The sequence below is a fragment of the Hyperoodon ampullatus genome, assembly GCF_949752795.1.
Source record: "Hyperoodon ampullatus genome assembly, chromosome: 14".
Lineage (NCBI taxonomy): Eukaryota > Metazoa > Chordata > Mammalia > Artiodactyla > Ziphiidae > Hyperoodon > Hyperoodon ampullatus.
Genome location: NC_136927.1, coordinates 13,181,698 through 14,335,130, shown reverse-complemented (window position 1 = coordinate 14,335,130; position 1,153,433 = coordinate 13,181,698). Strand labels below are relative to the sequence as shown.

Below are 1,153,433 nucleotides of genomic sequence, written 5' to 3'. Positions count from 1 at the left end.
AAGAAAACTCAGAAAGTTTAGACCAAGATGACCTCTTCTTAGTTCAGGTGACAATTCATCACTTAAAGAAATAAAAATTCCATTGCATGAGACAAATGTGTTTGGACATGTATCTCTTGTCTTTCGGCTGATCCCTCAAATAATTATACCCCCAAATACTCCCACTTTCCTTTCATCCAATTTAGGCATACCCAAGCTGAGTGGGAAGTGAATTTTACATTAATTTTATCATTGGATTATGACTTGAAGCACAAGTTTCCATAAGTTGTCATGGACAGGGTTAGTATGCAGAACTGGATGATTCAGTTAATCCTAAACCTCCCATGAAACAGTAGCTGCAGTCACCCCTTCCTTATGCTAACTATTTTGCCAAAGATAATAACAAAATACAAGGTTCTGCTGCTTTCTTGGTGAGGTATTAGGAAACCTGGATATCAACCATGATTTCTGAAGGCTTACTTATGTCCATCTTCTAAGATAGATGCAATGACTACTAACATTTGTTGAAGTGTTATATATGCCAGACATTACTTTAACTAATTTACCATACTATATAATTTCCTAGCAATAGGGTGAGGTTCATATTAATATTCCTATTTTACAAATGAAGAAACTGAAGTTCAGGGAATTTATATAAATTTCCCCAGGTCACATTGCCTGATACTTGTGGTTTCTAATTTCAAAACCCATTCTTCAGATATGAGAGAGACTCAGCATGGCTTCTGTGGATTTCTGGTAGAAATGCACAGCCCTCAATGTGCTTGAATTGAGGGCACATTGCAAGATGACTGTCTTGTACTCTCTAGGGATGTTGGGGTTATGGCAGAACAGGCAGGACCTGGAATAATTCCAGATGAACTATCACTAGAGAAACATGACAGCATAGGATCATGTGTAGGATCCTGGGCCAGGAAAATAACATGAGGGAGTGGGGAGCATTAGACAATATAATTATGCATATGTTGATTTCTCAGATTTTGTTAATTGCACGCACTGTGCTTATATCTGAGAATGTCCTTGTCTTTAAGAAACACAGTGTGTTTACAAGTAAGAGAAAATCATGTCTACAAAGTACTCTCAACCTACACACACACTAGGACCTTGCATGAATTGTCCCTGTCTATGAAAGATCCTAGAACAGAGCAATAGCAATTTGGTCTCTATGTTATGGTGCTTAAATGTGGCTAATGAAGAAACAGAGTCTGGAAGTCATTCTAAAAGCAGGGGAGTGCTTCATCCATTGAAGAGCTGACAGCAGAAGCAATAAGAACTACAATCCTGCAGCCTGTGGAACAATAACCACATTCACAGAAACACAGACAAAATGAAAAGACAGAGGGCTACATACCAGATGAAGGAAGACAAAACCTCAGAAAAAAAATTAAATGAAGTGGAGATAGGCTACCTTCCAGAAAAAGAATTCAGAATAATGATACTGAAGATGATCCAGGACCTCGGGGAAAAAATAGAGGCAAAGATCGAGAAGATGCAAGAAATGTTTATAAACACCTAGAAGAATTAAAGAACAAACCCCTAGAAGAATTAAAGAAAAAACAAACAGAAATGAACAGTACATTAACTGAAATGAAAACTACACTAGAAGGAATCAACAGCAGAATAACTAATGCAGAAGAACGGATAAGTGACATGGAAGACAGAATGGTGGAATTCACTGCCTCAGAACAGAATAAAGAAAAAAGAATGAAAATAAATGAAGACAGCCTAAGAGACCTCTGGGACAACATTAAACAAACCAACATTCTCATTATAGGGGTACCAGATAGAGAAGAGAGAGAGAAAGGACCCCAAAAAAATATTTGAAGAGATTATAGTTGAAAACTTCCCTAACATGGGAAAGGAAATAGTCAGCCAAGTTCAGGAAGTGCAGTGAGTCCCAGGCAGGATAAACCCAAGGAAAAACATGCCAAGACACATACTAATCAAATTGACAAAAATTAAAGACAGAAAAATTATTAAAAGCAACAAGGGAAAAACAACAAATAAAATACAACAAACTCCCATAAGGTTAACAGCTGATTTCTCAGCAGAATCTCTACAAGCCAGAAGGGAGTGGCACGATGATATATATAAAGTGATGAAAGGGAAGAACCTACAACCAAGATTACTCTACCCAGCAAGGATCTCATTCAAATTCAAAGGAGAAATCAAAAGTTTTTCAGACAAGCAAAAGCTAAGAGAATTCAGCACCACAAAACCAGCTGTACAACAAATGCTAAAGGAAAAAGTATTAAGTGGGAAACACAAGAGAAGAAAAGGACCTACAAAAACAAACTCAAAACAATTAAGAAAATGGTAATAGGAATGTACATATCAATAATTACCTTAAATGTGAATGGATTAAATGCTCCAACCAAAAGACACAGGCTCACTGAATGGATACAAAAACAAGGACCATATATATGCTGCTTACAAGAGACCAACTTCAGACCTAGGGACACATACAGACTGAAAGTGAGGGGATGGAAAAAGATATTCCATGCAAATGGAAATTAAAGGAAAGCTGGTGTAGCAATACTCATATCAGACCAAATAGACCTTAAAACAAAGACTATAGCAAGAGACAAAGAAGGACATTAAATAATGATCAAGGGAGCAATCCAAGAAGAAGATATAACAATTTTAAATATATATGCACCTAGAATAGGAGCACCTCAATACATAAGGCAAATGCTGACAGCTATAAAAGAGGAAATAGACAGTAACACAGTAATAGTGGGAGACTTTAACACCTCACTTACAACAATGGACAGATCATACAGAGAGAAATTTAATAATGAAACACAAGCTTTAAATGACACAATAGATCAGATAGATTTAAATATATTTATAGGATATTCCATCTGAAAACAGCAGATTACACTTTCTTCTCAAGTACACATGGAACATTCTCCAGGATAGATCATATCTTGGGTCACAGATAAAGCCTTGGTAAATTTAAGAAAATTGAAATCATATCATCTATTCTGACCACAACACTATGTGATTAGAAATCAATAACAGGGAAAATAACATAAAAAACACAAACATAAGGAAGCTAAACAGTACATTACTAAATAATCAAGAGATCACTGAAGAAATCAAAGAGGAAATCAAAAAATACCTAGAGATAAGTGAAAACGAATACACAACTATCCAAAGCTTATGTGATGCAGCAAAAGCAGTTCTAAGAGAGAAGTTTATAGCAATACAATCCTACCTCAAGAAACAAGAAAAATCTCAAATAAATAACTTAACCTTACACCTAAAGGAATAGAGAAAGAAGAACAAACAAAACTGAAAGTTAGTAGAAGGAAAGAAATCATAAATATCAGAATAGTAATGAATGAAATAGAAACAAAGAAAACAAAGCAAAGATCAATGAAACTAAAACCTAGTTCTTTGAGAAGATACACAAAATTGACAAACGTTTAGCTAGACTGAGCAAGAAAAAGAGGGAGAGGACTCAAATCAATAAAATCAGAAAAAGGAGAAGTTACAACAGACACTGCAGAAATACAAAGCATCATAAGAGACTGCTACAAGCAACTTTATACCAATAAAATGGAAAAATTCTTAGAAAAGCACAACTTTCCAAGACTGAACCAGGCAGAAATAGAAAGTATAAACAGACCAATCACAAGCACCAAAATTGAGACTGTGATTAAAAATCTTCCAACAAACAAAAGTCCAGGACCAGATGGCTTCACAGGTGAATTGTATCAAACATTTAGAGAAGAGTTAACACCCATCCTTCTCAAACTTTTCCAAAATATTGCAGGAGCTGGACCCCTCCCAAATTCATTCTACGAGGTCACCATCACCCTGACACCAAAACCAGACAAAGATACTACAAGAAAATAAAATTACAGACTAATATCACTGATGAATATAGATGTAAAAATTCTCAACAAAATAATAGCTAACAGAATCCAACAATACATTAAAAGGATCATACATCATGATCATGTAGGATTTATCCCAGGGATGCAAGGATTCTTCAGTATATGCAAATCAAACATTGTGATGCACCATATTAACCAATTGAATAATAAAAATCATATGATCATCTCAATAGATGCAGAAAAGTTTCTGACAAAATTCAATACCGATTTATGATAAAAACTCTCCAGAAGGTTCACATACAGGGAGCTTACCTCAACATAATAAAGGCCATATATGGCAAACCCAAAGCAAACATCATTCTCAATGGTGAAAAACTGAAAGCAATTTCCTCTAAGATCAGGAATAAGACAAGGATGTCCACTCTCGCCACTATTATTCAACATAGTTTTGGAAGTCCTAGCCATGGCAGTCAGAGAAGAAAAAGAAATAAAAGGAATACAAATTGGAAAAGAAGAAGTAAAACTGTCACTGTTTGCAGATATAATGATATCTGATATCATGACATAGAGAATCCTACAGATGCCACCAGAAAACTACTAGAGCTAATCAATGAATTTGGTAAAGTTGCAGGATACAAAATTAATGTTCAGAAGTCTCTTGCATTCCTATACACTAACAATGAAAGATTAGAAAGAGAAATTAAGGAAACAATCTCATTCACGATTGCAACATAAAGAATAAGATACCTAGGAATATACGTATCTAAGGAGGTAAAATACCTGTACTCAGAAAACTATAAGACAATGATGAAAGAAATAAAAGATGTCACAAACAGATGGAGAGATAGACCATGTTCTTATACTAGAAGAATCAATATGGTGAAAATGATGATACTATCCAAAGCAATCCACAGATTCAATGTAATCCCTATCAAACTACCACTGGCATTTTTCACAGAACTAGAACAAAAATCTTAAAATTTGCCCTGAATAGCCAAAGCAATCTTGAGAAAGAAAAACGGAGCTTGAGAAATGAGAATCCCTGACTTCAGACTATACTACAAAACTACAGTCATCAAGGCAATATGGTACTGGCACAAAAACTGAAATATAGATCAATGGAACAAGATAGAAAGCCCAGAAATAAACCCACACACCTATAGTCAACTAATCTATGACAAAGGAGGCAAGGACATACAATGGAGAAAATGCATTCTCTTCAAAAGTGGTGCTGGGAAAACTGGACAGCTACATGTAAAAGAATGACATTAGAACACTCCCGAACACCATACATTAAAAATAGACTCAAAATGGATTAAAGACCTAAATGTAAGAGCAGACACTATACAACTCTTAGAGGAAAACATAGGAAGAGCACTCTTTGACATAAATCACAGCAAGATCTTTTTTGACCCACCTCCTAGAGTAATGGAAATAAAAACAAACAAATGGGACCTAATGAAACTGAAAAGATTTTTCACAGAAAAGGAAACTATAAACAAGACAAAAAGACAACCTTCAGAATGGGAGAAAATATTTGCAAATGAATAAACAGACAAGGGATTAATCTCCAAAATGTATAAATAGCTCATGCAACTCAATATTAAAAAAAACAAACAACCCAATCACAAAATAGGCAGAAGACCTAAATAGACATTTCTCAAAAGATGACATTCAGATAGCCAAGAGGCACATGAAAAGTTGTTCAACATCACTAATTATTAGAGAAATGCAAATCAAAACTACAATGAGGTATCACCTCACACCGGTCAGAATGGGCATCTCAGAAAATCTACAAACAACAAATGCTGGAGAGGGTGTGGAGAAAAGGGAACCCTCTTGCACTGTTGGTGGGAATGTAAATTGATACGGCCACTATGGAGAACAGTGTGGAGGTTCCTTAAAAAACTAAAAATAAAATTAGCGTATGACCCAGCAATCCCACTACTGGGCATAAACCCAGAGAAAACCATAATTCAAAAAGACAGTTGCACCCCAATATTCATTTCAGCACAATTTACAATATTCAGGTAATGGAAGCAACCTAAATGCCCATCAACAGACGAATGGATAAAGAAAATGTGGTATATACATACAATGGAATATTACTCAGTCATAAAAATGAATGAAATTGGGTCATTTGTAGAGACATGGAAGGGCCTAGAGAATGTTATACAGAGTGAAGTAAGTCAGAAAGGGAAAAATATCATATATTAACGCATATATGTGGAATCTAAAAAAATGATACAGATGAACTGGTTCGCAAGGCAGAAATAGAAACACAGATGTAGAGAACTAACTTATGGACACCAAGGTGGAAAAGTGAGGAGGGAGGTGGTGGTGGTGGGATGAATTGGGAGATTGGGATTGACATATATACACTAATATGTATAAAATAGATACCTAATTAGAACCTCCTGTATAAAAAATAAAGTTAAATTAATAAAAAATAAAATAAAAGCAAGGGAAATGATTCATGTTTTAAAATTTTGTTTAATACTTATTCAGGGCCTTCACAGTATTACATTGAAAGCCAAAAATATTCAAATTCAGAACCCCTTCCCTTGAGGAATATATATTGTATTTCAACTTTAATTGAATATAGACTAATACACAGAGGATTTGTCTAAGGCTAAATGATTCTATAAACCTCAAATAGAATCACATTGCTGTAAAAGATTAAAATAAGAAAATAAAAGAGAATTCCAATTTGGCCAGTTTATTCATAAGTAGGTATTTCCAAACTAACATTTAGACTGAGTTCAAATCCATAACATGTTACTAACTAATGCTGCAGAGTTATTTGTCATTAAGATCAATTATTTGGAAAAACTAACATAGAGAAATCATTCCCATATTCACGCCGGGATCATCCAATGTGTTCACTGCTGTATCTCCAATACTTAGATTAGAACCCAGGATACATAATGTTTGATAGAAACGTGTTGAATAAACGGAGGTTGGGACAGTGAGATGTTGTCAAGGCATCAAAACAGACACAGGTTTAATGCTTCAGATCATGGAAACCCAGTTTGCATTCATTATATTCCAGGGACAGACAATTCTTACTTCCAGCCTCCTGAAGTCATTCTTGGGTAAGTGATATGGGACAATGCCTTTCCCAATGTGACTTCATAGGCCAAGTTTAATTAGGCAGAAATAACTTTCTCAAATAGCATCAGTCTCCCCAACACCTGGCTTCACAGCTGTCTGCTGACATGACACTCACATGGCACCTTGATTTAATTTGTTACCTGAGACAAGGCTGCATTCGTTTTCCTACTGAATGAATGTTTTCCATTCTGGGTATGAAGTTTGCCTCCACTATCTTAGAGGATGGACTATAAAGTATTTCTATTTCTGCTGTTTCTTAAATTCCTTTTCTCAACTATGTGGGCATGACTGGAGAGAGGTTTCATCAATCATGGGTCATCAGGACTCTGCCTGCATGTGGCTGGATGCTTGCAAAATAATTCCATGTTAAGGACTTACTCCAGCAGGTCTAGTTGCTCTATCTCCATGTAAGTAATATTTGCCATCACCTGGCTTTTCAGATTATAAGTGTTATGTGACTCCCTTGGTGCTGGAAGAAAGTTTGGAAGCAACTATGTAGATCCTGTTAGTCATGTGTTTCTATGGTTATTTATAAATATTATGACCAATCTTAGTCAATATATGATGATTACAAATTATTCACTTTTAATTGCCAGGAGCTGTTTTCTTCCAGAGGTCATTTAGAAGGGTTTTCAAATTCAGTTCACTCGGATGAATGTAATTTACCAGACAGAAATATTAATGGAGCCAAGATTTTGGCAATTAGGTTGAAATTCAGAATGCAGCTTAATGTGAAGGGTGAGAAAAAATAAGTGCAAAAAAGGAATCTTTGGTTGACTATGTCTTTGAGAAGGTATTTATTTACAAGCACGGGAAAATAACTCTAATGAGAAACTCATCTTTGCCTCGTGGATCTAGGGAAAGCATATTGTACCATTAGTCCTTTTTAGATTTCAGTTCACCCAAGATAGAATTAGAAAGTTTCTTGTCTCCTCACAGACTATATCATTGGCAAAGACCACTATATAAGTTCGATAGAGAATGTTAGCTCAAGCCTCAGAATATATCTTGGAGTTGTAGGGATACTAACTGAAAAAGTAGTAGCATAAAAGCCTTAGGAGCCAAGCTTGTTTGCAGCACAAACATAAGGCAGAGAAAAATAATTCAGTCCAAAGTGAACCAGAGCAGTGAAAAGACTCTCATGTCTATTCTGTAAGTATCTATTTTTGTAAATATCCTTCTTGTTGCTAAATATAACAGGTGCAACCACACTAAGTATTAACAACTTTAATAAGCTACTCTTGTAAAGAGCTACAATGACAATGCAACTTTTAAAGCTCATAACTGTTGCTTTTGCACACCAAGAGCTTTTGATGCATCTCTTGGTTGTTTGGTGTATGTGTTAACATGTTTTCCATTAGGCATGGTAGGATTACTTTTCCTCTTTCTCTCTCTCTTTTCCTTTTTTCTTTCTTTCTTCTTTCTTTCTTTTTCTTTCTTTCTTTCTCTTTCTTCTTTTCTTTACTTTTCTTTCTCCCTTATTCCCTTTCCTTCTCCCTCACCTTCTTTCTATCTCTCTTTCTCACTCCCTCCTTCCATTCTTTCTGATTCCTTTCTTTCTTTCTTTTTTCTATTAGGTTCTCTACCCCAGGCAAGAAGAGGGACTCAAAACCCAAGAAAAAAGTATTAACTCTGAATTCTCCTCTTTTACCAGCTAGCCCTTCTTCTGAGTCTGCCTGTCTGTCTGTCTATCTATCTACCTACCTACCTACATACCTACCTACCTACCTACCTGCTTGTTTGTGTCTGCACTTGTGTGTGTGTGTGTATACACACACACACACATATATGTATGTATTTCTGTTTTGCTGCTAAAGAAACTAAGGCTAAAAAAAATGTGTTCCAATTCCTCCAACTTGGATTTGAAAGAGCTACAATTTTAACCCATGTTTTAACATGAGATTTAACCATGTTTTTCTAAGGGTAAAATTATTTTTGGAGGTAGACAAATAATTATAATGTTTAACTTTTAATATATTTTTTTCAATTTTTAAATTTAAATTCTTATGACCATTAATTTTGTTTTCTCCTATATGGCAGTGTGACCAAATAAAAGTGAATCGATTTAAAGAAAGATGTAAATTGGTAATTTTATATGTAGCATGTATCTATGGCAAAAGAATTAGAGGAAGTACACAAGTGCAGTAAGGTTGGAAACACCACACTAAACATTAGTGCCTCCTACCTGTGGGTTAAGAGGAAATAAATCACTCTTCTAGAATCAGAAAACATTTTTTGAATGGAATCCACGGAAAAATTATTTCCAAATCCTTCCTCCATCTGTATTATTTTATAGATGAGAAAATTGGAGGTTGTAGGGTCACTGGCTGCTGAAGTTACACAAATACTTTTGGGAAACCTGGATTTAGCACTGTATTCTGGATTCCACATGTTACCGAACACAAGTTCCTATGCCCAATGCACATTGAGGCTAAACAAACCAAAACATCAAAGTTTGGAGCAGAGAAAGATTTATTGCAAGGCCAAGCAAGGAGATGGGTGGCTCATGCCCAGAAAGTCCCAAGCTCCCCGAACGATTTCAGCAAGCACTTTTGTGTGTGTGTGTGTGGTACACGGGCCTCTCACTGTTGTGGCCTCTCCCGTTGTGGAGCACAGGCTCCAGACACACAGGCTCGGCCATGGCTCACGGGCCTAGCCTCTCCATGGCATGTGGGATCTTCCCGGACCAGGGCATGAACCCATGTCCCCTGCATCGGCAGGCAGACTCTCAACCACTGTGCCACCAGGGAAGCCCAGCAAGCACTTTTAAAGGCAAGATGAGGGAGGTATGTGGCTAGTTGTTGCGAACTTCTTAGTGTCAGATTCCTTTATTCTTGCAACTGTCCACATAAGTCAGGTCATGTCCACATGGGTCTTGTAAACCTCCAAAAAGACAAATGCTGTTCTCTGTTCTGTGACTTTTTATCTCTATATGAATGGACTCTTAAATGTCAGAGCCCCAAGAATAGGTTATCCTGTATATTTCAGGCTATAGGCAACATTATTTTACAAAAGGTGCAGAGTCAGCATGACTAAGCACAGGCAGCAGAGCACAAAGTTTAAACTAAAAGGAAGAGATCTAATATGGATTCAGCTTTCTTTTTCCTTATTACACATGCAGGGGCTTAGTAGGAGGGTGCATATTTTACACATAGGTTTCAGGAGCAGAATGTGGATCAAGAATTCATCTGAGGGCTTCCCTTGTGGCACAGTGATTGAGAATCTGCCTGCTAATGCAGGGGACACGGGTTCGAGCCCTGGTCTGGGAGGATCCCACATGCCGTGGAGCAACTAGGCCCGTGAGCCACAGCTACTGAGCCTGCGCGTCTGGAGCCTGTGCTCGGCAACAAGAGAGGCCGCGATAGTGAGAGGCCCGCGCACCGCCATGAAGAGTGGCCCCCGCTTGCCACAACTAGAGAAAGCCCTTGCACAGAAACGAAGATCCAACACAGCAAAAATAAAATTAATTAATTAATAAACTCCTACCCCTAACATCTTAAAAAAAAAAAAAAAAAGAAGAATTCACCTGAGAAAATGTCAGCAAAATATTAGTTGTCAGTACTGATCTGGAACCCATTTCAATAAGCAAATCCTATACATATAAAGGTATGACAATAGACTAATGAGATTTTTTTCTTCAGTTAAAGTCTTTAAAGGTTATGCATTCAACGGAAAGTGGTTTTCAAAATAGTCACTTCTGAAGCTATTATTATCCATACTGTGATCCTGACATGGCCAAAAATATCTTTGGCTCTCCCACTGGTTGAGGCCTAAGCCCACAAATCTATCCATGCATTCAACAAAGATGTATCAAGTGCCTATTATGAGAAGCACTGTATATGAGCTGTGGATCCCACAAAGAAGGCAAAGTCCATCATCTGAGATCTCAGCCTCAAATGGGCAAGACTGTCTATTCACAGTTAAATAAATCAATAAGTAGATAATAACTGACTAATATTAAGCTGTAAGGAAAATTAAAGTCTGTCATGATACAGAATGAGAGAAAGGCCTAATTTTCAACAGGGTGGTCATGATAAGGTCATTTTGATGAAGTGAAATTTAAGCTGAGGACTGATAATAGAGGCAAACCGTAATGACATCTGAGATCTGATAGGAAAAAAACATTCCAGGTAGAAAAAAAGGAGAGAAATCTTGTGGCCTAAATAAGTGGCTGCGTTTTGAGACTAGAAAAGATGTTAGACCTTTGGGATATTTCAAAGGAGAAAACAGTAGCTGCAGATGTGGAGAAGAATGAGCCTGATCATGCAGGCATTTATAGTCCATGGCTAAGAGCACATTTTTTATTCTAAGAACAGTGGATGTATGCAGAAAACTGCTTTTTTTTTTTTTTTTTTTTTTTTTTAATCCTTCTGGCTGTGATGGACAATAACTTGTAGGGGCAAGAATAAAAATGAAGAAACCAATCTGTAGGCTATTGCAGAAATTTGGGTAAAATGTGATGGTGATTGTAATAGAGTAGGAGTTATCAAAATTGAGAAAAATAGATGGAGATGAGGTATATTTTGGAGAGACAATTTACTGGACTTGATAATGAATTAGATGTGGAGGATGAGAGCAAAGGAGGAGTCAAGAGAGACTTGTAGGCTTCTGGCTTCAATAAATCATGGTACCATTTACAGAGATGGAAAAAACTGAAGAGAGCCAGGTTAGAGAAGGAAATTAAGGGCTCTGTTTGGGCCATAGTAAACTTGAAATGCCTATGAGATGTCCCAGTAGAAATGCCAAATGTATAATTGGATGTTGGAGTCTCAGGCTTATAAGAAACACGTGGCCTGAAGATAGAAAATTGAACACTCGCAGCCTATAGATGAGTTTAAGCTCAGGAAGAGAATGCACATATATCTTTCCCAAACTATGCCACACACAGTGCTTTCCATCTGAAGTGCTTTGCTTTCAGATTCTAGGAATTTGGATCATTGACCTCTCAATTCTAGCTGCTCCCCCATCCACTTTACCTTCTGGATTTCTTTCCTCTCCAAAATTGTATCTTCTAAAAATTTCCACTTGTCCCTTCAAGCTGACCAGAAAAGAGTCATGCAGGCCCATCTCATTTTAGGTGTTTTTAACTTCAGTGGAAAAAACCTACTTCAAACAACAACAAAACCACTAAGAGTGGTTTTCAGTGGAAACTGAAAAGGGTTTTTTGTTTGTTTGTTTTTGTTTGTTTTGTTTTGTTTTCTTACTGTAAGTGGAGCTACTCTTGGGGCCATTTGCTCCTGATTTCTTTCTTCGTGCTTAGAGAGAAGGTTCCATTTATCCTTCATCTATAGTTCTGTAATAGGGAAGAATAAACCTGACTCCATGTTGGATCTGTTTCTTTTACTGTAACCTTTGTGCTCTGTTGCCTGTGCTTAATCATGCTGACCCTGCACCTTCTGTAAAAGAATGTTGTCTATAGCCTGAAGTATACAGGATAGCCTGTTCTCAAGGCTCTGACCTTTAAATGTATAACACTCTTGCATTTAGATAGAGATTAAAAGTTGCAGAACAGAGAATAGCATTTGTCTTGTTGAAGGTTTAAGGGAACATCTTGACCTGACCTACATAGACAGATGCAAGAACAAAGAATTCTGTCACCAAGAAGTTTGCAACAACCAACCATACCCCCTCTCTTTTTAGTATAAGAGAAGCCTGAATTCTAACCTGGGTAAGATGGTTCTCCCGGACATGAGTGTGCCATCTTCTTTGTCTTCTGGCTTTCAGAATAAAATCATTATTCCTTGCCCCAATGACTCGTACCCTTATTTATTGGCCTGTCTTATGGAGAGCAGAATGAGTTTGGACTCAGTCACAGTTCTATCATTCCTGTGAGTGATCTAAGAGTCTTTTCATGGTGAAATTCATGTTGACTCAGAATTCCAGACACTGAAATCTGGAGAAGTTCACAAAGACGAGGCCACCTGCTCATGTTCATGTGAGAAAACAAACAACTAAAAAGTTTAAGTGACTGACCAATGTTGTGTCTTTAATGTATACTTTATATTATTTATATTCTCTAATTTATAGAGAATAAATTAATCATTGCTGAGCACATTGTTCTTGCTCTACCCTGGACTACACAAATTCAGCTGACTCACTTCACCTTGTAAATTCCTGGACAATGAAAGACTTCAATTTCACTTCTAATTGCACATTTTTAAAACTACAGAGAGCTGCCTGCAAGATCACTTACTGCTGCATGCAAGATCACTTATTACAGCCTGCAGAATTGTCTCTCATTGAAGCTGGCCTCTTCCATAAGTCAAAAACATATTCACAGAGATTTCACAGGAAGAGGACCTCTAAAGCACAGCTTTATCTTACTATCTTTCTAGGGGGTCTCATGACTCCAGTAGGACAATGCATAAAATAATGTATATAATAGGTTTTAAAATCTTATAACGTTTTGCATTCTTGGGAACTACAATATTTTCTCCCACATTTATCTTGTTCTCTTTAATGATTGACTCCAAACATACTCACCTAAGAAATTTTGAAAATGCAAAAAAGTACAAAGCAAACTGAAATATCTATAACCCTATAAGCCTTCGGTAATCAGTTCATATTTTATACTTCTTTCAAGACCCTATTCTATGCATATAGGTTTGTATGTGTTTTTGTGTGTGTATCTATGTAGATAATATTTACTTATATGTGTATATTTTTCTGTTTGTATATATAAACATTATATACATATAATATTTTATTCCTGTTGTAGAGAATGTATATATATATATATATATATATATATATATATATATATATATATATATATGCATCCCTTAGCAAAATGCATGGCACATTATAAGCTCCCAATACAGGCTGGTTCTGTTATTACTATAATTAAAGACACAGAGTTTTGAAAAAAAGTTAAGGAATGCTCTTGGGCCAGGGCCATAGGATGCACACACAGCACGAGTCGAGTCCAAAAGACTTAATGACTCACAATTTTGTTCTGGAACCGGCAGTGGATGGTCATAATAACTAGTGTTTGTATCATCAAACACCCTGAACCAAGATCAGGAATGACAACAAACTCAGCTATGGTCAGACTCCTGCTTTGAGAATGAGCTGTAATTCAGAGCACACTTGCCTCGAGAGGGATGGGAAACTCATCCTATTTTTAATTCTCATTCTCAAGGCTTTAAAATGATAAAACAATTGACTTTTCTCCTAACAACTATCATCTTCTTCCAAATACCCATACTACTATGAATACTTACTTGTCTAAGTTTTGCACTCTAGAAATATAGATGTTATTCTAGAGACATAAGGAGAGAGTTTAATTAATGTGGGTAAGAAAGAACTTCAGCCTGGGAGTGATGGGCATTCTGAGTATGAGCTCTGGGGTACTCAAACTCCTAAAAACACTTTCACTATTTTAATACTTCACCACATAAAAGCTTTGGATATGAGTCTTTATTTCCCTTTCCCTGTCTTTAATGTATTATATAAGCATTCATTTACACAAAATACTACAATCAGACTATTTTCGGCATCCAACAGCTATAAGTCGCTTCAAGTGAGGGAGATTTATTCCTTGATACCTCAAGACACTTTTCATGTCATCTGCTCTCATTACTGTGATTTAAAAAACAAAACAAAACAAAACCTCTACATCTTCTTTTCCTATATTTATTTCATGGCCTCCCTCATCTGTTCATTAAGTCATGGAAGTAAAGTAAAGTCATGGAAGTAAAGTCATGGAAGTAAATGCCTTTGACATTAAGACCACATCTGACTTAGTTGTGCAGTAGATGCTTTTGGCACTTTGACATAGTTGCCATCATTTTATTGCTTATTCTTCCGTGTGTATGTTACTTCTCTTGAACAAAAAGTATGTAATTGGGCTTCATATGTATTTAGTGTGCAGTATCCATTGATATCTGTTAAAGAAAAAGAAGAATGTAACAGGATTAAAGGTTAAATATTATCTCAAAAACAAAATGTTATGAAAAAAAAAGTCAGTGACATTTAAAATCTCCTATATAATGTCAAATATTAATTGTAAGTACATAAATGTCCTAACATGCATTTCTTTGATCAAGACTCTAGGGACTTAACTGACCTCAAGCAAAATAGTGATGAAGCGGTCAAAAATGGCAACGTACACTCCAATTGCATGAATGGAAATACACCCTCCCAAGGCAAAGAGGAAGAAAATGCCCCATTGTTCTTTGCACTCGTCAGAGTGCTGCAGAGGGTCTACCAGCCTCAAAACCTTCTGGAAAGTCACAACAAGCTCTGCTCCACTTTGGGGGCGTCATAATCCTGCCTGGGATATTTTTCCTCCTATGCCTTGCTAATTCAAATCCTTATTCATCCTACAAGTCTTTGCTTAAATATCACTTTCTCAGAGAAAGTGTCCCAGACCCACATTAAAACCACTCCCCTTCATTTCCATATCATAATTCTTAACTTGCCTTTCACAATGCCTATCCCAAATTAGCATTTAATTATTTTGTAATTATTTTACATCTTCCTCTCTCCCCACAAGATTAGGAATTCCATGAAGACAGGAATCAGCTCCAATGTTGTCAGTACTAAATTCTACCAAACACCTAGCACACTTCATTAGAATGACAGTAAATAATCAGTATGATGAAAGCATCTATTAATGTATAACTTTCTACTTCAGAGAGACATGAACCTCAAAAGCCGATTTTTCATTTTAATTACCAGTGAATTGATGAACAGGTGAGGAGGGGCTTGAAATAAAAGTTGCAAGGGTAGACACCAGCAGACTGATGGAGAAGACTTCTGGGAGATCAATTGTTGTTATTTGAGCAAATTGGGAAACTAAGACTTGGAGTACTTGATAACTCACTAAGTTCATAAAAACAGCAAGTGCTGGGGCATACACTGGGAACTCAGTCACTGTTTCTATTTTAAACATCTTTATTGGAGTATAATTGTTTTACAATGGTGTGTTAGTTTCTGCTTTATAACAAAGTGAATCAGCTATACATATGCATATATTCCCATATCTCCTCCCTCTTGCATCTCCCTCCCAACCTCCCCATTATACCCCTCTAGGTGGTCACAAAGCACCGAGCTGATCTCCCTGTGTTATGTGACTGCTTCCCACTAGCTATTTTACATTTGGTAGTGTATATATGTCGATGCCACTCTCTCACTTCGTCTCAGCTTACCCTTCCCCCTCCCCATGTCCTCAAGTCCATTCTCTACATCTGCATCTTTATTCCTGTCCTGCTCCTAGGTTCTTCAGAACCATTTTTTTCCTTCTTTTTAGACTCCAGATATATGTGTTAGCATACGGTATTTGTTTTTCCCTTTTTGACTTACTTCACTCTGTATGACAGACTCTAGGTACATCCACCTCATTACAAATAACTCAATTTAATTATTTTTATGGATGATTAATATTACATTGTATATATGTGCCAAATCTTCTTTATCCATTCATCTGTCGATGGACACTTAGGTCACTTCCATGTCCTGGCTATTGTAAATACAGCTGGAATGAACACTGTGGTACATGACTCTTTTTGAATTATGGTTTTCTCAGGGTATATGCCCAGTTGTGGGATTGCTGGGTCATACGGTACTTCTAGTTTTAGTTTTTTAAGGAAACTCAATACTGCTCTCCATAGTGGCTGTATCAATTTACATTCCCACCAACAGTGCTAGAGGGTTCCCTTTTCTCCACACACTCTCCAGCATTTATTACCTGTAGATTTTTTGATGATGGCCATTCTGATTCGTGTGAGGTGATACCTCATTGTAGTTTTGATTTGTATTTCTCTAATGATTAGGGATGTTGAGCATCCTTTCATGTGTTTGCTGGCAATCTGTCTATCTTCTTTGGAGAAATGTCTGGATTAGGTTGTTTGGTTTTTTTTATATTGAGCTGCATGGGCTGCTTGTAAATTTTGAAGATTAATCCTTTGTCAGTTGCTTCATTGGCAAATATTTTCTCCCATTCTGAGGGTTGTCTTTTCATCTTCTTTATGGTTTCCTTTGCTGTGCAAAAGCTTTTAAGTTTCATTAGGTCTCATTTGTTTATTATTTTCCCTATTTCCATTTCTCTAGGACGTGGGTCAAAAGAATCCTGCTGTGATTTACATCATAGTGTTCTGCCTTTGTTTTCCTCTAAGAGGTTTTTAGAGTGTCTGGCCTTACATTTAGGTCTTTAATCCATTTTGAGTTTATTTTTATGTATGGTGTTAAGGAGTGTTCTAACTTCATTCTTTTACATGTAGCTGTCCAGTTTTCCCTGCACCCCTTATTGAAGAGGTTGTCTTTTCTCTGCTGTATATTCTTGCCTCCTTTATCAAATATAAGGTGACCATATGTGCGTGGGTTTATCTTTGGGCTTTCTATCTTGTCCCATTGATCTATATTTCTGTTATTGTGTCACTACCATACTGTTTGGATGACTGTAGCTTTGTAGTATAGTCTGAAGTCAAGGAGCCTGATTCTTCCAGCTCCGTTTTTCTTCCTCAAGATTGTTTTGGCTGAGATTGGTTCAAGATGGTGGAGTAGAAGGATGTGCACTCACTCCCTCTTGCGAGAGCACCAGAATCACAACTATCTCCTGAACAGACATTGACAGGAAGACACTGGAACTCACAAAAAAATATACCCCACATCCAAAGACAAAAGAGAAGCCACAATGAGATCATAAGAGGGGGCCAATCACAATAAAATCAAATCCCATAACTGCTGGGTGGGTGACTCACAAACTAGAGAACACCGATACCACAGGAGTCCACCCATTAGAGTGAAGGTTCTGAGCCCCACATCAGGTTTCCTAACCTGGGGATCCAGCCATAGGAGGAAGAATTCCTAGAGAAACAGACTTTGAAGGCTGGTGGCATATAATTGCAGGACTTCAACAGGAGTGGAGGAAGCAGAGACTCCAATCTTGGAGGGCACACACAAAGTAGTGTGCATATCAGGATGCAGGGGAAGAAACAGTGACTCCATAGGAGACCAAACCAGACCTACCTGCTAGGGTTGGAGTGTCTCCTGCAGAGGCAGGGGGTGGCTGTGCCTCAAAAGTAGAACAAGGACACTGGCAGCAGAAGTTCTGGGAAGTACTCCTTGGTGTGAGCCATCCCAGAGTCCGCCATTAGCCCCACAAGAGTCAGATAGGCTCCTGTGTTGGATTACCTCAGGCCAAAAAACCAATAGGAAGGGAACCCAGCCCCACCCATCAGGAGACAAGCAGGTTAATGTTTTACTGAGCTCTGCCCACCAGAGCAACAGCAAGGTCTACCCACCACCAGTACCTCTCATCAGAAAACTTGCACAATCCATTTAGATAGCATCATCCACCAGAGGGCAGACAGATAATAGTGAAAATGATCCAGGACCTCAGAAAAAGAAGGGAGGCAAAGATCGAGAAGATGCAAGAAACATTTAACAAACATCTAGAAGATTCAAAGAAAAAACACTGAGAAGAATTAAAGAACAAACAGAGATGAACATTACAATAACTGAAATGAAAAATGCACTATATTCACTATATCAATAAGCAGAATAACTGAGGCAGAAGAATGGATAAGTGACCTGGAACACTGAATGGTGTAATTCCCTGCCGTATGACAGAATAAAGAATGAAAAGAAATGAAGACAGCTTAAGAGACATCTTGGACAACATTAAACACACCAACATTCCCATTATAGGGGTCCCAGAAGGAGAAGAGAAAGTACCTGAGTAAATATTTGAGGGATTGCAGTCAAAAACTTCCATAACATGGGAAAGTAAATAGCCAGCCAAGTCCAGGAAGTGCAGAGAGTCCCAGGCAGGATAAACCTAAGTAGAAACATGCCAAGACACATAGTAATCAAATTGACAAAAATTAAACACAAGCTTTAAATGACAAAATAGACCAGATAGTTTTAATTGATATTTTTAGGACATTACATCCAATTCCATCCAAAAACAGCAGATTACAGTTTCTTCTAAAGAGCACATGGAACATTATCCAGAATAAATCACATCTTGGGTCACAAATCAACCCTCAGTAAATTTAAGAAAATTGAAATCATATCAACCATCTTTTCTGACCACAATGCTATGAGTTTAGAAATCATTTAGAGAAAAAAAATGTAAAAAACACAAAAACATGGAGGCTAAACAATACAACACTAAAGAGATCACTGAAGAAATCAAAGAGGAAATTTAAAAATACCTAGATACAAATTACAATGAAAACACAATGATCCAAAACCTGTAGGATGCAGCAAAGGTAGTTCTAAGAGGGAAGTTTATAGCAATACAAGCCTAACTCGGGAAACAAGAAAAATCTCAAATAAACAATCTACCCTTACACCTAAGGGAACTAGAGAAAGAAGAACAAACAAAACCCAAAGTTAGTGCAACGAAACAAATCATAAAGATCAGAGCAGAAATGAATGAAATAGAAACACAGAAAACAATTGCAAAGATCAATAAAACAAAAAGCTGGTTCTTTGAGAAGATAAACAGAATAGGTAAATCATTAGCCAGACTCATCAAGAAAAAGAGGGAGAGGACTCAAAAGAATAAAATTACAAATAGAAAAGGAGAAGTTACAAAAGACACTGCAGAAATACAAAGCATCCTTAGAGACTATTAAAAGCAACCTTATGCCAATAAAATGGACAACCTGGAAGAAACGGACAAATTCTTAGAAAGGTAAAACCTTCCAAGACTGAACCAGGAAGAAATAGAAAATATGAACAGACCAATCACAAGTAATGAAATTGAAACTGTGATTAAAAATCTTCCAACAAACAAAAGTCAAGCACCAGAGGTCTTCACAGGTGAATTCTATCAAACATTTAGAGAAGAGCTAACACCCATCCTTCTCAAACTCTTCCAAAAAATTGTAGAGTAAGGAACACTCCCAAACTCATTTGATGAGGCCAAAATCACCCTGACAACAAAACCAGACAAAAGTACTATGAAAAAGAAAATTACAGACCAATATCACTGATGAATATAGATGCAAAATCCTCAACAAAATAATAGTAAACAGAATCCAACAACACATTAAAAGGATCATACAGCATGATCAAGTGGGATTTATCCCAAGGATGCAAGGATTCTTCAATATACACAAAAGAATCAATGTGATAAACCATATCAACAAATTGAAGGATAAAATCCATATGATCATCTCAATAGATGCAAAAAAGCTTTAGACAAAATTCAACATCCATTTATAATACAGACTCTCCAGAAAGTGGGCATAGAGCGAACCTACCTCAACATCATAAAGGCCATATAAGACAAACACACAGCAAACATCATTCTCAATGGTGAAAAACTGAAAGCATTTCCTCTAAGATCAAGAACAAAACAAGGATGTCCACTCTCACCACTTTTATTCAACATAGTTTTGGAAGTCCTAGCCAGAACAATCAGAGAAGAAAAAGAAATAAAAGATATATATCTTGGAAAAGAAAAAGTATAACTGTCACTGTTTCCAGATGACATGATACTATACATAGAGAATCCTAAAGACGCCTCCAGAAAACTACTAGAGCTAATCAATGACCTTGGTAAAGATGCAGAACACAAAATTAATGCAGAGAAATCTCTTGCATTCTTATACACTAATGATGAAAAATCTGAAAGAAAAATTAAGGAAACACTCCCATTTACCATTGCAACAAAAAGAATAAAATACCTAGTAATAAACAAACCTAAGGAGGCAAAAGACCTGTATGCAGAAAACTATAAGACACTGATGAAAGAAATTAAAGATTATATAAACAAATGGAGTGATATTCCATGATGTTGAATTGGAAGAATCAATACTGTGATCATGACTATACTATGAAAAACAATCTACAGATTCAATGCAACCCCTTTCTAATTACCAATGACATTTTTTACAGAACTAGAACAAAAAATCTTAAAATTTGTTTGGAGGCTCAACAGACTCCTTATAGCCAAAGCAGTCTTGAGGGAAAAAATGGAGCTGGAGAAAGCAGACTCCCTGACTTCAGACTATACTACAAACCTACAGTAATCAAGACAATATGGTACTGGCTAAAAAACTGAAATACAGATCAATGGAACAGGATAGAAAGATCAGAAATAAACCCACACACCTATGGTCAACTAATCTATGACAAAGGAAGCAAGGATATAAAATGGAGAAAAGACAGTCTCTTCAATAAGTGGTGCTGGGAAAACTGGACAGCTACATGTAAACGAATGAAATTAGATCACTCCCAAACACCATACAGAAAAATAAACTCAAAATGGGTTAGAGACCTAAATGTAAGACAGGACACTATAAAACTCTTAGAGGAAAACATAGGAAGAAGACTCTCTGACATAAATCACAGCAGGATATTTTATGATCCACCTCCTAGGAAAATGGAAATAAAAACAAAAATAAACAAATGGGACCTAATGAAACTTAAAAGCTTTTGAACAGCAAAGGATACTACAAACAAGAGGAAAAGACAACCCTCAGAATAGGAGAAAGTATTTGCAAACGAATCAATGGACAAAGGATTAATCTCCAAAATATGTAAACAACTCATGCAGCTCAATATTAAAAAAAACAAGCAATCCAATCAAAAAATGGGCAGAAGAGCTAAATAGACATTTCTTCAAAGAAGCATACAAATGGCTAAGGAGCACATGAAAAGCTGCTCAACATCACTAATTATTAGAGAAATGCAAATCAAGACTACAACAAGGTATCACCTCCCACCAGTTTGAATGGGCATCATCAGAAAATCTACAAACAACAAATGCTGGAGAGGGTGTGGAGAAAGGGAAACCCTCTTGCACTGTTCATGGGAATGTAAATTGATGCAGCCACTATGGAGAACAGTATGGAGGTTCCTTAAAAAACTAAAAATAGAATTACCATATGACCCAGCAATCCCACTATTGGGCATATACCCAGAGAAAACCATAATTCAAAAAGGCACAGGCACCCCAATGTTCACTGCAGCACTATTTACAATAGACAGGACATGAAAGCAACCTAAATGCTCATCAACAGACGAATGGATAAAGGAGATGTGTTACACATATACAATGGAATATTACTCAGCCATAAATAGCAACAAAATTGACTCATTTGTAGAGATGTGGATGAATCCAGAGACAGTCATACAGAGTGAAGTAAGTCAGAAAAAGAAAAGCAAATATATATTAATGCATATATGTGGAACCTAGAAAAATGATACAGATGAACTGGTTTGCAGGGCAGAAATAGAGGCACAGATGTAGAGAACAAACATATGGACACCAACAGGGGAAAGTGGCGTGTGTGGGTGGTGGTGTGATTAATTTGGAGATTGGGATTGACATATATACACTACTATGTATAAAATGGATAACTAATAACAATGTGCTATATAAAAAAATAAATAAAATTAAATTAAAAAAAAACTTTGCTTTGGTTATTCAGAGTCTTTTGTGTTTTCATACAAATTGTGAATTTTTTTGTTCTAGTTCTGTGAAAAATACCATTGGTAATTTGACAGCGATTGCACTGAATCTGTTGATTGCTTTGGGTAATAGAGTCATTTTCACAATGTTGATTCTTCCAATCCAGGAACATGGTATATCTCTCCATCTGTTTGTATCATCTTTAATTTCTTTCACCAGTGTCATAATTTTATGCATACAGCTCTTTTGACACCTTAGGTAGGTTTATTCCTAGGTATTTATTATTTTTGTTGCAATGGTAAATGGGAGTGTTTCCTTAATTTTTCTTTCAGATTTTTCATCATTAGTGTATAGGAATGCAAGTGATTTCTGTGCATTAATTTTGTATCCTCCAACATTACCAAATTCATTGATTAGCTCTAGTAGTTTTCTGGTAGCATGTTTAGGATTCTCTCTCTATATATATAGTATCATGTCATCTGGAAACAGTGACAGTTTTACTTCTTCTTTTCCAATTTGGATTCATTTTATGTGTTTTACTTCTCTGATTGCTGTGGCTAAAACTTCCAAAACTATGTTGAATAATAGTGTTGAGAGTGGACAACCTTGTCTTGTTCCTGATCTTAGTGGAAATGCTTTCAATTTTTCACCATTGCGAATGATGTTGGCTGTCAGTTTGTCATATATGGCCTTTAATATGTTGAGGTAAGGTCCCTCTATGCCTACTTTCCAGAGGGTTTTTATCATAAATTGGTGTTGAATTTTGAAAAAAGCTTTTTCTGCTTTTATTGAGATGATCATATGATTTTTATCCTTCAGTTTGTTAATATGTTTATCACATTGATTGATTTGCATATATTGAAGAATACTTGCATTCGTGGGATAAACCCCACTTGATCATGGTGTATAATCCTTTTAATGTGCTGTTGGTTTCTGTTTGCTAGTATTTTGTTGAGGATTTTTGCATCGATGTTCATCAGTGATATTGCCCTATAGTACCCTTTCTTTGTGACATCAATGTCTAGGTTTGGTATCAAGGTGATGGTGGCCTCATAGAATGAGTTTGGGAGTGTTCCTCTGTCTGCTATATTTTGGAAGAGTTTGAGAAGGATGAGTGTTAGCTCTTCTTTTAATGTTTGATAGAATTCACCTGTGAAGCCATCTGGTACTAGGCTTTTGTTTGTTGGAAGATTTTTATTCACAGTCTCAATTTCAGTGCTTGTGATTGGTCTGTTTATATTTTCTATTTCTTCCTGGTTCAGTTTCGGAGGGTTGTGCTTTTCTAAGAATTTGTCCATTGCTTCCAGGTTGTCCATTTTATTGGCATAGAGTTGCTTGTAGTAATCTCTCATGATTCTTTGTATTTCTGCAGTGTTAGTTGTTACTTCTCCTCTTTCATTTCTAATTCTATTGATTTGAGTCCTCTCCTTTTTTTTTCTTGATGAGTCTGGCTAATGGTTTATCAATTTTGTTTATCTTGTCAAATAAACAGCTTTTAGTTTTATTGTCCTTTGCTATTGTTTCCTTCATCTCTTTTTCATATATTTCTGATCTGATCTTTATGATTTCTTTCCTTCTGCCACCTTTGGGGTTTTTTTGTTGTTCTTCTTCTTCTTTCTTTAATTGCTTTAGGTGTAAGGTTAGGTTGTTTATTTGAGATGTTCCTTTTTCTTGAGGAAAGATTGTATTGCTCTAAACTTCCCTATTAGAACTGCTTTTGCTGCATCACATAAGATTTGGATCATCATCTTTTCATTGTCATTTGTTTCTAGGTATTTTTTTGATTTCTTCAGTGGTCTCTTGGTTAGTTAGTAGTGTATTGTTTATCCTCCAAGTGTTTGTATTTTTTTATAGCTTTTTTCCTGTAATTGATATCTGGTCTCATAGTGTTGTGGTCGAAAAGATATTTGATATGATTTCAATTTTCTTAAATTTACCAAGGCTTGATTTGTGACCCAATATATGATCTATCCTGGAGAATGTTCCATGAGCACTTGAGAAGAAAGTATATTCTGTTGTTTATGGATGGAATGTCCTATAAATATCAGTTAAGTCTATCTTGTTTAATGTATTATTTAAAGCTTGTGTTTCCTTATTTATTTTCATTTTGGATGATCTGTCCATTGGTGAAAGTGGGCTGTTAAAATCCCCTACTATGATTTTGTTACTGTTGATTTCCCCTTTTATGGCTGTTTGCATTTGTCTTATGTATTGAAGTGCTCCTATGCTGGGTGAATAAATATTTACAATTGTTATATCTTCTTCTTGGATTGATCCCTTTAACATCATGTAGTGTCCATCTTTGTCTCTTGTAATTGTCTTTATTTTAAAGTCTGTTTTGTCTGATATGAGAATTGCTACTCCAGCTTTCTTTTGATTTCCATTTGCATGGAATATCTTTTTCAACCCCCTCACTCTCAGTTTGTATGTGTGCCTAGGTCTGAAATGCGTCTCTTGTAGACAGCATAAATATGGGCTTTGTTTTTTTATCCATTCAGCCAGTCTATATCTTTTGGCTGGAACATTTAATCCATTTACTTTTAAGGTACTTATCAATATGTATGTTCCTATTACCATTTTTTAATTGTTTTGTGTTTGTTGTTGTTGATCTTTTCTTCTCTTGTGTTTCCTGCTTACTGAAGTTCCTTTAGCATTTTTGTAAAGCTGATTTGGTGGTGCTGATTTCTCTTAGATTTTGATTGTCTGTAAAGATTTTAATAGCTCCGTCAAATCTGAATGAGATCCTTGCTGGGTAGAGTCATCGTGGTTGTAGTTTTTTCCCTTTCATCACTTGAAATATGTTCTGCCACTCCCTTCTTGCTTGCAGAGTTTCTGCTGAAGGATCAGGTGTTAACCTTATGGGTATTCCCTTGTACGTTATTTGTTGTTTTTCCCTTGTTGTTTTTATTTACTTATTTATTGTTTTATTTTTATTTTTTGCTGTACACAGGCCTCTCATTGTTGTGGCCTCTCCCGTTGCAGAGCACAGGCTCCGGAGGTGCAGGTTCCGGGCGCGCAGGCTCAGCAGCCATGGCTCACGGGCCCAACCACTCCGCGGCATGTGGGATCTTCCTGGACCAGGGCACAAACCTGTGTCCCCTGCATTGGCAGGCAGACTCTCAACCACTGCGCCACCAGGGAAGCCCCCTTGTTGCTTTTAATATTTTTTCTTTGTATGCAATTTTTGATAGTTTGATTAATATGTGTCTTGGCATGTTTCTCCTTGGATTTATTCTGTATGGTACTCTCTGGTCCTCCTGGACTTGCTTGACTGTTTACTTTCCCATATTAGGGAAGTTTTCAACTACAATCTCTTCAAATATTTTCTCAGTATTTTTATTTTTCACTTCTTCTTTTGGGACCTCTATAATGCGAATGTTGTTGTGTTTAATGTTTTCCCCTTCTATGTCCTTGTTAAATGTTTCTTGTATTTTCTCCATTCTATTTCCAAGATTTTGGATCTTCTTTACTATCATTACTCTGAATTCTTTTTCAGGTAGATCGCATGTTTCCTCTTCATTTGTTAGGTCTGGTGGGTTTTTACTTTGCTCCTTCATCTGCTGTATACTTCTCTGTCTTCTTATTTTTCTTAACTTACTGTGTTTGAGGTCTCCTTTCTGCAGGCTGCTGGTTCATAGTTCCCATTTTTTTTGGTGTCTGTCCTCAGTGGCTAACATTGTTTCAGTGGGTTCTGTAGGCTTCCTGGTGGAGGGGACTCAGTCACTATTTGATAAATGAATGAGATCACATATTCACTAGACAAATTGTTGGGCAATTTGACATATAATAATGTTCTTTTCTTTTCAGCAATGCAGGGTTCCAAATATCCAATATATCAGTCCTAATTTTACATTTTTGAAGCTCAAATAATTGATTCACCCATCCTCATGATATCTCTTCAATTATTGTTTCATTCATTCATTCATTCAACCAGTTTTTACTGAGTGTACCAAATGCCAAATGTTATTCTAAGAACAAAATGATAAGCAACTAAAGACATCATGTCTATCTTCATGGAGATTTTTTGGGGAACAGAATAACAGCAAATCATCATATAAATGATAATTACTGCAGTGCCACATATTTCACAGGATAGAGCTGTGTGAACTTAAAATAGGAGAATTTGACCTCATTAGGGAGATCAGAAGAATAAAAGGTACTATTTTTACTAGTCAAAGAGGGGGGAAACATGTATTCAAATAGAGGCAATGGTATTCACCTGTAACAGGGAGCACAATATGTGTGAGGGACTGAAAAATGTCCATGTGGCAGAATCAGAAAAAGTGAAGAGGGCATGGTGTGAGCTAAGGCTAGAGATATTGGTAGAGGCCAATCCATGCAAGGCCACCCAGGTAATTCCAAGTCTACCAGGGGCAAAGAAAACTTTAGATGAATTTCAAGCTAGGAAAAACTGTTATCAGATTTACATTTTGCAAAACATTACTCTGACAAGATGTTTGAAGAATATAGGAGCAAAGAGTAGCAACAGAGAGAACTGGATGTCACTCCTGGAAAAATATGATGATGGCTTGGATAAAAAGGCATTGGAGACAGAAAGTAAACCAATTTACTATACTATTGGGATGTAAACTGAATAAGACATTATAGTTTGAGTGAGAAGGGAAAGAAAAGGAAAATGACATTTACAGGATGATTCTTTGCTAACATCCTATTCCAACATCCATCTTGCCTCTTCCTTCTTTTTTTTGTTTTTTTTTTTTTTTTTGCGGTATGCATGTCTCTCACTGTTGTGGCCTCTCCTGTTGCAGAGCACAGGATCCGGATGCACAGGCTCAGTGGCCATGGCTCACGGGCCTAGCCACTCCGTGGCATGTGGGATCTTCCCAGACTGGGGCACAAACCTGCATCTCCTGCATCGGCAGGCAGACTCTCAAGCACTGTGCAACAAGGGAAGCCCCCCTCTTCCTTCTTAACAACAGAACCCTAAATTTATTTGATGTGCCAAGAGGCAGATAAGATTTATAGTTTTCTGTGTCACCTTCAGGAATATATGGCTATTACATTATATTGCTAAACACTGGCTGATAAAATATATGTGGAAGTGTTTGAGATGCTTTCTTAAAAGGGACATGTCATGGTCTTACTCTCCCCTTCCAAAACCATTCTGCTTGGAACTCAAATGTGAAATTGTAACTTTTCCAGTCAGTTTGAATCATGAAGGCAAGGGATAAACATTGGAGAAGGCAGGTACTCACATGGCAGCCCCAGCCCATGCTGCATAACGCCAGACTTCTTTTCCATGAGAAAATGAAACTTTTAATGTCAAAATCACCTCTAACCTAAGGAATCTGACCTGATTCACAGCAAAATCTACTCGATAAATAAGAGCGCCATTAAGCAGGAGGAGGAGAGCTAGAGGAAGTCCAGGTGATGGGCAGAAACACCAAGAGTTACTTTGAATGCAATAAGTTTGAGATGCCACACAGATGACCAAGTGGGCAGTTAGATGTACAAATCTAGAATTTCTAACATGTCTGAATTAAGTATAGATATTTGAGGTGCCTTGGCATATTGAAAGCATTTACAATCATATAAGAAAATTAAGTGGACCTAAGGATTCAATGCAAACCTATCAAAATCTCAGCTGGTTTTTCTGTAGAAATTGAATAGCAGATCCTAAAATTCATATGGAAATGCAAGGAACTGAGCATAGCCAAAACAATCTTGAAAAAGAAGAACAAAGTGGGAGGACTCAGACTTCTCAATTTTAAAACTAACTACAAAATTACAGTAACCAAAGCAGCATGGTACTGGCATAAAATAGCATATTTAACAGTAGAATAATATTGAGAATCCAAAAATGAACCCTTACGTTTGTGGGATCATCCAAAATAATGAAATTGGTTGACACCTCACACCATGCACTCCTGTGTCCCCCAGCAGTCCCAGCCTGTGGCCCAGACTATCCCTACAGGAACTGAACACAGGGACCAATCCTGGGAACCTGGATGCTGAGTCACCTGACTGAGCACATGAGCAGTTTTCTCCTGTGTACATGCCCACTAGCATCAGGCCCTCCTGGCCTATTTTATAGGAATTAACTTCACCCACTGAGCCATCATTCTGGGGCCCCCAACTGAGTGATTAATGAGATGAAGTGTAAATTGTACTTCACAGATGAAAAATATATAGCTGATAATGGACTTGTACCCATATTATAGGAAAACTGTTAGAACTCAATAATAAAAATACAAAAGATGTGAGTGGGTATTTCTCTAAAGAAGACATATAAATGACCATAAAGGATACAAAAACATTATTAGTCATTAGGAAATTGCAAATCAAAACCACAATAAGATACCACTTAACACCAGAAGGATGGCTATAATCAAAATGACACAAAATAATAAATGTTGGCCGGAATGCAGGAAAATCAGAACCCTCATACATTGGTAGTAAGAATGTAAAATGATGCATTCAATGTTATTTAAATACAGTCTGGCAGTTTCTCAAAAGATTAAATGTAGAGTTACCATATGACCTAACAATCCCACTCCAAGGTATATACCCAAAAGAAATGAAAACATATGTCCACAAAAAAATTGTTCATAAATATTTATAGCAAACTTTATTCATAATAGCCCCAAAGTAGAAACAACCCAAACGTCCTTCAACTGATGAATGAATTAATAAAATATATTATATCCATACAATGGTATATTATTTTGTAATAAAAAGTAATGAAATACTGATACATTCTATATCACAGATGAATATTGAAAACATGAAAAGTGAAAGAAGCCAAATACAAAACAATGCAAAGGACTTATGCCATGTGATTCCACTTATATGAAGAGTCCAGAACGGGCAAATCTCTAGGAATAGAAAACAGATTAGTGTTTGCCTAGTGTTGGGGTTGTGGGCATGGGAGAGAATAAGCAATGGCTGTTAATGGGTACAGGAGTTTCTTTGTGGGATGATGAAAATGTTCTAAAACTAGATAATGGTGATAGTTGCACAACTCTGTGAATATACTGAAAAACACTGAATTGTACACTTGAAATGGGTGAATATTATGGTATGTGAATTAAACCTTAATAAAACTGTTAAACAATCAAAAGAGAAGAAGCTGACTTTCTTTGCCCATCAGAGTACAAAACCCCACAATCTTATCAAAAGACTTGTAGCCCAAATATGTAATTCTTTGCTGCCTCTCCCTGGAAGCTCCCTGTGTATTCACATTCTCGCCAGGGATTTCCTCTTCGTATCTGACAGCACCCTTTGCCTGATACTAAGGGAGCCCCGCATCTTAACTCTTTCTTTTCTTACCTTTCCCTTCCACCAAACGGTGAGAAACTGCACAGAAGTGATGGATTTTCAATCAGGATTTCTAAAAAATTAGATCCAGATTTCTGTTTGAAATGTACTTAGTTCTTTGTAAAACAATAATTTCAAAAATTCACAATTAATTACATACTATAAAATGGATATATGGGAACAATTATTTACATTCTAGTCAAGTTCTTCTTTGATGCAGAAATTGAAATGCATCTCCTTCTACCCTCTTTCTGATATATTTGCAATGTTCACAGATGAGTTATTAATAAGACTTACACTACACTAGGGCTTCTAGACTGATCTTCTATGTCATTTCTGGACTACACATGTCTGTATAGGTACCGTCCTAGAATGTGGCCATCTGGTCCAGCACCTCTCAAACTTGAACTGCATCAGAATCACACAAGCGGCTCGTTAAAACACCGATTGCAGGGCCCCACCCCCAGGGATACTGATTCAGTGGTCTCCAGGTACGGACTGAAACTCTGTGTTTCTGATCATCTCCCAGACAATGCTGTTGCTGCCATCCACAGACCACACGTTAAATATCTAGGGGCTAGAGCACTGGCATCTGTGTATTATACTCAAACATCAGGCAAGGCTTCGGTCTGTCACACAGAGGCTGGGACATTTGTTCAATAGTAAGTTCTCATATAGTGATCTATCACTTTTTAATATTTGCATTGTACCACCTATATGATAAATTCGGACTCCTTATTATCTAACTTTAATAATTACAATAAAGAATGTTCACAAGTGTGAGATATTGTTTGTAATTTTTAACAACCCAACGTCCTATTAATTCACTTTAGGGCTTCAAGTTTAGTTAAAGGTAATCTTAACACTGTAAAATAGGGTTTAAAAAAAGAAGTTAACACTTGTAATTATTATTCTAAATGACTTTCCTTGATAATTTCCTTTCCAATGAAATCTCCTTGATACTATCAAGCAAAACAAAAAATACAAATAGTAAATTGAATGGTATAACTGCCAACCATAAGAGTCAAAACCAATTTTGTGCTTATCATTACAATCCTATTATTCTTACTTAAAAAGTAATTATTTTTATTTGAATTTATATGGGAAATTTTAGTAATAAAATGTTACTTTTCAAAGTATACACCAGTCAACTGAAACACATGATAAAACTAAGCTGAACATGAACAAAGTGGGGAAATAACACAGGTAGGGTATAGGAGGGAGAAAATATTTCCTGGATAATAATCTACCATAGTTCTTAATTTATGTTTAACTTGTACTCATAAATGACGGTAGGTTGAAGTCAAGAGTGAATTATCATCAATTATAATATGGAGGTCACACAAATTACAGTAATCATGTAAATTTTCTCAACATGATCAACGTCAAATCAGCACATTAAATTTTTTTGACTAAAATTCCTGCATACCAAATCAGAATATTTTTCGATCTCTGAAAATCAGGAATTAAAAAGAGAAAATAGAACAGGGATTACATGCAATTTGTCTTTGCATTTAAGATGAACGCAGAAGTTCCAGAGATGCCTTCTTTTTGAAGATAGAATACCAAGCCAATTCTCTTATAACTTAGAAATAAACACACCTTTTAGAAAAATAGACCAGCTGATTGTTAACCCAAAATAGTAATATTCTAAACATTAGATAATAAAAGCAGTCTTTATTTTTGATGATATAAAACATAAAACTAAATTTCAAAATAAATCTAATGAACATCTATCTTCTAACAAAACATGATATAATTGCCATTTTTATTTGTCAACAAATCATACTTTTTATCTTGTATAATTTTACAATCATATTTTATGCCGTCATTTTATAAGTGAATAGCCTCTGTTCCCAATTTAAATGTTAATACATTTAGACATTGTGTACAAAGAGTATTAAAGATTCAATTTAAATATCTTTATAAAACATGATTAGTAATGCAAGTAACTTTTTAAAAAGTATGTTACCATTATCATGCAAATATTCCACAATGATTTTTTGAATACATGAAGGTGACTACAAGTTTATATGTAGATTACTGTATTCAGTTCTAGAGCTGCTATAAAAAATTGGTGGTTTAAAACAACAGAAATATATTCCCTCACAGTTTTGGAGACCAGAAGTCCAAAATCAAGCTGTCAGCACGCTTTGTTCTCTCTGGAGGCTCTGAGGTAGCACCCATTCTCACATCTTCTCTCTGGCAATCCTTAGCAATCCTTGGTTGTAGATGCATCACTGTGATCTCTACCTCTGTCTTCACATGGGTTTCCCCCTGTGTCTCTATATCCTCTCCTTTTTTGTCTGATATCAAGGATGATCCTATCTCAATAATCTTACCTTAATTACCTGAGCAAACACCCTTATTCCAAATAAAGGCATATTCTGAGATTCTAGGTAGACATATCTTTGGGGGAGCCACAATTCAACGGACTACAATTGTGAAAGAAGTTTGAGAATTAAAAATAATTTGTAAAACAGCAGCAATCCATTGCTTACCATTCCACTCACGCATTGCTTCATTCACCTGTACATTTATTTTGTCCAGTGACTGAGTTCCTACTGTGCACCAGGCACTGAGTTAGGCCCTTGTCAGACAGCAGTGACCAAAACAGTGATCACCTCTAAGACGTCAGTCCTGTGCTGGTTTCCATACAGAGCTGAGTCATAGCAAAGTTTTCACCACCCTAAGACAAAATAAAGTAAAGTTCTTAAGAATTTAAATTTATTTCGTTTAAATATATATATTTTTTATTCCTACAGTATGCTCTGTGCAGGTACTTCAGTAGGAAAGAATGAATGCATGGAAGATAATAGCTATACTTTGTAATGCTCTTTCTCAAACTTCATAATAAAATATGGAAATTCTACTAGATTCTCCTAAACTTATTTAAATTAATTTATATTTTTTAAGCAAAAAGTCTCGGAACCACTACTTCAAAGTGCCCTGGTCACGCTGAAAACCTCTACTGAACTTGGCCAACTTTTCTATCATGCAAGAGGACAATGAGATTCCCAAGATTTTTCATAAATTGACACTAATCTGGTGTCTCAGCCTTGCAATTCCACTGTAACCTGTGCCCACATATCTGTTGATCAAAAAAAGAAAGAGCTGTCAGGCATCTATGTGTGGGAGGTGAAGAAATTTGCAGGGAGAAAAGGTTGCTGGGAAGAGTAAGAGACTGGACAGAGCTGCTCTTGTCACAGCCCCGCCCTGCGGATGTTAATCTGAGCCTTGTGGGAGAGGGGCTACAAGCAGAACATGAAAGCCCCGCTATGCCAAGGACTGTGCGAGATTAGGCGTCAAGTAGAGATGCTTTGATGCTCAGTTGGATCAGTTGTGACATAAATTATAGCATGAATGTCCTCCCCATCTCTGCGTGGAACCAAAGATAACCTGTACTCACTGAGTTCTTGCCAGGGCATATTCCCACACCATTTCAAAGGTTAGTTATTCTCCCAGACTCAGCGGGGGATTGAGGTGGGGTTGGGGGTGGGATGGAGGTAGAGCCTAGGTTGATGGGGTCAAGAACACTAAAATGTGCTTTTATTAACAGAAATAATCATTTCAATATTTCTATCCATAGGCTGGTAGCAATCATGCTACTGAAATGTGTAAAACAAGCAGGTGAAAGAGAAGATTCACCCTAGAGCCGGAGATTCTTAGCAAAAAAAAGCTGAAAAGTAGCATTTTCCCTTCCAAGCATATTTTAAAGAGAGTTGGATTTTAGAAGTATATTAATTAACAATTCTGGGATAAAGTATTATTTTAATACTCACAAGGCAGAACATAGTAAAAATTCTGGCTAAACTTTTATTTGTTTTTCACAGCCTGAGTGCAAGAAAGTGTTACCTCAGCAGACCCAGGCTGCTCAAGTTTGCACATTCCAAAAAAAAAGCCTGTCTTCAGGACTGACCCTTGACAGGATCCTGGGAGATAATCTCTGAGCCTTTAGAATATCTTGCTTGATAACAATGTTTCTGTATGCCCAAGGCCTTGGGCCTTGCTGTGTCAGTTTGACCTCTTGGGAAGCTGGAGTCCAATAGCTGAAGTCACTCACGTGGGCACTGTGCCTACATGATTAACCCACAATAAAACCCTGGACTCATGGGTTGGCTAAGCTTCCTGAAAAAAAAAATTAATTCAAAAAAGGCACAAAAGAAGGAGGAGCAAAACATTTTTAAACTGGCAAAGTAAAAAACATAAAACGTGATAACTGATTTGAATGCCCAAGTAACTTTTATTTTGTGTAAAAAGATCAAACATTTAAAGAGGCTCATATTAGCCAAATATGAGATAATTGGAGCATGAAGAATAGTCCAACCTATAATTCAAACATTTTGAATACGTAAAACTTCATGAGTGCATAATGATACTTATAAGGATATAAAATGAAACAGAACACCACATACACTACTTTGACAACTATCTCATACACCAATTCCTTACTCAAAATGATACCTAAAGGAAAAGATGTACACGTTAATTCTTTCTTTTACGTTTAGAATTATTTTATCTTTCTTGTGAGTTGACCCTCTTTATATTAAAATCTATTATATTTGATACTTCTATAATTATCTCATTTTCTTTTGGTTTGTATTTGTGTGAGTAATCTTTTTATCCTCCTATCCTTTTATTTCAAACATTCCACATATTTGTTTTAGGTGGATCTTTTATAAACATCATATAGATTTTTTTCACAAACTGTCAATCTTTGTCTTTTAATAGAACAACTAATCCATTTATACAATTTTTAACTGTATTGTGAAAATTTCAAACATAAATTGGAGAAAAAAGTAGTACAACAAACATTCTAATACCCACCAATAAAATCACCACTTGTTGACATTTTGCTATATTTGTTTCATCTAGATCTATTGTTACTTCCCTAATTATTGAAAAATAAACACATCAAAATTGGTTATTCTTCCACTATAACCATTAAATTCAGAGGTGAAACAAAAAAGTTTTGTGCATCCTTAAACTTTTTCAGTTTTTAGGGCCCTCTGTAAGTGAATATATATATATATATATATATATATATATATATATATATATATATATATATATGAATACAAAATTATTAAGCTCTTTCTCAAGTTCTCAAAATCGCTGGTTCTTCTTCTTAAGTTCTAGAAAGAAAGAAAGAGAAGGATGGAGAGAGAAAGGGAGGGAGGAAGGAAGAAAGGAGGAAAGGAAAGAGAAGAAAGAAACTAGAATTGGAAAAAGGAAAAAGTGCTATTATTAACAGATGATTATATGTAGAAAATCCAAAGACGTTACAAATGAACTGTTCAAATAAATGATCGAATTTCAGAATGTTGCTGAATGCAAATTAATACACAACATGAAATTATATTCTGTTTATAAGCAACAAGGGGAAAAATAAATTAAAATATACTACTTTCAATTAAAAATACTAAAACATAAATCTAACATAAGATATGCAAGGTTTCTAGAAGAAAAAAATGATAAAATTTGCATTCAGAGACTTTAGAGAAGATACACATAATAAAGGAGAGCTATATTTATGCCCCTGGATTGGAAGATTCAATATTGCAAAGGTGCAAACCATTCCCAAGCTGATCTATAGATTCAATACAATCACAATAAAAATCCCAACAGAGTCGTGTATGTGACACATCTATGTATGGTGTGTGGGTGTGTGTATGTGTGTGGGTTGACAAACTTATTCTAAAATTTATCAGAAAGTTCAAAATAGCCAAGAAAACCTTAAAGAAGAAGACTAATGTAAGGGAACTTGTACCACTAGATAGCAAGCCTTCTTATAAAGATACTGACACTAAAATAGTGTGGTATTTCTTCAAAAATAAACAAACAGGTCAATGGAGTTGAACAGAGAGTCGATGAATCTACACATCTGTTTGAAGGACAATAGAAAGGATCCATGTATGAGTAAGCAGCTAAATATTCAAGGGAGAAAATGTTAAAAATCTATAATTACTGAAATGGCTGGAAAAGATGGGATGCACAAGCTGGGTAGAGGGATGGCACCTAAACAGGAGGTGATGTCTTCTGAGACAGAAGGAGAGGAGTTAGACAGTGGAGAAGAGTGGAGGAAGTTCAGAGTGGTCATCATAGAGAGTCAGAGAGTGAGCTGACCACAAACTGTAACAACCAGGCTGAGCCTATGGAAGTGCTATTGAGACTCGTAACCAGGAATGTGCAACACATGACCTAGCAGAACTTGTCTGCAGTGTTTATCTGTTCAAGTGCAGGCACAGAGAAGGTAAATACATGAGGTCAATAAGGTCAACTATTAGTCAATGTCTACTTACCTAAATATTACTACATCATTATGGTAACAGAAGAGTAAGTGGGGGGGTTATTGGCAAGGTTGTTATTACAAGATTATAACAATGATACAGTTTGGAACATAAGCTGTAAATGGGTATAAAGAAAGAAGAAAATAGATGGATTCCAAGAAAGGATGGATGGGAGTCTCTGTGATAGCTTTGTCCAACTTTATTTAATATTTTCTTATCACTTCTCCACCTTAGAGTCTTCTTCCTTGGCCTGAGTACAGAAATCAGACTTTCTGCCAAGCCTCTCACACCATGCCCCTCAACACAGTGATTCCACTGGAATTCCTGCTGATGATTTGACTGCCTTCCACTGAATTCAATAAAACATAAAATAAACAAGTAAAATCAATGCAGGGTCCAACAGAGGGCAAAAACGAAAGCCAGGATGCACTTCGACTCATACAAATAGTAGAAAGTCTCCTTGAAAGGTCTGTTTTAACCAAATACCAAAACCTTGAGTTCTTTCACACAGCTTGTAAGCAAATGTTAGCATGTGGATTAGATTTATGTCTTACAAAGAAAGAGAAAAGGTTGTGAGGCTGAGGAGAAGGCATGACAAAGGTTTATTTTGTAACAATGGAATCACAACTGCCTGGTTAGAGATGAGCTTGAATGATGGGTTTTCCATAGTAGCCTCCCAGCACTTAATATTAACCAAATAATAATGTGCTGAATTTATTACATTTGAGTGCTGAAATTAAAAGCGGCCATCTGTGGCACACCTGTGTGGTACATAGAAAAGTATATACTGTGGACTAGTCCAACATGAAGCAAAGGATACTGTGATTGTGACATGGCAGGCAGCCTCACTCACACACCAAGACCCCTGAATGAATACCATGGACGCTGGTATCGCTCCTCTCCATGGGTATCTGCAGCAATGCACAACATATAGGAGGTATTTATTAATAATTCCTTCAACATATCTCTATAAAAGACAGTGCAGCCTAAATCTGGAAATGCAGTTTACTTCACTGAAACAGAGCAATCATTTGAACCAAACTAAATTCTAGGGGAAAATGATTATAAGGGTTAGACAAAAGAAATACGAAGGAAAAGTTTCCTTTTCTCTGGAGAGCAAAATGAAGGTCACCATTGCAAAGATTGTTCCACTGGGATTTTCAGGCAGATGTTAGGATCAAATTCGGGGAGTGTATATATGTATACATTTTGTGACCAAAAACAATTAACGTTTTCCCTAGGAAGTAGAATATATATGAAAGTAACTTTTGCTACAAACCTAGGAGAATAGAATTTATATCACAAGGCTGAAGATGTAAACACTTAATAGATAACTAATCCTTTTGTAAATTATATAAAATTAACTTTTATAGAAAGAAAGGATACAATTTGCTAAGGGGGTGGGAACCACAGAGCATAGATAAGTTTGTTTATTTTGAATGAATTTTTATTCACATTTTGAATTGTCTGCTTCCAGAGACAACAAAACAAAATTAGGATAAAATTAATTCTTGGAATGCTATGCCATCTGTATTATGCTATACAAGGATTGGGCTATAATTTCTATGACTTTAGATGTTCATACATGACTGTTTAGTTAGTTTCAAAGGTAAAATAGATAGCTAGATAAGGTGTGTTGCATCAGGATTCTAAAGAAATGGTGACTGGATGGTTTCATAGCCATAGACTCTAGAATGTTCAAATCTTGTCCTTTCAGTCATGTAGACCTCCTTGAAGAATTCCTGAGGACACTTTGCAGAAGGAAAATTAGTGGAGTAGGAACCAAAATGTTAGCCTTACTAGCTGCTTAAGAGCTTTAGTATTCTCAAGTTCAGTCAACTTGGCACTCCTAGAACATTTTAGAGAAAGGAGAGAAGGACAGAGATCTAGAGCAAAAGAGAGCATTCAAGGTCTACAGAACAGAGCAAAGCTGAATTTACACATTATCTTACATTATTCAATGCCCTTTCAATTATAAGTGATAGAAACTCAACTCAAATTAAGCAAAGGAAATGCATAGGCCACTAGAAATAAAAATGGCCAATGAAACAATGAAAGTATTTTATCCTTTTAGAAGAAATAAAATGAAAACAATGAGTAATGAGAGTTTTTGCCTCTTAAATCGGGAAGCTTTTTATATAGGTTAGAAAGAGTGGTCACTTTTGTGCAGTGTGGTCTGAGATCTTTCGGGAGATTGATTTGGCTAAGACCATGATAGAGTTTAGAAATTGTCTTGGCATTTCTTCATTCATTACACAAATAATTTATCAAGTACCTAATATTATGTGCCAAGCACATTGTAAAATGTCTACCCCTCATAGTGGTTATGATCTACAAGACAAGATAGACATTACAAAAAATAGGTATACTAATAATAGCACAATGTAAATTGTAATTTTGACAAACACTGAAAAATATTTATATGAATTTAAAAGTGCCTATACTAGGGGCTTACCTTGTGGTGCAGTGGTTGAGAGTCCACTTGTCAGTTCAGGGGACACGGGTTCATGCCCCGGTCTGGGAGGATCCCACATGCCGCGGAGTGGCTAGACCCGTGAGCCATGGCCACTGAGCCTGCACATCCGGAGCCTGTGCTCCGCAACGGGTTAGGCCACAACAGTGAGAGGCCCACATACCACAAAAAAAAAAAAAAAAAAAAAAAAAAGTGCCTATACTAAGGATAAGTAAGTTGAGCAGTCCTAGATTTCTGGCAAAATTTCCTAGGGTGCACTGAGTAAGTAAATGTTTACTAGGTAAGGAAATGAAGTACCTGGCAAATGTAATAACATGTACAGATAACAAGGAGGGGAAGGGAATGCAAAATGTAAAGGCCAGTGTTTCAGTCAGTGTAAGCTCTGCTATGTGACTGTAACATATAACCCTAAAGTCTCAGTGGTTTAAACCAACAAAGATTTATTTCTCACTCACATTTCATAACCACTGTGAATTGACTTTGTTCCAATTAGCTCTGCTCATTGCTCTTCTCACTTGGGAGCACAGTCTGATAAAACAGACACTAGCTGGAATGTTATCAAACACCATGGTAAGGTGAAAAGGCTAAAAGGCCATAATTACTCACGTGGCCTCACCTAACCCCAAAGAGACCCAGGGAATGCCCTCCCACCAGGTGCCAAGATGGCCAAAAGCTGAAATACTCCAAGACATTAATCATATGTCCAACGTGGCTGAAGTTGAGAGAGTAGGGAAATACGGGCCAGAGTAAGAAAACCTGGTTTTATCCTATTAGCAATGGAGAGTCACTGAAGGCTTTATACTTTGAGGAATTTTTCCTAAGGAGAAAAATCATGTGGTTACATAAAGCTTAATCTACAAGCTTGCTTACCACAGGTGTGTTTATTGAACATTTTTTTAAGTAGTAGAAAAACCTAAATACTCAACCATAGGCTCTTGTTAAAAAAAAAAATAGTAGGTTCTTTGCATCTTTGTGATGAAACACCATATAATCAATGGAAACTTAGAAAAATGTGATGTGAAAAATATTTTATTAAGTGAAGAAATATGCATAAGGTATAGGACAAAATTAGATCCACCTATTTTTTAAGTACTCTCTATTTAGTATATGTGTATAAAAACTCTGACAGATCTATATAATCAATTTTTATTTGATGTAGGATCATGGTTTCCTTGTTTTTACTTTTGTTATTGTTTTCTTTCTTATTGTATGTGCTGTATTCACATGCTAATTTTCTACAAAGAAGATTTATTCTTTTTCAGCAGAATTTTAAAAATTTGTCAGGACCTTATTTACCACTGTTCAAAAATAAATATATTTTTCTTTTATTTTTCCATGGCTAAACATGAGTAGACTTCTTGTTAATCTCTTGTAAAGTAGGTAAAAATGAACATGTTGTTTTTGTTGTCGTTTCGGTTCATCTGAATGCTCTGAAAACATTCTGTTTACATTACCACTAGTTCAAACACTGTTTCTAGTTAGGGAAGGTTTAACATTTGTTCTCATCTTGCAATTACCTCTTGCCATGAGCTCCACAACTCAGGTTTTGGGTTTGTAACCAGCTGCCCTGGGGCAATGAAATGGCAACTGTTAACCTGTCCAAAGTAACCAAACATTCTTCTGGTAGCAATTCTGGAGTCCAGTCCAACACCCTAACTTACTGAGCAAGAATGACCTCATTAGAACCTGCTCTGCATCCACTTTTTTGACATTCTTTTGGCTACGGTGATAGAATGGTCCTAACTGCCAGTAATGGATCAAGAATAATATAGTGTAGGTACCACCGATGCCATAATAATGGCACATATATCGCTGAAGAACAGGTTGCCTTCTTTTATGTTCTTATCCCATCACTGGACATATTACAGCAGGAAACTCTGATTTTTCAAGGAAAAATTTGGTGTAAAAACTCAAACCATATTTCATCTCTCCTTCAGTTTCCAAAAAAATAAATAATCTATTTGACCAGACTTTGCAAACATTGGCCAAATATTGGCCTGAGCACTGAGCTTATACCTGGATGAGTTGATCCATCTGACACAATTGGGTTACCATAAACTGGGCCTTACATGAAAGACCTGAAAATGTTTAAAGTCAGCTTGGGGCACAAACACTTCACTGGGAAGTGTGTTGGTGAAATAATAGGTTTGTACTTTTGCAAGGATTATTTTGCAGTTCTGTTGTAAATAAGTCTGTTTTCATTTTTTAAAGGAAAAATAATGGTAAAGAATGAAGTAAGAGTCTCATTACAAACCCGGAAACCCAACATTTATTTATCCAAAGTACCATTTATGAATTCCCACCCATGGGGACCTTGATGTCGGCCATTTTGGCTCTCACAACTCTTCACATTTTGGATACCAAGGGGCAGTTCTGTTTGAGTTAATATTTCATCATATAGGGAATCTGTTTTTTTTGTTTGTTTGTTTAGCCGTACACAGGCCTCTCACTGCTGTGGCCTCTCCCGTTGCAGAGCACAGGCTCCAGATGCGCAGGCCCAGCAGCCATGGCTCACAGGCCCAGCCACTCTGCAGCATGCGGGATCCTCCCAGACCAGGGCAAAAACCCACATCCTCCGCATCGGCAGACAGACTCTCAACCACTGTGCCACCAGAGAAGCCCTCTTTTTGTTTTTTAATGTAAGCTGTAGTAGGTGCTTCTTTTCACACAGATGCCTCTTATTTTGGTCTGGTAAATGGAATTTGGATTTCAAGTAAAATTAAAGTAAATATACACATAGTATTTGCTAGAAAGAGTAACAGATGCAGAGTGCATCTGTTAAATGAAATCTACTTTCAAAAAACTGTCTGAATCTTCTTTGGGAGATAAAAAATAACTCTTTACTTAGACTTTCAACAATAAAGCCACAGATTTATATGTGCAAATATTTCCAACAAGTGCTAATCAATTATGAAAGAAGATAATGAAAGTTTGAGTCAATGGGGAAAACAGTAGCTGGAGAAAGCAAGTCTTCAATTTCTATTTCTATTTTCTTTCATTGTAAGAGAAGAGAAAAAGAATGGGGGGAAACATCAAGAAAAGATTAAAGTATGATTAGCTCTATCAAAAGTTTATAGTTGCTTAGAGGTTACTCTGTGAAAACATAGATATCCTTCCTCAAGTAAAAACAACAAAAGCCAAAACAAGTATAAGAAGCAAAATCCCTTTGCTAAAACCTCAGAAGTATAAATTATAATAGGTGGAGCCTAGCTATGTGATGAGAGTAGGTAGATTTTCAGCATCTACTAAGGAGACCAAGACAAAGCCAGGTTTGGGTCCGATGTCAGATGTCAGTGGACAGAATGCTAACGAGTGTGTCGAGGTCAGATTTCAGGAGTACCCAAAGAGCACACAAAACTCTAGAGGGCAATTGCAAGCAACAGTTAGCTCTGAGCCTTAGGAGTTAACAAGGTGAGTGACGGGAATCAGCACATATGCACTGTCTTCAGTGGTTATTTGAATTGAGATTCTGCTAAGGATTAGGTCTCCATCCTGATGAGCATAACTCTATATGCCTATAAAAAACAACACTCCGGGCTTCCCTGGTGGTGCAGTGGTTGAGAGTCTGCCTGCCAATGCAGGGGACACAGGTTCGTCTTCTGGTCTGGGAGGATCCCACATGCCGTGGAGCAGCTGGGCCCGTGAGCCATGACCGCTGGGCCTGTGCGTCCGGAGCCTTTGCTCCGCAACAGGAGAGGCCACAACAGTGAGAGGCCCGCGTACCGCAAAAAACAACAACAACAAAAACAAACAAACAAAAAAATACACTCCAAGTTTATCTGTCACCAAACACAGTGGTTACATTCAAATTTATTTTTATTCCAGTACTTGTTTCTATTCAATAAGACAAGTAGAGAAGCCCCAAATTGTCTGATCTTGTCAATTATGTGCCTGTCTAATCATAGCCCTTCCGCCGGCCTAAAATAGCCAAGCTCTCTTGTTTTATAAAATGTTTTAGAGCATTATTTACCTATTTGTATTCATAATTTCAAATAAATTATGTGGGAGAACCTATCACTTCAGTTGTATATTTCTCATAATATCCACTGTGTGTGTGTATAAAAATCAAACTAAAAATCCTTTATGTGATAACACCAATGAGTAATTTCAAGAGAGCCCAACTATCAACTCTGAATTTTTAAAAGAAGATATAAAAATTCCCTATTTTTCTTAAAATCTTCCCATATAGCCAAAGGATTTATAAAATCGGAGACTTCAAGTTGGAAGTTACTTAAGAGGTCATCTGTGGCAACTTTATGTTTACAAATTTTGGACACTCCTTCTATCAAAAGCGGGATCTATATTCTCCTCTCATGAATCAACATAGGCTTCTGACTCACTTGCAAATAGTACAGTGCAGAAAATGTGCTGCTGCATGACTTCTGAGGCTACATCATAAGGGACAATGCAGCTTCTCTTGTGTAATGGGACACAAGCTTTGATATCCCTGAGTCACCAGGTATGAAGTCCAACTACCCTGAAGCAACCATGGGGTGAGGAAGTTGAGGCCATGTGTTCATGCTCCAGTTGGCAGCCCCAACTGAGCTCTTAGCCAATTGCCAGCAAAACCTGCCAGCCAGGTTAGCGAGCCACCTTGGACATCCAACCCCAGTGTGCAGTCAGTACATATCTCCATAAAGTTGCAGTTGATATATAATGTAACTGCATAACAAATCCCAAGTGAAAACTGCCTGGGCAAGCTCTTCTGAGTTCCTGACCCACCAAAGGATTACCGAAATAAAAATTGTTTTTACTCTCTAAGTTAGGGGGTAATTTTTATACAATGATAAATAAGTGGTATGCCATCTGACCCCAAACTCCACTCTAGCATAAAGATTTTGGTTTAAATGACCCTAGTAAAAGGGGTCTTCCCTCACATGTTAGCCTTGTTTTGGATAACTCTATTTTTTCCTCCTATTGGACCAAAGTCTTCATTTCTCTAACTTCAAACTAATATTTTAGATTAACTGTCTAGTTCAGCATCAAACAAATTTTCTCTGGCTTCTTCCACATGAAAGCTTGACACGTATACAAAAGTACTCTGAAAATATCTCTTTAGACTTTTCTCCTGCAGAAGAGCAATACCCTGTTCTTTCAGACTTGTCTCAAAAGATATGATTTTCAGAATTCTGTGTCCCTTCCTCTGAATATACTCTGATTGGAGAAGTCTGCCTTAAAGTATAACGCAAGGAGTTTGACACTTTACTCCATAAGTCATCTCACCAGAACAGTATTTGGTAAAATTTTGGTTTTCTTCTATTCCTTTTATTGTCCTAGACACAATATTTCATTAATGCAACTTAACTATTGTGCTGGTCTATTTTTCTAATGACTACCTAACACTATTAGCTTATTTTATGGTTGTCATCAAAGGGAAGTCCCAGAACCTTGCCATCTGTACTGTAGCCAAGTCAGCTCACTCTCATGCAGCTGACATTCTGAATCTAAACAGAACTTGAAATTTGTTTCTGCTTCATTTCATTTCATTTCTTTGCTTTTGGACCAGTGTGTCTCTGTCAGTTGGCATCAACTTTATTATTGGCTTTGTCATTTATTTTTAGTTATACACCCCACCTATGTATCCTTACTTCAAAAATGCTATCAGAATTACCAGTAGAAATGTTGAGGCAACAGGGATAAGAGTATAGCCTAGCTAGTCACATTCTATTGGAAAATTACATAATTTTTTAAAAAAGAAAGAAAATTACAGAATTATTTACAACACGTAGCAGGCATACATTTAAAAGGCACTAAATATCAACAGCTCTATCATTTAATGCACTTCCTAACCACCATGTTTTTGCAAAAGATATTGTCAGATGTGCTGATGTAATAGAAATAATTGAAATGCATTTTATCATGGAAATTTCTGTTCTCTAGAGATTCTAATAAAATGGGAAATTATGTGAATTTAGCATGATTTGTCTTGAGTGTATGTATGCTAACTTCTAGAGATTATCTATAGTAACTTCCGAAGGTTCATAAACTACATGCATGGTTATCCATTCAAGAATAGTATATTAAGCTTAAAAAGGAAAGGCAATAATTCACATGATAAGTCTTTACCACCATTTTAAAAATGAAAATATAATATTCCTAGTTCAGATTTCTGTCAGAAATCTTGTTCTCTGATATTTCTTAAAAATTAGAATGTAGCTATCTTACATAGCAGATAATATTTACTATATGAATGAGCTAATTAATAATGACTGAAAATATAAATAAATTATTTAATTATTTGGGGAGTTTCTTCATAAAACATCAATTATGAAGTTAACTTGTTCACTTATTGTTTATTTTACCTACAGCTCTCTGTCTACCCCATGCTCATAGGTTCAGATCGATCTACCCTTCTCAGTATTCACAGTGTTTAAAATAGTGCCCAAGAAGATAGCTTCAAGATGGTGGAGGAGTAAGACATGGAGATCACCTTCCTCCCCAAAAGTGTATCAAAAATACATCTACATGTGGAACAGCTCCTACAGAACACCTATTGAATGCTGGCAGAAAACCTCAGACTTCCTAAAAGGCAAGAAACTCCCCACGTACCTGGGTAGGTCAAAAGGAAAAAAAACAGAGACAATAAAATAGGGATGGGACCTGCCCCTCTGGGAGGGGGCTGTGAAGGAGGAAAAGCTTCCACACACTAGGAAACCCCTTCACTAGCAGAGACAGCGGGTGGGCAGGAGTGAAGCATTGGAGCCATGGAGGAGAGCACAGCAACAGGGGTACAGAGGGCAAAGTGGAGATTCCTGCACAGATGATCAGTGCTGACCTGCTCTCACCAGCCTGAGAGGCTTGTCTGCTCACCTGCCAGGGTGGGTAGGGGCTGGGAGCTGAGGCTCGAGCTTAGGAGGTCAGATCCCAGGGAGAGGACTGGGGTTGGCTGCATGAACACAGCCTGAAGGGGGCCAGTGTGCCACAGCTATCTGGGAGGGAGTCCGGGAAAATGTCTGGAACTGCCTAAGAGGCACGAAACCATTGTTGTGGGGTGCACAAGGAGAGGGGATTCAGAGTACCACCTAAACAAGCTCCAAAGACGGATGCGAGCCATGGCTATCAACGTGGATACCAGAGACAGGCATGAGATGCTAAGCCTGCTGCTTCAGCCACCAAGAAGCCTGTGTGCAAGCACAGGTCACTATCCACACCTCCCCTCCCAGGAGCCTGTGCAGCCCACCACTGCCAGGGTCCTGTGAACCAGGGACAACTTCCCTGGGGAGAGCACACGGTGTGCCTCAGGCTGTTGCAAAATCATGCTGGCCTCTACCACCACAGGCTGGCCCCACATTCTGTGCCCCTCCCTCCCCCTCCATCCTGAGTGAGCCAGAGCCCCTTAACCAGCTGCTACTTTAACCCCATCCTCTCTGGGCAGGGAAAGGTGCCCTCAGGTGACCTACATGCAGAGGCAGAGCCAAATCCAAAGCTGAACGCCAGGAGCTGTGTGAACAAAGAAGAGAAAGGGAAATCTCTCCATGCAGCCTCAGGAGCAGTGGATTAAATCTCCACAATGAAATTGATGTACCCTGCATCTGTGGAATGCCTGAATAGACAATGAACCATCCCAAAAGTGAGGCAGTGGACTTTGGGGTCTTTGTAGACTTAGGATTTGCTTTCTGCATCTAATTTGTTTCTTGTTTTATGTTTATCAAAGTTTAGTATTTAGAGCTTATTATCATTGGTAGATTTGTTTATTGATTTGCTTGCTCTCTTCCTTTTTTAAAAAAAATATGTATTTTTTTCCTTTTTCTCCTTTTGTGGGTGGGTATGTATATGATTCTTTCTGTAATTTTGTCTCTATACCTTTCTTTTACCATTTGTCCTACAGTTCTGTCTGTCCATTTATCTTTTTTCGTATAGTTTTAGTGCTTGTTATCATTGGTGGATTTTTTTTTTTTTTGGTTTGACTGCTCTCTCTTTCTTTCTCTTTCTTTTATTACTATTTTATTTTTATATTTTTAATAATTATTTAAAAAATTATTTTAATAACTTTATTTTATTTATTTATTTCTCTTGTTTTCTCCCTTTTCTTCTGAGCTGGGTGGCTGACAGAGTCTTGGTGCTCCAGCCAGGTTTCAGGCCTGAGCCTCTGAAGTAGGAGAGGTAAGTTCAGGATACTGGCCCACCAGAGACCTCCAAGCCCCATGTGATATCAAACAGTGAAAACTCTTTCAGAGATCTCCATCTCAATGCTAAGATCCAGCTCCACTCAAAGACCAGCAAGCTACAGTGCTGGACACCATATGCAAAAAAACTACCCAGACAGGAACACAACTTGACCCATTAGCACAGAGGATGTCTAAAATCACAATAAGTTCACAGATACCCCAAAACACACCACCAGACATGGTCCTGCCAACCAGAAAGACAAGATCCAGCCTCATCCACCAGAACAAAAGCACAAGTCCCATCCAACAGGAAGGCTACACAACCCACTGAACCAACCTTACTCACTGGAGGCAGAAATCAAAAATAATGGGAACTATGAATGTGTAGCCTGCAGAAAGGAGACCCAAATACAGTAAGTTAAGTAAAATAAGAAGAGAGAGACATACACAGCAGATGAAGGAGCAAGGTAAAAACCCACCAGACCAAACAAATGAAGAGGAAATACACAGTCTACCTGATAAAGAATTCAGAGCAGTAATAGTAAACATGATCCAAAATCTTGGAAATAGAATGGAGAAAATACAAGAAACGTTTAACCAGGACCTAGAAGAACTAAAAAGCAAACAAACAATGATGAAAAACACAATAAATGAATTTAAAATGCTCAAGAAGGAATCAATTGCAGAATAACTTAGGCAGAAGAGCAGATAAGTGACCTGGAAGATAAAATAGTGGAAATAACTACTGCAGAGCAGAATAAAAGAAAAAGTATGAAAAGAATTGAGGACAGTCTCAGAGACCTCTCGTACAACATTAAATGTACCAACATTCAAATTATAGGGGTCCCAGAAAAAGAGAAAAAGAAAGGGTATGAGAAAATATTTGAAGAGATTATAGTTGAAAACTTCACTAATATGGAAAAGGATATAGTCAATCAAGTCCAGGAAGCACAGAGAGTCCCATACAGGAGAAATCCAAGGAGAAATATGTCAAGACACATATTAGTTAAAATATCAAAAATTAAACACAAAGAAAAAATATTAAAAGCAGCAAGGGAAAAGCAACAAATAACATAAAAGGGAATCCCCATAAGGTTAACAGCTGATCTTTCAGCAGAAAATTTGCAAGCCGGAAGGGAGTGGTAGGAAATATTTAAAGGGGTGAAAGGGAAACACCACAACCAAGATGACTCTACCCAGCAAGGATCTCATTCAGATTCGATGGAGAAATTAAAACCTTTACACACAAGCAAAAGCTAACAGAATTCAGTACCACCAAACAAACTTTACAACAAATCCTAAAGGAACTTCCCTAGGTAGGAAACACAAGAGAAGGAAAAGACCTACAAAACAAACCCTGTTCAAATTAGAAAATGGTAGTAGGAACACATATCGATAACTTCCTTAAAAATAAATGGATTAAATGCTCCAACCAAAAGACATAGACTGGCTGAATGGATACAAAAACAAGACCTGTATATATGCTCTTTACAAGAGACCCACTCACTTCAGACCTAGGGACACATACAGACTGAAAGTGAGGGGATGGAAAAAGATATTCCATGCAAATGGAAATAAAAGAAAGCTGGAGTAGCAATTCTCATATCAGAAAAATAGACGTTAAAATAAAGACTATTACAAGAGACAAAGAAGGACACAACATAATGACCAAAGGATCAATCCAAGAAGATATAACAATTATAAATATTTATGTACCCAACATAGGAGCACCTCAATACATAAGACAAATACCAACAGCTATAAAAAGGGAAATCGACAGTAACACCATCATAGTATGGGACTTTAACAGCCCACTTTCACCAATGGACAGATCATCCAAAATGAAAATAAATAAGGAAACACAAGCTTTAAATTATACATTAAATCACATAGAATTAATTGATACTTATAAAACATTCCATCCAAAAACGACAGGATACACTTTCTTCTTAAGTGCTCATGGAACATTCTCCAGGATAGATTGTATCTTGGGTCTCCAACAAACCTTGGTAAATTTAAGAAAATTGAAATCATATCAAGTATCTTTTCTGACAACAATGCTATGAGACTAGACATCAATTACAGGAAATACCTCTAAAAATTACAAAGACATGGAGGCTAAACAATACACTACAAAATAACCAAGAGATCATTGAAGAAATCAAAGAGGAAATTAAAAAATACCTAGAAACAAATGACAATGAAAACATGACCTAAAACCTATGGGATGCAGCAAAAGCAGTTCTAAGAGGGAATTTTACAGCAATAAAATCCTACCTTGAGAAACAAGAAACACCTCAAATAAACAACCTAACCTTACACCTAAAGCAATTAGAGAAATAAAACCAAAAAACCCCCAATGTTAGCAGAACGAAAGAAATCATAAAGACCAGGTTCAAAATAAATGAAAAAGAAATGAAGGAAACAATAGCTAAGATCAATAAAACTAAAAGCTGGTTCTCTGAGAAGATAAACAAAATTGATAAACCACTAGCCAGACTCATCAAGAAAAAAAGGGAGAAGATTAAAATCAATAGAATTAGAAATGAAAAGGGAGAAGTAACAGCTGACACTACAGAAATAAAAAGGATCATGAGAGATTACCAGAAGCAGCAATATGTCAATTAAATGGACAACCTGGAAGAAATGCACAAATTCTTACAAAAGCACAACCTCTGAGACTGAAAAAGGAAGAAATAGAAATTATAAACAGACCAATCACAAGCACTGAAACTGAAACTGTGATATAAAAATCTTCCAAAAAACAAAATCCCAGGACGAGATGGATCACAGTTGAATTCCATCAAACACTTAGAGAAGAGCTAACACTTATCCTTCTCAAACTCTTCCAAAATATAGCAGAGGGAGGAACACTTCCAAACTCATTCTATGAGGCCATCATCACCCTGATACCAAAACCAGAAAAAGATGTCACAAAAAAATAAAACTACAGACCAATATCACTGATGAGTATAGATACAAAAATCCTCAACAAAATATGAGCAAATGGAATCCAACAGCACATTAAAAGGATCATATACCATGATCAACTGGATTTTGTCTCAGTAATGCAAGGATTCTTCAATATATGCAAATGAATCAATGGGATAAAACATATCTACACATTGAAAGATAAAAATCATATGATCATCTCAATAGACGTAGAAAAAGCTTTTGACAAAATTCAACACTGAATTATATAAAAACCCTGCAGAAAGTGGGCATAGAGGGAACCTACCTCAACATATTAAAGGCCATATATGACAAACCCAAAGCCAGCATCATTCTCAATGGTGAAAAACTGAAAGCATTTCCACAAAAATCAGGAACCAGACAAGTTTACCCACTCACAACACTATTATTCAACATACTTTTGGAAGTTTTAGCCACAGCAATCAGAGAATAAAAAGAAATAAAAGGAATCCAAAATGGAAAAGAAGAAGTAAAACTGTCACTGTTTGCAGATGACAAGATATTATACTTAGAGAATCCCAAAGATGCTACCAGAAAACTACTAGAGCTAATCAATGAATTTGGTATAGTAGCAGGATATAAAATTAATGTACAGAAATCTCTTGCATTCCCATACACTAATGATGAAAAATCTGAAAGAGAAATTAAGGAAACACTCTATTTACCATTGCAACAAAATGAATAAAATACCTAGGAAGAAACCTACCTAAGGAGAAAAAAGACCTCTGTGCAGAAAACTATAAGACACTGATGAACGAAATTAAAGATGACACAAACAGATGGAGACATATACCATGTTCTTGGATTGGAAGAATCAAAATTATGAGAATGAGTATAATACCCAAAGCAATCTACCTATTCAATGCAATCCCTATCAAACTAACACTGGCATTTTTCACAGAAGTAGAACAAAAAATTTCACAATTTGTATGGAAACACAAAAGACCCTGTATAGCCAAAGCAATCTTGAGAAAGAAAAATGGAGCTGGAGAAATCAGCTCCCTGACTTCAGACTATATTACAAAGCTACACTAATCAAGGCATTATGGTACTGGCACAAAAACAGAAATATAGATCAATGGAACAGGATAGAAAGCCCAGAGATAAACCCATGCACATATGGTCACCTTATCTTTGATAAAGGAGTCAAGAATATACGATGGAGAAAAGACAGCCTCTTCAATAAGTGGGGCTGGGAAACTGGACAGCTACATGTAAAAGAATGAAATTAGAACACTCCTTAACACCATACACAACAATAAAGTCAAGAAGGATTAAAGACCTAAATATAAGACAAGACACTATCAAACTCTTAGAGGAAAACATAGGCAGAACACTCTATGACATAAATCACAGCAAGATACTTTTTAACCCACCTCCTAGAGAAATAGAAATAAAAATAAACAAATGGGACCTAATGAAACTTAAAATCTTTTGCACAGCAAAGGAAACCATAAACATGACAAAAAGACAACCCTCAGAATGGGAGAAAATAGTTGCAAATGAAGCAAATGACAAAGGATTAACCTCCAAAATTTACAAGCAGCTCATGCAGCTCAATATCAAAAAAAAAAAAAAAAAAACCAATCCAAAAATGGGCAGAAGACACAAATAGACATTTCTCCAAAGAAGATAGACAGGTTGCCAACAAACACGTGAATGTATGCTTTACATCACTAATGGTTAGAGAAATGCAGATCAAAACTCTGTGGTATCACCTCACACAGGTCAGAATGGCCATCATCAAAAAATCTACAAACAATAAATGCTGGAGAAGGTGTGGAGAAAAGGGAATCTTCTTGCACTGTTGGTGGGAATGTAAATTTATACAGTCTCTATGGAGAACAGTATGGAGGTTCCTTAAAAAACTAAAAATAGAACTACCATATGACCCAGCAATCCCACTACTGGGCATATACCTACCCTGAGAAAACCATAATTCAAAAAGAATCATGTACCAAAATGTTCATTGTAGCTCTATTTCCAATAGCCAGGACATGGAAGCAACCTAAGAGTCCATCAACAGATGAATAGATAAAGAAGATGTGGCACATATATTCAATGGAATATTACTCAGCCATAAAAATAATCTAAATTGAGTTATTGCTAGTGAGGTGGATGGACCTAGAGTGTGTCATACAGTTTGAAGTGAGTGAGAAAGAGAAAAACAAATACTGTATGCTAACACATATATATGGGCTCTAAAAATAAAAAATAAAAATAAGGTTCTGAAGAACCTAGTGGCAGGACAGAAATAAAGATGCAGACTTGAGGACACGGGGAAGGGGAATGGTAAGGTGGAACAAAGTGAGAGTGGCATGGACATATATTCACTACCATATGTAAAATAGATAGTGGGAAGCAGTCACATAGCACAGGGAGATCAGCTCGGTTCTTTGTGTCCACCTAGAGGGGTGGGATAGGGAGGGTGGGAGGGAGACACAAGAGGGAGGAGATATGGGGATATATGTTTATGTATAGCTGATTCACTTTGTTATACAGCATAAATGAACTGTAAAGCAATTATACTCCAATAAAGATTTTTAAAAATATAATAAAGTAAAATAAAATAGCACCCAAGGCACAATACACCCACTACATATAGACACAGTGAATGAAGGAATAAGATTGTATCAATTGTGGCCTTAGTTCTCAAATTCAGTCATGTACATACTCACTATTACAATATTCAGTCTACTCCTCCCAGTTAGAAAAACCTTTTCCTCAAAGAAGAAGACTGATATACAATCGAAGGTCAGTTTTACACTGTCACTTGTAAGTGTATTTTTAAGAAACACCAAATTTGTTCTTATTCTTCTGCCAATATTTTCAAAACTCTTTTACAAAAGAATAAAATAAGAATTTGAAGGAAGAAATAAAACTGTTATGTATGGATGACATGATTGAGTCAGTAGAAAAAACACAGTAATAGAGTTAAAAATTCTTAGAAATTAATAAATGAATTTAAAATTTTATACTTAAGGTTGAATATTGAAAATAAATTTTTATAAGAAAAAAGTGATTTAATTTAAGTTCTTCACGAAGCAACATTCCAATGCAAGCAGTTTATTTTGAAGGTGACACCATGAAACACTGGGAGGGAAGCTGGGGAAGTAAGGGAGGCAAAGGAACGATTGGAGCAGTCATTCAGCTAGACCTCAAAAGTTCAGTGTAGTAACAGTGTTTCAGTGACTTCATATTTCAAGCATTTTCCCCGCTTTTCAAACAAAATCCTGCCCTGTCCTTCAGCACTCTGGGGAAGACCTACTGTCCCCAGACATGGCAGCAGGTTGACATAGATTTAAACGGAAAATCTGCATATATCTGATTTTTACATCTATTATTTTTCCCATTTTGCCTCATGATTTGCTGAAGAAGTAGTAGATATGATTCTGAAATTACTGTATTAAAAATAGGATGTTAATATACACACAAATGTATATCAAAGACTTTAAAAAACTTGATAATTATTCATATAACTACCTATTTCAGTAACTATAAGACATATAATGTCATGAAACTATGCTATTCCTCATTGTAAAATGAAAAGCAATATCAAAGCAGTACATATAATATGAACTCATTTTTGTAAAAATGTGTGTATATAAGCATAACTGAGAGCTTTTTTTCTATAAAAATGTGTGTGTATATGTATAAACAATTCAGAGTGGTGTAAGTGGTAGGATTTGGGTTGTTTTTGTTTCTTTATTTAATTACCTATATGTCTGAATTTCTTTTTCAAAAATAAAATCACCTTTTAATTTTGTAATAATAGTCAAGCAAAAAAAGTTTGGTAACTGATATAAACAAATATCCAAAATCAGAAAGCAAATAAATTAAATATATAATTTATAGATACCTATATGTCAAAAAAAAATCCTTATTTTATCAGAGCATGTCATCGACCACTGATTACTTCAAAAATAAGTTTTCATCATTTTTTTCTGTGAGAACATAATTAGATGATCATAAAATAGAACAATTTCATAGGTATTTTAAATAAAATTCAGGTTGAAAAATTTAGTCTACCCATAATTTTCCATGTATAACATGTTTAAAAATCTTGGATTAAGCGGAGAACCAAAAAGGTGCTAGGAATTTCTATTAATTTATCTCTGGTTCTCCGATTAAATACAAAAAAATACAGGATACTAGGTAATCTTAATAAATCAATTTGATCCAAAAATAATTATTAATAGTTAATAATCATAATAGTCATCATCATCATACTATCATAAATAAACAACAAAATCTCTAGATATTAGAAACTATAAATAGATTGTGTTGACCTTACACTGCTTGGAAACTTCCTTGAGCTTGCCTTGTAGTGTGTAGTCACCCAATAAGGTTCAACAAAAGAAATAAGATGGCAGCTGGCCAGGGCCAGTACCTTTCTAGAAAGCAGCTCAGCAGGCACCATGCAGAAAACTGTCTTTGACAAAATCTCAAAATTCCCCTCAAATTCCAGTATAACCTCCTTCATTGTCACAGAGCCTGAAATCAATTACAACTTGGATATACACAATCCTGTATGATCTGCTTCTTTGTGGTTTGTCATCATTTACTCCAAGAGACACATATTTAGGGGTTAAAAGGGAAAAAAAACCTTATTAATTGAATATACCACAGATAAACTGCTTCCCTTACTGGGTCTTCCACCTATTCTTAATTCACAACTTACAAACTATGGCAGAATATTTTTGTGATCTCTATATTCTGCCCAGAAATTATATAGAATTCTCTGTCAATATGGTAGCCACAAGTTAAAATTTAATAAAATTTAAGATTCAGCCCCTCAGTTGCAGTAGTCTGACATCAATTGCTCAATAGCCAACTGTAGCATACTGGACAGTGCAGGTATAGAGCATTTCCATAATTGTAGAAAGTTTTATTCAACAATGCTGACTGTATATCAAATTCTATCTCACTACTTGTTAAGACCTAATGAAAAGCTAAGGCTTTGATGATATCACTAGTTTTGCCACAAACTTAAATATTTGGCTTATGTATAAAGTAGTCAGTTTAATTTAAAGTAGAATCGAATACAACTTGTTGCTAAAATATTAAACTTTGTTGCTGTGCTCTAGAATCATCTACAAATATATGCCCAAACTGACTCCTTCACTGGGTAACCAAGGTTTGGATGAGCCCTGCTGTGTTAATTATTTATTGCTGTATAATAAATTATTCCAAAATTTAGTAGCCTAAAAAACAATAATCACTTTTAATCTTTCATGGTTTCTGTAGACCAGGATTTAGGGAGCAGCCAAATGATGCAGTTCTGGCTCAGGGTCTCGTATGACGTTGCAGTCAAATGTCAGCTGGGGCTGCAGCAATCTGAACGCTGATTGTATTGGGTGATCCATTTCTAAGGCAACTCAGTCAAGTAGATAGCAAGTTGGTTCATCTCCATGGGACTTCGTTAGTGTCCTCAGAACATGGCAGCTGGCTTTTATTAGAGCTAGAGGTCCAAGATACTAAAGCAAAAGCTGTAATACATTTTACGACCCAGCCTTGGATGTCTCACACCACCAATTCTACCATATTCTGTTTGTCACACAGGTTAGCCTTGAGTGATTCAATGTGAGAGGGGACCACACAAGAGCATGACTATTTGGAGATAAGGGTCAGTGGACCATCTTAGAGGCTGGCTACCACACTCAGCCAGCAGTGAGTGTTTCTTGGTAGATTGTAAGGATTGAGAAAAGGAAGCAGAGAACAGATTTTACCAAGAGGAATTTAGTCACACTGTTTCCAGAGCCTGAGCATAGATTTACCCAATGGTCTCCAAAAGAAGATTCATGTCTCATTTGTTCCTTGAGCTTTCTGCCAATATTCAAGATGCTGGAACTCTTCCTGCCTACTAGCTTTCCCCACACAAGACATATTTAACACAAAAGTGGAGGAAACTTTAGAAATTTAGACCTTCAATGGTTCTGAAACTTAATCACAAAATAGAATGATCTGGAGATCTTGAAAGAAAGAAAGAAAAAGAAAGAGAGAGAGAAAGAAAGAAAGGGAGAAAGAAAGAAAGAAAGAAAGAAAGAACGAAAGAAAGAAAGAAAGAAAGAAAGAAAGAAAGAAAGAAAGAAAGAAAGAAAGAAAGAAATAGATAGAAAGAAAGGAGGGAGGGAGGGAGGAAGGAAGGAAAGAAGGAAGGAAGGAAGGAAGGAAGGAAGGAAGGAAGGAAGGAAGGAAGGAAGGAAACAAAAACTGATGCCTAGGTCTCACTAGAGATTCTAATGTTATTGGTCTGGGTGCAGCCCCCGAAGCAGACATTTTTATAGCTTCCCAGTGATTCTAGCATGCAGCAAAAGTTGAAAACCACTAAATAGAGGAAGATCCTTCTGAATGTTCTCTCTCATGATCTCTCTCCTTCCTTAATCTCTTCATCCTGCTCTCACAAACATTATTTTAAAACTTGTTTCTCAACCCAATCCCTGAAAAGAACTCACCTCTTCCCACAAAAGTTGGGAGAATGTCTTAGTCCCTTTCAGGGTCTGTTTCATGCCATTAAACCCAAGATGATGGCCCGTACAGACCCCTAAAGGATAGGAATGGGCTCTAGTCTCAGGACCAGGAGAGGAAGGAGAATGTGGGAATCTACTTCCAGCTCTTGACTGTGGATGCCTGACATTGATTTCCTCACTAATTACCTAAGATGAAAGCACACGTTGTCAAAGGGAAAATTATTATTTACCAGAAACAACACAGTCTAATCGACCATGAAAAAACTAGTTCCTCCTATGAAAGTGACCTTGATTCTGCTGCTTGTGAAAATAAATAATTAACTAACCTCAGCACGATGGTGTTAATGGCACATATGACCCCTTCAAGATGTGGCTTATGTTACAAAAGCCTCCACGATAGTAGAGAAGGATTCCGATGCTACCAGTGCTACCATGATGATTTTAGTCTCTCTGTCTCTCCTCCTATAGGAAGGAGAGGCATGTCTCACTTTACCACATCTTCAAGCAAACTCCATATATTTACCTCCATAGATAGTTACAGAAAAAAAAAGCAGCTCTATATCTCAGCAAGTCTGAAATTTTAGCATGCATATGAATTACATGGGGATCTTGTTAAACTGCAATTCTGAATCTATGGTGGGGACTGAGATTCTGCACTTACTCCTAACAAGTTCCTAGGAGATGTGGATGTTGACAGTTTACGGTCACAAAATGAGTATCAGGGATGTAGATATTACAGAAAAGTAAGAGTGATGACTGCAAAGCATTTTAACCTCTCCCCTTTGATCTCACGCTTCTCTGAAGGACTAAAATAGTTTCCTCTCATGTTTATTTTTTGTGGCCATATTCTATAATATACAGAGAATTCTATTATATTTTCAATTTCATCTGCCTTTGTTATGGAAAAATCTTCTAAACGTCTTGTATTACAAGATTATAGATCATTTTGTGAAAGAAGAACTGATAGGAAAAAAATTGTATCATATAAAATTTACTGTTTCTAACAAGCATCACTATACTTATTGCTTCTGTTACCCTTACCAACCCCATGTCCTTTCTCTTTACTCTTCAAGAAGGAAAAAAAAGTCCCACAAAATATAATTAAATCTACTTTACCAGCCAGACTAAATATTGCACAAATATATGTTCTCTTAGAATTGTAATCATAAAACACACAGGACATAATACTTACAATACCAAAATGACTCATGCCTGGTGGTATTGTGGTTACATGTTAGTCGGAAGTTCATTGAGCTATAATTTTTTTAATTTTCTATTTTTACTTTATCCTATTAGCCAATCTATTATTCAGGTCTTTACGGGAAAAAAATATATTCATTTGAAACATAGTACTTCTTAACTTTGGGGGAAAGAAAATCTCTATGTAATCTAATTAGCTATGGTCATTTAGAAGAATTATCCTCATTGTTCTACAATTTCTTTGACAAATGAACCCTCGGCCATTCCAATGTGCTATCTTCAACGACAAAGCTGATTAAAAGATCTTCATCACCTTCTATAAAATAGTGCCAGTTCAAGGTTAAAATTACTAACATACTTCGAATAGTCATTTCCCTGGGTTAATAACAGGAGAGTGAATAAGATTATGGCTCCCTTTTGACTTTTTTTTTAACATCTTCATTGTAGTATAATTGCTTTACAATGGTGTGTTAGTTTCTGCTTTATAACAAAGTGAATCAGTTATACATATACATATGTTCCCATATCTCTTCCCTCTTGCATCTCCCTCCTTCCCACCCTCCCTATCCCAACCCTCTAGGTGGTCACAAAGCACCGAGCTGATCTCCCTGTGCTATGCGGCTACTTCCCACTAGCTATCTATTTTACGTTTGGTAGTGTATATATGTCCATGCGACTCTCTCACTTTGTCACAGCTTACCTTTCCTCCTCCCCATATCCTCAAGTCCATTATCTAGTAGGTCTGTGTCTTTATTCCCCTCTTACCCCTAGGATCTTCATGACCTATTTTTTTTTCCTTAGATTCCATACATATGTGTTAGCATACGGTATTTGTTTTTCTCTTTCTGACTTACTTCACTCTGTGTGACAGACTCTAGGTCCATCCTCCTCACGACAAATATGTCAATTTCATTCCTTTTTATGGCTGAGTAATATTCAATTGTATATATGTGCCACATCTTCTTTATCCATTCATCCAATGATGGACACTTAGGTTGCTTCAATGTCCTGACTATTGTAAATAGAGCTGCAATGAACATTTTGGTACATGACTCTTTTTGAATTATGGTTTTCTCAGTGTATATGCCCAGTAGTGGGATTGCTGGTCATATGGTAGTTCTATTTTTAGTTTTCTAAGGAACCTCCATACTGTTTTCCATAGTGGCTGTACCAATTTACATTCCCATCAACAGTGCAAGAGTGTTCCCTTTTCTCCACACCCTCTCCAGCACTTACTGTTTCTAGATTTTTTGATGATGGCCTTTCTGACCGGTGTGAGATGATATCTCAATGTAGTTTTGATTTGCATTTCTCTAATGATTAATGATGTTTAGCATTCTTTCATGTGTTTGATGGCAATCCGTATATCTTCTTTGGAGAAATGCCTATTTAGGTGTTCTGCCCTTTTCTGGATTGGGTTGTTTCTTTTTTTTTGTTGTTATTGAGCTGCATGTGCTGCTTGTAAATCTTGGAGATTAATCCTTTGTCAGTTGCTTCATTTGCAAATATTTTCTCTCATTAAGAGGGTTGTCTTTTGGTCTTGTTTAAGGTTTCCTTTGCTGTGCAAAAGATTTTAAGTTTCATTCGATCCCATTTGTTTATTTTTCTTTTTATTTCCATTTCTCTAGGAGGTGGGTCAAAAAGGATTTTGCTGTGATGTATGTCATAGAGTGTTCTGCCTGTTTTCCTCTAGGAGTTTGATAGTGTCTGGCCTTACATTTAGGTCTTTAATCCATTTTGAGTTTATTTTTGTGTGTGGTATTAGGCAGTGTTCTAATTTCATACTTTTACGTGTACCTGTCATGTTTTCCAAGCACAACTTATTGAAGAGGCTGTCTTTTCTCCACTGTATATCTTGCCTCCTTTATCAAAGATAAGGTGACCATATGTGTGTGGGTTTACCTCTGGGTTTTGTATCCTTTTCCATTGATCTATATTTCTGTTTTTGTGCCAGTACCATACTCTCTTCATTACTGTAGCTTTGTAGTATACTCTGAAGTCAGGGAGCCTGATTCCTCCAGCTCGATTTTTTGTTCTCATGATGGCTTTGGCTATTCAGGGTCATTTGTGTCTCCATACCAATTGTGAAATTTTTTGTTCTAGTTCTGTGAAATATGCCATTGGTAGTTTGATAGGGATTGCATTGAATCTGTAGATTGCTTTGGGTAGTAGAGTCATTTTCACAATGTTGATTCTTCCAATCCAAGGTCATGGTATATCTCTCCATCGATTTGTATCATCTCTAATTTCTTTCATCAGTGTCTTATAATTTTCTGCATACACTTCTTTTGTCTCCTTAGGTAGGTTTATTCCTAGATATTTTATTATTTTTGTTGCAATGGTGAATGGGAGTGTTTTCTTAATTTCACTTTCAGATTTTTCATCATTAGTGTATAGGAATGCCAGAGATTTCTGTGCATTAATTTTGTATCCTGCTACTTTACCAGATTCATTGATTAGCTCTAGTAGTTTTCTGGTATCATCTTTAGGTATCTCTATATATAGTATCATGTCATCTGCAAACAGTGACAGCTTTACTTCCTTTTTCCGATTTGGATCCCTTTTATTTCTTTTTCTTCTCTGATGGCTGTGGCTAAAACTTCCAAAACTATGTTGAATAATAGTGGTGACAGTGGGCAAAATTTTCTTGCTCCTGATCTTAGTGGAAATGATTTCAGTTTTTCACCATTGAGGATGATGTTAGCTTTTGGTTTGTCATATATGGCCTTTATTATGTTGAGTAAAGTTCCCTCTATGCCTACTTTCTGAAGGGATTTTATCATAAATGGGTGTTGAATTTTTTCAGAAGATTTCTCTGCATCTATTGAGATGATCATATGGTTTTTCTCCTTCAATTTGTTAATATGGGGTATCGTATTGATTGATTTGCATATATTGAAGAATCCTTGAATTCCCGGAATAAACCCCACTTGATCATAGTGTATGATCCTTTTAATGTGCTGCTGGATTCTGTTTGTTAGTATTTTCTTGAGAATTTTTGCTCCTATGTTCATCAGTGATATTGGCCTGTAGTTTCCTTCTTTGTGACATTTTTGTCTGGTTTTGGTATCAGGGTGATGGTGGCCTCGTAGAATGAGTTTGGGAGTGTTCCTACCTCTGTTATATTTTGAAAGAGTTTGAGAAGGAAAGATGTGAGCTCTTCTCTAAATGCTTGATAGTATTCGCCTGTGAAGCCATCTGGTCCTGGGCTTTTGTTTGTTGGAAGATTTTTTGACACAGTTTCAATTTCAGTGCTTGTGATTGGTCTGTTCATATTTTGTGTTTCTTCCTGATTCAGTCTTGGCAGGTTGTGCATTTCTAAGAATTTGTCCATTTCTTCCAGGTTGTCCATTTTATTGGCATAGAGTTGCTTGTAGTAATCTCTCATGATCTTTTGTATTTCTGCAGTATCGGTTGTTACTTCTCCATTTTCATTTCTAATTCTATTGAATTAGAATTAGTCTTCTAGAATTAGTCTATTAGAATTAGTCTTCTCCCTTTTTTTCTTGATGAGTCTGGCTAATGGTTTATCAATTTTGTTTATCTTCTCAATGAACTAGCTTTTAGTTTTATTGATCTTTGCTATGATTTCCTTCATTTCTTTTTTCACTTATTTCTGATCTGATCTTTATGATTTCTTTCCTTCTGCTAACTTTGTTGTTTTTTTGTTCTTCTTTCTCTAATTGCTTTATGTGCAAGGTTAAGCTCTTTATTTGAGATGTTTCCTGTTTCTTAAGGTAGGATTGTATTGGTATATACTTCCCTCTTAGAACTGTTTTTGCTGCATCCCATAGGTTTTGGGTCATCGTGTCCCCATTGTTATTTCTTTCTAGGTGTTTTTTTTTATTTCCTCAGTGATAACTTGGTCATCAAGTACTGTATTGTTTAGCCTCCGTGTGTTTGTATTTTTTACAGATCTTTTCCTGTAATTGATATCTAGTCTCGTAGCATTGTGGTCAGAAAAGATACTCTATAAAGTTTCAATTTTCTTAAATTTACCAAGGCTTGATTTGTGACCAAAGATATGCTGTGTCCTGGAGAATGCTCCATGAGCACTTGAGAAAAATATGTATTTTTGTTTTTGGATGGAATGTCCTATAAATATCAATTAAGTCCATCTTTTTTAATGTATCATTTAAAGCTTGTATTTCCTTATTTATTTTCATTTTGGATGATCTGTCCATTGGTGAAAGTGGGCTTTTAAAGTCCCCTACTATGATTGTGTTACTGTCGATTTCCCGTTTTATGGCTGTTAGTATTTGCCTTATGTATTGAGGTGCTCCTATGTTGGTTGCATAAATATTTACAATTGTTATATCTTCTTCTTGGATCAATCCCTTGATCATTATGTAGTGTCCTTCTTTCTCTCTGGTAATAGTCTTTATTTTAAACTCTATTTTGTCTGATATGAGAATTGCTACTCCAGCTTTCTTTTGATTTCCATTTGCATGGAATATGTTTTTCTATCCCCTTACTTTCAGGTCTGTGTGTGTCCCTAAGTATGTAGTAGGTCTTTTGTAGACAATATATATATATGGGTCTTGTTTTTTTGTCCATTCAACCAGTCTGTGTCTTTTGGTGGGAACATTTAGTCCATTTACATTTAAGGTAATTATCAATATGTATGTTCCTATTCCCATTTTCTTAATTGTTTTGGCTTTGTTATTGTAGGTCTTTTCCTTCTCTTGTGTTTCTTGCCTAGAGAAGTTCCTTTTGCATTTGTCGTAAAGCTGGTTTGGTGGTGCTGAACTCTCTCAGCTTTTGCTTGTGTGTAAAGGTTTTAATTTCTCCATCAAATCTGAATGAGATCCCTGCTTGGTAACGTAATCTTGGTTGTAGATTTTTCTCCTTCATCATTTTAAATATGTCCTCCCTCTCCCTTCTGGCTTGCAGAGTTTCTGCTGAAAGATCAGCTGTTAACCTTATGGGGATTCCCTTGTGTGTTATTTGTTGTTTTTCCCTTGCTGCTTTTAATATGTTTTATTTATATTTAATTTTTGAAAGTTTGATTAATATGTTCCTTGACATGTTTCTCCTTGAATTTATCCTGTATGGGACTCTCCGTGTTTCCTGGACTTGGTTAACTATTTCCTTTCCCATATTAGGGAAGTTTTCAACTATAATCTCTTCAAATATTTTCTCAATCCCTTTCTTTTTCTCTTCTTCTTCTGGGACCCCTATAATTCGAATGTTAGTGCATTTAATGTTTTCCCAGAGGTCTCTGTGACTGTCCTCATTTCTTTTCATTCTTTTTTCTTTATTCTGTTCTGAAGTAGTTATTTCCACTACTTAATCTTCCAGGTCACTTATCCATCCTTCTGCCTCAGTTATTCTGCTATTGATCCCTTCTAGAGTATTTTTAATTCCATTTATTGTGTTGTTCATCATTGATTGTTTCCTCTTTAGTTCTAGGTCCTTGTTAAATGCTTCTTGCATTTTCTCTATTCTATTTCCAAGATTTTGGACTATCTTTACTATCATTATTCTGAACTTTTTTTCAGGTAGCCTGCATATTTCCTCTTCATTTGTTAGGTCTGGTGGGTTTTTACCTTGCTCCTTCATCTGCTGTGTGTTTTTCTGTGTTCTCATTTTGCTTATCTTACTGTGTTTGAGGTCTCCTTTTTGCAGGCTGCTGGTTCATAGTTCCCGTTGTTTTTGGTGTCTGTCCCCAGTGGCTAACGTTGGTTCAGTGTGTTGTATAGGCTTCCTTGTGGAGAGGATTAGTGCCTGTGTTCTGGTGGATGAGGCTGGATCTTGTCTTTCTGGTGGGCAGGTCCACATCTGTTGGTGTGTTTTGTGGTGTCTGTGGCCTTATTATGACTTCAGGGAACCACTGTGCTAATGTGTGTGGTTGTGTTCCTGCCTTGCTAGCTGTTTGGCGTAGGGTGTCCTGCACTGTGGCTTTCTGGTCATTGAGTGGAGCTGGGTATTGGCATTGAGATGGAGATCTTTAGGAGATTTTCACCATTTGATATTACGTGGAGTGGGGAGGTCTCTTGTGGACCAGTGTGCTGAAGTTGGCTCTCCCACCTCAGAGGCACAGCACTGACTCCTGGCTGGAGCACCAAGAGGCTTTCATCCACATGGTGCAGAATAAAAGGGAGAAAAAATGAAGAAAGGAAGAAAGAAGGAAAGAAAGAAAGAAAGGAAGGAAGGAAGAAAGGAAGGAAGAAAGCGAGAATAAAATAAAGTCAGATAAAATAATGTCATTAAAATAAAAAATAATTATTAAGAAAAAATATTTTTAAAAAGTAAAAAAAGAAAAAAAAAAAAAAAACATGGACGGACAGAACCCTAGGACAAATAGTGAAAGCAAAGCTATACAAACAAAATCTCACACAGAAGCATACACATACTCACAAAAAGTGGAAAAGGGGAAAAAATAATATATCTTGCTCCCAAAGTCCACCTCCTCAACTTGGGATGATTCATTGTTTGTTCAGGTATTCCACAGATGCAGGGTACATCAAGTTGATGGTGGAGATTTAATGCGCTGCTCCTGAGGCTGCTGGGAGAAATTTCCCTTTCTCTTCTTTGTTCGCACAGCTCCCGGGGTTCAGCTTTGGATTTCGCCCTGCCTTTGCATGTAGGTCGCCTGAGGGCCTCTGTTCTTCGCTCAGACAGGACGGGTTTAAAGGAGCCTCTGATTCGGGGACTCTGGCTCCCTCAGGCCGCGGGGGTGGGAGGGGTACGGATGGGGGGCAAGCCTGTGAAGGCAGAGGCCTGCGGGACCTTGCACCAGCCTGAGGTGTGCCGTTCGTTCTCCTGGGGAAGTTGTCCCTTGATCCCTGGACCCTGGCAGTGGCGGGCTGCACAGTCTCCCGGGAGGGGAGAAGTGGATAGTGACCTGTGCTCGCACACAGGCTTCTTGGCGGCAGCAGCAGCAGCCTTAGCGTCCCTTGCCCGTCTCTGGCGTCCGCACTTAATAACCGCGGCTCGCGCCTGTCTCTGGATCTCCTTTAAGCAGCGCTCTTAATCCCCTCTCCTCGTGCACCAGGAAACAAAGAAGGAAGAAAAATTCTCTTGCCTCTTCGGCAGGTCCAGATTTTTTCCCGGACTCCCTCCCAGCTAGCCGTATTGCACTAACCCCCTGCAGGCTGTGTTCACGCAGTCAAACCCAGTCCTCTCCCTGCATCCGACTGAAGCCCAAGCCTCAGCTTCTAGCCCCCGCCCATCCCGGCGGGTGAGCAGACAAGCCTCTTGGGCTGCTGAATGCTGGTTGGCACCGATCCTCTGTGCAGGAATCTCTCTGCTTTGCCGTCTGCTTCCCTGTTGCTGTGCTCTCCTCTGCAGCTCTGAAGCTTCCCCCTCCACCACCTAGTCTCTGGCCCCAAAGGGGTTTCTAGTGCGTGGAAACATTTCCTTCTTCACAGCTCCCTTCCACTGGTGCAGGTCCTGTCCCTATTCTTTTGCCTCTGTTTTTTCTTTTTTCTTTTGCCCTACCCAGGTACGTGGGGAGTTTCTTGCCTTTTGGGATGTCTGAAGTCTTCTGCCAGCATTCAGTAGGTGTTCTGTAGGAGTTGTTCCATGTGTAGATGTATTTCTGATGTATCTGTGGGGAGGAAGGTGATCTCCGCGTCTTACTCTTCTGCCATCTTCCTCAACTCCCGGGTACGATGATTCCGGCCTGCGTTCCCCAGGACTGTCGTGCCTTTGGCTGCCAGTGCCGCTCCAGATCTGGCAGCCTCAGTGAGGCTGCCCTCCCCTCGGGCTCCGGGGAAGTTCCGTGATGGCGGAGGGAAGAGACACCAAGCCGGGAGCTCCAGCTTTGCAGAAACGCGGGCCTCCTTTTTGTCTTTAATAATTATAGAGAAAATGTCCACTGTTAAAAGAAACAATAAAATATTGAAAACAACTAAAAGGACAAAGAATGTGTCTTTGTAATCCTGGCTACTCACTACAATCAAACTCAGTTTTTAAAAATATTACTTTTATCACAAAATTCTTTTAACTGTGTAAAGGGTACTAACTAAGTATGACTCGGTATCAAATGAATTCCACTGTTATTGAAACTATTATTTTAGCCTTACTCCAACCTCTTTCTAATGAATATTTCTTTAATTGATTCACATTTGGGCACAAAGAGAAAATTTATCCCCAAATAGCTATAAAAGTAGTTTGGTGTATATTATATCATTCTGGAAGTAAAAAAGAATGTTTATTTGCATCCATGGTATCAACCAGTCTAATTATACAATATTTCTGAACTCTGCCTAGGCCAGAAAGAATAAATGCATGAGATGACATTGCAACTTGGAAGCCCAGTATTCACAATAGCTGACTCCTTCAGAGGAGTCATCCTCACCACAATCTTTACTTTGGAAACTACATCTGAAGTGGCTGGATCAATCCCTTCAAACAGCATTTGTTGAAATCTTAGTCTAACTCCATGGTAACCATAGCAATGTTTATTTTGTTACTAACTTTCATAATGAACATAAAGAACTTCAGACATACATATTTGGCAGCAATAATAAAATTGCCTAACTCTGGTGACTGTTGTTCTCTCGGCTCCTGGGAGACCACAGTGAAATATAAAGACCAAGAAACTATGTCCTCGATTAGACTCCATAATTAAACTACTCTACAATAGCAACATTTCCATTTGTTTAGAATTTAGAAGATGTGCATTCCTGTCCTGCTTCATCTCTGACCAGTTGTTTGAATAAGACAGTCAATCTAACTGAGCATTATTTTGTTTATCTAGAAAACAAGAAGTGGTTTAGTAAGATATCTCTGAAGTGCCATTCATCAATAACAATATAAATTATTAGTCTAAGTCTATTTTATAAGTGAAACAAGAAGTTGACCTAAACAATGAAGCTTCTAGGAAAATTTCAGCCGCTAAATCTAAATCACTATTTAAGCACCTGGCTACCCATCTCAGACAAAGGAAGATACTATAGCCTACAAAAGTAGCAGACTGATAATAATCCAACAAATATTCACTGAAAAGCCACTAGAGACAAAGTGCTAAGTAAAGCTGACTAGTATTATAGCCTTATTGAGGACCAACTATGGGGCAAGTGGGTGGTGTCCTTCCCTGTACCTGGGAATATAATTAAAGTGAAATCCTCAAGTAACAGTCAAAACAGAGATAGGCAGAGTCCTCTTAAAGAGGTAGAAGAGCCCTCTATCTGGATAGTAACCAGATGGACAGTGTTAGCATACTTGAAAAAGAAATGTGTCTGAACAGCATGGGTCAGTCTTAGAAGTTCAAAGGTATAACCTTGAGAATCTGTCTCTAGGACAATTTAGATCTACAAGCAACCTTTAAGAGGTTTTCAAGAGAAACAACAAGGACCTACTGTATAGCATGAAGAACTATATACAATATCTTATAATAACCTATAATCAAAAAGAACCTGAAAAACAAGAGATATACACATATATAGAGATATATAACTGAATCATTTTCCTGTACATCTGAAACTAACACAACATTGCAAATCAAGTATACTTCAATAAAAAGAGTATACTATAAAATTAGTAGTGTTTGCCTTACTTAAGAGAAAAAAAAAAAAGAGAGAGGTTCTCAAGAATAGAAGAGATATAACTCTCAGGCTAAGTTGTAACCAACATTTAGTTCTTCCAACTACTTCCTCTTTCACCATAGCCATGCCTACTAAACTACCTTTTGACTTCTTCCCACATATCTGTCACTGTTAGACATGAAAAATTTGGTCCCAGAATGAAGGTAATATGTTTTTCTGACTGGGATTGAAAACTCCTGCTGTATTGATAAACCCCATTTCATGAGCTTCTTAAAACATTGGCAGGAGGAGGGGGGCACCTATAACACATTCCTTAGGCTAACGACAGACCTTCCCAAGGAACACCGCCCACAACAACCAGGTTTCTTTCTCCTCAGACTTTACTTGCATGGATTCTTTCTCTCTGTCCTCCTTATTCTTATCCTCTTCCTTCTCCTCCAATAAAGATAATGGACGGACGTGAGTCTGAGTTTTAAGAATGGTTGAGATTAGACAGAGGTTAGGAGAGGGAATTTCAAAGAGAGGAGTGATTAAATTGGGTTGGTGGATTAAGTCCACCAGTCTAGCCAGTTTAAAGAGGAACAGTAATGCCAGGTAAGATGAGACTAGAAACTGAAGCTGGATCCAGATCAGGAAGATTTCCAAAAGACATTAAGACATCTGGTCCTATGGAATTGACTCTGAGAGTTTTCAGGGTTTCTTGAAAGATAGTAACATAAATAAAAGTTGAATATTAAGAAGGTTGTACATGCTGTATATATAATCATACATGAAGTAGTCACACTATAAACTATATTTAACAGGAAAGTATATAGTTGGTACTTTAAACTTCAAAGATCACACATTTATCTTCAGTACATGGAGGTAAGACCCTTGGAGGGAAATGACTAACTCACAAAGAGACAACTGGTGGGGAGGGGTGTGGACCTGCCCATGAGTAATGGAAGGAGGAAGGAAAAGAAAGAATGGAGATGTCTCTAATTCATCTGCTACCTTTCCTCAGGGTAGGGTTCACCTTCCAAATGACCAGCAAGTCAACACTTGCATCTGGGTTTCAGTGTTATTCCCAAGAAATGTCTGTAGCCTTCCCCCCAAAACACCTCCCTCTATGAGGGATGGTAAGTAGGGTGACACACAGCAAGAGGGGATAACTGCAAACACCAGCTGAATCATACCATCTGGTGGGGACTTTTCTGTTATCATGGAGCATGAGAGATGCTTAATAATCATACCAGCTTCCAAAGGTAGCTTTTTTTTTTTTTTTTACAAGAAGGTACAATAGCCTCAGAATTCCTGCTCAGAGAGAAATGTGTCTGTGAGAGTGTGAAAGAAAGGAAACCCGTGTGAGCATATGTGTGTGTGTTCAGAGCAGAGAATGAACACACAATCACCTAGCTTTCTGGTGTGATGTGTTCTCCTGAGTTGAATGTTTCGGTGATGCAGTTTGGCACTGGAACCTTCCTCTGAGTTGAGACTCCCTCCTTCTCTTTTTGCTTCAGCTCAGTGTTTTGCTTGAATCTGAGTCATAAGCTCCTTAAGCTGGCAGGAAGTGGATATTCGGGCTGGCAGCTCCCTCTCTCCCAAAGAGAGGGAGTGTCTTGGCTGACACCTAAGCAACCTTTTTCATCCCAGACTCAGTAATAGAACCAAAGAGCATTAGCAGAACAGAAGGCTGGGCTACACTTACAGAGTAGTAGAGAAGAGAAAGCATCCTGTAGAAATCCATTAGCTCAAGCTATGGTTTAAAAAAAGAATAGTTTATGGAATTACCTCAGTCGCTCACCAAGCCCTTTGAATATTTTGTTTATCCCCCCAAGCTGGTCTGTGGAGACTCTAACCAGGCCTGACCTGACCCCACAGGTCTTTCTTCTCCATCAAGCTCCTCATTGACTCTTCCACCAACATTCTCCATCCTTCCTTCTATTTCTCCTAAACCACAGTTAAGCTCACACTCTCTGAGTTGTTCCTCACTCATGGACAAAGCAATAAGTTATAATCTGAAGGAATCAAGGAAAGGCCTCTTTCCTGCCTAATTCTACTGGAATTTCCTCTTTACTGAGTGAGGAAAGGTATGAATGGGATCATAGAGGGAAGAAACATGGAGACAGCATCAGTCATCATTGACACCGCTGGCTCCAATCCATTGTCAAAGTAGCTCCAGTAGGGATCAAGGGCATGAGCACAGAGGGAATCAGATTTGGGGGAAGCTGAAAAACTGGGAAGAAAAGTTTGGAATAAGAAGGTTGTCCAATGATTACTATAATATTGGTGACCCTGTGTGCTGGAGTTCAGAAGAAGGGAGGGTAGTGGTCTGAACACCTGGGTGGAGAGAACCCGCCAAAAGAACTTCAGGGTGTTGAAACGTAATGGCAGAATGTTGGAAACAACCTTTACCACCTTTATAGCTTTTCCTTCAATCAACCTGATTGCTTCAATTTAAGACTGAGCCTTAGCAGGCTTTCTGCCTGCAGATCCCAACAGAAAAAGTCTGTCTTGACCCACAGAGTTCCAACATTCCTTATGCCCCTTTCCCAACTCCCTCTGTGTCCCTTAAAACCTCCTACCATCACTTGTCTTTCTCTGGCTTCCATTCACCTCATCTTCAGCCTCCTCAAACCCTACTTCTGACATGTGGCAAGACTCCCAGACCCAGGCCTCTGGCCTGTTCCTACATGATGTTCCTCTGTTTCTTCCTGTCTGCACCATTGCCTGATGCCTTCTGATTGCTCAGACCAGAGCTTCACACTCAGCTGTCAATCATGTGCTTTGACCTCCAGAAGGCAGTCTTCTACCATCCAACTTAAGGAAAGCAAAACCCAAACAGAACAACAACAACAAAAATCTCTAAAGTATTTGAAATAGGTTCTGTTTGGAAAGTTAAGACTGGTGAATGCTGAGTGTGTAAAATAATATCTCCCACTGTCCTAGAGAGAACTTTGCAAAGCAGCTATATTTCCTATATTAGAAATATATGCAATTTTGTTATGAATTGGGCTCTTTCTTTCCACAGACACTAGCTCTCTGTTTATTTCAGATATGAGTAGCTACACAGCTGCTCGTCAGCTCAATATTTGCAGCATATTAGTTATGAGAGATAACATTGAATTATTAACATAAATAATGTGTTCATACTGCCCCACCTGTATGTATAAGGGGTCTTGGAAAATAACCTCTATACCTAGTAGAAAATGACTTTCAGGACCAAATTTTCCTAGAAGAGGGCACACTCATGACCAATGGGCTCAAGTAAGTTCATTTTTCCCTTTCCAGTTGGTTCCAATGAGATGTGCCCTTCAGTCTTTCCCTGAGTCCATTCTGAACATCTGAATGCCAACCTTCCTGCAGACAGATCTACCCTAGAGTAACACACCAAACAAAAGAACTCATGGTTCAGTATTTGAGCATTATAAACCTTATCTGACAGCTTTGGTTTAGGAATCTAAAGGGGTGGAAGCAATCAATCATGCAGCAAACAACTTAATAAGAAAATCTGGAAATAAGGAAATAGAAGATAGTTCAAGAAAACTTCATTCATTCAAAGAGTTGTGAAGTATGACTTACAGAAGAAAGAAATAGATGAGACCCTCCTGAGACTCTAGATTCTTATAATTCTGCCTCCGAGATGGGTCACGCAAAACAGAATTAAATATTTTCTAAAGAAGTCCCATAATTATGGGAACTATGACATAATCCCAATTAAACCGTGAGGACTCAATGTTTTCTGAAGTCCTATAATACACTACTCTATGTTATCTCTCTGAATTCTGGCTAAGAAAATAGTCAAATGGACACAGTTCATGCAAAAATAAGAACTCTCAAATAACCTAAATTCTGTATTTGAACTTTTTAAAATTCCTTGAAGAAGACAGTCTCCAGTAATATTTTAAGAAAATAACTCATTTTCTGCTCTCATCCACTGACTTAAATGGAGGCTACCAAGGCACTTTCTTCAAAAGAGCAAGAGCATATTTCCCCTCTGAACTTCCTTACTTTCAATCCCTCTTCCCCCCTTCACTGCTTCATCATGTTAATATGACAGTTGATTGATTGATTTTTGCTAATCGTTTCCCTCCTCCTCTCAGCATTCAGGTCCTGGTCCTCCTGTCACGCTCTGGTCCTCCATCACAAATGCCAGAAGGACTGGTCAGACCCTCCTAAGACGGCAGAACTGAAAGAGCCAGAGTCCTGTTCAACACGCATGTGAGAGACTGAACATGACTTAGCAGAATGGTTCTTATTCATTACATGATGGCTTATGTGTGCTCTTAAGTAGATATCAGATGAAGCACATATAGTGCATGCCAAAGCCTCTTCCAGATAGAAGTCCTAAACGTTGATGAATTACTGTGACCAGTTGTACATCGAAGCAGACTATAAAATATTTGATGAAAAATAATGTACTAGAGCTATATGTATCAGTGTGTGTGTTTCTCATGCATATATATTCCTTTCCCCTTCAGTACTATGTCCTTTTAATACCTTGACTTTCTGCTCTGCCTCACCTAGTCAGATTATCTACTAAGCTCTTCCTGGGGTCTCCCTCCATGCCTCTTTCAAGGCAGTAAACTTGGGACAATCACAGTACTCACCACACTTGTTTTCTGTCTCTCAGGTATCACTGTCCTGCATTGCCTGATGACTAATGTCTTAAAAACTCATCTTTTCATATTTTTGGTCTTATTCTTGTTGTTTTTATTTCAGTAAACAGGCAAATACAATTATTCCCTTTTAGCCAGAAGGAGAGGTCACACCAGCTATAAATTAAACAGAAACTCAGACTGTATTTGGTGAATTAAATTTCTAAAGATCCACAGCTTCAGACTCATAATGTCTCTTCTGCCAAAAAAAAAACAGATCTCAAAAAAGATCCAATATACCTCATTATGCTTTGTACTTTTAAAACACTGTACGATCTCTCTCAGGGTATTTTAGGTTCCCTAGGGCTGCTATAACAAATTATCATAAACATGATGTCTTAAAAGAACAGAAATTTATTCTCTCACAGTTCTGGAGGCTAGAATTTCAAAATCAAGGTGTCAATTTGTAATTATCTTGAGAGCTAAAATACAGTCACATTTTATTTTAACTCACAGTACCTAGCTTTGTACTTTGCTCCTAAAATAAGCTCTATAGTGTTTATATAAAGTTTAATTTAATTGTAATGGCCAAAAGGCTTTTCTATGATGGTAATTTTAGGCACTGGTTTTAAATATAGGAATTCCTAAAAATAGTGCCAGCTATGCAATTCCAATATACTTATAAGTGACACCTGGCTCAGGAACAAACAAAGTATTTTTTCCACTTGTTCAGAAGTTACTAAAATGTCAAAGTGGAAAGATTTGACTATTTTATATTCCACAGAGAAAGAAAAAAATGCCCTGTATAAAACTATCCTCTAATGCTAAGTAGTATCAATTATACACCTCTGACTTCATAGCTAATTAAAATGTGAAAGATATGTGTCTTAGAATCAAATATATACAGTATGAGTGTGTGATTTATATGTGAGTAGATGTAAACAAACTTATGTTCAAGAGATTCTTCATGGTAACGGTCTTGCAAATTACCATTTGACTTGTCCAGAAAACTTCCCCAGCTACCAACACTTTGAGATTTGCCCATTTCCTAACTCCTCTGCCCCCCCACACCCAGCCACATTACAGCTCACTTGCTTAATGTAGTTTGACCAATCAGATTTGAAATTTAAAACAGAAGTATCAGAGGCTGAGAATCTTTGTAGCCAAGTCACATTAACAGCAATCCTCTGACATATGGTGCTGGGACGTCTCATAACCTTCCTTTAGTCTACCCTTTCCAAAGATTTAGGGGTTTAACCCTGCTTCAGTTCCGCAAAATAATCAAGCATCCTTCCAGTAAATTCTTTTTTGTGGCTTAAGTCAACTGGTATTTATTTTTGTGGCCTGAAACCAAAAGAACCTTAACTAATGCAATGCCCTAAGTACATTTTTGGAAAGATATACAAGAAATTAACACTAATTATCTCTGAGAAATGAATGGGAGTGAGGATCCTGAATGTACAGAGGGGAACATCCATTATCACCTTATGACACTGTACAATTGAATGTTGTGTCATTCTCGTTTGCTTTAGTTGGATTTAGGATGTTCATTTTCACATGATGAACGTGTGTTACTTGCAGAATTTTTTCAGCTAGATTTCTTTTCTTTTCTTTCCTTTTTTTTCCTTCCTTTTTTAATTGTCATATTTGAAAAGGAATAATAAAAGAGTGTTCTAATTTTTCATGGCTTACTTTTATCCCTATTCTATTGGAGCCCCGCACTTCAAGAATGTACAAACTGAGCCCAGGATAGGTATGACCCAGTCAACCATTTCACAGCAATTAGAACCAGGAGGTTAGGGAATTCCCTGGTGGTCCCGTGGTTAGGACTCTGTGCTTCCACTGCAGGGTGCTCGGGTTCCATCCCTGGTTGGGAAACTGAGATCCAGCAAGCCCTGGCCACAAAACAAACAAATAAACAAAGAAACCCAGGAGGCTATTGTTTCAGACTTGCTCAGAGTTATTCTTATCTTGTCATAGGGTGAATAATGATTTTACTTTTGGAAGTGGTCAATATTAATTGATCAAACATCTTCCTGTTAAGCTACTTTAAGTTCTTTCCTTCTACTTAATACTCCAAATTGACTCAGCTTAAGATTCCTTCTGGTTAATAATCTCTTTTAAAATGAACATCAAGCTTAGATGGGTTGGTTATTGATCATGTCACACTTAAATGTGAATTGTCTTAATCAGGTTAAATTTATCACGACATTTGGATAAAATCACTTTCACTGAATTCGCTGGGAGTTTTGATGGGACCGTGATAAATTTAGAACATTGGAAGTTACATAAGGACCCTCTTCTTGCTCCCTCCTCCATCTTCCCCCACTACTACTGCTTTTTAAAAGAAATTAATATTGTCAGAAAAATCTCACCCCCTAGAGAGGAAATTACCACGAGTCAATGCAAATGGACCAAATTAGCCATCTGTGGAAATAACCCATCCTGGGAGGTGACCTGCAAATACTTGTTGATGGGAGTGAAGGGATTCCAGTCCTGAGGGGGATCAGGAAACCCAGACTGGTGTGTGATAATTATAAAGCAGAAGACAGCAGGTGCATTTTATCTTGCTTAGGATGATGTCATGGTGCTTTTGCAGTTGATTTACAAATAAGAATCAGAGAGTAGGAATGTGTCAGTGTTTGCCCAGAATTGCCTTGAAAATCAGAATAACTCCCAGCATCACTGATTCTTCAGGAGTGATCACAGTACTTAGACATGTGGCAGGTGTTTCCTAGAGTGATAACCTGCGGGGACACAGGTACAAAGAGAGAGAGAGAAAAGAGAGAGGAAAGAAAATGTGGAGCAAGGGGCGGGGAGAGAAAATGAAAGGATCAGAGGTTAAAAAAAAAAGTGACAGAAAGAAGTATGGCAGGCGATTGCCTTCTCCAGAAACAAACAAACGAATGCAATATGTCCACTCAAAGTGTTAGAATGTTTGGGGGTGGGGGCTGGTTGAATTCTGATCCTCTCCCCCCAGGTCCATCGTCACAGCATTTTAACTGATTTTCCTGATACAACTTTACCTTGTTTCAGAGTGAGATCTGAAATGCTAAAGTTATTACTTCTTAATATACTCTTAATATAGTTTTAGTCCTGCTTACAATTCAGGATTAGTCTTCTGCTTCCTTTAGCATAATGTGGTTTATCAATTCCTTCTGCCTTTTCTGTCTCAGGGGTCTCACCTCCAGCCACACCACTGCTCAGTCCTGGATTTTTTATCAATACTTGCACTTCCCATAAATATGTTTTGTTTTTTCACACCCATGAGCCTTTTTGCACTTTGTCCCCTCCAGGTAGAATGGAAAGCCTGCCTCTTGACCCCCAAACATCACACCTCTTTTTCTTACTGGTGAGCTTTTCAACCAGTGAGACTCTGCTCAAACAACCTTTCTTCCAGTAGTGTCCAGAATGTTCACTAAGATTCTACTGGTTTTTTTTTTTTTTTTTTTTTTTTTTTTTTTTTTTTTTTTGCGATACGCGGGCTTCTCACTGCTGTGGCTTCTCCCGTTGAGGAGCACAGGCTCCGGACACGCAGGTTCAGCGGCCATGGCTCACAGGCCCAGCCGCTCCACAGCATGTGGGATCCTCCTGGACCAGGGCACGAACCCGAGTCCCCTGCATCGGCAGGCGGACTCTCAACCACTGCACCACCAGGGAAGCCCTCTACTGGCTTTTATCAAAGGAAATATAGTTATCTGAGTCTACCCCTCTCCTCCCTCTAAATGTTGAGGTCCTAAAAAACAGACACCTTCTCCTGTTCATCTGTGTATAGCAGTCTCTAATATATGCTCACACTAGACTCTCAAAAGTACTTGAATTAGTAAGTGAAGGAATAAAAACTCTTGTAAGGGAAAATTATCCAAGACTTGGAAATGTATTTTTTAAAGATTACATTCTGTAGGGGTGATTGCTAATTTGTAGAAAATGATAAGCAATATGAATGATTACTGCTCACAGAATCACAGATGAATTATATAAGTTCTAGTAAGCCAAATTCTCATGTGGACATGTTTTAACATCTTACTGGTTCCCTCATTTATTGAGTTAAACAAAATCTTTTACATGCACTCATTTTATATTTGCATGAGTCATGATTTTACCTTTTTTAAAATTATGCTTTGACACTATTACTGAATATCTTTATTTACTGTGTCTGTGCATATACTACCAAATGGTTTAGTGTAGGTTGAGTATGTGTTGATAGAATATAGAGAATATTTTCTATTGAACAGCCTAATACAATAATTGCAAGGTAATATGAAAGTGAAACTACGATACCTGTTAAAATAATAACACTAAATGAAAACATCAACAGAATAATACAACAGAGCCCTTTAAAGCAGACGGTAACCTGGTATATATACATATTAATATACACATATTCATATACATATGTTAAAATGTCACCAATATATTGTAGCCAATATGTTTTCCATACAGTAATTCTCAGTTTGTAGGTTTCTGCATCACAAGTATGTATCACACTCTATTAAAAATGTGGTCATAAGGGCACAATGTTAACTGTATTGCTTAATCATTATTACTCACCCTTGCCTGTTATTTGCTTTTCCATCATTCTCCCTAACTAAAGCATATGTATCATTCCCCCACAGACATGGTCCCACTTATTCAAGTAGAAATAGGAGTGTTTCTCCATAAAGACAGCTGAGCAGATCACATTAAGCAAAAGTTCCAGAGCTAATGGCCCATTAGTCAGAGTCAACTGATGATCTACTTAAATGACTGACCAGGTAACTGGGTCAACTAGCTCAAGGGAATAGTTTATGAAGCCAAGGAAGCATTTCATTAGGTCATCAAGGAGCCCTTCCTCACCCCATCCCCAAACACATAACCAGAAGATGTGTGCATTTGATAGGGCTGATTATATCATTCCCTAAAATTGGAACAGCTCTCACTTTCCCAAAGACAAGTACCCCAGCTTCAGCCTCCAACAACAAACACAAGATGTGGTATCAAGAGCCTTGCAGTGCGAATTTCTCATGGAGATATGCATGCTTGAAAGGAATAGGAGGAGGACACCCTCTTCCTAGGACTGAAGTTCAGATTCCTTCTAAGAAAAGATCATTATAATGTCACCAGTCTACTTCTCAGGTTTAAAAAAAAAAAAAAAAAGCACCACATCACTCCTTAAGATATATATTACATATGATTAGAACTTTATTCTATTTTTCTCCCTCTCTTAGCTGGCATTCCTCAGGAGTGGAAAAAAGAAATCAAAGGCATTCCCACACAAAAGTCCGCATTGAAGTATGTTTAAGTGTCAGATTAAAACTAACAAAAGACAGGAAACAGGGAGTTAAGACTTTTCTCAGTCCTGAACTCACCCTATTGTGCCTAGGTACCAAGGGGTCAGGAAAGAACGCTTAGGTTCAGAATTAGCCACTTCTGTTTCTTTTCACTGCTGAGATATTAAACTTCAGAAAATATTAAATGGACAAGAAATCCCCAAGCGCCCAAAACCCATAACCCATACAGGGTGGTAAGCTGTGCCTATCTCTAGCTTTGAAAGGCATGTTTCAACCTTATACGTTTTCAGAATTAGAAAAACATCTGCTCCCTTTGGTAAATCCCCTTTCCTACATATCTGTTTTCTGGCAGTTCTGAGTCCTTTCGTTTTCATGGAACAAAGAAAGAAAGAAAAGAAAGAAAAGAAGGAAAGAAGGAAAGAAAGAAAGAAAGAAAGAAAGAAAGAAAGAAAGAAAGAGAAAGGGAAAGAAAGAAAGAGATAAAGAGAGAGAAAGAAAGAGACAGAGAGGGAGAGAGAGAAAGAGAAAGAGAGAGAAAGAAAGAAAGAAAGAAAGAAAGAAAGAAAGAAAGAAAGAAAGAAAGAAAGAAAGAAAGAAAGAAAGAAAGAAAAGTTACCAAGAGTAGGAAAAAGCAGGGATTTCTTATCAGATAATGACCACAACTTATTTATTTTTAGTTTTCTTACATTGGATCTCAATTTTCTAATCTAGGATGACCTCCAATGCCAGGAATGATTCTGATTTTTCCTGGTAATACATCCTATAGTAGTAATTTTTAAATGTCTCCAGTTTAACTGTGGGGGATGCGGGTGTACCACTTCCTCTGCAAAAATAGACTTCTCTTGGAGACTGTCACATCTTTGCCTGAAGTTCCCTCACCCCAGTGCTTGAATAGACACTACTCAGTTATTTGGAACTGGGAATGCATTCTGTGTTTCGTATAATGATAAAGCATAGTTAGCCTTCCATGATCTCTAATATTGCTGAAGAAATTGGGGGGTTATTAATACATGCACAAGCACATGTGTAACAACAAGCATACCTGGGAAGAGATGGTCAGGGTTCTAACGTCTCAGGGTCCTGAGACTCTTCTCCTTGGGTGCTCTTCATGCTCCTTGAGACAGATGTTCAAGCAGGTGTGTCTCTCCAGGGATGAGAAACAGGGTTCATGTTAGTGCAGATCTCTCAGGTGAATTTGCAGAGCAAGCCTGAACCTGCTACCCAAGAGGGCCCACGACCGATTTTCCTTTCCCACCACTTCTATAAATTTGTCTCCCTTTTAAATCCCCAGAAGAAGTGAGCAAATTGCCAATCTTCCTTTGGCCAACAATCACAAAGCCTTTCTTTACATCTAACAACAATAGGAGTAATGTGAGGTGAAAATGGCACACATTGGAACATTCGCAGAGTTTAAATAAGAAAGAAGGTAGTGTCCTGTCTTTCTCAGTGGGGTCAAAGTTGAAAATTGTCCCCTGCTTGCTAGTGAACACCTCTCCTGCCCCTCTCTCCACATGCAAACACACACCTTTCATTTTCACTTAAATCTTACAAAAGAGACGCACAGGCATTGAGGAAAATGTCATGCATTAGTCGTTCAAAGAAATAGATCGGGACTTTCAGGCCATGAGAAAGTCCACAAAAAGAAAACAGTTAAAGGTACAAAGGATGATCATGTAGTTTACCATCCAAACTGGTTCAATTTTGAGAGTGAAAAAGGGCAGGACAAATGCTAAACTGAACTGAGCACTAAGACAAGAGACGTAAAGTGGGACAATCCCAGGCAAAGGTGGATGTGGGGTTCCCCCTAAAGCAAAAGTGACAAAGGTGTCTGCAGTCATTTTCAGGCTTTTGTACTTAGAGAAGTGGTGAGGAGCCAGAGGGTCTTAAGCTGGACAATGCCTGGCTGAACTGAGCTTCATAGAGTGCCTACTGAATTTAGATGCAGGACGGATTTGAGGAGCCCCAAGGAAACAGGTACACATTTAAGTTATCACTGTAGACTTTTGATAGGTAATGGAAGCTTAAAACTGTCTGATATGGGGCTTCCTGGTGGCGCAGTGGTTGAGAGTCTGCCTGCCAATGCTGGGGACACGGGTTCGTGCCCCGGTCCGGGAAGATCCCACATGCCGCAGAGCAGCTGGGCCCGTGAGCCATGGCCACTGAGCCTGTGCATGCGGAGCCTGTGCTCCGCAATGTGAGAGGCCACAATAGTGAGAGGCCCGCATACCACAAAAAAAAACAAAACAAACAACAAAAAAAAAACTAGCTGATATCAGTGGGATAAATGTAAGATATTATTGATGTGAAATGAATAGACTTCTGCAACTTATCTGAAGTGGGAAATCTCACAAAGGTGTTTTTCTGGATACCTGAGTGATGCTGTTAGCAGTATTTTGGGGGAAACTAAGGCCAAAAGGTTAAGTAATGTATGTAAGTTCATCAACTAATAACAATATGGCGGTCAGGTCTACTCTTTAGTAAAGATTTCAATGTAATAAAAGCCCAAAAGGGGATATGCACAGGAAATTCTGAGATCATAGGAATTGCCTCTATTTTTGCAAGCTGTGGTAAGATGCTGGACTACAAATCTGAAGATGTGCCATTGAGTCTTGCTTGCTCAATCAAGCTCTAGCTTTATTACCTTGGCAAATACCCTTCTTCTGGGCTGGGCTCTTTTAAGTATCTGGAGGCACCAGCAGGCTGGCTACTCTGGGAAGGCCTCAGCTAGGACTGCTGTTATCTGCTTCATGTTATCTTCCACCCTCCACCTGGCTATCTCAGACTTTTGTAGATGGCAGCAGCAGAGTTTTGAGAGAATGTGGAGCACACAGGTCTCCACCACATTCTGTTGACCAAAATAAGTCATAAAGGCCAGCCCTGATGCAAAGGGAGGAGCAGAGAATTGGAGCCATTACTGCAGCAAATCTATCATCCAAACATAGAGTATGAGGTTTAAGGCCTGGGATTGTGAGATTGTTTGTCACTCCTATATAGGAAGCCATCCCTAAATTTATTTTTAGCTAAATGTTTGCTCTGTTTAATTCACAGAGATGTTGAAAGAACCTGCTGTTTCTGATTCCACAGTAAATTAAAGGGGAGGCTTTGGGGGACACAAAGAAACAAATACTATACCACAAACTGAGTTGCTGCTGGTATAATTAGATCTTTGGGTGTACACTTGCAGGGCAAGATTTTCACCCATCTCTGGGGACTTTGGAAGGAGAGAAGGAAGGAAACCAATTGACAGAAGAGCTTCAGATCCCAGTTGATATTTGAAAACTGAGTTAGCACAGAGCAGTCCTTATCCTTGTCATCCATTAATGACCACTTATCATGTCCGGGGAGCATGTGCTACTTCAGTCATCTGGTTGGGAGAGTACTTATCTTTACCTGGAAGGAAAGCTTCCCACCTGATCAATGTAGGACCTCCCAGAACAATCTTAAGCAAAGTATCCCCACCTAGAATTTGTGAGGTGATGTTTTACAAAGGAACATTACTGACCTTGATCAAGTCAGGACTAGACAGCAGTGTGTTCACTGTCTCAAAAAACCAATGAGCACTCCACACCTGATATGTGATCTGTCAGAGACTGGCTAATTACTCATCAAAGTGTTTCCTCTTCTTGGGCACACAAACAAAATACATGGGACTGGTTCTTGTCAATGGAATGTGAAGGGAAGACATCCCTTTTGGTCAGCAAACTATAGCTTACATGCCAAATTTGGCTTGCCACCTGTCTTTGGAACTCAGCCACCTCCATTCATTTGCATACTGTCTATGGCTGCTTTCAATTGTAACCGCAGAATTAAGTAGTTGTAATAGGGGATATGTGTCTCCCAGAACCTAAAATATGTATTATCTGTCCCTTTACAGAAAAAGGATGCCAACATTTGGTTTAAGGCATCTTAAAGTTGAGTGCGTATTCCACTCTCTCTTCTCCTTGTTCGCTGTCTAGAAGTTGTCAAGATGATTTTGAAGCCATGATTGCACTTTGCAGAGACTCATCATGAAAATATGTGTGTCCCTGAATGACTGTATGGAACTGACGCCTATGTCCAGACAACCAGCCCACCACCACTACTTTGAGACCCACACTGGATTATAAGATGGGTAAAAAATTTAAAAATTAGTATGTTAAGATACTGTGTGACCAGGGGCTTATTTGTCACAGCAGCGCACACTACTTACCTTGGTTAATATAAATGGGAAAAAGATAGTACAAACATGATATTACAAATTTGAGTAACTGCAGCACAGAAAAATTAAGGCATTGGTACAAGGCCTATATCAAAGCTTGGAAGAGACAGGAGTGGTTACCATTTCCCTCCATATTGCGATGAGATGAATTGGCAGAAAACCACTGGGGACTGATTCTAGTACCAATCTTAAGGTCTTCCTCAGGTAACATGACTTGAGGAAAATTGGAGTGTCAAGCCCAAAAGAGTATTTCCCTTCTGATTTTTCACTAATACCTGTCTGATTTGTTGTTGTTGTTGTTGTTATTATTATTAAAGGCTGCCTCATTTTTGTTTCAGTGCAAACATTCCAGAAAAGAGTACGTCAAAAATCATCAGTTACTCCGTATTAAGAAGGACATTATTATACCCTTTAAAAAATAAAATTAAATAAGCAAGCCAGAAGTATATTTTTATGATCTCAGAGATAATTAGAATCCTAGATACCTGGAAGAGAGGACTATAAAAAGAAATGTAGGTACTTCTTGGAAAAATGGAAAGCCGCATAACTTTGTCCTCTTTGCTGGGTAAGGTGCAGCTCTGGACTCTGATATAATCTAACAGGTATCAGAAACCTATCAATTACCTTGAACTCAGAGGCCAAGCTGTATTCCTGTCCACAGCATCCTTGTCCTTCACCTACCTTTATACCTTCTCTTCACCAGGAGTCATTTCCTCTGGTAATTCTACCCTGGCCACTCCCCATGTGTCCTTCTTTTGTCTTCTGCAACCCCTGAAATTAATAAATGCCTCAGGAAAGCATTAATTACACTTCAAGTATCATTTTAAACACCAATCTTTCCTACCAGATGTCAGCCTGGGACCACTCCCTGGTATAATTTCTGGGATATAGAATATGCTCTATTAATATTTGTTGAATTAATGGGAAACTGTTCACTAGGACAGTGAGTTTCCAAATCTGTTTACGAATTAAAATCACTTGGGGAACACATAAAAATATGTATTCTAGACCTATTGAATCTGAGTATACAGGAGTAAGACCATGAAACTGTGTTTTTCACAAGGTGATTGTGGGGCATTGATTTCCATTTTCCAGTCCTTCTAACCAGGAAATCTTCCAATCCCAGGAAACTAGTTGAGTTGTAGTACTTTCTTTTGGTGGTTCTGCCAGGGCCTCAGACCATGGAAGTGAGTTGGAGAACATCATTCATGCATTCATTCCTTCAGTCACAGTTATTGAGGGTCCCCTATGTGTCAACACTAGTCTAGGCTTTGGGGATACTGTAGGGAATAGAACAGATAAGGATCCCTGTCCTCATAGAGTTTATATTCTAGGAAATTAGGGGGTGATGATAAGCTTGATATGTAAGTACAGATTGTAATATGTTTCTAATAAGTGTTGAAAAAAATTAAACCAGGAAAGGAATAGGAATTGGTTATAGAGGAGTTCAATTTTAAATAGCATTACCAGGGAAGACCACAGTGAGAAGGTGACACTGAGTAAAGACCTGAAGGACAAGAGATTAAGAATGGTATCTTGGCAAGGAGTTTTCAAGGAAAAGAGGAAGTGGACAGACCCCAATACAGGAGCATTCCTGTCAGGTTTGAGAAACAGGCAGGAGGCAATGGGTGAGTGAGAGGATAAGTGACACAAAACAGGGTCCCAGAGGTTAGAAAGGGCCACATCACTTTGCAGGTCACTGTAAGGTGTTTGCCCCTCCTCTATGGGTGATGGGAGTCATGCATGGATGATGGGTGATGGGGTCTGGGAAAAGGTCTCCTCCTCCATGGGTGAGGGGGTTCTAGGCAAAGGTCTGACTTGCCTTTTAACAGCCCCACTATGGCTACTGTGCTGAAATTACACTGAATTAGGGATAAGAGTTGAAACAGGGAAACCTGTTAGAAAACTGATGTCCTAATTCACACAAGAGATGATGGTGGGTCAGGCCAGGGTGTCTGTAGCAAGGGAGGTGGTGAGATGAAGACAGATTCTGAACATACTTTAAAGGTAGAGTCAACAGGTTTTGCTTGTAGATCAGGTATAGGGTAAGAAAGAGGGAGTCAAGAGTGACTCCAAAGTTTGAAGCTGAGAACTGAAATGATGACTTTGTGATTTCACCAAGACAGAGAAGACAGGAAATTAAGCAGATGGGGGATGGATATCAGAAGCTCAGTGTTGGCTCTGTTAAGCTGAAACACTCAAATGGAGATCTAAATGAGGTTAGAGGTCATTATTAACCAATACATTTCTTCCTCACCTATCTCTCTTGCTTGGACCTCCAATGCCCTAATCCAAACCTCTATTTTCTAAGAAAAGGGATAATTACATATGTGAGTAAAATTGTTTTGTGAAACCATAAAGTACTGTAAAGTGTAAGTTATTACAGTTTATACATGGAAAATCCAGGAAGATGCCATCAGCCCCAAAAAGGGCCTTTTATTTGGCCTTTGGAAAAGCAGGCTTTAGGAAACATGCAAGAGTCCATAGCCCCTCAGGGCTGTGGGGCCAGAGAAGTACCAGCTGGGTTATTTGCAAGCAAATACAGTGCCTTTTCTGGAAACCTTCACAGTTAGCTAAACTTTTGGAAAATTAAACACCCACCATTAAATCATAACCTAAGGGGACCTGAAGTAACAACTGACCATCCACTCCCACCTCTTCTTATGTACAGCTAGAGGCAATATGAGTTCAATCAAGAATATCTGAAACCCATGGATTTCCTTTCTAAAGAAGCCATAGTCCATTCTTTCAATCCATCTCCCACTTCCATCCCATCTTGCAACCACCAGCTCTGCCCTTGCCCCCACCCCCCTCAAATCTTGGTAGAAACAGCTGTCACCACAAAAGTCATAGCTGGGCCAAGGCAGCCAGCTGGCTCTGTGATTCACAAACAAATTAACCTTGGGATTTTATTTTGAGCAAAGGGGCTTCCTATCCTATGTTCTTAGTGGCCATCCATATTTTTGCTCTTGGATAAACAAACACCAACTCAAATGTCACACAAGACTGAGCCATATTGTGGGTTTTCAGGGCCACTACCCACTACTGCTTTTTAAAAATATTCTTCTTAATCAAAAGCTTTTATCTCCTGACAACTTTTCCAGTGACCAAGTTAAATGATCTGATCCATGCCCGGGGTTTCATTTCTCAAATGTGGAGGAGTGTGAACATCATTGTTCCATTAACAATTTAGCAACCAGTTCTCAAAGTGAAGGTGCAGAATTAACAGATTACATCATATGATATTTACAAGTTTTAGGAAATCAGCAAATACATGTGTTGCAGCACAGCACCATCTACTGACCAGATAGGGAAAGAATGTAGGAGAGAGAAAAAGAAGACAAGAAGAGAGGGGCACAGAAAGGGGGTGAGAAAGAATGAGAAGTCTAGAGAGGAAGGAAAAAGGGGAAAGAAGAAGAAAAGAAAGGAGGAAAAGTAAGGGAAGAGAAGGGAAAGAAGAAAAAGACTTTGGATTTCCGTTAATCCACTAATGTAAATCCTCATTCCATATGTACAGAAACTGACCTCAGAAAGCTTACTTGAATTCACCAAGAGTGTAAAAGACTCTCAGGTTGTCTGTTTATAAGAAAAATCATTTTCACATCTTCAAGTTTTAAAAAATAATTAGCTTGGTGTGGTATTGGCAAATGAATACATATATAACTCAAAGGAATAGAACAAAGAATCCAGAAGTAAACTCACACATTGAGTCTATTATTTTTCTACAAAGGTGCAAAGACAATTCAATGGAGAAATGACAGTCTTTTCAACAAATTGTGCTGAAACAATTATACAAAACATGTGCAACCTCAACCCATACCTAACACCTTATATAAAAATTAACTGAATATGGTTTATAAGTCTAAATAAAACATTTTCAAATGTTAGACTAATCTTTCATACCCAGAATTTATCCCAGGTATGAAAGGCCAGTTAAACATTTGATAATCAACTAGTGTAATACATCACATCAACAGACTAAAAAAGAAAAGCTACACCATCATATCAATAGATATAGGAAAAGCATTTACAAAATCCAATACTCTTTTATGATTAAAAAAAACTCTCAGTAAACTAGGAATAGAGGGGAACTTCCTCAACTTGATAAAGAATATCTACAAAAACCTACAGCTATCATCATACTTGATGGTGATAAAGCAGAAAGCTTTTCCACTATGGCCAGGAACAAGTTAAGGATGTCCCCTCTCACCACTCATTTTCAACATCATACTGGGAGTTCTAACTAACGTAATAATATAAGAAAAGGAAACAAAAAATATATACAGATTGGGAAAAAAGAAATAAAACATTGTAGATGAAATAATGATCATCTATGTAGAAAATCTTAAAGGATCAATAAAAAACTTCTGGAACTAATAAGCAAATATGGCAAGACTGAAGGATACAAGGTTAATACACAAAAGTCAACCGCTTTTCTACATACCATCAGAAGTAGAATTTGAAATTAAAACACAATGCCATTTACATTAGCACCTCAAAAATGAAATACTTGGGTAAAAATATAACAAAATATGTACAAGTCTACATGAAGAAAATTATAAAACTCTGATGAACAAAATCAAAGTAGAACTGAATAAATGGGGAGACATTCCATGTTCATGGGTAGGAAGACTCAGTATTGTCACAATATCCGTTCTTCCAAACTTGATCTACAGATTTAATTCAATTGAAATCCAAATGTCAACAAGTTGACTTTATAGATATTGACAAACTGATCCTAAAGTCTATATGGAGAGGCAAAAGACTCGGAATAGCCAACACGATATTGAAGGAGAACAAAGTTGGAGGATTGACACTACGAGACTTCAAAATTACTATAAAGTAACGATAATCAAGACAACATGGTGTTGGTGAAAGAACAGAGAAATAGATCAATGGAACAAAATAGAAAGCCCAAAAATAGACTCACAAATATATTCGACTGATCTTTGACAAAGGTGCAAAGCAATACTGAACTTCGCTATTAAAATAAAAAAAAAAATCTAGAAACAACTCTTACACCCTTTACAAAAATTAACTCATACTGAACCACAGACGTAAATATAAAAAGCAGAGCTATGAAATTCTGAAAACATAATATAGGAGAAAAATCTAAATGACTTTGGGAATGGTGATGACTTTTTAGATAAAATATCAAAGGCAAAATCCATGGAAGAAGTGATTACAAGTTAGGCTTCCTTAAAATTAAAAACATCTGACTTCCAAAAAACAATGTACAGAAAATGAGAAGACAAGTTATGGATTGGGAAAACATATTTGCAAAAGACACATCTGATAAAGAATTCTTATCCAAAATATACAGTCTTCGAATTCAACTATAAGAAAATTAACAACCAAATAAATGAATAAATAAATAAGAAGAACATGAACAACTATATTAAAAAGTGGGCCAAATACCTTAACAGATGCCTCACCAAAGAAGAATACATATGGCAAAATGCATACGAAAAGATGGTCCACACTATATGTCACCACAGAAAAGCAAATTAAAACAACAAGGTACCACTACATACCTAATAAAATGCCAAAATCTGAAACCCAGATGACACCATATGCTGACAAAGATGTGAAGCAACAGGAACTCTCATTCATTGATGGTGGGAAAGAAAAATGGTACAGCCATTTTGGAAGATATCTTAACAGATTTTTACAAAAGAAAATAAACATATTCTTACCATATGATACAGCCATCATGTTCCTCGGTATTAACCCAAAGAAGTTGATAAAACTCATGTCCACTCAAAACCTTGTACATGGAAGTTTACAGCAGCTTTATTCTTAAGTGCCAAAACATGAAATCAACCAAAATGTCGTTCAGAAGGTGAATGAATAAATAAACTAGGGTACATCCAGACAATTGGATTTTACTTAGTAATAAAAAGAAATGAGCAAGTAAGCCATCAAAAGACATGGAAGAACTTTAATGTACATTACTAGGTGAAAGGAGCCAATCTGAAAAGCCTACATACTGTGTAATTCCAACTATATGGCATTATGGAAAAGGAAAAACTATGTCAACAGTAAAAGATCAGCGGTTGCCAAGGGGTTAGGTTGGGAGGATGAATAGGTGAGTGGAAAGGATTTTTAGGGCAGTAAAAATACTCTGTATGGTACCATATTGATGGATACATGTCATTATACTTTTGTTAAAGTCCACAGACTATACAACACCAAGGGTGAACCATAATGTAAACTATGGACTTTGGATGATTATGATGTGTCAGTGTAGGTTAATCAGTTATAACAAATGAACCACTCTAGTGGGGATGTTGATAGTTGGGGAGGCTATGCATGTGTTGGGCATGGGGTATATGGGATATCTCTGTGCCTTCCTATTAACTTTGGTATGAACCTAAAAGTTCTCTAAAAGTTAACTCTTTTAAAAATACTAGAAGAAAAATCTTACATAATTATTCACAACATGGGATAGCACTGGGGGAGAAAAACAATGAAGGAACTACTGATTTACCTAATAACATGTATGAATGTCAAATGCATTATGTTAAGTGAAGTAAGCCAGTCTCAAAGGACTACCTACTGCATTATTTCATTTAGTGGCATTCTGGAATAGTGAAAACTCTATGGCCAGAAAATATATCTGCGGTTGCTGGGGTAGGAAGAGAGAGTGACTACGAAGGGTATAGAGGAATTTGGGGGGTGAAGAAACTATTTTATATCTTGATTGAGCTGGTGATTACGCTACTGTACATATTTGTCAAAACTGTAAAATAGAAAGAGTGGATTTTACTGCATGTAAATGATACCTTAATAAAAATATAAAAAGTTATTAACCTTAGTCTAATATGTAACTTATATTTAAAAAAAGAGATGGAATTAAAAGTGTTTTCTAGTCTCATACACTATTTGTTTAAACTCATTAATTTATTCTTAAAAGAAAGCACTTGCTAAACAAAAACTAATTCTGACTCCTGTCTAAAATACCCTACATTTAAAAAGAATAGAATATGAATTGGTAAGTCTTTAGTGTAACATGAAGAGTTACATCATCTACTTCTAATGATCTAAATGTATTATAGAGAGTGGATTATACTGGCATTTAATGCAGTCTTTGACTACATTTTTAACCTGAATGTTTTTCCTTCAGAAATTCTTTCTGGTAGCTTACATTATACAAAGAAATCACTACATAGTTCTGAAAGCTGTCCCTTTCTTTTCAAGTTCCAGATTATATCTTATCAGCCTTCCTGGAGTCATACTTTTATTCTTACAACCCAGGTGACTTCTCAGCCCCAAAGAGAAGAGTTCAAAGGTAGCCATCTATAGGCAGAACATTTATTGGATTGGATTTATGCTGCCCAAAGTAAGGGTCAACCAAAGGAGGAAGGGGAGGAGGGAGAAAAAACACTAAAACTCTCACAACATCAAAGGTCATTTTGCCAAACTAATATTCACTTCATCAGTGGTTTGATCACTGCTCTTTGGATGTTTCATCCACTAACATGATTTTGGGGCTATACAAAATTTACTTATTTAACAATTATTTTTCGTAGGTCTGATAACAATTATTTCTCGTAGGTGCCAGAAACAAACTTGGGATATGGTAGCCAACAGAAAGACAAAGGACCTGTCCTAAGACAGGTCACCACCTTTGGGAGGATGTAGATACATTAAGTCAGAAATGATGGCACAGTAGGATCAAAGTTGCCATGGAATCTGAGGAGTACAGGGGAGGAAGGCAAATGCCTCAAAGCAGAGGTCCAAACCAGGGAGGCATAGTTAGTAATGAAAAAAATTATGAGGTCAGGAACATTAACCTATTTGATGACTATTAACCAGGTGGATTGGAGAATACAAGCGGTAAGAGGAGACAATCACAGCAAAGCTCTAAAGGCTTACAAGTCTATAACTTTATATAATCATGTAATTAAAGTTTTACCACATGAAAAAATATGCTTAGAAAATATAAAGACTCAATAAAACTAAAAAGAAACACAAACTTCTCCTTAATTGATTTGTAGATATCTAATTGAAGTAACCCAATGGATGCTAAGTGGAAACAGAGGGAGCAAATCTTATCTAGAGAAAATTCCATCCCCAAATAATATCATTAATTTGTCTTTAGTTGGAGAAAACATTTTGGCATTAGGGTGCTTATGCTAGACGACCAAATTCTCATAGAACATTCTCAGTTGCATAAAAAAGCAAAGTGTATTAGCCAGTCTAACCCTAACTAGTTCTGAAACTCTGTGCACTTGCAGGTAGACTGTGACCAGACTGATTTTGGATAGATTTCATTTTAGAAATAGGTAGTAACCTCTTAATTTGTATGCATTTCCTGCAACACAAATGTCTTGCACATTTACTTTTACTATTTCTTTGTATAGAAGCTTATCATTCATGGAGAAAATGTTCATTCAATCCAACAAATCTTTATCTAATGCCCACAATAGGTCATGACCGAGAATCCTCATTTGTATTATGCACTTGAGTTCACACCAGTCATATATAAGTCTGAAAATGCACATAAAATTACTTAACCAGTAGCTTAAATGCTTAGGTAAGCTTTCCCTCAAACCTCTAAACCAATAGTAAAATGAGGGCTAACATGTCACAAACTTAGCCATATTTTTGATCTGTACCATTTTTTAGTATAGAGTTTCAATAAACATTATTCTTTTAGCATGCCATAAATTCACTTCTCTATAGCTTAAAAAACTTGTTCGTAGTTTTATTGTTCTCAGTTTTAGTGAATTTGTCCATACTCAACCATCAGTGTTTACCCTCCCAAAATATTCATAATAAATAATTCAGAAATAGCACTCCCTTAGTTTTCCTGGATTTTCCCCTCTTCTTTATTTTAGGTCTCATTCTATCCCCATTATCCAAAGAGCATTCTGATGTTTAATTGTGGTGGTAACTTAGCAAAAGGTAATAATTTTGAAGGGGGCCATAATCATTGAAACTTCGGACCAAACAGCAACCTGGTTGACTTTTTTTTAATATATATATTGGAACATAGTTTATTAACAATGTTGTGTTAGTTTCAGGTATACAGCAAAAGTAATTCAGTTATACATATACATGTATCTATTCTTTTTCAAATTCTGTTCCCATTTATTTTATTACAGAATATTGAGCAGAGTTCCCAAGCAGGTCCTTGATGGTTACCTATTTTATACAGTAGTGTTTACATATCAATTTAGAAAGAGTTTAAGAATAACCAAGAAGCCAGCACCTCGATGGTTTTCTCAATGAACTGAGCAATGGCAGATAGAAGATTTCTCTTCTTCACATACCCCTATAATAGTTGGTGAGATACTTTTTCAGCTATTTAGCTGGAAAATATTTCTTTGAATCCCCGTTTCACCTAAGCAGTGATACAAGGTGGACTGTCTAAGACATGCTTTCATGTGGATACAGTATTGCTGCCGGCAGAAGGAAGCACTCCTATAATAAATCCTCTGGGTGGGACTACTTTATAAGGGTCTTGAAAAGTGGAGAAAAACAAGCAAAGAAACAAGTGTGAAATTTGAGGCCATTGTTACTGACAACACACGGAGTTAAAAGCACACTCCTGCCCAAGTTATGCTTGGTAAATCGACCAACTTCTCACTCACGTTTTCTTATTTTTATAAACCAAGAGAGGAACACAAGAAAAAAAAATTCTCACTTTTATTTTTTAACCCAAGAAAGGAAAAAAGTGAATTTTTCAGATTACTTACTCTTACTTTTGGGCAGTCATTATTAACTCTTAGAAGTTAAATCAAAAGAAATACAGGATTCCATCAATCTTGGGCAGTGCTGGAGAATATTCAGTCTCTGTCTTCACCTCGTACATGTGATGCACTTTCAGAATTAGATGTCACAGCATCATTGGAAACAACTGATTGTTGCCAATGTTGAAGGAAACTGACAAAGGGTAATTGCTTATTGTCCCCTACCCACATGGTATCTGAAGATATTTTATTCAAATTCCCTCTGTTAATGTCTAACATATGGTTTGGTACATGATTTCATTCAAGTGTTAGTACTCTCTTCATAAAATCTGCTTGTAAGTCTTCACTAGTGCTGAACCTACATGCCATAACCCTGAAGTCTCACTACAACTAAGAGCTTTATGTGGAGGATGAAATAAATACCTTACTTGAAATTCCAGTCCTCAATCTCACATCTAAAATAATCTCTACCCACACCTAGTTATTCCTTAGAAAACTGGTTATAGGAAGTGGCTGCTACAGGGGACACAGATGAGCTCCATCCAGAGGCCCTTGAATTCCCTATGTCCTGTCTATGTGCCCATCCACAAGCATTGGTGGGCCTTGATTCCTACAGCCTGCACCTGTGACTTCCTTCAGAAGGCTGACCTCGGACTGCTGGAGCCACTTTGCTGCCCCGAGAGCCAGAAGTACCTGGGAATTTGCATCTTCCAAGGTTGTCCAACCAGCCCAGTTTGCTGGATACTGAAGTGTTTCCCAAGATGTGGGATTTTCAGTGTTAAAAGCAGGACAGTCCCAGGCAAGCTGAAATGGTTGGTCACCCAAAACACCCTATCACCACTAGCGGGCAGTCCTTAGTTAATATTCTGACTAATGCAGGAGTATGAAAGACCAATTCCCTTGTCTCAAGTTGGGACAAACATTCAGGTACAATTATGTTCCAGAGCTCCTTGAAAGATCAAGCTGAGGCTAAAATTTCCCTTACTTGGCATCTTCCCTTCTGTATCTTGTCTTCCCTCTGTCACTTCCCCATGTCTCCTAGAAGCACTTCCTTCAAAAATCATTTGTACCCCATCCTCATCTCAGTGAAGCACTTCTGAATATCCCTACTGAAGTCACATGCCTCTCTGTGAGTGTGAGAAAATCACAGGATGTATCTGTTGTTGAAATCCACAAGGCGATCACAAGTTTGACTTCAGCCAAATTTTTGAGCTTCTCCTTAATTAAAATTGATAATAGAATTATGAGCAGGTGGAAAGCTTATCTCATCTTGGTGAGTCTCCTTTTCTTGTTTCCACAACTGCGGTCAACTTGAAAGTGGTAAAGATGGTAGAAATGGCAGAAGAGGATAAATGTGGCTCTGATGGGCAAAGAAACAGTTAAAAGGAGAGAGACAGAATTTAAATAATCAACTCCAAGTGATTAATTTGATTATTTATTATTTAGTGGGGCTCAAGGGGCATTTTTTCTGAAATAAAACTAAAACCTCTAGCACATTGTAAAAAATAATTTTATCTACTAGGATATTAGTAGAGTTATGTAATTCTATCATTTATGTATACTTACAGATATTTTTCTGAAACCATAACTCAATAAAATATTAACCTGGCCTGGCACTGTCTTTTTTTTGTGTTTAAATCTCTTGGTCTCTAACCTGCTCTGTCTTTGAACCACTGAAGTTACTATACGATGAGGAGCAATTTGCAATAATTTACCCCCAAAAAATAAATAAATAAAAAAGAATAATAAGGTAGCTCTATATCCTGTGTGTTTGATTTAAGGAAAAGTGTTTCCCTTTCAGGAGCCTATGAAGGTACAAGGTTCAAACAAAGTGCGGGGTGTTAATGAACAGACTCTTCCTGTGCCGGGTCCCTGAACAGAATGACTTCATTCAGGGCTACTGCTTGTGCATGGAAAGTGTTGGTAAAAAATCCCACAGAGTTCAGATGACCTTTTCCTAACTTTCGTTTTTTTTTCCCCCTGTTTGTCTTTCGGGTCTAAGCCAGGGATAACATAAATATTCATCAGCTGATATTTGCAGTAGCTGTGAAGTTATGAATGAGGCCATGTGGCTTCCCTCTTGTCCCATCTACAGAATAGCAGCTTCTCCAATCAGCTTCCAGCCAAAGGACACTTTCTGAAATCCCCAAAGTGTACTAGTAGGCTTTTCAAATTCAGTCTTTTTTTTTTTTTCTTTAATGCTCAAAGCAGAAATGCTGTCTGCTTAATATTTACCCTGGGATTATAGAAGAAGAAAAAGAAAAACACTATTTGCCAAGTTTTAAACTTTCAGATGCCTTGACATAACAGGCACATGTGTTAGTAGCTCAAAATATTGGTGGCATATATCAATGGTTATGATGGTTGCAAGTTTTCTTTTTATATTAAATGCCAGACAGGTAACTGAGGCATTTATTTTGTGACGAACAGGGAAAATAATCACAGCTTTGATCTGTTTCTGTTGCTTTGTTAGTCACCTGGGCAGGTGTTGGAGAGAGATGTTGGAAAACACTTTTGAATAAGACAACTTCAAATAGGTCCTTGATGTTGAGACATAAAAATATAAAACCTGTGCCTGTCATACAGCCCGGAATGGAGCTGATCTTCTTGTAATCCAGATTTCCCACAAATCAGCCCTTTAGAATCTGGATTTTTTTTTTTAATTTTCCAGGGCCTCTCACTAAAAAAAAACCTAAGTAGAAAGAGAGTTGTAAATGGGAACAAGAGACTGTGCAATAGCAAAGAGCCAATTGATGAATCAATCCCCAACGGCTAATAAACATAAGTAAAACCTGTTTTTATAGGTACAGGATAAATGATGTTGATGTTCAATATTATTTTTTGATTTTGCTTACCAGAGTGTTTTATTAAAAACCCAACATTTGGTCTGTCCTTGTGTCTGTAGAAATGTTCCCTACATGTATGAGCTAGCTGGGTAATTCTAGGACATGTGGATCATTTTTAAGGAGTATTACTCCAAGAGCCATACTTGGAAGAATCTACTTGGGAATGTACTGTATTTCTGAATGTTAAATAACAATTGCAGATCAAAATCTCCTACTATCACTGTTCTGTAGGTTTCCAAGTTCAGCCATCTAGGATAAGATGACATTCTTGACAGTGGAAATAATTGTCTAAACCACAAAACCATAGAGATGGAAGATAGAAGAGCAGGAACTCAGGTGATCCAATAAGGACCAGATCTCCATCTGGTGAGAAATCTGACTGGAACAGATATTCATGGCTGGATTCCCATCTCCATCTTCATCCTGGAGTCCAGCCTTGCCAGGACTAGAATGGGAGCCAGAGGCAAGTGCACAACTGTATCCTCCCTGGCTTCAGCCCTCAGCAGAATAAGACCTGATGAAGAGCTATTGGAGAGAATCAAAGACAATGACCTTCTGCAGGAAAAACTAGACAGTAGGGACTTCCGGGTAAGATGGTGGAAGAGTAAGACGCGGAGATCACCTTCCTCCCCATGGATACACCAGAAATACAGGTACACGTGGAACAACTCCTACAGAACACATACTGAACGCTGGCAGAAGACCCCAGACCTCCCAAAAGGCAAGAAACTCCCCACATACCTGGATAGGGCAAAGCGGAGAGATTCCCGCACAGAGGATCGGTGCCGAGCGGCACTCACCAGCCAAAGAGGTTTGTCTGCTCGCCCGCCGGGGCGGGCGGCGCTGGAAGCTGAGGCTCGGGCTTCGGTCAGAGCGCAGGGAGAGGACTGGGGCTGGCGGCGAGAACTCAGCCTGAAGGGGGCTAGTGTGCCACAGCTAGTCGGGAGGGATTCCGGGAAAACTCTGGAGCTGCCGAAGAGGCAAGAGACTTTTTCTTCCCTCTTGGTTTCCTGGTGCGCGAGGAGAGGGGATTAAGAGCGCTGCTTGAAGGGGCTCCACAGTCGGGCGCGAGTCGCGGCTGAGGGCGCAGAGCCCAGAGACGGGCGTGGGACGCTGGGGCTGCTGCCCTCGCCGCCAAGAGGCCTGTGTGCGAGCGCAAGTCACTGTCCACACGGCCCTTCCGGGAGCCTGTTCAGCCCGCCACTGCCGGGGTCCCGGGATCCAGGGTCGGCTTCCCTGGGAGAACGCACGGCGCGACTCAGGCTAGTGCAACGTCACGCCGAACTCTGCCACTGCAGGCTCGCCCCGCACTCCGTGCCCCTCCCTCCCGCCCGGCCTGAGTGAGCCAGAGTCCCCGAAGAGGCTGCTCCTTTAACCCTGTCCTGTCTGAGCGAAGAACAGACGCCCTCTGGCGACCTACATGTAGAGGAGGGGCCAAATCCAAAGCTGAGACCCAGGAGCTGTGAGAACAAAGAAGAGAAAGGGAAACCTCTCCCAGCAGCCTCAGAAGCAGCGGATTAAAGCTCCACAATCAACTTGATGTACTCTGCATCTGTGGAATACATGAATAGACAACAAATCATCCCAAATTGAGGAGCCAGGAGTCAGTGCTGTGCCTCTGAGGTGGGAGAGCCAACTTCAGGACACTGGTCCACAAGAGACCTCCCAGCTCCACATAATATCGAACGGCGAAAATCTTCCAGAGATCTCCATCTCAACACCAGCACCCAGCTTCAGTCAACGACCAGCAAGCTACAGTGCTGGACACCCTATGCCAAACAACTAGCAAGACAGGAACACAACGCCACCCATTAGCAGAGAGGTGGCCTAAAATCATAAAAAGCCCGCAGACACCCCAAAACACACCACCAGACGTGGACCTGCCCACCAGAAAGACAAGATCCAGCATCATCCACCAGAACACAGGCACTAGTCCCCACCACCAGGAAGCCTACACAACCCACTAAACCAACCTTAGCCACTGGGGACAGACACCAAAAACAACGGGAACTACGAACCTGCAGCCTGCAAAAAGGAGACCCCAAACACAGTAACATAAGCAAAATGAGAAGACAGAAAAACACACAGCAGGAGAAGGAGCAAGATAAAAACCCACCAGACCTAACAAATGAAGAGGTAATAGGCAGTCTACCTGAAAAAGAATTCAGAATAATGATGGTAAAGATGATCCAAGATTCTATTTCCCAGATCCAAAATCTTGGCAATAGAATAGACAAAATGCAAGAAACAGTTAACAAGGACCTAGAAGAACTAAAGATGAATCAAGCATCGATTAAAAACACAATAAATGAAATAAAAAATACTCTAGATGGGATCAATAGCAGAATAACTGAGGCAGAAGAACGGATAAGTGAGGTGGAAGATAAAATAGTGGAAATAACAGCTGCAGAGCAAAATAAAGAAAAAAGAATGAAAAGAACAGAGGACAGTCTCAGAGACCTCTGGGACAACATTAAACGCACCAACATTCGAATTATAGGGGTTCCAGAAGAAGAAGAGAAAAAGAAAGGGACTGAGAAAATATTTGAAGAGATTATAGTTGAAAACTTCCCTAATATGGGAAAGGAAATAGTTAATCAAGTCCAGGAGGCACAGAGAGTCCCATAGAGAATAAATCCAAGGAGAAATACGCCAAGACACATATTAATCAAACTGTCAAAAATTAAACACAAAGAAATCATATTAAAAGCAGCAAGGCAAAAACAACAAATAACACACAAGGGAATCCCCATCAGGATAATAGCTGATCTCTCAGCAGAAACTCTACAAGCCAGAAGGGAGTGGCAGGACATAATTAAAGTGATGAAGGAGAAAAACCTGCAACCAAGACTACTCTACCCAGCAAGGATCTCATTCAGATTTGATGGAGAAATTAAAACGTTTACAGACAAGCGAAAGCTGAGAGAGTTCAGCACCACCAAACCAGCTTTACAACAAATGCTAAAGGAACTTCTCTAGGCAAGAAACACAATGAAGGAAAAGACCTACAATAACGAACCCAAAACAATTAAGAAAATGGGAATAGGAACATACATATCAATAATTACCTTAAATGTAAATGGACTAAATGCTCCCACCAAAAGACACAGATTGGCTGAATGGATACAAAAACAAGACCCATATATATGCTGTCTACAAGAGACCCACTTCAGACCTAGAGACACATACAGACTGAAAGTAAGGGGATGGAAAAAGATATTCCACGCAAATGGAAACCAAAAGAAAGCTGGAGTGGCAATTCTCATATCAGACAAAATAGACTTTAAAATAAAGACTACTAGAAGAGACAAAGAAGGACACTACATAATGATCAAGGGATCGATCCAAGAAGAAGATATAACAATTGTAAATATTTATGCACCAAACGTAGGAGCACCTCAATACATAAGGCAAATACTAAAAGCCATAAAAGGAGAAATCGACAGTAACACAATCATAGTAGGGGACTTTAACAGCCCGCTTTCACCAATGGACAGATCATCCAAAATGAAAATAAATAAGGAAACAGAAGCTTTAAATGATACATTAAACAAGATGGACTTAATTGATATTTATAGGACATTCCATCCAAAAACAACAGAATACACATTTTTCTCAAGTGCTCATGGAACATTCTCCAGGATAGATCATATCTTGGGTCACAAATCAAGCCTTGGTAAATTTAAGAAAATTGAAATTGTATCAAGTATCATTTCTGACCATAATGCTATGAGACTAGATATCAATTACAGGAAAAGATCTGTAAAAAATACAAACACATGGAGGCTAAACAATACACTACTTAATAACGAAGTGATCACTGAAGAAATCAAAGAGGAAATTAAAAAATACCTAGAAACAAATGACAATGGAGACACGACGACCCAAAACCTATGGGATGCAGCAAAAGCAGTTCTAAGAGGGAAGTTTATAGCAATACAATCCCACCTTAAGAAACAGGAAACATCTCGAATAAACAACCTAAGCTTGCACCTAAAGCAATTAGAGAAAGAAGAACAAAAACATCCCAAAGTTAGCAGAAGGAAAGAAATCATAAAAATCAGGTCAGAAATAAATGAAAAAGAAATTAAGGAAATGATAACAAAGGTCAATAAAACTAAAAGCTGGTTCTTTGAGAAGATAAACAAAATTGATAAACCATTAACCAGACTCATCAAGAAAAAAAGGGAGAAGACTCAAATCAATAGAATTAGAAATGAAAAAGGAGAAGTAACAACTGACACTGCAGAAATACAAAAGATCATGAGAGATTATTACAGGCAACTCTATGCTAATAAAATGGACAACCTGGAAGAAATGGACAAATTCTTAGAAATGCACAACCTGCCAAGACTGAATCAGGAAGAAATAGAACATATGAACAGACCAATCACAAGCACTGAAATTGAAACTGTGATAAAAAATCATCCAACAAACAAAAGCCCAGGACCAGATGGCTTCACAGGCGAATTCTATCAAGCATTTAGAGAAGAGCTAACACCTATCCTTCTCAAACTCTTCCAAAATATAGAAGAGGGAGGAACACTCCCAAACTCATTCTACGAGGCCACCATCACCCTGATACCAAAACCAGACAAGGATGTCACAAAGAAAGAAAACTACAGGCCAATATCACTGATGAACATAGATGCAAAAATCCTCAACAAAATACTAGCAAACAGAATCCAACAGCACATTAAAAGGATCATACACCATGATCAAGTGGGGTTTATTCCAGGAATGCAGGGATTCTTCAATATACGCAAATCAATCAACATGATACACCATATTAACAAATTGAAGGAGAAAAACCATATGATCATCTCAGTAGATGCAGAGAAAGCTTTCGACAAAATTCAACACCCATTTATGATAAAAACCCTGCAGAAAGTAGGCATAGAGGGAACTTTCCTCAACATAATAAAGGCCATATATGACAAACCCACAGCCAGCATCGTCCTCAATGGTGAAAAACTGAAATCATTTCCACTGAGATCAGGAACAAGACAAGGTTGCCCACTCTCACCACTCTTATTCAACATAGCTTTGGAAGTTTTAGCCACAGCAATCAGAGAAGAAAAGGAAATAAAAGGAATCCAAATCGGAAAAGAAGAAGTAAAGCTGTCACTGTTTGCAGATGACATGATACTATACATAGAGAATCCTAAAGATGCTACCAGAAAACTAGTAGAGCTAATCAATGAATTTGGTAAAGTTGCAGGATGCAAAATTAATGCACAGAAATCTGTGGCATTCCTATATACTAATGATGAAAAATCTGAAAGTGAAATCAAGGAAACACTCACATTTACCATTGCAACAAAAAGAATAAAATATCTAGGAATAAACCTACCTAAGGAGACAAAAGACCTGTATGCAGAAAATTATAAGACACTGATGAAAGAAATTAAAGATGATACAAATAGACGGAGAGATGTACCATGTTCTTGGATTGGAAGAATCAACATTGTGAAAATGACTCTACTACCCAAAGCAATCTACAGATTCAATGCAATCTCTATCAAACTACCACTGGCATTTTTCACAGAACTAGAACAAAAAATGTCACAATTTGTATGGAAACACAAAAGACCCTGAATAGCCAAAGCAATCTTGAGAACGAAGAATGGAGCTGGAGGAATCAGGCTCCCTGACTTCAGACTATACTACAAAGCTACAGTAATCAAGACAGCATGGTACTGGCACAAAAACAGACAGATAGATCAATGGAACAGAATAGAAAGCCCAGAGATAAACCCACCCACATATGGTCACCTTATCTTTGATAAAGGAGGCAGGAATGTACAGTGGAGAAAGGACAGTCTCTTCAATAAGTGGTGCTGGGAAAACTGGACAGGGACATGTAAAAGTATGAGATTAGATCACTCCCTAACACCATACACAAAAATAAGCTCAAAATGGATTAAAGACCTAAATGTAAGGCCAGACACTATCAAACTCTTAGAGGAAAACATATGCAGAACACTCTATGACATAAATCACAGCAAGATCCTTTTTGACCCACCTCCTAGAGAAATGGAAATAAAGACAAAAATAAACACATGGGACCTAATGAAACTTCAAAGCTTTTGCACAGCAAAGGAAACCATAAACAAGACCAAAAGACAACCCTCAGAATGGGAGAAAATATTTGCAAATGAAGCAACTGACAAAGGATTAATCTCCAAAATTTATAAGCAGCTCATGCAGCTCAATAACAAAAAAACAAACAGCCCAATCCAAAAATGGGCAGAAGACCTAAATAGACATTTCTCCACAGAAGATATACAGACTGCCAACAAACACATGAAAGGATGCTCAACATCTTTACTCATTAGAGAAATGCAAATCAAAACTACAATGAGATATCATCTCACACCCGTCAGAATGGCCATCATCATAAAATCTAGAAACAATAAATGCTGGAGAGGGTGTGGAAAAAAGGGAACCCTCTTACACTGCTGGTGGGAATGTGAATTGGTACAGCCACTATGGAGAATGGTATGGAGGTTCCTTAAAAAACTACAAATAGAACTACCATATGACCCAGCAATCCCACTACTGGGCATATACCCTGAGAAATCCATAATTCAAAAAGAGACATGTACCAAAATGTTCATAGCAGCCCTATTTACAATAGCTCAGAGATGGAAACAACCTAAGTGTCCATCATCGGATGAATGGGTAAAGAAGATGTGGCACATATATACAATGGGATATTACTCAGCCATAAAAAGAAATGAAATTGAGCTATTTGTAATGAGGTGGATGGACCTAGAGTCTGTCATACAGAGTGAAGTAAGTCAGAAAGAGAAAGACAAATACTGTATGCTGACACATATATATGGAATTTAAGGAAAAAAAATGTCATGAAGAACATAGGGGTAAGACAGAAATAAAGACACAGACCTACTTGAGAATGTACTTGAGGATATGGGGAGGGGGAAGGGTAAGCTGTGACAAAGTGAAAGAGAGGCATGGACATATATACACTACCAAACGTAAGGTAGATAGATTGCGGGGAGCAGCCGCAGAGCACAGGGAGATCAGCTGGGTGCTTTGTGACTGCCTGGAGGGGTGGGATGGTGAGGGTGGGAGGGAGGGAGATGCATGAGGGAATGGATATGGGAACAGATGTATATGTATGACTGATTCACTTTGTTATAAAGCAGAAACTAATAAAAAATTAAATAAATAAATAAATAAATAAATAAATAAACCTAGACAGTAGACAGGAAGGATGGATTGTCATACATGTGCAGAGACATTTGGGAGGCCAGATGAGTTCGAGCAGGCAAGAAAGCGTTTCTTCTTCCTCTCATCCTTTCCCAGTACTAAGCATTCTGATCCGGAAGTAGCAGAAGGGACAATTAGATGTTGATCCCTCTCTATGAAACTCTTTTTCAAAGCACATTGGATTGCAATGTCAGAAAGAATTCCAATTAGAAACTTGTTACTCTTATCTTATCACAGAAGAAAATACCCTTATTCAAAAATAGCCTGTAAAATCTTGTGTACAAGTGACTCTATATTTTGATCTTGGGCACAAACAGCCAGAGCTATTTGCTTGATTATTTTTATTTGGCTTTAAAGAACTATTTACATGTTAAAGCCCACTTCCTGAGTCCTAGCTTTTCTTTCTTCCCCCTGGCCTCTCCAGGAACACTGCATTTTCCCCACCAATACCTCATCTGTTTAAGTACATACTTAGAATTTTCAACAGTACAAGACAACTTCAGGTTAGTCAAGGCACATCAAAGTGCCTTCATCAGTCATATTGTTCCATCAGAGTGGCCCATGTAATTTATATTCCAAATTGGGAGAATTTGAGAGTAAATGGGGCATTTACACTGGGATAATGAATATAAAACTGGGACTGCTGTGGGCAATCAGGAGCATATAATGACCCTATACCTGGAGACTTCTGGTTGCTTCTCTCTACTTTTAGCTTCAGTTTCCACTTTTGTTCTCTGGATAATGATTTGTTTTCCTATTAGGAGATTTAATGTCACTTTATTTGGCTGCAATACCAAATTATCATCGGTATACCTTACTCAACTTACATCCTATTGAAGTTGCTTTGGGAGATGTCATCTTCCTTCTTTCTTTCCGTTGATGGTTTTAATGATTTCTAAAGCATATCCCTTAAACAACTGTGCACCTGTCTGTATGTAGAACGAGTGCTATCCCAAGAAAAATAAGATTAGATTGCTGATTTCTCTTGTTTCTGAGAGATTACTTGGTGGATACTGGATAGCCAACTGTTGGTTCTCTACACTGAAGTACCCTCAGCTCCTAATAGTAGGTTAGAGATAATTAATGTACAAAGGGGCATCGGACTACTTCCATGGGCCCAGTGTCCATGGATGTTAGAGAAGAGCACCTTGGAGGAACAGCAACTTCAACACATTGGTTTTGGCTTAAGGGCTTCATAATACCCACTGATTTCCAGCTCTTCTGTGGTGAATTCCTTTTACTCTTGGTGATCATGATGAGCCACTGTACCTCTTTTGCTTCATAAAGTTCCTTCAGTATTGCAATGTGGAAAATAAAATTGCACCACTTCAAAGTTCATAATTTTTGAAGTAATAATTACCTGAAGTCTACAGATGCTATTTAAATGGATGAGGAGTATTCTGACAAGAATTTGTATTAAATTTTTTTTTAATTTCTTACCATTAAAGTTTGATTTATTTTTCATTAAAACTTTATCAATTGTCTCCAGTTCTGCCACTATTAGTTGACTGGACTCGGGTAAGTCATAAACTTCTCGGTCTCTTTCCGAAACTAAAGATGAAAAAGTTGGATTTTTAGCATTTCTTACATTGCGTTCCATAGAACTTTAGTTCCATATTGTATTAATTGTAGACATACCCTAAGTATTTATGGAAAATACCTGATTTAACAAAGGTAAGTAGATGTCTTTAAAATAAGATTTGAGATACATTAATAAGCAGATGTGTCTTATCAAACCACAAGACAACTTTAAATTACTATGATTAATTTATGCACTTCAATAATAAAGCAAACAAGAAGTTAAATGTGCAAGAATGAACACACTAGCCTTGGAATAGCATGTTAAACTTCCATCACACATTCAGTGGTCTGAAACTGAGAGTATGTTTCTGGATCACTGATGTGTGGTCAAGCAAAGAAAGTAAGACACTACTCACAGTGAGATTCAAGGCGATTCCCTGGCCAGTTTCAAATTTCCCAGTTGCCAAGAGATGCTGTACCCTTCAGGTGTTATAAGATTAAGGTCAAAGAACTCATACGTTTCCTAAGTTTCTTTTTTAGTAAAAATATCTCCAGAAAACATCAGTTAATTTGTAAGGAGGCCCACAAAATAGCACACACACATACAAAAAAAATATAGAATGCCAAGTTAAATTTGAATATCAGAAAAAGAACACATTTTTTTAGGATAAGTATGTCCCAAATGTATGGGGTATACTTATAGTAACAAAAACAACAACAACAAATGCATTTGTTGTTTCTACAAGGAACACCTATTGTTTTGCTGGCCACCAAAATTCCTCAAAATTTCTTATTCCGGAAGCAGCAGCACTCTTTCCCTTCCCTGTTTTCCACACTATCATATTTAGGATTCACAGTAGCCCCATATTCGTATTGTACATTTTCTCCCTGACCGTGTTCAATTGATCAAGGGGTGCACAATTTAGCATTCTGCTTTCCGATAATCTTGAACTGGAGCTGGCACATGAATTCTTGGTGGCAGAGCCAGGGGATGTGAATCCAAGGGGCTGCCAGTAGCCATGTGACCTACCAAGATGAAGTTGCCCATCTGCAGTGAGAAAGTACTAAATCCAACATTCTGGGAGAACCAAAGGGAGAAAAAAGCAAAACAAGTCCTTGGAACTTTTAAATCCCTGGAACCAAGTTTCCTAAGTCCCAAATGCATTCATATTCTTCCTGAGGCTTGGCAGTTCAACACTTCCTGTGATTTAGTGAGATACTTAAAAACCGCTCCTATTGCTTGACCTAATTCAAATTGTGTTTTTTCTTTCCAACAAGGCGCCATGAGCTAAAAAATCTCAATGGGACATTGTTTAGGATGCTTGAGCAAAAATTATTCTCAGAAGGACTAAATAAATATTAATTATCCTTTTTAGGGATGGACTATTGTGTAATTGAGATGTGGCATACCCACAACACCCAATTTGTGTGGTCAAGACCGATTATGCAGGGAGTGGATCATAGGGCTTGCCCATAGTGCACATGTGAGTAGTATTTGGCCACATGGTCTAACATATTCCAAGCAACTCTAAAATTCTATGACTTGGTGACATTTCAACAATTTCTCTTACTCAACTTGGTAGTCATTTGCTACAGAAACATAATCAAAGAAACAGCACTGTTTACAAATAGCAAAGACATGGAAGCAACCTAAATGTCCATTGACTGATGAATGGATAAAGAAGATGTGGTACATATATACCATGGAATATTACTCAGCCATTAAAAGGAATTAATGCCATTTGCAGCAACATGGATGCACTTGTAGATTATCATACTAAGTGAAGTAAGTCAGACAAAGACAAATATCATATGATATCACTTATATGCTGAATCTAAAAAAGAAAAAGATACAAATGAACTTACAAGACAAAAGCAGACTCACATTCTTAGAGAACAAACTTATGGTTACAGGGGGAAAGGGTTGGGGGAGGGATATACTGGGAGTTTGGGATTGACATGTAAACACAGCTTTATTTATTTATTTATTTTAGGATCTTTTTATTTTTTATTTATTTTTTTAGAAATTCCATGTAATCTCTGAAACATTTATATTAACATATTTCCATACAAAAAACCCAAAGAAAGTTTAGTATTAGCTGTATTTTTGTTTGTTTGTTTGTTTGTTTTTTTATACTGCAGGTTCTTATTAGTCATCAATTTTATACACATCAGTGTATACGGGTCAATCCCAGTCGCCCAATTAAGCACACCACCATCCCCACCTCACTGTGGTTTTCCCCCTGTGGTGTCCATACTTTTGTTCTCTACATCTCTGTCTCAATTTCTGCCCTGCAAACTGGTTCATCTGTACCATTTTTCTAGGTTTCACATACATACATTAATATATGATATTCATTTTTCTCTTTCTGATTTACTTCACTCTGTATGACAGTCTCTAGATCCATCAGCATCTCAAGAAATGACTGAATTCCATTCCTTTTTATGGCTGAGTAATATTCCATTGTATGTATGTACCACTTCTTTACCCATTCATCTGTCGATGGGCATTTAGGTTGCTTCCATGACCTGGCTATTATCAATAGTGCTGCAATGAACATTGGGGTTGTGTCTTTTTGAATTACAGTTTTCTCTGTGTATATGCCTGATAGTGGGATTGCTGGATCATATGGTAATTCTATTTTTAGGTTTTTTTTTTTTGTTGTTGTTTTTTTTTGTGGTACACGGGCCTCTCACTGTTGTGGCCTCTCCCGTTGTGGAGCACAGGCTCTGGACACATAGGCTCAGCAGCCATGGCTCACGGGCCCAGCTGCTCCATGGCATGTGGGATCTTCCTGGACCGGGGCATGAACCCATGTCTCCTGCATTGGCAGGCGGAGTCTCAACCACTGCACCACCAGGGAAGCGCCATTTTTAGTTTTTTAAGGAACCTCCATACTGTTCTCCATAGAGGCTGTATCAATTTACATTCCTACCAACAGTACAATAGGGTTCCCTTTTCTCCACACCCTCTCCAGCATTTGTTGTTTGTAGATTTTCTGATGATGCCCATTCTAACTGGTGTGAGGTGATACCTCACTGTAGTTTTGATTTGCATTTCTCTAATAATTAGTGATGTTGAGCAGCTTTTCATGGGCTTCTTGGCCATCTGTATGTCTTCTTTGGAGAAATGTCTATTTAGGTCTTCTACCCATTTTTGGATTGGGTTGTTTGTTTCTTTAATATTGATCTGCATGAGCTGTTTATATATTTTGGAGATTAATCCTTTGTCCATTGATTCATTTGCAAATATTTTCTCCCATTCTGAAGGTTGTCTTTTCGTCTTGTTTATGGTTTCCTTTGTTGTGCAAACACTTTGAAGTTTCATTAGGTCCCATTTGTTTACTTTTGTTTTAACTTCCGTTACTCTAGGAGGTGGATCAAAAAATATCTTGCTGTGATTTATGTCAGAGAATGTTCTTCCTATGTTTTCCTCTAAGATTTTATAATGTCCCATCTTACACTTAGGTCTCTAATCCATTTTGAGTTATTTTTGTGTATGATGTTAGGGAGTGCTCTAATTCCATTCTTTTACATGTAGTTGTCCAGTTTTCCCAGCACCACTTATGGAAGAGACTGTCCTTTCTCCATTTTATATCCTCGCCTCCTTTGTCATAGATTAGTTGACCATAGGTGCATGGGTTTATCTCTGGGTTTTCTATCTTGTTCCATTGATCTATGTTTCTGTTTTTGTGCCAATACCATATTGTCTTGATTACTGTAGTTTTGTAGTATAGTCCGAAGTCAGGGAGTCTGATTCCTCCAGCTCCGTTTTTTTCCCTCAAGACTGCTTTGGCTATTTGGGGTCTTTTTTGTCTCCTTACAAATTTGAAGATGATTTGTTCTAGTTCTGTAAAAAATGCCATTGGTAATTTGATAGGGATTGCATTGAATCAGTAGATTGCTTTCGGTAGTATAGTCATTTTCACAATATTGATTCTTCCACTCCAAGAACACGGTATATCTCTCCATGTGCTGGTATCATCTTTAATTTCTTTCATCAGTGTCTTATAATTTTCTGCATACAGGTATTTTGTCTCCCTAGGTAGGTTTATTCCTAGGTATTTTATTCTTTTTGTTGTAATGGTAAATGGGAGTCTTTCCATACTTTCTCTTTCAGATTTTTCATCATTAGTGTATAAGAATGCAAGAGATTTCTGTGCATTAATATTGTATCCTCCAAATTTACCAAATTCATTGATTTGCTCTAGTAGTTTTCTGGTAGCAACTTTAGGATTCTCTATGTATAGTATCATGTCATCTGCAAGAGTGACAGTTTTACATCTTCTTTTCCAAATTGTATTCCTTTTATTTCTTTTTTTCTCTGATTGCCATGGCTAGGACTTCCAAAACTATGTTGAGTAACAGTGGTGAGAGTGGACATCCTTGTCTTGTTCCTGATCTTAGAGGAAATTCTTTCAGTTTTTCACCATTGAGAATGATGTTTGCTGTGGGTTTGTTGTATATGGTCTTTCTTATGTTGAGGTAGGTTCCCTCTATGCCCACTTTCTGGAGAGTTTTTATCATAAATGGGTGTTGAATTTTGTCAGAAGCTTTTTCTGCATCTATTGAGATGATCATATGGTTTATATTCTTCAATTTGTTAATATGGTGTATTACATTGATTGATTTGTGTATATTAAAGAATCCTTGCATCCCTGGGATAAATCCCACTTGATCATGGTGTATGATTCTTTTAATGTGTTGTTGGATTCTATTTGCTAGTATTTTGTTGAGGATTTTTGCATCTATTTTCATCAGTGATATTGGTCTGTAATTTTCTTTTTTTGCAGTATCTTTGTCTGGCTTTGGTATCAGGGTGATGGTGGCCTCATAGAATGAGTTTGGGAGTGTTCCTTCCTCTGCAAATTTTTGGAAGAGTTTGAGAAGGATGGGTGTTAGCTCTTCTCTAAATGTTTGATAGAATTCACCTGTGAAGCCATTTGGTCCTTGACTTCTGTTTTTTGGAAGAATTTTAATCACAGTTTCAATTTCATTACTTGTGATTGGTCTGTTCATATTTTCTGTTTCTTCCTGGTTCAGTCTTGGAAGGTTATACATTTATAAGAATTTGTCCATTTCTTCCAGGTTGTCCATTTTATTGGCATAGAGTTGCTTTTAGTAGCCTCTTAGGATGCTTTGTATTAAAGCATTTCTGTGGGGTCTGTTGTAACTTCTCCTTTTTCATTTCTAATTTTATTGATTTGAGTTCTCTCCCTCTTTTTCTTGATGAGTCTGGCTAATGGTTTATCAATTTTGTTTATCTTTTCAAAGAACCAACTTTTAGGTTTATTGATCTTTGCTATTGTTTTCTTTGTTTCTATTTCATTTATTTCTGCTCTGATCTTTATGATTTCTTTTCTTCTGCTAACTTTGGGTTTTGTTTGTTCTGCTTTCTCTAGTTCCTTTACATGTAAGGTTAGATTGTTTACTTGAGATTTTTCTTGTTTCTTGAGTTAGGCTTGTAGAGCTATAAACTTTCTTCTTAGAACTGCTTTTGCTGCATCCCATAGGTTTGGATTGTCATGTTTTCATTGTCATTTGTCTCTAGGTACTTTTTGATTTCCTCTTTGGTTTCTTCAGTGATCTCTTGGTTATTTAGTAACATATTGCTTAGCCTCCATGTGTTTGTGTTTTTTACTCTATTTCCCTGTAATTCATTTCTAATCTCATAGTGTTGTGGTCAGCAAAGATGCTTGATATGATTTCAATTTTCTTAAATTTACTGAGGCTAGATTTGTGAAGCAAGATATGATCTATCCTTGAGAATGCTCCATGCACACTTGAGAAAAAAGTGTAATCTGCTGTTTTTGAATGGAATTTCCTATAAATATCAATTAAGTCTACCTGGTCTATTTCATCATTTAAAGCTTCTGTTTATTTATTTTCATTTTGGATAATATGTCCATTGGTGTAAGTGAGGTGTTAAAGTTCCCCACTATTATTGTGTTACTGTCTATTTCCTTTTTTACAGCAGTTAGCAGTTGCCTTATGTATTGAGGTGCTCCTATGTTGGGTGCATATATATTTATAATTGTTATATCTTCTTATTGGATTGATCCCTTGATCATTATGTAGTGTCCTTCCTTTTCTCTTGTAATATTTTTTATTTTAAAGTCTATTTTATCTGATATGAGTATAGCTTTTCCAGCTTTCTTTTGCTTTCCATTTGCATGGAATATCTTTCTCCATCCCCTCACTTTCAGTCTGTATGTGTCCCTAGGTCTGAAGTGGGTCTCTTGTAGACAACATATATATGGGTCTTGTTTTTGTATCCATTCAGCAAGCCTGTGTCTTTTGGTTGGAGCATTTAATATATTCATGTTTAAGGTAATTATCAATATGTATGTTCCTATTACTATTTTCTTAACTGTTTGGGGTTTGTTTTTGTAGGTCCTTTTCTTCTCTTGTGTTTCCCACTTAGAGAAGTTCCTTTAGCATTTGTTGTACAGCTGGTTTGGTGGTGCTGAATTCTCTTAACTTTTGCTTGTCTGTAAAGCTTTTGATTCCCCCATCAAATCTGAATGAGATCCTTTCTTGGTAGATTAATCTTGGTTGTAGGTTCTTCCCTATCATAACTTTAAGTATATCATGCCACTCCCTTCTGGCTTGTAGACTTTCTGCTGAGAAATCAGCTGTTATCCTTATGGGAGTTCCCTTGTATGTTATTTGTCATTTTTCCCTTGCTGCTTTCAATAATTTTTCTTTGTCTTTAATTTTTGCCAATTTGATTACTATGTGTCTTGGTGTGCTTCTGCTTGGGTTTATCCTGTATGGGACTCGCTGCTCTTCCTGGAGTTGGGTGGCTATTTCCTTTCCCATGTTAGGGAAATTTTCAACTATAATCTCTTCAAATATTTTCTCGTGTCCTTTCTCTCTCTCTTCTCCTTCTGGTACCCCTGTAATGTGAATGTTGTTGCATTTAACGTTGTCCCAGAGGTCTCTTAGGCTGTCTTCATTTCTTTTCATTCTTTTTTCTTTAGTCTGTTCCGCAGCAGTGAATTCCACCATTGTGTCTTCCAGGTCACTTATCCGTTCTTCTGCCTCAGTTATTCTGCTATTGATTCCTTCTAGTGTAGTTTTCATTTCAGTCAATGTATTGTTCATCTCTGTTTGTTTGTTCATTAATTCTTCTAGGTCTTTGTTAAACATTTCTTGCATCTTTTCGATCTTTGTCTCCATTCTTTTTCTGAGGCCCTGGATCATCTTCACTATCATTATTCTGAATCTTTTTCTGGAAGGTTGCATATCTCCTCTTCATTTAGTTGTTTTTCTGGGGCTTTATCTTTTTCCTTCATCTGGTATATAGCCCTCTGTCTTTTCATCTTGTCTATCTTTCTGTGAATGTGGTTTTTGTTACACAGGCTGCAGGAATGTAGTTCTTCTTTCTTCTGCTGTCTGCCCTCTGGTGGATGAGGCTATCTAAGAGGCTTGATGGGAGTGACTGGTGTTGGGTAGAGCTGACTGTTGCTCTGGTGGGCAGAGCTCATTTAAACTTTAATCCACTTGACTGTTGATGGGTGGGGCTGGGTTCCCTCCCTGTTGGTTGTTTAGCCTGAGGCAACCCAACACTGGAGCCTACCTGGGCTCTTTGGTTGGGCTAATGACAGTCTCTGGGAGCGCTCATGCTAAGGACTACTTCCCAGAACTTCTGCTGCCAGTCTCCTTGTCCCCAAAGTGAGCCATAACCCCCACCCCAGTCTCTGCATGAGACCCTCCGACACCAGCAAGTAGTACTCTTTCAGTCTCCCCTGGGGTCACTGCTCCTTTCCCTGGGTCCCAATGTGCATACTACTTTGTGTGTGCCCTGAAAGACTGGAGTCTCTGTTTCCCCCAGTCCTGTCGAAGTCCTGCAGTCAATTCCCACTAGGCTTCCAAATCTGATTCTCTAGGAATTCCTCCTCCCGTTTCCGGACCCCCAGGTTGGGAAGCCTGACTTTGGGCTCAGAACCTTCACTCCAGTGGGTGGACTTCTGTAGTATAAGTGTTTGCCAGTCTGTGAGTCACCCACCCACCAGTTATGGGATTTGATTTTACTGTGATTGTGCCCCTCTTACCATCTCATTGTGTCTTCACATTTCTCTTTGGATGTCGGGTATCTTATTTGGTGATTTCCAGTGTCTTCCTGTCAATGATTGTCCAGCAGCTAGTTGTGATTCTGGTGTTCTCACAAGAGGCAGTGAGAGCACATCCTTCTACTCTGCCATCTTGGTTCCTCCTCAGCTATATTTAAAATAGATAACCAATAACGACCTACTGTATAACACACGGAACTCTGCTCAATATTTTGTAATAAGCTAAATGGGAAAAGAATTGAAAAAAGAATAAGTACATGTATATGTATAACTGAATCACTTTGCTGTACACCTGAAATGAACACAAAATTGTTATGCAAGTATACTCCAATATAAAATAAAAATTAAAAAATATTGATAACCAAGACGTACTTTATAGTTTCTATAATTAATTATATTAAAATAAACTTTGTAACTCACAAAAAAGAAATTTTTATATGACAAAATCTATTCGTGAGAAAATTATACTTCTTAATATTTTAATTATTCCCCTTTTCATTTCTGTTTTGAAAATCAAACCATTTCACAGTAGCAATTTATGATCATAAAATGCTCACATATAAAATCAGCGTTCTCAAAAGACCCGAATTGTCAAAGCAATCTTGAGAAAGAAAAATGGAGCTGGAAGAATCAGGCTCCTGGACTTCAGAATATACTACAAAGCTACAATAATCAAGACAGTATGGTACTGGCACAAAAACAGAAATATAGATCAATGGAACAGGATAGAAAGCCCAGAGATAAACCCACACATATATGGTCACCTTATCTTTGATAAAGGAGGCAAGAATATACAATGGAGAAAAGACAGGCTCTTCAATAAGTGGTGCTGGGAATACTGGACAGCTCCATGTAAAAGAATGAAATTAGAACATTCCCTAATACCATATACAAAAATAAACTCAAAATGGACTAAAGACCTAAATGTAAGGTCAGACACTATTAAACTCTTAGAGGAAAACATAGGCAGAACACTCTGTGACATAAATCACAACAAGATACTTTTTGACCCACTTCCAAGAGAAATAGAAATAAAAACAAAAATAAACAAAAGGGACCTAATGAAACTTAAAAGCCGTTGCACAGCAAAGGAAATCATAAACAAGACAACCCTCAGAATGGGAGAAAATATTTGCAAATGAAGCAACTGACAAAGGATTAATCTCCAAAATTTACAAGAAGCTCATGCAGCTCAATATCAAAAAAAACAAATAACCCAATCCAAAAATGGGCAGAAGACATAAATAAACATTTCTCTAAGGAAGATACACAGATTGCCAACAAACACATGAAAGGATGCTCAACATCACTAATCATTAAAGAAATGCAAATCAAAGCTACAATGAGGTAGCACCTCGCACCCGTCAGAATGGCCATCATCAAAAAATCTAGAAACGATAAATGCTGGAGAGGGTGTGGAGAAAAGGGAACCCTCTTGCACTGTTGGTGGGAATGTAAATTGATACAGCCTCTATGGAGAACAGTATGGAGGTTCCTTAAAATACTAAAAACAGAACTACCATATGACCCAGCAATCCCACTACTGGGCATATACTCTGAGAAAACCATAATTCAAAAAGAGTCATGTACCACAATATTCATTGCAGCTCTATTTACAATAGCCAGGACGTGGATGTAACCTAAGTGTCCATCGACAGATGAATGGATAAAGAAGTTGTGGCACATATATACAGTGGAATATTACTCAGTCATAAAAAGAAACAAAATTGAGTTATTTGTAGTGAGGTGGATGGACCTAGAGACTGTCATACAGAGTGAAGTAAGTCAGAAAGAGAAAAGTGAATACCATATGCTAACATATATATTGGAATCTAAAAAAAATAATAATAATAATTCTGAACTACCTAGGCGTAGAAAGGAATAAAGATGCAGATGTGTAGAATGCACTTGAGGACACGGGGAGGGGTAACGGTAAGCTGGGACAAAGTGAGAGAGTGGCATGGACTTATATATACTACCAAATGTAAAATCGATAGCTAGTGGGAAGCAGCCACATAACACAGGGAGATCAGCTTGGTGCTTTGTGACCACCAGGAGAGGTGGGATAGGGAGGGTGGGAGGGAAAAGCAAGAGAGAAGAGATATGGGGATATATGTATATGTATAGCTGATTCACTTTGTTATAAAGCAGAAAGTAGCACACCATTGTAAAGCAATGATCCAATAAAGATGTTAAAAAATTAAAAAATAAATAAAAATTAAAATATCAGTGTTGTTAGAATTTTCCATCTGATATTGTCATTTAATTTTTTTAATGGAATGCTTTAAGTATTTACTATATTTTCATGCCAAGCATAGAATGTTACTGTTGATTCTTAAAATTTTCTATAATATGCCTGACAAATTTTCATCAACTAATTTAACAAATATTTATTGAATCACTACAATTTTTCATGTAAGGTGCTGGTTATACAGAAAAAAAAAAAAGAGAGATTCTTTGCCTTCATGGACATGACAATCCAGCTTCTAGCTCTCTGCCCTCATAATTTGTCCTTAATGGTGTTTATTTTGTTCTTAGGACAAGAGGCGTATGTTTACCCATGTATTTAATTAACAGCTTGTAAGAAAATAAAAGTCATCACTTGTCAACTTTAAAACGGTGGTACATTCTATGAGCATGACTGGATTTCCAGACATCTTTCCCATGTTGTGTGCTCTCCCGTGAGTGCACTCAGAATGGCCACAGCTGGAAACAATGCTACATGAGTAGATGGAACACAGTTGAGGGAGACTTTCTGTTGTTCTTGACACTACATTTCTCTTACCATACTAAAGGACTGATAAGCATTACAGTTGGTGATAATAGAACTCTGTCCTCTCTGAGATATTCAAAGCACCAAACAGCAGTGCAGGAATCAGTGTGCCATGACAGAAAGTGGTCTCTGTCCAGAGCCCAAAGATCTGGATGGCATACCTTTCTCCAATATCCATCTTGGCATTCCCTCAATGTACAGAGAAATATCTAATGGCATTGAGGCATCCTCTAGGAAATTAGAGGCTATGTCCACAAAAATGCCACTCCCCTATTCCTTTGCACTCTCCACATGAAACTGGTAAAAAATTTTAAAGACTAGTGTATTGTTTTAGTAACTGACGTGTTACTATGTGATAGCTGGTGACAAACGTAATTATTCATTACTGAGCTGCTTCAGTAGTGCAGAAAAGGGCTGATTATGAGCATTTTCCAACAGGGTGTGATATTTCTCAGTTTCATTCTTAACCCTCCGTTTGGTGGAAGCAAAACTATAAATGAATCTAGACTAGGAAATCACCTTGGCTTTTACACCAGATTGGAATACTTAGAATACCTAATTTATGTTTTGTTTCTGAATGAGTGTCAAAAACTCCAAAAGGTCAGCAGTCCAGGAAATAAACTGAAATGGATAGGAAAAGATGGATTCTTGCAAGATGTGAGTCTTATCTATCATCTCTCATTTCCTTCTATTGGGAAAGTTAAAACATTTGGAGGACCACATGAACCTTCATCATCAGGAAGTTTTGGATAAGCAACAAAAATGGAAATTTTTATAAAAGTTATTACAGATGAAAATTTTTAATTAAGTCATCATACATCTTTTCAAATTAACTGTTTTTTAACTTACCTGAAGCCTTTGAAGAACTTTGGAAGTACAAGTGTTAACAGAGAGGGTATTTAGTAGAGGGGGAAGAGCTTTTCTTTCTTGAACTCCTGGGAGGAGGCATCTCAGATGGAGAGGCAATTTGGGCATTAACCTCCTGTGCCCTCTTAACCACTCCCTTCCTGAGAAAGATCCAACAACTGTGGGGAGTGTCTTGCTTTCCAAAGACCTTTCTTTCTATGTTTATTTGCTTGCCCTTGCATCATTTTCTCCAACATTTGCCTGCCCAATAAAGGATGGGCAAGAAATAGCAAAAGATTTGAAAGCCAATCAAATCATCTGGATAAATTGTTAAGACCTGGAATAAGATTAGCCAAGAAGCATTTAGCTAAAATAAGGATTGGGGGGAAATCTGTGGATTTAATTTAGATTGTGTTTACATGACAACAAAGCATCTGGTCAAGTTAATGGAAAGTAGGCAAATTGTTTATGAAGTTGTGTAGACAAAACCACCAGTTGATCCAATAATTGCATTTTCAAATTGATGGATTCTGCCTTTCAAATACACTGCCATGCCCATAATCATGAATACCTAACAGTTGCATAAATTATTTTTTTTTCTTTTTTTGGGTAGATTAACAGTTTACTAAAGTCTCAATCTTCAAATATTTTTGTTGGTTTGTTTCATTGTTGCATTTTTCTTCATAGCTATATGATTGGGAGTGTTAGAAACAGTGAATTTTAACTTTATTCAGTTAGTTTATTGAAGAGTTGTTTAACAGAGTTTCTTCCTGACTACTTTTTAGTGGATTCATTTTTTTAAAATCACTACTTAAGACAGAAATGTTCATGTTATAACACATATTATATTAAATTACTGTTATTCATAAATTCTCCAAAAAATTGGAGTCATATTGCTCATTAATATTTTAACTAGGGGCTTCCCTAGTGGCACAGTGGTTGAGAGTCCACCTGCAGATGCAGGGGACACGGGTTCGTGCCCCGGTCTGGGAAGATCCCACATGCCGCAGAGCGGCTGGGCCCGTGAGCCATGGCCGCTGAGCCTGCACGTCTGGAGACTGTGCTCCGCAACGGGAGAGGCCACAACAGTGAGAGGCCTGCGTACAGCAAAAATAAATAAATAAATAAATAAATAAATAAATAAATAAATAAATAAATCATAAAAATATTTCAACTAGATAGTATGGCTATAACAACTAATATTCAAACCAAAAATATATTCTTGACTAGGGCAAAACTATTGTCTACTATTATTCAGAAACTTTTTAAAAATCTGATAGGTGTGTTCATTAATATTAAAACCAGATAACATGGTATCAACAATAAAGGAAAATCTCAGCCAAAAGTGTGTTCTTGACTTGGGCAATGCTATGTGTTCATTTGGTAAAGAAATCTGTGCTCCTGGATCAAAGAAATACCAAAGTTCCTTAGAAAAAATCTCCTTATTGGTGCCAGTTGGCTATTTAGGATACAGGATTTTATCTACTCAAAAGGACATTATTTCACTCTGTCTAACAAACTTTGTTCATTATTTTCAGATTTCCAAGATGTCAGTCATTACACTACATGCCAAATATTTTTATTTCAAGTATTTATATAATAGCTTACGCATACATCAATTCTTAGTTTAAAAAAGAATCACTATTCATTAGTACATACTACTGAATAGTGTTATGACTATTCCACCTAAAGGACGAAAATTTATGATCAAGATTATTTTCTCACGATGTTGTGTTCAGTCCATGGCTAATCTGAGCCATGAACTCAAGACTTCAGACAAAATTTCTGGGATCTTCCCAGTAAACCATAAATGAAAAGGTTAACAAGAAACACAAACAAAAACCAAAGCTGCTTTAGATCAATATAGTATTTTTCTTCCAAATAATTGTAAACATTATTACATTTATCACTGTAATTGAAGTGCCTACAATACAGATAAGAGCTGCTACAACATTTTATTCTTTAAATTGGACTACATTGAAAAGACTTTATGTCACTTGCCCAGGGTAACCATGTAGCAAGGTTGGTCTTGAGTTTATTAAATAAAGTTTCTTCTCGGCCTAAGATTGTTCTGCATGTCTACATCTGGAATTGTATTCATCTAATATAAATAATAATTATCTCTATGTGATAAAATATGTGATTTTTTTACTCTGCTGAATTGCTTGAAATACTTAACATTTTCAGAAAAAGTCAAGTTTTTGAAATCAGTAATATAAAATCAAAATACATATTTGAACTTATCTCGCCTGATAATAATTATTATGAATAAGACTTTGAATCTCAACTTATAATTCACGATACATTCTCATATATTTCACCATGCTGTGTTCTCATTTCACAGCTGAGAATCTGAGGGTGCTAAGGTTAAGTAAAGTTTCACATGGCTAGTTACTCAGATCTTCAGGATACTAACCCAGTGCTTTGGGGTGGATTGGCTTTCAACTTCATTTAGTGAAGTTGGTAATAAAGCTTTAATATATAATGAAAACCATATTGCCATAAACTACTCCATCAACAAGAAGATCCCATACTGTTAGACTCAGGAGTTTGACTATAATGGAAAACAAATCAGCTTTAAAGATAGATGATATAACCAGAGGACACAGGTAGGAAACTGAGCCAGTCTTTTCCCCAATGAGGCTGAATCAAATGAACAAACAAAATCAAATTTATTGCTCACTTGAATTCCAGCCGTTGTATTGACATTATTCAGGATAACACAATTCTTGGTTTTCAGAAGATCCTGGAAAATTTTCAGTTGAACCTATGCTCATTATCTAAAATGATATTCAAGAAAATATCAGGAGAAAAACAGATAACTGGATAAAAATAAGCTTTCTTATTTCCCCCAAACAACTATTAGTCAGGAAATAAGATACTGATTGCTCAAGTTAGATTTGGATAAGGACAGGAAATTACATCTTTTTAAATAAATAAGATTTCCCATCACACAAACATATAATAATACCCTTCTGTCATTTGTGTTAACATTTGTATTACCTAAAATAAACTCTCATCCTGATGTTCTTCTATACATGGCATGTGACAGAGCACACATTGAAGCAAATATAAGTTCAGAAAGCATCCTCTATCTTTATGTTATAAGAAAACTTCAGTCTTTCCTAAACAGACAAACTTTATTTTGTTGCTCTGCAATGGACATGCAATACAGTTCATCAGACAATAAATAAATTATGGATTTTACAATGAAAGATCTTTTCTCCTTATTTGAGAGCAAGCCACCACTTCCTTCCATGCTATACTAATCCACCACAGCCCTCTAAAGCTGTTTCACAAATGTTAATGTTTTGGCAAGATAAACGAATGAATAACACAGTAATGACATAGATGCAGTTTGCAAACTGCAGGCTAAGAAGCATCCATACTACTTGATTTATTCCTACAGGCCTGGGATTCTGGGCTCCCCAAGCCTGGTGGAGACAAGGAAGTTTATTTCACACCCACGTTCTTCCACATAGCAGAATATAAGCAAGCTTAAACAAAAGAGATTCTGATTAATTCTGTTAGCAGGCACCAATTACTGCTACATATCTCAGGCATGATTCTGTGTAGGGGCATAAGAGTGATTTTAGCCATGAGGGAAAGATCTGTGAGGCCAAGATGTTACAAGAGTTGAGAACCCATGCCTCATGCACCAGACATGGGTCATACCCATGTTTAACATGACCCACTCCATGTTTAGATTGTTAAATATTTGCCAGCCTTAAAATCTTCACATAACAATGTTGATGTCTAGCTTTTCTTGAAAAATCAGAAAATAACACTAAACTTGCATTTTTGCTAAAATCAGTGGGAATCAGCTTCCAGCAGAAAAAACTGCAAACAACCCAAACATGTAACAATAGGAGAATGAATCAATAACTTGTGGCATGTTCATGCATTGGATAAACATAACTAATTACTGATATACTCAACAACATGAATGGACTTTACATACAAAACAAAAACAGTAGTACATACTGTATGATCCCACATATGAAGTTCAAGAACAGCCAGAACTAACCAATGGCAATGGAAGTTAACATAAGTTTACTTCTGGTAGAGAGGGTCATTTGGGGATGATGGAGAAGTTCCAAATCTTGATCTGGGTGCTGATGGTCACATGAGTGTATGCGTAAAATGTTTACACCTCTGACAAATTTGAGCACTTAACACACATCACTATAAGTACTTTGTGCCTCTATAAGAAATAAATTTCAACAAGAAGAATTAATTGGTTGAAGAAAAGGTGGCCTTTTTAGGCAGGGTGTCATCCATATGCAACAGCTGGCTCATTACATGATCTGCTTGGCAAATAGGAATTGATGCTTCTTGCTCTAGACAAGACCAGTGGTTCTCAAAGTGTGTGCCTACAAGAGTAGTATGAGCCTCACCTGGGAGCATGTTAGAAAGGCAGATTCCCAGGCCACACCCCAGACCTGCTGAATCAGAATCTATGAGTGTGGCCCCAGCAATCTGTTTTAACAAGCCCTGCAGATGATTATAATACACTCTCCAGCTTGAGAAGCACTTCTTTAGGGTACCATGTACATTAAGCACACAAGAAAAGCAGACTTGGCCGATATTAAACTATCTGTTCTCTATTATCCCCTCCCTCAACATATTTTAAGAAACTCAGGAACAGAAAAATCAGTTGTCTTCCTCAAAGAACTTCTTTCAAGTTCAAGTGAGAAAATCTCCAGCAATGGATGTACAACAAACACGCCGCCCTTTTTGTCTCAGACATCAGACAGATTTGGTTTTAGTGTTGTTACAACTGGACTGGAGACACTCTCAAAACAATGTAAAAACAGCTTTATATCTTCCTGATTATGGAAACAACACACATCATGAAGCATTTAGTTATATTATGACTCTGAGAAAAAAATGGATATCTATGTTCAAGGAGGTAGTGTGGATCTGGAGGTCATAAAAGTGTCTAGAAATTCAAAAATTAAGACCATTCAGGGGCTTCCCTGGGGGCACAGTGGTTGAGAATCTGCCTGCCAATGCAGGGGAAACGGATTCGAGCCCTGGTCTGTGAAGATTCCACATGCCACGGAGCAACTGGGCATGTAAGCCACAATTACTGAGCCTGCGCATCTGGAGCCTGTGCTCCACAACAAGAGAGGACGCGATAGTGAGAGACCTGCACACTGTGATGAAGAGTGGCCCCCGCTTGCCACAACTAGAGAAAGCCCTCGTGCAGAAATGAAGACCCAACACAGCCATAAATAAATAAATAAATAAATTTAGAAAAAAAAATAAGACCATTCATCATCATTCTCATAAGTCTCACTTAAAATGCCATTTGAAGATCTTCATTTGCTAGAAAGCTATCAAGTTTTTAGCAGCCACAAACTATAATGTAGCCAAAGTGGACATTCTCTGCAAACAGCAAAGGCATTTCTGCATAATTTGGTGGGATCAAATTAGTGTTTATTATAGACCTATTAACTGATCAATATTAATTGGAAAAGCACAAAACAATTACGTGATATGACAGTCATATTCTTAGTATTTGGAGAAAAATTAAATTTCTTTTTATCAGATCAAATAATTCTTTTTTTAACTTTTATTTTTTACTTATTTTTAAAATTTTTATTTTATTATTTTATTTTTTTATTTTTTATAGTTTTGATGGTGCCATGCAGCATGTGGAATCTTAGTTCCCCAACCAGGGATCGAACCCGTGGCCCCTGCAGTGAAAGCATGTAATCTTAACCACTGGACAACCAGGGAAGTTGCTAAATGATTCTTCATAATCAGACCTAGATATAAGTTCAAAAAGAAAGATATATGTTTGTGTCCATCATAGTATTTACAAATATCTCAGCATTTAAAGGAAAAGAGAGAAGGAGGGAAGAAAGGAGAAAGAGACAGACACAGAGAGAGAGACAAAGAGAGAGATCTGAGAATAATCAAAGAATATAATAAAACAAGAAGACATAATATCATGGTCATATTTCAAGGTAGTGATTCTCTCAATTGTTTCATTCAGTACTTCACACTATACGAACAACCAGAGAGATGGTGAAAAGACTATTTCAGACTCACTTTGGTTACCAAGTTTACCTATAATCTGTCAAATACCTGGTTGGGGAATAAATGTAAAAGTCACGTGATAAGGGCTTCCTGGACAGTTCGCCAATACAGTCACACAGGACTCCAGGCTCCAAAGGGGTCCTCAAGCATAAGTTTAATATTCTGTTGTTGGCTTGAAATTCTTAATAATCTTATCTTTGAGTTTGTGTTTTATAATAAAGGATGATGGGACCATGGAACACGTGCTGGGGCCTGGGAGTCTAGAATCACACATTATCCCATACCCCCCACCCTACCACCCTGCCACCACCTCCCCACATTTCCTGAACAAGTCCTTGGCTTCTGGCTGAACCACCGGCCCAGTGGCAGTGCCGCCATCCACCCCCGGCAGGGTCCTGGGCACAGAGGAGTTGGGACAGATCACAGGGTGGTGTTCAAGCACCCGTGAGCATCCCCATGTCCAAGGAAACATGACATTAAATAGCAAAGAAAAGAGACCTTGACAGGATAAGAGAAAAACCTTGAAAGAAAGGAAAAGGTCTTTTTCCTTCTTTTTTGAACAGGGGCTCACATCTTCACTTGGCATGGCCTTCACAAAGCATGTAGCTGGCCCGGCATGTGACTGTGAGTGGAAAGAAGCAAATGATTAAAGAAGAGGAACTAGGAGGTATAGGAGAATGAATGGGTATGCACAGGGAACAGAGAGGTAGTTCAGGCTCAGAGATTAAAATGGTTGAATTCCACAGTTACAAATTGACCCGATATCTTCTTTTCAAAAATGTTTTATTTCTCTCTGAATAAGAAACAATCTATATCATAAAATACTCAGATATATTCTGATACTAAAGATGTGAATGGAAATCTATATTCAAAGAAGTAGAATAGCCCAGGGTGTTAAAAAGTATCTAGAAAAATCATAAATTACCACTAACCTATCCCAATTCTCTCAAGTGCTATCTCCTCCTCCAGGCACATCCAGCCTTCTGAACCTGCGCTTAGATTTTAAGAACACGGTTTTAGGGATATCCACACACAATGCAGGTTTATAAACAGGGAGATCATTATCTTTTTACCTCTGCACTAGCTACCTCCAATTTCACCCAAGGATATCTTTTGTTTTGTAGCACGTGAGGCTGCCAGGGGATGACGTTGTCTAAATCCATTTTCAATGTTTTATTTTTAACAGTTAATATATTTCCAGGATGCAAGTCCATTTCTTTCTAAAAGGTTCCTAGGACACTCATTGAAAAGTCAAAAGCAATGAACTTAAAATAGCAAGGGATTGCTATTTTGTTGGAGAAGAACGACACCCTTTGTATCAAAGTGGGGAATTACAGACTGTGGTCACCCTCTGCACAGTGTCTCTTTGTCAAGTAATACATGCCAAAAAAGAAAATAATACAGATGGGAAAATATTGTGCACTGTCAGATCTTGGAAACAGCCAAAAGATTTTTCCTCACCAATGTCTTGTCGATGACTTTCACATTCTGGCACCCTGAAAAAATAATGCATACATTTAATATGAAATGAATGCAATAATAATCAGGCAGGTAATAGTTTTCCCAAGGAATGTAAAACTTGACAAATGTAAGGTTTATGATTCAAGGTAGGCTTGCCAAATCTTATGTGGCATGAGACCATTTTTATTACCTAAACAGTCCTTAACACAAAATGACTGGCACATATTTTTATTAACACAAAGAGTATATTCTTTTCTGCCACATTTAATAGAGAGTCAGTGGCTGAAAGCTCTCTTTTAGGATATGTCTGTAGCAAATTAAAATGCAGAGTGAGGATTCAGAGAATGGCGTTCTTCTCACTGATGCTGTGTCCACACAGCCTCAGCTCAGGAGTGTGTAGCCCACTGATCTCCAGAATTCTATCTGTGAGGACAATCTGAGTGATACGAATCACAAAGAAGGAAGCCCTCATTACTTTCAAAAGTGGGGGAGGTGATAATTGACTCAAGGTGATTCTTTGCATCTAGAGGTCCATTCTGAGTCAAATTCAGTCACTAGGAATAATAGTGATTATTTACTTGTTCGTTTCTTCAGCAAATATTTGTTATTTAGGTGCTATGCACTGCTCTAGACACTGTGGATACTGCAGTAAAGACAACAAAGATCCCTGCCTCAGGGTTCTTACTTCCAGAGAGGAAACAGAAAATACATAATGCGTGTAATTAAAAAAATAAATTATGTGATAGATTAACTATAGAAGGTGTTAGGTGTTATGGAAAAATAATGAAATAGTAACAGGGAAAAAAACTGGAAGTTGAGTGGGTGGAGGACAAATTGCCATTTTAAATATGGTGGTCTGGATGGGATACTGTGAGAAAGTAGGATGTAAGTGTGACTTGAAGGACATGGGAGAGTTAGCCACGTAGATATCTGGGGAAAGAGCTCCAGGTAGGAGGCGCAGCCAAGGCCAAAGCCCTATGGCTCAAATATGTCTGACATGGTCAAGGATAATCAAGGAGGCAAATGTGGCCTGGGTGGAATAAGCAAGAGTGAGAATGGGAGGAGCTGAAGTCAGAGAGGTGACAGAGGTCAACCACATAAGACCTTGTAGACCATCGTAAAGACTTCAGCATTTACTCTGAATAAATTGAGAGCCATTGGAGGGTTCTGATCGGAAGAGTGATATGACCTGAGCTCATGTTTAAAAGGATAGTCCTGATGCTGTGATCAGAATAGACTGGGACAGGGATGGAAGCAACGATGGACAGGCTGACCCGAAGTTCCCTAGGAAAGAGAGAAAATGACGGGAAGGATACACAGGAAAACCATCACAATATCCAAGATGAAGAAAGATCATGAAGGCTCCAGACAGGCTGGTGGCAGAGGAGGTGGTGAGTAGGTCTCTTTTACAGAAAGCACCTATGTGGATGTGAAGGTATGAGAGAGAAAAGGAGTCAAGAGTGACTTAAGATTTTTGATCTGAGCAACTGAGACAATAGTATTAACATGAACTGAGACTGGAGAGTTGGAAGGTAGAGCAGGTTTAAAGGGGAAAGTTGGCAGTTTAGTTTTGGACAGGTAGACTTTGAGATGCCCCTTAGACATCCAGATGGAGCTGTTGACTAGCCAGTTAGATTTCTTACTCATGTGTTAAGAGAGGAGGAAGGGTTCAATGTAGTGTTCACCCTTAAGGTACTAATAAGACTCACCAAAATATCCTTGAGAAGACTGTCAAAGGTTAAGTGACCACTCTAGACAGCACACACTGTGGAGTTCCTCCATCCAGAGAGCACTCTGCACTACAGCTGTGAGTATGCAGCCAACGTTAAATTGAATTACACTCCAAATGATTCCATCCTCTTACCCTTCAAATTCACTTCTCTCCACCAAGGAACCTGGCCTAAAGACACCCAGAAGAAAAGAAGTTGTAAATGAGAGTGCCAAGTCTTACCACTTAGAGCCATGGCCAACCAGAATTCTTCCTTCAGTATCTCAAGGACACCCTGAACGCCTTTCTCTCCCTAAGCAAATAGAAGACACAGATCTTTTGAGTAAGTCAGTCTGAATGGTTTCACAGATTTATTTCACAGTTGAGTCATCCTGTTTTATATATTTATTGCTTTGTCCTGTCATTACCTGAGAAGCCAAGCCCCAAATGATCGGTCTCCCCACAAACACAGCCTTGGCTCCCAGGGCCAGAGCTTTCAGAACGTCAGTCCCCTTCCGTACACCCCCATCCAGGAAGACTTCCACCTTCCCTTCCACAGCCTCCACAATTTCTGGCAGAACATCAATCTGTGGAGAGAAGAGGTCAGTAAAGTGATACTATGCATACTGAATTGTTCTCCAATTCAACTTCCTCAAGCCACCAACCATCTGACAGGGCTTAGAGTGAAAGAGGCTAGGTTTAGAATCAACAGTAAAACTCCTAAAATAAAAGAGGTGCAAATGCTAATAACAAAAAAACAACTAAATTTGGAACTGAGTGACTTATTTTTCTATCAAAGTCCAAGGGTTTTATTCTATTCCTGATATTCAAATTCAAATATCATGATCCAAAAAATATATAAACACAATTTATAAGCACGTAATGATCTTAAAAGATACAGAGCTGTTTTTTAATTAAACACATAAATATAAATGAATTATCTTGCTCATATAAATTATTCTGAACATTATTTACTCACTGAAAAAATCAGTTGTTAAAATTCATACTCAGATTGTGGTAGAAGAAATGGTATATAAAAGTGCAAACACCACCAGTCACAGAAAATCTTAGTCTCTGATTTTCCCATCCAAAATACAGGAATATGTACAATAATGTAGCAAATATATATAATAATATAGCAAACATCCAGCTGTACATTAGAGAACTCTCCCTGAAAACATTTTTCTTGCTTTTAAGGAAAATGACCACATGAACCTTGAAGATCCTCATCTTGATTGGCAATTGATGATAGGCTTATATCAGCACTAGAGAATATAAGATCCTCATTGAGGTCAATCTGGTAGATTGCACTATTGTTCCTAATTCTTCACACCACTCTGAACCCACTTTTTCCAAGGTCATTGGTAGTGTTTCCTACTAAAAGAAACAGAGTGCGCTTGCCACTCCTCAACAGTGGCCTTGGCCTTGCAACCTACTTTGGCCAATGACACTTGAGCAGAGGTGGCAGAGTTCCGTTTCTGGACGTAAGCCTTAAGAGACCTCATGCATTTCAATTTTCTCCTGCACCTTGCATGAGAGGAGGATCCCCCAGGCAGTGCTTCCCCTTTAGCTGAGACCCAGAGAAAATATTCAGCAAGCAGAGCTGTCCCATCCAAGCCCAGCTGGACTTGAAACTTGGAGCACAACCATCTAACCAGTATCAAATCTAGATCGGCAGACCCCCAGTTGACACAAAGCTTCATGGGAATAAAGACTCTGTTGATTTAAATCAATGAGTTTGGAATCTTTTGTTTTCTAGCTCGTAAAGTTGGTTAATAGCCAATATTTTTAATAGCTAGTAACTGATACAATTGGCTACTTTGATGTGAATCTTTGCACTTGAGGGTGGAAACAATCCTCAACGTGACCTGTAGATCAAAATCTGTAGAAATTATCCACTTTCATCCCCAAGTATTTAAATATAAAATTAAGTCCATACATTCAAGTGCAGTTTTTCTAGAAATAATTATGCTGAAATCACTCAAAAGCTTTTCCACTTCTCCCCTAAATTTTTCGAGGCTCAACTTAAAGAGAGTTTTGTGTAAAAGGTTGAAGACCAAACCTGACTACAGATTTGGAGGAAGTGAAGGCAACAGTTGGAGCAGGGCCCCTAAAAACGTTTGGCAGGTAGTGTGATTTTCCCCTTTTCCTTTTGGCTTTTCTGCCTGGCCAAACATGCTTTGGATCCATTTACATATGTCCCTTTACCTATACATAGTCCTCTTTTTACAGTCAGGCAAGTTACATCAACATATAAATGCTACAATTTCCAAGTGATGATGCAAGCTATAATTAAGCATATTTCCCCATTTGAAACCAAAACCAAAGAAAAATATTAGCTAGCTTGGGTTCAATACACATTTTCACAGTCACGCAAATCAAGTCTGTTTAGGGTATTTCCAATGCCCAAACTGGCCTAAAAAATAAACTAATAAGGATACTTAAAATGTGAATCCTGGGTTATAAAATGAAGTCCAGATTGGTGTTTCCTGTGTCCTTGGACAAGGATGTTCTATCCATAGCTGAGCATTTCTATCCTCCCTTTCTTCTTTCTGGAGCTGCAGTTTTACTGTGTATATTTTATGCAGAATAATTCTGATCAGAGCAGATTAAATAAGTACATGTAGTAGAAAAATCCACTATTTTATGACTGTTCTGTTTCCCTTTTTTTCAGTTTGCTACACATCTAAGAGACGATTCATTTCATCTTTTCTTTCCTTAAAGGTTCTTTAGACAACTAATTTCAGGCTTATCTCCAGCAGAGTTTATCTACAGGAAAATACAGTAAGATTCCAATGTACTACTACTCACTCATCCATCCATTCATTGATTTTTTTAAACATCTTTATTGGAGTATAATTTCTTTACAATGGTGTATTATTTTCTGCTTTATAATGAAGTGAATCAGCTATACATATACATATATCCCATTCATTGATTTATCAAACACTTTATTGATTACCTGGCAGATTCCAGGCACTATGCCAGGCAGTTTAAGGAATCTAAAATTAATCCCACATGGATCTGACTCCCAAAGAGCTCCCCTCTTTCCTGTTCCTACTCAAGGTACACACTTCCAGGGCCTCCCTGTCCCACAAAACTTCCACTCACAGGGGGTTTCTATCTTTCTATCTTCTTACAGCATCTAGTCCTATACTCTTGATTTCCAAGCCAAAGCAGTTGAGCACAAACAAAAGCAGATAAAACCAGAGGTGCTTTAGTTAACAGTGAAGGAGACAGATTCCAGGCCACTGCCCACAAGTCCTCCTCTGACTCTCTACCCATCACGCTTCACCAGGCAGCCCTGGATGGGGGTGGGGGTGTGAGTTCTACTAAGCACGTTTAGAAAATCACTGGTCCATATAGGTCTGACGATTGTTTGCAACTGTAAAAATGGCTGCAACTATTTCCTTCCCTATCTCCATTTCCTTGCAACATGACATTTCCACTGCTCCATCATGAGGGAGAAATGGGGCCAGAAGAGTCTATTTCCTCACCCCTTGAATCTAAACTAGCCTTGTGACTTGCTTTCACCAATAGAACAAGAGAGAAGTGACAGTGTGCCTGTTCTAAGCCTAGAGCTCAAGAGGCTTTGCATATTTCCACTTGCTCTCTAGGAAACCAGGCCACCTAATGTGCTAGATGTGAGATGATGCAGAGTCATCCCTGCTGATGTCATCCTACACTAGTCTGCCCTAGTAAACCCAGCAATTGACAACATACTCATATGAGTGAGCACAGCCAGGACCAGAAAAACCTCCCAGTGGATATCAGCTCAAATTGCCAACACACAAAGTTGTGACATGAATAAATGGCTGTTGGATTTTAGCCAGTAAATTTCAGACTTGTTTGTTACACAGCAAAAGCTAACTGATATATCAAGTGTCTCTCAAAGGTAGAATTTCATGAATCCCTTTCAGAAGGAAAAATGAAAGATCCCATAGAATATGTCCAAGGACTCAATTTTAGAAACACTGATTTAACAACCCAAAGTTTATTTTCTGAAAAGGTTTTACAGTTGAGAATTTTCACTAGAAAAGAATGTCATATTTTTAAGTTTAAGGTAGTTTGGGTCCAGGTAACATCAAAACAAAAATGAAAAAAGAATTCTCCTAAGGTTCAAAGACTCTAGAGAATCTGTCTTTAGACCCTAGTTTGAGATGTTCCAGTAATGTGGATTTTGGAAATTGATTTGATTCTGCAATATCATTCTCTAATTACTCCAAGACAAGTCTGGGCCACATTATTACCTTCAGGGTAAGGATCTTAACATGAACTTATTTTTAAACTCTTTGCTGTAGCAGGGGTCTGGCAGTGGTTCTTGGTAGCATTGCATTAAGATGGACCTAAGTCAAACTCCTGTTCTAGGACTCTTAGTGATAAGTATTTTTCCATACAAAGAAACTCTGTGATTTATAGAAATGTAGAAATCATATAATCCAGATGTTTTATTTTTGCAACCAACACAACGTTATGAAGAGGCTCAGGCTGAAAAGTTTGAGCAACTTGCTCACCCAGCTCTCACCCCTCCAAGGAGGCAAGACAAGGACTTGAACCCAAAACTCTGGGTTCATTTCAATGCTCTGCCAGTGAAATCATGCTGCCTCTTTGGCTTTGAATTACGATGTCACAGAATGTGCAGGAGAGCAAGTCCTTCTTTGTATCTACTGAAAAGTTCTACACCACAGCATCCTCCATGCCTTTTTCCACACGCCTCAAAACCACCAAACTGAGAGAAAAACACCTTCACTATAAACTCAATCCTGTTTCACATTCCGCTCATTGTCATGCACCTTAAATTTGCTCTAAAGTAGGAGGCAAAACTCAAGCAAGCATCTCCTCTCATGCACACATCATGCAAAGGGGAGGGTAATTGTTTTTCTTAAAATAGTCTCTGAGACCACAACTCAAAAAACCCTTTTAGATAAGTTTCCATATCCCCTCAGCCAGAAGGAAATAAATCACACCATTCAGATATTTTTCCCTTAAAATCTAGTTAGATTTGATTTCAGATTTAAATTTTATTTTTAGAAAACAAACTGAATTTGGCCTGCACATTAAGTCTACATCTTCATAAAAAAGAGAGTCATAAATCAGCGGAAAAGCCTTGAACTGTGACTATCTTCTCCTTGCCCAAAGGAGCTCTTCACTCTCCACTGCAGGCAATGTTTAATATCACCTAAAAAGATGGGTCTTTATAAGTAATGCTGAATTGGAAAGAGCTGACAGCTTCCAATTTTATGATTTTAATTATTGACTGCATGCAAAGACTTCATTCATTCCTATCATTAGCCCGTTAGTGCTTCACAAAAAAGTCTGAGTGCAAACGAGTATACCCAATAGCCCCCTGTCATCATTCAATCTGCCCTAACCTACACAGCATCCATGGCTTTAGTTAAATCAGCCTGCTAGTTTAATTCAACAGTAATCCACTACTACTTTACTAAATTATTTGAATAAATTCAAATATTCATCCCAATTAAAGCCATCCCCTATTAACTATGACTAAATGGTTCTGACAAAAGGGGGAGATGCATATGATGATACAGCTCAGAAATGATGGCCTAGGAAATCCATCCACATTATTTTGTAGATACATTTTTATTTAAGTTTTGTTACATGTTGCTAGGTTACTTTACCTACGATAGATAATTGAGATTATAGAACACTAATGTTTAAAGGCACCAAAGAAGTAATCTAATTGATTTTTAAACTTTAAAAGATGAAAACACTGAAATTTGGAGGGGCTATTGAGTCCTTCTGCTCCATAGCAGGTCAGGCCCTTCTCTCTTTCCTTGGCTCTCATAATTATGTGGGCCACCTCATTGATTTTCCTGACCCCTGTAATGCCACAGTACAATTTGTGATACTCATTGCTGCTAACTCAGGGCTTTGTTATTGCATTTTCAATGACTCATAATATTAAAGGACCTCCTCCCAGACCTCTCCTAGCAGGTGCATTTCCCAGGACTCCCGACTCCTACCAGGTAATGCAAACAAAATGGATTCCTTGGTATTCCCCAAACACATTTCACTCTTTCCCATTCTACTTTTAGACTCACACTCGTAAAATCAAGGGTCCACATGAGAACAGAGCAGAGGTGAAAGGCACCTGCAATCCCAGTGCCTCATCTAAAAGAATCTTGGTCATGTTCCCACAAGTGGACAGCATGTAAGAGGACCCCACCCCACTCCACCTACAGCTCCTGGCCTCCATTCTAGATCACGGATCCATGACATCCACCCCTAGATATGTGTCTGCCTCCATGACTTTTGATCCATTTCTGGGCCCACCAATCCTTGGTCTTAAAATCTACCCCTGGTTGGACTCCTTGGCTCTTGGCCTTTTTAGAGCTAATTACTCTCCTTTACAGTTTTAACTCCATCCCACATCATTCCAGCCAGTTTGATTTACTTTTATATCTGGATTCTGGACCCTGATTTTCCTAACACAGTGTGTACAGTGTATACAAAACATAGACTCACACTGGACCTCCTGGGCAGCTGTCAAAAATACTAGTGCCTCTGCCCCCCCTGGTCCTGCAAGATTCTGATGGATGGATGTAGGGTGCAGCCTGGGAATTAGGATTCTTTACAGTTTCCCAGGTGATTCCAATATGTAGCCAAGGTAGTTCACATCTCCAACAGAGTAGCTTGTTTGCAGCAGACATCTCCTCACCTGGACTAGGATTTCTACCTCCTTTCCCCACCTGCCCTCACTCTGCAGTTCTTCAACTCCCACCTCCAGGAAACTCATGGCATAATCTTTTCTTTCATACTCCAACTTATAATATACCTATTGGTATATTTATGAATATAGGAATAATCCCTGTCCACTAATGGCTGTGTATTTAACACAGACTTTTATAAGTTTACAAATAAATAGACTGAATAATGATCTAATTTAGGTAGTTACTTGCCAGTAAACTTAAAATCTGAGCTCTTACCTATATTCATACATATTTTACCTTGAGTGTTCACACAAGTATATATACACAAGGAAAGGCAGTCATAGAGATAGCCAAAAGTGGGATAGAAATGGGAATTCCAGTTGAAGCATTTGCCAAAACTCACAGTGGCTGGCACCCCATCGAGCTGTCGACCCCCATGATTTGACACCAAGATCCCGTCCAAACCATGTTTAACTGCCTCCCTGGCATCATCACCTAGAAAGAGCAAGACAACCATTGTATGAAAAAGGCAACTTAATAAAGGCTTCAGTTCTGAGGCCAAAGCATCTCAGTCAAAGGGAGCCTGACCTCATACATACGTATCTTTTTTTTTTTTAGGAGTTTATTAATTAATTTATTTATTTTTGCTGTGTTGGGTCTTCATTTCTGTGCAAGGGCTTCCCCTAGTTGTGGATTTGCGGGGACCAGTCTTCATCATGGTGTGTGGGCCTCTCACTATCACAGCCTCTCTTTTTGCGGAGCACAAGCTCCAGACGAGCAGGCTCAGTAGTTGTGGCTCATGGGCCTAGTTGCTCTGCGGCATGTGGGATCTTCCCAGATCAGGGCTCAAACCCATTTCCCCTGCATTGGCAGGCAGATTCTCAACCACTGAACCACCAGGGAAGCCCCATACATACGTATCTTGCTTGGAAATTTTAACACAGAAATACACCCAAGGGTTAAATCTGGAATTATAGTGATGGCTTCTTTGGCAAAATTAGGTTAACACTTAAAACAATTTAAGGATGAAATAAAATTATCAATCGATAGCAAATTGACATGCAGTTAAATGTATTTATCCTGAAAAGTGAATACTCTTGCTAAGTAATTTTGTTATTAACAAGATCATATTATTTAGCATTTAATATAAATATTCCTCTACAATTTGAATAACATAAAAGAACATACAAGTAGCAAGCACTTTCAGTACAACAGGTGATGAATAAGTCTATTTCCAAAACATTCCTTAATATGAAGATATAACGTCTGTAATTATTTTAAGTAATAGTGTTCTATAATTAAATGTGTTTTGCCCATTGAAATACACAAAAAAGTAATATTAAAATTATATGCTACACCTCTAACCATGCTTATAATCATGCTACACCTCTAATCATGCTTCAAAATATATTGGTTTCTGAAAATATAGTTTTAAATAATAGATTAACATTTTCTTAAATCAGTTTCCAACTTTTTTTATACTTTATATTTTAACTATTATTTTCAATATTCTCCCAATAAAAACCATTTTCTAACAGAATTACGAAAATAACACTGGTTCTCCAATTTAACACTCAAAGATAGCCCAATGTTGTAGTGAAATCAGATTTTGGAAACTTAGCAGATAAATACAGAACATTGTATATATTTATAAATTCAGCAATGGAGATCAAGGGCAGACCTGACAAGAATAATAAAAAAAAGATTCACAGGAGAATTTATAATTCTGATTGTTTGAAAGTTTTATGCTAAATCACTATTTTCCAAACTGTGTTTCATGGAATACTGCTTTCTAAATATTCCCATTTTTCAAAATAATGCTAGAAATATTTTTCTTCTAAAATTATAGGTACATGGAAATGTTAAACCCATGTGGTATAGACTGAATATTTCTGTCCTTAAAAAATCACATCTTCTAGATTGGTCCAAGATAGCAGAGTAGAAGGATGTGCATTCACTCCCCCTTGCTAGAGCACCAGAATCACAACTAACTGCTGAACAATCATCGACAGGAAGACACATCGACAGGAAGATACTACACATACAAGGACAAAGGAAGCTCCACAACAAGATGGTAGGAAAGGTGCAATTACAATAAAATCAAATCCCATAAATTCTGGGTGGTTGACTCACAAACAGAAAAACAATTATATCATAGAAGTCCACCCATGGGAGTGAAGGTTCTGAGACCATCAGGCTTCCCAACCATGGAAGGAGGAATTCCCAAAGAAACAGGCTTTGACATATACTGGGATTTGATGGCAGAACTTTGACAGGTCTGGGGGAAACAGAGACTCCACTCATGGAGGGCACACACAAAGTAGTGTGCAAATCAGGACACAGGGGGAAGGAGCACTGACCCTATAGGAGACTGAACCAGACCTACCTGCTTGTGTTGGAGGGTCTCCTGCAGAGGCAGGGGATGGCTGTGGCTCACCGCAGGGACAAGGACACTGACAGAAGAAGTACTGGGAAGTACTCCTTGGTGTGAGCCCTCTCAGAGTTCACCATTAGCCCCACCAAAGGGCCTGTAGGCTCCAGTGCTGGGTCATCTCAGACTGAACAACCAACAGGGGGGAACTCAGCCCCACCCATCAGCAGACCAGCAGATTAAAGTTGTATTGAGCTCTGCCCACAAGAGCAATGCCCAGCTGAACCCACCACCAGTCCCTTCCATCAGGAAGCTGGCACAAGCCACTTAGATAGCCTCATCCACTAGAGATCAGACAGCAGAAGAAAGAAGAACTACAATCCTGCAGCCTGTGGAACAAAAACCACATTCACAGAAAGATAGACAAAATGAAAAGACAGAGGACTATGTACCACATGAAGGAATAAGATAAAACTCCAGAAAAAACAACTAAACGAAGTGGAGATAGGCAACCTTCCAGAAAAAGAATTCAGAATAATGAAAGTGAAGGTGATCCAAAACCTCAGAAAAAGAATGGAGGCAAAGATTCAGAAGATGCCAGAAATGTTTAACAAAGACCTAGAAGAATTAAAGAACAAACAAACAGAGATGAACAATACAATAACTGAAATGAAAAATACACTAGAAGGAATCAATAGCAGAATAGCTGAGGCAGAAGAATGGATAAGTGGCCTGGAGGACAGAATGGTGGAATTCACTGCCATAGAACAGAATAAAGAAAAAAGAATGAAAAGAAATGAAGACAGCCTAAGAGACCACTTGGACAGCATTAAATGAACCAACATTCACATTATAGGGGTCCTAGAAGCAGAAGAGAGAGAGAAAGGACCCAAGAAAATATTTGAAGAGATTATAGTTGACAAGTTCCCTAACATAGGAAAGGAAATAGTCACTCAAGTCCAGGAGGTGTAGAGAGTCCCAGGCAGGGTAAACCCAAGGAGAAACACACTGAGACACAAAATTATCAAACTGACAAAAATTAAAGACAAAGAAAAATTATTAAAAGCAACAAGTGAAAAATGACAAACAAAATACAAGGGAACTCCCATAAGGTTAACAGCTGATTTCTCAGCAGAAAATCTACAAGACAGAAGGAAGTGGCACGATATATTTAAAGTGATGAAAGGGAAGAACCTACAACCCAGATTATTCTACACAGCAAGGATCTCATTCCGATTCAACAGAAAAATCAAAAGCTTTACAGACAAGAAAAAGCTAAGAGAATTCAGCACCACAAAACCAGCTCTACAACAAAGGTTAAAGGAACTTCTCTAAGTGGGAAACACAAGAGAAAAAAAGGACCCACAAAAACAATCCCAGTGTCTTCCCTGGTGGCGCAATGGTTGAGAGTCTGCCTGCCGATGCAGGGGACATGTGTTCGTGCCCCCGTCCGGGAAGATCCCACATGCCGTGGAGAGGCTGGGCCTGTGAGCCATGGCCACTGGGCCTGTGCATCCAGAGCCTGTGCTCCACAATGGGAGAGGCCACGACAGTGAGAGGAGTGTGTACCGCAAAAAAAAAAAAAAAAAAAAAAAAAAAAAAATCCCAAAACAATTAAGAAAATGGTAATAGGGACATACATATCGATAATTACTTAAAAGTGAATGGATTAAATGCTCTAAGCAAAAGACACAGGCTTGCTGAATGGATACAAAATTAAGACACATATATATGCTGTCTACAAGAGACCCACTTCAGACCTAGGGACACATACAGACTGAAAGTGAGAGGATGGAAAAAGATATTCCATGTAAATGGAAATCAAAAGTAAGCTGGAGTAACAATACTCATGTCATATAAAATAGACTTTAAACTAAAGAATGATACAAAACACAAGGAAGGGCACTACATAACGATCAAGGGATCAATCCAAGAAGAACATATAACAAATATAAATATATATGCACCCAACATAGGAGCACCACACTACATAAGGCGACTGCTAACAACTATAAAAGAGGAAATCACCAGTAACACAATAATAGTGGGGGATGTTAACACCTCACTTACACCAATGGACAGATCTTCCAGACAGAAAATTAATAAGGAAACACAGCTTTAAATGACACAATAAACCAGAGAGATTTAATTGATATTTATAGGACGTACCATCTGAAAATTGCAGAATACACTTTCTTCTCAAATGCATATGGAACATTCTCCAGGATAGATCACATCTTGGGTTACAAATCAAGCCTTGGTAAATTTAAGAAAATTGAAATCATATCATGCATATTTTCTGACAACAATGCTATGAGATTAGAAATAAATTACAGGTGAAAAAACGTAAAAAACACAAACACATGAAGGTTAAACAATACGTTATTAAATAACCAATGGATCACTGAAGAAATCAAAGAGGAAATCAAAAATTACCTAGAGACAAATGACAATGAAAACAAGATGATTCAAACCTATGGGATGTAGCAAAAGCAGTTCTAAGAGGGAAGTTTATAGCAGTACAATCCTACCTCAAGAAACAAGAAAAATCTCAAATAAACAATCAAACTTTACAGCTGAAGGAACTAGAGAAAGAAGAACAAGCAAAACCCAAAATTAGTACAGGAAAGAAATCACAAAGGTCAGAGCAGAAATACATGAAATAGAAACAAAGAAAATAATAGCAAAGATCAATAAAACTAAAAGCTGGTTCTTTGAAAAGATAAACAAAATTGATAAACCTTTAACAAGACTCAGCAAGAAAAAGAGGGAGAGGACTCAAATCAATAAAATTAGAAAAAGAAGTTACAACTGACACTGCAGAAATACAAAGTATCATAAGAGACTACTGCAAGCAACTCTATGCCAATAAAATGGACAATCTGGAAGAAATTGACAAATTCTTAGAAAAATATAACGTTCTAAGACTGAATGATGAAGAAATACAAAATATGAACAGACAAACCACAAGTAATGAAACTGAAACTGTGATTAAAAATCTTCCAACAAACAAAAGCCAAGGACCAGATGGCTTCACAGGTGAATTCTTTCAAAATTTAAAGAAGAGCTAACACCGATTCTTCTCAAACTCTTCCAAAAAATTGTGGGAGCAGTACCCCTCCCAAATTCATTCTACGAGGCCACCATCACCCTGACACCAAAACCAGACAAAGATAATACAAGAAAAGAAAATTACAGAGTAATATCACTGATGAATATAGATGCAAAAATCCTCAACAAAATACTAGCAAACAGAATCCAACAATACATTAAAACGATCATACATCATGATCAAGTGGGATTTATTGCAGGGATGCAAGGATTCTTCAATATATGCAAATCAAACAATGTGATACACCATATTAACAAATTGAAGAATAAAAACCATATGATCATCTCAATAGATGCAGAAAAGCTTCTGACAAAATACACTGATTTATGATTAAAAACTCTCCAGAAAGTGTGCATAGAAGGAACCTACCTCAACATAATAAAGGCCATATATGGCAAACCCACAGCAAACATAATTCTCAATGGTGAAAAACTGAAAGCATTTCCTCTAAGATCAGAAAGAAGAAAAGGTTGTCCATTCTCACCATTATTCAACATAGTTCTGGAAGTCCTAGCCACGACAATGAGAAACGAAAAAGAAATAAAAGTAATCCAAATCAGAAAAGAAAAAGTAAAACTGTCACTGTTTGCAGATGACATGATGCTATACATAGATAATCCTAAAGATGCCGCCAGAAAACTACTAGAGCTAATCAATGAATTTGGTAAAGTTGCAGGATACAAAATTAATGCACAGAAATGTTTTGCATTCCTATACACTAACAACAAAAGATCAGAAAGAGAAATTAAGGAAACAATCCATTTCACCATTGCAACAAAAAGAATAAAATATCTAGGAATAAACCTACCTAAGGAGACAAAAGACCTGTATGCAGAAAACTGTAAGACAGTGATGACAGAAATTAAAGATGACACAAAAAGATGGAGTGATATACCATGTTCTTGGATTCGAAGAATCAGTATTGCAAAAATACTAAACTACCCAAAGCAATCTACAGATTCAATGAAATCCCTATCAAATTACCACTGGCATTTTTCACAGAACAAGAACAAAAAATTTCACAATTTTTATGGAAACCCAAAAGACCCTGAATAGGCAAAGCAATTTTGAGAAAGAAAAATGGAGCTGGAGGAATCAGGCTCCCAGACTTCAGACTATACTACAAAGCTACAGTAATCAAGACAGTATGGTATTGGCACAAAAACAGAACTATAGATCAGTAGAACAGAATATAAAGCCCAGTGGTAAACCCACACACATATGGGCACCTTATCTTTGATAAAGGAGGCAAGAATATACAGTGGAGAAAAGACAGTCTCTTCAATAAGTGATGCTGGGACAACTGGACAGCTACATGTAAAAGAATGAAATTAGAACACTCCATAACACCATACACAAAAATAAACTCAAAATGCATTAGAGACCTAAATGTAAGATCAGACACTAAAAAATGCTTAGAGGAAAATGTAGGCAGAACACTGTATGACATACAACACAGCAAGTTCCTTTTTGACCCACCTCCTAGAGAATTGGAAGTAAAAACAAACAAAAAAGAAAACCCAAATAGGACCTAATGAAACTTAAAAGTTTTGCACAGCAAAGGCAACCATAAACACAAGGAAAAGACAAAACTCAGGGCTTCCCTGGTGGCACAGTGGTTGAGAGTCCGCCTGCTGATGCAGGGGACATGGGTTCGTGCCCCGGTCTGGGAAGATCTCCATGCCGTGGAGCAGCTGGGCCCATGAGCCATGGCCACTGGGCCTGTGCGTCCGGAGCCTGTGCTCCACAATGGGAGACGCCACAACAGCGAGAGTCCCGCGTACAGCAAACAAACAGACAAACAAACAAACAAACAAAACAGACAAAACTCAGAATAGGAGAAAATATTTGAAAATGAAGTGACTGACAGGGATTAATCTCCAAAATATGCAAACAGCTCATGCAGCTCAATATCAAAACAACAAACAACATAATCCAAAAATGGGCAGAAGACCTAAATAGACATTTCTTCAAAGAAGATATACAGATTGCCAACAAGCACATGAAAGGATGCTCAACATCACTAATCATTAGAGAAATGCAAGTCAAAACTACAGTGAGGTATCAACTCACACTGGTAAGAATGGCCATCGTCAAAAAATCTACAAACAATAAATGCTGGAGAGTTGTGGAGAAAAGGAAACCCTCTTTCACTGTTGATGGGAATGTAAATTGGTAGAGCTGCTAAGGAGAACAGTATGGAGGTTCCTTAAAAAACTAAAAATAGAACTAGCATACAACCCAGCAATCCCACTACTGGGCATATACCCCGAGAAAACCATAATTCAAAAAGAGTCATGTATCCCAATGTTCATTGAAGCACTATTTACAATAGCCGGGACCTGGAAGCAACGTAAGTTTCCATAAACAGATGAATTGATAAAGAAGATATGGCACATATATACAATGGAATATTACTTGGCCATAAAAGGAAATGAAAATGAGTTATTTGTAGTGAGGTGGATGGACCTAGATTCTGTCATACTGAGTGAAGTAAGTCAGAAAGAGAAAAACAAATACCATATGCTAACACATATATATGGAATCTAAAAAAAAAATGTTCCTGATGTACCTAGGGGCAGGACAAGAATAAAGACTCAGATGTAGAGAATGGACTTGAGGACATGGGGAGGGGGAAGGGTAAGCTGGGACTAAGTGAGAGAGTGGCATGGACATATATACACTAACAAATATAAAATAAATAGCTAGTGGGAAGCAGCTGCATAACACAGGGACATCAGCTTGGTGCTTTGTGTCCCCTTAGACAGGTGGGATAGGGAGGGTAGGAGGGAGATGCAAGAGGGAGGAGATATGGGGTATATGTTTATGTATAGCTGATTCAGTATGTTATAAAGTAGAAACTAACACACCATTGTAAAGCAATGATACTCCAATAAAGATGTTAAAAAAAAACATTTTGGGAGATATACCATGTTCTTGGATTGGAAGAATCAATATTGTGAAAAGGACTATACTACCCAAAGCAATCTACACATTCAATGAAATCCCTCTCAAATTACCAATGACATTTTTTTACAGAACTAAAACAAAAAATCTTAAAATTTGTATGGAAACACAAAAGACCCTGAATAGTCAAAGAAATAGTCAAACCAATCTTTTCTGAGGGGAAAAAAACAGAGGTGGAAGAATCAGACTCCCTGAGTCCAAATTAAATTACAAAGCTACAGTCATCAAGACAATATGGTACTGGCACAAAAACTGAAATATAGATCAGTGGAAGAGGATGGAAAGCCCAGAGATAAACCCACACACCTACGGTCAACTAATCTATGACAAAGGAGGCAAGGATATACAATGGAGAAAAGACAGTCTCTTCAGTAAGTGGTGCTGGGAAAACTGGACAGCTACATGTAAAAGAATGAACTTATAACATTCCCTAACACCATACACAAAAATAAACTGAAAATTGATTACAGACCCAAATATAAGGCCAGATGCTATAAAACTCTTAGAGAAAAACATAAGAAAAACACTGACATAAATCACAGCAAGATCTTTTTTGACCCACCTCCTAGAGTAATGGAAATAAAAACAGAGAAAAAAAATGGAACCTAATGATACCTAAAAGTTTTTGCACAGCAAAGGAAACTATAAACAAGCTGAAAAGACAACCCTCAGATCGGGAGAAAATATTTGTAAACGAATTAATGGACAAAGATTAATCTCCAAAATATACAAGCATTTCATGCAGCTCAATATTAAAAAAACAAACAACCCAATCCAAAAATGGGCAGAAGACCTAAATAGACATTTCTCCAAAGAAGACCTACAGATGGCCAAGAAGCACATTAAAAAGTGCTCAACATCACTAATTATTAGAGAAATGCAAATCAAATCTACAATGTGGTATCACCTCACACCAGTTAGAATGGGCATCATCAGAAAATCTACAAACAACAAATGCTGGAGAGGGTGTGGAGAGAAAGGAACCCTCTTGCACTGTTGGTGGGAATGTAAATTGATACAGCCACTATGGAGAACAGTATGGAGTTTCCTTACAAAACTAAAAATAGAATTACCATATGACCCAGCAATCCCACTACTGAGCATATACCTAGAGAAAACCATAATTCAAAAAGCCACAGGCACCCCAATGTTCATTGCAGCACTATTTACAATAGCCAGGTCATGGAAGCAACCTAAATGCCCATTGACAGACAAGTAGATAAAGAAGATGTGGTACATATATACAACGGAATACTACTCAGCCATAAAAAGGAACGAAACTGGATCATTTGTAGAGACATGGATGGACCTAGAGACTGTCATACTGAGTGAAGTAAGTCAGAAAGAGAAAAACAAATATTGTATATTAACTCAAGGCATTCTGAAATGCCTTGTGATGCTAAATTTTTCACTTATATACAAAGAAGAAAGACTAGGGAGCTAATATAGGCTTCCGGAGCTGTTTTGCAAATCAATTTTATTCCTGCCAAGTCTTTGCCTGGAGAAGAAATTCTTAGAACTCCATGTGGGACAAGACAAGGAAAGTCAACTGAGGGGCTACTGCACTGTGAACTTCAGTGTCAGAATGAGGACAGTATCATGGCATGTTGTGAAGGTCATCCACCCATAGGTTGTCCCAGCACCCATTTATTTCATTAAAAAGAAGCAAGTTATTATGCCAAGTTTTCTATTGTTGCACTAGGGGGACAGGATTATTGGCTGGTATGTGAGCTTCACAAACAGAACTGCAATTAATCCCCTTGCTTTTCAGTTTCCACTTTTCATCCCCCATCTCTGTCACACTTACACACTAGACACCCAGAGCCCCCTGATGCATCCCATGATATGACTTGCTCCTGCTGTCAGCAGTCTCACCAAGACTACCTGCAGAGGCAGTTTTCTTTTCACTTTCCTCCTGTCAACATGATCTCTTACATTTTGTTTCTTTCATAAATTTCTTGAGGTTTCTCTGCTGTTTGTGCCTCTCATTTTCCTTTGCTTTGTTGTCATAAGTGTTATGTATTTTTGGATTTCTATACTTTAATTTCAGTGGGGTCTTAGTTTTGATAAGAGTGTTTTGAACCAAAAGCCCAATATACCATCATTTAAAACATGTTTGAAAAATGGTTCTCTAAAGACACAGCCTTAATACAGTGCAGTCCAATAGAACTTTGCTGTGATGATAGAAATGTTACAGATCTGTGTGGTTCCATAAAGTAGCACATGTAGCCATAGAGTAATGGGAGTGTGGCAGTGTAAGTGAGAAACTGGAATTTTACCTTTATTTAATTTTAATTAACTTGAATGGCCACACTTGGCTAGTAGCTGCCATATTGGCTAGTTCAGCTTTAATGTTTACATGAGTTTACTACTCTGATAAAAAGATGTAGTGTGGTATTTTTCTAAAAGTCGAGATATAACCATATGTATAACCTTAATGAACAATGTAAAATGTATTTGGAATTGCCCTGGTTATCTAGTTGTGTATGTGATACCAAACATAAAATCAAAATTTAAAAAATCAGAATATATGAACTATATATGAACCCTGTGATTCAAGATGTACGAAATCCTCCTATGTATATGCAGATACCTGCCACCGTGTAGCTATAACCTGTTTTGAGATATTGAATACTGTCAATAAACTGATCCTACACAGTATGAAAAAGAGATTACACCTTAGGCTTAGTAATAAGACCACTTATATTTGAATCCTGTATCTGCTACTTGCTTGCCATGTAAGTGGCAAGTGATTTAACTTTTTCTTGTGCATCAGTGTACTAAATTACAAAATGGGTATAAAGATGCACATAAGATTGGTTTGTGGATTAAAGGAGTTGAATGAATACTTCGAAAGTGCCTGACACATGTTGAGCACTCAGATGAATATGCACTATTATTATTATTATTATTTTCATCTGATGGTGCAGGGAGTGTTAACTAAGAAGATGAGTAGGTAGAAGAAGATTCATTTGCTGGACAATTTTGGCAAGTTTGTTTGAGTTTTGTTTATAACAATAAATTTTCATCCTAGTGAGGATTATGGTTATTATGAGCCTTTCATTTTGAAGTAAGTGCTACTTAAGTCATAGTTTGTTGTCTTCTATCATTTCAAGTGGTTTTCTGTGTTCTTCCAGGCAGTGTTGGGAATGTAGGGAGAAAAGACAGAGTGGTTTGCTCAGAAGATAGGATCATGAGTATCTAGAGAAAAAAGAAAGTAATCATTTAGGACCAGATACGAGCCCCTTTCACTACTTACTTATGAAATCTTGTCCATCGTTTTACATTTTATTTTAACCCAGAGAGAAAAATATTTCCGTAACGAGAGGGTCAAAACGGTTTTAGCAAAATGTTGATGAATCTTTGATATTTTCATTAATCCCTAGAGTTTACTGGTATGCCATTCCACATTTGTCGATTTGCCAGTTAATACACTAATTGATCGACAAACACAATAGTCAATAGTGAACAGCACTATTTGCTATCTTATTGACACATTATTTCCATACTTAATCTAAAATACCAAAGTGAAATGTAAGTACTCAAGATTTACACTCAAGCCCTTGGAGTTTCTGACCCAGGACTCTGTGCTATCTCAACAGGAGTTTAGTAACTAAATCCTAGCTCCATGGCAGCAGCTTTGTACACAATCCAGGAATGCTGAATATTCTTTGAAAATGTCTTTAAAAACTGTAGATAGGAAAATAATGAGTTAGAGAAGTTTCTGAGAGACCAAAAGCCACTTCAGAAGTGAGACAGCCTAGTTTAAAATTTTTTTAATTAAAAAAAACCCCACAACTCTAAAAAGCATATGTCTGCTCAAATGCCATTTGTTAGCGTGAGTTCTGGCAAAGACCTAATCCTGCTTCAAGTACATGTTTGGAGTTTGTGTTAGTTTTCCAAAGGCAGAGTTTAACCACAGCAAGAGATTACATCTTGCAGTCCAATTTGCATTCATTAGAATGCAATTCTTAAAATGGTGGTAAGGGGGGATGTTTCACTGAGATCTTCTCAGTTGCCCATGATTTCATGTTCCTACAAACATAATCTGTGTCTTTCTGGGAAAATGGAAATGAAAGAGGATAGATGACTCTCAGTCAGTCCATGTGACTTCTGGATGAAGATCTGTGAAATATTGACACCTGAATTTCCCACAACTGGCCTTGCCACACCTGTCTCCCCTCCACCCAGATTGAGCATGTGTACCACCTGATGTAGCTGTTGTCATAGTGATGATCCTTGTTTGTTAAATAAATGAAATGAATAGCTACAGAAAAACTAGACAATGTAAACTGTACATGTATAGATAAGTTATTTCCTTTCAAATGCCAAATGCCCTATCTCTCCTTCTCTTGCTTTTGTGCTCTCTCTAATTATAGACATTCATGTAGTTTCCACTGAGGATTTTACTTAACAAACATTTGGACTGTGTACTGGGTGCAAAACATAATGAAAATATGACAAGCAAGTAAATAATACATATGGATAAGAAGAAAAAAGAGAGGTGATGGTGGTGGTGGTGGTCCTTGGTAAAAGTGACCACAGAATGAAGTTCTAGAAGCCAAAGTATTTTTCAACATAACACATGATAGTAAAGTCTAATTCAATAGATTCATGTCATATCCTAGAGGACAAAGTTGTAGAAAATTATATATACTGGGAATACAAAATTGAAAAGTTGGTTAAAAAATTAAATGACCTTGGTGTTTTTAAGCCAACTGCCCTGGGCCACTTCTGTGATGAGAGTGAATTAAATACTTGAAACAGCACTAATTTTGTAAAATAACTACACTCTCTCAGATTCCTCACTGCCATTACTGTAGGTCAGTCACAGTCATCTCTTGTCTGGGCAAAACAGTTTCCTAAAATGCCTCCTTGACCACAGTTTGGTCACCTCCATTGAGAAGGTCCATTACACAAAGCATGATTTTTCTAAGATGTTAATCTGATGAGGTGGCTTCCCTGATCAATATTCTTAGTGGTGCTCAACAATCTTAAAGTCTACATTCTCTAATATGGCTTATATGTTTTAACACTGTTAACTTGTGACTGCTGTGTTTTGTCATGATTGAAGTCTGAAAAAGAGTCTTTTGACCTGATATCATGGCAAAACTCAAGGATCACCTTTCATTCTGCAATGAAACCTTCCCTAATTCACTTTTATAATTGTCTAAAGCCTATTTTCACTCTCACCCTTATGCTGCATAGATTTCAGTCTTAGCACCTGTTAACATCTTATTGCACCCAAATTCTTGTTTTTATGTCTGTCTCCCACAAGAATGGGGTGTCGTTTTGGTCAAGGACCTCAAATTATTTTATTTTAGCACACAGTAAGCAGGATAAATGTTTATGAAATGAATGAGTGAGTGAATAATTGAATGGATGAATGAATGTGGCAGATCTTCAGGTTAATACTTTAGTACCTGCAGTTGAATATAGCTACAATCATGGACTACAATATGGATGCAAGCAAGGTCAGTGAAACTGTTGTTTAAAGGTGTCTGTAATATCAGGGTATGCTCAATGAAGTATAATCCACAGAAATTTTGAACTAAGACAATGGTCAACAGGAAAGAATGTGACAATTTTGTTTTAAAATCACAGATTAAGACAGATCTGGATTTAAACATATCTCCACTACTTAAAAGCTTCATTAGGCCCATTCTTTTACTTGTATTAGCTTATTTATGTGTACAGAATATTAAATAAAGTCGAGGACATGCCTAGAGTTTTATAAATAGGGGCTATGGGGCTCATACATATTCAAGTAAAGCCTATGAAAAAGTTTTGCTTCTATGTCATTGTTAACCTTGAGATAAGTTAATAGAATCTCTCATCCTAGAGCCACTTACTTAAACATTTCCATTTAAAATAATATGTTTTGGGCAGTTATTCATATAACAGTACTTAAGAACTATATTCAAAGGCAAGAAAACATTTTTGTGGGTGAACACATTTACACTCCAAATTATTATAGTCATTGGTACCTCCCTGTGGGATTTGCATACATGTGGATACTGGGGAAGTGGTGAAGTTCCTTAATACCTACGGCTTGATATTTGAGGATTTTAATGTTCTTGTCAGCCTTTCTTTAAAGGGAGGTGATGTGGGACTCACCACACTCAAAAAGTCAGTTCTAGTCATTGGTACTGGGAGGGAACAAAAGAAAAAGAGAAAAGGCTCTTTAAACAGGTCTGGCTGTCATAATATCATCCTTGGGGCTTCTTGTTGTCTGAGAGCAGCTGTTGGCAGCTTTCAACCAAAGCAATGAACTCAAGACCTTCTACCTAGATTTTGCCAAGCTCTGTGATTTGATGACAGTTCCAAAATAAGGCAATGGCATCCCAATTCTTTAGAAAAGGTAACTTCTTAATTCATGAGAATCCTGTTCTCCTTCAGAATGCTACCTAAGAAGGAGGAAATACTTACTCACTAACACCAAAAGGGAGAGTTGAGAGATAAGATGTCTCTATTTCCATACTAATTTTTCCTGATTATTTTCCCTGAAAAAGTATTATGATCATATCCATAAAGAATCATAAAATCATGGTCAACTCAAGTAGAGAAATAAACAAACCTCTCAAAATGCCTTTTGCAACAATGGGCAGGGATGTCAGTCTTCTCAGCCATTTAATATCCTCCCAGCTGATAGATGGGTCTATTGCTTTAGCCACATATGCAGCAAGTCCACTGTTGTCTCCAAAATTTTCCTTGGGAGAAAATGCTAAATCATTGGTTTCAAAATTTTTCATTCTGAAATAAAGAATTACATAAAATGAGATATTTCCCAAAGTTAAAGATATCTTTACAATGACTCATTCAATGAAAAAAAAAAAAAAAACAGGGTTCCCTTTTCAAATCAATGGGCTGTTCACTCTTCAACCATCTACAGATTGACTGCATTTACATTTTCCATGTTTTGGTGGAGGATTCCAGGCTAAATGTGACAATCGAGTGGACTTAATTGGTCACTTAAAGTTTATTTTACATCTTAGGTTTTTTACATAAATAAATCAGTTTAAAGGAGAAACGTTTGGTCAAGTTTAAATATCTCTACCTTTTTAATTAGGTTATGAATATAAACAATAAATTTGATGCTATTTTCAGCCAGCAATGCATACTAATCATAAAGATGAACACTTGCTTGGCGCATTACAATTTACAAAGGGCATTCATATAGCCACAATTTTAAAAGCTTTTGGAAAATAAAATTAATACTCTATAATTCCTATTTTACGTAGAAAATAAAACCAAAGCTGCAGAATGAGATGCCCCCAAGTATAAAACTAGCTAAGGCAGCATTTGAGTTCCAAACTGGGTCTCTTGACTCCTAATTACATTTTCTTCACTCAGATCTCAATTGCATTCTGGTAATTGCATTTGACTTCAGAAATCTTTCAAAGTCCTTGTGGAAAATTCTAGAGGAGACTGGAACTGCAGTAACATGTGTTAACAACTTCTGTCTGTTGTCGCTGTAGACTCTTTTCCCTGTCCTACTATTAGTGTGGTGGTGGTGGTGTTGGGCATAGGGAGAATTGGGAAGTGTTTCCCAGCAAATGAGTTGTCAGCTCTTGCTTTTCCCTCTGCCATTTAGTTGCTTTCTGTGAGGCTCTCTGCCTGCTGACTAAGACTCCCCAATCTTCCAGACAATCCTGACCAAGACATGAGTTTTCCAATTATCAAGACCTTCCTTACTTTGCCTGTGATGTGATGGTTAGTTTTGTCAGCTTAACTGGGCTAAGGGATGCCTAGGTAACTGGGTAGAACATTATTTCTGGGTGTTTCTGTGAGATTAGCATGTAAATCAGTAGATTGAGGAAAGATGTGGGTGGGCATCTTCCAATCTGTTGAGGCCCCAAGTAGAACAAAAAGGTGGAGGAAGGACAAATTCATTCTCTCAGTTTGAGCTGGGATGTCCATCATCTCCTGCTCTTGCACATTGGAGCTATTGGTTGTTAAACCTTCTGGCTTGACCAGGACTTACACTATGGGCTCCCAGTTCTTGGGCCTTCACACTCAGACTGGGACTTACACTATTGGCTCCCCTGGTTCTCAGGCCTTTGGATTTGGACTTGTACTACTCTGGCTTTCCTGGGCCTCCAGCTTGTAGATAGTAGATTGTTGGATTTCTTAGCCTCCATAATTGTGTGAGCCAATCCCTCATACTAAATCTTTCTATAGATATAGATACTGATATATAGATATGGATATCCCATTGGTTCTGTTTCTCTGGAGAACCTGACTAATACATATGACTTTTTCTTGCTCTTGGAGCCTGAGTCACCATCTAGGCAGAGGACTCAACTTGTCAAGGGTGTTGATATATAAATACCCCAGCTCCTTCACACATAGGCAGACTAACTCTGAGAAGTATTCTACAAGATCTCCCAGAGTTTCCCAGCAGTGTTAAACTTTAGTTGCCCATAGCTGTAGCTGTCTTGAAAACATGTCCATTGTTCACTACCTCCCCTCCCTTGCACCTCTTCCCTACTCCTTTCATTTTCCAGAAGAACTACTTGTACTCAAAACAGTGCCTCTCACTCTGCTCCTAAAGGAACCCAAACTGAGTCACATCCCATTGAGTTGCTGCCTTCTCCTATGTCTAATTTTGTTAACCCAGCTTAGAACAGTATTTTTCTAATTCATCTGTAAGACTCTGCTACTGGCTTACTCTATACCTGACGTCTTTTCTCTTAGTCTAATATCCTGATATCTTGACTAGATTTTGGCAGTTCTCCAAGCTAGGGATAAAATCTTTCCTGCCTGCACCTCTGACCACTAACTGGATTGATGGCTATCTGGATACACAATGGCACCATCCATGTGACTTACCTGCCCTACAGACCCAAATCCAATTACCTACTTCATTTCTCTAAAAGGCTGACTTTGAATGATGAAAATGATCTGGACTCACCTTGTTGTTCTGCACATTATAAATTACCATGCTAGCCAATGTCTTCTTTGCATAAAAGTACAGCTGTATCTCTCACTTAGTCATAGGTTTTTATTCCCTTCCACTGGCTCTGCCACTGAACACAGAAAGGATCTTGGAGCCAAGGCTATAACAATTTTTATATAAACTTAGAAGCACATAGGCACACTATTTTTATTTTTTTTTAAGAGAATCATAAGACTTCAGGACTTCCCTGGCGGTCCCGCGGTTAAGACTCCATGCTTCCACTGCAGGAGGCATGGGTTCAATCCCTGGTTGGGAAATTAAGATCCCGCATGCTGCACTGTGCAGCCAAAAAAAAAAAAAAAAAAAGAGAGAGAGTGAATCATAAGACTTCAATACAAAATTAGGTTTAATGCTTTTAGTGTGCTTTCAGCTAAAATAGCTGGTTGTGTAGCTTGGGTGGCATCTATTAACATAAGGACATGAACATTCACATCCCAAGTAACTCTTTTCAACCACTGGCAAAGTTTTCTCAATAAGGATTGAATAGTTAGTCTAATAATTTCATTGACTCAGGTGGCCATTAAAAATCACAGAAAATTCCAACTCCATGAGAGTCATACTGGTATCCATCTATTTGCTGAGTTTTGGTTTGGATTTTAGCTGAAATACTTGGGATTTTTTTTTTTTAATCAAACCACTTAGGGTTTTACATTTTATCACAGACTTTGGCCTTCTGTGGTCCTCCTAACTTTAATTAAGCTAACCTTCTGATCAATAAACATACCCTTACTATGGAGAGCTATTCCATTACTTAGAAATGATATTAAGTGATATTAAATGACAAACTTCTAAATAATATTGTTAATAAGAAAAAGGTCCAGTCTGTCTATCCTATAGCAAAACCAAGGGAAAAAATAAAAGAATAATATCTGTATGTGTATATTCTCTGCATAGCACCCTACCCCCATCCCAAACAAGCTACAGTGTTTCAGCAGGGGTGGGGTGAAAGGGTGAAATGGATAGGAAAAAACAGAAACATGGATAAAATTATATAAATAACTGTTGTTATTCTTGGATGGTGAAATGCAGATCAACACTTGAATGAATGTTGCCTTACAGAAATTTCAGGGCACAATGAAGCCTTGTTGTTACTCTAAAACGTTGTTCAAAGCCAGAAGCCAAGAAAAAGTTTTCAGATATCTTGACAGAGACCCACGATGGAGTGTTTTACCCATGGCTCTGAAGGAAACCTCCATGAATGCTATTTTTATTAGAATTATGACATATACACAGAAAAACACTTAAAGCGGCTTCTGATAACCAAAGTACTCCATTTCATAAGGAAGGAAAAGAGCAACATCAAAATAATAACATGATTACTTGGGACTTAATTCTCCAAATCCCAATCTTTTTAATGACCCAAAGGCAAGGGATAGGATTTCTTCTTTGTAAGAGACTCATTGTGCCTTGAATGGCCCCCAAATATGCTTTTTAATCTAATATAAAAATGATCTTAGTTTTTAGTAAGTTAGTATTATACAAAGGTAACAACTACTAAAGAAAGCTAACTTTATTAAATAACCAGTTGTAACGTTGATAAAGATGACTATTACTGAGAAATATACAATATTTTGCATTATAAGTATTGATAACGTGACATTAAAGATATAAAGATAAAGCCATATGTCTCCACTCTGGGAAACAAACTATAAAATAACAAACGGTATAACACATGGTATCAACACAACATGAGAGAGAGACATTCATAATACATTATAGAAATTGGTGCATGGAACACTAGCATTTAATTCTGTGGTTAGGAAAACATTTCTATTGATTGCGTAGCCCTGCTAATTTCTTCTTCAGTGTGGCTGGGCAATTGGCAGAAAGGTTCAGGGCAAGGATTTTAAGTATGAGCCCAGACCCTCGTTCAACTTCTTACTGATCTTGTTTTATTGGGTAAATCTCTTATGATTTAGCACATTTTTATTGACTGATTCAACATTACTTATTTAGCACCTACTGTGTGCCAGTGTTTTAGTAAAATGGTCAAAAATGCCTGCCACCTAGGGTTGATATTCTAGCAAAGGAGACAGAAACTAAACAGGAACATAATAAGTAATTTATGAAGCATGTTAGAATATAAGTGCTATACAAAATAAAGAAAAAAGAAGAGCAGAATAAGAGGAATGCGATCTGGTAGATGCTTAACTTGAAAGTTTAAATATGGTAAACATGGTCTCAATGAGAAGATACCTTGTAGAGGAAATTGGCAGATCTGTGCTATTGTAGTTGTGTCCTGTTGCTGCTATAACACACACACACACCTAGAGGCTTTAAAGTGACACAAATTTATCATATTACAGTTCTGGAGGTCAGAAGCCCAAAATGTATCTCATTGGACTAAACTCAAGGTGTCGATAGGGCTGTTTTCCTTCCAGAAGCTGTAGGGAAGAATCCGTTTCCTTTCTTTGTCTAGCTTCTAGAAACCACCTACAGTCCCTGATTCCCCACGCTATCACTCATATCCCTGCTTCTCTCATTGCATCTTTTTCTCTGACTCTGACCCTCCTGCTTTGCTCTTATAAGAATGCTTTCCATTACTGTGATAATCCAGAACAATTATCCCATCTTGAGATCCTTAACTTAATCACATCTGCAAAGTCCATTTTACCAGGTAAAGTATTAATAACATATTCACAGTTTCCAGGGATCAAAACATGGACATCTTTGGGAGGTCATTATTCTGTTTAATATTATGTGAATTATGCTGTGAACGTTTTCCTAACCAATCATTTAGAGGCTGTTGGGTCATGTACAAAGTCCTCCTTCAAATCCTTTTCTTCCCTCCACCTCCACAACCCAAGATCCTCACACATATTGTGTCTCTATTCTGATCTCTACTGTTTATTTTTTTATTTTTGTTTCCCAACATAAAGACATGTAGAGTCACCCCTGATGTCAAAATGTAAAGGAAGTGAAGTTAGTCATCACTGATTTGAGGAAAGAACTTTACAGGCAGAGGGAAGAGTCAATTTTGAGGCTCTAAGGGGCAGGTATGTTTGGCATGTTGAAAGAACAGTAGGAAAGCCAGAGGTTCTAGGAAGAGTGAATGAAGTTGAGGGTGCTGGGCAGTGAGGTCAGAGAAGCAAGGGGGACACTCACTGGCCACTTTTATCCAGAGAGACCGGGGAAGACAGTGCAGTCTGGTCTCTTTTTGTGGGCTGTGCTCTGGCTGTTGTGATGAATACATCATTTCAGGGCATAAGGAAGCATGTCCCTGGGCAAATCATCAAAAGTGTAGGTGTTATGATTTACCTTGATCTTAGTCGATGATTGGAAATTTCTTTTCTTTTAACTGCCTTGGTGCTGCACTGAAGAGCCAAATCTTAACCCGGGGTAAATGAGCCACCTCTGTGGGGCATGGAGATGGATGAAGGTCCCTGTCTCAGAGCCTCAGGAACCAGTCTGGTGAATTGGCTTCAATCCTCTCCTCTGCCAAGAGCAGATGAGAATTCGCTTTACTCCCCCTGAGTTTCGGGGACCTCTGGGCCACTTATACTGCACACATACGTGTGTTTTGCATATGGACCAAGCAGAGATTACCAAACTCCTGAACTCTGGCTGGTCCCAGACGCCAGGAGTCAGGTCCCGCCCCCTCCCCTCCAGGCAGAGGAAGCCGTGAGGGTTGGAAGGAGCCGCCGCTTTACAGACTCATTCTCCTCTGGATTTCCTGCCTCCCTTGCCTGCCAAACCTCATTCTGAACAGCCCGGCTTCACCTTCTATGAGTCAGGTCAGTTGAGGAAAGAAACCTGATTTCATATCAGGCTGTAACAGATGAGCTTTTTGGTAGCATGTGGCTTCCAGCGGAAGCCTGGGCCTCCCATCATGTGCTCTGCCTTCACTGCTGAATGTGGGCCCTAGGGTGCTGCCCCCCTCAAGCCCACAGGGACAAACAGGGCCAGTGTATGCACTGGGGGCCAGGACACCAGCAAGGGGTGTTTCCTGTGTTCCCCGTAGCCTGGATGTGTGGCTCATTATTTGATCATCTTCAGACGGGAGATGTGACAAGCTGGGGAGCCGTGGCCACTCCTGTGCACATCGACAGCTGAAAAGGGCCTTTGTCTCCCAGTCCCTCACGTCATCTGGGCAGGAGCCTGGGAGCAAAAAGGGGGAAAAAGCAAAACAGCCTTCCCATTCCTGGCTAAATGGCCCTGGCACCCAGGAGCAAGAGATACTGGCCAGAATTAACACGTGTCATCCCCCATCTAAGTAGATACTGCTCTGAAACACTTTTTTATTATCCAGAGCAAGAAACTGTTTCCTAATCTTAAAGAAAACTTACTGTATTATTTATTATTGTTGTTGTTGCTAGTAGAAGTGGTAAGAGGAGGAGGAAAAGGAATAGTAAATTCCTTTTTAAATGGCCGAAGCGAAACAATGAGGGACACTTCCTGTCAGAAGCCGAAATACTCGGAAACTAATTATTTCAGAAAGTCTACAAATGAAGGCAACCAAAATAGAGAAATAATGTGAATAGAGGTTTCATATTAAGGAAATTTGAAACCATCTACTTTCTGACGAATTTGGCAAGAAGTAGGAATATGTCAGGGACGTTTGTTTTTGTTTTTGTTCTCTTAGAAAGACAGGATGTTTGGGCAACTCAGTGTTGGGATGCGTGGAGCGGGGTGATTGACAGCTGTCAGGGGGAGCACTTTACCATTGGGTCATTGACGGTATCCCATACAGAAATAATATCTTAAACTTACCTGGAAGTGTCACGGAGATAACATCACACAGCTCATTTACATATGGTTTAACAGCAAGATTTTATGCATAGTAGCTTATACTTAAATAAGTATACACACAGCAGAGCTATATGACAGTTATGTGACACTTACATAAGACTATGGACTTATGTGATGCATGAGAGACATCCCATTCTCTAATACATATGGAGTTCCTGGCTTCCAACAATCTTATTGTCCTTATGTGGAATGCTGATTTGATTTTGAATCTTTTAGATTTTGGATCTTTCAAAAGGATTAACTTTATATGTAGACAAAATAAGCAACAGTCCGTGTGAAGTGAGGTCTAGGATTCCAAAGAAGGCATCCCTCATTTCCTGTACTCTGATGGATGCTTTGAAATCCCATCATCAAAATGTCCTCCATGAAAACTAAGATTTGGGTTCCTGGTCAAATAGTTTTAGCCCTATGAAAAACATAAGGGCAGATTTTGGTGGGAACTGAGGGAAGGTAAAAATGAAGGGGAGGGGAGATCTGTAGCTTAAGGAGGTTGGGGGTCTTTCTCAGTAAACTCCATTGAGTTTCTAGCTTTAACTCAAGATGATTCTAATCTTTTACAGGGAAAAGGACAACAATTCCCTGCTGATGGATGGGCTCACAGTTTAGTTTTAGATTACTAGATACATTGTTTTAGCTAAGATGAATGAATGAGTAAATGGATGAAAGAATGAATGAACCAGTGAATAAGTTAATGCATCTTGATCCATGGGTGAACCACAACAAAAGAGGGATATTGCTGAAAGAAGGAGTAGTAGATGAAGGAGCAAGTGTGTGGCTTCTTTTGTCTCCATTCTTTTAGCTTTCTTCAATCTTCCTTGCCAGAGTTGTTCCAAATACAATAAAAATAAAATTAAAAGGGGGCTTTTTTATTTCAGCAGACAAAGAAATAGGGTATTAGGATCACAATAACAAGCTGTTGTTTAGGTTAAATTAAATATCTTCTGTCTATATGGCAATTCATCTTACTCAAAGCCCTTAATGCACTCTGAGACATAATTTTTTTTTTGACTTTTACAAGTATACAGCAATTCCTGTCTCTGTTTTTATAGCTCAAGTACGTGACACCCATATAAGGGGTGTGATTTGCTGAGGATTATGTGGATATTTGACAATGGCACCATCTCTAGAACCCAGACTTTATCATCCCTAGACAAATCGCAGTCAACCATACTTTGGGACCAACATTTTGTGAAGATCTAATTCCCCAGGGCACCCACATAGAAACTGGAGAAAGTCTTTGGAGCTGGATCATGACAAGAGCAGAGAGAATTAGAAAACCAGCTCAGGGACCCAGTGATCAGAGGCCCATGGTTACCTGAGTTGGGGTGGCAGTTTGAACCTGTTACGCACATCATCGAAGCGGTTGCCCAAGTAAGGTGTGTCCACCGTCACAAATATGGCCTTGTATCCCATCCACTCAGCCCGCCGCACCAGCTTCTTGGTAACCTCACGGTCCTTGTAGATGTACAGCTGCAGCCAGCGAAGTGCCTCAGGACCAGCTTCTGCCACTTCTTCAATTGAGGAGGTAGCCCAGGAGCTCAGCATCATGCCTGTTCCCAGTGATCTGCAAGCTTAGGAAGAAAGAAGATCAAAGTCAGTCTGGCATTTTCCCTACTCCAAAGTCTTCAAGTTATGGTTCCAGGGGTAAAGCCATCTCCAAGGGCAATTTGGAAATCAGAAGTTAAGTCTTTAAAAGTAAGAAATATGCATTCCATTCCACACTCTGTGAACTGATCTTGAAGACAAAAATGACTCAAATAGCCAAAGATGTGCTATGTATTCGGATAAAAAAATTGGGAGCATCTTGAATCTCCAACTTTAGGGGATTAGATAATCTATAGTTCATAAATAAAATGAAATATACACACCCATGAAAAGTAATATTTTTTGTGATGGTTAATTTTATGTGTCAGCTTGGCTAAGCAATTGTTCCCAGATATTTGCTCAAATATGTCCAGGATGTTGCTATGAAGATATATTTTTAAAGGAGGTTAGCATTTAAATCAGTGGACTTTAACTAAAGCAGATTACTCTCCATAATGTGAATGGGCCTCATCTAATAAGTTGAAGGCCTTAAGAAAAAGACTGACTGTTCTTGAGGAAGAGGGAATTCTGTCAGCAGGCTGCCTGCAGACTCAACACCAACTCTGCTCTTCCTGGGTCTCTAACATGCCAGCCATAGATTTTGTACTTACCAGTCTGCACAGTTGTATGAGCCAATTCCTTAAATCTCTCTCTCTCTCTCTCTCTCTCTCTCTCTGTCTCACAATCCCTCTTTCATTCCACCCCTCTTCTTTTTCTGACTATGACAGTTACAAAAGAATGACATTGACAGACATAGACAGTTTTTCAAGGTATATTAAGAAAGCAAGGAATTCCCTGGCAGTCCAGTGGTTAGTACTCTGTGCTCTCACTGCTGGGGCCCAGGTTCAATCCCTGGTCGGAGAACTAAGATCCACATGGCACAGCCCCCACCCCCCCAAAAAAAGAAGAAAGAAAGAAAAAAGCCTCCAAAATAACATATATAACATGATTTGTACAAATGTGATTATTGGTGTATGAACATAAACAAACTAATTGTTAATGATAGGTGGGAGAGTTTCATTTTTTTTCCATTTTAACTTCTAAAATTTTATCTTTTAAACTTTTGTTAAAGGTGCATCTACCATTTACATTGTCTTTTAAAATTTATACAATTCATATGTTAGACATTGCAAATAGACATCAGTTACCTCACAAACTTTTAAACAAGATATCAAAAAATGAGCAAATAAAAGAAAAATTAGATAAAATCATGTAACTTATTGTCTTAGAGAACTTGAAAGAACATGGGTGATAGGCTTTTTTCCAAAAATAGGTAGTCAAATTGGGGTCAGCTTTAGTGCAGGAGAAACTGATAAAATGTTTGTATGCCAAATGCCAAACATACCAAGAGATAAATAATAAATATATAAAACTGACTGTGTGACCCTGGGTCATTCAACTTACCTGTGTCCCTGCCATATATCAAATGTGAGTAAAAGTCATCCAAGTGACACTTACAGGGTGATGATAAGAATCAGGTGACATGCTGTTTACAAAGCTACTCTGAGAGGTGAAAATGCTTTCATGCTTCTCGAACTTTAGCAGGCAACCAAATCCCCTGGAGTATTTGTGAAAACACAGGTTGTGAAAAACACCCCCAGAGTTTCAGATTCAGTCGGTCTGAAATGGGGCCCAAGAAATTGCCTTTCTAACCAGCTTCCAGGCGGTACTGATGCTGCCAGTCCCTGAACCACACTTTGACATTTAAATAGCATTGTCATTTGATAGTAAAACTCTAAGTTCACCTGGTAATAAAGTGGATTTTGTTTTTGATAAATGTTACTTTTCCTATGTCATTGAAGCTGTTTTTCATCCCTATTTTTCAAGTCACAGGTCAGATAAAGAAGACTTAAGCTGGAGATTATATTATCTATGGGTCACTAATCTGTTTCCTCCAAGTGTTCCTTTGAGAATTTCTCTCAAAAGTACTCATGATTTGCAAAATATTGTCCAAAAAAACCACATTTTAAGTAAGTAATAATAAGTAGTGATATGTATGAACATCCTGAACCATAGTGTTATTTTCATTGAGTTGTAAATATGGAAAATAGCTCTAGGTCATCCAGTGCTGTTTGGAACAAACACCAGAGGACACTGATTGCTGGGATCAGAATCTCCCAACCATCAATTTACCACAAAGAAAATGTGTCCTGAAGAGGATGTGGCCTAAGTAAGGTCACAGAGAGATGAGAAGCTGAGTGGAACAAGAACGCAGCATGTCTGACCACTCCCACAGGGCAATGATTTTCCTAGAATTCCCAGATGCTCAGAAGACTCCCCTGGTATCAAATATGGATAAATGTACTCCCCCAATCCTTCAGGGCCATGACACCCAAGGGACACCCACAGTTTTCCATATCCCTGAGGGACAATACCATGGCCAGAGTTCTGTGAAAGCATGGAAATTTGGAAACCAGTGGGTAAGGCCTGCCATTAGTTTCCAGGTGCAGACTGTGGCTGCACAAAGTGGTCCAGCTAAGAGGACTAGCACATGATAAGGCACCTTTTTGTAGTTTATGCAAAGGCGTCATGCAGGCAGCAGCAGCTCTGCTAGTAAGGATTATTATCAAACAGATCTCCTTGAATTCATAAGAAATATCTACAGACATTCCACACAGATTGTTAAAATGCTACAAACCAATGCACCAATAATATTTACTTTACTTAAACTGTCAAACTAGCAGGAGGCTTCAGCCTTAACAAGCATTTTGTCCATTTCCCTTGGGTAAGCATGTCTGGAGTAAGGTAAGGCCAGACTGTGCCATCTGGTTCCTGAGTCTTCCAGCTTTGATACTAAAGGTTCCTGATGCTATTGGTGCTTGAGGTTCATTTTCCAAGATTAAATCATACAGGACTGAAATTTTGAATCAGGGTACCCCCAAATTCTAAGTTACCATTCTTTCCAGGTACAGGCATACAATAAATGTATGGTAAATTAACAGGTTTACTCCAAGACAGTCTCCTGGATGCAGGGGGAATATCAGAGTCTGTGTTGACATATTATGAGTTGAGGCTAAGGTGCTACTCCCAAGAGAGAACAGGAGCAAAACTGAGATGACTCCATGTTTCTTGGAACATATATTACCAATGTGCTATGATCCCCAATAGCCTGTGATTATTTGCTGGAATAAAGAAAAACATTACTCCGAATAGCCAAAGCAATTCTGAGAAAGAAAAATAGAGCTGGAGGAATCAGGCTCCCTGACTTCAGACTATACTACAAAGCTACAGTAATCAAGACATTATGGTACTGGCACAAAAACAGAAATATAGAACAATGGAACAGGATAGAAAGCTCAGAGATAAACCCATGCACATATGGTTACCTTATCTTTGACAAAGGAGGCAAGACTATACAATGGAGAAAAGACAGCCTTTTCAGTAAGTGGTGCTGGGAATACTGGACAGCTACATGTAAAAGAATGAAATTAGAACACTTCCTAACACCATACACAAAAATAAACTCAAAATGGATTAAAGACCTAAATGTAAGGTCAGACACTATCAAACTCTTAGAGGAAAACATAGGCAGAACACTCTATGACATAAATCACGGCAAGATACTTTTTGACCCACCTCCAAGAGAAATAGAAATAAAAACAAAAATAAACAAAAGGGACCTAATGAAACTTAAAAGCTTTTGCACAGAAAAGGAAACCATAAACAAGACAACCCTCAGAATGGGAGAAAATATTTGCAAATGAAGGAACTGACAAAGATTAATCTCCCAAACATACAAGCAACTCATGTAGCTCAATATCAAAAAAACAAACAACCCAATCCAAAATTGGGCAGAAGACCTAAATAGACATTTCTCCAAAGAAGATATACAGATTGCCAACAAGCACATGAAAGGATGCTCAACATCACTAATCATTAGAGAAATGCAAATCAAAACTACAATGAGGTATTACCTCACACCAGTCAGAATGGCCATCAACAAAAATTCTACAAACAATAAATGCTGGAGAGGGTGTGGAGAAAAGGGAACTCTCTTGCACTGTTGGTGGGAATGTAAATTAATATAGCCACTATGAAGAACAGTATGGAGTTCCTTAAAAAACTAAAAATAGAACTACTATATGACCCAGCAATCCCACTACTGGGCATATACCCTGAGAAAACCATAATTCAAAGAGTCATGTATACCAATGTTCATAGCAGCACTAATTACAATAGCCAGGACATGGAAGCAACCTAAGTGTCCAACAACAGATGAATGGTTAAAGAAGATGTGGCACATATATACAATGGAATATTACTCAGTCATAAAAAGAAATGAAATTGAGTTATTTGTAGTGAGGTGGTTGGACCTAGAGTCTGTCATAGAGAGTGAAGTAAGTCAGAAAGAGAAAAACAAATACCGAATGCTAACACATATATACGGAATCTAAAAAATAAAGGTACTGAAGAACCTAGGGGCAGGATAGGAATAAAGATGCAGACGTAGAGAATGGACTTGAGGACATGGGGAGGGGGAAATGTAAGCTGGGACGAAGTGAGAGAGTGACATGTACATATATACACTACCAAATGTAAAACAGATAGCTAGTAGGAAGAAGCTGCATAGCACAAGGAGATCAGCTCAGTGCTTTGTGACCACCTAGAGGGGTGGGATAGGGAGGGTGGGAGGGAGACGCAAGAGGGAGGGGATATGGGATATATGTATACATATAGCTGATTCACTTTGTTGTACAGCAGAAACTAAGACAACATTGTAAAGCAACTATACTCCATTAAACATGTTAAAAAAAAAAAAAGAAAAAGCATTGATGAATTACATCCACTGTTTTAAACACAGTTTTATGTTTGAAGGAGATAAGGGAGCCTGAGATTTGCAAGGACCACTCATAAAGACAGTCGAAAATTTTCCTACCTCCACTAAGGACAGATCTAAAATTCCGTTTGTACATACCAGCATGACAATTCAGCTTGTTAAAATATTGAAATACTTCCATTCCTGTTTGTAAATAACCATGGCTCCGAAGTAAATGACCCCTTTTCCTGAGTCCCTTCAATGTGACACCTCTCTTTTCTCTCACTAAGGAGTCTCTGGATTCCCCAAACCCCACACACCCACACAATCCAGCAATTTAAAGGCTGGTGCCTGGCAGAGCTGGGTACATCCAGACCACCATTAGAGAACTAGAGAAAAGCACCTGAGCATCTCTTGCAATTGGTCAAAGTCTTTGTTCTACTGGTTGCTAAATATTTCAAATATCACCTTGGCCTCAGAGATAAACATGTGTCCTTCCAGCTCATATTGTTCTTTGGAGGTCAAAAATTACAAACTTTTAAATTTTGTAAACCACCTAGTGTAGCCAGATTTTGTTGAGAAATTCTAATTCGAATTATCCGTCTAGCGTCAAAAGCATAAAATTGTTGAAGTCCTTTTTCTCTCCCTATTCATTTTCCACAATGAAACTCTCACGTGTTCTCAAAAGTAGCAACTGTCAGATTTCATTTTACAAAGGGCAGGGGTCAACTTTCATAGACCTCCATTCCCAAAATGTGGTGCAGCAACAGAAAACTCCAATGCATGTCGCCTTTTCCCAACTCCTGGCAAAATGGAGATCATCTCTGAGGCGATATTACTGTAAAGGCAAGGCCTGGCTCTTGACCATGATGAGGGACCGCAGTATTTATCCAAGTCTAAAAATCTTGGCTTTCATAATAGTGAGGGTATTTTAGAAACAACATACCCAGGAGGCTACACCATTAAGTAAACATTGATCTCATATGACTATTTCCTTACTTCCACAAGCTCTTTGGTTCATCACCCCTAAGATATATCTTCAAGGATAAACACCTAAACTTTATATGCTCTAGATATATTCAGACTTTGTTTATATTTGGCATTTCTTTTTCTTCTTTATTTAGAGGCAACAGTAATACATTATGCCATTGCTATTAAAAAATTCATATCACTCACACACACACACACACACACACACACACACCACTAAAAGAGACACTAGTAAGGTTTTGAACCTTGAAGCATCAAAGATAAAACCCTATAAATGACCTAGGTGATAACATCTATCTCTCAGAAAGACAAGATACAATGGATTCAGTGTCAGAAGTCCTGGGCTACAGTCCCAGCCTTGCCAACGATGAGGCACATTTCATCTGCAAAGTTTGTCTAACCACAGCTGCTGACCTGCCCACTTCATAGTGTTGTCAGATGGTCCACTGAGACAATGTTTGTGGATGTTTTCTGGTAAACTCTAAAGCTAAACAATTGTAAAGGGTTAAGTGAGAGAATGCCTAATACTATTTGGGAAAAAAAGTTCTAGATAGCTTTTTAAATTTTCAGAATTTTGCTGAGGACCTGGATTTCTCCTCATTATTGACAATCTTGTCAACACACAGATTTCCTCTGCAATGGTTTTGATGCGTAAGACACCCATTTCTCCTTGCAAATATACGGGCAAATTCTCACTACCTGAAGCAAGAAAGCACTTAAGGGAGAGAGGAAACTTCTCCAGGCCAAGGAATTCTGGGCTAGGGCTGATAATTTCCATTAATACATTTCGAGGGTGTACATCTTTTTGGAAAGTCAGGGACAAAACAAAAGGAAATAATCTAGGAGGTGTAACAAAAACATGCATTTCCACACTCCTCACGCCTACCCTTTATTTGCCTACAGATTTCCATGTGGAGAGAACTGTGTAGTAAATCTATGCAGCTGCCAGCTTTTGCTAAGTCCAGCCATCAAGCAGTAATACCTAGAAGCAATGGTTTCAAATTCTCCCTACACTTTTTGGTTTCTCTCCTCTTTTATTTGCAATACAACTGCAAGTATAATGATATGGAAATAATGAGATCAGTATCATTGTTTATTATCAGCTATAACCCCTCCCCCAACCCCAAAGTGGGCTATGGGATGGTGGAAAATGTTGGTGTATTGTGTTTAACAGAATAAAAGTTATACTCAGACCTATCCAAATGAAGATTGATTCTTATTAGAATTAAATCACATTCCCTAGGCTGGGGCAATGCTTCAGGGTTTGCAATAATATGGCAGAAGATCAAGTTAATTCTTCCTCCCCAGACCACCATTCAATAGAACTAACTCAGTTTCCTACACTATGAAACCTGTAATCAGCTACCAAGGTTTATATCACTTCATATTAGATATGAATTCAGCCACCCCTGGGGTTGATGCAAATGCTAAACTCCGATGTTTAGCGGATTTGGCTGAGATAGCACAGGTAAATAGCTTTGCAAAGCAGCATGAGCCCATTCTCAAGTAGGTCTGTGTCTTTATTCCCGTTTTACCCCTAGGTTCTTCATGACATTTTTTTTTTTTAATTCCATATATATGTGTTAGCATACGGTATTTGTCTTTCTCTTTCTGACTTACTTCACTCTGTATGACAGACGGGGAGGGGGAAGGGTAAGCTGTGACAAAGCGAAAGAGAGGCATGGACATATATACACTACCAAACGTAAGGTAGATAGATAGTGGGAAGCAGCCGCAGAGCACAGGGAGATCAGCTCGGTGCTTTGTGACCGCCTGGAGGGGTGGGATGGGGAGGGTGGGAGGGAGGGAGATGCATGAGGGAAGGGATGTGGGAACAGATGTATATGTATGACTGATTCACTTTGTTATAAAGCAGAAAAAAAAAAAGAGACGTCTATGTTAAAAAAAACAGTTTAATATTCATTTAATTATTCAAATAAAAAATGACCAACAATAGAGGAATGATAAAAATTCAGAATTATATCAAATTCATATGTGAGTGCCTGTCCAAAGAAACAGTTTAATACTCATTTAATTATTCAAATAAAAAATGACCAACAATAGAGAAACAATAAAAATTCAGAATTATATCAAAAAAAAAAAAAAAAAAAAAGCAGCATGAGCTGGCAAAATCCTCCCTGTGGCTAAGGAATGCAATTGTACTTCTAAATTTTGCCAGGGTTTCATTTTACATCAAGCCTAATGACAACATTTATTTCTAATCCAGGTAATCTGGATGTGAAGTAGAGAAGACAGGAAACCTATTGTGGCCTTAAATTTTAGGGGATGCTAAGTCTGCCTGTCCCAGTTCTTTAATTGAAAACTGCCTTGTACACGTCTCTCTTGTGTATCTGAGAGTCTGCTTCGCAGTTCCTGCTCATTGCAGGCAGTCATCACGAAATCAGCAGGCTCTCAGAAGGTCTTAGAGGATCTTTGGATGGAAATGATATTCATGCTACACCCAAAACTGTTTCATCTTTGAGGATTTAAGTTACGCCTTTGGCTGGGAACCACTAGAAGTTTTCATTCCAAGTCTTTGTCCAGTGCTTCTCAAGCTTCGACATGCATAGGAATCACATGGGGATGTTGATAAAATTCAGATTCTGACTCAGTAGGTCTGGGATAGGACTTAGATTCTATATTTCTAACAAGCTCCCAAGTGATGCTGATGCTTGTTTCATGGACTATACTTTAAGAAGAATGAAGTAGATATCTTCTTTCACAAGGACTCATGCAAGTTAATTGGATATATCTGATGGCCTGAATAATGATAAGACCTTATAGGAAACAGAAGGGAGAAACTGACCAGTGGTCTTACAGGGGTAGCAGCTGGCTCCTGTCTTGTCGGTTGCCAGCCACATACTGCTGAATCTTTCTTCTCCATTGTTGTCCCTCTGGAGAGGGGCACAGGTACCTTTGCAACATTTTCTTATGCATTCATCTTCTGCTAGATTTAAAGTCAAGGAACTAAATTGCATCACAGTAACAACCTCTCAGCACACTTAACCATTATCAGACATATTTTATAACCTTGCTTATCCAGGATTTGCCTAGCTTCCTAGATTTCAAATTCAAGGCAAAAATAAGCAACAGAATAAAAATAAAATGACAGAAGATGAGGAAAAAGGAGATGTTTCTCAAAGTTCAGAAGGCACAATTTACCAATATAAAATAGCTTCCAAATATTTAATGTCAGGACCAACAACCTTACACATATAAATAAGTTGCTGAATCATCAAATAAAACTAAAGTTCATCATGCTAGGCTTGACAAGGGAGAGAATTATAATACATTTGAGAATGATGTTTATTCACTACCACAAAAAAAAAAACAGAGAAAATGTAAACTATTAGTTATCAATGGGAGTCAATATCTGTTATTTGGAACATTAATTCATGTGGGATAAATCATATATCCAGATTAGAGCAGATCAACTAAGCAATGTGCTACTTTGGGTACAAATTATTTCCTTGAAAATAACTTTCCTATATGGGAAAAGTGAGCTAAGCTTCCAAAATTATGTATTTAAAGGAAAGGGGGTAATATGATGAAAGGGCCCAAAGGGGTTTTTTTTAGGTCCATTTGATTAAAAAGCTCCTGCAAAACTTAGTCACCAAAAGAGCCGTGCTGAAAATTTTGCTGAGAAAGCGCATTTTGTCCTCTGCACAGGAAGTCATTATGTAATGGGGAAAATATGCAATGACAAAGTACCAAACACTTGTGTGGTTCTAAACTCAGGGTCTGACACACTGAAGTGTTCTCATCCTACCAGTGTACCCTACCAGCCAGTGAGTGGGTCAGCCTTTCTTTGCACAGGAACCATTATTACACAGGTGTGTTAAAGACACAGTTAACATTATTGTCTTAATGTCTAAAGTTATCATTGAGATTACCTAGAAAAAGAATGTTCTGAAGTCAGTCATCTAAGGGAAGAACAAAACTTCTACTATAATTATGAGTGAAATACTTAGAAGTGGTCAAACAAGTATTCATGTATGATTTAGAAAATTTAACCAATTTAAGTACTGCCCCAAAAGGCCAAGAAACCAGTGTTTTCATGGTGGTTCATTGTCTGAATTTGGAACAGTAACCTTGAGCAGTCATAATGTCAATACACCTCAAGAACTCTTTTTCATTGGATGGAAATATCTTCAAGGAACAGTTAGTCCAATGACATCTTAGCCCTCCCTTCCTTGCTCCTACTTCATCTCTGGGGCAGAATTCTGCAATAGACAAAAACATTAACTTTACTATACTGATCCCCAGGTTATTATTCTGTCATTTTATTGAGTCGTCAGGTCCGGTCATAACTGGCTGATGGCATGGAGATGACACCACAGTGAGATGCCTTTTAATGATGGTTTCAAGGAGTATCAGGTTTGCACATGGTGACTTCAATCAACCTCTCTCAATTTAACAACCTCAGTATTGGAATATATAAGTCAGCCTCTGACTTCTCACTGTCACATCTTTAAGGTCATCAGGCACACTAATAATTTGAGAAGAAGCAATCTCATGCTCTTGAGAAAGCTGATCAATAGCTGAAATTCTGGTGCAAAATACTAGAAATTATTTCACTTGATGTTGGTCTTTAAGATAGCTGGAGTCTAATGTTTTAATAGCTGTTTTGGATTAATGAAGTTTGTCTCATTGCAAAGTGATTTTAACACTGAATCTATCACTTTTTGAAAAATTTCATATATGAATTATACATTTATATATATGCATATATAAAATGTCCATAATCATTAATATATATGTATATATGCATGTGTATGTAGACGTAACATGTGTGAGTGTATGTACAGAAAGAGCATGTCCACTGACTTTTGATTATTGAAAAAGAAGGTCCAGAACACAAAACTGAGATAAAAGTTTGAAAATAAAAGCAAGAAAAGGCACGAGTTGATTTTTTTTTACTACAATGATGCAAAGAGATATTCCCTTTCAAATGTTTAACTAATGTAATTTGGACAAAGTTTTAGTGAACTATCCTTTCTCTTTATTCCTCCCTACTTTTGTTTCTTCTCTGTAAAAGTGATAAAATAATGGATGAAGACAAATAACTGGGTCAAACTCTAGAGTGAAACAGATCAACAAACCTCATCTTAACCACTCACCAACACTAGACATTGGTCAAAGGTGTCCTTCTCCTCCACTGTCAACTGAGGAGAATGATAAATAATAATGACCTCACAGGTCTATTGTGAGGATTAATAATAGGGATGAAAAGTCCAAGCACCTGGTGCATGCATAAAAGGCACTCACCTCAGAAAGAGTAAAATGTCATTTAAAGCAAATCTGGTGCTTTTCCTGGATTTAGATAAAATTAAGAATAATGGTGATATTTTCCTTGTAGGTATGCTGAAATGTATATCTACTTGATCACCTAGTACAACACATAAATATATCAATAAAGCTTTCAAAAATACATCATTTGGGTCTGGAGCAAAGGAAATGACCATTTTTCCTGCTGAATGGTCTTGCAATCAGTGTTAAGGTTGATCACTTAATCTCAGAAAATCCAGAAAATTCAACAGCTAAAGCTCTCACCTACACCCTAATTCAGTTCTTTGGGGTCTTTGTGTTACTCTGCAATCTCTTCCACCTGCACCTTAATAGGTGGCCAAGTCATAGCTGAGTCCCAAAACTTCACTTTGGAATGTTCTGGCCTTTTAGGCTCAAAAAGAAAGTGTTTAGATGTAATGGTTTTATGACCCATCAAATCCTGTGTGGTAGCCTCTAAGTGCATCCAGGGGCAGGAATTTCTTTTTTAAATCTTTTTTTTTTTTGACAGTTTAATAAGAATTTACTAATATGCCGAGCATTCCTGGAATGCATTAGGTGGGTTTTAATTTTTCTCTATTTGAGGTCCCAGCACTCCCTCATGTGGCATTTGTCCACATAACAAGTCAGAAGCAAAAGGATAAGTAAATATTTAATCTCTTTTTTTCTCTTTCTTTTTGATTTCCCATGATTAAATGGAGCAAAAGAGCTAATGCGTACCTCCATGGAGTACAAAATAAAATTTTATTACAGCTACCGTGCATAAAACCAGAGAGATTTTCACCATAATGTCCTAAAAGCCTCAATACTATAGTAAGCATTTTGTTAATTCGTTCTTTGAAAAATCAGAAATGTTCTACTTGTTTTGTAAGATGGAAATTTAACCTAATGAGACCACCTCCCTTATGTGCTACTAGCATTTATGTTTATTATTGCTATTTTCTTCAATATGTTAAATATTTTGGAGAAATGATTCTGTATTCATCCCTGAGGCTTATGTGAAGGATAAAACTTAAAAAAACAAAAATCAATATAGTAGAGTTTCAAACGGTATGCCATTATAAGTAGAGGCATTTATATGACTGCTTAAATATTATAATAATGGTCAATTATTAAAATGTTGACTAAATCATCCACTGCAATAAATATCTTATTCATAAAACAATGCATAGTAAACTGCTCTCCACTGAGTGTTTTCTGGTTATTTTCCTTCCATCTTAAAAGAGTTTTAATTTTCATTTGTTTAAAATTCAAGCCCCTTTATTTATGCTCCTGAATTTTTCACAAGTCTCTTATTTCCTAATAAGTTTCATATTCTGTGGCTTATTCCATAGTCTCAAAACTAAAAGGATAAAACTGTAAAAACATAGAACATTTATAGTAAATATTCCAGGACTATAGCATACAGCTTACCTTAGGGGTCTTGCTGCAGTTAATGACATTTGGAAATATCAGTAACTGACCAGGGTATTATAGACAGCATTGTGTAAGTGATTAATAACCTTGAGCAAGGTATTTAATCTCTCCAAGCCTCAGTTTCCACATGCACAGGAGTCAGAGAAAGATCCTCAGGGCTTTGGGCTCACACATTTTAAGACAGTGGTCAGGGATAGATGAGTTAATAAATTCAAATTGCCTGGCACACATTAATTGCTAAGTAAATGTTCGCTATCATCATTTTCCACAAGACTTTGAAGTATCACTTTTAAAATTTATGTAAGCATTTATTAAACACCTATTTGTTTTCAGCAAGACCTAGAGATTAGTAATTATCTGATCATTCTCTTCTATCCCAAGAATGCAGTTTTCAGAAATGAAAATCCAATGTAGGCAGATGCTCACTCCACAGTCTATATCCTCCAGGGCTGGCAGAGAGTAGAAAGTAAGGGAGAGAGGGGGGATTTCAGCAATGTCAGGAGGGGCAGGTCTTGACTTTGGTCTCTTTTTTTGTATTTGATGACACCTTATAAGGGCACAAAACCAGTTATTTGTATGCTGAGAAAAATTGTAAAGATCAGCTACTCCTGTTGGGAGTCTTATGTTTTTGAGTATTCTCTTTGTTTTTGTCTTAGTAGCAGAACGTTTTCTATAAAGCGCTGTTCTTTTCAGTCCCAACAAGCAACACAAGTAGCTGCGTGCTCAGTGACACACTTAACTTCCTTGAGATCCTTGGAAACAATTCCAGCCTCCTTGGGACACCGGAAGTGAACCACTAATCACATGTAAGCAGCTCACTTTACCAGTGAGGAAACATAATCCTAGAGAGTGAAACGAGTTAGTGGTGAATTTCCACATAAATCAGATGCCCCAGCTGGACAGCCCAGGGGACAGTTGTAGCCCACAAAAGTATTTGCCTTGGCCCACACATTGTTGCTCCAAACAGTGTTTTAAAGAATTTTGATTTATTTGCCAACATTTAAAAACCAGGACATTGCACATAAAAATCAAGATTTCTGGCTTCTCTTAAAATTTTTGAAGATTTGGCAACCACCCCTCATCCTCACTCCCATGGGGCATCACTTAGCTAGTGCCAAGATGTGGCTGCCCTCCTTTGATGGAACCTTCAATCTAGGTTTGGTACCCTCTCCACCACTGAGCTTGCATTATTGTTTTCTTAACTTCATCCCTCCTTGGACATTTACATTACCAGCCTGGGCCTTAAAGTCATCTTTTGAGGTTCCTGCATAAAGCTTAAAACAAAAACATCTTTAACAAAGTAAAAAGAGCAATTTTTTACTCCCCCTAAGATATTATAAACAGAGTATACTTTTCTGAAAGTGAGTTTTTAATGTATGGGAGAGAAATATTTTAGGGACTTGGAATCTCAGGGGCAAATAAAAATTGAGCCCCATTTTGGGAAGTATTTCCTAGTATTTATCTCATGTGACCTTCACAAGAGCCTCTAGAGGTAAGATCTCTCATTTAACTAGGGTTGCCAGCTGTAGCGAATAAACATAGGATACCAGTTACAAATGATTTAGTTTTTATCTGAAATGCAACTATAACTAGTTCCCTGTATTTTATTTGACAACCCTATACTCGTTGTCATTTAGAAAACGAAGAAAGAGTAGCTCCATTAGTCACTCTACGACCACACAGTCATGTAAAGAAGAAAGCTCTGTTCTTGGGCTTAGTTCAAAATGGGGACATGTCCTACAGTGGTGAGGAGAAAGGCCAAAGGACCCCTGAAGAAAGGCTCTGTGAAGAAGTCTGGAGAACCAGCTGGGAAGGCAAGACCATGGTACCGTGGCAACTTCCAGAACTTTCTAGATGCTCATTCTAATTATTCAGGCCAGAGCATTCCCTGGGGATTTGATTTCACCTACTCTTACTGACCAGGCTAACAGGAACACTTTCTCCAGAGACGGCTTCTAACTAACCCCTATCCTCTGAACTTGGCCCCAATTTCTCCTTCTAGCTAAGGACCAAGACCCTGGAAAAAAGAAAACTTGATTAGGGGTCAGATAATTAGGAGGGTGGGAAAAAAATCCTCCACAACAACATCCATCCATAGATCTCACAGTTTCCCCAAGGATCAGGCTAGCTTGAGAGAGTTTCCATATTTGGAAATGGTAGAGTAAATCAAATATCAGCTGTTAATTTTCTGAGTTTTGAGAAAGAAAGCAGTGTCTACCAAATACATATATTCCTCCACTCTTTCTTAAATTTTCCTGTGGCTGTACAAATATTCAGTTAGTCACTGTCTTGGTTTGCGTTCTTCCAGAAGCTGACAATGAGACAATGCTATGAGCCTGAGTCTTTATTTGGGAATGATGGCAAGGTGAGCTGATGGAGTAGGAAAGTGAAAGAGGGATGGGAGGCAGCCAGTGAAGGCTGTGCTAATGGGCAGGTAACTTCTGAAGGCAACTGGGGCTCAGTCTTATTAGGGAAACCCTGGATGATGGCATTAGAAGATGCTTCAGTTACCCTGATCAAAGAGAGCTGAGGTATTTATCCACCAGCCAGAGGGATGCCCTTCCACTCACCCGCTTCCAACCACCACCCCCATTCATCAGCTCCTGCTGCCAGAGAAAATGTTAGGCAAAAAGTTGCAGGTTCTGATAGAAATTAGAAATAGGAAGTAATAAGGGAATATATCCTGGGCACCAATAGCATCTGTTCCAGGCACACATTCTTTCCTTCCAAGTAACCTATCCATCCCACCATCAACATGTACCAGCCAAGGAATACACTTTGTTATGAGCTGATCACCACCTGTTTGGGGGATTAATCTTAATATTAAAAAGACCATCAATCCATAGGCAGTAATTGGAAGGTCGAAGAAAACCTTAAGAATGTTGAAATCCTTGAGGGATGATTCTACCACAAATCTGGAATATAAACTGTCATGTCACTGCCCTGACAGGAATGTGTTCAGGATCTTGGCTCCTCCAAGTTGGTGTGTATAACCTTTCATTGCCAGCTCCTCTGCATCCTCAGTGTCACCACATCCTCTTTGTCCTGCCTGTTCTATCTTACGCTAATGTCTATCAAGTATTTCAGTCTCCAGCACTACCCCAGGTGGGGTCTGCTCTGCATGCACCTTAAGTGACAAATTAATTACTTTTAGGGAATGTGATTTACAGATACATTGGCTTCCCCTCGTGATACTTATGGGATTTTCTGGAAATTAAAAGCAGCACAAGGCAGTTAAGAGCCCAGACTCTGGAGCCAGACTGCGTAGGTCTGAATCCCATCTCTATCATTTATGAACTGTGTGACCCTGGGCATCTGCCTTGTGTCTCTGTTTCACCTGTATAAAATGGGCTTAATAATAGTACCTACTTCTTTGGGCTGCTCAGAGGATGTGATGTTTTAATACTTGTAATGTGCTTAGAAAAGTGCCTGGAACATGGTAATCATTTTATAAATAAATAAATCTAAAGGGATAAGACTCCAATAGGCATTTAATAATGTTTCATCGTTAGTGCTAGAATGAAATAATGTTAGATAAAACCGTACTGCATAGACTGTCAAATTATAGTTTCTAAGTAAGCTTTCTTCTCATTTTTCTTTCCACCCCACCCCCAGCAAAAGTAAGGAGCAGTGACCTTGGAACCATCAGAGGTGATTTGGAGAGTAAGTCCTATCAATTACTATGAAAACCTGCTTTCTGTGGAACTAGTTATTTGACCATAAAATGGGGACAGTGACAACTGTCAAATAGCAAATAAAATGATATATGTAAAAATACTTTACAGGCTCCAGGGTGTTTTACCAAGTGAGCTTTGCTTATTGCCTTCTTCACTTCCTTTCGTTCACTTCCACTCCATGTTTCCTTCTCCAGTTTTCTCTCTTCTTTTAAATTTAGCTTTTATTGGTCTCTTCTTGCAAAATAATTCAAAGAAAATTGTATACATATGGACCAAAAATAAGAAGACTATAGAGTCAGCAATAGTCCCATCACTCATAAATAAAAATTTGTAAAATGTAGTCTACGTTCTTGGTCTTCAAAAATAAATATATCATATGACCTTATTATTGTTTGTAACTGCTTTTTAAAAATTATTATATTGTGGGCTTCCCTGGTGGCGCAGTGGTTGTGAGTCCGCCTGCCGATGCAGGGGACATGGGTTCGTGCCCCGGTCGGGGAAGATCCCACATGCCACGGAGCGGCTGGGCCCGTGAGCCATGGCCACTGAGCCTGCGCGTCCGGAGCCTGTGCTCCACAATGGGAGAGGCCACAACAGTAAGAGGCCCGCGTACCACAAAAAAAAATAATAATAATAATATTATATTGTAACATATTTCCATGCCACTCAACTCTTTCTATAATATGATTTTTAAGTGTTTAGCCCATATTTATTCATCCTATTTTTTTGCAACCAATCTCCAAATATGGGACATTCGAGTGTTTTTCCTGACTTTTTCTTATTTAAAATAACAGGCGTGAAAATCCCTGCAAAGATGTCATTCCTCAAAATCATAATTATTTCCTTGGCATTCCTAGAAGATAATTCATAGCATCACTTGGAATTCATATTTTCAAAGCTTTGATGCACAGTGCCAAGTTATTTTCTAAAAGATTATTCTATTTTTCACTCTTCCTACCAGTATTTGAAAATGCACATTTTCAACATGCATATAACCTAATCACCCTATCTAATCTTAAAATAATAATTTGATATTCAGAAAATAAAATAATCATAATTTTATATTTGATAATTATGGATGGGATAAAAATTGAATACTTTTCATACGTTTATTTGTTATTTTTATGCCTCCATTTGTGAATGTCTTATTTGTCTTTTTTCAATTACATCTTTTCCTACATTTTTGGGTTATATGTTATTTTATTATTCAAATAAAAGAGTTCTTTACACAGGAAGGACATTAACTCTTTGCAGTCTCATTTTTCAATTCTTTTTAGTTGGCCATTTGTTTTAAATTTTTATAGATATTTGAGAGCGTGGAAATTTCCTTTTTTGTGTGTGTGCTGATTTGTTTGCTTTTGTTTCACTGGTTGTTGTCTATAACATTCTTGGAAAGTCCTCTCTTATCCTAACTTTAAATAGACTGATACATTTCCCTTTTTTCCCTTCTCCTTCTCCATATTTCAGGATTACTGTAGACAAATGGCTGGGGCCACACTTACCTGTGTGTGGTCCTAGAGTTAAAGGGACTCCAGACTCTAACGTGAGTCTCTCTAGCACAACCTCACTGTGTCATGCTGACAGTCCAGGCAGTATTTTGTGAAAGACATTTCAGGGAGGGAATTGAATCCACAAGATCCTTAATTCTTAAAATTAAAATGTTTTAAAATAGTATTTAGTTCCTGCTCTTTAGTCCTGAATTTCCTGCCTTGTTCAGCATTAAAAAAAAAAAAAAATCAGATAGACTTCATTACCAACTTTTATATGTGTTTCTGAAGCAGAATGTGGGGAGATTTATCACTGCATATATTCTTTCAAATGTTCATAGTTGCTAGGAGACTGGGAAGTTAATAAATTAGCCCTAATTAGGAATTTCTGCATATCATATTTGAATTTCTCATTATTCCCTCCTAAGACAGTTGGAAATGCTCTACTGGGAATATAACCTATCAGTAAATGAATCATGGTCCAAAACCATGGCAGAAAACACAGCCAACCAAGTCACTGCATTTACTCTTTGATGGTGAGAATCATGTGGTTTGGAGGAAGCAGCAAGGGCTTTGAAATTAGGTAGCCATGAAGTTGAGTCCATCTCTGTACTGCCTAGCTGTATGACCATGGGTGAGTCCATTTCTCAGACCTCAATATTTTGAGTTATTGATATTGATACTCATAATACGACTATAAGTCACTGAGCCACTACTCTGTGCCAGGCACTGTTTTAGATACTTTATATATGTGAACTCAGTTAATCCTCACAGTAACCCTAGGAGGTAGGTACTATTTTTATCTCCATTTTACAGCTGATAAAACTGAGTATCTTGCTAGAGTTGTACAGCTAGAAGGTAGAAGAGCAGGACGTGCGAGAACAGGCATTTTGATGCCAGTCAATGAGCTTAACTTTTGTGAGTATAAAGACATCCAGGGAAGTGTTTGCTTGATGCATACAGATAAGGGAGTCGCTAAATGTTAACCCATTTCTGTCCCTTTGAGTGAGAACCTTGTTCCTACCTCGCACAGTTGCAAGCTCGCCATCCACGTGAGCCATGCACTGCATGGCAGTAGCCCCAACGCAGATTGGCATGCTGATTCTCTGCCCTAAAACAGAAGTCGACAGGTCTATTTCAGCAACGTTCCGGAGCATTCGTGGATAAAGCTTCCACCTAGAATTTTTGAAAAAGAAAAAAAGATTTTAGAATTTCAAAAGCATAACCAAAGCTTTGACATTATATTTGAGTTAGAAAGAGAAAATATTCTTCTATTTTTCCGAGCAAGCAACCACTGATCATTTTTATTTTGTCCCTATAGTTTTACTTTGCAAGAATATCATACAAATGGAGTCATATATAGTCGACTCTTGAACAAGGCGGGGGTCGGGGTGGGTGGAGGGGGTCAGCCCTTTGCACAGTGAAAAATCTGGGTATAACTTTACAGTCGAACCCTCCAGATCTCCAGTTTCACATTCACGGATTCAAGCAATCCTGTATCGTGTAACACCTATTCAGTGAAAAAAAATCTGTGTATAAGTGCACCTGCTCAGTTCAAACCCACTTTCAGAGGTCGGCTCTAGTATGTAGACTTTTGAGTCTGGCTTCTTTCACTTAGCCTAATTCTTCTGAGATTCACTCACATTGTTGCATGCATCAATAATTGTTCTCTTTGGTTGATGACTAGTATTCCACTGTAAGAAGGTAGCACAGTTTATTTATCCATTCTCAAGATAAGAGACATTCGGAATCTTTCAACTTGGGGTGATTATAAATAATGCCACTATAAACGTTCACTTAAAGGTTTTTGTGTGAATATAGCTTTCCTTTCACTTCTTCCAAGCCATTTTCAAGATGGTATAGAATGGCATGGAGGTTAGATTAGAGTTTAAGAAGATATCCTATGTCTACTTCAGCAGGTTTTTTTTTTTTTTTCTTACAGACAGTAGCTTCAGGGAACTACTTTTAAAATTTCATGTGGTTTCTTCAAAATCCTTGATCTGAATTCAGTATCCATTGAAGTATGATGATAAGGGAAGTTTTTATTTTAGTTTAATTGAGCATTTTCGTGAACAATGTTATTTGGCAAAGACGAGTTTTTGGCTTGAATTTTTGACCCCTGAACATTATCTTAAATTACTTTTTCTGTAACACTTTTGTGTAGCAATGAAAGTTACTAACAAACCAAGCATCAAACTAGTAAATTTTACAGGAAAACTAGTTCTATTTTCTCTCAGCAAAATTTGTATCTCTTATTTGTTCATGATTTTTTCTCCTCATTAGTAACTGATTAAAACTGAAAAAAATACAGCCCCATTTCTAATGAGCACTAAGGCAATAAACATGTGAGTACACATACATACATACCTAACTAACACTTACCTTTTAGGACCTAGATTTAACTCTGCTTCTAGATAGATCAAGATTTTTTATTAATACAGTGAAGTGTGATTTAGTAAGGGAGTCACCAAAATAAATCGAACCTCCCAAGTCTTAACTGAAGCCTACTTCCTGTAGCAGAAGAAGAAATTCTGTCTTCGTGTTGCCTTGGGCAATAGCTAAGGGTCTGTAATATAACCCTTCCTCACATAATAAAGTACAAACATCCAGCCCTTGCAAGCATAATAAAGAACTTTAACTGTGATTTCTCTGCAATTCCTTTGAACATCATAATTGTCATGATTTTCTGTCACACCACATGCTCTGCTGCCGGAAGTCTTTTCTTCTCGACTGACCCTCACAGCATAATTCTTTGATCTCCATTCTAATGGGGGAGAGGCAGAAGGCTTGAAGAGAGTTTTTTACTACCAGTCATCTCTAAGTGTATTATTAGAATGAGAGAAAAAGATTTAATAGCTGCCATTGGCACGCTGGCCTTGGAAGGCATTAATATTTACTTAGAGCTGAGGAAACAATGAAAGCTTTTATGAAGCATACACACAGAGCTGCGGGGCATCAGCCGTGTGTGTGTGTGTGTGTGTGTGTGTGTGTGTGTGGCAGAAAGAACATTTTCAAATATCCAGTTCCCCTTTTTAAGGCAAGGCAAAACCTTTCCATCTCCAGGCAGTAGCTTTAGGCTTGTCCACGAGGTGGCGCAGTCACTTAAATAACGGTTCTTGCTTCCCACACACGTTATTTCCTGCCTTGAGGATGGCATTACAGACGCTCGTCAACCAATGCACAAAATGCAATTCCTAGGCCAAATTAGATGAAATCAATGGAGTGGGAAATGTATGTTCTCTAGAAAGTCCTCCATATTTTGAAATTTTCCAAAGAGCGATTACAACTAACCTTGTCAGGTAATTCCAATAGCTCTCCAAGCCCCACCCAATCCCATCCCCCAATTTAAGTGATTTTTTTCCACAGTCTTACATAAAACAGTAGCTGACTATAACCTTGGACTCTGCTCTTATGGGACCTCCACTTTGGAAAAAGTTATGAAGACTGACAAAAGAATCGAGCCAGTTGAATAATAAACCTCTTTCATAGGTTTCCTGAGTTAACATAAGTGGGGCAAAAGTTGGGATCCATTTTGTTAGGGAAACCACTGACTGAAACACCTGCCCTGGCCAGGACCAATAGTAAACACTTGCATGAGTTTTATTAAACAGGAGGGCCTGGTAAGGAACGTGAAACTAACAAGCCACCACCAACTGGCAGAATTCAGGAAAAGTCGAAAGGAGAGGAGACTCCAGTGATATGTCCTACCAACTTCCCAGAATCCTCCTCACTGGAATCCATCTTTGCTGAGTGATGCGTGTGCGACCAGGAAGGACCCTGAGTCAGAATGATTGGCCAGAGACAACCCGGAAACTAATTCCATCACCATAAAACCCAAGGCTGCGAGCCACGTGGCAGAAAAGTCCTCCTGGTATCCTTTACCCTGCATCTCTCCGTCCGGGCCCCCCTTCCGAATAAAGTCTCTTGCTTTGTTAGCATGACTGTCTCCTCAGACAATTTTTTTCCTAGTGTTAGACAAGAGCCCACTCTCGGGCCCTGGAAGGGGTCCCCATTCCTCCAACATTTTCACATCCAACAAGAACCTTGATTTTAATTTATCATAAATCAGGTGATATACACAGTCCTCAAGAGGAGGTACACTGATGAAAGAAGACACCTGCTCATCACCCAGCTTTGAAGTCCTGTGCTGTTATTGAATCCCACCAACTCAACACACTGAATTAATAAATCTGGTAAGATGATCATATTGCATCTTAATTTCTCCACATTAATTATTCTAAGCATTAAAAACACATAACAGGGCTTCCCTGGTGGCACAGTGGTTGAGCATCTGCCTGCTAATGCAGGGGACACGGGTTCAAGCCCAGGTCTGGGAGGATCCCACATCCCGCGGAGCAACTAGGCCCGTGAGTCACACTACTGAGCCTGCACGTCTGGAGCCTGTGCTCCGCAACAAGAGAGGCCGCCATAGTGAGAGGCCCACGCACCGCGATGAAGAGGGGTCCCCGCTTGCCACAACTAGAGAAAGCCCTCGCACAGAAACGAAGACCCAACACAGCAAAAATAAATTAATTAATTAATAAACTCCTATCCCCAACATCTTCTTTAAAAAAAAAAAAACACATAACATATATGTATAAACCTACAGAATGTGTGTATATATGTATATAAAATACACCACAGTATTTGTAATCATGCTTTTTACCATTCATTTGTAATATCAAGAGATCTTTAAAAAATGTAACTGAATTATTATCAACCTCTGAGGCACCCTGGTAAAGGAAGAAGGAGGGAAAGAATTTAAGTCTGAAGAAAACACAGCATGGTAAACATATTTAAATAGTCAAGCCATTTTTGGAAAACCTCCATGTATAGTGACGTTTCAGAAGGCTTGTGACTCTCCTGAAATGGTATGTGTGTGTGTGTGTGTGTGTGTGTGTGTGTGTATGCTTGTCAACACTTCTCTGGATAAAGAAGCCACAGCTTTGAGGTCCAAAGTGGGGAGGGGTGTGGTTTGCAGGGAGGAAGGGGGAAGAAAAAGAGGCGTGAAGAGAGGAGGAGAAGGAGCTGAGGTTGGAGCTGGGATAGAGACCTCTTACCATGTGGCTCTTCAAAACACAAGAGACAATTAGCTGCTTTTCATAATGCTAGAGAAAAAGCAGCTTACTTACCTGTTGTGCAAATGAGCTGAATGATTCTGTGACATTTACACCTACGAGAAGAACACTGCCAGTGCCACTGGTAAGTGTAGATTGCTTCTCAAATATTAAAGAGAGGGAATGATTTCGCTTTTACCATCTGTTATTTGAAAGAAAACTACACAATTTTCCGGGTCGCTAAGTGATCCGCGAGGGATGAGGAGAGCTTCCTTTTCTAATATTACAGGACTTCTAAATACCCAAATCAGAGAATTATATTCCGCCAATGATAATTTCACAAGAAGCCACAAAATATGTGCAGATCACGGTTTAGAAAGATACCCTGAGTTAATGTGTAAGAGAAACAAAGTACTGTTCTTTTGAAAATGAACTCCAATCAGGTCAAGCCCCACAAAACCCAGCAAGCTGACGTTTTTCTCTGTTCCTGTTATAATTGTGATAGGAAACTGTTCTTCTGGGTGGTTCTATCTACTTGACTTTATTTGTCCTTTTTTATGTGGGGAGTGGACACAGTAGTATTAGAGCCCCAAGTCTTAGCCAGAAATACCTCCAAGCAATCATTTGGTCACCTAAGTGGCTCATGTCCCCAGAACTCCAAATCATGGTTGTCAGGGCTGGGTACAGAGATAAAAATGTCATTGTGAATGACCATTTGCTACATTTGTAGCATGGGGAGGGGTATAAATGTCATAACTGTCTTTAAAATACTCTGTCATTGTGTCACAAGGGGTTATCAGAAGTTTGTTTATTTTGCCATCTTCATTTGAATCAGACTGAGACTTTTCAGACTGATTGCCTTCATCCCATCAAGCCAAAGCCACCACCACATAGGCAGAACATCTATTTTTAGTTCCACGTGATCAGCTTGATGACACAGGGTGAGGACTGAAAGGTCACCCAGCAAGTTACACAGCAAAGGAGGAACTGGGATGTTAGATAGGCAATGTGTGCTACAATAAATACTCCTCAGGTGGTTGATACTAATCCTCTCTCTTCCAGAGAAAGTTGATTAATACATTTTTCCCTTCTTTAAAGCTGAACAAAATTGAATGATCAAGGTTCATGGAAAAGGTGGCATTGAAACCTCATTCTCATTATCTGTGTCTTGACCCTAAATTACTCAGTACTTAGGCTGAGTAAGCTGAGAATACTCACTGCAGAACCATGTAATTCACAGAAGTTGTGAGGTACTTTTCCAGTCCACATCTTGGAAGTCACCACAGTCTTCTGTGTCTCACCAGGTTTCTAGAATTTCTAGGGTTGAAGAGGTGTTCTGTCTGCTTTGCTACACCCCTTTGCTTCCTCTTAAAGGCCTCCAATGGGCCAATAGTTTTGGGTCCAGTTTGCATCAATTCAATCCACCAGCACTATGGAGGCCCAAGGTCAATGTGCATACACAAGAACTTTCTTCATCTCGTTTACTGCTCTATCCTCAGCACGTAATACTGAATTGAGCCCACTGAGAGCCTTAATGTGTGAGGTAATTAATCAACTAGCATGGGGTGAAGGGTGGTAAGGGGTGAGGAAGGCTGTGTATAAGTGGAGTAGGTGGTCACCTGAGCATTGTGCCCTGAGGAATGCTGAGGGACACCAACTCCATCATCCTGTCAAGGCCCTCCTGAAATTTCCTTGGTTAAAATTACCTATTTGTGTTCAAGTGTTGCTTTCAGGAGACTACTAATAGGCAAACCACATCACCTGGTGATGAGTTGAGATGGGCCCAAGAAGGGGCATCTTCCAAGAGCAGAAAATGTTGAAGAGACCCCAAAATATTACATAACAGTTGGAAAAAGTCATGCAAAATTTTAAGCCGCTCTACTCTTGGCCAACTTTTCTCTTCCCATGGCTCCCCCGGCATTTATTAAATCTCACTTGTGTCCCAGAAAAGATCTGAGACAAAGTCAAGGCTTGAAGGAGTTTTGGGAAGCCCCCCACCCCCTTTCACCCCACTCTCAGGCTCCTGCACTGATTTGCAGATGAATCGGTGCTGCTTGCCAGGAACCACCTTGGTTAGAATGATTTCATTTCTCCTAACTTACACATAGAAAAATGATTTTGAGTGACTTTGCTCTAGGCTAAAGAAGAAATGAGGAAGGCAGGCAGATTCTTTCCCCTGGATACACTTTGCCTGTTTTCTTTAATTTTTCATCCTCCATGAGTGCCTGCAACATTTGCTGGCTTCACTAAAAGCTATTATATAAGATGAATGAGCCCCAAAGACTATAGTATATGGAGGGCGGGCCTCCCCTGCACCAGCAAATAAACCATTTCCTACTTGCTGAGAGACCAAGGGGTTTTCCTCCTTTAAAGTTATTTTGTTTCTTGTTTTTATTACAAATAGAAAACATAAACCATGACATCTACCATCTTGGGCTTTGAAATATGAAAGTCAAGGGAAAACTAATTTGGGAAGAGAGATGAAGCACTTTGAAGGAGAGATAAAACAGCAAAGTTGAAAGAGTAATGCTATATGGACAAACTGGAATCTAAGGTGAATATGTAGACAACTGTAATCAAAATGAATGATAGTGGAAAGCCAGCAGGATGGGAACATCTGAGGCAACCATCCGATCTGGTTTGACCAGATAAGATGGCTATCTTGTGTTTAATATTAACGGTTTCCTACACCATAAAATAGACCATCACTGTCATACTCAGAGGAAAAGAAAATGGAGTCATCAGAATTTGTCACCATTTCTATACACAGTTAAATGTATAAAAATGTATGTATCCACATAATTCCAAGTGAGGAAACTTAGGGTTAGCTTTTTTCAAGATCCCCAGGCTTGGAATATGTTCAAACAAGTTTAAAGCCCAACATTTCTCACAGCCCTATGAATTTCGCCTCTCTACTAAGCATAATATCTAGACAAATAATTCCACACCATCAACATTAAAGCTGAAAGATCTTGTTTTGATAGAATGTCTCTGTGTAATTTTTAAATATGATTTTAAAAGATTCTTACCTGGAAAATGCTGCAATATTATCGTCCAAGGTTTCCTGATCATTTGCCCCAGATTTATAATAGTCATATATAGACTTTGGAAGTATGGATTTAGCATGTTGTTCATAATCACTGATGCAAACAAGCCGGGTGAACATTTTCCTGTTGCGAACCCTAGGATATTTTTCTTTTTTTTCCCTGTGTTGCTTTCTACATCCTGACAATTCTGTTATTTGTCAATTATTAATAGACTTTTTCCAAAGTTCAGATTTAGTTCTCTGTTGCGTACATTAAGAGAGCAAACATATACTTAGACTTTGAAATTTTATTTGCAGCTGTCTGCCAAAGAACAGGTAGTACACCTAAGCCACAAGAAGTTGGGTTGGGGAGGCAACAGAAGGGGATTAGGTGTTTGTCACATTAAAGGGCAGAAGAGGGCTTCCCTGGTGGCCCAGTGGTTGGGAGTCCGCCTGCCGATGCAGGGGACATGGGTTCGTGCCCCGGTAGGGGAAGATCCCGCGTGCCGCAGAGCGGCTGCGCCCATGAGCCATGGCCACTGAGCCTGTGCGTCCAGAGTCTGTGCTCCACAACGGGAGAGGCCACAACAGTGAGAGGCCCACGTACCGCAAAAAAAAAAAAAAAAAAAAAAAGTCAGAAGAATGAGTAAAAATTAAAAACCTAGAGAAGTATTTGCCTAAAGCCGCTCTTAACTCAGTTCTGCCTAAGGCTGCTTCTTCCCTGGGGCATGTGCCTTTGCTGCCTAACTGGTACTGGAATGGGCTGCCCACTCATTTTCATTCCATATTTGGATCATGCACATATATGAAAAAGAGCTTATGAAATGAATGGGGCATCTATTACTGGAAGGGGGATCCCTTCCAGGGCCCAAGAGTGGACCCTTGTCTAACACTTGGAAATGAATTGTCTGAGGAGACACACTTACTGACAAAAGCAAAAGACTGTATTGGGAAGGGGCGCCCAGGCAGAAAAGCAGCAGGGGAAGGGAACCCAGGAAAACTGCTCTGCCACGTGACTCGCAGTCACGTTTTATGATGATGATAATCTCGTTAGATTTCCAGATAGTCTCTGGCCAGTCATCTTGCTTGTACCCATATTTGGTCTGACTCAGCATCCTTCTTAACTCTCCTCTTGCCTTCTTGGCTCGCATTTCTCAGCCAAGATAGATTCCAGTGCAAGGTTTCTGGGAGTTTGGCATCTCCTCCTTCTTTTTGGCTCCTCTAGAATTCTCCTGGTTAGTGTTCGGCAACAGCACTGTGTTCCTTATCAGGACCTCCTGTTGAGACAACTCATGCAAGACATTTATCATCATGCCTGGCCAAGGCAGGAGGTTTCAGTCCGTGGTTCCCTAACACATCCAGTAAATACAGGGTATCTACACAATATGAAACTCAGCTGATTATAAACATTTGGCTTTAACAAGGAACATTAAGGCCAAATTTACAGTTAATTCTTAGAATTTTATTCTTGCTCTGGAGAGGATGCAAGCAAGTGCCAGTCCAAAAGACCATGTGATATCAATCCAAATTTCACTCAGTCATGGAACAAACACCTGGGGAAGATTCATGTTAGTAAGAAATGACTCAGAAAGCAATGGCTTTGACATCAGTTAGACCTGGTTTTCAATCTGGGAGCCCCCACTTAAAACTGCTCACGTGCTGTCCAGCAGCTGAATTCCAACTGCCTACACCTCTATGAGAATGCTCTTTTAAATTTGGAGCCTGCTTTTCCATCCACGTGGCATGCTAAAGTGCTATGGAGTCAATGCCCCATGGAATAATCCTCCACCGAGGGCTTAGTGGAATTGGTATATAAATACCAAATCCCTCACTCATCTGGGGGTTAACTCATAGGTGTGTGTTCTACAGTGCAGGCTTCAGTTGCCCACAAGTGTTAGTAGGTTGCTAAGCAACCCTGCGTTGGCTGACTTCCCTTACAATCTCACTCCCCTACCCTTTAATTTAATCAAAGAGCTTTACGCTGTTAGGATTAACATTAAATTATAGATAGGTTTATTCCTAAAGTTCACAAATGCTTACTTTTTGCTTCAGTGTAGTGATAACTAAATTAACCCTAAAAATACTATTGGAATGTGAAATTCTGTTAATATGTTAAGGGAGTTCTAAAAGAAATAACTCCATCGCACAGTTAACAAAATCATTATGAAAATTGATCTATCTTACTTGCTGCGAGAACTGATTCAAAAGTTGCATATTAAAGCAACACCTTTTATTTACATATGCATTTACTTACAATTTTGACACTTATTAAAACTTTTAGCACCTTGCAATTAAAGTAATTTTGATGCAGAGGCAATTTGTCATTCTAGAATGAACCTTGAACAAGTCAAGTGCTTGAGAAACTAAAGGAGATAAGGGCCAGTACTTCCCAAAGGGTGACCCTAGAGCAGCGGTGTCAGCCTCACCTGGAAACTTTTGTTAGAAATGAAAGTTCTCCCGGGTAAGATGGCGGAAGAGTAAGACGCGGAGATTACCTTCCTCCCCACGGATACACCAGAAATACAGCTACACGTGGAACAACTCCTACAGAACACCTACCGAACGCTGGCAGAAGACCCCAGACCTCCCAAAAGGCAAGAAACTCCCCACATACCTGGGTAGGGCAAAGCGGAGAGATTCCCGCACAGAGGATCGGTTCCGAGCTGCACTCACCAGCCCGAGAGGCTTGTCTGCTCGCCCGCCGGGGCGGGCGGCGGTGGAAGCTGAGGCTCGGGCTTTGGTCAGAGCGCAGGGAGAGGACTGGGGCTGGCGGCGAGAACTCAGCCTGACGGGGGCTAGTGTGCCACAGCTAGCCGGAAGGGAGTCCGGGAAAACTCTGGAGCTGCCGAAGAGGCAAGAGACTTTTTCTTCCCCCTTGGTTTCCTGGTGCGCGAGGAGAGGGGATTAAGAGAGCTGCTTAAAGGGGCTCCACAGACAGGCGCGAGTCACGACTGAAAGCGCGGAGCCCAGTGACGGGTGTGGGACGCTGGGGCTGCTGCTGCCGCCGCCAAGAAGCCTGTGTGCGAGCGCAGGTCACTGTCCACACCGCCCTTCCAGGAGCCTGTGCAGCCCGCCACTGCCGGGGTCCAGGGATCCAGGGGCGGCTTCCCTGGGACAACACACGGCGCGCCTCGGGCTGGTGCAACGTCACGCCGACCTCTGCCGCTGCAGGCTCGCCCCGCACTCCGTGCCCCTCCCTCCCGCGCGGCCTGAGTGAGCCAGAGTCCCCGAAGAGGCTTCTCCTTTGACCCTGTCCTGTCTGAGCGAAGAACAGACGCCCTCCGGCGACCTACACGCAGAGGCGGGGCCAAATCCAAAGCTGAGACCCAGGAGCTGTGAGAACAAAGAAGAGAAAGGGAAACCTCTCCCAGCAGCCTCAGAAGCAGCGGATTAAAGCTCCATAATCAACTTGATGTACCCTGCATCTGTGGAATACATGAATAGACAAAAATCATCCCAAATTGAGGAGCCAGGAGTCAGTGCTGTGTCTCTAAGGTGGGAGAGCCAACCTCAGGACACTGGTCCACAAGAGACCTCCCAGCTCCACATAATATCAAAGAGCGAAAATCTTCCAGAGATCTCCATCTCAACACCAGCACCCAGCTTCACTCAACGACCAGCAAGCGACAGTGCTGGACACCCTATGCCAAACAACTAGCAAGACAGGAACACAACGCCACCCATTAGCAGAGAGGTGGCCTAAAATCATAAAAAGCCCGCAGACACCCCAAAACACACCACCAGACGTGGACCTGCCCACCAGAAAGACAAGATCCAGCCTCATCCACCAGAACACAGGCACTAGTCCCCTCCACCAGGAAGCCTACACAACCCACTAAACCAACCTTAGCCACTGGGGACAGACACCAAAAACAACGGGAACTACGAACCTGCAGCCTGCAAAAAGGAGACCCCAAACACAGTAACATAAGAAAAATGAGAAGACAGAAAAACACACAGCAGGAGAAGGAGCAAGATAAAAACCCACCAGACCTAACAAATGAAGAGGTAATAGGCAGTCTACCTGAAAAAGAATTCAGAATAATGATGGTAAAGATGATCCAAGATTCTATTTCCCAGATCCAAAATCTTGGCAATAGAATAGACAAAATGCAAGAAACAGTTAACAAGGACCTAGAAGAACTAAAGATGAATCAAGCATCGATTAAAAACACAATAAATGAAATGAAAAATACTCTAGATGGGATCAATAGCAGAATAAGTGAGGCAGAAGAACGGATAAGTGAGGTGGAAGATAAAATAGTGGAAATAACTGCTGCAGAGCAAAATAAAGAAAAAAGAATGAAAAGAACAGAGGACAGTCTCAGAGACCTCTGGGACAATATTAAACGCACCAACATTCGAATTATAGGGGTTCCAGAAGAAGAAGAGAAAAAGAAAGGGACTGAGAAAATATTTGAAGAGATTATAGTTGAAAACTTCCCTAATATGGGAAAGGAAATAGTTAATCAAGTCCAGGAGGCACAGAGAGTCCCATAGAGAATAAATCCAAGGAGAAATACGCCAAGACACATATTAATCAAACTGTCAAAAATTAAACACAAAGAAATCATATTAAAAGCAGCAAGGCAAAAACAACAAGTAACACACAAGGGAATCCCCATCAGGATAACAGCTGATCTCTCAGCAGAAACTCTACAAGCCAGAAGGGAGTGGCAGGACATAATTAAAGTGATGAAGGAGAAAAACCTGCAACCAAGACTACTCTACCCAGCAAGGATCTCATTCAGATTTGATGGAGAAATTAAAACCTTTACAGACAAGCAAAAGCTGAGAGAGTTCAGCACCACCAAACCAGCTTTACAACAAATGCTAAAGGAACTTCTCTAAGCAAGAAACACAACAGAAGGAAAAGACCTACAATAACGAACCCAAAACAATTAAGAAAATGGGAATAGGAACATACATATCGATAATTACCTTAAATGTAAATGGACTAAATGCTCCCACCAAAAGACACAGAGTGGCTGAATGGATACAAAAACAAGACCCATATATATGCTGTCTACAAGAGACCCACTTCAGACCTAGAGACACATACAGACTGAAAGTAAGGGGATGGAAAAAGGTATTCCATGCAAATGGAAACCAAAAGAAAGCTGGAGTAGCAATTCTCATATCAGACAAAATAGACTTTAAAATAAAGACTACTAGAAGAGACAAAGAAGGACACTACATAATGATCAAGGGGTCGAACCAAGAAGAAGATATAACAATTGTAAATATTTATGCACCCAACATAGGAGCACCTCAATACATACGGCAAATACTAACAGCCATAAAAGGAGAAATCGACAGTAACACAATCATAGTAGGGGACTTTAACACCCCACTTTCACCAATGGACAGATCATCCAAAATGAAAATAAATAAGGAAACACAAGGTTTAAATGATACATTAAACAAGATGGACTTAATTGATATTTATAGGACATTCCATCCAAAAACAACAGAATACACATTTTTCTCAAGTGCTCATGGAACATTCTCCAGGATAGATCATATCTTGGGTCACAAATCAAGCCTTGGTAAATTTAAGAAAATTGAAATTGTATCAAGTATCTATTCCGACCACAATGCTATGAGACTAGACATCAATTACAGGAAAAGATCTGTAAAAAATACAAAAACATGGAGGCTAAACAATACACTACTGAATAACGAAGTGATCACTGAAGAAATCAAAGAGGAAATTAAAAAATACCTAGAAACAAATGACAATGGAGACATGACGACCCAAAACCTATGGGATGCAGCAAAAGCAGTTCTAAGAGGGAAGTTTATAGCAATACAATCCCACCTTAAGAAACAGGAAACATCTCGAATAAACAACCTAACCTTGCACCTAAAGCAATTAGAGAAAGAAGAACAAAAACATCCCAAAGTTAGCAGAAGGAAAGAAATCATAAAAATCAGGTCAGAAATAAATGAAAAAGAAATGAAGGAAACGATAGCAAAGATCAATAAAACTAAAAGCTGGTTCTTTGAGAAGATAAACAAAATTGATAAACCATTAGCCAGACTCATCAAGAAAAAAAGGGAGAAGACTCAAATCAATAGAATTAGAAATGAAAATGGAGAAGTAACAACTGACACTGCAGAAATACAAAAGATCATGAGAGATTACTATAAGCAACACTATGCCAATAAAATGGACAACCTGGAAGAAATGGATAAATTCTTAGAAATGCACAACCTGCCAAGACTGAATCAGGAAGAAATAGAAAATATGAACAGACCAATCACAAGCACTGAAATTGAAACTGTGATAAAAAATCTTCCAACAAACAAAAGCCCAGGACCAGATGGCTTCACAGGCGAATTCTATCAAGCATTTAGAGAAGAGCTAACACCTATCCTTCTCAAACTCTTCCAAAAGATAGCAGAGGGAGGAACACTCCCAAACTCATTCTATGAGGCCACCATCACCTTGATACCAAAACCAGACAAGGATGTCACAAAGAAAGAAAACTACAGGCCAATATCACTGATGAACATAGATGCAAAAATCCTCAACAAAATACTAGCAAACAGAATTCAACAGCACATTAAAAGGATCATACACCATGATCAAGTGGGGTTTATTCCAGGAATGCAAGGATTCTTCAATATACGCAAATCAATCAACGTGATACACCATATTAACAAATTGAAGGAGAAAAACCATATGATCATCTCAATAGATGCAGAGAAAGCTTTCGACAAAATTCAACACCCATTTATGATAAAAACCCTGCAGAAAGTAGGCATAGAGGGAACTTTCCTCAACATAATAAAGGCCATATATGACAAACCCACAGCCAGCATCGTCCTCAATGGTGGAAAACTGAAACCATTTCCACTGAGATCAGGAACAAGACAAGGTTGCCCACTCTCACCACTCTTATTCAACATAGTTTTGGAAGTTTTAGCCACAGCAATCAGAGAAGAAAAGGAAATAAAAGGAATCCAAATCGGAAAAGAAGAAGTAAAGCTGTCACTGTTTGCAGATGACATGATACTATACATAGAGAATCCTAAAGATGCTACCAGAAAACTACTAGAGCTAATCAATGAATTTGGTAAAGTTGCAGGATACAAAATTAATGCACAGAAATCTCTGGCATTCCTATATACTAATGATGAAAAATCTGAAAGTGAAATCAAGGAAACACTCCCATTTACCATTGCAACAAAAAGAATAAAATATCTAGGAATAAACCTACCTAAGGAGACAAAAGACCTGTATGCAGAAAATTATAAGACACTGATGAAAGAAATTAAAGATGATACAAATAGATGGAGAGATGTACCATGTTCTTGGATTGGAAGAATCAACATTGTGAAAATGACTCTACTACCCAAAGCAATCTACAGATTCAATGCAATCCCTATCAAACTACCACTGGCATTTTTCACAGAACTAGAGCAAAAAATTTCACAATTTGTATGGAAACACAAAAGACCCCGAATAGCCAAAGCAATCTTGAGAATGAAAAATGGAGCTGGAGGAATCAGGCTCCCTGACTTCAGACTATACTACAAAGCTACAGTAATCAAGACAGTGTGGTACTGGCACAAAAACAGAAAGATAGATCAATGGAACAGGATAGAAAGCCCAGAGATAAACCCACGGACACATGGTCACCTTATCTTTGATAAAGGAGGCAGGAATGTACAGTGGAGAAAGGACAGTCTCTTCAATAAGTGGTGCTGGGAAAACTGGATAGGGACATGTAAAAGTATGAGATTAGATCATTCCCTAACACCATACACAAAAATAAGCTCAAAATGGATTAAAGACCTAAATGTAAGGCCAGACACTATCAAACTCTTAGAGGAAAACATAGGCAGAACACTCTATGACATAAATCACAGCAAGATCCTTTTTGACCCACCTCCTAGAGAAATGGAAATAAAGACAAAAATAAACACATGGGACCTAATGAAACTTCAAAGCTTTTGCACAGCAAAGGAAACCATAAACAAGACCAAAAGACAACCCTCAGAATGGGAGAAAATATTTGCAAATGAAGCAACTGACAAAGGATTAATGTCCAAAATTTATAAGCAGCTCATGCAGCTCAATAACAAAAAAACAAACAGCCCAATCCAAAAATGGGCAGAAGACCTAAATAGACATTTCTCCACAGAAGATATACAGACTGCCAACAAACACATGAAAGGATGCTCAACATCTTTACTCATTAGAGAAATGCAAATCAAAACTACAATGAGATATCATCTCACACCAGTCAGAATGGCCATCATCAAAAACTCTAGAAACAATAAATGCTGGAGAGGGTGTGGAGAAAAGGGAACACTCTTGCACTGCTGGTGGGAATGTGAATTGGTACAGCCACTGTGGAGAACGGTATGGAGGTTCCTTAAGAAACTACAAATAGAACTACCATATGACCCAGCAATCCCACTACTGGGCATATACCCTGAGAAAACCATAATTCAAAAAGAGACATGTACCAAAATGTTCATTGCAGCTCTATTCACAATAGCACGGAGATAGAAACAACCTAAGTGTCCATCATCGGATGAATGGATAAAGAAGATATGGCACATATATACAATGGAATATTACTCAGCCATAAAAAGAAATGAAACTGAGCTATTTGTAATGAGGTGGATAGACCTAGAGTCTGTCATACAGAGTGAAGTAAGTCAGAAAGAGAAAGACAAATACCGTATGCTGACACATATATATGGAATTTAAGAAAAAAAAAAGTCATGAAGAACATAGGGGTAAGACAGGAATAAAGACACAGACCTACTAGAGAATGGACTTGAGGATATGGGGAGGGGGAAGGGTAAGCTGTGACAAAGTGAAAGAGTGGCATGGACATATATACAGTACCAAACGTAAGGTAGATAACTAGTGGGAAGCAGCCGCATAGCACAGGGAGATCAGCTCGGTGCTTTGTGACCGCCTGGAGGGGTGGGATAGGGAGGGTGGGAGGGAGACGCAAAAGGGAGGGGATATGGGAACATATGTATATGTATACCTGATTAAATTTGTTATAAAGCAAAAAATAATAATAATAAAAAAAAAAAGAAATGAAAGTTCTCAGGCCCCACCCTTGTCCTGCTGAATCAGAAGCTCTACAGCCTTTTGTGATGTAACAAACTTTCCAGGTGACTCTGATGTACAGTATGGTTTGAGAACCACTGCTCTGGCTTTATTGAGAGTAAAGGAGGATTTATTTTAAGAAGCTCGAATTAAAAGAAAAAGAAAAAATTCCACTCTCATCTGTACTATTGGAGCTGGCAGCTGACTTGGTGTACAAACCATCTTTGCGGATAAACTAAATATAATCCCCAAATCGTTTCATGAATCTCTTGGTGGAGAGAACTAAAAGAAGTGGGTGGAGTTTAGAACCGCCTCTGTTAATTTGTGATAATTACATTGTTTAAATATCTCACATTTTTTCAGAGACAATACATTCTGTAAAACTCTGCTCTAGGTCTCTGTGAAGTGAGAAGCTGAGGACAAAACAGGACAAGTTCAGGCTTTGTTCAAGCTGCTAAAGCTTGCACTTGCCCACCGCTGCTGACCGCCAAATTTGGGAATCAGAATGGTAAATGGCCAGGAGATGGCCTCTGCTGCTGGATTTGAGCTAAAAGATAGAGGGGTTTTTTGCTTTTTTTTTTTTTTTTTTTACACTGGACTTTCTTTATTCATGTCAACCCTTCTTAACATCCCAATAAAATGTTCAGCAGAATAATGCCTCGCTGTCTCCGCAGCTCTTGGGTATTTTCCAAACCATGGGGAACTCTCCTCTTGCCTTCATCAGAAGGAAAACTCAAGCAGGAGCTCTAAGAGAACTCCACATCCTCAGTTGGATCTTCCCTCACTTGTCTCAGGTGTGATGGAGACTATTGCTTGAAGGATGTCTTATTTCCGGCTTTTAGCCTTTCAGAGGCTTTTCATTTTCAATGAGATGTAGCGTAGGTAGAATCTTAGTCATCTTCACTGTTCTAAGCACTAGAAGGGGCTAGAAGGGGCTGTTCACAATGTCACAATCACCAGTACCTAGCGAGACACCAGGCCATCCAGGATAGCTGAAGGGATTGACTCTTACAAGGGTAAAAAATATTTCATTGTGAGTTTGTTAGCGGGAAACTGGGTTTGCCTCTTGGTGGGTGTTGAGACAATAGACAAAATCAAGCCAACGATTGGGAGAAGGAAGGATTTATTATTACTTGCAGAAAGTAAAGGAAGATGTATTATTACTTGCAGAAAGTAAGGGGGTCTTTCCCAAAGCAGTGTCTCCCCTAACAGCAAAATTGGGGAAGTTTTTTTTTTTTTTTTGGAATTTTATTTTATTTTTTTATACAGCAGGTTCTTCTCAGTTATCCATTTTATACATATTGGTGTATATGTGTCAACCCCAGTCTCCCAAAAATTGGGGAAGTTTTAAGCAAAGGGTCAATGTATATTCATGAAGGAGCTGGAGCAGAGGAGAATTCAGCATAGAATTAGGTCAAAGGTCGACAGAGTCCAAGTTTTAGTTGATTGCAGTTAGGAGGGTCAACTTAATCATTCCATCCTCCACCTGGGGCGGGGAGGTGGGGGGGCTTAGTTCCTACAGAACTCTAAGATACATTATTACATATATCCCTTGAGGAGGAACTAGGACTCTGCTGTATCACTGCACTATTGTTTGACTGTCTTTTCTCTGTTCCTGCATTCCTTTGTTCCCTTGAGATCATTAATTACCGAGACCTTTTCAAGGGCAAGCATTGCAGCCATGCTTAGATCACTAAATGGCTCAGGCCAAAATGGCTTCCTTTATGTCAGAAAAAGAGAAGCCAAATGTAGTCTTTTCCTCTGGGGACCCTCCTACCCTATCTGCCTACAGTTTTACTTTGCATTTTCCTGAATATTAATGAGTTTGATAATCCTTTTTATGTTTGTTTATTGGCTTTTTATGTTTTCCAACTTGTGAAATGCTTGCTCATGTCTTTGGTGAATTTTTATATTAGATTTGTTGTTGTTGATAGGTAGAATTTCTTTATATACTTTGGATACACCTTTTGTGGTTATACATATATAAGGTACATTTTTACTAAGTTCTTGACGTTTTTCCCACACACAAGATGCCAATGTCAGTCTCAAAGCTGTTTGATTGAGGGCAAGTGGTTAGATAGTCCCCATTTTCTTTCTCTTCCTTCCTTCCTCCTTTTCTTTCTTCCTCTCCCCTTCCTTCTCTTTGACTTCATCTTTAACTTCATTTTCTTTCTCTTCTTTTTCTTCCCTTTCCTCTTCTTCCTCCCCCTCATTCTCTTAATTTTGTTCCTCTTTTATCCCTCTCCTTATTCTAATTAGAGTCAAGTTCTAAATGGGCAAGGTGCCTCTAGCCAGGTGACTTTTTTTTTTTTTTTCTGGTTCATCCACTAAATGTGTTGCCCTTTGAGGTCCTGGCTTTGAGCTGTGATGAAAGTGTGCACAACTGTTGCAAGCTTCTGGAAAGGTCCCCTCTTTCATTCTGTGCAAAAAGGCAGGACTTTGCAACAGTCCCTGTCAGTGGTCTGAAGATGGAGATGAGGTGCAAAGAGTTTTCTTGTGCTTCTCCACTACACTAGTTAACATCTCTTTGAGTATCCACCTTGAAAGTGATATGGTTTGTCTTCTGTTCCCCAAGGTCCATGAAGCAATTAAAATAGAAATCCAATTCAAGGGTTCAGCACATGCCCTTGGAGGAAAAGTGGCTCTGCTTACCTCTCTGGGCTCTTGCTCTCATTCAACTTTGGTCTGTTTATTCCTTACTATTTTATGAAGATGCCGATGCCTTGTACACTGTGCTACTCATTATTGCTCTTCAGCAAATTGATCTCTTTTCTTCCAGGCTCATCCTAGGATTGCATGTCCTGATTTACATGTGGTATGGTAGGGTCATAAAACCTGTTGGCCAAAGAATCATGGGTGGAAGTGTAGTGTGTCAATTCTGGGACAGAGAATTTAATTGGAACTGAAACCCTCTGGGCCTAATGTTTCCTCTGCCATGATAACTAACAGTATTAATACCGGACAGGGCCCTGTGGGGCTCCTGGGCACAAAGGTTTTCTGTGTCCCCCCTTTCTTTGATTACAGGAAATAGCCTTCATTCAGCCTCTGTGACCTTCCCTGAATTCCAAGGGGCAAATTCAAGCAGTTGTTAATTAGGGAAGGGAAGGGATGCAAGACAAGGGAGAAATAAACAGTCAAGAGAAACAATAGTGCAGCCTTGGGGCAAGGTCCTTGTTCCCCATCAAAGGATATACACAACAACATCTTTGAGCTGTTTTGCAGATACTGAAACCCCCTCCAGGTGGGAAAAGTTAACGATTAACAACGGTATGCTGCCCACAAGAAAACAGACCCCAGACCAGTTGGAACCTGAAGGTTGATGATGCTGACTCCTACTTATCTCACCATCAACCCATCAGAAGAATGTCCATGAGCTGATCACACCCTCTTTGAACCATTACTATAAAACTTCTCACTATCCTCTCCAAGTGGGGACACATAGTTTTTTGAGGCAGGAGGTCACTGTGTCCCCCTTTGCCTGGCAAAGTAATAAAGTTACCCTTTTCTTCTTCACCCAGAACTCTGTTTCCAAGATTCAATTTGGCACTGATGTACAGAGAAGCTTTCGGCATCAATTTTCCAAATAGTGGCTGTTCCAGCAGCCTGAGTTCCCAAATGTGGGCATCATGGAGCATAGCCTCTAGCCAGTACAAAATGGTTATGGAGTGTGAGCAAGAATAAACTTTTGTTGTTTTAAGACACTGACATTTTGAAGTTTTTTACTACTGCAGTACACCCTGACTGACTTAAAAAATAGTATTAGAGAAAGAGTAACAAAGAAGAAAAAATGTTGGGTATTTGGTTAGGGGGTGAGTCATCGTAGGAAAACTATTAAAGTTAAGAAGCATTAAAATTCATGTCATGCAGTGGCAAAACCATTATTATTCATATCACTAGCAATAACTTGGAAGGCATATCACCTACTTAATGAACCCCTTAAGGGAAAAAGTTGGAAAGCAAATATATAGCATGTGTTGGCTACTATTTAGCTGCGTTGGGTGCATTACTACAAGAAAAAGTAAACAAGCTCACAAAAACTTGGCTGATTTATACACAAGGAAAAAAAGAGATTCCCCAAAAAGAGAGTCCAGAAATGTGGAGATTTGAAAGGCTTGCAGATGCTACTTGTTCCCAAACCTTGTCAATAAAATAAAAATTTAAAAGTTGTTTGGGTGATAAAGGTCATTTCAAACTCAGTTCTGTGCAAGCATCAAATCTAGGGCACATCCCTCACACTCCTTGTTAACACAACTGAATGAAGTAAGCCATCTCAGAGCAAGACCCAGATAAGAATATGGTGCTCAATAAATCCTTTCAACAGGACAGCATGACAGGGAAAAGAGTAAAAAGGAGTGGCTGAGATATCCAAGTTATGACCCAGTCCTGCATCATCCAAAATTTAGTGACACAAAGCAAGATCTGTTTTGATATGCTCATAGATTCTGTACACCAGGAATCTGGACAAGGCAAACAGGGATGGCTTTATGCTCTTCCATGATGTGTTATCTCAGATGATATGACATGAATATATGGGGGCTAGAATCATCAAGGGTCCAATCACTCACATATCTGGCACCTTGGCTGGGATGTCTTAAAGGCTAGAGTCAGCTGGGACAATCAATCAGAGATCCTACAACATTAAGCTTCTTCATGTCACTAGGATTTCTTCACCGCAAGGTAGCTCAGGTAATTGAACTTCGTACATGATGGTTTAGCACTCAAAGAGTGAATGTTCTAACAAACAATGCATAAGCTACATGGCTCTTTACAACCCAGACTCAGAAGTCACACAGCACCACTTCCTCTGTTTTTGGTCAAAGCCATCTCAAATTCAAAGGAAAGGAGACACAGACTTCAACTCTGTTTTTTTTTTTTTTTAATGGACCTACAATTATATTTCAGGTGTGCAAGATAGTGATTCAATATATTTTTCTTTTTAACATCACTAACAGTTATTTATTTATTTATTTAAATTGAAGTATAGTTGGCATACAAAATTGGTTTCAGATGTATAACATAGTGGTTCCACATTTATGTACATTATGAAATGATCTCCATAATAAGTCCAGTAACCATCTGTCACAATAGTTATTACAATATTATTGATTGTATTCCCTATGATGTACATTACATTGTCATGACTTATTTATTATATGGCTGAAAGTTTGTACCTTTTAAATCCCCTTTACTTATTTTGTCCATTTCCCTACCCCCCCTTACCTTTAGTACCACCAGTTTTTCTATATCTATGAGTCTGTCTCTGTTTTCTTCTGTTGGTATATGTGTTTGTTTTTCTAGATTCCACAAATGAGTGAAATCATGTAGTAGATGTCTTTCTGTCTGACTTATTTCACTTAGCATAATACCTTCTAGGTCTATTTATGTTCTCCCAAAGGCAAGATTTCATTCATTTTTTTAATGACTGAGTAGTATTCCATGGTGTGTTTGTACACACACACACACACACACACACACACACACACACACACACCACATCTTCCTTCCTTATCCATCCATTGATGGGTACTCAGGTTGCTTCCGTACCTTGGCTATTGTAAGTCATGTTGCAATGAACATAGAGGTGCACATATCTTTTTGAATTAGCATTTTCATTCTCTTTGGATAAATACCCAGCTGTGGAATTGCTGGACCTTCTGGTAGTTCTATTTTTAATTTTTTGAAGAACCGCCATATTGTTTTCTATAATGGCTGTAGCAATTTGCATTCCTACGAACAGTGCACAAGTGTTCCCTTTTCTTCATATCCTCACCAACACTTGTTATTTGTTGTCTTTTTGATAACAGGTATTCTGACAGGTGTGAGGTGATATCTCATTGTGATTTTGATTTGCATTTCCCCATGATTAGTGATGTTGAGCATCTTTTCATGTGCCTGTTGGCCATCTGCATGTCTTCTTTGGAAAAATGTCCATCCAGGTCCTTTGCCTATTTTTCAATCAGATTTTTTTGATACTGAGTTATATGAGTTCCTTGTATATTTTTGAATATCAATGTCTTATTAGATATATGATTTGTAAATATTTTCTCCCATTCAATAGGTTGCCATTTTGTTTTGTTGATGGTCTCCTTCACTGTGCAAAAGCTTTTTAGTTTGACATGGTCCCATCTGTTTATTTTTCTTTTGTTTTTCTTGCCTGAGGAGATATAACCAAAAAAATTGCTAAGACTGATGTCACAGAGCTTACTTCCCATGTTTCCTTCTAGGAGTTTAATGGTTTTAAGCTTACATTTAAGTCTTCAATTCATTTTGAGTTCATTGTTTTATTTTATTATTATTTTTTTTTTGGCTGCCTTGGGTCTTAGTTGCGGCACGCCGTATCTTCATTGAGGCATGCATAATCTTTCATTGCAGCACATGGGCTTCTCTCTAGTTGTGGCATGCAGGTTTTCTCTTTCTAGTTGTGGCACACAGTCTCCAGGTCATGGAGGCTCTGTAGTTGTGGTACGCGGGATCCAGAGTGTGTGGGCTCTGAAGTTTTGTGGCACACAGGCTCTCTCATTGAGGCATGTGAGCTCAGTAGTTGTGGCATATGAACTTAGTTGCCCTGTAAGGTGTAAGATCTTGGCTCCCTGGCCAGGGATCAAATCCATGTCCCCTGCATTGGAAGGCAGATTCTTTACCACTGTACCACCAGGGAAGTTGCTGGGTTCATTTTTTTATATATGGTATAAGACAGAGACTCAAACTTTCTTGTTGTAGTTGTTGTTTATTGCTTTATTTTCTATTTTTAAAAAACACCTTTATTGGAGTATAATTGCTTTACACTGCTGTGCTAGTTTCTGCTGTATAAAAAAGTGAATCAGTTACATGTATACATATATCTCCATATCCCCTCCCTCTTGCACCTGCCTCACACCCTCCCTATCCTACCCCTCTAGGTGGTCACAAACCACCAAGCTGATCTCCCTGTGTTATGCAGCTGCTTCCCACTAACTATCTATTTTACATATGGTAGTGTATATATGTAAATGCTACACTTTCACTTCATCCCAGCTTATCCTTTCACATCCCCGTGTCCTCAAGTCCATTCTCTACCTCTGTGTCGTTATTCCTATCTTGACCCTAGGTTCATCAGAACCATTTTTTTTTTTAGATTCCATATATATGTGTTAGCATATGGTATTTATTTTTCTCTTTCTGACTTACTTCATTCTGTATGACAGACTCTAGGTCTACTCACCTCAAAACAAATAGGCCAATTTCGTTTCTTTTTATAGCCAAGTAATATTCCATTGTATATATGTGCCACATCTTCTTTATCCATTCACCTGTTGATGGACACTTTGGATACGTCCAAGTCCTGGCTATTGTAAATAGTGCTGCAATAAATATTGTGGTACATGTCTCATTTTGAATTATGGTTTCCTTATGGTATATGACCAGTAGTGGGATTGCTGGGTCATACAGTAGTTTTCTTTGTAGTTTTTTTAAGGAACCTCCATATTGTTCTCCATGGTGGCTGTATCAGTCTACATTCCCACCAACAGTGCAAGAGGGTTCCCTTTTCTCCACACTCTCCAGCATTTATTGTTTGTAGATCTTTTGATGATGGTCATTCTGACTGGTGTGAGGTGATACCTCATTATAGTTTTGATTTGCATTTTTCTAATGATTTGTGATGTTGGGCATCCTTTCATGTGTTTGTTGGCAATCTGTATATCTTCTTTGGAGAAATGTCTATTTAGGTCTTCTTCCCATTTTTGGATTGGGTTGTTTGTTTTTTTAACATTGAGCTGCATGAGCTGCTTGTAAATTTTGAAGATTAATCCTTTGTCAGTTGCTTCATTTGCAAATATTTTCTCCCATTCTGAGGGTTGTCTTTTTGTCTTGTTTATGGTTTCCTTTGCTGTGCAAAAGCTTTTAAGTTTCATTAGGTACCATTTTTTTATATTTCTATTTCTCTAGGAGGTGGGTCAAAAAGGACATAGCTGTGATTTATGTCATAGAGTGTTCTGCCTATGTTTTCCTCTAAGAGTCTGATAGTGCCTGTCCTTACATTTAGGTCTTTAATCCATTTTGAGTTTATTTTTGTGTATGGTGTTAAGCGTTCTAACTTCATTCTTTTGCATTTAGCTGTTCAGTGTTCCCAGCACCACTTATTGAAGAGGCTGTCTTTTCTCCATTGTATATTCTTGCCTCCTTTGTCAAAGATAAGGTGACCATATATGTGTGGGTTTATCTCTCAGCTTTCTATCCCGTTCAATTGATCTAAATTTCTGTTTTTGTACCAATACCATACTGTCTTGATTACTGTAGCTTTGTAGTATAGTCCAAAAGTCAGGAAGCCTCATTCCTCCATCTCCGTTTTTTATTTCTCAAGTTTGCTTTGGCTACTCAGAGTCTTTTTTGTTTACATAAAAATTGTAAAACTTTTTGTTCTAGTTCTGTGAAAAATGCCATTGGGAGCTTGATAGGCATTGCATTGAATGTGCAGATTGCTTTGCATAGTATAATCATTTTCAAAATGTTGATTTGTCCAATCCAAGAACATGGTATATCTCTCCATCTGTTTGTATCACCTTTAATTTCTTTCTTCAGTGTCTTACAGTTTTCTGCATACAGGTCTTTTGTCTCCTTAGGTAGGTTTATTACTAGGTATTTTATTCTTTTTGTTGCAATGGTGAATGGGATTGTTTCCTTAATTTCTCTTTCAGATATTTAGTCATTAGTGTATAGGAATGCAAAACATTTCTGTGCATTAATTTTGCATCCTGCTACTTTACCAAATTCATTAATTAGCTCTAGTAATTTTCTGGTGGCATCTTTAGGATTATCTATGTATAGTACCATGTCATCTGCAAACAGTGACAGTGTTATTTCTTCTTTTCTAATTTGGATTCCTTTATTTCTTTTTCTTCTCTGATTGCTGTGAGTAAAATTTCCAAAACTAGGTTGAATAATAGCAGTAAGAGTGGGCAACCTTGACTTGTTCTTGATCTTAGAGGAAATGGTTTCAGTTTTTCACCATTGAGAATGATGTTGGCTGTCAGTTTGTCATCTATGGCCTTCATTATGTTGAGGTAGGTTCCCACTATGCCCACTTTCTGGAGAGTTTTTATCATAAATGGGTGTTGAATTTTGTCGAAAGTTTTTTCTGCATCTATTGAGATTATTATATGGTTTTTATCCTTCCGTTTGCTAATATGGGGTATCACATTGATTGATTTGCATATATTGAAGAATCCTTGCATTCCTGGGATAAACTCCACTTCATCATGGTGTATGATCCTTTTAATGTGTTGTTAGATTCTGTTTGCTAGTATTTTGTTGAGGATTTTTGCATGTATGTTCATCAGTGATATTGGTTTGTAGTTTTCGTTTGTTGTGGCATCTTTGTCTGGTTTTGGTATCAGGGTGATTGTGGCCTCATAGAATGAGTTTAAGAGTGTTCCTCCATCTGCTATATTTTGGAAGAGCTTGAGAACGATCGGTCTTAGCTCTTCTCTAAATATTTGGTAGAATTCACCTGTGAAGCCATCTGGTCCTAGGCTTTTGTTTGTTGGAAGATTTTTAATTACAGTTTCAATTTCAGTGCTTGTGATTTGTCTGTTCATTTTTTTCTTTTTCTTCCTGGTTCAGTCTTGGAAGTTTGTACTTTTCTAAGAATTTGTCTATTTCTTCCAGGTTGTCCATTTTACTGGCATATAATTGCTTGTAGTAGTCTCTCATGATCCTTTGAATTTCTGCAGTGTCAGTTGTTACTTCTCCATTTTCATTTCTAATTCTGTTGATTTGAGTCTTCTCCCTCTTTTTCTTGATGAGTCTGGCTAATGGTTTATCAATTTTGTTTATCTCCTCAAAGAACCACCTTTTAGTTTTATTGATCTGTGCTATTTTTTTCCTTTATTTCTTATTCATTTATTTCTGATCTGATCTTTTTTATTTCTTTCCTTCTGCTAACTTTGGGGTTTTTTTGCTCTTCTTTCTGTAATTGCTTTAGGTGTAAGGTTAGGTTGTTTATTTGAGATATTTCTTGTTTCTGGAGGTAAGATTGTATTGCTATAAACTTCCCTCTTAGAACTGCTTTTGCTGCATCCCATTGGTTTTGGGCTGTCGTGTTTTCATTGTCATTTGTCTCTAGGTATTTTTTGATTTCTACAGTGATCTCTTGGTTATTTAGTAGCATATTGTTTAGCCCCCATGTGTTTGTATTTCTTACAGGTTTTTCCTGTAATTGATATCTAGTCTAATAGCATTGTAGTCAGAAAAGATACTTGATATGATTTCAATTTTCTTAAATTTACTGAGGCTTTACTTGTGATGCAAGATATGATCTACCCTGGAGAATGTTCCATGAGCATTTGAGAAGAAAGTATTATGTTGTTTTTGGATGGAATGTCATATAAATATCAAATAAGTTTATCTGGTCTAATGAGTCTTTTAAAACTTGTGTTTCCTTATTTATTTTCATTTTGGATGATCTGTCCATTGGTGAAAGTGGGGTGTTAACATCCCCTACTATGATTGTGTTACTGTCAGTTTCCACTTTTATGGCTGTTAGCATTTGCCTTATGTATTGAGATGTTCCTATGTTGGGTGCATAAATATTTACAGTTGTTCCATCTTCTTCTTGGATTGATCCCTTGATCATTATGTAGTGTCCTTCTTTGTCTCTTGTAATAGTCTTTATTTTAAAGTCTATTTTATCTGATATGAGTATTGCTACTCCAGCTTTCTTTTGATTTCCATTTTCATTGAATATCTTTTTCCATCCCCTCACTTTCAGTCTGTATGTGTCCTGAGGTCTGAAGTGTGTATCTTGTAGACAGGATATATATGGGTCTTGTTTTCATTTCCATTCAGCCAGTCTATGTCTTTTTGTTGGAGAATTTATTCCATTTACTTTTAAGGTAGTTATTCATATGTATGTTCTTATTATCATTCTCTTAATTGTTTTTGGGTTTGTTACTGTAGGTCTTTTCCTTCTCTTGTATTTCCTGCCTAGAGAATTTCCTTTAGCATTTGTTGTAAGGATGGTTTGGTGGTGCTGAATTCTCTTAACTTTTGCTTGTGTGTAAAGCTTTTAATTTCTCCATGGAATCTGAATGAGATCCTTTCTGGGTAGAGTAACCTTGGTTGTGGTTTTTCCCTGTCATAACTTTAACTATGTCTTGCCACTACTCTTTGGCTTGCAGAGTTTCTGCTGAAAGATTAGTTGTTAACCTTATGGCATTTCCATTTTATGTTATTTGCTGCCTTTCCCTTGCTGCTTTAATATTTGTTCTTTGTATTTAATTTTTGATAGTTTGATAAATATGTGTTTTGGAATGTTTCTCCTTGGATTTATCCTGTATGGGCCTCTCTGTTCTTCCTAAAGTTGACTATTTCCTTTCCCATGTTAGTGAAGTTTTCAACTATAATCACTTCAAATATTTTCTCAGAGACTTTCTTTTTCTCTTATTCTTCTGGGTCCCCTGTAATTCATATGTTGGTGCATTTAACGTTTTCCCAGTGGTGTCTGAGACTGTCCTCAATTCTGTTCATTCTTTTTTCTTTATTCTGCTGTTTGGCAGATATTTCCACTATTTTGTCTTCCAGGTCACTTATCCATTCTTCTGACTCAGTTATTCTGCTCTTGATTCCTTCTAGAGTATTTTTAATTTTATTTACTGTGTTGTTCCTCATTGTTTGTTTGCTCTTTAGTTCTTCTAGGACTTCGTTAAACATTTCTTGTATTTCCTCCATTCTATTTCTGAGATTTTTGATCATCTTTATCATCATTACTCTGAATTATTTTTCAGGTAGACTGCCTATTACCTCTTCATTTTTTTTTTTTTTTTTTGGTCTGGTGGGTTTTTACCTTGCTCCTTCATCTGCTGCATATTTCTCTGTTTTCTCATTTTGTTTAACTTACTGTGTTTGGACTCTCCTTTTCACAGGCTGCTGGTTCGTGTTTCCTGTTTTTTTGTGTGTGTGTCTGACCCCGGTAGGTGAGGTTGGTTCAGCGGCTTGTATAGGTTTCCTGGTGGAGAGGACTGGTGCCTGTGGTCTGGTGAGTGGGGCTGTATCTTGTCCTTCTGCTGGGCAGAGCCATATCCAGTGGTGTGTTTTGGAGCGTCTGTGAACTTAATATGACTTTAGGCAGTCTCTCTGACAATGGGTGGGTTTGTGGTCCTGAGTTGCTAGTTGTTTGGCATGAGGTGTCTTGCACTGGAGCTTGCTGGCCGTAGGGTGGAGCTAGGTCTTAGTGTTGAGACGAAGATCTCTGGGAGAGCTCATGCCGATTGATATTACGTGGGACTGAGAGGTTTCTGGTGGTCCAATGTCCTGGACTCAGCCCTCCCATCTCGGAGGCTCAGGCCCGACAGGAGTACCAAGACCCTGCCAGCCACACAGCTCAGAAGAAATGGAAGACAGATTTAAGTCATAGAGTGATCTGCCTATGTTTTCCTCTAAGAGTTTTACAGTGTCTGGCCTTACATTTAGGTCTTTATTCCATTTTGATTTACTTTTAAGTATGGTGTTAAGTGTTCTAATTTCATTTTTCTACATGTAGCTGTCCAGTTTTCCCAGCACCACCTATTGAATAGGCTGTATTTTCTCCACTGTATATTCTTGCATCTTTTGTTGTAGATAATTGACCATATAAGTGTGGATTCATTTCGGGCTCTCTATTCTATTCCATTGATATATGGGTCTATTTTTGTGCCAGAACCATACTGTTTTGATGACTGTAGCTTTGTATTCTGGGTTGATTTCAGGGAGCATGATGCCTTCAGATATGTTCTTCTTCCTCAAGATTGTTTTGGCTATAAGGAATCTTTTGTGTTTCCATACATATTTTAGAATTATTTGTTCTTATTCTGAAAAAAAATGTCAGTGGTATTTTGATAGGAATTTCATTGAATCTGTAAATTGCCTTGGGTAGTATGGTCATTTTAGCGATATTAATTCTTCCAATCCATGAAAACAGGATATTGTTCCATCTGTTTGTGTCATCTTCAATTTCTTTCATCAGTGTTTTATAGTTTTCTGAGTACAGGATTTGTACCCCCTTAGTTAGATTTATTCCTAGGTATTTTATTCTTTTTTTTTTTTTTTTGGTGTGTTTGTAAATGGGATTGTTTTCTTAATTTCTCTTACTGATAGTTCATTTTTAGTGTATAGCAATAGATTTATCTATATTAATTTTTATTGTGCAACTTTACCAATTCACTGATAAGCTCTAGTATTTTGCTGATGGCATCTTTAGGATTTTCTATATATAGCGTCATGTCATCTGCAAACATGACTTCCTTTCTAATTTGGATTTCTTCTATTTCTTTTTCTTATCTGATTTGGGCTAGGATTTCCAATACCATGCTGAATAAAAAAGTATTGAGAGTAGACATGCTTGTTTTTTTCCTGATCTTAGAAGAAAGGCTACAGTTGAGTATGATGTTAGATGTGAGCTTTTCATATACAACTTTTATTATGTTAAGTTATATTCCTTCTATACCCAGTTTTCTGAGACTTTTTATCATAAATGGAGGTTGGATTTTGTCAAAAGCTTTTTCCACATTTATGAGATGATCATATGATGTTTATTCTTCAATTTGTTAATGTGTTGTATCATACTGATTGATTTTTAGATATTGAACCATCCACCTTGCATCCCTGGGATAAGTCCATGGTGTATGATCCTTTTAATGTGTTGTTGAATTCGGTTTACTAGTATTTTAAGGTTTTATGCATCTATGTTTATCAGTGATATTACCCTATAATTTATTTTTTGTGTGATATCATTGTCTGATTTTGGTATCAGGGTGATACTGGCCTCATAGAATGAATTTGGAAGCGTTTCTTCCTCTTCAATTTTTTGGAAAGATTTGAAAAGGAAAGGTGTTAACTCTCCTGTAAATGTTTGGTAGAATTTACTTGTGATTTACTTGCCATCTGGTCCTAGACTTTTGTTTGCTGAGAGTTATTTATTACTGATTCAATATCATTATTGGTAATTGGCCTCTTCATATTTTGTATCTAATTCAGTTTTGGGAAATTGAATGTTTCTAGGAATTTATCCATTTTCTCTGCATTGTCCATTTTATTGGCATATAATTTTTGTAGTAATTTTTATGATTTTTTTTTATTTATGTGTTGTTTGTGAGTTTTCCTTTTTCATTTCTGATTTTATTTATTTGTATTATCTGTCTTTTTTTTTCCTTGATGATTCTAGCTAAAGGTTTATAAAATTTATCTTTTCAAAGAACCAGCTCTTAGTTTCGTGATGTTTTCTAATATTTTAGCCTATTTCATAATTTCTGCTTTGATCTTTATTGTTTCTTTCCTCCTACTAACTTTGGGTTTGTTTGTCTTTTTTTAGTTACTTCAGGCATAGCTTTAGGTTATTTATTTGAGATTTTTCTTGTTTCCTGAGGTAGTCTTGTATCTCTATAAACTTTCCTCTTAGAACTGTTTTTGCCATGTCCCATCGATTTTTGAATTGTTGTGGTTTCCATTTTCATTTGCCAATAGATACAGTTTTTATTTCCTTTCTTATTTCTTCAGTGACCCATTGGTTGTTTAGTAGCATACTGTTTAGCTTCCATGTGTTTTTGTTTTTTACAGACTTTTTCTTAGAGTTGATTTGTAATCTCACAGTACTGTGGTCAGAAATGAGGCTTGATATGATTTCAATCTTCCTAAATTTATTGAGATTTGTTTTGTGGCCTAGCATGTGATCTATTCTGGAGAATGTTTCTTCTGTGCTTGAAAAGAATGTGTATTCTGCTGCTTTAGAATGGAATTTTATAAATATATTCCATCTGATCTAATGTTTCATTTAAGGCCAGGGTTCCCTTATTGATTTTACTGTCTGGATTATTGGTCCATTGATGTAAGTGGAATGTTCAAATCCCCTACTATGATTGTGTTACTATCAATTTCTCCCTTTACGTTTGTTAATATTTGCTGTAGGTATTTATGTGCTTCTATGTTTGGGGCATATATATTTTAAATGGTTATATCTTCTTATTGGATTGATCCCTTTATCATTATGTAACATCCTTCTTTGTCTCTTGTTACACTCTTTGTTTTAAAGTCTATTTTGTCTGATATAAGTATTGCTACTCCAATTTTCTTTACATTTTCATTTGCATGTAATACCTTTTTCCATCTCCTTACTTTCAGTCTGTGTATGTTCTTAGACTGAAGTGACTCTATTTTAGGCAGTTTTATTTTTTAATCCATTCAGCCACTCTATGTCTTTTGATTGGAGTATTTAGGCCATTAACATTTAAAGTAATTATTGATAGATATATACTTTTTGCCATTTTGTCAATTGTTTTCATGTTGTTTTGCAGTCCTTTTTTGTTCCTTTCTTCATCATTTGCTCTTTTCCCTTGTCATTTGATGACTATCTTTAGTGTTATATTTGGATTCCTCTTTTTTTGTGTTTGTACCTATTATAGAATTTTGGCTTGTGGTTTCCATGAGGTTTATATATAGCGATATATATATTATATGTATGTATATATTATATATATATTATATATATTATATATATATAAAATATATATATTTAGGTTGATGATCTCTTAGGCTCAAACACATTCTAACAACCATGCATTTTTACTCCCCCACCAACATTTAATATTTTTGACATCATATTTCACATCTTTTTGTTTTGTGTATTCCTTAACTACTTATGGTTGATGTAGAAGATTTTAATTCTTTTGTCTTTTAACCTTTCTACTGGCTTTATAAGTGGTTGATCTACTACCATTACTACCAGTGAGAGGTTTTCAATCATAATTTTCACACATCTAGTTGTGGTCTTTTCTTCTGCACTTAGAGAAGTTCTTTTTATATTCCTTTTAAAGTTGCTTTAGTGGTGCTGAACACTTTTAACTTTTGCTTGTCTGTAATACTCTTTATCTCTCCTTCAAATCTGGGTTATAGTCTTGCTAAATAGAGTATTCTTGGTTGTAGAATTTTTCCTTCCATTAGTTAAAAAATATGACATTTCCTTCTGGTCTGCAAAATGTCTGTTGAAAAATCAGCTCATGTTCTTATGGGAGTTCTCTTTTGCATAACTAGTTGTTTTTCCCTTGCTGCTTTTAATATTCTCTCTTTAACTTTAATTTTTGCCATTTTAATTGTAATGTGTCTTGATGTGGACCTCTTGAGTTCATCTTGTTTGGGATTCTCTGTGCTTCCTGGACCTAGATATCTGTTTCATTTCCCAGGTTGGGCAAGTTTTTAACTATTATTGCTTCAAATAAGTTCTCTGCCCCTTTCTTTCTCTTTTCTCCTTCTGGAACATCTATAATACAAATGTTAGTAGGCTTGATGTTGTCCCAGAGGTCTCTTAAACTGTCCTCATTTTTTAAAATTCTTTTTTCTGTTTGGGTGATTTCACTATTCTGTCTTCCAGTTCACTGATCTGTTCCTTTGAATGATCTAATCTACTGTTGATTCCTTCTAGTGAATTTTTAATTTTAGTTATTGTATTCTTCAGCTCTGTTTGATTCTTATTTATATATTCTATCTCTGTGTTAAACTTCTCACTGTATTTATCCATTCTTCCCCTGAGTTCTTTGAGCATCTTTATGATCTTTACCTTGAACTCTTTTTGGGTACTTTGCTTAGTTCTGTGGTTTTATCTTCCTCTCTTTGGAGCATATTCTTTTGTTGCTTCATTTTGCCTAATTCTCTGGCAGGGGGCATTGTACATATCAGGTAGATTGATTACATATCTCAATCTTGGAGAAGTAGCTTTGTATAGGAGACATCATATGGGGCCCAGCAGCACACTCCCCTCTGGTCACCAGAGATATGTTATCTAGGGTTGTCCCCTGTGTTGGCTGAGTGGACCCTTCTCTTTCAATGGGGCCAAATACTGGGGGTACACTGGTTGCTGGTGCTGGGCCCTGGCCTGGTTGACTGCCAGGCCCTGCCTTGTACAGAAACTGCTGACCACTGCTGGGCAAGGCTGGGTCTTGATGTGGCTGGCTGCATGGACCAGGGGAAACTGGGGCTGGTGTCAGCCCACTAATGAGCAAGGCCTTGGCCTTGAAAGTCCTGGGCTGGTCCTGGCCTGCTGGTGGGCAGTGCCAGTGCCAGTTGAGTTGGCAGTAGGGCCCAGGGATGCTGGCCCACATGTGGGGACCATGTCCTGGTGTGGCGGGCTGCAGATGCTAGGGGAGCCCAGGACTGGTGCCAGCTGCTGGTGGGTGAAGCTATGAACCCATACAACTGGCTGCTTGGCCTAGGGTGTCCCACAGCTGATGCTGGTTCACTGCTGGTTGGTGCCAGGTCCTGGCACTGCTGAGGTCCCCTTTCTTGAATGTGTAGTGCAAAACCAGAACTACCAACCACCTTGGTCTGTACAGAAAGTGCTTCAGCAACATCTTCCACTGGTAATTTCAATACTAGTGTATTATCAAGTAGTATTTTCTAAATTGATATTAAATACAGGTACCACAGGAATCTTTCAAGTATTGTTCTCTTTATTACCAAATTTTACATGGTCAGGTCATAGGAAAAAGAAACAGTGCTTAAATTTCATGTTGGCACTCTATGCTGCCAAAATGGTATGTTTTATGTGTTAAAAGAAAAACTTTACCCTTCACCTCTCACCTTTCCCATGGCCCTCCCCTCTAAATACCCTTCTATGGAGGATGACTCAGCCGACAGGCCCATTCTTTGCCTTTCCCAACCTTTTCCCTCTTTCTTCCTGGCATGCAGAAAGCTCTAGCAATTATAAGACAAGGATGGGAGTCAGAGCTAAAGATGGTGAGACAAAGAGACAAAGAGCCTGGGTCCTGAGGCTCACAAAACCACCTTACCAACTCCAAACCACCTGCCTCCCAACTTCTTTCATATAATGGAGCATAACACTTTATCTAATTTAAGTTCTTTATATTTGGGGCATCTTTCACTAGCATCCAAACACAGTTCCTAATTGACCCAGACCTCAATTCATTGGAATGCCCAGAAAAGAATGTAATAAGGTAATAAGGTATATAGCATATTATATATATACATATACATACCTATGTTACATATGTACATACAATTTTTTATGTTTATACAGATAGATTAAATTGCAGTTATAATTAACTGAGAGTTAAATGTAGCTTAATAAAAAATCTATAGAATAGAGATAATTAGAATTCATTGAGATTAGTCTCAGTACAATCCCAGAAGCATTCATTAAAATATTACTTCTGGTTGTTTTGTTTTCTTCCTACAGATTTATTGGGATGAATATGGTGGTGTGTATGGGTGTGTGTGTTCTGTGATTTTGACACTGAACATTAAAAAATAATTTCCATTTGGAAATTCTGTCTTGATTCTTATCAACTGAAATTCCCCAGTCTATTCAAACACCATCAATGAGGGCAGGACAGAAACTACAAGAATATTCATAGTGCCTAACTGTAGTTTCTGATGCCACAAGAGTAGAATGATTAATTCCTCTCCAGTTTCTTTATAAACTATCAATACTGTTTTTAAGCTATATGCCCCCAAACTGGAGGACCTCATAGTTTCTTAGATTGCAACCAGATAAAATATGTAATCAATGACTAAGCCAGTCACTCTGCTTATTGAAATCTCAACAGAAGAAAAGTTCTGCTCTGTATAAGAAAATATATAAAATACATATATTCTGGTCATGAACACCATCACCCCAGATAGACATTACCCCTCACTGCTGAGGCAGGGTAGCACTAATGGGATTTTGGCCTGAGTGATGGCTCTTCTCTCTTAATGAACCCATCCAGCAGCTGTCAGGCTCAAAGAAAGGCTCTCAATCTATTAAATGAGACCTTTACTATCCCAGATCTCTCCTCAATAATAAACAACAGCAGAATGTTCCCAAGCTTCTGTAAGTTATTATAAATTTACCTCCTGCCAGTAACCTCATTATAATTGGGAAAACAAAGGCTGCTTTCAACTTCTGTGCAGCACCTGAGTGAAGTTTACCAGTCGTCTCATTACAGAAAATAAAAGCAGATGATTTTTCAGGTGTTCAATTCTTTGCATCTCTGTTAAGCCCCAGCACCTTGAGTGAAAAGACAAATCAGAGTATTTTGTTCATGGCTGTCCTTCTTTCTAAGCTAGAATGAGATAATGTTGTAATGAAGCATTGTAGCCCTTTTCTTTTCTAAGCCATGCTTTACCCACTGTGAATTAACTCCTAAAAATTAAATACACATGTGTTTAAAAAGCCTATTGTATGTAGGCCTTGTCTAACAGGGAGAAAATTACAAAAAAAAAAAAAAGATAGGAATTGTTGAAAAAAACATGGTGAATTTGCAGCAGAATGACAATTAGAAAAATCATCTTACCCTTCTCCATATCAAGTGGCTTTCAAAAATTGTCCCCTTTGAGCTCTTAGATCACTTCTGAAAAAATAATAAATTAGCCTCTGATGCTTTTCCACAAGTCCTCAGCACATCCTCATCTACCTTTTTCTTCTCTTAGTATCCACATTCATCTCTTCAGTTCAGTTAGAGAATATTGGGAACCAGGCCAGCTCTATAATTCTCAGCCCTTTTATCTTAATAGGATTTTCCAGAAATCATGTGGCTATGAAGCATACAAATTAGTCTGCCCCTTCAGCTTTCAGTACCAGGAAAGTGTCTGGTAATGAGATTTCAGTATTGATAGACATCTACATTTTCCAGAAAAGAGATGGCATCATTTTCAACATGCAGGAAACAATTTTTCAAAGGATAGCCAAGTTCAAAAAACACAGGAAATATAAAATGATACACTTAAAATTATGGTCATGTGGGCAGGTTATTTATTTTGGGCCAGTATTTCTCAGCAGAAATAAAATCTGTTTGTTTTTTTTTTTTTCCCCAGTCTGGAGTCATTACCTATTGCTCCAAAAATCAATATTTGATAATGTTAAATAATTCCTGCCCACAGAGGACATGTAAGCTCTCAAAATGTTTGGATAAATATAAAAGAGTGGTACCTGGAATTCAAGTTCAACTAATGAGACACATAATCTATTTTATATCTGCCTTTTTTCATTTCCTGTGATTGGCACACTCACAGAAAGACAGCTGATTCTAAAGGCATTTCCCAAAGTGGGTTCCATGGATCACTAATAAATATTCCTTGATAGAAATATATATGGAAAAAATATTGCTTCAATGAAAAATTATGATCGTTTAGATGACAACCTTCCAGGCTATCTGATTATAGTGCCTCACCATCATTGAACAATTTTACAACCATGTAGGTTGTAAACAACTGAAGGAAATGCAAAATAATTCTTGACTATAGATAGCCAGCAAATTCAGTCCTGTCCATAGGAAATCAATAGACTTCCCTCACCATCTTGTAGAAACACCAGTATTACTTCCGTTTGCACATTCATCTCATGCTCCTGATCTAGAAATATGTCTGTCAACGTTTTCTGTCTGGTTCTCTCACTGATTATGAGTTAAATGAAATTGTTAATGTATATTCATTTTTATATCTGTGTGAGAGTCATTTTACCCCCGTATAAAAATGATCTTTTAACATGTATATATATTTTTTAATAATACAAGTTTGGGGAAAGTTTGGGTATAGAGGACAGGGCACTGCGCTGAGACTTGGTGGCCTGAGTCTTTTCCAGACTGCTATTAACAATAGAATGACTATTGCTTAACTCTGTATTATGGAAAATTTCAAGCAGATTCCAAAGCAGAAAGAACAGTAAAATGAGCTTCCCTCCATTTAACCATGAGCCAGCTTTTGCATTTGCCAACTCATGGTCAAGATTATTTCTTCTATCCTCTCCCCACAGCTTCCTGTGGGGTTATGTTGAAGTAAATTGTAGATATAATATCATTTTGCATATCTCTAAAAGATAAAGTCTCTTTTAAAATATATATAGACATAATACCATTATCACACCTGAAATTTAACAAAAAATCGTTTAAATCATGAAATAATTCAGTTACTTTTCAAACTGTAATCTATTGACAAGTCATCTGCTGGCTCTGAATGGCACTTCTTTGGCAAAGAGAGGCCAAATACCTGAGACCCCATCCATCTCTGCTTCACTGTTTGAAAATATCTCTTTGGGGATAGCTTGCTTTTATGCAGTGGCTACACTTCTGAAACACTGAACTTGGTCTGAAATTTTAGAAACCAAATCCTTGTTCAAATGTGCCACAATGAACTACTACTTTAAGAAAATGAGCAGTAAATAATTTTGACTGAGCACCTCCCATTAATGTGTTCGTGTTTCTAGATTTTTAGGTGTCAGCTTTCCTAAGATGAGCTACTGCTTCACTATTGATCTACTTCAAGAAGTCCTATAAAATGACTATACCTCAAATGCACAAGCAATTACTGAAATAGAGTCTGAATGTTTCTACAATGTCATGAACATAAGAGACATTCATTTCAAATCTTTAGAGGTGCCTCTAACATACAAGCCATTAGGAAGCACTGTGGAATCAAAAGCTGGAATTGTCTTCACTGTTAGTGGTTGGAAGCCCTCTTAGTTCAGGCTGCTATAACAAAATACCACAGATGGGTGGATTAAACAATAGAGTTTAATTTTTTCCCAGTTCTGGAGGTTGGGGATTCCAAGATCAAGGTGCCAGCCGCTTTGGTCCCTGAGGAGAGTTCACTTCCTGGCTTTGAAATGACCACTTCTTTACTGTGTCCTCACACGAAAGAGAGAGAGAGGGAGAGAGAGGAACACGTTCTGATATCTCTTCATCTTATAAAGGCAACCAGACCTATCAGGTTGGTGCCCCACCCTTATGACTTCATTTAACTTTATCACATTACAGGCCTTATCTCCAAACACTTTGGGGGTTATGGCTTCAACATATGAGTCTTAGGGTGGACACAATCGGTCCAGAACAATAGCTTAATCCAATAATTTTACCTTTCGTGTATCATTCACCCAGGTGCTCAGGCCCAAACCTAGGAAACATTACTAAATCTTCTCTTTCCCTTTGACCTCCACACCCAATCCAGTAGCAATTCCTACTGGTTTAATACTAAATTATATCCCAATTCTCCTCACTAATCAACACCTTTATTTCAACACTGTGGTCTAAGCCACCATCCTCATTCACTTGAACTGATGATCACAAGATGAACTTTAAAACAAGTCAGATCATGTGAGTCCACTGCTTTCAACCCTCTAGTGACTTGCCGCCATGTTTCCAATAAAATCTGTGCTTCTTACCAGGTGGCTTTCAAGGTGTTACTAATGTGCTCATCCTACCACACACACTCTGTGCTTCATCTCCAACAATTCTCTTATTTTTGCTTGAAGATATCAGATTTATTCTAGCCCCAGAGACTTTATAATTGCTCTTTCTTCTCCAAGAAACCCTTATCTTCTAGATTTTTCTATAGCTGAATCCTTATGCAAAAAACAGTTCAAATGACATCTTTTCAGAGAGGGCTCCCTTGACAGCCCTACTGCACCCTCCTTCCCTAACCCTGCCCCTTATCCTGCTTTATTTTCTTCACAAAACTTATGAAAATCTGAAACTAAACTTTTTACCATTTTTTTCAAAGTATTGGTGCCCCCTACTAGAATGTAAACTACCTGAAATCACAGTTTCATCTCTCTTTTTCACAGTTGAATCTCCAGTGTCCAGAACTGGACACTGGAGTGTGTCCTATAGGATGCTATGTTAGGCTCAATAACCTCCCCCCTCATCCCTCAAGATGTCCACATTCTATTCTCTGGAACCTGTGAATATATTACCTTGAACAGCAAAGGGACTTTACAGATGTGGTTAAATTAAGGATCTTAAAATAGAGGAGACAATCCCAGATTATCCTGGTGGGCCCTAAATGTAATCACAAAGGTTTTTATGAGAGGTCAATAGGGGAGAAGGTGGTGAGGTGAGGACAAAAGTAGAGATTGGAGTGATATGGCCAGAAGCCAAAGAATGCTGGCAACTTCTTGAAGCTGGAAGAGGCAGGGAAACTGATGCTCCCCTGGAGCCTCCAGATGGAAACAGCCCTGCACCTTGATTTTAGCCCCCTGAAACCCATCTTAAGCTTCTGATCTCTGGAACTGTAAGAGAACACATTGCATTCTTTTAAGCCCTACATTTGTAGTAATTTGTTACAGCAGCAATAGGAAACCAATATAGATGGATTTAACAGATATGTGCTTAATGAATAAATTCCTTATAGAGGCAATATAGTCAATGATTGAGAGCACAGCTATAAACTAAGACTTTCTTTTTTTTTTTTTTGTGGTACGCGGGCCTCTCACTGTTGTGGCCTCTCCCATTGCGGAGCACAGGCTCCGATGCGCAGGCTCAGCGGCCATGGCTCACGGGCCTAGCTGCTCCACGGCACGTGGGATCTTCCCGGACTGGGGCACGAACCTGTGTCCCCTGCATCGGCAGGTGGACTCTCAACCACTGCGCCATCAGGGAAGCCCTAAACTAAGACTTTCTTGAATTCATATCTAATCTGTTAGATTAATGAGATAGTATTTGCAAAGCACTCAATACAATCACTCAGTAAATGTCAATTATTATTATTGTGGTTTTAGTCCAAAGATAAGTCCTAGTCTTATGTTCCTTAACCCATGGTTGTATACTAAAATCGCTTGAAGAGGTTTAAAATGCTCATGTTTATCTCCCAAAGACAGGGTCAGCTACATAATATATGGAGCCCCTTATTCATAAGTTATTAAGAATTTCAAAATAGCAACAGCATAGCATTTAAACTGAGCTTTCAGCCCTTCTAAGTATGGGGCCCTGTACCACTGCACAAGTTGCATCCCCATGCAACCTACCTTGTACAAAGGTTCTGAAAATTTATCTAGGGTGGTGTTCTGGTATCTATAATATTTAAGTCAAGTTATCCTAGTATAAAGCCATAGTTGAGAACCTCTGATATAGTCCAAAATTATCATTTAATAAGTCAAAAATGCTGAGACCTTTGTCCTTTGCTGGCTCTCCAGAGCATCACTAAAACAGCCTGTTGTTAAGACAAAGTTGAGTTTATTACTCACTCTGGTAAGGCAGAGAGATGAGCAGTACCTCAACACTCCAGAAACATCTCAGAGAGGGAGAGACAAAATTGTGATATAGATTGAAATTTGCAAGTCTCCTTTAAGGTTTATGTTTTTTTTTTTTTTAATTTTTGCTTGTTTTGCTTTTCTCACAAGTAAGGACAGGCTTGGTTAGGACTGGGTAAGAATCAGGAAACAGTAGTTTAAGATCATTGAACACAGTAAGCGAAAAAGACTTCTAAACTACCATTTAATGCCTTCTGTTGAAGAGTGTGCTGGGCCTTTTAGAAAGCTTCTGGAAATACCTTATTTAAAAGTTATCTGTGGGGGCTTCCCTGGTGGCGCAGTGGTTGAGAGTCTACCTGCCGATGCAGGGGACACGGGTTCGTGCCCCGGTCCGGGAAGATCCCACGTGCCGCGGAGTGGCTAGGTCCGTGAGCCATGGCCGCTGAGCCTGCGTGTCCGGAGCCTGTGCTCTGCAACGGGAGAGGCCACAGCAGTGAGAGGGCCGCAAAAAGTTATCTGTAACTTTTAAAGTCCTGTGTAATTGTTTCCAGGAATAGTAAAGTTAAATTGATGAAGACAATGGGATAATACAATAATGTTAATATATATAATAAGTTGTGCAGACAGTCTGGATTCTCCTCCAGAAATGTTAAGTGATTGGCACAGTATCACTCAAGTAGTGGGTGAATCAGGTCAGACACTAAAGTTTCTGATTCTGAAGATAGTGTTTATACCACCTCGCAGGCTGCTTCTATAGAACCATAGGTTTTATAGCCATCTAACTAAAATCTCTCAGGTTACTCTCAGAATTCTTACAAATCATATTTCAAAGACAGTACTCATAATAGGTATTAAACATCCAGAAAATTGTAAGATAGTAAAATATAATTGGATTTTATAACAGAAAAGTTCAAAGGATTACTTTTCATCATTAAAAAGATAATTGTTTCAAATCCAAAGTAAATTATGAGAACAATTTTGAGGATTTTAAAATTGTTATGCCACATATGTAATATAACTGTGCATCTTATACTTAAGTTTGTTTCTGAAAATACTTGAGTTGGTTCAGTAATCAGATTTGAGAAGGCTTCACAAATTACTATTTCATGGCTGTTACTGTAAATTGAAACACATCTCAATCTTTCAGTCTAAGTGTTTTCCTTTTTTCAAATAATGCAGCAATGTATGTTTTAGAAACTTTTACAAGAAATCCCCATCTTTCTGGGTTTACTGAGTTACACCAAGAAAAGAAGTCTTTATTGAATTTTTCCTAAACTAGGTAAGTTGTTTTTCTGAAAAATAAGCCCATATTTTTGCAGACTTTTATAATAAATTCTGTCAATTTCCTACTGGCATTAGCTATTTTTCTAAAGAGAACTAATTAATGATGCTTTCTTTGATGAAGAGACTGTTTCCTTGAGTTGTCAATGGTGTAATGCTGAGAGGACTTGTATAACCCTCTGGAGACAGTTTTACATATAAAATTAAATTCCATACAGAAAAGCAAACAAACAAGCATCATCAGTCATTGCACACTCTTTTTTTAAAATTATTTTATTTTATTATTTTTTTTTAAATTTTTAACATCTTTATTAGAGTATAATTGCTTTACAATGGTGTGTCAGTTTCTCCTTTATAACAAAATGAATCAGTTATACATATATATATATGTCCCCATATCTCTTCCCTCTTGCATCTCCCTCCCTGCCTCCCTCCCTATCCCACCCCTCTAAGTGGTCACAAAGCACCTAGCTGATCTCCCTGTGCTATGTGGCTGCTTCTCACTAGCTATCTATGTTATGTTTGGTAGTGTATATATGTCTATGCCACTCTCTTACTTTGTCCCAGCTTACCCTTCCCCCTCCCCATATCCTCAAGTCCATTCTCTAGTAGGTCTGCATCTTTATTCCCGTCTTGCCCCTATGTTCTTCTGACCATTTTCTTTTTTTTTCAGATTCCATATATATATGTATTAGCATATGGTATTTGTTTTTCTGACTTACTTCACTCTGTATGACACTCTCTAGGCCCATCCACCTCATTACAAATAACTCAGTTTCATTCCTTTTTATGGCTGAGTAATATTCCATTGTACATATGTGCCACATCTTCTTTATCCATTCATCTGTTGATGGACACTTAGGGTGGTTCCATATCCTGGCTATTGTAAATAGTGCTGCAATGAACATTTTGGCACATGACTCTTTTTGAATTATGGTTTTCTCAGGGTATATGCCCAGTAGTGAGATTGCTGGGTCATATGGTAGTTCTATTTTTAGTTTTTTTAGGAACCTCCATACTGTTCTCCATAGTGGCTGTATCAATTTACATTCCCACCAACAGTGCAAGAGGGTTCCCTTTTCTCCACACCCTCTCCAGCATTTATTGTTTCTAGATTTTTTGATGATGGCCATTCTGACTGGTGTGAGATGATATCTCATTGTAGTTTTGAATTGCATTTCTCTAATGATTAATGATGTTGAGCATTCTTTCATGCGTTTGTTGGCAATCTGTATATCTTCTTTGGAGAAATGTCTATTTAGGTCTTCTGCCCATTTTTGGATTGGGCTTTTTGTTTTTTTGATACTGACCTGCATGAGTTGCTTGTATGTTTTGGAGATTAATCCTTTGTCAGTTGTTTCATTTGCAAATATTTTCTCCCATTATGAGGGTTGTCATTTCATCTTGTTTATGGCTTCCTTTGCTGTGCAAAAGCTTTTAAGTTTCATTAGGTCCCATTGTTTTTATTTTTGTTTTTATTTCCATTTCTCTAGGAGGTGGGTCAAAAAGGTCTTGCTGTGATCACTGCACACTCTTTGTTGGGAACTTATGGTGGAGCCATGGAAGGAAGGAAAGACAGAGGGAATATTCTTCTTATGCTGGAGCAGCAGGTATGAGATTTTCTTTTTCTACACCCTCAAGACTAATTTACTTCCAGGCAAACAGAAAACACTGACTGGAATTAATATCACTAACTTGGGAACTTGGGAACTCACTGTAACATCTTTCACTCAGATGTGAAATTTGCTATACATAAATGTTGGGGAAGGAAGAACTGTTGTTTTATTTCTAGCTTTAGGCTGATTGCTCAAGGTGTCAAAGAGAGAGAAAAACGATGGGACCGGGGAGGAAGGTGATGGGCAAAAATATGGTCCCGAGGGGCAACAATTTATATCAGCTGTAATTTATTGTTATTTCCTTGTAATGTGACAGGGATAGTATGTTAACCTATGAGTATTTGATGATTTCCCCCAGAAGGCAATAGCATAGGTGTCTCTCATTTCTTCCTTTGTCCTTCTTCTATCCCCTAGACTTTATTACACGTATTCAGAGCAATCAGTGGAAGGGGGGGGAACAAAATAAAATAAAAGATTAAAAGATTTTTAGAAGAAAAGGGTGAGGTTTATTTATGAAATCAGGAAAAAATGAGACATGGAAAGCAGATAGAAAATCAAGAGCTTATGCAAAAAGAGTCCAGGGGAACTTTGTGGGGAAAAGAATGGTACATGAGAAAGAGTTTAAGGTTGGAGGGTAGCCCATGCACCCTCATATGAGATGGTAGAAGAATAAAAGAAATGAATTGGAGCTTTTGAGAACTGTTAGTCTGGATAATGAATTGGACTCTCCTTAGTACTTTTCCAGAGATAAAATTAATTATTTATGTTCCTGGGTTGAGCTGTGTTGGCTGGAAATACTGAACCATGTAGACTCACTAAATTTATATGGGTTACACTTTGGGAGTGAATCTCCAAGTCTTTGGATTTGTGATGTGACATCCAACTGTGCTTTGAATTAAATTATCACCTGAGTCAACAGTGCATTTTGGTATGAAGGCCAGACTCTTGGAACAATGAAACAAAGTGGGAACTGAGGAGTGGGTTCTTGAAATAATTCTAGAAAGCCAGAGCAATGTGTTTGAGGCTTTGCTGCAATGGAAACTGTAATTGGGAGAGGAAGAAGGAAAAGTAGTTCCAATTTGGAAATCAGATTTATGAAGCAAATATAATGAATGAAATTGAGATTGTCTTTAAAAGGAAAACTTCTCTTGTGAAATTGCAAACTGGACATTTGATTTAAGACAGCTTCAATGGCCACTTAACCTTTTAAGGAATTGTATTCCCTTCTCAACAGAGAAAGAAGGCCTATGTCAATCCTTCTTGGAGCACACAAAATATGCTGCCTTGCTCCACTGGTGGTGAACATATTTATTCCAGAGGGATATGGCTGCTGCCGTGGAAGTCGACTTCAAGCAGACTTTGGAACCACCGAAACAAAATAATAGCTCCCAGAAACTTGAGAAATCTGTGGGAAATACCATGCCAAGGAAGGGCCAAATAAAAAAAACTTGAATTGTGATTTGACCATTCCACCAAAACAATACAAAGATGCACAGACACAGAAATAATGAGATGCTGGCATCTAACATCCTCCACCAGGGGTGATTTATGAAGTCAAAGCTAGAAACTCTGCCATTAATGTTATGGATGGTTTTGAGAGGATGTGCCCATGAGAAGTAAGTGACAGAAATAATTCCCAAGGTGGACCATCTGCCAGGGGTGATGGAATGAGGCTTGGCAAACCTACTTGTTGGTGCAATTAGTTGAGGTGGTCACGATTTGCTGGATGTTAATCCTGAAGCAAGAGCCTCATGAATTCCCACTATTAGTGAAGTAGACCTAGGCTGAGGAGGATAAAGAATGGATATTAATGGCCTTCAGGATCATCACCTAATGGGGTTCATGTCAGAGGCCTTGAGCACATCTGGGGAACTGGAAATTACAGCAGGGATATTCCCTCTTATTGAAGTCTCCACAGGGAGTCATAAATAGGACCCAAATCCCAATCCGGGACCCCAAAAGACAGCTCTTCTTGCAAGTTGGCCACTAATTTGCTTCCAGTGCAGGTGGTTTTCTTATGATGAGTGGAGATTTGAAAAAAACCTGCAGGGGTGAGTCCATGCAGGGCTCACCCTCGGCTTGTGTGGTTGGACTTAGAAGGCTGGGCATGGCCCGTGTCCCCATCTGACTTGGAGAAGAGGGGAGCCTAGTGTTGCCCTCCACCTCGAGGGGGCTTTTCAGATCAATCATCTTTCCTTATTTGAGGAACAGGGACTGGAGCAGAGGGCTTGAGATTCTCTGGGGAGGCATAGATATTATTTACTAAATCTGATATATTTCTAGAAACTCCATTAGTGAATTTTCCCATTCTCTGCTTCCAAAGTTTCTGGAAAGGACAATAGTGAATTTTGGCAGAAGCTGCTGAGCCTGATAGTTTCTCCTGACAGAGACCCCTGACAGGGATTTTTATCTGCCTGGAATAAACTAGAGAATTTGGGGGGTAGCAGATGGAAATTGTAATAGGTGCAGTTACTTTTGATATATGGGCATTTATGCCCTCTCCCCCATCTCCCCTCTCAATCAAAGAGAATTCTGGCAATGTCATTTTTGTATTTACTACTTTCCTGGAGCTCTGTGGCTTAATTGTACAGTGAAGGAAACTTAGGAGCTGAGATAAGGTATCTATATCAGAAAGGATCTGTGGAGAAAGGGTCTTTCTCCAGAAAGGGTAAAAATGGAGAAGTAGTAGGTGAGAGGAAAATGGAGGTGAAGAGAGACCAGTGAATGTTCACACTGGGGACACCAGAGAGAATTTTTCAGGAATAGATTAGAGAATAAAAGGAGGGAATATTGTTGGCTCGGAGAAGGAGTTTGACAGCTTTGGGGACTAAAGGAGGCAGAAAAGGAAAGGAATATAAGAAAATCAATATTTACTTTTGATTGCTAGATTATGGTCCTTTGAATTTAATAATCCACAAAGACAGGGCTATATTAGCCCCAGGATTTATTTAAACCATGAAATCCTACCTCATAGCAAAGTGAAAAATGTAAGAGAATCCACCACTCAACTTAAGAACCCAGTTATTACCAACTTCTTCCTCCCAGCATCTGTATTTACTTCCAGGATCACCTCATCCTGCTTTCAGGAACTGGATAGACCAAGGTTGTGCCTACTTCTGGTTCATCCTCATTCCTAGCATGAGCCCTTTCAGAGATCTAATCCAAACCAGGGGGTTTCACAGGCCATCCCATCCTTAGCCAATCCTTGTCTCCTCAATGAGACAAAGGTCTCAAAAACATCACTCAGCCTTTCACTACATTCACCACCTCCACTTCTAGAAATAGCAAGTGCCCTCAGTAGAAAAGCTGACCCTAACGCCAGGATCACATCCCTGACCTTTCCATCTCCCCTGACCTGGTAATCCTTCATTATCTTATAAACTCTGATGCCCTTAAGCAAGATGTGTGTGTGTGTGTGTGTGTGTGTGTGTGTAAAATTTATAATATATTACTATTTTAACATTTATATACATAAATATCTATCTATATATATATATATATATATATATATACCTGTATATATATAAAGCAGCTTTTCTAGCTGTCCTCATTAGGAGGGTTGGTTAGAATTGTCTAGAATGTCATTAATGGATGTGGAAGTCCCTTACTATGCCCACTGTAAAGATGAGGCACAGAGAAGTTAGATAACTTGCTCAAGTTCACACCGCTGGCAAATGGTTCACCCCCAGGAAGACTTGCTCCAGTATCTGTTTTCTCAAGCATCTGCTCCCTGCAAGGATGAAATGCATTGCTTTTTGGTGATGTAAGAACAAATCTTGGAAAATCCTTAGGAATATATTTCTAACATTCATTCCAATATTTCTACCACAGATTATTAGTAAAGTAGTTCAGGAATGTGTCATACTCAGAAGATAACATGGACCAGCCAAGAACTAGAAATATTCTGCATGTCTATTAAGAGGAAAATAAACAATGTGTTGTATATTCACACAATGAAGTCTACACACCAAAAAAAAGGATTGAACTGCTGATACATGCAGCATTGATGGATCTAAAACATTATTCTAAGGGGAAAAAATGCCCTCCTTTTGTGTTTTATATTCCTTCTATCTTTTTAATATTTTTTAAAAGTTTGAAGTTTTTATCTGATATTATTATCTCAAGGATTAGGGAAAATCTAATCCTGCTGTCTGATGAATAGTTTTCTTGTGTATTTTCTAATTTTGTGAGTGCATCTTAAGTGGGCTTTATCTATGGGATTCTTTATGCCAGGTTGATGGTGTTTTCAATAGTACTTAGTTTTGTGCTCACTTTTTCTAGTATACCCTCCTGACCCATTTTTTTATGAGAATTTATTGATTTGGGGCCTTTTGAGACTATGAAGCTTGTGTAAATTCAAACTTCAGTTTGTAAAGGTCAGGCCTGTGGTTATGATTTCCCAGGGAAGACTACTGTTTTCAACACACAGACCAGGCCAAGACAGATAAGCTTTCCCCACGTGCTAGTGAGCAGATTTTTCATTTCACTGAGGACGTGGCTGGGAATTTTATGCAGTTTTGATCCCAACTTCCCACTCAATGTCAAGACATTGTACCCTGTAACTATGTGGTCAAAAAAACACACACCCTCTGGTTACCTAGGACAGCAGCTTCCACCACCACCATCACCCCCACCACCATCACTCCCACTGGGGCAGTCCCAGTACCAGGTCATGTTTATTTACTTCATGATTTTGGGCCCCTGTGAATTTTTCTTTCTTTTGTACTTAGCTTTGCCTTTAAAAGATGTCAGTTGTATTTTAGTCAACATTTCTAGTTTTTGTGGTGGGTTTTCAAATTTTCTGTTCCCTCAATATCACTTATCAAATAAGTTTCAGAAATGCTAAACTCAACTCTTCCTTGGAGATTCACATCATTAGCCTGCTAAATGACAATTTAAATTTAACCCTTTTAGGAACAATGTACCCTAAAGTCTCTCTTAACTTGGGCTTGCCCTTAAATCACTATTTTGTTTGCATATTATGAATGAGGCAGTTTCCCTCATGGGAGAACTCAGGAATAATCATGGGCTTACTGTTTCTCGAGGCCACTACTTTAATCTGTCACTAGGATTGTGTTGTACTCACAGGATAGAGGGGGTGAGGGGGTTGTCCTGCTATAGCATGAGAGCAGGCATGCACTTTTAAAACAAATGCCAATACTATTTATATGTGTTTAAAAGCATAGAAGAAAAAATTACCCTATTTTATGCCAATTAATAGGGCAGTTTGCTCTGTTAGGAGGTAACACTTTCCCAGAGTTAGTAGAATAAAGGCTCTGAAGGAGGGTTAAAGGATTTGATGCCACAGTATAACCATGTGGCTTTGCCCACAGCTGGCTCCCATCTATGGAGGAGTCAAGGGTATGAAAAGTCTTAGAATACTCTGTACAATATTGTTATTAGTTGGAATAGTTAAAAGTCAATGGTTAACCCATAACCTGCTGGTTTCTAATGCTATTTATTAGATCGAGACTCATGCTCAGAATTTATTGCACAGAGAACGATTGAGGGACAATCCTATAGAGTGACAGCTCTGTAATTTTGTCAACCTGGCAGGTTGTCCCTTAGAGTCTGGGTCTATCCTATGGACTCTACAGTGTAACTAGTTATAATTTTAGGAATTATATGCCCCACCAGGGACAACAGAACACAAAGAATTCTGATGGTATAAACCTTTCTAAAGTATAATTTTTAAGGTTAACATGATTAATCAGATGTCTATTAACTAGAAACCATTTAGGGAGATTTATGGAGCTTATAAATTACTGATTGGATATCAAAGACATTGAAATGGTAGAAAAAGCTCATACAAAGATTAATAACTGTTCCTCTCTCATTCCCTAAAAGGAAAATGAGGTCTAGAACTCACTCTGGATGCTCAGCAAAGAACCTCCCACTGAAATAAATATTAGTCCTATTTTTCCATACGTGCATCTTTAAGGTTTCTTGCGTGCATCAGAGGGGTTCCAAATCCATCTCTGCCTCAGAAACCCCTAATCCTGCCCTCCTGGTCACATGTACCATCCAAACCCTCAGCCTAGATCAGCTTCCTCTCTTATAAACTCACATAGCATCTCTTAACTCTTCTATTTGTCATTCTTTTTTTTTTCTTTAAGATTACTCTTTGTTTAAAATTTTTATTGGAGTATAGTTGCTTTACAATGTTATTTTCGACTGTACAGCACAGTGAATCAGCTATACGTATACGTATACCCCCCCCCCACCCCGTCCTTCTTATTGCACTTATTAATGTCCATCTTTCCAAACAATACACGAACTCTATGAGAATGCACGACTCACAGTTTGAAAACTCTGGTATCTTGAAGACCAATTATAGGAAAGTGCAGAAGGAAGACAACCAGCACTGGGCTCGTATGTATTCTTCCCTCTCTTGTGACGTGTGCATTCGTACGACTAATCTTCGTGAGGCACTCAGGTTACAAAGGCAGGTAAGATAAAGTCACTGTGGTAGAGACACTAGCTCTCAATCCCCCTTTTTCTTCAGGACACGGCAAGATTACACAGCCCAGTCCCCCTTGAGGTTAGGCGTGACCTCTCTCCCAGTGAACGTTAAGTGACACGGCCCAGCTATAACACCTCCCAGGAACACTCCTCGTGCTCTCTCCATTTCCCAGTGACCGGGGTGAAATGAACACAGTCACCTCAGAAGCCACAAGTTAGACAGCAGAGCCTCTCTTGACCTGGATCCCAGAAAAACTTGCATGAAGCAGGGCCTCTGTTCTCTGGGATGCCTGAACTCAGTGAAACAATAATAAATTTCTCGTTCTCAAAGTTCCTGAGATTTGGGAGTTTGTTAACACAGCCTAGACTAGCCTAATCCAGTTCTCAGTCTCAAGAGGATCACATGTCCTAAGAAAGATGTGTACTATTATTGTGGAACAGGTTCCAAAGAGCCTCCGAGATTGAAGCAAAGCAGGGGATTGCATTTTGCACCTGAAGTATTGTTGGCTTCAAAAGATGCAGGTTTTGCTCCCAAGATGTATGACCAAGTTCAAGTAGGCTGAGATACCACATAATGGATATTTTTCCATTATCATTCTGAGACAGTTTCTCAGAGGGGAAGGATTTGGTAGTATGGAAGTTTAACCATTATTTTTTTTTTACTACACCCCCCCACCTTCTTTCCAAAGTGAAAAACCCAATATCCATTATTTCAGTCCCTGAGGATGTTTAATAAAAGAATCGCCTCATGCCCTTTGTGCTTTTCCACTGCTATACTGATAGGAAGGGTCAGGTGTAGGTCAGAATCTTCTGAATGCCCTAGGAGACCAGGTCGACTCACAGTGTCTTGAAGGGTTAGCAACATCCCTTGCCATCCACTCCAGCCCTGGTCACCTCCAGACCTCAGGACAGAGGAGACCTGAGGGCAGTGAGTTTCTATAGGCAACACAACGACTGTGACAAGGAGGAAGCCTTGTTTCTCTGCACTCATTCTTGGTTTCGTGAACCTTCCAGAGCAGCTAAAGGGAAGGGTTCAGGTTTCATGAAGTCAAGGAAAAGAGGGAGAAAGAAAGAGGGAAAATGAACAGACAGGATGGAGGATGGACACACGAAAATTATTTTTTTAAGGAAGTAATATTGTTCACTGCCTAGGCAAATGACTTCTGTGAAATTCTTATATGAAAAGCAATACACTGTTTCGTTCTTACTTAGTTATCACTATCATTAGGTTTTGATGCAAGTGGAAATTTACAATAAAATGAAAATAGCATCAAGGATGATATACAATTCTGTGATAAGGTGAGTTGTAATTCAGGCAATGCCCTGCTTGAGACTCATATCCTGATTTCCCACTCCAGTTGCTGCAGAAGCAAAAAATACAGAGACGAAGAAAAAAATAATTATCACTAGGCTTAAAGATTAAGACCATTACAAGAATATAAATAACGAAGTTATAATGTATTACAATACAAATAAACGGTATTTTTAATATAAAAGCTGCATTTGCACGAAGAAGCTATTTAGTAACAAATATGATTAAAATACATCAGAAACATTTTAAAGTTGTATGAGTCACATATGTCACAGTTCACACGAAACTTCACTGAAAATAAGCCATCTGAAGGCCACATGTCCTGGTCTGAAACTATCAAAAGCCTTTCAACCAAACCTCCTGGTTCAGGAAAGATGCTCAAAAAACTGCCCCATCTGGGTTCATCAGACTTGATGACTCCATGTTTGGTTTTCAAAACAAGTTATAAGGGATCAGAACGTAGGACTGAGGTCAACAGATACTAAACAAGAAGGAACTTTTCTATTAGCACAAAAGATTTACATGAATACTTCCCAAAATATTATATTGAAAGAATGGGTCCACCACACATTTAGAATACTGGCAGAAATAACACTTTAACACTGAGATGAAGGACGTATCCAAACTACTGAGACACATTAGCAAAAGCACCATTCTTCCCCTTCTTTCTCTCACTTCATGCCAATTTAAGGTTTTATGCTAAAAGCTCAGGCACACCCTATCATTTCTACCCTTTTTTGTACTCTTTAATGTTTCCCATTCTGTAAAACAGGCTCCACTCTTAAAGGACTTGGTAATAAAAAGTCACATGCCAAGTACTTGTCTTAAAAGACACTTTTATCATCTAGGCAAATTACACATACCCAAATCCTGGAAAAACACCATAGTTATCAACAAGGATTTGGGCCATAAGAGAGTCAAAATTTGGCTTTCTCCACCATCAAAATCAACCTGACCAAAGTTTGTTTGCTTTTTGTCACATTGGTAATTTTGTATTTCTTTTTGAAGTCAGAGAGGCCTGTGGCTAACAGGGATTGTGTTCCCAAGATCAGTCTGGGGGTGCGTGCCCATGTGGTGCCAGGCCCTGTAAGCTGAATGAGCAGGGCTTTGCCCCATTCATGCTTATATTTCAAAGGGAAAGAAGGAAGTGGGATTGCCTATATGTTGCTTCAGCATGATATCTCTAAGCAAGTTGGGGTAGTTTGGCAAGAGATGAATAATAAAAGAAAGAAACTAAGGAAAAGGTAGTTAGAAGTTTCAGATTTTCCCTCTAATCAATGAACAGGCACCCCATTCCCACTACTCACACATAAAGCACTGCACCCCCATTCCCAAATGAAGTTTTATTTAATTTGCCTAATTTTGATATATATAAAATACTATTCTGTAACTAAATAACTGATGTTGTTAATATAAGGAGGCATAATTATTTTTTATTTTTTCAATCAAAATCATGTTTCCATGCACTTGACTTCTGGATTAAATATATTATTTACAGGAAAAGTCTATCAATCCTATTGAAATGTTAATCTAATTTTAAATTATTTGGGGTTGACTTTTTTCCTTTAATTTTATGTTAAGTATTGAAAATGAACCTAAAGGCTAGAAGTGGAAAGAAATTAAATTAGATGTGTACATCTTTCATCAGAATATTTAAAAAAAAAAAACAAAGACAAAACAGGAAAAATGGTCCCTGTAGCCAGATACTTCAACTTTTAATGGATCTGTTTCTCCAAACTGTTTTATTCCTCTTCCTCCAATTTTTTTTTTAAGTATTGCTGAGAAAGAAAATACATTTGTCTCATATGTCTCATATAATCAGATACTATTTGGAGTCCAACTGGGAATTGGCCTTACATTTATAAAAAGCCAAAGTAGACTTTACTTCTTCATTCCTTCCCCTTTAGTGAAATACTCCAAAAAAAAAAAAAAAAAAAAAAAAGATTTCAACATTGCGGGGGAGAAGGTATTGTACAGAAAAGCCAAACCATGAAACCCTTCTTTTTCCATACCCTTGAACTTGAACTCAATGATCTTTGAAAACTTTGTTTCAGCTGATTAGAAAAGAAAGAAAATCCAGTGACAGGAGGGCAGATCCAGCTCAGCTCTGATCCAGAAAGGCTTCCTGGTATCAGGGAGATGCAGCTGCCTCCCTCAGAACCATGGTGCTTTGGGTGAGGAGGTATCAGAGCCCCAGATGGTGGGAGGGGCACGAAATGAGCACAAGTCAAGGTTTTCCCAGTCTGTCAGTTCTGTGATAGCCTCAAACTTGAGGTTGCGTTGCTGTTTGAAGAAAAAAATTATTGGCAACTCTTAATGAATGTCACCGCACTGGGGGATGAGACGGTCAGGTCACTGAGTTGGGAAGATGAAAAACAACTCTAAAAACTGGATTCCGTCAGAATAAAAACTCCCTTTGTATAAGGCCTGCAACAGATTCCTTCAGCCACACCAGGGTAGAGTTTCAGAACCTCCCCTTACTCCAGTGAGCCCGAGTTCAAAGTTAGTACAACGTAAAGGTTATTGAAATAGCCAGATAGGCATATACTGCATTTTTCTTTTTAAAGATGACAGAAGCTTTTTGAATTTCATAAACCTGTACTACTTATTATTCCGTCTGGACCCAAAGGGGTGTAGGATCAACTTTAGACATCTTTCATAAGCTTGGAATCTAATATTATGAATTTATTCTAAGACGCAAATCAGGTAGATGGATGGATTTTTTAAAAGACATTGGGCCCCCTGGGTACTTTTAGCAGATTGAGTATTGAGAGATTTACAGGGATAACATTCTTTACAAGACTAAGGAAGAAGGAAACGAAACCAAATCTTTCATTTCCAGATATACACTTTCATTAATTCTTTCACCAAAAGCACATCATTGAAGGAAAACCAGAAATGGTTTTTCAGTTATTATTAAAGTGGTTCAAGAGCCAGGGAACCCCTTGAGATGGAAACAAAACAACACAGTATTCAAGTTTTCTTCATAAGACTACCTTGTACTGGCAAGACTTAGGAGACTTCTGGCTTCAAAAAGAATATTGCTAACGGAACTTTTTGAAAAAAAAAAAAAAAGACTACATTTTGGCTAAAAACAACAAGAAAAATCTCTCTTGTAAAACCCCTACTTCCTTTTGAATCTCCAAAGGTTACAACATTTGAGATGCTTGGCAGTCATGGCTTCATGGGCTGTGCTTCTTGATTATCTAAACCCTTAAGGTGGAATAAACACAGCTGATGTCAAGCAGACTGCTGTCTGAGTCCTCTCACTAAGGACGGATTGTGAAGAGTCTGCAGGCCCATGGTGAGAAAGTTGGAAATGCTAAAGGTAAGAAATAAAACATAAGAAGGGAGATTTAGAGAGTTAGGAAGATTTCCAAGCTCTTTACTACAATAATATCCAAGGCCCTCTCAATTTCTATCTCTAAAAAGTACCCTTGTACTATGGTACCTGATGTTTCTTACAGTTTGACAAAAATAAATATTCAATACAAGAAGAGGAAGCAAGATATCAGCTACACCCTGAGGACGTTCATTCACCCTGCTTTCATGTTAGGGGCCTGCAGCCCTGTCTACTGCCCATGAACAGTGCTCATGATGGCTGGGGATTGCTTCCTCTGGTCAAAACTCTGGAGCCCCAAGGAAATGAATTTGTTCTCATCACAGGTCCCAAACAGACCCTAACAGCATGTTTGTTTTTCTGTATCCTGCCTGTCATGCCTGAAAGATTCTCCTTAACATATATGAGACTTAATGCCATGAGACTACATGGCTAGAGATCATTTTTTAATAGAAGCTTGCTCATTCAAGAAACAATAAGGAGTTGGTTTAAACTGCAGACCAGAAGGAAGCTGACATATTATTTTGGTCTGTATCCTTGGAAACACTGTCATCAGGCTGATGGTCCCTTGTCGGCATGCTGACTTCTGCGCTGTCTCACTGTGTCTTCTGCTGCCTCTGCGCCAGCTGGACAGGGCTGCTCTAGGGCATTGTCTTCAGTCCCACCAGGTCCTTCATCCTCCTGGACCTCCCTCAGGGGCCCCGGGTCCCGGGCATCACTCCTCTTCTCGTCCATGCCAGCAGCCGGGCTGTCCTCCTCGTCCTCCTCTGCTTCTTCCTCATAACCAAGGTCTTCTTTCTCTTCTTCGTCATCTACAAGGCTGTCCTTGTTTTCTTCTTCATTTGAATCATCCTTTTCTTCCTCTGCATCCTGCAACTGTTCAGTTGTATGAGCCTCCTCTGACCTAAGATTCTGCTCTGTGGAGGGAAGAGAGGGGAACATCCTCTGAATAAACAATGGGCATTCACGAATACTGTATGTTTTCACTAGTATGTGGAATCTAAAAAAATAAAACAAATGAATATAACTAAACAGAAACAGACTCATACAGAGAACAAACTAGTGGTTACCAACAGTGGGGGGCAAGAGAGGGGAAGGGGGTAAGAGGTACAAGCTACTAGGTACAAAAACAGTAAGACACAAGGATGTAATGTACAGCATAGGGATATAAGCAATATTTTATAATAACTTAAAATGGAGTATAATCTATAAAAATATCAAATCTCTCTGTTGTACACCTGAAACTAATATAACATTGCACATCAACTATACTTCAATTAAAGAAAGGTCATTCAGCAGTTGAGTACATTTAGCTGTGAAATGAAACAACGGGGCATATGACAGTGTTCTCCATCTTGGAGCTATGTTATCACACAGGACAGATCTCTGGATGGCATCCTGGCCCCACCTATGGCCTCTCCACCTCTCTCTAGAGACTTCACTAACCATGTTGACTCTGGCAGAGCCCAGGGGCATGGAGGGCAAAGGTTCCTTTGTGCTCTGTATTTTATACCTTGTAGAATGTTCAGTGACCCACTCATTGGTCATGGTGATTGGTTCAGAACTGTGACTTAAGCCAAACCAATCAGAGTACTTTCCAGGAGTTTTTGGCCAGAGTCAGGAGCAAAAGCTTTCTCTCTTTCTACAGGGACTGCTAGGCTGATAAAATGTGAGTTGGGGCTGTTGAAAGCTACTGAATTAGGTTCATGGAAGTAGAAACCTATCATCCCTTGAGCTGTGCATGAAGCCAGAACATCCCTGGATTTTTCAGTTTTGTGAACTAATAAATTTTTCTTTTTTCCCCTAAGTTGTTTTAAAATGGGATTCTGTTACTTTTAAGAATTCAAAGGAACATATTTTATAATTATATATGGAAGTTTCAAAGCCTTAAAAATGTCAAGAACTAAAAAGAAATATAAGCTTATTTAGTTGAACTCCCACATAAAATTCAACAATTATGAAATCTCATAAGAGTCTTCATGGGGACTTCCCTGGCAGTCCAGTAGCTAAGACTGCGCTTCCGCTCCAGGGGACACGGGTTCAATCTCTGGTCGTGGAACTAAGAACCCACATGCCTCACCGCACAGCCAAAAAAAAAAAAAAAAAAAAAGAGTCTTCATGCAAACAATAGGAATAAAAGCATGGAAATCCAGGGGTATTTGGTCCCAGGAACAGTGTGAAATAGTGAAAGGATTTGAGGAGATGGCTTTTAAAGGACTCAGGACAGTTACTGGCACACAGTAGACACTCAGTAAGTGTCAGTTCCCCTCCCTCCCTGCTCATTCCAGTTTCAATGAAGGAAAAGATGTCAACTGATTAATGAAGGGCAAACAATTCAAGGGAAAAAGCAATTGCCAAAATGAAATGTTCCTTAATTTACGAGAGGAGAAAAAAATAATTTTTGCTCAAATCTATCTAGAGAACATATTTCAAAGGACTTTGGTAATGGTGATGGTTTGGTCACCTAGAAAATCAGGGGAAAAATCCACTATCTATATGAGCATGAAAGGGCACACCACAGAATTCTAAAAATACTCTACCTCATGAATCTGACATACTTACCAGAACCTTCAGATAAATGCCTTGGAAGTGGCAGATAGAAACATTCTGATATGACCACCAAGACCTGGAGGGAAAAAAGTGATTTCACAGTGAGTGGATAGGACATTTGTTACCAAACAACCTCAAAGTTAGGTTCTGCTTCTATAACCAGACATTCATAGACAAATATCAATACATAGCAATTGGTCAAAAGTCCTCAAAAAAAGACAAGGGTATAATTAAGAATTTTCTATTTTTCAAATGTGATATAACAGGAAAACACTATTAACTTTAGAACAGGGGTCACAAAGTCAAATGTATACACACAGCCCACTAAAAATAGATGAATCAAGCAAGTGTAAGAAAACAGACATTATCATCCAAGTCTAAAGTGATCTTTAAAAAAGAAAACATATTCTGACAAATAAAACTAGTCTGTACAGGGGTTGTCTCTCACCAGTGGGTAAACCCCGATTGCGTGGAAGAATACTTCAGGGTGTAGAATTCTTAAGAGTCCCATAAGAAATTACTACAGGGACAAACTGTGAGAAAACACTTCAGTGATGTGAACTAAATCCTATTTTAAACAGTGATTGACTGGCTTCACACCTCTGACCTTGAATGCAGCATTGAGTCACTTGCTACTTACTATAAACATGCTGTTTCCCTTGTAAACCACAAGCTCCTAAGAGTCAGGTTCATTCTAGTCCATGTTCCAGGCCTGGATGGTGTGGGCTGTGTTGATGAAACTGACAGGACGGCGTGTGAATCGGGGCCAAGTCAGTGGGAGCCCCTCGCTCTCTCCGCCTTCCCCATGTCCTCCCCTACACAGTGCACAACACATAGAAGCCAGCACAGGAGGAAGCTGCCCACTGAGAACGGCTTCACAGCTCCTCTTGTACTTAGCTAACTCCTGGAGTTCACCTATACTTTGAACAACTGCCCAGTCTTTAAAATAGGAATAGTACTTCATAAATGTTTTTAAGGGGCTCTAAAATTTTAAAAACCCAAAGTCATCGTCCTTTTGATTCAATTTTATAAACATCAAATGAGAACCTCACTTTGATTATTACCATCCGTATATTCATTTATTACGTTACTTAATATTTGACTCGTTAGGTTCAAGACATCATGTTAACTTCTGAGGGGAAGGGCTCAAAAAGAGAAAAAAAATAGCAGTTTAATTATAAAGCAATATGGAACAGGGGTCTCATAAAAAATGAAGAAAGCTCTTTGATAGATACTTAAGAGATACAGAGATTACAACCAGTTATGGGGGTGGGGAAGACTCTAGAATGACCACTTGAAAGGCGGCATTTAGGGTCCTGGGCACGGTCAGGAGTGGAAGGGCATCAGCAGCTATCTGGCTTTTGTAAGCGACACCAAACTGGACCACAGGGGCTCTTGGATCCAGAGAAAGGCCTGAATGCCAGGCTGAGGAGACCCATATGCTGGGCAGTGTTCCTCCTTGGGAAGGAACAAGCTCCAAGCCATCAAATTGATTTGAACAGCAAAGAGGAAAACATTTCCATCTGAAAAGACTGAGGTTGAAAACCTATTTCTAATATGACAGTCACTTGCTTACAGTAGCTGTTCACTGGACATAATGTTCTTTGTGACTTTTTTTTTTTCCTTTTGGCTTCCTTAATACCAACTGGAGGGGAAATTTTTGGTCCTGACACATTGCAAGGGAAAGAAAAAACACCTGCCAGTGACAAATAATTGGCATTTACAACAAAGCCTGGGAGGGAGTAAGTCCCACCTGCGAGATACCTGGGCCATCTAGAGCGCTAGGTAAGGGGGCCTGGCAAAGACTTATGGGACACCAGCCTCAACCTTGTCAGCCGTGTGACCCTAGGCAAGTCACTTAACTGTTCTCTCACTTGCACTTTCTCTTGAAAGGACAGGCTTGGGACTAGTCTATCACTAAGGGCTGTTTTATGTCTCTAAGAGTACATAATTCCATTATACTGTCTTCCTTCCCAGAAATTGGGAGGAAAACCCTCTCATTCTATCAGTTCAGGATCTATTTTCCAGTCTCAAGAACCACTCCCTTGGGATGAGTCACTTTCTGAGCCACTAAGAATGGTTAGATTTTCAGGTTTCAGCTTAGCAGACAGCCAGGCATCTAACAGAGGAGAGTAGATGGATTTGCCATCTTTCATAGGAAAGATGAAACTTTCTTCCACTAGGAACTGGTCAGCAGCATGTAGAAAAATAGTCCACCCAAGCTGCAAAATCCAGACAGTGTCTACACATACCAACCAAAATGGAGACCAGATAACAGAGGCAAAAGATTGCTACCTGTGTTTTCCATTGTTTTTCTGCCTGTCTACAGCTTTGCTATCTTCCACCCTTCAAAGCAGAGTTGCTGATGTCAGAAAATGATGCAGCCTGAGTGATTTGATACACAGACTATGCACTTAAAGATCTTTCCCATATTGGTTTAAAATGCAAAATATATACTTGATTTCTAAAACTGAGCCCTTTGCTTACATGTGAAAAATAACATTTAGTAAAATATTTCAACCACTAGGCTCAATCAAGGCAGCAAACAAAAATCAAACTAGCAGCCTTGTTCTGACTTCCCATCTTTTAAAATTAAGGAAAAATAGGAAATGTAATAGTCAGGCTTGTGGGAAACAATGACTTGATCAGGAAATCACTTCGTATGGAAAACATCCTGCCCCTTCTGGCCACTGCATAAGTTAAACTCCATAAAGACTCACAGAGGGAAGGAGACCCTCCAAGGTCACCAAGACCAAGTTTCACATAACTGCCCACTGGGTCTTGCTTTCAGCCCCCAGTTAATGGCAAAGGTGACACAGAGCAATGAACTGCTCACCTGGAGACCTCATTGAAGGCAAAAATTCTAGCTGTTGTGTTTCTTTTAACATGTTACAGTTGTAGAAAAGGCATTTTGAGCAGAGACATGTGTTTGCTATTTTATGGAAATGTATTAACAGAAAATGTATGAGTTTATTACTGCTTTGAAATTATTATTTCCTTAAATAACATTCTCTTCCCAACTTCTTATGAAGGAACAGTAATCTCTATCACTTAGTCAATTGAATAGTCTAGAATCAACTCTCTTCTTTCTTCAGGTCAAGCCTCTAATAACCTTCCTACACTGATTATTTGACTCTAAGTTTCCAAATAACTTAGGGCTTAGGCAGGCCTGACTTCTTGGACTTATGTTGAACATTGAAAGTAAAATTCTAAAACTCTTTATGTGAGAAGAGTTTTCAATGATCTTCCAATAGGCCCACACTCAAACTACACTCTCCATAACTCCATCTCAGAATCGCCCAGGATCTCATACTGTTCCCCCTACAGAAGCCTCACACTCATGCAGCTCCAGAGTAGACAGTAGATGGGAGAAGCATATTCATATCCAAAATCAAAGTCAAAGTTATATCCAAAGTCAAATCATTTTAGGCCAGAGCATTAGGGAAATGTTAATTAGCAGTGAGATTAATGCGGCAGAATGGAACATACCTAGGACCTAATGAATGACATATATAAGTTTTATCTCCGCCTATGAAGTTAACATCAGCAATCAAATGACAAATATAAACCATAAAATGAAGTAAGCATGTTCATGGCAAAATAAAATCGAGCTTCCTTGGCTCCTTGGAATATGACTTTGTAGTACCAAGTTGTGACTTGCTATAAAGGCGACTGCTAACATTTTAAGCTTATTTTTTTAAAGACCTTGCAAAAGAGCTGAAATACATTACAAAATGTAAGGACAGACTTTAAGACAATCTTACCTAAAGGGCTGTCCTTTTTATACAAATGTTTAGTGATCATCAATTATTCCTACCATACAGTGTTTAAGGGCTATGTAATTAGTATATAGTATAGTAACTTTTGCGAACTTCTTAGACTTTAAAGCTCAAACTGATCAAGTGTAGGTAAAGAGAAAGATTTCAAAAATATATACAGCCAAGAGTAAAACACGCCCAAACATTTATAGTTGCCTATATAGTTAAGTAAATAAATGTATTATTCCATCACTTACCTAAAACTCTAGGGAGAAAATACACACATACCTAATGGATAGTAATTTTCATATCCAAAGAAGACATAGTGGCTTGCATCTTATTTTTTCACATAATAATGATTGTGTTTTTTATCCACATTATCTTACACACTCCATCTTGGGAAAACTGCAGTGTATGTATAAGCAGCTGGTGAGTTTAGAGGTTCAATTTGAGTATATGAACAGGAAAAGCCATCTTGTTCACCCAAGGAACAAATTCACAGCTTTGGCCTTATCACCACAGTGTTCTAATCAAGTAGGCAATTTGTGAATTCACAGCTGACTCAGTTGTCTTGGAAACTGACTATGAATTCAATAAGTCTCTATTTCTTTCTTCATTACTGCCTATATTTTGGGTAGCACATGACTTCAGAATATTTAAAGGAGAGGATTAGGCAATAATAATTTAATGAATTTCCCAGTATTTCTCAAATTTCCATTGAAAGCAGTATCAAACAAGCAAATATTATTTAACTGCTTAGATTACACACAAAATGATGTTTGTTTATGAGCTTTTTCTTTCTTGGCTGCTTTCCAGTTTTGCATGAAACCAACTGGCTTTAAAGACAAGAAAAAAAGATTGGCATTATCTCTTACCAGACCCATGAAAAGGCCAAAAATCAAGGTGGCTATGATGAAAAAGACATAAGAACACCAAGCAGGAACTCCAAGGGTCACTGTGAAATAGTTGTGAAGATGCTGTAATCAGAAGAAAAAAGTAAGAAAAATATATTTATAATGAGGACTAAGAATGTTCGAATCTCCCTCTTTACCTATAACTCAAGTCTGCAAATTGTTTCTACTTATATGAGCCCGCACAAAGGTCGTCCAGCAGTTTATGCATCTATATGATTCTTCAAGAACAAGCCAAATTTTACAACATTGAGATTCTGAGAGCAATAATCAAGGTCATATCTAGTAAGAGTTGTACTTCCTTGAAGTTCATGATCAAATAGAACTCTGGTAGAATTGGTTATCTAGTCCCTTCTTCCATCCTGAGATTTTTTTGGTCACTCTGCCCTAATAATTTATAACCTTAATTTTTACTCATAATATGGCATCCATAAAAAATTAAACTTCTTGGGCCTTTACCAATTTTTAAGTAGAGCTAAATTACTACTTACGGAACATCAACCATTTAAAATGTCTCCGTGCTTCCTTTTTCTAATCAGACTCTTATTCCTCTACCCTCACCCATCCTTAACAACTTTCCTAATCACCATAAAACCTGAATATAATAATAGAAGAAAATTTCCGGTTAATTCATTATGAACAAATAAGATTTCATCAGTCTTCGAACAGAGTGCACATCCCTTCTTGTTTACTGTCCCCTGGACTCTATTTGACGTCAAACACTAAAAAATAAGTGAGGAGATACAATCTTAGTTAGAAATTATTTACATGCTAAATCATACAGGAATTACAGATAGGAGCCTGCTAGTCTGGAGTCAAAGCACGTTTATATATGGACTTGCAAGAGCCATGCTGCCTCATGATGGCTTTGTGATCATCTATTTTAGGCTCTTACAGCTTCAAAAACATTCACTAAAAAACCAATAGTTTTATGATTTTGTTATGTCTATAGACAGCTTTATCTATAAAATTACTGGCCACAGGATGAAGTGGCTCCAAGCTAAATGCCACCAGCAAGCAGATATAATGACTGAATAGCTTGCCTAGAACTGATAAGGTTGATGAAAATGAGGCCAAGATTCTATTTTAATATTTCTCAAAACCTAAGTTACTCGACCATCTCCCATTGGTTTCTCAGTTTATAACTGTCAATACAATTAAATAATATATTTTATTCTGGCTTAATTCAGAATAATAAACAAAAAAGCTTGTTAACTGTTCTAGAATAATCTGAGATTTCTCCAATTTTTTACTCAGCAGTAGAGATATATCTAAAGACTCATCAAATTTTTACATACACATAATCAGTGTTCAATAAATATTTATTGAATAACGAAAAGATACTAGCAAATCCTTAAACTATTCATAAGAAATGAAAACAACTCTTGATTTGAAAAAATCTATCATCTGTCCTCTGCTGATGGCACTGGTCGTCACTCTGTTTTCAGCCAGGGCAATTATTTATTAAGAATAATCTAGTATTCTGCAGCCCAAGTAGGCAAAAGAGGTATTTGGGATACAAAAGGTTGTTTCATTCAAACTCCGTTCAGTGGAAGTTTTAAGATGCATTGCACAGTTCTCTATTTTAGGAAATTTTGTATATTGAACATAGTTTATTTATGCTTTTCTTGATTATTCAATGTCATCATCAAGATTAAACTGTGAAAAACTGTGCCAAAGAATTAGAAGACATGGAAAGCCAGTATTCCTTTGTTCTGACCCATGGATGTATGAATTCTGGAACTTGCTTTAAAGTAATATCTGCCCATATAGTTGGAATGAATAACAGCATCCAGTTATAAGTCCTTCTGGACAGTGTCTTGTGCCCTTTTGCAAAATACACGATTTAAGAAACCCTCAAGAAATTTTCTAAGTTATTTTCTAGGATTCAGTAAATTGTGTGCCTTTCAATCACTGCATTCTGAGTCATAGTCTTAGTGCTTTCAAAAACATCCTCTTATTACAATAGGTTCCACTTCAATTTTCTTGTATCAACTTACTCTTTAAAGGATTTATTTGAGCTTCTTAGAGAAACTCTGCCATCTTGTGGTCTTTTTAGGTGATTATTACTAAAGCCTTATTAATCAAGTTGTGCTCTCACACCTGCAGCCAAAAATCTTTACCTGTTTACTTTGTCTGAGTCCACGATGGTTTCAGAGTACCTTTAAGAGTATTAGGGTTCCTGGTACTAGGCACTTGAAGTTTTGCTGTATATATGTTTCCAAGTAATAACTGATTAAAACTGATCTAGTTCAAGTTTAGATTTCTGTGTTTTCTTTCGTTGCCAGGTAAAGTAACAGTTTTCACTTGTGGAAAATACTGACCTAGTTCAATATTATACGTGCTCATTACAAGGAAGCATCCTGCTGTTTACTTATGCAGGAAAATGTCGCCTGCTGGGCCCAATACCTTATACTTTTGCAATAGGTGACTGAATTAGAGCTAATTTTTGGCTACATACATTTGAATGAGATAACTAAATGCAGAATAAATGAGAAGAATATTCCAACCAGTGGTCAGATGCATTTAAGGAATGGAGCCAGGCCAAGGCGTTCAGGGGTCAGAGGTGGAGCCTCCCCTTCCCAGGGAGGCCAGCAAGCCCTCTGGGATCTGAACTACTGCAGGTCAGGTTAAATCCCACCCAAGGGCACCACTCATCCAGCCCAGCATTGCAGAGTCTCATTCAGAGCTGGGCTGGTGGCAAAGGACAGAGAGCCTTTTGAATTTAAATTCTATCTGCATCACAGGATATACCCTGAGGAGTTTGGGGATGATCCTTTTTTTTCTTTTTTTTTTTTTTTTTTTACATCTTTATTGGAGTATAATTGTTTTACAATGGTGTGTTAGTTTCTGCTTTATAACAAAGTGAATCAGTTATACATATACATATGTTCCCATATCTTTTCCCTCTTGCATCTCCCTCCCTCCCACCCTCCCTATCCCACCCCTCTAGGTGGTCACAAAGCACCGAGCTGATCTCCCTGTGCTATGCGGCTGCTTCCCACTAGCTATCTATTTTACATTTGGTAGTGTATATATGTCCATGCCACTCTCTCACTTTGTCACAGCTTACACTTCCCCCTCCCCATATCCTCAAGTCCATTCTCTAGTAGGTCTGTGTCTTTATTCCTGTCTTACCCCTAGGTTCTTCATGACATTTTTTTTCTTAAATTCCATATATATGTGTTAGCATACGATATTTGTCTTTCTCTTTCTGACTTACTTCACTCTGTATGACAGGCTCTAGGTCTATCCACCTCATTACAAATAGTTCAATTTCATTTCTTTTTATGGCTGAGTAATATTCCATTGTACATATGTGCCACATCTTCTTTATCCATTCATCTGATGATGGACACTTAGGTTGTTTCCATCTCTGGGCTATTGTAAACAGAGCTGCAATGAACATTTTGGTACATGACTCTTTTTGAATTATGGTTTTCTCAGGGTATATGCCCAGTAGTGGGATTGCTGGGTCATATGGTAGTTTTATTTTTAGTTTTTTAAGGAACCTCCATACTGTTCTCCATAGTGGCTGTACCAGTTCACATTCCCACCAACAGTGCAAGAGTGTTCCCTTTTCTCCACACCCTCTCCAGCATTTATTGTTTCTAGATTTCTTGATGATGGCCATTCTGACTGGTGTGAGATGATATCTCATTGTAGTTTTGATTTGCATTTCTCTAATGATTAATGAGGTTGAGCATCCTTTCATGTGTTTGTTGGCAGTCTGTATATCTTCTTTGGAGAAATGTCTATTTAGGTCTTCTCCCCCTTTCAGACACAGATTAGAATCCTCAAAATATCCTCCCTGTGTGGGAATAGCTCAGAAAGCCTTCTCCAGTGATCGCCAAGGGCTCACTTCCCCTTCTATGTTCTACCCTCTCAATACCTCCAACAAGACACAAACCTGCAGCCTCTTGTAGGCTCGAGGGGAGGTGACTTGTGGATGGGCACCATCTCACTGTAATATGGTTCCAGATATTTTAACAAACAACAAAAAATCCAAAAACAGTAAGAGAAGAGACACCACCATCTAAAACACAGGGGGATGTTTTAGAGTTTTAAAATTCACTCTGGTTATTCTCCAGTCTAAACATTCATGGCCTTTAATTCACATCATGAGATATTTATAAAGCATTAAATCTTCTCCATCACAGAGTGTCCTCCCAAGATTGTAGCACACCTTATTGTAACTAAAATTTGCCATATGCCTGCATCTTTTCATAACAACAGTAACACTGAGGAGAGGTATTAACTTACATCCTGTATTAGCTCAGTAAGCAGCACAAATTCAACAAATAAAGTAATGCTTAAATACATTCAAATGCTAAACCTAGTTAACAAAAGTACACATTGTACAACTGTCATAAAACCCTATTTCAATCCTATCAACCGTGGTTAAACAATAAGTGAAAAAAGATAAAGTATTCCTTGTTGTCTATTCAGCGGAAAAAGTAAAATAATGATGACAACAATGATTAATGAATATAAGTAACAAAAAACAGCTCTCAAGTACATGATAGGTACCAGGTTCTATGCTAAGCACAGAACAACTGCCTATGGCAGAGAAAACAAATGGGTTGGGAAACATACAGCGGGTGGGCTAGCAACCCATCCACGGGACACTGTTGCTGAGAAAAGACTGACTCCTATCTGTCTATGCATCCACAAAAATCTCAGTATGGTAAGAGACTGTGGATTGGCATCAACAATCTTGCCTCACTGGCATCAGCCCCTCTGCGTCTTTCTTTCTTCCCTGTTTTTACCTTCTTCCTCAGAGTCTTTACACTGTTTTAGTTCCAGTGCTGTGTTTCTTCTGTTCACTGTTAATACAGTTGCACTACAGTTCTATATTATCTAGACTTGAGTTAAAAACAGATTAAGGGGCTTTCCTGGTGGCACGGTGGTCGAGAGTCTGTCTGCCGATGCGGGGGATGTGGGTTTGTGCCCCGGTCTGGGAGGATCCCAAATGCCGCGGAGCGGCTGGGCCCGTGGGCCATGGCCGCTGAGTCTGTGCGTCCGGAGCCTGTGCTCCGCAACGGGAGAGGCCACGGCGGTGAGAGGCCGGTGTAGCGCCAAAAAAAAAAAAAAACAGATTATGTTCCCCACAATTACATACTCAACATTGATGTGAGGATCTTGGGCACGGGAGAAGAACCAGCTAAATAAGCTAACTGAGCAGCCAGGTGGTCAGCTAGGAGAACGGGCTTGGTAAGTATCAGTAGTTCTGTAAGGACAACAAGGCAAACTATAGCTAGAGGTTGCAGTGGGAATCAGAGACTGATGCATAGCCAAGGATTGGGTCACACCAGGCCAGAGATCATACCCTCTGAATAAGAGGACAAGGGCCAAATTTTGAAAACACAAGTGGTGAGAGCCCTTCCCAGAGATTTGATGAAAGGCTGGGGACTTATTTCTAAGAATGAAAGAAATTACAAAAGTTTGTCAAGAGGCTTGAGGAAACCAGATGCTGATACAGAGAGTAATACCAGATTTCTATTATAGATATTTAAGGTAACGTGTACACATATGAGGAGACTAAAATAACCTACAAACCTACCATCTATATTCTTTTAGTCATGTACATCACCACCCCACCCCCCACCACACATACACACACAATCTACAATCAGGGCAAATGTATTTGTGACCCCAATAAATATAAATGAACTAAATTTATCAGTGAAAAGAACTACTTCTTGCTATATGATTTTTTAAAGATTCACTTAAAACATAACAACAAAAAGGTTGAAAGTAGAAAAAAATATCCCAGGTATGCACTAACCAGAAAGAAAAAATATGGTATTAATATTAGACAAAATGACCTAATAGAATGTAAAATGCAATTGCTGTGTGTCAAATTCTACAGTTTATCTTATAAAATTTTATTTTTTATTTTTTTTTTAAATATCTGGAAAGTCTAAATATATGTATATATAAAATATATAAATATCATATATACTTTACTTCTCAATCCTAATAAGAACATCTTAATTGGTTATTAAGAGATGGATCATATTCTATTCTCCAAATGGCCTTTTCTCTGAAGTCCAATGCATCCACACAGAATCCATCCATGCTGCCCAAGGCTGTGCACTGTGCCTACAAAGATAAAACATCAACTCCTGGCCTCAATGTGCTCCAAATGCCACACATTGTAATCATTTGCATGACATGATGAAAAACTGCAACTCCTTGTTTATCAGCCAAGCAACAAGAAGTCTGAGCAATCATTTATTTTCCCTGGTACTATCTTTGAAATAAAACTACTCTTTAACAATGTGTGAAGGTCACAATCAGCTTCTATCTAAGCTCTTCTTAACCCTCAGAACAAATTCATCTCTTGACCTGCAGTTATAATAGATTCTGTGCTGAGATCTTGATGATGATACCTCACACTTATTAAATTATCCTCTTGGATTAGACATTATATGGCTATAAGGTTTTCAGATAGCTATCAGAATATATGACTCCATCAACCTTTAGTGTCAAAATACTGCAACAGGCTGAATCCCTTACTCTCAGTTCCTGGTTTGCAATTCATAATTCTCAACCTTTGAATAAACTTCTTGCCAATATTACGAAAATATCAGAAAAAAAACATATGAAACTCAAACTATCTGAAAAGGGAAAAACGCTAGTTATTGTTTAATATGATATACAAATGTCAAAAAAAATAGTTAACAAATCTTAACCAAAAAAGACTAAATCTAAGTCACCAATTTGCTCTCTGTTTTAAAAAAACAAACAAAAAAACCCTAAAGTAGGTATCTCACAAGGCAGGAAATATAATACAACTGAGAAACTAGGACACAAAAACTTGTTCTTAAATTTCCCTAAACATACAGTAATATGCATGAAAAACAGAGAGTCTTCATGAGCTCCCTGAATACTAAGTTCCAAATATGATGCATGACCTATAATCATAGCTTGGAAAAGAAAAATATAGGGAGGGACTCACTTCTAAAGATATTTTGAAATACTTTAAGGATATATATTTAATTCCACAGCAATTTTGTCAAATCTGGTAGGATTTATTAGTTCACCCTACATGTAAAGAGGAGCAAAAGCTTATGTGATACATTCAAGATTATGTAACAGTTCAACATTTTAACTTAAATAAGTTCTAAGCCACTAAAAGGACTCAGTGAAATGATACAATCAAACATATCAGGGGCTCTCTTCCTTAAAGGGCCACATCATAAATACTTTAGGCTTGCGGGCCATATGATCTCCATCACAACTACTCATCTCTACCACTGTAGTGTGAAAGCAGTCACAGAATACAAGTAATAAGTGCATGTGACTGTGTTCCAACAAAACTTTATTTACCAAAAAGGGTGGCCTGGCCCGCCCACAAGTTGGCTGATCCCTGAAAAATCTTTGATCTGTAGGGAGATTACAACAATGGGAAAATAAGATGAAGAGAAACCACATAAGCCCTTACAGCTTTGTTAAAAGGATTCATTACCGATCTAAGAAAATATGACTTTGACACAGTAGTTACAGGTCTGTCCAATTTATGTCCTTAGAAGGACACAAAGACACATTTCCACTGTGACCCCATGTAAGAGTAGCTGTGTGGCTTAAAAAGAAAACGGAAATTATAAAACCATTTATAAGTGTTTATTTTCCAATTATTTAGAAGCTACCTTCTCACTCTTAAAAAAAACCCTCTGCCAATATAATAATAAAGGGCATATTTACTCACCCATATCTTGCCAGAGATGCTAAAAAGACCAGCCATTCCAGACATCCTAAAAAAAATAAAGAGAAGGAGAACCACTGGTGATGTATGGTATTAAAAAATAAAAAACAAACACAAGATTCAAGTCACAAGGACTACTCCTCCACTTCTTGCAACACATTGTCCTCTCTCCTGGATTCACTTCCATCCTTACAGAGCTTAGACCCCATGGTCATCATTTGAATTACTCTGATGTAAATATGGTCAAGTCCCTGATCCTTCCTATCTGCATGGTGCATGCCTGGCAAAATCCCTAACCCTGAGCAGCTGAATGTCTCTGGGGAAAAATCACGCTCTCCCCTCACAGTCACAAACCTCAGCGAGCACTCAATACGGCCCAGTCCCACTGTAATCTTTTAGGCTCTTACCTGAGATGATAGCTCATACCCTTTTCTCTCCCTTCAAACTTTACACACCCTCCCCTCCCCATGCACTCTCAGCTAACAAACACTTCTTGTCTTTCACTGCGAAATCAGAAGCCATTATGTGATCTCTCTTATCTTCCCAGCAGCAAATCTGAGCCTGGTGTACCACTGCATCCACCTTCTCCTATTGCAACAGAGGAAGTCTACCTGCCTGACCACAGTCCAAACCCTCCACCAGTGCCTTGGACCCCATCCCTTCTGTCTTGCTAATGACTTGGTTTTTCCTGTCATCCCATTTCCTGCATCAGCATTTTCTCCCTCTCTGCTGGATCATTTTCATCTGCACAAAAACATGTTCTATCCTCTCTCATCTTTTGAAAAGAGCATCACTGGACCTCAGACGGCCCTCCAGGTTAGCTTCACAAACTTCTCCAAAGAGAAGCCTACACTTGCTGCTGCTTCTTCCTCACCGTATCTTTAACCTATTCAAATCTGGCTTCCATCCTCACTACTGCACTATCACTCCTTGTCAAGGCCACAATGACATCGCATTGCTTCACTCAATGTCTCTGTCTCAGACTTGATCTCTCTTAACCCCTTGGTAACACGGGACACGAGTGACTATTCCCTCCTTCTTGAGCACCTTTTACTTGGCTTCTAGGAAACTGTGTACCCTCGCCTGTCCTCCTGCTTCACTGGTACTCATTTTCAATTTCCTTTTGCTGACTCCTTCTCTACCCAACTTCTTAACTTTGGAGTGTCCTGTGGCTCAGGCCCAAGCACTTTTCTTTTTTTCTCTCTCTAGCTGATCCCCTTCCTTCTAAAACTTTAAATGCCTTGTATCTGTGCTCCTGAATTCTCCATGGAGACCCAGCTCCATGCATCCAACTTGACAGCTCTACAAAGAAGTCTGCATCTCAAACTTGACGTGTTCAACACTGAACCCTTGATTTTCTCTTGCTCAGATCAGTAACTGGTACCAAGACCATCAAGTTCTCAAACCAGAAACCAAGGAGTTTTGTGTGTGTGTGTGTGTGCGTGTGTGTGTATGAATCTCCCCTCTCCTTCACCTGAGCAAAGTCTACCTTTAAAACATATTTTATTTTTAATAGTAAAACAATTATTAAAACATTTTACAACTACATTTACATCATATACAAATCTAAATTTCATGTAAAAGGATCAACTGATAGTGGTGTTGGATTCACATTAGCAATCACTACATGATCAAAGAGAGTGCTTTCCTTTGCTTTATTACATAGTTTTTGTTTGTTTGTTTGTTTTGCGGTATGCGGGCCTCTCACTGTTGTGGCCTCTCCCATTGAGGAGCACAGGCTCCAGAAGTGCAGGCTCAGCGGCCATGGCTCACGGGCCCAGGCGCTCCGCGGCATGTGGGATCTTCCTGGACTGGGGCACGAACCCTTGTTTCCTGCATCGGCAGGCGGACTCTCAACCACTGCGCCACCAGGGAAGCCCTACACAGTTATTTTTATTGAGTTAACTACTCAAGTTTCAGACTGCTTTATTTTTTTTCTCCAGGTATACTCCTTTCTTTAGGGCTCCTAAAGCTTCAAACAATTGTTCCTTCCTATCTTTAAACTCAGTCCTGCCTCAGTTTAATTGAACATCTATTAGCAGACATTGATTTCAATCTTATTCTTCTTAGCTATTATTATGACATACAGAGAAACAAAAGAGGCATCAAAGAAGCTTAACGTTTACCAAGTGTTTTTTATTTACTAGGGGCCATGATTAGCACTGAATCTCAGTCTTCAGGGAAGAGCTGGGAAAGTAAGAACTATGATCTCATCTTCCACTTAGAGACTAAAAAGCCTGCTGTAAGTGGGCTCTGAGTGATGCTAAGTTTAATCACTTGGTTAACCAGTGACTGAGACAGACCTCTCCAGTGGAAATGCAGTTTTCCCTTGGTAATGTGTAGGTCATTTGTGGGGTGATATGTTGGCACCATACAAATACTCATTGCCCCACAATCTTCTGCCCGAGTTTTACAAGTATTGATGACAATGGCCCTTGTCGGCCATCATGCTACTTTCATATATCCACTCCACACGATTCCTATAACATTTAATAAGCTGTAATATATACTTATGTTCGGTATTCGGAAGGCATCTGAAGTTGTACGGCACTTAATTTAAAAGGCTTTAAAGGCCTGTTCAGCAGTCACTTGTTAACAGAAGAACTATAATTTTATTAGCACCAGCTTCCAAGTCTGTAGTGGTTCCCAACTTTGGCTGCTCCTCAGGAACACGAGGCTGCCCCACTAGTACCAGTGTAATCAGAGTCTCTAGGAGTTTTCAAAAGTCCACAGGTGATTCCCCTGGACAAGCAAGGAAGCGAACCACTGCTCTCAATCATAGTAATGGCATTTCTTAGCACTTCAAATTCAGAAAGGTAGAGTTTTGGCGAATCAATAAGCTGACTTTACAGTTCTCTGAAAATGTGAAGAAAGTGCAACACTGTCAGTTTTCGCTAGAAAACTAGTGCTCTTGAAACTCATAATTCCTTAAGAAGAATCCAACATCACAGACATTAAGCCATACTGCGTGATTTTTGGGAAATCGAGTGCAGAATAAGGCATGTTTTCTGCCCAATTCTCAAAGAGATCACACTAATATTGTGTAAGTGATTAAGAAGGGCCCAGACCTGGAATCCACGACAGAGAAATGAAGCTGATAATTTGGTGGAGGGAGCAGAGATGGCAGCAGCCTAATTTTGCCTACAGGGTCCAAAAGTGGCCTTAAGTAAGTTTCCCTTGGAGAAGAAATTGACATCATGATGAAATACTAATGATATTCAGATATTTCAAATCTATCCCTAAGCCATTTTTTTTCAACCAGAAATTTACTGCATTTCCCAAACTACACAAAAGTAAAAGTTTCAAGTAAGAGCCCAACCATCAGTCATGACCATCTTTCTGGCAAAAGTCACACAAAAGGATGACGGAGAGAACATCTTTACAACAGTTACACACTTCAAAACCACAAGCACCCAACCCAAGAGTATGTTAGCTAGAGTTATGTAAGATTCACCTTTCAATCGTGTCCCATGCCCTGCCAGGTCCAGCAAGGAGGGCTCTCACCCAGCTGGCAGGCCAGGTGTGACAGTAAAGCGCCTCCTTCCCCCAACCCCACCCCTGGTCCCCTGCCTACTGATGAACATCCCTGAGGCTGAGTGGTGAGAGGTGGGAGCAGGTGGGCAGCGGGAGGAAAGCCTTGTTTGTATGTTATAACAATGACAGCGACGCTCATGACAATGGGACTGCTCAAGCTCAAACCGTGTCAACAGTGCAGATACAGAGCCTCAGCAAGACTGAAGACATGAGAATCTATTTGTTGGCCCTGAGTGGGCAGCAGCCGGAAAGTGAAAGTGCCACTGGATCCCTCTCCCTCTCCTCTGCATTACAGCTCCCATCTTACCTGGTCCATCACAAGGAGGGAGGCTGGGTCAAAGGGTGGCCCAGAGTGGCAGGGATGCCAGGAGGGGACAGAAGGAGCTCTGGGGTGAGGAGTGAAAAGAGAGAAAAGCCTCACAGGCACTCCAGCCAGCAGCTGTCAGAGGTCCTCCAGGCCAGGCCAAACTACAGGTAGGGAAGCCCTGAGCAAGGGGAGCTGAAGCCCGAACACGGTCAAAGTGATGACTGAAAACGCTTAATCCCTCTGTCCGTCAAAGAAAAGCTGCTGTGTCTTCAGCCCCCATCACTAAGGAGGCCCAGCACATTATTGGATTCTGGGTACTGGAGAAAAATGCATGCCTCATTAAAGAGGTCTTGCCAATCACAAGGAAACAGGGCATCCATGGGTGCAGTTGCCTGGTCCTGGTGTCTCACTTTGGCATGAAAGGGTGGCAGCTGCTCTTTGGGGGAAATCTCTCTCACTTCACTGCCTGAGGCAAAGCTGCTGGCAACAGGGTCTCCATTTAGAGGCTCCCCTGAGTGCCTGCGGGAGCTCTCCTAAATGCCACCAGTGATGTGCACCACAGCACCGCCACTCTTCAACCTCAGCACCCACTCTGCACGGCCACCGGTGGTGGCCCCGCTCAGCAGGCAAAACTCAAGGCCATTCTCACTGCAATAGGATGAGGCCAACCTGCAATACTGACCTCAACCATGTCCCTCAGGAGGAAGTTAGAATCTTATTCCAGTCTATTATCTATTGTAACCCGCCCAAAGCAGCTTAGAGCAACCTGCTAATTTTTGTCATCACCAATAATCACAGAGGGAGAAAGGCCACCCCCACCCCACTAGAGAGGCCACTCCCACTACCTGCAGCCCAAAGGGGCACAAAGCACTTCAGTTAGGTTTTGCAGCCCCCATTCCATTGGTCTGGGTGGGGTCAGATGGGTATAATAATAGGATGTTGTATTTATGATTTTTAAAAAGAGTTCTTACCTTTAACAGAATGACACATTTGGTATCTGTTTCAAAACAATTGACTAAAAAAAGCTATAATTTGATGATCATTATAGGTGGGTAAAAGGTCCATGGGGGTTATTGTACTATTTTCTGTACTTTTATGTATGTTTGAAAGTGTCCATAATAAAAAGTGAAAAAAAAATTGAGTTCTTGTACAAAAATATAGAACAAAGTGGCTCATACCATTATGATTTGTGTATGATTCATACTTGTTACAAGCAAAATAACATGTTGCCTTAAAATACTACCAGAATATAATAAGGAAAAAATGCAAATGGATGAATTCCTAAAAATGCCACACATCTACTGGTAGCTACAATTTCCAAATTCAATACATCACTCCCAAGATAAGTTAAAAGGCAAACATTTTGGGCTTTCCTGGTGGCGCAGTGGTTGAGAGTCCACCTGCCGATGCAGGGGACATGGGTTCGTGCCCCGGTCCAAGGCAAACATTTTAAAAGGAAGGTCTGAAAAACATACATTTTTCAAAGGATCACCTACAAGTTTGAGGATTAATTCCAAGTTTTCTACATTCTGAGAACTCATAAAGTCTCAAAAATCCTGTGGTTCAGCCCCTTTTCCAGCCCTCTTTCCAACCTTCTGGAATATGAAACCCATACACCATCCAGTGACACCTCCAATTAACAGCTGGGTTGCCACGCTATACTTCTCGGCTGAAGGCCCGGATTCCTACCCAAACACCTTGCACCACCATGGCTGCTTTTTAGCAAGGTCTGCAAGGTCCAGTGACTCAAAATTTCCCTCAGCCTCCTTAACTGGCTGTGGCCATTTTGGCAAGCTTGTCTCACGACGACCCCTGCAGCGGCTCAGCGTGGTGGGACGTGGGGCGGCAGGCGCGCTGCCACCGGCGCGAGATGGCTTCCAGCACGTGGGGCAGATATTGAAAACATATTTTAGATCCACCCATTCTCTCCAACCCCACTGCCACCACCCTGATCTGCACTGCCACCATCCCTGGGCTAGACTCTGAGACGGCCTTCTACCTGTCTCACCTCTCCACGTGGCCTTCACCACTCTCTGCGCACCGTGCGCGCTGCTAACGTGCAAGCTCCTCACTGGCCACAGGCCTGCAGGATCTGCTTCCTGCCCTCCTCGCTTTCTCAGTTTACACTCCTCTCCCTCCCTTTCACTGGCCACCTTTCTGCTCCTCAACACACGGAGCTCCTTCTGATTGGGGGCCTGTGCGGATGCTATACCCGTTCCTGGGAACGTTCCTTCCCTGCTCGTCACCTGGCTGGGCCATGGAGTCTTTAGATCTCACTTACAGTCCTCCCCTCAGAGCAACCTCTCCTAGCCCCCATCTAATGTCTAATGCAGGGCCACGCTCCCACAGTTAGTCCCTGACTTAGTAAAGGTTTGTGTTTTGTTTTTTTCTGAACAGTCCTTATCTAGACTATGATTCTTTACATCCCTAGTTTTTTTCTTAACCTGTCTAACTTTAAGTCACCCGAGGAGAGCAGAGGGGTCACATCTGTCTTGTTCACTGCTGAACATCTAGCACTTGGAACAGTACCTGCATAAAATCAGTGCTCACATATTTGCAGAATGAAATGCCAGAGGTGAGCTGCTTTTAGAATAAGCCATGTATTTCCTATAAATGCTACCAGATTACTTATTCCTGAAATATGGCATGATTTGACCCTATTTCAGCAGGGATATTCCTTATACTTATATATACTAATATAAAATGAATTACAAATATGACAACTCATTCAAAATTAAAACTGTGAAAAAAGTTATTATGGCTTGGCCTTATCTGTCTCACCAAGCATTATACAGTTTGCCATTATGGCCAAAAGTTATCCCAGCAGTATTCTGCTAGGCAGCCAAAGACACCAACAGTCTTATTTTCCACACGGATACATGAGCAATTCCTTCATGAACTATAATTCAAGAAATAGTTGCTCCTCTATCTTATGAATAATTTATAAGGAAGGAAGGATGGTAAATGGTGTTCACCACATCTTGTAAAGAGAAAACAGGTGACATGGTGCAAAAGTTAGAGGAGAGGATTTCTGTAACCCACCTGAATCTGGGTACTTAATTCCCAGTATCCTAACAACTAGCTGAAACATATGTGGGTCACAAAACCAGAAACACAACATGGGCCAAGCATGGGCATGTGTAGTCTGAGTAACCAGAAGTGAATATGAAGAAAAATGTAGACTGTCAAGGTCTTGGGTTGTTAACTTGAGAACTTCTGTTCTATTAATAACACCTTGTCATTAAAAAACAAGTTACGTTAGAGAAGCCGGGGATTTCCAGCCAGTCAGAGGCTCAACTGATCGCCACTTCTTCTCTAAGATATAGTTCTGCAGGTCTTCATAGATTCCTGGGCCACGGTAACGGCGGAATATCCCATCTTTTGCACTATAAATTATAAAAACAAATAGAAAATAAATCCATTAAAATATCAAGTATACAGACAATGAAAATCAAAGTAACTATTGGTTTTACATGTGAACTCCACTCTGAATTTTAACTTGGCTCAAATGAAGAAAAAGAAACGTTATAGTTAGGTATAAGTCAGAAAGCACGCATAAATACTTATCTAGTACAAATGAGGAATTCCAAAACAGAAAGTATTAAATATTCTATTTTATTACTGCACAATTTGTGACTATAAGCAAAGTCCTTGGCACCGTCTAATCTGCCAAGTTACTTTTTTATTATTTTTGCTACCAATTAGTCTGATTTTTCTCTTATAGCAGCAAAATAGCAATTGTTATCAAGTTTTAAAAAATTGTATCCACATTTCCTAATCTATGTCATCCAAGTCCCTCCCCTGAAAATTAACAAAATTCCTCTTAGTCTCACATACGCCTTTGGTCTTCCCTCCCTCTCGCTTTCTTGCCAGTCAAGCTTCCTAGAGGAGGAGTCTACACTTGCCATTTTCTCCTCTTTCATTACTCATTCAATACTCCTGCAGTCGGGGGTCCTGCTTCCATGACTCCATGGAGACTGCTCATATTGGAGGTCTCCAATGACTCTTAAGTGCCGTATCCATGGAACACTTTTCTGCCATTTTTCCTGGGTGGGTCATTGGCACTGTCCACTACTGAGCCCCCCTCCTTCCTCCCTTCCCTTGGCTTTTATGACATGAGCTCTCTGGACTTCTTCTTACTACTCTGTCCATCCCTTCTCATTTCCACACTCCCTGTTTTCCTTTGCAGATGTCCTAATGGTGGTCAACTCAGGTTCTATCCTTGACCTGCTTCTCTTCCCATTGTATCTATTTCTCATTGTCTATATTTATACTGTTATCTAAACCCCAGTATGTATCTCTAGCCTAGATCTTTCTTAAGAGCTTTAGATCCTGAAATCAAACTATCACCTAAACTTCCCCATTCGGAATTAGCATAAACCCTTCACATTATCTTCTCTATTCTGGCCTCTATCTTCCAAACTTCACCTTATTCTAATGGCTCCTCAGAATGGCCCCTTGGTAAGTCATCACAGGCTCCTTCTTCCTTATGGCTATTCAATCACCAGTTCCAATGATCCCATCTCCTAAGTATCTCCGGAATCCATCCCTTTGTCCTCCCCCCCCACCCCGCCTCACTACCTAAGCCTCTCTAGCCCCATCACCCAGGATGATCCAGCTGTACCCTATGGGCCAGCCAAAGAGAACTAGTTACAGTTCTCTGAAGGTATCTCCTTTTCTCCTGGGCTTTTCCATGATACATCCTCTACCTGGAAAGGCCTTCTCTACCTTGCCTGCTTAACCTATTCCTTCCTATCTATTAAGAATCATCCCATCTTTTACATCATCAGAAAAATCTTCTTTGACCTCCTCACTTATTTGCTACCTGAAATTAGGTTCCTTTCTCTGCAGCACCCTGAGCATCCTTCTCTTCTAATCACTATCATTCAGTGCAGACCAGTCTTTCTCCCTTCAAATGCTAAGCTGCATGAGTGACGGTTATGGAAAACAACTTAGAATACTGGTACACATCTACTGATTTCTAATCTTTGCAAAACCAGAAAATTATTTGAACTTACTGAAAAAATGCTGGGAGGGTAGTGACAAAGAAGCGGCCACTCAAACCTACAAGAAGCATAGACAAAAAAGTTACAAGTCAAACTCAGACTAAACCAAGCATCTAACTTAAGGTGCAAGAACAAGCAGCCTTGAGCTTGTTCTTAAAACCACATTAGTAAAATCTTTCCCATTACTGAATCACATTTACTATTTGTTTAAAATACATTTTTTACCCATTTTTATTTGCCTAATACTTTCTAGTCACTGACATACAACTTGCTTATCTTTGATGTGTTAAACTGGAGTTTTCTGGCTTGTGTAATACTTAGAATTATATGGTGGCTGAAAGGATAGGTTTTAGAGACATGCAATATGGGTTAAACAGCTAAATTCTCCATTTACTAGCTTTGTGTCCTTAGATAAATTACTTAACCTTTCTGAGTCTTGGCTACCTCATCTATAAAATGGGGATATAAAAGCCTAACTGAATTGTTCTGAAGTTATATTAGATCATTATATCAAGTGTGTAGCACACAGAAAAGGACTCAATAAATAATAATAGGTATTATTACATCAGTCATACATTTAAAAAATAATAAGGAATACAAAATAATAAGTTATGTATAATCTTTGCACATTTATAAAATTTGCAAACACTGTCAAGGGATTCTATGTACATTAAATAGATTTTTTTCAATTTGTCTTGGCAAACCTTTACTGAACACTAACTACATATCAATTGTTATGCCAGGTACACGTGAAGACAAAGATAAAGAAAACCCTTAGTCACTCAGCAAATATTTACTAAGCACCTTCTTTGTTCCAGGCACTGTGATAACTATTCAAGATATAGATAAACAAAAGCACGTACAGTCTAGTGGCAGAAGGAAAAACTTAATCAAAATAACCACAACCATGACTACAAACAGAGACTGATGATATTAAGGGGCATGCAACAAAAACCTGAATGATATAGGAGTAATAAGCATAATGCTCTTTAAATGTTTACAAATAAATAATGTTTATGTGGGCAGCAAAAGTGAGTAAGCCTGGTTCTGGCAAAGAGAAGCAAAGCTGAAGGCTATCTCTGGCCAGCGTGGAAAAATGAGACATTATTTTCACCTTTCTCATAACTTCTGCTTTTCCCATTGAAGAACAATCTGGACAAAATCAAATAGCTATTCAAATAAGGTGGCTCAAATTTTACATCTCTCCTGTCTCACTTGCAATTTGAAACACTGAAGCTTTACTTTTAATAACACGGGAAATTTGCTTATACCCATTCTATAAGTTAAACCTATATTCAGTATAATAATTTATTAATTAATGATGAGTCTTCCCAATAACTATTACTATTTTTTTCTGATATCAAACCAAGCAGACTCTAAAACATCCTTATGGCACTTAAAAGAAAAGATAGTATTCTGAAGGTAATAAAAATCAATTTACAAAAAGAAACATTTACTACATACACTCATCATTGTACATCTGGTGGGGGGGGAAAGGCTGTACTGGCAGTTGCAAAAACACATGTGACCTGAGAAGTCCACTGAGGATTTAACAAGCATGTTCACCTCTAACGTTGTTTGAAAATACAGCCCAGCAGGGGAACAAGGGTATTTTTTAATAAATTTCCAACACTAAATTACTAGGGGAAAAAGCATTGGTAATCCTAAACTATTATATGCTTTAAGCTTAAAATAATTATTGCAAACAGTTTCATCTCATTTCTCTCCTAGCTAGAGATTCTTATGACCATTCAAAAATTTTATCTAAGGAGTTACAGTATTAAGGAATTATGCTTTGTTTATATGGCCTTTTAAAGTAGAATGAACAAATAGCATCTCATCACTACCTCAAGTTTCTATTTAGATATTATTTTTATCAGAATAAATAGGATTTCTAATAGATGTTAGGTATCACTGAAAGCAGTATTTTTAACTTGTTCTTTAAAATCCTTCATGTGATCTCAGTCATCATTGGCCATGGCAATAAATAAAAAATAAATAAATCTTTTTTTTTTTTTTTTTTTTTTTTTTTTTTTGCGGTACGCGGGCCTCTCACTGTTATGGCCTCTCCCGTTGTGGAGCACAGGCTCTGGACACGCAGGCTCAGCAGCCATGGCTCACGGGCCTAGCTGCTCCGCGACATGTGGGATCTTCCCGGACCGGGGCACGAAACCATGTCCCCTGCATCGGCAGGCGTAGTCTCAACCACTGTGCCACCAGGGAAGCCCCAAAATAAATAAATCTTAAAAGTAGTTCATAAAACATTAAATTATACAAAATCTTAAAAGTAGTTCATAAAACGAAAAGACAACCCTCAGAATGGGAGAAAATATTTGCAAATGAATCAACGGACAAAGGATTAATTTCCAAAACATACAAGCAGCTCACGCAGCTCAATATTAAAAAAACAAACAACCCAATCCAAAAATGGGCAAGAGACCTAAATAGGCATTTCTCCAAAGAAGACATACAGATGGCCAAGAGGCACATGAAAAGCTGCTCAATATCACTAATTATTAGAGAAATGCAAATCAAAACTACAATGAGGTATCACCTCACACCAGTTAGAATGGCCATCATCAGAAAATCTACAAACAACAAATGCTGGAGAGGGTGTGGAGAGAAGGGAACCCTCTTGCACTGTTGGTGGGAATGTAAATTGATACAGCCACTATGGAGAACAGTATGGAGGTTCCTTAAAAAACTAAAAATAGAATTACCATATGACCCAGCAATCCCACTACTGGGCATATACCCTGAGAAAACCATAATTCAAAAAGAAACATGCACCCCAGTGTTCACTGCAGCACTATTGACAATAACCAGGTCATGGAAGCAACCTAAATGCCCATTGACAGACAAATGGACAAAGAAGATGTGGTACATATATACAATGGAATATTACTCAGCCATAAAAAGGAACGAAATTGGGTCATTTGTAGAGACATGGATGGACCTAGAGACTGTCATACAGAGAGAAGTCAGAAAGAGAAAAATATCGTATATTAACACATATATGTGGAACCTAGAAAAATGGTACAGATGAACCATTTGCAAGGCAGAAATAGAGACACAGATGTAGAGAACAAATGTGTGGACACCAAAGAGGGAAACTGCGGGGTGGGGGTGGTGGTGGGATGAATTGGGAAATCAGGATTGACATATATACACTAATATGTATAAAATAGATAACTAATAAAATCCTGCTGTATAAAAAAAAATAGTTCATAAAACACATTAAATTATACAATATGAATTTCCAGATTCATGAGCCAGCTTACCTGGGGTTAAACTCCACTTCTGCCTCTTATTAGTTTTTAATATGAGACAGTTAATTTAAACTCTCTGGGCTTTAGTCTTCTTATTATAAATGGGCATCACAATTTCTATCTTGCAGTGTTGTAGTATTAAGTGATTTTATATTTATATAGCACATAGAAAACAGGGTCTGACATATAAGTACTAAATAAATGCTATTAATTTCTTTATTTAAATCTCTGATTCAAAGTTAGACTAAAATAAGAGGATGTAACAAACACTAGTTTAGTCTTAAGTGCTTTGGAAATTGTGCCTTATTTTGGATAACATAACTTAAAATTTTATAAATAAATGGACCCATGAAAATCAATGTGAAAATAAAAAAGAAACACAGTGATGGACGGTCTCTGAGATTTCTGCATCTTTCTCATTCAGGCTAGATGGTACAACAGAACACCTGTTACCCAAATGGCTACATTAAAGGGTATAAGAAATTTATAGTTTTTGATATGAATGTCTTCTAATTTTTAATACTGATACTATGAAATGTTAAGGGAGACTTTCATCACCTGAAAAGTTAAACCATGACCACCTTGGAATACAGAAGCACCATGTGAGGTTGTGGTTTTACGATTTAAAAACAAGTATGGATCTTAAAGAATTATAACAGGGCAGCAGCTCATTTCAAGGTTTGCATAATGGTTCATTGACACAAACTTCAGCAAGTATGGAAGAAACTAGCACACCTCAAATACTTAAAGAGACAAAGTTTGACTGCAAGGTCTCCCAAAATTTCTACGGTACCTTTTATACTTTAAGGGTAACTTCCACTTTAAAATGAAGACTGCACTGCGGCATAAAATGGCATTAATCCAAAATGCAGAAAAAAATTAATTTCTTATTAGCAAGCTTATCTTAAACACATACAGCAAAAGAAAAAGAAGAACGAAAGATTAGAGAAATAAAATTTATGGCAGAGAACTAATCTCATATGCAAAAGCACAACAGAAATTATTTAAATTGAATACTAAGAAAATGGGGACAGCTACTAGCTTTTGTTCTATCATTTATTAGCTGTGTTAATTTAGGCATGTTACTTAACCTCTCTGAGCCTCAGATTTTTGGGTTTTTTTTTTGCGGTACGCGGGCCTCTTGCTGTTGTGGCCTCTCACGTTGTGGAGCACAGGCTCCGGACATGCAGGCTCAGCAGTCATGGCTCACGGGCCCAGCCGCTCCGCGGCATGTGGGACCTTCCTGGACCGGGGCACAAACCCGCGTCCCCTGCATCGGCAGGCGGATTCTCAACTACTGCACCAACAGGGAAGCCCTGAGCCTCAGTTTTATGAGTAATAATATATAAATAGTTTGTTCTTCCTAGGATTGTAATGAAGCTAAAATGTATGTAAGTGCTTAACGCAATTACAGGCTGAAGTAAATGCTTACTAAATGTTAGTTATTATTTTTTTATTAATTTTTATTAGAGTATGGTTGCTTTACAATGTTGTGTTAGCCTACAGTGCAGGACAAAATGAATCAGCCATACACATACAGATATCCCCTCCCTTTCATACTTCCCTCCCATTTAGGTTACCACCGTGTATTAGGCAGAGTTCCCTGTGCTTTACAGTATGTTCCCAGCAGTTGTCTATTTTATACATAGTATCAATAACGCATATGGGTCAATCCCAGTCTCCCAATTCCTCCCTCCCCACCCCTTTCCCCCTTGGTATCCATACATTTGTTCTCTACGTCTGTGTCTCTATTTCTGACTTGCAAATAAGATCATCTATAACATTTTTCTAGATTCCACATATATGAGTTACTATTATGATACTTGCTTTTCTCTTTCTGACTTACTTCACTCTGTATAACACTCTCTAGGTGCATCCACATCTCTACAAATTACCCAATTTCATTCCTTTTTATGGCTGAGTAATATTCCACAATGTTAGTTATTATCACCAAAGAGAGAACTAGAAGGAAAACAATTAAAAAAAAAAGTAGAACTAATTTTACCTTTGAAATTGAAATAAAGTTGTCAGTATAATAGAATACAAAAGACTAAGTTTTACAATTATAAAATTAAAATATCAACACTAACTAAAGTACAGTAAACTAAATTGTCTTCTATAAGAAATCAGTGGCTTTAAAGACAATACTTATGGGCTTCCCTGGTGGCGCAGTGGTTGGGAGTCCACCTGCTGATGCAGGGGACATGGGTTCGTGCCCTGGTCTGGAAGGATCCCACGTGCCGCGAAGCGGCTGGGCCCGTGAGCCATGGCCGCTGAGCCTGCGCGTCCGGAGCCTGTGCTCCACAATGGGAGAGGCCACAGCAGTGAGAGGCCCGCGTACCACAAAAAAAAAAAAAAAAAAAAAAGACAACACTTACTCTTGACCATGGTAAGGGTCTGGTTTACCTCTCATCTAGTGCAACAGCCATGGGTGTTCTCCGAGCAGCTGCTCTTTTCCTGTCCTGGACAACTAAGCTCATCCGCATGGAACAGAAGGTTCAAGTATATACTCAGTAAATTTAATTTTCCAAAGTCAACTCAACTGAAACATCATCCGGCCTATGCAGTATTAAACAGGCAATATAATGCAATCTAATCTAAGGCCTGTGCTCTCCTTGACTTCTACATCTCAGCTGTAAAAATGAAGTGTCTTTATAATCCTGAAATCTTTTTTTCTATTTCAAATACCTAAAAAAAAATACCTAAAAAATCTCTTATTAGATATACCAATGGAAGAGTTACAGGCATAACTAAAGAGTACGCATTAACACCTCAAAAATTCTTGCTTTCCCTTCTTTTTAAAAAAGAAATGAAATTATCCCTAACTAGCACTCCTGTGCACAGCAGCCCTGATGAAAGATACAGTAATGCAGATCTGTACCCAAATATCAATCTGTATACAGAAATATCTAGTAAAGAGCTCAGCCATGAGGAAAATAATATCATTTCGACGGTTTCCCACCCACTCAGGAGGTAAGATTTTGTAAAAATGAAGTAAATACTTAAATAGCTTCCAAGAATAGGGACAAGCTACCCCATAGGTTTGCCACATAAGGCATGTTCTCTTCATTCAGCTTTTAGGACCCCATACTTCTCCATCTCCTTCCTGCTTCACTGGCTTCTCCTTTTCTGCTGCTGGAACATCTTTTCTTCTAAATGTTGGAACGCCCCAGTTCTCAATCCTCAGAACACTTCTCTGCACACACTCCCTAGGTAATCTCAATTTGTCCCTTTGCACACTGATGGTCCTTAAATGCCTATCTCTAGCTCACCTCTATTTGGATTTCTATCAAACATCTCAAACTTAAAACCTGTCCCAAACCTGACCCTCCTTCAGTCTCCTCCATCTTCTTTCCTTTCACCAAGTGCTACAACCAATCTATTGGGAAATCCTTTTGGATATTCCACCCAAATGCCGTATCTCCAATCCAGCCACTTACCACTGCTGCTACTAGTCCAAGCCACCGTCTTCTCCACTCTGGGCTATTGCATTAACCTCTGAACTTCTCTTCTTGCTTACACTTCCGACCTCCTACAGACAATTTTTCACATAGCCAAATGAATACTTTTAAAACATGAATCAAATCATGTCACTCCCATGCTCAAAACCTTCCAGTAGCTTCCTTTCTATCATACTTGGTATAAAATCTAAACTCCTTGCCATGGCCAACAACAGCTTAAATGGTCTGGTCCCTAGCTCCTTCTCCAGCCCCATTTGTCTCAAGGACCCCACTGGCTACCATATTGTTTCTCAAATAAGCCAAGTACTCCTACCTGCACATGCTGTTTGCTCTGCCTGGAATGCTCCTTCCCTAAACCTTGTTGAAATTCATTTCCTTAATTTGTCAAGACCTACAGTCAAACAGCCCTTCCCTGGGCATCCTATTAAAATAGTGGCTGCCACCATTTTCTACATTTTTACCCTGCTTTCTTTTTCATCATAGCCCTTACTACCACCAGACATTATTTCCCATTTTTCTTTTGTGATTGTTTTTCCCCTTCACTAGAATGTAAGCTCAATGAGGAGCCAGGTCTTTTCTTCCTTATTCACCTGCACCATTATTTACCTGCATCATTCATCTGTATCACTGCTATCCAGAACAGGGTCTGGTGCATGGTATCAACTCAAAAATTGGTTGCATAAACATATTATTTCTAAATGCTATTAAAATATCATTTGAAAGCATTAGGTTTGTAATTTAAAGTAAAATTATAAATATAAAATAGTATAATCTAAAGTGAAATATTCTCTAGGCCACTCAGTCATGTGTGTAGAATTTTGGCTCCTAATTTTTACTTATCAGTTACAGGTTTTCAGTTGTTATCATTTAAAAGAATTCTAGAGCCTCTACTTTAAAAAAACTAAGACACAAAACAACAACATTTTGTTTTTTGGACTTTGTTTCTTCACTATTTTCATAGGACATCAGACCAAAGACTTTTTTTCTTCTTCTTTGAAGAGGTTTTATACTTATATAAATACTATGAGTCAATGATAAATTTGCTTTTCAAATATTTTGTTATAATCAATTTCTCTTACTTCATTATCAAAAAAGCATTTCATCCATTCACAATGAAAAAATAGTTTATAATCTACATTTTAGGAGGAAAGACCGTATTCTGTTAGACTTTAGGTCTGTGAATCCATCACAAAGCTAACTGTTTAATTCGTTTAATTCAAATCATGCTGTGAATTCACGGCAGGTATGCCAAAAGGCTGAAACGGGAATAGGCCAGCTGCATTTCTAAGAAACTCACCATAAAATGTGTCTGGTGCCCACAAATTAACAAGGCTTACACCTAATTTCATTGGACTCAAACTATTAAAAACACAAAAACAGGTTTACCACAGATATGTCATTGCAATGCTTTGACCTCCAAGCAGGAAAACTAATTATAATAGCCCAAATCATGAACTAATAACTATAACTGTCCATCTATAAATAGCAGATAGGCAGAAGTGGTTTTGTTTTAAATGCTTAAAAAGGTTGAGACTTGAGGACTCATGGCTTGTAGGAGAAACCTCTCTCCATGGGTTTGTCAACACATAGATCTTAATGGACACCATTCATTTTGTTGTCCCAGTAACTGGTAATTCATTATTTTGTGTTTATTGAACTCACAGTTATTACAGAGAAGGAATAGCTACATTTCCACACCTACCATCTTTTCCCCCCTTGTGAAAGGATACAATAGGTAGAAATTCAATGTAGATAGGAAAACAATTACTTATAAAGTTTTAAAATAGTCAAATTTGAGATTTAAATCATAAAAATGCAACTTTTCTCAATTTATATATAATACACAAAGTTATTTTTAAACTATAAATACAAATTTATTGTGTGTATCTTTTCAGAATTAAAGTCTCCTTTATATTCCTCTTTTGAAAAATTATATCATTAACAACTAATAAATGTAGATGGTGACAGAATTAGAAATTTACCATTCTGGAGCTCTTAATAAAATATTTGATTCAGGTAAGATCATCACAGATCTTAAAAGCCTAAAGTATCACCCCACAGATTACTTTCCAGCTACAAAGTGGGGTCTTTTCTTTACAACTGAGATGTTTAGTGTCATCACCTTAACCAAATGCTCAAATTCAACATCACTAATAGTGACAGTACATGTCTTATGATGGGATACAATATAAAGTCACAGCATCACCTTTCCATAAATGTCTAATCCAAATTATGCGTTTACACTGAAGTTCAAGTTTACAGAAAATATAAGAACAAGTTAAATGTCACCATAAGGAAACATCTAGGCAAATCCTTGGCCTGTTCTCCTCAGAATATCAATGGCATAGAAAAAATGGAGGACTATTCTAGATTGACAGAGACTAAAAACACATAACAACCAAATGTAATTGGTGAACCATGATTGGATTCTGGTTTTAAAAACTGTAAAAAGTCATGTGGGAAATAATTAGGGAGATTTTAATATGCTGAATTATTGAAGAGTGAAGTCTCATGATGTCTGCAACTTATTTTCAAATGACTTAGCAAAAAAAATAATAAAAATATAAATATATACACATATGCATGTGTAAATACAAACACAGACAGATGCAGATACGTTAAAATATTATCTTGATTTTAGGTGGTCAGTTCATGGGTAATCAATATTCTGGTCTTCTGACTTTTCTGCATGCTTGAAAAAATTAAAATTAAAAGCAACTAACTTTTGCATTTAATGTTCAACATATACAGTACCTGGTTCTTGAATGACATCTACCTTCCCCACACTGATCTGAAGTATTTCACCATTCTTGGCAAAAGTCTCCCATTCTGAATCAGTCTGCTGACAGGATGGACACCAAGGGGCATAACTATAAAAGAATAATAGCTAATCAATATACATACATGAAAAATATCTGTAAAACAGAATAGAGAAATAGAGTATTTAAATTGACAAAATAAATTCTTAACTAAAGGGAGACACTAAAGCAAGTTTTCCAAAAGTCATTAGACAAAGAAAAACAGAAGCACACTTCCCTCCTAGAATTTAATATAAATATTACGAATATCAATTCCCTGGGAAAAATTAGCCAAAGTTTAAGATTTTTCACAAATTACTGTAATACTTAAAGTATTTTATTTCAATGTTATTGCTACAATCAACCCAAATTTTATCACTTTCCAGATATTTGAGGGTGATATTTGAGGGTGAACACTGTTTTGAAAGTGCTACTAAAGGAGAACGATTTTCATAAGGGTGCCCCTAAAGTAGCCAAACCAGTTTCAAATCCATCAAAGCTACAAGTCTGATGAGCAAAGACCACAAGATCTGCTAGTGGGTCCCCAAGAATGTGAGTCATTTCCAAAGATCTGTGGCAGTTCTGAACCATTTTGAGAAAGAAAGCAGAAGCTATAGGCTAAGCCAACTCTACCTGACACTTAAGAATTAGAAGAACCTGTGTCTTCAATCAGAACTCTGCTTTTTACATTAATTTTTTTCATTCAATAAACATGAACTGAGCACCAACCAAGAAGCTGAGGCTACAACTGTGAACAAGACAGATGTGCCTCCTCTCCTTAGGGAGTATACAGCCCAAAGAGGTAATTACAAACCAGGTGGCAAATGTGAGTATAGAAAAGATGCTATAGAGACACTCAGAGGCTGGGTGATCTCAGAAGGGCCCAAAGAGAAAGAAGCAACTGTGCTAAGATCTAAAGGAGGAGTAACAGTCAGAGAGGGATCAAGGAATGCTCTAATCTAAGCAGAGAGAACAATGTGGGTGAAGGTGAAGAGTACTGAGCATTTAAATAAAGTTGTATAAAGAGTTGGCACTCTATTTGAAGCTCCATGGTTAGCCCTAGAGAGGTAAGAGAATTCTGATCAGATTCACATTTTGTAAAATGCACCCAGCAGTTCTGTGGATAATGGATCAGGAAAGAATACGATGGAAGCAAAGAGAAGAGGTGGAAGGCTGGCCCTCTCTAGCTCTATCTTTAGAAAAGACTAGTATAGGGCTTCCCTGGTGGCGCAGTGGTTGACAGTCCACCTGCCGATGCAGGGGACGTGGGTTCGTGCCCCGGTCTGGGAAGATCCCACATGCCGCGGAGCGGCTGGGCCCGTGAGTCATGACCGCTGAGCCTGCGCGACCAGAGCCTGTGCTCCACAACGGGAGAGGCCACAACAGTGAGAGGCCCGCATGCCGCAAAAAAAAAAAAAAAAGACTAGTCTATCCAATTCCAAGATCATTCTAAAAGGTCATTAATCTTCCCATTATAGCTCACTGTCCAATCCCTGAGGTCCAGGAGACATGGACCAGAGAACATGTTCCAAGAACAATCTGCTGACATGACATCTTTGAATGTGGATTTTTCTATAAACACTGTATCCCTACACTTCCAAGGCAAAGTACATCCTGGTATACAGTAAGTGCTCAATAAATGTTTGCAGAATACATAAATGAACAAACTTTAAAGAAAATTATATTTTTCATCTGACAAAATAGTTGTTTTCTACATATTTTCTAAATATCCAAATGGCAGGTGAGACTGGGGCAAGCAGTTGGTAAACTCTAGGGAAAAAAGGAATATTTTATTATTAAGTACATTTCAATAGGCATTTCAATATATTGGATAAGAGTTCTGCCGGAGGCATCAGAGAGACCAATTACAAATTAACCATGTGTCTTTGAGCAAGTTAATAATCCCTCCATGCCTCAGCTTTCTCAACTGTAAAATGGCATAATAACAGCAGCTACCTTAGAAGGTTATTGAAAGATTAGACGACACATGTAAAGCAGGCACATATTAAGAAAATCATTAATGTAAATGACATTTGTAATATACGCCTGGTTTCAGAGACATTTTTATTATGCGTTAGCTCATCTGAACCTTATGGCCTCACTGTTGTAAGGCAACAAGGCAGATTCAGAGACTTGCTGACGGTCACCTCGGACCACACAGAGCAGGAACACAGATGGAGGTATTTGTGTGATAAAAATGTCCAAGGAAAATAAGATCCAACAGAGAAAGACAGAGAGACAGACAGTAGGAATAAGAAAGACATTACCAAAAAAACTTTGAGGTACAGTTTAATGAACTTCAGATCCTCTTTGCTTTGTTTCCCTCAAACTGTTTCTGCATACAACACATTTACTATACCAGTAATGATTAAATCATGCAAATTTCATCATTTTAAAAAATCCTAGTCCCTAATCTCTAGACAGACTATTATATAAATTGGGAGTTTGGTGAAATTGACCCTCAAAATATACAAATGCCACTGAGGTAATTTTAGATACTCCATTTTCTTTGTAGCTGTTACCCACTGGTCTGGGGGCACTGTTAATGCCATTATTTCTAAGATTTAATCAGAGTTTATTGTGTTGGAATGTACCAAGGTCATCCATTAACCTAGTGTGTTCTCTTGGTGATGGAGGTAAACCAGCCCTGAGTCTCAGAAGTGGGAACTGGTCCATATTTGTTGCAACTTTTTAAACTATTAGTATTCTTTTGTATCTAAAAGATAGTCATTTAGAATCTACTATGACACCTGCTAGAGAAATTTCACTAGAATGAACACTCCATGAAGGCAGTGACTGGTGCATTGCTTGTACCTCGAACAGAGCCTGGCACATTCTAGGTCACAGTAAATACTTATTACATCAATGAACAAAGGGGAGGTGATAGTGATTATCCTTAGTACCTAAGAAAATATATACAGCTGTTTCCTTCAGTGATATACTAGCTCTTTATTAAAGAACAATTAAAGTCTATTATTCATTCATTCACTGAGTCAAAAAGTACTTATTGAACACCTAGAATTTGACAGTTATTAAGGTTCTATAGCTAAACAGGAGGAGGAAAAACTTCGTTCCTCTACTTAAAAGCTTATCATCTAGAGGAGGAGTAAGACAAAAAGCAAGTACAAAAACATATAAATTAATTTATAATTATAAGCTGTGATAAGGTCATGCTAGATACAAACAGGAAAGAATTTTCCTGGGTGGTTGGGGTACAGAGAAGGCAGGGCACCTGTATGAATGGTAAGGAGTGTCACGAATGAGCTCAAAGCGATGTTCTTCGTTTGCAGAAATTACAGAGATGCTAAGTCATGGGTGGACCTCTGAATCCCATAGGGAAAAGGCCTCCCCTTATATGGGTCAGGGTGCAGGCCAGCTGAAAGCGTAAGCAAGCATGAGTCAGCCAGGCTCTGTGCCTTCCTCCAGGCTCCCCCACTATACAACTACTCTCCTCAGCTTGCACTGGGGATTGCAAAGCTCAGGCCAGCATTCTAGTTCTGGTCTTGCTCACCACTTACTAAGGATATGGCTTAAAGCTTTAACCTTCCAAGTTTTCGTCTCCTTTAGTTAATGAGAATGAGAATAGCAATTCTGCACCAGATTTCTGGGATGCTCAAATTCTGAAAGAGGGCATTCTGAATTGCTTACACTGATGTAAGCAATGTAACTATTTACTGTGATGATGATGACGATGGAGAAGATGTGGATAATTACCCTTTGTGGAAACAATGTGAAATCAAATACTTCTATGTTAGCCTATAAGCTCCTCTTTTGCATGCTTTTAAATACCCATAACAGTACCTAAGGCAGTGGTTTCCAGTCAGAGGCATTTGGAAGTGTGTATAGGGGATGGAGGTTTAAATATTTTTGATGTCACATGACTACTAGAATGTTATGGGCAGGGGCCAGGGATGCCAAAGGTTCTGCAATGTGTGAGCCATTCCCACACATCAAAGAACTGTCCAACTCAAAATGCTAATAGTACCCTGGTGAGAACCACTGAGGAATGCTCAAGAGAGAGGAAGCATTCAACAAACATTTGCTAAATAAACAAATGCTACCTATGCTACTTATTTCCTTCACAGCTCAGCAGACATACCAGTCCCTTGAAATCAAGAAATGTAATTTATTCACCTTCATCTTCCCAAGTCCCCAACCCTGAACCTGACAAATAACAAGCATTTAATGACTATCTCTTATACATTCAATCAACAAATCACCACTATCGATGAAACTGCAAGAAATTATATAACTATTTGATATGGGCAAGTTAAGGCAATGATGTTCTCTCCAAGTATAAGAAGGATACTAGAAAAACAATGTTAAAACCAAGAGATCCTAGGGAAATAAATGAGGCTTTTCTCCATCACCAGATGACTAGTTTCAATTTTGAAACATGATCATCCCAAGAACAAAGTCAGAAAAAGTATTGCTTTATAAAGGTTTCTATGCCTTAGAGATAAATATTTTAGATATTTTAACCCAAAGACATATTTTTCTTCTAGATATCAGTTTAAGGTACGTGGGTCAAAATTAAGCTTTGTAGATATCTACTTATGTCTTTGGGGGAAAAAAGCCACCAGAACAGCATTATATTGTATATTTTTGTGTTTCAAAAGAACAAAAGTAGTAGTCTCAAGCACTGATATGATGGGAACCAAGCAAGTGTTTAAGACAGCAAAAGGTTACAAAGCAACTGAAGGAAGAACAGTATGAAACAATGGAAAGAGAGAAAAGAAAATATCAGAAGGCCTTTTAAAGATTAGATAATCTTCCCTAACCCAAGAAAGAACAAACTTTTCAACAGAGGTTAAGAGGAGGAAAGCACAGCAAACCAATTACAGAGACATGGCAGAAACAGGGGTAAAAAGTATAAAAGAATGTATGAAAGCAAATAAGAAGAGAAAAACTGAGTGTACAAAAAATCCACAGAATTAAAGAAAATGTTAATAGTAATGGGAGAATTTTCCAGGTTTTAAAAGGTTTCAGAATAAAAATGGTGAATTACTGCAAATATAGTTTTAGCTGATATTTCTCCTTAACAGAAAATTGCTTTTTAAAAAATTGAAAATTCAATTGCAAGAATACAAAAAATTGTTTGAAAGACAAAGAAAACATAACAAATTAAATTTTACATTAAGGACTTTTCATGTCTCAGAGCAGACAAACACTGCTATGTCCTTCAAAATAAATTATTGATACCAATCTAACCAGGAACTGTATTATAGGAACTTGGTCAAAGTGGGATCAAAAAGAAGAAGTCCCCAGAGGAGAGGTAGCATATAAACAAATGAACAAGTAAAGAACTGTCATTCAAAGTAATGTTAAAATTTTAATATTATCAGAAAGCCTCCTAACTTGCTTCTTTTGAGAAGTTAAATATATCATCATCTGTGGATCCCTAACAATCTCCATTTATTATGACCAGTTCATCTGAACAAAGTACTAACATGGGAGCAAGTATTAAGACATTTTTGTTTTCCTCTTATAGACACCAGAAAAGAGAAATCTGATAACTTATTGGATGTTTGAAAGAATTCTTAGAAATTTATAGTAGGCTTATAGTGGTACTGAAGATGTAAATTTTATTTTTTTAAAGTGTTGGATTTTGTCAAAGGGAGGAGGAATATCACAAATAAAGAGCCACAATTTTCTTCAGGACGAGCACTTAGCTTCTGGAATTTGGAGGTAATGGTTCTTTCCTTTCTAGCTGCACTTCATATCAACCTATTCTGAAGTGTACTCGATGAAAAGAGAACTTCTAAGAAGATCTCAAGTGTCTACACAGCTTACTTTCGGTTACAAGTATCATCTTGAACCAGAGCCCAAACATAACTCCATACAATGGACACATAGCAAGCTTACAACAATTGATTACTACACCTCAGCTTGTACACTTATGAAGTAAAATTTGAACCATCAACATAGCCGTAAGAGTTGTTGGCTGTTGCTTGTTTATAATCTTAACTTGGCTTACACTTACCTGAGCTTTAGTGTTCTTAGTTTTTACTTAAAAAAAGAAAAAAAAGAAGAACATAGCTACTCCAAAAGGAACTATAAAGGAGTTGAGGCCATTAAACATAGCAAGTCTTTTCTGCTTTGACCTTCGTCATGCACATACACAAACTCAGTTTTAATCAGAAAACTGACATCTAGAAAACCTCCATTGTACAAGCACCTACTAAAAAAACAACTTTCTTTAGTACTAGCTGATAAAACAATCTCTCTAAAACTCTTGTAATTATTACAAACATGACAGTCCTGTCATGCTTACTTTAAAATTTTCTCTCTTAAATAGAAAATGACCTCATCTCTATTCAAAGTAGTTAATTGGTTAATTTTAATCAGTGTTTCATGTCTACAGATCTCTTTAATAATTTCATTGATTTACTATCATGCCAAAGGCATTTTACTTTGAGGTCTAAAATATCCCCTGCTTTGTGACCAAAAGGTAAATACTTGTTTGAAACAGTACTGTGCATTATGTTCTTTGAACAATGTAATCTACTAAGTGACTTACAACTTTTGGGCCTGAGGTTTTCAGTCTATAGAATAATCTGTTTGCAATCTAAATTCAAAGAATCAAAATTTAGTCTTAAGAAAAATGAAGGAAAATTTCAATTCTGTGAGAGTCTGTGTCCTCAACGTAAAATTAGTTAACAGTTAGCAAGCAAGTATGTGTATCATCTGAAAACCACAGGCTAAGGAGATGTGGTCTTGATGATTATTTCTTCAGCCATTCTCCATTTTCCTTACAAGCCCCCCACGATGGTCTCTCTAGCCTACTGAGACATCTGCCCACTGCCTATTTCAAGCCGTCTTTCAAATGGTTACTTCCTTCCTAAATTTTAAACTATAATGAATAAATCTTCCCTGCTCCTAACTCAAAACTGCATTTTCCCACCTCTCCTCAAGGCAAGGCACTATCCAATATGTACCTTTTATTGTTCAAAAGGGGCAATTTATTAATATCCTTTTCTTTATGACACTAGTACAATTAAGTTATGATACCTACCCAGAAATCTCTACCTCTAAAAATTTTAACAAATATCAACATTTATTTGAAATCTTGTTTTCAAACTTCAAAGGCACCCACCTTTCCGTTTATCTTTCACAAGGACATCTCCGGGTCTTCAAAGTGAAGACTGAGATACTTTGTACAGACTGGTCTGCCCCTCACCATGCTGCAATTATTCATTCAACAAGTACCTTGCCTAGTCAGTGTTACGTTATTTGTTCGGTACAGAAGCGTCACTGAATGACAGCCCTTTCCCCTCTACATACACTTTTATCAAAAGCTCGAGATTTTCTTGCAGATTTCTCTGTTCCCCTTCCTCCCCTTGGTAAACCGCTCATCCACCCCATCCCTAAAACACTTCCTCCCAAAATAGGGAACTAGCCAGGCAGGGGAGGATGCGCTACATCCGCAGCCCTCACCGCGGAGGGCCGGGCGCGCATGCGCAGCGTCGGGGGCCTGGCCCGGCTCTGCAGGTCGCTAACTGGGCGGGTCCCGGCCCGAGGTCTAGCCCAGTAGGCACTGCGGTAGCAGGAGAGGGCGGTGCGGCTCCGGGAGGGAGGCAGTCGCGAGGGTCGTGTGGCGAGCGGGGCGGGCGGGCACACTCACAATTTCAGCATCCACTCGCCCTCCAACACCAGCGTCCAGTTGGAGGCGGTCATGGGCCGCACCAGGCTCCGCTCCTGCGGCAGCGCGGCCTGCTCCGGGCCGGCCTCCGCCTCCGCAGCTGCCGCCGCCGCGACCCAGACGACCAGGAGCGCCGTGAGCAGCGGGCCGCGGCGCCCGCCCTCCATGTCGGGACGCGGAGCGAGACTCCTCTGCAGGGGCTGGGGCAGAGGGTACGGCCACCCTGCGGACCGGGCCTTCCCAAGTAGTGCGAAGAAAGACCGGGCCGCCCCGCCTCCGCCCTGCCGCGCCGACCAGCCCAGCTCGAGAATGGGGTGGCAGTCGCCGCCTCTTATCGGCCCGGGCTACGGAGGCCACGCCCCCTCCCGCGTCGACTCGCTGTTGCCCGGGGCGTCGGTTGCCTTGGCAACGGCCACCCTCCCCCTTCTGACCGCTGCGTTGAAAATAAACAGATGAGCCGGTTGTTGCTTAACTTAGAACCTGCCCGGCGTGTGCCTGGGCTCCAGTAAGGGCGAGGTTGGTGCGTGTGGCTTTTGCTAAAGAGAAACGTCTCCAGTAATAAAAAAATGCATCACCTGTTCAATGGTAGCAAAAATAACAGCAATGTACTACAAGTAAACTGTTGAATGGAAAAACAAAAGGACATGTTGGGCATCTCTTACTGAATGGGAGAGGAAATTTTAAGTACTCTTTGCCTGTGTATAATGAAGTAGCACTGCTTAATTGGAGATAATGAAACTAGACCATGCAATTGTATTTTTTACAAAAATAATGTTAATTTCACAAAAAAACGTTTAAAACATGGGTACTAACAGATAAAATGAGTCAATAAGAATAGTGCCAGTTGCGATTAAATGGACTTCTCGCTTCTCTTGGCTACACTTTTGTTAGATCTAAAATGAGAATAGCCTTAAATGATTTCCAAATCTCTTTCCAGATACCCATTCGATGCAACTGTACCTTGAGATCACTACACCCTTAGTATGTAAGACTGAATTAAAATCAGAGGTCGGGTGTGCTTTTTCAAAGTGTTGCTTTACAAGAATTCATTAGATGTGCAAAGCATAAAACTGGGTAGTGTGGTCAATATATCATGAAAAAGTGTGATTTCTGTCCTGGGCAGAAATCAAATCAACAGACAGCTATGCAACTAAGAGTATTGCAGGGCACATGAGATCAATCTCCAATCAGTACTTAACAGGTGAGAAAGATGAATTTTGCCTGCAGAGATGATCATACCTGAATTAGGTGTTAATTAGTTATTGCTCAATTCTGTGTGGAGCCAGCCCTTATCTGTAAGACCCAAATTTACAAACCACTGTAAACTTGGAAAGTGGCCCTGCAATAAATGTTACCAAAAGCCAGTTATTTTATACAGATCCGTCTTATAAGCTCAGTGGGCAATATTTTATTTTGCTTTTAGAAAGAAATGACATACACTATCATTCTTTTCAGTGTAGCTTTTGTATATGATATATGATTGGTAAAAAAAAATTCTTAAAATAGGATCTGATATTAAGGAATTAGTGTTAATTTTGTTGGGTGTGATAATGGTGTTATGATTATACTTTAGAAGCCTTTATTGGTTACAGATAGTGAAATATTTATGGGTGAAATAATATGATGTCTAGAATTCTCTTTGCTCCAAAAATAAAATTGGGGGGGGGGTGGAAAGAAAATGGATGAAACAAAAGTAGCACAACATCAATCAACGCTGAAGCTAAGTTCATTTTTGCTATTCTCTCTACTTTTGTGTAGGCTGGAAAATTTGCAAAATGAAAAGTTAGGAAAGGAGAGTATCATTGCTGAAGCTCTTCCTTACTTCTAACACAAAATGAGTGTTCAAGGATTGCATTTCTTGGCCTTCAGACTAGGGTCACTAGGAAGGAGTATAGCAAGAATGTGTGAGCAAGTGTGTGGTGGGGTGGCACAGAATAGGCTAGGCACTGGCCTGACACTTTCTACCTATGTGACTTGGGGTTAAAACCAGTTAACACCAAATTTTCTTTTTAAATGCAGGTAATAATAGAACCTACTGCATAAGGTGGCAATAAAGATTAAATGAGATAAATATAATGACTAGATAATTAGGTCAGGGCTCAATCCTTTTCATGTTTAAAGCATGGAATCACAGTTTATAGAAGATTGGTACTTGGCACTGGGAGAAAGAACTTCTGTCCCTAGAGCAGTTTCCAATGGTGGCACTGTGGGCAGCTATGGTTACACAAAAATACATGGTTCCTAGTAGGAAAAGGAAGCAAGATAGCAACAAATATTCCAATGGTAGAAACTTTAAAAACATAGTAACAAGCAAAGACCTTGATAAAATTGGCAATGTGGGACTTAATATTACTAAGATAATCAATGAGGGATAAGGAGATTGTATTCAGATTACAAACTCCATAGTAATAGGGTATAGAAGTAATATGCACTGATTTTCCTATTGAGGATAGAGAAACTGGTATGGAAACATTAAATAAGCTACACAATGCTGTAAAATTAGTCCATAAAGTAATAATAGTACAGGAATTTAATTACACAAACAGATTTGCTAAATGCCTTACAGGAACAAGAGGTGGAGGGAGAATTATTAAATAGGACACTTCCTAGAACAGATGGTAGAAGAAACCATAAATGATTGAAATAAACTGAATTGTTCCAGGCTAGTGACTAGAAATGAATCCAAAAGGAGCTGTGATAAGCCTCTAAGAAACAGCAACCCCAGGACCACCTCCTGCGGAAAGAGAATCAAATAATTTTTTTTTCAAAACTAATAAGTGAGCTCAGGAAAAGCTGCATACAAGAGATATATACACAGATCAATCCTCTTCCTATATACCAGTAAGAATTAATTTTAAAATGTAATATAGACAAACATCACATTCAAGAGCAACAAAAACTACCCAAAGAAAAAAAGAAACATGCAAGACATATGAAAAAAGCTAGAGGACTTTGTGGAGATGTCAATTTCCCCAAATTAATCTGTAAATCTAATGCAATAGGATTCAAAATCCAACCAACTTCTTTCATTTAGAATTCTAAAAATCTATCTTAAAAAGTTAATGCTTAAGCCTAGACAATAGCATTTTGAAAAAGACCAATGATGTAGGTCTTGCTCTCTCAGGTATTAAATCTGCTATAAAGTTACAATAAAACAGTGAAGTATTGGTATAAGAAGAAGCAAATAGAAAAATGGATCAGAGTAAAGACTCAAGAAACAAAACTATGTGTATATGGATATTTATATATGTTAAAGGTGGTGTAGTGGACAGGATAAAATAGACTTAGATTACAGTAACAAATAACCCCCCAAATTTCAGAGGCTTGGCTCGTAAAGTTCCTATCTCTGTCATGCAAAATCCTCTTCGGCCTAATAGACTCTGGGGAAGCTGAACACTAGGCAGGGTCTACGTAATACATGCTGCTTCAGTCTTATGGCTCTGCCACCTCAACATGAGACCTTCCCCATGATCATAGCAGGGAAAGGGAAAAGTAAAAGGCCGCAAGGGACTTTTGGTTTCCTTAGGCCAGAAGTAGCACATCCCAATTCATCTCATGGTCCACTGGCCAGAACTAATCATAAGACTGCATCACTTATAGGAAGAGTGGTCATCCATGGGAAATGAATATTGATGCATACTAATAATGTCCAAAAATGTCATTTCAAATAGGTGGGAGCAATTGGACTGATGCATAGTAGTGTTAGGACAATTTCCTCCTCATTGAGGAAAAAAAATCTCTACCTCAATCTATATATCAAAATAATTTTCAGATCCACTAGTGAAAAAGTACACTATAACAAACGTTCTTGGAAAGCTTTGGGGGAAATACTTTTATAATCATCTGATGGGCAAATCCTTCCTGAGTAACACAAGAAACACTGAAGCCATAAAAAGATTCTGGTAAATTTGCCACCCAATAAAAACAATTTTTAAGTAAAGCCAAACTGAGCAAAATGACCTGAAATACACACAACACACAAAGGTTTAAATTCAGGAAGTCCCACAAATAATTAAGAAAAAGATATACTGCCCAATAAGGAAAATAGAAAAGAAAATAAATACCCACAGAAGAAGAAATCCCAATGCCAGATGAATATGAAAAGCTGTGCTTGCATACTGCAGATCAGAAAAAGGACATTTTATAGTTACAAATAGAGTTTATTTGATAATTCCCTGTGATTCCCCTTGGAGTCCAGTCAACTGCGATTAGGACCAGCCACCCCAATATTATAAAGTCTTCACTGGACTCTAATTACAATAGCTCCCTTTCTGTAACTACTTGCCCCCTCACTTTCTGATTATATTGTCTGATTACATGATATTTGGGAACCTGGCAAGTAAGTGTCAATTTTAAAGTAAGATTAAATGGGAACTGGAAAAGAGAAAGGCACAAATTTTATTCAAAGCAGTTGTGTGCTACAAATCTGGCGAATTGTACATGAAGGGGAAAAACAAAACCGTCAAGGAATCCAAGTATAAATATTATGTGTAATGTTTGGTAATCTCTAATAATCACCAGGCCCTGGATATTGGAGTATACCAGGCAATTTCTTCATTTCATTCAGCAAATTTTATGGAGCATATATTGTGTGCAGGCCTTATGCTAGATTATGTGAGATCAAGAGAGACATGAGTCTCCATTCTTTTTTTTTTTTTTTTTTTTTTTTTTTTTTTTGCAGTATGCGGGCCTCTCACTGTTGTGGCCTCTCCCATTGAGGAGCACAGGCTCCGGACGCGCAGGCTCAGCGGCCACGGCTCACGTGCCTAGCCGCTCCGCGGCATGTGGGATCTTCCCAAACCGGGGCACGAACCCGCATCCCCTGCATCGGCAGGCGGACTCTCAACCACTGCGCCACCAGGGAAGCCCGAGTCTCCATTCTTAATGAGGAGGCATAATAAAAGTTAAATCATGTTCAGAAAACACTAAGTATTCAATGGTCTAGAGCATTTCAGAATAGGAAGGTTGAGAATATGCCACAGAAGATATTGAGCTTTAGAGCTACTCTGATAGGAATAGAACAGACAAAGAAAAGAAGCAGAGAAAATTCCAGATGGAGAAGATGCCCTGATAACAAGAGAGCATAAGAACCCCCAAATTTAACTCTCAACATTAAAAAAAAATCTAAACCATGTTTATTATGAACAAATATCTGTTGTCTTGGCATTTGAAGGTTGGGAAATCAGGCTAACTGTATTCTTGTACTTAACACAGTTAGTCAAGATTTACTTTTATCATCGAGAAGAAACTGGGAAGGAACAAAGATGTCCATTGAGTTTATTGCTTTGCTCCAAGGCAATAAAACATGTTAACTAAATCATCAGTTCTTGTTATCTATACAAGAATTCATTTTACAAATCTCATTGTAGTAAATATTTCTTGATATTTGAACCAAATATTTCCCAAGGTACTTAAATCATGCATTAAAAATTTTTTCCTTTTGTCTTATTTACATTTCAGTGAAGGTAAAGAACAAGAGTTCGCCATTTAATAAACTTAAGTTTATATTCCTAAGTATAATTTTGTCCATATTTCAAGCTCCTCTCACTTTGTCATCATATTTGAAACCCAAAATTAGACACAGATAAGCATTAAAATATTAGACAGTACAGGCCAAGAATTGAACATTTCTCATTTTACCTAATAAAATACTTCGGGATAATCACTAGGCAGTAACTTATATGTTCCTGATAGAAGCTGAGAAAACAATTTTGCTTGTCTTACAAAAGAAAATATGACTAAAATGTAACTGAAAGTCCATATTTCACATACATCAGTGGTACAATTTACTATTAAAGCATAAACATAACACTTAAAAATTATAAACATAGTAGGATAGATTCTGTGTAACACCATTTTGTCCAACTGCCAGTGACTTGCTGGTGAATGATCAACAATCTACATCCCTGAGGCTGAGAAGCCCAGATTTGTTGAGTTTGCCAATTTTTTTGTGCTAAGTACTCCCATGTGACTGATTTCAAACTAGCAACTTGGTGTCTACCAGCTAGAAGCATTTCTGAAAATTTGCCAGTTGGCTCTTACAAGCTGGTGCAAGATGACTCCAGTGTCCCACTGCAAACACTGATAATACTCTACTACCACTCAATACAATTGCTTACCCTTTATTGTTTTAAATACTAAAGATAGTGGTTTAAAAACTTTAAAATACTTTTAAAATATATGGATATAAGTGTGTGTATGTGTTTTGCAAATTTATGAACTTAAAATACTACCCTTGATTCAATTCCATGCTTTGGGGCACTTACTAAATCTCTTAAAAAAATTTTTTTAAACATAACCAAAGAACACGTACGTTTTCAAGTGAGTCCTTACATAAAGATGTACCTGGTGTTGAGTTACTGTTCGCATCTGTTGCTGCAAATGCACACACACACAGACACACACACACACATCATTGAATGTTTTCTTTGAAGTATAGTTGATTTACAATGTTTCAGGTGTACAGCAAAGTGATTCAGTTATACATACATAGATAAATGTATTCTTTTTCAGATTTTTTTCCATTATTGGTTATTACAAGATATTGAATATAGTTACCTGTGCTATACAGTAGGTCATTGTTTATCTATTTTGTATATAATAGTGTGTATCTGTTAAACCCAAATTCCCAATTTATCCCTCCCCCACCCTTTCCCGTTTGCTAACTGTAAGTTTGTTTTCTATGCCTGTAAATCTATTTCTGTTTTGTAAGTGAGTTCATTTGTATCATCTTTTTAAGATTCCATATCTAAGTGCTATCATATGATATTTGTCTTTCTCTGTCTGACTTCACTTAGTATGATAATCTCTAGGTCCATCCATGCTGCTGCATTAATCCCATACTGTTTTGATTAGTGTATCTTATAACACACCTTGATATCTGGTAGAGAAAATTGTATGCCTTTGTCTATGCTTTTCATAATTTCCTTGGATAGTCGTATTTCTCTATTTTTCCATATATATTTTAGAATCATTTGATTTGGGCCAATGCTAAAAACAAATGAACTAAAACTGCTGAGATTTTTTAAATTGTCGTTATACTGGATATATAAATCAATTTACAAGAACTAACATTTTAACAATATGGAATTTTCTAATCTATTAGTAAGGTATAGCATTAAATACATCTTATTTAATGTTTTTGGCTAAAGTTTTATGATTTTCTCTGTAGAGATAACACAGTTTTTTTGTCATGTATACTACTAATTACCTTTTTTTTTCTTTTTTTTTTTGGCGGCACCACGTGGCAGGCGGGATCTTATTTCCCCCACCAAAGATTGAACCCGTGCCCCCTGCAGTGGAAGCCAGGAGTCCTAACCACTGGGTCACCAGGAAAGTCCCTAATTACTCTATTTTAAAGTGCTATTTTAATTGGTCTCTCTTATATTTTCCCCTCTAAGACTTGTTCCTGGGACATATGGCTGCAAACGATTTTAAATATAAATTTAGTATATACTTAATTGTTAAGCTCAGTTCTGAAAAAATATTGTCTGAAGCTTTGTGGCAGAAAAAATTTTAAGGTGGCCTCTGGTGTACATACCCTGTATAAGCCCCTCCTCTTGCATGTGGGCAGGACCTGTAAATATAATGAGATATCACCCCATGATTAGGTCAAGCTATATGGCATAGGTGAAGGGATTCTGCAGATGTCATTAAATTCTCCAATCATTTGAAAGCTCTTAAAGCCCTTACTAAGGGCTTTAAGCTACTAAGGGCTAAGGTCTTAAAAGTCTTAGCCCTTCCTAAGGAAGGACACTCTCCCTCTGGCCTTGGGGAAGGAGGCCCCCATATTGTGAGCTGGCTGTGGAGAGGTCTGGCCTCGAGCAGCTGAGAGTCTCAGTTCCACAACTATAAGAAACTGAATTCTATCAATTACCTGAATGAGCTTGGAAAGGGGTCCTGCTCTCCTGATGAGAACACTGGGGTCAACATGTTGATTTCAGACATGGGAGACTGTGACCAGAGAGCTCTAGTATGTCTGCCTGGGCTCGTGGCCCACAGAAACAATGAGATAATAAATACGTTTTTTAAGCCATTATGTTTTGGTAATTTGTCACACAAACTTGTAGACGCTATCAGATTAAATAACTCCTGTTGGTCCCTAGTTTGCTAAGAAATTTTTTAAAGAATAGAGGCTGAATTTTATCAAATACATTTTGTGCACTTTTCAAAAATATCATAGAGTTTTCTTCCTTCAAAAGATTCATGTGTTGTATTATATTAACTGATATTTCTATATTAAAGCAACCTTTCATTCTGAGGGAGAGCTTTCTTATATCTTGACCTCCTGTTCCTCTCTTCCTTCAACAGGGACCCCTAAATTTACAGATTCACTCAAGGATAAGAGAAAGTGAGACTGGAGGAGACAAGGCCAACCTCACAACAGCAATAAAGGAGAAAACTGGAAAGTCACTGATAAACTGTGGGGTCTGGAGGCTTCCTGATACACACTGAAAGACCCCACCATTTGTAAAAGCCACGTACTAACAGGAGCAATTATATGTACATATGTGGCAATTTTCATTTATATTTGTAAGATTTTCTAAGAAAAAACTTTCCTGTTTTGTTTCTTTCCTTCCAATGGTACATCTGTCAGTTTTCTATGAAATACTAGGTGTCCAAGAAACACAATTTTCACAAAATTTACTGTTTTTTTAAAAACATCATTTAGTATTTAAATGTCTTTCTTAATCTTTTTTTTTCAAATCACCATCTTTAAGGTGACTTACATAAGTCCTTGTTGAAAGTGTACTAGATACTAAAATTGGTAGGTGTGGCATATAGCCCAGTGTCAACCATAGAAAAGAGACTCAGAAATGATTTGTGGCCTTAATTCATTAGAAGCCTTCATCATGTTTAGCCAAGTGAGTTTATATGAATAGTTTCACGTCACATGTATCACATTATAGACCCTTCACAAGCTCAGATTCGTAAATGAGCAGCTGCTATTTTAGTAAGAAGGACACTGTGAAATAAGTTTCAGTTAACTTGTTATCAGAAAGTGAAGTTATCACTGGCCCTATATTGCAGATGGAAACTATTTTGCAATATTTAAAATACAAAATTTTTAATATATATAAACACTTCCATTTGTTAAAATGGGATTTTATTCCAAAAAGGACTGATTATGAATTCATAAACAAGTCAGGAGAGAGGATGTAGAGATTGCCACGGTGCTGTGAAGTGGGTTTTTTCATTTTATGATAATTCATTGAACTATATATTTGTGTTTTGTGTGCTTTACTTCATGTATGTGTTACTTTACCTAAAGTATTGGAAAATTTCATATTCTTGCAGTTTGTTTAACATAAGATAATGTTGATCATATTGGAAAAATCAATAAATTAGGTAGGTTATAAAATAGCACAAGTAGTATAATATCATATTGGAAAAATTCACAAGTATGTTCATGCACACACAAAAGTCTTGAAATATATACACCAACAATTTCCCAGGGGCGAATGTAAAAGTGTTGTAGTGTGTAGCTATAACTATTCTAGTTATAGATAACACTATGTAGGTATATAAAGAGCTTCCTCATTTTTTTACAGCTTCAGTATTTATGTATAATTTAATCTGTTTTCTGTTGATGACATTTAGTTTATTTCTAAGCTTTACCCTCCTAAACAGTGTTGCAGCGAATAATCTTTTACACACAATGAGTTGCCTATGTGCAAGTCTATCTATAGAAGAGTTTCCTAGAAGTAGAATTGCTGACTTAAGGAAACATGCATTTGTACCTTTGACAGCCATGGCCCAATGGTCCTTCAAAAAGATTATCTCAGTTTTATGTTTCCATAAGCAACGTATGAAAGTACCTATTTCCACATCCCACAATGTATGAAAGTACTTCTGTGTCAATGCAATTTGTATCTACTCTATTTCAAACCCCCCCAAACTTGCTTAATGCAGAAAATGTAAAAACTATACAACAAACAAACATTTTGGATGGTATTAAAAGTGATCCCCGCCCCTTTTTCTGGCTTTGATTGTTTTTTTTTTTAGATTTTCAAATTAACAGAAAAAAATCACACTATAGAACAGTATGTATAATATACTACTAGGGGTGTAAAAAGTGTTAGAAAAAGAATAGAAGTATGTATTTATTTATGTATGTGCAGAGAAGTTCTTTAGAAGTTGAAATAACACATAGATTCCCATGAATCAGAGAGATATTTCCCAGTCCTGAGCTTTATTAAATGTGGCAAGGGCCTACATAACCAAAATGCTCAGATGAAACACAGAGGGGTCTGTGAAGTTATGGAGCCCCTCCCCTTCCACCCCACATCAGCTAGAGCTGCACTCTCTATGTGAGGTCCACAGGTTCACCTGCCACAGTGGGAGCACTTAATTAGGAAGCATCTTCATTTTATACCCAGGTGTAGCCTACCTGACATTCTCCCAGGATGCCCACATCAATGATACTGGGTTCTATTTACTATAGGTTACCCTTAGCCAGGACTGCCCTCCAGGGACCTTTTAGAAACAGTGCCTCTGCCTCCTAACAGACATCAGTAAGTCTATTTACCTAGAGGTCCAGATGCCTTTCCCTTGGAGGCATATTCTCTCTGTAAAGGAATGAGTAGATCTCAGCCAGCTGATTTAACTCCTTCCTCCCAGAAGGATACACTACAGTGTCTTAGGGAAGCTGGATAGCTGGGAATGGGGTAAGATGGAGATTTTAAACTGAATATCTTTTTTGTCCATGTGAGTGTATTACCTATTAAAATGATTATATAAATACAAATAGCAAAATTAGTAAATTAGAAACGTGAAGTTTATAAGCAGTAGAACATGATATTTCTGAATCCTTATTTTGTGCACATTCATGGAAAAACGTTATATGCTTTTATGCTGTAGTTAAATATCGCCAATTTAATTTTGGTAATGGAATATTTGGCACAGATAAAATTGAGAGTGAGGAAGACAGTGTAACAAGATTAAAGTCCTTTGGCTAAGAACAGTGCAGATTCTTGTGTTTGCTTTTGGAGCTTTGCCTAATAACAGCCTATTTTTTTCTTCCTCAAATATATTAGTGGATTTTATGGGATTTCTGAATGAATTAATAACATTTCCATTTTTAGGTTTGACCATTGAATTTTATTGTGCTTTCTGAAGTAATGGCTAGGCTTCAGGACATTATACTAGCCCTGTCCTTGTCAGTTTATTGCCTTAGCAAGACAACTTTTTTGTCTTAGGTGCAGAAGCAATGTTACAGACCTATAATTTGGGCTGGATTTGGCCTGCCACTTGTTATTTATGTGACTTCAAAATCACTCAACTTCTCTGAGTTTCAGTAATATTCTCCCTATCTGTAAAATGGGGATATCAGTGCCAACTGTTTCAGCCCAGATTCTCTGGAAAACAGAGCCTGAAGCCAGGTTGACAACAATGATGCTTAATGTGTGGGGTGTGTAAAAGTCTGGAGCAGTAATAGTGAGGGAAAGAAGGAAAGTGAGGCACCAAGAGGTACAGAGCCATGGTCATCAGCAGATATATCCACCTGGCACGGGATATCCTGGATAACAGAAAAGAGAATCCATGCGCCAGACCAGTCCATCAGAGGGAAGAAGAAGAGGGAATCTATTGGCTAGGCTTCACGCATTTCCGCTTTCCCACTGGCCAAAGTTCTCATAAAATGGGATTCAATGCCCTGCACTGCCAAGTGGCATCATTTGGCCCTTTCAGCTGCTTCTTGGGATGCTGTAACCTAAGCCCTGAGGTGTAATGTTTTATTGAAATCCTCAAGTGTCTGGAGGAGTCAGAACTCTGGATGCCCTGCCTGGCTGCTTTGGGGTGGCCGTGAGGAAGGTTCCAGCATTCATGCAACAAGTGACTGTCAGCCCCAGGAGGTAAGCATGAGCCAGAATAGAGTTGGTAAGACGTGGAAGGTGGCTGAGGTTCCTGGAGATGAGCCTCACTCATGATCACCCCAATACTGTGCTGACAGTAGGACTGTTTTTGTTCCTCCACAAAAAGAGCAATGACATATTATACAATTTAGGGATGTTAAGCAAGGTGTTTTAACCTATTGTAATGCCTGAAATTCTAGCATTAGGTACTCATTTCTTTGGTCTTAAAGAGGTTTTCGTTTTGAGGTTCTCAAATTAAAATTAAAATACTCTTATATGGTAAATATCTTAAGGCATCATTAAAGAACAGTTTAGAAGTTAAAAACTAGACTCAACCAAGCCCTGGAGGAATGCATCAGAATATTTGGTAAATGAGAATAGAATATAGAATTAAAGTAGAAGGATTCCTGGACCAACTCTGCCTAAATTTTTCATAGTCCATCCCAGAAATCACTAGCAAAGGAGTTTCATTAGCATGCACTCTTGTTGGGAGTGCACTATCTTTCCTCGGTGAGCACTATAGTGAAATGATCTCTATGAGTGTAAGGGTCAAGATTATTCACTTTGTGGCCAGACTTCTGGCTTCAGACCCCAACCAACACTGCCTCTTATGAACTAGGAGACCCTGGTACAATTATCCGGCTTCATGGTAGAGCAGTTCCCTGATCTGTAAGATGACCTAACAAACACTAAACTAGTTAATGTATGTAAAGTTCCTGTAACAGTGCCTGATACTTTGGTAGACACCCAACACATCTTGGCAAACAATCCATCAGATTTCAGCTACTTTATAAATATATTGTGACTCTGAGCTTGACTTTCCACTACTTCCTTGTAAGAGGGCCATCAAGATCTTTGAAGGAATAGGGTCACAATCATATGAGCTACATATTTTTTATCACAGATTATTTTTATTGGAGATATCTAGTCTCAATTCCATGACATCAAATCAGGTAAGACATGGAATTCCATGTTTTGTGTGAGAAATATTATGTGATTGTATTAAAAAACCCTACAGTTTTACCATCATAATTATGCTCAATATCTATACATTTTCCCATCATAGCTGTGTTTTATAAAAGTAAGCTATCAAATTAATAATGAAAGTGAAAATCTCTTTCAAATTTTTCTATAAGCCTTTGATGTAATTCTTTCAATTATTTGTCTATCCATTAACTTAATTATCTCTGAGGGCAGGGCCGGGGGGAGTTTCTTGGGCTAGCACAAGGTAGCTGATATTTCTCCCCAGACATCCTGCTATGTTCTGCCCAGGGATCAGTGCTGGCCAAGGATTTAGAATGTTGAAAAATTCAATCCCTCTCCCTCTCTGAAAAGATAACCCATAGGATGGGAAAAAAATATTTACCAACCATATATCTGGTAAGGTGTTAATATAAAAAATATATAAATAATCCCTACAGCTTAACAACAAAAACAACCCAATTGCAAAATGGACTTTAATAGACATTTGTGCATTGAAGATATACAAATGACCAATAAGCACAGAAAAGTGCTTAACATCATTTATCATCAGGGAAATGCAAATCAAAACCACAAGGAGGTACCACCTCGTACCTACAGGATGGGCTACTATCAAAAAAACAGAAAATAACAAGTGTTGGCAAAGAGGTGGCAAAATGGGAACCCTTATGCACTATTTGTGGGAATGTAAATGGAGCCACTGTGGAAAAAAGTATGACAGTCCCTCAAAAGACTAAAAATAGAATTACCATATGATCCAGAAATTCCACTTCTGGCTCTGTATCCAAACTAATTGAGAGCAGGGTCTTGAAAAATATTTGTACACCCATGTTCATAGCAGCATTATTCACAATAGCCAAGAGGTGGCATCAACCCAAGTGTCCATCAACTGGATAAATGGATAAGCATAATATGGTGTATAATGCAATATTATTCAACCTTAAATAGGAAGGAAATTTTGACACAAGCTGCAACATGGATAAAGCTTGAGGACATTATGCTAAGTGAAATAAACTCATCACAAATAGGCAAATGCAGTATGATTCCACTTATACGAGGTACCTAGAGCTGAAAAATTCATAGAGACAGAAAGTAGAATGATGATTGCCTGTACTAGGGGGAGAAGGAAAAGGAAGTTTATTGTTTAAGGGTACATAGCTTCAGTTTTGCAAGATGAAAAGAGTTCTGTACTTAATGCCACTGGACTGCACACTTAAAATGATTATGATGATAAAGTTTATGTCATATATATATTTTATCACAATTTAAATAAAAATAAGAAATAAATATGAATGCAATTTCTAAGAAATTGGAACGCTTGTACATTGCTGATGGGCATGTAAAATCATGCAGCTGCTGTGGGAAACAGTTTGGAGGTTCCTCATTAAGTTAAATATAAAATTTTGGCCTTCCCTGGTGGCGCAGTTGTTGAGAGTCCGCCTGCCAATGCAGGGTCACGGGTTTGTGCCCCGGTCTGGGAAGATCCCACGTGCCGCGGAGCAGCTGGGCCCGTGAGCCATGGCCGCTGAGCCTGCGCATCCGGAGCCTGTGCTCCGCAATGGGAGAGGCCCCAACAGTGAGAGGCCCGTGTACCGCAAAAAAAAAAAAAAAAAAAAAAAAAAAAAATATATATATATATATATATATATATATATATATATATAAAATCATAAGATGACTCACAGGGACTAAAATAGATATTTATACAAATGCTCACAAAACATTATTCAAATAGTCAAAAGATGGAAACAACCCAACTATCCATCAACAGATGAATGGATAAGCAAAAGGTGATATATACATACAATGGAATATTACTCAGCTGTAAAAGGAATGAAGTTCTGATACATAGTACAAAATAGATGAAACTTAAGAGCAATAACCTAAGTGAAATAAGCCAGACACAAAAGGACAAATATTATAGGATTTCACTTTTATGAAAAACCTGCAATAGGCAAATTCGTAAGGAAAGAAACTAGATTAGAAGTTACCAGGAGCTGAGGAGGGAGGAATGGGAGTTACTGTTTAATGGACAGAGTTTCTGTTTGGGGTGATGAAAAAGTTTTGGAAGTAGATAATGGTAATTGTTATACAACATCGTGGGTGTAATTAACGGCATAGAATTGTACACTTTAAAATGATTAAAATGGGAAATTTTATTATATATATTTTATCATAATTAAAAAAATAAATATAAAAAAGTGCTAATACTACTGAGTTTTTGGATTTTAGGAAGTGAACAAAGGGAAGGAATTGGTGGGCACCTTAAGATTTCATGGGCTGTGAGGCTATTCATGCTATGAAAACTGAGCATGTAGGAAGAAGTGGGATGGGATTATGAGAATGAGAGGACATTTTCCCTTGGGTTTTGATTATGTTAAATTTGAGATGGTTACAGGGTACTGGTAATTTGATTCCAGACAGTGGCGAAATCAATATTTGGAAATCATTAGCATTTAGTGGTAGCTGAAAAAAAATAGCCTAATGATAATTAAAACTTGAGACAATTTTAGGAAAATTTAAGCTCCTCTTCCAGTCTAATAAATATGATTACATTATACTGGAAAAAAAACTAACAGAAAATAGCTTCCTTCTTAATGGTGGAGATAATTCTTTTCTTGACTGTTCTCAAAATGGAAAAAGTCAAAGAGTTAATGTTGTTGTGCTACTTCATAGCAACAACCTAATTTGATTTTCTTTTAGTTACTGCCAAAAATTTAATTAGATACATAATCCATGATCATTAATAGTTTGTCTATTTATTCTAGGGAACCATGGGCTTTTGAAGGCTAGTTCTGAGAATTAACTTACTTAGATGACCCTGTGCCTTCTGTGGGAACATGGATTGTTGCTAAGACCCCTAGACACATGAATTTGGATATTATCAGCAAAGATTAAGGAACTCTACCCTGGAATGACCTCACGTGATAATATCCCTAAGCCAAGGTTCGTATGGTGTAACATGTGAGAAAATCTTGAGATAGTTTAAAGTTCTGTATAAATATTATTTATTATTATTATTATTGTTATGATACAATCAGGCTGAGTAGTGCATCAGCTTGCATCATTAGTACAAACATGTTAAGAAGGAAGTTAGCAGTGTGATTTTTTTAATATATGTATGATTACAGCTGATTTTAGGACTAGAGAACTCTGATTCGATACCTAAAGTAGTTCCTAAAAAATGGTGTCATTAGTATATACAACAGTATAGACATTTTGGACCAGATAACTCTTTTTGTGCAGGATTGTCTGGTGCATTGTAAGACATTTATCAGCACCCTTGGCCTCTACCCCACGAGATGCTGGTACCACCTCCCCAGTTCTGACAATCATCAGTATTTCCAAATTTGCCAAATGTTCCTTGTGGGTGAAAATTGCCCCTGGTTGAGAATCCCTGCTGTATATACAGGTGTTTACATCTTAACTCATTTATAATAAAGATAAATAAGATTCCATATAGCGGTCTAATTGTCACCTAATTGGACTATTGCCTTTGAGAGATGCTAAGGAGAGATGCTTCACTACTGGGGAGCAAGGGAGTTATTCTAAGTGCAGCAGTAGATCCCAGGATGCCTGATAGCGGAGGGGCCTTTGGAGCAACCAAATGGAGCCACCGAATAGGGTGATTAGGTGAAGATTTTCCCACCTCTCTGGAGGGTTCTGTCCTCTCTGCAGCTCTAGTTTCACTTTCTTAGTCCCACCCCTCTCCCAACATAGCCACCAACACAAAAGTACCACCATCACAGAATAAATCATCCTGGGAAAAGGATGCAGTTTGCCCTGCTTAGGGAGAGATGGGTGGTGTTTATCATTATTTTCCTTATCAGTTTCTGAGAAATAGAACATCAAGGCAGCCATAAAAATTCTAAACTCTAACCTCCTTCTTCTCTTAGTTCTCTGGTGTGGGCAAGAAAACATGCTGCACATTTATGGATAATCTATAAGATATTTAGAAAGTCTCAGTGTTTTCTTGCTATTGTTCTTTTTAAGGTAAAAATGTGGAGTTCAGCGTAAGATACATGGAAAACCAAGGAGCCTTTTCTTCTTTGTTAAGTAAAAATAATATGAGCTGACACCAGCACAGAATGTAACTCCAAGAAAGAGAAAACTAATGTTTAATACACACACATACATATGTATAGTACATCAAAACATATAACTTTTAATTTTGAAATGATTTTAGATTTACAGATAAATTATAAAAAGAATACAGTTCCCATTTACTCCTCACCCAGATTTCCCTGATGTTAACATCTTACAGTTATCAAAACCAAGATATGAACATTGGTACAATATTATTAAATAAGCTGCCTTATTTGAAGTTCACCACTTTTCCCACTAATGTTCATTTTTCTGTTCCAAGATCTAATTCAAAATCCTACATGATATTTAGCTGCCAAGTCTGCTTGTTCCCCTCCAGTCTGTAATCATTTCACAGTCTTTCCCTGTTTGTTTGTTTTTTGCTTTGCTAAAGTTGGGATTTTTTTGTCTTTCCTTGTTTTTCATGACCTTGGCTGGCAGGATATTCCTCGATTTGGGTTGATATGATATTTTCTCAGGATTAACCTGAGGTTCTGCATCTGTAGCAAGAACACCACACAGGTGATGCCGTACCCTTCTCAGGGCATCCTATCAGGGAGTTGAGATGAAAATGTGTCTTACTATCAATGACTTACCCCTGTTCTCTTGGTTAAGGTGGTGTCTGCCAGGTTTCTGCTCCATAACGTTACCATTTTTCCTTTTTATACTTAAGTAATATCTAAAAGTGAAAACACTTTGAGACTATGCACAAATCTTGCTTCTCAAACTCTGCCCACTTTTTTCAGCATTTATCAGTGGACGTTGCCTGCAACAATTGTTTCTCTGGTGTTTGCCTTGTCACGATCTTCTATTTCCTCATTCCTTCTACATTTATTAAGTAGAATCCTTGTCTAGGTAGAGCTTTCCATTTTCTCCCTCTTATTTATTTGTTCAGCTATTTGTCTTATCACCATGAATGTTCCCTGGGGGTGAAATTGCATGGATATTTCTTTTATTCTATGGGTTAGAAACCAATACATATTCTCATTATTTATTTCATTGCTCAAATTGCTGTAGCTTTTGGCCTCTTCCAGCTGAAGCTTGGGTTCCCTTGACAGTCCTACATCCTTTTCTGATCATGTCCTTATTTTCACCACCAAAAGAGGTTCTCTGCTCATTTTGTATTTTTAAAATTAGATCTTATTTTTCTTTTAATTTACAATGAAAAGCATTTTTCATGCAGTTAATAAAAATGACTGACTGGGATTTGCAAAAGCCAAATAATTATCTTGAAATAAAAAAGATTTAATCTCCAAAGAGAAGGAAGATGGTAGATTTTGAGAGAAAAGTAAGGAAGAAAAATACTAAAAAGCAATGCAAATGATACATAAAGAAAACAGATGAGCATGAGAAGAGCAACAAAGTGAGTGGGAAGAAAAGAAAGACATTTTTTGAAATTTAAATGGCTCTAAAGCACAGTAAATGGGGAGAAAAGTAAATTAAAAAGAGAGGCGCAATGAGGATCTTAAAAATACACATTTGACTTTATATAACATTTGGGTACTTTATAATATTAAAATTAAATACTTCAGTTGCATAAAATAATGAAAATTTAGGAAAATATCTAAATTTCCAATCTTTTATTGTTCAGGTTCTTTTGGTTATAAGATTTGTTAAATTTGTGGATGGCTCCCTTCTCTGTGATAGAACATACTTTTATTCCTTTTTATTTATTTATTTTTTCAAAGAAATGTGATGGAGGGGACAAAATGATCACAAGCTGTCATGAGCCCTTTCTTCTTTAACAGTTACAAGGCTAAGCATTGGTTAGCTGCCCTCATCCCCCATCCTCATTTCTCTTTCAGTCCTCTCCTTGAAGTTCTAGTTCTAGGCTCTAGATCTAGATCTAGAACTAGATCAACTGGTGTTGATCCCCCATCACTAGGAGCTGATGGCACAAGTGTTGGCACTCTTTTCCCAGTCTTGTGTCTTCTGCCTCTCTGCCCTTGACTAGACTGCTCCTTAGGGTAGGCTCTCTGGGCTCTAGGTGAAATCAGAATTCATCTTCCTTCTGCATCACATAAAAGGATGGGTTCTTCTCTACTCAGAGAGAAAACATATAAAAAAGAATAAACTAGCAAGATCTGCTGGCCCCACTCCCCAGACCAACCCTGAACAACCACAGAGCAAGACCAATAAATCTGAAAAACTAACTTCAACCCTCAGAAATCCCTGAAATAATCAAAGTGTGTTAGCTGTCTTTTCTTTCATTGTGTAACAAACAACTGTTTGTTATTGTTCATGAGGATGAGGGTCAACAGGGAGTTTCACAGTTGTGTCCTGGTCAGCTGGGGTTGGCCTGCCATGGCTTCTTCACAAATCTGACCACTGGGTTGGCTGATAGTTGAGACAATGAGGTGACCCTGCCAAATGCTTCTAAATGGATAAATTTCAGCAGACTTCGAAATGGATATATGTCTGGAAAAAAACACAAAATACCAACATTAGGACAAATAAATAGAAAACTTGATTAGAAAAATAACCATTAAGAAGCACTAAAAATGTCACATGGTGTCAGGTGAGTTCTATATATTGAGTGAAGGGATAATCTCTGTCTTAAAAAAATGAATCTCTGTTAATATATTTTTAATGTTCATTCTCCCTAACTTACTATAAAATCTCAAAGAAGTTCCAGTCAAAATCCCATTATTTCAAGAAACTGAAAAATTTATTCTTAAATTTACATGGCAGAATTGACACATATAAATGATTATTTTGATTTTGAAAAAGAAGAGATACGAGGAAGAATTGGCCAAACTAGCCATAAACTGCTGTTTCAAAAGGGTCTTGTTCTAGACAAGAGTTCTCCCAAGGGCTAGGACTCTGGGCTCTGGGAAAAATGCTATTTCACCAGAAATGAAGAAATGCTACAAAGCCATTATAATAAAGACAAAGTTCTGGAACCGTATCGAAAACTCAGAAAATAAACACACACATATATAACAAAAACTTGGTATAATATAGAAGTGGTACTTCAAATCAGTAAGGAAATGATGACTTGAAGATGTAGTTTTGGAAAAACTGGATAAACAAATAGAAATAAAGTTGGATCCCTTCCTCACACTATACCTTCAACAAGTTTTGGAGTGGGTAAAAACTTCTTAAGAAATACTCTAAAAATTTATAAATCATAAGGTAAAAATATGGATGGATTAGACTTACAACATAATTAAGAGTTCCTGTTCAATGTAGGCCATCATAGACAAAATCTGGGAGAAGTTAAATGCACTGTCAAAAATCCGTAAGATATTAATACCAGTAATATGCAAGGACATAAGAAAAGAATGGGCACCCAATAGAAAAATAAGCAAAAAATATGACTAAGCCATTCCTAGTAGAAACAAAAATGGCTAGCAAGGCTATGGAGAGATACTTTATCACCCTAGAGATCAGATAAATGGAATGCGACAATAATGACCCTATCTTTTTGGCAAAAAAGAAAAGAAAAGAGAACAAAAGAAAACCCCAGTGGTATTGTTATACCAAGTGATAGCAGGCTACAGGGAAACGGGAGGCTTACTGCACTTCAGGTACAAGTTTGGACAGTGCGACATTCAGAAGAGAAATAATTCATTATTTTATGAAATTATACCTGTAAAATCCCTATAAAATACCTCTGAGAAGATAAATCAGAGACATTCCTGCATGCAGGACATATGTAAGGATTTTTATCTAAGGTCTCAAGCATAGAGGCGATCCTATTGGCTACCACTAGAAACACATGCAAACAAAAAAGTGATGGATACTGTGTAGTGATTAGATGCAAAGAACTAGAGCAGAAACAGCAAAGGGAGGATTCTAAAAAGAATTTGGAGTGAAAATAGTAAGAAACTGAATAAGATCTAGAGTAAAATACTAGTGGTGAGAGGGAGAGGGATAAAGTAAAATAAAATGAGAGAGAGGTTTTGTATGAAATAATCATAGCATCCTAAGAATTGGGTGCATGATTATTTTAACTGTGCAACCAGCTAAACTAAAGCAAACATTTCTGCACTTTTGTCCACTGCAGATATGCAACATATCTTATTTTGTCCGGTGTCTATGTGATAGATAAATATTAAAGCCACACACTACTATATATAAAATAAATAACCAACAAGGACCTACTGTATAGCACAGGGAACTCTACTCAATATTTGTAATACCTATATGGGAAAAGAATCTGAAAAAGAATGAATATGTGTATATGTGTAACTGAATCACTATGCTGTACACCTGAAATTAACACAACATGGTAAATCAACTATATTCCAATAAATTTTTTTTAAAAAGCTAAGGCCAAAACAAGCTTATACCTTTACATCGCCTGTTTTTATACTCAGAAAATGTTTTAAAATCGTTTTTACTATAATCATTGACACACATGATTGTAATCCTTTTAAAATGTATTTTTTATTGAAGTATAGTTGAATTACAGTGCTGTGTTAATTACTGCTATACAGCAAAGTGACTCAGTTATACATGTGTGTGTATATATATATATATATATATATATATATATATATATATACACACACATATATATCCTTTTTCATATTCTTTTCCATTATGTTTTATCACAGGATACTGAATATAGTTCCCTGAGCTGTACAGTAGGACTTTGTTGTTTATCAATTCTATATATACTAGTTTGCATCTGCTAATCCCAAACTCCCAATCCAGCCCTCTCCATGCCTTTCCCCCTTGGCAACCCCCAGTCTATTCACTATGTCCCTGTTTCTGTTTCTGTAGCATAGCTAGGTTCATTTGTGTCATATTTTAGATTTCACAGATAACTGATATCATACGGTATTTGTCTTTCTCTTTCTGACTTATTTCACTTAGTATGATAATCTTTAGTTGCATCCATGTTGCTGCACATGACATTATTTCATCCTCTTTTATGGCTGAGTAATATATGTACCACATCTTCTTTATCCATTCATCTGTCATGGACATTTAGGTTGTTTCCATGTCTTGGCTATTGTCAATAGTTTTGCAATGAACATAGGGTCACATGCTTGTAATCTTAACATAAGTTAGGAAACCCATGGAGACTCATGCACATGGCCATTCTCACAAGGTCAAGTTATGGGTCTTCCAAAGCTTATGGGTGTCTTCTTAATATGATGCCACAATACCTTAAAAAAGTTTACCTTTCCTTTAGTTTTTCAGGTTGATGATTTTCACTGAATCCGATGGTGACCTGTTATTAAAATCAGGAAAACAAAGCTTAGAAAATCATGTCTTATACGTTCAAATAGTTTAAATAAAAATAATTGATAATTATCTTATTTTTATTTAAAAGAAAATACTGTTAAGTCGTATTTTGATGCAGGAAGTACCTTTCATGTGATAAGAGGAAAATAAAAAATTTCCCAAAACGATTACTTAGTTTTATCGCTAAGTGAAATGGTGCACAAACATGTTTTGTATTCCATTGATACAGTTTCCTTCCACACCCTTCCTTTAGAGTCGAAATAAGGAACCTATAAACCTATAGCTCATATGTTAATTCTCCATATCACTCACTTTAGTGCATACTGGCTGAGAACAAAGAGAGAAAATCGCATTCTAGGGCATTTGGTTCTCTAGCTGAGTGCTCCAGGGCAGGTGGGGATCTAACTGTTCTGCGGATTGGTTCTCTAGCTGAGTGCTCCAGGGCAGGTGGGGATCTAACTGTTCTGCGGATTGGTTCTAGCTGGCTTTTAAGATTTGTGCCACTAGATGGCGATAGAGTTCATAACTACGCAGTCATTTCTTGGATGCTGCGGGATCTTTTCAGTGCTCCATTATTCGTGCATTTGATTTATTTATTTTAGATTATTCTTTATTATTCAAATATAATTGTTACTTAGATAACTGAAAGATACTATGCATTTCTAGAGGGCAGAAACCTTGTCTTTATATCTTTGTGTAATCTTTAATACTTCATTTCAGTAGTGTATACTTTTTAAATAATATATATTTAATATATAAATTAGATATGCTATATATTATATATGAATATGAACTATAACATAATTATAACATGTTAAACAACAATATATTCTCCTTTGTTACAGTCATATAAATAAGGACTTGCTGGCCTTCACACGTGAAGAAGCAATTGTTGTTTACCCCATTTAGTAAGTCTGACTAATGGCAAGAACTTAATAAATATTTGTCACATGAATGAATGTCGTCACTCGGCTCTCATTCTCCCCCATTCTACTTCAACTAATAATCATCACTTCAAAAATATGCTATTTCTTTAAAAATCACAATTCAATGACTATTAAATTTGACAGTGGACAATTACTACACTGAATCAATACTTTGCTGCATCTCCTAAAAGAATCGTGTTTCCTACGCTTATTTTAAAAGTTCCCCTGTCACAGTAATCAAACACACAGGGAGAAAGAACAAACTATCCTTCTTCAAGTGTCTAAAATCAGATGAAGCTGAAATGGACCGTGTGGTTATAAAGGAGAGGCAGAATGAATTCCACATCTGCTTGGCTCTCGTGACTTCCTGTGTAACTTGGAAAAGTCACTCAGCATCACACAATAACCATGTAACAGAAGAGGCCCACTTAATGAGATGGGTGACCTACAGACTAGGTTCAGTCAGAGGCTCTATTTTCCCTATATTGTCCTTGCCTCCCCAGAGAAAGGCTATTTCTGACCCAGTCCTGAATTTTGGAGTGAACTTAAATATGCGCCCAAGTTTTTCTCACTCCCTGAGGCCCCTTCTCTGAGCCCAGAGATCCCAGCAGCAGCTGCCCTGCTCCTCCTCAGGGGTCTGGGTGCCAGGCTTACAGGCTCCCTCCTCCAAGTTCAACTCACCAGTATCCCCTATGCAGAGACCCGAGGTGCACATCCACAGAATACCTTCTCTAAATTTACAGTTTTGATTAGTCCAACACTTTCCGTTTTTCCACTTAGCCCTTGGGGCTTGTTAATTGTTCCTGTAATTGTTAATTGGGTGATTTTTTTTGCTATTATTTCTTCAGTGTTGGGTTAATAATACTTTATATTGAATTCTCACGGTGAACAAAATTGACATGGTTTCTGTCCTCTGAGTAGACACTGACTGATAAACCCTTCTGTTGGCCGGTAGTGCTCTTGGAATCTTCTCTGTTGAAAACTTGGTAAATTTCTCATCCAGGGCAATGAGAGATGAACTAATACTTAGCAAACTTTCATCTGTATTCTAAAATGAAAATAAGAGAGATTTCTTATAACAATATAGAAAAAACACAAAGGGACATCTAGCAAACATACTAGCTATTTTTGCAAAGTATGTACCTTGATTCTACATCAAAAATATCTTTGCAAATACTATTACTTAAACTGACTGGAAAAATACAGTTCAATGACTTCAAGAATGGGAAAGACACTTTGACCCTGAAACGGAAGCATCAGTATCCCGTAAAACAGTAAAAAAAAAAAAAAAAACAAACAAAAAAAAACACAAAAACCAAAAAACTGGATATGTTTGAGGAATTCTGGCTATTACAGTGTCCACAAAGTTAGCTCATCACATTGTGTTTTATACAACTTGCTTCTCAGAGATGAAAGAAACCATTCGGATATTTCATTCTCATTCAACAGCATGCCTTCATGCCTTTCTCAAAGGGCCACTCCAGTTTAAATGGGAAAGAGTCCTGTCAGAGGAAAGTTAAATGAGCTAGGATTAAGATACAAGGATCATTATTTCTTACCTGTTTTGATAGCTTTTGTTTATCAGTAACATTTCCCAGATAGATGGCTCAGTTTTAGTTAGTTTGTTTGTTTAATGAGATGTCCTGGATAGCTTTTCTTATTACAGCATGTGTTACCATGGCTACTGTATCTTTTAAGATTCAATTTTTTTTCTCATCATGAAGATACCTTTACTGAGCTTTTTTTCCCAGATTACATAAATAATATTTGCCTTAAAAATTTTTCAGAAGATACCTCAAATTACATGGAGGAAAGTAAAACTCATCTGAAATCTCACCATCTTACCTCACTATTAATTTACATACTTTTATGTGAAACCTATGATAGAAACTTTTTTAACACCACCTTGGCATTATCTTGTAAAGCTAACCATAGGCATAGACTGGAATCCAGCAATTCAAGTCCTCAGTACATACGATGGGGAAATTCAGGAGACATAGACAGGGATGTTCATAATAGCCCCCCAGAGAGAGAGAGAACAACACACTTGTTCAAGAACAGAGGTGGGGACAATGAATTGTGGTATAATCATAAGTAGAAGACTATACAACAGTGAAAATGAATAGACTACTCTGCTCATGAGCATGGATGAATCTTAAAACATAATTTTTTTTGTTAAATGTCATACTTACATAATATTCATTTTTATATTCATTGAAGAAATTAAATACAGACTCTTGCAGGTTGAAAACCAGTAAAAATGATATTTGACCTAATATCTGATAATCCAGAAGAAATTAACAAGTGTCATGTTAGAACATAATTTTTAAAGGAAAAAAAGCACGTTGCAAAAGAATACACGTAATATAATTCCATTTTTATGAAGATAGTAAATGAGTAAAATTCAATTTTGTTTAGGGATATGTAGTTAATCTATAAACAAAAGCAAGGGAATGATAAAGCACCATAATCTTCTCCCATTTTGTCAGCTCTACCTTGCCCCCACCCTTCAGTCTTATATTTTCATCCCTACCAAAATCCCAGCATATATGCAGCCTTGGAAATGAACTTCTTGTATCTGCTTTCAAGAAGGAACTAGACATTCAGCTGCAAGGAATACAGTCAGCTGAAAGCTATGGACTCAAGCTCCCTCTCAGCTTTTGGTTTGATGCTACACATCACTTGGGGCAGACCCAAGCCAATGACTGGTCACTTGTGCCCAATGTGAGATTCCTTCAGTGGGCGATCTTTGTTTCAGGGCTTCCCATTGGACAAACCAAGACTTTGACAGAGCTGAATTATAATCTGTGGCTTACTCTATCCTATCTTGCATCTTCCCCCTTTTATCTTTCACAGGTACTAGCTATCCCAAAACTACTTGCACTTTTAAGCCCATCTCAACATCTTCTTCCCAGTGGACACAATGAAAATACCTATTTTCTCCAGTTGGCCTAATTTTGTACAAATACACATGTTTGAAAGTTTAGCACTGTTTACTTTAAAAACTGTGACGATATCACAGTTCTATTCATTTGTTCTTGTCACTTACGATAGTGTGGCTCTGGCTCCAAGTCCACCTTAGAGACCTAACCCATTATTTCAATGGCTGCACAGCATTTGATGGCATTGATGTCCCTCAGTTCATCAGTTACCCCACTTATGGACATTTTTGTTTTCAATCTTTTTGCATTTCAAACAGTTCTGCAGTAAACTCACTTGTATATACATTCTTATGTACCAGACCTTTTATTTCAGTGGGATAGATTTTCAAAGTAGGATTTCAGGAGGTATGAATATGTGTATTTTGAACTTAAATAAGTATTGCAGATTGCATTTCAAATGTTCCTTAAACAGTACACATCCACATCGGCCAAGGGAGGGGATACCTTCTCCCACAACCATGCCAGTGGCAGTTGTAGTCACACTGATTTTTTTTCCAGTCTGAAAGATATAAAGTTTTACTTGCTGTTACTGATAATTCTACTCTCTAAGGACTGAAGAAATTGAACATTACTTCCATATGTTTATTGTTTATTTGTATTTGCTTCTCTATAGATTGCCTTTTCATATCACCTATGCGTTTTTTCATAATAAAAAATTCCTATGAATTTTAAATTAATTTGTTACAGGTTTTTGAATATTGTGTAGTGTAACTACATACATTTTATTTTTTTATTAAAGTATAGTTGATTGGCAATATTATATTAATTTCACGTTTACAATTTAAGTGATTCAATATTTTTATAGATTACATTCCATTTAAAGTTATTACAAAATATTGGCTATATTCCTCATGCTATAAAATATATCTTTGTATCTTATTTATTTATTTATCTTTTTTCAAGTTCAAGACTACTTTTATTTTGAAAATTCGTACATTATTTATTCATACAACACACAACAATATATCAAGCACTACAACAAACTGAGAATCAAAAGATTTAAGGGAATCCTGCTAGTGAATGAAACAGGATGGACCCTGGGTCTCTGAGTGCTTTTTAAAATTTTTTATTTTTTATTTATTTTTATTTATTTATTTATTTATTATTTTAACATCTTTAACAGAGTATAATTGCTTTACAATGGTATGTCAGTTTCTGCTTTATAACAAAGTGAATCAGTTATACATATACATATGTCCCCATATCTCTTCCCACTTTCATCTCCCTCCCTCCCACCCTCCTTATCCAACCCCTCTAGGTGGTCACAAAGCACTGAGTGGATCTCCCTGTGCTATGTGGCTGCTTCTCACTAGCTATCTACTTTACGTTTGGTAGTGTATATATGTGCACGCCACTCTTTCACTTTGTCCCAGCTTACCCGTCCCCCTCCCCGTATCCTCAAGTCCATTCTCTAGTAGGTCTGCATCTTTATTCCCGTCTTGCCCCTAGGTTCTTCTGACGATTTTCTTTTCTTTTTTTTTTTTTTTTACATTCCATATATATGTGTTAGCATACAGTATTTATTTTTCTCTTTCTGACTTACTTCACTCTGTATGACAGTCACTAGGTCCATCCGCCTCACTACAAATAACTCAGTTTTGTTCCTTTTTATGGCTGAGTAATATTCCATTGCATATATGTGCTACATCTTCTTTATCCATTCATCTGTTGATGGACACTTAGGTTGCTTCCATGCCCTGGCTATTGTAAATAGAGCAGCAATGAACATTTTGGTACATGACTCTTTTTGAATTATGGTTTTCTCAGGATATATGCCCAGTAGTGGGACTGTTGGGTTGTATGTTAGTTCTATCTTTAGATTTTTAAGGAACCTCCATACTGTTCTCCATAGTGGCTCCATTTACATTACCACCAACAGTACAAGAGGGTTCCCTTTTCTCCACATCCACTCCAGCATTTATTGCTTGTAGATTTTTGATGATGGCTATTCTGACTGGTGTGAGATGATATCTCCTTGTAGATTTGATTTGCATTTCTCTAATAATTAATGATGTTGAGCATTCCTTCATGTGTTTGTTGACAATCTGTATAACTTCTTTGGAGAAATGTCTATTTAGGTCTTCTGCCCATTTTTGGATTGGGTTTGTCTTCTTGATATTGAGCTGCATGAGCTCTTCTGCCATCTTGAAGCTCCTCCCCCATTTTTATTGTATACATAGTAGTTTGTACCTCTCAATCCCCTACCCCTATCTTGCCCCCCCTTCCTTCTCCCCACTGGTAACCACTAGCTAGTTTGTTCTCTATATCTGTGATTCTGTTTCTTTTTTGTTATATTCATTAATTTGTTTTAAGTTTTAGATTCCACATATAAGTGACATCATACAGTATTTATCTTTCTCTGTCTGATTTATTTCACTTGGCATAATACCCTCCAGGTCCATCTATGTTGTCACAAATGGCAAATTTTCATTTCTTATGGCTTAGTAATATTCCATTGTGTATATATGTGTGTGTGTGTATGTATCTCACATCTTCTTTATCCATTCATTTGTTGATGGATACATAGGTTGCTTCCATAACTTGACTATCATAAATCATTTATTGGGGTGCATATGTCTTTTCAAATTCGTGTTTGCATTTTGTTTGGATATATACCTAGGAGTGGAATTCCTGGGTCATATGGTAGTTCTGTTTCCAGTTTCTTGAGGAAACTCCATACAGTTTTCCACAATGGCTACACTAGTTTACAATTCCACTAACAGTGTACAAAGGGCCCCTATTCTCCACATTCTTGCCAACATTTTCTATTTGTGGCCCTTTTGATGACAGCCATTCTAACAGGTGTGAGGTGATATCTCATTGTGGTCTTAATTTGTATTTCCCTAATGATTAGTGATGTCGAGCATCTTTTCACGTGCCTATTGGCCATCTGTATGACTTCTTTGGAAAAATGTCCATTCAGGTCTCCTTCATTTTTTAATTGAGTTGGGTTTTTTTCATTTGTTTGATATTGTGTTGTATGAGATGTTTATGTATTTTAGATATTAACGCCTCATAGGACATATCATTTGTAAATATCTTCTCCCCTTTAGTAGGTCTTATAAAGTAGTGGTGATTAATGACAGGGGCAGACATCTGTGTCTTATTTTTTATTTTAATGGGGATGGATTTAGTGCTTAATCAGGATGGCAGCCATTAGTTTTTGAAGTTTGAGGACATTAGTTTAATTTTTCTTTATTTTATTTAGATTTTTATACTCAATTGCTACAGAATTTTCTCAAATTCTTTTAATATCTATATGTAGTGTTGTTGCTTCTTCTTTAATTTGTTGACAATACAAAAAATGGAAAGATTTTTCTGATATTGTACTGTTGAAGTATTCCTGAAACCCACCTTATTTTTTCACAGTGTATTATTTTTGAATCTCTGACAATATAATGAAGAGGGGAGAGCTTTCCAAGTTTTTTCCTCTACTAAGGAGTTAACATTAAACTTATCTATACTGAAAAACATAGCAATCATTCATTTGGTTTTAGTGCCATTTTCATATTTTTTAAACAATGATTGTTTTCCTTCTCTCCTTAGGCAATTGGTTTCTTCATGATTTTTACAAATTTGGATGTCAATTTTGATAATATTCATTTTTCTAAGGAAATATATGTTTTCTCTAAACTTTCTAATTTTATGTCATAGAATTCCATATAATCATTTCATTTGTTTCATCTCTTCACCTATGTACCCTCTTTTTCGTTCTTATTAGTGAATATTTTTTTACTTTCCCTTTTATCCACTAGTTATATTTATCTATTTTACGTCTAGGATTTGTTTATCCATTGCTATTTTTTATTTTCTATTTTAAAAATTTCACTCTATATCTTTATCCACTCCCTCTTTCTATTTTCATTTATATCTGTGTTCTTCCAGCTTCTTAAGATGAGTTTTAACATAGTGGTTCAGAGTGTACACTGGAACCAGACTTCTCTGGCTTTGAAGACTGGTGCCAGCACTTGCTGTGTTACACTTGTGAAGCTGTTTAACTGTTCTTTGCCTCAGTTTCCTCATCTAAATAATAGTGATAATAATCTCCCTCTTAAAATTTTGTGAGAATGAAATAATATAATATAGATAAAGAACATAGAAGATTATCTACCATATACTAAGTGCTATGAAGTGCCATTTTTTTCCTTTATTCTCTTTCTCTTTGGAAAGTGAAAGCATTTCAGACTATATGTTTTCCTGTGATTATGCTTTAGCTATGTCTTGACTGGTGTGAAGTGTTACTCTTTATAGTCATTTATTAGTAGATTTTCATGTTAACTTTTCTTTCCTAATTAACTCAAAGGTGATTTGGTATTATGTTTAATAATTTTAATTCTTCAGTTTTTGGACATATTTTTATTATGTTTGGATATTATGATCAGAAGATGTGGCTTATAAAATTGATTGTTTTTGTTTTGGGTGGTCAATTATATAATCAATTTTTATAAATGTCCCCTAGATATGGGAGAATTGCATATTTTCTACATATAAATATTTGCTGTATCACAAAATCAATTTTTGATTGTGTTCCTCATTTCCTGTTCACAAGCTTACTGATTCTTAAAGTGGTATTTATAATATCTCACCATAGTTCTGTTTTTTTATTAAGGTCTCTCTGCACTTCTGGTTGTTTTTGTTTTGCAGATTTAGCTGTCATATTCATTGGTTTATAATCTTTGTATCTTCATTAATAATTGTGCCTTTTATTTTACATAATGTTCCTTTATGTTGTTAGTACTTTCGACCTTAAATTCTCCTTCTTTACATTATATTGTAAAACTTATGTTCTTTTTAGTTTTGTTTGCCTTGGAGCTACCATGCGAATATGAATATTTCTCCATTTCTTAAAGGAATATTTTCTTTCTTAAGTCTGGTATAAAATTCTATTTATGCTTGAAGTTCAGGAATTTTTCCAGGATATGCCAAGTCTCATTTTATCAGTCCTGTGAGGAACTTATTTAGCCCTTTAACTATGAAGAATTTATCTTTCCTCCACTCAGAGAAAATTTCTCCCATTATTTAATTGTTACTCTCCTCTATCTTTTCCTTTATCTCTATTTGGGGTTCTTAGTAATTGCATATTAGAATGTTTGGAGTTGTACTCAAATGGCTTTGGGTTCCCTCATGATTTCCAAATCTTTGTAATTAATTTTTCTGTTTAGAGATATTTATTACCCAGGATCTTCCTGCCAGTTGTTATCTGATCTCAGCTATACCTGCACTACTTTTCAATATCTCTCCTGAATCACAAAATAGAAAATCACTTGCTTCTGTTCTCAAAAGAACTTTAGGTTTATAATTGAATCCTTTTACATCCATTTAGTTTGTTAGTTAATTAGTTATTTAAGGTTGCCATCAGTTCCCCACAGGAATTCTTTTCTGATAGAAGCCACCTGTTCAGGTTGATCAGACCCATCACTCTCTCTCTGATTTCTGGGTTCAGCCCACTTTATGGTTATTTTGCTGCTTACTCATGGATGACTTACTCTTAGGACTCAGCCTTAAGTAGGTATTTGGTATCTATTAGAAGCTTCGAGCAAAAATCCTATTTATTGGTGAAATATAAGAGGAATTCCTATCAAAGTCTTAAACAAAGCAAGGATAGCTATCATGGTCACTGTGTTGGTGATCATAGCCAATGTAATAAAATAAGAAAGGAATTATGTACATTGATTGGAAAGAAAATGACAAAACAGGCATTATTAACAGATGATATCATCTGCCCAAAAAATCTGAGTAGAAACCAAAATATCATTAAAAACGAGAAAAGAATTTGTCAAGGTTGTCAGACGTAAGATTAACATTCAAATCTCAGATACTATTCATAAATGGTAATAAATGTTCTTAAATGTCTAGAAATAAATTTACCAGGATATAAACGTAAGGTATACAAGAAGAAACTCCACAAAAGGGAGAAGTACATTAACATTCAGAGGAACATGCACAAATTTTAGATGAGAAAATTCAATATTGTAAATATTTCACTCCACACATTATTCCTTAAATTCAATGCAATAATAAATAAAATCCACATTGGAGTTTTTATATGAATTTTTATGTAAACTTAAGAAAATATATCTAAATTTCATCTGGGAGAAGAAAAACAAATATATAAACAAAAGTATAGCCAATATATACTTTTCATTAAATATACAAACATGTGAATTGGCAATTGGACAAGGTCTATGTATTACAACAGTGGAGGGTAATTTAGTTATATAATTAAAATTTTAAACCCTCACAGTCTTCAATGCAGCAATTCCACCAGAAGTGATTATATTAAGTTTTGCAATAATGAGTGAAAATGGATTATCAGTGATCAGGAAAGTATGTACAGTTGTATAATAGAGATTTCTTTTTTTGGTACACATCTGATTTGTGACTATCAAAGTTCTATCTGTAGCACATGCTTTACTGGAGTGTTTACAAGAATATATTCTATATAATACTATGCTCTTAAAATATTTTAAGAGATTATAAAACAGCTTATTACTGTTTTGCAATAACTTAAGTACAACAAATACAACATTTGTTTCACAAGACATAAAATGATGTCACCAATACACTCTCTTTTGCTCTTTTCCAGGCTACTGGTTTCAGAGAAGATAAAAAAATACTTTTTTCACAATCATTTTATTGCAATGGAATGATTTTAAAAATGGAAGAATTAGAAGGTCAAGACATTCCTCTAAGCCCTGGTTTCCCAATCTCAGTTGGCCATCTCCTACATTCTCTTAAGATTATAAACACCAGATACAACTCTAATTTTCCCAGTTAAAATGGTATCCATGGACCTAAAATGAAAATAATTTTATTTCCATGGCCAATTTATGTTAAAATTATCTTCTAATTAAGAAGAGTCTGCCGAGCCCATTTTTCCTTTCTTAGAGCTGTTTTCTAAGAAATCTTTGGCCTCACAACCATGTTTCCACTACAGGATCCTGTTTAACCTGTTTCTAAATCTGAATGGATCTGAATGACCCAAGATCTATAATCAGACTATCTCTTCCTGATATTTGGGAATGAGCTTGAAGGACACTGAAGAGTCTGGACTGTTTGCTTGAACAGAGGACACAGAAGCTCAAGAGAGACAAGGCAGCAAAGTAAGATATGCATTCAGAAGGAAGGCAAACCATTCCGCAAAGACAGGGGGAAGATTAAAATAGACACACAGAGAGGAGCTGAGAGGAAGATAGGGAGCTATTGCCTGGGTTCATAATGGTTTTCCTTGTGTTGAAAATAGTCCCTATTAGTAATGATACTTTTTGAGAATTTATTCTATGCTGGCAACTGTTCCAACCATCTTACACAAGATATACAGTCTCTTTCAATCCATATACCAGTAAGATGACTAAACACTCTTAGCAATCCTATAAGTGGAAGGAGAGTTTATCTATCTATGGTCTCAGAGCTTGCAAAGAGAAGAGCAACAATCTGAACCAAGGCTGAATGACTCCAGAGCCTAAGTTTGCTGTCTCTTTCTCTCTCTCTTTTAACCTTTATCTTAAATCTGCTTCTTTTTTCCCAACAAGTTTTTATTTTGAAAAGTCCTTCTTTGTCCCTAATATTTTCTTTAGGTTGTTTTTGCAACTGAAGATGTAATGAAAATCATGTATTACATTTAGTTGTCAGGTTCCTTTAGTCACCTTAAATCTAAAATAGTCTCTGACTTTTAAGGTGTTTTGTTGTGTTTGGATTTTTTTCCCATGCCTCTTCATGGTTATATACTGTTGCACAACAAACTACCCTACTACCCTACAGCTTAGTGATTTAATGCCATTAAACAACCACCCTTTGATTATGGTCACAGATACTGTTGGTTAGAATAATGGACAGAGCGCAGTGAGGATAGCTTGTCTTTGCTCCATGATGTTTCATGCCTCAGCACTTAAATGGCTGGAGGCTGGGATCATCTGAAGCTTTCTTCACTCACATATCTTCTGCCTGAGCTGGAATGATTCAAAGGCTGGATTCAGCTGTGATGATTCAAAGGCTGGATTCAGCTGTGGTTGTCAACTGGAACACCTACACATGGCCCTGCCATGTAGCTTAGGCTTCCTCACAACATGGCAGCCTCTGGGGAGTTAGGCTCAGGGCTCTACCACCAAGTGTTCTAACTCCATAGTGTAGAAACTGAAAGGCTTTCAGTGATTTGCTCAAAGTCACACAATGTCACTGCTGCTCTATTGTACTGATCAAAGCAGTCACAGAGGCAGGGAAACAGATCTTCTACCTTTTAATGGAAATAGTGTCAAAGGATTTACACCATGTTCTAAAACCACCAAAATATCATTGATCTCTTTGAAGAATCCAAGCCAGTTAAATACATTTCTAACATCATAACACATTATTTCTTTCACAACTTACCCTACTAGCTTTCAATTTTTCTTTTATAACTCCAGCTTGAAGCAGATTTCTTATTTTTTCTTTTTTTTCCACTGAAGTGATTTATTTGTTTTGCTCAAGGAATATTCCCATTGCTTAAGGCTCACATTTGAAGTGAACTATGAATAGTGTTGTATATAATGAGTACTGTTAAGGATATACATTCTTTTTTTTTTAAATACAGCTTTATTGGAGTATAATTGCTTCACAATGCTGTATTAGTTTCTGTTGTACAGCAAAGTGAATCAGCCATATGCATACATGTATCCCCATATCCCCTCCCTCTTGAGTGTCCCTCCCACCCTCCCTATCCCACCCATTAGGTCGTCACAAAGCACTGAGCTGATCTCCCTTGAAGCAGATTTCTGTTAGTTAAGTTAAAAGAGCTCTAAAGAATAAGAACCATATTTCAAAAATCTTAATTACATTGAATCTTTATGTTGTATTGGTAACAAGCAGGCAGGTCTTCAACAAAACTGCCTTTTATTGCTGCAGAAAAAGGCTATCTATGACCTTCGTTTCCTCTTACATCACCAAATCAAAGGAACATGTGACACCTGCAAACACAGAAGGACCATTCAGCCATAACACCTCATAGCATGCACCAGGACATATTACAGGAAGAAAACAAGAGTGGCATGCAGTTCTTCTAAAAAACATGAAAAAGAAATGTAGTTTTCAACCAAGAACACTTTTTTTAAATTAATTTATTTTATTTTATTTATTTATTTTGGCTGCGTTGGGTCTTCATTGCTGTGCACGGGCTTTCTCCACTTGCAGTGAGAAGGGACTACTCTTTGTTGCTGTGTGTGGGCTTATTGTGGTGGCTTCTCTTGTTGCAGAGCATGGGCTCTAGGCATGCAGGCTTCAGTAGTTGTGGCTCACGGGCTCTAGAGCACAAGCTCAGTAGTTGTGGCACACGGGCGTGGTTGCTTCACGGCATATAGGATCTTCCCGGACCAGGTCTCGAACCTGTGTCCCCTGCATTGGCAGGTAGATTCTTAACCACTGTGCCACCAAGGAAGCCCTAAAGAACACTTTTTAAATAAGATTTATTGATGTATAATTTACATACAGTAAAATTCACCCTTTCTCGGTATGCCATTCTATGAGTTTTGACAAAATAAAGCATATAGTCATAGTCAGGTAACCACCACCACAATTAAGTTATAGAACAATTCCATTACTTCAAATGATAGTCTACTGTGCCTTATAGTCAATTCTTTTCATCCACTCCCAGCTTTTGGCAAGCACTGATCTCATTTTCCCCCTATAGTTTAGAATCTTTCAGAAGAGGTCATGTACGTGGAATCACTTACCATAATGCATTTGAGAGTCATCCATGTTGCTGCATTTATCCGTAGTTCATTTCCTTTTCTTGTGGAGTATTCTTCCATTGTAAGAATACACCACAACTTTTTTTTAAAATCTATTTATACAATAGGGACATTTGGGTTGACTTCAACACACAGCATTTTAAAAGCAGCAGAAAAGGGTAAAAATTAATCTTGTCAGAGAGCCTTTCATTTCTTAACTGTCTTCATATTTCCAGGTCATTTTGAGTTTCTTATAGCAAAAGTTAGAAATCATCAATCTGATGGGAATCATGCAAGTTTGCGGGGGAGCAATGGTCTCTTTCTAAACAACCTTTTCCCCCCTGAATTCCTTCTGGTTTGATGCAATTGCTCCTGTTTCCCAATCAGTATGTTTATGAAGAACACTGAAAGATGATTATGTTTCAGTGGGGAACAGCTGGCCCCATAGCATCTGGATGACAAAAGGATTATCCAAGTGTATAATTTATAAAATTGGGCCAGGAGCTGGGTTTGGGGATGGAACACTCTCTCTGGCTGACGTTTAAGGCTCAGTCCTCGATGATGATGTTGATTAGGCAATCGTGAGCTTTCTACAGGATGGAGAGTGATGGCAAGGTGGATGGCAGGGCCCCTGGAGAAAGAACGTGGATATTTCTGCTTTTTCCATTATCCAGCTCCCTCTCAGCAATAACTCACAGTGAGTCATTACACATGCTATGCAAGATTTCAATAGGTTAGAAATGAATTTTAAATCCATTAAAAACAAGCCCGTATCAGCATTGTCTCCATGACCCCTTGCCTTTAAAACAACTGAGAACAATCCTGCTTCGCTGATTTTCTCCTGCTATTGTATCATTTGCATAAAACAGGGTTACCACAAACGTTTCCCTGCCAACTCAACACACTGCGCCTGCACAATTCTCTAATTTCACTGTCAATGCAGTAATCTTTTCTCCTTTGTTAAAAGGCTCTCAAAATCACTGTAAGTAATGCCAATGCATACTGAATTTAAGTCAAATCATACCTTTGCCTTTCCCGCGAACTTTTTTTCTTTTTTGCGGTACACGGGCCTCTCACTGTTGTGGCCTCTCCCGTTGCGGAGCACAGGCTCTGGACGCGCAGGCTCAGCGGCCATGACTCACGGGCCCAGCCGCTCCGCGGCATGTGGGATCTTCCCGGACCGGGGCACGAACCCGTGTCCCCTGCATCGGCAGGCAGACTCTCAACCACTGTGACACCAGGGAAGACCAGCCGCTAACTTTGAAGCTGGAAGAAGCAAGACCTGAAAAATTAGAGATGGGTCCTGGAGTGAGTCACTCAAAACTCAAGATCCCTGGTTTTGTGACAGCCAATATTACTAAAAAGAAGAATAATAATAGGAAAATAAAAAAAGTTAACCATCAAGTTCGATTTTGTTTTTAAATTTATTTTCAGTCCCTTTCATTTTATAATAATTCTTTCCTTTAAGGAGTTTTCATGAAGAAATGAAATGAGTATTAACTTACATTTACCTGTCAACCATCTCTTTTCCTTTTTCTTCTCCCAACTGGCTCCCCACCGATAGAGCTTTCTCAGTAACTCTCACCAGCAGTGTCCTGGTTAAATGTGACTAGACATTTACAGCGTTATTCACAGAGACTTCAACCAGGGCTCACAAAATATACACTCACTCATCTACACTGCTCATTTCTGCACAATGACTGGGAATGAAAACAGATTCCATTATTTTCATCACCTGTTAGACTGGTGTTTATAAATAAGTACATAATTACTGTATACAAATAATTATGTAAATATGTGCCTATATTTATAAAATGTATATCTAATGAATACCCAGATATACAGGCATACATACGTGTACATATAATGCCTCTATACCTTTTACATGAATGTAGGCTCATGGAATTCCCATGATTGAACCCCCAGTGGTGGCCGGCACCTGTCCCATTTCCCACATGCCTCTGACTACATCCCTTCCTTCCCTTTCCTTGCTTACTTCACTCTGACTCCACAGGCCTCTTAGTTGCTTAAACACACCAAACTAATTCCTTCATCCTGGATGTGTTGGATGTTCTCTTGGCCTCAGGAAGCTCCTCCTCTGATGCAAGCAGGACCAAGTTCCTCTCATCTTGAATATTTCAGCTGAGCATCACACGCTCAGAATGACTTTTCTTAGCCAATTGAAGAGAGCTACCCATTCATTCTAGTTCTCTTTTGTTTTTCTTGGCTTTTCCTTTGTTCCTAATTGGCGTACTATCAGTCCTCTGCAGCAGAGGGTGGGTGCCTCTCTAATGGCCCCTCATTCCTACGGCTCCCACTAGGTGTGCTCCCACTTGAAGCACCCGATCTTCTCTGCCTGGGGCTTCCTTTAGCCACAAAGTCCACTCAGCCTGCACACGGGGGCTGGCCAAAGCACCAGCGGGTTCATGTCCCAGGAGCAGCCCTCATCCGGTGACAGCTGAAAGCTGATGGACCCTTGGGTGAGACAGCTCTGAGGTGTACTTTGTGACATAGCCTAGAAAGCCAGAGCAACATTGAGCCCCAATTGCCCAGAGCACTAACAGCTCTTCAACACACTTTTCCCTGCTTTCCTTCCCCTCTCCCCTCTCCCCACCATCTCCCAAGTAAACCGTTAGAGTCCATGTACTTGTTTCAGGTCTGCTTCTGAAACATCCAACCTAAGACACTCCTTAAACTAGAATGTAAGCTCCACTAAAAGCAGGAAACATCTGAAACTATTTGTCATTATATCCACACCCCACACTCCCCACCCCAGCCCTCACTTCAAACACGGGATAGATATTTGTTAAATGAGTCAGTGATTACATTTGTATGCATGTATATGCGGTAGGATATGATTTGGATATCTTAAGAAACTTTGCCGCTGACCCTGGGGCCTGCCTATCTCCCAATATAGGAAAGCTCTTTATTGCCTGGGGGCCTGAGTATTGAAGAGAAAACACAAAAGTATACAGAGGAAGTGAAAAGACAATGGGAGACTTTTGGGATTCTCAATTGACATTTAAAAATGTTTCTGAAAAGTTGAGGATGTGATTTTTTGAGAGGAGGACCAGCTACACTGCAGGGAGTGAAGACCATGGCTCAGGGGACCTAGCAACTTCCCACCTTGCTATCAGCCTGTGGCATTTCTCCACCAAACTTTCTCTGCTTCAACTTAGAGAAGAAGAGACATTAGGATTTCCTGGAGATTGTTGGCTTTAATAAAGTCATATTTAATATCATTCAATCAAAAATAGTTATCATACACCTATTATATATTTCCAGGAATTGTTTTAGGCATTGAGGTTATCACCATGAACAAACAGTACAAAACCCTTGACCTGATAGAGCTTAGGTTTGAGAGGATAGAGGCAGTTCAATAAGTGAGCAACGTTTTTAAGTGGCATAGATACTAATATCAGTGGTGAAAATAAACGTAAGAGAGTAGGGAGAAATGCTGCTATTTTATATGTGGAGGTGAAGGCAAGTCTTCTTATGAGAAGACATTTGAGAAATGAGGAGGCCAACTCTGCAGATACCTCTGGAGGGAGAGCACTTGAAGCTGATGAAATAGCTCAGGGCAGAAACCATGAGGCAGGAGACTGATTGGCAAGTTGAAGCAGCTGCAGGGAGACTCTGAGTCTGGGGGCGGGAGAGTGAGATGGTGGGGGATGGGACCAGAGATGGAGCAAAGACGCTCTGGTATGGAATTGAAACTCTCCATTATTTCCAAATCATATTTATTTGGCCTAAAGTCAATTAATTTGACAATCGTGCATTAATTGAAGAAAGAATCTACGATGAAGTTACTTCATGGTCACAAGATGGCTGCTGTCCTCCAGCCTCAGGCCACAATCTTAGGAAAAACAGCCAATGTTTACTTTTACACATAAAATTTTAATTGAAAAATGACAGCATGTTGAAAAGTGCAAAAATCATAAGTATGCAAATCGACGAATTTTCACGAACTGAACACATCCATGTAATCAACAACCAGACCAAGAAATATAATGTGAATCAACCTCCCAAGGGTAACCACTATTCTAAATTCTAGCACCATCTTTTGTTTATCTCTTTTGAACTCTATATAAATGGAATAAAATCATATGTACTCTTTAGTATCTGACATCTTTTGCTCAACATTAAGTTACAAGATACATCTGTGCTGTTGTATGTAGATTTATTTTGTTCATTCTCCTTGCTGTGGGTGAATTATTTGAGTTGAATGCACAATACAGTTCATTTATCCATTCTGCTATTGGTGGGCATTAGTATTTTTTAGTTTGGGCTTCTATCAATACAAATAGTGCTGCCGTGAATATCTTTGTATATTTTGGTGCACATTTTTTGGGGGGTATTTAACTAGGAGTTGAATTGCTGGGTTAAAGAAAATGTTTTTTGTTGTTTTTTTTTTTTTAGCTTTAATAGATTCTGCCACACAGTTCTCCAGAGAAATTGACCAATGTTTTTCTCCCTTAAGCAGTGTATTAGAATTTCTGTTGTTCTATATCAGACAGATGGTATGTCTGTCTTTTTAATTTTAGCCATTCTATGTAGCAGTAATGGATTGTAGTTTTAATTTATATTCCCTTGATGTTTAATGAAGTTTAGCACTTTATATTTCTGCTGGTATTTAAATGTTTCTATTTTAAAGGCAGCTTATAAGTCATTTTAAAAGTAGTTATGGGAATTATAAATGAAGATGATAAGTGTCTACATCACAGGGTGGGAGATAATTGCATGAAAGGATCCATGTACAAACACTCAATATGACGCCTGGTAGAGAGTAAGAGCACAATTAATAGTATGTATTAATGACATTATTTTATGTTCTAAATAAAGAATAGCCTAAAACCTGTGATGATCTTTGCTACTAAATATTCCATTTGAAGATGAAATCTAGAGGTACTGCTGAGTGAAAAGAAAGAAAAGATGAATCACTTTCACAGAGCCAATAAAAATGAAAGGGCACTGGAACAGAAATAAACTAATCAAAGTCACTTCAGAGGCTGCACTATTTTTGTTTCAGTGATAAATAAAGTCTTAAACATCAAAGTGTGAGGGTCAAAATACTGACATTAAAAGGCTTCATCTTTAACAACTTGTATGTACTGTGTTTGATTATTGACATATTTCATTGATTTAGGTATTTTCATCTTTAGTCTGTGAATTAACATTATTTTAAGATCTATAAAATACATTGGTAATATTCAGCACAATTCTTCTGAGGCTTATTTCCATAATTATCAATTTTTGCTGTCAGTTGGGTCATTAAGTGGAGTATGAACTGGATTAGGGCTAACCTACTGTACAGGTAGAAGAAACAGAAATCAACACGGAGGAATGTTAATACTGAACTAGCACCTGATGTAAACCTTAAAAGATAAGTAGGGGTTATTGAAGTTGAAGGCAAAAAGGACACATCAAGTCATTAAAACAATAACAGCAAAAGAATTGACAAAATATTGTACATGTAATGTTCAGAGGGTCATGAGGTCTGGAAACACAGATACACAAAAGGTAAGTAGAGGGATGCAGGCTGCAAAGATTATGATGGATCCTGACTGTCATGCTGGATTTCGTTTTGTAGCCTTTAGGGGCTTGGGAAATGATTTTGAACTGAGAATGTTATGCCTATCATCTGGGAAGGTAACTTTAGAAACCTTGAAAAGCATGGATGACATTAGGTTTGGGAGTAAGAAAACCATAAAGACTTTTGCAAGAGAAGAGTTGGTATATGATGAGAGCCTGATCATAGGTGATAAGAGAGAAAAGGTGAAAGAGGTGATTAATTTGAAATAGATTTTTTAAAAAAATCTTGATGATCTGTTGGATGAAGAGAATGAAGGAGTGGTCTAAGATTACACTAAGGATTTTAGGTTAGTACTAGTACTTTCTAATTTTACAAAGTCTTAACAGGACTGGATGGGACCAAATTTGGGATGAAGATAATGAGTTTACTTTGGGACTTTTTAATCTGATAATTTTATTCCTTTGCATTTGTTAATGTAATAGGAATAGTAATGAAAACTAATGTAAAACCAAAGATGGGAGCATTTTTGGGGGAAAAGATAAATTAGAGGAAGTAGTAGAAAGATAAACAGTAACAACTATGGGGTAAATTCATGAGCCAAACAAATTTGGACAATGAAATTATAGAGATTCTCTATTGATGACATGATTTATGATAGACATCTAAAACATACCATAGATTTTTCTGTGAATACAATGATTCTCCCTCTTGGTATTTTCATTCCAACCTAATTGAATGGGGAATTATCAGCACCATAATAAGTGAGTAAAAGGAATAATATTTCTACATATTTTTGAATACTCTTATAATTGGAAAAGAGATCTTCCAAATAGGTTGTCTTTTTAAGTTATTCTTTTATCAATGCTTTGTATTACTATAATTCATTCATTTGAAAGTTTTTTTTTTAAATTCTTAACTGTTTCAGGCACTGTTCTAAGCACTGGGATACAGCAGTGCACACAATCAACCCCAAATCTCAGTCTTCCTCAAGAACCTTTGAACGGTTATCCAAAAAGTTATCCCCCCCAAAAAATTTTACAGCAACTTTTCCCCTATTTATTTACATTCTTCCTCCCATAATCAAAGGCAAGCACAGCCAAACATACCCACGATTATAATGTAGAACCTGCATTAGACTTGGCAATCGCAATGGGCCAAGTAACATCTGTCTAATAGAGATAAGTGGGTATTGTGATTTCAGCACAACTATGCTAACTGTAAAATGTTAAATAAACATTTAATGTGCCTCCTGTAATTCAGTAACTGAAGCCAGTATTTTGTGAATAGGTGTTAATCCATGTTCATGACTGCTCCAATTTTTCACGTAGTGAGAACTTTTGACATTACACAGTTCATTTTCCCAGAAAGGACAGTGAGTCCTTAAAGTAATTATTTAACTAACCTCTGAGTGAACTGGCTCTGCTGTCACTGTAAAAATTTGGATGTACTCATTGTATTAATAGGCTTTGGCTAACTTCTGCTCCTTTACTTCAAACTTTTAAGCCTGGATCTTGTTCTAAGTGGTCTCCACTGCGAAAAGTTAAAAAGCATATTTTAAATAAACTCTACTGTTGCTTTTTACTTTTATTTCCCCATTTGAATTTGATTCTGGAATCCTACATAGTTAAATCTTAAATGAGAAGGCATTGAGGACACTTCATCATTGTAAGAAACCCCCTTATACAACATTGACTCACAATGTTAAAACTGGCTGATGTTTTATCTTAGTCCCAGAAAAGTTCCCAGGATTTGAAAGTAAATATATACTTTCCTCAGTTGTCACTAAAAATCAAAATAGTTACTACTGGCATGTTAGTAAATACTTATTTTAAAATCGTATTCAGACATATTTTGTCCTATTTGAACTATGGTCTTTCTGTGTTATAAATCTTGCTTTGAAGATTCATTGGCATCACTACTTATTTTTAGCTGTTTTGATTAACACAATTCAAGACTCACAGATGTACAAGTTGCCTGAAATACTAAAATTTTACTGAAATAAAGCAAAACATTTCAAAATAGCCATCTGAAAGAAATCCAGAATTTAGGAAGATATTCTCACCTTGAATGAGCATCATTTCTGGGCAATAAAGTTCTGTTCATTGTATTTATAGATTTTACAGATGCCTTGAAATATGTGTTTTTCTTCTGAGAGAATATAAAGAAAGCTAAATATCTACAGGAATTCTTGAAAAAGTATGTTTAAAAAAAACTGTGTGAAAAGAAAAAAAAAGAAAAGGAATAAATAGATTTTTATTTTTCTTAGCACTGACTAGTTTCTCTTGAAAATGTTCCAGTAGCGGAAATCATAAAATAAAATTATAAATAAGGTAGCTTGCTAAATTTATTATGTATGAAAAACTTCCTCTATGATGTGTTCCAAGATAAAAGGAATTTACCTTCATATTTCAGTGTTAGTTATACATTCACTAAATAATCTATTGCTCATCATTATGTATTCCACAATCTTCAGATTAGATCTTAAATCTTTTTATACATTATACTTCCAAGACTTTGTTTGGAGTATTGGCTTAATTTTTCAAAACACATGATTAAGATGGCTTATATGCACTTTTATTTTTAACACCACACTATATATATATATATATATATATATATATATATATATATATATATATATATATATATATATATATATATATATCTTTATAGGCTTACTGTGGCTACATGTGATGGTAGCATAAAAAACACTTCATGGTCTTGATTAAAGGAATGGCATGCAGAGTTTCTCTCTCACTTTACTGGAGTTCAAAGTTTACTTCTCACTTTGTTGAAGTTCTGAATTTATTTCTCACTCTACTGAAGACTGCAAGATATAAACAAACCTTTTAAAAAATAAACAACCAAGAGTGCAGTAGAGATGAACAACACTGTGGTATTTCTTTGAGCGAAAGTCGATCATGTGAGTGGAGTTTCCACAGTTTTCAAAAACAAGTGGCTTTCATGTTTGAAATAGCTGAAAAATTTTGAGGTACATAACTTTTGGCCATGGCTTTGGATTTTAAGAGTGGGCTAAAACCATCCTAGTCCTGTAAACAATCACATTGGTTGACCAAAGCTGCCAGGAAGGTGTTCCATAGTTTTGGGCTCCTGCCAGGCCACCATATTTTGAGGCTGCAAGACCTAGATCAGCAGCAATCCAGCTACTCGTTTCCATAGCTTACATCACTGGAGAAGGTAACAGGCTTTCAGCTGGGCATGGGAGGTGGGAGCTATAGCATCTCAGAAGAAAACTGAGATGTATCACAATAGAAACTCTCAGACTTCATTTTTACCAAAGAAAGAGCCATAAAATGATATTGTAACTGGAGAGAATGACTTGGAGTGAAAGATAGTCTTCACTGGGATGTAAATTTTTGAGGAAATAATCAGATTTAAGTATAAAGACACTATTTTCAGTTTTTACATGCAACATAGGTAAACTTCAGAGAGTAGTTGCAGATGCATTATTTTAGAAGATTTAAATAAATATTGCAAAGCTCAAAAATATATTTGTGCATTAATTTTTGAAAACTTATTTTTCATAGAAATGTTTATAATGCTACTACTCACTGTTCATTGTATATTGACTTCCTTCTTATTTTCTAAGAATTTTAACTCTTTTTATTAAAATTAAGGTTAAGTAAATTTATAATTCTTAGATGTTAAACTTTGGGAACAAACCATTTCCTTTATTTACAGTAGGATAAGCAAAGTAGTTTTGAATGTTTGCTAAGTGCTAGGTACTGGGCTGTAGAAGTATATATCAAAATGTGAGAAAATGGGTGCATAAATGTAGAAATAATATTACAAAGTAGGACATGACTATTGCAAATAACTGATACAGACAATAAGTACTATGTGGATTTAAAGGAGACAGATTTCTTGATGTCAGTCAGAGAAGGTTTTATGGAGAAGGTAGAGAAAGCAGGAATTGAAGATAAAACAAATAATTAAAATATGTTGTGATAATTTTATGTGATAGAGGTACATATAAGAGTTTCAGCATCACTAATAAGAGAGGTCTTGCAGGATTAAATTCTTAGTGAATCACATTATTTCTCATTTGTACTTATTCTAGGACATCCTAAGACACGACTGTTTGGATTCTGGAGTAGATGCCACCAGTACCCTGTTACCTCCTGGACCACCTTCCAAATAAACTTCCTCCACTCAAATCTTTGTCATAGCATCTGCTAAGGCAGGAACCCAGAGGAAGACAGATGGGATGGGGTACACTTAATTGATTTCGTGTTAGGAAACCGAGTCATGTTTGAGCAGCAACGAAAACTATGCATGTGTGTATATATAAGTGAGAGGAATTACTAAAGAACATCCTATTGAAATACAAAAGCCCTACAATTTCACACTTTTATTAATTTTCTCTCTTAAGATGCTTAGGGCTCTGCTTTATCTTACCGATAAATTTAGAATAATATTACATTTTCTGTGTCAATGATATTTCATTTTAGCTCGTTATCATAAAATCGAAGTGACTTTAAAATGTAGAAAGAAGCAGTCTGAAAAAAACACAATTCACTTTGTGTTGCTTTTTTTGTCCAGGCATTACCAAGCTTAAGGTGGAATATGATGACTAAAGGAGATATATTCAATAACCGGTGATGAGAGAGAGCCATTAACATGAGGAAAAAGCCATTTTCCATGTATTTGACTTGTTTTATAGTGTTTCTCTTTTAACCAGTGGATTTCCAGAGCATCACAAAAAAATTCATTTTATAAGAATGATCTCAGATTGCACTTAGTAACAATATTATGTTTATAAATTTTGTATGAAATTATAATAATTCTCTCATCTCATGTTAAAATTAGGAAAAAGGAAGTAGAATTAAAGACAGAAGCTATTACAGAGACAAATATGAGAAGGCATATTTAGTGGTCTTAGTTAATTATAACCTGTGGATTCCAGATTACATAACAGGTAGGAAATGGACTTTTAGTTAAAAAATTAACCCCATCAAATTATATTCCCAAATCATACTTACTTACCTAATAAAACTCATATTCATTTCAACTTGCTTTATTACCAGCACTCTGCATCTCCCTTAACACAAGCACACACAAGAGTAGTGTATGATGAACAGACCTACTAAGTGCTAGAAAACAGAACACTCATTAAAATGACCAAGATGATAAAAAATAAAGCATGACTTCTGTCCTCAAAAAAAAAAAAAAGGAGGAGAAGGATAATCCATAAAAAGTGTGATGACTTCCTTCTTATCCCTGGAACATCAAGAGTACTGAAACAGCAGCATTGCACAGGGAGGTCAGCTCCGTGCTTTGTGATGACCTAGAGGGGTGGGATAGGGAGGATGGGAGGGAGGTTCAAGGGGGAGGGGATATGGGGACATGTGTATGCATATGGCTGATTATCTTTGCTGTGCAACAGAAACTAACACAGTATTGTGAAGCAATTATACTCCAATAAAGATCTATTAGAAAAAAAAAGAGTATTCCTGTCAAAAACTGGATTGACTTCCTCTTTAGCTGTAAAATGTACTACCTACCTCAAATCAAATTGTGAAGAAACAATTTGCAAATATTAGTAACTGTTATATAGTGTAACCTAATTAAACAAATTATCTTTGGAAGTGAGCCACGTCTGTCAGAGGCCCAATTTATAAAGTTGCTATAACTAGCTTCATTTTATAAAAAATGAAATTAGGAAACTCTCCCAAAGTCTCAAAGCTGGTAAGTATGGATCTAGAAACTGCCCTTTACCACTACATGATGACTAAGGAGAAACAGGACCCAGAACAAATGTGACATAAGATCTGTTCATTTGAAGAAGTGGGGATTGAGAACATGAGGTACTGCCCTCATAGACTGTTGCAGCTCTTTTGAACAGAGAAGAAAACAGTCTTAATTTCATTACATTACTCATAATTTATACACTATTCTCCAATTTATGAAAAGAATAAAAATTCAAAACAGACATTGTTATTAGTCTTTGAGAATATAAGTATTTTTACTTCCTTTGTTTTGTCTTTGTTCTGGGGCCAATCATATATATTTCCTGGGAAACACAAACAAGTGAGGGAGATCTCATTTCAGAAACTCTCTGCTCAATTATTTTTCAACCTTTCATTACTTAGGTCAATCTTGAAAGCAAAACCTCATCTGATTATATGGGGGTTTCTCCATTAATGAATTGACCTTTATAACATCTAACTAGTCATCAAAAGGGACAGTAGCTCATATTTTTATTTAGTTCCATTCTTCTTCTTCCATTTGTTTACTTGGCTATATCTTTGAAAGATAAATAACTGGGAAGGAACAAGCCATGAATGCATTGTGATTTAGTGATATTACTTAGTTCTTATAAAGAGCAACAGATGGTAGTGAAGTTGTGCCAAATCTATGGATTAAACCATATCAAAATTTTCATAAATTCAGGTAACTTTGTCTAGCAGGAGCTACACATGAGTCAGGGAAAGAAGAATATTAAAATTATTTAAAGTAGGAACAATTTCGTAGGTCTTCTCTCCTGGTTCCATTTCCCCCCCTAGTGACGGGAGGACTAGTCACAAAGATCCATGTACATCTGATCTGGAGTACATATCAGAATAGCCATGATATCAACAAGTGACACAGGGCCAAAAACTCGGAGGTGGGACTGAAACCTATTAGGTAATGACACTTGACACAGTGTCTTGACATGTCTTAGATTGTCTTCTCCATAGGCAAGCCTAAGACCAGGATACATAGGCAAATGAGTTCTTAAGTGAGCATTATGAAGGGAAACTAGTAAGACAGTGGTAGAAATGGAATAGAGAGGGGAGAAAGCTAAGAAAACGTATGATTTCAGGTAAAGTCCAATTCTTGACCTGATCACAGTGGGAGCTCTGGAGCTTAAGTCACACACTAGAGTTGACCCCTGCTCAAGATAACTATACACACACATTGTACATTTAATCCAGCAATTCATCTCTCTCTCTGGGGATCACTGTGGTCTCAAGGACCACAGCTTAAGTAAGGCGTTCTCCCTGAATCTTGGTCAAATCTTAGGGTAGGTTGTATCATAGCTGGTGGTCTCTGTCTTTGCAGAATAAATGTTCTAAAGGAAGTGCCTTTTATACTCCTGTGCCAGGCAGTCATTGATTACAGATTGTCTCTAGGGAAACTGGAAAACCCAATGACTTCTGACTCCCCAAGGACCTGATAAAATTGCCTAATGGTTGTCCCTTCAGGAAAGTTGAGCTGTCAGGAACAAAACACACAGAACCAGTACAGGGGATCTGAGGGGGTGGAGACGGGGAGAGCAACAGTGCCTACAGCACATACTAATGTGTAGTTTTACTGTGTTGGACATGATAGTACTTGCCACTGTGTCCATTTATACTTGGGGTAAGTTGTGTTAAATTAGCTAGCTGTCTTGGTTAAATAAGAAACCCAGTTTGGTTCTCTAATTTCAGGAAGGGCTTGGTTTGGCCCGTGTTCTAGGCCATATTTTGCAGATCCCTGATCAAAATTAATGGTATGAAATAAACTTTCTGTGCAATTGTATCAGTGTTAATACTGAAATGGATTAGAATTTTACTATCTAAGCTAAAACAGACAAATCTACTATTTTACCCTCATTGCTGGGGTATTGCCCATAGCACCAAAAATAGAAATTCAGTCCATAAAGTTCAAAAGAATCCTTTTACTTCTTTTTAAAGTTTCCTGTTCCCATTAACTCTGCATTTCCCTGTACTCTCAACAGGGCACTTTGCAGGAGAAAGAGTTTTGGAGTCAAACTGGATAGGGAAACATAATTAAATACACATGTTTCTACCATGAGACTTTTTAGCACTATTAATATATGTTGTAAATCCCCAAGAAGGGTGATACTAATACAAAATTGTCATATTGAGATGACAGTGTAATGTTTATTGTATGGGGCATCTTTTAAGACTAATGTCCCTGGGTACACTTTGGTGAATTGTATTATGAATGAGTAATATAGAAAATTTACAGATCTATTTGACTTGTGATTATAGATGCAAATATCCTAAACAAAATATATGCAAATTGAATCAGTGTATAAGAATAATAATATGCCATGATCAATATGAATTTAAGCTATAAGAATATATAAATATATTTCATCACGTTAAGAGAAAAAGTACATAATCATTTTAATAGTTGTATAATAAACACTTGCAAAATATATAACAATTCATGATTTTAAAAAAACTATTTATTAAAATTGGAGTAGAAGGCAATTTTAAGTTCTGCCAAAAATTGAAAAAAACAACTAAACCTAGATAAACCATCATTCTAAATGGAGGAACATTTAAAATATCCCCTTTAAAATTAATTATAAGGATCTCTACTATCATTACTTTTACTAATTATATTGGAGGTCTTGTCTAGTGTAGTAAGAGAAGAAAAAGAAATGAGACATAAGGATTTGAAAGTTAAGAATTACATTTTTCACTAGTTGCTTGGGATGTTTCTTTCACTATTGCATGGGCCATAGAAAGCACAAAAGAGTTCACAAACACGTTACTAGATGTTATAGAGTTGATTAAGGTCATTAGTTATAAAATTAATAATCAAAAGTCATTTGCATATTTATACAACAGTTGCAAATTCCTAGAAAACATAATTTTAAAAAAAGATACCATATACAGTTACATCAGAGAACACCAAGGACATAGGAACAGATTGAACAGAAGATATACATGACCTCCACAGAGAAAATTGTAAAGTTGTACTAAGATATACCACAGAAGTTATAAATAAATGGAGAGAGTTTATTTTTATGATTAAAAAGGGTTGTTACAAATATTCTAATTTCCCCCCAGTTAACTACAGATTCAATGCAAACACAATTAGATCCTGACAGAGCTTTTCCTGGAAACAGATAATACTAAAATTTACATGGAAGTATAATAGGCCAGGAATACTCAGGACTTGTTTGAAGATCCTTTTGAAGCAGAGAGCAGACTTGCTGTATCAGGAATCCAGATATATAGTAGAGCTATGGAATTTAAAACAGGGAGGTAATGACATAAGAAGAGAAATATTAAATGGTGAAATTTAACAAAAACACAGAAAGAGACCTCAGTAAACAATGACCTTTGCTCTATAACAGAAGAGAAATAAATGGACTGTTTGGTAACAGAACTGGGAAGAGTGGTTGGTTATTTGGAAAATAATGAAGTTGGATTTCTTTCTCATACCCTATTCAAAACTAAACTTCTGCTGGATTAAAGTCTTATATGTTTAAAAAAAAGGCTGAAAGTTTGAAAACCATCTGTAAATATCTTTTAAATATTGGGTCAGGAAGAGGAAACCAAAGGAAATTATGAACATAGGATTCAGGATGATGGTTATCTGCTGTGATGAGAGGTAATGGTGGGATGGGAAGGGATCATATTTGGATAGGTTATTATCAAAAGTTTAGCTTTTGTTTTGGTAGTTGGCTGATTTATTATTAAATAAATAATATAACCATAAAAGTAAGCTATACATGACAGTGTCACAAACCAAGAGTTGTGATTAATCCAATTCTAAACAACCAAGGTCCCAATACAAAAATAATAAATATACTATCATTTTTAACATTTTTTATGCTTTACAATCCAGAGTATGTGAGCAAAGGAAACATTATAACACAATGGATTTGAACATGGACTTCAAAGTCAAGGGGACTGCCTAATTTCACCACTTCAACCTAGGATGCTAGTTTGTTAACAGTTCTAAAGCCTCAGCTTCCTCATCTGAAAAAAGAGCAACATCACCTTTGCCTTGAGATAGTTTGAAATTTAAAACAAGAGCATGAGATCACTAATGCCAGTGTTTCCCAAATATTTCACAAAAGTTTCCCAAATATTTCACAAAAGTTTCCCAAATAGAAGAGGAGCGTGAATGTGTATCTCTGGGTAGAAGCAAAAGCAATCTTCCACAAACACACACTTTCTTTGGACTGCAGTTTGTTGCCTCTAAAATTTCATGCTAATTTTGATTATTTTAGGTCCTCTTTAAATGTTTCAAATCACTTATCATTAGCAAGAATGTGGAAAAATAAAACTGTGACAGAAGACCCAGCGAGAACTCAATTTGTGAACGTGTGTGTGTGTGTGTGTGTGTGTGTGTGTATGCATGTCTGTTCTGTAGCAGGAAAATCCCACACTTGGCTCTGTGGGTGAGGGGCCAAGAGCTGAGTTAGGGAAATCTGAATTATCAAGAATGAGTCCACCTTCTGGAAAGGTGGACAAGTCTTTAGCATAACCAAAATCAGACTTGCCCACTTAAGCCATCAAATCATGCTTTGAAATTTGATGGAATCTAATAAACTCTCAGAGGGCCAAGAAAGGAGAGTGGTGTTAGTTTTCAACGTCTCACTAGAACAGAGAGGAGGAAATGTTCTGGAATTTCTAAGAGGTGGGTGCATGCAGCTAATTACTTCTGCAGTGACGGGACTTTGGGGAGAAGGACTGGCTGCTATGGGTTGAATCCTTAGAAGCCTAACCTAAGAGACCCTATAGTCAATCTGAGCATGGAAAGAGTATCGTATAGGCCTTTGCAGGGCCAAGAGAATCCCAACACAGCATGGCTCAACGGATTGGTGCCTTTTGCATTAAGAACAAACAGCAGCAAGAACCAAATCAAAGTTTAAAACCCCATGATTCCTACTCACACAGGAGGGGAAATCTGAGATCCATAGCTCTGGAATATTCATGAAGCCGCAAGAATTTGATACTAGATCTCCACTAGAGAGGGCCTAACACACATTCTAATTTAATTTTAGCAATAAATTTAAATGATACTCCTTGTACTCACATTTTCATGGAATAATTCTTATCTGTTTCTGTCCAGTTAATAAGAGAAATTACACTGAATCAGTCTTCCCATACCAGAAAACTGGGCCAAACTGAAGAGAGTTGATACCTTATACAGGTAATATCTCTTTTCTATTTTTGTAAACCAATGTTGTGACAACACAGACTTTACTCAAACAGAGGATTGGGATATATGTATGTATATAAAATCTATCTACTTAAAAGATAATTCAAAATGGTAACAAAAGTTACTAGGTATCTAAATAAATTTGAATAAATAGTCCGAAAAAAAAAGAAAGCTGTACAAGCCCTTTTTGGAGAAAATTGTTTTAAAAAAATGAAAGGAGCAAAAGAAAGACCTTATTAAATGGTGAGATATATCATATCCTGGAAGAAATAATCCAGTATAAAAAGATGTCTGTTCTTTTTGTGCTAGCCATAACAGGGAATACAATCAATTCCAATAAAATAGTAAATGCAATTCATCAAGGAATTTGACAAACTCATTTTAAAACTTGTATAGAAGAAGAAAAGTACAGGAATAACTAAGATCATTTTGAACAAGTAGGAGAAAGATGACTTGACTGTCAATTATTAAGATTCATGATAAAGATATACTAATTAAGATAATTTCTTTTAAAACTGTGTAGTACTGGTGACTAAATAAATAAATAGAATAAAACAGAAGGAAACAAAATCACGCATGGGACTTTGATATGAGAAAAAATAAGGATTTGAAAATTTGGGGGGCAGGATGTATTAGGATATTTGGTTTTCTATATGGCAAAAAGTAGTCTAAAATTCGTATCATAAAATGCAACAAAACTGGGTAAAGACTAGCTTGGGAAAAAGTAAACCTATAAAAGTATAGCTTATTATCTTTATTATCTCCAAATATAGAGTAATGCTTGAATAAGGAGATAAAGGAAAATGTAAAATCTTAAACAAGTTATTATCATAAGTAATAGATTGACAGGTTGAATTGCATCATAATTAAAAGCTTCTCTACAAATAAGACACTGAAGTAGGTAAATTCTGAAATGGTCCCCTAATCTCCATTTCTCTTGGTGTTCTTCACTTTAGGTAATCTGCTGGAGTAGCTTGTTTCTTTTTTCTTTTTTTTCTAATTTTATTTATTTTTTTTATATAGCAAGTTCTTATTAGTTATCCATTTTATACACATTAGTGTATATATGTCAATCCCAATCTCCCAATTCATCACACCCCCACCCCCACCACTTTCCCCCCTTGGTGTCCATACATTTATTCTCTACATCTGTGTCTCTATTTCTGCCCTGCAACCCGGTTCATCTGTACCGTTTTTCTACATTACACATATATGCGTTAATATATGATCTTTGTTTCTCTCTTTCTGACTTACTTAACTCTGTATGACAGTCTCTAGATCCGTCCACGTCTCTACAATGACCCAATTTCATTCCTTTTTATGGTTGAGTAATATTGCATTTTATATATGTGCCATATCTTCTTTATCCATTCATCTGTCAATGGGCATTTAGGTTGCTTCCATGACCTGGCTATTGTAAATAGAGCTGCAATGAACATTGAGGTACATGACCCTTTTTGAATTATGGTTTTCTCTGGGTATATGCCCAGGAGTGGGATTGCTGGGTCATATGGTAATTCTATTTTTAGTTTTTTAAGTAACATCCATACTGTTCTGGAGTAGCTTGCTTCTAACCAATCGTAATGCCCAACATCCAGGGTAAGTAATTTCTGTGATTAGATTACAAATGTTCTGACTACTATCTTGCCAGTACTTTCTCTCCCTTGTTTGCTTTGATGAAGCAAGTTGCCATGTTGGTTTTTCAACAGCCAGCAAAGAAGTGAGTCCCTTAGTCCAGCCCTGAGGGAACTGAATACTGCCAAAAACCACGTCAATGTGCTGATCCTTCTTCAGCCGGCCCTTCAGATGAGACCCTGGCCCTGCGTGACAACTCAATTGTAGCTTTGTAAGAAGTTCTGCAACCGAGAGCTCAGTTAAGCCACGTCTAGATTCCTGAACCACAGAAACTGTAAGATAATACAAATGTGTTGTTTTAATCCACTAAGTTTGTGGTACTTTGTTTCACAGTGATAGATAGCTAATACAGATACCATGAACAAATAGACATGGTCAGAGTGAGACAAGACATTACAACACATATAATAGTCAAAGCCTTAGTATTTAGAAAGGGTAGTACATAAGAAAGTCATACCAATTAACATAAAAAGGATCACTCAAAATGGGCAAAAGAAATGATCAAGTAATTCATGGAACAGAAACCTGCATTGACAATACACAGATTAAATAATGGTTATTTTCACTAACATTCAGGGAAATGAAACTTAAGGAACAAGTAATATCTTATACCTATTTGACTGACACAAACTTTAAAAGTTTGATAAAGTCTAGTATGGCCTGTGGAAATGAGAATTCATATGCATTGCTGGTAAAAGTGTAAGTTATCACAACTGCTCTGAAAATCACCATTTGGTAAAAATTAAAAGATGCATAACTAAGACCCAGAATTTTCATTTCTAGGTAAATTATCAAGAAGATATGAACAAAGGTACATATTTTGGTATTTTTTGCAGTCATGAAAAATAGGAAACAGCCCAAATGTCCATCAGTATTCAAATGTTATAGTCATGCTTTGAAATTATATCCAGCAGTTAAATGAATGAATTAGATCTATATTTAGATAAATTTCAAAAAAGAACATTGAGGAAAATACCAAGTTGAAAGGCATAATACACAATATGATATTATTTATGTAATTTATTAATAATATTTTAAAACACCATTCAAAAATAAAATTGATTAAATAATATTATAATATATAATACTAATAATTATTATTATTATTTAAAAAACTGACCAAATATACACTAAATTCATGATAGCTATCATCTTGGGAAAGGAGAGAGAAAAGTGATTCCAGGAGAAACCAAATTTTATTATTTTATTTTCATGCATATTTTTGATATTTTATTTCTTTAAACAAATTATTATTTATACAAAATGTAAGCATGTTTAAATGTGGGGTGATGGGTGCAAAGATGTTTTTGGTATTATTTTCCAAAAGAAAAAGTATTAAAAATAAAAATGGTCGTGTGTGGTAATTGTTTCCTCAATGTATGAGGGTTGCCGAAGAGAGAAACTGAGAGATTTTCAGAAAACTGCCTAAATTAATATATGACAACATTTCTGACTGCTGTCAGTAAAAATGTCTGTGAGGAAATCTCGTTGCTTAGAAATCTTATCACATGTCACATGTCAGGCTGGAAAGGTGGTATTATGAGTATTGACTATTTTAACACTAATTAATGAATTAATGTTAATTATTTTAACATTAAAGTTATTTTAACATTAATTTAGCAGTCGTTTTGTACACATGTAAATGTAGATTCAAAGACAAATAATCCTCACTATCAGCTTTCTTTATGTAACTCATAACTTCATAGTTCATTGCTCTAATCTGATCGCATGCTGTATAACTTACTCCTGGTTAACAAATCACTCCAAATCTTAGTGGTTTAAAACAATAACCACTTATTATTTCATATGGGTGTAGAGCTTAGCTTAATGGTTCTGCTGATCTTGGCCAGGCTCACCCTTGTGTCTGATGTCAACTTCTGGGTTGGCTGAGTACTGGATTATGTAACATGACTTCAGTGGGGCAGATCAGGTCCAGCCACATGTCTCATCCTCCCCAGTTTAATCCACACATGTTCTTGTGGTTGTGGCAGGGGTCCAAGGAAGTGAAAATACCCAAGTGCAGAGCTTGGTTCAATAACTCCCTGTCCAAAGCCAAAAATCAGTGCAAGCATGCACTACCACAGTATATAGATGCCAGGAAGTGTGAAAAATTCAGGACGTTAGCAGAACTCATCTACCATACATACTTATAAACACTCATGGTTTTTCTTTTAGCCTTTTAATAAAATTTACTAAATTGGGCAACTTTAAAAACCATCTTATTATTATTAAATTGGTGACTACAAATAACATTTATTCAGCCCCCGGACTGTTACGTTTTATTCCCCACTGTCAATAATAGAAGTTCTGAAGTGAATTTATTTTCCTCCACAATTCCAGTCCACTCCAGGAATCTATGGTGCTCATAAATATAGAAGAGAGAGAGCAGTCCTGTCCATTTTGGCCTTACAGTGTTGGAGGAGTGCTGGCTGCCAGTAGAAGTTCCATCTTCTAATTTTGAAGCAACCATCAGTGGTAGGGTGACACTATGGTGCTAGATTTTCCTCAAGATTGAATTCACACCATAATGGGAAGGTTGGTGTTCTTTTAGCTCCTTACCCAAAAGTTTTCTCCAGGTGCCATTAGATTCAGAGTGCTGGAGAGAGACTTGCTGTTGGATGTTCTTTGATGAAGACTCTAGGAGTGACTAAGCCTTTAGTGATACTCTTATGCAGATGGATATCTCATAGGCAGGTGAGATGCTATCCACACTAGTAAAAGGATCCTTGATGGCTGGGGAGGAACCCTGTTCTGCTGCAACCATCAAAGTCCATAGCTGAAAACATTCTTGGCATGGCAGGATCCACTGAGAAGAGACATAGTTCTGGCTATGAGGATTCTTGGTGACCACCCCTTTCAGTTCATGCACAGTGACTTCTCTGGCTTAAGGAAGGGCTAGTGTTGATGTTTAAACAACTCTTAGCCTAGACTCTTCCTACACTGATCACGTGCTAAACTCAAACATTAGAGTTGACCCATGAATCCATTTCTCTTCAGACTTGTAACTTTATTTCAACTTATCTGTAGCCCTCCCCTGCTACTGGGTCTTAGTGGCTATCACCTTGTTTCAGCCTTCTGATTCTCTCTGACTGAAACCTCACTTAGCAGAAAACATCTGGATTCCTTACTCCAGGAGACCTGGAGCTCCTTATACAAATTGGTTTGCCCTTCCATCTTCAATTTGCTCTGATAATCAAGCAATTCCCTTCTTGAAGCACCTTTCTTTGACTGAGCATTGCAAATTTGCCTCAGTGATGAGTATTTAAAACACACTTTTCAAAAACCACTTTTATCAATCCAGGCATTGGATTGGCAGAGAAAACCAAATTGCAAGCTCTCTGAAGCTTAGATGCATAGACTTTAGAGGGCTGAAAGGGCTTGATTCAGTCTCCAAAGTTAGCCCCCTTGTAGGTGTAGGCCCACATTCTCACATATAAATCTCAGTTTATACCATATTCACTAAAAAACATGGCACATAATAATACATACATGTACGCAATAATACATATATGTGCATACATGTGAACAATGCATATTCAGCATTAATGCATCATGAATATCCGTTTGCTCAGTACCCACCTCGTGCCAGACACAGTGCTAAGTACCAGGACAGAAAGACAAAAATTATATTACTGTTGTTATGGAACTCATGTACAATTTTTAGGCTGGAAAAGCTGTAGAAAAAAATATGAGATTTTTGCCATGAGTATGTTGTTTCTAATTTTACACAAATAAAAACACCCATTGTTCATTATCAGAGCTTAGAGTAAGAACATGGATAGTTTGTGTGCAACTCACAAAACAAATTCAGTTTGTAGGCCTGCAAGTATTCTTTAAATGAGTTTCAGGACAGAATTTACCAGAAGCAAGCCTCTTGCATACTTGGAAGAGATAACCAAGATTAGTCAGCTCCTGGCTTTTTCATTTGATATAACTCAGATATCTGTGATTTTGCCAAAGTTATAAATAGCCAACAGGCCTTTGAAACACATTTTCTTTATCATGAAGTGTAAGTTTTATATCTCCTACTTTGGTAAATTTTATAAATGCCAACTAGAAGCAGCCATTTTGGAGAAAAGTCATGGACTCAAGTAACTTTTTCTTCCCACTCACTTGAGTAACTCTTGATATATGGAATAAAAATCCATTATCATTATTTTAAAAGACTGAAGCAGCATTATATTTAAAAGCATATACAAACACTTTTAGAAAGCATGAGATACTACAAAAGAATGCAAACCATAAAGCAGAATCAGTTCTCAATGTTTAAGGAATTGATTTCAACCTGTAAAGAATTGGGAACTGATACAAACTGGTCCCCAGTAATTGATAATGCACTTGACAAAAATTACTTAAAAAAAATAAAAAGAAACAAAGGCAGAGATCAGCCAATCATGGACAACTTTATATTGTCAAAAAGAGCACCTTTAGGATGCTTACTAGTAGATCTGCTCTACATTTTTGGAGGGGTTTTGAACACATGGTTTGATATTTCACATTAAAACTCTTTAAAAATGAATATGGTAATTTTCTGAAATGAAAATTTTGTTTTGTCTTTATATGTTTATTCCAGCAAGCAATAGGAAAGTTGGGAATTAAATCATTATTCAGAATTAATTTTTGTCATTGAAAAGACATTCCTTTATTATACAAAGATTCTAAAAATAAAATTTCAATTGAAAGGATGGCATTCTAAGTCCATTTATGAAAAATGGTCAATTTTTCAGAAATGACTTAGTTAGTTATGACTAGTTAGCTCATGGGAAATTTGTGCTCTGCTGGAGGACTTTGGTCATAAACTCCTTTGACTCTCAGAGAGGTCCAGCAGCTGCATTCTCACTTCTGTCCAGCCCTAGGAAATCACTGACTACGGTCAGAGCATGAGCAGACAGTTATCAAGGACCTGAGACACTGAGGGAGAAAAAACTCTGATGTCATAAGCATCACCATCTTTCCCGCTTTCTGGAAAAGCCTGTCTGACCTCCCATAGACAGGCCTGGAGGGAACTGAGTAATAGGGATTTAAAATCTTGTTTAGTAGAATGCTTTCAATTAATAATTCATTTATATCCCCCCAAGGCTTTTAAATTAATTTATTTTTATTATATGGATTAATACATGGATTCACTTGCCAAATTTTGTGTTTAAAATAGCAAATAAAATGGAAGCGCTTTGAATAGTCACCAATACCAACCCTTCCACCATGTATGTATTCTTTCATCGCTTTTTTGATGTGTATATGCAGGTTTGTGAGGGTGTGTGTATGTGTGTGGATGCACTCAAATGTTTATAAAAATATAGAATGAAAGTGCAGTTGAACATATTTTACATATATTGGACATTTGCATTTCCTCCTCTATGAATTTCCTACTGGAAATTCAAAGGAAGACCTTATAGAAATGTAAATATATAAGGATTTTTGATATATGAATAGTTTCATATGCTTATATCACTGTATGGGTCACTTAGAAATGTTTCAGAGATCTTTCCTTGTAGAACATAAGGAATTATTAATCACTTTTTAATTGCTGTGTATAGTTATTCCAGAGGAGAGATTGGAAAGGTTTTATTTAACCATTTCCTTGTATGTGCCTCTCTCCACACATGTCAGGTTTTTCCAGCATAACCAGAAGCAGAATTTTTAAGTCCAAGGGATACATAGTTTAATTTTTAAGAAATTGTGCCAATTTATCCTCCAAAAAGACCATGCCAAATTATTCTCACTAATCACGCATGAAAGTTAATGTATCTCCCACCCTTGTCAACAGGGTATTAACAAACATTTTTATGTTTGCCAAGCCGACACAAATCATTGCATTAAATTTGTCTGAATTTTTAGTTCCCTGGGTAACAAGTGCACTTGAACATATTTTCTGTATGGTTACTGGCCAGCTGTATTCCCTCCCTCTCAATTTTCTATTTTTGACATTCAAAGAGGAAATGCAATAAATTTTTTGAAGTTTATTATGGTATTATGTTTATCTATCTTTTAGCTATATTTTGTGAAAGTATTTTCTTGTTGAATTGAAAAAGTCATTTATATATCCTGGATATCTTTTTTTATATAAATTTATTTATTTGTTTTTATTTTTGACTGTGTTGAGTCTTCATTTCTGTGCATGCTCTACTTGCAGTGAGCGGGAGCTACTCTCCATTGTGGTGCAAGGTCTTCTCATTGTCGTGACTTCTCTTGTTGTGGAGCACGGGGTCTAGGCATGCGGGCTTCAGTAGTTGTGGCACTTGGGCTCAGTAGTTGTGGCTCGCAGACTCTAGAGTGCAGGCTCAGTAGTTGTGGCTCATGGGCTTAGTTGCGCGGCAGCACGTGGGATCTTCCCAGGCCAGGGATCAAAATGGCAGGCAGATTCTTAACCACTGGGCCACCAGGGAAGCCCTGGATATCTATTTAATTTGTGTGATAAATCATTTCCTCTATTTTCTGACTTGTATTTTAAATTTAATAATGATATATTTTATAATTATTTTAATAATTAACTTTGAAATTTTATAATTAAAGTTTATCAAACTTTCTCTTTATAGCATTTTCAGGACTTTTCCAAAGTCATAAATATATTCTCTCATTTTTGCTAAGGTTAACCTATCTGGAAATAATTTTTGTGAGTAGTGGGTGGGAGGTAGGGCTCAAATTTTATTTTTTCCAGAGGGAAAATCTATTGTCCCAATCATTTAGTGAATACTTCATTTCCTCACTGATGGGAGATGCCACCTAATTAATACATGAAATTCTAATAGATATAAATGTATTCTTGACTCACTCGTTTGTCACATCTCAATTTTTAAAATTATAACACAAATGTCAGGAATTTAACTATTAATGGCAACAATTAATCATGATCTTCATTCATGTAACAGAGTTTATTGAGTGCCTATTATTTGCCAGTCACACTATTCTAAGCCCTGGGAGAAAGCAGTGAATGAAACAGGCCAAATCCTTGCACTCATGGCTGTTGTGTTCTGTATGGGCCAGGTGTGGCAGAGGGCACCACACAACCAAAGCATGATGATACAGCAGATCTGCAAGATGTCAAGCTTAAAAATTGTTGACCTCTTCCTAGGTAGTGTTAAAGAATATAGATCCATTTTACCTACACCAAAAGTCTACGTAAGATACTTTTTGTTTTGTTTTGTTTTGTTTTCTTGTTTTAACGAACCCACATCTAAACTTCACTTCAGGAACAATCAACATGCAAAACTCTAAAACTAAAGAAAAAGCATATGGAAAGTTATTTTCCCCAAAACAATTTAAACTATATCTGGAGAAATGAGACATAAACAAGAAAAATGATATAACACGAATAGATAAAAGCAATAATAAATGAGGGGCTTCAAGAGAGCACAGCATTACTTTTCAAATTAATAGGATAAACCATAAAAATCACACCAGTTTGAGGAACCAGATAAATGTGCTCTGGAAAGATTGAGCTAGACACTGAACTCTGACATAACTCTGAAAATGTAAGTACGTGGACACAAGTGGCATGGCATTCTTTTTTTTTTTTTTTTTTTTTTTTTTTTTTTTTTTTTTTTTTTTTTGCGGTACGCGGGCCTCTCACTGTTGTGGCCTCTCCCGCTGTGGAGCACAGGCTCCGGACGCACAGGCTCAGCGGCCATGGCTCACGGGCCCAGCCGCTCCTCGGCATGTGGGATCTTCCCGGACTGGAGCACGAACCCGTGTCACCTGCATCGGCAGGCGGACTCTCAACCACTGTGCCACCAGGGAAGCCCGGCATGGCATTCTTGATCGGGGGAGTTCCTCAATTCCTTGTGTCAGGTTTATTATTTTTATTTATTTTTTATTTTTTTTTAAATTTTTATTGGAGTATAATTGCTTTACAATGGTGCATTAGTTTCTGCTTTAAAACAAAGTGAATCAGTTATACATATGTTTCCATACCTCTTCCCTCTTGCATCTCCTTCCCTCCCACCCTCCCTAACCCACCCCTCTAGATGGTCACAAAACACCGAGCTGATCTCCCTGTGCTATGTGGCTGCTTCCCACTAGTTATCTATTTTACGTTTGGTAATGTATATATGTTCATGCCACTCTCTCACTTTGTCACAGGGTAAGCTGTGTCAGTTTTATTGAAATGGAAAATAGGAGAATGTGCCATTAGAAAACAGTCTGAAAAAAGCAGTAAAGAGAGAGGGCTTTAAATAGCTAAGAAGTGTTGGTTATATGCTATATGTATCAAGGGAAACCTAAAGAAAACTTTTAAGCAGAAGGAGGACTTGATCACCTTGGGTTTCATAGAACTGACACGCCTGGAAATCTTGAAGGCAGGACAGTCTGAAACAAAAGCTTGTCTTAACTTCTACTTTCCTTTGAGTGTCCCTTCTTTTCCCCAATGTGCTCTGTGTCATTGGGCCGACCTCCTCTCCTGCCATAATGTCCTTTCATATTTTGGACCCTCCAGAAATACTAACTATTCTTCTCTACTTTTCAAACCTAAAGAAAAACTAAAAGGCCTCTGCCACAGGTATAAAGAATCTGAAGATGATCTATATCCTGGATTCTCACATCTGCTCCTGTAAGTAACGCTTCATGAAATACATGTGCATTTTACATAATTTGGGGATCAGGAGATGGGAAACCCTTTCTTAGGAAGCATGTGACAATTTCAGCTTCTGGGGCAGCCTGGGAGGAGAGATACTTTTGTCTCAGGGGAGCTTCAGGTCCTGTAGGAGCTTTTAAAATGGCTCCCACTGACTTCTCCCTCTGGGATTTCATGCCCAATGTAATCCTTTTCTTGAGTGTAGGCTGGACTCATGACTTGCCTCCAGCAAACCGGATATGGCAAAAGTGATGGGATGTCACTTCTGAGGTTAAGTTACAGAAGATTGTTTCAAAAAAAAAAAAAAAAAAAGATTGTTTCAACTTACTTGTCCACTCTGGCTTTCTCTCTCTTGCTCACTTTAATGAAGAACTCAAGGAGGACTCAGCCCAACAACCTGTGGGGAACAGAAACCTACCAGCAACAATATGAGCAAATTTTCCCTCAGTGGAGCCCTGACTAATAACATGATTGCAGCCTTGTGAGAAACCTTGAGACAGAAGACCCAGTTAAGCCACACACAGATTCTTGATCCACAGAATCTGTAAGATAATAAATGTTTATTGCCCTAAGCCTTATTGCCTAAATTTTGGGTAATTTGTTATGCAGCATAGATAACCAATACAGGCCACCCAACGACAGAAAATTCCATGGGTATTGTAAGCAATCCAGAATCTTGGGGTAGGAAGAGACTTTAAAATCAACTATCTCCATGCCCAGTTAGATGTTTGAAACTCTCATAAAATTCCTGCTAATGATGGTCAAAGCATACTTGAACACCTCCCCTCTTCTGAACATTTTAATATAATTTTCAGTTGGGTTTGGAAATTCCCCTGTAATAGTCACTTGATAATGATAAAATTTCTTATCTCTGTGATCAACTGTCATTAATGTTGGTTTCTCATTTGGGATAAGGAAAATTATACTATTGATTAAGAGTGATAGAAAAGAAAAAGCATGTTATTTAGGAGAAGGTCTAATGCACGTCTGGTCTAATGAATCTTTCTGTAGTCACATTTTCTGTGTAAAACATGTCATCTCCAGAAAATGGAAATGGAAAATGGCAATATAATAGTGCTCTAAAAACATGATAAAGAGTGAAAAATGAATTATCAACAGAGGTGTAATGAATACCCACAACTATTTTTTTAAAAGATAAAACACATGTGACAAATGTGCCTAGACATAATGATTTGTCTTCTTTAAGAAGACAACCTGTACAGTAATAATCCAGATCATACAATTACCCTATGAACTAGTCTTCAGTAATAACAAGCATAGGACAGCTGCAGTGCATCTTGAAATCCCACAGCATTTCCCAACTGCATTACTAACAATTTGAAATCATACACCCAAATGTGGTGAAGCAATTCATTCAATAGCAGCTGGGAAAGATTGGTCAGCTTAAATAGACTCTAAAGATAATTTAACTGGCAAGGACACTTGAAAGAAGGCCACATTGGTGGGTGATTTATGTAGCTGAGGCTATTGAGAGTCTGCTCTTACTCCCTTGTGACTCAACCCTACATTAGGAAGACTACTTAGTGCAAACACCTGCTGCTCTCTGCCTGTGAGTTTTCATTTTGTCCTATGCTCTTGGCAAACCAGAAATGCCAGAGGGAGGATAATGTTCTGGATGCAAGGTCCAACCAGTGTTGGAGCAGAGGTTAGAAGACAGATACACAATCTCCCTTGCTGCTCTGTTGGCATAACTCTAATGCATGTTCTACACTGTCTCCCAGAGTTCCCCAGCTGCACTGAAGCAGCAATTACACACGGTGGTAACTTGCTTGATGATGTAAACTTCATTGCCTATTTCCCTTCCATGGTGTCAGTTCCCTACTCCATTACCAGTGTTTCCCGAGATAACATGTAATAACAATCAGCATTCCTAGGGCCACCCAAATAAATTATTTGGACTCAAATCCATGTCTCAGGTTCATTTGCTGGTTGGGTTCAGATCATGTCTCAGGAACCCAACCTAAGACATCTTACTTAGCAGCTGTACATTTAAATCAGGTATTATATTCTGAAAGAATGGGGGGAAGTTTTATACCCATGGAAATGCTTAACAATAGAGCACATAAAGGGAAGTAAATTTCCTTGATTTAGGAGCTACAACCAGACTTGGGATGTCACCTTAATGTATTTGTGAATTTTTGTTACATTTTCTCTTTCCAATCTTTAATTTTGAGGTGATGCCAGAGGCAATGTGCTTTTTTTTAAACACTTTTATTAGAGTATAATTACTTTACAATGCTGTGTTAGTTTCTGCTTTATAACAAAGTGAATCAGCTATACGTATACATACATCCCCATATCTCCTCCCTCTTGCGTCTCCCTCCCACCCTCCCTATCCCACCCCTCTAGGTGGTCACAAAGCAACGAGCTGATCTCCCTGCACTATGCGGGTTTCTTACCCTTAGCTATCTATTTTAAATTTGGTAGTATTAATGAGTACATGCCCCTCTCTCACTTCATCCCAGCTTACCCTTCCCCCTCACCATGTCCTCAAGTACATTCTCTATGTCTGTGTCTTTATTCATGTCCTGCCCCTAGGTTCTTCAGAACCTTTTTTTATTTTTTTTTAGATTCCATATATATGTGTTACATACGGTATTTATTTTTCTCTTTCTGAATTACTTCACTCTGTATGAGTCTCTAGGTCCATCCACCTCACTACAAATAACTCAATTTCATTTCTTTATATGGCTGAGTAATATTCCATTCTATATATGTGCCACATCTTCTTTATCCATTGATCTGTTGATGGACACTTAGGTTGCTTCCATGTCCTGGTTATTCTAAATAGAGCTGCAGTGAACATTGTGGTACATGACTCTTTTTGAATTATGGTTTTCTCAGGATATATGCCCAGTAGTGGGATTGCTGGGTCATATGGTAGTTCTATTTTTAGTTTTTTAAGGAACTGTCCATACTGTTCTCGTAGTGGCTGTATCAATTTACATTCCCACTAACAGTGCAAGGGTGTTCCATCTTCTCCACACGCTCTCCAGCATTTATTGTTTCTAGATTTTTTGGTGATGGCCATTCTGACTGGTGTGAGGTGATACCTCACTGTAGTTTTGACTTGCATTTATCTAATGATTAGTGATGTCGAGCATCCTTTCATGTGTTTGTTGGCATCTGTATATCTTCTTTGGAGAAATGTCTATTTAGGTCTTTTGCCCACTTTTGGATTGGGTTGTTTGTTTTATTGATATTGAGCTGCATGAGCTACTTGTAAATTTTGGAGATTAATCCTTTGTCAGTTGCTTCATTTGCAAATATTTTCTCCTATTCTAAGGGTTGTCTTTTCATCTTGTTTATGGTTTCCTTTGCTGTGCACAATCTTTTAAGTTACATTAGGTCCAATTTGTTTATTTTTGTTTTTATTTCTGTATCTCTAGGAGGTGGGTCAAAAAGGATCTTGCTGTGATTTATGTCATAGAGTGTTCTGCTTATGTTTTCCTCTAAGAGTTTTACAGTGTCTGGCCTTACATTTAGGTCTTTAATCCATTTTGAGTTTATTTTTTATATGGTGTTAGAGAGCATTCTAATTTCATTCTTTTATATGTAGCTGTCCAGTTTTCCCAGCACCACATATTGCAGAGGCTGTCTTATCTCCATTGTATATTCTTGCCTCATTTATCAAAAATAAGGTGAACATATGTGCGTGGGTTTATCTCTGAGCTTTGTATCCTGTTCCATTGATCTATATTTCTGGTTTTGTGCCAGTATCATACTATCTTGATGACCGTAACTTTGTAGTATAGTTTAATGTCCGGGAGCCTATTTCCTCCAGCTCCATTTTTCCTTCTCAAGATTGTTTTGGCTATTCAGGGTCTTTAGTGTTTCCATACAAATTGTCAGTTTTTTCTAGATATTCTTTGATTTCCTCTTTGATTTCTTCAGTGATCTCTTGGTTATTTAGTAGTGTATTGTTTAGCCTCCATGTATTTGTATTTTTTACAGACTTTTTCCTGTAATTGTTATCTAGTCTCATAGCATTGTCATCAGAAAAGATACTTGATATGATTTCAATTTTCTTAAATTTACCAAGGTTTGATTTGTGACCCAAGATATAATCTATCCTGCAGAATGTTCCATGAGCACTTGAGAAGAAAGTGTATTCTGTTGTTTTTGGATGGAATGTCCTATAAATATCAATTAAGTCCATCTTGTTTAATGTATCATTTAAAACTTGTGTTTCCTTATTTATTTTCATTTTGGATGATCTGTCCATTTGTGAAAGTCGGGTGTTAAAATCCCCTACTATGAATATGTTACTGTCATTTTCCCCTTTTATGGATGTTAGCATTTGCCTTATGTATTGAGGTACTCCTATTTTGGGTGCATAAATATTTACAATTGTTATATCTTCTTCTTGGGTTGATCCCTTGATCATTATGTAGTGTCCTTCTTTGCCTCTTGTAATAGTCTTTATTTTAAAGTCAATTTTGTCTGATATGAGAATTGCTACTCCAGCTTTCTTTTGATTTCCATTTGCACAGAATATCTTTTTCCATCCCCTCATTTTCAGTCTATATGTGTCCCTGGGTCTGAAGTGGGTCAGACCTATACATGGTTGTAGACAGCATATATATGGGTCTTGTTTTTGTATGTATTCATCAAGCCTGTGTCTTTTGGTGGAAGCATTTAAACCATTTACATTTAAGGTAATTATCAATATGTATGTTCCTATTACCATTTTCTTAATTGTTTTGGGCTTGTTATTGTAGATCTTTTCATTTTCTTTTGTTTCCTGCCTAGAGAAGTTCCTTTAGCATTTGTTGTAAAGTTGGTTTGGTGTTGCTGATTTCTCTTCACTTTTGCTTGCCTGTAAAGGTTTTAATTTCTCTGTCAAATCTTAATGAGATCCTTGATGGGTAGAGTCATCTTGGTTATTGGTTTTTCCCTTTCATCACTTTCAACATGTCTTGCCACTCCCTTCTGGCTTGCAGAGTTTCTGCTGAAAGATCAGCTGTTAACTTTATGGGGATTCCCTTCTATGTTATTTGTTGTTCTTCCCTTGCTGCTTTTAATAATTTTTTCTTGTATTTAATTTTTGATAGTTTGATTAATATGTGTCTTGGCGTGTTTCTCCTTGGATTTATCCTGTAAGGGACCCTCTGCACTTCCTGGACTTGGTTGACTATTTTCTTTCCCATATTAGGGAAGTTTTCAAATATAATCTTTTCAAATATTTTCTTAGCCCCTTTCTTTTTCTCTTCTTCTTCTGGGACCCCAAAATTGGAATGTTACTGCACTTAATGTTTTCCCAGAGGTCTCTGACCCTGTCCTCAATTCTTTTCATTCTTTTTTCTTTATTCTGCTCTGCAGTAGTTATTTCCACTATTTTATCTTCCAGGTCACTTATCCGTTCTTCTGCCTCAGTTATTCTGCTATTGATTCCTTCTAGAGAAGTTTTAATTTCATTTATTGTGCTGTTCATCATTGTTTGTTTGCTCTTCAGTTCTTCTGGTCCTTGTTAAACATTTCTTTTATTTTCTCCATTCTATTTCCAAGATTTTGGATCATCTTTACTATCATTACTCTGAATTCTTTTCAGGTAGACTCCCTATTTCCTCTTAATTTGTTTGGTCTGATGGGATTTTACCTTGCTCCTTCATCTGCTGTGTATTTCTCTGTCTTCTCATTTTGCTTAACTTAGCATGTTTGGGGTCTCCTTTTCTTAGGCTGAAGGTTCATAGTTCCCATTGTTTTTAGTGTCTGCTCCCAGTGGGTAAGGTTGGTTCAGTGGGTTGTGTAGGCTTCCTGGTGGAGGGACTAGTGCCTGTGTTCTGGTGGATGAGGCTGGATGTTGTCTTTCTTGTGGGCAGGACCACATCTGGTGTGTGTTTTGGGGTGTCTGTGACCTTATTATGATTTTAGGCAGCCTCTCTGCTAATGGTTTGGGTTGTGTTCCTGTCTTGCTAGCTGTTTGGCATAGGGTGCCCAACAGTGTAGCTTGCTGGTCATTGAGTGGAGTGGAGCTGGGTCTTAACATTGAGATGGAGATCTCTGGGAGAGCTTTTGCAGTTTGATATTATGTGGAACCAGGAGGTCTTGGGGGGCCAATAGCCTGAACTCTGCTCTCCCACCTCAGAGGCACAGGCCTGACACCTGGCTGGAGCATGAAGACCCTGTCAGCCACACGGCTGTATCTAGTGGCAGTTGAAAATGACAGTGTGTAGGGGAGGTATATCCATAAGTCTCCACAGGAAAGGAGTATCTGAGGCTTGTCCTGGGTGTTGCTAGGCGAGGAGACCTCCACACCTGTCTGCCAGAATTTTAAAAGTTTGTATAGAAGCCTTAATGGGTTTCAGTCATTTATTTTGTCCACACAGGGTAACACATCGCTTGCCAGCACGGTTTCTAAACTTTCATGAAATTGAGGTTGAAATATAGCGTTCCTCAACCCAAGAGGACTCTGGATTCACAAAGAAAGATTCACAACTTAATAGTAACCATAACTTACTGAATACTTAGTAAGGGTCAGGAAATGTGCTAAGTGCTTTATATATATATGTATCCATTCTACGTCTAATTAAACTCTAGATACTGTTCTTATTGTGCTTTTTTTTTGTTTTTTTGTAGCAAATTTACTGTTTACATGAAAACTGCACATATTTACAGTTTATCATGTTGGAATTCTAAATGTTTATACCCATGAAACCATTACCACGATCAAGATATCCAAAACCCCAGACGTTTCCTCAGGATTTTTTTACAATCCTTCTCCCTTCCTTACCTTTCCTTTTCCTTAAGCAACTGTCACTATACATTAGTTTGCATTTCCTTTTATCTTACATAAATGAAACAATACAAAATATAGTCTTTTATTTCTTCCTTCTTTCACTCATGATTATTGGGGGATGCATTCATATCATTGTATATATCTATAATTCATTCATTTTCACTGCTGAACTTATTCCATTAATGTATGAATATCCTACAATATGTTTATACATTCACCTATTGAAAGACACTTGGGCTCTTTCCAGCTTTTAACTATTACAAATTTGAACATTTATATACAATATCTTATATGCACTTATGCTTTCATTTCTCTTGGGTAGATGCTCAGAATTAGAATAACTGGATTGTATGGCAAGCGTATGTGTCACAGTTTAAAAAATGGTCATTGTATCATTTTATATTCTGCCAGCAATGTATGAGAATTCCAGTTTTTTCACATCCTCACCAGCACTTGGTGTGGTTAGACTTTTTATTTTTAGCAATTCTTACAGGTGTGTGGTGCTATCCTAATATAGTTTTAATTTGCATTTCTCTAATGACTCATGATGTTGAACATCCTTTCATGTACTTATTTCATGTGCCTCCTGTATATCTTCTTTGGTGAAGTGTCTATTCAAATAATTTGCCCATTTTTATTTGGTTGGGTATTGTCTTATTTGGGTTTCAGAGTTATTTACTTACTCTATGTACAAATCCTTTATCATATATATAATTGGCAAATATTTTCTCACAGTCTGTGGTTTATCTTTTATTCTCTTAACACTGTGTTTTGAATAGAAAAATTTTTAATTTTGATGAAGTTCAATTTATAAATTTTTCATTTAGGGATTATGCTTTAGGCATTGTATCTAAGGACTCATTGCCTGATCTAAGATCATAAAGATTTTCTCCAATGTTTTCTCCTAGAAATTTTAAATTTATTATTGAGGTCTATTGTTCATTTTGTGTTTATTTTTATATATGGATCAAGCTTTATTTTTTTTGTTTGAATATCCAATTGAGCCAATGCCATTTGGTAAAAAACTATGTTTTCTTCACTGTTTTGTTTTCTCAGTTTTTCCTAAAATCTGTTGTCAATATATGTATGGGTCTATTTATGGACTTTCCATTCCAATCCATTGTTCTATTTGCCTGTCTTAACCCAAACACTAGAGACTCTCTTGATTATCATAGCTTTATGTGTGTTAAAGTAAAGTAGTGTTAGTCCTTCAAGTGTGCTCTTGTTTTTCAAAGTTATTTTGGCTGTTCTAGACCCTTTACATTTCCACATGAATTTTAAAATCACTTTTTCAATCTCTACAAAAAAGCTTTCTGAGTTTTTTTTTTTTTAATTTTTTTATTTTTTGGCCACGTCATGCAGCACGCAGGATGTTCTCCAACCAGGGATTGAACCCGCACCCGTGCAGTGGAAGTGCAGAGCCTTAACCACTGGACTACCAAGGAAGTCCCACCTGCTGAGGTTTGATTGGGACTGTATTGAATCTATTCATCAAATTAGAAAAAAAGATAATGTTATCTTAACAATATTGAGTCTCCTAACCCATGAACATGGGATATATGTCTTTCCATTTATTTGAGTCTTCTTTAATTTCTCTCAGGAATATAATGTCATTAAAACCATAGTTTCCAGTGATTAGGCCTTCCACATATTTTATCAGTCTTATCCCTAAGTATTTCATATTTGTGATGCTACTGTAAATGGTGTTATTTAATTTCAATTTATGAGTATTCATTTCTAGTATATAAAAATAAAATTAGTTTTTGTACATTGATCTTATATCCTGCATACTTGTTAAACTCATTTAGTTTGGGAAGCTTTTTTGCACATTCCTTTGGATTTTCAATAGAGATTATCTGGTGTTCTTTGAATGAAGAAAATTTTACTTCTTTCTGTCTAATTTGGATGATTTAAATTTATTTATTTTGCTTTATTCAATGGATGGAATCTCCAGTACAATGTTGAAAATAAGTAATGAGAGTGTATATCCTTGTCTTGCTCTTTCACCATTAACTATGATGTTAGCTATAGTTTTGTCATGGATATACTTTAGCAGATTTAGGAACTTCCCTTTCATTCCTAGTTTGCTAAGAATTTATACTGGCTTTCATCTAATGTAAATTTATGGATGTTATCAATGCTTTTTCTGCTTCTATAGGGAAGACCATGGGGCTCTTCTTTTTTGGTCTATTAATATGATAAATTATATTGATAGTTTTTTAAATGTTAAACCTGCATTCATGGAATAAACTCTAATTGGTCGTGAGGTATTATCTTTTTTATTTATCAAATGATTTGATTTGCTAAAATTTTGTGAAAAATATTTGCATGTGTTTCTGAGACATATTGGTTTTTAGTTTCTTATGATGCTTTTTCTGAATTTTGTACCAGGCTAATTCCACATCATAGAATTAATTGGGACATATTCTCTGTATCAATTTTTGAAAGTGTTTATATAAAACTGGTATTATTTCTTCCTTAACTGTTTAGTAGAGTTCACCAGTGAAGCCATTTAGGCCTAGAGTTTTCTTTGTGGGAAAGTTTTTAGCTACAAATTAAATTTCTCTAGGAAATATAGGGCTAATCAGCTTATCTGTTTCTTCTTAAAGGAGCTCTAGTAATTTCCTTCTTTCAAATTATTTGTACATTTAATCTAAGTTGTTGACTTTACTGGCATATAGTTGTTCGTAAAATGTTCTTGTTCTCCTTTTAATATCTGTGGAATCTAGAGTAATGTCACCTCTCTCATTACTGATACTTGTAATTTGTGTCTTCTCTCTTGCTTCTTGGGTTGCCTGTCAAGAGATATGTCAATTATAATAACCTACGCAAAAAACTAGCTTTTAGTGTCATTGATTTTTCTCTATTTTTTCTATCTTTTATTCTATGGATTTCTATCATGATTCATATCATTTCCTTTTTCTGCATACTTTGGGTTTAATCTGTAATATATTTTCTAGTTTCTTAAGGTGGAAACTAAGGTCATGATTCAAGACATTTTTTCTTTTGTCAAATAGTATTTGAGTGCTATAAAACTACCACTAAATAATGCTTTAGAGGCATCTCACAAGTATTGAAATATTTTGTTTTCATTTTTATTCAGTCTAAAATACTTTCTAATATCTATTTTGATTTTTCTTTAACTTATGGGTTATTAGTATGTTATAATTAAATATGTTATAATTAAATATCTGTGGATTTTTCAGAGATATTTTACTTCATTGATTTCTATTTTTATTCCATCATTGACAGATAGTATAATTTGTATGATACGAATACATTTTAATTTTCAAGACTTATATTATGATCCAGAATATTATCTATCTTGGTAAGTGTTCTATGTGTTACTAAGTCCAAGCTCATACTGCTTGCCACACAACAGCCCATTAAATTGAAAGACGAGGTGTTAGGGCAAGGAATAGTAGACTATTGTTCCAAAGAACCATCTTACCCGAGTTAGAATTCAGACTTATTTTATACTAAAGGGGGAGATAGTGATAGATCCATAAAAAATATTGCTTTAGGGCAAAGGAAATAAAAGCAAAAATAAACAAGTGGGACAGAAGTAAACTTAAAACCTTTTGCACAGCAAAGGAAACCATCAACAAAACAAAAAGACAGGAGGGACCTTCAAGATGGTGGAGGAGTAAGATGCAGAAATCACCTTCCTTCCCACAAATACATCAAAAATGCATCTACATGTGGGAAAACTCCTACAGAACACCAACTGAACGCTGGCAGGAGACCTCAGACTTCCCAAAAGGCAAGAAAATCCCCACATACCTGGGTAGGGCAAAAGAGAAAAGGGGAAAAAGAGAGACAAAAGAATAGGGATGGGACCTGCCCCTCTGGGAGGGAGCTGTGAAGGAGGAAATGTTTCCACACAGTAGGAAGCCCCTTCACTGGTGGAGATAGGGGGTGGTGGGGGAGAAGCTTCAGAGTCATGGAGGAGAGCACAGCAACAGGGGTGCAGAGGGCAAAGTGGAGAGATTCCCACACAGAGGATTGATGCCGACCAACTCTCACTAGCCAGAGAGGCTTGTTTGCTCACCTGTCGGCCTGAAAGTGAGGGGGCTGGGACCGGAGGCTCCGGCTTCGGAGGTCAGATCTCAGGGAGAGGACCGGGTCTGGCTGCATGAACACAGCCTGAAGGGGGCTAGTGCGCCACAGCTAGCTGGGAGGCGGTCCAGGAAAATGTCTGGAACTGCCTAAGAGGCAAGAGACCATTGTTTTGTGGTGTGCAAGGAGAGGAGATTAAGGGCACCACCTAAATGAGTTCCATAGATGGGAGTGACCTGCAGCTATCAGCGTGGACACAAGAGACGGCCATGAAACACTAAGGCTGCTGCTGCAGCCACAAAGAAGACTGTGTGCAAGCACAGGTCACTATCCACACCTCCCCTCCTGGGAACCTGTGCAGTCTGCCACAGCCAGGGTCCAGTGATCCAGGGACAACTTCCCTGGGAGAACACATGATGAACCTCAGGCTGTTGCAACACCACGCTGGCCTCTGCCGCTGCAGGCTCACCCTTCATTCCATACCCCTCCATCCCCCACGCCTGAGTGATCCAGAGCCCCCTAATCAGCTGCTATTTTAACCCCATCCTCTCTGAACAGGTAACAGACGCCCTCAGGCGACCTACACGCAGAGGCAGGGCCTCTGCTGAACACAGTAACTGTTCGAACAAAGAAGAGAAAGGGAAATTTCCCACAGCAGCCTCAGGAGCAGCAGATTAAATCATCACAATCAACTTGATGTACGCTGCATTTCTGGAATACCTGAATAGACAATGAATCATCCCAAAATTGAGGCAGTGGACACTGAGAGCAACAGTAGATTTGGGGTTTGCTTTCTACATCTAATTTGTTTCTGGCTTTATGTTTATCTAACTTTAGTATTTAGAGTTTATTATCATTGGTAGATATGTTTATTGATGTAGTTGCTCCCTCCCTTTTTTTTAATATATAGATATATATTTATTTTTCCATTTTATTTTTTGAGTATATATGTGTATGCTTCTTTGTGTGATTTTGTCTGTATAGCTTTGATTTTACCATTTGTCCTAGGGTTCTGTCTGTCCAATTTTTTTGTTGTTTTACTTTTTACATTTTAAATTTTTAATATTTTTTTATTGTAATAACTTTATTTTATTTCTTTTTTTCCCTCTTTTTTTTCTCCCATTTCTTCTGAGGCATGTGGCTAAAGGGTCATGGTGCTCAGGTCAGGTGTCAGGCCTGTGCCTCTGAAGTGAGAGAGCCAATATCAGGACATTGGTCCACCAGAGACTTCACGGCTCCATGTAATATCAAATGGCAAAAGCTCTATCAGAGATCTCCATCTCAATGCTAAGACGCAGCTCCACTCAACGACCAGCAAGCTACAGTGCTAGACACCTTATGCCAAACAACTATCAAGACAGGAACACAAACCCATGCATTAGCAGAGAGGCTGCCTAATATGATAATAAGGTCACAGACACCCCAAAACAAAACACTGGACATGGTCCTACCCACCAGAAAGACAAGATCCAGCCTTATCCACCAGAACACATGAACCAGTCCCCTCCAACAGGAAGCCTACACAACCCATTGAACCAAGCTTACCCACTGGGGGCAGATACTAAAAACAACTGGAACTACGAACGTGCAGCCTGTGAAATGGAGACCCGAAACACAGTAAGTTAAGCAAAATGAGAAGACAGAGAAATACACAGCAGATGAAGGAACAAGGTAAAAACCCATCAGACCAAACAAATTAAGAGGAAATAGGGAGTCTACCTGAAAAAAATTCAGAGTAATGACAGTAAAGATGATGCAAAATCTTGGAAATAGAATGGAGAAAATACAAGAAACATTTAACAAAGACCTAGAAAAACTAAAGAGCAAAGAAACAATGATGAACAACACAATAAAGGAAATTAAAACTTCTCTAGAAGGAATCAATAGCAGAATAACTGAGGCAGAAGAACGGATAAGTGACCTGGAAGATAAAATAGTGGAAACAACTACTGCAGAGCAGAGTAAAGAAAAAAGAATGAAAAGAATTGAGGACAGGGTCAGAAACCTCTGGAAAAACATTAAGCACACCAACATTTGAATTATAGGGGTCCCAGAAGAAGAAGAGAAAAAGAAAGGGACAGAGAAAATATTTGAAGAGACTATACTTGAAAATTTCCCTAATATGGGAAAAGAAATAGTCAATCAAACCAGGAAGCACAGAGAGTCCCATACAGATAAATCTAAGGAGAAACACGCCAAGACACATACTAATCAAACTATCAAAAATTAAATACAAAGGAAAAATATTAAAAGCAGCAAGGGAAAAATAACAAATAACATACAAGGGAATCCCCATAAGGTTAACAGCTGATCTTTCAGCAGAAACCCTGCAAGCCAGAAGGAAGTGGCAAGACATATTTAAAGTGATGAAAGGGAAAAACTGACAACCAAGATGACTCTATCCAGCAAGGATCCCACTCAGATTGGATGGGGATATTAAAACCTTTACAGGCAAGCAAAGGTGAACAGAATTCAGCACCACCAAACCAACTTTACAACAGATGCTAAAGGAACTTCACTAAGTGGGAAACACAAGATAAAAAATAGACCTACAAAAACAAACTGAGAACAATTAAGAAACTGGTAATAGGAACATACACATCAATATTTACCTTAAATATGAATGGATTAGATGATCCAACCAAAAGACACAGGCTCGCTGAATGGATACAAAAACAAGACCCATATATATGCTGTCTACAAGAGAACCACTTCAGACCTAGGGATACATACAGACTGAAAGTGAGGGGATGGAAAAAGTTATTCCATGCCAATGGAAATCAAAGAAAGCTTAGCTAATATTATACATCAACTATACTTCAATAAAAAATTAAAATTAAATTAAAAAAAATGAAACCACAATAAAGGTGCTTGCTTACAAAAAAGAAAGAAAAGTGCTATTAATTAATTAATTAATTAATTAATTTTAAAGAAGGGGGAGGGTTGTTGCAAACTTGGTGTGGAGGGGATGTGATAATCCTTTGTTCTTGCAGTTTTCATGTAGATCTGGTTATGAGGTTCCTGTAATCCTCTAAAAAGAGAAATGCTATTCTCCATTCTGCAACTTTTTATCTCTATATGAATGGAAAAGTGTTATACCTTTAGAGGTCAAGCCTTGGAGGCAGAGCCTTAAGAAAAGACTATCATATATTATCATGTATATATATATATATATATATATATATATATTTATATTTATATTTATATTTATATTTATATATATTTAAGGTTATATGCAACATTCTTTTACAAAGATGTAGAGTCAGCATGACAAAGCACAGGCAACAGAGCACACAGGATAGAACTAAAGGAATAGATTCAATATGGAGTCAGGTTTGTTCTTCTCTGTTACAAATGTCCACTTGTCAAAAGTGTGTATTCCTCTGGTGGATGAGGTGTTCTATAAAAGTCAGTTAGGTCAATCAAGTTGGGTGATCATATTGTTCAAATCCTCTATATTCTTACTGACTTTCTGTCTTCTTGTTCTATTATTTTTCTGAGAGAGATATATTGAGAACTTTTACTATAATTATTGATTTGTTATTTTTCCTACAGTTCTATCAGTGTTCACTCATGTGTTTTCAAATTCTGTTGTTAGGTGCATAAATAATTCGGATTATTTTGTCCTCTTGATGGATCAACTCTCTTACTATTATGAAATGATTTTCTTTATGCTTGTAATATCATCAACTCTAAAATCCCCTTTGTCTGATACTAATATATAGCCTATCCACTTTTCTTTTGCTTAGGACTAGTGTGGCTTTTTTTTTTTTCCATCCTTTTACTTTGAAATTATTTGTTATTTCATATTAAATTATATTTTGTTTCTTGTATACAGCATACAGTTGAGTATTGTGTTTTTTTCAGTCTAATACCCCAATTAAAAGGCAGAGGCCTTTTAATTGGGGTTTTGAATCATTTGCATTAATGTGATTACTGGTGTGTTTAGGTTTAAGACTATCATCTCCCTATGTGTTTTCCATTCATCTAATCTGCTTTTTGGTCTCTTTCCCTTTTTCCTTGGTTGAGATCACTTGAATATTTTCATGCTTTATTTAATCTGCTTTGTTGGCTTATTAGTTATAACTTTTTGTTTTGTTTGCTTAATAGTCTCTTTGGGGTTTAAAACTTGAATTTTTTAACTTATCACATTCAACTGTCAATTGTTATTATACCACTTAGCATAAAGTTTAAGAATCTTACAAAAGTATGCTTCCATTTTTCCTCTCCCAGAGTTTATGATTATTGCCATACATGTTTACTCAAACATATGTTATAAACCCTACATTACATTGTAATTATTTTTGTTTAAACAGTAAATTATCTTTTAAAGAAATTAAAGAGTAAGAAAAATGATCACCATATATTTACACATGTAGTTACCATTTCCAGGGATCTTCATTCTTTTGTGTAAATTTATATTTCTGTCTATGTCATTTTTCATTTGCCCTATGGAATTTCATTAAGATTTCTCATAATGTGGGTTTGTTGGTGGTGAATTTTTTCAGCTCTTGTATATTTGGAAAAATGTCACTATTTCACCTTCATCTTTGCAAGATATTTTCTCTGTGTACAGAACTCCAGGTTGATAGGGTTTTTCTTTTATCGGGGGTCATGAGGGGTGGGTGTGGATAGGGAGGTTTCAGTGTTTTCAAAACGTTGCTCTGTTGTCTTCCCTCTTGTGTTTTTTCTGACAAGAAATCTGCTGTCATGTTTATTTTAGTTCTACCTAAAACGTGTCTTTTTTCTCTTGCTGCTTTTAAGATTTTCTCTTTATTACTGATTTTGAGCAATTTGATTATGCTGTACCTTGGTATACTTTTTTTCATGTTTCTTGGACCTGTTGTTCACTGAGCTTCTTGGATTTGGTTTTTCAGTATTCATCAAGTTGGGAAAAATTTCAACTTTTGTTTCTTTAAATAACCCCTCCCCCTTTGGAGTCTATTTACACATATAAGCAGGGCAGTTGACTTTGTTCCATAGCTCATTGAAGCTATTTTTAGGTTTACTTTTTTAACCTCTCTCGGTATTTCATTGTGGATAATTTCCATTGCTATGTCTTCTAAATCTCTAATATTTTATTCTGTAGTGTTCAATTGCTATTAATCCCATCCAGTGTATTTTTCATCTCAGACATAATAGTTTTCATTCTGGGACATTTAATTTAGTCTTTTAAAAATCTTTCATTTTTCTATGTATCTTTTTGAATGTATGGGAACTATGTCAATGTCCTTGTCTGCTAATTATAATATCTCTGTCAGTTCTAGATCCATGTCAGTTGATTGATTTTTCTTCTTGTCATGAATATTACTTCCCTGATTATTTTCCTACCTAGTAATTTTAATTGGATGCTTGGTGTTGATTGAAAATTTTATTACCTTTTTGGAGTGCTAAATATTTTTATATTACTATAAATATCTTTCAACTTTATTCTGGGAGAGATAAATTACTTGGAAACGGTTAGATTTTTTTTTTTAGGATCTTGCTTTTATAATTTTTTTGAGTGGATCCATGAGGATATTTAGTCTAGGGTTAAATATTCCCCACTACTGAGGTCCACTACTGAGTACCTTCTGGGTACTAAGTCCAATGTCTTGTCTTGTGAAGTTGGGGGTAGTTGGTACAGCCACAATTACCAGTACTGAATGGGTGCCAAACAATGTTACAGTGATTCTAATCCTTACACAGGATATTTTCCTGGCGTTGGGTAGTTTCTTTTTATGCACATGCTGATGGATGCTCTGCTGAATATTCCAGAGAGGCCCTCTACATACCTCCAGAGTTCTCCCTCTATTTAGCTCTCCCCTTTCCAGTGCTCTGTCAAGAGATCTGTTGACAACTAGCTCTCCTTAGACTCAGCTATCTCTCACCAACTCATGGAATCTGTTGGGCCCTTTTTTCTCCTTCTCTGTGCCAGGACATGGAAATTCTCTCAAGGCTAAAAACTGGGTCCATTATAAGGCTCATCTGTTTTTTTGTTTCAAGTCTCTCGAGGATTACCATTGTTGGGTGTCTGATGCCCACTGTCTTGAAAACCATTGCTTGTATATTTTGTCTAGTTGTTTTATTATTTCAGATGTAAAGACAAATCTAGTCCCTATTATTTCAGCTTTTCTGTAAGTAGAATAAGGAATAAATAATTCCTTAATGTAATTTAATACATGAGTAAATTGAAACAAAGAGAGTAACTTCCTCAAGTGGTGAAATCAGAAGTCAAATGTAGATTTTCAAACTCCAGAGCATTGGTTCTTGACCACTACCCCCTACAAATTATGTAAATACTATTCCAATACTTGCCACCTAATTAGCACTCAATAAATATTACTTATTTTGATATATTAACAACAGCTATTAAACTGAAGTAAAAAATTTTAATGGAACCAGAATTTTTTTTAAGGGTCAGATTAGTCACACACAATAGTTAGTTACAATTAGTAACACACAATAACAGATTAGTTATACACAAGGAACTCTAGATCTTATAAACTTATTACGTGAAATTTGTGACAAAAGTAATTCAAGTATAGACATTAAAAGGTTGTTTTGGAATAGCTAAGATTGACCAAGAAGAAATAGATCTAAATCCTAATGCAATGGATTTAGATTAAACTTTAAGAAGTTTTATTTTTGAACACTTAAGAGCTCTTTACTTGAGTTACCAAAAGTTGTGAATCAGATATGCATACATGGATCTGAAACGGATTTCTCCATTGAGTTTTCCCTTGAAAGCCACTGACTTAAATCTTAACAGAACTGATTCATGAAAAATGGGCCCAAATTTCTAATTAGTTCATTTTTTGGAGATATGTGAATGAAAAGCCCAGGTGGTATGTCTGAGTTAAGAGTAAAAGAAGGTAGACTTCACCAATAACCTATTGTCACATTTTTTTTATATTTAAAAAGGGGGTATATTTATCATTTTGTTTCTGAAGCATATATCTAAAAGTTTATACTGAATTAATACATATATTTCCCAAACCACAAAAGGCTGATAAACCTAGAAGTGGGATCTTAAAATCTCTTCTAGCCCGATGATTCTACCTGATTAATTCTAACCATTTCTCATTACTTGCTGAAGCTGGCAAGTAATACTCTGTATTTGGCCACTGATAAAGTGATGTCTGTTGCAAACCCTGAAGTGGGAAAATATATGAAATAGTTCCTCTTCTTCATCCCTCTCTGCCTCCATACAGCTAGAGAAGCTGGCCTAGTGCCTGGTACAGTGTAGGTGCCTAATAACTGGCTTCCTATGTTTCTATAAATGAACACTTGGGGGGATAAAAATCTTATTGAGGGAAGAATAATGTGGAATTTGAGAGAAAGGAAAAGAATAAGAGAGGATAGTGTAGCATGGCACTCAGAATAATTTTTCATTCACTCAGAAATAGGAAAATATGTAGAAGGGATAGATAAAACAATGGAGAATGTAAGGAATCTATTTTTCCTTTGGACCAAGATCAAGTTAACAACTTATCCAAAGGCCCTAAAAGGGATGAAGCATGCAATAAGCATAGCTAACTACCATATCAACTGAGTCGTGGGACAAACTTTATTTTCAAGAAAGTTTTGAGGCTACTGAATCAAGAAAAGAAATGCAAAGCTGAAGACTTCAACAGGATCGCAGAGGATGAAGGAGAGAAAATTATATTTTAAAAGTAGATATTCCAGGATAAGTGATGTCAGGCTTGGACAACAAATGCCTCCCCCATCTTTGGTAATTCTATGCTGACTCTAGTGGCTTTTTTCTAATTCAGTTACTAAAGCTTCAAATTTTAAAAAATGTTATGCATACTTAACTTCATTGAAACGGGATTTGAGTATATAAAATACTGTAAATATTTAATGGACTATCTACATATTTTATCAGACAATTTTATACAGTGAGTATAAACCTCATATTTTTCCTTTTTTTAAAAAAAAGAACTACCTCGGGACTTCTCTGCTGGTGCAGTGGTTAGGACTCTACGCTCCCAAGGCAGGGGGCCCGGGTTCAATCCCTGGTCAGGGAACTAGATCCCACATGCATGCCACAACTAAACAGCCCACAAGCCACAACTAAGGAGCCCACCTGCCACAACAAAGACCCAGCACAACTAAATAAATAAAATAAATATTTTTAAAAAACCAAAAACATGTTAAAAAAAAAAAAAACCTTCCAATATCTCATATCAACACCTCTCACGAAATTCTTCAGATGAGATTTGCTCTTTTCTTTTGTAATTTATTAGTAGTTTTGTTTCTAAGCCCACTCTACTGAGTCAATTTTTACTCACATCTGTAGTCCCCATGTGTTTTTTTTCCTCACCTTTTCAGACAATAGAAATATGATTATTACGGACAATGGTTTTGCTATCTGCAACTCCCAGAAGACACAGTGCCTTAGATATTCTAAGTATTTCATCATAGGCCCCACCAATGTACATTTAGGAATGAACTGATAAGAACTGAGCGTCCACTTGAGCAAGATATTTTTGTGGTTGCAAAAATTATTCTGGAGAAATTACATTTTTCCTCCTCCTTCTTATCATTTAATAGCATGCTTTGAAGTGCATACACTTTAAGGGGAAATATGGTTTCTGTACAGTGGGGTTATTGCTGAGAGTGTTCCCACTGACCTTTTTTCATCAAACCCACATCAACTCTTTTTCAGGACCCATTTTCTTTTTGTCATAGATGTATTTAGCTCTGAATTGGAAAATAAATGGTATCCAGGGCTGAGTGACTTAGCAAACAAATGATGCATGGATATTGCAAAGCCATCTACTCTCTTGAATTGTCTCACAAAATTGTTTAATGGGAAGGAGATGACAATTAACTTTTTCCAGTTATCATTTCTCTAATTCAACATTCGGTTGCTGAGTGTCAAAGGGAGCTCCACAAATCATTCAGGGGTCAACAATTAAACTCCGTGACCAGAGTTTTAATGATTTCACTTTCTCTTTTTAAATGAATTTTGATAAGCTTTAAATGTGTCTCCTTCCTTTTCAAAATATTAAGGCTGTGGGCTATGCCTCTCCTTTGCTCCAAAAACAGGGGGAAAATATCTTTTTGAAATCCTAAGACTTCAGAGAACTTCTTTATCTTTATCTAGATGGGAGGAACCACAGTCTAAGACCAGGGCATTTGGGATCAAGAAAAACTGGATCTGAATCTCAGCTCTTCCCTTCCTTGATGTGAGATAATAGGCAAATTACATAGTCTCTGGGTCCTTCTCTGTAATTTGGGAGTAATATTAGCGATTTTTTTTTACAGAGCTGCAATGAGGGTTAGATGAATTAACATATGTAAAGTGCCTGACCCCCCCCAAAAAAAATCAATTCCCTCTGTATTCATGGTAAAACACCTACTGTGAGTTTGAATCTTGTTAACTGCTAATGGTGGAAGAATCAGGGAAGTATCAATACATACCTTCCAGGATTTATGGCTTGCAGTGATATATGAGCCAATTTAATATTATAAGGGATTTTGTCCTCTCTTAGATTTTTTCCCAAGAAACTTGTGTAATTCATCTTAGCATTTCTCACCCATCACAATCCTGAAGGCAACTAACTGCTGTGATACATATAAAAAAAACTGGAGGAAAACCTATTAGTTTATCTGGAGCTTAGCAGGTTCTTTGAATCTTGCTAGTCTACCCTAGAGGCATGCTCTGAATCAACTCTAGGTTGCCCTAAAACCACATCTTATCCTCTAAATTTGCAATATCCAACATTTTGATCCCCAAATGCTCAACAGTAAAAGCAATTTGTGCATACCATCTTTAAAATACATTTATTTATAAATTATATATATGTTCTTCTATACTGAGGCAGTTCACACATTTTAAAAACATAGATAAAAAACAAGTTGAAATGGAAGTTCCAATCTTTTCTTGCCATGTTCCAATAGATCATCTTGTACTTTCTTTGGTGTGCCTCCCCTTTGAGACAGGATGCTTTTGCTGTTGAATCTCACACGTTGGTGGAGAATGCATGAGGCAGAGAAGTGGATGTTGGAGACTAGCATTGCTTTCTGTTGGCCATATTTATGACATGGCAGGTTCTCCTGATCTTATTTTACAGGGAGCTGAGTCAGGTTCCTTTACTTTGTCAACAAGGACAGGAGGAAACTGGACTCTTTGCCCACTGCCAGCCAACCCTTTTTTTTGGCTTTATGCTTTTATAATCAAATATTACATCGTGTGCTTTGAGATTTACAAAATTGGCTTGAATTCCCACTCTGAGTCCTGTGTAAATGTTCTTGCCCTCTCTAAGATTTCCCCAAGCTCCAGTGTGGTTTTATATCCCCACGGTTAGCTCTCCCTCCACTTTCTTACTCTTTGAAATTTTCTATCTTGTTTACTTTTGCCACCCAGCAAGGGTTCTCTTCTCTCACCTTGTGCCACTCAGGGGAAGGACGGGGGCACCAGCATGGGACACAGTTGTAACAGCTGAAGAGGGTGTTACATCATGGCACAGAAGAGCGGATATTTACAATTATATATTACTATCCTGTGATCTTTACTTTTAGATTCTCTTAGTCCTTATCTGTCTCTGTGCTGAATTTCCTCTTAGATGTACCTGGCCTTTCACTATGATGATATGTCAATCTCTCTAAAGATTATCCATCCATCACCCACTATCTTGGGCAAATTTTTTTCAGAGGTGAATTCCAGAACATGGGCGGGGGGGGCAAGACCATACTTATATGACAGTACTTCATACAACTGTTGATCCTTGTGTCACTACATTGATGTGTCACAATCTATTGTGAAGTGAAATGCAAGTAATTTCTTACTATCACACTGTGAATAATCTTTATTACCAAATGAGGATGGATTCAAAGTTACTCCTGCAAAAATGTCGTTCTTATTTCTTTGCATTGTAATATAAATTCTAGAGTGGAAGAGAGAGGGGTAGAGTTGCAAAAAGTGTGTTGGGAAATGCGCGTAAAAATGGTACATCCATGAGAGTGTGCCCCATATGTGAACATCAACCATCATTAAGGCTTTAGCAGACAGGTGTTATTTCTCACTTATTCAGACCAATGTATCTCCAGTGTGGGGTCTGTACCCAAAGGAATGAGCAAGGTGATTCAATGGGGCAAAAAGAAAATATTACAACTTATGTTGATGTTTATTTTTATCTCATGGTTTTAACTTTATCTTTTGAGTGTATGTAATGTCATGTGCAGAAGTGTTAAAGCATAGCCAAAATTCTCTGATATTTTTCCTATGAAGAGATAGGTCTTTGTCTTCTCCTCTTGAATTTGAATATACTTTTATTAATAGAGTATGGCAGAGGAAAGACCATGCAACTTCCCAGCCTAGGCCATGCAGCCTTCATCTTGTTTGCTGAAACACTTGCCCTGGCAACCCTGAGCCACCATGTAAGAAATGCAAATACCTTGAAACCACTATGCTGTGTGGGAATCCAAGCTATAAAACACCCTGATACTTCAAAATTATAGCTGAGCCCAGCCTAAGCATCAGGCATGTGAGTAAAATAGTCTTAAGATGATTCCAGCAACTGAACTTCCTAATTGAAGCTCCAGGCCTTATGGAGCAAAGTTAGACCATAATTCCCTGTCTGAGTTCCTGATCCACAGGGTACATGAGCATAAGAAAATGCTATTTTATATTATTAGGTTTTGTGATGCTTTTTCTTGCAATAACAGTGATTTGAACAAAAATGTATAAATATATTAGTACATGGACAGATATATGTTTTGATGGTATATGAAAAAATAATTTTTACTGATGGAGTGCAAGGTCAAGAAATTTAAAGACTACTGAAGCTAGATAGACCTTAGATAGTGATCATAGGCATACAGAAACTAAAGATAAGAAGTTCGCATAACCAAACAGCCTAGATTGATCCAAGTATAGAGCTGAACAGCAGAGAGAAAATACAGCATATTGGTCAAACAAGTGGTCAGAAATCAAACTGGATAAATGCAAGAATCAAAGACTCCATGGAGATTAGATAAAACAAATGCAATTGCGTAGGCAAAGTAGGCAAATTACCTCAGATACTTTGAGGTGACCTAGAGAACTAGAGGAAAATTTCAGCCCCATCAACAGCTCTCATGAAACATCTATTAGGGTAGAAATAAACTTCAGACCAGTGAGGCAGCAGAAGTAGGTAGGTAATGCTCCAAACTGGAAATGAGGGCTGAGAAGCAGCGCTGAGGACAGTCCTGGCAAGTTAGGATTTTCCTGACTGTAGGAGACCTGTTACTTTCTCCTACAGCTCTGCACATTTCCTTCAAAGTATTAAGATATAACTCACACATCATAAAATTTACCCATTAAAAGTGTACAATTCAGTGGTTTCCAGTATATTCACAAAGTGGTACAACAGTCACCACTATCTGATTCCAGAATATTTTCATCATACCATTAAGAAACCTTTGAAAATATTAAAGTGGGAGGAATTGGCCTGTTTGGTTTTAAAAATTTTATACAGATACAATAGTCAAGACTGTGGTATTGACAGAGGAGTAAGTGCAGAGAATAATGGAAGAGAAGAGACCCAAGAGAACCAACACAAATATGCCCATCTGACTTTTGACAAATTTGCAAAAGCAATTCAGTGGAGGAAAGTAAGCCTTTTCAACAAATGGTGTTGAAGCCATAGGCAAAACATCCATAGGCAAAAAAAGAAAATGATATAAGAACCTCAATTTAAATGTCACGCTTTATCCTAAAATTAAATCAAAATTGATCACAGACAAATATAAAATGTAAATCTATAAAATTTTAGAAAAAAATTACACAAGAGAACCTTTGTGATCTAGGGATAGGCAAAAAGTCCTTAGACTTGACACCAAAAGCATGATTAAAAAAATAAATCATAAATTTGACTTCATCAAATTTAAAAAATTTGGTTCTGGGGCTTCCCTGGTGGTGCAGTGGCTGACAGTCCACCTGCCGATGCAGGGAACACAGGTTCGTGCCCCGATCCGGGAGGACCCCACATGCCGCGGAGTGGCTGGGTCCGTGAGCCATGGCCACTGAGACTGCACGTCCAGAGCCTGTGCTCCGTGGCGGGAGAGGCCACAAGAGTGAGAGGCCCGTGTACCGAAAAAAAAAGAAATGTTCTGTGAAAAATCATGTTAAGTGAATGAAATGACAAGCTATATAGAATGGCAGAAAATATTTGCAAATCACATGTCTTAGTCCGTTCAGGCTGCTATAACAAAAACAAAACAAAACCAAAAAACAAAACCAAAAAACACAGACTGGGTGCCTTATAAAAAACAGAACTGTATTGCTTACAGTCTTGGAGGCTGAAAGTCTGATATTAGGGTGCCAGTATGGTCAGGTCACATATGAAACAAAAGACTAGTTAGTATCTAGTATATATAAAGAACACTCAAAACTCAATAATAAAAGACCAAGCAATCCAATTAGAACATGGTCTAAAGACATGAAGAAACATTGTTGCTTTGCAACCTTGGGAGTTCCCCCAGTGAAATTTGAAACTGCCTCCTGTTCTAAGAGGGCAAGAAGAGACAGACCACTCCAGATTGGTACGTGTCAGGGTTTTTTTTAAATAATTTTTTTAGTTGAAGTATAGTTCATTTACAATGTTGTGTTAGTTTCAGGTGTACAGCAAAGTGATTCAGTTATACATATACATACATCTAGTCTTTTTCAGATTATTTTCCATAGGTTATTACAAGATATTGAATATAATTTCCTGTGCTATATAGTAGGTCCTTGTTGTTTATTTTATATATAGTATTGTGTATATGTTACTCCCAAACTCCTAATTTATCTCCCTCCCTTCCCCCTGCTATCCCCTTTGGTAACTATAAGTTTCTTTCCTGTCTTTGAGTCTATTTGTGTTTTGTAAATAAGTTCCTTGGTAACATTTTTTAAGATTCCACATATAAGTGATATCATATGATATTTGTCTTTCTCTGTCTGTCTTACTTCACTTTGTATGATAATCTCTAGGTCCATCCATGTTGCTGCAAATGGCATTATTTCATTCTTTTTATGGCTAAGTAATATTCCATTGTGTGTGTGTGTGTATGTGTATATATATATATATATGTGTGTGTGTGTGTATGTGTATATATATGTATGTGTATATATATACATACATATATATATATATATATATATATATATATATATATATATATATATATAAAACACATTCACCTGTCAATGGACATTTAAGTTGCTTCCATGTCTGGGCTATTGTAAGTAGTGCTGCTGTGAACAGCACCATTGGGGTGGGATGCACATACCTTTTTGAATTAGAGTTTTCACCTTTTCTGGATATATGTGCAGGAGTGGGATTGCAGGATTATATGGTAACTCTATTTTAGGTATTTTAAGGAACCTCCATACTGTTCTCCATAGTGGCTGTACCAATTTACATTCCCACCAACAGTGCAGGAAGGTTCCTTTTTCCCCACACCCTCTCCAGGTAGCTGTTAGTGTTTTTTTTTTTGTTTGTTTGTTTTGTTTTGTTTTTTTAAGTCTTGAACTGTTTCTTTTGTTTTTTTGTTAACCAAGTGAATTTTTTTTTTAGAAGATGTTGGGGGTAGGAGATTATTAATTAATTTATTTATTTTTGCTGTGTTGGGTCTTCATTTGTGTGCAAGGGCTTTCTCTAGTTGTGGCAAGCGGGGGCCACTCTTCATCGCAGTGCATGGGCCTCTCACTATTGCAGCCTCTTTTGTTGCGGAACACAGACTCCAGACGCACAGGCTCAGTAGTTGTGGCTCACGGTCCTAGTTGCTATGCGGCATGTGGAATCCTCCCAGACAAGGGCTCGAACCCGTGTCCCCTGCATTAGCAGGCAGATTCTCAACCACTGTGCCACAGGCAAGCCCTAACTGTTAGTTTTTAATAAGCAAGGGAACTTACACATGAAACTTTTCTTGGGCAGTCGAAAGATAAGTAGATTTCTGCACCCACCCACTAGAATCATAAGAGTTTATATAGAGGTCTTAACTGGGTTCAGTCATGTATCCAGCCCAGATGGACTCAGTAACACATTGCTCTCTAAGGTTGTGTCCCTGAAGTGGCTCCTAGTGCAGAAATAGTGGGTGGAACTACATTGCAAGGATAAAGGAGGGAGTAAGGAGCCTTAGATTGCCCAGGTCCAGCATGAGGTTGACCCAGCAGCCATGATCTCTCAATGACCTCCTCCAACAGAAATTGTATCAAAAAAGATATACAGATGGCAAATAAGCACATAAAAAGGTGTTCAACATCATTAGCCATTAGGGAAATACAAATTAAAACCTCAATGAAATATCACTACATGCCTAGCATAATGGCTAAAATAAAAAATATTGATAACACCAAATGCTGGCAATGATGGAAAGAAGCTAGATCACTCAGCCCTTGCTGAATAGAATGTAAAATACTAGAGCCACTCTAGTGACAGTTTCTTAAAAAACTAAAACATGCAACAACTATACAACCCTGCAATTTTATTGCTGGTTATTTATCCCAGAAAAATAAAGACATTAAAAACCTGTACACAAATGTATGTAGCAGCTTTATTCATAAAAGCTTAAAACTAGCCAGATATTCAACAGGTAAATTGTTAGACACTTTTTTATATGTCTACACTAAGAAATACTACTAGCAATTAAACTATTGCTACATGCAACAACCTGGGTGGATCTCAATGGTATTATGCTGAGGGGGGAAAAGCCAACCCCCAAACGTTTTATATTATATGATTCTACTTATATAACACTACTGAAATGACAAAATTATAGAAATGGAGAACAGATTAGTGGTTGTCAGGGTTAAAGAGGGGTTGGGGTTAGGAGGTAAGTGGATGTGGCTATAGCAAGACAACTTGAGGGATTCTTCTAGTGATTCTGTATCTTCACTGTATCAATGTCAGTATTCTGGTTGTGATATTGTATTATGATTTTCCCTTTGGGGGATATTGGGTAAAATGTACAAAGGATCTATTTATATTATTTCTTAAAACTGGATATGGGGCTTCCCTGGTGGCACAGTGGTTGAGAGTCCACCTGCCCATGCATCAGACACGGGTTCATGCCCCGGTCCGGGAAGATCCCACATGCCACAGAGCAGCCGGGCCTGTGAGCCATGGCCACTGAGCCTGCGCGTCTAGAGCCTGTGTTCTGCAATGGGAGAGGCCACAACAGTGAGAGGCCCGTGTACGGCAAAAAAGAACAAAAAACAAACAAACAAACAAACAAAACTGGATATGAGCCTACAATTATATCAAAATAAAAAAAAGTAAAAAAATATAAAGATGGAACTGACACCCTCAGTAGAAGAATTGCAGGACACTTTAGCCTGGATTAGATTATGATAGCATCAGGATGACATGATGCTGTTGATTTGTTACTACAGAACAATCCATTAAGCAAAAGAGGAAAAAGAACTAAGCTTTCCAGAAGGCAGGTGTCTAGTTGGTAAATAGTAGCCTCACAGGTGCAAGGCTTGTGTGTGAACAAAACAGACTTTTCCTCTGAAGATGCCACCCATTGGGACATTTAGCTTGGCAAGGGGAGAATGGAGTAGATTTTAGTTCCCAGTAGCTGAGGACAACAAAATCCCTTCTGATATTGTATGACAGGGATTGTACACAGAACAGAAAGAGGGGTCATTTTCAGTCAAAGAGAAGGGTCAGTCAAAAAAGTGCTGCAAAGGAAACAGGAAATTTCAGGGGGACTATTTAGGATGCTGATTATAGAAGATGATTTGCAAGGACAACCAAACTAGCCTACCATGTTAAAAGCTCCTTCACTAAGCAGTGTACACCAGCTGTGGGGAATTTGCTTACATTTAAGGAATCTTTGACTTTAAGGTGGAATTCAGTGGGAAAAATTAGAAAGTGTTTTTAACCACATTCACACTGCAGATACTCATATGGTGTTCATATCTTGTTTTTGCTGTTTTAGTGAACTTATTTCCAAGACCAGTTTGCCTCATCTTTAAAATACCTATAAAGTTATTGGAAAAGTGGAAAACATGCACAAATTCCCTATGACAGTGACTGATACATGAAAATTAGAACTTTTGAGAGATCATCTCTACTCCTGATCTTATACGCACTTGATAATATTTCGAGTTATTCTCTGTGAAATTATCTTGTACAATTAGATGTGACAAGTATAATAGGCATTGGGGTATTATGTGTATCTTTTAAACCTGTATTGTTTTAGTTGCAACCTCATAGACTAATTACAGAATTAAAAATTTGCTATTAGTCAAATGACTAGTTATATCTGCCCTGATTGCCTATTATATTCTAGACTGCAGCTTGACTTGGGGGAAAGTTTAAAAGTTGCTTTTGTAATAGACAGGCTTTTCTATTTGCATTACATTATAACAGATGACATTTCTGGTGTTCGTCAGTGCCTATCATATCCGCACATCATCCATGAATGGTGTTTTGGATTTCTTTTTAAGGCATTCTACTTTATTCTTTAAGTTTAAGTGAAAATGAGAAACAGAAAACCAAAGTTTTAAATGTTGTTAATTTCTTATAAAAGTAAAACATACATATAGAAACAAAAGTTTAAACAAAATGGAACAGTACAAATGAAAAGTAATTGTCTCCTTCCTTCTGACTCTCTAGCCCCAATTTTCAGAGAAAATCATTTAAAAAAATTGTATTAGTTACTTCCTAATTCTAAATAATTGTGTTAATTCTTCTATTTCACTTTGCAAACTTTAAACTGTATATTGACATTGATTTTAAAAAGTAACTTTCCTCAGTTCTATCCCAGACCTATTTACTTCCTTCACTTTTCAACTTTTGTTAGTCTTGTTTCAATTTTCAGTTGTTTCATTGGTTCTTTATAATTTCACATAATATATTTATTCCCAATTCTTATTATTTTCTTACTTCCAGTGTCCTCAAAGTTCTTGAATTTCCTTTGTATTTGGTTAAGGTTTACTCTCAAGTAGAGTTTCCACAAAATCAATTTGAATCTTTTCATGTGAGGAGACATCATTTTCTCTTATACTTGCTAGGCTGATAGTTGGACTGATTAGGAATTCTTCGTTTAAAATAATTTTCTCTCCAAACTTGGAAGGCATTATTATACCATTTTCTGGCATCTATCTGATGTCATTCTTACTAGTTCTTGGGAAATTACCTTACCGGTTTTTTTTTCCTCTTTGAAAGTTTCTAGGTTCTATTTTTTTTCAGTTAAAAAAATTGATTTCAGAAATTGATCTTTTTAATTTACCCAAATCCCAGTGAGCCTTTTAGGCAGAAGACATGTGTTTTAACTTGGCAATGAGAAATTTGTTGCTATGATTTCTGTGATGATTTCCCCCAGTCCTCAACCCCTCACCCAACTTTCCGTTTTCTTTTTTTGGAACTTCTCTTATGTATCAATAGGTGTTAAATTTCCTAAACTGACCTTTGATGATTTTAACTGTGCTTTAAAATACTTTTTCTGAGTAGTGGAGACCTTCAAGATGGCGGAGGAGTAAGATGTGGAGATCACTTTCCTCCCCACAAACACATCAAAAATACATCTACATGTGGAACAACTCCTACAGAACACCTACTGAACGCTGGCAGAAGACCTCAGACTTCCCAAAAGGCAAGAAACTCCCCACGTACCTGGGTAGGGCAAAAGAAAAAACAGAGACAAAAGAATAGGGACAGGACCTGAGAAGGAGGAAAAGTTTCCACACACTAGGAAGCCCCTTCACTGGCAGAGATCCAGGGTGGGGGAGGGGCAGTGGCCGGAGGAATGCTTCAGAGCCATGGAGGAAAGCGCAGCAACAGGGGTGCAGAGGGTTAAGCGAAGAGATTCCCGCACAGAAGATCGGTGCCGACCAGCTCTCACCAGCCCGAGAGGCTTGTCCGCTCACCAACCAGGGCTGCTGCGGGCTGGGAGCTAAGGCTTGGTCTTCAGAGGTCAGATCCCAGGGAGAGAACTGGGGTTGGATGCGTGAAAACAGCCTGAAGGGGGATAGTGCGCCACAGCTAGCAGGGAGGGAGTCCGGGAAAATGTCTGGACCTGCCTAAGAGACAAGAGACCATTGTTTCAGGGTGCGTGAGTAGAGGGGATTCAGAGCACTGCCTAAATGAGCTCCAGAGACGGGCATGAGCTGCGGCTATTAGCGCGGACACCAGAGACGGGCTTGAGATGCAAAGGCTGCTGCTGCAGCCACCAAGAAGCCTGTGTGCAAACACAGGCCACTATCTACACCTCCCCTCCCGGGAACCTGTGCAGCCTGCTACTGCCAGGGTCCTGTGACCCAGGGACAACTTCTCTGGGACAACACACGTTGTGCCTCAGGCTGGTGCGACGCCATGCTGGCCTCTGCCGCTGCAGGCTCACCCTGCATTCCGTACTCTTCCCTCCCCCTCAGCCTGAGTGAGCCAGAGCCCCCTAATCAGCTGCTCCTTTAACCTCATCCTGTCTGGATGGGAACAGATGCCCTCAGGCGACCTACAAGCAGAAGTGAGGCTAAATCCAAAGCTGAACCCCAGGAGCTGTGCAAACAAAGAAGAGAAAGGGAAATCTCTCCCAGCAGCCTCAGAAGCAGTAGATTAAATCTCCACAATCAACTTGATGTACTCTGCATCTGTGGAATACCTGAATAGACAACGAATCATCCCAAAATTGAGGCGGTGGACATTGGGAGCAACTGTAGACTTGGGGTTTGCTTTCTGCATCTAATTTGTTTCTGGTTTTATGTTTATCTTAGTTTAGTATTTAGAGTTTATTATCATTGGTAGATTTGTTTACTGATTTGGTTGCTCCCTACCTTTTATATATATATATATATATATATATATATATATATATATATATATATATATATATATATATATATATATATAGTTTTACTTTCTCTGTTTTTGCTAGTGTGTATGTGTATGCTACTTTGTGTAATTTTGTCTATATAGCTTTGCTTTTACCATTTGTCCTAGGGTTCAGTCTGTCCATTTCTTTTTTCTTTTTTTACTTTGAATAATTTTAAAATTTTTAATTCTTTTCTTTTCTTTCTGTCCTTTTTTTTCCTCCCGTTTCTTCTGAGCCATGTAGCTGACAGCTTCTTCGTGCTCCAGGCGGGTGTCAGGCTTGTGCCTCTGACGTGGGAGAGCCGCATTCAGGACATTGGTCCACCAGAGACCTCCCAGCTCCACAAAATATCAAAGGGTGAAAGTTCTCACAGAGATCTCTGTTTCAATGCGAAGACCCAGCTCCACTCAAAGACCAGCAAGATACAATGCAGGACACACTATGCCAAACAACTTGCAAGACAGGTACACAACCCCACCCAATAGCAGAGAGGCTGCCTAAAATCAAAATAAGTTCACAGACACCCCAAAACACACACTAGATGTGGTCCTGCCCATCAGAAAGACAAGATCCAGCCTCATCCACCAGAACACAGGCATCAGTCCCCTCCAACAGGAAGCCTACACAGCCCACTGAGCCACAATTATCCACTGGTGGAAGACACCAAAAACAACAGGAACTACGAACCTGAAGCCTGTGAAATGGAGACCCCAAACACAGTAAGCTAAGCAAAATGAGAAGACAGAGAAATACACAGCAGATGAAGGAACAAGGTCAAAACCCATCAGACCAAACAAATTAAGAGGAAATAGGGAGTCTACCTGAAAAAGAATTCAGAGTAATGATAGTAAAGATGATTCAATATCTTGGAAAGAGAATGGAGAAAATACAAGAAATGTTTAACAAGGACCTAGCAGAACTAAAGAGGAAACAAATGATGAACAACACAATTAATGAAATTAAAAATTCTCTAGAAGGAATCAGTAGTAGAATAACTGAGGCAGAAGAACGGATAAGTGACCTGGAGGTTAAAATAATGGTAATAACTACTGCAGAGCAAAATAAATAAAAGAGAGTGAAAAGAATTGAGGACAGTCTCAGAGACATCTGGGACAACATTAAATGCACCAGCATTCGAATTATAGGGGTCCCAGAAGAAGAAGAGAAAAAGAAAGAGACTGAGAAAATATTTGAAGAGATTATAGTTGAAAACTTCACTAATATGGGAAAGGAACTAGTTAATCAAGTCCAGGAAGCACAGAGAGTCCCTTACAGTATAAATCCAAGGATAAACACGCCAAGACATATATTAATCACACTCTCAAAAATTAAATACAAAGAAAACATATTAAAAGCAGCAAGGGAAAAATAACACACAAGGGAATCCCCATAAGTTTAACAGCTGATCTTTCAGCAGAAACTCTGCAAGCCAGAAGGGAGTGGCAGGACATATTTAAAGTGATGAAAGGGAAAAACTGACAACCAAGATGACTCTACCCAGCAAGGATCTCATTCAGATTGGATGGAGAAATCAAAACCTTTACAGACAAGCAAAAGATAAGAGAACTCAGCACCACCAAACCAGCTTAACAACAAATTCTAAAGGAACTTCTCTCGGCAGGAAAAACAAGAGAAGGAAAAGAACTACAATAACAAACCCAAAACAATTAAGAAAATGGTAGTAGGAATATACATATCAATAATTACTTCAAATGTAAATGGATTAAATGCTCCAACCAAAAGACATAGACTGGCTGAAAGGATACAAAAGTGAGACCCATATATATGCTGTCTACAAGAGACCCACATCAGACCTAGGGAAACATACAAACCGAAAGTGAGGGGATGGAAAAAGATATGCCATGCAAATGGAAATCAAAAGAAAGCTGGATTAGCAATTCTCATATCAGACAAAACAGACTTTAAAATAAAGAGTATTACAAGAGACAAAGAAGGACACTACATAATGTTCAAGGGATCAATCCAAGAAGAAGATATGAAATTTGTAAATATTTATGCACCCAAAATAGGAGTACCTCAATACATAAGGCAAACATCCATAAAAGGGTAAATTGACAGTAACACAATCATAGTAGGGGACTTTAACACCCCACTTACACCAATAGACAGATCATCCAAAATGAAAATAAATAAGGAAACACAAGCTTTAAATGGTACATTACATAAGATGGATATAATTGATATTTACAGGACATTCCATCCAAAAACAACAGAATGCACTTTCTTATTTATTAAGTGCTTATGGAACATTCTCCAGGAGAGATCATATCTTGGGTCACAAATCAAACCTTGGTAAATTTAAGCAAATTGAAATTGTATCAAGAATCTTTTCCAACCACAATGCTATGAGACTAGATATCAATTACAGGAAAAAATCTGCAAAACATACAAACACATGGAGGCTTAACAATACACTACTAAATAACCAAGAGATTACTGAGGAAATCAAAGAGGAAATCAAAAACTACCTAGAAACAAATGACAATGAAAACACGATGACCCAAATCCTATAGGATACGGCAAAAGCAGTTCTAAGAGGGAAGGTTATAGCTATACAATCCTACCTCAAGAAACAAGAAACATCTCAGATAAACAACCTAAAGTTACACCTAAAGAAATTAGAGAAAGAAGAACAAAAAACCCCAAAGCTAGCAGAAGGAAATATGTCATAAAGATCAGATCAGAAATAAATGAAAAAGAAATGAAGGAAACAATAGCCAAGACCAATAAAACTAAAAGCTGGTCCTTTGAGAAGATAAACAAAATTGGTAAACCATTAGCCAGACTCATCAAGAAAAGAAGGGAGAACACTCAAATCAATAGAATTAGAAATGAAAAAGGTTAAGTTACAACTGACACTGCAGAAATACAAAGGATCATGAGAAATTATTACAAGCAGCTATATGCCAATAAAATGGACAACCTGGAAGAAATGGACAAATTCTTAGAAAAGCCCAAGCTTCTGAGACTGAACTAGGAAGAAATAGAAAATGTAAACAGACTAATCATAAGCACTGAAATTGAGAATATGATTAAAAATCTTCCAACAAACAAAAGCTCAGGACCAAATTTCTTCACAGGTGAATTCTATCAAACATTTAGAGAAAAACTAGCACCTATCCCTCTCAAACTTTTCCAAAATAGAGCAGAGGGAGGAACACTTCCAAACTCATTCTATGAGGCCACCATAAGCCTGATACCAAAACCAGACAAAGATGTCTCAAAGAAAGGAAACTACAGGCCAATATCACTGATGAACATAGATGAAAAATCCTCAACAAAATACTACCAAACAGAATCCAACAGCACATTAAAAGGATCATACACCATGATCAAGTGGGGTTTCTCCCAGGAATGCAAAGATTCTTCAGTATACACAAATCAATCCATGTGATACACCATATTAACAAACTGAAAGATAAAAATCATATGATCTTCTCAATAGATGCAGAAAAAGCTTCTGACAAAATTAAACACCCATTTATGATAAAAACCCTCTGGAAAGTAGGCATAGAGGGAACTTACCTCAACATAGTAAAGGTCATATATGACAAACCCACAGCCAAAATAGTTCTCAGTGGTGAAAAACTGAAACCATTTCCTCTAAGATCAGGAGCAAGACTAGGTTGTCCACTCTCACCATTATTATTCAACATAGTTTTGGAAGTTTTAACCACTGCAATCAGAGAAGAAAAATAAATAAAAGGAATCCAAATCGGAAAAGTAGAAGTAAGGCTGTCACTGTTTGCAGATGGCATGATTCTATACATAGAGAATCCTAAAGATGCTGCCAAAAAACTACTAGAGCTAATCAATGAATTTGGTAAAGTAGCAGGATACAAAATTAATGCACAGAAATCTCTGGCATTCCTATACACTAATGATGAAAAATCTGAAAGAAAAATTAAGGAAACCCTCCCATTTACCATTGCAACAAAAATAATAAAATACCTAGGAATAAACCTATCTAAGGAGACAAAAGACCTGTATGCAGAAGACTATAAGGCACTGAGGAAAGAAATTAAAGATGATACAAACAGAAGGAGAGATATACCATGTTCTTGGATTGGAAGAATCAATGTATTGAAAATGGCTATACTACCCAAAGCAACCTACAGATTCAATGCAATCACTATCAAACTACCAATGGTATTTTTTACAGAAGTAGAACAAAAAATGTTACAATTTGTATGGAAACACAACAGACCCCAAATAGCCAAAGCAATCTTGAGAAAGAAAAATGGAGCTAGAGGAATCAGGTTTCCAGACTTCAGACTCTACTGCAAAGCTACAGTCATCAAGACAGTATGGTACTGGCACAAAAACTGAAATATAGATCAATGGAACAGGATAGAAAGCCCAGAGAAAAACTCATGCACATATGGTCATCTTATTTTTGATAAAGGAGGCAAGTATATACAATGGAGATAAGACAGCCTCTTCAATAAGTGGTACTGGGAAGACTGGACAGCTACATGTAAAAGAATGAAATGAGAACACTCCCTAACACCATACACAAAAATAAACTCAAAATGGATTAACAGCCTAAATATAAGGCTAGACACTATAAAACTCTTAGAGGAAAACATATGCAGAGTGCTCTATGACATATATCACAGCAAGATCCTTTTTGACCCATCTCCTAGAGAAACGGAAGCAAAACAAACATAAACAAATGGGATCTAATGAAACTTAAAAGCTTTTTCACAGGAAACAGTAACCATAAGCAAGATGAAAAGACAACCCTCAGAATGGGAGAAAATATTTGCAAATGAAGCAACTGACAAAGGATCATCTCCAAAATTTACAAGCAGCTCATGCAGCTCAATATCAAGAAAACAAACAACCCATTCTAAAAATGTGCAGAAGACCTAAATAGACATTTCTCCAAAGAAGATATACAGATTGCCAACAAACAGATGGAAGAATACTCAACATCACTAACCATTAGAGAAATGCAAATCAAAACTACAATGAGTTATCACCTCACAACAGTCAGAATGGCTATCATCAAAAAAATCTGTAAAGAAGAAATGCTGGAGAGGGTGTGGAGAAAAGGGAACCCTCTTGCGCTCTTGGTGGGAATGTAAATTGATACAGCCACTATGGAGAACAGTATGGAGGTTCCTTAAAAAACTAAAAATAGAACTACCATATAACCCAGCAACCCCACTACTGGGCATATACCCTGAGAAAACCATAATTCAAAAAGAGTCATGCACCACAATGTTCATTGTAGCTCTATTTACAATAGCCAGGACATGGAAGCAACCTAAGTGTCCATTGACAGATGAATGGATAAAGAAGATGTGGCACATATATAAAATGGAATATTACTCAGCCATAAAAAAACGAAATTGAGTTATTTGTAGTGAGGTGGATGGACATAGAGTCTCTCATACAGAGTGAAGTACGTCAGAAAGAGAAAAACAAATAATGCATGTTAACAAATATATATGGAATCTAAAAAAAAAAAAGTTTTGAAGAACCTAGGGGCAGGACAGGAATAAAAATACAGGTGTAGAGTATGGACTTGTGGAAATGGGGAGGGGGAAGTTTAAGCTGGGATGAAGTGAGACAGTAAGAAAGACATATATACACTACAATATATAAAATAGATAGCTAGTGGCAAGGAGCCACATAACACAGGGAGATCAGCCCGGTGCTTTGTACCACCTAGAGGGGTCGGATAGGGAGGATGGGAGGGAGACGCACGAGGGAAGAGATATGGGGATATATGTATATGTATAGCTGATTCACTTCGTTATAAAGCAGAAACTAACACACCATTTTAAAGTAATTATACTCCAATAAATGTGTTAAAAAAATAAAATAAAATACTTTTTCTTTTTTACCCCTTATATCTGTGGTTTTAGTCTTGGCATTTTACCCAACACAGTAGCCAGAGTGAACTGGCCTTAACATAAGTCAGATCATGACATTCTTTATTCAAACCCTGCAGTGGCTCCCCCTTTCTCTGAGAGCAAAGTCCCTGCAATAGCCAATAAAACCCTACATGATCTTCCTCTTGCACCCCTCTGTCTTCATCTTCTGCTACCTTCACCCTGCTCATTCCAATCCAGCAATATTGCCTCTTTGCTCTATCTCTATCTCCCTAGGCTCACACCTGCCTTAGAGACTTTGTGCAAACTATTCCCTCTTCCTGGAACTCCCATTTCTTTTAGATACTCTCTTGACCCACTCCCTCCTCCTTCTCAAGTCTTTACTTATATCTTAATTGCACAGTAAGCCTGGCCCCAATGGTCCCATTTAAGTTCCAAAACCTGCCCATCCCAGAGGATCCCCAAGTTTGTTCCCATACTCTTATTTCTTTCCTAATATGCTGACATTTATCTATTTATTATGTATATATTTATTGTTCTCCAGCAGCTAGAAGGTCAGCTCTGAAGGACAGGATTCTGTGTTTGCTTCCACTAGTATAACTGAAGAATCTAGTATATACTATCAGAACCAGGCACATAGTAGGTATTTAATTAATATTCATTGACTGAATACATAACTTTATGTCCTAGAAAATTAAATGATTTTCTGTTCCAGCTCCTCAATGAAGCATTTTATTCAGTAATTCTATTTTGAATTTACATGAATCCTTTCTTTTTCTCAAATTACTCCTTGATCATAGCTTCTTGTTTTTCTCTTACAATCACAGCATCATCTCATATTGCTTTGAAAGTAGTAATATTTCTAAGTTCTTTTTTCCTCGAATTTTCTTAAGCAAAAAGGTGAATCCTAATTTCCAATTAATTCAGTCATTTTCATTTTAAGTTATATGGCAGTATACAATAATCGACTTGATTGTCAAAAAAAAAAAAAGAACTTGGGAGTGAATATAAGTAGCTCATTGTTTAAAATAGAAAAAAAAAGACTTGAGTGTCACAGCTGGATATGTAAATCAAATTAGCTTAAGCAAAGAAAGATTTTTTCCCCTCTTTTTACTGATATAATTGAAAAATCCATGGGTTTATCTGTCTTAATTTATTGCTGAATCATCTATCTCACTCTCGATCATTTGAATACCCTCTATTCATGAGGGCAAGATGCCCAGGGATACATGGGAGCCTTTCTAAGTAGTCACAGCAGAATAGTTTCAGTGAAGTTTCTGATTGGTTTGCCTTGGGTCACATGACTAATCTTAAGACAAACTTGTGGTCAGGTATTTGAGATTCTCTGATTGTTTTAGACCTGGATCTTGTGTTCCCAAGGTGAAAAGAGGTAAAAGATGAGCAGCTAAACCTAAACTACATGAATAAAGTTCTCCCAAACAAAGAGATATTAATATTGCTGTAAGAAGGGGAAGACAAAATTTTTGCATCAGTCATAATCTTCGTGCATTTTGAGGAAAACAACTGGTGCTTAGTTTCACCTAGAAGTTTAGCTAAAGATACAGAAGAGCATTTATCTTCAGGGAAAGCCACCTGAGTACAACTAGCAAACTATTTTATTAATTGCTTTTTAAATTAGTCGAAGCAGTATCTTCAACTCTTACCTGGACAGATTTATTTTTGACTCAATGGAATCAACAGTATTCCCTTGACTTTGTGAGTTAATTTTTATAGTCTATCATAAATACTGCTTGCTGAATCTGAGACTAAATTCATAAGATTAGATATGCAAAATGTTTATTCTTATTTCTTCAAAATCATGCCAGGCAAAATTTTTCCTGGAGAGAAGTAACACCTAAGTTTCTGATAAAGGTGGGGAGGAAAAAACACTATAATTAATTCGCTTTAAAAGGATAAGGAGGGACTTTCCAGGTGGTGCAGTGGTTAGGAGTCCGTCTGCCAATGCAGGGGACGTGGGTTCGATCTCTGGTCTGAGAAGATCTCACATGCCACAGAGCAACAAAGCCCATGTGTCATAACTATGGAGCCTGAGCTCTAGAGTCTGCGAGCCACAACTACTGAGCCCGGGTGCTGTAACTATTGAAGTCCCGTGCCTTGAGCCCATGCTCTGCAAGAAGAGTAGCCAACATGATGAGAAGCCACACACCACAATGAAGAGTAGCCCTGGCTCGAAGCACCTAGAGAAAGCCCATGCACAGCAGCAAAGACCCATCACAGCCAAAAATAACTAACTAAATAAATGAATAAAAAGGAAATAGCTTAAAAAAAAGGATAAGGAGTAAAGCAAGTAACATAATAATAACATAATAATAAGTAACACTAGTAATACTTCTACTAATAACTTTACTGTTGAATATTCTTAAGTCTTTCAAAATATTTTCACCTATACTATCAAATCACTTGTTTTCTCATCTCATGAAATCAGCAGGACAGATATCATTGTGTTCATTTACCGAACAAGAAAATTGAAGGTCACGTAGGTAAATATAACATTTATACAAGCCAATACACGGTTTGCTCATGCTGTATTCGAGATCTTTATTTATGTCTCTACATCACCTGTTCGGATTATGAGCATTATGGGGGTGGATATCTTGTATTATTTACTTGTGTAGTCCCAGATCTTAGCCCGAGCCTGGCATATATCAGATAACAAGAAAAAAGTTTTCAAAATAGAATTTAGTTGCCTGTGGTCACAAAGCTAAGTCACATATGGCTGGGATGAAAACCAAGTTCTTGTGCTTTTCAATACAGCATGTAGACTGCTGATTAAATTGCAATCAACGTGTCACATATGTTTTAAAATAAATGAACACAATAACCTTGAGTTTAGTGAGATGCCATCGAGCAAAGTGTGAGTCAGGGGTCCCAGCAGGGAGAAGATGACACACTCAAGCTGAGTAAATGAGGAAGGTTAATAAAAGGACTATTATAAAGGTCAAGGAAGAAAACAAGGAAGAGTGCAGGGCACTGGGACTAGTGATAACAGCAGGGAGAATCTACCACCCCTATAGACCTGGAGAGGCAAGGAGAAGAAGTTCCAGGAGCCCACAAAGAGAGCATTACATAAGGGCAACTTGATGGGAGCTGGGGTCCTCAGGAGATGGGACCAGCTAACTTCCAGGGATCCAGAAGGCAGTGAGCCAGGAGAATAAATACCCTAACTTTACCTTCCTCCCATATCATCCTGGTATATACCATGGCTGAAGCCAACCAGAAAACAAAGAGCAGATACTTCTATTGGTAAATCCAACCAGATTAGCATCGCAAGGGCCAGGGCAGAGAGCAGGATGGAAAAGGATGGAGAGTGGAGGGGTCAACAGAAGATATCTAACATGGAGGATTGGCTACCCCAAACCTTCAGTGACAGAAGTGAAAACTCCCTTGAGTACTTAGGCCACACTTGACTAGAGACTGAGGAAGCTAATGTACTTGGAAGGATCTGGTGTGCTAACAGGGCTGCTGCCAGTCTTTGGAAGAGGAACTCATTCTTGCCAAGAAGCATAACAGATGGGGTCTGTGGTTTAGCTCACCACTTCCATTGTGTGCAGCTCTCAGTTGTGGCTACAGTCCTGGATTCTAGAGGATTGCAGGCTGTACTATGTACCTCAGATCTTCCAGAGGACTACTGGCATACTCTGCCCATTAAGTACAGGCACAATCTATCCACACTGCTAGAATCAAAGGATATTTTTCATTAATTGAATGTGACAGTGCATTTACCCCTCTTATTTTTAGAGAACAAAATACTGATTCAAAGATTGTTCTGGCTATGAGCTCCAAACAACACACACCACAGAAGCCAATGACTCAGTTTGGTCTATTTCTTTATGAATAGATTCTTCTGTGTGGCGTGTCCAAGTGAGTCCTAGCTTGCAAATTCTCAACACTGCTCACCCAGCAGTAGTCTCCCTTTAACTTACTTGGCATGGCTTTTCCTCTTGGGCCATGATGATTTCAGCTGTGTTGGTGTGCAACTTGTACATGCAGAATATTAAGGAAATGACCTGAATAAATCTCCTTCAAGCAAAGGGTCAGAATCAGGCTTCTGGTAACAGTGTCTAAAAACTGGGATGAAGCACCTCTGTTTCCACCATTGTATGACCCTGTGAACTTGTTAACCTCTATAAACTTTGGTATTTCCATCTATGGAAAGGAGTCATTTATCTCCCCTTCCTACATCCCCAGATTTTGGAAATCTCTGAAGTGCTGCCTAATTATAAGATATTATAACCCCATAATATAGAGTTATTAAAGATAAACATTAATTTTAAATATTTTAATGGGTTTACATATGCCTCTTGTTTTCTCCAGATAGTTGCTGGGGCTTATGAAGTAGCATGTCTTAATTAAAATAAAGGAAATGTGTTTTTATTTCAACCTATCATGAAAAGTTGCATAAAAAAGAAAAAGTTACTATTAATTTTAAGATTCAGACTTTCTATGTGAGAAATGGGGATAATAGGAATTTACTTTCTGAATTTTCTCTGGAACTAAAAGAATAAGTGCTTTAAAAAAAATGAAGTGTTATAAAAGTGAAAGTTACTTTTTAGATTAGTTTAGATGAGTCATAATATTTGATAGGTCAATTTATTTTCATGTTACGTAAATAGTGTTTTGCCACTCTTGACTAATATTAGAGTCAGAATTCTACTCTATGAAAATGGAATATTTCAGTATTTCTAAAAAGAAAATATGAAAGTCATGACCTAAGTGACTCTGGTCAAGTGGAAGAAACCCTGGATGTGCAAGAGAAAGAACACTAAAGAACTGATTTTTTTTTAAAGTCTTTTATAGGTTTAGCAAGATTTTGATTTAATAACTAGGGGTATCCATACTCATAATTTATCCATTGCTGCTACAATGTTGTGTTATAAACCACCTCAAAGCCCAGTGGTTTAAAAAAGCAGACATTATGATTGCTGTTGAGTATGGGGTGAGTTGGACAGGTCTTCTGCTATTGGCTAGGCGCATATGTCTGCAGTCAGCTGTGGGTTGGGAGGCAAGTCTGTTGACATTGGCTGGGTTCTATTGCATATTTGGAGGTGGGCTGGCTCTAAGCTGGTTTGGATGGGTTCAGCTGGAATGACTAAGTTTTTGTTCATTGGTTTCTTACTCACCTCTAGCAGGCTAACCGGGGCTTATTTTCATGATGGCTAGACGTGGTAGAGGCTTAGGCTCAAAAGAAGTCTATTGCTACTTCTGCATCATTTTTTTTCTGGGCAAACCAAGTTATAACACCAGGCTAGATTTGAGGAGTAGACAAAGACTCCACTGCTGGATGGGAGAAGCTACAAAATCACGTTGCAAAGTGTATGGATACAGGAGGAAGTAGAGGATTGGGGCCATCTTTGCATTCAGTCTACCACACTTCTCTACTTAAATTGTCTTGTGGGCAATAGGCAAGAGCTTAAAAACATCTGGGAGGTTTCAAAACTTTGGACATTGCTATATCAGTGTGCCACTACAACAAGCCATCTGCATAGAGCAAGCCAAGTTTGTACTTAAAGGGATCTGTAAGACATGCCCGACTATTCTTATGAATGTACAACTTTGTCTGACATACATTTTTTAATATATGGAATATCCCATTTGTGCAGCTTGAGCAATCAAATCAGATTCAGTAACTGGTGGTATGACACCTTTCTCAGCCACCCTTTTAAGAGGATAATTCTTAGGCTGCTATTTATTTTACATATTGGATTTACTTTACAGAATAAACATATGTCATTTTCTGAAAACTTCCATCTCATTTGCTTATATTTTTAGAGGGAGGAAAATTATCTTTACTTAATAATATTTGGAAATGTGGGCCTTTGTACAAAGGGCTGTTATATAGCACAGCGCTCCCCAATCTTTTCGGCACCAGGGACCGGTTTCGTTGAAGACAATCTTTCCATGGGGGTGGGGAGGGACGGATATGGTTCAGACGGTAATGTGAGTGATGGGGAGTGGCTGTAAATACAGATGAAGCTTCACTCACTTGCCCACCGCTCACCTCTTGCTGTGAGGCCCAGTTCCTAACAGGCCGTGGACCGGCTGTGGTCCGTGGCCTGGGGGTTGGTGACCCCTGATATAGCATATTTATTTGTAACTCAACACTAAATAGGGTGTATGTAGAGGGGGGAAGCTGGGGAGTATTTACAATTCTTCGCTTCTGCAGTGTAGATTATTTCTTTACTTAAACATGGAGCTTCAAAGAGGAATTTAGATCAATGAAAATAACATATTTGCTTGGCCTTTGTTAATAACAAAGATTTTTGCCTGTATCTTCACGAATATGGAAAAAATAGAATTAAAAATATTTGGGAAAGTAAAACCAGATAATTATAATAAAACCAGTTAAATCAGATGCAAACTATTATATATAGGATGGATAAACAGCAAGGTCCTACTGCATAGCACAGGGAACTATACTCAATATCCTGTGATAAACCATAATGGAAAGGAATATGAAAAAGAATATATATATGCATAACTGAGTCACTTTGCTGTACAGCAGAAATTAAACACATCGTAAATCAACTATACTTCAATAAAATTTAAAAAATAAATCAAAACAGAAAATTTTAAATTATATAATTGAGAAAACGGTGACTATAACCCCATGGATGGTTTTGGATATTTCAGAATACAGCCTGGCCATGGTCATTGCTAAGAGAAAGTTTGAAGTTATAATAAAATGTAGCCGTAATGCATTTAGAGGAGTCAACCGCTTTCTAACTAGTCATAAAGTAGAAAAATAATCTTTCACGTTATTATGCAACCTGCAACATTTTTACTAGTTCTAGTCAGGATTAAAAATGTCAGTTAATGTATATAATATATACGCAGTGGGATTATATGGGAAATTTACTGTTACTCCAATATTTCATTGTCCAAAGTTCTAACTAGAATTCTTGTTTCTTTCAAGTATTCATTCTCCTTAGCCTGCTAAACTGCCTTTGAATCCAAAGGCCTGTGATAATCTACAGGCTATGTGTGGAGACTAAAATCCTGTGCTAGTCTTCTGTTTCAGAGTTCTGTTTTGGCTTTATTTACTGAACATTAACTGATTGTCTATTGTAACCTCTTGGTCACTGAATTCACGTATTAAGTGTGGTATTTATAATATTTTAAAATAATAATTATTTTTAAAGCTATGGTGGAGAAAGGTGAGTTTAAGATTCAAATCCTGGCTCCTACGTTACTAATGAGATGACTTTGATAAGGGGGTGGTTCGCCTCCTAAGCCTCATCTTCTCATCTTTAAATTGGAGATAGTAATGTTACTGATCTCATATGATTATTATAATAATAATGAAGTAATATGCATAAAGTAAAAATGTAGTGAGCTTTCAATAAATAATGATAGCTGGAAGTCACACTTTGTTTAAAATACACCTGTATCCTAACCTCTGGAAGAAACTTTGCTGGGAAATCTGACCAACATAAGAGAAAACACTGTAAATGCTGTTATTTAAGTTACCCAAGGAAATATTCCAGTCTGATTATCTTACAACCACATTTAATAAGCTCTGCCCATGTCTTTAGAGCTTTTAATCAGTTTTTTTTCTTTGCTCTACTCTTTTAAATAAACTAGCAGCCAAAAATCACCAGGTATTTGTGGGAAGTGTCTGATATGAAAGATAGAGACAAAGCAAGCAGGCAACCAGGTGGGAACAAAGACTAGCCATGGGAAGAAAACTTTAAAAATAAACAGACTCAATTAACATCATGGAGGGAATTGGAAATGAGACCAGGATGCTATAAAAATGATCAGAGAACAAAAAAAGAGCTCCTTAAAATTCAAAACATGATAGCAGAGAGGAAAACTGAAACAGAAGAGATGGGAGGTAAAGTTAGAAAATGCCACAGAATGTAGAACAAAAAGATAAAGCAGGCAGACAGGAAAAAAAAAGATAAGAAAATTAGAGGAACAATCCAGAAAGTTCAATACCCAAGACAGGAGGTGTTCCAGAAGAAGAGAAAATTAAGAAGAGGAAGTAATAAATAAAATATTTCTGGAGAATAATTTCTAGAACGTTTCCTAGAATTATGACATGATTTTATAAATTGAAAGAACCCAATGGATGCCCAGCATAGTGAATAAAAATAACTCGAACCAAAGTTCAAAATTCATGTAAATTCAGGACATTGAGGGCAGAGAGAAAGTCCAACAAATTTTCAGAGAAAACAAAATTTTTTTCGTATCAAGAAAGAGAACTAGGTTTACAACACTGGAAGCTAAAAGACAATGGAAGAAAGCCTTCCAAATTCTGAGAGAAAATCATTTCTAAACTAGAATTTTCTGTTCAGCCAAAATATCAATTAATTTTGAAGGGCAGAATAAACGTATTTTCATACATATCAGGTCCCAAATAATATACCTCCCTTGCATACTTTCTCAGGAGGCCACATAACGATAAAATCCTTGAAATCAAAGGGTTAAGAAGAAAATGAGGAAGAATTGGGAGTTCCAACACAGTAACAAGGCAAAGGTAATCCATTCTCAACCTTATGAAGAAAAATCCCCAGAAGACAGTGGTACAAAATCTGGACAGAGAATCCAGGTTGGAGAGGGTCAGAAGTGCCCGGGAAGACATCTTCAAGAAAAAGATGAGAGAATATCAGCATGTCCTCAAGACGAAGAGATTTCAACAACTGTAGCTATGTGGAATTAACAGTAAGTACAAAACAATCTGATCAACTGAGAAAACGAGGTATAGAGAACAAAATATTGTACAGGAAATGAAAACTAATTATGACAGTTGCATGACAGCTATGAATATACTATATATATATACACATGTATGTTTAGTAATGACATGTAAATATGAAATATAGAGCTAACCAAAATTAACATAAATCTAAATCTACATAAATCTACATTTATGTTACATTTATATAACATAAATCTACATCTATGGTGGGATAATCTACATCTATGTAGATTATCTACATAGATAGATAATCTATGTAGATCAATCTACATCTATGTAGATCCATAAATCTACATCTATGGAGGGCAGGGGAAAGATGAGGAAAGGATGATGCCAAAACCAAGTTCCTCATCTTCCTCATCTTCTCAATTCTTGATTGAGAAATCAACAGATAGTGAACAGAGTGAATCAGTCAGTTGTGATCTAAAGGTATTATTTAACAATATGGAGCTAAATGGCAAAAGAATCAGGTAACGTGATTAAAAGTACTTAAACTGAAGAGAGAGACATTGGGTGGGGTTGGGACAGGAAGCTTCATCTATTTATGAGAAGCTTTATACATTTATTTGGCACTTAAAAACTAAGAGTTTGTATATTTGATAAACATGAAATCTAAAAAGCAATGTGTCTATGACATTGTTTTTACTGATTCAATTTTTTGAAAAATGTGGACAAATATTTCCCCAAAGAAACAGGTTTTTGAGAACTTTTAAACATGAACACACTCACACACACACACACACACAGACATTCATCACTGTCACCAAGCAACTATTTTCTATCAATAAATGTGAGATGATTTTTCCCCCCATGTGTGGGTACTGCAGTTCTTTGCCTAACTTTTGTCTGTAGATTTAACCTCACATTCTTGAGAATCAAACCTACCGAGCAAATTTACAGCTAAGGCGAGTCCACAAGAAAGCAGTGACCAACTTTCTCCTCTGTCCCTTCCTCTGGAATAAAAAGCAATTATACAAATATAGAACCTATTTTATTATTAAAAAATGCTTCTAAAAATAGAACTAGATAATTGGTCTCATCAAAATGTATATGCCTTTGCCTAAAAGAGGGATCAGAAATGAAACACATATCAATACAAAGGAGACACATCATTATATAAATGGAAAATCTCAATATTTAAAAATTCAAATATCAACTATTAGCAACTTAGTGCATTTTTTTGTAGTAGCCCTGGTTATTGTACTATGAGGAAAAAAATCTATTCTCTCAACATTCAGGGATGAACAAGAGAGAGGCCATTAAGACAAATGGATTTTCTGAGTCTAGATATTAAGCAGCATGTTAGATTTCTCCTGTGGTGCAATCTTAGTTTTCCATCACAGCACATAAAAACGTATTCTAATATCAGTAACTAGCCAGTTGGTATGTTACCCATGGAGTGTGGAGTCAACATGGACTTTTTGCCCAACTTCAACAGTCCATGAAAGCTTAGTGTGTGACTCCGTTATATGGAGTTGACTTCAGCTATTTTGTAAAGAGCATACCTCTCAGGAGATGAAGCTTAAGATGTATGCCTAAAAGACACTATGATTATTTTATAAGTAATAAAATAGATTCTCCTCAATGCCAAGATATTCCTTGAGAAGAAGTTAGTTCCTTAGGAAATTGGAATCAGGACTCCAGGACACTGGAGAATCATTTGCTTGCCTGTGGCACTAATACATTGCACAGGTACTTCTCAGCTCCTGTGTGCACACCAATCCCTTGGGCTTTTGGCTAAAAGCACACTGTGATACAGTCGGTCTGAGGTGGAGCCCAAGATTCTGTATCTCTAAAAAGCTCCCAGGGGATGCTGATGCTGCTGGTTTGTGGACCACAAATTGAGTAGTTAGGTGCTAAATGATACAATAAGCTTCTCGTTGACTAGATTGCTAGGTTTCCTATGTTGGCATAAAAGAGAGAAAACTAATTGTAGAGTTTAATAGATTGCTTATCACACAGTAGGAATTCAATTTACATCTTTTGAGAGACTATGCTCTCCTCAGATAAGTATGGAGTTGAAGAGAACCCCTAGAGAACATATCTTAGGCATATTTAATGAGAACTAAACTCTATATCTCTATATCCTTGGTGCAATTTTATATTTCATTTATACAAATAATGTAATGAGAAATGCTATTTTAATAACAATTTCTCACATATTTGCAGAAAAGATTAATTTGAATAATTATAAATTATACACCAAACATTATTTTATGGGGAACGTAATTTTGCAAGATGATTTCCTTAGATTTTTCTTTATTGTAGGTTTTGCTGTTGTCAGGCTGTTTTTGTCACTAGGGGTTGTTATGGGCCAAAATTTATATTCACTTATATTCACCTAGTTCAGACAGTTGCCTATCTTCATGTTTAAAACATATTTTGCTTCCAATCTGCTATATTGTGTGGGCTTACTTCTTTATAGTTTATTAGTAGAATTAACTGGACCTACACATTCCATGCCATAGAGAAATAAAGAAATAGGACACTTATGAGGCAATAAATGCTCAGTTACTTTAAGGGAAAGGTTCAAGAAGTCTTGAACTTTTTCCTTCCTATAGAACAGGGGTTTGCAGACTATAGTCTATGGACCAAATCCAGCCTGCCACCTCTGTTTGTAAATAAAGTTTTATTGGAACACGGACACAATGTGTGTGTGTCTATACTGTCTAAAGCTAATTTCAGTCTACAATGGTGGAGTTGAGTAGTGATAGAGATCATGTGGCCTGCAGAGCCTAAAATATTTACTCTCTGACCTTAAAAGTTTGCCTATTCATTCTGCCATACAGTTAAAGAGTATATTCTTTCTAATAAATTAATTTGAATAGGTAACAGGAGACAACATTCTTATCTTCACTCAGACTAGAATTAGAATGTAGGGTGATGCAAATCTTACATTGTTTCCTCCTTTGGAAGGTGCAGTGGCAACAACATAGCTCAAATAACAGTATATATATTCTGTTTGGTGGGGAGGTTCTCTCTATTGTCTATTTGCAACTTAATTTTTCTTTTTTAACCACTCCCCCAAACAAACGTGACTACTTGTTATTAGAGTATTTTCATTTTTTTCTCTGTAGTCAAGAAAAGAGGGTGTTTTGCATCTTCATATTTATGACCTGAATTTTTTTACTACAGTTTTAAGTAAACCATTTTCCAAGTTATTTTTCTTTTCAGATTTGTAACATAATCACTGCCATCTGTTGCTTGGCTTGGCTGTTCTCTGCTCCTTGTACATATTTGTATATGGGAATCTGATATTTAATATGTACCAGTGGAGGTAACCTATACTGGGGAAATGCATACATATTTATAAAATACCTGTATTTACCCAATAAATATATGTACAACTTGATTCAATTTTTTAAATCTGCCTTAAATTGCTAACCTGGTACGATTTTTGTGAATGCAAAATCCCAGCTCAATATTATTATTTATCTATATGATTCAGTTTGGCATTACAAAGCTGGGTCAGCAAAGATGTGGGATTATTTATTTATTTCTATCTTTAAAATCAGAAGGAAACTGGAATATATGTCTTTCCTTTTAGTCATGCTATTTAGTTAGATAAAGAATGAAATCGTCCAAACCCTTATTCTGTCAATTCTCTAGCATATTATAATGTCAGCATTAAAGTAAAAGATGGTATTCAAGTGAGAAAAAGCACAAGTTCACAGTCTCTGTAAATCATCATAGATTGACATACATGGCAACATCTATCTCTAATTATATAGCTGCTACTGTAGCATCGGGGCCTATTTTTAATAAAATGCAACACTATGCCAGCTCCCTCATTACTTAACCTCACAAATACTTTGAGTACAATTCTCTCCATGAAAATCAGTGTTTCTACCCTGATCCTGAATTGGTGGAATGACTGAAAACCAGCAATTTCTTCAGAAACAGAAACCCCGGGGAAATACATGAAAAGACAAAAGGCATTTTTCATAACCTGCTGGCACAGAGTACTGAAAGGCATTTAGAGAATTGAAGTGGAACAAAACAATAGCATCAGGAGCCACAAGAGTGTTCGGTGTTTGCTTTAGTACCAGTTAGGGCTGTTTGTGGCTTCATGGGCTGAAACCTCCCCGAATTGTAGGGACTTAAATGAGATAGAAATCTTTTTCTGATTTAAAATCTAGGTGACCCAGGATGATGTGATTGTTGGGAGACCCAAGAACTTCTATCTTCCTGCTCTACCCACCTCACTTCTGACTTCCATTCTCAAGGTCACCTCAGGGCTGAAAGTTCAGCCCTCAAGTGCGCATTCCATGGAGCAAGAGGGGGAATGAGGGCAGGTGAACAAAGCACACTGTCGTCCCAAATTAGATTGGATCTGTTGGAGGAGGTCATCGAGAGGGTGTGACATGTTGTCCCGCGAGCTTGATCTGGGCAGTTGGAGGCTCCTCACCTACCCCCTGTCCCTGAAATGTACCTTCTGCCCAATATTTCACAGTGGGAGCCATTGTCAAGGATGCATCCTTGAAAGAGCATGAGTTGTTGAGACCATCTGGATGGGATACGTGACTGAACCACGTTAAGTACAAACTTTAAGATTCTGGTGGGCCGGTGCCCGATATAAGCCTGGTATGTAAATTCCCTTGATTTTAACCTGTCATCTACCAGTCTAGAGTGTCTGCTTCTTTCTTTGGTCTCTTCCTGCCCTCTGTGTACCTGGAGCAGTTTTGAATTCCCCCCCAGGGAACTTTTGAGGTTTCAAACCAACAGAATCCTACTGCCACTGGTCTCTAGGAGAATGGATACTGGGTAGGCAACCAGACTCTCTCTAACAGGGACTCTCTGATGAGCATCTTTCCTCACTGCTTTTGTATGTTTTACATAATAATATGATTGGTTATAACAAAAAAGTTTGCTCTTAGATCCCTAAGGTGGGGCGACTATAGAGAAATGACAGAATGCCGGAAAAGAGAAGTCCTGATTGGAAACAAAGTCATGTTCTTGTTTGTTAAGGCCCAAGAAAACATGAAAAGATGGTTATCCATATTTTATAGATGTTAGTGTACCAGTAAATGGTGACTGAAGTCTTTGCATAAGAAGAGGTTCAAAATTGGGAAATTTAACTTCAGTTTAATTAGGAGGGGAATTATTATCTGAAACTAGTCAATAGACCAAAAGATTTTTTAAAAGTGTGAATTCATTCATATGTTCAAAAGCTCAAAAATAATAATAAATTTCCTTTAAATTCTGGTGAGATATCACTAGAGACCCAAAGGCAGGTGGTTATATTTGAAGTGAGAGAGGATTGGGGGGTGCTGATATTTATTTTTATAGAATAGAGAAGACAGAATGACTCATGAAGATTATATTGTGACACTTGCCTGTTGCATCACTCTGTCAGAGGGTCTGGAGATGGCAGGAGGGAAGCAGGGTGAGGTGGACAGGGCTTTCCTAGATGCTTCTTGTCCTGAGGCGTTGTTTCCATGGGCCACACTCCCTAACACCTGCATTTTCTGTGAAGTCGGATTCTTAGAGCATCTCTCCTTAGACATTTTTGGATCTGCGCTTCCAAATTCTTTTTTTTCAAAATGGTGTTTAAGGTGATCAGACAGATTTCAATAAAAGCTTTTACTTTAAATGAAGGATGAAACAGAGCTTAAATGAATATCAGGTCATTTTCTTTTTCAAGAAGAAAAAAACCCCCACCATTTTTTTAACATAACTAAAGCAATCTGAAAGCTCTTTTCTTTTGTGTGATAGAATTTAGAGAAAATACATTGTGCTATTAAGAAAGGGTTCAAAGGAGAGCCTCTGGGGAGGGAAAGCATAGATTTTTTCCATGCACCAGTGATAATTTTAAGTTGTCTTCTTTTGAGTCCCTGCCTGTCCCAGGGTTTTACTTGATAATAGAACTCACTGAGTCAGAACTTGGCAATTTCATCATGATGCCTGTTCTTATTTACCATCTAAGATGTATAAATCTTATCTCTTATATTGCTGTGAAATGTAATAATGGTAATAATGTTGCTAATGACATTTACTTCTTAGCTTGAATATTCTCAAAGTATAGTTCTTGTTCACAGAATTATACTGTGCAGGTGATCACGTTACACTCACCCTGCGGTCCCTTCAGGGACCCAGGCTAACAGATGCTCTGCTTTCTTCAATGTGCGGTCCTCAAGGTCACCATAGGGATCATCTTCATTCCAGACAGGCAGGGATGGAAAGGGTATGGAGTAGCACAGATGGAGGGTTTTATGTACCAAAGGCTATTTAATGTAACCCAGATGTGGTTATTATAAAGCTGGTTCTAGGCGGTTTTTCCTCCCTATCTCTCTGTTATTTCCAAAAAGATAGAGTTAGAGGAACCCTGATGCTTAGATGCAATTAGAACACATTTATTGGTAATGGAAAAGAACTTTTGAATTCTAGAAGGTTAGAGATGAAAATGGTTATGATTAAAGTTTATAGAATCAATGCAGGCAGAAAGAAGTTGACTAAATCACAGACCACGGAATTAGGATGCTGGCTTTGAATACTGCTCATAAAAAGTTATTCTAGGGCACATAAAGGCAATATAGTACAATTTTAGAATAATTATAAGTGCATTAACTACTATTGATTAGCACTATGTGACAGTGACTTGCATACATGATTTCATGTGATCTTCACAATAACTCTTCAAGAAAGCATAGTGTGGTGATTAAACGTGTCTGCTCTAGGGCCAAGCTGCCTGGAATTTAATTCTGGTTCTTCCACTTACTAGTTGGAAAAGCCTGTACAAGTATTTAACCCTTCCCTGACTCAGTTTTCTCTACTATAAAATGGAGATGGGGCTTCCCTGGTGGCACAGTGGTTGAGAGTCCGCCTGCCGATGCAGGGGACACGGGTTCGTACCCCGGTCCGGGAAGATCCCACATGCCGTGGAGCGGCTGGGCCCGTGAGCCATGGCTGCTGAGCCTGCGCGTCCGGAGCCTGTGCTCTGCAACGGGAGAGGCCACAACAGTGAGAGGCCCGTGTACCGCAAAAAAAAAAAAAAAAAAAAAAGGAGATGATAATGATAACCCAGTTCATGGGGTTAATGTGAGGATTAATGAATTAAAAGTGTAAAACCCTTATAGCTTTCATCATTATTATTTACCCATTAATATATTAGGCTTCTGTATTTCAGAAGGAGGAAGATACTTTCCCAGTGTCACAAAGCGAGTCATTGGTAGAGCTGGCTCTTAGAAAGTATGTCTGTTCGAATCAAAACACCCTTCCTTCCCACTGTGGCAGACCTCGAGTGAGTGATGCACTGCTAAGAGACAGGGCTACATACCACAGTTTTCTAGAGGAATTGGGAATATTTACATTATATTGCAGTTGAAAGTAGGGAAAAACTACTCAGATCTGAGTTGTAAGTTCTAGAGGTGCCTAGCATGGTCGTTGAGAGTTAAGTTCTCAAATCAGAGATCCAAGGTGTCAAACCTGGTTCCAAGTTGGGTAACCTTAAGCGGGTTAATTCACCTCTCCAAGTCTTAATTTTATAATCAATAAAACCGGGGATAATAATATGGTCCACCAGATCAGCTGAGGCTAATAGTAAGGCTTAAGCAATAAACACACTTATTGCCTCACTTATCAGGAAGTCTAGATACTTGCAAAGGGCTAACAATCTCATGAAGGACTGATTAAGGCTCTTTGCATGTTTCTAGTTGGCTGTCCTCTTTACGGGGTAACAGAGAGAGAGAGAAACAGAGAGGGCGAGACAGACAAAGTCAGAGGGAGACAGAGAAAGGAGCAGGCCCTACTCCCTTAATCCATTGGGCAGATTTGGGTCTCCTAATGACCTCCTAAACCAATCAGAGAGAAGGAGAATGTGATTTTATAATTGCTTTAGACCAATAGACCAATCGCAGTTCATTTCCTGGGAAGAGGGAGGAGCCACCTTTCCTAAGCACATTGCCAGCTGAACGAAATCAGGGTTTGCTTAACAAGGAAAAGGGGGTGGGAGGGTGCTATTGAACAGTAAGTGTTATGTTACCGAGTATCTGGGAAGTGCTTAGCCTAGTGCTCTGGCCTAGAGTTAATTCTCAGTAATGGTTAGCTTTGCCAACTCCCTGAGGCTGACGTTCCCGAGGGCAATTCTGTGCTCTCACATAAAACAGAGGTTTTATTGTTTTAAAAACAGAACACAGCACTGAACTGGATGGATCACAGGCCTGGCTCGCACAATTTTGGATGTTCTTACCAGTCCCTTTGCATGGCAAAAATCCCCACATGTTAAAACTACTTCTGTCTTGTATCTTAACCAGAGGTGTGGAAAATGAGGGAGTTGAACCAAGCTGCCTCAAGCCTCATCTTACATGTTGAAGGGGGTTATCCCATAGCTCTCCTGGATCAGACTGCATCCTTCTGCTGGCAGAAGGAGTTCCCACAGTCCATGCTTGTCTTGAAGACAAACACTGTTCCGAATTCTACAGCTTTATTCTCCTTACATTCACAACAACAAGCAACAGCTGGGAAGGATCAAGACTACTAGACGAGTGACTCAACCAGCTACTTCCCACAATAATGGTGCATAATAAATGATCCCCCAGTCCCTGGCCAGATCGGTGGATTCAACAATGAGCATATATTGTCATGCTCATAAGTCTTCAGGTTGTCTGGGTTCTGGCAGATCTCAGATGGGTTCTGTTGGATTTGTCTCTAGGCTGCAGATTGGGCCTACATCTGCCCCGTATGGCTCTCTGAGACATGTTTGTCTCACGGTAATAACTAGAAACTCCAGAGGGCACATATATTTCCCACCCATCCTCACAAGTATATTTCAAGCCTTTGCTTGGGTCACATCTTCTAACATCTCATTGGCCAATATCAATGGGGTGAATGAATACACAGGTCACCATAAGGTCACATGGCAAAGTGTGTGGATACAGAGAAGGACAAGGAACAGAGAGAGATGATGCAATCAGCCACCAGGAAGAGGCTCATTCTACCTTCTCATTTAGCCTAGAGCCCATTTCTAATCCTCCAAACTCGGCTTCTAGAGGGCACATCTCTGGTCTATCTTGCCTTCTTCCTACATCATTCTGTTGTTAAGCCTATTTGGCCAATAATCTTTTCAGTACAAAACTGAGGGCGGTGGAGAAATAAAAGAGAGAACAGAGAAGAGAAAAGAACAAGTCTGGTAGGATGAATTATAAGCACAATTGAGAAGGGCAGGAATGCTGGAAGTAGAGTTGTGTTGCTGTTTTCAAGAGAAGCAGTGTGAAAATGTGATGGTGCTTTCTGCACTTAGCAAGCCAAGGCCACTGGATAGAGAGTTTTTGGACAATATACTCAGGTTTTAGTTTAGGGACATGTGATCAAAATGAAACAAGTCAGTCTTTAGAGAGATTCTTTGTGGCAAGTGGCTTCCAAGGACCAGGTAAGGCCCCCAAAAAAGAGCAGGAGTCAGGGGTCATGTTCACCAGGTTATCCTTGGTGGTTATCATAGTGCCTAGCATACAGCTGCTAATCAACACATATGTTTTGAATGCATTGAAATATTTAACAGCAAATTTCCCCATCAGATTTTGGGTAATGTTTTGACCGAGTTTATAAACATTGGGCCTTGGAAGCTTCTGGGGCAGAGGAAAAAAGACAAACACTTAAGAGGAAAGAATGTTTCTCTCCTTCTTTGTTCATATTCTGTTTCTTCTTTTTTAAAATCAACTTTATTGAGGTACAATTTACTTACAATAAAACATACTCATTTTAGGTATACAGTTCTATAATTTTGACAACTGTGTACACACATGATATGGAACATTTCCGTCACTCTCAAAAGTTCCCTGGTTCACCTTCCCTGTCAATCCCTGCCACTCCTGGCCACAGGCAACCACTGATCTGCTTTCTGTCAACATAGACTGGTTTACCGGTTGTAGAATTCCTCAAGTGGAATTGAACAGTATGTAGTCTATTGTGTCCAGCTTCTTTCACTAGGCTTAGAGTCTGTGGGATTTATCTGTGTGGTTGTATGCCCATTACTTTTATATTGCTGAATAGTATTCCATTGTTTGGCATACCACATTTTGTTTATCCATTTACCTGTTGATTGACATTTGTGGTTTCCAGTTTTGGGATATGATGAAGAAAGCTACGAGCATTACTGAACAAGTCTGTGAGAACATATGTTTTCATTTCTCTTGGGTAAATACCTAGAAGTGGAAGTTCCGGGTTTTATGATAAGTAAATGTTTAACTTCATAAAAAACTGTTTTTCCAAGTGGCTTTACAATTTTATACTCTCTCCAGCAGTGAATGACATTTCCAGTTGCTCCTCATTCTGTCAACACTGGTATTATCGGTCTTTTAAACTTGATCTATTCTGGTGGGGCTATCTCTTTCTTTGTTTTAAAAGAAATGAGAAATGTTTGTTGAATGAGTACAAACATCCTTACACCTATGTTCCTAAATGAGCAAGTTTCTATCAGTTAGACACCTCTCTCTCCCTTTCTCTCCTCCTCTGTCTCTGTCTGATACACGCGCGCACGTGCACACACACACACACACATACACACAGACACACAGGGGCCTTCTGTCATCGTGGGAAATAAAAGCATTGTTTCTCTTAGAATGGGCTTGCTTTCTCAGAAACACAACTTAACCGAAGAATGCCCGGGCTTCAAGACCAGCGCGCTGCAAATTCTCAGGGCTGGCAAGGTTTCCCCAAAGAGCTCTCACTCCATGCCTCTCAAATGCTCTCTGCTCTACTAATAAATAATAATTGTCTTTTCAAAAAGCTGGTTTGTGGTCAGCGCTGGAGAGCTCCAGCTAGAGGGGAAAGCAGTGGGTCGCTTCTCCGCTCCCTCCGACGGCTCCATTTTCCCACCCCGTTTGGACCCAAGGACATTTCCAGGCTCGGGCTCACGTTCCCCAGCAAACCCCCAGGAACGTCTGGCTCCCGGACACCCCAGCACCCCGCCACCGGGGCACCAGGCATGCTCAGAGGCGCGGCGGCGCAGGCGTTGGCTGCAGTGAAGGCCGGGAGCCGGGAGGTGCCGCTGCGTCCCCGCTTCCCGGCGCCTGACCCAGTGCGCAAAGTTGGGCTGGAAGCCGCCGAGGGAAGGAGGGACTGAGCGAGCGCTGGTGGCGGGGAAGGGGGGCGGGAGGAGGAGGGAGGAGGGGAAGGAGCAGGGCGGGGGGGCGCCGAGCGTGTGTCATTCGCGCTCTCCCTCCATGTCTAGAGGATGTGCTGAATGGTACGCCAGGAGGCGGCGGCGGCCGAGGAGCTCTATCCGGCGGCGGCTGGCAGCCCTGCTTGGCGGCTCTTTGCCCTCCGAGGCTCCGCATCCACCGCGGGCGCCCGACCCCGCGTGCCGCCCGAGCATGGCCGGGCGCCTCGCCCCCGCGCGCCCCGCCTGCTGAGCCGCGCCGGAGGAGGTGTGGAGGCCGGCGCGGGAGCAGAGGCGAGCGCCTCTGGAGCCGGGAAAGGAGCCCGCGCCCTGCGCCCTGTCCCTGCCGCGCTCGCCCGGGCCGCCCGGAGCCCCGATGAGCCCTGATGGCCGGGGCTCAGCCCGGAGTACACGCTCTGCAACTCAAGCCCGTGTGCGTGTCCGACAGCCTCAAGAAGGGCACCAAATTCGTCAAGTGGGATGATGTAAGTCGGGGCAGCTGGCGGGGTTGCCGGCTGGGCGCGGGGCAGGCGCGGGCCTCTCGTGGGGGTGGGGCGAGGGGTGCGTTATGCAATGGGCGCACCCGGGCGGGCGCGGGGGCTTCGGAGCGCTCAGGTCGCCGCCGCCCGGGCGGGTGGCCGACAGCGGCGGCTGGGCGCCCGCTCCTGGGTCCTTGGGTTCAGTAGTTGACGTCCTGGCTGGGTCTGGTCAGCGCCCCCTGAGGTCTGAAATCTTTTGGGCCGGTGGAGCCGAAGGGGCCGGCGTTGCCGGTGACGGGTCCTGAGAGTTTGGAAAGTGGGGAGGGTGAAGTTAGGACCCGCAGGAAAGCGCTGCGGTGTGAACAAGTCGCGCCCCTCTCCGCGCGCAGATGCACCCCCTGTTACCTCCTTTGGTCCCTTTCGAGAAGGAACTGCCTGGGAGTCCGAAACTGTTGAATGATTGCTCAGCGTCTTAGCGCTTTTCTGGGCGCCCACGCGGCAGAGGCAGAGGACACAGCGGTCCAGCCGACAGGTGGTCGGTGATGCCAAACTTTAGCGCCCGGGCTCCGCAGAGAAGGGCCCTGAGAAAGGTTGGGGAGGACACACCAGGGGAGGGCTGAAGAGCAGCAGGGGGTCACTGAGGGGTCGATGAGGGCTCGGTGGGCCTGCAGGCTAAGCGGGAGGACAAGTTTCTGAGAACTGAGCTGGCTGGAGTCTTCAGTTCGAAATAGACATAGAACACAAGACATTATTACCTCAGTTTACCTTCATCTTATGCCAGGAGGGGCTGGGCTAAGTCCAGTACTTTACAGGAACCCTGGACCCTAGGACTTCAAGTGAACCCCCCACCCCGCGCATTGCCTTCAGACACTTTAATAATCTTGCTGAATACATGGGGATCTTCGGATGGAGGACATTAGTTTATCAATTTTATGGCCTAGGTGTCATTCAACAGGTTTGATAAGAACAACCCATGGGAATAAACCTGAGATGCTGGATCTAAGGGAATTTGGGTCCAAATGACTAAGACATCTCTTAAACAGGAGGAGTTATAGGAGAATGAGGCATTCTTCTTGCTGAAAAGATTTTCCACCTAGTAAATTATAGCCTGTTATTCTCCAGGGTATTTTTCTTTAATCTCCTTAAGCCATTTTCCAGTGTCTGAAAACAATTTAAATATTCCAGGTAGAGAATCCAGTTACTTAGCTGAGCGGGTCTGTGTCTATATTTTGTCCATTTGGAAGTGCAGACAGGACTTGGAGGCTGAGCCCACAGCTTCCTTGCAAGCTCATACCAGTTATTAAATGCTGTAGGCATCCTTTTACTGTGGACTTTACACTTGTCTCCTTCTGTCCTAGTCTAATGACCGGATGCTTTGTAAATGGATTATTCCACAATCTAAACAATAAGTTCAGACACAGATGAAATGCTTTGTGTCAAGGAAAAACAAAGCAAATGCAGTTCAACAACAAATAAAGCAGTCTTGCCCATCTTGAGATCAGAGAGAAAGCTAATATGATGATGGGTTTACTGAGAAAGAGAATGAAGAACAGAAGGAAGAGAGAGAGAGCAAGAGAGAGAGAGAAAGAGACTATGCAGAATAAGAAGGGTATTCCAGGATAAGCTCTGGATTTATTCACAGAGATGATTTTAAACTGCATTTTAAATAATTCTCCAGATGAACCAGTTTGCAAGGCAGAAACAGAGACACAGATGTAGAGAGCAAACGTATGGACACCAAGGGGGGAATGTGGCAGGGGGGGCGGTGGTCGTGGGATGAATTGGGAGATCGGGATTGACATATATACACTAATAAGTATAAAATAGATAACTAATATAAATAATAATGAATAAAATAAAATGTATACAATGTTTGAAGAAAAAATAATTCTCTAGAATGTCTTGTTTGGAAGAAAATATGAGTGTCACTTTGAAAATGAAGTTCTTCTGTGGAAACACTTTTTGATACATCCAGGTAGATTACTTTTATTATGTGCATTTATGTCACATATATTTTTTCCTCACCTACTAATGCTAGGCCCTGGATTAGAGCCTGGTGTGATGAAGAAAGCAGCAACCCCCCTGCTGTTACCGACCTTACATACTAGGTGGAGGAGACAGAAAATTATCAAGAACACCAATGATATAGAGATTATGAGGGCCACAGGGAGAGTGATGGAGAGGCTGCTAGTCAAACGCCATTTGCAGAAGGTGAGAAGGGCTCCCTCTGAGCATTGAACAGTGAGTTTCTGGGGCAGTCCAGTAGGAAGGATGTGGACACTAAGGAGAGGGCCAGGGGAATCTCAGATCTTTCATAGGGGAGAAACCAGACTGCATCCAGGAGTCAGGTTATGTGGAATGCAATGGACTATCCTGTAAGTTCCTTGGTTGGCCTTCTTGGTCTCCATGGTGATCTGTGGAGTAAGACGGACCCAGACTTTCTTAGGATGTTTTTTTCCTCCCCAGGTGTCACCCTTCTACTCTCCCCCGTTCATATTTGTCCTTCTAGTATCAAGCCAGTTTAGGTTATCTGGCTAATTGTATTGCATATTAGTGAGACTGTGTGTTGAAGACACAGAGAGCTAGATCTTGAGTCCAAAGGCCTGGGTGTACCTGCTGATTCTTTAACCAGTCAGCTGTGTGACTTTAGCTTAATCACTTAACCTCTGTGAATCTTTGCTGCCTCTTGCTCAGACTGTGAGAATGCTACCTTTCCTACCTATTTCATCTAAAAGTTGGCAGCAGCTGATAGGTAAAGCAGCCCTTCTCACACTTGAGCGTGCATCAGAAACATCTGGGGGGATTGGTAAGATTCAGACTGCTGGGGCCCACCCTCAGTTTCTGATTCAGAAGGTCTGAGATGGAGCCTGGGAATTTGCCTTTCTCATAGGGTCTTGGGTAGTACTGATGCTGCTGGTTGGGAAGCCACACTTTGAAACCACTGAGATAAGGTTTGTGAAAAAAAACTTGGAAAGTGTGGTAGAGAGCACAATCTTGCTGGCCTGTGTACACTTTCACTGGTTTGTAAGTTTAATTTTATCTCTGTGTTTGTATTTTGAGAAATTCTTCCAATTGTTACCTTTCTACCTACCTAGGAGGTAGAAAAAACTCAGTGACATAATCATGGACAATCTTTTTAGATCTGGGATATTTAGGAAGTGTCTCTGATGCCCAGGCTGACTTAACTCACTTTCATGCATTTCTTTTGAATTTCTTATAGGCAATGAAACATTTTCAGCATTTTCATCTGCTTCTAGTGGGAGTGTTAGAAAAGGAAAGGAAAGAGAGAAGCTTCTTGAGAGGCTGTCTAGTCTGACTTCCTGCCTCTGAGCAGGGGAGGCTGCTGTGTTTTTCCTTTTAGCTCTGACTTTGGGAAATACCTGCTGCCCACACCCCTACCCCCAAGGGTGTGCCCCATCTGCTAGTGAGGAAAAGTAAATTCTGGAAATAATTTAAAATATCTCAAATATCTGATCTCACTTAAAAATTGTAAACCCTCTTCTCTGATCTTTAAGACAAAGGATGGGCAAACTCAAAACAGATTTTCAGTAGCCCATTAGAAAGCATAATGGTACATTTGAAAATGATGAGTGTGGGGCTATTTAGAATTGTGTAGAGATTCTGTCTTGTTCTTTGAGTGGCTAAAGCACCATAATCACCAGTCCTGTTGTCCTGACCACCATGTAGAATGGAGGATGTCACCCAGAGGGCGCAGTGCCCTGCATAGTCTGTTGGCTACCTACCAATGTCATGGTGAAGCTATGGATGCTCTAAGGTTGGTAGCCAAAAGCTTTGACATTGGCGTTAACCAATTACAACAGACAGCAGGGGGGCAGTGGAGCTGGAGTGGAGTCCTGGAGATATCCTGTTCCACCAGGGCCAGGCATCAACCATGCTTTTGCCTGATCCTGGGAAGGTCTGCGGGTCCCCAGTGTTTGTGGGGGCATGTGGAAATATTTCCATTTTTGAACAACTAGTAATGGTGTATAGGTATATACAGTCTGAACATCAAGGCCAAGCCTTGTCCTCCAGAACTTGGCCAACAGATAAAGGACTGACCTATGGTGGCTATGTGTTTCACCAGTGATATGAAAGGATGCACCTTGCTTTTATTGTGTGTTTGTATCTTTGCTTTCATTTTGCATTTGTATACAATCAGTCTCTGGTAGTAGGAGGTGGGTGTACAGGACTGGGGTGTTTGAGAGTGAGCTAACTTTCTCCATCTCAGCTAGGGAGCTTGGGAGATTGTGAGCCTGATCCCTCTTGTTTCTCTGTGTTGGACAGGATGTGGAGGGAAAGACGAAGGTTTCCCCACCCCTGATTTGCCTCAAACTCCTCATTTTCAAATGTACCATTATGCTTTCTAATGGGCTGTTGAGAATCTGTTTTCTGAGTTTGTCCATCCTTCCTCTTAAAGATCTGTGTCTTTGTTCTACAACCTCTGGGGCATGGAGGGCTTCTCATTTGACTGTTTTCTTTTTCTCCACTCACCCTCCAAATTCAGAGCTCACAGTGGGTGAATTGCTTAATGCATCTCAACCTGTTTCCTCATGTGTAATGTAAGGATTGTAGTATCTCCTACTGCACAGAACTGCTGTTACCATTAAAGGAGTGAAGGCACAGGCATTGCTCTGTGTGGCACCTGACGTACAACACTCAATAAAATAAGTTGTTAAAAGTGATGGTCCCCCAGTAATTAGAGGGCCATGAACTTTATCAAGGTGGTCAGTGTGTGTTGGATGACTCTTTTATTCTATAGGTGGGAAGATCCAGACCTTCCTTCCATTCCCTTTAAAGTATGTTTTGAATTTCATATTTTATGATTTGAAAGGGAAAAATGGTTTTTTACCCTTTAAGAAATATAGGTATCTCAGAGAAAATGAATCTATGTAAAAACTGCAGGACTCTTTCTCTTTAAAGGAAGTCAGTTTCCAAAGCATCCAAAAGTTTTACTTCTACTTAAAAACCTTAGAGTACACACAACACACACACACACACACACACACACACACACACACACACACACACACAGAGTAAGTGCACAGGTATGATGCCCAGAAGGAAAAGGAAACAGGTAAAAAAACTTTTGTAATTTAGCAAGAAAAAAAAAAAATAGAGATAGATATATGTAAGTCTCACATCATACATCATGTCTCAGAAGCGTAATCTTACATTCAAAGGTCATAATTGCTAGACTGGCTAAGTTGTTTGAGAAGAAGGCTGAGGAAGCTTGGAGGTTTGGATGTGCTGAGCGCCCTGTGGATTTGAACAAGTAACTCCCTCACCCCTCTCCACCACTCTGCCCTCCCCACCAAAAAACCCACAGCTAAAACAGGGAATAATAATAATAAATCATGTTAGTATACTGCACATTTCCCAGCATCCTACACAAAAGCTCAGTTAGAACTTTTGCATTATGTAGAATCTGTAGTTGCGGTTTCCAAAATGATGACAAGGTGACACTGACAAGATTAATGAGGGAGCAGAGAAGCGTTTACAGGGTGGTCAGTCAGCAGCATTGACTTTGGACAGGTTATGGGGGAAGAGGGAAGAAACAGCCCTGGTTGGTAGGTGGTGGATCCAAACGCAGCCCCCAGAGGGCTGGCAGGTGCCCTCTAAAATACTACCTAACTATGTCCAGATTTGTCCCTTTTTCATGTCCAAAGAGCTTTTGTGAATTTCTCATCAACAGTGATTACTGTAATCTAAGTGTAAGAATATCACTTTTCCAAAGTAAGTCAATAAAGCTATTTTAAGCTTTTGATCAGAGTGTAACGTTCATGAAGTAAAACATGCAAATCTCGGGTCCAGCTAGGTCAGTTTTCACAAAATGAACATTCACGTGATCAGCACCAGATGGAGAAACAGCATCGCCAGCCCACCAAGCCCCTGAGTGCTCCCTTCTGGCCCCTACACCCGCTCTCCTGACTTACAGCTCCGTAGGTTGGTTTTGCCTGTCTTGGATCTAAGAAAGCTATTTTCTTCTTATTTTCAATGAAAACAAAAGCCTAAAGCATTTTTATTATTGCTTTAGGACCCTCTTCAACAGTAACAAAAATGACTTATTCTGGGTTTAGATGGACCTTGATTAGGTCCTTATCTAGCCTAAGGTAAGGCCTGGGAAGTGAAGCAGGTGTAGTAAATGCCCCGAAGGCGAAAGCAGTTAAACAAAACGGTAGTAATTGAGCAAGGAAATGTAGTGCCTACAGGCTGTTATTGGCATAACAGAGCAGACTAGTAGAGTGCTGTTTCCGGAATATAATTTTCTCTAGTAGGTTTTCTCTCGCATCTTGCCTGACTTTGATATTCCCACCTATGGTGCAGTAGGATAATTTACTCTGGCTATTAGCATATCTCTAATCCTTCCCAGGAAACTTTAGCCTATCAGTAAATAGCTTCAAATGATATTTACATGCAATGACTGTTTAAATGGGACAGGAACGTTTTGCTTTTTTATATTGAACTTGTTAATCTGTAGTTAAATGTTTCTTTATCAGGATTGTTTCACATTATCATGAACAAGGAGTGCCTGGCAGAAAATGGAATGAGATTGATTGTGAATTGTCGACTAATGCTGTGGGTCTTCACCTAAATAACAAATATTTCGTGACTGAAGACCTTAGTTTTCCCGTTACTGGAGCTAATATGAGGTTCAAGCAGCCTTTTCAGACTGTATCATAAATTCCATCTGCCCAGAAAGATTTCATAATGCTCCCCTCCCCCCATCTATTCCATGTCCCATCCCACAGTCAGAGCCAGTGCCCCTGTATATCAGTAAGGAAAGGAACTAGGACATATTTCTGAGATTTACATGAGATTTTAAAGAAGCTGTCGATTTCTGTTAAAAACTAAATGAAATAGCATATAAAGAAGGCTAGACTCTTGAAGAGTTCTTCGGATTCCCCTTTGATCCCTTTGTGCTCTGATATTTGATTTTATTATTTTCTTCATATGTTAATTTTCAATTTGGGGATTTTTTTTTTTTTTTCGGTACGCGGGCCTCTCACTGTTGTGGCCTCTCCCGTTGAGGAACACATGCTCTGGACGCGCAGGCTCAGCGGCCATGGCTCATGGGCCCAGCCGCTCCGCGGCACGTGGGATCTTCCCGGACCGGGGCACGAACCCGTGTCCCCTGCATCGGCAGGCGGACTCTCAACCACTGCACCACCAGGGAAGCCCCAATTTGGGGAAATTTTTATTTTAATTTTGTTCTGAAAAAATGCTTAGGTATATGCTTAGATATAATTGATGTTGACTAAATCTGTATACATTTATCAAGAAACTAAATTATTGTCAGTGGAGAAACATTATTCTATAAAATAAGAAAAAATATTTAGTGTTAAAAGAGAATTAAAAGCGTCCTACATATGGTTTTCATTTCAATGACTTTTTTAGTTCGCAGTACTTGCTCAGTGTTTTGTTTCTTTTCATCACAATGAAGTTGTATGAACAAGTTTAAGGAAAATGAATTAGTTAACAAAGCACTTTTACCTGAACTAGTCATTGTGGATCTTAATATATAACATTGATACATAGGAGATTAAGAAGTTATTTTGCTGTTAAAAAATCAAAATTTCATTGGAACTTGTTTATGAAGTAGGTAAGGGAAAGCTAATTTGATTCATTTTATAGAAGAGGCCATATAAGCTGAAAAAGGAAGACCCCAGAGCAAGTCAGCAAGTGGTCCTGTAGATTAAAAAAAATGAAGGATACTGACTGGGATGCTTTCTCAGGTTTGCTGTTTGGTTGAATCTCACTTAGTCTCCATCCCCACATCCTCTTTGTACGACTTCTTATAATACAGAATCAGGGAATCTCAAGGTACGTTTACTAGACTTCCTTGAGGTGTCTAATATTCTGTCTGTAAATTCATTCCACCAGTATGAGATGCACTTATATGATATGTGAAGGAGGCCACTTCTCTGCATTCTTTGGTTTGTCTCTACAGACGTGTGGGATGTTGAGGGACGAAGTATGATCTTCTGTAGTCTTTCTTCTGTGTTTGGTTATAAAGAGGCAGTGGCAACAGTGGCTGCTCCCAGTCTCAGATTACTCTTCCTTTGTCTTCAGCTAAGCTGGACTGTGTTTGACCCTAGCAGTTCCTCCTTGATTTCTCTCTCACCTTTCTTTTTTTTTTTTTTTTTTTTTTTTTGCGGTACACCGGCCTCTCACTGTTGGGGCCTCTCCCGTTGCGGAGCACAGGCTCCGGACGCGCAGGCTCAGCAGCCATGGCTCACGGGCCCAGCCGCTCCGTGGCATGTGGGATCTTCCCGGACCGGGGCACGAACCCGTGTCCGCTGCATCGGCAAGTGGACTCTCAACCACTGCGCCACCAGGGAAACCCTCTCTCACCTTTCTGAATGTGGTGGAGGCAACAGCTCTCCTCAAGGGTCAGTGTATCATGTTCTGGGGTCATTTACAGAGGCTCAACCTGAAGCCTATGTCTCCAGTCCTTCTAGTGATACTGTCAAGTACCTGTAATTAAACTCCTTTATGTTCAAAGTTTCTAGAGAGGTTTTTGTTTTCTTCATTAACCCCTACCCAATACGGCCTTTTATGGTTCTAGGATTCCATGAATTTCAGTCTTAATGTGCAATAACCACCCACACATCCTATGTAATTCTCTCCTTCAATATTACAGTTGAGTAAAATGGAGTTTTGCTATAATGCTGCCTCTCAAGTTCAATACTGAGAGTGAGTCCTAGTAACAGGCCCTGATATTTATAAACCACTCTTATTTATTTACAGTCATGCTCCTTCAGTCTTCAAGACCACCTCGAGTGGTAGGAAAAGGCCAGATGTTATTATTCCCATCTTACATAGAAGCACACCGGGGCTAGTGAGTGGTGAGTTGCCCAAGGCACACAACTAGTTAGAGCCGAAGTCAGGTTTAAAGCTAGGTCTTCTGGTTAAATTCAGGACCTTTCCAGTCTACCATGATATCCCCAAACAGGATCCTTGTGGTAACGAAAGGCTTTTAATCGAATCCAAATGATTACCAGTTGAAAGAGATTCATTGACTTTTCCAAAGAATCCCCCTGATTTTAGGATTCATACAAATGAGGCTTAGAACCCTACAAATGCCTTCCTCTTTGCTAGTGTCTTCAAAAACAGCTATTTTTTTATGATGTGTATACAAAGCCCATTTTTGTTCCACAGTGTAGGATGTGGGAACATAGGAAAACTTCATTGCTGCTTTGAGGCACAAAGACCAGGGTACAGTCTAGTTTACAAATGTTCTACATCAGTCAGTCAGTGTAAAACATGCTCACGGAAAGATATTCAGGAATCGTGTTAAAACAAAGGTCATTTTTTTCATTACCTAATAAGTGACACTTTTGTATCTGGCAAGACTCATTACATGTGCTTTTCCATCTTTTTCTTTTCCAAACATACTTGCAAATGTTGTCTTTTGTTGGATGCCCATTAAGACTGGTCCCATGGCTTCCTATGGGAAATCTTTGATGTTGGAAGATGAAAGATAAAGTGGGCATGAAGCAAGTGTAGAGGATGCCACTTGCACCCGAACGTGAGGCAGAATGGCTTGGAATTCAAGGTGCTGTCAGTTAAGAGCCCAGATGTAGATTGCCAGTGCAGGAGGGTGCATGCCGGGAGGTGGTTATGCCTCGTCTATACAACAACTGGACCAGGGATCCTCAAAGACTGTAGCTTTGTGTTATTTATCTTCTTCCCCAGGGCAAAGCATAGGCCTGACATTGAGTTGGTGCTCAGGGAATCTTCGTGGAATGAAGGAATGATCTGGTGTGTTTCTGGGTCACAGTGGGTTCATGGGAAGGGGGAATGTGCAGTCATGAGGGAGGGTGGTCATGCTCCCAAGACACCTGCATGACAGACTGTGTGTGGCATTGGTTAGAAAGCCCTGCCGTCCATCCTTCCATTCCATCTGACATCTCCCAGAGTCCGAGGGACCCTGTGGCCTTCTTAACTTTGGTTTCTCCATGTGAGTTCAAGAAGCAACATATTTATTGTCAATACAGAGCTGATTGCTGTCATAGCACGGATTTCCCGTAAGGGCTAAATATGGCTTAAGGTTGAGTGTGTAGTCAATTGTGATTCAATATTGGTTGAAAGTTGTGATGCTTAATGTATTTACATCTCTTATTCAGAATGTTACAAGTGGCTTCTGTTTTCTGAAAAAGATACACATATACCGAGATTTTGCAAGGAAAATTGCCCTTAAAGAAATTCAGAAGTGTTGGGAGTGACAGAGCAAAAGACTGACGGTTGTGAAAACATCCTCTCTATCTGGATAATGATTCAAAAGGAGAAAAATGGATATGTGAGATTTATTGCCAAAATGAGAAAACTATTAATGACAGATAGTTTAAAAAATATTATTTATAATAAAAATTCTACCTACACTATTTCTTCTGTAAAGAGGGAATGGAAGTTACTGGGACAATATTATTGACATCCTCCCTTCCCCGCTCCTAGTTCAATATACTTGGGCCACCTCTATGGTCCCACCTTCCCTCCTGTCCCTGGGAAAGCTCTGTGTCCTGGAGCCCATGCCTCCTGGTTTCTTTGGATTCTGGATTCATAATTATCCTCCCCTTGGACAGTATCTGTGAAAGATTCCCTTCTGCTGAAGCTCTTCTAAGAACATAGAAATATGCTTTTTAGTCATACAAATGCCAACATAGACTCCAGCACAATGTCCCCCCCCCAACCACCTTCCTCCTACAGTTACTGACCTTTTTTCCTCATCCTTCCCTCCACAAAGAACATGCAGCTTCTACCCACCTTCTCCTCTCCTCACATCCCACTCACTCCTTCTCTGCCCTCCAAAGCCTTATGCTGCCTTTGCCATTGCTTTGTAATTTCTCTTGCCACAGCTTCTGGCAACCTGCTGGGTGCCAGCCCAATTGATATTTTTCAGAATCTACCTTGATTCTTTTTCTGCAGTTTCCTTCCATCTACCCATCCAGTGTTCATACTTTAAATTTGTATGGATGCCTCTTACAAGCTGGACATTTTGCTAGTGTTGTGGATTTACAAGGGTAAATGATTTGGTTCCTGCCCTCACGGAGTTGGTGCTCCACTGGGGGAGATAGATGTTCAACAAAGAGAGGTAAATGATGTTACGATAATTGTGATAAGTACTATGGAAAAAAGCACAAAAGTACAAGTGAGTATAAGAAGTTTGGAAGGTTTCCATGGAGAAATTCTGTTTAAGGAAAGACCTGAGTTATAAGTAGGACTTAAGCCAACATGAGGATGGGGAGTGTATTAGGTCAAATGTACAAGACATGTGGGCATCCTAAGGAGGGAAGGTATATGGGACTTTGAAGGACAGGGAAGGATAAGCAAATGGGGCACTTGGTGGCTCAGATAATGAGGCGGGATGGCAAGTGGTGCGTATATGCTACTTAGGCCACGGCAAAATTTTATCATGAAGTCAGTAGGAAGCCATTAAAGCTGTGTTTCTGAACCTCAGTACTATGGACATTTGGGGCCAGACAATTCTTTGTTATGGGGTTTGGCCGGTGCATTGTAGAATGTGTAGCAGCATCCCTGGCTATCTACTAGATTCCAGTAACAAAATCCCCAGTGTAACAACCAAAATTGTTTCTGGACATTGCCAACATTTCCCTGGGGTGCAAAACTGCCCCTGGTCCAGAACCACTGATTAAAATGTAAACCACTGATTTAAATCTTAACTGATTTTAAAAAGTACTGGGCCACTGCGTGCACACATGCATGCACACACACGCACGGCCAGTAGGGACATGAAAAGATGTTCAACAGCATTAGTCATTAGTCATCAGGGAAATGTATATTAAAACCACAGCCCACCAGACCTATAGCTTCCTGAAATGATTGGTTTACTCATCTGATGCCCCCACTAAACAGCGAACACCTTGTATGATGGGGAATCTGGACTTTCATTTGAATCCCTAGTGTAGGCCTGCAGTATCTTGCATGGTATTTGAAGGAACATGCTTCCAACTTTTTGCTGTATTTTGTTAAAAGAGATTTTTATACCTGTCAGTAAAAGGCAACTTTTTAATGGTACTTCTCTCCACTGCTTTGCATCCTCCACCCTGGACCTTCTTCCCTCCTCTGCTTTCCTTTCCTCGGGGAAATTTCAGACCTGACAGGCCCTAGGAAGAAAATCCTCTTCCATGCTGATGCACATAGAAGATTTACTTCACCGATCCTAATCTCACAATCTATCATCCAAGACTGCCTTTAGTGTGTGTGTGTATGTATGTGTGTGTGTTTCATAGTCAGGGCTGCATTGCTGACGTTTGTTGGGCATCACATCTGATTTTCTGTGACATTTGGAATTTCTTTTCCTTACATAGCTGTTTGTGTATGTGTTTGCCGTCTTTGGCTCTGCTGCTTTCTGAGGCAAGTCTTGGGCAATCCCTGTGGAGCATGGCTGTTTTTTTTCCCTTGTTGACTCTGTAACATTGATTAGTTGAGAAGTGCACATCTCTAGCCATGTGTGTTTTCTGTTTAACAACATGAGGATACAAAATCACTGTGGAGTCAGGATCGTGGTCAATCTTGGCCAGTAGACTTTCTGACAGTGGCACCAACGTGTGGGCTGTGGGTCTGTGGGTCTGTGAGCTGGTCCTCGACATTAGCCTTAATGGGTTATAGCTTGTATCAGTTTTATAGGGTGTCCATAACAAAGTAGCACAGACTGAGAGTCTTAAACCACAAAAATGTGTTTTCTCACAGTTTTGGAGGCCTCAAGTCTGAGATCAAGGTGTTAGTGGAGTTGGTTCCTTCTGAAGACCCTGAGGGAAAGATCTGTTCCAGGCCTCTCTCCATAGCTTGTAGGTGGCTGGTCTCCCTGTGTTGTCACATCATCTTCCTTCTGTATGTGTCTGTGTCCAGATTTCTTCTTTTTATAAGGACACCAATCCTATTGAATTAGGGCCCACCCTTAATGACCTCCTTTTAATTTAATTGCCTATGTAAAGATTGTTAACCATATAGGGTTGCACTTTGAAGCACTGGGTAGGACTTGAACATATGGATTTTGGGGTGGGGCACAATTTAGCTCATTACTAACCTGAACCTGGTAAAGTAGAACTCAGAGGGCAGCAACGTATTGGCTCTATTCAGATACTTGAAGAGTTGACACTTAGAGAAGCAACTAGATTTATTTTGTATAATTGGGTTGTCTAAAAATTTCATTCGGTAAAACCCAAATGAACTTCTTGGCCAACCCAGTAGTTAGGTGTTAAAACTAAATGGTGGGCTTCCCTGGTGGCTCAGTGGTTGAGAGTCCGCCTGCTGATGCAGGGGACACGGGTTTGTGCCCTGGTCCGGGAGGATCCCACTTGCTGCGGAGTGGCTGGGCCCGTGAGCCACTGAGCCTGCGCGTCCGGAGCCTGTGCTCCACAACGGGAGAGGCCACAACAGTGAGAGGCCTGCGTACCGCAAAAACGAAAACACAAAAAAACAAAAAAAACTAAATGGTAGCTGCATATATGGAAAAAAATCCCAAAACTTTCTAGCTGGCATTATCTGACCAAGTTTGCTTTGTGAAAAAGATTTCCCTGTTAAGGAGAAAACTTATTTTCTCATGAAGATTTAGAGCTCCACTGCCCAGTCGAAATATAAAATGAGCCACACTGGAAATTTTAATTGTTTTAGTAGCCACATTAAAAAAGTTAAAAAAAGAACAGGTGGAATTAATTTTAACAATATTGTTTGTTTAACCCGATATATTTATTTACATATATAATTAATATAAAAATTATTCATGAACTACTTTACATTCTTGTTTTCATTGTCAGTCTTTCAAATCTTATGCACATCTTAGCTAACTCGCCACATTTCAAGTGTTCCATGGTCTCAGGTGAGCCCATATTCAACAGTGCAGGTGGACAGTGTTGCCTTCTCAGTTGGGGCCAGATCATCTCCAAAGAAATGAAAAATGGTTCTTGAGGGACAAAAAGTCTTCTTATTCTTTACTTTTTATTTTGTATAAAGCACAGTATACATACAGCATATAAATAGATATACAGAATATCTGTGATATTAACATTTCATGGAAGATGATTAGGAAAACAAATGTTGAAAAAAGCCCTAATTTAGCAGATCAGTAATGAAACTGTTGAGTGACCTTGGTGTAGAGTCTGTCCTTGAGGTTTAATTCCAGTGCTTCCCTTACTAGCTTAGCTAGGTTTCCTTGGACCTAGTTATTTAAGCTAAGCCTTAGTCTATTTATATGTAAAATCGGGATAAGTGTCTACCTCTTAAAATATTATAAATATCAAAGGAGAAATTCCATTTCGAGTTCATATTGCAGTGATTGGCTCAGACCAAACATTTAGGATGTGTCTATTATTTATTTGGTCAGGGAGTTTTGTAAAGAATATTCTGGTATTGGGAGAGAGTTTGGACTGTTTTGTCATTTCCTCCCAGTTCCTTTAGGACATTCTATTTATTTATTTATTTATTTATTTATTTATTTATTTATTTATTTATTTATTTATTTATTTATTTATTTATTTATTTTAGTTGCCTTATTATATTAGTTTTGGGTGTACAGTATATTGGTTCAATATTTTTATAGATTATACTCCAGGGTATATAATTTGTTTTATAGTGATTCATTTGTTTTCACATTTCATCTTTTTTTTGAGATGTAATTATCATATAACATTGCATTAGTATATGTTATTGATTTATATCAGCACATTGATGCACAAATCATAATAAAGAAGTTATAGGACTTTGTAATTTTAATATTGATTGCAGTGACTCTTTTTCTTACTGAAATATCTCTCATTCTTTTGGATGTTGAGGTTTTAAGAAGTCCCTTTACTTTGTTCCTTGACTGTCCTTTATTTAACCTAAAATCTTTTTGGAGATTCATGTAAATTGTAGAACAGCAGCTTCTTATATAATTATATTAGTCTTTATTTTTGATAAGATGGGATGAGAGTAAAATGGTTTCTGTCAACAAAAGAGGAGTAAATAGAGATTTACTGTACATTATCCACAATTACTAACTTAAGACAGGTATGTTTATTAGTGTTCTTCTTTTCAAGGTAGATGTTTATTGGAAAAAAATACCTTATCACTTTAAATAAGCAAATTAAAGTTGAATTCCTAGTTAGAAGCCATGTACTTATAAGACACAGGGATGTCTACATTTCAAGCTCACTGGTGCTCCTGGGCATTTACATCATTGTATTCCTGATTCAAAGCCTCACCCATTGTCGGCCTGTGTCAGTGGATCTGAGTCTTGTTCCTGGACCAGTAGCAGCAGCATCACTGAAAATAAGTAGAAATGCAGATTCTCAGACTCTATTCCAGATCTCCTAAGTGAGAAACTCCAGAGAAAGGGCTCTGTAGTCTGCATTTTAACCCGTAGTCCTTGTAAATCTGATGCACCCAAAAGTTTGAAAACCACCTTCTTATGGAATACACATCTTACGGATATTGATGGAGGGAGAAAGAATAAAGCATAGACCATCTGAGAGTTATCTCCATTATTCTGCAGTAAAATGCTGCAGTTGCCTTGGAAATGAAGGATGGCCATATATTTCAAATTTCAACTACAACATATATTCTGACAATAATACTTGAGATCTGGGTTGAGTAGGGGGAGAATATAGGCACTTGCAGCTATGGGAGAGGTGTGAAAAAAGGAGGTGGAGTTGAAAATGGATATTCACGTATTTCTGGGTCAAACCCTGCCTTGCATGGCAAGAATGCCAAGTTCCAGCTGATCTTGGAATGTTAAAGGTGATTATGGAGGAAGCAGGCAGGGAGCCCAGATAAATGATCATTTAGTAGAGGAACTGTGGCCGGAAGAGTGGGGTCAAGAAAGTACTGAACAAAGGAGCTTTAATTTTGAAGGAGGAAAAGGAATAAGCTAGAAAAAGCAGTATCCGAAACAATGAGGCAGCCTAACGATGTTCCAACATATAAATTTGAGCTGTTTTCCTCAGCTAACTTTAAATATTTTATTGTCTGGGATCCTTGCAGTGAATTGTCCCTAAGATTTTGATTAGAATCTTATCAGATGCTCTTGTCAGACACTCTGATTAGAAAAGTAACTGACATGAAAATGATAAGTTACACCTACAGGTTAATTCCAAATTTACCTGGAAATTGGGATGTGTGTTCTGTAAAGCCTATTGGAAACTTTTATTTCGCCCAACTCTGGAAGAGTAGGTGATGAAACAGAACTGAAAATATTGCTATGATTTACTGGAAATATTGCTCTGAAGTTTTATGCATGTAATCTCATAGGAGAAGCTTCAAATATTTAAAAAATTATCCTTCCATTATAATATCAAACTTGTTTCCAAATGTCTTTTTTTTTTAACATTTAAAAGTAATTTTGGAATTTAAAAATTCCAGCTGAAGCTCTATGTAACAGCACAAGCCTTGTAAAAGATATTTTCAGACTGCATGTTAAGAATGAATCTTAAGACTATCAGGATAAAACAGCAAGGCAGTTGCTCAAAAAATTAAATATAGAACTATCATATGATCCAGTTATTTCACTTCTGGGTATATATGGAAAAGAATTGAAAGCAGGGACGCAAACAGATATTTGTAGGCCCATGTTCTTAGCAGCGTTGTTCGCAACAGCCAGAAGGTGGAAAGAAACAACCCAAATGTCCATCAGTCGATGAATGGAAAAACAAAATGATACAGACATATAATTGAGTATTATTCAGTCTTAAAATGGAAGGAAATTTTGACACCTACTATAACATGGATGAACCTTGAACACATTATGCTGAGTGAAATCAACCAGATACAAAAGGAAAAATACTGTATGATTCTACTTATATAAGGTACCAAAGAGTAGTCACATTCTTAGATACAGAAAATAGAATGGTGATTGTCAGGGCCTAGTGGGAGGAGGGAATGGTGAGTTAGTGTTTAATGAGTGTGAAGTTTCAGTTTGGGAAGATGAGGATGGATGGTGGTCATGGTTACACAGCAATGTGAAACTATTTAATGCCCCTGAACTTTACACTTAAAAATAGTAAGTTTTATGTTATATATACTTACCACAATAAAAAAAAGAATGCCATGATAAACTTTCATTTAATATTTTAATAAATCAGGTTTTAAACATAATCCACTAGAGTAATAATGAACATTTTTATGCGCCAAAAATTGATCCAAGTGCTTTACCCAAATTATCCTGTTTAATTCTCACAACAAAACTCTGAGGGTGGTATGATTATTATCTCTTTTTTTTCCAGTTGTGGTTGTGCAAAATGAGGCATGAGGAGGGGACAGGCAGAGATTTGAGCCCGAGGGGTTGGCCTCCAGAACCTGGCTCTTATAATAAAACTTACCCTGTGTACAAAAGCCTTAGATCTGCTCTAACCATCAGGAAGACAATCCCAAATTCCAAAATTATCTCTGCAAGTTCTAAATTTATTACAAATCTTTTTAATCAGATAGAGGATATGACATACCAGAGTTACAATGTGTATGAAAAAGTTGAAATAAACTGGTTATTTATGTCTCTTTAAAAAATGCAATTCCTGCAAAGGTCCCAGTATTTCAGTATAAAAATCCATATCCAGTGACATGTGTTTCTTTGTGCAGATAGTATGCCTTTCTGAAAATTGCCAAAAGAAAAGAACACATATTTTAGAGATGTTTAATATTGTAATTACAATACAGGCAGTTTTTGCTTTATAATATGCATGCTTTAAACTCAGAAGACTGTTTATGATGTTTTATTTTATTGTGTGAAATTTAAACTTATAACAATTTTGTGTATAGCCTTCCGAATATATAGAAGATGGCCTTATTTACTGTTACCTTGGAAACAGCAATACCTAAATGCTGTGTTTACTCTCTTCAGTACAATTAAAAATCATTTTATAGAGCAAATGTAATTTAAAATAATATCCTGAAGAATGGATTTTAATTAACTTTAATCATATAAAATATGTAATGATGTTTAGTGTTAAAATTATTTGGAAAACCAAATATAGCTTTTTGTTAGAAAACATGCCAGTGCCTTTAAAAACTTGCCTTAATCAATAAATACATGCATCACTGGCCTTTTCCTTTATAAGTAATGTCCCAATATTCTAATTATTAGTAAAGTACCTCAGTTATATAATTAACAATCCTATGATGTTAAAGATATCATGTTTAATTTTTTATTAGTTTTACTAATAATTGATGATCTTGGAGAAACTTAATAATTATAACTTGTTAAGTAATTCACAGGTAAGGCTTTCTATAGTGGCATATGTTGATATACGTGTATTTTCTTACATTTCTAGGACTCCACTATTGTCACTCCAATTATTTTGAGGACCGACCCTCAGGGATTTTTCTTTTACTGGACAGATCAAAGCAAGGTAAGAAGTGAGATATGTCTTTCTTACATTTTCCAGTTAGCTGCTGATTTGCGAAGTATTTAGCTTTCTATCCATTTCATGGATGACTCTTTGTAATTTATTTAAAGATTCTACTTAAAAAGAATATCTTAGATAGAAATGTCTTGGGATTTTCCAAGGTCTGAAATATTAGATGTGCTAAATCCTAGAACAATTGGCATTTTTCAGGGTAAGAACATGGAATTGTGAATTACATTTGTTGTAGAGTGAAGTTAGCCAGTATTACTGCTGTTAAGTCTCCCACCAACTCTACCCATAAAAAATGAAGAAACATGATGAGAAAGTCATTTTTGTTGCTGATGACTGTAACTGTGGCTTTCCATTTCTCTTCCTTCTCCCCTTTGCTGCTTATTAAGGGTTCTCCCAGCCTCAGCAGGAATTTGGCCTTGATAATTTGTTTTTTGTTAGAAAATCAGGAATAAGATCCCTTTAGACTATACCTTCACTTTTTCAGGAATTTCTTCCCATTTTAGCTTTCTGTCCACCATACCATGAATTTAGAATCTCATTTATTATGAAACCAATTGAGATGATTCCATACTGAATTATTAAAAGCTAGACTGTCTGCAGATCATAAGATTTCTTTGGAGTTTAATGGGTAGTTAGGTCAGAATATTCATAAAAAGTAGGTTATTATTTCCATAGATGATGCTATGGTTCTGCACTTGAACATACAAGGCCACAGACCACAGAATATTTTGGTCCTATAAGTTCTGATATTTGGAAAGATGGGACAGGCTTTATTGAGTGTGCTAAATCCATACTGAAACCAATAAAATACCTGGCATCAAACTGTGAGGTGCCTTTTCACGTTCTGGTGTTAATTCTCTATATCTAAGGTTACTGGTGTTTGTCAGCTTAGCTTTTGGACATTGGGGACAACCTGAACTTCACCAGTGAGTAGTGGTATGGAAACTGCTCTGTGCAGTGGCATATTTGGGGTCAGAGTAGAGCCTGGGGAAACTCTTTGGGTGCTAGACAGTAATATCTGGCCCCCAGGGCCAGTCCTGAATGGGTCTGTTAGCACGTCATCCAAAAGACAGATTTTAGCTTTGTGGTCCTGGAGTTACTTTCTGAATATGGGTGCCCTGTAATCATCTCTGGCCACAGACATGGGGCTAAAGCATAGACCCCGAGCTAACGTCAAAAACAGTATTTGAGTAAGATTTCATACTGACTGTTCATGTTTATTACTGGGTGTGTTAATCACTTTGGCTTTGACATTCTGTTTGGTTTCCTGCTGTTATGTATAAAACAATGGCTTGAAAGAGGTTTTTTATTTTTTTCCTCCTAAAGGCTATTTTTAGAACTGTTGAAGCTATATTCATGAAAGATATATTTATAATGCCTAGAGCATTTTTAAAGGTTGGGTATTTGTACAAGAGACTAGACTGTCAGTTTGATTTTTCAACTTGTAAAGCAAGCTTCTATAAAAGCAACAGAAGGTATTTTGGGGTTTTAAAATAATTCATAGCAACTCAGTTAAGCTCCCCTTTAAGACCAATAATAAATATTTCTTTGCTTAAGAAAGAGAAAGTGTTTAGGACCAGAGGCTCTTTGATGTACCTCTATTGTTCTGTGAACCCAGTATTTTAACTCATGCTTATTTTCAAATGTAGAAAAATCTCAGTTTTTTAATACTAACCACTTTCTCTTTGTTGTAATGCTGTTTATGACCAACTTAAACAAATACTGTGGTAGCAATACTTCTGTCTCTTTATTTATTTTCTTTTCATCTATATTAATCTTCCAGTTTTAGCCAAGAGATGGGAATTTCATTTTTCACTTTTTAAGTCAACGGTCAGTCATGTATCAGAATTTTGAGGTTTATTTTTTTAGTTAATGATCATATATCAGTATCTAAAAGATGAGACGATTTAAGAAAAAAATTAAACTTTCCATGATTCTAAGTTTGTCATTTTCTTCTGGCTTTAAGCCCAGTCCTGGAGTCAGAACGAGTGATGAATCCACTTCTAGGAGGTGGACTCCTGTAAGTGATATATTAGGAGCATAAATGTACGCAAGCAGAGATGGTACCCGCAAGTGAGTGGGGAGGGCACACAAGCTTTAAGTCCATGTTTTTGCATAAAATCATTTGAAGGGATGGGCTTAATGTTGCAGTCAGATGATGCTTAGAGGCCCAGTTTCTTTAAGATATTTTTTTCTGACAATCAGTCTTGTTGATATGAATCTATCACATGTACTACAGAGGTTACGTCTCAAAGAAAAAATGTGATACTTTTAAGTTTATCCCCTGATTCCCTCCCTGCACCTGTTTGGAAGCTTGCGTTGGTATCTGGGTGATGTGCCTCTCTTCTCCCTGGAGCTTCTTCCTTTGTCTTTGTCCATGTTTCTCCTTGGTCCATGAAGCCTGGGCCGAAGCCCTTTGATTAGTGATCCCTTGAAGCCTACTCTGCTCAGAGGCGAGCTGAGTGGCTTAAGAAGCTCTTGGTAAAGAATATTGTTACAAGACCTTTCTCTTTATAGCCCTGGAGGAGAATTCTCACATTTTACAGTTTCTCATCCATGTCTTCTCTCCTGTCATGGCCACATTGTACCATGCACCACTGATTTCAAGCCACTGGTTTCACTCTCTGTGAACATTGACATGCTTCCTTCTGTAACCCCTCCTTTGATTTGTCACCATAGAAATGATAAGTGGCAAAGAAGACAGACAGCCCAGGTGATTTAAGAACTTAAAAAACAGAGCTGGGAGGTAATTTTTAGGTAGCAGAAATGTGCTCTGATGAAACATTGAAAGAAAGTTTGGGGTTGGTTGGGAGCAGATAAATATGAACATTATCTTAAGGGATAAATGTTCATACTTTGTACCAGCTCTGGGCTTATTTTAATCATTCTTTCCCTTTTATTGTTGGCTCTGTAAATCTTATTGACTGTAATTAGCAAGAATGAGTTTCTGAATATGACTATTTTAAACATGGTTGTTTTTCTTATGTCAGTGTGTTATGTAAAGAGGATCAGTTTATTTGTAATCATGAGTGAGAAGGGGCTCCTCTACAGCCTGAGTATGGAAGAGGTTGCCTACATTATGCTATGACTTTCTTTGGGAGCTCTGCCATATCAGGACCATAAACCAACACAGGAAGTGTTAGCCGTGAAGACCATGCAAACTACAAGAAGAATCTGTATGGGAGCTAAAGAAGAAAAAATGGTCAGTGTAAAAGGCTAATAACAAAAACCTATCCTGCTAGAACATGAAACATAGTAAGCTGATGCCCTGCTTCTGTGCCAAGGTTGGTGTAAAAATAAAACTACTCACTACTAGATCCAAGAAATTCATATAGTTCAGTAAGCTCTTCCTTGTATCCCTAAAACAGGAGCTTGGAGGAGGGGAAAGAGGAACATATAATTAAATTAACAAGGAAGAGGAGGAAAAACACATTTTAAAGGAAGGATTCCTACTACTTTATCTTTTTTGTTACAGATATTATTTATTTTTTATTTTGTGGATAATCCACTAATAGGTTCTTTTTGTAAGAGAGTAAAGCAGTATTGATGCCTTTGACTCCTTCCCACCATTGACCCAATCCTTGTCTCTTCCAAAGTCAATTGCTGATAACAGCTTCATGGTATCTTTCCAGGTCTCCTTTTAATGAGTTTGTGCATACATTAACTATGGAAATATTTCATTTTGTTTCATTTATATCCATTTGTACCCTAAATAACATCATATTGTTTTTACTGTTCCACAAACTGGCTTTTCACTTTACAGTATGTCTTACAGAACTTTTTGTGTAAGTACATATGAATCCACTTTATTCTTTTAAATTGCTCTATGTATCCTATAGAATGGATGACCAAATTTCATTTAAAAATAAAAAAAATTCTCATTGATGGACTCTTGGTAGTTGTCTGTTTCTAGTCCACAGAAAACAATCCTGAACTATAGAGTAATAGTCGGCCATGTGTATCACTCTCTGAGTATATGGGTCAGGCGTCCCTGAGGTAAATTTTGAGAAGTACAATTGCTGATTGAAGGTTATATATATCCTAAATTTTAGTTAATGGTTGTGTCATTTTATAACTTTGCCAGTCTTGTGTGAGAGGAACTGTTTCCTCAATCCCCACCAACACTATTAAGAAACATTTTAATTTTTGCCAATCTGGTGCAACCATTGTATCTCTGCTCTAATTTGCTATTGCCTGATTTGCTACTGAGCTGTGTACATTTTCTTACATTTGTGGACAATTTCTGTTTTCTCTTACAGGAGTTACCTGCTGAATTTCCTTGCCTTGTGTTGAGAGTTGTCCAGGTATTCTGGATGTTAATCCTTTAGCTGTTAGGGATGTTGCAAATATTTTCTTCCTGTCTGTGGCTTGTCTTTGAATTTCTTAACTTTTAACTTATGCATGACAAAAGATGACCTGACATTCTCAAATTTGATGTATTCACATTTCAACCTTTTTCTTTTTTTTTTGCTTTATTTAAAGCCTTTCTTATTCATCATCCTCATAGCCATCATTATTATTAGTTTAGATTTTTAATTCATGTATAGTTGTCTTAGTCCACGTGGGCTGCTCTGACAAAATACCATAGAATGGGTAGTTTATAAATGACAGATATTTATTTCTCACAGTTCAGGAGGCTGGAAGTCCAAGACCAGGTTATCAGCATGGTCCAGTGAGGACCCTCTTATGGGTTGCAGACTTCTGGTGTCCTCATGTGGTGGAAGGGGCTAAGGATCTCTCTGGAGCCTCTTTTATAACGGTGCTAATCCCATTCAGGAGGACTCTGCCCTCAGGACCTAATCACCTCCCAAAGGCCCCATCTTCTAATACCATCCTTGGGCATTAGGTATTCGACATATGAATTTGGCCTGGGGGGTAGGGACACAAACATTCAGACCATAGCAATCATATAATGTATTTTGAACATCGATATGAAGTTTGGTTCTAAATTTAATTTCTTCAAATGATTAGTCTTGTCTGTGGGTGGCTCCTCATTCTTTCTTTTTGGAGCCAGCTCTGATAGCACCGTCTCTTCTGTAGCTTTCTTCTGGCTGAGAGTGGAGGGTGTGGGAGGTGGGAGCTGCAATGGTGGGTTGACCTGAGTTGATGCTCCCATTTCATTCCTAGTGCTAATACCTTCACCACCTCTTTGGGTGGCCCAGATCTACTCCTATGTTTTAATGTCTGTGGGTTTCTGGGATGTCATTTCCTACTTCCTTTTTATTCCATTTATCTTTTGTCTTCCATTCTTTCTGATGGAACAAGTACAATCCTTTCTGTGTACCCATAATCCTAGACGATAGACATATATTTACACCTACATATCTAGTCATTTCTAGGGACCCAGGACCAGAGGAGGGCTCCACCATCTGCACCATATGCCATCTTTTTATGGCCTATGATTTTGCATGAGACAACCATTTGGGATCCTTGTAGAGCAATGATTAAGCTTCTATTAATGACAACTAAAGACCGCATTCTCTTATGGTAGCCTTAAATTTCTATACAGAATTCAAAAGCAAAGTTTAAAAATTAAATACTTACATAAGACACAGTGACGTTTTCAGCATAAAAGTCCAGAATTCAAAAATATTTAAAATGATGCCTCATAGGGCTTCCCTGGTGGCGCAGTGGTTGAGAGTCCGCCTGTCGATGCAGGGGACATGGGTTCATGCCCCGGTCTGGGAAGATCCCACATGCCGCAGAGCAGCTGGGCCCATGAGCCATGGCCACTGAGCCTGTGCGTCCGGAGCCTGTGCTCCGCAACGGGAGAGGCCACAACAGTGAGAGGCCCGCATACCGAAAAAAAAAAAAATAAATGATGCCTCATAAACCTCTAAGAAAGTCTAGAAATATCATGTTAAAAAAAATAGTCTGGCCTCCAAAAGAACCACCAGGCACCACAGATTTCATTAATCATCATTTAGCAATGGCGCTTCCTCTTTCATACACACTTCCCTAGTATATGCCAGAAACATCAGTTTTGGACTTTCTTGTCTATGGTGAATGGGGTAAGACACTCAACAGTCAATTGAGTGCAGTGATATGATTATAAATTAAGAAAAGCAACTCTATTCACTTTTATTTGGCAGTTTTCCCCAAACCCTGAAACAGCAACTGATTTACCTTAGAAAACAGCAAAGTACATGTGAGTATCACTCTTGGAGGGCTGGGATCATTGCTTGGTCTGCAGCAGTGCACCAATCACTGCCAACAAATCAGCAGCATCTAGGGACTAAGTCTTTTCTTTCCCCCTCCATGAATTTCCTTCACATAAAGAAATTAATAGAGCAGACATGGCCCAAAATCTAAGCCCACGTCCTTGCTACTCCTGAGGCCGAGAGTTGGACCCCAGTGGCCAGCATTTGCATTCCTTTGCTTTTTCTGGCCTCTGGAGCTCATGTCACTGCCTGAATTAACACCCACCCAACCAAAGCAGTTTGATGGGCAAATACCACAGCTCCCTCACTTCTTGGATGGGATAACTCAAAGGTGCTAGCTTTCTGTTTTCTTCCAGTGCCCTCCAGGGTTAATAAGCCCATTTACCCTCAGTGGTAACTGGCTTGAAAACACACCCTTCTTGGGCTTCCTTCTCTTCCTGTCTCGATTCCCCATGTATCCTGGAACCACCTCTAAAATAAACTCATTTTACTAGAATCCTTGTTTAGCAACTACTTAATATGGTTGCCTTGTACCTAACAACTTAATATAGATGCCCCATAGTTAAGGGCATTAAAAAGATTCCTTAGTAAGAGGCACTGGAAACTGTTAGGTATATACTTTAAGCCAAGGAGGTTTTCTTTTCTTTTTCTTAAAAGAGTCCTGATGTGGGAGGCCAGAACTTGAAGTCGGACAGATGTGGGTTGGAGTTCTAGCTCTGCCTTGTACTTCATGAGTCATGTCTGGTGAATCTCTTCCACAATTTAAGCCTCTGTTTCCTCATCTGCAAGATGGGGTATAACTTTCTCAGAGTTGCTCATAAACATGATGCATGTGTGTAGCACAATGCCTGGCAGTTTGTAAACTCACTCTTCGTGGTGGCAAACTCACTCTTTGTGGTGGCTTTTTAAAAAACATTTAATTTTAAAATTAGTTTAATTCTTAAAGTAAATTTTAAAATTTCAGCTTTCCTGAGGTATGACTGACAAAATTTAAGATAGTTAAGGTATACATCTTGGTGATTTGATGGACATATCCATTGTGAAAGGATCCCCCCATCTAGTTAATTAGCACATCCATCACCTACCTCACTTATTTTTATGTTTGTGTATGTGTGAGAATATGTAGGTTCTACTCTCTTAGCAAATTTCATTTATATAATACAGTGTTGTCAGCTGTAGTCACCATACTATACATTAGATTCTCAGCCCTTATTCATTTTATAGTTGAAAGTTTATAGCCTTTGACCAACCTCTCCCTAGTTCCCTGGCACCCCAGCCCCTGGCAACCACTTTTCTGCTCTCTGTTGCTATGAGTCTGACACCTCAGCCCTTTCTGAAGATTTCACATGTAAGTGATACCGTGTCATATTTGCCCCTCTCTCTCTGGCCTTATTTCACTTGGCATAATGCCCTCAAGGTTCACTGTGGTGGCTTCAATTATTGGTATAAAATGGACAGTTAGTCTCTGCCTAAACCATTAGTCCCTAACTAATTGTTAGGGACCACAAATGTGCTGTTTTGAAAGCCAAGTGACCATCTATTTACATATATTTTAAAAGAGTTTTTCTTCTTCTTCAAGGTAATAGTGACTTGTTTTCTGTTTAGACTCTGCTGTGGTCTTTTGATCTAAAGCATTGAAACTTAGGTCTGTTTGGGCAAACAAGATGTTTATTTATGTATTTTGTAATGTTTGGGGAACAGAACTATGCAAGGCAAAAGAAGGGATTTATTGTTGAGAAGACTTTCCCGCTGAGGGTAATTTGCTAATAAATACTGCATCATAGGTGAAAGGTTTTTGACCCTCGGGAATCAGAAGCATCTTACGAAATAAACTTTAAGATGATTTAAAAGTCTTGGATAGGAGAAAATGCTATTATTCACAAGAAGAATTGGGCTCCGCCATGGTTGTCTGTGTCTTTTTTCCTAAGATAATCACTTTGGGATTGGATTTTCACTGCTATATTGGCACCAGGAGCTCCTTTTCCTCCATACTGATCAGATCCTTAGAGATTAAATTTTAGTGTTTGTGAGAATAATTTAGTCAGTGCTCTGTTGGATTGCTGAGGAAAAAACTTCTTCTCGTCAGTTCTACTTCCAGATTAAGCTTTATTTATTATCAAGACTTCCTTCTTTTCACTGCCTTGAGTCCCAAAACTTTTGCCTCAATGAACTCTAGCTACTGTAGGACAGCTAATATGATTGCTTAGACTATGCAGATGCAATAGAAGAAAACATGCTATTAGAAAGGAAATTTTTACAAGGTTGTGAATCATGGTTTTTTAGTAAATGCATTTTAAAATCAAGCTGATTATTATGAAATGGCATCATTGTTCTTTCTTTGGAATCATTTCTAGGGTGTAAGTGCATTAATCTGATTTTCATGTCTCCATCATAGCACTTTATCAGGCAAATAACAACAGCAATGCTTGTTTGAATACACTGTAACCAGAGTTTATTACTCCTAATATAATTTAATTACAAAATTATGCCTCAGTTTTATGAGTTGCTTATTATTTAGCTCTTCCTAGTCTTGTAGTAGAAATTAAATTGGATGCTTTCCATGCTATGAAGTTATTATAATGGGATATTTGTACCTTTTGATACAAAATTAGTTTGAGATGCTGGATTAAAGGAATGTGTAGAGGATACATTTTGTATGTTGTTCATAATTTTATTTCTTGTTATGTGGAAAACCCTTTTGCGCTTGCTGTGAGTAGAATTCCCAAATACCTTGGTATTGACCCAATGTCTTGCTCCTTTGCTTGAATTATAGATGTTATAGATAGAGTGAGTCTATTTGTTTGACCTCTAGTTCCTTTTCTTGCCAATTAAAAATTTTGTGATCCTACTGATGGGGTCCTTGTCAAGCTCTTTCTATATTTAATAGCAGGACAAGCCTCTTTTTTCCTTCTGGTAACATAAATGGAGACTTACAGTTGTGTCATTTAAGCATTTACCAAAATAAAAATAGACTTAAATAAAAATATAGCTATTTTCCATTTTTCACATTTTATCTTCGTTTGTTTCATTTAAATAGTTTTAAGAGGCAAAAACATAAACTTTAAACTATATGACAAACCTACAGCCAGTATCATTTTCAATGGTGAAAAACTGAAACCATTTCCCCTAAGATCAGAAACAAGACAAGGTTGTACACTCTCACCACTATTATTCAACATAGTATTGGATGGTTTAGCCACAGCAGTCAGAGAAGAAAAAGAAATAAAAGGAATCCAAATCGTAAAAGAAGAAGTAAAGCTGTCACTGTTCACAGATGACACGATACTATACATAGAGAATCCGAAAGATGCTACCAGAAATCTACTAGAGCTAATCAATGAATTTGGTAAAGTAACAGGATACAAAATTAATGCACAGAAATCTCTGGCATTCCTATACACTAATGATGAAAAATCTGAAACAGAAATTAAGGAAAAACTCCCTTTTACCACTGCAACAAAAAGAATAAAATACCTAGGGATAAACCTACCTGAGACAAAAGACCTGTATGCATAAGACTGTAAGACACTGATGAAAGAAATTAAAGATGATACAAACAGATGGAGAGATATACCATGTTCTTAGATTGGAAGAATCAACATTGTGAAAATGACTCTACTACCCAAAGCAATCTACAGATTCAGTTCAATCCCTATCAAACTACCAATGGCATTTTTCACAGAACTAGAACAAAAAATTTCACAATTTGTATGGAAACACAAAAGACCCTGAATAGCCAAAAAAGTCTTGAGAAAGAAAAACAGGGCTGGAGGAATCAGGCTCCCAGACTTCAGACTCTACTATAAAGCTATAGTAATCAAGACAGTATGGTCCTGGCACAAAACCAGAAATATAGATCAATGGAACAGGGTAGAAAGCCCAGAGAAAAACCCATGCACCTATGGTCACCTTATTTTTGATAAAGGAGGCAAGAATATACAATGGAGAAAAGAGAGCCTCTTCAATAAGTGGTGCTGGGAAGACTTGACAGCTACATGTAAAAGAATGAAATTAGAACACTCCCTAACACCATACACAAAAATAAGCTCAAAATGGATTAAAGACCTAAATGTAAGGCCAGACACTATAAAACTCTTAGAGGAAAACATAGGCAGAACACACTATGACATAAATCACAGCAAGATCCTTTTTCACCCACTTCCTAGAGAAATGGAAATAAAAACAAAAGTAAACAAATGCAACTTAAAAGCTTTTCACAGCAAAGGAGAATATAAACAAGACAAAAAGGCAACCTGCAGAATGCGAGAAAATATTTGCAATTGAAGCAACTGACAAAGGATTAATCTCCAAAATTTACAAGCAGCTCATGCAGCTCAATATCAAAAAAACAACCCAATCCAAAAATGGGCAGAAGACCTAAATAGACATTTCTCCAAAGAAGATATACAGATTGCCAACAAACACATGAAAGGATGCTCAACATCACTAATCATTAGAGAAATGCAAATCAAAACTACAATGAGGTATCACCTCACACCAGTCTGAATGGCCATCATCAAAAAATCTACAAACAATAAATGGTGGAGATGGTGTGGAGAAAAGGGAACCCTCTTGCACTGTGGGTGGGAATGTAAATTGATACAGCCACTATGGAGAACAATATGGAGGTTCCTTAAAAAACTAAAAATATAACTACCATATGACCCAGCAATCCCACTACTGGGCATATACCCTGAGAAAATCATAATTTAAAAAGAGTCATATTAGCACAATGTTCATTGCAGCTCTGTTTACAATAGCCAGGACATGGAAGCAACCTAAGTGTCCATTGACAGATGAATGGATAAAGATGTGGCACATATATACAATGGACTATTACTCAGCCATAAGCAGAAAGGAAATTGAGTTATTTGTAGTGAGGAGGATGGACTTAGAGTATGTCATACAGAGTGAAGTAAGTCAGAAAGAGAAAAACAAATGCTGTATGCTAACACATATATATGGAATCTTAAAAAAAAAATATTGTTCTGACAAACCTAGGGGCAGGACAGGAATAAAGACGCAGACATAGAGAATGGACTTGAGGACATGGGGAGGGGGAATTGTAAGCTGCGACGAAGTGAGAGAGTAGCATGGACCTATATACACTACCAAATGTAAAACAGATAGCTAGTGGAAAGCAGCTGCATAGCACAGGGAGATCAGCTCGGTGCTTTGTGACCACCTAGAGGGGTGGGATAGGGAGAATGGGAGGGAGACGCAAGAGGGAGGAGATATGGGGATATATGTATACGTATAGCTGATTCACTATGTTATATAGCAGAAGCTAACACACCATTGTAAAGCAATTATACTCCAATAAAGATGTTAAAAAAAAAGCAATCGATTTATTGAGTAGTTGGTGTCACATATTTTAAGGTGTTTTTTTATATGCACTAATTCAATATTTTATTTTATTTTTAAAAATTTTTATTGGAGTATAGTTGATTTACAATGTTGTGTGTTTTTCAGATGTACCACAAAGTAGATCAGTTATACATATACATATATCCACTCTTTTTTTTTTTTTTTTTTTTTTGCAGTATGTGGGCCTCTCACTGTTGTGGCCTCTCCCGTTGCAGAGCACAGGCTCTGGACACGCAGGCTCAGCGGCCATGGCTCACGGTCCCAGCCGCTCCAGCGGCATGTGGGATCCTCCCAGACCGGGGCACGAACCTGTGTCCCCTGAATCGGTGGGCGGACTCTCAACCACTGTGCCACCAGGGAAGCACCCCCCCTTTTTTTTTTTTAAGATTCTTTTCCCATCTAGGCCATTACAGAGTATTGAGTAGAGTTCCCTGCGCTATACAGCAGGTTCTTATTAGTTATCTAGTTTATATATTGTAGTGTTTAAGCACATTACTTTTAATTATTTTTTTATTATCATTGTTATCATAATCACCAATAATAGCAATCACATACATGGTGTTTTCTGCGTGCCAAACACTGTTCTGATACATGTGTACATGAGCATGCCCACACACACACACGTGCGTGCACGCACACACACACACACACACACACTTAATCATTTCCATGAACCTGTGAGGCTAGGGCTGTTATCACCCCCATTTCTAGATGAGGACATTGACATGCACACAGAGGTTGAGTAATGACCTTGGTCATACGGTTTGTGAATTGAGGCAGGAATAGAACCCAGGCAATCTGGCTCTGTGTCTGGCTCTTAACTTCTTGCTTTTTAAAGACCCTGTTTAATTTTTCAAGTTAAGTGTCTTTCTGAGATTTTTTTTCTCATAGACTTGTCTGAAAATAAACCTCAGTAGGTATACTGCATGTGGAAAAGGCAAAAAATATGAAGTGATTCTCAACTTGGGCTGCACGTGGAAACACTGAAATCACTGGTGGAACTTCAAAAAGTGCTGATGCCTGGGCCCCATCCCCAGAGAGTTTGATTTAATTTCTCTAGGGTGCAGTCAGGACATTGGATTTTCTTTTTTTGTTTTGGAAAGCTCCTCATTTGATCTAATGTGCAGCCAAGGTGAACACTGAGAGGAAGCAAGCTGACATCACAAATAAATTCAGTGAACATCCTGAGGGGTTGTGCTCACTCTACCTTTCCTGTCCGTGACCTCATTTCTATCAGAAGTCAGACTCAGCTTGAGCACCCAGAGGCCCTACAAGACTCTGAATTACTTAGCTATGATTGAATAATATCCCCTATACTGTACTTAGAAAGGCAGGAAATTACTAGCATTTTTTAGAAAGATTCTCAGTATCCAAGATTGAATCAAAATAGATATTTTTGTTATATTCAGTTGATTAAGATTCATTTAATTTTCCATTCCCCAAATGCTCCAGGTACTAGCTATTTGTTTTATTTTTACTGAACATGTCCTCAGCACTCAAGCCCTGTTTATTAACCTTTATGTTTATGTTTTTAAGATCCCCTAGTAGACCAAGTTACTGCTTGAATTCCATATTTCATTAAATTAGTTTCACTTTTGAATAAGCAAATGTGGTTTTAAAAATGATTTTATATAATTATTTCATATCTTAAATTTGTATTATAGATACAAAAGCAGATATCATCTTGGTAAATTATGATGCCATGTCATTTCTTATTAATTTGTAGGAATCCTTCCTTTATTGATACATAAGCCCAGCAGGGAAACCAGAGAGAGCCAGGTCATATACAGGTGTGACAGGAAGCTTGTGATGCAATCACTTCTGTGTGATACATTTGAGTGGTAAAATTTGTGTTTCTCCCTTAAGAATTCTTGGTTTTCACTTCTGTCTTCTATGTGGATTGTGATGGGAATGATTTTGCATGAGATTTCTCTTTAGCGTTTTACGTAGTGAACAATGCACCTGTTTGAAGTGAGTGCCTCAATGAAAAGTTTTATGGGGCAGAACTAGTTGCTATGCTAAGAAACTAAGGGCTGTGCTGATATACATAATGGATTCTATTTTTAGTTGAGCATGTGTTTCTATAGCCTGGCTTCATTATGCAAGAGGCCAGCAGTTTCAGCACTACATTGTGAATATTGAGACATTAGATGATCAGAAGAGGTGGGACTTTAGGTTGTGAAATTTTCATCTATTTTAGCCCTGACAGAGTTCATGACTAGAGGGAAAAATTAAAAATGAAACAAACAGATTAACATATACACACTACTGTATATAAAATAGATAACCAACAAAGACCTACTGTGTGGCACAGGAAACTATACTCAATATGTTGTAATAACCTATAAGGAAAACGAATCTGAAAAAAGATATATATGTATAAATTTATCACTTTGCTGTATATGTGAAACTAACAACAGTCTAAATCAACTATACTTCAATAAACAAAACAAAACAAAAAAAAACCCATGTCCTGGCTATTGTAAATAGAGCTGCAATGAACACTGTTATAAAGCAGAAACTAACACACCATTGTAAAATAATTATACTCCAATAAAGATGTTAAAAACAAACAAGTTCTAAAACGACTTCAGCTTTATGGTGTTTGTAGGGTGCGTTCTTCCAGAAGCTGACCCCAAGACAAAGATTCAAGCTCAAGTACTTTATTTGGAAGGTGACCTCATGAAGCATGAACAGAACAGTGGGGAAGCGAGACAGGCAAGGGAAGACAGCCCATAATGGCTGAATTATCAAATAGGTTACACTCTGGGCAACTGAAGCTCCAACCCACTGGGGAGCCCTGGGGGACATTGTGGCACACACCACAGCGAGAGAGCTGTGATGTTTACCTATCCGTTCCCGCCTGTCAGTGTTTGAGGACAGCTCCTCCCTGGGCTGTTATGTCCTCAGCACTTTGTCAGCCCCTCTCCATGGCCAAGGGGCCTCCAGATCAACGGGCCCCAGGCTTCAAGAAAGCGCTCAGACATAGTTGTGGTTAGAAGTTGTCAGTGGGCATGCATAGGAACACATGGGCGCCAGCAGCAGCGACTACTCTGTCGGCCTTTATTTTCAGGTCAGACTTTATAGATCTCTACCACAGGTGCAAACAGGTGGCTGAACCCATTCACAGGCAGACAGATCTTGCTTGTCCTGCTTAACATATTAAAATGTAAAGGCCAGCATTTAAAGAATCTGGAGAGTTAATATGTAAATCTGGATTTCTCAGAAAATCACAAGGCCTGGCAACACTGTTCACCAGTACCCCCATGGCCACATTTGGCCACCTGCAATCAGGGCATGTGGGATCCAGTCGACCACTGTCCCCACCAGGCCAGCCTGCTTGCCTCATTGACACGACCACTTAGGCTCATTTAGACTTTTGAGCATAGAGTATCAGGCGCCTATGGCAACATCCTTTACTGGAAGTTTCAATAAGCTAATGATTACGAAGCTTCCTGTGGAATGAAGTCAGTTCTGTCAAAATAGGCCTGTTGGTTGCTGTGGCGTAAAGACCGATTTTACAGTGGAAAATGGCTGAAGGTCAGCAAATCCAGGCCCTGCTCATAACTGCCAGAAGCAAAGCAATTGATACCCCAAGCCCATTTTCTTTGTGAGTTATGGATTTGAAGTGTGTGAGCCTTGAGGTCACTCCCAGCTTTAAAAGGCTATTATTCCAAAGTGACTTTCACACGGCATTGTGCTAGGTTAGATTTATCAATATGACTCCTCGGCAAAGGATTTCATGTTGAGTTGGGCCATTAATCTATGGGAAATAAAAATGGTGGGCTCTGGGACACCAGGCAGAACAACTTCCCTTTGTGGAATGAATGGCATTAACTGCATCCCCAGTTCAAGGCAATGGGCACTGACTAGTTTAGCCAACTATTGTAACCTGACCTTTCCCCATTATAGAGCTTCACTGTCCCATATGGTGGCCACTAGATGCATGTTGCATTTTACATTTAAATTGTAATTTATTAAAATAAAATAAGAAATGTATTTCCTCAGCCACACTAGCCACATTTCAAGTGCTCTGGAGTCACCTGTGGACAGGTACAGTTAAAGAACATTTCCGTCACTAAAAGAAAGTTCTACTGGACGTCACTGCATAGAGATTGGGTCAGAAATGGTCTAGTCAGAGCCAGTGCAAAGCAAAAGTTTCCTTGAATTTATAGAGAAAGAACCTTTCTCTCTTTTGCTGCATCATGTCCTGCAAGGATGTTGAATGGACCTGACTTTGTTCTTTGGTTCCCAATGATGAAGATGTTCAGGTGCTCTAGATGCCACTTTGGGAGCCTAACAGGTAAGCTAACCCTGCAGAAGAAAAACCAGTGAAGGACCAGATCCTCAGTGATGTCATTTGAGATATAGATCAGACCATTTCAATTCCATGAGTTAATCAGTCTCCTTCATTGTCTAAGCCAGTTTCAGATGGGATGTTGTGCTAGGTACCTTGAAGATAATGACTCTTAGTTGGAGGGTTAAATGCAGTGTTTTTGTTCCATCACAGAAATCAAAGAAATGTAGCGGTAAAAAATGCTAATGTTTCAGACAAAATTGGCATAAAATCTTTCATTTTAGAATTGGACCAGGCCTTAATTAAGTTATCACATCTAATCCCTTCATTTTTCTCTCTTGTAATCTAGGGACAGGGAATGGGGTCTGGCACAATTACACAGCTAGCTGGTAAAAGAACCCAAGTTAAAATGCACATCTCTTAATTACCAACGCACATTCTTTCCACTATATCACACCCTCATTTCCCCAAAATGTAAAATATTCTAATATTAATGATTAATTCAGGTTGTGTTATTATATAGTGGTGTGGTTGAACATATGGTAAATAAACCCACTTTACAAAAGAAAAAGCAATGTTTGAACATTCCTTATTAAATTTTGTCCGTTGAGAGAGATTCTTCCTTTATCATTCTCTTCCTCCCTTAATTATCTCTTGTAGTTATTTACAGAATAAATATATCAGTCACCTTCTGTTGTGCAGCAAACCACCCCCAAACTTAGTGCCTTAGAACAACAACCATTTATTTCAGTCACTCCTGTGTGGGCTGACAGTCTGGTGTGGGCTCAGGCAGACACTTTTTCTTGTTCAGCCGGGTTCCTCTGGCATCTGTAGGTAGCTGGGGGATGGATGTGAGGCTCTGCTGATCATGGCTGGCCTCTCATGTCTGAGGCTGCATCTGGGATGGCTGGGATGGCTCGGATCTGGTCCAGGTGGTCCCTCATCCTCCAGCTTATTCTTGTGGTGGGTTCTGAGACAGAATGGAAGTTTCAAGGCCCTAGAGTCAAAATTGCCATATTGGCACTTCTGCCCCATTTTATGTGCAAAACCAAATCATTCATAGGATGAGGAAATAGATGCCAGCTCTTTATATCAAGTTCTACAAAGAGGCCTGGATACACATAATGGAATGATTTGTGGCCATTTTTGCAATCAAATACAGAAAAGGAATTGTTTCCTCAAATCATAGGAGACTCTCTCTGTTATGGTGAAGTGTCTCAGTGGGGCAGAACTGACCAATGGCTTCCGAAGCTTCCTGAAATATCAAGGCAGTGCTAAATACCCTAGCCAGACAATTGTGTTAACTGCATACATGCAGCATTTGACCCTTATACTGCTGTGAGGTAGGGTTGTCTCTTCATACCCTAGACTTTGGGTCCTCCATTGATGTTCAGAGAAGAAAGGATCCCTGTGAGGTGATGGGGAAGTGGAGCCATATTCCAACCCAGGATGCACTTGGACAACACCCTGCTAGCAACAGCTCTTAAAACCAGAGTGTTTTTATGTGTATTGAGGAATGAGGCTGGGAGCGGGCAATTGCAACAAGAGAGGGAACTCTTAATTAGTCTTCAAGGGTATGAGTTTGCTGTTATAAATCTCTCAGTTTTTATTCCTGTCCTGCCCCTAGGTTCTTCAGAACCATTTTTTTTTTTTTTTAGATTCTATATATATGTGTTAGCATACAGTATTTGTTTTTCTCTTTCTGATTTATTTCACTCTGTAGGTCCATCCACTTCACTACAGGTCCATCCACTTCACTACAAATAACTCAATTTTGTTTCTCTTTATGGCTGAGTAATATTCCATTTTATATATGTGCCACATCTTATTTATGCAGATGTAGAGAATAGACTTGAGGACATGGAGAGGGGGAAGGGTAAGCTGGGATGAAGTGAGAGAGTGGCATTGACATATATACACTACCAAATGTAAAATAGATAGCTAGTGGGAAGCAGCTGCATAGCACAGGGAGATCAGCTCCGTGCTTTGTGACCACCTAGAGGGGTGGGATAGGGAAGGTGGGAGGGAGATGCAAGAGGGAGGCGATATGGGGATATATGTATACATATAGCTGATTCACTTTGTTATACAGCAGAGACTAACACAGCATTGTAAAGCAATTATACTCCAATAAAGATGTTACAAAAATAATATGAAGAATAAATGAATGGAAAGTAGAAAAAAACATAAAAATAATAAATAAAAAAAAATAGGGGCTTCCCTGGTGGCGTAGTGGTTGAGAGTCCGCCTGCCGATGCAGGGGACACGGGTTCGTGCCCTGGTCCGGGAAGATCCCACATGCCGTGGAGCGGCTGGGCCCGTGAGCCATGGCCTCTGAGCCTGTGCGTCCGGAGCCTGTGCTCCACAACGGGAGAGGCCACAACAGTGAGAGGCCTGTGTACCGCAAAAAAAAAAAAAAAAAAAAAAAAATCTCGCAGCTTCTGTGCTATTTTTTCCTCTTCCTAAATGATTTTGAAGTGATTTTTCTGTGCCTAATATAGCCTTTTTTTTTTCAAGTATTCCTGTGTTGGGAACACGGAAATAATTCAAAATCTGTAAGAACACTGGGCAAGTGGAAATTAAACCTCAGGATTCTTTACTTCTGGAAAATGATTGTGGGTTTTTTTCTATAGTAGAGAGGTAGAAATCTTTCTAGATCTCTTCTTCTAGCCTGGGCCACAACATGCATTTTTCTGGGATGAAAAACACATGAGTTTGACCAAGGGAGTGTTTGGTAGGTTTTGTCAATGAAGCATGGGAAGGGATCAGTCCTTACTCTGAGCTCATCTTTTTTTAAGCTGAGTGTGCTCTGGGAAGATGCAGGCATCAGCGCATTTATATCTGACAGAACCAGCAGAGCTGCAGTGAAAGGGAAGAAAGGCCATTATCTAGCGAATGTATATTGAGCTGGGAGACACTGAGGTTAAAACATTCAGTTTATTTCCATCTCTTTATTTGTATTTTATAGAATTAGTCCGCGACCTCCATAATTGTTCTTTTGTAAGATACTCTGTGTAAGATCATGGACTCTGAAATCCAATTCTCTGGGTTTGAAACCAAGCTCAGCACTCTGTGTCTCTGAAGAAGCCATTTAACCACTCTGAGCTTCCGTTTCCTCTTCTCTGAAATGGGAATAATACATCTCTTTCATAGGAATCTTGTGAGGATTAAATGAGATCACACATCTGAAACACTTGGTACAGCACACAGAGTAAATGCTCCACACTTGCTAGCTACCTTTAGTAGAAATTTTAGTACATTTAGAATATATATATTATATATGTGTGTGTGTGTGTATATATATATACACACATATATATATATGTGTGTGTGTGTGTGAGAGAGAGAGAGAGAGAGAGAGAGAGAGAGAGAGAGAGAGAGAATTTGATCTATGGCAGGTGTTCAGGTACTTTTGGTTCATATTTTAAATCTCTTTTTTTTTTTTACTCAATTTGATTAAAAAGTTGGGATTTCCAAGGAATGCCAGTGTCCCAGGTTGCAGATGTCCTCGTAAATGAGTGTAGATTGGGAGGCTGTCAAATAATTAGTACGTCAACTAGATGCCTGAAGTCAGAGAGGACATGGGGCATGTGACCTACATCAGTGGATGTGAGGAATGGAAGGCTGAGTGGGAAAAGACACTTTGTCACCTAAACCAAGGATCTTGACAAGCTTGATGGGCCCACTTGCCAGGTTGGCCTTGGAAAATTAGATCCAGTTCTCTGTGTTTTTGAAAACAGGAGCCATATTTGATTTCTTTTTTTTTTTTATAACAAATTTAATCAGTTATACATATACATATGTTCCCATATCCCCTCCCTTTTGCGTCTCCCTCCCACCCTCTCTATCCCACCCCTCCAGGCGGTCACAAAGCACCGAGCTGATCTCCCTGTGCTATGCGGCTGCTTCCCACTAGCTATCTACCTTACGTTTGGTAGTGTATATATGTCCATGCCGGTCTTTCACTTTGTCACAGCTTACCCTTCCCCCTTCCCATATCCTCAAGTCCATTCTCTAGTAGGTCTGTGTCTTTATTCCTGTCTTACCCCTATGTTCTTCATGACATTTTTTTTTCTTAAATTCCATATATATGTATCAGCATACAGTATTTGTCTTTCTCTTTCTGACTTACTTCACTCTGTATGACAGACTCTAGGTCCATCCACCTCATTACAAATAGCTCAATTTCATTTCTTTTTATGGCTGAGTAATATTCCATTGTATATATGTGCCACATCTTCTTTACCCATTCATCATATTTGATTTCTCTGTGTGTCTCTGGCAGCTTTTAGCAAGGCTTCTTATATTAAAAGAATGGCGTTAAGGTCTCAATCAGGACGGCCTGAGGCAGTTAGAGGGAAACTGATTTAGTCCCTCTACTGGTCAATGTCAACCAGTGTTGCACCCAGATTCCCTGGGATCCCTGTGTGCCCGTTACTTTTGAGTGCCTATGATGTGCTCTTCTTGTTGTATCTGAACTCTCGCTAGTGAGGCCTGCTCAGATCAATACATTATTTTATCCGCCTTGGATAAATAGAAAATCATACTCATTCTGAGGAAAAATTGGCATATCTCAAAGCCGAAAGTAGCTCTGGTTGGATATTTAAAGAACACATGTAATAAACTGTTTTAACAACCAGAGGTAAGAAAGGGGAAGCATTTGAAAGTATAACTTTGCAGTAAATCACAGTTTCATTCAAATGTAAGTGGGAAAATTGGAACAGGAAATAATGTCACTTACAAATTTATTTTAAATCATATTTAAATTTTTAGTCTTGCAAGGTCTGGGCAGGATGAAAGAATGTAATTGCTTAGAACTTCTTAGCAAAACAAATCAGTACATTAGTAAGAAGTAGCCTATGCAGTAGGCATTATTCTGCTTTCTGACCTGGGAAAACATATTATATTAAAAGGGTAAGCTAGGTACATAGAATCAAGGCAGCCTTTAATCTCTGACTTTTTATAGACATAAAAGACATGAATAGAAATGACTGATTCTAAGCAGAAAACAAAGGAGCCCTGAATCTCTTAAGCTGAGCCATATGAAATTGCCATAATTGTAGGTCAAAATTGGTCAAACATAGGCAGTTTCACATAGTCAACAAGCCAGTCATTAGGAAGAGCAAGTGTTACTTTTGCTAAACTGGCCATCTAATGATGACAGTGTAGAGCCAATATTGATGCAGCAAATAGGAGTCCACTTCTTCTATTGTTAATGGATCTGATTTTATTCTAATAGATTAGTACATGGTGCAATGTTTCACAAATAACAGGAGATAATACGCTGCTTTTACGATTCTGTATAGGCTTCTTATATTTCATCATATGCATGTAATTAAGTGCAAGCGTAACTTTTGCTTAAGAGGTCAGCTTCCGATTCAGGTTTGGGGAAAATAAACTTGGAGTTAGCTTCCCACATATTTATCATTTTATTCACTCATGAGTTATGTTCTCTTTTTGTTGTGTAGGAGAAAAACTGATTTAGGTTGCTTCCTTTGCAGTATAGGTTGGCAGTTAGTAGTACAGACTCTGAAACCCCTCTGCTTGGGCTTGAATCTCAGCACATTAACTTGTGAGCTGTGTGACTTAATCCATTTGTACCTCAGTTTTCACAGAAATAAAAAGAGGATACTGATAACACTTCCTTGAGAAGTTGCTGTAAGGGGTACATGAATTAACAGAAGATGTGTAGATCAGTGCTTTCCATATTGGAAGCATGAGTGCTTATTGTTTTTCATTGTGGTCCTATTTATGAAACTTCTGTACCTGGGCTTTCTGGAGACTGACTAGTTGCTCTTCAGCATCAGAAGCCATCCTAATTCTCCTGTAGTACCAGAAATTCATCTGTGAGGAGTGTCACTTTGTCAATAGAAAGTCCACACAAGTTGGTGAACCTAGAGGGTGGGGTTTCCTTAATCAGTTGACATTTAGTGAGGATTGGTTGGTGGGAGTAAACTGCTCTGACTATTCACATGGCTGGGAACTACCCCACCTGCAGTTGCCTTATGAATGCTCTAGTACAGTTCCTTTGGAGGTGTCTTCTTACCCACAGAGCAGTAAGTGGTGGTTGGGTCTATGTACTATATGCATGTGCATCCTGTTATTCATTCATTTATCCAGCACAGTTTTACTGAGCACCTACTAAGTGTCAGGCGTTCTTCTAGGTAATACACAACGGCCTTATTTGCACTGTAAGTCAGATGGTGTGCTAGCAACAGTGCTGAGAGCACTGGGAAGAGCTGGGAGCAGGGGTGATGGTGACTGTGTAGGTGCTCAGGGAAGGCATCTCTGAAAAGCTAAGTTTTTTTTAATCAGTATATTTTTAATTAAAGTAGAGTTGATTTACAATATTGTGTGAATTTCTGCTATACAGCAAAGTGATTCAATTATATATATATACTTTTAAAAATATTCTTTTCCCTTATGGTTTATCATAGCATATTGTGTTGTTCCCTGTGCTATATAGTAGGACCTTGTTGTGTATCCATTCTATATATAAAAGCTTACATCTGCTAACCCAACCTCCTCCTTCATCCCTCCCCCAACCCCCTTCCTTTTGGCAGCCATCAGTCTGTTCTCTATGTCTTTGAGTCTGTTTCTGTGAAAAGTTGAGTTTTTGAGCAGAGACTTAAAGGAGCTGGGGGACAAGCCAGGTGGAAATCTGAAGGAAGAATACTCTAGGTAAAAGAATTAGTAAGTGTGAAGTTGTGTGACCTGGGATAGTTTGATGAACAGAAAGGTGGCTGTTTGGCTGCAGCAGAGTAAATGGGGGCTGGGGCAGTAGTAGGAGACAATGCCAGAGAGGTCACTGTAAGGCAAGGTCAAGTTATGTTGGGTTTTATAGACTATTTAAAGGACTTTGGCTTTTCTCTGAGTGAAATCCGAAGACATTATAAGTTTTTGAACAAAGGTATGAGTGTGTTTCAAAAAAGGATCCCTATAACTTATGATTTGGACAAAATGGCGTAGATTCATGTCTCTCCACTTTTCTCCACTAAGTACAACATAAATCCTGGAAGTAATGCCAGAGACAACCAGCAGAGAACTCTGACAGGTGCTGACAGGAAGGAAACTGGTTTGTGGCATCAGGACTAGAGGAGCAGCACGGTGTCAGTAGGGCATCTCCTGTTCTTCCCAACCAGCAGAAGAAGGTGACCCAGGTCCCACATTGCATTGCATGAGCTCTGATGTAGAAACACAGGGTGGCCCAGGAAGCTCCTTCGTTCCACGAATCTAGTGCGAGTCCTTCCACTGTCACCAGGAGAGCCTGGCATCACTGGCAAGGGGGACCAACTGGGATCTCAGCTAGTGACAGAGGCTGGAAGAAGTGCTCTCCTTCCTCCCTACGTCTGAAACTCTTCTCTGTCATGAGACTCAACCTGGGGGTGGCTGAGGCACTGGCAAAATGGAACCCACTGCAGCAAGCAGCCCTGGCCTGGGAAACCTCTTGTTCCCATGGGCCTGAGGCTGCCCTCCTCTGCCCAGGGACACTGGGACTGCAGGGCAGCTCCAGGAACAGAGATTCCACTGCAGGGAGCACTTGGCCTGGAGAGTCTACTTGTCCCCACAGGCCTGAGGCTCCCCTCCCTGAGGTGGACTGAGGAAGCAAACCCCTTCTGCCTCCTCAGGCCCAAGGAGCCCCTGCAGTATCAGATAAACCCAGCAGATCAAAGTAATACAGCAAAGGCTCTGAAAATTAACCTGTCCTTGGAACCATAGCCCATGAAAGTACACCAGGAACCTCATGATAAACTAAACAGGGTGATTGCCTGCTAGAATAAAAGATGTGAGGAGGGTTCAGAGTCTTCTACCATAATAGACAAAATGTTCAGGATACAGCTGACAACTGCCCAGCATACTAAGAACCAGGAAAATGAAAATGTGGATGAGAAAAGACAATCAACTGATGCTAACACCAAGATGAATCAGAGGTTGGAATGATCTGATATGGATTTTAAAGTCGCAGGATAAAAATACTTCAACAATCAATTAAAAATTCTTTTGGAATAAATGCAAAAATAGAGAACCTCAGCAAAGAGATTGAAGTTTTAGAAAAAGAACCAAATGGAAATGATAAAACTGAAAAAATGTAATAAAACAAACATATAATAGACACATATATATATTTTAATAGCCAGAGCAATCACTATGAAAACTATACAAAGATGTCCACTTAAAAAAATATATATATACATATATGTATATATATATAAACATGGAATCCTAAAAAGTGTTCAAGTAACTCCCAAGAAGGCAAGAAAAGGAGGATAGAGGAGTGATAACCAGAGCAAACAAATAGAAAACAAATAATAAAATGGCAGAGTTAAACTCCAGCATATCAATAATTAACTCAAAGATAGTAGCATGGAAAACCCAGCAACAAAACTACAAAAATATGAATAACAATTTTTGACAAGGTGCAAAATCAATTTAATGGGAGAAAATCTTTTAACAAGTGATGCTGGAGAAGTTGGACATCCATAGGCAATAAATAAATAAATAAATAAATAAATAAATACTCCATGTAGCTTCACACTTTACACAAAAGTGAACATAAATAAATTATGGACATAAGTGTATAACATAAAACTATAAAACTTAGGGAAAAAACATAGGGAAATATTTGGACCAAGGACTAGGCCAAGAATTGAAACCAAAATCATGACACATTGAAAGAAAAGTTAGCTCTTATTAGAATTAAAATCTTTTGCTCTGTGAAAGACTCTGAGAAGAGAATTAAAAGACAAGCTACAGACTGGGAGGAAGTATTTGCAAATAATACACATAATACAAGTTCTGGTATGACAGAGAACTTATATCTAGAATACATAAATAACCTTAAACTCAACAGTTAAAAACCAAAACTGAACGATCCAATTAGAAAATGGACAAAAGATGCTCAAATAATCCACCAAAGGGGATATATAGATGACACATAAACATATGACAGGATGTCCACCATTATTGACCATCAGGGAAGTGCAAATTAAAATTCCAATAAGATATCACTACACACTCCTCAGGTTGGTTAAAATGAAAATAGTGACATTACCAAATGCTGGCAAGGATGTGGAGCCTGATCACTCACACGTTGCCAGTGGGAATGTAATATGGGACAGAACTTTCGAAAAGAGTTCGGCAGTTTCTTATAAAACTTACCATGTAACTATTATATGACACAGCAATGTCTTGAGCACTTATTTCAGAAAAGTGAAAATGTATGTTCACACAAAAAAACTTTACACAAATGTTCATAAAAGCTTTATTCACAATAGCCTCAAACTGAAAACAGCCCAGATGTCCTTCAGTAGGTGAATGTTGGTACTTCCAGATCATGGAATAATACTCAGCAATAAAAAGGAACGAATTATTGGTACACACAGCAACCTGGATAAATCTCCAGGATGCTGAATGGAAAAAGCCATTCCAAAAAGATTATATACTCTATGATCCCATTTACATAAGTGTTCCGAAATGACAACATTTTAGAAATGAAGAACATATTTGTGGCTGCTCTGTGTTAGTCACAGGCATATGGAGCGAGGGAGGTTGGTGTGGTTGCAAAAGGGTAACATGAGGGATCCTTGTGATGATAGTACTGTTCTATATCTTGACTGTGGTGGTGGATGCCTGAACTTGCACATGATAAAATTGTATAGAATTAAATACACACATATGCATAACACACACACGCATACACAAATGAGTACAAGTAAACCTGGGGAAATCTGAATTAGATCCGTGGATGGCATCAATGTCAATACCCTGGTCATGATATTTCACTATATTTTGCAAGATAGTACCATTAGGGGAAACTGTGTAAAGGGTACTTGGGATCTCTATGTATTATTTCTTAAAACTGCTTGTGAATCTATAATTATCTCAATAAGAATTTCAATCATATAAAAAGAAACACCCAAAGTAGCACCTGAAGATTTTCAGTAATATCCCTGACCTCAGGACATCCTTAGACAAAAATAATAGAGTGAGTCTCCCTTTTCGAGGCATTTTTCATAATGTGATATTGTTACTACTCCCTTCTCAATAATAAGTATGATGTTCATAGGAAAACAGCTCATGTTATATCAGTAAAGGTTAGTCGCTATTGCACACTAATATGCCAATGAGGGACAGGCTTAATTATCTGGGTGTTGTTTACATTTTAGGAAAATAATTTTTAAATATATATGACTGCTATGAGAGAGATGATTCTGGACAATATTGTTTTATGCTGTGTGATCCGACTCCAGGCTGCTACTCCCTTCTATAAAACACAAGGACAGAAATTAGCAACTCCAAACTCTGCTCATGAAAAGTGCCATGCAATGCCCAAGTCGTTGTCTTCTTCTTCTCCTTCTTCTTCTCCTTCTCCTTCTTCTTCTTTCTTTCTTTCTTTCTTTCTTTCTTTCTTTCTTTCTTTCTTTCTTTCTTTCTTTCTTTCTTTCTTTCTCTTTCTTTCTCTTCCTCCTCCTCCTCCTCCTTCTTCTTCTTCTTCTTCTTCTTCTTCTTCTTCTTCTTCTTCTTTCTTCTTCCTCCTCCTCCTCCTTCTTCTTCTTCTTTCTTCTTCCTCCTCCTCCTCCTCCTTCTTCTTCTTCTTCTTCCTTCTTCTTCTCCTCTTTCTTCTTTTCTTCTTCATATCCTTATCAGGAATTGTATTTTATCTCTAACAGGAAGATGAGTTCAGGATAAAAATTTTGGCAAGTACAAAATGCTATGGAAATATGCATTTCTGGTTGAATTTGGAAATAGGTTTGTAGTAGGCCTAAAATAAGAAATACAAAATGTGTGTGATATACTTTCTGAAATCCAAAGCCCAGCTTATTAAAAAAAAAGTTTATTTGTTAATTCTCTTCTTTATTACAAGTGAGAATTTGAGGTAGCTTACATAATATATAGTACCCAGGGTAACACTAAATGAGGCTAAAAGTCTCTAAGTGTCTGGTGATATGGGGTTGCTTGATTCATGGTACTTATAAACAATACAGCCCTAAAACTCATGCTGTAGGTGTATCATTAGTACAATGGAAAACTATGATTTATTAAATTTAAAAAAAAATGGAATTTCACTTTTACATGTTGTATACATATCAATAAATGTGTATATATGTGTATATATAAAAAGAAGAAAAAAAACTAGAAAAAACTAGTGAGTTTGGGCTGCTATAACAAGAATACCATAGACTGGGGCGCTTAAACACAGTATTTATTTCTCACCATTCTGGAGGCTGGAAATCCAAGATCAGGGTGCTAGCATGGTTGGGATATTGGTGAAGTCCCTCTTCCTGGTTTATGGCCATCTTCCTGTATCCTCACATGGCATAGAAAGAAAGAGGAAGCGAGTTCTTTCCTGTCTCTTCTTATAAGGCTCCACCCTCATTACCTAATTACTTCCCAAAGGCCCCATCTCCAAATACCATCCTGTTGGGGCTTAAGGTATCAACACATAAATTTTGCAGGGACACAAACATTCAGTCCATAGCAATATGCTAGAATGTTAGCAGTTACCAGTAGTGGTGCTGATAGGAATATGTGTGGAATTAATTTTCTTTCTTATGCCATTCATATTCAGACTTCCTTATGATGACTTCGTATTATTATTATTATTATTATTATTATTTATTTATTTTTTTTGCGTTACGCAGGCCTCTCACTGTTGTGGCCTCTCCCGTTGCGGAGCACAGGCTCCAGACGCACAGGCTCAGCGGCCATGGCTCACGGGCCCAGCCTCTCCACAGCACGTGGGATCTTCCCGGACCAGGGCACGAACCCGTGTCCCCTGAATTGGCAGGCGGACTCTCAACCACTGTGCCACCAGGGAAGCCCTCATATTATTTTTGAAGCTGGAAACTAATACAATAAATGGGGTTTTCTTTTTAAGGAAAATGTCAGAGCGAAGAGAAAACTAGGATATGAGAAAAAAAAATGATGAAACCAGAGGTATAGCTGGTACACCAAAAAGGGCATGCATAATAACTCAAAGCGATTTACAGTTTGACTCTGAGTTTCCTAGCAGCACATACAAAGACTCTCAGTGCTGATTAGAGCAAACAGACTTAGCTATTCAGAAGTTTTATGGTGACCATAGCTAATATTATAACTACCATTGATACGGACACCTAAGAGTTTTCTCCGGTGTGTCCCTATAAAGAAAATTACGCCATCTCTTCTTTTAGTGAGTGATGCCTGCAGTAACATCTCTGTAAGACACAGAGGCAATAGCATTCACAGGGTTTGTCTCATATCTTTCTGAAACAGAGGTCAAAAACTACTCAGTACTAGCAGTTCTAGGAGAAATAAACCATGTGAACCTTGTGTGCAGCAGCTATACTATTTGTGGCCTCAAATTTTCCCTTCTCTGTCTCCACCCCTCTTTGTAATTTCACTTTGTAGGTCCTCCCATAAAAAGGTGGAGATTATTCCCTCACTCTTTGGTTTGGACTGGCACTGTGACTTTCTTTGTCCAATAGAATGTGATAGAAGTGATGAGTTGTCATATCTGAGCCTAGACCTCAAGAGTTCTTTTGTGCTTCTGCTTCTTCTCTCAAGAGAACAAGCTCAGGTGAGCCTGATAGAAGCCAGCAGATCACATGGGACAGAGCTGAGTCATTCTAGACTATCCGGCTTCCACGTGACTTGCTAGTTGATTGCATGTACGTGAGCAAGACAAGCTGAGTTCAGCTGAGCTGGCCCAGATTGGCAGATCCATTGATATGGCCCATACTCTCATAAGCAAAGATAAATATTTAGTCTATGCCCTTGAAGTTTTATAGTTTATATGCAGCATTATTGTAGTAATAGATAACAAACACATCTGGCTTCATCCATTACAGGGAAAGAGATGGACTATATAGCCTTTAGGGTTCCCTTTCTGGTTCTGCATTTAACTAGATAGGTGACTTTCAGCAAATATTTTAACCTCTGTTGAGTGGCATATGTAAAATGGGAAAGAAAAAAGATTATCTGTCTAACTCACAAAATTGCTAGTGTGAAATGAAGTATCTGTGAAATAATTTAGTAGCTGTGAAGTACAATTTAAATTTAGGTTAATTTGAAACTCTCTGCTCTACAGTAATACACGAAGTTTAAATTTTGTCCAATGTAGTTGATCTTTCACCTGCTAAATAAAACAAACAAACATAAAGAGTATTTTAATGCCATGCCAATCAGTGTTAGATTAATCCAGTCATGTTTTGATATCTCACTATCAAATATAAAATTAGCTAGAGGAGAAAAATTTTTAGTTTTTATAAATATGGCTTATAGAAGGTGATCTTTAAGTAAAATAAAGCAAAACAAGCTTTGGCTTACTCAAGTCAACTTTTTAGTTCAGAACATCGAATATGGCTGTCAGGCTCCAGGCACATCTGGGTGTGAACATGCCGCACACTTGAGGTATAATTCGCATGCTCTAGTCAGGTAATGGCATGTGCAAAGAGAGAATTAATTAATAATTGGATGAATGGATAAAGAAGATGTGGCACATATATACAATGGAATATTACTCAGCCATAAAAACAACAAAATTGAGTTATTTGTAGTGAGGTGGATGGACCTAGAGTCTGTCATACAGAGTGAAGTAAGTCAGAAAGAGAAAGACAAATACCGTATGCTAACACACATATATGGAATCTAAGAAAGAAAAAATGTCATGAAGAACCTAGGGGTAAGACAGGAATAAAGACACAGACCTACTAGAGAATGGACTTGAGGATATGGGGAGGGGGAAGGGTAAGCTGTGACAAAGTGAGAGAGTGGCATGGACATATATACACTACCAAATGTAAAATACATAGCTAGTGGGAAGCAGCTGCATAGCACAGGGAGATCAACTCGGTGCTTTGTGACCACCTAGAGGGGTGGGATAGGGAAGGTGGGAGGGAGGGAGACGCAAGAGGGAAGAGGTATGGGAACATATGTATATGTATAACTGATTCACTTTGTTATAAAGCAGAAACTAACACACCATTGTAAAACAATTATACTCCAATAAAGATGCAAAAAAAAATTGGCTTTATTTAAATGCATTTTCACCTTTTTGTTTCATGGTCTACAGATCCCTGTAGGATTTTGAAATATAGGAAATAATTTCTCAAATTAAATCGCAACAATACTCAGTTGTTTTATTTGCAGCCACAGAGATAAAAATGACTCTTGATATCTGATTTATTTATTTTTAAACAAAAATTAAATAAAATTTAAATAAATTTCTAAAATAATTTTTCATTTTAATTAATTTATTATAAGAATAACCAAAAAATATTACTAAGGAAAATGGTTTTCTTGGTTTGGCTGTAAAATACATTCTTTGCCTATATTATCATCTTGAAAATTCTGGATATTTCTAGATTTTAAATAATGGCTTTTTTCTAATAATGGTATATAATCGTTATAAAATTTAAAATAATAATAAAATATACAATAAAATAAAATTTTCTTCAGATACTTTCACCCAGAAACACATTAACTTTTAGAGAATATAATTTCAGATATTGGCCTGTACATCTATACATATAGAAAGGTAACACATAAATAGGAATACTTTTAGAACAACTGGAACATGTGATACATTCTAATTCAATTAACATTTTAGATTTCATTTTAGTTCAAGTTAAGCATGAAAAATAAGCTGAATATAATCTAAAGGGCTGAACTCCAGATAACAGTTTCACTGCAGGATAAGTTGTTTCTAAAGGATCCCTCTAAAATTAAGGAAAAAAGTGATTATAAAGAAATTGAAGTTCAAGTCCGTACTTATGTAACCAAACTTTTGCCCTTTAACCATATGCAGTTCTTGCTGTGAATAATTAATACATTAGATAATGTACGCTTCTTTTTCACTTTATTCTCACAGCCTGTAAATGTATTAGTTATAAGATTATTTTTACATTTTTAAGGCTTCTACCATGTCATGATACACTGTGGTCATTATTCCTGAAATTATTTAAAATTAATTTAAAAACCAGCAATCAAATTAAAATGGGAAATGCAAGAGTGCTTAGATATGAAAAAGGAGACCCAAACTTATTCATAATAGTAGAAATGCAAATTATAACCACAGTGAATTTCCATTTTTTACCTGTCAGATTGTCAGTGATCTAGGAGTCTGACAACATCTTCTAATGGTGAGGCTGTGGGGAAATAGACCTTATCATGCATTGCTGTGAAAAGTGCAATTGGAGGGTATTCAGTAATATCTACCAGGACTATAAATGCATTTATCTTTCGACCCAGCAATTTCTCTTCTGGGTATTTACCTTTTTATGTATATCTGCACATGTACAAAATGACATATGTACAAGGTTATTCATCTCAGAGTTGCTTATAAAAGCATATCTTAGTAACACCCTAAGTGTCCATCAATAGGGAACTTGTTGACATAATTTATTCATTTATATTTTGCAGCTAAGGAGGAGAGAGGGGATAGGAGAAATGAGAGCTCTTTGTATTAATGTAGAAAGATCTCTAAGATATGCTGATCAGTAAAATTTTCATGTTCAGAAGGTGTATAATAAAGGGAAGTGATAAGAATATTCTTGTCTATATTTGCATATAGACAGTTATGTATGACATTAATGAAAGTATTTGCCTGGTGTGGGAGGGTCTGGGGCAGAAGGGGCACTGGTGGGCTCTAGCTCTCTGAATTATTCTGCTTTATGAATCAGTGACCATTATTTATTACAAAAAGAAAATTAAACATTAACTGAATGGATTCAGTTCTCAGCAGCACTGCTTTTGTCTCAGTCTCTTCATTTCTGACTTCTTTCATTTGATGTGCTTTTTGGTTAGCTGGATTTTTGTCACACAGCTAATTTAAAAGAAAGATTCATGAGTATTCTATGTCCTAAATTGCTGCATGAGGGAGAATATCTGTCTATCACAGTTTTGTTTGTGAATCCTTACTTGAAAACACTTACAATCCTTTGGTCTCCCTTGTTTCTGCCTCAAAATATTGTTAGCATCATTTCACTTTCTTCTGGAATGGGACTGCGGCATTTTCACCAAAGTGGATCTTTTTTTTTTTTTTTTAACCTCTACTTTTGTTGTTGTTGTAGTGTTGGAGATTTTTTTAAGGTGGAGTAATTCACTGAAAATGGCTCATACTCTTTAATTTTACCCAGAAGTTTGGCTTTCTTTTTAGAATATCTATTAATATTGCATTATTTTGTGAATCTTTGCTTTATCTCTAACTCTTGAGTATAAAATATATTCAGGGAGGAATTTTAGCTCTTAAGAGGTTTAATTCAAAATTTTCTTTGTGAAATTATTCCTATATTCTCCATGAGTATGTGAATGAAATACAAGAATAATCTGAAGTTTTGTATTTGTTTGAATTGCCTGTATCATGAAACTGATGCTAATGTTTTTAACTCTTGACTATATTGCTTAGGTTTTGAATTGTATGAGTGCTCTTTAATAGAGAGGTAGGTTACTTAATAGCTATATTCTTTATTGACTGTGATATATGCATTGTAGATAAAGATTTTTCTATGTGCAGGTGATACAAAATGTCTTGCAAACCTCTATGAGTTTGCCTGTGCAATGCTAAAACAATCTGATTGAAACAATAAGGGGAGGAAAGTCACCTGGGTACCTCTACTTGCCTGTAGTAGTCCAGATGATCTGAGAAGCAAGTGCCAAGATGGGATTAAATGTTAAAAGGTTTAATTAGGGGAAATGTGTGTGAGTGAAACAAGGCAGAGAGCTGGGGGAGGTTGGGAGAGCCTTCTGACTGCGATATAAGTTTGGTCCAGAGTGAAGGAGAGAGGGAGAAGAGGTTGGTTGGAAGTATCCTGGACTGGCATGCCTTTTAAGGAAGGTACAGCAAACTTGAAGGTGAATCTTTGAGGCAAAGTCAATTGTCAGAGGAGTCCCATGTCTCCTAGGAAAGGGCCTGCCTTCATCTCTTCGTAAGGATTACTCATTGCCTGTGAACACCAGTGGGGGCTGTGGCCTCAGCATAAGTGTGGTGATGGCTTTCAGAGGAGCTGTGCAGGCTGATTCCATCTTTCCCAGGTTTACACTGGGCCTCCTCCTTTGTATTTGTTCTTGGATGACCTCATCCACTCCTAGAACGTGGTCTGTCACTTAGTCTCACTCTGTAGTTTTGGTCACTATCCTATCTGACATGCCAAAACTATTTTCCAATTGCCTTCTGTATATTTCCACCTTGCTGCCCTGAAGACCTTCCCAACTCAACACCCTACAATGAACTCATGTTCCTTCATCCCTCCCCATTTCCTCTAACTCTCTATCCCTGTCTTAATTCACCACTTCATCTTCCTTCCCCTTTCCAAGTTAAAAACCTTGGAGGTATCTGTATCTCTTCCTCTCTTCACCTCAAATATCCAACCAGCTGCCTTGACCTTTCGTGTATCTAAAATTCTAGACTTTGGTCTCTCCTTCCATTTCTATTGTAACAGTCCTAATTTAGACTACAAGTTTCTCTTCATGGTTAGATAGATTTAATTTAATTTGAGTTAAGTAATTTGATGCACTTTTTGTTTAGCTAGATTTTGTCATCTAGCTAGATTTTGTCGTCTAGCTAATTTTAAAGGAGGATTCATGAGTGCTCCATTACCCAAATTACTGCTTAAGTGAATGGAATAGAGTGGATAGGGCCTGCCATTCCATTTACTAATGGTAGTGACTGACAGGCAACTCTCCTCTTCCTAGAATTCTCATAGTTGATCACCTCTTTTTTGACAGTTCTTCAGCCGTTATGTTTGTATGAAAAGCCGAAATCTGCAATGAGGGATGCTGGCAGAGTCATGGTGATTTTTCTACCTCTGCTTGTCACATTGGTATCGTGAATGATATTTTTTTCTGTGTCATGGGAAAGTTCCAGATGCTACAGTCCACACTGCATAATCCAGTATAGAAGTACAGAAAGTATCAAAAGTTGGTAACTAAATCAGTAAATGTATAAGACTGTTACACATTTTATGGTGGTGTGTGTGTATAAATATATAGACAAGATAAAGCATTACATAATTAATTACTGTATCAGTAAGTTATTTGTGTAACAAACAACCACAGATTCTTTGTAGCAGACAGCTATGATCAACATTTCTAGGTCTCTTGTCTATGGGTTGCTGGAGTTTAGCTGATCTAGGCTTGGCTCAGCAATGCTTGACTTCAAGTCTACTCCCAGATCTGGCTGTGGGTTAGGCTCTAGTCTTTTCTACATGTTTTCATTGTGGAGCCCAGGCTCAAGAGCCAAGCCCATAGTCATCTGGAGAAGGCTCTTCTAAGGGTGGTGGCAGAAGTGCTAGAAAGCAAGACCCATTGAACAAGTACATTTGAAGTCTCTGCTTTATCATGTCTACTAACATCCCTTTGGCCAAAGCAAGTTACATGAACAAACCCAGCCTCAGAGAGTCTAGTGAGAGGAACTGCAAAAAAAATAGACATAGGGAGAGGTGAAGTACAGGGAAAAATAATGCAGTCTTACCCAATTATAATTACTGCTTTCCATAAAAAGAACACAGATATAAAAAACCTGGGCTCTGTTGTGTGTACATGCCTTTCATGCTGTATGTTTAATGTCTTTGGGAGGAGAGACCCATTTTCCTGTGAAAATTAAATCAGAAACTAAAAAGAAGGTAATTTGTATTTTTAGACAATAGATTTTTGGCATTATTACATGCTAATTCTCTGATAAGAGTAGCCACCAGCTGACAAACAACTTTCACAGTTCCTTTGGAGACTTCCTGGGAATTGTTTATTTTCATTCACATTTGTAATCCCTGACCAATTCAAAGAGCTAAGTATAGTGTGATTGTTTTCACTTTTCAAAACTAGTCTCAACCAACTATGTTAGTGTCTCATAAAATGAGCTAAATAGTCAAACATTAACACATAAGCATTTAATATGGATTCCCAGGAAGTGGATTCCTGAAAGGTGAATTTATAATTCTTAAAGCATTGTGTAGTTGACTGTTACAATTAGTATATAATTGGTGCTATTGTGATTTGATTGGTAATTAAAATATTTTGTTAAGTGTTTCAGAGGAGGACTCTATAAATCGAATGATTTAGAAATTAAAATGAGACCTGTCCCAAGAGGTGAGTAGTTGTAGTATTTAAACATAATGTTGCCTAAATGAGCATGATTTAAGTTTTCTATTACTAATATTAGGAAGAATTTTAATTTTCTATGTAAGCAGAAGACACTTTCATTTGAATTTTATATAGAAGCAAAGATATTACACACAGAAAATGAGTCTCTTCTTTCTATACCAGAAATGTTGGCAGGTATACTTTTATCCAGTCATAGGAAACACAATGAACTTGTGGTTGAATGTGCTAGAATTTTCTATCAAGTTGTGAAATTTGTCAAAATTGCAGTGCATTATCATCTATGTCTTTAAGAAACATAGATATGTTAATGTCTTTAATTTCAGTCACTCAGTCACTCAGATTTTCTACAGTCATGTTATTCCTGGTGAAATTCATTCAATAAATTTATCTTTTTCAAATTGGAAGGATTCAAGAAGTGACAACTTCCCACCTCTTTCATATTTGTCATTCTTAAATTCCCTTAGAAACCACAATACTTAACCATTTACCATGAGTTAAGGGAATGTTTTACTAGAAAAAGAATTGCACAAGTGTGGGAGAGAAAAAAATACAAATTTTATCAAATAGTCAAGAAAAGGTCATGATGTGAAAACCAGATAGCATATTCTTAGCATGTCCTGAATTAATAATGAACATGTGGCTTCACTGATCTTTTTTTCCCCATGTATGGATATATAAATATATGAAAAATACAGATTCCATACCAAGCAATAAAATCAGAGTTCTTACTTATTCTTTTAAGTATTTTATTTTATTTGGCCACACCATGTGGCATGTGGGGTCTTAGCTCCCTAACCAGGCATGGAACCTGTGCCCCCTGCAGTGGAGGTGTGGATTCTTAACCACTGGACCACCAGGGAAGTCCCTGTAAGTTATTTTTTTGAAAAATTAAATTCTAAATGGCAGGTGACACCAGTACCATTGTGTTCTTGAAGTATGGTCTGCATTCCCCATTTTGTTCATAGTACACATTCCTAATCCCCTTTTTGTGAAACCCAGTTAATTATTAAATAGGTCAGAGTGTACACACTACCTGAAATTATCAGATAAGTTGTTTCTTAATATCTCCTTTGTATTTACTGCTTAAAAATGTTAGCATTGTTTTTGCTTGATTCTGTGAAATTGTTCACTTCTACACTTTCTTTTCTAACCAATTGTTCCTAAGTAATAATTTTGAAGTTTGAAACGCCCTGGCCTTCCCTGTCATGCACAAATTCTGTACTTAATGGGCTTGATACCCGCATACAGCTCCGTGTTTATGATGGCACAGCAAAGCGAAGGTTTCAGACAATCATCTTGACAGTCAGGCCTCTGGGTTGGCTGGCTGCTGTGTTTATAGGCAAAGCAAGCTGGCCGCTGGGCTGTCTGCAGACAACCTGTTAAGTATATAATGCTCCAATGGCTTTTTGTTCTCAGTGCCCAAGTCACTGGCTGGTGTAAGTTGGGTATTTAAGGGTGAGCATTAACTCTGCAGGGTTACCAGGGAACCATTTAATAAGTAACCAGAGGCCTGGAGATGTTCATGTAATTCTCTAAATACCCAGATTTTGTGCAGTTCACTGAAGGTCACTCCACAGTTTCAAATATTTAATGTCCTTTCCCAAGTGAGTGACCCAGGTCTGGTAGACAAGCTGCTTGATTCCTTATTTGTAGCTGGCCAGTACATAGTCAGCAAATCAAGTACATAATTATTATATTCTGGCAAGGAAAAGCTGATCATCAGATGAAATAGGAGTTCAGAGAGGCTAAAATAAATCTGAGGTATAACAACTTTCATTAGATAAGAGTCTATATATTCATAAGGATTTTTGAGCTGAATACCTTTTGGGGGATTTTTTTGGGTAACTTTTAATTTTGATATATTTCAAACTTACAGAAAATTTGTAAGACTAAAACAAGGAACAGCTATATATCCCTTACACATATTCACTGATAGTGTCTAATTTTTCCCACTTGTTTCATCATTCTCTCTATCTACCAAGCTATCAATCCACATGAATTTTCTTTTTTTTCTGAACCATTTGGAGGTAAGTTGCAGACACTATGTCCCTTGACCTCTAGGTAATTCCTTGTATATATTCTAGAACAAAGACATTTTTAACATTACCAGAGTGTATAATTTTCAAAATCAGGAAATTTAATAATGATGCATACTTAATTGTGGGTGTGTTTTTTTTTGATAAATTATATGCTGTATAGAGAAACAAGAATATGCAAGTGAATGACTACAATTCCCACATTAGTTGCGCTAGAGCAGATTGTTATGCTACAGCAATGTGAAATAAAGAGGACTTAATTATTTAATGGTCACATACTAGGCTAAATTTCATTTATAAACTTGCTAGATGATCCAAAAGCTGATTAGATGAGGGTCACTTTTTCAATAACTCCTTTGCGTCTTTTAGCCACTTCGAAGCTTTCTCTTTTTTCCCAGTGACTTACCAAGGAAATGATTATTGGCACTTAAGCACCAGTTTACAGTGTATTTGTATATCAGGTTTGAATTAAAAATCAAGGAAGGTTGACTTTGACCTTAATATTCAGCCATAACTGCACCTCTTTGGAGCTGAATTTTTAGGTGAACTTCATTGCTGGCATCCTTGAACTTGATCACCATATTGGATTTCTAGTTTTAAGTATGGAATTTAGTACAAATATAATGAAGATAGAATAAAAGGTTGGCAAAATCTATCTAAAATAAAAAGAACTGCTAATTTAACAACGAACCCTATGGGATAATCAGTGTAACAATATAAGTAACACAAAGCATACTTGTAGGAAATCAGATTTTTTTAAATGTCATAAATGTATTCAGACCTTCTAGTGTAGCACTACTGTAGTAATAATTAAGAAGTTTAAATCCTTCTTCCTGATGACTTTAGGCAGATGCCTGCCCATTAGAATCATCTGTTCCTACCTGACTCTCTCCTGTTCATTTTCCAAGTCTGTGTTTCAAGAAATGGTATTATGCCAAGTGGAGTTCTTTTGCCTTAGAAACTAATTCAAAAAATGTATGGCTGAAGTGTAGACTGCTAAGTGATAGGGTTAAGATGAACACTGAGGAATAACATAAAGGCAGATGTAGCCAGGAGGATTACCCACCTGTGAGGATGAGTTAGAGGTGCAGAAGGAGGGCCCATCTTCAGCTATACAGAGTATCTTAACATGCAAGCCTCTTAGTTGGCATTGGGAGTTTTTGAAAAACAAATGTAGCATCACCTGGATGATCACGTGAGTTATGGAGGTATGATGTACATCAGTCCCAAACCAAGTATGGAAGCAGGATGGAACTCAAATCATGGACAGGAGTAAATGCCATCTGAGTGACACCAGTGTAAGTACCTAAGGATTCAGGGGGTGAAGAGAGTGTCTTAGAGACAAATAGAGAAGACTTGGGAGGAATTGGACATGGACAAAGGTGGGAAGAAAACTTTCTAATAAATGTTTTAAATAAAATTATATTGCTGCAGAGAAGCAGGTAGCTGCTGAGTGTAGCCAAATATGATGGGAGCTAGGGGTGAATGTGTATGTCAGAGATCTCCAGTTTGATGTCAGTTCCCATGAAAATAGGGTGCAAAGGAAATGGTCTCTAACATCCAGTTAGTAGAATAGACTGTCCCTAATGGGTGAATGACTTTCAAATATCCACTTTTAATACTATATATATATATATATATATATATATATATATTTATTACATCTATAACTCTGCTATGATATTTGTTCATTCACGTTACCAACGTGAGGTCCAGCCTGGGAATTTCTGCCTTTGCATACAGAATTTATGACATAAATCACAGGAAGAATAAGATGCTGACAAAGAATATCCAGTATAAAGAGGACTGTTAACTTGACACATTTTGTAGAAGAGGCTGTGGGAAAACAGACACATTCACATGTTGCTAGTAGGAGTGTAAATCATTACAATACACATGTAAAGCAACTTGGTGATATCTATCAACAATACAAATATGCTCTTTGTCCTGGAAGTCCAGCTTCTATAATTTTTCTTACATATTCACTTATGCAGAAGAACTTTTGTGCATTGTTTGTAACAGAAAAAGACAGAAGCCCAAACTAAATGTTTGAAAATGGGGACTGGAAAAATCAACCCTGGTAGATCCAGCCATGGAATACTATGCAGCTGTAAAAGAAAAATAAAAAAGAAGAGGAATGAAGACATGCTCTATGTGCACATTTGGAAATAGCTCCGAGAGGGAAGGCAGGAATAATCTCATTTGCATGTATTTACATAAAGAAACTGGAAGGATATATAAAAAATGAATACAAGTGTTGTGTGGTGGGTGGAAACTGGCAGATGGAGACAGGGGTGGGTGTGAAAGTCTTCACTGTGTAAACCTTTTTATACTTAAAAAATTTTGAACTGTGTTTACATACTAGTTAATGAAAAAAATTAAAAAGAAGACTATTGCATTCTTATAGGAATGGCAGAGACTGCTAGTTTTCTACCCAAACATCTATCCTAATTGTTTTGATTTTAAACCAGAACGTTGTCCTCTAGGCTTAAAATAATATTTTCCCAGCTTCCCTTGCAGCTAGGTGTGGCTCTGTGACCAGTAAAATATCATGAGCAGTGTTATATACATTTTCATACTTTTTACATGGATCTATTCATCCAGGAGGGCCTTCCTCCCTTGGTTTTTTCTTCCTAAATATAGATTTGATGTCTGGAGGCTCAGCAGATATCTTGGACACTGAAATGACCTTGAAATTGGAAACCATGTATTAAGGCAGCAGAGCAGAAAGATAGAATCATGAGTCCCTGTGGGCACTGTGGATCCAACGTATTTGCTCCTTCCTGTTTTCTGTTATATGAAAAAAAAAATCTGAACATCAAAACAAAACAAAAAACTAGTTCCTATCTTGTGTGCATCACTCTTATTTTGACCGTTACTTTGTGGATTATACATTACAATCGAATCCAGTATTTACCCTCAATGTAGGGGAATCCTGTTTTCCTTAAGATCTTTTCTTTCGTGAACTTCATTAGGGCACTCTCAGCCTCTGCCTTTGTTGCTCCTTCAAATTTAGTCACTCTTTGGCTTGAAATAATATGGCTTGTGATAAATCTTTCCAGAGAATCATGAGATGTGACTCTTACCTGTCACTGTGTTTTACAGTCCAAAGTACTGGTCTTGGAAAACTTCCCATAAGTGCATCATGTCATTTTTCTTTTTAATATAGATGTACAGCTGAATTTTTAATATTTAATATGCAGTTAAAATAACCATACTTGTCATGTCAGAATAAATGTTCAAATTCTCAATCGTGGACTTAAGGGTGTGGAAATACATTGATTTTTGGAAAGGGACATGTCTGTGTTATTGCCATACCTATAATTCAGGCAAAAAGTATAATGAGTAATAAAGAAAAAGACATAGAGACATGGATGAAATTTATTTCTTAGACTCATGGGATATTTGTTTAGTGGTGGGAAGGGCTGATGTATTTTCAGCAAGACATCTGTTAATGTGACTAAATAAACAGTATCTATTAAGTAAACATTAACTTTTTTTCAAAAAGATATATTGTTATCTCATTGCTGGAAGACTCACAGTTTGTTCATATTAGAAGCAGGCAATTTCATCACGGTTGCACAGTACCATATGTTTAAATCAAGATTTGCTCACTGAATAGTGATGTAATAACTTCACTAAAGATAAATCTTAATAGATTGAAGAAGTAAACAAATTCAATTGGTGTTTCATAATATCTAATTTCCCTTAGACCTCAAATGACTTCTTCTGGGGCCCTTATACTGATTCTAATTTGCACACACAATTTAGCAGCCTCTTTCTCTGCTTTAAGTAGAAAAAAATATTCTACAGCACATTTTTACATAATTATTCTACATTATGGAGATGGGCTTTCCCACATGCTATTAAGTAAAAAATCTTTTAGGAAAGTAAAGAAGAAACTTTGCAAAAAGAAAATACTTTTTTGGAAAGAAGCTTAGAAGATATAGCAATCATTTGTCTTTATGTCATGCGACATAAGGCGTCTCCTCATCATAATACAATAATTTACACCGATAAAGGTCATATGGCCTTTATACCAAGTATATTCTTTATTCATTCATTTCTGTATTCATAATTCTGAAGATATTTATTGATCATCTACTTTGTGCCAGAACCTTGGAGCTGGAGATAATAGAGTTGGTCCCTAATGTCATTAGAGCTGTGTAAAGTAGTCTTACAAGAATGAATTCCTCAATAAATGCTGGTGACTACAAACTGAGATAGGTGCTATGGTGGGAGAGTAGGCCATCCTGCAAGAGTGCATGACAAAGGAACCTGACTCAGCATATGGGCTCAGAAAGCCCTGAGCAAGTGGGAGCTGAAGCTAGGTAAGGTGTGGGTAAAAGTGGGGTGCACCTCATGTTCTAGGTGGATGAGTCCTTGACAGTTCCTCAGTCTTTCCTTGTCTTTCACGTCCTTGATACTTTTAGAAAGTATTGGCCAGTTATTTTGTAGATGGTATCTCCATTTGAGTTTGGAGATTTGGGATGTTTTCTCATGATTAGATTGAGGTCATGTGTTTTGGACAAGAACATCACAGAAGTGATCCTGTGCCCTTCTCAGTGCATCATAACCAGGGAGAAAATGATCTTTTGAAGTATCATTTGACAATGGGCTGTTTGATCAATTTGCCTCTAATTTGAGCTCTGCATCATTATTGAGCAAGCTCTTGATGGCTTGCAATTTTAGCTGCCTACTCTCCATTTTACTCACAAATTCATAGAATAAGGAGGGAAAGATGGAATTACTTTACAATTTAGCATTTTAGCCTGATATTTTTTCCTACATATGTGGAAATGGAAAACTAAAATTTCACACCCAAATATTGCAAAGTGTTCTTATAAGCTGGGGTAGGAGGAGGGGTAAAGACAGTTGCACTGAAGTGGGCTTGGGGAGGGGGGTGCTGCTCAAGTGCACCTACCCCTGCAAACAGCCTCAAAGGCATTCCTTTCAGTCTTGCTGTCAGAACCTTTGCTCCTTTTCCAAGGAATCCCTTCCCTATCCCAGTTTGCAGAGGCTGTGACACCATGGAAGAAGCAGTAGTAATGGACAAATGGACAGGCACAGACAGGAAGAAGCACCAGAACCCACTATCTAGACAGAAGCATGTTAACTTTTGAGTATATTTTGAGGTTTTTTTCCTGTGTGCTTATACATAACTGTTTACAAATATACAATTATATTTACCCAAATTAGGAAAATTATACACACACACAACTTAGTTGCTTTTAATAATAGACATATTTTCCTTGACTATGAATACAGAGCAATATTATCATTTTTCAAGGCTGAGCAGTATTCCCTTCTGTATTCTATATTCCATACTGGCTTGAATTGGTCTCATATTGTTGGAAACTTCACCATTCTCAACATTGTTGCAATGGACATCTTTGTGTGTTAATTTTGCATTCTGCCCAGATATTTCCCTTTGGATAAAAGTCTAGAATTGGAATTATTAAATCAACCTTATAAACATTTGAGTCTGGTTTCATATAAATTGACTTCCAGAATAAGATTGTTCCAATTTTAACTCCCACCAATATGAAACTGTCCATTTTTGTGAACGTTTGCCAAAATAAGAAAATTTCAACATATGAAGATATCTCACTGTTGTCTCAGTTTTATTTCTTTGATTGCTTTGAAGTTGAACCTCCTTGTATATATTATACCTTCTTTTATTTTATCATTTATTTGTAATTTGTTAGCTATAGTTTACTTATTTTTCAACTAGGTTGTATGTCTTATTGATTTTATAGTTTTACGTATTAGTGATGTATCAGTTATATTGCAAATAAATCTTCTATTTTGTAACTTATTTTTTAACTTCATAATTACTTAAATATTACTTATGAAATAATTAAAAATGCAAATAACATAATAAGCATCTTTGTACCATGGCTCATATTTAATATATAATAATGAAGCAATACTTGTGATTATTGTGACAGATACTTCTCCACGAATTTATGAATTTTAGCTTATTTGATCCTCATAAAAATTATTTAAGAGAGGTCCTGATTTTATATCCATTTTACAAATGAGCATACTCAGGTACACAGAGGTTGAATAAGTTGTCTAAGCTCACATAGCTACTGAATGGAGACACTGGGATTTAAAGTCAGACAATTGGTTTTTGAGTTCATGCTCTTACCACTACATTTTATTATTAATTTAAAAAATCTTTATTTATGGTGGATACTAATTCTTTGTTGAATCATTTGCACTGCAAATATCTTCTTCCACTTGGAACTCTCCCTTTTAATTTTGCTTATGCTATCTTTTGACATGAAGAAGTATGTCATAACTGTTTTATGACTATAATAATGAGGTCAGTTTTATCAGTCTTTTCCTTTGTGGGTTATGCTTTTTTGTGACATTCTTAATAAAACCCATCCCAACTCTTGTATCATAAAGGTAGGCTCCAATACTTTCTTCAAAAAGTCTCCAATATTTATTTCATTCAGAGCCTTAATCAACATGGAATTGATTTTTCCGTTTGGTATGGGATAGGAACTTCATCATTTCCATTTTGTCATAGAAAACTTATAGTCTCAGTAGTATTTGTTAATCTAATTTCTTTATAAAGAGCTTGGACCTCATATTTTATTTACTTCTAGGTGCTTTTAAAGTTTTCTTGTTACAGAGAATGAACTCATTTTGTTTACTACCTTGGTTATTCTAGTGTGTAGGAAATGCTTTTGTCTTGGAATGTTGATTTATTAACCATTAACCTTGATCAACTGTCTTTTGCATTCTAATCATCTTTTCTGAAGATTTCCTTGGATTTTCCATGTAGAAAAGTTATAAGTATATAATCTATACATAACCACATTTTTTCTTTCCAAACCTCTTTACCATTTAACTTTTTTCTTGTCTTCTTGAATCATCTAGGGTCTCTGGCACAATACTGAATAAAGGCAGAGCTCTCTGGATCTGTGTGTTTTCCCTGATCTTAGAAGGAGTGCTTCTCATGTTTACCGTTAAGCATGATGTCTGCTTTAGATTTTTAGAAGATACTCCTTAACAAGTTAAGGAAATTCCCTTTTATATATGATTTGCTGAGGGTTTAGAACAATCATAAATATGTGTTAATTTTTGTCAGATGACTTCTCTGTATGTATTGAAATGAACTTTTCTCATATGTTAGGATAAACCCTACTTGCTCATTGCTAAAATCTGCTTGCCAATATTTTATTTTGCTTCTTTATTCACAAGATAGACATAGAATTATTCTTTCTTGTACTGTCCTTGTTCAATATCAAGATAATATAGCTTCATAAAATGTTTGAGAAATGTTCTTATTTGTTTGTTTCTGTATTAGTTATTTAATGTTTTCTATGTTTCCAAATCTTCTCAGTTATTTCCTTTTAGTCCTTGGTTAATGTGTTACTAAGAAGGGGCTCCCTTGCCAACGTTATAGTCAACTCCCTTTATCTTATATTTTAGATATAGAATTTTGTTTGTTAACCTTTAAATCTTAAATGAGGTTTGCTCCTTATCTATGATAGGATTTCCTTCTCTATATACATGACCAAGATGGGGTTATGCAATTCTTATTTTAAAACCAGAGAAAAAAGTCCAAAGCCATTTTTAGCAGAAGCCTCAAATATATTCTTCATGGTACCAGCTGGGGTGCCCAAGAGAAATGCTATAGTTTTCAGGCTTAAAATAAATCTAAGTCTCTACCTAATTCAACAATATGATTCCCTACTCAATGCGGAAGTAAGCCTTCATCTCTAAATATAACAGAGAATAAAATATACTTGGGAAATCTTCTTAACTCACATAGACTATTACTCAGCCAGAACTAAGGATTTACTTTGCAAGCAGTTAGAATTCCCAAGCATACAGGAGCAAGGTGAATAGCGCAAAAAACAATGTGATGTTTTGCACATCTGGAGCTAAATTTTCTCTTAAGGATTTGCAATCAATGATGATACCATTGACATGATTTTAGATTAACATTGAAAGAAAATTATAACTTTTTAAAAAATGAGCAGGTGCATGAAGAACACAGTTTACTTTTCACATGAATGAAGACTCACAGAGTTTTTACCTGTGTTGGGTTTTATAGGTCCTTCTTGATTCTTCCCCGTATTTAATATGTATGTTAGAATGAAAATTTCCAAGATGGTTCACCTTAATATTAATTTTATTCCTCAGCCAGTATATTCACATAGGCAGTATTTGGGGATGTTGTTCTTTATTTCTTGGTATTTGCTTACTTATTTTTTGACTCTCGTTAATGTTAATGTTATACTGTTTGTTACTTCAGCTGCTGTGTGCCTGCATACTGCTCACACTTATTATAAAGTCTGTTTCTACAGTGATATCTATCTGTCTCTGGATATTTAAGACATACATGCAGACATTAAAATGCAGAAGATATTCAACTATTTGTTGGACTAAATAATTCTGATATCATACATGGGAGGTTGCTTGTTTGTTTATTTAATTCAGTAACATATATTGAGAGTACATTGTGTGCCAGGCAATGCATTGTGTTCTGGCGTTTCACACACAGATAAAAATTTCATAATAGAGAGGGGAAGATTGTCTGCAACAACAATCACATCAGATAATGTGATGATTGACAATCCAGTATCATGAATAATATGTTGAGGGAGCACAGGGGAGAAATCAATCAGTTTTTCAGAGGTTTGGGGGTGGATGTGAGAGCAGAGATGAGGAAGGACATAAAGAGAAAGTAGAATTTGGTCTAGGCCTTGAAGGGAGGTGTAATTCAGATAGAAGGTGACCAAAGCATTGAATCATGGATGCTCTTTGCTTCCTTGGGGAATGGCAGATTATATAGGGTGTATATGGTGAGCAGTGAATGGTGATTATGGACCAGAAGTGTTTAGGCTGAATGGGTTTATCCATTGTATTTTTATATAGATTAACCTGGCAGCTATATGGAGGGTCATGTAAAATGTGGGGAAAGTAAAAATCACTACACAGTTGAGAATTCAGTTCAAAGTCTGAACAATGGTAATAGTAATAGGAACGTGGGCGAGAGGTGGAATTGATGGCAATTTAATGTGGAGAATAAGGTAGAGAAGAAAGCAGAGATGATGTAGAGGTGTCTAGTTTGAGAAACCAGAGGGAAGGTGATGTCGTAAATGGAATGGAGAATTAGAAAGAAAAAAATGTTTATTTTGTTTTATTTTATTTTAAAGTGATTTCCAGTGTGGCGATGAAGAGTAAAATGATAGTGAATTTGGTTTTGAACAGGAGCTTACCTAACTATTTAGATGGAGATGTCAGTATACGATGGGGACGATGAACTTGGAGCTCATAAGAGTGAGATGTACATATCACCAGGACACGGGTGATGGTTGTAGAAAAGGGAGAGCATGAACTTGTTCAGAGAGTGATGCACAGAGAAACCAGGTTCCTGATCAGTAGAAACTTTTAAGGTTTATCATGGGAAGGAGCCAGCCTCTTGCTGAAGAACAGTCAGTGAGATGAGGGAGAAAAGTTGGAGAATATTTTCTTGAAAATTGAAGGACAAGTGGTTCCCAAAGGGAATAGCCAAGAAGAGTGTAGATAGGAGTTGTCTAATAAATCCCTCAGCTCTTTGCCCTTTCATTGGTACAACCTTGAAGCAAGTTCCACATAGTCTTTGAGAATTCTCCTGCAGGGTTCAGCCCAGTTGCTCACAGTGAGTCACTTTTTCATCAGAATACACCTTTCATTACATTCCTCCCTTCCTGTCTCACTTCTCAACTCCCCTCCCTGGGGTCACCTCAGTATAACCAACCTGCAGTGAAATCCTTGAATCAGGGTCTTTTTCTGGGGGGAAACAAACCTAAAGCAAAATGGAAGTTTGGTTTTTTTCTTCCTAAGAATTAAAGGCTGAAACAGTCCAACTACTCACTCTTTGGACATTTTAAGAGGAGAGGCATGTGACTAGTCCATGGGGCATACAAAGGCACAAATACATACTACAGGAAATTGATAAGCTGAGGAAAGAGAACTTGGATGTGATGAGATAGAGAAGCCATTGATTAAGAGTCAAACCAGAGGAGGATCAAGGGCTCTTCATCCCTTGAGCAACAAATGAAGAGATTGGAATGAATCAAGTTTGAGGTGTGGTCATTCTTGATCATTCATTCTATCCTACAGAAGGAGACAGACTTGTTTTCAAGCATACCCCAGGATAGTCCCTTCATTTCAATATCTATGGTCATTATTCATTCAACAAATAATGTTTATTGGTATAAAGCACATACTATGTGACACACTTGTGATTTTCTGTCTTAAAGACAGGTTCCCCTTCTATCTTTTTTTTTTTCCTTCCTTGCAATTTATTTGATAACACTTGTTTCTTCTACTTTTCTGACATTGAGCTCAGTTAAATGCATGCTACTTGTGCCACCTATGATAATAAATTATTATCCTAGAAATACGTTTTGCATTTAAATGGAATATCCACATGAAGTTGCTGTAAATTCTTTGTGGTAAAATCCACTGATCATAATAATCAGGAAAGACAAAGCTAAAAAATTAAATTATTTAAAATAGTGATTAAGAGTGTTGCTGTGAAATATAGTGGGGCTATAGAAGGTAGTTAATATTCTAAAACTTGCTGAAATAAAGAAAAATGAATTTTTCTTATCTCATTCTGTTATCTGGTTCTTCTCTGGCATCTAACTGTATTAGTGTGCACATATTGCATTTATATAATTAAAAGTCTTGTTGATACACCACCTATGGAGTAGTCTTGCCGAAAAAAATCAAACCTGACATTTATGAAACCTCTAGGTCCAACTACTGACTCTTTGGAAATACTAAGAGGAGAAGCATATGATTAGTCCATGGGGGATACATAGGAACAGTACATATTACAGGAAATAGGAAACTCTTTAGGACAATCAACCTGGTTTACTGAATAAATAAATTGCACGAAAAAAATAAAATAAAACAGAAGGAGAAACTATAGTTTAAAATACTTAAACTATAGGCTCTTCCCTGGCGGTCCAGTGGCTAAGGCCGTGTGATTCCAATGCAGGGGACATGGGCTCAGTCCCTGGTTGGGGAACTAAGATCCCACATGCTACCTGGTACAGCTAAAAAAAAAAAAAAAAAAGAAAAAAAGAAAATAATAATAATAATAAACAGAAGTGTTAAAAAATACTTAAACTGTACAGTCATTTTAACTAGTTGCAATGTATAGCCTTTATTAATATTGTGGTTTAAAAAAAGAATTATGACCTTTATGAGATAACTTAAACATTGAGTGTTTGATGATATTTAGGAATTGTTGTTAATTTAAAGGTCTTTTTGTTGTGTTAAAAGAATCCACATCTTTAGAGATGCATTCTAAATTGCTTATAGATGAAATTACATGATACCTGGGATATAATTTAAAATAGAACAGAGCAGTGGGAGGAGAGGATGGTCTGTGGATGGGGCAGATGGGCCATGGGTGAATAATTTGAGGGTGGTTTACAGCTCTAAGTGTTCATTATACTCTTCTGTGTACTTTTGTGTATGTTGAAAATTATACATGATAAAAACATGAAAATTAAATTAATAATATAAAAATAGATCACCTCCAGTGTATGAACAGAACATGATTTATGTTTCTATGAAAAATGTTTTATTATATAATACCATGTTTTTTTAAATTCATATGTTTGATAGAAGTAAGGTTTACCAGTTCAAGAATCAATTAAAATCATCCTACGATAAGTTTCATTGCAAATCCAGCTCTGACCTTTGTTCACAAAAGAAGAGAATATGAAAATCTCACATTTGTGCATGTTCTTTCCCTTACTCATGGCTTGTATAGATGTTAGCATATTTTTTCTGAAGATATTTCACCCTTCTCCCATCTTCCTATTACCCTTCTTTAAATTTTAATCATTACTATATATTGCCAGTATTTTGAATAAGATGTCTAAATCTTATATGCTGTTCCTCCATTAAATTTGCTTAGTTTCAGAACTGCATAATTCAATAAAATGTGGTAGAAGTGATAGGTAATTTAATAATGGAGTATAAAGGTATTGCTATATTTGTTACATTTTTAAAGGAAATGTCCTTAATCTGAGTTGGAAATTCTTACAGTTGCTTATGTAATATAGTAATTTGGTAAAATTAATAAAATTTATTTTTGGAGCTGCATTTAGATTTTGCTTCTGCCTAAAATATGAAATACAAAATAAATAATGCATTGTACTGTGTCTTCACTAACACACTAAGTTTTTAATTATTTTTATTCCTAAGAATGGTATGTATGAAAAATTATCAGAATTGCTATGCTGAATCATATAAATGTATCCCAAGAAAATATTTCAAAAATGAAAATATACACGAAGATAGTCACTATAGTATTTTCTAGACTAAAATAATTAAACATGAGTTGAATGATAAAAAGCTGCAAAAGGTAAAAGTAAATCATGGTATTTCAGCAAATTGAATTATTGAACTGCTATGAGAAATGGATTTTTAAAATGAAGCAATATGGAAATGTTTAGATATGAAATTAGGGAAAAAGACAAGCATAATAAAATGTATGCTTTCACTCTGATAATAAATATGTAAAATATGTTCATTTATAAAGACTGGAAGATTATATTTAAAAATGAAGCCAGCTGTTGCATTATAGTGGTGCCATTAAGGGTGATTTTTTTTTCTTTAAAATTCCCTTTTGTTGTTATAATGAAAAAACAAAGTTGTAATGAAACAAATATACAGAAAACAAAAAAATTCTGCTATGAAAATCTCTAATTATTTCAAATGTAGTTCTAAAGGGAAGAAAATGGAAGATTCATTTTAAGTCAACCCTAAGAAATACAATAAATAAATTGCAATGAACTGGCACATATTTTGGGTCTAGATTATATTATAAGAGACAATGCAGGACATCTCATGGCTCTGTCCTTCTTAAACAGAAAGGGGAAATGCTTTGTACATTCTATACCCTTAATGAATCATTGCATCAACAAGAAGATGAACTCAATTCATTTACAGCAATGACCAGTGCCCAGTACAGTGCCTGGCCCCAGGTCATCACTTACAAAACACTAGTGGAGTGGTTGAAGGGATGCTCTTGAGTCCCTGCCTCCCATAAGCAATATTTTCTACAACGATGTCACATTTTATTTCTCTTCAAGTTCCTTTTTCAATAACTGCTTCCCTTTCCCACCTACATTACAGCTCTGGAATTATAGATAAAAGTTTTCCAGTTCTGGCATTTGAGTCCTACTCTCCCTATATTCTTGAGGGGTATTTGCATTGCTGATGTAGGGAAGAGGTTGGGGAAGGAGTTGACTTTTTGTTGGGGGTTATTGAAGTGCCAGGCATTTTCAAAACATCTGGTTGTTTGTTTCCCATTGTCAGGATCCCAAAGAGTAGACAGGCATTTGAATCAAACTGTAGAAAACTGTTTTTGTTTTTCTCTTTCTTCCCCCCAGACACTGTGGGTCCTCTTCTAAGGTTTTGTCCCATAGAGTTAAAGAAACTCTTGGAACGTGGGGTCAGAAGGCAAGATCATGCTTTGGAATGTTTCTAGAGCTTATTCCTTTTTACTGTACAATTAACTTAAAATTAGAAACTCTGACAAGCTGGCTTCTTTTTGAAAGGAGATTATGGACACAACTTTTGATAAGGGCTGGCAATGGTAGGGGAAGGGAGGAGGTGTGATTTTTCTGTATATTAGTAAACACAGACATGCTTGGTTCATTCCACCACTCACATATTGCTACTGGGAAGCAAATATTTCCCTCTCTTGTTTATGCAGTACATTTAAAAAAGTTAATTAAAGGGTTTAACAGACATTATTTCACTAAGCACACAGAAGTCTTAATAGAACGTAGACCTATGCTTAGTATCATTACATTCTTTTTTTTTTTTTTTTTGGCGGTACGCCGGCCTCTCACTGTTGCGGCCTCTCCCGTTGCGGAGCACAGGCTCTGGACGCGCAGGCTCAGTGTCCATGGCTCACGGGCCCAGCTGCTCCGCGGCATGTGGGATCTTCCCAGACCGGGACACGAACCCGTGTCCCCTGCATCAGCAGGCGGACTCTCAACCACTGCGCCACTAGGGAAGCCCTTACTTTCTTTTAAGATGTAGTTTTCTTAGAGTGTGAAAATACGGTCTCTGTGCCAAGTTTACATGTGCTTTTTGACATACATGTTGTATAGATATCAAATATGAGAAATTTGCAAATCAAATTAGCAATGAGGACTAAAGTAAAGTTTTTCATTTATTTCATGAGACTGTTGAAAATAACTTAATAAAAAATGAAAATATTGTTTCAGATAAGTTAGTGTGCAAAATAAGCATTTTATTGATGAACTTAATTTGTTTAAGCAAAGCTACAGATCAATGAAGTAAAATGGAGCAGGGAAGAGATTTTGGTCCTGCATGATACTAACATTTTCCTCAGCTTTTGTCTTGGCTTTTTTAGTGAAGGTTATGGTCAGGTAGTCAAGATTGAATTAATGTGTTTGTTTCTAAAAGTGCTTTGCTCGCTGTTATATTTGGAGAGTACGATTGATACTGGCAGAGATAACAGTGAAGAAAAACTGGTTCTATGGACTGTACAGATGGTCTTTGAGGGGCAGCCCCCCTGACCATAGGAACTCTGATTGCTATTTTAATTAAACTTGAGGGCAGAAGAAAAGAGCCTTTTTGAAAAAAAATAAATAAATAAGTATTGAGGTTACACAATGTGTTTAACCTTAAGGTATGTCAACAGTTGTAGAATAAAATGAACAGTTCACAGGAACAAACCAGTATTCAGTTTTACAGGTCAGCCACCAAGATGACTTTTCCATTGTAAGTGAAAGTAGGAAATAACTTTCCTTGGCAAATGTAACATTTGTTCTCAGAGGAATTATTGTCTTAAAACAATGGGTATATGTAAAATGTTATTTAGGAAAAGAAAAGGAATGTGTCATTTTATGGTAATTTTGCTGTGGGGTGTTATATTGTTTTACTTCTCTAAACTTAAAAATGTGTTTTAGTCATTTTTTAAATGACAAAAGTAGTACTTGCTTAATGAAAGTAGTTGATGATTGTCAAACTCCAAAGTCAAAATCCCAGTTGGAAAAGAAAAACCAAATGTATCTGTATGTGAAATAAAAGTATAATTTCTCTTCATTTCCTGGCCTTTACAGAAGTCATGATTGGGGTCAGTTTGGTGTGTTGCTCTACAGAGTATTTTATTCTAAGTATCAATAGCATTTTAATATGTTATTCTAAGTAAGAGGAAAACTTACACATACATATAATCATCATATTTAGCATTCATGAGTGTTTATCCCAGCCCCGCCTCTATTTAAGTGCTTTTATACACATTTGCCATTTAAATTTTACAGCCATCTATGATACAGATATCATCCTCCATGTTATAAAGGAGAAAACGAGACAGAGAGAAGTTAAAAGCAATTTGTGCCAACTCACACAGTTAGTAAAAGGCTGAATGCGGATTCGAGCCTGGGAGTATGTACTCCAATGCTTAATTACCACATATAACCCTAAATAAATAAACTGAATATCTGTGTATGTCCAGATGTATAATATTTGTTTTTGTAATAAAAAATAGGATTACTCTATGCATATTCTGCATTTTCCTTTTTTAATTAACAATAAATCAAGCCCATCATTCCATGTTTGTGTACATAGCTCTGTTTTATTGTTCCTAAAAGTTTATGACTTTTAATAATTCCATAGTTTGTATACACCATCATTTGTTTTAGAGATCTTCTCTTTATTGAAGGCATTTAGGTTGCTTCTCTTTGAGTCCTGTGAAAACAGTGATGGACATTCTTTTATATACATCCTTGTGCTCATGTGGAGGTATTGTTGTAGTATTGATTCTTAGAAGTAGGGTTGTTGAGTCAAAAACTGTGTTGACGTACTACTTACACTCACTTACACTCCCACCAAAGGGCAGTTTGTAATAAAGCAGGAAGGACCACCCAAGAGAAATGTAGTCATTTATTCAATAAGTTAATTGAGTTATATGCCATGCATTCAGGAGTACTATCAAAGAAGAACAAAACATGATTCTTTCCCTCTGGAAACTTCTGATTCATTTACATAGGCCAGAAATACAGCCAGACTGACACAGGCAATTTCTGCAGGCAAGCAATTCCATAGATAATGCTGTTTCACGGTCTCATAACTTTGACCTCCTTCTAGGGACACACATCACGGGTAGCAGAGACTTGAACTCCACTTAGCCTGATCTTTTATATCCAAGGTGATCAAATGTTTTAGCTAATGTACCCTTGAAAATAATTTTGATAATCTATATGTCTCTTCACAAATGTTTAACATCTACATTTTTTAAATCTGAAGTTTAGATAGCCACAAAAGATGTAAATTCTGCCTTTATTATAAATATGAACATTAAAAAAATTGATCACCCAGAATGTCTCCCATGGAATCCAAAAGCCATAGTTTTTTTTATGCCAACATTATCCAATTAGAAAACACCTAAGTTCTCTTTAACAAGAGATTTATGTTTGGGTTTTGCTTTAACTTGAACCTCTATACTACTTCTCCCATAGAATTTTAACCTAACATACTTATGATTGAAATTCTTGTACTGATTATTTTATCATTTTTCTGCAGCAAAAGTATATATGTATGTGTGTATTTATATGTGAATTAAAAAAATTCTGTGACCATAGTCCCTAAGTGTTGAAAACATTATTCTGGATGGAATATTTTAATTATTTTTGGTTACAGTTGACAAACACAACTATTTCTTGGTAAATAATTATTTAATATTCTATAATTTATATATTATAATAATTCTAAAATAAAAAGTAAAACTTTATTGGAATTATATCTCTTAGTGTGACAAACAAGGCTATCTTTTAAAAATTCATGCATCTGGGGTGAAAATTATGATTGCTAAAATGAAATAAGCTTCAGCACCGAGTGTATTCTTTTTATTAATGCACATGCTGAGAAGTATGCTTATATAAATAAATGGATGGTAATGGACATACTTTTCTTATAGCAATGCCCCTCAAGTCTTTGGATTCCTAAGCTATGTATCAAAAAATATCATCATTGATATATCACTAAAAGTCATTTTATTAATCTATTGGCTGACAACTTAGACGTGCTTTAAATTTTGTTAAATTTAAATAATTGGAAACAATTTGACTTGTAAAAGGATTTGTTTGCCAATTTTGAGGCCTTTTACTTTCTGAATTTCCAGGAAAGACATCAAGAGATCATTCTCTATACCAGTTAGTCTTTCACGTAGAGGCAGCATGTGAAATCTTTGTAGGTTTCAGAAGAATCGGAATATTGGTAATCTCAACACACTTTGACTATATAATATTTTCTGAGAAAAGCTTTCATCATAATTTTATCTCTATCCAAACCTTGGAGCTACAGTCTTAACTCATTCAATTTATGGGAAATGTTCATCCTATAGTCTAATTAGGAAACCTAGCCGTCATTGTCAGAAAAAGTCTGACTTCATTTATAATTCAAATAAACATGTTAATACAAACAGCCATCGTGCTGCAATGATCTGCCTCTCATTTCTGAATTCTGAGTGGGAGACAGAAGAGGCCCAAAGCTTTGCCATGCATTGTTGTAGCACTCTGCTGCTGTCATGATGTTTTCCAGCTTTGTTTCCATTTGTTCTCGTGGGACTCCCCCTCAGGATGGGTGCATTCATCCTCCAGAGTAGGGGATTGGAGAGGCAAGTGTGTTAAATGAAAATTGTTAGCCCTCCCATTGCCTTACTTGACAATATATCTGAACTCAGAGTGTACTCATGATGGATGGTCCAAAGCACCATTGCAAGCTTATATATGATGTTTGGATAAAAGAGCCTGTTATCATCCCTTCATTTGGGTGCCCCTGGGATAATGCCCTTTAGTAAGATTCTGATTGGATGAGGGGCAGGCTTTGCTTGGTAAGGAGTGTGAAGGGTGCCAGGGAAAGGGTGGGTGGGAGACAGAGTGACCAGTGTTACTAAGCTGTCTTTTCAGGTTGCTCAGACTTAAGAAAGATCAAAATTTGCTGGAATCCCATTCCCTGAAAACTCTCCATGCCTGTGTTTCTCTTGGAAAATGTTGGTGTACCCTCACATCTCCATTTGAGTAACAGCATTCTAGATGGTGTGTCAGAAGAGTTAGTTGGTTACTAAGAGAAAAATGCCAGTGATGAGCATTAACTAATTTTCCTGAATTCGAACTTTTGGATTCTCTACACATAATTATATTCAAATGAAATTGTCAGGGGTGTGGATTGGTCTATAAAGGTCTTCAAAAAGGGAAAAGATGCAGAACTGTGGGTGTTAATGATGAAATAAATGAGGAAAATATTTACCGTGTTATCTTTGGTTGCTAAAATTCTTTTAAGTTTTTCTTAATTTTGTATTTTATAGTGGTAGGTGTGTTTATTCCAATTGCTGTTGAAATCTATTGCAATTCTTCCATGAATTATGATTGGGAAAGATTGCAAAATCTCCTTGCATCAATTTTCCTAAAATAAATTATTCAAAGCAGTTCATTATCTATAATTCTATCCTGAGTTGAAATAAAAATCTGCTTTCTAGGTCAATCTTCATTAAGCTATTAATATCCTTTTCATATTATAAGACTTTTAATTTCCTTTATTAGCAACTGCAAGCCACTGAAATACAAATGTCATTGCTTTGAGTATTTATTGATATTTGAATTCTCTTTAGCAGTTTTGCTCTGATGTCAGAAACCTTCAGTCTAGTACACATAGGTATAAGGTCTTTATTTACTGACATATATACAGTAAATATATATATATATATACTATACATATTTAGGCATATGTATTATGTATGTATATGTATATATACGTATTTATGTTTTTATTTTACTTCTGATGATAGACATGCCTCTTTTCTGTAATTTGTATGACAGCAAAATGCAAAATTGTCACACAAACAGTTATTGTTGCATTTGGAAAAGCTGAAACTTTATTATCCTACTTTATGTTCAAGAACATAAAAACCTTGAGGATAAATAAATGAGAAGTCAACTTAAAAAGTTCAGAACAGCATCTGAATTTTTGGTTTATTATGTTAATTGATATGCAGTTTTTTCAAAAAGAATATCTATACATTTTAAATATATTTTATTCTAAACAAAATATCAAGGAAATGTGATAGGTGGAAAAAGCACTGGCGTAAGAGTCCAGCTTTTCCTTCAGTTCTGTGACCTTTGCCCAGTGAACCCATCTCTGGGTCTCTTGGTGAGTCTCTTTGTCCCAATTTATAAAATGAAATGATTGAAGCATGGTGATTATTCTTATTCCAAGTCTTGTATTTTAGGACCTCACAGAGTCAAAAGTTTAATTGCTATTGTGTCTTAGGATTATAAAAGTAATATCATATAGAAAACAAAAACCATATAGATATACATAACACAAAAGGCAAAATATTTCCACAGTTTCCAACCTTGGATAAAAGCACTGTTCACTGTTTGCTGACAACTGACTGGTGTGCCCTTGCATGAATACACCATTGTTTATTTACCTATTAAAGGATATTTAGAGCACTTTTAAGTTTCGGTTACACCCCACACGCAGAGACTCCTAAAGTACATTCTTGTACAGTTTAGAATTCTTACATGAAAATGCTTCATCAAAGTATGTGAGAATTTAACTTTTTACCTGTGCTACCACAAAAGCTATGCCAAAAATCAACATTATGAATTTTTTATTGTTTGCACATTTGAAAACTGGAAGCCAAGTTCTCTCCCTTCTTGAGTCCCTTCCTCCACCCACAAAAGGCTCTGCAGCTTCCCTTTAGATTGTACACCATGTTTCCTGCTGGTACTCGAAGACTCTGTATTGTCTCAAAACTTGATGGTGATCAAAAGTATATTCACTAATTCACCCAAGAATTTACTGGGTCCAGTATTGCACTGGAGGCTGAGGCCACAGTAGTGAACAAAAGCAGTATCTCCCATAGCTGCTTTTATGGAACTTACAGTCCAGGTGGTCAGGACACAGATGTCACTGAGATAGTTGCAGGAATGCATGTGGATTTTGCAACTGTGGGAAGAGACCTGTGAGTACAGAAGGACCTGTTTCAGTCTGATGGTAGTGGCTGTCAAGGAAGAGTTCACTGGGAAGAGATCTTAGCTCTGAAGATTCATAAAAGCAAATTGCTCATCATGGTGGAGGTAGTAAATGGTCTGGGAAGAAGAGCTTTGTAATCAGAGGAGACTGAACATGCAAAGCCCCTGTGGCAGGAGGCAACAAAGCGAGTTTGAGGAGCTGAAAGAAAGGTGTGTGGCTGAGCTCAGAACACAAGTTGAAGTTTGGTGAAAGGTAATGCCAGAACAGGGGCAAGAATTAAGCCTGCCCTGTTGGTCAGATTTTTTTCTTAAATGCAGTAGGAAGCCAGTGAAGATTTTAAGCAAAGGTGGAAGTCAAGGCAGGGATGGGTGTTATGTGTGTGTGTGTGTGTGTGTGTGTGTGTGTGTTTACAGGCAAGTAACATGATTATATATGCATTAACATAAATTGTAATAAAATATGAAAAGAACGCTTAGATTTTAAAAAGTTATGATCTTGCTTACCTTGTACCAGTTACCCATGTTAGCAGATAGTTCATAATTCTTTTGGAAGTAGTTCTTTTCAACAATGCAGTGATTTTCCAGAGTTAGCAAAGAAATACTAATAAAGTCATTTTCCTACTGGGCAGAGAGTCCCAGTCCAATTTAATGTCCATAACTAACAGTTTCAATATAATTTAATCCTTAACTACTCGATCGAAGCTGGGACAATGGTAAACATGTTTTTAAAATCCTCGTCATTAAGGCTGCTAAAAAGCAAAAGTTAAACAAAGGTGGTGGAAATAAAGAACAGCTTTAGATGGAATGTTTCAGCTTTGGGAATGATGTACAAATAATGACTTGGTAGAAATGGGTCCAATATATGCTGATGAAAGTAGCTTTGTCTTCATTCATTAAAAAGCTCCTGAAATGTACCTCATACTATATTTTGCAGCCTTGCTTTTCCCCTATTTAGGACTAATGTCTTTTGTTTTATGGACAAATGTAGGCTCCTTCCTTTTTTATGTAATAATATTCTCTGATGTGGCCTTTGTGTTGACCATTAAGAAATTGTTGGACTTAGAATGGTGGTTTGGGGGTACTGTGCTATTTAACTTGTCTTCTATTCTCTCAGATAAAAAGGGCCTAGGCACCACTTCTGAATTATATGGAAGACTGTTTGCACTTTCTCCCTTGAGGATTGTGTCTGTGGGGTTGCTAAGACTATAAAAAAAGCCAAGCTAACTTGAAAATGGTGCAGTTAAGGCTGGAATATGTCTCCCACCATCTAATTCCTTTGTGTCCTACTGGCTAAGAAAGGCTTTCCTTACCAGCTCCATACCAGCTTCTTCGGGACTATTTACATCTCATCTACTAGGCCTAATGCATAAGCTATGCGTTTGCCATGTGAGTTTAAGGCCACTTAGAAGACTGTTTTGTTTTTCTGATCTCTTGACTCCCAGAAAGCTCCCATCATCCCTTTCTCTCCCACCTACTGCCACCACACTACGAGTAGAAGCCAGCCCATAGGCATATTACATTTCTAAGTCAGTTTGTGAATCTCAAAAAGGTCATAAAAATATTAAACTTAAATAGCTAACAGAGAAAAAATGTTGAACAAATTCCTGGATGACTTTGAAGCTAGGATGTTTGGGGAGCATCTTTGTTGTTTGCTGAGGGCTTAGAAATGACAGAGTCCTGTCACAGAGCAGGACATACAATCCCTTTGAGTTATAGCCAGTCAGAGGCCATACTTTGTTTTGTAAGGTGGTGAAGGCCAGTTTTTTCCCCTTCAGATAGCTGACAGTTCACTGCCCCTGCCCCCTTTGGAGCACTACAGCCCTAGATTATGCAATCCGTTTGGAATTCTCCCTCAGCATTCTTAGTTTGAGGCTCAGGCTGGGTTGTGAACATTGAGAGCTTTGGTCTGCCTTGACAAACTTGAATTCGTTGGATGTTCTGTTTTGGTTATATAGATCAAGTGCTCTGGGCTTGGATCCAAAACTTGAACAAAATGATCAGCCCTGGAAAGAAGCCTGAAAATCTTTGAGTACTTAAATGGGGCAAAATATTAGATAATCTACCATATTTTAAATTTTATATGTAGTATATACTTACATATATATATATATATATATATATATATATATATATATATATATATTACATTTATTGAAGGGGGCAGTACACACACCATGAATATAAGAGAGATATCTAGTTTATGCAGAGTTAATTTGCTGATACCCTAACCACTCAATAATTCAGTGTTGGGCTTTCTTTCTTTTATTCTTATCATTTAAAAAGCTATTTATGTGATTTTGAGGGGTTTGTTCAAATGAGCTGATATTTTAAGATCCTTTTGACATTTTATATGATTATAGGATATGGGGACATAAGTTCAGAAAAACTGGAAGGCTCTCAGTCACAGAACTGCCATATTTGGAAGTTCTTGGCAAAGTTTTATGTAAACTGTGTTTTTGACCCAGGAAGTCTTTATAATGGAACTAAGTCCATACTTTGTACATGGACTTCTAGCCACAGAAGGAATATAGCAAATCTACTGAGAAAGATAGAATTTGAATCAGAGAAAGGAGAATTTGCAGTTAGAGAATGGAGAGAGTACTGTACAGACCTAAGGGCGTGGTGGGTCTTAGGTTCAGCACCAGGCTGTAGGATTTTCTCCTGACACTTGAAACAGACAGGAACTTGGGACTACACTGGAATTGTGAAGTTATCTTCCAAAGAGCCAAAGCAGAGTTTGTTGTGTTCTGTTTTCGTCTTCACAGTTTTAAAGGGATTTGTAAAACCAAGACAGACTTCAGAGATGCATCTGAATTTCAAAAGAAAATTTGGAGAAGAGACAGGAAGTGGGTATATTTAAGTAGAAGTAAAAAATCTGATCAAGATATATGGTGTCCACTCAGCTCAGGGTAGATTTCTGGGAAGTAGAAGATCCTTGCCCTCAAAAAGGTCAACGTCTATTAGAGAACCACACAAAAAAAAGGATATAGCATAAAAGAGAGCAATTCAGATGATTTCCCTCACTATACATGAACACAAAAATATCTGTTATCTACTATATAGAAACCCAAGTACTTAGAGCTCTAAGTCTACTAGTGGAACATTCAGAAGCTAGAATAAACCGAAATGGTAAGTCAGCCAGTTTCTCTGACCTGACACAATTAAGAGCAGAGCCTCCCTGTCCTCCTGCCTCCCCAGAGACATTCTTCCTAATGTGTCATCTGTATACAACTTACCTCTGAGGTGGGTTGACTCACTCCCTTTCTCTACATAATTTCAGTCTATACGATGGTGAGTGGCTGCCGTGAAGCCTTGGTCTACCTCTCCTAAACCTTGTTTCAAATTCACCCTACTTTACTAAAGGTGACTTTATTCCCAGTCATTCCAAGACCACATTCCTTATCTACATCTTTTTAAAACCAATCGGAACCTTGACACTGAAACCAAAGTGTGTTATATATTTCTCAGTAAAGACCCCTTGGGATGCAAGGGGTCTAGGTTAGTGTTAGGAGAGGGTCTCCACAGCAAGTTGAGGTAAAGAGACAGGGTCAGGGTGTTAGGAGATGGGAAGAGTTGAAAATAAGCTGATCAGTTAGCTGACAGCGAAGAAAGCTCAGGGGAGATTGAAGGGATTGAGTCAAGCAGAAAAAAAGTGACAGGAGATGGAGCACCCCATCTCTCCCTGAGGGTGGAAGGAGGGTGGGTAGGGGGAGACCAGTACAGAGGAACTTGCAGGTGGGGGGATGTGTGGATATATGCAATAACCTGGAGGAGACAGAAAGGAATTTGTGGGCATTTGATATCAATGACTATAAACTTCTTGCCAAAGTACGAGATGAAGTCATCTGACAATAGCATGAGGCATGCAACTGAAGGTCCTGAGGAGAGCTGGAAAGGGTTGGGTTAACTGCTGAAGGAGGTGAATGTTTAATTCACACTTACTCACCCATCCATTCGACAGTATTTAGATTTCTCATCATTACATATCCAAGGCTCAGAGGGACACGTGCAGTGAACCAGGCAGGTGTAGTCCTTGTTTACATCAGTGGGGAATGTGGTGTGGTACCTTGCTCTTCCAAGTCTAATGAACAGATGAGCAGCAACTGCTTCCCTGGGAGGATGTAAGAGATGGGCAACTCCATGTACATAAGTGGGTAGCATTGGTATAGGGCATTGATTCTAGAACCATACTTCCTGGGTACAGATCTCAGCTTCCACCTCTTACTAGCTCTGTGGTCTTGGGCAGGTTTTAAAATCTTTATTTTCCCTTACCTAAACTGGTAAGAAGGATAATAATACTTACTTCATAGAGTTGCTTTGAAGATTAACTGAATTAATATTTATAAAATGTCTTGGCACATGGTAAACACAATGTAAGTATTGGTAAATAACAATAGGCAGTTAGCTAGACAAAATTCAGAATATAATAGAGAACAGAGAGCATGAACTAGTGGGTGCAAGATAGTACCATGCTCTAGATCTAGACTATGTTTTAGAATTTTGTGGGGGGTTGGTTTTTCAATTGACTGGGGAGTATAATGGGAAAGGGCTAGCACATCCTGCACACGTTTCAAATTTCCTAGCAGATGTTCAAGTAGGTGACACGAAAGTTTATAATATTCTGAAGTTCCATTAACTCCATCTTACATGTAGTTGCAAGAGTAAGGTGTTACAGAGTTTCATTATGCACTGAACTTTCCAGGGCTGCAACTGCCTTGCAAATTGAGGGATGATCATCCTTTATTTGGTTCAGAACATTACCAAGAATTATTCACCAATTCAGAATGTCACTAATTCAACATCAATCCCAGCATGAGTCCTGATGCAAGGCAACTCTGTCAGCCTGAAGCACTCACTGTGGTTCTCCTTATTTGTACAAAAATCCAGAGACTTCCCATGTCTTCTAGTGAAGCTGTGGCCAAGCATTGATATATTGAAATACATGTGCTTTTGGAGTAATTTACTTTCTTATTTCTTGGTATTACAATAAGAGCATTATGTTGGTCTTTAAGTCATTATATCAGTGGATGGCTAGATAATGGTTACGTTGTCAATGAATTTTATTTTATTACCAATATTTGTTAGACGGTGGCAGAACTGGGACTGATATGGGTGGGATCCACTGGTACAAGCAAGTGCCCTGGGGAAGCGTCCGTGAGAGGTGTGGAGCCTGGGCAGTTGTTGCAGGCTGGACCATGGCTTCTGTCCATGAGGAAGGTATTTGTTAAATGGGCACAAATTGTCCCATGAGGGATTTAGTGTAGTCTTAGCTTGCCAAGCTCTGTTTACTTGAAGAGGATATTGACACTTCTCTCTGAACCTTTATAAACAAGGTAGAGGTTAATATCTTTCTGGTGGAAAACAGGCACTACACCTAAACCAGCCTTGAATGTATGTCTAAATCCATTCACATACTCACTCACTTCTGGACTTAAGCTCGGTTGCTAACAGGAGATTGTTTTCCTAGACCCCTTCCTTCTGCCAACGAGGGTGACATTATTACACAGATATATAAGAATTTGAATTGTTATATATTAAAAACTTACTCTTTCACAAGTGTAATACATTGTTATTCCTAATAAGTATATATGGTCAGTTTAAAGAATCTGGATTTCACAAGTGATTTTTTCTTCCAGGTTGTAAACTATTTGCAGACAGGGAGTCAATTTTGAATATCTTTGTGAACCTTGTAACTAAAACAGTGCCTGGCATAGAGTAAGAATGCAGTACATCTTTGAGGAATGGATGAACCATTGTGTGGGGCACTGGTGAGTTTGGGAAGGTAAACTGAGCTGGAGTCATACATTCTAGGTTTTACTTCCAGATTTGTCACTCAAGTGAGTTTTGAACTTGGGTTCAAATTTTAGAATTTTGGTTTCATCATCCAAAAGCTGAGGTAATATATTTCTTCCCCAGATTATTTATAATGTTTTTAAAATCAAAAGAGAGAAATCAGATAAAACCACTTGAAAACAATAAAGTCCAAACCAAATGCAAGCTTTAATAATTCTCACAAAAAGTGTGGAATCAAATTTGGGTTTATTCACAGAAGAATGGTGCATTCATGAGGAGTGTAGTAGGCTGAATAGTGTACAAAATTCACATCTGCCGGGAACCTCAGAATGTAACCTTATTTAGAAATACTATTGTTTTTTGCAGATTAGTTAGTTAAGATGAGGTCATCCCGGATTAAGGTGGGCCCTAAATCCAATAACTGGTGTTCTTATAAAGAGGAGAGAGGGGAAGAGGCCCATGTATGGATGGAGGCAGAGATTGGCATCATACAGCTACAAACCAGGGAATGCCAAGGACTGTCAGGGGCCACCAGAAGCTAGGAAGAGGCAAGGAAGACTTCTTCCCTGGAGCTTTCAGAGGAGCCTGGCCCTACTGACACTTTGACTTTGGGCCACTAGCTTCCAGAACTGTTTAAAGTCACCCAGTGTGTAGTACTTTGCTATGGCAGCCCTAGGAAACTGATACAAAGGGTAATCGCTTTTTCCTCTTGTGAAGAATTGGATAGGATCAGAGGTAAAATCGTGCTTCTGGAAGTTTGCCTGGTGTCCTTGGCATCATTATCATTAACCAGACCTTCGTGGAAAGAGAAGCAGCTAGCACAGGGTTTAAAAGTAGGGCATTCGGGCTTCCCTGGTGGCGCAGTGGTTCAGACTCCGCCTGCGGAGTCAGGGGACGCGGGTTTGTGCCCCTGTCCGGGAGGATCCCACATGCCGCAGAGCGGCTGGGCCCGTGAGCCATGGCCGCCAAGTCTGTGCATCCGGAGCCTGTGCTCCACAACAGGAGAGGCCACAACAGTGAGAGGCCTGCGTACCACCAAAAAAAAAAAAAAATAGCAGGGCCTTTGAGACAGACTCAGTTGGAATCTGGTTCTGCCATTGGCAGCACTGTGGGAGGCTGGGCACACTCCACCTTCCAGCTGTAAAATCCAGGTGGTAGTAGCTGATCAGAATATTAAATGCAGCTTGGAATATATTTTGTATATGTAACTTGGAGTAATACCTTTTAAGGTTTACTGGTTATTGCTGTAAACTAGGTAACTTGAGGCAACCATAGTCCAATTCCATATAGTTCTACTTTACCAAGGTATCAACAAAGAACTTGATTCAGTATTCTTGATCACCGTGCCCTCAAAGCATCAGAATTCGCCTTTGTCATGATGACGATAACCAGAACTGAGAAATTAACCTCATTTGGCTGACGTCCATCCTAATTGTAGGTGTCTTTTTGTTATATTTTTTAAGTTACTGCAACAACTTTTTGCCACTATTTTACAGGAACCCAGGAATAGAAAGCAGGAATTTGAAAAAGTCCTTGACCTTGCAATTGCTTTAAAGTCTTGGCTTATGTTTCAAAATAAAAGCAAGATTTTATTTTATTTATTTATTTTTTAAAATTTATTTATTTATTATTTTTGGCTGCATTGGGTCCTCATTGCTGCGCGTGGGCTTTCCCTAGTTGCGGCGAGTGGGGGCTACTCTCCATTGTGGTGCGCAGGCTTCTAATTACAGTAGCTTCCCTTGTCGTGGAGCACGGGCTCTAGGCGCATGGGCTTCAGTAGCTGTGGCACGAGGGCTCAGTGGTTGTGGTGCACAGGCTTAGTTGCTCTGGGGCATGTGGGATCTTCCCGGACCAGGGCTCGAACCCGTGTCCCCTGCATTGGCAGGTGGACTCTTAACCACTGCGCCACCAGGGAAGTCCCTAAAAGCAAGATTTTATTCCAAACTGGCTTTTTGTCAGTGTTTTTTTTTGTTTTTTCTTAATTTTTTTTTAATTTAAAAAATTTCTTAACATCTTTATTAGAGTATAATTGCTTTACAATCGTGTGTCAGTTTCTGCTTTATAACAAAGTGAATCAGTTATACATATACATATGTCCCCATATCTCTTCCCTCTTGCATCTCCCTCCCTCCCACACTCCCTATCCCACCCCTCTAGGTGGTCACAAAGCACGGAGCTGATCTCCCTGTGCAATTTTGCCAGTGTTTTTGATTGAGAGACAAGCAGGCCAGATCCTCCTCACACACTATCACTACCTTCTGTGAAGTCAGAAAGCCTTCTGGGCTTTCCTGTCCTCTGTCAATGAACGGTTCTTCATTAGCTTTAAAATCTCAGATAGCAACCCAAATGCATTAACAAAATAGGTATTATGAGAAACTTACAGAGAAGTTCAAAATTCAAATTCACAAAAAGCTTCAATATTTGAGACCTGAAAATTCCGTATTCCGTAGGTTTGTATATTTAACTGTACTTCTGCAACATCTGCTTGTATGTGTTGTTAGACTGAATTGAAGTGGAAAGATCAAATATCTGGAAATTTAGGCTTAACATTATTTTTCAAACAGTTTAATTTGAAAGTTTTAAAAACATCATTAATATTGTACCATGTCTTATGGAAATCATGCAACCCTGTAGGCCCATTTATGTGGTTCTTGGTTCCTTAGTAGTTGTATGTTAGTTACATCTACATTCATTCTGATCCCAACAAGACAATGTTATAATTTTGCTTTAAGCAGTATTATATATTTTTAAAGAAATTCAGAGGAAGACTATCTGTAAAAAAAATTACCCACATATTTACTGCTTCCAGTGCTCATTATTCATTTCTGGTGATTCAAGTTTACATTTTGTATCATTTCCTTTCAACCTGAAGAGCTTCCTTTGGAATTTGCTTTAGTTCAGGTCTGCTGAAGAAAAATTCTCTTAGTTTTATGCTTTGAAAATGTCTCTATTTTCTCTTTATTCCTGAATGATACTTTTTCTGGATATAGAATTCTAGGGTGACATTTTTTCCCTTTCAGCACTGTAAAGGTGTTCGTCTAATTCTTGTACCCATAACAGTCATTCAAATCATTGTTCATCTGTAGGAAATATCTTGTTTTACTCTAGCAGCTTTCAAGATTTTTTCTATAGTGCTGGTTTTCAGCATTTACAAAATGATGAGTCTAGGTGTGTTTTTCTTTGTGTTAATTCTATTTGGGTTTTGTTGAGTGTCTTTAACTGCAAATTCATATCTTTCAGCAAATTTGGCAAAATTTCAGCTATTATTCTTTAAATATCTTCTGTTCCACTTTCTCCATTCCTTCTGGGGCTCCAATTGCACGTATGTTAGACTTTTTTATATTGCCCCACCTTACATTATTTTAAATAATTTTATTCAACATATATCTTCAGTGTTGCAATCAGATACAAATAAATTGGCTTTCTCAACCTTGGTTACTATGGCATTCTTGGTGAAATAAATCCAATGCTTTCACTATATCCTTTTCATATGGGTTATTATTTGTTTGTTTAAAAAAAAATACTGTTCAACTGTCCAAGAAGTATGTGTGACCAGGCCTTTATGTAAATCTGCTAGATCACCATTTTACTCATGAGCCATATTTATAGGTCAATATTTATTGACTATTTCAAATCAAACAGCTCGTTCAGTTACAGTGATCAAGCTTCCACTGATAGGTAAATGTTCCAACCTTACTGTAGCACTGAGCAGTGCTTCTTTTAAGTGGAATTCTCTTCTGCTCCAGCCTTGTTAAGCTTTCTTGTTTACGACCCTTATAAGGACTTGGTTGCATTTCTACTATAGAAACCATAGGGCAGTTATGAGGAGTCTTACCCTTGTAGTGAACTTGTTATTCAAATAACTTGCCTTCTTTGAACATTTATATTGTCTTACAACTCTATTTAGAGCAAGGCTGTGAGACCTCTCTGTCCTGAGTAAGACTTAAAGACTCATTCTTACCGTCACATTGGCAAATACCCTGGAAGCCAGCCATTTGGAGGAACCCTAATTGAACATTCAAGCCTGAAGGCTTGGTAGAGTCCCAACACTGACCTTTTAGTCTTTCTTTCTTTTCTTTTTCTTAAGAAAATAGAATGACTGCTTACTATTGATTACAACGTGTATCAACTTTTAAAATTCAGCAGTTGAGCAGTAAACTTGTTTTACTCTGCACATTTGCTTTTGTTGAATTAAGTCCAGGTCTCTTCATTTCCCAGGGCATAAAATCTTGGTTAAATTCCATGGGAAAGGATTAAGTTCTGGATATATAAACATCTAACCAAATACTTGTAAAATTCAGAAAGAGCATACATTCTTAACAGTGACTCAATTCAAACACATGCATGTAGATTAAACCTCTTTTTCAAGGAGGCATACTGTGTTAGTAGTTTTGAAAATGACTTTTCCAAGCCAGATTCAAAGAACTCCTGTTCTTCAGAATAAAATACACCTTCCGTTCAGGTGGGAGAATTAGCATCACGCCTAAAGTACTTGCTTGGAGGGAGGCAATTAAATTTTAGAAAGCACAAGAGTCATAGAATCGTTATGTGAATTATAGTGAGATTTGGCACATGTGAGGTTAATGGGATTTTTAAAAGTAAACCATTGCTTACAGTTTCAAATTGTTTTCATTTTGAGTTATTTTGGTTAAAAATAGAAACCCAAATTTAAACAAACATCCTGCTTAATGTAAAATAAACATGTAACATAATTTGCACATTTGTTGGATGCTTGTTTTGGAAATCATTGTGGTGAAATGGAAATAGTCACATAGTTTTCTGAGCCAGGTAAGTGTGGGTTTGAATCCTGGATGACTAGCTCTGTGGCTTTGATCAAGTCACTTAACTCCTTTGAGCCACAGATTTCCTTTTTTATACGTTAGAAATGATGTCTACCTTTTAGGGTGGATTAAGGGGTAAGAGATTCAACCAGCATCCAGTGGGTCTTCAACAAATGCTATTATTATTGGGAATAGACAAGACCAGAAAATGAGAGCATTTTATTTATGACTGATAATTTCTAGGTTGTTTTCTTAGTGATGTTGCTGGGTTGAAACAATTGAGACTTTATATTAAAATCTCTTTAATTCTTAAATATGTACCACACATACAGTGCATAAACCATAGATGTATGTTAATAGATTTAATGGTAACAATTACTCAATATTTCAGCTTTTTGAGGAAACTTTAAAAAAACTTTTTAATGGAGTTATACATGTAGAAGAGTACACAAGTAATAAGTGTACCAGTCACAATAATTTTCACAAAATGAACAAATCCTGTAGCCATTGTCCAGATCAAGAAATAGGACATTCCCAGCACCAACTGGAATCCCTATATGCTCCCCCCATTCTATCCTCCCCTCATCAAGGGTAATGTGACTCCTCATACATGAGATTAGTTTTGCCTGTTTTTTAACTTTATATACATGGAATCATATCATGTGTACTCTCTGATGTCTGGCTTCTTCAGCTCACTATCATGTTTCTGATATTTATTTACTTATTTTTAAAATTTATTTTATTGAAGTATAGTTGATTTACAATGTTGTGTTAATTTCTGCTATACAGTGATTCAGTTATACATACTTATACGTTCTTTTTCATAATCTTTTCCATTATGGTTTATCACAGGATATTGAATATAGTTCTATGTGCTAGACCATAGGACCTTGTTATTTATCCATTCTCTGACATTTCTTTTTAAAGATTTACTTATTATGGAGCATTTCAAATGTACACAAATATAGAGAAAGCACAGTGAATCCAAACATGTTCACTAACTGTTTAAAACCAAACTTTCTTTGTTTCATCAGAACAGCCACCTAATTTCTTCCTGCCCCAAAGCACTGGATGACTTTCCTCAACCATTCTATCATAAATATTTCAGTATGAGTCTCAACAAGAAAAGGATTCTTTTTGTCACACCTAAAAATTTAACAGTAATTACATTATATCAGTATCCTATTAGGAACCAAATATTTCCCCATTGTCTCAGAAGCGATTTTTTTTCCAGTTAGATTTTTCACAACACGGTCTGAATAAAGTATGCGTAAACCTTCTTTTAAATGCCCAGTGTAAGGTTGGGGATCGTGTTCTATTTATATACACTGAATATTTGAGTGGGGATATGGTTCTTTATCACATAAGAAGAGAGAGAGATTCTGAATATATTCAAATTACATTGGTTGCTGGGGAGTTCTAAAAATTGAGATAGTCTTTTAATTTCCTGACATGTCTTGGCATTCTTCAGATCCCTCTTTGGCTTTGGAGGTGAACTTTTTGCCTGATCTATCTTTTTGCCTTTGGTATTATAGAGTCCTATTTTTTTTTTTTTTTTTTTTTTTTTGCTGTGTTATTCCTTTGATTTACCTGCAAAGTGACAAGCACAATGGGCTATTTTAGCTCGGCTCGTCTGAAGGAATTCATCACTGAGCCCAGAGAATGTTCCTTGAAAGGAGTTCTATAGAGAAAGCCAAAGTGTTCTCACCCTCAAATTATCACTTCTCCAAGTGGGGCTGGAATTTAACAGTAAAGCTGACACAATCAGATGTTTGTTCAAATGATTTTTCATAGAAAACATTTGAAGTTTCCAATTAAATATCTCTCAGTTTTTTCCAATTTAAGCCTCAGGTCACTCATTGGTCTTAGGTTTCTGCTTCCTTACCTGTCACCTGTGCAACAGTTTGGCTTTTTGTCCCTTCCATCACAAGATGGCACCTGGGTGCAGGGGGAGGGGCATCTTGCCCTTAACAACTGTCACAGGTTGATTGAGGGCTCTCTTCTTGTCTTTTTTTTAAATTTTTATTTTATTTTGGAGTATAGTTGATTAACAATGTTGTGTTAGTTTCAGGTGCACGGCAAAGTGATCCAGTTATACAGGTATCTATTATTTTATCATATTGTTTGATGTCAAGCCAAGTTTTCTGTGGTCACTGAGAATTCAGTATCTTTTGGAGGTCATCCTGGCACCCCTTGTTGGTGACCTTCATCTTCGCCTCTAGTCACAAGCTTACCTCCCATTATGAACTCCTTGCCCCAACCCCAGGCCTTCATCTGTCCACTGATCCTTGGGACTTGTACCCTCCTGGCTGCTTTCTCTTCACCTGCTGTGGGGTGCTGACTCTGTGAGGCCACCCTGAAGCCCAGTCACCTCCCTCACCTTTGCCATTTGATTGTGCCTGAGTCATACTGAGCATGCTGTCAGGGTGATGGCTGAGCTTAGATTATATACATATGGAGAAGCAGGGAACCAATAGCATTGGTTTTGAAATCTTTGAGCCTTGGATGAGTGCTTCTCCCTCATCTTCTAGGTGTCTTTGGAGAAGTAACCAGGACTCTTTGAGCTCTTTCCTCCTTATCTCCTTTATATCATAACCTCCTACTTCTTTCTCTAGTGCTTGTAGTAAAGTTCTGTGCTTTTCAGTCTTCCAAGGTTGATTTGGTGCCTTCCTTTAAGTTATATAGGTAATGTTAAATATTCTAGTGGCCACTTTAAGGGAAAATAAAAAGAAACAAATGAAACTAATGTAAAACTATTTTTATTTGACACAAGATATCTAAAATATTATAATTTTAACATGTAAATAATATAAAAATAATTGAGATATTTTACATTCTTTTTTTGTACAGTCTTTGAACTCTGGTGTATATGTTTTATACTTTATACATGTCAATTTAGACCAGCAGCATTCAGGATTAGTGTGACCACCATACTGGACAGCCCAGGTCTAGGCAATCCAAGGTCCTATACAGGAAATCCACTAGATAATTTTAAAAGAAAAACAAACAATAAATAAACTAAGCAATTAGAATGGTGCCATTTTGCCTGCCTTCTCGGCTTCTGAGTGAGCACATTTTAGTTATCTAACCCCAGCTCCCCAGTTCTGTACACCCTCCCTTTTTAGTTTAAGGTTCATACAGCCACACTTGAAGATTTCATTATGCAGCGTTTGGGAGTTAATAAAGAGAACTGGAAGCTGTGCAATAAAAGTGGAAACTGTAGGACTCGAATAAAGCATGCCTCAAAGATTTAAGAATGAGAGTCAGAAGTGGTCACTTTGACTTTAACACTCACAAAAATACAAGTAAAGTATATGGGATTAGGAAACTTTCTGGAACAACCCACTCAAAAGGATGATTTATCAATAGAAGGATGAGGCTAGATTAACTCTAAATCTTATCTAAAAATATGTTTATTGATAATATATGAAAGTGATAATTCTAATTAAATGTATTTCAATAAATTGAAAAATTAAGTCAGCTACATCCCCTAGGAGTGTGGCGTTACTCTAATGACCCCCTCGCCAAAAAAAAAAAGGAAAAAATTCTACCCCTGGAAGAGGATGTTGGCTTTAGTGACCAGCATTAGTTCTTTTTCTTTTTTTTTATAAATTTATTTTATTTATTTATTTATTTTTGGCTGCTTTGGGTCTTTGTTGCTGCATGTGGACTTTCTCTAGTTGAGGCAAGTGGGGGCTACTCTTTGTTGTGGTGCTTGGGCTTCTCATTATTATGGTGGCTTCTCTTGTTGCAGAGCACGGGCTCTAGGCACGTGGGCTTCAGTAGTTGTGGCACATGGGCTCTAGAGCCCAGGCTCAGTAGTTTTGGCGCACAGGCTTAGCTGCTCCGTGGCACGTGGGAACTTCCCCTACCAGGGCTTGAACCCCTGTCCCCTGCATTGGCAGGTCGATTGTTAACCACTGCACCACCAGGGAAGCCCCAGCATTGATTCTTGATGTAAGCACACACCCTCCACCCACATGCATCCACTCAGTCACCAAATCTTGTTCATTATGCCCCTTCAATTCCTCTTGCAGTTACACTTGCTTCTCTGTGTCACTGTCCACTTGATTTCTGGAATGGCTTCCTATCAAGTCTCTTTGCCTTATGTTTACATCCCTACCTCCACATTTGTCCTCTAGGCTAGTGCTTTGCTAATGCTCAGTGGCAAAGACCACTCAGTGGAGGAAAGCTTGATGAGACAATGCTGATCTAGTCTCTAGTTCAGCATCCACAGGTCAACATCATCTGCCCCTGCCTACCTCTTGAGCTTCAAATCCTGTGGTGCCCCAGGTTGACCCTTCTCTCCGAGATGAATGATCATGTAGTTTAGTTCTCATGTGTCTTCACACCTGCTGGTCCTTTGTCTTGAACACAGTTTTTCCCTTTCCTTCTCTCTACCCACCTCCCCATATTCTTCAGTTAATGTGTATGTTCATCTCATGGGTAATCTGCTCCAAAAAGCTTTTCTAGAAACCATCCACACCCCACACCCCCTACACACACACACACACACACACACACACACACACACACACACACACACACAATTTAGATTGTCCCCTTTCATTTCTTAGGTAGAAGCCTATTTATGCATGTATCACATTCTTTGTTATGGTTGATATATTCTCTCCCTTTAGATCAGCATTTCTCAACCTCAGTATTTTTAACATTTGGGGCCAAATAATTCTTTGCTAGGAAAGTAGAGAGCTGTCCTGTGCATTGTGGGATGTTTAGCAGCATCTCTGACCTCTACCCACTGGGTGCTTGTAACACCCCCAGCTTGTCTCCAGACATTGTTGTATGCTTCTTGGGTGACAAAATCGCCAAAGGTTGAGAACCACTACTTAGACCTATAAACTCTATAAGGGGAGTCTCTCAAGGTGTATGAGATACTCTGAATCCATAACACTTCAGTTTCTGCACACAACTGGCATTATGTTGTTACAAATGTTAAATGAATGATTGTCGGGGAAATCCGTCATCATCAGGTCTTTCCTTGCTTTGTTCCTTTCTTCTTTTTTTCTTTTATTCCATTTCTTTGCACAGTAAGCAACGAGTTCTCATGTCTAATTTGATTTCCTGAGTGAACTCACGAGCCAGGAGGGAGGGTTCAACAGAAAGGACCGTCTCTGGTCGGGGGTGTCTCCCACGGTCAGTTGGTTTGGTTGGCTGATCCACAGTAGAAGGATGGATAAAAATCATCAACCTCCTAAACTGAAGACTTGGGCTGGGAGTGAATCAGAGGTGACAGCCCCCCTGTGATACTCAGTTTTACTGTTTTAACTGTGAGTCAGAGTTGGCAGATCTGTTAGCTTTTCAAGCAGCTATTAGCTAAAGATTTTAGACTTTGGAGGAACCTAAAAGATCATGCATTCCAGTAGCCTCATTTTATCTACATGTGGATGATTTTTGGGTCCTATTCCAGTCATCATCAGCATCCTGGATGAACATAGAGTTTTGTGGCTCCATCATTTACAGCCAATTAATGCAAAGTTGCAGGACAGTGTAGTTCATGACCTGAAATCCCTAAGCTTTGTAGTCTGCTGCATGCTGCTCTCCAGGAAGTCCCCTGGCACTGGAACAGTGTTATGGTGATACAGCTTAGCTCTATGTTACTGCTCCAGTCAAGCAGAAAGGACCCAGAAGTTATATCCCAGGTCTCCAGCATCATTGAGGTTGGCTTTTCTGCTTTGCGCTTCTTTCTAGGATCCTCTGAGAAGACTGAACCCCCACCTCCACATTCTGAAAACCTGTACTTCATAATGTCTGTCCTTCATGCTGGGTACCATTTCTGCCCAGGGGTTTCCTGTGTGTCTATATGCCAGGCTCTGATTGTCAAGGCATTGCCATTCTCTTGTTTTGGACTGGCGGGAAGATGGTGAAGTCCTCTCCCCTGTCTTGTTTCATCACTTTTGCCACTGCCTTTCTAGAGCTTGATCACATTTGATCACCACAGACATCTGATACCCTTGTAGCAGCTTATATTAGCATCTCACTCTGACATTGTCTTGAGTCTGGGCTTGAAATGGAAATGTGTCAACATTTCTCTTTCGTATGTGGTAGGTAAAATATGTATAACATAAAATACTGTCTTTATCCTGAGTTCAGTGGTATTAAGTACACTCATATTGTTGTGCAACCATTACCACCATGCATCTCCAGAACTCCTTTCATTCTGTAAAACTGAAACTCTGTATGCAATAAACAATAACTAACCAAGTTCCCCTCCGCCCAAACCCTGGCAACCACCACTATACTTCCTTTTAAAAAAATCTCCCCTTTTCTCCTACCACCTACCCCAGCCTTTTGTAATCACCATTCTACTCTCTGTTACTATGAATTTGACTTTTTTTTTTTTTTAAGATTTCACATGTAAGTGAGACCAGGCAGTATTTGTCTTTCTATGTCTGGCTTATTTCACTTAGTAGAATATCCTCCAGGTTCATCCACATTGTTGCAAATGGCAGGATTTCCTTCTTTTTTAAGAATGAATAATATTCCATTGTGTGTGGGTGTGTGTGTTCTTTATCCATTAATCTGTCAATGGGCATTTAGTTCGTTTTCATATCTTGGTTATTGTGAAGGTTGCAGTGAATGTGGGAGTGCAGATACTGCTTTGAGATCCAAGGAACTAAAATCACTATCTTGAGGAAATGTGTATACAGTTCTTCACAGCAAAAGTGCGTTCCCTCTCTAGCCCAGGAGATGCCTTTCTCAGCCCTAGCACACTCTCAGCTCTGGGTAGCTGTTCTTAGCTTCCTTTGTATCTCAACCACATGGTCAGTTAGATGGACTGAGAGAAAGACCCACAAGTCACCTGGGACCTACTCATCAGTCCTGGAGCTTTGTTACAGACTTTCATTCAATCCCATCAAATATTAATCAAATACCTGCTCTGTTCTAGCCCCTGTGGATACAATTAAGATGTTATCTTGTGCTTCAAGCTGCTGGTCATCCAGTAGGACCGGAAATGAAGCAAAAACATGATTACATACAGTGTGGAATAATTATACAAAGTGATATGGTAACACAGATAAGGGGCGAGTCAGATAATGATGATAAGAATAAATATTCTTTGGAGGGGCAGACTTTATCCCAGACACTATACTAGTCATTTTATTAAAAAATGTACCCTTCTGTTTAAAGTCTCACAACCATTTGGTTAGGTGGACAGGTATCCGAGATAAGGGAAAGCCCCTTTAGAAATTGATGCCTGTCTGAGCGTTCTTCTTTCTCTCTTCCTTCCTCCCTCCTTCCTTCCTTCCTTCCTTCCTTCCTCCCTCCCTCCCTCCCTCCCTTCCTTCCTTCCTTCCTCCCTCCCTCCCTCCTTCCTTCCTTCTTTCCTTCCTTCCTTCCCTCCTTTCCTTCCTTCCTTCTTTCCTTCCCTCCTTCCTTCCTCCCTTCCTTCCTTCCTTCCTTCCTTCCTTTCTTCCTTCCTTCCTCCCTCCCTTCCTTCCTTCCTTCCCTCCTTTCCTTCCCTCCTTCCTTCCTCCCTTCCTCCCTTCCTTCCTTCCTTCCTTCTTTCCTTCCTTCCTTCCTTCCTTCCTTTCTTATATATTTTTTATTGAAATATGAAATACATTTAGAAAAGTACACAGTTCCTGAACTTTTACAACCTGAGCATATCCATGTAACCAGCACCCTGACACCCAGATTAAGAAACAGGACATTCCCAGCATCCCAGAAGTCCTCACATGCCCCCAACCTAACCCTCTGTACCCCTGCCCCGATCATCCTGCTTCCTTCCAGATGCTACTGCCCCTCCCCCCAAGGATAATCTCCTGACTTTAACAGCGTAGATTAGCTGTGTCTGTTTTGTACTTTGTATCAGTGGAAACATAAGGCAGGCCTTCTTTTGTGCTGAGTTCTTTTACTCAACAAAGTGTTTGGAAGACTCATCCATATTGTCACACGCAATTGCAATTCTCATTACTGAAAAGTATTCCTTTGTGTGAATGTTCCAACATTCATTTCATTTATCCATTGTAAAGTTACGGACCTTTGGCTAGTTTCTAGTTTGGAGCTGTTATTAATGGTACTGCAATGGATTTTCTAGTGCACATCTATGTCGTGTATGTGAAAGCTTGTCTTCTGGGCATGTACCTCAGAGTGAAATTACTGAGTTATAAGCAGTCGTGTACTCGACTGCAGAGTGGAGAGGACCTGTGTACAGTGGGCTTATGAGCTGGTGGGCGCCAGCTTGGCACACCACTGCTTACAGACAGTGTATATGTCCAGCTTTAGTAGATACTAACAGTTTTCCAAAGTGCTTTTACCCAGTGCTCAGTTTCAAGGAGCAAGTAAGAGCCAGAGGGTTAAAAAGAAAGCAGGAAATAGTTATCCAGCAATGCACAGTGTATGATTGTCAAAATTGCTTGTTACTGGTTTAGCCATGTGCATGAATTTGAAATCCTGCCATGGGCTCGCCTTGCTTATTCTTGCCTGAAATTTCCAGCCACTAATGGAATGTAACACTTTACCCTTTTTGAACTTCTTCCTTCTCAACGCAGTACCACATTAAAGGTCAACTGTAAAATTTCCACATCCTATTAAATCCTGTTCCTGGAGCCGGATATGATACTTCAAAATGATACTCCTGTTCAAAGGCATACACGTACTCGTTGTCATGGGAGGATCTAGTGAACGTGAAACTTTTTGTTTGAAAATCCAGAGTTTTTTTTGGCTTCAGTTGTCTTTGCTTTGACTTTGTGGATCTGACAAAAATTGATACTTTCTTTTTTTTTGGAGTAGAGGATTATTAGGTTAAACAGTATTTTACTAAAAATAGACCTCTTGGCTGACTATTAGTGTCTCAAGAGACAATGTGAGTGAGTGTCTGTTTCTGTTTACCACGATGTTAAGTATCACCGGGAGCATAATGCTGACAGCTTAACCCCTTTATGTCTACAATATTATGGTTAGAATTCCTTTCCCCTCTTTGTTAGAATCTACCTTTGGGGGGTTCAGAATTACAAAAGTCATCTGAATGTGCCAGATGAATAATGCTTTCTGAGGTAGTCATTAAAAAAAAAGTCATTTTCCCTAAAAGGTAGCAAAAAACTGCCTTTTTGCCAAGTGCAATTTGTGTAACTTCTTTTAGGGTTAAGAGGCTGTTTATTGGACGTTTCTGAACATATGCTCTGTATGTGATTTTCTTGGAAAGCATTACCTAAGATAATTTTATAGCCTTTCTTCCAACCATGTAGAAATATGTGTGGAGCTTTGAGAAAATGAAAATATTACATGCATTATTTCCTATTAATTCATATAATGTATTCCATTTATAAACCACACTGAAGAATTATTTTACTGGGTGAATAAGATTGAAGGTGTCTATACATAAAATCTAGCATTATAAGAAACATACAACATAATAAAGTAGAGATTGATCGCCAAATGTAAGAATATTCTAATATTGGAAAACGTATCTATATTGGCACTACTTTAACAGACAAAAGGAGGAGAACCACGAGATCACACTGATAAGTGACAAAAAGACATGTGTTCAACATCTATTCCTAATAATTTTTAAGAGATCTTACAAATTAAGAATAATAAGATACTAATGTCAAACTGGCAACCAAAATCATGAATAATAGTAACATTTTGGGGGCATCCTTCCATTAAAGTAAGAAGAAGCCAAGTTTTTCACTCTCATTCGTATTAGTGAACAAGGGCCCCCAAAATTAAATAAGGACTATAAATATTAGAATAAAAGCTATTTTATAATTTGCAGATGACATGATTGTCTACCCTAAGAACACAAGATCATCTGAAAAGATTAATGCTAAGAAAGAATTCAATAAGGAGGATATTTCCACAATAAATTTACAAAATGAGAAGTTTCCTATGTTTGGTAATAAAAAGTTTGTGAAAATGATATTCAAAACAACAACCCAACCCAAAATATAAAATACCTACATTTTAAAAAATCTTATGGAGTATATGGAATTTATACATTAAAAACAATCTAAAACATACTCAAAATAATTTTAAAAAACAGTTTTAAATAAATAGAGATGCCCTATTTCTAGATAGGATAACATTTTAAGACACACATCATTCCCAAATTAAATTAATGCAAATTCAAAGGTGGAAAGTTATTTTATAAATTTGGAAAACAACTCAAGTTAATCTGAAAATTTTTGGAGAAACTACTTGAGAAACACTAAGAGGGAATTTTGGCAATCAAAATTTCAAACACAGTGTGAAACAACTAATACAGCATTTTATTGACAATGGAAACCAACACATCAGTAAAACAGAACAGAAAGTTCATAAACATACCTAATGACTATAAAGCAAACAGACAAACAAAACAAACACATAATAAAGGTACTAAATCAGTTGGGTAAGAGTGGATTGTTCAATAAGAGGCAGAATCTACAAAAGGAAAGTTAAATTTGACAGCATTATGAATAATACTTCCACATAAAGCAATTCACAAATTAAAAAAACAAAATACAAAGGCACAACAAAACAAGGCAGACGGAATATTTTTTGCAAAATAAATAACATTTAGAAGATTTAGATCCTTATTTAGTACCTAGAATATAAGAAAAACATAAAAATGTGCAAAGAATACAAATGGGCAGTTAATGAAAAGAAAAGCAAGAGAAAGAAAGGAAGAAAGAAATACAAGCATAAATAAGTTTAAGAAAATTATTAACTTTACTATTAACCAAAGAAATACAAATTAAAATAGCAGTTATTTTCACCCATAAAGTTTCCTTTTTTCTAAAACTAAGAGAGCTGGTGGTTGGCAATGATGAGGTTAAATACCACTCTAAGCTATTTGCAGAGAATTTAAATTGATTCATCTTTTCTGGGTAGCTTTTGACATATTTATCAAACGCATAAAAACCCTCAAGTCCTTTGATCAAACAATTTCACTTTTAATGCATTGTTCTAAGGAAATTTTCATGAAAGTGGGTAGAAATTATAAAGAAGTTCATCATGGTACTGATCAATAGCATAATAAATTGGAAAATAAACTATAAATATTCAACAATAGGAAATCAGTTAAATAATTAGGATATATGTCTACAATGGAACCTTATGCAGGCATTAAAAATGATGTTGCCAAATTAACTAATACATAAAAATGTTCATGTTCTAATGTCAAGAGAAATATGCAGACTACAAAGGAAAATGAACAAAAATATCTTATTTTTTAAAAAAGAGAAAATGCTTAAAAACTGTATGGATAGGCACCAAAATAACAGTGGTTTTCTCTAGCTGATGGGCTTATGAATGATTTTAATTTACTTACTTGTAGTTGCCTCACATTTGCAATTTTCTCTACAGTGACTATACATAACTTTCATAACTTATTGTAATAAAATTGTATTTTACTTTACAAGAGATGTGTTTCAGTTTTTAAAAATAGAAATCAGAAATTGAATGATTAGAACTATTGATTAAATTCAGAGTTTGAAAGAGGAATCTTTATTCACTGGTTTCTCCATTACTTTTTTTTTTTTTTGAATAAACTGACTTTTTCATTAACTTCAATGCAGACACAAACAACATTAACAGTACAATCTAGGCACCGACCATAGAATTACTTAGTTAACTGTTTACTTGAACTGGATCCCAATTTCAACAATCATACTTATGCAAAGAATGTCCTTTTCTTTGCAAAACTAGTGAAGTACCAACTTGTAAAATGAAGTCTGTTAACCTGTTATAAAAAGCTTGTGTAATGCCCTGAGAAAAGATTTAGAATGTTCAAGTTGAAGATGACCTTTGAAAAATGGGTAGATTTGAATTCAATATTTACCTCTTCTCTAAGGACTTAAAAGTTTTCTCAGAAAGAAAATAAGTGCTCTGAAGACTTGACAAAATATTTTCTAAATGAGTTATGCCCTCAGGGTGCCCCCTGTAGGAATTAGAGTTGAATGAGTTGAATAAGTGATGATTTGTACTCTTGAGAAACTTACTGGAAAGAGAGGTGGCTTGGAGGGTGTAGGTGGGAATAAGCAAGGTAAAACTGTGATTTCAGGTAAGATGACTTGAGGAGCTGGCAGGTTACCCAGTGGAAATATCCAGCAGGCATGTGGGAATATGGAATTGGCCCTTGAATCAGACATGTCAGGGGCGATGATCCTGATGTGAGGAGTCAGTTGCCAAATTGAAAGCTGAAGCACAGTGAAAGTATGGGTTCCAGGTGGGTTCAGAGGCCCCTGATCACACAATTCCCAGTCTGAGAATAGTTCTTCTAATTCTGTTCTTTGAAGTTATGCTCCAGGGCAAGCCACTCACATAAACTGTATTAAGAACAATGCCCCTTTCATGCCTTCATCATGCAAGGTGGCGCATACTAGATGAGTTCTCTCAGCAGAGCCAGACAAGATGTACAAGGACTCACATTTACATGTAAAATGAGAGAGGGGAAAACAGGAGTCAGTGGACTGGTAAAAAATGGGAAGAATGAAAAGGGGCAAATTTCAGGGAGTGTTAGGCCCATGGTGTCATATGTTGTAGATACACTGTAGATAGTAAGAACTGAGGCAGACCACTGGGCCTCAAAGTATAAAGAAATGGAAAATCCTGGAGACAGTGGAGTCCACTGAGCAAAGGAGAAGACATCAAGGCATCGGGAAGCAGAGGCCAGTTGCTGGGGAGGAAGGAAGACTCTGCGTTCCGAGTGTAGTATCCCTGATTGAAGGACTTGTATTTCTTTTTAGAGAAGCCTGAGCATTTCTATGTAGAGCAAAAGGAATCAGGGGAAAGGAGGAAATTGGAGGTGCAAGAGAAAGAGGGGAAGATTAATCAAACAGAGTCACAAGGAAAGAGAGATGGAATTGGATCAATATACCAAGACAAGAATTGGCCCTAGAAAAGAGAAGGAATGCTCATTTCTCAGGATGAGACTGAGGTAGACGAGGAATTAACTCTTTCCAGAAGAGAAGTGGGTTAAGTCATGGAATCCAACTTAAAATCTGGTTGGAATGTGAAATAAAGGGAGAGACCTGAAGTCACGAACGAGGTCTCTTGCAAGCTCACAGTCACTAAGTTTCTTGTGGTAGTGCGGAAATACTTTTAAGTCATTGTATGCAGTACTAATAATAATCTTTCACTGTGTCACCATCATCGGATGTAATACAAGGGGGACCAATTTACAGTTTTGCAAATGGGCCAGTGATGAGCATGGATATACTGCCAAATGCAGTTTGCAGAAGTGTTACGTTTTGCCTCCAGTAAATTGTGTTTAGTTTTACCAAACAGTGCTTCGGTGTTTTCTATACCTGTGTTTCCTCTCTCTAATATTTGAAAAAAAAAAAATGATAAAGCCAGGTCAGGTATACTCTGAGATAACTGTTGAGAAAAGAATATTGAATGGGATATTGAGTTGATTGGTTAACACTTTAGAAGGATATGATGCTTTATAGAGATCCTTTTTATTAAACACAGAAAATAGCATTTCATTCTGTGCCTTAGAATTTTGTGGTAGAATTGACAACACTAGAGTACTTTGATTTCTTTTAGTCCAGAAAGGCCCAGCACTGTAGCCACTAACACACTGTAAAGTGGGTCCTTTGTTGATGCTGACTTGGAAACCGTGTTAAATATCCTGCCCAAGGCTCTGAGGATTTGGCTAAAAATCTATAAAGGTATTTCACATTTGTGTCACTTCCTTTTGAAATGATAGGTAATTCCCAACTCTTTGCTTGTAAATCAGATATGGGTTTACAAAATACTAGACTCACAGATAATAAAGACTAGTTAAGTGTAAGTATGTTACAATATGAGATATAAATTAAGATTTCCAATTAATAAATCATCCATACTTTCTCAACAAACAGAGAACTCTGAAGGGACTTTGAGATTATCTAGACTAGATCTCTAAGTTCTTAAAAAATTCATTGTAATTACACATACAATCTATGAATATCTTCTTCATGCGAAAACCAAAAACAACACAAATGAGGTCAGCATCCTCCTTGGCACTTCCGTTTCCCAAACAAGCACGAGTGGTCAGTCTGCTGTGGAACCTTCCAAACTTGTCACGAACATTGACATACAAATACATGTATCTGCAGGAAATATGAAATATCATTTAGTGTATGTGCAATAAATAGCACCATGTTTTATGTAACTTGCTTTTTATATTTAATGACATGTCTTAGAGACCTTTGCGTATTAATAGAAATAGAGCTACTTCACACTTTTTATCAGATGCAGAGTAGTTCATCATATGGATGTCTCGTAGTTTGTTTCATGTCATTCTCTTCAGATGGAAATTTGGCTTGTTTCAGAATTTTCCCTATTACAAATAATGCTGGAACGCAAGTGCTTCCTTGCACTGGCTTTCTTTAGGATGCATAGAGAAGGGAAATGCTGGGCCAGGAATTATAAGCATTTCACATTTTAGTAGGCATTGCCAAATTATCCTTTAAAAGGATTGTACTAATTTTCTCTCCCATCAGCTATCTTTTAATTTCATGAATGAGGAAAATGAGGAACAGAAATTATATAACTTGCCAAATATCATAAAAATCTAAGGAATAGGAATCAGATATCCTATCTCCCTGATAGATTTCTAATGCCTGCACCAAATCTTCTCCAAATTTATAAAAGAAGAAAAGAATATATATTAAGCTAGCTTCCTTGAAACTTTGCTTTATATTTTTCTATCCTTTACTAACTTTGCAAAACCATTTCTGATTGGTCATTTAACTCAATGAGTTGACGAATAATAAGAATATAATTTTCAATTTAGGGGTTATGGGAAACTATTAAAAACACAAGATTCTTTACTTGTTGGCTTTAAGTTATGATTTCTGGGTTGTATGATCCTGTAATCTTATATCTGCTAAAATTTTCATGGTTGAGGTATATCCTAATATAATTGAAATTCTTCTGGTTTAGAAATTTCATTTTCATATACTTATCAACCAAGTCATCTTTATTTCTTCACTTGATGTGTTTCCAGAGTAATAAAATATGCAGAGTGAGTTGATGGGAAAAATACATACAAGTAATATACTTGAAAAATCAAACCTTTACTTTCTAGAAAAAAAATCATTTTAATGGAGTTTGGGTTCACTCTCCAGAAGTCCTTTCATATCCTAGAGTCAGGATCGGTCATAAACATCTAGTGATCCAGACTAGGCATTCAGTTAACCTCACTTGGGTTCTCTTCACCTCTTGATCTGGAAGAACATATCACTTGAACTTTCTGATATTTGAAGATAATTGGTCCCACATCATACGTATTTCTGAATAACTGACATGTCTTCGTTGCTACCTGGTGGCAGCTTGATGTTGAAGCAAATTCTATAGGAATCAAAAAATAGAAGAAATGCAATGGACTATTCAGTGGGCATGGAATAGAGCAAGGAACTTGCTAGGCATTTTCATGTATGTTCTCTAATGTAGGCTCACAAGAAACTCATATAGTAAATTTTATTTTACTCGATTTCCATATCAGGAAATAGAGCCTGAGAGGGGAAAGTAAATATAAAGTTTCCCAAGCCTTCTCTGACTCCCATCTTGGTAGAAATCAGTGAAAGCTGGAGCAAAGAGAGCCTCCTGGAAGAAGTGGAGTGAAGTTTAAAAGTCCAAAAAGGTGGCCTAGAGTCAGATGCGGGGGGCAGGGGTAGTGCGGGTAGCATTTAAGGACGGGGAGAGGGCTTCCCTGGTGGCGCAGTGGTTGAGAGTCCACCTGCCAATGCAGGAAGATGCACAGCTGGAGGCAGGCATGGTGCTCAAATAAGGCTTAGGCAGATTTATCCACAAGGAACAGAGCCCTGTCCAACTGGCTTTGGGCAGTATAATTTTGGAGGATAAAGGACTTTGGCAAGAAACTCAGTAGGCCCTCATGAAAAATAGCAGCCAGAAATTAGGAGTCAAGAGCTCAGATGACTACCTGTGTCTCTCCAGGAAATTTAGTGTCTCTTCCCTACTTCTTTGACCTTTTGCTACATACTTCTTTGTCTCTTTAGAAGGGCTTGTTTGCTTTGCTTCATGTGTGGCCGCCTCACTACAGCAGAAATGCACTAGCATCACTGAGCCTCGATGCCAGATTTCAAGAGCCAGATATCCATCTCTGGTCTAGTCAGCTGTGATGAGAAGAATGGCTTTCAGTGGTCACTTCCCTTGGCCCGGGAGCAGGGTCTTTGATAGTGTGGCTCAGGCTGCTTCTCTAAGAAGGAATGATTGGCATTTGAATCACAGGAGCAAGAGAAATGGGAGATCGATAGGGTCCAACTTATAGAGAGGATCTCGAAGGCCAGTGGAAACACATGCACTTGGTTCTCTAATTGAGAGGGGAAGGTTTGCAAGGTGGAGGGGTTTGGTGCGGGGCAAGTTGCAAGTGTGGAGAGACTGTGGCACAGAAGTGAGCTAAGAGATAATGGCATAGGACATAGTAACTAGACTTAGAGGGATGGGAAAGGAATGGTGATGGCAGAGGAGACAGGAGCTACTTTGATAGGCCAAGCAGGATTTATTGACTGGTTATAAAGAAAAGGCAGCTTTCACCACCAGGGACAGGGACAAGGTGTGTGACTTTGGGAGATAAAGAAGGAGGAGATGGAATGTAATTTCAAAGAGAGGGAGAATGCATCTATTTGGGGGAATGTTGTCTCAGATTCATCTGAGGTCTGTAAACACCGGCCATAGGCTACAGGTTCTGTGGGAAAAGGGAAATGGATAGGATGTGAAGTCATGTTAATCTGAAGTTAAAGAATTGTTATGGGGGATGGACTTTGGAGGAAAAGGGGAATCGAATCCGTGGCCAATAGGCTTCCATCCAAATTTGCATCATTGTAGGACAAGCTGTCTCTGAGTTTGTGACTGAACTTCCAAGTGGACAGGTCAGGTCATGAGGTGGTTTTCTAAGGCTGAAACACCTGAAAAATATCATGACCTAATACTGTGCTGAAACAGTGATGATAGATGAGGTCCCTGCAGTGAGGAAAACTCTAGAAGCAAGTCCAGTTTTACTGTGGATAAGACCGATGCTGGAACCTGCTTTAAAGACTGTGCTAGGCTGATGGTCAGTGATTCCCAAAGTGTGTCTTAGACCACCAAAGCAAACAGGAAATGGTTAAATTTTCAAATAAGAGGAAAAATATTTCTTCCTCTTATATCAGTACTAATGGGACTTAGCCTAATGCAGTCAACATTGGTCTGAAAGAATGGATGTGTTTTGGCCAAGCCACAAACTCCTTTTTGAGATTCTGCCAGTTCCTGGTGGAAGCCAGGAAATATATTTTTAGGTCTCTATAACTTGAGCTAAGGGAACTATGTACTGCCTAATGGTTGTCATCCAATGGATATAAATAGAATCTTTAAGGAGACAAACCATATGCTTTGTAGTGGTTACTTTATTTAACTCCAGATCTGATTTACAATCAATTTAATTCCCAAAACCACTCAATTTTATTCATTAAGAATATGCATTGCACATTGGAATGCTTTGTAATTTGGCTGTGGAATCAGAAACCAAGAATACTTTCCTCCCCAAAACTTGTAATAAGGTCAAACACTGAAGGCTTATAATTGTTTTTAGTTGTTCTCTTAGAATTGAAAACAAATGTTATCTAGTTTCCCAAAAGTAGTATACTGTTAATAATGTATTCGTATAGTATACTTTCAATTTCTTTATCATTTTAATGCATTATCTCAAAATTAAATGTGGCAAATGCTTTAGTCCTCTAATTTCTTTTTTTTCTTTTTTTTTTTTTTTTGTGGTACGCGGGCCTCTCACTGTTGTGGCCTCTCCCGTTGTGGAGCACAGGCTCCGGACGCGCAGGCTCAGTGGCCATGGCTCATGGGCCCAGCCGCTCCGCGGCATGGGGGATCTTCCCAGACTGGGGCACAAACCCATGTCCCCCGCATCGGCAGGCGGACTCTCAACCACTGCGCAACCAGGGAAGCCCCAGTCCTCTAATTTTTGAAGAATTAAAAGGGCTGGTTTTTACTAATTAAGATCAGATTTATGCTCCTCTGTATCAGAGATTTTTATGGTAAAAATTAATATAGCAAACTTATAATGACATATACTTTTACCCAGTGTAAAGATATGCTGCATGCCCACCAGAAGGACAAAAATTGAAAAGACGGACAGCATTAAGTTTTGCAAAGATGCCGATAACTGGAACTCTCTTGCAGTGGGAGAGCAAATTGGTTGGGAGTGTAAATTGGTTACACAACCACTTTGGAAAACTGTTTATTAGTATTTATTAAAGGAATGTTTGTGTTTACCATATAAGCCTAAGAGAAATGAGCATATATGTTCTTCAGAAGACAGTTATTAGAATGTTCATAATGTTTTCTATTTGTAATAATCCCAAACTGCAAACAACCCAATTGTGTACCAACAAGAGAATGCATAAACACATTGTTAGAATGAACTATTAATACATGCTACAATAGGGATGAAATCTCATAAGTGTCATGTTGAATGAAAGAAGCCAGATATAAAACATACAGAAGATTCCTTTTGTATGAAGTTCAAGAAGAGGCAAAACTAATCTCTGGTGATAGAGATCAGAATAGTAATCTACTTTCCTCTTGAGGAAGGTAATGTTGGAAAGTGGCACCTGAGAAATTTGGGGGTGATATGGAAATGTAGATCTTAGTTTGGATGGTGCCTCCATGAGTGTGAACATATGTAAACATTCACCCAACTCTGCTTTAGAGTACTTCACCACGTGTATGTTATACCTCAGCAAATGTATAGAATTCATGTTTTATGTTTCAGGATGATTCACAACAAATTATTTTCCTCTTTCCAATTCCAATGAGAGTGCAGAGGCTAATTCTAATGTAAAACATTGATCCTCAGCTAAATTGGGGCAGAGATGGATGCAACTGAAGTATTGAGACAAATACAGGGGGCTTTAACTTCCCTGTATTTATTGCAAAGAGTTCTACTGTGAAAGTAGTAAAATGGTGTGGCTTTGGAGAGATCCTATTTTTTTTTTTGCCTGTAGAACAAGTAATAACACTTTTATATTTGATACCACATCACATCAGATATATTCAAAAAGAGAAAAAATATTTTTAATTTTAAGCATATTAAAAAATTTTATATCTACATATCCATATATATCCGTCTCCTATAAATAAGATCATATGCATGCTTGTAGGATTCTTTAGTACAGTTTTTTTGGGGGATGATTTTCCTGTTTCTTCTCACGTCACTTCCTCTCTTAGTGTTACAACCTACTGTGTATCTTACATACTTTTCTTTAAGCTCATGTAATAAGGCACACTTATTATATATACATAGATATTTGTATGTATGTATATGTATACGTCCATAGATACAAATTTCTTTGTCTTTGTGCTACAAAAGTAGTATTATACCATACACATTTTCTTGCATCTTGCTTTAATTCTCCCAATAAAACTCCATGAAAATGCCTGCAAGTCAAGTGGTATGTCATGGTAGCCTAATAGTCCATGGAGTGGACTATTAGTGGACTAACCAGTCCTTTGTGTATGGGCTTTGGTTGGGTAAGGTCTTTTGTGCACTGTGGTGGGAGAGTTTTGGACTCAAAAATAGCGACTAGGGTTATGTCACTTAAATTGTCTGAGTCTGTGTCTCCTCATCCATCAAAGGGGATGCATTTATACCTCCCCACCCACAATACAGGGAAACTATATGAATCAGAAGGATGGTATGGGGCTTCCCTAGTGGCACAGTGGTTGAGAGTCCGCCTGCCGATGCAGGGGACACGGGTTCGTGCCCCAGTCTGGGAAGATCCCACATGCCGCGGAGTGGCTAGGCCCGTGAGCCATGGCCGCTGAGCCTGCGCGTCCGGAGACTGTGCTCTGCAATGGGAGATGCCACAACAGTGAGAGGCCCGCGTACCACACACACACACACACACACATACACAAAAAGATGGTATGTAGGCATATACATGTTTGACATGATGGGAAGAGCTTTGTCATTGTAACCATCACGATGTATTTGTGTTTAGTGCTTGTTATGTATGAAGCACCATTCTAAGGGTTTTAAGTGTATTCATTTAATTCTCATGATAACCAAATGAGACACTGTGTGTTATTATTTTTCCCATTTTCCAGATGAGAAAAGTTGAGGTAACTTATGCAAGGCCAGCAGGAGATCTCAGATTCGAATCCTGCATGTCCCATTTTAATTTCTTCTACCATGCAACACTGCCTCTCAAATGTTATGCTCACTAGACATTTTATTTTATACATAAATATTCACAGAACACATAAAATAGAATGGTTCTCAAAAAATGATGGAATTACATTGTCAGTTGTAAACATTTAAAAACAAAAGCAGAAGCATGTATTAGATAGCTATTTATGTGTAGGAAACCATCAGAAATGTAGTGGCTTAAAACAATAACAATGTATATAGGTCACTATCCTGAGTCAGCAATCTGTGCTGGGCTTAGTTGGATGGTTCTTCTGCTTTTATCTGGGGTCACTCAAGAATCTGTGGTTAGCTGCTGGGTCAGCAGGGCGGCACAGCCTGGAGATTTCCTTACCGTAAACTGGGATAATGGGGACAGTTGGACCATGGGGGTCTCATCCTCCAGCAGGCTTTGTCAGGCTTATGCAAGCAGTGATAGTGTGGTTTCAAGAGGGAGAATGGAAACACACGGGAATTCTTGAGGCTAACAATTAGTACTGGCTCACCCTGGCTTCTACCACATTCTCTAAATCAAAGCAAGTCACAAGCCTAACCTAGATTCAGCCCCTTGATGGGAATAACCACCAACTCACATGGCAGAGAGGCTAAGATCTAGGGTGATGAAAAATTTCTGTCTCATCCAATGTGGGAAAGAAAGGAAAAAATGTCTTACTATTTTCAACTCACAGAGCCCCAGAACTGGTTTCTTATTAGTATCAATACTATGCATGTGTTTGTGTATGTGTGTGTTTCTGCTGAGTATGCCTCCTATATATTATCCTCTGGCTTGCAAATAGCTGGTTTTGTTTTGGGGGGACGTTTCTTTCTGAGATAGTGGCTTACTCTGAATGTCTAAGCTGAATCAAATCTCCCACGCTTTAGAGCCATCCTCATGTTCTCGATTAAAGTCCCTCTGTCTTGAATGATTTTAATCTGTATTTCTCAGGCAGCCAGAGAACATGATATTTCGTTATGGCTTTCCAAAGAGCAGGACTATTTGGCTACGTAATCAATGTATCACGACCAAATTTTCTAATTCACATGGCTTATAATATGTGTAAGTTGTACATTTTACAGTGAGCACTGTCATGCTTTCTTTCCAAGACAGGTACCCTTGCTACACCTTCAGCATCCTCTTTTCATACTCTCTGTTCCCAGCATCCTTGCCCCATTGTGTTAAAGAAGGACACACATTCAACAGATAAGTAACCTGAGACACAGGAAAATATCTGTCAATTTCATACAGAGTTCATGGACTGAGATGCAAGATTTTCTCATTTCTTGGCTGCTGACCATATGCACTGTCTAATGTGATTTTCAGGTTGTTCCAGGATATTCTAGGGACCAGCTCTTTTTTTCTTTTGAAGGCTTAAAATGATATATTGATTAGCTCATCCTTTCAACATATTTCTCCTAGCTGCAGAGAAATGATGGTGTCTTTGCATAAGGGGCCTTAGAAAACCATGTAAAATTGGTTAGTGAATGTTCCTTTTTTTGCTTTAGTCACATGGCACAGTAGATGAAAGTGTGGATTCAGGAATAGACCAGATTAAGATTTGTATTCCAGATCCACCACTTACAAGATGTGTGACATTAGGCAACACACACACACACACACACACACACACACACACACACACATACATATATATTAGCATATGTTAGGGTGGCACATTGTGGTAAAAATTCAATAAATGTTTATTATTATTATTTTTATTGAGGTATAATTAATGTATAATATTATATTAGCTTCAGGTATACAACATAATGATTCAATATTTGGATATATTGAGAAATAATCACCACAATAAGTCTAGTTAACATCCATCACCACACATAGTTACAGTTTTTTGGTATTTTTATTATTTTTTTTTGTGGTACACGGGCCTCTCACTATTGTGGCCTCTCCCGTTGCGGAGCACAGGCTCTGGACGCACAGGCTTAGCGGCCATGGCTCACGGGCCTAGCCGCTCCGCGGCATGTGCGATCTTCCCAGCCCGGGGCATGAACCCATGTCCCCTGCATCGGCAGGCGGACTCTCAACCTCTGAGCCACCAGGAAAGCCCCATAGTTAGTTTTGTTTCTTGTGGTGAGAACTTTTATAATTTACTCTCTTAGCGACTTTCAAATGTGCAGTACTGTTTTAACTATATTAACCATGCTATACATTATATCCCATGACTTATTTGTCTTATAACTGGAGGTTTGAACATTTTGACTCCATTCACCCATTTTGCCCACTCCCCACCCACTGCCTCTGGCAAAGAACAATTTGTTCTCTGTATCTATGAGCTATTTTTGTTTTACAGATTCCACATGTAAGTGAGAGTGTATGGTATTTGTATTTCTCTGTCTGACTTATTTGACTTAGCAAACGCCCTCCAGGTCCATCCATGTTGTCACAAAGAGCCAGGTTTGCTTTTTATGGCTGAATAATATTCCATTGTACATCTGTGCCACATTTTCTTTATCTATTCATCCATCGATTGACACCTAGGTTGTTTCCATATCTTGGCTATTGTATATAATGCTGCAAGGAACAGGGGTGTGTGTATACCTTTCTGAGTTAGTGGGTGTTTTTGACTTCAGATAAATGTTCAGAAGTGGCATTGTTGGATCAGATAGTGGTTCTATTTTTAATTTTTTGTGTAATTTCCATACTGTTTTCCATAGTAACTCCACCAATTTGCATTCCTATCAACAGAGCATGAGTGTTCTTTTCTCTCCACATCCTCGCCAACATTTACTATTTGTTGTCTGTTTGATGATAGCCATTTTAACAGGTCTGAGGTGATATCTCATTGTGGTCTTGATTTGCATTTCCCTGATGATTAGTGACATTGAGCATCTTTTCATGGATCTATTGTCCATCTGTATTCTTGCTCTTGAAAACAATGGGCAGAATAGATATATGCCCTTCCGACGTCTGCTGTGGAGGCCACAGGACAAAGGTTCACTTGCACAGACTTTCTTGTGTTTCTCTACCTTAGACGATCCATGTCTCACCCTTTGGTAAGAGCCAATAAAATAATATATATGAAGTGCCTAGTGCTGGGTCTGTAAATATTAGCTTCCTTCCTGTTTTACTCCCTCTCCTCCTGGAGACTGAACGGTCCTTACACCAGCATTTTGTCTTAGTTTGGTTTCCCCAGAAGTGGACTCTGAGATGTGGGTTGTGCGCAGGGGAATCCTAGGGAAGGATCCCAGGAGAGAATGGCAAAGGAGTGGTGGGAACAGGCCAGGGATGGGGACGAAGCCAAATAAGGGCTCCATTTCGGGGGCAGTCCAGGCCTCAGCATGATGTTGTGGGGTGCTCTAGAGCATAAATATGCCTCAGAATATGTCCCGCCTTGAGGCAAGAGACCCTTCCTTTCATATTCCTGCACCCGTCTCTTATTGGTCATGGGCCACCCTGGTGTAACTTCCAGACACTTCCAGATCTCCATACTGAATGGGCAGTCCCATGGGCTCAAGGAAAGCCCCTGAAGAAGGCTATGGGTGCAAGCATTTAGAAACAGAGCACATAGAAGCTGGGGGTAGGTGCATGGAAGCTGCAAAAATGATGGAGGTAGCATATTCTGGGTGGGCAAGAGCTGTGTCCACTGCACCCTCTTGGAGTTTATAGGGACCAGGTAACCAGTCTCTGGTTAAATGGTGGCCTTTCAGTGGGAAAGGCAAGGCTACCGTTTAGGTCAAAGTCATGCCTTATTTTTGTAAGTGGCTACTAAAGCAATATCAATCAGCAAGAATAAGTCCATATCTGAAGATCAAACACCCAGGGAATCTGTGTCAAGCTTCAGTCTCCCCTGTTAGTCTTCTGCCAGATGTGATCTGAGTGTGGCTAGGGGTATTTGATGAGCGCATTAGTGATAAAGGCAGATAGTGTTCAAGAATCAGCTTTACTGTAGTGTTCAAGAATCAGCTTTACTACTATCCCTTTTAAGGAAACAACTGGTGATTAATTTTCAGGCCATATAGGGCTCTTCCTCCTAAAAGAATGACTAAACTGAGAGATTTACTTCTAAAAGTGTAAACTTTTAACTGGAGCTTTTAGGAAAGAGCAGCTTAGAAAGAAAGCAAAGAAAGTTTCAGGATTGAGAAGGAATTCTGAAATTCCTTTTTTGGGAAATGAAATACTAAGAGTTTCATGGATATTTGTTAAAATAAAAATGAAATGTTCTGGTTACACAAATCTTCCATTATAGTCTTTTAGTTGAGGAAATGTAATAATTAAAAAAATATCCAAGGGCTTGATTTAAATAAGAAATAGAGTTATTAGAAAGGAAATTTCCAAAAAGCTGCTCATGGTGTTTGACATATTAAAAAGGGCACTCATATTTGTGAAAAAATGAACTATTTTAAGTGTAATTATTTCTAATGTTCCTTATTTTGGGGTCTCATGAGAAATTAGAAATTGCTGATAACCGATTTTGAATATTTTGGAGATAAGCTAATAAAACACTTTATCTGTGATTCATGGCTTTTTATCCTTCTTACATTATTCTTGTCTGGGTTAAGGATCTGTCCATCACTGGAAGCAGTTGGAAAGAAAACTTTGCCTGAAGCTGCTTGAGAACTGGAATCAGAATCTTAAATGGTGAATGGTGGCAAGATTCCAAAATTAATTATGAAGGCTATTGAAATGATGTGACACTTTTCAACCTATTTTGATTGACAAGAGGTATCATAAATGGAGAGCTCATTTTCCATTTCCCCTTGCTTCCCTGTGATTTTAGGTCTCATGACTCTGAAATCTGAGCCTCCATGGAAGCCATGTCTTCATGTATGTCAGTCTGAAGCAGGAAAGACGAGACAGCTTGTCTGTGTATGTGACTCTGTAGAGTCCCCAAACCAGAAGGCCTTAAGCTTCAATTTGTTTCTTTTGATCATTGGCAGATTGCTGTCTGTGCTCTCTGATGTAACTGTTTGAGCATATTAGCTATGCCCTCCCTAATTATTCATGCTTCCAGCGTTACCCGTTCATAATGTATGACCATAAGGACAGTGGATTAGAAGCCTGAGGAATTTGGGCTTAAGTCTGCTGCCAGAGATTTATTGTCATTGTTTTAGTTGCAGTGTATTAACAGGCAGTCCAAGTCACCCCTGTTCCTGGCTTTTGGTACATTTAGTGTAGGATTATCTGAGAAAGAGTGCATTTTCTCTGACACACCAGAAAATAAAACAAATAAGGAGTTGTTGAAAAATAGGATTTAAGTTTAAGTCTGTTATTCTGAATCTGATGGGCATCACCCCATATCTGTGAAAATCTGATGCTGGGGATGTGCAGGCTTAGATAGATGCTTTCAAGGTGTGTCTCAAAGGCTGTCTTACTCCTTTTGTTCCCCATTTTATACTTTGCAAGTTTTCCTTAGTTGATTAAAAAGAAAATCATTGACTAATCATATAGCATATATCACTGCTATAAATACCTCACCTGATGTGACACAATGTCTTATTTATTTTACTTTATTATTATGACCTGTTGACTTTTGTGACCTAGTGCTTCAAATGCTTTTGCATTTGTAAAGTACTTAGTAATTAGATACTCTTCATCATAACTTTTGCCATCTTTGAATGGTCTTTTAAACCTTTTTTTAAAAAAATCCCTAAATGTATAGTTTAAGCAAATTAGGAAAAACTACCTATAAAGTATACTGACAAGTTCCATTTTAAATTTTTAGCAAACTGATGCATTTAATCTTCCTTTCTCTCTGTCAGTCAACAAATATTTATTGAGCCCAGCAATATACTGGAGGTATTGCTGGCTGCTGGGTCACGGGGCAAGAACACTGATGCATTTCATCTTACTTTGAGGCTGTCAGTCCCCAAATATTTATTGAGCCCTAACAATAAGCCAGGGATTTTGTTAGCTGCTGGGGATTCAGAGCTGGAAAGACATAGTTCCCTTTTTTCACAGAAGTTATAGAAGAGACACAAACAAGACAATGTAGACTTAAGGTACATACTATGATGAAGGGCTAGGCCAAGTACAGTGAAGTCTTCACAGGGAAAGGTTTTATGGCTGCCAGGGAGAGTAGGAAGACAGCCTTGGAGCTGAGACTTGGTAGATAGAGAGGAGTTTGCCAGGTGGATAAGAGCATGGAGGGGCATTTATGGCAGAGGAAACAACATGTTCAAAAGCACAAAAGCCTGCCAGGGCCCTCAGGATCTACCAGTGACTCTACATTATTGGAGAATGAAGTGTAAGTCAAGGAGCAGCTGCAGCTGAGAGGCATGGGTGGGTGGAGGTCAGATCATAAACAGCTGTAAATGCTGTTCAAAGTGGTTCATATCTTACCTACGTCCTTCTAGGAGGCAACTGTTATGGTTAAGACAACAGGAAAGAGAATTTCCCAGTAGCAGAAATTACATACTTGCAAGTGATACTCAAACCCAGATCTTCTTGCCCCCCAAACCTTTAGAGTTGGAATAGATTTTGTGATAAAGTTTGTGCTCATTTGTTTGTTGCGGTAGTGATGATTAGAATTGAGAATGGCCATAAATGAAGGATATTTATTGCTCTAGACTTAGGGATCTTGGTATGAGTGTTTTCTTATTGTTGGGTCAGCACTGACAACTGCCCTTTGCAAGTTCTTTGAAAAGGCAGGAGGCTCTGAAGGACCTGGATGATGTTGCTTGAGGGCTCAATCAGAGATCGATATTCAAGATGAGAGAGGAAGGTAGTAAGAAATTATGGATGATGAGAGAACAAGGGTAGAGTGGTACATCCACCATAGACTGGAAAGGAAAAAAAGAAACCTAAGGGGAACTTGGGGGCCTCCTGATACAGCTGCCCAAATAAGCATGGAGATGCTGTCCTTGGCCAAACTTGACTCCAAAGGGGCACTGCTTGGAATCAGGCAGCTGCTGGTCCCACGTCCAGTGGGAACATAGCTCTTCCAGTTTGTAATGAATGATACCCAGGGTTCTCAGATGGTGTGAAACTACCGGCTTCACTTGGAAAAACTGTCTAATTCAACACAGGTGTAAACGGTCACTAACAACAAGAAAACCTTACATGGTAACTCCTTTCTGTTATGCCTGCTGAGTGTTGCGATGAGGGAAAAAATAACGAGAAGAAGGTCCTATAAATCAGTAAATGGCTAATTCTGATCCAGTGATCTCATATAACATTAGAGTAAATATGAGCTTCATTTTGAAGACGTTTCAGTTTTATTAAATAGCTGTTTTCATGCATAAGCAATACAGCTGGACCACACTATTCCAAAGATTGCTTTTAATAATGCCTCATTAACACACCAAGGCAAATTGAATTCTCACTTGATTAACCCTCCCACCATCCCTCATTTACCTCTGCAGTACAGAGCACTGAGTGTAGAATTTCACAGGCCACTCCATTGAGCATTTGATGGAGAAGTGCATGTAGGGAATGACCTTTATTTACACCGTGTCTTTCTCTCAAGGCTAAAATTAGTATCAATTCAACATGCATGAGATAAAACAGTATCTATAGTAACATTATAGTTTTCATTTGCCTTGCTTGTATTTAGGTGACCGCATGTTCAGGTTTATCTGGGACAGTCCCATTTGAGTGACTTTACATGTGTGGGTCTATTTTTGGACTCTCTTCTAATCCATTGATCTACCTTTATACCGATACAAGATAGCTGTATTTATCCCCAGGTCACTATAATTTGTCATCAGACTTGAGCATCACTCGTTAAGATAAATCATGATTCAATGCCTAGGGCTAAATGCATTGCTGATCTAAATGAAATTGGGATTTTCTTCACAAAGAAGTTATGAGTATTGAATTGACAGATAACAGTGACTGCTACATATGTATTTAAATCATATGTTGTATTAAGTGATATTTTTTATGAATAGTGCTTTTACCTTACTCATTTCATAGAACCTCCCCCACCCTCCAAATCTTCACATGACTTTTGGGCACATTACCTTTTTATTTTTTACCACTGGAGCACCTTTTGGAGTCATCTAATAGAGTTTTCCAGGATAAATCTATCCACTTCCATTTATATTGTTTGAAATGCAGCAATTTTCGAAACGCTATATGATACAGCCACTGGAAATTTTAGCCCAAGCCATAAATATCATTTGCAAAAAGTATGATAGTTTTTTGACCATTAATCCTGCATATATTAGAGGAGATATATGAAACCACTTACTGTATTTATTTTTAAAGTGATCCTGAAAAGGCCCCTTTAAATTATCTACAATATTTGCAATTGTGAGGTCATGCCCACCTGGGAATAATCCTCTTACTTTCTGTTATACTAGTTCTGTTTACGTAAACCTCTAAAGGTATCTAAACTAGGATTAATAGAAGTAATTTCAAGCTAGGTATCATCTCCAAATATTATCCTGTTGTTCACAATAAAATAATTAAGAAAACATGGTAACATTAGTGACTTTATTAAAACCTGACTATATAAATCAGGCTCTTTGTTTCTGAGGGACACTTATCAAGAATAAAATGTCGCCACTTATACACAGGCAGGCTTATATAATTGTTTTCTGAGTAGAAATCTTTAAAAAAAAATTTTTATTGAAGTATGGTTGATTTACAATGTTGTGTTAATTTCTGCTGTACAGCGAAGTGATTCAGTTTTATGTACATATTATTTTTCCTACTCTTTTCCATTATGGTTTATCACATCATACTGAATATAGTTCCCTGAGCTATACAGTAGGACCTTGTTGTTTATCCATCCTATATATACTAGCTTGCATCTGCTAATCCCAAACTCCCAGTCCATCCTTTCCTATCCCCACTCCCCTTTGGCAACCACAAGCCTCTGACTACAGATCTTTGACCTTGTAACTTCTTTTGACCATGGTTTGAAGTGGTAAATTCTAAACAATTTGAAAACTGCAATCTAACATGGTTGTCTTATTTTATATGGCTATGAGAAGCTTTTTGGTTCAAATAATGTGTACCTTTTCCAGAAAATCCCTGCACATCACACATTCAAAACTAACTAATTTACCAGGACATGGGAAAATGATGTGAGGTGTCTTAACTTGCTGAAGTTTCACTTTATCTTGAATAATGAAATTACAGATCTACCTAGAATTAAACTTAATTGCACAATATTGTGTTTCCTTTGCCAATTAACCCAATGGAGGTTTGAAGTAATATATATGAAAACTGCTTTGTAATCTCAAAATCACTAGGCAGTTGTTAATTGTTGTCATTACTATATTGGAAAACTACCTGTGGCCACTCAGAGTGGAGAAAAAGTCTTAACTGTGAGTAAAGAACAGCTCAACCCTTAGGCAAGTACTTTATCATGAAAACATTTTCCAATGATGGTGATTCATAGCAGATGGAAACTAACTCCTAAGCCAGTGTTTTCAAACTAGAGGTCTTGACCCATGAGTAGGTTGTGAAATCAGTTTATTGGTTAGAGACCAGCATTAAAAGAAAAAGAAAAGAACAGGAGAATAGAATATAACAACATAGAAGAAAATAAATACTAGAATTGTATGGACACATATTGTTTTGATATATATATTTACACAAACACTGGACAGAAATTAAAATGTTCTTACTGAGAATCACTGCTTGAAAACAAAGCAAAACAAATCCTATAACAGTGAATACCATTGCCCTAATCTTGTTTCAAAATTTTAAGAACATTACAGTTGTCCTTAGACTTGGCAATTATTTTATTAAATTTAAATTGTGACAAAAAATCTTAAGGGTTTTGTATATTATAAGATCATTATTTCTGAATCCAGAATAAAGGTTTTTTAATTAATATTTTTCTCATAAATCATTGAGTTATTAAGGACAACCAGATATCCAGTTTGATGCAACACGTTTATTGAGAGTTAGGCATATATAAAAGTTACATCAAGCAAGAGAAATTAAGATAATTATGTAATTATACTATATGTTAAGTGACAATTTAGTTTCTTCTGTCAGATATAAATATTTCATAAATAGTATTTAAAAGGCTGACACAAATTTTAAAATATTATTTGAATTATTTTTACAAATATTTTCCTGTATCAGTTAGCTATTGTTGTGTAACAAACCATTCTAAAACATAGCAGCTTAAACAGCAGCCATTTATTTAGTGCCAATTCCATGGGTCAGCAATTTAAGCTGGGCTATCCTGGGTTGTTCTGGTCTTGGTTGGCTCCCTATGTGCATGGTCAGCCCTGAGCCTGCTAAGCTGCTCTGGTTCTAAGAGCTGGTTGGCTGTTGGCTGGGGTGCTTCAGCTCTCCCCTACCCCAATCATCTCTCATCCTCAAGAAAGCAGTATCTTCAGAGGGCAGAGACAGGGCTCTGAGTGACAGAGAGAGAGAAAGTGAGAGAGAGAGAGAGAGAGAGAGAGAGAGAGAGAGAGAGAGAGAGAGAGACTGGGAATAGAAAGCATGCTGAGGCTAAATTGGAATTGGAATGGTGTTACGTTGGCTGCATCCTGCTGGCTAAAGCAAGTCACAGGTCAGCCAGATTTAAGGGGAGGGCACATAGACCCTACCTCTTGATAAGAGAAATGGCAAAGTAGTCACAGGCAAAGGATAGAGATACAAGAAAGTCATTAATTGGGACCATCAGTGCAGTCAACCTAACATTGTTTTTTCCTTGCCATCCTGTTCTTTGGCGCAATATAAAGGAATTCTTTAGACAAATGTCCATAAAGACCCTCTTTCCTGCTTCTGTCTGAGCTTCTAGTAAAAAGAAGATAAATGTGGAAATTAATCTAATCCATGCATTAGTAAGTAGAACATTTACTTAAACTGGTCAATTTTTCTCTCAATTTGATTGCAATAAATATTATGCTTTAGAAAGTCTAATATTGCTAACAGAAGGATTGTGTTTGCTCTGAGAACATTATGAAGCACGCCTTACTTAATGAATGCTTTCCTAAAAGGGTGTGGGTAAATAAAATTGTAACTCAAACCAGATTTTTTATATTGAGACTAAAGTTTAAAGAGATCCTTTTACATGTATTCTCTTTCCATAGGTGTCTCTGAAAGTCCTAGTTTTTAGATGGCACATTCCCCAAAGTGACCTTCACCTGTAGAACATAATTGCTATATTTAGCCCAAAACTTGGGCCAGAAGGGCTAATGTGTCATTTAAAACTTGCAGATAAAATGAATATAATCTGCTGAGAATAGTTTCATCAACTAAGTCTAGAAATAACTAGGTACTCGAGTGATTTTTACATAATCATTTGTTTCATTTTGAACAAATTAGAAAGAAAATTAGAGGAATCTAGAAGGAAAATTAGAAAGGGTGGTGCTAAATACCTATCCATATGGTAATAATTTTACAGTATAAGGAAAACTTAAGCAAAATATAGCATTTGTGTATATCTATCTTGCCTGTGAATACTGTAGTCTATTATAATTAGCAAGCTAATATTATGAAGTAGTTAGAAGATGACTGACTCCAAAGACAGACTGCTTGGATTTGAATCTGAACTTCATCATGTGTTACCTTTGCGTTCCACATTACTTTATTTTTTTACACCTCCCAGTAGAATGGGGATGATAATGGTACCTAATTCATAAGTTATTGTGAAGATTCAATAAGGCACAGGGCAATGACCATACATGGTAAACATTCAATAAATGTTAATTCTCACTATCAATACTTACAGTTTGTTTTTATTTCAAACTTCATGTATCTTCACGGATTCATTCCAGACTTGTTTCGACTCACGTGTTCTGTCTTGTGCCAGCGGCCTGGGAGACAGAGATGAAAAACAAAGGCATTCTCCCAAGTAGCTGGAAGCATTAGATGAGCGCCCCCCCACCCCGGCTGTTTACATGGTGATGAACCCATAAAGGGGTTGAAGGTCATTGAGAATGTCCATGAGACTTGTTTCTTTTTTTAAAAAAAAGATTTTACACATACCGTTCCCTGAACCAAGGTGCATACTTTCAGTTGTTAACTAAAGTGTATTGAATTAGCTGGATTTACTGAAGTTTACACTCAGCCTCTATGTTTCTCAGAAATATACATAAAGTATATTATTAAATATCTTAAATTATTATACAGAAATGTCACAATATTATGTAAGGCATGCTTTGTAGATAGAGTATATTAAGCCTTAGACAAGGGGCACAATTCTTCATTCTTTCAGTATTTAAGGATTTTAATCTTCATTTGGTGGTTCCTAATTGTCCCCTGAAAATGACCCCTCCGTGCCAACCTTAAAATTGACTGAATTCTGCCAAAAAGGAAAGGAAGTGATTATAATTCTCTTTATAGATCCTGGGATCCTGTAAAAAGCACTGGTTGGTTGTGGAGCTTGCCTGGAGAACAGGCTATGTCAACAGCATAAAATCTTTACTACCGACTTTGCTACTCTTGGTTTGGTTCCATCCCCTTCCCTGCAGTGAATTCACATTTGCTTTGAGCGTGGTGAGCTATGTAGTAGGAAAAATTGTGGTGTATGAATTTCATTTGCTCTTTGAAGAAATGGGTCTTGAGTTCAACTTTTCCTGCCAAGTCCCAGGCCTTGTGTCAGTCCCAAAAATGTAGAGTTGACAAAGACCTCCCATAACTGCAAACCTGTAGAGAAATCAGAGATGGATTCACTTTCGCTTTTATCTGCTCCTGGGTCATCAGAACAGGTCCAGCACATGCAGCATCTGGGCGACTTCCTTGTCAAAGAGATATATTGAAACAGATATTTAGATGAGATTGACTTTTTGGAGGGCTACTTTGAATGTGTTTTACTCTAACAATCTGATCTGCAATGGATTTGACTATGAATGGATTTGACTAACTATGAAGGAGAATTCATTACAGATTAACATTAATTTTTTGAGGACACAATATTTTAGAATTCAAGATTCTGATGCTTGCAAATTAAAAATGGGCAGAAATTTTTAAGGCTATCAATACATTTATGAATTATGTTTTTAATTTTATTGTTATTTTTGGCTTATATAACAATAGGTTTATTGGTAAGCTGTGCTTTCTTTTTTTAAATTTAGGTATAAATTGTGTAGAGTTAAATTTACCTCTGTTAAGTCTACAGTTCTGTAAGTTTTAACAAATGTTAAATGTTGAAGTCTTGTAACCATCACCACAATTAACATATTGGATACTTCTGTCACCACCCCCACCCCAAATTCCCATGGTCTCTTTTGTAATCAGCCCTTTCCCTCAGTCCCTGGCAAAAACTGATTTGTTTTCTTTCCCTATAATTTTGACTTTCCCAAAATGTAGTATAAGTGGAATCATACAGCATGCAGCCTTTTGAGTCTGGCTCCTTTCATGTAGCATAAGGGATTTGAGATTCATCCATGTTGTTGCTTTTGTCAGTAATTCATTCCTTTTATCACTGAGTAGTATTTCATTGTATGGATACAATATGGTTCGTTTATCCATTCCCCATTTGAAGGACATTTGTTTCCAGTTTTTGTTAATAACACGTATTATCACTTAATTATGTTTTTACTCATTTTGGAAAAGGTCAAATAAGATGGTGAAAGAAGTACTTTGTGTGTACAGGGGTGAGGGTAGGGGTGGGGAAGTCTTAGTCCATTTGCATTTTCCAAATCTTCAGTTTTTCTCTAATGAACTGTTTGAAATACCTTGGTAACTCACAGAGCATAAAATGATACCTGGTTTGGCACAAAATCATTACATTGATTTTCCTGAAATTGAATCAAGTAATTTGGGGGTGTACCATATAATCATGTAACTGCCAGGTGCTCCATCCCTCAAAAAGAGTATGCCATATGGAAAAGATTCTAAATTAATCTATCAGGGTGTTAAAATAGGACTCTTCTTGTGCCAGTTTTGGCCAAGGCGTAAAGACAGTGGCCACTACATTGCTTCATGAAGATCACCAGGAACAGAAGAGAGGCTTGGAGAGTCTGAGGAAGTGGAGACTAGAATTTGGTGGAGGATTTGCGGGAGAGCACTTAATGTTCTCTGATTCCCATCATACACCTTTGGTGTCGTGAGACAGGGTACAGTAGGACTATTTTCAGGATAGCCTGTAGCTAGCATGGGGTCTCCTTTTATCCTTTCCATGGGGCTTCCAAGAGGGGCAACCAGAGCCTAGCAGAGAAAAGCTAGGATTATCTATGCTTAGTGCTGAGGAGGGAATGAAAAATGAGCTACAGGAAAATGCATTGTACCCATCAAAAGGGCTGCAGACAGAAGAACTCTAGTCGGGGGAGTGAGGTTAGCACGTGTTAGTTCTCTGTCCATATCTTTACCTGAGGAGGTGCGTCCATTCTCAAGCGGCTGTGGGTACCAGCTGCTAACAGCTCACAGCTGACCTTATGCTCTGGAGGACTGCCCTTGGCTGATAGGAGCCTCCTTGCCCAGAGCTGCCTTGTGGTTTATACCTCTCATCAATCTGGAGGCTGTCTATGGCCACTGACTGAAAAATAAAGAAGTGTAAAAACTCAGCATCTTTGCCTCAAGGCATTAGAGCCATGCTCCAGAGCTCTCCATGGCTCAGGCTGATAATAAACTTCAGCTGAAATAAGCTCTTTGCCAAGCTCGTTCTCCTGTCCCATCTCAGTCCCTTAGAGGTTTCTTCCGAGAGTTCTCCCTCGAAAATTATTTACACAAGAATCCCTATCTCAGGCTCTAAACCTAGGGCACCTAACTTAATATAGGGGTCTCTGAAGAATCCACAAAAGCATGAGAAAGTGAGAATGAGCGAGACACACACAGACAGGGGTCATGCATTTTAAACATGTGCTGAGCTTACAGAGGTTAATTTCAGCTTGCTACTGTAGCAGTCAGGTAAGCACTTTCCTGCCTCCCCCATCTCTTCAGTAAGTTTCTCGAAGTGTCAGAAACCATGATAGTAGGGCAAGAAGGAGATGCCTAACCAAGCTGTTTAGGGAAAGAGAGCATAAGTCAACCATGGACCTTTCCTTCCTCCAAGATTATGGTGTTTTCACTGGCCTTGTGCCTTAGGAGGAAAAGCCTTAATGCAAAAGCAACATGACTTTTCCATGATCCAGGATACTGATTGAGGGACCTGGGAAAGTGTAACCAAAAATTTCATGGGGTCTGCCTAAGTTTTCATCTAGGAGCTAGAGAGTAATCAACTCACCCAGTCCATTTAAGGAGAGGCGGGGGGGAAAGTGCTTAATGATTGTATCTCATGAGTCTTGCCCATGTGGTTACTTGTTACCCTAGAATAATTGAAAGGGCAAAAATATAATAAATTGCTGGACCCTGAAAGATGAAGGCAGAGAACTTACCTTCCTTCTTAAGCTGAGGGTATGAGTATTCTAATTAGTACTGACATTAATTCTCAGTGAGATATATTCTGTTAAACACACAAGTCTCTATGCCTTAGTCATCCTGGCAGTCCCACAGATACCTCTGACAGGGAAGTCTTTTTCTCACAACTTTATTGAGGAATAAGTGACAAATGTAGTTATACATAACATGATAATTTGATTTACATATACACCGTGGGATGATTATCGAAATCAATATTAACACATACATCACCTTCCATCATTAACTCTTTGTGGGTGTGGCGAGAATGCTTAAGATCTGCTCTGCAACTTTCAAGTATCTAATGCTGGATTATTAATGACAGTCACTGACAGGGCACTCTTAGTTGCTTTCTTCTTCTTTTTTTTTTGCGGTACACGGGCCTCTCACTGCTGTGGCCACTCCTGCGGATGCGCAGGTCCAGCGGCCACGGCCCACAAGCCCAGCCGCTCCGCGGCATGTGGGATCCCCCCGGACTGGGGCTCGAACCCGCATCACCCGCATTGGCAGGCGGACTCCCAACCACTGCGCCACCAGGGAAGCCCAGTTGCTTTCTTCTTGATAGCAGGAGGATCTTTTTCTTTCCTTGCTTAACACAAGAAATACCCAGATACCTGGAGGAAAGAAAGAGTGGGGAATGCATAACCATGAAGTCCTTGTTTTATGAAAACCCCAGTGAAAGGAGAGAAACAGGAAGACACAGCTTAGAGCACAGGACTGAGCAGAAGAGAATCAAATTTAGAATTGCCTTCAGTCATTGGAAAACCTTTGGTGTGACTGATGCTTTTAGATGCCTAGAAGCCCAGTTTCATTTTTTGAATTTCTTACGTTCCCCTATATTTCTAGTTCTAATGCAGTATAGAGGTAATAGAGTCAGTGTTGTAAACTGACTACCTGAGTGACCTTGAACAAGTTATTTAATCTCTTTAAGACTTAATTCCTTTATCTATTAAATGGGGAAGAATTAGCTAAAATTGTATCCGACACATACTAAATATTCAGTATTTTTAATTGTTAGCTTAGACTAAACTCTGGAGTAGTTAACTGAGAAATAGCAATTATTTCATTAATATGGAGGTGCTGAGCATCATATTATTAATGAAATATTCTGTTGATCTGATATTTCAAATAGTGACATTAAATGTTCTGAGGTTGTTTCCTTAAACATGACAGCATCAGTTGACTCAATTCAGAAGAAAGTTGAGTGCCTACATAATGTAACACAAAAGTTGAGAATTCAGTTCTAGTTTTATATATATATATAAATATATAATATGTGTATATATATATTTCTTACTCTCTCATACATGATTAGGTTTCTTCATTAATGTGATATAGAAGGTCAATATTTATTGGCACTGAAGGATGTTTTCATCTTAGCAAGAGCCAGATATGAAGTCTCACGCTAAAAATTTTTTGTACTTTCTTCCTGTTTCCCAAGGAAAATTTAGCAATTCTCCATGACTCACCAACATGTATAGTTGTGGATGCATTATGAGAAATGATTAATAAGGAAGTCTTGAAAGCTGGACCCAAATTCTCCAGCTCTTAGAGAGGAAATTCCTCATAAGTCCAGGACCTGGCCATGTCAAGAATAACTTATTTGTCTAACATTATACATAATTCTGAATGTTTAAGAGCACAGGGTTTGGTGACAGGCATATTTGAGTTCAATCCTACCAGTCATTAGCTGTGTGATTTTGCGCAGTGTCAGTTTTCTCATCCATAAAATGGGAAAAGCAGTGTCTATCCTGTAGGAGAGTTGTGAGAATTAAATGAGCAATGCATATAGAACACTTGGTCCTGAATCTGGCATATGGTAGCACTAAGGTAGTTATTATTGTTGGAATTGTCTGATTCAAAACATTTTCATTTTACAAGGGAATGATGAAGTATCGTTTAAGACTTGCCAAAGGGTGGGAGAGCTCTTTAATATCCAAGTAATGATATCACTGATAATTTCTAATTAACTTGAGGTCATTCCATATTTTTAGTGCAAGGGAACTTTTAGTAGAAACCAGCTCTGTCATAAGTATTTTCATCCTTTCATTTATGCTTTAAAAAATGTTTTTGCAGCACATACTATTGTGGGTATATCCCAAGTTTACATCTTAATGTTGTCTTGTACTTAATCTTCTTTGATTCTGCACCGCCTGCACTTCAGTAATTTCTAAAATAGAGAATTGTGGAGCATAAATACATGTATCCTTTTTTTTTTTTTTTTTTTTTTTTTTTTTTTGCGGTACACGGGCCTCTCACTGCTGTGGCCTCTCCCGTTGCGGAGCGCAGGCTCAGCGGCCATGGCTCACGGACCCAGCCGCTCCACGGCATGTGGGATCCTCGCGGACCGGGGCACGAACCCGTGTCCCCTGCATTGGCAGGCGGACTCTCAACCACTGCGCCACCAGGGAAGCCCAACATGTATCCATTTTTAATCATGTTTGCTATGTCTTCACAATATTATTAACGAAATCATAATCTTTTCACTGCAACAGTGACTTAACAGAAAGAGCATGTGCCAAGACAAATAACAGTTTTTAGTGATTTTTGAACCACTGTTTTATTATTTTTATTTTTTCTACAATCACCATTAGGAAATCATATGAGTGTCATGGTAGAAATTAAGTCATCAGATTAGGGTGGAGAATTCATTTTTTATTGTAAGAATAGCCATATTGACCTGGATGTTTATGTAGAGTATAAGTAAGATTGGCTAACTTTTAAAGCCCCTTACTTTATCAAACGCTGGGTTACATGCTGCTGAACCTCCAGATTCTCCTTGGACAGACAATGACAATGCTGAGGCTTTGTGTGTTGAAAACTTTTAATTGTGTATCAGTTGACTATCGCCACAGTAATGCTGTGTAACAAGCAACCCCCAAACTCAGGGATTAAAACAACAACCACTTATTGCTTCTTGCAGTCCAGTTGTGGTGGTCCTGCTGATCTGAGCATGTCTCAGCAGGATGCATTCAAGCGTCTGCAGTCAGCTGTGGGTTAGCTAGGTGGTGTCATTGTTCTTGGCTAGGTCCTTACATGGCTTGGCCTCATCAGAGAGGATTAGGCTTTGCTCCATATGGCAACTCATACTACAGCAGACTAGCTCTGCCGTTTTCTCAGGCTAGCCCAGTTATATTTTCATGACAACCACAAAGCAGCAAAAGAGAGAGTAGGAGTACTCAGACTTGGCATTGACACCTGAGAGCATAGGTAGATCATTCAAATTGAGTCTCAATATCTTCATAAGCAAAATAGGAATAATATTCCTATTGTGAGAGATTATGTTGAGAATTGTTAAATGTGATAATGCACATCAAAGGACTTTGTTAAGGGGCAACAGAGATGTTACTTTTACTTGTAGTGTGCCAATAAAATAGAGTAATGGAGTAATAAAGAAAACTGATTTTATGCTTACTATTTTTTTTAAATGGATTTTGTTGCTCACTTTTTTTTTTAATGATTTTGTTGCTTACTATTTCTATCACTTAGTTGAAATTGAAACATAAGTTTTATATCTCTATCCAGGGGATATGAAGACACATTTTTGGCTTTAATCACATCAGTTTAGTAAGATAGAGGAATGTTCACTTCATTTTAACATTATATTTTGACTTCCTCTTATAAATGCTACTTCAAGCATATGGCAAAATAAACTTTCAAAATTAGTAAGCTTTGAGGAATAAATGATGATTTAAATATTCTTTTTGTGTGAAATGTACATACTTTTTTAAAATTTAAATATTTTATTTTATTTTTTAACATCTTTATTAGAGTATAATTGCTTTACAGTGGTGTGTTAGTTTCTCCTTTATAATAAACTGAATCAGCTATACATATACATATATCCCCATAAATTCTGCCTCTTGTGTCTCCCTCCCACCCTCCCTATCCCACCCTTCTAGGTGGTCACATAGCACAGAGCTGATCTCCCTGTGCTATGCAGCTGCTTCCCACTAGCTATCTATTTTACATTTGGTAGTGTATATGTGTCCATGCTACTCTCTCACTTCGTCCCAGCTTACCTTTCCCCCTCCCTGTGTCCTCAAGTCCATTCTCTATGTCTGCATCTTTATTCCTGTCCTGCCCCTAGGTTCTTCACAAACTTTTTTTTTTTTTAGATTCCATATATATGTGTTAGCATATGGTATTTGTTTTTCTCTTTCTGACTTACTTAACTCTGTATGACAGACTCTAGGTCCATCCACCTCACTACAAATAACTCAATTTTGTTTCTTTTATGGCAGAGTAATATTCCATTGTATATATATGCCACATCTTCTTTATCCATTCATCTGTTGATGGACACTTAGGTTGCTTCCATGTCCTGGCTCTTGTAAATAGAGCTGCAATGAACATTGTGGTACATGACACTTTTTGAATTATGGTTTTCTCAGGGTATATGCCCAGTAGTGGGATTGCTGGGTCATATGGTAGTTATATTTTTAGTTTTTGAAGGAACCTCCATATTGTTCTCCATAGTGGCTGTATCAATTTAAATTTCCACCAACAGTGCAAGAGGGTTCCCTTTTCTCCACACCCTCTCCAGCATTTATTGTTTGTAGATTTTTTGACGAGGGCCATTCTGACTAGTGCGAGGTGATGCCTCATTGTAGTCTTGATGTGCTTTTCTCTAATGATTAGTGATGTTGAGTATCCTTTCATGTGTTTGTTGGCAATCTATATCTTCTTTGGAGAAATGTCTATTTAGATCTTCTGCCCATTTTTGGATTGGGTTGTTTGTTTTTCTGATATTGAGCTACATGAGCTGCTTATAAATTTTGGAGATTATTCCTTTGTCAATTGCTTCATTTGCAAATATTTTTCCCCATTCTGAGGGTTGTCTTTTTGTCTTGTTTATGGTTTCCTTTGCTGTGCAAAAGCTTTTTAGTTTCATTAGGACTCATTTGTTTATTTTTATTTCCATTTCTCTAGGAGTTGTGTCAAAAACTATCTTGCTGTGATTTATGTCATAGAGTGTTCTGCCTATGTTTTCCTCTAAGGGTTTTATAGTGTCTGGCCTTACATTTAGGCCTTTAATCCACTTTGAGTTTATTTTTGTGTATGGTATTAGGGAGTGTTCTAATCTCATTCTTTTACATGTAGCTGTCCCGTTTTCGCAACACCACTTATTGAAAAGGCTGTCTTTTCTCCATTGTATATTCTTACCTCCATTATCAAAAGTAAGGTGACCATATGTGTGTGGGCTTATCTCTGGGCTTTCTATCCTGTTCCATTGATCTATATTTCTGTTTTTGTGCCAGTACCATACTGTCTTGATTACTGTAGCTTTGTAATATAGTCTGGGTCCAGGAGCCTTATTCCTACAGCTCCATTTTTCTTTCTCAAGATTGCTTTGGCTATTTGGGGTCTTTTTGTGTTTCCATACAAATTGTGAAATTTTTTGTTCTAGTTCTGTGAAAAATGCCATTGGTAGTTTGATAGGGATTGCATTGAATCTGTAGATTGCTTTGGGTAGTAGAGTCATTTTCACAATGTTGATTCTTCTAATCCAAGAACTTGGTATATCTCTTCATCTGTTTGGATTATATTTAATTCCTTCCATCAGTATCTTATAATTTTCTGCATACAAGTCTTTTGTCTCCTTAAGTAGGTTTATTCCTAGACATTTTATTCTTTTTGTTGCAGTGATAAATGGGAGTGTTTCCTTAAATTCTCTTTCAGATTGTTCATCATTAATGTATAGGAATTCAAGAGATTTTGGTGCATTAATTTTCTATCCTGCTATTTTACCAAATTCATTGATTAGCTCTAGTAGTTTTCTGGTAGCATCTTTAGGAATCTCTATGTATAGTATCATGTCATCTTCAAACAGTGACAGCGTTGCTTCTTGTTTTCTGATTTAGATTCCTTTTATTTCTTTTTCTTCTCTGATTGCTTTGGCTAAAACTTCCAAAACTATGTTGAATAATAGTGGTGAGAGTGGACAACCTAGTCTTGTTCCTGATCTTAAAGGAAATGGTTTCAGTTTGTCACCATTGAGAACAATGTTGGCTGTGTTTTTGTCATACATGGCCCTTATTATGTTGAGGTAAGTTCCCTCTATGCCTGCTTTCTGGAGAATTTCTATCAAACATGGATGTTGAATTTTTTCAAAAGCTTTTTCTGCATCTCTTGAGAGTATCATACGTTTTTTATCCTTCAATTTGTTAATATGGTTTCTCACATTGATTGATTAGTATATACTGAAGAATCCTTGCATTCCTGAGGTAAACCCCACTTGGTCATGATGTATGATCCTTTTAGTGTGTGGTTGGATTCTGTTTGCTAGTACTTTTTTGAGTATTTTTGCATTTATGTTCATCAGTGATATTGGCCTGTAGTTTTCTTTCTTTGTAACATCTTTGTCTCATTGTGGTGTCAGGGTGATGGTGACCTCATAGAATGACTTTAGGAGTGTTCCTCCCTCTGCTGTATTTTGGAAGAGTTTGAGAAGGATAGGTGTTAGCTCATCTCTAAATGTTTGATAGAATTCACCTGTGAAGCCATCTGGTCCTGGGCTTTTTTTTTTGTTGGAAGATTTTTAATCACAGTCTCAATATCAGTGCTTGTGATTGGTCTGTTTATACTTTCTATTTTTTCCTGGTTCAGTCTCGGGACATTGTGCTTTTCTAAGAATTTGTCCATTTCTTCCAGGTTGTCCATTTATTGGTATATAGTTGCTTGTAGTAACCTCTCATGATCCTTTGTATTTCTTTAGTGTCAGTTGTTACTTCTCCTTTTTCATTTCTAATTCTATTGATTTGAGTCTTCTCCCTTTTTTTCTTGATGAGTCTGGCTAATGGTTTATCAATTTTGTTTATCTTCTCAAAGAACCAGCTTTTAGTTTTATTGATCTTTGCTATTGTTTCCTTCATTTCTTTTTCATTTATTTCTGATCTGATCTTGAAGATATTTTTCCTTCTGCTAACTTTGGGTTTTTTTTTGTTGTTGTTCTTCTTTGTCTAATTGCTTTAGGTGTAAGTTTTGGTTGTTTTTTTGAGATGCTGCTTATTCCTTGGGGTAGGATTGTAGTGCTATAAACTTCCCTCTTAGAATTGCTTTTGCTGCATCCCATATGTTTTGGGTCATCGTGTGTTCATTGTCATTTGTTTCTAGGTATATTTTGATTTCCTCTTTGATTTTTTCAGTGATCTCTTGGTTATTACATAGTGTATTGTTTAGCCTCCATATGTTTGTATTTTTTAGTGTTTTTCCTGTAATTGATATCTAGTCTCATAGCATTGTGGTCAGAAAAGATACTTGATACAATTTCAATTTTCTCAAATTTACCAAGGCTTGATTTGTGACCCAAGATATGATCTGTCCCCCAAGATATGATCTGTCCTGGAGAATGTGTCATGAGCACTTGAATAGAAGGTGTATTCAGTTGTTTTTGGATGGAATGTCCTATAAATATCAATTAAGTCCATCTTGTTATCTTATTTATTTTCATTTTGCATGATCTGTCCATTGGTAAAAGTGGGGTTTTAACGTCCTCTATTATGATTGTGTTACTGTCGATTTTCCCTTTTATGGCTGTTAGCATTTGCCTTATGTATTGAGGTTCTCCTATGTTGGGTGCGTAAATATTTGCAATTGTTATATCTTCTTCTTGGATTGATCCCTTCATCATTATGTAGTGTTCTTCTTTGTCTCTTGTAATAGTCTTTATTTTTAAATCTATTTTGTCTGATATGAGAATTGCTACTCCAGTTTTGTTTTGATTTCCATTTGCATGGAATATCTTTTTCCATCCCTTAGTTTCAGTCTGTATGTGTTCCTAGGTCTGAAGTGGGTCTCTTGTATACAGCATATTTATTGGTCTTGTTTTTGTATCCCTTCATAGATTTTGTATCCATTCATAGACATATCCATCCAATCTATGTCTTTTGGTTGGAGCATTTAATCCATTTACATTTAAGCTAGTTATCGATATGTATGTACCAATTACCATTTTCTTAATTGTTTTGGGTTTGTTATTGTAGGTCTTTTCCTTCTCTTGTGTTTCCTACCTAGAGACGTTTCTTTAGCATTCGTTTTAAAGATGGTTTGGTGGTGCTTAATTCTCTTAGCTTTGGCTTGTCTGTAAAGGTTTTAATTTCTCTGTCGAATCAGAATGAGATCCTTGATGGGTAGAGTCATCTCGGTTGTCGGTTTTTCCCTTTCATCACTTTAAATATGTCCTGCCACTCCCTTCTGGCTTGCAGAGTTTCTACTGAAAGATCAGCTGTTAAGCTTATGGGGATTCCCTTGTATGTTATTTGTTGTTTTTCCCTTGCTGTTTTTAATATTTTTCTTTGTATTTAATTTTTGATAGTTTGATTAATATGTGTCTTGGCATATTTCTCCTTGGATTTATCCTGTATTGGACTCTCTTCACTTCCTGGACTTGACTGACTATTTCCTTTCCCGTATTAGGGAAGTTTTCAACTATAATCTCTTCAAATATTTTCTCAGACCCTTTCTTTTTCTCTTCTTCTTCTGGAACCTCTATAATTTGAATGTTGCTGTATTTAATGTTGTCCCAGTGGTCTTTGATACTGTTCTCAATTATTTTCATTCTTTTTTCTTTATTCTGCTCTACAGTAGTTATTTCCACTATTTTACCTTCCAGGTCACTTATCTATTCTTCAGCCTCAGTTATTCTGCTATTGATTCTTTTAGAGAATTTTTAATTTCATTTCTTGTTGTGTTCATCATTGTTTGCTTGCTCTTTAGTTCTTCTAGGTCCTTGTTAAACGTTTCTTGTATTTTCTCCATTCTATTTCTAAGATTTTGGATCATCTTTACTATCATTACTCTGAATTCTTTTTCAGGTACACTGCCTATTTACTCTTCATTTGTTTGGTCTGCTGGGTTTCTGCTTTGCTCCTTCATCTGCTGTGTATTTCTCTGTCTTCTCATTTTACTTAAGTTACTGAACCTGGGGTCTCCTTTTCTCAGGCTGCAGGTTCTTAGATCCTATTGTTTTTGGTGTCTGCCCTCAATGGGTAAGGTTGGTTCAGTGGGTTGCATAGGCTTCCTGGTGAAGAGGACTGGTGCCTGTGTTCTGGTGGATGAGGCTGGATCTTGCCTTTCTCATGGGCAGGACCATGTCCTGTGGTGTGTGTTGGGGTGTCTGTGACCTTATTATGATTTTAGGCATCCTCTCTGCTAATGGGTGTGGTTGTGTTCCTGTCTTGCTAGTTGTTTGGCATAGGGTGTCCAGCACTTTATCTTGCTGGTTGTTGAGTGTAGCTGGGTTTTAGTGTTGAGATGGCAGTCTCTGGGAGAGCTTTCACCATATGATATTATATGGAGCTGGGAGGTCTCTGTTTGACCAATGTCCTGATCTCGGCTCTCCCACCTCAGAGGTACAGGCCTGACATCCAGCCGGAGCACCAAGACTATGTCAGCCACACAGCTGAGAAGAAAAGTGAGAAAAAATAAAATAAATAAGGAGTAAAAAAATTATTAAAGAGAAAAAAAAAAGACAAGAAATAAAGAAGAGAGCAACAAAACCAAAAAACAAATCCACCAATGATATCAAGTGCTGAAAACTATCCAAAAAAAAAAAAAAAAAAAAAAAAACAAGAAAAAACAGATGGACTGAACACTAGGGCAAATGTTAAAAGCAAAAGTATACAGACAGAATCACACAGAGAATCCTACACATACACACTCACAGAAAGAGAAAAAGGAAAAAAAAAAAATATATATATATCTATTTAAAAAAAGGAAGAGAGCAACCCAATCAATAAGCAAATCTACCAATGATAATAAACTCTCAATACTAAATTAAGATAAACATAAAACCAGAAACAAATTAGATGCAGAAAGGAAACCCAAAATCTACAGTTGCTCCCAAAGTCCACTGCCTCAATTTTGGGATGATTCGTTGTCTATTCAGATATTCCACAGATGCAGGCTACATCAAGTTGATTGTGGAGACTTAATTACTGCTCCTGAGGCTGCTGGGAGAAATTTCCCTTGCTCTTCTTTGTTCGCATAGCCCCTGGGGTTCAGCTTTGGATTTGGACCCGCCTCTGAGTGTAGGTTCCCTGAGGGAGTCTGTTCTTTGCTCAGATAGGACGGGGTTAAAGTAGCAGCTGATTAAGGGCTCTGGCTCACTCAGGCAAGGGGGATGGAGGGGTACAGAATGCAGGGTGAGCCTTTGGCGGCAGAGGCCAGCGTGAGGTTGCAATAGCCTGAGGCACGTCGTGTGTTCTCCGGAGGAAGTTGTCCCTGGATCACAGGACCCTGGCAGTGGCCGTCTGCACAGGCTCCTTGTAAGAGAGGTGTGGATAGTGACCTGTGCTTGCACACAGGCTTCTTGGTGGCTGCAGCAGCAGCCTTAGCATTTCAAGCCCCTCTCTGTGTTCCGCGCTGACAACCACAGCTTGCACCTGTCTCTGGAGCTCCTTTAGGTGGTGCTCTGAATCCCCTCTCCTGGAGCACCCTGAACAATGTTCTCTTGCCTCTTAGCCAGGTCCAGACTTTTTCCTGGACTTCCTCCCGGCTAGCTGTGGCGCAGTAACCCCCTTCAGGCTGTGTTCATGCAGCCAACCCCCATCCTCTCCCTGGGATCCGACCTCCAAAGCCCAAGCGTCAACTTCCAGCCCCCACCCACACCAGCGGGTTAGCAGACAATCCTCTCAGGCTGGTGAGTGCCGGTCGGCACCGATCCTCTCTGCAGGAATCTCTCTGCTTTACCGTCTGCACCCCTGTTGCTGTGCCCTCCTCCGTGGCTCCAAAGCTTCCCTCCCACCCAACCCCCATCTCCACCAGTGTGTGGAAACTTTTCTTCCTTAGGTGCAGGTCCTGTCCCTATTCTTCTGTCTCTGTTTTTTTCCTTTTTCTTTTGCCCTACCCAGGTACATGGAGGGTTTCTTGCCTTTTGTGAAGTCTAAGGTCTTCTGCCAGCGTTCAGTAGGTGTTCTGTAGGAGTTGTTCCACGTGTAGATGTATTTCTGATGTATTTGTGGGGAAGAAGGTGATCTCCATGTCTTACTCCTCTGCCATCTTGAAGGTCTCCTAGATATTTTTCTAAAAACAAAATTCAGTGAATTTTATTTAATTCTACTGAGCTGTAATAATTATTGTATATTAAGATTGGCAGATTGTAGATTCAAGTTGAAAATGACATTTTTCTTGGTACCACATTGGTGGTAAAATTTACGTGTATTTTGAGTTAGTGTAGGGTTAAATTGAAAATAATCCTTTTTAGGGTTGTGGCCAGAATGATTAGTAAACAATCTACAAAAATAACTATTTTTTCTTAATGAAAATAAAATGCTGATGGGGATTTTGCAAAACACTGTGAATCAAATTCACACACTCAGAATGCTAGTGTCTGCAAACAAATCCCCTCTTACGATCACGTTTCTAATCACACTGCATTTTTATTCACGTCTTTCTTTTTCCTCCCTTTTACTTGGTGAAATACACACTGTATTTCCTTTCTTAAATACTTTTTCTGTTAAAAAATATTTTTTTAGGAATTTGAAAAGTTCAAGGGAAGGCAAAAATGATAGTAGACTTAAATTCCAATAAAGGTTGATGCTGATTATTATGTAATGGTAGGTGTGTAATAAATGGGCTTGAAAATCTCCAAGACTGTTGATACTCGCTAGTGTTTGGGGGAACTTTGAACACAGATGTTCACATGTATTACTGCACCTTCATTTAATGAGCGATAAAATATGCGTTTAGATTGATAGAATGATTCACCAAGCAAGAGATTGATTAATCTGGAGAAAAATAAGAGGATGGAATTTGGCAAAGAAAACCTAGTGATGAGAATTATTAAGATTAAGATTTTAAAACTTCTTTTTCTTTGAATTTGCCCTCTGGTGTGTGCTAATCTTGATGTCTGTGATTAAAATCCAACTTTTGCTCTTCTACTTTTTGAAAGTGAAAACGGGTGGATGGTTCTTGTTTCTTTCTATCAGTAATGTTTGGAATAAGTCATCTGTCTTTGGATGAAATGCCTCAGTCATATAACAGCATTTAAAAATTATAAAGCTGCTGTTATATAATTGGCCTCAATCACATCTTGTACCCCTTCTTCTGATATAGCAAAACATACTTATGCAAATATGGAAGAAATTGTCTACAGCAGGCACCAACCCCCGTGCCACACAGTAGAATGCATTGTTTTACCTAAATTCAAGATGAAAATACTGAACATTCTTCAACCATGGCCGTGTGTTACTTGTCATACCATTGGGTTTTGTTTGCTATTTAAAAAATTTTCTTTACAGTAAGTTTTACTGAAAGTGGTAGGAATCATTCCCCTTGAAGCTTTGGTTTGCCTAGAAGAAATGTCAGAAAAAAAAAAGAAAAGAGAGAGAAAGAGAGAGATGGGGATGATTCTGGCTTCCTCCCATTTTCCCCCTGGGGTTTGGTCTAATCTCCTCATCATTTTTTGTTGATTGTATAATATTAACCATTAAGGCATTCAATAGCAGATTATATGATTGAAATTTCTGGCCATCTGACTCATATAACTTGAGCTTTCATGAAGATTTTGCTACATTCCTCCCCAGTATACTCACAAAATCCCTCTGTTTCATTGTCACCCTTGAGAGAATTAACTATATTCTAAAATTAATTAAAACCTGAAAATCAGATTAAATTTATTTTAAGGAAAACAATGTATATTGCTTTAAACCTGTGGTTATTCTTTGTTCCCTACATTGTTATTGCTTTCTGACTCTCTTTTGATCTAAGGCAGAGAAATTTCTGCATAAGATTATCTAAGAAATATAGCATATAAAATAGCTGGGGCATAAGAGAGTTTGACTTATAAATTGTCTGATTAATAGAGAAAAGAGGCAAGGCAGAGTGTCTTGTATTCAAAGATAAAGTTGTCCTTAAAAGTGTAAAATTAGAGCTTGAATGTCTTGGAATCAAAGGACAGAAATAAAATTAATATTAATGTAGGTGTATGGGCTTAAGCATCCTACAACCCAATTATATAACAGGGACTAAATGAGGTAACCATGGTATAACATCTTGTAAAAGAAGAAGTGAAGTTATATAATTAGTCTGCATTTATCAAGCAGCCCATTCCTCCTACATAGGCTCTGAAGAAAGATGGAGGAGGTGGATAGGGAAGGATTTCTAAGGAATAATGACTAAGAACAGTTTGATATGTGCATTTGTTTCATCCTTTCAAACTTTTTTTGGTATCATGCAGAATATATCACTCAGGTGCCTGATGACCTACAGTTTCATTCTTAAAGTTCTTGATCAAGATGGTCTTTGGAGCAAAAAAAAATGAACTCAGTGATTTGAGAAACAACCAATGCTTGCCCTATAAGAACTGAGTCTAAGGAAAGAAGGCAAGAACCTCTAACTAAGAACGTATTTATTTGGATAGATTGTCTTTAGTATTGGGAAGGAGAGTTATTAGGTGTGTAGAGAGCATGTCTTTTGTTCCTTGGGATGTGTGAGCTAGAAAATTGGACTAATATATTATTAGCACAGTTAAAGATAATGCAGGTAATATGGTATGTTTTATTAGTTCAACAGTATCATGGTAAGGTACAAAAGAGAGAAGGAAAAGGAAGAAGCTAATAAGAGGCTATATTATAGTAATCAATAGTTCTGGTTCTAAGGGGCAATCAATACAGCAGAATCATTCCAACCACCATGCTTACAGTTGTTTCCAGTTCTCTTATTCAATAGCAGTCTTAATAAGACTTTTCTCTCTCCTGTGCTATTAAATCTGAAACAAGAGAAATTCCTGATGAAGAAGTGTACTAACTGTCCTTGAGTACACCCAAATTGGAAAAATCTGAACTGATTTCCAGATTGTTTCTACTATTTTCTCCAAAGTTGGAGCTTGTCAACAGTGATGAACCAACTAGAAATATGTCCTGATACCATCTCTGTCAGACACCAGGAATTTAATGTCTTTTGCTTGTCTCAAATTTGGGGTGGCAACTTAAAGACCCTGATGAATTAAATGTAATTGCTGAAATTGACAACATTGTAATTAATACATAGCTATTTTGTTACCTACGTTGATGCTTCCTTTGAATGTCAAACATCTGGTGATGAAGATACAATGCATGTGTGACTTCCCTGTTTTCAAGTGAACTATTCACTCAGCAATAGAATTTTGAAACTCAAGGAACAAATAGGAGTTCACCAGTGACAATAAACATTTAAAAGTTCCTGAAACCAGCTAAAGAGGTAGCAGTAAATGGAAAATAAACGTTATCAAACAGGTGAGAAAAATTATTTCAAATTCTACCCTTTAGAAATTACCATCATTAATGTTGGATGAACTAAATTTTAACAAGGGAGGCTGGCAAATAGCCAAGTTTGTATTTAAAGACATTTGGTGGGTAATGTAATCGTTTCATAGTATTTATCTCTCATTTTATGACTTGGCTTTTTATTTCATTAATATTAACCAAAAACGACTTACTTTTGGCTCTGATGGACTTAAATCTGAATGTCTCAAAAATTGAAATTGGCAAGAGTGAATTGAATTGCCTTTTAAACTCATATCTGATGGTTAATTTGACTTGTTTTAAGGTGGGACCATATTTTACATATATGTCATTTGGCAACAGTTATTTGCTTCTAAACTTTTACAGTGGAAAATAAATCACCAACTTGGTGGTAATGTAGATAGGTCCTAAATCAGTGAAATTACCTCTTTGCTGCTTCAGAGCATTCAGCCTGAGAATGTTTATAAGCAGGCAAACTGCCCACTGGCTGAACTGAGGTAAAGAACTGCCTCCCATGCGTTCCCTTATATATTAATTTTTCAAGCCTCCTTCAAAATATTGGATTTTAGGAGTGGTAACAATTTCCATTTATTTCATGAAGTTGATTTCCAGTAGACTTCAAAGGTATTACTTTTCTACATAGATTCATTTTTAAAAATAGAGTAAGAAAATAAATTATTCCTAAAATGTTATGGTGTAAATACTGCGGGCACTGGCTTGAGACGGATCTGGGTACTGATGTCACCTCTTCCATATAAGGTGTACTTGGGCAAAGCTGTTTCCTGGTCTGTAACACTCAGATACCAATAGTTCTAAAGGTAACAACATAGAAGATGTAAAGATGTCTCCATATATAAACACTGTTGAAAGTGTTATTCTAGGGAAGTACAGGAGAAAAATCATATATTAATAGATGCTATGAGTGCGGACAGGAGAAACTGATTGGGACTTTCAATATCAAACCTTATTTTAAATGATAAATAAACAGTGTTAGCAACTTTTCATGTTTACTTTCAGTCTTTTTTTTTAATGTGGCATTGTTTTTGTAATATACACATATATTCACGTATGTGTATATGTATATGTGTATTCAGATAATGAAAATAGGACAAAAATCAAGTAAAAAAAATCACCTGAAATCCTAATACCCAGAAATAACCATCATTAACATTGGGTTAATGTCATTCCAAATATATTTCTAAGCATATATGCAGATAAATATATAGATAAAGGGATTAAAAATTGTTTTATAAAAATAGGATCATTCCAAAGGTACTATTTTAACATGAAGCCTTAAAATTTTGATCTTGTACTGAATGCCTCTCTATGAAGTGTGAAAACATTCACCCCTAGTGTGTCTCACCCTTTCCACGTGGCCCCATGTCTCCATATTTGTAACTTGTGTTATGTTTACATTGTTACATTAAAACATTCACACAGGGAACTCTGCTCAATGTTATGTGGCAGCCTGGATGGGAGGGGAGTTTGGGGGAGAATGGGTACATGTACATGTATGGCTGAGTCCCTTTGCTGTGCACCTGAAACTGTCACAACATTGTTAATCAGCTATACTCCAATGTAAAGTAAAAAGTTAAAAAAACAAACAAAAAATTCACATTGTCCTAGAGCCATAATTTCCATGTTTGACTAGTATTAAGAGTATATTTCAATGACATCAGTGTTCTCCATGCATCATTCACCATGGCTTTGCATTTCTAAACAGTTTATCGTCTCTCTAAATTGGCTCTGTTTCGTGGTCAAAGTCTATGTAAAGATAAATTTCAGAAGGGCTCATAGGTGCATGTATATCATGATGTCTTCAATGTTTGCCAATGTCACTCTTTTACCTTAAACATGAATACTACTAAACCTCAATGCTATATTCTTGGGTCACATTTGTAGCCATTGTTCCATGGTCTTCTAGCACTAGATGTTGCTGCACAAGTCTAAGGAGAACCTGAACTTTCCCTGCAAAGGGTTATTTGTTTTTTATGCCCAGATGCTTTAAACATTCTTTTCTTTATTTTCCTCTAGACTGGGATATTTTGCATAGTTGCTCTGCTTTTTTTCTTCATCTTGTTTGAATGGCCCTTTTCAAACATTCTGTTTTTTTTTTCTTTTTCCTAATAAAGTATTGCTGACTTCTTGACTGTCTCCCTTTATCTGAGACCAGAGTGCTTTCCCTTCACAGGCTATGGTTTGAGAGCTGAGAGTTCTTAGTTCTTTCTGTTTCTCTTCAGATAGAAGGCTGGAGGGAGTACTGATGGCCGTATACATTCTTTCTTAGAATACTAGGGTCTGTTTTCCCTTCTGACATTTTGGTAAATGTCCTGTATCAGGGAGAAGGGATATCTCCCTTTCCTATAGGGAGACATCCTCAGTATTGAGGTAACTTTCTCAATTCATTATGAAGCACTGGATGGATTCCTCCCTTATTTCAGAGAGAAGCATTCTCTCCCACATTCCTCACTCAGAGGCATGTCTGTATTTCTCAGACAAGGGAAACTGTAAGGAAACCTATTCAACTTATGTTTTTCTCAATTTGTGGTTATGGACGTGAATTCTTAGTAAGTTTGGACTCAACCATTGGCTTGGGGGAGGGATCAGTGTTTGAAGTCAGACAGTGACTCACAACAACTCTCTGCCCCAGAAGTTTCTCTTATTTTCTTAGCTGCCGGAGCTACTGCACTGGGTCAAGCTTCATTTCTTGTTTGTTTGTTTTGGTTGTATTTTGTGTTTAACTGTTTTTGCTCTTTTTAAAAATGTATTCTGCAAGGCAGCTTTCATCCTTCATCTTAACCTGAAAATCAGTACAGGATTTTGACCTGAGCCCAGAAAGCTTCTCCTCTGGTCTTTGAAGGTGGTGTGTTGTCCCTGTGGGGAAACTCTCTGGAAGAGTACAGCCTCCTGTGTGAGCTAAGCTTCTGAGAAGGATAGTTAACCAATAGCCTCTTTTATTTTTTTACTCTTAGCTCTCGCCAGTGTCAAGTGTCCTGTATTTTTCCCAGTTTTGTTGTTGTCGTTACTGCTTAGAAGCTGAACAAGAAAGAAGACTCACACCCCCCTGACTTTCCTGTGGTTGGGAAATTCTTATATTTCTTCTTGATTTATTCTTCTTTGCTCTGAGATTTACAACCCTAAAGGGAAATGGGGAGCAATCAGATAAGACACACTATCAAGATTGTTTAAAACTCCAGCATCTTTAATGATTGGAAAGAAAAACTTTAAAAAAGAAGTAGCTAAAATAAAGTAAGCCTAAAATTTGAAGGCCTTTTCCTTTCCAAAATGTGTTTCTGCAGGAATTCGCTCAGGTTTGAAAGGCAGAATTATATCAGGTTAATATCTCCAGGTGGAGAGCTAGCTTTCTGTTTTACTTTCAAATGCAATTAATTGAATGATATTATTTTTTTTTCCTAAGCATCCATCTTGTTCACGTATGAGAATAACGGGGTGGAGTTAGGTTTTCCTCCGTATTCTTCACTGTGAAGAGCACTGCTTGAGAAACCTGCCTCATACCATGGCTATGAGGATTAAATGAGCAAATATTTAGAGAGTACTTGGTAAATGCTTGACGGCAACAAGGGGAGTTTCCTCATTTGTCTTTGTTCTTATTGAGCATTCTCCTTGAGGTGTTTTGGCCTTAAATGAGATTTTGCACAGTATTTAAAGCATAAACTCTACTGGTTTTCCATTTGAACTTTTGTCTGGAACATGTTGGTTTCATTGGTTAAAGCACGATGTAAGTAAAGTTGATGGGTTTTGTTGAGGACAGGCCTCAGGTGCACTTTTTATAATGGTCCCCAGCAACAAGCTTAGTCTTCTTAACCTGTGTCCAGGCCCAGGGAAGTAAGGAAACCACGTATACGACAACACACCCATAGCCCTTCCATGAAAAATGTCACTGGAATTGAGGATTTGGATTGCTATACCCTTGACTTCAATCTTGACCTCACTCAAGCGTAGTTCACTGTTCATAATGTTGCATTTCTCCGAGAGGTTTATTCCCTTTGCACACGTGAAAATTATACACGGAATCATTTATGTATGAGGATGCCATCGTACCGAGCCACCCACAAAAGAGAAGGTATTTTGATTATAGCATCCTAAATCTGGATTATTTTAAATAAGTGATTATTTTACTTGATTTGCTTTTAATTTCTTTGTTAAGTTGCTGCAACTGTTTTATACCATCCATGATACTCAGGTGGGTCCTTGGATCTGCAGCTTGGGCACCATCTGAGACTGTGTTAGGAATGCAGAAGCTCAGGCCCCAGCCCAGACCTTCTGAATCAGAATTTTCATTTTTCCAAGATTCACCAGAAATCCACATAGACATTAATGTTCAATGTTATAATACCAGTGTAGCTGAGACCTTCTTTGATAGGGGAAGGTGTAACACTCAGAAGAAACCTGGATATAAAAGACCTTTAAATGTATGACACAAAAGCTGATAATGATAATGAATTGTAGTCTTAAAATGGTTAAAATGGTCAATATTATGTTATGGATGTTTTACCTTAAAAAAAATACAAATTACAGCATGTTCACAGAAAACAATAGAGATGAAAATAAAGGTAGTACAGCTACACTCAGTATGATGAATCTCTCAAATATAATGCTGAGTAAAGAAAGCTATATAGAACATAATGTATAACATTAAATGTATGTAAGTTCATTTATATAAATGACAAAGTAGGCAAAGCTAAAATATAGAGTATAGGGGTGTAAGTGAAGTGATTAGTGTAAAAAGAAAATCAGTGAGGCAATTACCATAGAAGGCAGATTGGAGATTATCTTTAGTGAGGGGGGTAAGGATCAGAAGGGCAAATGAAAGGTCCTCTGGGGTGCTGACAGTGCTCTATTTATTTAGGTACTCACTTGATAAAATTTTAAGTGTGCATTTTAAATGCATTTTTCTGTATGTGTTATATTTCACAATAAAATGAAGAATTATAAAAGTGGTTATGTGGTAAGGATACTAGTGGAAGAACTGGATGGAGTGAGTATGATTCTTTTAATTTTGTGCCATTTCTATTTAATGTTTTTAACTATGAAATTATTACATTTATTTTTGTTAATTTGAAATACTATATCAGTAAGCCATCAAATGACCTGGATTAGATAACTGCAAAAAAATCTTGATTTTACATATTCAACCTCTATCACCTTCCAGAAAATACAAAGACTTTTTGTGCAAATATAAATACAAATGTCTTAAAGGTAAGTATTAAATTTGGTTTCTCTTCAAAATCCAACATTCTGTATTAAGTCCCACTTGGAAACCCTACTTTTTGAACTAGGTCATTAAACACTAGGCATTTAATTATTACAGATAAAAGGAAAACTTTAAAGAAAGATGAATTTCTTTGTTCCTTTTTCAGACCGAACACCACTTAGCCAGGGCCTGTACCAGGGTAGCAGTTCTCCCCACAGAGAGGCCTCACAGCAAGCCAAATTAACTTTCTTGTTTGGATCACACATTACATTTCCGAATAAAGCCATTTCCCTACCGAAGATCAGGAAATGCTGATGTGCAAGAAGGTTAGGCTTCCAAGTTGAGAATATCATCTGTTACCCTTGGCCCATTGGTCGGCTACTTCTTCCCTTGTCTATGTTCCTTGTTCAGGTGTCCTTCTGAATGGCTACACAAAAAATTAATAACCCCTTCTAAAAGTAAAAGTCTTATTTTGGGGGAAGATGGCATTGAAAGTTGAATAAAAATTCAGGGTAAACAATGTTAACGTGTTTCTTTTGAAAAAATACATTTAGCTCTGAAAGCAGCATCCTGTTGGAAATCCAGAGAATGGCTTATCAAGGACAGCCAGTTTAGGAAAAGGTATATACTTTAGGAAGCTTATGGGTTATATTTGGGCAACCATTCTTTACTTAAAATCACTGGGGGCTTCCCTGGTGGCGCAGTGGTTGAGAGTCCACCTGCCGATGCAGGGGACACGGGTTCGTGCCCCGGTCCTGGAGGATCCCACATGCCGCGGAGCGGCTAGGGCCATGAACCATGGCCTCTGAGCCTGCGCGTCCGGAGCCTGTTCTCCGCAACGGGAGAGGCCACAACAGTGAGAGGCCCGTGAACCAAAAAAAAAAAAAAAAAAAAAAAAAAAAATCACTGGGACTTTTTATTTATGTTTAAAAAAGTCATGTGAGTAAACCTAGGACACTTTTGTTTTAAATTGAAGTATAGTTGATTTACAGTGTTCCGGGTGTATAACAAAGTGGTTCAGTTATACATACGTACATATATGTGTGTGTGTGTATGTGTGTGTATACACATACATACATATATGTTCTTTTTCAGCTTCTTTTCCATTATAGGTTATTACAAGATATTGAATACAGTTCCCTGTGCTATGAAGTAGGTCCTTGTTGTTTACCTATTTTATATACATTAGTGTATATTTATTAACCCCAAATTCCTAATTTATCCCTTTCCCCCCTTCCCCTTTTGTAACCATAAGCTTGTTTTCTATGTAGGACTCTTTTTAGAGCAATTTCTTCCTTTTTTTCTCCTGGGCTGTGTGTTTGATTAAATTATTTTTGAAAATCATTTTACTGTGTTGTAGGCACCATGAACTATATTCAGTAAATAATTCAGCAGCAAAGATTGGATTTTAAAAGTGCATATGAAGTGAGGATGTTTGTTTATTAGATACCTTTAAACTTTTAGACTCATTTTACCAATAAATCTTCACACATCAAAGATCTACACAAAGATTTCAATTAGGTAACCCTTCTTTCTCTCCTTAATTCATCTCCAAATTGACTTTGTGTCTTTGGCCTAAAAAAATTCTCAACAGTGTAGGTAGAATTTGGGTGAAGATGTTGCCTAGTGTTATTGTCTTTGTATGGTTGTTTTTAATTATTGCCTTTTACTTTTTTCCTAATTTTTCTTTTAAATTAACTAATAATAACTGCTATGCTTATCATTCAACAAATACATGTTTCCATTTAGAAGTCTCCCTTCCTTTTATCCTTTAACATTCTAGTTGTGGAAGATACTGCATATATATTACAATAACAGGCAGTATTCTAAATTATGTCTGTTTAGTAATTCTGAAATTGAGATGCTTGATTTTTTTCACTTTATTGTTGTGTATTCCTAGTATGTTTTGCATCTACTTATTATTTTCATTAAAGAGAAAACTTTGGATAAACTATCAGAGGAAAATCTGACCTGGAACCTGTAAAAACATTTGAAAAATTCAAGTGTTCAAATGCTCAAGCTATCATTTCATATTTAATACCTTGTAACTATTATATACATTGGTTTGCATGTAATACAGTCACTGTGATCTCCTATTAGAATGTACCATTTTTATTTAGTACAGTTTCTCTGGCAGTGTGGATGATACCTACTATGGGGATCAGCTGTACATCCAGCATTTACGTTGTCCTTCCTACTGGTTTTAGTTTATGGTAAAAAGGGGAAGAGGATAAAGATGAAATAGAAGCAATCCAAGGTGTGTAAATCGTGCTTTCTCCCCTCATGATCCTAATCTTGGCTTTTATTGCCTCATTTGAGGACAAGATTATGTATACCCATGCTATTAGACCTAGGTTAGGTCAGCTGGCCATATTGGGTAAGAGAGCTCTTTGGCTCTCAGCTTTTAGTCATCTGATGTTTTAAGTTTGCATTGGGAGGCAATGAAGGCATATAAACCATATTCTCTGTTCCTTCCTTCAGCAGGAAGCTGTCTTAAGTCAACTGTTTGTTCAGATATCTGGTTAAAAATGAAATAATCTTCATTTTGTTCTATATGCAGCAAAGAAAATGACAGCAGCAATATGGAAGCAGGATATAAGTAGATTTTATTACCTCAAATCTACTTGTTTAAAAAAGAAACGAGCAGGGGCTTCCCTGGTGGCGCAGTGGTTGAGAGTCCACCTGCTGATGCAGGGACACGGGTTCATGCCCCAGTCCGGGAAGATCCCACATGCTGCGGAGTGGCTGGGCCTGTGAGCCATTATTGGTTTGGCCAAAAAGTTTGTTCGGGTTTTTCTGTAACATACAAAACCTGAAAGAACTTTGTGGCCAACCCAATAGCTTGTTTTATTTTTTTGACTATGTACTTCCCAATTAGGTCAAACACACTGCTTTCAATTAAACCTCCATTTCTCTTTCTCTTAATATTGCTTTTTTCCCTCATAAAATTCATAAGGTATTATTGTAGAAATTTTGGAAAACGTCTAGCTACTGTAACAAAGATTCAAGTGTCTTATGATTAGAGTTTACTTCTGTCTCATATTACTCTGAGATAAGCAGTCAAGAGCTGATATAGTGCCCCGTCGTGTCGAGGACCTGGACTCTTTCCATGTTACTACGCTAGCCTCCTCAAACATTGCTTTTGCCTTAAGGTCTAATATGGCTGCTTCCACTCCAGCCTTCACAGTCACCTTTCAGCAAGAAGCAGAAAAGAGAAAAGAATATTCTGGACATTCCTAGAAGCCTTATAGCCTCATCACTTTCATTTAAATTCCATTAGTCTATGCTTAGTCACAGAGCAGAAACTGAAAAGTTTAGTCTTAATTTCAGATAGTCATACGCTCAGTAAAATTAGTGGTTCTATTACTACAGGAAGAGAAGGAAGGCTGAATATTGGGAAACAGCTGGCAATCTTTGCTGCCATACATAAAAGTATAAAGAAGAAGATAATTATCTCCCATAAACTTATCACCTAAAGATAATCTCACCTTTAACTTTCGGCACATTTCCTTTCATTACTTTAATGCATTCAGTATTGTAAAACAGAATTACATTGTATGTTAAAATAGGCTGTCTTTGTTTCTTGTGACAGCTTACCATTGAACACCTCCCCCCAAATTTAATGACCTTCACTACATTCTTTTTAATGGCTGCACAGTATTACATACTATGTATTTATCATATATTTAACTGAAGTCATACTTTTGAATATTTAGATTTTTCTGAAGCCATCAGTGTTTATAAATCTTTTTGTGGCAAAATCCTTAACTCAGAGATACAATGAATATTTTAAAGTTATTAATAATTTGAAAAAGGTGATACAAACTTATACTCCCATAGTTATGTCTAAGAGTACTTATTGCACCAAGCATTTCCCACTACTAACTAGTATAATTTTTAAGATTTGAGAGTTAACAAGTGGTCTCTTATAATTGTTTTTTTAACATCTTTATTGGAGTATAATTGCTTTACATTGTTGTGTTAATTGCTGCTGTATAACAATACATATATCCCCATATCCCCTCCCTCTTGCGTCTCCCTCCCACCTTCCGTATCCCACCTCTCTAGGTGGTCACAGAGCACGGAGCTGATCTCCCTGTGCTATGCAGCTGCTTCCCACTAGCTATCTGTTATACATTTGGTAGTGTATATATGTCAGTGCCAGTGAACACTATTGAAACTTAAAAAAATGTTCTTGGTAATTTGAGCATCTAGTTTAAATTTCCTGTGTATGACATTTATCTCTTTCCCTACTTAAATTATGAAAGTTCTTTGTATGATAAAAATATTATTAATATGTTTTTAATTATGTTCAAATAATTTCCCAGTTTCAAGTTAGTCTTCTGTTTCATTAAGTATTTATATTCTTGGAAATTTGTTTTGTTACCATATTTACAAGTTTTTATTCACATTTAGTAAGCAATCAGTAAATGTTTATTTAGAAATAATGCCATCTGCAGCAACACGAATGGACCTAGAGATTATCATACTAAGTGAAGTAAGTCAGAAAGAGAAAGACAAATACCATGTAATATCACTTATCTGTGGAATCTAAAATATGACAGAAATGAACTTATCTATGAAACAAAAACAGACTCACAGATCTAAAGAACAGACTGTGGTTGTCAGAGGGGGGTGGGGAAGAGTAGGATTGGGAGTTTGAGATTAGCAAATGTAAACTATTATATATAGGATGGATAAAAAACAAGGTCATACTGTATAGCACAGGGAACTATATTCAATATCCTATGATAAACCATAGTGGAAAAGAATATGAAAAGGAATATATATATATATATATATATATATATATATATATATATATATATATATATCTGAGTCACTTTGCTGTACAGCATAAATTAAACACAACATTGTATTTAAAAAAATAAATGTTCATTTAATGAGAGGCTGAAAGAGTAAGCAATTAGATTTATTAACAGGTTTTATGGTACTTAATTCTACTTCTAGTTTTTTCTTCTTTTTATCAGGACTCCCCCATTCTGAAGCTTTAATTTTTATTTCTAACTTGGTTGAGTAGAATATATATTTTAGTGATACTTTAGAGAAATATTTCATATATACTAAGCTTGATGTTCTCATGCATATCAAAATATCATTCTATTGACTTTACCCAAATACTTGGATGATTGTATAGAATCCTTCATTACAGCTATTTCCCTTCAAAACTCTGTCGACCTTCTTCCCTTATCTTCTGGTATGTGATAGGAGAGGTGCAGGCATCCTGATTTTTATTTCTTTGTAAGAGATTGTTGCTGTTTTTATCTTCCTGAAAGCTCTAAGGACTCTTTCTCTCCCCTTGAAATATTAAAAACAAAATCAAGTCATTATAATATGTGTTGACATTGATAATGTTTCATAACTTTTGCCTAGAATCTTGGGAATTATTTTAGGTGGACAGATTTGGAAATGTTCCCTTCTGCCTTGTCCTTAATTCTTACTTCTTGGTCTGTCTGGCCTTAGCCTCTGGAGTATCAGTTTGCACTATTTGGGTGTATTTTTCATATGTATTCCTCATTGTTTTTATCTTTTTTTTCCTTCCCATACTGTGAGAGTTTAAAAGGTTTGTTTCTGCACCAGTGGCTCAAATTTTCTTCTCTGACAATTATGTGCCCCATTTCTAATAAAGACTTTAATTTTGTTATGGTATTTTCCTTTCTTGATGTTGTCTTCTTTGGCTATTCAACTCTTGTTTTGTTTCTGCCTGTGTCTTAGCTCCTGTTTTATCTCATCCTCTGGCCCTATCCTCTCATTGTTTATACGCTTCTTATTTCAAGGAATTTTATTGATCCTATAAAACAGATTCCTCACTTGTTTTGCTCTATTAATTTTTCTCCAAATATATGTTCCTCCTCTTTGTTTTATTTATATATAGTGCAGTATCTTTAGGGCTCAAGCTTTTAAAACTTTTTTATTCTTTTTAATATTTATTCATCTGTGAACAAAGAGTCATCTAGATGTAGACCTGACATTTGCCCATAACCATGAAATAATGATGGTTGGATTCTTGGATCCTTTCATGTATCTATAGTAAAAGAAAAATTTTAAAGGAATCCTTTTCTGGGTGTCATATTAATATATTTATATTGCTAGTTCAGTGACCTAGCTACTTGAGGGACATGGTGGCTTTCTCTATTTAACTTTCTTCCTGGCCTGGCTTCCTTATCAGGTATACAATGTGACCAGACATGACCTTCTTCTACCTGCTACATCATCAAAATATACTCCGGGTCAGGAAGATGATCAAAACTTTTCTTGGATAGCTGGTTCGTAAGGCCAGGGCCTCTCCACTGGGGCAGCTACTTGCAGCCTCCTCACTTGTACCCACCATTTGGGGGGTGGTTTCCTAAGATCCTGCAAGGATTACTTTCAATCATGTTATGTTTATTTCTGAAGATGGAAGCATGCAAGGTAGCCCTTGGCATTTTCCTTCAATTTCCCTTCTGTGTAGCAGAATGTGTAGCAGAAGTTTGATGTTGAATATTGTTGGTGTTGTTTTAGGGCTAATTTATTATTTCCTGCATATTATAGTCCACTGGTGATTTTAGAATGGATCTGAGAGGCATAGCATAAGATAGTAAAGTGTGTTTTCTTAGGCTGCCATCTAAGTGCCAAGTTTATATCAATGCCATTAACTTAGCCTATAAATACTTTTATGACCTGCATAGTATATAATGAACACATCTCCATATTATTTGATATTCTGACAAAAATTATTTAGATGATTTCCTTCTAGTCCATGAAATTATCATACATATTTTTTCTACTTTCTCTTGTTACCTGGCCCAGTTCCACCCATAAGAGTCAGTGATTGGCCAAGGTTGACCCCAGGATATATCTGTAGGCTCCAGGTGAGGCAGCTCCCATTTGGATGAAGGCAGTTTTCAGAAAGGGTAACTATGAACGGTTAGGAGACAACACGCAGGAGCTGGAAGATGGGCCTCAGGAGGAGCACCCACAGAATCTCATGCATGAATCCTGTGCATTCCCTTCCATGTGAATTGTATGTGTATGCTCTTTAGCCATTTCCCTGTTTGCTAATTAATTGTTAATTACTGAACAAATAGTTATATAGTGCCTATTACATGTTAGAGATCTTGAATATTTCTAAGAGATTTCCTTCAGTGAACCTCCAGAGATCCACCGATCAGAGGTCTTTATATTAAGGAGAGGATCTCTTCATAATAAGGCCATTATCTATTTTATTTCTAATAAAATGCCTTCCTAATTTTCTCTTTTCTTTGTAAGATATATGATGGTTTTAGCCTAGAGAAGTTGATAATTTACTGTTGAAATTATCAGTGGCTTTGTTTTTAATTCTTCCATTTGTTTTTTTTTTTTTTTTTTTTTTTGTGGTATGCGGGCCTCTCACTGTTGTGGCCTCTCCCGTTGCGGAGCACAGGCTCCGGACGTGCAGGCTCAGCGGCCATGGCTCACGGGCCCAGCCGCTCCGCGGCATGTGGGACCTTCCCAGACCGGGGCACGAACCCGTGTCCCCTGCATCGGCAGGCGGGCTCTCAACCACTGCGCCACCAGGGAAGCCTTCCATTTGTTTTTTGTGTGAAAAAATATCCAAGTGATCAATAAGGCTGATATATACCCAGATCCATATTTTTCATCTTTTATTTTAATATTTACCTTTTTAAAAATCCAACAGGAATTTACTTTGAATTTCTGTGATAAGTGAGATTCAAATGAATGTATTTGCTTCAGAAATCACCAGCTAATTTTTAGAGTGTTGTTTATTAAGTATTTCTTACCTGTTCATATGTGACTTTCTTTATCCTGTACCCAAAAGGATAACACTTCAATATTTTATATGTGTATATATATAGTGTATGTATATATGCTTATATTTATGTATACATATATATTTATAATGTTATATAAACTGGCATACAATACATTTATGTTATAATATTATTTGATATAATATGAACATAAATTTATATATTTGTGTGTATATATTTAGCAAAGTGTTGCAGGTGTCATGGATGTTTAATAATACAAAATTTGTGATTAGAATAAAGAAGGAGACAGGATGCCACCAGCTTATTGATGAGTACTGCCACCAAAAATACTTCATTCTGACCCCAGTAGACTTGCTGGGTGTGTGGGGGAGGGACGGAGAGCCAGATGGTGCCTGTGGTTCCATGTCAATGATTCCTACAGGGATGGAAAGCAATTACTCAGCACTGGTCCCCTGGGAAGCTGCCGACAAGGCAAGCATGTTCCCTGCATTCGTCTCTACGAGGTGTAATAATTAAGCCAACAGAATCATAGCATCCGCCTGATAGATGTACAGAGAATCAGAATGGACCCTCTTGGCTTGTTCATCACCTCAGCGTTACCTACACAGACTATTAATTGCTCAAAGAATTTATGACATTTACATGTGACCATGAGTTTTGTCTCATTACTGCCTCAGAAACCTTAAGTACATTGGACAGTTAAAAATTTGTTTATGACCAGTGAAGCTTAAAGCACTGGGGGTTAGGTAGCTTTTACTGATGTCACTCTTATGAAAGAGTTTAGATGTTTTCATCAGGAAGAGGACCAAAGGTATGTCCTCGATTTGGCCATTTTGATATGTGAAGTTGGCAACTGTACATATTAAGTGCAATATAAACTAGAGGATTTCTCTGTTTGTGATGTAATTGTCAATTACGGGTCTCTCCATGACTCAGGCTAGTTGCCAGGAAGCTGGACAGCAGGAGACCCTCGCAACTGGTACGTTGAGAATTCTTGGCAGATCTTGAAGTCTGTTTTATAGGTCTGGCCTTCCCTATTCTTGCATTCCCATCAGGAGGCCAGTGCAAATGGAAATGGGGCCTTTTGATACCCTGATTCCTCTCCTGGAGGGGCCTGGAGGCTACAAGGAAGTGAGAGAGAAGTGGCTACTCATATAGATTGGGACTCTGGCCGTGGGACACTGCAGGAAAGAGAATTCTGGAGAGAAGAGAAGTTACTATCTTCTGTTGGGGCCCCTAGAAGCAGAGCCAGAGAGTGGGATTCTCCTGCAAGTAATGTATTGAATGAATCCTCTCAGGAGAAAGAGAGTGAGGGAATCCGAATAGGGTAGAGCTGGAAGGAAGTAAAGAAGGTGAGGGAGTGGTCTCGCCTGTCCCTCAGGAAGCTCTGGAGTAGGAATTGCCCCACGTGGACCCCAGCCCATCCTTGGCTACCAGCAGCTTCCCCAACCCAGGGGTGGGTTCCAGCCACCTCCAGCCAAGGTGGTGCTGCTCAGAAAAGGATAATTACCCCCTGAAAAGAATGTGGGTGGGAGCTGTTAGCAGGCATCTGCGGCATCTGTGGAGTTGGGTATCCCACCCAGCACAGGGGACCTAAGTGGGGCACTGAAGCACCAGCTATAGTTTCTGACTTCACCTTCCTCTCCCCACCCCGGCAGTCACTCTATTACTCTGTGAATATAGTCTTAGCACATATCAGTGACTGGAAGTATCTCATATATCTATGTGTTTACTGTTTTTTGTCTCTCTTCCCCACTAGATTTCATAAACCCCATACCATATTTCATCAATACTCTGTATCACCAGCTTCTAAAACAGTGCCTGGCTCTTAGTAGATAATCAGGACATACTTTTTTGAATACAGGAATGATTGCCAGGGGGTGGCGTGAGGTAGGATGGCAATGGGGCCCATTTGGGACCATCAGATATCTGGGTAGTGCCCAGCTGTAGTGGACAATGTCAGTTCCCTGCCCCGATTGCAGCAGATCCCTGCTTCTTGGCCCTGGGTTCCCATCCCCCACCTGTCACATGCTTCCCTCCTAACACCTGCTCCCTGTTTCAGAGGATAGCCCTCAGCTCCTCTTCCAAGGTGCCAGGAGTGCCTAGGAGTTTCCTCCTGGAGAAGTCTTGGCCAGTGATTGACTGGGGTATGAGGATGAATGTCCAGCTCCCTTGCCTCAAGGCTGGAAACACTGATTTAATCTATCCTATGGAGTTCCCTGTAGGATCAGGCTAAGGTCAGGGCTTTGCCTGAAATCATAACTTGCTCAGCTTCTTTCTCTTCTCTACCCTGTTTTTTCCTGCCTCCACTATCTGTTTCTCCTTAAGTCACAAATCACGTGTGTATGTACCTTTCCCTCAAGGATCTCCTTTTAGAAAATCAGATCTGTGATATCATGTAATAAGTCCATGAGAAAGACGTGAATCAAGGAGCTAGGAAAAATATGTAAAAGGATGACTGTGGCTTGTGCCACAAAAGAATGGTCTTATAGAAGCACTTACATGACTCTTGGAGATCACTAAAGACTTTCCTGGGGAAGTGTCTCATCAGCTGAGATAATAATAGCGAAAATTGATTGGGCACATTCATCTTGTCGAGCTCTGCTTCAAGCACTGGGCATGTGTTAGTCGGTGCTTCTCAGGCTTTATTGGGCACCCCCCCCCCCCGAGGATCTTGTTAAAATGCACACTCTGGTCCAGGGGTCTGGTAGGGGGCCTGAGGAATTTCTATCCAGCTCCCCAGTGCCGATGCTGCTGGATGTAGCTTAGCTCATTAATCCTCATAACAGCTCTATGATGTAGATTCTATTATTATTTCCATTTTGCAGATGAGAAAAGTGAGGTGTAGAGAGGCTAAGTAATTTGCTCAAAATTACACAGCTGGTTAGAAGTGGAGCCAGGGTTTGAACCCAGGCAGCCTGACTCCCAAATATATCATCTTAAGTGCTATAAAGGGAAGGTCTCTGCTGAAAGATGAAGTTATGAGGGGGGTTGATCAGGCCAATAAGTGAAGCCAGTGATCTCAAGGCGAACAAGGCCTTGATACTATCCCAGGAAACTCAGAGTCACTGAGCTTGTGTGACTCAAAGAGAGACTTTTCTACCATTTTTCTCTTCCAGCCTCCCATCACTTGGACCCATTAGGTGCTGGGTTCTGACAGTGTTTCCCAACTGCTTGAAAGTAACTAATGAGTGAGTGCCATTGCCTAATAGAGGTGAATGACAACAGTTGTAAATAAGTTCTCAAAGATCATTTGACTTGTCTTTTGTGATATTTCAACATGTAATGTTAAACAGCAGGCAACTGGAGATTTATAACCTGATTCACTCTAATTGATTTCTTGGCTTCCTTGGGTCTAATTAACTTTTCCTGTGTACCTAAAATAGTGCAGTAGGCTTCCTGAAAGCTGTTAGAAGGCAGCTGTATCACATTTATGAAAAATTGAGACCTGGCTTTTATTTGGTAGTTAAATAGAAATTGATTTTACTGTTGAGGTCCAGACATAAAGGAAGAAAATTGACTCCAAAACTCAACAGACCACTGTGGATTACCCTGTCTTGGTTTGAGTTCCCCCAGGAGGAGGTTCTGAGACAAGGATTTCTGTGCAAGCAGTTTTTTCAGAAAGGCAATGCCAGGAAAACCCCTGTAAGGAATGGGAGGAGAGACAGGGAAAGAAGAGTCCGTAACACTCACGGTGGGTGCATTGTCAAACTAGTTACCGCTGTGGGAGCTCCGTCTCTGGGCTTCCCTGGGACACGGTGTAGACCTTCCACTTCAGAGTAAGTCCAATGAAGGAACAAGTAAACTGGGATATTTATTCAACCCTCCCATCAGTCATGGGTGAAGGGCTGAGCCTTGGGGAAAAGGGCATGAACCCCCAGCACTTCTGGCCATAAGCCTGGCAGGCTAAGGCAGCCAGAGAAAACCCTTAATCAAAGAGATGGAAGTGATTTTTCACTTGGAGTCATAGGGTTGGGCCTGCAGAGAGGTGGTGAATGCCAACGGGATGTGAGCAGGCCACCTACAGCACCTGTTACAATGTCCATAAATCAGTTGTGTTGCTTTGATCTTCTTTTGTGCACAAGAAACGCCCCACTCCCCACCCCCAGTTCCCAGCCTCTTGCACCTAACCTTGCCTAGATCCCAGAATCTAGACTATGCCACTGACTTGGAGACATTTAACTAAGGCAGTTACCTGTCTTACATTTTATAGTACAACACTGTATCCCAGTCTAGAAGAATAGAAATTAGACTACAGCTATGGATGGGGTTATGCAGACTATAAAGTGCTTTAGGATTGTTTTCATCAGTTTATTCAGAAAGCCATCATGATGATGACTTGGCCTGGAGTGGACGCTCAGTAACAGTGTTTTGAAAAAAGAGAAAAGAATTCCCAGCCAAACTGAAAATTGAATAAAAGCTTCTATGTTGCAATACTTTTTAATGGGTTTAAAAATCAAACTTGAAAATGCAACATTTATGTTTAGCATTATTAGAGGAGAAGGAGGAATAACACAGTACATTCCAGGCCAAGGAGAAATAAATTTGGCTCCTTCCCAGGGGCAGCTACCTCTGTGGTGTCATTTCCTCGGTCTTTGGACTGGCACCACACAGGCCGTCTTACCACCTCTCAGACCCAGCTGCTGTTTGCCCACCTGTGTGCCTTCGTCCTGCCCACAGGAAGAGAAACAAAACAGAAACAGTGTGATCTGACACCAGACTCAAGGTTCAAGAAAGACTTTGCCCTCTGGTTCTATTGTCCCCAGCGTGAAGCTACTCAGAGAGGCCCGGGAGCATCTAGCTGTTGACCTGTAGGCGTCAACCACTTCCTTAGGAATAACGTGCTTTATGGGCACTATAGACCAGGAGAATGATTCACAACCTCTCTCTGATTTACTATTTGATATTGGAAATGTACGTCCATTTTTGTGTGCTTCATTACGTAACTCAATAACACATTTTCATTTTCATTTTATTTTAATTAACAAAGCATAGTTGTTCACCATATGCCGGACAATATCCTAAGCATTTGGCAAATTAACCTCATGTCCTCTTCATCACTTTGCCATGACGTCAGTGCTGTTTTTATCCCCATTTTACGGTTGTGTAAACTGAAGCACTGAGAAGTTAGCATGGTGGTATTCTCAAGAAAACGGCATTAAGACTGATGAAATGCATGTATTAACTCATTTTGACTCCTAGGTTAATCTTTCTACCCCTCCCTGCTCCCACTCCAGATGGCTTTAGGTCTGTTATTTTTCAATACATATTAGAGGGTTTTTCTGTGTTCTCTCTAGATTATTGTAAGAAAAATGGTGCCCTGGTTTAGTTATAGTGAAGGATGGTTTTAAAGTCAGTCCATAGGGGAGAAAATGACACAGAGTCAAAATTGCCCTTGAAAATGCTTCCAAACATCTCCGAGACACTTCTCTGTGATTTTTTGTGCACAACTCTCTGTAGTAATTCTAAGGATGCTGAAATTCTAGAACAAAAGAGCTTGACTAAAGAAAGGAACAAAAAGTTTAGATAGATTTTTGGGCTCTCAAATCAGCAACTTTTAAGATAACCATCAAATCCCTAAGTATAAATGAGGGTTGGATGAATGAATCACAAAAGGTTTTGCTTGTCTGCCAAGTAGATTCCTTTCTATTTTCACATCAAGCTTCTAAATCTTAATTACTGGTAATTGGTTAATTTGTCACCTTTGAGGATGTGAACTCAAGCACAATTGTACTTTACAAGTATAGCCTAGTGGTTAAGAAAAGGATCTCAAGGAGCAGAAGGACTGAGTTTGACTCTTGTCTTCTTAGATATTCAACACTGGCAAATTACATAAAGTGTTGAACCTCAGTTTCCTCATATGTAAAATGGGCACATGATCTGTACTTACCTCCTAGGATTAACTTCCATGAAGCTCTTTGAAGGGTATCTGGAACTTAGTAAGGATGCTCTGAATGTTTGCTGCTATTATTATTTAGAGTCAGAGGGTAATTTAAAGTGTTTGTGATGAGATTAAACTCTATCATACTATCCTGCATAATAGTACTATGATGAATAGACTTAATAAGCTCTTGTTTCCATTACTTGCGAGCTTGGGACATAATCAATATACTCAACTTCCCTATGGCTCATTTTCCCCAACTGCAAAATGAGATTATTATCTTATTTTATTTTATTATTATTATTATTTTTTTGCGATACGTGGGCCTTTCACTGTTGTGGCCTCTCCCGTTGTGGAGCACAGGCTCCAGACGCACAGGCTTAGCGGCCATGGCTCACGGGCCCAGCCGCTCCGCGGCACATGGGATCTTCCCAGACCGGGGCACGAACCTGCGTCCCCTGCATTGGCAGGCGGACTCTCAACCACTGAGCCACCAGGGAAGCCCCAAATGAGATTATTAATATTGCTTTTCTCATAACATTATTTTAAGCATTAAATTAATTAATATATGCAAAACTTCTAGGACAGTGTCTGGAATTTTTGTCTTTTTGTTATTACTTCTCGATTCCAGAACCTAGCCCAGAGTAGTTGCCCAATAATGAATCAAAAGCCACAGTAGAGAAGAACTTTTCACACTAAAGTGTCATCTTTGGTTGTTACTGTAGTTCCCAGGACACATTATGTGGTCTTAGCATGAAATGATTTCATATGTGGGCCCATTCATTAATATTATTACTACCGGGCTTCCCTGGTGGTGCGGTGGTTGGGAGTCCGCCTGCCGATGCAGGGGATACGGGTTCACGCCCCGGTCCAGGAAGATACCACGTGCCGTGGAGAGGCTGAGCCCGTGAGCCATGGCCGCTGAGCCTGTGCGTCCGGAGCCTGTGCTCCGCAATGGGAGAGGCCAGAGCAGTGAGAGGCCCGCGTACCGCAAAAAAAAAAAAAAAAAAAAAATATATATATATATATATATATATATATATATATATATATATATATATATATATATATATATATATATATATTACTACCACTGATCTCATCAGAAAAGCCTGTAAGCGTTGAGAAGCTGTCAAGCTCATGGTGATGGATACAAGTTTTCCAAAATAATTTTTGCTTAGAAGCTTGCATTTTATCTCTGGAAACAAATACTGTTCGTTATTTACCTTGAAGTGACAGACTCTCTTCATTAATTTTCAAGAAAATGTCTGCCATGTTCCCAAGTCTGAATAACCCCGATTTCCCTGTCAGGCATTTTTTCAAGTAAAAAAAGAAAATGGTTTACATGGGAAGAACAACTTTAGTTCAAAATTCAGACGATCCCATTATGCTTCAGTATCTTGCAGGAGTAATACTTCTGCATACTTCCTGTTTTGCCACACAAAGTACTTTTTAAAACATGCTCTTAAGAATCAAGATTTAAGAAAATTGATAACTGTTACTGCTTCAAGAAGGGCATATTTTCTAACAGTGTGTGAGAATGAAGAATCCAATGACTTCTGGTACCCTAAAAGTGTGGTACCATCATCTTGATCCTTGTGAATTTACCAGCAGTTTTATCCATCATTGCTTTTGTATAAAGTGTGAATGTCAACATAGTGAGAAAAGGAATAACCTCTTAGGATCATTATAAAATCCTTTTGACCCCAGGGATGCTCTGAAAAGGGTCTTAGGATAACCCAGTGATCTGTGGACCATGCTTTGAGAATCATTGAGCTGTAGACACATTCAGTAGGTAAAACTGGCAGGATTCTGTCTTCAATGAATGAAGGCATGAAAGGTATAAAAGAGTCAGGGATGATTTAATGTTCCATTCTGAAAATGGGGGTGGGCACAGGTGTCACTGCAGAGAAGGCAGAGACTAGAGGAAGAATAGGCTTGGGGTAGGAAAGATTATTTCCATTTTGGGGCATGAGGTGGTTGGAAGATATCCTTTTGAGTTGTTCATTTTAGGACATCTTGTGCAATTGTTCATTCATGAAAGATTTCTGGAGCACCCAGTGGTGCTGGGGACAATAATACTGTGTTTCGTTCTGAACTTTTTTCATGCAGGAGTCATTTTCTTAGTGAAATTGTAAGCTTCCTTAGAGGATGATCTAAATTGTACATTTAGAAAAAAAAAAATTATGACCCGATCATGGTGCAAGGCAATGACAAATTATCCCAGTTTGCCAAAGACAATATTCTCCTCCTTGCCTCCCCACAATAACATACAGTTTTCCTCCTTCCTTTATCCCTGGTCAGATTAATATACACAGCTATTCTAACCCTCATCATTAATCAGGAAAATGCAAATATCACACAAAATGGTATCTACTCAATAGATGGGTGAAAATTTAAAGTTGGCCAATCCCAAGGGTTGAGGATGATACGCATTAACAAGACTGCACATAGTCTTCCAGTTAGGAGAGGAGATGAGTACTGCCATTTGGAAAACAATTTCACAATGTTTTGTGAAATTGAACATTATATTCCCTACAATCCAGAGAATCTGCTAGGGAGAGACCCTACCAAAAGTCTGGCACAGGTGCACCAAGGTAACTCTAAAAGAAAATGGATAATGGCATGTTCATGATGAGAAAAGAAAAAAAGATAGGGGTAGCAATCTAAATGACCATCAGGTGGGAAGCAGCCGCATAGCACAGGGAGATCAGCTCAGTGCTTTGTGACCACCTAGAGGGGTGGGATAGGGAGGATGGGAGGGAGGGAGACACAAGAGGGAAGAGATATGGGGATATAGGTATATGTATAGCTGGTTCACTTTGTTATAAAGCAGAAACTAACACACCATTGTAAAGCAATTATACTTCAATAAAGATATTAACAAATAATAAAATAAAATAAATGACCACCAGTTGGAGACTAGTGATATATTCCTACATCAGGATACTATACTATAGTTAAAAGGAATGAACTGCTAAATGCAATTATATCTGGAAATCTTAGAAATACAAGCTCAAAAAAAAGGAAAACTCTAGAAGACTACATACTGTAAGATACACTTTTTATAAAGTTCAAAGCAAACAAAACTTAAATGTGTTATTTATAATATGTACATATTTGATAAAACTATACAAGAAATAACACAGGCCTGCAATCAACCCAAAATTTTAAGGAAATGTTTTCTTCTGGCAGGTGTGTAGACAGAAAGATGTGATATGGGAGGAAAATACAGGCCATGCAATAGTATTGGTAATCTATGTTTTATATTAGAAAGGTAGGTAAATCAGTGTTTATTTTATTATAATGATTTAGAATATATGCATATATCGTATATATATAGTATATATATGTTTGTAACAAAATATATGCTAATTTTGTACATATATATTTGTAATAAAATATGTATACAAATATATATATTTGTAACAAAATAGTATTAACATGAAATAAAGGAAAAGTTTCCTTGTTAAGGTTGTTCCTCACTATTTAGTCATTATTGTATTTTTCACATTGTACTGTGAATGAGTTTATCTGCATGTTTCCTGATAATTACCAGAGCTTCCAGGGCAAAATTCTAATTTTAGTCATGTTTATATCCTGCCTTAAAGAAAAACACCAATTTTTAGGATATGTAAGGCACCAAATCTGTTTGCTGACCAAAAAGAATTAGTTAATATAAATAAATAAATAAACAAACAATCAAACAAATGAATAAGTAAACCGAATCTACTTTCTGTATTGATCTGTAAGCAAGAAATTCACTGACTTTTCATTTGGCTGTATTCAGAATATATATAAAATCCTCATTTATTTTTCCTACATAGGATTTTAGGTAAATATTCTGAGGATTATATTTTATATGCACACAAGAAGGAATGTCTTTTTGTATTTGATCTAATACTAGTTGTTCAACCTAATGCAGCAATGAATACATTTTATATTTTTTTAAGTAGGAGAAAGATTGCTGGGCTGATTTTGACCGTTTATTGAGTGAGTTTGCCTCAACCAGCTAAGACAGGGAATTGACATCTATACTAAGATAGTTACTACAGTTATTTTCATGATAAGACCATCTGTCCAAACAATGCCACATTTTACAAACAAATATGTAGTAACCAGCCACTGAATATGTCAATCTAATTACATCAGTTAAGCTTTGCTGTGGCTTGACATGAGAAACATACACATTTATTTAGTGCAATGTTGTATTTTAATAATGTGTGTGTATGTGTGTAGAGTGTGTTCATCTATCCTACAAAATTATCTGAAGTCATTTCCCATAGCCCATTAGTATCGTTTAGGGAATCATAAGGATTATCATTGTCCTCATTTCCCGTACTGTGTCCTGCTCTCCTTAAACCTTCATATAGTCATGACAGTGGGGCATAGAAACAAATATGCGCTCACCAAGGACTATGAGTTCTCTACATCTTGTCCAACTGAGGCAATAACACAAGTTTATTGGCCTAGAAAAGTTCTTTTCTGTCCCTTTTCCCATTAACTTTTTAGTTGTAAACACTGGTCTTGAGGTTAGGAGGAAAGGTGATTTGAGGAAAACAAGGGAGGAAAGGGAGGGAAGATGTGAAGAGTCATTTTCTCCTGAATTATGTCTCCTTGTTTTGTGTTCCATCCTTTGGGTGTTTTGTTAAGTCAGCCAAGGTGTGTCCAACTTTTATTGATCCTGTTCTCCCACCTGCAAATCAGGGAGCAGATGGAAGATCTCTGGAGCACTTGGGCTTCTTCATAAAGCGTGGGACAGGTACAGAGAAAGATTATAAAAACGACAGTAGCTTTGCACGTGCTGTAGCTTCATCCAGATATGACTTGTAGATGATGAAGCAATCATATGTTGGAGTAACCATATATAGAGAAAATGAGAGGGTTTAAAAGTTGACTTTTTGATACAAAATAATTTTTATTCAGATACAACTTATGCTGTGTCATTTTTGCATATATATATGATATATATATAATTTATGTATATATATTACATATGTTTGTGCATGTATATATATGCATATATATATATATATATATATATATATATATATATATATATATATATATATATAATAAAATCAAGGATTAGTTGGCTCTGATATGGAACTGTATCACTTGAGGACTTTTTCCTTATATTGAAAACTATCAGCCTTTTTCCTTATCTGCAGGAAAGATAAATTTAAACTCAGAAAGGGTGATTAGTCATGTGAGTGGTAATAATGTCCAATATGCAGAGATCAGCTGAGTACATTGATGTCCCATACAGTCAATACCAAAGTAACATAGGAAAAAAACACGCTAAATAACATGTTCTCTTTAACTGTTTGTTGATAAAAATTCTGAAGGGGAATGGGAGAAAATGGGGAAGGGCAATTTCATGGCAAGTCATAATAATGATAACCACTGTGGGACAGCTGAGCGAGGATGCTGTTGTTTGGCTGAAGAAAGCTTTCTTGGGACTTTGAGGATGTCAGTATCATTAATGCATGACCATGGGAAAGGATTTTAAAAGGTGAGGTACAGACACAGTTGTTAGAAATAAAAGCAAGACATTTTTCAGGAAGGTTCGAGGAATTCTGGTCAGTCAAGAGCTATTAATTTCAATGCATTCTGCGTGTGTTCTATGAGCAGCTCCCCTGCGGGGCCACCTTTGATCTTGAACCTCTATGTTCATTTTCTGTCTCACTACCCTAGTGGCGTTCTCTTCCATTCTGTTGCCCAAAGCTTCCCTGTGTGATTTGGCAGGCTCACACCCTCCTCATTTGCCGTTTTAAATCAAAATCCCACCAAATGCCTGTGCTCTTTTATAAGATGAAGCAAGAATTTGAATCAAGATCATAAAGCTGAAAACCCAGAAGAGTCATTAATAGTTTCCATACTCTGTTCAACAGTCCTTGCAGCTCACAGGTACTGAGAAAAAAATACATTTTGTTTCCCTGTTCCTCAAACTATTCATTATTTTAAGAAATATGACTTAGTCATATTTCTAATATTTGTTTTTTAATCTGATATACTTTAAAGTACTGAAAAAGGCTTTATTCACTGACTGAACAAGGACTTCTATTTAGAAGTGTGGAATCTGGGCTTATTTTCCCCTTACCATGGAATGAGCCAGTGTGAAGCACTGATTCTTTATTCATTAGAGTATTTGAATTTTGTTTTGTTTTTGCTCTTTGTATGTGGTATTTTTTTTTGTTGGTCAGAAAAATAAATAATTGCATGTAAAAACCATCTATTCTTTAATTTCAGAAGTATTTATTCAGCACTTATAGTATTGTAAGCTTTGATGGTATTACACGGCATGTGGGAATTTATTGATTGATTGATTGATTTATATTTATTATTTTAACATCTTTATTGGAGTATAATTGCTTTACAATGGTGTGTTAGTTTATGCTTTATAACAAACTGAATCAGCTATACATATATCCCCATATATGTATGGGGATATATACATATATATATATATGTGTATATATATATATATATATATATATATACACACACGTATATATGTATATATCCCTCCCTCTTGCATCTCCCTCCCATCCTCCCTATCCCACCCCTCTAGGTGGTCACAAAGCACCGAGCTGATCTCCCTGTGCTATGCAGCTGCTTCCCACTAGCTGTCTATTTTACATTTGGTAGTGTATATATGTCCATGCCACTCTCTCACTTCGTCCCAGCTTCACCTTCCCTGTGTCCTCAAGTCCATTTTCTACGTCTGTGTCTTTATTCCTGTCCTGCCCCTAAGTTCTTCAGAACCATTTTTTTTAATTCCATATATATGTGTTAGCATACGGTATTTGTTTTTCTCTTTCTGACTTCACTCTGTATGACAGTCTCTAAGTCCATCCACCTAACTACAAATAACTTAATTTATTTTTATGGCTAAGTAATATTCCATTGTATATAAGCACACAGGAATTTAAATGCAGTGGAGCATCCCAAAGGACCCAACAGAGGGATGGGGCATGTATTCTCCTAAAAGGAAAAGATATCTAAAGTACCACCCTAACTATAAACATGTTTCAGTACAATTAGAGAAACACAGAGAGACAGAGAGGAGAGAGACAGAGAGACAGAGAGAGAGAGAGAAGGAGGGAGGGAAGGAGGAAAGTCGAGGGGGCAGGGGTAGACAAACTACATTTATTCATTTATTTATTTTTTTACCAAAAAAATAGCTAAATGGAGACTGTAAAACTTCCCAAATTATCTTAAGGCAAAGAGTCCTAATCTTACAGCAGCTGTTCTTCGCATGCTTCATTCCCACAACCACTGCTTTCTAGATCTCTTTTCTTCCAGGTGTGTCTCCATGAATTTTCTGATGGAAATCTAGTTGGACTCTTTTCTTAGACCATTCTATCCATTATGCTGATCAACATATAAAGGCTTAGGAGCCAAGCAACCCAAAAACTATGCCTTAGAACAGTGTTTTTGAGGTTTTTTGTTTGGTTTTGTTTTTGATGTAGTCCCAATAAAACATATTCTATCATGTACCTCAAGGTACAAATGAACAACATACACACACACACACACACACACACATTTCTTTTATGCTCAGGCTTCTTTTATTCTCAATCAATAGTCTTGCTCAGGGTCGTATTATTCAATCTCATGAATACACCTGCTGTCCACTCCCAAATTCATATCATCATTCCTTCTCTATGCTTCTTTTGATCTTGAAGTTGTCTGACATTGCCACTTGCACGTCTGTCATGCACCCTGATTCCTCATCTGCCACTGAACCCACAGTTTCCATACACCCCCAAATTGCTACTCCTCCTTCCTTCCTTTTTAATAAATTCCATAACTATCTACTGAGTTGCCTAAACTGGATACGTAGGGATCACCCTTGGGTACCTCTTAAACCCTTGTCTCCCACTATCTGATCTATCACAGTGTCCTGTTGATTTATATCCAGTATCCATCTAGAATCCACGCACGACCCTCCATTTGCATTTTCTCTCAAGGCTCAAAGTCTTCCCTGGATTTTCTTGGCTGCCTCTTCCTTAGGGCTCAACTCTAATGTCACCTTATGTATCAGTGATCTCTTGCCACTTAATGCTATGTCGTAACCACAGAACCTCCCTGGCATACAATCCAACAGTGGGCATTTGTTGTTCACACATTTTGGGGGGTGATATATACCTTGATAACTCTGCCTGTCTTAGCTGAGCTCACTCACCTGTCCGGTGTCCAACAATGTGTTGGCTGATCTAGGATGGCTTCAACTAGGAAGGCCAGGATGGCTTGGTCCTATCCACAACTCATCCTCCAGCAGCCCAGCTGGAGAACATTCTTCAGGTGTATGGTAGAGACACAATAGCACAAGTAGACACCCCACGTCTGTTCAGTGCTCTGGTTTGTCACATCTCCCAACATCCTATTGGCTAAAACAAATCACATTTCTGAACTTGGGATCAAGGGGCAGGGTATTAGACTTTGTTTCCTGAGTGAAAATCTGCAAATTCCATGGTGAGGGGCATGGATGGAAGGAGGACAATGACTTGGGGCCATTAAAGCAATCAATCTACCACACTGGGGTCAGAGATGCTCTTCCCCCCAAATTAGAGTCTCACCTTCCCCATTTATACTGTCTCACAGCATCCTTTCAATTACATCATATCCATATGTTTGGAAGTGGTTACTTTTCAGTACCTATTTACCATTTAAAACTATTATCCTTCTGAGAAAGGAGCTCCCTTTTGTTTCTTCATTCTCAGAGCCTAACACAATGCCTAGTTCGTCATAAGTGCTTGATAGTTGTGGAATATGTGACAGAGCAGAATCAGCAGCGGGGGGTCTCAGGATGCCCCAGACTAGGGTGCTGTTTACATCTGCAGGTAGAGAGAACTTCAGATCAGTGAATTAGCCCATCCACCATGAGATCTCTGATATCATGAGCCTTTTGAGAGATGCCCCAGTTCCTGAGGCTGTGGCTGTGATGTCCCTCTCTCCATGGACCAGAGATGCAGGCAGGAGTCATTACTATAACAGTGAACTCAGAGGCACCTTCCCTACCTATTTCTGCCTGTTAGACTCCTGCCTGGAATCACAGGAACCAGTCAAGGGAGCTGGAGAAACCCTACCACTCCCTGAAAATTCAGCTCCCTGGAAATTCAACTCTCCTTCGAGGAATGTATCCTAAGGCAATGTATACCCTGCTAATGGCAGGTGAGGCAGTATCATCTTCTGTTCAAAGGGCAACATTTTTGTTAGTAAAATTTTCTTGCAGTTCAAAAATAGGCCATTTCAAAGAGCTGAGTTTGGTACTTCACAATTTAATAGTTAAGTCATTCTCTATCTATTGTAAAGAGTTTTCAAGAGAATTCATGGCGAACTAGGATGCCCTTGAAAGGTCCATAATACTCTTCTTTTCTGACCAAATAGCGAATGCAAGCTACATTAGAACAGCTGAGCACAGTTGCATGGATTCAAGAAGAATCTATATCCTTTGAGAGAAAAGGCAGCCAGAACTCTGGTAAAGAGAGCCCCCACCCACTGCTCTACCAAGACCTGCCGTTATGCATCCCGTCCCATCCCCCACATGCTGAACAAATGAAACTCCCACTGCTGCTGGATCGGGATCCCTGTCATCCTGCTGCACATGCTGTTTCCACCATCTGGAACACCCTCTTCCTCCCTTCCTGCCAGTCCACAGTCTATGCGACATCTAGGCACTAGGTATTATGGAAATTTAAAACGTGCATATGCTTTGACCCAGTGCATTTGTCTTGAAGGATTTATTCTAAGGATGGAATTGAAGTTGTGCTTTGAGATTGCATGGCAAGACTCCAGAACATCAACAGTATTTCTGTCATCTCCAGGGATGGGAATTTGGTGACCAGGGACGTGGCTTTGACATCACATTGCCTAGATTCAAATCCTGGCTCCACTATTTGCCGGCTGTATGACCTTGGCCAAATCAGTTAACCTTTTGGCCCCAAGTATCTCATACATAAAATGGAATTAATATTAGCAACTACTTCCAGGGGCTGTTGGGAAGATTTGAAGTATCAGTAAACGTGATGTACTTTGAACACTGTCTGGCACCCAGTAAGAACTCGGTGCATATGAGCACTTATAGTTTCCATTATTTTTGGATTTTTCTTCATTTTTCTTGTGCAGTTGCTACTACTAGCAGAGTTAGATCCTACTCTTTGTTGAGGCATTTTACCTGGGGCTTTAGCTAGTGTAGATGTTCCATGAATAATTGTTAACTTGTCAAGAAAAATAATGAAGATTCTTAAACTAAACTAATTTCTCTTAGAGGAACACATGCCAACTCTCTAATTTGGGGAAACTACTTCTCTTTTATGATATCATCCGAAGATGTCATGATAGTTATTTAAGACATTGGCAACTGGATAATAGGCCCAGATATGTGGTCAATTTAAGTTACTATGAGTCCAATTTAAACAGGCTTGATTGGGCCAAAATTAGCCTTTTAATTATACTCTATCTAACATCAGGAGTCAGTGTTGTGCTTTATCTATTTAAAACTTTGGCTTTCAATTAGAAATGTAATAGCAATGCATCGCATCTTCTCATTGCATGTGCAGAATGTAGCTTTCTAGTTTATTTCTCTCCTTCGATTAAAGGGCATTCTAATCACAGCTGCTGAGAGAAGTTGCTAGTTGCATGCTCTGATGCCTCTTTCAATGTTTAACTTTCTTTTATTTTTTAACACTCTTATTTATTCATATTCAAACTGTGTCTGAGATGAATTAATTCTGTCTTCCCTTTCAAGTAAAACCCAGGGTCCTTTTTTTATTTTCCAAAGAACAATTTTATTTATCAAATGTCATGTTGTGTCATTAATGTAGTATCTGGACAATGGGATGGAGTCTTAAAGATGGTAGGAGACAGTCTTGGTGTAAGAAGATGAAAAAGGAAAATAGACAAATAGAATTACAATGGATTACATTGATTGCAGGTAGGGAATCTATTACAGGGCTTGGTGTACATGGAAAGAGTTGGTGGTCTCTCCTAGGAGAACAAGTAGAGGTGAGGAATATTCTTTCCTAGACCAGGCAGGGTTGACCCCATCACAGTGTCCTGCTGTGTATCCCTAAAATGGAAGGTCTTCTCCCATGAACAGCTCCTGAAAATATGAGAAGAACATCTGGGCTGAAAGAAGACTTCCTGTTCCCTCTTTGTTACATTAGTCTTTATATAGATCTGGGTTTTCAGATGAAAGGTCATGATTTTATCTCCTGGGTTATTTTGTCTATGGGTTGGTTTGCCTTTACAGCAAGGGGAGCCGCTACTTCCTGACCCTGCCAAGAGGGCTGGGCTTCACCTCCTGAGCAGATGGAAGCTAGAAGAATACCACAAAGATGGATATAAATTTTAAAAGGGGTTTGGGAGAGAAACAAGGGAAATTCAAGGGTGATAAATTATGTTTTTACTACCCTTCTTATATATGGTGTATTACTTCCTTCAAAAAGAACCAGAGAAGCACAATACAAAGAGGGTCATTTTTAAATCTCCAAACAGAGAACATTCTTTTTTTTTTTTTTCCTCCAAATTGGCCTTTTATCTCCAGTCCTAGGTAGAATTTTTTTTTTTTCTGGCAAAATCAGCAGGAACTTCCAGGTGGCTAAAATCCACCCCGCATGTTGTTGCAGAGAACATTTATAGCACATTGTTCAAAGCAGAATAACTGAGAACGACAGGGGGCTCTTGAAATATGCCTCTTTGAGCCCCAAATTGGAGACCTGTTTTTGTCATTTCAAAGTTTCGACTGGGGTCTAGGATTCAAAGCAAATACCAGCTCCTGTGGAACACAAACCTTAATTAATTTCCAGCAGGAGATGAGTGATTGCCAATAAGCCATGAATTAAAATGAAATGGTGCACCAAAGGCCAGGTTCTCATCTCAAATGAATAGCATTTCTTGCTGTTTTCTTGAAAGATCATCTCATACGGAGAGGTGAGCAAGCTTCCACGCCAGCTCTCCAACTGTGAGGGGTGAGCAGTACTGGCAAACGCAAAGAACTAAGTTCTGGTCCAGCAGAAAAAGAGGAACACACCTGATGGACTCAAAGGCATTTTGTTAGTGTCTGCAGCAGTAATAGCTGTGATATTTATGGAGCATTTATTTTCCTGGACTCATTATTTCTCATATCGTCATAAACCTCGGTCTTGGGAGGGTTCGTGAGGGTTGTCTGTTCCCATCACTCAGTGGAGGCTTGTAGGGACCACTTGTGCCAAAGGCATATCCAGGTGCTGCTTGAATCCTCCTGTGACCTGAAACTTCCTCCCTCTAGGAACAGCCTGTTTCATCTCTGAGCAACTCGGCCAGTTTCCATTTTTTCCTAAACTGGAGCCAAAATGCATCCCCTACTGCTTTAATCCACGGAGGCTGATTTATCCCTGAGGGCCAAACACAATGAATCAAAACCCTTGTCATGCTTGACAGCTCTTTAATAAAAGGGAAGGCAGGTCTCACACTCCCCCTGAGGTGCCTCCTTTATGGGCAAAACATCTCTGAATCTTTCAAACAGGCTTTATTGGGCATGATTTGTGTGTGAGTGTATGTCCACTTGGTCTTGGGCAAATGATAATAATAATCTTTATAATCATAAATAGCACTTACAGTGGGCCAGGCAGTGTTCTAAGAGCTCACATACTCCCCACCGCAACCTTATGAACTGGTTACTAGGATTATCCCATTTTATAGATGAGGAAAAATGAGACAGAGGTTAAGTAACTTGCCCACCAGGATTTGAATCCAAAATTTACACTCCTAACCATGACATTTCAACATTTCCCCTGCTCTTGTCTATTTCAACCATACCTTTCCAGAAGACGGGAGCCATTCACAGTTTCCTGTGGGAAGCTGATATTTCTAACATTTGCTCCACACTGGACGTGTGCCTGTAATTTGAGATTTATTGTCTTGATTAAGCCTCTCAACACTCAGCAAACATTATGAGCCCCATTTTTCCTGCTGAGAAATGAACTCAAAGTGGTTAAAGATAACAATGCAGTAGAGTCAGGATTTGAACCCAGGCACTTCTGGGTCAAAACCATTCTACGATCTGCCTTAAGATCCATGGCCAGTTGAGGTTTGCCACAAGCTTCAGCCACCTGTGGTGAATGAATGAGGAGATACTTCCTGCAAAGTGGAGCGGGGCTATCTCGACTAGTGTCCCCTAGTGGTGTGAGAGATGGGGTGAGGGGACTTCTAGTTTATGGTTTGACCTCAGGCATTCAGAGGCAAAATTACCACAAAGCTGGTTCCCTGAACCCCCTTCAGTCTTGTTATTTATCTTTTCCTTAATCCTGAGGTCCTCACCTCACATGCACTGCCATGTAGATTCAGCCTTTAGCAACTGTCCAGATTATCTACTGAAATGCTCATTTCTGTGCCAGTGCGATGGCTAGCTTTGACTTTTATAGAGCTGCATGCAAAGAGAGAGTCTGAGAGTGGGAAGCTTGATTTGTGGGTTGCTAAAATAACTTGGGTCTGTGAATGTGGCCCTCTAATGATGAGAGACAAGTAGCAGAGGGTGTGCAGGGATGCTCCCTGGAGTGAACCCTAGGAGCCTAAATGAAGGCCTATTCTTCCATGTCTGCCACGGACAGGACGGTTAGGGGTTTGTGGAGATTAACACATTCCTATTTTGGAGCGTAAATACTCTCAGAGGATGTGAAGCCAGTGGATAAATGTCATAGAATAAATTGCTTCATTGGGTTGCAATTTACAGAGATTGACTTTAGGGAATAAGTGATTTGTTGGAAAAGAAGGAACCCAAGAGGGTGGAAAGATCAAAGGCCCATCTTAGTTATGAATCATTAGGGCTGGGAGGTCCCACTTGGATTCCTGGACACGTTTAGAAGGAATGTCCCAGAAATACCACCTGCAGGTCACTGGTCATGCCAATCTGTGGAATCTTGTATACAAGTCAAGTATAAGAAAGAAACTCATTACCTTTTGATCACATTTACTCAAGTGTTGGATGTAATGCTAGGTCAGCTTCTCACTTTGGGCAAATTCTTTAATGTCTGCAATCCACAGTGTTTTCATCTGAAAATGAAGCTTATAATACTAACTTTTTGAGACTTAGGGATTGAGCTAATGTCTTACATATCAGAGACAGACTAGTGCTGACACGTGACGGATGCTCAATAAAATATAATACTATTAAAATTATTGTTGTTTGAATATTATGTTGTGGACTTATTGAAAAGTGAATGAAGGGCTCTCCTCTTATACAGTTTTCTTTTCAGTTTAAATAAACACTTGATTTGGAAACACGGAATCCTTACAAGTTACCATGAAATGTTACCATCTGAGAACTGCCCCTGCGATTTATAAACATTAACCAAATCCCCAAGAATTAAACTAGAACTGAGTGCTTTCTTAACGAGGCAGTTTGGAGTTTTCAGACACATCTTTTTTCCTTTAGCTCGTTTGCAAATACTTATCTCTGATTTAAATCATTCAAATGACTTCAAAAACACAATGGAAGCAGTGCAGAACTAACTGTTTCCAACTGTCAGTTCTGGTGAGGGATGATGTAAAATGGGACGTTTAGCTGGCATCCTGCAATGGTCTCTAAATAGAATAAACAAAAGCATCATGTTTAGTGGCTAAAAATAGTGTTTCTTGTAAATGCAGTGTGCCTGGAGATCTCAGGGTGGGAGTGGGTGCCTCTGGGAATGGGCAAAGTGCCTGTGAGCAGGGGCACTCTGAGGGTCAGTTAAAAGGTTCTTAGTCTCTGGATTCAACTTTAATTGGATAAAATTAAGTAAAAATGGCCTTTCTTCTCTCTCTGATGTCATCTTCAACTGAATTATGGACTGAATCTGCAGAGGTTAATCTGGTGGGAGAACTGAACAATCCATTGATTTACTACAGATGATCAGTTGGAATAGTCCACTGAAGACCTGACTGCAAAGACGAGACTGCTCCCCTTTACCTTAGACAATATTTCAATGTTAATGAGACTTTTTGTTTGCTTTTTTGTTTTGCCTTGTTGTTTTTTGGGGGGGTTCAGCAGATTCCCCTCCCTGCCCTGCTAATCGTTAATTATGTTGTTAGTTAAGAACATGTGTACTTGACTCATGGAGCTTTATTTCTTTTCTACAGATTATACAGTAGAGCTATTTATTGTCTGTTTTATAGGGAGCTTTAAATATCAAAGTGGTTAATCCAGAAATTTTTTGCTTGGATTGAACAAGCAAAATACATGACTGTTTTCTGCACAAGACCTGCTTTGAATAAGTGGACAGTGTTGCATAGCCAACAATGAAAAGCCAGATCGATAGGAAGGCCATACACAATTTTTTTCTGAGCAAAACATTTGCTTTCAATTTATTATTCAATACATGCATATATAACACTTACCATCCACCAGGTAATCTATATTCTTCGCAAACATTATTTAATCTTCATAATGATTAAATGAGTGAAATACTATGAACTTTCCCATTTTACGATGAGTAAACTAAAACACAGTGAAGTTGAGTAACTTGTCCAAGACTGTATACATAGTAAGTGAAAAAGGTGGGATTTAAACCCAGGCAGTGTTCATGAGCTCAGTCAGCACTCTGTCTGTACTTTTGTTCATACCTCTTGATTAAGTGTAATAAAAGATATAATAATGACAATAAAGCCTGCCAACATAAGCATTGCCACTCTTTTGCCTTTATAATGCTGTTCATTCAGAATCCCAGATAGAAATTCTCATAGAAGCTTTCTTTTTAATATTAAAAATAGCCTCAAACTTGGGGATTTAAAATAGAGATCCAAATAGAAAATTTCCAAAAGGTGGACTTAGAAGTGAGTATTATTGGGAGAAAACATTGTAGACTTAGAACCAAGTATTACTGGGGAAAACATTATGTTTCAGTCAATAGTGTGGTCTTTGGGATCATCACCTGATGGGGCTGGGAGGCTCAATATTTTTTTCTCTTTGTTTTTGGAGATGAAGAACCTGAGATGTGGAAGGGAGAGTGGCTGGACCAGGGTTTTACATCCCACTAGTGATAGAGATCCATCTGGGCATATGATTCCCAGCTCCTAAACCAGCCTTTCTGCTGGACCATTTTCCTGAAATAGCTTCAGACATCACAGCCCAGAAGCCAGGTCAAGGACATGCCAAAGTCTGAATCCAGCAGATGCCCTTAGTCTTTTCCGTATTCCCCAAGCAGCTTAAAGCAACTTCACAGTTTTTCCATAGGACCTGGAGCAAGGTGGGTGCAAGGGCTGTCTGACTTTTTGGCAGGAAGGAGCTGGTTGTCTTTTGAAAAGATGAACAGCCGATGAGTATCACCTGGACTTGTGTTAATTGATGATGAGTTTTTTAAGTTGGTCCAATCTCAGTTTCCCTACCTTTCAGTGATGGTGTTGGATGACCTTCTAGAGTGAGCCTGACTGGTGCTTGACTTTGAAAAACCAGAGTGAGGAAACCCTTTGGTGGAGCACAATTACCATATGCCCCTTGCCAGTTTTCAGAGGTTGGGAGACCACTGCAGGGTTGGGGGCTCCCTTGCTCCCTGTCTCAGTGTAGGATGTCATCTTGCCTTAACTGGAGGGGGGCTTTTCTCTCAAGCCATCAGCGCCTTGCAAGGTGTCCAAGCATTCCTCCCATCTGTCTTGGGCTGGGGAATGGATGGCACAGTGAGTCTGATGAGTGTCTTGGGCTATGTTTGAGGATTGTCCACGTGGGACTGGCTAACTGGATGGGGGCCTGGAGAGATTCTCCGAGCAGAGATGCGGGCACTCACACTGGGCAATTTATGAGCTCTGGGCTGATTGTGGATTATGGGTGGCAACTCAAGGGTCAGTTTAGTGCTGATTTGGCTTTCCTGAAGCTCCAAGGTACTGTTAGGATATCAGGGGTTTTTAACCTCTTCTGAGTCCTTGGCCCCTTTGATGAAACCCTTGGAATAATATTGTTGTTTTCAGTACTTTATTGAGATAAATTTACATATTATAAATTGAACATATCTTATGTACAGTCATGACAAATGTAAACATAGTCACCATCATCCAGACCAAAATAAGAACATTTCTATTATCCTAGAAAGGTTCCTCATTCATTTCCCAATTAATCTTCCCTACCCTAGAGTCCACTACTTGTTTCTACCAGCACAGGTAGTTGTGAACTTCATACTGTTGTCTTTTATGTATAGCTTCTTTCCTGCCTTATCATGTTTTTGAGCTTAATCATGTTATTGTGCATATCAGTGGTTTGTTTTCATTACTACATAATTACATAAGGTTTTTGAGTATATAATTCTATACATGCAAAGGAAAACATTTTGAAATACAATTGTCAGCATATTTTTAGAAAACATTGATTATGTAGTTTGGTATGTATGCCTCTTTATTAATGCATTAATAGCAAGCTCTAGCCATGGGTCTAATAGTCTAGTAACTACTGTAATTGTGAAGTAGCACTGAACATATGCAGTGGACATCTGGCATATCTGTAATGTCATATGAAAACATGTCATTTTTTATTGGTGGCAAAATAACAAATATTACCAATATTAATGTGGTTTATTATCTACATTCTTAAAGAAATTACTTTGTTAGAGGCTAGTAAAAATAAAGATATTTTGCCATCCTAATCACTGGCCCCCTGAATTCCGTGGATGCCATGTTGTAAACCCTGGTGATCTGTGGTTGTTACGTGGGATGGTTCTCCTGGCTGAGTCATTCATTGCTTCTCTTTCACTTTTTTGGCCTTGAAATCTCTAATAAAGTCTTTGGGGGCTGGATAGCGGCTTCACCCAACTCCTCTCTTACATGTGGAATGGGAGCTTTTAGCCAAAAGGTCTTTTCAGGTCTCCATTTTCATACAGCCCTAGGCTGTCTCTCTGAGTGGACTCAGGGAGGCACTTGGGATAAGAGAAGGACTTCTGTGAACAAGAGGGTATGGTTTTCTAAGAGAGCTTTGATTAGACCTTGGAAATATCCCTCCATGAGGCGTTGAGAGGGAAATTCTCTCTGCCCCCAGAAGAACGCCCAAGACATTCCTAGACCACAAGGGTCATGCCAGTAGAACCAAGGACAAGAGAATTCCTGTGCCCACGAAGTAGCTGACATAGAAAAGCATTTATTTTGTTGTTTGAACACAAAATATAACATTTGAAGATTTCTACAAATATACTCCTTAGATCTGGAAACAGTAACTAAAATAATGTCACACATTGATGTCTATATTCTAAATGGCTAAGATTTTGTCAGCAGAGGCTATGAATGAGAAACAGAGGCCCCATGATGACCTAGTCCATTCAAGTGTCAAGTTTAAGTCTCCTGGTTCAGAATTAAAGGGAGCCATAGGGTGAGAAGCAATCTGTGTCCATAATCCTGTTGACAGCACTTTTCTTCAGGCTTTGATTCAGAGCTCATCTGTTCCTTGCAGATAACCCGATAGCCCAGAGCTCAGCATTACCAGGCTGGTTTCCATGGAGCTGATGTGCATACCAAACCAGGACTTGTAGTTTTGTGTTTGCCTCACACATTTCCAGTGCTAAGTGTTATTCTAAGAAAGGGATTAGCTGCTAGCCAATTGAGAGAGTATGCCAGAAATAAAGCACCCAGGGAATTATTCTTCAGGTTATATTACTGCTGCTATACCCAAGAACAGAAAAACGGTTGATTGGCTTTCTTAGGCCAGCACTGAGTTTTGAAGATAAAATGTCTCCAGTGAGGTCTGTAGTGGTTTCTTTCTTTCTTTTTTTTTCCTTATTATATCTTTTTTTTTTTTTTTTTTTTTTTTTTTGCGGTATGCAGGCCTCTCACTGTTGTGGCCTCTCCCATTTCGGAGCACAGGCTCTGGATGTGCAGGCTCAGCGGCCATGGCTCGCGGGCCCAGCTGCTCCGCGGCTTGTGGGATCTTCCCGGACTGGGGCACGAACCCGTGTCCCCTGCATCGGCAGGCAGACTCTCAACCACTGCGCCACCAGGGAAGCTCTGAATCAGCATTTTTAATCAGCTTTAATCATCAGAACTAAAGCTGGAAAAAGTTTGGTTCTAAAATTTCTCCATTGAGGGCTTCCCTGGTGGCGCAGTGGTTGAGAGTCCGCCTGCCGATGCAAGGGACGCAGGTTCGTGCCCCGGTCTGGGAAGATCCCACATGCCGCGGAGCGGCTGGGCCCGTGGGCCGTGGGCGCTGAGCCTGCGCGTCCAGAGCCTGTGATCCACAACGGGAGAGGCCACAACAGTGAGAGGCCCGCGTACCGCAAAAAAAAAAAAAAAAAAATCTCCATTGAATACCACTCAGCAACACAAAGGAGCGACGAGTTGATGCAACCACATGGATGAATCTCAAATACATGATGCTGAGTGAAAGAAGCCTTTGACAAAGGAGTGTATATTGTTCGATTCTATTTAGAGGAACTTCTAGAATAAGGAAAATTAATCAATGGGTAAAAAAGGAACAGTAGTTGCTTCTCAGTGATGGGGGCAAGGATTGGAGTGATAAAATGTTTCATATTTTGAAGGGGTTTGGGTTACATGTGTGTGCATTCAAAACTCAGGAAGGTGTACTTAAGATTTATGTGTTTCACCCTACATACATTTTACCTCAAAAGAATAAAAGAATAAAGTTCTCCATTGCAAAATCTGGGGTTATTGTATCAGATATTTAGAAAACCTAGGAGCTCCATGGCACAACTGGTTAGCGTGTGGTACTTGTACATAACAACTCGACTCTGAGAAAAAGTGGCATAATCAGTGACAGTTCAACCAGCAATATTTGGAAATTATGTTTGGCTGTGTTCATTCTGCTACTTCAAATATTTACCTGAGTCTCTAGCTACCTGTGGAAAGGAGTCTGCTTCCAGAAAGCACTACCTTGATTTATAATTTTGTTTGGTCAGCCATGATTTGATTGGATGGGAAAGTGGACCATTTGGACTTCGTTTTGATCCATCTTCCTTTTTAGAAATGTGAGGAAAGGTATCAGTGACCATGCCTTTGACTGGGTGGCATTTGATCACCCAGTTTCTCAGGGAAAGTTTAGTTTTTATCTCTTTTAAATATATCAGTTCTCAGACAGTGGCCTGTCTGATGGTTCAGAAAGTCTTGGCTTCCTAAAATACTACTATAACTCTGGAGTGATCTTTTGCTTTTACCAATGCTTTGACTTTTCTAAGTTGCCATTTGAACTTGGCAAGGAAGCTGAGGAAGTGGTACCTGAGGCAGTTGAATCTGATGGAAGTTGGCTCTGAAGTCCTGCCTTGAAGTTATGGTTGATCCATATTACACAAGTGACAGAAACATGAATGTACAGATGTGGGCTTAGAATGTGAACAATGAAGTACACCTAATGTCTAGGCGGGAGGAGAACGCATTCTTGATCTCCATCTGCTTGATGGATTTTCTCTCTGTTGATGGCCCTCTCTCCTCTCACCACTCAACCTCTGAGTCCATGCTGCTGTAGAAATCATTGTGGTGGCTCATCCAGATTCCCTTCACAAGGCTGTGCATCTCCATCCCAGCTGTGAGTGGTTCTGAGGCTCACAGCTGCCTCTCTTCTCAGAGAATTACCCTTGGCCGATGGCAGCTGTCTTGTCAGGGAAATACAGATACACCCCCAACACACACACATACACAATTCTCCCTGTTGCCACAAGTAGTAAAAACTCTGTGGTGTGATTCATGCTCCAGAGCTCCCTATGGGACTGGGGTAAAGACTGCACTCAAACACGTGTCTTCCTATTTATCTTCCCCATGAAAATGGTGAAAATCCTCAGCAGAACTCTAAAGGACTGATTCAGATCAGGATTCTTGGCCTTCCCTAATCAATAGACTTTAACCAGAGGCCAGTCAAGAAATTCAGGCAAGGCTTTATTGGGGCCCCTGCAGCTGCAGGAGGGAGCGAAAACAAGCAACAGGTTCCTTTGCTCGATCCCTGAGGAGGAGGGGGGCCGAGTTCGTTCCCTATATGGGGTGATGGTAGGGGTGTGTCCAGGGGTCGGGCTGGAGGTGTGGCTTAGGTGGTTTGCCTACCCCTTTGGTGGTGTTGAATGCAGGGGGCATGTGCAGTACACTGATTTTGCTCCTGACACCCTGATTTTGCTCTCGGCACTTCAGAAGTGGCAGTTGGGGTTTTTCTGGTCTTTTTGTAACTTATCATCCATAATTTGCCCCAATTGAGCATGCACACAGTTATTTTTACTCCCTTATAGTTTCTTTGTATTCTGTTGCTCGAGGAGACATTTGTCTAGGTGCAAGCTCTGCAGCCAAGGGTCCCAGGTCCCAGGTCCCAGTCTGTCTCAGGACCAAGACACCCACCTTAAGGCAGCAGCAGTGACTGCCTCTAAGATGAATTTACATGTGCATAGTTGGGTCCATGTAATTAGGTATTGGCCATTTTCATGTTTTTCCTGCCGTGAAACCAGCTGATTGTTGTGCTTGGGGAGAGCAACAATTCTTGTATGAAACAGAACCGAGAGTAATTAACCTCCCACATGTTAATACTGGAGGGAAAACCAGGAAAAGCATGTTTTTAACATTTTACTTCTCTTGCTTCCCTACCGTATCTGAAAGGGCATCACTGATGCTCATTCCATCTGTAGAACTTTTAACAGGAGGGACACATACAGAAATATAAAACCTAACCTTGAGCCATTAGAATATTCATCCCAGATACTTTGTAGCTTCTGGAAGCCAAGAGCCTCTATGTTTTCCCTCTGGGGAAAAAATGACTTCACCCTTCAGTTGGCTCTACCATGTATTGAAAGGGCCACCATTTGTTGCAAAGTGACTGTTCTCTTCAAAATAACTGTGATTATAGAGTCACAGAAAAAGTATAACTGTTTATTCTGCTTACTTTACATTGAAAATAATGTTTATGCATATTTGTATTTTAATGAAATGTGAAAGGAAGGGAAATCCATTTCTTTCTCTTTAGAGTAAAATTTGGGTTCCCTGGAGGGCTTCTCAGCCTGCCTGCAGTATAAATTTTATTTAAAGCAGAAAATACCGGCAGTTTTTTTTTTTTAAGTAAAGGGAAGCAACAACAACAACAAAATGCATCAAATATTTGTTTACAGAATAGTGCTGTGTAGTGAGCTCAGGAGTCTGTGGTTCACCAGGAGAGACGAGGCTCATTTGGTGGTTCTTCTGGTCCTGGCCAGGCTCACTGATATGCCTGGTGGTCAGCTGGTAGTTGTCTCATGGCTGGAGCCATGGAGACAACTGAGCCATCTCTCTCTCATTCTCCAGCATCCAGCCTGAACATGTTCTCCTGGAAAGCAAGGATGAGAGCAAGCAAGTCTACTTACCTAGTTTTCATGCCCCTGCTTGTGTGACATTTGCTAAGATCTCATTGGCTAATCTGTCACATAGTCAAGCCTAGGGTCACTGTAGGAGAATCTATAAGATTAGTGGCCAAAGGTGTAAATACTGAGAGGGACAAAGAATTGTATGCATTGAAGCACCAGCTTTACACAAATCCATAATTTTATCAAGTGAAGTAGAAACCTCCCTAACTAGAACCCTAAAGAACTTGATATTTTCTATCTTTTCCTTTGCAGACACCTGCTTCCACTCATTTTGACCTTTTTCATTTATCATCAGAAATTTTGCACCCATCATTTCTCCTTCTTGGATTATCTTTTTTTCTCTTCCCTTTATCTATCCAAATCCTAACTATTTCCCAAAACCCAGCTCAAATTCACTTTCCTGGAAACCAAATGCCGGTGTCATTGCTCAACATTTACAAACTACCTTATTTAATAATTATTTTTATGTGTGTAAAGGTCTGGATTACTCCAATATAAGTTCCAATAAGTTCCTTAAAGTCAAGGACCTTTAAGTCCTTAAATTATGTCTTATAATTATTTGTGTCCCCCAGGTGTGCTTATTCTATAGTAAGAGCTTAATAAGTATGTTGATTAATTTCCTCTTCCTTGTCTCTACCAACATTATCTACTTCTCTGAGTTAGCATCTTGAGTGTCATCTTCAGTCAATTAGTACCAGCTGCCGTAGCTGTGGTATTGAGAACTCCATAACCAGGAAGAGTTGTAATAAGCATCATCATCGATTAGTAATGTCTGCCATGGATGCAAGAAGAGGATAGGCCATTCATATTTGGTACCAAAACAGTTCTTAGTTCTTCTCTGAATAGCATTACATGTTCTAAACTCTGGAGGAAAATAGTAGTAATAGTCATTCAAAAGCCATACATTCAATCAAAGTATCTTCATAAGCATTAGTAAACTGCTAAGAATGGGGCCTCAGTCAACCAACCTGACTTTAAATTATGGTTTTGCTGACTTCTAACTCTGTGCCTTTGGGAAAGCTATATAATCTTAGGTTTCCTGAGTTTCCCCATATGCTAAGAAATGACACCATGTGACACAAAGTGCTTAGGATTGTTCTTGGTCCCTAGTAAGCACTCAATAAAAACTAGCTACTATTTTATTATTAAGCAGTAGTAAAATTTACAAGGAAGTAAAATATACATTTAAAATGAAAATAAATATAACTCCTGAAGTTGGAAATCTTAAATGATGGTAGTTGATGAGAAGAATGGAAGGTTAGTGACCCTGGGTCTAACATTGCTTCAGGCCATTCTCAGCATACCAGGAACCACTTTGAGCAATGATTCCATCAGCACCTAATTTCAGTCAAGTTGAATTCCAGTTGGAAAACCACTAATATAGATTTGTTATAGGGTTTTATGACAATTATAACTTAGACAATTGTGGGAGCTACTAAACAGTCTCTGTAGGTCTGTTGTTTGCACATCTGAAGCTGGAGCTTGAAGGGAAGATGGGTGTAATGTAGGAGAGAACAGGACAGGCTGGACCTCGTGAGTATGAATGGGATGGATGCCACTAAAACAGACTGGACCTGTGACAGTTCTCACTTCCTCCGACCTTGACAAACAGGTGTCCTGCAGGAGAAGCCTCATCATGGAGCTGAACATGAGACTTAGCAGGAGTGGACAACATGAGAGCAGGAAAAGGCAGAGCAATTGCCTGCCCATTAAGTGAGCCATCAAATAAGTGACAGTGAACATGAACTACAAAGCACAGTGTGACCCTCTGAGTGTGAGGAACAGTATGGCTGCTGCTTCACTTCTTCTTCTAACTCCTACAAGGCATCTTCTGTGACCCACCCTAATCAGAAACATCCAGGGAAGGAAACTGGGGAATTTTGTTCAGCCCAGCTAAGCTGACACATTACAGAGTCACCACGTACCTCTAGTGACCATGTTTTGCAGCAGAAAGAGAACTGGCCTTCAGACTGGGAGATCTGGCCATGTGACTTTAGGCAAAACCATGTAACCTCTCTCTCTGGGTTTTAGGTCTTAATACTCTCATGTGTAATAGTGAGTGTAGGGTGGACTTTTTCATCCTTAAGACCCCTTCCAGCTCTAAGTCTATACTTTGTCATCCCACCTCCATTATGTTTCTTGTGCCTGCCAGTCTTGTTTACACATTTCCTGTGATTCTGTCCCAGGGCAGTCAGCTAAGCCAGAAGCAATGCCAGGCAAGCAGAAGGAGCCCGTGTGTTTGCCTAAGCTCTCAGAGCTGCCGAGGTAAATGCTGGGGGCAAACGGCAGTTGTCAGTGATGGAATTAAATATTTACCATGTTAACCATGACCACTCATGGATTTCAGGGCAAGTTGACCATACTGACTGAAACGCTTCACTCCAGTTTTTCTAATGATGTGCAATCTTGACTAAATTTGCCAGCTCTCAGAGGGCTGCACGCTATTCAGCAACATTAATTTCTTTGCCTCCTTCCAGTTACGAGCAATTATCATCATGGCAGATTTACCTTCCTTGAATAAGCACGTGCACACTTTCTTGAAGTCTGGCAGGGCTGACACCCTCCACACAGAGACCCACTTAGGGTTTCAACATGAACTTGACAGAGTGCTCCCGCTGCAGAACCACACTGCAGAGCGTTCTGGGGGAAGGTGTTATCATGGAATACTCTGGAACAGAAGATTTCAAGAAAGTTGAAGGGAACTGGTTTGGGGGCTCTTACACCTTTCCCCTCCCGCCCAAATTGGTGAATTAACCAGTCATGGTAAGGTACTAGTTACTGGCTCACAATCTCTTATTGGCAATCCCCTCTTTAGGAACTGGCATTGCCTGGAGAGAGCTATCTTGCCCATAGTCACGTCCTTTCCTGCCATGCACATCCAATGAGTGTTGATTCCAGTATATGAGACCCCACTCCCTCTGTCCAGTTCAGGACGACTCTGTAGGGCCATGTCAATTCAGAACCTTAGGGAGGTTGGCTGAGACTTCTTTAGCAGCTGTATCACAGCCTTACTTCTCCTTCTGCCCTCACCGACTCCCTTCCCTTCCCTCCCCCTTCTTCTCCCTTCACCTCCCTTATATAGTTGCTGATCCCACACGCATTCCCTAATAAATGCTTGTGTAAAAATATCTCAGCATCTGCTTTCCAGGGAACCAAAGCTGCAACTGCAGTGACATGGTGAGACATTAACGTTTGGGAGGCAGAGACACCTGGGTGGAAGCTACCTAGTAACTCATAGATCTTGGAAGTTGAGTTTCTTTTCCAATTTATAAATTGGTTTTGTTGAGAGGATTAAAGGCCACTCACTTAGTACAGATCTCTGGTCCCTGTTGGGAACATAAACACTCTCACAACACTTATTACCTTCTAGCTTATCTAATTTGTTCATGTATTATGTTTTATGTTTTTTGTTTACTTTCTGTCCACCCTCCCCTTTGCCCAAACACCCACAAACAAGAATGCAAACTTCACAAGGACAAGCATCTTTGTTTCATTTGCTAACATGTTACAAACACATAGTGGTGTCAATAAATATTAAAAGAAAGAATGAATGAATGAGTGAAAAGACAAATAGAGACAGGGAGACCAGTTGGGAGGCTTTGACAATAAGGTAGGTGAGAGGCGATAGAGGCTGAATGACACAAAAGAATGCAAATGAGAAGAAGCGGAAAGATTCTAAGGTTTTGGGGAAAGTACAGTACACAGAAGGGTTTTAAAAACAACCTCAACTTCTCAAACTTGAGGGTGCATCAGATTCCCCTGGAGGGGTTCCTGGGCCCCATCCCTAGAGTGTCTGATTCTAGAGGTCTGGGGTGGAGCCTGATGGTTTTCATTTCTTACACATTCCCAGGTGATGTTGCTGTGCTCATCTGGGTTCACACCAGCTTAGAATAGCCTGCCTCTGGCTTCCCCCAGGTTTCCAGCCTTATCCCCTGTCCTGTCCCCTGTGCCCACCCTGCTTCCTTCACAAAAGTCTCCTTCCAGTTCATCAGACTCATCACTGTTTCTCCTTATCTTCCTTTGGCTTTGAGATCTTCACACCTTTGAGACCTCAAAGCCAAAGCGCTCAAAGTGCTCACTTGGCGAGTCCTTGGAGATGCCTTCCTGAGCCTCCCAGGCTAGCATAAGACCTTCTGTGAGTCACTGCAATAAGCAATTTGTAATACCAGCCTCATTTCGATAATGCTTTCTTTAAGGAATGTCCACCATCATGGACTGGGAGCTCCATGGCGGCGGGGGCTGCGTCATGCTTATTACACGCTCTCTCCTCTTATCTACTGGAGTGGTTGGCACAAGTGAGCACTCTCGAAGTATTTGTTGAATGAGCAGTTTTACCCCCTGCCCCAAACCCATGCAAATATGTGAAGTCGGGGAACTTGCAAATCCTTTGTATCGCAAAGTGAAAATAACAATTCTTATACCCGAGTTGTTACCAGATTCGATATGTAAAAGAGTTCAACATCCAACCCAGGCTGTTGTTAAAGCTGTACAGCAGGAGAGGATCCTCGGCCTCTTCTGGTACTTGCTTTTAGTATTTATTGTTTACCCATCTTGGTTCAGTTTAATAAGGTTTTTGGTTATTTTTGTTCATTGTAGACATAAGGAGAAAAATGTTAGTGTTCACCTGGTAACAATAAAACTTCATAGTTTTAAAGATAATTATTAAAAAACCCATTCATCTGCTCTCTTTTAGATTGTTTTAAACTCTCATTATTTATTTCCTCTTGAGCACTATTGGCATTATTTTCCTTCCATGGAGAGTACATTAAGAGTTATTTCTTTTCTTATTTTTTTTTTTTAAATTTAGCATCTCAACTCCTATATTAGAATGCAGAGACCAACAGTGAGCTTAGAATTCATAAATAAAGTGGCAGTTATAAACAGACATTATTTCTCTAAAGCCTGATTTCTGCGATACATCCTAGTGTTCATCCTAGGGCTTTAATCAAAAAAACTTTGTAATTTTTTGTATAGTTTATATGACCATCGGGTTTCTTTTTAATTCTTTAACTATATCAGAGATAGATATTTGTATTTTTTTCTGACATTACAGTTATTCAAGTTCATTATTAACTCCTACTTTGATTTTCCAGGGGAAAATACTTTTATTGAATATAATGAACCTGAATTAAGACCATTTTGACTAGTCAAATGCAGATCTTCTGAACCTTTCATTTCAGAACATTTTTAAGGTACTAGACTAGCTGTTGTTTTATAGAAACTCCTCATTCTTTTTTTTAAAAAATAATATTCTGTGTTGATACACAGTTACACAGATAAATTAGCAAAGGACCAAGGCTGCTTTATTCATCCCTGGGTTCCCACTGGTTAGCACGGTGCCTTCCACATGGTAGATGCACAGTGAATGTTTGTTGACTGATTGTCATTAACAAAGTTTTATTGTTATTTCTTTACCCAAGGGCACTGTGTTTTCTTGTGTGTATATTTTGTGGGTTTGCATGACAATATTATGTTCCTTGAAAAGCAGACAAGAAAAAGTTAGAAAAAAATGATGTTTTCAGTGAACCAATAAAATGCTTATCTTTGGGTATAATTTTGTGCTCTGATTTTCAAATAATATTGAGAGTCAAAGAGTAAAATCCTTAAAAAATAATGATTTATAATCCATTAAGTATTAAAAGTGAGAGTGGTGCTCCCTGCTTGTTTTTATAAAATTGTCATTTATTTTTTGTTTGGCCAAGGTGATATATTTTTACCCTCCTTCCAACAGCTAAACTGTCCTACTTAAAGTAGGCTTTGTTTAGTTGTACTGTATTATATCTACGTCTACTCAGTATATCTTTTTTGTAATGTAATGTATTATATATATATATACACACACACACACACACACACACACACATATTTTAATTATGCAGTGACTGCTGTTTTACAGCTTCAAGAACAGAGGTCTTGGAGTCACAAAACTAATGTTGGAATCTTACCTCCATTATTGTATCAGTTATCTATTGCTGAATCATGCTGTGTAAAAAATTACTCCTAAACTCGGTTGCTTAAAAAAATAAACATTTATTTAGCCCCTGTATCTGTAGGATGGAGATGGGCAGGGATCAGCTGGACAGTTCTTCTGGTCTTCTGGTCTGTCTCACCTGTATGTCTGTGGTTGTTTGACTACAGTGACAGGGGTGACTGGGTCATGGGTCTCACTTCCAGTGGGATGACCCAGGCATGTTCACACATTGACTGGGCTGGGCTCTGAGATAGAGAGAGATAGACAGAGACAGAGACAGAGACAGAGACAGAGAGAAAAAGTGCAGGCCTAGGCTCCACATGACACACTCTCACTTCTGGTGCATTCTTATGGCCAAAGAACATCACAAGGCCAGCCAGATTCAAGAGATGTGGAAAGAGACCCAATTTCTTGATGGTAGAGGGTATGGTTACAGGGAGGTTGGTGACCTGGGGCCATTTATGCAGTCTTCCACAGCTATTTACAAACCAGCTTGGAGCAATTTCCTCATACCTCGCCTGGGTAAGGGAGGGTTCACGCTTTTCTTTTCCTTATTGTGACCTCATGGGTGGTGCATTACTTTGATGAAATAGAGACCCTCCTCACTCAACCAAGGCACTGAGTGAGCCCCATGCCTAGGGTCACTACGAATGAGATGAGGGGAGGAGCAACCTCAGTGAAGATATTATCACCAGGTTTGTAGTCACAGGGTAAGATGTGTGACTTGGTATTGTGGCTGTCTGGGTACACCTGGATTTAGAACAATGCATGGAACCTTTTCCATAAGTATATGATACATGAATAAATGTTCTTCTCTTTGTGTTGTTATTGAGTTGTTATTAATAAAGTAAGTATGTTTTAACTTTAGGATCTTTCATTGGAGCATGGACCCACATACATATGAAATTGAGGATTGTGGGAATCAACCACAAACATCTGAGAGTCTGTGTAGCTGCAGTTAATGCTTATGGAGGGTCTGTTATATGACAGGCTCTGTTCTAGCTCCCTTCTATTAGCACATTTGAGTTTTAGAAGGTACATGTAAGGCATCATGAACTTCCCCGTTTTGCAGATGAGGAAATTCAAGTTCATAGACATTGACTTGCTCCAAGTTACACAGCTAATAAAGGTCAATGGCGAGATTTGCCCTCAGACAGGATTGTTCCAGGCTCAGAGCCCTAAACCATTGCTCTGCAGCTTCTGCTTCAGTGAGGACTTCCTTATGTGGTCCCCTTTCCTTCAAGCCAACTCTCAGGGAAACCAAACCATGTCTTTCAGATCATTCCATGGACATTGTTCATCCAACTCTGGATTTGCCCTGATACCCACTCAGTACCTAAGTACAGTAATAAGACTTTCCTTTGCCATCCATTCACATGTTATCTTATCAAGGAATGTCAATCATTTTTATGAGAAGTAGTTTTTTTCAGCTTTACTGAGACCTGAGTGACAAATAAAAATTGAATATATTTACACTGTACAACATGATATTTTGATATACAAATACTTTTTGAAATGGTTACCACAATGAAGCTAATTAACAAATCCATCACCTCGCATAATTGCCTTTTTTTATGGTGAAAACATTTGAAACCTACTTTCTTTACCAATTTCAAATTACAAATTATTATTGACTAGAGTCACCATGCATACATTAGGCCACCAGAACTTAATTGTCATGTAACTGAGAGTTTATATCCTTTGATCCATACCTTCCCTTCTTCCCTACCTCCTAGTTTCTGGTAAGCTCCATAAAGAAAGAGGTAAGATAAATAAAGAAAAAAGGAAAAATAAAAGGACAGAGAGAGAGGAAGGGGTGGAGGGAGAGGAAAAGACAAGAGAAGAAAAGAGAAAAAAAGCAAGCAGAGTGGATGGCAATATTTTTCTATTGTCCTCAGTTTGGGGCTCATCCAGTCATCACTATGAACTTCTCTGAGAGCACACATCATTGAAATAAACTATTTAGGTAGTAAACTAATTTTCTATGTTCAAAAGAAGATGGTACACAATCTCACAACTCACAAAAGTATTCTTCTCTCTTTATTTTGTTTGTATAGTTCTGTACTTGTTCCCTTTTATAACAAAATGTAAACACATGTGAGAAAAATTCTGATTCAAAACAGATTTTAAATCAGGAAGCCCTTTGCCTGCTCCGAATTGTTATTCATCAGACCCCTTATTGTCATATTCTCTAAGCATTTCATAAATGTGTTTTTCAGTCCTCTGGTTTCCTCATATAAACCTTCATGTCTGTTGCCTATGTGCTTGGTATATTTGTTAGTGAAAATCAACTTTTTCAATAAACACTTTTGGTGCCTTGGAGGTTAGGAGAGAATCTGAAGCAACTGGAGGGATGATTTGGGTCCTGAGATGGGAAAAGTAGGCTTCTGATAATAAGCCAAAGAGGGCAAGGGGTCTTTTAAATATTTTATCAGTACTCTGTGATTCTCAAAACAGCACAGGGTTAACAACAAAATTAGACTGGCTTTGGTAATGATAAATGATCTAGAGCTGTGTTAACTAAGTCATCAAGATGTCTCCATGTAAGTGAAAATCCCTAATTAAAAACCACCATCATATATCTGGTCTACCCTGAGCATGGCGTTGGGGAGGACATGGGCTGCTGTAGCATGCATGTCGGTGCCCCGCCCATGCTCCCTTGGCAGTATCTCTGCTGCTAGCTTCTTCCTGTAAGTACTTGTGACTTTCTAACTAAGAGAGCTCTCTGGCCTCTAGAATGTTCTCAGCATGTGCTGGGCAGGCTGAAAGTGTAGAGAGTTAAAACATCTGGAAGCAGCGCTCTGCCAATTACAGATGGGCTTGGTAGAAGCCAAATCCCTCGGCTCTCAGTTGGGATAAATCTGTGGTACTTTCTCCCCAGCAGGTCGGAGACCCGTTACCAGCAACAATTACCTGTTTAATAAAAAAAACAGCTTCTGGCTTCCTTCACCTTCCTGCCCTGCCTCCCCACTTACCTTGTTTCTTGGGATCACTTTTCCCATACAAACTCCTTGCACACCAGCCTTTATCTCAGGTGTGTTTCGTGGGGAGCCCTACTGAAGACATCTATCATAATATTCCAACAGTTAGATGACTGAAGCCATCCTAATTTTTTTTTTTTTTTTTTTTTTTTTTTTTTTTTGCGATACACGGGCCTCTCACTGTTGTGGCCTCTCCCACTGCAGAGCACAGGCTCCGGACGCGCAGGCCCAGCGGCCATGGCTCAAGGGCCCAGCCGCTCCATGGCATGTGGGATCTTCCTGGACCGGGGCACGAACCCGTGTCCCCTGCATCGGCAGGCGGACTCTCAACCACTGCGCCACCAGGGAAGCCCCCCATCCTAATTTTTAAATTAATTTTTTCTGTCCTTTTCTTTCCTCTGTCAACCCTTTTCCCTTTCTCCTTTTCCCTTGCATTGTAAGGTTATGCCCCATCCTACAAGGTAAAAATCTTTGGGATAATGTATAAAGAACACACCAGAGAAGGAATAATGTATAAAGTAAGAGAGTAGGTAGGTAGAATGCAACACTGGAATCTTAATAATTCTTGTGGATGATGCCCTTAAAATAAACCAAAACATTAAATTCTAAGATAGAAGGTGGTTATAAAAATAGAATAAAGAGATAGGAGATATTCTACAAGCATTTCTTAAACTACTTTTAAAGAGCTTTAGATCATCAGACATAAAGTAGAAAAACACTTATCTAAATCAACACATGGTATTTCTCAGGAAGTAGAGGAGCCCATAAATTTACTTCCAATGTTTTGAATGAAAAATGGCAGGTGAAGGTATACATTTGGAAACGCTTCCTCAGAATTCTCCTTCTCTGGGTAGAGTGGGCAGCCTATGTGGTCTGTCAGGGGACAGGAAGTAGCTGCTACTGACCAGACAGGTGTTGAATTGTTTAGGGCTGCACCACACGTCAAAGTGTGATAGAACTGACATAAAAAAAATACCTCACGTTGTGTTAGAATTGAAAGGAACTGTTTGTGTTCATTAGAGAAGTGAAACTTTTCAAAAAAACTGCCTGCTGCAGTCAGAGCTCCATCCCACTGAGTGAAAAGGGTTTCAAATCCAACCCAGTTCACCGATTGCTTTGGAAACACAGTCCCAAGAGGGATTTGATGCCAGAATGAACTTCACACACCTGAAGAATTTGGCCCTTCTTTTCTTTCTAATATGTTTTTCATCCTTTCTAAAATATAGTCTCGGATACTTTAAAGTAGGACAATTTATTTACAAGTACATAATGTGACAGTTATCAACTGATATATAATATACCACCCCAAACTTAGTTTTATAAAACAGAAATAATCACTTGTTATCGTTATATACTATGGTTCCAGGTTCATGTAGGTAGTCATCATTGGAAGTCTCTCGGGAATTTGCACTCAGAAGGTACCTGGGGCCAGTGTTACCTCAAGGGCTTCCTTCTCCACTCATACATTTGTTGTCTGTCTGGGAAGACTCCAACAGCTGGGGTGAGGAAGAGCTGGGGCTCCTGAGCTTGGCTGTCTATTCTTTCCATGTGGTCTTTGAGCAGCATGGATTCAGGAGAGCTGGGCTTCTCACTGGTGCCTCAGTGCTCCAAAGGGGCAATGTCTCGAGAGAGAGAACCAGGCAACCAGCTGGGTTGCCCTTTGGGACCTAGGCTTCTGTAAGTTAGAAGCAAATCACTAAAGCCCCATGTTTAAGAAAGAGACTCCACCTCTTGCGGGAAGGATTATCAAAGAATTTGAAGACTTTTTTTAAACCTTTCATCATTACAGGGCCTTATGTAAGCCCACTGGCTTGTAGCATCTGGCCTAATACCATGCTCAGTCATTGCTGAAAAAAAGTGGCTAATTTAATATATCAAAATTGTCATACAGCAATACTTTTGCTAACTTGAATGTGGAGTACAGCTGTTCTTTTAAACATGTCTATCTAGAGGGAAGGGTTAAGTGGGAGAGCTGGAGATTCAGAAGTAAGATGTTGACTTCTAAATCAAGAAGAAATATGTACTATTGCTTTTTTCCTTGAATTCAGCTGACATCTACAGTGGCCGCTATAAGCGTCACTGTGCTAGGCTGCTGTGATGAATACAGCTCACTAACACAACATTGTAAATCAACTATACTTCAATAAATTTTTTTTTAATTCAAAGAGTATTTATAATATAGAGGAACTAAACAGAAAGGAATGATGGTGAGGGATAAGGGAACAGAAAGAAAAAATAAAAATAAAATAAAATTATAAAAGAACTTAGTCCCAGGTCTTTCAGGAGCTCACAGTCATGTGTGTGTGTGTGTGAATGCACACAAGCGTGCACGTGCACAAAATTCATTAACAAAGATTATTTAGCCATCATTGCAGAAGTTGCACTAATGAAATATTATGGAAAGATATGTGTTAATATTCTGTAGAAGCATCAGGCAAGAGTTCCCAACATTCTCCCAAATCCATAATCAATCCAAAGGGCATTTTAAACAATAGGCTTTGTTAGAGAGGGTACAAAAAAGGTTAATCACATCTGGTAATAATTACCTGGTTGATATTTTTTCTGTCCTACAAATTAGGATTTATGTATCATAAATATCATGCAAATGTTTGCTGAATTAATGAGGCTTTACCTAGTATCATTGGGCAAAACCTGCCATTGAGAGATCTATCTGGGGACCGGGGACTTCCTGAGCTCTTTTGAGAGAGAACTGTTGAAAGGGAATAAAAGCACTAATTTCCTCTCACTTCATTTTATAAAAGTGTAATCGATATAAAGGGGCATTTTCTCATTGGTCTTCAGTGTTATTTTGGTCTCAAGAATGCATAAACGTTAGTATCCCAACCTATTTCCAGAATCACTTTCTCAATGAGCAGACACAAGTTGTGTTTACTTGTTAGGTTCTTTCTCTTAATTATTTAAGTTCTTTTCCTCTCAGAGTTTATAAGTGGACAGAGGATTAGCTAGGTAGAGCAGGTGCCATCAGCATCTCCTGCCATTTCCCTCAAACCTTTCGCTGTGCTCCAGCCCTTTTCCAAAAGCTGGGATCTACAATGTGTGTCTGAATGCTGCTCCTTTTATTTTTTCTCAAAATTCTGACTGCTGCTCTGCTAGAATGTGTAGCAGCTGGATGTGCCATTGAATTTGGTAACCACAGGAGCAGTCCTTAAACAGTGACTTTCCTGAGTTGGTGTATAAATGCCTGGGTTCCCTCCAGCCTTGGGCATGATAATGTGACACGTGTTTACTCGGGCTCTGAGAGTTCTAATGAGACCTTCCCGAAGGTCTGCAGAGCTGCCTTTCTTGATATCACACTTTCATTGGCTTTTGCGCTCTCCCTCTCTCTCCTTTTCTCTCCCTCTCTCCCTCTCTCTCTTGCTTTACCTTCCAAAAAAATGACTGTGCTCAAATCCTTGTCACAACCGCTGCTTCTGAAAACCCAAACTAAGATGCTATGACTGGGGTGCTAGGTATTTGCCAGGTATTCATAGGGACTTTCCACGTAAGCAGAATTTTCTAAATGATTTTCAAAGAATGAAAATGTTAAATTAAAAATGTTGATGCTATTAGACACTGACACAGTAAGGAGACACATTTTCAGGTATTTTCTTGTGAAACAGTGCCTTTAAATAGAAGGTTTTTTTCATGTAACAGTCATGATATACGCAATTAGAGACACCAACTATTCACAGGAGTGGAAGTTATGGCAGTTAAAAGGTGAGATGGAAAAGAAGAGACATTTCAGACTTTCGCTATAATAAATAAACGACTTAAAACTACACATAGTTTTCTTGGTTAGATAAATTAATGCATATTCTTTAAAGCAGTATTTTAGATTTCCAGACACAGGTCTTCAAAGGAAGGAAAGCCATTCTGAGCTAAGATTTTGCATTTTAGACCATTATTCTGGAGTCTTCTCTTGAGATAATTTTGTTGGGTTGTGGCCATCCCAGCGTTTCATGAAGCTGTGTTTCCACTGGAAAAGTTTTAAATATTTTAACAGCAGTACTTGCTTGTAAGATTCATAGTATGCTTGAAGCTGGTGTGCCATGGTGTTAACCCACCTTTCTGTTTAAATAAGTTCTTATTAGATACCTGTGGAATCAGGAACTGACTTGAAAAAACACTTATGTGGCACTTACTATGTGCCAGGCACTTGTCTGAGAAATTTATTGTGTATTAACTCATTTAATCCTCAGACTTGCTTGCCCATTTAATACTATTGCCTATTTTAGAGATCGGGCTCAGGAAGGTAAGGTAACATGCCTAAGGTCATGTGCACATGATTTGGTGGAACAGGATTTGAACCTTGCCTGTCTTTAGAGTGCATGCTCTTGAACGTATGTGAGTTTCCATCTAGGGCTGTTTTCAAGGAGTTCCTAGTTAAATGGGAAGGCAGTGGAAAAACAAATAATTACAGAATTAAGTGGTATAGTAGAATGCTCAGGAAGTGCTAGAAAGTGCAGAGGATGAAAGGCTGACTTTGCCTGGCGTATTTGGAAGCTCCACTGAGGATAGCACCCTTGACCTAAATTGCAAAGGACGTAGTTCGTTGAAGAAGCTGTTATTTCCAGGGAGCAAAATCTTTTAGAATATATTGAAAATATGTGTGAAGCTACAAAGGACTTATACCCACTTTTCTACTCTAGTTAAGAGTAATTAAATGTTTATTCTTTTAAAAGAGATTTACCCTTTTGGATTATGTAAGTAAATATTTTGCTCCTTGTTAAGTATTCCTGCTTGGAATTGTAAATATCTGCTGATGTGTTTACCTGGGTCTCTAACTTCAAAAAGATTCCTAACCTATTTTCTTAAAACTCTTGATACTAAGAATTAATTCTCTGGGAAATTATGGAGTAAGTATTGACCTCTAAGAAATAAATTTTTAATACAAGGTAATTTATATGGATTTAATTTTGTGTTGTTGCTCATTTGTCAGCTTGTAAATGTTCACCCATGTACCAAGAATAAGACTATGGAGCTGGAAGGTCTGCATTCCAGCCCAGCTTCTGAAGCAGAGCAGAATGATGGCCAGGGTAGGTAATTTGCAATTGTTCTAAAGCTTTCTAGGAATGATAGGTTATGGTTTTTCTTGGCCTATGATTAAACCAGTCCTGAAAAATACATTTCTTTCTCATGACTCAGAAAATTGTTCTTGGTGTAGGTTATTTACATCTTCAAAGTTCTACTGGTGACTTAATTCAACTACTAAGCAATGACATTCTGAAGCCACAAAGTGCCTGTTACTAGACATACCTTCTGTCCAGGTAACCCCCAATGTTTTCTCCTTTTTAAAAACAAACTTTAAAAAGAAATCAGAGCCAGGTCACATCTTGTTTCTATTTTACTTCTGTGGCTTTCCAGAAATTTCTCAAACATATACCTGGTTATCAAGCCTGAAACATACACTGAAAGAGAAGTTAATATTTGATATTCAATAAAAGTTGAATGTTGACATGGCTACTTTCAAGGGATGTAAACAGAAGATCTAAACAAGATGGAAGGTTTATTTCTTTTCCATGTTCTACTTCATGTCTGAACCTATGGACAATTTAAGGTGACCCCACCCCATGGGGTTGTCCAGATACCCTGGCTTCTTTTATCTAGATTCTGCCATATATATGCTGGAGTAGTTCTGTGGCTGAACATGGGTTACAACACCATATCCTCATTCCAGCTGTGGAAAGGGAGAAGAAAGTGGAGGACAATAGTTTCTTTTTAAAGATGTGAGGTAGAATGTTATATATCCTGATGCTTACATCCTATTGGTCAGAACAATCAGATGACCATGCTTAGCTGCAAGGAAAGATGGGACATGTAGTCTCTAGCTCAGTGGGCAAGAGTCCATCCAACACTTAGAGGTTGCACTTACCTAAAGGAAGAAAAGTAGCTTGGATATTGGAGAGCAATTAGCAGTCTCTGCCAAAGAAGGCTTGCTCAACATAGTTTAGTTTGGTGGAAAAAAGGGTTCTTCCTAATTTCACTTCATGCACATTCTATATTCCAATTTTTAAATGAACTTGTGGTATACTTAGGCCTCCAGATACTTTTCTGAGACTTTTCTGTCTGGTAAATTATTTCACACATGGTTGAAAAAGTATACTGTCTTCTAGTTTTCACCATATAAAACTAGTTATCTTTAATTCATTTCACTAACAACAAATATATATTATATATAATACATACATAGTGATATATATAAACATATATGTAGTAATACATATACGTGCAGACACAAACACCTACATGAGAAAGTGATGAGGGGTAATTTTCTTATACTGTTCACCAGACATTTTTCTCTCATTTCTTTTGCTGGACTTCTTTGTCATAGCTTAAATTTGAATTCTGTTGCTCCTGCAGACAGTTCAAAATGGAAAGCGGAGGCAGATGCAGGAATTGCAGGTGTCTGCAGCCAGCCCTTCTTGTCACTGTGTTGGCTTTTATTATCTTAATTTTTAAACATATGAGTCATGGGGTTTTTTTTTTGTTGTTGTTTTGTTGTGTTTTTTTTTTTTAGTGCATTGCCTGATAGTGGTCCTAAACATTCCATTCTGATTTTAATTTTTGTTCTACATCATTTCTATTGGTATGTTTTATATATTTATTTATTTACAGGACATATACATATATATTTTAGGTATTATTATATAGGACTTATATAATTTTATGAATCAAATAAATCTATAGACATATAAAACCATAGCTTACTACAACTCTACTGCTTTTCTACCTTGAGCATATTAAAGTTGAAGCTGTTTTAAGTTTTGATATGCTCTGAGATAAATGCCCCAAAATAAAATATCTCAAGAGAGTTCTTGCTGCTCCAGGGTTCCTAGAAGACTCCCTTGGGGAAGGAGCAAGGGAATTGCTTAGAAAGAAAAATAAACCATAAGCATTACATTATGGTATTGCCAACTAATCCTGGACATTTAGTCAACAAACTAAGCAGATACAAAAGACACAGCATTGAGTGAAAAATCAAGGAAGTGCTTTCAACCTTGAACAGTGCCAACATTTTCAAAATCCAGTGTCAAATAAGAATGAAACATTCCAGAAAGAGTCATGTACCACAATGTTCATTGCAGCACTATTTACAATAGCCAGGGCAAAGAAGCAACCTAAGTGTCCACTGACAGATGAATGGATAAAGAAGATGTGGCACATATATACAATGGAATATTACTCAGCCATAAAAAGAAACGGAATTGAATTATTTGTAATGAGCTGGATGGACCTAGAGTTTGTCATACAGAGTGAAGTAAGTCAGAAAGGGAAAAACAAATACCGTATGCTAATACATATATATAGAATCTAAAAAAAAAAAAAAATGGTTCTGAAGAACCTAGGGGCAGGAGAGGAATAAAGATGCAGATGTAGAGAATGGACTTGAGGACATGGGGAGGGGGAAGGGTAAGCTGGGACGAAGTGAGAGAGTGGCACTGACATACATGCACTACCAAATGTATAACAGATAGCTAGTGGGAGGCAGCTGCATAGCACAGGGAGATCAGTTCGGTGCTATGAGACCACCTAAAGGGGTGGGATAGGGAGAGTGGGAGGGAGGTGCAAGAGAGAGGGGATATGGAAGTATAGGTATACATATAGCTAATTCACTTTGTTATACAGCAGCAACTAACTCAACAACGTAAAGCAATTATACTCCAATAAAGATGTTAAAAAAAAAAGAATGCAAGATTCAGGTGATATCCTCACTCAATTTGCTAGCTTTTGGAGGTCTTAAATAGCAAAATTTAATTCTGTATACCTGTATTTATAGCCAGTATTTTTTTTTTTTTTAATTTTTTGGCTGTGCTGCGCAACATGCGGAATCTTAGTTCCCTGACCAGGGATCTAACCTGTGCCCCCTGCAGTGAAACCGCGGAGTGTTAACCACTGATCTGGCAGGGAAGTCCTGGCCAGTATTTTCTGTATAAGAGAAGTTTGGTTTTATATGTGTTCCTATTAATCTCAGCCTCTTTCAGAGAAGATTTCTAAAATGTTTACTTGCTTTTCTACCAGATGTGTTTGGAAATGTTTGAAACCCTCTCAACCAGAGCTGCCAGATCTTTGAAGACAGACAGCAATTTGTCCCATTACCCTAAAATAAAGAGTCATTTTCTATCTTCCACTTTTGCAGCCATTGTTTCCTTTCCACCCTTGCATGCAGACAACTGGAATGTTGGCTTCTTTAACCTGCAAGAAATGTCAGTGATCCAGCTTCCTCTTGAAGCTACCATATTTTGTCCCATGTGCAATGATAATGCCACCAATGGCAATGACTTCTTCCTCTGCTAGTGGAGCCCAAAGCTAGATTTACAGTGATACTGTTTAGTATCGTTCTTTTATGAAAATCATCATTTGATTTGGGTTGTGATTCACTCATAGAGTTTGCTTCAGAGTCGACCCGTGCATTATTCAGAGCTCTGCCCCAGCATGTACTTAGTTAGTTAGGTCTCTTTAACTCTAGACTGACTCACCACAGTGCCAACTCATGAGGACCTTGCATTGTGAATTTCATGAAATCTCCTACAGCTGAAATGTGCAGTAAAATAAGCATTACTTCAGTGTTTGTAAAGGAGATGTGTTTCAGGTTGCTTTCTTGTCATTAAACGCTTTTTTGTATTTAAAATAGGAAAATAGGTAGGCGAAAAAGTCTTCAGGAATCATTCTTTCCTGGTTGCAAAACCCACTTAGTTAAAGACCCTCCCCCACTCCTGCTAAAAAAAAAAAAATGTAGGATACAATTTGGGAGCCTTAGAATGAATGGAAACAATTATACTGAATCAATAAGAATAGCTATCATTTATTAATTGCTTATCCAATTGCTGGGCCTTGTCCTTAGAACTGTACACTGTATTAACTCAATCATTACAGCAACTAGAGGGGGCAGACCTTACTCTCATTTTCTGTTTTAGATGGGAAACTGAAGCACAGAGAGGTTAAGTAACTTGCACTGTCTCACAGCTGCAACCAAAAAGCTGAGATGTGAACCCAAACCATCTAATTTCTGAGCCTGTATGCTTAACAAGGACACAGTTCTTCCAAGTGTTGTATGTAAATGCTCAAGAGGCTGCATTTTATGGCCATAGAAGAGCCATGCTGCATTAGTATAGAGTGTTCATTGAAAGTCTCTCGAATGTTACTCTAGCTGACTGGGTGGGATTATTCAACCTCCTTTCATGGGTTCAGTTGCATCAGACCAGCTCTCATGTCTCATATCCACTGATCAGTTCTCAGTTCTGTAATTCTGATGAACATCTGTCATTGTATGGAGCTTTCCTGTTTCTGTAGAAGAAACTGGTTCAGGATTTCTGTTTTCTCAATAGCATTCAAGCTTTCCTGCAAAGTCAGCAATGTTCCACAAGCCTATTTTAAGGATAAACTCGTTGGCATGTAACAGATTCTGAAAGACTGTGTCTGGGCATTTTGATGGCATTTGTTGTTGGTTGAGTTGAAGGAATATTATCTGGGTCTATGATAAGAGCCTCTTAAGTCCTTTGTTGTGTCATAAAGGATGGATGTAAAATAGAACGAACTATGAAGGAGAGAAGTAGGAAATATGACGTCATATTCTCCCAGGGCATAAAGGAGGTTTTCGGTGTACCTTGCATAGTTCATATATCTTAGGCACTTCTTGAATATATGAGGTTGAACCCTAAGAAATAGCCATTTTTGAAGGTCAAAAACAGTCGACTAGAAGAAATTTCACTCACACACATGCACACATATGCACAGACTCACATGTACATACATATCAAAGGATACTTATGCTGTCAACTCAGTAAGTAAAACAAACAAAGCTCGAAAGTACCCAGTGGGGCTTCCCTTGTGGCACAGTGGTTGAGAGTCCGCCTGCCGATGCAGGGGACACGGGTTCGTGCCCCGGTCCGGGAGGATCCCACATGCCACGGAGCGGCTGGGCCCGTGAGCCATGGCCGCTGAGCTTGCGCGTCCGGAGCCTGTGCTCCGCAACGGGAGAGGCCACAACAGTGAGAGGCCCGCATACCGAAAAAAAAAAAAAAAAAAAAGTACCCAGTGGAATTTTGCTTCACCTCTAGATGATATTAAAATCTTGCATAGCTGAAATTGAGTTGGCTCTGAGAACTCATTCTTAGGGTTCTATCTGAAAAGAATATTTTTGAGACTGAGACTTGCTTTTGGAATAATATGCTTGCCATCATATTCTCAAGCCCAAACTTATACCCTAAAACAATGATACTCAATCCATGTGATGTTTTTTTCCTTATTAAAATCAGGAGAAGCATGTTACCCAGAGCTGACATATGAGATTTTTTTTTTTTTACACTATTCTGCTGATGATGAAGACACTGCTCTTGGCAGGCTGATGCCTTTCATGAGGTTCTGTGGTTGGGAGCATGTCTGTGCCAAAGTGATGGGAGCGATTTTTCATGCCTCATCTTTTTGACAGAAGTTACTGAGGTGTGATGTCCACATCCACCAAACCATTTCATCTTTAACTATCAAGGCTCCAATGGGAAGAAGGGCTTTGGAGAATTTTGGTCCTAAACAAAGAGCTTGTCATTGGAGTAAAGTTGCTGTTTTTTGTTCAGCTTTGTTTTTATTAAACAAGTAAGGTCAAGTGCTCACAGAAGGTGGGGACTTACCTTCAATTTAGGGGAAATATCTCTTAAACTGGAAGAGGCGTTTGTGTATGGGAAAAATAGACGGCTTCTGGAAAGGTACTCTGTAGACTTCTGTATTTGCCTCAGGTAGCTTAATATCACTTCACTTTGTAGAACTATGGAATATAAAGTAACAGAGATATGAAAGCAGTACAGGTAAGACAACTGGCCCAAGAATTGGCAATTGTGGCTTTGGGACTCCTGTCTCCTATTTTTTTTTTTTTAAACATCTTTATTGGAGTGTAATTGCTTTACAATGGTGTGTTAGTTTCTGCTTTATAACAAAGTGAATCAACTATACATATACATATATCCCCATGTCTCCTCCCTCTTGCATCTCCCTCCCACCCTCCCTATCCCACCTCTCTAGGTGGTCACAATGCCCCGAGCTGATCTCCCTGTGCTGTGCGACTGCTTCCAACTAGCTATCTATTTTACATTTGGTAGTGTATATATGACCATGCCACTCTCTCAATTCATCCCAACTTACTCTTCTTCCTCCATGTGTCTTCAAGTCCATTCTCTATGTCTGCATCTTTATTCCTGTCCAAACCCTAGTTTCTTCAGGACAATTTTTTTTTTTTTTTTTTAGATTCCGTATATATGTGTTAGCATAAGGTATTTGTTTTTCTCTTTCTGACTTACTTCACTCTGTATGACAGTCTCTAGGTCCATCCACCTCACTACAAATAACTCAGTTTCCTTTGTTTTTATGACTGAGTAATATTCCATTGTATATATGTGCCATCTCTTTATCCATTCATCTGTCAATGGACACTTAGGTGCTTCCATATCCTGGCTATTGTAAAAAGTGCTGCAATGAACATTGTGGTACATGACTCTTTCTTAAATTATGGTTTTCTCAGGATATATGCCCAGTAGTGGGTTTGCTGGGTCGTATGGTAGCTCTATTTTTAGATTTTTAAGAAACCTCCATACTGTTCTGCATAGTGGCTGTAAGAATGTACATTCCCACCAACAGTGCAAGAGGGTTCCCTTTTCTCTACACCTTCTCCAGAATTTATTGTTTGTAGATTTTTTGATGATGGCCATTCTGACTGGTGTGAGGTGATTATAGTTTTGATTTGAATTTCTCAAATGATTAGTGATGTTGAGCATCCTTTCATTTGTTTGTTGGCAATCTGTATATCTTCTTTGGAGAAATGTCTATTTTTGTCTTCTGCCCATTTTTGGATTGGGCTGTTTGTTTTTTTTGTTATTGATCTACATGACCTTCTTGTAACTTTTGGAGATTAATCCTTTGTCTGTTGCTTCATTTGCAAATATTTTCTCCCATTCTGAGGGTTGTCTTTTCACCTTGTTTATGTTTTCCTTTGCTGTGCAAAGGAAAGTTTCATTAGGTCAAAACTAAGTTTCATTAGGTCCCATTTCTTTATTTTGTATTTATTTCCATTTCTCTAGGAATTGTGTCTATGATTTATGTCATAGAGTGTTCTGCCTATGTTTTCCTCTCAGAGTTTTATAGTGTCTGGCCTTATAATTAGGTCTTTAATCCATTTTGTGTTTATTTTTGTGTATGGTGTTAGGGAGTGTTCTAATTTCATTCTTTTACATGTAGCTGTCCAGTTTTCCCATCACCACTTATTGAAGAGGCTGTCTTTTCTCCACTGCATATTCTTGCCTCCTTTATGAAAGATAAGGTGACCATATGTGCGTGGGTTTATCTCTGGGTTTTCTATCCTGTTCCATTGATCTATATTTCTGTTTTTGTGCCAGTACCATACCATCTTGATTACTGTAGCTTTGTAGTATAGTCTGAAGTCAAGGAGCCTGATTCCTCTAGCTCCGTTTTTCTTTCTCAAAATTGCTTTGGCTATTTGGGGTCTTTTGTGTTTCCATGCAAATTGTGAAATATTTTGTTCTATTTCTGTGAAAAATGCCATTGGTAATTTGATAGGGATTGCACTGAATCTGTAGATTGCTTTGTGTAGTATAGTCATTTTCACAATGTTTATTCTTCCAATCCAAGAACATAGTATATCTCTCCATCTGTTTGTATCATCTTTAATTTCTTTCATCAGTGTCTTTTAGTTTTCTGCATACAGGTCTTTTTTCTCCCTAGATAGGTTTATTCCTAGTATTTTATTCTTTTTGTTGCAGGGTAAATGGGAGTCTTTCCTTAATTTCACTTTCAGATTTTTCATCAGTAGTGTATAGGAATGCAGGAGATTTCTGTGCATTAATTTTGTATCCTGCTACTTTACCAAATTCATTGATTAGCTCTTGTAGTTTCCTGGTAGCCTCTTTAGGATTCTCTATGTATAGTATCATGTCATCAGCAAACAGTGACAGGTTTACCTCTTCTTTTCCAATTTGGATTCCTTTTATTTATTTTTCTTCTCTGATTACTGTGGCTAAAACTTCCAAAACTGTGTTGAGTAATAGTGGTGAGAGTGGGCAACCTTTTCTGCTTCCTGATCTTCATGGAAATGATTTCTGTTTTTCACCATTGAGAACGATGTTGGCTGTGGGTTTGTCATACATGGCCTTTATTATATTGAGGCAAGTTCCCTCTATCCTTACTTTCTGGAGGGTTTTTATCATAAATGAGTGTTGAATTTTGTTGAAAGCTTTTTATGCATGTACTGAGACTATCATTTGGTTTTTCTCCTTCAATTTGTTGGTTATTCAGTAGCATATTGTACAGCCTCCATGTGTTTGTATTTTTTACAGTTTCTTTTTTTTTCCTATAATTGATATCTAGTCCCATAGTGTTGTGGTTGGAAAAGATAGTTGATGCAATTTCAATTTTCTTACATTTACCAAGGCTTGACTTGTGACCCAGGATATGATCTATCCTGGAAAATGTTCCACGAGCACTTGAGAAGAAAGTGTATTCTGTTGTTTTTGGATGGAATGTCCTATAAATATCAGTTAAGTCCATCCTGTTTAATGTATCATTTAAAGCTTGTGTTTCCTTATTTATTTTCATTTTGGTTGATCTGTCCTTTGGTGAAACTGGGGTGTTAAAGTCTCCTACTATGATTGTGTTACTGTCAATTTCCCCTTTTATGGCTGTCAGCATTTGCCTTATGTATTGAGGTACTCCTATGTTGGGTGCATAATTATTTACAAGTGTTATATCTTCTCTTGGATTGATGTCTTGATCATTATGTAGTGTCCTTCTTTCCCTCTTGTAATAGTCTTTATTTTAAACTCTATTTTGTCTGATATGAGAATTGCTACTCCAGCTTTCTTTTGATTTCCATTTTCATGGAATATCTTTTTCCATCCCCTCACTTTCAGTCTGTATGTGTCCCTAAGTCTGAAGTGGGTCTCTTTTAGACAGCATATGTACAGGTCTTGTATTTTGTATCCATTCAGCCAGTCTATGTCTTTTTGGATGGAGCATTTGATGCATTTACATTTAAGGTAATTATTGATATGTATGTTCCTATTACCATTTTCTTAATTGTTTGTTATTGTTGGTATTTTCCTTCTCTTGTGTTTCCTGCCTAGAGAAGTTCCTTTAGCATTTGTTGTAAAGCTGGTTTTGTGGTGCTGATTTATCTTAGCTTTTGCTTGTCTGTAAAGGTTTTAATTTCTCTGCCGAATCTGAATGAGATCCTTGCTGGGTAGAGTATTCTTGGTTGTAGGTTTTTCCCTTTCATCACTTTAAATATGTGCTGCTGCTCCCTTCTGTCTTGCCGTTTCTGCTGAAAGATCAGCTGTTAACCTTATGGGGATTCCCTTGTATGTTATTTGTTGTTTTTCCCTTTCTGCTCATAATATTTTTTCTTTGTATTTAATTTTTGATAGTTTGATTAGTATATGTCTTGGCATATTTCTCCTTGGATTTATCCTGTATGGGACACTCTGCACTTCCTGGACCTGATTGACTATTTCCTTTCCCATATTGGGATAGTTTTCAACTATAATCTCTTCAAATATTTTCTCTGACCCTTTCTTTTTCTCTTCTTCTTCTGGGACACCTATAATTCAAATGTTGGTGCATTTAATGTTGTCAAAGAAGTCTCTGAGACTGTCCTCAATTCTTTTCATTGTTTTTTCTTTATTCTGCTCTGTGGTAGTTATTTCCACTATTTTATCTTCCGGGTCAATTATCCGTTCTTCTACCTCAGTTATTCTGCTATTGATTCTTTCTAGAGAGTTTTTAGTTTCATTTATTGTGTTGTTCATCATTGTTTTTTTGCTGTTTATTTCTTCTAGATCCTTGATAAACGTTTCTTGTATTTTCTCCATTCTATTTCCAAGATTTTGGATCATCTTTACTATCATTACTCTGAATTCTTTTTCAGGTAGACTGCCTATTTCTTCTTCATTTGCTTGGTCTGGTGGGTTTTCTTCTGCATATTGCTCTGTCTCCTCATTTTGCTTAGCTTACTGTGTTTGGAGTCTCATTTTCACAGGCTTCATCGTTCCCATTGTTTTTGGTGTCTGCCCCCAGTGGGTAAGGTTGGTTCAGTGCCTTGTGTAGGCTTCCTGGTGGAGGGGACTGGTACCTGTGTTCTGGTGGATTAGGTTGGATCTTGTCCTTTTGGTGAGCAGAACCACGTCTGGTGGTGTGTTTTGAGGTGTCTGTGACCTTATTATAACTTTAGGTAGCCTCTCTGCTAATGGATGGGATTGTGTTCCTGTCTTGCTAGTTCTTTGGCATTGGGTGTCCAGCACTGGAGCTTGCTGGTCATTGAGTGGATCTGTGTCTTAGCATTGTGACAGAGATCTCTGGGAGAGCTATCACCGTTTGATATTCCGTGGGACCAGGAGGTCTCTGGTGGTCCATTGTCCTGAACTTGGCTCTCCCACCTCAGAGGCTCAGGCCTGACACCTAACCAGAGCACCGAGTCCCTGTCAGCCACATGGCTGGGTTCCAAGGGCTTTCCACTCTCTGGACCTGCCAAGGCTCAGCCAGGACCCTCTGCTTCTGCTCTGAGAATGGCCATGGCAGATAGAGGGCTGGTGTTTGGGCCAGACTTGATGTCCTGCCTGCTACCTGAGGTGGGTTCACAGCCTTTGCCTTGCATAGCCGGAGCCGCCATTTCTCCTGTTAAACCATCAATCTTGTTGGCCCTTTGTTTCCTCATCTGTAAAACAAGATGACTCAAAACCATGGACTGGAAAGTGAGGTTGGGTGCTGGGTTTCTGTTCTTGGCCCTAGAGTTTCTGGCCGCTGAACTGGCAGAAGAACACAGAAAGCATTTGACCTTGCTTCCATCTTTCATGATCCTCCATGCTGCCCTTGGTATTTAAATGAACATGATTCTACTGCCTTGTCGTCAGTGGGGTTTGTACTCTGGGCTGCTTTCCAGCAGTGGGGATGGATTCACCCTGATTCATCTGCACTTTCTTCCCCAGATGCCTCCTCTCTCTGTTTCTATTGTAGAAATGAGCAAATCTGCTAAAGTCAAAGAGCGTTTATCTGTTCTTTGCAATCAGGCTAATGTGGACAAACCCAAAGACACCCCAAATTCATAGAATTTAAGTGTGATGTATATTAGCCAGAAAATTCTGTAAATTTATAGATAATGTATTATTTATTTCTTGTGGCATGACATCAATAGCCAAAATTTATTGTACATTGTCTTCAGTACTTTCCATGTATCATCTCATTTAAACTTCATTATCCCCAGATGTGAAAATGGAGGCTCTGAGGGACTAAATTCTTTTTTGATGTCACATACAACCATCAGTGGCAGAGACAAGTCAGACTCCAGCATCAGTGCTTATAACATCATCCCTCTTTGTAGCTAATGTCACTCTCTGCTCTTCTTAACATTTGTCACCGGCCTTCTATTTGGAAACTGTCAATTGTGATTCAGACTGGGGTTCTGTCTCTAGGATATCACCCTCAAGTCACAGGAACTATTCGTGTACAAACCTCACCATGTGTAAAATGGGGAAATAACACATATACAATTGCAATCATATTTGCCTAACTTACAGGGTTCTTATTAGGCTGGAATATTTATGCAGCTGCTTTGGAAAATACAGAGCTGTGGCACAGATGGCTAGAAAAAACACTAAAAATACCTACTCCTTTCCAAAATGTAGGGTTATTGTTGGAAGATGTTTTCTCAGTGCAGGACTACCTGACCATTTTCCACCAAAAAAAATGTGAGGAGTGATGTGTGATGCTTCCAGGCTGATGTGGTTACACAGAGGTTGTGCCATCCTTACCAACTCCCCTCACCACCCTGCCCCTGGCCCGAATGGAATGGAGGGAATTCCAGTCATGTGTTAAATATGATGGAGCCAAAGACATAAGGAGATGGGGTTCCTGAGTGATCATCTGGAATTAAGCCATCTGACAGACACACCTACACTGGATTGTAAGGAATAATCTTGCAATGAATTAAGGCACTGAGATTTTATCTGTTATAGCAGCTAGAGTTACTTAGTCTAACTACCATAAAGGCCAAGGACAAAAGTACTGTTGCTTCAGTCTAGGTCCAAAGTAAAAAAAAATGAGGATTCTATTATTGTCCAGCCTTTAAATTGCTGAGCAAGTATCAGCTCAGGGCAGTGTTTCTCAAATAGAACAGTCTTGCCCTCACCCACCCTCTTCAGGGGGCATTTAGCAATGTCTGGAGACATTTTTGGTTGTCACAACTTGAGGGGGCACATCTAGTGGGTAGAGGCCAAGGATACTGCTCAACATCCTACAATGCACATGACAGCCCCTTACAACAAAAATATCGTATGGCTCCAAATGTCAATAGTGCTGAGATTGAGAAACCTTAGAAGCATATTTGGAGCCACAGCTATGAACAGTTATAGTGCTCTTGAGACGTGTAGCAAGAACTGGTGGAGATATTGTCCAGTTCCTACTCCATTGGGGTCCTGTTTTCTAGGTCTATCATTCAGGGCACATACTCTTGACAAGACTCTTTTGGTCCTCAGGTAGCATGTCGTGGGGGAATAAACATTGGGTGGAGTAGAAGACTTTGACTTTAAAGCTGGATCTTTCTGTTAATAGCTGTATGATTTGGGGCAGGTTAATAAACCTCCTTAAGCTTTACTTCTTTCATTTGTAATAATCTCATAGTTTATAAGCATTAAATGGAATGATACATATTAAAACATTTGTTATAATCTCTGACATAACGAGCATTCAATGTCAGTATGCATTTCCTTCCCAGGACTTTATAAATGTGAGAAAAATAACTTGTTAACAAGATCTGAAACCACACAGTGGTATAAATCAGAAATAATTTACTGAACAGCATAATGTTCCGACCCATATGTTTATACAATGTGAGTTTATTAGTTGAATAAACAACTGGTTTACAAAAAAAACCTAAACTAAACTTAATGTTCAGCTGTACCTCATATAGTTCTAGCTTTAATTCCAGGCCCTTCTTGACAAAGAAGTGGGAAACCCTCTATTAGCAGTGAGCTGGAAAAATGTTACTATGCTGACCACTATGCTGTGGTCATTCTGGTTCTTTGTAGTCTTTTGCTCTTTTGTTTCTCTTTCACATCCTAAGCTAGTCTGTGCCCCATACGTACCTCTGCTCCATGCTTTTCTGTGCATGGCTGCTCGTGTTCTTGTATCATCGCTGATAGGCTAGTGCAGAATATGCTCAGGTGTTCTTTGCAGTGGCTCTAAGTTCAGACATTGGATTAGAATCTTTATCTACTTTCCCATAACCATAGGTATTTCTGAACCAAATAATGTCAGCACAGATTAATGCAGTGTTCAGACTTAATGAACAGGGGTCTACCCATCAAGGCTTGCATTATAAATGTCTCTTTCTGTTGCATGGGGAATATTTTCTTTGCTCCACTGCGATGATGTATGTTTTCAAAATAGCCGTGGAAGTTGACAAGAAAAAATATCTTTTTATACCAGGGCTTCTGAATAAATATTTTTGTGTGGGAAAAGTGGATCAACATACATAGGAAAAATATAATGTGTCTGAAGTTCCCTGAGTGCTGGAGGTGACCAGCTGGGGTATTCAACTGACCTTGTGACCAGCTGGGGTATTTCAAACTTCGTGTGAAATTGTCTTTTTTATAGTTCCATGTATTCCTTAACATGGAACTATAAAAAAGACAATTTCACACGAAGTTCTAACCCTCAGCCCCTTAAATATTTCCTTGTTCTTCATTTATATTTTCCGGGCTATTATATCAGTTGTCACCTTATTTGTAGGAACTCAATTCAAGGTTCCCTACTGTTCCTGTTGGCTAACCTTGAGTGTCTGTATGCATATGACCAGAACTCCCTCCTGCCCATCCCCCAATGCTTTTTCTCCTTCTGTCTTGGGAATTGCTTGGTGCCCCTGCATGGTCTTCCTTCAAGGACTGTACACATGATAGTTATTCTTTTGTTTCTGTTCTGTGCAATCAATGCCATTATAGGGCCCTTCCTAACATTTCCAATACATTTGGGGCATCTCAGAAGAAAAAGACTATAATAACTTATGTGACTTAAGGACTAATTTCTTTCATGACTTTTAAAACGACATTTCAAAATGAAGACTTTATTAGCCGAGAAGAAAGCAGTCCTGGAGATCAACTGATTGCTATTAATAGTGCTGGTCAGGGATATCTGGGTTCTGGCACTGCTCCTAAGAGACCTGTTGACAGTGTGGAGGGATCTAGAAGGGGGAGGTAAGGGTGGTAGAAGAGCAGGAGCCACTGACAACATTTGGAGACTTTAGTCTGGAGGAAAAAAGTCCAAGGGGTGGCAGAGAGTTATTTTCAGCTCTCTGAGGAAGAATTAATAAAACTGATCTTGAATTTTCCAGCTGACAAGAACTAAGAGTAAAGGGTAAAAAAAAAAAAGTAGTCACAGATTCAAACAGAGCATATAAAAGTTGCTTACTAGTGGCTACAATCGGGTGATATCCTCCCAGAAGTTTTTCTATGTAAACTTAAACATACACCTACCTACTTACATATATATATATATATATATATATATATATATACACACTTTATATCGTACATATATATTTAACCATATTTTTAAAAATGATATCGTGGTCTGTATATTTTTCTTAAACTGGGAGGCAAATTTGGGCTTCATATAATAAAGACCTTCTAAGAATTGGGAATACCTAGGAGTGGAACAGCTGCCTCATGTGTAGTGAGCTTGCCACGAGCACAGGTAATTAGAATAATATAGTCCAGCTTGTCTCCAAATTTAATAAGCATGCAGATCCCCTGGGGATATTATTAAAATGCACGTTCGGATTCAGTAGGTCTGGGGTGGGGTGTGAGATTCTGCATTTCTGATAAGCTCCCAGGTAGTGCTAGTACTAGGACCATATTCTGAGTAGCAAGATTCTAACTGAACATCTCTAGGGATGCTTAGAATGGATGCCCGTCTTGGGTTGGGATAAAATAGTTCTAAATTCCCTTCAAACTGGAATGTTTTATGTTATCTCAATTACGTATACATCTATGGAAGAGAATGTTTGTTATATATAGGTGTTTTCATTTACTGTTTCACCATCACATAACAGCTTTCTTTTCTCTCCTTTTCTCTTTTTTCTAGTACAGACTGCACCACTATGCTGATAATCATGTTTATCATCTTTCCTATTTTAACATTCAAAACAAGCATTATAATCCTTAACTTCCACTGGTTCCATGTATCTTTATTTAGAAAAAAATATGTATTTATATTAGGATTATTTCTATGTGTCTAAGTTAATTCCCATAGTAATAGAAGTGTTATATTTTTTTTTCCTGTAAGAGCAACCCTGTAATATTTAATTTACTATTTAGACATTAATCTGTGTATTTGAAGCAAAATTCTTCACTGATGGAAGCTTTTAGACTGGAAAAGCAGATAGCTGGATCATGCCAAGGCAAGGGCACGGAGCTATAGAAATCCTCAAAACTGCTGCAGGGTGTGTGGGCTGGGCTACCCTCCTGGACAGCAGTGTGACACTTCACTGTGAAACTAAGGATATGCACACCAGCAATACCACTCCTTTGATGTACATGGCACCATGCAGATATCATTTTTTTTCTGGTCTAATTCATATAACATGACTGCTTGTTTTCTTTGCTTTTTGTCTGGTTACTAACTATTTGTGCATCTCTTTGTGAGCTTATTCCTTATTGTGTGTTGTCTGTAGAAGTGTTATATTTAAGTGCTGTCCCTAGTAATGCTAATAGAAGCAACCAGAATAAAAAAATAATAATAAATATTAATGGCTGAGAACAATTAAGCACAGCTTACATCATAGGCACTACTTTAAGGGTTTTATATTCATTAAATGATTCAATCTAAAATACAGACTGATGAAATAGGCACTATTATTATCCCTTTTTATGGCAAAAGAGAGTGAGGTGCAGAAAACTTAATTAATTTGCCCAAGGTCACCCAGCTGTAAGTGGCAGAATTAAGATTTGAACCCAAGCAGATTGGCCCCCAGTTGGCAATATCAACTATTACAGCCAGATTAGGAAAATTCATTGGGGTGATATGAAATAAGATAGTAACTTAAACTTGTATCAAAGTGTAGGTTTTCATTTTATTATCATTAGGGTGCCATTTTTGTGACAACTTAGTCTTTTAAATATACACTACTTAGCATTTGAAAGATCCATGCTGCATTTTGTAAATTCTAACTTATTTGTGAAATGGTCTTAAACACATGGAATCTGTTGGACTAACCAATTTCATAACGTAAAACTTAAAATAACACTTGTAGGATGCATATGAGACTTTTGTAAATGTATTATTATAATTTTATCACATTTGCTGAAAGTAAAGGATACCTGCGTTTCAGTATTGGTTTGAGTAATTTAATTTTTTTCTTTGCAAAATTACACCATCTTTAAGAGAGAAGTTAATTCATATATGCAGTTTTTTTCCAAAGAGGCTTATTTCCTTAGTAAGTTAACTATGCTTAAGTCAGTATTTACTCTTTAAGTTTTTTTTTTTTTTTTCCTGTAAGCAAGATGAAAAGAAATAATTAAATGAATAAGAGTGAGTTCCTGGTATCTCAAGCCACACAGGTGTCCATAGTCAGGAGATCGGCCCATTTCAGCACATGATGGTCATTGCTAAGAGCTGGAGAGGAAGATGAGCAGTGAAATAGGGCCAATGCCCCAAATGTTCCTGTGACCGAGATTCTGGTGCCCAAGAATCTAGAGAGACTAGAATGTCAGTGACGTGGGGGCATTGGTGTTCCTTGTGGAGTGATTCGCAGTTCTGGGAATTAGCAGGGGCTGTTTGTTTCTATTTTCTAAATACTTAAGTTTATTAAATTTGAATAATATATAATATATTCCCATGATTCCAAAAACATGAAAGGCAGGATTTTAACAATGAGAGGCCTGCTGATTATTCAGAGCTTGACACATTCCTAAAGAAAGCTCAAGTACTGCCCTTTTTCTCTGTGGGAGGATACCCTGCCAATGGAGCTCCAGCATCATAATTATTTTGTTAATGTTAATGCTAAGTATGTCTTTCTATCAATACCCTCTTACAGGAAGAAAGTGATAAAATGGTCCACTACAGGGATAGTGGTTGAGTAGCTCTGGTGTGGGTTCTCTGATGCGTTGATTCTCTTTGCTTTTTGTGATGTGTGGTGATGGTCAAGAACCTGATTAGCAGACCTGGGACAAGGGTGATAAACTTAAAAGTCATCGGTGAAGAGGTTTCCTTTCCCCAGCCCTCAGAACAAGGACAATTTTTAATATTTTTATTTTGTACACTATGGTTCTTCTTTAAGACACAATTTATGTACAGTATAATGCACAAATCTCAAATATATCAATATCACTGAATGAATTTTGACAAATGTGTATACCTGTATAGAGTAGCTCAAGACAGAATATTATCATGGCCCCAGATCTTTTGCCCTTTCCAGGCAGTATCTCTCCTGCTACTCTTGCACATACAGGAATACCCAGGGACAACTATTATCCTATCACCCAGCTTAGCTTTACCTATTCTTGCCCTTCTAAGTGGAATCACACAGCATGTTTTTGTGTGTCTGGCTTCTTTCACTCAACACAGTGTTTTTGAGATCCATCTGTGTAGCTGCATGTTGTGTTGCTCTTATTTATTGCTGTGTAGTATTCCTTTGTGTGACTTTACCACAATTTGTCCATTCTCCAGTGGATGGATGTTTGGTTTGTTTCCACTTTTGAGCTATTGTGAGTAAAGTTGCTATAATCAATACCATACAGACTTTTTGTGAAGATACCTTTTCATTTCTCTTGGGTAATTACCTAGGAGGGGACTTGTTGAGTCATAAGGTAGGTGTCTATTTAACGTTATTAGAAACTCGCAGTTGTCCAAAGTGACGGTGTCACTTATACTCTTACCAGCAGTGTATGAGCAGACAAGGATGGTCCTGATCGCAGTGAGAAGCTTCCTCCACTCCTAATGTGGGCAGCTTCTCAGTCTTATGTATCCCTGAGCTGGAGAGAGTAAGAGAGAGTAATGGGCTGGGGATGGGAGGCACTGGAATTAGAGTTAGTGCACTGGAGAGCTAGCCATCCTTCCCCTGCCAGCAGGACGAGCTCGTTTGCTCCCAGAATCTCTCCCCAGCCCAGTGATGCGTTCCAACCTTCCATTAAGAGTTACGCCATCGGCAGACTGGCTGTGTTACAGAATTAATTCCGGGACTGGCTTTCAGCCCACCTGCACCTTGACCTCATCTCTGCTTGTTCTCTCTCCATACCCACACAACATTCATCCAGCTTCACAAAACCTCTGTCCTTCTATTTTTGGTAATTAACTTCATTGGCCTTCTATCACTGAAGCGTCAGAGTCATGAGTTCTCTCACTTAATAAGAAGTGTGTAACTTTGGGCAAGTTACCTAACATCTCAGTGCTTCTGTTTCTTTGTCTGTGAGATGGGGATGGGGATGCTGTGAGTGACAGAAAGTTGATGCAGCTGTTCCTGCCTGCAGAGGGCGCTGCACAGGCTCTGGTGCCCTTAGTGTGTGCTCAGTAAATGCTGACTCTGCTGATGCCTGCACGACCCCTCCTGCTGTGCTTCTTACTCACTCCCCTGGGTCTCTTTAATTGATAATTCTAGTAAAAAGCCCTCCTTGGAACTGCCTTACGAATACTTATCCAAGTCCCTTCCCTTTCCAAGGCTCAGCCAGAAACTCACTCTGAGAAATAGTTAAGATGAAACAGGAACCATTTCTACTGCAGACTTTAGAGTTCCTGCCAGTTTGACCTGGGGCCCTGTGGATTTCCTCTTCCCTATTTCTCAGGATGAGGAGTAAACTTTAAGGATGCTATGCTAAATCTAGATCTCCCTTTTGCATTTTCGAGGATTTTAATGGACTGGTACGCTCTGGTCTTGACATGTAGAGTGCCTCCCCCTTAGCACATGCTGAGCACGTGAACACTATTCCCTAGGATCGCATGGATGTCAAGGGTGCCTTTCAGATGACAACAGAGGGGACTTAGTGGGTCCTGGGAACAGAGAGGTCATTGCTTTTTTTTTTTTTTTTTTTTTTGCGGTACGCGGGCCTCTCACCGCTGTGGCCCCTCCCGCTGCGGAGCACAGGCTCCGAACGCGCAGGCTCAGTGGCCATGGCTCACGGGCCCAGCCGCTCCGCGGCATGTGGGATCCTCCCGGACTGGGGCACGAACCCACGTCCCCTGCATCGGCAGGCGGACTCTCAACCACTGCACCACCAGGGAAGCCCCATTGCTTTTATTGTAAACTCTGCTGCCATCTAATAGCGGCTCCGTTTTTTTCCAAGCTCTCCATCTTGCAGCATTCAGGCAGGATGCCCGTAACCAGTCTGTCTCACGTGGTCACTCCCTGCCACCTCTTGCTCCCGCTTGGGTACCCTGAGGCTGCACGCGGACCTGGCTGCTTGCCCCATGCACCGTGATCCCTCCCCCGGAACACACGCCCCATGCTTCTCTTCACCGTGCCTTTACTCACCTCACCCCTCTCTCCGGTGAGTGCTTCCTTTTCAGTGTCTTGGGATCACCTGATTTTCTGTCCACTTCGCGGCAGGACTCTTTAGTGAGCCCTCCACTCCTGGTCTCTACTTGCTCCCCTTCCTTTCTCTCCCCAACTCACCGCTGGAAAAGGTCTTTTCACAGTCACCCTGGTCCAACATCTTGTCATCTGTTTTCATCTCACTTGGTCCCTTAACATCACTTGATATAGGACACGGCTCCCAGACCTACTTCTTCCTCGAAATTCTCTCTTCTTGTAGTTTCTGAGGCACCATCCTTGCTGCTTTTTCCTACTGAATTCTCTTCTCCTAGATCGTCATGGCGGAGCCACTTCCCATGGATTTAACCAGCTTGCAGAGGCCTGCTTAGTCCTGGACTGTCCTAACCAGAGCAGCTTCCATTGCTCCTTTACCTCACTTTCTACCTTAAAAAAAAAAAAACAGCATTTATCCATACCTGACACTCTCATTGATTGATACGCATGTTAACATTTCATGGGACAGTTTCTATCAAATCGCACATTGGGCAATAATGATAGGTGACATTTATGATGACCATGCTAGTGCACTTAGCACTTTGCATACGTTAGTTCATTTCATATTCATGATAACCTTGTGAAGTAGGAAGTATTATCTTCATTTTACATATGTGGAAACTGAGGTACAGAGAAGTTCAATAACTCATACTTGGTGTCAGTAACTGTAGGTATTAGAGCAAAGATTCAGATCTGGACATTCTGACTCCAGGATCTGTGAGCAGAATCACTGTGGTGAAAACTACTGAATTATGCTGCTTCCCCATGCTTTCTGAGAGGACACAGGAAGACTTGGGTCAGAACATCTTCAGCGACACCAGCTGGGGAGAACCAACATTTTATGTTTCCTCTGGAGCACTGAGAATTTCAAGGTTTGGTTTTGTGATGACTCAAAAAGTAATAGATCAGACACAGTAAAGTATTCATCACATTTTGCACTGAGTGTGGCAGAGATTCATTACGTGATAAAGAAGTGCATTGTAAGTCTTGTAATAATGTCTTAGGATACGAAAATACACATTTCTGAAATGTGTAGTTTATAAATAACAAGATATGTTAGCTTACTTGTTAACGAATCAGTAATCTGGGCTAAACCGGAACTAGCTCCCAATTAAAACAAAATAAAGACAATGAGCTGGTCTCTATTTTCTGCCCTTTGACTCTCCACTTAATCATTAAAGCTAAGGCCTTCTCGAATTATTGGCAGGGGACAGCTGGCAATAAGGCATTTTGCAGCTAGAGAGAGCAGGCGTCTCCCACCTGTTGGGTTCTGTCTCCCAAGATGAACTTTGCCTCCTTTACCCCAATCTGAAGCACAGATTGTTAGCGTTCCTGTAAACTGTTGATCTGTGCCTGGCAAGCCTGCATAGCCCTGGGCCAGAGCCAGCTGCCCCAGAAACCCTGAACTGGGGCTCACCTGATTCCAGCAAATCCCATCTCTGCCTGCTGGGTGGCTCCTTATGGCACCCTCACCTCCTGCCTGTGGTTCCCAAAAAAGAGGCCAAAACCTCAGGGGAAGTGTTATATTAATGGATTCATATATCCCCCCCTCCCAGAAATGTTTGCATTTGGGGTGAAGAGGACAGTTAGAAAGGTTGATTGTGGAACCCCACAGGATGAAATATCTCTGTCATTCAGCTATGGTAGACCCTGAGAACCCTCAAATCCCAAAAGGCCAGCAAAGCAAGTCCCCGCTGGTATCTGAAGGGTAGTTTTATGTGATTGGATTACCAATGAAGTGTCAGAGCTGTTCACTAACCTTCCCAAGCATCCCTCCAGGCTGTACCTCTTCCCCATACCCACAGCGGCTCCTCCTTTTAGCATCTTATTCACCTCCTAGTCCAGCCTTTCAAACTCTACTGTACCTATCAAGCACCTGGGCTCTGGATAAGACACAGATGATGACTCAGAAGGTGTGGGGTAGGGCCTGAGAGTCTGCATTTCTAACCGTCTCGCTGGCTGGAGCCCTCTCTTTGAGAACCACTGCCCTCATTTATTAGAGCAGCCCCCGACTTGTCTCCCTGCCCCTTCGACTTCCTTTATCAGTGTCCTACCACCAGAATTCTCCCTAAAATTCTGAAAATGATAATTTTGTACACTTTCTCACCTTGTTAATATAACTGCTAATGAATCTCAGCGGGCCATCTAATGCACTTCTAGATGCTTCGGCATGGTATCACACACAGCTGGAAATAAGCATCCCTGAGACAGAATTTTGTCATAAGCCTGCCTCTCTGGTTAGCTAATGGCAACTGTGAGCCAGTGCTCATGTCTGCGTTTATCAGGGCTTAAGCAATCCTTTATTTCAGGGACTTCTGCAGACAACAGAAGCATTTATTGAGAATGAATAAACATACACTAGAGAATGACGTCTTCAAACTTTTTAGTAATCTGTAATCAAAACATAATACCAGCAATGGGCTCATTAGACCATACATCAAACTTCTGCTGTCAACCCCATGTCCAATGTCTTGAGAAACTGGCCAACGTCAGCAAGAGATGCTTCTCCACTCTCTCCTGACCTGAGCTGCCCTTTGCTTTGCAATAGTCTTACTAATTCTCTCCTGTGAGACCCAAGCTATTTCTTTTCCAGGCTTCTAGATGCGAGGATTATTTGTTGTTGTTGTTGCTTGTTTTGTTGTGGGAATCTTGGTCCTAATTCTTTTTCTCTGAATCTGTAAATAATCCAAGTGCAGTCCATAAAGAGGCTTGACTGGCCTCCAGAATACACTGCCAGATGCTGGCTTCCAGCTTTACTAACAAACCCAAGAGCTGGATTTTGTGGGTTTGTTTGGTCTCGTGGTTTGTACCAACTGGGCACCCTGTGCTTGGTCCACCTTCTTCTCTGCACACAAGTACAGAAGGGGACATGTTATTCCTCTCCCTTGGGTGGAAACAGTCACTTTACTTATGGGGTCTGAACTAAAATTTGATTTCCTGATTGCCTGATGCTCTGGCTTTATCTGTGTAAATTACTATTTTACCATTTCATGGCCAAGTTCTTCTAGGCTTCTGAGAGCATCTGAGCCCTTGGTGGCCTCAGTCTTCCTCTCAGCCTCAGCTCCTGGCACTGGGATGCCTCTACCCCAGGGTCCCTCAGGAAAGTCACAAACTGATACCTCCCTGCCTCTGCTTATTTACTTAGTTCCCTCTTCTCAAAATGTCCTCTGCAGTGGCTTCTCCTCTGGTTCCACCCCAACCTGGTGAAGCCCACAGTGCAGGCCTACTCAGACCATACACTGATCTTTTTAATCCCAATGAAAATCAGGTGGTTTGTCCCCAGAAGGCAATAGCCTCTAATTTGTCTCAGTTTTCCTTTTGTCTGGTTTTCCTAGGAATGTGTGTGAGGGAGGGAAGGGGGTATTTGCTGCAGGCAAATATTTGAACATCCAGGCAGATTTAAGGGGAGCAGGATATAACAGTCTGTCAATGTGGGCACAGCTGATGCAGACTTGGCATACGGAAAGGAATTTTTGTCCCTTAATGATCTCTGCTTTCTTTTTTTAAATAAGACCTAAGGCAATTAAAAGCAGAAAACAGCTCTAACCAAACTGATATTTATTTTTCAGTATATTTGGTACACTGTATACTCATTCTCCATATTTTTAGAGTTTTTGAAAAGTAAAAAAGCTTTAAAACTGTCAAAGCCAGCTCTTCCTTCGCTCTTCACTATGCCTTAGGAGGCAAAAGGAAAGAGCTGGGCTGTTTGCCCTAGGTTTTTTATGCGTTGACACAGATGCATTTGAAGGATTTGAAATGAATTGCAATTTGAAACTTGAGTTCCTTTTACTCTTCATGTTGTTTTGTGTTTTCACCCATTGGTACCCTTGACTGATATTACATATTGTTCATGTCAGGGAACAGACCACGGGTTTAGGACTGATGTTTTCGGGGAATAGGGCAGAATGTCCTTACACCTAAAAGGGAGCTAAAAATTCATCATGTCTGAGGTTTTAAGATAGTATTTTTTAAATTATGCACCTATTAATGAGCAGCAGCTTCCTTCTTTAGGACTATGAATTTGGAAGCCTTGAATAGCAGATGATGTCAGTCTACTGACCAGAACCCTTTGGGGTCAGTGTACCCATCCTTCTGCTGTTACAGGTACTGGCCTGGGCATTAGGGGATAATCAGCAGCACCCACGTCCTCTACCCATGGATGCCAGTAATGCCCCACCAGAGTGGCAACCAAAATGTCTCCAGACTTTTGCCAAATGCCCAGGGCTCGAGGAGGGGAAGCAGTGGGCAGCAAAACTACTCCCTGTAGGGAACCATCGGTCTTCTGAGAATCTAAAAGTGAGCTGGGCAAAAGCTAGGTCTTTCCCTAAAACTTTTCCAGGAACAAAGGAGAGCAGAGATATCCTGCAAAACAAAGACTACATTCTTTTATTTTTTTCACATGGTATCACCATTTCACTTCCCTCCAAATTTAACTGAACTTTTACAGGGAAGACTTCCTCAAATGTCCAAAATGGCAGAAGAGAGATGAGATGCTATCTACTTTGAAGAATGCAAAGAGGTTTAAAACCGTCCTGGTTTAAAGTAGGGAGGCCAAGGATATTCATGTTTTACATTAGATTGTGGCAGGATACAACATTTTAAAAGAGGTTTAATAGTTTCCCAGACTTCTATGATATTTTTTGAAAGAAAATAACGTATTGAATATAACTGCCTGACATTATAAAGATGGAGACAAGCTATTCAATATGTTACCCCCAAATCATGGGCCTGACTAAACTAATTTTAACCTTTTCTTGCTGAGAACTTTCACTCTTTTTTAATCTGCGTTTGCAGCTCAACCCTTCAAATGTATCCCTGATAGAAGACCTACACATGATAGAGATAATTAAGCCAATCTGATATTCAGGGCTTGAATAATTAACTACAATGATTTTGACATTTTAAGAATGTTATGTTGACCTTGTACTTTGCTCAGTGAGGAGAATTAAATGCAAGAGATGTGCATCAGAGCAGGGCCCTTAGCATAATTAAGATTTAATTTATAATGTTTCCTAACATTCTCTTCTTTTTGGTTTACACTGCCCACATTGTGCCTTTTCCCAAAGTAATCATTAGTTATTATTTGAACTATTAAACACACACCTCCTTCATTTTTTATTATGTTGTTCCATTAATCAAGGCAGTGACAAGCAAAATTTTGTCCCAAAATCTTAACCTGCTTTAAAATAAAACTAATGTTCACTTTTTAAATGAGCCATTGAACATATTCCCTGAATTTTGGGGTGAAAAATATGCTCCTATCTTGGGAGCTCAAATTGCACTTGACAGTTGCCTTTGGAATGTGTTCCTTCTCCCAAAGAGACAGGCAACAGCAGGAGTTGTGTCCTTGGAACACTTCTTCAGTTCCAAAAGGTAATTTCCATACTCTCCAGAGAGAAATCAAAGAGGAAAGGCAAGAATCATCTGAAAGAGAACCCAAGAAGAAATTACACAGCTTGGTAGAAAGCTAGCCAGCAAGAGAGAGAGACGGAGGATACAGAATTGTGAGAGAAATGGGAATTTTCAAGTGTTTGCAGGGTGGAGGAGAGATGACTGTAAACAAAGCCATGAGCTAAATATAGAAACTATGGAAATAAATAGCCCATGCTCCCTGGATAGCCTTAGCTTTGATGTGAAGCAGTAAAGCAGCTCCAAAAGTGTTCCTGCCTAAAGCTGTAAACAGGAAAGCCTTAAGAATATGCTGATTAAGAGAAACAAATATGTTTTACCTCTGGATTTTGCTATTTATGAAATAAAAAACAAGACTGTCAGAGTAAGCATTTTTGTATAATTAAAATTCTAGAGCATATGGAGGGGAAAAGGCATACCATCCATTGTCTTGAAATACCTATCACACAATCTGTTGCAGTGGAGCTTTAAAAGAGTAGGTGCCTCATTCTAATTATCCTTGCTGACCAGGAAAGAAACCATGGCCATGAACTCTGAGGAGCAGGACTGAAACCAAACCAGAAGGTAGAGTGGGAATGAAGGGAGAATCTAATTGGAGCTAGGTGACATATCTAAAGTACACTTCATGTGTACTTTCTTTTTTATTTCCTTGGCTTGGTTATCATGTAAATTTCCATTAGTTGGGTGACACTGGGTACATAATGGACAGGGGCACTTAGTTTATTTGCTGTTAGTTGAGAATGTGGCTATTTTAGGGGAGTTGGAATGGTCAAAAAATATAAGTAGAATAGTTCCCCAGAATACTGTTATACCTACTGTTTCTTTTAGATGTACTTATGATTTTTACTTACAATGTTACCATTACAGTGGACTGACTTAGACCTTAGAGTTAAGACAAAACTTAAGGATGATGAATTTTTAAAGTTAAATTTCCATTTAATTCTATGATGAGAGATCTACAAAATCTCAAATTTGCTTTAGTTTCAAGTCGTTGGAAGACAAAGAAGTCCCAGCTCCTTAAGAAGCCAGGTGGTAAGGTGGTAAATCATTCCCCAGGAGAAAAATAGATGGGAGTATTCTGGTGGGAGATGTGATTGTAGGAACACTGCAAGTTTCTGTTGAAAAAGAGGTCTTTGGAGTCATGGCTGAGAGAGAATATTCTGGAGAAGGTCATTGGGCAATCCCAAAAAAGGAGGAATTATTCATCCAGTGACTTCACTGTCTTTTAGCTAATGCTTATTTCAGGACTGTTGGATACACAAGTTGTGTTGATTCACACACACATATGCAGAAGTAAATGTTCTTCCACTAGACAGAGGAAGTCTGCTAGAAGTTGGGCCATATCCATTCCCCTTTACACTTCTCAGCATCCCTTGCAGCTAGGTGTGCCTATGAGACTAAATTCTGGCCGAGAGGTATAAGCAGAAGCCTGTGAGACTTCTGGAACATCATTTTCTTATAGGGAGGGCGTGTGCTTTTTCAACCTTCCCCCTTTGCTGTAGGACTAAATGTTGCCAATATGAACTGTATTTGAGCAGCCATCTCTACCATGAAGTTGGTGTCATATGCTGAGGATTGAGAAACTGTCAGATAGAAAAAGCTGGGACACAAGCCACCTAGTGGTGCAGCCCTACCAAGCCTGGGCTCCTACCTCCAGGACTTCTTTTATCTGAGAGAGAAGTAAGTCACTATCCTGTCTAAGCTACTGTTATCTTGGCCTTTTTTTTTTTTTTTTTTTACTTATAGCTGAACATACATTAACGGTTGCACATTCATTATGATTATAAGTAGGATTAAAAAACATCTATATTTAGAAATTTAAATCATTTCCCCAGTTCATGCTAAAACTAGGGCAGTATCTTTCATTAAAAACAAATATTAATCAATTAAATATATTTGATTTTATGTGGATTGAAAAGAAGTATGAATGGAATTTTGGCCTTTGAGAGACTTTCTTTAAAGTGAAAAAAAAATTTAAAAATGTGCCTACACACACACATGCATACATACAAAACACTATAAAACAACCCATTGTGTAACAGTTCAATCCAATATAACCAGTGGAGCAAAGAGCAAAAGATTAGCACAGACAATAAAATCCTCAGCAGTTCAGAGGAAATAGCTGAAAAAGACTGAAAGAGACTGGAGAGTTTGGGCAGAGAACTAGATTTCAAAGATTAGAAGAAAATATTAGACAGGTGACAAGAAGAGGAAATGGGATACAGTGAATATATTGTCAACAAAATGAAAGAATTTATATTATCTTAATATGACATATTGGCAGTCAGAATCCTGGTTAAAGGATCTTTTGCTAATGCTCATTTCTTTCAGCTGGTCTTGATGGACTGTAACACTGCCATGATAGACCACACAGTTCCACTGGTGGCATTTTCAGGAAAACTGTGCAGTTGGTGTCTGGATTCTTTCTATGAAGAATCCTTACCGTTTCCATTTCAACTGGCAATTCTGTGGTCAAAGAGACGAATGGATGACTGCAGTGTGGTGATTGTGTCTGGAAAGGAGAAAAGTACAACAGGATGCTTTGGTTTCTGTTGGCAGCATTTCTCATGGAAATTGGAAAGTTAGGGAATTTAAAAAGATGAAGCGAGAGGAGCTAAGTAAGATGGAGAAATGCAACAAGGAGGTTTGATGGGATCAGATGGAGAGAGTCAGTACTCTGAGGAGAAGAAATATGGGGTTGGTGGGGGCTGTGGAAAAAGTAGCAATTATGGCCCAATTGAGGAGGAAGAGAATCAGTGAATTAAAACAAACAAACAAATAAATAAATAAAATTGTCTTTACTCACAAATGACATGATATTTTATGTAGGAACCCCTGAAGAAGCTATGAAAAAACTCCATCTGGTTATAATAAGAGAGTCCAGTAAGATTCTAGGATACAAAGTTAATGTATCAATATAAAAAGTCAATTGCTTTTTATATTGGAATCAACAATGAAAATTGGAAGCTGAAATGTAAAAAAATATAATTTATAATCACACCAAAAATTGAAATAATTAAGGTTAAGTCTAACAATCTATGTCAAGGATCTTGCATGTGAAAAACTACAAAACACTGATGAATGAAGTCAAAGAAGATCCAAATAAATTGGAAGATATTCCACACTCATGGATGGGAAAATGTAATATGGTAAAGATGACAGTTCTTCCAACTAAACTACAGATTCAATGCAGTCCCAACTAAAAACCCAGAACAATTTATTTAAGATATCAACACTCTTAAAAAATTATATGGTAATGCAAAGAACTGGGAATTACCCAACTCAGTACAAAAAAGGAAGAACAAAGTTGGAGAACTCCCACTATCAGATTTCAAGTCTTACTATACAGTTATAGTAATCAAGACTCCTGTATTAGAGAATGTGTGCTGAAACTTCAATGAGATTCTGTCTACCAAGTCAGAGAACTGAGTTAAGCCAGGTATGTTGAGATTCCTGGAGTATTAGAATCCTCAGCCATCTAGGGGTCTCAGTCTCACCATCTATAAAATGGGGATAAAATTAGTTTTTCACTTACTTACAATTTTTTCCCATTTTTAACTTTCCGTGTATGTATTTTCAGTGTTATCCAGAGAAACAGATCTATCTATCTAGAAAGAGAGAGATACATTGTAAGGAATTAGCTCACATGATTATGGAGGCTGAGAACTCCCACAATCTGCTGTCCAAGTCCAAAGGCCTGGGAGCCAAGGGAGTTGATGGTATAAGTCCCGATGTGAGTGCAGGAGAAGATTGTTGTTTCAGCTCAGACAGTCTGGCAGAGAGGGAATTCTTCCTTTCTCTGCATTTTTTGTTCTATTCAGGCCCTTAGGGGATTCGGTGATGCCCACCCAAATGGGGAGAGCAGTCTGCTTTCTCAGCCTACTGATTCTAATGCTCATCTCATTCCAGAAACACCCTCATCTGGACACACCCAGACGTTTGACCAATATCTGGGTACACCGTGGCCCAGTAAAGTTGACACATAAAATTAACAATCACAATGTGTCTGTGATGTTTTATAACCTAAAATAGTGGAATTTGACTTTTTTTAAAAAGGTCATATAAGCCCTATATAAACTGGAGTAGCCTAACTATTATAAAAGATAAACTCTAGAATGTCAATGGCTTAACACAAGTATTTCTCATTCACTTAAGAGTCCAGTGTGGGTGTATCTGGTCTGGAGACAGCTTTTTTCTACCTGGTGATTCAGGGACCTAGGCTTTTTGACCACTGTGTAAAGGAAGAAGGGGAAGGAAAAAGGCTCTGAAATGATCCTTATCCCTTCTATTTACGTTCTGTTTATGAAAACTAGTCATGTGACCCTCCTTAAATGAAAGGCATGCTGTGACATGTGGTTTATGACTAGGCAGTGATTTTTCTGTAATTCTCTACAGTGTGTAAGGCAAAGTGCAAATTTGTGATGGAGAGTTAGTCACCTCTGTCTTAAAGCCTGCACTGCCCATCAATGCTGAACTGCACAAGCTCACCCACCTGGGTATAGGGAACAGTAGCACCATAAGAATACAGTCCTTCAGAAATCACCAAGTAGTATGGGGCAGTTAACCCCTTAGGTTTCTGTGCCCTGTAAATGACTTAATACTAATTCTATCAGAAAATGTTTTAAAAGCACTTGGGGGCTTCCCTGGTGGCGCAGTGGTTGAGAGTCCACCTGCGATGCAGGGGACATCGGTTCGTGCCCCAGTCCGGGAAGATCCCACATGCCGCGGAGCGGCTGGGCCCGTGAGCCATGGCCACTGAGCCTGCGTGTCCGGAGCCTGTGCTCCACAACGGGAGAGGCCACAACAGTGAGAGGCCCACGTATCGCAAAAAAAAAAAAAAAAAGCACTTGGGTATGCTTACATATTACTAAAATAATATTAAGGAAATCACTCATTCCACTCTCAGCATTAAATGATACTTTATGTTACAAAGAACCCCTTCATGCTGTATTTTTCTTCTTTAAAAATAGATTTGCAGAATGGATATGACATAAAATGAGGACCATCATGTCTGAAATTTATTTGTCTTTATATTTGCACTGATAAGTTCTCTTTCCCTCTTTCTCTTTCTTCCTCTCTCCCCTCACATCTCGATTTTCAATTACTCACATATTTTATTTTAAAATAGCGTCTGATCATTGTTAACATCAGTGATTTTCTTTAAAGAAGATGAGATGCTTTTTCTGTGTGCTTTAATCTAAATATAAGCTTTTATAAGTCAGGGAATTATTAAGAACAAGAAAGCCTGTCATATCCACATGCTATTTGTTACCAATTTATGTGTGTCTGTGCCAGTGGTTCTCAAACTTGAGAGTATATCAGAATCATCTGGATCGTTTTTTATAACACGGCTTTCTGGATCCCACCCCCAGAGTGTCCTATTCATTGGGTCTGGGATGGGACCCAGGAATTTGTTTTTCTAACAAGTTCCTAGGTGATGCTGATGCTGCTGGCCCAGGGACCATACTTTGAGAATCAATGACCTTTCTATCAAGTAATACCAAATAGGTAGGCATGACGACATTGAATCTACACCTTTGGACTATTTGATGTGTCCCAGCTTTTGTACTAAAAAAATAATGCCAAAAGACATACAGTGCTTAAGACTCAAGTTAATTTAATTCCATAATCATAAGGCAGAACAGTACCAATTTCGGTACATGGAGAGTTCTGTACTTAATTTTGACTGACCCACATAGAGCAAATGTGATTCATCTGACTTAAAATTGAAAACCCAAATAACCTCGGTTGTGAAACACAATATATTTTTATGATGGGGCCTAAAAGGAGACAAATTGGTTATTAGAATGATAGGAGTGATTTGGCCAAAGGTACACAGGGAGTAAGTTGCTCAGACATTAAGCAAACTAACAAGAAAATTATGAAAACTTTACGAATAAGCAGGGTAGAATATTTTCACTAAACATGAGTCCAGGGTCTGAGCTATACAGATTTAAGAATTTTCTCCTGAATATTTACTTTCTTAATTATACAGGGGAAGTAATTCTGAGGAAGATTTATTTGTAAGGTTTACTTTCATCTAAGCAAGAAGAAATCTATTGTGCAATAATAATAAAAAAAAAAGGGTCTGTTCTCTGGGTGTTCAACACTTATGTTAAGGATTCATGAGTTATTTATTTAGAAAATCACATACCCAGGGACATTGACCCTGTTCAAAATTTAGGCTTTATAGGAAATTATAAAATTCAGTTGCTCTATACTCTAGAGAGTAAAGTAGTTCACCCTAACATGAAAAACTGTGAAATGAAAGAACAAGAATTACAGTGGGTCCCTTTTTTTGTAAGTATGGAGCCTGCCTGGAATCAGCCTACAGGACTCGCTTCAAAAGGTGAGCAGTGATGACGATCAATAATGTGATTTTTCTAGGAGATGATCTGGAACAAGAAGATAATTCACATACCAGGAAGGTAATATTCAGACAGCCAAGGAAGCTAATGATTATTTCTTCTGACTATTCTGCCCTTGATGAAAAATTTTAATACAATTATCTTTTTCTCAGTTATATTTACAAAGGAGACATTAGCAATGAGAATGTCTTTATTTGAAGAAAGGAGAGGATACAAAGAAATTCTGCCCTGCCTTCTGCCAATGACAGTTTTATTTGGGAGCAGTTCCACTCTCCATTGCTCCTTCTTTTATCACCCGATTTAATATTTCGGAAAAGTTATCCAAGAACGGGTTCTTGTGGTTGTCTTTCTTGGCACCATTCTATGGCTTCTCTGTGTATTCAGAGTGTTCTTCTGCCTTGAGGAGGTGAAGTTCATGCCTAAGCATGTACAGAAACCCAAGGTCCGGTGCCCCTCCCAGGGCCCTCAGAGTGAGTTTTCAGGAAGTCAAGTTGGCACACCTGCCATCCATCGTCATCAAGCAGCGTCATCAGGAAGGGAGGTGGCCCTGTGGCCCCACTGTTTCTTTCCCTCTCTCCCATTTTCAGTCTTGGGTGTGTCCTTCCTGCCCTGACTCTGTCCAGGCATGGCCAGCCTATGAGATGACCCCAGCATATCTGCTTTCCTCATACTCTTGCTCCATCACCTCACAGAGCTACCAGAGATGGAAAGCTCCATGAATTTCTCGTGACGGTCAAGACACGGATGGGTGGGGAAAAGACAGTTTCTTCTATTATCTGTCCTCTGTCTTGTTTCTACCTGTTCTTCTGAAGCTGTAATTGGAGTAAACATAAGGCCTCATAAAAGAAGTTTTACACAGTATGATTTCCTTTCTTGTTGTGGAGTGCAAATGCAGAGCATATAGGTATGTCACCCCATCCTTCCCTTTTCGGCTCCAAGCTGAAGAATTCCAACAAAATCATGCACTCAAGCTTCCTCTTGACAAGTAGCTCACTTCCCACCTCCCAGTTCTGTCCACATCTTACTCTGGCAACTAAAAATTCTGTATTCCCTCTTTAAAACATTTTAGTGTTTAACGAACTTACAGAGTTCATTAAACTTAATGTTTAATGAAATTCCCTCCTTTTCATGTTGGCTACTAAAATCTGATTCCTATAAAACTGTAAGCCCCAATTCCATCTTCTCATCTAAATCTGTGCCATCTCTGTGTTATCCCAAATTTCCTGTTGGGTGACCTTTACGAAGTCACTTGACTTGTTCTTGAACTTTATCCTTGTTTGACCCTTTAATGATTATCAGCTCTTTTCTTTTCCCTCTTCCTACAGGGTTCTCCCCTTGAGCTGTAACTCTTCAATTTCACAGTCTTCCCATACATTGCCTTTCAAATCTGTCCCACACTAGGTCTGACTGTGTTTGCTTTTCACTTAACTCCCTCACCATTCATAGAGAGGTAGTAATACTAAACTGGTAGTGTTTGTGAAGAACGCTTAGAAAAGTGATGCTACTTATATAAAAGCTTTTAAAAATGTCATCTTTATTCACTTTTGAAGTTCTAATGAAATTATGAAATGAATTATTTTTCTTCATCTTTGGAGTAAAATTTGTATGTTTAAGGATATATTTTTTTTAAAGAAGGGAAGCCAGAGTAGCTGCTTGAAATGGAATAAATCCTTACCAAAAAGAAAGTGACCTAAAATATAGTGGGTATGAAAATATTTCTTTTTAGCCCTGAATATGACAAAAATGAACTCTGGTTTGGGAATTAGGTAAGCTGATGCTTTTTATAGTTTTTTCTCACTAAGAAAAAGAGAAAACTATTTGCACATTAAATTAGATGATATATATTCATATATGTATTTCCTAGGAAATAGTCAAAATATTTTAAAACCTGATTAAAGATGATACAAGATAAAATACAGTGTACAGTGACTGAGAACTCACTGCTTCAAAAAATGCTCATTTAGTAGATATATCATAATGATTAAGACTGTTTTCAAAGAAAATTAAAGAATTCTAAAAATCTGCAGAAATATATCAAAAGCCAAAGACAATAATAAATATACCAAATATATACAGAAATATATCAAAGGCCAAAGATGATAATAAATATAAAAATGTGATTCAAAAAAATTGCATTTATGTGATTCAGAATGCTTTTGAGTTTAAGAGTAACTTCTAAGTTGATTATTTGCAAATGATAGCTGTCTTGGATCATGTTCTCCAAAGAGACCTAAATACAAGTGGCTGCGCACAAGGGATTTATTAAGTAAGGGTTTCCAGGAGACAAGAGTAAGAGAGTGGAGGAAACAGGACAGTGAAGGAACAGAAGCCAACCCAGGATGAGCTTTCAGGTGAAGTCCCAGCCTCAGCCTGGGAGTGTGTTCTGCCCCAAGGCAGGGTAGCTGGGCTTTCATGCCCCTACACCTGTCACCCCTAGCTGTAGCGCTCTGAGCAGAAATAGCCTCCCAGGCATTTCCCGTTCTCTGTGCAAGGGGGTCAAGTGCTCCAGGAGGCCAAAGACAGTCAAAGGTCAGAGGGTCAGTTGTTAGGAGGGAATCAGGCAGGCCCTGGGGAATGGATGTCCAGCCAGTAAAGGGAACCAGCAAGCATCAGGGTGGGTGTTAATAGTTTCCTACAGGAGCTTTATTAAAACTTCCTGGAAAGTAGAAAATCACCCTGGATTTAGTGAACTTTCTATTATATAAAGTTCTTGACATGAACAGCTGGCTTCATTACGTGTACTTACATTAGGGTTGAGGTTGGTCAATAGTTGAATGAAAAAGAGTTTACCTCTGGTGAAATTACAGCATCCAGGCAGGACCTTGGGAATGATGTGTTCACTGACTAAGTGACTATTCTTCTAGGGACAATTCATTAAGCATGGTACTCCCCATTAGACATATCCAGTCCTTATCCCAACAAATGAGCATTGGAAGAAGCTCAGCTGGATTCCTTTTGTCTTACCAGAAAGCAAAAAGTGATCTTAAGAAGCAAGTCTTCTTTGAAAAGAAAAAAAAAGTGACATTATTACATACTTGTCAACTTCAAATATTTCATTTTAGAAGCTATATTAACTCCTTGCATGTTCAGGGTGTCATGTGAGATTAAAAGTTCATCAAAATCCTATGGTTGCTGCTTTTCCTGCATGCCATAAGTTCTGGTGTATTGTGTTTTCATTTTTGCTTGTTTTAAGATATTTTCTATTTTCCCTTTTGATTTCTTTTTTGATTCATTGGTTGGTTGTTCAAGAGTATGTTGTTTAATTTCCATGAATCACAGGTTTTAAAAAAGCCTTAGAATGTCCTTGATTAAGCAGTAAAAATTTTTATTAAATCTTAAAAAAAAAATCTTGTGGTTGCCAGAATCCTGGGAGAGGCATGGCAAAGTAAAAACAAACTTCTGGGCAGAAACATTTGTGATAATATGTAGGAATGATTAGCTGAAGGAGAAAAAATGAGACAATCTGGTTAGACATTACAGTATGGCTACCAGGGAAGGAAAGGATAAATGCCATTTTTGTATACTTCAGAAAATTTGGAAGTCATCAGACATTCCATGATTGTGTGATTGAAAAGAAAAGGAAATACATCAGTTGCCAGCTCAGTTGTCTCATGCACAAGGTTGAATCACAACATCAGGAAATAGGCCAAGCGTCTTTAGAACCTCTCCTTGACTTTGTGTGGGCTCCAGGGCACAATGAGGAAATCACTGCTTTAATCTATAGTGTTATTGATGCTACCAATAAAGACAGTAGTCTGAAGAAGACTTTTCTCAAACAGTCTTATTATCAGTTCTCTCATTGTTTCTAGGATTCTGTTGCAACTGTTTCTTACATGGATCTAGGCAGCTTGTCCAATATCTTACAGAATGTCCTACAAGTTCTAGCCCTGGGGAATTAGCCATCTCTATGCGCAGCTGTTGTCTTCTCTTTAATATATAGGACAGAGGATCTCAAACTTCATATTGCTTCTGAATCATCCCAAAGTGTAATTAAAATACAGATCGCTGGACCCCACCCCAGAGGTTCAGATTCAGTAGGTCTCGGGTATTACCTGAGAATTTGCATTTTGCACATATTCCAAGGTGATGTTGATGCTGAGCCTGTTGGTCCAGGGGCCACATTTTAAGAACTGCTGGTCTAGGGAAGTGAAAGAATTTAAGTCATATAAGCAGATAAGTGATATTCTCAAATATTACAGTAGGATAAGATTAAGAGACTAGAAGCGGCTTGCACTACCAGATTAAAAAAAAAACTTGGCTGGCTGTTCAGCCATAGGGAAATAGGTGTAGACCAGAAATAACATTTTAGATGATTTAAGGGGAAAGTCTGGCTATGTTTAAATTATCTGGACTTCTCAAGCGGAAATAGCTTGCCTGATTAATCGATATCATTTCCATATTTCTTTTCAAGAGACCTTTTATGGAGATTGGATTTTATGCTCACCCAAAATATCCACAAAGATAGTTTTCCACAATTATGACACTATTTGCCAAATGATGAATGCTGTTTCTAGTTAATCTGATTAGACTGAAATCAGGACTTTTGCTGAGCACAGGCGTAATAGAAAAATGTGACAATGCAATCTTTATCACTGTAATACAATTTAAAAAAAACTCTGAGTCTTTAACAAATGCAATATCATTATTTGTCCATAAAAATGCATGAATCCCTGTTAATAAATACAAACTAGGAAAATAAAACATTGGTCATCAGCTCTCATTATATTCTGAATTTATCTTTAGCATATGCGTAGATCTTCCATGTTGATTATAGAGTCTTTTTTTTTCAGTTTTTAAAACGATAACCAAATAAGTTTAAAATAATCCCAGTTACTATTATTTTAAATCTCCCCAGTTTTTCATTTATCATTTTAAAAAATTGCTAAAAGATATTTTCTGAAGTAATATGGCCTAGAAACTTTTCCTTCTGCAATCGTACATGCATGGAGTTATGAATGTATCAAGTTATAAACATACATGTTGTTAGAATTAAGTTTTATTAACATTATATCTTAATAAAAAGTTTGGTACTATGGACATAATTTTATGTTCAGCTGCGTTACCTTTCAACTTAAGCAACTTTTCATTATTAGATGAATATATAAAAGTTTCTCAGGGCGCTAAAGAAGGAAGTAAGAAGGAGGAAATTTGGCTATTGCATAACCAGGAGCTGAACTGTCTTGCTGATTATGTGCAAAGGAAAAGTTAAATAGATATTTGCCAATACACTTCACATTGCCTTGTGGGGACCCAGCCTCACAGCCTCTTCAAATTACTGTTACATTCTATTTATCATGATATTTTTTTTCTTGTACATGAACAAAGAAATGTTATTTTTCTATTTGTATCACTCAGTTAATATTCATGCTATTTTATTAATACTGAAAAATAATTCTTTAGCAAAAAAAATCGGTCTGGGGGAATATGAATTATTTTCCTATCCTGTGCTCAGTCTCAATGATCTTGATCAATGGGTATATTTTTCTCTGGGACTCAGTTTCCTCATCTGCGATCTCCCCCCATTCCCAAAGTCTGTGGTTCCATTACAGTAATTGTTTCCTGTTGGACATATTCAAAAAAGATGACAGCATTGCAGTCATTTTTATACTGGGAAGAGTGCCAACATATGTAAAGTCATTTGTGTTTTAATTAAATGCAGTAGAACATGGAAACAATGGGGGTAGTGTATTAGTTATCTATTGCTGCATAACAAATGACCACAAACTTAGTGGCTTGAAACAACACACATGTATTATCTCACAGTTTCAAGTGGGTTAGGGTCTCACCTGCCTAGGGTCTCACAGGCTGCAGTGAAGGTGTCTACTGGGCTGTGTTCTGTGGATCTGGAGTTCCTCCTCCAAACTTATTCATGTTGTTGCCACAGTTCAGTTCCTTGTCACCATAGGACTGAGGCCCTTAGCTCTTACAGGACTTCCCTTTTCATAGACGATACAGGACAGAGCCAACAAATAAGCATCTCTGCTGCTTTGAGTCTCTCATTGCTGGATCTCTTTTGAAAGACACCCAGGATATCTCTCTTTCAGTTAAATTTAAGTCATCTGTTCAGAGACTTCAATGACACCTGCAAGATGCCTTCACATTTGCTGTATAAGGTTACATAATCATGAGAGGAATAGTCCATCACATTTGCCATACTCTGTTGGCTAGAAGCAAGCTGCAGGTCCTGACCGCACTAAGCGGGAGGGGATTGCACAGAGGCATGGGCGTCAGGGGCAGGAGTCGTGATGGCCAGCTTGGAATTCGGCTTGCTACAGGTGGGCAAAATGTTGGGTTCCTGATGCAGTTGTTTAACTGACTAGCAATTGTCACTGAAGGTCTCCGTCAGTTCTCTCATCTGCAAAGGGGAGGAATATAATACTCATGACAGTGCTGCTGCCAAGACTGGTGAGATAATATGTACGAATTATCTTACAATTCTCGGCACGTGGTTGGTTCTCTGTTGTTAAAAGTATTATTGCTGTTGTTATTATTAATTATATTATTTGACTTTGCCTCTTTTAGTGATAGGAAACTTTTATCTCATTACATTAATTTTTCAGTTTTATTTCATTGGCTCAAAATTGTCAATAGTTACAGTTCATAACACATGAACTAGTTCATTGCTTTTTCTCCATTTCAAATATTAATCTTATTGATATTTCACATTTAACTGCAACATTAAAAGTACAACAAATTTCCTCTACAAGTTGCCTCTTACTTTGTTCTCTTATTTTGTTTTATGAACTATCTCTGGAGTACTAGATTTTCATATCACGTTTTGTTTGTTTCTTTGTTTGCATTCTGTGCTTTTCTTCTAGATGCTTTACATATCCATTTTTGGCTTTTCTACTGGGGTCTTTTCCCTTTCACTTAGAATGGGAACTGTTACAAGAATAAGGATTTATATCTACGCAGGACTCCCTGCTTGCTAGGTGGAGATCTCAGTTTAATATCTCAGTTGATTGAACAGCAGCCCACTGAGAAAGGAATTGCTGATGTTGGCATCTCTGTTTGACAGATAAGGATTCAAGGCACAGACATCTATGGTAACTGGCTTAATAATGCATAGGTTACAAATGATAATTCCGAGAGACAACTTAAGTGTTCTGCCTTCTAGTTCTATGAAATTTGCACCATATTAAACCTAGAATTTCTTAAATAAAGAAATCCATATGTATCAACTTTCTTTTTTCTCTGCTGTGTTGGTATTGATGACCTGGGCATCTCATTTCCTTGGATGTTTCCTACTCTGAGTCTCCATTGCAGACTGGGAAAAAAAAAGAGAAAAATCGAGGCTAAGGAATAAAGACAACAAGAGACCAGGTGAAACAGGGTGCAAGGATTTTTTGAGAGGTATACTAAATACATTTTCACTCCCTCAGAAGTGGAATCAAGTTAAGGAACAAAAAGTCTATTTTATCTGTTTCTCTTTAAAATAAAACACTTCATTAACTGACTCTAAAGTTGTTTTATTTAAACATTGGACATTTTAGGCGGGGTTGGCAGTCAATAAAACATATTAATGTCTTTTACTTTTGGGTAATCGAGGTTGAACAACTTAATGAATATACCACATGGGGAGGTATACATACCCAGCCATTAATATCTTCCCTGTATAATGTTTATGACTGTAATCGTTGCTCTGATTATATATTGTGTGAACTTGAAGCACATTATTATACTGGGTGACAAATGGAATTTGGTGACAATGCACAGAAATTGGTATTCTGGAAGAGGGTTGAGTTTTAAATTGTATTCTTTCTTGAGTTTTCAGTGCATTTCATGGATCATCTACTTCACAGTGTGTTGGTGGTTGATGGATTGAAATCCTTCTGCTGAATAGTAAATATCAGAGACAATTTTGTCTTCCCTTAGCTCGTCTGTCTCAGTTTTCTCATCATGCATTCAAACTATCAAAAGTAAATCCTTGATTACTGTTAATTCACTTTTGTCCATACTGACCTAGAGAGAAGGCACATCTGTCAACACTTCAGGGCACGTATCGGGGGTCCTAGGAATGTGGTCTCCAAGCTTTGCAGGGGCCATTGTGGGCCTTGGAAATAAAGGGGTTCTGTTAGTTCATTCTTCCTTTGCTGGTTCAGGTAGTCCACAGGCCTTTGGGCACCCCAACAACCTTTCCTTGTTGGATGGCTTAGAGGTGAGAGAACAAATTTCCTCCTTTCACTTTTCTAAATGCCTCTAATGTTATGAAGTGTAACACAAAAGATATATAGTGTAGCATTTTCAACAAAAATAAAACAATTTCAATGATTGCTTGAATTTCTGAACAGAGGCATTTATTCTACAGAGTAAAATTTAATGCTAAGGACACATTAGAATAGGAGTTAGTGGCATTTGTCATTCGATAGTTTATGTTTAATAAGTCAAATCTGAGCCTAGGTTATTCACCATTAGGCACACTTTTGCATTCAGTAGGTGTAAAATTTTTATTTGACAGCTCCCTATATAAAGAAATGACTGTTTTAAGTTCGTCATACAACACAGTATAAGTAGTGTATAGTTTTATCAATCATGTTCATCTAAAAAGCCTTATAATAACAAGCCTGTGAATTAGTACATCAGGGCTTTTCAGTATGCTCCATGGACCAGTGGCAACAGCATCACCTGAGAGATGCACATCCTCAGGCTTGTCCCAGTCCCGCTGAACCAGAAACTGATGGATGATGCTCAGCCAATCTATGTTTTAACAGGTATTCTAGGTGACTCCAATGCAGCCTTTGAGAACCACTGATATAGAAAGTATTATCATACTCATTTTATAGAAGATATAATTAATGCTAAGTGTGGTCTGATAATTGGCCAAAGACATGACTAGTTAATTTTAGGGCCCTTCTTCAAACCCAGGTTTTCCACTTAAAAATCACGGGGCCTCCCTTTCTTAAAGAAAAGAGTAGGGCTTCCCTGGTGGTGCAGTGGTTGAGAGTCCGCCTGCCGATGCAGGGGACGCGGGTTCGTGCCCCGGTTCGGGAAGATCCCACATGCTGCAGAGCGGCTGGGCCCGTGAGCCATGGCTGCTGGGCCTGCACGTCCGGAGCCTGTGCTCCGCAACGGGAGAGGCCACAACAGTGAGAGGCCCGAGTACTGCAAAAAAAAAAAAAAAGAGTAAAGGAATAGTAAATCCCATAAACTGGAAAACAGTAACTCTTAATTGAGAAAGGGACCATTTTCCTGCTTTCTCATCATGAAAGTGGGATGTTAAAACTATTAACACAAGAAAATTAACCTAGAAAAGTTTTAATGACACAAGTAACATTTTTGTGGTCCCATGCATTGAGTTCCTCATTTTCTTTTTAGTGGAGGAGCAAATAGGATGTAGTTAAATCCCAGAGGCGTGGCTGTTGTGTGTTAATAGAAGTGGGAGACTATTTTAATCATGCCTTTCTAACCGAATGAGTCCGTGGATGGATTTCCACCTGGGTCTTTCCTATGCCACATTACCCACGCTGAGAGTGCCCTGCGGTGGTTTTCCTGCACGCACAATTTTACACATGCTCCAGAGTCGCTATACTACCAGAATGAAACCCTAGGGCAGCTGGCGCTAACTACCCCCCTGTGACTTGGGAAATGAATGTTTCCTCTTGAGCTGAAAGTAGAAAACAGCGTTCATGATCTGTAATAGAAAAGTCTATAGAATGCTGCCTGCTAAGGTCTATTTCCTTGTGAACTCAATTTGGGCTTTGTGTGTAAAAACAAGTAAAGTTTAAGTCTATTGTTAATTCAACTGGAATTTCCTTGAATAGAAAATGTTATACAATTAGGAAAATGTACCGAGTATGTGTGCGTGATTTTTATTCTGCATACATATAAAACGTCATGCCACGTTTATGGAAAAGTGCATCAAACCATCAAACATACATGTCCGTGTTTTGTGAATAATTACAAAGAGGATGTGCAGATAACTACTGCTAAGTTCACAAGTGACTGATAACTCTCCACGTGCTTCTGCTGTGTGTCCAGAGTGACTTGTTTTCCGCACAGGACTCCTGACTCTGTGCATTTGTAACTGCTGTTTCCTCTCCCTGGAACCCTCCCCACCGAACACACAGAATTATAAGGCTGGCAAACTCCTTTTCCTCCTCGTGCGTCAGCTGAAAAGATGCCATAGCCCTTTGTAGTCCACGTCTGCAGTGCACTTTGAAATGTCTCCTTTAGAGTATAATCATTAGCTTTGTGCATGAGCTCCTCTTTGTATTTTGAGATATCATTCCTCAGTACCTAGCCTGTACCTAACACACTGCAGCATTCAATAAGTAATGCTCGACTGAATTAATGAGTGGCATTTCCACTTGGATAAAGCCCTCAAGCCAGCATCTCCAAAATGCAGTATCATTTTGTCCAAACTTCCAAGTCCCAGCAAGGAAGCTGGAACCCCTAGAGCTGTAGACGCCTCCTGACTTTCCTTTAGTCAATTCTACCTCCATATCATCACTCTCTTCTTTGTCCCTAACACCTCTACCCTCATTTGGTCTCCTGTCTCTCAACACTCCACTCAGTTCTGGTCTTCTAGATAAAGCTTCTTCAAGCTTGTTTCTCTTCTTGTTGCTCCTCTTTTAACAAATGCTTTTGCTGTCATTGCCATGGAGATGAAGAAACCTGGGCCAAATGCTCCACCTCCTCACGTCTGAATGCTTTGTATGCATTTGCCTAAGTAAGGCCTTGAGTCCAGCAGTTGATTCCATTGGTTTCTAACAATCACTAGGTGACCTTTGATATTGTGGCTGGTGCATCCTTGGGGGAACCATGGCGCCCGCTACTCTGTCTTACAGGATTCTTGCTGGGTTGCCACCTGTCACGCCCCAGGCTTTGGGAGGGTTTCCACAGAGTCATGCACAATAGAGAATGGGTTAAAAAATTCACTAAAATGGGGGAAAGCAAACTCTCAAGGCCAGTGTGAGCAAAAGAAGAGAAGACGCTATTTCCTGTCCTCCCTGCAGTCCACGGAGAGGTGTGCGGAGCCAGGTGTTCTGTTGGACCTGCTGTGTGGTTTGCACCCCAGTGGAGAGATTCCACCTCATCTTTGACCCTTATTATGCTGCAATCATGAAATCAACCTTAGGCTCAGGAAAATAATCAGACCATTTTGCACCAAACGTTTGGAATCAGGGGCAGCTGTTTGAAGGAATTGTCTGGGAACCCGTGGTGCCAGTCCTTGTAGATGTTGGGGCCTATGAGAAATTACAGCTGCTCCTGTCCAGATGCATTTCCTCCCGCTGGGAGATGGGGGTAGATGCCTGAATCCCACTGGCTCCTTCTCTAGAAAACAGGTTGGATGGCTCTGCTTATTGCACCACAGTCTCATCTGGCTGGTGGCAGAGTTCACCGTATAACTCGGTGACGTGTGTGTCCCAAATTTCATGGCTCAGTGCCCTTAGCCAGACTTTCAGGGTTTCCATCCTTTTGCCCAAATCCCTTTCTGGTCTCATCTCCCATGATTTTTCTTCATATGTTCTGTGCCCCAGCAATGGAATTCTGAATGTCGGCCATGTGGATCCCCTCCCCCACTGCCACTGTGCCTCCCTTTGTGATCTTCCTCACTCTTGGATGCCCCCTTATCCCCCTCTTCTTCCCACCCGCTTCCCATGCATTTTTCTCCTGCTCTGAGCACTAAGGGCCATAAAAACCTCAAGGTTATGCCCGAACCTCTGGTCCTCTCTTGTCTGGATATTTGCTCATGTGGTACACTCCAGCTGGGTGAGCCCCTTCCCTCCCCACTTCTCTGTGCTCCACAAACCTTCTTCTGAGCCTCTCAAGGAAAAATGCTCTTTTCTCTGTTGACCACACCCCCCGCCTCAGCAGTTACCTTTAAAGTTGGCATTAGCACGCTCTCCCTTGTCTTATGCATATACTTTACTCCACAGGTCCATCCAGAGAAGCAGCCATATCTTATATGTCTTGTACCCTAGAGTAACTTGCATGTTATAGGTGTTCAATAATATATAATGAATAAATGAAAAGATCAGGGCATAAGGGATGTGTGCAGAAGGCTGGGGTGCAGGTAGGGGAGGCAGGTCTGCGTCTTTACCTGGCCAGGTGGGCTGGGTATCCTGTGAGCTGAGGGGAGCACCTCCTTCCACTTCCCCATCCTAATCCCCCACCCCACTCACAAATCCTCACCTGCACTCAGAGTGACTCTCAGGATTATTTTTCAACAAGGGAACAGGAAGGCCTGATTCATCATGACTTAGGGGTGGCTTTCAGGATAGGGTGGGGACCCAAACCACACATATGATACATTCCCAAATGTATTATGACATATATATATATAACTGAAGAACTAGCAGGTAGCTCTCTTTTTGTTTCCATTCCAATTCGATTGATAGGCAATGCATGTAAGAGGAAAAATATCCCAACAGCGGATAAATTTTCAGGCCAGTCTTAAGATAATATTATTTTTTAAAGTGATGTCAATGCTATAAAACAAAGAAAAAAGATCTGTGTGTATGCTTAACGATTTCACATTTTTGCCTTCCAGGAGACGGAGCTGTTAGATCTCAGCCTTGTCAAAGATGCCAGATGTGGGAAACACGCCAAGGCTCCCAAGGTAGGAAGTGGAGTGTAGTACACATGCCAGCTGCTGCCTTGATTATTTAGCTGTGTCCTGGTATCCATTAATTGCCCCAGTTAAAATTTTCTCTGTTGTAGATGTTATAAAATGCAATAAAACAGCCAGTCCTTTCAGAGACCAGTATGCTCTCAACACTACCATTTTTGTTAAAAGACGGAAACAACGAGCAAATATAGAGGCAGTTGGACATGGGGCTTGCTTTATGCCCTCAAATCTTATTTTTGTTTTGGAAAACAAAAAAAAAACAAACAATGCCAAAGTTACTGGGTAATTCTAAATATTCAAAACGTGCTTAAAAGTATTTGAAAAATTCCTTGAGCCTCGTAAGCATACGTGAACTAACCTTTTAGACAGATAAACAAGACCCTTTAGCTCAAATGCTTTGCAGTTGGAATCATTCCATCCATGAAGCCAGAGAGTGTCAAATCTTTCTGCAAATGTTCCTAGTGAACACCCGCAGACTTTGGGATCAGTTATGTGGAATGTCAACTAGCTTGGGTTTGAAAAACTTACTGAAGAAATATCTAAAGCAGTGTTTGCAGTTTATTTCGTTTTGGAAGATGGTTTAAAAATGTTGAATATGGGACTTCCCTGGCTGTCCAGTGGTTAAGACTCCGTGCTTCCACTGCAGGGGGCGTGGGTTCATTCCCTGGTCGGGGAACTAATATCCCGTATGCCATGTGGTGTGGCCAAAAAAAATTATTGAATAAAACATACATATATTTTAAAAATTTAGATTATCTGGTAGGGTATAGTAGCAAGATGTGTTGACTTGCCATCAGAGTGGGAAACTACTCTTTACTTTATTTAAATTTTAGTACTTTAAAGACTTCTTTTGTAGCACAGAGAGAATATTGGCAAATAGGGAAGTACAGGTGCCATTCAGGGACTCTTGCCTCCTTCCATAATTGGTATAAAACTAGCGATTTTCTATTTGAGTATCTACCTGCAACTTTTGTTTTATTCCTTAAAAAGTCAAAACACTTTCTTTGACATCAAAAATTAGCTGTTGCTGTGGAGATGCAGGAAGGGAAAAAGTCACCTACAATGATTATTCTTCAGATACCTAACAGTGCTGTAGTTGCTGGTAAATTTTTTCATAGAGCAACCAGGCAAATACTGCTTTTATTGCTGAAGGGGTTAAGATGATCTACAGGAAAATGTGGAAAATGAAAAGAGAGAATAATCGGAATTATTTTCAAGAAGGTTTCTATAAGTGTTTCATGTGAAAACGGCCCATTATTTACATTCATCTCTTAGTAATACAATGATATTTCAATGGTTTGGTCTTTCGGTTTTGTATCAAGCTTATCATCATTAATGCTTTGTTGATGATTTAAAATTGTTCAATTTTCAGGGTAGAAAACAATTTTTTTCTTCTTCTCTCAACAACATTTCAACCAGGTTTCATGTAAGCCTGTTATTGATAGCTCCGAGAACTATATTGATAACAGTTATAAAGTTTGTCTTTCAATGCAAGTTTATTGGCCTAACTTGAAGTTTCATTGTCAATATTGGTTAAAGACAGTTGCCTACCCTCTATCAGACCCCCTTTGTTTCTGGGCTTAGGGAATTCAAGTCAATTCTTCTGACACATGGAGACTTTCTTTCAGGCTTGACTCTTTTACTGCAGCCCACAGCCTGCTTATCAGTTAAGTGTTTCATTTCTGTACGTGGTTTGATAAATGTCTGTTGAATGATGAGAAATGAACAGAACTAGGGTGTGTACTCTGCTCAGTTGATAAACCACTATTAGATTCTAAAAGGCTTCTATTGAGGACAGATTTCAACACTCAGAATGCTCTGGTTTTTACTGTTTTTTTCCACCAAGATTTGCTTTCTCTGTGGATTATCCATGTTCTTGGCTTTTTTTCACTTCCTATTCCCTGCTGGGGTTCAAGCACCTCAATCTATTTTAATATTTTCAAAGCCGGGTTCTGTCACATGTTACCTATGTGGAATTCCTGAGACTTCTTCCTCACTGGCTAAATAGTGATACTACTAATACCTAATGCTACTAATAATAAATGACTACTTCATATCATTGCTGTAAGGATTAAATAAAATAATTCATTGGCAAAGATTTAGGAGAGAAGTTCTCAAATTTAAGAGCTTGTAGAATTACCTGGAGAGCTTTAAAACAAGGCTGATCCTTGTTGTCTACTTCCAGAGATGCTACAAGAATCTAATTAAATGTGCAATGTGGCATCAGGGTTTTGAAAAGTAAATTTGTCACAAAATTTGAACACCGCTGCCTGAACTCATCACCACTCTATAGTAAACACCCATTAAGTAGTAGCCACTGTTGTTGGTATTATCATCATTACATTTGTATTTATTATTATTAAAATTACAATTCAGATTTGCAGGAAGTCAGATACATTTATTTCCCTCAACTTGGAAAAGTTGATGTTATAAAGAGAGATTGGAGCAGGGGCTTGGCTGAAAGGGGCTTGGTGGATAGACAGGCAAGAAAGAAGTAAGTATTAATACTAGTTCTAAAATCTTTAAGTTGCAAAAGAAAACCTTGGCTTGAACTGGATAAATAAAAAGATAATTTATTAAAAAATGATTGGAATCTATTGAACAATTCAATGGAATTTCTGGGTTTAGATGAAGTCGCATTCAGCTGCTCAAACAATTGTCACCAAAGAATAGGTGCCTCTTTCTCTCACCAAACTAGCTTCCAAGGGGCTGGAAGGGATTCCCTTTCCATCCTCAGGGTCCCCATGGTGGCCACCTCTGCACACCATCCCTGGCAGCTCCCAGCTTCCCATGTGGCAGCAGTTCTATGTGGCAGGGACCAAAAGAGAAGCTAGTTTCCTCCAGAGTATTCCAGAATGATTGCAGCATAGCCACCTCATAGAAGGGGGCATATGGACTGGAGGAGGAAAACTAAATAAGAGGGGACCACTGTGTTGGCTAGAACAGAAGCAGCAGGACAATTACAAAGTGTGAAGACACCAACCAGTATGGAGTGAGAAAAACTTGGGAACTTAGGACAAGAAGGCAATGTAATATGAAGACAGATTGAGTGGAAGACTTTCTGCGGGGGCTTATAGATCAGAGAGGAAGGCAGAACATGTGTGGAGCAGATACTACTTATCAAAATACCCAGGCACCCTGCAAATATTTATCTGTGTATTCATATTATTTTTGTTTTTCACAGCATCTCATTATATAAAAATTTACAATCTAGTTGAAGATGAACTGTTTTCTATGCCTGCTGTGATTTGAAATAACATTTATAGGACATGAAAAAGCTTCTACATGTTGCCCCATTAATGAATTTTAAATGTAGACTCCCAACACAATGCATACGATTCCAGATCTGCTTTTCTGCACACAGCTTTTGTTCAAGTTATCAGTTTTGAAATTTCTCAGTGGAGAGAAATTGGGAGATTTTTATCCAAAAGGAAAAATCACACTAAAAAAATCTTATCCTTTGAAATCTAAAATGTATTTATGTTTCCTTTCTTGCTCTTTCCGTTGTCTCCCCGTCCACCTTCCCTAACTTGCCGCCCCGCCTCCCGCCCCCAGGTTTATGAAGCACATGTAAAGAGAAAGGTTCTGTGTTATATACATCTTGTCTATGCCATATACACATGCTCTCTGGATCTTCATTTCAAAAGGATCTTTGCTTTTGAAAGGAGTGTTTATCACTGTGGTTTCTGATCTGTTAGTGGCATAGCATTAATAAAATGAATTAGGCCTAGCTAGAATGAAAAATATCAGTGTATTGTGCAGAGCAAGTTTTCTGATACTTTTTTTGTGTGTGTGTGAGTGTATGTTCTAGAACACAACAAGAAATATATTTTTTCTATAGGCTATCTCAGAAAGTGTTCAGCATTTCTGAATGCATTTCTGATTAAGATAGTTTCTTTTTCTTCAGGATTCTTAGGAATTATTTCATCCTTAGGAATGTTGAAAAGTAGATGGGACTAGGAAAGTGGAGATGTTTTTGGGTGGTTTTGGTTGCCCACTCTGCCATTAACGAGCTTAAGTTGTTCTTTCTATCTGTGCCTCTACTTCCTCATCTATGAAATGAGCGTCAGGGGAGCACAGGATTTTAGGTGTGTAAGTCTTGTTAAGTATTGATTCCAACTTTTAAGGGCAGTTAATCAAGCCAAGACACTCCATCTTACAGATTATAAAACATGTCCAGCAGGTTTACATAACCTAAAACTTCTCACTTTGGTCATAGCAAATCAGGTGAACTTAAGAAAAAAAGTCAGGTAACATTTGAACCACGATAAGGTCTTATGCAAACAAAAAGAAAAGAAAAGAAGAAAGACATGTCAAATTTTTCATGTGAACTTCTTGAAAGTTCTAGGATTGCTTTGGATTCCTGAGGGAGTAATACCACAGTTACAAAGGCCCTCCCAGGTTTTAGTCCATGAAAACGATGTGCTGCCTGTATTCAAGTCTCCATATGCATGCAGCAGTATCACTGAAAAATATGTCTATGGTAGTACTTTCAAACTGTATTTTGTGCAAAGAAAACTGCTTCTTTTGCTTAACTGACAATTACCTAGTTCCTCCTATCGGTAAAAGGCAGTGTATTTCAAATGTGTGACATTAATTTGAACACAGATACCTTGAATATATCGAGGTCACAATTAAATTCTAGGTGGTACAGGTACTCCCTACTTTTCGAAAGTTCACTTTACACCACTTCGATTTTTTCGAAAGGCCTACATTAGTATGTGTTTTAGCTAAATGAAAGAAATCTGAAGAGGATTTTCACTTTTACAGAACATGGCAAAAAGCAGAAAAATAGCATTCAGCTTTTGTTTGCGGCAGAGGGGCGCTTATAGAGGCAAGCCTTGAGCGGGGCACCACCAAGCTCCTTCCCTGGGAACTGTACTCAGCATCAAGCCACCCCAGGTTTGTGCTGTGTCTGTGAGCATCTCTGCTTTTTCTCAGTTTATTTTGTGTCCCCCTTAGCAAGATGTGTCCTAAGGTAATTGCTTCTTCACTTTATGCCATTTCAGCTTGTGCAAACTTTCACAGGGATGCTCTACTTTTCGATAATGGGGGAAATCTGTATATAATATCACCACAATCACATAAGGTAGATTAGAGTAAAATTAATTTTAAAAAGCTGATCAGGTTTTGTTTTCCTAATCCTTATTTACAAATGATGGCTTTTCAATTTCATTATTGTTTTGACAAATGGACATTGAGTACCTGTTTCTGCCAGCCACTGTTCTGGGCACTAGGAAAACAACAATGAACAAAAAAGACAAATAACTCTGTTCTCATATAACATTCCTTTTCGGAGTAGAGAACGTTCTCATATAACATTCCTTTTCGGTGGTAGTGGTAAACTGGCTTTCAAAAAAAGAGAAAGAAAGAAAAAGAAAGGAAGGAAGGAAGGAAGAGAGATGGAGGGAAGGAGGGAAGGAAATCCCTGGTTTGTTGTGTTTCCTGGTTTCCTTTGGGTGAATATTCCGAACCTGATGGGTTTCAAACCACACTCTGACATCACCGAGAGTTGGAAAGCAGTATATACCACAGCCTTCAGCCCTGTGAGCAGGCTCCCTCCGGCACCCCTCTGGGTGAGGGAAACAGATAACTGATAAGTCCCACAGAGACAAATAAAGCAAGGACAGGAGACCATAGACCATGAGTGATAAAGAGGCTTCTTGTTTAATTAAGCCCTAGTGAGTAAGTTCTCTTGATAAGATGAGATCATATAAGCAGAGACATGAATTAAGAGAAGGAGAAGCATTCCAGGCAGAGAGGGCACAGAAAGAGCAAAGGCCCTGAGGTAGGAACAAGCTTGGCATATTTGAAGACCAAATATGAGGCCAGTGTGGCTACAGTGGAGTGCAGCAAAGAAAGGTGAAAGTCAGAGAGGTGGCTGAGGGCCACATTATTTTGGGCTTCGTAGGCCATGCTAGTGATTTTGGCTTTTCCTCTGAGAAACATGGGAAAGGATCTGAATGTTCTGAGCAGGGGAGAGACAAAGATCTGACCTAGCTTTTGAGAACATCACTGGCCACAGCCTTGAGAACAGACCACAGAGGATAAAGAAAAAAGCAGGGAGACCAACTAAATGGCTGTTGCAAATATCCTGGTCAGTGTTGATGATAAATTCTGACCAAAAGGTGTAGAAAAACACCAAAATCTGAATATGTTTTAAAGGCAGAACCACGGGATTTGTCAATGCATTGGATGGGAAGTACTGGGAAAAGAAAGGATTCAAGAACAACTCTGAGTGCTTTGACCTGGGAAAGTGGGAGAATTGAGTTGCCATATCCTGAGATGGGAAGGAAGAAGCACATTTAAACAGAAAAATTCAGCTTGGTTTTTGGATATTTAAAGTTTGAGATGCCTATTAGACTTCTATCTGATATCATATTTGGATCTACAAATCTGGAGGTCAGGGGAAAGGTTGGCCATGGAGTTATAAATAACTTTGATTCTTTAAAGCTCAAAGACAAGGGAGGTCTCCTAAGGAAGGTAGGTGTCCAAGAAAGTTCTGGTATCTAAACCCTGGGACCTCCAGCATTTAGACTTTGGTCCAGCATTTAGACTTTGAGGAGATGAGGAGGAACCAATAAAAGAGACTGAGACTGGTATATTCCCCCAAAGAATGGAAAGCAGGAACCTTAAAGATACTTGTATACCCGTGTTCATAGTAACATTACTTACAATGACCAAAAGGTGAAAAAACCCAAATGTCAATCAGTAGATGAATGGATATACAAAATGTACTAGATACACAAAATGAAATATTATTCAGCCTTAGAAATGAATGAAATTTTAACACAGGCTACAACATGGATAAATTTAGGAGAAAGTATGCTAAGTGAAATAAGCCAGACACAAAATGACAAACATGTGACTCCACTTATATGCGGCAGCTAGAGTAGTCAAATCCATAGAGCAGAAAGGAGAATGGCGGTTTCCAGGGACCGGGGGTAGGGGGTAGGGGGAGTTACTGTTTACTGGGGACAGAGTTTCAGTTTGAGATGATGAAAGTCTCTGCAGATAAATGGCGGTAATATTGTGCAACAACCTAAATTTACTTAATGTCACTAAGCTGCATCACTTGACAACCATTAAAATTATAAATTTTATGGTATATATATTTTGCCACAATAAAAAAAAAAAAGAAAAAAAAGAGAGACTGAGAAGGAACAGCCAGTGAGGAGGGAGGAGAATCAGAAGAGAGCATATCTTGGACACCTAAAGAAGTATTTCAAGAAGGAGGGAGTTGTCATTTGGGTAAAATGTTGGAATTTCCTGCTAGTCCTTTTTTTTTTCACTTTTACATACTTGTAACTTTATTGAGATATCATTTTATATATGCTTTAAATGTTTTCCCTATATCAATAGCATCAAATATGTTATTTATTTAAGGGCTGTCAAATCTTCGATAGCTCATCATAGAATCTGGATGCCAATATGTAAATCTCATAATGAGCTGTTATTTGGATGTTATACAACAGTGGTTTCAATGAATCATCCATGAGTACTGGAGTTGTGCTTTATTTACTGTCCCCTTTTGTTGATTATAAGCTATTTCCCTGACTTTGAACAGATTTCACTATTGTGTGAAGCCGCAGTCATAAAATTTGGTGTAGATATTTGAGGTTTACTAAAGAATAAGAAAACCCTTTATACAACAAAATAAAGGTTTCTCTCTCTCTCCATTCAGTTGCTGAGGAGATTTACCTTCAGCCCATAATCTTGGTTCCAACTATTTCTTAATTTACCTGACATGGTGCAATAGTTGATTTGGGGGTGTGGGGTGTGCATTTTGGGGGGTAATTTTGTTTACATAAATGTTTATTTACATCTTTACGAAATGGAGAAAAATAGGGCTAAAAATCCACAGAATTATCAGTGTGTGTGTAATGGTTTTGACAACTATTCACATTTATCTCCAGATGTAAATTATATGGCATAGTTCCTTTTTCATGTTCATTAAATTCCATAGATGTCAGTGGTTTCCTTGGAAACGAAAACCTTTATATAACTAGTTGGAGATTTGGTAGCAGAAATATCAGGATGCTGAGGGAGGTAAGGAATGGTTCCCTCAGTAGATCTTTGCATTTAAAACTCTTCTGTCTTTTCCACCTGCCGCTCAACCTCATGGCTGTTCAATAGTGAACAAGAGAAGATTTTTAAAGCTACCATTAAAGTATAGAATATCTTCTCTAACGGTTAAAAACTTCTAACTTTTTTATAAGCAATCACAGCTAAGCTACGTCTTGTCTGGGATGTTGATATAAATTCCCAAATTTCAGAAGGCGTTGGATTGTCTCTTATCAACAATTAAATCTGAGCATTTGAGTGATGCCACCATTACTCAGTATATATATATATATATATATATATATATATATATATATATATATATATATATATGTGTGTGTGTGTGTGTGTGTGTCCATCTGTAAAATATGGTGAACTAAACATGTGTATGGCTGAATAAAGATTCCATTTTGCTTTTTTTTCATTTTGCTTTTAATAATAGCAAGCGTCTGTCTTAGTATCTACTGCCACAGAGTTCAAAAGGCCCCTGAAGAGTTGTGGAAGGGGAAGGGGGAGGCCACAGTTCTGGCAAAGGTTAATAAAAGGTGAAAGACATGGCAGCTAAGAGCATTCTCACGATGACCAGAGTGGACCCCTTGTTGAAGACAGTATTAGTTCCATGTGGTAACTAAACCCCAGGTCTTTTCAGAAGGTTCCGACTCATTCTATCACTGCTTCTATCTGGTGTAATTTCAATCTAAATCCAATCTGTTTTACATACAATGGTACAGAGTTGCATTTTGGAAACATTTCTCAATTTTAATTCTTTTGAATGAAATAATACGCCACCTTGTGGATATACTTGATATTAATTTCTTAAGTTAATTCAAAATAGTGAACTGCTCTCTAAGCCAGGGTTTTCAAACTTTGGTTCTAATATAAAGATATGAGAGGCACCGGAGGAGTTTTTAAAACCTCGATGTCCAGGCCACATCCATATCAATTAAATCAAAATGTCTGATGTGGGGCTTAAGCATCGCTTTTTTCTTTAAAGCTCCCCAGCGATTCCTGTGTTTAACCAAATCTGAGAACCATTGCTCTCAGTAAAGAGTGTCAGCTTAAATGGTTGTTTCTCTTTTTAAAGTAAGGACTCTATGCAGTAAGGCATTGAGAACTTTCCTACAATATTCTCTTGTCAAAAGGACTACTTTTCAGTCTAGTCTTCCTTCAACTTGCCCAGCTATACTTAATATAATAAGTGTGCCATAGTACTTGTATGAGAGTTTTCCAGCTGCCATAACAAAGTACCAAAGACAGGGTGACTTAAACAACAGAAATTTATATTCTCATCATTCTGGAGGTTTGAAGTCTGAGATCAGGTGTTGGCAGGCTTGGTTTCTTCTGAAGCCTCTCTCCTTGGCTTGTAGATGGCTGTCTTTTCCCTTTGCCTTCATATGGTCCTCCCTGTATACCTATCTGTGTCCTGGTTTTCTCTTCTTATAAGGACCCCAGTCATATTGGACTAGGGTCCACCCTTATTACCTCATTTTAACATAATTAACTCCTTAAAGACTTTATCCTCATATATAATCATACGCTGGTAGGGGCAGTTAGGGATTCAACATATGAATATAGGTGGGGGGAGCACAACTCAGCCCATAACTGTATTTTCTCACTACATTACAAAGGATTATTTCACAATAGATCTAATATAAATAAGTAGATTTTTTTCTTTATAATCAATAGTCAAAATGGATATAAATGTGTAGCTGGAATCATTTCAGAAATAGATATCATTTATTGCTTTTACAGAGGGCCTTTATTGCAGCTTAGGTTGTTTTTGTTTCATCAGCACAGTCATACACATTCTTCTATACCCAAGCACCCAATAAGTGTCTTTGCACATCTAAGTTCCTAATACAGTATAGTCATTATGTGTACAAACTTTGGGGTCAGATGCCCAAGCCTCAAAGCCAATTACTAGCTATATAACCCAGGAGGTTATTCCATATCTCTGAGATTTAGTTGCCCCGTTTGAATTTTGGAAATAATCTCTATGTCTATCTTATCTGGTTACTATAAGGACTCAGTGTTACAATGCATGTAAAGCCCTTAACACAACTCTCATGTCCATTGTATGTGTTAAATACATTTTAGTTATCATCCTTAATGACTTTTAGTAAGTAAATAAAATGTATAACTGATGCTCATGTGATGTACTGTAGTAGGCAAAAGCAAATTAGAGTTTCATAATTTACCTATTTACAGTATAACTCAGGTACTGCTATGGGTTACTCCACATGAGAAATTTATACTTCTGTAGCTTTACTTAAACCTACCTGTGAAAATCTATTTTTATATATTAACTGTAGAAAACTCAAAACACATTTACCTTTGCAGCCAAACCACTGTCCACAGCGAACTATCACAGCAACCCATTGTACTAAGGTTTACAGTTCTTATTTAGAAAACTGCCTAGATGTGCAAAGAGTTAAATAGATTTTCCCAACAATCAGAATAATTTTAGAGCAATTTACTTTCAGTTAAGAGAAGTTAAGAACATGTTGGTATCTTTTTCTGTGCAATGAAACTGTTGAAGTAAAATTGGAAACACTGTTTGGAAATGGAAGACTAAACTTAGGGTTAGAGAGACCAAATTCAAATCCCAGTGCACGTATTAACTGAGGGATCCCAAGAAGGTTTCTTAGCTTCTCTGTGGGAATAATACCCATTAGATAGGGTTGTCTGGTAAGTTGGAATATAGTTGGTAACGAGACACGCATCCTAATATTGGACATACTTTAGGAGCTCACTCCTTGTGACTTAACTGCCTACCTGCCTTGGGTTCAATGTTGGTTTATTCTCCTTAGCACTCAGTGAGTCTGATGAGTAATTAAGCATATATATTACTTGAGCTACCTTCTTGTTGGAGATTAGGTTCTAAAGTATTTTTCATGTAATTTGACACGTGACCAACAGGGAAAAAAACTGGAATGTGATTTGACTCATTATATAAGAGAAGAAAAAGTCGGGGGAGTAAAAGAAATGTTTATGACTACCATGGAGTCATTGTGAGAATTAAATGATGCATATACCTGAAATGGCTTTGCCAGTCACAGTGTGCTATATAGTAATATTAATTTGTGAGCAGCTTGGTAGAATGGAAGGAATTTAAGAATATGTACTAGGTCTTACTGTATAGCAGAGAGAACTATATTCAATATCCTATGATAAACCATAATGGAACAGACTATGAAAAAAGAATGTATATATATATATATGTATAGCTAAATCACTTTGCTATTCAGCAGAAATTAACACAACATTGTAAATCAACTATACTTCAATAAAATAAATAAAAATAAAAAAGAATATGAACTAGAAATTCATTTTTATCATCCTTCAATGGAAAATGACTGAAAATTCCTAAATTCCTTCTATTTACCACAAAAGCATAAAATTCCAGATTGTGGACTTGGAATATGATACCTAACACACGGTAAGGTATTTTCATGGATGAAAGAATACTTTCACCGTAGTTTTTCTCGTTCCTTGATGTGAACACAATTAACATTCTTAGCTGTCTAAAATGTGAAATTTCAAGTGCCTGAAGAAATAGCCTTGATTTTGTGTAAAGAGTGACATTTAAAAGACAAAATGACGTAGTGAAATATTTGCTACTTCATAGATCCTTGTTAAGGGCAGAAATAAAGTTTTCTAAGGCTACTGAATGTAACATCCATAGAGATTAATAGGAGATGGAATAGCCTAACTAATTAAGCAGAATATGTGTTGTTTGCCTGTGAAACAGGATCATGGGTTCTAACAGGTCAGAAAATTCCCATTTCAGTCTCACACACCAACACATTTTCTCCATGCCATCCAGATATTTCTTGATACTGTAATTTGTATTCGAGCTTTACCGATTTCAGGAAAGACTAGTGGAGCTGGAAGAAGAGCTTGTTGGTCACTATTGGCTGTGAATGGATGTAATGTGAAGATGATTCACTTTATTTTCTCTTAGGGACAGAGAAAACTTTAAAAAAAAATAATTAACTCAGTATTTCTCTAAGTGAGTTCCTTGGAGTACTAACAGTTGTTATGAGATAGAAGTGTCAGATAAGTTTTTTGAATGTTGTTTCTTTACTACAGGACTTCTCAGAGCCTATGATATGTTAGACATGGATCGGGGCCGTTTTCCTTTTTTTTTTTGGACAACAGGCCCCTTTGTTAAGCATATCTCATAGGACTACTGTTATGCTGAATTAGCTTTGGTGAATGTTTCTATAGTCAGTTCTTATGAAGTTAATCATACTCCATATTGGGACTGGAACACCAGTTTAAGAGTGGTGCTTGTTCCTACAATAATGCAGATACCTAATTAGAGATGTTTAAAAACCAAATTCTTGAGTGATCTAAACCATACTTTTACCTTTCTTTAGGTAAAAATCCCTTGATGATATACAATTGAATTTTATCTTGTATTATATCGTGTATTGTTTTTAATTTTAAACTTTATTAGCATTATCCCACTTTTTTTTTTAACATAGACCTTGGCTTATGACAGAAAGTCATCAGCATTATCAATACCTCATTTAAAACACAAGAGTTCAATTTATTTCCACAGTATCTGGGATGTAGTTTGGTATTTAGACCAGCTTAATGCATGGTGCAATGCTAGGGTGGGATTCCAGGTCTACTGATAATTCTGGAGATCATTTTCCTACAGCTTTACATCTTATCATTTGTTTAAAACTGATACCACTTAGATTTTTGGAAAGATCTGAAGTCAAGATAAAGCTTGAATTGAGGGTAAATTAAAAGTAAGTAACAGTTGGGCTTCCCTGGTTGTGCAGTGGTTAAGAATCCGCCTGCCAATGCAGGGGACACAGGTTCGAGTCCTGGTCTTGGAAGATCCCACATGCCTCAGAGCAACTAAGCCCATGCACCACAACTACTGAGCCTGCGCTCTAGAGCTCGTGTGCCACAACTACTGAGCCTGCGTGCCACAACTTCTGAAGCCTGTGTGCCTAGAGCCTGTGCTCCACAACAAGAGAAGCCACTGCAATGAGAAGCCCGCGCACTGCAACGAAGAGTAGCCTCTGCTCGCCGAGCTGTTGCACACAGCAACGAAGACCCAACGCAGCCAAAAAAAAAAGTTACTTGGGGAGCAATAATTTTTAAAACCATCAATTCTTCCTGGTTCCCTTATGGGAGTGTGTGTGCGTGTAGTTGGGGGCAGGGGGAGGCAGTGCTGATTCTCTGATCACATGAATTGACTTTAATACTCTGAAAATGAGGCTTTAACTCTGTAACCTCGTGTTAAAGGGACAGCAGTCGTTCAGAGCCCGAACCAGTGTTATCTTTGTGGCCACAGTCAGTCATCAGTTTCTTCATATCTTGATTTCCTTATTCATAAAATGAAGTTCATAATACTATTTCTCAGGGTTGTTGTGAGGATTAAAGGCCATAATATATGTTTCATAGTCAGGGCTCTGTAACCGTAGCTGTCGTTATCCCCAAAACCAAAGGTCATTGGCACATACGTTTAATAGACTTGAACTCAGGGTCATTATTTGACAAATTAGACTCTTTGCTTGATCAGCTATAGTTTCAAGTTTTTCCTTTAGATACTTATATTTGCCATCTATATTATGCAGTCTTTTCACTTTCTGGCAGTTTTCAATTTTAATCATATCTTGAACAACATTTAAAAAAAAACTTTGCTCATTATTCATATTTCAAATATTTAATTTTTAAATTGAACATTTCCTTACAAGAAGTTTTCAGGATTTGTAATATATGGTCAAAAATTGCCAAGCATAACTTTTCTTTTTACAAATATTAATTAAAAATTAAATTTCATTGTTTTTAGTTGAAATTAAGTATGTCCTTTTGTATCTGTGCATGAATTACATTTGCTTTCATCCTTAGAGTACCTTAGTGTGAATTTAATAAAGAAGTTTCATGGGTTGGGACATACACAAAGATCTGAGAAATTAACTATTTACTTGATTATTTTTGTCATAGGTAAACCCCTACTGTCTAAAATAGGAATTAATGAGCGAGATTTATTATTTTTTTTGGTTGGGTACTCTGAAAACATGCTTCTATATTAAGTTCCACCCATGCAGTTTTATTTAAAGATTAAATAATTTAGAAGGCATTGTCTACATATTTTTACTTACAAATATGGATACCAGATGAAAATCTAAATAAAATTAAGATCTCATATTAGTTTTGTCTCACACATATGCTTAAGTATGTCGAATAGCTGAAAACTGAAAATCAACTTCTTCATTTACACATTTTTAAAGTCAATAATGGTTTCAAATAAATTATCAACGTACAATATTGAAAAAGAGAAGCTCTTAGAACATCAGAAGTTAAAAGATGATTGAATGAGATATTTCCTGAGTTAGTGGTTGATAGAAATTTTGGAAAGTGTGTTAAAGAATAAATTGTGTCACTAATAGCAAACTAGACTGGATATCTAATTTTGTGGCTACCTGCTCAAAATTTCATAGTTCCTGTTGATAGTTCTTAGTCAAATAATTTATTTGAAGGATACTGTAGAGCATTTGAAATACTGTAGAGGTGTGACTAGAGCCCTTATTTTTTTCCATAAGAAAAAGCAAATTATTATTCCAGTGCAAAAATTTTAAAAAGTCATATAGATTGATTCTCTGCTCTGTAAATATTTCCCCAGATACTTAAGTTTGCTACATTACTCTAAATTCTTTAAGTAAATTCTTACAAATGTTCTAAGAACCAAGAAATTCATCATGCTTCTTTTAATCACATTTTAAAATGTTCTGCTTTTTAATTGACCAATATTCATGCCCAATTCAAGATTATGAATTGAGAAATTATAAAGTTACAAGAGAAAAATAATATATTGTGCTGAAGGAGACCTTGCCTTTGTAAGTTGAGCTAGTTTCTCTGGCAACAAGATGTTACATGAGAAATCATGTACCAAAAACCATATAGTTTTGGAGGTGGTGAGGAGCAGGAAATTCAGGGCTGTCATCTGACTTCTGTTGATGGTATCTTTGCCACAATGAATAAGGTGTGGCCTTGTTAACTCAAGGGCAGAAATTCAGGCTGTGGTGAATCCAAGTCCATTCACAATATTTCCTTTAATCATAACAAAACATATTGCTTTAATTGCATTTGTTGGTATTAGTTGCATGTGGAAAAAATTTCATGCACTATTAATTCTTTTTTTTTTTCATGCACTATTAATTCTAACTCTACATTGGAACGCTAGAATTATGCCGTCTTGGCTCTAAATAAATCCTCTTGGCTCTGGCTGAGAAGAGAAAACCTATTATTTTAGGGGCCAGTCCTGAATTATTGCCTTAATATAGGCTCAGTCACCAATAAAGGAAGCTTGCAGAAAGAATAGTTTAAGAACAAGTTGGAGGGGCTTCCCCGGTGGCACACAGTGGTTAAGAATCCGCCTGCGAATGCAGGGGACACGGGTTGGAGCCCGGATCTGGGAAGATCCCACATGCCGCGGGGCAACTAAGCCCATGCGCCCCAACTCCTGAAGCCCACAGGCCTACAGCCTGTGCTCCACGACAAGAGAAGCCACTGCAAAGAGAAGCCCATGCACCGTCCCCGCTGTCCGCAACTAGAGAAAAGCCCACGTGCAGCAACGAAGACCCAATGCAGCCAAAAACATAAAATAAATAAAATTTTAAAAAAATTACAAAAAAAAAAGAACAAGTTGGAGAAAGTGATGGAAAGGGATTCTGTCCTCAATTTTGGCAACATTGAAGATATTACAAAAAATTCCTTTGAAAAAATACTTAAATTGCCTTAAAGCTTGAATAATTGCAAATACGCAAAAGAAAAACCGGGTCATGTGTTTATCTTCCAGAAGATCACACTGTGTTCAGCTATGCATTTGCATACATGACATAGTAAAGTTCTTTTATTTAACATAACAGCTTAAGTACAGCCGTGGTGCTAAATACTTTTTTTCATATTTATCACTTCTATGGCTGAATAATAATCCATTGAAATCATGTGAATATTTACCATCAATTTACTATTGAATAGTTACACAATTTCCATTTTATTTTTATTATAAGTAACTTTGAAGCAAACATCTGTCATTTTGCATTTTTCTTCTCTATTGTTATTTCCTTAAATTGTAGTCCTAGCAATGTAATTACTTGTTCAAATGCATCTGATTTAACCCATTATCATAGGGATCTTCCTCATTTTCTCTCCTTAGGGCGCCCTGTGGGTGGCCATGCACTCCTTGGTGTACAGCTAAGGAGGGAACTCCATATTGGTCCTGGAGATCGTTTCCATTCTTTTATATGACAGTATATTATTCCATCACATAGTGTACTGTAGTTTATTCAAACAAACAGTCTTATGTGATGAACATTTAGGTTGTTTCCAATATTTTACTGTTTGTATGAGACTGCAATTTATAAAACAAAACAAAACAGAAAACAGCTCTATGTATGTCTTGTCATACATATGCAGAGGTTCAGTTTCAGGGTAAATTCCTAGGATTGGTTATTTTGCTAACTTCTCCTTCATAGGATTTTTGCTTTGTTTCATTTTGTTTTTATCGTTTTCTATTCCCCCTGCAATGTATAAGATGATCTTTGCCCCCTCACCCCCAGCCTTAACACAAAGTATACTGTCAAGTTTTAGATTTTTGTCAGTTTGGTAAGAAATGCTATCAATATAGTTTTAACTTGCATTTCTCTTACTATGCTTGAAATTAAGCATCTTTTCATGTGTTTAAGAGCCACATATATTTTTACTATGAATTTCTGTTCATATATTTTGCATTTTTCTACTTGGTCTCTTAGCCTCCTTAATTTTTTTTTACAGCTCTTTAGGAGAATTATCTCTTTATCTATCATAGAGCTGCAAAAATGTTTTCCTGGTTTGTCTTTTGACTTTTGAATTTGCTTATGGGGCTTTTTGCCATGTAAGTTTTTGTTTGTATTTTTATGTAGTCAAGTTGTTAATTATTGCTATTGGATTTTGAGTCACAGAAAGTCTTTTTCCATATCTAGTTTATGAAGAAATTCACCCATAGTTTTTTCTTAGTATGGTTTCATGTTTTTACATTTCAATCTTGGATCATCTAGAAGTTTTTTTATGTTGTATGTTGTGAGGTATGGATCCAATTTTATCCTTTTCTAACTTGATATCCTTTTATTACAACACTATATATATTTTTTTTTCTTTTTTTTTTTTTTCTTTTTTTTTGTGGTATGCGGGCCTCTCACTGTTGTGGCCTCTCCTGTTGTGGAGCACAGGCTCCGGACGCGCAGGCTCAGCGGCCATGGCGCATGGGCCCAGCTGCTCCACAGCATGTGGGATCTTCCCGGACCGGGTCACGAAACTGTGTCCCCTGCATTGGCAGGCAGACTCTCAACCGCTGCGCCACCAGAGAAGCCCAAAACACTGTTTTTTTAAGGCCATCATTTGTCCTAATCTGGTGTTGAGGTGTTTCAATATAATTTAAAAATCAAATTGTATCTTTCTTCAACTTGCTATACACTTGTGCCTAGACCATTTATTATAAAGTCCATTTTTGGCACCATTTATTTAGCAGTCTAACTTTTGTCCTAGTGAGTTGAGATACTACTCTTTTCATATATAGTATTTCCACATGCGACTGAGCCTATTTCTGGACTATATTCTATTTCACTATTCAGTCTGACTATTAATATACACTATAGTACTTTAAATTCAGATTCTAGAAGGGAAAGTTGGATTCTTAGTCCAGAATAACAACAAAAAATAGGAAGTTATAATTTTTTATCAACCTATTATGTCTGCTGAATTTTGCTTTCAATAATATTCTCTCCTCTACTCTTAACCCCTCATGGAAAAATTATTTTTCTCTAAGGCAATTTTTGTTTGTTTCATATATTTTATGTAGCTATGGCATGCCTTTGCTAATTTAAAAAAATAATTTTTTTAATTTTATTTTTTAAAATCCTTAGAAAACAAAAAAACAAAATCATTATCAGTTAAGCAATTGACATTGATATCTTGTAAATTTAACCACGAGGTCCAGGAAATAAAAACAAGAGAACATGTGTGCTTATTCTATCTGTCTTACCAATCTGACTTTTAGAAATCTATGCCATCGTTGAGTTCTGTTCTATAATTTCTGAGCACGTTTTACGTAAAAATAACTCCTGTGCATTATTCATGTTGACAGGCCCTGTAAATAGTCGTATAAAACGTGGGAGCAGATTAATGCTGCATCTGCCCTGTGCTTTTTAAGTCTATCAATTTTATGGGATAGAAATCTTGCATAATGTCAGAAGTTTTTTTACATTCTCCATTGCTTGTGGTGGCATAGGGAAGTACCCGAGCTGCATTATGTGGGTGAAAATGTCACATTTTCTGATTGGATTTTTATCTAAGGAAGGTGAGAGCTGTCAGTTTTGCTTCCTAACTGTTAGAACCATGTTCCAGGTTGACTAAGTTTTCTTTTAAAAGAATGTCAGGAATAGCAAGTGTCTGTGACCTGTCTCTTTGAGTCAGAATTTTTCTTGACAGTGATTACCATTCTTACCGTTTATAACCTTTGAGATGTGAAAATTCAAATGACATTAGCCATTTGGGTAGAAGTGGAATTGGTCTGGTTTAATGTACTTAAATTGTTTTTATTTTTGGAAAAAAGTAATTCATGCATCTACTAAAAAGGTAAATTCCAACAGTGTTAAAGGTTATCATTAAAAAGTATACACTCTACCCTCATTTCTTCTGTTCCCTTCCCAGAAACAGCAATTCATAGTTATTTCCTTTTTTTATTTCCCAGGACATCTATGCATTTACCAGCCCAATTAAAAAATTAAATTCTATATAAATGATGGCATACTATCAAATGTTATTTAAATGCAACAATGTGTCTCAGAAATTAAACCATATTATTACACATATATCTACTTCATTCTTTTTTTAGAAGCTATATTTTATTTTATAGGTGCATCAACATTTATTTATTGAGTCATCTCTTAATAGGTATTTTGTTATTTCCACTTTTTTGCTGCTCCAAAAATGCTTCAATATAGATTTATTAAATATATTTTGGGACATAATATGGGTACATTTGAATTTCCTACAACTGACATTCCTGCATCCACATGCATTTTAAATTTTGAAATATGTTACCATATTGCTCTACAAAGAAATTGGATCTATTTATGCTTCCATCAATAGCATTCAAAATTACCTATTTGTTCACATTCTTACCAGCATGGTGTTTCATTAACCTTTTTTTGATTTTTGTAAATATGGTAAATGAAACATTGGTAGCTCTTTATTATTTAAATTTGTATTTCTCCCATTATGAGTGAAGAAGAACCTTTTTCTCCTGTGCAATATATTTGTATTGTTTCATATAAACTTTGCCCATTTTCCAATGGATTGTTGTACTTATTACTTTATAAGATATTTTGATATATTAAGAGATGTCTGTCATGTATCGCCAACTTTTTAATTTGACTTTGTGGAATTTTTGCTTTCCAGATTTTTTTTGGTCATTAGATTTATTAATCCTTTTCTTTATGAGTTTTCAATTTGGAGTGCTACTTATAGAAGTTATCCATTCTAAAATAATAAAGATAATTTTGTGATTTCTTCCGATGTTTTTATGTTTTAATTTTTATGATTGTGTCTTTACGCCATCTGGACCTTATTTTATGACGGTGACAAAGAGATCTTCACTAGTCAGGATAGGCTAAGGTAGTCCCTTATAAAAAACAACTGCTCAATGTCAGTGGAAAAACACATCAAAAGTTTCTCTCCTCTTCTGTTTGCTGAAGGTCTGAAACACATTCCAAGCTACCCTCAGCAATGTAGGCTGTTTCTATTTTGAGCTCTGCCATCTCAACAAGAGGACTTTGCTTTTTCTGGGTAAGGAGAAGAGAAGCAGCTGGAGAATCAAGAGGGACTTTTCAGTGGGTCAGCCCAGAATTGACACCTGTCCCTCTGCTCACATTTCATTGACCAGTTCTAGTCACATGGCCCAGCTCAATTGCATGTGGGCTGGGAAATGTAGTCTCCAATATGCCCAGGGAAGAAAGGAAAACTAAACAATAGTGAACTGGTAATGTCTACTACAATACCAATTTTATTGAACTCTGCATGGCTGCCCCATTGTCCAACATTAATTATTGCATAATGTTTCTTTTTCTCACTGATTTGAAATGCTATCCTGATTATATACTGAAAACCTCTCTATATTTCCATTCTTCCCTCTGGTATCATTGACCTTTCTATATATTTTAGACTAATAATAAAGTGTTTTAATTATTATAGCTTTATAATATATTATTATTTAATAGAGATAGTCCTACTTCATTAGTTTATTTTTTTCATTTATTTTTATTTTCATATGAATTTCAGGATCAATTTATATTATTTTCCAAAAATTTCTGTTGATTTTTTATTGGTGTTACTTAAATATTTAGATGAATATAGTAACAGTTTATATCTTTAGCATACTAACTATTTCCATCCAAGTAAAGAGTATGTCTTTACTTTTATTCAAGTTTATATCTTTAGTTTATATCTTTAGCATACTAAGTATTTCCATCCAAGTAAAGAGTATGTCTTTACTTTTATTCAAGTTTATATCTTTAGTTTATATCTTTAGCATACTAAGTATTTCCATCCAAGTAAAGAGTATGCCTTTACTTTTATTCAAGTTGTCTTTTATATCCCTTCTTAATGTTTTCTAGTCTTCATCATAGAGATCATATACATTTAAAATTAAGCTTTCCATCATTTTGATGCTGTTCTAAGTAGAGCTTTCATTTACATTTCTAAGTGCCTTGTATTTAATGAAGGAAAACTGATTTGGGGTGTATCATTGTATACCCAGGAACTTCATTGAATCTCTTTGCAATATTTTTCACTTGATGTTTTCATTCTGACAGGTATACAACCATACCCTATATAACAAATGATAATGTTGTCTCCTCATTTCTAAATTTTATATCTATTTTTTCTTTATCTTTGAACTTAAGTTTATGTATTTTGATGATTTGGTAAAGTTCTTATCCCTTTATGGCTGGGCAAAAATTAATCAATATTGTATACAATATCATTTTATTAGATTCTGAACTCTTTTTGAATTAGAACTATCTAATTCAATAAAAAATGTTGAATATCTCCCACAGGAAAATCCCTATGATTTGTCCCAAATGCTATAAAAAGAGAAATAAAACAAAGTTCTTGTTCTCATAGTTCTTATACTTGAAACAAGAAAGCAGCAGGAAGTATGCAAATATCTATAATTCAGATTCAAATGTGGTTAATGATACAGTTGGAAGGCAAGGAAACATTCGGGGATAGCAAGATTTTAATTTTCCCCAGTTGGGCTGGGAACTGATATGTCAGGAATGGGAGAAGATGGGCAATTCATCACTGCAAAAGTAGCATTTAAATGGAATCTCAATAGATGTTCAGAAAGGAGACACGAGGTGCATTGCTCAGGTGGCCAGTTGAGATCCAGGGGCCAATCTGGACTCATTTTTGAAGTTTAATTTTATTCAACACCTAGAATAAATATACCCATCCACATTCAATATCATTTGGAGACTGCATGTCTGTGAAAATAAGACACTAGTAGCTCATTTGTCTTTAATTGAATTGAATGTCCGTTCTATTGGAAATTAAGATAATTTCTTTTTCATTAATTTCATGGGTTCTCTATAATTTATTTTTTTCTTTTCTTTATTTCTTTTTTATACAGCAGGTTCACAAAGATCAAGAAGATGCAAGGCAGAAATAGAGACACATATCTATAATTTCATTTATTGTTCAGAATCTACCCTAGACTTTGACTTATAAATCAGGCTTTTTTTTTTTTTTGGCTCGTAAGTGTTTATATATGGACAGAGGTTTTCTACTTTTTATCAGTTTTTAATAAGTGAAGAAGGCAACATTCATTTTGTAGCAAGAGTAAAATTGTTTTTTTTCTTTGCAGACACATTTTAGTTTAATGCCAGTCTACCTTCATTAAAAGCAATGAGTTTTATGATTTTATGGGAAGAATACTCTGTGCTAAGAGTTAACTGACTAAGTTTTTATTTCAGGGCTTTGGTCAAATATCTGTATATCTGTAAGCCAGTTGCTATCAGTTTCCTATTGTGTTCAATCAAGATATGGGATCATAACATTCCTAAGTTCCTTCTGTCCTGAGTGGTTTTAACCAATCCCAATTTTGCCTTATATATCCAATGGTTTGTATTTCTCTATGCAAAGCACATGTTCTGGTGCTGACCTAAAGATAAGAGATTAAAAAGTACCTAGTACAGAGGACATAAGAGACGGATCCCAAGATTATTTTGTCTTCCATTCCTTCTTTCCTTTTTCACCTTACTCCTCAGAGAAGCAAGATATCAAGCTCTTTGGGAAATAGAAACATTATGATAAGTTATTATACCTTTGCTTTATTGTATACATCAGAGTCTTCTCACGGCACCTGTATCTCTTGATGATAAAGGCTCTTCAGTGTTGTTCCCAGTTCGAGACATACTTTGTGTTTCTCCAGAAAGATGCCCTAGCAAGGCTGTGTGTAAGAATCCGCAAAGATCCAGTCATAGAAGTGACCCTGAGTATTCTAGGACTTTGCCTTTAGATATTTGAATTTATTTCCCATCACACTCTTTATTTCAAAGGTTAAGCCATCTAATCTTCCTTGTGCTAAATTAAAACCCCTCGTCACTTGTTTCCCTTTCCTTTTGAATACTCTGCAGGATAAGAAAATGTGTATTATATGAAGGAGATCATAGGAGTCTTACTCTTCAAAAATCTTACCACATTAAAAAAGAATGGATGAAGTATTTTCTTGCCATTATATTATTTCTACTACCAATAAGGGAATGGTGCGTTTTGAAATAGTGAAGCCATTTGATTCCATACATCAGTAGCAATCTGATTATGGTGGCTGGGGTAGCAGTCTATGATTTGAAGATTCAAATTTAAAAATATAAAGATCCTTTCAATTATCCTTCCCCCCCGAAATACTAGTATTTACTAGTGGTATTTTTTTAAAAGCAAGTCTTAGTTTTCACAAGATATATTCAATATTGAATCCATAAACCATAGTAAGAATATTCTGGAAATATGACTCTAGCATTTAAAAATGGCAGAATTCTTGCTGATTATGACTAGAGTTTAGAATCTAAACAATATACCAAACCATACACATGTCCAGATTAGCAAAAAAAGCAGTATCTCTCAACTGCGAATCAACCGGCTGCCTGATTTCCTCTGATATTGTCAGCAGTCCTCTACTTGCTTCCAGCAATTGTCCAGATGATTATTCTCTTTTTCTTAGTTCTCAATACAGAAGGCAGAAGTCGGTCTTATTCTCAAGCTCTACCAAACCTCCCCAAAATTCAGGGTCATAAAACAATAAATATTTGTTATTGCAAATGAGTCTACAGGTCAGCTCCATGGTTCTGGCTTACCCTGGGTTAACTTATATGTCTATAGTCAGCTGTGGGTTGGAGAAATGGCTCTGCCAAATTTTGTCTGGGCTTTTGCATGTGTTTTGGAGTCACCTGGCTCTAGGTTGATCTGGGCTGGCCTCCACCCATCTCTGTGTGTCTTGCATCCCTCAGAGTAAGTCTAGCCTCGACCTGTTCTCATGGTGGAGCCAAGGGTGCCAGAGCAGGCTAGCCTGAGAGTATTCTCAGGGTGAAAGCAGAAGGCTAAGAGAGAGACTAAAAGCACACAAGGCCTCTCGAGGTCTAGACCCCAAATGGGCATCCCATTAATTATGCCACATTTTTTAGCCCAAAGCAAGTCTCAAGGTCAGCCAAGATTTGAAGGTGGCATAATAGACCACCTCTCAATAGGAAGAACTGCAAAGTCACATTGCAAAATGGTGTGGATACAGGGAGAGTGGGGAATTTTGGCCAGTTTTGCGATCAGTCAAGCTTGATTGCTTCCACCGATATCAAAGCCATCTGAAACCTGGATAATCAGTGGCCAAAACCCTTCTTTGTAAATGTTAGTATTTTTGAGTTGGCTTTTACTAGCTTACAGAGCCAGCTGTTAAACAAAGCTATTAAATTACATAAACTTTAAAGTAAATACATTACACTGAAAAAAGGATACTACTAAACCCCCACCACTCCCTGATTATTTTTATTATTATCTATGTTCTCAAGGTTATTTATAACAATAATATCTAAATGGTGGAAACACTATATAATGGATCACTATTGCATATAGCTGCACAAATCCGTGCTATCATGTTGGTAGCTTGAAACTGGCCATGGGAGTATTTACGATTCTGGAATTGGCAAACACTACTAATCAGGGCCCTTTTTTCTTGTTTTGATATCTGCTTGTTAACGTTTACCAACACATCAGTGACTGTAAGTGTGATGGAGGATTTGGAGGCTTAAGTCAAGTCCTTCTTGTACTTTGTAGCATGAGTTACAGATTCACCTTATTTATTCTTTTTTAAAAAATTGAGATATATTTGACATAAACGTTACATTTGTTTCGATATTTGTATGTATTGTGAAATGATCGTCACGAGTCTTTTTAACATTCATCACCACACATAGTTAGAGGATTTTTTTCTTGTGATGAGAACTTTTAAGAGATACTCTCTTAGCAACTTTCAAATATGCAGTACAGCATTAGTAACAATCCTGCACAGTAATCCCCATGACTTATTTTATAACTGGAAGTTTGTGCATTTTGAGCCCCTTCACCCATTTCATGCACCAACCCCCACCACCCGCCTCTGGTAACCACAAATCTGATCACTTTTTCTATGAGTTGGGTTTTTGTTTTGTTGTTGTTGTTTTTAGATTCCAAATACAAGTGAGAGCATACAGCATTTGACTTTCTCTGTCTGATTTATTTGACTTAGTATAATACCCTTAAGGTCCATCCATGTTGCCACAAATTCACCTTATTTATTCTTTTATGTTCTGCTTTCGTTTAAGAAAGGAAAGGTATGGATGGAGTAATTACAGAAACGAAATCTCCTAAACGTGAAGTTTTTAAATCAGTGAAGACCATGGTGGTAAAAAAAATGCTTTTCTCTTTCTTTGGTAAACTCAAATGTCTGTAACTGAAAACATAAATTAATTCAAGTTACTAGTGTTAAGGTACAAGCCTAACCTTAAGCTTATATGGAAGGATAAGGCAGGCAGTATTTCACATGATAGCCATGGTCATAGCTTAGGGTAGATGCATGCAGGAAAATAATTGCCTTATATTAAGTGTTTTCAACACATTGATTTCAGGATGAGTTTTTGTCTTGAGAAGCAACAAAAAACAAGTGAGTTACTGCATTTTATCTCCTTGTTAATGGAGACCAGGGCTTATTTATTTTCCTGAGTCAGATGGTTTGATGTTTGCTTTCCAGTATTCCTGTACAGCAAAAGGTAATTCCATCTACACAAAAACCTGTCAAGCAGAGAGCCTTTTCAGACAGAAAACTCACTGAAAAAGCACTAGAAAATAGATAAAATACAAAAAGTAGGGCTACTCTAATTCTGTTCTTTTGTTGTACCAACTTAACTATGAATTCCCAGAAAAAGCAAGAATTGCAGCACTTCTGTGTGAGGGATCAGCTTGGCTGAGCTGTTCCTTATTTTTAAAATCCATTTATTAGGGGTGCTTTGATTAATTGTTGGACTATGGTATGGCATGGTGGCAACTTAGGATAAATGATATGATGTTTCAGAGTGAGAAAAATTAGACTGGTAACTAAGTAAAGAATCAGGATTCTATTTCTAAGCCTCTTGTAGCTCTAAGAAGGTCATTTTCTTAACTTTCAGCCCATAGCCTCCTGATATTTTAATTGTTACAGATAACCAAGGGGTGAAAGGTAGAATGAATCATCTGATACTAGAATGAGACATCAGTGTGAACACATGTTTAGCTTAATATATATACAGATGGATTAATAGGGAAATAATTATAGATATGTGTATATATACAGGTATATATATATATATATATATATATATATATAATACACACACACACACACACACACACACACACACACACACCCCTATATTTTCTCAAGCTCTGCCCATTAACAAAACTTAGGAGCAACAATACCACCCAGAAGCAATAAGCACATCTCTTGCCCAGATCTTGGTTTCTAATACCATTCTCCAATAAAAGAACCAGGGCTTCTTGGAGAAGTGGCTGATTTCTGGAGCTGTGACAGGGAATTTACATGATAATCCTGGATCATTTGTGGTTCCAGAAAGCAAGTAAGTAAGTTCTCAAAAAACTAAAAAATGAGGGTATGTCAATGGAACACCAGAGCTACCTGAAGTATCTCCTGATGGTCACGCTGGAACCATGTGAACAAGAAAATAAATAAGTTAATATCGGCTTGTAACCCAACATGAATCCATGCTGATGTAATTATGTGATTTAATAAAAATTTTAAATGCGAGTTAATAGACAATAATAGAAAATTCTCCCATACAGAAAAAATCCAAATAATTAATGTAAGTAATGCCCCCTTAATAGGGTGGACTGTAACTCCAGACTTAAGTGTGGACTTCACATAGTGCCTGCCTTCCAAAGAGAACAGTATGGAAACAGGGAGAAAGAGTAACTTTACGGTGGGAAAACCTGTCAACCACTGCCTCAGTCAGGGAATCAAGGTCAGCATATCAGCATTGAGTCAGGTTGATGGTATGTAACCTTTATATGATGTCATAAAGGTGACACTTTAGCTTGTGACTTTCTCCTTAAAACTGATAATTCTGGTCCAATCATGAGAAAAACATCAACCAAACCCAAATTAAAGGATATTTTACAAAATGCCTGAACAGTGCTTCTCTAAACCGTGAAGGTCATCAAAAACAAGGAAAGTCTAAGAAACAGCAACAGTAGGGTACCCTAAGGAGACATAAAGACTAAACATAATGTATCAATATTATCCTGAGTGGAATCCTGGAACAGAAAAAAAAAATGTAGATTAAAAACTAAGGAAAAATTATTGAAGTATGAGCATTAGTTCAAAATAATGTATCAGTATTGGTTCTTTAGTTGTAACAAATGTATCATATATTTGTAAGTTACAACTGGGGAAACTGGATGTGGGTGTAGTTGGATTCTCTCTACCATCTTGGCAACAGTATTGTATATCTGTTGACAGAAATCTAATATAGTTGCTGTAAAAACATTCCAAATTGGAAATTTGTCTTTTTTATTTTACTGAGGTATAACTGACATATAACATTTTATTAGTTTTAGGTGTATAGCATAATGATTTGAAATTTATATAAATTATGAAGGAAATTTTATTAAAAAATTACAATGACATAAATGCTAGATTTCCCTTACCAAATATTCTTATATTTTAAAGAAGATGCTTGGATATATTATGATGTTCGGTTTTAAAGTCAAGTGTCTGTAGTGTAAATCTGTAGGTAGTAGATGACAAGCCATGCTCAGTACAATGATGCTTAATTTTGGAAAGCTTTACACCTTGAAGCATATTAGCATTTTAATCTAAGTAGTTGAAATCACACTGTAAAAAATTCAACTGTGTTATGGTCTATTTCTAGCTGTGCCACGATCCAGCATGGCAACTGAGACAGATTTCTTCATCTCACACTCATCAGCTTTTCTGCCAAAGCCACGCACATATTACAACCTGCTCAGGACACTTGAGAACCCCGTATATCTAGTAATAGTAATAATAACTATTTTTCTATTACTAATAACCATGCAATTTCATTACTAATATTAATCCTTTGTGTTCTGTGTGAATAAACCCTCTAGAATCCAAAGTACAGTTGATTTTCTGTCAAATAAGTCTAATTTTCAATATTTTACATAGTGTTAAGCTTTGAAATTTAAAATTTTCGGAAACAAGTAGCATTGTATTGTGTTGTAGATGGATGGGGAGAGATCATACCCACATCCACTCACCACGTGGTCCCAGCTAAGTTAGCTGAGATGCAAAAAAGATCTGTCCATATCCTGAATCCCAGAAGTTGTGAATGTTACCTTATTCGGAAAGGGGTCTTTGAGGGTGTCATTAAGTATCTTGAGATGAAAAGATCATCCTGGATTATGCAGGTAGGTCCTAAATCCAATGAGAAGCATCCTTGTAGGAGACACACAGGGAAGATTTGAAATAGACAGAAGAGAACGAGCTAGCGTGAAACAGAGGCAGAGATTAGAGTGATACAGCCACAAACTAAGGAATGCTTAGCACCACCATAACCTGGAAGAAGCAAGGAACAGAACCTCCCCTAGAGCCTTCAGGGGAAGTACCACACTCTGCTGACATCTTAATTTTGAACTTTTTGCCTCCAGAACTATGAGAGAATAAAGTTCTGTTGTTTTAAGCCACCAAATGTGTGGCAATTTGTTACTGCAGTCGAAGGAAATTAATACATTGAAATAGACAATTTATCACATTATCTAAAACCATACCATCCAATATGGTAACCACTAGCCACATTTGAGATGTAGCTGGTCCAAATTAGATGTACTGTACCTATGAAATATCCAATGAATTTTGAAAACTTAGTATGACAAAAAGGCATGTAAAGTAGTTCACTAGTAGCATTTTATGTTATTAATATATTGAAATAATATTTTGGATATATTAGGTTAAATAAAATATATTATTAAACTTAATTTCATCTTTTTTTTGCCTTTCTAAAAAATGTGGTTACCAGAAAATTTAAAAGAATACATGTGGCTCACATTATAGTTCTATTGGACAGAGCTACTCAAATACAACAGTGAAAACATGTAGAGGTCTGTCTGTAAGAAGTACAACCTTGCCAATCCCAGTTCACCATAAAGTCATCCTTTTACTCTTTATTCATCCTGTAAAAGAATAAAGACTCTTATTGTTTTGCTGTTTTCAAGTTCTGTTACACAGCTTGTTTGGGGTACAAACTCAGACATCCTGTTTTTCATTTTTGTAGTTAAACTGAGTCTGTAAAGACAATCCTTTTAGCAAAAGCATGTGGATTTCTTACCTGACAAACAGGCATTTTCCCTCATGACCTTGTCATTTCCTCATTAAAAAACTGACAAACTTAATAAGAAAACTACGGATCAGCTTACCCTAGTTACTGCATGCTAATGAATACATTGCAAGGTTTATTAGTCAGTTTTTGCTGCAGTAAAACTGCATGAAAAGAAAAGAACCTCAAACTCAATAGTTTACAAAACATGCATTTATTTTCTCGTCCAGGGATGTGTAACCAGCTGTGTTATGCTGTGCTATGTTGTGTGGTGGCTGAGTGTCTCAGATCTCAAACTGGGTTCAGATTTTCTCTTCTGGTCTCTGTAATCTCCGTGAAGTAGTACTTACCTGAGGCTGTTCTTCCATGGCAGTGCCAGGAAGTGAAAAAGATGAGCAAAATCCTCCCTGCCACTTAAAACCTTGAATCATGTCTGGCATAATCTATTTCCACCACATTTTATTGGTGAAAACCAGTCATATGGCCAAACCCAAAGTCAGTGGGACAGGGATGTATACTCTACCTACTGAACCCCACTATGGGGTCCCAGTAGTGGGGGAGTGAAAAACTGAGAACAATAATACCATCTACCACACAATCATACACTGTTTTCCTCTTCTGCCTTTCCTTTCAATATCAGGTTTACATTAATCAACTATCTAATAGGTGATCCAATTCTTCAGCAGGAAACATGGGACTCAGAGATGAGGAAACAGCCAGGCCTTGCCTTATAGAACTTTATAGTCTAATGGAGAACACAGGTCCATTATTTAACACATTTTGCTTCCTCATCTGTAAAGCAGAGATAACACTGTTGCCTGCCTTGTACAGTTACCAGGAAAATTCATGTGGTTACACCTAAGAAGAGTGTGCACAGCACCTGGCACATAAAGATTATAAAGATTATAGCTGTTGTCTGTATCTGTCTCCTTGTCCATTTAGCTACTTAGTTTGACCTTAATTTAAAAGAATGAACTATACCTGTATTTATATGTACTTTGCAAAGAAAACCAACATGGAAGAAACACACCAGCATATTAATAGTGCCTACATTTGGGTTTTGGCACAAGGAAGGATTTTTTTTCTTATGCATTTAGGTAGTTTAAAAAATGTCTACAATGATCTATACACATTTTAAAAGGTAATTTACCCAGTGTATTGGATCACATTGGGAAATTCCAGCTCCAAATTGTTTGTTTCCTAAAGACTTTCACCAAATTATGTAAATAATTATGCAAACATTAAAGCTTGTTTTTTTTTTAAATTTTATTTATTTATTTATTGCTGTGTTGGCTCTTCGTTTCTGTGTGAGGGCTTTCTCTAGTTGCGGCAAGTGGGGGCCACTCCTCATCTCGGTGCGCGGGCCTCTCACTATCGCGGCCTCTCGTTGCGGAGCACAGGCTCCAGACGCGCAGGCTCAGTAATTGTGGCTCACGGGCTTAGTTGCTCCACGGCATGTGGGATCTTCCCAGACCAGGGCTCGAGCCCGTGTCCCTTGCATTAGCAGGCAGACTCTCAACCACTGCACCGCCAGGGAAGCCCAAAGCTTGTTTTGTTTTCATAGATATCACTTGGATTCTTTAGAAATTTTTTATTGTGTATATATGTGGATTTGATTTCTAATAATTGATACAAATTTTATTTTAATACTACATCTGTTCAAACTCTGTAACCAATAAAATCATCCATTTCTTTCTTGCCTTACCCTCTGTTGTTTAACATGGTCAAGTATTACTTGATTTCTTCTCTTGGACAAAGATGGGTGTGTACCACCACAATAAACACTCATTATATGCAGGGTCTCCCAGGTTCATTTTAATTGTAAAAATTTAATGGCATGAACACAGAACAGTGAGCAATCTGTTTTTTTCTTTTTTCAAGTTGTCAACGTAAATAAGTTAGGGCTTTTGAAAATATGAGCTTCTGCTTCCACTAGCAGTTTCAGTAATTAATGTGCAGAAGGTTTATCAAACATTTGAAATAAGCTGAGTATTTTGCTGAATTTGTTCCAGATCTTGGAGTTGAGTCGATCACTACGTGCTACTTTTCAGACACTCGTTCAAAGTACTCTAGCTAAATACAAAAGGAGTAAGATTGGAAGGTTCACATCACTGCTGTTTGACCACGAAGGTAAAGGACAACCAGAAGACAGCCCAGTTCTAGATCCTTCTCTATTTGCAGTATCAGAAGCATTTTAACATGTTCTAAATCTTTCATTTTTTGCAACAATTCCTGTCTCAAATTCGATTTTAAAACTCAAGAGCTAGAATGATTGAAGTGGTGCCATTTCTAGCACCTTCCATGAAAGTTTTGCCACAGCATATTCTGCCATCAACTGTAGCTTTCTAAACCTAATTGCATTTCATTATAATCAAGCGATTCATGCTGCATTTGAACTTTGGGTGTATCTTTATTTTCTAGAAAAATTGTTATCTAACAGCCAATTTTGACTTCCTGAGACGTTAATAGATTAATTGAGAAACAAACAAGTATATTTCTAAAGCATTTACAGCTATTAGAGAGATAAATTATTATGTGAGTCAATAAAAAGTATCATTTTTATGAAAAGGTAGTTTGAGAGAGCACTATCAGGACAAAAGCAGAAATCTGTTTTTTGTTTTTTTTTTCATTAGAAGTGCCCTATTTTCTCAATCTTGACACTACGAGATGAATGACTTCTTCACATATTCTGGTTAATAAAATTGAGAAAGATTATTGCTGTAGCTCGTATTCTAAGAGGACATTTAAGCCATATCAAATTTAGGGTGTTTGCCCAAAACTATCTGACTGAATATGTTATTCACTAAACCTCCAAAAAACAGACTAGAAATAAGGATAGTTATGGAGAGTCTATTGTCTTGATGACCTTGGAGTTTCGACCAATTCTTTTTTTTTTCTTTATAACAAATTTAATCAGTTATACATATACATATGTTCCCATATCCCCTCCCTTTTGCGTCTCCCTCCCACCCTCCCTATCCCACCCCTCCAGGCGGTCACAAAGCACCGAGCTGATCTCCCTGTGCTATGCAGCTGCTTCCCACTAGCTATCTACCTTACGTTTGGTAGTGTATATATGTCCATGCCGCTCTTTCACTTTGTCACAGCTTACCCTTCCCCCTCCCCATATCCTCAAGTCCGTTCTCTAGTAGGTCTGTGTCTTTATTCCTGTCTTACCCCTATGTTCTTCATGACATTTTTTTTTCTTAAATTCCATATATATGTGTCAGCATACAGTATTTGTCTTTCTCTTTCTGACTTACTTCACCCTGTATGACAGACTCTAGGTCCATCCACCTCATGTATCCACAAGATGCCTGCGAGCCCCCCATTGCAGAATTTTTTATGAAAGTGTAAAAAATAAATCCACAAACAGTGTAGGGAATTGGAGGGGAGTAGGAAGGAAAGATTAACAGAGTGAAAAATCAAAGAAAAATAAGATATCTGAGAACATCTCTCCAATGTTTAAAGTAATTCTATTCAATGAACTTTTTGCACTACTGGAAATATTCTCTGTCTGTACTCTCCAATATGGTAGCCACTTAGCCTCATGTGGCTATTGAGCACTTTAAAACGTGACTAATGTGACTGAGGAAACTGAATTTTTAATTGTATTTAATTTCTAATTTAAATAGGCAGACGTAGCTAGTGGCTGCCTTAGGGGAGTGCGCAGGTTCACAGTTTTACCACTCACAGTGTGGTCTTTGCACCAGAAGCATCAACCACATCTGGGAGCTTATTAGAAATGCAGACTTGGCTCCCACTCAGACCTGCTGATCCAGAATACGTGTTTTAACAACATCCTAAGGCAAGTGGTATGAAAGTTTGAGAGGCACTGCCCTAGAGCAATTTTCACTTGCTAATTAATCACCCATTCAGAAAAAAACTCGGTAATCTCTATTTTTACCATGCACTAACAAACATTAGCAACATATTCATTTTACCCTCCAAAGAGTGTGTGATGCAGTAGGAGTGAGTTGTAATCCCGTTGGAACTGCTTACTTTAAATCTTTTCCAAATGTGAGCAAAATATACCCCCTTGATTGATCCGTTGATTCATCCACTTACGAAAGAAACACAGAGTCCTTACGTGGAAGGTGCTGTCTGAGATTTATTGAGCATCTCTAGTTAAATTTGGGCATGTGTTTTATTTCTCTGCAGTGACAGGAAAGGGGAGGAAATAAACAGATTACCAGGTTCATTCTTGAGACTGAGATTAAAAATTACCATTAAAAATTTTAAAGCAAGAAAACATCTTCAGAGCTAGAATTGGAGAATGATGTTGATTAAACAGTTTATTGTGTTTGACTCTTTACCATATGTCTTAATTTGAATTCCCCTAAATCTGACTCTGAGATAGGAACTTGGGTACAAGAAGTCTAGTTGACAATAATCCCAAGAACCACAGTGAATGGAGTGGTGAGAGTGAAGCAGGGGCGGGAAGAAGGACAATAAAGGGCACATTGCTGTGTGTGTTACAGATGTGGGCAACTGAGGTTCGGTCCCTCTTGGGGGACGTCTGAGAAGCTATAGGTATTTGAGGGAGGAAGACGTCAGCATGTATGGGAACTATCCACCTAAGCTTCTGGTGGCTTCCTGAGTGGTGGTGGAGGTGTGGCACACCTGCAGGGTCTTCTCCACCATAATGTAAATTGCTCCTGTAATAGGATGCTACCCTGCAGAAAGACATCAAGGGCTGTTGGGAAGTGAGAACTAAGAACCAGTGAGACACACAAATCTCACCTAGGTCTCCTGTTGTTTAATTATCTGGCTTAGGTACATTGCTCTGGGCCCCAGAGTACAGCAGAGGCTTTGGATTTGGTAATCAGAGAGATTACTCCCTGCTCTGAGGTCAATATTCTTCTGCACCCTTCCTTACCAATATCTGTTATCTCTATTTTACTGAAACTTACCTTTTTCATCTCCTTCCCTATTCCTCCAGAGAACACTAAAAATAACCTATAGGCTAATGAATCTCAAAAACACAGGTATGATTTGCTAGAAGTTCCATTTGGCCCATGTGTGTTTAGCTACTTCTAAGTTCAAGACATTGTGAGTATTTGAATTATATTTGTAGAATCAAGAGAATGAGCATGCATGGTATGATAAAGGAGATTTTCTGTTCTTTGTATGGCTTCATTTATGTTTAATCTTAAAAATGATTTAAAACCACTTACATAGGTGCCTAGTACAATAAGTTCTGGATGGATAGAAAATAAGGGCAAGTATTTATAGAAAATAACTCTTTTAGATTTACAAATGTTACAGTAAATCAGATTTAGCTATATATTATTGAGTTGACTTTCCTACGTAAAACAAAATTCTAAAGGCTCTACAATAAAATCCAGGGCAAATGGTCACACTAATTGCAGAGGATGCAAAGGTACATTCACTTACCTTAAGTAACCTAGTGTCCCTTTGGGAGGTAAGATATATCCCCAAGAATAGGGAACATAAGCTTATAAGAGCACATATTTTATGCACAGTCACATGAGTAGGACTAGAATGAGATTCTGTATATATTTGGGAGAATGTGTGTGGAAAGCCCAGGGGAGACACAACGCTGTCTTTTAGCATCCTCAGCAAGGACTCTTTTGGACATGGGAGCATTTGAACCAAGCCTTGAAGAATTACTGACAGGTGTAGAGACTTCCAGGGAGATTATGCAAATAGTGCTTGGTTTGATTGTGTTGGGTTTAGGGGACTGTGTGTAGATTGCCTGACTGAAGAAGAATATTTGGCAGGAAAGAGAAGACACAGTTGGATATACCAGGGGGAAACATGAGTGCCAGGGCTAGAACTTTAGTGGCATAATCCTTGGGCTCTCTTCTACAGCTGAACAGACTAGGTTCAGTATACATATACTTTTTGCAAAGTGGAATTGATCATGGCAATAGGACATTATTGCCCCTATAGTTCATTTTCTTTTTAGTCCCGTATAAGAAGAGTGTTTATTCATTAAAGAGTTCATCCATTTATTTGCTTTTGTTGAGTGCCTTGGACTAGAACTGCAACACTGAACAGAAGAGCTCACCCTACAGGTAGATAAATGTTCAATGCAATAAATCTTAATAAAAGTGTTCATGAAACTATATACGGTCTAATCCGATTCTCTAATTGATTTGTTATTTAATTCTTATTTTCAATGGAGTCCCATACACTTTGTAAGAAGACAGAATGTCTGGCAGAAAATCTTACAAGAGAAAATCAGAAAACCAATTTGTCAGACACTAGAAGCCCATTTTTTACTCATGCATAATAGTTCTTCTAGCAGGATGTTCTGATGCATGCTGTAATGGGCCTGCAGACCTACCTCTAGGAAAGCCAGGCTGCCCACAAGCATTATACATGGGGTATCACTCATCTGCAGTCATTTTGCTGGAGTGGGCAGCAACCTGCAGTCCCTGAACTCCAGCTGGATCCTTTCCATTAAGTCCAAGGCCGAGGCTCCTGTGCAGTTCTCTGGTGAAGGATGCCAGGGTCTTCTGCAGGTCAGCTGAATTGAAGGTTGGAGGTGGTGAGAGTCAGACATAGACTCCTGGTTGTCCTCACTGCTCCCCCTTTCATTCCCATCTTTCTTTACAAATTGCTTGATGTACAGTTGTGTGGGTCCCACCAGTAGATGCAAACGTGCCGATCTTCCACAGATGTCTTGACCAGTTCCCACGGTTTTGTAAGATGGAATTGCTCTAGTAAACCCTACTTCCATGTCATTTTGAGTGGCTCTGCCTCCCTGATCTGTGCCGGTTGCATTAGTACCTGTTCACTCCACCCCCTTCATCAGGCCACCTCCAAGCCTTAAAGCATCACACGACACATTTCTGTGATTGAATATCTTCAGAACATTAAGATCATGACTTTTTGTTCACCTGCCCTAAAAAGACCTTAGAAATGAATATATATAAGTTCTTAGGCTGTTGAAATCTTCAGTGAGTGATGAATAGCAATCCCTTATCTATCAAGGGAGCACTTTTTTTTAAAATAAATGTATTTATTTATTTTTGGCTGCCTTGGGTCTTAATTGCTGCTCGCGGGCTTTCTCTAGTTGTGGTGAGTGGGGACTACTCTTTGTTGCAGTGTGCAGGCTTCTCATTGTGGTGGCTTCTCTTGTTGCAGAGAATGGTTTTCAGGCGTGCGGGCTTCAGTAGTTGTGGCACGCGGCCTCAGTAGTTGTGGCACATGGCCTCAGTAGTTGTGGTTTGAGGGCTCTAGAGCACAGGCTCAGTAGTTGTGGTGCACAGGCTTAGTTGCTTCGCGGCATTGTGGGATTTTCCCGGACCAGGGCTTGAACCCATGTCCCCTACATTGGGAGGCAGATTCCCAACCACTGCACCACCTGGGAAGTCCCTCAATGGAGCACTTTCTAAATGCTTTCTTTGTTCTCTCTTTTTCTTTATTTTTTCAAAGATGATCTTTGAGTTTTGCAAAAGTGTGTTGTAATGAGAAAATCAAAATCTTTACATTTTAGAAAAAGGGTAACTACTTTGTGAACTTCTTATCTAATTATAGTCTATTTTTCATACAATTGCTAAGTACTCTTGATTCATGGGTTGGCTCAAACACACTGATGACCCTGTTTATCTTACCCAACCATCCTGGGGAGAAATTGGAAGACATGACAACCTTTCTCCAAAGCCTCTGGAGCCTCCTGCCTGCACAAAGGAGAGGGGACAACACTGAAATTTCTCAGAGTCCCAGGAGAACCTTTGTGAAATCCCCATCTGTATAAAATACTTCGAGTATGTTTCCATTAGCTCAGTAATGTAATTTTCACATGATTATTGCAGTTAAGCTCATAATGTAATTTTCACATGATTATTGCAGCTAATAATTATGTAAGCATCCCTGATCATATGGAAAATTAAAGATGTTAAATTAAAATATTGACACTGATATTAGTGGGTAATGGTTGTTTATAAGATGTATAAGTTTTGAAAACTTTTAAAATGTAATCTTTTAAAAATCAAAGTTAACATGTCTTTGATGTACAGAATTAAACATGTGACACTCATTTTGAACCTCACACAATGCTTAACAGCTTTTGTAATACTTTTTTTTTTTTTTTTTTTTTTTCGGTACGCGGGCCTCTCACTGTTGTGGCCTCTCCCGTTGCGGAGCACAGGCTCCAGACGCGCAGGCGCCGCAGTCATGGCTCACGGGCCCAGCCGCTCCGCGGCATGTGGAATCTTACCGGACTGGGGCACGAACCCGTGTCCCCTGCATCGGCAGGCAAACTCTCAACCACTGCGCCACCAGGGAAGCCCCTCTTTTTTTTTTAATTGAAGTGTTGTTGATTCACAGTGTTGTGGTAGTTTCAGGTATACAGAAAAGTGATTCAGTTATATATATATATATTCTTTTTCAGAGTCTTTTCCATTATAGGTTATTACAAGTTATTGAATATAATTCCCTATGCTATACAGTAGGCCCTTGTTGCTTATCCATTTTATATATAGTAGTATGTATCTGTTAATCCAAAACTCCTAATTTAACCCTCTCCTCTTTCCCCTTTGATAACCATAAGTATTTTTCTATGTCTATGAGTCTATCTGTTTTGTAAATAAGTTCACTTGCATCATTTTTTCAGATTCCACATGTAAGTGATATCATATGATATTTGTGTTTCTCTGTCTGACTTACTTCACTGATGAATATGATAATCTCCTCGTCCATCCATGTTGCTGCAAATGGCATTATTTCATTCTTTTTTATGGCTGAGTAGTATTTCAGTGTGTGTGTGTGTATGCCACATTTTCTTTATTCATTCACCTGCTGATGGACATTTATGCTGCTTCCATGTCTTGACTACTGTAAGCAGTGCTGCTGTGAACTCTGGGGTGCATGTATCTTTTTGAATTAGAGTTTTTGTCTTTTCCAGATATATGCCCAGGAGTCAGATTGCTGGATCATATGGTACCTCTATTTTTAGTTTTTTAAGGAACCTGCATACTGTTTTCCATAGTAGCTGCACCAATTTACATTCCCACCAACAATGTAGGAAGGTTGCCTTTCTCCACATCGTCTGCAGCAATTATTATTTGTAGACTTTTTGATGATGGCCATTCTGACCGGTGTGAGGTGGTACCTCATTGTAGTTTTGATTTGCATTTCTCTAATAACTAGCGACATTGAGCATCTTTTCATGAGCCTGTTGGCACTTCTGTAATACTTTTATAGGGCTTCTGCATTTGTCATGAGAAAGGCCTTTTTTCTGAATCAGCTTATATTTTCAGAAATGTGACTTCAGTCACAGGTCTGAGACAGTGCTTGGCTTATAAAAAGCATCCAAAATGTTAGTGATTATTAGGATAATTTCGCAGGGAGGGAATAGTAGGAAATGGGACCATTTTTTCAAAAGTACGGTTTATTTGTAACTCAGATGTTTATGTATCCAGTTTGCTTATAATGTCTGAAAATTTTGAGGTAACTCTATGGTCTTAACATTGTGGTAGGTTTGTCATTGTCTTTGATTTGTAGGCCTCAGGTATCTACGTGAGCAGCATTTTGTATCTGAAATTATTATAAATGGATTTACATGTTAGAAATGAGCCTGTCAAAGCTCCATTATTAAATAAGGTCACAGCAGTAATTCTGATTAATGGAGCTGATTCTTGACAGCTCTGAGGATACTTCCAAGACCTTTATAAATATACACTTTCATAACAGAAAATGCCCCTCATTTCCTTACCTGTAAAGTATGGGTAATAAATACCTGCCCTATGTATTATAATGAAAGTGAGAGAGGTTCCTGAATGAGCTAAATGAAAACAAGCAAGCAGAGCTGAGATGCAGGTACCGGGCCTTCATTCAGTCAGTTTCAATGGTCTATACATCCTGTTCCTGACTATGATCCTTGCAGAAGACACGACTCCAGTTTGTAATTTTTAGCTATTCTGTGAACCCCCAGGTTTGTTCGGGATTATTTGAAACCATAAATATGAAATCTTAGAGTGACAAGATTCTACTGAATAGCTATAGTGGCATTTTTAAATGCTATCTTCAGTAGATACAATTTTGGAAACCCTGTATATTAAATCAATGCACTTAAGTAGCTAAAAGAAGAAAGTCATAACACAATGCAAGACTGTACTTCAAAAATTCCAAGTGTATCTGTGAGAGTAACAGAAAGATCCAAATCAGAAAGAAAAATTTGCCATCATTGTTCGGAATTTCTTAAGCTTACTGGCAGTGCATACTTTTCTGTCTGTTTGTGTTTTAAATACCCTGATGGAATAGACCAGTTTGACAATCTGAAAAAGAAATTAAAAAACTCAGCTGTCAGGCAAATATCATGTCCCTAGCAAGAGGCATACTGAGGAAAGGATATAACTTAGAAAAATGACACAGGGCTCAGCTTTCCCAATTAAGCTAGTGAGAGGAATGAACAGCATTGTTACAGTGTGGGAAAAATGAATCCTATAACCTTATAATTATTTGTGAAACTCAGGGATGCCATTAATTTTCTTAGATAGGTTATATGTTACACAGCTTTATATGCATCCACTTGTCCTTGTTTTTAGGCAATAAATTGCCAAATTGTACAAACGTAGCCTTCTGGGTCTGAAAGCTTGTGTAACCTGTCATTTCAGAAAGGGAAAAGCAGAAATAGGAGTACAAAACAATGGGAAGTTTTGTGTTTTATTTATTATTTTCAAGATAATCAAATCCTTGAGAGAGTTTCCTTGGAAATAATAGAAGTTTAGGTTCAGAAGGAATCTACAAGGTCCTCTCACCCTACTGGAGGGGTAACGGACCCATCAGATGCTCTTCAAAAAAATGCTCCCTGATCTAATAAACATGGGAATCCTCATATACTATATTGCTCTCTTGGAGAATAACAACTCACATTAGCATGTTAAATGTTCTGATGAGTCCTGTCTTAAAGAAACCATTTTAAGTTTAACCTAGTGACTCCCAAATTTATTTGACCGGCGTCCTTTTTATGCCCTAAACCTTGGCACATGGGTAAATGTTTATTTAATCTGACCTTGAATATGTCCTGAGTACTCAACCTGTGATCTTTGGACTAGCAGCATCAGCATCACCCAGAACTTGTTAGAAATGTAGAGTCTCTGGCCCAGCCCCAGACCTGCTGAATCAGAATTTGCATTTTAACAAGATCCTCAGGTAGTTCATGGGCAGGTTCAAGTTTGAGAAGCGCAGGTCTATTTCCGTTCTAATTAACCACCTTCACTTCCATGAAGTTAGAGGCCTACTGAAAAAATACCTCCTGCACAGAATTTAAATAACTGGGGAACTACAGGGAAGTTGTTGAACCCAAGCAGTGTCTGCATGTGCCTTCTCTCTAGTTTCTGTGATACTGGGAGATGTCTTTGGAGACCTGCTCTGTTGTTCAGTGGGTTATGAGTGATGAATCTCTAGATTACAAATAGTGAGCAGCAGAGCCCATGCCCTCGCCTAGGCACGGTGTCAGCTGATGGAGTGTATAGAACCAGATGTATTGAACAGAAATCAGAGCATGACTAACACTTCAAAAGAAGATATGCATATGCACAAAAAAGGAAAGAAAGTACAGAATTGCAGCTTGCTGTTGAAAATTGCAATGGATGTTATAACTTTCAAATATGATTACTGGTTTGTCCTGGAAGGTGAAACATTTATGAGAAATCAAAACACTGCTCAATATGCAAAACTTCCGCAGAAGTATCTCTACCAGAAGCAACTAAAATAGATACAATTTACTGAGAAGAGGCAAAAGGGACCTTTCTGGGGTGATGGAAACGGTATCTTGATAGAGGTTCCATGGGTATATGCTTTTGTCAGATTTGGTGAATTGTTCACTTAAAATTTGTATATTTTACTGTATATTAATTATACCTCAATAAAAAAGTAAAATATTTTATGAAATTTGAGTACAGTTGGTATTAGATGCAGCAGTGTGGGCTGTCAAAACTCCTTTGATGAAAATGTGCATTTGGGAATGCCCTTTACTTGGTATAGGTATAGTATTGCATTAGAGGGCATAGCCGTATGGATTGTGTAGGCTGGTTTACATTGACCTCATAGGCAGGCCAATCAGGGTGCCAGCTCTCCAGGGAAGCCATACACAGGGGTTGTAGAGTATCGATAAAATGGCAGTGATAAATGTATTGTTTTTTGGACTGCTGGTTTTGAAGACTGAATGATTTAATATTTGTAAAGAACTTAGAATAGTCCTAGCACATAGCAAACACTGTAAATGTGTTTATTAGGTAAGTAAAACGGCTCCAATAAAGTAACTACTACAACCACCATTACTCTCATCTCCGCCAGTTTTATTTTCTTAACAGCACTTTTCACTGTTTAAAACGATCCTGTTGTGAATCTTTTTTTTTTTCATGTTATTGTCAGTTACCCACCCACCTATTCCATGAGCCCAAGATATAAGGAACCAACCTGTACTGTTCATGGCTGTACCTACCCTCCGCCCCACCACCCGGCACTAGAACAATGTCTTACACACAGTAGATGATCTGTAACATGTTGAATGAATGAATATGTGAATAAAGTTTAAACAAAACCAGTTCTTAGAGAAGTGAATTCTGAGATGTAATCTCATTTTCTTAAATACTGAATAAATTATTGTGGACCTATCAAGAGCACTTAGTGATATGTAAATAGATTCCTGGAGCTGAGGTGTCTGCTTTGATGAGATCAAGAAAGTCTCTTGAATAAAAGAGCCAACAGCTGGAAAAACCAAGACATGAGCATTCCAGGTAGAGGGAAATGCCAGTGCCAAGCCCTGAATATTGAATGGTTGTAGCTCATCCCAGAATCTGAAGAAAGTGTGAATATCAATACTTAGACTAAGATTTTGTCTCCAGAGAAACAAAAACTTGTTTTTCAGGAAACTTTATTACAGCATCTAATTATGATAGATTTACCTTTTTTCCCTTTAGGATGTACATCAACTAAGATTAAGGCAGTTTATATTATGACTGGGAATAAAGCCAAATTAACAACAGGAAAGTTTTGACCTTCAAATCTGGCAAGTGCTATATTTCCATTAACCCCTGCACCTGGCTTCAAACTGCAAGGGGAGGGACCTAATCATGTTCCTCTGTGTACCTTTTAGTATCTTCCCAAAGTAACTTGCACTTAATAAGCACAATTAATATATAATCAAGTTATATAAATTGAATTTAAAAATGTAGACCACATGCCCAAGAGCTTGAGACCCAGGATTTAAAGAAAGGCTTAGTGTTTCACTAAGACTTTGCCTGCTGGAAGGACAGAGAGTCCACCACACAATCCAGAGGTTGGGCCCATTCCTTATAGCTCACAATTTTCTTACTGACCTTGCTAGGCCTGCAGTTCATCTCCCCCGCCAAAAAAAAAAACAAAAAAACAAAAAACAAAAAACCTCCAAAACATAGTAATGAACAATAGATTTGCTTCCAGTACCATGAGTTTTAAGATAAGCTGCTGGGAGCAAGAGTTTACAACACTGCAAAATATGTTGTGAAGATTTATGTTTGAGTCAAAGGATGGGAGTTCAAACGTTTATTTCCGAGAAGCTCAGATAACACACGTTTGAAAGATGACAAGATATTTGTTCAATAACACATTTACTGTTTTGTTGAGATGAACTTACCTTCTGTGATTTTCACTGTGCAACACTGTTTTGATAGGGGGCTGAAGGGGGTGGCTCGTTTTAGCATTTGCAGAACATTTTAGGGGAAAAAAATATTTGATACAAGACCAGATGAGTGTCTCATTCAACTATCTCCTCTGACTTGTGCTTCTGCATTTTTTTATCATAAGGATACATTAGCCCTCTGGGTTGCCTTCTGCCTTCCCCAACATCATTTTCAGAGCCGGAATTAAAACAATGTCTGTCTAGCATTTAACAGAACTCGTCCACCTGTACACTTACCAACACTCAGAGAGACCCTATCAAGTCAGTTAGGACAGTGCCTTTCAAGCTACAAAGTGCATCCAGATCCCCTGGGGAGCCTTTAAAAGGCCCTTCTGATTCCACAGGACTGGGCTGGACCTGAGATTCCATATACGTAACAAGGTCCCAGGTGATCTCATGGACCACACACTGAGTAGCAAAGGTCTAGAAGGAAATCCATGTGTCTTCTGGAACTGATCCCTTTTTTCTTTTTCTTTCTTTCTTTTTTACGAAATCTGGTTTTAATCCTTGAAACATCATTGCGTACCTTTTGCCTCTGAAATGGATGGATATAAACCTCCTAGGCAATGAGTGCCAAAGAAGCTAGTCTTACACACCATCAGCAGCCATGTCCAGGAGAGCTGAGTACTTAATTTCTGGATTTTCCCTTGCAGTGGGCTGGTGTGTATGTCTACACTGCATTCAATTTTAGAAAAAAGAAAGTTTTTGCAATTTTCTTCAAGAGAGAACACTTCTCTGCTGTTTTTAAAACCTACTTCTCGGGCTTCCCTTGTAGTGCAGTGGTTGAGAGTCTGCCTGCAGGGGACACGGGTTCGTGCCCCGGTCCAGGAAGATCCCACATGCCGCGGAATGGCTAGGTCTGTGAGCCATGGCCTCTGAGCCAGCGCATCTGAAGCCTGTGCTCCGCAACGGGAGAGGCCACAACAGTGAGAGACCCACGTACTGCAAAAAAACAAACAAACAAACAAACAAAAAAAAAACCTACTTCTCATTTTCCTGGTATCTTCCAGCAGGCAATGAAGAAACCTGATTAACCTCACCCCTCTTTCACTTTGAGTTTCGTGGTGACACTTTTCTGGCACCATCGTCAGCAGATCCTGCTTTTATGTGGAGTTGAAAGGACCACGGGAAGCACTGCTTCTTTTCTCTCGGGAAAATCCACGGACTCGCTGGCAATGTGATTTATTTCCCTGAAATGTGGAAGGATGATTGGCAAAAATGAAACATAGCACAGCAGTCATTCTTCACTGGGGGCCAAGTCCATGAGCAATGACGTAGTTTAACTCTTAGTAGTTTCTGGACAAGACTTAAAATAAATCATAATCCTAAGGAAAGAAAAGTTCTATTTCTTTCCAGTGGTGTCTGAGAAAATAGGAAATCTATTACAATTTGATTTTCACTCCATTCATGGAAAACCAAACAAGTTAACTAGTTCTCTTTATTTGTTTGCACACACATATGCTTGCATATGTACACACACACACACACAAACACACACACACCACAAACTTGAAGTTCAGAATAGAAAATTGATGAGGAAAATAGAATATAAATTTAAGCTATTTTACAGTCTAAGCTTCAGACCCTTATATAGGCTGAGATATTCAGAGCACAGAGGAAAATAATGAACTGGATGAGGATGAGAAAGTGCCAAAAGTGGAAAAAGTTTGTTATAACAAGATAACAATGCAGATTAGGAATCTGGATATACCCAGATTCGCAGTATAGACTCATGGAAGATGAAAGTCCAGATTGTTCCCCCTACTAGAGGGTCTAATAGGAAACCAGGCATCTGAGGATTTGAAGATTTAAATCTTGAAATTTGATTCTCTAATTATAATTGGCCTTAGCTAAGTTAGAAAATACAGGGGTGGGATGGAGCTTGAATGGGGACGGGAGGGTTGCACAGACAGCTGTCTGGAGAGGGAGACAGTTAAAAAGACTGTTTGGGCCCAAATGATTCAGGACATACTCAGCTAAAGCTTCTATGACCTGAGTCTCAAAAAACTAAATCTGAGGTTGACAGTAAGGGTTTTTATGGCTATGTTTAGATAAAAGAAAAGAAAAATGCACAGGGGAAAAAATGTAGTGTCAGTAGAATGGGCAGGATTATTCACTTCTAGTTTGTATACTCCATCATCAAAAATCACTTGTAAACTGCAAAGATGTACCAAGTGTCATTAAGAACAAAGTGTGACAGATTAAATAAGAAAGATGAGTTCAGAGATCTCAGTGAAACATGTGACCGTGGACTCAGGTAGTCCAGTCTGTCTTTGGGAAATGATGGGGAATAAATGTGGTGTCAGAAGTTAGGAGCTTCTTTGCCTTCCATCTAGAGTTTTGCTTGGCATCTTTCTCAAATACTTCTCAGAAATATTAAAATTAAGTGGAAAAAGTTTCCAGTCTATCCCATGACAGTTAATAGAGAACTTGCGGATTATGCATTAGATTTGTGATTCAGGTGCCATTGATGGTTCCTGAAAGAGAAGGCTTCTTAAAAGCCTTCAGGAAACCAATATGACATCCAGTAAGAAAAGAGAAGTTTCTGTGTCTTCCCACGTGTTGTCTGTGGATCCCTTTACTCACTTGTTTCCTATCCTCTTCTCTCCTGGGAACATGCTCCAGGTAGGAGAGACCACCTTCCTTCCTGCCAGTCTTGGACATTTTAGGTATGTGCTGGGAACACCAAAATAGCTGCTGCAAGTAACTACTCAGTTAATTTTAATTTCCAGAGTAGGAACAACTGACTTGAATTTTTTAACTTTTTGAACTCTTTAATAACTAAGTAAAATAACTTGTGGTGGGAAGATAAGAGAATTTCCCGTAGACCTTTTGAACTAGAGCTCATAGATTTCAGTGCCGTCACTGGCTAAGGTGATACAATGAGGTTATCAATCAGTGCTTTTCAGGCCTTGACCTGAATGGTTATGAATTCCATTTTGAGGGTTGGGAACTACAATATTAAAAAATGAAATAGAATATAATAAAGTCAAGTATAATATAGTGGAAAACACCAGAGCATATCACAACTAATAAGGTTAAGTGCTGGTTTGCGTATGTTTCAGTTACGTATATACCTGTGTGTATGAGTGTACTGAGTGGTGATGTGCATTTTGACTGAGGGGCGTGATCAGAAAAATGTAAAACTACTGACAAACACCGATGTACTTCCGTTAGAAAGATTTTTAAATGAAGCTCTTTATGGTAAAAGGAAAGAAGAACACAGAATTTTCAGGATCTACTCTACAAAGGCACTTTTATCCTTTCAACCTCTGATTATTAAGCATTATGTTTTACTGTGTTTATGGATGAACTCTCAGTGGCCTAAAAAGGTGAATTAACTTCAGTGGCTTAAAAATATAAATTACCTTGAGTCTTCCCTGTTGCTTGTAAGTGTCAGAGCCTGAATTCGAACATGAATCTGCATTAGCCACACTAAATCCATATGTTTGTTAGAGTTCAAGGTTGGGCAACAGAGGGGCAGGTCAGCTTGAGAAGCTGTAAGCATATGATGAAGGCTGAGAGTCTGAACCCTGGAGTAAAGTCAAGGGTTATTTACTTTGTGGTTGGGCAAGTAAAAGTGTGAATCTGAAGACACGTCTGAAACTAGAAGATAAGCCCATGGGAGAAGTAAGAAAATGTGCCATGAGTTTGAGTTATATTTGCAAAAGAGCAAAGCTGAGTTCACGATGGAAGAATTTCTACGTAAGTAGAGAGGGTAGAGGTGATCAGCAAAGGCTGAGGTTGCTGGAGAGAGGCTGCAGATGATGTGAAAGCCAGGCATGTTTAGAAGCAAAGGGAATAGGAAGGAGGTTCTCCCAGGTCAGTTTTAAGGCTGAGATTATACTTCTTAGGAAAACTGGGCTCATGGTTGGAGCAGGCTGAGCTGGTGCATCTGTGGACAGTAGCCTCAGGACCACCCTGCCTGGGAACAGGATGGACCCAAAGCTGGGCTGCGAATGCAAGTTGCAGGTGCATGTTTAATGAATCTAGCTGAGAGAATTAGGGAACAAAGGATGTTAGGATTCAAACTGGTTCTGATGTGAGAGTTTCCTTTTCAAAGACGAAGCTAACAGAACTATAGCAGTGCTGATGATGAAAATTTCTATTTTTATTTTTCATCAAAAGAAAGAAGAGAAAGTGGAAATTAAAGAACAAAATCTTTTCCCATTGTTTCCCATTGTTTATCTTTATTGGTTTAAAACATAAAAAGAATTTATATTATGTTATTATTACATATTATGTATTACTAAACAATTATATATTGATTTAATATGCATTTTTTAAACATCTTTATTGGAGTATAATTGCTTTACAATGGTGTGTTTGTTTCTGCTTTATAACAAAGTGAACCAGCTATACATATACATATATCCCCATGTCTCTTCCCTCTTGCATCTACCTCCCTCCCACCCTCCCTATCCCATCCCTCTAGGTGGTCACAGAGCACTGAGCTGATCTCCCTGTGCTATGCGGCTGCTTCCCACTAACTATCTATTTTACATTTGCTAGTATGTATAAGTCCATGCCACTCTCTCACTTCGTCCCAGCTTACCCTTCCCCCTCCCCATGTCCTCAAGTCCATTCCTACATCTGCGTCTTTATTCCTATCCAGCCCCTAGGTTCTTCATAACCTTTTTTTTTTTTTTTTTTTTTTTTAGATTCCATATATATGTGTTAGCATACGGTATTTGTTTTTCTCTTTCTGACTTACTTCACTCTGTATCACAGATTCTAGGTCCATCCACCTCACTACAAATAACTCAATTTCCTTTCTTTTTATAGCTGAGTAATATTCCATTGTATATATGTGCCACATCTTCTTTATTCATTCATCTGTCGATGGGCACTTAGGCTGCTTCCATATCCTGGCTATTGTAAATAGAGCTGCAATGAACATTGTGGTACATGACTCTTTTTGAATTATGGTTTTCTCAGGGTATATGCCCAGTAGTGGGATTGCCGGGTAATAGGGTAGTTCTATTTTTAGTTTTGTAAGGAACCTACATACTGTTCTCCATAGTGGCTATATCAATTTACACTCCTACCAACAGTGCAAGAGGGTTCCCTTTTCTCCACACCCTCTCCAGCATTTACTGTTTGTAGACTTTCTGATGATGGCCATTCTGACTGGTGTGAGGTGATACCTCATTGTAGTTTTTGTTTGCGTTTCTCTAATGATTAGTGATGTTGAGCATCCTTTCATGTGTTTGTTGGCAATCTGTATATCTTCTTTGGAGAAATGTCTATTTAGGTCTTCTTCCCATTTTTGGATTGGGTTGTTTGATTTTTTGATATTGAGCTGCATGAGCTGCTTGTACATTTTGGAGATTAATCCTTTGTCAGTTGCTTCATTTGTAAATATTTTCTCCCATTCTGAGGGTTGTCTTTTCATCTTGTTTATGTTTCCCTTTGCTGTGCAAAAGCTTTTCATTAGGTCCCATTTGTTTATTTTTGTTTTTATTTCCATTTCTCTAGGAGGTGGGTCAAAAAGGATCTTGCTGTGATTTATGTCACAGAGTGTTCTGCCTATGTTTTCCTCTAAGAGTTTTATAGTTTCTGGCCTTACATTTAGGTCTTAATCCATTTTGAGTTTATTTTTGTGTATGGTGTTAGGGAGTGTTCTGATTTCATTCTTTTACATGTAGCGGTCCAGTTTTCCCAGCACCACTTATTGAAGAGGCTGTCTTTTCTCCACTGTATATTTTTGCCTCCTTTATCAAAAATAAGGTGAGCATATGTACATGAGTTTATCTCTGGGCTTTCTATCCTGTTCCATTGATCTATATTTCTGTTTTTGTGCCAGTACCATACTGTCTTGATTACTGTAGCTTTGTAGTAGTCTGAAGTCAAGGAGACTGATTCCTCCAGCTGTGCTTTTCTTTGTCACAGTTGCTTTGTCTATTCGGGGTCTTTTGTGTTTCCATACAAATTGTGAATTTTTTTGTTCTAGTTCTGTGAAAAATGCCATTGGTAGTTTGATAGGGATTGCATTGAATCTGTAGATTGCTTTGTGTAGTATAGTCATTTTCACAATGTTGATTCTTCCAATCCAAGAACATGGTATATCTCTCCGTCTGTTTGTATCATCTTTAATTTCTTTCATCAGTGTCTTATAGTTTTCTACATACAGGTGTTTTGTCTCCATAGGTAGGTTTATTCTTAGGTATTTTATTCTTTTTGTTGCAGTGGTAAATGGGAGTGTTTCCTTAATTTCTTTTCCAGTTTTTCATCATTAGTGTATAGGAATGCAAAAGATTTCTGTGCATTAATTTTGTATCCTGCTACTTTACCAAATTCATTGATTAGCTTTAGTAGTTTTCTGGTAACATCTTTAGGATTCTCTATATATAGTATCATGTCATCCGCAGACAGTGACAGCTTTACTTCTTCTTTTCTGGTTTGGATTCCTTTTATTTCTTTTTCTTCTCTGATTGCTGTGGCTAAAACTTCCAAAACTATGTTGAATAATACTGGTGAGAGTGGGCAACCTTGTCTTGTTCCTGATCTTAGGGGAAATGGTTTCAGTTTTTCACCATTGAGAACAATGTTGGCTGTGGGTTTGTCATATATGGCCTTTATTATGTTGAGGTAACTATGCCTACTTTCTGGAGGGTTTTTCTCATAAATGGGAGTTGAATTTTGTTGACAGTTTTTTCTGCACCTATTGAGATGATCATATGGATTTTATCCTTCAATTTGTTAATATGGTGTATCACATTGATTGATTTGCATATATTGAAGAATCATTGAATTCCTGGGATAAACCCCACTTGATCATGATGTATGATCCTTTTAATGTGCTGTTGCATTCTGTGTGCTGGTATTTCGTTGAGGATTTTTGAATCAATATGTATTATTAAGCTTTTTTTAAATTTAATTAATTCTAAACTCCAAATGAGATAGAAAAGAAAGCAAAACAGTCAAAAATGCTACTCAGTTTTATGCACTATTCTGAATGTTGAAGTTCTTTGTGAAAATTAACAGAACCTCTAAGATTATTATCAGTAGGCGATTTTCATTGTCACTAAGTAGGCATAAAGCTTGGATTATGGTCATGATCTGAAAGCTATACTAGAAGAATGTTTACCTGAATGGAAACATCACTCTTTTTTGTTTTGAAAAAGAAATAGAAGCAGAGGAAAAGCAGAAGTAGTTGGAGAAGAAAAAGAAAAAAAACATCTTTCCAACAAAATGCAACAAATGTATGAATCCAAAAGTGATTTTTAAATACCATAAATTGTTTCACGTTCTTTCTTGATAAGTTTTCCACCAAATGAGTTTACTACAAACTCATGGCCCGATTTGTTGTCTTCAGAGGTTTTAGGGTTTCCAGATTATGGGTGGGGGATTATAGACCTGTATTTGGTATGCAGAGTTTTGGCAAGGGGCTTCAATATTCATTCTGATGTCCCCTTTCTGGGTTTCTGTCTGTGTCAGCACATTCTTCACAATGGTGTAAAGTTCTCCTGACAATTTAGTGTCAGCAAAGATTACTTTGGAGGTCACGTTTTCACATGAGGGTCTTGGAAAGAGCAAAGTATTAGTTGAAATTTAATTTAACAATTTGAGTTGAAGGGGCTTAGATGCTGTAATTAGTCTGCTCAGGCTGCCTTTAACAAAATACCAGAGAATGGATAAACTACAGAAATTTATTTCTCATATTCTGGAGGCTGGGAAATCCAAATTCAAGATGCCAGTAAGATAAGTTTCATTTTGAGGCTCCTTCTCTTGACTTGTAGACAGCTGACATCTCCCTATATGTGCATATGACCTCTCTATCGTGTGTACCAGGAGAGAAAGAAAGAGGGAGAGAGATAGAGAGAGAGACGTCTCTGGTGTCTCTTCTTATAAGACCACTAATCCTATCATACTGGGACTGCACTCTTGTGATTATTGGATTTTCATTACTTACCTACATATAGTCACATTAGGGGTTAGAGTTTCAACATATGAATTTCGGTGGACACAATTCAGTCTGTAGCACAGGCTGAAATTCAGAAATGCCTTTCACTGCTTACCAGATGCTTATGTGCTGTGGTTTGTGGCAGTTTTTCTTTTAAATCCTATTTTTTTTCAATTCCATGTTTGCTTCTTTTCTAAGAAATTCTTTCCCACATGATCAAAGAGACAGGAACCTAAAAGTGGCATTTGAAGTTTTCAACATTAAACCTTTGATCGATGGAGCCTAGTTACCAGTAGAGCAAGGAGAAGAGAGATCACTCAGTCATCTAAATTTGCAGGGCAGAAGTGCCAAAATCCAGTTGGCATGGAAAATATTTCCTGTCCTGAGTTAAATTTAGTACTGAACCCACCATTTCTGGATGATTTCTCCCAGGGGTGCCTGTAGGGGCCAGCAGTGTGTGACCCCTTCTGCTTGTGCCATCTGTAGGTTTTCTCATCACACATGGGATCCATTCACCAGTCCTGGCTAGAAACAGTTTCCCAGAGTGAACGGATTCAGCATCATGGGTACAGTCAGCTGAGGTTAAACAAGCTTCTAATTAGACCCAGGATGGTTTATTAACACGGTTAGCTTTCTGGAGGACAGTTACAACAGGAAGCAAATTCCTTGCAGCATCCTGTCTTTTTTTTGAGCAATGTTAGTTGATCAAGAGGGAAACCTCAGAATCAGGAGTGTAATTGTAAACATCTAGGAATTTAACTTTCTAATAACTGTAAAATTTTAACTGTAAACTTTCTAATAACTGTGAAGGAATATATAACTTTCTAAGAACTGTAGCACAAGAATGGATCCTAGAAAAATTGCTGGGAAATTAATTGTTAAAGTGCTGAAGGTTTCAAATTTTGGAAGAATATAGTTATTTTGATTTGCAACATGAAAGCTGTTTTTGCCCATGCTTTCTGGAGGTTTCCTGAAAAGAGGGGGCCTATGAATTGCAAAGTCAAGCATAGACTGTGGAGTGACATTGTTGGTGTCATATTCTATCCTTGTGACCTTTGGCAAGTTCTCTAATCATCTGTGTCTCAGTTTCTTGAGCTGTAAATGCAAGTAATAAAAAGCAACTGTCTCACAGGATTGTTGCAAGGATTAAATGAGAAAATCTACAGAGAACATAAAAGGGGAGCTGGCATCAAGTGAGTGTTCCGTAAATGATGGATATACCATCATCATCATCATCATCATCATCTTCTATATTATCAGCACCATTATCATCATCATCATGGATGGGCTTTATCAGATGATAATCATTGTATCCATCTGATAATGTTCCACTGCTAATTGCCCCAGGAGTGGTGTGAAAGAAGTCTGTACATAGGTGCTGAAAGTGTTTAATTCTAACAGTATGATATCTGCAGTATCTGATGCTAATGGTATCAGAGGATAAGCTGATTCTCTGGAAGAAGGGTATACTTTCTTCTATTGAAAAATATGAATTAGTCAACCCATCATACTTTTTGTTCTTGCCCTTATTACCAGAAAATTACAAGATGATTTTCAATCACAGTGGCTATTAGTTTCTGTGACTAACATGTTTATTTCTTTCCTTTCTTATGAATTTGATTTTCTATTCATAAGCTAAAAAACACACACATTCTAAAATGTGTGTACCAGGAAGAGACAGGAAGTTAGTTGACAATTGTTTAATTCCTGTATTCATCCCAGTTAGTTAGTGTCTGCACTTCCTTCTGAAATGTAAACATTTTTGGAAGTATGGTCTCTATCTTGTTACTTTTCATTCTTTCATTCATAAAAACTTGGATGAAGATGTCCAAAACGCTAGACACTAAGGTTTCACAGTGGTGAAGCACCTGGTCTCTATCTTTAACTGTATAACATTGAGCAGAGGACACATTTATAAAATAATAATTATAATAATAATAATAATATCTACTATCTATATGAACATGTAAGATCAGGAGGGTGAGAATTTCTTTCTTATTCACTGCTTTATCTCTACTCCTAAGACAGTGCCTGGAACAGATTAGATGCTCAATTGATATTTCTTCAATAAATGACTATGCCAAGCATTTTACATATATTAAAAATATAAGAACTAACATATATTGAACAATTCATATCTATATGCTAAACACTATACTTGGCATTTCACAATACCATGAGAAACAATTATTAATACTTTGAAACCAAAGTGAACATTAAGGTCTAGAGATATTATATAGTTCGCCCAGGGTCACGCAACTAATAAGAGCCAGGCAAAGGGCTGGTTCCAGAGTCCATACCCTTAACCAATACCTCCATCTTTTCCACTGTCTTACCCTAATACCACAGAGGTGGAGAGATAGTTTCCCCCACTTCATGGGTAATGAAACTGAGACTTCCTAATGCAGGACCTGCTTAGTGAAAGTCATGTTCAAACTGACACTCTCAGTACTCCAAAGTGTACACCCTTCCACTATACCACACAGCCTCTCATGCACGTAGACAACTAGACCTATACATGTTCTAATGAAAGTCTGTACACATTGTACTGGGACCTTGTCATGTAGTCACAGTTCTTGATTCCATGACATGTGACATGCCTGAAGTAGAATACCTGTTGAGTTGAGCTACAAAGTTAACCCATTGGTGATGGAATTTGGCATGAAACTTACAAGATACCCATTGATTTGCATTGGTCACACTTCGCTACACTGCTTAGTTCTTGTGTAGATATCCTCTAAACATTAAGGCAGTTTCTATTCTTGCCATAGAGAATTGTGGAACATAGATGTGGTAGACAGAATTCTGAGATGGCCCCCCCTAACCCCCACCCTGTGTTGTCCATGCTCTCCATAATTCGCTCCCCTGGAGGGTGGGCAGGATCTAGGACTTTCTTCTAGCCAACAGAATATGACAAAGGTGAAGGAATTCTCTGCAGATATAATTAAAGTCCCAAGTCAGCTGATTTAGAGTGAATCAAAAGAGATCTCCTATCCTAGATGGGTTTGACTTAATTAAGTAGAAGCCCTTAAAAAAATAGACTGGGCCATTCCCGAGATGAGAGCCTGTCCTCACAGACTTGATGAAGTTGGTAGCCATGTTGGAGGGCCCCACATGGAGAGGACATGTGACAGGTTCTAGGAACTGCAAGCAACCTACCTCTGGGATCTATGGAAGCCAGTAAAAAGCCAGGGCCTTCAGTCATACAGCTCAAGAAATTGAACTTAGCCAACAACCTGAATGATCTCAGAAGAGGACTATTCCCCAGTCAAGTCTCTCGGTGATAACACAGTCTAGCCTAGCTGACACCTTAATAGCAACCTTGTGAGCCTCTGACAGAAGATTCCGTGAGGCTGTGCTCAGATGTCTAATCTGTGGACACAGAGAAAATGTGTGCTGTTTAAGCTGCTGGATTGGTGGTAATTTCTTATGTAGTGATGGAAAACTAATACTGGTGCCTTAGTGTCACGTCAGTTGTAATCCCAAAAGGTTAGTTAATGCCACCATTATGTCACTGGCCTTATTCCTGTGGTTTCATTTCTTACAAGTAAACTTTTGGATTCAGTAAAAGTTAATGTTCCATTTCCCCTTTATCAGATAGACTAAAATGCAAAGAGTTTTTTTCAAGGAAGCTGTATGTTCTAAAATACCATTATTGTGGTTGAGTAACTCCAGGTGGAAAGATGAACTATAACAAGATTTCAAGCATCTCTAAGGATAAATTAGAAAAATGCTAGGTGATCCCAAGATGAGCTGTGCTAAATTTCCTCTCCATATGAGGTAGATAATGATGTGTTTCTCTACTTCTTTTGAAAGTTCCATCATTAAGAATATTGAATATAATATGTGAGTACATACATTAATTTTTTTGATCAATGACTATTACTGCTTCACTAAATCTAGAAACCTCACTTTGTGTTCAGAAAAACAAGCAAGCTCTTCAAGGTAAGCTTTCACACTCTTACTACATGGGAAGAGAATTTTAATTAAACAAATCTGTTATCACCTAACACTGTTCGTCTTCCTTCTCTCCCTCTCCTCTCTCTCTTCCCCCATCATTTCTCAGATCTTAATATCTGTTAGCTCCCCTCCACATAATCCAATCCCCCACCCCCACTCTAGGTTTACATCCTTCTAGCTCCAAATTCAACAGAGAGCCCTGGTCCCATATACTCCAGCAAGAACCCTGGCGTAACTTTCATTGGACCAACTTATGTTGTGAGCCAACCCTTGACCTAGTCGCTCTGGCCATGGGCTTTGATGATCTGGTAGCCAGGCCTGGAATTCACGCCCTTCCCTATAGTCAGGAGCAAAGTTGGTTAATCAAAACCATGTGGACTGGAGTTCTGTTTTCAAAAAACGGGAAATGGATGAAAAGTTTCTTTTACAGAAACGACTTCCAAAAAAAAGCAGAAGTTTTTCCAGGGGGTGGAAGTTGAGAAACACATTTAGAATCATCTGAAGATTGGAGGGAGTTGGGGATAGAAGAAAGGACATTCTAAAGCACCTATTTATTAAAATATCACCTACTAGTACAGGTAGAGGCAACTAGATCAGTGGAACAGAAAAGATTAGAAGCTGTTCAAATAGGCATGACTCATTTAGAATGGCTGCATGAAATGCTATTTCATTATGAAGCTATTGTTTTAGAAACATTTTTAATAAACTATACACAAACACATGAACACAAAATCTTACAGTTCTTAGTGCATTTAATATTTATTTCTCAAAGAGCCAGTCATCTAGTAGAGTGACAGCTTATTGGATTCACATCAATTTATTCTCTCTGATGTGGTGTCTATTTCTAGCAGTATTTTGTATTATCATGAACATTTCTGAGCCAAGATGGCTGATAAAAATGTGCATATGTTAGCTGTGGCAGTGCGCACAAGAATGGCAAAGAAAAATATCCCACTTGATGTTAAAATACCACTTTTACTGGGTCTCTGGGCACTCACAAGATGATGATCAAGGAAATACTAGGGAAAATTAACAATTATAGAGTTATTAGGTATTAGGGAAGATCTTTGAAAACTTAATAGATCATATACTCATTGCTGCAACCTCAGAGGACTGACAGCTGGAGAAAAAGTGAGATTGCATCTCTATATAGAGACTATGCCATAATGAGGAGGTCATGCACTCAAACATAAATAAATCTATGTGAATAATTTTATACATTTGATATATTTATAAATACATTTTATTGCATATATTTATCATTTATGTAATTACGGTATTCTATATAATTTATATATTTATATTACACTTTTATTTTTTATATTTTAGTATTTTTAATGTGTATGAGTAATTTCATATATGTTTATTTTTGGTAATTAAGCACCAGGTGTAAGTGACATTTCCAATTAATTGGGAAATGGTATCTTTTGTAAGGGTTTTGGGACAATGTATAAACATGTAATGTGAGTAATTTTGGCACCCTGCCTTACACCATATAAATAAATAAGTTCCAGATGGCATAAATATCTAAAACATTGAAGGAAATCCAAAATTACTGGAATATACAAAAAATACTTTTTATAATTGTGGAGGGAGAGAAGACATTTCTAGACATGATACAAAACCCAGAAACCAGAAAGGAAATCATAGGCAGATTATCTGTTTAGCATTGTTGACTGTCTGATTGGCCAAAGATGCAACAGAGGTAAGATAAGTTATAGACTGAAAGAAAACACATATGATATATATTTATAACTGTCATATATATATATATATATATATATATATATATATATATATATATATATCTCAAATCAACATGAAATGAGGTTCTTGGGCATCTCTGAATGTAAGCCCCACTTGTCTCCTATCTACAAGGTCTAGAGTGCTTCAGGAATCAATTCCTACTGCCCCTGGCCAGGTGCTCTGAGGTCTGCCTCTCAATGGCTTCTGTACAGCAATCTTTCCCAGAGGATCCTTGGGACCCAGCTCCTCACCACCCCTTCTCAACAGAGCCACAAAATTCTCAGTCCTCACCCCAAACCACAAGGAGAGTATCTCCTTAATCACTGGCCACAGGCTATCTCACCTGGTCCCATGATGAAAGAAGCACACCCCCTGTTCTTCTTTGATGATTTGGCACACTCCTGGCCTTACATGTACCCTCCAGGAACTGACTGTTTACTCTTTGGATGTTGACTTCACTCCAGAAAGAAAATTGTGAAGAAAAGAGGGTCAGGAACATACTCTCAGAAGGCCATCTCCTCTGAATCCCCTTCTCTGCAGTTAGTTTTGAGCATCTCTTGAGAGCCTGTAAGGTTCCTTTAAACTACGTTTGTATCCCCAGTGCTTTGCATAGAGCAGGCATTCAGGAAGTATTTTAGCAAGACTGAGCAAAGGAGTTAACAGTCGACAGAGAGCAAATTGCCGACTCCCTCTATCTTTTCCATCCACAGGATTCAGGTTTGGTGGCTGAAGTAGTTGTAGTAAAGATGTCAAGCTTTTTTTTTTTTTTTTTTTTTTTTTTTTTTTTTTTTTTGCGGTACGTGGGCTTCTCACTGCTGTGGCCTCTCCCGTTGCGGAGCACAGGCTCCGGACGCGCAGGCTCAGCGGCCATGGCTCACGGGCCCAGCCACTCCGCGGCATGTGGGATCTTCCCAGACCGGGGCACGAACCCGCGTCCCCTGCATCGGCAGGCGGACTTGCAACCACTGCGCCACCAGGGAAGCCCAGATGTCAAGCTTTGAGGTATCTAGTGGACATTAGCACACTGGCATGTTTCTTAAGACTAAGGGATTCTTTTATTGACCCTTTCCAAACAATACCTAAAACAAAAACCTCTTATTTTAAAGCCTTCAAGTGATGACAGGATGTATTTTTCCCTAAAATTCATAAATACAAGTACCATAAACCGTTATTATTTCATAAGAAAAACTGTGCTACAGAAATACTCAGATGCTTAACCAAGGGAGCTGGGTTTTCTGTCACATTTTTATTTGAAGTCATATGGATCATACTATTTAAACCACATCCCAAACAGGCATCTATTACTCTTTAAAGTTGTGTGGCATTTGGATATTTAGATTTATGACATTTAGATATTTGGATAGATATGTGGGTAGCAGATCTATAAGTAAAACTTGGATCTTTTCTAATTTTATCCTAATTCTACAGTATTTTCTAAATTCTGCCTTCTATTTGATTTATACATTTCCCTGCCTTTTTTTTTTGACTGGTTAGATTTTTTTCTTTTCTTTTCTTTTTTTTTTCTATATTATTGGCCCTTATCCAGACATAGAAAACTCTACTTATCATGTACCAAAAATCTTAAATTTTTAAAAATGTCCTTTGACTAAATCATCCCTTGTCCTCTTCTGAAACTATTATGATCTTTACTTTCTATTTTATTTTAATTAACAATATCTTAGAGATTTGCAAGCTTATTTGTGGGTGCATATATATTATCTTGTTAAGTATGCAGGAGTGATGCATATAAAAGATTATGTTAGTTTCAAAGAATTTTGCGCTAAAGAAATGATAAGAATCCTAAATAATAGAATTTCACATATTCAGAGCTTCTTTCATTAGAGCATTTGAAATATAAGCTGATCACATCAAGGTCACCATGAAGTAGGATGATTTAAACTAGTTGTGTTTGGACAGGAATACCTTGTAGCTTGAAAGCCAGCAATCAATCAGTGACTGGAAAACATATCTGAAAGGCTGGAAAATTATTTTAATCGTGGCCAATATTCTGCTGGCAAAAAGGCTTAAACATTTGAGAAGCCCATAGCTAATATTGATATGAGTGATGATAAATAAGGACACATTAATTTTATTGTTCTGCTTTCTTTCTTCAAAAACCTTTGGACTTTTTTATTCACATTTTTATTGTCTAAGAAAACTTCTTAACAGTTATAGCTGGGACCTTGAAAGGAGAAGGGAAACTCAGAGCAAAGGGGTCCGCAGAGATTCCTTATGTTTTTTGGACTTTCTGCAGGAATTGATTGCTATATGTTATTCCGTCTCACACCTTTTAACCGGTAAAACACTTATCTCTTCGGGGCTTACTCGTGTTTCCATATATCTGGAAAGTTTGTATATTACAGCTAGCACACAGCTAAGAAATTAACACAGATGCACTACTTTACAGTAGAAGGGACTTGAAACAGAACAAATTCAAACGACTTTACTGCAGTCATTCAGCAGAATAATCTTTTCCAAAAGGCATCATCACAAGAAATCTGATTATGTCCCTGCAAATAAGTAGCTACATCTCTTAACAATATTCCAATTATTATTATTGTACACAATTAAAGGTAAATCATTGTTTCTAACTGTTGATATTTCAGTTAAAGCAGTATCAGCATTTGTTCATTGAAGTCAAGCATGGTTAGCTCTGCCGAATTTGAGTGAAAATTTCACCCATGTGATTCTCTTTAATAAAAAATAAATTCAGAATTACATGGTAGTATTTGAAATCTATGTGCAAATATCAATTTCAAACTTACAGACCATAATAAGATACTTACAGAAGAGCCTGATAATGAAGACCATCAGCCAAAGACTTCCTGAATATTATATAAATTTCTGAAGAGTAGAGTGATTTGCTACAAGAGAGAATTGCTTTGAATACATTTTCCAGCCAAGGCTTTTGATACCTTGCATTGTACTCGTTGCAAGATAATCTGATCACAGAATAAGAAATTTGATCCGTGTAGTTCCAACTCATGTCAGTAAGAAATAATAAATACTCCTTATTCTGGAGGTTTGCTGAGTGACTTAATATTTATCTAAATATAGATGGTTTTGCATGAACACTGAGAGCTATGTTTGCTTACTAATGAACCAGGCAGATATGAAACATGAGCAATGACTGCCCAGGGCAGAAGGTGTCTCTGAAATCATTCATGCTTCCAGCAGAAGTAAGAATTCCTATGGGGGACGGGGAGGGGACTGTTGCGTCTTCAAACTTTGCTTAGGAAGGATGACCATTCCCCTTGGCTTGCTCAACTATGAAGCTCTTTGTATTGGAAAAATTCCTTAAGCCAGTTTAAATATCAATACAGGAGGATTAAGTAACTGAGCAGCAACAATAAGGCACCTTACCTCTACCTGTGATATAATTAATATAAAGAAGCATTGTATCAAGATAAATGAATGTGGACAAAATAAAGATTTGGTTTCAAGAAATATATTTTGTCTAGTTCTAATTTCACATAAAAAAAAATAAGGCACACTGAATATAACTGAATCCAGAATATACATAGAAATAAAATAATATTCCCTTTGTGTGTATGTTTGTGTGTAGAAGATATAGTTTAATGATTCTGTCATCTTTTATTTTTATTTTGAGAGTTTTCTAAAGAAGTCTGTATATGTTTTAATAACTTAATTTTACCTCTTTATTGTTTTAAGAATTTTCCTGATATTTTAAAAAAATGTAAAGCCCAGTTCAATGAATAGCTACATTAAAAGTTTAGTGAAAGCCCCAAATCAAAATTATCTTCTTTTGCGAGTAATTCAGTGGATATTCTTGACATCAATTTATCAAGATTTACAATACCATCTATTCAATTCTTCCTAGTTTTATTGATGAAACCCAGGAGATTCAAGTACTTTTGCCATGTTGTAGAAAAACCAGTAAATCAGCCAAACATAAAAACTGAGCATGCTGGGATAATACTATTTAATTATGAAATAGCTACTGAGTCATATTTATTTCCTTGAACATTAGTACAATGCAATAAGACTCAGTAAAGCCCAGTTTTCCAGAGAGTAGAAAAAATTGCATTTGACATTTTGATATAAAAACTGTACTGTGAAGTTTAATGCAAATGACACTTGATGGTGGGTCCTGGCCTTGGACTACATTTTTCTCAAAAATTATTGGCTGGTGTGGAAGAGGCCAGTTCTTCCATCTCAATGGGATGAGACCTCTGATTTTTACCTGGTAATGGAAGAGTACACCATTCACTATCAATTTAAAAATCACTTTTACCAATGTGAAAAAGAAATTGGCAAGAAAGCTTATAGACCATTAGCCAAACTGGAGAAGGGACATATGCTTATTTTTCACTCTTTGCTGCCTCCCAATCACTCCCTCTCCCCCGAAATCCAGCTTCTACCATTGTCTTCTCCGTTCCGTGGGTGCCCTGGGAAGGTGACTCTCGGGGAAAGTTTGAGTTTAGCCAGTGGGATACCCAGTCAGGCTATTAGAGGGTGGAGGGATAGAGATGTGAGGTGTTTATCCTCTACTCCCCTCTCCTTCAGCACCACACTTCTGGCAGTGGCAGAATATCTCTTCAACTACAGCTCCCAAAAGGCAGCCCCTCTTTTATGGCTCCAGCTCTGACCACATACAGTCAGTCATTCTCTTCTCATCACACCCCCTTACTTCCACTTCAGGCCCAGGAGTTATGACAGCTCCCTAAAGTGGCTAACCCTGCATGAACCAGCTTCCCGTATTGGCTGTCCTAACTTGCCCTATACCTCTGAGTTCTATACCTTCATTAAAGCCTCTTCACTTAATATATCTTCTCATTAAAATTTTGAGGGTGTGGGGGGCTAGGATCTTGACTGCTATGGGGTTTTTAAGTCCCTGGTTTGGGAACACTTAGGAAAGAACAAGTTGAGCATTAGGAGTCTGCATGAGTAGGTCATTTAGTCAAGCAAATTAGTATAGTCATTCCCAATGAATGGGTGTTTATGATGGATTATATCTCAGTGTTATAGCCTTCCTCTTCTTCTGATCAATTATTTTTATTAAGCAATTCTATGAAGCCATCATAGAAGATGCTGTTTTCTTTTTCTTTTTTTTAAATAGATCTTTATTGGAGTATAATTGCTTCACAATACTGTGTTAGTTTCTGTTGTACAACAAAGTGAATCAGTCATATGCATACACATGTCCCCATATCCCTTCCCACTTGGGCCTCCCTCCCACCCTCCCTATCCCACGTCTCTAGGTCATTGCAAAGCACCAAGCTGATCTCCCTCTGCTATGCTGCTGCTTCCCATTAGCTACCTATTTTACATTCGGTAGTGTATATATGTCAATGCAACTCTCACTTTGCCCCAGCTTCCCCCTCCCCTGTGTCCTCAAGTCCATTCTCTATGTGTACGTCTATTCCTGCCCTACCACTAGGTTCATCAGTACCTCCTTTATTTAATTATTTATTTATTTATTTAGATTTCATATATATGTGTTAGCATACAGTATTTGTTTTTCCCTTTCTGACTTACTTCACTCTGTATGACAGAATCTAGGTCCATCCACCTCACAAAAAATAACTCAACTTTGTTTCTTTTTGTGGCTGAGTAATATTCCATTGTATACTTGTGCCACATCTTTATCCATTCAACTGTTGATGGACACAATCTTGAGAAAGAAAAATGAAGCTGGAGGAATCAGGCTCCCCGACTTCAAGCTATACTACAAAGCTACAATAATCAAGACAGTATGGTACTGGCACAAAAACAGAAATATACATCAATGGTACAGGATAGAAAGCCCAGAGATAAACTCACTCACATATTGTCACTTAATTTACGACAAAGGAGTCAAGAACATACATTGGAGAAAAGACAGCCTCTTCGATAAGTTGTGCTGGGAAAACTGGACAGCTACATGTAAAAGAATGAAATAAGAAGCTGCTATTTTCAAATGTTATGTGATGCACAATTTGGAGATATGGTTGATTCATTGAATAATAACATGAAGACTCAAAGAGGTCTCAGTGATCTGGAATCCTGGATGTGCAGAATTGGAGTTTCATTGAAATTGCACACAAATTACCATATGCATGTATGAATGTCAAGAAACTGAGTGATTTGCTTTGATCATAAATTCAGTGTGAAGTAATATTGTGATTTGGCTGTTTAGAAATATTCATCACATTCTAGAGATCATTAAAATAAGTCAAAGGCCAACTATAATCTTCACCAATCAGACCCCACCTGGAGACATGCTTCTAGTTTGGGCCACTACCATGAACAGGTAAACAAACGAGAGCTGTGTGGCAAATGGTTCCAAGCACAGGATTTTGAGTGGCTGGATTTTAGTGGCCTGGGTTTTACTGTCAACTCTTTTAGTTACTAGCTGTGAAATTTGGGACAGCTGCATACCTCATGTTCCTCATCTCTTAAGTGGGGATCCCAAGACCTTGGAAGTAGTCATTGAGAAAATGTACATAAAGCTGTGCCAACAACATTCTAAATGCTCTACAAATAATACCTAGAATACTACTGATAAACACTAGGGTGTGACTGGTCTGGAAACCAAGTTACATGAGTAACAGTCCAGGAAACTGGAGAGAGTTTTGTTTCTAGTAGAAAAGACATGCTGAGGAAGGGGCTCGGCTTCTTCAGAAATGTGAAAGATTGTTCAGTAGGAAAGAGAGTTGCCCTAGGGAGTCAGAAGGAGACTCTCAGTGCAAATTACAGGGAAATGTAATTTTGCCCAATATCAGAAATACCTTTCTAGTTTCTTCATGTCCATCAAGGAAGCAGGCTAACGAGAAAGTCTTTTTGAGTTATTTGTCAACAAAACTGGATAATTACAATGTGGAATATGATTTTAGCAGGAAATCCTGCAATAAGGGCTGGTGTAGGGGGAGGGCCATGACAGAAGGAAAAGGTGACAAATGACCTTTAATTCCCTCTTGGGATTCTATGATTTCCAACTCTGTGTATATTGGACAGAATATCAGGAAAATGGCTGCAACCTTTGTTTGTATTCATGTTGCCTCTTTCAAATCAGCCCTTTGGCAGTAACCCTGAGACATGTTGTCCCAGCTAGGCTTGGTAATCCCACCTATATTTTCCTGTGGAGAGGATTTTGCCTGCCAGATTTTGCCTTTAGGTGGCACACAATGGCTTCTATGTCACCAGCTTTGTAGACTTCTTCAAGAAACTGTTTCTGGGGCTAGAAGCTTACTAACTTGGGCTAACTCCCTTTCAAAAGGGATTTCTTTTCTTGACCAGAATGAAAAATATATTGAGCGGGAGAAGAAACCTCGCAGTGTTTGTGCTTTTCTTTTGGCCCTGCCAGGTATTTTTACCCTGATTGAGCCGGCTCTGGAAACCTTCAGCACACATCAGTCTTGTGTCTATTTCTGTTTGTACCACTAGGAGTTGATAATTACAGCTTTTCAAAGATACTCAGCATATGCCATGTTTTTGGTGAGAGAAAAGCCTTTGCGTGGAAAAGTGGCTGATATACTTCTAAGTAAATCTGTAGATGTGTTATGTTTAGAAGGCAGCGGAAGAAGGCTGAGCTGGCAGAGTAATTGCTGTGCTAGGGCGCCACTGAAGACAAATAGTGCACCCAAGATTGTGAACACCCTATGTTATAAAAACTTGTTTCAACATCAAGACTCCTACTGGGACAGAAATAGCAATGTCTACCATTTCTGAGCAAATTTGGAGAAAATGTCAGTGTAATAGCTCAAGGATAATTCATTTTTGAAAAATGGACGTCCTTTCTACTGGCTACTTCTTTTTGGAGGGACATTTTTAGCTTCTCAAACTGTGCTTTCATGCCCTGTATGGATTTTAGCCATTTATATGAGTGGTGATGACAACAAAGTAAAGAAATGAGTCTCACACAAATCAGTCTCAATTATTTAAGGTCAATAGGTGGCTCCTAGTTAAGAAAGGAAATTCTGTCTGTTGAGAGGCATGGCACAGGCAATTGGATGGGCTGAACTGGGAGGTCCGTTCCTGCCCTGATATTTTCTGATTCCATGAGCATAGCAACTGCCAGGGAATGTGACATTTTGTAACTCATCAATGGGCTATTTCAAATGCCAACTAAAGTGAGAAGTGGAGTAGAATAGTCTTCAATGAAAATTAAGTGAAAAGAGTAACAGAAATTGGATATATTTCCTTGGTTTGGTGAGCATTTTTGGCAATAACAAAGATGCTTGAAAATATTTCTTTAGGAAAATGAAAACAATTCATTTCCCTGAATGCCTACTACATGCTAGGTCCTTTATTTTATATGCATTATGGATTCTATTATTATCACCATCTTATGGATGAGGAAACTAAGGATTGTAGATTATCTGTAATGGTGTCATGGAGTTGACACTAAACAAATACTCTCTCAGCTATTATGTCATCCTGCATCTCTATAACAGACGGTGAGTTATCAAGCACCCTTGGCCCCTAGATATTGGAGCAAATGTCATAGACACTTCATTGCATATTGCCAGTGCTTCACCTCTAGTGCACGTGGGAGGGAAATTGGAAAACCAATCAGTGGGCAGGTGCAACATAGAATACAGGGGAGTTAACATCCTCAATGGACAGCCCTTAACCAACGGAATGATAGGGGGTAATTTCCGGGTAAACACACAGCCCGAGGCACAATTTCTGAGGGTGGCCCCAGCAGGACTGAGCCACCACTCAGTGAAAAGTGGTAATAAACTCATTTCTGTATCTTTCATTAAAAACTCTTCCTTCCCTCTCTCATTGTCCATACTCCTCTTTTCTGCTTCTGGGGTCACCTCCTAAATCAACTTCCTGTACTCACATCCTTGTCTAAGATGCCATTCTCAGGGGAAGCTACACTAAGACATTCCCTAAGTACAATATGTGTAACCGCTATATTTGTTATAGGCATAACCCCACTAATGGACTACAATGTCCATTGCACCGTGGGGTTGACTATCACAAAACCTAAGTTAATGGAGGAATATGTCCATGGCATCAAATCGCTAATTACATAATGGAAGTTAATGATAATGTATTGAACTTTGCTCTTTGGAATTCAATTATTCAATAAAATAAAAGAATCTTTACCCTTTGAAGTCTTCAAAAAGCCTAATGATTTAGCATGAATATTTCAAGATCATTTTTCCTAGGCTTCCTCCCAGACCACTCCTGGAAGTGTCTGCTATTTATTTCCTTTGTGGTCTTAGATGAGTCAGAGATTGTAGGTGAAATGATTGTGTTCCTATTCCCTTTGAAAAATTTAATGCTAAATCTCTTACACCTACTTCAACCCTAATATTTAGCTCTAATGGATTAAAACAACTACATCTATCTGGGGAAGTGACTGTAGTGAACAAAATCATCACATACATTTTTCTTTCAATTTCTTGTCAATCTCTGAAATTAATGGAAAGGTAGAAATGTCCATTAGTTGGGACCATTTTTTGGGTGTTTTTTTTATGTGAAAACAATGCATTTCAGGAGTGATAAGACTTGTCCACAATTGTCTCATCAGAATTCTACCAATGTACTACTGTTTTCTTTTCATCTCTCCTTTCTTTAATCTCTGCTCCTCAACTATCTGGTGGATTTACTTCATGCTTCAAGGAGAGTACTGGATTATGCATACCTTTCTTCCTTAGCCTTATAGAAAGCATGCTCCCTTTTTAAGGATTCTCTTTTTAGTGAAGCATCCACCAGAGATTCCACATTTTGTGCCAACAACCAATCTAGCTGCATGATTTTCTTTGAGGAATTATACCATCCTCCATTGATGCCATATGACCAACTCAATACTATTGGGCTAAAGATAAGAACTGGTTCCTGGAAGCATGGACAGTTGACAAACATTCTTGTGGTATTAGAACAAACACCAACTAGTAGAAGCCCCCAGACTAGACTTCATCACTTTGCTGCTAAGTTGTAAAGAGTGGGCTTGTACCTGATGAAAATATTTTTGCAAATTTGTATGTGGTGCCAGGGAGATATGCAACAAAGAGCAAGCAGAGATAAGATTCTCACTGCTGCTATGCTCAAGAACTATACTAGCAGTGAGCTGAATGCTAAACTTTACAATAATATAGAAACTGTATGCTTCTTTTTCACCAGTGATAACACAGTCTTCATTTTTGAAACACATGGTACTCATTCATGGATTCTATATTCAGCTATACCTATATATGTTCATATCACAAGGTTATTTTCAGGTTAAAAATTCACTCTATCTTTGTGGTAAGAAATAAAAGAATTAGCTCAAAGAATAAAAATTGTAATTTGTATTTGGATACAAATTTTAAGTGGACTTGCTTATTTCTGACTCATCCTGTGAACCCCTTTCAGCTTGCCTTCTTTAAAAAAAAGCATCTACTTCTTACAAGCAATTTCTTTCCTTTCTTCTTTCCTTCTTTCTTTCACTCATCTAAAAATCCTGTACTATAGATGTTTGGCGGAATTATTTTAGTTTTGATATCCACTACAAGATTCCCTGGAACTCAGTCATAGAATTCTGTCCTGTTTTTAAAATTGCTACCAACTATAATAAGAGATCTACTAGGAAAGTTTGAAACAATTTCAATTGTATTTTGTTAAATGGTAATATTCATGAAACAGCTGTATTTGAATGGTTCTGAATTTGCAAAACAACATTCTGTTTTAATTTTTAACTCTTTTCTTATGCCACTGCTGGAAATAAATACTTTCTGGTAGAAAAAGATTTTTTATAGTTTTCTTTTATATTTTCATTTTTACTCACCTCTTAACCTTTTCTTGCCAGAACCAGAAGTTCAAGAGAAAGGTGAGCAGGTCCCCTCCTGGGAGTTTGTTAGCCATGTGAGAACATATGCTAAAATGACTTAAAGAGATTCAATACAGCCTCTGGAAAAACTTTTAGGAAGAAAAATTAGATTCATTTCTCAGCTCTGCCATTAGTTAATTATCTTGGGCAAGCATCAAGATCCTCATCTGGAAATTGAAGTTCCATTTCCAAACATTTATTGCATTTCTCCAAAGTACTAAGTATATATTGGCATGCTGGAGATGTAAGATGAATAATATATAGGTGGTGTAGTTCAGGAACACCACAGAAGACAGTATGAGCTGAAACAAATAATGGTTTGTATGCCAGAATAGAGCCAGCTTCTACAGTGAAGAGCTCTGTTAATACTGCTCAGTGAACCCTGGAAAAGAAGCATTTGTTTCTGTACAAAGAGACAGGGAGCAGAAAAAGTCAAAGAGAATAAATGATATTTGATTTGGATTTTGAAGGATGAATAGAATTATACCAAATGAATACATTGGAGAAAACCTTTCCTCATAGTTGTGGCATGAGTTAAATAACTCAGGACTGAAGGAGGGCTTGTGAGTAGAGTGTATGAGATGGAAATTTTGTTGGCATAATGATGATATGTGATCAACAACACCATCTTCGCTTCCCCATTAAATGCCCCTGAGCACACCAGCTGTGTTGGACACCAGAATTCCAGCGATGAGAATGTTCCTCTGTTCATTTCAAACTTAGGCACAAACTTGTTCACCCAAGACCCTGCTATACTTTGCATCCTTGTTTCTTCATCTTATCTACTCCTCTGTGAGTGAGGTAACCCAACTGTGGAAAGATCACTCTGTTTCTGGCACAGCATCCTTCCTAGGATGCTTCTTCCTGCAGCTACACTTCACCTCCAATATTTGGGCAAGAAGCCCACTGCCTCTGAGTCCCAGGGCCCCCTCATCAAGCCAGTTCCGTGCCCTGTAGATTCTGATGGGAGCTCAACAATTACAGTAACTCATGTAGCCATCTCATAGGGCTGTTGTGAAGAACAGAGATGATAATACATGGAACCTGTTCACTTGGGAGGTAAGCAGACTTGGATTTAAATCCTGTTTCTGACCGAGGGAGCCAAGGCAAATTATTGAACTTCTCTGATCATCAGTTTTCTCCTCTGTATGATGGGGCTAATAGCACCCACTTGGTATAAATGCTCTGAGAGTTTTCATCCAACTAATAGGGACACTTGCTATATATAGGTTACTATTCTAGGGCCTGGAGATACAGCAGAGAACAAAGTCCCTGCTTTATAGGACTCAGACAGGAAATGTAATATCAGGTAGGGATTGGAGCCAGGAAGAAGAATAACAAAGGTTAAAGGGAGAGAGAGAAAGGAAGAGTGAGAGTACTATTATTGCAAAGGGTGATCAAGGAAGGCCTCATGTCCACATGAAGAGAAGGAGCCAACCATGCAGAAACCTGGGAGAAGAGCATCTTAGGCAGAAAGAACAGCAAATGCAAAGGCTCTGTGATGGACTGAATTGTGTCCCCAAAATTCCTATGTTGAACCTCTAACCTTCAATGTGACTGTATTTGGAGATAGAGCCTTTAAGAAGGTAATTAGTATTAAATGAGGTCAGAAGAGTGGGAATCTAATCCATGGACTGGTGTCCTTATGCGAAGCAGAAGAGATCTCTGTTTCTGTCTGCACGTGCAAAAGGAAAGACCATGTGAGGACACAGCAAGAAAGTAGCCGTCTACAAGCCAGCGTGAGAGGTGTCACTAGAAACCAACCCTGATAGCACCTTGATCTTGGACTTCCAGCTTTATTTCCTCAACAGTGAGAAGATAAGATTCTATTGTTTAAGCCACCCAGTCTGTGGTAGTATTTTGTTATAGTAGCCCAAGTAGACTAATGCAGGCTCTGAGGCTGAAAGGAGCTGGCAGGGGGCTGCAGCAGAGTCAGTGGTGGGAAAGAGGTCTGGGAAGTCAAGTGGAGAAGGAGCCAGAATGCAGGACCCCTCTGCTCTGACGAGGAGTCAGCATTTTACGCCAGAGGTAATACATGCTGGAAGATAAGCTTCCAGAAGTAAAAGGATAGGATGTATGTTTTTAAAAGGTCAGTCTGGCTGTGTGGAATTGACTCTGGGCCAGGGAAGGCATGGCCTTGGGGAGAGCAGTTGGGTGGATGAGGGTGTGAACCTAGAGTAGAGATGGAGAGAAGTGGCTGGGATAAATTTTGGAGATGGAGGTGTAAGAATGCAGTGATGGATTGGATGGGAAGTGATAAAAAACAATTCAGGATGACTAACAGGTCATTGGACTGAGCAGTCGGGGGAGTGATAGTGCTTTGGTGGAGATTCCTGCTCTCATGTCTGTAACACTGCGCTCCAGATTCCAGCATGGCTCACTCCCTCCTGTGTGTCTTCACCCAAGTGTCACCTACGAGTAGAGGCTTCCATAACAAGCATTCTTAAAATTGCACTGTCTCTTCATTTACTTTCATGCTTTACTTTTCTCTATAGCATTTATCCCCACCTAACATATTATATCTTTTACTCACCAATTTTGTTTGTCTTCTAGAATGTACACCTCATGACAGTATATATTTTTGTCTGTTTTGTTTACTGCTTTTGGTTCATCATGCCTAGAACATTGTCTGGCACATAACAGGTAGTCAGTAAATATTTGTTGAATATACAGATGAATGAATGAAAGAATGGGTGAAGCCTGAGGAAGAGGAATCAAGAAAGCTGTCAAGATGCCTACTAAACAGCCAAATGGAAATATCTAGTGTGTCATCACCCATGTGATTAACTGAGATAAGGCACATGCAATGTGTGGTGTCCTGCCTGCCACATAGTAATGATTATTATTACAAGTATTATAATTCTATTTCTAAGCCCACTGCGTCTGCCTCTTACTGCACTTGGGTTGAAATTATCTATGAACTGTAATTCTTAGTTCTATGACTCTGTGGGTATGTGGTTGGGGGGAAAGTGGTGAGGGAAGTGGCTACAGATCACCTTTGTCCTTTTGTAGCCACCCACTCGCCACCATCACACAAATGGACGCTTATGCAGATTCCCTACTTTCTTCATAGGCTCTCATCTTTGTGCTGAGTATTAATTCTCATCTGCATTCAAGGATCTTAATCAAGCAGGGGCAGTAATCAAAATTTTGTGTACAGCAAAATCAAAGCTTTTGACATCAAAATCAAAACCACACGGAAAATTAGAGGAATACGTGTTATGGTTTAATCAATGACTCTGATCTTGCTTTCACAATTGATACAGAGAGAATCAAAGATTAGGTTTAAAAGTGGCCAAGAGAAAAGCATTATGAATTTATCTCATAAACTTAGCCTGTTAAGACTTTTTTTTTTTTTTTTTTTTTTTTTTTTTTTTTGTGGTACGTGGGCCTCTCCCTGTTGTGGCCTCAACCGTTGCGGAGCACAGGCTCCGGATGCGCAGGCTCAGCGGCCATGGCACACGGCCTAGCTGCTCCGTGGCATGTGGGATCCTCCTGGACTGGGGCACGAACCCGTGTCCCCTGCATCGGCAGGCGGACTCTCAACCACTGCACCACCAGGGAAACCCAAGACTTATTTTTAACTAATAAGATTTTGCTGTATGTCTCACTATACTACCATTCTCTTTTGGCACATGAGGACCAAAAACAAAAACAAAAACAAAACAAAACAAAAAAAAAAGAAAAAGAAAAAGAAAAAACCCGTAAAAGAGAAAACTTTTAGTATCTGCCTTTACGTAGTGCGTTGCAGAATGACCTGTCCCACCCCCGACCAAAGGAAGTTCTTTACAAGTGAGATGATATAGGCATCAGAAAAAAATGGCTAATGTGCTTATTCCACAGCAATAAGCAGATTCCTATCTTTGCTGTGCTTTGCGAGCAAAAGATTTGGGGTGATTTTTTGTTTCTTTCTGAGAAGTGACAACATCATTAGTTTATTTGGTGGCACCGTCTTATCTTCACAAGTTAAAGAGTTGATATTTTTTACCTGACCCTCCCCTTAACAGTAGCAGTTAAGGAATAGATTTATCTTTTAAAGGATGCATTTTCTGCTTTTAAAAGTTTATAATTCACATATGGAAAAGTACATAAATTCTAATATAAAAGGTAAGAATTAACATGCATAGGAGGGAAAAAATCATTTTACCATCTTCACCTCTGGTGCATTTTATCCAACAGTATCCTCCTTGGACTTCTGTAGAGGTCGTTAGATTTCTTAACCTATCGCTGTTTTATACAGGAATGTATTTTTACATGCACATCATCTCCACTTGCAAAAGGATCTCCTAATGAGGTCATGCTTCTTTGTAAATGTACCGAGAGAGTTCAAGTGTGGAGCAATGTCCACTGTCATTCAGTGTCTAAGTCTACCTGGGACATGACATGCTCAATAGGAGTAATGTGAGCTTTCCAGAAGTCATCTTGACCTTGTGTCCCAGGTCCACCACATAGCAGGTGTTCTTAGTTATTGCTGTGATTTACTTCCTAACCTGTTCTTCTCCATGAGCATGCCACCTAGAAACCTGGAGTGATTCTCAGTTTTTCTTTTGTCTCTACCCCATCTTGTAAGTTGTGTGTCTGTAACATAAATATCATCTCTCTTATTCTGTCCTCATTTCTGTCCCCACTGCCAATGTTTATGTCTTCAGCATCTTTCATCTGGTCCACAGTGATGATTTCCTAGGCATACTCACCTCATGGATTGCCTACCATCCATTCATCTTCCATCCTGCTGCTAGAGTAACATTTCAAAAATTCAAGTTAAATCTCATTAGTTCCCCATTTAAATGTTTTCACTGTTGTCCATAACTAAAGGATAAACTTACAGACTTGCAAGTTTGTCATTTAAGGTCCTTCATCATCTTCCTGGCCTCTTTGTTCAAAGTCATGTCACACTTATACTCCCAAGTACACACACACAACCCCCCCACACACACACACCACTCTACCCTCCAGACACACTCAGCCACCAGTACAACCCTTGGTGTGCCATCCTGTGCATAACTCTCAGTGCCTTAGCTCTTTGTAAAACCTCCCTCTCCATCCACTTACTGGATCACTTTATAAAGTTGATTTTAATATGTGTTAATGAAAATAAATGAAGACCATGCAAATGTGAATAAACAAAAGCTATTCATTTAGAGCTTGCAAGGATATCAGCAACAATTACTTGCACTTGGCAGAGACTCAAAGGCCAGCAGAAGACTAGGAAACCTTTATAGTAAAACAAACAGAAATTTGCAGGTGGACTTTTCCAGGAGGATTTTGGCATGGGGAAGCTGAAATTGGGCTAACTAGAAGTGGGCATTTGATGCACTTGGTTTGGGAAGCATACTTGGCTTTCTCTGGTTGGTTCTGAGTTGGAAGGAGAGTGGGGAGAAAAATAGGAAAGATGAAAGCCATTGACCAAATCATGATTGTTTGTGTCCAGTTGCTGCAGAGGTTCTGGTTTTGCTTCCTGGTCTAGTTACTGGAGAGTTTGTGGTGTGGCTCCTGGTCTGGTTACCACAGAGGCTGCGGTCAGAGTTCTGTTGTCATGTATGGCCTGGTCATTATCTGTTTGTATATTCAGTCTCTCATGGTCAATCAATTTTTGTTGAATGAGTAGATGAACATTTCAGCTTAGTAAGTGTTCATTCCCGCCACTTCCAACTTGATAAAATTCCAATATCCTAGCTTATCTCTCAACAAATTATATGTTCTTTTCTTAAGGTGTAGGTCTTCCACATATGTCTAGATGTTTTGATTCCAAGGGAAAGAAGATTTCCTTGTCCAGAGAAATGTCCCAAGCCTTTACCCTTAAACACTAGGCAATCCCACCATCCTTAGATGAAACAGAAACTTGGGAGCACATGTTTTCTTCTGTTACACTGTCCATTCCTATTGCTTGTCTGATTTGGCCTGCTTACCTCATTCGCATTACCTGCCTGGAGTAAAAGACAGTTAAGATTGTAGTTCTGGACTCTTATGTAACTTCTTCCTTCAGATAAAGAAGCTGACCTTCAAAACTAACTTTTCCCACTAAAAAACAGTGATAATAACATGCCGTCCACTCCAGAAATGAGATCATGCAGATGAAAAAAATAATGTTTGTACAGAGCTTGGCACTCTACTAAATATTCTAATAACATGGTGTCCACTCCAAGAAATGTTTAGATCTATTTCATCAGAATTAAAAGCCAACATAGGATAAAATGTAAATCGTCTGTCATGCTTTTTCATGGAGGCATGAGGCTACATTGATGCCATTTGACAGTTTCAAAGCTGAGGTCTAACAAAGTCTCTGAAGAATGTTATTGGTTTGGAGGGGAGGAGGTGATGTTGGTATTTGTTTAAATCCATCTTTGTAGAAAAACAGTGGGCTACAATGTGAACCAAAAAACACTTATGCAGCTAAATCACAGAAATCTGTCTACTCATCTCCAAGGGAAAGTTTTGGCTAAGCAAGTTAATTTTGTCTTAAGGCATTTTCATAGTAATTGTATTGGGCCTGACTGTGCATCTGCATGGAGATCATTTTTTTTTCTTTCAATCATGTTCTTTGGACAGGGATTAATATAGTTCCTAGAGAATCATTATATAATAGATTATTGATGTTGAGTGCTTAATTACTTTTGTGGTTTGGTCCTTTATAACTTGATGCTTGAAACTCTAGTCTGCTATGTGTTGCACCTGCCTTTATTGTTGTTACCAGGTAATGGTCACTTGAATTTTGTGTGTGGGCTTGGTTTGGGGCACTAGTGAATGCCCTCACATAGTGTAAGGTTTCAAGTATTATTAGAGAATGATAGTTAAATATGCTTTTATTGACATAATCCAGGATGAATCAGAAGGGACCCCACAACTACTTTCCTGGCATCCCCTGAGAGCTGGGAAGGGATCATTTTATACATGGCTTAGAGTATCATTTTTAGATACATGACCATGTGCTTGCCGACACTCAGTGCATCTGCCTTAAGTGCACCCCACTCAGCCCTGTGAATGCATCCTGTAGATTATTCTGCCTAGTCAAGGTTCATTGGAAACATTCCCTCCTCTCAAACATTCATCAAAACACAAAGTGAATGCATTATCACACCAATCACTGTTTGAAATTCAAGGTCCATGAAATTACTTTAACATGTGCAAGGTCTCTATTTGATGCCTGGCATGTAGGTCACCCATAGTTGATGACCATTACCTTTATTATTGATCTTTTAGTGTTTGTTCTGAATGTAAAGTCCTCTGTATTCTGTTAAATGTTCCTCACTGTTGCCTGCACCCACCCACCAGCCCACATATTTTACTTGGTAAAAGCGTTTGGGGAAAGCTCTTAAAGCTTTTCTCTAAGAACCCATTTAATATGTTAATGTTCACATGGGTCACTGAGGGCTCTTGCTATTGTTCTGATTCAGTAGGTCTAGTTTGGAGCCTGAGATTCTTCATGTCTAACTAGTTCCCAGTGATGACGATGGTGCTGAGAGCACCCCTCGAGTAGCAAAGCCCTAGAGCAGTGCCTTCTAATAGAACTTGCTGCAGCGATGGAAATATTCCACATCTGCATTGTCCAAAGCAGTGGTCACTTGCCCCATGTGGATGTTGAGCACTTGAAATGTGGCTAGTGTGACTGGGGAACTGAAATTTTATTTTTTGAATTTTAATTAGTCTACATTTCAATAGCTGCCTACCATATGTGACTATGGCAGAGGACTTAAGGTTTTTATAGTTCATTGGCTTTCCCCAGTCTCGAGAAGGGTGATCTCGAGATTGAGGGCTTCTTCCTCCTTATCTCTGAACGTCCAGGATCTTGCACAGGGCCAAGCACATTATGTGTGCATATAAATGGCCTTCCTAGTAAGAGATCTAGTCTCCAGTTATGGGAGCAGATTCATAGAACTTTCATATAGTAAAAAAGGTTCTACTTTAAAGCTATAATACATAGTGGGTAGGTAGTTCTGCCTCCTCCAATTATGGGATAATTTCTGGTAAGTCACTTAATCGCTCTAAACATCAATTGACGCATCTCAAAATAGCACTCATGATTATGGTAATACCTACCACACAGGGTTGCTGTGTTATTCATATGAAATTTTTGCCAAATCACTTTTTCAAGTGGTATTGGCTCTGCAAATGCTAGTTTTTGTTGTTATATTATCATATATTCTTTCCCTCCCCTAAATATTTATATTTTTGGTGAAGCAATATAGAAATATGCCTTATGTGGACAGGACTGCAGTCTTAATTGAGAGGTTAAATAATCACACAAACCCATGTGCAGTTTTGTATGTTTCCTCATGTGGATAAAACAGTCCTGATGGTCAAGGAAGAAGGCTTTAGCAAGTTTCTCTTATTGTATTGCCTTGTAATTTAATTTATGTAGAAATAAATATAGCATTTTTGTTTCAGGATTTTGTGTTGTTTTCCTTAATTCCCTAATAAAATTGGGGTCACAAATGTCTTGCTAAGTCTAATTGTAATTGTACGAGCCCATCTTATCTTAAAAATACACCATTCTAACCTGCCAAATACCTAATTTCCCACTTGTTTATAGTGATAAACAACAGACATTTTCTTAAGCAGATTGGCTTTTGGATAGCCTTTTTTATTTTTTCACATCCTCTTTTGATAAAGCATTGCCAGCTTCATGGCTATAAGAAAAATCACAGTAATTAACATTTAGCAAGTGTGCAAAGCACTATTCTAAACACTATGCATGTATAAACTCATTGAGTTGTCATGAGACTGAATAAACCTTTTAAGCTCTTTTACTGTTTATGAATGTGGTGAGTTCTAAAAATATTGATGGCCTTCTTATTACTGGTGATGGCCTGGAGTAGCTATTCAGTGACCTTTGTACAGTCATGATTTATAAATGGGTTGAACTGAGAGCTTCACCAGAATGATTTAAGAATGATTGATTAAGACAAATCAAGGCATTTCAAAAAAGGACAGATTGATTTTATGTTTCTTAGTTAAAGTGTTTATAGCTTGTAATGTAGCTGTCTGCTTTTATATACTCTTAAACAAGCTCCATAGACCTTATTAAATAATTTAAATGTTTTGCTTAAAACTTGATATTGCAAGTGAATTCAACCTCCTCTTTGTATTCATCAGTGTTTCTTTATAGACATTTTACCTTCATTCTAGATTACATTTTAAAGTAAATCAACCAGTCTGGTTAAAGGTAAAATCCATGGTGTGTTAACTGTTAATCTAAAAGCCATGGTGTGTTAACTGTTAACAATCTCTCAAGACTGAGTTAATCCTGTCTTAGGTCTGAGTTTCTATGGCAGGAAAAAGACCTCAACTCTGACTCTCTCACCCCCGCTGCAGTGTTCTTTCTTCCTTGCCTCGCTCCACAGTAAGACTTAGATGCAAAATACTTGATTTTCCTAATCACCTCTCAAATATAATAGACTATGAACTACCAATAAGCAGAAAACAACTAGGGAGAACCTCCTTCCCTGAATAGAAAGGCAAAGAATTGTGAGAGCACCTTTCTGTGTTATTCCAATATCAAATAAATGAGAAATGGAGGTCTAGTAACCATCTTTTGACCATGGAGACAAAATCCACAGGGTGAAAATATCAGAGCAGAGAAAAATAAAGAACCCAGAACCCTAAACGGCCGTGATAGCCCTACAAACCTGCAGACATCTCATTATGTAAGAAAAAGAAAACCCTATATGTTTGCTGTTTTCTCTGAGCCAAACATCCATAACTAGGAGTTCCACAATTGAAGCAGAAACCAGAGAATTGCAGGCTACTAATGTAGAAATATGGTGTAAAAAATGACCATATGGTGTAAAACATGACCAGAAAAATGTAAAAAACAGTTCTGGACAGCCTCTGATAACCTGATATCTTTAAAGCAAGAGAGATGTCTCCATGAGGTATAAAGAAACCCAAAGGGAAATTTTTATATCTGCGGATTGACTATAAGATGTTTTGAAAGTTATCTAACACCAGAATCCTTGTAAGAAGGCTAAATGTTTCCTCATGCAAAGACATCACCATTTCCTGAGTCGCCAAATTTCACCTCTGGACCATGTCTGAGAAAGAGAGCAGAATGTTTTCCCTTTAACTAACTTGAATCTGTATGTCTCCATAAACTTCCATGGATCAGTACTAACTTTTCCCTTGGAGTCGTCTAACCAGTTGATTGTATAAAAGGCACCCAAATATTTGAAGAGTATTTTCCTGAGGTCATTTAACTTCTTCATTCTCCGATGGAAAAACTGCCATTAGTTCATGTATTTCCACAATGCACTCTGGTTTCTAGGCACCTTCTTATCCTGATGTTTTTTTATTTTTTCAGATTGTTCATTTGTCTCCTTAAAGTGGGGTTTCTACAAATGAAGGCATTTTTTCCAGCAGCAATCTAACCTGGCACAGAGCAGCATATTAGTGTGTGTGTGTGTGTGCATGCACACACGTGCACCCATGCACACACATGCTTTTGCGTATTGAATATATACTAAAATGTTTATAATATGTATAAAAGATTCAAAGAATAATAAATGAGTGTGTATAACTACCACCCGCTTGCCCTACCTTAGAAACCCTCAGTGTATCCCATCCCAATCCCCTGCTTTTCTTTCCCACCAAAGTAACCACTGTTATGAATTTCGTGCTTATTTTTACCATCCTTCTCTTTATAGTCATACTACATACAAAACAGCTCTAAAAATATGTTGTTAAATTTTACATGTTATAGGATCCTGTAACAAAAAATCACACTGAATATAAATGGAATCATATCGTATACATTCTTGTGAAACTTGAAATTTATCACTACTTGAAATTTATTTATGTTGGTGCAATTAGCTACTGTCATTCATGTTTCACTGTTCTATATTTGTCTCAATTTTTCCAGGTTTATTTATTTTGTTCTTTCCCCTATTGTGCTAGTTTGAAATTATATACTGTACTCTTTTTCCCCAACCAGGGATTGAACCCGTGCCCTTGACAGTGAAAGCACAGAGTCCTAATCACTGGACCACCAGGGAATTCCCCTGTACTCTTTTTTCTAATCTCTTGGTTACCCCGGAAATGTTTAGCCTAATACTTAATTCTTATTTGATCAACATCTTTATGTTTGTCTTAAGTAATAAAAATGTGTTAAGCATTTAAGCTTCAGCTATTATCCAGTATTTACTTTTATATTCTTTAACCACACAAAATAGATATTTTAATATAATCAATGCTTATATAAATTCACTCCCATATTTACTAGTTTCTTAGTTTTCCTCTCTGTGCATATCTGACTTTGCATTTGGAATTATTTTCCTTCTGCCTGGAGTATTCTGTATGAATGCCTTTAGTGAGGATCTGTTGTTAAACATTTTCCTTTATTTTTTTTTTTTTAAATGAAAATTACTTTCTTCTATCCTTTATAATGAAAGTTAGATACACTGGGTTCTGGTTCCGGGTTGACACTGGTTCTGTCTTAGCATATTGACAAGAGTCTCCCACAGTCTGGTACCCACTGGAGCTGTTGGCAAGCCAGCTGTCCGTCCAATTGTTCTTCCTGAAGTTACCTTTTCTTCTGGCTGCTTCTAATATTTTTATGTTATCTTGTGTGTTCTGCAGTTTGACTGTAAAGTTTCCAGGTGTGGGTTTCCTTTTAATTATCCCTCTCAGGATTTGTTCAGCTTCCTAAAATGAGGACTAGGTCAGTCAGTTCTGAAGCATTTACAGCTGTGTTGTCTTCACTGCCTCTCTCCCATTTCGTTTCTCCTGGGGGTATATACCAAGGAGTGCATCATATGGTAACTCCATACTTAAAATTTAAGGAAGTTCCAGACTGTTTTCCTAAAGAGTTGCACTGTTTTACATTCCCACCAGCAGTGCATGACAATTCTAATTTCTCCATATTCTCACCAACACTTGTCATTATTTGTCTTTTTGTTTATAGCCATTATAGTGGGTGAGAAGTGGTATCTCACCATGGTTTTCATTTGCATTTACCTAATCTTAGTGATGCTGAGCATCTTTACATGTGCTTATTGGTCATCTCTATATCTCCTTTGGAGGAATGCTTATTCAGATTCTTTGCTCATTTTTTTAAAATGGGTTACATGTCTCTTAATAATTGAGTTGTAAAAATTGTCATTTTTGGGGGTAGGTTTGTATGTTTTGTTCTTGTTTGATTAACCATTTGCTATTGGTTAAAAGTGAGTAATTAATGAAAAAATAAATGAAAAAATAAAGGAGCGGGTAAGGGGAGAAGAGAGAGAACTAAATAGTGTGGAATACTTGCAAACATAACTAAGTTTTACCAATTAGGAACAGGTTAATATTTGTTTTACTAGCATAGGGGAGGGAGAAGTTTCCTTTGACCCTCTTAGGGTCCCTGGCTATATCTGAAAATTAAACTGACAGAAGCAGATTAACAGGCAAAAAGCATGCAAATTTATTTAATGTAAGTTTTACTTGACAGAAGAGCCTTCATAAGAAAATGAAAACCTGAAGAAATAGTTGATCCTGAGTATTTTTATGCTAGATTTGATGAAGAGTGGACAGTCCTAGAGTAATATGATACATGAAGGAGTGCAGATAAGTGTGATAAACTGGGGAAAACTTAGCAAGGCCTATTTATTCCAGAATATTCCTGGCATCCATTTATCTTTGGACCTAAGGTTGCTCCTTTCCTCCAGGTGAAGGGAGAGTACCTCTTTCTGGAGGTTTCTTTGACCTGTTTCAGGGAAGACGGGCAGAGGGAAGGTCAGAATGACCTTCCCCTTTCTGCTCTTTTCTCAAACTCCTTTAATTTAAAATATTCAATTTGCGGGCTTCCCTGGTGGCGCAGTGGTTGAGAGTCCGCCTGCCGATGCAGGGGACACGGGTTTGTGCCCCGGTCTGGGAAGATCCCACATGCCGCGGAGCGGCTAGGCCCGTGAGCCATGGCCGCTGAGCCTGTGCGTCTGGAGCCTGTGCTCTGCAACGGAAGAGGCCACAACAGTGGGAGGCCCGTGTACCGCAAAAAAAAAAAAAAAAAAAAAAAAAAAAAAAAATATTCAATTTGCCAAGGTGCCATATTTTGGGGTGGTGTGTCCTGAACCACATCACTAGTTGGAAAAATATCATGGGCAACCTACATGTTGGTTTTAATATGGTAATTAATTCATATCTTCTACACTATATTTAATATCACCATTTCCCTAATTGTTCCACTGAATGTTACTAGGTGTTAACAACGAGAGGTTCTGTAGCTTAATGTGCCTAGAACCTCAGACCTGATAAATAGAATTCAGTGTCTTTACTAAAGGGCTTCCTTGAGCCTTTAATATTTAAATGAACAACATAAATGTTCTGTATGGAGGCTGGGCTTCAGTCTACAGTAGTCTCCCCTTATCCTTGGGGGATATGTTCCAAGACCCCCAGTGGACACCTGAAACCTATTTATACAGTGTTTTCTCCTATATATATGTACCTATGGTATAGTTTAATTTATAAGTTAGGCACAGGAAGAGATTAACAATGATAACTAATAATAAAATAGAACAATTAAAACAATATTCTGTAATAAAAGTTATGAGAATGTGGTCTGTCTCTCTCAAAATGCCTCATTGTACAAATTTAATGCCTTTTCACTATTAACTATGCACTCATCATGCACTATGGCTATAACTGTTGCAGTTTAACAACAAAATCCGCACAAATTTTTTTTCCTTCTTTATAGTTTCACAGATAGAAGATTCCTTCCTTTTGTAGATCTTAGCAATCTGAGCATACAATTTTTTTTTCTTTCTTTATGAAGTAGAGAATTTTTACCTTTCACTTAAAGGAAGTGCTTTACAGTTCGAATTGTCAACATCACTTCTTGTGCTTTTGGGTCCATTATTAAGTAAAATAAGGGTGAGTTGGACACTGTCATTGAGATACTATGACAGTTAATCTGGTAACCGTGGAGGCTACTGGCTACTGTGTGACTAACGGGGGCAGAGGGGCAGGGGACAAAGGGAGGTTTCACAACCTCCCTTGGAACAAGAACAGCTGAGATATCACACTACTCAGAACAGTAGCAATTTAAAATTTATTGAACTATTTCTGCAATTTTTCATTTAATATTTTCATACCAAGGTTGACCAAGGGTAACTGAAACTAAAGAAAGTGAATAGAGGGGATTACTGTAAAACTCTCTTCTTTCCCTAATAATCTTGTTTTGAGATTCATGTTCTAAGGAACATACTGAGGAAAGCATTGCTTTAAAGACGTTAATTTCCCTAAAAGAGAGAGACTTGCCATAGTGAGCTCTGACTGTGATAATAAGACAGGGATGATGGCCATGTGAAGCAATTGATAAGTTGCCTGTTACAAGGTCAGAATTAATATTGGAAGGAGCCTGACATTTTACCAAATGAAAATTAACATTAATTAAACAGAAAGAGGAAAAACCTGGGAATATTTGAGACAGTGATTCCTCTCCACTAGCTGGCATGTTTATTTTTCACTAGAGTTCATGACTGACCCCCTGCTAAGTGAATTGGAGTTTGCAGGCCTTCTTTGTTAGGTATTTCAAAGAGCTCTAAATTCAACACATAGGTGTACGCTTTCACCAGCCCTCCATTTATGGCCTGTAGTCTAGCTGGGAAAGTTTCTCTGTCTGTTAAATTAGAACACTAACTTTTTTTAATGAAGCCAATGTAATTCTGGAGAATCTTCTCATTTACATAATATTTTGGTGACTCTGATGTTTTCTTGTAAATGTATAGGGAATGGAGCTGTTTCTGGAAACATGAATTGAGAGTTTATATGTTCCTGACTCTCTTACTGCCCATATCAGAACCACAACAAAATATCCTTTGCCAGTCCCCATTGCTGTGGGATATAGATATAAGATATAAAAGATTTTTAAATGATTCCATGTTCATAATACATGAAAAAAAGGATCATTTAACAAATTTCCCCTAAGGATACTAGCGATGTCTTCCTTAGGAAATTTAGCTTTTATTTTTTGTTTTACTTTTGGTGAAGTAGCTGAACTTTTGTTTCAAGGCAAATTAAGCATAGACAACTTGATTGTAAAGATATTATTGTTTGCAAACCTCTGTGGAATTTATTTTGAGTCAAAATAAACCATTACATATAACTCAAAAGAAAAGTGTTTTTTTCTTTCACTGTTATTTTATTTCATTTTACTTTATTTAATATTTTGCTTATTTCATTTATTATTCATTTTATTTTTGTGCATATGGTACCAGGGATGGTGTTCTGGTGGTTACTTAGTTTTATCGTTAGGTAGAAGGTAGATGGTATGTGAGCCAACCCCTGATGTAATAGTTAAAGTCATCTCCGCCAGCTACACTGATATGATAAAACTTAGTCTGACCCCAGATACTCCATCATTTTGTAGAATGACTCTCTCTGGAACAGAGAAGTTTTCTTAATCTTTGAGATCTGTAGACTGAAAGAAAAATGCACAACCTAAAAGTTGAGAATTATATTTTATTTGGTGGACTTTCTGAGGACTTCAAGCACAGGAGACAGCTTCTCAGAATAGCTCTGAGGGACTGCTATGAAGAAGTAAGGGGGGAGCCAGGATATATAGGAGTTTTTGCAATGAAGACCAGGTAGATGGAACATCAAAAGATTACTGTTAATTAAAGAAAACCAGATATTTCAAGTTAATGAATTTAGTACTTTTCTATGTATGGGAAGATGCAAGAGTCTGGGTTCATTGAAATCATCCCTTTGATATGTATCTCAGCTACCTGGGGCCAGTATCCTGTTTCTCTCCATCCTGAGTCCCCTTAGGGTGTGCAGTTGGGGGTGGCTGCAGTGGCTGAGGGCTTGGCAGTGGCAGCGGTTTGTCTCCATCCTGAGTTTCCTCAGAGCTCACCATATGCCGGCTATAGTGGCTTGATGGCTGTGACATCCTTTTTTACTGATATGGCAGGTAACCTTTTCAACAGATCTTACAGTGATCACTCAATTATTTTGGATAATTGAAGAATGACAGATCAAAGCACTGGACTATAAAGACAGGATGTAGGAGAAAGATGAGGAAGGGGGCGGTTTTCCTCTGATGCTGGATGCTGGAAAAGATGAACTTCCAAATCTCAGGAACTTGACACTAGAGAATTCTGTTTTGTTGTTTACAAAATGCTCCTTATGGTAGACTGTTCTCTTACAGGCCGTGGTTTACAGACCCAGGATTCTTACATTTTGTAGGTCCATCATCTTCAAATAGGGACTTCCAATTTACCCTGCTAGGCTGCAGCAGGCCAAAACGGGAAAAAACATGGAGGATTACCAATGGAAGGTTGTTGTGAACACACATTTTAGCTTTTATTCCACTGGCTCAAAGTTAGTGTCACTCGACCACATCTTCCCTCTGGGACAAGGGGTCCAACCTGATGCCTAAAAGAGGAAATGGGTTCTTTTGAACATGTAACTATCTCTGCCACAACTCTCTCAGGATATTTGCTTTTTTGTATTTATGGTGTTGAAATTAATTTGAGTCATGAAATAGAGTTAGTTATCTCCAAAGGAAATAAAATTACACATGCACATTAATTATACATTTAAAACCAGCTTAATAATTAATATACAACATTTTAAGTAATTTCCTAAATAAGTTCTTTTCAAATTCCTTCAAAGATGTTTTTTGGCATCCCTGGAAGGCAAATTTTATTGAGCAAAGGCTCTGGTCTCAGTTTACAAAACAAATAACCAGATTATTTTTGTATCTCTGGAATCGCCTTATAATATCAAGACTGAATAGCTAGACTTCCGGGTAAGATGGCGGAAGAGTAAGACGCGGAGATCACCTTCCTCCCCACGGATACACCAGAAATACAGCTACACGTGGAACAACTCCTACAGAACACCTACTGAACGCTGGCAGAAGACCCCAGACCTCCCAAAAGGCAAGAAACTCCCCACATACCTGGGTAGGGCAAAGCGGAGAGATTCCCGCACAGAGGATCGGTGCCGAGCGGCACTCACCAGCCCGAGAGGCTTGTCTGCTCGCCCGCCGGGGCGGGCGGCGCTGGAAGCTGAGGCTCGGGCTTCGGTCAGAGCACAGGGAGAGGACTGGGGCTGGCGGCGAGAACTCAGCCTGAAGGGGACTAATGCGCCACAGCTAGCCGGGAGGGAGTCCGGGAAAACTCTGGAGCTGCCGAAGAGGCAAGAGACTTTTTCTTCCCTCTTGGTTTCCTGGTGCGCGAGGAGAGGGGATTAAGAGCGCTGCTTAAAGGGGCTCCACAGACGGGCGCGAGTCACGACTGAAAGCGCGGAGCCCAGTGACGGGCGTGGGACGCTGGGGCTGCTGCTGCCGCCGCCAAGAAACCTGTGTGCGAGCGCAGGTCACTGTCCACACCGCCCTTCCGGGAGCCTGTGCAGCCCGCCACTGCCGGGGTCCCGGGATCCAGGGGCGGCTTCCCTGGGAGAACGCACGGCGCGCCTCGAGCTGGTGCAACGTCACGCCGACCTCTGCCACTGCAGGCTCGCCCCGCACTCCGTGCCCCTCCCTCCCGCCCGGCCTGAGTGAGCCAGAGTCCCCGAAGAGGCTGCTCCTTTAACCCTGTCCTGTCTGAGCGAAGAACAGACGCCCTCCGGCGACCTACACGCAGAGGCGGGGCCAAATCCAAAGCTGAGACCCAGGAGCTGTGGGAACAAAGAAGAGAAAGGGAAACCTCTCCCAGCAGCCTCAGAAGCAGCGGATTAAAGCTCCATAATCAACTTGATGTACCCTGCATCTGTGGAATACATGAATAGACAACAAATCATCCCAAATTGAGGAGCCAGGAGTCAGTGCTGTGCCTCTGAGGTGGGAGAGCCAACCTCAGGACACTGGTCCACAAGAGACCTCCCAGCTCCACATAATATCAAACGGCGAAAATCTTCCAGAGATCTCCATCTCAACACCAGCACCCAGCTTCACTCAACGACCAGCAAGCTACAGTGCTGGACACCCTATGCCAAACAACTAGCAAGACAGGAACACAACGCCACCCATTAGCAGAGAGGTGGCCTAAAATCATAAAAAGTCCGCAGACACCCCAAAACACACCACCAGACGTGGACCTGCCCACCAGAAAGACAAGATCCAGCCTCATCCACCAGAACACAGGCACTAGTACCCTCCACCAGGAAGCCTACACAACCCACTAAACCAACCTTAGCCACTGGGGACAGACACCAAAAACAACGGGAACCACGAACCTGCAGCCTGCAAAAAGGAGACCCCAAACACAGTAACATAAGCAAAATGAGAAGACAGAAAAACACACAGCAGGAGAAGGAGCAAGATAAAAACCCACCAGACCTAACAAATGAAGAGGTACTAGGCAGTCTACCTGAAAAAGAATTCAGAATAATGATGGTAAAAATGATCCAAGATTCTATTTCCCAGATCCAAAATCTTGGAAATAGAATAGACAAAATGCAAGAAACAGTTAACAAGGACCTAGAAGAACTAAAGATGAACCAAGCATTGATTAAAAACACAATAAATGAAATAAAAAATACTGTAGACGGGATCAATAGCAGAATAACTGAGGCAGAAGAACGGATAAGTGAGGTGGAAGATAAAATAGTGGCAATAACTGCTGCAGAGCAAAATAAAGAAAAAAGAATGAAAAGAACAGAGGACAGTCTCAGAGACCTCTGGGACAACATTAAACGCACCAACATTCGAATTATAGGGGTTCCAGAAGAAGAAGAGAAAAAGAAAGGGACTGAGAAAATATTTGAAGAGATTATAGTTGAAAACTTCCCTAATATGGGAAAGGAAATAGTTAATCAAGTCCAGGAGGCACAGAGAGTCCCATACAGAATAAATCCAAGGAGAAATACACCAAGACACATATTAATCAAACTGTCAAAAATTAAACACAAAGAAATCATATTAAAAGCAGCAAGGGAAAAACAACAAGTAACACACAAGGGAATCCCCATCAGGATAACAGCTGATCTCTCAGCAGAAACTCTACAAGCCAGAAGGGAGTGGCAGGACATAATTAAAGTGATGAAGGAGAAAAACCTGCAACCAAGACTACTCTACCCAGCAAGGATCTCATTCAGATTTGATGGAGAAATTAAAACGTTTACAGACAAGCAAAAGCTGAGAGAGTTCAGCACCACCAAACCAGCTTTACAACAAATGCTAAAGGAACTTTTCTAGGCAAGAAACACAACAGAAGGAAAAGACCTACAATAACGAACCCAAAACAATTAAGAAAATGGGAATAGGAACATACATATCAATAATTACCTTAAATGTAAATGGACTAAATGCTCCCACCAAAAGACACAGATTGGCTGAATGGATACAAAAACAAGACCCATATATATGCTGTCTACAAGAGACCCACTTCAGACCTAGAGACACATACAGACTGAAAGTAAGGGGATGGAAAAAGATATTCCATGCAAATGGAAACCAAAAGAAAGCTGGAGTAGCAATTCTCATATCAGACAAAATAGACTTTAAAATAAAGACTACTAGAAGAGACAAAGAAGGACACTACATAATGATCAAGGGGTCGATCCAAGAAGAAGATATAACAATTGTAAATATTTATGCACCAAACATAGGAGCACCTCAATACATAAGGCAAATACTAACAGCCATAAAAGGAGAAATCGACAGTAACACAATCATAGTAGGGGACTTTAACACCCCACTTTCGCCAATGGACAGATCATCCAAAATGAAAATAAATAAGGAAACACAAGCTTTAAATGATACATTAAACAAGATGGACTTAATTGATATTTATAGGACATTCCATCCAAAAACAACAGAATACACATTTTTCTCAAGTGCTCATGGAACATTCTCCAGGATAGATCATATCTTAGGTCACAAATCAAGCCTTGGTAAATTTAAGAAAATTGAAATTGTATCAAGTATCTTTTCCGACCACAATGCTATGAGACTAGATATCAATTACAGGAAAAGATCTGTAAAAAATACAAACACATGGAGGCTAAACAATACACTACTTAATAACACAGTGATCACTGAAGAAATCAAAGAGGAAATTAAAAAATACCTAGAAACAAATGACAATGGAGACACGACGACCCAAAACCTATGGGATGCAGCAAAAGCAGTTCTAAGAGGGAAGTTTATAGCAATACAATCCCACCTTAAGAAACAGGAAACATCTCGAATAAACAACCTAACCTTGCACCTAAAGCAATTAGAGAAAGAAGAACAAAAACATCCCAAAGTTAGCAGAAGGAAAGAAATCATAAAAATCAGATCAGAAATAAATGAAAAAGAAATGAAGGAAACGATAGCAAAGATCAATAAAACTAAAAGCTGGTTCTTTGAGAAGATAAACAAAATTGATAAACCATTAGCCAGACTCATCAAGAAAAAAAGGGAGAAGACTCAAATCAATAGATTTAGAAATGAAAAAGGAGAAGTAACAACTGACACTGCAGAAATACAAAAGATCATGAGAGATTACTATAAGCAACTCTATGCCAATAAAATGGACAACCTGGAAGAAATGGACAAATTCTTAGAAATGCACAACCTGCCAAGACTGAATCAGGAAGAAATAGAAAATATGAGCAGACCAATCACAAGCACTGAAATTGAAACTGTGATAAAAAATCTTCCAACAAACAAAAGCCCAGGACCAGATGGCTTCACAGGCGAATTCTATCAAGCATTTAGAGAAGAGCTAACACCTATCCTTCTCAAACTCTTCCAAAATATAGCAGAGGGAGGAACACTCCCAAACTCATTCTACGAGGCCACCATCACCTTGATACCAAAACCAGACAAGGATGTCACAAAGAAAGAAAACTACAGGCCAATGTCACTGATGAACATAGATGCAAAAATCCTCAACAAAATACTAGCAAACAGAATCCAACAGCACATTAAAAGGATCATACACCATGATCAAGTGGGGTTTATTCCAGGAATGCAAGGATTCTTCAATATACGCAAATCAATCAACGTGATACACCATATTAACAAATTGAAGGAGAAAAACCATATGATCATCTCAATAGATGCAGAGAAAGCTTTCGACAAAATTCAACACCCATTTATGATAAAAACCCTGCAGAAAGTAGGCATAGAGGGAACTTTCCTCAACATAATAAAGGCCATATATGACAAACCCATGGCCAGCATCGTCCTCAATGGTGAAAAACTGAAACCATTTCCACTAAGATCAGGAACAAGACAAGGTTGCCCACTCTCACCACTCTTATTCAACATAGTTTTGGAAGTTTTAGCCGCAGCAATCAGAGAAGAAAAGGAAATAAAAGGAATCCAAATCGGAAAAGAAGAAGTAAAGCTGTCACTGTTTGCAGATGACATGATACTATACATAGAGAATCCTAAAGATGCTACCAGAAAACTACTAGAGCTAATCAATGAATTTGGTAAAGTTGCAGGATACAAAATTAATGCACAGAAATCTCTGGCATTCCTATATACTAATGATGAAAAATCTGAAAGTGAAATCAAGGAAACACTCCCATTTACCATTGCAACAAAAAGAATAAAGTATCTAGGAATAAACCTACCTAAGGAGACAAAAGACCTGTATGCAGAAAATTATAAGACACTGATGAAAGAAATTAAAGATGATACAAATAGATGGAGAGATGTACCATGTTCTTGGATTGGAAGAATCAACATTGTGAAAATGACTCTACTACCCAAAGCAATCTACAGATTCAATGCAATCCCTATCAAACTACCACTGGCATTTTTCACAGAACTAGAGCAAAAAATTTCACAATTTGTATGGAAACACAAAAGACCCCGAATAGCCAAAGCAATCTTGAGAACGAAAAATGGAGCTGGAGGAATCAGGCTCCCTGACTTCAGACTATACTACAAAGCTACAGTAATCAAGACAGTATGGTACTGGCACAAAAACAGAAAGATAGATCAATGGAACAGGATAGAAAGCCCAGAGATAAACCCACGGACATATGGTCACCTTATCTTTGATAAAGGAGGCAGGAATGTACAGTGGAGAAAGGACAGTCTCTTCAATAAGTGGTGCTGGGAAACCTGGACAGGGACATGTAAAAGTATGAGATTAGATCACTCCCTAACACCATACACAAAAATAAGCTCAAAATGGATTAAAGACCTAAATGTAAGGCCAGAAACTATCAAACTCTTAGAGGAAAACATAGGCAGAACACTCTATGACATAAATCACAGCAAGATCCTTTTGGACCCACCTCCTAGAGAAATGGAAATAAAGACAAAAATAAACACATGGGACCTAATGAAACTTAAAAGCTTTTGCACAGCAAAGGAAACCATAAATAAGACCAAAAGACAACCCTCAGAATGGGAGAAAATATTTGCCAATGAAGCAACTGACAAAGGATTAATCTCCAAAATTTATAAGCAGCTCATGCAGCTCAATAACAAAAAAACAAACAGCCCAATCCAAAAATGGGCAGAAGACCTAAATAGACATTTCTCCACAGAAGATATACAGACTGCCAACAAACACATGAAAGGATGCTCAACATCTTTACTCATTAGAGAAATGCAAATCAAAACTACAATGAGATATCATCTCACACCAGTCAGAATGGCCATCATCAAAAAATCTAGAAACAATAAATGCTGGAGAGGGTGTGGAAAAAAGGGAACACTCTTGCACTGCTGGTGGCAATGTGAATTGGTACAGCCACTATGGAGAACGGTATGGAGGTTCCTTAAAAAACTACAAATAGAACTACCATATGACCCAGCAATCCCACTACTGGGCATATACCCTGAGAAAACCATAATTCAAAAAGAGACATGTACCAAAATGTTCATAGCAGCCCTATTTACAATAGCCCAGAGATGGAAACAACCTAAGTGTCCATCATCGGATGAATGGGTAAAGAAGATGTGGCACATATATACAATGGAATATTACTCAGCCATAAAAAGAAATGAAATTGAGCTATTTGTAATGAGGTGGATGGACCTAGAGTCTGTCATACAGAGTGAAGTAAGTCAGAAAGAGAAAGACAAATACTGTATGCTGACACATATATATGGAATTTAAGAAAAAAAAATGTCATGAAGAACATAGGGGTAAGACAGGAATAAAGACACAGACCTACTAGAGAATGGACTTGAGGATATGGGGAGGGGGAAGGGTAAGCTCTGACAAAGTGAAAGAGCGGCATGGACATATATACACTACCAAACGTAAGGTAGATAGCTAGTGGGAAGCAGCCGCATAGCACAGGGAGATCAGCTCGGTGCTTTGTGACCGCCTGGAGGGGTGGGATAGGGAGGGTGGGAGGGAGACGCAAAAGGGAGGGGATATGGGAACATATGTATATGTATAACTGATTAAATTTGTTATAAAGCAAAATTAAAAAAAAAAAAAAAAAAAAAAAAAAAAAAAAAGACTGAATAGCTAAGCATCACACCTGGCTAGGGAATGGATTTTGACAGCCCAGCCTTGTTAGTTATCATTCAAACGGGTACCGTTAGCAGGAAGATGAAGACGTCTGCCATAGCTCTATATGCTAATGGAAGTAAAGATCTATCCAAGTTCCCTGGCCTCCTTTTTGAAATAGAAAATGACATCATGTAATTGGTTTTGTCTGAACTGCTCAGTGGGTGAAAATGTGATTCACAGGAGTTAAGGCCTGATGTCATTTTTCCCAAAGCAGACTGTCAGGAAAGCTGGGTGCTTAGCAGCCTGATTCTTGGAACCAGCAGCAGTACATAAAACTGGTGAAGAACTTTAATCTCATTAGTACAATGTAGTGAGTTTCTTCTAAAATGGAAACATGGCGGGTTATTTTTGAAAGCAGGGAATATGCTCCAGAGCACTATTGATACCCTTAAGAGAACTTGTTGGGTTAAAGAATTGTCTGTGTTGGTCTGGTCACTGTCTCAACTAAGCATGTATTCTGGACTAGGTATGATGATCTTCAGCTTATTCCAATCCTGAGTGGCAAAGAGGGGCAGAATATGGAGATGTTTTTTATTTACATATTTAGCAATACTGACCACCTGCTATGTGCCTGGTAGTAAGCTAGGTGCTGAAGATTTAGCTGTGAATACAATAAAATTTTTCTTCTTATAGATAATAAGCAAATAAAAACATAATCTAATACCAGGTCAGAGCTAAATGCCAGGAAGAAAGATGGGTGGAGTGCTAGAGGGGGATGGAGTAATGACATGTCATGGAAAAAGGTGGTCTGAGAATATGACATTTAAGCAGAGAGAGACCTAAGGAAGTGAGGGAAAAATTATGTGGAAATTTGGGGGAAGAAAATTGCAAGTGGTGGGAACAACAGGGGCAAAGGCTGGGAGGCTGGGAGCATGATTGACAAGTTTATAGATCAGCAAAAGTGAATGAGAGGGGCTGGCATCTGCCAGTCTCCATCCCAAAGAGCACCTCAGCAGTCCCCAAATGTGAGTCAAAGCAGATGCCTGCATCTCAGGCTGATGCTCCATGACAAGCAAATGAGCCTCTTCCAAACACAGTCTGGGAGCCCCTTGCTGGGCAACTTCCCTCCTGGCCCCTGAGGCAGATTCAACAAAGACATCCAGATGGCTCTTTGTGGCATTTTGAGAGCAGACCCTGTTGGAAGCCGTGTGGCAGACAGAGTCTTGGTGCTCCAGCTGGGTGTCAGGCCTGTGACTCTGAGATGGGAGAGCCGAGTTCAGGACACTGGTCCACCAAAGACCTCCCAGCTCCATGTAACATCAAATGGCAAAAGCTCTCCTAGAGATCTCCGTCTCAATGCTAAGACCTAGCTCCACTCAATGACCAGCAAGTGACAGTGCTGTACACCCTATGACAAACAATTAGCAAGAAAAGAACACAACCCCACCCATTAGCAGAGAGGTTGCCTAAAATAATAATAAGATCACAGACACCCCAAAACACACCACTGAACATGGTCTTGCCCACCAGAAGGATAAGATCCAACCTCACCCACCAGAACACAGGCACCAGTCCCCTCCACCAGGAAGCATACACAGGACACTGAACCAACCTTAGCCACTGGGGGCAGACACCAAAAACAATGGGAACTATGAACCTACAGCCGGTGAAAAGGAGACCCCAAACACAGTAAGTTAAGCAAAATGAGAAGACAGAGAAGTATGCAGCAGAAAACCCACCAGACGAAACAAATGCAGAGGAAATAGACAGTCTACCTGAAAAAGAATTCACAGTAATGATAGTAAAGATGATCCAAAATCTTGGAAATAGAATGGAGAAAATACAGGAAACGTTTAACAAGGACTTGGAGAAAGAAAGAGAAAAAAAAACAATGCTGAACAGCACCATAAATGAAATTAAAAATTCTCTAGAAGGAATCAATAGCAGAATAACTGAGGCAGAAGAACGGATAAAAGACCTGGAAGATAAAATAGTGTAAATAACTACCGAGGAGCAGAATAAAGAAAAAAAGAATGAAAATAATTAAGGACAGTCTCAGAGACCTCTGGGACAACATTAAACACACCAACATTTGAATTATAAGGGTCGCAGAAGAAGAGAAAAAGAAAGGGACTGAGAAAATATTTGAAGAGATTATAGTGGAAAACTTAACTAATATGGGAAAGGAAATAGTCAGTCAAGCCCAGGAAGTGCAGAGAGTCCCATACAGGATAAATCCAAGGAGAAAAACGACAAGACACATATTAATCAAACTATCAAAAATTAAATACAAAGAAAAAATTTTAAAAGCAGCAAGGGAAAAACAACAAACAACATACAAGGGGATCCCCATAATGTTAGCAGCTGATCTTTCAGCAGAAACTCTGCAAGCCAGAAGGGAGTGGCAGGACGTATCTAAAGTGATGAAATGGAAAAAAACCTACAACCAAGATTACTCTACCCAGCAAGGATCACATTCAGATTCGATGGAGAAAATAAAACCTTTACAGACAAGCAAAAGCTAAGAGAATTCAGCAACACCAAACGAGTTTTACAACAAATGATAAAGAAACTTCTCTAGGCAGGAAACATAAGAGAAGGAAAAGACTTACAATAACAAACTCAAAACAGTTAAGAAAATGGTAATAGGAACATTCATATCAATAAGTACCTTAAATGTAAATGGATTAAATGCTCCAAACAAAAGTCATAGACTGGCTGAATGGATACAAAAATAAGACCTGTATATATGTTGTCTACAAGAGACTCACTTCAGACCTAGAGACACATACAGACTGAAAGTGAAGGGATGGAAAAAGATATTCCATGCAAATGGAAATCAAAAGAAAGCTGGAGAAGCAATTCTCATATCATACAAAATAGACTTTACAATAAAGACTGTTACAAGAGACAAAGATGGACATTACATAATGATCAAGGTATCAATCCAAGAAGAAGATATAACAATTGTAAATATTTATGCACCCAACATAGGAGCACCTCAATACATAAGGCAAATGCTAAGAGCCATAAAAGGGGAAATCGACAGTAGCACAATCATAGTAGGGGACTTTAACACCCCACTTTCATGAATAGACTGATCATCCAAAAGGAAAATGAATAAGGAAACACAAGCTTAAATTATACATTAAATGAGACAGACTTAATTGATATTTATAGGACATTCCATCCCAAAACAACAGAATACACTTTCTTCTCAAGTGCTCATGGAACATTCTCCAGGATAGATCATATCTTGGGTCACAAATCAAGCCTTGGTAAATTTAAGAAAAATGACATTGTATCAAGTATCTTTTCTGACCACAATGCTGTGAGACTAGATATCAATTACAGGAAAATATCTGTAAAAGATACAAACACATGGAAGCTAAGCAATGCACTACTAAATAACAAAGAGATCACTGAAGAAATCAAACAGAAAATCAAAAAATACTAGAAACAAATGACAATGAAAACACAATGACCCAAAACCTATGGGATGCAGCAAAAGCAGTTCTAAGAGGGAAGTTTATAGCAATAAAATCCTATCTCAAGAAAAAAGAAACAACTCAAAGAGACAACTGAAGCTTACACCTAAAACATTTAGAGAAAGAAGATCAAAAAACCCCCAAAGTTAGAAGAAGGAAAGAAATCATAAAGATCAGATCAGATAAGAAATAAATGAAAAAGAAATGAAGGAAACAATAGCAAAGATCAGTAAAACTAAAAGCTGGTTCTTTGAGAAGATAAATAAAATTGATAAACCATTAGCCAGACTCATCAAGACAGAAAGGGAGAAGACTCAAATCATTAGAATTAGAAATGAAAAAGGAGAAGTAACAACTGACACTGCAGAAATAAAAAGGACCATGAGAGATTACTACAAACAACTATATGCCAATAAAATGGACAACCTGGAAGAAATGGACAAATTCTTACAAAAGCACAACATTCTAAGACTGAACGAGGAAGAAATAGAAACTATAAACTGACCAATCACAAGCACTGAAATTGAGACTGTGATTAAAAATCTTCCAACAAACAAAAGCCCAGGACCAGATGTCTTCACAGGCAAATTCTTTCAAACATTTAGAGAAGAGCTAACACCTATGCTTCTCAAACTCTTCCAAAATATGGCAGAGGGAGTACTCCCAAACTCATTCTACAAGGCCACCATCACCCTGATACCAACACCAGACAAAGATGTCACAAAGCGAGAAAACTAGAGACCAATATCACTGATTAACATAGATGCAAATATCCTCAACAAAATACTAGCAAACAGAATCCAACAGCACATAAAAAGGATCATACACCACTATCAACTGGGATTTATCCCAGGAATGCAAGGAATCTTCAGTATACACAAATCAATCAATGTGATAAACCATAGTAACAAATTGAAGGAGAAAAACCATATGATCATCTCAATAGATGCAGAAAAAGCTTTCGACAATATTCAACACCCATTTATGATAAAAACCCTCCAGAAAGTAGGCATAGTGGGAACTTACCTCAACATAATTAAGGCCATATACGACAACTCCACAGCCAACATCGTTCTCGATGGTGAAAAACTGAAACCATTCCCTCTAAGATCAGGAACAAGATAAGGTTGTCCACTCTCACCATTATTATTCAACATAGTTTTGGAAGTGTTAGCGACAGCAATCAGAGAAGGAAAAAAAATAAAGGAATCCAAATCGGAAAAGAAGAAGTAAAGCTGTCTCTGTTTGCAGATGACATGGTACTATATAGAGAGAATCCTAAAAATGCTACCAGAAAACGACTAGAGCTAATCAATGAATTTGGTAAAGTAGCAGGGTACAAAATTAATGCACAGAAATCTCTTGCACTCCTATACATTCATGATGAAAAATCTGAAAGATAAATTGAGGAAACACTCCCATTTACCATTACAACAAAAAGAATAAAATATCTGGGAATAAACCTACCTGTGGTGACAAAAGACCTGTATGTAGAAAACTGGAAGACACTGATGAAAGAAATTAAAGATGATACAAACAGATGGAGATATATACCATGTTCTGAGATTGGAAGAATAAACATTGTGAAAATGACTATACTATCCAAAGCAATCTACAGATTCAATGCAATCCCTATCAAACTACCATTGGCATTTTTCACAAAACTAGAACAAAAAATTTCACAATTTGTATAGAAACACAAAAGACCCGGAATAGACAAAGCTATCTTGAGAAAGAAAAACAGAGCTGGAGGAAATAGGCTCCCAGACTTTAGACTATACTGAAAAGCTAGAGTAATCAAGACAGTATGGTACTGGCACAAAAACAGAAATATAGATGAGTGGAACAGGATAGAAAGCCCAGAGATAAACTCATACACATTTGGTCACCTTATTTTTGATAAAGGAGGCAAGAATATAGAATGGATAAAAGACAGCCTCTTCAATAAGTGGTGCTGGGAAAACTGGACAGGTACATGTAAAAGAATGAAATTAGAACACTCCCTAACACCATACAAAAAAATAAACTCAAAATGGATTAAAGACCTAAATGTAAGGCCAGACACTATCAAGCTCTTAGTGGAAAACATAGGCAGAACACTCTATGACATAAATCACAGCAAGATCCTTTTTCACCCACCACCTAGAGAAATGGAAATAAAAACAAAAATAAACAAATGGGACCCAATGAAACTTACAAGCTTTTACACAGCAAAGGAAACTACAAACAAGATGAAAAGGCAACCCTCAGAATGGGAGAAAATATTTGCAAATTAAGCAATTGACAGAGGGTTAATCTCCAAAATTTACAAGCAGCTCATGCAGCTCAATATCAAAAAAACAAACAACTCAATCCAAAAATGGTGGAAGACCTAAATAGACATTTCTCCCAAGAAGATATACAGATTGCCAGCAAACACATGAAAGGATGCTCAGTATCACTAATCATTAGAGAAATGCAAATCAAAACTTCAATGAAATATCACCTCACACCAGTCTGAATGGCCATCATCAAAAAATCTACAAACAGTAAATGCTGAAGAGGGTGTGGAGAAAAGGGAACCCTCCTGCTCTATTGGTGGGAGTGTAAATTGATACAGCCACTATGGAGAACAATATGGATGTTCCTTAAAAAACTAAAAATAGAACTACCATACAACCCAGCAATCCAACTACTAGGCATATACCCTGAGAAGACCATAATTCCAAAAGAGACATGTACCACAATGTTCATTGCAGCTCTATTTACAATAGCCAGGTCATGGAAGCAGCCTAAGTTTCCATCGACAGATGAATGGATAAAGAAGATGTGGCACATATATACAATGGAATATTACTCAGCCATAAAAAGAAATGAAATTGAGTTATTGGTAGTGAGGTGGATGGATCTTGAGACTGTCATTCAGAGTGAGTAAGTCAGAAAGAGAAAATCAAATACCATATGTTAACACATATATGGAATCTAAAAAAAAAAAAAAGGTTCTGAAGAACCTAGTGGCAACAAAGGAATAAAGATGCAGACGTAGAGAATGGACTTGAGGACACAGGGAGGGGAAACAGTAGGCTGGGACAAAGTGGGAGAGTGGCATGGACATATATACACTACCAAATGTAAAATAGATAGCTAGTGGGAAACAGTCGCATAGCAGAGGGAGACCAGCTCAGTGCTTTGTGACCACATAGAGGGGTGGGACAGGGAGGGTGGGAGGGAGACACAAGAGGGAGGAGTTATGGGGATATATATATATGTATATGTGTAGCTGATTCAATTTTTTATAAAGTAGAAACTAACACACCATTGTAAAGCAATTATACTCCAATAAAGATGTTAAAGAAAAAAGAAAATTGAAGGAGAGGGAGAGGGGTAGGGAGTATGGTCGGGGGGCAGCAGGATGGGAGGAAAACCTGAACAGCACTGGTGTTGACCATCATAAGTGATTGTATGTAGAACCATAATGCTATGCCTTTGAGGCTTCTCTTTCATGAAGAAGCACCGGAAGCAATGATCCTCTGTAGTCACTGACCTCTGCATTTGTCTGCAGACTACAATTGGCCTTTGTTGGGCCTTGGGTGATTGGTTAAGTTTAGGAGGTCCTGAGTTCAGGCAATGAGGAGATGCATTATCCATAAAGAACTTTAAAACAATTATAAGCTGTCTTAAATTTGATCTACTCTTTATTATCATAATGCTTAAACAATTTCAGGGGTAAAATACTCTTCCCCACAGGGCCAGAGTACCTTCATCTTCCTGCATCCCTTGGTACCACCACGGCTTTCACCTTGAAGTTGGCCAAGAACAATCAAACACTGACTAAACAAAAGCCTCCAGACATCTAATAATAATATATAGTTGTTTAAAAAAGAAGACTGTATGTATTCACAGACACATACACAAACACACACACACATACATACATATTCTTTAACATATATAACAAGGACAGATCATGGCGTATATAGATTTAAAATGAAATTTGAATTTAAATTTAAAATATTTGGAATCAAAAAATCCTACATGGAAAATGTTAAATTATTAAGGTAGAGAAACTAATATATACTCAGTACCTATTATGTGCCAGGCTGGTTTTTTTCTTACATTTTCATTTGTTCAAAATCCATTTTGTGGAACTTACCTGTGCTGCTGAAGAAACAAAGAAAAACATAAGTGATATGCTTGCAACAAACCACAAAGTATGGCTTGACTATTCCAATTTTACAAACAAGAAAACTGAGGTTTGGAGGAGTTCAACCTGTACTAGGTCCACAGAGCTGGTAACAAAGAGCTGGAACTCAAATGCCATTTTTTCTACGCCTTGTCTTTTGTTTGAAAAAAGCCAAAAACAAAGTTCAGATACTTGCGCTATTCTTAATTGTTTGAGATAATTGCCATGTGTGAAGTATTGCTATCCACATGGACTATTTGGATGGATGGCATCTAAGAAGATCTATTTTTTTAATATATATTTATATATTGATTTATTTTTGGCTGTGTTGGGTCTTCGTCACTGCGCATGGGCTTTCTTTAGTTGCGGCAAGTGGGGCCTATTCTTCTTTGAGGTGTACGGCTTCTCATTGCAGTGGCTTCTCTTGTTGCGGAGCATGGGCTCTAGGAGCATGGTCTTCAGTAATTGTGGCTCACAGGCTCTAGAGCGCAGGCTAAGTAGTTGTGACGCACGGGCTTAGTTGCTCCACAGCATGTGGGATCCTCCTGGACCGGGGCTCGAACCCGTGTCCCCTGCATTGGCAGGCGGATTCTTTACCACTGTGTCAACAGGGAAGCCCAGAAGATCTAATTAATATCTGCTCAAGAGCAATGTTTATATGCAGTATAAAAACAATTAATAAGAATCTAATACAAGTAGAATCTGCTCACCAGAATTAATTAATACTGGGATAAATGGTAGAGAATATATGATCTTGTCTTTAAGAGCAAGTCTTCATCCCCCTGTGATACCATATATCAGTGATTTTGTGACTTACAATCATGCACATGGCTGCTTCTCCACACCTCTCTTGGGACAATATCTAACACCATGTCACATACCACTGCTTCTCAAATTTTAAGATGCATATGAATCTCTTAGGAATGTTGTTAAGCTGCAGATTCTGATTCACAGGTCTGGGTGGGGACTGAGATTCTGAATTTCTGACAAGCTCCCAGGTGACGGAGATGCACTGGTCTGCACACTTTGAGTTTAAAGTTGTTACAGTCATTTCTGGCACCAACCAGAAGCTGTATCTTGGAACTCCACCATTGGTTCCTTTTGCAAGAGTGTTTGCTGGGCAGACCTTCCAGTAGAGCAGTTTACAGGATTTGAAGAAGGTATAGAATAATGGTAGGGGGATAAAAGGAAAGCAGTAAGTGTTCCAATGGATGCTGTACCTCATTCCTAAAGCAACCACAAGCCAATCATTTACTCCTTGTTACGAGGGTCATAGGCAGCAAAGCTGTTGGTCACCTTGAGGAGTGAGTATTCTGCTCTTTGGTATAAGCTCAGTTTTATCTTGCTGAAACAAAACAGAAAGAAGCCAATAGTTAAAAAAAAAAAATAAGCCAATAGTACATTCCCTCATATTATTCATTCTGGCTGGATGCTAAAGTTAATTTTCTTAAGTGCTTTGGCCACTGTATTAAAATTATCCCTTTTATGAAATGGATTAATGTGAATCATTTGAAAACATGGAAGAAAATTTCATTTGAGCATTGCTTCTGAAATTTTAATGAGCAAACAAATCACCTTGGAATCTTATTAAAATATAAATTTTGATTCTGTGGGTTTGGAGGTTTGGGGTGGAGACTGAAATTTTGCATTTCTTAAAAGCTCCTAGGTAAGGCTGACACAGCAGATCCTTGGGCCACTCTGAGTAGAGAGGCCTTAGAATGCTTGACTTTGTCTTGCACTAAGATGGCACTTGTGTGTGTGTGTGTGTGTGTGTGTGTGTGTGTGTGTGTGAGGTTTTCAAAGTGGAGAGGAAGTTATATATTGACAAATAGCTTGAAATGTTGGAAAGGAGGAATCCTCCTCATCACACAGGCCGGTTATTAAAGATTTCACAGTCACATTACTTCCTTACCATGAAGGACTATTCAAACACCAACATTACAAGAAAGGATATTTTTCAGTAAGATGATGGTCCATTTTAATTTTTCTGAGGTCAAGCACTATTTTAGATCACTCAGCAGATTCTAAAAGCATAGATACTCAGGGCCCACTCCAGACCAACTAAATCAGAATCTTTGGGCCTGGATCTAACGAGTCAACTTTAGACCAGCAACATCAGCAGCTTATTACACATGTAGACTCTCAGGCCCCTTCCAGATCTACTGAATGCAAATGTGCAGTTCAGAAAGTTCCCCAAGCATTCCAATCCATGTTCAATTTCCAGAGACACTGCTGAGTGGGAGGCAAACCTGGATAGTTGCCACAGCAATGTAATTGTAAGGTATTAAACACTTCCTTTCCTGTCTGATAGTTTGGGCCTCTGCCTGATATGAAGACCAAAAGAAGACAGACAGACATAATGGTACTTTGACTGAACCTGAAGCATCTGGGGTGGTGTAAAATAATAGGCAGCAGGTACAGAAAACGTACCCACTTTCCTGTAATGAGCATTTTTACATCAGCAATTCCATCTCTTCTTAGCTCTTCTTTATTTTTTTCTTTTTTTTGGAGTTTATTAATTAATTTATTTATTTTTGCTGTGTTGAGTCTTCATTTCTGTGTGAGGGTTTTCTCTAGTTGTGGCAAGCAGGGGCCACTCTTCATCGCGGTACGCGTGCCTCTCACTATCATGGCCTCTCCTGTTGCGGAGCACAGGCTCCAGACGTTCAGGCTCAGTAGTTGTGGCACACGGGCTTAGTTGCTCCGCAGCATGTGGGATCCTCCCAGACCAGGACTCGAACCCGTGTCCCCTGCATTAGCAGGCAGATTCTCAACCACTGTGCCACCAGGGAAGCCCCTTAGCTCTTCTTTATCATGGTTTTTCCTCAGCTTTTTCCCAGAGTTTCATCACTTGCTTCAAGCTTCAAATCTATTGAGTAAAAGTTAATCCAAAGTAAACCAAATAGATAGTTGAAGTCTGGAATTGCTTGACCATAGGGACATCTGTGCTCACATTCTTGCTACTTTGCAGGGAGGCAGTTCTTGTCACTGGGCTAAAACCTAGGCAAGGGAAGGAATGATCAGGCATTTACTGAGGAACCACTTTGTGCCTGCATCATGCTAATGATGTTGGTGACAAATGGAAAGAGCCAGTTGCTTGAAACCTGTTGAAGTCACATGTATTTAACTCACAAATAATGTGCAAATTGTGTGTTATTAGGTTCTGAAGTAGTGAAAAAGCATCAATTAAAGGCTTAACAGTGGAACATAGATATTCTGAACAACAACAAAAAAAAAATAGAGAAGGGCAATGTCAGTTTGAGGTGAGCCTTCACAGAACCAGTGGGCCTTGACTTGAGTAGATACTAGATGGAAGGCATTCCATTTAGAGGTGACAGTTTGAACAAAGGCAAAAAAATTAAATGGCACGAGATGACAGGGAGCAAGTAATGAGAACTTTCTCCTAAACATGCAGTGCTATTTTGTAGCACACATTTTAAATTGTGCTCATAGAATATTACATATGTTGGGGAAATTGTAGCTGTTTTTCTAATTCTTATTAAAGAAGGTAGTTAATTCTGAAATTAAACATATTTTCAATAGTTATAACTTTCATTATTTTTTTCCTCACGGGTATGGATTATGGTGTTTCCTGGTAATTTTTGCTAACTTCAAAATGGAAAGCATAAAGGTTTAATGAAATATTAATATTTTAAAAAGTTTTCCTGCTAGTAACGATCTAAAAACTGAAAAGTGCTCATTTGAGCAGGTTCTTTCCATAAATTAAAAACGCTCAAAATTGCTTAGATGTTATAGACTGATATTTCATGAACCTCATTCAACTATACTTCTAAAATCTTCACTATGTGGTTTATAGATAGAGGCAATTTTGCAGTCTGGCAGTAGTTATGCCTAATTCTATAGATAAATATTATTTGGAATTTCTGTTGTCATTAACTTTTACTTGTGGGAAATGGGATTTATAACTCCAGTCTAAATAAGTGTTCTCTATTTTGGGGTAATAATATTAATGTGCTAATAAGAAGTGCATGTATTCAAAATAGTACAGAATGATATGCCCAATAAATTCATGTATTTGTCTTATATCTTTACTTTTATTATCAACTCTGCTTATTTGACCTTATCTACTTTAGAAGGCTAATTGTAACAAATTACATTATTATAGAATAGGTGTAGGCCACCAAACTGAACATTTGTATGGAAACATTTTTATTTAGATTGTAGATAAATGCAGTGTATTCTCAACAATAAGGTAGTGCTGAAACATATTACAGAAGATACAGTATTTCTAAACCTCACAAGAACTTGTAAAACACCCGCTTACATGAAATAATTTCTATGCTCTGTCAGCTTTGATATTATAAAACCTATGGCTATTAACTGGCACTGGAAGTTGTAGGAGGAAAATGGTTGTGTGCTGTATATGCCTCCACTGATAGAAGATATTATCAAATGTGTACAACTCACTAGACTGCAGACTTGTCTACGACACAGCCATACCCTACTCACTTTCACAGCCCGAGCAGCCATATGAATAGCATCATGTGCTCACATCTCTCTTGGTCCCCATCTTTGCTATGGCTGGGTGTGGGTCAAGTAAACGTTAGCAGACTCCACCATAGTACAGTTCCTGCAGACACCAGTCGGTACCCACAAAGCACCTCCATGCTGTCATGTCTTAGTTCTGGGATTTCTGTGTATGGGCATCCCCTGAGCTGAGCTCCAGCATATGATGCTAGTGGGGAAATATCTAAATATTGGTTTCTAGAGGTTTTCTGAGTAGTGGGACAGTAGCCAAGAAACAGAGGAGAAATCAGCTAGGCCAGCAGCCTTCCCCATTTCTGGGGCTCCAGATACTGGTTCAAACTAGTTCAGAGATACAAAGGGGCAGCATTAGGGTCAAGTGCTACCAGAAGGTTCCACAAGCCATGACTTGGTGCCTGAGTGGGTGGTGAGCCAGGGTCCCTGTCCAATGCTCCAGCTGAGCAGAGGGTAAAAAATCGGGGGTATGATTAAGCTCATACTCAACAGTACAAAATGAACAGGAAAATACCAACACAAGTTTGCCTGACAACTGGTAGTTCAAGGAATGAGAAAAGGAATGAGGAACAAACTTGATGCACTGGGAAAGGGAGTGGGGAGGAGTTGTTCCAAAGGAGGTCGCTAAGAAAGGGGTATTTATCCTTGAATGAGTGCTCTGGGATCTGACCGCAATTTAAGGTAGTTTTCGTGTGGACAGATTACAGCCGCTGGGTGCAACTTCTGTCACAAATGGGGAGGGCATGGTTCCATATCTACTGATAACTGCTATAAAAGGGAGGTTTCCTATCATGTGCTCCAAATTCTAACCAGGCAGTAATCCCAGGGAATCCAACAGTGCCTGGATTGAGGGAAGCTTCTGAAGACAGCCTGAGAACCACGATAGGAATGGTGTTGAAGTTGGCTTTAAAAAGTAAAAACAGAGAACTCTGCTCAACATTATGTAACAACCTAAATAGGAAAATAATTTGAAAAAGAATAGATACATGTATATCACTTAGCTGTACACCTGAAACTAACACAACATTGTTAATCAACTATACTCCAATATAAAATTAAAAGAAAAAAATAAAAAGACTGATCAATTGGTGAGAAAAAAAAAAAAGGAAACAAACTGTCTGCTATTTCAGTTCAGGGAACTGAAACTGAAAGTTTACTTTTGCAGACAGTCAAATTTTAAATGTATTTGTTATTTGAAAAATTAAATTGTAGTGTATTAAGTTTTTATAGTATGTTATCACCAGGCAAATAACAAAAATCTCCACAGATATTACCTTGAAAGTGTCTCGAGGTGTCTTCTGATATAATTGCTAACAAATTCCTAGTAAAATTGAACTAATTTGAAAATGCTAATTATTGTGAATTTTTGGATGACTTCCAATACATATATTTTATTTTGAAAGTATTGGGTTTTTTCCTCTAAGAATACTAACACTCAATATCCATCTTATCTTTCATTTATAGCTGATTATTGTGTGCTATTTGTCCTGTATTTAAAAGGTAGGGCTTTGGGAAGCTCTGTTGCTACTAGTGGTGGTTGCATTTAGTCTGACCAAACTGAATGCTTAATAAACATTTTGTATTGTTCTTTCTTGGCTGTACAATTAATTTAGCTCATTTTTGTTAATTTTCTCAAAAGCAATCATGGATTACCTTATATGTAATAGTCCTTAATTACCATTTTAGAGGGAACTATTTTTATATGCAATTTGTTTTTCCCCCACTAGATTGTGCCTTATTTATCCTTCTTTGTCTTTTACTTTGATAATATTACATTGAACATTATGTAGTAGGCACTAAACAAATAAATGATTTGAATTGGTTCTTTGATCTGAAATTCACAGATAATAAAAGCAACTGAAAGCCAGTGCTTTCTGTGAATAATTTTTTTCATTTTAACCAAGTTGGAGTTGGTGTCTACTTAAATATCCCTCTCTTATGAAAGAGGAAAAATTAAATATAGGAAAACTTTCAGGCTTAGAATTAAAAAAAATAAAGCTTAATAGTGATGTGAATTTTCATGAGCATCCACAGCTAAGAAATTATTTAAGTATGTTATTTATTCACAGTTTAATAAAAATCTGTGTTTTTCTACAGCTTGACTTATTTTGTGCTTGAAGGAAAATTTAAAACTGATTCTGTAAGCCCAGGGTGAGATGTGTGTCTTTTGTCTAGCTTCACAAAGCAGCATACCATTAACCTGAAGTAGTGAATAAAAAGGACATTTCTCAAAAGTATATATTTGTAGAACATCTTATAATACACCCTTACTGAAAGTAATAAGAGCAATATTTTCAAAACTATTTAGCTCTCAAGTCAACCACATACAATCTTGATTGTAGGGAAATATGTTCCGTTTTTGAGACTGCTTCTTGCAGGTCCCATTTGCACTCAGAAAAATAAAAAGCAATTTAATTACAAAGGACTCGATTTTATATATTGGAAAAAATATAAAAATGTGACTGCTTGCCAAATGGGAGTGTGTGTAATGAAGTGGGTTTTAAAAACTTATGCTCAAAACATAATCAGAAAGTCACAAGAGTGTGAGCCTCATAAATAACATAGAGATATTTGGCCAATATAAGCAGAGCAGGCAGTCCGACTTTCTTTTTTACCTCTTTCTCTAAAGGTTCTCTACTGAATTGAGCAGAGTTGTTTGAGGGTGGGGAAGTGGTAGTGGCAGAAGCTTTTCTCTCCACTTATCTGAAACCTGTAACATCACTCTAGTCATCTATGGTAACAAAAAGAAATGAGACAGGCTAAATAAAACCTTAGTTGATTAACCAAACCAGTATTATTTGAGAGCACAATTCTCTACACCAGCCCTCTTTTTTCCTCTAATAAACATTAAACTCAAATACATAAAAACATTTATTCTCTTTCCAATTCTGCTGTAAGCTCCTTGAGACAAAAGTCTTCTATCCTCTATTTTGTCCTCTTGACCAACAGCTGATACAATATTCTATCCATAGAAGACCCTCCAGAAATGTTTTCTGCTGAGATTACTGATCTTACTCTTCCTAAATGTGAGGCTTTTGGCATTTAGCTAGCCTCGTACCTCAGTCTCTTCAACCATACAGTGAGGAAAATAATTCCACATGCAGTTAGCATTGAAGATAATGGGTACAAATTACCTGGTATACAGTAGGGCTCTAGGCTGATGCACCCTCTGTCTCAACATAGAGTTTCCTGATTATTCTTGTTCCATCCTTTCTCACTATTTCATCTCCCCTACTCCATAATGTGGCATGCACACATACCTTATAAATGCACATATATTTTCTTTTTTTAAATTTATTTTACCAAAATATAGTTGATTTACAATGTTGTGTTAATTTCTACAGTACAGCAAAGTGATTCAGTTACACATATATATATACATTCTTTTTAATATTCTTTTCTATCATGGTTGATCATAGGATATTGAGTATAGTTCCCTGCACTATACAGTAGGACTTGTTGTTTATTCATTCTGTATATAATAGCTTGCATCTGCTAAGCCCAAATTCCCAGTCCATCCCTCTCCCACTTACCCCCTTGGCAAGTCTGTTCTCTATGTCTCTGAGTCTGTTTCCTAGATAAGTTTGTTTGTGTCATATTTTAGATTCCACACATAAGTGATATCATACACATATATTTTCATAGTTTCATTAATCACATGCCACATGCTAACAATACCAGCTTAAACTGTTTCATCAAATTGTTAAAGTTAACATTAGTGATATGAAGTTGGTCCTCAAAAATATGGAATACATTTTTTACAGTGATTTATTGTTCAATATTATCCTCCTAAATGCCTGCCAAGTGACTTGCCTGATCAGCCTTCCTCTACTTCAGAGCAAAAGCACTTGAACACATAGTTCTTCTTTGGGGTCTTTCTAATTAAAAGTATTGAGGTCAGTACCTTAAATTTATAAGCAACTTTCGGGCATTTGATTTGAGTCAGGTTAGAACAATACTGTCCAATAGAAATTCAATGACAACCACATATATAATTTAAAATTTTCTAGGCAAACAATGTTGCAGAGAATGTACTAGCACTTTAAACAAAGAATTGTATCTTGCTAAAAACATTTAATTATTCTGGCTGTCTTGCTTTATTCTATAATGGATCAAAGACAACTGAGACAAAGTATTATATATTCAATAAAATAATTGTAAGATAAGAATTGGAACCCCCAAAATAGGAATAAATTAGGAAACCAAGAGCAAAGAAAATGAAACACAAATACACAGACCTAACACCCAAGCTGGCTCACATCTTAGGGCCTTTGCACATGCTCTTTCCTATACTTGGACCAATCACTTTCCCAGATCTTTTGATAGCTTCTTCTTTCTTATGCTGTGTGTCTCTTTTTGAGATTTCACTATCTCCAAGATGTTCTCACTGACCACCTTTTCTGAACAAGCTTTCAAGTCTCTTTTGTCACCTCCCTTTACTTTATGTTCTTTGGAATATTCATTAAAACCAAGTAATTTCTTGTTCACATATGTGTTTATATTTTGTTATCTTTCTTCCCCAGTTCTGATACCAACTCAAGGAGAGCAAGAGTGTTGCTCACTACTGTATCCCCCAACTTTGAAAATTATGCCCAATATAAGAGGACTCTTTATAAATAATGTTGAGTGAATAAGTGTTCTTATGATGTTGTTATGTGGCCCTAAGCTTTCTGGAAGTCAAAATGAAGAGAGGAGGATTCTTTCCAGTGCTTGTATTGCATGGGACCCCATTCGGTGGGTACTGACTGATGCAGTGATCAAGGCTCCTTATATTCCTACAGTAAACTTGAGAACAGAAGCCTTACAGCTATTTCTTAAGGTTTCTTCAATCAAAATTAAAAAGAGGGCTTCCCTGGTGGTGCAGTGGTTGAGAGTCCGCCTGCCGATACCAGGGACATGGGTTCGTCCCCCGGTCCGGGAAGGTCCCACATGCCACGGAGCGGCTAGGCCCGTGAGCCATGGCCTCTGAGCCTGCGTGTCCAGAGCCTGTGCTCCGCAATGGGAGAAGCCACAACAGTGAGAGGCCCGCGTACTGCAAAAAAAAAAAAAAAAAAAAAAAAAAAAAAAAAAAAAAAATTAAAAAGAATGTGAAAGGCATAATTGTCAAATAGAACTTTGTGCAGGAGACAAACTTATATGATCCTCATCTGGAGCTTTCTGCTAGGCTGGCTCCATCTGAACACAGAACTTAAGTTAAAGGAGTAAATAACTGCATATTCCTCAATTAACCCTCCACAAATCTCATTTCTCTCCAATGGAATTTTGATAGGAGCTGGGAAACAAACAAACAACAATAACAAAACAAAACAAAAAATAGGTATTCAGTAGTTTTTTTTTTTTTTAAGTTTCCTTTTGTTCTTGTATTCATGATTCATTTTAACTCCTCAAATAAATTGTAAGCTGCTTAAGGGCAGAAACTATAGCATACTTAATATTTTTTCTTATCCCTAGGACATAAGATGGTCCCTCTACAAGACAGGTATTAATTAAGAATCAAGGTTTGGTGATGCTAATACTATTATATGGATTCATTAGTCACATAGAAATCCATTATGTACATAAGCAAATTTTATTATCTGTACCCTTTCAAGGCAAGTTCTGAAAAGGAACATTAGCCAGAGTGGGGCACAGAACTTCAGAGTCAGAGGTCCTCAGCCAGGGAACTTGGGCCTGAATTAGCACAACTAATTAGTGGCAGAGCCTCATTCTGCTATACCAGTGTTAAAAGATAAACTGGAGCATATTTAAAAAGCTAAGATTTTATGAGCAAAAATCAATTTGAATCAGCAACACCAACTGGAAATAGTAAGGAGTACTCCACTGACAGGAGCCGGGGAAAGACTCTTATAGAGAAGATGTGGAAGCAAAGCAAGGAAAGTATTTGATGGGCTTTAGCATGAGCGATTGCCTTATTTGGGAAAGTCTATTTGGCTGTTTGTGATTGGTTGTAATTAGGTTTCAATTTCTTAACTTTGAAGCTTAGGTTTTTGGTTTGCTGCTAAGGCATTAAGGTCATCTCAGTCTAGTGGCCTTATTGTTTAATTAATTTAATACCAGTGATTCTTCAAAGTTAGTGTTATCTCAGTTACATAGGGGAAGCATTAAAAATGTAGATGTCTACTTCATACATATGCAGGATGCACAGGGATGTTATTTAAACCCTCCTCAGATCTTGGAGGGATACACTGAGATTCAAGGAGCATAAATGAGGTATCTGGGAAAAGTAGAGAAACCAAGACAGAGGGATCTACTAAAAAGAAGAAGAAAAAAAAAAAACTACTCCAAAACTTAAAGCCTTGAGACAACCATTTTATTATTGTTATTGCCATGGCGGTGGGCAGAACACTGTGGGTAGAGACTTGTCTCAGCTCCACAATGCCTGTTCCATCCTGAGCCAGAGAGTGGAAACAGCTGGGGGTGGTTAGCATCTCTCTGTTTTTCTGGAGGCTCAGACCTGTCTAAGGGTTTCTCACCTTCCCTCCCAGAGTGGCGATGTCAGGTAGACAGGCTTCCTCGGGCTCAGGGTATTCTGAGAGACTCGAAGAGGAACCTGTCAATCTCCTAAAGCCTGGTCTCAGAAGCTAGCACAGCACGACTTCCACTGTATTCTGTTGGTCAAAGAAGAGCCCACCAAGAATTGGGGGAGGGAGAGAGAGACAGAAACACCTCCTCTCCTTGGGAGGTGTGTCAAAGATTTCATGACCTTCAGTCTTTAACTCGTACAACCTTGAGAAATCCTAGTCTGATTTCACAATTGTAGCAGTACATTTTTTTCTAGCTCACCAAATCAAGAGCAAGAGTTGGAAAGTTTTCTAACAATACAAAATATTGATTTTACACTATAAACCCTAAAATATGTGGGATTTAAAATGCTTTTAAAATTAGACTTGGATAAGTTTGTTAAATTTTTTAAATTAATATATATGATATAGGATTGCAGTATAATTAGTCCTGTGTTAATTTATTATAGGTTGATTTTTATTTGAATATGTAATAGAGAAAGGAAAATTTAAATGATAGATAAAATGTTTCAATGTTATGTTAGGAAATGGAAATTTTTTAGTGTAGCTATTTTAAGAGTTTTTCTGGTTATTGTTAAAGCCAAAAAAAGTTACATTGTTATGAGGAAAGAAAATATAGAAATTAAACTTTACTGAATTGAAAGCAAATGTCAACACATTCAATGTTTATAAGTGTCAAGTGGAAAAATGATCTGGGTGGAGTTAGAAAAGTTAATTTCAGTGTAGGCATAAAAATCTCTGGAGCATTTTATACTGAAAATAAAATGCCAAAGCATTTCAAGGCCAATAAGAAAACCATCGTTGCTTGCCTTTTTTTTCTGTCCTACCCAGTTCCCTCGCTTTTGCTTAAACCTATGCTCTCAGAGTTTTCACAGGCTCGAATAATCACCTATTGTCTTAAACTTGAAGGATACATAGTACTTTTAACTCAGCAAAATATTCTAGTAAGGGTGGTTTCCCCCAGGCCATTGCATTTTAGCTAACTGAAAATTAGTCTACTTTCTCACACTTTAGTCTCTTATCAGATTAGCCATCTATAATGGGGAGACTTTTGTTTTGATTTTTGTTGTTGATATTTTAGTGAGTTCATTAAGAATGTATTTTAGAGCACTCTTAGATTCCCAGTTAAGTACCTGACTCACCACTTTTATACCTCTCCTGTCTTTAACTGTATGTGACTTGTATGGTATATTGTTTTTTTTTGTTTTATATTAAATAATGATGGTTTTGTAACTAGCAAAGACTCGCTGTGTGGTTTTGATATTAAAAACCAGAAGAGAAACATTGAAGTGGATTATTTATATGGGTTAGACCAAAACAGTCATTGCTTCCACTGGAAATGCAATTAGTTGTAGACTTTTATAAGAAGTTTTTGTGTACTGTTATTTATTTCTTAAAAGTGGCTAAATGCTATTTCCAAATGCTCATCATTTGGAAATAAATGATATGCTTCTTGGTAATGCAGATGGCTTTCTAAATAAGGACATATGACTTGGATTTAGGAAGAGTCAGTGTGAACTGACTCACTATGGAATAGATGCCAAATACAGTTAAGATTTTGATTGTTCGTAATGGAGCTCAAAATTATTGCTATTATCTATAACAAATCCATCTTCTCTAACTGGCTTCCCCATTTTACCCCAAACCTTTTACATCATCTACTTCTCCATCAGTTACTTTGTAATAAGCAAGTAAACTAATTTATTATTCACTGTTATGGCATAAACTAAACATATTCTTGAAAGATGTATAGTTGTCCCAGATGGTAACAGACTGGGATCAAATCTAATTTGCTGATCAAATCCAATACAATGAGAACTTAATAGTCAATCAGATGATGCTTATTAAAGTCCTCTCAAAGACCTTCTATGTAAAATACTAAAGGAACTGTAGGCTTTTAGTCCTGATGTTTGTCAATAGTGGCATATTTAGAAGGACCCTTGTTTTGATGAATAATAAAAATGAAACTTCCATTCTCCATAGGAATGAATAAAAGAGAAGTAGCTTGATGGTGTCTATATACCCATTACTTTGAGTTTCTGAATGATTTTCTGGGAACACAGAAATTGGTTATGTAATTAAATAATATAGTTTAACCTGTTTTGAACAAACCACTGCAATGTACACTCCATAAAAATGAGATTTTGTGGGGGGGTTTATCTACTACACTATCTCCAAAACCTAAACCATTGCCTGACATATAATTAAGTTCTCACTATCTGTTGGATGAATGAATGAAACTCAATGTCCTGGCAGTTGTGAAATCCTGACATTGCTATTCTAACTCTATAATTTAGCCAACACATGAGGAAGCATGTTAGTTGATCAAGCTGTCCTTGTCCACTAGTTAAAAAGAATCTTAATCTATTCAGGACAGTTAAAGCAGAAAAAAGGCAAACTCCAACCGAGTATCTCAGGTATCTGTGATTCTAACCCATTCAAATCTATACATTTGTCCAATGCCACAGTTACTTTCCTAGTTTAATCTTTCAAGTTGGAAAGACATTTGAGATTCAGAAAGATAAAATAGCCATGTAGTAAATGCATTTTTCATTTCTTTCCTCTCAATTGCTCCTATCCTAAAATCTTCTTGAGTTGCTGACCCTTGTGCAGGCATGTAAAAGAGAAATCGTATTTGTTTATGAACATTCTCTATCACAGCACCTTCTAAGCACTTTTGTAATTCTGATGTGAACAGTAGAAATATATCTTTGCATCCTGATCAGGAATGGATGCAAGTGGCATCAGGTTTGCTTTTTCACGAAGTCCTTGCCCTCTAAACTCTACATGGAAAGAAATCTTGTTGCATATACAGCAACAGACATCTTGACAGAAATGTGAACGTTTCAACTGCTTTAAGTTCACAAATTCTTCCTAACATTTCCCTCTTTCTCATATTACAAAATGAGCCATGTGACATTGTGTACATGTGGATATGTGTGTGTATGAGTTCAAAGGCTTATCCAGTTACAAGATAGAATCAGAAGATGGAGTCCTTGCTATTCTCAAGTTATTTTTCTCTTTGTTCATATATGTGTATTTTTAAATTTAAGTACAAATACTTATACAAGACATGTTGGAGATATTTTGTGAATAAATCCTAAAATTTTCAAAATAGGTCATGCACAACATTTGTTTTTCCTTTGGGTGCTGGTTTCGCCATTCTTGGTTGGATTTCTGAAAGTAAGGAGTAGAGGTTTTCCAGCTACACCTTTATTAATGCTTCCAGAAGACATAGAAATGACTCCAAATACTCTTGTCCTGGACTTCCTCCAGGAGATCAGCACTTGCCTTGCAATAACCATCTGTGATTATGACACGGGTTTAGAAGGGTTTGCAAGAACTACTTTGTAATATGGGATTGGTCTTCTACTTCCTCTGGTATGACTGGAATTTTCAACACAGGACAAGTACCGAGTCTTTCTTAATTGGTTTGAATCAGATAGGGAGGGGACAAGCGGATATGTGGTACTTCCAGGTCGGGTCTCTTCTTAAGCTCCTCAGAGAATTTCTACAGCAACCCAAGGCCTATCTGTTTAGATAAAAGAGACACTTTGATGAAATTATTTGTTTCACTAGATAACCCACTTCAGAGGTTGGCCTGAAGAAGATGGAGTATTTTTTTTAACATCTTTATTGGAGTATAATTGCTTTACAATGGTGTGTTAGTTTCTCCTTTATAACAAAGTGAATCAGCTATACATATACATATATCCCCATATCTCTTCCCTCTTACATCTCCCTCCCTCCCACCCTCCCGATCCCACCCCTCTAGGTGGCCACAAAGCACCAAGCTGATCTCCCTGTGCTATGCGGCTGCTTCCCACTAGCTATCGGTTTTACATTTGGTAGTGTATATATGTCCATGCCACTTTCTCACATTGTCCCAGCTTACCCTTCCCACTCCCCGCATCCTCAAGTCCATTCTCTAGTAGGTCTGTGTCTGTATTCCTGACCTGCCCCTAGATTTTCATGACCTTTTTTTTTTTCTTTTTAGATTCCATATATATGTTTTAAAGATAACCATTTTATTTTTTAAACAGCTTTCTTAAGGTATATTTATACACATATTTACTTTTGTTAAAACATTTGAGGGCAGAATATGAAGGACCTATTCATTGTAGAAAATTTGAAAAATACAAACAAATATGAACTCAGAATTCTCAGATAATCCCCTCTTAAAAATTTGGTCTATTAACCCCAATTTTTCCTTTATTGATCTATATATACATAAAGTAATTGGGATAATATTTGATATAGATTTTTATAATTTGAATTTTCATTGAAAACACAAAAAATTTAACCTCTCATCATAAATTCTTCAAAAATCTTATACTAGTATTTATGATGAAACAATATGTTTGACCTTTACTTCAAAATGATCAGAGAAGGGGAGTCAAGCCAGTGAAGGAGATATAGATAAAACAAGCTTGCACTTAGGTGATATTTGTTAAGGTTGAGTGGTGAGTACTTATGGGATCTTAATGTGTTTCTTCTGTATACTTTCATATGTTTGATATTTTCTATATAAAACAATGTACAGCCTTGTTTTGAGCAGTTATGCTATATTTCAATGCAGATGTTTATTAAAGATTTAGATTGTTGATAGTTCCTTACTGTTGTAAACAGCACTGTGATAGACAGAAAGTGGGTTTTTTAACAACAAATTTGTTGGTGCCTGGTCCACATCCCTTTCTCTAGGCTGGTGCACCCAGCTCTCAACTAGACCCCCCAGATCATTTAAAACTTCATTGTTCTGTCAGTAACCAATGGGCATTTTTAGAATTTGTCTGTCTCCTCATCATAAAATAGTATCAAAATTTGTGGAACTGCATTTGGTAGCTGTATTGTTTCCCATTAAACATAGTAAAATTCCAAATAGAGAAATTCAGTGTATCTATGTAAATTTCCTAGATTTACTGACTCTGTTCTGGACAGTGTTGTCATAGAGATCAACAGTTAATTGATGGTTTATATTATGAAAAATATAACATGGCGAAGATTCATAGTCCTGTTTAATCTCAGCAGTGGCATGTTCAGAAGACAAATGGAGATTAGGAAACATTTCCCTAAATACAATACCTCATTATTTGTGGTTCTGATAAGCAGAGTTTACAGCATGAAATAATTTAGTACTCATTGAGTACCTTAAAAGTATGTATACTCTGGTAGGGACTGGGAACCCAGGGTAGTAGAATATGGATCCTACTCCCAAGAAGACAGCACAATCTATTCTGGGGAAGGGATGGGGTGACACGGTAGTTGAGGGTGAGCTCAGACCTGTAAATAACTTATAAGTAAACATATATACACCAGACCTGTCTATAGCATGGCAGAACACAGGATATGACTTTAGCAAGGGAATGAGCAAAGTACAAAGGGAACTCTGAGGAAAGCTCTGCTGAAACTGAATATTCTTTTTCTCATTAAGGTTAGTATTACATAACTAAAATACTTCAGCTGAATGACCTAGAAAAATAAACAGTCATGGGAAATGAAAACGTCTTCATATCTTTATACAACTGTTCATCTTGTAGAACGCATAACTTGGTGGCACACCTTTTCTTTTTACCACTTCCTCCACTAAATTCTTGGAGTTCAAAAGGTATCTTTTTGTTTGTTTGTTTTGTTTAACATCTTTATTGGAGTATAACTGCGTTACAATGGTGTGTTAGAATCTGTCATACAGAGTGAGATAAGTCAGAAAGAGAAAAACAAATACCATATGTTAACACATTTTTTGGAATCTAAAAAAAAAAAAAAGGTTCTGAAGAACCTTAGGGGCAGGACAGGAATAAAGACTCAGACACAGAGAATGGACTTGAGGACACGGGGAGGGGGGAGGGGGAAGGGTTAGCTGGAGGAAGTGAGAGAGTGACAAGGACATATATACACTACCAAAAGGTATCTTTGATGTGGTAGGTTTTTCAAGATGTTTATGTTGTAGCAAGTTATGGTTTGGGGGAGGGAAGTGATGAAAACCATAACTGCCTCCAGAGATCTGGTGGGTCCAAGCCATGGATTGGTAGGGTCCTGGTGACCTAAGGTTGGACAGAGTACAGTTGCAATGCAGCTAATCACAGTACCAGGATAATTCTAAAAAGCTGTCACTTTGGGGAAGTATTGGTTTGAAAGATAATTTTCTAGGGTGATCATGTTCACCCTGGAAACTTCCACATCTAAATCTAAAGAGGAACTCTTGCTTCTCTGCAGATTTGGGATTCTCTAGGATGTTCTTCCTCTAAAGAGGAGCTCTTCCTTCTCTGCAGATTTGGGATTCTCTAGGATGTTCTGGGGCCCCGGTGATTCCATTGGGGTAGATATTTGGCTTATTTGACTAAGAGTCTTTCTTCCTTGCTGGCATCTGAGGGCTCATTCACAGTGATACAGTCATCTATGGAGGTAAGATAAAAGGAATCCAGGTAGAGCACTATATAAAGTGTCTTGAACAAGGCAAGAGAGGACTCTAGTACTGTGGTGGGTTGAATTATTGTCAAAATATTTGCAGCCCCTTCCATCTGTTCTTCCCTATCGAGCCCCTCCATTTTAAAGGACTATCCTTCATTCCCCACTGCTCTAAGGATGGAACATATGTCTTGCTTTGAACATTGATATGTAAGAGAAGCAATGTAATCCATTTTCTTGCAAAAGAGACATTAGTGGTTCAGCTGTGCAATCTCTTTGGTCATTCAGCCAGAGTCTGGAGCTTCAGAATCATTTTGTCAATTTCTACAAAGAATTTTGGATTTTGATTGGGATTATGTTGAACATATAGATGAATTTAGAGAAATCTTACTGTTTAAAAAATACTGAGTTACCTGACCTATGAACATGGTATGTCTTCCCATTTATTTAGTTTTTCTTTAATTTCTTTCAGTGATGGTTTTCAGTGTACATGATTTTGGAACCTTTTTTTTTTAAGCTATTTGTTGCCATATACAGAAATAAAATTTATAGAAATAAAATTAAATATTATATTGATCTTGAGTACTACAATTATGCTAAACTTGTTTATTTCTTATAATAGCTTTTATAGATTCCACTGGATTTTCTACAGAGACAGTCATATCATTCTTCCTTTCTAATCGAATTGCCTTGCCTTATTGCATTGGCTAGAACTTCCAGGACAATGCTGAATAGTAGTGGCAAAAGTGGATCTATTTGTCTTGTTCTTGATCTTAAAGGGAAAGTGTTTATATTTTCATGATTAAATATGATATTGCCTGTAGGCTTTTCATAGATGCCCTTTATCTAAGTGAGAAAATCCCTATTTTGTTGAGAGTTTTTATCAGGAACGTATGTTGGATTTTGTCAAATGTTATTCTGCATCCATTGAGATGAGTATATGATTTTTCTTTTTAGTTTGTTATTATGATGAATTACATTGATTGATTTTCAAAAGATAAGACCACCTTTGCATTCCTAGGATAAAACACTCATTTGATCTTCAGTATTGTTTTTTGCATATATTATTGGATTCAGTTTGCTAAAATTTTGTTTCCAAATTGGCATCTATATTGATGAAGGATACCAATCTACAATTTTCTTTTCCCATGATTTTGTCTGATTTTGGCGCTTGGGTAAAGCTGGCCTCATGAAATGAGTTGGAGCATTCAATTTTCTTTTAATTTTCTGTAAGAGTTTGTAAATAATTGGTATTATTTCTTTTTTTGTATGTTGGGTAGAATTCACCAGGAAAGCCATCTGGGCTTCTAGTGTCCTTTGTGGGAAGATTTTACATCTCACCTAGTGTAATTTTATTTCTAGAAGTTTGACTGGGTCTTTTTTTATACCCTCCATGTCTTTAGTTAACATTTTGTACATGTGTAACAGAGTCATGAAAACTGTTTATTATGTCCTGGTATGCTAATTCTAACATTTGTATCTGGTCTAGGTCACTTTCAATTGCTTGATTTTTCTCCTCATTATGTATTCTATATTTCTACTTATTTGAAAATCTGGTAATTTTTGATTGGATACCAGACATTGTGAATTTTACATTGTTGGGTACTGGATATTTTTCTATTCCAATGTCTTTGGCTTTGTTCTGGACACAATTAAGTTATTAAGAAAGTGTTTAATCCTTGTGGGTCTTGCATTTAAGCTTTTTTAGACCACAGCAGTGTTCATTCAACCTACTGTTAAGTATTTCTCATTACAGAGACAAAACCTTTTTGTTTTGTCTCTCCAGAGTTCTTTCTCTCTGCAGCTCTCTCTTCTCCAGTTCTCTTGACTTAGTCTGCCTAAATTCTCAGCTCCAACTCCTCACCTCAGGGAATCCCTGGAGTCTGCCTGGGTTCCTTCTCTCCGAACCTCAGACTGCCAACTTCCTCTAGACAATAGCTGGGTCACATGTAAGACTCACCTCATTTGTTTAACCATCACCCAGAGATCACTGTTCTTTGTGATTTGATGTTCTGTGTCTTGAAAAGAGTAGCTTCATACATTTTAGCTGTCATTGTTGTTTCAGGTAGGAGGGCTATTCTGATATCTGTTACTCCATTCTGACTAGAAGCAGAAATGACTAAATTGATTTAGAAATCAGTACATATTCATGGTTCAAAGTCTGGTGGGCTAAAGAAGTTGTCTCCAAATTGTATTATTTATCTTGGCCACATCATTTACTACTGTCGACTTAAAAAAAACACACAACGTGAGAGTTGCGAGTTAAGTTTTATTTGGGACAAAATGAGGACTGTAGCCCGGGAGACAGCATCCCAGATAGCTCTGAGAAACTGCTCCAAAGAGGCAGGGGGGAAGGTCAGTATACATGTGATTTTCGTGAAGGGGGAGTACATGCAACTGAGCACATATTTTTTTTTTTTACAGAAGGTTTCTGCTAGTCTCATGTGGGTTACTGCTAGTCACGAGGAGTAGAAGTCACAATGAAGGATTTTAATGCTTTTCTAAGTATGAGGAGATACAAGAATTGGACTCATAAAATTGGCTCCTGAAAATATCTAACTATCTGAAGACCTGTTCTGCCAGTTTTTCCCAGAGCAAAGAGTGCCTCATTTCTGCTCTCCACCTGAGCTCCTTTCAGGGGGTGTTGAAAGTCAGCAGCTGCAGCAGCACATGATTTAATCCTTGTAGAGGTAGATGGCAAATTCCAATTCATAGTTGACACTAACAAACCTGCTCATTTTTAATGAATAGCTGCTTTGCCAACCATTTATATCCAACCAGTACCTCTCTGTTTGTTTTTCTTTTAAAAAATTCTTGCCCACTTCCTATTGACTTACGTGGAGTTCCATTATTTAGGATTCTGAAAACAGCCTTTCTGTCATGTAAAGAAGGTATTTAACTGCATGTATGAGTCACTCACTTTTGTATAGTTTGAATAGCTAACTGTATCTTCCAAAAGGAATTCTGGTGATGTTGATAAACTGTTCAAATAGGTCTTTTGTAAGTTTGCATCAAAGAAAGTTTTATGGACATGTTTGGCATAACTCTCTTTTCTTACCTTTTTAAAAATAACATGACATAATGGTAAATAATTTAAGCAGGAAATATTTGGGGTTTTTTGTTGCTGTTGTTTTTTTGTTTTGAGTCAGATTTCCACCTGTACCTCTGTTAGGGAATAATTTTAGCAGCTTATAGTTTCAGTGTGGTAAAATGGGGGAAAATGATGCATTTCCTTTGGGCTTCGGCTTGAATTATAATGTAGACTTAAGTCAGGAACTAAGAAGATCTGCCTTGGAATACATAATAGGATTAAATCTAAGCACAGATATTCCCAGAGGTAGATTTTTTCATGTAATGATTTAGTCTTGAATTTGGAAATTTTTTTCATGCCTCAATTTCTATAACACAAAGTTTATTTTATATACATTCATTTTTTCTGTTTATTTCTTGATTTTTTTAAATTACATACATACATGAGTAATGACAACATTCTCATTGTGAAGAAGTCAAACAATTCAAATAAAATAAAATTCCCCTGGTGTCTTCTTATCTCCAATCTCTTTCTTTCCCAGGAAGTAATCATTGAAATTAGTTTGATGTGAATAACTCTCAATGATGGTCCCCAAATCCTCTTCTGCACCTATACCTGCCACCTTTGAGGTGTGAACACTCATGTGCAGCTCTCTTCTTTTGTTAAAGTCTACCCATGCATTACGATTTTCTGTTTCAATCAGTCCTATGCTTCACTCATCTTTCATTGATTTCTCAAACTTTCTGGTCATCAAGGGCACTACTTGTTCTATTGCTTGGAAGATAAAGTGGTAAAAAATGAACACTAACTTTAAAAAATATATATTCCAAAAACAATTTCTGAATTTAGGACAAAAGTAAATGAATTTAATTTTTGTTTAATTCCAAGATCATGCATCACTAGATTTTAACACTAGATTTGATTTTATGGCAGGTTCCAAATGTGGCACTATTTAGGGTAGAAGAAGGGCTCTGGTTTATTTTTGGTCTCTGGAAAAGTTATTAAATCTCTGTATGATTTTCAGAACCTAGCAAATGGGAAGGTTTTAATACTTCATTTCTTGTAAAGTTTTCAGAGTGCTGCTTAGTTTGGCATGATTAAAAGGTGAACATCAGGTAGTCCTTACTTTGATTTGCATTTCCACTTTAGAAGATTCTGAAACTGAATAAATAATAATGAATTGAGCATTTGATAAACTAGAAGATTATAAGAAAACATTTTGGAGCATTGTTTTCCTTCTGCTTTTTAAACGTTTCTATTTCTTTTTCTCTAGAATTTTCAGTAGATGTTTGGAGGTATTTGGGGTTGAATTATTATGTATTTAAGGAATTCTAAGACAATAATTACCAGGAAATTAACTCAAATTACATAAGAATGTATTCTAGACAAGATAGGTCTTGTATTGTTGTAGTGGGGGAAATGCCAGGATCCATCACAATATTTTAAAATTAGTAATGTATTTTAAATACTTGAACATTTTCTTTCATCTCAGAAGCTAGTCTGCTCTTAAATCAGAAAAGAAAAGCCAGCTGCCAGAGGGAAGGAAGTACTTTAGGAACTAAAAGAGGAGAGAAAATAGGCTTTTCTCAGTCTGTAATTCTGGGTGTTCTTTAAATGTGTCAAAATGCTCCCCTTGTCAGTTTTTTTGGTGTAAATTTCTACTTCGTTCTTTATTGCTCAAAGAGTTCTATAATTCTTTTCCCTCCAAAACAAGTTGCTTACTCTCCCCCTAACTTGCTCGCTTGCCCTTCCATCTTTCCTCCCTTTCTCCCTCCTCCTTCCCTCCCTCCCTCCCTCATCCCTCCATCCCTTCCTTCCTTCCATCTCTACATCCTATGGTTTACATATCAGCTCTACTACTAGATTCTTTTGGACCTTGAGTAGTAACTTAACTTTTGACTTTCAGTCTCCTGATCTGTAAAATGCAGGTGATACTTACCTATGTCAAAAGTTTCTTATGGGGGCTTCCCTGGTGGCGCAGTGGTTGAGAGTCCGCCTGCTGATGCAGGGGACATGGGTTCCTGCCCTGGTCCGGGAAGATCCCACATGCCGCGGAGCGGCTGGGCCCGTGAGCCATGGCCGCTGAGCCTGCGCGTCCGGAGCCTGTGCTCCGCACCGGGAGAGGCCATGGCAGTGAGAGGCCCGCGTACCGCAAAAAAAAAAAAAAAAAAAAAAAAAAAAAAAAAAAAGTTTCTTATGATAATGATTGAGCCACAATACCATAATACGTGAGAAGACCAAACATGGTGTTTAGTATCTAATACTCAATAAATATTATTTTTCATTTTCTCTGTCTCTTTTTTTATGCTACTCTGAGATTTTTTTCTTCATCTGAGATTTAGTTCAAAATCTTAAAAAAAAATCTTATGGAGAAGAGGAAGAGTTATGAATCCATGAACAGAAGGAAAAGAACACCATCAACAGCAATGAACTGAGAATATTGAGCACTTATTATAGCTGGTCATCATTTTAAGCCCTTCACTTGCATAAATTCATTTAATCTCATTACAATCCTATGAAATAAGGGTCATCATTATGTCTAGTTTATACTTAAGGAAAAAAGATCTTAGAGAGGGTAAACAAGTAACTAATAGAGTAAAAATGTAGCATTTTGGTTTCAGACCCTGCAATCTCAGCTCAGCTGGAGTTTGGAGCAGAATTTATATTCATAAAATGTGATCTGGCTCTACTTGGTCTGGCCTTACTTGCCTTTCTTATCAATCATGCCACTGACTTGCATTGGCTTCAAAATCCAACTTCTTTCCTACCTCAGGGCCTTTGTATATGCTATTTCATTCTCTCTGCAATTTTTCCAGATCTTCCAAGCTCAGCAAAATATTATTTCCCCAAAGAGCCTTCTGTGATCACTCTCGTCAAAGTAATAGAGTCTTTTCCCACCAACCACTCTTGGGTTTCCATGGTTTGCTTTGTTCAGAATACTTATCACAGTAGGATATTATCATCTATATTTACTAGGTTTTATTCCCTGTCTTCTGTCTGTCCTCTGAAGGAGGTAAGCTGTAACAGAGCACAGACATTGCTTTTTCACTTTCTGCTTTGTTTTCTGTGCCAAGTATTATCACTGGCATATACTACATGTGTACTGTGAATGAGCAAACAAGAGGTTTGTATTTTACACTGCCGTGAAGGTTTGTCCCAGGCTTACAGCATTTAAAGAGAATTTACTCTTCAAAAATGTGGGGTCATTCAGATGTATCCCAACTTTGCCATGATTTAGTAACTAGAGATTTTCTCAGTTCTGTCTTTCTTGTGGGCCTTTTAAGGAGAAGCTGATGGACAGTGTCAACAGACTACACCTTAAAACCACTTATAAAGGTAGATTTTCTTCCAGGGTAGTTTTTGGCACAGAGTTGACTAAGGACATTTTTAAATGCTGTCTACATTGATATAACTTGGTAATCGGTCAGGCAAAGCCTGTGGTAAAGTGGACCCTAAGTTAATGCATGAACCCCATAAAATATAGTCTTTTGTTCAGTACCAGACTTTCATAGTCATATTGATGCTTCAAAAATTAGCCTTCATGCTCATTTTTATAATAATGCTGAATGTAAGTCAACAGATAATATCTTTTACAGATAAAAGAACTGAGTCACCGAAGTAAGAGACTTACTTACATAAACTAGCCTGTATAGGGTCTCTATGTACTAGGTCTGAACTACTTTGAAGATATTAGAAGCTTGCTTGACATAAAGTTATAAAGGACTATTTCAGTTACAGGGAATGTTTTATATAATATATGTGTGTCTGAGGAATGTGACAAATAATTACACATTAGATGTGTTAATGAATTTAATTGCTTGGAAATGAAGGAAAAGATCTACAAAATTTTTATTTAGGCTCATGCATTTTATGTAGAAAAAAAAACATTGAAATTTGGAAGCAAATAAAAAAACTGCATCTTATTTTGTATATACCTGCTGCCCATATATTAATTGCAAGATGTTTTAAGTATTTTAATTTATTAAATGCATTGTTGAATATTTGAAACACCCATATGATATTTGTTACTGAACTTAAAAATGGTATATGAGGGTTTAGCTAAATACCATCTGTCCAAAAGTAATTTTGGAAAGTAATTTAGAAGATAATATTTTGAATACAATTCTGGCAACAATTATTAAATATGTTTTGAGGAGAAAATTACTATCCAAATTACCCATCTTATCTTGGCAATTTCTGAAAAACAAGATAAAGATTTTATTTTCTTTTTAGTTTTTGAAGGCTGTTCACAGCAATTAGAAGCCAATTAATTATAAAAGATTTAACCATGCACTTGACCATAAAATGTATTGGTTGTGACTGCTGGATTATAGTTTCAGATGATTTTATGTAGATCCATGCATTACTTTGACTTACTGATTATTATGATGATTATCTGTGTGAATGATCAAAAAAAAATCCCAATAAGATTAAGATATTTTTCTTGGTAAAGTACAGACTATGTTTGAATAAATAAATAAAGGTAAATAAGGTATGGAAAAATATCTGAACACCTCATGAATTTTTAAAGTCAGTTAATAAATAGTAAAAAGGCAAGAAGCTCATTAACTACAGACTTTTAGTCATTTCTTAAGGAGTGTTTCTCTTTAATCACTGCATTCATTTGCTCATCTAGGGCATAATATTTTTCACACGTACTTAAGATCCTCATTTGTGTTTTTTTTTTTTGTTTTTTTTTTTTGCGGTACGCGGGCCTCTCACTCTTGTGGCCTCTCCCGTTGTGGAGCACAGGCTCCGGTCGCACAGGCTCAGCGGCCATGGCTCACGAGCCCACGGGATCTTCCCGGACTGGAGCACAAACCCGTGTCCCCTGCATCGGCAGGCGGACTCTCAACCACTGCGCCACCAGGGAAGCCCCTCATTTGTCTTTTTATGTGATATTGACTTTCTGCATATTTTTTTTTTATTTCTTGGTCACTAGTTATCTTTTAGGTTATCTTAAAGTCCACCACAAACATTTATTCTTATAGTAAGCTAAATGCCAAGAATTGAAATATTCATTTTATAGGTTATTTTATTTAAACTTCAAAATAATTCCATGAAATAGATACATTTTTTCACTCCACAAATATTTATTGAGCAACTAATAAGTATGAACTCTTCTAAGACCTTGGGACACGTGGTAAAATAAGGTTGTCAAAGGTCTCTGCCCTTATAGAGATTACAGTCTGAAGGGGAAGAAATATCCAATAAAGAGGATAGTCACAGTTTGTGATGCATTACAAAGGACATATGACACTGTAATAGTGACCAACTCATGGACAGTAGGTGAGCTTTTACTTCATCACAAGCTACCTCAAAATTTAGTGACTTAAGACAACCCTTTATTTAGGCTCGTATTTCGGCTGGTTGCAGTACAGCTAGGCTCAGCTTGCTGGTTCTGCTGATCGAGGCTAGGCTAAGTTGATCTCGTTTGTAGCAAATTCTCAGCTTCCAGATTAGTTGGAGGCTGGCCGAGGGTGTCCTCAACTGAGATGTTTTGTATCTGCTTCCCATGGTCTCTCCTGTTCTAGCAGTTGATTCCAGATTTTTCACATGATGGTGGTTACATGGGTCCCAAGCACAGCAGAGATCCTTATAAAAGTTAACATTCCGGACTTTCCTTCATTCTTCTGAGTGTATGCCATATACAAATTGATCAGATTATCCACAAACCTTCCTGTATCACTTATCAGGGTTGAAAACCCATGAGAAAAGTAAGGTTCATTATGCTGATGGAGTGATAGTAGTGAGCTTTTCAAAATCTACCCACAAGCCAAGATGTATGTTCTTTGAATTTTGAACCAGTATGTGATTTTCATTCAGAGAAAAACTATTTTACTATGACCACCCTAATGAGTTAGACCTAAAATAACTTAGGAACTTATGGGCTATTTCAGGCAAAGGTGAAAAAAAAATGATTCGGAGAAAAATACAAGTATTGCTTTTTTCTAATATTCTCCTGCTTCCTTCTTTTGTACGTGTCATGGAGAGATGCTTTCTCATTTATCCACCTGGCCTGTCAAACACAAATGCAATATGAAAACAAAACATTGAGCAGGAGTTTCATTGAGGAAGTAAACAACTATGCAATTTTTGTTAGTGTCATAAGGAAGCCAGAAAGATATACAGAAAGACATGCCTTGGAGATACCGTGGGTTCACTTCCAGACCACCACAATAAAGCGAATTTGAAATGAAGTGAATCACAGAAAAATTTTGGTTTCCCAGTGCATATAAAAGTTATGCTTAGGGACTTCCCTGGCGGTCCAGTGGTTAAGACTTCACCTTCCAATGCAGGGGGTTGAGGTTTGATCCCTGGTCGGTGAACTAAGATCCCACATGCCTCATGGCCAAAAAACCAAAGCATAAAACAGAAGCCATATTGTAACAACTTCAATAAATACTTTAAAAATGGTCCACATCAAAAAAATCTTTAAAAAGAAAGTTATGCTTAGTCTATACTATAGTCTATTAAGTGTGCAATACCATTATGTCTAAAAAACAATCTACATACCTTAATTTTAAAATATTTTATTGCTAAAATATGCTAACCATCATCTTGAGCCTTTGATGAGTCTTAATCTTTTTGCAATGGTAACATCAGACATCACTGATCACAAATCACCACAACAAATATAATCATAATGAAAAAGTTTGAAAAGCAGTGAGAATTACTAAAATGTGACACAGAAACAAAAAGTGAGCAAATGCTGTTGGAAAAATGGCGCTTATAGGACTTGCTCGAGACAAACCGTCACAAACCTTCAATTTGTAAAAAGGCAATCAAGTGAAATGCAATACAAGGAGGTATGACTGTACAGAGTCAGTGCCAGATAATTTGTAACAGGTGTTCAGTGAAGAGGAGGTAAAGAAAGTCGTCATGTAGCAGAGACCCATATTTCTATACTCTGGTCCATAAAATTTAGAGTATTTTGGTTCTTATTTAAATTCACATAACATACATAAAATGAAATCAAGTAAGGAAAAATGCTATAATGTTACATTTGAATTAGAAATATCAACTCATTATATAAAGAAAAAAAATGCTTCTTAGTTCTGTCCACTAATCATTTAAACAATGGTATTCCAGTAGCAGTACCAGACCTAGCACCCCATCTTGGTTTTTCACATGCTTATTAGCCATTTGTATATCTTCCTTTGTAAAGTGTCTGCTCAAATCTTTTCCCTGTTTTTATTGGAGTGTTTGTGTTTCTTATGATGGAGTTGAAGGACTTCTTTCTGTATTCTGGATAGGAGTTCATTATCAGATAGGTTTTGTGAACATTTTCTCTGATTCCATGGCTGTATTATTTATTTTCTGGGTGAGCAGTTTTTAATTATGATGAAGTACAATTTATCCATTTTTTTCCTTTTATAGTTATTGCTTTTCTGTGTCTTGCCCCAAAAACCTTTGCCTACCAGTAAATTACAGATATACCGATACTCTTCTTGTGTTTTCTTCTAAACGCTTTATAGTTTTGCTTTTTATGTATAAGTCTATGGTCTATCTGAAATAAATTTTTGGATGTATTTCTTTCATTAAATACCATCAAGTGCTTAATCAGAAAAGAATAAATTCATATAATCTTGTATTCTTGGTATGTGTGCCAACATCTCTCTTTCAAAGTTTGTTGAATTAAAGTACTCAACTCTCCTACACTTCTAATAAGGGAATAGGTATGTAAATTTGCTGCATTTTAAGAAAAACAGGACTACACATAAAAGTAAATATTTGTGGAGGTTTCTTTGTGATGCACAGTTTTTCTCTTTACTGATATTTTTCATTAATTCACTCAACAAATATGTATTAAGCACTTATTATGTGCTAAGCATTGTTTTAGGTGCTAGGGACACATTGATAAATGAGGCAGGAGTGACCCTGCTCCCCTTGAGCTTATAGTATGTTGGATATTATGTGGACAACTCAGTTTTTCTACTTTTTAAAAACAAGCTGCTGATATTTTTAACAAAAATCATAATATAAGAAATTTACCAAAGGAATTCAAAAAACATTACATGACAATTGAGCTGGATCCAGTATTCTAGAAAGGTTTTATTTTATTTTTTAGCAGTTTATTCATTTAGGAAGAGGTCACTTTGATTTGAAACATCTGTAAATTCAGCCCATGAGGTAAAAAGAAGCTAAAGGCAAAGAAGCAGGGTCTAAGCAAGTACACAGAACATGGTAGAGACCTTTAACTTCTTTTTCTTACCATACAAATTGGTCTCTCGAGAATTCAGATATTTACAACCAATACAACAAATGTTTGGGTATGGGTTCTATATACTATTCTAGGCTACAGAATTGTAAAGATATTTAAGATATGTGAGAAACCGGTCCTGCCTAAAATGCTAACATCTTTGCTGACATCTAGAGCTTTGCATGCTCCCTTGTCGTATGAGCAATGATGGTAGAAATCACAAAATGATAGGGATCACGGAAGTTGTACTGAGAATTCTCTATGTGCGCAGAGTTCATAGCCTTTACACATTGCTTTTTTCTTGTAATATAGGAAAGTAAACTTTTACCAAATCTTCATCTATATTATGTGTCTCTTATTAGTGATTACAAGCCCATGTGCAGATGTTTTCGTGTCTGAATCCAAGTCTTATAGTCACTCTTACTATTTTTACTGCCTTGGGCAAGTGGCTTAACCACTAAGACTTAGTTTCCTCCTCTGCAATGTGGAATTCATGGGGTTGGCCCTCACTTGCTGGCAGGCTGATCATGAGGCTTAAATGAGATCATGCCTGAAATAATTTACAACAGAGCCTGGAGCATCACAAGCACTCCCCAAATCTTGGCTATTTTTATTACTATTTGTATTTGTATTCATTTTTGCATTAGTTCTATTATATGTGTATAAAATGTGCCACTGTTTACTCATGTAGCTTGAAAGAATAAAAGAGAAAGGTCTCCTTTCTGTTTCTTGCTCTTAGTTAAGGGACAATGTCCTCTTTTTAAGATTTTCAAAAATCTGAAAAAGAATACATATGTATCTGAATCACTTTGCTGTACACTTGAAACTAACCCAACGTTGTAAATGAACTATACCTCCATTAAAAGAAAAAAAAAAGATTTCCAAGATATCCCAACAGTTCAAGTCCAGACAACCCATTGGGACACCCAAGACTGATCCCAGTCCCATCCCCCATTCTCACACTGCCAGCTGCTCTAGAAAAAATGCTCTGATGTAACGTGGACCAGCCAGACAGAGTGCACATTCCACTCACAGCCTGGGACAGATAATGCTTTTTCCACAGAAAAGACCAACCTCTGCCAAACCAAATCACTTGGCACAATTTCCAACTCCAAATTCACTTCTTCACTTATTTGCTTAGTAACTGTCTTCTCGGCAGTCAGCCAGCCTGAGAGAGACAGTGGACGTGCCTTACACACAGCAGGTTCCTAGCAGAGTGCCTGAGTCCCTCAGTGTGCTCCTTGAAGAAACCAAGCCAGCAAAGTGCCCTCTGCATTGGAAGCAGCGTGCTCCAACCAGGTCACCTCCACTGTGCCTCCCTATGAAGCCTTCTGAACGTTCTCCCATGGCTTGAGGCTGCCCTGAAGAGAAGCCCACCAGCTTGCTGCACAGTCCCTCTTCAGCTACTGGACAGTAACCCCGGCCCTACTAGATTTTCAGGCTGGGTCAAGGGAAATGTCAATCTGTGAAAAATTCCATGCCATGGTCTGGTCTGCTGCATGATTCTTCTGTGGAGCTAAATTTTCCCTTAAATTAGTGGTCTTTGCTTGGCACTGTGCAGTCTTAAGATCTTAACATGTAGTTCCAGACAGTCTTCTTTCTAAAAGATACTAAAAGTGCAGCAGCGTGTATCATATGCTACTATTTGGTGGTGGGGGAGTTATACACATACTTTGGGTTTCTCTTGCTTCTATTTATGCCTGTGTTTTACTTCTTCTAAGGTTGATACTTTCTTCTAAGGCATGAAGAATGCAATTCAAAAATAAATAAATAAAAAGAAATAAAATTTATTGTCTATGACTTCCCTTCCTTGTTGAATTAATTTAAGTTATATATCTTCTTTATTACTAAGATTGTTTTCCATTTTTAATGTATATAATGACTACTGTTTAAAAAATACTGTTGTGTAAACTAAAATTAACAATGTTCTATGGTTTGGCTCTAAAGATAGTATAACTATTAAAAAATATATATATTTTTAAAGTATTCCAGAAGGGAAGAATACTGGACATTAACTGTTCTGTCATATAAATCTTTTCTTATTCCTGTCAGCACTGTCACAGTAAATGACCAAGGTGGTATTAATAACCATACATTTTTTCTGAAAATTAATTTTCTAACATCTTTCAATTGACAAGGCCAAATGGACATATTTACACTTTGAAAATCTTTTATTGTATTATTTGCAGATAAATAAATCTACTATATATATATATATGTGTGTGTATATAAATATATATATGTATGTATATATATATATGTATGTAAGTATATGTATATGTATATGTGTGTGTGTGTATATATATATATATATATATATATATATATATATATATATATATATATATATATATCCTTGTTTCGAGGAAATAAAATGATTATTTTCTGGCACACTGACTTGAATTTAATCAAGTACAGCTTTTTTTTCTATCTAAGTGCATTCATCTATTGAACATTTTCAAGTTCTTGTTATTCTTTAAACAACTGCATTCTCATAGATTAGAAGAAAATAACAGCAACTCTATTGTTAGTTCTAAGTGGTTTTCCAAGTGCTAGTCTCCAAACTTTGGAGAAAATATTTTGTTCTCTGTGCCTTTTTGCAGAATTCATAGACTACTCGCTGGTAGAATAGTTGTACAAATCCCCAATCCAATACAATATTTTGACATTTTGTTGATAATTCTTAGAATACATTTGCAAAATTAGTTTAATTTTATTTTATTCCTGTGTCTCATGTTTTCCCATCTCCTTTCCCCAAGTCATAGAAAATTCATAAACCTTGGGCAGATTCAGTGTCCTCTCTTCTACTCAACTTCAGCTGGTCACTTCTCTTCCACAATCCTGGGTGTGGCTGAACAGAAGGACCAGTTATGTGCTGGGAAATCTTGGCAATTGAGTTGACCATTATCTGGACCATGAAAAATGAGACCCATCTAAGAACTTAATATGAAGATCAAATTAGTTAGTAAAGGGGAGGGCACATTGGACAGTGAACCACAAAAGCCACCAGTAGTAGTAGAATACTAAGGAGTAATCTTTCTAACCCCCAATTGATGAAGTGTTTCTTCCAATACACCTCCAACAATACAATGTGTCCAAACTCCTTAGAATAACATTCAGCTCTCTAACAATGGTGGTAACTGCTTGGACCAGCTATTTCTTCCATTTCTTAGAAATACTGCCCATGGTTTTACCTTTCCCTGCGATTCCTGGCAAGATAATTCTGTCCAATTCCTACACACAGTTCAACCCCTGTCTCCTCCTTGACACAACCTCTTCCCTCCAACTCTGTTCATTTCTCTCTTACCTGAAGGGTTAGCAGACACTTTGCTACATGAATGTACATGAAACATACTTCACAGACCAAATCTCCAAAATATCAGCTTTTGTCCCTTCTCCTTTCTTTCCTATTGAATCAGTCACATGGACAATTTATTGGATGAATATGGAGAGACAAGAAAGTTACTTTATTTCTTATCTCACAAACTTTTAGCCAAGTTCTATTGGTTTATTTTCCCTTTCCCTGATAAATTATGGTGATTTAGATTGTTATCATATACTTACACATAGTCTCTTTTTAAAAAGATATTTAACATGACAGTGTATATAGTATGCTACCACTGAAATAAAGTGTAAAAGTCTCTGGAAGTATAAGTGAGTATGAATGGGAGAAAATATTTGCAAATGAAGCAACTGACAAAGGATTAACCTCCAAAATTTACAAGCAGCTCATGCAGCTCAATATCAAAAAAACAAACAACCCAATCAAAAATGGGCAGAGACCTAAATAGATATTTCTCCAAAGAAGATATACAGATTGCCAACAAACACATGAAAGGATGCTCAACATCACTAATCATTAGAGAAATGCAAATGAAAACTACAATGAGGTATCACCTCACAACAGTCAGAATGGCCATCATCAAAAAATCTACAAACAATAAAGGCTGGAGAGGGTGTGGAGAAAAGGGAACCCTCTTGCACTGTTGGGGGGAATGTAAATTGATACAGCCACTATGGAGAACAATATGGAGGTTCCTTAAAATACTACAAATAGAACTACCATACGACCCAGCAATCCCACTACTGGGCATATACCCTGAGAAAACCATAATTCAAAAAGAGTCATGTACCACAATGTTCATTGCAGCTCTACTTACAATAGCCAGGACATGGAAGCAACCTAAGTGTCCATCAACAGATGAATGGATAAAGAAGATGTGGCACATGTATACAATGGAATATTACTCAGCCATAAAAAGAAAGGAAATTGAGTTATTTGTAGTGAGGTGGATAGACCTAGAGTCTGTCGTACAGAGTGAAGTAAGTCAGAGAGAGAAAAACAAATACCAAATGCTAAAACATATATATGGAATCTAAAAAAAAAAAAAAAAAAAAAAAAAAAAAATTCTGAAGAACCTAGGGGTAGCACAGGAATAAAGACACAGATGTAGAGAATGGACTTGAGGACATGGGGAAGAGGAAGGGTAAGCTGGGACGAAATGAGAGAGGGGCATGGACTTATAAATACTAGCAAATGTAAAATAGATCACTAGTTGGAAGCAGCCGCATAGCACAGGGAGATCAGCTTGGTGCTTTGTGACCACCTAGACGGGTGGGATAGAGAGGGTGGGAGGGAGATGCAAGAGGGAGGAGATATGGGGATATATGTATATGTATAGCTGATTCACATTGTTGTAAAGCAGAAACTAATACTCCATTGTAAAGCAATTATACTCCAATAAACATGTTAAAAAAAAAAAAAACTAAACAAAAAGGAATTGAGGGTTAAGACTGGGCTGATAGAATCAGAGGCTGGAGAGAGACTTCACTGTATACACTTTTTGAATTTTGAATCACGGGAGTATATTTCTCATTTAAATATTAAACAACAAACATTTAACATAAAATTTTAAAAGTCTAGGAGAGTCTAATATAAAAGTTTTATTCACTCAAGTAGTCTGTAAATTCCCTGACTCATAAGCTTACAGGGGAGAAAATAATGTGGTTGGCTTTGTTACTGTTTCCACCTTTGTCTATTTTTCCTACATTACTCAGTATGACACTTCTGACATCTCTAGATCTGGAGCCAGGACAGGGAGAGGAATCAGGGGAATAAAGGTTTTACTTCAAAAGCATAGTTTTAATTGGGTATTGACAGAAGGGCTTAATACAAAGCATATTTCTCAGTCAAGCTCCACTGCAGTCAAATTCCTCTGTAGATTGGCAGGTGCTGTGCTCCATATCATCTTCACTCTGAAGTCCCTGTGATGGAGCAGCCACTGTTTGTTGCATCAAATTACTATGCCAGTTGCTGTGGCAGAAGGAAAGGACAAGTGACAAATGATGTGCTAGCTCTTAAAGTGTCCACCCAGATATGACCCAGGCCGCCTCAGCTGACATTTCCTTGGTCAAAACCAACCACAGGGCTACACCTAACTTCAAAGTGGGTGGAGAGATGCAATACCTCCATGTGTTCAGAAATATCAAAAATGATGGCAAACACACTGATAAATATTTTCTGAGAAATATGTCAAGAGTGGAATTCCTTTTAAGTACTTATTTAGTTGTACTCTGGGCCCCAAGATGTTTTCGGTTACACATGTAACTAAAAATTAATAAGTGACTATGCCTCAACCCTCCCCCCACCCCCCGGCCCAGACTTTCTTCTCTTTCTCTGTTCTTGTTCTCTTTCTTTCCTATGTCACCAGAAAAACAAAACAAAACAAAATAATACCACCTGGATGCCCTCTAAAATATTTGGTACCCCAAAAATATTGAAAGCATGTTACCAGTGGATTGCCCAATATCGCCAGCATGGCATTGAGACACGGGCAGTTGTGTTCTTTGGTACCTTTTCTCTCCAGAAGGAAGTTACAGGGTAGTTCTTACTGTGATGAAGAAACCACAAGCCTTTATTCAAGGAGGACCACTGGCAATTCTTTTTGCCCTACCCTTCCATCAACGGTTCCAGCAGGGCCATTTCTTTTTCTTGTGTCTGTTGCCTCCTCTCTGAATGAGGACAAAACACTCTTGAGACTCAGCAGTTTGCTCTATGTCAACCCACTGTGACTAAGAGGGAAACATGGGCTTGGATGTAGGGAATGGGTATTGGTTTTAGTTACCCCTCTGGAGGCATTTTGAATTAATGCAACTGGTACATAAAACAGCAATGGAATGTTTATGTCCTTTTCCAATTAGTGGAGGAAAGGAGTAGAAAGAATAAAGAAACAGAACCTAGTAGTCTGTTTGGTGTGTTCCAAATATAAATTTAAAAGCCTCTGAAATCTTTGCAATGACGAATTTCTCATTGCTGAGATATCGAGTGAAATGCTCTGTAAAATATATCCTGTTTTGCTAGATGTGATGGAGACAATTTTCTGAAATTGTCAAATTGCTTGGTGAGATTAACTCTTCAAGAGACTGCTGGAAATTTTAGCACCTAAAAGAGAGAGGAGGGGAAATACAGTTGGCTCAGTTGAGAGGCAATCCTTTGGAGCTGATAATTATGTCACATCTGTTTGGAGATACAAGTTGGCCTTTAAGGGAGTGAATGGAGTAACAACTTAAAGATGGGTTATATTACATGAAAATTACTTGCTATTATTATTGGAGAAATCTGTTAGAACAGACAACTGGGAAAGCACTGCTTTCCATTTTTCTTGAGGGAACAACTCTTGACAAAGCAGGAGAATTTAACTTGCTTTATTGGATGTAAGTTTTAACTCCAGTGTGTGGATGGAGATCATTGCACCCAGTCTGTGCATTTCCCTGTTTTCTCTTTCCTTTTCTTTCTTACTCAGGTGCTGGTCATTCATAACTCGGTTTGATGTAACACTTGAGCCAACAGAGCATTATGCGGTTTTCAGTTGCCTTCTTTGGTTTGCAGGAATTTTAGAAACAATCATTTGCCTTAAAAAAACTGAAAAGCTGGTTTAAATATATATATATATATATATATATGAGCATATAGTCCATAATTCTAACCTGGTATTTTTACCTTTGTGGGTTTGAAACTAAGTCAACGGAAATTCTTTATCTAATAATAAATCATTTTCTCTCCCTAGTATTGTCTTTGAGATATTAGAAGGCTTATAAGCAACTCATTCTTTCTCAGTGTGAATTTATCTATATCACCCTTTTTGATGGTATTCTCTATATGGAACATGGAAATTTAATATTTTAACATGTCAAACAACTAGCAAAGAACTTCTCTATGAATAATGAACTTGAAAATTATCCATTTTAATAAGCTGAAGGACATCTCAAGAAAAATCAACTTTAATGAAGCTACAATTGTAGATGTGTTTAAAAGGACACTAGGTCCAGAATTTCCATATGTTGGCTGCTTATTTATAGGGTGAATTGCCAAAGAAGAGTTCAAAAAATCAGTCCATCTAAATAACCACAATTAATCTAAAAATGCTCTCTATAAACCCAGGAAAGTTATGAAAAGAGTGATGCTTTACTCCATTTTATTTTATATAATCTCCGATGACATTTGTTGTCCAGTTTATCATTTGCCCAAGATTTTTAATTTTTAATAGTATGCTATTATGGAAATTTTGTTTTTAAAATAGCTTCAATAAAACTATTATATATGCCTATTAATATAATAAAATGTACTTCTTAGACAAAAACCTTTTAGTCTTACAAGTGTCATGGTTTGAACAATAAAATGTAAGGTCACAGTCCCACTAGGTAGAAATTTGACTTCAATAAATTCGAGGTTACTTTATGACTGTCAGGATGTGAGAAAGTAACTGGGAAGTAACAGTTGCGAAAGATCAGAGTAAGTAACAAGTTGCAAACCCTTTAGGATAATGAAAGTGTTAAGGAGTATGTTTTTCCCACATGCTACAATCCACAGTAAGCAATGATTAAAGTCAAGGTAGAATGGGAATTTATATTTAAATAAGTGCTATGACTACATTATGGAACACTTACCATCATTTCTGGCAATGGTTATAATTTCTGACCTATAGTGGAGGATTGCATAATGCCTTGTTTGATTGACTCATTAATGTAGATCTCATGGCTGATAAAGGGTAAAGAGTCTGAGAAGATTATCTAGGAATGTAAAAGTCATCATTTTGTCACTATGTATGAGTCCCAAGTAAATAAATGCAGTGAGAGAGGGAATTGTATTTCATATGCATATAATGAAAATTCAGTAGTAGCCTCAGCAATGGTTTAAATCAACAAAGAGGGTTTTTTTGGGTGGGGGGATGGGGGGTGGTATTTTATCACTGACATTATTAAGAATTGCCAGGGAAGGATGATAATAAAAAGCAACCAACTTGTAGTTATAAATGCTTAGAAGTTCTTTCAGATAATTCATTCCTCTGTTATCTGCACCTAGAGCAGCCTACCCTTGTCTACATGACTGCCTAAACAGTCTTATATTTTAATTATATTTTTCCTTTAATGTCAGTTAAAAAAATTATAACTCATTGGCTACCAAAGCCTTACACTTTTTTAGTAGTAGCAATTCAGTGTTAAAACTTCACTGGTATTTAATAATCCTAGGTGTCTTCGTGCTGTACTGCAGCAGAGACATCATGCTAGTCCTCTGCCTGGGTCTGGCTAGACAATGGAAATGGTGCCTTGCTTCAGAGTGCCTCCAAACCACATGTCACAGGAGAGAGCACTAATCCTTGTAAGACAACTTGGAAATGAAGTCATCAATTTCAGCAGAAACAGGGAGATTATTGAACATATTTTCCATGTGCTTTGGAAATTAACACAAATTCAAAGGAAAAATCCTTCAGTGAGGTCTAATCAAAGGCAGTTGATGTTTGCCATTTTTTTTTGTATTCTAAGAGAAAGCTGGTTAATGTTATTCATCAAACTATATTATTCTTTCTGCTTATAAAATACAATGAAGAGGAAGTAAAGAGAAGAGTGGCTAGATGAGTTAATTAACCTAAAGTTGTTTCAGTTCTTAGACAATGGCACCCTCTAGGAAAGACACTGGTATGAGAAAAACCATTAAAAATATTAGAGGTCAGTTAAAAAAATGTTATTTTGGCAATATTAAGACTATTAAGTTGAGGTGACCTCAATCTAGCTTTCATTCTGAAGACCCAGGAGTAAATGTACATTTTCAAGTGACTGCTTGATACGATATTGCTCCATTAAGCCACTGAAGAGCTTGTGTAGACATGAAAAAGCATTGCCATCTTTTTTGTTGCTTGTGTCCTTGCTTGTATTTCTGCTTTCTTTTGAGGGACTACATTATGGAACACTTTCCATCATTTCTGGCAGTGATTATAATTTTATGACCCACAGTTCAGGACTGCATAATGCTTGATTGATTGACTGATTAATGTAGATTCTGTGGTTAACAAGGGGCAAAGAGTCTGAGAAGATTTTCTAGGAATGTAAAAGTCATCGTTTTGTCTACTATGTATGAGACCTAAAGATTTGGTAATTTCATAGTGAATCTAGTGTCAAGTATAATGAAGATCTTGCTTATTCTATTAACCAAGTGAGTTCAGAACTGGGACAGGTTGCTTCCAAGTGAGGAATATTCCACTAGCCCAATTGAATACTCTATATTCATAACAAACTTAATTGTGTGAATTTTTTTTAGGATAATACTGATCTCATTTAAACTGTAATTTTAAAATTTACTGTTCTCATAGAAGAAGTGAATTGATTTTTAATTACTGTTCTGCAGAAGCTAATTAAACTTCAGCTGGACTACTTGTAAAGGAGAGAACTTTTTACCATAATTTTACCTAAACTTCTTTAGATAAGACAACCATTATTTTAAATAGAAGCAGTAAAAAAGTTTTGTATTCTGAAATTTCAGTCTATATGATTGAAATATTTATTGGATTTGTGATTAAATGATCAGTTATTTTGGAATTAAAAGTTGAAGTTTTAATCAGAAATCTATAAAGTTAAGAGTGCAATCATCACTTTTAGTATATTTCTTATTCATTGAGACAGTGTGAGCATTTACTGAAAAAACTATGTAAATAAGCTGTAAATAAGTTACTCTTTCATATCAGAAATCACATTTAGACATAGGTGCTTTAGTTACAATTCTTAAGTACTTTTAATACATTTCATAGATTTTTAAACTAGTATTACTAAATAGTTTTTTTTTTCCTCTGTGGCTGTGTTTGGAGAAATTATTGAAGTTTTGTAAATGTAAACCTACTACAACTGTTCCAAAATGTTTTTTAAATGAATTGCTTTAGATTATTGAAGAATTTGTCAATTTTCTCCCCTTTTTAATTTTTAATTTTGTGGTTTCTTTTTTTAAATGTTTAAACAAAAGGATTCAATATATAAATCTGACACAAACAAGTACATACTCTATTATTCTATGTATATGATGTACAAGAACAGGTAAAATTAATCAAAGAGAAGAGACCGGAGGAAAACTTCAGGGGTAGTGGAAATATTATTTTATCTAAAAGGAGCTCACACAGGGATATAGATGGGGACAAATTTCTTCAGCTATGAACTCAGTATTAGAGCCCTGGTAGTAATGAAGAGAACACACATACACTCACTCGTTTACATTCAGGAAAAGAAGTCTAGTAAGTGAACATCAGGGTGCAGAATGAGCGTTAGTTCATGTTAAGTTGCAATAAGACGAATTATATTTTCTTACAGTGTAAACAGTTATCTTCATTTAAATGCACAAAGTGTGTTAGAATACACTGGACAATTCAAAATGAAGACATATACTACATGTACAGCAAGTGCTGAAAACAAAAGAATTACATCCCTGTTAAAGTCTTGTAAAAATTCTATTCCCTTTCTGCCAGTTGCTGTCATTAAATAGTCTGTGAAATAAGATGGTGTTCCCTAAAACTTACTGGGAGAGGATAGGGCCAAACTACGTTCAAACAAATGATAAAGGGCTACCAGAGCTGAGGAAACAAAATCATTTTAAACTTTATTATTAAAAAGAAAGATTATCTATTATAAAATAGCAAAAAATCCTATCCCTAATCAATATTATACCCCATAGAGTAAAGCCCTTTCTTTTCTCCCATAATGTTGTTTCTGCCATAACAAAGAAAACTAAGGTTAAAAGTTAAAACAGTATATTTTAGTTTATTCATGATATATTGCATATAGTGTGCATGAATGAATACTCTCATATTATCATTTGCTTCACATGTAAAGAAATTATTTAGAAAGGGAAATTAGAGCCTTGCTTCTCAAACTGTTATATACAAACAAATTACCTGAAGATCTTGTTAAAACTGAGATTCTTCTACAGTACTGCTGGGGTGGGCTGTGGTGCTAGATTCCTAACAATTCCCAGGTGATGCTAAAACTGCTGCATAGACCACATTGTGAGTATTTAGACTTTGATTCAGTTATATAGAAATACCCCCTGAGTTTTACCATAGAAGTTTGGATAGTAGATTGTAATACATCTTTATGATATGAAGGAGCTATTTTTTATAACAGCTTTGCATATTTCAATGTGCATATCAATCTTGCTAAAGTTGGATTCTGATTCTGCAGTTCTGGGTTGGGACCTACAGATCACACTTTGAGTAACCAGGTCTTAGATTAAAAGATATTTAGACTCGCTGATACTGATTAACTTATAAAAGTCAGAGATGAGGGTGGGGGAGAATGAAAGGCAAAGTACTAGTCAAGGCACAAAATACAGTTGACCCTTGAACAACATGAGTTTGTACTGCGTGCACTTATATGCAGATTTTTCTTTTCAGTGAATGAGTAGGTACTACAACTTCGCGTCCACAGTTGGTTGAATCCATGGATGCAGAACCGTGGATAAGGAGGGCCCACAGTAGAGTTATACGAGGATTTTTGACACTGCGGGGGTGGGTGCCCCTAACCCCTGTGTTGTTCAAGGGCCAACTGTATTGCTATGTAGAAAATGGTATAAGTTTAAATATATTCAACCCTGGAGAAACAGCCCCACACTTTTAATAGTACCACTACTTCTTTACTGTTTCTGTTTTAATCTGACTATAACAATAGCCCTTCAATTAGAGAGCTGTTTCAGTAATAGCATCTGCTTTATTAGAAGAGTGGTTTTATTAAACTAATAACTGTTAGCATGAAGACATCATTACTGCAAATTATATTTATAATTATGACAGTAAATATACTCAGGTTGTATATAATTGTTAGAAAATTTACCCTAATTATTATTTACCTCTCCCACAGCTTTCTTGCTGTCATACACTCTGAATTTGTGTCAATGTAGGCCAGCTTTTAGATGTAGCTGTTTTCCTGTATCTCATATAGCTATTCAAACTGATGCATGGTCTGTCCAGAGGCTTGGGTCACCAGCTTAGAGAGTAGTTAATTAGAACTTTCTCCCTAATTTCTACTTCCCACAATGTGGGTCAGGTCAATGTTTAGGGCCTTAATCAGAAATAATTTGGTCTCTGGCTGTGCCTGGCACTGAGGGACGCAACAAATAAAGAAAAGTTTAAATAAGAAATGCACACATTAAGTGTTGATGTATAGCAAACACCCCTAAGTGCAGAGGATTAAACCAAAACCCATTTTTTCTCACTCCTGTCAGGTCAGCCTGTCATGCTTACCTAGACTCAGCTCAGAGTGGGGATTAGGTATGTGTGTGTGTGTGAAGGGGATGTCTGCTCTACACACACCCACTCTGAGCCATGCCCTCCTCCTAGCAATGGCCCATGCCTATGGGAGCACTTCCAACAATGGAAGCACATTGCAAGCCTCCACTGTGTCATATCTGCTAATATTATTACATTGGTCAAAGCCAGCCACACAGGTCAGCCCAATGGCTAACCACTATGCTCCTGATGAGGCTGAAGGAAGTCACATGACCAAACCCAACTTACATGGAGCAGAGAAATGTCATCCTCCCATGGGATAGAAGGGGAATGAGTGATCCTTTCAGGATAACAGTCTAACCTACCAGAGGCAGTTTTCCTTTTATATGTGTAAGTACAAGTGATATCTAAAGTCTGTGAGTCAGTTATTTTTATAACATGCCAAATAGCCATAGCTATATTTAGCCAAATCAGAAACATTGGGATTGCTTTGTTTCTTTAAGAATCTCAGGTTTTAATAGGCAGGGAGAGATTAATGTCCTAACATCTGAGTATGCATTATTGTTTCAGTTTAGTTTTATATATTACTAGTCACAAATAAGGGCTTTTTTTTTAAACATCTTTTTTGGGGTATAATTGCTTTACAATGGTGTGTTAGCTTCTGCTTTATAAAAATGTGAACCAGCTATACATATACATATATCCCCATATCTCTTCCCTCTTGCATCTCCCTCCCTCCCACCCTCCCTATCCCCCCCACAACCAGGTGGTCACAAAACACCAAGCTGATCTCCCTGTACTATGTGTCTGCTTCCCACTTTCAAAAGGTCTGGTGACTAAAGTCTCAGGCAAGAGAGATATAACAGTCGAGTCATGGTCAAGGTTGTAGAGCATTCATTCAACCAAGAAACCATTCATCAAAGCTTTTCCATGTACCCTTTGTTATGGCCACAGAGTTGAATTCAACACAGTTCCAGGCTTTACAATCCTTACACTATTTACAGACAAATGAACAGAACATTCAGTAGAAGGTGGTAGGCTCTATATACTGTGTGTATGCCACCTCTCACAGAGAGTGAGTTTAACCACCTGATGGAAGGGGCGAGGGGACAGGCTGGATCTGAATGTTGACGGATGAGAAAAAATTCACCAGGAGGATAGAGGAGTTAGGCATTCTGCATAGACAGATGACATCATGCTCCATTCAGGGAACTGCAAGTAATGGGTTAGGAGTGTTGTTTGTGTCCAATACCTTCTCCCTGACATCCTGTCCCGAGGGTGTGAAACCCTGAAGGGGCCTGTGTCATAAGCCTGGAGCCTAGTGAAGATACAGGAACAAGACAGGATTGCCAGAACATGAAAAGATATGAAGCAGAAGTAGATGCTCTAAAAGGCATTGTCTATGTTTAAAACTGGAACCAGTGCCAGGCTGATGAGACCATAGGGTCATCAGTCAGAGCCACTGGAGTCTGACAGCCAGTGAGAGTTTACCTTCCTATGAGCAGTGTTAGTCTGATACAGGATAGAGAGAAATGAAGTTAGAGGATCCAGTGATTCATGTGTCACAGAAACAGCTTCAACAGCTCCAGCAACATTCATGTCCTTCCCTCTTCTTCCTGGGTACACATTAGGTTGCATTTTGAGCCTGCCTTGTAGTTAGAGGGCCATATACCCAAGCTCTGGTCAACAGAATGTGAGTGGAAGTGGTGGACCCACCTCTAGAGCCAGCCCATCTGCTCATCACAAACAGAAGATTCCGAGACCAGGAGAAGAGCAGAGGGGAAGATGGAAGGAGTTTGAGTCCCTGAATGACTGTGTGGAGGAGAGAAGCATGCCTTTCTTAACCCACGTGAACTGTAAAGTGATCTTAGTAATTAACTTGTATTGTGCCACTTAGATCTAGAAGTTTCTTAGCATTATTAGCCTACATTGACTAATAAAATCAGAAATACTGAGTTTGCTTTGTGTCTCCTCTCTCCCAGCTTCAGAAATACTACGTGTTTGGGGATAAAGAACTTTCTCATAGATCACAGAGGATCCTCTCAAAGAGGTGGGAGGAAAGATAGGACTGAAGAAAGAAAACCCAGCTGGGGAGAAAATGGAGAATGGAAACTGGGTATCACAAGGTGGCCACTGGGCTCTTCACTAAGGGAGCAGTTAATGTTCTTCTCCCAGTTTAAGTTCAGAACCTTGTCGGTTTCAGAGGGAAGTTTCATTAATTCATTGATTTATTCAGACATATATGCATCCAGTAAACACTTACTGAGCATTTACTACAATGCACCAGGCAATACGGCTGGGGCTGAAATTGCAAAATGAGCAAAAACAGACACAGTCCTTTTCTCAGTAGCTTCTGGTGTGTAGAGAAAGAAAGAGATTACAACTGTGGTGAATACTGCAGAGGGGAAATAGGCAACATGTGAGTGCATTTAGTATGAAAGAGGAAGAAATCTATGGGAGGGAAAGATAAGGAAAAGCTTCTCTGATTAAGGGACTTGGAGCTGAGATCTGAAAAAAAAAAGTAAAAGTAAACTAGATGAACGAGGATGGGAAAAAGGAAGTCGGAAGTAGAAAATATGAAACAAAATACAAAATATCATCAATAACAACAAAGCCTCTTCATCCTTTGTAATCCCTTCCCCACTCAATGATGATTAAATATTTAGGGAAAGGATTTGCTCTTAGCAATCTGAATATTTTTGTATAATTGCTTCCATTTTGTATAATTGCCTAATTTTACTAGAGCAAATAAAGACAGAAGACATGAAGACACGCTAGGAACCAAACATGGAACTCTACAACTCCAGAAACCCATCAAAATGATATACAAATATTCTATGTAGATGTCCTACTTTTTTCCCAAAAAATCCCATATTGAAAATTAATTTTTGTATCTATAATCTCATTTAGCTCAATAATTTTAAGGCACTGTTAGAACAACATTCATTAAATCTTGAAGAATGTTTAGTTCTCACATTTCTTGTAGGATATTTCCTGACCCATAATGTACAAAAGGACGTGGTATTTGGCCAGAGCAACCGCTATAATTTCTGTATCATAAGACAGCCTGACTCAGCTCTTTAATAATAGTTTCCTTTTTAAATCATGAATGCTTTAGAGTTCATGTTTTAGTCAAGGGGGAATTTGGGTTTTCTCAAGCCTGACAGACACAGAGAAAAGCTACTTAGAAAATCACACTTAGGCAACAGAGTGATAACAAAAGTCCCTGTAGTGGTTATTAGCACTTTGCCTGAAGAAAAACTGTTGGAGGATCCTCTTAACTTTTTAACTTACAGAGCCATCAGAAGCTAACACACCATTGTAAAGCAATTATACTCCAATAAAGATGTTAAAAACAAAACAAAACAAAGCAAAACAAAAACACGGTTGAAAAGTTCTTAGTGAGACAAAGACTTGATGAAGGAGAAGTTTATTTTGGAATTTCCTTTTCGGAATTTCAGGATATCCCATTGGTTTATTTAAAGTTAGCATCCAGTTTGCAAAGATAACAGATTGTAATTGAAATTTCCACCATAATCAATATCTAAAATTTGTACTAGGTGATGGGACAAAGCCTGCAGTTTGGATAAATCATAGAAACATAGGGCACTGTTATCTAACTACTCTTCCAGTTATCTGTACCCAACTTTTTTTTTCTGTGTTCACCATCTCTCTAAATTTGGATCTAAGATTCAAGTCACAACCTATGCATCTTTTTGCTAATAATACTTTATTAAGGTATAATTTACTTTCAGTAAAATCTGTAAGTGTTAACTGTGCAGCTCAAAGAACCTTGACATATGTGCCAACCTACTTAAAAATCACCCAGTTTTGGAATATCACCATCATAAGTTCCATATTGCCCTACTCCAGCTAACCACACCCCACCTCCAAAGGCAACTACCATTCAGTTTGTACGACCATAAATCACTTCTGTCTGTTCTTGAACTTCATATCAATAGAATTATAGAGTATGTAGTATTTGGAGTCTGGCTTCTTTTACTCAAAATCTGTGCATTTTGAGGAGTTCCGAAACTTTAAAGATACCCAGGGCTTCTGTAAACATGGGATGCACACACAACTTCATCTATCTATACTTGTCAGAATTAACCTAATACTTCTTAACCTGAAAGTTTCTGATTATGATGACATGTTACTCTAGGCAGGAACTTTGTTAAGTTAGTTACACACTATTGAAGAAAGCTATCCTGAAACAAATTAAAAATAGAAATAAAATTGCAGGCAGTAGAAGATACCTAATCTTCTTAGAGATAAGCTCATCCTAAGTACTTTTCAAGTGCAAAAGAAAAGACATTATAAAGTATTCTTATCCATGTATTAAGACTACTCCCTTAAGGACCAATCCTAGGTAATGCTTCATCAACCTTGTATCAGTTACTTATTCTTGAATTTCAAAAATTCTTTTTTTTTGATAATTTTTATTAACTCAGAAGTTTTCATTAATTCAGGCAGGCCCTCCTTATCATTTGTACAAATTAGTGAGGTGGTTATATATATGTGGAGTCCTGGAGATTCATCTTAAGAAGGAGAAGGAAGAGAAAGAGAAAAAGTAAATGTATTAAGGGCCTACTGTGTGCTCATGGTCCAGGGTACTTTCTCCTACATTCATAAATTAAATCCTTCCAATAAATTGTGATACACAGAATGCAATACACCCAATGGAGTACTAGTTAAAAATCATTGGTACTTAAGCATGAGCTGCATTCTAACAGTTCACTTCAAAGTTAGTATTTTACCATTAAAACACAGATATAAGTAAAGACTACTTTTCTAAAATGGTCAGTATACCGTTATGTGGATAATATAAAATATTTTATCAAATCTAAGAAGCTGCTGACTATAAAAGGCACCCTTATTCATGTAACCAGCACTAAAGGGAAAAAAATTGCCAGTTATTATGATATATCACATTTAACTTCTGAGATGTTAAAATGTGCAAATATGTCTTAGAATTAATGGAATACAGTGCTTGTGTAGAACTGGAATCAATAATATAGCCAAGAATCAAGAATTGAAGTGTGGAAGAGAATCAAGAGCTCAGAGCAGTGAAAATATTCATTCAAAACCACTTGCAGCAGAATGAGGAAAGTAAAGAGTTGCTGGGAGACTCAGCTGCTGCCCTGAACCAACAATAATAATAACCAAAAGGAAGAGGAAACACAAAAACCTTCAAGAAAGGGTGAAATTTATATTTAAACCACACAGAAACCAAGCAGAGTTCAAGAGTGCAAACTAGATCTTCTCTCTTAATACAGGATGTCTCCACTGTAGCAAATGTAGTTGGTGCCCTGTCTAAATCACCCAGCTGCTGTGTGTGCCTTTGCTAAAGCTCAGATTTGCAAATGCCTCTGAAAGATTGTCCTTGAGCGACTGGAGTCACCTTCTGTTGAGGCGGTGGGGAGTCTCCTATTATCCCCATGCCTCCTAAATCTTATAAGCAAAGGCTATCCAATCCTGTGGTATGAAAACCCAGCCACCTTGTATCAAGGCTAGATGAATTCTGAGATGCAGTTCACACTCCAGAGTTCCCCTTGGGAACAGTCTCCTTCTCCTGTTCTAGTCTGCTTTCCTTACTCCCTTACTGGCTTCTCCTGAGAGCACCCTTTATAAGGATCCTTTATAAAGGGTGCATCACTTTATAAGGATCCCTATCTCAGGCTCTGCTTCTAGGGAACCCAGCTTAAGATAGACTTTTTATCTATGTTGTAGTCCTCGTGCTGCCCTGAAGCTACACTAACAGCTGTCTTCTCCCAAAGACAGGCAAAGGCAATTTAAGGAAAGTGACTGCAGTGATGAAACAGATTGTCTTCCATGCGTGGAAAGCAGACACTGCTGTTGTAAGCACATGCAATTTAAAAACAAAGAATTAAAATTCCTTATCACAATAAATATAAGAATAAGCTTTAAAAAATGTTCTAAACCACAAAAAAGGTGAAAAATATTTTACATTATTCTAAACATAGGAGGATAATTAAGACAAGAATATGAAATGAAAGTTTAATATTTATTTGAGACAAATCTACTGAAACAAGAAAGATAGGGTGATACCTCTGCTTCTCAAATGAGGACATCTCAAATTAAAACAAGGCCAAATGAAGCTGGCTGAAATGCAGGCCAAACTATCGGTAGAATGTTGGCCATAAAACATGGTTTATGGTTCTCAATGGAATAAGCAGTTCAGGATATCACTATAGATTCTCATCATCCTCTACCAGAAAGAAATGGTCCATTGTGAGGTACTGGCACCTTACATGTTTGAGTACCTGCTATGTGCCAGGCATCGGTCTAGACAATCAGGATATGGTAGGAAAGAGGATGGGTAAGGCCCAGAAAGCTTGTGGTTTTGTGAGGGTTCAGAAAAAAAGATCAGCATGTCCATGGAACAAGAATTCGATTCAAGAGGAGGCTTTGTAAATGATCATATATATATATATATATATATATATATATATATATATATATATATATATATATACACCACCCTCAAAGACCAAAAAGGAAGGAAAAGCACATGATCATCAGCAAATAGAATGGAATAGTATGAGGATTTAATTTAATTTAAAGTCTCAGGAAGGTGTGAGACAGAGCGATTTGTTTGGCTACAGTGATGGTGTCAGTGAACATCAATTGCGTTATTTTTATTTATTTATTTATTTATTTATTTATTTATTTGCAGTACATGGGCCTCTCACTGCCGTGGCCTCTCCCACTGTGGAGCACAGGCTCCAGATGCGCAGGCTCAGCGACCATGGGTCACGAGCCCAGCCGCTCGGCATGTGGGATCCTCCCGGACCGGGGCACAAACCCGCGTCCCCTGCATCAGCAGGCGGACTCTCAACCACTATGCCACCAGGGAAGCCCCCTCAATTGCGTTATTAACCCAAGGTTTTAGATCCACTGGAAGGAGACAAATGGAATTTGCACAGCGTCTAGAGGGTGGAGATGACACTCAGATCAATGTGCAGTGGGAGGGGGAGGAGATCCTTGTGTGTTATGAGAGTTTATGTGAGACTCTGAGTGCGTGTGAGATGCCCAGTGATACAGAGAGGCATAGACTTGAAGGGATCTGAAGACAACGCTTATGGCTTCTTGTGCCCAGAGGCCAGTATGCAGAGCACATATTACATGGAATAAGACAGGACAGTGTTACCGTTCAAGATGTAACAATAATTAATTAGTTTGTTGTTTAATTAATTCATTTTAAAATTCCCCAAACTTCCAACATACATTTCAATGTTTTGTGTAAAATTTGAAAAATGACAACCAAACAAAATTACAAAACACAGAAAAAAATCTCAATTCATTTCAGTGTCATGTATTAAAAACCTTTATCCATAAAGTGGAAAGATTGTTTTATTCAGATACTCCAGTCACAGCTGTAATATTCTGTAAACTAATATTAGAGAAGACATTTAAGAAAAACAGATATGTAAATACCACTCTATGACTTTGGCAATTCAGAAAATTCAATAAATCATGAGGAAAATTAATCTCTCTGGGTTTTTTTGGAAGGGATGAGAACACTGTTTTTTTTTTAAACACGATTTTCCAGGCTACCCAAGTCTGGGTCAATTTTTTTAATAACTCAAGTTTGCTAATCAGTTATGGCACTTGTTTCCCTTATTAAATGCAAATCAGGATGAGAGTAACATTGTGTGTCTGTCTTTTCAAGGTCATGTTTGGCCAAGAGAGTATCAGCCAGGGTTTCTTTTTCCTCTTTTAAGCAAGCAGCAACGATCTGATTAAATATTTATAAGTCCAGTTAGGTAAAGTTAAATGGAGCAGAAGATATAATTAAGAAGTAAAATCAAGTATCACACTGCAGGGTCTATTTACCTTATATAAAACATTGGTATCATAAAACTTTGGCCACTGTTTTTAAGCCAGAGTTGGGTTGTTTGGTATGATAAGTGAACAGTGATTTCTAAGATTTATTAATCAATGTTGCGAAGTTTTCTAAAAATACTGAGTAATTTATGCCCTCTCCATTTTCTCCAGAAATAGTTTTACTCTTCCCCAGTAGGGGTGGGGTGTAAGAGGGAAGTGGTGACTGTTATGTTTTACTGTCACAGCTGTGGACACTGCAGCATCCTCTTCCAAAGTGCTATCATAGACACCTTTGGGGCTTGCTAAGAATATCTGGAGAGATGTGAGCAGAGGTTAAATGTTTGACCACTTGCTTTCAGAAAAAGAATTATAAGGAAATCATGATTAGCAACATACATCCCTTCAGTTACTTTGACAGCCTTCCAGTGACCATGACATTTATGCAAATTTAAAAAAAAGAAATAAATAAAAGAAAAGAAAAGAAAAAAATAATTTTTCAATCTCAGATTGAATGCTGGTGGATGGAGAGGTGAGCATAAATTCATTATCAAATATCTTCTTCACCCACACATAGATAGGAGGAAAGGAGCTAACTGCAGACCAATTACAGAAGGAGCTTAACCTTGGCAGAAATGGATGCTCTTTAATTATAATTAGTATTATGTATTCATAAGCATTTTCAAGGTTTGTATTTATTTGTGGTTGAAATGTCATAAATATTTGTCTGCGTGGTAATATTCTAGTTAATTTGATCATAATGTCGATAAGGCCAAGTTCAGGTAATCAATCTCAATTAGGCTAGTTAGTTTCACACTAAAAACTGTACCAAGGGGACACAGTTCACTCCACCTCTAGCTGACCGTGTTGTGCCTTTGGGCCCTAGGAGATCGTGAAAAGCAGATCTCAGGGTAATCACTCTATACAAATACTGGAAAAACAAACTCAATTTTCACACCTTACGAACAGTCAGTTGTGTTGCTGTTGTATATAGATGAAGTAGAACTTCAACGGAAAATAGGTTGTGTGATCGATTAATAACACCCGAATTAAGTGAAGTAAAACTGAGAAAAATCAGTAAAAAATGAGGGAAAATGAAATTTTCTTTTTACTTGGGGGCTGAAGAGGGATGTCAAGTTTTCCTTCAGTAACTCTATCCTGTAAAATCATTATGAAACTGGTTCAACTTCTCAAATGCAAATTGGCATTAGGTTATGATTTTCATTATTCTTTTCCTAAAGTATCAGTTGAAGTCTTGCATTACTATGAATGATTATCCTTAAGGTGAAAGAACAGTGGTTACTTTTGGAGTGGTGTAGTAATGAGTAGGGGTATGTGGGTAGCTCCTGGGACACAGTAAATGTTGTATATCGTGATCTGGGTGGGGGTTACCTGGTGTGTTAACTGTGTGAAATACCATTGACTTGTGCACTTATGATTTATGCACATACAGTTTTACCTCTTTTATATTCCAAAAGATTTTTTAAAAGATTTCTTTCATTAAAGTATAGTTGATTCACAATGTTGTGTTAGTTTCAGGTGAACAAAAAAGTGATTCAGTTATATAGATATATATTTTTTTCTTTTCTTTTTCAGATTCTTTTCCATTATAGGTTATTACAAGATATTGAATATAGTTCCCTGTACTATACAGTAGGACTTTGTTGTTTATTTATTTTATATATAGTAGTTTGTGTCTGCTAATCCAAAACTCCTAATTTATCCCTTCCCCCTTCCCCAAACTTAAACATAAGTTTGTTTTCTATGTCTGTGAGTCTGTTTCTAAGTTCATTTGTATCATATTTTAAATTCCACATATAAATGATATCATATAATATTTGTCTTTGTTTGACTTACTTCACTTAATATGATAATCTCTAGGTCCATCCATTTTGCCACAGATGGCAATATTTCATTCTTTGTTATGGATGAGTAATATTCCATTGTATATATATATACCAGATCTTCTTTATCCATTCATCTGTCTGTCAGTTAAAGGAATTATTAAAAAAACAGTTGGGTTCCTATATCCCTTCCTATAAACGAAGTTGTCACACAGACCTGAAATTTTATTTAAGTACTGGCTGCATTATTTTCTTTGATGATGGCATGTTTCCTGGATACATGCATTTTTATCAAAGGTATTCTAACATTTTTCTTTGATTTTTTTACTGGGACCTTGTTACCGTAATGCAAAACCTGTTTGCAGTTTCCAATATATTATAAAATTAATATCTTCTTCCCAGTTGGGATTAGAAAATCACTTGGTTTTAATGGTGTCCCAAGCTTCCAACTACCTTCAAATATAAGCCCTAGCTTTGATTTATCTTTCTAGCATCCATTCCTGGGCAGTGAGCATCCTTATTATCCTCCAGTATGGTAAAATATTCTGTGTAAGAGTCCTCTTTACTCACAGTATACATTTGAATCCATACTGTTTTTCTGGCATTGGATACTCAATTCATTACATTCTGAATAATTTTGTATACTGATGTCTTGGGGAGTAATAATTGCATTTTAATGAATAAATGGCTTGGATTAGCAGTAATATGAGGAGCTGTGGTCTACAGTGTTAATATACACCCACTGTTTCAGTTTTCTAGTAAAGCTGATAATGACTGAAGAACAAAGGTGATTCAGAAAATCATGCCTGGCAATTGTATCTGTCATCATGTTGACTTTTGGCTTGTTTGTTTGTTTTTGCGGTATGCAGGCCTCTCACTCTTGTGGCCTCTCCCATTGCGGAGCACATGCTCCGGACGCACAGGTTCAGCGGCCACGTGACACGGGCTCAGCCGCTCTGCGGCATGTGGGATCTTCCCGTACCGGGGCACGAACCCGTGTCCCCTGCATTGGCAGGTGGACTCTCAACCACTGCGCCACCAGGGAAGCCCCATGTTGACTTTTGATGCTTCATCTCTAGCAGTTTGCATTTAGCTTTCATTGAAGAGTGGAGAAAAGCAGCGTCAGTGCAGACATCCTCTGATGCTTGTTTAGATCTTTTACCTGGTGCTCAAACATTTACAGTTCTAAAGGACTGGTCTCTAGTAATCTTTAAAGCATGGACTATGATATCAGACACAGCTGGGTGATGTTAGACACACCTGGGTACTCGTTCTTGCTGAGTCTCATACTAGCCTTGTGAGTTGGGCAATCTAGTTTCCAGTCTTAGCCTCAGATTTATTATCAGCAAATGGGTGTAGTTGTATCTTTCTTATTGGGTTATTGAAAAGATCAAATGAGATTATGCATGTAAATTCCTTAGATAGCACCTGGTGTGCATTCCTGAGCTCAAGAAATGGTGACCTTTATTTTTATTAAATACTGTGTTGTAGCTCATTCTAATCAATATCAGAAATTAAGCTCTACTTTGTCTTTTAAACCTTGTATATGAGAATAAATAGGTATAACGGTATGATTTAAATTATGTAAAGTTTAAACACAAGCACAGTCATTTTATGGGATCAATATCAGAGTAGCAGGTCCCTCTGTGAGGCATGGTAGCGTCTGGAAGAAGCATGGAGTTTCTAAGGTGCTAAAAATATTCTTTCTTGATCTAGGCCATAGCTATTGAATTTTACATGTGTAAAAATTTATCGAGCTGTACACTTAAGATCTATCCTTGTTAAAACTCGTTAAAATAGAAAGAAGTGGCTTAAAAATAGTACATTTCAGGGCTTCCCTGGTGGCACAGTGGTTGAGAGTCTGCCTGCCAATGCAGGGGACACGGGTTCGTGCCCCGGTCCGGGAGGATCCCACATGCTGTGGAGCGGCTGGGCCCGTGAGCCATGGCCGCTGAGCCTGCGTGTCCGGAGCCTGTGCTCCACAACAGGAAAGGCCACAACTGTGAGAGGCCCAAGTACCGCAAAAAAAAAAAAAAAAAAAATTGTACATTTCTCAAATTTATTGAGGGAGTATAAATTACTACAGACTTTTGGGAAAGTAAGAAGTCATGGTAATACTCTAACTCTGCCCCTTTTGTCTCAAATAAATATTCCAACAGCAGAAATATTCCCACAACAGCTAAAAATTAATTGCATGAAAATTTTAATTGCAAAATTTCTTATTTTTAAAAAATAAGTAGTATTGAAAACAATATAAATTAAATGTCCAATAATCTAGAAAAAAATACTTATTTAGTGATGTGTCAATTCCAGAATTATGCAGTCGTCCAAAATAATTGCAAAATGGTGGTGCAGCAATTTTAGAGGACTCCTTAGCAGTGTTTTATAAAGCTAAATATACATTGGCCCTATGACCCAACAATTCCACTTCTGGATCTTTACACAATACAAATGAAGACATATGAGTCCACACAAAGACTTGTGCATGAATGTTCATAGCAACCTTATTCATAGTAGCACAAAGCTGGAAACAACCCAAACACCCCTCCATAGGAGAATGGATAAAGAAATGGTGGTATATTCATACAGTGCAATACTACTTAGCAATTACTATAACATGAATGAATCTCAAAAAAAGTTAAAGAATCCAGATACAAAAGATTACATGCTTTGTGATTCCATTTATATGTGTTCCAGAAGAGGCAAATTAGTCTGTAGTAGTAGATACTAGAACAGTGGTTGCCTATAGTTGGAAGATGGGGAATTGCCTGGTGATGGCCATAGTCTTTATCTTGTTTGGCAGAATCTGCAGCAGCCATCTTGTGACCTTGAGGGTTTGCCCAGTAGAACTGTAAAGATACCAGTCCTAAAATTGTTGAGCTGGTGACCCAATGCCAAGACTCATATACTTCCATACTTCTTAACGTAAAAGAAGGTAAAGTCATATTTATTCAACCACTGTAACCAATAACATCCTATAAGAGAAGACTCAAGGAAATGCTGTTCTAATTTATGTCAATGTAACAAGGAGTTATTAATGAGGGCTGCAGGAATTCCAGAAGCCTTCTGGCAGTCTCTCTGGCCTTATAGAATGATAGGGATAGAAGGGACATTAGCATTTATAGAAAATGACACCAAAGCCCAGAGAGGTTATGTGTCTTGCCCAAGGACACATACGGCCAAGTTTAGGTCATATAACATCCAATTCTCAGTCTCCCATATGAGGAAAAAGAGATGAAAAGATCTGTGACAATTCCCAGAGAAACTGAAAGGGTATTTCCTATATAACTCTAAAATAGCACAACATATAAGATAAGAAAGTTTGAGGAGAAGCTTTGACACTGAAAATATAGTTCTACACAGGAGTCTCCTAATGATGTCTCATTGTGGAGGCACAGGTGGATCCATGTGTGGATAGTTGCATGTCCAGTCCCTTCAGTATCAGATATTTATTACAGCTCAAAGTCACACACTTGATGTTTTTAATTTTCACTGAAGTTTTTACCTGTTTGTTCTCGTTCTATATTAAGAAGTGTTGATGATAAGTTTAAATTGTGTTCTCATCACGAAATTTATGAAAATCTGTAGCAATTTCATGCTTGTATTTAATTATGTATCCATTTATCATTTTCCAAAAAATTAAAATATGCAAAAATATGCCCCTGTGATCTTTATGGCATTATTAACAGTTTCCTTTATCTACGAGAAAAAGATAATTTTAATTTTCTCCTGTGTTATTTAAATATGTTCTACTACTCCTCCTGCAGGAGGCTATGAACAGCAACACTTACCCCCACAACTTGTCACATATGCCCAAGGAATATTTGTAGGTGTTTTCAATAACCCTGTTGCTTCTTGTGATACGCTTTTATAGATAAGGAGAAGTTCCATCTTTTAAGAAAGTGTTATTCTATGGCATTTGACTAGTCATTGCCAGATTTTTGATTCAGTCTCTTGACAGAGCCCTACTGAATGAGAACTGGGTGGTTTTATTTTCTATTTTTTTAATGTTATTTTGTTTATTTTATCAATAGTTAATACAAGCATTGTGTTGCAGTCACAAAATTCAAAATGAACAAATAAATGATGAATGATAAAAAAGGTGTGAGTCAACCTCACATCTTTCTCCAGTCATTCTGTTCCCTTCCCCAGAAATAATATTTTCAAATAGTTCAACATAGAAACTTACATACATATATATGTATTTTCTTCATCCTAGTTTATACATATATTGTTGACATATTATACACAATGTTTTACACCTTTTCTTAAACTTAACAGTGTCTTTGAGATCTTCATGTATTGTCATAAAGAGCTTGAGCAATATTTTCTGTAGCTACATTGTATTTCATTGCATAGATGAACCATAACTGAATCAACCAATCCCTTAGTGATAGGATTAGAATGTTTCTGATATTTTACTCTTACAAACACTGCTGCAGTGAATAACCTTAGATATAGATTATTAAGTATGTTTTGCAGTATTCATTCTTATAAGAGTATGTGCTTTGGCAATTTCAGTTAATATCACCTTGCTCTCTGTAGAGGTTACTATGGTAATAAAGCATGTTCCTGGAACCCTAGACACTCCCTGCAGCCCCCTTTAAAAACCCATCCCTAACACTCTTCCCACTTCCAATAGAGATAAACACTATCCTGAATTTTTATTTATGATCCTCCTTTTCTCTTTCTGCTTTTACCACTTCCATATATGTGTACATTTCTAAGTAGCACAGACATATGTATAGATTCCTAAATAGCATATTATTTTTAAATATAGGTACATAAATAGAACCATACAGTATAAATTCTTCTGTAATTTGCTTTTTCCTCAGAACATAACAGTTTTGAGGTCATTCATGTTGATCCAAATAACAGTAGTTCTTTCATTTTCACTTGTGTGATGTGCCATTGTAAGAGGAACATGCTGCAATTCATTTATCCATTCTAGTGATAGACATTTTTGTGCTGATTAACATTTTTACTGTTTCAGCATTGCTGTGAATCTTCTTGTCAATGTCTCCTACTGTACACGTTTTCAAAAGTTCTGTAAATCTTGGAGTATAACTTGGAGTGCAATTTCTGCATTGTGTGTGCTGTGTGTGCTAGGTATTTTCAACCTAGCTATGTTATTATTAACTTTTCCAAACAAATGGTCTAATTTACCATCAGGAGTGGGTGAGGGTTGTTGTGGCCCCACAACCTTGCTAGTACCTAAAGTCAGGCTTTTCAGTGGAGTGGGTGAGAAATCATATCTCACTGTGGTTAAAATGCGCACGTTGTGGATAATAATAAAATTGATCTTCTTTTCAGATGCTTATTTTGCTTACATGAATTGTCTCTTCAAGTATCCTGCCCATTCTTTTTTTTTTTTTTTTTCTACTGGGTTGTTGGTAATTTTTTTTCTTATTGACTCATAAACTGATCCTTATATACTTTGGATTTAGGTATCTGTCAATTATATATTTTTTAAATCCCTAAGTTGGATGCAGCACTCCCTAATTTCAAACCTGTCTTATTCTCTAATGTAAATATCTAAGACTAGTTGATTTATCTTAAAGTATTAGTTTATCTTAATCTTACAAACTTTGATGCATGGCATGTGTGCTGTATTTCATCTCAATATGTATAGTCTAATTTCCATTATTATTTCTGCTTTGACCTATAAATTGTTTAGAAGTGTGTTTTTATATTAATAAAAATAAAGATGGGCTATTTCTTGTAATTTTTTTTATTATTTATTTAAATTAAATTGCATGTGATCAGAGAATGTGTTCAGTATGATACCAATACTTTGAAATTTGATAACATTAGCTTTATTGCTATGTAATCAGCTTTCAAAAATGCCTACATATTCTTGAACATAATGTATATTCTCCACTAAATCAAAATTCTAAATTATACTTTTCAACTATTCTATATCTTTACTGTTAGACCCACCAATTACAAAAGAGTCTTATTTGTCTATTATTAGTATAACTAATGCTTTCAGTTTTTATATACAAACATTTGGTTTGTTCTGGGTTTATTTTGATATAAAGTGTGAGGTAGGGATCCAACTGTTTTTTCCAGATCCTAATTATAGCAATAGCTTTTATAATATATATTTATACAATAGTGGAATATATAAATAAATGTATATAAATATGTATTTATTTAATATATTTTATGTATAAGTAATAAATATTTATAAAATATATTTAAACAATAATGGAATAATTCATTATTTTCACTACCTATTTATTATGTCACTTTTATTATATACCAACATCATGTTTTTGGTTTACTTGAGGATCTCTATCCTATTCCAGTGATCTTTATATTCATATAAGGATGAGTCTTTTTGATTAGATGATAATCAGCAATGAAAATTAAAATTGGGCCTTGATGGAACGATACACTGAAGGGCGAGAGGCAGACAACTGAAGCAGAGACTTTAGAAAGATGGATAGGATCATAGTCTTTTTTGCCTAAAGAGAAGTAAGCCTAGAATGGATGAAAATGCAAGTTTCATCAGAAGGAAGTGCACATTGTTAGCAATTTATTTAAATCGTGTAACAAAGTACTCTGCAATGCTTTGCTCTGTAAAAGGCATCATATTATGGAGATAAACATCACACTAAATTATACTTGTAGCATGTACTCATGTCTCCAGAGAAACGGGTGAATATGGTTAATGCATGTTTTATGCTGTTTTGACTCTAGTCTAAACCAACTAGATTAAAGAAATTTACTTTTTGAACAAAAATAGCAAGACATGGTGGTTGCAATTAGAATGTGATGTTAAAGTTAATATATCTGTATTCCTTATACCTAAAACACACCCTCCTAGTAAATTAAGTCAGTGTTTCATGTTTGTACTTATAATCTATTCTCTAGGATACGTGGAGTTCATACAAATTAATGTTCATTTACATAATTTCATCGATGCTTCTTCCACCTCTAGTTCTCCCCTTCTTACGCATTAAAAGAATTCATCCCGACCACCCCAGGAGGCTGTGGGTAGAAGGGAAAGAGGGATAGAAAAAATAGTTCACCAAGATTTTACAAATTCTTCCAGGATAAAAAATACATATTTTGATGTTATATCAAAAACAAAATTGTTACCACTCATACAAGGTTTTAGGACCTATGAATTTTTTAAAGTTTAATTCATTTTTTAAATAACTTTTAGTTTAATTTCACTTGACTGTATTTTTAAAAACTAGAAATTAAAAATAATATATATATAGCAATGTTAATAGTGAATTTAATGGTGAAATCTGATCTACTGGGCTTTGCTCAAACTAATATCCAAAGCCCAAGTACTAATTAAGTTGGAGTATGGAGAGGCCTGTTACATTCTTAGGGACATTATTATTTTTTCCTTCCTTAGTGTAGGAAGTGCCTTATTTGCCAATCTAATGTTTTATGAACCAATTCTATGCTGCCTGAATTTATTTCTATTTAAATAAAACAAAATGAGCATTTAAATTGGAAACTTACTGAATTCTTCTGAGCTATTGGTAATATCAGATTCTTCAGCAAGAAAGCTGTTTTGTCAGTTGCTAAACACACAGACACTGCATAATCTTGCCCAATAAAAAGCCAGGTCAGGTACACATTTTGGTGGTTGCTAGGCAGCTGTTATAGAAGTAATCCCTTCCAGACCTTTGGCTCACAGGACTGCATTTCACACCAACCTCCCCAAACTTGCCAAAGAGTTGCTAGAGAGGTTTGTCATTTCCCTGTCATAAGCACACCATTGGTGTGTCAGCTTTTATCAGGGATATTTCTGGGAGGTAAATATGGTAAATTTATATTAACTGATTCTGAAGATTCACATTGAACAGAAATAGAACAAAGCCATAAAGCCATTGTGGAATTTGAGAATGTGGCTGAGAATATATTAAGATTAAAAGGCAATCACTATTACACTTCTATTTTCATGAAATTTGGTAAAACTTCTTCAGAAGAAGAGGAAAAAGTGGGACAGTGAAAAGGAGAGAGGAAAGGGAAGAATAGAGGGATTCAGGGAGGGAAGAAAGGAAGGAAGGGAAGGAGGAGGGTAGGGGAGATGAAAGGAGAAAATGCACGTTGTAACACCTCGATAAATACTGTATGTGAATGTGAACTGTCATGGAATATTCCCTATGTGGCAGACGTTTTATGTTCTTTGGCTAATTGTACTATGTCAATTCCTTTTTAAAAACATATTAAAAACCATTCAGTTTTATTAATAAACATACATTAAGTTCACCTATAGTCTAAATAAAGCCTTTCACAATTCGTTGTCTGATCTTCAATAAAAATTCAGATTACAAAAAAAAAAATTCAGATTACAAGAATTCATGAACATTCTTTTTCTTCTGATATAATGATCTGAAAATTGTAATTTTTATGGTTTACATAACAGAGGCTAATATTTAGTAAACTTGGATGTACATTAATTCTATGACCTCTTAGGGAAGGGTTACCTATACTTTTCTTGGATATCTGTGAATATGTCTTTTTTTCAACAATGTTAACTAATATTCATGACTTCTATCTGTTGATTTTATGAGTATTTATCAGGATTTTAATGAACTGCCATCTTTTCTTACTAAAAAGTAAATGGCACAACCATTTAAAATTTAGACTGATCATCTGTCTTACTTTAATACAGAGGATGATTCCCTGAACTCTTACCTAATAGTCATCTATGGGCATATTTTAAATCAATGACAAACATCATCTCCATTTAGTTTTCACTGGACAAACCTCGCCCACATAGTGGTTGAGAGCTTTGGCCATCATACCTTGAGCAGGAACGGAGTGGATAAGGCAGGCCTGTGGGAGGGGCTTGTAGATTCCTTGAAAACAAAGCCAGTTGTGGTAGCCCACTGAGAGAGGTCTGCCCCACTCCTTGAACATCATGCAACTGGAGTAAAACAACAGGAGGCCATGTTTCCAGCCATCTGAGAAAGAGAGTCATGCTTGATAGCTTTCTCTCAAAGACAGGGGATGTTCACAGCAGGCATCAGCGAGAGCAAAAAAGCCATGTTTTAGATTCTCTTCCTGACACAAAACAACTGAAATTTTTGTTTATCTTTGGGGGTGGCAGGCACGAGGGGATAATGGGGCTTTGGTAGTGATGCAAGGGACAAGAAGGCTGCAGTTAATTATCCATCATGACAGTATAGACACAGTCTGGGGAGCCTGCTCTGTCTTCCCTGTTCAAGGAACAACCAGAGCAAGAAGCCTACGATTTTCCCAAACCAGCAAGTCCTTTACATTGAAACAGTTTCACTCTTTGCTTTCTGAATTCAAATACAGACTTCCCTTATGAAGGGCTAAATTTGGCAGACTGTGAGAAAAACAGCAAACTAGAATGATATTTTCAAGTCCCTTATCCTGGTTGACAGAAATAGAACAATTCTTTTTGAAAATAATTTTTCAACTTTTAAAGTAAAAACAAAACAAAAAAAAAGGATAGATGCAGTTCAGAATTTATTTGCTGACCATTCTATAGGAGGGTAGATTCTCAGACAATAATTACAATTAGCAAAATAAATGACTTTAATATAACAGCCTAAGTATATTATATAGCTTAAATATACTATTTTTTATAATTCATTATACTATATTAAATAAACCTACATCTATACTAAAATGTGTTGCTGCCCTATAATTCATATAACTGTAAACCTTTTGGGGAAGGAAATTTGGCAGTATACATCAAAAGCCATGCCAATGTCATTCTCTTTAACATAATAATTCCATTTCTAGGAGTTTAACTTAAAGAAAAATGTTAAGGGCTTCCCTGGTGGCGCAGTGGTTGGGAGTTCGCCTGCCGATGCAGGGGACATGGGTTCGTGCCCCGATCTGGGAGGATCCCACATGCCGCGGAGCGGCTGGGCCCGTGAGCCATGGCCGCTGAGCCTGTGCGTTCGGAGCAGCTGGGCCCGTGAGCCATGGCCGCTGAGCCTGTGCGTTCGGAGCTTGTGCTCCACAACGGGAGAGGCCAGAGCAGTGAGAGGCCCGCATACAGCAAAAAAAAAAAAAAAAAAACAAACAAACAAAAAAAAAACTTAAAGAAAAATGTTAAAAATTGAATAAAATAATATTCATGAAAAGGCTTCAGTTATAATGGTTAGAAAGGAAATAATATAAGTAACCAGAGTAGGAGGTTTATTATGGCAGTGGCTCTCAAGGGCAGGGGCAGTTTTGTCCCCTAGGAGACATCTGGTAATGTACAGGACTGTCCCCCTCAACAAAGAATTACCGGCCCCCAAATGTAAATAGTTCTTCTAAGGTTCAAAAACTCTACCTCAGGGAAATTAGAGGACACTGACTCAAAAGAAAAATATGCAGTCTTTAAAGGTCATATCATAAAGGATAGGCTTTGACATGGAAAATCATTTTGATATAATATGAGAGAAAACAAGATATAAATGTATATATTCATTACAGTCAACAGCAATTTACCATGAAGCTAATGAGACCTAAGATGAAGGGCCTCTCATTTACATAAGCCCCTTCAAAAGCTCTTAGAGACTTTGTACAATGTGTTTCATATGGTTTTAGATTTTTGAAAAGAAATTTTTCAAGTTAGATTATTTAAATTTCCTCTTGAACTAAGATTTTTCCTTTTTTCCCCATTATGTTTTACAAGCTTCAGGTACCACTAAACTAGATCCCCTTTTGGTTATAATTTTAATATAATATAATGCACATGATCAAGGAAAAAAGAAACGAAAACCTTATGGGAAATTCCCAAACTAGCTAACTGCAATAACATAAGGCTCGTGGGGTCAGGGAAATGTTTTCTTCTTTTCTAGTTTCTGAATGTTTTGCAAAGCTGTTGTACTAGTTTATAATGAAAGAAATTATTTTTAAGAGAAAGAAAATTATAGACATATGAGAAAAAAAATATGTGGAGGAAAACCACCATTTTAAGCTCCTTATGAGATTTTTATGGTTTAAATCTTGATCTTCTCATGCTGCCCCTTCTGTCTTATAATTTACCCTGGTCTCTGTCACTCGTACTAGTGTTCAAATCTTGGCCTAAGAGAGCACATGTTCCAGTCGCCTATTGCTATATAACAAGACATCCCACAGCCTAACAGGTTAGCTGGTATTTGCAGGGTGGTTCTCCTTTGGGTATGTGGTTGCAACAAGAAGGTGGTTGGAACTAGAATCATCTGAAGGCTCATCTGGGCTAGACGTCCCAGATGGTCATCACTCACACGTCTGGTGTCTCAGTGCTCCTGCCTGTGGCCTCTCTGGACAGTACAGTAGCCTGGTCTCCCTACATAGCAATCAATAGTCCAAGAGGCAGGAAGAAGAAAGTGCCAGTCCTCTTAACCACTAGACCCAGAACTAGGAGCGCATCACTTTTACCATATTCTATGGTTCAACACAATCATAAGTTAGCCCAGATTGAACAGGGTGGAAGAATAGACACCTTCCCTCCCTGGTGGATTGTCATGTGCATATAGAGAAGGAACAACTTGATGACAGCCATCTTTGAGCACCAGCCAGGGACATGCGGTTTCTGGAATTGACCCAATATAGGGAGGGATCTGCAATATAGAGCAAGGACCTTCCCTACAAATAGGGATGTGATGAAAATTCCTACCATATGATGATATCCTCATGTCCATGAAGTTCAAAACTTTTCTTCCTTAAGTCCAGGAACATTCCTTAAGAAAAAAAATCAGGATTATTGAGAATAACCTCAACAGATGTCAGACTTCCCTTACTTCTCAATAAATGTGGATGTTCTGCATTCACTTGAAATATGACTTGTCTTACCAATCCTAAGCATGCCCATTTCTTGTTTCTCAAAGTAAGGCCCCCATTACTAGGAAATGACTTCACAGCTGGGCACCATTTACTCTTCTACTCATGCCAGTCCTGAAGATTCTGTTCTTAAGCCTGTGTTATACTGTCGTCACCTATGAGAACATCTTTAAAAGTTAATGGATCTATTATAAAGGAAAATGGGTGAGTCTTACACTGGAATCACAGTTCCCCTTTTCCTCAACTGTTTAGTACTGCAACAGTGTGAGGAATTTTGACTGATGGGTATTGCAGATTCTCCTGGGCATTCAGAGGAAATAATGAATTACATGTGGAAATGAATTGCATTCTCAAAAAACAGTATCAAGACATATCCAAACTTACAACATGAAGAACATCTGACCATCAGCTATAGAAGCTAAAAAACTCTTAAACATCATTTTTCCAAGTAGAATGCTCTAAAAAAAGGACCTTCCTGAAATCCTCCAGTATAATTTTCTATTATGAAAATTAATCACAATAGAGCAATTACATCTAGCTGAAATTTCTAAATATTTACTTGTAATAGCACATAGATATATATAGATATATATATGGATAGTAAACTAATATTTGGATTAGAAACTTCTTTAAAAGAGAAGATACAGACTACTTTCTACTGAAGAAAAGTGTCTCAAGCTAAAAAAACTACCTTTCCATGATTGTGGAGTACCTGGTAGAGTAACTAGTGGATGAAGCAGAGCTCACTAAAGGCCACCTGAGTCAGCACTGAATTAATCAGGATTCTTGGCTAGTGTCCCTCTTTACTGGATCACTGGGAATTCTTATTATGTTTCTAAATGTATGAGTAAGTGATCAGGGCTGTTGTTTGCTTTGGGGATTGATATTCCATGGATTCAGTTAGTCTTACTTTCAATTAATGAGCAAATAGTCAAGATAATTATAATATGTACACATTTGATGCAATAAAGAGACAATTTGCAAGTATCAACACAGAAAGACAGACTCAGTCCACTTATTAGAAGCATGCCACAAATTAATCAGCATTTAGCATTATTTTACTTTCTTTGTCCCACATTTCATGCTACTTCTGACATTTCTGTCAAAGATCTCCAGCAATCCTATTTCTTGATATCAAAGTACAATGCCTCAAATCTGTGACTGTAAGAGAATAAATTTAAAATACCTTACAGTTTCCATTCCCCATTTTATTTTATGGCTAACTTCTTAACCATCTTGCCCTTAAAAAAGTCATCAAGGGCTTCCCTGGTGGCGCAGTGGTTGAGGGTCCGCCTGCCGATGCAGGGGACACGGGTTCGTGCCCCGGTCCAGGAAGATCCCACATGCCGCGGAGCGGCTTGGCCCGTGAGCCATGGACGCTGAGCCTGCACGTCCAGAGCCTGTGCTCCACAACGGGAGAGGCCACAACAGTGAGAGGCCCGCGTACCGCAAAAAAAAAAAAAAAAAAGTCATCAAATATTTTCACCATACTCTTAATTCTCACAGCTGGAGCAGAAATGCCATTTAAAATGAATAGAGAACAATTTCTTCAGTCATTTATATGGCAAAAGGAACCACTTATGAGAGTGCTAGGCCTGATGTCATGAAGGCTCTAAAGAAATACTCACGGGAAAATAATTTAAAATCATGTGTCTCTGATTTTGGATGCATTTTCAAAGGAACTTGTATAATATGTTTTCCCAACCTGTAACATACCTGTTCATGTTCATTTATTCAACGACCAAATCAGACACCCAATGAATACATATTTATTAACTATTCTAGGTGCAATGCTGATGCTGAGGTTATAGAATAAAGATAAGTTACCGTCTCTCCCTTGGAGAACAGGGAAGGACTCACCTGTCTTGTTTGCTGTCGTATCCCCAATGCCTGAGATTATACTTGACACAGAATAGGCACTCACAATGGTCATTCTTTCATTCCTTCTTTCTTTCTTTCTTTCCCTTCTTTCTTCCTTTCCCTCTTTCTCTCTTTCTTTCTGCTTGTCCTTTTTTCTTTTTCTGTTTTTTAAATGAGTGACATTTTACAAACACAACCAGTGGAAATACACAGAGATAAGAAGATAACAAGCTTAACAGACCGAGATTTGACCAAATGGTCTTCCATATCTTAGCAGCCCTCGTAGGGTTGAGGTTATGTCAGTCTTACTCCCCAGTGAACCTCCAGCATTACCCCAGTGACTTGACAAAAGAAGTAATCAATTAATAATTGATATTGAAAGGAATGATTCAGTATATTTGCCACCTAGGACAGCATACTCATGGATGCTCATAAGAATCATATCAGTTTATTGAAAAAATGTTAAGTGATGCTCTTTATACTCTACTCAAAGAAAAAAAAAGTTTTAAAGTTTTTTTTTCATTCATCTGGAAAATTCATTTACACCAAAATCCTTATTTAGCTTTGGTGCCTGATGAATGAGCGGTTACTTGATATTCTCTTGCTTTGTCAATAACCGTTTCATCTAGAGAGCAGGGTGGGATTTCCCATTTCTCTAGCTTTCTTGACATGGTGAAGCTTCTGTCAAAACGTGTTCTCTCACTGGGAACACACTCCGCAGTTTGCAGAAGCCCACAGGTTGTTGAAACCTAACCCAGTTGTAAATCAAAACATGGAAAAAGTCTTGCATATTTTAGAAGACAGAAAAGAAAATAACTTGTCAGCCAGCAATCAGAAGCACATTGTATCTCAGAAAGCCTGTCCCTTGTACCTGTTGGGCTAAATGGCTCCTTTCACACAAACCTTCTTTCCAATTCATTTGGAGCCTCCAGACAACTCCCTCCCTCTAGTCTCTCAAATTACCCCACAAGTCTCAATGACACCACAAGTCTTAGTTTTCCTTTAAAATGTTTCCAAACCACTGGAGCACACCTCATCATAGACCCCTATTGATGAAAAGTAGGATGGAGGTTGTGCCAGATATAATTAATGATTAGAATTATTCCCACCTTCTCCATATTGTTGACAGACAACGAATAAAGGCAGCATTGTTACACCTACAATTGCTCTGTTGAAGTTAAGACATGTTTTTGACTCATGAAAACACCACCTTTTGCCAGGGCTGTTCTAAGCCAATGATTTAGAACCCTGATTCCTGATATTTATTTTTTAAAATAATTCTCCTACTGCTCATGCAATGAGGCATGTTATTATTATTATGACTGCCTGGCTTTGGACAGTGCACGTGTGTTGTACGCACAAACTCATGTAAAGTAAAAGCATACAGATCTTGCGTTCAAGTAGAAAAGGAAAAGACACCATCATTGTTTTCATTCTGTCTCTTCTATTTTAAGGAATGAGGTTGTTACCTCAGTCAAGCACTTCTGGCTTAAGGATAGATTGTATGAGAAGCTGTATGAGTAGAAATTAGGAGTTAAGGCTTTGGAGCCAGCCCCATGAGGGTTGGTTCTAAAATGTGGGCTCCACCATCTAGTAGTGATGTGACTGCTTGGGAACTACTAACCCCCTTCAAACTCTGAGGGAGGTTTTGAAGGTCCTTCCAAGATGTTTAGACTTTCTTCTGCAGTCAGAAGAGAGCCTTTGCAGAAGAGTAACATGGTAGGAGGGAAGACTTGAGATAACTTGCAAAGGAGAGATGTCAATGACAGGGCTTGCTAAGCTCCATTCTCCTTCTGGACACATAGACGTGCTCTATGTCTGGCACTGTTGATTCTCCTCATTTTATAAACAAACAAACAAACCAACAAAAGTTGCTGTAAATGACTGTGATGATTGAGTAATTAACCAACAAATCCAAGTAAAGAAAGAAAGATGATGAAATGGGGACATGTAGACTGACTGATGAGAGTTCAGGACAGGGTCCATAAATTACTTATCTTTTGAATAATTTATGTTCATTTTTTTGAGAATTACCTGAGTAAAAGACATAATTTGCTCCATGCCTCATGTAATGGTTTAATAATCCAGTACTGAATCAACATTGACCTTCAAGCAATGTCTCAAATACAGAAGCCACAAAGAGTTCTGAGATGTAATTTTCCCTTCAAACTTCCCTCCCTTTATATTTGCATAAGATTTTGAAATAGCGGTACAATTTAGATCAGATAAAGAGGAATGAGGTGGCTTCGGCTAGCTGCAGAACAGAGATGTGACTTCATTACCTAGCTGTGAGTAATTTTCCCCCCAATAGGAGGTAGAATTTTGAATAGGCTGCAAGCATATTCTTTAGCAGGAGCACTGCACCCAAGATGCTCTGTCAATGCAGGCATTCATTTACTTAACTCATATAGTGGCCTCAGATGGTCACCCTTCCTCTTCTTTCTGCCATGATGAATGCAGGTATGAATGGCCAGGTCAACAGTCTGGAAGTGAATGGTCCCCAGGCTTCTGTGTTTTCATGACCTGTTCTTTCATAGACATGAACTTGGCCATGTGGAACCCACTGGTGTCTCAGGCACTAACCTAATCTTTGCCTAAACAGAAAGGGCATATTTCTTAAACCCCAGGAAGCGAAACACAAAAGCAAGGGTCAGTGGGAATATTGGGAATAACCTGGTGAAACTGGCAGCCACTTTTGATCATTTTAAGCAATAAATGTGTTCTCCCCACATTCTCCACATTAATGGCTCACTCTTGTCAAATGCCTCACTGGGTATTATGTGTATTTGCCTAAGAATCCTTGTAGCTGTGAATATGGTCTGGGTCCTTTTTCTTTTTATAATCTTCAGCAGACACCTGTTCTGAAATCACATGCTGGAAGCTCTTGACCAGAAATGGTGGAGAGAAGGGGAAAGAACAACACTTAAAAAAATAGAAGAGCTTCAATGACATTTGCAAAATTGCCTTTCTTTCTGATTTGGTTAGAAAATTATTTTTCAGATTCTAGGGAGTTATTGTTCTCACATACTTCATAGAATAATGTGCTTCAAACCAAAAAGGCCCTTCGAGGTGATGTTCAGTGTCCTTTGTACAGATCAGGAAACTGAGACTCAAAGTTAATTGACCTACATTACAGTTGTGAATGCAAAGCACAGCTTTAAATGTTAGGCAGACAGAGAGCAGATCAGTGGTGGCCAGGAAATGGCTAATGGGCTACAAAGGGTGATAGAAATAGTCTATATCTTGACTGTGGTGGGAATACATATGGATTGTCAAAACCCATCTAATAGTACAGTTAGAATGAATGCATTCTATTATAGGAAATTATCCCAAAAAGTTAAAAAGAAAAAAAAATGTTAGGCACATCCTAACCAGGACATGACATGACATGACATAACATAACATAACATAACATAACATAACATAACATAACATAACATAAAGTAGCAGTGAGATGAAAGCTTTTGCAAAGTGTCACAGTTGAAGCCACACTTCTCTCCAAACCTGGGGAGAAATGGGATGTGTGGCATGTACAAGATTGTGCACTTCAAACAATCATTCCAGGAACCCAAAAAGCTTGGGAGTTGGCAGAATAAAAGAATAGAGAATCCAACAAGTTACTGAAATGAAGAAACACCTGGTCATCGTCTAGAAGACAGATTCTGTTTCTGCTTCCACTTCTATTACTTCCCAGCTTTGTGACCTTGGCTAAGTCACTTCTTCTCCTTGGGAAGGCAGTTTTCTTCTCTCTCAAGTAGTGATCAGAGCACCTGTTCCCGTCTTTGTGACCTTGGCTAAGTCACTTCTTCTTCTTGGGAAGGCAGTTTTCTTCTCTCTCAAGTAGTGATCAGAGCACCTGTTCCCACTTTGCTCTTTAAAGGTCAAGTGCAGCGTAAGAGCTTTCAAAGTGTTTTGAAAGTTCCAAGTAACCATATACATGTAAGTGATTGCTAAAATTTCCTTCTCTGTTTGCATTCATATCAATGAGACCAAGAAGCTGGAAATGACTCCAAATATAAGGCACTAGTGACACTGACAAAATTTCAGGGCCTGGTCAGCTTTTACTGATGTTCATGCAAAATTCTGTGCTGAAGTATAGGTCCAGCCTCTGCACTTCTAATACATATTTTAGGTAGATTTTTCTCAATAAAAGACAAAATGGTGAAAAGCAAAAATGTGTTTTGTAAAGAAAGGGCACATGGAACAAATTTGAAAGTCACAAAGTAGATTTGATATAGACATTTACATTCATGTATCCAATGACATTTTTTGACCATCTGGCATGAGCAAGGCCTGGAAGTATATACAAAGATGAAGAAAACACAGTCAAGGAGAAGGATAAATAAAACACAGATTCATTGTCATCTGGAAGGATGGATCATATATGTCTAAAAGTAACTTGAGTGCAAAACCATATGTGGAAAATATTATCAGAAAAAATTTAGTGCAATGGAGTTGGATAAGGGGGTAAACACTTGTCTCTTGGAAGCCTTCATGAGAGAGGTGCTATTTGAAGTGAGCATTGAGGAATGAGTAGGAATCCCCTGAGAACAAGAAAGGCATCCCAGGTGGATGAATAGATTGAGCCAAGTCATAGAATTGGGAAAATACAAGGCATTTTTGGAATGATATGATGGCTGGTTTGGCTGGAGAAGATTTTATGTTCAGGGCATTAGTGTGGGAGGTTAGGCTGAAGAAGGGGAATTGACGACAGGACCATGGAAGGCTTTATGTGCCAGGCTTTCTTGGCTGGAAATGAGAAACAACTGGAGGTTTCTGAGCAGTAGTATGACTTGAAGTGTGCCAACGGAAAATGAATTTGCCAACTTTGCTCTAGGTACACTCATGTTGGGAGAGACCACTGCTAGGGAGGTCAATTAGAAAACAAATGCAAAGATCAAGGGGAGAGAAAATGAGGTTTTGAACTAGTATAGTAGGTAGAGATAGGAAGGTAAGTGTTGCAGGAAAATGGGATGCGAGAGGAGGGTTATGTCCCAGGTCTCAGGTGAGACCCTGGGACGGGTCGCCAAGTGAGGGTCCCTGGCTTCGTGCAGGAAAGAATTCAAGAGCGAGCCATAGTAAAGTGAAAGCAGGTTTATTCAGGGAGATACACACTCCATAGATAGAGTGGGGGCCATCTCAGAAGGGGAGAGCAGCCCCGAGGTGTCCATTAGTTCGTTTTTATGGGCTGGGTAATTTCATAGGCTAATGAGTAGGAGGAATGTTCTAACTATCTTGGAGAAGGGGTAGGGATTTCTAGGAGTTGGGCCACTGTCCACTTTTTTGGCCTCTTATGGTAGGCCTCAGAACTATCATGGCACCTGTGGGTGTGTCATTTAGATGCTAATGTATTACAATGAGTGTATAGTGAGGCGAAGGTCTACTGAAAGTCAAATCTTCTGCCATCTTGGGCCTAGTAGGTTCTAACCACTTTTGGTGACATCCTGTTTTTCTTAATGGTTGTGTCATTCTTTTAATGGTTGTGCCCTGCCCGCTTCCTTCCTGTCTCATAAGCACAAATACAAGTAACATTGGTATTTTAAAAATTTGGCTGGACTTTAAAACTTCTTGGTGTGGGAGGTCAATAAGGAGTATCAAAGAAGACGCTCAGATTTCCAGCCAGAAAATCCTTGGAAGAGTGCATTGGGTGAAAGATAGTATATTTATTTTTAAGACATGCTGAGTTAGTGGTGCAAGTGGGACAGCTAAGATTATTGGGTATTTCTTTTATACTGTACACATATACATGTATTATCCTATTTAATCTTCCAGATGCTTTGCAAGAAGAGTAAGGTCATACCATTTTACAGATAGAGGGATTTAAGCTCAAGAGGTACAGTCACTTGCCTAAGGTGGCAAAATCATCATTCAAAAAGAAATCTAAATATTGTGTTCTTTGTATGTCACCACTGCAAAAAATCTAGCAGACAGCTGGATGTGGAATCCACATAGTGTCTTTCTTGAGAAAATGCATTTTTCCCTTCCCTGACACAGTACAGAGCACTATAAAATCTATTCAATACATCTGCATAGTCTTACAAACTCTAGAGCATAGAGATGATTTCCTGGTCCAACGATAATTTCTAATGTATATCAAAGAATCATTCCAGTGAATTTCTCAGTAGTATTTTTCTAACATATGATGCATACAAATTAGTTCCTAAACTGTGTTTTGAAAGTACACTGTGATTCAGAATATTCTTATATTGCCAAGAATGCCACTCTGATTCTACACGCAAATCCATACCATACAGTAAAGATCTGGGGGGAAGGTAATGTAACGCAACTTGTGTATCAAAGGTCAGTCACCCCCTAAACAGACCTTGCTACAAAAATAAGTATATTCAGAACACAGATGATGAATCTCAGATCTGTGGCTGAAATTAGAAGTTGATGATATTCTAATAAACATCGTTACCATTGTTGTGTTCTGGCTTCTTATTCAAGTTGTGTGTTTGTAGGAAATGACTAGTATCATAAAGCTTCCTAACAAAAATCACATTTCTATTTTGCAAATAAAAGTTTTCTTTATGCCACAGCAAATGAGTTCTTCTTTTGAATTCAGCTGTGCTTTTCTGAATATTATCTGCTGGTAATGGCTTTGGCTTATCTCTACTCCGCTGTTTCCAGATAGCCTATTTTGCTATATGTATCTGAAGGTGTATAATTGCAGCTCCCGGTTGGAAATCAAGGGTTAGTATTAATTAACAGTTACTGGTAAAATGGCCCACTGATAAAACAAATGCATACATTTCTAAAATAATAACTTCAATTCTTCTCTGAAGAATCTGAAGTGGCAGGCTGTCACTTCACAGAACTTTCTCATTTCCCCAAACTTGTACTAAAGCCAGCTCATTGTTTCTTCAGGCTACTAAGCATCAAGCAATTTGTTTTCTGTGCTCATTCTGTCTACTCTTGCTTTTCTGTTCACTGAAGCCCTACAGCTGACTCCAGGATCATTTTTTTTTTTAAATAAACAATTACAGTACCTTTGAATATGGATATTATCAAAAAGGGATCTAATTGTCCATCACAGATTTGGACCAGACAGTTATTCCGTATAAAACCTAAGGTTGATTCTAAGGAAATAATTCCTGCATGGGGACACAGGTCAAATGCATTATAAAAGTACCGCCTCCTTGGTTTAAATGGTGTCACCTGCTTCCATCCAGTTTTGCAGACTGGGAATTTAAAAGTCATCCTTTATACTTTGTCCTTCCAACCCATTTCCAACACATTCAGTGTTCTGAAGTGTTACTTCTGGAATCCATCCTAGTAAGTCCTAGATGTATTCATTTTTCTCTTTTCCAACTGCCCCTCTCCGTCTGTTGATGTTTCACAGTGGCTTCCGAACTAGTCTCCCTACCATTCACTTGTGCTCCTCTCCAGCATTTCTTCCACACTATAGTGAAAGTGATATTTTCAGATTAACAAGTACATCAATTGAGCCACAGGTTGAAACCCCTTCAATAGCTTTCATTGCTCTGAGTACCAAGACGAAAATCCTTATCATGACCTTCAAGGCTCTGTGTGTTCTAGCCCCACTTCTCCAGTCTATTTGTTACTATTATCCTCTTCTCTGGGGGGAAGAGATCCCCTCCATCAAAACTGCTTCTTCTCTCCCATCTCTTCTCTTGGATAATTCATTTCCTTTGTCTTTGTATCTCAAGTGCCACTTCCTCAAAAAGTCTTCCTAACTACCTCACACCCCCACCTCCAGGATCAATCTTTATCTGTCAATCTATCTATGTATCTATCTATCTATTTATCATCTATCTCTCCATCTTTATATGTACATATTCAATAGGACTGACTCTATGTACTTCAGAGCCTTTATTTCCATTTGTAAATGTATATTTATTTGTGTCCACAATCTCCACCACTAGACTGTAAATTCCATGAGAGCAGTGGTTATATCTGGCATTGCTTAACTTTATATGTTCAACATCTAATTCAATGTCTGGCACAGGTGGTTCTCATAAATATTCGTAAAATAAGTTAAAGTGTTTTGCTGTGCTTTGAATGTTGATCAAGAAGACTTAACCACTGGCAAAATACTAAATTCCAAGAAAATGAAGTACTTTACCACTTCTCAGCAAATGGTTTTCAGTGATGCAGAGAGGAAAAGGAAGACATAATTCTTGAAGATCAAAAGAAATTAAAAGGGGTATGAGGAGGTAAATAAAGCACATAAAAATGAGACCCTTCCTTTAGCTACTCTTATCTTATATTTGAAATAAAGTGAAATTGAAGAAGATTGTCTAGGCCCAGGTTACCAGTGCTTGCTTTTATGTATTCTCATTTATTTTTAGCCAATTAGTAATTAAAAGCAGTTCAGGATCCGTTTATGACCCATTGGAAAGTCCAGATGGCAAAGGGACATTTGAGTTTTTTAAATTTATTTTACTGAAGTATAATTGATTTACAATTTGTGTTAATTTCTGCATATAGCAAAGTGATTCAGTTATACAAAACATTTGATTCTGATTACTAAAATAAGCCCTAGCTCCTACATACCCCAAACCTCCCTTCATTCTCTGGGCCATCACAGTGCTTTCAGTATATTCTTAGAGTCAAACTTTAAACCAGTACTTTGCTTTTGTTTTTTCTATGGTTTCTTGTGTACCTTACATGAACTTCACCACATATAATGAATTAAGAGAACAACTCCATGCAGTTAAGAGGGAGAATCCCAGCTAACAGCTCACTCATATTCTCTCTCTCTTTTTCTCTCTCTCTCTCTTTCTCTTTCTCATTCTCTCTCTCTCTGAATGATGAAATATTTACCAGAAGCAGATTAAAAGATACACCAATTTAGATTCTAAAACAAAGAATGACAAGTGGGATAGACAAAGAACAGACATTAACACTTTGCATCAAATAAGGTCTGGGGCTCATTGTCCTCTGTTCCCAAGGTTCTTTCAACTGATTAACAGGAATAACTTGAATTAAGTGTAATATCATAAAATATTAGTGACTGCATTTCACCACAAATCACTCATAAACTCCTCTCTTGCTAAATTAGGGGCTTTTAGTTTAGTATAACTGAAGAGTAAAAATTTTACCTTTAGGTTAGCTATAACCAAAACTACAAAACACACATACATATTTTAATATTATTTGTAGTTAATTTGGCACCTGCCTGACCTGATTTAAAGTAAATTTCTTCCTTTGATTACTGGGTAGAGAAGAACTTGAAGCTCTATTCCCCTAACTCAGTCTTTATTACTTCTCTGAATAGACATCCTTTGGCCCTTGGTGTCCCACTGATACATGCTAGATTTGTAGGGATGTGATTAGAAGAGAGAGAGACAGGAGAAGGAAGGATGGAGAGAACAATCAATACCTGATAAACTTCTAAGAAATCTTGTCAGCATTTCAATTTCAGCTGCCCTTACAAACAACAGTATGCCTACTAGAATACCATGGATTGGACTTTCCTGGGATAATGCTTACATTTCTGCCTCTGCTTTTTTTTCTAGATTGAAAGTGTTCATTAGGAAAGAAATGTAAGACCAAGCCTCTCCACCCCCACCCCCAAAGCACACACACACAATTCCATAGTAAATATTTGCTTTTTGACCAGATATGTGTGGTGGATTAAATTCCAGGCCCAGAGCCATATGCCAGAGCCACTACCCACATCACCACCCCCAGGTAGCAGACATTTAACATCTGGTCCTGCATTCTCAGATCCCCATCCAGGTTGTAAGTTTTATAGCTGGAAAAGCATTTTCACGCTGATTTCATAGTGATTATGTGTTAATCACCTTGGGGAGTTATTAAGAATTCAGGATAATCTTGGGTTGGCAAGCAAGGAGCATGTGTCCAAAGGACAGCTATTCCTGAGATGCACCCTCATAGATGTGATAACCCCGGAAAACAGTCCGATTTGCATCCATAACTGCCTTCTACGGAGTGGGGCTGAAGCTTCAGAAGCTGAGTTTTGTTACAAATGCACAAGTCTGGGCCACAGATAAATCAGATATCAGGACTAGGGTGATTTTATAATCTGTATTCATTTTATAGTTTCTCATGACACACACAGTAATCACGAAGTTCAAAAGACACACTATTTACACTATTTACAAGTGTGAAAAAGGCAATTTCAGGGTTCCTTTTGGTTTCTGTTTTCGTAAGGCAGGATTTAGATCCCGCTTCTCATTATTTAGATTTGCTGCTAAAGTTTTAGTGGAATGCCAAAAATTTCAGTTAACGAATGTCAATAAATGATGTCAACACAACTCCAAGTTCAAGGTGGAATAACTTCTTGAAATAAAGCAAGAATATGATGCACAGAAATCTTGTTTTGAGTTTTTTTGTTTGTTTGTTTGTTTGTTTGTTTTGTGGTATGCCGGCCTCTCACTGTTGTGGCCTCTCCCGTTGCAGAGCACAGGCTCATCGGCCATGGCTCACAGGCCCAGCCGCTCCGCGGCATGTGGGATCTTCCCGGACCGGGGCACGAACCCGTGTCCCCTGCATCGGCAGGCGGACTCTCAACCACTGCACCACCAAGGAAACCCCAGAAATCTTGTTTTAATATCCACAAACTTCTCAGCCCTTGAAGTCTCTTTGTTAAAAAAAAAAAAAAAAAAAGAAAGAAAAAACAGGTCTTCCCTGTTGGTCCAGTGGTTATGACTCTGCGCTCTCACTGAGGGGGACGTGGGTTCAATCCCTGGTCAGGGAACTAGGATCAGTGCAGCCAAAAAACAACAACAACAACAACACCATATTCTTATACATATATAAGTATACTTTTCTCCCATGTGACTGTTTCTTACATTTGTACACACACACAGTAAAGTGTTGGTTTTGGTTTTTTTTTTTCTAATCTTTAATTCTTGTCTACAATTGTTGATAGCATTTGGAATGTGGAAATGTTTTAAAAAACAAAAAAATCAAGCAAATGAAGCTAGAGAAAAATAGGAGCCTTAATAAAATCATTTACTAACCCCAAAAAAGCTATTCTACAACTACATACTCATTAAAATGGCTAACGTTAAAAAAAAATTCTAACAAGACCAAGTGTTAACAAGAATGTAGAATAACTGAACTCTCAGGCAGTGGGATGTAAAATGGTTCAACTACTTTGGAAAACTTTTTGGCAGTATCTAATAAAGTTAAATATATACCTACCTACCCTTGACCCCGCAATTCCACTCCTAGGTATTACCCAAAAGAGATAAAATATATATCCACATACTGATCTGTAAAATAATGTTCATAGCACCTTTACTCAAAATAAGCCCCAAAAGGAAAAAAAAACCAAATGTCCATCACCTGGTGAATGAATAAACAATTGTAGTATACATATATCAGAATACTACCCAGCTATAAATAGGGATGAATTACTGATACAAAATGATTGAATCTGAAAAATATACTTTTCAGTAGAGTTGAAGAGATACAAAAGAGAATATATTTCACAATTTCATTTATACTAAGTTCAGAGATAGGCAAATACTCTATAGTGATAGCATGATTGACTCTGTAGTGCAGGACGGTTGGTTGGAAAAGAGCACGAGGAGAGTTTTCTGGAGAGATGAAATGTTTTATACCTTGGTCTGGGTTATGATAACTTACATGGTCCTCTTCAACTGCCAAATTACACTGATCTGTATGTTTAATGTGTGCATTATCTGTATATAAATGACACCTCAATAAAGGGCTACTAACATTAACTAAAGTGATTGCCCAGCTTCTGAGCTCCTGTTTGACTATATTATGTGTTGTTTTTCTACACTAGCTTGGAGGCCAAATTCAAATTCAAATTCAGCATATAGCAGGATCTAATTCATGTGAAATTACTGAGATGTGTACTGTTCCATTTAAGGAAACTCTCCAGAAAATTGAAACTTCCCCCTTCAAGTGCCAAGCCTAGAAAAAAAAAAAAAAAAAGAAAGAAAGAAAGAAAGAAAGAAAGAAAAAACAAAGAAAGAAAGAAAAGAAAAAGTTAACCAGTTTCATGTCAAAATCTCCTGTGATTGCATTTTTTTTTCCTTCTTGGTAGTGCTTCATATTGATCATCTCAAGTTGCATTGGCAAAGTATTTTTCCCACAATTTTAATATTCTTCAAAGTAGCTGGACAAGTATTTTCTATACACTAGGACATTTCATACATTAGAAAGATTTTCACCGTGTGGAATGTACCACAATTCCCTTTGCTTGTGTCTTTCTCTAGTCCTATTGCTTGATATTAATTAATATGTAGAATTCTGTGGGACTCGAGAAAAGCAAAATGATTAAACTGGGAGAGAAGAGATGGATGTGATCACAGGGTCAGGTTGAGGGAAGCTAACAGACACCCAAGTGATCAGACACATTAACCCAAATAATTTTTCTTTTCTTTTTCTTTTTTTTTTAAATTATTGGAGTATAGTTAATTTACAATGTTGTGTTAGTTTCAGGTGTACAGCAAAGTGAATCAGTTATACATATACATACATCCACTCTTTTTTAGATTTTTTTCCCATATAGGCCATTACAGAGTATAGAGTAGAGTGCCCTCTGCTATACAGTAGGTCCTTATTTGTTATCTATTTTATACATAGTAGAGTGTATTAGTCAATCCCAATCTTCCAATTTATCCCCCTCCTTACCTACTGATAACAATAAGCTTGTCTTCTACATCTGTAGTTCTATTTCTGTTTTGTAGATAAGATCATTTGTACCCTTTTTATAGACCCCAAATATAAGCAATATCATATGATATATATCTTTCTCTGTCTGACTTATTTCACTCAGTATGATGATTTCTAGGTCTATCCATGTGCTTGCAAATGGCATTATTTTGTTCTTTTTTAAGGCTGAATAATATTCCATTGCATATATGTATCACATCTTCTTTATCCATTCCTCTGTTGATGGACATTTAGGTTGCTTCCATGTCCTGGCTACTGTAAATAGTGCTGCAATGAACACTGGGGGTGCATGTATCTTTTCGAATTATGATTTTCTCCAAATATATGCCCAGGAGTGGGATTGCTGGATCATAAGGAAGGTTCCCTTTTCTCCACACCCTCTCCAGCATTTATTGTTTGTAGGTGTTTTGATGATGCCCATTCTGACTGGTGTGAGGTGATACCTCATTGTAGTTTTGATTTGCATTTCTCTAATAATTAGTGATGTTGAGCATATTTTCATGTGGTTTTTAGCCATCTCTAAGTCTTCTTTGGAGAAATGTCTATTTAGATCTTCTGCCCATTTTTTGATTGGGTTGTTTGTTTTTTTGATATTGATCTGCATGAGCTGTTTGTATATTTTGGAGATTAATCCCTTGTCGGTTGCTTCATTTGCAAATGTTTTCTCCTATTCTGAGAGGTGTCTTTTCATTTTGTTTATGATTTCCTTTGCTATAAAAAAGCTTTATTTATTCCCAATAAATAAAAAAAGTTTATTAGGTCCAATTTGTTTGTTTTTATTTTCATTAAAATACAGTCTCTTCATTAAGTGGTGCTAGGAAAACAGGACAGCTACATGTAAAAGAATGAAATTAGAACACTCCCTAACACTGTACACAAAAATAAGCTCAAAATGGATTAAAGACCTAAATATAAGGCTGGATACTACAAAACTCTTAGAGGAAAACATAGGCAGAACGCTCTGACATAAATTGCAGCAAAATCTTTAACTCAAAGAATTTTTCAATCCCAACATTAACTTAGGTGTTTGGTTATTACCCGACAGATCTTTGATCATGCAACAATGGGCTGCCCAGCATATCAACAGACATTCTTGGCCACTTATTAAATTTATCTTCATTTAAAAATCATTCCTATGACTCACTGTCTCTTTCATGTAATTTTAGTCAGGTCTAGAAATTATTTTAAAAATTATTTCTGAAAATAATATTTATTATTTTTTGATGGAATAGAGAAAATTGGATCTATCTTTATTGGTAAGAATTTTTTAAGTTGTCAGTAACTGATATTTGAGGCAGATATGGAAATTATAGTCTATTCCCCTCCAACTTAAGCAATCTTCTGATACTTTTGATGAAGCCCTAACAACCAAATAGCTCCTGTAACATTTGTGATGAGAGCACATGCCATATCCTACACTGACATACACACTGGACCCAACTTTATCATTAAACAAAATGCTTCCCCTTGCTTTTTATTTGTCACATTTGAAAGAAATACTTAAGAATTGAAAGAAAGCCAGAGATTTATAGAAAATGCAAATGTATGACTTTTCCAGAGAAGTCTTCAGACCAACCAGGAGGGAGAAAGTATGTCTTCAGAAGTACTTAAATCATAAAAGCTACCTCAAGTAGCTCAAACCAAGGTCCTACATTGAGTGAGGTGCCGTGTTCCAGGTTGTGGTGGATGGTTTTATTCTGTGAGTTGGTGCTTCTGGATTATATGATATAAGTGTGGGGAGAAGGGAGAGAAGAGAGGGAATGTGTGTCCAGATTGTGTCACAACTGCCTCTTTTACTTCAAAGCTCATACCTTTGCTTGACCTGCCTTTTGAATCCCATTCAACCTTATTAAAAGTACAGGGTTATGAGTGTGACGTTTAGTGGTCAAGTCAGCAAAAATAGCAGATTGGGAGCTCCAAGGGTCCAGCCCGCAACAGAAACACCAATAAAACTAGCAAAAAACTGTCATAATCAACTCTATCAGAACTCTGGAAAATAGCCAAAGGTTTAAAGGAACCAAGCCAGGGACTTCCCTGGTGGTCCAGTGGCTAAGACTCCATGCTCCCCATGCAAGGGGTCTGGGTTCGATCTCTGGTCGGGAAACTGGATCCCACATGTCACAACTAAAGATCCCACATGCTACAACTAAGACCCAACACAGCTAAATAAATAAATATTAAAAATAAATAAATGAAATAAAGGAATGAGCAAAAGGTGACTCAAGGAAAAGGCCACTTAAACACTATAAGGGAGCTTTGTGGCATTCTACCTTAGCCTTGTCACCCATCTCTCCTCAGCATGGTGGTGGTGTAGATGGCCGCCCATGTTCTCAATATGGGTTCCTGGTTCTAGAAGGAACAGAGTGAATCTTGTTATCAAGGAATTGTGTTTGTCTGTTTTGATATCCAGGGGTTCCCTGAAGGAATGACACAAGGTGTTTGCTTTTTTTTTTTTTTTTTGCTTAATTTGAGGTTTTCTCAGGACAGAAAATAAGTTATGCAGAGGGCATTCTTCAAACACATTGAAAGACGAATGAACAAGCTGCTCCCACCAGGGACAAAAGATTACAGTTGGGGCAAACATTAGTCATGCCTAAAGCCTAAGAGGCAAATCTGCAGAGAGAGTTGCTTTGAGGAATAATTGTTTTGAAAATACCCCAATTTAACAAGGAATCTAAAAAGCCATGCAGATGCTCAGAATAGGATGTATGCTGAGAAAAGATTCGAGGAGACTTTCACCTCCAACTTTCACCTCCAACTGATCTTTAGGTTCCATGACAGCAGAAAGTCACAGCTAAGATAGAGCTGTAAAAATTGAAAGAATGTCTCACAGGACTTGAATAGAAATTTCTCCAAAGAAGATATACAAATTGCCAAAAAGTACATAAAAAGATCTTCAACATCACTAATCAAAATCACAATGAGGTACCACTTCACACCCATAAGAATGAGTACTCTATCAAACAGAAACAGAAAATAACAAGTGTTAGTAAGGATGTGGAGAAATGGAAACACTTGCACATTGCTGGTGAGAATGTAAAATGTTGCAGTCATTGTAGAAAATAGTAGAACAGTTTCTGTAAAAGGTGAACATAGAATTACCATATGATCCAGCAATTCAACTCCTGGTATATATCTCAAAGTGTTGAAAGCAGGGATTAGAACAGATATTTGTACACTCATGTTTATAGCAGCAAATATCTGCTCCAATCAAAAGGTGGAAGTAACCCAAGTATCCACTGATGGATGAATGGATAAATAAAATGTGATGTGTAAATACAGTGGAATATTATTCAACCATAAAAAGGAAGGAAATTTTGACATGCTACAACATGGATCATTATGATAAGTGAAATAAGCCAGACACAATTTGTGTGATTTCACTTATATGAGGCAGCTAGAGTAGTCAAGTTCATAGAGGCAAAAAGTAGAGTGGCAGTTTCCATGGGCTGGTGGGAAGGAGAATGAGGAGTTATTGTTTAATGAGTATAGCATTTCAGTTTGGGAAAATAAAAAAAAAAGTTCTAGAGATGTTGATAATGATGACAGCACAACACAATATGAGTTCACTTAATGTCACTGAATTATTATGTATACTTTAAAATGGTTAAAATCGGGGCTTCCCTGGTGGCACAGTGGTTCAGAATCTGCCTGCCAATGCAGGGCACACGGGTTCAAGCCCTGGTCTGGTAAGATCCCACATGCCACGGAGCAACTAAGCCCATGCGCCACAACTACTGAGCCTGTGCTCTAGAGCCTGCGAGCCACAACTACTGAGCCCACGAGCCACAATTACTGGTCCTTCACATCTGGAGCCTGTGCTCTGCAACAAGAGAGGCCACGACAGTGAGAGGCCCACACACTACGATGAAGAGTGGCCCCTGCTCGCCGCAAGTAGAGAAAGCCCTCACACAGAAACAAAGACCCAACACAGCCAAAAATACATAAATAAATTTATTTTAAAAAATGGTTAAAATGGGAAATTTTATGATATGTATATTTTGCCACAATAAAAATAGTTTATAAAATTCACTAAACAAAGAAACAACCCCAACCCATAGCAAGGAGCAACAACAAACCCTGAGGAGGGGAAAGAATCTGATTTCCAGAGTCATCACATAATAATATTCAAAGTGTCTACTTTTCAACAAAGAATTATGAAGCATGCAAAGAAACAAGAAAATATGGCTCATTCACAGGAAGAAAAAGAAAAAGAAATTAACTGAAAGTCTTCCTGAGGAAGAACAGACATTGAACTTACTAGATAAAGACTTTAAATCAACTCTTAAACATGCTCAAAAATATAAAAGAAACCATGGTCAAAAAAGAACTAATCTAACTAATCATACACTTTTCCCATCCAATCTTTGGCCATATGTGTATATTTTATCCAGATCATACATGTGCAATTTGAAATTCTACAAGAAAATCTTTAAGCCGCAGAATGATCTTTCCTTGTTCACTGAGGAAAGACAATAAGAATAAACTCTCATATCAGCAGGATAATTTGGATTTGTCACTAGAAAGAACTTCTTGGTCAGTAGAGTTAAACTGTTCAAGAGGTGAATGTGCTGATTAATCAAGTTATAGCAGACATGAACAGAGTCCTGTCTAAGAGGTCGGGTGATGGGGAAATGGCCATGGAGAGACGGCCTGGGATTTGTCAAGGGTGGTTCCAGATAGAGTGCTGAACACGACTGGTAGAAATTACTTGCCTATTCATATATCTTTCGCTTAGATGTCCTTCTGTATATACTTTACCATGTTATTGTAGTTTGTGGATATATCTTCTAGCCTAAAGGAATGGAAATAGATTTACATTTCCCATTGTACAATTTGGTTTCTATAACTTAGAACATAATATGATTATGACCCGTGTAAATAAGATTTGCAGTTCGAGCACAGGGATGATATGTAATTCTAGGGCCCTCATCCTTAGTCTGTGTTTCTAAGACAGTTGGGACATGAGCAGCTTGAAAACACTTCTCTTAGTTAGTGCAAGTGGATGCCAAGCCCCAAAAAGCATTGGAGACTTGAAATCTAATGGGTTTGACATTTCAGGTAGATGTCCAAAACCACTTTCTATTCTGTCTAGATGTCACATTGAAGTAACTGCTATTGTTTAATTCTATGAATACAAGTAATACAATGGAATATTACTCAGCCATAAAAAGGAATGAAATTGGGTCATTTGTAGAGACGTAGAAGGACCTAGAGACTATCATACAGAATGAAGTAAGTCAGAAAGAGAAAAACAAATATCTTATATTAACGCATATATGTGGAATCTAGAAAAAATGGTACAAATGAACCAGTTTGCAAGGCAGAAATAGAGACACAGATGTAGAGAACAAACGTATGGACACCAAGGGGGGAAAGCGGGGTGGGTGGTGGTGTGATGAATTGGGCGATTGGGATTGACATAAATATACTAATATGTATAAAATAGATAACTAATAAAAAAAAAGTAAAGTTTTTTGTTTAACTTCTTTCCATCCTCGTTACCTTTCCTCATTTGTGTCCAATAAGTTTGCTTCAATGCCTCAGTTTGCACGAGGGTTAACTTTCATTAACAGATGCAATTAGAGAGTGTGGTTTATAGAATAAATCTGCTTTATACCCTAAGCACATAGACATCAAGATCATCAGTGCAGTTGATTAGAAATCCTTTAAAGAAAGTCATTTCTACAGTTAATAGATTTTTTTATATAAACCTAAGAACATTCACTACAATCAACATATATGAACTAATAAATCTGGACACCCTCACCCCATCACCTGAAATTATAGAGCTAGGTCAGTTTGATATTCTTGCAGCAAGTAATTCTCCCTGGCATGAGATGAAACAAAGTCTGCTTAAGTGTGCTTTCCGTTTTCCTTTTAGCAGATCTTCCCCTGCTTGAAGAAAGATGGAGGGGAGGGAGAGGTCTTTGCTCAGTTCGCTCTTGGCCTGTTTAACCCCACTCCATCATAGCTAAGTATGGAAAGGCTGCCTGCGTGGGAAGTATAAATTAAGACCCACATCCTACTCACATCTTGAGCCTTGTCTCTTTACAACAGTGGTGCTCAACCATGGCTGTTGGTTGGAATCACCTTGGGTGCCTTAAAAATTATAATGTCCAGCCCCGCTCCAAGATTTTGATGTGCTTGGGCTGGGGTGCAATCCAGGGACTAGGAATCTGAAAAGCTGTTCAGTGATCTAAAAGCATGGTCACGTTTGAGAGCAGCTGCTTTATAGGAAGCAGTGCTTTACCTAAAACAGGTAAAGCAAGGGTGTGCCTGAGACTTTGGGAAAGGAAAGACACTTATCTCAATAAGGGCCGTAAAGCAGACTAAGTGTCCTCTGCTCATCGAAATATTTTTTCCCTCTTTTTGCATATTTAAGTAGAAACCGTGCCAGGGCAATCTCATTTTCTCTGGCCGCACTTGTTTTACGAAGCCAACCAGTCTAACAGAATGGTATGCAGTCTTTTTGCCAAAGAGTACACCAACTCCTCTATGGACAGGAAATTGCTCTTCAAAAAAAATGGGTGGCATTTTTAAGAAGTGTAACCCCAGTTTAAATATAACCAACTGAAAGTCTAAGCAGTTAGGCAACATGGCTTCACATGGGGGTAATCTTAACATTAGTAAAACCTGAAATGAAATTATTTCTAGAATATTGCCAATCTCAAATTACTACCTTTGGTAACATTTTGGGTGGTACGTTATTTTTACTAACTAGAGTAAACTCTAAACCAGGAAAAGTACATCATTGAGGCCAATCTGTGGACCATTAATGGCATTACCTCTCCCACTTACATGAAACTGCACCTTCCTGGTGACTTATAGTGTAGACTTATGAGACTGAGCCAAAAAAAAAAAAAAAAAAAAAGAGTGTACATATTATGTTTCATCAAAAGGCAAGAAAGTAGCCAATTTGTAAATAATTACCGATTGGAACAGCCCTTCTGTGAATTGGCAAATAAAACTTGCATTCACACAATGGATTGAAAAGTTTTGCTTAAGAATTGGAAAGCAAGTTATTGATTTTTTTAAAATGGTGTGGGGGGAGTAGAATAGCTTTATAGAGGGAAAAAAAAACAAATCAAATTAAAAGCTCTCATTTGAAAAATGATTTAGTTTCCATCTACAAGGGGTCTGGACTTATCTAGAGCAGGAGGAATAAAAGCTCCATCATTTCCCTCCTCCCAACTTTCAGTCTCCTGTGGGAGTTCTCATTGTCCAAACTCAAAAGGAAGATGGAGGGTGAAGGCTGGTGGGTCACTTCATTAAGGTCTGTTCCCTGGGGCCCAGAACTGGGTGAGGAAGGCTGGAAAGTGGGTCTGAATGTGCACACAGAAAATATACAGTGTATTTGCTCAACCAATATTCTTTCTCTCCTTCTCCTTCAGTAACATTCACGGTGGCACTGTAATCAGCTAAAAGTCTAGGTTTGGTCATGTGACTGCTTTCTGAGCAATGTGATATAAGCAAAATCCTAAGGTGGAATTTTAAGGAAGGTTTTTTCCAAGAGAGTAAAGACAGCTGGGGTTTGCAGTTTATCCACCCTCCCTTTCTGCTTCCTGATGCCTTATACTACAGAGGTAAAGATTGAAGCTCCAGCTGCCATTTTGGACCAGGAAGCAACCTTGCAGTTGGAAGTCATTGCTAAGGATGATAGAGCAGAAATTTACAAGGGGCTTGGGTCTCTAGTGAATGAAGCTACTGCCCCAGACCCGGATCCCAACTTTGGGTTTGTTCCATAAGATGGAAAATTAATTCTTATATATTAAAAAGAATCCTCAATGGCTCAAAAGTTTCATCTCATTATTTATTTGTTATCAATTATATAATTAAAGTATGATACAGATATTTTAAAATCATTCCTTTTTAATTTTTAAAGTTAGTTTTAAGCCCCCAACCTGTTTGTGATTTTACATAATATATTTGACTGCCTTACAGTAGCCACTCTCTGCTTGTGAGCTATATTCATTTGAAATGAAGTTTGTGCCTCATTAATAGATGGGGACATCATTAAATATAAAGAATGTCTCTTTAATGGATCAAGTGAATATGTGAACAAAGCACCCCAACTTACATTGTTTTTTTCAGTCTATGAACCAAGTGCATACTTCATCAAAAAGTTGCTTTTTTTCTAATAAACACAGCAACAGATATCCCAGCACCTTCAAAGTCAAAGAGAAATGATGCAATGATGTGTGATTTATCCTTGGAAATGTGAAAAACATTTCTTCGGAATCATGTGACTATGAATGAGATCATGATCATTATTTAAATACCACCAAGTAAACATAACATTTCCATTGGACACCTTTTAAGCAGTTGGAGTTTCCATAGAATATATTTTAGCTTTGTTTTGCTTGCTTGATAATCATAACACTAAATTTAATAAACAGATATATTACTGAACTTCCTGGGAATGTTCCCAGTGATGTGCACAGTTGACTGTGACACATGACTATTTATCTATAGTACTTAAGGGTACTGAAGGCTGTTTTAGATTTTCTGGACCTCAGTTACCTAGCTTGAACTATCTTGAAAGTTAATTCACTTCTTTTTCTTTTTTAATTTTTACTGGAGTATAGTCGATTTACAATGTGTTAGTTTCTGCTGTACAGCAAAGTGGATTGATCAGACTACATCTAGTTTTTCACAATGAATGTACCATTGGTATTCGGGGCCATTATGTGATATGGACCTGGAAATTTTTCTTATAAACACTGGAAAGGAGTAGCCCTCTGACCCAGCTAAAGTGCTAGGGGTTTCCAGGGTAGCCTCTTGATTTGTGTGTTCTTAACCTTGAGCTCCAAGTGGGATGGGCCAAATCTGGGGTTAAGTATTAGAGTTTGGGAAAAGTATTGCAATTACAATGAAATGAAGACTGCTAAAACAGTGACCCTGGCAGTGGTCTGTGGTGATTTCATTTGGTCTCCCCCTTTCTCTTGAACCCTTTCACTCAATTGCATTAACAACTTTTAGCCTAAATTATCCAGATGCCTCAATCTTCACACTTCATTCTGCCCTTGTAGGACAGCCTGAGTCCTGAGTTCATGATGTTCATAGATGGAATATTCTACAATAACGTCAAGATCTTGATGGAAGATCTCTCTAAATTGTGACGGCAAAAATCCTCCTTGCAAATTACAAATATTTTGAGTGAACATCATGATGCCCATAAACCTGTAACTTCATTGGTATAAACCAAAAACTATTTTATGGTACTTTATTTAAAATAGATTAAGCAATAATCATTATTAGTAGGTGGTACCTGCTTCTATTTTGCTTAAAAGCAATGAATGTTTAAATGCCCATTGAAGTTGTTAAAATTTCTTTAAAGATATTATTTAGAAGTTGTGACTTAGCAGTCAAAGCTGTGGCTTTGAAGTAAATTTATACTTTAAAGGGAATTTATGATCAGTTGAGTTTCAGATCTCATGCTCAAATATCTAAAGAAGTTAGAAGTTCTAAAATGCAGTGTTTGGAAATGACATGCATGTATCATTGTGATCTTGTCTTGGCAACAAACTTTCTTCTAAAAGAAGAATTTCTTTTTACGTTATCAATCCTTAGAATAGAAGGTCATATATACTTGGAAAACAGGCTCTTCATGAAATCTGTAAAACACCATTTAAACTCCAAGTGAACCTCAAACAGCCCAAACCAAATATATGCTAGAAAAAGTGTATTGTGGTTGTTGGAAAACTTTAAAATATGAAAAGTTCTCATTACTCTTGGTATTTTACCTCTGAGAATTTTCTAGCCAAAGTTCTATTTGAACTGAGGTCAACAATCAGTTACTGTGTGGGCTTTTCTTACAGGATAAATTTAATGAAAGGGCCTAGTTATTGCAACAGATGCTGCCTTCATTTCAAAAGATTTCCTTAAAGCATGATGATTAAGGCCTAGGGAGAAATAAATTTTTACTTATCAAAAGCTCTAAGAAATCCCCTAGAGAAAAAAACTAAGTCCCAAAGCCATGATATAATGAATAAATACTCCTTTTAGCTTAAAAATCATAGCAAATTGTTAGTTATTTTTGCTTCTTTTTCTTGAATGTGCTTTTGGAATTTTAAAAGACTGGTGTACATTGTACAGAGTACTTCTGTCTGTCTCTAAAGAAAAGTGAACTGTTTTATTTTGAATTTTGTCATTCTTTTTTTTTTTTTTTACATAGAGTAGGGACGTTTTCAAATTCTTCATAAGTATTTTTTAAAGCCTAAGTAAGTCATTATACTACAGTAAATCTCATATGATATGTGTCTTAAGACACATTCCCTAGAGAGAAAGCCTGAGAGAAGGTTTTGGGTACAGAATTTATTTGGAAGGTGATGTCAATAAGCACCAGTGTAGGAGTGAGGAGTGACACAGGGAAGGGAAGGGAGCCAACATAATGTGAGTCATCAAGCAGATTTCCACTATGGACAACTGGAACTTAATCCCACTGGGGTGTTCTGAGTGAGAATGTAAAAACCTGACCTTACTGTTATCCACATGAGGGAAAGGGAGCTGGGGTAGTTATACACCAATTTCCATCAGTCTTTGAATGATGGATGCTTTTGGTTTGTGAGGGAGGGCATTTGACTCAGCTACTTCCTGCTCATCCCATACTTTGGCCTAGTGGGCACCAGCAACAAAGCTTTTTTTTTTTTTTTTTTAAACATCTTTATTGGAGTATAATTGCTCTACAATGGTGTGTTAGTTTCTGCTTTATGACAAAGTGAATCAGCCATACATATACATATATCCCCATATCTCCTCCCTCTTGCATCTCCCTCCCACCCTCCCTATCCCATCCCTCTAGGTGGTCACAAAGCACCGAGCTGATCTCCCTGAGCAAAGAACTTCAACTGTTTTCTTTGAAAGTAATTGGTCTTAGTACATGGGAGTGATGAGGCCCCAGAAGATATTGCTAGGACACTGATAGCATCTACCACAATGAGTCTGAAAAGTTGACTATAAATTCCAACTACAAAGTGACAAAAGTTTTCCAGAAGAATAAATATCAATACATATCAGAAATTATCCAAACACCAGTTAATCAGAGAAGATGCAAATTAAAACATATGAAAAATCAATTATTAGGTGCATCTAAATTTTTGTAAAATGTAAGTTTGTTATAAAGTCTAATACAGGCAGGATACTGATGATATTAAAATATTTAAATCATTTTAAAAAGCAATATGGCATTGTATTTCAAGAAGTAAAGCAATTGCCGTACATTTTGACCTAATAATTATATTTCTGGGAAATAAACATTAAATAAATTAATCAAAGCATGAGAAAAGTGATAATACCCTATGTGTCTGAAAAATGGACAAATGGTTAAGTTATAGTATATGCAATCAATGGATATTTATATATCAAACAAGATTATGGTGGTGAAGATAAGTATTAGCATAAAAATAAATGCTATACTGTAACAATAAGTAGAAAAAATAATACACAAAATTATATATGCATTCTGGTTACAACCATCTTATCTTTAAACAGCATTAAAATTTCCTGGAAGAAAATACCCCCAAAATGTTAACAGTAATTAGAATTTAGTGTCAATGTCAAGTACAATGTTTTATATGCAAATAACAGAAAATCCAGCTAATACTGGCTTGAGCAATGAAAGAACTTATTGCCTTGTGTAACTGGAAAGCCCAGTGGTCAGGCTTCAGGTTTGATCCAGCAGGTCAATCAGGTCACTGAGTTCAGTTGCTTACTTTCTCTTCACTCTGCCTTCTGGAATGTCTGCTTCATATGCAGGCAGGCTCTTCTCTTGGTTGTCATTTTGACATCAGCAGAAAATAGAACTAGGTGCTGCCTTGGTCACACTGAGGCTCAGAATAAAGTTTCGCTTCCTCAAATATTGAACAAAATTGCTAAGTTCTGGGTTATATGCCCATCACTGAATCAAAAAATATGGCCAGATGATAAGATTGGCTTTAAGCCAATTAGGGCACCCCTCTACAACTGTGCTTGGGTCAATTCAACTCTAAATCCATGGCTGCTTCACAATGAGCATAAGTGCTGAGGAGACAATGCCAATATCTACTACTATATGTAAATATACATGTATATATGTGTTTATACATGTGGGTACATATATGCATGATATAGACATACATACATACCCATCTCCAGAGGAAGCACAACTGAACTACCAAGCTGATTCATTTGTTCATTTATTCATTTAGTAGACATGTATTTACTAAGTACCTGTCTTGTTCCAGATACTATTCTAGGCACTTCAGACACAACATTAAATGAGAAAAGGAAGGTCTCTTATCTCATGGAGCTGACATCTCTGTGGGAGAAAACCAACAATAAACAAATAAATGAATAAACAAGAAAAATGACACGAAGGAATTAAAACAAGATGCCTGTTGCAGTAACAAGATGGATATATATATATATATATATATATATATATATATATATATATATTTGGAGTGGTTGGTTAAAGGACTCTTTTCTTTTATTTAATTTAATGTTTTTAACATCTTTATTGGAGTATAATTGTTTTACATGGTGTGTTAGTTTCTGCTTTATAACAAAGTGAGTCAGCTATACATATACATATATCCCCATATCTCTTCCCTCTTGTGTCTCCCTCCCTCCCACCCTCCTTATCCTACCCCTCTATGTGGTCACAAAGCACTGAGCTGATCTCCCTGTGCTATGTGGCTGCTTCAAAGAGAAAACATTTACGCTAAGATCTGTATGAAAAGAAGAGCTTCCCAGGCAAAGATCAGAGGGTAGAGCACATCAAGAAGGTCCATTAGAGTAAGAGGCCTAAAAGTGCAAGGAATCCTGAGATTCTGGAGAAACCACAAGAAGCCCTGTGAGGCAGAGATACAGGGTATGAAAAAGAGTGTGGGTTGAGTAGAGTTTGGAGCAGTACGTAGATACCAAGGTTTGTAGAACTTTGGAAACCATAGTAGAAATTTGAGTTTCATGCAAAGAACAATGAGACACATTGGAGCATATTTAGCAGGGAAGAGCAAATCTCTTTGCACATCTTTAAAAGGTCTCTTTAAAAGATCTCTTTTGAACCTACTGCCGGTTTTATATATCTTTTCTAAATTTTTGGACATTAGAACTGTTTCTAAATATATTTTTTCATAGTTTAAAACAATATATATATGGATTTTATGTATACATCTGTTTTACAAAGTGGTTGTACGAATTTACACTTCCACCAGTAAAGAAAAGAGCTCCCAATTATTCACATCCTCATTCATGAGTGTTAGACTCTGGCCATGTGATCCTTCTGACCCCTCTGTAAAAAGATCAAGTTCTCAATGGTTTCACTTTGATCTCTGCTAATCAAGCCATTCTCTAAGCTCCCAACGGCATAATGAGTTTTTTTTTTTTTTTTTTTTAATTTTCATTTGTTGTTTCTGTCTGAGCAGAACTCTAGAGTATCAATCAGTGAATACAGCAATAGTTTCTGTCATGACTTTCAGGACAAGATCAAATGTAAACAAAACAAAAATCCAAGAATTCCACTCCTCTTTAAGCCTGTTATTTCAGGAAAATTGAGCACTTACATTTTTCAGTCTGTAGTTGATGAACATCATTTCATGGGCAAAAGAGGAGTAAGATAAATGTGGATCTTTTTAGAATTTCCTCTAAGACTTTGTTTTTAAAGTCTGATTCATGTTTGAAGCATAGAGATTCGATCTCAAAAGTTCATAGCAATCAGTGTACACAGCAAATGAGAAGGAATCAAGAGGCAAAGAGCAATCTTATCTAAAATGATAAGGTTAAGAGTAGAGAATCTTCAGCTCACACAATGTTAGAGTCACTAGAAAATTGAATTAATAAATATTTATGATTCGTAATTATTTTCTACCACAAAACACTTAATGGTGGAAAGCATCTTAGTCTGATGCTGGTCCTAAGTCAAGGATTTGAATAGAAATAGTTTATTTTGAAGGAGTTTCCAGGAAATAGCGCTGGAGGTATGGGGGAAGTGAGACAGGGTAGGAATGTAGTCATATAGGATGTTATCAAGCTAGTTACCACTGTGGGCAACCAGAGTCAATCCCACTGGAAACTGGGAGACAGGATCGAATACGATCCTCAGGTTTTCCCGCCTGAGATGCAAGAGAGCTGGGGTATTTATCCACCAACTTCCTTTAGTCATTGGTTGAAGGCTGTTTACGGGGGATATTAATTCTGTGGTACTTCCAGCCTGCTAGACACTAAGCAGTCTCTGGCCACAGGAAAATCACTCCACCCAAAAAGATACAAAGGCTGGTAGTTGAAAGTTCAAGTCCAAATGCAATAAAATGGTAAAGGGGAACATCAGAGCGGCACCAACAGGGGCCTGGTGGGAGGAGACACAACGGTAATTAAAACAAAGCTCCTCTAGTACTTGTTTCTAATACTATTCCAAACAAGCCCTCCACAACCCCGCTGGAAATCAGCCATTGTGTCTAACCCAATGACTGCTATATGGGGACACAGAGGCTCAGTGACATTTAGGGACTTGCTCCAAGATGCACAGATGTAACAAAGAAATCAGACATCATGATGTTTATTCTATGAGTCTGATGAGCATCAGTAAATTGTGCATCTTCAAATATTTAGAGAGGAAGAAAATAGCTGTCTTGGACTTTCAATTGAAGCATTTCAAAGTGGGGACTGTCTAACTTATCCTTTCTTCCAACTAGAGTCAGAAGCAGACACGGAGACTAGAGTAGACAGCATCAGGACCCCAACAGGTGTCTTCTTCTCGCCATGGAGGCTGACTATTGTGCCCGCAGAATACGTCTGTGGGTAGATAGATTCCGTGTGACTCCCATGTTTTCTTTCTTGACTCAGACATAAATTTAGCAAAGGGAAGTCATGAGAAGTGAGGAGACTACTCCTTTTGTCCTTTGAACTAGACCTGGACCAAGCAGTGACCCCACCTTAGCATTTCATCTGGAGATAAGTTCTCCTGCTTTGGGGTTTTAGTCATCCCTTTGGTGGACAGATTTGATTCACCATTAGTGGGGAAACTCTTGGCTGTTTCTCAACTCACCCAAGAGTGCTAGCAGAGGGGGTTCATATTCATCTGTCTTGTTTATAAAGTAAGGCTGGATTTCAGGTAGAATTCTGACCTGTAATCATCTTGCTTTGATTTGCCTTTGACCCAACATCATATAAGAGTTGATATCCACCCCACCTTCAGAAATTGTGGTCCCTGCCACTTGTTTTATCCCTTTATTTTATACCAATAACAAGCTTAGAGATGTACATCAATCACCACTTGAAACTGGTTGATCAAATTGAGTAGGAAACAAACCTTCCTGCTCCATGGAGGACACCCATACTTCAACATTTGCATATTCAATAAGTCATAAATAGACTAGACTAATTTATACAATACAATAAAAATATTATCCCAGTTAAAATCATATATGCTCTCACATATTCAGGGGCAGTATGCTTTTCAGAAAAAATGTTTAGGAAATATAATTTCTTTAATTTTATAAATTACTTCACAATTGATCAAATTAATATTTGAAAAACATCTGATAGTTGGTGGGCATTTCTACCTAATTTTCATTAAAGACAAGTAGTTGAGCCTGTCCTCCTGAAACACTTAAACTGATTTCATATCTTAATGTTTTTTAAATGCAGTTTAGGATTTCAGAGACTGTGCTAGGCTGTGAAAGGCATTCCTGTGAGCCCATCTTTAGGCTGGGATGAACAAGGTGTAAAGCAATAAATAAGAGACCAAGGAGAATAAAAGAACTCTCTCTGACTAGACATTCTTAATTCTAAATAGAGTTTAACAGGAAATGACACAACAATGACATACTTTTAAACAGTATTTTCAGACAATAATTTAAATTTATGATTTTCCAATTTTTCATATAAGTATTATACATATATATGTACTTTCACATAAGTGCATACATGTATATGCATACATACATAAAAGTAATATATACGTATATATGTGTACACACGCTTAAATAATGGAAGCTCATTTTAGAAGTATTTGAGGAACATGGATCTGTAGGGATCAGAAAATAATTCATTACTCATTTTTCTTAGTAGTATTTTTAAGCATTCATTCATTTTTCACTTTAGCTGAACTAAAATTGAATGTGGGATTGTGTTTCCTGCCATTTTTTGTTTTAAATTTTTAAGTGGTAGTCATTAATGATCTACATAATATTCTATATATTCCCTAAATTTCTCAGATTTTAAAACCTATGAGTGATGGTGAGTGAGACCTGTAGCTGAGACGAGGAGCAAACAGAGATCACTGTAGGAAGTAAAGAAGTAATATTGCAGAACTGACCTTAATTCTCTAAGGCCAGGTCTTAGAAAGGGAGTAAAGAACACCAACAGAGGAACAGAGGGTAAAGCAATGAAGGGTAATGATGAATGTTGTTAAGGAAACAATCAAATCATGTATTATCTGTAGATGTCACAGATAAATATTTTTAAGTCTTGAAAGCAACCACATTCAGTCATAAGATAGTTTCACATATTCTTTGATGACCTTCTAATATAAGCAATCTTATACCGGCAAAAGAAAAAAATAATTAAAAATTCTCTCCCAATATGGTGTCCTAGTTTAGTATCTAAGGAGTCTGATGAAAACTGACATTAAAAAAAAAAAAAAAAACCTTCTTTAAATAAATTTAAAAGGCTAAACGTGCATGCATATACAACAAACCATGCTAATTCTCTTCTCTTAGCTAATTTATAGGTTATCCATTACTGTTGGCTTTTTTCCCTCTTGTCTTCCTTGTTTGATTTTGTGTTCAAAGTTAAAATGCGAAGGAGCTCATTACTGCTTACTGTGTTTGGTTGTCCTGTGAAACCCACTTGTGCTTTGTTTTTTTTGTGGTATGCGGGCCTCTCACTGTTGTGGCCTCTCCCGTTGCAGAGCACAGGCTCCGGACACACAGGCCGAGCAGCCATGACCCACGGGCCCATCCGCTCTGGGGCATGTGGGATCTTCCTGGACCGGGGCACGAACCCATGTCCCCTGCTTCGGCAGGCGGATTCTTAACCACTGTGCCACCAGGGAAGCCCCCACTTGTGCTTTTATATACACCAGATTCTCATTACAATTGAGTCCGTGCAATGTGGGCTGTGGGGCCTCCGCCTTTGTGAACATGTCCTAAAAAATTGCTCCAGCAACTAGTAAATCTGACCCTTTAGGCCATAGAGAGCTCTTTCATCCCTGTATTCTAGTAAAAGTTACTAACAAGTAACTATAATATTAACTGTTGTAAGCCTTTGTAATTTACTTTTGGTGTACTCATTTCTTTGTCTTCACTGATGAATAGCTTAGTTAGGGCAAGGACAATGCAAACATTGTGCTTTTGTGTGTTTTCCAGACACCAGTCCAGTGCTTGGTATATATTATATCTGCCATTAATATTTTTGCTGAATGAACCAACTTTGTTTGGATGGACATGAGACAGTCACTTCTGTATAATACATTCTTGTCTCCAGGGTGATTAAAGCCATAATTTCAGTGTGTGAAGGTTATAGGTGATCAGAACTGAACAGTCTTTGATCTGTTGAAGCACAGTGAGTGAAGGAAACAAAGATATTGACCCATAAAAATTAATGAATAAGAAATAACCTCTCCTAAATAAGAAATGGAATACAAAGGATCTGTTGATTGGTCACAAGGACCATAATTGGAAGTTATGATGGAAAACATATCTAAATTATTTGTAAGAGAAGTCAATATGTTACAGATAGAAAGTTCTATGCAAAGATTGTTCCAACCATTATTGTTTAAAGGACTATCCAGAGTGTAGAAATTAGATTAAATTTTTTGGGGGAAACAGCCCTTCCTGTTCCTCAGTTATTTCTCTCTTTTTTTAAAAAAAATCTATTTATTTTTGCTGTGTTGGGTCTTCGTTTCTGTGCGAGGGCTTTCTCTAGTTGTGGCAAGCGGGGGCCACTCTTCATCATGGTGTGCGGGCCTCTCACTATCGCGGCCTCTCTTGTTGCGGAGCACAGGCTCCGGACGCACAGGCTCAGTAGTTGTGGCTTATGGGCCTAGTTGCTTCGTGGCATGTGGGATCCTCCCAGACCAGGGCTCGAACCCATGTCCCCTGCATTAGCAGACAGATCCTCAACCACTACGCCACCAGGGAAGCTCTTTTGTTTTTTTTAAACATTACACTTTTCTTCTTTGTCCATTACCACTCAGGGTCATCAAAAAAGAAATCAACCATGACCTGGATTCCTGAGAAATAAATCACACTGTTTCATATCTTCCAGTGTAACTTGAAGCAATGATTCAAACTCTTCTTTAAGCCTCTCATATATAAGCACAAGTGAGTAGATCAATAATAAGATGGATAATCATATACAAACCTGAGTATATTTCCTGTAGCAGTCACAACATCTTGATAGGAATAAATATTAGTTCAATGGAAATAATTTAATAAACCTATGTCTGCATTCCCAAGCTTTATGCAGATGATAGAATATTAATCTAGTTTGTTTTCAGAGTACTCATTTCCCTTTAGGTATACTTGTTGCTTTTTACTTTGTTGGAAGATTGATTGCATTACTGGCCCCATTTCTTCACTGTCACCACCCTCTGTAACCATGCCCTTAGACATGTAACTTTATAATTACCTTGTACTCTGACTTTGAGCTCAACAATGTGACTCATAGTGGCAAATGAAATGTTGGCAAATGTGAAATCCACAGCCATGAATTCACAGTGCAATTGGGCTTGTTCTTAGAGTTGCCCTCTGACACCATGAGAAGGATATGCCCAGACTAACCTGCGAAAAGAGGAAACACATGGAGCAGAGCTGGTATCCACAGCTGTCTCTGTCAAGACCATCCTAAGTCAACCAACAGCACATCTACTTGCAGGCATGTGAGCATGCCAGGTCAGGACCAGCAGAACCACACAACCGACCCACAGAAGTGTAAGCAAATAGTTACCTATTGTTTTAAGTCATTATGTGTTGAGGCAGTTTGTTTCATGGCATTAATATGATAATTCCTACCTGACACAATTTGATTTCTCAATATGTAAGTATATAATTAATTGTTTCTTATTCATTGAAAGTATGAAAGCACATGGACAATGAACAGTGATTCCTCAAATATGTCCATGATTCTATTTTAAGGATATGGTATCAAATTAAAGTAAAAATCACAATGCATTTTTTTTTTACAAAGTTCTGAGAATGTTCAAACTGTGATCTCTTCATTTTTTCCCATAACAAGAGTTAAGCAACCATAGAGGAATCCAGCTGGCCTATATCTTGAGTTCTCTAGAATTATATGAAGTTTTTCCAATTGATAATATGACAGTAGACTTTAGTAATGCTCTGGAAGGCAGTCTCCTCAGCTGCATGGGATAGAGTAGAATAATGAATGTTTATTATTTCTCACTATTCTGTGGGTTGACTAAGCAGATCTGGTCTGAGGTTGCTCGGTAACAGCTTAACAGCCAAGAATGGCCTCGTCACATGTCTAGGGTCTCAGCTAAGATAGCTGAGACCTCTCTCCAAGAAATCTTTTATCCTACAGTGGGCTGACTTGAGCTTGTCCATTGGTAGCAGGAGGGTTCCCAGCAGCAAGGGAGGGTAAGACCAATGAGCAAAAACCTTTAAAACCTCTGCTGGAATCACATTTACTGTTGTCCCATTGGCCAAACCCAGAGTTGGTGTCGGGGGAACGAGGGGTCGGCAGGGGGGAGGGGAACCTGGCAAGGGCATTGTTACAGAGAGAAGAATCATGGTGGCCATTTTGCAAAGAGTCTACCTCTTGTATCATACCTAAATCTTCTTGGTGGGGGACTAGTACTCTACATGCCCATTTCTGCAAGCTATTCAGTAAGTCCTACACTCTGGCCCATGCAAGACAATTCCACCCCTGTTTTAAAGTGTAGGTTTTATTATTATTAGTTATGGTGAGACCAACAGATCAGAAGACAACTGCCATTGGAAAGATAGTTTGCTACTCATAGCTCCCAAAAGGAGGGGACACACCATGCTACAGGGTGCCATATGGGGAAGCACCAGGGTCAGTCAGGAGATGGAAGGAGCAAAGGGAAAATGTGGGCAAGAACTTTACTGTGGTTTCCACTGGAAGGAATGGGCAAGGCTGAGGATAGGCTGGTTTGAATAATTTCAGTTGGCTTTGGGGTGTAAGAGTTGGCCTGGGTGATTAAGGCAGGAAGTATAAGGGCCCAACAGAGGAAGTCGGGGGTTGGAGGGTAGGGTTCTGGATTTGTTGGTTTGCATATGAACCTTTAGCGTGAGTTGTTTACTATTCTAGGAATTAGTTTGCCCCAGAAGGAACAGTCCCTTCAGTGTCAGCAAGGCCCCAGATGTCAAAGCATCAGAAAAGCAGAAAAGAAAAAGGCATGGTTAATACACCACCCACTTCAAAATTATATTCCTAAAGCAATAATATATTACTGTTCTGAGAGACGGAAGTTCAGGGAGTCTGAACTTTACTTCATAAAATCATGTCAATTGGCCCTGCTGGTGATACAATGACCACAACCTTCTCAAAATATTTTTTAAATGATTTCTCAGTCCCATATGAGGTGTGTACCATTGACTTCTTGCTATACTGTCTCATTTCTAGGATTTTCTTTCCAGTGTTAGACATTAATGTAGGACCATCTTAGCATTCTGCTAAGTGCCCACTCTAAATGTGTGTGAAAAATATCTGACATGCTCTCTGAATGCATGAAAATTTTGGGGGGAAAGAAATGTCAGATAAATAGAAGGCAGCATTAACTAAATACACTTTAGTGATGAATTATTTGGTACCTACTATGTGCCAGGCACTGTGATAAGTGCTGTGGGATTTTAATCAAATGCCATTTAGGCTCTCAAGGGGCTCACAGTTTACTGAGCAATCAGGAAGAAACAATGTTAAAACATGTAGCACTTTATGGGGTCTGCTAAAAGTTTAGGGTTACCTGTCCAGGGTTGAGGAGTTTCTCTAGGATGCAGGAGGAATTTTCTGTGCCAAAACTGAGATAGCCCCAGGCAAACCAGGATGGTTAGTCACCGTAATTCTGCTTGGTCATACCACCTGCAAAAAATGGCTAATGATGGGACTTCCCTGGTGGTCCAGTGGTTAAGACTTTGCCTTCCAATGCAGGGGGTGTGGGTTTGATTCCTGATTGGGGAGCTAAGATCCCACATGCCTTGTGGCCAAAAGACCAAAACATAAAACAGAAGCAATATTGTAACAAATTTAATAAAGACTTTAAAAATTGTCCACATTAAAAAAAAAAAACGTAAAAAAAAAAAAAAGGCTCAGGAGTAGTTCTCCTCTGAATTCAGAAATTTCGACTAGAGAGATCTGGACTTCTCCAAAGTTCTGTATCTCAGCTACCATTCAGTTACATTGACCATGAATCCTGATTTGCCAGGATAGGGAAGAAAGTGTGGATGCTATAAGCCAGCGTTGTGCTAGTATCAACTCGCACGAGCTCACAAGAGCTGGTTCTGTTCATTGCTTCCCAACTCCACATTGAGTGAGTCATGCTGATAGATCAGAATTGACCATGCTGGGAGAATTTATATGATGGAAATTGGCAAATAGTACTATAAATCAGGGCTCCTCTCCCCCATGCCCAACCCCAGAGCTGGGTTTTAAACATTTACCAGCACACCACTGCCCAAAGCTGAGTTGAAAAATCTGGCAGCCCAGTGGAGATGCAGTTGATGCTGTACTCCATCCCCTTCCTAAGGCAGTGCATCTATCCCCCAGATGCTGTGTGTGCTGGTTGCCAACAACTCTTAGTTACCCCCTTCTTCTGAGAAGTGTCCTCAGCTGACAGGAGCTGCCTTGCCTGTAAATGCATGGGAGGTAATACCCTGTACCCAGTGGTGGCCTGTAGCCAGTGACGGACTTATGGAGTGATATCAAAGGTCAGCCCTCTTGCCTCAAGTTGGGAGAACGCTATGGTACCATGCATGTGCCAATACTTCCTCTGAGATAGGCTGAGACTAGTCACCAGATGGAACCACATCCTTGCCCACCTGCTTCCCCTTCCCTATCTTGCTTCCTTATTTCTTTATATGTTTTCCCCAAGAGTGTCCCTTAAAAAAATCACTGGCTTAAGAGTCCCCATCTTGACCTGGAGATGATCATACTAAGTGAAGTAAGCCAGACAGAGAAAGACAAATATAGTATGATGTGTCAAATCTTAAAAAAAAAAATACAAATGAACTTATTTACAAAACAGAAATAGACAGACAGACATAGAAAGCAAACTTATGGTTACCAAAGAGGAAAGCGGGGTGGGGAATAAATTAAGAGTTTGGTATTAACATATACACACTCCTATATATAAAATAGATAACCAACAAGAACCTACTGTATAGCACAGGGAACTATGCTCAGTATTTTGTAATAACCTATAAGGAAAAATAATCTAAAAAAGAATTTTATATATATATATATATATATATATATATATATATATATATATATATATATATATATATATATGAATTACTGTGCCATATACCTGAAACTAACAGAGCATTGTAAATCAACTTTGCTTCATTTTTTTTTTAAAAATGGGCAATAAAGAAGAGTCCCCATCTTAGGCTCTACTTCTAAGGAACATGACATAACATACCCAGCCCAGGAGAATCTCTAGAGAATGAACATTTGATCCCTAGTATATCTCATGTACTAACTTATGAATTGTTGAGAGAAATTTTTGATCTTCATCTGTCCTTTGAGCAAAGAGTATCCCCTTGATTCTTGAGCTTTCTGGAATCTCATTTGTAATTCTCCTTCATTTCCTTGTGCATACCTAGTAGTAACCACAGAATGCTTTTGAGGGCAGTTTTCAGTTTTGCATTTTGAACTTTGGATCCTCCTTTATTTAACTAAATTGGGAGAAGGAGAAATGAAATTCTAGTGTATTCACATGACATTTAAGGTAGAGAAACTTAGTGGCAGTAGGCAATCACGTGTAGCAGCCATTTCTGACTGAATTATACCATTTGTAGCTACTTAACATGCTGAACCATTCCTCTCTGTCTAGAAAAATCATAAAAAGGGGCCCGTCAGCACTCTGAGTCACTGCTAAGAAGCTTATGAATCCTCACACCTGCATTTAAATGAGTGTTTGCGGGGCACAAATATAAAGACCTTAGAAAAATGAAATGAAGCACTCTAGCAGAGAAAAACAATATTGGTCTTTGTCTACATTTGTAAATTGACTGCAGGAAGAACACTTCTGGAATTAGCTTATTAATAAGAATCATTTTGATTAACTTTTTTACTTCATATGTTTTTTAAACGAGGGTAGATCATATAAAAATGATTAAAACCAAGTGGCAAATTTTGATAATATCCAAAATATGAAGGAATAGTAAATGGTAGCATACTTTGTTCCATTCCAAGTAGGAATTTTGTAAATATGTGAATACATAAATCATATCAACAGTAGGATTCAAAACCAGGAACTGTGAATACCTCATCTTTAGTTTCTTCTTTCTTAAATTTTACATTTTATTACGGTATAACTTACAGCAAGTATAGTGAATAAATCCCAGGTGTAAGTCTTGATAAATGTATAGACACACACACACACATAATCACCACTCATATAGAAATTGAGCATTCCTGGTACCCCAGCAAGCTTCCTCAATTACCTCCCCACCAAAAGGTAACCACCATCTGACTTTCACTGTAGATTTTCCTAGATTTTCATATTTCTGTGGAATAATTTTTTCCCTGAATAGCAGCAGGAGTCTAGTCATAGCACCTCTTGCTGCCTATTTCAAGCATCCCTTTAACCCACCATTATCTGAAGAATCATTAGCCTTTTGCTACTTATACTCAGAAGAGATCACCCTCCCATTGTCCCCACTGGGCATCCTTACCCATTCTATGGCCACATTCTCAATGTGATCCTTGGAGCTTTTGCCCACTTTCTGGGAGCAAAATACACGCCAGACTCTCAGTGCTTCTGTTCTAGGTGCATATCTACAGGTTCTAGGACCTGTATCTGGATCCTTTCAGGAACTCTCACATGCCAGTGGTAAGACATGTCCTCAAGGCAGTGCCACCATGCTGTCATATGAGCAAGGGCCATATGGCAGTGGCAGACTCCATTGCCAGTCCTCCAGTTTACTGACTCTTAAATGTGCACACCTCAGAAGATGTCACAGTTTGGCTCAACCGGAGACCAGTCTCTTGCAGAATGGTTCAAGGTGAGGTACAGTTGGAAAAAACTACAACCTCTTCTCTTTGCATGATGCTGTATATGCATTTTATTCCATTATAACCCAACAGAGCCTAGTTTCTGGTATCTCATGTTGGTTCATGTCTCCCTGACTTTAATCATATTACTACATCTTTTTAGAACTACCAAGTTTTTACCTTTCTTGACTTCAGTTCTTTTCTTTCTCTCAAGTCTTGGCTGAGTTGTCACATCCCAGGATCTCAAGTTTAGCTGAGTCCCTCTTCTCTGGATCCTCATGCTAATATGCTTGTTTTTAGCATTACTTCCAGTGTTTCCCAAACTTGAGGTGGCTGCTGCTCCTTGACAGCTCCAAGTGTTCAAATATTCTTCATTCTTTAAATTCAAATTTGGATACTATCTCCAAATTTCCAGCTCTTCTTTAATGAAGCTTATTGCTTCCTCTCTATACAAATTTGACAGTTTGTTAATACCTCCTCATGGTTTTCACATTTTATATTTCCTGCGAAATTATAAAAATGCCTTGAGAAGAGGAACCATGTCTTATTCAATATTGTATTCCAATCCACTCCAGCACCCAGCTCAGCACCATTCAATTAACGCCGGCTGAATGCATGCAGACCTGAGTGAATAAGCACGCCTCATTGATTAATCACATCAGTTAAACTGGGTCAAAGACATTTTTATTAAAGCGTTTCCATTGTCTGACTTTTGGAAAAGCAATATGACCTACAGAGTTGACATGCTCTTGATATCACAGAGGATGTGTCTGAAGAATCATCTTTCTGGATCACTTCACCAACTCCACCCTTTGGCTTTTGTTCCAGGCACATTTTTCACAAAGAAACACGTTAAACAACTAAATGTGATGATGGCAGATTTATTATCAACATGATATGGAGTAGAGAAAAACAAATTTGCATTTAAAAGCAGATAGTGGGCCAGTGGCTAGGTCAGGCTTGCTAATTTCCTCACTTCCTTACGGCCTTGTATAGTCTGATACTCACAATGACAAATCCCAATGGGCCATAGACCCTAGTGGTCACTCTCAAATAGGAAAAGCTTGGAATTTTAAATTTGCAGATTCAACAGGTCTCCTTTGCCCATTTTTTTGCAAAATTTGTTTTGATGAGAATTAGATTAAGAACAATTTGTTTCCCATAGAAGTACACCATAGGCTGTACATGCAGCACTACCCTCAACCCCTCTATACCTTTTAAGCAAACAAAGCTCACAAATTTTAATTTCAAAATCCAGAACCATGATATTAACTCAAAAGTCTGAGTTGCAAAAACTGGGACACATATAAACAGTGTGGAATCTTTGAGACATATATCTCCAGCATCACATGGTATGTTTTAGTTTAGGAGTTTGTAAAAGTATAGAGGATGAACTTTTGCTGTAAGTTATATAATGATGATATTTTTATTAAATTTGCAGGCCTAATCTTTTAGTAGATGAAAGTATTTTAACTTACAAGAAGCATTATATAGTTTGTAAAATTATGCCAAAATTTTAAGAGCAAAAAATGATCTGCTTTCTTTGCTATTTTGGAGGACTAATGCCAGAGCTATCAAATATAAAAACTTTTGGGAACTCCAAGAGGGGGATCATGAAGGATCTACTTAGCTCTGAGCGGAACCAATAGAGAATTCTCCCAGGGCTTATACTAAATGAGTTGGGTTATTATTAATTAGTAAGAATTAAAACAATTATCTGATAATGCACACCACTGCTCTTAATGTAGTCTGCCTAGGGACCCTCTAAAGAGGGTGTCTGGCAGTTTGACTCTTTGCTTTCTTATATAATAATATCATTATGGTCCAAGCAAGGGGGAAGTCCAACAAGAATGTATTCAAGCCCATTCAAAAGAGGTCTCCATGACATTTCAAGGAGTTAAGGAAAAACAGAAAAACAAACGTGTGAGCAGAGACATTCCTTTTTGAAGACATTAAGAGTCTTTTGTTTTTCTATTTTCTAATTTTTCTTTCTATTTTTGAGAGTACTTGCATTCATCCTGCAGGCTTACATGGGGAAGAAATAATATAGTTGTACATTTGTCACCATTGTGTCCCATCTTATAACACTCTTACCTGAGATTATAAATTTTTCAAGTTAGTGGAGTTTTAATACAAAATTGCTCATACTGAGATTTGTGTATGTAACATAATAATTAAAACCCAAGAGACAAGTAATACATGAAGTCAGAGGTCCTGGGTTCTAGTTTTCCCTAGCTGGATGGCTATGGATTAATTATTAAACATTTCTGAGTGTTCCAGTCCATGACTATAAAATAGAAATGTTGAATCATGTGATTTCTCAAGCCACTTTAGCTTTTGAAATTGTAAGATTTTACATAATCACTTCAGTCCCCATCAAAATTAAAATTTCCAAAAAAAAATTGAAGCCACGTTTGCTTGTCCCTTTTGGTGTTCGGGTGAATAGCCATAACTATCAGTTACTATAAAAAAATAGCTGAGACTTATGTAAGATACGATTCAATAAATGCTTATTGAGTATGTATTACTTCATGTGAGGCTCTGCACTTGGAATTGTAGAAAAGTTCAAATATATTTAAAACATAGCTTCTGGCATGGTGTCTGGTCTGAAGAGGCCTCCCGGGGAGGTGGGGAGATAAAGGAGATATTTAGCAAAATTATTTTGGGGAATGGTGGAATAGTCACCATAATAGTGGTCCGTCTCTCCACCAGATGCTTATATATTGCCTTGGGTTTTGTTTCTAACTTGATTATTTTCTCAATTCTGTGTGGAACCAGAACTCACGTTGTATTATTTACATAGTAGATGTTACCGACTGAACTTTGTCCCCAGAAATTCATACGTTGAAGCTTTAACCCCCTATGTGACTATATTTTGAGAGTGCCTTTGAAGAGGTAATCAAGGTTAAATGAGGTCATAAGGGTGGTGCCTTAATCCAACGTGACTGGTGTCCTTATAAGAAGAAGAAGAAACATCAGGGATGAACATCCACAACAAAAGGCCATGGGAGGACACAGTGAGAAGGCTACCATCTGCAAGCCAAGAAGGGAAGTCTCAGGAGAAATCAAACCTGCTTATGCCTTCTTCCAGTCTCCAGAACTGTGGGAAAATAAATTTCTGTTGTTTAAGCCACCAAGTGTGGCATTTAGTTATGGCAGATCTAGCAAACTAATTCAGTTTATTTCATGCAATTTCATGTTTTCTACACTGTTGTGCTTCTGATGTTTATAATCCCCTTTTCAATCAGGAAAGTGGAGTATCTATATGGGGGAAAGACTCTTGTCCCCACCTCCTGCCCCCCAGCACAAACACCCTGATACAAATATCTATCAAAACAACCCAAATTTGGTAAGTGTCTTGTGAGTGATGTCAGGCTTCATGATAGGTCAGCAAGGGAGAAACCCCTGGGTATCTAGAGTGCCCAGGGCAGGCTCTAAGGATACTGAGCTGGACCAGGTTAACTTCCATCACCACTTTTGCCTCTGGGCTTAGCTGTGCTCCCTCCTCCAACTTCTTAGGGCAGAAAGAATGGGTTAAGGCATGAACATGTTTTGAAAACTGTTCCTTGATGTGCCCAGTCCTAGGTGCTTGAGTTACATGAGTGACCAAAACAGACCGAAATCTTGCCTTTCTGGAATTTATACTCTGGTAGAAGGAGGAGAATAAGACACCCCCTGCCTCTGAGAAGTTCATCTTGTGGCGAGATAGCCCTACTTAAACTAATGGTATCAATAAAATGATAGAAATAGAGCAAAGGAAGCCTGAACAGGGAGTTTTAGAAGGACCTAGAAGGAGCCTGAAGATGATTGAGCTGATGATTCCTTGAAGATTTCATTTGTCCAGAGAGTACCAAGAAAAAAGCCAGCCCAATATGCCTATCACAAACTCTGAAATAATATCATCTGAATTGTCTTCTTTATATTCAACTTACTGTATAAATGTAAAATGCAGAAGAAACATCAGTTGAATTATTTTTAGCTCCTTTTGTAGGAATTTAATTGTTTATATAACTAAATATAGTCCAGTAGTAGGTAAAATTGATAGTCTTTTTCTTTCCCCCACAAATTTAGTACCTTCAAACAACACAAATTTATTATCTTACAGTTCTGAAGGTCTGAAGTCTGACACGGGTCCTACTGGGCTAAGATCAAAGTGCCAGCAGGGTGTGTTTCTTCCTGGAGGCCCTGGGGAAAACCTGTTTGCTTGCTTTTTCCAGTTTCTAGAGACCACCTTCATTCCTTGGATTGTGATCCTGTTCCTCCATCTTCAAAGCCAGCAACATTGGACTGAGTCCTTCTCACCCAGACTTCTCTCTGGTTCTCTTTTCTGAGTCCCTCTTTCAATTTTAATGACCATTGTGGTAACAGTGAACCCTTGAACAACATAAGTTTGAATGGTGCGGGCCCACTTATATGCAGAATGTATACAAATGATCTGCAGTTGGTCGAATCAGTGGATGTGGAACCATAGATACTGAGGGCTGACTGTCAAGTTCTGTGCAAATTTTCAACTGTTCTGAGGGTCACTGCCCCTAACCCCCATGTTGTTCAAGGGTCAACTGTACATTGAGCTCACTGGGATAATTCAAGATGATCACCCTAGATCAGCTAATTAGCATCCTTAATTCCATCTGTCTTTAACTTCCCTTTGCCTTGTATACTAGCACATACACAGGTTCCAGCAATTAAGAGATAGAGACCTTTGGCAATCCATTACTCTGCCTACTACTCTAGTGTATTACATATATTCTGATCACCAGGAAAAAAAATAATAATAAACAGAAAAGAAACCAACTGAAAGAAAAAAGTTTGTCTACCCGGCAACCCTAGAGAACAGAGAAAATCAAAGAGCTCTATTTTTCATTTCAATCATTTTGACAAGATAATAATGTAGAAGGCAAGATAAAGAAAGACATTTTTTTTTTGAAGGCACAATTCAGATTCAGTGTTCCCTCAAGTAGTGTCCACCTGTGTGTATGGGGCGGGTGGTGTCAGTGATAATGAGACATTATCTTCCGAGCACTTGCAGTAGGTATGCTCTACACTGTAGAGCCATGTGGGAATTCCCACTTGAGAAGCATTTGCTGTTATACACTTTTCTTGCCTGTCTTCACCTCACACTGTACACACTTCAGAGGCAGGTATCAGTATTGTGCACAGTTCTTCACATATTTTGGTGGGTGACTAAAACACATTTCATTATATGCAACTTCTAGTCACCCAAAACATTATGGTAACAATAACCACTACCTTTTATTGAACCGTTACTAACTAAGGGCCGAGGCTCTGTGCCAAGTGCTAGACATATATTATCTCATTTAAAGGTGACAGCAATGCCACAGGGAAGGTACCACCACGCCCAGTCTCACCTTGACTACACATTAGAGCCACCTGGGCAGCTTGTAAAACTCCCAAAGCCCAGACTGCATGCAGGCCAACGAATCAGAGCCTCTGAGGGTGGGATCCAGGCATTTTTTTTTTTTTTTCTTTTTTGTAGTACGCGGGCCTCTCACTGCTGTGGCCTCTCTGGTTGCAGAGCACAGGCTCTGGACGTGCAGGCTCAGTGGCCGTGGCTCAGGGTCCTAGCTGCTCCGCGGCATGTGGGATCTTCCCGGACCGGGGCACGAACCCGTGTTCCCTGCATCGGCAGGCGGACTCTCAACCACTGCGCCAGCAGGGAAGCCCCAGGCATCTTATTTTTTAAAGCTTCTGGGTGATTCTGACATGCAGCCAAGGTTGAGCCTAGGTCCTAATATATTGGATCCCAAGCCCAAATACTTTCCTTTGCCAAGTAAGCCAACTGCCCAGGCCCCTCCCACCTTCTTCCCCCACCATCCCCATTGTGACGCTTGCCAGTCTCTGCCATGGACTCTTCTACTCCCAGTTAGATTCTTGCCCCCTTCTCACAAGCTGAACATTCTTGAAGTCTTTAGTATGATCCCAGTGACCATCTGACATTGCTTTCACCTAAAATACCCTTACTCTTCTTGGTATTTTTTTAGGTTTTTCTTGGGAGGGGGTACCTTTATCATTAACAGTACTAGTATTTTGCAAAATTAATTATAATAGCTTGAAATTTACCACATTATTTTATATACCAGACATTTTGGTGGACTTTACATGGCCTTGTGACACTTTGGGGAAGGTTCTGTTATTGTGAGTGAAGGGAGGATGACCCTCAGTGACACTGCCTCCAGGGGGTGACATTCAAGACCAGACTGGGTTATTTCAGAACATCAGCTTGTACCCTCCCCTTAGTTTTCCAAAACTGACTGCTAATAAATCTTTCTTGAGCATCTTGTTCACTTCCTGAAAATATGCATTAGCTAGTGGTGTTCCAGGGATAGACCACCACATGAAAAGACAGTGGGCCCTTAAACAATGGTTCATTTGAATTGTGAGGATTTTTTTTTCAATAGTAAATACTACAGTCCTACAGGATCTGAAGTTGGTTGAATCTGTGGATGCAGCACCTTGGATAGGGAAGAATTGCATATAGGGAAGGCAGACTATATAGGTGGATTTTCAACTGCATGAATGGTGGGCGCCCCTGACCCCCACATTGTTCAAGGGTCAACTGTATTTCCTCAGATCAGGGCTTCTCAGAAGTTCATGTGCAAACAAGTCACCCAGGGATCCTATTAAAATGCAGATCCTGACTGAGTAGGTCAGGGGTGAGCCTGAGATTCTGTACCCCTACCTGGATCCCAGGGCATGTGATACTGCTGGTCCACAAACCACACTCTGAGTTGTGACCCAGTGTCTGTGAACTGAGTTAAGTTTTCTGAGAGCACTGTTACTCTCTATTCATTGTTGCATCTTTCTCATACATTGATTTGCAAGAATCCCCTAGTATGTCCTTGAGGAAGCAAAAAAAAAAAAAAAAAAAAAGGCACTTTTTAGACAATGGGATCACTAAGAGCTCAGTGCTTTAAATGAATTTTACAACTAGAACAACAGATAAATTACCTTTTCCAGAAATAAAATATTTAATCAACTACATCTTTTACCCATTATACATTAAACCCATGTCTGTTTTATTCTTAGAAAACAGTTCTTCACCCAAACTGGGTTCTTAAAAAGGCATTTCTTACAGGAATAACATATTATCTTAATCTCTGATTTGTTTTAAAGTGGGTTCTACATTTTATATTCCATATTCTAGCACCTTGGTACTTTTTTTAGGATGTGCCTGTGAATTTTCATTCAAGAGGATGTACTCCTAGGTGCAAGATTTTTATATTTTATACAGATTTTTAAGGCAATTAATAACACTGTAAAAATACAAGGAGAAAAAGAAGACTTTTAATGAGACTAAAACTAACTTAAAGGTACCAAACAAGAGAAAAAATAAAACTGACCTCATTTTTAATTCATTTCCCAGAGTTGTGATTCCCAATGTGAAATGTATATAAACCACAGATTTTAAAATAATACTGGTAATAACAGCAATGTTAAAGAAAACCAGAGCCAGACAAAAATTAAAGTGGTAGAAGCAGATTTTATTCAGGAACCTTTTCAGTAAGGTAGAGGAGACCATGGTTATAGGACTGGGCTCAATTCTGAATACAGCAGGGCTGGTGGGGATTTATAGCCAAGGAGCAGGGTTGGGGCAGTGGATGGAAAATTCCTAAAAGGCAACATCAGCGGTAAGTGTGAATGTTGTCTAAACTGATTTCACAGGATTCTTGCTGAAGGCAGGCCAGGATGGTCAGATACCAAGGGTATGGATGAGGAATTTGATCGGATATTGAGGTGGCCAGACGTGAAGGGTGGGGGGTTCTCTCCAAACTGATTTAGCACCATCTTTGCTTGAGGAGCCTGACTGGAGTTAGGTCAAGGAGGAAGTCTTATAAAAAGCAACGTTAAAAACTCACATTTAATGAGCACTTCCTTTTTACCTATGTACTAATCAGTAGGCAAAACAATAAGCCTCTTAGGCAAGTGCCCTCTGAACCCTTGTATAGATGAGGAAATGGAGAAGTGGAAGAGCTTACCCCACTTACAGAGCTCGTACAGGGCAAAGCCAGACACACTCAGGTGTTCATTTCTAAACTAGACGCCTCTGAGCTAGTTTTCTTTGTACCGGAGTAAAGTGGAGGGGTTCATACTCATTGGAAAGCTTTTAGACGTTGATGGAGTGCCATGTTTGAAAGGAAAAATCATCCAAACCTCCTAATGTTAACTGGTGTGCTCTCCCCTTGCTTTGAGACAAGGCTTGTTCTGGAAGACTTGTTACTTTTACAGTTCTGTTTATCCCTCCCATCCTCCCTCCCTCTTCCTAGCACCACTACCTCCACCACTACCACCATTTTATCTCCTAGGACTGTATGAGTTCCAGGTTTAAGGAGACCTGAAGTTCTAACGTCATGTTCTTAAAAACACATTTTAAACACATTTTCACATGGGGGATCACCTTTCGTAGCTTCAGATCCGATAAGAATTAAAGTTCTCTGATGAGACTAGTTGGAAAGCTGATCGTAAGAGACAAAGAACAATTTTCTAATATCCATAAGGAGGTTCTATATATAGGAGAGTGTTTGACACCTTTGGTGGGCTTTTATTTTTAATCAAACAAAGGCAAGGTTGACTCTTGCAAATCCCAGAAGAGGAGCTCTTATAACAGACCTTAAACAGCCTTAATTTAAGGCAGGCATATAAAATACAAAATGGTATTTAAAGAGGTGTAGAGATATTAATTAAACCGGACTTAACTGAAATGCCAGGAATATCATCACTTCTGAAAATTGAATTACTGAATGTCAACGGTGAATTAAAATGAATAGACTTATCTATCTCTGTCCAAAGGTATTTTATCCACAAAATGTGTAATACATGACAATTAATCAGAGGTCATTGATTCTAGCTGAAACCCAATCAAATTCTTCAGAATTCTAATAGAGGAATGCATTCAGGTCAAAGAACATTAACAGAAAAGCTTCCATCACTGAAAGGGCAAGCAGAGGGAGTCTTTAAAGAAGTGCTAGAAATATGCTCAATTGTTCTCTTCTTGATCTATTGTTCTTGATGATGTAGAAAACCTGTGTGCTGCAAGTTAAGCTACATTAATTACAGTCATGTCAAATATGTAGGCCTTTCTTTTGTTTAAAAAAAAAAGCTTAATTTCTATGGCTTCTGAAAGTGAGAGAAACTGAAGGCACTTTTAAAAGCTGGTATATCTGTTGAGAACTTTTTCTGCTTTTCCCAAACAGTAGAATTTTTCTAAAGGCTTGCCTGTTGGAGAACCGGGGTCCAAAGGCAGTTAAAGCTCCTGTTAGAGGTCCAGCATCTAGCACTTTTGTTTTGTTTTGTTTTTTGTCCTCAGCACACCTTGGTTTCAAAAAGCCCCAGATATATAAAATTCACTGTTAAAGCACCACATTGTTTGTGTACTAGGATCATTTGAACTATATTAAGAATTCTGAAACTATGGAGAATGAAAGAAGATTTATTGTCTATGATAAACAGGATAAATGTTCTAGCAAAAAAGAAATTTTGATTTTCACCTGTTATTTAAAAACATGAAATGCTCCAGATGTTTTTATTTATTTGTTTGTTTATTATTATTATTTTTGCTCATTGACCTTAACTCATATGAAAGGAATCTGTCACTAAAAGTACATTTCAAGAATCACATGCCCTTTTTTTGTATACATCCCTCTAAATCTATGACGAAGCCCAATGTTTAAGGTTTTGAAAGTGGCTCTAATACAAAATGAGGTTAACATTTGCACTTTCCCTGAAGTGGGACTCCAAGATGCAGTTCAAACAACCTTTTGGGCAATCCTCCCTAGTGGGTTTTAACATCGCCAGCTGGCTCCAAATGGGCCATTTGCTCTCTCTACAAAGAGGAGAGAGTCTTAAACACTTAAACAAGAGTCAGAGCATGTCAATTCAGCTGTTTCTGAATTCATAGATCAGTGGTTATCACAGTGGTGCAGTCCCTAGACCAGCATCCTCTAGGAACTTTTTAGAAATTCAAATTCTCAGGTCCCGACCTACTGAATCAACACTTCTGGAATGAGGTTCAGCAATGTGTATTAACAAGCCCTATAAGTGATTCTGATGCACACCAAAGTTTGAGAACCACTTTTGTAGACACTTCGTTCTTTCTTCTTTTTTTTTTTAAACATTTATTTATTTACTTAGTTGTGCTGGGTCTTAGTTGCAGCATGCAGGATCTAGTTCCCTGACCAGGGATCAAACCCATGCCCTTTGTGTTGGGAGCATGGAGTCTTAACCACTGGACCACCAGGGAAGTCCCTGTAGATACTTGTTTCAACTTGATACTAACCAATAATTCTACCATTTAGAATTAGCAGCTTTCATTTTTATGATCATTTATGTTGGACAAGTAAAAGTGACCAATTTCAACTACTTAGAGCACCAGGTTTTATTCTGGGTTGTTGAAAATGTTTTGGAACTAGATAGAGGTGGTAGTTGCATAACACTGTGAATGTACTAAATATCACTGGATTCTTCACCTTAAAAATGGTTAATTTTATGTTATGTGAATCTTACCACAATGTTTTAAAAGATGTAATATAAATGAAAGCATTTTGAAATGCAACTGCTTCAGGCATGCCAGTCTAGACAATAAACCTACAGATTAAAAAATTCTCTAACCTATAATCATGTGATTTGGGGCACATCCTAATTTTAATATTTTTTCCTAGACACATATGAGGTATTTTAATTGCACAATTAGTAAATTTTACTATGTGTACATGGAACATAGAGTATCCATAAAGCTGTGATTTGAGTGATGGCCATGGAAGGTTTCTTATTAGAATTTCTTCATGAGTCAAACCATAGTTTCAACTCTAAACAGAACAAGGGAAATTTTTTCTTGCCTATCATTGTTAGCGAGAGGATTAGAAAAGAGGTAGAAAGAATAAAAATGAGGCTTTTAAAATTAAATTTCAGGAAATGTCTTATAGGGCCTCCACCCTATGACTCATTTATTCTGTGAGTAGAGTTTTTTTCCTTATGGAGTCTACATTTTTTATATTATTTTCCATTATGATTTATGATAGGACACTGAATATAGTTCACTGTGCTATACAGTAGGACCTTGTTTATCCTCTTTATGGAATCTAGTATAGAATATTATCTTTTATAATATGCTCTGAGAGTGTCCCCTGCAGTTGTGCATCACAGGATTCTTGGAGTATTGTCTTTTGTGGGTAAAGGATTTGTTAGCTACTGAACACATATGTGTTTCATTAAGGAATTTTTTTCAGTAAATAAAAAAAAAATCTATGAAGATTTACTTAATGTGAAAAACAAAAATCAATTAAGGCTTAAAATAACATTTTATTTTGTTATATAACCCTATAACCTCATCTCCCAACTATCTATTTATCTATCTCTTATATTTATAGATATAATGCATTATAATTTAGAATATTAGAAAATATGAAAAATATTAAAAAAAAACAATTTTCCTGAATTTTCACAACTGAGAAATAACATCTGCTGTATCTCATGAAAGTGTGTATGTGTGAGCACACAGCACACATGCATGCACAGATTACAGTCAATAACACACAACATATTCCAGTTTGAAACGTATTTTCTCCTTAGCATATCATATTCTCCTTGACAAGAAATGCTCTTCCACAATATTAATACAATTTTAAAGGCTGCATAGTATTCCAACCTAAGGACTTAATTTACTTGATTAATTGCCCACAAATGAATATAATAATTGCATCACTGTGACTAACATCTTTACATATGTGTTTTTGTGATTTTGCTGATTATTTTTCCATTATATTGATACGTAAGATCTCTTTTTACACTAAAAATGTCAGCCTTTCTATTTATCTGTCAAATATTTTTCCCAGTTTGTCATATTCTTTTTAATTTTGGTTTTAATGCCTGTTTTATGGTCAACATTTTCTTTCATGATATTGTCTTCCTATCCCATTATATTAGATACCTGTAATTTCATCATCATGGTTTTGTTTACATTTAACACTTTATTTGAACATCATTATGATCTGTGAGATGGTAAAGAGATCTAAATTAATTTTTCCAAATAATTAAAAAATATTTAATTGAACGATACAATGCTTTCATCACAGATTTGGAAAAAAGCTTATCAGACTAGGCGTGTAAAATAGGTGTGTAAAATAGAGCAAATGTGCCTTAGTTTCTTCCTCTGACAAAATGAAGACACAGCACCTCCCTCAAAAGGCTAATATAAGGGAAGAATTTAAAAGGTGTCTGACGCAGAATAAACACTTGATCAGCATCAGATTACCACTATTGCCATGATATGTAATATTTAATTATTATTGCTCTCTCCAGCTCAACATGCTACTATTCTTTCTAGGACATTTACATGTGTATTCAGAAGTGAGTGGTCTGTTTCTTGTGTTTATGTTAACTTTGTCAGGCTTTGAATAGGGACTTGATAATTTCACTTTTTTTTCTATATTATAAATGTAAAATTTATTTTACATTACATTTCATTTACATTACAATTGAAAGAATTCCTCTCAAACTCTTATGAGCCCTGAACTTTTCTTTAAGACAAGACTTTGAAAACCATTTCAGGGTTTTCTTTGATTTAGAATCTCTTAAAAACTTACTCTTCTTTTGGATCAGCTTTGGTAAGATTTTTGTCTAGAATGAATTATTAGGAACATGCCCGAAAGAAGACACCAGTAAGGAAGTTGTTCTAACAGTGTAGGCAGTAGATGTTGGTCCCTTCTCCTAAAGTCATCTCTTTCTTAGTACTTTCAGACTCAGTAAATGACCACACCTTCATCTCTATCAGAAGACTCCCTGGGAGCCCCCCTTAATTCCTTCCTTTCCTCAGTACCACCTACCACCATCCCCACATCCCAACCCTCAATAAGGCCAGTTGCCTCGTATCTAGATCACATCTAGAATGCATCCACTTCCATCCCCATTGATTCCACGTTAATCCAACCCACCATGAAATAGACTTTAAAATAGCTTCCTAACTGGCCTCCGAGTTTCCAGCTTTGCACACAGCAGTGTGAACTTCCAAAAATATAAATCAAATCATGTCACTTCCCTGCATTAAACCTAACAGCTTTCCTGTGTTTCAAATACAAATCCAGACTCCATCGCTACAAGAACCCAGATGACTTGGCCCAGCGTTCAGCCCCCATCCACCTCACCACAGATCACCGTCCCCTTCTCTTGCTGTGTTCCAACCTCTCTGGTCTTTATGTTCCTTGAACAAGCCAAAGCATTCCCACCTCAGAGCATTAGCACTGCCTGGAACATTCTTCTCCAGACTTTTATGTGCCTCATCCTTCTGCCATCTGGGTTTTGTTCTATGGGTACCTCCCTTGCCACTCCATCTAAAGGTATCCCCCTACCCCCAATCCACTCACGACTCTACCTTCTCTCATTTTATTTTCTTCATAGACTAACCACTTTTTGAAATTTTCTTGCTCATTGTAGTTGTTTGTTTACTGCTCTTCTACACTATAAACATGAAAATGTGTTGTTTATGTATCTCTGGCAGGTGTTTGCCTTCAATAAATATGCATCCAGGGAATGCGTGAATGAATGAATGCAGTCAGGATGATAAAACAGGTGTATTTAAGAGATTGAAGAATGAGAATATTTAAAAGTTAGATATAAAAATGACTACAAGATATGTACATTAAGCCGTACACTTAAAATTAATGCACTCTGTACTCTTTAATACATGTGTGTTATCCCTTAAAATAAATCCATGAATATTTGTTTTAAATAGCTAGAGAAAGCACAAAGCTTAAATAATACGCCCAACTCAGAAGGTTCCATTTTCACATACTTTAGGACCTAACAGCCTGTGCAAATTAAACATTTATTTGAGAATAAGGTTTTGGATTTTGTAAAGATTTGGGGCTCTACCGTGAGGTTGATAAACAAAATTGCTCGCTTTGTTCAAGGTAGTAAGTGGACCTCATAATGAGCTGGTAATCATCTCTGGTTAAAAGAAAAGGGTATGCCCATAGGGCAAACTTGTTTCAGCCCAAAAAGCATTTTATCATGCCCATCTAAATTAGATAGCTTTACATTACCATGTGACATTTGTTAAATATCCAAATGAAATAGTCCCTGATGTTTAGAAAACGATACTTAGATTTATAGAGTGGTATCTTGAATAAGACAGTAATGTTGTTCATAAGACGTCTCATAAATGGATTTCATATGAGTCATTTGGCACAGAGACACACACAATGTAGAAGCTCAAATCTTTTCTGAATAAATAAGTGAATGGGGATAAAAAATAAAAAATTAGAGGTAATTAGTCAGGCTCTAAACAAACCTTTATTTTATTTACAGATCTTAATATTTGAATGAATTCAATTTTCACTTTATCATAATTGGAAGACTGCAACAATTGTCAATTAATTGTACAACAGTGATGGGCTGTGTAATTCAGTAATATTAGCTCCTAAAATGTTTGAGACATATAAATACAGACACCCTAGTCTTTTAAGTGTACCTTAAAAAATGGGGCCCAGAATTTCTGGAACTTTTAAGCTCAGGCAAAATTAAATACCTTTCTCTGATTCCCTGCCCAATAAGAAAAAATTTATTGATTGGAAAGTGTTCTTTTCCTCCAACTTTTTTGCATTATTTTACTCATTTACACAGCAGGGAGGTCAGTAGAACAAAAACAGTGTTGGTTACTGGGGATTAGATTCCTGATTTTAGATAGACATATTCTGTAACTATACATTTCCCAAAGAAGCTAGACCTAGTTCAAGCATTTATATTTGTGGCTTAGAGCATAAGAATGAGGAGATTACAAGTTTAGAAATTCCCCAGCATTTGGAAGAAGTGGGCAAGGTGAGGTTCAGCCAAAGGGAGTTAAGTCACTGGGCCAGGCTACCTGTATCCTTCAAAAGCTGTGCATGTTATAATTGCTGACTCCAAGCCATCTACCTAGTCAGCCTCTGCTGTTCTAAGCATCTCCTTCCCCTTCAATTCACTACCTATCATTAGGCCAAGAAAACCCCATCACCTACCAAGAATAAAAATATTTGAAGCTTTCTCCAAAAACACTGAATTCCATGATTCACCCATGTCTTCTGTCTGAGACATAGAGCAAATTTTTCACAGCATGGTGGGGGGAGGTGGTGGTACACAAATGCTTTAGGGGGTGCATGAGTGAATATTTGTATTCACACCCCAACTAGTTAACCCCTCCAAAGTGTACAGTTCAGTGGCTTTTAGTATATTCAGAGTTTTACAGTCATCACCACTATACAATATTAGAATATTTTCATCACTCTAAAAAGGAGTCCTCTATTCATTTACAATCACTCCCTTTCCTACCTCCACCCAGACCCTGGTAGCCATTAATCTACTTTCTGTCACTATTGATTTGACTATTCTAGAGATTTAATGTAAATGGAATCATACAATATGTGGTCTTTCATGACTGGATTCTTTAACTTAACATGATATTTTTAAGATTCTTCCATGTTGTGGAATGTAACGGTACTTTGTTGCTATTCATTGCTGCCTACTATTCCACTGTAGAGGTAGACTGCGTTTTGTTCCTACATTCAACAGTTCATGGACATTTGGCTTGTTTCTACTTCTTGCCTGTTTTGAATGATGCTACTATGAACTTCCACGTACAAGATTTTGTTTGGACATGTTTTCATTTCACTTGATTAGGTATTTAGGAGTGAAATTGCTGGGTCACATGGTCATGCTATGTTTAACACCTTGAGGAACTGCAAAGCTGTTTTCCAAAGTGGCTGCACCATTTTCTGTGGCCACTGGCAGTGTATCTATTAAATCCCTTATCAGATAGAATTTAAAAATATTATCTCTTATTCTATGTGTTGTTTTTTTTTTACTTTTTTATAGTGTCCTTTGAAGCACAAAGTTTTCAGTTCTGATGAAATCCAAATTATCTATTTTTTTCTTTTGTTGCTTGCGCTCTCAGTGTCTAAGAAACTACTGCTGAACCCAAGGTCACACAGATTTACACCTGTTTTCTTCTAAGATCTTTGTAGCTTTACCTTTTACATTTAGGTCTCTGTTTTTATTTATTTATTTATTTATTTATTTTATTTTATTATTTTTTTTTTTTTGCGGTACGCGGGCCTCTCACTGTTGTGGCCTCTTCCGTTGTGGAGCACAGGCTCCGGAGGTGCAGGCTCAGCGGCCATGGCTCATGGGCCCCGCCGCTCTGTGGCATGTGGGATCTTCCCGGACCGGGGCACAAACCCGTGTCCCCTGCATCGGCAGGTGGACTCTCAACCACTGCGCCACCAGGGAAGCCCTCTGATTTATTTTGAGTTAATATTTTTTACATAGTGTAAGGTTTAGGTCCAGTTTCATTATGATAATGATAAGAAGTTTCATTTTAAATTAGTGTATTTTAATTAAGAAATTTGACAACTAAAATAAAAACCTTAAATGAATGCTAAACTGTAAGCATCTAAGAAATGTGCCATATCTTTTTCAGGCTTTCTAGAAAAATCAATCTAGTTTCCATATTACTGAGGGAATTTATACTTAAATTTTAACTTTTATTTACTTTTAATTTATAGAGTGTTAGGATGGAATAGAGGAGTATATATAGATGCACAAATATGTGCCAAGCTCTGTGTGAATGCAAAATTTTATTTTAAAGTAAAAGCCCTTGTGTTTTTTAAGGTTAGGAAAGCATGTATGCAAGATGGACCTCATCAAGCCCCATCTTCTTGAGTTATTAGTTATGAAATACAGAGGAATACTTTGTCTTTGGTAAGGTTAAGCCTTAGTGTTAAAAGTCCTTATATAAGGTTAAAATTAAAAACTACCTCAGTATCTTTAACAAAGGGATTACCAAGAGAGATTTCCACTGTACTCAGTTCATTCACATCAAGTTACCTGCTGTCTGATTATCTGAAAATGTTACAAGCCTCTATTAAGACTTTATTTTAATAATAAATAAAATTATGGGTTACTCAATCCCTGAAAACATGATTTCCATATGTTTTTCATTTGTAGAAGCTGTAAAAACAACTTTTTCATGAGGACTAGGATTACCAGGAGGGCTAATAACATGAACTAGAAGAAATTTTATTGGCCAAATACAGTTTATGAGGTTTTACTGGCTGAGTGTGCAGGGAATACTGACTCTTTGATCACTTTTCCTAGTATTTCTACTGGTATTTTCAGAACATTTCCTTTGCACTATTCATGTGTCTGCAAACTCTTAAGAGATACAGTCTTAAGGAAACTTTTCTACCAGCTTTGTAGCTGGTTTTAACTTCCTTAAACACAATTAGGTGGCCTTCTTCAATGCTCCAAAAGCATTTTCCCATTACAGACTAAGGATCTATGTACATTTCTCCTCTACCAGATCATTAGAACCTTAAGGGCAAAGATTATACCTCGGTAATAAACATACCCCTAGTATAGATAATGGAAATACAAGCATAAAGTTTGTTGAATTAAAGCGGGGTGGGGGGAATACAAATGAAAGAACACCTGAAATAAAAAAAAGTATTTTTATAGTATTTTAAAGCTCTCAGAATATTCAGTTGCACATAGGTGAATCAATTCTTGTACTAAATGTCACCTAAGTAAACATTCACAGTTTTCCTGGGATTCTGTGATATAAAGATCCAAAAAGCAATTTTGAAGAAGGCTGACCTTAACGCCTCATCTTTGTTGTTCACTGGATGGGCAAAGTAGGGAAAGGGTGGTATATAAATGTGAGCTAGTTGTCTCTCCTCAACCCAATGCCCTATACGTTTCAGGTCCCATATTCTCATAGCCTTGTTTTCCTGCACCCTGCTGTTCTCTCCTTTACCATGACCCAGTGGAATTCTAGAGCAATAGGAGGCCCATTACCCTCTGCTTACACAGAAGCATTACATGCCCTGTGTTCCCTGGGTGCATTCGGTTATCATGGACCCATAAACCGCATAGCTCTCCTTAAAAGCTCTATATGTGCCTACATGTATGCACACTTTTCTTCAAGTACTCAGGTGTTAGAGCATGATCATTATGGAGCCATTTCAAGGTCTTCTAAGAGTGTTAAGTTCAACAATAGCAACATTTGGGTACTGACTTCAGGGACATTAGCTGTACTCATTAAGCATCCCTATGGGTATTGTAATAACCTCACAAGGGGAAATTCAGAACATAGTCTAGCGCTGGCTCCCTTCTGTGCTAGTATGTAACCTTCAGTCAATATCATAAGATTCTCTTACGAAGTCTAGCATTAGTAAATGCTCATCTATAGACTGAAAAGAAACTAGTAGCATTAGTTCCCATTTAAAAGAAAACTTGATTCTTAGTTGTTTTAAAAAGCATTTTCCTCATTATATTTTTATTGATACTACAATAATGTATTAAAAGTGCATGGTCCTTGTAAACATTTGTAAATTACATAAAGGATATTGAAGAAATAAATGCTTATAAATTGAATATTTCTGTGATGTCAAGATAAGGAAAGTCTTTCACACATGACAATAAATCAGAAAATAATTTAAAAGACTGATAGATTTGAATATAAAATTGTTTTAATTTTCTGTAGGGGAAAAATACATCATGACAAGAATTTAAGGCAAATGATTTAGAAAAAATATTACAACATATATGCCAGGGAAAGGGTCAATAAAAGCAAAAGTTTCTTATAAATTAATAAGAAACAGAGAAATATCCTACTAGAATAGAGGGGTAACAGCCTGAACAAACAGTTCATACTATAAAAGACATGTGAATAGCCAATAAATAAAGAGATACCCTCACAAGTAATTTTTAAAACAAATAAAAACAGTAAAAAGATATAATTTTTCTTCCAGTAGACTGCCAAAATGAAAACATTGCCAATAACCCATGATTGTGACCTCATCTGCTATTTGTGGGGCTGTAAACTAGTAAAGACTCTTTAGAGAGCATCTGGCAATATGTACCACAAGTTAAACACGGATACCCTTGACCCTGCAGTTCTCTGCCTAGGAATTTATCTCAAACAGATCTTCAGTCAAGTACATGACAACATAGATACAAAGATGCTTGTTAAAGCATCATTTATAATAAAAACCTGTCCAATGATGAAAGATATATTAAATAAATTGTGGTACATCTGTATAATGGGAGGCTGCAGGATCAATTAAAAAGGCAATATATACCTGTATTTATATAAACATTCCAGTAATATATTAAGTGGCCAAGTTAAAAATAAATATGTGTAGTTTGGGCCCATTTATATACAATTATTTGGATATTTAGGTATGTGTCTAAGTAGAGAAATGTTTATTTTTTTCACATTTTTATTGGAGTATAATTGCTTTACAATGTAGTGTTAGTTTCTGCTGTACAACAAAGTGAATCAGCTATATGCATACATATATCCCCATATGCCCTCCCTCTTGAGCCTCCCTCCCACCCTTCCTATCCCATCCCTCTAAGTCATCACAAAGTATCGAGTTGGTCACCCTGTGCTATGCAGCAGCTTACCACGAGCCATCCATTTTACATTTGGTAGTGTATATATGTCAATGCTACTCTCTCTCTCTGTCCCAGCTTCCCCTTCCGCCACTGTGTCCTCAAGTCTGTTCTCTATGTCTGCATCTTTATTCCTACCATGCCACTAGGTTCATCAGTACCGGTTTTTTAGAGTCTATATATATGCGTTAGCATACGGTATTTGTTTTTCTCTTTCTTACTCCACTCTGTACGACAGACTCTAGGTCCATCCATCTCACTACAAATAACTTAGTTTCGCTCATTTTTTATGGCTGAGTAATATTCCATTGTATATATGTGCCACATCTACTTTATCCATTCATCTGTCAATAGACATTTAGGTTGCTTCCATGTCCTGGCTATTGTAAATAGTGCTGCAATGAACATTGTGGTCCATGTATATTTTTGAATTATGGTTTTCTCAGGGTGCATGTACAGTAGTGGTATTGCTGGGTCATATGGTAGTTCTGTTTTTAATTTTTTAAGGAACCTCCATACTGTTGTCCATGGTGGATGTATCAGTTTACATTCCTATCAACAGTGCAGGAGGGTTCCCTTTAGAGAAGTGTTTAGAACTACACAGTTCAACTTGCCAACCAGTGGCCTCACATGATTATTTAAATTTAAATTAATTTAAATCAGATTAAATTAAATTAGATTAAAAATTAACTTCCTCAATTTCAATAGACACATATCAAGCATTCTATAGGTACTTGTGGCTAATGGCTACCACATTGGACAGCACAGATATAGAACAATGCCATCACCACAGAAAGTTGTATTAGGCAACACTGATCTAGAAAGATGTTTTCCAACATGTTTTCAGTGGTTTCTTCTGGGTGGTAGAATTCAGAGTTAATTTTGTTTCACTATCCTTTTCTAAATTACTTGAATTTTTTATAAGTGTATGCCACATCTTCATATTCAGAAGTTATTTTCATCTGAAGAAAGAAACAGCATCTTACAATGTAGATATGAACATTGCTAATAGTTTGTTATATTTCCTTTGAGTGCTCTCTGTACTTATAGTTGCACAGAATTAACACCATGTGTACCAGTTCTTAGGGTTGCTTTTATACCTAATATTATACCATCAACATGATTTTTAAAAGCTGCAAAAAATTCCATCCTATATACTTAAGTGATTTTTGTTTTATATGTTGCCTTAAAAATATTACTAAAATATTTAAGAGTTTTGAAAATCACTTGGATTTGGGGAAATCAAATTCATAATGAAACTCATAGTTCTTTTGTTATAGTTACATAAACATCTAATATATCACACTTTGAAGATGCTTTTTTTTGTTCTAAATCACTATTCAAAACCACCCTCATAAAACATAATAGCCTTAGAAGTCAGTGTTTTTGATGAAGTACCTTTATAATGCAAACACCCACTTCCACTATTGAATGTAACAATACACAGAAATCTTTGTTAACATCTGTCTTCTGTGGAGACTTATCCAAAATGTATCACCTCTCTTTAAGTCCTTTAGAAGCTGTTCTTTAAATGTACATCCTTCATTTGGCTTCCTGGGGCTACATTTTGATACATATAAAAGGATTTAATGATGTGAATCAAAGGGAAAAAATATTTGAGGGATTAAAGAACAATGACCCAAAATCCACGGAAGAGGAGAAAGTGTAACAAATCCACTTTTAACAAATCCATCTTACTATGCAGGATGTTTTTACTGTATTTAGAGTTCTATCCAGAATAAAACTGAAATCAGGGACTCTGTTTCTGTAGCCATTCTCTGGTAGATAAGACTTTTGCAAGTGGATTTATGATCCACAAATAGGAATAGTCTCCAAAGCACCTCAGACTTAGCGTATTAAAAACCCAACTCATTACCATACCATCTACTCCCTCCACACCTGTTCCTTCTCCAGGTGTCCCTGTGTCTCTTGGCTACACCACGTCTCAGTTGTTCAGAACCTGCTAACGCCTCCATCTCTTCAATCCCAATACCTAATCCAACATCAGGTCAAGCTAGTTTTGCCTCTTTCGTGTCTTTCAAATGTGTACAGCTACCCCATGATGCCCCTGAAATGCTGCAAGTGCCTCCCTTCCAGTCTGTCCTCTGTATTCTAGCAAATCACACCCTGTTCTTCCTCTGCTTGAACCCATTCAATGGCTCCCCTTTGTTCAAAGGCTTAGAACTCCCTAAGCAGCACAGACCATACCTCTTAGTATAGTCTGGCTCCCTACCTATCTCCCAGGTTCATTTCACCCAAGCTCCCTTCCCGCTTTGAACTTTCTCTTACTTGATCGTCTTCCTCCATCCACAAGGCATTTACATATGTTGTTTCCCCTGATTGAAGGACTTCTTACTACTCTTCCTTCACCTGCTAAAGACTCTTCCTCATTTTTCAAATTTTAGTTCACCTAATACTTCTTTAAGGAAGCTCTCCCTTATTCCATTAAATATATCATAACAAGCTCTGTCTTGTTTATTTAGAGACTCTTTGATTAATTTAATGCTTCTGTCCTCACCAGATTATAAATATCACCAGGGTGTATAGTATCTGTTTTTTTCCCTAATGTAGCTTCATCAACCAGCACCATGCCAGGTAAACAGCAGGTACTTATAAGCATTTGTTCACTGGATGAATAAAGAACTTGTGGCAGATGCCCACAAACACTAGGAACGCTCTAAATGTTCTTCCACAAAGGAGCCTTTGGAACATCTGTCAATAGCAGAGTGTCTCTAGACAACCAGACTCTCTAATGAGGAGAAAACCATGCTAGTCATTGTACTTTGGAGTGAAATGCTCTTATTACATTTCACTTTGAGTTGGACTATAATTGTATTTGAAGGTGAGAGTTCAGGACCCAGCCCTATAGGTTTAGAGCCCAGGAAGCTGGGATCTACCCAACAGAACCATTCTAGGGGAGTACCCAGAGTGAGGTCCTCTTACATGTGTCAGATAAGGACTGAGGAGAGCAATTTGTGACAATAAAGCAATTGTGAAGCAATCTCCAGCCAGGAAGAAAACCAGAAAGAAGCTAAAATAGATAAATTGATGCCTATAGAGATTTGGGGGTGATGCTGTTCAAACGGACACGTTTCCCTATTTCCCAGAAGCATAGCAGTCTCTTTTAACTTTTACAGACCACCTCTGGACACAACAAGTGATGAGCTGGAGCCAGCTCATACCAGTTCATGATAGTCAATTGTTAAATTTTTGGTAAATCTGCTACTGGTTGTTAAACACAGCCATTATTATAAATTAAATAAGATGAATTTGCAACTAAATAAATTATATTAAAAACAAAGGTAATAAATACTCAAAACTCATCACTTTCTTTTTATTTTGTTATATTTTATGATTATCTATGATCTTGAGGCTATTTATAGCTCTTGTATCTGTACAGTGAAATATTATATAATAGTATGCTACATCTGTAGAACATCTGTACATCTCTTTCCTCTTCTGAATCCAATGATGTTATTTGGGTAGTTTGAAATTGGCTATAGTGGCAGTATTTACATCATGAAAAGTGGTAAGTGCTATAATTCAGGGATATGGGGATTTTTGTTCTTGTTGTTTGTTTGCTTGGGTTTTGTTGGGTTTTTTTCCTTTGAAAGCCTTAAACATGTACCAGCATACCATGAAAGGCAACCTATTCATGGCTCAGTGCAATCCATTTTTTGTACTTAATTGTTGAAACTAGCCAACAATGCTAGGAAATCACTAGATTGAAGTGAAACTCTGAGCGAATCTTCCAATATCTTCTACAGTATATTTCACAAGAAGGTATCAAGTGGGAATCGTTAAAGAAAAGAAAGGAAAGTGCATGAATCCTCTCACTCCCACTTTGTAGACTACTCTGTTTCTTGAGTCCCTAAGTCAGTGTTTGCTATGAATTAATCATAAAGCAAGTATTTGAATGAATTGGAGAACTCAAGAAGGGGAATAATTTGAGTTGATCCTTGACAGTAGGATGATTTATCTTTATATGAAACTGGGTTACATTACAGTTCATCCTAAAACAGTCCATGCCTTAAATGTTGTCTTCTTAAGATGATATAAAAACATTTAGTTTGCCAGTTTCCAAAGGCTTTACAAAATCCCCCAGGGAATACTTTGGTAGGGGAGAGAAAAGATGACTGATTGGGAAGGAGGCAAAAGGTGAAAAGAGGGATAAATGATATTTGAGAACAAAGTTAAAATAAATTACTTCAAAAGTGATTAGTGCAGGTCGACAAGTAAAATGCAAAGAATTGGCTACTAATGTCCTGGGAATACTTACTTGTTTTTTTGTACAATTTTTGTAAAATTTTGAGAGCCTCATAACTTATTGAATTATTTTTACATTCCTGTTTAGAATTGTACTAGCAACCTTGGCAATACCGTAATGGCATGGAGATATTATTAACCTGCCTGATTTTACTGACTAGACACATTCAAATAACTCTCAAGATAGCTGTTTTCTCATGGAAAGTTGAGGCCTTAGAGATGACAACTTTGGTCTTCATGTGTAATGTTGGATTATTTGATGGATGGATAGCAAAGAATTTTAGAAGACATTTTCTTACTTTCAAAAAGAAGCACACACATAAAAAGATATATTTAAGACAGGGCTTATTTAGATGCTATCTGTTATTTCTTATAAAAGTAGACATCAGACCTCCTCCAGACTTTGAATTTTAAAGAGTTTTATATACCTGTGTTTCTGAAGGGATAATACATTATTGATCTTTATTCATTATGGAATATAGTTAACTCATTTATCTAGAGTAATGGAAAATAAAAGAGATATAAATAAAGAGATAAATGTGAAAATCAAATAATATTTAATCTTGAAATATTTTTAGAACCTTTAGTAGACACACATTCATATCTATATTTAGACACTGCTAGATAACTTATCTATTTACTTCAAACTCCTGTAGTTTCCTATAGCAAATTGACAGGAAAATTTCTTTCCTTTAAGCTCCTATATCCCTTTTATAATTTTAATAAGAAAAAGATAAACAGCTGCAATTTTTCACTGCTATTTTTCATGTCATACTTAAAATGAATTAATTACATAAGTCACCACAAAAATATGTGAATTCTTTCTTTACACGTGACACAGTACAGTTTGCAGATTCAATTTTGATTACCACACTAATGTTTTAAGGTGAGAAGACCTTTCTTTATTATCATTCATTTTGAGTAAAAACTAAGCTGAAACTCAGAGAAAAAATTTGCCTAATTTTCAAAGCTAGTTGAACACAGGAGCCAGACACATAAAAGTTCTAGAAATGTCTTTTAGCACTCTTTAAATTATGCTTCCCATGGAAGAGCAAATTAAGGAAAATATAAAGGAAAAGTGTGTGTGTTTAAATATAATATAATAAATAGATACAAATGTAAATACAAATATAATTCTTGCTTGGTAAGTCACATATATATATTTGTAGTAACATGTTCTGGTGTCCATAAGAAATTAAATTATTCAGTAGATGCCCCTATATTGTCTTTCATTTTTAGGCTATTGATTTATTTTTCACATACTCACAGCTTGTTATGTGCTGCCCTGAGCACTTAACATATAATTATTCATTTATTCCTGAAACAAAGAAACTGAGTCATAGAAGGATTAAGAGAACTCACGAGGTTACATTGCTTTTAATTGGCGCATCTGAAACTCAGAGTCAGATAGACAGGATCCAATTTCTGCTGTCTCCCTCAAAGTGTCAGAAGTCCTTAGCATCTACGCTAAGCATATGGATTTTCCAGAAACTGCAAAGGGAGCATTGTTTGTGTTTGTCATTGCTAAGGAATTGTTGAGCCTTCTTTTTTTAATATGCTAGATTTTCACTTCTGTTCTGAGGTTTCAGAAGCCCCTTTGGTACCCTCTAATTGTATCAAATACCTTATAAGGAGGCAGATCCCACAACAAAATAGGAAAAAAAAAATATCTCACCAATTAAAGAACTCATGGACCAGAGAGAACTTAGTAAATATTATCTGCATTCTTTTAACAAACACGCCTCATTATTCTAAAACTTGGAAACAATGATAATGAAACTTACCCAGAAGCACCATGCTCCCCCTCAACCCACCCCACCCCCCAAAATGTAAGACATGTCACCCACTCTGTGGGGGATTTTAACCAGGAAGGAACATATGAGGGCTAATTGCCTGCTTTGCACACACTGCTAGCCCTCAGTACCTGTGGCTTTTTATGCACTGGAGTGGAAATGACTGTGTATACGAATTTTACTAGGAGTTAGGTGGTTGCATGTGCCACAGAAGGCCTGGGGAGAGTTTGAAACATGAATGACAAGCTATCTATACTTTAGAATTTTTAAGTTTGACAAATACTGACTCGATGAGGAAGAGGAAACTCACTTCTTTTCCCACTGACTTAAAAAAAAAAAAACTGCTATATATTTCATGCACTTTGACCTTCAGTAAAGATTACTGTACAAATGATGATTGAACTTGGCTGTTTGGCTTCCATTCTTTCCTAGCAAGACAAGTGGTAACACTAGACCATATTTCTTTCCTATTTTAATTTCACATTTGGATTATTTTGTATCTTTAGGAACTGCCTAAAATATCACTAAGGGAGATGACTTGAATGGATGCTGATTTATTTAAGTTTATTCTGCCATTTGAAATATTTGCACTATTTTTATATCAACTCCATCAAATTGGCTACGCTTTTTAACACAATGTGATACAGAGAGGGCTTAGACTTTATGATCAACTGTACCTGGCGGCAAATCTTCCTTCCCCCATTTTATAAAACTGGGCAAATTACTTTACCCACCCCCAAACCTCAAGAGTTCTCATTTGCAAACTGAGGGGAAGAAAAACATAGCTACCTTTCAGCATTAGTTTGCAGATGAAGCAGAGGGAAAAATATAGAAAAGCTAGGATGGTGCTTGACAAACGATTACTAATTAGAACTTACTGTGGCTATATTTATTATTTTTTATAGAGAACTGATCAGTTAGGAATCTAAATCTTTTTGCCCTAATGAAATTCCTTCAAATGTAGATCCCATAGAATACATGAAGATTAATCAATATCAGGACCAAATTTTATTTTACAGTCATTCCTTCAACAGTGTAACAGACATTTTCTGTGCACTCATATTCCACTGGCCCACCCCAGTGTTTACCTGTAGAGTTCCTACATAGTCCTGAGAATGTTTTCTGGCCATAATACAAGGGAGTGGGTATCCCAGGAGAGATGCTCCATCAACAAAAGATGGGAGTTGACAGATCAGTACTCCAGTTTCCAGGATCCTTGGGGGTGTGTTCACACTGTCTTAGGGTGGCAATGGTTGGATTGAGCCTCAGTTGCCCAAAGTGGTAATCTGCTCTATATCCTACATACTGTAAACATGCTATCTATTGGTTTTCTTTCCTCCTTGTCTTACTCTCTCATTGTACTTCCTGTGATCACCTCCAAAGTAATGTATCAATACTTGCCCCCAGATCATTGACTCAGGTCTGTTTCTGAAGCATCAAGACAAGCATCCTGTTACCTGAGCATGTGTACTGTGACCTAGGAACCTAGCTCAGATAATGCAACTTCTTGAAATAACAGCATTTGTGCAGCTCTAACAAGTATCACTTGGACATCTCTACATTCTAGGACTTACTTGTTCCCAGGAATCTAGGCACCTTATTTTAATCCCCTTTTTCTTCTCCTTCTGAGTGTCAGCTGGCTGAACGCCTCCAGCACCCACTTCCTCTTTCTCTTCATTCTTTGAAACTATGTAGCTTTGAAACTACGTTAAAACCACACCCTGAGCTTGTTCACTGAAAGGAGGAAAACCTCAAGCAGTTAAATTTTACATCAATCACTAGAATGCTAGTTGGAGATTTTCCTTGAATTTATATCTCTCTCCTCTTTAGCCATTCCCAAAGATAAACAGAATTTTAGCTGCATGGATATGCCTATGATCAAGGGGAATATTTTTCAGGGTGATTGCATTTACATTTCTTCTAAACTATTTTTTTTTCTTTTAGATTTGAAAAGTCTGTTAGTTTTTAGCTCAATAAACTCATGCCTGGCACCTTCAGGACACTTTATTTTGGATGGAGATGCATAGCCAGGCCAACTAAATGTTTTCTACCCCTCCAACAGATTTTTTTACTTGTACATGGAGGCGTCCCATGAGTGCAGTGAAGACTGTATACAACTTCATCACCACTCTATCCAAACAAGTATAAATAATCTTTTTATGATAATGCCTCTGTCAGATATGAAGGACTGAACTGCTCTTTTTCTTTCTAGTATTTGCCCATAGTCACTTTTCTTTATCATAGTCAGTCTGTTCTCACTTTGTTATTCCCTCCTTCTAAAGAAATAGCTGAAAAATATTCAAGCCACCCCCGTCCTCACTTACAGGAAAAAATGGATAAACAACGTCCTCCAAGTCTTCCCCTCTGTGTAGGAGAATGTTCATGGCACCACATTTCAGAATTTAAAATCCATGCAAGTGGAAACTGTTTTATCTAAAAAGGCTTGCTGTCTGTGTGAGCTGCCTAAACTACTGGTATATCCTGAAGAAGAGAATAGTATTCCTCATGACGTTCAAAAAAAGAGCAAAACTTTTGCAGTGAGAGGTGTGAGAATAAGTATTGATTCCAAGGGGTTTGTTCATCTATTTTTTATTTTCCAAAAGGTAAATGTTAAATTCAAAACCTTGATGGAAAACCACCCTTGACATAAGATTATATCTTTCCTTTACAACAGATTTAAATAAAGCATAAACATGCTAATGTCATTTTAATCTAACAAGGAATCTATCTCTTTCATTTCTGACTGTTGTACTGAGTGTTAATAGAAAGACTTTTATATACCTGGTTCTTTTTCTGAATGATGGATTAAAGTTACATCTATATAATTTTAATTCAGATCAAAAATGTTGTATTAAGTGCTGGGAATAAAATTAACCTAATATGCAAATTGTTCAATAAGCCTAACATCCAGTAAAGATATATTTTATGGGGATGAAAAATGAGTGAGGTATATTTTCTGCACCAAGAATGTTTTTGGTATCAAAATGAAATCTAAAGTCATGAAAGACTTTTTTTATTTTGCATATATCTGACATAAAAATAAAATAGCTTTTCTTTGAAAGTCATATATATTAAGGAATGAAGGTTGAAACTGGGATTTGACTCTTTTAAAAAGCATCTTTTAACATGTGATTATCCATTTTATTAATTTCTATTTTGTTGAATGATATGTTATAATTATAGTAATGCATACCTGTGTCTAAGGTGTAGACGGGTCTTGACTTTCTTCAGTTGCCTATTACCTGGAAATGGGAATCATTAATCTGAGCAACTTCGCTTTCTTTGCAGCAGAACTGAGGTAATTTAATCACGAATCCCAATGATCAAGAGAAAATGAACTTATTTAGTCAGACAGTCTTTATTTTGTAACTCTTATGGGAATGAATAGAGATGATCCTGCACTTAACATTAAAATTACACTTAAATTATAGCTGCCAGGATTCTTAGTTGGTCTGGCTAATTCCAATGGTGGAGACACATGTAGGATATTCTCTGGGGAAAGCAGGCCTGAGTGCCAGCTTAGTGAAACTATGAAATTTCAAGTTCACCTCACCTCTTTTTTTCTTTTCTGAGCTATATTCTTTAGTGTTCTGCAACAGAGAAATTGGACATTTTTATAGAGTTGTGGGGATAGCTTGTTTTCTTTGTAAAATTTTCTAAGAATTTATATCATTGCAGGGACCAAGAAATATGTTTGAACTTGGTAGTAACCTACATAAGTAAATCCTTTTCTGAAAACTGGTCAGGAAGTTCAGTCAATAAGAAACAGAAATAAGATTCCTTAGTAGAATAGATTTTGGGAAGAGGGTGGTTTTATGCAAACTGTCTATAGGTTTTTGTTATTGTTACAACATATTTTGATTTTGTTTGTTTTTGAAATGCAGCCACTCATATCCCCAGACCTGAGAAACAACCCCCGAGAGACAACCATTTTTAGACATATTTACTTTATTTTTGTTTGTTTTTGTTTATGTTTTGGCCATCCCACGTGGCTTGCAGGATCTTAGTTCCCAACCAGAGGTTGAACCCTGGGCAGTGAAAGCACCGAGTTCTAACCACTGGACTTCCAGGGAACTGCCTAGACATGTTTACTTTAAATCCTTCCACTTACAAGTTTCTCCAAACACTGGGTGCCTTGCTGTTTATTCTTCTAGATAATTTCCTCCTTTTGCCTCTTCTCTGAGGGTCTTCTTTGCTGAAAACAACTGAGGGCAACTTTTGGTACTTAAAAGGACAGATATCTTTTCCAAGTATACCCTTCACATAACAATCTGCTCAGTAATGGGGAATGAGATTTGAAGCCACCACATCAGCTTGGGATGTTGTGTTCAAAATAGAAAGCGTACAAGTAAAAAGAAAAGTGAAGTCATGTCTTAAGAGAGATTTCTAACATAACCATGCTTGGTGTTGATAAAAATGAAATAGATGAAGAAAAAGTATAATTTTAAAGAGAAATGAAATGATTAATGATGGAAAAGAAAGTAAAATATAGTTTAAAAATTAGTATGATCCATCACCAAGAAAAGGTATTAGTAAGAAAGTTTGTTATATATTTAAACAATATCTCTTCTTGCTTTCAGAACTACATAACTTTAAAATATTGTGGTTTCTCTTGAAGTTCTAAATTTTATTTCTAAAATTTCTTGCTCCTCCAGATCATGCTCAATACTTTTTAAAAATTTATTATTGATATATAAATGTTAAGTATCTCAGATGTAGACAGATATATAACAATGAACCCTCAAATACCTACCCCTCAGATTCAATCATCATCATCATTTTGCCAGACTGCATTATCTTCCCAATCCCATATATATATATATATATATATATATATATATATATATATATATATATATAACCATTAAACCATTAGTGGGAAAACAACAGAGCTGCCACAAAGAGTTGGTCATCTTTCTCAAAACTTCCTGTTTACTGTACCTAACAGTATTGTTAGGGACAGTGTGAATCCGAGAATCCCTTTTCTAGAATTATTTTCTATTCTGGACACCTTCCCTCGGTCCTCTGTACTTGCCCGGGGTTCCTATTTCTCAAGGAAAACTCAAATGAATCCCTGAGCCCCACACCTAGTCCCTGAAGTTCTGAGAGGTGACACTCTTTAATCCATCAACTATTAATAAGTGGGCAAAAGTATTTTTAATGGATATGTGAATTAGGCAGGAAAGTAGTATAGAAGGAAGAGAAAATACTTGAAAGAGAAAAGAGCCAGAGGGTGAGTCACATGGCTGTCAATGGAAGGAAAGAAAGGATAGAAAATATAGAGCGCATTCAATTCCAAGTATTGTCCCATTAAATGTTGTAGACCCGAAGATATTGATGGACTTTGTAATCACTGATTTAACACTGGGGATTTATAATTACAAGTTTCAGGTGGTTTCTGAAGTTTATTTTTCTCTTCTAAGTACACACAAAAAAATTTTAAGTACTGATCAAATGTATTTTCTCTTTGAAACTTGCCTCAATGGTGATCAAAACCTGAGATGCAGTTAATTGTTTCACAGAGCAGCTGGTATCATTCTTTAAGTAGCCTTCAACAAAAAGTCCATTCTTTCGGAACATTCTCCTTTAATCTTTCATTAATGGTAAAATGTTAAACATTTCCCTTTTTGCTATGATTGTTTATTTAATATTTTTTTTACTGTGTTCCTCTCCTTTTCTAGGTCATGCAAATTGATACTTTTGTGATAGCATTTGATCTTTCAAGGAGGCCTGATGTTCTTGATAAATTCTCAGCTTGTTAGTCAAGTTGAAGTTTTGATTATATGGGACACAGCTTTGAAATGGGATTTCCTCTCATCATAACTTACCTGAAAATGTTCCTCTTCATTCGGCTGAACAGAGGAGAAAGTTTTATTAATTAAAGAGATAATTAATGTCACCAAATCAAATAACTCATCTCGAAAGGTTTTGTTGTTTCTTTCTTGGTTTTTTCAAGTTTGCTTTTTCTTTATAAGGGTGCTGTATATAAAAACATCAGAAGGGAGATCAGAATGACCATCCTAAGTCACTAAGCCCTGTTGGCCCAGCATTTATCTAAATAAATAAGAATATAAGTTGTTTCCTTGCTCAGAAGCTGGCTGAAAATTTGTTAAGTGATTGATTTGATGCTAATTTTCTGCATGAAGCTCTTATCTTCTTCAAGGCCTGTATGAAAGGAAAATAAATTCAGCCAAAATGACGGAGCCCTATGTAGATTTTGTTTTGAATTCAGAAAGTTTGGAAATCTCCTTTGCCCAGCAGGACTAGATCTCCAAGGGACCCATACTTATGATATCACAAAGAAGGCAACTTGCTCTTAAAAGACTGCAGAATTTCTCTATGTCCACATCCCAGTACTTTTTGAGGATAGAACTGAAATAACATATTCATGGCAGGCGCCGCCATGTGGCTCACTCGAACAGTCCTCTCTGTCAGTGTTCAGTGTGGAGAAAGTCCACGCTGTGACCCTCAGCTAGGTTTTTGCCCCAGCCCTAGTTGGCATTGTTGTGTTTTGATTCTGCCAAAACACCCTCTTCATTTCAATGTGTTCATGAATTGAGGAGAAGGATGAGATTTTACATTTCAATATGTGATTCATGGGATGATTGGAGGAAATAAAGGGAGAATTGTGACACATAAAAATGTGTTACTGAATGACAGTGTGACAGAAAGAGCTCTTGACTTAGGACCATAAGTCTTTTTTCCAGCTTTATTGAGATATAATTAACACACAATATTGTGTAAGTTTAGGTGAACAGCATGTTGATTTGTTACATTTATATATTGCAAAATGATTACCACCAGATTGTTAGCTAACGCCTCCATCACCTCACATAATTATCATTTCTTTTTTGTGGTGAGAACATTTAAGATCTACTCTCCTAGCATTTTTCCAATATATAATACAATATTATTAACTATAATCACCATGCTATACATTAGATCCCCAGAACTTATCTTGTACCTGTAAATTTATACACTTTGACCAACATCTCCCCATTTTTCCCACCCTCCAGTCCCTGGTAACCACTGCTCTAATATCTGTCACTATGAGTTCAGCTTTTTTTAAATCACATATAAGTGATATCATGCAGTATTTGTCCTTCTCTTTCTGACTTATTTCACTTAGCATAATACCATGAGGATTGGGACTTCTCTGGTGGCGCAGTGGTTAAGACTCCACGCTCCCAATGCAGGGGGCCCAGTTTCTATCCGTAGTCAGGGAACTATATCCTACATGCATGCCACAACTAAGGAGCCCACCTGCTGCAACTAAGACCCAGCACAACCAAATAAATAAATTAATATAATATAATATAATATTAAAAAAATACCGTGAGGATCTGAGGATCATAAATCTTTATGCAGAAATACTCTCTTCCCAACCTTTGGGCAAGTTATTTCACCTCTCTGGGCCTTTCTGGGTTGAAGGACTTCAACTCATACCAGTTTCTAGTAAGAATAAAAGGCAACTTTACCTAGAGATGATCATACTAAGTGAAGTAAGCCAGACAGAAAAAGACAGATATCATATGATATTGCTTATATATGGAATCTAAAAATATGATGCAAAGGAACTTATTTACAAAACAGAAATTGATCCACAGATGTAGAGAACAAACTTATGGTTACCAAAGAGGAAAGGAGGGACGAGGGATAATTTAGGAGTTGGAGATTAACATATACACACTACTATATATAAAATAGATGATGAACAAGGACCTACTGCATAGCATGGGGAACTCTACTCAGTTTTTGTAATAACCTATAAGGGAAAAAAATCTGAAAAAGAATATATATACATATATATCTCCAAATCACTTTGCTGTACACCTGAAACTAACACAAGATTGTCAATCAGCTATACTTCAATAAAAATTTAAAAATTAAAAAAAAAGAATAAAAGGCAACTTTGTTTTTAAGTCATTATAACTCTAATTCTTTTGATATTATGCTCTAAAATCTCTAGCTAAAACTAAATATTTCAAATTTATTATTATCCAGGACCCCAAATTACGTGAACTTCTGGATGTGGGGAACATCGGGCGCCTGGAACATCGCATGATAACAGTGGTGTATGGGCCTGACTTAGTTAACATCTCCCATTTGAACCTCGTGGCTTTCCAAGAAGAAGTGGCCAAGGTATGTGGATTGAAACTTCTGGAGCTTGTCACCTCAATCTGAATCCATATGATATTGTCCTGATTCCCATGAAAGACTTTGAGTTTTTGTCATATTTAGCATGTGTTAAAATTCCATCTAAAAATCATTCTGCTGCCAAGTAGAAGTGTAATTCAAACACTTCCAAGTAATGGCATTGGCTTAGAATAATGGATATTTTACATTAGAAAATAAGGCATTTGATATAATTCCTTTGCAAAAGAAAATATAGATGAAACCACATTCCATTTCACCTAAACCTCTTATCCCAACCCATTTTCTCTTAGCCTTACCATCTTCTTTCCATCCCTTTCCTAGAGGGCAGACATTTAAGTACCTATTTAACTTCTTTTACCATGTGCACACTTAACCCATGATTACGCACATAGTAGCTGCTCAATTAATATGAGAAAGAATGAAAAGTTTAAAATTCTAAATAGCAATTTTAAATAATAATAAATATTCATTCAGCCATGGACTAGAAAGGTGAATTAGGCATGGCCCTCTCCATTAAGGAGTTGCTAGTTTACTAAGATAGTGGGCCTTTCAGATGCATACAGAAATAACCAGAACAAAGGCAAGATATATCAAACAAGAAGCTATGAACTTCTGGGAAACTTGGACTCAAGTTTGATGCTTTCTCTAAAAATGTCCAACTGCCATTAGAAGAGAACTGAAATGAACATATTGAAAGAAAAGATTTCTTTTTCCATGTTTATGGTTGATAAGATACTAGTGATGATCCTGACCCTTCATACAATTTCTTTCCAGAGTTAAGAATATGAATCTAGGAACACTTTGAAGTCTGCATATCATGTCTGTGCCCTTACACAGTTCTCATATGACGGATCAGAACTATGGGGTCATGTCAGGCCAGTGTTCATTGCCTGAGCATTATGATCTATAATTTTTTAAACCTCAGTGCTCTGATATTTTTTTGAGCTACACCAGATAATCTGACCTGACCTCTAATTCTTTAGTGATTATGGTAAAGGTTTATTCCCAGAAGTTGCATAACATCAACTTCAATTCTTATAATGGAATAAATAAAATGCCAACTAGTTTTGACACACTGAGGTCTTTAGAAACTACTCATCAAGGCTGTATTACAAACCCCATCTATTTTCTCTCTTTAAGAACCAAGTCACCCATTTACTTCTATGGTATCATTTATGCTTGGAGAGAGACTTCTGTTCAATGAAACATTGTCTGTGTGACAGCATCGTACTTGCTTGCAATCACTCTTATTCTGGTACCTGCTGGTATTCTGTTGAGTGTATACACTTCACTTCTCAATATATGTATGGATGGTTGGATGGATGGATGAATATAATAAATAAGTACTAAATATTTCTAAAATATTTTAAAAATATCATTCCTGAAATACAGTCATATTCAGTTTTTTTAAAAAATGACCAATTCATGATATCCATTAACTCTCAGTTAAAAGCATTCACTAAATGACAGTGACTTCCAGGGAGGCTTTTACTGTGAGTGAATATAGTTTTATATTACAAACCAATCTGCATATCTTATATTGCATTAAACCTTTGTGTGGTTGAGTTGAAAACATTATAATTTCCTCCTCTCTTTAATTTCCTGTGGGCTTCTGCTCACTAATTGCCTTTAGGGATTTTGATTACTGAGCCCTGTAGTATTCCCTCTCAGAACTGAATCTATAGACGTTTTTCCAGCAACTATTTGCTTAGTATAATTAATGAAGATACAGAATATGTTTTGCCTTCCCAGACTGTGATATTCTATAGGGCAATTTTCCTCAATTGAAATTGCTCAGCCAGAAGATTAAAATTTGCAAACACCATGTACTCTGAAAACTTAATTTCCACCCTTTTAATTGTCAGCACTGTCTCATAACATCACACCTTCTGTTTAGTCTTCGGAGCCAACATACCTAGTACCTTGCATAGTGCCAGCACCAAAGTAAACAGTTTCCCTCATTATGTAGAACACCCGACAGGAACCTGAGTTTCTTTGAAAGTCAAATGTCTTCAGAAAAAATTGTTTACTAAGGGATTCTGGCCCATTCTTTCATTCAACACACATTTGTCAGGTGCCTTCTGTGTTCCAGTGTCAGGGACACAGCATTCTGGAGGAAATAAAAAGATAAATCACGATGATGAAGTACACTTACTGTACTGTACAGACCTCAGATGGAGGTCTGTGTGGAAGGATATAGCAGGAGGAGAGGGTATGAGGATGGGGGAAGGGGATTATTTCTTCATTGAGTGCTCAGAGAAGGCAAAAATCTGAAGAAAGTTGCTCAATTGCAACAATATCATAGATTCCTGAGAAATCTCTTGAGTCGATTAAAATTGTTTTTTATCAGAACCAGGACTTCAGCTTTCCTAAATATATTATTCCAGATTTGCGTGCTTTCTTTCTTACATAAATCACTTGAGATTGATTTTTTAATTTATTCTTTAAGACAAGTGACTCCTTTCAAAGGTGGATTGGGGGAAAACTGTCTTTCAATTTTTCCCTCTGTAGTTGGACTAGAAGAGTGGTATCTTTTGCAGTTAGGTAAAAGTCACTCTCCTTGTTATGCAGCATGATTTGCCAACTCTCTGTGTCCTAAAGATGGACTTTCCCTGATCCCTCGAGGGATACCTCCCTTTAATATACCTGAAAAATGGGTGGTTTGATTCACATTTGCCCTCTGAGTCTCACACTTATTCCTGCATCTCCTGCTGCCCTGAGGACCAATGAACACATCCACATTTGCTACCCCTGGAACTCCTGGACTTCAACCCCCCTCTCCGGGATGCCCTGAGCCCTCCTCAGAGCTTCAGGTGGGAGGTGAATACCATCATCCTTCCCTTTACTCTCCCATTGTTAATTCCCAACAGTCCTCCACGCACAGCTATGTGAATCCTGGCAAAGGTGGAGGTACCAGCAAAGGAAACTAGCAAAGGCAACAGATGTCGATTTCCTGTATTGTGATGTAGGTTTCTGAAGGACTTTGGCTTTTATTTTGGGAGATGGAAGCCATTGGAGGGTTTTGAGCAGATGGTGGACTTGGTCTGACTTAACTCTTTAGTCAATAATGGACCGCAAGGGCAGAGGCAATAATGGAAGCAGGGAGATCAGGTAAAAATACTATAGAAATATTTTAAGTGGATTATTAGTATCTTGGACCAAGGGGGAGCTATGTAGGAGATAAGAAGGGGTCTGAATATCTATATCTACATCTACTTAAAGGAAGAATCCAGAGCATAACAATCACAATTGTATGTGGCATGTGAGAGAAAGAGAAGAATCAAGGATGATGTTAGAGTTTTGGTCCAAGAGACAGGAAGGATGGAAATGCCACTTACTTCATAAGGAAAGTTTAAAGTAGAACACATTTGGTGGTATACAAGGCTTCAGCTTTGATTATGTTCAATTTGAGATTATTATTAGATATCCAAAGAAACATGTTGAGTAGGCAGTTAGATATATGAACCTGGGGTTCAATGCCAAATATAATGCAACAGTGTGAAAGTCATCAGGTTATAGATAGTATTTAATGAGACAGGATGAGCTCAGCCAGGAAGTGACTGTAGATAGAGAAGATGTCCAAGACCTGAGTCATTGATACTCCAACATGAAGAGATTGAGGAGATAAGAAAGAATCAGAAAAAGTAGGCTGAGAAGGAGTAGCCAGTGAGGTGGCAAAGAGGCCAGTGTGTGTGTTTGGGAGCCAGGTAAGCAAAGTGTTTCAAGAAGAAGAGAGTGATCAACAGGATCAAATGCTACTCATAGGTCAAGTAAGATGAAGGCCAAGAATTGATGGGTGGATTTAAGGATATAGAGGTCATTGGTGACCTTGATTAGAGCAACTACAGTGGAGTAGCAGGGTCAAAGTCTATTGGAGAGGTCTCTGGGGAATATCAGTAGAGGCAAATTAAGAAACCAAAAGAGATTGCTCTTGTGAGAAGTTTTGATGTAAAGGGCAGGGGAAAAATGAGAAAGATGCTAGAAGGGGGAAGTGAGACCAAGAGATAGTTTTTAAGATGGGCGAAACCACAAAATACATGTATGCTTGTGGGAATGATCCTGTGGAGGGGAAACAATGTAAGTGAGTCAGAGAATTGCTAGAGCATGTCCTTGAGCGGTCGAGAGAGTGGTAGGATCTAGTACAAGGCTCAGTAAACTACAGCCTGAGACCAAGTCTGACCCACCACTTGTTTTTATAAACAAAGTTTTATTGGAACATAACAATGCCTATTTGTTTACAAATTATCTATGGCTGCTTTCACTAGACATAGTTGAGTAGTTATGACATAGAACATATGGAGTACAAAGCCTAAAATACTTATGCTCTGGTCCTTTACCAAGAAAAAGAAAATCGTTGACTCTCTCTTATTCACAAATAGAGGGGCTGTGCTCAGACAGGAGCAAGGGCATTAAATCAATAAGAGGAGGAAAACTGGAGTCCATCAGTAGAGATGCTGGTAAATCATCCATGTAATAGAGGGAATTGTAGATGTTTTTTGATGCTTCTGTTTTCTCAGTGCCAAAGACAGAAGTCAGTAGCTGAGAATAAGGACTATTAAATCCTCAAGGCTTTTTTCCACACCAGTTGGCGAATTTCTTTAAATACCTGACTGGTAAGGTTAACACGGACTGCAAAATACAGATCATTTACATCAGCTCCAAAAAACAGTGCCATTTGAACAAGTTAACTGATTTATCAGGTCAATGCAAAGTTTTCTATTGGTCAAGAAGTCTGAAGGTAAAATAATTCTCTTCTTCCTGCCCAGTTCTAATCCCCTTTCTAATATTGTGCTTTCCTTTGAGGTGGGAGACTACATAGATATGTCTAATTGTGCCTACTTCTTCCTGCAGTCATGCAACCTAAACACCATTGTGTAGGTTAAAACAGATTGCTCTGAGCCAGGAGCAGGGTTCACAGGATTGCCATATGCTGATGTTTACTGTCAGGTCTCAGGGATCCAGTATGTAACTCATGGGAGATCACTCTTCATCAAGAGAATTTCAGTAAGAAATGAATCTGTCTCAGGATTAGTAAAGAGGAATCTCTGTGTGCAAAGGCAACAGAGGTGGAGACTTCACTGTTTGGATTTAGAAATCTAAAATGATTTTCAGCATGTCTTCCCTCTGGGTTCTGGTCCCTGGAGGCTCACCCTGTCACCCACCTGCCCAATTCCTATCCCAGATCCTTGTTCAATCCAATGGCCTATCACCCCGAGAGACAGGATTTGAGATTCCAGCTCTGATATTCAGTTCTAATTGGTTAGATATTCTGATAGGCCCCCTGGGTAGATACATTGTTGAACCACCACCCAGTTTGGCAAATTTCAGCCCAGACATTGTTTCAGTGTATTAAAATGCAGTGGATTATGACAGCAAGGACCCAGGGGTTTAAGATTGAGATGTCTAATGACAGAGCCATGAAGGGGAAATTTCATGTCCACTTCTCTGCACAAGAATTGAAAGACGCCATTGTTTCCAATCCTTAATATTTTACACACTGAATTCTCTTGAGCATTTATAAATTGGAAAAACAAAGTAAAAAATATTTTTTTGTTTAGCCATGCTACTCGTAGGGACTTGACCTGATTTTTTTTTGACTTTGATTGAAATATAATATACACAGAAAAGTGCACAAGCTGTAACTATATAACTTGATGAATTTTTGAAAAAAGCACACACCCATGTGAGCAGCACCCCAATAAAGAAACAGAGCATCACCAACACCCCAGGTGTCTACCCTATTAACACACCCTATTTTAACCTGCAACTTTATAAATTAGTTTTACCTGTTTTTAAAATTTCTGTAAATGAAATCATAGACTACGTTTTCTTTTTGGTCTGACTTCTATTACTCAAAATTTATATTTATGAGATTCGTCTACATTTTGCATGTGGTTGTACTTTGTTCATTCTCTTTGCTAAATAGTATACCATAATTTATTTATCTATTCTATAGTTGATGGACATTCAGGCAGTTTCCAGTTTGAGGTTATTACAAATAGTGTTGTTATAAATCAAAACTACAACAAGGTATCAACTCACACCAGTCAGAATGGCCATCATTAAAAAGTTTACAAATAACACATGCTGGAGAGGGTATGGAGAAAAGGGAACTCTCCTACAGTGCTCTCCTACAGGGAATGTAAATTGGTGCAGCCACTATGGAAAACAGTATGAAGGTTCCTTTAAAAACTAAAAGTAGAGTTGCCATATGATCCAGCAATCCCACTCCTGAGCATATATCCAGAGAAAACTATAATTCGAAAAGATATATACACACCAATGTTCATAGCAGCACTGCTTACAATAGCCAAGACATAGAAGCAACCTAAACGTCTATCAACAGATGAATGGATAAAGAAGATGTGTTTTATATATGTGTGTGTGTGTATATATATATATATATATATATATATATATGTATGTATATATTCACACACACACACACACACAGTGCAATATTACTCAGCCATAGAAAAGAATGAAATAATGCCATTTGCAGCAACATGGATGCACTTAGAGATTACGTACTAAGTGAAGTAAGTCAGAAAGAGAAAGACATGGACTTACCCAGTGGTCCAGTGGTTAAGACTTTGCACTTCCAATGAAGGAGGCGTGGGCTCAATCCCTGGTTGGGGAAATAAGATCCCACATGCCATGCAGTGTGGTTAAAAAATTTAAAAAATAAAATAAAATAAAATAAAAAGAAAGACAAATACCATATGATATCATATGTGGAATCTAAAATATGATACAAAATGAACCTATTTACGAAACAGAAACAGACTCACAGACATAGAAAACAAACTTATGGTTACCAAAGGGGAAAGTGGGTGGGGGAGGGATAAATTAGGAGTTTGGGATTAGCAGATACAAACTACTATATATAAAATAGATAAACAAAAATGTCCTACTGTATAGGATAGGGAACTATATTCAATATTCTGTGATTAAACGATAATGGGAAAGAATATGAAAAAAATATGTATATATATATATATATATATATATATATATATATATATATATATATATATATGTAACTGAATCACTGTACACCAGAAACTAAAACAACATTTTAAATAAACTATACTTCAATTTAAAAATAAAAACAAACAGTGTTGTTATAAACATATGCCTTTCTGTGAAGTATGTAATTGATGGTCATAGGTCTTCCTATGTCTAGCCTTGACGGATATTGCCAATTTCCCAAACTGGTTGAGCCAGTTAGTTTTCTAAATGTTAATTCACTCATGCAAAAAAAATCTTTAACAGAGGATCTCTGTCTGTTAAATTATTAGATTTTGAAGTAACTGTCACAGAATAAATGTGCTCTCCAAAAATATGTTCTATAAACTGACATCAGTTTTCAGTAGCTATTTCAGAATTTGGGGGTAACCTCTGTCACCTCTGCAGGTATGAATATCATAGGCAATCTAGTTTACTCATTTGGGGAGTGTGATCTGGGATTTCCTGGAAGTTTACCTTAACTGCATCCACACCATTTGCTTGCCCACCATCCAAATAACTTGCAAGCTCTCTGAATTTCCTAATTAGCTCTCATATCTCTTTCCTCATCCTGCTCCCCCCACCCATCTTGTTCAAGTTCTTGATGGGTCCCATCTGTAGATGCCTTCTACCTCCTTTCTTAGAATCCTCTCTTTGCTCTCCAACTCTGTGTGTCTATCTGCTAGGAATGATCCTAAAAAACCTCAAACCTGATCATGCTTCAAATAATTTTCATTGCATATTACCCACAAAATGAAGTTTTCTGCCCATATCATTCAGTCATTCATTTAATGAACAAATATTCATTGAGGGTGTAGTATGTGCCAAGTACTAGGGATTTATCCGTGACCAAAACAAACATAACCTCTGCCCTTAGGTGCCAGTGAATCACCACTTGGACCCTAGCACCATTCTGCCTCAACTGTTCTTAACCACCTGTGATTCTTTCTTCCTTTATAATGGTAATTCTTTGCCCTCAGAAGTGTGTGCTTTCCTAGATGTCCCTTCTCATTCTGTCCAGGAGAATTTCCAAGCCTCTGCAGGGACTCAGCTTACTCATCCATCTCCCCTTCTATTTCATGTGTTCCACGAAAAACTGATGGTTCCTTCCTGTTCTTTGATGAATCCTATGCATATTTGCTATTGCATTTCTCACACTTTAATTATCTGTCAGTGTGTCTGACACCCTACCCTGGATTTGTGAGCTGCTTAAAATCAGAAAACATAGCTTAGTCATTTGTGTTCCCAAGATCTATCCTAGTGCTTAGCTGGTATTAGGCACTCAATAAATGTGTGTTTTGGCAGAAAAATAAAAAGAAAGAAAGGGAAAAGGAGGGAGAAGGGAAGGGAAGGAGCAAGAAAGGGAGAAAGAGGCTTATGAATTCTTGAAAGCAATTGATAGATCATGAAAAATTGTAGAGCCATGGAGACTTTGAGCATCATACACTCCAATATCCTCATTTTTGAGTCCAGAAAATTGAGGCTTCTGAGCTAGTTGCTCCAAGGTCCCTTCCCCCCAGCACTGAACTCCCCCCAAGGTTTGCCAGGATTCTTGTTGGCTTCCAACCTCTTCATCTTTCCTGATCCCAACCTTGTTCCCACTCAAATTCATTGTCACTGTCATCTCCCTCTACCCACCAGTTACCACATGTTTTCTGGAGAAAAGAGAAAATATCTTCAGCTGGCCAAATAATTGAGGCCTTTTAGGGGAAGGAATAAGAGAAGGTGTCACAAAGGGGATGGGGGCTTTTTTTAAGAAAAAGAAATTATAGTCTACTAAATGAAATAGAAAAGAGAAAGAGGGACTAGTGAAGGGTCCTGCCACAGCCTCCTCTGGCCATTCCTGATATAGAACTTGATTCCTCAAAAACCTTGGGACTTTTCTTAGACTGTCCTTCAAATTAATAATATAGATATTTAAAACTGACCTCAATAGACACAAAGTTCTTACATTTCTTTTTATTCTGAGACATGTACATTGAGATAATAATTTTCAAACACTAACAGATATTCTGTACAAAATGTGAAGTTGATCTAATTTCCTTTTTGAATTTAGCACCAACTTATGATAAGTGAGCAATGGATGTGTTTTGCTTTTCTTTAAATGAAAATGATTAAGAAAAAGAGAATGAGGTACCATATATTCTTTTCAGCAATGTATTTTGGGACATAATGGAAAACTGTGCTGATCTCCTAGGGGGTAGACTATATGTGCCAAAAATATTGCCATATTGAATATATATTGCTTTTTACACATGTGAAAAGTTAGCCCTCTTGGTTATTGTGTTTTTTTTTTTTTTTTTTTTTTTTTTTTGTGGTATGCGGGCCTCTCACTGTTGTGGCCTCTCCCGTTGCGGAGCACAGGCTCCGGATGCGCAGGCTCAGCAGCCATGGCTCACGGGCCCAGCCGCTCCGCGGCATATGGGATCCTCCCAGACCGGGGCACGAACCCGTATCCCCTGCATCGGCAGGCGGACTCTCAACCACTGCGCCACCAGGGAGGCCCGGTTATTGTGTTTTATTTGATCTTCATTCACTGCTATTCCTGGCCTTCTCATATGCCTATGTCATCTTAGGATATTCCCCCCACCCAATCATAAATAAGGACCAAGTTCTTGACAGGTCAATACATTGCACTGTTAGTCTTGGGATTTTACAGTCGTGGATGTCCTTTGTTGGAAAATGAGATTTACCCCCATGTTCTGCACTTGAGTTTTGGATGAGTGTGGGGCAGGTGAAAGATGTACATTATAAACTTTCAACTTGTGGAAGTGTTACCCATCTGGAACATCTATATAAAAGTTTAAAAATTCAAAAGTAAAAAAATAAAATAAAATAAAATAAAATAAAAGACATTCATTAAAAAAAAATAGAGGGGAAACAAAAGGCAACTCAGATGATAATCTCTTCTTACACTCAGATAAGAACCAGCAATTGCAATTCTGTTGATTGTGGAAGAAATCACCCTTGCCCACCTTCCCCTGCTGTCTCTTCTCATTCCTTAAACAAGAGCTTCTTTTGAACCAGGCATTGTTCAAGGATGCCATGAAAATGAATTAATGCTTAACTTAAGGGAAAGTACATATGCAAGGACACAGAAATGATCATGATTTCAGACTGTGGGCTACTGTTAGTCCACTTTCCCCAGGAAAAAAGACAGGAAACTGCTTAAGCAGCAGCATCTTCACTTTTCTTCCATCCATTCCATAACACAGAAATAAGCTGCTTCCCACTCGTTCCTCTGCCTCCCTGTCTTCTGAGCCTGGCAGCTGAGAAAGCCCTAATTGTATTATCTGCATACTTTACCTTAAAGCAGGCACAAAGATACATTTAAAAAAAATCAGGGCTTCCCTGGTGGCACATGATTAAGAATCCTCCTGCCAATGCAGGGGACCCTGGTTCGAGCCCTGGTCTGGGAAGATCCCACATGCCATGAAGCAACTAAGCCTGTGTGCCACAACTACTGAGCCTGCACTTTAGAGCCCATGAGCCACAACTACTGAAGCCTGAGCAGCCTAGAGCCCGTGCTCCACAACAAGAGAAGTCACCACAGTAGAAGCCCGTGCACCGTAATGAAGAGTAGCTCCACTCGCTGCAACTAGAGAAAGCCCTTGTGCAGCAACAAAGACCCAACACAGCCAAAAATAAATAAATAAAGAAAAAAATTTTAAAATCACCATAATTTTTTTATTATGAATACACAATGATGAAGAGAATGGATAGGTCACTAAGACATGACATAAAGGAAGAAGAAATCTAAGAAAATTTGGCTTACATGTTTAATTACTGTGGGAAAATACCTGCTATCCTTTGAAAGTGGCATGTTGACCTGTTTCATCTAATGCCTTAATGTCAGTTGTTATGTTTAGGTTTCCAATGCATTAAATGCTCCCAAGGAATAAGATGTTCCTAAGAATAAAACATTTTTTTTGAAAATACTTTAAAATAATCTTCCTATTGGCTATATAATAATAATCATTCATTCATTCACTCAACAAATACTTAATTTCCTACTGTGTACCAGGTACAATGTTGACTGCTGGGGATAAACTAAATAGACAAAAATGATTGTCTTCATGAAGCTTACTTAATGGTGGGTGTAGGGTGATGATAACAAAATAAATAAGATGGTGATAGGTGCCAGGGGGAAATAAAGCAGGGAAGAGAGATAGAAAGTGTTGTGGGGGGGTGTGTATTTCAATTTTAAATAAGTTGGTCACATAAGGTTACACTGATATGATGAAGAAAACCGTGAAGATGTTGGAGTGTGTCAAGTGGTTATCATGGGGGAGAGTGATGCTGAGATAGATGTGACCCAGTGTGTTGGTGGAAGAGAGTGATAAGCAGGGAGGAGAACAGGGAAAGGTGAGAGGAAGAGGCTGGGGGATGTGACAGGTGACCCAAATAGTGGTGGGTGGCCACTGTGAGAATTTGGTTTTACTCTCAGTGACGCAGGCATCTATTACATCATTTTGAGCAAGGGATGGATTTGGGTGATGTATTTTAACAGGACTGTTCTGGTTGCTCTGTTGAAAAGCCACAGTAGGGCTATAGAAACAGAAACAAGGAGAGCAGAGTGCTTGGGTTAGAGATAGTGAGAAATGGTTAGATTCTGGATGTATTTTGAATGTGAAGCCAAAAGAGTTACTGAATGTATCAGATACATGAAATAAGAGAAAGAGGGAGCTAGGGATGATCTCAGGGCCTTTTGGAATTTCATTTATTGAGAGAGGGAGTGAGTTAGGAAGGGAAAATCAGAAATTTGGTTTTGGACATAAAATTTAAAGCAGTGTTAGCCCAAAACAGCAAAATGAGCACAGGTGTGATCTCTTATCTCTCTTGAGTTACTGTGAATATGATGATAAAAGAATATAAATACACAATGATGAAGAGAATGGATAGGTCACTAAGACATGACATATTTTAGTAAGTTTGCAGGAGAAGAAAATGGAAAGAGGAAAGTGTCTGATAGAGTCAAGAAGACCACAGTCTAGGTTACATAGAGAGTTACAGCCAAGAAAGCTCCTGACCTACTCAGAAACAATTGAGACATACTCTAGACTCGAGTTCTACCAGCCCAGCAGAACATGGAGTAAGAATTGGGGGTGAGAAAACTAACTTTCCACTCCTTCCTCCTGATGCTCATGTAGAATTAATCAATAACCAATTACTTCCTGGGTCAAAGATCTGAATGTCTGTCTTTTATGAAATTGAGCAAATAATTTGAAAAATATTATGGTGGCTAGCATTGGAGTTCAGGATCCAGAGTAAAGCTCTTCTCATTCTAGCATTTGTGGGTACTACAACATGGTGGCCGGCACCCACATGCTCACTGGGAAAGAAGTCTGCAAGCTGGTCATTCTCACTCCCACACCCAGAGCTCCCAGTTGGCCCTCCTATTGCCCCATCTAAGATGTGAATTAACAATAAAACATCCACAGACTGTAGAGAAATGTTACAATACTGAATGACAAAGGAAGCCAAGATGAACAAAAAGAGAATAATAGACACACAAGATAATTAAAGAAACAAATAATTAAAATTAAAAATGAGAAAATATCTTCAGAGAGAATTTTAAATATATTTTATCCTTAAGAAAATAACAAGGACTTCCCTGATGGCGCAGTGGTTAAGAATCCACTTGCCAATGCAGGGGACACAGGTTCAAGCCCTGGTCCAGGAATATCCCACATGATGTGGAGCGATTAAGCCCGTGTGCCACAACTACTGAGCCCGTGCACCACAACTACTGAGCCCGAGTGCCACAACTGCTGAAGCCCGTGCACCTAGAGCTGGTGCTCTGCAACAAAAGAAGACACTGCAATAAGAAGCCCATGCACTGCAACCAATAGTAGCCACGAGGGTTTTGGACAGAACCACTTCAAGAATATGGTTGAGTGACATGAACATTATGGAAAGGATGCTTTGGGTATTTCATATTGGGGCATTTGATGGACATTTTCTCAGTTGTGCAAATTAGCAATGACTCAGGAGACTAGCTGGAGAGAGAGATGGGTGTCTCCTCAGCTGATGCTCAAAATATGTGAGACTCACAAAGATACAACTGAAAACCTCTCATCATGAAAACATAACCAAAGCAAACATTTTTCTCTTTTCTTCCACTCTGCACCAAGGATGTTGCACTTTCGGGCGTTTTATTTCTTTCCATTTGAAGAATTCTCTTAAGGTTCATTTTAACTTGATATCACCACATTAAACTTTTCCCATTGGGCAGGAGAATATCAAAAGGTGTTAGAACAGGGCTAGGGATATACTAGACCGTTAGCTCTCAAAACGTGGATCCTTACATCCACGTCTCGTACACTGCACTTCCAGGTATGTAAACTCTTCCTTAGACCATCAGGATAGAGTAGTGCTTCACTTACCCAGGGAAAGATAATTGGGCAAGAATCTTCAGAATACAGCCCAAAACATGAAACAAAGCATAAAGCATATCTATAAAGCCAATGCAGATGCTCTAAGCCCTAAAATTAAAGTTTCTGTACTTTATTAACTGGAAAGTCCCCTCAGCCCCATGCTAAGCACAGGACTGTGAGTTCTTATAACTTATTCCAGCATAGTTCAAATTACAAGAGGAAATGTGTAAAGCTATTATCCAAAACCCTGTAGCAAACCATGATGAATGAATACTTATGACAATGAAGAAGACATAAAAATTAATTTCACAAACAATAAATTATAAAGCATGGATGTAATTCTGTTTCATTTACACATTCATTCATTCATGCAGTCAACTCAGGTCAACAAGTATGGATTTATTCCCCAGTGTATAAAAAACTGGCTGCAGGGCTTCCCTGATGGCGCAGTGGTTGAGAGTCCACCTGCCGATGCAGGAGACACGGGTTCATGCCCCGGTCTGGGAAGATCCCACATGCCGCGGAGCGGCTGGGCCCGTGAGCCATGGCCACTGAGCCTGTGCGCCCGGAGCCTGTGCTCCGCAACGGGAGAGGCCACAACAGTGAGAGGCCCGCATACCGCAAAAAAATCAAAAACAAACAGACAAAAAACTGGCTGCAGAACTATAAGATCTCACACAAGTTGTGGGATGATGCACATCCTTTTCTTCCTACTCCTATGAATGGTTATATGCAGTGTTTTCTATACTCCTCCAGTTACAATGATTTGATTGTCATGGACACTAATAAGTTCTTACCCAAATAGATTGTTCTAGAGGTAGACCAATCAGAGACCTTTCCCAGGATTTTTCATATTGGATATGAGGAAGTCAATCAGAATCTCTCTGGTAGTGGGAGGCGCCATATGTGACAACTCTTGGTGCAGTTGGTGGCCATGGGGAAGAAGTTGTTCAGTCAGGAAAAAAAGTAATGACATCAGGAAGAGAGAGCAGTGAAAAAGCAATGAAGAGGGCTTCCCTGGTGGCGCAGTGGTTTAGAGTCCGCCTGCCGATGCAGGGGACACCGGTTCGTGCCCCGGTGCGGGAAGATCCCACATGCCGCGGAGCAGCTGGGCCCGTGAGCCATCGCCGCTGAGCCTGCGCGTCCGGAGCCTGTGCTCTGCAACGGGAGAGGCCACGACAGTGAGAGGCCCGTGTGCCGCAAAAAAAAAAAAAAAAAAAAGCAATGAAGAAATCCTCCCTGGTATCCAGACCACAGTTTCCTGATACTCTGCAAACTGCAGTTTGTCAAATTTTTCCTTCAGTTACAGGAAATACTCAGTGTCCTTGGCAAATTCTCCTATTTCCTAGGCTAGTTTGAGTTGTGCTTTTGGCAACTGTAGCCTAAAGTCATTTGAATAACATGCACCTTTCCTTGATATTACATTATATGAGTAATATGGATTCTAGTGTCCCAGTGCTGATAATACTAGGTTGTAATATGCTTCCTGGTATCAGTAATTATATTGTATTTGACAACCATTTCTCTTTGAATATGAGATCAACATTTTGACTATAAAATATAAATCTTCACTGCCACCCAAAACAGAGGAACTGTGCCGGAAATTTTGCCAAAATTCTAAATGCTCTACATAGACCTGCAAACACAGTTACTTCTCAGACAGTCTTTTCTGCTTTTAATGAAAGTCTTTGCAGCTCATATTCCATCTTTCACCATGAAAAGATTCTTTACTGTGCCATTAAGACAAATGCATGGCAAGATGAATTCTGATGCCTGCCAGCAGGTGGGAGAAATGTGCTCAGCCATGCAACTCAACCCTGAATGAGCTGTGCATTGTTCCTTCTTACTCAAATCCCAACCTGCTACCTGATGATGAGCAGAGGTAATGGGAATGACACCCTTATTAATGATGGCAATAAGGGTTTGCCAATAAATTAAAAATAAATGGAAAGCTATTAAAAATTGTTAGGACTTTCATATGTCTCACAAATATTAAAATACCCTCTTTTAAATGATTATTTATTCCAGGAACATTTTATTTAAAAAATACAATAGATTGATACTTCCGAATCAGGTACTTTGGAAATACCTGCTTTTAGATTATTGTCATCTGTCACTCCTTTTACTTCATTAGGGTAACCATTGACTCATAATTGCTTATAAAATTATAGACTATAATTTTATATATATACCTACAGAGAGAGAAAGAGATTTGGTATTCCTTTTAGAATATTCTCATTTCTCCAAAGAACTCACTGAACAAACACATGTTTTTTTTTTTTTTTTTTGTTTTTTTTCAAACACATGTTTTTGAGGACAGAGTTCACATTCTGCCTTTTCTCTGTGACTCTAGATGCTTGGTATCAGGTCACAGCCATGGACTGGGTGCCTGGCATGCCACGATCACGGGTGACATTTACAAGACACAGTTACTATGTTTAATTTTGTTTCTATCAAAAGGACTAAGACTGACCACCACCTTGTGCTTGAGCTTAAACCTCAAACAAACAAAAAAAAAAACCCCTCCCCTTTTTAAAGACAATGAGCACAAATACCCAAAGAAAAAATGGGTTAAGAATGTGAACAGGAAATTTGCAGAAAAGAAAAAGTGGAACAAACCTGACATATGTAAAACAAGGCTCAACCAGGCAGGTGAATCAGGGATGCCAATTAAGACCAATCCAAGGTCTCACACTGCATACATCAGATTTGCAAAAATTTTCTGAAAGGCTGATAATAGCAAGTTGTTTTTGAAAATGTAGGAAAGTACAAGCTCTCCTACACTGCCAAAAGGAACACAGAGTGTCCTTACTGTTTTGGTGAGCAAGCAGCTGCCTCTAGTACTGCTGAAGATGCATGGATCCTAAGAATACATCATGATAATAACCCTAGAGAAACTTCTGTCTGTGGCTTGAGTCAACAAAAAATAGGTTTGTGCAAATAAACATTTTTGAAGGAAAAAACCACATATGTTCATCAACAGAAGAATGAATTAGTTATACATTCTTATAGTGGAATAATATAGTAGTTAAAATTAATGACCTAGATCTACATGAGAAGCAAGGACACGTTTTAAAGACATAATGTTGATTGCAAATAGCCATTGGCCAAAAGATGCATACAGTATGATATGATTTATGTAATACTTTAAATAAACATATAGGAGTCCATACCAGGGACTGGCAAACTTTTTTCTGCAAAGGGCCAGCTAGTAAATACTTTGCCCCTTGGGAGTCTCTGTTGCAACTAATCTACTGGGTCACTATAGCATGAAAGCAGCCATAGACAATACATAAATGAATGAGCATGGCCGTGTTCCAGTAAAACTTTATTTAGAAAAACAGGTGACAGGCTGGATTTAGCCCTCAGGGGTTTGTTGAACCCTGATAAAGACTACTGTCCACAGAATCCATATGAAAATAGATAAGGTATTGATATCTGCTTTTCAAAATAGAGCTTGCTCCTGGGAAAGTGAGAAGAATGGAATCAGGGAGAAACACACCATAGAATAAGTCTGCACTGCAGTGTCTTAAGAATATAATTTTTATAAAGCACGGAAACAAATATCACAAACTGGTAACATTTGTTAAATTTGGATATGTGTTAGTTACACTGTTCTATGCATTTTCAGGTGTAACAGAGATACGTAATGCTAGAAAAAGGAAAGATTAAAAAATACATTAAAATACTAAAGATAGCATGCATCAGAACAATGGGAAACCGAAATATCTGCAAGAATGATATTTCTTCCAGAAGGTTCTGTCTTAGTCTGTATACCACTTGCGTTCATAAGTTGAGCCAAAAAGTTAAGAGGTGTGAATTGTCGATGGGAGAAATTTCTCTCTGTTCTCAGAATTATGAACGGTTGTTGAATAGCTTCATGACTAGTATTTGGATCTAGGGCGGCTAGATCTAAAAGTTATTGAATCTCTCTCTTCACATTAGTTCAGTCACGTTCAAGTTGAATCTGTGAGTTCCTCTATCAAAGTTCTAAGACTTTAGAGCTGCATTTCGTGATGGACCTCACCTCTCTCTCCACCTTATCATTTTTCCTCTACCATCATCATCATAGCATAGTGGTAAGGTGTATACTTTATGAACTTCACACTTTATTTCATCACTGTAACATAATGGTAAAGTGTTCAGACTCCAGAGGCAAACTTCCTGGGTTCAAACCTCGGATGTGCCTCTAACCAGCTGTGGGACCTTATGCTAGTCATTGCATGCCTCTGTGCCTCAGTTATCTCATTTGTCAAAATAGGGTGGTAATAACAGAGTACATCTCATAGGGTTGTTGTGAGTATTAAAAAGTTAATTACTGGGCTTCCCTGGTGGAACAGTGGTTGAGGGTCCGCCTGCCGATGCAGGGGACACGGGTTTGTGCCCCAGTCCGGGAGGATCCCACATGCCGTGGAGCAGCTGGGCCCGTGAACCATGGCCACTGAGCCTGCACAACTGGAGCCTCTGCTCTACAATGGGAGAGGCCACAGCAGTGACAGGTCCGTGTACCACAAAAATAATAATAAATAACTAAATAAAATAAAATAAAATAAAATAAGATAATTACTTACAAAATGCTTAGAACAGTACATAGCCCATAGTAAGTGCTAAGTCAGTGTTTTAAGCACAGCATAGTTAAGTGGATTTATTTATCATTTTTATCTTTTTGAACTGTATGTAGCAGCCATCTTAAAATGTTCTAGGACAAAATGACAGAAAGCACAGTATCTAAGAGTACAGGTTTTGGAGCCCAAGAAATCAGTGATCTAACCCCAAACTGTGATCTTATTAACTCTGAGGATATAAATAAATTTTATAAGTGCTTTGAAACTTTGAATCCTCATCTGTAAAATGAGGCTAATAACAGTACCTGCCGCCTAGAGAATTACTGTAAGAATTAATTAAGTTGTTGGATGCAAAGAATTTAGCTCAATACCTAGTAAAAACTCAAACAATACCTATGAGGGTAACTGAAACTTGTAAAATAATTGTTAGTAGTATTAAGCAAACACATAAATCCTGTGGCAAGAATGACAGAAATTAAATAACTTTAGAAATAAAAGTACATTAACTTTGTGACATGTTAGGAAAACTTAATGGTGGCAAGACTGGGATCTCAGTAACGACGCCAGGGTGAGGGAATTGCAGAAATCATCTTGTGGTGGAAGATACGAACACGTGCATTTAAACTCCAGGTGAAATCCCACAGAAGTTGATCTTTAGATCCATTTCCTCTAGTTCAGGTCTCTGTAATCCCCATCACAAGAAGAGATCAATCCTACAGCAGAAAATGTCACTTAAGAAGCTTCAGGGTTTAAATAGCAGGGGCTGACCCAAGCTTAGTAGCAATCATCAGAACTTTGCCTCAGAAAGTAGAAAAACAAATACTCCAGATTAAATAAGAAGCTGTCCTTCCAATGCCATACTAACTAGGGCCCAGCGCTGGATTTATGAGAACCTTGCCAGGTTGGGAGCCGTCTACCCTGCAGCAAAGCATATGTCATAATCTCATGATGAGCGGAGGCTGAGGCTGCTTTAAGCTGCTCTGGCCACATCTCTTAGCCATGTTGTTCTTAATACAGCTGTAAGGGCTTTTTGGTTATTCTAAAACAAATGACCAAAATATTTCTTTATTTGCTTGGGAAGCAAGTAGACAAAGATTAGAATAATGCTTAAAGTTCTGACCCTGGCCCAGCAGTACACTTCAACATGCATAAAATATATAAAAGTTTCTTGGAAAAAATGCAGATTGTGAGTCAGAGATCTGGTGTGGAGCTGACAGTCCTACATTTCTATCAAGCTTTCCGTCAGTGCTGTAAGTCCTCTTGCTACTCATAGCATCATCTGACATAGCCTTCACTTGGGATACAGATTCTTTTCCACACCCTCCCCAGCATCTGCATCAGCATCTGCATTTTAACAAGACCTCCAGTGATTTGTATGCACATGAAAGTTTGAGAAACCCTGCTCTAGAACGTATGTAAACCAATTTCTCCAACACTTTGGTTGCACATCCCCTATTTACACAATGTAGCTACTTCTGGTACCCAAAAGTCCTGAAATTTGTTATCCGTCTGACTCTAACAGTGCTCTACCCATATCCCCTCCAATTCATTCACCATTTTCATCTAAAACACCTCGATGGGGATGGGCTTTCACTTCCAACAGCCAGCACCCATGTCTCTTTGTTGTATGCACCCTCTGGATGCTGGAACCCCCTTTGCCTACTATCGAGGAAAGCAGGAAGTGCCTGGGGATTTCCATCCCCTCCAGCAAGCCCTGACCCAAGACTAACAGGCACAGGGATCACCATACTCCAGCTCCTTTTCTGCTCATCAGAAAACTCAAGTTTCGGGAGTGGTCTACACAGGGAAAGATTAAGCCAAAATTACCATCTGCGGAGTTCGCTTGGTATCTCAACTTTCTGCCTTCTTCGCTTCCCAATCCTTCTCATTCCCTTATAATGTTGCCAGGGAACACTTTGTAATAAACCCGCTTCTCATAAATCCTTGTCTCAGGGTCTGCTTCTGGGGAACTCAAAGTAAGACACATGGTGTTTTAGCTCAGTGTAATATAGACTGAGACCAGTACTCCACCAAGGATTGAGTTCTTTCTCAAGTTGCTTTGGTTACTGCTTTAGACCCTGAATTTTGATTCAGCCTGGGTCAGATTTTCTGCATATCTCACAGGGCTGCAGGAAGTCCATGGATTCTAGGAATTCCACACTTGGAAATTTAGATGCTCACATTCTGAGAATGTGGTAAAATAAATTATGCCTTACTTTCTGAAACAGCTGTGGCTGTGCAGTGAAGGTGGTGATGATGCAGTCCTTCAGCTGGCTTTATAAAGGACCCATAGAAAGAGTGAAGGATCTAGAAGACCTGCCCTGACTAATGCTGCAGCCACGGCTCCCAGCTATGTGTGGCTGTTGAGCACTTGAAAGGCTGCCAGGGCAAATTAAGATGGGCTTTCAGTGCAAAATGCACAGCTCATTTCAAAGACTAAAGCACATAAAAAGAATTATATAATAGCTCAATAATTTTTATGTTGATTACATGGTTAATAATATGTTTGAAATATTGGGTTAAATAAAATATATTATTAAATGTGTTTCACCTGTTTATTTCTACATTTTTTAAAGTGGCTACTAGAAATTTCAAATTATATGTGTAGTTCACATTATATTTCTGCTGGACTAGATGTAATAGAGGTCTTATCTTTCAGCCTTAAAGGTCAGACCCAATTAAATCTCCCCAGCTCTTCATAATGCCTTCTCTATACCTATTTCTGCTGTGGAAGTGGCCCCCAGTAAACATAAAAAATGGTACATTGCCCCCAATTATAAATACTTTTACCAAAGCATAAGGTTGCCATGGAGCCGGAAAAGTCTAAAGTTCGACCCCTAGTCTGGAAAATATTATACCAGAAACATATTTTGAAAATCAGTGCCAGTAGTTATTACTCTTAGTTTAAAATAATCTAATTTGAGGATATTTTATTTTAAAGCTGTTAAAAAGTTATTCCAAAGCTTTTCTGTGTGTCCATCAAGTTTGTTTCACTGATAGCTCTTCTGTGCTGTCTTCCCCAAGCCCTCCACCAACAGTCCATAGAATCCAAAGCCTCACTACGTCTCACCTGGACTGTGACAGCTTCCTAATTGAGTTCCCCCGTCTGGTTTCTCAGCCGCAAATCCACCCTGCATTTGGCTGCCAAATAACCTCCTTAACCTACCATCTAGCCCCGGCTCTCCTTACCTTCACCCTAAAAGAGAGGCCTTCAGTGATATTATATTTTTTTTGCCAAATTCTCTCCAGAAGGTCTTCCCTGGTGGCGCAGTGGTTGAGAGTCCGCCTGCTGATGCAGGGGACATTAATTCGTGTCCCGGTCCGGGAAGATCCCACATGCCATGGAGCGGCTGGGCCCATGAGACATGGCCACTGAGTCTGCACGTCCAGAGCCTGTGCTCCGCAACGGGAGAGGCCACAACAGTGAGAGGCCCGCATACCGAAAAAAAAAAAAAAAAGAAAAAAAAATTCTCTCCAGAAAACTGAACAGACATTAAATACTCTCCATACTCTCATCCCAGCTCTACTTCTTTTTGTTGCAACTTCCCCTTTCTTCCAATTCCTTTTAGGCTACTCCCCATTCCCACTAAGCCCTCCCACTAAGTCCTGCTGCTAAAACATACCCGAAAGAATAATGTAAATCTTCTTATAGCACATAGAGTGTTGTCATCTGGGATTTTTCTGTAAAGTCCAAGTATTTCAGGTGATAATGTAAGCTGCTTGATCACACTTATTTGTGCAAAATTGACTTGCATTTAATGTGAATGTTTTCCTGCTTAATTTCATATAACCTCAGAATTTAAAAGACTTCAAGGGAAATTAAAGGTCTTTCATTTGTGTGACAGTTTTTACTGTGCTGATTTTTAAAATAAACTCAATATTTTAAAGTAAAACAAACACCTAAACAAACAAAAAACACTGCTTAGAGTGCCCTCTTACCTCTCCCATGACTCTATATGCCAAGTTCTACATCAAATGTTACAGTATTACATGGCAGAATATTATCAGGGCCTTAAATCAGGAGGCAAAACACAAAAGACCAACAAAGCTATAGTAGAAATAATAAAACTAGGTGGAGGAGCTGTTGAACTAAAAAAAACATGATTTCATTGAGGAGGGAGCCAAGTCAACTACAACATCAGATGATCACATTACTTAGCTCTTATGTCATCTTCCCTTACTTTTTATCAGCCTGGAATGTTAATTATGTGCTCAAAATCATCACCCAGAATGGAACTTCAACTGTTTTTTGTAGATTTGTTCTTTCCCATTTTCTTGGAAGCTAAGAGAGATCAGTGGTGAATGGTGTGAGGTAGGGATTGAGATTAGGTCAGCAGTAAGGAATGGACTCAGCTCGGGTGTGGGGGGCAGTACTGGATATTGTATGACATTGTGACTGTACCTAGTTTAGAGAATTTCTAGAACTGTAATTAACATTTAAAGAGTTCCTGGTATAGCTGCTTTGACTTGAATAGTAAAATAGGAAGATCTTATTTTACAGGTGTGTTGAAAAGATAATTGACTATATTTTAAACTCTTTATCTGTTTATAATGCAAGGAAAGGAATAAAATATACTTGATTATTAAAGGCAACATACCAGGTCTCTATCTGTAGGGATTTTAAAAAGCAGATAAAATTTGTTTATGGGTAAAGAATATTTCCTTAGGAAAGGAGTAATCACTCAGGGATTTGAATTTAATTATGTCATTTTTACAGGATAAAAACGGGGAAAAAAAAAACCCTTAGGCATACAAATTGAGCTAATTTGTCTTCCTAGTAGCCTAGCTAAAAACATGTGTCTAATGACTATACAGTAGTTAAGCTAATGCAAGTGTGATTTACATTTTTCAGGAATGGACAAATGAAGTTTTCAGTCTGGCAACAAACCTGCTGGCCCAAAACATGTCCAGGGATGCATTTCTGGAAAAAGCGTAAGTAGCTCTAATTTTATTGCTAAGGGTGCTGCTTCATTTGAATCAGTTTCCTTTCTCCTTTGTGAGTCTTTTGTTTATACTGCACTGGCTTCTCACATTGATAAACATAAATTTCCCTCTGGGACTTGTTAGAGAACTGATACATCCACCGTTTCAAACTGGAAGACTTCCAACAAAGATCGCTCTTTCCTCTGAGCCACACATCAGGGTTACGCTGAGCTCGTCTGAATGTCAATGCCTTTGACACACAGTAAGCAGATACTTCTAAATCCTGGCAGCTGTTGTCAGAACCAAAATTATTCATCTCAGGGAGTCTTCAGCCCTACATCTGCCTGTGTTGTATCAATTATTAATCTGAGGAAGAGAATGAACAACATATGGGACTCAATTCTCTCGAGTCTAAGATCTCTGATAGATGCTACATCAATAGGCTGATGTCCTGATTCCTGTCCTTATAGACAATCACAACAACTGTTAGTAAGAAAAGAAAAAGAAGATGTAGAGGAAAGAGCAAAATGAAAAGGAAAAGGAAAGAAAGCAAATCAGGATTACCCAGTTGCTCTCAAATTACAGTCTTTCTGAAATTTATTTGACCAAGGAAAATAATGATTTCTGCCAGATGAGCAGCTAGGAAAGCTGGTGTGTTCAGTTTGGAAACAGTGGGTATCCAGGATTTTGGGAAGCCTTGAAATGAAAACCACAAGTGGAAACATTACTAGGTGGTCCTCTATTTTATTTAATAACTTTCTTCTTCTGTAAGACATACCCATTATTCCAGACCAAAGACTCCAGACCACATTTCTTTCATACTCTTCTATGAAATCCTTTTACTGTTAGTCAGTACTCACAGGTCTTCACTTAAATGCTCTTTCATGTCATCATCTCATCTCCTTACTTTGTCATCTTCAAGACCTTCCTATGTGCCTCCCCCTTCCCTCTTCCTCTATTCCTCATTTTTTAAAAGTTGTCTTTGATCTTACCATTCTTCATCTAAGAGACATTTCTGGAACATCTGTTGTGCCATACAATGTTGGTGGAAGGTGACACAGAGAGAGATAAGATGTTTTACCTGAAACATAGCATGTTATAGCTCGTAAAACATCTAGCTGGCTAATAATATCTATTGCAAATGTCCATTTCAAATAGGCATCTCCCTATGAATAGCTGCTATGGACATTCTAGAACATGCCTTTTGATGAACACACTGTAAGCATTTCTGTTGCATCTACACCTCGGTATGGGATTGTTGTGTCATAGCATGAGCTGCTGGTGGTCCCAGTTTACACACCCATCAGCAGAGTTTGTAAGCTCTCCTGCCTCTTCTCTCTATCCACATGTCCAGAAGCAGTGGAAGAGAAAAATGTAGTTGTATATTCACACAATAGAATACTATACAGCAACAAGAGTGAAAGATCTACAATGAACAGCAAAAATATGGATGAATCTCAAAAACATAATACTGAGGGAAAGAAGCCAGACACAAAAGATTGTGATTCCATTACGTAAAGGGCAAAAATAATCTGAGTTGTTTAAAGTCAGGATAATGGTTCCCACTTTGGGGATAGGCCCTGGAAGGGGGCATGACAGGGGCTTCTGGGATGCTACTAAGGTGATAATATTCTTTTTCTTGATCTGGGTGCTGATTGCAGAAACTTGGATGATTGGTGAAAATTCAGCGAACTGTACATATGCAGGAGCCCTTTTCTATGCATTTTATTCTTCAATAAAAAGCTTTTTAAAAAACTAAACACTTGTTTTCTGCTTCTCCAACAGCTATACTAAACTTAAGCTGCAAGTCACTCCAGAAGGACGCATTCCTCTCAAAAAGTAAGCTTCATGAGCATTTCCTATTATTCTTTTTTTTTTCTTTTTTTCCTCAAAGATGTGAATATGTGTGCCATGGCTCTGTTTTGGTCCAAGTAGGAACATGGAAATGTGTGATAACCCTGTTCTCCCACACACTCCATATGCACATCAGTGCAGCTGGTTTTCTCATAGAGATTTCCTGGGCCTCCCCACTTCCTGTGCATCATTCTCAAGAAACACCAAAGCAGGAAGGGGGTGGAGGGGATGGGGGACCCTTGCTGTTAAACCTAAAAGACCATCTGAGACTCAGATCTATTCTAGGAGTAGAAATTGGGCAACCACAATGCCTCTTTCTTCCAAGATGACACTAGCCTTGAAGCAGGAATTGCAAACTCAAATGTCAACAGAAGCCAGGCAGGGAACATGCATGATGAAGCAGGCCAGGAACAGGAAGGAAAACTGAAGAGTGAAACCCCATCTCAAGGAGACAAGGACAACTCAACTCCACCATATTCCCTGTGGGACTGGTGGGCTCTGGATGCTAGATTTTCTAATGTTTCAGTAGAACCCATATATCCAAATTGTTATATTAAATTGTCCAGTACTTAAGTTATATTTTTTAAAACCAAATTACTGACCAACAAAAGCACATCTTTAGACCACGTTCAGTCAAAAGTCTTTAACCTTTGGCTTACTAACTACAAATGGGCTTCTGCTCATACAAATGTTACATTATTAATAATAATACTATTAATTAATTGTTTATTATTAATAATATTAGCAACATACACCTTTAGAGCAGTGAGTAGCAGCAAGGAGACAGAGTTGTCAAGGATGTTGATTTTAGTGCTTAATAAAATACCAGGGGCTACTTAGTGCAATGTTTTTTAACTGGGTCATCACCACTGTCTCAAAATATTGATTTTATTTTAGGCACTTTGATTTTAAAAAGCACACACATAGATCTTCCAGAACACATGTGCTGATGCTAGAACAATCAGTATCTTTTAATTCTCTAAAGATGAATTATAAGGAGGTTTGATTGAATGGAATGTTTCAGCTGGCGTCATCTACAAGTGTGATCCAAATGCCTTTTAAGCATCTCTCACGTGGTGTGCTTTCACTTCACAGCATATACCGCTTGTTCTCAGCAGACCGGAAGCGAGTTGAAACTGCTTTAGAGGCTTGTAGTCTTCCATCTTCAAGGGTGAGCATGTTGCCTTCCTAAAACTAGCACTGCTAAATAGCCCTGAATAATCATACTAAAATATATCTTTAAAAAATAAATAAATAAAAATAAATAAAATATATCTTGCCCCAATATTATCCAAACATTTTTAAAACTAAGAAGTCCATAGGACTTATTTGTTAATATGTACAATGTACGGGGTCACTGTTTTAGTTTCTTTCACTCCCATAACTCCAACATTTTCAATTAGAAAGACCCTTTGCAAGTTGAAAAAAAAATAAATAAATAACCAATTAATACAAAAAAAGTACCGGTCAAAAATATTAATGTTACTAGGAATTTAAGCTTCTTATTAATTATAAATCCTTTCTTGACGTCTGTTGAGATATTAGCTAATGATTATAGATTATGATTAGTAGTATTTTAAAATATTAATTTCATCTTATCCCCCTTTTTAAATGTCTAGGTCTAATATTTTTAAGTTAATAAGCAATTAGAATGGTAGTACATTTTATAAATAAATATATTTATGTACATTGCAGGGTGGTTCTCAAAAGGCTTTTGCAAGAGAAGTACAGGATCAAAACAGTTTGAAAATTGCCTACTTTGCTCTTATGGTAGTCAAGTAGATGAGAGGATAAGCTTGTAAGATGCTTTTTTTTTTTTTTTTCCTCCCAATACATTTGAGGCACTTAATATACATTGACCACTTAAAGTAATTTGCCTTCATTTCAATGCATTTCTACATACCTGGCTCTAATTATCGTTGTTCCTGGGATAGCTGGGTCTGTTGCATAAAACCTTTTTCTTGTGCTATATGCAGAACACTCCTTTCTATTATGAATTATTTTTATCCCAGTATCTAAGCAACAAGTAAGCAAGAATAACACTTATAACCAAAGAAGAAACTTTGAGTCTCTTGAAACATGCTGGCAGCGTTGAAGTTGCACTGAATGAAGTTGAGAAGCCATTCTTAAATGTATGGTTAAGTTATGAAAAGTATTGAGAGCTGTTTCATCAGTTACATCAGCCAATTCTTGTGAATATTTTTCAGAAAAATGAAGTTTATTAACGACTTTGGTCAGTAACAGAAAAGAAAAAAAAAGTCACTCTCCACTATTAGTTTCTTGCTATCTGTGGAAAAAGCTGCTGATGCTGCAAACACTGGGCAGAGCTGTGGAAAGGCCCCCAAACATTTAACCTTCACTTTAATACAGCAAAAGAAAATGATCAAACCTGTTTATTATTGATCTTTTGTTTGATGCTTTAGAGCAGAAAAGATATAACGGTTAAGGTCTTGTCCTTGACTCAACAAATATTTTTTTATTTGACCTATATTTTTTCTTTTTTTTAATTGAAATACAGTTGACTCACAATGTGTTAATTTCTGTTGTACAGCAAAGTGATTCAGTTATATATATATATGTATATATATATATGTGTGTGTGTACATATATACATTCTTTTTCATATTTTTTCATTATGATTTATCACAGGATATTGAATATAGTTCCCTGTGCTTTAGAGTAGGACCTTGTTGCTTATTTATCCTATATATAATATTGTAGTTTGCATCTGCTAATTCCAAACTCCCAGTCCATCCCTCCCCCACCACCTTTCCCCTTTGGTAACCATAAGTTTGTTTTCTATGTCTCTGAGTCTGTTTCTGTTTCATACATAAGTTCATTTGTGTCATATTTTAGATTCCACATATAAGTGGTATCATATGGTATTTATTTTTCTATTTCTGACTTACTTCACTTAGTATGATAATCTTAAGTCCATCCATGTTGCTGCAAATGGCATTGTTTTGTTCTTTTTTATGGCTGAGTAGTATTCCATTATGTATATATGTACCACATCTTCTTTATCCGTTCAGACTCAACAGATATCGCTTGAGCTCTTACTATGTGCCCTCCATCACTGAGAATATGAGTGAGCAAAATGAAGTTCCAGTCCCAGAATTCAAGGACCATATACTCTCTGGAGGTGCTAGTCAAACACTTTGACTGACGTGTGTAAATTGGGGGGAATGCCGTGAACAAAAGGAATGGAGCACTGCCACTGAAAATAAGGGAAGTTCATTCCAGAAAAAGAAAACAATGTGTGCAAAAACCTGAGGCTGCAAAAAAATTTACTGGTTTTAGTAACTGAAAAAGACCACTGCATTTAAGCATGAAAAGAAAGTGTGAGACACAAATTTAGAAAGACATGCAAAGAATTTTTTTTTCCTCTGCAGTTGCTCCTGAATTGACCTTTACTGGATAACATCTTTTGGAAAAAAAAAAATCAAAAATGTTAGCTTATTACTATAAAACTAGCTAAGGGAAAGAAGGAATAGAAAAATGAAGCTGAATAGAAGATCAAATCCATCAATCAGTCCTCTGTAAATTGCAATTTTCTAAACAATTGGATTCTGACAATTCAGTCGATAAATACAAATTGAGTTTTTACAATCCACTATGTCTATTATAGGTTCACACTTTCAAACCAATGTCAACTGGAGACATTTTTAAAGGAAAATGAGTTTCAAATAACAGGAGTTATGTTTAAATTGGAAAAAAAATATTTGTCTTTAGTAAATTAAATGTTATGACAATTTTCTGAAAACAAATTGGAGATTTTTTAAAAAATATAATCAACCTCCATCATAAAGTTTTGAAAGCTCATTATTCACAGTAAAGTATACTTTAGTTGGAGGACTCGTAGAATTACAATGCTGTAAAAAGATCTAAAAACCAAAGTCAGTTTCAGAGCTAGGAAATAAATGTTTCCCTGAACTGACTATATTTTAAATCCTTGTGGTAAGTTCATATCTACAGAACAGTGGCCCTAGGAAATATCCACTAATTAGCAAAGATATACTGACAAGAGGTGTTTTAAACACTCCACAGAAGAAAAGGTTATGTAAATGGTAGACAGTAGTACATATCTGGGAGCCTTATATAGCCAGTGGTTGTTCAAACTAGATTTAATTGTGTTCTGTAAATAGATACATTACCAGAAATACTGTGGATATCCTGTTGAGATTTTTTAAACATTATCTTTGTGTACATTGTTAGGGATAATTAATTCACTTGAACTTGTATCCTGACCAACATGATCCATTGAAATAACACATTCCTTAAAGGGTACTCCTTTAGAGATTTCAAATGCTTGCTAAAGTTACCTTAATTGTTAAAAAGTAGTGCTGTATCTAAAAAGAGAGACAAAGCAATTACTGTCTTCTTTAATAATCCAAACGTATTTTCCAGTGAGAGCTTTGAAGACTTTTCCATATTCAGAAAACTACTACTTTACTCACAAATTTTCTGAGAACAGAAAATAGTGTGTTTGCACCAAGTTCCCTTTGATTTAAGGCTTTATTAACTTGAAAAAAAAGCTCACTGACATTTGGAATCATATTATAGTCTTGGCATAACACTGATCTTTTAATGAAGAAGATAAGAATAAATCCATACTTTTTTATAAAATAAAGTTTACTATAGTTATCAACATACATGTAATACTAAAGAAAACAGCGATTATTTTGGATTTAAAGAATTCCATAAATTTTACTAAAAAATACTATGAATAAAATTTACAAAAGAACTTCTCCCAGGATAACTGTAATAGGTTGCCTTTCTCCTATGCCTTATACCCAGAATGTAAATTAAAAATTATAGTTATTCATTCAACTGTGATTCTTACAATCACTAATATCACAGTTCCATTTTAGAACCACATTATGTATTCAGTTCATTATCAGTAGTTTACTTGTAATTATTTCATGTACTCTCTGGCTGTCTCAACTTTTGATTTATAACTTTAGAACAAAAATACTGAGAATAGATTGAAATCCTGAATTTACCGGAAAATAATTCATTGATTTGTGAAGATAAAATCTGTATGTGGACTCCTTATCCATTAAAGTCCACTGAATTAAATTAATATGTTTTTGAATAACATTTCTGAATGTTAAATACCTGTTCATTATAGAATTGTTTTTTAAATCTACAAATGTATAAAGAAGAAAATACAAACAGTATCCAAAAACTGATATGCAATTTAGTTTTCTGGATTGCAGTGTGAGTTGAGGAATCAAGCGACCTTACTTCAAAACATAGCAACCACCCCACCTCCCCCAATTTGATTCCTTAAACAAGCTTTGTAACCTCCCATCTGTTCAGTGTATGTATCTGTAAAAGGGGTCCCTAACCATGCCAACCTCATAGAGTTGACATGGGATTAACTGAAAACATTCAAGTAAAGCTCATAGAACTATATGCTTGACATACAGTAAGTGCTCAATAAATATTAATTCCTATTATCCTCTGAGTATTTTTTCATATGCATATATATGTGAGTTTTTTCTCTTTTTTTATTTTCAATTTGGCATGTGGATATGTCATAACCTGGTCTTTGGAATCTGGAAATATATATGCCACCAGTACTATCATCAAGTTTTTTGTTTAATCTTTTCTCTTTTGAGATTCTTTGTATACAAGCATGGAATTGAAGCAACTACGTTTTTAAAGTAAGGAAATTCTTTGTAGTTTCTGGAATAAATGGGCCTGATTCTGACTGTATTGATCTTCTTAGTTCTCCCTCAAAAAGTTTGGATAACAATGGCAACAAATAATCACTGATAATCTGTTTTGTATTGGAGCCATGATGTGGTGAACCAAGTCCTGGACTCTGAGACAGAAGACCTAAGATCTGGTCCCATACCTGGGTTCAACCAACAGACACTGATTAGGTGCATATTATATGCCGGGCATCATTCTTGGGACACAAAGGAATTAAATAAGAGATAGTCACTTTGCTCAAAAACACACAGTCTAATAGATCATCAGAAATATAAAAAATAAAGGAAAAATCGTGTGATGGATGCTCTAAGGAAAGTATATAAAGGTGGATTGTGGACACAAAAAAAGAATGTGGCATCTCTACCTGGTTTGGTAAGGAAGGGTTCACAGAAGAGTATTTGTACTTTGGGTACAATCTTAAGAGTATCGGAGTTTAAGTTTCCTCCTGCTTAAACAGGACAATGAATCTATTCTATCCACTTCACCAAATCATGAGGTCCAGGAAAAGAAAATAGGTGAATTACCTTTGTGAATTTCAGCCTTATTTAAAATATACAGAATTGGTAATTGCCTGTAGCTTTTCCCTAAGTATCTCCCCCATACTCTTTCACTTGAGTTTTCAATGGTGCTCAATTTAACTTATTTCTCCAAAATATATTTTCTCCCATTTTCACCCACTGACCCTAAAGGGTATCCTCATCAGTCAAGTTGGGCAAGAGAAAAATGAAGCTGTATTGAAATGTTGTCCATTTTCTATGTGCTAACATCCAACTGGTAATAAAAATAATACTGTATTTATTCAGCTTATTTCATCAATGTGTCCTCTCTAATAGGAAGTTCTAATTCATAGCTGGTAAGTAAACATGGTTAGAGTTTTAGTAAAGCATATTGCTCTATGAAATTATGTTTATGGAATATTATGCAAATGGATTTAGTTGAATCTGATGTTCTGTGGGAAGCATACTTGCTGTCAACTTCCACTTTTGTCATAAATTACACTCATTCATTTAGTAAATATTTATTGTGGACCTGCTATATGTTACAGATTGAGCAGTTAACAAGCAACACACAAGTCCTAGCTTGTGTTGATCTGAAGGTTAGCAAGTAATACAGAGAACTGTACAGCTGGGAGCACAAAACAGTTAAATAAGTACTGAACTATGAGATAAGTGTGGTGTGATGGTAGCACAGAATGGAAGACAAAACCTGGTCTCAGAGGAAGAGATTTTAAGCTAAGACAAAAGGGAGAAAAAAAAAGAAGTCAGTAAGAAAAGGAAAACAATGATTGATATCCTTAGACAAAATCTGTTTATTTGTATGCTGAGGGGAGGAGGAGGTAGAGTGAGCTCTAAGTAGTAACTAAACAGTAAGGAGACTGAGAGAACAAATTTGGGGTTCATCAAGTCCAATAAAGTCTGATGCTTGAGTTGGCCAACAGAGCCACTGAGTATTTCCTTGAGATTTGTTTTTAAATCTCTCTTCCCTGTATCTCTCAGCCAAAGAGTAGGAGTGAGAGGCTCATTTCTGGCTATTTTAAAAACTACTTAAAAGAGACATGGGAGTCTAACTCTGAGAGAGGGTGGCACTAAAAAAGTGTGCATTGTCCAGCCAAAAGGTTTTCTTTCATTTTGTATCAATAAATTAAATGTAAGTTTGGAAGCCTGTTTATAGGTTATACTTGTCCCCATCTTTTGAGTGGCAAAACACCATGAAACAATTTATGGGAATTTCCCATTGTTCTAGGAATTGGCCACTTGTGCTCATGATTTCAAAGTTGGTGTCCAGGTAACTGAACTTAATGGTGTAATGCATCTTGCTGGATATAAATGATACATGTGTTGTATGGTTGTCTCAAAATGCTGTTTTGCAAAATGGATTTTTTTTCTGCCCTATAAATTGATTTAGTAAAGAAAATATTATTTTATTCGTTCATTTCTCAAATATGGGACTCCTGCTGTTTGCCAAGTGGTGAGCTAAGTTTTCTTATCTGTTAGCAAGCAGTGTAGTCTCAGACCATAATTCAGACAATAATTTGTAGATATTTCTGTAAAGGTACATTTCCAAAAATAAGAATACGGTAAAAGGAAGGGTGTTTTCTTTGGTTTAAGGACTTGAAAATAAAAATAATCATATAAACACATACCTGAAAAAGGAAAAACGGCATGAAGAATGTCCTTCCTGTTAACAAAGGCTTGAATACATGCTTCCGGTTTCCATGGCAGCCCGACTAAACAGAAAAATAAGTCATAGAAGTCACTTTTTATATCAATGACTTGCTTTCCAAACAATAGCACCAAGACGAATCAGTGAGAAATAATGACTTATGTCCTACTTATGAAAAGTGTTTTGCAACTTATCAGATTACTTAAACCAGAAAGAACGTTGTTTGAAAAAAAGACACAAAATTGGGATTTTATCTTTTCATTTTGAAGATGTCTTTCTCCAGGTTCTTTACATTAAAAAAAAAAAAAATTCATTCAAAAGTCTGCTAAACAGCACATAAACAATGTGAATGTGCTTCATGCCACTGATTTGTACACTTAAAAATGGTGAAATGCTATATTTATCTTCTGTATATTTTATCACAATTAAAAATGAGATTAAAGTCACCAAAAACAGCAACCTAAAAAAAAAAAAATCTGCTGAACAGACCCTGTTTTCACTAGGTCTAACCTTATTTATTGAATGTACTTCAGAAATTGCCTTAACATCCCTTTAGAAGGAGAAAATTCTTAAGCTTAAAATATAATGAAAAAACAGAAAATAAGGATTTTGATACCTCAAAGCCAGTGTCCAAGTGAACTACACCGCTTGCCTCATAGATGTTTTCTGAATGTTCACCCTGGCCTCCTATTTATCTTATGGAAAAACCCCGAACGAACTTTTTGGCCAAGCCAATAAAAGAAAGAAAAGAGAAAGGAAGGAGGGAGGGAGGGGAGAGAGAGAGAGAGAGAGAGAGAGAGAGAGAGAGAGAGAGAGAGAGAGAGAGACAAAACTGGGAGGATGAAAGATAACAAAAAAAGACCACTTACTGACCCTCTTGTTTTATTCCCCAGAATGAATTGATACCTCAAGAAGATTTCACTCCAGAAGTGTACAGAGTTTTCCTGAACAACCTTTGTCCTCGACCTGAAATTGATAACATCTTTTCCGAATTGTAAGGGAACACATTTTAACTCGTTTTGTTCCACCTTGGTGATGGTATTCAGGGTGCTAGCTAAGGCAGGATTTTGAGCAGTAGAGGGAGATGGCAGAACCTGTTTGTACACGATAAATAATAGCAGTGATTCTGTGTAATGTGATGGTGGCAATCATGCATTCCTACCCCTGAGGTTCAACCACTTTTTTTTAAAATTAATTAATTTATTTGTTTTTATTTTTGCCTGTGTTGGGTCTTCGTTGCTGTGTGTGGGCTTTCTCTAGTTGCAGCGAGCAGGGGCTACTCTTCATTGAGGTGTGTGGGCTTCTCATTGTGGTGGCTTCTCTTGTTGCAGAGTACAGGCTCTAGGCGCACAGGCTTCAGTAGCTGTGGCACGCAGGCTCAGTAGTTGTGGCTTGTGGGCTCTAGAGCACAGGCTCAGTATTTGTAGCACATGGGCTTAGTTGTTCCACGGCATGTGGGATCGAACCCTTGTCCCCTGCATTGGCAGGTGGATTCTTAACCACTGCACTACCAGGGAAGCCCTCAACCACCACTTTTAATGAGTGAAGTTGGCTATGATTTGTTGCAGGGTGTCTCTGTTTTAGAATCCTCAGGGGGCTCTGTGTGGTTTGAAGATTATGGCTAGAACAGAGAAGCATCTAGGCTTACTTTGTGGAGATAGACTGTTATAGAAAGAATGCTGACCTGGGAACCCGTCATATTATCTCTTTGCATCACATTAATGAAAGGAGAAGTTTGGATTACTAAGAACCTTCCCATCTGAAAATTATTTGCTTTTATGTTAGAAATCATATAGGCATTACTTTTTAAAAAATGAATGAAAAAAAAGAAAAACACATCAAAACACCAAGGCAAATATGGGGAAGTAGCAGTTTCTTGATATACTGAAATCTATGTGATGACAGACCAATCCAAAACTGACAGACTAAATAAAGATTTCTTCATATGAAAAACAAGCAAACAGTGCTGCTGAGAATGATATCAGATGTACTCACTTTGTCATGTTCATTGCCATCGATTATTGATTGAACATCTGCAATATCTGTACTATTGAACTTGTCTTTGGGTTTTCAACAGGATTGAAATGGGAAGTTTGAATCACACTGTATTGCAGAGTTATAGATTCTTGCTGAAGCATAATTTTAATGAAAAGAAAAATGTGCCCAAACATATTGGGTGTTTTTAATAATGAGAAATAAATACATCTTTAGATGATTAAGTGGGATATGAGAATTTGATGACTAAACCAGAAGTTTAGCATCATAATCAGAAAACAACCCATGCTCTGTGTTCCATTTAGAGTGGTGCATCTTCACACACAAGATACAGTATTTCCCTATTGTGGTTTTCTTATGCATATGGTATAGTTCAAGGGCATTGGGATTTGGTGGCAGTGATTGAAAAAGGTTGTGATGGAGCAACACAATGTTTTTAGGGCAAGATAGGAATTCCAGTATAGGATGCTCTTGCCAGGTATGGCAGGAGTTTGTTTACACATAGCTAATGCAAATATATGAATGAGACTTGGTGGAAAAACCTTCTAATTTCCTTGTTTTTAATTGTTTTTAGTGGTGCCAAAAGCAAACCATACCTTACGGTTGATCAGATGATGGATTTTATCAACCTTAAGCAGCGAGATCCCAGGCTAAATGAAATTCTTTACCCACCTTTAAAGCAAGAGCAAGTCCAAGTGTTGATTGAGAAGTATGAACCCAACAACAGTCTTGCCAGAAAAGGTTAGTCCACTTTTTCCCACACCAGAGCAAAGATCGAGTTCTAATTGTGAGTGGGCCACTCTTGGTAGTCATGTACATCAAGGATTATTCAGGAGGGTTTCCCACATTTATATGCTTGCTTTTCTTTCTGACTTAAATCACTGGTGGTTTAATCAGAAGATTTTTTTAGAGTTTGGTATGTGATGTTTTTGTTGTTGTTATGTATATATGTGTGTGTGTGTGTGTGTGTGTGTAACATTGTTTTTTAAATGTCTAATCATTTGTTTTGTTTTAAATTTTCCCAGTTACTGAATGCATCTTTTTTTCAGACAGGAAATTCATTATCTTAAATGTTGCCCTTTTGGGTCTGTTTCTAGCTCTGCGACATGACCCATAGATTTTTCTAAATCTCTAAAACTGAAGAGAATATTCAGTCCATTAGAAGCTTATCTTATAGTAGTTTATAGTTTACACTACTGATGAATTTTTCCACTTGAAAAGATATTTTAAACTTTGGCCTTCTGTGTTAAAAAAAAAATTAGTGTTTTTAGGGAAAAAAAAAAACTGGTATCAGAAAGACAGCACTAAGATGCCTGAAAGTTATTGAGAAATTTATATATTTGATTCTGGAGAAATGACTTGCCAAAATAAGATCATGAAAATTCAGTTGCCAGGAGTTTTCAACTATATGTGGTATCATGGTCTCTAAACTGGATCATCCTTTACCACTAAGACCAAGTTTCATCTGGATTGAAATTCCTTCACTGAGAATATTAGTGTGTTATTACTGATGTTATTGTAAATTGACTGGATATTCCATAGGGAGGAAAATAAAGTGCAATTAACCAATTATTAAGAAATAAATTGCATGTTAATATGCAAGTAATTTATAAGTAGCAAATAGCTCTGGCAAGCTTGTGGTCATTAATAAGATGGTTATATTAAAACTATCTCCTAAATGAAAAATGAGAGTATTTATTAAATATCAAAGTAAACTCTTATCACTAATTCTATCTTACATGTTATTAGTTGGGAATTTATAGATGAATTATTTTAGTTTTTAGTTTTATCATTTTACATATTTTAGTTTTAGTCTTAGTTTCTTCACCAGGCACTTTGCCTTTGTTGTTGTCATCATTATTACTGTTGCTGAGGTCAAAGGAAACAACTGACCCAACAGTACATGTTGGCGTTTCCAGGCCTGCCCCTCCAACCCCCTCAGATCTGACACCCTTTCCCTGATGTCACAGAGATGGGATTTCTCCTTTCATTAAACCAGAAGAACTCCTTGGAGATTTCTCATAGATAGCTTGACAGTTCCTTTTTGAAATCCAAACTTCACCAAAAATAACTAACACAGTGTTTTAACAATTCTGACAAGACTTCTAAAAACGGTTAGCCCATGACACCAGGAAAACAAAAAGCTTTTGTGAAACCAATGAGGCACTTCAGAACCTAAACTTTGTCCTTTTCTCCTCCCTTCATACCACTTTGCTGGTGGTCCAGGCTTCATCTAGTGCGTGATGTCCCCATACATCATACTCTGATGACTCGGACAAAGTAGAGGATACAAAGGAAAATACAATAGATTATTGTAAAACTCTATCATCCTGGAAGAACTGATTTTGATTCTAATGGAAATTAAGACTATATCTCTTAACAGTTGCATGAGTATTTAGTTCCATCTTAGAGCTGTACTAAGTGTGAATTCCATAATCATGCAGACATGTAAAATTCAGGTATATTTAAAAAAATAGCAACTTGATTTTTCTACAACTTAATATGATATTGATCACGAAGCCTCTCTGTCAGCACTGATGTGATTTTTTTAAATCACAGTATTCATTTCTCAACCCCAAAACTCCAGTAGGAAGATGAACTTGAGATGTCTCACACCAAGTCATTTTGTTTGCTGCTTTGGCTCTGTTTATGTGAACAAAGAAGATTAGAGAAGATTGTTTTATTCTAGCAATTGTTGTTTCACAGTCAAAAGGATAACAATTTTGAAATCTTTATTTGTAGGAATAAGAAATTGTTGAGTTAGACCTCAATTCTTTAGTAATCAAAAGTTTGAAATATTTTTTCCAAGGATGAAAATCATTTTTTACTTGATTTTGCAGCTTATAATATCTGATGTTTGACTTTAAGATCTTTACAGGAACTCCTTTTTATATGCAACAAAGTACAATTTAAGAAAGTATTTATTATATGGCTTCAGTGATGACTGATATGCAAGGAAATTAGCTCTCACTTATCATGTGACTTTCAAAATGTGCATTATCATTTTACAAAGAAGAAAACCAAAGCTTTGAGGTCAAATGACTTACCTAAGATCTCATACCAAGATGCTCTTCAGGAAAGCAGAGTTTTTAACTTTCAGTCAACTAGTTAATATGTTTTAATCAATAAACACATAAGAAAATAAGTAGGGAAGTTTAATATTACATTATCATTTTTTTCTGTGGCACCTTACATTTTTACTAGTTCTTCAAATGTGTCCAAGCATTAATTAAATTGACCACAAACTCAGTTTTATTTATCAGAGAAAGACACTTCCATATTGCCTATATTTGATATAAAATCATGGGAATAAGATACATACAGAAAATCCACATATAATAGCATATATATATATATATATATATATATATATATATATATGTATATATATACTATCTGATACAAGAAACATTTTAAAGTAGGTGTTAAACAAATAAACAATACACAAAATTGACATATGCTGTTTAGTTTTTATAGCATTTAATATAATTTTGACATAAAAGGTAATCTTAAATTAATGAAAAATTTTCAATGTGGCTAAAAGCCTAATGGCTAAAGCTGAGCTTAAGTGAGCTGATTGATGGCAGAACACCTGGAAGTGTGAAGACCCAGAAGAGCTGACCAACAGTGATGCTCTGTTGGCCCCCTGTCATGAGGACATTACCCACATTCCACGCTGGAATTTCTGTTTCTGTAGATGTATGTATTGGTTATAAATAATCAGAAGGTTTCTGTGCAGTCTAAGGCCAAATGTTCACATGTTTGGGTTTCACAGAGTTGAAATCTTGCTGCAGAAGATACTATTCTCAAGGGAGTTAGGTTTATTTTTACAGTTTAAAATCACACACTGAAAAATGTTGAGGCCCCAAGTCAGCAAATGTTTCTTCCTTACCATGTTGTTTGCACTGTAGGCCTAACTGTGCTTAACGCAGGGCTACACAATGACTCCTGCCTCTTCCAAACAAAAGGGTCATGAATGTCAGTTTGAAGACTCATGTCTCTTAGAGTTATTTTGTTTATAATTTAAACTCTTTAGAAGAAAGGCATTGAGTAAAATTAGCATAAAAAATGAAATAGTTATTGGTGCCTTAGGTAACAGGCTGCAGACCTCTAGATTCAGCAACTTTGTCTATAAAAGAAGGTCAAATTATGATTAAACGGCCAAACTGAAAGAAAAGAGTTAAGTTTGTTCATATGTTTATTCTTCTGTGAAGAGCAGGTGTTCATGAGTATTTGTTAAGCAATTGAATTAATATAACAGATCATAATATTAGCAGATGTTTCAAGCTACGTTTCTTTTTTATCAGCAGTTCTTCCTCTTAAATGTTTATACAGTGTAGTATAAAAAAGCTTCCCTGCTTTGTTGCAATTAGAATGAAACTAAAACTTTTAGTGTTTGATCAGTACTCCATGAGCTAATAGTTTAATAGTTGAACTCAAAATTAATAATAGCAGGACAATTTGTTTTTAAGCAAAGCAAATAGAAGTTCAGGTATAGCAAGCATGTTTGCTCCAAATAGACCTAAGCTAACAATGATTTGCATACTAGAAATAACCTTATTGCATTTTTAATATTGTTTTATTTAAAAATATTTATGTAAGTGAACTATACTGTGTCATTATTATCAACAACCAGAAGCACCCAGAGTGTGCTAGAGAGAGCACTGGACTTGGAAACTTGCAACCTGTAGTATTAGGTGGAAATACTTCAGTTGAAAAATGGCAAACTTAACTCAGACTGAAGCACAGAAAGGAACTGACAGGTACATATAAGCGAAAAGTGAGGGTGTTAATGACTTCAGGCATGACTACATCCAGGGGCTCAAATGACGTCATCAAGACCTGTCATCTCCCATCATGTTCTCTGCACTGGCTGTAATTCTTGGGCAGACTCTCCTGAAGTGACAAGAAAGCCACCAGCAGCTCCAGGCCCACCAATCTCATAGTTGCAATGAAATACCAGAAACCAGAACATGGCTTAAGCCACCCAGGACCACTCCTGAACTAGGATCATTGCGGCCTGGAGGATAGAATGTATTAATTGGACAGAATTTGGTCACGTGACTCTCCCTAGAGCCAATAAGGAGTCAGCTACCTGAACCATGTGGAATGACAGTGGGAGAGGGGTGGTTCCCTGAAATTCACCTAGAGTGTGTACCTGGAAAAAGGAGGACTAGTCACCAGGCAAATAAAAACAGCAGATCCCACTAAAACTGGTCACAAATCAACAACTCATCATCTCTGTTTACCTTACCTTAGGAAGCCATTTAATCTCTTTGACCAGTTCCACCCCCTAGTTTTCTGATCTTTGAAAATATTCTGAGAGAATTTCTGGGAGAATTAAGTAAATTTCTTATGATAAGAAGGTTGTATGTATTAATTGTTACCTATTAAACCCTTGTTGATCTGAACTAATGAAAAATGAGAATTGGCATTTGTGCCAAATTATTTATGAGTCTGGAAGTGAGATTCAGAGCACTAGGCAGAGGCATTTCTGGATGTTGCTGTCTCTTGGCTAACAGGCTTATTTTACTTATTGCAATTAATAAAAAAAAATTAGACTCATTTGGTGATGAAACCTGAAAAAATATGGTGAGTCATATCTGTGCACAAATGTTCATTTCTGACTCATCAATATTTTATCTATATTTTTATTAAAATGGAATTATAATTATAGTTTAAAATGTAATGATTTACACTGGAATCTTACTATTTACTTTATCACTTAATTTTCCTAATAGAGTTTTTAAAATTTTTATTTTCCTAACACCATTTCCCTTTACTAGGTAGAAGTTATAAAAAATAATGATTATTTTTATTAATATGTATTATGCATTCTTGAGACATCAAACATGCCATAATTAAGGAAAGAGACTGGCACTGTATTATGGTTAAACCAGTTAACCTCAGGCAAGTGACTTCACTTGCTTGAACTTCAGCTTCCTCATCTGTAAAATGGGATGATACCAGTTCTAGCAAACATCAGTGCTTATCCTGTATCCCTCGGAATACATGATTCCAACACAGTCAACAGCATCTTCTGCAAATCTCTGGGACTTTCTCTCAGCCCAGCCACAGACAGCCTACAAGTGCCCAGGAATTCATGGCCCCAGGAGTAATTTTCACTCAGGTGGTAGTACCTCTCTTCCTTGCCCCTTGTCTGGGACATTTCTGATATGTATTCTTCACATTCTCCCAGAGTTCCCATGTATGAATGAGCCCCAGTTTCCCACAACTGCAACCTGCTTGATTAGGTTCCCTTTATTTGCTGCTTTTTCTTCCCTTCTCTTTTCTCCACTCCCCTACTGTTAGTTCCTGGGTTATCTCCCAAATAACCTGCTTGCACTCAAATCCTTATCTCAAAGCCTACTTTTAGAAGAACCAAAACTAAGACAAGCACTTCGCAATAAATGGCCTTAACAGAATCTAAAGTGAAAGATGGGTAAGGTCAGAGTAGCTGAGCATTGAGAGAAAAAAAAAAAAAAAAACGGAAGGGCTGTGCCCATGGCTCATCCCTTCCAGCATGTCACATGTTGTCTTAGCTGTTACCATTCCTGAAGTCCTGGCTGGTAGCCTCAAAATCACGGGATCTCCTGTCTACAAGGGACTTAGCCATTTAGCCCCAACTCTCAGGTCATAGAAGAGGCAGCTAAGGGACAATGTTGAGAGTAGGACTATATTTTCTGTGTCCCAGTTCTTTGCACCACTCCAGACTCCCACGTGGAGCCCTCCATTAGGCCTTGCTCAAAAACCGCAATGCCAACTCTTTAGAAGTTATCAATTTGCATCCATAGCAGTGGTTTTCAGACTGTCCTTGACATAGCATCCTTTTATTTGTGTTTGTTTCTTCTCACAATGTCTCATAGGATTGGTCAATGTGTAGGAAGAACCTTTAGAAGCACTGTTTTGGTTGAATGAGCGGAGCCTGCATTGTAGCTGGTGATGGCTGCCCTACTTCTCTTTATTCTCCTGCTCCAGCCCATTCTCTGCAGGCACTTCTGCCCAAACCCCAAGAGATTCGAGATGCTCAGTTTAAAAACCACACATCTGGAGGAGATATTCACTGGCCTAATGATCTTCTCACCATTAAGCTGGCATTCGTTTAAATATTTGTATATAGATGACCTGTGTAGCAATAAAAGAAAAAAAAAGAACAGAAATGAGTGAACAGAGGCAACTCAAATGAGATAGATTTTCTCCCCAAAAGACAAAGACAGATGAAAGCTGTAGGATGTAGCCAGTTCTTTTCATATCTTAAGTTACTACACTAAGAAAGCTGCCAAAAAGCCACTCTAGTATTGTATTGATTACAATCCCATTTAAATCCCACCTATTGACTTGTTAGCCTCTGTGGAAGGTCATAGAAGTGTGACATTACCATCTGTGAGTATATTCCAAGCTCCTCTTAGCTCTGTGTTTTGTTTATTCATAGACTTAGACTTCTCTGAAGTATTTGAGACTGGCAAAAATGAAAAAAAATTATTTTCAAGATAGCCTTTATGGGGCTTCCCTGCTGGTGCAGTGGTTGAGAGTCCGCCTGCCGATGCGGGCGACACGGGTTCGTGCCCCGGTCCGGGAAGATTCCACATCCCGCGGAGCGGCTGGGCACGTGAGCCATGGCCGCTGAGCCTGCGCGTCCGGAGCCTGTGCTCTGCAACGGGAGAGGCCACAACAGTGAGAGGCCCGCATACCGCAAAAAAAAAAAAAAAAAAAGAAAAAAAAGATAGCCATTATGAATTCACTGTTCATCAGTTGGCTTGATAACTTCCTTGAATTTCCTTTCTTGATTGCATTTCCTCCTTTCCCAGGAGGGAGGAACTGGGCTTGAGGAAAGCACAGAAAAAACAGGAGTCCTTGTTTTTTTCTCTTGCATCCTTTCTTTCTGTGACCTCAGTGTCCACTCAGAATTACAGCTCTAGCCAGAAAGCCACAACCATGTCCATTCAAAGCTGAAACGGCTTTTGTTCAGAAAACAACCAGTCAGGAAAAAAAAAAAATATATATATATATATATATATATATATATATATATATATATATATATATATATATATATATATATATATATATATATGAAGACAAAAACCAATGCAAGTTTTAAAGAGGTGCAGTAGTGAACTTGGTAGCATAATCCACCCGTCTGTTGAGTGTTTTTAAAACCTCTTTCCCTCATCAGACTATACCTTCCCAAGATGCCTTGCCGTTGTGGGTGAGAACTAAGGGGACAAAGCAGATAATGGCTATTTTCTCCTAGAGGTAACCTCCCATCAGAACAAAGCATTAATAATCACTGACTGTTACACCTTTTCCCTTGCCAGCAGGGGTCAGGGGGCAGGCTATGGCTCAGTTAGAAGGAATGGCTTAGCAGCTTGCACTGTGCAGCAGAAAAGCCAGGAAGCCACAGGCATTGGACCCCAACATCTACTTTTCCCAGAGCTGACTTTTGTTGATAGTTGATTTTACACCAAATAAGCAGGAAGGAAGCTGATTGAATGCAGAGAGAATCAACTCCATGGAAAACATATGGTGACCACAAGGAAGCCAGATGAGGTGAGGGGTAGACTGTCTAACCTAACAGTTCACAGGAAAGCTGAAAAATGCACCGTGGCAATGGGTGAAATGTCGGGAAGCTGAGAATGACCAATAATTTCATTCATTCATTATAGAGATTCCAGGAGCCCTGTCTGAACCACTGCAGTCTGTAGGACTCCATTTGCAAAAGCAAAATTACCTGCAGAGTAGGGATGGCACCATTTTAAGAGGAAGACTTAACTGAGGATGTTTGAAAACATTAAATTTCTCACCTAACACCCTACCTTACGTGTAGAAAAGGAGTCCAAAATGCTTCTTATTAATGTTATTTACTGTTACCTAAAAACTGGGTTCGCCTCTTGGTGGGTATTGAGCCAATAGACATAGCCAAGCCAAAGATTGGGAGAAGGAAGGATTATTAATTGTAGCAAATAAGGAGAACACCAGGGATCTTTTCTAAAGCAGTGTCTCCCCTAACAGCAAAATTGGGGAAGTTTTAAGCTAAGGCTACTTGCATATTCATGAAGGAGCTAGAGCCGATGAGAATTCAGTATAAAATTGAGGCAAAAGTCGAGAGAGTCCAAGCTTTAATTGATTGAAGTCAGGAGGGTCAACATCACAATTCCATCTTCCACCTGGGAGGGGGCCTTAGTTCCTGCAGAACTCAGAGATACATTATTACTATGTATATCCCTTGAGAAGGAACTAAGACTCTGCTTTATCATTGCACTACTCTTTGACTGCCTTTTCTTTGTCCCTGCATTCCTTTGTTTCCTTAATATCATTGATTCCTGAGACCTGTTCAAGGGTAAACATTGTGGCCAGGCTTAGATCACTAAATGGCTTAGACCAAAATGGGTTCTTTTATGTCGAGAAAGCCATGCCTGGTTCTCTTTCTCCAGGGACTCCGCCTAACCTATCTGCTTACACTACTTGCCTTTGTTTAGGTTCCCCCAGCAGTGACCCTGGGAGAAGAATCCAAATATAAGGAGTTTATTTGAAAGGTGATCCCAGGTAGCACCAGTAGGACAATTTAGGAGGTGAGAATGAGGAATGGTAGGCAACCATTAAATGTTGCATCATCTCTCAGTCCTGGGCAAAACTAATATCCATCTTACCCAAGGAACATGACATTCTCATTAAGAATCTAGAACATTTTGCTCTCCTTTGTGTTATGGTCAAGAACCATTGTGAAGGGTCTCCTCCCATGGAACAATGTGACGGTGCACTAATAAAATGCGACAGACTTGTTCCCTATCCTCTGAGAACCTCTAGCCCTAAATGATCAATCAGTTACATAAATCTAGTGAAAAAGACTCCAAGCCCATGTTTAAGAGAGTAGGGTACCAATCTGGATTCTGTTTTTATCTAGCCATGTCAACTTAAAAGGACTGTTTAATCTCACTGGGTCAAAGTTTATCTGTCCTGGGTTTCCCTGGTGGCACAGTGGTTGAGAGTCCGCCTGCCGATGCAGGGGACACGGGTTCGTGTCCCGGTCTGGGAAGAGCCCACATGCCGCGGAGTGGCTGGGCCCGTGACCCATGGCCGCTGAGCCTGCGCATCCGGAACCTGTGCTCTGCAACGGGAGAGGCCACAACAGTGAGAGGCCCGCGTACCAAAAAAAAAAAAAAAAAAAAAAAAAAGTTTTATCTGTCCTGTTAAATAATAAAATGCTGTCTTACCTACCAAACAGAACAGTGTGATGTAAATAAATTGCAGATGTGAGAATACTTTGAAAAGGGAAAGTGCTAAATCAAAGTTAGGTGCTATTATTAAGAACTTTCACACAAAACCACATTAACAAGTTCAGCTGAATACAGGGAGAACTACAGGGCCACAAAAAGCCAGGACAGCTGAGTCGTGGGGTTGATCTGCAAGGGCTTTTGAGAAGAGCACATATTCATTTAGTGGATATTATTACACGATATCTTGGACTTGTATTTGTACATAATTATGGTAATTGATAATTGGTAATTTTGCAATCAAGATGGAATATGAATGCATGACACTTTTCAGCCTAAGATAAAATAATAATGCCTGAGAACATGTATAGAATATACTAACTCCAGGATTGAAAAGAAATGGATAAAATAGGCAAACAAACCAGCAAAGTTCATACACTATACAAAAACACAGTTAATTGGCAAATGTAATAGGAAAATCTGTGCCCAAGCAAAGAGAATTGAAAAGGGAACATGTTATAGATTATTTCTGTAAGCAGGCAAATAGATTTTGGTGAGCCATGGGATATTAGAGCCATCTGTACTTACTTTCTCTGAGCTGGTCTAGCAGAACTCACATAAGGTTCAAAGCACCAGGAATAAATGTGAGCCAAGGAAATACCTTCTCAGAGCTGTGCTTGGAAGTGATTTTAGGAGGTGCTAAGCCGTTGGACCAGTAGCTTTCCAACATGCCCTGGTAACATTACATTAGGACTGAGGATTGAATGATGATGAATGGATTCTCAACCATCTAATCTCAGTGACATCCAAACATGTGAGTGCCAGATCCTGCCTAATTGGCATTTGGCTCAACAAAGTGAGGCTGGTGGCCATGCTAGCTGGCAGACACATTGTTCAGTTTGCCCATCCTAACTGTGTGATGATTCTGTAAGGATTTATAGGCCATCTGTCTTCCAAGGCATAATTTGTCAAGATTTCTCTGTGCTTCCATGCTTTGAAAGATGTTATTTGCATGTGTTTGGCTATTCCTTTTAAAAGGTAACCTGTATATTTATTTTTCTTTGCAAAACCCACAAAACAATGTCATATTTTCTGTTTAGCATTTCTGTTGTCCTCACATTGGCATAACACATTTTTTTGTTGTTGTATTTTATTTTTCTTCCTACAAGTTAGACTCATGGATTGGAGAATAAAAATGTTAGAGGGTGCCTTTGAATTACTTGTGGAGATTAGAATGTAAATTGAGTCTGGAAAAGAATTTTAGATCTTGATAGACAAATCCAAATCAAAGAGCTAATCCTCACGCCTCTACTAGATGGGTCATTTGTCCTGCCTGAGCCCAGCTTCTTTTAACAAAAAGATTAAAGTCACACGTTTTAAAGAGATAAGTAAATCATGGGAAAAAGCTCTTCCTTGGTCACATTCAGGGCTATTTTTAGGACTAATCCATGTCGCCTCAATTGAAGCCAACAGCTACAGAGGCAGGATCCTCTCCTTTTCATCATCCTTGTCCCTCATCCAGGCCAGTGCTGGGAAAGTTATGTGGATAAACATCATCAGTTGCACTCACCACCATCTGCCTTTCTGTTGCCCTGGCACCACCTCCAGATCCAGCTCTCACACTGAGTAGCCCTGTGACCTTAGAAAAGTTGCTTACCTCTCTAAGCCTCAGTTTGCTCATCTGAAAATGGGAAGTAAAAAGTACCTCTCTTATAGAATTTCTGTGCCTGCCACATGGCCAATGCTCAGGTAATGCTAGGTCTTCCTGTTATGAGGATGATGATTGTGATGATGATGAAGATTATGATTTACCTTCTCCTAGTACTAGATTATGTGCTGTACAGCAGGATAGCATAGTAGTTAATGGCATGGAACACAAAGCCTGACTTTGAGTTCAAATCCCATTTTATCCACTTGTAAGCCATGTAATCTTGGGCAAGCTACTTGAGTTTCTCACTCATAAAATAAGCATAAAAGTAGTACCCACTTCATAGAGTTATTATGAGGATGGAATGAGTTAATATTTGCATATAGTAAATAGCATATAAAGGTGTATAAAATAATATATGGGAGATAGACTAAATTCATGAAGTTCTTCAAAGGCTGGCTCTCTTTTCCTTTACCATCCTGCTTGCACATATATAAATATACTTCCTTTCAAGTCAGAATCCATTCCTTTTTTTTTTAAAGTACTATATTTGTAGACACAGCCAGCCATATTTTCTTTCTTTGACTCTCCACAGAATTATTTTTCACTTTAGCACTTCGCCACTGTTACCTTACATCTGCTTTTAGGACAAACGAGGTAGCAGTTCCATGTTGGTGCTTTGATGCCATGATGAGGTCATTTCCAAGGTAACCATCCCAGTAAAAAACACACACTGAACAGGAAAGAGCCTGACTTTCAAAACTTTCTAGTCACCTTAGTAATGTGCCATGAATTCTATTTAGAGATTAGCTTGCGACCATGCCCTGCTGTCCTTTTCCCTTTCCTGGTCACAGAGCCCATGTAAAGTGTCATGTGAAAGTCTGGTGCTCAGGACTTGCCATCAGCCTCCTCATCTGTGCAATGAGGAGCATCAGCTTTTGTTACATAACCTTATTGAAAGTCACTTTCATAAGCTTCTAGGTAGAAGGTGAGGGTTATGGATTTATTTCAAATAAACTTCTTACTTGTGAATTTCAAAAGAAATTCTAGCATTGCTGAGCAAAGGTGTTAGAAGGAGAAAGTATTGACAGGGCAGGTAACTTGTCATGTCAGTGTCATGAAGGACAATCAGCTCTTTCGTTGTTTAAGGATTTATTTGTTCTGTTGTGAATTATCCTAGTCCCCTATTTCTATGTTGATGGCTTTAGACATTTAATGTCATCTGATTAGTGCTTCTGCCAGGGACGAGGCAGAGGGAGAGAGTAAAGATAAAACTCTCCTTTTGTTCCAGCCACTGGGGAACACCAGGGCTTGGAACTTTCTAGAGCATCTCCTAGAAAGGAGCCACAGGCTTCTCTCTTCAGGACTTGAGACTTCCCCTAGGCTTGGGGACAAGTAAAGCTTGGTAGAAGAGGGCCCTCAGAACCAAGCCAAAAAGGTACTCTTAAGTTCTCCCTTCTCTTCCATCCCTCCATTCCCTGAGACAAAATTAGAATGTTGTGTTGCTGCCTGTATTGGAGAAGAGTGAGAGGGTCTTGGAAAGTATAAGGGAGGAAATATCTTGTCTGTTAAATACTCCCGCCTGATAAATACCTGGGAGCTCAGGCTGCCTCTGTGACTCTGACATTCTACCTGGGAAAAGACACAGCAAGGAAAACTTGACTGACAAATTATCCATATAGTGCCATCTATGGTGAGATATTAGTCACTGCATACTTCTCACTAAAAAGATTTGAATGAAAGACAACGAAGGAGATCCACGAGAAGTCCCTGACCAGGCAAAGCAGGTCTACAGCAGAAGACCTTCAGTTTCTCCCATCTGATTTATTTTGCCTAAAAATAGTAGGAACAAAAGGACAAAGCATGTGAAATCTGATTTTTTTAACTTAATCAACAAAATTCTGCAGTCTGGTATAGTAGAGAAATCATGGATCATCAGGATAAATAGAATGAATAGTCTAGACATATTCAACTAATTAAACTCTCTCTTGAAACCACACTAAAATTGCATTGTATTTTTTTAAGGCATAATCTGGCAAGGGTGGAGATAATAGGGTAAGATACAATAATTACACAATTTTGGCAACTACCTATAGGTTTACAGCTATAACACATCTTAGAAAACTGATCATAGGTTTAGAGTTACAGCCTAAAATAAGGAGGGTTTGTTGACAGCTGTTTAAGGAATAGTCAGAACCCCCACCTGGGAGAACACTAAAGGTTTACCTTCTGGAGACAAGAAAGCAGAGGGTCTGAGGATAACACAATCCCAGGTGAAGGCAGGGCTACCATTTGAAAGCAAAGAGATACAGTGATCATAAACATTCTGCCCCTTCCCCCATTTGGCTCTGGAAGGCTGGCATCCAGGCCTTTATTTTCCTGGCAAGTGATTAAACAAATCTTCTCTCAGGACTTGATCGGCTCAAGAAGAAAGAACTAAAGGTATTGACATTAGGGGTTACTCCAAAGAGACAAAGACTGATCCCTCTACAATGATGCCTTATTAACTCTTATACTTTGCAGGTTCATATTCAGATATACAGATGCTTTGAAAAGTCCAATCAGCTTTTTAGTCCACCCATTTGAAATATGAACAGGCAATTAAAAATCACTAGACATATGAGGAAAACTTACTTAAAAAGTAGAAATAAGCAAGAATAAAAGTAACCTTAGGGAAAACAATGACTATGTAGTGAGAAGAAAATTTTAAATATACATATATCATTAATATTCTTAGAAAGATAATAGAACATATTGAACCACTGAAAAAAGAACAATGCTACTTTTTGAGGAAATGTCAGAGAACATAAACTGGCTCTTAGATATTAAATAGAGGATAGCAGAAACAAAACACTCAAAGAAGAGTTGGAAATAAGGTGTGGAAACCTCCCAGAGAGTATAGCAAACAAATAAAATGAAAAATTGGAGGGAGAATATATGAAAAGGTAAAATTTGATCAAATAATATTCCAGAAGAAAGAGAACAGAAATTAGCATAGAGATAATTTATTAAAATGTTCCAAATAGAAGAATAATAGCTTTCAGACTACAAGGGCTCCAGGAGTGTCCAGCACAGGGGCTAAAAATAAACCTATACCAAAGCACATCATTGTGAAGTTTCCAGAAACTGGAACTGAATAAGATGCTAGAAATTTCCAAAGAGACAAAATAAAAAAAAACAGGCCACATATGTTTTTAGGATGATGAAATAGTAATTCTTCAAATCTCTTAGCCCACTAGAAGCTAAAAGACAATGAAGCAAATTTTCTCACAAAAATCTAAAAGAAAATTATCTTAACCTACAATATTATACCCAGATAAACTAACAATAAAGTATGCAAATGTCATAAAGCCATTTTTAGACGTACAAGGCTCAAAAAACTTAACATTCAGGAACCCTTTATCAGGAAGCTACTGACAAATGTGCTCCCACTGAAATGAAAAGCTAACTATGAAGGAGAAAGATGCGGTTTACAGAAAATAAAAGAGATTCAACAAAGAATAGAATTTAAGAAAATGCTAATTGATTCATCTAAATTGTATTAGGTCATAAGACTCTAGGAAAGGCTTCATCAAGAAAATGAAACTGGGGGCTTCCCTGGTGGCACAGTGGTTGAGAGTCCGCCTGCCGATGCAGGGGACATGGGTTCGTGCCCCGGTCTGGGAAGATCCCACATGCCGCGGAGTGGCTACGCCCGTGAGCCATGGCTGCTGAAGCTGAGCGTCCGGAGCCTGTGCTCTGCAATGGGAGAGGTCACAGCAGTGAGAGGCCCACATACCACAAAAAAAAAAAAAAAAGAAAGAAAATGAAACTGGGAGAACACTTGTGCCTGAATATATTGCAAAGAGGTTTAGATAACTGTGTCTTCTTCCTAGAGAGACTTAAGCTGAAACATATTTTCTTAGATGCCTGGAACAGGAGGTCAAGCTGGAAAGTTCTGTTGGAAGTAGGTTTCAAGAAGTCAATTAATAAAAGGGGTCAGGACCTGAGAAAATGGGAGAACCAGTCCACAAACATCTTTAGACTGTTCCATTCTGTTCTCCAGAGCTCCCTTTTCTGGACACAGATCCTCCTCTTCTTAATTGTTCCCAAGGCCTGGGACTTCCCTGGTCGTCCAGTGGTAAAGAATCTGCCTTCCAATGCAGGGGACGTGGGTTTGATCCCTGATTGGGGAACTAAGATCCCACATGCCACAGGGCAGCTAAGTCCACGCACCACAACTACTGAGCTTGTGTGCCTCAACTAGAGAGGAGCCCCTGCACCACAACGAAGAGCCCATGCACCATCATGAAAAATCCTGCATGCCTCAACGAAGATCCCACATGCTGCAACTAAGACCCGACACAGCCAAAAAGATAAAAATAAATTAATTGTTCCCAAGGCCCATAGGATGGCCCCAGGTTTAAAGAAGGCAAGGGAGTAGCTTGTTCCCCAGTATATATCCAAAAGCCTTGGCATGCACTTGTAAGCATGAAATGCATCCAGCTGTGTGTCCCTGGATATACCACAAGGTTTAAAAGCATCCCTGGAAGGTCTCATTTTGTCACAACAAAATTTCAAATTTTTGTCTTCCTGACATTTTCAAGAGGACACCAGTGGAGCCTCAGTCATCATCTACCCCAGGGGAAGGAGAGAGGCATAAGGAGGCAGAGGTACAGTTCCTGGCCATGGTATGTGTGTACAGCCGCCTGACATTTGAGAGTTTCTCTGCAGCGAAGATATTGCTGAAGAATGACAAGCCATATAAATGGCCATTGGGGACGATCATTTTGTCATGCCACTTTCCTCTCGTATCCCTTTGAAGGTGGTTCCTCCCCACTGAAGTCAGATCTTTTCACATTTGATCACCAGCCTTCCTTTTTCAATATACACTAGAACTTCTTTTGAACGAAAAAGCTTCATAGAGCAGTGTTTTCTCCATTCCTTGAAACTTATATTTTTCCTACTTTGGCTCTAAATGGTTCAAATAATATAAATGCTTATAAAGATCTTTAGGTGTCATTATATGAATGGCATGTCCACTTGGAAGCGTATCAATCTTTTATTAAGATAATGTAGAAAGGACTTTATTTTTAGCCTTTGTCAGCTGGCATTATCCTTCTGAACTTAACTTTTCTTCCTGTTGTTTTTATTCCAGAAAATCATCACATTGCTTTTAATTGTGGTTTGATGTTTTATAATCTCATTCTAATATGGACATTTTGTTTTAATTTAGCTGGTAATCATCCAGAGTGTATTAAACCACTTGAATTCATAGAACTTTAGAGTTGAAAGAGACATAAGAGCCCATCTAGTTTTCTGATCCTATGGTTGAAGAGTTTGTCGCTGATCAATTACTGCTGGCAGGAATGGAAGCCGCATTTCTTGTACTGTTACTAATTTGACTGGTTTAGAAAAACTGTTTTTCCCATCTTAGTTCTCAAGGCTTTTAATTTTTCTATGTGCCTTAGTGGACTTGAAAAAAAATCGTAAGCAGTTTTGCAAAACCAGTGACGGGTTGGTGGAAAAGTACTGATGCATTTAAGTCAATAACAACAACAGTATTCCAGCTGTAGGTTACATGCAACAAAGGAAAATCCTCTAAGGGTCTGTTTTCGTCCAAAAGCCTTTACTGGTCAGAACTATATTTTTAGGCTAATTCATTATGCCAAACACATCTACATTTTTGCAAATGAACTCTTGACCCCTCAGCTGATGCCTTGCAATTTATAAACCTCCAACTCCTGATCTTTACTTTTTCATTGGCTTTTCTTGATTTTGACATAACTCTGCCTAGTCATTTGGTATATCAAAAGTCTTGCACATTTGCTCCTGTACTTAGCAAGGCGAGCTTTGGGGTTGAAAAGTTGCTCTGCCTACTTGCAGTCTATAATCATATTCTGAACTGTCCTCCAAATGCATATATTGTTCCTATTCAAAGTTAGGTAAATTCCTCAGTTGGGGATTTTTAAATTATTTGACATAATTAATTGTAAATAATGCTTACAAACACTGATTCACCTAACTCTTGTTTTTACTACTTTTAATCTATGCTAAAAACTCTGTTAAAATCTTTGACTCCTAGGAAATAGTAAAAGTAGAGAAGGCAACCCAAAGATTATATTAATTGACCTTTAGGACTTTAAGCAGGTTTATATTCAATTTAGCAATATTTTAATAGGTTTGGGGGTTCTTTTTGGGGGGGAGAGTTTGCTGACACGCATATATGTATGTATCAATATCCCATAGCCTTCTTTGAAATGGGTTTCTCATCGTCCTGATTTTCTCATTAATGAATTAAATAAAACTTTGACACATGTTCTTTGGCATGTTGCAGAGCATAACTTAATTATAATATCCTGGTTTGAGAATAACAAATATATATCTTGCATACTCCCACTTTTCTGAAGTGCCCAGAAGGCACTGGAGACAATATAATGGAAATCCATGCTAAAGTTAAAATTAATTTGTTATCCATGCCGTATTGGCATATGTTTTTTTTAATTGCTTTTAAAAGTTGCTGATCACACCAAGGGATATTTATTCCCAAGATACCAGATACAAACACAGCCTCCACCAGAACCATAAAGATGGTATGTCTTGGTCACACCATATTGTATTGCTGTTATTTGCATGCCTTTATTTTTATTTATTTTTTTTTTTTTTGCGGTACGCGGGCCTCTCACTGTTGTGGCCTCTCCCGTTGTGGAGCGCAGGCTCCGGATGTGCAGGCTCAGCGGCCATGGCTCACGGGCCCAGCCGCTCCGTGGCATGTGGGATCTTCCCAGGCCGGGGCACGAACCCGTGTCCCCTGCATCGGCAGGCGGACTCTCAACCACTGCGCCACCAGGGAAGCCCTTGCATGCCTTTAGAAGGAGCATATACTTGTGAGTTTTCCTTGGGTACACTTTATTCCAGGAGTCACATTACTTTATTTTGTTGGCCCCTAAAGCCACTTGCATTTATTGCCTGTCCTTTGAGGAACAGCTGTGGTTAGAAATTGAGATGTATGAAACTGTCATTTGCATAGGTTAAAAACACCAAATATTAATAATTTCATATGATTTGACCCAATCAGATAAAAGAATCAAAATTATGCCATCTTTGGTGATCTCCCAGTTTCAAAACCATTTATTTTCTCTTTTGAATCACTAATTGTCAAAAGCAAGTGCTGATTTTACAGCTACAGTGCACAGAGAATCGTGGTAGATTCCAAGAGTGACAAAGATAGAAACACACATCCTGCTCTGGAGGAGCGCATGCCTGCTGTTCAAGGGGTGAATGGTCTTATTTTCTATTAGATTATGAGCTATTTGAAGGCATAGTCTGTGCTTTGCTCTGCTTTATTTTTCTGTGTATTCATCACATTGCAGGCGTTCAATAAATGTTTGTTAAGTGAGTGGAAGGTAAAGAGATGGGAGAAGGAAGGGAAAGATGGAGGGAGGAATAGACACTCGTTTGAGAAGAAGGTGACAAGATGGTGATAAATCAGAGTAAAATGATTATTGTCCACAATGCAGATGAAGGATCACCCCAAACCTCAAACAGAAGACTGAAAGTCACTTATCAAAAAAGTAAATAAAATAACACCCATTTTTCTATTTTAAAAAGTGCCAGCTCTCGAGTGCCAAAGCATGGGAATACCCAGGACCCGGGACTCCAGTAACACTGATGCTCGAGAGAACGGGCCACCCTGGCTTCTAAAGCTTAATTTAAGCATCTCAGATCTTCATCTTTTGTATCCCTGCTCTATGATTTTCGTTCCTACTAATGAAAGGAACGAAAAGGAAGACTATGAAGAAATTAGATTTTTAAAAAAAATACTTTATCTCTAAATGTTTCATGTTTCAAAATATTGTTGAAAGCTATCTATTGAGATAACTTTGGCCCTAAGAGGCGCTGACTTTGGTTTGTTTCCAAAAATTGAAACCAGTCTGAAAGAGTATATGCATTCCACCATAAATGAATTTCAAAAGAAGGCTTAAAAGGCAATAACCAAAGTGTTCTCATCAATGACAGCATGATTGGAACGATCACCTTGGTAGGTGATGGTTATTTGGAGGTATAAACTATGGCATCTATAAGATTTTTCTTTTTGTAAGATACAGCTCCACTCATCAAAAGCCAATAACCAAATTTCTTTCTATTTATTTATTCCTGGAAAATATTAAAGGTGATTTAGCGATAATGTTTCCAGAATTATGGAACATACTCATTGGTTATTTTGATAAACTTATTGAATGTAAAAAGATTTACACTCTGGGTAAGCAGTCAGTGCTAGCTTTTCCATTTGCAGATGACACGTCTCTTACCATTCAAGAATAAATAATGCTCAAATCAATAAAAAATAGAATTATTAGATATCATGTTTTTACCTATGAGTTTGGCATAGGGGTGAAGAAAAGGCAAACCACTGGTGAAAGAGTAAATTGCTAGAACTTTAACAGAAAGCAAATTGGTTATGTGTAGTAAAAGCTTTAAAAATATGCATAGTCTTTGAACCAGCAATTCTATTTCTGGAAATTCATTCTCAGGAAATAATTAAAAGTTCGTACAGAGATTCAACTACCAGAGTATTCCATACAATGTCATTTATACTAGTGAAAAATGAGAGACAACGCCAAAGATAATGGAATATTACTTAGTTATGTGAGGGCTATATATTTTATAATATATAAGACGTAAATTTATATAACTATATGACACTGTTCATAATATATTGTTCAGTTACTATAAACAAAAGTTTCTAAATCATATACAGATATATAGGATTGCAGCTTCATAAAAGAATTGCACACACACACACACGCATACACACTTTTTTTTTTCTGGAAGCATATACAAGATTTTAATAGTAATTGTCTCTGAAGGAAGAGTTAGGCATGTTCAGAAAAATTTTACTTTTCCTCTCTGCTCATCTCATTTCCTAATTTTTCTTCCATAAATATATACCACTTTTATATTAATACAAAACTTTTTCAACAGGAAAAAAACTTACTGCCCTCTAACATTTACTAGCAAGATCTTTACTGCTCACAAATGCACTGGTGATTGTGTTTGTTTTGTTTGTTTGTTTGTTTGTTTGTGGCTTTGATTGTTAAGGTTGAAGAAACAAACTGTGATGATGAACCAAAATCATGAAGATGACCCTTTCTATGTATTACATAAAATTCACTTTAATAAAGAATTATCTCAGTATTTAGTATTAGTCACCTCAGAAAGGTTACAACAAAAGAAAAATTCTAAATACAATCTGAATAAACTAAATAAAGTGTGGGTCATATTTCTTTCATTTGAAGTAAAGTCATTTTAAATAAGAAATTTAAAGACCTTCTTTTTTATGAGCATTCAAATTTTTATTCCTCAGTATGGTCATCTTTATTTTCTGTTTTAGAGAAAAAAGATCATTATTTGAAAACATTTTCACTTTATTTTAAATAATAAACCACTTGTGAATAATTCTTTTAATTATAAAAGTAACATATTTTCATGATGGAACATTGGGAAGTGCACTCCTAATTCTATCACCTAGAGATAAGCACTAATAACACTTTGCTGTCCATACACAAAGTTGATAAGCATTCTTATATTTAAAAACAGGAGATCAGTGTTCAGGTATTTAACTCCTCTGAAAGTCTGTGATACTCATGTAACTACATTTTCCTCTACTATTTCTGGCATTTGGAGATAAATGTAGTGAAATAGCATGATCCTAGACTACTGTTTATCCACATTAAATTGCAATTGGGGCTACTGTCTTCCATCTTGGATGCTACCAGAGTTTTCTGGAAAAAAAAAAAATTAAAGCAACATGACGCCAGAAACCCATGAAAATAATACATTCACATTCTTCTTAACTCTTCATTTCCTCCAGGACAGATATCAGTGGATGGATTTATGCGCTATCTGAGTGGAGAAGAAAATGGAGTCGTTCCACCTGAGAAACTGGATTTGAATGAAGATATGTCTCAGCCACTTACTCACTATTTCATTAATTCCTCACATAACACCTACCTCACAGGTATGTGTTCATAGTTCTTTGACAATTATTTTAACCAGTCTCACCAAATGTCACCAACCTCTGCTTACTGTTGTTCAGCAGTGGAGGCGTATTTCCTTTCGCTTCCTGTGAAAAGCCTCTGAGAACTGGGAGTCCATGAGCAGAGGCTCCACCCACAAGCAACAATATCATTTCTTCACATCTCTTCCTAAGTTTTCATGTCATCTAAAATGTATTCATGTCTGGTATCTTCAGACCAATGGAATTTTTGCGTAACTGAATTCTTTCTTCAGTAGACTTCAAGCCACTTATAAAGCCACCTAGTTCTCTGGACTGTTTTCATCTACAGGAAATTTCTGTCCTAAATAACTTCCACTCAAGGCAAATTAATAATTTTGCTCAGGTGGACAGGGCTTTAGACATAAACAAATTTCTTTGTGAGTGACAACTTATATATACTTTGTTGCAAATATTATAATAAAGGAGTGCATTTCCTAACTTGACCCTAAATTGAGCACTGCCATGGTTTTTAGTAGATTGTTAAATATTAAAACATATTAAACATATTAATATTAAAACATATATATAATATATATTATCTCAATATAGTTTAGAATAAAAATTTTAATAAATACCAATTTCAATAAACTAAAAATGTTTTTATAATCAAAATACATTTCTTGCAGAATACTCTCTTATTACCAGCCTTAGAAAGACTTTGTAAAAAAAAAAAAAAAACCTACTGGTTAAAAAAAAAAGGACTTTTCAAAACTTTGTCACTTTCTTGCTTCATCACCCAAATGAATATAAGATTTCCAGACCTTAAGACCCACAATGCAACCAAAGTCTGGGGTCTCATTTGGTATCTGTAAGTTATAGGTACTTGCCATGCCTTGGGGGAGGTTTTGATGTGCTTGTGGCTCATTGCTTAGGGGTGTGTGGTTTGTGTGGTAGGATAGACCAGCAATGCCATGCACATAGTGGCAGGGAGGTCCAGGCACTAGGTATTCATGAGAGTGTTCAAGAGAATTTCACAGGGTTCAGCCATCTGGCAAATAAGCAGTTCAGTCTTCTGAATTCCTTAAGGGGATCCATTCCTCTAGGCACAAATGTATGTTGTGCTAGCATCAAATCCAGCATTAGCCTGGTATCCCACACTTGGTGAAAAATAGCTTAGAATAGAAATGACTCTTGGACAGAGATAACAATGTGGCCCCTGGACTGCTAGAATGAGCTATTTCAGGATGATTCCATATCATTTGAGACCATCTTGTCAGAATCATACACTCTGAGTTCTACAGGCAGTTGAACTGCAACTTACATGTTCTTCATGAAAATCGGACTGCTCTCATGCTACTTGCGGCCTGTTTTGTTTCAACTACATACCTACTAAGAGAGATTCATGCTTTAAAACTAATTAGATTCGTGTTTGGCTCATCCTAAACCCTATTCTTGTCATTTCTTGCTGTATAACCAATCACACCAAAACACAGGGACATAAAACAGCCACCATTTTATTTTGACCATATTCTATATGTCAGGAATTCAGACAGGACACAGAGCAGATGGCTTGTTTCTGTTCTCTGGTGTCTTGGGCTACAGCTGGGAAGTGAATGCCTGGGGTGACACAAAAGGCTTGGTTGTTGGAATCATCTGGAGGTTTCAACACCAACATGTCTGGACCTGGGCTAATGACCCAACAGCTGGGCTCAGTTAAGACTGATGACCTAATTGCCTAAAATTGGCCTCCCCATGTGTCTTGGTCTTCCTCACAGCATGGCAGCCCCAGGGTAGGTAGACTTCTTACATGACAGCATATAGCTGCAAAAACAAGTGTCCCAAAAAAACATGGAGGAAGCTTAATTGCCCTTTTGCACTTAGCCTCTGAAGTTCCATACTGTCACTTCTTTCTTTATTTGTCAAACATGTCACAAACCTACCCAGCTTCAAGGTAGCGGACATAGACCACAGCTCTCAATGGGAGGAATGTCAGAATATTCTTAGCCCTGTTTTATTTTTTTTATAAATTTATTTATTTATTTGTTTGTCTTTATTTTGGGCTGCATTGGGTCTTCGTTGCAGTGCATGGGCTCCTCATTGTTGTGGCTTCTCTTGTTGTGGAGCACAGGCTCTAGGAACGCAGGCTTCAGTAGTTGTGGCGCGTGGGCTCAGTAGTTGTGGCTTGCAGGCTCTAGAGCACAGGCTCAGTAGTTGTGGTGCACAGGCTTAGCTGCTCTGCGGCATGTGGGATCTTCTTGGACCAGGGCTCGAACCCGTGTCCCTTGCATTGGCAGGCAGATTCTTAACCAATGCGCCACCAGGGAAGCCCCTTAGCCCAGTTTTAAAATTACTACAGGTTTCATAGCTTCAAGAAGAGAGTGTCCACTTAGCCCACTTTCTTGGATTCAGTTTCTTAGACTTACTACAAAAATTTTGCAGCTCCCACTCAAATAGCTAAGAATTTGTAAAGGATTTTTTCCTTCCCAGAGGTCCTTAATCTTATTTGGTATCATTGATGTATCTGGCAGTCTGGTGAAGCCTATGGACCCTTCTAAGAATGTTAAACGCATAAAATAATGTACATAGAATTAAAGAGGAAAAACTTCCTTTGAAATATTTTGATCAAATATTGAAAAACAAATTTGGATAAAATTGTATATATTTTATTAACACAATTTTTAAAAATTGTATAAATAATACGTGTGATATTTGCAACAATTGGAATATGATATGAAAATATCTGTGATTTCTACTGGTGACAAAGTCACTGTCCTGCTAGTACTACAGTGATTTGTGGCCTACATTCATAACTTAAGAGAATGTTAAATTGCACATAGTGATTTGAGTTAAAGATGTAATCTTTTTTCTCATCCAAGTTTGAGGAGGTCTATAGAACCTCAGGTAAAAGTCTAGATCTTTGATTTGACAGGATCCTAAGCAATATAACTTTAAAGACTGACACATGTTTGAATCTTGCATTTATCTTGTACTTAGGACCCCAAAATGCTTAAAAATACTTAAACATATGTTCAGTTAAATTTTGGACATTGCATGTTGTTTTATCTATCTGGAAGTCACACTATGCAATAATTTTACCAATAGTTTTTTTTTAAGTCCAAAAATGAATATATTTACATCCATTTGTATCTGTATTATTTGCCATATAACAAATCAGGCAATGATACCAAAATGACTGAATGACAAGACTGACTGGGTATATATACATTCTATTCTTTTTACCTTCTTCCAGAGTATATTAATTTTTCCCTTTTTGCATATCATTATGGACAAAGTTTTCAGAGTTTACATAGGTTCACTCAACCACAGCCACTATTCTCCTTTTGATGTTCAAATCATCTCAGCTTTGGTCAGTGGAAACATATTTTAGGCTGGCTTCTCTCTCCTCTTGACATGACCCAATGATCTTTGAAAAATGTCCTTGTTTTCTGGCACATAAAGATCTTCCAGGCTCATCTTTCTGCACCACGCATGGAATCAGACTTTCCCCCCAATGATCCCTTGTTCCTTTTAGTGTGAAAAAATATGCATATGGGTAACAGCAATTTGAACGCTGTGCTATGGAATGTTGTTTCTGGACCATTTCAGTGAACAAAGCAAGAAAAGATACATTTTTCTTCTTGTTAAGGCACAATAATTCACATAAAGATTTCTCCTCCTATCTTCCAATTTAAATTCTTGATTCTATAGCTGTGCTTCTTATATCAATCTTCATACCTAACAAATTATACATAATTACCCATTTGCTTTACTGACAACACAATAATAGTTCCAAGAAAATTGTTCAATATCAACACAAACAATAGAACTACAAAATACTGTTCAATTTTTCTCAGCATTCTTTTTGTTTTTTAACTGCATTTTACTAAGGATTTTTAGTCCAATTAATTTCTTCCAGAGTCATTCATTTGCCCTCTCTCTGATTAACTTGGTCAGCACAAATATGGTAGAGAACTTGGCTCCATTGTGTCAGTTGGGTTTGGGGTGTTACCATATTAATGGCCAATAGTTTTCAGAAAGTAGAGTTTTCAGCTACTATAAGAGAGAAGGGTCCACTCTACTTTTTGCTGAAGAAAGAACTCAAAGAGCTGTCTCCAAATTTCTGTACAATGATTTCATATTATGACCATCTGATATACATGATTTCTGACCAAGTAAACCAACTCTCTCCCCAATTTTTAAATTTCTAGTAGGATTAGAATTCACATCTTTTTAAATATTCAGTTTTTAAAGCTATGTTACCTATGTTAGACCATGTTCTGATCTTTAAGGTTTTTTTTTAAACTTATCTTCCTCACGTTTCTGAGACATGTATTTTCATACCAGGGTTTGCATTACATAAATCTCCATTCTTACAATATTACCTTGTCCCAATACCAGGCAAAATCTCTTATTTTCCTGCAGGGGAACTAAGGAGAATTCCATATAATTAATTTTAAAATTTACATATAAATTCTAATATAGGTTCTTGAGGTTTTGCCTAAAATCCTCTTCTAACAGGTAAATTTTGGTTTTACTCCATATGATATTATTAGTGTCCTTGTTTTAATTATAGAGAGTCAGAACTCTTATGTCTCAGAGACCTTTGGGTAAACATCTATAATATAGAAATTCAAACTTCCCAAAGCCTATTAAGAATGTTATAAAATAAAATTATAACCAAGGTATAACCCGATAAAATCCAGTTAAATGTTAAAATCAATACCTAGAAAATGAGTTAGATTTTATACTTTACAAGCAGTTCCAGAACAAGTAGAAATATTTTCTACAGAAACATTATTTTATGGAAGGGGTATGTGATGGAAAAAGAAAAGTTTTCCTGTTCAAATGAGATTTTAAAATGCTAGATTCAAACAAAGGTTGGCATCTACTGCAATATGTTTCAAATATAGGGGGAAGAAAAGCTTACAGATTCACTCACACTAATGTTATGATCAGCCCTCCTCCCCCAGTCATGACCATGCTAGGTACTTCCTTGGAGCATTTTAAAAACAAGTATTCCTGAGAAATGCCAGTCTAAATTCAAATAAGGAGAACTTCAATATTTGGAATGTTTTCTTTTGAGCATTCAAAGGAACCATAAAGATTAAACATACAGTATAAAAACCAATCAATTTAGCAATGCATTATTATTATGATGTCTATTTCTCTGCTCATTATTGCCCCTTTGTTGACTATCAAGACACCCAGAAGGAAAAATAAAATCCAATCACTGAGAGAAATACATTCACAGAATGAGTTGATGTTTAACTACGATGGTCATTTTCTAGGGTTTTGGATAGACTTGGCAGTACATCAGGTAGTGATTATGGTTTAAATTATTGTTTTTCCTTGAGGAATCTACCCTTATGACTCAAAACAAGATTCTCGGGGCTTCCCTGGTGGCGCAGTGGTTGAAAGTCCGCCTGCCGATGCAGGGGACACGGGTTCGTGCCCTGGTCCGGGAAGGTCCCACATGCCACAGAGCGGCTGGGCCTGGTGAACCATGGCCGCTAAGCCTGCGCGTCTGGAGCCTGTGCTCTGCAACGGGAGAGGCCACAACAGTGAGAGGCCAGCGTACCGCAAAAAGAAAAAAAAAAGAAAGAAAGATTCTCTCAGGACTGAACAGTGTGCATTCATTTCAATTACAGTTTTTCAGCTCTTCATAAATCTTTCCATACTCTAAACCATTTGGGAGATAATGGCTCCATATACTCAGGAAAAGCAAAGTGGCATATCTCTGAATAATTAACATTTTTATTCAACTTGGGAAGTAAAACATTAGATTGGAGGTTTTAGTTATCACTCTGATGAATTAAACTATCTGATTATTCAATTCCACTCCTAAGGTATATGTTCTTGTCTGAAGAAAAGTTCAAAAAACGGTATAGTTTTATCCTTTAAGGTATAGTTTTCCCCTTGCCAATCCACTACCAACCCATGCTTAGTGTCACTCCCTCTCTTTACATCTCTCCTATTCATTTAGTCCTTAGCATATGCAACTTTTTTTTTTTTTTTTTCCGGACGTGCAGGCTCAGCGGCCATGGCTCACGGGCCGAGCCGCTCCGCAGCATGTGGGATCCTCCAGGACCGGGACACGAATCCATGTTCCCTGCATCGGCAGGCGGACTCTCACCCACTGCGCCACCAGGGAAGCCCACAACTTTTTATAATTTATTTTTGGTTTAAAGCACACACAGACCTATGAAAGTTGGGTGGTAGAATGGAAAGAAGTTGAGCTTAGCAAATAAACAGACCAAGTTTCAATTTGCCTTTAAGTAAATTAAGTCTTCTAAGCCTTAATTTCTTCATGTGAAAATGAAAGTAAATTGAAACAGCCAGGGTATTTTTGGGCTATGAAGAAGAGGATACTATTACTTAATGGCTTAAACATTAAGAAATTTACTACCTCATACAGCAAGAAGTCCAGCAGCAGAGTGGTTGAGGGTTGATTAAATCAGGAATTCATTGATGTCATCAGAGACCCAGATGCTTTCTATCTTTTTGCTCCTCTTATGGTTTCTTTTCCTTTTTTTTTTTTTTTAATATTTATTTATTTATTTTGGCTGTGCTGGGTCTTAGTTGCGGTATGTGGGATCTTTGTTGCAGCATGTGGGATCTTTACCTGTGGCATGTGGCATCTTTTAGTTGCAGCATGCGGACTTCTTAGTTGTGGCATGCATGCGGGATCTAGTTCCCCAACCAAGGATCAAACCCTGGCCCCCTGCATTGGGAGCATGGAGTTTTACCCACTGGTTCACCAGGGAAGTCCCATCCTCTTATTGTTTCAAGATGACTGTGCACCCTGAGCATTGCCTCCATAAAAAATAAGCTCCAGGCCCAGGGAACATCCGCATCTTGTGGCGCTTTGTATGAGTGAGGTTTTCCCCAACCCACCCAGCAGACTTTCTTTACACCCTATTAGATGTAGCCCATAGTTAAACCATATAGCAATGCCCTACAATAAGTACTAACATGGACCACAGAACCACTGTGACTGGCTGAGAAGAATTAAGATTTATCCCAGGGCTGGAGAGGGGACCCTGAAGCATATCAGAACCTAAATAGATTATTCTGTTGGCAAGGAAAAAGAGAAAGAAATGACAGCCAGAAGCGTAATAGTGCAGTGAGGGTGTAAACTCCCTGGCACATAAGAGCCTTCTTCTTTGTTTGTACTTGCCTCTTTACCTAAATGGTAAGGTAAGGAAGATGTCTTGTGTCATTTTTGTATCCAAAGCAACCAGTATTTTGCCTCCCACAGAGAATACTTGAGAATATGCGTATATCCTAGTGATGAGGCTCCTGTAATCAGTAAGGCATATGCTTAAAGTTCTTTGCCCACTTGCCTAAGCCATCCCATGGCAATTGGATCTATGTTCAAAAGAGGTTCATGGTGATAAACCATAATGGAAAAGAATATAAAAAAGAAAGTGTGTGTGTGTGTGTGTGTGTGTGTGTGTGTGTGTGTGTGTATATATATATATATATATATATATATATATATATATATATATATATATATATAAACTGAATCACTTTGTTGTGCAGCAGAAATGAACACAACATGGTAAATCAACTATACTTCAATTAAAAAAAATAGACCTTAATGGTCTTACTGGGGCAGCAGACAGATAACGCAGAAGAGAGAGATCAGATCAAACTGATGGCCCTAGAGACGGTCAAGATGAACAACACATCCTCTGTATTTTGGATAGTTCCCTCAAGTGTAGCTGTTGGTTTCACAGCATTTAAAGCAAGGAGGAATGGTTCCCATATCCATTTATTGAAGGGGACAGTGTTTATTGAAGAAAGCCACTGGATTAACAAAAGTTTCACAATCTGGAAACTTCTTACCCTAAAGATTGAAGAGAAGACAGCAAATAACGATAAATATAAATAGAGGCAATTAATCATCACACTCCACAAGATGAGAAATTTCTCGGAAGCTTGTGTTAATAGACAGATTGTTATTTTCAATTTTCTTGTCTCTTCCATCCATGGATGCCTTGGGTAATCTGAGACAAAGCTCAAGTGAATGAAGCCAGCTGCCCAAAATGAATGCAGTCAAGTGAGAAGTTTCAGAGCTCTGACTCGGGGCAGTATTATGAATTAATCTGAGATGGAGCTTCAGCTCCAAAGTTCAATCATAGTCTTGTAATGTACTCCAGAGGGTGTTCACAGCCAGGCAGAGATGATGCCAGATGCTAGTTTCAGAAACAACAAGGGTTGAGTGACTCATGACATATCATTAATCCAAACCTGTGGCAATCCCCTGGCCACAGAAGCTTTATTTATTGGATCTAATCAAATGGAAATATAATGGTTGGATAGGATATAATAATGAGGAGTTAGGAATTTTAGGGAAGAAAAATAAATCAGCTTTGAGACTAAGCAGAAAACGAGAGAGTAGTGGCGAATATTAATTCACATATTTGGAAAAAATCTCCATAAATGAAGGAAAACATACAGAAAACCTAATATGCATTCCAAGCAATAGGACAGTTATGGATAAATGTGTATTTTCTAATGCTTTCTTTGGAAGATTTCCTTTTCTAATGCAGATTATTCATTTTAATAATGAACAAATTTACCTTGGAGGAATTATTTTGGGCTTAGATGTTGGACAATAAATACAACACAGGCACACATGCACACACACGCAAACACATATACACCCTCCTCCCCCATTCTTTTTTTTTTCGCAATCATTTCCATCTCTAACCCCATGCCTTACCATGTCTTTAAAAACATTAACTGATCAACATTCAAAAAGTACATCAAATTGCTTCTATTCTCTCTCTCTCTCTCTCATATATGTATATATATATATATATATATATATATATATATATATATATATATATATATACATATATATATATATATATATATATATATAGCAAGCAAATCCAAAGAAATGTTTCTGGAAACTTCTTGAATCTTTTATGACAGAACACTCTAGTGTGGATTAGGTATTTTTCTACCTTCAATCTATTATTAGATTGAAGCAACTTGCTTACTGGCAAGTTCTTTACTGGCAACTCCCTTACAGAAGTTAGTAACACTTAACAGAATATTAATGAAATTGCACATTATTGGATATAGTCAGTAATACACTTAAACAATTTCCTAGGTAGTACACAAGAAAATCTGCTCCACTCTTGAATGGCTGTGCAGTGGTCTGAAGGAGCTAGCATTTTTAAAGAATTAACCTGATAACTGTTTGAATTCTTCACTTCTTTAGCTAAAGTAGCCCTCCTTTAAGTTTAGGAATAACATATAAATGATCATCTTTTCCCCTTTACTACCACTCTCCATTTTTCCTTTATGCAGCAAAGACCTTTATTACAACAAACTTTGAAGCAATTTTAAATGGCAAATTGATTATCTAGAATCAGGAACTTTCTAGATTATTTTGTCAGCATTTCTGCTTTTGCAAACACTTGTGTATTTAAAATGTCCTATTTTTTCCAGTAAAGAAAAGTGATTATGCAAACCTACTTAATCAGCCTTTCAGTGCATTTACTAGGGCTCTATAGAACCGAAAAATGTCACCCTTTTGTTATGCTGATATCAGATGTTTTGACATGCATATAAAAATAAAATTAAACCAATAGGTTTAATCCCATTTTCTTTGTCCTGTGTGTCTCCACTGGACAGATCTTGTCCATTTCAAAGTCATTTTGACAGTTTTCATCAATATGTCATCTTTTAAATGACTGCTAAAAAAAATGATGAAAGCTTACAGTGTATAAGTCACAGAAAATCTTTAATATGGAAAAGCAAAAACTTCCATTTGTGTGTTTGATGTTGGGCTTGTCTCAAAACTTATTTATTATTAATCTTTAAAAAATAATTTATCAAGGGAATTCCCTGGCTATGCAGTGGTCAGGACTGAGGGCTTTCACTGCCGTGGCCCAGGTTCAATCCCTGGTCAGGTAACTAAGATCCCGAAAGCCACATGATGCAGCCAAAATAATAATAATAATAATAATAATAATAACTTACCAAAAATTAGTACCTTCCATCGACTTCTTAAATGAAGCAGAAATAGCTTGCCTTCTCTTTCTGCCCTCAGATTTCTTGGGTGCCTTGATTATTACAATTCTTATCACTTTACTAGAGGATTTCAGTTCTGCTTCCAAAGGTTTTTAATTTTGATAAATTTTATCTATTTTCTTCCTTTGCTACTTGTGCTTTTGGTGTCATATCTGCGAAACCATTGACTAATTTAAGTCACAAAGATTTACCTCTACATTCTCTTCTAAGAGTTTTATAATTTTATCTCTTACAGTTAGGAGCTTAATTGATTTCAAGTTTTTTTTTTTTTTTTAATACGATGTGGTAGGAATCCAACTTCATTATTTTCCATTTAGCAATCCAGTTGTCCCAGCACCATTTCTTGAAAAGATGATTTTCTGCAATGAACTGTTTTGGCACCCTTGTTGTAAGTCAATAAATGTGAGAGTTTATCTCTGGGGTCTCAATTCTATTCCATTGATCTATGTGTCTAATCTTATGCCAGTACCACGCTGTCTTTTTTTTTAATTTTAACATCTTTATTGGAGTATAATTGCTTTACAATCGTGTGTTAGTTTCTGCTTTATAACAAAGTGAATCACCTGTACATATACATATATCTCCATATCTCCTCCCTCTTGCGTCTCCCTCCCACACTCCCTATCCCACCCCTCCAGGTGGTCACAAAGCACCAAGCTGATCTCCCTGTGCTATGCGACTGCTTCCCACTAGCTATCTATTTTACATTTGGTAGTGTATATATGTCACTGTTACTCTCTCACTTCCCCCTCCCTGTGTCCTCAAGTCCATTCTTTAAGTCTGCGTCTTTATTCCTGTCCTGCCCCTATGTTCATCAGAACCTTTCTTTTTTTTAGATTCCATATATATGACCACACTCTCTTGATCACTGGAGCTGTGTAGCTAAGTTTTGAAACTGGGAAGTGTGAGTCTTCCAAATGTTTCCTTATTTTTTAAGATCATTTTGGCTATTCTGAGTCCTTTAAATTTCCATATGAATTTTGGGATCAGCTTGTCAATTTGTGCAAAAAAAAAAGCCAGATATGATTTTGATAGGAATTGAATTTGTAAATCAATATGGGGAGTAGTGCCATCTTAACAATTTTGAGTCTTCTGCTCCATGAACATGGGATGTCTTTTCATTTACTTAGGTCTTGTTTCTTTAACACTGTCTTGTAATTATAAGTTTTATACTTCATTTGTCAAATTTAAATTTATTCCTACAAATTTATTTCACTTTTGCTAAGAGAATATTTAGCTATCCGAAGCATTTGTGCCTTGGACAAACATGACAGAAGGTTTGACTTATATAATAGAATAGCCTGTCAACAATACCCCTTCATAGGGAGGGTCAGAATTAAAAGACTGAGTTTTGAAGTTATAATCCTGATCTTCCACTTACCAGCTTTGGAAACTTGGGCAAATAAAATGCTCTATGCCATTTTCATTATTAGAAAATAAGCATTTAAAAGTAAAGGTAGTTCTACCAGGTAGATTTTTATGAAGATTAAATGTAGTAATATACGTAAAGTCCAAAGAACTATAATTGGCACATGGTAAGCCGTTAATAAACGTGAGTTATTGTTATTGTTACAATGCTCTCCTCTTTCTATTCTCTCTTCCTCAAACCACTGCTAGGGAGCCACAATTCCATTTGGGATTGTGCCACTACCTTCTGGTCTGCTGAGGCAGGAGAAAGACTGAGAACTGCTCAAGGTCTTGAACTCTGTTTTCCTATTGTTGACGAGCTTTTCTAGGAAGCCACCAGTGTCTTCCTTGCTTTGTGGGAGTCTGAGCTTCATTTCGTTGGCGTTTTACAGCTGGCCAGCTGGCTGGAAACTCCTCCGTCGAGATGTATCGCCAAGTGCTCCTGTCTGGTTGTCGCTGTGTGGAGTTGGACTGCTGGAAGGGAAGGACCGCAGAAGAGGAGCCAGTCATCACCCATGGGTTCACCATGACCACGGAGATATCCTTCAAGGTAGAGTGAATGAATATTGCTAAGAGAGGAAGCTGGGGAGACCTGACACCTTTTTGGGTAAAGTCTGCTAAGGTGGAAAGTCCCAGTGGTCCCAATTAAGTCCGTAGGCTATTAATCATCTATGCAATTTCAGAGGCTAAAATTTAACAATTCATCCATGATTAACTAGTATCAGGAGAACTGCTAACCAAAATCTAAAGAAACTGTCTTATTAGAGGAAATATCAATTTATTTGTCTATTTAACACTCATTTTTTTATTGCATTTTATCATTGTGAAATATAACATACATAAAGAATACATACAACTTATTTGTACAGTTCAACCAATGGATATGAAGTGTACACCCATGTATTTACCACCTAAAGCAAGAAGTAGAAAATTATTGGCACCCCAGAAACACCCATGTACCTATTCCCATTAGAATGACCTCCTTACCTCCAGAGATTACCACTTTCTTGACCATTATAGTGATCACTATTTTGCTTTTCTTCAGATTTGTACTAGTTTATGTGCAGCTCTAAACAATGTAGTTTCACCACTGTTTTAACTTGATATAAGTGGATTCATGCTGTAGTATGCATTATTTTGTGTTGTGCTTTTTGAACTCCATGTTCTTTGGGAAATTCAACAATATTTTTGCATGTTTCTCTAGCTTCTTTGCTTTCTTGATGATGATGATGATTTTGATATTAATCACCACTATTTAATTATTACATACTATTCCATTCTGTGGAATATTATATAATAGTCAATATAGGAGACTGACTGTTATAATCAGCTTTTGACACATTGATACCTATCAGTCAAAGACCCCTAGGAATACACCAGTGGTCAAAGTTGGCTTTACTGGCTTATGCAACAAAGGAGTACACATGTCATGGGGAACTGTGTTTGTCAGTAAAATTGTATTAGAGAGGATTTACAGGATTTGGCCTGTATTAGGTGATTTGGGTGAGGGTTCAAGGAGACAGGGTTTTGCTATAGGTTGGATGCTGTCAGTAAGCAGAAATAATCATAGAGTTGGGTATCTTGATAAATCCTATCTAGGATGCAAGACTAAAGTGGTAATTAATAAAGAAGCATCAACTACTCTTATTAGTCAGGAAAGAGGGTATATTTGGTCATCTCCCTTCTCTCTCCACCCAATGTTCCATCCTACACCATAAAGGGCCTGACATTCATGCATATGGACACCCAAGCCCAAATATCCAGGTTCTATTCACATTCCCTGCAAAGAGCTGTCCGCAGGAGCTTGGGGTCATTTGGGCTGGGGAAATCTGGTGTCCTAGGTAACTAGAGAGAGGTCTAGAAAGAGGATATGTGGGCTTTTGGGGACATGTTCCCTTGAGTGACTCAGGTTTCTCATCTCTTTGGAAGGGATCACAAAAGAAGGGCCAGAGGATAACTCTAGAGCACAGGGTCCCAAGGCATGAGCCCCATTACCTGGGTTACTTGGGTCTCAGGGCAGTATTGGCTCTGGGTCACTAACTCTTGCCCTAAGTAACCAAGGAAACAGAGCTCAAGTGGGTGGTAGGTAAGGTGGATTGGGGAGAAGGCCATTGAAAATGGGGAGGTCGGAGTGCTGAGAGGCCAGAATATTGGATGAGTTAGATGTTAACATCACCAAGACTGGTGACAAAGCTTTGGATGAAGAAAAAGTGAACCACTTGCCAAAGTCTTTGCTGAAGGAGGGGACATTCAGTAGATGGCAGAACTGAAGAAGTGGTACAAGCTGGTTTGGCTGCTGCATGAAAACTGTGTTTGGTTTTTTTTTTTTTTTCTTTTTTAAGATAAGAAGATTGAAAGGTAATATTTCAGAAGTAGCATTGGGAGCAAAAATATTTCCAATATCCAGCCTTTAGCCCTGGAGCACTTGGGATGTGATAAAATAAACGTCTGTCTTTTGAGAGGGCAGCAAAAAGAAGCAAGATTTTCAAGGGACAGCCAGGTTTCAGTTTAGACAAATGAATTTCCTGATCAAAGATACTATACTTGACAGCAATAAAAATGTGCTCAGAAGGAATATTAGCACCTTAAAATATATTTGCTATGTTGTGAAGTTGACTTTTCATGATTTCTGAAACTTAGGCTATTACACAGCAATTAGTGAAAAATAGCACCCTTCATTAAATTTTACAACAAAGTTTAATATGGAGTTGACCTTAGTTCTGATCAAAATCTTTGTATCTGCTTCTGAAGTTGAGCACTCTTAATGTCATTTGGTTTTTCTTTAATGGAAAATCAATGGGTGACTGTTCCATTTCCATAGTCCCCCACCTTCCCAGCTCCTGCCATGGTCCCTCATCAGCTAAGATACCAGCCCTAACCTATTGGGCTCTTTTAAAAAAGTGGGGGACACACGACCCTTGTGTGGAGTGGATGCAATTTGTGCTCATCCATCTGTTGATGGATGGACAGGGTCCTGGAAAGGGAGACAGCACACCCTGATGGAGCCGTTGCTGAGCTAGGGGACTGATGGCCTTGTGCACACACCCACTGCCAGGAGGGCCACCCACACCCCCACCCACCATCCCCTCAAGAGTCCCTGTGAGGAGCAATTATATTTTCTTAAACATTTATAATCCTCGAGGTTCTTTGATTTCCTTTGGGGGAAGGGGAGACTGTGGGTGGTGGGGGGAGATAAAGCACATTCTAAGCCATACTTATTTTGTGTGAAACTTTGGCTTCTTGGCCTTGGCCATCAAGTCAGCTTAGAGTGACTCTTCCTGTTCACTCGACCGTACAAGTGGTCCTTCAATCACATCTGTGATCCCAGAGTCATGGGCCGATTGAGCATCTATTCCTGGGCTCCGGAAGCACAACTTCCCACCACATACACACACTTGCTGACAGATTTAGGGATGAAAGACTATATCTAGCCCAGAATTCTGCTTCCTCTCACTGCCTGCTGGAATTGGGGTGGGGGGGCGGCCAAAAAAGAGCAGGAAACTCGTAATCCTGGTGGTTGGTTGGTACAGCTTTGCTTCCTGCTATTGTGCATTTGCAGGATAGATAATTCTGGCAGAGATGTGGGTGTGTGTGTGGTGGTGGTGGTGGTGGGTGGGGATGAATGTGAGGACTAGAAATGCCAGCCTGTTTTGTGGACAAATACACAGAGCAGGAATTCTCTGCATCAGGACTAGGACTAGAGTGAGTCAAGGAAGCATCTCTCATGCAAAATTTAAGGAGGTGCTTATTCTCACTGACATATAAATGCAGACTTGGCACCTGAGATTGAGTGTCTCTTTAAATTTTGCACTTTCGCACCTCACTTGCCTCACCCAAGTCCCAGCGCTCTCTGCCTGATTATCAGCAGGCAGTCTGCTTTTCCAGAAACTACTGTGTAAAATGACTTTGTAAGACAGGATGCAAAGAGAAATGGGGGACAAAGCTCCATGTGATCTCTCTCCCCCTCATCACCCCTTTCCCCCTCACTCACATGGCTGGGCTCTGTGTGGTCCCCTGACCATGATAGGTAGGTCCTGCCTCACAGCCTTTGCAAGGTTGCCCCTCTGCCTGAAACACTCTTCCCCCAGGTATCTGCATGGTTCACCCCTTACCTCCTTGAAGCATTTCTCAAATGCCACCTTCTCAAGGAGGCCTCCTGGGACATAATCAATACTGTGACCAGTACTCCCACACTCCTGATAGGCTCCCCACCACTTTATTCCTTCTATTTACCAAGAGGCACTTATCACCTTCTACCACTCTGCTTAATTTACTCAGTTATCATGTTCTTTCTTTATTGTCTGTGTCCTTCTGTCAATAAGAGCATTGAGCTCCACAAAAGACAGGGATCTTTCTTTTGTTCCCTGATCTGTCCCAAGCACTTTAAAAAGAATCTGGCGTATAGCAGGTGCTCAATAAATTTTTAATGACTTTTTCCATCCCCAGAAAAATAGACAAATTATAGTATAGCCTTCATTTTTAGTCTTTCTTGCCTCTGTTCATCAGATAAATGAATTTTGCCTTTCTCCGTTTTTGCTGTGAAATTCCATATATCGGTAGGTGGTGAAAAGATTCTCCCAATGTTTGCCAGTTTGGGCTATCCTATAGATTTGGACCTGATCATCACGGTGTAATCAGACTATATTCTATAGCCACAGCGTGTATTGCAGCAGTAACATAAACCAATTGCAAAATTTCATCATTTTTATGTCACACAGTTCATCTGCTCTGAGTCTATGTAACCTGGAAAGCTTCCATGCGATCTATGATAAATCCCCAAAAGCAAAAGTTCTTGTTGGCATTTACTGCCTGTTTATTCTTGGGCCAAAATAAAAAATTGTGTTCTGGGAAAACAGACGTGCTATAATTCAGCCTCTTTATGGAAGATTTTTTATTTTTCACTCTGGATTTATTTATTATATACCCCATATATCGGCTCTTCACTTTCTTTGCCTCATTGCCTGAGCCTTTCCGATGGTCATGACATACAACAGTTCGCCACGTGGTCTGCAGACTCTCTGCTTCCACTCAGTCTCCTCCGCCCCACACCCATCCCCACCCACCTTCTCCATCCCCGAGCTGCTCCTTTCTCTCACCCCTCAGGCAGCTCCTTTGCAACCAGCAATTGCATAAGATGGAAAACTGAGTAAAGTGATGAAATACATAATTTAAATATATTAAATTTGAGTATGTGGTTAAATGGAGCATTTCTGAAAATAAAGTGTCATTCTCTGAGAGAGTAATAATTTAGGATGCAATTTAACTGCCACATACATGCTCACATAAAATGGATATCCAAATACACCCTGCTGTTGTCCGTCAAGGGTAAAAGATTTCAAGGGCAGTTTTTCCCCCTGGAGGTTAGTAACTGAGCCATATGGTTTATAGATTATTGGATCCAGTGTTAGAGGTCTCTGAAAAAATGATTTGGGCTTAATGAGGAGCAGTCGAGCAGTCAGGTACTTTCAAATCCATTGTCCACTGAGGACAGCTTATGTAAAAGAACCAAACTTAAAACCTAGACTAGCCTTATCCTCAGTGATGAGGTGCTCCATGCAAAGTATTAGAAAGGTATGAAAAACCAAAAGGGAACTTCCAGAGTTTTCAGGTACTCCCAGCTAAAATTGTTAGATAAAATTCAGTAAATGTTTTCTTTAAATGTTCCAAAAGCTTTCCTAAGCTGGTGACTAGAGTTGTGGTAGAGATGGGGGGAGGGAGGAGGGAGAGGCTGGGAAGGAAAGAGAGAAAGGAGACCATAGAAGTTTAGAATGCAGCTCTAGGGCTGATGGCCAGGGTTCCAGTACCAGCACTGACTGGCTGCAAGGCCAGGAGAAGCTCCCTTACAGGCCGAGCCTCTTGTTCTAAGCCATGTCTGTATATTAAGTAGGGTCGCTGCATGCTGTTGTTCTAAGCATTCAGTGAGCTTACTTAATATACAGACATGGCTTAGAACAGTGCATGACATGCAGTGAGTACTCTATAAATGTTAGCTACTGATATTATAATTGAAAAATTTAAAGCCACACTTTAGCTTTCCTTCTAGAAATATAATGGTAGGGTATTATATATGCAAGGAGTTGTTAAGTCAGGGTGAGGGCAGGGAGTTGAATGAAGTCATTTGTAAAGCTGCCATGGTAGAGGATGTGGGTGACACCCAGACACAACCCCTGGCATCCACTTTACCTCTAGGAAGAGGCCAGAAGCCCAAACCATGTGACAAATGAAAACACAGCCCAGCCTTGGTAAGAGGCCCAGTGGGAGCTGAGAAGAGTGTAACCAGTGAGCTTGGAGGTTTCATTGCAAACATGGGGTCCTTGGTCAAGTGCACAAGACCAAACATGTACAATGTCAGAGGTAGGAAAAGGGAAGAAATACGATACCTCAGTCAAGAAACTCTAGGAACCCCAGAACCCAGTGGCAGTTCAGGGTACACCAGCATCCCTGCTGTGGGAAGAGAGAACCGCACCCAGAGAGTTAGGAAGACAGGTAGGGGCACGAACTCTCTACAGATGTCTGTAAGAGGAGGCCCAGAAAAACATGGACATTTCATTGGCTAAAGATAAAGAGAGATAGGCCCTTGGGTTTTCACTCACCTTCAGGCCTGACTCTCACTGGCCCAAACGGTGATGGGGCGGGTCTATGATCAACATTCATTATTAACAGCAACTGGAGCAGTATGCATATAGCCAAAGTTGTCAAAGTCTAATTACACTATCATTTGAAAGACTTTTTAAAATTTAAGACTTGATCGATTGGAAATTTTGCCCAAGAAATTATTAAAGTTAACCGGGCTATTGAGTATGGAATCAACATTCAAATTTCTGTCATACAAAATTACATTTACCTTTGGTTACAGTCAAATTTTAAGATTTGCTTAGGCCAATGATCAGACCTATCCAGGGGCTGATAACCTATCTTCTGCAGCCCACATTCAGCCTGTCACTTGCTTTCGTAAATTCAGTTTTGTTGGAACATAGGCACATCCACATGTTTGCATATTATCTGTGGCCACTTTGGAGTTACAAAGGCAGAGTTGAATATTTGCCACAGAAACCATATAGCCCACAAAACCTAAAATACTCACCACCTGGCCCTTTATGGAAGAAATGTGCTGTCCTCTGAAAGAGTCAGTAGAGAAATAAATGGGGACACAAGTAGGCAGACTGTGTCTCTCTTCTATTAATGATTTTAAGAGTCCATTTATTCATTTGGAAATATTTAGTGAGCAGCTATAATGCTCCATAGTAGTTTCTACATCCTAGGGGCAGAGCAATGGAGAAAACTGAGTTCTTACCCTCAAAAAGCTTATATTCTAGTGTGGAGAAATAGACCAAAATAAACACACCACATGGCACGTGGAAATATCCCTTTAAGACAATGTTAATCAGTATTGAAGGCAAAGAAGGGTTAGAGGTATGCTATTTTCAGCAGGATGCTGGGAGAAGACCCTGGTGATGTGTCATTTAAGCAGAGATCACCACCCCTCAAAATTAAGGAAGTAAGCCTTGCTGTCAGATAAGAGTATTCCTGAAAGAAGTAACAAGGATAAACAAAAAAATGAGAGATGAACAAAGAGATGAAGTAGTGCTTGGTCTATTGGAGGGAAAGCAAGAATGTCAGTGGACTGTAGCAGTGTGAGCAATGAAAAGGATGTATTTAGTGAGATCTCATAAAGAACTTGGATTTCACTCTGTGAAATTGGAGGCCATTGAGAGTTTACTCCAAAGGAATGAAATAGAAATCATCTGACTCATGTTTAGGAGCAATCACTCTGGCTGTGGTAGGCAGTACAGAAGGCAAACATAGAAGCAGCTAAAAGCTTTATTAGTCAGCCTCCACTAGGTTTTGCTGCAAAAACTAGAAACTCCAGAATCTCAGTGGTTTAGAACCACACAGGTTGATTTCTTGCTCAGGTTAGATGTTGACTGTTGCTGCCATCAATATTGTCTGCAATCCATACAGAAAGAACAGCCCCAATATGTGATATCACCAGGCTCACAGCAGTGGGGAAAGAAAGGTGACAGAACCCAAGATGGCTCTTGAAGACTCTGCTCAAAAGAACGATGTGCCATTTTCACATGCATTTCAGCAACCAAAACAAAACACAGGGCCATGCCTGTGGTCAACAGATCCCACAGGAAGGATAGTGAATATGTGGGAATGACAACAGAATCTATCCCAGAAGTTACTGCAAGGGTTTTTGGGTCAGGATGATAGAGGTGGAGGTGCTGCTACGTGGTTATATTCTGATTATATTTTGGACAGGATTACAGATGAATTGAAATATGTTATAATAAGAGGAATCAAGAATGGCTCTCATGTGTTTTGCCAGTAGCAAATAAAACAGGGCCAAATGTAGGAAATAAACAAAATCTAGCCCCACTTTTCTCCCCATACTTACTACCCACTTCCTTTAGATATCTATTTGCAATTATTTTATTTTTTTAATCAAAGTAGAATTGATGTAAAATGTTGTGCCAATTTCTGCTGTACAGCAAAGTCAGCAAAGATACTCAGTTTTATACATATATACATTTTTTTAATATTCTTTTCCATTAGCGTTTATCCCAGGAGATTGGACATGGTTCCTTGTGCTCTACAGTAGAACCTTATTGTTTATCCATTCTCTATATATAATAGTTTGTATCTGCTAATCCCAAACTCCAATCCATCCCTCCCCCACCTACCTCCCCCTTGTCAACCACAAGTCTGTTCTCTATGTCTGTGAGTCTGTTTCTGTTTTGTAGATAGGTTCAATTGTGCCATATTTTAGATTCCACATGTAAGTGATATCATATGGTATTTGTCTTTCTCTTTCTGACTTACTTAGTATGATAATCTCTAGTTGCATCCTATGTTGCTGCAAATGGCATTATTTTGTTCTTTTTTTATGGCTGAGTAATACCTCATTGTATATATGTACCACACCTTCTTTATCCATTCATCTGTTGATGGACATTTAGGTTGTTTCCATGTTTTGGCTACTGTGAATAATTCTGTGCAATTCTTTTGAGGGCTTTGATCTTAGTTGGTTAAGGTCATTAGCTGCATGGGAGTTACTGAAATGGTTAAGGGAATAAACTCTAGAGTCAGACAAATTTTCCTGGGGTTTCCTGGACTCTCCTCTCTGTGACCCTGGGCAAATTGGTTAATATCTCTGAGTTTCCATTTTATAATCTGTGAGATGACAGATAATATTTTCCTTAGGGAATGTTTATAGCAGGAGATAAGATCTGTATCTGGAATGCAAATGCTCATTTAATGGCAGCTCTTGTTTGTATTAGTTGGGTTTAGGGTGAATGGGGAGGGGGCACCAGCAAGCTGAGTAACCTTAGTTGTTTTGAGAATATCTGCCCGTCACGAGCTGTGTCCTTTACCTCCTCTCTCTGCATCCTTGTAACAGGATTGTGGAATGAGGCTTATCACTCTTACTTTACAGGCCAGCAAGCCAAGTGCACATAGGCATTAAGTTATTTTTCTTAAGGTCACACAGCTTGTAAGGATAAGAAGGATTCAAACACAAGCCTGTTGGATTCCAAAGCCTGTACTCAAAAAAATCAAATAAAGAGTTTAAAATTTGGGCATAGCTTACTATTTATAGTGTACTTATTTTTGATGGTATCAACTATCATAATGGATGAAAGGCAATCTGTGGATTCACTTTTAAGAAACAGTGAGTGATTCTTTTGCTCTGTGCAGGCAAATCCTTCTTAGAGGATATATGCAAATGTAGTACAGAATTAGAAAGCCTTATTTATACTCTGGGGCTGGAGAAATAGCTTTCTGGCATGGATAGAAAGCAAACTACGAATTGTTTAAGGAAGGTAGAGAAGATGATGGAAAAGCCTCAGGCATAAGGGATCAGAGTGAAAATTCCTACTTGAGAGGAGAAGATGTAAAGAATAAATGTAACTAAAAAACAAAAAAAATGGATGTGAAGCCACAGGAGTATTGGCATTGATATAAGTAAAAATAAATGAGATCATCCTTTAATACCAGTTCAATAAGGAAAACATTTTGAAAAACTAATGCCCAAAGCTGGTGAATGAATATTCATTGAAATCTGGTCCTTAATATATTACTCTAGGCAATCTAAGATGAAAAGTAATTTGGAGAAACACAGGAGACTGTAAAAATATTCCTATTCTTTAATTTAATAGTTCCCCTTCTAAGAATTCATTCCCTGAAAATAATTCAAAATATCAGGGAAAAAAATGAAGAGGTTCTTTGGAGAGTTATTTGAATGATAGCTCTTAAAATATGTCTGTCCAACAATTGGGTAGTGGTTAAATCAGTTATGATACTGCCACTCCCTAGAATTTTATACAGATACTAAAACTATGACCTATACATTTTTTTCTAAATACAGATTGAGGGATGAAGTACTGGCACATGTTACAGCATGGATGAACCCTGAAAGCAGGCTCAATGAAAGATGTCAGACATAAAAGGCCACATATTGTATGATTCCATTTATTTGAAATGTTAGGAATAAACAAATCTATGGAGACAGAAAGTAGATTAGTGGTTGCCTAGGTCTGAGTCTGTGGGGTGGGTTTGGGGAAATGGGGAGTGACTGTTAATGGGGATATGGCTTTTGGAGGGGTGCTAAATATGTCCTGACTTAGACTGGGGTGATGGTTGCACAACCCTGTGAATATTAAAAACCATTTAGCTGTACACTTTAAAAGGGGGAATTAGATCTCTTAACGATGGTTAAAAATACAAATAGAGTATTTACTGTAATTAAAACTACGTTATACAGATATACGAAAAACAAACTAGAAATAAATATAACCAAATGCCAGCAGTGGTTTGATTCAAAGGGTGAATTTAAATTATTTATTTTTGCTGTGTTGGGTCTTGGTTTCTGTGGGAGGGCCTTCTCTAGTTGTGGCAAGCGGGGGCCGCTCTTCATCGCGGTGCGCGGGCCTCTCACTGTCGCGGCCTCTCTTGTTGCGGAGCACAGGCTCCAGACGCGCAGGCTCAGTAGTTGTGGCTCACGGGCCTAGTTGCTCCGCAGCATGTGGGATCCTCCCAGACCAGGTCTCAAACATGTGTCCCCTGCATTAGCAGGCAGATTCTCAACCACTGCGCCACTAGGGAAGCCCCTCAAAGGGTGAATTTATGGGTGAAAAATGTTGCCTTCTCTTGTCCAAAATTTTTATAGTATGATCTGATTTCTTTCATTATAAAAAAAAAAGTAGATATAATTACCAAAGAGAACCATTCACCCTCACAGTTATGACTCCCCCTCCACCCAAATCCAGTTTTCTTTCTTTTATCTTCCTAAATCAAGAGTAAGAAAATTTATAATCCAGTAGCCTGCAAACCGCTTCCATTTTAGGCCATTTGATAAAATTCTATGAATGAAAAAGACAGTGATATTAAAGAGTAGAACCCAAAAGAAAAAACTATACACATTAAAATTCTGTCTTACTGAATATAGGTGTTCTCATTTTTAGGAAGTGATAGAAGCCATTGCTGAGTGTGCATTTAAGACTTCACCTTTTCCAATTCTGCTTTCATTTGAGAACCACGTGGATTCGTAAGTATTCAGCACATTCAATAGGGAGTCTTTTCCCCAAATAGGGCATGTTTAGTCATTGTTCATCAGATATAAGATTATTTGATGTTACTAATGGTGTTCCTCAATTATGCTATATATTAAGTGGCATGTGTTCATCTGTATATAATTGAATCCATTCATTTAAATCTCGTTAACATTAAAAAGATCCACTGGACTTGTGGAATCTATTTTCATGCCATGGTAGGATTTAAATTAAGGACTCCTCTTTTTACAATGGAGTGAAACCCATTTCCTTGTATCATAGGTGTGTCTATTTCAGGGGACCACTTTTATAATCCTCCTTCATTTGCTTCTTCTATTGTGTGCAGATTCATAGTCAGTTTTACCACCCTAAAATGGCCAGTTCTGTACATGCTGGAGCTGGCGTAGAGAAAGCTAAATAAATTAAAGAAATTATATTCTGCCACTTTGAACTTACATAGAACTCAGACCATCAAATTCTCCCTCCTTCCTGTTTTCGTTGGTTTCCCCTGTTTGTTAGTATTTGTAAATATGTTCCTATTTCAAAATAGCCTACACTTTTTGCTGAGCTACACAAAGAATAGGTAATTTTGACTTAACTCTTATACTCATTTTATGACAAAGGATCAGAGTAAGACACATCTACATCAAACACGTGGATGTTAGTTTATCATATACTTATTCCATCTAAAGAGCCTCAACATGAAAGATTCTCATCTATTACTGAATCAAAGTTCAAGAAACTAAAATTCTAGTCCCTGGAATTAATGTCTGAAGACTATGCAGTAGTGACCATCACTGCTCAAAAGAGTATTTGGTACCGCAAAAAGAAAAAGAGTATTTGGGAAGTCCTTTGTTTCATGCAACCACCTAAGCCAGTTTTCTCAACTAAAAGCCTTCAATACCTATCCTAATTTGGCTCACAAGTTCCTTAGATCCTTTTTTATCCTCCTTCCTATCAAAAATCTTTCCCAGGTCACTGATTCCCTTTGTCCAACTAATTTGCAACACATGCTTCAATTCACTAATTCTTAAAGGATTTACTAAACCTTAAAGAACCAGTTAGGTAGTGACCAAATTTCAGCTTGAGGAATTTCAAAGTAGTTCAATGTAATCATTTGTTAATGTATATGTGTAGACATATACCTTATTTTGAAGTAACCAAATTATAACTATCTGTATTTCTAGCTTGCCCTCAGGAAATTCATACTACATTTACCAGCTCATGACTCTGTTTCATTAGGAAACAATCATCCAGTGAATAATGTAATCATTTGGCATATAGTTTTTCTACCACTTCTGAGGGCCAACTGAAGAGACAAGAATTTATCCTGTTTCACTACTATGTCTTTTCTAATTAAAGGGAGAACCTCTTTAGGTACTGTATTTAGTACTTCGTTTGCTGTGACAGCTCTGATTTGCATGTGACTTTCCTCATCTCGGCCTGTCCATTTGTAACTGGGCTCTACAACGCCTTAGCACCTTTTTTTCAGGCACTCTAGTTCCTAGACAATCAGTCATTTCCTTTTTGGAGAAATATCTCCAAATCTAGCACATTTATTTTTTTCAAGAAATGTTTCTATATAAATTAGACAAAATGAAAAACTCTGCTTCCATTCTTGATAGGCATACCCGCTACATTGGACTCTGCCATGTATCCAGAGAGGTATCAAGAGCCACCACTACCACAAACATAATGACAGCTAATATTTATTGAATGTATATTATGTGCTGAGCAACGTTCCAAGCATAAGCTCATGTAACCCTCACCACAAAGCCAGGTGCCCCTAAGAATAAATATTATTACTATCATCACTATTTTACAAATGATGAAACTGAATCCCAAAGAGAGTGAGTTACTTCCCCAAGGTCATGCAGCTAAAATGTGGCAGGGGTTCAAAGCTAGCTAGTACGGCTTCAAAACTCATCTGTTTAACCAACTCCATCCCCCACACCTAAACAAAAACATCACAGCCTTCCAAACATCGAATTAAGAAAACCAGAGCATCCCACAAGGCAACTGCCTGTGAGTGGTCACATTTTTGTTGCTCGTGACCCTTAACCACAGCATCTTTTTTTCAGTCTTCAGCCTCAATGCTACAGAGAGCCAAACTGAGCATGAAAACTAAATCCACATTGAACACAAAATCAAAAAAGATTGTACCATAATACAGCCCTTTCTGGTTTAAAAGTGAGAAATTTAGCTGTTAAAAGTTCATTAATAATGCATGAATACAAAAGGAAACAGGATAACAACCTTCCCTGGATGCCATGATATTGATCCCGAACCACTGAGATAACCGAATGGCAGTGAAATACTGAGATACTGAATTCTATTGTGGAAGGAAGTTTTTGCTTCCTATTTCCATTGTCCTTGAGCCTCACACACATATCAACATCATTCAACTACAATTCTACCCTGGGTGGACTATCACACACCCAAAGAAAACCTGCAAGCTTTTCCTTTGCTGGTAAAACCCTGTGCTTGATGTGCAGGCCATCCCACCTCATTGCTGAAAGAACCCGTGGCAGACACCATTCATCAGCAACAGCAGTCTTCCCCACGAAACTAGATACACCCTCAGAATCCTACCCGACACGGTCACAGCCCCCAAAATATCTGAAACCTATATGTTACCTCTAGCAGCAGTTCTTTTTTTTCTCCTTTGTGCTGTGTATACAAAATACCAGATTCAGAACCCTGGCCCCAGCCCACTTGAGCCGTACTCCAAAACAAACCCACACTGGAAGAAAGGAAGAAAACCTCTTAATTTTCTGGTTCTCTCTCCAAATATTTGAAATCACCTATCCATGGACAACAAGGAGAAAGCTGCCATGAGCCACTGGTGACTTATCCTTCTCCACCTGCTACATCAGAATCCCATAAAATGCAGATTCCTGAGCTTCACCCCCATACTTTATTTGAATTTCTGCAAATAAAATTTGTTTAAGTCCTAATTAACTGATGGGACACCTAGTTTGTGAACTAGCATTTTCACTAAAGGAGTTCTCCACTGAATTCAAGTGCAGAAACCACTAGCTCTGGTTCAGCCACAGAGAATGTGAGATTTTGGACAGGTTCCTTAATAGCCGTGAGTTGTAGATCCCTCATCTATAGAGAAGGAGGTTGGTTTAGTTCAACTTGGAAGATGTGGCCCTGTTCCTTGGTCAGAAAACTGAACACTTTGCCAGGTGTTTAAATGTGTCCAGATGGGTCTGCTGTGGCCTGAAGCTCAAAATGTATTTGTGAATATTTTCCTCTCGCTTCATCTCCATGGTAGCTGATGTTGATGTTCCAAATGCTTCAGGAGTTTTTTTTTTTGCTCTCTCGTGGCCAATGCAATGTCTTGTTTCTGCAGTTCTGGCCCCACAATGAAAGTCGTTTTGTTTTCCTCTGACTTTTTCTATTCAGTTTGCTCTCTGCTCTGATTCAGTTCCCTGTCAGGTGGGCATGTGTGTTTGTGGAGAATACGAAGAGTTTGATTATCAAATAGCACATTTTCCTTTCTCCTTGGACACCTGCCTCTTGCTCTCTCCAACTCGGTGATGCTGAAGCAGGTTTTTTTAGAAGTCTAGGTCAGACACAGATGCTTGCTCTTCAAAGTGGCATTGATCCATCGACCCGCAGCATCTGCGTGACGGGGAGCTTGTTAGAAATGCAGTCTCGAGCCCCACCTCAGACTTTGCCTTGGAATCTTCATTTTCTTAAGACCCCAGGTGATTTGGTGAAGTGTCAGAGCACAGTTGTAAACACCAGAGACCATTAACCACCTGCCTCAGAATTACTCACAGGCTTGTTACAAATGCAGGTTCCAGGGCTCTGCTCCCAGCTCAGTGTATCAGGGGATTGGGCACAGGGCCCTGCCACATGCAGCATTAACAGCCCAGGTGATTCTTTAGTGGAATTGAGTAAGATTTTGCTCCAGCAAAATCCTTCAGGGCCTGATTTGGGGACAGCTTGACAGAGGACAGAGGACTCTGCCTGTCACCTGATTAGGGACACCTGGAACACCACCCCGAAATCCCTCTACTGGTGAGCCTATGGCTCCACTAGAAGTCCTGAAAGCAGGGTGTTGGGGTACAATCCATGGAAGTGAAATGGGAGGGTTGGACAATTTCTTTTGTGCAACCTGGAAAGTGTAGGCCCAGCACAAATGGATTTGTCTCAGCTACAGACACAGAGATCACTGGCTTGGTGGAGCCCCAGGGCCAGCTGTCTTTTGAGCAAGGGTGTCTGAATTGTGGACGCCCAGGGCTGCTCTGCTAAATCAGTCACTTTTCTGCTTGTTCCCTAACTATAACACGTCATTCCTAAACAGCCAGTCCCAGTGCTTTCCAGGATCCGATCTCCAATTGGTAGGTTTTCCTCCCTCGGTCATACTGCTGGGGAAAGCTGCAGGATATTCTGAGGGCTACATGAGCTGCCCAGTAAAATCTCTTACAGGTCAAAAAAGGCATGATGAGAATTTGGGAGTTTGTCATGTAGGTCTTCTCTGAATCTTTCCTTTGCCTCCCCTTGCAGTTCCAAGAAAGCAGTGACCTTGGGCTCATATTTGAAGCCCAGAGAATTCATCTGATCCCAAAAATATATGTTTTTTTTAAAAGGGTGATATAAATAGTGCTTTTCCCTGTAGACCATCGCAGTATGATTTGAAACCACAAAGCACCCCCCTTCCCAGGAAAAAACAGTTCACGATCCAGGTTTAACAGTCATGGTAGGAGGAATGAAAATAAGAATCACATTTTATAATCGATTTGAATTGTAGTTAAGAAGGATTTTTATCACTTACGTATTCTTACTACCGTCCCAGTTCTGCTGAAACGTATTAACATTGCAGCACATAGAGACAACTATTGGAAATCAAGTCTGACAGCCTACAGGTCAAAATCACAGTCCATAAAACCCGATGGAATTGGATACCTTTATAATGATATTTAACATCCTACAGAATGAGAATTGCTTTTTTAAAAGGTCAAGGGAAGCAGGAGTTTTGAAAGACTAAGGAAGTTCCCTTATATCAACTGTGTTTACATGTGAGCAGACACTCGTTTGTCTGGTCTAGCTGGCGGAGGCTGCCTTGCATCTCTAGGATCAATCATCTTACATTTCAAAGTGTTTTCATCTATTACTTCACTTCATCTTCTCAGCATCCTCTGCCCCTTTCCAAGAATAATTACTTTCCTCTGCGTTTTATAGATCCCGAGTGGTTGAGAGCCTGGAGCTCAGCTCAGTGAACCCAGCAGCTCCAACCTTTTCCAATCAAACCAGGTTCCTACTGGCACCTCATCAGGCTAATACCACCTTTGCTTCCCTCTAGTGCACAAAAGGGCTGCAGACACCCTTCCCCAAGGTGCCTGCGTCTCTTGTCTTTCCTCCAGGGCCCCCTCCCAAGTGGACACACTTCTGCCTGTCAGCCTTTTCTCGTCTGCATTTTGAGATTCTCTCTCCCTCTCTCTGTCCAGCTCCCTCTCCTCTCTCCCCTCACCTCCTTGTAAACACTTCTTTGCAGTGCAGCTCTGTCCGTTAGACACATTTCACCCAAGAATTCACGTAGAGTTGAACGAGTTCCACCCCCCAAGTATCTGGCACTTGACTTAGAATCAGGACCTTAAGCAAAAGGGACTGAGTCTCTAAATCTGCGACATTCAAACCTCCAGTGACAGGCAGGTGACCTTCTATCCTCTCCATCTACGTCCATGCCGCTCAGCTTTGCGAAGAGCCTCCTCTGCCCACTTGTGTGTGGCATTCAAATCCACACAAGTCAGAATTGTAAACAGGGATTTAGAATAATAAAGACAATCCTGACAGGTAGGAGGAGGAAATGACCTCTCTCTGTAACTGATAACACAACGTCATCCTGTCCGGCCTCTTTGAATAACCTTCTTGCTTCCTTGCTTTCCTTCTCTCTCCCCTCAGCCCAAAACAGCAGGCCAAGATGGCAGAGTATTGCCGGCTGATCTTCGGGGATGCCCTTCTCATGGAGCCCCTGGAAAAGTACCCAGTAAGCAGTTTTGATGCTCATCCCGAAGGAATGCACACCTTCTTTATGATTGGATTAGGGAGAGACTTCCTTACATTCTTTCCATGTTTATGTTTCTTGGTATGAGTTGACAATGAGCCCTCTGACCAGTGGAGGCCGGCAGGGACCTCCTGAGGGGGACAGACCTGCATCTGTCCTCTTCCTCTGCCCACAGCTTTCTCCCTCCCTCACTCCCCGATGTGAGCCAGTCAGGACTGCAGAATTCCCACAACCACAATCAGCCCACAGAGGGAGTCCCAAGGGACAGGCTCTGGCCACCTCCCAGGGAACCTCATCACACCCCTTTGAAAGAAATGGGTCAGCAAAATGGGACATTGAAGGTGGCACAATGACATTCTGGCCTACCCCTGCTGGCCACCCCTCACTTCCTTGCACTCTCCCAGCTGAATCCAGACCTCCTATTGCCGTGGTAACAATCCTTGCTTTGAGAAGGAAAGCAGCAGAAAGATCGTCAAGTAGCCTCTTCCTTCTTCAACGCTTTCCCCAGTCTCCACACATCCTTGCATGATTTCATATCAGTCCCTGGACTGGTTGCAAGTGAAGAATAGAGGGCCTGCTTACAGGAGTTCATAGATTTCTAAAAATAACCTGTTTTGCGACTTGCATACATGCTGTCTGTTACAATATATAACCTTCTCAAGGGAAATTGATTTTCCCATAGATGTACAAGCTGGACACACCAGAAAGAAGGCTTGCAAATAGCTTGAATCTCAGGGCAGCCAGGAAATCTAAAGCCACCTGGTCCACTTCTGCTGATGCCAAGAAGATGTGCCACTTAACTACCTCATGCCAGGATGAGGATTTTGCTGTTTGCAAACTGCATCTGAAAAGTTGATTCTAAGGGCTTGCCTGGAAACACCTGCCTGTCTTTACCATCCTCCTGGCAGATGCCACACTCTAACTGGCTTCCATCCTTTGAAAATCCAAGCCAAGGCTGTCCTATCTGTACTAAATCACGATGGTTGGATTCAGAGGGTCCATCAGAAAACTCATGAAACTTTAGGTTAACATGCCAAATCACCCAGTACATTTCTGTGGTGTTATTCATGTAGATTTCTCATGGAAAAATAATTACAGTACAGTAATTAAAATATACCTTTCATGTGAAAAAAGCAAGAACTATGAACTAGCCCCTACATAAGACACCCTTAGAGCAACTTAATGAGCTGTGTTGAGGTAGTAAAGAATAATCTAGAAGCCCTTGGTATCTAATGCAGTCCTGGGAGTTTGTTTTGGGGAAGGAACTTGAAAGGAAGGGACAGTGTTTTTTTTTTTTTTTTTGCGGTATGCGGGCGGGCCTCTCACTGCTGTGGCCTCTCCCGCCGTGGAGCACAGGCTCCGGACGCGCAGGCTCAGCGGGGACAGTGTTTTTAAAGAATGTGTCTTTTCTTTCCATTAGCTGGAATCTGGAGTTCCTCTTCCAAGCCCTCTGGACTTAATGTACAAAATTTTGGTGAAAAATAAGAAGAAATCCCACAAATCGTCAGAAGGAAGTGGCAAAAAGAAGCTCTCAGAACAAACCTCCAACACGTACAGCGACTCCTCCAGTGTGTTTGAGCCCTCGTCCCCAGGAGCTGGTGAGGGGCTGGTGGGCTCTCATTCCCCTATTATGTATGGATTTAAGAATTGCTGCCCTGGAATTAACTTAGAAGGACTTTTAACATTTCTACCTGGCACAGTTTTAGAACGTGTTGTTTTTTTGACTTCTGTTATAAACCTGGAGGCTTAAAACTACACAAACATATGAACACCCAGTTCTGCAGGACAGAAGGCTCACATGGCCCCACTGGGCTAAACTCTAGGTGTCAGCAGGGATGCTTTCGTTTCTGGAGGCTCTAGGCAATATTATTCCCTGCATTTCCAGCTCCTAGAGGCCACCCACATTCATTGGCTTGTGGCCCCCTTCCTCCAGCTTCAAGCCAGGAATGTCCCATCTCACTTCTTCTGTCATCGTATTTCCCTTGGACCACAGCTGGAAAAGGTCCTTTGCTTTTCAGAACTCATGTCTTTCCATTGGGCCCATCCAGATAATCTAGAGTAATCTCTTGCATTTCAAGGTCCTTAACTTAATCTCATCTGCAAAGTCCCTCTTGAAGTGTATTCACAGGACACAAGAGATATTCATAGGACATGGGCATTTTGGGGAGGCCATAATTCTGGCTACCACATAAGCCAAATAATCTTTGGAGTGACCATGTTATTTTAAGCTTCTCAAGGGAAGGGATCCCTTGACATTAACCACAAGTCTGGACACAAGATATTCATCAAATGGATTCTCATTGATGATGTGCTGAAGAGTTCTGGGCCATTCAACTTATCCATATTCTACAGAGCTCTTTTAAAATGTGAAATGGTAAAGTTACTTGAATTATCTATCAAAGCTACTAGGTGATATTTACTGTCACTAATTTTTGGTTTAGATTTAAGTTGAAATAGATTTTTGTGATTGATGAGAAAAGAATTCAAAGTGGTCACCCATTTCCTTTGAATTATTTGTCATTTAGTCTAAGTTCTTTTCCAACTCTAGTCAGTGTCTTGGCAATCTTAAAAGTGCATTACAGATACGTTCACCCTGATTCGAGGGTGAACAAGTAAAGGAAACTTTAAGCATAAATCTAGAAAGTTCTTTAATAAAAAGTTTAGCTAACCTTGGAATAATCATTTTGGAAAACTGTTTGGCAGCATCTACAAAAGCTAAGCTGAACATATGCATATGAACCCCCTCTGCCCCAGAGAATTCTATTCCTAGGTATATACCCAACAGAAATGCATGTAGATGTTCACCAAGAGACATTGGTGAAGAATTGCTTAAAGCAGCACTATTCAGAATAGCCCATCAACAGATAAATACAGGGCTTCCCTGGTGGCGCAGTGGTTGAGAGTCCACCTGCTGATGCAGGGGACGTGGGTTCGTGCCCCAGTCCTGGAAGATCCCACATGCCGCAGAGCGGCTGGGCCCGTGAGCTATGGCCGCTAAGCCTGTGCGTCCGGAGCCTGTGCTCCGCAACGGGAGAGGCCACAGCAGTGAGGCCCGCGTACCGCAAAAGCAAAAAAAAAGAAAACAAAAAAACAGATAAATACATGTGCTATATTCACCCCATGGAATAATATGTAGCAATAATGATCTACAGTGCATACAACAATATGGATGAATCTCATTTTAGAAACACAATGTTGAGTAAAGAAGTCAAATGCAAAAGATAAGTATCCACTGTCTGATTCCATCTATATAAAGTACAAAAACAGCAGAACTAACCTGAACTGTTAGAGGTCAGGAGATGGTTACCCCTCGTGAAAAAGTGACTAAAAGGGACCCAAGTAGGCTTCTGGACACAGTTATGTTTTGTTTCTTGATCTGGGTACTGTTTCCTAAGGTCTGTTTGGTATGTTAAGGCACTTGTACACGTGTGGTATGTGTACTTTTCTGTATACTTATCACATGTCAAGTAAAAGGTTTAAAAATAATTTTTAAAAATTAAAATACAAACTCTATGGCATTCAGGAAAAAAAAGCTTGGCCAAGACTCTGATTTATCTTTTCCTGTATTTTTCCATTACAGTTACCAATTAGTTTTTTCTACCCCCCACCCCCCCAGCTGCGTTGGGTCTTCGTTGCCGCACATGGGCTTTCTCTAGTTGTGGCGAGCGGGGGCTACTGTTAGTTGCAGTGCGCGAGCTTCTCATTGCGGTGGCTTCTCTTGTTGTGGAGCATGGACTCTAGGTGCCCGGGCTTCAGTAGATGTGGCTCATGGGCTCAGTAGTTGTGGCTCGTGGGCTGTAGAGCACAGGCTCAGTAGTTGCGGTGCATGGGCTTAGTTGCTCCACGGCACGTGGGATTTTCCAGGACCAGTGCTCGAACCCATGTCCCCTGCATTGGCAGGCAGATTCTTAACCACTGCATCACCAGGGAATTACTTTTATTGTTTAGATTAACATCCTTGTCCACAGATGTTATGTGATTCCTTGAAAGAATTTTTTTGGGGGTAGTTTTTAAATGTGTGTTTCAAACGTTATTACACAATTCTGATTCTTTTTTCAAAAATAACTTTTGTTCTCAGTGAGAATGTTCTTTTTGAAGTTTTGGAACGAAAAGTCACTAACAGGCCACCTATTTCTCAGCACGATTCTATCTCGAGTTTTAGCGAGTAAATTGTATCTTCCTTTTCATGTGGGAGCTTGTCGTTTTACCATCTGCCTTCCCCAGTTCTCTTCCCTCTTATTAACCGGATGCATAACACAAATAACAATTTTTAACAGGCAGTGAACATTATTGCTTAGTTCAGAGAAAGAGCAGCAATCTGTTACTAATTTGGTAGATTTCCTAAGCTAGCCCCTACTCTGTTGTGCAATTTTCATTTATTTCAATGGAAATTTTTGGACATTTAAATATGTAGGTAGGGCCCTGAATAAACAGCACTGCTAATTTACCATTTGGTTTGTAGATGTTTTCAGTATTGGGAACTCAAATAACTTGAAAAACATGTTTCTTATATCAAAGCTAATCTACTTATCACGGCGCCTGTTGGCCAGATCTTCCCCCCAAGAAATCCAGTCGTTTGCCTGTACACTTGTCTTAAAGAACTAGGATATATATTTTTTAATTTTTCAACAAGATTCCTCCAGAAACTTATAAGGGAGAAATCAGGTCCCTGCTCATAGAGCAAAGAATGACAAATTCTTTCCTTTCCACATAAACTAGAGAATGGCCTGATTATTTGAAATTCTGGTGTGTTGCTAATGTAAAATGAAGCACTGTCCTTCTAAACTTCTTAAATTACTCAATAAAAAGAACCCCTTCTCTAATTAAAAAAATAAATAAATAGCTACAAAAACTTGAGGCCACAAATTTGACTCTAAAAAATTTTGTGTCAACCTCCTAAAAGAATGTCTCTAATAGGATGAACTATGTTTTCTGTTCAAAGTGGAATTGGTTCCTCTTATTAACTAACCAATACTAACGTCATAAAGCAGTTGTATGTGGCTTTCTTTAATAAACAAGCTGCAAATAATAAGCCATGCTGGTCCCAGACATCATTTCCCTCTAAAGGTTACTTCACTAATGCTAACTGCTATCATTAGTAATCGATTGAACTTCGTCAGCCAAATGAAAACATTTATAAGCTTCTTGGAGGCAGTGCTGTGAGCAGTGTCATTGATAGAGATTGCGCAGGGCAGCTAATTTGTAGAAGGCAGGGAGGGGAGGTACTGGCCCCTGTAGGTTGCCTCACTGTTGAACCAATATTGCCATCTTCTGGGCTTATTATCCTATTGCATTGTATGGACCCTGACAGAAGTCAAATCAAACAATTTAAAAGTATGCTTTCTTCACTTTATACTTGAAAATCTTTTTACATAAGTGATATTCCTGGGTCTGACTGAATCCCAGAGCTGGGAAGAATGTAATGCCTCATACCAACGTGACTATTTAAGCTGGTGGAATCATCCACCTAAACTTTGGAGAGAAAAACTATTGAAATGACTGTATATTGACTACATGTGAATCTGCATTATATCTGACCGAGGTAGATTTACAGGCATAATTATTTTAAGAGTTCACCCATTTTATCCTGCCATCTTAAACAGAACATCTCCATTTTTAAAGCTATGTGCATTGTTTAGACAACAATGCCTCCATCAAATAAGCCTGCAGGCAAATCATAAGATACAGGTGGTACCTTACAGTTTTGTAGAATCAGGTGTGCTACTATAGCCTCCATTCCTGTCCCAGCTCTTGTCCTCTACCTCGACTTCTGTGATGTCCTCTCTGGCTTGGAAAAATAGCTACAAGGTCACTGAGCTCTGGCCAAGCATCACACAGAAGAGTCAGGACCAGGTAGAAGAGGGGAATGTGGTAAAGTGATAGTTTATCTGTTTTAGGGTCATGGAGACACTAAAATAGAATGTATACATCAAACTAGGATATGTGCACCAGAGAGAGCTAACTGTATAACATGCCTTATGTTTTGTAAAACATATAGATAAAAATGTAAAGACAAGCATCTTTTATAGAACTTGGAAATTTCAAATGGTATTCACAAATCAAATTTAGAAAAATAAATCCATATTCAAAATGTCAGTATAATTCTGTGTAATTAATAAAATTTAAAAAAACCCAAAAGAATAACTTCAGAATGGTGAAAGGCCAACTTCCAAGGAAATTTTGGGTAATGCACATGTCACATGTGCCTCGAACCTGTAAATGCTTATTTACTTCATGATCTGTTATTAAAATTTGACAGGAGAAGCTGATACGGAGAGTGACGATGATGACGATGAGGATGACTGTAAAAAGTCTTCGATGGATGAGGTAGGTTTCTAGGGCTTGACTTCTGGTCACAGAATCTTTCAGCTAACTTGCCCATCCAGACTGCGCCCGCTGGATTGTAGCTCCTGGTCGCCTTCTGCCATCTAGTGGTGAAAAGAGTTTGAGAAATGAAGATGCAAACTGGTCGCTAGAGGAACAAGCATTGCATTAAGCAAAGTTCTCTATAAGGAACAGTGTTGCTGAGGCTGCCTTCCATCATATGTGGTATGTTGAGAATGAATTCAAAATTTGTGACCTCGGGCTTCCCTGGCGGCGCAGTGGTTGAGAGTCCGCCTGCCGTTGCAGACATCACGGTTTCGTGCCCCTGTCCGGGAAGATCCCACATGCCACGGAGCGGCTGGGCCCGTGAGCCATGGACGCTGAGCCTGCATGTCCGGAGCCTGTGCTCCGCAACGGGAGAGGCCACAACAGTGAGAGGCCCGCGTACCGCAAAAAATAAATAAATAAATAAATAAATAAATAAAATTGTGACCTCCAACTGCCCGCTTCAATTTTTGAGGCAATTAAATGGATTGGCAATGGTCCAGAATCCAGAGAAGACATGAGCTTTGGAGAAATGTTTATAAACACGACATTACTTTCGTTGTTATAATTTTGACCCTTTTTTGGCTTATGGGGTCTTAATTCCCCCCCCAGGGATTGAACCCAGGTCCCCGGCAGTGGAAGTGCAGAGTCCTAACCACTGGACCGCCAGGGAATTCCCCATTGTAATTTTAGAACCACTAGTGGTATCTACTGACATAAGCTCAAGCTTCCCAAATAACTTCATCAGCTCAGAAATATTAACTGCACAGAATCCAGAAACAAATCAAGGATAGGTCAATTGGAATTTTAAAACTTTGTTTTAGTCTTGTTCAAAAAGTTTAAGCTGAATCTGCTTTCAAATATATTGGAAAGTATCTGTCTCAGTATTTGTATCTTCACATTTTAGTTAATAAAGATAAATAACAAATAATAAGTTGTTCTCACATAATGTTCTTCCTCTTATAATTATTTCCTTTAATATAGTCTAAATTTTTGATTAATTATGTTTCCCCACTAAATTTCAACTCAATATCCAGAAGGAAAACTGTTACAGAGTAGTTTTTCCAGAATTATTTCAATTGTGTAAACTTTTTGTCAGTGATTTTTGATCATTTTAAAACTATCTTACTAGCTGGATGGCCATTTGCAAATGAATATTTTCCAATTAATATTTAACCTTAATATTGCTACAGAAGTTTTCAAAAGAAACCATGCCTCCATGTATTTTCCCTTCTAAAAATGGGAGAAAATATTAGATCAGCCTACAGAGGTCTGTCCATATGAATACTGCAATATTGGCTTTCTTCTTTATTAAATACTTTATCAAAGTGGTATGTAATACATAATAGTAGCTAAAGTAACACCAGGTTTTACTATGTGCCAGATACCATTCTGAGCTTTCACATAAATTAATTCATTTAATAATCACAAAAACCCTATATGCTGTTGGGACTGATTTTATCATAATTTTACAGGTGAGCAAGCTGAGGAAGAGAACAGTTAAGTGACTTGCCCAAGAATGCACAGTTTCTAAGTGGTGGGCTTAGGATTTAAAATTAGACAGTCTGGCTCTAGACCCTGAGCTACTGACTTACATTGTTTTGGGCTGCTTGCCTAATAGGTGCCCAGGAACCAGAAAGGGAGGGACAGAGGAATATTTGTAAAAAAAAAAGCAATATATGTTTGCCCATCCCCACCCACTTCCACCAGCAAAGTTTTTTTTATAACAGTTCGTGAGTCAGCCGGTGGTCACCTACATCTCACTTTCGTATTGTACAGTGAATTCTTGGTATGTAACTTCAGACATCACCTGTGGACTCCCTGCTTTGGCAGATGAAACACAGCTCAGGGCTTCTTAAACTTTGCTGTGTGTTTGAATCACCTCAGTAAAATGCAGATTCTGGTTCAGGAGGCCTGCGCAGGGGGCTGAGAGGCTGCATCTCTCACAAGCTCTCAGATGGTGCTGATACCGCTGGTCCCAGAGTGCCCTGGGAGCTGCCGCTAAACCTCCCTCCTCCCATCCTGCAGTGTGTAACGTGAGGTGTTGCTTTTCCTTTCTCCTGTAATCCATTTTCTGTTGGCGATAATCGTTTTCAGAAGAGGCGTGAAAATCTTCTGCTCTCTTGGGTCATTTGATCATTGCCCTGGGAAAACATAATGCCGACTCTGGGAACGTTATTTTTACTCCTGCTTCCAGGGGACCGCTGGGAGCGAGGCCATGGCCACAGAAGAGATGTCTAATCTGGTGAACTATATTCAGCCAGTCAAGTTCGAGTCATTCGAAACTTCAAAAAGTAAGTTTTCCCTGGAGAAAAAACCCTAATGTAGCATATGATGAGTATATTTTAAACACAAGGTTATTAGACCAAAAAATGAGATGCTTATTAGAACTGTTCTATGAAGTCTTGAGTATATGTGTGAATTTACTATCTGTTTTTTTGTATATCTAAATAAATATATATAACTATATATAAGTATATTTTATGTGTATATATATATATATTTATAAAACCATATGAAAAAGTATTCCATGATATGTTTTCCCAAAATTCTTAATAGAGCTAGAGGCCATACGTGGTTATCTAAAAGATATTAGACCAGAGTACAGCTAACTGAGTATTTTACATTATTTTTCGTTTGTGACCACATGGGCATTCCATCAATTTTATAAATGAGAGTGTTGAAATAAACTATTTAACCGTCCCCTCGAAAGGAAGCAATCAGAGACTTGATCAGTCTCAATATTGAATAGAAATAGAACCAAATCAACCAGTTCATCCACATTCCATTTGTTTAGCCTATGTTTTATATATTTAGGAGAACATATCATTAACTTCACATTACTTGGTGTTTTCCACTCATCCAACTACCCATCCATACTGGATGCAAATTATATATGTACATTATCTCTCCTCATCCTAGAGAAAGGAGCCCTTTTATCAAATTGCCCTTTGTGTTTGCATGAACTGTAAAATACTATTAGGTTAAGAGAATCCTTGGGACAGTTTAGCTACTTTTATAAGCATATGCTCTTAAAAGCTGAATTTTTTCTTAAACACAGCAGTCTCTTATAAAGGAGAGTTTTATAGATATATTAAACTCTAAGCCTCTACATTAACACACTTATGTGTAATTGTATAATTTTTCCCAAAGAGTCTTAACTTCATAACATATGGTATCTAGATCTCTACAACAAAGAATTTAACTTCCAGTAAGATTTATACATAAAGATTTCAACAGTTTGTTTGATGTTATAATTACTGGTGTTTCTTACTACAAGCTGTTCGTTGTGAAACATACTATAAAGTAGTTATTTTTATATTACTATAACTTCCTTTGGCTGTAAAACGAGTTTTCGTAATTCATGAGTCAAAAGCTCCCAGACAAGTAGCTAAACTGAGAAGGGGCTGATACATTTAGGTCCTTAAGAACCTGGTGACCACATCACCAGCCAAAGATTTACAAACAAGTACTTTTCTCCCTGTGTTTTATATCATTTTCTCACTTTTTAAAAAAGAACACTGTACATATTTCACAAAGAACGTATTAAATTGACTTAATTTTAATTAGCAGTCATGCTTAAGATAGTCATATGAAAGACTTTAATTATGGAAAGTGGGCATCAAAGAGGAAAGATGCCTCAAGGTAACCCAGTTTAAGTCACCGAGCTCCAGATAACACATCTTAGTCTGTATGTAACAGTGTGATTTCTTTCTAGTTGGGAAGAGGACAGAGAAGCTGTTTGACTCTTAGTCTTTCTAAACTAAGATAACTTTGTTTGGTTTCTCTCACTCTAATTGGAAGCTTAGCTTTCACTTTCAAGATGTTTCTCTGTGTCCAAGAATATTGAGCCCTCTAGTACATTCACCTCTACAGTCTCTGTCATCTAATCTGAAAATGAGGCTATCAGACTGGAAAATGTCCAAGGAGACTTCTGCTTTAAAATAACAAAATTCGTATGTCAAATTAGTTGTTTCTAAAGAGTCTCTACAAACTTGAGGCAATGACAGTGTGGGTATAAAAGAGAGTCAGCATCTAGCAGGAGTGTACACACGGTCTGTATTGTTAATTCTCAGTGATGGCTTCCAGAAAGCAATCTGAATGGATTTAGAGCAACAGATTACCACAGGGCCCCTGCTCTTTTGACAAAATAGCTTTCCTGGCCACACTCTCCAAGTCTAAAATTCATTTTCCCACCCTAACGCCATCATGTCCCTAACTTGCCCAACACCTGGCCCAGGTAGCAAATATTAGAAGAGGCAAAACTAAGACTCAACTTTTGTTACAGGTAAATAGTCCACTGAAAACAACATTAAATATAAAAGTTGTTTGAGGATTCTTTGCCCTCAACTTCACAGAACATTTCTCTACATCTTATGTGCTATCATTTATAATATTGAATTTTATTTCTCACTTTTTGTTGTTGTTGTTGTTAACTCAGAAAGAAACAGAAGCTTTGAAATGTCTTCCTTTGTGGAAACCAAAGGACTTGAGCAACTTACAAAGTCTCCAGTGGAATTTGTAGAGTATCCTTGATTTGACGGACGTCTGCTGAATCGACAGGAGTGAAGTGGTGTTATTTGTTAATTTTTTGTCTTTAATAAAGGAGAAAGGTGCATGAGATGGCTTAAGTCTGTCACCTGGGCAATAAATAGTTTCAGGTTTCATATGTAATGGTGAGTGGGATAGTCTGGCATGTGGAAAAGAGAACTGGCCTTGGAGTAAAGGAAGCCCAGATTTCCAGGATACCTTCAGACCACCAACCTCTTTATCCCTTGGTAATTTGCATAATCCTTCTGAGTTTTCTCACCTGTAAACAGAAATGATGATACCAGCTTTATGCCTTGCTGTTGGGTTATGGACAACATATGTAAAATGTGTGTGTATGCTTTATGCATATATAAAATATGATAGGTATAAAGTGTATATATTATATGTATATAATATAGACATGTTTTTGGTGTCTCACATCCTTACATGTAATAGATGTCCAATCGAAAAATAGTTGGGATGATGATGATGAGAAAATACATTACTAATAATGGCTTCGTTTGATACTCCTGACAACAAATTTTTTTAATTTTTATCCCTGAATCAAAATGAAATGACACAGATCTTTAAAATTTTTTCATAAAACAAATATTAAATGTCCCAAACAGCCCAATTTCATCAAAGTCCTATAATAAAAATGTCACCTTTAAAACTCATCAGCAATAGAGGAAACAAGTGTAAACTCCATAAGCAAAGTGACAGTATATCATGATCATTAGTATTCATCAAGTACTAACTATGTGATAGACCTTTTGTTATATGTCTTATTTAATTCTTACAATAGCTGTATAATGTAGGAATTCACATCTTTTATCGATGAGGAAACTGAAGCACAGAAAAGGGAAATAACTTGTCCTGAATCATACAGCTAACAAGTTCCAGAATTTAAGTTTCAAACTCTATTTGGCCTAACTCCCCTGCCGAGCTCAGAACCTGAGCTAACCTCTACCAAACTTGGTAATAGAAATAGTCAGTTGTGTTTTAAAGACATAGCATCCTTCAATAACTAAAAGGTTCTCAGGATGGAAAACTGATGACGGTAGGAACCAAAATATGAGACAAGGTCAAAACCTTCTGTGCTATATTTACCTTGTTATCAATCATAAAGAGTACCACAGTCTTGGCCAATAGCATTCCCTGAGAAGGTTAAGAAAATGAGCAGAGAGCATTTCAAAAATAGCCATACAGTTCATGATATCTGCTTCTGCCAAGCACAATATCATCCTGTCACGTGACTTGCTATGCTTGGACTTCCTCATGTGTCTTTAATTGCTAAGCCAGTCCTTAATAATCTCCACAAAATCACATTGACTCAACCATCTTTGCACCTCATTACTTTTTACCCACAGGGCTCTGCAAAGGTGATGCTACATTTCTATTATAAAAGCACATTTATTCTGTTTGTTCAGAAAGCTTTTTACCTATTTCACCCACCAGCCCAGTGAGATCATCAATCTTTAATTCATTTCCCCAATGGAGAAAGATGGAAGGCAGCTTCTCAGCAAATATTATTGGCTAATTCTTTTTATAATTGTATTCACTACTTAACATGATGGTCCAGATATAACAAAATGCAGCTTAGCAGGATATATCCAAAAGGAACACGTGTGGATTCATCCAACTACATGCCCCAGCTCTTCTGGAATGCAGGCTGCCAAATGGTTGCACTTAATTTCCAAACAGTGGGTAAGTAGCACAATTAATGTTCATTTCCTTTCTATTATAAAGCCACATTTCCCCGTGGCTTTATAACCATTCCCAAGGAGAAGAAAAACTGTCAGACTTGACTGAAAAAACAAACAAAAGCACATTTTCATAAAGGAAATATCATTGCAAAAAAAAGTGAATTTTGAAAATTGAGAAATTGTCTTCAATGGTTTATAAACAAGTCTTTATTTCTACTTGTTTTGCATTATTTTCAAGCAAAAACTTTTATGCTTTTTAAAGTAATATGTATTTATTATAGAAAATGTAAAAAATTCAAAAATACCATAAAGAAAAGAATAAAACTGTGAGGAATGTTACCACTCAGAGATTCAACATTGTTAACTTTTGGCATTATAATCTGTAAGGTTTTTTGGATATGCATATACATGCTTTTTCACTTAATAACTTGTTTAAATATATATATCTTTATATATATTTAAATGTGATACAGAAACATGAATTTTAATAGCTATATATTAAGCACATCTCACAATTCACTAAAACCCATTTCCTATCACTGAACTTTAGGGTATTTTATTCCTGCTATAAATAGTGCCCTGAGAACAGCCTTGAATATAAATTGTCAAGTCTATCTCCTAATGTTCTTTTGGAACAGCTCCTTGAAATAGAATTAAAAGAAGTGAACGTTTTAAGAATCTTTCTGCACAATGCCAAATTGTCCATCAAAAATGTTGCACTAGGGCTTCCCTGGTGGCGCAGTGGTTGAGGGTCCGCCTGCCGGTGCAGGGGACGCAGGTTCGTGCCCTGGTCCGGGAGGATCCCACATGCCGCGGAGCGGTTGGGCCCGTGAGCCATGGCCGCTGGGCCTGCGCGTCCAGAGCCTGTGCTCCGCAACGGGAGAGGCCACAGCAGTGAGAAGCCCGCATACCACACACACACACACAAAAAAAATGTTGCACTAGATTTCTCCTCCATCAGCAATGTATAAGTTGTTCTCTGTCACTTGAGATCTTGGTTAAGTATTATCATTAAATAATAATAATAATAATAATAATAATAATAATAATAATAATAATAATAAATTCAGAAAAATACCTCCTTGTCCTTTTTTATTTCATTCCTTTGATTATTGTTGAGGTTGAACATTTTAAGTATGTGTTTTGATTTTTACATTTCTGCTTTTATGAATTGACTATTCAGGACTCTTGTCAATTTTTCTATTCACTTATAACAGTACTTTTTATATAAAGGTCATGTTTTCTTATTTTGTAAAACAGATGAGATCAGGTTGATTAATGTTTTATTTTATGGAATCTTGGTTTACTCTCATGATTTCAGGCTCCACACCCAATGATCCATCCATGTTTACTCCTATTTCTTTCATAGTTTCTTTTTTATCTGTAATTTAACCTGTTCATCCATACAAATTTAATTTTCATGTATAATCTCAGTAAGAGATCAAACTGAAATTACAGTTTATTAGATGTAGACTTTTATTTTTTTTTAGTTTATTTATTTATTACTTTATTTATTTTTGGCTGCATTGGGTCTTCACTGCTGCCTGCGGGCTTTCTCTAATTGTGGAGAGTGGGGGCTACTCTTTGTTGTGGTGCATGGGCTTCTCATTACAGTGGCTTCTCTTGTTGCAGAGCACGGGCTCTAGGAGCATGGGCTTCAGTAGTTGGGGCTCACGGGCTTTAGAGCACAGTCTCAGTAGTTGTGGCTCACGGGCTTAGTTGCTCTGCGGCATGTGGGATCTTTCTGGACCAGGCCTCCAACCCGTGTCCCCTGCATTGGCAGGTGGATTCTTAACCACTGTGCCACTAGGGAAGCCCCTAGATGTAGCCTTTTTAGTTGTTAATTTGGGTACATTTTTTCAATGTATAGTCTTCTCCATTAATAAATTTTTCACCCTCCTGGAGCCAATAACTTACTGTTATTATTATAATGTTTAATAATATGGTTTAATACATGGAAGTGGAAATTCTTCATGGCTATTAACATTCAATTCTTCTTTCCTTGCCAGTGGGATTCTTTTTCCAAGTGAATTTAGTTTAATTGTTATTATCTCCTGCACTGAAAAGAAAATGAGATTTTGATTAAAATCACATTAAATTTATATTAGTTTAATTGTTATGTTCCCCTCTCCCCCACTGGAAAAAAATGAGATTTCGATTAAAATCCCATTAAATGTATAAATTCATCTGAAAAAAACTGACAACTTCTAATTTTTAGGGGTTTTTTTAATCACAGAAAATTATTATATCAAGTTTCTCAACAAAATCACTCATCTTCATTAGAGGTATAGTTTCTCTAGATGAAATCCTTTTTTTAACATTACGTTTTTCACAGATTGTTTCTGGATATTGATATTTGTATATTTATTTTATAAATAAATGTATTTTATAAATGATCATCTTCCTAAACTCATAATAGCCTATTTTGCCAGTAGATTTTATTGTTTTTTTCATATACACAGTTATAATAATTTAATCACATCTACTTTTTCTCCCTTCTTAGTGCCTTGGACTGACCATTCTAAAATAATATTAAATAATAGTATTAAGAGTGGTCACTTCCTCTTCATCTTAACACTAACAGGAATTTCACATTGTGATACCAATGAGTAGATGCTGGCTGTGAATTTGAGACAGATAGTCTTTTACACACTAAATGAATCTACACTTGCTTTAAGTGACAACAGTGTTTTAGGAATTTATGTTGAATATTATTAAATGTCTCTTTGACATCTATTACGATGATCGTATGTTCATTTCTTCTTTTGTGAGAAATGTGATAAATTATATTAATAAATCTCCTAATATGTAAGTACCCTTTTGTTCCCAGGATAAATTCTATTTGCTTGTATATTATTTTTTAGAACATATGTTTTGCTAATTAATTTTTTAGACTTTTGAAGTTTTTTTTTTTAAGTATGATAAGTCCATCATTTTCTTTTTTTGGTACTCTGTCCAATTTTGGTATCATAGTCATATACCTTAAAAAATGAGAGATAAAATTTCACTTATTTTCCCTGCTCTAAAAATGGTTTGTTACATGGAACATTGGAATGATTCTACCATCACTTCTTTACTGTCCACCTAAATAGACTCAGATAATATGGAGGAAATTGACAGTTTCCCAGATTCCTTATGACTTTAAAGTATCTTTTTGTTTGTTAAGCTCTAGCAATTGCAACAAATGTAGACATTTATTTCATACATTGACTGAGTCTTAGCAAAACTTTGACCAGGAATCTTTGTCCGTTAGAAACTAGTCAGTGTGTGATTACATACTGGCAGTAAATAATCAAAGAAATGAAAATTTTTTAAAGAAAATATTTTTTCTTTCTTTTAACTGAAAAAAGAAGAATTTCACCACTTCACCACTGTTGGTGAAGTATGAAGAAGTCCATCCTCAAAAACATGGATTGTAGGTTTAAAGTGATTTAAACTTTCTGAACGGCATCTTAGCGAGAATTATCAAAAAGCTTTTCCAATATGCATATTTTCTGACCTAGAAATTTCACTCCTAAGAACATCGTTAATGATGGCTTCAAAGATTTCATCACAACGATGTTCATCAAAACATTATATGTAATGATAAAAACTTGGAAGAGAGGGGGCTGTTATAAACCGTGTATTCAGACATATCTATTCAAAAGAAGTTTATACAGTTGTTAAAATTAAAGCAGATGAATATTTAATGAAATGGACATACTGCATTTTCAAAATATATTTGAAGTAGAAAAACAGGATATATACCAACCTATTGGCAGTGGTTTACCTCTGGATTTGGAGATGACAGCTCAATTTCTTTTTCTTGTCTGTATTTCCTGTTTCTATAATGATTAAATCTTTCTTTTTAAAGGAGGAACAAAAGTGGACTGTAATACAATCTTGCTTTCTTGCTCCAAGTAAAACTACAGTCACAATAAAGTTTGTGTTTTTGATATGCAGACCTGGCTATGCAAATAAACATGGGAATGTATGAATACAATGGGAAAAGTGGCTACAGACTGAAGCCAGAGTTCATGAGGAGACCTGACAAGCACTTTGATCCATTCACCGAAGGCATTGTGGATGGGATCGTGGCCAACACTTTATCTGTTAAGGTATGTGCTACCCTATCACACAATTGTACCCAGCAAAAGTCTTCAACACCACCTATTTTGTGTAAAGTAGTTCAGTCATGAAGAATTTAATTCCCAGCAAAGTCTTCATTTCTTTCTTACATTTTTTTTTCTTTAAGGACTAAATCTGAATTAGCAGTTTTCAAAAGCTACATGCATAAAGTAAAGGGACTAAGCCCAACTTTTAATAGGATAAAAATCAGACCCCAAATTAATAAAACTAGTTGGTGAGATTCACCATGGCTTGTCCTTTCTTTTGGTGTAAAGATCCCATGGTGAAATTTACCACGAAAATTACTGACTCATACTGAAGAAATCTTCTGGTCATTCCCGCCCCCCCCCCATTAGTCCTAGGAAAATAGCCACACTGAGTAAAGTTAGAGAAAAAAGTATTCTCTCAATAAATTGTTAAATATTGAATAAAAGCTCTCAAGTTACCATAGCATGGCTTTTGAAAATCTATCAGAGTATTCAGGGATTTATAACACGTAGTAATGATATTAAATACAAGAATCATGTCATTAAGCATACATCTGACCCTCAAAAAATTAATTCCAAATGATTTCTGCAGTCTTTGAAATTGATGTTACGGGAGATACAGTTTTTTTTTTTAGTTGTGAGAAAACATTTTTAATACTATGAATGGGAAATCATTTTTATAAAGAGCTTTTTACATGAATCCTATAAGCCCATGGTTGTTGTATTTAAGTTTCATTTACATGTTAAAGTTTCATTTCTTTTCTGTTTAACTGGATAAGTGCAGCACTAAGAAACATTTTTTAATTGGGCATAAATGCAATTTTCCAATTGACCCTAAACTAAAGGCATATAAAGAACTGTGCAAAAAAAAAATGCTCTGTCACAATTTCACTAATTTATATCTACCCTAATCTTGTTGAGCCCATTTTACTTTAAAATTTATGTCATTTACACCAACGATTAAAAATAAAATTGCAATGAAGTGTCTCACAGTGATATCATTTGAAATTATTTCACACTGTATATCTGCAGAGTGAACTTGGCAGAATCAGAGCTTCAAGATTATATTTAGTTTAGGAAATTGTTTTCAGCAGAGGATGTTTAATTCCTGTCAAGTTTAAGATAAACTCTTAAGTATCACACACTGATAAAATGTTATTTTTAGAATCCTTGTCAATTGTAGTTATAGTTGGGTCAACTTAAAAATATTTTGACAAAATAATAATCTTTTGTCCTCGTTTGTCAGCTCATCTGGTTTTATATTTTTGCTTGCATATTTATTTTTTCTTGAAAATTCCACCATGACAATGTAAGCAATTATAAACAATGACATAGAGACAGGATTATAAACAATGACATAGAGAAGTTGAGGGGAAACAGTTGAGTTCCAAGCAGATGTACACTGCTGCTTGAGTCCAGAATGGAGACAGTGTTCTGGAGATGTTAGTGTCCTCTGAATGGACAGGCCATGATGCATCAGAGACCTGAAGCTGGGTCCTGCCTTCAACATTACATCTGGAGCCAGGATGTGGCTCACTTCCGCCTAGTACTACCTTTGTTTTGAACCCCTGACATAGACTTTATCGTGCCAAGATGGACTTGTGAGCTCCAGTGGTGTTCCATCATCCTATTTTACTGATGAGAACATTGAAGCTCAGTGTCATTAATTTAGTTAAGAACTCTGCTTTAATCAAAATCTTAAGTACACAACATCTTTGATGCATCTGAATTCCCAATGTGACTCGCTTAACTTGGAAGTTTCAAACGTGTTGTAAAATGTCAGCTAAGTTGTTCTTAAGAAGAACCTGAAATTAAGCAAAGAGATTGTTGCCTGCAGGTCTCATGCACCCAGACAAAGAGAACATTCAGGAGAAATGAGCTGTCCCAGGGTAAATTCAGACAGCCTCTTCCTCATGGCTTTCTCTCTATCTTGTATGGCATCTCTGACCACAACAGCATATAGCTGCCTTTGGCCTCACTCAGCCTCTGATGGCCATCCTCAGGCCACCACTTGTCTCATTTCTGGCCCAGCCACAATCTTGGTAATTTTGTCTGCTTTCACCAGCCATAGCTCAGAAAGTGAAGGTTTGTCAACAAGACAACCCAGATCAGATCTCTGGGTCTGCTCCATCAGCACTTGCTTTCTTGCTCCCCTCTCTGTTAAAGCAAAGGACACCTCAGAGTCTGAAAATTCAGTTAGAAAAAGAGGCAGACGTGGGAGACATTTTATGAACATGTAAGTTTAAAATCTCACTTAACTCCACAATATTCATTAATTTTATAGCTAGGCAAAGGATACCCACAACTGTGTGGATGGCTAACCAGGTGAGGTTAGGAGTGATGATAAATTGGGCAATGGTTTAAGGTCCTTATTTGTTTTCAGTATTTTTTTTATCATCATTGTGGCTTTTTATTTAAAGTGTAACAGCTTTGAGAATTAGAATAGCATGATGTTATAACCACTCTTTCAATGTGAATTTTATGAACAAGAGGAAGTTTTTTAAATACTAGACTTTCTAGTGTGTTATGTTTTAAATTTGTACTCTTAAATGACCTTTTAATTTCATTTACAATCATGCTAAAATGAGAATTTTTTTCTCTTAAAACATTTTTAAGTATTAGAAAAACATTTATATTCAGATAAAGGCTCTACAGATCAATCTTTAACACTTAATAGATGTATCTCTCAAATGCAAAGGCATAATCTCATCAAACTTTTGATACTTATTCATTTATTTTCTCCTATAAAACTTTGTCTTATTAATTGACTTCTAACCTCAGCATTTTCAGTATTCCTCTACAAATTCCTTAACTGAAAAATAAATCATATTTGTACTCTGGTTTCTATTTTATTTTGATTATGGTTCAACATTCAGCATCAGCATTTGTACCTCCCTAAAGTATTCTCTTATATCATTGTTATTCATTTATCAAGAGTTCCCTTTTTATTATTTTCTAGATTATTTCAGGTCAGTTTCTCTCTGATAAGAAAGTCGGGACTTATGTGGAAGTGGATATGTTTGGTTTGCCTGTGGACACACGGAGGAAGGCATTTAAGACAAAGACATCACAAGGAAATGCTGTAAATCCTGTCTGGGAAGAAGAACCCATTGTGTTCAAAAAGGTTGGTCTAGTGTCCTTAACATGACATGTTACTGCATCTTCTAGGTGTTTTACACTGGGGAAAAAAATAAAATGAGGAATCATTTGTTGCTTTATTTGAGAATTTACACATTAATAATGCAATAGCATTTTCAAAGCTATCTTAAAAACTATTCAAGATTTCCATGAGTCACTTTTTTTGGATTTTTCATAATTGCATTGTAAATCAATTAATTCTAGAATACCTCATTTGGAAGGCCAGAATAAGATATAAATTTAACTCATAGCCTCTCATAATACAAGTGATAAATGATATGTTTTCACTATAATTCAAATGAAGTAGAGTGGAAAGTAGGGAATAGTATGGTAGCCGAGAGAAAGGAGGTCCATATTTCCTTTAAAAACTATATTAATTAAACTCCCTAGAATCTCCAGCCACTGGTGCTGGTCTTTGTAGCTTGTCTGGAGTCTGTCTGATAGAGTTATAATCTTTTATATTCAACTGGGCTTTCCCTCTGCCTTCACCAGAAAGCAAATCTTTTTCACACACAAAGGAAGATGCTAAGTCCAGTAGAAAGTAGAGTGGATACTTACCATACCCTTTGCTTTTATCTGGCCAAAATATCTACAAAGGCAGTCTTTTGTGGAGAGAATATCTATGGTAAAGGTCTCTGTACTTCAGAGTATTTTTTAATATGCTAATTGGATTTAATAATACTGTCTGCTTCATAGAGTTATTATAACTATTCCCTAATACACTGAAAACATTTAGAAAATATCGAACACACTGAAAAATCAATAAATGTTAGTTTGTTTATGTTACCAAAGAAATAAATATTTAAGGATACAATTTGCCTCATGTTCTTGACATGGGATATGTCTACTCCATATGTTTTACATTGGGGGGAAAAAGTGAGCAATACTTTTGGCTAACTTGGGAATTTACAAATATATAAATCAATCCCATTCTGAAAGTTATCCTTGAAAGCTACTTTTTAATTTTTGCTTTTGCTCCAAAGTATAAAAGTAATTTGCTTTTAAAATATAATAGTGAGAGAGAATAAATGCTGGTGGGCAAAATGGTATCTGCTCCAGAGGCTCCATCTGGATGATTTGGGTCTACAAATGCCCCTCCTAACCTTGCCTTTAGAGAGCCCCTGTATCTCTCCATTCTCAAAGATGGAGAAGGCTACAGAGTGGTAGGCACCAGCTGCATACCTCCCACCATGTGATAAACCCAGGGTTGCTTTGGCCCGAGGCTAATGAGGCATGGGGTATTTGCAAAGCCCTCTCCAGAGAGGTTGCAAAACACAGAGGAAAGTTAATAGTATCATCAAGTAATCGCACCATACACTAGACTTTAAAATGCACTCCTTCTTCCCTTTGATCTTGTTCTAATGGATAATGCCCATGGCATTTGCTGTGACCTAAATCCCTCACAAGATTGTTGGAGAGGAAAACTGAACCAGAAGAGAACAGTGGCCTGGAATATCAAGTATAAGGGGCCAATTATCCCTGCTCCTTGAGACCCCATCTATCCGGCTTGCATATTCATGGGACTCACATACAGATGAGATTAAAATTAAAAAAAAAAACAATATAATAGTGAATGCTCAAACAGTGATAAAACCACCAACTCTTGGTATCTAAGTATAGAACTTTTGTCATTTCTACCTTGAGAATGTTCGTGTCAAAAGAAAATGGTCTATTTGTTGAACAGATTCCTCATTTGGACAAGGTGAGGAAACATAGATGAAGCCATATCTCTGGTAATCCTTCTCTTTTGGAAAATCCAAATTATAGACCAACAACTTAACTTTTTATCAATTTGCTCAGTAGAAACATCTTGGATTTGGAAAAGTGGGGCCAGTTAAAATAATACCTTTCTAATTCTTTCTTGCAGTTGCTCCTACTTGTAACCACATGTATTGTTAATGTCCTATAGGTAGTTCTTCCTTCTCTGGCCTGTTTGAGGATAGCAGTTTATGAAGAAGGAGGTAAATTTATTGGTCACCGAATCTTGCCAGTACAAGCAATTCGACCAGGTATGGGTAGCGTGGTGAGAAACTTTTTATCAAAGTTGTCGAGAAAACCATAACTGCCTTACATGATTGTTAAAGAATGATCTAGGGGACTTCCCTGGTCGCAGTGGTTGAGAGTCTGCCTGCTGATGCAGGGGACACGGGTTCGTGCCCCGGTCTGGGAAGATCCCACATGCCGCGGAGTGGCTGGGCCCATGAGCCATGGCCACTGAGCCTGCGCGTCCCAAGCCTGTGCTCCACAACGGGAGAGGCCACAACAGTAAGAGGCCTGCGTACCACAAAAAAAAAAAAAAAAAAAGGAAGAAAGAAAGAATGATCTAGGAAGCTATTTGTTGCTTTGTTACGTGAAAAGGACTATAAATTTATGTATTGAAATCTGGCAGTTTTATGTTTTTGTGACATGCTATGATCAGTAGTCAAGTCAACTCTTGCCAGTTAATTATGTGTTACAAACTATCTGAAGATTCAAAGGCATATAACAAGTGTTTTATCTTCATGCTCACAGGTCTGTGGGGTGGCAGGGTTTGGCAAGTCTCAGCCATGTAGCTGTGCTTTAGGCTGTGGGCTGGGCTGGGCTTATGTCTTCCCACAACTGCTCATTCAGGGGCCCCAGCTGAAGGAGCAGTGGCGCCCACAGACATCTCATGGCAGCCCAGTGGAATGCATAAGGGCACACCTGTTTCTGCAAGTGCATTTTAAGCCTCTGCTTGTACTACATCACTAACATCCCATTGTCCAAAGCAGGCTAAGCCCCAAGTCAAGAAATCATATACAAGGGATAAATTTGGACCAATAATTCAATGTATGACATATGGTTTCAAATTCTGTCTTGTGGGGATAAACATAGTGAAAGGAAAAAAAATCAGCATCAACATTGTTTCCCTGTCTGATGAGAAAAATAGTACCTTACCACTCAAAACCATATGATTAAAATGAGAAAGAAGTGAGTTGTTTGTCACCCAAAGTCACCTAAAATAAACACACATGTCAAATAGATGTTCCTGTGTTACAAGAAAATATGATGCACAGTATGATGTCACCCTCCAGGCTATCACTACATCTGTCTGAGGAATGAGAGGAACCAGCCTCTGATGCTGCCAGCTCTCTTTGTCTACATAGAGGTGAAGGACTATGTTCCAGATACATATGCAGGTAAACAACCTAACTCAAAAGGATATTTCCATCTGGGGTCATCCATATTTTTGTGACTTAGTGGAAAGCAAAATGGACCAAACAAAGGCAGGAGATTCTGGCCTCAGAATTACCTCTATGTTTGTATGCATGTTTAGAGGTAAATTGATCAAGCATTTGTGAATAAATTTTAGTTTAATTTAAGTCCCCATAAAGTATTGACCATTTTTATCCATTGGGTAATAATATTCCCATGGGCCCAGTACTTTCTAACCAGTGCTACCTGACACTATACAGTCTATCTAGGCCTGTGCAATGAATTTGCCTTCAGCCAGTTTTAGAACCCTGATCCTTTCCATAGGTGAAATCCTAAATTAGAGGAATTAACTTATGATGATGTCAACCAGGAATCATAAATTTAAATGCTTATACTGTCAAGTGGCCTGAGTGCAAGATACTGGGGAGTGGTGGAGACTCTGGTAATCTTGGAGCACATGCCCCATCCAAAGATGGCAGCCATAACTCACTCCAGCTAGACAGTATCATGTGCAAATGAGACCCATATTGCCAAGTCATTGAGTTTTTCAACAGTTTGGAAAGCAGTCTTCTTATGTGAAATGTCTCCATTATGAAACACTGTTTGGCCCAAATAAGACAGGTGTGTGGGCCATTGCTGGAATGCATGAAACACTCAAAAATAAACTATAAAATTTGGAGTATTGAGGCATCCTGAGTTGGAGCTTGTCCAGTTTGGCTCTCAGAGATGACCTCCTTTGAGTTCTCTCTTCCTGAGTGTTCAGCAAAGGGTCCTCACTCTTGTCCATTTCCAAAATGTTGGATGGATAAGTAGATAGTCATATGGGTATGTGGAAGGATGGAAGATGGGTGGTGAATCAGTAAATGGATAGGTAAGTAAATAGATGTTGAACAAATGCATGGATAGATGGGTGATTGGATGGATGGATGGATTGATGGATGGATGGTGGATAATCAATATCTCCAGGACCTTGGATCTAAAATGTCTCTTCCCTATTTAGATGTGATTGAAGCTTTGTCAAATCCAATCCGATATGTGAATCTGATGGAGCAGAGAGCTAAACAACTGGCAGCTTTGACGCTGGAAGATGAAGAAGAAGTAAAGAAAGAGGTGAGAGGGTGTTCTAGTTTTGGGCACAGCGTGAAGCATGATTACCACATCTCGTTGCTGGCTTTGCCTACATAACGTCACCCCTCAGGAGAAGAAAAGAGCACATTGGAAAACCACTTTGATGGAGTTCAGCCTCATCTCCCAAAACATCTATATGATACCCTGAATTTTTCGTATTTCATTCTCTTTTGGCATTCTGTGGCCACCACCAGCATCTTATTTTGTGACCACATTAAACAGTACACATCTTGCTGTTTCAGGGGAAAGTTTCTAGATAATTTCATGTTGATTAAAGGTGAATAAGGCACTTAAAAAAGAGGATGATGATCAAGTTATTTGGTGTTTCCTTTTGTCTTTAATATAAAGTACAGGGTTTTCAAAGTGCTTTTGTGATTTCTTACAATACATAAGGTATTAACACAGTGCTTCGTGTGTAGTGTGAGCCATGAAGTCATTACTATTATTACTGTATATTTATGTATTATAATACATATTCCCAAAATAATTGGTGTATTATTCTAAATTAGATGTCACTATGCAAAGAATAATTAAGGAAGGTTCTAGAAATATTAGAAGTAAGTTTAAAAATATGAAGCCTCTGTGTAGACTGAAATAGAATTTAATGATTATTGGAGATGACAGCAATATTATAAATAGTGATAGAAACTAGCTATTTTCATATTTCATTTGAATGTTCAGAGGATAAATTCAGGGAACCATGAGAAAAATGGAGAGTTATCAGTATAGAAAAAAAAACCTTGAAAATTGTTTGGGTAACTATAACTAATAGCAAGTCAGTTAAAATTGACATTATTTATTAAATCATCTTTTTCTTATTCCAAAAGAATAAAGAAACCTAGACTTATCATAGAAAAAAATTTTAAATAAAAATGAGAAAAGAAAATCCCAAATAATTCACCTATAATCCAAACACCCAAGCCACCTAGAGATAACACTGTAACTATGGGGTATATATGTAGCTCATCTTTTTATGCACAATTAGTACTTTTTCATAAAATGGGATAATATTCACAATCTGTGTTTTAACCTTTTATTTTCACTTAATGCAAACATTTTGCATGTCTTAAAATATTCTTCTAAGACATGACTTCTAATAACTTCATAATCTTCTATCATACATATGTACATAATTTATTTTTCCAATCTCCTATTGTTGGATATTTTGAATGCTTCACTATTTTAAACAGACCTTCAGTGAACATCACATAAATATGTTTCTGAGCACATTTATGATTATTTCCTTGTTTTTTGTATAGAATTTTAGAAATTTTTGATCTAAGATGTTGAGTTAATTGAACATGAGAGAAAATGAAATGTAAAAAAGAAAAATATTTAACATCAGAGTAAAATTTTCTGGGCTCTTATTTATACTGCAGGCATCATATCCTATAGAACCAATAAATACATATCATCCTCTGTGATGAAACTTAGACTGGAAAGTTTTATAAATAATGCTTTCTGCTGTATGCAGTATCATAGGGAAATTTTACACTGCTGGATAATTATGCCTAATGGTAGACATGAATTTACTTCCAAATTAGGAGTTTGGGATTAACAGATACACACTATTATATACAAAATAGATAATCAACAAGGACCTACTGTATAGCCCAGAGAATTCAATATCTTGTAACAACCTATAATGGAAAAGGATCTGAAAAACAATACATATATATATATATATATATATATATATATATATATATATATATATATACATATACATATATATGTATAACTGAATCACTTTGCTGTACACCTAGAACTAACACAACATTGTAAATCAACTATACTTCAATTTTTTTTAAAAAAAAAGCTATTTGGGGAGAATGTAATACTAATGGTTATAAAAATACAGAAGTAGAATTTTAGGTTAACATTATTTTAGTTTCTCCTCTAAAAATGATGATCATAAGGATTTTCAGTAATGCTGGTTAAACTCAAAGAATATTTGAACATTTTCAATTTTAGAAATAATTTTAGAGGCACTGAATCACATAGATTCCATATGGTAATAGAGAAAATACAATTTTTTGCTTTGAAATGTCTAAACCCTTAACTGATCTCTTTTTTTTTTTTTTTTTTTGCGGTACGCGGGCCTCTCACTGTTGTGGCCTCTCCCGTTGCGGAGCACAGGCTCCGGACGCACAGGCTCCGGACGTGCAGGCTCAGCGGCCATGGCTCACGGGTCTAGCCGCTCCGTGGCATGTGGGATCTTCCCGGACTGGGACACGAACCCGTGTCCCCTGCATCAGCAGGCGGACTCTCAACCACTGCGCCACCAGGGAAGCCCTGATCTCATTTTTAAAGCTTGAGAAAAAAAATAATTTGCCCTACCATGTAATGCTGGGAGAGGAAAGTCATTTCACACCTTTGAACACCAGTATGCCCTTTATCTTGTCTTGTAATAATGTCAGTTTGTTTGAATGAGGCCACTGAAAATAAGTAACTGTGGTTTTCTCAAAAGAAAATTCTATCTAGGACATGGTAGGCACTGGAGACACTATTTTAGCAGCAAAGACTTTTTTAGTATAATCCTTTTTAACTTGGTAGTTATAAAGGTCATTTCTATTTGAAAATGAAAGACTTTGTTGGACTACAAAATATTCCCAGAATTGAAACAGTCTAATAAGTTATCTTCATAGAGTACTTTGCAAACCAAATAAGTAGGGAAGTTGAAAATTCCCCCATGCTTTGAACAGCAGACATTTTTTCAGATCATGTGAAATGATAGATGATAGATGATAGATAGATAGATAGATGATAGATAGAATTACAAATATGTATATAATTACAGTATATAATTGGAAGTTAAGGGATAACAGAGATTTGAGTTGCTGGATTTATTTTGTCTCTTTTAAAGTCACAATTCAGGATGGTGTGTTAGTAAAGTCATAGAAGGTTGCCTAATCTGAATCATAACAAAGGCTTTATAATATTTATAGTTATTTCTCTAAATAAAATATTGTTTAAAAACAAAGAAACATAAAGGCCTCTCAGTAGTCTTGCAGATAGTGTTAACACTTTTGGTGTATGTCCTTCTAGCATGTTTTCTATGTATATATTTTTTTCTTTACAAAAGTTCTTAATTTAAAAAAAAATGTTCCACAGCCCTAATAGTTTAATGTGGTTAATAGAGATGACTAATGAGACATCAGTAATATTTTTATTTTCTATTTTTAAAATACACCTCTAAAGAGAATAAAGTAAATATCCAATGTACTGACTGCAAAATATTATGTGATATTCCAAATGCAATATTTGAACATAACTTGTTTTTAGCACATCAAGGAGTGCAGAAACATTTTACTGAGTACTTACAACGTACCTGGCACCATTCTGAGCCTTTTCATGTTTATTAACACGTTAAGTCCTAAAACATCCATATTTCTTAACAAGTATTTTTTATTGCCATTTAACAGATGAAGAAACTGAGGCACTGAGAGATTCTGTTCCTTGTCCAGTGCCACACAACTACTAAGGAGCAGAGCTGGGGTTGAAATCCAAGCAATCTAGCTCCAGAACTCATGTTCCACACCAACACTTCTAGAAGTTTAATGTGCAGACCAAGGCATCATAATAACATGCTGATCCCATCTGATAACATGGGTCTGGAGTAGGGCCTGAGGCTCAGCATCTCTGACCAGCCCCAGGTGATGGGATAACACTTCCATGGTCCACACCTTGAGTAGCAGGGTCTACACTACACCACATCGCACTACCTCAATAACAAAACTGTAATTTTCTACTAACTTTTAATAAGGACTAGCCCTTTTTCATCTTTCTGTCCTCTGTAGCAGGTCACCTGGATGACTGACCACAGAATATAAGACCTTTACTTTAAATAATAATCCTTTGAATTGAATTTTCTGTTGAATCAAATGTCAAGATTTCTCCCTTTAAATCACTGGATATTTTTAGAACTTGTTCTTCAGTAAGTTAGGTTTATATATGTGGGATCTATTCAGCTAGTTTGTACACTGCCTGCTGGCCCTTTATCACCTGTGTGTTCATGATACAAGTGAAGGTGTGTGAGTGGTCTTCACATCCTTTTGATGTTGAAAAGAGAAAGCTGTTTGGTAGTATTCAAATTTCATTTATTCCAAGAGGCTTACTTTTTTAAGTTGTCAGATTCATATGCTCTTATAAGTGAGCTGAAATTTATCTAAAATAATTTATTTCCTAATTCTGTGTATGGCACTGTGGGCATCTTCAATGGGATTGATTATTTGAAAAGAAAAAGATCCTATGGTATGGTATGAATTTTACCAGTAGGATAATCCAACAGCAAAAAAATCCAAGGTGGTGCTCTCAAAAAGTTAGAGTGTTTAAACTTAATAAGGCCTTGGGTGTCATTTAAATTTTCCCAGATGGGAGCTTGACGCTTTACCCACTGTCCAAGAACTTGGCACTAAAATCAAAGATGAGGTTTAGTGGTCATTTTGGATTCTCTTCCTCCTCAAATAATGATTTAGCAAAATACCAACTTACATAAACGAGAAACAGATAATAGAGGTAGTTGCGGAGGTGGGAGGGGTTATGCTTTGGCTTATAAAAAGCTCTAAGTCATGGGGTTGTAATGTACAGCATGGTGACTATAGTTAATAATACTGTGTGTATACTTGAAAGTTTCCAATAGAGTAGGTCTTAAAAGTTCTCATCACAAGAAAAAGTTTGTAACTATGTGTTGTGATGGATGTTAACTAGACTTATTTGTGGTGATCATTTCATAATATATACAAATATGGAGTCATTATATTGTACATCTGAAACTAATATAATGTTATATGTCAATTATATCTCAAAAAAGTCTGTACTTAGAAAAATACATACACTAAATAAATGTTTCTTGATAATGATGGTGATAGTCCCATAGTTTGATAAAAAAATATTAAGAAATTTTCTCTTTTAATATTTTTAAATTATAAAGCAAGGCCCATTTCATTCTAACTTTTCACTTGCATGTGTATAAAAATATGCCACATACATCATAGAAGTAATGTCATGTCATTTTTAAGAAAATTTGTATGGAGTCACATGAATTTATTTTCTGCAAAGACTGAGAAGTGTAGTATTCCAGGTTTAAGTCAAATACATATGTGCTGTGATCTAAAATAAAAATCTGAAAGAAAAGAAAAAAAATACCAACTTACAGAAATAATAGTTTCTCACCATACATGAACTTTAAAGCATCCAATAAAGTAGGAAGAGAAAGTTTGCCTTTTAGGTAATGGTCTTTAGATAATGACCCTGTCCCTTTCATTTCTACACAGTTTTAGAATTTACAAGGCACTTTGATTGGATACCCTGGGTAAAACTGGGCCTTAACTAGGACAAACATATAGTCCCCATTTTTAGAAGACAGAACAGTTGCTTATAATGATAGAGTGACTTGCTTAGTATCAATGGCCAATAAATGGAGGAACCAGGGTCTTTTAAAATGAGATCTCAAGAGAAGACCATATATTCACTTGAGTTAAAACTACTCAATGAACAGTTCAATTCCACTGCTGTTACAAATCTCCTCCATAACAATTTTTAAAATTTCAATGGATTCTAATGAGGGGCTTTGGGTTCTTCTGCCTAAAACAGAGATGAATCCAGAATCCATGCCATGACCAATACCATAGGGACTATAAAAGCATAACTAAATGACAAAGTTTTTCACTCTGCTTTACAGCAAGGTTTCTCAAATTTTAATGTGCATATGGATCACTCAGGGATCTTGTTTCAGTACAGATTCAGATTTAATCGGTCTGAAGCAGGGCACAAAATTCTGCATTTCTGACAAGATTCCAGGTGATGCTGGCACTGCTGGGCTGGACCATATTTTGAGTAGCAAAGCTCTCAGATTTTAGTATGTATCGGGATCACCTGGTTGGCTCCTAAAAGCACAGATTGCTGGGCCCAACCCCAGGGTTTCTGTTTCAGTAGGTCTGAGGTAGACCAAGAATTGGCATTTCTAACAAGTTTGTAGTGATGCTAATGCTGCTGGTCCAGGGACCACACATTGAGAACCAATGCTTTGGAGCCCTGCATCTGTCTCTCACAAGCACCTGACTCTCCCCACATGGAATTGAATAGCCATTAATTCCATCCACTCTAAAATGTCAGTTCAATCTCAGGAACCTGGGAAGAGCTACAGGAGAAACTCTCCTTGGGGAATTGTCCAGAATCTGTTCTGTGAGTGATTGATGATAGTCTTTGACAAATGATTTGCTCAGTTAATATAAAAGATACATTTCCAAAAGATGAATGTGAAGGGTGTTTGGCCCATGTTTTCTTTAAAGGAGGAATCCTTGATTTCTGCCTAACTCAAAGAATTCATTTCTGCTGATTTCTTTGGAGACTGTATCAAAATATTTCCAACAAATTAAAGCTGGTAGGAATGGTAACATATGCAACACAAAATAGTCAGCAGAGCTGTGCCCTGTCACCCTTTAATCTCTTTCTAAATAAGCTGTTGCAATTATGAACTAAATGCAGATTCTCTAGCCACAGACACAGAAAGAGCAGCATCTTCATATTTTTCACCCATTGATTCATTCATTGAAAAATATTTTTTAACATAACATTTAGATGGTTCTTTAGTTTCAGGATTTTGTCACTGATACTACATCTATTGATTATACATGAGGAGGAAACAAACTGTGGATGTCTTCATGCACTCATTTAATAAAAGTTTTTTTTAACACGCTGCATCAGTCACCATGCTGGGCGATATAGAGATATAATGATGAGAAAAATCAGATGCTCTCATAGTCGTTAAAGTCTGGAGAAAGACTGTAATAAAAATTTACACATATGCTTGTAACTTGCAGCTGTCACTAAGGCTTCAACAAAGAGATACCATGTGAATGCTGATGATTTCTTTGTATGATGACACATATGATGATAAAAACTGAAGTCAACAGATGAATTTATTCAGCTCCTTAAAGCTGTCTTTTGCTTTAACTCACTTTGGTAAACTCTTAAAAATATCAGAGTTTTGTCATAATTTATTAGAAAAATTTTCAAACATACACAGATGTTGAAAAAGAACACCCATATATCAATCACCTGGATTCCACAATTCCAATTTTGATGCATTTTATTTATCACATATGTATCCATCTATAAATCCCTCTATCCTTTCATTATTGCAACTGATTTTTGATGCATTTCAAAGTAGGCTGCAAATATTAGCATACTTCATCCCTCAATGCTTCAGAACACATACATCAGGATATAGTTTTTAGAAATGTTCTGAAATTTTTAGAAATGTGGGGTAGATATATTATTTAATTTCATTCAGGTAATATAAATTTAAGGTACCAATTGTACATGTGTTTAAGCAAGCTCTTTCTTAAGGGAAAGGCTAGTTTTGATGAAGCCACATCCACTGCCCACATTTGTCCTGAGTGGACTGGATTTCTGCGTGATGAAATTATGAGTCTTGCCCCCAATATTCTGGAGACACTGATGACCTTGCCCTTGCCCTCACCCATCTAGTATCCGAGTCAAGATGCTGTCATCCTAACCACTACCTGGAAGGGACTGTACATTTTAGATGACTCAGGCAGGACACCGACACCTCCAGTAGCTCAGTCAACACATTCTGGTGTTTGGAAGACCCTTAACTTACCATCTTAACCACCCCACTAAATTCCCCAAATTTGAATTCTCTCTTGCTTCATCATCAGATCCAAATTTGCAGTGCCTGGGATAGAAATCTTTTCAACTAGCATACCAAATGGCATCTCCTCCTTCTGTAAAACTTGTAAAAATGGCCTTTCCAGTTATACTTTTACTGATCCACTTGTGTCATATTTTAAGGCGCTTCTGTTTATTTTTGATATAGGAAGGATAGAAATATTATTTTTTTATAAAATCTTGGCTTTAAAATTCCACTGTTTCATGTTTTGAAGGAAAAATAGTGTAATACTTTCACTTGGCCACTGGAGGGCAGTGATCTACTTCTGCTGTAGTTGATTTTTCTCTACCTAGCTAAGCAAAACTTGGCGCAAGTGAAATATCAATTTCTGAACCTTCTTTCCTTGAAATTTGTTGAATTAGATCCCAAGAGTCTCACCATTAAATTGACAAAACTGATATTTCTAGTTCTTTTGTTTCTATTGTAATTTCCAGTGCAATGCAAAAGAATTTCAGGCTTATTTCATTCAAGTGCATAAAAAAAGAATATTTGGACAAAGACTGGGGAGAAAACAAGTCACAAGTGTTGACTTCCACTGATGCTTGTGAGTGGGGCAAGGAATTTGGTTTTTGCATTTCATCTCACATATCCACAGAGTGGGAATTATTCAACCTTTCAGTGATGACATCAAAAATTTAATTTTTAATACCTGAATGCCTTTTCAGTGCAACAGAGTAGGCTCTTTGAGAATGGTCTTTACAATTATACATCTCTGTATCTCCGCAGTAACGTAAGTTACGATTGTGGTTCCTTAAGTTGCTATTATCATAGAATACAGGGTGAACTAGTGCAGTAGAAAAATTCAGACTTTAGACAAATACATATATTCAAACACCAGTCGCACCCTTAACGGTGTGGCTTCTAGCAAGTCTTTAGTAAAGACTTTAATAACGCCTCTGACCTCTTTGCTGTATAATGGAGTTGAGTGGCTGCCTTCGCTGTCTGGCTGTGACGAAGCTGGCGTGTGTAATGGTGCCTGGCACGCGGTGATCTACAGCTGCTTCTATGGTCAATCTCCAATAGGGAACAGCCAATTCAAATCTGTATATACAGCCCTTCGTTAGCAACATATTTTAAGCAACAGTCCAATATATTTGCCACTATATATTCTCACTAAATTAATAAAATCTGTTTCGAGAAAATCCTAAGAGGTCCCTGACAAGGGTCAGTCTACACAAGGAGCCCCAAATTCCTTAGCCCAGCATTCAGGGTCCTCCTTACCCGCTCTGTTCTCTCCACTTTTGCTGGGTCCCTGGGACGAGGAGGTGGGGGGCGGGGCTGCAGACCAGTTGGCCCCGCCCACTGCGTTTACAGCGGTGGCTCTGGGTACATTGCTGACTGACACAACCCCGAAAATCCAGGCAAACTCTCTCCTCTGAGCAGAGGGTACAGATGGGCAGCTTCTGGGCCACATGCTCTCTGAAGATGTGCATTGTTTGGCCTCTCAGTGGTTTTAAATTGGGAGATATTGCACCAAAAAGTCAGTTTCCCAGCTTTCCTCGCAGCCTAGGCAATAATTGGCTGGAATTCAGTCGCCCCTCCCAGGAGCTCCCCCTCCAGGTCTGGGCACAGCCTCGCTTTGCCCTGTTGCGTGAAATCTAGTCCGTTTCGCTCATTTCCATCGTTTCTATTGACTGGCTGTTACTGTACAGTGCCAAGGGTGCCCCTGCACCCCCCAGGGTTATGTGGTGCCATGCACCCTGCCTGGAGGCATCCCCAGGACCCCTGGACCAAGCATTTCTCCAAAGCTTACCTCAAATCCAGCACCAAACCTTGGTGATCTCTTGATCCTCAGTTGTAACTACAAAGTGTTTGCCAGTGTGTTTCCTCAACATTTATCTATTATTTTAAAAAGGCCTTTGAATTCATACATTATATCAGTTTCTGGAATGTAATGGCTTTGTCTTACATACCCTTGATAAGCAGAGCTTCTATTTCCTGCATCTTGATTCAAGTTAATGATTGAACTTGATCTCCCAAGGGCACACAGCCCCATGGAATGCCTGCAAACCTGATACAGAAAAAATAAGCTTGCTGGGTTCATTTTGAATACACCACCAGCCTGAGACCCCCAGGGCACTACACCTAGTTGCCAAAAAGAAGCCACACAGTATTGCCTTCAGGGAAGCTGGCTTTCCATCACCTCTATCCTTGCCTCCATCAACATTTTCTTCTTCCCTATCCTCTTCCAGAGGGCTAATTTCAGCCAGCTGTCACACTGGGAAGTATCTGATTCATCCCCACCTGTTTCCAGAAACCTGCCTGGATATAAAAAAATGGGCAAGATCAGCCGCCCATGGAACAGGAGCACCTTCTGTCCCTGTTTTCCCGGCAGCTGAGTTTGGTGACCATGGGCACCCCCTATGGCTGGGAGGCTGGGAAGTTTTAACCCCACTGTATTCAAGCCAGAGGACCAAAGCCAATGGGTAACTTTGCTGATGACCCAGTGCTCTGTCCAGCACTCCCTTTACTTGCGTCTCTCCTGTGCAATGTAAATGCATTTCCTTTATGAATTATGTGGTCAAACATCTATGATAGTTCAGTCTTCTCAAGTATCTCCTGCAAACCCAAATGCCTACAGGACTGAGGCAGGTAAAGTCTGAATGAGTCACAGGGGAGTGTCCTTAAAGAGGCAGAAACCCCTCCGTCCTCATCCAGAGCGGGAAAGCAGACCCAGTGTTGCCCAATCTGATTTTTCAACTGAAGCAAGAGATCCATTTTATTAATGTAAAATCTCCTATTTTTAAAATCTGGCAATGTTGGGTGAACATTTCAATGCACTCCATTTGGACCGTAGAACATTTTGATGCACTCCATTTAGACCGTAGAACATTTTGATGCACTCCATTTGGACCCTAAGCCTCCAGTTTGCAATCTCTTGCTGAACAAAAAATATGCAATCCCTCCCCTTGGCATAATGATTCTAGGGAGACTTTTCCTGATGGATGTAACTGAACAACACAAACATACCAGAACTTCTCCATTCGAAGTAACCATTTTTCAGAAGACAGAGTTCTGCATCCTGAGCTCTATAGGCTGCCAAGGTCACTGGCCTAGGTTTCTTAGCCCCCACTCCGCCCCCTGTCCCGCCACTGAGCCCAGGCTCATCCCTTACATCTCAATGCCATCAGCTCTGAGCAGAGCAGGCTGTGGTAGGTAAACAGGGATTGTTTGTTGAATTAAAATAAGTTCTGCCATCACCAAAAGCAGTGTTGTAACTTGTGTTTTAAAGATGCTTTGGGGGGGGCTTCCCTGGTGGTGCAGTGGTTGAGAGTCCGCCTGCCGATGCAGGGGACGTGGGTTCGTGCGCCGGTCCGGGAGGATCCCACATGCCACGGAGCGGCTGGTCCCGTGAGCCATGGCCACTGAGCCTGCGCATCCGGAGCCTGTGCTCCACAACAGGAGAGGCCACAACAACAACAACAACAACAAAAAGATGCTTTGGGGGGACAGATTAAAAACCACTTGTGACAATGTGTCATTATTTTCATTCTCATCTTACATTTTCTAAAAATGTTATAATGCAATCTGCTGTCTGTAATTACATAACAAAATGTCACAACATTGAGCTCCAAATGACTCTTGGCCATTTCCTAATATATTTTCTTAATGTACAACAAAGTAGAGCATCGGGATAACCTCACTGTCAGTAAAATCTCCCTTGGACTCAGAAGGCAATTCTGAGACAAGAGTTGCAGAACCCTGAAAAGCATCACTAAAATGGTATATAATTACTGAGGCAATTATTTTATAAAGATCGGCATTTACTCATCAAATATTAAACGTTTGCTCTGCACAGGGCATAGAAGACTAGCTTCTGGAGGGAATGGAGTAGAGATTTCATAAGTTTTAATGTATCTGTTATTATTATTTATTGGTAGTATTATACAAGCTTAAATGTTTTATCTATTTATTTAACATGCACAAATTTACTCTGTGCCAGGAATTATTCTAAGCACTTTATGAATAGTAACTTATTTGATCCTCTAAACAACCTTACAATATAGATAATATTATGATCACCGGTACATACATATCCCCATCTATAAAGATGAGCAAAGCGAGGGCAGACAGTTAAGTGACTTGCCCAATACCACAATACTAATAAGTGTCAGGGCCAGAATTTGAATCCAGGTAAGTCTGGCTCCAAAATCGATGTTTATAACCAGTGCATCAATTAGCTACTACTGCATAACAAACAATCTCCCAACTTAGTGGCTTACAACGTCAACTACTTATTATTGTTCCTGAGTCATTTGGTCAGCTGAGCAGTTCTGTTGATCTGGACCAGGTTCAGCTAATCTTACGTGGGCTCACTTAAGTGTATGTTGTCAGCTGAGGGCTGGCTGGTCCAGGACATCCTTGTCTACATGACTCAGCTCTGCTCTATGTGGGCTCTCATCCTCCATGGCTATAGCAAGGGTCTGAGAAAGAGAAGAAACATCTGCAAATGGCTTTTCAATCCACTGCTTACATCAAGTTTGCTATTCTCTCATTTGACCAAAGCAAATCACATGCTCAGGTCCAGAGTCAGTGCTGGAGGACAAGTCCAAGAGCAGTGGGCATAGAAAAGCATAAATATTGGGGCCTTTAATACAATTAACTGGCCACAATCATGGTTCAATACCATGCTATTTTTACCCTGCTTTCCGCACAGTTTCAGACGTGATATTTCAGAGTCCAAATGAGTTGTGAAAATGCTATCAAATGTAGCTTTGTGGGTTTAGGAAGGTCACAAAAGAACCATAAGTGTGAAAAATTAAAGGATGTTTATGATTTTAGGCTGATCCTGGGGAAACACAGTCAGAAGCTCCAAGTGAAGCCAAGACAACTCCAGCAGAAAACGGGATGAATCACACTACATCCCTGACACCCAAACCACCCTCCCAGGCTCTCCACAGCCAACCAGCTCCAGGTAAACACTCTGATGAGAGAGCTGTGCTACATGACTAGGAGCCTCTAGTTTATATGTGCCACTGAAGGAGGTAGCATGATTGACTTAGAGAAAACATCACGTGGACAAAAATGCACGGACTTAGGAGAAACGTGCTCCAGAAACGTGTGATGAGGGAATGAATGAGGGAAGGAAGGAAGGAATGAAGAAAGACCAAGAGACTCATAAGTGCTCATCTGGCTATGCTGACAATTTACGAAGCCACAACAATATATCACCCAGATCTCCCATGTCTTTATTTAGCGATGGATTATGGTCCATCAGCTGGCAGGGTGTGTGAAGGGTTCTTCAAGCACCTTATATGCAGCTATGCTTCAGAAGCACATTCTTAGTTCTACCTCACTAAGTTACGTTTCTGCCAAGAATTCCTTCGCATCTTTCTCTACTTCCTTTCACCTCTTTTAAGCGCCTATCATGTGCTGAGCACGCTGCTAAATGCTTCACGTGGATTATCTCATTTAACTCTTAAACCAGGCTTCTGAGGGTCGATTCTACCACTGCCCCCATGGTGCAGGTGAATAAATTGCAGTTTTGAAATGACAAGATACTTCTTGAAGGCCATGTCGCTAATGAAGAGTGAAGACAAGACTGACACCAGTTCTCCACGATCCTAAAATTCTTCCTTTTAGATTCTATGCTCCTACTGAGACTACTTAAGAAAGGAGGTTGTTCAGATTCATGGTAATAAGGAGATAAATTGTGTATAAAAAGAAGTGATATTTTCAAATGAAGTTTTTATATACCAAATACAAACATTTAGTGTGTTTCTAGAATATGAATCATTAATTTAAATAGTGAATATAACCTTGTGCTTTTGAGAGTAAAAGATAATTTAGCATTTGATTTTTTTACCTGGGTGCTTTGGAATCATTTGACTTACAGAATAATTTTTAAAATAGCACAGAATACATTGCAAAACTGAACCCCTCTTCTCTGGTATTAACATCTGTCAGAGTCAGACCAGGAAATTAACATTGGCACAATACTCTGAACTAAAACACAGACCTTGTTTGAACTTCACCTGCTTTCCACTAATGTCTTTGATTGTCCCAGGTTTGATTGTCTCAGGATCCCACATTGTACTAATTGTCTTGTCTCCTTAGCCTCCTTGAATCTATGACAGTCCCTCAGTCTGTCCTGTGTTTCATGTCCTTGAAACTTCTGAAGAGTCAGTTATTCTGTAGATTATCCTTCAATTTGGGTTGGCCTGATGTTTTCTCACGATTAAACTAAAATTACCCATTTTTGGCAAGAACATCACAGAAGCAATGCTGTTCTGAGAACATTATGTCGGGGGTATCTGATGTTGCTGTGTCGCATCATCAGTGATGTTGGATCACTTGGTTAAGGTGCCATCTACCAGGTTTCTCCACTGAAAGTTACAATTTTCCCCTTTGTAGTTAACTGATATCTCAGTGGAGACACTTTGAGACCATGCAACTATCCTGTTTCTCCTTAAACGTTTGTCCAGTGATTTTGGCACCCTCTAATGGATCTTGCCTGCAACATTATTCCTGCCTGCTGGTCAGCCTTTGATTTTTAAAAGATCACTTGTCATTTCTGTTATGGCCAGAAGGTAGCAGTAGCCTAAACTGAATTTGTTGACAGAGTTTTGATTCAAAGTGGAGGAATGGCCTTTCTATAACTGGAGCATATAGATTCACATTTAATTAGGTTTGCCCCAAAGTTACAAAATGGAGACATTTCTTAGAATATTTTTAGGATAATTTTCTCCCGCAATTTGTAATTTCTTCATAAAGAGACTTAGAGTCAAGAGCCAAACATCATTTTACAGGAAGAAAAAATTTTTAAAATTAAAAGAGGCTATTATTATTTTTCTTTTATTTCAGGCTCTGTAAAGGCACCTGCCAAAACAGAAGATCTTATTCAGAGTGTTTTAACAGGTAAATACCACCTTTTTTCCCTATGGAGTTAGGCAGCTGAATATTATGCAGGGTAAGTATTTAGAGGAGAGGAGATTTCGTCTTTGAAATATAACATCATTAATATTTCTCTTCTAAAACCATCTACAGATACATCCTACTTCAAGCCATGTTACACAATATAATCACAGAGAAGTAACCATACTTGGCAAACAGGACCCTACTGGTATAAAAAAAATAACATAATTTCACAAGATATATTTTGGAATCACGGAATAGTTTCATACTGGAAATGTGACCCAGTGAACAGGAATGCAATCTTCCCAAAGTGCCCACAATAAAGCATATTTTAGAAATGCAGAATATGAACTGTTTGTGACCATAGAATACACAGAGTTTAAGAATGATGATACAGTTTGGGAATATTTCATATTTGGTTAATTTGTTAAACTAGTGGGACTAAACACTTTCTTTAATACAATTAGCAGTATGTAGCACTGTATAGTATGTTGGCCCAACACACAACAGAAATGTACACAAAAAACAGCACTATGGATTAGAACCAAAAACTGTAAACAACTTAAATATCCACATACAGTAGAGTGGATAAATTGTGGTATAGTCACAGAATAAAATAGGATACAGCTGTAGAAGTAAATAAACCATAGTTACACACAACTACATGGATAAAGTTCACAGCATAATGTTGAAGAAAAGAGGACAGACACCAAAGAACACATTCTTTATGATTCCAGCTACACGAAGTTCAAAAACAGGCAAAAGGAATTTGTGTTCTTAGAAACATGGATTTGGATTATACTTAAGCGGTGGGAGGGAGGGCTGGAACCCAAAAGAGGGTCTCTGGGGTGCTGATAATATTCTGATTTTGATCTAAGTAGTGGCTACAGGAACCTCTTCACTTTGTGAAAATTGAGAGGGATGTGTACTTATGATTTCACCAAAATAATACATAAAATATGCATCAAAAACTTATTTTAGGAATGTATGAAAAGAAAACATGTGTTTAAAGATTTAATTCCATGGAAAACAATACAATGTTCACACATAAGACAAGAGACAGGAGTGTAAATAAGAGCATGATTCCAATATTATTTAAAAATACACAAATGCAGGGCTTCCCTGGTGGCGCAGTGGTTGAGAGTCCGCCTGCCGATGCAGGGGACACGGGTTCGTGCCCCGGTCCGGGAAGATCCCACATGCCGCAGAGCAGCTAGGCCCGTGAGCCTTGGCTGCTGAGCCTGCACGTCCAGAGCCTGTGTTCCACAATGGGAGAGGCCACAACAGTGAGAGGCCCGCGTACTGCAAAAAAAAAAAAACAAAAAAACAAAAAAACAAAAAGAACACAAATGCATAGATGAAAGGTGGGTGTCTATATCAATATATTAGCAGTGATTATCTCTGGGTGGTTTATGAGTGGTATTTGTTTCCTTATATAAATGGACATTACCTTTATGCTTAAGGACATATTCAAACAATAGCCTTTCATCCACAAGCTTTTTAAAAAATGATACTTTCCGTGGAATTATTTTTAGTCATAGGTTGGAACATCTTGAACCCTGTTGCTAAACTTGCCACAGCTGAAGTGCTGCACACCATTTTTAAAGAAGTGAGGTTAAATCTGTCACCAAAACTGCAGCAATTCCTTAGGATTATAAATTTTAATATAATCAGTCATTATGCAACCATAATGAGTCCATCTGGGCCTGAGGGAAACCATTAAATAAATGTACCTGATTCTCTCCCTGGCCTCTTTCTCAAAAGGAATCGAATGTCAGGAGAATAGATACATTATTAAAAAGGGAAACATATTTCAATTGCTTAAAGACCTTATCATTTAAGAACATAAATGGTTATTCTGATTTCAACGTTTATCCACTAGATATATCATTTGCTATTCAGGTCTGTTGTTATTCATGGCATATATTATTTCTGAATCTCTTGACAGTTCTAAATATTTATGATAACTTATTTTTGTTCCCAGAAGCAGAAAGTTCACATCAAAGGATGAAAACATGTGAACTATGACTTAATCTAGGTCTAAATAAATGATAATTCATTGAATTTAAGGCACCATCCTTTTTAAGGTACCTCACTACTCATGGATGGCCAAGAAAGAAAAGCACCAACAAACTGTGACACTCCACTGACTACACGATGCATCTTAGTTTTAGAAATGTTAACATATTTTTTAAATGCATATTCTTACAATTGATTAAACAAGTCAGTAAAACACAGACTGTTTTAACATCAAGCTCTGTCACATTAAATGTTTTCTTGGCATTAAATAAAACACTATGTAGTGATATAAACTACCACCAACCCTTATGGTGCCTTTGGGCAAATCACAGCAAGGACCTTCCCTCACTTTACTGATCTATACTGGAGCAATGTTGTGATAAATATACAAACCTACAATATGTATACTGTGAATAGTGCCGCTTAGAAATGGTGCTGTAGAACCTGTACAATCATTTGTTAAGCCTCTAACAGGCACACTGCCAGAAACTATGTTAAAAACTTTGCATTCATTCTTTTATTTCATCATCACCATAACAACCCTAAAAAGTAGAAATTGTGTGATCTTTAAAGTGGATCCTGTTAGTGCCCACCAATATCCCCTTTACCATCTGTGGCACCCAGCTCCCAGCTGTAGTAAACATTGGCTACTAACAGCTCATAGCTTCCTCTGCTTTTGAAAATTGCCCTCCCTCATGAAAGGCACACTGATCATGAAGAGAGATTTCTTATCTGATAAATATCTTACTACTCTGTTGATCATGGAGCATATCTCATTATATCCATTTGAGCTATTTATTACACAGCTATGTCTCTGACAATGCCTTGATACATTTGATGCTCTAGGCATCAAAAATTTATATAAGAGCGGGTGCAGTGCCATTTGCAAACATATTAGCAAACCACAGGGATAGCTGAAGGTTTTGTGGGAGATCTTTTATAAAAAAAAAAAAAAAAAAAGAAAGAAAGAAAGAAAATTGCCCTCAGCCAAAAGGAAGCCCCCTCTCCAGGAGCTTATTCCTCTCCACAACTGACATTCCCAAATAGGCAAAGAGCTGGCTTTCTTGCCTCAAGTTGAGACTAACTCTGTAGTACAGTTCACGCTCCAGAGCTCCCCGTGGGATCACGCAGAAGCCGGGCTCCAGCCGAGACCACATCCTTGTTTAGCTACTTCTTCTTCTGTATCTGTGCCCTCACTCCCCTCCTACAGAGAGCCCCCCTTGGTAAATCACATGTACCTGAATCCCTCTCTTGGGCTCTGTTTCTAGAGAACCCAAACTTTTTAAAAATTATGAGTAAAGAAATTGGGTCTTTGAGAAATTTGGTAACATAGTCACAAAGTTAGCAAGCGATAAAGCCAGCCTGGAACACATGTTTGACTTCCAAGCTCTGCTCTCAAGGTCCAGTGGGCTGGGGTCAGAAAAACACTGCTCAATAGCAACTGCTCTGTCCTCTCAGCCCTTCCAGGCCTCTCAGCTCTCATAACCCATTTGTTGCAGAAGTAGAAGCGCAGACAATTGAAGAGCTAAAGCAACAGAAGTCGTTTGTGAAACTTCAAAAGAAGCACTACAAAGAAATGAAAGACCTGGTTAAGAGACACCACAAGAAAACCACTGACCTTATCAAAGAACACACTACAAAATATAATGAAATCCAGAATGACTACTTGCGAAGGAGGGCAGCTTTGGAAAAGACAGCCAAAAAGGATAGTAAGAAAAAGTAAGTTGAAGGGGTATTTTTTGTTTGTCTTATAGTATAAAGGAGGAGAGTCATTTACATGGATGTACAGTGTTTTTTTTTCTTTTTTCAATGGACAAACTACAATTAATTTAAATGATTTTTTATTGAAGAATGTAAGTGTTGTTTTTGATTATTTGCTATTATAAGAAATGTATTAATAAATATGTATGTATAAATCTTTTCATATATTCCTATTTTCTTAAAATTTTAGAAGTGGGATCCCTAGATCCGTTTAAAGACTTTTCTGTTTCAGTTTGTAACTATCAGCAAGATATGAAAGTGCAAACTGATGGAGAAAAAAGTGATGTCATTAGTATCTTAATTTGCATTTCCTTATTGAGTTTTTTGGCATATTTACTGTCAATTTATATTTATTCCTTTGCAAATTGTCATATCACAGTCTTTGCTTGATAGTTCTTTTTTATTATTTTTTTATTTTTATTTTTTAATTCTTACTATTTATTTGGTTGCACTGGTTCTTAGTAGCGGCAGGCGGGCTCTGTATTTGCAGCTCTCCAGCTCTTTAGTTGCAGCATGCATGTGGGATCTAGTTCCCTGAATAGGGATCGAACCCAGGCCCTCTGCATTGGGAGTGTGGAGTCCTATCCACTGCGCCACCAGGGAAGTCCCTCTTTTTATTGTTTTTTAATTGAAGTTTAGTTGATGGATTTTCAGTGTTTTGCACCACGTTTTGGATCTACACCACTGTAAGAAGGAAAGCCACCCAACTCCCTCCACTCTCTACAGCTTTTGTGTCCTCTCAGCTCACTTTTGCTTGTAGACTGAATTTCTTTATTTAACCGAATTCTGAGACTAGATATGCAGGAAGCCCTACCCTTGAGTTCTAGCCTGTAGGCCCAAGACCAACTGGCTGACTTGCCATATTGCAGCTGCCAACCTGGGGGGTTCTGACATTTTGCTGTGGACTAGAACCAAGCTGAAGGGGCAACTTGTCTTATTGAAAAGAGAACCTCTACTGCCCTTTGCTGCCCTATCTGAAACCCACAAAGCCCTGTACAGATAATCCTTGTTTGGGACCTACTCAGTTATCACCCCAAAGTGCCTAACGTGGTAATGTGGGGAAACTATCTGAGCATAGAAGCTAAGAGTCAGGCAGGCTGTACCACATCCTTCCATCCTTCCCTTCACTTCCTTATTCAATAATCCGATCAGGTTAGAGAGAAAGGTAAGAGGCATTTTTCAGATGTATCTTGTGACATATGATTTAACATGTGCTTAACTTAAAAGCACAATCAAAACCTAGTACCTGGGTTTTTAAAAGCAGCAAAATCATCATTTTTTAGACCTGGAGCAGCCTTAGAAGCCATCTAGGTGAACTGTTATCACTTCTTCAAGGAGGAATGTGAAAACTAAAGGCTTAACATTTACCCACAGTTACAAAACAGTTCAGGCAAAGCTTGGCCTACAACTTCTAAATTTTTATCTTAGTGATATGTATGTAGTCATTTGTTTATTTCTGTATTCATTTATTTATAAGTCATATCCTGCAAACTTCCAATAGAATATTAAAATAACATCATAGACATGTATAAAAATCCTATAAAAATAGAAAAAAAATGTACACACATACATATGCACACAGACTGTCTACCAGTTACCAGATCTGCTGTCCAATACATGAGTCACTAACCGCAAACAGTGACTCATTGGAATTGAAATGTGCTTCAAGTATAAAATAACACACCAGAATTCAGACTTCAATAAAAATAAAAAAAAAAAGAATCTCATATTTTTATATTGATATATATTGATTTTAATTACGTGTTGAAATGATAATATTTTTGATAATCAAGCTATGTAAAATATATTATTAAAATTAATTTCACTCATTTCTTTTTATTTTTTAAGATGGCTACTAACAATTTCAAATTACATATGTGGAAAAAAATCATATATGTGACCCGTGTTGTATTTCAGCTGGACAGAAGTAATCATTTAATGTAATTTCTCTCCTTGAACACTAAAGTTAGCTCTTAGCTTCTGAGAAAAGGAAATACGGGTTAGACAATTCTCCTTATCTGATTAAAGGAAACTTGCTTTTCCAAGAGGGACAAACATTTTACTGGTATTAAATTACAAAAGAATTCATCTCTTGGATCATACACAGGCAACATTAAGCAACAGGGGATAATATCTTCAACCCTGTTTTTGGAGAGGATGCAAAAACATTCGTCCCTTGGTTATTTTTCTTTACTTTCCCTCAAAAAACAAACAAAAATCCCTAAGCATCTTGTGTCAAAAAATACATCAGGAGAAACTTTTCTTCAAGAGGAAAAGACACTGAGGTCTGATTATGTCTGTCCATTTCCCATCCCCCCATGATACACATTAAAATCCTGAAAACTTCTCAGAGTAATAAATGGACATAATGTCCATTATATTCTTTTTTTTTTTTGTCAGTGAGATTTTTTAATCTCACTGATTTTCTTCTTGTTTTGAAAGTATAGTTATTTTTCACAAAATATGTTAATATGTAATGGGCTTATATTTTCTAATGAATTAATAAATAATTTTTAGATTTATTTTTTATTAAGGTAACATTGGTTTATAACATTATATGTTTCATATGTACAACATTATATTAGATCAGTTTCTTATTCAAATATCTGTAGTCTTAACTGGGTTTTCACATAATGTGAAGAGTAGATCATTCAAAGATGGTTTCTGTCACACACTGTGCTGTTCTCAGAACACAGACTTTGCTCTTTTGTAGATGTCTGTCCTTGGGTAAGCTGCACTGCTGCTCCCCCATACTGTGTCCTTAGGAAAATTGTCTCACTGAAACTCAATTTCCTCAAATGTAAACAGGAGATGGTCACACCTGCTAGCTGGGTTATTGTGAAAGCCAGAAGTAAAGCAGAACGTCCCTGGCACCTGCTGAGTGGTCAAGAAATGTTTCCCTGTTGCCTCTGCTATGGTGGTTGTGGCTCACTGAAGCAACACTTTATGTTCTGGCTACACCAACTTCCTGCTGCAGCAGATTATAAATGTATCTCGTGTTCATGCCAAGATGGAGGTCACCCCTCCAATGCTCCTCTCCTCTGATGTTGATAAATAGACTTGCACTCATGCCAGGATGGAGGGCCACCTCAGTACTGCCATGTGATTTTGATGTTTAGAAACCTTTGAGGGAATTCTGCATCCCTTATTTGACAAAATAGGATCCTAATACTAGCTTCTACCAACTGCCTCTCCATGTGGCACCATTGTGTTGGCCTAATTCAAAGAGAAAGTAAGAGGAATTAGCACCAGCTGATTCAAGACACCTCTTCTACTTGTTCCACTTGGCCACAAGTGAAAACATGGAGACCGAATCTGATATGCTGGGTATCTTAGGTGGTTCTTTCTGCAGCAGTTTCCATATAAATGAAAAGAACAGACCTGCTCTTGGTACCCCGTTTCCAACACTGTCTCTCATTCTCTTTGTCCTACAAGAAGTAAGAGCACAACATTTGAAGGAATCACACCGTATGTTTTAATACAATAATGTTCGTGAGAATTGCTTTGTTGCATTTCAACATTTGTCCTAAGCATCAAAATATCTATTAATTCTTTATGAATAACTCAAAGAAAGTCCCCCTGCACAGAGTGAGCACTCAATAAATATTTTAGAATGAACCCAATTCATCCTCCTTTCTCTTGGAACCAAAGTGCCATTTTGGGTGGAGATATCAATGAAGTTAGTTCAGCCCCCAAAGAAACTTATTTTAATAACAAATCTTGCTATTAAAACATGTTAAGAAACAGAACGTGTCAGCTGGGAGTGTTGCTGTCCCGTGACATCCACACATGCTCTCTGTTGTCAATCTACATTGTGTAGATGCAAAATTCATCACCTTTTCAACTCCCCCTTCAGAATCATCAATGCAGGAGAGTGTACAGGAGAAATGTAGGTGGAAATTACATTATGCATGCCACGTTAAAAAATAAAAAAATAAAAGGCTTAAAAAGTCCTTATTAGACATTGTTTTTCCCAAGGGGGGGTTTATCATTCTCTCCACCACCACTGCCAGGGCCCCCAGCCACCTGGCTTTCCTTTTCTGCCACTACCTCTTTCTAGAGCAGCACAAATTTCATCTACTTTCTGTGTTTGGAGACCTTCTGCTGCTAAGCTTGTCCTTGAGGTATCAGCCTCTGTCTCAAGTGGTTTATCGAAATATTTATTTCCAAACAGAGTCTCTAGGAGGGACTCTGGCGAGCAGCCCTCCCTCCACCTTGCTCTGACCTACATGTTTTGTGAGTCAAGCTCTGTGTCTCTGCAGATCGGAACCCAGCAGCCCTGAACATGGTTCATCAACAATTGAGCAAGACCTAGCTGCCCTGGATGCCGAAATGACCCAAAAGTTAATAGACTTGAAGGACAAACAACAGCAGCAGCTGCTTAATCTTCGACAAGAACAGTATTACAGTGAAAAATACCAGAAGCGAGAACATATTAAACTGGTAAGCCTGAAAAATGTGATTTCTGTTTCTATAGCTAGAACCCTCTTTTCTATAGAAAATTTTTGATGCCCTTGGATAACATAACAGGAAACAGCAGCAGTTCTGACTGGCACTTTCATTTCGCTTCCTGACTGAATAATCTTATTTTGATGCCAGGTTGTAGAGGGAGATAAGAGGCACTTCTCAGATCCATATTGTGACATGTGATTTAACACGTGCTTAACTTAAAAGCAGGATCAAACCCCAGTACTTCAGTTTTAAAAAGCAATAAAATCATCATTTCTTAGAAATGGAAATTGCATAGGCCAAATAGTATCCACCATACTGATATTTTACAAGCCCCACTATTCCAGTATCTTTACCAAGTTCCTCTCTGTTCTCCAGTGAAGCTATGTTTTATTACTTTTATTTTCACTAACTCATGTTTGGGCTATAGTAGTTTTTTTGGTATTTTTGAAATCACACAAGATAATTACACACTTATCTTTAAGAAAATTAAGAACATGCTGCAAATAAATGTTCACTTTTTATGTAGTAGTGTAGCTTTTCAGTGATACAAAGAGAACTGTACAGTCCACTCTCCTACATTTAGAAAAGTCAGTATTTAAGTGGCCTGTGTGGAATGTTGTCTACCCAATTCCTGAGGCTCCCTATGAAAGGAAATGCCATCATCTCCATGAATGATCAGTTTTGTCCTCCAAAATGTTTTCTCAGGAAATGTGACAATCCATTGTTTTTTTAATTGAAATATAGTTGATTTACAATGTTGTGTTAATTTCTGCTGTACAGAAAAGTGATTCAGTCATATATATATATATATATATATATATATATATATATATATATATATATATATATATATTCTTTTTAAAATTCTTTTCCATTATGGTTTATCACAGGATATTGAATATAGTTCCCTGTGCTATACAGTAGGACCTCATTGTTTAACCATTCTCTATATAATACTTTTCATCTGCTAGTCCCAAGCTCCCAATCCGCCCCTTCCCCACCCCTCCTTGTCAACCACAAGTCTGTTCTCTAAGTCTGTGCATTGGTTTTTGTTTCATAGATAAGTTCCTTTGTGTCATATTTTATTTATTTATTTATTTAAATTTTTATTTTTTAAAATATTTTTATTTATGTATTTACTTGGCTCCGCCGGGTCTTAGCTGTGGAATGCAAACTCTTAGTTGCAGCATGTGGGATCTAGTTCCCTGACCAGGGATCAAACCCAGGCCCCCTGCATTGGGAGCATGAAGTCTTAGCCACTGGACCACCAGGGAAGTCCCCGTGTCATATTTTAGATTCCACATATAAGTGATATCATATGGTATTTTGTCTTTCTCTTTCTGACTTACTTCACTTAGTATGATAATCTCTAGGTCCATCCATTTTGCTGTAAATGGTGTGATTGCATTCTTTTTATGGCTGAGTAATATTCCATTGTATATATGTATCACATCTTCTTTATACATTCATCTGTCAGTGGACATTTAGGTTTCTTCCATGTCTTGGCTATTGTGAATAGCCAATAACCATCGGCTATGAACATAAGGGTGCCTGTATTTTTTTGAATTATAGTTTTGTCCAGATATATGCCCAGGAATGGGATTGCTGGATCATATGGCAAGTCTACTTTTACTTTTTTGAGGAACCTCCATACTGTTTCCCATAGTGGCTTCACCAACATATGTTGCATTGTTGTTGATGGCTTGACACAGAGTAGGGACATGTTAAATGTTTGGTGACAGATAAATTAAATGAATCAAGCAATAAAGTAGCCTTGAAAACAAGCTTGTGCCAAAAACAAGTTAGTAAGCTTAACAGAAATTAAAGTAGTGTACCCAGGGGAAATGGGTTCTCAAAGGTGTTTACATGACCTGTTCATTTCATTTTTGAAGGCCTGTCCATGTAACAGAATTCTGAGGCTGTTTCTGCTTATAGGTTGCAAACAGTGTATGGTTTAGTCATGACTATGTAATAGATGGATCAGGGTATTGCTGTCATTGTAGTACTGGCTCCCAATGACAGTATGCAAATGAGCAGGTCAAAATCACAAGAGGAGCTTATCAAAAATCAGATTCCACTTGGTCAGGTAGTGTCGACTTGAGCATGCATCAGAATCACCTAGAGTGCTGGTTAAAACACAGATTGTTGGGCCCTACACTGAATTTCCAATTCAACAGGCCTTGTGTAGGGCTGGCGATGCTGATGCTTCTGGTCCCAGGCCCACACTTTGAGACCCACTGCTCTATACCTAAATGTGAGGCTCAAGGACTTATTTTTAAAACTCCATGTGCTTTTGATGGGCTGCATTGTTTGTGAACTACTGAAGTAAGATCAAGCAGTGAAAGAACATGCGGGCAGAGGTCAGGTTTAGTGTAAACCGGGGATTGCCTTGACAGACCTGAGAAAATCCAAGTGAATTTTAATGGGAGATAATAGCTTTGGGAGCTACAACCACTGCCACCTTTCTTTCTCAGTACCCCATCCCTAGGACTCCAGAAAATAATAACAATAATAAAAATTAAAATAGCAACTGTGTATTGAACACACCCAATGGGAGGGACCATATGCTGTGCTAAACCGTTTGCAGAAATTGTCTGATTTAATCCTCACAACACTGGCATTTGGTACTCTTTTCAGACCATTTTGCAGATTAAAAACTTACAGAGAAATGTAGTGACTTTCCCAAGTTTCCACAACTAGAAAATGGAGTAGTTGGGATTTGAACTTGGTCCTCAGACTCTAGAGCCCCTACTTTATAACCATTGTTCAGATGCCTCCGAATTCAGATCTCACACCAATGTTCTCAGATGACCTCACATCTACTCACACAGAGCACAGAACACACACAAGCCAACTCCTGCATTAGGATGGCTGAGATACCATGACTCTCTCTTTTTAAACAGCTTTATTTCACATTCCTTGCAATTTATGTATTTAAAGTGTACTGTTCAATGGTTTTTAGTTTATGTATATTCATAAATATGTGCAACCATCACCAATTTTAAAACATTTTCATCACCTCAGAAAGAAACCATGATTCATTCATTCATCTAGTCAACAAATACTTAATAGGCAGCCACTCAGCAAATACTTTTAAATAGTAGAGGATAAAAATTACAATCCTAGCCTTTATGGAGCTTACATTCTAGATGTGGGGGTGAGACCATAAACACAATAAGTTGGTAAAATATGTCAGTTGGTAATAAGGGCTTAGGAAAAAAAAAAAATCAATCCCAAGTGGAAGACTAGGGAGTGGGTGTGGGGGAAGGATGAGGAGCGTGGTTTGAAATTTTACATAGAGTAACCAGAGGGTTACTCACTGAGAAGCCAGCATTTGAGTGAGGAGGAGAAGGATGGGCCCATGCAAACATATGGGGCAAGATTTTCCCAGGGAGAAGGATTAGCAAACGCAAAGACTCTGGGTTGGGAATGGGCCTGTGTGTTGGAAGAACAGTAGAGTGGCCGTGTTTGAGGAGGACTGTAGTGTCTTAGGTCAGAGAGATGGGACTTCTGGGGCTGGATACAGATCTCTCAGGTCTTGTAGGCTCCTTGTGGCTTCTGTGTTCCACTCAGAGCACAATGGGAGCCAGTGGAGGGTTCTGAGTAGAGGAGTGATGTGATCTGAAGTAACTTTCACAAGGACGGCTCTGGGGCTGAGCTGGGAGTACATGGTGAGGAATGGGGCCCCAGGAATGTGCCATCCAGAAGCACAGTTCAGAGGAATAGCAACCTGAGGGTTAGAAGTCCTGGGGTTCTCCCGCAGACTACTGAAGTTGACTAACAGGGTCAATGTTACTTCAAAGACGAGGCAATCCAGCCATAATCATCTGAAGTTTCCTCAGAGTGCCAACCTCTGACAAGATTCATTCCTGAAGGAAAGAAACATGGCAGTTCATAAGAGACATGGCAGAATAAGAGGGAAGACCAGTACTCACAGAACATTCCTGAAAAAAGAATTAAGACTGTGAATTAGGGCTTCCCTGGTGGCGCAGTGGTTGAGAATCTGCCTGCTAATGCAGGGGACACGGGTTCGAGCCCTGGTCTGGGAAGATCCCACGTGCCGTGGAGCAGCTGGTCCCGTGAGCCACAACTACTGAGCCTGCGCGTCTGGAGCCTCTCCGCAACAAGAGAGGCCGCGACAGTGAGAGGCCCGCGCACCACAATGAAGAGTGGCCCCCGCTTGCCACAACTAGAGAAAGCCCTTGCACAGAAACGAAGACCCAACACAGCCAAAAATAAAAATAAATAAATTAAAAGAAGGCTCTACATTAAAAAAAAAAAAAAAAAAAAGTGTGAATTAACACAGAAGCCCAGACATCCCAGAAAGGCCTCCTGGGAGGAAGGAGACTTGCATTTCAGAAATTAGATTCAGAAATCACAGGCAACAGCTACACAATCTCAGAGTTCTGAGAGGCATATGTGAGGGTGAGCACCACATCAAATCCCACCAGATGGGGGCATGAAAAGCTGCGCAACAGATATTCCCCTGAAGGAGGAGGTTGGTGGGGAACTGGGGAAGACCAAGCTGAACTTATAGGTGGGAAAATCCCACCCGAAGGGCCACTGGAGCAGGAGAGCTGGTGGAACTGCCACTCGAGGTGACAATCTCAGAACATGTGCCTCTGCCTCCTTTTCCCCAAGAAGGAATGAGTGTGTCCACAATGAAAGCTTGAAAGCGTTTTCAGAAAAACATACATATACATCCAAGCCAGCCTGGACCTTTCAGGCCAAATATAAGCAACTTACTCAAGATGTTGCATCCTTCACCACTGTGATTGTGGATTTGGGTTTAGATAAAGTGCCAGTGCCCTTGAACATACCTGTATGGGCCTTTGTTAAGAAGGCTAAGACCCAAACACCTGGGATTTAGGACCACACAGAGTTTATTTTATGGCCATTTCAGGGCATCCACAACTTACACTACATGCCTTTAGCTAACATGTGGCAGAACTTTCTATCAACCCCATTTGTAATAACTACAAATTGTTCTGCCAGGAAGTCTTTTGACTGAAAGGCACCTAGAAGTGTCAGTTCTATCTTTGCTTGTGGTTCTGAATTACCAACAGGCCTCTTAGGCTAAATTAGACAAGTGGAGGTGTAATTAAAAAGCAAGTAGGCCCCAGGTAAAAAGGAGTATTTTGGTGATGCGGAGAATTAGGCAGAAGATATTTTATCTCCCAAAATTGCTTTGGGAATTAAATGCAAATGTGAACCCACAGTTCAAGGACTGAGAAAGAAACCATGGCATCAATAAACTCCCTGCCAGGGCTTCCCTGGTGGCGCAGTGGTTGAGAGTCCACCTGCGAATGCAGGGTTTGTACCCCGGTCCGGGAAGATCCCACATGGCGTGGATTGGCTGTGCCCGTAAGCCATGGCCGCTGAGCCTGCACATCTGGAGCCTGTGCTCCGCAACGGGAGAGGCCACAACAGTGAGAGGCCCGTGTACAGCAAAAAAAATAAAAATAAACTCCCTGCCAAATGTGCATTACAACTTAATATCTGCCAAACCCTCTGATAGACACTGGAGGTAAAGATGAGGAAGGCGTGGTCAGCACATGCACAGGGATCATGTACTACAGTCATTAATACCATGTGATAAATGAAACCATAGACAGCTATCAACAAACTGCTATGGAGACACAGATGTGGGAACAATTTGCCTAACCATAGAAATTAATAAACACCAAGGAATATTTTTGAGATAACTTTTCATGTTATCATAGGAGGTGTTAAATGCACACCAAGCTTCATAGACTCTATAGCTCAAAGGACTCAAAGAACTTGTTCTACCTGTCTAAATAAGAACCATCATCTTTAAAACTCTACATCCAAGCAGCTCTGCAGCCCAGTTACTCAAAGTGTGGTCCCCAAATCACCTGAGAGCCAGCCTCAGCCTGCATGTTAGACATGCAGAGTCTCAGGTCCCACCCCAGACTGCTAAATCACAATTCGCATTTTGATAGGAGTCCCAGGTGACGTGTTACACATTCACATTGAAGAATCAGGTTTTAGAGCCATTGATCCTTATCTCTGTTCAAAATGCATTTTAAAATAAGTGTAAATTTCCTCTTGGTTGAAATAGGAAATAAATTGTGCTCTCCACTCTTCATAGCTTGACCATCAAGCTGGATGGTTATCTCTTTGTGACAAAGGCACAGGTCCTATGGAAATCACTCCTGTGATTTCCTGTCTGTGTTCATTATAGAAGGAAACAGTTACTTTCAGTTCAGGGTGAGTGAAAATAAAGATGTAGGTTCCCCAACCCCATTGAAGTTCTTGCACCCCTTGAAGTCTCCTCATAGATATCTTGGGGGTCTGTGGAGCCCAGTGAAGGATCTCTGTTCCAGGAAAGAACTCTATGGCTGGGGAATCTGCTCTAACTTACCTGTTTTTCATCAACTGCCATAGGTTGACCCTGGGTTTTGTCATACCATTAGGGTAAGGTCTTAATTTTAAATGAGAGTTTGGTAAGTGATAGAAATTCTTAGGGGGTCCCTCTGAGGGTTCTCGATCACTCTCAGAATCAGCCCCAACATCACGTTCAAGGCTCAACATCCATCGCCTACGGAGAGGAGGTTTTGTGGTGACATCCATGGGGTCACTTCTCAATTGCCTCAGGGTTTGACCCGCCATTTTGTCTTCTCTCTTCTTTCTCCTTTTCAGTGGCATCAATAAAAGATTTCCTCATTCTCTATCACAGCACCATACTCTTTATCCTCTGCAGAGGCTTGTTTTGTTTTGCTTTACTTCCTACCTTTTCTCCTCTTTCTCGTATTTTGTCTCCCACGTGTTCCAAGCCCATTCATTTCTCCTTTCCTTCACATAGACCTTAATGGTCAGGATTCTTCTTATACATCCTCCTGCCTGTCCCACCAGCAATCATTCCTGGGCATCAAACCAACACTAGTAGCTGTTGAGCTGAGTGTTCCCAATTCCCTTCCAATCCTGGGGAATGAAAGTTGTGTTTCACAGTGAAAGCTCTGGGTGGATACTGACCAGCTACTAATGGAATGGCCCATCAGATGTGAGTGGTGATGAGTGAGGGTCTGGAGTCAAATGTCCTCATTTCTGGCCAGTGCTCCCCCAGAGTAGCTGTGTGACCACTCAGAATTTCTGTTTTCTCATCTTTCCAATGAAGATAAGAATATCCTCACTTTATTGAACTTTAAGGAGGAATAATGAGATAATGTGCACAAATCATTGTTTTTAATGAAAACCCCTCACCTCCTCTTTTTTTCTTACAATACATGAATTGGCTAGGAAATCTTGAGTTCAAATATAAATTTGTATTTGCAGTTTTTGACATCCTGCTACAGCCTGAGGGTGCTCATCATCTTCCTTTTTGATGATTTTTATTAGCACCATTTGCTGCTGCAGCCTGTCTGAGAGCCAACCTTGAATTTTCTCACTTTTATGGTCGCTCAGCTGAAGTATATGTGCCAGGAGTAATTGCAGTGTCAGGAAGTAACTAACTCTACGGTAGTGTGATCTGTCTTCCTTCAATATTCTGACTTTAATGCAGGATCATCTTTCTTGGGAAATGAATGATTTAGCTTTTCTGAAATCTTTACATTCTCTACCAAACAAGAAATGACAAATCAATACAAGACTTTAGTAATGAAATAAAGAATGAAGCAATTTGTCAAAATGTGTTCTTATTTGTTAATTTTCCTAATCATCATTGGGTAACCCTAATAGAATTGATTTTTTCTAAAGATAGATAGATATGGATATATAGATAGAAATGATATTTATCTTCATTTCTATTGATTTAATCATGATCAAAACTGAACATATGTGGGCAGAAGACCTAAATAGACATTTCTCCAAAGAAGATACACAGATTGCCGACAAACACATGAAAGGATGCTCAACATCATTAATCATTAGAGAAATGCAAGTCAAAACTACAATGTGATATCATCTCACACCGGTCAGAATGGCCATCATCAAAAAATCTACAAACTATAAATGCTGGAGAGGGTGTGGAGAAAAGGGAAACCTCTTGCACTGTTGGTAAGAATGTAAATTGATACAGCCACTATGGAGAACAGTATGGAGATTCCTTAAAAAACTAAAAATAGAACTACCATATGACCCAGCAATCCCACTACTGGGCATATACCCTGAGAAAACCATAATTCAAAAAGAGTCATGTACCACAATGCTCATTGCAGCTCTATTTACAATAGCCAGGACATGGAAGCAACCTAAGTGTCCATTGACAGATGAATGGATAAAGAAGATGTGGCACATATGTACAATGGAATATTACTCAGCCATAAAAAGAAATGAAATTGAGTTATTTGTATTGAGGTGGATGGACCTAGGGTCTGTCATACAGAGTGAAGTAAGTCAGAAAGAGAAAAACAAATACCGTATGCTAACACATATATATGGAATCTAAAAAAAAAAAAAAAAAAAAAAAAAAGTCGTGAAGAACCTAAAAGCAAGATGGGAATAAAGATGCAGACTTACTAGAGAATGGACTTGAGGACATGGGGAAAGGGAAGGGTAAGCTGGGACAAAGTGAGAGAGTGGTAGTGTATGTATGGACATATATACACTACCAAATGTAAAATAGCTAGTGGGAAGCAGTGGCATAGCACAGGGCGATCAGCTCAATGCTTTGTGACCAGCTAGAAGGGTGAGATAGGGAAGGTGGGAGGGAGGGAGACACAAGAGGGAAGAGATATGGGGATATATGTATATGTATAACTGATTCACTTTGTTGTAAAGCAGAAACTGACATACCATTGTAAAGCAATTATACTCCAATAAAAGTGTTTTAAAAAAATGAGCATATGTCCATGTGTGTATTGCCCATTTGTATTCCTTTTTTCTACAAACTGTTTATATCCATTACCTACTTTTCTGTTGGATTGTCTCGTTCTTTTGACCCACAGAGTTTATGCTATCTTTTGGTTTATTATTTTTGGGAGGTTGGGCAATTTAGAGAGCATAAAATATGCTCATATAATTGTTTAAGTCAAAGTTATTGAAGGCCTACTGTGGTCCTCATACTGGTGGGGGGATTCCTGTGGACCAAGCCTAAATGTTGTCTCTGCCCTCAAGGGCTTACCATGGTTAAGAACACAGGTTGTGAAGTCAGATGGACCTAGTAATAGTATACCCATCTTTATCCATTAGCTTTGTTGCATAACAAACACCTCAAAACTTATTGCCTTAAAACAACAACTATTTACTTAGCTCATGTTTCTATGTGTAGCAATATGAGCTTGACTCAATTGGATGTATCTTCTAGTCCTGGCTGTGCTCATTCATGTGTCTGTGGTTCAGTTGCCAGTTACTTAGAGGCTCTGCTCCTGAAGGTTGGCTGATTGTCAACTGGTCCAAGCAGATAACTGATACACATCTCTCATCATCCAGCATGGTTAGCCTGGGCTTGTCCATGTGGAAGTTGGAAAGGATTCCAAATGAGAGCAAGCAGAAGTAGGTAAAGTCTCAACAGATCTTACAATTTCTTTCTCCAAGCAAGTCGTAAGACTTGCCTGGATACAAGGGATAGGGAAATAGACTCTATCTCTTATTTAGAGGAACCACAAGTCATATTGCAAAGAGTGTGAATGCAGGGTATGGTGTAGAATTAGGCCTTTCTTTCTTTCTTTCTTTTTTTTTTTTTTTTTTTTTTGCAAAAATCAACACATAGCCCTCACAGTTTGGATGTGAGATTCAATAAAATAATCCATGGAAACTTAACAAAGTGCCTAGAACATAGTCATCATTCTTTACCAAAGGACAATTTGTACAAGATTTAAAGTGAGGAGACATTACTTTCACTTTTAGTTATGTAACTTTAGCTAAATCATTTCACCTCTTTGAGTGTTTGTATCCTTTTGTCTAAATAAAAATTTGTACAAGAGTGCTTGTAAAGTTTCCCTCTAACTATAATGCTAGTTTCACTTAGTTTATAGAATGCAGAGATGATTCAACTCTCAGATCTATTAAAATAATAATTAAGGATTTCAGTTTAAAGCAATAAAAAAATCTTGTTTTTACTTTTGTGTGCACACAGTATGTCTTAGTATATTTTTTGTGTTAACTGATAACTATTTAGGTAAGATTGAGGGAAAAGAGTCAGTAAACAAAACCTATCCCCAAAGGCAAAGAAAATAATAGTTTTGACTTGCATCAACCTAAAGAAGCTTAAAGAACAGGAGAAATTCTGCTGAAAGGAAAATTCCAAAATAGAATTCACAAGTCTGACAATTTAGTTTGTGCCCTCTGGAATTACAAGACTCATTGCACTCCATCTGGTAAGAGAGAGATGCTTGAAACGATATATTTTGCATTAAGGAAAAAAGAAGCTGACATGCTGTGCTACTCATCTTCATGGGCAGCTCTTCTGGTTCTAGCTTTCAAACAGGCTATTGAAATATTAAGCCCTTGATTTGTTGCACTATTTCAGTTACAAACCACAGGACAAATCATGTCTCTTTTAGTCAGATCTCCTTTCTTAATTATTTGAAAACCTCCACTTTGCACAGTATAGTTATTTTCCCACATCTGAGTGATAAGCAATATTTATTTCATCTATTCTAAATTAAATGGTCTTGATATCTTTCAGAATTATGAAGCCTGATCCCGAAATTTTGGTGGTTTGGATTTTTGTTTCCAATTGGTTTAATCAGATATAATGATCTCAACTAACTTGATCCTATACAACCATTTTCTCATTTTCTTTTAATTTAATCAAAAATCCATAATTGTGTCATATGTGATACTACACCAACTTTTCAAAAACTCTTACGAGTAACTTCATTAACCTTTTATAATTACAGAGGGGTAATTCTTTGCCTGTTATAAATTTGTACTTAAAACTATATATGAATCATTTTAAGTGAAACTTCTTTTATTGTAAAAATGAATTCCATTTATCATTAAAATAAATATTTCATGGCCATAAATATCTACTTTTATGATTTTCAGGACATTTAAATATCATCATTCAATTTTTAAACAAAAAATTTAAAAACACACATAATATAATTTTAAAATTTTGCTATATTTTACTGATCAGGTAACAAGGCCCAAGAATTAAGACGGCAAAACCCAGGCATCATCTACGATGATAAAATACATTTGTTAGAGCTTCCTTTACCAAATTTCTTGATTTTTTTAAAGTTTGAAGATATTTCCAGTTGATAGCCTTATAAAGGAATACCAGAAATATCATTCAAGGGAGTATGCTACATTGACCCATTTATATTTCCCAGAAAGCTAAGAAGCTGACATTTACTTTGGCATATTTTAAAAGTGAAAAACAATTTTAAATGCTGTAGATTCATTGGGCCAACTTATTGACATTGACTAGGAGTCATGCTCAGATTTTCACTTTCATTTATTGTTTTGCCCAGCAAGTAAAAAGAAAATTTCAAGGATTCCTTAAACCATTAGATTCAAATAAGCAGCTATAAATTCTGTTTAGATATGGAAATTTAAAAAGAAATTAATTTCATAGGTATGAAAGACTATCTCAGAAAAGAATCAAGGTGGTTGGTCTTTTAGTCCAAGACTTTCTGCTGCTTCTGAGAAAAGAAGTGAGCTGGTGGGGAACATGAGCTCCACCTGGACAGGACTTCTCTGCCAACTCCCAGTTGGACCATCAATACACAGTATCCAGCACATCATAGGTGCTCAGTAAATATTGGTGGAATGAATGAATAAATATTTTTCAATTTGAATGGACAGGAAACACGCCAGTATAAAATTCCACCTAGTTTTTAAATTATCAGTAATGCGTTTAATCAGTAGATGATTTCTTAGTTTAGAAGCATCATAAATTAATTCTTTGTAGAAGAAAAACAAGCAATTTATGGTGAAAACTCAGAGTGGATGCTTTGACTAGCAGAAAAGAAGGTGCTGTCTTCTCCACTTATGAGTGAAGGGAGAAGGAAGATGAGTTTGCCTGAAGTATGTACACTCTACACTTGGCTCTTTGCACATTTTCCCAAATTGTCCTTCTTATAAGAGGCTCTAAACATGACAATTTCTGTCCACATATTTTTCTATCTCTTTTAAGTTAGAGTCAAGGAATTAGTCTCTTCCTTGGAAACCATTCCCTCACCATCAAATGACTAAACCAAGTGAAATTCAGCATGGAGCTGAGAACAAGCATGAAATTATAGTCCCCAGAGATTTCCTTTTTCATTCCATAAAAGGTTTGGAACATTTAACTAGGAGAGTTGTCATGAGTGGTAAACAAACAAAATAATTGAAATGTCTATTCCTTTGGGCCAGAAAAAGAAATCATATTAAAAGTTAAAATTAAATGTTGTTTACTGCTTTTCAGTTTACCATGTACTCTCGACTTCTTTCCCCCTAGGAATTCTAAACTAATTTTTTGTTCTTTTCTATCTTCAGTGAGTCTTGTGGCTAATATATGATTGAACAGTTCTTTGAGTAGAGCCTGTCTGCTAATAAATACAACAAAGTGAGAGTACCCTTAGGTCAGTTAAAAGGCACTTCAATTATTGTGTGAAAAATCCCTCTTCTGGGTCCTATTTTCACACTTCATGAAATAGAAATCCCGGACCCAATGCTCACAGGTTCTTTCATCTTATTTGGGGATTAAGGAGTAAAAATTTTTATTATTTATTTATTTATTTATTTTGTCGGGATTCCCTTGGTTACAAGTGACAGAAACCTATATTGGACTAACTTAGACAAGAATAGTATATACTAGAAAAGTACATAGGGGAAGGTCATGTAAAGAAGGGTTGATCATCCACACAGGAGAAGGGAAGGGATAAAAAGACACCTACCAGAAACCACTCACAGCACTTCCTATGTTTGTCTGTCTCTGTCTCTCTCCCTTTCTCTCCTGATTTTCTCTGCATGTCAGTATTATTTTTGTCCAAAGCAGCACACAGGCTTCCCCTTGTCAGAAAATATAGGCATCAACCCCTTCCAAGTTATATTTCTTTCGCTAATGACAGGTTGGAACAATCTTGGGGCAAGCCTTTTTAGTGTGATATGACTGGCCAAGCTAGCAACCTTAGACCAATCCCCTGTGGCTAGAGTTGGGGTATGACTGGTCCTACTTGGATCTATGCCTCCCTGGACCAGTTACCTTGGCCCAGGGATGGGCGTAAAGAACACAGCAGTTCCATGGAAACCACATTAGGCACAGAACCAGTTCTCAGAAAGGAGAGGAAGTTCTTTCTGAAGTAGTATTGGGTAGAGAAAACTATAGTTGAGCCCCACACTCTCTCTTTCTAGGGTAAGAAAGAGATAAATTATTAACGCCTAGACGTAATCTCATTGCCAGTTTAATGTGAGTCTGACAATAGTGTCATATTATTAACAAAGTCATAATATTAATCACTGTCTCCTGGACTTTAAGTAGAGGAAGTTTAAATGAAAACAGTAAATGCTGTAAGAGCAGAATTATAGTAAGAGTGATCTTTTGAAAATAGCTGAAAAGGGCAGAATGTTCAGGGAGGGGTCTGTTGTATGTGAGAGTTGGGGAGACCAAGGGGAGCTGAGCAGAGTGGAAGAACATTTGTCATATTAAACACAGAGATATTGTCCTTTTTTAAACATATTCTTTGGGATTCTATGGAGACACTATTTTCATTAGTTTCGTGCAAAAGCCACACAAAAAAAAAACTGCCTGGATTTCACAATAAGGCATTTGTTCTTAAAAGGAATGAAACTTAGCTTGTTAAATATCAAAATTATGTAGTTTAAGAAGTATTTTCAATAAGACAGCCCATGGCTTGGACATGATGTACCATAGCCATCACCAAGGTCCGGGTCAATGTGGTTCTTAAACTTAACAGATTTGATTCACTATATATATATTTTTTTCTTTTTCAGTACACGGGCCTCTCACTGCTGTGGCCTCTCCTGTTGTGGAGCACAGGCTCCGGAAGCACAGGCTCAGCGGCCATGGCTCACGGGCCCAGCCGCTCCGCGGCATGTGGGATCTTCCTGGACCGGGGCACGAGCCCGTGTCCCCTGCATTGACAGGCAGGCTCTCAACCACTGTGCCACCAGTGAAGCCCCACAATAATTTTTGAGTGCATATTTTATGTAGAGCCTGGTGTCCAAAAAACCATATTAAGAAAGGATGCATCAGTGGCATTCTTTTTGAGAGAAATAATAATGTACATACACACAAAGGCAAATATGTATAAGTGATATCAAAAAAGCCAATGAAGGACTAAGGACTAGAGTTATCTGGGCAATCAAAGGGCAATCACCAGTGACTGGTTTAAAAAAGAAAAGGGGCATAAACAAGGGGAAACACTGGCTGGTGCCTACTCCCTTATCAGGAGTTGAGCAGCACAGTCCAGTGGAATTTCTGCAACCATGGGAATGCCCTACATCTGTGCTGTCTCTCATTCAAATGGGAATATCATCCAGGTGGAAAAATAACATGAGGAAAAGTATAGAAGCAAGTATCTGCCCAGACAGTCTGAGAGTAAAATACTGCCTAGTTTATTGAGTATGCTGAATGCTAATCAGGAAAGGAAATTTAGAGCTGGAGTGTAACATATTTGAGGATAGAGAGCCAGTTAAGGCTGGGGACATACAAAAAATACTATTTGTGATATGGAGCAGAAGGACTATGGAGAGACTGAGGGCAGGGAGAGAATACTTGCAAAGTCCAGACAGGAGTTAATGAGGATCTACACCAGAGTGCTGTTAACACAAAGCCAAGAGATAACATGGTGACAGGAGAAATGAACAATTCTCCAGGACTCAACAGATGGGGAAAGCACCCAAGAGGGCAGTCAAATGTAATGCGCACTTTTAACCTGAGTGATGATACTTAATGGGAAAATATGATGACTTGCCTTCTGTGAAAGATGTTGAGATGCTGGTGAGCCATCCTCAGCTAGAGATTGTCAAAGGCAGTTGATGCAGAAATGAATTGAAGCACTTAAAAGAATCAGAGAAGAGTGACTGTGGGAGTTGCTGGAGATACTGTAAATGAAGGAAAGAGAGCTTCTTATGAGAGTGGTTGGCAGCTGGAATCCTATCAAAAGGATAAAGTAACGATTCCCAAACCATGTGCCACGTCACTCTGAGGCACCACGTTGAACTCACAGGGGCATTGTAGGGTATTTTATATTTTTGAAGGAAACAGAGCAATATCTGTTGGATTCTGTGCAAAGTACTACTATTAAGTTATTTGGACCTAACCATTTAATAAATAAATAGAACTGTTCCTTTATTTCTTTTGGCCTAGGGGGTGCCATGAAAAAATTACTGAGATCCTAAGGATACAATGAGATAAGAAAATTTATGAATCTCTAGAGTAATAAAAGTTCAGTCCTGAGACATGGCCAATGAGTTTAGTAACAAAAAAGTTTTTGTAATCTTAAAGCAAAATCAGGTAAATGCCGGTAGTTAGAATGGAAAAGATGGTGGGGTTGAAGACTGTGGCAGTGGGGCGTTATAGCTGTGGAAGCAGCTGTTGGTCTTCCATTTTAGGGATGGAAAGGAAAGGAAGATCAAAGGTGGAACAAAAGTTCAGGGTTCTGGGAGGATAAGAAAATAGAGATGTGCTTTTAGGCACAGGGAATGAATCTATCCAGTGCAGAAGAAAGTTTGAGAGAAGAAAGTGAAATGGTTGTCCTCCCACAGGGAGAAGAAGATGGGACAAAAGAAAAGGAAAATCTTCCTCTGGGAAGGAAGGGTAAGGAAACCAAGCTAAGAACCTATGACCTGGTTTATTAGGAATTGCACATGTGTCTTCTCTTCCAGCTTTCACAGCCAGCCCAGGAAAGAAACATTATCCCTGACTCAGAGGTGAGGAAGCTGAGTCTGGGGTAATGAAGACAATGCAGACAAAGTTCTGCAGCTGTTTTGAGACAGAAAAGAGGGAATTTGAGAGGGTGCCTTAGAGACTGGGTGACTTAAACAATTAATATTTATTTCTGACAGTTCTGAAGGCTGAGAAGTCCAAAATTAAGGCACGAGTAGATTTGGCCTCTGGTGAGAGCCCACTTCCCAGTTTATAGATAGCTTTCTTCTAACTGTGTCCTCACATGTTGGAAGGGGTGAGAGAGCTCTTGTGGTTTCTTTTACAATTATGGGCACTAATCCCATTCATGAGGGCTCCACCCTCATGACCTAATCACCCAAAGGTCCCACCTCCTAATACCATTACACTGGGGGTCAGGATTTCAATATATTTATTTTGGGGGAACACAAACATTCAGTGCATAACAGAGGGCTTCTTCTAAACTGTCTCCATCTTCCCCAATAATGTGCACATGAATTTCCTGGGAATCTTGTTAAAACACAGATTTTTGTTTAGTCCATTGTGTTAGGGCCTGAGAATTTGCATTTCTGCTGTGTTCCCTGGGAATGCCAATGCTGCTGGCTCCTGGACCATATTTTGAGTAGCAAGATCTAGAAAGCCAACTCATCAGCTCAGTGTTTCTAGAATAATGCCAGGTCTTTAGTAGGCATTTGACAAATATTTGTTGAATTGTGACTAACTTGAATAGTTTAGATAAAGGTGTGTGTTCTGGGAGCAAAGGAGGTGGGAATTAGTTCTGAGAAGAATAAAAAACAAGTGCAGCTGGTGCAAGGGAGGGGCAAAAAGGAAGGCCAGGGGATGCAGCACACAGGAAACTTTTGCAGAACCTTGAGGGAAGTTGGTGCTGGCAGTTGTGTGGGGGCTGAAAACAAATGGAAATAAAACTCAGAATCAAGTGGGTAGAAGAGCTGGGAGATCTCAAGCTCAGTGGTTTCATTGCCTGGATGTTGCTGTTGCTGAGGAAAAGGGCAGGAGTGGGGAGGAAAGCTGTAAATGTGAACAGGTGCTGCCATAATCAAGAAACGATTCTGGACTAGGGTGAATGATGGAGATGAGAACACGGAAACAGAAGCATGAATGTCACTGAATTCAGAAGTGTTGCTGGGAGACTTAGCAGTGACTATAGAAGGAGGGCGAGCTCACTGAGACTCCCTAAATCTGGCAAAGAATCCACATCATCTGAGGAGATTTTGAAAACAATGATTCCCAGGCCCTGCCCCTAGACATGTGGAGTCCATAGGCCTAGGAACAGGTCCTGGAATGTGTATTTTTAAGAAGTTGCTCACAAGGGATTCTGATGTTGCCACCAAGGTTGGGGGTCCCCTGATAACCCTCTAACTCCTTAGGCTGAACGGGGGAGGAGAAAGGTCCTCTGGGGAGGTGAAGGCCCTGTGTGTACCCCTCAGCTAGAATAGAGGTGCCGCGGGAATCCACAAGGAAATGGTCAGAGTCTTTGCACAGCAGGATTTTAAATCTAGACGGTTTGATAAATGGCATTACTAAACTACAGTATTTCATGATTTCTTTAATTGTGACAGTCATGATTAGGTAACCTCTTTTGAATGATTTTCAGTGATTTCAAATAGGCTTTCTGCTGGCCCAAGCTCCAGTTAATATTTGTTCAGATCTAATCCACTTCACAGATGAGTGCATCAAATTTCATGTTAATGTCAAGTTAATGTGGATTCTTTATGGTAATTCTGTGAGAGAATTTCTCCCTCGATTTCTTTTATTCTCTTAGATAAGAAGAGGTTTTTAAAACAATTTCTAAAATCACAACAAAAGGCAGCTTGGGGGAGTGGTGAAGGCCACAGGCTGTGGAAGCTGATTTATTTGGGTTTGTACCCAGCTCTGCCAAGTACCACCAAGTACATGAGCCCAGAACTTGAGTCCCATGCGTCAGTATCTTCATATGTAAAATGAGGACAATAGCTCTTACCTCACAGGACAATTCTTAGGATTGAATAAGTTAATACATTTAAAACTCTTCAAACTATGCCTGGCATGTGTAAATTACCAATGAAAGTTTGCTAGTGTTATGATTATATTGCCTTGGTACTGTCATAGCTAATATATATATATATATATATTTATATATATATATATATATATATTTATATATATATATATATATATATATATATATATATATATATATAGCTGGTTAACTCAGTCTGGTTAACTCAGTCTGCTGTATGTGAGAATCTCCATCTCTGGGGAACAGAATGGACCTTTCATAGGAAGCCCACACCATCTATTTGATGCTCCAGTAAGAAGGGTTGAGTCCAGTTGCTATTTCTGCCTGAGCAATGGCAGAAGGTTCCATAAGTTCTTCATGTAGATTAAAGAAAGAGAAGCGACTGGAAGTTGCCCACACAGGACACAAACATCAGTTTCTAAGATGGGTAACTCATGTCATTCTTGAAGCAATTAAGCAAGGAATGAAAGCTGGAAACCAAGAATTATAATTTACAGTTGATTACATCTTACATTTGTATCACACTCAGTTTTATTTTAAGCTTCATAGTACCTCCAAAATATAAAGGCATTGGTTATCTCATTTATAACCAAGAAAATGTAGGTTCAGAAAATATAGGCTCCATGACCAAAGTCATAGTTGTAGTGATTCATAGAGTGTGGATTGGTACCTGGGTCCACACTGTTCGTTGTCTTTGCACTTGACAAAGACAAGCTGCAGTAACTAACCCAATAATTTAAGAAATCCTGTTTAATTAGAAACAGATAAAAAGAAGAATTTCATATTAAAACCTAGATAATGTAATGGTTGAAAATTATGTCCTTATTACTTATGTAAGATGTCTGATGATTTTAACTATTGGTTTTTGTTAAAATTTATTTATTTATTTATTTATTTTTGGCTGCATTGGGTCTTCATTGCTGCATGCGGGCTTTCTCTAGTTACGGCTAGTGTGGGCTACTCTTCGTTGCGGTGTGTGGGCTTCTTATTGTGGTGGCTTCTCTTGTTGTGGAGCATGGGGTCTAGGTGTGTGGGCTTCAGTAGTTGTGGCTCATGGGCTCCAGAGTACAGGCTCAGTAGCTGTGGCACACGGGCTTAGTTGCTCCGTGCATGTGGGATCTTCCCAGACTAGGGATTGAACCCGTGTCCCCTGCACTGTCAGGCAGATTCCTAACTGCTGCGCCACGAGGGAAGTCCCTTAACCATTGTTAAACATTAGATTTTCTAACCTCAGATACTGTTGCTTGATGTGGAGGGGGAGGAAGGGAAAAGGTGCTTTGGTTGTGATAATGTAAAATAGCCAACTTGCATTTTCTTTCCTCAGCTTATTCAAAAATTGACAGATGTTGCTGAAGAATGTCAGAATAATCAGTTAAAGAAGCTTAAAGAAATTTGTGAGAAGTAAGCCTTCATCCTCTTTACAACGGATTTGTATATGTAAAGGTATTAAACACCAATTGCTATTTGCTTGACCATTTTTCCATTTTACTTCCATTTTGCCTTCAGAGAGAAGAAGGAATTAAAGAAGAAAATGGATAAAAAGAGGCAGGAGAAGATAACAGAAGCTAAATCCAAAGACAAAAGCCAGATGGAAGAGTAAGTAGAAAGAACCCCCTTTCTCCCACCTTTTACCTGGGAATTATTCTACAGCAGAATAACAGCTTCCAACCATACAAAGACCCATCTGTGAAATTTATCCTCTAATTAACCTTTTTGAAGATCCCTTTTATAAGGTTTTTCATAGTGAACTCAAAGAGCAGTTCAATAAAGGTTTGAGGTGGCCACAGGGCCTGTAGGTAAAGGTTGAGTAAAGACCCACCCTAAGGGAAAGGCTAAATCTTCACTTCTGATATTGTCAGACAGCCCTCCTGGCATTTAGTGAAAACAGAGCTTGTGCCTTGGGTGGAACCTGACCTTTGTTCAGAGCTGGCAGATTGGTACCTTCCTTGCAGCAGTAAGAAGGATGTTGAGAGTTCTGTAAACTTTCATCTGGAAGCCTGAGGTTCCCATGTTTGTTGATGATGGATGAGTTCATATAATGATCTCTTTGTCATTTGCTTTCAGGGAAAAGACAGAGATGATCCGGTCATACATCCAGGAGGTGGTGCAGTACATCAAGAGGGTATGTCATGCCAATGAATCTCTCTCTCTTTTGCAAACCATGTATGAATGTTTGATAAATACCATGTGAGCCTATGGAGAGAAAAGCCGTGCTTCATTGTAACTCTTTATCACCAGTACCCAGCAGAGCTACTTCCCAGAGCAGTCAGTCTGTAATCAGTGTTTCTGCAAGTTTAACTGCAAACCTCTATGTAGAAAGGTCCATCTGAAGATATACGTTAAGAATCATTTCTAGAGTCAGGAACCCAGAAACATGATGTCAAGGGGACCTTCCACAAAAGAACCTTTAGTTGTCACAAATGATAGAGAGGTGGCAACCTCCAAAGGTTTTTCATTAATTTTTAAATTGGTATTATGGACATTTTCAAACATTAACAAAAATATGAGAATAGTATAATCCATCGGTCACCTCACTCCCACCCTCTGTGTACCCATCACCCAGCTTCAATACTTGCAGTCTCCTACCCTTATAAGGTCAGTTCTTGACCAGGATATGAAATAAACATATGCCACAGATCTGAAAAAGTTTTAATTTTTTCTGAAAACATTCACTTGAATATTTAGATGAAAATGATTTTCTTTGTAACTTTCTTATAGTTAGAAGAGGCACAAAGTAAACGGCAAGAAAAACTTGTAGAGAAACACAAAGAGATACGTCAGCAGATCCTGGACGAAAAGCCCAAGGTAAACTGAATAGAATAATAATACACGATGATTTCATTTTCTTTCCATTTAATTAGAATAAAAACTCCCTCGTTCAGGTATGTCTCACACAGTCTCAGACAAGTTCTTGCATGTGAAACTCATGTAACTTTCTCAATGATGGTAAAAATCTTGATAGCAATATTCAGTAAGCACTCATCACCGGTCATCTTTAAAAATTGCAAATGCACGAAACCCAGATCCTGAGATTTGGTTTCATTTGGTCTGGGATGTAGCTCAGGCATAGATATTTTTAAAGCACACCTCCCCCCGCCGCCACCACTACCACCTCCCCACCAGGAAAGAGAGAAATTAGACAAGTTTCTTCAGCTCTAAATAGATGATGTAATATTGTAGTGGCAGACTCTGTCCAGCAGAGGATGTCTTGTACCAAAGTCACCCTGGTTTTTAAACTAACAAAATATTCTCATAAACCAGAAAAAAACAAATGCTTTTTCCCCCATCATAATAGTTTATTGGGGCTCCACTTTAAAATTACCTTATGCTTATTTGGTCAAAATCAATCATTCTATGAATACTAACTTTAAACCAACTGAATATCTGTAAATCAAATACTTTCAGGTTAGCATAATCTCAGTTTTAGATCATTCTATCCATTTTGATTCATCATTGAATATTTTTCTGTTGTGAAAAACGTGATTTTTCATTTTCCTGTCCTTCCGTCTGCAGTTTAAAATATCTACTCTAAAAGTCACTGCTATTACATTTCTGCAAAGATGAAATGTTAGTTTTGTTTCATTGTATAGTTTGTTCAATATACTTCTTATAGATTGCTTGTGGCTAATTTAAAATACGTTTTTGTGGTTGTTTCTGCTCTTATTTATTGGGCAGAACGTTTATTTAATATTTTTAACACAAAGTTTTTAGGCTTGGAAATATAGATTCTCAAAGAGTAGTGAAAATCTAAGAATTAATAATTATTGAGATATGCTGCTCATTTTTGTTTTTTATATAAATAAAAAATTATGTTTTTAATTTTTATATAAAAATACATTTTTATGTTTTTTATAAATAAAATTTAAATATTCTTAGCCACCCTCTCAAGTTGATTATGCACTAGTAAGGTAGAATACATTTTAACATAATTTTAGACTTTGCAGTATTTTCCATTTAGGATTGATTTCTTTTTAAATGCTCAAAGGTTTGGAGCCAAAGATACAGGTTTGACTGAAATTTCAGAAACACCTTAAGAATAATGAGTGATATATTCAAATACATACATTTTCAATCCATGTTTTCTGAATTTCAATTTGTCTTTACTTTGTACACTGGTATGGTATACTTAGCTGATGGTTGATATTTCATTAGACAATTTTTATATTTCTAAAACATCTCTTTTGGAAAATATTGTTATTCCCACACAGTTTTGTTTTGTTTTCATTTTTGTCCAGAAATGTCAGCTACTTTACTCATAAATAAAATGTAATCAAAAATGTGTTTAAATTACATAAATATCAGTATAAATAACCCTACAAAGATTTTATGTTACTGCTGTAACTCACCATGATTAAAATCAAATTTAGTAGTAAATTTCTTCATTGGATATAACCAAACATTAGAAGAACTAATAACTGTTGGAAAATTTATCAGTCAGGGTGTATTCAGCAGCAGCTTTGCAGAAAACCCAATTAACACTGGCTTAAGCAATAATATCATTTAGTAAGTCATATTACTGGAAGTTCAGAGGTATTGAAACTTGAAGAATAGTTAATCTAGTGGTTCAATAACCTCATCAAGAATCAGGGTATTTTTCAGAATTTCCACAGTGTTATCTCAATTTATTGCCTTTCATCCCCAGGCTGTAAACCCGCAGTCACAAGACAGCTGCCTTAGCTCCATGCATCATAACCTTACAGAAAACTATTCAAAGCCAGAAAAAGGAGTGTCTTCATCTTGTAACTGATTATAGGTTTGAAGAAAACTTTCCTAAATCTCCTCAATAGACCTCCCCTCACTGGTTAGAATTGTGTCCATGTCCATTTCTAAACCAATTATGAGCATAAGAATGTAATTTTCATGATTGGCTTAGAGTAATTAAGACTTACTCAAAAGGGTAGAGGGATTTCACCTTCTCCTCAATTCAACGATCACCAGGTACCTGAACAAAACTGATGTTTTCTTATCAAAAAAATAGAGGAGAGATAACAGTTGGGTAGGTAATTAACAGTGTGCACCCTACCACATGTATAGGAATTTTCCATTTCTTTTTTTGGCCCCTGAGAAAGAGATCTGAAGTGTTTCTATGAATTTTTAGTCATTCTGTTGCCTTTATTTTTGAGTGTAAATAGGTACCACAATGATTTCTCTTTGCTCTTCACCCATGAGGCTGCTTTTAATGACCATCTTATTGTGTCTGGATTTGAAGGTTGCCCTTGAAGATTGTTGGTTCCACGTCAAACTAAAGCATTTATTGAGAGGTTTCTTCAGGGCCTAAAATTTTTGTGCTTTGGAACCATGACTTTAATAATATAATAAGAAACCATGACTGTTAATATTGTAAGACACAGTGGCTAATAAAGGGAAATGACCATGACCAGAAAGAGCAATAATAAACAGTGATATAAAACAATAAGATCAAGTGTAGGTCATGTGGAGAAAAACCAAAACATGGGATGGCAAACTGAGCAAATGAAAGGCCAGGCCAGCAGAGCAGTTATCTGTGCTCCTATAATTACTGGATGTGGACCAGAAATAGAACAGCACTGCTTTGAAATAATCCCTCTTCACATCAATATTGGAGTAGCCTTTGAAGCCTGACATAGATATGAGGGAAATTAACAAAAGTAGAAACAAAATAGAAAGAGGACCAACTCAAGGAAATGAATGACCAGCAGTATCTATAAAAGAGGTTAACTGAGTGAGTTCCTTCAGTCAGAAGGATGAGAAGATGGGGTGATTTTATGACATCTAGAAATTTATGATCTGTTCTATCACTCAGTGTTGGACAAGGAAATTGAGTTGACACTGTAGTAGGTAATGTTAAAGTTAGTTGCAATCTTCTTATGAAGAGGAAAGCATGCCAAACTTTGCCAGAAGTTGCTGAGGGGAATAAAGTTCCTCCTTCAAGTGTTTTGTATGTGGGATACGCAGTTTTTAACTAGAAACCAAGAAAGGCTAATTTTTCACTTATGGCAAAAACATACACTATATGGCATCATGTCTCTTCCCATTCATCAGTGTCTTTTACCTTACTGTCGATTATAACGTTTACTTCCTCTTTATCCACTTATTCTAATTAATGTGATCATGTGTTTTATGTCCCTAACCTCCTGTTAAACAAGAGGGTGCTCTTTTTCCATTCCTGTTTTCTCCGAGTGTCACTATTTGCAGTTGTCCTGAACCCCTATCACAATCTGTGTGATTTTCCAAGCATTTGGTAACCAAACAACTTGTTTGTTTAAAAGTGAACAAACAAGTATAAAAACAATTTTTAACCAAAGAAATTTGAAAATCCAATTGGTGAAACACAATAGTTCTTCAGTGGCAAGGAGTTCTGGCTAGATTTAGAGCAAGTTAACGGATGTAGATTAATTGAAAGAGTAGCTTTTTACTCAACCATACTTATGATCTGGAAGGATTAACTCAAGTTCCAAACGTTTTTACCATGATACTACAGAACAGAACAATGTGCCTCAATCAAAACCAGGTTAAATGTCCATTTCATTTACACGCATGGATGAAGAACTTTCATCCTGCTGGTCTGTATTTGGTAGGGGACCAAATTAGACCAGCCCCACAATGTGAAAGTTTATGTGTAGAGTCCAGTTTTCCCATTCAAAAAGAGATTCAGTGAGTCTTTTCCTTTTGTATGTAATTTTTAAAGGAGTTGAAGAAATTGGAAGTAGGTGATCCTTAGAGGCAACTTATACAATAGATAAACATTTTGGCTCTCAATTTGACATAAAATTATGTCATGCATTCCTGTACATAAGTCTCACTGAAATTTATAAAGTCCTTAAAAGAGAATACTCAGCTCCTTTTCAGTAGAGTTCTAAATCCTGGAGAAATGTTCAGTTGCATGTTTCTTAGCAGTGAGATATTTGATTCACTCCCTGAGTGTATGCTGTTTTCAGCTTTGTTCAAAGCTATGAAATCCATAGCTTCAGAATTCTTAAGATGAATGCAATAAACTCTAACCAGTCTTTCAACTCAGTGACATAATTGGTGTCCTTGGGATTTCCATACCTGGGTTTGCCAAAGCCAATAGGAAAGGGTTTATATGTACAGATGATGTTAGAAAAAACTGAAGGACCCAACTGCCACTGCAAAGAAACACACATTTTGTGGTTGTGTTCAACTCCTAATCGATTCATTATAAAAAGGATGTTCTGCCTTTTTCCTGAACACTTCAAAGAGATTTATTTTAACATGTTGAAACATCGTTAATCAGGAGTCTCTCTGAATCTGCTGCGATTATTCCAATGTCTATTGATCATTTTGCAGTTACGGGCTCTCATTACAAGAAGAATCATCTTTTGAGGGGACTTTTTAATGAACCATCTCCATAACCTCATAAAACAGTCGATAAATGTGTAATTTACTTTTTCTCTGACATTTAATTTGTCTTTGATGCTTCTTAGCACACACATTTTCTGTTTTAATGTAGCTCATCAGCAAGAGAGAATTCCAAGAAGCTTTAGGGCATTTTAATTTCTACCCAAAAAACATTTCATCATGTAGCTACTGGCTTTATTTTTTCCTCCACCAGGGGAATATAGACTGATCTTCCTCCTTTCCCTGCCGACATCTTTGTAACAGGATGAGTGACTCATCCCTCTGCATGAAGTTAGTCTTGTCAGACCCACCGCTGGGTCCTGAGACAGAACCCTAAATGCACCTATTTCAGTCCTGCCTTCCCAGTTCTCAGGGAGAAAGAGACTACCTTGGGGATTTAAAGTAGATGCTTCTCTTTTCCATGATTCATTTGAGCCTCCTCTAATCCTCTGCTGCTTGATGGGGAAACGTGCATTCTCCCTGCCAACAACCATTGGACCCTCTCTTAAAAGCCAGACCAAAGAGTGCTAACTGGCTGCTTACCTTTTATGTTTTACTCTTTGTCAAGTCTTGGCTAACCTACCCATTGGTTTGCTTTTTTGTTTGTGTGTGTGTGTGTGTAAGAAATTTCCTTTTCCTTTGTTTCAGTGTGAAGAATTGCCTTTTAAAAAATATATAGTCATTCACTATTTTCTTGAAAGTAAAACTTACACATGCTTGATTTCCTTCAGGCAATACTCAAATATTAAAATAGTTTTTTAACTCCGTTTTTCTCCTCTTGATTTATTTTTGAAATTTACTTTAATTCTATAAATTTCTAAACCCATAAGACATTATTATTCTGTGTTATACAGGCAGTGTTCATTCACAAGCTTCTTAGCTAGATATTCTTTCTTGTGTCTCAGATCATCCATTTGGGATCATTATCTTCTACATCCTTTGGAAGTTCCTTTTATACAGTCTACTGGTGGTAAACTCCTTGGGTTTTTTGGTTTGTTTGTTTTGATTTCTTTCTGAAAATGTCTTTATTTTACCTTTATTCTGGAATGATATTTTCACTGGGTATAAAATTTTAGGTTGGCAGCTATTTTCTTTTAGCACATTGAAGATGAGATTCTACTGTCCTCTGGTCTCTCTTGTTATTGAGAAGCTAATTCTGACTCTTAGTGTAATTCTTTTGGTGATAACTTGTATTTTTACTCCTTTGCTTGCATTTAGAATTTTTTCTTATGTTTTATGCAAATTTCTATAATGTATCTAAATATGCATTTGAGGTGGCTGGATGGATAGCTTTCATCAGTTCTGTAAAAACTCAGCTATCGTGTCAGCAAATTGGCTTCCATCACACATTCTAAAAATTTCTTTCCATCACATTATTTACATATAAAATAAAATGGACCTTCTTATTCCATCTCCTCTTTTAACTCGTTCTAGTATACTCCATCTTTTTGCCTCTCTATGGTACCCTGTGGACAATTTTCTTTCTGACCTTTATTTTAATTCCCTAATTCTTTGTTTATACTGCTACTTCACTCATCCACTGAGTTAATTATATATAGCTTTTGAATTTTATGTAATTCTAGAAGTTCTATTTGGTTTATTTTCAAATCTACAATTTGTGTGTCTGGCTTATAGTAAGGAAATTTTCCTGTGAGATTCCTCATTTCTGGCCAGCCACAGGCTTTGAATTTTGTCCTCATCCTAGAAGGCTGTCAAAAGATGAATTCAAAATATCCAGCATTAGCAAAAGCCTGTCAGGACAAAAGCAGCTTCCCTGCCTGTTACCTGTCTAGGTTTGATGTTCCTTGGAGTTTGGGCCTGATCACTCTTTAAATTTTTGTGATTCTTAGTTTCTTTAAAGAATGTAGTTTTTAATATCAAGTTCATCTTTTCTAGTTGTTTTCAGTGAGAAAGATGGCCCAGATAACCTAACCAGCCATTAACAGAAATATAAAATTCCCACATAGTGTCAGTTTGGACATCATTTGAATATCTGTATCAGTCAGGGTTCAACTAGAGAAGCAGAGCCAGTAACAGATTATGTGTGTGTGTGTGTGTTACAGGGAATTGGCTCATGTAATTGTGGGGGCAGGTTATTCAATCTCCACAAGGCCATCTCTCTATCTAATGCTAGACCCTGGCAGGCAGGCAGGCAGTCTGGAAGAGAAGACCATGCGTGGGCTTGGCAACTAGGATAACCTGCAGAAGCTGAAATTCTGTCACAGAACTAAATACACACACACACACACACACACACACACACAAACGCACCTGATCCAGGAGTCAGGAAAACTAAAGGAAGACCCAAGGAGAAGGAAAAGTGATTACAGGCCCAGTTGCTGCTTCACCCCAACAAGACAAGTCAACAGATCAGCAACAGTGCATGTGTGTTACAAAGTAGCTGCTGCCTCTCTCATCAGCCCTCCAACTCTTGGGAGAGTCTTCCTTGTACCCCACTCTAACTGGGAACATACAGGAAGGAAACCCTGGCATATGTCCAGCCTAGCCAAGGTGGCACATTACAAAATCATCACACTATTATTTTTAAATCAGAAATTTTCTTATTAATTTTTTTTTTCTTTTTAAAAATTAGATTATATGATTATAGGGATCCAACATGGAAACAAATCTCTAGAGCAGAGAAGAGGCTGCTCCTTAGGCCTGCAGGGCATTCCCCAGGCTGCTTCATGGATTTCTGTTATCTGTTGGCCCCTGCAAAACAACTGAGTTTGAGATTTAAATAGAATTGGAACTGAGATTCCCATGGATGCCATTGATTCCTCCCCCTTTTCTCCATCCCATTAACTTTCTTTCCCCTTCTTTTGTCTTTATTTTCCTTTCCTAAAGATGAGAAAATATGGGAGTATGGTGATGGGCATATTGGATGGAAGGGAGGGCATCCAAAGACAATACCCACAACCTGCTAGAGTAGCCAGTGTTTGTGTTGACGGGGTTGAGTCTTCCCAACAAGCACTGAGTTTAGCATCAGGGATAGGATGAGATGGACTTCAATCTCACTGACTTTCATCTGCCTTCCTACCATAAACTGGAAGTCCACAACCATGGATAGCCCACAGAACCTTTGGGATTTACTTCTGTTTATACTCCGTGTGCTGTCATTGTGCACAACTTATATGAATTTTACCAACACGCATTAGATGTTTTGTTCCAAATGTATCTCTAGTTTGTTTTTAAACCCCTGCTTTGGTATAACCAGCATAACAAAAATAGTCAAATACATTATTAAATGTAAAAATTTAATTGATCTCAGGAAACCACTATCAGATTTTTCTATGACCTTCAACATTTTAAGGGGAAGAATGGCCAAACTCAAACCAAGAGAAATATTTACCTGTAGAATATCCAAAGAGGAAATGTATTAGTGCTTTGAAATATTTGATGAAGCAGTATGTGGAGACTAGAGAAAAGTCTAATGCAAAAGGGCATATACTGAAGAAAGTTTCCATTCAAAATAGGAAAGCAATTTCTCAGAGCAAGAGTCACTTTCTCTATTTTCCAGTATTATGCATAAAGCCAAATTAATGTAACAAATCTCCCACTTAGAGTCCTGATTATACATTTTCTGTCAACAAAAATCAGTTGACACAAGCTTTTGCATTTATTATAATCATTTGCTGAGGATAATCTTTGAATTTGACAAGGAATTTGAATTTGTAGCTGAAACCAAGACAAATAATATTTTAATATTTCAAAGAGTTTTATCCATAGAGTTGGTTTTATCTCTTGCTAATATTTATGATAGAATAGTAAACAGTTCATCACATTTCTGATAGTTTAGATAGATTCTCCACTATATATTCTCTATGGCCATTTCACACACACACACACACACAAACACACAACTTGATACACTTGGGGGGAATCTTAGAGTGTTTAACCATTTGGGCATCAAAATAGATTTTGACCTAGTTAATCATGCAAGTATATGGAAAATCATGTCTAAGATAGTAGCCAGCAGAACGTACATGTTTTTTGTGACATACAGAAAACAGGAACTATGTTAACTTCTAGCTTTAGTTGAAAAGGATTTCACTAGGTTTTGGGAAATACAAAATGAGCTGTTTTAATTCTTAAATTTTTTACAGGGGTCTTTGTTTTCAATGGAATCAAAGCAACCCTAGGACTTGCAAAATATTATGAAGCAGTTAGAACATCTTTATAATTGTTAAGCTGCCAACTGCAGGTAAACCATCCTAGCCAAAGCCACCGCCATCTCTCACCTGGATTTCTAAATAGCCTGCTTCCACATGTGGCCACTCACAGTCAACTCCCAACGTGGCAGCCAGAGTCATCCTTTGAGAACATAAATCAGTCCACTCCTCTCTTCAAGACCCTTCCATGGCTCTTTTATTTCTCAGAATAAAAGTCTGCAAGGTCTGACATGATCTGACCCCACTCAGCTGCAGCCCCTCTTTATCTCCTTGTTGACCTATTCTCTGCTCAGGCCATCCTGGGCTCCCTGCTGGGCCCCAATAAGCCAGGACAGTGCCACCTTGGGCTATTGCACAGACTCTTTCCTCTGCCCAAAATGTTCATTGCCCAAGTGTATGCTTGGGCAACTCTCTCCTGTCTTTCAAGTCTTTGCTCAAATCTGTCTTCTTAAAAAGGCCTTCCATGACCACTATTAAGTTTACACCACCCTCCACCACTCTCCCATCCCTGGCATCTCCTTTCCCTTTTATTCTGCTCTACTTTCTGGTGTTTATGGCATTGGTCACCCCTCATTAGGTCACTGAATTCTTTCTTAAGTGTGTCACTCAGCGTTGGTCCCTCCCCATTAGAATGTAATCTCCATGATAGCAGGGGCTTTGACTGTTTTGTTCACTGGTGCTTGAGTTCTAAGCATCCAGGAGCACATCCTGGTTCGTAGTTGGTGTGTTGTGAATGAAACATGTCGAGGGCTAACAAAACTAATTTTGTATGTTAAAAAAATAGTTTTCTCTCTTGGAGAGAGAAAAGTAAAGCCATTAAGCTCAGACTCATTGGGCTGCATTGTTCAACTGCTGTCCATGACTCAGTGCAGTCTTTTCTCAGGTTTCTTGACAGTAGTGAGATTTTGTGGAGTATTTCTCAAAAGTAGTAGTTGTGATCATATTTAACATCTAATTCTTACAAAGGTAGAGAAGAATCAAAGAGAATTCAATTGCCAATTCCATTGCATTTTTGATGGGAAATGTTGAAGTAGATAAAGGAGCTTGAGGTTTTAAATCTCCGTTCTAAAAGGCACTCCAAGAGAACTCCCAGACAGATAATTTGAAACAGAAGATGACTCAGAAATCAGTTTCAATGTCACAAAAATGATAGCCTCCCTTTTTTTCCACACAGGGGGACGGTTCCTCCTCATTCTTGTCGGAAACTTGCCATGAGGATCCCTCTGTTTCCCCCAACTTTACTCCCCCCAACCCTCAAGCTCTCAAGTGATGACCAGTGAGACCGGTGTCCTTCCGGCCAGGTAGGACAGGATGGGAGGGGTCGCTTTTGAGAGAAGGGTGGCATGTAGCCATCCGGTTTACAGGCATCGTGGACTTGCTCCTTTGTTCTTCACCCCCCTTCTCTTTACATTCCCATCTTTTTCCTGCTATAGTTCAGGTGGGTGATGCCTCCCTCATCTTTACGTGCCTTCCTCAGGTATTTATTGCTTCATCATTGTTCTCTCTCCTCCTGACATAAATTCCATTCTTCCATATTTTCTTCTTCTTCATTTGTCTTTTTGTTTCTCTCTTTGCTAAACTGGCTTCCCCTTTGACCTTGATCTTTCTCTCTTACACTCACACTATTATTTCCACTTTTGAAACATTTTTAAAATTCCTCCTTCTCACAGTACTGGTTTCCAATCTTATTACCTTAAAATCCAGTGAGATTAAATTAACCCTCAGGGAGTCTTCTTGACTCACTCCACTCAATTTACCACTCCTCTCCTTTTAAAACTACAGTAAAAGTCATTGTATTCCTACACAGTATTTTGAGTTAAGGGGATAGCTCAGGAGTTCCTGATTCTCTAGAATCAAGAGCTCTTGAAAATATCTAACCAATAGGGATGCTTGGGCCAGGGGCTGCTGGCTAGAGCAAATTGAAGTTTGAAAATTAAAGAGGACTTTAACTTGCTAGAGAAAATACATCATGAAATCTATTGGATTCCTTTGCTAATAAGAAAACTGGACTATGCCATTGCAATGGGTGTATATTTCAGGGAGAAAAGAGGCTTTATAGTGATTATAAAAAAAACTTCTATTCTGATATATTGAAAACAGGGTTGTAGTGAGATTTATAATGTTTTTGTCTTCAAGCACTTGTTGACTTGTGAAGCACTGCATTTCAGAAATATGTTGAAGAATTAGTGAAAAAAACAATTTTACTGAGAAAGAGGTGTAAGTTATTTCTCATCCTTTATATCAATTGCCACATACAGTGATGCTCTAGCTCAATTATTTTCATTTGAATGAAAAAATAAATTACCTGGAGATCTTATGAAAATACAGATTCGGATTCAGTAGGTCTGGATGGCACCTGAAATTTGTATTTCTGACTCACTCCCAGGGAATGTCCTGGATGCCACATCTCCAGGGACCACACTTAACCAGCAGGGATCTAGTACATTCCTTCCTCTTGGCTGGAGCACCTGGAAGGAAAAGCTTTAAACTGCCTTCATGGTGTTTTATTGTATTTTAATTTTTTTGCCTAATCAAGAGCCTGACCCTTTGATATCTTTTTATTTTGTACTGTTTGTTGATTGTTACACTAGAAAGAGAAGCAGAGGATGTCATCTGAGAGCTAAGCCACGCCCTTAGCTTTTAACTATGACTTCTGTCCATGTCTTCCCAGCAGTGATGATCTCGTCCCTGTGGTGACCTTGTGATAAAACTCACATTGGAAGGTGGGGTGGAGGAGGGGCGAGTACTATCAATTTCCCCAGGAAGACGTCAGGGGGACCTGGAAGCTGTCTTCCTCATTGGGCTATCAATGTTTAGGCTACCTTTTAAGTCATCCATTATAAGAATCAGCGGATTATGTTTTGCTGCACTTGCTGTTCCTGTCCTGTATTTTTGAGAGTTATTGTGAAACATTTAACAACCTAGATAGAGTATTGAATTCTCTCAGAAGAGGTAAATGACAGTGGAGCTCAGACACATGACTTGGGTTTTGTCTTTCGAAACAAATGCAGTAGAGACATAAAGGTCACATTTGTGTCACTGTACTCCATCAGGCTTGTGAAGGCTGGTTCACAACTTGTTTTCTGTTCAGAATGTCAACTGACCTTCCTACTTAGCAAAAAATTATTTCAAAAGAGATAGATATTCCTGCAATACCTGGACATTATAAAAAATTCTTTAGTCACATAGTTAGTCTGACCCCTTTAGCTTCCCACATATAAAAAGACAACATAAAAATAAACCAATTTCACATTTTCCATGGAAAAATAGATCTCATTGCTAAAATAGAAAAAAAATAAATAATTACACTATTTTGTATTTGAAAAAGAACAAAATATTCTTCTTTTATAGCGGTGTATGGAAAGTATATTTCATACCATATTTAATATTTCCCCAAAGGTTCCTTCCACACCTTAAACATCTCCATTGATAGACTAAAGTTGAAAACAAAATGAATGAATAAAAAGTAATTGTACATAAAGCCATCACACATTTTCCAGAAAAGAATGAGTTTTTACTAAAAAATTGATCCCAAGAATACTCATCATATAAATACTTGAAATTTCACATTTTTAAATTTGTGAATGCAAACCTTCAGGGATGAAAATATATTCCTTGTTATCAACTAAAGATTAATATGTGAAGCTGAACAGCTTAGTCATACTTTTAACCCTGGTAACTTCTATTTTTTAATAAATACAAGTTATTGTAGAGCAAGATTTAAAAAAAAGGGATGTTTGCTCATTGTGCATATGTATTAACCTTTAGGTAAAGAGCTATAAAATGACCAATTAAAAAAAATGGTAATTAAAATAAATAAATAAATAAAATGACCAATTTCTAAAAATGCTAATGGTATAGCTTTGGAAAATCATAAGTTTATGTCAAGTATTAAGTGCTTGCTTTATTCTAAGCTATACCTATTTCAATAGGGAGTACAAATGCATAAAAACCACAGTTCCTACAATCTGTAAAACAAATAAAGAGCAATTCAAGGCCATAGAAGGACATTAACTTTTTTTTCCTGACACTTAAATAATAAAAACAAGAACAACTAGCATTTACTGAGCACTTACTATGTTGACAAGCACCTTCTAAGCACATTACATGTGTCATCTTATTCTTGCCATTGTGCAGTTGAGGGAACTAAAGTTTTTAAAGGTTAATTACTTTACTAAAGTCATACAAGAAGTGTCAAATCTTGGAGACCCCATGTTTTGTATCCTTCAGTTTTCTCAGTAAATATCAGAAGCTATGATTTTGTGATCTAGTTGTCAGGGGTGTGAGATCACTCTCTCACATTTCGTGGGCAGCCAAGCAATAAGGGTCCACCGTCTGTGCCTCAGTACACTCATATGTAGAGTGGAGAGACTCCCAGCCTCTCTGTTGAAGGAGGCAGGTCTCTGAGTGGTGAGAAGTGGTAGACACCTGTCACATATAACAAAGCCTGTTTTGTTTGCTGGTGGCACACCCCGGCCTCCACAAGATCATGACCAAATCTTGCCAGGGATTTAGCCTCCAAACTGGTCACAGGAGCAAAGGAATTAACCATCATAGGAAGGATGTTCAAGTTTCTCAGAATCACTTGTTTTTAACAAACATCTGGGAGAAGAACATCTCTCAGGACTAGATGTTAGAAAACTTCCAGCCCAGTGAAAACAGACCTTAACTCCAGGAAGCCTGTACTTGAGAGGTGGGCAGCTGTTTTCTGTGTTCACTGCATCCAGCGGGAAAGCACTGCCAAGCAGAGGGGGGACTCTGAGGCGTGGTGGTGCCTGCATGGGTGGGTTCAAAGGATTTGACACAACCTTTTTCCCTACCTGCTGAACATGCACTGCTCCCCTGTGTGAAGCATCGGGATTGAGGTCAGACACCCTCACCTCCTCCCAACCTTGACTTGCCTTCTTCCTTCACATCTCCACTTACAGGCACCCAGCTTACATGTACTGATGCTGAGCTCAACCAGAGACCCAGTGGTCTTGCTTCCCTTGAGATCCTCTTCCCTCCACATTTTCTCTCCACATTCTCCCCTCTTAAATCCTTCTCTTCCCCCAGCTCTAGAACAGCATCCTTGTTAACTAACACCTACTTCTCCCACTTGAAAAGTCCTGTCCTGGATTATGAGAAAGAAGTTTGGGTCCACACTAGGCTCTGTGCCATGGTCTATTTGTATTTGTTAAGGAATTATTTTTATGGCTTTTGTTTTTTCATTCAAAGAATATTTACTCAGCCCTACTATTTACTATTTGAGGTTACTAGGAAATCCAAAGGAACATTTGGAAAAACAATATCTCCTTTTAGATTGTATCTACATCTCAAAGTACAGAAAGGGGCTTCTCCAGAGCATGTGACAGATGACCCTGTTCTCCTTTTGCTCTGGAGTTAGAGTGAGGAGAACTGCTTTGGACTAAATCGTGAAAGATTTAAGCAAGAAACAAAAGTTTCCGAGAGGTAGAATATCTAAATAACTAAAGGGATTCCCAAGGGTTACTCTGTGTCTCTTTGAAGATCTTTAAATGTGGCAACAAAGAGGCTGTCTGCAAGCAGGGAGTTGTGTACCAACTGGGTGACCTTTTTGTGATCTCCTTTAGTCCATGAAGGATACGGTTAATTAAACTCAGAAGTTTGCCACTAAAATAATAGGTATGAGATCCAGAGAATTCAAGGTGTTGGAGGACTCATTAGATAAGGTTGCATAAATATCATGCTGAAAGATTTAATGAGTCCATAGGGTCAGTTATAGAACAATGGAGCATAGATGACCTAGAAAAAATAAATTAGAATCGATATTGTGCTTCTGAGTTAACAACTATAGATTGCTATATGAACACCTGAGAGAGAAATTCTATAATTATATCTTAATTCTGCATGTTGGTTTTCTCATCTCAGGGAAAATGAAAATTGCTTAGTTTTCTTTTACTTGTCAGTAATAAAAATAATTTTTTATATATGTGTTCATTTCTGTGATCTCTAGGAACCATGAATGCTTAAGTAGCTACAAATAGATAAATAGTGTTAATTTTTTCCTTTAATTCAACTAATATTTATTGAATGCTACTGCATAGCAGGCACTAGACTGCATGCTGGGAAAATAAAAGGATGTAAAAAGATGCAACCTTACCAACCCCCCACTCAAGTTACAGTCTAGGGCAACACTGTCAATAGAACTTTCTGCAGTGATGGAAATGTTCCATGTCTGAGAGTCCAGTGCAGTAGCCACAGGTAGTTATTTAGTGTTTGAAATGTGATTAGTGCAACTGAGGATTGAATATTTAATTTCATTTAAATTTAAGTGTAACAGCGGTATGGCTAACATATGGGCAGCCCAGAAAGATAAGATGCTGAATCTAAATTTCTAATGTATCTACCTTTCTACAAAGGATTTGTGTTGGGACCAAACACTATGATCATTATTATAATAGAGCTCTTTACAGGGGAGGAAGGGCTGACTCTTCTTGGGGAAACCAAGGAAAGCTTCCCAGAGCTGGTAACCTTAGACCTACAGGAGGAAGTGAAAGTTTATCCAGCAGAGGAGCAGGTAGGAGTTCCTCATGACATTGTGACAAAGCCTGAGGTTCAAGGATCACATTACTGCTGCGGAATTGCATGTAATTTCATAATTCACGTGTTGTATTAGTTAGTCTGTGCTGCCATCACAAAATATCTCCAACTGGGGGTCCTAAACAAGAGAAAATTATTTTCTCACAGTTGTGCAGTCTGAAGTCCAAGATCAAGGTGCCAGTAGGGTGGTTTCTGTGAGGCTTCTCGCTTCCTGGCAGGTGGTGCCTTCTTGCTGTGTCCTTACATGGCCTTTGACCTGCAGTCAGGCACAGAGAGGGAGAGAGAGAGACAGAAACTCTGGTGTATCTTCCTCTTCCTATAAGGACACCAGTTCTATCAGATTAGGGCCCTACTCTTATGACTTCGTTTAACCTCCTTAAAGGTTCCATCGCCAAAAACAGTCACATACAATGAGGCTTCAACCTATGAATTTTGAGGGGACACAATTCAGTTCATAAAAGATGTTTCAATAAGCAAATATCTTCTTCTCTGTTTTTCTTTTTTTTCCCTGAGAAAAGGAAATATATACCTCACACTCAGCTCACACACATATATAGAAAACTACCACCTACTGATCTAGCATCCAATGATTTGAATCCTTGTGTTTTATTTGTCTATTAATAGATAACATAGAGTTCTGGAAAATTAACAAGCAAAAAAACATCTAAAGCAAAGTGTCCACCTCTCAGAACTCAAATGTAATCAAATATTGCTTAAGCAAACAGTAATAATTTTCCTTTATTCTATGAGGACAAACCATTGATGAGCTGGAGCTGGTCATACTAGCTCAGAGGAACTCATTTTTAAATTTTCCAGGAATTCTGTGAGCCAGTTGTTAAACACAGACACTATTGAAAAGTAAATTATATAGATTTACAATTAAAAAATCATACTAAAAACAAAGGCTCTATAAGGGAAAAGAATCCATATAAAATGGAATCACTTTGCTGTACACTTGAAACAAACACAACATTGTAAATCAACTATACTTCAATTTAAAAAAAAGAAAAAGAAAAAAAACAAAAAATAAAAACAAAGGTAACAAATATCCCAAATTCACCACTGCTAATTAATTAAGACATTTCACTATTGCCTGTGCCCTGGAGGTAAGTTACATCTCTGGTGCCTGTAGGGTCACTGCAATGGATTCCTACCACACACCTCTTCCTAACTTTTTGTTCAGGGTCCTCACGTTGGTAGCTTGAAATTGGCTACAGTGAGTATATTTACACCATGGAAATCAACAAATGCCACAAACCAGGCTCTTTGTTCTTCCCTAGGAGAACAGTGTATTCAACATTCACCAGTACACCACTGGCACAAACCTTACTGTTTTATGGCATACGTTTTTCCCAGAATTGTGCAGAGTTCCTTTTGCAAACATTATTACCCGTCCATTGTATACAAAACTTTCTACTGAAACATAATTTATTACCTTTTTTAAACTTTTTTTTTTTTTTTTTTTTGCGCTACGCGGACCTCTGACTGTTGTGGCCTCTCCCGCTGTGGAGCACAGGCTCCGGACATGCAGGCTCAGCAGCCATGGCTCACAGGCCCAGCCGCTCTGCAGCATGTGGGATCCTCCCGGACCGGGGCACGAACCCGTGTCCCCTGCATCGGCAGGCGGACTCTCAACCACTGCACCACCAGGGAAGCCCATAAAGAGGCCATTTTTTTCTCTGCTAAGTTTTAAGTAACAATAAATGAAATAGAATAGAAAATTGCTGGGGTAAATAACAGTTTTCAGATGAAGTTTTATTTTCCGTAGGAAACATTTCTCTCCAAGTTTGCTTTTATTCCAAACAAGTAAGAAGTGGCTCAGGCTTTGAAAATGAAATGCCAATTCTCATTCAATCTTTTATTAAAACAACAATTAAGCCACACCCGTGTTCTCTAAACTCTGTAGCCCAGGAGGTGAAAGTGACTTGTCTGAGGTCACAGAGGAACAGCACTCAGTGCCTGCCCACATCTTTCACTCCAAATTGACACCCCAGTACCTCTTGCTTTCTGACTACAACCATGTTCATTTATGATTTCTTTTATCATCATCATATTGTATGAGGCTGTTATGAGGGTGATGAGAAAAGAAGATGTTCAAGCAGAAAAGATGAAGTGACTTGAAGTTTTCACCCATTCTCCAGGTGTAGCTTACATGTACAAAAAAATGAGAATCATGAATCTAGGTTGAATTGAAACATAGGCTGGATAAAATCCTTGGCATCGAGAGGGAAAAGAGAAAGGATCCCAGGACTTAGTTCCAGATAACTCTTCATTTTAAGAAGTCTGGTAGAGGAAAAAAAGCCTGAAAGGGACAGAAAAGGTACAACCTGTGAGTTGGGAGGGAAACCGAGAAGAATAAAAGGCATTCCTATGAAGGCAATGATACATAGTGTCTACAGGACTCAGTAGACGTTACTTTAGTGACCACACGTTCTTTGACTTTAGTGACCAGGAGGTTATTGGTGCCCTGGGTGTGAGTGAGGAGTCACGGGAAATGTGGGAGTGGAGCAAAACAAGAGTGGAATGACCAGGAGGTAAGGAATAGGAGATAGCTTACCTACCACCCTTCTCAAAGCCTAGACTTGTAGAGAAGCAGAAATCTGAAATAGTAATGAGGGATGTCAGGAATCGGGGGGAAACCCATTTGAAGTGAGATGAATGAGTACTTCTAACCTATGGTCCAGTCTAGTTTATCATGAGATTACTAAATAAAATGATTGCCAGGGAAGAATGGGGAAAAAGAGATTTCACCCATCTATTGCTTGGCGGTGTTGTGTTTTCCTCTGGTGAATCAGTATTCAGCAGAAGGACAGTATCTTAATGAGTGTGCAATATCAATTATTCAAAACTATCAAGAACAATAAAGAGCTTCCCTACACACTGTTTAAAGGTTAGGTTGTTTTCTCTTGCTATTTAGTACATTGATTGTGATCTTCAAAGCTGGTCCAGAAGGGCACAGAGACTGCATGGCTGCCACACAAAAGCATCTATAGGTCAAGAGACTTTCGCATTTACCATCCTGTAATTAGAATTCACTCCGCCTTGTGTAGCAGTGAAATTATTTTGCCCATGATAAGCTGATATATTTTCTTTTCCTTTTAAGCTTCCTCCTTCCCTCTCTGCCATCCACCCCCACCCCACCCCGCCCTTGCAGAATCATGGCTCCAGGAAAGGCAAGGCTGGGACTCCCTTAAGGAGAAGACCCTCATTAGCAGGGCAGAAATCTTGTCAAAGTGAGATTTCAAGAGAGGAAAGGGTTTCTCCAAATTTCTTTAGTTTCTTTTAACTCCAGGCCTGAAGGGCTAAGCCTTACTAAACACCCACCCTAGCACTCAGGATGTGACAAGAGGAAGAGGAGAGCCTGCCTTTTTCAACCCTAGGAGTTGTGGGGAAAAGGAGGGAGAGAGGATAGAGCAGGAGGTAAGATTTGTATGCACCTCTCTGACTTCTACCCTCTGGGCCAAAATCTGGAAGATTCTGGACAGGGCTCAAGGCTCCCATATCATGTGTGCCTTAGAAGGGACAGGAGCATTCCTGAGTGCCCCAGTGATGGGAAACAGTGGTGGTGAGGGGGCCGGTGGAAGCCTAAGAACAAGACAGAGGTTCCGCCAGGTCCATTGGACCAGACCATGGACTCAAGCAGTGGCTACCAATCAATCACCCCAAATGACCAGGAGGCATTTGTCCATGAAGAATTTTAGAACAGCCCCTTCACAGCAGAGACCTGTGAGGATGTAAGGGAAGACTGCCACCTTCCCTTCTCCCACTTTGAAGACACAGAGTTCTATAGAGACTTAGCCACCATCTTGGGAAGCTAAAAATGGGAAGGACATCTTTGAAAGATTGCACTTTACCCAAAGAGACTGATTTATGCAAGAAACTTTCAAGACCAAGCCCATAGGGAGCTGGAATTTTTAATCAACTCTAAGGAAATTGTCTATTTCCTTTAATAGTTAGAAAGGCTAGGACAGCTCCCCTCGCTGTCATTGGAAAAGCAGCTCCTACACCTCTAGGGAGAGTGGTTTGGGAAAGTGTTTCCACTGTGATTTAAATGACAACCATTTCACGGGCAGGCAGCTCAGGGACTGCGGTGGGCAGTGCCAGCCACTCAGAGTCAATTGAAAGGCAATGGGTCGCCTGGGAGTTTTCTAACCTGATTGCAGGTTTCCTGGACACTGTGTCCTCTCCTGACCCAACACCTGCTGTGACACAGATGTTTGTAATGAGGTGAATAACAAACAGTTTTGCGGAGATTGGGTCACACGGGAAGAAAAGGAACCCTTGCCCCGGTGGCGCCCGCCTTTTCCTGTTCTCTCCTATCATTTTCTCTACCAAATTGAACTCTGATCAAATACTTCAGCAAGATTTTTAGTCAAAACCTTTAAATACACATTTTTAGAAGGAGACTTTTTTGCTGTTTCAGGGCTGAAAATTATGCTCAGTTCTGCTGAGTTATAACCAGAAATTTGTTTTTTAATGTCTATTTCACATGTAAGAGCTCAGAATATCCTTATGTTAAGAGCAGCTCTATAATAAAATATTCCTAATAGACAGATTAATTAGACTGGCTTTTGACAGACACTGCTCTGGTGTTATTTCAATGGGTTTATCCCACAGGTGTATCCATAGGTGCATGTGTGTCCCTGTGAGAGCAGAGAGCCAGCGAAGCTTTCCGTGTGACCTGCCAGTCTCCTCTCCATGCTGACATGACCCCTAGAACTGAGGCTCAGCTGGGGCTTTCAGAAATAATCACTTCCTTTTCTTTAAACCTTGTGCCTAAATATATTGTTCAGTGTGTTGGCAGAGTTTATCATGATCATTTACATAACTACAATTCCTGCATATTTAAATCCTACTGGCAAACTAAAATGTGAAAAAGCTATTATGTGAGATTTTACAAGAGCCCAAGATGAAGAATAAAGACACCTAGGATGGCCCTCAACTGCACTGCACTGCTGTCATTGTGTTACCAGGATTCTGGCCTTCAGGAACATTCTATCTAAAGATTAAAGCTAATTTAGTTGGAAAACCTACAGATTGTATATTGAGAACTGTTTTATCACATAAATTTCTAATCTTGAAATTATAGTACTCACTTATCAAGGAGTAAAATAGAAAATAGGCTTTGTTTTTAATTTTTTTTCTCTCTTGAAACTTGAGGTAGTGGGTTTGAAAGTAGCTCTCCAATCCTTCATCTGTCCATTTGTCCATCCATCTATGATACATACTTGCATATATATATGTAAACATATTTTATATATATTTAAAAACATATATTTCATCTATATTGCACATATTGATATATACATAAACATATTTAAAAGGCAGACTTACTCATTGTTTTGGTATATATCTCTAATCTAAACAAGTCTGTGTTGGTACTTAATAGCTTATTGTCAGTGAAATTATATTACAATGCCATACAATAAGGGTATGAATGCCCCTAAATAGCCTCTTGCCCACTTTGAGCTTTGCACCATGTGCATTACCTATCTCTTAAATTTGTTAATCCATTGATTTTTTTTCACAACACATGTAAATGTTATTACACACATCCTCTACTATGACACCCACAAACAGATCCTCAAATGAGCACACCTCTCTGTGGCTTGCTTCACAGCTATCTCCACACTGGCTATCCAGGTATAATGTTCATTATTTTAAAAATCCGGTCCCCTTTAATTTCAGATCACGTCCTTCCCTTCTCTGTTGTGCAGATGTCAGATAAATGTGATTTCTGCTGTATTGCATTGTTTGTTCCAGTCTTCTTTCCTCTGTGTTCCTTTCTTTATTCGTTTTCAGCTGCTATTAATTTATACACAGTTAAAGTGGGAGGGAAGCATATTAATTGAAAACTTGATTACATAACCTTGAGGGTTTGCTTGCATGTCCAGGAATGGCATTTCCCCTGATTGATTTATCTGCCCTGACTTAGTAGAGGATTTTTCCACTGGTCTGACAACATCATGTGTTCAGGCTCTAGTGTCATGCTTTGTTATTCTTATTATTCACACAAAAATGTGTTGATGGGCTGTGGGCAAATTAAATTTATAATCATCCAAAGGTGGGATAAAAGAGCTATTGCTAACCCTGGTGATCCTAAGGTACAAAATTTTAGAAAATTACATAAACAATAAGAATTGCAAAGGGTTTGGAAAGAAACTGAGCTACACCTTCACTTAGCAGATGTGAAAAGAGGCCCAGAGAGGTCCACTTGCAGGTGGACAACTTACATATTATGTAAGAAAAAAGAATTTTATTAGACACTGGATGAAATTTGAATATTAAAAGTCAAAAGTTTTCTTCTATAGCAGCAGTGATCTCTCCTATATATATATATAATATATATACATATAATAATTATGTAAAAAATAAAACCACAAAAACCATAAAATATAGAGCATATATTTAAAAACAAATTTATGTAAACTATGTATAGATATTCTTAAGAAGTCTTGTGGATTTCTGGGAGACAGATTCCTAGAAGTGATATGTAAGTGATTTCTCATAAAATGATAATGAAAAAAAAAAAAAAAAGAGTCCAAGTATACAAAAGAGGAGATAACGGTGTTTAGAAGATCAATATAAAATTGGAAGATAGAAGTCAAATGGAAGGGAGGTAACTGATTTTGCAGAAGAAGGAAGGAGAAAGCTAAGTGCCCGGAGCACAGGATCCCAACAGAGAGGGGCACCAGAAAGAAAACTGAGGGAAGCAAATTATCAAAGAAATATGATAAGAAACATTTTTTCACAACTGAAGGACATTAGTTACCAGATCGAAAGGCTCAGCAAAAAGAAGGGAAGAATCCACAGTAAGTCCCAAAGCTGGGAAGTTTTGGAACATCAGAAACAGAGGGAAACTTCTAAATGTTTCCATAAAGAAAACTACAGGTCACAAGTTGAAAGTCAGAATGGGGTCAAACTTCTCTACAGAAACTTTGGAAAGTTGGAGGGGGTGAAACAATGTCTCTATTAAATGATTTAATGCAGAATTGTATATCTGGACTCTTAAGCAAGAGACTAGAACTGAAAATCATGTGCAGACATGCAAAATAAAATACCACATGTATTTTTCTAAAATGCAGAACAAACTCTATGTTTCTCTCTGTGTATATGCATAGATATGAATATGAAGAATAGAGAAGTTCTGGACATTTACACACCAAACTTTTGAACCGTGGGTAAACTTGAGGAAGGAGCTGGGATTGGAAAGGTGGTCAAGGGGTACTATATAGCTCTCTATTTTGTGTATTTGCAAGTGTTTCTTGAAATAATGTATCTATATTATCTGGGTGATCAAAAATATTCTGAATTTTAATGTAAAAGTCTCCATTACTGCTAAAAGTTAGTTCTAAATGGGAGATTGTTTGAAATTTTAAGCTTTTCTCTAACTGTTCATCTGGATCCACTTCTTTCAAGTGCCCTCTTTCTTTCTATTTCTAGCTTTAAAAAAGCCAATTTAGTCTAAAAGGAGCCATTATGGTTCCTGGATATCATTGCATCTCTGCTAATGAGCCCTTCAAACTTGATTGGTTTTTAGTAGAATTACTGTGATTCTGAAGTCACCTGTTTTCCTCAGCCATATAAAAACCTACATCCGTTGCTGATAGGATCTAAGATGTGAAAACATCAAAAAGCAAGCTGGAGAGACCTGAGTTTCCAATAAAAACAAATAAGGACTCTGTATAACTTTTAAAATACGTTTAAATGAGTCAAGCCATGGAAAAGAAATTAAGGAATGCTCAAAGGACAATTTCCAAGTGAAAGCAGGAACCCAGAGGTCAGTAAAGCTGTCTTTCAGCTTAAAAGTATCTGTCATGTTGACATTGAGCTTAGATTTTTCATGATGTGTGGGTAGTGGGAAAACAGAAAGTGAAGTAGAGTGAAAAATATATTAAGAGACCCACTACATAAACCTGGAACCACAAAGGGCCACACAACCTCAGAGTAGTCATGAATAAAAAAATAAACCTATCATCTCAAAGAACTGCAGGAAAATTGTTGATCTCAAAACTAGATGTTGAATAGAGGTAGAAAAAATTCTTCCTGAGAATTCATGATTACAAACTCTCCCTCATGTGGGCTTGAAGCCTGAATTCAATTCACACCATCTGACAAACTCAGAAGTTAGTGTAAATCTGTCTCATCCTGGAAATCCTCTGATCTCCTGGCATAGTTTGTCTATAAAGGAGTCTGTCTTCAAATCAGTGCTTAAGCAATTACTACATTTAAAGTTCCAAGAAATGTCAGCTCATCAAAGCAATTACAATGAATATAAAGAAAGTCCATAAGTGAGAACCAGCAGAAATAAAAGATAGTGTAAAAAGCCCTGTAAAAACAATATTTTGGAATTATGAGAAAAAAATGTCAAACAAGTATTGCTATTTTTAAGACTGACAATAAGAGTAAAGATTAATTGACTTAAAAATGATGTATATTTGAAAACAAACTGATTTTCTATAAATGAACATATGTTTAAAATTCAATGCATTATTCCAACAAAGGAGAGAGATGTAGTAAATTTTTAAAAAAGATCTATAATATTATCCAGAATATAGCAGAGTGTCAAAGAGATGGAAAATATGATAGAGAGATTAAAAGGCATGAAGGATAGAGTGAGAAGAGGTGAGCAAAAATGAGGGCAGTAAAATATTTGAAATATTTGAAGAGGTTATGTTTCAGAATTGATGAAAGACACAAACTCATAGATTCAGGAATCCTAAGCAAGATACAATTTAAACAATTCTATATCTAAATACATCATATCAAAATTTCAGAAGACCAAGGAAAAAGCAAATATCTTAAAAGCAAATCAAGAGAAATTACTTTTAGAGAAATGACAATTAGATAGATAATTGATTTCTCAGCTGTTAACAGTGGAAGCAAGAAGATAGTGGGATAATATCAACAATGTGCTGAAAGAAAATTTTTGCCGATCTAGAGTTTTATACCCAGAGAAATTATAACTTTAGAGTGAAAACAATAAATTCATTTTCAGCCCTGCCCAGGATGACTGGAGATGGTGGGGGGAGAGTATGGCAGAAAGGGCTGAGAATTTGCCACAAGTAGACATTCACTAAAAGAAATAATAAATCTATATGCTCGTCAGAGGAATTAAATAAATACAACATACATCAAAACATTCTATTTACAAATAACAGAAATTGTCAGTTCAGCTTGTTGTTTTATTTAAAAAAATGTTTTTTTGTTTAGTTCCTTTGCTTAATAAGAACATGTCTGAAGAATAAGGGTTAGGAAAGAAAAGGAAAAAATATATCAGGCAAATACTAACTGAAAGAAACCCGCTTTAGCTATGTTCACATTAAATAAAATGGATTTTAAAGCAAAAGCAAAGAGGGCTTCCATGTAATGATAAAATGTTCAGTTCTCAAACAGAATATATACTTATGTGCACATGATAATGTACTCTTACAATGGTTAAAGCAAAAATATTGACAGTATTGTATCTACCACTCCTAGAAAATATTTATATTTCTCTCAGTAATCAATATTTCAAGCAGACCTCCCAAAATATCATCAAAGTATACAAGATTTGGATAAGACAACACAATTAGGAACTTCACTAATGTTTGTGCATACATATGTATATGTGTGTGTACAATAAAATGAAAGCAAATACAAGGAAAACCTCATAATTAAAATATTCCTATTAGACAAAGATGCCCCCTGTTATTCCCTTCTATCCAAGTAAAAGAAAAAAATGATATAACATTTAAATAGTAAGTGAAGAAAAATATAATTTGCAAATGCTATGAATCTCTATTAGAAAGGATTTCCAGAAAAAGTATTTTAATTAATGAGTTTAGCAAATTTATTGACTATAAAATCAATATACAGAAATCAGTTGCATTTCTATAAATAAGTAATAGGCAGCTAGCATAACTTTAAAATTCACAATATTATAGCAGATATACTATACCCTCTAATAACTTTAGCAACACGTATCGAAGGTTATGGGAAAATATATAACATTTTATTGAAAAACATCAAAGACCTGCTATAATATGCTAAGGAATTAGAAGAGTCGATAGCATAAAAATGAGTTCTTCCAAATTGATCTATAGATTAAATGCAATGCCTTAAAAATCCCCTCAACATTTGTAGAATTTGACAAGGTGATTCCAAAATTTACATGGAGAAGCAAAGGCCCAAAAATTGCTGTGACACTCCTGAAGCAGAACAGAGTGTAAAGACAACACACATAAAGAATCATTATGAAGATAAACAAGGTCCTACTGTATAGCACAGGGAATTATATTCAATACCCTGTGATAAACCATGATGGAAAAGAATATGTAAAAGAATACGCACACACACACACATATCTGAATCCTTTGCGGTATAGCAGAAATTAATACAACATTGTAAATCAACTATACTTCAATAAAACAGTTTTTAAAAGAACCATTATGAAAATATAATAATTAAGATATTGGTGGAATATTGGAAAATTGAACATTAGCACAAATAGATGGTCAATAAGCAAATGCACAGAGATGTGAAAACTCCACTTATGATAAAGTTGGCACTGGAAATCAGTGGAGAAAGTCAGGCTTTTTGAGAAATGCTGTCAAGACTATTGGTTATTGATATGGAAAAGAAACAAAATTGGATCCTTACCTTGAACCAAACACAAAAATCAAATCCTGCTCTTGATTGCTCTTCCTGCTGTCAACCACCATCCCTCCAGATTTCCCTGTGGCTGGTTCCTTTTTCTTCAGTCCTCAGTTCAAATATCAACTTCATATAAGGACCTTCCCAGACTACAAAAGAGACTCTAACCTCCCTTCTCTGTTTTCTTTTATTTGTGGCACCATTCACTCTGAGAATATCCTATTCATGTGGTTACTTGTTTATTGCCTGTCCCACTTCCACACAAGGGCCACATCCCCTTTATTCTTGCCCTAAGTACTTGACACATAGTCAATTAAAACTAATGGAATGAATTAATATTTTTGCCTAAATATTTTGGGGGAAAAACTAGCATTTATTTATTTTTTCTTTTTTTATTAATTTTTATTGGAGTATAGTTGATTTACAATATTGTATTAGTTTCTGCTGTACAGCAAAGTGAATCAGTTATATATATACATATATCCACTCTTTTTTCGATTCTTTCCCATATAGGTCATTACAGAGTATTGAATAGAGTTCCTGGTGTTATACAGTAGGTTCTTATTGGTTACCTATTTTATATATAGTAGTGTGTATATGTCAATCCCAATCTCCCAATTTATCCCCTTTTCCCCCTTGGTAACCATAAGTTTGTTTTCTACATCTGTGACTCTATTTCTGTTTTGTAAATAAGTTCATGAGTACCATTTTTTTTAGATTCCACATACAAGTGTTATCATATGATATTTGTCTTTCTCTGTATATATATTTTTTTTAATTTGGAAAACAATAAATTTCAAAGAGCCATTTACTTCATTCATTCATTCAGCAAGTATTTATTGAGTGTCTACTATGTGTTAAGCCCTGTGCTAGAAGCCAGCATGCAGAGTGAACAGTTAGGTAGCCAGTAACCTCATACTGGGAATGGATGGGCCTCCAGCTGTTAGGTGCAGGGGCTTATGAAGATTAGAGTAAAATCAAGAATGGAGTAATTTGGAGGCCAAGATACTGAAGAGCTAAGGGCAAGATTATGGGTATTTCTCTTCACTAGTTCTATAGCGACACCTAAGGACAGAATGAACATAAAAGGATGAAAATATCAGAGGTAAGGAAAGCTTTAGGACACAAAGGCCATCGTTGCATCAATGCCAGTTTCCAGCAGAAAGCAAAATTAAGTGGCAACAAAACATGAGTAGCTGGATCAGTTTCTGAAACAATGGTCCTACATCTCCCTAAACACTTCCTCATAAATGTCATTGAAAACCCCAGCTGGGAAAACCCTTCTGAATCCCAAGACTCATTAATGAAATAATGCTTCTACTTTTGGTCTGTAAGAAAGACCAAATGAAAGAAAAATGAGAAGTGAACTGGGGAGAACAGAGATGTCTCTATAATATTTCCTGATACAATGTTATATTAGCTTCCTAATCAATTAATATACACTTTACCCAGTTTTATATCATACTGAAATATTAATATTTGATTTGACATGTTTGTGGCCAGTTTTGAACAAGGCCATTTTGAACCAGTTATGTCTTGATGTGGGGCACATGCCCCAGTTGTGTCTTTGTTTTTATGGGACTCTCTGATTCATTCATATTCTTTTGATTTATACCATTTCTAATAGAGAACATGTTCAAAGCAAGAAGGCTTTCTATATAAGGGGTGCACTTAGCCTCTACAATCTCTCTGAGATAGTTCAGAAAACCCTGAGGAATTTGCACATTCTAACTACCATGGGACACTTCTGACCATGTCATAAGGTCATCACAATTGTCTGCTAGTGACCTTTTGCTCCTTAGGTGCCTAAATGGGCAATCCTGGTTCTCATTGGCTTTTGTTACCACTGCACTAGTTTGGCAATGACACCTACCAACACATCTCATCACCCATCCTTGGGGAATCAGTTTTGAATCTTACCTCCTTGCTTGTTAAAACTGATGCATTCAATGGACGTATATACACTACCAAATATAAAATAAGTAGCTACTGGAAAGCAGCCACATAGCACAGGGAGATCAGCTCCATGCTTTGTGACCACCTAGAGGGGTGGGGTAGGGAGGGTGGGAGGGAGACGCAAGAGGGAGGACATATGGGGATATATGTATATGTATAGCTGATTCACTTTGTTATAAAGCAGAAACAAACACACAATTTTAAAGCAATTATACTCCAATAAAGACGTTAAAAAAAAAAGAAACGGATGCATTCAGCATTCAGACTGTTCATGCTGAGTATAAGATAACCAATAAATAAATCTGTATTTTTTAACTCAAAACCTCAATTCTTTCATTTAATATTAAACCACAGATTGTTGAACCTCTAAGTAGGTCACACATTGTGTTAAGTGATCCAGCTCCGTCCTCTGCCATCTGGTTACATGAATCAATGTCAGATGGATGTAAATATATCTCTGAGAGGGGACCTTGGGAAACAGTGCTGATATACCAAGCACAGACCCCAGGACATTTACCTACTCCCAGAAGAATGCTTTCAAGGTAAATCCAAAGACATCACAGCACAGGTTTAAATACTGGCCACATGATTTCACTGTCTATTATTTTCATTTGATGCTAAGAGTCTGAATAAGCTCTATCTCTGTTTCATTTACCTTAATTTTATTGCATGCCCAGAAATTCAGGGGAATTCAAGGACAGCAGGGAGCGAATGAGGAAGAGTGTGTGACAGAAACTACAGGTAGCCTCAAGGGCAATAATAATAATAATAATACTGAGACAATGAAGCTTGTGTATCAAACTGGCTATTGGATTGTCACATAACCACCGTAACTGGTTCCCAACTTGGACTTCAGAGCTTTACTGGTACAGTTAGGATTGGGATTAATAAGTATAATTATAAATGTTTCCAATTAGATGGAACACAGATGACAGTAGTGTGTACAGAAGAAAAAGATAAAAATCAATAGAGAATGGGCTTCCCTGGTGGCACAGTGGTTGAGAGTCTGCCTGCCGATGCAGGGGACACGGGTTCGTGCCCCGGTCCAGGAAGATTCCACATGCCGCGGAGTGGCTGGGCCCGTGAACCATGGCCACTGAGCCTGCACATCCGGAGCCTGTGCTCCGCAGCAAGAGAGGCCACAACAGTGAGGCCCGTGTACCGCAAAAAAAAAAAAAAAAAACAATAGAGAATAAGTGAGGAAAATTAGATCAAGGGAAAATAGGAATAGAAAAGTAACTTAGAGGCAGGAAGGAGTGAGTTAGTAAACCACACACAACACACACCCCACAATAGCCTGTATATTGGTTGGTGCTGACAGAGTCCATAGGTCAAAACTAGCTGTAACGGAGCAAAATCCTTGGAGTAGTTTGGGCTTGCAACGAAGGTTGGCATTATACACTTTCCCATACCCAGCGGCCTCCATGTAATTATACTATCCCCAGATCTTCACTGTTGTACTCATTCATCCATTCAAACATTTCTTAATGTATTAATGTGCCAGAACCATGCCAGCTTCTCAAGAAACCATAGTTTGTAAAGTAGACATGGTCCCTGATCTAGTGAAGCTTACAGAGAAGTGACAGGGGTGACAAAAAACAAATAATCACATAAATGAATGTGTAGCTAAAAACTGAGATACCTTCTCTGTAGGAAAGGAACATGGTTCCAAGAAGAAAAATCCAGAATTGTCTGGATGGGGTAGGTATAGAAAGGTAAAGATCAGGCAGGACTTCTTGGAGCAAGTAATGTTTGAACTGAGAGCTGAAGCTGAGTAGGAAATAACTGAGTAAATGATGTGTGGTCTAGTGGAGTGAGAAGGAGTGTATGGATGAAGTCCTTCGGGGGAGAGGAAATAGTACATGCAAAGACAGTGTGGAAGCAGGGACCGTGGTGTGTTCAAGGAGCTGAACTGCCCTATGGTAGATAGGGCACAGAGAACAAGGAAGAGAATATAGGATGGGGAAAGAAAGTTAGACAGAAGTGAAACCCGAACAGCCTTGGTTGATGCCTTAGCAATGTTGGTTTTTATCCTAACAAGATTTAATCCACAGTGGAAGTAGTGATATGACCAGATTTAAGTTTTGAAAAGATTTCTATTGATTGAAGTGGAGAACACATAGAAGGGAGGAAAGGGAAAACAGGATGCAAGAGATTTGTTGGGGCTATTATATTAGTTCCGGCAAGAGACAGTCGCAGCATGGACTTGGAGATGGAGAGAAGTATAAGGAGGGGAGAGATAGGACTTAGTACTGGGTTGATGATAGGTTGTAGGGCAAGGGAGGAGTCAAGGAATAACCTGGATGTGTAGTGTGTGCAACTGAATGGGTATTGTCACCCATCACTGCAGAAGACAGCCAAACTTGGAATGAGGGCAGGGTAGTGTTGGACATGGTGTGACTGAAATGTCTTTGAGACATCTAAGTAGAGAAGTGATGTAGATGGTGAGATATACCAATTTGGAATTGAGAGAAGTCTTCTGGAGAAAAAAGATTTGTGAATCAGATATAGATATAGATATAGATATAGATATAGATATAGATGGAGGAATGTACAAGCATGGATGAGGTTCACAAGAGAAAGACTATAACATGAGAAAGAAAAGGCCTCAGACAGAGCCTTGAAGAGCTTTCAAGGAGTTAACTGGCCTGGCATTATTCTGAAAACAACAAAGATTGTAGGGTCAAGTCTTTTTTTTTTTTCCACCACTAACTTACACTTCTTTCCTATTATTTTGTTTTGTTTTGTTTTACCAAGGATAGATATCTATCCTCTATCTCTCACTCTAGAATTTCCTTTGTTAACCCTGAGTTGCCTCTGCCAGGGATGATAGGAGAAGTTTCACCATAAAAGGGCTTAATTAAGATGAAGAATACTTTATAATTGGGTTAGAGTTTAATGAATAGAACTTTATATATGTGCTAAATGATGCTTGTTACCAAAACTATTTAAGTGATTTTATGCTTTTGTCTTTAATGGTCAGTTACTCTGTCCTTGATCTGTGAGATCAGCATGAGGTGCTGCCCAGAGATGCTCTGAGATTTGATTTGAAATGACCTAGGGCTTGCAATATAATTTACTTAGAAATGATCACTATGCATATTTTAGAAGAGGACATCCCTTCAGTCCGTTTTGCAAGTTCATTATTGCAAACAATGGCTAAAGAAAGTATAGGCTTTTGTAACAGATAATTGAGGAAACCAACAGAAAATTTTAAGTTCATATTATTGTCCAGTATTGTGTTTTCATAGTAGACATTGCATAAGAGGGAAAGATCCTTATTGATAAGCATGGTTTTCTTTCCATGATTATTTGTTCACTGGGTAGTGATGGCATGCCAAGGAAGAGCTGCATTGTGTTCATGGGTGCACATGTGTGCTATGGGTATTTGCATGTTCTCTATGTGTTTGCCCATGTTTACTGTGTAATTAAAACAAGACATCAACTGTGATCTCCCCAGAAGGAGCAGTAACCATATAACTTAAGCAGCAAACAGAAGGATTTGTTTGTTTGTTTGTTTGTTTGCTCTCTGTTTTAATGTAGGCAAGGAATAAGAATGTTTTTCAAGATAATATGAAAGAATATTATGGAGCTGCACTGTCCAACAGGGAAGCCACTAACCATAAGTGGTGATTCAAGTTTAAATTAATTAAAACTAAATAAAATTAGAAATTAAGTTCTTCCATCACACCGGCCACATTGCAATAGTGTCTACAGTATTGGACAGTGCCAATATCCAACTTTTCCACCATCACAGAAAGTTCTATTGAACAGCTCTGAACTGAAGCTGGGATCAAATCCAGACTGTGGCCAGTTTTTGCATAGCCCATGAAGTGAGAATGATGTTACATTTTGAAATGATTGAAAAACACTCAGAAGAATAATATTTTAAAACACACGAAAATCATTTGAAATTCAAATTTGAGTGTTACTAAATAAAGTTTTATTGAACACAGCAACGCTCATTCCTTTACATCCTATCTGTGACTTTTCACGTTCTAACAGCCCCATTGAGTAGTAGTGACAGAGACCTTATAGCCTGCAACGTCTAAAATATTTACTCTCTGGCTCTTTATAGAAAAGTTTGCCCAACTTTGAGCTAAGGGATGGGATGTAGCAGGGTCACAGATCACTTTATTGGTGCCTGTTCTGTGTGCTTTGGAAAAGGAAATCAGGGGAAGAGAACATGTGTCCAGAGCTCTTGCCCTGATTTGACTGCTGTGGGACATCCTCCTGCCTTTTAGGATTTGATGGTGGAGTGGAGTGAAGGCTCCAGAAATGCTGGAGGTCGCCTTTAACATGAATCCAAAGGGCTTCATTGAACCCTCAGCTTTCTCAGTGTCTTTTCTGTAATTTTTTTAAGATACTGTCTAAAGCTCACTGCTCTCTGTGGTTCACTCTCCTCATTGTCAAAAGGCAAATTAAGTTCTCTCAAAGGCTTGACAATAAGAAACAAGGAAATTCAGTTACCCTCTTGACAGCAATGCCAATTATCTTTTTAACCTTCTCTTAGGCTAATGGCTGAGAAAATGAAAAATTATTTTGCAGTGGGACCTGAGCCAACTCAGCACCCATCTGCTCTCATTCTACCATCCCTCCCTATCTCTTGAGAATGGGCTCACTACGAATATGTCGTCTCTTATTGGGTCATGCTTAAATCCATGAAAGAACTTCATGAAGTCATTCTCCATCAGAAATGCCACAAGGCTATTGAGAATTTCTGTAGGACTAGGATTGTATCTTCTGTACCTGTGAATTGACTGGTCCACGAGAGGTCACCCTAGGGAGCCCAGCCAATCCATTTGATAATGCTGCTGGACAAGGTTATATCTTGGGGGGGGGGGGGGAAAGAGGTCCTCAGCAAATGCATTTCTAGTTTAAGCCTCTAACCCCTCAGTATTAGCTTTAAGTCTAACTGACTTCAAAGGAATAAATCATCAGGAAAAGTCCAGGACCCAAAGGATTGCTGTCCAGGTTTCCCTGGGCATGGCTCAGGTTCAGGAACAAGTGCATGTCCCCTCCTCAGGAATGTGTGCCCTCTGACCTTCCTCTTGTTGGCTGTTGGGGGGAATTCAGGTTAAGACAACGGTGCAATGGAAAGAACGTGAACACTTATACTTCAGTCTCTAGGATTTCTGAGCCTGATCCCTACATACCTACCTTAGTTTGCACTCTTTCTTTACATCCTCTGTCCAATAGATGTATTCTGAGTGTCTTGTAGGTGGATTTGAGGACACTGATTTGTTGGACAGTTAAGAGGAGCACTCCTAGAAGGAGTCATTGGGCCAACACTTCAATAGCAAAAGGGAGGTAGTAAAAATCATCCATTTTGACATTTAGATTTCTCATTGACATGCAACTGACTTATTTAATTCTTTTTAATATTAAAGAATGAGGAGAGTAGAACAAACTGTTTGGAAATGGATAAGCCATTTGTTTTTTTTTTTGTTTGTTTGTTTTTTTAGCCATTTGGTTTTTAAACCAAAAAAAACCTAGAGTAAAAAATTTCATTACTGAAAGGATTTTGAAATTATTATTGAGATGCCTAGAGCACACAGTGGCAGTTTTGGAAGCACTAGATCTTTTTTCACCACTTAGAGTACCTAAGACCAGATGGATGGCTTTGTCAGAAAATATCATGAAGCCAACCTGTCTTTGATAATTATTTCAAATTGTCTACATCTATAATCCTAAGTCTCTTTTTAACTGCTTATTTGATCAGTGGTCTTTGATGTATAACTACTGGACCAATAAATGGCCTGTTAATAATGAAACAGAGTCTTAGCTTCACCATGCATCATTTCTAGAGGATGTGAGTGCTAAGGCAATAACAGATGTGTGAGTAAGAGTGAGAACTCTAGAAGTTGTGGGAAGAGGTTCCAGGTAGAGGGACAGCAGGTGTGGCTGCCCAGAGGCAAGGGGATCATTGGAGGAAATGGAGGAAGTTCATTACCATAGAGATGAGGCTGAGGAGGAACATGGGTTCAAAACAGTCAGATCATTGCAAGAAGCAATAAGGGCTTGAAGCTTTATCCACGGGACAGTAGCAGCCGTTGAAGACACATGGTCTAATTTCTGTTTTAGTAGAATCTCTCTGTGAACTGGACAATGAATTAGAAAAAAGAACCAGGAGATTTATTAGAAGGCTATTCCTATAATCCATAAAATGGTGATATTCTGTGTTTATGTCCTTGAAAAGAAAGCACAGGTAAGGATCACCCAATGTATGTTTGGTAGAATATTCCACAACAAGTCATGAAGGAAGATAAAGAACACAATTAGGAGACTGCTAACTCATTACCTCCATTTTCCTTTATGTATCAGCTCAAGCACTCTTTCTAAATGAAACTAAACTTTATCATTACTTTTAAAAAAATATTTAAGAGTCTCATGATTACCTCTTGAATGTAAATCTCCATGTATTCATTGTAATCAAACCTATTCAAAGGCTGGCATCAATATACCTAGGCAGCATGTATATTCTAGCCCAGATTTCATATGGATGACACCAGAGTCCCAGACATAACCTTTAGAAGCAATGCTGTTCTCCACAGGTGGGGGCCTCCACTACTCTCAGAGTATATTACATCTGCTCAAGTTCAGAGCAGCCTGGATGAGGGCAGCCCTGCTTTTTCACTGGCCCACACAACTGTCTGCCACATGATAAGCTATCCCATCAGGTTTTATTAGGATGTTGACCACAGGCTAACCAGTGATTTTTCCTTTTCTCAAGACTTACTTAGAATATCCCTGCTATTTATCCAAATCACTACATGATTTGACCTTGGCTTCCTGTGCCTTTGGGTTATCAACATGAAGGTCAGGTCATTATAAAAGAGTGGGGTCTATCACTAATGACCTCAGGACATACCTTAGATATTGGGATGTTGAATAAATCCCACCAGTTCCTTTTATTATAATGTGCCTCTTTTTCTTGAAAGCTAAGCCCCGAAATAAAAGAATTTAAATAGCAATTTATTTTTTAATAAATGAATTTTGTGAAATAAATTTCATGAATACTTCCCCATTCTTCCAGTTAAAACGTAATTCTCATGGGGCTTTAAAAGTCAGGCTAATGAATTCACCTAGTAGCTATTACTTACCATTTGTATATGATCTTTTAATAGACATTTTATTGACCGAGGGATGGTAAGGACTGAGGCTTAAGTGGTTCTATTTCTAACAGTAAAAAAGAAACTATTTCTGGCTATAATAAAATTTAGTGGTCTTAAAATTTAAATAGAACAATTGTTTATACGTACTCAGGGAAATGGAGAGTTATATAGGATACTTAAATAGATTGTGGATCACTTGGTCCTAAAAAGTGCCCATTATAATACTTTAAACAAATTAAATTTTATTTAAAAGTTTCAAGTCTCCTGAATGTCAGGGGAAGGTGAAAATGCAGTCAGGAGATATAAAAGCTAGCACCAGGAAATACAGCCAGAAATTATGAACTTAGATTTCTTTGCATGTCCTTGTATGGCATCATTGCTTAAAAGATGATCTTGATGACCACTGACATTTTATAAACTTGAGTGCAAAGTGCAGTGTGTTCCTTTTCCATGGACTGAAGCACATGATAGCCCTTGGGCCAGATTGTAAGAATGCCTATCATAAGATTATAGGAAATGAGAGGAAAAAATCCGGATTGAAAGACTGACCCACACATGACTCCCTGTTTTAAAGAAAACTTTTGATCTTGCTTTCAGCACATGGCTTCCTGAGCAAAGATCTTTAATAAGTAATTGCTTAAAATTTAGCCACATGGATTAATCTTAGTCCCTAGGGAAACCCAAGAGGATGTGGACAAAGGCCCACATCTCTCAGAAAGCACCCCCTGTTGGCAGCTGGAAATACAATCAAAACTTGTCGTTGTAGAATCATAGTGAACTCCAGTTCTTTTCAGAACTCTAGTGAGTTGAGAAGTGGTCCCCTAAAAGATATGTCCACATTCTAATTCACTGAACCTATGAACATTACCTTATTTGGAAAAAGGGCCTTCGAAGTAGTAATTAAGTGAAGGATTTTGTGATGAGGAAGTCATCCTGGATTTCCCAAGTGGTCCCTAAATCCAATAGCACGTGTCCTTATAAGAGTGAGACAAGGATACGGCAAAGCGAATTTACGCCTGAAACTAACACAGTATGGTAAATCAACTATACCCCAATAAAAATTAAAACAAACAAACAAACAAAAAAGAACAGTGAAGCAAGGACACATCTGACACAGAGAGAAGACGAGGAGGCGATGTGACCACAGAGGCAGAGATTGAAGTGGTATAGGCCCCAGTCAAAGAATGCTGGCAGCCACAAGAAGTTGAAAGAGGCAAGGAACCAATTCTCCCCAAGAGCCTTAGGAGGGGGTATGGTCCTCCCAACACCTTGATTTCAGGCTTCTGGCCTCCAGAACTGTAAGAGAATAAATTTCTGTTGTTTTAAGCTACCCAGTGTATGGTAATTTGTTACAGCCTGCACAAGAAACTAATATGCTACCAATGCATTCTATTCCCTCTATTTATTGGTACCCTCCCTAATGTCTGCTTTTCTGGGCGAGATTATCTTGAAGGTCTTTTTCCCTTCCATGCTCTTGCACACCCATCTGGAATATACTCTGTGGCAGTAGTCTAAGCCATTACAACCACATTTCTTATAGATTGTATGTGTGAAATCTGCAGAGGTCAAAAAACAATATTTACTCAAAAGCAACTCTTGAACAAGTGATTTGCTTTTTTCTCAAGTTCATTCATTCAACAAATATTTGTTAAGCATCTATTATGTATCAGGCATTGTCCTGAGTGGTGGGGATACACTGGGGAAGAAAACAGACAAAAATCCCTGTTCCCCTGAAGTGTTCATAGGCAAGCAGTAAGTGAAATAAAATTATAAGATGATGGGTAGAAACAAAAACTACAGAGAAAATTAAAGCAAGAGGAGGGATGGGGAGTAGAAATTCTGCATCCTTACTAGGATGGTTGGGGAAGGCGTAACTGAGACAGTAAGCTTGAGGAGGTGGCTCTCCAAAGAAACTGAACCAATAGGAGATACAAAAGGATTTATTATAAGGAATTGGTTCACATGCTTATGGAGGCTGGCAAGTCCAAAATCTGCAGAGCAGATGTCCCAGTTCAAGTCCAAAAGCCAGAAGCTGCTGTAGAACCAGGAAGATGCTTCAGTCCAAAGGCCGTTAGGCAGGAAAATTCTTACTTGAAGGAGAGTCAACTTTTAGTTCTATTCAGGCCTTCAACTGATTGGATGATCCAATGGGATCTAGGTTTAACATTATGTATCGTGTCCTAATAAACCTGGGAAATAGTTATTACCACCACACACACACACACACACACACACACACACACACACACACACAGCATGAAGAAACAAAGAGCTCAAACCAGCTAAGTGACTAGTCTTACAACACACAGGTAATAGAACCAGACATCAGGCAAGATTATGGCAGATTCTAAAGCCTACTTTCTTTCCATTATTTTATTAGTTTTTTTTCATACTTCTGAAAGAAACTACTAGAGCTGTGGACTCCAAAATATTCAAGGCTGATCTGTGTGTTGTTTTTCTTCCATAGTTTCCCCAGTGTTCTGTTCACATTTCATAGAACTGCTGAGAATCCTCCAGCATTTGCAGCGCTGCCATAGGGCCTGAAAGTACCTCGCAGACTGAATTGAAGCAGCATTAATAGGTCTCCTCCTATCTGAGCCCACACACAGCTCTGAACCTCAGTCAGCCAATCCAAAAATAGCGTGAGCATATAAAGATGAAAGGACATGATCCCTGCTTTCAGTTCGCTGGTAATCTCATTAGGGTGATATAACCAAGTGAAATGATGAAATGAGATAAGGGCCAAGCTGTGTGACATTGACCTTAGGTAGACAAAAATTCAATAACAACAAAAAACAGTGATTAGTCTGTGGAAGCTGCACAGGAGAAAGGACATTGTGAGTTGAGTGGAGAAGGATATTGTAAAGATCTAGGGAAGGTGGGAAGTCTGCAAAGGGTCAGAGCAATTGAGCAAATTATTTCAGAGCGAAACATCGACTCCCTCTTTTAAAGTTCTAAACTTTCATAACTTCATAATAACTTCCCAATAACTTTGGCCAGTATGCTTTTTTTTTTTTTTTTGGAGGCAATAAATTCACAAATGCTGTAAGAACAAATTGAACATGAAACCCTTGGTTGATTTCATTTTCTTTTTTAATTTAGCAGAGACCTCTTTGGACTAAATCTTATCAAGAATAATCTGACCTGAGCCACCCATTGTACAGAATGACTTCCCCTTCTTTTTAAATTTGGAATCAGTTGTTATTTTATATGCAGGCATAGCATCCCACAACAATTATAAGTAAAATAAAAAAATAATAAAAACCTTTCCATCAGCATTTTCTATGATTGCAATTTGTATGCAGAAGTAGCCTAGTGTTATCTCATGAGGCAATTTCCTTAAAATATGTGAGTAATGGCAATTAAGTCATTGTATGGAGTCATTTCTAAAATAATACACTTTGTCTTGTTACCTTAATTACCTTAAGCTGTGGCCATATTTTAAAGAACAGAATGTCTTCTCATCACTGTTATAAATACAGGACAAATTATTTTTCCCCTTGTGGTAATCATGAGGCTAATGTGCTTGCCTTTTTCCTTCTAAAACCAATCTTTACTAACAAGAAATCAGCGCAATCATAGGAACTGGGATCAACAGTTCTCTTGATTCTGTGTTCAGTTGAATCCCGAGTTTTTTCTGCCTTCTTAGCTCTATCCTTCCATAAGACAAATCCTTTTGCTGGCAGGGCCTCTCCAGCAGCACATGGGTAAACGTGTGCAGGCAACTCCTGGTTTGTAATCTCCACTCTTAACGCTTGTGCTAGTAGATATTAAAATCAGAATTCCAGGGTAAATGCCAATAAAGGCAATAAATCTGAACTATGCAGGCCATAACTTCTATTGGTTGTATTTATACGCGTGGGGCTATCAGGTTCTACAGTTCCAATTTCTAGTTCTCTACTGACTGAGCTCATGTCCTTGAATGTCTGATTCATACTTGTGGTAACACCTTGGTGTCATTTTATAGGGATGCTGAACTGGTTTGGAGAGGCTTTAACTTGATTCTTTTGCTTCGTGCAAAAAGCTAGTTATCTGATGTGGTCTCTGTTTTGGAGTAATAAGGGGGTAAATGTAAATAAGACATTAACATTGTCCAAACTTTCTCATAGTTAGAATGAATACCCTTTGTTTGTAGTTTTGAAAGCATCTTGGCTTGTGTGGCCACTGTTGCCTAATGTAATAAAATTAGGATAAAACAAGGAAATGATGACATCATTGTAAAATAGAATGAAATTTGACCACTGGAAATGCCCTACTTTACAACATTCTCAAAGCCTGGAGAAAATGGCCAGGGCCAGCTTCCTCATGCACAAAGATAGGCAAACAATCAATAAAAAATGCTTACGTAGAAAGCAAATAATGAGATCTTTAATATGAATTTGTAATATTTTATCAATCTTGGTGGTTTTGGTCAACCTTATATCAAATAAACAGTTATTTATTGTTATCATTACTTGCTAATAAGTACTGGTTTTGACCATCTGTAGGTTTTGTCTTACAATTTAGTCAGAAATGTGGTTTTGAATCATATTAAGTGCTTTGTGGCAATGCAAAATCTTCTACTGAAGCATTTTGTTTTGTGTGCTCCTATTTTTTGATTGACGTATAGCTACTGTACAACATTATATAAGTTACAGGTACACAATATAGTGCTTTGCAATTTTTAAAGGTTATACTCCATTTTTAGTTATGACAAAGTACTGGCTACATTCCCTGTGTTGCACAATACATCCTTGCAGCTTATTTTATACCCAATGTTTTGTACCTTCTACTCCCCTTCCCCCATCATGCCCATCCCTCCTCCCTCTCCCCACCAGCAACCACCAGTTTATTCTCTATATCCTCCCTGTCCCCACCAGCAACCACCAGTTTATTCTCAATATCCGTGAGTCTGCTTTTTTGATAGCAAAAAATATGAATTCACTAATTTGTTGTATTTCTTTAGATTCCACATATAAGTGATATCATTCAGTATTTGTCCTTCTCTGTCTGACTTATTTAACTTAGTGTAATGCCCTCCAAGTCCATCATGTTGCTGCAAATGGCAAGAATGAAATTTTCATTCTCTTTTATGGCTGAGTAATATTCCATTGTATATGTATACCACATCTTCTTTATCCATCCATCAGGTTTAATTCATGGAGTTGACAGTGAAATGGTTTTGGAATAACAACAGGCAAAAATATGAAAGAGAAGAAATCATAAATTCTAAATACGTATTTTTTAATTTATGTTAACTTGCACAGTAAGTTTTTAAAATATCAGGAAACATATGAAGTTTACTGTGATGAAACTATGAGTATTTGAATCTGGAGAATGACAATATTTCACCCATTTTTATTTTACCAAGTTGTGAATAAATCATGGCCTGATGGCATCATCTAGACATAAATTTTGAGAAACTTCTACATTATAATTCTATAGAAGCTCTGTAAGGAAGTATTTCAAAATTAGGACCTGGCTTTGGAAAATTTCATTTTGTGAAGATTAAAGTTAGATATTGACAATCCAAAGACTTTTACTTTTCTGCTGGAACAGAGTTAGATGTTAAGGACAGTAGTTTAGGGTACCTTAGTGTTTTAGTGGCATCCAAATTTTTTGACTTTATACCCCTAGAAACTGAACGCTCACACACAGGCATATTTAGTTAGTTACTGTATGCTTAGAATAACACATTCATTATAATACATTCATTATAAATGAATGTATATGTAATATATAAATATATTTTTAAATTATAATGAAATAAAAATAATGAAAAAGGATGAGGTAAAGATGAAAATCATGTTTTATTTTATTTGTTAATGATTCAAAATGCCTCTTTGCTCTCCAAGTGAGAGTAGATGTGTTTGGATAGACTTCATTATTTTCAAAACCCTTGGTTTGACTCTTTGATTCAGAAATCCAATGCTCTGGCTCTAAGTTTAGCTTTTTTCAATATTTGGCTTTAACGTCCCTCACTGCTGGAAAAAAAAAAAAAAAGATCCCTCCCATAGGTTTGAAGATTGAAATGGAAGAAGTGCATCCTTTGCTGTGCTTACTGCATTATTACACCCTTTTTATTCAATTCCATTCACCAATTGTAAAGGTTTGACTTTATGGTGGATGATTAATTTTTAAGTGCTCTGTTCATTAATGGCTTTTCACTTTCATTAACATGCTATAGGCTTAAGGCAAGGTTTGTTGTTAGCTATAGAGGAAGCAAATCTATATTTCAAAGAGTCTTCTTTTTTAAACTGATTCTCCCGTGATACCTGATTATTTTCACTTTTTAATGTATGAAAGGGGGACATGAAAACTCAGTTTACTTTTGTTTACCACTTGCACTGTTGCTAATATGGTTCATCTCCATTTCTTTGCAGGGATTTAGTCTTTCTGGTGAGGGTTTGTTAGTTAAAATAGGTAAAGTAGCCTGTAAATCCACTTAACTTGGCCACATGTGAACAGAACATGTTGCAGGAAGCCGAAAGTGAATGTATAAGCAAGGGCACCACTGTCTAGCCCTCAAGATGTGAGACCCTCCTCTTTCCTCAGAAGGCCTTCAGCACTATGTGGCACCCATAACCATCAGACAAACACCAATATGGCACCAGTGTTGAACTTTATACAAGGTATAAATGAAGTTAAATTCTCTTGCAAAAAGAAGTTCTGGTACTCTTTTCCCATATTTCAATGGATCATTTCTCCTCTGAGCATACACATGCCTCTTTGAAGACTACAGGTTTAGGGCATTAAATTGCTTTCTTTCTTGCCAAGACAACAGATCATGAATTCTTTTGGTAACTAGAGAGTTCTGGTATTTTGTAGGCAAGAAATATACTAGAAGTTCCCATATCTAAGCCTATTAGGCTTGTCAATTTTTTGCTTTATATGGTTTGAGGGTAGAATTATTGGGTACATACATATTTAGTATTGTTATGCTTCCCTATTAAATTAATGTTTTTTATCAATATGAAATGTCCCCCTTAAGTAATTTTTCTTGCCTTAAAGTGATAGTGTCCAATAGAGAAGCCACTAGCTATGTGTGTCTATTTAAATTTAAATTAATTAAAGATCAACTTTTATATTCAGTTCCTCGATTGTACTATTCATGTTTCAAATGCTCAATAGCCACATGGCTAGTGGTCACCCTATGGGATAGGGCAAATAACATTTCCATAATCTCAGAAAGTTCTTTTGGACAGGTCTATCTTAAAGCTACTTCATCTGATATTAAAACAGCCATGCAGTGTTTTTTGTTTTTTTGTTTTTTTGTTGATGATTACATGGAGAATTAGACAAATCTGCAATCACAGATGGAGATTTTAACATACCCCTCTCCTTTACTTACAGCACAAGCAGGGAAAATAATCAATAAGCATATAGAGGATTTGAGTAACACAATTAACTAACATGGTCTAATTCATTACATCCAACAACAGTACCATACATACTCTCTTAAGCACTCAGAAAATTTACCAACATGGGCCACGTGCCAGGTCATAAAGCAGGTCTCAAAACCTCACATTATTTCAATCATGCAGTGTGTTATTTGACCATTGTGGAAGTTAAGTTGGAAAATCAATAACAGAAAGATAACTAGAAAATCTCCAAATACGTGGAAAATAATCAACATGCTTCCGAATAACATAGCGGTCAGAGAAGAAATCAAAATTAAAAGGAGAACATATTTTGAACTGAACAGCATACCAAAACATATGAGATGAAGCTTATGCAGCTCATGCAGCATTAGGAGGGAAACGCATAACTTTAAACGCATATATTAGAAAAGAAGGAAGAAACTCAAGCTCTAAGCTTCCATCTCAAGAAAGTAGAAAGGAAACAGCACCTTAAACCTAGAGAAAGTAAAGGAAGCAAATACAAAAAATGAAAACAGAAATCAGCAAAACAGAAAACAAGCAATATTAGAGAAAGTCCATAGGGATAAAGTTTGGTTTATTAGTCTAACATGATTAATAAAATTGATAAACACCCCCTCCAAGACTGATTTCTCTCTAAGGAACATAATTGCATTGTTGCCCAGATACAAAGAAGTTTACTTTGAAATTATAATTTACTAAACTTCCATCCAAGTAAATTCTCTTTCCATTATGACAGCTTTTTAAAGCCTGTTTTTCATCAGTTAAGTTGAATCATAATGATAAAAGCGTAATCAGGATGACAAAAGTGCCGAGAGAGGAAAGAATGCTGAGTAAATCTGTGAACCTGATGAGGACAGGGGGCGTGACATTTAAAACAAGTCTTTCTAACGACCTCAATGGACAGTGTTGGGAAGGAAGAACAATTAAATATTAATTTTTTAAAGACGAAAAAGAGCTTCTCTTCTATTTCACCTTTCAGACAGCTAGGAGGACTTGACCAACAGACCATGAATATTGGTTTTAATAGAAGAGCCAGGGCAGAACAGTAGGTAGAGTTGTTTGCCAGATCTCCCCATAGGGCAGGCATTGATTGTTGACGTCACACGACAGGAGTTATGTAATTCTACAATCAGGAAACTCAGAATAACTGGTGCCACAGAAAAGAAACACTCCTACAGTTTGGGTTTTGCTGGCACCATACTGTTTAACCTGTTAATCAGTGATTCTCAAACTTTAATATAGATGCAAATCACCTGGGGAATCCTATTAAAATGCAGGTTCTAAGTTAGTAGGTCTGGGTAGACTTTATAACGAGTCTACCTTTATAGTCTGACTTTATAACAAGCTCCCAGGTGATGCTGATGTTGCTGGCCCATGGACCACACTGTGAGTAGGAAGACGAACTCAGAAGCACAAACTGGCAGCCCAAACACCAAGTCATGACAGTAGTTCTTTCACTACTACTGTGTGGAATTAGCTACTAACATATAAAAAGTGTGAGATTTCATATGAGCATCTGAAGCTTCCCTTGAAAATTGGGAAGAGCCGGCCAGAGTGAGCCTTCTTCCCTACATGGCAGTAGTCAGCTGGAGCCAAGTAGAGGCTGTAACTTTAGGGACACCATGATTTACCCTCTGCGACAATCCCCATCTCTGTGACACTGACCGCCTGCCCATGACCCTTCGCACTGTTCATCTGCCTTCCAAACCTCAAGGGCTCTCAACCTTGGCTAAATATTGGAATCACAGGGGAACTTTGAGAACTACTGATGCCTTGGTCCCACCCCAAAAGATCCTCATGTCATTGGTTTTGGGTGAGACCTGTTTGGTTTTTTTTTTCATTTTTGGCCACACTGTGTGGCTTGTGGGATCTTAGTTCCCCAGTCAGGGATTGAACCCCGCCCCTCAACAGTGAAAATGTGGAGTCCTAACCACTGGACTGCCAGGGAATTCATGAGGCCTGGTGATTTTAAAAGCTTCCAGTTGATTCTGATGTACAGCAAAGGTTGAGAACTTCTGTTTAAATTTAGCAAACATTCCAGCAAGATTCTCAACCACCATCCTCAGATTCTGATCCAGAAGGTCAGGACCACCTACTTCCTAATATTTGCAGGACCTAAGACAAAAGGAAACTCTGAGCTCATGACCTTCTCCCTTCCCTTCCAAGGCCCCACCCCACCCCGTTTCTTCTTGCACCATAGAGGATCTTCTGTACATAGAAGTGGACACCCCAGCACATGTGTCCAAGATCTGTCCTTACTCCCATCAAACATCCCCCACTTGGTGATGCCTTAGACTTAGGTGTATGCAAAATGGCAGCAAAGTTCTGCTCTTAGGAGGACTGACTGGGGAAAGAAGACTGTAAGGGACTAGAAGGGGGGCTGGGGACCAGTTGGGAAGGGAATCCTGGTATCCCAGTGGTGTGTTTCATGACACCCAAATTTTCTGAGACCAGCTGGGTGTCCTACAATTCAATTCTGATACTACTCAGAGTTAGCACAGACCCCACAGCTTAAGAGTTCAGTCCCACAAGTCTGCCCCCACTTGAGATGCTCACAACAAATCTTGGGCTACCTGTACTTCTGACCAACCAGCTATAAATTGGGGGTTTCCACAACCCCATCTTCATGTTTGATAATTTGCTAGAATGGCTCACAGAACTCAGAAAGGCACTTCACTTCCATTTATCCGTTTATTAAAAAGGGTACAAATGAACAATGGATAAAGAGGCACATGGGGTGAGGTCTGGAAGGGTCCTGAGTGCAGGACCTTCTGTGCCCAGAATCTAGGGGTGTGCCATCCTCCCAGCAAGCTTTCTCCAACCCAGAATCTCTCTGAACACTGCTGTTCAAGAGTTTTTATAACCCAGTCTCCAGCTATGTCCTTCCTTCCCTGGTGGTTGGTACTGGGGGCTGAAATGTCCAACGGTCTCATCACTTGGTCCTTCAGCCCTATCCTGAGATGATCCAGGGCTCGATTCTAAGTCACCTCATTAGCATTAAGTCAGGTGTAAAGACACTCCTATCACTTAGGAAATTCCAAGGGTTTTAGGAGCTCTGTGCAAGAACCAGAGACAAAAACCCACCTGCGCATTCCAGCACTGGGGAGGCCATGTCTCCAGATGAGCTTGCGCAGTGAGGAGCACATGCATGAAGGACGGCTGGAAGGAGTCATGAAGGCCAAGGAACGGGCCCCTCTGCCCAGAACTAAGGGTGCTCTCGTGGGAGTTCTAGGATGAGTCTGAGAGTTATTCACATAGTCTCACCCAGGTGATTCCGAAGGAGATGGTCCACAGGGAACACTGGGAAAGACAAACTCTGCAAGAGAATCAGAGCTAAAGAAGAACAGCTTTCCTTCTTTTTTCTTTTGTGCCCAACAGTCCTCAGTAAAAATCAGATCCTGGAAACCACACTCATAATGTCAAACCAGGAATTCATCATACTTTTGCAGATGGGTCATGCTTTGGGGGCTTTGAAGCCAAAGAGTTAGTCTCCAAACAGTATATTTGAGGAGAGTGGCCACAGGCCTCGAAAAAATTAGAGATTTAGGTTGGCTACACTCCCTGCTCTGGGAGCTCTTTCTGCTAGAATGCTGTTATCAAACGTGGACTTAGAAATACAAGAGAAGCCAAACAGCCAAGTGGGCACTGCCTTCATCTGGATGTTCCCCCAGAAAGTAGAGCCTTCCTTGGCTTCGGGATTTTGAATAATGAGAGCTTATTTGAGCAAGTTCTTTTGAGGGGCCCAAACACTGAGCCATCTCCTGTGATCCCCTATAGTGTCTACAGGGCTGACTCAGCATCCTCACGTTATGCACAGAAACTGAGACACAGAGACCAGCCACTGGCCCAAGCCCCTGCAGCTTCTCACTGACAGAGTTGAGATGTGAATCAAGGCACCTGGCCCTGGAACTCACATTCTCCAAACCACCACCATCCACTGCCTCCTCAAAACACACGTGTGTAAACGTGTCACCATTTTCAGCTGGGAGCTGTGTGACTCCCAGCAGAGTTTCTGTCCTCAAAGTCCAAAGGAGACGACACTGTGAAGGTTAATGTTTGTTGCAGCCAGAGCAGACCTTGTAGCTTCAGGGTGAACCAAGTTGCTCAGAAATACCCACAGGAACATTTTCTACTTGTGCTTATGGAACCAGGAAATGTGATCGGCATTCAAGAGGCTGTAGTTGTACCACAGTCCTCATGAATTGTAGATGCACAGGAACTTCCTGGGACAAACTTTCCTTAGAAACCAGGCTGGACTCCCTTTACTTGGTCAGGAAGAGATAAAAGGCTAAACTTCCCAGGGCAGCTGATTTGTGAATGTCATCCTAAGTATCTGAAGAAATTGGAATAAAAATTCCCCAGCCTACTCTTGGAGCCTGTCTCTGACAACCCTCTTCCAAGCAAACTCCATAAGCCAGACGTTGCAAACAGACAACCAGGCTGCAATAACCAGCAAACACAATTTATTCGACTCACACATTGTTATAGTGCTTTTTCTTTACTATAATTTTCTTTTTGATTGGTCTCTAACTTTTAAAAATCAGGTGATGGGCTTCCCTGGTGGTGCAGTGGTTGAGAGTCCGCCTGCCGATGCAGGGGACACAGGTTTGTGCCCCAGTCCGGGAAGATCCCACATGCCGCAGAGCTGCTGGGCCCATGAGCCATGGCCGCTGAGACTGTGCGTCTGGCGCCTGTGCTCCACAATGGGAGAGGCCACAAGAGTGAGAGGCCCACGTACCACAAAAAAAAAAAAAAAAAAAAAAAAAAAAAAAAAAATTACAAAAATCAGGTGATTTTTCATTTTAAAATATTTTCTGGCTCCTTTTGAAATATTGGAAGTCATAGCTGCATTGAGTCAATGGTACCACTTGGCAGTAATTGGCTGGAACAGAGGAGCGGGTTCCCCCTTTAGATGAGCATGTGCTCCCTTTAGCCACAGTCACTATCATTCATTATTGCCTTACAGTCACATACCACCATCACCACCATTGCCTTGTACTCCTAACTTTATATCTCTTCCTTTTATAGGCATTTGCATTTAATAACTACAAATTTCCTGTTATTGAAGATCCCTTGTCATTTATGATATGTGTATTTGCTTCTATATAAACCTTGCTTCAACTAGGTCACACTAGCCTAAGAGATAGTCATTGCTTGTTCATTGCTATAATGGGTTGCAATGTAACACTAAGTGCCCATCCAAACTTTAGTCTCTAAGTTTCCTACCTTAATGGCATGGTTTGCTTTTTGCTTGCCACTTCACACTTGTGGTGGTAGATGTCTGACACTTTATGTTGATAAAGATTCCACGGCTACCCAGACTGACCCAAGAAGACTGCCACAATTGATTAGTGATGTCTGCCATGGTCACCATAGTGGCTGCTGTCTATCAGAGCCATCGGCCCTATGCTTTTTTTCTTTATTTTGTGCTTCTGCTCTGCCTCTTAATTATTCTGTCATTTCAGCTACACCTGGGATTCTGAATGTCATTTCTAAACAGTAACTACTGACATTAGTGAGTGTCTTCTCATTAGACCCCCCAAAAGAAAGGATGATTATTTTTCTAACTGCTAATTGAAGAACTTGAGAAAATTGCCCCATTACAGACTGTTCCTCTTCATCAACAACAAAACCATCCTCCAGGACAAAACCGAGGAAGACCAACTGCCTCTAACCGAGCAAGAGTCTAATGCCAGCCTAGGGCTATTCCACTAGAGATGAAAACAGCTCCTCTGCCCACTTTGTTCAATTACTTTATTCCACTTACTCTGGAACTGACATCACAGCTGTGTCCCAAGTAGTGGAGGAGATCCTCACCCATGCAGGACCCCAGCTGGCTGTATCCCAGTGTTCTCAGAGTAAGCCAGTGGGTCCAGGAAATCCCATCTCTTCACCTTTCCCTTGCTCTCAAGTCATATCAGCCAAGACTTAGTCTTAGACAAACAGCGAACTGCGAGTTGAGGCACTTCCTCTTTCTGGGGTTGACTGTTAAGTGTGAGAAGGGTCACTTTTACAGCGTAAGATGGGAAAGTACCAGAAGTCCCCACAAACCTCCAAAACCATTGTTTTCTTTCTGATTTTCTCCACTCTTTCCCCTCTGTGTAATGCTTGTTGTTTTCTTATACTCTTCACTTGCCATTTCTATCTCCCTAGTGCTAGATACCACAGGCAGAGGAAGCTTAATACAACAGCACAATTACATCTAAGCAGCCCCCAGACAGCCCCCAGTGTCCTGAAAGTGAGCTCTGATTTTATCACGGCCCCTGGGTGGCCAGAAATTACACTGCCATTTACAGTGCAACAGTCCATAGACCAGTGGGGAAATGAGGACCAGGGAGGTAAGGTGAGCATCACCCAGCTGGTGAATGGAAGTATCCCTAATAACAACCTCTAACAACCGCATGAGTTTCAAGATGGCACAAAAACATCTACATATTGAAGTTTCTGAAAAATAGCTTATCCAGAAAAAAAAAAAGAAGAAGAAAAAGAACATTTAAAAGAAATGATGGGCATATAAGAAGTAAAATACATTACTAGTCCCTAGGTGAAAGCCAGGGAGAAAACATTAAATGCCCAGGTCATAAGTGAACAGCTTGACAAATTTAAACGGTTATGAAATTACCACTTATATCAAGATACAGAATATTATCAGCATCCTAGGCCTTTCCCTCATGCTCCAGTCCAATCGATACTACCTCCATCGTGAAGTAACCACCATTCCACCTTCAGTCAATATAGAGATTATTTTATCTAGAAGTTTTGGGATATTAACAGACTCATAGTCTGTAGTCTTCTGCATCTGGCATCATTTATTTGTTGTATGTAGCCCTAGTTGGATTTTTTTCATCATTATACAGTATTTGAATACATCACAATTTACTTACCCATTTCACTCTTGATAGACGCTTGGGTTGTTTCCAGCTTTTGACTATTATAAGTAGTGCTGCTGTGAACCCTTGTACAGCAGAGAAAAATGTAAAAGCTTAAGGATAACTACCTCTAAGTTATAAATTCAGTACAAGAAAGGGAATGAAAACATTTCCCTAGAAATATTATCTTCTATGTGAATCTCCTAAACAATGACACCCAGAATGGTATGTTTCTGCCGCTTCAACAATCTCCTGTGCTGAGACATTTTATATGATTAGGTGGGCTTTGGCCAAAGTATTATTCTACAAAGAAAATGCTTCCCCCAAGCTCTAAACATTACTTGTCTTAAAGCATTTCTAGTAGAGAATCCCCTGTTTTTCGAAAGTTCACTCTATGCCACTGAACTTTTATGAAAGACCTATATTAGGACCTGTTTTGCTAACAAAAAGAAATCTGAAGACCCCTCGCAGACAAAATAAATAAATACATAATAAAATATTTAAAAATGTGGGCTTCCCTAGTGGCACAGTGGTTGAGAGTCCGCCTGCCGATGCAGGGGACACGGGTTCGTGCCCCGGTCCGGGAAGATCCCACATGCCGCGGAGCATCTGGGTCTGCGCGTCCGGAGCCTGTGCTCCGCAACGGGAGAGACCACAACAGTGAGAGGCCCGCGTATTGCAAAAAAAAAAAAAAAAAGAAATCTGAAGAGGATTTCCACTTTGAAAAAAGGCGAGAATAGCATTCAACATCTGTTTTACAATGGACCCCAAGCCAGGAGAGGGGCACCGCCAAGCTCCTTCTCCGGGAACTACTCTCAGCATCTCAGCATCAAGCTGCCAGAGATGTGAACTGTGTCTGTGAGCATCTGTGCTTTATCTCGATTTATTTTGTGCATCTGTTAGCAAGATGTGTCCTAAGCTTCTTCGCTTTAGGCCATTTCTGCTTACAGAGGTTTCATAGGACCGCTCTACTTTCGGATAACGGGGAGACCTGCCCATTAAGGTACCATTTCACCACTAGAGGGCAAGAATGACTCCGCAGCACTTGCCTTTGCCAGACCTGAAGTCCAAATGATTAATCACGGGGAGGCAAAAACAAGAAGCCAGAGAGAAAAGAGGTGAGCACTCGAAGGCAAAATAAACACCATACACTTAAACTTTCCTGGGTAGGGAGGATTTGAAAAAATATCACCCATGAGTCACTTTCTAACTTTCTTTCCATCTTTCCTTTCACCCTCCATTTTTAAAAAAATCGATGCCACGGTCCTCAGTTGTTGAAACTACCACTCAGTAGGGTGGGAGTGAGTCAGATCTCAAAGGGCATTTTTCAGCACAACTTAGAGTCTTGATTAGGGAGGGACAGGGGGAAGTTTACGTAACCCACAAAGCACTAGGGGTTCTCAGCAAGCAACAGGGAATCCTGCCACCTCCTCTTCCTTATAAGTGATATTTCTTCCAATAAAACCACAGTGTTTACTAAAATTGAGGCACTGGTGGGTAAGGTTGCCAGCTGCCCACACCTCTCCTCTCTCCATCCCCTTTACCTCCTACAAAATTAACCAAGATCACAGACCAAGATGTGTTGTCTTTGCAGGGGGAGGAAAGGTTGGGAAATTCATTATGAAGGCGAGTTGCCTTTAGACTATTTATAATAAATTTCTACTAGAAAAGGACATTTGGCTGACAACGGTTTTCTTCTGCCTTCGCATGACCAAATACAGTAAGAATTCAAAATGAAAACTGAAAAGCAAGGAAGAAGAGCCTACAGCTGAAGCAGTCTGTTTTCACATCTCACACTGGCGAATGACAAACTCAGAAAGGAGCCCCCTGTGTATTCCCTGTCCCGGTTATCTCCTTCTGCTTCTCCGAAGGGCTAAGAAGCCTTTTCTGTTAGCCAAGACTCCTTTGTGCTGCAGCTTAATTCTCCTGGCATAATTTTAAATACAGATCATGTCTACAGTGCAGCAATTAATGGATAGCCTAAAGACTTATTATTTCAAACTAATTGATATGTAGGAAAAGTTTAAATAACTTAACAGGAGGGGGAAATTTTAAATGATGTGTGCATGGTGAAATTTTGAATTTCTGTCTGTTTTGGAAGTAGCAAAAACATCTGATTAAGTAGGGGATGTGACCGAAATGTAGAATTGATCTGGAAATCTTTCCCTATTGACATTCTTGAGCTTGTGATTAGAAGAGAGAAAGATTCAAACATTTCAGAACAGGGGGATGGGGGGGTCAGGTCCTCCCCCCGACCCAGCCCCACCAATTCTAGGGGATTGTCTTATAAGAGAAATGAAGGCCAGGGTATATTTTCAGTTGTGCTTTTAGGTAAGCAATAAGTAATGGGAAAACGATGCCAGTTTTCCATGGTAACTCTGTGGCCAAATCTTCTTGATTTAAACTTGAGAGGGAAGTCTGTAAAAGCCAAGTTCACCCAGCTGCAACAGAACTTACTCCAAATCACCAGTGCTTCCCCACACAGGATTGCCTCCAACTTCTAAGAAATGTAACAAATATGCTGCAATTAATGACAGTACTGGCAAAACAGAACAAAACAAAACAACCCACTTTTCTAATTTCCTCATTCTTCATTCCAGCAAGTTTAATAGGAAAGTTCAGAAAATTTATCTGAAGAAAGAATATTCTTTAAATGAAACAAAGCAGGAACATTTTAAGAAGCAATTGAGACCTACGACGCTAGATTATGTTGGCAACATTTTCAAGAACAGAAGTTGGCGTTTGTAAGGAAACAAAATTCATACCAAGAATAAACCATAGAGGAAAAAAAATCAACCTACCTTTGAGATGTTCTTTTTCACATTGCATTCGTGTCATGAAAATACCTGAATGACTTTGACCAAGTCACTTAAACTTCATGGTCTTTGGTCTTTTCAAATATAAAATTGCCACATGGGTTGGTGACTTTTCAGGACCCTTCAGTTCTAACTACCTACTTCATTTTAGGTAGCTCTATCTACTTTTTAATAGATATTATATCAGGTGTACAGAATTGTATAAATAATAATCTTTAGTTCATGGCACACCCTTCTCACTGGTTTGTACAAGACCATATTGGTCTATTTATAATATAATAGATACCCTTGAAATACTTACACAACACAAAAACTAAAACACTGTTTTTTTTCCCCCTCTGGTACCCCTGCCTCTTTTTCCCCAGCCTCAATCCTCCAAAGTAGTCATGGATCTGAATCTTGTATATATAATTGTTGTATTTTTATATTTACATAGGTATAGATATACATACATGCATTATACACATAAATGTATGTATATGTATATACATATATATATATACACATGTCTATCTACATCATATGCATATATTCCTATAACAGTTTTTTTGGTTTTAGTTTTTAATTTCATAAAATATGAGTTTAAAAGTATCATACTGAACTATGATAACATAGGTAAAAGTATCATAATGAAATATTACTCTGTATATAATCTCTTGATACCTATGTTTTTCACTAAAATATATGACTAACCCCAACAGCAATGAGCACATGTATTCACCAAAAGATGCCTACAAGAATGTGCACTGTTTGTAATAGCCCCAAACTGGGATCAGCCTGATGTCTATCAAGTGTTACACGGATAAATAGAGCATAATATATTCACACCATTGAATATCATACAGCCATGAAAATGGACAATCCACAATGGTACACAACATAATGGACCCTTTCACAAACAAGACATGGCATGAAAGGATCTAGATACAAAAGTATACACAATATTATTACATTCATAGGAAGCTAAAAGGGTGGTTACCTTGGGTTGGGGACAGGATGAGGTGATTATAAGGTGGCAAAAGGGGGACTTCTCGAGTTCTGGTCATGGTCTCTTTCCTGATCTGGTTGCTGGTTAAATGGGTGTGCTCACTTTGTGAAAGAAAAAACACAAATCCGTACACTTACTGTATCAGCTGTTGTTGCATAAAAAATATCACTCCAAACTCAGTGCCTGAAATAATAAGCATTTAGTATTAGTCACAAGTTGGGGAGCTGAGACTCTTCTGGTCTTGCTTGGTCCCCCTCATGTGTCAGCTGAACTCTGCTGATCTTGGCTGGACCCTCTTTCATGGTTGGGGGCCAACTGGCTCTAGGCTGGTCTAGGATGGCCTCAGCAAGATCAGGTCTCTTCACCTTGTCTCTCATCTGCCAACAGGCAAGCCCAGGCTTATTCACATGCTGGTGGCAGGGTTCAAAGAGCAAGAATGGAAGCACAGGAGGCCTTTTGAGAAATAGATCTAGGGCAGTGTCACCTTTGTCATAGTCTCTTGACAAAAAAAAGTCACAAGTGAGGAGTGAATAGGTGTGTCCTTTTAAAATATCAATCTACCACACTTGTGATATAATGCACTTTTAACTATGCATACTAATAAAAAATTTTAATAAAATTAATTATATCTATATACAGTTTATCTATATTGTTGGATGTAACTCTAGTTTGTTTTGACTTCTAACATTTTACACCATGAATATATTACAATTTATTTATCCACTCCTTTTGGTGGGCATTTTAGGGATTTTCAGTTTATTGCTGTGATATGCGGATCTGCTACAAACATTCTTGCACATGTCGCCTAATACAGAAATTCTGTTCAAGAGATTTTCTTGACTGTATACCAAAGTGTGGATTTGCTCTGTCATAAGGAATATGAATCTTCAGTTTTACAAGAAGATGCTAAATTGTTTTCCAGAGTAACTCTACCACTTTATACTTCCCTAAGAGACCCTTTGATCCAGACACTTGCCAACAATCAATATTCAAGTCAGACTTCTTAAGAGTTCCCAATAAAATGGGAATAAAATAACATCTCATTGTGGCCTTTGCCTTTCTCTGATGAGCGAAGAGAATGATAATCCTTTCATTTCTATTTCTTTGTTGTGTCTCTGGTTTTGGCCACACATGTTTCTTAAGTAAAATGCCTATTTGTATCTTTTGTTCATTGAAAAAATTGTGTTATTTTTTTCTTATTTCTTTATAGAAATGTTTTTGTATATTCTCGATACTACATTTTTGTTAGATGTGTGTGTTGTGAACATCTTTGCCAGGTTCATACCTGTTTCTTACTTTGTTGGAGGTATCATATGATTCACAGATTTCTTAATTTTAAGTGTTAAAATTTTTGTTCTAATGCTTATCATCAGCTATTGAGGCTTGTTTAAGCAATACTTAGCTACCCCAAGGTCTGAATTATATTTATTTATATTGCCTTCTAAAAGTTTCAGAGTTTTGGTTTTGGCTTTTAAATCTTTCATCTATCTGGAGTTTATCTTTGTGCATGGTTTGTGGTGAGGATCTAATTTCCTATTTATTTATGTAGATAAGCCTATTTTAAAGCTTTATCTATCAAATAATTCCTCTTTTTCCCACTGATCTGCCATGCCACCATGTTCATATATAAAATTTGCATACATGCATGGGCCAGTTTCTTAGCCACCTATTACATTCCATTGGTTAACCTGTCTATCCTTGTGTCTGCACCAATCGCTTGATTACTATAACTCCATAACACACCCTGTGTTTGGTATGATACCCCTTCCTATTGTTAGTTGGTCCATCCACTTCTAAGGCCAGTATTTAGAAAGAACGAGCTCAATCTTATTTGGCTCAATACCTTGAATTTATCTCAAAGAAGTACCAAATCTATAACATTCTTATAAATAACATCTGCTGAAAATAGAAAATATTTCAAAATAGCACAGCCTAAACTTTTTCAGTTTAACCCTTCAAATGCACATTTAAAAATTAATAATAAATATCTTTAAATCCGTTTCTCAGATTTCAATGTGCATATGAATTATCTAGAGATCTTGTTAAGAATGCAAATTCTGAATCATTGGGTCTGGGGTAAGCCTGATGTGATACTGCTCATCCTAGTACTTTGAGTAGCAGTGCTTTATAAAGTCACTTTATCCCACACAACTGAGTCGGAGAACTTTTCCTTCTAGAGATGGCATTCTGGCTATCTTTGGAAACCCTTTTGAATTTTTTACCTCACACTTCTATTAATTCAAGAACCTGTTGGGCTTTTTTAAAATCTCTCTGGACGTTTTCAGGATCCCTTCCTAATTCTGAGGCATTGGTCAGATATTTCTTTTTTTTATGCATTTTTTTCAGTCGACACACACACACACACATATATATATATTTTTTTAAATTAATTAATTAATTTATTTTATTTTTGGCTGTGTTGGGTCTTCGCTTCTGTGCGAGGGCTTTCTCTAGTTGCAGCGAGTGGGGGCCTCTCTTCATCATGATGTGTGGGCCTCTCACTGTTGTGGCCTCTCTTGTTGCGGAGCACAGGCTCCAGATGCGCAGGCTTAGTAGTTGTGGCTCATGAGCCCAGTTGCTCCACGGCATGTGGGATCTTCCCACACCAGGGCTCGAACCAGTGTCCCCTGTATTGGCAGGAAGATTCTCAACCACTGTGCCACCAGTGAAGCCAAGTCAGATATTTTTTGTTGAAGTCTTTTTTTTTTTCAGTGTAGACTCTAAGTCTATTAGACCATGTCATACATTTTCAAAGGTATAGACTATCCAACTGAATAAATGTCTACTTGGATGTGGGAAAACCTGGATAACACAGTGGGAGTAGGAGAGGGAAGAAAAAAAGAACATAATATCCTCTTCTCCATTCTACCTACCATGACAATGTGTATCAATTTTGCCTTTGTTCTTCCACTATTCTATATAAAAGCGTCTACCAACTTTCTGCTTTAGTGAATCATTGAGGGAATACAAATATATGGCTTCTTATTAATGCTTGATAGAAAAAGAGGTTATTGTAAGTAGAAACTGTGGTGTAAGAATAACTAAGTTTGAATTCTGAGTTCATTATTTACCAGCTGTGTGACATAGCCACTAAATGATAGTAGTATTTACCTCATAGAATAATGTAAGAATTCAAAGAGGTAATCCATGCATATAATTCATGCCAGTCACTTAACCTAGTGCCCAGCATATAATAAATGCTTAATAAATATTCATAGTAATAGTCATTGTTATTTGACAACTATGACAGATAAATTACTAAAAGCCTAGTGGAAGAAAACCTTTGTGCTTAAGACACTGGTGATTAGTTCATTTTCATGTTTGGTAATTGGAGGCTTTGATTTCATGGATTAACTCAGATTCAAGTCTCCGCACAGTGATTTACAGTTTCCAAATCAATAATACGTACTGATTAGGCAATTCATCTTGTATGACTAGCTCATGTTATTGTGTAACTTTACCTTGGCTCACCAATTATATTTTAAGTTTTTAACCCTTAAGAGACAACTGTTAAACACCATTCAGGATTCCCCAAGCCAACCACCACAGAGGCAGCCATTTACATTAGTAAGTGCTCAATAAATATTCATTAGTCAATTCAATGATTAACTGTAGCAATTCATACACCTCCACAGGGACTTAAGTGGGTAAAGCAGGAAAAACATCTTAAGGCTGTTATCTTCAAGAAATTAGTATATTATCAGTGTGCTTCCATTTGTTTCTTGAACATAATTTTCCTGATGTCTTAAGAGAACTCACAGGAAGAACTCCTATACTAATAGAATAACCATCCATTAGTTTTCAAGTTCAATGAGAAACTAAATAACTCCAACCAGTTGCTTGGCTTTCAACTCATCATTTTGACCTCATAGTAGACATAACTTTCTCAGAAGAGTCCATACCATCATGGTGGCCATGACAGACGCATTTGCAATTTTATTCTGTTACGTGTTTTCCAAAAAAGTTGGTTACAGATTTATTAAGTAAATATTAGACATAAAAATAAATATTTTAGGGGAGTAGGATAAGAAAGTGAATGAGGGGAGGGATAGATTGGGGGTTTGGGATTGACATGTACACACAGCTATACTTAAAATAGATAACCAGCAAGGACCTACTGCATAGCACAGGGAACTCTGCTCAATATTCTGTAATAACCTAAATGGGAAGAGAATTTGAAAAAGAATAGATATATGTATAACTGAATCACTTCACTGTATACCTGAAACTAACACAACATTGTTAATCAACTATACTCCAATATAAAATACATTTTTAAAAAAGAGTGAATAGAAATTTATGGCTGAGTAAAGGTGAAAGAAAGCCAAATCACCAATTCTATTTCTGATTATATTTTAATCCAAAAGACCATATTTTAAATCAGGTTCCATGTCTTGATTAGTGGCATTTCTCCTTGAAAATGTTGATTGCATTTGGCTCGCAAGTCTGAACTGCTAACATACTTGCATAAAGCAAACAAGTTTAGTTTGTATGTTTGTATTAATGACATATGATCAAGGCACAGGAACTCTTAGTAAAGAATTATGCACTTACTATGTTTGTTTGAAATATAAACAAAGGATAATTTATTACTTGGTGAGGTGGGTCATTTTCTTTGAGACAGAGCATTTGGTTAGAAGGCAAACTAAAGAGAAAAACGTATCAACTTGATTTATTAGAAAAACATTGAAAATAAACATTTTAACAGATATTTCTTTTAAAGCAGAAAGCTTTTCCTTTAAACATACATTATATCTCTGGAATTGTTACTCAATTATTATTTAATGCAAAGGCTATTTTCTTAAAGGTATCATTATATTTCTGCTACTAAATTCAGTGCAGTAACATATTTCCTCTTGCAAAATACATTTGATCTTCTTTTGATGGGATAAACTGTTTCTGAATATGCTTAGTACATCATACATTATTTATTCATCTCAATGTTCAGCATAATTTTTCTTGACAGTCTTTCTCTCACTTGAAATGTTATGTAACAAAAACACCAAAACCAATTGGCATTTGAGTTTATCCCTCTGTTCCATATGCTGCTGAATGAAGAGGGAAATAAACACACATAATCACTCTGCTGGGCACATTTCAGACACAGCCTATCTTTTCTCCTGTACATCAATGTCTCTTCTCCACAGAAATAATTTCACAGCAGTTTTAGATTCATGCTACATTATATATGACCACTGAGGTTACAATCTATATAGCAGAGACCCAAAGATATCCAAATTCACATTTACTTGGATTGCTGCTTGAATTTAATGTGCTTCAAGGCCAAATAGATCTGTGTAGATTCAGAAAGGAATGACTGTTCTTCAACTTAAATCTAGGCATTGGACAATTTATGGTAGATCTTTAGCTCAAGTAATTTATAAGCAAGTCAAATAATATCAACCTGCATTATATGTCAGGGCACATCAATCCCAAAACTATAAGTAAATCCCTGTAATTTTTACACCTAATGCATGCCAGCTAATAAATTCAAAAACTAAGTGAAAGTCTTAGTTTGCGTGCCCACAAAGGCAAACTCTCAGACAAGGATTTGAGTACACAAAGTGATTCTGAGAAGTGATCCAAGGAAACTAGTAGAGGGTAGGGAAGGGAGGCAGGAAAGGGAAGGCAGCAGTAAAAAAGTGTGTTTGTTATCAAGCAAGTTACAACCATGGGCAACTGGTGCTCAACCCTATTGGGAGACTATGTAGAAGATGCACCTTAGAGTTATTCCATCTAAAGGGTAAGGGAGCTAGAGTATATGCTTATGCCAACTACTGGGCTGCACTTCCAGGCAGCTGTGCTCTCTACTAGAGAAAGCAGGCAGTTGGAAACAGGACGGTCTACATTGTAATGGTTAGTCCAAAGGCTCTAGGCTGGACAATGACTATCACTGCTATAGTTACTTCTGAATTGAATGAGAAACCTCCCCACCACCAAAGATTATAATGTTACAGCCTCAATAATCCAGATTTCAATGTCATTGAATCCAGTACTTTCCATCTGATATATGTACCTTGACAATAGTCATATCTGTTTAGGTTTACAAAATACTTTCCAAATCTGAGGCTATTTTTTTAGCAAGACTTAATCACTAAATATACAAATGGTTCCCAAGAATCTACGTATATAAGACTCTCCTGTAAAGCTACTTTAAGTTCTAAATCAGTAGTTCTCAAACTTTGGGATGTAACAGAATCAGCCAGATGGTTTAATAATACACAGATCTCTAAGCCCCCATACCCAGAGTTCTAATTCAATAAGTTTGGCATGGGCCTGATAACTTGCATGTCTAATAAGATCCCAGGTGATGTTGATGCTCTATGTAACTTCACCCACTTCACTTGCCCCAGGCCTAATCATTTTTGTTTTACCACTATTACCAAAAGGATACTATACATTTTAGAGAAAGGAAATTTTAGAAAGCCTTGAAATACACTTTCCAAATAACTGGAAGTGTTAAGCAGAGGAAGTTTTTTCCACCTCGAAGAAGTCAAGGTTGTAATCTTCTATCCACAGTTGAAAATTCTATAATATTTACTTGACTGACATGTATAGAAAGATGGTCATTCATAGGTAAGGATTAGATTGATAGGTTTTCTGAGTGGGATTTCATTTAACACTATGAAAAATTATGCATTTAATAATGTTTTTATTATTGCTTGGTCACTGATCTGTGGGGTATTTCCAACTTTTACAGTGTTTTATTTTACTTAGCCTACAATTAGACAAAATAGTCATGTTTTAAAAAGATAATTTAGAGTTCTTATGTTGTTACTTTTTCAGTTATTTTAGAATGTAATTGGATTTGCCACAGAGAGTAAGAGGGAAATGATATGGGTGAGCCTTTGATAAATTTAAGTGGCAGTCACCTGAACAAATGTGCAAAGGGACAGGAATTTAATGACGTCCAGTACTTTTGGTCTTAGGTAATTCCTACTCTGGGATACCAAGGAGAGATGATCACTTCCTCCTCTGTGCTACTGCTGTATATTGCTTATCACTTTATCATGGTATTTATCTCAGCATATCACATTATTATTTTATGTTTCACATCTCCCACTGGTCTGGGGACTCCTTGAAACCAAGGCTGTGTCTCGTTCATGTCTCTATGTCTAGCATTAGTCACAATGCCCAGTACACAGAAGGGCACTCAGTAAATTTTGGATAAATGAATGAATAAATCAAATAATTCATGACGGAGTAAAGGCAAAAAAGTGAGTAAATGTAGAGAATGAACCATGAATTGATGGCATTTGCCATCCACCCCAGTATTGCAAGTATTGGGACATGTTCCCTAATTTGGGATTAGGATGGCTTTCTGGCCAACAAAGTCACCTGAGAACTAGAACAGGTTTGGTAGAACCTAGTAGACTTTTCTGTCACCAGTAGCTTTTCCTAAAGTCATTTATCACTGTGTAAGTAAGGATGCCTATGACCCATTAGAAGGGATTTCAATCCCCTAGATTGGGTGATTTGAAGAAGTCACCCAGGTATTTAGAAGCAGCCTTGGGCTTATCCACACCAGGAGATGGTCAGCTGATGGCAAGTTGGAAGCAGAAATTAAGATTTAGCTGACTAGTTCAGCTTTGTTCTCGAAGCAGAAGAAAAAGGAATAATGTCTTAAAATTGATTTGCAATGTTACTTAATTGAAGTCTCCCATTTCTGTCCTAATAAGAATAGCTTCATGATAGCCATAGACTATATATTGTGTTGGCCAAAAGGCTCTTTCGTGTTTTTCCATAAGATGTATGGAAAACCTGAACGAGCTTTTTGGCCAACCCAATACATTTTAATCCCAACCCAATACATTTAATGTGCAGGTGAGGACACTGATAACAATGGAAGAAAATGGAGATTTTTTTCACCCAACACTTTTCTTGTAGAAGAGAAATAAAGATTGATGGAAAATTATAATGCCCCTGGGATTCATAACACTAGCTCTTTCTTATAGCTATAAAGTACTCGAGATTTATTATTAGGATTATTCTCTAATTTTACTTTAAATCCAGAATAGCCAAATATGCCCAAGCAACCTTAAGAGACCATCTTTATGGCATAAAATTGCCTAATAAAGATGAATCACAAATTGGAGAAACACTTGTCATAACTACACATATTCCCTTAATCTTAACATAAATCATGCAACACAAATTATATATGTGAGAATGTATTGGTTAGCATAACACTGGCTGCTATAACAAACAGCACCAAAATACAATAGAATTCTATTTCATTTTTCATATAACAGTCCATTGTGGATGTTTCCAGTTGGTAGACAACATGCTTCCACATGGTAATTTAGAGAACCATATTTTTTTCATAATGTGGCTCCATCATCCTCTAGGACTTTTCTGGAAAAGGGAAAGAGACAGTAGAGATGCCCCCATATGCCTTTTAACAAGCTGGCACTGACATTTCATTGGCAAGAACTGGTCAAGTGCCCCGCTAGGTGCAAAGCTAGTTAGGGGGCTTGTAAACATTGTTCTTGTCTAGGCAGCTGCCACCGAGGAATAGCAGACACTATGAAAAGGTGAATGTAAATGCGGGGGATAACTTGTCATCTTTTACCATGTAGACCAAAATAATGGAATTCAAATCTACTATACCTAGAATTACTCTGAATTGACTGCCACTCATATAAGACCCCAAAGATAAGTCAGCAGAGTAACCATTTTATGTTCCAAATCACCTCTGCAGACCTCATGAAAAAAAGAGATCCATCAGAGAAAGGATTTGGCCTTAAAGACTTAAAAAAGAGCATTTCTATAAAACACCTTGTAATTGGGTTTTTCAGATTCCCCATTCCAAACCCTGTGGGTTTAGCAGTCACATCACCAAATTTTGATAAAGGAGGAAATAGGAAAATAGGCATCTCAAATTATTTAGCAAGTCCTTTCCAGAGGAGCTGCTTAGAATAGGGTCAAAAGCTTATTCCAGGTATAAGTGTCTTTTTCTTCCCAGTGAGGAGTGCCTTGCCACAGATTCAGAACACCAGCACGATGTGGTTATGTCTCCATTCATGCAGCAAAGAGGATGGCAGCCAATCCCTGAGCTGGGAGGACTCGGCAGACTTCTGGGTAGTTGCCTATCACGTCCAAAGACATAGTTATAGAATATATTACCCAGATACTCTGGAAGTTGCAAATTGACCTGCAAGGTGGCTTTTTTTTTTTTTTTAATTTCTAATTTAGGTGCTAACACTGACAAACCAGAAGATTTAACATGAAAATCCATATTGCTAGCTTCCTTTGAAAAATCAGATGAAGCAACCTTGGGCAGGTATATGGCAGCAATCTAGTTGCAATTTTGGGTGGCTCTTCTTTGTAACCAAGGACCCAAGGACCACCCTCTGCAATCGCACAGTTCTTGCCTGGCCCCAATCTCTCATTTACCTTTCTACCTGGCCCCATTTCAGTTTTCTGTTTCTGAGAAAATTCATTAGAGTTGACAAGTTGACCTGATATGGATAATTCAGGAGTAAAAACCAGACTGCTCCAAACCCCTCCAAGGCCAAGAGATCAAATGTCTAGTTTCCCCTCAGATTGAGTTGTAAACAGTCAACCTAAAACCACAGTAATTTAAGCAGAAGACGTAAACATCATGTTTAGAAGGAGTGACCATCTAATTAGAAAATATGCGCTCCCTAAACATCAAAATCAATTATCCTGATAAAACCCGAGTATGGCTAACCACTCTTGAAATGCACATTTACAAAAAGAAAAAGAAAAGCCAAAACTAATTTTAGGTGATTGGGAGAAGAGCATTCTCTAGGGATGTGGCTGAGTTCATTCTAGGACACAACACAGCCTGTCTCTTGCTTTTTAAATGCACAGGCTTTAAATCAAGAGGGAGAGCAGTTTTGGCTGGGGCTCAAGTGTGGGTAATTAAGAATTGAAAGGAGTTAAGACAGGTGTGTGCAGGTGAAGACACTGATCTGAAGGGAGGCCCACATCAGGGCAGGACCTCCTTGAGAATAAGTCTTGGGAGGCCACACTGGCAGGTCTGAAGGGCTCTCAGCACAAGACTTTCCCAGGAGGACATTTCCCTGGGACTCTCACTTCTCTGAGATGATTGCAGCACCATCTGCACTATAAACATTTGTTTCTAATGTGACTCAGCATAGGAACTGAAATCATAATGTAAGTTCAATTCTTCCCTGCTGGTGGTATTCCACTTGATGGAGAAAAAATACACACTTCATCTAAAAATAATTAGCCCTTGCATGGCTTTTATTTCCATTGACTTGAGGCTTTTCATTGATTCTTTTAGGGTTTCTGTGGTTGAGAGAATGGGATTCTTCTGGTATTGCCTTCTTAGCCTCTGTCCAGTGGACATAAATCACGCTTTACTATCATGCCCTTGCTTCTGATGGAGCAGCTAAATCAGGAGCCACAAACTGAAGACTAAACTGAGCTTTTCATTTCACTCTTGGTACTTGTTAACATTTTTGAATTTGAGTGTTTTTTTTTGTTTTTTTTTTTTTTTTGCGGTACGTGGGCCTCTCACTGTTGTGGCCTCTCCCGTTGTGGAACACAGTCTCCGGACGCGCAGGCTCAGCGGCCATGGCTCACGGGCCCAGCCGCTCCATGGCATGTGGGATCTTCCCAGACTGGGGCACGAACCTGTGTCCCCTGCATCGGCAGGCGGACTCTCAACCACTGCGCCACCAGGGAAGCCTGAATTTGAGTGTTTTAAACATGAAATACAATTCCAGTTGGCCACAGGTGTTGGTACTCCTCTACTGCCTTATACCAAACCTAATTCACAGATTTATGTTGTTTCTTGGTCCCCATGGATATTTGAATTTAGAGATTTTGAAATTAATATTCCTGTATTAAATTGATTCATGCATGAAAAGTCTTAAGAACAGTGCATGCCATACAGTAAACACACAGTAAATTGCAATTACTACTTTCATTGTATTACCATCATTATTTTTGTGGTTCTATATTTCATTGCAATTTGCTACCAATATTTACTAGATTGGTTCTATCCCAAGAGATCTTTTTTTTTCCTTTAAACTGGATTTTTTTAATTCCAATTTTCCATTTGCTTATCCTTTCTTGGAGTATCCAACTCTTACAGAAATAGTCTGATTAAATTAGACTGCACTTAATGGCAAACAGGAAAACAGCCAGCTGACCAAATAAACAGGTCCTAAACTGAAGAATTACGCAGGGGGAGTGAACAGCCAGTGTCTTCCAAGCATGACAGACACAAACAGAAAAGCCCAGTGAAGGCTTAGAAATAAACCAGGTTAACTGCAGCTGGATTAGAGCCCCTTTTGTTTTCCGAGACTGAATAGGCGCACCTTGTTTTACTGCACTTCACTTTATTGCACTTTGCAGATATAGCTTTTTTTTTTTTTTAACAAATTGAGGGTTTTTGGCAGCCCCGTGTCAAGCAAGTCTATCAGCACCATTTTTCCAAGAGCATTTGCTTACTTCTTGTTTCTATGTCACATTTTGGTAATTCTCATAATATTTCAAACCCTCCACCAGCAAAGAGATTACAACTCACTGAAGGCTCAGAAGATTGCTAGTAATTTTAGCAATAACATATTTTTAATTAAGTTATATACATTGTTTTTTTAGACATAATGCTATTGCACATTTAGTAGACTATAGTATTGTATAAACATAACTTTTATATGCACTGGGAAACAAAAAATTCATGTAACTTTTGTTATTGCAATATTCGCTTTATTGCGGTGGTCTGGAACTGAAACTACAGTATCTCCGAAGTATGCCTGTACTCTATTATTAAGAGGGCATGTCAGTAAGACCCTATGCCATGGAACCCCTCCTCAGCATCACTTTTCATTAACAGACACTTCCCAGTTATTTGTGACAGCAACTTTAATATCCTAGACACATAAGGAAAATACATTGAAGTTATTTGTTATTCTTCTATCAACACACAGAATATCAGGTTATTATGATCTTCACAAATCCTGTTTTTACAGAGGGAAGGGGTTGGCCTGGAATGGTGGGGATGGAGCCTGGATTAGGAGGCAAGAGTTTGGTGTTCAGATCTTGATTCTGCACTAAACCACCTGGGTGGTAGGCTTCAGTTTCCTTATTTAAAAAATAATCGTTAATAACATGCAGAATGTGTATTCACTCAAGTATCTTAACTTCCTTAGTCCAGAGCACAGGTCTTCAAAGATTTCGACCATCTTTTAGTAGTTGAAGTACAATAGCAACTTTCAGTTTGACAAGGTGTCTCTGGACCATGATTAATCATTTTGGTAGAATCAAAATTGTTTTTCTCTTTCACATTCATTTTTATTCCCAGATATGATAGTCCTCTGCTGAGTCTTCCTACAGAAAGCACCAAACTAAAAATAAAGAAGTCCTAGTGTTACTAAACCCAACTTGGATCCACTTGTTCGCTGCACAGCAAAGCCAATCTACTGACACTGGGTTGTAGTGAAGGAAAGTACAGCATTTATTTGCAGGGCGCCAAGAAAGGAGAATGAGCAGCTCATGCTCAAAAGACCTGAAGTTCCCAATGGTTTTCAGGGAAGGGTTTTTAAAGGCAATATTTGAGGTGAGGGCTGCAGGGTGCATGACTTTCTTCTGATTAGTTGGTGTTGAGGTAACAGAGTGGTGTCTCAGAATCTTAATCATCAGCCTTCTGGTTCCAACCAGTTTGGGGTCTATGTGCTTGTGGTCAGCATGTAGGACTCTGTTTTATCACTGACTATTGTTTAAGCTGTCATTACTTCTCTTCCTTAACTGCTTTTCCTTTGTTTCTGCATTCCTTCACTTCACTAATTAGTAACTGCTTCTGCCTGTTCTTTGAAACTCAGGGAAGGCCTAGGAGACTAAAAGCCTTTTTCTTCAAACAAGAATCAGGGGACATAGAGGAGCTTTTGTACCCAGGAGGGTCCCACAGGGTTCTGCTCAGTTTCACTCTCCCCTTTTCTTTGATACTCCTCAATCCTAAGGGGACGGGATAAGAAAGAGAATAAAGTTTTGGATAGAGAGATTAGTCATAAACTTGGCAGGGGAACTCTGTTTTAGGGGGACTTGATTTCACTAGACTTTAATAGCAGGCATCTATAAGGAGAGAGTACTCCAGCTCTAACACAAAACTTTCAAGGTCTAGAATGCACACGTTAGCTGGGATGAAGTGGCTTAGCAAGTAGCATAATTTTTGCCTTATGTTTTAGCATACAGTCAGCCCTCCATATCCATGGGTTCCATATCTATGGATTCAACCAACCTCAGATTGAAAATCTTTGAAAAAATTTTCAGAAAGTTACAGAAAGCAACACTTGAATTTACTACATGCCAGCAACTATTTACTTAGCATTTACATTGAATTTACAACTATTTACATAGCACTGACATTGTATTAAGTATTATAAGTAATCTAGAGGTGATTTAATGGGAGGACGCTCATACGTTATATGCACCATTTCATATAAGGGACTTGAGCATCCTCAGATTTTGGTGAGGCCCTCACCACAGAATTTCATGAACATTTTTGAGAGAAATTATGGGAGTCATGGGGGAAGTGCTACAATAATACTGCATAAAAACACAAAACTTCTCTGACAATAATAAATATTTATTTAGTTCATGACTTTACAGAGTTCAGCTGATCTGGGCTGAGCATAACTGATCTTAGTTGAGCTCTAGACTCCTAATAGATGGAGCTTTATAGAAACAGAGCCAGGTCTTGCCCTGCATAATTTTCATATTTTCTTATAATGAACAGGTATTCCATTGATAAGAAGAAAAAAATAAAGAGAAAAGCTCTAACTTGAAATTCAAGTAAATGCACATTTGTAATGCATTCATTAATAAAGACTTTTTTTAAAAGAGTGAAATATATGGCATTTAATATACATTTAATTTAGTTTATAAATTAATCATATTAATTTATTAAAATAGTTTAGAGTATAATAAAATCTACTACTAATCCATGATAAAAGGAAGAATCTACCAAAGTTATAATTTAGCCACAACTGGGTCAATTTTTAAATTAAAAATATATAAAATTAGATTATTATTATTATTATGATATTGTGATTTATAATAAGGAATATACATTTGGTCTTCATCCCAGTTCCTGGCACAGAGCTCCTGAAACCCTTGAATTTCCTAAGTGTTAAGAGCAATAAAGATGTCTTTTGTTATGTTAATGAGGTGACTTTGGGGAAGCACCTAAGGATGGGGCTGGTTGTCAGGGGAACTAAGCTAATGATTGGAGGGTTGAAACTTTCACATTCATCCTCCTGACCTCCTCCTGGGAGAGGACAGGGGCTGCAAATTGAGTTCACTGGCCAGTGGCCAACCAGTTACATCAGTCATGACTACGTAGAAAGCCTACACAAAACCCCAAAAGGACAGGGTTCAGAGCTCCTCCACATTGGTGAACACATGGAGACTGGGGAGAGGGGTCCACCTGGAGAGGGCATGGAAGCTCTGTGCCCTTTCCCCATACCTTGTCCTGTACATCTGGCTGTTCCTGAGTTATGTCTTTTTATAATAAACCAATGAGGCGCAGTGGTTGAGAATCTGCCTGCCAGTGCAAGGGACACAGGTTCAAGCCCTGGTCTGGGAAGATCCCACATGCCACGGAGCAACTAGGCCCGTGAGCCACAACTACTGAACTTGAGGAGCAACTGGGCCCGTGAGCCACAACTACTGAGTCTGCGTGTCTGGAACCTGTGCTCTGCAACAAGAGAGGCCGCGACAGTAAGAGGTCCACGCACTGCGATGAAGAGTGGCCCCCACTTGCCGCAACTAGAGAAAGCCCTCACACAGAAATGAAGACCCAACACAGCCAAAAAAAAAAAAAAATTAATTAATTAATTAATTAAAAGAAACCAATGATCTAGTAAGAAAATGTTTCTCTGAGTTCTGTGAGCAAGTCTACCAAACTAATCCAAGTGAGAGGATCGTGGGAGCCTCCAAACTATAGCCAGTCAGGCAGAAGCACAGGTGACAACCTGGACTTGCAATTGGCCTCTAAAGTTGGAGGAGGGGTGCAGGGCAGTCTTGTAGGACTGAGCCCTTAACCTGGGGGATCTGATGCTATCTCCAGGTATATATAGTGTCAGAATCGAATTCAATTGTAGGACACCCAGCTGGTGTCACCGAGAATTGCTTGGTGGTGTGGGGAGAAATACCCCCATATCTCAACTGGGTGCAGAAACATAATTATTAAAGTTAGATTATTAAAAATTACCAGAAAATGTTAGTTTAAGTGTTTATTTGGCATTTTCTCACATTTCATATTTTCTTTTTTTTTTTTTTCATAAGTTAAAAATGGAAACAGCCTATCAAGCACCATAGGGTCTTGTCCACCAATGACCTAAGAGAAATCAGTGTCTAGGTCAGGTGCAATATATCTATACTGAAGGTCCCCCAGTCTAACCTAAATGAAATCCACCGTTTCTTAAATATATGGCCCCACGCTTTTCTCCCTTTCCCTACATTTTTTGGAAACGAAACTTTAACTGCATGCTTTGCTGAACTAAAATTGAGGCAAATTCATGACGAGGTCTGAATGGTGGTAAATGGAAACTGTCAGACACCAGGCTGAGATTTCACTTATGCCAGAGTGTGTCAGTGTAAAAGCCCCACCTGGGGAGAAACTGGCCATTGCCTTCTTATATCTGATGTTCCGGAGGGCTGTCCCCAGTGCTGAGGGTGGAGGTGTGTGTGAAGGTGGCTTTACCACATCATGGCAATGTGAATCTCAGGCCCTGTGGGTATCCCTCTCATAGAGTGTTTCCTTCTTGGTTTATTGGAATTCACATGCCAGCACAACGTATTCATAAATACCCAATATTTGATATTTGGGGAGAATAAGGGACTTTCAATACTCAGGCCAAGCCATTTTTATCAGGCACTTTTTGATGTGGAAAAAATAAAAGCTCATTCAAATAGATCCACAATCCATTATTCGAGACTCTTGGGACCTCTTGTTTTCCAAAATTCATAATTTTTCTGATTTTAGAAAAGGAATATGATGCATATACCATAAGCATTCTATCCCAAGGGCGCCCAGGTCACCCTCATAATCAAACAAATTAATATGTCTACAGTACCATGTATGGACATTCACAAGAAGTGGGATTAAATAAGGATTATAAATAGCATTATATCAAAGTCAATGATTTTGTTACAAATTTATAAAAAACTTCTCAATTTCAGAATTTTGGGGATCTTAGAATTGCAGATAAGGGGTTACGGATCTCTATTAAGTTTGGCAAAGTTAATACATAGTACTTAATACATAATAATAAGGGATTACTGATCTGTACTAATTTTGGCAAAACTTCTCTGACATAGAAGTGAGAACAAAAAGGAATTGAACTAAAGGGGATATTCTCAAGCTGCTGGCACTGAAGAAAGGGGGGTCAGGACACTGCAGGGCAGATGACTTGAGGACTCTCTTCATCCCCGGTGGTTAGGGGTCAGACTGCACTGAAGCTGCAGATAGAGGACATACAGCCAGGATTGAGACCAAAAGTAGGATTGGGAGCTCAGAGTAGAACCAAGACAGGAAGATCATCAATGTGTCCAAAGTAGACCAGCCACATCGGCATCACCCGGGAGCTGCTGAGAAATGCAAGCTCTTGGGCGTTTAGGAAAAGCATTTAGTCTCTCACGCCATTTCTAAGATTAAGCTCCCTGCTTCTCATTCAATAAACAAAGAGAATTTTATTCAAAATCCTGGGTTTCATCTGGGCTCTGAGCGGCAGAGCGTCCTAGCAGGCAGCACCCACCGCCCCTCACCCCACTTCTACCAGATGCCCAGCTTTGACTTGTTTTATGGCTGAGGCCAGCATAAGTCTGCATTTGAAGAAAGGGTTCTGTGACTTTCAAACGTCTGAAAATTCTCCAGAGCATTAGACAGATAAATTTGAAGGCAGTTTAAAAGGTAGGTAAAACAGTTTATTACGCAAATAAAAATTAGAAAGAACAAAAGGAATCAGAATAAACAGGTGATGGCATTAAAATCCTCTGGGTGAGGCTGCACTTCATAAAGATAGAAGTTCAGGTTAGCTATATGAGTATGCTCAGTTTGTAAAATGCATTTAGCTCCTGGTTAGAAACAGCTTCTGGGTGAGGCTGCACTTCATAAAGCCCACGCCTTGACTGTCTGTCCACTCCAATTGACTTTGTGGCTCTCCCAGCCTGATTCATGGCTGACCTTGACACCTCCAGCTATTGGTAGTTGCCAGTCTCTACGCTTAAGAACTTCACATCACTGCATATTACTTCTATAAACTTTTTCAACAGACCCACCACTGCATGTGTGTGTGTGTGTGTATTTATTTATATTACCATCAGGTCTTTAGCTTTATTATGCCACACATAACCTGAACTTGACTTTTAGCTGTGGACAAATGACATGTCCAACGAATCTTAGTTTTACATCATGATATTAAAACTAATTGATCCCTCCCCTCTTTGTACATCTCTTTCAAGGAGTTTCTACATGGGTGGTTATAGAAACCTAAATGACATAAAATCATACTCTTTCTTGCTGTCTCCCAGCTGCAGGTGGAGCTAGAGCAGGAGTACCAAGACAAGTTCAAAAGGCTGCCCCTGGAGATTTTGGAATTCGTGCAGGAAGCCATGAAAGGGAAGATCAGTGAAGACAGCAATCACAGCTCTGCGCCTCCCCTGCTGACCTCAGACCCTGGAAAACTGAACCACAAGCCTCCTTCCAGTGAGAAGCTGGAAGGAGAAAACCCAGGAAAAGAATTTGATACTCCTCTGTGATTGTTTCTTCCTGGCCTTCAGAACACGCATGGCCACTCCAGCTCCATCGGACTCTCTCTTCTTACAAAGATCACTGCCCAGGAGCATCTTCCTGAGAAGCATCCCTTAGATTAAAATCCACACTGGAGGGAGAGTTCCAGAAGGATCCATGCAGCTTCCCCATACCCAGGCTCCATGTGTTATGTGGAAACTACTGCAGGTCTACTAGTGAAGGGTGCATGTATGTGGTGGGATTTTGGTTTTCTTTCCAGTAATAAATTCAAAGCAGGCAACTTCCAGGCTCCATGGAATATTTAATGAAGGACAGTGTCTTCTTTGAAGAAAAGCAAGCTCATGTTTTTAGTTGAAGCTCTGGTGTACAGTATGTCAAAGTAATAGAAATAGTTGAGAAATGCATAGCACTATTTAACACTATTGAACAGCCAACTTTGAACATTTTTTTTTCCTAACTGCCCCTCAACTACCATATCTTTGAGTTAACATGCATATTAAATTGTTTCATCCTTTGCTTTGCAAGCACTGGCGGCTTGCAATTTGCTAATTTATTTATCATAGAGGCATCAGTGTATTTGTTGCTGACATGGCTATATTGGATACCATAGTGATCAAATAAGCTGGTTTTCTTCCTTGATTGTGTCCTTGTCCAGTGAAGCCATCCCCAGACTTGGCGACATGGCTTGTACATTTGGCTGCGTGAGCAAGTTGGCCACACACTTCCAGGCAGTGTGCTATCTGAGTCGACTATTTGCACTCAAAGTCTGGGTATTCGTTGGTCATTGGCTTAAAATCATTAAAGAACTACAAAGATCTTTTTAATTGAATAAAAATAGTTGAGCTGATGTATGATGAGCAGAGATTCAATCAGAGTGAATAGGTTCCAGCAGTTATTTTGCTGTCTGAGTTTCTTTATGGTTCATTTATTTTTAATATAGAGATAAAGATTAAATATTTATCTAGAGACTACACAGACCCACATATAAATGGTATATGTTATCTCCATGCATATATGTATGCACTCAGCCATATAAGTACATACATATACACCACATACACATACACATACACATTCATATGAGTGTGGATATGAGTTTCTTAATTGGCAATAACCTAGATCTCTTCCACAAGACGTAAAACCAAATTCAACGATAGAGAAGAAAATGGTCAAATATCTACATTATGTGGATATTAAATTACATGAAAATTCTAAGAAACAATTGATGGAGGCTTTGATGTAAGTTGAGGTAGATTGAGAACTTAGAATATGACTTTGATGTATATTTTGTAAGATCAAAAACTGGATTTTAAGTATTTTAAGCTTGTTTTAATGGTCAGAATATATAAAAATGTATAGGACAGCAGTATGGAACTGTATTAGTATCTTCCATAATTTTAAAATCTGATGGATTTCAAGTTATTTCTCACATAAAAAAATCTTTCATTATATATTTACTATGTACATTTAATAACTGTCTTTTTGTTAAGTTCCTATGTTAAGTGGCGTAGGAGAAACAAATTATATTATGGTAAAACTGATTTAAAACATTATTGAAAGGTCTTAAGTGAGAGAGAATAATTATATAGAGGAAAATATAACTTAGAGATTAACACAAAGAACATTGAAGTTAAAGCCCTGAAGCAAGATGTGCAGTTTTATTTTACTTTAAAGCTGTCTGATTGTAGCTTAGCAAAACATTTTAAAACACAAAAACTAGTTGTGTCCTGAAAATTGTGTTTTAAGAATTTAATATTTTTATGGAAATTATTCTATTTAACTTTAAGCAATAATTAAGGATCACAATTAAGTTTTAATCAAAATGAGGGCTTAGTTCAAACATTAGGAAGGAGTGTTTGATTAAAAAACACATCTAGGGAAAAAAATCCCATCCCCTTTGGAGATGATTATATTTTGATCTAAAGGATTTATGGTGTTAATTAGACACTTAATAAAACTTAACTTCCACTGAATGAGAACTCTTTTGTAAATCATTCTACTTTTGCACCTTGAAAGAAAGGCATTAATCATAAGGAAGCAAGAATGGTCAAAATAGAATGCTGCATTTTTATAAACAAAATTACAGACTGGCTAAAATTGCAGAAGAATGAACTAATAATAGCATTAATAACCAAATGCAATGGTAATTATTACAGAACATTGTATCACATTTTAGTCCAGAGATAGACTAAAGTTGAATAACCTTGACTTACACAAAACTGTTTTGGTAGTTGGATTTCATTACCTTAGCAACTCTAGTCATTTTGCAATATGTTTGTATTTGGCCATTTCCTGTAATCACATTTTTATATCTGTAAAATGACACTTTTTGAAGTTGTGGGGGTAGCGTGTAACACTGTCCATCTTGCATCATTGAAGTTACTACAGTGATACTATCATTTAATAATATTAATATTACTTGAAATAGACTAAGATAAAGAAAAAAGGGTCTATATGATGTGCAGTTTTGTGCCTTTCTGTATTTGCCTTGTTCTTTGTTGAATGCGTGAAACTCTGTACTGTGGTTTTCCCTATAATAGAGAGTAGAGCTGTGTATTAAATTAGACTATGCCCTATGATACCCTTACACTACTGAGAATAGCGTGGTTTTGGCCATGTACTGAGAATTTTCAGAGTTCTAATGACATGCCATGTGTTTTTGTTTCTTAACAGTTCATTTTACCATTTCAATATCACCATATAATAATTAATACTCCTATGATAGATAAGCTGTCATTAAATAATTTTGAAAGAAAGGGCCATTGCTTGCATTACTTTGAATTTAATGTTGTGCTTGTGCACTGTATAAATATTGTTTGTGATGGATTGGACATTGTGACTTTTGCCTTTTCAGAAGAAAAAAAGATAGGACAAAGTATTTGAAGCTCTTAAAATGTACATATTTTGGTTCTTCTATCTCAAGTTATTTAAAATGCATAATTCACATTTTTGTAATAATTCTATGCAATTTTGTGGCATGATGTTTCTTCCACTTGTAATTTTATGTGCTTTCATCACAAATCCAAAGGAAACAATAAAAATTTCTTAACACAACCCAGCTGTTATTTCGTGTTGTTGGGGCCAAACTTCTTCTGATGGGAAGGAAGGTGAGAGCAGCACTGATGCCAATTTTTAGCCAAGTAATGCCCACCCTGATGGGGCACATCAGTGCCTGTGCAGGAAATCAGGAGGCTGCAATGCTTGGGTCGGAGGGCACAGTTGTCATCAGTCCACCACCTCCTTCCGGGAATGGCGTTAAACTTGCCCATTGCTCCCATATTCAGGATCCTCCCTTTCTCCCTCCTTCCTTGACCAAAGCTAAGAAAGGCAAAATTGTCAAAAGTTTTTTTGACAAATAGTGGATGTGACAAGAACTGACAGAGTATTTGATGCAAGTTTCTTTATACAACAGATAAAAAAAGAGTTGGCCACACTGATTTTTGAAAAAGAAATATACATTTGAGTTATGAGGATGTCTCCAAATGCAATATGTTAGTTAGTTATGGCTATGCTACACATTACTCCAAAGCCTAGTGGATTAAAGCAATAAGAATTATTTCTTAATCTCTCAAAGTTTTTGTGGGTCAAGAATTCAGACAGGGCAGAGCATAGATGCCGTGTCTCTACGCCATGATATCTGGGGCTTTGGCTGGAAGATTAGAAGGCTGGGAGCTGGAATTTTCCAAAGACTAATTTACTTTCATGTCTGGTGGTTGATGATACATCACTGAGAGAGTAACTGGGGCTCTGGGCTGGACCACAACATGTGTCCTCTCCACATGGCCTGGGCTTTCTCACAATATGGTGGCTGGACTCCAAGTACGAGTTTCCCAAGTGAGAACCAGGCAGAAACTGGATCAAAATTTTTATGACTGAACCTCTACATAACATACTATCGCTTCTGCTGGACCCCATTCATTGGTGTTGTCACAAACCCCTTCCCAGATTCAAGGGGAGGGAACAAATACAGACCCCATCTCGCTTTGGGAGCAGTGTTGCTCACACTGAAGTATATGAATATATGGGCGTCTTTGGAAAATGTAATCTGCCACATATAGTATACACCAAACTGAATTTCCTTACACTCAAACCTGCTCCACATCCTTTGTTTCCTTCCTCAGTGAATAAAACCAATATCAATTCAGTTGCCCAAGCCAAAAGGTGGGCATCATCCCTGACAGCTGGCTCTCCATCATCCCCTTTCCAATAATTCACCAACCTGGGTCAATTCTGACCCTGTGCAATAGCCCCCAGCTTCGTTCACTTTCTATCCTCTCTGCTAATACCCAAGTTCAGCCATCATCCCCCCCACCACCTACCAAGGTTCTAAACGGTTTCCATGCCTCAAGTCCTAAATCATGTAACCATTTCTCCATACTGGAGCAAGACTGATCATACAAGAGCAAAAATGGAATTAAAACCCTTTAATGGACCCCAGTGGTCCTCAGGATAAAGTCTAAATCCCTTAATAATTGTTTGAGATCTTACATGATTTGGTTCATACATAACTCTCCACTCCTGCCTTATGAACCATCTCACCTCCTGGGCTTTTTAAATACTGTTCCCTCGACTACTTATACCCTTTCTGTTCCTCTTTCCCTTTAACCAGTCCTGAAAACACACTTATACACACACTCAGGTTCTCTCTTTTCCTTGTCTCTTCTTCATCTTTAGATTTATAGACTAAATGTCACTGCCTCTAGAAAGACTTCTTTGATCCACCCAAGCTCCCCATCATCTGTGCTCCCATTGCATCCTATATCACTTATTTCTTGCTGCATAACAAACACCACCAACACTTGGTGTTGTAAACAACCATGTTCCATTGATTGTGAGTCTACAGATAAGTGCCAGGCTATGCTGATCTGGGCTGGGACAGGCTGATCCCATCTGGGCTCATCTGTACATCTCTAGTCAGCTAGGAGTTGGCTGGTGGCTGATCCTGCCTGGGTTCTTTTACATGTCTGGGGCCTTGACTGGAACAACTGTGCTGATCTGGCTCTTCTCCATGTGCTTTTTCCACTCTTTGGCAGGCTAGCCATGGGTTTTTCACATGTCCAAGGCAGGATCTGGAGAACAAGCAAAAGCGTTCAAGCCCTCTTGAAGTCTAAACTCAGAACTAATACACCATTACTTCCACCACATTCTATTGGTGAATGTAAGAGACAAGACCTGCCCTAATCAAGATTAAAAGGCTACTATGGTGTTATAGGGAAAATGATGTGGACACAGGGTGGCTACTAATACAATTAATCCATGAACACCATGTACTTTCTTTCACATATAGAGTGCATACCAACTGCAACGTACTGGCCCTCTTACTTAAATACATCCTCCATTGACACCTTTAATGTCAAGGGTCATGTCTCATTCACTACTGAATCCCCAAACCCATCATAGTGAAATTTCTCAATAAATACTGCATTTGCAGTGAATAAATTTGTTTACCCATCCAGCTATTAGTACTAAGGTAGAAAAAAATAACAATTGATATGTGAATAATAAATGTCATTAACTCAAAGCTACAGTGTTGTTTAGGCACCTCATGAGTCAGCAGCACCCTGATAGGAGGGCTAGAACACACAGAGCCATGTTCTTTGACTTTTACTTACGGCACCAACCCAAAGCACGAAACTACTTATGACAGATGAAATTAGGTCAATCACCAAATAGTAGATTCTGGATCACAGGTGGGGAAAGCTAGACTCACCTTGGATTCCAGGCATACCAACAGCTTCTTTCTGCCCACAAGAGAGAACTCAGGAGCCATTCTTTGTCTCCTGGAGTCTCTGCACTGTTCATTTGTTTCTTTGACCCTTCTGCATATATTTTTAATTACAGTTTTATTAAGCTATAATTCACATACATAAAGTTCACCTTCTTAAAGTGCACATTTCAATGGTTTTTAGTATAGTCAAAAGTTGCTCATCAATCATCACTCTTAATTCCAGAACATTTTCCTCTCCCCAAAAAGAAACACAATACTCATCAACAGTCACTTCCCATTCCTCCTTTTCCCCTCTTTCCTCTCCTTAGTCCCTGGAAACCACTAATCTATCTTCTGTCTCTGAGGATTTGTCTATTCTGGACACTTTAAATGATTAGATTTATACAATATGGGGTCTTTTGTGTCTGGCTTCTCTCATTTAGCATAAAAATTTTAAGGTTCAGTTTTCAGCATGGATCAGTGCTTCATTCCTTTTAATAGTTGAATAATACACTATTGTGTAGACATTGTATTTCTTCATTCATCACTTGATGGACATTTGGTTTGTTTCCACTATCTGACTATTATAAATAATGGTGCTATAAACACTCATGTATAAGTTTTTGCATGGAAATATGTTTTCAGTTCTCTTGGGTATATACCTAGGAGTGGAACTGCTAGTTCAAATGGTAAGTCTGTTTAAGATTTTGGAGCTGTCAGACAGTTTTCCATTTTACAGTGCACCATTTTACATCCCCAGCAATATATGTAGATTCCAATCTATCCACATCCTTGCCAACACTTGTTGTTTTCTGCCTTTTTGATTATTGCCATCCTAGTGGATATGAAGAGTATTTCACTGAAGTTTTTATTTGCATTTTCGTGATGACTAATGATGTTATGTGACTTGGCCATATGCATATCTTCTCTGGAGAAACGCCTATTCAAATCCTTTGTGCATCTTTAATTGGGTGGATACTTATTTTAAAATCTTGGTCCCCTTTCTTGATTTTTGTCCTCCAGTCCCTTTTGTACCTGTCTACCCCAAAGCTTAGTCTAAAAAGCCTCTCTCAGTTATCATTCTTCCCTGGGCCACTGAAGAGCTGGAGGTTATTTGGAAAACGGTGCTGGTTATTTTCTATGTGAAGTCAGAAAGTCACTTGTCTGCTTTTTTTTTTTTTTTTTTTTTTTGCGGTACGTGGGCCTCTCACTGTTGTGGCCTCTCCCATTGCGGAACACAGGCTCCAGATGCGCATGACTCATGGGACTAGCCATTCCGCGGCACGTAGGATCTTCCCAGACCAGGGCACGAACCCATGTCCCCTGAATCAGCATGCAGACTCTCAACCACTGTGCCACCAGGGAAGCCCTGCTTTTTTTTTTTTTAACTAAATGTCAAATATTTGTTTATTTCCCCAGATTTCACTCTTCCTTTTAAAAACAAGCAGCAAAATAAGTCTCATAAATGTGGGTTGAATTCACTGGGATTCAGTGACATTTTATGGAAGGAAGTTTATTAAGGACAAGTGTCATGGGATATTGCCATGAAAATATTTGCCGCATAGCCTTTAAGAATTGAAGTGAATTACATAACATGCTATCAAGAAGCTTAATGTGTCAATAATAAATATATCAATAACAAGGAAAAAATCTTGCCAAATAAACCCTGACTCTTCATCAAACATAAAGGCACATCCCAATTTCAAAAAGGTTAAAAGTAAAAGTGTATCCAAGCATACTACTAAAGAAAATCATCAAATCACAAGGGAGGAAACAAAAAGAAAAAGAAATGAACAGAGAAGAAGGACAAAAATCAATGGGAAAAAAAAGTAATAAAATGGCAATAAGTACGTACCTATCAATAATTACTTTAAATGTCAATGAAATAAATGTTCCAATCAAAAGACATAGAGTGGCTTATTGAATTAAAAAAAAAAGACTCATCTATATGCTGCCCATAGGAGACTCACTTCAGGGCTAAAAACACAAAGAGACTGAAAGTGAGGGGATGGAAAAATATATATCATGCAAATGGAATTGACAAGAAAGCAGGGGTAGCAATATCAGACAAAATAGACTTTAAAAGAGAGACTCTAACAAAAGACAAAGAAGCGCATTATATAATGACAAAAGTATCAATACAAAGAGAGAATATTACACTCATTAACATTTCATCATAAAAATGTAAATCAAAACTATGAGATATCACCTCACACCTGTCAGAATGGTTATCATCAAAATATCTACAAATAACAAATGTTGGCAAGGATGTGGAGAAAAGGGAAGCCTTGTATGCTCTTGGTGGGAATGGAAAGCAGTAAGGACGTTCCTCAAAAAAACAAAAATAGAACTACCACATGATCCAGCAATCTTATTCCTGGGTATATATGCAGAAACAAAGAAAACACTAATTCAATAAAACACATGCACCCCAATGTTCATAACATCATTATTTACAGTAGCCAACTTATGGAAACAACCTAAGTGTCTATCAACAGACGAATGGATAAAGAAGATGTGGCATATTACTCAGCCGTAAAAAGAATGAAATTCTGCCATTTGCAGCAATGTGGATGGACCTAGAGAATATCATACTTAGTGAAATAAGTCAGACAGAGAAAGACAAATATCTACGATATCACTTATTTGTGGAATCTAAAAAATAAAACAAACAAATATATATAGCAAAACAGAAACAGACTCAAAGATATAGAAACCAGACTAGTGGTTGCCAGTGGGGAGAGGAAAGTTAGGAAGGGCAAGATAGGGGTATGGAACTTGGAAATACAAACTACTATGCATAAAAATAAATAAGCAACAAGGATCTATTGTATAGCACAGAGAATTATAGCCATTACTTTGTAATAACTTTTCATGGAGTATAATCTGTAAAAATACCAAATCACTATGCTGCATACCTGAAATCAATATAATACTGTAAATCAATTAGACTTCAATTTTTAAAACAATTTTTAACAATTCTTTAAAAAGTAAAAGTGTATCTTAGAACCAATAAAGTGTCATAATTTCCTTTCTCTTTTTATTTTAAAGAAATATCTGCTTCATAAGAACCTAGGGTTGTACATTTCATTTATTTAAAATCATCAGAAAGCCCAGTCTCCAGAGAGCACAGTATTCAAAGTAACACCAGTCCAAGACCCAAAAAATAGTTGAAAAGAAAATAAATTTGCTCTGAAATGTCTATAAAATGTACCAAAATAGGATTTGATTCATAGCATACTACAAAGTCTCTTAAAATTGCTTTTCCCATTTCTTCTTGTTTCTCTGTATGTGATTGTCATATATAAAGGACCTTTGGTAGTTCCCTGGTGGTCCAGTGGTCAGGACTCAGTGCTTTCACTGCCGTGGTCAGGGTTCAATCCCTGATCAGGAAACTAAGATCCTACATGCTGGGCTGTGTGGCAAATCAATCAATCAATTTAAATTTCAAAAAAAAAAATGCTTCCCCCCAAATCTCCTTCAAACATCAGTCTGTGTGAGCTCTTGCTTTCTCTGCCCACAATCTTCATCTTTGGATTTATTCTATTTTCTTTAACCTTCTGAGTAATCCTTTAGCCTTTCCAATGTAAATCATTCTCGCCTTCCTGAATGCTCTAGTGTTGCCCATTTCAGCTCCCAAAAGACTCATAAGTGAAGAGGGCAAAAATAGAATTATTCTTACACTGGGAGAGACTGTAAATAGTCCAATATCAACATTTTTCCAGTAATACATTCAGTGAATACAATTCAATAGACACATACTATGTTCCAGGCACTGGTTCTGCCCCAGGTTCAATTGGGTTAGAAGCTCAGGTTTCTTGGTCATAACTGTGCCCAAATAAGTATATCTTTAAGGCTACTCCCTCAAAATGAATCATATTGTGTGTCTGTACCCCCAACACAGTTAAAAAGGAAAGGTTTACTTCTCTTTTATCATGAGAGTGTTACACACATGCATGTGTATGCACACTCACCCAGACGGGGACAGAGGGTCTTCAGCATCAAAATGACATTTAATACCTTTTTATCCTCCAAGAGTTGTTTCCCTAAGTCCCCAGTTACCTGAAGCAAAGGGCAGCCCCAGACCTGGGTATACCTGAATTTTCTCCTGACTATGCTAGATGCCACACTCTGCCTTTTCTATTCCAATGGCTGTAGACTTTGGCAACATGTAAATAATGTGAAAGCAAGTTTTTATGATTAAGGAATCAAATTTATTGAATTTTATTACTGAAAGTTGAAACGACATGTATGAACAAAAACAATAAAACAATGTACTATTTTCATGGAATAAAAGTTCAGTAGTATGAATTATTCTATCTTACTATTTGCTAGATTCTAATTCTGGGGTTATAAGGCCATGCTCTTTATTTATTACCTACTGAAGCCCCACGTAACCCAAGGGAGATTGGAGAACCACGTGGCTTAAATTAGTTATTCCAGCTGTCCATGCCCTCTCCAATCCTCTCTGTTCATCCCAAGTTCTTCTCTGTCCATTCAGAACATTGATTTTACAGTGGCCTCTGAGAAAACTATCATTTTCAACTAATAATCCTACTTCATGATTCTTCTGACCCATCTTTCCATTCATGATACTCTCTTCAGCTGTCTCTAAACTACTGATATCTTATCTATTGAGTTGTTTGTTTGTTATTTCAGTTATTGTATCTTTTTAAAAATTCTACATGTTTTATTTGGTACTCTTTTAAAACTGTTAGGTCACTTTCCATAGTGCCTGTTCTCTGAAGATTATTTCTACTTGTCTTTTTTCTTTTAGGTATATTAAATTGTTTTATATCTGTCAGTTGCCCAGTTTGGTTTCTGCTGGTTCTTGCTTATGTTTTATCTTCTTCTGTGCTTAATTAATTTTTACTGTATAGTATTTATTTTCCTTGAAAAGTCCTTTATGAACATTCTCTGAGACCTAAAATGGAGATATATTCTGACAGAAAGAATTGGTGTTTTTTTCTACATGGTGTCTAGGGGAGTATCCAACCCAAGTACTTTCTGTGTTTTTTTTTTTTTTTTTTTTTTTTTTTTTTTTTTTTATGTTTCTGAACCATTAACGTATGTGATGGTCTATTTTAGGGATGGAAATTCTTGGAAGGCTAGTTTGTAGACACAATCTCTTTGGGACTATTTTTCCTCCAGCCAAGAATCAAAGAAATTTTGCGGTCCCTATAATAAATACAGGATTAGGATTACTTCTGATTCTCCTTTATTCTAACATTGAACCCCTTGGGGCACTAGCCTAATGGGTGAAGGGTGTACAGTTACGACTCTCTGATTTGAATGGACTCTTAGGCTTTAATTTTTATGTGTCTCATCCAATGAATCCATCAAAATTGAAGTCCGCATTTGTCTGAATAGGTAAATATTCTCAGGATAAAACTGGCTTCAGTACTCTGCTTACTTCCCTGGATTCCAGCTTTCCCTTATATTTTGGCCCAGTAACGATTTGCTAACTTGTCAAATCTTCATTACCTCTAAGAAAATATTTTGGTTTCTACTTTATCTAGCATTTTAGTTATTCTCTGAAGAACAGTTACTTAGTTTCTATTGGGTATATTTTGAAATTTTTAAACTATTTTCCTAAAGAACACCTTTGATCCTGACTAGACCAGGTCCTGCATCTGGATAACATGAAAATATCACTGTCAATACTTGGCAAAGTAATCAATCAAAGTCAAAAAATTCTAAAATTTAAGTGACTCATTCATTGCTTGGGGACACTCTTCAGTCTGCCTTACACATCTCAGCTGAAATAGCAATTAGATAGGGAAATATCAGATAGAGATGGCAAAAACTCTCCCTGTAATCTAAAAACCTTCAAGTTGTCAAAGGTATGTATGATATCCTTGTAAGATAAATTTAGCATTTAGAGCTCCAGTTTCTCCCTGAGATCTGTAAAAACTCATCTAGCCTGGCATTTCCCTGTTGGCTGCACTTCTGAGAAGTCAATTATTCTCACCAAGGCCAATTTTAATTTATACATACTAAATTACTGCTGAATTTTTTGTGTGATTTTTTTTATAGAAGGTGCAATATCAAATTTAAGGACTAATGACTTCCAAGACAGTGTTAAGAAATCTGATTTTGAATCACCAGATTACCTAAGGAAAGAGATGTTTTGGTTATATGATATTTTTCACTAAGAAATAAGCACAAAATTGATTCTTATTCTTTATTGTATCTCTAGTGTTTATTGTAACACTAGGCCAGGCACAATGAATAAAGTATGACAGGAAGACAATCAATAAAGTTTGAGTGAATTAATTAATTGTGGCAGATTGATTGAAAAAAATGGCATTAATTCTTTACAGCCTCTCTATGTTTTTGTAATGTGATTTTGTAGATTCTGCCATCAAGGGGGCAGAATTGTCTCCAAACTTGAATCTGGGTTTTGGCTAGTAGAGTGAGATGACTCCCATAATCCAGTTCCCAGACTAGAACTCTACATTTTGGAACTCTGAGATCACCATGAGAACAGGTCTGTGTTGCCTACTGGAGGATTGAACCTTATGAAGCATAGTTGACCTCATTTTCCCAGCTGAAGCACCGGATGTTACATCACACCAGGTGTGTGATAGAGCCCAACCAAGATTAGCTAAGCCATCTAGCCAACAAGCTGCTGATCATGGACCCATGAGTGAGCCCAGCTGGCACAAAGCAGCAGAACCACCCAGCCAACCTGCATATTTGCAAACATTAATAAATGGTTTCGTTTTCAGCAGCTAAATTTTTAGGTGGTTCGTTACACAGCTATAACTAACTGATACAAAATCCTTGTTACAAGACAGCCTAAGGTGTTTTAGAGGAGAGGACACCACATTGGGATAAGAACTCCTCAGTTCCAGTTCAGTCTCTGCCATAAGCTTACTAATCTTGAACAAAACACTTCAACCTCTCTATGCCTCAGATTTGATGTTCCTTTAAGTTCTAATCTTATGTATTGTGTGGAATCCCCCCAAATGCTTTACTCTATATTTTGCCTAAATAGTGAGAAAATAATGAGAAAAGTTGGTTTTTTAAAATAGTTGAGCATTTATCAAGTCCCCAAGGAATCTGCTTGTATCAAGTATTGGGAATTGTAGGAACTTGAGCTGAATGTGTTCTTAGTCTTATCCACCACCACCCACCCCTGAAAGTATATTTTTAAACAAATCCTTATTGGAAGCTGCCTATGATTTTTGTTTTCTTTTGATTTTGCCATTCCATTCTCAAAGAAGAAGTCAAACAAACAAAATCTACTAAAATAAGCATCCTTGTTAATCAAGGCTTTAGTGAACTTTATACTATACCATCATCCCAAAGAGGGACACAAAACAGATTTAACAATGGAACAAAAATACCACTTTATTATCCATCTGGCTTTTATTAATTGATTATATTATTGGGGTAGAGAGATGTAGTAAATTGGACTTCACAGTCTTCAATTCTGAAAAGCATAATGGATTCATGGACACAAACACACAGATCTGTGTCTATAAAAGGGAAGTCCATTTAACAGTGATTCTTAATTTGTAAGGATTAGGAACCTCTCTGAAGATATGATGAAAACTAGGAACACTTGATTCAGAAAAGCCCACGTATGTACACATTCACGTGATGGACTTTTTTGTGTTTTTGCCTTCTCAGCACCTTATAAACACTGTTCTTGTGCTTGAAGATTTTTCCACCTTATCCCCAGAATAGACGCTAGAAATTCACTTCCTATAGTTGCAACTATGGTACAGACACATAGCCTAGGTTCAACCTTTCAGGTACAAATGCATAAGACATTTAGAAGCAAGTGTAACACAGATCCTTTCTGGCTAGGACAGAGGCAAAGACTGTGAGCTTTCAGAAACAGTAGTGGGTAGAGGTCCTAGCACTGTGCTCCGTGGCAGCTGGTGAGGTGCGGTGAGTCTGTGCAAGAACAGCGGCGGTAGTTCTTCCCCAGAACAGTCTATGGTATAATGCTGGAGTTGTTCATAGCTCTGTAGCTTCCAAGCCTGGTTCTCAGACTCTTTCAGGGATGCAGTGAACTATCTAAAGCCCTTTAATAAATTCTTAAACTATGTGTGCAACAGAGAGCTCTGACAGATACACACATAAAAAACAGATTTTCCACATAATTCCAAGATTTTGTACAAGTTTCCAAAGACCATTCATGGTTTAGGTCTCTTAGAATAGATAGGTGCTCATACATTAATAATATAATATATGTAATAGTATAATACAGGTGGAAAGTTAAAAAGGAGAATGGAGAATGGAGGCAGATAGGACTTCTTGGAATGAAAGAATATGCGTTGGGTGGAGTAACAGACTTGGCTCTAGTGTTCACTTTGCCACTAACTGCCTAGTCATTCAGCACCAGGCGACATCTAAGTCCCCTGCCCTGAATCTGGGTGGCATGGTGACCAATAGAATGAGATGGTAGTAATGATGCATCACTTCCAAGGCCAATGCAAACAAGGTGATACAGCTTCTGCCTTGTAACCCTGGGACACCCTGAGCCACCATATAAGATTTTGAACTACCAGAGACCAGGATGCTGTGAGCAAACCCAGACTGAATCAGAGGCATGTGTGGTGCACCTGAGGTACTAAAAGCCAGTATTACCTGCCAGATAGACCTCCAGAATTTTTCATGAAAATTGATAAATTAGCCCAGGACAATAGGCATCAACAAGGACTGTCCTGGGCAAAATTGATATATGGTTACCCTACTGAGCATTGCCTCTGAGCTAAGCACTTGGGTGTCTCTTTACCGCTAGATTTCCTTAAAACTGGGGGGACGGTTGTTGAGCTAGTAGTTGTCACAATTCCCAATTCCTGGTGCTTAAGGATAAGACAAGCAACCAATTCACACAAGACAGCTGAAAATGAATAACAGAACATGGCAGGGACTTCAGCAAGCTGCAAAACACAACTAGAGGGAACATCTCAGCTCCCATATTTATTATCAGGAAGAAATGTGAGCTCACCATTTTCTGACATTCTGATTTATTTTTTCAAGAGACGCTAGGAATCTGAAAATCTAAGTTAAAATTTTCAACTTAAATTCAAAACATTTTAGACAGTTTTAAGGTCATCTCTATGAGCTCGAGAATTTCAATGAATTCTTCAGGTTTATGGACCAAATTAACTTAAATATTCTGCTGCCACCTTTCAGTATCTGCTAATCCTGGTTCTCCATGGCCTCACTTTGGGGACAGCTGTCATCTTTGTTAGAGCGTAGCTCACTGTGTCACAAGTCACTGTTTTTCCTTGTCTCATAGTTCCAGCTCGAAGCTCCCTTTCTATACCTTGTGTAAAAGGAGTTTTAACTCTATCATGTCAGTTTACATAAATGTCCACCCAGGTGCAGAAAAAACGTAAAAATCATTAACCCCATGTATTAGTCAGCTATTGCTATCATAATGTTATGTAACAAATATCCTAACATCTTATAACAACAAGCATTAATACCACAATCACAAATCTGGGCTGGGCTCAGCTGGATGGCTCTACTTTAGGCTGTGGGTCCACTAGACTGTGCACTGAATTCAGATGTGCTCTTTGTAGGAGAGGCAGCTATCCAGACGCTCTCCGGCAGATCACCAGAGTGCAAGAGCCAAGGTGAACTGCACAAGTTCAGTTAAGGCCTCTGTCTGCCTTTTACCTGCTAACATTTGATGGGCTAAAGCAAACCCCATGGCCAACCCCAAAATCAAAAGAGCAGAGAATACTCTACCCAGAAGAGAAAGGGGAGAGAAGTGAATACTTAATCAAATAGAATCCAAACTCTCAAACCCAAGAGGTCTTTTCCAAAAGCTCATTTTCTTTCTAAATAATCTCCCCAAACAACCTCTCTCCCAGGCTTTGCTGGCTCCCTGTGGAGCTGACGAACTCTTGGACTTCACCACAGTGGACTTTGGCCTGCTGCAAAACATGTGGTGGGTGGCAGCAGATGCCGAGGGCTTGGAAGCTCTCAGTACAAGTGCTCTAAATTAAGAACAAAGCATTCCTCGGACTACGTCAAACTTTAAAAATAAGCCTTTGCTCCATACACAGCTAACAACCTTGGTGAAGACATTCAAATGCCTCATATATGATGTTCAAGTAATTTCTTGGGAGCAGTTACCATAAGGTTTTTCCATGCCATCTGTGCCCTGCCTCTGAGGGCTCTTGTTCCCCTTGTTGTCTTGGGTCCTTGTTCCCAGGTAGCTTGTTCTGCACAGAACATGATCCTTGGCCGGTTCTGCAGTTGTAATCTGTGCAGGCAAACTTTTTGGGCACATTAACAGATGCCAACCTAATGTAAGAAACCTGAAAATAGGTGGTACCTTGGGGGAATTTCTTTGATATGAATATTGCTTACTTAGTCTGCTGTCATGATGCCTTCTATGGAGAAAAGTCAAGGACTTTCATGGTATTATTTCACTAAGGCAGAGCCTCATGGGACAGGAGCATAGGGCACAAGCTCCTTTAAGATGTCTTTTTCTAAAGAAATTGTGGAGCAAGGTGAACCTATTGCCAATTCGAGCCTGAGTGAAATCACACACGCACACACCACACACACACATACACACACATTACCTAATGTCTCATAGCAGACCCTGGAACAAAGGTGCACAAAAAACCTTGAAGGAAATATTAGTCAGAAGTGGATTGACAGATAGGATGGACTGCCCCAGTGATTCCTTATTCACTTTAGAACCCAGAGATAACTGGACCACCTCCTGGCCAATCTTGGTACATGATCACATTCCAAAGAAATACAAGTCCCTAACTTTTTTTTAAAGTACATTATTTTTTTTTTTTTTTTTTTTTTTGCGGTATGCGGGCCTCTCACTGTTGTGGCCTCTCCCGTTGCGGAGCACAGGCTCCAGACGCGCAGGCTCAGTGGCCATGGCTCACGGGCCTAGCCTCTCCGCGGCATGTGGGATTTTCCCGGACCGGGGCACGAACCCGTGTCCCCTGCATCGGCAGGCGGACTCTCAACCACTGCGCCACCAGGGAAGCCCTAAAGTACATTATTTTAAATCTTCCAGGAATACTCAAAGTAGTGTCAAAGTTAGAGGTAAATATGATTGCATAATAAGACTCACTTGTCTCCCCATCACCAGCTTCTTGAAGTCCTGCATATCATAGCAACTACTTAACCATATTTGTTTCCTCCAATTCTTCCCATTTCTCCAAAAATCACATGCACAAAACAAACAAACAAACAAACAAACAAACAAAAACCTAAGCAACCAAACAAGGATTCCCCAGAAGGTAGAGAGGCAATGGATGCATATCAGTGAAATGTATGTCCTGCTCACACTTGCCATGGTCAATTTCCACACCGCAGACTGGTGTTGGTTCCTACACTAGGCCCAGAGCTTCTCTGGTCAGATGCCACATTCAAAGCCATGCTCTGTGTTATATAAAATAGATAACACGGACCTACTGAATAGCACAGGGAACTCTATTCAATACTCTGTATCTGGGAAAAGAATCTGAAAAAGAATAGATATATATATATGTATGACTAAATCACCTTGCTGTGCACCTGAAACTAATACAACATCAACTGTACTCCAATATAAAAACAAACAAACAAACAAACAAACAGACTGTGTGATTAAGAAAACAGAACTGCAGCCTGAAGATCTTGGGTCAAAACTGTCCTATTACTTAATTAGCTGTTTGATTTGGACAAGTCCCTTTGTTTTAATTAACCTCTTTCCTCAACTACAAAACAGGAACAAAAATTCCTACTTCACAGTATCATGGTCAAGGTTAAATGATACAATGAACATGAAATCTGGAGACAAATGGGCACTCTACAAACCTGTGCTGATACTGCGAGACAGTCCAGGTGGGAAAGATCACCTAGATAAGCCATTTCTCAAACTTGTTTCCTCATTTATATCCTGACCCTAGAAAAATATTAGAGATTCCTGAGAAATAGAGCGCCAGTTCACTGAAGCAGTCTTTGGGAAGTGGTACAGCTTTCACAGGGCAGGACATCTAGTGTTGAGAGTTTTTCCCCATGTACTAAGAATACAGTTATAGTTAACAAGATGGTGGAATATGAATTAGACTCCCTGGATCATCCTTGGCACAGAGAAACAAACTCCAAGGAGCCAGGTACCTGCTCTCTGAGACTCCCCGTGTACTCCTCTGTCCCACTCGGAGGTTTGCTATGTTGGTGGCCCTTATAAACTTTTGTGAGCTTTAGTTTGTCTCTGCCTCCTTTTACTATCTAAACAGTGCCTGAAATGTCTGGTCCTTGGAGAGCATTAACCAAGCTATCTGGAGTACAGAATAGATTGCTAGTTATCCAACTTGGTGTCAAATCCAAGAGGAGGTTTTCTGAATTGAGGCAATTCAGGATGGCTACATGGGCTTGTGCAGTCTGTGGACCCACTGAGGGGGTAACAGAGGATGAAATGAAGCCCTGAGTCATAACCTCAGCAGAAGGAATGTCATCTCCATAACTCGACTGCCTGTATTTTTAAAGTAATTCTCACCGAGGTTCTGTAGGTGCTGGCCACGGTCCTGGAGAGTTTGATAAACCTTCTGATTATTGATCTAAGAATATTAGGGAGAGACTGAAACTTATCAGAACTCCTTAGAGGAAAGATGGTATTATGTGGACATGATCCTTAATTGCTTTCAGGACTTTTCATGGAAGCCATTACCTATCAAGGAGAGAGAAAACTTAGATAATGGCCACAGACCAAACTCACATATTGAGTAGAGGGCCTCAGAAAAAGAGAAAGAAGTATGCCATTTCAAAACAACAAAAGTCGGTTTTCACAGGCGAGTCAATCTAGCAGGTTGTCAAGAATTGGTTGTTTCGTTTCAGTCACTTAAGCTATTTAACATAACAGGAATTCTGACTTCTTCTCACTGTTAGACAGTCCGCTCCATTAAGAAAACAGCCAACTGTTGGAGCCGTATGCTTTCCGGAAAAAGAATTCTTTCTCATTTTGTACCTGAATTGTTGAAAGTTTCAATAACAAGTTAGTAAACAGAAATGTCTTCTCGGGCTTGATAATGAATCAAGACTTCCTTCAATATGGAAAGAGAACTTCAGTGGGGATATCTTTTATAAAAATTACCACAATGTTTAGAAATGTATATTTGTCTTGCACTAGATTCTGAATCACCATCCTCCTCTCCGAACACAGAAACGGAAAAAATACTCAACACCCTGTGTTTATTAGGACAGAGTAAGCTGTGGTCCTGCATGCCCAACTGAATTTTCTGTCCTGAATAATTAATTCATCATTAGAATTGGATGCTATTAATTTTAGACTATACTGTAATAGCTTTCATTTCCTAAGGGAGCAACTGGATTTTGCTTATAAACCAAACATCATTCCACCCTCGTAACTAATTTGACTAATTTCTCCATTTTCATCATGATTAACCATTCAGTTATCAAGGTCTTCAGATACTTTATATTTGCAATGTTGTCCAAATCCCTCATGCTAAAACGTCTCTAACCCCTTAGTCTCCTGTCTCCACATTCCCAGTTCTAAACAATGCCACCAGAAAGACATTTTATAAATTACATTTATCATGTCATTCTATGGCTCCCACATCCCCCAAAATATTCATGCTACTTAAACTAGTGTTTCAAACTCAGAGAAAAGCAGAAACGAAAGACTAACAGAGTTCTGAGACTGATCAAGTCCCTACTTCAGCCACACCTTAGTTAAACGGACAACAAATCTCTCTTTTTCACTTACGCCAGTTCAAATTGAGTTTCTTTCATTTGCAAGCAGAGAAGTCCTGACAAATACATTAGGAATATCCTTCAGAATCCAGCATAGTCCTAAGCCCACAACTGGTTATTAAATAAATACATGTTAAATTCATATAGAAAGGAATACAATGTGGTATTACACAACCTAAAAGAATGACTAAATTTTAAATAGACAAACAGGGGCTTCCCTGGTGGTAGAGTAGTTAAGAATCTGCCTGCTGGGGGGCGGAGTCAAGATGGCGGACTAGGAGGACATTGAATTCGTGTCTCCGAAAAACTAGGGAACCTACCAGGCACTGGTGGGGCGCCATGGACACCTAAGGGGACGGGAGGAACCCCCAGTGACCAGGTAGGATGTGGGGCATGGGGGGCGTGAGGGGAGAGGAGAAGTGGAGGTGGAACAGGACTGGCACTCCTCAGGGGCGGCTGGGAGAGGGGAAGGAATCCCACACCCGAAGGGAAAATTGGGGAACCATTAGGAGGGCAGAGGATCAAAAGGGAGATTGGCCAGGTTTCCCTTGCCCACTTGGGCCCCCAGGAGGCTGCTGAGATCCCAGGCCTGAGCCTCTGCTCACCAAGGGCCCTTCCAGCACGTGGGTCCTGAGGGAGTAGGAGGGAGGGAAGGGGGAGCAAAAGTATAGGCCGGACCTCTGGGACCTGGACCCATGAGGGGTGGCTGGGGGAAGGGAGGAGTTCCTACACCCAGTGGGACCCACCCACGGTTAGGGGTCCAGCAGGGATGGGGGATACCCTGGGCGAGATCATGGGGGTGGGACACGGAGGAATGGAAGGGAATGCGGCCAGTGCTTTCCCTGTCCACTTAGGCACCAGGGAGTCTCTTGGGCTCCCTGGTTTCAATTATATTTTTATTTCTCCTAATAAATTTTTTATCTTTTAAATTTTATTTGGATTTTTATTCTTTGTTATTGTGTTACATTTTGTTTTTTGTTTTTCTGTTTTTGTTATGCCACATGGCTTGTGGGGTTTGGTTCTGAGGTGGGAGGTCAGGCCCGAGTTCCTGTGGTGAGAGCTTCGAGTTCAAACCGCTGGACTAACAGAGAACCTCAGACCCAAGGGAATATTAATCAGAGTGCGGCCTCCTGGAGGTCCTCATCTCAGCACCAAGACCTGGCTCTATCCAACTACCTGCAAGCTCAAGTGTTGGAGGCCTCAGGCCAAACAAAGAGTAAGACAGGAATACAGCCCCACCCATCAAAAGAAAACAAAATGAAATGACAAAAAATATGTTACAGATGAAGTAGCAATGTAAAAACCTACAAGACCAAATAAATGAAGACAAAATAGACAACCTACCTGGAAAAGAGTTCAGAGTAATGATAGTGAAGATGATCCAAAATCTCGGAAACAGAATGGAGAAAATACAAGAAACATTCAACAAGGATCTAGAAAAACTAAAGAGCAAACAAACAGTGATGAACAGCACAATAACTGAAATTAAAAATACTCTAGAAGGAATCAATAGCAGAATAACTGAGGCAGAAGAATGGATAAGTGACCTGGAATAAAATGGTGGAAATAACTGCCAGGGAGCAGAATAAAGAAAAAAAGAATGAAAAGAATTGAGGACAGTCTCAGTGACCTCTGGGACAACATTAACACAACAGCATTTGAATTATAGGGTTCCTAGAAGAAGAAGAGAAAAAGAAATGATCTGAGAAAATATTTGAAAAGATTATAATCAGAAACTTCCCTAACATGGGAACGGAAAGAGTCAATCAAGTCCAGGAAGCGCAGAGAGTCCCATACAGGATAAACCCAAAGAGAAACATGCCAAGACACATATTAATCAAGCTATCAAAAATTAAATACACAGAAAAAATATTAAAAGCAACAAGGGAAAAACAATAAATAATATACAAGGGAATCCCCCTAAGGTTAACAGTTGATCTTTCAGCAGAAACTCTGCAAGCCAGAAAGGAGTGGCAGGACATATTTAAAGTGATGAAAAGGAAAAACCTACAACCAAGATTACTCTATCCAGCAAGGATCTCATTCAGATTTGATAGAGAAATCAAAAGCTTACAGACAAGCAAAAGCTATGAGAATTCAGCACCACCAAACCAGCTTTACAACAAATGCTAAGGAAACTTCTCTTAGCAGGAAACACAAGGGAAGAAAAGACCCACAAAAACAAACCCAAATCAATTAAGAAAATGGTAATAGGAACATACATATTGATAATCACGTTGTATGTAAATGGATTAAATGCTCCAACCAAAAGACACAGACTGGCTGAATGGATACAAAAACAAGATCCTTATATATGCTGTCTACAAGAGACCTACTTCAGACCTAGGGACACATACACACTGAAAGTGAGGGGATGGAAAAAGATACTCCATGCAAATGGAAATCACAAGAAAGCTGGAGTAGCGATACTCACATCAGATAAAATAGACTGTAAAATAAAGACTGTTACAAGAGATAAGGAAGGCCACTACATAATGATCAAGGGATGGATCCAACAAGAAAACATAACAATTATAAATATTTATGAACCCAACATAGGAGGACCTCAATACATAAGGCAAATGCTAACAGCCATAAAAGGAGAAATTGACAGTAACACAAAAATAGTGGGGGACTTTAACACCCCACTTACACCAATAGACAGATCATCCAGACAGAAAATAAATAAGGAAACACAGCTTTAAATGATACAATAGACCAAATAGACTTAACTGATATTTTTAGGACATTACACCCGAAAGCGGAAGAATACACTTTGTTCTCAAGTTCACATGGAACGTTTTTAAGAATAGATCACATTTAGGTCACAAATCAAACCTCAGGAAATTTAAGAAAATTTAAATCATATCAAGCATTTTTTTTTGTCCAATCACAATGCAATGAGATTAGAAATCAATTACAGGGGAAAAAAACAGTAAAAAACACAAACACATGGAGGCTAAACAGTGTGCTGCTAAATAACCAAGAGATCACTGAAGAAATCAAAGAGGAAAAGAGAAAAACAAACGACTGTGAAAACACGATGATCCAAAACCTGTGGGATGCAGTAAAAGCAGTTCTAAGATGGAAGTTCATAGCAATTCAATTTCACCTCAAGAAACAAGAAAAATCTCAAAGAAACAATCTAACCATACATTAAAGAAACTAGAAAGAGAAGAACAAAGAAAATCCAAAATTAGTAGAAGGAAACAAATCATAAAGATCAGAGCAGAAATAAATGAAATAGAAACAAAACAATAGCAAAGAGTAAAAAACCTAAAATCTGGTTCTTTAAGAAGATAAACCAAATTGATAAACCTTTAGCCAGATTCATCAAGAAAAAAAGGGAGAGGATGCAAATCAATAAAATTATAAATGAAAAAGGATAGATTACAACTGACACCACAGAAATACAAAAGATCATAAGAGACTACTACAAGCAACAACATGCCAATAAAATGGACAACCTGAAAGAAATGGACAAATACTTGGAAAGGTACAAACTTCCAAGATTGAACCAGGAAGAATTAGAAAATATAAACAGAAAAATCAGAGGTAATGAAATCGAAAGTGTAATTAAAAGTTTTCCAACAAACAAAATTCCAGGACTAGATGGTTTCACAGGTAAATTCTATCAAATATTTAGGGAAGAGTTAACACCTATCCTTCTCAAACTCTTCCAAAATTTGTGGAGGGAGGAACACTCCCAAACTCACTCTACGAGGCCACCATCACCCTGATACCAAAAACAGACAAAGATATCACAAAAAAAGAAAATTATAGACCAATATCACTGATGAACATAGATGCAAAAATCCTGAACAAATTACTAGCAAACAGAATCCAACAACACATAAAAAGGATCATACACCATGATCAAGTGGGATTTATCTCAGGAATGCAAGGATTCTTCAGTATATGTAAAACAATCAATGTGATAAACCATATTAACAAATTAAAGAATAAAAACCATATGATCATCTCAATAGGTGCAGAAAAAGCTTTCCACAAAATTCAACACCCATTTATGATAAAAATTCTCCAGAAAGTGGGCATAGAGGGAACCTACCTCAACATAATAAAAGCCATGTATGACAAACCCACAGCAAACATCATTCTCAATGGTGAAAAACTGAAAGCATTTCCTCTAAGATCAGGAACAAGACAAGGATGTCCACTCTCACCACTATTATTCAACATAGTATTGGAAGCCCTAGCCACAGTAGTCAGAGAAGAAAAAGAAATAAAAGGAATACAAATTGGCAAAGAAGAAGTAAAACTCACTGTTTGCCAGTGACATGATACTATACATAGAAAATCCTAAAGATGCCACTAGAAAACTTCTAGAACTAATCAATGAATTTGCTGAGGTTGCAGGATACAAAATTAATGTACAGAAATCTCTTGCATTCCTATACACTAACAATGAACGATCAGAAAGAGAAATTAAGGAAACACTCTCACTTACCATTGCAACAAAATAATAAAATACCTAAGAATAAACCTACCTAAGGAGGAAAAAGACCTGTACTCAGAAAACTATAAAACACTGATGACAGAAATCAAAGATAACATAAACAGAGGGAGAGATATACCATGCTCCTGGATTGGAAGAAACAATATTGTGAAAATGACTATATTACCCAAAGCAATCTACAGGTTCAATGCAATCCCTGTTAAATTACCAATGGCATTTTTCACAGAACTAGAACAAGAAATTTCACAATTTGTATGGAAACACAAAAGACCCCGAATAGCCAAAGCAAGCATAGAAAGAAAAACGGAGCTGGAGGAATCTGGCTCCCAGGCTTCAGACTATACTAGAAAGCTACAGTAATCAAGACAGTACAGTACTGGCACAAAAACAGGAATATAGCTCAATGGAACAAGGTAGAAAGCCCAGAGATAAATCCATGGGCATATTGTCACCTTATTTTTGATAAAGGAAGCAAGGATACACAAAATAGAAAAGACAGCCTCTTCAATAAGTGGTGCTGAGAAAAATGGACAGCTACATGTAAAAGAATGAAATTAGAACACACTCTGACACCATACAAAAAAATAAACTCAAAATGGATTAAAGACCTAAATATAAGGCCAAACACTATAAAACTCTTAGAGGAAAACATAGGCAGAACACTCTATGACATAAATCACAGCAAGATCCTTTTTGACCCACCTCCTAGAGAAATGGAAATAAAAACAAAAATAAACAAATGGGACCTAATGAAACTTCAAAGCTTTTGCACAGCAAAGGAAACCATAAACAAGACCAAAAGACAACCCTCAGAATGGGAGAAAATATGTGCCATTGAAGCAACTGATGAAGGATTAATCTCCAAAATATACAAACAGCTCATGCCACTCAATATCACAAAAACAAACAACCCAGTCCAAAAATGGGCAAAAGACCTAAATAGACATTTCTCCAAAGAAGATATACAGATGGCCAACAAATACATGAAAGGATGCTCAACATCACTAATCATTAGAGAAATGCAAATCAAAGCCACAATGTGGTATCACCTCACACCAGTCAGAATGGCCATCATCAAAAAATCTAGAAGCAATAAATGCTGGAGAGGGTGTGGAGAAAAGGGAACCCTCTTGCACTGTTGGTAGGAATGTAAATTGATACAACCACTATGGAGAACAGTATGGAGGTTCCTTAAAAATCTAAAAATAGAATTACCATATGACCCAGCAATCCCACTACTGGTCATATACCCTGAGAAAACCATAATTCATAAAGAGACATGTACCACAATGTTCACTGGAGCACTGTTTACATTAGCCAGGACATGGAAACAACCTAATTGTCCATCAACAGATGACTGGATAAAGAAAATGTGGTATATATATACAATGGAATATTACTCAGCCATATAAAGGAACGGAATTGAGTTATTTGTAGTTAGGTGGATGGACCTAGAATCTGTCATACAGTGTGAAGTAAGTCAGAGAAAAACAAATACCGTTTGCTAATGCATATATGTGGAAATTTAAAAAGTGGTACTGATGAACCTGTGGCAGGGCAGGAATAAAGACACAGACATAGAGAACAGACTTGAGGGCACTGGGGGGGAAGGGGAAGCTGGGATGAAGTGAGACAGGAGCATTGACATATATATACTGCCAATGTAAAAGAGAACACTAGTGGGAAGCTGCTACATGGCACAGGGAAATCAGCTTCATGCTTTGTGATGACCTAGAGGGATGGGATATTGAGGGTGGGTGGGAGGCTCAAGAAGGAGGGGATATGGGGATATATGTATACATATAGCTGATTTACTTTGTTGTACAGCAGAAATTAACACAATATTGTAAAACATTTATACTCCAATAAAGATGTGAAAAATTAAATAAATAAGAATAAATAAATAAATAAATAAATAAAATAATCTGCCTGTCAATGCAGGGGACACAGGTTCAAGCCCTGCTCCAGGAAGCTCCCACATGCCACAGAGCAACTAAGCCTGTGTACCACAACTACTGAGCCTGCACTCTAGAGCCTGCGAACCACAACTACTGAGTCCATGTGCCACAACTACTGAAGCCCACATGCCTAGAATCTGTGCTGTGCAACAAGAGAAGCCACTGCAATGAGAAACCTGCACACCACAACAGGGAGTAGTCCCTGCTCACCACAAGTAGAGAAAGCCCATGTGCCGCAACTAGAGAAAGCCCACACACAGCAACGAAGACCCAACACAGCCAAAAATAAATAAATAAATAAATAAATAAATTAATTAATTAATTAAAAATAAATAAATAGACAAACAGTACCAGTGTTGGCAAAGATGAGCAATTGGAATGCTCACACAGTGCTCGTGAGAAGGAAAATTAACACAACCATTTTTGAAACCTATTTAGTATTGAATAAAACTGAATATATAGCTATATGGTGGGACTCAGAGATGCCAACTCTAAGTGCAGACACAATAGAAATGTCAATAGTGTTCAACAAAAGACATACAAGAGACCACTCTTAGTAGCCTCAAACAAGAAACAATTCAAGTGTCTAACAGTAGTTAAGTTGTAGTGTATTTATACAAGGAGATATTATACAGCAGTGAGGACAGATGAACTTCAGTAATGTAACAACATAGATAAATTTCATAAATACAATGTTGAGCAAGAGAAGTCAATGCAGATGTATACATAAAGCATGATTTTATTTATAAAATACAAAACAGGAGAAACTAATTCTCACTGTTAGAAACCAGGAAAGTCATTACCCTTGTGGAGGAGTTTTGATGGGAAGGGGACATAGGGGCCTTCTGTATTGACTCCATTGTGTGTAAACTCATGGTTTGTAGCACTTTTATAAACTTTTATGAAAAATGTATTTAAAGAAATTAGAGTAGAAATGGTGTTGTCATTCCCTGGACTGTTATACCCCAGCCAGTTTCCTTGTCTCCCTCTGAGTGCCACGCCTGGCACATCCTGTCTCTGCAGCAGAGGGGGGAGGAGATGAGAACTGTGAGAAAGACAGCTATGCCCATAAAGGAGCAAAGCCATAAAGAGAAAACACTTCTGTGACAAGGGAAAAACACGTTCCCCGACTTTCCCCATCTGTCACACCATATGCAGCATCATCTATCAACACCAAATTTGCTGTGTGTAGTTGAGGACGCTCCTTCCATGTAGGAGAATAACTTGCCTCAGTTAGATCTTAAGATGAACATTTTTGAAGCTTGATGTTCTATGAGTCAAGTCATTATCATTTCAATCAGTGTCAAGTCAACAGAGTTGGATCCTGGACCTATCAAAACCCAGAACTCCACACCTAAAATCTAAAATCCCAATCACTTTATCTCGGTCCACAATCTTTCAACTTTCTTTCTCCTCATTTTTCTACACTTGTACTTTTTTTTAGACCTTGACCCATAGGCCGTTCAAATCTCAGGCATTATATAACCACCTTCTATGCATGGTAATTCCCCTAACCCATCCTCAGGGATTTAGTAATTCCAGTCAGTCTGATCATTAACTTTGATTCTTTTGCTCTTTTGATCTTCAATGACATTTGCCTAGAAAAACCTCACTCCTACTATTCAGGTTGTTTTAAGCCCTGTAACTAATCCTTTGAAATCCAAATAGTGAAAAATCATAATCTTATTATTACAAATTCAGGTTCTCTGACCAATGCTGGGCTTTTATCCCTGCCTAGTGATTCTCTTTCAAGTCAATAGTCAGTACTGTCTTCAGTTTCCCTTGAGGGCAATTTCATATTTCCACCCATTCCCTCATTTCAGCTACTCCGGTAACTTGACTTTCTTCCTATTTCCATGAGAAAATGCACCTGGTGAGATCTCCCTCCTGCAGGCTGGCTTCATGACTGTTCAACCTGTGCAGTCACCTAGGGCCCAGGCTTGGTTTAATGCTTTGCCAACACTGTCTTAAAATTCTTAATAATTTTTGAATATAAGGCTTCACACCTTCATTTTGACCTGAACCTCACAAATCATGTAGCAGGTATAATGCAGGCCCTCCTGCAATATATTGAGATCTAATCTCCTATTTGATGGTATTTGGAGGTGGGGTCTTTAGGAGATAATTAGGTCATGAGGGTAGAGCCCTCACAGATGGGATTAGTGCCCTTATAAGAACAAGCCAGAGAGCTAGCTTGCCCTCTTTCTGCCAGGTGAGGACACAATAAGAAGTAGACAGTCCACAACCCAGAAGAGGGTTCTCACCAGAACCCAACCAAGCTGGCATTCTGATCTCAGACTTCCAGCCTCCAAAACTGTGAGAAATACATTTCTGTTATTTATAAGCCACCCAGTCTGTGGTAATTTGTTATAGAAGCCCAAACTGATTAAAACACTAGTACTATGAATGGCATTCAGAATGTACTCGATTAATGCTTAATAAATCACTTTTAGAGGTTCCATATAATTCTGTGATTATTTCCGTTGATTCTTAAAGAGTTTTATATAGGAAGCAGCACAACATACCGAATGGGTTAGAGACTATATTAAAAGAAACAGAATCCTATAAACCTAAATGGTTTGTGGTCATTGGCACCTTTAAGAATCTGGTTAAATCCAGACTCTGTCCCTAAAGAAATGTTCATACAAATCCAGGGGTTTGTATACAATTTTGTTAAATCCCTAAAACTTATTCATAGTCTCTGTTTAATATCTCAGGTTTTAAACTTGAGTTCCACTCTCTCCCATGTACTTCTTGGCCTGAGAAACACAAGCTCTACCTCGAAACTGGGCAACAGGGAATTAGGTACCACCACCAGCACTTCATGACCCAAAATTATGGACAGCTTTGCCGGCAAGTTTGCAGCCACCGTTCACTGGAGAAATTCAACACACAACCCACTCCCAAACTTGCTCCTAAATAACCCAGGGCAGCCCTCACATATCCTGGCCTACGAGGCAGGAAGCACCACATCCTTGCCCATCTCCCTGATCCTGGGTTGAACCCAAGGAACTTCAGTCAGTTTGGCTGAGAGCTCCCTGCCTTAAACTTCCCCCAGCTGAGAGGTGGGCCACTATCAGGGTTGCTACTCTGTTGCCATACATTGTCACTTGGGACTAATATGGAAACAAGAACCCCTCCCCCTGCACTAGCTTCTCTCCCCTGTAACAATTCAGCAAGGACAGCTTCTGTGCTGCAAGCATGTTCCCTCCAGCATAATCTAGATGCTGGGATGACATGAAGGTGGGAGATATGATTTCTCATAAATTTCCATATGTAAAGCTGGAAGTATGCAATGACCCCTGGGCAGACACTAGATGGCATGGAGCCTTGGAGGAGAAGAGAGGTGGCCAAAGTCCTACCTACTATGGCATTTCAAGGTTTGAAGCAGGGGTAGGAAATTTTTCTAAAAGAAGCAAATATTTTCAGTTTTGTGGGCTTTATGTTCTCTGTCACAACTACTCAACTCTACCTTTGCAGCAGAGGGCAGCCATAAACTGTCCCTAAAGGAATGGTTATGGCTGGATTTGACCTCCTGGATATAGTTTGCCAACCTCTGAGTAAGCACTTCATTCTGGGAAACTGCTTGCAGGCACCACAAGATGGGTTTGATGACACAGGGACATTCCATCCTTCCAGTCATGTAGCCCCCAGTCGCTGCGCACAGGGAGAAAGCAGGAGTTAGTAAATGCTAATTTACAACCTTCAGATCTCTGTGCCTCTTAAACTAGCAAACTTGGTTACATGAAGCCCACCCCTGGCTGAGCACAGGTGTCTGAGCCTCAGAGCCCAGAGCCATTTTAAATTCTCCAAAGTAATAAATGCCTTGCATTTGAGATCTTTGGGGAGCGGCCGGATTTTACTTGTTTGCTTGTAGCGCAGTATTTCCAGTAGTATCTGTTCACCTCCTTGTTGAGATAGCACTTCAGGTATAGTATATGTGTAGAGAGGATGAGCTACTACAACTCAAGTGATATGGTGCTGAATCTCAGCCCAGTCTCTAACTTTTTAGGAACTATTTAGTCTCCCACCTTCAATCAGGGATAAGGGGACGTGTCCCTGGCATCCGACAGAGCATCACAAGACTCGAGTAAGAGCACATGGGAAATGATCTGCAAAAGGGGGAATCCTGACTCTTATACCAAGTTACTCATGATGCACTACACCCTCAAGTGTCTCATCTTTAACATAGAGATTGTATACTCCCCACCAAGCTATGGTGAGGACTAAATAAGAAAACCCTGTGAAGGCTGCAGCATGGTCTCTGGTGCATTTTGAAACCAAGACTAGCTTATGGCCAGTAAACATTGTCACAAGTAATCAGCTGCTGGGCCTGCTCCAGGTGAAACAACCACAGCCCGCCAGAGCATTCCCTGGATGAGTTGAGTTTAAAAAGCAAGACAAAGCCTTCTGTAACACCATATGAGCCATCTAGTTTAGGAGGCAGACTGTTTTTTTTTTTTTTTTTTGCAGTACACTGGCCTCTCACTTTTGTGGCCTCCCCCGTTGCAGAGCACAGGCTCCAGACGTGCAGGCTCAGCGGCCATGGCTCACGGGCCTAGCTGCTCCGTGGCATGTGGGATCTTCCTGGACCGGGGCACGAACCCGTGTCCCCTGCATCGGCAGGCGGACTCTCAACCACTGCGCCAGCAGGGAAGCCCAGGAGGCAGATTCTTAAGGTTAATTGTTTCATTTCATCTGGCCTTGAAAACACATTTCATTATTTATTATTGCCTGCTATTTTCCAAGGGACCAACAATACTCTCTAAACTAAAATCTGCTAGTGTTTTGTTATGGAGAGCCTTGGGAAGAAAATTGTTCTTAAGTTTTTAAAGAGGAGCAGCTCTTTCAGACTTGTTTTTAATTTTCACCTCGATACTTAAGTATCTCCTCTTTCATTAACTCATTCCCTCATTCATTCAACAAATTTAACTGAGCACTTATTGAATGCAGGACCATTCATAGCAATGAATGGACCTTACATCACAATGTGTCTAAGAGATAATAAATAAAAATATTAAGTGATAAAGTATTCAGATGCCGATAAGTGCAATGGAGGAAAAGCAAACAGAATAAGGGGGACAGGAATGCTGAGATAGGGGAGTCTGGCTATTTTATGTAAGATGGCTGAGGAAGGCTCAAGAGGTATCGAAGCCAAGACCTGGGAGATATGAAAGAACAAGCTGTGCATATATGTGCAGGAAAGATGGTTCCCACAAACATGAAAAAGAGCTGCAGAGTGGTTTGTTACCTCATCAAAGATCAAGGAAGTCAGTGTCTGGAGAAGAGTGAGCAGGGGTAAGTGGGGTGAAGTACTGAGGTCACAGAGGAGAGAGAGAGGGCCATAATGTGGTGCCTTGTGGGTAGGTTGGGAAACCATATGATGATTTCAAGCAGAACCATACCCTCTCTTCACGGGTTGTTTCCTGGGTGGAAGATAAACTGTAGAAAGACAGAAGTGGACATAAGAGTCTACTGACAAAATCCAGGGAGTAGAGATAGAGCTTGAGAACAGGGTGATATCAGTGGAGAAGATGAAAAGTTAGATTCTGAATATATTTTAAGCAACAGTTGCCAGAATTTGCTGATGGCTTGGATGCCAGGTATAACAGAAGGCTAGAAGTCAAGTCAAGAAGACTCCGAGGTCTGCAAATTTAAGGTGAGCAGGCTCCTCCAATATGAATTTGCCCCCAAATCACCTGTGATTAAAATTCAGGGTCTGACCCAGCAGCCTAAGAAGGGCCTGAGATTCATCATCTATCACAAGCTCCCAGGTCCTATTGGTGACGCAGGTCCATGGGCCACATTTTGCCCACTGTTAAAGGATTCCATGCATCTTAGTGGTAACAACCTGGACTCTGGAGCCAGAATACATTGGTTCACGTCCCACTGACATTCCTAACAATGTCACCATTGGCGAGCAACTGCCCTACTCATGTCTCAGTTTCTTCACCTGTAAGATAAGGATCATTGTGAGAATGTCATGAGATAGAAATATAAAGTTCATAGAACACTGCTTAGCACATAGTAAACAGATAATACATATTATTTGTTACTATTATCATCACTATTTTCATTATTTCCTTTTGGCCAGACAAAGTTTGCCCTTTCCTCAATCCTTTGGTTTGTAGTGTGTTTTTCCTACAAGAGGTGGGAAGATTTGACTGGAAACCAAGAAGTATGCTAAAAGACAAATTGTCTAGACATGATCTGTGTCTTTGGTCATTCTAAGTCATTAGAGATTCTCTGAGTCTAGAATGACATAGACCAGAGATTATCAAGAGAGAAAGAAACCAAATTATTCAAAACACTCCTACCTTGACAAAGGTGATGTAATAATATCTCTATCCTCATGTAGTTCAAAAGGCTATATTAGTCACAAAAGGTTTTCTAAAAGAGAAACCAGAACCCTCAATATTGTGTCAGAGAACATCTTGTTTCCCAGTAAAAGTCATTTCAGAGTGGAAGGAGCCAAGTGGCAGTGAGAAAGTCTACACTTAAGAAACTCAGATAGGATTATTCAACATAGTATTGAAAGTTTTAGCCACAGCAATCAGAGAAGAAAAAGAAATAAAGGGATCCAAATTGGAAAGTAAGAAGTAAACCTGTCACTGTTTGCAGATGACATGATACTATACATAGAGAATCCTAAAGATGCTACCAGAAAACTACTAGAACTAATCAATGAATTTGGTAAAATAGCAGGATACAAAATTAATGCACAGAAATATCTGGCATTCCTGTACACTAATGATGAAAAATCTGAAAGTGAAATTAAGAAAACACTCCTATTTACCATTGCAACAAAAAGAATAAAATATCTAGGAATAAACCTACCTAAGGAGACAAAAGACCTGTGTGCAGAAAATTATAAGACACTGATGAAAGAAATTAAAGACGATACAAATAGATGGAGAGATATACCATGTTCTTGGCCTGGAAGAATCAACATTGTGAAAATGACTCTACTACTCAAAGCAATCTACAGATTCAATGCAATCCCTATCAAACTACCACTGGCATTTTTCACACAACTAGAACAAAAAAATTCACAATTTGTATGGAAACACAAAAGACCCCGAATAGTAAAAGCAATCTTGAGAATGAAAAAGGGAGTTGGAGGAATCAGGCTCCCTGATTTCAGACTATACTACAAAGCTACGGTAATCAAGACAGTATGGTACTGGCACAAAAACAGAAACATAGATCAGTGGAACAGGATAGAAAGCCCAGAGATAAACCCATGCACATATGGTCACCTATCTCTGATAAAGGAGGCAAGAATATACAGTGGAGAAAAGACAGCCTTTTCAAAATTTATTTTATTTTATTTTATTTTATTTTTTTTTGTGGTACATGGGCCTTTCACTGTTGTGGCCTCTCCCATTGTGGAGCACAGTCTCCGGACGCACAGGCTTAGTGGCCATGGATCACAGGCGCAGCCGCACCACAGCATGTGGGATCCTCACAGATCGGGGCACAAACCCATGTGCCCTGCATCGGCAGGCAGACTCTCAACCACTGCGCCACCAGGGAAGCCCAAGACAGCCTCTTCAATAAGTGGTGTTGGGAAAACTGGACAGCTACATGTAAAAGTATGAAATTAGAACACTCCCTAACACCATACACAAAAATAAACTCAAAATGGATTAAAGACTTAAATTTAAGGCCAGACACTATCAAACTCTTAGAGGAAAACATAGGCAGAACACTCTATGACATAAATCACAGCAAGATCCTTTTGGACCCACCTCCTAGAGAAATGGAAATAAAAACAAAAATAAACAAATGGGACTTAATGAAACTTAAAAGCTTTTGCACAACAAAGGAAACCATAAACAAGACCAAAAGACAACCCTCAGAATGGGAGAAAATAGTTGCAAATGAAGCAACTGACAAAGGATTAATCTCCAAGATTTACAAGCAGCTCATGCAGCTCAATAAAAAAAAAAAAAAACCCAATCCATAAATGGGCAGAAGACCTAAATAGACATTTCTCCAAAGAAGATATACATATTGCCTACAAACACATGAAAGAATGCTCAACATTATTAATCATTAGAGAAATGCAAATCAAAACTACAATGAGATATCATCTCACACCAGTCAGAATGGCCATCACCAAAAAATCTAAAAACAATAAATGCTGGAGAGGGTGTGGAGAAAAGGGAACACTCTTGCACTGTTGGTGGGAATGTAAATTGATACAACCACTATGGAGAACAGTATGGCAGTTCTTTAAAAATCTAAAAATAGAACTACCATATGACCCAGCAATCCCACTACTGGGCATATACCCTGAGAAACTCAAAAAGAGTCATGTTCCAAAATGTTCATTGCAGCTCTATTTACAATAGCCAGGACATGGAAGCAACCTAAGTGTCCATCATCAGATGAATGGATAAAGACGATGTGGCACATATATACAATGGAATATTACTCAGCCATAAAAAGAAATGAAATTGAGATATTTGTAGTGAGGTGGATGGACTTAGAGTCTGCTATACAGAGTGAAGTAAGTCAGAAAGAGAAAAACGAATACCGTATGCTAACACATATATATGGGATCTAAGAAAAAAAAAAAAAGGTCATGAAGAAGAGCCTAGGGGTAAGATGGGAATAAAGACACAGACCTACTAGCGAATGGACTTGAGGATATGGGGAGGGGGAATGGTAAGCTGTGATGAAGTGAGAGAGTGGCATGGACATATATAGACTACCAAATGTAAAATAGATAGCTAGTGGGAAGCAGCTGCATAGCACAGGGAGATTAGCTCGGTGCTTTGTGACCACTTAGAGGAGTGGGATAGGGAGTGTGGGAGGGAGGGAGATGCAAGAGGGAAGAGATATGGGAACATATGTATATGTATAACTGATTCACTTTGTTATAAAGCAGAAGCTAACACACCATTGTAAACAATTATACTGCAATACAGATGTTAAAAAAATAAAAGAAAAAAAAATGAAACTAGGAAATGTTACAGGTAGAAGTAGATTGACTCAGTGACCTCAGGGGTGGTTTATGAAATATGACATGCATGTGACACCTGCTGTCCTTAATAACCACAAATTCTCTGCTTGTAATTTAATACTAGGACAGAGAGTAAATATGCTCATTTGGGCTTTGTGTGGGCAAATCCGAACAAGAAAGCTCTTGTTTAAGCAGGGCAAAACTTCCCCTTTTCCAACATGCTACATGTATTAGTGCCAGTACTGGTTGTGACAGCCTAGGTTTTTGTCCCAGAATAGCTATTAAGAAGCCTGATATTAAATGAATTAAGTAGAGAAATCATTGCCTCAATTAGCTTTGCAGAAACTGTAGAGGGAGGGATAGCAGAGGAGGCTAAGTTAGTGCAGATTCTAAGCTCAGTCCTGCCTTAGTATGGCCTCAGCCTCGTCTGCAATAAGTCTCCTAAATAGTTGGTCATATAGATTTTTTGAGAACAGACACCACCTGAAAAATCTCTCTTCCAGATTTTGATTGTAGTGGTTTTAAAACATGACCTCAAATTCTTTGGGACCCCTCCCATCAAAAGGTGGACTCTATGTCCCCTCCACCTGAATCTGAGCCAATCATGGTGGCTTGATTGAAATCAATAGAATACAGCAGAAATGACACTGCTTCCAAAGCTAGGTAGGAAAAAGTCATACAGCTTCTGCTGTCTCTCTCAGGACACTTGTTCTGGGGGAGCCAGTTGTGTAAGAAACACTACTCTGAGACTACCATGCTGGAAAGGCCATATGGAGGTGCTCCCATCATCAACCTAGACGAGCTGGTGGCTGATAGCCAGCATTCACTGTCAGCACGTGAGCCACCATGGACATCTGACCCAGTCAAGACATTGGATGACTCTGGCCCCACCGATGTTTGACTTCAGCCATATGAGAGACCCCAAGAGAACGCTTTCCAAATTTCTGAACCACAAGATTGTGAGCAAAAATTAAGAGAATGTTAGGCTGCTACATTTTGTGGTAATTTATTCCTGAGTTATTGAGACAAAATAGTTTTCCTGGGGAATGAGTTAATAGTAACAGGAATAACCATCTGCACTACAAGCAAACAGCTCTGCCAGACTCTAAGCTCTCTGAGGGCAAAACCTCATCCACTGTGTTCCCTCTTGTATCCTCAGGGTCAAACACATAGCATGTGCCCATAAGAAATCTGGAAAATACTTTATTGCTTGTACTTTGAAATAATTTAGCTTTGATTATTTTTTAAAAATCATAGAAATAAATTTTTATTAAGAGTCCCTGACTGACTTCAGGTGGTCATGTTTTCTGGTTATAGCTAAAACAGGTATTACAAATTAGAGCTATTCCTACGTACAGAGACCTTAGAACATAAACCTATATGTAAGAGTAATCTGGGGGCTTCCCCGATGGTGCAATGGTTGAGAATCTACCTGCTAATGCAGGGGACACGGGTTCGAGCCCTGGTCTGGGAAGATCCCACATGCCGTGGATCAACTAGGCCCGTGAGTCACAACTACTGAGTCTGCGCGTCTGGAGCCTGTGCTCCGCAAAAAGAGAGGCCGTGATAGTGAGAGGCCCGCACACCGTGATGAAGAATGGTCCCTCTTGCCACAACTAGAGAAAGCCCTCACACAGAATCGAAGACCCAACACAGCAAAAATAAAAAAATAAAAAAATTTAAAAAAAGTAATCTGGGGCTAATTTCTTAAATACAGACCTATGCTTGATAATTAGTCATGTTTACCCTCCTGCTTTCAGCTGTAGCCATTTGTTTATTCAGACAGCATTCCCCCTTTGGTGTAGATCTAAGGTCCCCAGTCAGAGTGTGTGACTCCTCACACCTCACACTGGGACACACACACACACACACACACACACACCCTCACACACAACTAAAATTTGCCTCAATTCAGACAAAGTGGCTGAGGTAATTTTCAAAATAAAACAAATTGTCAAATAGCACAATCAGAAGGTCAGAAGTCACTTAAAAGGAGCAAAGACTGATGGTTCTAGATACAGCAGATGGGCTAATTGCCATCATTGGTCAAGGACTCGGTCCTGAGGCTACAGGCAGTCAAGGATGAAAACTTATTGGTTTTATGACCTGATCTCAGATGTGTCTCTTCAGGCAAACACTTCCCAGGAACCAAACTCTACTTTAATCTGCATATTTGTAGAGGGGACAATGTCTCCAGTCACAGTTTTGGATAAGACATAGAAATATATCATTTAGATGAGTCATTCTTGCTCATAGAAATGACTGAGAATATAGCCAATGAGCGGGACACCCAGGGAAGTGGGGGCAGGGAGGGTATCTTCACAGGTGCTGCTATGACCCCGCCCTAATGGCTTAGCTGTGCAAGTGCTGACCTCCTGTTGGGGCACCCTTGAAGCTGTTTCCCAGGGCACAGTTCCCTGAAAGGAAGAAGCTCTGCTCCAAGGGGGCCTCATCAGACACCCCTCTATCTCTCCATCTCCAGCCCCCATGGTGTACTTCACAACCTCCCTCCACTGTTGTCCCTCTGCTACCCGTCTGCTTGGGGTAATGAAAAGATGACTCCAGATCAGACCCCCATTGAGCAACTGGCCCACCTAGAAACTTAAGAACCTCCTCTGTGCCCAAAGTGGAGGTGGGGCTGCTCCACTTCCCCTCCATCTCTCGCCAATTACTTTTACTTGTGCAAAAGTTTCAGCAACCAGAACAACACATGCATGGAGCTGTCAGGCACAGTAAGCAAGTACCTCTTCCTTCCAGGTAACCAGTCTCTTGGGCCCTTCTCACCTGGCTGTGGGGAGGAATCTTCTTCTTCTCTTCTTCTCTTCTTCGCATCCTCTTCTCACGTCTTAAAGGAAGGAGTAGCTTTCTACCTGAAAACTCAATCCCGACGTCTCCAACAAATTCCACTAAGTCTTTTTATGTAAGCTAGTAGTAAGGGAGGGATGAGAAGATGCTTGGAGGAGCAATGCTGGTCCTGACCCTCTGAGATGTGTCTGGCATCTCTTCAGTTTCTGTGTATCAATAGTGTTTACCTCCTACCATCTGCCATTCAAAGACAACAGGAAAAGTCCTGGGTAACTTTCTGCTTATTGTAGATGCCCCAATTTACTCTCTGAATGGGTTTAGTTGTCTGTTTCCCCTTCCAGTCTGTGACCTCCTTGAAGGCAGACATTTTGTCTTACCATCCAGCATCTAACATATCAATAAATATTTCAGTGAACAGACACCAGTTAAGATTGGGATTTCATTTACCTTGAAACTTTTACTGCCAGTTTTCATTTTAGAAGAGTTTTGATGATGCAGGTTCTAAGAACTAATTACGTAGGTATTTCTGAACTTGTCAAAAAGCTGAATCAGGAGAAATGAAATGTGTTCTTAGAAAACTCAAAGGATGGTTGGGTGGCACTGATAGAATCAGAGGAGATAGCCTCACCTGGCCTCTTCCAAAGTAGAGTGGCAGGTGACTAGAAAAAAAGAGGGTTTGATTCCCTGAGCCTAACAGGTGGGTTTCCTTTTTTCATTTTGAAATGGGATCAATAACAACCTCAGAGTGAGCAGAGATGAGTCTATCTACTTGTGGGGACCTAGGTGTAAGTGGCCCCACCATAACTGCAAACGTGATCCCCATGCCTTGGAAGGGCCAGTTGTAGATCTGGAATGTACACAGCAGCTGTGGTCCTTTAGAGGCAGGCTCAAAAAGGATTCTGGCATTCTTTTTAAATCCTCATGCAAGTGCCAATTGGTACATGTTTGTAGAGAACTTGATGACTATTACTAAGAGCCTGAATGTATACACTTTAGATCCAGCAATTCCACTTCTAGGAATTGTTCCTAAAGAAATTATCAGGAAGGAGACACTGATGTATGCAAAATAATGCTCATTGACATGTATTAATTAAATTACCATATTAATTAATACAATGGGATATTATGCACTTGTTAGAAGTCACATTATAGCTAATAAAACATGGGAATGTTCATGATACATTAAGTGAAAAAAGTCAGCACGAAATATCACTCTGATATGATCTACTTCTATGGAGGACATGTGGAAGAAGATAGATATGAAAAAAATGTTAACAGGGGTTATCTCTCAGAAGCAGAGAGATTATGGGTGGTTTTACTTTATTTCCCATACTTTTCTGGGACCTAGGTGTAAGTGGTCTTTTCTTTTCTTTTTAGTAAATGTATACTTTTTAGTAAATGTATACTACTTTTTCAATCAGAAGAAAACAATAAATATTATTTTAAACAAGAAGAAATAAAATCCAGATGAGCAATTAATTTATCATTTATGGTTGAAGACAATAGGACTGAAGGAGATTTGGCCCAGAAGGGATTTGTAGTGGGGAGAGAAGGATTACCAAAAGGGATTACTTTGTTTTATTGTTTTTGTTTTTCTTTGCGGTACGCGGGCCTCTCACTGTTGTGGCCTCTCCCATTGTGGACCACAGGCTCTGGATGCGCAGGCTCAGCGGCCATGGCTCACAGGCCCAGCCGCTCTGCGGCATGTGGGATCCTCCTGGACCGGGGCATGAACCCGTGTCCCCTGCATCGGCAGGTGGAGTCTCAACCACTGCGCCACCAGGGAAGCCCAATTACTTTGTTTTGATGATAAGAACATTCCTCCGGTTGTGATCTGAAGGTAGGTCAAGCAACATTCCAATTGTGTGTGTGTGTGTGTGTGTGTGTGTGTGTGTGTTCACAGGAGAATTATGAAAAGGAAGAAGAAGAGGAGGAGGAGGAATTTCCTGGGATTTAACATGGCAATAATATTGATAGGTGAGACTCCAGGTTTACCTCTTGATAACCCTGAGTTATATTTATCAGTCAATATTTATCCATGTATCACAGGGTTTAAGAGCTTGGGCTCTTAATTGAGCTCAAGTTGCAGCTCTTTTACTCATCCACCATGTGACCTTGGAAAATTGTTTAATGTCTCTCAGTTACCACCTCAGGAAAATGGAAATAACAACAACAACAACAACAACAATAATAACACCCACTATATATGGTTGTTTTGAAGACTGAGTGAATTAATACACGTAACGCACTGAGAACACCAACTTGCATATAATACAAGCCTAATAAAAGTTACCTATTACAACTATTGTTATTGCAAATAACTTCCTGTAACACATTGCAGTGGAAAACCCCAGCCTGGGAGTCAGAAAGCCTGAGCTTGAGGACAGATCCCACCACTTGAGAGGAGTGTGACTTACACCAAGCACTTACCTTTTCAGAACCCCCTTCTCCAAGATGGGGATAGCTGTATCTATCTCCCCTTCTCCATAACAGCATGGGATGGGTGAGGTATAATTATTAAAATCCTGATCAACAGAAGTAGGCTGGAGAGTTCCCACTGTTCTTTTGCTGTGAATATAGGATTTCAAGATTCCCCTGTGTAGAGGATTTTAGCCTGGCCTCGTTAGGATAAGTCGGGGCTCTGGGATAATAACCAGGTGTCTGGTTTAATAGCTCTTAAACTATCACCTGCATGGTGGAAATATCGAATGCAATTACAATAACTCATCTGTAAGAATCGGTTGCAGGAATAAGACACACAGCACTTTCTCCTTCATTTACAATCATGACAAACCAGAAATCGTCTAAGTGCTCAACAGAAAGACTTGGTTAAATGAATTTCTTTCCATATATGCAAAGGGATGCTTTGTTAGGACATTTTAGACAGAAATTTAATGGAAAGGGAAATTGCTCATTACCTACAGTCAACAAAGCAGGCTCATAAAAACACAGCTTTATATATAACATGGGTGGGGTATGTATGGAAAACAAAGATGTGGTTAAGTTGTAAACTTAACCTATTGATGTCCTGCTGTATGGAAAGGGATTTGGGGAGCAGACCATTGATAAAAGAAATTTTCACATTTTAAATTATCGGGAAGTCATTCTGGCTTATACATGAGTTAACTTGAATTTTATGCTAACTGAAATAGTCTGTTTGTGACCTATCAAACATACATTTTACATCTGCTTTAAAGAAAAGGGCACACTGACCAGAAGTAAATAATGTCCATGTTAAAAATAAAGTTTGAATAATAAATAAAGATTGAATGCCTCTCTTCCTGGGAAGAAATGCTGGCACTTCTTTGATAATAAGACTCCCTTCCCAGGTGCCAAGGCCATACTGACTCACTGTGTACGTTCTGGTCTGCTTTTTTTAATCCTTGAAGAAATGTTTCACTGACTTATTTAATATTCTTTGTCCTGAAAAGATACAAAACTGTGCTGAAAACCATGCTTCTCTGGAACAGTTTCTCACAGTAATCTGGCTTCCGGGCTATAGTCCCCAGTTTGGCTCAGATAAAACTCTTTTCTTTTATTATTGATTGTTTATTGATTATTTTCATTGACACTGTAAGCCAGGACTGCTCACCTACTGACCTCAAGTCAATAAGGAAAATCAAGTCAGCATAACAAAACTTCATAATGATGCCCAGAACAGGCAGAAGACAAATGCTTTTTTTGCAAACAGGGACAAATAGAAAGATTACAAACAGACCAGGCAGGGATTTCAGAAGGAAATCAGCCTTGAAATGTGGGGTGCATTTTATTTCAGATATTCTGTTAGAGGACAAACAGGAGTCCAGAGTAGAAGTCCCTCACTTCTCTCATCATCCCATGGCTTCGGAGCTCACCTAACCCCATATCCATCTTCAGAACCAGCAAAATGGAGAAAGGTCAAGAAGTGAGCAAGTCCACTAGAATACCCAGGACGTACTCACTATACACTGAGACAGTACAAGAAAGAATTTGGGAACTGTCCTAGATAACTATGCTGATGGAATTTCTGCCTGGCCCTCTGAATATAGAAATGCTTAAAGCTTAGTTAGAAACAAGAGAGTGACTTTCCTTTCACCAGGGGAAATGAGAGAGTGAGATAGACATTGGTAATCTATACATTGTGGACATTTGGGCAGTAAGGGACAGTCTCCAGTTAGAAGAGCAAGCCTTTCTCCACTGAAAGGTGTCTACTCTCCTTTCCCCTTTCCAGAGGTAGCTAGAAATTCAACCAATGGAATAGAAAAGGAAGAGGCTAATGTGAATTAATGAAATTGATTCCAGAGAGACTGTCACATGAATTCTAAGTTTCAATATGCCTAAATGCACCTCGGATTGAACTAAACTTTATTGATCACTATGGAAGACTGAATGTGTTAATGGCCCAATTATTTTTCCTCTCTATATTCAAGCCCCTTGTCTTGTGAATTGCTATTCGATTCCTTCTGCTAAAGAGACCGAGTCAGTTACCCCAGTCCTTAAATCTGGGCTAGGCTGTATGACATGCTTCAGTTAACAGAATGCAGTGGAAGTGATGGTATGCTACTTCTGAGCCTTGGCTCCAGAGAATTTATGCATTTCTATTGCCCTCTGTGCCCTTGTTATCAGCATGATGACATTTTCAGGCTAATCTGCTAGAGGATGAGACATAAATGGAAGAGAACCAAATCACCCTGTCATCCCAGCCAAAGCTAGCCTAGATCAGCTGACAGCCAGGCTAACCCCAGATACATAAATGAGTCTAGTCAGGAGCAGACCTGCCCAGTTGAACCCCAGCTGACCCCATATGTGTAAGCAATCAGTTTACTTACTGTTGTATGTCACTGTGGTTTTGTGGTTGTCTGTTACACTGTTGTATATTGTTGCAACCACAGGTCACTGACATAATTGCTTACTTTATCAGTGCTCAATTTACCACCATCTAAAACTCTGAATCATCTGTAAGAGATGTATTATTATTTCTACTTTGCAGATGAGGAAACTGAGACAGAGTAAGATTAAGTGATTTTCCTCAAATCACAAATATACTAAGACAAAGACTTTTCATACTGCAAGTCCAAGGATCTCTCTAATGCACTACAGATGAATTGGGAGAAGAAAATATATTTATATCATATTTTTAAAATAAATATGAATGCAGATTGACTGTCTGGGTTAAAATTCTGGCCCTTCCATTTACTTGTTTTAGAACTTTTTGCAGATTTCTTAGTTTTACCAAGTCACAGAATTCATTTCTGTAAAATGTTAATTAAATGACCTATCTTGAAGGTAATTCATTCCCCACATATTTATTGAGTGATGACTATGTCCCAAGTACTGTTTTTAAGTGCTGGAGATCCATTACTGATGGAAAGTGCTAAGGTCCAGGGGCCGTAATATAGACAGCAAATTTGAGGAACAGCCTAAACTTCAGAAAAAGGGGAGGATTTGGGTTTAGACAAAACATCTTGTCCAGAAACTTGAAAGAAGAAGAGTTTCTCTTGCTAAGATTTTGAGCTAAACTCCTCCATTTGGAATTAGGATTAAGAGAACAGTGCTTGAGGGGGTTCTGGGATCTCAGAGCAAAGAGGAACAGAACAATATCCCTTCAATATTTCTTTTCTAGGAGATTCATTTATGAGAAGATCCATGAAAATATCCATGCCTTGAGAAGAACAAAATCACTAGAACTAAAGGGAAAATTTTTTGCTACAGTGGACATCTCACAAAGAGCTAAATCAACAGATGAATCAATGAAAAGATGCCAGCTCTGCTCCCCAACATACCAGTAATTCATTCTAGAACACTGGAATAAATTCTGGGGAGGGAATACTTTGGAGACCACCTCCACCCCAATTAAATGACCTTGATATACTACAGGGATAGAGCTTCAAAATGCAAATTATTTCGACTTATAGAAAATAAAATGATATATTTTTGCACACCCAATTTTGAAGTCTTAGATTCTCATTTTACTTAAAACCCATGTTAGCTGTTACTATAATTGGTTCTTATAAAATAAGGTAAAATGTAATATCCCACATGTTCTACAGAAGAGATGGCTAGCTCGCCACCAATGTTTGCGCTCCCTACTCTATGATGTTGTGCTTAACTGGAAAGCAGCTGCCCACAAAGAGACTACATTTCCCAGAATTCCTGTATCTCAGCAGGGTCATGTGATTAGTTCCCACCAGTGGATTGAAGTGACGTGTGTCCTTTCCAGACTGAAGTACCTTCCCTACCTTCTCTTTCCTTGTTCCCTATCTAAATTGCAGAGGACTCTGAGGGTCTGGGGATGCAGAGACAAAAAAGAAGGAAACTGAACTCCTAGATGTCACCTGCAAGGCCACCCGCTGACCAGGAACACATGCATTAGACTACTATGTGGGCAAGAAATAAATGCCTCTTATCTTGAACCACTGATATTTGGGAACTTATTAGTTACAGCAGTTAATATTACCCCAATTAATACAAAATTACCCCAACAAATCACAAAATGACTCAAGCCAAAAGGCAATGTGTACATCTTAAGAAACTAACTCCGGAAAGAAGTAATTCACCTGTGGCAACTTGTAGAGTTAATGCTAGATTAATTAGAGGTTTCAGGAGTAGAATTCTTCCTAAAATAGCACTGCATAAAGGTGAGTGTTAAGGAGTCTAAGTAAAGAGAATCTTTAGGCTTAACACAATGTTCCCTAGTTTTATACAAAAGAAGAGTCAACTAGTCAGATGGGGGTCTAAGTTGTAGGTGGATATCACAGCCTGTTCCTGACCCAAACCCTTGCTAATGCCGGAAGATCTGTGTTTACTGCAGTCATCATTGCTGTTGGAAAGTGTTAATGAGCTTGCTTTTTTCCAACAGGTGTGAATTGCATAGATTCTGTTTCCTAATATGAGTCTAGTGTCACTTGATATTTTCACATAAAGAGAGCTGCCTCACGGCATGGCTTCTGAAGCTAACATGAACTTCTTTATCATAAGCCCACTAACACTGCAAACTGCAGTTCAAAATTCTGATTTGGTTATTCTTGTGAAACCTCATGAGCTCAATGATTTCCTTAGCTCAATGTTTTCCATGCCATAAACTTACCCTCATCAGGAAGCAAGACATTTTTAGAGCTGTATCCCAAAGGATTCTGAGGCCCAAAGGATACAATGACTCAACCAGGATCATTAACATGGTACACATTTGGCCAACTCTGTATTTTTTTGCCATTAAAAAAATTTATCAAAGACAATGGTTGCCATTCCAAAAGTCTGCATAGTGAGTGATCAATAATAAGATCACTGTAAACCCATATTCCAAAAATCTACCACATCAAATGCTCAAGATCTTCAGTGGAGTGATTCCAGCTAGAGCTGAAAATTTTTCATTAAGCTAAATGAAATATTATAAATTTATTGAGACTATCAATAGAAGAATAGATTATGGTATAAATGATAAATTATGGTAAATTATGGTAAATTATAGTATATTGTCACAATGGCATACCATATTGCAATGAGAATGAACAAAATTCAATTACAACTGACCACATGTACAAATATCACAAGCATAATATTGAGCAAAATAAGCCCACACAAAACAATGCATGATTTATGACACTTTTTATATGAAGTTAAAAAATAGGGCAAATTAATTTACTGTGTTAGAAGTTAGAACAGTGGTTACCTTTCAAGGATGGGAAGAAACTGGAGGAAGATACATAGGGACTCCTAGGGAATTGATAATGTTCTGTTTTCAGACTTGGGCTCTTTTTCCCCAGGTGTGCTGAGCTTGTAAAAAATTCACTGAGCCATATTTAGTGCATTTTTCTATGTATATGTTATACTTCAATAAAATGTTTACTTAAAATGTTTACAAAACCCTTAAAGACCCTTGTAGAGATCCCTCAAAGTCTGAGATCTCAGGTAATGAATCACTACCTTACTCCCCATATACTTTTTTAAAAAATGCATCTTGGATTTTGTCATATGTCATCAATTACATTCAACCAGGTTAAAACCGTTTTACAAAAGTGGAGTTTGGTCAGATGTTTTGTAATTAGACTCCTCTTCTTCCTTCTCACCTATTGTAGTTTTTTATTATAAGCAAACATCACATTTTAAAGTGGTGACTAAGGTTCAAATGTGGTCTGTGCTTCATAGATAATGTGTGGAAGTAAAACCAGACCTTGCTTGACAGTGTGAAGCAGTCATGGTTTTTATATGATCAAAAGAGTCAATACTGCAATTAAAATATTATCTCTAATACCCCAATGGGAATGGGAGGCAACCAAGGCTTGGGCCTCAACCCAGTACTTCCATTATGCTTTTTGTTTGAGTCTATCCTAGTGACACAACTAAGTCACAATCAGTAAGTGTAAAACATTTTAAAGCTGTGTCATTTCACCACCACTCCCAGCACCTCTACCAAGCATCCTGATATGGTTATAGTCATATCCACCTGGTATTGTGACTGTCTGTACCTTCTGATTTTTATTGCTGGCAGTATTGCTACATAACATGTTACTCCCCAAATATAGCAGCTTTAGCTTTTTGGTTTTGTGGGTCAGGAATTCAGGAATAGCTTAGCTGGGCAGTTATCTCTTGAGATCTCTCATGCAGTTGCAATCATATAATAGCTAGGTAGCAGTCATCTGAAGGCTCGACTGGGCTGGACATCCAAGATGGTTCACTCAGATCGCTGGCCAGTGAGGCAAGCTGTCAGCTGGGCTCAGTTGGGGCTGATAACCGGAGCACTGACAAGTGCTTGCCCAGCATGATGATCTCTGGGTAGTAGGTTTTCTTAAAGGGTGCCTAAACTTCCAGCTTCCCTGCAGTGAGTGTTCCCTGAGAACCCAGGGGAACTGACATTGCCTCAGAAGATGTGCAGCATTGCTTCTGTTGCATTCTGTTGGTTGCAAGTGAGACACAAACCCACCCAAATTAGAGGGGAGGGGATTAGACCCCACCATTTGAGGGGAGGAATAACAGTGAATTTTCAATTATTTTCTAAAGCTGTCACAGTATGTGACCAGGGCAATAAGCATATTAAATTTAATTGATTGCTTCCTTATACTGATGTTCTCTGGGGTCTTCACCCAGAAAGTTACAAGTAGTCATAGAAGTGCAAAACAACTAACAAAAATTTTTCAATATTTATTATCAAAGAAACAACGAGATGCTCCCATTTAATGAAAACAGATCCTTGATCCTATAATTTTGTAGGAGAAGCATTGTTATCAACTTGTTTCATTTGAAGAAGCTAAAACCTAAAAGGGCTCACAGGCTCCTAGCTGTTAAGTTGCAGGGCTAAAATCTGAACTTACGTTTTCTGACTCTAAGTTCAATATTTACGGCTATGACCCCGAGAGTATAGAGTTTACGTGAGTGTCAATCATTTCAGGGACATATTCTGCACCAAGCCCCTAGACGCTTTGGACGTGAGTATATCTTACTTCCTAGCACTGTATCCTGGGATATTCTGACCCATTTGTTTAAGCTGGACCTTGTACTAGTGCCATCTGAGCAAAGTACTTGCTGCTCTTCTGAACAAAGAAAATGGAATATACAATCTTTAGATGTTTAGAACTGTGTCAAACCTATGCACCCAGGAGGGAAGAATATTTTACTCTGAGGGTAGACTATCTTTATCAATTGCCTAGCTGAAGGAATTGAGGATTAATAAGGATTAAAATGGTAAGCAAGATGAAACTAGATGGAGTTCCTGAGGGCTCAAGGGACAAGACTAGAATTCAATATGATCCTAGACAAATTAAAAAGCAGCTGATTAGAAATGAGATAAAATACAGTGGAAATAAATGTAGGAGATGGCTAGTCTCAGTGAAAATCCACTTAGCTGCAAAAGTGGATAAGACTGTCTGGATACAAGTGTGGTAGATACTCGTCTGTGCCAGAGCCAACAGGCACCTTGTGATGGGGGCAGGCGGGGGCACCATGTGGTGGCAGTCAGCAATATTAGTTTCAGCTGTGGAACCTATGGGAGAGAACAGAAATATTACCTCAATATATAAGGGCTTTCTCTGACTCTCCCAAATTAGATCACCCACAGTTGTAATACATATTCAAAGTTCCTTTGTCTTTTCTTCAGTGGCCCTTATCACCATTGAATTTTTTTTTCAATTTTGGCACAATTATTTGACTAATATTGTCTTCCCACTAATGGTGAGTTCCACAAAAGCAAGGTCTAGATCTATTTCCATCCTGATTGCAGTGTCCGCCACAGTGCCTAATATATAGCTGGTGACTCCTCTATGTTTATTGAATAAATAGATTATATTTATATTAGGAGGAGAATAATTTAAACCATGGGTGAGCAAACTATGGCCCACTGACCAAATGTGGCCTGCCTCCTGGGTTTTTTTTTTTTGTTTGTTTGTTTGTTTTTTTGCGGTACACGGGCCTCTCACTGCTGTGGCCTCTCCTGTTGCGGAGCACAGGCTCCGGACGCCAGGCTCAGCAGCCATGGCTCACGGGCCCAGCCGCTCCGCAGCATGTGGGATCTTCCCGGATTGGGGCACGAACCCGTGTCCCCTGCATCGGCAGGCGGACTCTCAACCACTGCGCCACCAGGGAAGCCCCTGCCTCCTGTTTTTGTTTGGTTTGTAAGCTAAGAATGGTTTCTACTTTTTTAAAATGGTTAAAAAAATCAAAAGAAGACTAGTATCTTGTGACATGAAGATTATATGAAAGTTTTCTTGGAACACAGCCATTTCATGCATCTATATACTGTCTATGTAACATGTAGCTTTTGCACTTTAGTGATTTTGTGCTAGAACAATCGTGCTGAGTAGTTGTAACAGAGACCCTATGGCCCACAAAATCTAAAACATTTACTCCCTGGCTTTTTAGAGAAAAGTTTGCTGAACCTCTGATAAAATCTTGCTTTCATCAAATATGTTCCATCTATGGAGAACATATTCCTAAGCTTTTGGCTGAAACCGAACAAAGTGATTTCTGTGGTCCCCATTTTGAACCATAGAAATAGTCACTCTCTTTTTTCTAATAGGATGTCGGTTATAAGAAAGAAAGTGCTCAACTTTCCAGAATTAAGGAAACAGTTATTGAATTAAAAATTAAAGTTTGAGAATCATGTAGACTAGGGTTTGACAAGACCATGAGCTTTGGAGTCATGGAGAGCTGTGTTCACACCCTCTATACATGTAGTCTTGGGCAATTCTCTAAACTGCAACTAACCATTCTGTAAAATGGGAATAAAATTATCTTCCTTGTAGGAGACTGCGGTGATTAAATTAGATAAGATAGACACCTTCTAGGTATGTTTGCTCATCCAAAAGTCCTTCTCTGAGAACTGTTTCCCCAACCGCAGGGGCAGCCTATGCAGCCTCTTTCGACCTCCTCTCCTCTGGCCACAATTGACTAGACAAAGCATGGACACCTAATACAAAGTCTGTCCTGGGCCAACTAAATCCTTTCCCCTGAATTATTGAAAATGGAACATAGAAATTCCAGTTCGTTCATTTGAGGCACTTGGACTTGAGCCACCTGCTTGAGCCACAATCAAAGGTGGAAGAAACTGGTTTGCAGACTGGGTATAATGAACACATAGCAAGTTATTTTTGTAGAGAGAATGAAAGTAGTCTCTTCCTGCTGGGATGGGGCCCTCTTGCACCATTTTCCGTGGCAGCTGGCATTCTCTGCTCATGAGTACAGGGCCGAAGTCATAAATCCTGCCCATGGAGACACGTCCACCTCCATCTCCAAGCTGCACACTCATCTCAGTCCCTCAAGCATCCACACCACTTTATGGATAAGTCACAGAAACAGGGGAGATAAAGTGTCCCTTATATTCCACTATTTATGCTAAACATTCACTGCAGACCCCTTCCTTTGGAATCAGAGACATGAGACTGGGAAAGAAAACACCTGCACCCAGAGAGAGAGGTGACCCCAATCCCATAAAACCAGAGCTTTGGAACTTGAGCATCAAGACCAGTGAGTCTCGGGAATGGTGTTCCCAAAACATATGGTTAAAAACTGAGCTTCCGATAGAGGCTGTCATAACAACTCCCTGACCGCATACCCTCAAGGTCTGACGATTGCTTAAGAATGGGATACATGCAAGAATTTATAAGAATAGATGAATTTATAAGAAAAAACAGAAGCAAAGGAGCCAGGGATTTCTTTTGCTACAGATTTGTCAGAGAAACATGGCAGCTCGGAAAACCCTCTATTGCTAACAACTTTCCATTTCCTACTTTCATGCCCTTGGGTTCAACCTGATACCTTTTGCCCTTGGTTCAGGGAGATAATTATCCACAAATCCTGCTTTTTTTAAAAATACATCTTTATTGGAGTATAATTGCTTCACAATGCCATGTAGTTTCTGTTGCACAACAAAGCAAATCTGCCATATGTATACACATGTCCCTATATCCGCTCCCTCTTGAGCCTCCCTCCCACCCTCCTTACCCCACTCCAAAGCACTGAGCCAATCTCCCTGTGCTATGCTGCTTGCTTCCCACCAGCCAACTATTTTACATTTGGTAGTGTATATACGTCAATGTTACTTTCACTTCACCCCAGCTTCGCCCTCCTACCCCATGTCCTCAAGTCCATTCTCTATATCTACCTCTTTATTCCTGCCCTGCAACTAGGTTCATCAGTACCATTTTTTTCTTTTTGTAGATTCTATATATATGCGTTAGATACGGTATTTGTTTTTCTCTTTCTGACTTACTTCACTCTGTATGACAGACTCTAGGTCCATCTACCCCACTACAAATAACTCAAATTCGTTTCTTTTTATGGCGGAGTAATATTCCATTGTATATATGTGCCACATCTTCTTTATCCATTCATCTATCGATAGACATTTAGGTTGGTTCCATGCCCCGGCTATTGTAAATAATACTGCAATGAACACTGTGGTGCATGTCTCATTTTGAATTATGGTTTTCTCAGGGTATATACCCAGTAGTGGGATTGCTGGGTCATATGATAGTTCTATCTTTAGTTTTTTAAGGAACCTCCATAATGTTTTCCATAGTGGTTGTATCAATTTACATTCCCACCAACAGTGTAGGAGGGTTCCCTTTTCAGCACACCCTTTCCAGCTTTTTTGATAATGGCCATCCTGACCGGCATGAGGTGATACCTCATTGTAGTTTTGATTTGCAGTTCTCTAATAATTAGTGATGTTGAGCATATTTTCATGTGCCTCTTACCCATCTGTATGTCTTCCTTGGTGAAATGTCTATTTAGGTCTTGCCCCCATTTTTTAACTGGATTATTTGTTTTTTTTTATTTTGAGCTCCATGAGCTGTTTGTACATTTTGGAGATTAATCCTTTGTCTGTTGTTTCATTTGCAAATGTTTTCTCTCATTCTGGGGGTTGTCTTTTTGTCTTGTTTATGGTTTCCTTTGCTGTGCAAAAGCTTTTAAGTTTAATTGTCCCATTTGTTTATTTTCGTTTTTATTTCTGTTACCCTAGGAGGTGGGTCAAAACAGATCTTGCTGTGGTTTATGTCAAAGAATGGTTTTCCTAAGTTTTCCTCTAAAAGTTTTATAGTGTCTGGTCTTACATTTAAGTCTTTAACCATTTTGAGTTTATTTTTGTGTATGGTGTTAGGTAGTGTTCTAATTTCATTCTTTTACTTGTAGCTGTCCATTTTTCCGAGCACCACTTATTGAAGAGGCTATCTTTACTGCATTGTATGTTCTTGCAACCTTTGTCATAAATTAGGTGCCCAAATGTGCGTGGGTTTATCTCTGGGCATTCTATCCTGTACCATTGATCTATATTTCTGTGTTTGTGCCAGTACCATACTGTCTTGATTACTGTAGCTTTGTGGTACAGTTTGAAGTCAGGGAGCCTGATTCTTCGAACTCCATTTTTCTTTCTCAAGATTTCTTTGGCTATTCGGAGTCTATTGTGTTTCCATACGAATTGTAAGATTTTTTGTTCTAATTCTGTGAAGAGTGCCATTGGTAATTTGACAGGGATTACACTGAATCTGTAGATTGCTTTGGACAGTATAGTCATTTTCACAATATTGATTCTTTCAATCCAAGAACATGGTATATTTCTCTAATTGTTTATGTTATCTTTGATTTCTTTCATCAGTGTTTTATAGTTTTCTGAATACAAGTCTTTTGCCTCCTTTGGCAAATTTATTCCTAGGTATTTTATTCCTTCTGTTGCAGTGGTAAATGGAAGTGTTTCCTTAATTTCTCTTTCTGATTTTTCATCATTAGTATATAGGAATGCCAGAGATTTCTGTGCATTAATTTTGTATCCTGCAACCTTACCAAATTCATTGATTAGTTCTTATAATTTTCTGGTGGCATCTTTAGGATTTTCTATGTATGGTGTCATGTCATTGGCAAACAGTGACAGTTTTACTTCGTTTCTAATTTGTATACCTTTTATTTCTTTTTCTTCTCTAGGACTTCCAAAACTATGTTGAATAAGAGAGGCGAGAGTGGACATCCTTGTCTTGTTAATGACCCTAGTGGAAATGCTTTCAGATTTTCACCATTGAGTATGATGCTTGCTGTGGGTTTGCTATGTATGGCCTTTCTTATGTTGAGGTAGGTTTCCTCTATGCCCATTTTCTGGAGAGTTTTTATAAATGCATGTTGAATTGTGTCAAAAGCATTTTCTGCTTTTGCGATGATCATGTGGTTTTTATTCCTTAATTTATTAATGTGGTGTATCACATTGATTGATTTGCGTATATTGAAGAATCCTTGCATCCCTGGGATAAATCCCACTTGATCATAGTGTATGATCCTTTTAATGTGTTGTTGGATTCTGTTTGCTAGTATTTTGTTCAGGAATTTTGCATCTATGTTCATCAATGATATTGGTCTATAATTTTCTTTTTTTGTGTGATTTTTTTTTCTGGTTTTGGAATCAGGGTGATGGTGGCTTTGTAGAATCAATTTAGGAGTGTTTCTCCCTCTGAAATTTCTTGGAAGAGTTTGAGAAGGATAGGTGTTAGCTCTTCTCTAAATGTTTTATAGATTTCATCTGTGAAGCCATCTGGTCCTGCGCTTTTATTTGTTGGAAGATTTTTAATTACACTTTCAATTTCATTACTTGTGATAGGTCTGTTTATATTTTCTAATTCTTCCTGATCCAGTCTTGGAGAATTGTACCTTTCCAAGAATTTCTCCATTTCTTCGTGGTTATCAATTTTATTGGCATATAGTTTTTTGTAGTAGTCTCTTATAATCCTTTTTATTTCTGCAGTGTCTGTTGCGATTTCTCCTTTTTCATTTCTAATTTTATTTATTTGTGTCCTCTCCCTTTTTTTCTTGATGAGTCTGGCTAAGGGTTTATCAACTTTGTTTATCTTCTCAAAGAACGAGCTTTTAGTTTTATTGATCTTTGCTATTGTTTTCTTCATTTCTATTTCATTTATTTCTGCTTTGATCTTTATGATTTCTTTCCTTCTACTGACTTTGGGTTTTCTTTGTTCTTCTTTCTCTAGTTGTTGTAAGTGTAGGGTTAAATTGTTTATTTGAGATTTTTCTTGTTTCTTGAGGTGAGATTGAATTGCTATAAACTTCCCTCTTAGAACTGCTTTTGCTGTGTCCCATAGGTTTTGGGTGGTCATGTTTTCACTGTCATTTGTTTCTATGTATTTTTAAAATTTCTTGTTTGATCTCTTCAGTGATTTCTTGGTTATTTAGTAGCTCACTGTTTAGCCTCCATGTATTTGTGTTTTCTACAGTTTCTTTTCCTGTGATTGATTTCTAATCTCATAACATTGTTGTCAGAAAAGATGTTTGATACGATTTCAATTTTCTGAAATTTTCCGAGGCTTGATTTGTGACCCAAGGTGTGATCTATCCTGGAGAATGTTCCATGTGCACTTGAGAAGAACGTGTATTCTGCCACTTTTGGGTGGAATGTTCTATAAATATCAATTAGATCTATCTGGTCTATTGTGTCATTTAAAGCTTGTGTTTCCTTATTTATTTTCTGTTTGGATGATTTGTCTATTGGTGTAAGTGGGGTGTTAAAGTCCCCTACAATTATCGTGCTACTGTTGATTTCTCCTTTCATGGTTATTAGCATTTGCCTTATGTATTGAGGTGCTCCTATGTTGGGTGCATAAACATTTATAATTTTTATATCTTCTTCTTGGATTGATCCTTTGATCATTATGTTCTGTCTCTTTTTATGTCTTGTAACAGTCTTTATTTTAAAGTCTATTATATCTGATATGAGTATTGCTACTCCAGCTTTCTTTTGATTTCCATTTGCATGGAATATCTTTTTCCATCCCTTCACTTTCAGTCTGTATATGTCCTTTGGTCTGAAGTGGGTCCCTTGTAGCCAGCATATATTTGGGTCTTGTTTTTGGGTCCATTCAGCCAGTCTGTGTCTTTTGGTTGGGGCATTTAATCCATTTACATTCAAGGCTATTATTGATATTTATGTTCCTATTAGCATTTTCTTAATTGTTTTGGGTTTGTTTTTGTGTGTCCTTTTCTTCTCTTGTGTTTCTTGCTTAGAGAAGTTTCTTTAGCATTTGTTACAAAGCTGGTTTGGTGGTGCTAAATTCTCTTAGCTTTTGTTTGTCTGAAAAGCTTTTGGCATTAGTGTTGTGGAATTCAATGGCTATAGCTTTTATAGATGCATATGCAGTACAGAGTACTACAATTTATACTGCAGTATGTAACCACAAAATGACATTTCTGGGACTTGTTTCAGATTGAATCCATATTATAACTTAAAAATATAGATAAAGCAAGTTTGGCAAAATCTTGGTAATTGTTTAATCTAGAGATGGGTATATGGGAGTTCATTGTACTATTTGTTCTACTTTGTGTATATTAGAAAATTTCATAGAAACAATATTAAAATTATTTTAGTGTTAAAAGCATTAGATTTTAAATATACTAAGTTGATTAGACAACAGCTCCAAAAAGCCAGTTCATCATGCCTGCTTGTAAAAAAAAGCTTTAGAACAATTTATTTGCCAAAAAAAGTGAGAGAGATATCTGTCTCGAATGATGTGGACTGGCCCAGAAATAGGGTAATGGACCAAAAGATGCTTTAGGGTCCCTCGTCCCACCACACACACACACACACACACACACACACACACACACACACACACACACACACACACACACACGCTTATCAGCTCTACTACACTATATTGGAAACTGAAGTGTTTCTCCCAAAACAGAGGCCAAGGTATTCTCCTGCCTGAGAAAACTTAGAAAATCATCAATAACCCACATGTGTCAAAGAACCACAATATTTCCTTAAATCTCAAGGTGGGAGGGGGAATCACATTACTGATTTCTTCTTTTTCCAATATAGGATGCCAGTGGAAATGAGTGATTTGGTGTCTGTGTCTTCGAGTGTTCTGTTGGTGGTGGATAAATCAGTCCCTGGAAACTCTCCATGCTGCCCTGGCCAGCTTCCTTCCGCAAGTACAGCCACCAACTTCCTTTGAGTCCAGTTGCTCTGTAAAGCTGGGGGTTTTCCAGATTGGAAAAAAATGGGATAAATAAAGACCAGATATGGCCTAGCCAAAGTCAGAGAGTATCACTTTTCAGCTGCATATTTGATGTCAAGAAAAGGAAACTGGAAAGAAAGAGGCAGAAAACAAAGGCTCCAGCAAACTGAACAAGGAGATCCTCTCTAAGGCACACGTGCTCTCCACTCCAGAGGCAGCAGGAGGAGAAGATGCTCCCTCCATCCCTGAGTGGGCAAGGCTGCCTGAGGTTAGCACAAAGGATGAGAAGAGGGAGGGAGGAGGGGACTCCGTGCCTCTTCGATCCATTTATTCAGCCACTCATGGCTGTGGCCTGAAACTCCAAACTCCTGCCCATTCAGCCTGGAGAACTGACATGAGGAACTTTTACTTGAAAAAAAAGATGATTCCTGGAGGCAAGTAGAGAGAAGTGGGTTACTGAAAGACAACCTAAAGAAAGGAGAAAGGTGGCACCTGGCACAGAACCTGGCTCATGAGAGGTTCTCCATAAATTCATTCATTCCTTAGAAAAGATGCTGAGTGGGTGTTTATTATGTGCTCTGTATTAGGAATTCAGCCCTGAATGAAATAGACCTAAGGTCATTTCCTGGAACAGAGAGTCTGCTGGGAGGATTGGTATTCTCTCAGATAAATGTACAATTGCTAAGAGTGATAAGCAGGACAGCACTGATCTAGAGGAGCTCTGGGATTTTTTTCAGTGTTTTGTGCCCAGAGGCACCCAATGGCAAGATAGCAAGGTAACCAGGAGTTCAGAATCTAGAAGGAGACTCTCTGGATTCGAATCCCAGTTCTACCACTCTCTACCTGAATGACTAAATGCCAGTTATTTAACCTCTCTGTCTCACTGTAAAACAGTGATGATGACAAGAGAGTGAATATGAGAACCAGCTTAGCTCAGCCCTGTGCCCCGGGACTCTGATCTCTAATGACTGTACCACCCAGCTCCCTTGCCCTCTGACTTCTGGTTGGATTTGACCAATAGGAAGTGATTCCAGGAGATTGGACAGCCAAGGCAATGCCCACATTCTCCTGTCTCATGACCATCTTCTAGAATCCTATTAGCTTTAAAACCCCACCTCCTTCAGGCCAATGAGTGTTAAAGACTGCAGCTAGCAAGACAACTTTCCCTGTTAGTTTCCCAAAAGAGTCCCTTCACCAAACACCTTTCGACCATCCCTTTTGAGTGTACCCTGTTCTTTACACTGGGGTTCTGACCGGAGAACCTTAAAATAACGCCTGGCCCTAGATAAGCATTCAATAAACAGAAGCTAAATATTATCCAAGTGAAACTTTGTTTTAGATTTGTGCCATTTCACAGAAAATGTCTAGGACCTCCACACTGAAAATATACTGAAGGGAGGTAGCCCAACTTTCCCCAAATTCTCCAGGAACATATCAAAAGAGGGTAAGAAAGTTAGGACCCTGCAAAACACGAACATCAAGTGGCCATGCCTGTGTATGGCCACTTGATGCAATAAGTATTAATAATACTTACTGCACTTGAAGCAATAATAATTTTAATCACTCGCAGCCTTTGCCTTGTGTTCAGAGATCATGGTGTCATCATAAGAAATAATAATGCTGTAGGCCCTTTCACAGTGATTAGAAAAGGGAGATTTTCCAGCAAGAGAGTCCCAGCCAAATTTGAGGCCATTATTTACCCACTTAAGACAGAAACTATCCTCTCTGGGCTCTTAGTGATCTAATCCTTTAAGCCTTCTGCTGGCACTGGAAACAATGTTAATCTTTGAGATCAGGCCCTTTGGTTTTTATAATCCATGGGAATTTGAAGATGATAAATGTGTGGAGCGCCTGAAAGTTCCTGACATGTAATTGGAGCCCGAAGGGGAAATAATTAGGATCGAGTCATGTAACTCCATCAACTCTTCTTGAAGCCTCTGAATTATGTAAGTCCCCTGCTGCCGCATCCCTCCTCTGCATGCCCTATTTTGCCATGGAACAAGAAATAAAAGCAGAGGCAATGAAAGGCAGTGAAAGAAAAGATCTGTCCAATATGACTACATATTAGCATCTGTGGTGAGAAATCTGATAGGGAAAGAACTCCAACTGCTGTCACAAACGTAAAGCACTCTCAGCATCACCTTGAACTTAGGCTTTCCCAGCCACCCCCTGACCCTTGGCCACCCTTGCCAAGGATAACTGGCAGCTACACGTAACAAAAGAGCACTCTGATCTATTCTTATGAATAAGAGTTGTGGGGGCAGGTTGGTCCTCCTTATGGTGGCTAAGGCTACAGTTTTGAACGTAAGAGGGTGAACAAAAAGTTTCTTTCATTTTGGCTGTAACTGTCACTGTAAATAGGGCATCTGCTCAGAGAACGGGCTTTTGTAGGATGTTCAAGTAATGGCCATGAAAGGTTTAGCAAAACCTCAGAAGATGAATTATTATTTCTCTAGTTGTCAGAGGCACTAACCTAAATTTGTTATCCAACCCAGGCCAAGAAGAGAGCATGGCAAGAGCTGGGTGGACACCACCTGGGGCTAGAAAAGAGGCTTACCTTGGTGCTTGCATCTGTTTTGTCTCTTCTCTCACCTACAGTCTGATGAGGCATTATCTGACTCATTTTTATTCCAACAGACTTGGTAGGAACCCACATTAAGCCAGAAGGGAAAGATTATTGAGACCACCCCTGACTTTTAAGCCCAAATAGCTCTGAATAATATTTGGCACTGAGTGTGTGCTTAAAAAAATGTTTGCCAGATACAAGTGGAGTCCGTATGTGAGTTTTTGTTGTGAAGCAGACCAGCGCCTGCTGGTGTAGCTCTTGGTTTGTCTTCTCTTGAGTTAGCCAACATCTTGGTGGGCTTTTAATCCCTGAGGAGAACAGACTCATCAATAAACAGGTGGAACAGGTAAATTCAGGTATAAGGCACAATCTGAAGAATTGTGGACCCACCGTATTTCCAGGCTCTTGAGGTTCTACTATTGCTGAATCACTCTAGGGGGAAGATACTGCCTTCTCAAAGGACTCCTCTGGGGAGTAAATCCCATGTGATCTCATTTTTTTCCAGCACTTTGGACTTTTCAGTTTGTTTTCTCTTCCTTTAACTCACTTGATTCTCAAAACTGTTTTTTGACTTAGGTAGGATCTTTAGTGGTAATCACTGTGCACAGTAGAAAATTGAGGCCCTGCCATCTTGACTTTGGGTAAAATGCCTTTCTAGAAATTTGACTCGGGGATTCCAGAACAGGTGGCATTCAGAGTGTGCATGTATTTTGCAGAGCAATTTCTTTCCCTACTGGAGACTTTGAACAGTGGGAAGCCTCAGGACCCCTTGGTTGGGAGCTGGAAGCAGAATCAATCAAGAGCTGCAAAAGAACTTGACACTTTTGCCTATGGTACATTCTGAATAATTTAGCTAACTATTCTCAAATTAAGAGTAGAGCCTAGACCCCAAAATAATGAACAGGTTTTAAGAACACCTCACATGGTCACTGTCTGGGCACTGACAGAGGGGTTTTAAATGCAGCTTTCCTTCCAACCAGCTGGCAGCGGATGTTGGTGGTCTTGTTGGGGAGGCTGGTACTTGTACCTCGGCTGGTCCTGCCACCTGCAGACAGACTTCATCATGTGGCTTGATTAAACCTCCTGATCGGGAAGTTTCTTGGAAAGTTCCTGTGTAGAGCATGGCGGTACAGCCTCGCTTCCAAATATTTATCTACACATAGGCAGAAAGCAGTGGGCTCAGAAGGAAGAAATGAAAGAATTAGTGCCAAGTGTAGGGCCTTGAAGAAAATCAGTTCATCAATTCACAGGAAGCAGAATGCATAGCTGTAGGAGATAGCACTCAGGTGCACTCAAGAGACATTCCTTGGGCAACTTCTGCTCAGTAAGAACTCACCTTTGGATCTGTGCTTTCAAGTGCCTTTCACTGCATTTCACCCTTTGGCTTCTGGTTTGGCTTGACCTGAGATAGAAATTAGTTTCTTTTGTTAACACTGCATCTTCAGCTTTCTCCTCTTTGGCCTGCTTCCCCATTGCCTTCTTTCTTTTTTTGAAATGTATGTTTTTTTCAGTTTTATTGAGAAATAATTGATGTACACCACTGTGTGTGATGAGAATCCTTAGGATTTACTCTTTTAACAGCTTTCCTTGTGTATCTATCTTACAGCAGTGTTAGCTGTAGTCATTGTGCTGTACGTTACATCCTTAGTAGTTTTTTATCTTGTAATTGGAAGTCTGTACCTTTTGACCACCTTCCTCCAGTTCCCCACCCCCCACCCCTTGCCTCTGGTAACTACAAATCTGATCTTTTTTACTATGAGTTTGATTTGTTGTTGTTGTTGTTAAACTCCCACATATAAGTGAGATAAACAATGTTTGTCTATTCTCTGTCTGACTTATTTCACTTAGCATAATGTCTTCAAAGTCCATCCATTTTGTCACAAATGTTAAGGTTTCCTTGTTTTATTTATGGCTGAATATATTCCATTGTATGTAATACCACTTCTTTATTCATTTATCCATCAATCAACACTTAGGTTATTTCCATGTCTTGGCTGTTATAAATAATGCTGCAATGAACATGGGATTGCAGATATCTTTTTGCATTAGTGTTTTTGTTTCCTTTCCATATATTCTCAGAAATGGAATTGCTGGCTCATATGGTAGTTCTATTTTTATTTTTTGAGGATCCTCCATACTGTTTTACACAGAAGCTGTACCAATTTTCAATCCCACCAACACTGCACATGGGTTCCTTCTTCTCTACATCTATGCCAGCATTTGTTATCTCTTGTCTGTTTGATAATGGCCATTCTAACAGGCATGATGTGATATCTCATTGTGGTTTTAATTTCATTTCCCTAATGACTAGTGAAGCTAAGCATGTTTTCATGTACCTGTTGGCCTTTCTTATATCCTCTTTGAATAAATGTCTATTCAGGTCCTTTGACCATTTTTTATTGGGTTATTTGGGATTTTTTGCTATTGAGTTTTATGAGTTTTTAATATATTTTGGATATGAACTCCATATCAGATATATGGTTTGCAAATTTTTTCTCCCATTCTGTAGTTGTTCTTTTCACTTTGTTGGTGGTTTCTTTTGCTGTGCAGAAGCTTTTTAGTTTAGTTAATGTAGTCCCAGTTGTCTATTTTTTATTTTGTTGCTTGTGCTTTAGGTGTCATATCCAAGAAATCATTACCAATACCCATATCAAGGAGTTTTACACCTCTTTTCTTCTGGGAGTTTTATAGTTTCAGGTCTTACATTTAAGGCTTTAATCCATTGTGAGTTAATTTTTGTGAGCCGTGAAAGGTATGAGTCTAATTTTATTCTTTTACATATGAATATCTAATTATCCTAGCACCATTTATTGAAGGGACTGTCTTTTCTCCATTAAGTGTTCTTGGCTCCCATGTCAAATATTAATTGCCCATATATGCTTGGGTTTATTTTGTGCTCTCCATTCTTTGGTCTATTTTTCTGTTTTTATGCCAGTACCATACTCTTTTGATGACTATAATTTTATAGTATAGCTTGAAATTAAGAAGTATAATACCTCCTGATTTGTTCTTCTTTCTCAGAATTTATTTGGCTTTACAGGGTTTTTTGTAGTTCCATATAAATTTTAGAAGATTTTTTTCTATTTCTGTAAATAAAACCACCATTTGAATATTATAGGAATTGCATTGAATCTATAGATTGCTTTTGGTCAAATTAACATTTTAACAATATTATTTCTTCTAATCCATGAACATAGGATACCTTTCCATTTATTTTGTCTTCTTTTATTTCATTCATTAGGGTCTTAAAATTTTCAGAGTAGAGATGTTCCACCTCTTTAATTTTATTCCTAAATATTTTTTGGCTGCTATTTTAGATGGGATTTATTTCTTTTTCAGAAATTTTGAATTCATTAATCAGATCTAACAATTTTTTGGTTGAGGCTTTAGGATTTTCTATATATAAAATCATGTCCTCTACAAATAGAGATAATTTTGCTTCTTCCTTTCCAATTGTGATATCTTTTATAATTTTTCCTGCCTGATTGCTCTAGATAGGACTTCTAGTCCTATGTTGAATAGGATTGGTGAGAGTGGGTACCCTTGTCTTGTTCCTGATCTTGCAGGAAAAGCTTTCAGTCTTTCACCATTGAGTATGATGTTAGCTGTAGCTTGTCATATACAGCTCTTATTATATTGAGAAATGTTACCTCTATGCCGAAGTTTGCTAAGAGTTCTTATCATGAATGGATGTTGAATTTTCTCATATGCTTTTTCTACACCTACTGAAATGATCCTATGGTTCTTTTCTTTCATTCTATTAATGTGATGTATTCCATTGATTAATTTGCCTGTGTTGAACCATCCTTGCATCCCAGGTATAAATCCCATTTGGTTATTGTGAGTGATCCTTTTAATGCCTTGCTGAATTCAGTTTGCTAGTGTTTTATTGAGATTTTTTGCATCTATATTCATCAGGGATAGTGGCCTATAGTTTTCTTTTCCAGTAGTGTAATTTTCTGATTTTGGTATCAGAATAATGCTGTTCTTGTGAAAAGTTTGGGAGTGTTCCCTCCTCTGATTTTTTGGAAGAGTTTGAGAAGGATTGGTGTTAATTCTTCTTTAAATGTTTGGTAAAATTCACAGTGAAGTCATCTGGTCCTAAGCTTTTCTCTGTTGGGAGTTTTTGATTACTGAAATAATCTCCTTACTAGTATTTGATCTATTCAGATTTTCCATTTCTTTCTGATTCAGTCTCAGTAAGTTATACGTTTCTAAGAATTTTTTTCATTTCTTCTAGGCTGTCCAGTTTGTTGGCTATAGTTGTTCATACCTGTTGCATTCTTTCTAACACTCACCTGACCAGAAGCGACATTTCAGGGAAATTTCACACCCCATTCTTACCCAGATTTATCCCATCGTCCTCTTCACCTGGGGGTCAAGAAAGAGTTCTCAGATTATCTCTGAATTCTGCTAAGGAAGAACTATAAACTCTGCAAAGAAAGCACCATGGAGAGGAAAATATTCTTCAGAAAGCTTTTTTTTCTTAACTCTATCAGTTATGTATTATGCAACAAACCATGCAAAACTTCATGGCTTAAAATGGCAAACATTTTACCTCCCAGTTTTGAGTTGGCAGTTACGTTGGGCTCAGCTGGGTGGCTCTTCTGGTGCTATGTCTTGGCTCAGGCATCTACAGACTGGAGCTGATCAGCTGGAAGATTATGTCTTCAGGGTCTGGCTAATCTAAGATGGTCTCACTCATATATCTTATGGTTGACTCACTGTTAGCTGGGGTGCTTGGGGCAAATGAATCATGTGTTTCTCATCCTCCAGCAGGATAACCTGGGCTTGTTCATAAGGCAGCTTGATACAGTTCTGGGGGAAACTAGACGTGTGTAAGACCTTTTGAAACATTGGTCAGAACTAGCACATTACTTTCATTGCGGCTATAGACCAAAGAAAGTCAAAAGACCAGCCCAGAATCAAGAGTTGGAGAAGTAAATTTGATGGGTGGGTATTGCTCCACAGGGAGGTAGATACAGGAAAGAGTGAAGAATTGAGGTCATTTTTAATGACTCAGGCATGAGAACAGAACTACTGACTAAAGTAGTCTTTTTTCCTGACCCCATAGGCCTCACACTCTGCCCTTGGAGCCTCCAGAAGCAGTTCAGAGAGGTCAGGGTGCCTAACAATTCCATCTGTATAAATCAACAAAATGGTTGTTGAATGGCTGCTCTTTCCAAAAGTTTCTCATTAATGACATCACAAGGTGAGAGAAGTTGTAGACCATGCTGTACATGCATAAGCAAAACCCTTGATGTGACCAGCACAAGACCTTGGCCTATGAGGACTTTGCACTCTAGTCACGTTTTCCTTACTGAAAGAGCCATTTCATGCTGTAGCCTTTCTGATCAGATTCTTGTATGCTTGGTCCTTGCCCTTCAGGTTCAGCTCTGGGATGCCCAGATCTTCTACCAAGCTGGATGTATTGGACTTATCATTCAGTCTGCGTAGAGAGGCAGATGAAATAAAGACCCTCAGGCCTATTGAGGTTATGGCTGTGTTTTTTTGTGTTTCAAAGTACAGCCAATTGTGTTCCCTAGACTGATGAATGACATTTTCTACAATCATCTAAATTGAGGGAGGTGTGGGGAGGTGTATATAACATCTTCTGTAACATCTATTATCCATTTCTATAACATCTTCATTTATTGCAGTAATTCTGCTCCTTCAATATACTGATTCACATGGGCATGCCTCTTCTGCATCAGGACCAGAACTCTATGTATACAGTCACCAAAATAGCATCCCTGTCATGTCATGGCTGGGTCTCCCTAGACTGACAATTCTGTTACATGCTTCCTTCATTGCTCAGAGTTCACCTGGCTGTATGGGCTGCTGGACCAGATAATATGTGATTGAGACCCTCACGTTGGTTTTAGTTATGAACAGGGCTACACTTTACTCTCCTTCTTATACTTACTGTCTCCCATCAAATGGAAAGAATAATCAGATAGTAGAATATTCCTCACAATTACAGGATATTAACCTCTGTTACTTACAATTTCTGTGACAGAACCACAATCCCACCTCCACATAGAGCACCTCCTCTCTGTATTTGGAGTTTTACCCCCAATCACCTCATCCTACTGGTTTTTCCTGATGCCAGCCTCAATTTCTACTCTCATGGTTAAAAAATATCTAGCTGAGCTTTGTTTTTAAGTATAGGTTTTGTTGTTTTCCAGTTATGGTGAGGTCAACAGATCAGGAGGAGGCTGCCATTGAAAAGAGTTTATTACTCAGTTTCTAAGAGGAGGGGTCATGCTACATGCCACAGGGCCACATGGGGAGGCACCAGATTCAATCAGGAGGCAAAGGGAGTGAGGAGAAAGTGTGGGTGAGAGCTTTTTTGTGTTTCAGTAGGGAGACATGAGCAAGACAGGGTGAGCAGGCTTAGGATTAGCTAGTCTGAATAATTTCAGTGTGCTCTGAGGTGTACGGGCTGTCCTGAGTTGTCTGGTGCCTGGCCCAGAGTGATTAGTGCAGGGGAATATTGGTCTGGAGCGTCAAAGCTAGATAAAGGGGCTAGTTTGAAGTTATGGGCTTTGGATTGGTTGTTTTGCATTTGAAAGGTACACTTAGAGGTAAGTTCTTTGCTATCTCTAAGAACTGGCCAGCCCTGGGAGGGGCAGTCTTTCCCCATCAGCAGGGCCCCAGATGCCAGAGCATCAAGAATACAGAAAATAAGAAGATATAGTTATACAAGTTTCCAACCCTTTCTAATAGCCATTTAAAGAATAAACCAACTATTGACTATTTGTGGTCCCTGGAGAGCCCCTGCACATAGGACACCCCACCTCCACTGTGCTCTCTGCCTACTTTGCACCAACACTGGAACTTTCCTCACAATACGAAGAGTTGGATGTACCTTCCCACCTCCGCCTCCCACTGTCCTTCCCACTGGCTTCTACGTGCTTTGATTCAAATGGCCTGCACCTGTCACTCTATTCATAGACATGTCTTGGGCCACTAGAGCTGTTGTGCCCCCTACTCCCAAGAGTGCTAAGTGCCTTACAGTCTGTGCATTCACCATTCTCCTTGCCCCCTGTGACAATCAGTCTAAGACTGGCTTATATGTAATGTAAAAGCGAGCTCTCTTCCTTCCAGTGGGGGCAAACTCTGAGGTGTGTGTATTTTATGTTCCAGAGCTGCCTTGCAGGATCAGCCTGAGTCTGGGGCCTCACCAGAAACCACATCTTCTCTGGCCTGTTCTCCTTCCCTGTCATGTACCCACCACACTCCGTTTCTGGTTTCTCCTGGGCGTGATGCATTTTGAAAAAAAAATCACTGCACACAAATCCTTATCTCAGGATCTGCTTGTGGGAAACCTAACCTAAGACAAAGAGGAAACTAGAAGAATCTGTGTGGGCTATGGAAGATGCCTGGTGGAACTATAACCATCCACAAGCCTTGTAGACAGCTTAGGTCAAATGCTCAAAGACGTCCACCTCAAAACCTGTTATTATGAATCAGCTTTCTTCACCATCTCCCCAGTAAAATCAGTTTCCACGATGAGTCTTGGGGTGTGTGACTTCTGGGGGAAAAATCCCCACTGACAGTCTCATAGAGATGCCTCCTTACCTTGTCTCCCAGACCACAGCTTATTGCATCCATCCTGATCCAAAGCAGCCCATGTTGGCATTTCAGCAGCCTGTGTGGCCCAGCCTGATAACATAGAGTAGACCAGTGAGATTCAATTCATGGAAATGCAGATTTGTAAGCAGAGGGACTAAGGCAGTGAGCAGCAGAGTAAGAACCTGGCGAATGCAACCCATGTTTCAATGATGAATAGACTCAGGAATATCATGAGGTATGCCCAGGGAACCCATTTCATTGACTAAGCATCCCACAATGTTTTGATGCTATCCTTCCTGAGTGCACCACATGTAGGAGAAATGTTATCAACATTACCTTTCTGCAATCTTCTCACAAAATAATCTAGACAGTCCTGTGCCCCTTTCCTTGTTTACTGGCAACACTGTATTTTTTTGTGGGAAATATTTTGAAGTGCTTTGGGGAATATTAGCATGTCCAGAGCACTCTTTGTTTCATGAAAATGTCAATGCAGCTGCGGATGCTAAGGAGCCTTAAAACTGAGGGAGAAGAAGATAAAAATCCATATACTTACTGTAAGATAGCATACATTTGTCCCCCCCCCCCCCCTTAGAGAAGAGGAATGGCAGACTGGGGGTGGGATATGCTCCCAGCCAGGCCTCCCCTACATAGACCTGCCTTTTGCTTCTTTGTTCCTTCCGGGCAGAGGGATGCCTGGGAAGGAGAAGGGGGCAAAGGAGATGGAATGCTGTCATGTTGTTTTTTTGACGTTTCTGTTTTTCCCTTTCCCTGGGGGCTTGAGATATCCTTTGCAGGTGGTTGACTATAAAGCCTCAATGTTAACTCATTTGAAACACTGGGCACAAGAGCATTTTCCCTACTTACAGCCATTCTGGGTCTAATCAAATAATTATCGCAGCAGCTGTATGCCTCTCCCCACGGACCCTCAGCCCACCCCTGAGTCATCTTCAGCTGTGGTGGGGACAGTTCCTGATCGCTTCATCTGCTCCCAACCTGAAGCATCTGCTTCTCGTTTTTTACTGTTTGAGGGCTTTCACAAGAGCCTCAGAAGCTGCCTCAGCCCACCTGAATAAACTGAGAAAGCCAGTTGATCAAAGACTTCAGGAGAGAAATCAAGTTATCATAACTACTATGAGCTTATATGGTGCCTTTTGCAAATTTCAGAAAGGTTTCATTTCCTCAAGACACTTTACTTTCATTTACTGAAACATTTTGTAATATAGGACAAGGCACGTTTAATGTCACCTGCCAGAAAATTGTCATAATAAATACAAAATGTTTAATAGATAAGATGTTCAAGGCTAACGTTGAGCACCCAGCTTTCACAATCAGATGTAGTGACTCTGGTTTTACCTTGGTTCCAATGTCAATTCCTGTTCCGCTATGGATCAGCTAGGTCAGGTTCCTAATCTTGGATTCTGGTGAGAATTCTCACTGCATTCTTTCTGTCCTTAAACAGAGTTTGAGGGGGTCTCTGGCCTTAGACTAATAACAAAAAAGTCCTCTGTCACCTCTCTCAATTACTATGGACAGGGCAGGACCCACAGGGCCAATGGTAAAATCAGTTACTAGTTTTCAAATTTGTTAAATGGATATTGATGAACTCCAGATAGGAATCCAGCTAAATAACTTAAACACATTTTTAATTATATGAACTAATTCAGGTGCATATAATTCTTAACATAGAATATAGATTTTTAATAGTGTTTCTCTTTATTTAGAAAAATTATGTGTACTAGTCAGGTTTCTCTGATGATAATGCTCCATAACAAACAATTCCAAAAATCTCAGCAGCTTGAAACAACAAACATTTGTTTTACTATCACAGGTCTGCTGGCTGAGTGTGGTTTAGCCATTTTGGGCTGCACTGGGCTGGGCTGGACCCCAAACTGAGTTAAGTTTGGGTCTTCTCTATATTCTCTCCAGGCCTCAGGCTAAAGGAACAACAGCTACCCAGGGCACACTCTTCTGAGGGTCAAGAGCAGGAGCATAAGAAGCCAAGGCAAACCATGCAGGCACATTTAAAGGCCCTGTTTGGACATCCCATTTCAAGTCTATTCATATTTCATTGACCAAAGAATATCCTTGGGCTGAGTCCAGTATCTGAGGAGAGGGGATGTATACTATGCCCAGTAGAGTGGGAGGCACTACACAAGCACAAAGGGTGTGCACGTGTAATTCTATTACTCAAAGGGAGTAAAGCATTAGAAATCTACCACAATACGGAAAATTTTAAGCATATCCAAAAGTAGAGAGAATGTCATAATAATTCCCAATGTACCTATCATACAGCTACAACAACCCTCTCACTACTAATCTTGATTCACTCCCCCTCAGTCCCTCATTATTTTGAAGCAAATCCTGGATATTATGAGTACCTTTTAAGGGAAGAAAGTGAATCTACATTTTTGCAGGACACTTGAGATTACTTAGGCTTCAAAGAGTTTATAAAACAATAAAAGGGATTTACTGGTAAGTTAACTTGATGTGAAATAAAGCACAAGAACATGTTCAACAATATTGAGAGTTGATTCCAAGATGCTGTCATGGGCAGTTTACACTGACTATTGATGAGTTTTATATTTAACTGCCTGGTCTAGTTGGAATAATGAATAGCACAAAAAATAAATACCTAAAAGTAAACGCCTACTCTTTATCTAGTTCATGAACCCTAGTGACAGAAGAGGAGGAATAAGAAAAAAAAAATTTTAAGTAACAGAATTTTAAGATGCAAAACGAAGTTAATTTATCTGTGGACTAGAATAGTATTGCTTTTGGCCAAAATCTCACTTCCTCAAGACACTTTATTTTCATCTATTGGAACATTTTAAAATAATAGACAGTTACAAAAATAAACTTCAAATGTGTTACAAATGTCAAAGGAGAACAAGATTTTTAAGTGCAAAAATGAGAAATATTTCAGTGTGTTTAATAAAAGGAATCCTCAGAACAATTTATTAAAATATTATTTTTAACTCATATTTTAAATATCTCAACTTCTGAAATGGCTAATGGAAATACATTTTTAAAGTCATGCATTTGATTACTATATAGTTTGCTAGAGATGCCATAACAATACCTCAGGCGGGGTGGCTGAAACAACAGAATTTATTTCCTTAGAGTTCTGGAGGCTGGAAGTCCAAGATCAGGGTGCTGGAAGGTTTCTTTTCTCTTGAGGCCTCTTTCCTGGGTTTGTAGATGGCCATCTCCTCACTGTGTCCTCACATGGACTTTTCTCTGTGTGTACACATCACTGGTATCTCTCCCTCTTTTTATAGGGATAAGTACACCAGTCATATTGCATTAGGATCTCACACTTACGACCTCATTTAACTTACATCTTTAAAGCCCCTATCTCCATACACAGTCACAAGGGGGAGGGTTGTTTAGGGATTCAATGTATGAATTTTGGGGGGAACACAATTCAGTCCATAACAATTACATCAGTCAGTAAGTATTATTACAACCATTTATAACCAATATCACTACTAGTAATAGTTGATTAGCTTACAACATAACTAATATTAGTTAATAGGTGGTAATATAGCATTCACTACCCACCAGGAACTCTTCTATGTGCTTTCAAATACTGTATTAACTTCATTTTTAATAAATCCTGTTATGTATGTACTATAATTTCCACATTTTATAGATTTTCATCTCATTACAGATAAGGCACAGAGAGGCTAAGTAAAGAAGTAGAGACAGCCTTGCCAGTTAATTTCAGGATGTCCATTTAAACCTGAATTTCAGATCAACAACGAATAACTTTTTAGTATACGTATGTTCCATATATGGCATATCATATGCTTATACTAGAAAAAGGGTATGTTGTTGACCTGAAATTCAAATTTAACTGGGCATCCTGTATTTTTATTTGCTGAATCTTGTAACGCTAATTAGAGGCAAGGTGTGTTTTCTATTATACCGGAGCAGTGGATTTTAAGTTCTGTTCAAGAGATCCTAGAACTTTCTAGAAATACATTTGGAGGTTGCCAAGAGGGCAAAAGGGAAGATTAATAGTCAGATCTGCCCTTTCAAACACAGCAACTCCTTTTTAACCTCTTTTATACACTGAAATTTCCTATAAATGCTCATTTGAGAAAAAAATATATTTTCTTGACCTAAAAAAAAAACAGTTTGCAAGCCATTATATTTCAGGTAAAGCTAGCATACATTTTGGGTTGGTTTTCCTTTCTTCTTCTTCTTCTTTTTTTTTTTTTTTTTTTTGTTATGGTTTTGGGTTGTTTTGGGGGGTGGTTATTTTCCCAAAATTTTACCTTTGGCTTCTCCAACCTTGATATTCTCTAACTCAGTTTCCCCCACTAAGAAAAATCAAGGTTAGCCATTTTCTTGGAGGACTCTGAAAGAATTTGCAATTATGGTCAAAAACCTACAGGCCACCCAGTTTTTGTAAATAAAATTGTATTGGGGTACAGCATCATTCACTCATTTACATATTATCCACAGCTGCTCTGGGGCTACAAAAGTAGATTTGAGTAGTCAAGAGAGAGACCATATGTCCCAGAAAGCCAAAAATATCAACATTTACTATCAGACTCTTTACCAAAAATTTTTTGCTAACTCCAAATCTATAAGAATCTGCTTCTGATGGCTGATGGAATAGTTTAGAAACAAGTTGTCATGAAGATTGTTCTGAGTTTAGAAGAAGTAAGATTACCTGGGCAGATTGATTTTCTATGATAACTCAGTTACTTTATGTCACTTGGAAAAACTGTACTATAAAATAGTACAGCTATTAGACCAAGTGTTTCTATTGAAGTTTCAGTCACATGGATTGTTGCTGGTAATGACCTGTAGTTCTGCAGAGATAAAATAGAAATGAAGTTTTACTGGGACAAACTCTATCATTATTTTCTGCACCGCTTGTGTCCCTTCAAAAGTGATCCGTGAAGCAGAAAGTCCATCATTTCTTCCCTGATTTCAGATCACTCTCTGAGTCAAGTCTCTAACAAATTACAATAATCAGCAACATTAGAATTACAGACAAGGTATTCCAGGCCACTGGACACTTAGAATAACATAAAAGGGTTTAGGTTGACTATCCCAGGATTAGCAATGGAAATTTTAATAGAGCTACTGTGTCTTTGAAGTCACATCTTACCAGCACCTTTGTCTTCCTTCATGAAAAGTTGTCCATAAATTCATTATCCAGCACTAGACCCTAGAGAATTCAGTTCATAATTTCCTGCTTCATGTAGCATTTTAAACACTTATTCCCTGTAGCTCCCCAGATCCTTCTTGAATAATCAATAACCATAATTATTCTAGGGCCGTGAGGGGAAGTAATACCATTTAGAGAAATGTTAATACTATGAAAATCAGATGGTAGATCTAGCTGGTATGTATATTGGTGATATTAATTTTCTTTCCTTTTTCTTGTCCAAAGAAAGTAAGAAAATATTTTAAAGGAAGGATGTTATGATATAACTTAATTTTTTAAAGCATGAAAAGATAGTCATATTCATTGAAACACCAATTTTTGCGCTATTATCGTGGTTTGAATTTCCTTCCCTTTGAAGCCTTGAAAGGAGTATATTAATAGTAGTTTTCAAAAACCTATTCATTATAAATGAGAAGACAATCCCTTTACAACACTTATGTTGTCTACAGAAATATGTTAGAAACCACCTCCCTAAGAATGAGACATCCCTTGGTCTAAACAAGGATCAGTCATTTTAGAGACTTCTTGAATGTGTAAAACATGGTTTAAACTGATGGGGCAGTTAGGGAGGCCAGTGAGTGCCACCTTGTTTGATTGGTGTTACCTTGGTGCTGTGTCTGGCTTGGTGCTTCATTTGGGATTGGCATTGGTCCAAGGACACTACCTCAGAATGAGGCAAACTGATTTATGTCCAGGGCTCAAAGAATAAATCCACCCCCTAGGGCCACAGTAAGATGTAGGTGGATTTCCAGATAGAACTTGGGAAAAAGTCATCCCAGGAGACCCATCATGAGGTTGGGTGTTTTCCAGATGGAATGAATCTCCACTTTCTTCCTCTAATAGATATGGAAAAAAAATAATCAGCTTGTGAGACTCCACACTTAAAGTAGAAGAATGAGGGTATTCAAAAACCCAGACACAGCCCCAGTCAAGCCAATAAACTACGCTAAATACAGAAAGTTGTCCTAAGCCATGACGGCCTAGAGCCACTGCTTACTATTGTGTGATTTGTGTACTGTACTCCAGTTAAGAATCTTTCATGTGGACTGTGGTATTACAACTATTTGTGCCAGGGTAATTCTTTTTTAAATATCCCTTTTTTTTCTTTTGTTCTCTGTGAAAGAATAATTCATTCATTCATTAACAAGATGTGGATTTAGTGTCTTCTATCACATAGCAAGAGCTATGGATACCAAGGTCATTAGTGACCTTGATAAGAGCAATCTCCACAGAACGTGGGGCAAGCGTGGACTAGGTGAGGAGGATGCGTTCAAGGAGGGGGCACAATGAAGCATTGTCCACGAAGGGGAATAGAGACATTTCACAACAGTTGGAGGGAGAGAGGTGGTGCTTTGGGTTGAATCATGTCCCCCCAAAGATATATTCAAGTCAAATCTTGATCCCTGTGAATGTGAACTTATATGGAAATAGGGTTTTGCAGATGTAATACTTAGTTAAAATGAGATCATATTGGTGTCAGGTGAGTCCTTAATTCAGTATGGCTGTTGTCCTTATAAGAAAAGGGGAAGAGACGGAGACACACAAGAGGCAGAGTTTGGGGTGATGCTGCCACAAGCCACTAAACACCTGGGGCCACCATAAGCTGAAAGAGGTAAGGAAGGATTCTCCCCCAGAAACTTTGGAGGGAAGATAGTCTTGCCAACACTCTTTGATTTCTCACAGGAATCTGAAGCAGATCAACAGCTGAGGGGGTGGAGATGTATGTGTCTTGGGGATGGGGAAGGGACTGAGCAGGAAGTTAGAAAAGAGGTTGGAAGATGTGGAGGAGTCACTTGGGAAATCAGGACATTGAATATTCTTGGGAAGTATTAAAGGATTCCAGGCCCATTTGATATTAGTGGCCTTAAATTTGAAGTAAGACCAGTCAGCATGGTTGTGTGTTTCCTTCACAAACACTCTGTGGTTCTGGGGCTGGTGTGGACTGGGCACGTATTTAGCTTTAAGAGGGGTTTTGTGTTGGGTTATTTATTTTTTCTTTTCTTTCCAAGGGACTATGAAGAAGCTGGAATTAAAATAGATCTCAAAGAGTGACTTTAATAATTCACCAAAGTGAGCAACTTATTGTAGATTGGAGATTTTGCTGAGAGGTCAGAGAGTATCTGAGTGGAGCCTGGGAGTACCAGTCTCAGGAGAACCCATCAGACATGGCCTGTACGTCTCTGACCCAGGCCAGGGTACAGAGAAGTTGCTGGAAGAAAGCAATCTTATTTTTGGTTTTTGTAAAAGGAAGGGATAAGGATGTGGAGGCAGATTCCTGGGTCTGGGAAAAGGGGAAGGAGAGGAAGAAGGGGGAGATTCTCCGAGACTGGGCAACACAGGCAGGGCTGGGGGCCCCCAGTCCTGAGGATCCAAGACAGAGCCTTGAGAAGGGGAAGGACCTCCAGGGACTGCTGCAAGGACACCTGGGGCATCCTTCTGGCACTGAGGCCCTGGGCCTCATAGAGGTCTCTTGTTTCCTGGAAATCCAGTGGTTTCAAAGCTCCACGTAGGCTCAGACAATTGGCCAACCATCATGGACCGAGAAAGGGAGGGGCCTCACCAAATGCTTCTGTGCCTGAGACCTCCCCTCCTCCCTACTCCAGGTTTGCCGTGACCTTGTAGCTGAGGTGGGAGTGAGGGCCCTCATACTAATTCAGAGGAATGTCCAGCAGCCTAATGTCACAGGGGCTCAGAGTCAGGTAATTTGATTTTTAAGAAAATTAAGAAAGGTGCCATCTGTGTCTCAAAAACACTCTGCTGAAGGAAAGAAGCCAGACATTTATGCGAAGTTCAAAAACAGGGAATTCTATGATGATAAAGATCAGAACAGCAGTTTCCTCTGGCGGGGAGGAGGGGGCAATTGACTGAAGAGGGGTTGATGAGATTTTCTGGGGTGATAGAGATGTTCTTCTCTTGACCCAGGCAAAGGTTATGCCTCCATCAACTTGTATGTGAAGACTTGTCCATTTCACTGCACATACATTATGTCTCAGTAGAGTATTGACTTGTGCTCCAATGGAACCCCATGAAGGTAGGAAGAAGCGGGGAGGGATGGAGGAAGGAAAGACAGAAATAAAGGTGCCACCAATTGTTTACCCCGGGCTGTCACAGCTGAGTCACACACTTTACACATTTGCCGCCTGTTTGCTTCACAAACTTTTATTGAGCACCTGGTCTGTGCCAAGGGCCAGAGAGAAAAAGTGGAAGCGAATAAGTAAGTACACAGGGCTCAGACCTGGTGGAATTAGTTCTGTCTGGGGGTGAAGGGGCTGTGCTCCTGGGAAAGGTTTGAAGAGGGGATGAAGGGACACATGGGCTGCAGGGATGGGGGTTCCTGAGACCCGAATCCACCTGTGCTCACACTTCCATTTTTCCTTAAAAACCTGAACATAAACCCACGATCTTGAAGCCCAGGACTTCCCTGTGGAAGATACTTGTGACTGACGCTGATGTGATGCTAAGCCTGGGAAACGATTCACAGGGACACAGGCTGCCCTGAGGAGACTTGGGAAAATGACATTTCCTCAGGCTGGAGGACTTCCTGAGGTGACTTTCCAAAACACTGGGTTAAATTTGCTTGATTGTTTATCTTCTTCAGCTTTCTTCCGGAAAAAAACATGTCCCTCTGGATCTTGATATCAATAAAGAGAACACTTGAGACTATTATAAACATTGATGGACACTTGTTTAGGGTAACAGAAAACAGCAACACCACTCATTGGAAATGACAACACACAACCTTTCATGGGGCCGTTTCTCTGCCACGAACTTAAAGCTTAAATAATGTCAACTCTGGCTTCTCAGCATTTTGATCTCAGAGAAAGAACTCATTACCCATCCTCTCCTGTTGTTTAAATGAAAACTTCCCAGGACGCCATTCATCAGGAGTTTGGAAGTAAAATTTAAATGTGTTTTGTAAGGCAGCATTTTGCTGACACCCTATAATCTAGGTTGTAACACCATTTTGCTAAGATGCGGAGGTTTCTTTCTTCCTGTTCTTCAAATGAATTGGAGATGTCCTGAGACAGTGGTTCTCAAAGTGTGGTCCCTGGCCCATCACCGCCAGCATCACCTGGGAGCTCATTAGAAGTATAAATTAACTGATTCCACCCCAGATGTACTTAATCAGAATCTCTAGGGTTGCACCCAGTAATCCATGTTTTAACAATCCCTCTGATACATGCTGAAGTTTGAGAAATGCTGTTCTGAGAAAATCAGAAACTAGGTTCTCTCTGGTACCAGTTCAGTGAATTCAGCTCCCATTAAAGACTTTCAAAATAACAGTTACTTAAACAAGGTAGAAGTTCATTTTTCCAACATATAAAAGAAGTTCAGAGGTGGATGTGCAGAGCTAGTATGAAGGCTCCATGGTGTCAGAGGAAACATAAGTTCTTTCTATTTTTTTGCCCTGCCATCCTTAGTATATGTTTTCCACTCTCGAGATGACTTTGTGGTTCAAAATGGCTGCTGGAGCTCCATATATTACATCTCTGTTCCAGGCAAGAAGCAGGAGGAAGAGGGAGAAAGAAAGTAAGGTCCATTCTATCTGTTTACATCTCTCTAAAGCAGTTTTCCCAGAAGTCCAACCCAACCATTCCTAGGGGTCTCCCATAGTTTTTAAGAAAGGTTTGGGAATACAGTCTTTTGCTTGGATTAAAATTACAGTTATTGAGTGGCAACTTACTTTCTCTGCCACCACAGTTCCAGACCCTCTTCCATACAAATACACACAACTCCAGATATAAAACAAGGTCAAATTCTTATATATCAAAGAAAAATCAAATGTGATTTTGACTGCATTTTTTTAATGTTATGAAAGAATATGAAATCACATAGTCAGAATCTCATAGTTTATCTTTTTCAAACTTTTCATTTCACAGATGAACAAACTGTGGCCACAAGAGGTAGATTTTCATGTCCATGGAGTACAGAGATGATTAGGATCAGACCTGGGGTACTAGAACCTAAGGGAGATTGGAATAGATGTGTGATGGTTAAGTTTATGTGTCAACTTGACTGGACCATGGGGTGCCCAGATATTGGGTCCTGCATTATTCTGGATGTGTCTGTGAGGGTGTTTCTGGATGAGATTAGCATTTGAATTGGTAGACTGAGAGAGCTGATTGCCCTCCCCAGTGTGGGTGGGCTGAGTAGAATGAAAGGCTGAGTCAGAGAAAATTCTCATTTTTTCCTGACTGTCTTCAAGCTGGGACATTGGTGTTCTCCTGCCTTTGGACATGGACTCACCTCAAAACCATGGTCTCTCCTGGTTCTCAGTCCCTCGGACTCAAACTGGAGCTGTACCTTCAGCCTTCCTGGGTCTCCAGATTGCCCACTGTAGACCTTGGACTTTTCAGCCAACATAATCCTGAGCCAATTCCATATAGTGCATCCCTATATCTATCTATCTATCTATCTATCTATCTATCTATCTATCTATCTAGCAACTAGCATCTCCTACTGGTTTTGTTTTTATGGAGAACCTAGATGAATACAAAATCTGAGCCTTCCCAAAATACATTCTGAAGCAGTAAACTCATGAGAGATTCCATGGAAAAAGAACTCTTTGGTCAAGTGTTATCAGTCAACATAGCAAAGAACCTGGAACACTATAATTAGAAAAAAAAAAAGCTGATCTTCTTAGAAAAGACATCTACATATCTAACAGGCATACTGCTTATCATTTAGAGTGAGTTCTTAGAACAATAAGAAATAAAATTGCTGCATTGATGGGGTCTTCCCTGGTGATGCAATGGTTAAGAATCCACCTGCCAAGGCAGGAGAT

The 1,153,433-nt window shown here is 38.0% G+C and overlaps 3 protein-coding genes across 4 annotated transcripts; 1 reads left to right on the top strand and 2 right to left on the bottom strand.

Annotated features, from left to right (window-relative positions):
* Positions 1-121,128: 121,128 nt before the first annotated feature.
* On the bottom strand, positions 121,129-179,120 carry HAO1 (hydroxyacid oxidase 1; the record flags this gene model as incomplete). The annotated part of the gene is made up of 8 exons (XM_079719597.1): positions 121,129-121,199; positions 123,116-123,185; positions 123,301-123,459; positions 129,947-130,038; positions 144,571-144,746; positions 153,017-153,272; positions 171,922-172,073; positions 178,984-179,120. 8 exons carry the CDS (start codon positions 179,118-179,120, stop codon positions 121,129-121,131), a joined length of 1,113 nt encoding a protein of 370 aa, XP_079575723.1.
* A 47,347-nt stretch (positions 179,121-226,467) lies between these two features.
* On the bottom strand, positions 226,468-267,354 carry TMX4 (thioredoxin related transmembrane protein 4). Its single transcript, XM_079719138.1, has 8 exons — positions 266,964-267,354; positions 259,296-259,411; positions 249,824-249,869; positions 248,063-248,191; positions 240,968-241,013; positions 233,218-233,319; positions 228,597-228,660; positions 226,468-226,951 (listed from the first exon to the last, which is right to left on the bottom strand). Exons 1-8 carry the CDS (start codon positions 267,146-267,148, stop codon positions 226,587-226,589), a joined length of 1,053 nt encoding a protein of 350 aa, XP_079575264.1. The 5' UTR covers positions 267,149-267,354; the 3' UTR covers positions 226,468-226,586.
* A 118,621-nt stretch (positions 267,355-385,975) lies between these two features.
* On the top strand, positions 385,976-1,077,288 carry PLCB1 (phospholipase C beta 1; the record flags this gene model as incomplete). 2 transcript variants are annotated; one of them, XM_079720111.1, is made up of 32 exons in its annotated part: positions 385,976-386,074; positions 404,332-404,409; positions 620,466-620,534; positions 853,388-853,525; positions 876,343-876,422; positions 878,199-878,252; positions 879,363-879,438; positions 887,045-887,145; positions 888,721-888,887; positions 909,862-910,008; positions 921,843-922,000; positions 932,916-932,998; positions 938,919-939,003; positions 940,442-940,619; positions 945,281-945,348; positions 947,588-947,684; positions 949,832-949,916; positions 951,503-951,627; positions 955,569-955,723; positions 958,680-958,844; positions 960,768-960,867; positions 961,912-962,016; positions 963,033-963,142; positions 975,639-975,771; positions 977,661-977,714; positions 981,230-981,449; positions 985,754-985,934; positions 1,005,045-1,005,121; positions 1,005,227-1,005,316; positions 1,005,785-1,005,842; positions 1,006,439-1,006,525; positions 1,077,061-1,077,288. In XM_079720111.1, the coding sequence occupies 32 exons, from the start codon at positions 385,976-385,978 to the stop codon at positions 1,077,286-1,077,288; spliced, it is 3,651 nt and encodes a 1,216-aa protein (XP_079576237.1). The 2 variants fall into 2 exon arrangements, with proteins under 2 accessions (XP_079576237.1, XP_079576238.1); XM_079720112.1 differs by lacking the exon at positions 1,077,061-1,077,288 and adding an exon at positions 1,016,405-1,016,500.
* Positions 1,077,289-1,153,433: the final 76,145 nt, after the last annotated feature.

What these genes read in the sequence shown, in the direction of transcription:
- TMX4 (XM_079719138.1), bottom strand. Translation starts at nt 267,148, where the DNA reads ATGGAGGGCGGGCGCCGCGGCCCGCTGCTCACGGCGCTCCTGGTCGTC. An exon ending in AGATGTCATTCAAGAACCAG is followed by an intron (nt 249,870 to 259,295) that starts GTACTGTATATG and finishes TGCTTCTTGTAG; the next exon opens with GTTTGAGTGGCCGCTTCTTT. An exon ending in AAATCCCCGGCTTCTCTAAC is followed by an intron (nt 241,014 to 248,062) that starts GTAACTTGTTTT and finishes TATTTTTTTTAG; the next exon opens with GATGTCTGGAATGGCTGGTC.